Source organism: Bos grunniens, chromosome 12, assembly GCF_055505025.1.
Source record: "Bos grunniens cultivar Pamir isolate PY7600 chromosome 12, Bosgru_T2T1.0, whole genome shotgun sequence".
Taxonomy (NCBI): Eukaryota; Metazoa; Chordata; class Mammalia; order Artiodactyla; family Bovidae; genus Bos; species Bos grunniens.
In genome coordinates this window covers 13,434,070-14,587,502 of record NC_141176.1, presented here as the reverse complement: position 1 = coordinate 14,587,502, position 1,153,433 = coordinate 13,434,070, and the positions used below count along the sequence as shown (strand labels likewise).

General features: G+C 42.7%; 5 protein-coding genes and 7 long non-coding RNA genes across 39 annotated transcripts; 4 read left to right on the top strand and 8 right to left on the bottom strand.

The window, feature by feature from the left end:
* Positions 1-159,769: 159,769 nt before the first annotated feature.
* On the bottom strand, positions 159,770-160,757 carry LOC147361395 (uncharacterized). Its single transcript, XR_015137834.1, has 2 exons — positions 160,686-160,757; positions 159,770-160,320 (listed from the first exon to the last, which is right to left on the bottom strand). It is a non-coding gene; the product is annotated as an uncharacterized LOC147361395 (long non-coding RNA).
* Positions 160,758-183,085: 22,328 nt separating this feature from the next.
* On the bottom strand, positions 183,086-197,500 carry LACC1 (laccase domain multifunctional purine nucleosidase 1). Of its 5 annotated transcripts, none has more exons than XM_086328874.1 (7): positions 196,914-197,500; positions 194,630-195,234; positions 193,801-193,979; positions 190,430-190,595; positions 187,908-188,133; positions 187,320-187,480; positions 183,086-186,408 (listed from the first exon to the last, which is right to left on the bottom strand). In XM_086328874.1, exons 2-6 carry the CDS (start codon positions 195,177-195,179, stop codon positions 187,321-187,323), a joined length of 1,281 nt encoding a protein of 426 aa, XP_086185000.1. In that variant the 5' UTR covers positions 195,180-195,234; positions 196,914-197,500; the 3' UTR covers positions 183,086-186,408; position 187,320. The 5 variants fall into 5 exon arrangements, 4 of the variants coding, with proteins under 4 accessions (XP_086185000.1, XP_086184999.1, XP_086184996.1 ...); XM_086328873.1 differs by having other exon boundaries at positions 196,924-197,500; XM_086328870.1 differs by having other exon boundaries at positions 197,017-197,500.
* A 15,326-nt stretch (positions 197,501-212,826) lies between these two features.
* On the top strand, positions 212,827-231,620 carry CCDC122 (coiled-coil domain containing 122). The gene is made up of 3 exons (XM_086328875.1): positions 212,827-213,225; positions 213,966-214,082; positions 230,648-231,620. Exons 1-3 carry the CDS (start codon positions 213,034-213,036, stop codon positions 230,795-230,797), a joined length of 459 nt encoding a protein of 152 aa, XP_086185001.1. The 5' UTR covers positions 212,827-213,033; the 3' UTR covers positions 230,798-231,620.
* Positions 231,621-257,544: 25,924 nt separating this feature from the next.
* On the top strand, positions 257,545-492,707 carry LOC147361390 (uncharacterized). Of its 8 annotated transcripts, XR_015137825.1 has the most exons (5): positions 257,545-269,737; positions 294,507-295,940; positions 296,337-298,244; positions 405,650-405,715; positions 492,479-492,707. XR_015137825.1 is itself a non-coding variant. In XM_086328869.1 (4 exons), exons 1-3 carry the CDS (start codon positions 268,744-268,746, stop codon positions 405,681-405,683), a joined length of 1,104 nt encoding a protein of 367 aa, XP_086184995.1. In that variant the 5' UTR covers positions 257,545-268,743; the 3' UTR covers positions 405,684-405,715; positions 492,479-492,707. The 8 variants fall into 8 exon arrangements, 4 of the variants coding, with proteins under 4 accessions (XP_086184995.1, XP_086184992.1, XP_086184994.1 ...); XR_015137823.1 differs by lacking the exons at positions 294,507-295,940; positions 296,337-298,244 and adding an exon at positions 287,376-287,500 and having other exon boundaries at positions 405,650-405,726; positions 492,479-492,496; XR_015137824.1 differs by lacking the exons at positions 294,507-295,940; positions 296,337-298,244 and adding an exon at positions 278,465-278,651 and having other exon boundaries at positions 405,650-405,726; positions 492,479-492,496.
* On the top strand, positions 283,019-284,965 carry LOC147361392 (uncharacterized). The gene is made up of 2 exons (XR_015137832.1): positions 283,019-283,741; positions 283,868-284,965. It is a non-coding gene; the product is annotated as an uncharacterized LOC147361392 (long non-coding RNA).
* On the bottom strand, positions 422,597-431,902 carry LOC147361391 (uncharacterized). Of its 3 annotated transcripts, XR_015137828.1 has the most exons (4): positions 431,765-431,902; positions 429,810-429,939; positions 424,916-425,116; positions 423,158-423,480 (listed from the first exon to the last, which is right to left on the bottom strand). It is a non-coding gene; the product is annotated as an uncharacterized LOC147361391 (long non-coding RNA). The 3 variants fall into 3 exon arrangements; XR_015137829.1 differs by lacking the exons at positions 423,158-423,480; positions 424,916-425,116 and adding an exon at positions 422,597-422,838; XR_015137827.1 differs by lacking the exon at positions 424,916-425,116.
* ENOX1 (ecto-NOX disulfide-thiol exchanger 1) lies at positions 434,877-948,534 on the top strand. 10 transcript variants are annotated; one of them, XM_086328858.1, is made up of 18 exons: positions 434,935-435,007; positions 585,853-586,021; positions 605,093-605,236; positions 642,006-642,152; positions 695,061-695,204; positions 696,210-696,347; positions 761,178-761,351; positions 762,581-762,787; positions 766,923-767,156; positions 780,125-780,337; positions 804,261-804,367; positions 808,293-808,410; positions 836,080-836,264; positions 875,125-875,232; positions 879,076-879,132; positions 911,207-911,309; positions 926,993-927,078; positions 947,583-948,534. In XM_086328858.1, the coding sequence occupies exons 4-18, from the start codon at positions 642,065-642,067 to the stop codon at positions 947,712-947,714; spliced, it is 2,094 nt and encodes a 697-aa protein (XP_086184984.1). In that variant the 5' UTR covers positions 434,935-435,007; positions 585,853-586,021; positions 605,093-605,236; positions 642,006-642,064; the 3' UTR covers positions 947,715-948,534. The 10 variants fall into 10 exon arrangements, with proteins under 10 accessions (XP_086184985.1, XP_086184984.1, XP_086184987.1 ...); XM_086328857.1 differs by lacking the exons at positions 434,935-435,007; positions 585,853-586,021 and adding exons at positions 435,140-435,910; positions 436,123-436,248; XM_086328856.1 differs by lacking the exon at positions 434,935-435,007 and adding an exon at positions 435,140-436,248.
* LOC147361389 (uncharacterized) lies at positions 633,899-647,171 on the bottom strand. 2 transcript variants are annotated; one of them, XR_015137830.1, is made up of 5 exons: positions 642,797-642,882; positions 640,550-640,619; positions 637,184-637,450; positions 636,974-637,089; positions 633,899-635,429 (listed from the first exon to the last, which is right to left on the bottom strand). It is a non-coding gene; the product is annotated as an uncharacterized LOC147361389 (long non-coding RNA). The 2 variants fall into 2 exon arrangements; XR_015137831.1 differs by lacking the exons at positions 640,550-640,619; positions 642,797-642,882 and adding an exon at positions 646,784-647,171.
* LOC147361387 (uncharacterized) lies at positions 934,913-993,485 on the bottom strand. Its single transcript, XR_015137826.1, has 3 exons — positions 992,545-993,485; positions 947,029-947,116; positions 934,913-935,568 (listed from the first exon to the last, which is right to left on the bottom strand). It is a non-coding gene; the product is annotated as an uncharacterized LOC147361387 (long non-coding RNA).
* Positions 993,486-1,019,185: 25,700 nt separating this feature from the next.
* On the bottom strand, positions 1,019,186-1,022,897 carry LOC147361386 (uncharacterized). Its single transcript, XR_015137821.1, has 3 exons — positions 1,022,315-1,022,897; positions 1,020,565-1,020,723; positions 1,019,186-1,020,060 (listed from the first exon to the last, which is right to left on the bottom strand). It is a non-coding gene; the product is annotated as an uncharacterized LOC147361386 (long non-coding RNA).
* A 33,358-nt stretch (positions 1,022,898-1,056,255) lies between these two features.
* On the bottom strand, positions 1,056,256-1,060,937 carry LOC147361385 (uncharacterized). Its single transcript, XR_015137820.1, has 4 exons — positions 1,059,608-1,060,937; positions 1,058,805-1,059,035; positions 1,057,646-1,057,763; positions 1,056,256-1,056,743 (listed from the first exon to the last, which is right to left on the bottom strand). It is a non-coding gene; the product is annotated as an uncharacterized LOC147361385 (long non-coding RNA).
* Positions 1,060,938-1,061,485: 548 nt separating this feature from the next.
* On the bottom strand, positions 1,061,486-1,145,499 carry DNAJC15 (DnaJ heat shock protein family (Hsp40) member C15). Of its 5 annotated transcripts, XM_086328849.1 has the most exons (6): positions 1,145,363-1,145,499; positions 1,112,421-1,112,472; positions 1,109,196-1,109,269; positions 1,100,493-1,100,569; positions 1,088,444-1,088,514; positions 1,061,486-1,063,424 (listed from the first exon to the last, which is right to left on the bottom strand). In XM_086328849.1, exons 1-6 carry the CDS (start codon positions 1,145,465-1,145,467, stop codon positions 1,063,354-1,063,356), a joined length of 450 nt encoding a protein of 149 aa, XP_086184975.1. In that variant the 5' UTR covers positions 1,145,468-1,145,499; the 3' UTR covers positions 1,061,486-1,063,353. The 5 variants fall into 5 exon arrangements, with proteins under 5 accessions (XP_086184975.1, XP_086184976.1, XP_086184978.1 ...); XM_086328850.1 differs by lacking the exon at positions 1,088,444-1,088,514; XM_086328852.1 differs by lacking the exon at positions 1,100,493-1,100,569.
* Positions 1,145,500-1,153,433: the final 7,934 nt, after the last annotated feature.

Genomic DNA, 1,153,433 nt, shown 5'->3' with positions numbered 1-1,153,433 from the left:
GCACAATAAAGGACAGAAATGGTATGGACCTAACAGAAGCATAAGATATTAAGAAGAGGTGGCAAGAATACACAGAAGATCTATACAAAAAAGATCTTCACGACCCAGATAATCATGATGGTGTGATCACTAACCTAGAGCCAGACATCCTGGAATGTGAAGTCAAGTGGGACTTAGGAGGCATCACTATGAACAAAGCTAGTGGAGGTGAAGGAATTCCAGTTGAGCTATTTCAAATCCTAAAAGATGATGCTGTAAAAGTGCTGCACTCAATATACCAGCAAATTTGGAAAACTCAGCAGTGGCCACAGGACTGGAAAAGGGCAGTTTTCATTCCAATCCCAAAGAAGGCAATGCCAAAGAATGCTCAAACTACCGCACAATTGCACTCATCTCACAAGCTAATAAAGTAATGCTCAAAATTCTCCAAGCCAGGCTTCAACAGTACGTGAACTGTTAAGTTCCAGATGTTCAAGCCGGATTTAGAAAAGGCACATGAACCAGAGATCAAATTGCCAAAATCTGTTGGATCATCAAAAAAGCAAGAGAGTTTCAGAAAAACATCTATTTCTGTTTTATTGACTATGCCAAAGCCTTTGACTGTGTCAGTTCAGTTTAGTTCAGTAGCTCAGTTGTGTCCAACTCTTTGCGGCCCCATGGACTGCAGCACACCAAGCTTCCCTGTGCATCACCAACTCCCAGAGCTTGCTCAAACTCATGTTTACTGTTTGGCTCACAACAAACTATAGAAAATTCTTCAAGAGATGGGAATACCATAACACCTTACCTGCCTCCTAAGAAATCTGTATGCAGGTCAAGAAGCAACAGTTAGAACCAGATATGGAACAACAAACTGGGTCCAAATTGGGAAAGGAGTTCATCAAGGCTGTTTATTGTCACCCTGCTTATTTAACTTCTATGCAGAGTACATCACGTGAAATCCTGGGCTGGATGAAGCACAAGCTGGAATCAAGATTGCCAAGAGAACAGATATGCAGATGACATCACGTTTATGGCAGAAAGTGAAGAGGAACTGAACAGCCTCTTGATGAAGGGGAAAGAAGAGAGTGAAAAAGCTGGTTAAAACTCAACATTCAAAAAACCAAGATCATCACATCCTGTCCCATAATTTCATGTCTAATAGATAGTGAAACAATGGAAACAGTGACAGACTTTATTCTGGGGGGCTCCAAAATCACTGCAGATGGTGACTGCAGCCATGAAATTAAAAGACATTTGCTCCTTGGATGAAAAGCTTTGACAAATCTAGACAGCTTATTAAAAAGCAGAGACATTACTTTGCCAACAAAGGTCTGTCTAGTCAAAGCTATGGTTTTTCCAGTAGTCATGTATGGGTGTGAGTGTTGGACTATAAAGAAAGCTGAATGCCAAAGAATTGATGTTTTTGAACTGTGGTGTTGGAGAAGACTCTGGGGAATCCCTTGGACTGCAAGAAGATAAAATGAGTCAATCGTAAAGGAAATCAGTCCTGAATATTCATTGGAAGCACTGATGATGAAGCTGAAGCTTCAATACTTTGGCCACCTGATGTGAAGAACTGACTCATTGGAAAAGACCCTGATGCTGGGAAAGATTGAAAGCAGGAGAAGAAGGGGATGACAGAGGATGAGATGGGTGTCTGGTATCACCCACTCAGTGGCCATGAGTTTGAGGAAGCTCTGGCAGTTGGTGATGGACAGGGAAGCCTGGCGTGCTGCAGTCCATGGGGTCGCAAAGAGTAGGACATGACTGAGTGACTGAACTGAACTGAGGTGGAGGAAATCAATAAAGGCTTTCCTGAGAAAGTGAAATTTGACCTCCGACCTGAAAGATCTCAGATCTTTCAGATCTGGAAGACAGTAGGGTTAATTAAAAGTTGAAAGTGGACACATAAAGCGAAGAGCATTAGATATTGGGCTTCATGACATCTGCAAAGATCCTGTGGTAGGAAGAAACATATGAGTTTAAGGAACTGGAAGGTCAGAGTAACCAAAGAACAGTGTATGAAGGAAAACTGCTCAGATCAAGCTGGAGAGAAGGGTAAAGCCAGAACATTGAGAATTTTGTGGGTTGTGTTAAGGATCTTGGGGTTTATCCAGAGTGTAATGAATGGGAAGGCAATTGGAGCATTGAAGCAGCATGGGGAGAAAAGGGAACTCTCCTTCACAGTTGATGGGAATGGAAACTGGTGAAGCCCCTATCCAAAACAGTATCCTGGTTCCTTAAAAAACTAAAAATCAAGTTGCCATACAATCCAGCAGTCCCACTCCTGGGCATACTTCTGGAAAAGATGAAAACTAACTCATAGAGACACAAGCACCCCATTGTTCAAAGCAGCACTATTGACAGTAGCCAAGAATGGATGCCGTCTTCAGTGTCCAACAGCAGATGAATAGAAAAAGAAGATGTGGTACGTATAAACAGTGGAATACTACTCAGCCATAAAAAAGAGTGAAATAATGTCATTTGCAGGAACATGGGTGGACCTAGAGAGTATTATACTAAGTGAAAAAAGTCAGACAAAAAAGATAAATATCATGATACTGCTTATATGTGGAATATAAAAGACCATACAAATGAACTTATTTATAAAACAGAAATAGACTCACAAACATAGAAAACAAATTTGTGGTTACAAAAAGGGAATGGTAGGAGGGGATAAATCAGTAATTTGAGATCAACAGATGCACACTATTATATATAAAATAAACAACAAGGACCTACTGAATAGCACAGGAAACTATATTCAATATCTTGTAATAACCTATAATGGAAAAGAATCTGAAAAGGAATATATACATTTGTGTATATATATTATATATATGTATATACATGTAAATATATATATATATATGTATATATGAATGCATGCTCAGTCACATCCAGCTCTTTGCAACCCTATGGACTGTAGCCCCCCAGGCACCTCAGTCCATAGAATACTGGAGTGGGTTGCCATTTTCCTCTCCAGGGGATCTTCCTGACCCAGGGTTTGAACCCACACCTCCTGTGTCTCCTGCATTGCAGGCAGATTCTTTACTACTTGAGCCATTGAAGAAAGATTTCCCAGAGAAGGATGGCGACCTATTCCAGAATCATATTTTCCAAACGGGTATACAACAAAGTGATTCAGTTTGTATAAGTTTTTTATATGTATACAAGCTGAATCACTTTGTTGTATATTTGAAACATTGTAAATCAACTGCACTTCAATAAAAAAAATGTTAAAATAGGTTTATATTGTTATTGGATTTATGTTTGGAAAAGATTATTCTAGCTGTGGCATGAGAATCAGTTGTAGAAGGTGAAGTGAGAGGAGGCTAAACCACCCAGCAGTTTTTACCAGGGGAGATGATGGTGGTGGAGACAGTGGAGATGGAGAGGTGTCAGATTCAAGAGACATGTTAAAATCAGCAGGTCTTGGAGAAGGATTTTACATGGTGACTGAAGACAAGGGAGACATCAGGGTGTCTTCTCAGGTTCTTGCTTGTGCAAATGGGTCTGACTGACAGTGATGCCATCCTCGGAGACAAGAAACACGGAAGAAGGCCAGGTTTTGGAAGGAAGATAATAAATTCAGTTTTGGACACATTCAGATTGAGGATTTTTTTTTTTCTGTAAAAGCTTGTTCTATAGAATGTCTTTTCAAGATTCTTAATTGATTATTCTCTGTGGTGTTTGTTTTACTTATTTTTCTTACCTCCTCCAGTCTAACACTTGAAGAAATGCAATCACAAGTTCAGACTGTGGCTGTTTATCATGTCTCTGCATCCAAATATTGATGCTTGCCTAATTTGAACCTTCCTGGGGAGTAATGAAAACAAGAGAGAAGATGGAAAATTTGTGGAGATTCCCCAGGAGTGCTTGCAGGATGTCAGACACTGACCCCAGTTAGACTCCAAATGTGTCAGGGAACTTTCCTGGCTCTGGCTATCAAAGGCCACCTATTGAGGCAAGATTGCTTTTCTTGAAGATGCTGCACAAGGATGAACAAGCCGAGTTTAGCAGAATTGGCTCTCAATACACAGGGCCGTTTCAGAGAAACACTAATGATCTTTTCCTTCATTGAAAATTAGATCTGTCAAGGATATGAATCAGGTGTCATGTGAAAGAGAAGCCAATCAGCTCTTTTAAAGCAATTTCCTGTTAGAGCTTCTGGATGAGAGATGCCATTTCCCTTGTTCCAGGCTGGTTGAGATCTGGTTGGCAAGTTGTCTTGAAATCCTTCCCATGACAAAGCACACAGTGCAGATGACAGGCTGTGCAAGTCAATTACCATCCAGTGAAAGGGACTATGTAGTCATGATCTACACACACTCTCTCTCTGGCACTGACTGATACCTTATGAGGATATATTGGATCTTTTTTCAACACATTTTTATTTTCTTCTGCCTGTATATATCCTTTAGTTGTGTTTGAGGCTTAAAAGATGAGATTGGATTTCTGTCTTTAGACATCTGATTTTGAAAAATTTGATTATGGTACATGATTAGAATGAGCTTTGTAGATTTTATGAGGATTAAATTATGTGTTATTCTTTAAGGCAGCTTAAATTTTAAGATTTTGCCCCAAATCATTATTATTAAGTTTGCCTAAAGTTTCAACCTGGGCTTCCCTGGTGGCTCAGTTGGTAAAGAATCTTCCTGCAATGCAGGAGACCCATGTTCAATCCCTAGGTCAGGAAGATCCCCTGGAGAAGGAAATGGCAACCCACTCCAGTATTCTTTCCTGAAAACTCCCATGGATTGAGGAGCCTGGCAGGCTATAGACCATGGGGTTGCATGAATCAGACATGACTTAGCGACTAAACCACAACCACCACAATTTCAGTAGTTGGCAATTCTTTACTTGGAATAGAATTTTGAGTTTTGTAACTGTATGAAGAAGGAGGAGACAGATGATTTATACCTGTTTCACAAGCTATGAACATAATTCAATTGTCAAAGAAAGAAATGTGGTAGATGTTCAGGAACTTGTTCTTCTATGTGATTTCTGTATTTCTGATTTGTTTGATTATCATCTTAGAAATTTATAAATGCTATATATAGGTAGCCTGGGTCAAAGAGCCAGTTCTAACTTAGAACTTAATACCAGCCTTAACTGGCTTTAAGCATAACTTTGCTTAATACCAGTGCAAAAGTCCACATACTCAAAGCTATGGTTTTTCTAGTAATCATGTATATGAGAGTTGGACCATAAAGAAGTCTGAGAGCTGAAGAATTGATGCTTTTGAGTTGTGGTGCTAGAGAAGACTCTTAAGAGTCCCTTGGACTGCAAGGAGATCAAACCAGTCAATCCTAAAGGAAATCAACCATGAATATTCATTGGAAAAACTGATGCTGAAGTTGAAGCTCCAATACTTTGGCCACCTGATGCAAAGAGCTGACTCAATGGAAAAGAGCCTGATGCTGGGAAAGATTGAGGATAGGAGAAGGGGGTGACAGAGAATGAGATGGTTAGATAGCATTACTGACTCAATGTGCATGAGTTTGAGCAAACCCCTGGAGATAGTGAAGGACAGGGAGCCTGGGGTCCCATGCTACAGTCCATGGGGTCTCAGTCAGACATGACTTAAGGACTAAACAACAACAACAACTAATGAAAAACACCACAAAATATTTTTTTAATTAATTAATTTTTTATTGAAGGATAATTACAGAATTTTGTTGTTTTCTGTCAAACCTCAACATGAATCAGCCATGCTATGCCATGCTAAGTCACTTCAGTCGTGTCCGTCTCTGTGCGACCCCATAGACGGCAGCCCACCAGGCTCCCCCGTCCCTGGGATTCTCCAGGCAAGAACACTGGAGTGGGTTGCCATTTCCTTCTCCAATGCTTGAAAGTGAAAAGTGAAAGTGAACTCGCTCAGTCGTGTCTGACCGTCCAAGACCCCATGGACTGCAGCCTACCAGGCTCCTCCGCCCATGGGATTCTCCAGGCAAGAGTACTGGAGTGGGGTGCCGTAGGTATACATATATCCCCTCCCATTTGAACCTCCCTCCCATCTCCTTCCCCATTCCACCCCTCTAGATTGATACAGAACCCCTGTTAGAGTTTCCTGAGCCATATAGAAAATTCCCATTGGCTATCTATTTTACATATGGTCATTAAGTTTCCATGTTACTCTTTCCATACATCTCACCCTCTCCTCCCCTCTCCCCATGGCCATATGTCTGTTCTCAATGTCTGTTTCTCCATTGCTGCCCTGTAAATAAATTCTTCAGTACCATTTTTCTAGATTCCATATATGTGCCTTAGAATACAATATTTATCTTTATCTTTCTGATTTACCACTTTGTATAATAGGTTCTAGGTATATCCACCTCATTAGAACTGACTCAAATGTGTTCATTTTTATAGCTGAGTAATATTCCATTGTGTATATGTACCACAACTTCTTTATCCATCCATCTGTTGATGGACATCTAGGTTGCTTCCATGTTCTAGCTGTTGTAAATAGTGCTGCAATGAACGATGGGATACCTGTGTCTTTTTCAATTTTGGTTTCCTCGGTGTATATGCCTAAGAGTGGGATTGTTGGTGATTTTATTCCTAGTTTTTTAAGGAATTTCCATACCATCTTCCATAGTGGCTGTATCAGTTTACATTCCCACCAACAGTGTAAGAGCATCCCCTTTTCTCTACACTGTCTCCAGCATTTATTATTTGTAGACGTTTTGATGATGACCATTCTGACCAGTATGAGGTGATATCTCATTTGTGGTTTTGATTTGTATTTCTCTAATCAGTGATGTTAGAGAAATAACAAGTCGAATCAAGGCTATGGTTTTTCCTGTGGTCATGTATGGATGGGAGAGTTGGACTGTGAAGAAGGCTGAGTGCCGAAGAATTGATGTTTTTGAATTGTGGTGTTGGAGAAGACTCTTGAGAGTCCCTTGGACTACAAGGAGATCCAACCAGTCCATTCTGAAGATCAGCCCTGGGATTTCTTTGGAAGGAATGATGCTAAAACTGAAACTCCAGTACTTTGGCCACCTCATGCGAAGAGTTGACTCATTGGAAAAGACTCTGATGCTGGGAGGGATTGAGGGCAGGAGGAGAAGGGGATGACAGAGGATGCTTGATGGCATCACTGACTTGATGGACGTGAGTCTGAGTGAACTCCGGGAGTTGGTGATGGACAGGGAGGCCTGGCATGCTGCGATTCATGGGGTTGCAAACAGTCGGACATGACTGAGCGACTGAACTGAACTGAACTGAATAAGTGATGTTGAGCATCTTTTCATCTGTTTGTTAGCCATCTGTATGTCTTCTTTGGAGAAATGTTTGTTTTAGGTCTTTTTCCCACTTTTTGATTGGGTTGTTTGTTTTCCTGGTATTGAGTTGTATGAGCTGCTTGTATATTTTGGAAATTAAACCTTTGTTGGTTATTTCATTTGCTATTATTTTCTCCCATGCTGAGGGTTGTTTTTTCACCTTTGCTTATAGTTTCCTTTGCTGTGCAAAAGCTTTTAAGTTTAATCAGGTCCTGCTTGTTTACTTTTGTTTTTATTTCCGTTACGGTTGCACAGAGTCGGACATGACTGAAGCAACTTAGCAGCAGCAGCAGCAGCAGCAGGAGGTGTAACCGCAGATATGCAGATGATACCACCCTTATGGCAGAAAGTGAAGAGGAACTAAAAAGCCTCTTGATGAAAGTGAAAGAGGAGAGTGAAAAAGTTGGCTTAAAGCTCAACATTCAGAAAACTAAGATCATGGCATCTGATCCCATCACTTCATGGGAAATAGATGGGGAAACAGTGGAAACAGTGTCAGACTTTATTTTTGGGGGCTCCAAAAATCACTGCAGATGGTGATTGTTGCTATGAAATTAAAAGACGCTTACTCCTTGGAAGGAAAGTTATGACTAACCTAGATAGCATATTCAAAAGCAGAGACATTACTTTGCCAACAAAGGTCCATCTAGTCAAGGCTATGGTTTTTCCAGTGGTCATGTATGGATGTGAGAGTTGGACTGTGAAGAAAGCTGAATGCCAAAGAATTGATGCTTTTGAACTGTGGTGTTGGAGAAGACTCTTGAGAGTCCCTTGGACTACAAGGACATCCAACCAGTCCATTCTAAAGGAGATCAGTCCTGGTGTTCTTTGGAAGGAATGATGGTAAAGCTGAAACTCCAGTACTTTGGCCACCTGATGCTAAGAGTTGACTAATTGGAAAAGACTCTGATGCTGGGAGGGATTGGGGCAGGAGGAGAAGGGGACAACAGAGGATGAGATGGCTGGATGGCATCACCGACTCGATGGACATGAGTTTGGGTATACTTCGGGAGTTGGTGATGGATAGGGAGGCGTTGCATGCTGAAATTCATGGAGTCACAAAGGGTTGGACACAACTGAGTGACTGAACTCCTCAGTGACCTACCTGAGGAGGTAGGTCATAGAGGATCTTGCTTTGATTTATGTCATTGAGTGTTCTACCTGTGTTTTCCTCTAAGAGTTTTATAGTTTCTGGTCTTACACTTAGGTCTTTAATCCATTTTGAATTTATCTTTGTGCATGGTGTTAGGAAGTGTTCTAATTTCATTCTTTTACATGTAGCTGTCCAGTTTTCCCAGCACCATTTATTGAAGAGGCTCTCTTTGCCCCATGTGTATTCTTGCCTCCTTTGTCAAAAAACAAGGTACCCATAGGTGCATGGGCTTATTTCTGGGCTTTCTATCTTGTTTGATTGGTCTATGTTTCTGTTTTTGCACCAGTACCATACTGTCTTGAGGACTGTCACTTTATAGTATAATCTGAAGTCAGGAAGGTTGATTCCTCCAGCTCCATTCTTCTTCCTCAAGACTGCTTTGGCTATTTGGAGTCTTTTCTGTTTCCATATGAATTGTAAAATTTTTTGTTCTAGTTCTGTGAAAAAAAAATGTTATTGGTAATTTGATAGGGATCACAGTGAATCTGTAGATTGCATTTGGTAGTATAGTCATTTTCACAATATTGATTCTTCCTGCCCAGGAACATGGAATATCTCTCCATCTGTTTATGTCATCTTTGATTTCTTTCATCAGGGTCTTACAATTTTCTGTGTACAGTTCTTTTGTCTCCTTAGGTAAGTTTATTCCTAGATATTTATTTCTTTTTGTTGCAATGGTGAATGGGATTGAGTCCTTAATTTCTCTTTGTGATTCTTCATTGTTAGTATATAGAAATGCAAGTGGTTTCTCTGTATTGATTTTGTATCCTGCAACTTTGCTAAATTCACTGATTAGCTCTAGTAATTTTCTGATATTATCTTTAGGGTTTTCTATGTACACTATCTGGAGATGGAAATGGCAACCCACTCCAGTATTCTTGCCTGGAAAACCCCATGGTTTTTCTATGTACACTATCATGTCATCTGCAAACAGTGAGAGCTTAACTTCTTCTTTTCTGATCTGGATTCCTTTTATTTCTTTTTCTTCTCTGATTGCTGTAGGTAGAACTTCCAGAACTATGTTGAATAATAGTGGTGAAAGTGGACACCCTTGTCTTGTTCCTGATCTTAGTGGGAACGTTTTCAGTTTTTCACCATTGAGAATAATGTTTGCTGTAGATTTATCATATATGGCCTTCACTATGTTGAGGTAGGTTCCTTCTATGCCCATTTTTTGAAGAGTTTTAATCATACATGAGTGCTGAATTTTGTCAAAGGCTTTTTCTGCATCTATTGAGATGATCATATGGTTTTTATCTTTCAATTTGTTAATATGGTGTATCACATTGATTGATTTGCATGTAGTGAAGAATACTTGCATCCCTGGAATAAACCCAACTTGATCATGGTGTATGAACTTTTTGATAAAAATGCTACAAAATTTTGAAGTGGGGAAGATATTAAGCCATCAGGTAATCCAGGGCTCACTGGAGGGCTGCGCTTCAGGATCCTTGTTTTAATCCTCCTACCTCTCAGTACCTACAGAGAAACAAAGTCTAAGGGGAAGTGACAAAGTCTAAGAGGGGAAGTGACAATAAAAATCATGTGATTTGTATCTCAGCATTCACCTTCTTATGAATTTTATTCAAAGAAAAGAACCAAGAACTTGAGCTAGTCTTTACTCTAACTGGGTGATGTGAAATATTACAAAGAAAAAATCTCAGATGATAGCACTAGAAGAACTATTTGACATGAAGTCCCTTTCCATGGGTTCTGCACTTTGAAGTGCTTAGGCCATTTTATTTCCATTTTGGATTCCTGCAAACCCTGCAATTAGGAGGAAGCCACTAGCTTCTTGAAGCTGAGTGGAATTGAGGGGAATGAGAAGAGGGACGCATCTCAGCGCATGTCTAAACTTACCCCTTACTTTGGATCCCTTCTGCACACAGAGTATGCCGCTCTTGAGCTGATAAACAAGGACCTTGAACAAGAGTGTTTTGCTTTCACATTCTCAAGCTTTCTGTTTGTTTCCTTTCCTCTAAGAGAACACTGGCTTACTCCCCATGTGGCCCCCAGTCACATATTGAGATATATAGGCCAAGTCTACCTTTTAATAATTTATCATGTTGTTTGTACTTAAACTTGATGGATAAAACAGATGACCCAGAGTTTGTGATTAATGGAACCCCATCTCCACTCCATCCCCTACTCATTAACCAAAGAATTCTCCTTATGCCTCCCATATTAACAAATATGCCAGAGGTCTTAATTAAATCTGGAGCTAACCTGGTGACCTTAGATGTAATACTCTGATTCATTCTGAACAACCATTTGGTAGAATAACCTTGATTTTCCTATCTGTAAAATGAATTTTATGTTGGCAATGCTGGTGTTAACATAAAATAACTTTAGGAAAACTGCTGAAGGCTGTGACATATTGACCTGGTATATTATCATTTATAAATGGAGAGTTCTAGCTACTAAAGAGAAGAGCTATCAGTTGCTCATGGCATTGCTGAAAATTTATTATTAATGATTTCTAAAAATTCCAGCACTGCAGGAAGCTTCAAGAATCATTACTGCATCACATTTTGCTTTCATGTTAATGGACAGCTATTTTTCATTGTCACTTTCATGAACAGCAAGAGAACACAGATTAACAATTTTAACAAATGTGGACAGTTGAGAACGTATTCCAGGCTTTGTCACTTATTAATAATTGAATGATCAATTTCAGCTTTACCAGAACTAAGAATTTCCTGGGCACAAACAGCAACCCATATACCCTTACCAGTACCCTTGTTATATCACACCCACTCAGAAGCAATGGTCAGGAAACACTGAATTCTGTTAGCACTTTTATACTTAAAGAGTTGAGAAATCCACATCATCGATTTTTTGCTTTTTCATAACTGAGAAGAAAAAAGTCATGGTATAATTTCAGGCAGTGGAAAAGCTTCTATTCAATTCAGCTTTATTGTAGATTAGAGGAAGGAAGCATTTTTGATGTCACCAAAGAGATCTTCTCCTTCCAGGAGGCTTTTAAAAATATGTCTCCCAGAGGGTTCTCTGGTTTGCAGTCATCTTATAGAGGTAAAGACTCTCTGCTTGCCCACAATCTGGAATAATCTAAGTCAAGCCCAGTTAGCATACTGTAGGAGCAAAACCATGCTAAACCCTGTCTAAATCACTATATATATACATGACTCCACATTTCCAGCTTGTAATCTTCACAATGTTTGTGTCCTTGGGATGGCTGTATCTGAAAGTGCTAACAGTCAGCAGGGACAAAGACATCAGGGCTCTTGTTCTGTCTCCTCCCTTCCATCCTGTCCTTTGATTAGTTGGTGCTGTGAAAACAAATTTACATGCTGAAGGGCACATTTTCAAAGGAATGAAGAATGCCAAGACAATAGCTATCTGCAAATGTGGTGCAACTGGCAGATGTGAAAGGTGGAGAAAGGAGATATTTAGCATGTTTACATTTATTAATAGCTTAGAGCTAAGCAATTACATATTTTGTTTTGATATCTTCTGACCTCATTCAGTTTTCCTTTATTCAGTCCAAGCATGTGCAATAAATACCTTCTCAGCCAGTTGCAGATACCAGTGTATTTTTTTTTCCCAATCAGGGTCCTTGGTTCTCTAGTAGCAGTCAGGAGAAACAAGGACATCAGGTGTCTTGTTCTTCTCTCCTTTTATTTTCCATGCCTGCTCTTTGTTGTTTGGCTTTAAGTAATTTGATGCCGAGTAACAGCTCTAGATGCATTATATTTTCCATCCATTAACCAATGCTAATCCAAAGTAGAATGGGGCATAGACAAGGCAGGTCTCTTTCCGTCCCTTAAAAAACAAGTCACTGTTTATTCTTGGAGTCTGTTCTAGACAAATTAAAGGACAAAGAGGCTGCACTATCCATTAAACATCATGACAAACTGGCTGTAAAACCCTATAATTTGTTCAGGGTCAGTAAATGGATATTGTGATATCTCTTATCTGAATAATGGGTTAGTAAAGTATTTCCTAAAGGGCATTTCACAGAAGAGAAGCACTTGGAGGTGCTTCAGAGAAGGGATTCTGGAGTTCATTAAGATTTGGAAGCGTTTCTTACAGGAATGCCCTCTTTGAAATTCACAATGCATAATAGGATTTTACAGCTCTGACAACTCATTCTGTTAAAAGACAAAACAAACAAAACTATTATACTTGGTATAACCCAGAACTTTTAAAATTCATTTGATCACAGAGCACATTTTAAAGCTTATTTTTTTGGAGCGGGGTGGGGAATATATGAAAGCCATTAAGTGAAGCAAGTGATCTGTAAATTATAGTTTGAAAGCAGATCAGTACTTTTATTTAAAAGATAAAATTTCTAACTCAAGGTCTACAACTGATTTGTAATAAATCACAAATCACCATCATATCCTGCTATACCCCATCAATAACTTACTTTTAAGAGAGAATTTGTTAAGTTCTTATGATATGTCAGACACTATACTTAATGTGAAAGTGAAAGTCTCTCAGTCGTGTCTGACTCTTCGTGACCCCATGGACTATGGGACTTTGCGACTCCAATGCAATAAGATATGTATAAAGTATTAAAGTATTTGGGCTTCCCTAGTAGCTCAGCTGGTAAAGAATCCACTTGTAATGCTTTATATATCATATTTAATCTTTAAATCCGCCTGCAATGCAGGAGGCCCCAGTTCAATTCCTGGATCTGGAAGATCTGCTGGAGAAAGGATAGGCTACCCATTCCAGTATTCTTGGGCTTCCCTTGTGGCTTAGCTGGTAAAGAAACCACCTGCAATGTGAGAGACCTGGGTTTGATTCCTGGATTGGGATGATCCCAAGGAGAAGGGAATACTCCAGTATTCTGGCCTGGAGAATTCTGTGGACTGTATAGTCCTTGGGGTCACAAAGAGTTGGACACAACTGAGTGACTTTCACTTTCACTTTCAATCTTTAAACTTGTGTTATTTTCAAATAAACCTATATAGTGTAAGAATACATTCTCTTACAAAAAAACAGAAATGTAAAGAAAATTCCTTAATTTTAGCATGTAAATATACAAATATTTTTCTGTGCATTTATATTACTGGTGAATCTTTGCAAAGTATGTACATGTTTTATTATTTAGATAAAACCAATTATATTATGCATACTTGGAGAAGGAAATGGCAACCCACTCCAGTATTCTTGCCTGGAGAATCCCAGGGACAAAGGAGCCTGGTGGGCTGAGGTCTATGGGGTTGCACAGAGTCGGACACAACTAAAGGGACTTAGCAGCAGCAGCAGGAGGAGCATTATGCATACTGATGAGTGACTAGCTTTTTCATTTAAAAGTATATGTTAGAGATATTTCTGCGTTAGGATATGTGCATCTACCACATTACTTTTAATGGCTTCATGACATTTATAGTGTATGAGAAGTGAAAGTGTTAGTTGCTCGGTTGTGCCCGACTCTTTGTGACCACATGAACTGTAGTCTGCCAGGCCCCTCTGTCCATTCAATTCTCCAGGCAAGAATACTATATACTATATATACTTTATATACTCTTTATACTATATAAATAGGTGGGGAAACAGTGGAAACAGTGTCAGACTTTATTTTTGGGGGCTCCAAAATCACTGCAGATGGTGACTGCAGCCATGAAATTAAAAGATGCTTACTCCTTGGAAGGAAAGTTATGACCAATCTAGATAGCATATTGAAAAGCAGAGACATTACTTTGCCAACAAAGGTCCATCTAGTCAAGGCTATGGTTTTTCCAGTGGTCATGTATGGATGTGAGAGTTGGACTGTGAATAAAGCTGAGTGCTGAAGAATTGATGCTTTTGTTTTTATTTATTTATTTATTTTTTTAGGGTTAATTGTTATTTTATTTTATTTTTTGAACTATGGTGTTGGAGAAGACTCTTGAGAGTCCATGAACTGCAAGGAGATCCAACCAGTCCATTCTAAAGGAGATCAGTCCTGGGTGTTCCTTGGAAGGACTGATGCTAAGGCTGAAACTCTGGTACTTTGGCCTCCTCATGCGAAGAGTTGACTCATTGGAAAAGACTCTGATGCTGGGAAGGATTGGGTGCAGGAGGAGAAGGGGATGACAGAGGATGAGATGGCTGGATGGCATCACCGACTCGATGGACGTGGGTTTGGGTGAACTCCAGGAGTTGGTGATGGACAGGGAGGCCTGGCGTGCTGCTATTCATGGGGTTGCAAAGAGTTGGACACGACTGAGTGACTGAACTGAACTGAACCCTGAGGAGAGGGGAGTAGAAGGATGCTCAGATTAAGAAGGAATTTTGATTTCACAAAAAAAGCACATCTCTTTGAAAAATAAATATGAAATACAGAAATCTTTGTAGCTAGTTTTGGACAGGGCTTCCCTGACAGCTCAGTTGGTAAAGAATCCGCCTGCAATGCAGGATGCCCGGGTTTGGTCCCTGGGTTGGAAAGATCCCCTGGAGAAGGGAAAGGCTACCTACTCCAGTATTCTGGGCTAGAGAATTCCATGGACTGTGTAGTCCATGGGGTCGCAAAGAGTAGGACACGACTGAATGACTTTCCCTTCACTTTCCTTTCACTTTTGGATTGGATTGAGTCTGTTTCTGATTTCCTGAATATCATTTAGATGAACCTTCTTCATCATATAAAACTGATACTCCCCATCAGATAAAACTGATTGGCCCCTTCAAGTCTCCAGTGCATTCTGTGTAATACCGAGTACACTTGGAGATATTGTGTTGAACAGTTATTGATGGAGCAGTTACTGATGGAAATAGAGAGCTGTAGTAGAGCTCAGTGTGCCTTAAAGTGCTTTCAGGAAGTCAAGATTTTCATCTTAATACAAATGTGATCTTTTGATTCTTTTGAGACTGTTTAAGAGTGTTGGCTCGAAGATACAGAAATCATTTAATGTAGAAGATTATATTGTCTGAAGATGTGTTGATATAAATATATCTGCTATAATTATGTCTTTCAAATAATTATTATATTCTTGGGCCTTTCTAATTTGAAATTTCTGTCTGGTTACATGTTTCATTACTCAATTTAATTAAATCAAGTACATGCAGGAAATATTTGAGGAGCAGCAAATATAGGCCTTTCATGTTCAAAACTAGAGAATAGAAAACTCCAGTGTGCTTTAAAATAGAAACTCTTTCGATTAAACCCACTCCCTCCTACTCAAGAAAATCCATCTAAATCAAATTTGATGACAGTACTTCCAACCTGTAATAAATGACTGTAAATAAGCAATCTAATTTTCAGTGCTTGCAACATGAAATGTAATTAACCTAGCATAAGTTTCATTATAATATCTGTCACATATTGAATCAAGGTTATCAAAATGGCCATTATTTATAGTGACAGAAGCCATTCATTTCTGACTTTTGTTACTCCTGCATTTTAAACCAATGGTCCATTGTCTACAGAGAAATTATATTTTAAAAGCAATAAAATAATGCAATATAATACTAGTTGCTGAAATACAGGATATGAAATGTATTATACATGAGAGAAGCTTAAATAACATAGCAACTGGATTCCATTTGAGAAATCTGTTATTCATTCATTGTGAGGCTTGGACACATACTTTACTACAAGAGTGCTTCTGTTCTTCTGTCTATAAAATAAACAGAGGAGAAATAGATGTTCACCCATCCAAATGAAGCATATTGGAATTAAATAAATAATATTTCAGTAGTCCTTGCTTAATTGCACACTAAAATATTACAGCAAAATGAACATTTTTGCCTGAAAAGTTTGGACCAATTTGCAACTAGTGTTAGAAGATGATGCTCAGAGCTTCACACAAAGATAATACTAACTTTGTTTATACAGAGGTTTGTTTTTTTTTTTTTCTTATTCAGTGTATTTCTGGAAAAGGGGAGACAGCCAAGTAAATAGAAGTTCTTTGGAAGAATGCTGACGTTAATCGGATATGAGAAAATTGCTATCACTGAATCTGAGCACTCTTGCGTTCTGGGGACTGAATTGAAAGAATTGTTCATACTAAGAACCATACTAATTCTCACATCAGGTTAGAATCAATAACAGATTTACAAATAGAAAAATAATGAAAGCTATAGTTTTTTAATGCAAATATAAGGAGACATTTACAGATTTGATTTTTATTAATTGAAGTTCTGATTGGCATAAAATAATTGTAAGCCTCACTGCATTATACACACATTTTTTATTATATCATATTTAAGAAATGATCTGGACAATCTGGATGATCAGTAGGGAGGAGAGACAGTCTTAGGACCCAAAGAACAGAAATAATCCCCTGTGTCTCCAGAGTCTCTTAGCAGTAGAGGGTGTTCCTCCAAATGTCTCCACTGCCCTTCCCTGATATCAATCCATTTTTCCCCAAAATGTAAAGTGCAGCACTTCTTTTTTTTAATGTCTTAACAAATTCACCAACAGTCTTGATCTGAAAGGTTTTTAACATAATTTGAAAATTATCTCCAATTTTTATAATGGTACAGATAATTTTTATTTATTTATGCTCTTCAGTTCACAAAATTCCACCTCAATCACTACCTATGAATCATATTTCACACCCACAGCTTACCCAACCTGATAATTTCAGCAACTTTTACTGTAGAATATAGTTCCCATTCCACTCGTATAAATATAAGTGCATGTAAGACAAGTTTCCTAAAATGCTGCTAGTATTATCCACTTAAGTAAGGAAATGTGAATAAGTAATTGACAAGTTGAATTTATATTAAGCAGTTTTTCCCTTATTGATTAAATAGGAAGAGTAGGCTTTCTGTGGCAAAAAAATCACAATTTTTTGAGAGATTAAATCAGTTGCTCCAGGGAAGGAGAACTGCATTAACACCGAGTTTCTATCCATGGTTCAGTTCAGTTCAGTCGCTCAGTCGTGTCCGACTCTGCGATCCCATGAATCGCAGCACGCCAGGCCTCCCTATCCATCACAGGTTCACTCAGACCATCAAGTCAGTGATGCCATCCAGCCATCTCATCCTCTGGCGTCCCCTTCTCCTCCTGCCCCCAATCCCTCCCAGCATCAGAGTCTTGTCCAATGAGTCAGCTGTTTGCATGAGGTGGCCAAAGTACTGGAGTTTCAGCTTCAGCATCATTCCTTCCAAAGAAATACCAGGGCTGATCTCCTTCAGAATGGACTGGTTGGATCTCCTTGCAGTCCAAGGGACTCTCAAGAGTCTTCTCCAACACCACAGTTCAAAAGCATCAATTCTTCGGCACTCAGCCTTCTTCACAGTCCAACTCTCATATCCATACATGACCACAGAAAAAATCATAGCCTTGACTAGCCGGACCTTTGTTGGCAAAGTAATGTCTCTGCTTTTGAATATGCTATCTAGGTTGGTCATAACTTTCCTTCCAAGGAGTAAGCGTCTTTTAATTTCATGGCTGCAATCACTATCTGCAGTGATTTTGGAGCCCAGAAAAATAAAGTTTGACACTGTTTCCACTGTTTCCCCATCTATTTCCCATGAAGTGATGGGACCGGATGCCATGATCTTCGTTTTCTGAATGTTGAGTTTTAAGCCAACTTTTTCACTCTCCACTTTCACTTTCAAGAGGCTTTTTAGTTCCTCTTCACTTTCTGCCATAAGGGTGGTGTCATCTGCATATCTTAGGTTGTTGATATTTCTCCTGGCGTAGATAATTAATATTTGTTATCTCATTTAAATCTGGAAGTGTTAGTAAATACCTGACCCAAGGAAAACAAAGATTGCCAAATAGTAGTCTGAAACAAAGCCAAATCTCTGCTTAGTTTCAGTTCAGTCGGACTCCTTGGGTAGAAAAGAAAAAGGCTAGATTGTGTTGTCTAATAGAAAAACAATCCAAGCCATATAGATAATTATTTCTAGTACCTACATTAAAAGAGTAAAAATGAAGGGAGTAAAATTAATGTTAGAAATATATTTTATTTAACTCAATATATTGAAACATCTCGATTTCAACATGTAAGCAATATAAAAATTATTAATGAAATATTTTGCCCCTTTTTTGGTACAAAGTCTTCAAATTCCATTGTGTGTATTATATACTGTGAACTGTCTCAGTCTGAACTAGCCCATTTCAAGTGCTCAAGAGTCATACATGGCCATTGGCCATCGTGTCAGACAGCATGGAGCTCTAGAACAAGCCAAATAACAGAAGGACAAAGTTCAGTTTTCTGAACGGCTCATGAGATAAATTGTAAATGCTTCTCTGGAATTAGTTGTCTTCAGTGTTTGAGACACCAAAGCTGGGAAGCCTGGCTTCAAAGAGTCTGTACTAAGATTCCAGCCAGCCAAAGTCAATCCGTGGATGCACTTGGTTAAACACTGTTGAAACTTGGCAGCGATTTCTTTTTGACATCCAAACGAGTTTGCAATCTGCCACAGATGTGAACTGGACTTTTTTTATTGCTTCATCAACCACACTGATCTTCAGTTAGGATGACTGTAGATATTATCAATCATTAGATCGGGGATACTTTTTTTAAAAAGTTTATTGAAATATAGTTTATTTTTTTAAATAAGAGCTTGATTTATTATTATTATTTTCTTTTTTTTTTACTTTACAATATTGTATTGAAATATAGTTGATTTACAATCTTGTGTTAATTTCTGCTGTACAGCAAAGTGATTCAGTTATGCATATATGTATTCTTTTCTTATTCTTTTCCATTATGGTTTATTATAAGATATTAAATGTGCTATATAGGAGTTGATAGACAGGGAAGTCTGGCATGCTGCAGTATGGGGTCGCAAAGAGTCGGACACAACTGAGCAACTGAACTGAACTGTGCTGCTATACAATAGAACCTGGTTGTTTATCATCCTATATGCAATAGTTTGCATCTGCTAATTCCAAACTCTCAGTCCTTCCCTTCCCACCCTCCCTTCCTCTTGGCAAGCACAAGCCTATTCTCTGTGTCTGTGAGACTGTTTCTGACAAACAGGAATAGTTTTGAGAGAGAAAAGAGGTATTCTTAAAAATTGCCCTGGGACAATAGGCGTAATGCAAAGACTATCCCTCCTGGCAAATCAGGACACATGATTACTCTACCTTTTGTGAACATACCCCAAAGAAGTTGGGTTACTGCCTGTAGGTATGTGCATTCAGGATATATTCAACTCAATAAAGAGAAACTAGTGCCCACAAGAGCCCTGTACACAAAGCCCTAAACTCCTCCTATAGAGTTTAGTTCTTGTCCCAAGAGCCAGCATCATAAAGGGTCTTTTACTCCAATGTATAATAACATTATTTTGATGTAATTTGCAAGCTTCCTGGTTTGCAATTTTCCACTCTTGGTCATGCTTAAATTGGGGGTTTAATGAGAAATGGCTGTTGTCAGCTAGATGGAGCTTCTTGTTGGCAAGGTCTCCCAAGAAAGCTAGAGGACCAGTAAGCAAAGCTGTGTGTATGGGTGGCCAGGAGATGTCTTTTTTTGGGAGGGCAGGGTAGGTCCTTCTCTTTTAAAATTTCTTTTTCTCCTATGTAAAAAAAAAAAAAGAAGTAGAACAATCGGCAGTGACAGCCGAGGGAAATGTTTCACAGGAAGTAACAGATGGCTCAAAGCCACCTTCATTTCTGAGTGAGAGAGAGTGCCTGTAGGCCTGGAAAATTGAAGGTTTGGAAACTAATTTTGTTTGACTCTTTAATCCATTTCAAACATAGGCTCCAAAATGGAAGATTAAAGGATTTCACTTTTGCTGCTGAGGACGTTCAGTTTAGAAGGGTGAAAAATACAAAAGTGGAGTGACTTCAGATGAAACAAGAGGAGACTGAACAGAAAGAGCTTATCTTCATTAGTCCCAGGGTAGTTGAGCAAAATCCTCAAATTAGGATTTTGCTGTTATTGTTTTAGTTGTTTATGTTAAGACCGCAGTGTTTTATGAAACTAGAAAACACTGGGTCACCATGCAAGTTTATATTTTATGTATGAATCACAGGTCAGATTATTTAGAGCAAAAAGTCATAAGGTTAAGATTTGAAGGTTGGTTAATATGAGCATTCCAGCAAGGGTAATGAAAAGCACAAAGGACTCAAGCCCATTCATTCCTTTGTCTAGTATTTACTGAGCAGGCAGTGTTCTGTTTCAGGCTCTAGGATTACTCATGTATGAACCAGGTGTACAGTGTAACGTACATTACAACAGCAAGACACTGACAACAAAGAAATAGATAGTAGTGTAATTTCAGAGGAATATGAGCACATGAAGAAATCTTAAAAGGGAGAAAGAACAGAATGGAACTGGAGTACTTTAATTAATGTGGTCAGGAAAGACTTCTCTGAGGACGTGTTATTTAACCTAAACATTGAATGGTAAGAAGGAGGCTTGGAGGTGGCAGAAATGAAGTGATAGTCACTCAGTTGTGTCCGAATCTTTGCGAGCCCATAGACTTTCCCAGGCAAGAATACTGGAGTGGATTGCCGGGTTCAATCCCTGGGTAGGGAAGATCCCCTGGAGAAGGAAACGGCAAACCACCCCAGTATTCTTGCTGGAGAATTCCATGGACAGAGGAGCCTGGAGGGCTGCAGTCCATGGGTTGCTATAGTCAGACACGACTTAGCGACTAAACCACCACAGAGCTTATATTTTAGTGGGGTTGGAAAATAAATATGAGCTAAACAGAAAAACTTGGCTAGGAAGTACTCGTTAATGTTAGTCAGGAAAGGTGATCATGGCTTAGGGAAGGTTTCACTTGCTACCATTTCAGGCCTTGACTTTGAACAAGGACCTGTAGGAGACGGCTTCCCAAGGGGCTCAGTGGGTAACGAATCTGCCTGCAATGCCGGAGACACAGATTCCATCCCCGGGTGGGGAAGATCCCCTGGATGAGGGCATGGCAACTCTGAAGCAACTGAAGTGACTGAGAACACGCACACTGTAGGAATGAGCTATGCAAATTTATGTGAGAATGACAAGCTTTCTAGACAGAGGGAACAGTCAGTGCCAAGGTCTCAAAAAAAAAAAAAAAAAAAAAAAGGATAGCTTATTTGAGTAACAGCAAAGAGGCCAATGTAGATACAGTTAATCCAGGAAAAGGACAAGAATAACTTATACTTACCACTAGAATATGGGGGTTGCTTGGTCAATATTATAAGACTTCATGATTATCAATTATTAGCATGTTATTTAATCTTCAGGTCTTTAGGGGACTTCCAAATATCTTCCTGTTATTGATTTCTACTTTAATTCGTTGTGGGTAGAGAACAAACTTTGTATGACTTAAATTATTTTATAAATAATGAGATTTGGTTTATGGCACTCAATGTGGTCTTAGTGATTGTCCTGTGAAAAGAACACATGTTCTGTTATTGGGTGGAAGTTCTACTACCAATGTCAGTTATATCACGTGGATGATAGTGTTGTTCAATCTTGTATGCGTTTGAAGATTTTTCTATCTAGTTGTTTTCTACAAATTAGGGAGAGAAATGAGTCAGAATCTCCAGCTCATGTAACTGTGGATATGTTTATTTCTCTTTTGACTTCTATCAGCTATTTCCACTTCCTGAAAAATTATTTTAAATATTTATTATTGTGTAGTTTTGCTGGTACTTAATACTTCCAGATGTTCAAGCTGGTTTTAGGAAAGGCAGAGGAACCAGAGATCAAATTGCCAACATCTGCTGGATCATTGAAAAAGCAAGAGGGTTCCAGAAAAACATCTATTTCTGCTTTATTGACTATGCCAAAGCCTTTGACTGTGTGGATCACAATAAACTGTGGAAAATTCTGAAAGAGATGGGAATACCAGACCACCTGACTTGCCTCTTGAGAAACCTGTATGCAGGTCAGAAAGCAACAGTTAGAACTGAACATGGAACAACAGACTGGTTCCAAATAGGAAAAGGAGTACGTAAAGGCTGTATATTGTCACCCTGCTTATTTAACTTATATGCAGAGTACATCATGAGAAACGCTGAGCTGGAAGAAGCACAAGCTGGAATCAAGATTGCTGGGAGAATGATCAATAACCTCAGGTACGCAGATGACACCACCCTTATGGCAGAAAGTGAAGAGGAACTGAAGAGCCTCTTGATGAAAGTGAAAGGGGAGAGTGAAAAAGTTGGCTTAAAGCTCAACATTCAGAAAACTAAGATCATGGCATAACAGTGGAAACAGTGTCAGACTTTATTTTTCTGGGCTCCAAAATCACTGCAGATGGTGATTGCAGCCATGAAGTTAAAAGACGCTTACTCCTTGGAAGGAAAGTTATGACCAACTTAGATAGCATATTAAGAAGCAGAGACATTACTTTGCCAACAAAGGTCCGTCTAGTCAAGGCTATGGTTTTTCCTGTGGTCATGTATGGATGTGAGAGTTGGACTGTGAAGAAAGCTGAGCACCGAAGAATTGATGCTTTTGAACTGTGGTGTTGGAGAAGACTCTTGAGAGTCCCTTGGACTGCAAGGAGATCCAGCCAGTCCATTCTAAAGGAGATCAGTCCTGGGTGTTCTTTGGAAGGACTGATGCTACAGCTGAAACTCCAATACTTTGACCACCTGATGCTAAGAGTTGACTCATTGGAAAAGACCCTGATGCTGGGAGGGATTAGGGGCAGGAGGAGAAGGGGACAACAGAGGATGAGATAGCTGGATGGCATCACTGACTTGATGGACATGAGTTTGGGTGAACTCCGGGAGTTGGTGATGGACAGGGAGGCCTGGCGTGCTGCAATTCATGGGGTTGCAAAGAGTCGGACACGACTGAATGACTGAACTGAACTCAACTGAATGCTCTTAAGATTTTGTATGAAAATACACAGGGGGAAATTAAGATTTCCCCTTCCTTTTTTAAGAATACTTCATTCAATATAGAATTTTAGGTTGAGTGTTATTTTGTTTCAGATTATATATAGATGTGACCCCACTGTCTTTTGACTTCCATTATTTCTATTGAGAAACCATCAATTTATAATTGTTACTTTGAAGGTATGAGTCTTTTTCTTTCAGCTGCTTTTAAATTGCTTTTGTTTTTAGTTTACAGCAGTTTGACTACATTGTGTCTGGGATTGGGTTTTTTTTTTTTTTTTTTTTTTGTATTTAATCTTTTTGGGTTCTTAGAGCTTCCTGAATGTGGATTGATATGTTTCTTCATGTTTTGGAAATTATCTCTTCAAATATTATTTCTTTCACAGTTTTCTCTTCTCTAGGTCTGTAAATTCAATCTCAAATGTTTAGTCTTTTTTTTTTTCTTTTTGTATTTCACATACTCTACTGTCTTTCTGTGTTTTTCATCCTCTTTTCTCTCTATGGTTCAATCTGAATTTTTATTCACTTACCAATCTTCTAGTTTACTATTTCTCTCTTCTGCTCTAATTTTGTGTTAAACTCATTTATTGAGTTGTTAATCTAAAATACTGTAGTTTTCAATTCTAAAATTCCTATGTATTCTTTATTTAAAAGATACCAGTTTCCTATTCTCCAGCTTGTCATCAGTTTTCTCAGAAATATGGAGTGCAATTAATTTTAAGTTTTTTCCTGATAATTCCAATAACTGAGTCTCTTGTGGATCCATTTCTATTGTTTTCTTTCTATTTCTTGGTTTTCAATCATTTAGTCCTGTCTCCAGGAATACCTAATTTTCAATCAAAAAATGAGTACTACCTATGAAAAATTGTAGACTTTTGTGATATTATCTACTTCCATAAAGGGCTTATTTTCCTTCTAGTAGGCAGTTAGGGGATTCCCCGATGGCTCAGTGATAAAGAATCTGCCCGCAATGCAGGAGACAGGAGATGCAGGTTGGATCCCTGGGTCAGAAAGATGCCCTAGAGAAGGAAATGGCAACCCACTCCAGTATTCTTGCCTGGAAAATCCCAGGGACAGAGGTGCCTGGCAGGCTACAGTCCATGGGGTCACAAAGAGTTAGATGCGACTGAGCACGCACACATACAGGCAGTTCGAGTAGGACCATGTAATCTTGATTCAATGAGGGACTAGGAGAAATCGACTTGAATTTCCATTCTTGTAAGGGCTTGTCTGTTTCCAGTTTGCCTTTACTGTCAGAATATAGTCAATTATTCATGGATCTCAACTAAGAGAATAGAATGTTGACCACTGCTCCTCCTCCTTGGTTGGAATTTAAACTCCAAGTTGTGTCTTCCCAGTATCATGATATCAACAGAAGTTTGCTAGGCTTTTTAACTTCTTTTGTGTGCAATGACACTGGACTGTCATTGCAAAAATGCTTGTCTGCTACTCCAGTAGTCTCCAGCTTTTTTGGCACCAGGGACTTGTTTCATGGAAGACAGTTTTTCCACAGATCAGGATGTGGGGGATGGTTTCGGGATCTTTCAAGCAGATTGCATTTATTGTGCACTTTATTTCTATTATTATTATATTCTGATATATAATGAAATAATTATACAGCTCACCATAATGCACAATGAGGGGGCAACCCTGAACTTGTTTTCCTGAGCTCAGGCAGTAATGTAAGCAATGGAGAGCAGCTGTAAATACAGGTGAAGCTTCACTCCCTAGCCTGTGCTCACCTCCTGCTGTGCACCCCGATTCTGCAGGTCAGGGAGTGGTAGAAATCTGTGGTCCAGGGGTTGTGCTAATCTTTTCACCCTACACAGTTTATCATTGGTAAAATGTCTCAAAGGGAAAAGCAACAGAGTGTCAGCTTGTCTCATGGTATTTTCTTTCTTTCCAGGTTATTTGTCCCCTCCCTCCTTACCCCCTTGATTATTCTCTAATGCCTTCGAATTGCTACATTTTAGTATTTGCCCAGCTTTCATTGATGTTATCAGAGAGGCAGCTGATTTGATATTATAAGTACTCTAGGATTCTTTAAAATGTAAATGAATTCAACTTTTACTTTTTTTTCTTTTACTTCTAAATATCATTTTGATGAAAAACATTTAAATATCAAAGAAGCGTTGCATTTCTTCTGTCATGTAAAATAACAACCTGAAGTTAAGACACTGATTACTTGACAACCACATTTTTAATAGATGACTACACTGTAGTCACGCTGGAAACCAAGTGATAGGAGGAACAAAATAAACCATGAGATAATATTACCAGCAAGATATTAGTTGAAACCAAAGGGAATGGTACTGGAAAACAAGTTCTGCAATGTCAGTGTGGGTGTGTATAAGAGGAAGAGAACCATTAATAGCTCATTCATTTTTAGAAAGTAAGTGGGCTGTTATTTCATTCTAAAAATATGATCATTTATCTAGTAGCACCACCCTTATGGCAGAAAGTGAAGAAGAACTAAAGAGCCTCTTGATGAAAGTGAAAGAGGAGAGTAAAAAAGTTGGCTTAAAGCTCAACATTCAGAAAACTAAGATCATGACATCTGGTCCCATCACTTTATGGTAAATATATGGGGAAACAGTGGAAACAGTGGCTGACTTTATTTTTCTGGGCTTCAAAATCACTGCAGATGGTGATTGCAGCTATGAAATTAAAAGACGCTTACTCCTTGGAAGGAAAGTTACGACCAACCTAGACAGCATATTGAAAAGCAGAGACATTACTTTGCCAACAAAGGTCCATCTAGTCAAGGCTATGGTTTTTCCAGTAGTCGTGTATGGATGCGAGAGTTGGACATAAAGAAAGCTGAGTGCTGAAGAATTGAAGCTTTTGAACTGTGGTGTTGGAGAAGACTCTTGAGAGTCCCTTGGACTGCAAGGAGATCCAACCAGTCCATCCTAAAGGAGATCAGTCCTGGGTGTTCATTGGAAGGACTAATGCTGAAGCTGAAACTCCAATACTTTGGCCACCTGATGCTAAGAGCTGACTCATTGGAAAAGACCCTGATGCTGGGAAAGACTGAAGGCAGGAGGAGAAGGGGACGACAGAGGATGTGATGGTTGGATGGCATCACTGACTCGATGGACATGGGTTTGGGTGGACTCCGGGAGTTGGTGATGGACAGGGAGGCCTGGTGTGCTGCGGTTCATGGGGTCGCAAAGAGTCAGTCACGACTGAGCGTCTGAACTGAACTGAACCATGATCTTTTAATGTAACATGATAAAAGAAGGTATGATTGAGAGGCAGGTACAATTAATCATTTTATACTGAAAATTTGAAAATAAGGTGGCAGAACTGAGTAGCCCCTTTTCCTCAGCTACTGAAAAGTCGCAGGTGCATCAGTTATATGAGAGCACAACGTGGTAGCCTCGGGGGGAAAGCACCGTTCTGTGTGCAGTCTATAATAAGTGGTCATGTCAAATGAGTGAATAAGGGAGGAAATGAACAAACACAACCACCTGACTGTTTACTTGGGTTATTGGCCTAAAGCAAACCACCAACCTGCCCTTCCACAGTAAAGATACCAACCCAGTAGACAGTGATGCTGTAATTCACCAAGCAGGTGGTACCAGAGAGTATATGGAAAAATCAAAGGAAGAGTGCAGGGGTGAGAAGGTGTCTTGAAGTCATGGCAGCTAGGGTTCAAATTCCCAGGTTCTGTCACTTCTCAGCCATGTGGTCTTAGCTATGTGGTTTGAGTCTCTGCTTCTTCATTTGTAAAATGAGGATTATAATGCCTAACTTGCAATGTTGTTGCACAGGTTAGAAATTTCCTGGCAAAATGATTGACATAAATAGGGTCTCAATAATTGGTATTCTTGTTATCTCTTTCTCAAAATCTCCAGGATAATCATGTGTATCTTGTTACATATTGTCATGTAATCATTTACATGGAAGACAATTTGCCTTAGAAATTCTCTCAAAACAAACGTTCAATGTCTGTATTAGAAGAGTTGTATGAAATTAGCAAAAGGGGGAGAAAATGCTTTCAATAAAAGAATTCATAATAATTGTCCCAGGAGCTATTAGTAGTTTCTCATGGGTAAATGAAACAATTAAACATTATAAGGTTGAGAAAAAAAGAAATCAAAATCAAATGGAGTGTGGTTTTTGTAATTATGACTTGTATTCCATTTATCATTTGAATGCAGTAAGACTTCAATGTAGCTTTAGTTCCTTGTCGTTGTGATTAGAAATGCAGAATTAATTTGCGGCATAATGACCTGGACACAGATCAACAGGCTCTTTCTATCACAACTTTAAAGATTATTCACAAACGAGAATCTCTATTGTATAGACCTTACCTCCAATGTCACTGCCTCCATATCCTCAAGTTATCTCACTGGATTTAGAATCCATGGCCCATCATTAGAATTGCCTGTCCCTTCCCTTCCCATCCTGAAGGCCTGGCAAAACACCAACCTTCTCACCCTCACCCCATTTCTCTTTATAGAAAACCTTGAGTTTTCTATGTAGTTCTTCCCACTCCCTCTCCACTCATTTTCACTTAAACTCATCCAGTTTGGCTCTTGTACACACCACTCCTCTTAAATTGTTTTTATCAAAGGCACCAACTGTCATCTTACTCAGCAAGTGATAATTTCCTATTTTTGAGAAAACCTTCTTTAATTGGCTACAAAGACACATAATGTCCTGTCTGTTTCAGACTTTAGAGGCTACTACTCCTCAGTCCTCTCTGATGGATCCTTTCCTTTTCCTGATTTCAGAATGGTGGAGTGCACAAGGGCAAGTCATCAGACTCCTCTTTATCTATATTCACTCCCTTTTGATCTCATGCAGGCTATGGCTTTGAGTGACATCCACATATTTCATCAAGCCTAAGATTCTGAGCACAAGCTGGAATCAAGATTGCTGGGGAAAATTTCAATAACCTCAGATATGCAAAAGACACCATGCTTATGGCAGAAAGTGAAGAGGAACTAGAGCCTTTTGATGAAAGTGAAAGAGGAGAGTGAAAAGCTGGTTTAAAATTCAACATGCAAAAAACTAAGATCAGGACATCTGGTCCTATCACTTCATGGCAAATTGATGGGCAGACAATGGAAACAATGTCAGACTTTATTTTGGGGGGCTCCAAAATCTCTGCAGATGGTGACTGTAACCATGAAATTAAAAGACACTTGCTCCTTGGAAGAAAAGCTATGACCAACCTAGCATATTAAAAAGCAGAGACATTACTTTGTCAACAAAGGTCCATCTGGTCAAAGCTATGGTTTTTCCAGTAGTCATGTATGGATATGAGAGTTGGACCATAAAGACAGCTGAGCGCCAAAGAACTGATGCTTTTGAACTGTTGTGTTGGAGAAGATTCTTGAGAGACCCTTGGACATCAAGGAGATCCAACCAGTCCATCCTAAAGGAGATCAGTCCTGAATATTCATTGGAAGAACTGATGCTGAAGCTGAAGCCCCAATACTTTGGCCACCTGATGCAAAGAGCTGACTCACTGGAGAAAACCCTGATGCTGAGAAAGATTGAGGGCAGGAGGAGAAGGGAACAACAGAGGATGAGATGGTTGGATGGCATCACTGACCCAATGGGCGTGAATTAGAGCAAGCTCCGGGAGTTGGTGATGAACAGGGAAGCCTGGTATGCTGCAGTCTATGGGGTCACAAACTGAACTGAACTGGACTGAAGATTCTGAGATGGGCTGAATATTGGCCCCCCAAAATATCCAGGGTCTAATCCTAGGAATTTGTAAATGTTCCCATATAAGCCAAAAAAGACTTTGCAAATGTGATTTAGAATCTTCAAGTGAGAAGATTGCCCAGGATATTCAGGTGGGCCCTAAATAAAACCACAAATATCCCTGTAAGATGGAGGCAAGTACAGCAGAAACCAGCACAACATTAGCTTTCCTCCAATTAAAAAATAAATGTAAAAAAGGAAAAGGAAAAAAATTGGAGGCTAGGGAGATTTGACTGTAGACACAGACAGTAATGTGATAATTGAAAGAAGACACTGCAGCTAAAGAAGGAGGAAGGGGCGACAAGCCAAGGAACATAAGGATTGCAGTTCTAAGAACTGAAAAAGGCAAGGAAATGAGTTCTCCCCTAGTGCCTCTGAAGGAATATGGTTTTGGTTTCAACCTCATAATACAACTTGGACCTAAATTTCTGATGTTTTAAGCCACCAAGTTTGTGGCAATTTATTACAATAATCATTGGAAATGGACATAAGGAAAGGAAAGTGAAGTTGCTCGGTCATGTCTGACTCTTTGCAACCCCGTGGACTATAGCCTACCAGGCTCCTCTGACCATGGGATTTTCCAGGCAAGAGTACTAGCTGCTAAGTCACATCAGTTGTATCCGACTCTGTGCGACCCCATAGACGGCAGCCCATCAGGCTCCCCTGTCCCTGGGATTCTCCAGGCAAGAACACTGGAGTGGGTTGCCATTTCCTTCTCCAATGCATGAAAGTGAAAAGTGAAAGTGAAGTCACTCAGTCGTGTCCGACCCTCAGCAACCCCATGGACTGCAGCCTTCCAAGCTCCTCCGTCCATGGGATTTTCCAGGCAAGAGTACTGGAGTGGGTTGCAATTTCCTTCTCCAGGGGATCTTCATAACCCAGGGATCAAGCTGGGTCTCTGGCATTGCAGGTAGACGCTTTACCTTCTAAAGCACCAGGAAAACCTGGAAATGGAAATAGATAAATTTTTTCTTTACATTTTAACATCTTTGAGATTGGGATACATCTAACAATCATGTCATCTGAGAACTGTGACCTAGTTGGCATAGCTCAGTAGTGTAAGTACATTCACACTGTTGTGCAACTCATCTCTAGCACCCTTTTTAACCTGCAGAACTAAAACTGTCTGTCTATTAAACAACCATTCCTCATTGCCTCCCTCCCAGCCTTGGGCTACTACCCTTCTACTTTCTGTCTATGAATTGGACCACTCTGGGTACCTCATGTTAGTGGAATCACAGTGTTTATCTTTTTGTGATTGACTTATTTCCCTGCTGGCTCAAACGGTAAAGAATCTGCCTGCAATGAAGGAGACCCAGGTTCAATCCCTGGGTCAGGGAGATCCCCTGGAGAAGGAAATGGCTACCCACTCCAGTATTCTTACCTGCAGAATTCCATGGACAGAGGAGCCTGGCAGGCTGCAGTCCATAGGATCACAGAGTCGGACACAACTGAGTGACTAACCTTCACTTTTATTTCGCTTAGCCAATAATGGTGATGATATCATCAAAGTTTATCCATGTCGTAGCATGTGCAAAAATTTCCTTCCTTTTAAAACCTGAATAATGTTGCGTTGTATAATACCACACTTTGTATGTAATGTATATACCACATTTTGTTCATCCATTCATCTGTCTGTGGACACTTGGGTTGCTTCTCCCTTGACATTTTGTCATGCTTGGAATAAATCTGGAGTTCCTACACAGCTCGCATGGCCTTATATGATCTGATCTCTAGCCATCACTTTGGCTTCTTTGCATAATAAGCTCCTCTTCACTGCTCCGAAGCCACACAGTCCCGCATCATAAGGGGGCTTTCTTCTCTCTCTGCAGGACTCCAGGACTTCTCTCTGAGTGGTCTTCTTGGCTTCTCTCTCACTTCCTCACTCAGGGCCACCCTCACACATCCCTGCTGGGAGCACTTCCCTGACCACCAAGTCTAACACACACGGCTTCTACCTCCCCTGCCTGTGCACTGTGCTGATCTATGTCCCTCCATAACATTTACTGCCTGACATTATTTGAGTTTTTACGAATTGATTATCTGTTTCCCAACCAGAAAAAAAACTCCAAGAAGGCAGGGATTTTGTCTCTAACCATTGAGTCCTGAGTGTCTGAAATAGGAAATAGCATGCAGTGGAAATTCAATAAATGTCCTGGAATATTGAATAAAGTACAAGCGATCAAATTCAGCAATTAACCTTTGGAATATCTTAATTTTTTTTAACTAACAGACTTTAGTTCTTAGAGCATTTTTAGGTTTACAGAAAAATTGCATAGAAAGTACAAAGCCCCCAATTATTCCCTTTCTTCCCTCCAGTTTCCCCTATTATTAACCCTTTTCATTGATTTGGTATATTTGTTACAATTGACGGACCAATATTAACACATTATTATTAACTAAAGTCTGTACCTTGGGTTCAATTTTTGTGTTGTACATTTCTGTGATTTTACAAATATGTAATGCCATGTATCCACATGAAATTATCATACATAATAGTTTCACTGCCTAAAAATTCCCTAAACTCCACTTGTTCATCCCTCTCTCCTTCCCAGCCCCTGGCAGCTACTGGAGTATTTTAATTTAATGTGACTACATGACTAGACTCTAGGACCGACAGAAGAAAACCCATGCTTGAGTTTTCCGTTGCTCCTGACATCCTGCCTTCATGTTTAATGTTCTAGCTTTTCAAAGCTATTAAGGAACCTGAGTACACTTCTGGGTTAAAAAAAGAAAAGAAAAAAAGTCGCCTAATAATGTTCCATCTTGTACTCCTTTCCGAATGATTGCTCGGTTCCTAATTATCACCCAGCTGTGGCCTCTGAGGCTGCCGCCTGAAAGCTGTGATTAATATGGGGGCTCACTGGGAAAGAGTTTCTCACATGGACTCATTTCCTCTTTCTAGGATTCTCCCCACACCCACTTTTCCCCCTTCTTGTCTTCATTTTCTAACAGCTCTGAGTTACTGCAATTTCTAAATTTGTTTTTGTGTAATGCCACTTTAATTAAGAAATGGCCACAAGCAAATTGATTTTTCCCATCAGTCACAGGGGAAAAGCTGTGCCTAAAAGCTTCCGAACAGCAGAGGCTCCGACACTGGGGGTCGGGTGGGGAATATGGAGCGCTACCAGGGGGCTGGGGGCCTTCCTGTGGGGATGGCAGGCGACTTCTTTCCTGGTAAGAAGAGGATCTATATCGTATATAATCCCTGATTATCTGTGAAGGCGGCTGAAAAGTGATAAGGGGAAGTGAAGCTTTGTGGCCTCAGTTTGGCTCCTGGGGGATTCCTCTTTCTTTTACTCATATGACCACTGGCATTGGATCACTTATTCCCTTAGCCTTTAATTCTGCCTCCTTGGAGAATCTCATCAGTTACAAAATCACAGCTATTGCTAAATGCAGAGAAGTCAGCTCTAGGGAGGAAAATGTATTCGAGGTGTATACAATGTATGCAATATGTTCATTGTAGAGTTCATCAGTTCAGTTCAGTTCAGTCGCTCAGTCGTGTCCGACTCTTTGCGACCCCATGAATGGCAGCACGCCAGGCCTCCCTGTCCATCACCAACTCCCGGAGTTTATTCAAACTCATGTCCATCGAGTTAATAAGAATGGTCTATTTCACCAACATCTTGTTATTTCCCAGGCACACAGTTCTTTCTCTCACATGTTTTCCATGTGTTCATCCCCACATCAGTGTTACCTTTTCTTTCTCTCTCCCTCCTTACCCTCTGAGATGACCTCTCTGTGGCCCCCGGGGTGAGTCAATCACTCCTTGCTCGATCTTCCCATAGTTCTTTATACATAATTTTAATATAACACTCTTTACTCCTCTACTAAGTGACCAGTTGTTTCTTGAAGGCAAGAAGTTCATCTAGAGAACCGTAATTTATGGCTAGGTGCTCAAGAAACTGTGGACTGAAAGCCTGAACTCAGGTCTTTTCACCGTGGTGTGGCAGGAATCCTGGCTGAAGTGTGAGCTGTGGACCCAGTGGCCAGCATGCCTGGAGGGCTGATGGAATGAGCCCATGACAAGCTGTTTCTGTGAAAACTGAGACTCTCTGGAGAAAGAATTAGTACTATAAGACTGGTTCTTGGAAAGACTAATCTCTCCTGCCTCCGGGCCTCTACACATGCTTTGCACATGTTTTGCCTGAAACTCTCTATCCATGTATTTACTGAACTAACTTCACTTATATTTCAGAGCTGAGTTTAAATATCACTTCACCAGGAAGCCTTCACTGGAGCCCCTCAGATTGCCGGCTCCTTCTGTTCCTCCCTCCCTAAACCCTCTGATTTTCTACATCAATACCTACGTCATGTTAGTTAGTTGTTCAGTATCTGTTCTACTTGCTTGTAAATTTCATAAGGCCAAGACCACCTCTGTTTTGTTTATGGCTCTACTCCCAGAATCCAGCCCAGTTCCAAAGCACAACAGAGATTCCAAAATATTGTTAAATAAACAGATGTGTGTGTCTGTGTGTGTGTGTGTGTGTGTGTGTGTAATCCTTAAAGGGTTGTTTTTTTCTCTCCCTTTGGTTCTCAATGTAAATGTCATTTCCTGAATGAGGCCGCATCCTGGCAGTCCCATCAACTCTTATTCCTCATCACAGCACCGTGACTATTTCCTTCTCAGCACTTCACGCTGGTAATTGTCCATCTATTAGCTTGTTTGCTTGTTGGCTGTCAGTCTACACACAGGATGTAAACTCCATGATGCTTACTTGGCCGTAACTATACACCACGAGCCTACTTTGGGGCTCAGTAAATAATAGGTTTTCAATGAACACTGTGGACTGAAAGAATGGACAGTGGTTGAAGAAAGCTCATGTTCACTTCACGCCACTTCATGGCAAACAGATGGGCAAACAGTGGAAACCGCGACAGACCTTATTTTCTTGGGCTCCAAAATCACTGCAGATGGTGACTGTAACCATGAAACTAAAAGACTTGCTCCTTGGAAGAAAAACTATGACCAACCTAGACAGCATACTAAAAAGCACAGACATTACTTTGCTGACATAGGTCCATCTGGTCAAAGCTATGGTTTTTCCAGTAGTCATGTACGGATGTGAGAGTTGGACTATAAAGAAAGCTGAGAGCCTAAGAAATGATGTGTTTTAACTATGGTGTTGGATAAGACTCTTGAGAGTCCCTTGGACTGCAAGGAGATCCAGCCAGTCCATCCTAAAGGAGATCAGTCCTGGGTGTTCATTGGAAGGACTGATGTTGAAGCTCCAATACTTTGGTCACCTGATGCAGAGAGCTGACGCATTGGAAAAGACCCTGATGCTAGGGAAGATTGAGGACAGGAGGAGAAGGGGAGGACAGAGAATGATATGGTTGGATGGCATCACCAACTCGATGGACATGAGTTTGGGCAAGCTCAAACAGGAGTTGGTGAAGGACAGGGAAGCCTGGTATGCTGCAGTCCATGGGGTTGCAAAGAGTCAGACACGACTGAGCAACTGAACTGAACTGAACAAAGCTCAAGGGCAATGAGGTGGAGACAGAGCTGCTTTGAGGACAGTACAGGGTCTGTCATGACTGACAGCTGTGACCCAGATATTCATTCCTTTTACCTTGGTCACCGTCAGCCTCACTTTGGACATCTGGAACAGTCAGCCTCTCTGGTGGGCATTGAAGGCCAACCTCTTCCCTCAGGCAAAGAAGATACAGCACATGGAAGTCTGGGCACACTGGGGTCTCATAAGGGCCAAGAAGGTTAGTTGTTTGAACCCTTGGGATGCACCAAATGGGAAGAATTTGAGCCTTCTCTAAGACCCTCACTGGACGAATTTGAGGGGGTTGAAGACTCTACCGAGAGTGTATGAGGGTAGAGCTAGAAAAATGCCATTTTGTGAGGGTTGTGGCTAAGGACATGCAGATTTGAATTGCCTAAGTCTTTTAAGCCTTGTCTCTCAATTGGTAACTTATGTGGGTTTTGATTTTTATCTTTAAGACATTTAGAGTAGGCTGTATTAATAACCACTTAACATCAATAGTGATGGAAGATGGACTCAGGGAGTTAAACAAAGCCACAGTCCCACTGGTGGTAGTGGTTACAATTTTATGAAGTCACATTGGAAGTACATTAAAAAGCAGACACAAAAGATCTGTGAGCCATGTTCCAGCTGTTGTAGAAAACCCTTCAGGTATTTATGTCAATGAGTACATTAACAGTCTTAATAAGTCACAGGTGGCTGCCTTTTATTTTTTTTTTAAAGCCTTCTTACAAGGCAATCCAGTTTAAGTATACATTTGGGCCAAATTCTCATCCTTTATGGCTCTATGGGGACATGAATTCATTAGTGAAAAGGCATAGAGTTCTTTAAAAGGAACAATTGTCTACCAGTTAGTGAGTTGGCCTAAAATCTTAGAAGCTCCATATCCTCTTTCTACTCTGTTCATTCTCAAATTATTTCCTTCAGTGGGGACTCTGGTTTTTCTCAGGGCTGATGTTTCTTCTTGTCATCCCCAAAGTGAGTTCTGGGTAAGGAAAATGAGATCACAGGAAAGCAACATGAATTAGTCTTGCCCAACATCCAGCCTCTCCAGGCTTCTCCCTCCATAGCTGAGGTTACTTATGTCCAGTTTCAGGCTCAACCTTCTGAGGTTTAAACAGCAACAAGAAGTTCCAGAACACACCCTGAGCCTCTGCACAAAGTTACGTGTTTCCCAGTCCAGCTCTGCCCTTGTACATAGGTCCTTCTATCTTACCCTAAGAGCTAGTCTCTACCTCAGGTGCCAGTTCTGAGAATTTGGTTTCTCCCTTGTCCCTAGTGTCTGAGTTCCTGCATTGGAAATCTTATGCTTTCTATATTAAAATGTTTTTTTCTTCTTTTAAAATGTTTTTGTTGCAGTAGACATGACATATAATCTATCATTTTAATCATTTTAAATGCACAGTATCTTCATATTGTGCATTCATTCACATTGTCAAGCAACCATCACCACATCTACCTTCAGAACTTTTTAATCATTCCAAACTGAATTTCTATACCCATGAAACACCAGCTCCCCATTTCCCCTTCTCCACCACCCCAGGCAGCCTGTGTTCTACTTGCTGGCCATTGTCTCTTGCACCATGCCCTGCCTTACTCTTGCCTGCCCACCTCTTTGTTCCCAAGCCACAAGGGTGAGTCAGAGACTAGAGTCTTGCTTTTGAACTTTGACATAGAAGGTGAAGCCCTGCTACTTGCTAAGAGATTCTTTATATTTTCTGCCTGCCTGGACTTCTCAGTATCCATCCCTTCATACTGCAATCTTCACAGAGTTCCTCTGCCTGTCTCTCATAACGCCCCTGCTCTTCTGCTTTGAGCTCCTCCTCTACAAGACAATCTTCCTACTTCAAATGCCCTTGCCCGTACCTATGGCTTATTTCCATATGCTCTGAGACAGCATTCCCTCTGTTAGGTTAACTTCTCAGCACTTGTAGGTGGACCCTTCTCCCTGCCTTCTCATTCTAAGTTTTTAGCCCTCTAAGGTTGTTCTTCCCCAGCTTACCTGGCAGCCTCTGAAGGCAAGAGAACATTGCCATTCAGTGCCTGGTCACATGGAGGCAAAAACCAGTGGCTCTACAGCCTTTAGAAGTATAAGACTCTCTCAGTCTTCCTAGGAGCATGTAGGCTCGAATTCAGAAGTAGAAGCCAGAAGTGATGAGAACTGCCAAAGCATCTGGCAACACAGATGAGTTTTAATGGACTGGGGTGAACCAATACAAAATTTCATTTGATACATAGATTTAAAAGACTGACTTCAAAAGTCATCAGTTCCGTTTCCCAAGGCCCTCCACACTGTCATGTGATATGTGAATCTCTTCCACAATAACCCCAACAAAGATAGGAACTATTAATAAACACATCTCATAATGCCTTGTACCTTAATAGGTTAGATTGTTAAAACCCAAGATCCCTTCCTAAAGAAAAGCTTGTTTTTCTAATGTACAGTATTATTTTTCTCCCCTGTTAAAGTCTGATTTGAAGAATTCATTTCTATGCCATTTTAATAGTATTTTTAAGGGTCAGTGAAATATTACTGTGAAACTGAAGATAATGACCCAATTCCTCATCTCCTTCAATAGAAGTGGCACATATTAAGACTTATCTCCCCGAAAAGAGAGATGAAGTAGAATTACATGTTCATAATAACTGTGAATTCTCAAGTACTTCATTTTTCAGTGAACTTTTAAAAATAGTACAGAGAGCCTATTTGAAATGGCCTTTGGGTCATCTCTAACAGTCTAATGCTCTTTGTCATGTATCACTCTTGGTCAGGACCAAGGCAAAACAGGGACAGAGACCAGTGTCTCAGTATCAGGCAAGTGAGTGAGAAATTCAAAGCCGAATTTTCTGCTGTAAGATAAATAAGATCTGAGGATCTAATGTAAAAGACGTGACTATAGTTGATAACACTACACTGCATAATTGACATTTGCTAAAAGAGTAGAACTTAAATGTTATCACCAAAAAAAAAATAGGAACAAAATTTTAAAAAGAAAGCTAAATTATGGTATGAAGCGAGATCAAGTAAGGTATAGAGGGACTGCTTACCAGCTGAGCAGGAATAATGAGACCCAAAGATCAGATCAGACTCGTACAAGAAGCAGAGACAATGAGAGCCTTTGGGGAACAGGTTGAAAGAAGAAACTAAATGACTGAATTGAGACCGTGATAGGCAGAAAAAAATTTGAGGTTTGTACCCATGCCCACTTAGAAGGCCAAAGACCACCTGTGGTGTTCTCACTCAACAGATGACACTTTGTTCTAAATGCCTGGTATTTTCTAACATGTGCCAAAGGACAGAACAAAGGCTTTTCTCAAAACACATTTTAGTTGTAGAAAGGGTATTAGGTGTTAATTCCAATTCCACTACCATTTAGATGTATGGTGGTTTTGTCGCTAAGTGTCTCTGACTCTTGCAACTCCATGGATTGTAGCCACCAGGCTCATCTGTTTGTGGGAGTTCCCAGGCAAGAATACTGGAGTGGGTTGTCATTTCCTTCTCCAGGGGATCTTCCCGACCCAGGGACTGAACCCTCATCTGCATTGCAGAAGGATTCTTTACCAACTGAGCCACCAGGGAAGCCCACGTTTAGATGTATAGTCTGTGCAAATTACTTACTGTCCCTGAATGTGTTTCTTCCTCTAAGTAATAACAAAACCCACTTCACAAAGTCCTTTTAGGCATCAAATGAATTAAGGAGCCTTTGAACATTGGACCGCATTCTACAGTTATTAAAGCTAGTTTCCTGAAAGAAACATCTTGCAGGCTCTACAAAGAAAAATCCAGCCATTTGTTCCTAGGAGATGTCAGCTGCATACAGAAAACAAAGTCGAGAGACTGTATTTTCCTGTTTCAGTTCTGTTCAAGGGTTCCATGTCATGTTTTCTCAGCTGTTAACAGTGGAAATTTCTGCCCAATAAGTAATAGTGATCATTCTAACTCAGCCTTTTCTGGCTGCCACTTTAGCACTGAAGCAGTACAGAGCCACAGGGAACACATTTTTTCTGGAATTTATCTGTATGCTATCAGTTCAGTTTATCCCAGACTCTTCTATATATTCTCCCTTGATCAGTCTTATAATATCACAGAAAAAAGAGTAAATTTTTTGTAACTAATCTTTATTTTTAGAACAATTTTAGGTTTACCAAACACTTGTGAAGGTGGTTCAGAGAGTTCTCATATACCCACACTCACTTTCCTCTGTTAACGTCTTATATTAGAGTGGTGTATTTGCTGCAATTGATAAGCCAGTGTTGAAACATTATTATGAACTAGAGGCCATCATTTAGTTTTCTTAGTTTTTACCTAATTTCCTTTTTTCTGTTATAGAATCTCATCTGGGACACAACATTACATTTAGTCATCATGGCTCCTGAAGTTTCTTCTTAGCTATGGCAGTTTTTTAGACTTTCCTTGTTATAGATGACTTGACAGTTTTGAGGAGACTTTGTCTGGTATTTCATAGAATGACTCTTAGTTGGAATTGGTCTGATTTTTTAAAATTTGTTTTTAATTGAAGGGTAATTGCTTTACAGTATCGTGTTGGTTTCTACCAAACATCAAGATGAATCAGCCATGGGTTTACCCATGTCCCCTCCCTGAACATCCCTCCACCACTCTCCCCATCCTACCCCTCTAGGTTGTTACCAAGCAGGAATTGATCTGATTTTTCTCTCATGGTTAGATTGGGATTATGGTTTGAGAGAGGAAGACCAAAGAGATTAAGTACCATTTTTCATTACATTGTATTAAGAATCGTATCAACATAACATCACTGTTGTCATTAACCTTGGTCACCTGGCTGAGGTCATGTCTATCAGGCTTCTGCACTGCAAAGTCATTTTTTAATTCCCTGTTTCATATTGTACTCCTCTGAAAAAAGGCACCATGTGTAGGCTATACAGCCACACTAAAAGTGTGGGAGAGATATGCCCCAATTCTTGAGGACAGAGTATCTACATAAATTATTTGGAATTCTTCTGCATAGGAGACACTTACCTTATACCCAGTAATTTATCCATTCAGTTCTTTATATCAATATGTGCTCACAGACATTTATTTTGCACTTTGAATTATAAGGCAATACTTCTTATCTGATTTTTCCCCCAAATGGTTTCAGCACTGGACATTGGGAGCTCTTTTAGTTGACTCCTACTTCCCTTATTGTGGGGTTTTGTTTGTTTTGCTCTCATTTTCATTTTTAGGACACTTCCTTACCTTCCGGACTATAAGATGCTCCAGGATCATCTTGTTGACCTAGCCTTAGAATTAGCCATTTCTCCAAGGAGTTCTAGTTCCTTTTATTGGGAATGGTATTAGAAATCAAGATTTGCATACAAGGTGTGCTTATTGCTACCGGGGTGTTGGTGCTTCTGCAGCCTTTCAGCAGACAGAGCAAAGGAATCTATGTAAGTGTACTCATCTATGTATTTATACATATTTAAAATATTTTGTTATATAACTAACTGTATCTTTATTAAGCTAAACACGAGTTCATACTGATGTCACCAAACCTGATCCATTCATGGTTCATTGTGGCCTTCTCCCCTTGCTTGTCTGTTAACATCCGCTGTAATAGTGAGAAATCGCGCTCTCATTATCCATCATCCATTTACTTGGTTGGTCAACTCCAATATACATGTAGTAGTTTCCGAATCGTTAGTCCACATCCCTATTAGAAACAACTTTACTAGTCAAGAGTACAGTGCTTATGTGCAAATTCTTTCTCCTTTAAGTCTTACAGACTCCACTCATTCCCTAAATTACTAAGGTCAGCACCTCTCCTTTGCTCTTAGTGAGGTTGTTTGATACACTGTGACATAGTTAGAGTCTCTTGTCATAGTTTGCATTACTCCCTGTATCCCCTGACATCTTAAATGATTTCTTAAAAAGTTTACATAAACCGAGTTTCATTCTTCATGGTTTAAAGTTCACTGGGTTTGGACAAAATGCACAGTGGTGTGTGCCCACACTTTCAGTAACATACAGAATAGTTTTGCCACTTTAAAACATCCTCTGTGCTTCACTTATTCAATACTCCCCCACCACGACCTTGAACTCTTGGCAACCAGTGATTCTTTTCTGTTCAGTCGCTCAGTCACGTTCAACTCTTTGCGACCCCATGGACTGCAGCGTGCTTCCCTGTCCATCTTCCCTGTCCAGTGATTCTTTTACTATCTCTGTAACACTGACTCTTCACATGGTACATAGCTCTTTCAGCTTGGCTCCTTTTACATAGCTGTATGCAGTTAAGATGCATCCATGTCTTTTTGTGTCTTGACAACACGTTTCTATTATGACTGAATAGTATTTTATCATATGGCTATACTGTAGTTTGTTTAGACATTTGCCTCTTAAAGAATATCTTGGTTGCTTCTAGTTTTGATTTTTTTAAAAAAATGTTATGAACATTCAGAAGCATTCATTTTTAGCACATTTTCATCAATGAAAAAATTCCCTTGAACTGTTTTCAGATAATCCCTGATTTCTCCCTAGCCCCAAGCTTTTTTGTCTTTTTTAGAAATTATTTAAAATGTAATCATTATAGCTTAATGCATTTGGCTTCTTTTGCTTACCATTACGTTTATGAGGGCTTCCTTGGCGGCTCAGTGGTAATGAGTCTGCCTGCCAATGTGGGAGACACGGGTTCGCTCCCCGGGTCAGGAAGATCCCCTGGAGAAGGAACTGGCAACCTACTCCAGTATTCTTGCCTGGGAAATCCCATGGATGGAGCAGCCTGGCGGGCTACAGTCAATTGTGTCGCAAAAAGTCGGACACAACTGAAGCGACTTAGCATATACGTGTGCATGCAGTAAGTGTGTAGTTGTATCTTGAAGTTTTAATTTGCGTTCATTAATGACTGGTAGCATGGAACATATGTGTTTATTAATCATTTGTATGTCTTCTTTAGAGAAATGTCTATTCAAATCATTTCTCATTTTTAATGGTTGTTTGTCTTATTGAATTGTAAAAGTTACTTGTTTATATGAAAGTCCTTTATCAGATGTTTTGAAACTATTTCCCTCTGTCTTGTCTTTTCATTTTCTTAGTAGTATCTTGTGAAGATGTGCTTGTGATGTCACATCTAAGAAATATTTACTAATCTAAAATCACAAAGATTTTTCTCCTGTGTTCTCTTTGAATTTCAACTCTTCAATTTCTGAGATCAATTTAAAGTTATTATTATTATTTTTGCCAATAGATATCCAATTATTTCAGGTCCATTTGTTGAAAAGACTATTTTTCTCCCTTTGAATTACCCTGGCACATTTGTTGAAAATAAATTGAACATATGTGTGTGGTCTTATTTCTGGACTATTCTGAACCATTGATTTTTATGTTTGCCATTACCGACATCACACTGTCCCGCCTGCTATTGCTTTATGGAGAGCTTTGAAATCAGGTAGTGTTCTTTCAACTTTGTTCCTCTTTCTCAAAATTGTTCTGACTGTTCTATGTCCTTTGCTCTTACATATGGTTCCTAGGATCAACTAATTGAATATAATAAAAGACCCAGCCAGAATCTGGTAGAGATCATTTTTAATCTCTGGATCAATTTGTGGAAAGTTGACATCTTAATATCAAGTTACACAACCCATGAACATGACATATTTCTCATTCATTTAGGTCTTCTTTAATTTCTTTCAGCAATGTATTATAATTTTCAATGTAGAGGTCTTATCTTTTTAAAGAAATAGAAATTATTCCTAAGTATTATGTTCTCTTTTATATTGTGGTGAGTGGAATTCTTTTATTAATTGTATTTTTAGGTTGTTGCTAGTATATAAGAATACGTTGCTGTCTGTGTGTTCATCTTCATGTTACCTTGGTAAACACTCACCATTAGTTCTAACAGCTTTTTCTTAGATTCCTTAGGATTTTTTTTTTTATACAAGATCATTTCATCTGTGAACAAAACATTTTACATCTCCCTTTCTAAACTGTATAACTTTAGGTTTTTCCTTGCTTTACTTCACTGAATAGAGCGCCCAATATACAATTAATGTGCCAGTCTAAGGGAGAGAAAATTTAGTCTTTCACTAAGTATGATATCAACTGTAGGGTTGTTGTGTTTTCTCATAGATGCTCTTTATTAAATTAAGGAAGTTCTCTTTTCCTCCTTGTTTGTTGGGAATTTTAAACACTAATGGGTATTGTGCTTTTTCTAGTTCTTTTTCCTATATTTATTGAGATGTTTATATGGTTTTTGCCCTTTTTCCTAATATTGTGTATTACACAATACATTGATTTTTTTAACTTAAAACTACTCTCGCAAATCCTGCTTTACATCATTTATAGTTCTTTTTTCTTACATCTGTGAATTTTATCTGCTAATGTTTTATAAATAAACTTTGTTATTATTCCATAGTTAAAACTAGTAAGTGACTGTTATTATTCCATAGTTTTATTTATTCACTTTTTTAATGATAACTGTCTTGCTTTGCCATCAAAGGAATGCTGGCCTCATTAAATAAGTGGATAAGTATTCCTTCCTTTATTTTCTGAGTGTGTGTAGAATTGGTGTTATTTCTTCCTTAGAAGAAATGACTTGATAGATTTTACCAGTAAAGTCATTTGGTCTCAGATTTTCTATATGGAAAGAGTTTTAATTGCTAATTCAATTTAATTACTTGATGTAGATCCATTCAGATTTATTATTTCTTTTAAAGTCAGTTTTAGTAATTTGTGTCTTTCTTGGAATTTGTCCATTTCATTTAAATTGTCTAGTTTGTTAAATAAAGCTATTCATAATATTCCCTTATAACTATTTTAATTTCTTCACAGTTTGTGTTAATGTATCTCTTTTGTTCCTATTTTGGCAATTTATGTCTACTTCCATCTTTCCTTGGTCAGGCTAAGTAAAGGTTTATCAATTTTGTTAATGTTTTCACAGAACCAAAATTTAGTGTAATTGAAATTGTTTTTCTGTTTTCTAATTTACTAATTTCCAACAACAGACTGGTTCCAAATAGGAAAAGGAGTATGTCAAGGCTGTATATTGTCACCCTGTTTATTTAACTTCTATACAGAGTACATTATGAGAAATGCTGGACTGGAAGAAACAAAAGTTGGAATCAAGATTGCCGGGAGAAATATCAATAACCTCAGATATGCAGATGACACCACCCTTATGGCAGAAAGTGAAGAGGAAGTAAAAAGCCTCTTGATGAAGGTGAAAGAGGAGAGTGAAAAAGTTGGCTTAAAGCTCAACATTCAGAAAATGAAGATCATGGCTTCTGGTCCCATCACTTCATGGGAAATAGATGGGGAAACAGTGGAAACAGTGTCAGACTTTATTTCTGGGGGCTCCAAAATCACTACAGATGGTGACTGCTGCCATGAAATTAAAAGACGCTTTACCCCTTGAAAGGAAAGTTATGACCAAACTAGATAGCATATTGAAAAGCAGAGACATTACTTTGCCAACAAAGGTTCGTCTAGTCAAGGCTATGGTTTTTCCTGTGGTCATGTATGGATGTGAGAGTTGGACTGTGAAGAAGGCTGAGTGCCGAAGAATTGATGCTTTTGAACTGTGGTGTTGGAGAAGACTCTTGAGAGTCCCTTGGACTGCAAGGAGATCCAACCAGTCCATTCTGAAGGAGATCAGCCCTGGGATTTCTTTGGAAGGAATGATGCTAAAGCTCAAACTCCAGTACTTTGGCCACCTCATGTGAAGAGTTGACTCATTGGAAAAGACTCTGATGCTGGGAGGGATTGAGGGCAGGAGGAGAAGGGGACGACAGAGGATGAGATGGCTAGATGGCATCGCTGACTTGATGGACGTGAGTCTGGGTGAACTCTGGGAGTTGGTGATGGACAGGGAGGCCTGGCGTGCTGCGATTCATGGGGTCGCAAAGAGTTGGACATGACTGAGCGACTGATTCAGCTTTTTATTATTTTCTCCTGCTCCCTTTGGGTTTGATTTACTTTTCTTTTCCAGCTTCTTATGATGGAAACTTAGATTAATGATTTTAGATCTTTCTTTTTAATTCTGTGTAAGTATTTATCACTAATTTTCCTCTAAGCACTATTTTAGCCATAGTGTACAGATTTTGATATGATTTGTTGTCATTTTTAATTAGCTCACAATATTTTCTAACTTGTTTTGTGACTTATTTTTATAATTAAATTTATTTATTTTTAATTGAAGGATAATTGCTCTATAATATTGCATTGGTTTCTGTCAAACACCAACATAAATCAGCCATATATACCTATGTCCCCTCTCTCTTGAACTTCCCACCCACCTGCCTCCCCATCCCACCCCTCTTGGTTGTTACAGAGCCCGGGGTTGACGAGGTTTGAGTCCCTGAGTCACACAGCAAACTCACATTGGCTTTCTGTTTTACTTATGGTAATAATGTTTCCATGTTCTTTTCTCCATACATTCCCACTCTCTCCTTCCTCCCTGGCCCCATGTTCATAAGTATGACTTCTTTTTTGAGACATGAGCTCTTTAGAATTGTGCTGATTAATTTCCAAATTTTGAGTTCCCAGATTTTGTTTTGTGATTTAGTTTTTAATTTAGCTTCATTGTAGTCATAGAATTACTTAGTATAATTTTAATCCTATTAAATTTATTACTATTTGCTTTATGGAATTGTCATAATATCTATAATGGAAACTTCTCCACATCCACTTGAAAAGAATGTGCATTCTGCTGTCGGTGATGGAGTGCATTATATATGTCAACTAGGTCAATTTGGTTCACATTGTTCAAATCTTTCTTACTGATCTTTCTAATTCTGTCAGTTACTGAGAGAGGAGTATTTAAATCACCAACTGAAGTTGTTGACTTGTGTATTGCTATGATCATTTTGTCAGTTTTTGTTCCATGCATTTTGGAGCAATCTGTTGTAAGGAGCATAATATACACTTAATGATTATTATATCTTCCTGTTATATGTTCTTGTTTCCTTTTATCATTACTAAATCCCCCCTTTTTTCTCTAAGAATATCCTTTGTCTTAAAGTCTATTTTGTCTGATGTTAGTGTAGCCACTCCAGCTTTCTTCTGGTTACTCTTTGCATAGTGTATCTCTCTAAAATGTGTCCCTTGTAGCATAAACCTGCTCTAATTCACTTTTCATTTTCTCCATTGTTAGGTATCAGTGTTAAGCTCTGTTTTATAGATAGTTTCCTTCCAAACATTTAACTACTCCCTTAGAATAAGAAATTCACTTAGTTACCATTCTTCAAAAAAGAAATGTTTCAAGTTTTTTTTCATAGTCATATAGAGATTATTTTTATGCTTGGGAAATTACAAATTGATGAAAGTAAAAATTATTTTTAATGGAATTGCACTATATGCTTTAAACTTATAATTTAACATAATTCTCAAATCAATCCAGTGATGTAGGTATTTTTATTCTTTTTACACCTGAATAACCTAAGGATCATAGAGAGCAAATAACTAGTTCAAGCATACAAAACAAGTGTTGAATGAAGGACCCAGAATTTGGATCCAGTCCTGTTAGACTCAATATGGTACTGTAGAGTTTTTTCCAACCCCTTCTCTCTCTTTTTTTCCCACCATGCTCTCCTCACTCACATAATTTTTCCTTCTAACATTCCCCATGCAGTTCATAGCAAAATCTATCTCTTCTGTCAAAACTCAGAGACTATGATAAACTCATTCACAGTTGTCAGTAGTTAATTGTGAGCTGCTTTATATAAAGATATGGCCAAGTGTGAGAATTTTATCCTTTAAGAACATTATCTCTAATTTTATTGGTGGATGATCCATAAGAGAAACACAGATGAGGAATAAGGAGAGGGGAGTCATTTTCATTGTTGCTATTAATTGTGTGTGTGTGTGTATGTGTGTGTGGTATCCTATGTATTCTCAACTAGGTCTTCTGAAACTATCAAATCCTGTGTATCTAGGCTGAGGAACAACATCTCTTTGGGATATAAATTAACATTTATCACATATCACTTCACAAGAGTTTCTAGGAGGATAATCAAAACCGATGTTGAAATTACAGAAAGAATTGGCAAATAGATTGATGGCTGTAAAATCCTTATGTGAGTAACTGTAGAACAATATGGGGAAAGCAAAGAGAAATATAGTCCAAATGAGAATCACTGAAGAGATATAGATATAACCTCTCTATTCCATGCCAAAATAGCAATGACCTCTTCAGCATAAAATGTATCACTCAGCATTGATCCACATCAATAAATCCAAATCTTATGGTATCACCAAAAAATGTTCAAAAGTTATTTACCCTTTTGTATTCTGTGCCAAAAAAAAAAAAAAAACACGGAAAAGGCTGAACTTTAAATTTTCGCAGATTAGAAGTGCTTGAGGAATTTTATAAATGTTATAAGTAATTTTAGATCCATACAGTGTTATTCCATCTTAATACTTTCCCAGAGCCTCCATCTTTTTTTTTTTTTAATCTTTCAAAGTGATATAATGATGATCTTTTAGAAATGTTTCTTTCTCCTAGAAAGAAGGCAGTCTGTCATGGAAACAGTAGCAAATATAAGATGTGTAGGCAATTACAATTTCCCACAGTAGTTAGAATTCTCAAGTTCTGTACTTATACTTTGTAATGGTGGGAGAACCTGGCAGAAGGCAGGATGAAGGGAGTGTTCACACAAAGAAGAATATCTAGAAAAGACTTCAGCACATTTCAAATCTCTGTACCTCATTGGGCTTATGCCTTATTGCTAAAGACAAAGAGTAAGATGTAGAATCAAAGAGGAGACTGCTAGTGGAAAGGTTAGCACTTCCCTGGGATTCTTATGTAAGGGATAATGTGGATGTGATAAGTTGCTCAGTGGTGTCCGACTCTTTTCGACCCTATGGACTGTAGACCATCAGGCTGCTCTCTGTTCATGGGATTCTCTAGGCGAGACTACTGGAGTGGGTTGCCATGGGATCCCTGGGATCCTATATCCAATCCAGGGATCAAACCTGCAGCTCCTGCAACTCTTGCATTGCAGGTGGATTCTTTACTGCTGAGCCACCAGGGAAGTCCAGGATATAATATATACATGTACATATAGTGCATACGTACGTGCACACACCACATTGTTTTTTAACTGGAAAAGTCTAAGAGTGTTCAAAGTCCTAAAAGTTGGTCTTAGGTAACCGATAACAATGCCTATTCTTCTCCACTGGATACTAAAAAAATTTTATTTACTTAGGGACCGGGAAAGTCTTTTATCTCTTTCTCCCACCTGCCTTCATACCCACACCCTTTATGCACATGGCTCTTTGGTTGCTGGCTTTTCCGAGTGATTGACCTGGACGGGGGTGGCCAGGCAGGTCAGGAGCAGAGACAGGGCTGGTGTTAACTGTATAGCAGTTGGCTTCTCTCTTTCCCACTCTAGGGCCATGTTTTCTGGAATGTAAGATGTGTTGGCTTTTAATTCTGATTTCCCAAACCCAACTGGAAAATTTGAATGTAAATGTATCTCCCCTTTTTCTGGGTGTCTAGAGGGTTATCTGAGGGAGTCAGAAGTAGAATTGACTTACCAGAGACACTACACTCTCAATTCTTTACTTAATTCTCACGAGAATAATCAAATATTCAATATAAGGTGTTCTAGACCAGCATTTTACTTTTGCCGATGAGAAAACTGGTTGAGAGGTTGAGAGGTTTTTTCAGGTCTCACGGCAAATCTCCAACCATCTGGGACTTAAATTTGCTTCTCCGGCCTCTCAGGCCAACATTCTCCCTACTCTGCTATGCCACCTCCTTGATGGATGCTAGCAGAAGAACATTCTGATGAAAAGGACCTTAAATTTTTACAACAGCTGCTTAAATTTTTTTCTTTACCACCATGCAGTATTATGAGTTAGATTTTGTACTTAAATGTTACTTATATAAGTTATTTAGTATTAGTTACTTATTACTAATAATAAGTAACTAACTACTTATAGTTAGTTACTTATTACTGGTGGACTTGTATCTCGTTTTAGACATAAGAAAACTGAAGAGCTAGGTTGTAGCAACTCCCAAGGAGTCTGAAAAACACACCTGAGACAGCTTTTCACAGGGCAGGTGCTCAACACAGGCTTCCAAAACCAGAGGAGTGTGGCTCAATCAAGAGGCATGGCTGCCCATTCACGATGAGCCTAAGGGCACAGCATTCCTTCAACAGTCCAACCCCCCAAATAAATCAGGATCTAGCTTGCCAAAGGCATCCACAGGCGATGATGCTGAGACTGCCTGACACGAACACCACACTTTGATCACTCAATCGTATCCAAAAGCGTTTATTCAGCATCTGTGCGAGGCGCCCTGCTGGCCTTCACTTTGTGTCTGTGACGTTCACACTTCCCTGCTTCTCTCCCGTGGCTCTTCACCCTTGCCCAAAAACTCCCCAGTGCTCACTTGTCTCACTGCTGGTGTTACCCTTGTCACAGCAAGAGCAGGACCCCTTTTTGATTCCTTTCAAGATGCTACTCAAAGTTCAGGGCAGAACTGTGAGCATGGGTCCAGCCTTTATTCCACTGTAGAATCTATGCATCCCCCTGCTTTCACGGATTCTGTGTGAGAAGCACCCTAGACAGTAGTCAGAGCTTATCAGGGTGAATTTTCAGCATCTGTTTTCTTCTTTCAGAATGCAGAGTGAACACTTAGAAGGGTTTTTAGGAAAGCAATTTACAGCCAGGAATTGGAAGTGCTGAAGTGTTTTCGCAAGACCCGTGTCTCAGATTACAGGTTTATGATTTGTCTAAGAATAAATCATTTGTTTCAGAAAATAGACTTAGACTTTAGAAGGAAGAAAAATAAAGCCTTAGAATGATTTTCTTCAAGTTTCCCCGTGACGTTCTTTACATCAGGAAGAGAGAAGGGAATCTAGAGAAAAGGGGAATCCAACACTATTTTTCTTCAGATCATTTATGAGATTACATTTTCCTACCATATACACTATTTCCATTTTATGACTCATTCAGACAATTTACTATGTTTAAGATTACATTAATCTCTTTTTGTAATGCTTAGGTCAAATATACATTCCGTGTGTATCACTGGAAATTCTACCTCATATATTCAGCTCTTAGTGTGGATGTTGTTTTTGTGTCTTTGTTGCTATGGTGACTAGAAAAGGTTAAAGCCAAAGTCTCAGAAAACAGAGCGGATGTGCAAAAAAAAAAAAGTATCATAAATATGTGTGTGCTTCTTAAAATATTCTTTGCAGATATGGATAAAAAAGAAAATCTCTGATCCACTGTCTTAAAATTAATTTTCCACTTCTAGCATGCAGCTTATTACCTGAAAAGAATATTCTCAAAACAATTTTTTTTACAACTCACCCCCTTTCTTTCTCAACTGTAACCTAATGGATGTTTATCTCAAAAGACAGATGGTGTAAATCATGAGAAATGCTGTCGGTGTTTGATATGGAGGAGAGTGAAGGGGAATGGCATTGTTTTCCGACTGAAGCACGCTGTCTTTTACAAATTCCCCCTTTTAAATCCATTTATACAGGAATAATAAAATATTTTCCCCAGTCTGTTTGAGAACTTGGTAAATAAACTTGGGCAACCCTTGACAGTGCCAAGATGTTAAACATTTACCGGCTGTAAGAATGCAGGCTCTTCTTTTTATTGGCTGATGGCCCTCGGGTCCCCAGCTAACCCCTTTTATTTCCTCATACATTTTAACTATCCAGTGAGATGGATTTTAAGGGTTTAGCTTCAAAAGTAACAGTAAATAGGAGTAGAAAATGTAATTCCTGTAAGACCTGGAGCCATTACAGTACTGGATAAGTGAGCATTTCTCATATCCACTTGTCTTTCTTATTATATTTCCAAATACAAAGGGAGAGTGGATGAACCCATTGACTCATTCTCCTGTCCCCAGTAGCCATTTCATCAGGATACCACAAAGAGGATTAATATATCCTTTGGTCTGTCATCCCTGGCTTAATTTGTCATCTCCAACCTAAATTCTAAGATTCACCTAAGTTCTCTACAGCCTTTTCTTCATTTCCAGATATTTCCATCTGCTGTTGCTGCTGCTAAGTCGCTTCAGTCGTGTCCGACTCTGTGCGACCCCATAGATGGCAGCCCACCAGGCTCCCCCATCCCTGGGATTCTCCAGGCAAGACTAGGACATATAATAAAAATAAAATCGTAGCAATACATATCACAGTTTATTTCCTGCCTTTGGTACATCTCGTATTTAATAGCTAAGAATCAAAATTATCTCACGCTCAGTTTCCTGGCCCTTCTTCTGCCATCTGGTGGAGAAATAGGGAAGCAGTGAAATTAAGGTGTCTTCACTGAATCTGTAAATGCATGTCAGCAAATGTTTATCGGGCTATTACTACTATGCATTCTTTTTATTCAAATAGTACTCTTCGAGGGAGGTACTTGATATCAGTAAGCTCAGTGCACTTCAAATAAGCCAGACTCTGTCCTTGGCCCCGGTGTGTGCTCAGTTGGTTCATCTGTGTCTGACTCTTTGTGACCCTATGGACTGTAATCTGCCAGACTGCTATGTCCATGGGATTTTCCTGGCAAGAATATTGGAGTGGGTTGCCATGGCCTCCTCCAGGGGATTGTCCTGACCCAGGAATCAAATCCCCATCTCCTGCATTGCAGGCAGATTTTTTTTTTTTTTTTTTTTGCTGAGCCACCAGGGAAGCCCTCCTTGGCCTCAGAAGGGCTATGAATTAAAATCTTCCCCACAGTTTAGTATTTTCCAGCAATCAGTTCAACACATATGACAAGGCAGAGACTCTTTAAGACACTGAGGTACCATTTAGCTCATTATAGTGGTAGTGTACTTTGTAATGATACTCTGACCCTGTGATACTCATGCTTTTCTGAACATTTTCTAAAGAGAGAGAGAGAAAGAAAAAAAGAGGGTGAGAAACAGGGGACAGGGGTAGGTGGGGTGGAGAAACTCTCTTATGCCTTATGAAGCAAAAAATTAAGTTTGGCAACATTTTTCAGTAATCCATTTAAAAGTGCCTAAAAGAGAAAGAAAAATGAGAAAAAATAACATCTCTGTGAACTGTCTGCATTCTTACCCATTCCTAATTTACAGACTATGGAGAATAGAGATGTGATAGTAATCATACTGACACAGTCTCGAGGGAAGTGACAGCCTCCTCAAATTAGCATGACCAAAATGATGCCACAAGCCTGTTGAATTGGCCCATATATAGCCAAATATGAATTCCCTTCTTCCTGCCAAAACCCACAGAGAAGAGGTAGCCATAAATCATGCAGGAGATGCCATGGTTGTTACTAAATGTCCTGTGGATTTCAAGGAAATGTGGCTCTTTATGCTATGGGTTCTGGGGGAAGCCACTCAAGTCAGAAGGATCATTCCACTTTATGTTGAAAGAGGCTAAGGGCTTGGTCTGTTCCATATGCTCTTTGGTTTTGAAGGACATTGAAATCTAAGAAAGGTCCTTCATAGTATTCCAGAGTCATTACTATAGCATAGAGGAAAAAATAATGCTGATGTAACCAACATACTCAACTCAGATGGCCCTAGCAGGGGATGTGGGTGGAGCATAGTAATCTCCAACTCCTCTTTCCTACCTCCTCCATTCAGCATACTCTTGGACCAAACCTAGGATGAGCAGTCTGCCAGAAATTATCCTCCTGCTTAAACAGGGGATACAGGCATCCCTAGAGGTATACCTAGGACATGCCTACTTATAACTGTCAGTGGCTATAGTTTGAATATATATGGATATGGGATGGCTTTTCTAAACAAAATGAGAATTTATCTCATCCAAAAATATAAATATAAATACTTTAAAAATATACCATCTGGAGTTTTAGTAGCTGCTTCTCTCCCATAACTCCCATCCTGCAATGCATCCTGATCTGCTGCAGCAACCTGAAAAGTCAATGTAGATTCATGATTGCCTCCCAGAAATTCTGCTCCCACTGGAGTGTCTACAAGAGGGCTAATCAGACATGTTGCTCAGAAAGGGAGACTCTGGAACCTGTGGAAGAGGAGCTGACAGTTACTGAGAGCCAGTGCAGTTCCTTAACATCAAGTTATATCAGTCTAAACTCATCTTTCATTGAAATAGTTTCTATAGTGTAAGTGCAGTGTACCTTGTTGACAGCAAAATATCCCCGAAACCTTCCTTATGACAAAGATGAAGGAGAAAAATTAGCTGAATCTAAATACATTTGGATTAATACATATCGAGAGATAGATACCAAAAAAGGATGTTTCTGGAAGAAAGCTAAAATATTCTGTCCTTTTTTAACATTTTAATCAAAACTTGAAAACTATGAGGTATGTCTTTCAAGTTTGTCCAATAAACATTTACCTGAGTATGCTCTAAACATTCAACTGAGTATGCTCTAAACACCAGGCCTTATGCTAGGATTTGGGGAGATTGGACATGAGTGATGCAGAAAGCCTTACTTCTGGAAGGCTAAAGTCAGATTCATTGATTATGCTGTTAGTAGAAAGCTGGGGGAACTAAAAATTTAATGACATTGTCACAAGCAAAAAATCATGCTGACCTTCAATGGGCTTAATTTAGTATGGATATATGTGAAATTCTGAAGAATCAAAAAATATAATAACCTAGCAATGCCATTACAGAATGGGAAGACAGGGCTTAGCAGCTGCTTCATGAAAAAGACTTAATGGTTTGAGATGACTGACATAGGGTGACAATGTAGTGCAGCTCCCCCAGAGCCAGTACAATGTTGGGGCACATCATATAGATATAAAGATCCAGAAAAAGTTGGCAACTACCCACTTGCATTCTGTGATGGCTCTACAGATACCAGAGCATCCTGCACTGGCTACTGAATGTTAGTTGAGCCGTAGGCAAACAAGAGATCCATTGAGATGGTGATGAGCTAGAAACTAGAAACTATTCCCCAGCAAATGTTTACTGAGTGCCTACTTTGTTTTTGTCACTGATTTTGGTGCTGGGAATAAATGGTGGGCAAAACACACAAGGTACCTGTTCACACAGAGGTGACTATTTAATGAAAACGGAAGATAAACAACCATATGATTATCTCAATAGATGCAGAGAAAGCCTTTGACAAAATTCAACATCCATTTATGATAAAAACTCTCCAGAAAGCAGGAATAGAAGGAACATACCTCAACATAATTAAAGCTATATATGACAAACCCACAGCAAACATTATCCTCAATGGTGAAAAATTAAAAGCATTTCCCCTAAAGTCAGGAATAAGACAAGGGTGCCCACTCTCACCACTACTATTCAACATAGTTTTGGAAGTTTTGGCCACAGCAGTCAGAGCAGAAAAAGAAATAAAAGGAATCCAGATTGGAAAAGAGGAAGTAAAACTCTCACTGTTTGCAGATGACATGATCCTCTACATAGAAAACCCTAAAGACTCCACCAGAAAATTACTAGAGCTAATCAATGAATATAGTAAAGTGGCAGGATATAAAATCAACACACAGAAATCCCTTGCATTCCTATACACTAAAGATGAGAAAACAGAAAGAGAAATTAAGGGAACAATTCCATTCACTATTGCAATGAAAAGAATAAATGCTTAGGAATATATCTACCTAAAGAAACAAAAGACCTATATATAGAAAACTATAAAACACTGATGAAAGAAATCAAAGAGGACACAAATAGATGGAGAAATATACCATGTTCATGGATCGGAAGAATCAATATAGTGAAAATGAGTATACTACCCAAAGCAATCTATAGATTCAATGCAATCTCTATCAAGCTACCAATGGTATTTTTAACAGAACTAGAACAAATAATTTCACAATTTGTATGGAAATACAAAAATCCTCGACTAGCCAAAGCAATCTTGAGAAAGAAGAATGGAACTGGAGGAATCAACCTGCTGGACTTCAGGCTCTACTACAAAGCCACAGTCATCAGGACAGTATGGTACTGGCACAAAGACAGAAATATAGATCAATGAAACAAAACATAAAGCCCAGAGATAAATCTACACACCTATGGTCACCTTATCTTCGACAAAGGAGGCAAGAATACACAATGGAGAAAAGACAATCTCTTTAACAAGTGGTGCTGGGAAAACTGGTCAACCACTTGTAAAAGAATGAAAATAGAACACTTTCTAATACCATACACAAAATAAACTCAAAATGGATTAAAGATCTAAACATAAGACCAGAAACTATAAAACTCCTAGAGGAGAACATAGGCAAAACACTCTCCAACATAAATCACAGCAAAATCCTCTATGACCTACCTCTCAGAGAAACAGAAATAAAAGAAAAAATAAACAAATGGGACCTAATTAAAATTAAAAGCTTTTGCACAACAAAGGAAACTATAAGCAAGGTGAAAAGACAGCCTTCAGAATGGGAGAAAATAATAGCAAATTAAGCAACTGACAAAGAAATAATCTCAAAAATATACAAGCAACTTCTGCAGCTCAATTCCAGAAAAATACATGAACCAATCAAAAAATGGGCTAAAGAACTAAACAGACATTTCTCCAAAGAAGACATACATATGGCTAACAAACACATGAAAAGATGCTCAACATCACTCATTATTAGAGAAATGCAAATCAAAACCACAATGAGGTACCATTTCATGCCAGTCAGAATGGCTGCTATCCAAAAGTCTACAAGCAATAAATGCTGGAGAGGGTGTGGAGAAAAGGGAACCCTCTTACACTGTTGGTGGGAATGCAAACTAGTACAGTCACTAGGGAGAACAGTGTGGAGGTTCCTTAAAAAACTGGAAATAGAACTGCCATACAACCCAGCAATCCCACTGCTGGGCATACACACCGAGGAAACTAGAATTGAAAGAGACACGTGTACCCCAATGTTCATCGCAGCACTGTTTATAATAGCCAGGACATGGAAGCAACCTAGATGTCCATCAGCAGACGAATGGATAAGAAAGCTGTGGTACATATACACAATGGAATATTACTCAGCCATTGAAAAGAATACATTTGAATCAGTTCTAATGAGGTGGATGAAACTGGAGCCTATTATACAGAGTGAAGTAAGCCAGAAAGAAAAACACCAATACAGTATACTAATGCATATATATGGAATTTAGAAAGATGGTAACGATAACCCTATATGTGAGACAACAAAAGAGACACAGATGTATAGAACAGTCTTTTGGACTCCGTGGGAGAAGGCAAGGGTGGGATGGTTTGGGGGAATGGCATTGAAACATGTATATTATCATATTTGAAATGAATTGCCAGTCCAGGTTCGATGCATGATACAGGGTGCTCGGGGCTCATGCACTGGGATGACCCAGAGGGATGGGATGGGGAGGGAGGTGGGAGGGATGTTCAGGATGGGGAACACATGTACACTCATGGTGGATTCAAGTCAATGTATGGCAAAACCACACTACAATATTGTAAAGTAATTAGCCTCCAATTAAAATAAATATATATTGAAAACAAAGAAGATAAACAAATAGTTGATAACATTACATACTGATAAGTGTTTTTTGTTTAGTTGCTAAGTTGAATCTGACTCTTTGCAAGCCCATAGATAGACTGAAGCCTTCCAGGCTCCTCTGTCCATGGAATTCTCCAGGCAAGAATACTGGAGTGGGTTGCCATTTCCTTCTCTGGGGGATATTCCGGCACAGGGATTGAACCTGCATCTCCTACATAGGCAGGTGGATTCTTTCCCACTGCGACACCTGGGAAGCCCATACCAATAAGTACCATTTTAAAAACCACCCAAACCAAGTCCCATCAAATACATTGGAAGGGAACTAGAGACATGATGTTTACATTGGAAAGGGGGAGATAAAAGAAATATGCAGCTGCCTTGAAGTGAAAGTGAAAGTCGCTCAGTCATGTCCAACTCTTTGCAACCCCATGAACTATACCATGGAATTCTCCAGGCTAGAATATTGGAGTAGCCTTTCCCTTCTCCAGGGGATCTTCCCAACCCAGGGATCGAACCCAGGTCTCCCACATTGCAGGTAGATTCTTTACCAGCTGAGCCACAAGGGAAGCCTTATTACAATGTAAAGAGGATTTTCTGTAAAAGAGAGACTAAATATATTCTATCAAGTTTGAACTGAACAAAGAACCAGGGCCAGTGAGCATGAAGACAAAATCAGCTCAACATAAAGTTAAACTCCTATAAATCTGGTCACTCCAAAGGAGATAGCGCCTCTTGAAAGAAGAAATGCTCTTCATCAATGTACTCACCAAAGCAGAAACTTCACAACCCCTAGTTGTGCCGGAGTTGGAGGCTCATGGCTGGTGTGTCCAACATATGTGATCCTCCAGCACTTTGTAGGTGCCTCTGTTAGTACTTTTCACACACTTTACTTCTCTATTACCTGAAGTTTCATTAACATCACTGAAACCATTCTCTCTAGCCTCAACTCAGGGTCTCGCCGTTTTTACCAGATTATCTTATTCAGGAAAAGCTAACCCCAGTTTGCTCAAGCAAAAAGTAACTTTTTGATGCATGTTGTTTCAACACAGCTGAATCTAGGTCCTAGATCCTAGGGGGCTCAAAGAATGTCAATAAACCTCTGTTTTCCCACCTTTTAATGTATTTTCATCTAACTGGCTTGATGATCAAAGGGACCTCTGTATGTAGCAGGAGAGGGGGCTTCTAGATATCAAAGCCTGCATCCTTTCATCAGGAAGGAAGGGAAAACAAAATAAAGAAAAAGAATTCTACATCCAGAAGTCCGTGTGTGAAATTTCATGAGAGAAGCCTTCTGCTCTGTGCTGCTCAGATTAGGTGCCCATCCCCAAACCAATCATAATGAACCAGGACTAGGGTACCATAATGGGCTGGGTTTGGGTCCTATGTCCACTCCTATGAAGATGGGCCAAGGGTTGATAACCAGGCAGTTCTCTTCCAAAAAGCAGATGCTAGACAGAAAACAAATAAATGAAAAAAAACATGTTAAATGTCTTCTGCTGCTGCTAAGTCGCTTCAGTCGTGTCCGACTCTGTGCGACCCCATAGACGGCAGCCCACCAGGATCCCCTGTTCCTGGGATTCTCCAGGCAAGAACACTGGAGTGGGTTGCCATTTCCTTCTCCAATGCATGGAAGTGAAAAGTGAAAGTGAAGTCGCTCAGTCGTGTCTGACTCTTAGCGACCCATGGACTGCAGTCTACCAGGCTCCTCCGTCCATGGGATTTTCCAGGCAAGAGTACTGGAGTGGGGTGCCATTGCCTTCTCCAAATGTCTTCTGTAGTCATATTATTTCAATAGCTTCCTAATTGCCCCATGTCCATGCTTTCCTTTGCTAGAAGAATAATCTTCCTAGATAGCAATTATAATTCTCTGCCTTCTTTCCTAGAAACCCTAAGTAGCTCCTATTTACCTGAAAAATAAAGCCCAAACTCATTAGAATCTGGACCCTGCCTACCTACCTGTCTTATTTCTCCCCTGGACTGCTCTCAAGTCCATAGCTCCAGCCATTCTGAATTACTTGCAGTTCTCCAAACATTCAAGATCATTCTATGCCTTGAGTCTTTACTCACATTGTCCCCTCTACCACCCTCTCCCAATCCCACTAATTTCCTTTCAAAAAGTCTCCCAAGCATCACTTTCTCTCCAAGCCAGTCCTGCTCTCCCTCAGGTAGCATTTATTTGCGTGGGCCTTGTGCATGCCTCTGTCTCTTTGCATGTGTGTGTGTTAGTTGCTCAGTCATGTCCAGCTCTTTGCAACCCCATGGACTGTAGCCTGCCAGGCTTCTCTGTCCATGGATTTCTCCAGGCAAGAATACTGGAGTAGGTAGCCATTCCCTTCTCCAGTGGATCTTACCAACCCAGGGATCGAACCTGGGTTTCCTGAATTGTAGGCAAATTCTTTACCATCTGAGCCACCAGGGAAGCCTGTATGTCTCTATCTTCCCTGTTTGCTTACATGCCATATCCCACTTGATAACCTGTAGGCTCCTTAGAGAAAATGTACTGAGCCTTTGACTCAAAAGCTAGAGCCTTTGAATGTGTGGATCAGAACAAACTATGGAAAATTCTTAAAGAGATGGGAATACCAGACCACCTTACCTGCCTCCTGAGAAATGTGTACGCAAGTCAAGAAGCAACAGTTAGAACCAGACATGGAACAACAGACTGGTCCCAAATTGGGAAAGGAGTATGCCAAGGCTATATATTGTCCCCTTGCTTATTTAACTTATATGCAGAGTACATCATGAAAAATTCCAGGCTAGATGAAACACAAGCTGGAACCAAGATTGCTGGGAGAAATATCAATAATCTCAGATATGGCAGAAAGCAAAGAACTAAAGAGCCTCTTGATGAAACTGAAAGAGAGAGTGATAAAGCTGGCTTAAAACTCAACATTCAAAAAACGAAGATCATCACTTCATGGCAAATAGATGGGGAAACAATAGAAACCATGACAAACTTTATTTTCTTGGGCTCCAAAGTCACTGCAGATGGTGACTGTAACCATGAAATTAAAAGACGCTTACTCCTTGAAAGAAAAGTTATGACCAACCTATACAGCATATTACAAAGCAGAGACATTACTTTACTGACAAAGGTCTATACAATCAAAGTAATGGCTTTTCCAGTAGTCATGTATGGATGTGAGAGTTGGACCATAAAGAAAGTTGAGTGTCAAGGAATTGATGCTTTTGAACCATGGTATTGGAGAAGATTCTTGAGAGTCTCTTGGACTGCAAGGAGATCAAACAAGTCAATCCTAAAAGAGATCAGTTGTGAATATTCATTGGAAGGACTGATGCTGAAGCTGAAACTCCAATACTTTGGTCACCTGATGCGAAGAACTGACTCACTGGAAAAGACCCTGATGCTGGGAAAGACTGAGGGCAGGAGGAGAAGGGGACGACGGAGGATGAGATGGTTGGATGGCATCACCAACTCATTGGAGATGGACATGAGGTTGAGTAAGCTTCAGGAGTTGATGATGGACAGGGAAGCCTGGCATGCTGCAGTCCATGGGGTCACAAAGAGTGAGACACGATTGAGTGACTGAACTAAACTGAACTGAACTGACTGAGCCTTATTCATCCTCATCTTCCTGGTAATTGCCTGGCAGATAATGGCACTAATAATACACTTTTAAGACAAAAAAAATGGGGGAAGGAAAAGAGGAATAAAAAAAAGGAGAAGGAAAAGGACAGTCTTCAAGGACTTGTTTTTTCCTCCCAAATGACAAATTTTGAAAATTATACTCAAAACATCCTGACTTTTTTTTTTTTGTCTAAATTGAGTAAAGAATCATAGTGAGAATTTCAGGCTCAGCCACGGCAGAAGGTTGATGCAGGGAACATGGGAAGAAGGGATGAAAGGTCTTCATCATGTCCTTCCTGGATGCGGACCAGAATGGACCAGCCAATGATCCCACCCATGCCACCCACCCAGCACAGGTGTGGAGGCGTCATCCTCCGCGATGTGCCCTGCCTGCCCCATTTCTGGCTCACTTCTGACTGGCCACTCATGTGGAGAAATGAGAGTGAACAGAAAATTAAAAAGATGACCTGATTCTCTGCCGAAAGCATTTCCAATCATAAGTCTGAGTGTATTTTAATTATACCTGGACACAGGAGCCCTCATCCAGACATAACTGAAGTCCCAAGTGGACTGTCACTGTGGCTGTAAAGATTTGTCTAATCTCGTGGTTATCTCAAGGGCCTGACATCACACTGATCATTAAGCAACAGTGTGGAGGCGCAGCTGCACGTTACCATGGTAACCTCACTAGGCTCGCCTGCAGAGCTTGGTAACAAGAACATTTTATTATGGGTCATTAAGGGCAAAAGGCTTCATCTACATTATTTCCTGTAAAATCCTATTATTTCAGGTGTTGTACTCCATCTTCATCTATGCCGCTCTTGTGGTAGAAATTGTAAATGTGGGTTACTAGGTAGCGAAACAATTGCAAGCTTCTAGTAAACTGTAAACCAGTGTTTTGTAGATGAGAAAAGCATTTTGCCATAGGGATGTGGGGTAAAGAGGCATCCAGTGTTTCTGAAAGCAGAGAATTCTTCCTCTGAAAAGAGAAAGGTTTTTCTTTTCATTGTTGGTTCCCTCTGGCCTGAGTCATGCTTTAGACTGTCACTGATACCAATTCTTGGGTCCTGTAATCTGCTAAACTTGCAAGCTCAGTCACTCAGTCAGGTTTGACTTTTTGCAACCTTATGGACTGTAGCCCACCAGGCTTCTTCTGTCCATGGGATTTTTCAGGGAAGAATACTGGAGTAGGTTGCCATTCTCCTTCTCCAGGGGATCTTCCCAACCCAGGGAGCAAACCTGTGTCTCCTGCATTGCGGGCAGATTCTTTACCACTAAGTCATGAGGAAAATGAGTCTGATTCTGCTGTTTGTTTTTTTTTTTTCTTTAAATTTTATTGTATTGTGGTAAAAACACATAATGTGAGATCCACCCTTTAACAGATGTTTAAGTGTACAATATAGCATGATGACTACAGGTAGAATGTTGGACAGATATCTAGAACTTACTCCTCTTATTTAACTGAAACTTTAAGCCCCTTGATGAACAACTCCTCATCTCCTTCTCTCCCTGACCCTAGTAGCCACCATTCATTCCTTTCTTTGATTCCATGAATTTGACCTAGCCAATCTCTTTCTCATAGCCCAGGCCCCTAGCCCCATCACAGGCTGACCTGGAGCCGATGGACAGTGATTGCCTCTGAGCTGTGATGGCATTAAGTCTACTTGGGGGAGGGAGCTTACAAGGTCATTCATTCACTCACTGTCCCATCTGCTGCCTATAATTAAGGATATCAATTCTACAAGGCAGAACCACAAATACCACAGCATATATTCTTCCTTCCAAATCCCTGTGACCCAGTGAGAGTACATTTAGGCTTTTCTGAATGTTCACTAGTCCTCTCATGAGCAAGACGACTCTGGGGTCTTGTATCCCATATGACGGCTGAGAACTAGAGATAAACAGCAAAGGATCTAATCATTACATTTATTTTCTGAATTAATTTAGAACAGCCAGGGGTATATAGAATGCTTCCCTGTTCTGAAAACTGCTTGCCTAAATGAGTGGAACAATGAGCATGTCATTGAATTAGTGCCTGATTTCACTGGCTTTTTCTACCATCCTCCAAGGATGGCAGTAATTGACTTCAGATGACCCAAGGCAGAGCAGGAGCCAGCAAATGGGTGATTGTTGATGCTTTGCTTTATAAGGAAGATGCTACAGATTTGCTGGATCATATTAAAAATAAAAAATTTAAAACCTGTTCCTTAATATTCACCAGAACTCTTAGAGCTAAAATAAGTTCTATTTCATGTGTGTGTCTCAAATTCCAATCTTTGAATTCTAGAATCAGAGTATCTCTGTTATGAACAGAGCAATTTCTTCTATTAGAATTGAGTGACACAAGGAAGAAGGCGGGTGAAGTAAGACAATATGATGGCTGTTCCAAGGTGTATATCCTGGTGTGATGAAGGAGACAGAGAGAGGAGTTTGGTGCAGACCTCATGTTGAGTTGTAAGCTAACACACAATCTTCAGCACACTTTCAAGCCCAGAAGATACTACTTGAGGGTTATGACAAAGAGATTATATTGCAAGTCGCTTTTCTTACCCCAGAAAAGGGGATTCATCTAGATTGCATTTGGAAAATTATGCTGTACTACACATATTTGTACAATATCAGGTATGTAAACACATCTTATATATAGAACAGAGGTGAGTATATGTCTTAACTGGTGTTTTTAATACCAGCAGTTATTACTTACTTCTAAAAGAGTCACAGCTATTTGACACATCAAAGTCCCTCTAAAAAGATTTCAATTCAGAAAATGCCCTATTTGAGGAGGTGAATTTTCCTGTTCCCTAAATCAGTAAACATATAACTAGTTGGAGTTAAAAGGGGCAAAGCGCTGAGGACAAGGTTTCACAGAGAACTCCCAAAAACTGGATTAAGAGATTGGATTTAATCACAAATTATTGTCCCTTCTTCAGCTCTGATATATTTACATAAAATATATGTTTAAATATTATAAACAGAACTTATACAGATCAGTTTGAGGAGTGCACATATATTAGACAAGTAATGATAAAGACAAAAAGAGAGGAAAAAATTAAATGAAATTCAATTTTACAAAATGGAAAGGTTTTTCAAACTTAGTGGTGATCAGTTCAGTTCAGTCACTCAGTCGTGTCCAACTCTTTGCAACCCTGTGGACTGCAGCACACTGGGTTTCCCTGTCCATCACCAACTCCTGGAGCTTACTCAAATTCATGTCCATTGAGTCAGTGATGCCATCGAATCATCTCATCCTCTGTCATCGCTTTCTCCTCCCAACTTCAATCTTTCCCAGCATCAAGGTCTTTTCAAATGAGTCAGTTCTTCGCATCAAGTAGCCAAAGTATTGGAGTTTCAGCTTCAGCATCAGTCCTTCCAATGAACATTCAGGAGTGATTTTCTCTAGGATGGACTAGTTGAATCTCCTTGCAGTCTAAAGGACTCTCAAGAGTCTTCTCCAACACCACAGTTCAAAAGCATCAATTCTTCTGCACTCAGCTTTCTTTATAGTCCAACTCTCACATCTATACAGGACTACTGGAAAAACCATGGCTTTGACTAGATGGACCTTTGTTGGAAAAGTAATGTTTCTGCTTTTTAATATGCTGTCTAGGTTGGTCATAACTTTTCTTCCAAGGAGCAAGCATCTTTTAATTTCATGGCTGCAGTTACCATCTGCAGCGATTTTGGAACCCCCCAAAAAATAAAGTCTGTCACTGTTTCCACTGTTTCCCCATCTATTTGCCATGAAGTGATGGGACCACATGCCATGACCTTAGTTTTCTGAATGTTGAGATTTAAGCCAACTTTTTCACTGTCCTCTTTCAACTTTCATCAAGAGGCTCTTTAGTTCTTCTTCACTTTCTGTCATTAGGGTGGTGTCATCTGCATATCTGAGGTTATTGATATTTCTCCCAGCAATCTTGATCCAGCTTGTGCTTCATCCAGCCCAGTGTTTCTCATGATGTACTCTGCATATAAGTTAAATAAGCAAGGTGACAATATAGAGCCTTGGTGTACTCCTTTCCCTATTTGGGACTAGTCTGTTTTTCCAGGTCTAGTTCTTATGCTTTAGTTCTCTTATTATTTCTGAAGAAAATCATTATGACCCCCTTTTCAGGTTTGTGCTGTGCTGTGCTCAGTCGTGTCTGACTCTTTGCGACCCCATGGACTGCAGCCTTGCAGGCTCCTCTGTCTATGGAATTTACCAGGCAAGAATACTGGAGTGGGTTGCCATTTCCTGCTCCAGGATCTACTCCAACCCAGGGATCAAACCCGTGTCTCTTGTGTCCTTGTATTGGCAGAGAGATTCTTTACCACTGAGCCACGTGGGGAGCCCCTTTTCAGGTCTGTCTGTAATTCCTAAAGAAATAATCACTTTATCCAGGTTTGAAAAGCTGTCATACTTGTTGTTTGACTCTGGATCTACCAAAAAAAAAAGCAAAAAGTGCTATTGAAAATGTAAGATATTGTTATTTTAATCTTTTGGCGTAGACAAAATAGCTTGAGTGATTTTCTATGTTTGGTTTTTTTAAAGGCATATCCATTTATGAGTGTAAATTTAAACTAACACCTGAACCTTGTTTGATGTTCCTTTTTGCACTTACTGCTACTTCAAAACTGATTCTATACCTCTTGCTAATATATTTGTCTAAATTATATGTGACTTCAATGTGAGACCTTCCATTCATTCTTTGATTGGATGAAATAGGCACAAGTGTCCACTTTTAAGACATTTTTTTAGGCTAGTTGAGAATCAGCCACAGTCAGGCTCAAACAGACTATTTAAGTCATTGCTGTCTCCAGTGCTGGTTAACAAAGAGATCAATCATCAAAATTTTAAGATCTGTTTTTTCAGAGTAATATTTGCATTGTTCATATAGAATCTGTCTCAAGAGTTTCAAGGACTTCACAGACAGCATCTCATTGCAGCATCTTGATAGGATAATGGGAGGCTGACATCCTGGCTCTGGAGCACAGGGGGTGATGCTGAGCCATTGTAGTAAGCATTGTGTTTATATTGTTAGTGCATTAAGTCATATTCTTTTTTCTTTGGTTTTTTTCTTCTTTCTTTTCTTCGCGTGGTCTCTGGTTCGGTGTGTGGGCTCTCTCTAGTTTTGGGGAGCGAGGGCTATACTCTCCGTTGCAGTGCGCGGGCTTCTCATTTGCAGCGGCTTCTCTTGCTGCGAAGCACGGGCTCTAGGGCACACAGGCTTCAGTGGTTGTGGCTCGCAGGCTTAGTTGCTCTAGCTGCTCCAGTGCATGTGGGATATTCCGGGACCAGGTATCAAACCCATGTCCTCTACATTGGCAGGCAGATTTTTAACCACGGGACCACCAGGGAAGTCCCAAGTCATATTTCAGTTTTAAGGACCTCAGGTGCACAGGACTGAGATGATCGTACTCACATTATTAGTAGCCATCTGAGAGGTCTTTGTTTCATTACTTTCATTTTCCATCTCCAATCCCATTCCCCTTCTTGCTCTACTGGAAAAGTATGTAAAAGTGTAAGCTGTCCTTTCAGGTCCATTATATGGAAACACATGAATTTATGACTCAGCAATTTCACACCAAAAATATACCTGAGAGAAAAGCTTGTACCTTCCCAAGGAACAATGCACTTGTCTGCTGATCACAGAGTTATTTGGGAGAAGCAAAGAGATGCAAGCCACTATGTTTATCACTAAGTGAGCACATAAATAAAGTAAGTCTTATACGCATATCAAGACATCATGTAACTAACAGTCAAAACTAATGAAGCAGATTCTCATTTAGTAACATGAAAGATGAATGAAACAGAATGAGGTTAGAGTACAATGTCATTTATGTAAACTTTTAACATTTTAAACATTTATGTTTATTTTAAACATAAAATAATACTAAGTATTTCTCAGATACAGATTTATCTCAATTTTAAGGGAAAAATTATGTAGTTGTTTAAGAATGAGAGGAAGAAGGAAAAGGAAAAAAATACAAGGGTAAGAGGAAAAATGAAATTCAACAAAGGGTCTATGGATCTAATTTATTAGACTTCCCTGGTGGCTCAGACGGTAAAGTGTCTGTCTATAATGCAGGAGACCTGGTTTCGATCCCTGGGTCGGGAAGATTCCCTGGAGAAGGAAATGGCAACCCACTCCAGTACTCTTGCCTGGGGAATCCCATGGATGGAGGAGCTTCGTGCCGGCTACTGTCCATGGGGTTGTAAAGAGTTGGTTGGGCATGACTGAGCGACTTCACTTTCACTTTCGTGAGATTGTTAAGCTCTTTAAACTAATTATCTTAGTCAAACACAATGCTAAACTCTTTACACTAGTTATCTTAGTCAAAGTTATAACAACCTTAGGAGGTAGGCACTGTTATTTTTGTGAGGCTTAGAAAGTCAATTGTCTCAACCAATGGTTCACATCAAGAAAGTGGCAGATTCCATTTACAAATGAAGGACGTCCAGCCCAAGAGTCATCAGGCAGTTATAAAATCACTCGTATCTGAGAGCGGTGCTTTTGGTTAAGTCAAGCTCGTTCGTTAGGAATCTTCCCGTAGTCAGTTTTCTCTGTTACAATTCTACTCTCAGTTTTCAACTGTTGGTTGTTTTTGTTTTCCCAGATTCCAAGAAGTGGATATGAAAGTAAAAGAAACAGTTACAACAGACTCTGATAGATATATTCTGCTTTGCACAGATAAATACACTTACATCTGATTTATACTTTAGTGTCTCACTGATTTGGTTAGCATGACTTGGTATGGGGGCTCAGCTTGGTGCTCTGTGATGACCTAGATGAGTGGGATGGAAGAAGGGGAAGGAGGGCCATGAAGGAGGAAATCTACGTATCTGATTCACTTTGTTGTACAGCAGAAACTAACACGACATTGTGAAGAAGTTACACTCAAATTTAAAAAATTTATAGATGCATTTTTAGAATTTATTTTCTTGATGTGAAAAGGAAAGGAAGTGATTCCACATCGTGGTGGCCCCTCTGCTATCATCACTTTACCTGAAGACCTGACTTGACCTACAGATTATTTCTCTTTCCACTCCAAAGGCTGTTCTCAGTCAGTTATTAAGTTTTTGAGAGTATGTGTTCTGTTTATTCATAATCCAAACTATTCTATAGTCGGTCTTTAAAATATTACAGAAACATGTTCCTTCATGAGAATGATCAGTTGAATGTCCTTTCTGGAAATTTTATGTGCTGCTTCCAGTTTGCTAGAGGTTAAATTTACCAATGATGAAATGTCTTTAAAAATTTCCGAAATCCAGACCACACACCCATGACTGAGTTGACCCTTTACTTTCTCTGTAATTGCTTACTGGAAAATGTCTCTTGAGAGCTCTAGCAGAGATGACACAAAAGCTACATCTGATCAATGAAAGAAAAAGGGGAAGATGAGCCGGGTTCCACCATTGGCATCACTGAATAATGTCATGCTTTAGATTTTCACTTTTGTGTTAAGTATGCAAAAGCAGAGACATTACTTTGCCAACAAAGGTTCATCTAGTCAAGGCTATGGTTTTTCCTGTGGTCATGTATGGATGTGAGAGTTGGACTGTGAAGAAAGCTGAGCACCGAAGAATTGATGCTTTTGAACTGTGGTGTTGAAGAAGACTCTTGAGGGTCCCTTGGACTGCAAGGAGATCCAACCAGTCCATTCTGAAGGAGATCAGACCTGGGATTTCTTTGGAAGGAATGATGCTAAAGCTGAAACTCCAGTACTTTGGCCACCTCATGTGAAGAGTTGACTCATTGGAAAAGACTCTGATACTGGGAGGGATTGGGGGCAGAAGGAGAAGGGGATGCCAGAGGATGAGATGGCTGGATGGCATCACTGACTCGATGGAGTCTGAGTGAACTCTGGGAGTTGGTGATGGACAGGGAGGCCTGGCGTGCTGCGATTCATGGGATCGCAAAGAGTTGGACATGACTGAGCGGCTGATCTGATCTGATCTGATCTGATGCTCACTATGGACTTTCCCAGTGGCTCAGCGGTAAAGAATCTGCTGAAACACAGAAGACACAGGTTTGATCCCTGGGTCTGGAAGATCCCCTGGAGGAGGGCATGGCAATCCACCCCCATATTCTTGCCTGGAGAATCCCTTGGACAGAGGAGCCTGGTGGGCTACAGTCCATAGGGTCGGAAAGAGTCAGACATGACTGATGCCACTTAGCTTGCACACACAGACATGCTCACTACACAATGCAGAGAAAGAAGTAGAAAATTCAACTTGGAAGTTGCAATAAAAAGTATTGATAATCTCATATGAATCCTCAAAAGCTAGAAAAAAAAGAAATTTAGGGGATGGCATGGGAGGGGAAATATTTGTCTTAGATGAACTTTGAGATTTATAGTTCCAGAAATAGAAAAATAATTGAATAGTCATGAAGAAGGACATATTTAATACTTTCTATTTCTTGGAAATTACGAATACCCATTGTAACAATCCTTATATTTTCACCAAGGAGACTATAATTAAAGAATTTCACATGAACTTCATTTTTTTATGCCTTGAACCTCTTTTTTTCATCTAGATATGATGAAAGTTATGGACCGTCTTCTTTTGAAATGCACATACATGCATCATTTTGAATAAAATTCCAAGAATTTGTAAATTAAAAACCCCAGAACTTATATTAGAGAGGTCAAATTGATAGGATATGTAGCAACTCAATCTAAATTTTTCCTGTAGTATTTTCATAAAGTTTGCCAAGAAACATCTTGACATTTGCCATTTTTGCAGGTGTTCACATATATAGAATGAAAACCAATCATCCTACATCAGGCCAAGTCCAATCTTAACATAATTAGATTTTGTTTATTTTACTGGAGCTGCCCTTGAATTCTTCAAATTGTAGACATCATAATTGCGGATCCAGGAGCTAGTGTCAAAGGAGGTAAAAAATATCTAGTTACCAAGGAGAAGGCTGGTGATGCCCTGTGCTTGGGGAAGGGAAGTGATATTAACCGGGGCCTACCTCAAACTAATAGATGAGAACTGAGAACTTATCAAAGCTTATAGCTTTTTGAAAATAAATCTAGAAGAGTGCACTAGTGTATAGTTGACACTCAATTAAAATATTCTTGTCTAGCCCCCATGTTAGGTACATCATTAAGGTTTAATGCAGTCATGAGAGCAAATAGAAATGTTATTTCCCAGAAGCACTTATTCAAATCCAGAAGTGATATCAGTTTATGGTGTCTTGGGATGTTCTACAGAGAAGCATCTACCCACTAGAGAAAGCTTTAGACCCTAAAGCTGTACCTACTATTCACCTGAATGCTCATCTCTGTTCCAAACCGAGGATGCAATGGTGACATTAGATTCCGTTCATTTAGCTAAGACATGACTAATGAAGGCTGTCATTTTGTATATTCAGATTTTTTTAGTTGCTACCATGTGCATGCATGCATGCTAAGTCACTTAAGTCATGTTCAGCTCTGTGACCCTATGGACTGTAGCCCTCCAGGCTCCTCTGTCACGGGACTCTCCAGGCAAGAATACTGGAGTGGGTGTCATGCCCTCCTCCAAGGGGTCTTCCTGACCCAAGGATTGAATCCATGTCTCTTACCTCTCCTGCATTGGCAGGTGGGTTCTTTTTACCACTAGCACCACCTGAGAAACCCTGTGTAGGTGTATTATTTATAGCAACATGACAATTTTAAAGTAAAAGATAATGGGAGACAGGACTATTGTGAGGAAGCCTGGAATACAAAATCAGAAAGACTGGGTTTGAGCTCAGGGTCTACCACTTAGTAACTATATGTGTGTACAAGCTCTCTGGGCTTCAATTTTTTCCCATGTAAAATGAATATATAATATTTATCTGTTAAGGATTTTCTGGGTTTTCACTTCATTCATCATATTGAGGTATTTTTTTTCCTACATTCCAAATACACTTTAATTATAACTTTTATAATTATTAAATTATAATTATAAATTAATTGATATATATATAATTTAAAAACTCAATATTGCTGCAAGTCTCAAAGCAACAATAATGAAAAAAGCAGCATTTTCTTTCCAAACTCCTGCTTCCCAGGGCCAACTACTATTAACTCTTTTTAAATTATTTATGTCCATTTTTATAACATGCTTTTATAATTTCTGAATGTTTTCTCACACTTAGATGGTGTGGGGTGGAATGTGCATGCTTAGCAATGTCCAATTCTTTGTGACCCCCATGGACTGAAGCCCACCAGGCTCCTCTGTTCATGGAATTTTCCAGGCAAGAAATACTGGAATGGGTTGCCATTTCCTTCTCACACTTAGATAGTATATATTAAATTATTAAATTGAAAGATTAGAATTTACTTCTCCTGTTTCACCCTCCAGACTTTCCCCTCAGTCATCCTTCCATTGTAGCTTATTATGATTTGTGATTACATAAGGATTCAGTATTTATACTATTATGGCAGTAAACATCATCAGAGCTGAGCTATGTAATTTACTATGATTACATTCCTTTCTTAGTTAACTCCCTCCCCCCACCAATAAATAGAATTTATTCTATTTTCTATTTGGTTTTCATTCAAGTCTCCACCTGAACTCCCGAGTCTCTCAACATGATCGAATGCATCTGGTGACATCAGTTTCAATTTCTTTTTCCTACAACCTTCTCACAGCTCCTTGCCTTTCTGTTCCAGTCTTCACTGTTTCTAGGACTCTTAAGGTTTTACCCTTAGCAGAAGACTGGGAATTCCCTTTGCTTCTCTCCTGTAATAAAGCCTGTGTTTCCTGAATCCCTCTTCCTCGCCTCTTTCTCTCTTTTCTTTCTTTCTTTTTCTTAATTTATATAGAACACATTTTGTTGCTCCCTAAGAAACTGTGTGGCAAATCAACTCTTGACTACATCTGAAAATACTTAATTGGGTTGGGTATAGAAATCGAGGTTAGAAAATAGTTTCTTGACGAACGGAAGACTTTGTTCTATTGTATTTTAGCTTCTAGTGTTGTCCTTGAGGAGACGGATGCCCCTCTAATTCCTAATCTATGCTGTGTGACCTATTTTTTCCTCTTGGATGCTTATGTTTTACTGTTCCTGAACGTCATAAAATTTCAGGACTATCATGAACCTTGTTGTGTCTTTCATTTTATTATGCTGCTGTGTATTTGAAGGGCCCTTTTCTCCAAATTCTTATGTTCTCCAGGGAAATTTTCTTGCATTATTTATGTAATAACTTCCTCCCTCTCTCCTTTCTGTTTCCTTTTCTAAGAACATTTCAAACAATCCTGTTTTTGGTCTGATACTGCACTTACCCCTTGGAGAAAGTTGTTGTCTCCAAATCCCAATTCCTGGAAAGGAAAGGTACAGCAATGCTGACTTCACAAAATGTCCTCATTCAGGGCAGTCAGCACTGTCAGCCACAGCCCTGAGCTCTCAGTCCGGTTGCAGGGATCAGGCCACTGCTCCTCACTTACACAATCAAGCAGAATAGGGATTCCCAGTCAACCCTCTCCTCTTTTTTCCTACTCTCCTTCCTCTTTCTCCCTCTCTTTTCTTCGTTTGTCTCCCTCATCCCTTTCCTCTACAACCATTTGATTCTCCTCTTCTTTCATCATCTTCCTTTTCCCCTAAACTTCACCATCTATCTGTATTCTAACCCTACCAACCATGACCCCCATTCAAGTCCATGTCCTCTCACCAGTTCTCTCTGTAGGCTTACTTGTCGTATCAGCTATGGATACAAACCCAGTGTTCTGGAACAGGACGGGTTCCATCCGCAGGTAGAAATCAGGCCTAGAGAGGCTGGGCTGACTCGTGAGTGGCAGCACCGGCACTCCAGTGCAAATCTGTTAACTCTGAATGCATCCCCCCTCCCACTGCACAGCTGTTAAGGGGACCTCAAGCCCAAGAACACAGACCCCTGGGCCTCATGCCTACAAAGTTTGCAGTGGAAATTCCCCTGAAAAGGCAGTTAAGCCTTGTGTTTAACTATTAGAAAGTTGTCTCTGAACATTCCAAAGACAAAACAAAACAAAACAAATGAGAAAAGGGTTTCTAGTAATTGCCAACATAAACTGAACACTTACATGCCATTCATTTTGCATGTGTTACCTTATTTAAGGCATGTTGTAACTTTATGTAATAGACACTTTCACAAGCTTTGATTTCAGTATGATGAAATGTATGGAAATTAATTTTGTTACTCATAGAGACATTAGAGGGACTCCTTTACAAGTCTGACTGGTTTTCAAGTCCATGCTGTAAGCTAATTGCCTGTGTTGTTTCCTGACAAACATTAAGGCATTAACATAGCCTGCTAGACAAGCTCTGTAGTCCAGAGGCTTGCACACTTTTAAAACAGTCTTCGAGATGTACACACTCTCTGCCTGTTTAGCAATGCTTGTTTATTCCACCTCTTTGCAAATCTCAAGGTTTAGAGAAGGATGGTGTCTCTCTAGTCCCCTGTACATTGTTCCCCTGAGCCCTCCCACCTTCACAGAAAAATAGTAAATATAGCAAGAATAGAGTTTTCCAGATTGTCTCCAGTCTGGCTAACTTCTTTTCAAATAAGTCCACTTGGGAAAGTGATCTTTGAAAGGCTGCCATAACAGTTATATTCAGCAAGCTTCTTAAAGTTTATTTAAATTGAGATTATTTCCATCAGCGCAAGTTCCTGGTCTGTTCTGCAGTTTCTTGTGACTGTTCTTTGTGAGCTGTAAATCCAGTTTGGCTAATGGAGGATAATAAGCAAAATATCCTTGCTTTCTCTCCAGTGTAATTCACTTGGAGACCATAGTACAAAATCGTGATTCTGCCTGTAAACATGTGTGACCAGTTTGTCGGAATTTCAGTTGACATTGTATATGAGGGTGGGTAGAACTTTAGATCTAACTGAATTTTTAAAAAAAATCTTTCTTTCATTGTCCAAAATATTTGTTCAGGTTTACAGACACATCCCACAGAAAAACCTGAACAAATTTTTGGCCATCCCAATACTTCAAGCCCTTGAAAAAGTTACCAAATACATGTCTGTCTATGAGAGCTATGTTTTGGCAAGCACAACTTAAAATTTGTTAGCTTTTTTTCATTAAAGAGTTTTTTGTGTTTTTTTTTAAAGCTATTTCTATCATCTGTTAAACTGATATGCTTTTTCTCTGATGGTGATATAAACCTTTTGCCTTATTTTCAGGGCATTTTGCTATATCTTCAGGGCATTTTTTCTGTTAAAATATTGTTAATTGCTCAGTCATATCCAACTCTTTGTGACCCCATGGACGGTAGCCCACCAGGTTCCTTTGTCCACGGAACTGTCCAGGCAAGAATACTGGTGTTGGTTGCCATTTCTTCCTCCAGAGGATCTTCCTGACCAAGGGAGGGAGCCCAGGTCTCTTGCATTGCAGGCAAATTCATTACCATCTGAGCCATCAAGGAAGCCCACTTTAAAGTATAATTAACCATATGTCAAATGGTAAAATATGTGTTCACAGCTAGTTAAATCTATTACCTGTTTCATAACAAGCAGGGAGGAGAAGGCAATTGGAGAAGGAAATGGCAACCCACTCCAATATTCTTGCCTGGAGAATCCCAGGGACAGGGGAGCCTGGGGGGTTGCCGTCTATGGGGTCGCACAGAGTCGAACACGACTGAAGGGACTTAGCAGCAGAAGCAGCAGCAGCAAGCAGGAGAATGAATAGTCTGTTGCAGTCTCCTCAGTAAGGAATAGAACTTCATATTCAAATGGCTTCCAAGGTCTTTCTGAGCCCATTTGTTGCTCTAGGCACTCTCACCACCAGGAGACCCCATATGGTGAGTTTCAGCAGAGAATGAGGGCCAGTAAGTCCCTAAGTACACTATATTGAATATTGTGCCCCCCTCCACCCCCAAAAAAATTTATGTCTTCCTGGAACCTCAGAATGTGACCTTACTTAGAAATAGGGTCTTTGCAGATATAACTCGTTAAGATTGGGGGCTTCCCTGGTGGCTCAGAGGTTGAAGCGTCTGCCTCCAATGCGGAAGACCTGTGTTTGATCCCTGGGTTGGGAAGATCCCCTGGAGAAGGAAATGGCAATCCACTCCAGTACTCTTGCCTGGAGAATCCCATGGACAGAGGAGCCTGGTAGGCTACAGTCCACAGGGTCGAAAAGAGTCGGACATGACTGAGTGACTTCACTTCCCCTGGAGAAGGAAATGGCAAACCACTCCAGTACTCTTGCCTGGAGTACTGGATCCATAGTGGATAAGAGTGGGGGTTAAATCCAATGACTTTTGTCCTTATAAGAAGAAAGATAGAGATAGAGGGTAGATACAAGGCCTGGAGTGATGTACCTACAAGCTAAGGATTAATAGAAACCAAGAAGAGACATGGAAAGCTCTTGTCTAGCACTTTCAGAGGAAGCATGGCCCTGCCAATATCTTAATTTTGAACTTCTGGCCTGCAGTACTTTGGGAGAATATAGTTCTGTTATTTAAACCACCCAGGTTGGGAGTCATTTGTTGCAGTAGCCCAAGGAATGAATACACTGAGAAACTGGTGAATGACCTTACGAAGAGGAGTGATCACAGTTAACATTGTTCGATCGCTCATGTGTAGGACTTTAAACAGCTATACTGTGGGCAGTGGGTAAGAGGAATGACTGGGGAACTGGTGGCACAGTGATCAGAGATGGAATCAGCTCATTGCAAGTAAGAAAGTAACTGCTAAAGTAATGAGGAAAATCCAAGCTCAATGTGAGCCTTGGAATGCAGGGTTACAGCCGCAAATTAAGATTAGATTTTAGGAGAAAACTGGGAGGGAAGAAACTCAATAACCTGCCCAGCTTCACAGCTCTACCAGTGTTCATTGCTTTGGGAAATCCAGGCCCAGGACTAGCCCCAAACCAGGACCACTCTGGGGAGCATCATTTCACATTGGGAAGCACATGGGCTTGGGCGTCAGTGAGACATGTGTTCACATCTTGGCCCCATGAGCTTCTGGATGCTTAGCTGTTGTATTTTAACAAAAGGCAGTGAGCCATGGTGTCCTCATTTAAAATGGGAAGAAAAAATACTTACTTTATAAAGTGGTTGTGAAAGTTAACTGAGATCCCTTCATCTCAGTTCATATGCACAGCAGCCGGCATACAGAAGGTGCTCATCAAAAGTTAGTTTAGTCCTTTTCACTCCTGGCATCCAGGGAACTAAACAGTAATTATTCTTTTTCCCTCTTTCACACTTGTATCCCTAAGAAACTAGACGGGGTATGATTTCCAAAGAAATGAGGAGACTATGTTTGGTCATTTATGCTTATATGATAGTGAAATTAATACACTACTTCTCTACTTGATAGTCAAGCATAATTTTTTTAAACCCACCATCTGTTTAATTAACACATCCGTCACATCACATATATATCTTTCTTTTTTGTTTTTTGATGAGAACAAAGTTTTACTCTCTTAACAAATTTCGATGATAATACAGTGTTATCAACTATAGTCACCAAGTTTTACATTATGTAAGTTATTAAAGTATAAATAATTTTTCATTTTGCCACTAATTTATAAGAGGCCTCCAGAAGGCATGGATTTAACTCAGAAGCAGACTTCAAATCCTGCTATGGTGAGAGACTATGAGCTGCTTTGAGCTCCTTTTCTAGAATTTAAGTGCTGGCTTGTGAGGCCAGAAATTATAAATGACTGCTCTTACACACAGCTTGGGTTGGGCCAAGACAGAGATGTTCTACAGTAGGACAGAAAAGGTTAATAGTTAAAACTTTTTTCTAGTTCTGCAAAATCATAAATTCTTTCAAAGCTAATATCTATTGACATAGACTTTTCTGGGCCCAAATTCTCAAGACCTTTAGCAAGTAACGATTTTCTAGTCTGGATTCAAATCCAGACTTAACGCCTTGAGTGTCTGCCAGGCCCGACCCACACAGTACCTCCCAGCATCTCCCCTGCACAAATCTCCTCCATTTCATCTCTCAAAAATCAGGGAAACTAGCCTGAAACCTTGTTTCTGAATTTTTGTCTGTTTAGTGTTTTGTTTTTTCCCAGAGAAAGTTACATTCATATCCTGCAGTAACTAAATCATGAAGGAACAATGAAGAACATTTGCTTTGCTGGATGGGATAAAATGACAATATTCAATATCTTATAATAGCCTATACTGGAAAAGAATATAAAAAAGAATATATATCTGTCTTTCAGACAGAAGGGGCTATGCTAAGCATAATAGAAAAGTTACATATTTTAAACTGAGACAGAAGTTAGTACCCTCTAGCAACAACTTTGGCCTTTGTGATTCTTAGGTTTAGCAAGAAAAGGACTTGACCTTTAGGACTTCACAGTGGGATGAAGGGGAAAAGTATGCCAATTGAAGAAGCCTCGGCTGATTCTATCCCTGGTCAAACAGAAATCATCCTTCTTGGGAAAGAAGAGTGTGATTAGGCCTATTATTGGAGGGAAAATTAGGGTCTGTGGCAAATCTGGAATGATATATGCTTATGTTATATTTGTATGCAAAAATCAAGGCAATCAGTGAAAAATGATCAAGTCATAGCTCCTTGGTCGTTTGCCGACATCCCACAATTCCCACTGGAAAAGTGGCGACAATGAGAGTTTAATGACCTTCCTTTCATTCCACTCCTCACTTGCACTCCTCATTGTTATCTGGCTGTTCTTTCATCCCTCTTCACTCAGTACCAAAAGCAGTCACCCTTCACTGAGAAAACTCTGTTAGCTGCTGAGGGGCCTGTTGTGAAGATTTCAATATTGGATAAAATGGATTGTTGCCCAGTCCTGTGTCCTAGACGTTCAAATATATGAAGTCATATATAATGACCAAGTATTTTGAAAATTCCCCTGGTTTGCTTTGCAAAAGTAACCAGAGCCTTCTGAGGAATTGACTGGTGTGGTTGTTGCAGGAACTAAAATGACATTAATTTGGGAGTCTCCTGGGTGATTCCCTCCAGAGATATTCTCTGGCCATACCTACACACTTACTGCCCTAGACCCAGCCCTGGAAACTCACTGTGTAATGTTTTGCAAACGTAGAGAAACCATTAGACTAGAACCTGGGTTTTAGTTTGCATAACTACACTCCTACCAACCTTCCCTCAAAGCTGTAACTGGCTGAAGCTTACTTTCTGAGCTGAATTACAGTATCTTGTTTACAGTATCTTGGTCTTCTTTCTCATTCCTTACTGATCATAGCTCAGTGATGAAATGACAGAGAACTTGGGAAACATTAATAATGGAAAATATCAGTTGTGAAAATATTGACTTAAGTATCTTGAAATAGGGTTAATACATTGTTTCTTTCTATTCACATTTCCTCTGTGAAATGTCTTGCTGCTGCTTCTGCTGCTATGTCGCTTCAGTCGTGTCCGACTCTGTGCAACCCCATAGATGGCAGCCCACCAGGCTCCCCTGTCCCCGGGATTCTCCAGGCAAGATCACTGGAGTGGGTTGCCATTTCCTTCTCCAATGCATGAAAGTGAAAAGTGAAAGTGAAGTCGCTCAGTCATGTCCGTCATGACCCTCAGCGACCCCATGGACTGCAGCCTACCAGGCTCCTCTGTCCATGGGATTTTCCAGGCAAGAGTACTGGAGTGGGCTGCCATTGCCTTCTCTGGTGAAATGTCTTAGTCTGACATAAATCACATATTATAAACAAACATTTCTCAAACATTAGCGTGCTGCACGTCTCAAAATCACCTGGAGAACTCATTTAAATGCAATCGCTAGACCTCAATCTAGAGTTTCTGACCCAATAGGTCTGGGTTGTGACTCAAGGATTTGATTCCTACAGGTTTCCAGGTAAGGATCCCAGGTGGTGTTAAAAGGTCAGGTACTTTTGAGGTGAGGCTAGAATGACTGACCCATCTTGGTTTGCCTGGGAATTTCCCAGTTTCTATACTAAAAGTCCCACATCCCAGGGACTCCTTCAGTTCAGATCAAAGCAGGCAAGTTGGTCACCCTAAGTGAGGCCAAAAATATTTCTAGTTTGAATTAAAATGTTGTACTTCTTAACATTTCCCAGAACCATATTCCTGAATGCTGAATTAGAGCTTTATATTTAGGAGATCAAAAGGATTTTAAAATCACAAGATTTAAGATACTCCATCTATAAGGTATCCATATTTATAAAAATATGGATGCCCTCACAGTCTCCTGTATTAACAGTAATGAGCTCTTCTTGAGGCCCTAAAGTTCTGGAGGTGCTGTGTTTGCACTTGGTATGTATTATATATAATTCCTACAACTGTACACCTTGTTATAAATCATATATATTATAAATATATAAATCACCTGATGCAGTGTGAAACAAAAATCTCAGAGGTTATAGGTGACATGGCTATTCACTTTGCAGCTGGAGTTTGAACCTGTGTCTCTCTGGCTCCATGGCTTGTATGCTTATATATATTTTTTCCCCACATGATGAACTGAGTGAGCATTTGTTTGTTCCTAGAGTTTAACATTTGCCATCAGTTAAAAAGTATAAATGCTTAAGGCCAGCCTTCCAGGGCCTGATTATTTGTGCATTAAATCTGAAATGATTATGCACCACATAAGCACCAGTATCTCCTGAAGGGCTGGAGGGTCTGCAGACAGCTTTCTTTACTTAGGAAAAACTGCAGAAACAGGAAAATGCCTAGCTAGGATTTTTTTATTAAAAAATGTTTTCTAAAACAATTTCATTTTCAGAGTTAGCTATTTTACATATATAAGATATAATAAATTACAGAATAAAATTTGAAGGCATACCCTTAAGTATGTGATCTCCTTATCAGTCTCTTTGTCACACTCCAATATTGTCAGCCACTGCAAAAAAGACCAAGTCTTTCTTTTCCCTTCCTGGGGCACTTTTGATTCATCACAGGTGATCACTTATCACACTCAGGTCCCAGATCTTTATTGCATCTGTGGGACCTCCGGTAGCTAGGGATGAAATTCCCTCCACTGTTTCTTTTCCTGCCCTTCCTCCTAGAAAGCTACTGAGATTTCATTTTTTTCGCCTGTTGAGGATCAGGAAGAGCATCTTCTTTATGGAAGAAGAGCTAGTTACCCACCCGTTTTTTGTTCACTTGCTCAGTTGTGTCCAACTGTTTGCGACCCCATGGACTGCAGCACACCAGGCTTCCCTGTCCTCCTTCACTGTCTCCTGGAACTCATCTCTTGTGAAGCTTCAGACTTTTTTTTTTTTTCCTGTTCTGTGATCTCTCTTTTCGAGGCCAGACCATGGGAACAGAAAAAAAAAAAAAACTTGGTCAAAATATGTCTCTTTTCCTAGGCTTCTTACCTTTGATAGTTTCCTCCCCAACAGGAAAAAGTCCTCATTGACTCACTAGACTCATATGATGAACTCTTTCCCTGCTCCTCCTTTAATGTCATACAGTAAGTGTAGAAACAGTTCTTTACTAAACCTGTCAAATTTGTAATGGATAAAGGGCACTCTTTATTTTTTCACTACTGTAAATATATTTGGGTTCATCAGAACGTTTTGTAGGACTTGCTTCTATTATTCCTTTATACAGAATATTCTCAATTCTGAGCATCCTCTCCAGTTTATATGAATATTATGGTCTGTGCATGGTATGGAACAGACTTCTTAGTGACCTTTCTTTTTCCTTCCCTGATTTACATTAAACAGAATTACTTAAATTGTATAGTTTTGTCCCTACCTTGAGAAAATAAAAATTCAGTTCAGTTCAGTTCAGTCGTTCAGTCACGTCCGACTCTTTGCAACCCCATGAATCGCAGCACGCCAGGCCTCCCTGTCCATCACCATCTCCCGGAGTTCACCCAAACCCATGTCCATCGAGTCGGTGATGCCATCCAGCCATCTCATCCTCTGTCGTCCCCTTCTCCTCCTGCCCCCAATCCCTCCCAGCATCAGAGTCTTTTCCAATGAGTCAACTCTTCGCACGAGGTGGCCAAAGTACTGGAGTTTCAGCTTCAGCATCATTCCCTCCGAAGAACACCCAGGGCTGATCTCCTTTAGAATGGACTAGTTGGATCTCCTTGCAGTCCAAGGGACTCTCAAGAGTCTTCTCCAACACCACAGTTCAAAAGCATCAATTCTTCGGTGCTCAGCTTTCTTCACAGTCCAACTCTCACATCCATACATGACCACTGGAAATGTAAAATCTCACCAAGATTCCTAGAACTTGAATCTAGTACGTCCAGTCAGAGGCAGAGAACACCTCTGGTCTCCCACTCCCAGGATGTTTGCCTACCTAAGGTGGGCCCAGAGACACCTGCTCATAGAAAACCGAGAAGAGGCTGAAGGGCCAGCCCTGAGCAGAGTCTCGTGGGCGCTGGTGATCATTCATCATCACCTCAAACCTGTGGCCTCCCTGACCCTGGACCTTCTTCACCTACCTTGCTTCTGAATCTTGATCTTAAATATAATCTGTGTCTCTGGGCTTGGCCTGGTCAGTCTTTGCCAATAGTTTAAGATGTGAATCGGTTACTCTCTAACTTTTATTTTACTCCAAATGTTAGATAAAAGAAGAAGATGAAATGGTGCATGTAGTTATGCCCAAACATGAGGTACATGTTGGTGAAACATTTAAGGAGAAAGTGGCTGGGGAGGAGAATGGGTAGCAGGTAAGCAGGAGTACCAATGAGTTCAACTAACACTCATAGGGAATTTCTTCCTCCAAGCTCAACAAACAGCAACCACATTCTCCTTCCTTTGGCCAACATTTAAAAGTCAAATATCTTGAACCAGACACAAAACAAAGAGACAACATTTGTTTCATTTTTTCATAATCAAACGAGGATTATTAACAGAAAACATATTAAGCATAAAAGCCCAACATCATAAGAGATTTTCACTTAACACATGTCAGCAACAAAACAAAATGTTCTACAAACATCTAGCATTTCATAAGATAATTGTAGAAACTGTAAGAAACCAACAGCTAACAGATTTTTTACAGTATTTTTCTTTCTTTCTTTTTTTTCAAGGCAAAATGCCTTTTGCTATTTGCTCATAAAATCAAATTATCCCTCTGGGGCAGTGACAGGGGGTTTTAATTTCTGAACTGAACCAGATCAAAGTTGTTGGTGGTTTCTTCCTCTTAAGGGTGTAGACTAGCAGAGCCCCTGCCAGGCCTTGGGTTTCCCTAGGTCCTGACCACATTTCCTGACCACAGAGCAAGCCTCACGAAGGGAGAGACCCAAGGCTACTTTGACATCTTTGATTCAGAGCATCCAGGGTACAGTCTTCCATTTGAGTTTCTAGTTGGCAGGTTCGAAGGAATGTGATCTTTTAGCCAATAATCCATTTTGATATTGTCTTAGGGTTGTAATAAGAGACACAAGTCAGTCAGTTAGGTTTGCACCAAGTACAAGTTCTCCCCCAACTCTCCTTTCTGAACCAGAGCTCTTTCCAGGAAGCAAGCAACTGCTACTGAGAAATTGTTCATTCCTAACCTGTGAGCAGCACGCAGAAACAGGATTTCAATTAAGATGCCAGTCTGGAGGTTTGTTCAGTCATTAACATGTTACATTTTCTGGATTGAATAGCTGAAGTTTACCCAGAAAGACAGGAAAGGAGCATTTGAACCTGAAACACAGGTTAGAGAATTAGATTAATTGATTATTTCATTTTCTAAACTATATTCAAAAGGTTTAGGATTATTTAATCTGATCTATGTTAAAGCTTGTATTTTACTGTCTGGGAAGAAGTGTCTGGCTAACAGTGTAATAAAATTATCTAGTGCATTTTAACCAATCAAAAAGAATAGGGTATAATTATTTTCTTTTTGTGTGTGTGTGTTTTATTTCTATAAAATTTGAGTGAGTGAAGGAAAATATATTTTGTTTAATAGAAGCTTTTATCTATTTCCTTATTTTTTGAATAGTGATTCATTCATGTAATTTTCTTATGTGACAATAAGAGGGTGAAGCAGTGTTTAGAAAAACAAACAGTACATTTCAGAAGACTCAAAAGTCTACCAGAAGCTTTTGTTTCGACATTTCACTTCTCAGTCTAGCTTTTTTATTTCTACATTTGAAAATATATTTTTGTTACATTCAATCAGTGTGGATAGAATTATACCGTGAATGCAGGCAATTTGTTTAAAAAGGCATCACCTAGTACAACCAGGAATGACCTCACTGAGGCACCCCCTGTCCTTTAATCAGCAGTGCTATATCAAGTTACTTCTCTGTATCGAAGACTGTCCTCTTTTTACAGTCCAATGGATATAATTTTCTTTTGGGGGAATCAAAAGCCAAATCAGAATTTTTCCCCAGGTTAAGCAGCAAGTTCCTTGGTATAGAGACCCAAGGTGTGAGGCAAGTGCCAGGTTGGAGAGACCAGGAACCTGGCAGCAGGTGGCAGCCAAGCAGCTCAGTGACCTGACACCAGGAACCCAGTGTATCTGGAAGGAGAAACCCAGATGGTCTTCATTCCTACGGGCTTCCTTGTATCTGATCTAACCAAGAAAACACACAGAACAAGTATGGGTTGACCACAGGACAATTGTGTAATTTATTGTCCAGATTGTCACACTTGTGAGAGTGAAAGATGCTGTTAATAATTATGCCAAGACAAAAGGTGTAAACTGGGTCTATCCCAGGCAGAATAGAACTGACGTCACTCAGTTAGAAGCTATACAGTTTTCAGAGCCTAAAATCAGAGCAGAGGGAATCACCCACCAGTACGTTCATGTTTCAGGTGGAGCAGCAAACGTGCAGAGCTGTGAAGAGGACTTTCTCAAAGCTCGCCAGCAGTTACTGGCAGAATTAGGTTTAGAATAGGACTTCCTGCTCCCAGCTCAGTGTTTTCCTTTTGAATCACGTATTTTACAGTGTTTTGTTCTCTTCAAAGCATGATCACAACCTCATGTAGACCCAGGTCTCCCCAGGCCATCCCATTTCGGAATATAAACTAAAGTCATAGCAAAAACAACAAACTAGTTTCCTGGTTCTTTCTCTACTTGTGATTTTAGAAATTCTGGTTCTACTTAAAATTCCCATTAAGCAATTTCTAGGAACTTCCTCAGACCAACTTAAGTTTTGTTCACGAATAAAATCCTCCGTACATTGTGGGGAATCCACCATTTCCCAGCATCCACTTTCATGCCAAAGTAATATCAGCATCATGAGCTGGAGATTCAGAGTCAGAACTAGGTTCTACTTCCTTGCCAGTATTAAAGCTTTGAACACAATATTTAACCTCTCTAGGCCTTTTTGTAAAATGTGACCTTTGTAGAATTGGTAGTTCAGTAGCTAAGTCAAGTCAGCATCTTTGCAACCCTATGGACTGTAGCCCGCCGGGCTCCCCTGTCCATGGGATTTCCCATGCAAGAATACTGGAGTGGGTTGCCATTTCCTTCTGGAAATGGGTAGGGGATCTTCCCTACCCAGAGATCAAACCCACGTCTCTTGAATTGCAGGTGAATTTTTTATTGCTGAGCCACCAGGGAATCCCCTTGTAGAATTAATTTCTGGAACCATGATTATTTAGTGAAATAATGTATAGTCAGTTCTCATTATTCATGGCAGTTATGGTCTATAGAGTCACCATGAACTAAATTAGAAAATACTGAACTATCACTGGGAGAGGAAATACAGATTTAGATTCCTGAGAGCCTCTGGTCACATTTTTCTCAACTAATCAAAACATAATCTTGTCTTGTGTGTGTTTCTGTTTAAAAACAACTTATTTAATATAGTGTTGGGACTTCCCTGGTGGTCCAGGGGTTAAGGGACAGCTTTGCAATGCAGGGGACACAAGTTTGATCCCTGGTCAGGGAACTAAGATCCCATATGCTGTGGAGCAGCTCAGAGAGCTCGGTGCTGCAATTATTGAGCCCAGGACACAACTAGAGAGTCCATGTGCTGCAACAAAAGACCCCTCATGGCACAACTAAGACCCGAAACAGTCAAATAAATAAATATACAAACCTGTGCTCTAGAGTCCCTGAGCCACAAGAGAAGCCACCTCAATGAGAAGCCCAACATCACAACGGGAGAGTAGCTCCCAGTCACCAAAACTAGAAAAACCCCAAGAGCAGCAATGATGGCCCAGCGCAGCCAACATTTTTAAAATAAATAAATAATTTTTAAAAAAGAAAGAATAAAAAATAATAATACATAGTGCTGATTCGTTAAGGTTAAACTCATGGCCAATAGCATCAGAACTCATGCTGAAACAAAGTTTATCTAATGTATACCTTTTTGTCTAAAAATATCACAGCCTTCTTGTGCTTAGCAATAATACTATAAGGCACTTCAGCATTATTACACTTGGGGCCCATATCAAACTGTGAAATCACCAACAAAAAGCACAAAGACTCCAAAAAGTTGGCTTGTTTACAGTATGAAAGTTGAAACAAGCAGAGCCACCCTGTGTGACCTCAGCTAGGAACACACATGCATGTCAGGGGACTCAGATTTTTCTGTGTGCCCTTGTCCCCAAATGACCACAACAGCTCTGTGAGTATTGATTTTGGAGTCACAAACACATTCTAGCAAATAAGCAAAAGTAGAATTCACAGATAATCAGGATGGACTGTCTATAAAGAGCTCAGCACAGCACATGACATGGACCTCCCCCACCCCCCACCGGTTAATGTTAACCATTGTTGTTCCTGTGTGAACGTAGTTAAAACAAGCCCCTGCCAAGGCCTAAGACGCAAGGAGGCCACCCCGCAGCAGTTGCTGGAGATCCCAGTGCTACCTGCTGCTGATGGCAACGAAAGGAAATATTTTCTGGCTCATTGATCAAGCCTTCTATACCAGATAGAGAGTGTTGTGAGTTTTTCCCCAGTGGCTCCAGTGTCCACCAGGGAGTGGACTCCTAGTGAGCCCACCTTCCATGTTCTCTAGGGTCAAACGCTACTGACTCCTTGGGTGAGCATCATTTCCCCCATCTCCGGGGGGCCCCAGTTCTCTGCGTTGCATTTGCCTCTCACAAGGTGTTGATGTGTTACTTATGCAAATACATGGCACAGTGGCATGAATTAATGACCCAACATCAAATTCCACACACCCTTGAACATTTCCCAGGCTCTGGTACGAAAGGTACCCTCAGAGTTTCTGTTCGTCTCCTCCATTTATTTATTTTTTGCTTTGTTCCTCAAGTTCCTCCTTGAGCTCTCTGTGCGGCCTCGCCTATTCTCCTATTCTTGGAACCTGTTCTTGAAATGCATTTAACTCTGCTTTGACTGCCCTCAGGGTTTTCTCTTCCCCTCTCCTCTTTGACTCCTCAGTTTCTGGCTTATTCACTGTCTCAGATTCCAAAACTCCCTCCTGCAGCAGATCCTCTTCCTGCGGATCTTTCTATAATTGAGCTTGTTGTTCTCCTCTGGCCGTCTTCACTTCCGAGAACGGCCTCCTCCCTGCGCCCTTTCGTCCCCCGCGGCCCTTGGACAGGGTTGTTTTTCTCTGGGGCAGGCCCAGACTGTCGCCTTATCTCAGCAGGGGATGGCTTCTTCCCCTTTCTTACTGTGCTCTTTGTGGAGCCCTAGCTGCATTCTGAGTTGGTTTCCCACTTCCCTTTTCTCTCTTATCTCTGAAATCCATCACTCTGGACTCATGAGATTTGTAGCTTTGGGTTTTGCAGAAAGCTGGATTGTCTTAAAATAGGTGGTACTGGAACAGGCTGTGTGTGCCGTCCTTCATAGCACAGCTCAATCTCACATGGATTTGCAGACAGTGCAGGTCACAGCCCGCCCTCTAGACTGCAGCTCCACACAGACCAGCCCATTGTGAATGCCAACCCAGTGCGTGCCTTTGATTTGTCTTCCAAAACCGGCAGCATGAAGAGCAGATCCAGTTACTTGCAGATCTGGAGTTTTAAATATGCCCAAATGTAACTGAATTAGCTCTCTGACCTTGCTGCCTCCACTTCCTCTACCCTGCCCAGCCCCCAGTTACCATCCCCAAACTTCCCTCACTAGATCTGCCAAGAATTTCCCAAACATCAGTCTGAGGCAGGAGGCAGAATGGGCCCCCACCAGGATAAAGCCATTGGAGATTCATTCCCTATGGACCAAAACTCCAAGACCAGAACAGTACGACAATTAAGGGAGAAGGCTGGGCCCCGTGAAAGTAATTCAAACTACCACAAGGGCAAAACTCAGTGACTCTCTCAGTCTGCCTGTGCGCCTACCCGCACGTTCTGTATATACTCTTTTTCCTCTTAATAAACACTTTACTTCACTACTTTCTTTGTGGAAATTTTTTTCTGCAAAGCTGAAGGCCAGGACCCTTCTCACTGACCACTGGTCTAGTAGCTAGAATCTGTTCCTCCGCTGCGACCCTGTCTCAATCTCTTGCTGGGAACCCTGGCCCTGCTCCAAGCTGATGCAGGCTGAGATCACCCAAGATCAAGTCCAGTGACCTTGCCCACTCCCCTGCGCTAGCCACCTTGTCCTCTCAGCTCTGTCCAATATGGTTCATTCTTTCCTTCAACAAATAGTCATTTGATATTTCTGTATACTTAAGGACTGTTGTAGGCACTCAGGAAAGGTGCCTTCATGATGTTTATATTTGATTAGACTGATATCAAACAGCATAAGCAATTATTATTTTGTAGACAAATGAGTAAGTAAATTATCCAGCATCAATATATTAAATGGCTTCCCTCATAGCTCAGTTGGTAAAGAATCCGCCTATAATGCAGGAGACCCTGGTTCGATTCCTGGGTGGGGAAGATCCACTGGAGGAGGGATAGGCTACCCACTCCAGTATTCTTGGGCTTCCCTTGTGGCTCAGATGGTAAAGAATCTACCTGCAATGCAGGAGACCTGGGTTCAATCCCTGGGTTGGGAAGATCCCCTGGAGAAGGGAAAGGCTACCCACTCCAGTAATATTTGCTTCCCTGGTGGCTCAGAAGGTAAAGTGTCTGCCTGCAATGTGGGAGACCTGGGTTCAATCCCTGGATCGGGAAGATCTTCTGGAAAAGGAAATGGAAACCCACTCCAGTACCCTTGCCTGGAAAATCCCATGGATGGAGGAGCCTGGTATGCCATAGTCGATGAGGTTACCAAGAGTCAGACACGACTGGGCACCTTCACTTTACTTTTCCTAATATATTAAGCGGTCCTAGGGAAAACAGGAAAGAGAGCAGGCAGACCACACTGAGAATGTGACAATCGAGCAGAGACCTGAAGGAAGTGACTGCCAATTGTGTGGACCTCCGGGGTGGGGGTGCTCCAGGCAGAGAGGCTGAGCAGGGCTAAGACCCCATGGTGGGGCCTACCTGCCTGCTCCAGGAATGGCAAGGGAGCCAGTCACAGGAGAGGGGAGCGTTGAGGGGAGAGTCACAGAAGACAAGCCCCAGAGCTGTTAGAGCGCAGGCCATCTTGGCTGCTCACATTCCCCCCTGGCCTCCACAGCACCAAGCTCTGCACTGGTTCTGTCTTTAGTTTCTTCCTTTGCTTCCTCCACCGGAAGCTTATCCTCAGCTGATCTCCTCGGAGCTGGATTCTCCACATGCTATTTGATCTTCCTCTTCTTCTCCCTCACTTTCTCTCCCATTTCAATCATATCTGCTTCCTTGGCTTTTGCAATATGCTAATTACCAAAATTTCCTCCAGGTTTATACTTGCTTCCCACCTGCTGTTTCTAACTTGGTGTTTTACCCACATCTCACACTTCATGTGTAATACATCAGCTTTCTCTCAAGCTAGTCATTTCTGGGGGCTTTCCCATTTCCATTAATGAAAATTCTATTTCCTTGGCCATTTGTATTTCAAAATTTCTTAATTACCATCCTCTTCCTCATCAAATCAGTGTTAACATGCTGTTAAATCAGTCTCCAAAAGAGAAAACTTCACACGAAGGTCTAAGAGAAACGTAGTTTTAAACTAGGGTTTACCAAGTCACTTTTAGACCTTTATATTAATAATACTGTCAAACGTGCCTTCAGTTCAGTTCAGTCACTCAGTTGTGTCCAACTCTTTGCGACCCCATGAACCGCAGCATGCCAGGCCTCCCTGTCCATCACCAACTCCCGGAGTTCACCCAAACCCATGTCCATCGAGTCGGTGATGCCATCCAACCATCTCATCCTCTGTCATCCCCTTCTCCTCCTGCCCCCAATCTTTCCCAGGAACAGGGTCTTTTCAAGTGTGCCTACTACAACTCAATACCATCACTATTTTTGTAGAGTCTAATGAATCAGGAATTGATTTTGTTTTATACTGGAATCATTCAAAAGTTAATAATAAAGGGCGATTCCAAGGTGTCAGCTGACAAAGTAGCCATGGTTTTGTGAAAAACTGGCAGAATTGTAGGATCTAGGTTGCAAGCTCTGCTTCTGGTGCCAGAACACTCAGACCCTGCCCTCTCCTGGGCCTTCCCTCACATTTCTTTATCATTTTTGGCTGCTTTGCAGTTCCTGCTTGGCACTACCATTCAGTTGTTTAACACAGATCCACTCAGAAAAGAATTTAAGGAATGAGTAAAATTCCTGGAAGTAACCTGTCTATCCTCCAACCTGTTGAAAGATTGCACAACTTACAAGCCTGCCTAACTCATTACTAGTTTCCACTGACACCATTCAGATTTTATGAGAACCCCATTGTTCACCCCAAGCCTGCCTTGAGTTTATAGGGTACAAGCTGCCTTATTTACTTTTCTCAAGGCATTGCTATTTTCTGTGGCACTTTTTTTGCAATAAGAAGATGAAGGGTTACCCTCTGCCCTGCCTGTCTCTCCCTCCCTCTCCTTCCTTCCTTCCCTCCCTTCCGTCTCTCCCTCCTGAGAAGCCACTACCCAGCCTGCCTTCGGATAGTTGGAGAGAGAGCCAGTAGAAGCATGGCTGCTCTCTCTTGACCAGTGAGTGTCATTTCTCGCTCTTAGGGGTACAGAACTTCTTGGAGCACAAAATGTGTTCTCCATTCCTGTTTGCACAACCTCCCACTCTTCTTCTTTTAAGGAGGAAGGGACTTCTCCAGGAAGGGGCTATGCTTCTTGCATGGGGTACAAACTCTGACTCTGTTGACAAAGATCCAAAACCACCATTAGAACAAGGTGGTGTTAGTGGTAGGGTCTTCACGTGGGTGCTGGTGAGGAAGCACAGGGGAGAGTGGTCCCGGCCCCACTGGACCAGCCGAAGGGCCCCATTGCAGAGACTGGCCACTCAGCAGACGAACCTGAGGGGTTTCTACAGGTCTTAACATCAGGATTTAGGAGTCTGATGACAGTTCTGAGACCCAGTGGAGAAAGGAAGGGGGTGAGGAAGAGAAGAGAAAGGCTTTGGGAAGAAATAGGCTGGGGGGTTAGCTCTCCTTGGGGCTGCAGCCGCCACACACAGACTTTCACAGCTCACATGCCAGTTGATCCTCAGTCTAACAGTGAGACCAGGAACTGATGGCATCACTGAAGTTTCTAGCACATTCATGAAACACTTAGGCCCACAGTACTCTTTGCATGTCTGTGTGAAGAGTCCAGTGTGTTTGGACTGGGGTCTATAGATTAGGAACTCCTAATGAGGTTTTGTTAGGGCCTCTGATCCTGAAGTCTGGTGCCACCACTGGCTGCATCTGCTGTGTGTGTGTGCTAAGTTGCTTCAGTCGTGTCTGACTCTTTGCGACCCAGTGGGTTCCTCTGTCCTTGGGATTCTCCGGGCAAGAATACTGGAGTGGGTTGCCATTGTAGTCACTCTCTAATTGCTCCTCCCACACCCATGTCTGAGGACTAAGAAGCTGCTGTAGAGCTTCTGTGAATTCCTGGCTCGAGGAATTCTCTTGAAGCCTCATGGTCTAAACTCTGACTCCATCTCTCCCGGGTTCCACTCAGCTTCTACTCCAGCAGGTGTCACAGTGTGACAGCCCCTTCCTGTGCTGTCCCTTTTGGAAATAATAATTGGGTTCTGAACATGTACTGCTGGTCTGCAATCCCTATAGAAAACTGACTTGCACACTTTTCTTTGGACTCCATTCTCTGTTCTCATGACACCAAGGACCATTGCCCAAGACACAAATGACCAGGCAAGGAAAGTAGACACATTGTATGTTCCCTAAACACAATGGAATCTGCTAATTGGCTGAGTGGCAGGAAAATGTCCAAGGGGGAGAGAAGCTTATACAAAATAGAAATTCATCTACATTCAAGGGGTATGCATTTCATAGTGGACAAAACCTTGAGAACGTACAGCTTAGACATCCTTCATGGGCCTAACATGTAGTGATACTGATTGAAATTCAGAAAGTTCTGAGGGAGAGGGATAGGGTGGGATGATTTGGGAGAATGGCATTGAAACATGTATAATATCATATATGAAACGAGTCGCCAGTCCAGGTTCAATGCACGGTACTGGATGCTTGAGGCTGGTGCACTGGGAAAAGCCAGAGGGATGGTACAGGGAGGGAGTAGGGAGGAGGGTTCAGGATGGGGAACACATGTATACCTGTGGCAGATTCATGTTGATATATGGCAAAACCAATACAATATTGTAAAGTTAAAAAATAAAATAAAATTTTAAAAAATTAAAAAAAAAAAGAAATTCAGAAAGGCACATTGATCAATCTGATTAGCCAGTACCAACAAATTTGATGCAAAAGACTACTAATATCCAGTCAGAAACAAATGTATGCTTTATTGTAGATTTTATTAAATTATCTGGTCAGTTTGGTCAACACATTTAAACTGACTAAGTATATGGGCGTATTCTGGAAAGATCAATTTGGTTCTTCAGTTATCATCTCAGCCAAAGAGTATCCTAAGTTGTTTAGCTTGTGTCTTTCATCACTGACCAGTTAGCCGTTTAATTGCTCTTGTCTTATGAAGAAGGAGAATGATGGGAAGAGTACAAAGGGAGAAGTTTCTGGAAATGGTGTAAAACTTTGACGTAACTTCCCAAACCATCTCTTGTTCTCAGTGACCTGGTCTACAGAGTCAAGTGCATGCATATGTTTAGGAGGCCAGCAGTGCCAAATCCCCTCAGCCTTGGAGATGGACATGTGGGTGATCCAATTCCTGCCGAGCTGAATCTGAGCTCACTGGCCAGCTGGTTGCAATAAAACCTTCCTTTCACATAAAAGAGAAACATTTCAAAACAGCCGTCCTCTGTATAATACTATTCCAGGCAAAGGTAAGAAAACAAATCTGAATCACTCATTTGAATCCAAAGTACTATTTTTAGTTGACTGTGTCAGCTGTTATTTGACACTGTGTCCTGAAGTCTGGGTCTCTTGGCTAGAGTTCGCATCATTTGCTGATCATTAATGGAGTGGGTGAGACATGACTTATTAATGAGTTTTGGTCTGAGGTTGTGAATTGGAGGCATCATGGTCTTGCCCCTTCTCTGCTGAATGATCAAAGTTCAGCTTCTTAGACTGTGACCAAGCCCAACAGCTCCCACCCACATCTTTCTCATCTCCACCCTTCCCCAAATAGGGTGTTATCAAAGAGCTTTCTTGTTTGATGCTTCTATGTGATTGTAACTTGGAAAAGGGAGCATTTTGAAATCCAAAAGGGAACATTTTAAAAAGAGCTTTGGTTAAAAAATATAAAGCTGGATTTCCCCTAGTGATGTATCACCCAGGTTTTCACAGCCTAAGCTTCTTATATATTCCCAGAAATTTGGCAAAATCTCCCGAGAGAGAGCCTCTGGAAAGCTCTCCTCCTTTGTTTAACCTCTCATTTATCCTCAGGCTATTCTGCAAGATCCTAGAACCTGGGGACCAGGGGAGGACCAGAAAGGTGGCAAGCATCCTGAGTTCTCCCAGAGGGGGCCAGGATTTAGGGCCCCCTGGGGTGCAAGGCAGGAGGAGGTGGGTCTTTCAGCCTCTCTCCCTGAGGGTATTTTACTGTCCTGAGCTGACTGCCCCTTATGTGTCCACCATGCCTGTTTGTTTATTTGGCGGATTAGCTTTCCTCTTGTTGGCTCTCATGTTTCTAGATCCCAGAATAATGAGCCTGCTAACTGCCAGGAAGTGTTTTTCACCCCAGGCTGACCAGTTAGGGCAGTAACCACAATCTAAGAACCAGAAAGTTCCAACTGTATGTCTGAAGCAATTTATCTTAATAAATTTTCACAAAATGTAGTTAGGAAATGTGGAGGCCAGTTCTCCATTCCTTAGTCAATTCAAAATATGGACAAAAACAATCAAATCCAGCTTTTACCCAAATGTATCAGGATGATTACTTAAGACTTTCCATTTTATCATGTTATTCAGATGTGTTTCATCAAATGCAAATGCTTTTGATCTCTCAGTACCTCATTATCATCAAACATTTGAGAGATCAAGAAAGCGATTTGGCAATATATGTCAAAAGCCATATAAACATGCATATCTTTGTGTAAGTGATTCCATTTCTTGAAAATTTTTTAAAATTGGTCCTCAGGGAATAAGCAACTACTGTGCATAAAAATTTAGACAACTGAAAATTCATCTCGAAACAGACAAAAAGTCCAACAAAGATTTAGAATAAGTAATGACCAATCTGGGCTTCCCTGATAGCTTAGCTGGTAAAGAATACACCTGTAATGTGGGAGACCTGGGTTCGACCCTGGGTTGGGAAGATCCCCTGGAGGAGGGCATGGCAACCCACTCCAGGATTCTTGCCTGGAGAATCCCCATGGACAGAGAAGCCTGGTGGGCTACAGTCCATGGGGTTGCAAAGAGTCAGACACGACTGAGTGACTAAGCACAGCACAACACAGCACATGGATAATCCATGTTATAGAATATTATGCAGTCACTTAAAAGTTATATCTTTGAAGAATATAATGGCATGGGAAATATGTCGTATTAGAAAAGAAAGAGTATAGAGAGAGATACACAAAAGCAGAAGATTGGGACAAGAGGTGAAATGAGATTGAGAAACTGAGGGAAAACTGAATGTGAACTCAATACTTTCTTTGTGTGGGACGAGAGGGCAGGGCTGAGCTGAGGGCCACCACGTGGGATGTTGGGATGAGCAGGTACAGACTCTTCTGAGGACCTGTATGCAAGCTTAGCTGATTGGGGTTGGAAGTCATCCTAGAGAATTTCCAAGGCATTAGAAGCAGGTTTGCAACATTACGAGCAAATGGAACCCACACACCCTCTGCTCAGACCAGGAAAACATCTCTCTTTACCAGCTTCATTCCAGGACATTCTTAACATCCTAGGGCACCCTCCTCTTTAATCAAAAAACAGTGCTAAGAGTCCCTAGTCAGTCCTAATGCTTTCTTACACCTACAGCACTCTGCCTCTTCTTCCCTGCCCAGGCACACTTCTTAACTGAAGAGAATCAACATGTCAGCTTCCTTGTGGTCCATTCCCCCCTCAGCCCATAGAACATCACTGCCACCCACTGCACCACTGCCACACACTGCACCACTGCCATCCCACCACTGCCATGCACTGCACCACTGCCACCACTGCATCACTGACATCCCACCACTGCCACCCACTGTACCACTGCCACCCACTGCATCACTGACATCCCACCACTGCTACCCACTGCACCACTGCCACCCACTGCATCACTGACATCCCACCACTGCTACCCACTGCACCACTGCCACCCACTGCATCACTGACATCCCACCACTGCCATCCACTGCACCACTGACACCCACTGCACCACTGACACCCCACCACTGACACCCACTGCACCACATAGGGCTTCCCTTGTGGTTCAGCTGGTAAAGAATCCACCTTCAATATGGGAGACCTGGGTTCGATCCCTGGGTTGGGAAGAACCGCTGGAGAAGGGAAAGGCTACCCACTCCAGTATTCTGGCCTGGAGAATTCCATGGGCTGTATAGACCATGGGGTCACAAACAGTCGACACTACTGAGTGACTTTCACTTGTAAAACACTGAGACCACAGTGGCAGAGGTCACCACGTGACTTCCTTATTGCTGAATCCAATAGACCCCTTTATGTTCTCATCTACTTGGACTTGTCACAGCACTTAACCATCCCTTGTTGAAATTTGCTCTAAACTCCCCAAAGCCACCATACTCATCTGATTCTCCTCCCACTCTTACCATTCTATCTTTGACTCTTTCACTGGCACCTCCCATGAGCCCTGGCCATTCCCACTGACCTGCTAAAAAAATCTCCCCTTATCTTTCAAGACTTGGCTCCAAGTTCCATATCGCTGTGATGTCTTTATTCACTCAGTCATGTTATCTACCTTCCTCCCCACAGGTGGATTCCCCTGGTGGCTCAGACGGTAAAGCATCTGCCTGCAATGCAGGAGACCTGGGTTCGATTCCTGGGTCAGGAAGATCCCCTGGAGAAGGAAATGACAATCCACTCCAGCACTCTTGCCTGGAAAATCCCATGGACAGAGGAGCCTGATAGGCTACAGTCCACGGGGTCGCAAAGAATCGGACATGACTGAGCTACTAGCTAATAAAACTCAAGTGTCAGGACACTTCATTCGCAAAGGTCCTGGGGCCTTGTGCATTCATGAGGTCATAGATCTTTACAAGGTTTGCATATATGATCTATTTTAACTGCAGTGACTTAAGACCACTGTTTTCTGTCCCACTCTGACCGACCCCATCCCACTTTACATATGTTTCCTCATGTTAGGTAGTTTGGAAAGGCTGGGGGTATTTGAGGGATCCAGCTTAGAGAGAGTTGATATAGAGAGACATTTATTTGGATTTAATCAGGTGTATTTATGTGATTCATAAACACTTCCATGTATAGTTAAGTGACACTGGCTGTCCCAGTGTAGGAATGGCTTCCAGGAGCACGCCTCCTACCCACGGGGCTGACTCCCCCTGTACCGTGACACGAGAAGCGTGGAGACGGGCGCTGCGCCTTAACAGGAACAGCTTGCCGGGCGAGGCACGAACCGTGAGGGCAGTGAGGTGAAGCAAGGCTTGCAATGTGCAAGGTGTCTTTCAATACATAAAATTGTTAAGTAAGTGATTCAGCCTTTAATCATATCTAGTCAAAATGATCAATAATAAAAAAAAAATTCACTTGGAACTATGTGACCAGAAAGACTGAATTACATTTCTGTCTTTCTATGAAAAATAATCGTAAAAAATCATATGTGTGCTTGTGGCTGATTGGTGTTGTTGTATGGCAGAAGACAACACAGTATTGAAGAGCAATTATCCTCCAATTAAAAATAAATTTTTAAAAATCATTGTCATATGAAGAGGTGATCAAAGAATTTATAGTCAAAAAATACAGGGAAAAAAGTAATAGAAGTTTGTTATGCAGTTAGTTAATAAAAATACTATATATTTTTTCCTACCTAGATTTTATATTTGTGTTATTTGTCTGACTTTTATTTTGTTGGAATTTTTTTCTCACCCTAAACAAGTAACACTTCCCTTTTATACTTAAATTTATATTTGTAAGTTGTTTTTTTTTTTTTTTTTCTTCTTAGAGAGAACCCTGCAAATCACAGAAACTTCAGGCTTTATAAGCCTGGCTGCCCCCTGGCCTCCCCTGCAGACCTATGTCACAGCCCTAGGTCTTCCTCTGGTATCTCCATTGTTTACACCAGATACAGATACTTACTACAGGCTTAATCAATGTTTGTTGAAAAACATCCAACAGTTTCAGGATGCTACACTCAGAGTTTACTGTATCTTGATACAATCAGAGGGTGAGAAATAGGGTGTCAGAGCATCATAGAAAACCAACCCCGATTTAGATGGGCCACTTTCAACTCTTATGCTTCTCTGCTCACAGTGCTTCTAAATGCTACATCTCATTTCATCTTTACAATGTCCCCACTCCTGACAAATGGGGGACAGAGTAAAAGGAGAAGGTGCAGGAAGTCCTGTAATTAACTCCAGGTGACTCAGAGCATACATGCAGCAAAAGAAGAAATTAAAGAAGAATAATGAAAAGTATCTGCCTAGGACACCTTGAAACACTGAGTCCCCCAAATTCCCCACAGAGACTAGCCAATACATATTGTCAGGGCTCAAAACTCCTCTTCAGACATCAATCCTTGTACTTTGTTACTCACCCTGGAGGAGGGCACGGCAATCCACTCCAGTACTTTTGCCTGGAGAACCCCATGAACAGAGGAGCCTGGTGGGCTACAGTCCATGGGATCCCAGAGAGTCAGACACAACTGAAGCGGCTTAAAATACACACAGACTTTGTTACTCTGCTCTGTCTGGGAGGCCTTGCTGTCTCAGGCAATGAATTCTACCCAAGGCCTAAATTGTAGGTATTCAGCCAGTGGCTAAGTCTGCAGGTCACACACCCAAGTCTGGCTTTTTCCATTTTCAAAATGCTTCTTGCCCCTGTTCTGGAGATAATTCTCTTTTTCTGTGGGACATCAGATACACTCTCCTTAGTTTGAATCTAATGTTAATCTCTTTCTGTATCATTGGTACCAATTTCCTCCATCTACTAGGTTTTATGTTTGAAACTCTATGACCTAACTTCCCCCTTGCCCTCCACCTCAGTTCAAATTCTTTCTTTCTTTGACGACTAGTCTTATCCCTTCTAGATTTTCATAACCATAGAGATACAGTTCTTTTCTGTTATCCTTTGTAGGTGTTCATCTGGCATCTTCATCACTGAGCCCTTAACCTCAGCATCCCCTTTCTCTACGGACACTGAAATAAAATTTCCTGGAAATAATTCACATTTGTGTGATGAATAGCTCCTGTGGTTTAATCCAGTTTATCCCCCCCCCCCCCCGCCACCCGCATCCTGTAATCCTATCAATCAATTTTTTAATAGATATAGAACTGCATTCCTAACCCCATATCTACAGGTCACCCATCCACTCTATAGCTCCTGGCTGAAAGGAAGAGACAGAGAGAGAGCGAGAGGACACTAACCCAGGATTCATAAATAAAAGGGATGATCTGGATAATCCACTTTAGGAAGTGAATAAAAGTAAACACAAGACAGTCAGGAAAAACCAAAGAAAGAGAAGGACATGGAGAGGCTAGCCATGAAGAAGCTAGAACTCTCAATCCACATTCTAGATAAAATATAAAAGAAGATTTGGAAAACAAAGCTAACACTGTCTTCTAGAGAAAACTGAAAAATAACTCTAAAGCCTTGAAGCATAGGACAGATATTTGAAATAAGAAACAAAATTTTAAAAATGTAGAGTTTTATGTCCCAGTGGCAGAGAAACAGCCTTCTCTGCTCAAGAAGAATGACCAGCTAAACTGAAGATGCAATTTCTGGGCCTTATGGGACAACAATGAACCCAGAGGAAAAGAAAACATAACCACCAAGACAGCAGGTGTTGTGGGCAGATTATATTCTTAACTTGAGGAAGAAAGTATAATGAACTGCATAGTTCATCTTTATGTGCTGCATTTTGAAATCTGATATTTAAAAGAGTAACAGCAGATTAAAATGGAAGTATATTAGCACAAGAAATGTATAAGGTTAAAAAGGGACACAATAGATTCCTTTATATGAGAATTCTTTGGAAGTAAATTCAAAGCATTTTCAAGTTTGAAGATAGAGGGACAATATATTTCAAAGGTAGTACGAATATTTGCTTCCTGTTTTTGAACAAATTTGGTATGACTCCAAGAACCAGTTGCTCATAATTATAGGTTTTTCAGAAGTATTAATTAAAAGCCAATTAACAATCATCTCAACCTAGATTTATTTCCAGTTTTGTTGACAAATTGACCGTGGGTGTTCCTTGAAAGGGAAATATAACAAAATTGTGTTCTGCCTGACATTCTTCCACCATCACACAAGGAAGTTTGTGATTTAGAAAAAAACATTTTTTTCTAATAATGTTGGCATAAATTTGTGCTCGAAGAATAGAAGCTCCCAGGGGAGAGTCAAACATAAGAAAAGGGTAGGTAGGAAATAAAAATCTGCATTACCTGATCTTGGCCAAATCTAGGGGAATGGCGTTTTGCAAATACTGAGAGTGCTTCCCTGCACTTACACATTAGAGAAATTTTCCTGCTCAACATCCAGAAAACATGTACATTTTTGACAAATGAAAAGTTCCTTTTAGTAAAAGGAGAGTCTCTAGGATTTTACCCCTCTCAAGTCATGTAAATCTTGGAGTAGACAAAGGCCGGTGACAATATCCACATTGTTCTCTGTTCTCCTTTCTGCCTCCCACTAGGACCATGGTACTTCCAGGGACCAGGTGCCATGTACCAACCAAACACAGTGACTAGCACTGCTTCGTGTCATGAGGAAACCCTCCGCAGTCATCTCAGCAACAGAGAAACAGCAAGCAGAGTGAAATTAAAAGGTACTTTTATTTCTGTTATATCCTAGATCATGCTGGGTCGCCAAAGAGGATTTCCCACATCCATTGTACAGCTTTGCGTGGCAGATGAATATGCACATACCAGAGAGTCACATTAAACTTTTCTGATTATTACAAAGAAATGCACCCTTTTCTTTCCTACTCCCATGTCCACCCCACCATGTACTCCCCACTTGGCATCATTCTCTGGCAGAGGAACATAGATTGTGTGATCTATGAAGTCTTTTCTCACGAGGAGATTCAACATTTCCAAAAGAGTTGTGTTTCCTGGGGATGCACTGAATGGCATCACTGTTTTCTCAGGAAGCTGTTTACATGTTCGCTTTGTATTTAACCAGTCACGCCCCCAAATAATTCAAGCAAAGAGGTACTGTAAAGCATTCACATCTGAATTGTCTTGGACAATTTTCTGGCAAGAATTGAAGTGTTCCAAGTTAGGGTCTATTTTTCACAGAAGAAGAGTAGGCATCCTTTGGCTGACAAGTCTTTCAGCAAGCTCACCTCCCACTTCTCTAGCTGCAGGATAAGGGTACTATGGCCCAGAGAAAAATTCCAACTGAGTACAGTGACCAGGGCCACCTTGACATATGAGGGTTAGTTAGCACAGATGCCTGGGGGAATTTGTGCATGTTAGGATTGTTTCGGGGTTTCCCCAGTTGCTCAGTGGTAAAGAATCAGCCTGCAATGCAGGAGTCAAAGGAGACACAGGTTCAATCCCTGGGTCAGGAAGATCCCCTGGAGGAGGGCATGGCAACCCACTCTAGTATTCTTGCCTGGAGAATCCCACAGACAGAGGAGCCTGGCAGGCTGTAGTCCACAGGGTTGCAAAGAGTCATACACGACTGAAGTGACTTAACACACACCCAGGCACATACAGGATCGTTTCATTGAAGAAATAGAGTCAGATTTCTTGAATCAAAGGGAGATGTCTAATATTCTAAGGAGCTGAATTACTTCTGAGAGTCTTAGAAAATCGATATGATAACAATTCAGTGTTTCAGTAAAACTTCATTTATATGGGCAAGAGCCAAGACTGAGATCGCTGTGGCATTTACAAACATTGCCATAAGTATTTCCTCTCTGTAAATGTGGGCTTTATGACTGCTTGACTAATAGAATTCAGAAGTAAAGGCACTATGCTGGTTTCCATACACTGGCCTTAAAGACACTGGTTTTCACTTTCTCTCTCTCAGGATGCTTATATTTGAGAACCACCTACCATGCTCTCAGGAAGCCCAAGCAACACATGAATCCTGTCAAGCTCACCCCAGCTGACCTCTAATTGAGCAAATGAGTTATCCCTGCTGAGCCCTGACAAATTTAAGATTCATGATCAAAATAAATTATTGTTGTTTTAAGTGAGTGAATTTTAGAGTGGATTATTAAGCAGCAGTGTATAACTAATACCATCAACTTGCCACAGGCGTAAAACAAATTTCTCCCTAATTAAATGTCAATTTTGAAATCTAAGAAAGCAGATTTGAGATGTGGTATTTTGCAGCAGACATGAATTTGATATCAGTGTTTTGTAGCAAGCTGTGTTAAATCAATATTCTGCATATTTAAGATTGAAAGCAGTAACATTGATAACAAAAATAGAGCACTGTTGGCCATTCAATTGATAATGCTATTCCTAACAGAGGAGTCTTATTGTTGTTACCTTTGACATTTTTGCCGTCAGCTTTGTGTCACTCTGTGATGAACAATTTTGGTGTTTTGATATCCCTAGAACATTAGATTACATGGAGAGGATTATGATTATGTAAACATAAAGATGTTCAGCCTGAAACAGAAATACACCAACACAAAACCTTATGGAATTTAAAGTAGATGAAACTCTAGAGGACCAAATGAATTTACTAAAACACATCTCAATTACTTACAGTAAAGATACATTCACTTATTTATCATTCACTTGACAAAAACATAATGAGCCTTAACCATGCATTACACCAGGCATCTGCTAGTGGCTATACATAAAGATGAATAAGAAGGCATAGTGAAGAACAACCAACACCCATGGTTCTCTTCTGAAAACCTTGTTCCTTTTTCAACTCATTTGGGTTCAGTCACTTCCCATTCTTGTCTATAAAGCATTTTTACCTGCACACCTGGGGAAACCGGCACTTATGGATCACAAAACCAAACTAAATTCTGTCAATGTGATTAAAGATGTTAAGCTCTTGGCTTTGAGTCATCCAAATGAATCAACAGCATGGGTAGTTATGGGTGGTCACTCTGACCACCGGATTGATTTGGGGTGAGCAGCGCCCCAATCAGAGCAAGGCTAATGAGGTGGGTTCTCTGGTGAAGGAAAGGAGGCCCTTTCTTGATCCCAGACATGAATGGGAGAACATATATTACAGTTTGTTGGGGTATTAATCACAATGTTGGGGGAACGAGCCACAGAAATCTGCATTTTTGGCTAGCTTACCCAGAAAGTTTACAAATCACAATACCAGACAGAGAGCAAGAACCTATACTCACATCAGGCACAGTCCAGATTCTGGAGAAGATATAGGTGTTTTAGCCAGGAATCAGGATAATTTTCAGTAAAGAAAGAAGATGGCCACAGAAAGTGCATGGTTTTAAGCCAGTGAACCCAAGTGGGACCACAGAGGAAAACTACTTCTCTCTTGCAGGCACTGACTCGGGGGAGCGGGGAGGGGCTGCAGAGTCAAATGGAGACCACCCTGGGCACAGCAGGACCTACCTGGTGTGAACTTGTTAAACAGTAACTGGAAAAGGAGGAACGAAGGGTGGGTGAGACATGGTCCCCATCCTCCGCAGTCAAACGACTTCCAGTCTTGGGAGAGAAGCAGCCAGTGTCTGACCAGTCCTGCGGGGGTACCAGGAAGACACTGCCTGCCCTGCTGTGGGGCTCACGAATGGCTCTGGGAACCTGAGTCTGGAGAACCAGGGGACTCTTCTTCCTGGGTTGTTTGTGCTGTTTGTTTTATTTTGCTTTCATACTTTACCACATCCCCGAAAGGAATTAAAGCAATTTTCAATTGGGATGTTCTCAGCTGAGAAGTGCTTTGAGGGCAGGAAAAAAAGCAGGAAGTTAAGGAACAAAACAATGATAAATGAACACAAGCAGAGCACAGAGGGGAAAGGAGTGGAGTACAGTGACTAGACCGACTGGTTACAGTGGAGCCAATAGAAGATGACTCCACCAGGTGAACCGTGGTGACCTGGGCCAAGTCAGGCTCAGCGGACTTGGAAAAGTGCACTTGGAAAACGGGGGAACTATGTTGCAAAATCTGCAACCACTGAACACAAATGGAATATGGTGGGTTAAAGAAAAAAAGAACAGTGGAGTTTCTAGTTTGGCTCAGGTCAAATGGAAACATTATTAGCCAGGCTGAGACATACGGGATGAGTGAAGCAGAGAGACATCTGTGCAGCGATGAAGAGGTCAGTTCAGACCCAGCTGTTTGGAATTTTTTAAATATAGATTATGAACAAAATAGGTGAAAGGGATCAAATGTACAACACTTCCAGTTACAAAGTAAGTAAGTCATGGGAATGTAATCTACAGCATGGTGACTAAGTTAATCGTACTGACTAAGTTAATCGTTCTGCTTTGTGTATTTGAAGGTCACTGAGTGTCTTAAAAGTTCCCATCAAAGGCAAAAAATGTGTAAATATGTCTGGTGATAGATATTAACTAGACTTATTGTGACGACCATTTTACTATGTATACAAATATTGAATCATTATGTTGTACATTTAAAACTAATATAAAGTTACATGTTAATTCTATTTGGTAAAATTTTTAATTCAGGGGAAAAAATTCCATATAAAAGTGTTTTGAATATGTTCAGTTCAGTTTAGTCGCTCAATTGTGTCCGACTCTTTGCGACCCCATGAATCACAGCACGCCAGGCCTCCCTGTCCATCACTATCTCCCAGAGTTCACTCAAACTCATGTCCATTGAGTCGGTGATGCCATCCAACCATCTCATCCTCTGTCGTCCCCATCTCCTTCTGCCCTCAATCTTTCCCAGCATCAGGGTCTTTTCCAATGAGTCAACTCTTTGCATGAGGTGGTCAAAGTATTGGAGTTTTAGCTTCAACATCAGTCCTTCCAATGAACACCCAGGACTGATCTTCAGAATGGACTGGTTGGATCTCCTTGCAGTCCAAGGGACTCTCAAGAGTCTTCTCCAACACCACAGTCCAAAAGCATCAATTCTTCAGTGCTCAGCTTTGAATATATTAGGGTAGGTCAAATTATTAAATAAAGAGTTTTTATATCAAAAATTCAGGAAAAAAGTTGCTTCTAAAGAAATAACAACAACAAATAGGTGATCTACAAAAATCTACCACAATTACCTCACTCAAGGAGAATAATTTTGATAAAATCATATTAGAAATATTTGATATAGTGGGTGCTACTTTAGTTCCAAGTACAAATGAAAGGGAAGAAATGATCCTACTATCATAAACAGTGTTAGTGATTTATTTGTAATAAATACTACATATGTGTAAATCGAGTAAAGCATAGTGCTGAATAAGAGAATTATGAGATAATTCTGAAGATAAACAAGTGATAAAAATAGAGAAGATCAATGACAGATAGATAGACAGACAGACAGATAATGTAGACAAAATAGTTGTCTACTATTTTGAAGAGCTACTAATCAGAGCTGGGAGCTTAAGCTCTAACCTCAAGGAAGGAACAGAACAAAATGAACAGAGATTGAAGTACAAGAGTTTCAAAAATAAGATGAAATCAGGATAGGGTCTCAATTTGCAACACCCTTAAGAGCTAAGGACTGATTACACAGATCCATCCACTTGATGTTTCAAGTTTTGTTGTGTTTTTGACTTTTTTTGTTGTGTTTGCTTTTGCCTAACAGAAAATACTCTGGAAAAGGATAGGGTACGAATAGGCTACAGGTCAGCAGTAGCAGCAGTGCATTCTCCTTTCAAAATTAGGAGTGGAGGGGGACAAGCAGATGGGAAATAATGACCATCACAGCTGCTTGCTGGAGCCCACAAGTCAGCCGAGGGGCCAAGAACTGACTCAACCTGTGAGACACCAGGTGAAAGGACTGTTAATCCAGACCTCTGCAGATCACACAGGCTAAGCTCCCAAAAGGTATGAAAACAAACGGTGAGCCTGCCTTGGCTCTACTACTGAGCACATAAACTGCTCTAGAGAAAAACAGCACCGTTTTGTACAAGAAACTTGGCAAACCCAGAGCGTCGACAATGTGCTGAGAGTCAGTTGATGTTTGACCTCCGCAAGACTCAGCCCCTGAGTTTCCAGCCCCTCTTGACCTAGCTAAAACTTGACCATGAGCACATCTCACTAAGGCCTCTGATAATGAAAACCTTTTCTTTGCTATGTCCCCCAGCTGTCACTTGAACTTACTGGTAAAATTTCAGTGGACAATAGTGAGACTGTCAAATCAAACAGTAACTCTTTCAGTGATTCCAGCGAGGTCTCTGAATTTACTTGGATGTCAGGAGTCCAGTGTTGGCGGACAGGACACAGAGGAGGGACAGCAATGACTGGGGCAAGACGTGTCATCAGAAGGAGGCTCTCCTTTCTAGGGAGAAAGGGACACCTATGGGCGAGTGCCTCCCTGCTAAAGACATAAAGTCACGGTTTATATCTGTAAGATTCAATTACTTCACTAGCTTTATTGATCATACATCCAAGAGTTTGAAGCCTAGAGCAGGGTCCTAAAGCCATAAGAAAAGAGAAATCCATAAATGTTGAAAATAGCAGAATAATGGGAAATTATGAGGATGAGAAACATTCTAAGGGAAGAGGACACAACCCGGATTTTGGTGATCACAGAGCACTGACTTCAGATAACAGCATTAACCCTGGGAGAGCAGCCAAGTTGGCGAGAGCTGGGCCACGCCCTGGTCAAGTGGGCTAGATTATTTCTCTCACCATCTCTGTCAATCCCAAACTTTTAGTGAGACAGGCAGCAGAGATACTGAAAATACCTATTGGATGTCAAGGTCTGAGCAACAAGAACAGATGTGGGCTGGAGTGCTGGCAGAGGTACTGGAGACCTTCTGCCCAGCTGAATCCCGGGGAGATCACAGAATTGGGCCCAGGCATCCAGGGTATCAGAGCAGCTTCTTAACAACCAAGACAGAACTCCTTCAACAGACTTCAAATTTGTGTGCACTCACAGCATGGACCTGCAATAACTGCCCTTTCTGGAACCCTGATCTTGTTCTCCTCCAAATAAAGACCGGGTATCCTTACACAGTACCCTATTTATCTAGTTTTATATCACCCCAGGTTTGGTTATCTGTTTACTTATCTATCTCCGCACTATTGTAAAATGCTGAAAAAGCAGTCCCGTTTTTCTCTGTGTTTTTGGTACCTAGTATAATAGTTAATGGACTTCCTTGGTGGCTCAGTGGTAAAGAATCCACCTGCAATGTAGGAGATGTGGGTTTGATCCCTGGATCAGGAAGATCCCCTGGAGGAGGGCATGGCAACCTACTCCAGTATTCTTGCCTGGAGAATCCCATGGACAGAGGAGACTGGCAGGCTATGGTTCATGCATCAAAGAGAGTTAGACATGACTCAAACGACTTGGCATTCTGCATCCTCATAATACTTTGCCTCTATTTCAGATGGGAGTGTTGGAATCCTGGAAGAAGTAGAATCTGAGAGGAATTTGTGTGGGCTAAAATTCAGGCTTGCAGAGTGGGGAGAACTGGATTTGCAAGCTGAGGAAATGCAATAATAGAAGGCAGGAAGTGAGAAGGAAATGCTATTTCAGAAAGAGGAAGTACTGAAGCCTGGCTGCATGAACGAAGGCAGGAGTAGGGAGCAAGTCTGAAATCGTATTCTGAGACCAGACTGTCAGGTGACATCAATGATCAGCTCAAGGAAGTTGAAATGTATCTTGTAGACTGGAGAGAGAAGTGGAAAATTGTAGAGCACAGGCAAATCTTGACTGCAAGTATGTGACGTATTACATGGGAAAAAGTCCTGTTATAGGGTGGTTCAATAGTCAAGGCAGGAGGCAGGGTCAGAACTTGACCTTGGCAGTGAAGAACAGTGGGAATGGAGAGGACAACTTATATAGGGGAGGCATTATGGAGTATGATTACCAGCCCTTGATAAATGATCAAAAGTCCAAATAATGGGGGGCCACGATCAAAGATGATGGCAAAGTTGTGAGCCTTGATTCCAGAGAGAACGGTGCTGAGCTCAACACCATGAGTAACTGAGAGAAGTCCCAGGTTGAGATTGAACTGACAGGGGAAAAGAAGGGCTACAGTAAGGACATTTGAATCTGATGGACTAGATGGAAAACCAAGGGGAGGGTTGTGAAAACTAAGGGGAGGGTTGCAAAAACCATCTCAAATGTTGAGTCAGAGTTAGGCGAGACCTCAGAGATGAAGTTAGGGCATTGGCTCAAGCAGACTCAAATTTTACTGAGCATGAAAAGACAAAGCTTAGTAGCTGGTAGACTGGGATCCTCATTGTGGTGCTCACTTCCTCTTTCCCTGAAACTCACTGCTCCTCTGTGTCTCTCAGAGGAAGGTGAAGGAGCGATTCCTGAGCTATCCAGCTGAATTGCTATCATGCATAGCTGATGTCCCAGAGGCAAGGAAGAGAGGAAGCAGCCTCAACCCAAAGTTTTATTCAACCTCGAAAGAATTATATTTATAAAAGCTTTCTAATGGTGTATTATAAATCATTGGAAATGGAGAGAATTTTCTGGAACAAAAATTTATTCATGAGTAAAATGTATTAACCATGTTAAGAAACCCTAGATTGTTCAGAGGAGTTTTAATCTGGCCCAAGAGACCCAATATCTCTAAGGAATTGTTTTGCTTTTTCTCTAAGTACACAAGACAAGATGTATTGATCCCAAGCTGACATTGTCATTGTTACTGATAATAATAGCACAGATCTTAGCTCGTCAAATAAAATGTTCTTGTGTTCTGCTCTTACTGGGTTTCTTGTTGTTTTTCTTTAGTCGTTCAGTCGTGTTTGACTCTTATGATGCCATGGACTGTAGCTCACCAGGCTCCTCTGCCCATGGGATTATCCAGGCAAGAATACTGGAGTGGGTTGCCATTTCCTTCTCCAGAGGATCTTCACAACCCAGAGATCAAACCCACGTCTCCTGCATTGCCTGGTGGATTCTTTACCACTGAGCCACTGAGCCTTATAGGGTTTACATGTTAGTAAGTTTGCTTATCTATGCTGAGGGTTAATGTACTATTTTCTCTTTCTGTAAAGGATTTTTAATTTTTTAAAAAACTAAATTATTGTAGGTTACTTCTCCAAAGAATAGCAAGGAGAGATAAGAAAGCCTTCCTCAGCGATCAATGCAAAAAAACAGAGGAAAACAATAGAATGGGAAAGACTAGAGATCTCTTCATGAAAATTAGAGATACCAAGGGAACATTTCATGAAAAGATGGGTTCAATAAAGGACAGAAATGGTATGGACCTAACAGAAGCAGAAGATATTAAGAAGAGGTGGCAGGAATACACAGAAGAACTGTACAAAAAAGATCTTCACAACCCAGATAATCACGATGGTATGATCACTCACCTAGAGCCAGACATCCTGGATTGTGAAGTCAAGTGGGCCTTAGGAAGCATCACTACGAGCAAAGCTAGTGGAGGTGATGAAATTCCAGTTGAGCTATTTCAAATCCTAAAAGATGATGCTGTGAAAGTGCTGCACTCAAAATGCCAGCAAATTTGGAAAACTCAGCAGTGGCCACAGGTCAGTTTTCTTTCCAATCCCAAAGAAAGGCAATGCCAAAGAATGCTCAAACTACCACACAATTGCACTCATCTCACATACCAGGAAAGTAATGCTAAAAATCTCCAAGCCAGGCTTCAACAGTAGGTGAACCATGAACTTCCAGATGTTTAAGCTGGTTTTAGAAAAGGCAGAGGAACCAGAAATCAAATTGCCAACATCTGCTGGATCATGGAAAAAGCAAGAGAGTTCCAGAAAAACATCTATTTCTGCTTTATTGACTATGCCAAAGCCTTTGACTGTGTGGATCACAAGAAACTGTGGGAAATTCTGAAAGAGATGGGAATACCAGACCACCTGACCTGCCTCTTGAGAAACCTATATGCAGGTCAGGAGCAACAGTTAGAACTGGACATGGAACAACAGACTGGTTCCAAATAGGAAAAGGAGTCCGTCAAGGCTATATATTGTCACCCTGCTTATTTAACTTCTATGCAGAGTACATCATGAGAAACACTGGGCTGGAAGAAGCACAAGCTGGAATCAAGATTGCCGGGAGAAATATCAATAACCTCAGATATGCAGATGACACCATCCTTATGGCAGAAAGTGAAGAACTAAGGAGCCTCTTGATGAAAGTGAAAGAGGAGAGTGAAAAAGTTGGCTTAAAGCTCAAGATTCAGAAAACTAAGATCATGGCATCTGGTCCCATCACTTCATGGCAAATAGATGGGGAAACAGTGGAATACTTAGTGGAAACAGTGGCAGACTTAATTTTCTTGGGCTCCAAAATCACTGCAAATGGTGACTGCAGCCATGAAATAAAAAGACGCTTACTCCTTGGAAGAGAAGTTATGACCAACCTAGACAGCATGTTAAAAAGCAGAGACATTACTTTGCCAACAAAGGTCTGTCTAGTCAAGGCTATGGTTTTTCCAGTAGTCATGTATGGATGTAAGAGTTGGACTATAAAGAAAGCTGAGCACAAAAGAATTGATGCTTTTGAACTGTGGTGTTGGAGAAGACTCTTGGGAGTCCCTTGGACAATGAGATCCAACCAGTCCATCTTAAAGGAAATCAGTCCTGACTATTCTTTGGAAGGACTGATGTTGAAGCTGAAACTCCGATACTTTGCCATCTGATGTGAAGAACTGACTCACTGGAAAAGACTCTGATGCTGGGAAAGATTGCAGGCAGGAGGAGAAGGGGATGACAGAGGATGAGATGGTTGGATGGCATCATTGACTTGATGGACATGAGCTTGAGCAAGCTCCAGGAGATAATGAAGGACAGGGAGGCCTGGCGTGCTGCAGTCCATGGGGTCTCAAAGAGTCAGACACAACTGAGCGATTGAACTGAACTGAACTTCTGGACCAAATATTTTGAAAGCTTAGCGTTCAACAACCCCGTCCTCACATAAAAATGATTTTGATGTTTTAGTTTGTGTAACAGCACAGGCCCACAATTTATTAACCCTTTCATTTCACGGAAACAATCATACCACACTGAGTTGGAAATTTTGCTTTTCTCCCAAGTTTACTTGTATTTCAAATAAAAAGGAAATTAAGAGAAAATGACCAAGTGTTTCCACTCTGGTGTCGTGCTTGCTCTGTTTGAATCCTGGGGTGGGCCCTGTGGTGGTTTCCTACAGCTGTTGTCACTTATCACCACAAACTGGATGGTCTAAGACAACAGAAAGGCACTTTCCCACCATTCTAGTCACTTCAAGTTCCTAAATCAAGCGGTCCGTGGGGCCTCGCTTCCTCTGAAGGCTTTAGGGACGACTCTTTCCTTGTCTCTTGCTCATTTCTGGTGGCCCCAGACATGTCCAGGCTTATGGCAGCATTTCTCCAGTCCCTGCTTCTATCTTCACATGGCCATTTCCCCTCTGTGTCTGTGTGTCCATCTGCCTTTTGTATAAGCATGCTCACATTACATGTAGGGCCCACCATAATCCAGGATAACCTTATCTCAAGATCTTCCGTTTAATTATATCTATGAAGACGCTTTTTCAAATAGTCACTTGCCCAAGTACAGAGGGTAGGACTGGGATATATTTCTTTTGCAGGGGCAAAATTCAACCCACTACATTACCAGCTGTGTGACTTTGGGCAACTTATTATACCTCTCTGTGCCTTTGTTTCCTCATCTGGAAAAAAGAGATGGTAATAGTAACCAGTAATTATATAAATAAATAGTATATACAAACCACTTAGCACAGTGCTTGAAACATAAATAGTGGCTGTTATTATTTGCTTGGCATAATGCAAAAAGCAAACAAGGAACAAAAGACAAGATCAAGTTATGACTCTGCTCTTTACCATGCACTACACTTCATGTTTCTGTAGTATGTATTTTCCATTTTAAGTTTTATTCAGTATTTATCTCACTCCAGCCTCACCCAGGCTCTGTGAAATGAAGGTATTAAATATCATATCATACCTATTTTACAACTTCCCTGGTGGCTCAGATGGTGAAGAATCTGCATGCAATACAGGGGACCCAGATTTGATCCCTAGATTGGGAAGATCCCCTGGAGAAGGAAATGGCAACCCAAACTCCAGTATTCTTGCCTGGAAAATTCCATGAACAGATTAGCCTGGCAGGCTATAGTCCATGGGGTCACAAAGAGTCGGACACGACTGATCAACTAACACACACAACTATTTTACAACGAAATAAGCAGAGGTACTGTGTGGTTATGTGCAGTAGTTAATATCATCACTGGATCTGGAACTCATGAAGACAGAATCCAACACTCTGTCTCTCTTAACAATGGAGACAGGCAAGTTATTTCATATTTTCATGAAAAATCATCCTTCCATGTCAAACACTTTATCTAGAAATAAAAGAGGGGTTGTGATAGAGATCTTGATTTGAAATATATCTATGATAATTAATATGGAAGAAAGGCAAAAAAAAAAAAGAGGAATTAGAAAAGGTGAAGAAAATATATTTACAAAGTGATGAAAAGGTCTTTATTTAGAATATCCTTTTCTTTTGGGTTTCATATTTAATATGTTGGTATGTTTGGTCTGGAACAGGTTAGCGATAGGCAACCTCTTCAGGCAAATTTCATCCAGTCTGTTCCTGTGGCCCCTGGGGTCACAGGGGGTTGGATCCGCCAGCAGATGTCCCGGGAGAAGCTGTTCTTTGCTCCATCCTTGTTCTAATCATTCTCAGTGGCTCCAGCCCAGTCGTTAACACTTCAGGGAACACAGGGGCAGAAACAAGTAAGAAACAGGCAATTAAAGAGCAGTAAGAAGAAACCGTGATTTAATTCTTTGCCAACCATGGTGAGAACAAACCCGCTCTGTTTTTTTCTTCAAAAGGTATTCCTTGATGGGGAAAAAATTAGATGTATAGAAAGGAAAGTACATGAAGGAGGGATTCTGATGTTTTCATCTAGATCACTCAGCCTCTTGTTATTAAATTCCCCTGTGAGCTCTCGCTAGAAGCCAGAAAGTTACTTCTTAGAATAAAAAGAACAGAAATAAAAGAAGAAAGAGGGGATGAGATAATTAAGTGGGGACTCATTCTTACAAATTTTATTCTTGAAATATGGGGTGTGAATAATTACTTACGAAGATGAAATATGAGTAAATATGGGTATTATAACCTCCTTTGGAAATTGGACTCACGCTGTTTAAAGTCATTTTAATAATCTTGTGGTTTATTCTGTAATGTATTTTCCAAATTGCTCTAGAAAGCCTCAAGGCACGCGTACAATGAGATCATTCAGCAAAGCTCTTTAAACAATTGATAATAGTAATAAAATGAAGCAGCCTGCATCTAATCCTAACCCACATTAAGACAATTTTTTGTCCTTTTATGGCATCTGCCTTGAAGTGACTGACCTGTGGGTAAAAATTAATTAAATCCCACAACTGCAATGAGGGGGAAAATTCCAGACAAGAACAATTAAATCCTGTTATAAAGAAACTTTTTGATTCACAGGTTGGGTTACAACTGGGTCAGATTATGCCCTTGGTGTACAAGAGAATGTAAAAAGCATCTTTCATTCTATAACCTGAAGACTTATAACACAAGGTTATCTTTTGTCTAGGAGGATGATTAAATGACTGACTCAAGAACATCTTGCTTTTGTTTTCTTCCTTTATCCTATGCTGCCTCTCAACAATTAGTCCCCAGATGAACTCCATCTAATCCTACGTTTAAAGCATTACAGCATTTGACACAATGATACAGTAATTAATTTCCCCAACTCAACTGCTTCTCATTTTTCCAATCTGTCTTCAATGAAGGAACTGAACAATATGTGTCCCACGTAGTGGAGGAAAAGCTATTTCAGCTAAACATTAGGAGACGGCTGTTTCTTCCTGCCTTCAGTACTGGATTTTATTTATTTATGTTGTATTTCTGAAAACTGTATTTTTTAAAAAGATGTAATTCCCCTCTAACTGGAACTTGCAGTCTGCAGGGCATATGTCTTCCAGGAACTGGACTGAGAACCCCAAGCAGGAAACAACCAAATATCCATCAGATGGTAAATGCATCTAGTCCCTGACTGATGCATCGAGTCCCTGCTGTTCTCTGTTATATTTGAACAGGAGCCCGTCAGTGGAGCGCAGTCCACTGGGATGGGATAACTCTGCCTTTTCTTCAGCCACCCTCAGGCCTTCATGTTTCATTTCCTCTCTGCCAAGTTCAGTCTGTCCACCCTTTTAGCTGATCAGTGAGACCCCATTAACATCATCTGTCACATGCATGACGTGCCTCTCCAGATTATGACGAAGTCAAAGACCTTCCTTGCCCACCTGGGACAGATACCAAGTCTAACTTAAATGCAAACACAGGACCGCATGCAAATGATAAACAGAAATCACAGATATGGCTTCTTATGACTTCAAACCAGCTCTAGCTGAGCCAACCAAAGTGAAGAATTTAGAGAGTTTTCTGAAAAGTCTTCTAGGAGGCCAAAGGCTTGAGGACGTGTTTTAAATGTTAACATTTAAAGGCATGAAAAGATTGGCTCACAGAGAACAGAGTAAGCTAAGAGCAAGGAACAATTTTCAGAAACACATGAGCCTGAGGAGGGGAGCTGTCGTGGGCATGCAAAACTTTGTTAGGCCAGAAAAGAGAAAAATCCAAAACAGGCTTTCCCACGGCCTCTCCAGAGAGCTGATACGCGGATATCTCCTTGAAAGACTAGCTGCTTTTGTGTTGTGTTACATTTAGTGTAGCGGGTTATAGATTCTCAGACGCTTCTTCAGACTCAAATGATGAAAACAATAGATATTATTTCCACATTGCTAATCTCTAAAGAATGATGAGTTGCTAAGTGTTATGGTTTATCTGGTTTTTTACAGGGACCACAGAAGCAACTGGGTGTCCATGGAAGTTTGTAAGCAAGCAAGGAGCTATTGAGGAGACAGTTCCTGAAGGCCGGTACCTCCAGTGACATAGCTGGTCAGGAAGGAGCCACCTGATAGTCTCTGAAGGTTAGCTATTGGAAGAATCCTGTGTGTTATTACCAAACTTGAATTCATGTTTCTGGGCATGACTGTTGGCCCTACAGCCAGAGCAGAGATCCACTTCTCAGACTGAGCCCACAGAATTCTCCACTCGATGTACAGTGTACGGTTTTTATCATTTGCTCTTTCAAGATGTCTCTTAAACAACATGGCCAAATCCTGAGTGGAACTGAGAACTTTTTATCCTTTGACTGCTGCCTTCTTCCCCGCCAGTGCTCTTGTTAAGGACGTCCAGGCTAGCAGAGCAGAGAGCCCAGGGTCCCAAGGAGCCTCCTTTCTGAGAGTTCTGATCCACTGCCCACACTTCAAAACCACGTCGTTATCAGTGGCCCTAGGAGCTCAGGGCTCTGCGGGAAGGCTTTGCTTCAGATCTCCTTGTTTGTTCTCCAGGACATAAAACAAATGCCTCGAGGCTTTCATCTCTGTCAGAGAATGTTCTCTTGGATTATCTTCACTCAGACTAAAAACGGGAGAGCGGAGGTGCCACAGAAAAGTGAACGTGTTTTTTTATCCACTTTCTCACTGACTCAACAAACAGTTCAGTCCTTCCTCTGCACAGGTCAGGATGCTAGATTTTCCTGGGAGTGGGGAGTGCGGGCGTGGGTCTCTGGGAGGGCTGGGAGGCTGGCCATATGTGTGGAGACCATGCAGCTCCTCTGCTGACTGCTCTGGTCTGAGAGTTCTTTGGGTTAAGTTTGTGTAGAAAACAGGAGAACTTAGCATCCTCAGGGTCCAAGACCAAGGAATGAAGGGACTGCGTGGAAGGGGAGATTGAAGAAGCTACTTATAAGTCATTTATTATATCATGTTCCAAACAGGTGCTTTCCCCTCCTGATTTCAGACACAACTTACTCCAGATGACAGTGCCTGAGCAGACCACCACCTCGCCCAGTCCACTGTCCCTAGCTACACCTGAGCAGGTATAATTCCTACCCAGATACTAGCAGAAGTTGTTGAATCAATAGATGAGTGTTAAATAAATAAACAGTAAATTTGTTGCTAAGTTGTTTCAGTCGTGTCCGACTCTGTGCAGTCCCATAGACGGCAGCCCACCAGGCTCCCCCGTCCCTGGGATTCTTCAGGCAAGAACACTGGAGTGAGTTGCCATTTCCTCCTCCAATGCATGAAAGTGAAAAGTGAAAGGGAAGTCCCTCGGTCGTGTCCGACTCTTAGCGACCCCATGGACTGCAGCCCACCAGGCTCCTCCGTCCATGGGATTTTCCAGGCAAGAGTACTGGAGTGGGGTGCCATTGCCTTCTCCGAAACAGTAAATAAGTGTTAAATAAATAGATAAAATGTTCCCACTGGCCCTTTATTAGACAGTATGTAATAAGCAAAAAGGAGAAATCAGAAGGTAGAAAAGCAGATGATCGTGTTCATTTGTTCTTGCTTTCCAAAAAGACGTGAGATGCACTGCTGTCTCTATTTCCTTAGAAAAGAAGTCAAAACTGAGTAGATAAGTGATATCACTTCTAAGAATGGTGCCAAGCCAGGTGAGAACCCACATCCCCTCTGAAGTATTGGCTTGTGTGAATTCCTCATCCTTACCTTGAGGAAGGTTCTCTTTCCTTCTAAGCCCCCGGAGTAAGATAAGTTTGATCCCTGGCTTCTGCAAAGCATGTAGTCCTACAAACAACTGGTCATTAGAGTTTGGAGACCAGAAAGCAAGAGAAATTTTAAGTGAAAGTGTTAGTCCCTCAGTCGTGTCCGACTCTTTGTGACTCCATGGACTGTAGCCTTCCAGGCTCCTCTTTCCATGGAATTCTCCAAGCAAGAATACTGGAGTGGGTTGCCATTCCCTTCTCGAGGGGGTCTTCCCAACCCTGGGATTGAATCCAGGTCTCCCACGTTGGGGGCGGATTCTTACCATCTGAGGAACCAGGGAAGCCATGAGTTCCCTTAGAGGACGCAAAACTTAGCTGTGTGCAAAAGAAAAACCACCAAATACCCCCCCAACCCCCACCCCAACACACACACACACATGCTCAGTATTGATGTTAGTACCTTTTCTGAGGAGACAGAAATGACTGAATCTATCTTTAGATTAGGTTAGAATTTATCTTTAGAGAAAAACAGATGGTTATATAATATGCTTTGTGAGTCAGAAGAATTCCTAGAAAGAAAAATAATAATTAATTTACAGTACAAATTAATTGTTGCCACTTACCGCCTTTTTTTTTTTTTTTTGAGGATAGAAGATAATTAAGATGACACCAGGATGAACTGCCTTGATTGTTGACAGAAGTCAGACCTAACAAATCATCAGTTTCTTCCCATGTAGACCTGTGCTCTCTCACCTCTCTTCCTCCATTTCCTCCAGCAGACTTTCCCAGACTGATGCTGAGTTATTTGTTGAGTCAGCCTGGCGTGCCTTCCATTTGAAAGTGAGTTGGCAGAGTTGATGGACTTTCAAGATTCACTCCTATCTGTCAGCCTAAGAGGCTTCACCGGGCTAGACTTCAGTATCTGTAGCAGTACTTCCCCCAGGACCTCGGCACACCAGCCAGGCTACTATCAGAGAAAAGAAAAGACATCTATCTGCCAAACATTGCCCTATGTCCTTACACACTCACATGCCTGAGTCCATAGGGAATGCTCCAGGCCTCCCATTGTAACCTGAAGGGTGCTAACTTCAGCTTGGTTCACATCTGTGAGTATACACGTATACACATAAAGGCACACACGTGTACACATAAAGGCACACACTTGCACATGTGTGCTCACAAGGTAGGCTTAGGGGGAAAAATCCATTTTACCTATCTCTCTTGTGGTGAGGTAAAGAATCCACCTGCCAAGGAAAGAGATGTAGGAGATATGGGTTTGATCCCTGGGTCGGGAAGATCCCCTGAAGAAGGAAATGGCAACCCACTCCAGTAATCTTGCCTGGAAAATCCCATGGACAGAGGAGCCTGGCGGGCTACAGTCCATGGGGTCCCTAAGAGTTGGACATTACTGAGCACCCACCCACTTGCCTTTTTATTTCTTCAGCAGAAATAAAAGATGATTAGTCTCTTTAGATGGAAGTTCCTATAGTACTCTCAGCACACCTTTTCTCTTTCAATCAATAGCACAGAAATGAAGTCTGCTTTTTGGGCTCAGACTTTCTGCACAAGATGAAAAGATGGCAATCACATGAAAGTGATCAGGAGAAATGTTTGGAGAAAAAATACTTTCTTCTAGTTTCAACTCACTGAATAGGCAGAAACACTGCAAATGTGGATTGGCATGACAGCTCATTGACTAGACCCTGTGAAATTGCCTCCCCACCCCACCTCCTACCCCTGGGTTTCAGATCTGCATTCCCACAAAATTCCTCCAGCCCAGCTGTTTGGAAGATGGAAGAATATTATTAAGACACAATTTAAAACTCAATCATTTGCTGAAAGGATTGATATTTGCTAAACTTGTTTTTGTGGAGAAGGACGTCAAACTTATTTTAACCCTGGATGGAAGCTGGAAAGCAGATTACTCCCCAGTGTTGATTGCCAGGAAAGAAATATTTGACATTTATTAAGGAGAGCGCTGTGAAGAAAATGCCACTTGCATGACCCAGATGTTAACCAATGGTAGCAAAGTTCACCACTTGACCCCTTGGCGCCTGGTTATTTTAAGTGCAAAGACTCCTGGTGCTTTTCTTGAGAAAGGCAAACACATCCACTGCAGAGTGTAGTCACTGAATTCAGCGGCCCCTCGATGGGGTCAATCAACAGGTGCTCGGTCTACATGCAGTGTTCCTCAATGCCATTCCTGATTCTAAAAGTGTGTGCCTGGAGTCCCAGGCACTTATATTTTTAACAAGCTTATATTTTTAGGAGTGTTTTCAGCTACTATGAATAAAGCTGCTGTAAAGAACATTACTTTACAGTCTTTTGATGGATAAACTTTTTATACTGCTTAGGTATATGCATAGGAATAGAATTGCTTTGCCATGAATAGGCGTACATAACACTATAGGAAACTGCCAATGAGTGCTCCAAAGTGATTATAGTCCCACCAGCTGGGTAGAAATGTTCCAGTGGTTTCTCCTTCTTGCCAACATTTGATGTCATACTTTTAGTCAGTCTAAGTAGCTCTAAAATTGCATCTCATTGTGGTTTCAATTTGCATTTCTCAGATAAAAATTGATGTTGAGCACAACGCCATCTTCCTTGTCACTACCTTTTTGATTTTCAGTATTTGAGCTACAAGAAAGTTTGTACGTATTTTTGGTTCATCTTTAGAGTCAGCTCAATCAGGGTCCTGGAATTCAGTTACCATGGGAACATAGGTTTTCTGTTATTTCCTCTCTACTTACCATCCTCCTCCTTTACTGTTGATTTCTTGGTAAAATTTGGTTTGGAAGGAGAATTATTGAGCCAGTTCTGTTCATCAAGGCTTCCGTGTAACCACTGCTCTTTGCTTGCCCCATGGAAAATTATGATTTAAATTTTTTATGGATCTTTCTTTTTGTTACCTATGGAAGCAAAAGGCTTTCACATGTCTCTAGATCCTAACTGGAAGCAAAGTTATTTTCCTTTTACCTTTTTCTAGTTCCTAATTAGTTGACCATAATTAAAAATTAGGGAAACCCAAAGACATATGCAGATTTCCAGCTTCTATTGAAGGTAGGCTCTCTTGAACCCTCTAGGCCTGTAGCCCTTACTTGCAGTGATTAGTGAGCCAAGCTATGGCTTCTCCTTTACTCAAGGTGGAAACCCCCAACTTCCACCCAGTTCTTCCTACTCCTGTCATCCAGCCCAAGTCACATGACCTGTAATTCCTGATCTTTTGAATATTCATCACCAGATCTTTCCATCAAGACTGAAGGAGAGTCCTTCAGCAGAGTTTTTAACCAAATTCTGATTTGTTTGAACCCAAGGGCAATAAATATTAAGTTAAAAAAACCTCTTGCATGACTGAGAATCTTTTCTGGTTCAAGTCTCTGATCAAATTTGGCAGCTAATTTATTTTCCAGACAAAAATTTCAGGAATAATTCCTGAGTTAGGATAGAATGTTCTGCTCTGAAAAGACAGAGAAACTTGGAGACTACAGAAACTATGTTAAATTTCCATGCTCTCAGCTGTATCACTCAGAGAAGGCGATGGCACCCACTCCAGTCCTCTTGCCTGGAGAATCCCATGGGTGGAGGAGCCTCGTGGGCTGCAGTCCATGGGGTCAGGAAGAGTTGGACATGCCTGAGGGACTTCACTTTCACTTTCATGCATTGGAGAAGGAAATGGCAACCCACTCCAGTGTTCTTGCCTGGAGAATCCCAGGGACAGGGGAGACTGGTGGGCTGCCGTCTATGGGGTCGCACAGAGTCAGACACGACTGAAGTGACTTAGCAGCAGCAGCAGCAGCAGCTGTATCACTGAAGTGTCATCTGTTGATAGGTGACAGTTAAACATACTAGGCACTATCTTTGACCTTTCTTTCAACACAACATCAATATATCTCTCAGAACCTTCTCAAACTTAGTTTACAAGTCACCATTATAGGAGCTTCTTGCCATAAAATTCCCTACTCCTAGGACTTTCAATTAGTATCAATTTCAAGCAAGAAGTCCCAGCCCAATTCTTATATGTATATTCTTTTCATCTTCTGAACTTGGGATACTCCTAAACTATGCCTAGGCTTAGTACTTTTAAATGAAGTCAAGCAGGATGAATTCTCTGAAAAAAATTCTTTAATCAAAATAGTGCATGCATACTAAGTCTCTTCAGTCATGTCCATATCTTTGCAAACCTAGGGACTGTAGCCCACCAGGCTCTTCTGTCCATGGGATTCTCCAGGCAAAAATACTGGAGTGGGTTGCCATTCCTTTCTCCAGAGGATCTTTCTGATCCAGGGATCGAACCCACGTCTCCTGAGGCTCCTGCATGACAGGAAGATTCTTTACTGCTGAGCCTCTAGGGAAGCCCCTAATCAAAATAGAAGTTAGCCTTACACTGGAAGATCACCAGCAAAGAAGTATCAGGAAAACAAAATTTAAAAGTCATAGTTAGGATGTAAATTTTGGTGCTTTAACTAGCACCAAAATTCATTCCTGTGACTAGACTATCAATTTGCATGACTGTTCTGCAACCAATCAAGAGCTTCCTAGAGACAGAGACTCTATCTTACTCATTATATGACTTCAGCACCAAGCTCACTGCCAGGCATATAGTGGATGTTGAATAAATAGATGATAAGAAGTAGTCTTTTCTGGATTATGCTGGATGCAAGTTCAGAAAAAGTCAAGGAGCTCAAAAATTCACACTATTGCTGATTTCTGAAAGTCATGGATTAAAAGATTCAAAACCATATGTGTGTTGTAATGAACCTAGAATGTCCTGGAATATGTTAAGATTTTGATCCTAGCAAAAGTTGTGTGGGGCAAGGGAGAACTCTGCCAAAAGAACCTTCTTATCCTTTGTTAACTATGAATCCAGAGCTCTCCAGGAACTGCTGCTGGTGCTGCTGCTGAGTCCCTTTAGTCGTGTCTGACTCTGTGCAACCCCATAGGCGGCAGCCCACCAGGCTCCACCGTCCTTGGGATTCTCCAGGCAAGAACACTTGGTGCCATTTCCTTCTCCAAGGCATGAAAGTGAAAAGTGAAAGGGAAGTCGCTCAGTCGTGTCTGACCCTTAGCGACGCCATGGACTGCAGCCTACAAGGCTCCTCCACCCATGGGATTTTCCAGGCAAGAGTACTGGAGTGGGTTGCCATTGCCTTCTCTGTCTCCAGAAACTAGAGGCCCCTTAATAAAACTCAAGGTTCTAACTCAGAGGGCATTCACGGTCAGCCCATACTCTCTGGACAAGAACAGCAGGAAAGGGAATGCTGAGCTGATGTGTCCAGTATGCCTTAGGAATCCCAAGCCCTGAGAGATGACTATCTAGGCAGCTCAGTGGTAGCAGAAGCTGTGGGAAATGAACAAGTGGGCAAAATTAGCGTGGGTTTTCAAGCAGTATTCAATTAATTTTTCATGGTGATGTTTTACAGCATGTGTTTTTTGCCTGAGTTGGAGCCACATTCAATTCACAGTAGCCCATTGTTGAAGCAGCATCTCTGCTTCCTATTCCTAAATTTTAAATACCTTGGTAAGGTCTGCACATTCTCTGCCCATGTTACACATAGATCTTTTTACTGGAGAGCCTGACATTTCTTAACTAATGCCTGAGATGACAAATTAGCTCTAATTGATTCCACTTACCTGTTTTTATGTAATGTTGATTTCAATTTAACCATAAACTTTTTTAATTGGGAAAAAGATAACTAGAGAAGTCTGATTGAGAATTTTAACAATTAAATCAGATTATAAGTGGGTAGAAGATTGAGCTTGAAGGCAAATTTTGGCTGAGTAAGTTGGGTCACTTGCTGCCTTCAAGCTCAGTCTTCTATCCAATTATAATCTGATTTAATTGTTAAAATTCTCAATCAGGCTTCTCTAGTTATCTTTTTCTTTAGCAACTGTCAAAGAGTAAGATTGAACTTAAATAAAACACTGTTATTTTAGGCTTCAAACTAAAAAATGAGATTTTCTACCGGCCTTACATTTTTTAAATACATATTAAAGTTGAACATCTGTAAAGAAAATTATAAATTATAGTTCTTTTGCTTAAAGAATTATTACAAAAAGAATTCATCCATCTAAGAACCAACTTGATGAAGAAATCAAACATTCAGTTCAGTTCAGTCGCTCAGTCGTGTCCTACTCTTTGTGACCCCATGAATTGCAGCACGCCGGGCCTCCCTGTCCATCACCAACTCCCGGAGTTCACTCAGACTCATGTCCATCGAGTCAGTGATGCCATCCAGCCATCTCATCCTCCGTCGTCCCCTTCTCCTCCTGACCCCAATCCCTCCCAGCATCAGAGTCTTTTCCAATGAGTCAACTCTTTGCATGAGGTGGCCAAAGTACTGGAGTTTCAGCTTTAGCATCATTCCTTCCAAAGAAATCCCAGGGCTGATCTCCTTCAGAATGGACTGGTTGGATCTCCTTGCAGTCCCAAGGACTCTCAAGAGTCTTCCCCAACACCACAGTTCAAAAGCATCAATTCTTCAGTGCTCAGTTTTCTTCACAGTCCAACTCTCACATCCATACATGACCACAGGAAAAACCATAGCCTTGACTAGATGGACCTTTGTTGGCAAAGTAATGTCTCTGCTTTTCAATATGCTATCTAGACTGGTCATAACTTTCCTTCCAAGGAGTAAGCGTCTTTTAATTTCATGGCTGCAGTCACCATCTGCAGTGATTTTGGAGCCCAAAAAATAAAGTCTGACACTGTTTCCACTGTTTCCCCATCTATTTCCCATGAAGTGATGGGACCAGATGCCATGATCTTCGTTTTCTGAGTGTTGAGCTTTAAGCCAACTTTTTCACTCTCCACTTTCACTTTCATCAAGAGGCTTTTTAGTTCCTCTTCATTTTCTGCCATAAGGGTGGTGTCATCTGCATATCTGAGGTTATTGATATTTCTCCCGGCAATCTTGATTCCAGCTTGTGCTTCTTCCAGTCCAGCGTTTCTCATGATGTACTCTGCATAGAAGTTAAATAAGCAGGGTGACAATATACAGCCTTGACGGACTCATTTTCCTATTTGGAACCAGTCTGTTGTTCCATGTCCAGTCCTAACTGTTGCTTCCTGACCTGCATATAGGTTTCTCAAGAGGCAGGTCAGGTGGTCTGGTATTCCCATCTCTTTCAGAATTTTCCAGTTTATCGTGATCCACACAGTCAAAGGCTTTGGCATAGTCAATAAAGCAGAAATAGATGTTTTTCTGGAACTCTCTTGCTTTTTCCATGATCCAGCAGATGTTGACAATTTGATCTCTGGTTCCTCTGCCTTTTCTAAAACCAGCTTGAACATCTGGAAGTTCACAGTTCACATATTGCTGAAGCCTCGCTTGGAGAATTTTGAGCATTACTTTACTAGCATGTGAGATGAGTACAATTGTGCAGTAGTTTGAGCATTCTTTGGCATTGCTTTTCTTTGGGATTGGAATGAAAACTGCCCTTTTCCAGTCCTGTGGCCACTTCTGAGTTTTCCAAATTTGCTGGCATATTGAGTGCAGCACTTTCACAGCATCATCTTTCAGGATTTGAAATAGCTCAACTGGAATTCCATCACCTCCACTAGCTTTGTTCGTAGTGATGCTTACCAGCATTCAAAACCCTCCAAATGGTTCACCAAATCATGACCCTCTTGACACTCTTTAAACATAACCTCTGTCCTTATTTCCAACACCACAAATTACTTTGCTTTTGAACATTATAGATGTGAAATTATACCGTATATATTTTTATGTCTGTAAGCCATATACTGGTCTATAATTTGGTGATAATCAAAATTCAGGTTTATTAACTCTGGTAACCAGAGTATTGAGCCTTTGTTTCTGTACTTTTGTGTCATTCAGGATTATTCAGGAAGGCTAAAAAAATGACTATGCATTTTGAGTCGGGAGTTACTTAATATAGAAAACTAGAAAGATTTGGAAGAGTTGAGGGGGCAAAGGTCAAGAGTGCAGGCTAGGAGACCTGGAGATGCAGTGATGGCGGGAAACCGACGTCAGTGGCCTCACTGCTTATCTGACGGGCTGCCCCTCTGCCCAAACTCTGTATCCTAGGGAAGCTGTCAGCAGTGATCTTAGCTCCCTCCACGGGGCTATCACAGGAGAAAACACATTCTCCTCTTCTCCTTCCTAATCTCACCTGAGTTCTTATCATTGGCAGACTTAACCCAGAATTCTCCTGGAAAGGAATTCAGGAGAGTGACATTTTAGATTTCCCTCCTGTGATGCAGGAGAGAACATAGAAAGGGGCAATGACGATGCTGAGCTAAAAGCATCATTTGGCAGAAGTTTCATTCTAAATTAGCTAGCTGAAGGAGGAGGATAAGCCTCACCGGCTTGGCTCTCTGTCTTCAGGTCCATTTCTAACAAAAATCCTATAGCGCCCTCCTTAGGGATACTTGAAAGCCTGTATTTTACTTTTTTCAAGACCAATGAATTAGAAGGCCCTCTTCTCTTTCAGATTGCAGGGGCAGCTTTTGAAGATAAGCAGGCGAGTGGATACTTATCATAGGAGCCCCAGAATTAAAGCAGGATGCAGTCCATCATATTGAATGAGAACACTTCTCATTGACCATGTTTCTGGGATGGCAAGATCATCTCTTAGGGGCAGATATAGTTGAAAATAATTATTATTTATTATGATTTTCTCCCTTCACCTAAGTTTCCAACCATAGAGGTTGTCCTGTCCTCACAGAGGAATTACCAGCGAGGTAAGAGTTTTGTTTGCTGTTCTGTGCATTTAAGCATCCTGAAAATCTAATCTCCAGAAGGTCCCAGTAACTAGGCAACACAAGACACGCTCCAATTACAAAGTCCTCTATCCATTTTTTTTTTCTGTGCTATTCTTGTTCGAAATAAAATACCAAAGGCAGAACAGCAGAAATTAGATTTGAAGCTTTATTACTACAAGCAGATAACTGAACTGCAACCCATCCCATTCTTACAGAAGAGAAATTCTAAGATACGTGCTTTTTAAAAGATTTGAACAACAAATCTCACCTAAGAATAAGATCAGATCTAGTTCCCTGTTTTTCTTACAGAAAAAAAGAACATGGAAAGAGATAGCTTTGGTCTGGTGACAGTTTATTTTAACCCAGACACTTTCTCCATTTGTAATTTAGTCTCACTTGTGTTTTCATAAGTATTGCCAATTCGCATGAGTTTCTTGGGCAGGGACTAACAGACAAGGTTAAACACAGCTGCTCGGGTGACCGAAATCCCTAAGAATCAGGCAAGACCTGAGCTGGTAAAATAAACTCAGAGAGGACCATCTGGAACCACTTTTCTAGAGACAAAATGAACATAAATAAGCATAAAATCAACAAGCCCCCTAGGCCGAGGTCAGAGGCAACCTGGGGATGTGAATTGATAGATGCAAATACTGTCTGTTAGTACATTTGCTACAGGACAGCACAGAATCAGATGTTCTGGCTTTGAATCATCAGGATATCACAAGGAAACATGGTCCAGATTGGCAATGACCCTGTCAGCACTTTTTGGTAATAAATACTTCATTTACTGGGAACTCGGCTATCAGGTTGCAAAAGATAAAAATGACACTGAGATGCAAGGTCAAAGCAGAGTGTTTATAGAGCTTCAGTTAGCTAAGCAGAGCTCTGTGCCGAGGAAGGGGACAGTTGCTTTCACAAGTGATGCTTCAGTCTCTAACAATGTACAAAGTACTTGTTTAAAAACGTGCATTTATTTATTTTTGGCCGTGCCGGGTCTTCGTTGCTGCGTGTGGGCCTTCTCTAGTTGCAGAGTGGGGCTATTCTGCAGTTGTGGCGCGTGGGCCTCTCACTGCGGCGGCTTCTCTTGTCGCGGAGCGTAAGCTGTGCGCACCAGGGCTTCCGTAGTCGTGGCGCACGGGCTTAGTTGCCCCGTGACATGTGGGATCTTCCCGGATCAGGGATTAAGCCAGTGTTCCCTGCATTGCGAGGCCGATTCCTAACCACTGGACCACCAGGGAAGGCCCACGAAGTACTTTTATACACATCGTCTTATCACCATGGTGTGTACCCCGGTTACAGATGAGTTGAACTGAAAATAGTTTCATTCACCACTTTTCAGTATCTACCTTTCCCTTCTGGGCAGCGTTAGTGCCCCTTGAGGCCTAACAGATGTCACTGTCATTTGGCTTTTCCAGGCACAAGACACCTCTAGAGAGATCACCAGACTAGAGCGATTCAGTTCTAACATCTTAGATGAGAGTCCCTCAGTGTTCCTGGGTTTCAGCTTCTTCAGATGTATACTCTAGATATGTTGTCCAAATCGTGGCAGTTCTCACCTGCAAAGTATTAATAGATGATAAGAATGAGTTTGGGTGGCTATGGGACTTTTATACTCCATGGAGGTACAACTTAGTGTGACTTGTTGTTGGCATTATGTAATAAAATTTTAAATGTAAAATATCATACCTAATAAACAGCCTATTTATTAGGTATAAATAGTCTATCCCAGTGAGATAGTCACATAAATATGCCCAGATATATAAAGACTTTCATCATCATTAGAAACCTAAACATCCACCAACATGGGCTCAGTTTAGAAAGATGTGATATATTCCCCTCCAGAGACTCTGTGCCTCCACTTAAGAGAATCACAGAGATTCACGTTTGTTGACTTGAGAAGAAGCACCATGACATTTTTGAGAGAAAAGGAATTACAAAGCAGCATAGTTGATATAATCCCATTTGTGTATAAATCAAATGAATCCCAGATCCCACTGTGATCCACTCACAGCTCCACAACCTTCACAGAAATGGCCCAGCTACCAAAAGACTTAACCAAGCCAGCAATTTCAGTCTTTGCTCTCACCTTCCAGAAAAAAGTAAAGAACATACAGCTCCTAACTCACAGCATCATATCTTAAAATATCTTCTGCACCCCACCTTTCTCATCCTGTTCTCTCACACTGTAATAGCTCCTTCCTGAATCCTCTCTCTCCCCAGCAGCTTTTGCAGTCTCAGCCACCAGCTTTGCTCCCAAATTGATCAACCCGTCTCTTCTTGCTTCTCTTCCCTCTTTCTTTCATAGTAATTACTGTAATCTGAATAACAAGGTAGAAGAAAATGATAAGTGAACAAAATCTCTTTCCTACAGAATAGGAAAAAAAGATATTTATTGACTGTGTATATACTGCAATGTCTCAACCTGGTAGCAAATACAAAATTATTATACCAGTATCTAATATATATATATGCTGTGCTGTGCTTAGTCGCTCATCATGTCTGACTCTTTGCAATCCCATGGACTGTATCCCACCAGGCTCCTCTGTCCATGGGGATTCTCCAGATAAGAATACTGGAATGGGTTGCCATGCCCTCCTGCAGAGGATCTTCCAAACCCAGGAATTGAACCGGGGTCTCCTGCATTGCAAGCAGATTCTTTTACCAGCTGAGCTACCAAGGAAGCCTAGGTACACACACACACACACACACACACACACACAGAGGCTGAAGTGTCTGTAAGGATGTTGACAAAATTCTTAACAGTAGTGATCTCAGTTGGGATTTCCCTGTGAATTTTGTTTTTAACTTAATATCTCTCCATCTCTTTAACTTATTCATGATAAAAGTGTTTTGTTTATAATGAGAAATAAACTCATATCAACATGTAAAAATGGATTGTCATGATGCTCACAGGATGTGAAATGCTAAATATACTAAGTACAAAATAAATGTACTTTAAGTGAACTGTCTCCCTGTTTTCAATATTAAGGAGCTTTATTAGTTTGGAATTATTTTAATTACTCCTACATGTTAGCAACGATAAGTTTCGTAACAGCTGAACATTTCCATTACTGGCTAATTTGTTCTTTTACCACCAATCTCTCTTGCTTAATTTGTGCATCCACTGCCTTGTGGCTTGTAGGGCATCTAATGATTTAAACACCTCAAACTAACTGTGACCATTTTCCTCCATTTGCCCTGGAAGCCATTGTCTTCTCGGGGTCTTGTCAGTAAAGAGGAAGTTAGTATATATATATATATATATATGTTTGCATCCATTTCAATCTCCCCACACTTAGACAGCCCTGTTTCTCTTTCAAAATACATCAGTCAGTTCAGTTCAGTTCAGTCGCTCAGTCGTGTCCGACTCTTTGCGACCCCATGAATCGCAGCATGCCAGGCCTCCCTGTCCATCACCAACTCCCGGAGTTCACTCAGACTCATGTCCGTCGAGTCAGTGATGCCATCCAGCCATCTCATCCTCCGTCGTCCCCTCTTCCTCCTGCCCCCAATCCCTCCCAGCATCAGAGTCTTTTCCAATGAGTCAACTCTTCGCATGAGGTGACCAAAGTACTGGAGTTTCAGCTTTAGCATCATTCCTTCCAAAGAAATCCCAGGGCTGATCTCCTTCAGAATGGACTGGTTGGATCTCCTTGCAGTCCAAGGGACTCTCAAGAGTCTTCTCCAACATAGCATTTATTTATTTTCATGATTTGTAAGCCAGACAAGTTTCTCTGAAATTTCAAGATGGCTTCCCATGCAGTTCCTAAAATCCTGCCTCATGAGTCTCTTCTTGGCTGGGGGAATTCTGAAGAGAGCTCTGTAACACATCACCAGGGTGGTCCAGTTCCACAGCTGCTAATAACTAGTGCCAGGCAACTGTCATTCCTGGTTCCTGAGAAAGGAGCTTGTTAGTCAGACTCTCCATCCAGAAATGCTAACTGGCACCTTTGCTTATGGCTGGAAATTCCATCCTGGGATTCCAGAAAGCAGAGGGCGTTGCTTGACACCTGCATTTACCTCCCAAAGTTCCTTCAGCTTGAAAGTCAAATAACTCAATCCATTCTCGTCAGAGACAGCTTAATGCAGGTCTCTTTGTGAGGAGAGAAATAGCTGCTGGTCAAAATCCCAAAGGACCTTGAAAAACTGGAAAAAAAAAAAATGTTGGAAATGGGTTTTAATAGGCTGGTGACAGAACAAAACATTCAGAAGGAAAAAGTGCCCAAAGTAAGTGGAAAATGGCTGTCTTTTTAACTTCATAGATTCAGGTGTTAGGAAGGGACTGTACCCTTTAATAAGCAGAGCAGGGTATTTCTGCTTGCTGTCTTTAGTTGCTTATTTATTTCTGTCCTTCAGAGTTACTTGAGTGGCCCTCTGTTGTGACTACAGCTGCCTAAGTACCGTTGACCTAGAACTATGGTGTAACAGGACTCCTTTATTTCGCATTCTTTTAAAGTGACTTGGGAAATGTTGTTTCACTTTCTGGTAGGAAGTTCATCAACTTTGGCCAAAAGCCAGGCTGTTCTGAAAAAAGAACTCAGCAGAGTCATCTCCCCAGCAAAGCCCTCTCCGACTTTCCCTGCCAGAGGATTCTCCTTTTATGTGACCTCTCCTAGCAGTCCATCATTGCCTTCTCACAGTGTGGCTTTGCGTTTTCCTGTTATTCCTTGTTTCATGCTTTAATCCTGCTCCCAGCTTCAAGTAACACGAGGGCAAGGCCATGACTCTCTTTGTTCAGCATTATGTTCCTAGTGCCTCACATGGGACCTGATCCACACAAGCACTCAACACACACAGTACTTGTTGAAACAGTAAATGATATGAATGAACGAATAAGTTGGAATGATCTATCTAGGGTGTTACCAAGCAAGGTAGGGCTTCCTACGTGGTGATAGTGGTAAAGAACTTGCCTGCCAATGCAGGAGACAGAAGAGATGAAGGTTCAATCCGTGTGTTGGGACGATTCCCTGGAGAAACCCACTTCCATGTTATTGTCTGGAGAATTCCCACGAGCAGAGGAGCCTGGTGGGCTGCAGGGCATGGGGTCGCAAAGAGCTGGACACCACTGAAGTGACTTAGCATGTACGCACAATCAAGGTAAGTGACAGAGAGGATTAAAAAAAAGTCCAACATAAAGTTACCACAAAGGTAGAAAGAAATGGAGCCAGTGGAGTGGATTTGAGTTAGAAACAGAAAGGGAGATAATTGTTTAATTTCTATGATGTGACCAACACTAGAAATGGTCTTGATCCACCCTTCCTGGGAAGGCCTGTCTTAGGAACTGGCTAGGTATATAATGAAAGAACCAGTCTCTATGAATGGTATCAACATGGGCCTCAGACTTATTGTAGATTAAAGCTATCTCATCTGAGCAAGCGATAGGTAGTGACCTTCCCCCCAAAGCTTTTTGGGGTTGTTAGAATAGGTCTCTTTCAAAGCAGAGGACTTCACCCAGCCCCACTGCCACGTTCCTGGACAGCATACAGTATTTGCCAACAAGAGCAGATAATATTCTGGACCAAAGCAGCACATAAATGATGCATGACCTCCCTTCCTGCCTCTTCTGCTGGAGAGTTTCTGGGCCACCTCCCCTAACATGAAGTATTGCAAGTCCAGTGATTGGTCCTCCACTGGACTCTCATCCCCCCTACATTGACATGGTGGTTTTCATTCAAGCCTGTCCTGGAGGAGACTGGCACGCTGTGACCCTTACCAGCTGAAGGAATCAAAATCACTCTGAGTCAAAGAGCCCAGTCCATCTGCCAGGAGTCAATGCCACTGAGCACGACGCAGGCCACCCTCACGTGACAACTGCCAAACTCCCTGACACCCTTGATACCCTCAGGATGGGGATTGTCCAGCTCTGTATTCCAGAAAGGCCAACCCCTGCTGGGAGGTTTTCTTTCCTGCAACACTATCTGTCCACCTGCACGACTCAGGAAGAGCCTGAATTTCCCTTTTGCTAAGACACCCATAGACTCTTAATGGAGCTGGGACATGAAATGAGGGCGACTGCAGAGAGGAAAGAAGGGGCCGGAGTGTGTGGCCCTTCGTCTACTCTTAAAAGCCACATCGGGACTTATTCACTATACCCTAGGAACCTCCAGTGCAAAGTATTTCCATCCAAAATTAGATAAGGAGTATTTTCATACCATAAATAAAAACCAAAAGATAACTAGTTCGTAAACTCAGTCTGCCTCTCACCAGTGCCTATAATTTTCAATCCTGTCTCCCAAAAATACCAGTTGACTCTCACCACCCTTAGAGGTTAAAAATCTCCATGTGCTTCTCATTATCGACAGAATCAAATCCAGTCTCTCAACACACCTTTGTCTCATACCCCTCCACACTTCCTTATGTTTGTGTTAGCCATATCAGTTTTTTAATTTTCTTTTTAACATAAAATACTAAGTGTAAAATAATATATACTTTACCAAGTATAACATAATATGCACTCAAACAGTATAAAAGGCACAAAGAAAAAGTATTTTGTCTTTTTCTATCTCCACCCCTTTCTCAGAAGTAAGCTGTTTGCTTTGGCACATAGCCCTTTGGATCTTTTTCTCCAAATAAATCTTTACCTGTTGTAATTGTATTACAACCTACCAAACCGATGAATGCACGTGTTATAAAAATATGTAGAAATGGAGAAAATTACAAAGAGAAAGCAAGACAAGTAGAGAAATTCAGACTACATATTCTACTCCATGGAGCACAGAGCCTTAACAGAGCCTGTGGAATACAAGCCAGGACTCCACTCACCCTCCGGAGAGCTGCTTCCAGGCCTGTGGAGGGTGAACCTGAGCTGGGTGTGTTCCTAGCCCTCATAGATCCAGTTCTGACTGGAGTTGATTCTCAGCTGATGAATTCGCTCCAAGACTGAATCCCCTCATTGGATATGACTCTATTGTCTATATGAATATATATTTTCATTATTATGAGGGCGGGCTTCCCTGGTGGCTCAGTTGGTAAAGAATCTACATGCAATGCAGGAGACCCAGGTTCGATCCCTGAGTTGGGAACATCCCTTGGAGAAGGAAATTGCAACCCACTCCAGTATCCTTGCCTGGAGAATCCCATGGACAGAGGAGCCTGGTGGGCTACAGTCCATAGCGTCGCAAGAGTCAGACATGACTGAGTGACTAAGCCACACCACCAGTGAAGGTGTAATACACTGCTTTGTAACCAGGGGCATTTTTTTTCAAGACCTTATCTGTTTGTACCACTGCCTGATATGCCATTGCTTCGATGTACTGTAGCAGTTCATTCAACCTGCCCCCTGTTTATGGGTGTTTCACTCCTGATTTTCATCAGTTTAGGTGATGGGCCAAACATTCTCGCACACCAGCCTTTGTGCTCTTGTTTGGTAGGATATGTACCTGGTACTAAAAATATTGGAATGAAAGGTAGGCACTTACACATTTTTGATAAATATTACCAAATGGTTATTGGAGAAGGAAATGGCAACCCACTCCAGTACTTTTGCCTGGGAAATCCTGTGGACAGAGGAGACGTGTGGGCTACAGTCCATGGTGTCACGAGAGTCAGACATAATTTAGCAATTAAATCACCACCACCACCAAATGGTTATATAAAATTTACAATTACTGATAATAGAGAATTGAAATATATAAATATCAAAACTAAAATGTGAAAAAAATCTACCTCTCCACAATCTCTTTTAAAGATAACAACCTTATGTTTCCCTTAAAATTTTTTGTATGCATGTAATAGCATTCTTACATGCAAATATATTATATAGATACTGTTTTAATAAAAAAGAATTATTATATACATGCAACTTTTCATTGTACTATTCTTTCCTTTGAAAAACTACATCTTTGAGATTCTTTCCATATCAGCATCCATAACCCTACCTGATTCTAGTGGCTTCATAGCATTCCATTTTATTGGTAATTATTTTATTTTATTGGTGATTATTTAATTAATCAGTGCCTTACTGATTGATACCTACAGTATTTCAAGTTTCATATTATTACAGATGATTCTTAACACATTCCTTATAAAAACACACCCATACTCTAACACATTCATTCTTAAAATTGAACATGACTCTTTATTCATATTTTATTATTAATACATACATGTAAGTGTAGTGTGATTATTTATACATGTCTTCCTCAAAAAAGCTGTGAGCTTGAAGAAAAGAAACATGCTTTACTCTGTAGTAAATCCCCAGACCGAGTACATTGTTATCTGATAGGAGCTCATTAAATGTTCCATATATGAATAAAGGAATGAAAAAACAATGCTGCTAGTGAAGATCTATCTTTCCCTAGTTTTAATGTGAATTGAAAATATGTATTTTATGGGTCCATTGATACAAGGGACATTTGTGAAGCATCTATTATGTGCTAAGCCATTATGGCCCACATGACTGGGAATTAAGGCAGGTCTATAAATAATGGTGATAAATGGAGACAAGGGCCTCAGAGCATCACCAGGGAAGAGCCATAGAACTCCCTCCAATAAGAGGGAGCCAGATAATATTTCTAGAAAGTAGTAAAATCAGAAACCATAGCCCTGGTAAATCAAATCCTGGGCTACTGGGTGGGTGAATGGGGGCGTTGATCTGTTCAGTTCAGTTCAGTTCAGTCACTCAGTCATGTCCGACTCTTTGCGACCCCATGAATCGAAGCACGCCAGGCCTCCCTGTCCATCACCAACTCCCAGAGTCTACTCAAACTCATGTCCATCGAGTCAGTGATGCTATCCAGCCATCTCATCCTCTGTCGTCCCCTTCTCCTCCTGACCCCAATCCCTCCCAGCATCAGGGTCTTTTCCAATGAGTCAACTCTTGGCATGAGGTGACCAAAGTATTGGAGCTTCAGCTTTAGCATCATTCCTTCCAAAGACCACCCAGGACTGATCTCCTTTAGAATGCACTGGTTGGATCTCCTTGCAGTCCAAGGACTCTCAAGAGTCTTCTCCAACACCACAGTTCAAAAGCATCAATTCTTCAGCACTCAGCTTTCTTCACAGTCCAACTCTCACATCCATACATGACCACAGGAGAAACCATAGCCTTGACTAGATGGACCTTTGTTGGCAAAGTAATGTCTCTGCTTTTTAACATGCTATCTAGGTTGGTCATAACTTTCCTTCCAAGGAGTAAATGACTTTTAATTTCATGGCTGCAGTCACCATCTGCAGTGATTTTGGAGCCCCCAAAAATAAAGTCTGACACTGTTTCCCCATCTATTTCCCATGAAGTGATAGGACCAGATGCCATGATCTTAGTTTTCTGAATGTTGAGCTTTAAGCCAACTTTTTCACTCTCCTCTTTCACTTTCATCAACAGGCTTTTTGGTTCCTCTTCACTTTCTGCCATAAGGGTGGTGTTATCTGCATATCTGAGGTTATTAATATTCTCCTGGCAGTCTTGATTCCAGCTTGTGCTTCCTCCAGCCCAGTATTTCTCATGATGCACTCTGCATAGAAGTTAAATAAGCAGGATGACAATATACAGCCTTGACGGACTCCTTTTCCTATTAGGAACCAGTCTGTTGTTCCATGTCCGGTTCTAACTGTTGCTTCCTGACCTGCACATAGGTTTCTCAAGAGGCAGGTCAAGTGGTCTGGTATGCCCATCTCTTTCAGAATTTTCCACAGTTGATTGTGATTCACATAGTCAAAGGCTTTGACATAGTCAATAAAGCAGAAATAGATGTTTTTCTGGAACCCTCTTGCTTTTTCCATGATCCAGTGGATGTTGGCAATTTGATCTCTGGTTCCTCTGCCTTTTCTAAAACCAGCTGGAACATCAGGAAGTTCATGGTTCACATATTGCTGAAGCCTCGCTTGGAGAATTTTGAGCATTACTTTACTAGCATGTGAGATGAGTACAATTGTGCGGTAGTTTGAGCATTCTTTGGATTGCCTTTCTTTGGGATTGGAATGAAAACTGACTTTTCCAGTCCTGTGGCCACTGCTGAGTTTTCCAAATTTGCTGGCATATTGAGTGCAGCACTTTCACAGCATCACCTTTCAGGATTTGAAATAGCTCAACTGGAATTCCATCACCTCCACTAGCTTTGTTCGTAGTGATGTTTTCTAAGGCCCACTTGACTTCACATTCCAGGATGTCTGGGCCATTTCAAGTAACAGTCGATTCTCTTAAGTCAATACGACCTTCTCCAGCATAGCACTGAGTCGGGGCATACCAGCCAAGCTTCTGGGAACTCCCTTTCTCCTCCTGTCACCACGGCCTCCCAATACCGCATCATCGGAGTTATCGCCACCCCTCCCACGTACTCGACAGGTAAAACAAGGTATGCTTTGGAGATCTTAGCAAGAGAAGTGGAGGGTAGCGGGGTGGGAAATAGAGAACGACTTCTAACTGCCCTGTCTAGGTGTCTACGCTGATTACCAAGTCTTGCTGGCCCTTTGAGCAGGGCGGGCACCCAGTCGTTATTGCGAGACCCTGAGCCGGGAGGTTAAAGGTCCAGCTCAGCCAATAGTCAGCTCCCAGTGGTCCTTGCCCCAGAGCATGTGGTAAGAGGTGGATTGAGACCTTCGCTCTGGGCCAGGCAGGCCTCTGGCCTAGGCTGGTGGGTGAGCTGAGGGCCCCAGAAGAGACTGAGGGCTGTGTCTCTAGAGCTCCAGGGCCCTCTCCACGGCCACCCCTGGCCGGGCCCATGCCTTGAAGCAGCAGCAAACCTCTCCCCAGGCCCTCACTATGTGACCCATGGAGCGCCCAGCAACTGGAGTATGTACAGACATGGCTATTAAGATAAGAGCTTCAACCAACCGCAGTCTCTCCATTCAAGTTTCAAAAACTGGTACAGCTTAGATCAGTTGTTGACGCCTAAGAGATAGCCGGAGGTCAGGGTTAAGTTGCAAGGGCATTGCACAGCATTACTTCAGGGCATTGCACAGCATTACTTCAGGGCATTGCACAGCATTACTTCAGGCCCACCTCTGTGGCTGGGGCTGTTTTCTAAGAAAGGCAATTGTGAGCTGGGAATTGACCTGACTGTATTCCTAGTGATCCCATACAACTGATTCTCTGCGGTGTAAATGAAAAGCCTGAAGACGGACTATGTCTTGGGCTTCTGCCTGCCTCGGTGATGAGGCTGGGTAGGGTCTGGAGACCTGGCCCCGCCAGCTGAGATCTGCCTCCTCAGCCAGGCCCAGTGCTGGCGGGTGAACCCAGTCCCGGTGCTGGACGAATGCTCTCCAGGCAGGGTGACTGGCCTGCATAGAGACCCCTCCTCCACTTAGCCAAGGCCTGGACCTCGAAGGGTGAAAGTTGAGCTTTGGGACCTTGCCCAATCTTGTCATAACAGAGAAAAGCATTTGTTTTGGTGGTGATTTGAAGGAGTATCATGACCTGACCATGACCTAACCTCAAGAATACAGGATCTGATACCAAGAAGTTTGCAACAACTAGTCACACCTCACGCCCCCCGCCCCCCTTACCCGCCCCCCCGCAACACACACCCTCACACACCTTTCCTAGAAAAGGGCTTGCCTGGAAAACATTTTGAGGAGTTCAGAGTTTTTAAGGCATAAGGCACCCAGCTCCTTGCGAGGCCCTGCAATAAACCCTTCTGTGCTCCAAACTCCAATGTTTTGGTATCGTTTGACCTCATTGTCGTGGGGCTCGATAACCTCCCCTCCTTTAAGGCCTCTTTCCCTCATTATACTGTCTAAACTGCTGAGTTCTTTGCTAAAGCTTCCAACTCCACCTTGTTAACTGAGCCAGAAGTCTCAGAAAGATAAGAAAAACAAATGGAGCTTGCAGATTATAAATAGGGCTCCCTGCTAACCAAGCTCACGTCCCCTGGGGCTTCAACATGTACTTAAATATCGAATTTATAGCAGGAATATAGGGCCTGGAGTTTGAGAGATGAGTCAGAATATATTTTAAGAGGTACTGGATACATGTTAAGATTATACTTTTCTTTGGAGCCAGGAAACAAAGTGTGTTAGCTGTGCCATGAGAAGTTATAATTTCACAATCCTGGCTTGGTTGTCTGAATTAGAATCTTACACAAGTTTCTAAAAGAGGGCCTTTACAGACATTAGTCAATCTTAGCCTGAAGTGTTTTCAGTATGATTATTTGGCTTTGGGCTTCACTCTTTATCAGAAATCTTGAAAACCAAAGTGAAAACAACCAACAGAAAAGTCACATCTACCTCTTTGGGAGTTTGAAATGTATTTTTCTGAATAGAACTTCAGTTTTTAATATTTTCATTCATCAGATCTAGGTAATGCAAATCAGTGTGATATTCTAATTTTCCACTTAAAACCAGGAAAACTAATATGTCAGAAGAGGTCCCTTGGAGAACTAAATAGTATCTTTGATGATCAAAATAAAATAGCATGGGGAATCATAGAGACAAAATTTAACCCAACCCAGTTAAAACCAATGAAGATGTATATATATATTTTTTTATTTATTTAAGAATATTCACATGCTATCCCTGAAAATTAGCCATACCTTCATTCCACATTTTCTATGGAAGAGTTCAGACATGAGAATTGTTAAAGCTAATTACTAACAAGAAAAAGAATGTGGTTTTAAATGAAGCACAAAACATCAAAAAACAGAGGCTGAAGCAAGAAATAACTTGGCACTGGAGGAAGACCCACCAGCAGATGATGGCCAGGCTGCACAACCTTGAACACAGCATTTCTAACCAAGGCCAGGTTCACGGGGATGCTACTGGTGCAGTCACAGTGTCGCATGCCCACAAGGGCCTTACGCTTGTGGTTAATGCCATTGTCTTAAAACTCTTCATTTCATCTCTGACTTAGTTTTAAAATGAAGTCTAGGAGTCTCTTGAGCATGTGCTGATGGCTCGGAGGCTTGGCCCACAGGAGGGCCCATCTCAGCTCCCCTCTCTCAGACAGGCTCTCAGCACCCACTCTCCCACTCCCTGGCACCTCAGGACATGCTCAGCCTCCTCTTCCTGCCCTCTCCCACCCAAAGGGTGGGATGTGCTCCACGCCACCTTCAGACAGGACATGCACTCCAGGGTGGCATCCGGGCTGGCAGTACCAAGTGCAGTAGGCAGGTGACACTGTGGGGAGTGAACCTCCCACCCACCCCTGACCCGGGTACTGAGTTTATCAGGGTGCAGAGGTCATAGCCCCTTGAGGGTACTTGTGGGAAGGGAGTTATCCTCCCTAATTGGGTATGATTAGTAACTTTTATATGCCTGTTTTACTTTTTCTTCACTTAATTTTCTCTTTACAGAAGTTAATGTTTTTAGTTGTTAAATCATCTGCCTTTTAGCAGTTCTCTGCCCAAAATCTCATCTCTCACTCTAGACCGAGGCTCAGAAAACGCCCCAGGAGAAAAACTGACACTGAAGTTGGTTCACTTCTCTGCCATTCCCTTTCCTTGGATCTTTATGTCTTGATTGCGTTGGCAAGGCTGCAGCAAGTCTTCTTCTTCTATTTTTTTTTTTTAATGGTTCTTTGTTTTCCAGCAGAAACACAGGTATTTCATCATAGCTGGAAATTGATGACATAGTTTGATGTCATAAGCTAGACAGCCATTCCTATAAACAGAAAGAACAAATGAACATCAGCCATTACAGAATCCTGTCATTTTGAGCTCAGAGATTCTGAATTTTAACTAGTTTGTATTAAATAGTATTTTACATTAGTTCTTTAAATTAGACTATATCTTTGATTTTTTTTTTTTTTAATAGCCATTTCAGGTGATGTTCATCACTTAATGGAACCATTTTCCAGTGAAAATTTTGTGGACATGTATTAACCCATAGTGCTTCTGGCATGAATTGCCTGTGTGTTCAGGTTAAATAAGTAATTAGTTTCTGGGGAAGATCTTGGCCCTGCCTAAGGGTAACCCTGAGTGAAGTTGGGACTGCCACCGGGGCAGTCACATGTCCTGGTTAGACCCTTTATTATTCATAAAATGTCTAAAGAGATGTCAAACCTGCCCTTCTCTGTTTATTCTTAAAATGTATGTAGGAAACCGCTTTCTCAGTAACCTGAAAATTACGTTATAAACAGACTATGTACTCTTCTTTGTGGAACTTTCTCAAATAAAACACTTAGTTGTAAAAAATGTCACTCAAAGAAGATTACATTAAGACTACAGGAGTCCACTCCTCCCCCTTGAATCTTAAAGAGCTAAGGGGAAAAAACATTGCTTTCGACTTTACTGCTTTGGCCCTTTGCTTACTATTAATAGCTATGCTTTGGCATTGTGCCTCTTTGACTTGCATACAGGAAGGTAAGAGGAGGAAGTCACTCTACGCTTGTCATTTTATTTATGGCAGAAACTATTGTTGAGGATGTTGATCTCCATGGGAAATCACAGGAGAGGTTTCTCTCAATTCTCAATATCAAGAGCTGTGCGTCTCTGAAAAAAAGGGATTTGTTTTCATTTTTAGACAGTCTACACGTTGTAATGAATTACATTTCATTTTACTTGGCAGCTAGGAAGTTCAGAGCCAAATCTGGATCCTCTTCAGGGAATATATTTCAAGGATTTTGTGTGTTAATCTTGTCTCTGATTTTGTTGTCTTTCGATTATATGGCACATGTGTACAGCAGCACTGTACATATGTTTTCACATAGAGTTTTAAATAATTTTTAGAATGAAACAAAGGATTGAAAACATAAATAAATGATCTTGAGAATGGAGATAGACTGTCCTTGTGTCTCCAGTGTTTTTATCTTTTGAATCTCCCCTCCGGGAGTGGGCAAAGCAAGTAGCTGCATCTCTCTGCCCTCCTATCCCTGTCCCTAAAGCAGCGATTCGCTGGGAACTTTCCACTGGCAATGTCAGGGTAAGAGACGAGAGGAATGCTGAAGAGGGCCACCTACCAAGTTCATCAGTAATCCGTAACAATTGATGGGTTAGAAATTGGTTTAAAATGTTTGTGACAATCCCTTCCAGCTCTAAACTTTTATTTGTTTCCTATAATTATATGAGCAGTCATGAAACTTAAAGGTTAATTCTAGTTTTGTAAGTTTTGACATTCTTGTTACTACCTTCCAGGTTTATTGACGCCCTTATCTTAAGAGTTCCTGGTGCTCAGACTCTTCCAGAAGGTTCTGTCCCACATTAAAATCTAAGTGAAGATCCCCTGTTCCTGCTCCCACCTTTCCACAATAAAAACGAGGTTAGCAGCACACTTGTGTCACACTTGTACGTTCCCGGCCCCCTAGAAGTGATTCTTGAAGTGGGTAGGAGCTGGACATTAAATGTATCTGCCCCTTTGAGAATCCTAAAGAATTAGGATTATATCAAAAAGATGTAATCAACTTTAGAATCCTTTGCTTCCTCTAAAAGTTTTCTGTGAATCTTTACTTGAGGCAAGGTAGGAATGAGTGAAAATACTGTCCTCTTTCACCAAACACATCTCACACTTCATATGATAAACCGTATGTGGAGGTTGGTATGAGAACATACTGGCTGTACCACAGACCAGTCACAGTGCTAAACTCCTGATGATAACTCCTGAAAGGAGCTGAGGGTCTGGGAGAAGGAGAAAGAGAGAAAACTAATGTCACTAATGATGCTGTAGTTAAAGGTCAGAGAAGACACAGTAATGCCTCAGAGGATGAACTTGGAGAGCATTATGCTAAGTGAATAAGTCAGACAGAGAAAGCTAAATACTGTATTACATCATTTATATGTGGAATATAAAAAAACAACAAACTGGTGAATATAATGAAAAAAGCAGCAGACTCACAGATAAAGAGATCAAACTAGGGATAATGGTGAAGAGAGGGAAAAGGAGAGGGGCAATACAGGGGTAGGGGACTAAGGCACAATTGTGCATAAAATAAGGTAGAAGGTTAAATTGGACAACACAAGGGAACATAGCCAATATTTTATAATAACTATAAATGGAGTATAACCTTTAAAAATTGTGAAACACTATATTAGTACACTTGTAACTTACATAATATTATACATCAACTATACCTCAATTAAAAAAACCACCAGTGGGGAAAAAAAAGAAGATAATGATTCCTGGTGAAGGATAAGTGGTAGTTTGCCCATAGAGAGGGCGAGGGGGCAACTCAGGCAGAGAAGACTGTAAGTGCAAAGATATAGCAGAAAAACAGGCTGGAGAACTTCCCAGGAATGTGCTTTCTTTTTTTCCATAAAGACTGAGAAGAGACAAAGGAAAAAAATGGAGGAAAAAGGGAGGGAGGGAAGAAAGAAAGGAGGGAAAGGGAAGGAAGGAGCAAAGACTTAAAAAGCATCAAGATTGCTACCGATCTTGAGTTTCATATGGACTTGAACTCCAAGAGAAAACCAGAAGCTACATCTAAAAGAGGGGAAACTAATGTACAGATTTAGGGAGAAGCTGAATGGAAAACCTCATCTTTATAAAGTTACAAAATGCTTAAGGCTCTCTCTGTCTGAGCTGATAAGATCTAAACTCCTTTGGCGAAATGCATAGCTATTCATTCCCCATTGTGCGTAGTCTTGGTGGAGTAACACATCAGAATGGAATTATTACCATAGCTTCTGAATCCCATCTCTTGGTATTTCAGCGCTACCTTGATTTCTGACCGTGGCCAAGCCTTTGTTCCCAAGCCTCTGATCCGATCTGTGAGAACCACAATGCTCTTTTAATATCCTGTTATGTTCAGATAAGCCCAAGCAATAGATTTCAACCAAACATATCATGTTGACCAAGTATATCTATTTACAATTGCTGCTGCAGTGAATTATCAAAAACTTGGGGGCTTAAAGAATACTCAGTTATTGATATTATCTTTACAGTTCTGCAGGTGAGAAGTCTGATAGGATTCTCACTGTGCTAAAGTTGGACTCTGCTGCTTTCTGGGGACTTCCTGGGAGATGCCATTTCTTCGCCTTTTCCGTCATCGTGAGGCTGTCTGCATTCCTCGGTTCCTGGCCTGTATTTCCAAAGCCAGCCATGGTGGATTGCCATCTCACACCATCATCTCTCTGGTTCTCTATTGACTTAATAAAGTCTCTTCTCCCTGGTGGCTCAGACGGTAAAGAATCCACCTGCAATTTGGGAGACCTGGGTTCAGTCCCTGGGTTGGGAAGATCTCCTGGAGAAGGGAACTGCTACCCACTCCAGTATTCTTGCCTGGAGCCTAGCAGAATACAGTCCATGGGGTCACAAAGAGTCGGACACAACTGAGCGACTTTCACATTTTTCTTTATAAAGGACTCATGTGATTAGATTGGACCCATTTGGAAAATCCAAGATAACCTTAGCAACTCAAAGTCTTTAACATTAAATACATCTGTCAAGTCTTTTCTGCCACCTAAGGTGAGATAATGCAGGTTCCTGGGGTTAGAGCTAGGACATCTTTGAAGGCCTCCCACAGAAGGTGATCAGTGTTTACATCACCGTGGTGGAATGGGTCAGCATTATATTGTCTCCTGTGTGGTGCCCTGAGAAGAGCAGGGGTAGCATCGTTTCTGGGGGGTATTGCTTTCAAGAATGCATGGGCATTATTGTTTGAGCATGAGGAATCATTGCACAGACTCAAGTTGAAGGACATTATATAGAATGAAGATGGAACTAAATACAGATACAGAATTTAAAACATCAAGGCCATGGTAGACAGGGGAAGAATGAGAACTGCTCTAGAAAAAAGAGAACTAAATGTAACACATGATTCTGGATTGGATCTTGAATGAGATAGAGGAATAGACATTTCGGAGACAGTTGAAGGAATGTGAATGGCATCTGTGGATTGTGGATCAGAGAGTAGTGTTATCAGTAGTATGAGTGCCAGCTTCCTGATTGGCAAATGTGTATGGTAGAATGTAGAAAAGTGTCCTTGTTTGCGGAAAGGATGTGCAAAAATATACACCGAAGGATCCAGATATGATAGAGCATCATATTTGCAACTTCCCCTCATATGATTCAGAAAAAACTTAACACTGATGGGTATATCTGTATCCATATCCTTATCTATAAAGACAGAAAATGAAGGAGCAAATGTGGTAAAATGCTAGTAAGGGAGAATCTGGATGGGGGGATATGGTGTTCTTTAAGTTTGAAATTATATCTAGATAAAGTATTTTAAAAACCCATAGGATTTATGCATATTGAAATGCAAAATATGTCTATGATTTATTTGTGTAGATTATCCATATTTTTATATGTTAACAGGAGTAAATGTCTTCATCCAGCAGATTGGGAAGATAGGGGAGAGGCTAAGAGGGACTTTGTTCTCTCATAAACTTTATAAATAAGCATTTTCCCTCATTATAGGAAAATCCAGCTCATGGAAATTAACATACCATTTACATATAGAAGGCAAAGAAGTCAATCCTTCTCTGAAATGGCTTATGCAAATAACAGTTAACTGAAAAATACAGAGTCCACCTCTGTTACTAATTCTGTTTTCTCAATGCTTAGATATCTCTGGATTGAGTGTTCTCCTGCTTTTTTGATGCTTTAGGTTGGTCATTAATTTAAGAGAACTAGTTCCACCAACATTCACATACACAAACTCTCTTGTGCAGTGGATATCTGTAGGGCTTTTTATCTAGTACCTTTCTATCATTGGAAACTTCTGAAGAAACCTGTGTTTTTTCAACTCTCCTCAAAGATTTGCCCCCTCCTATCCACCTCCATGGATGCTGTAGAGTCCACTCTGTTAGCCCAGTGCTACCCTCCTCTGACGTAGTTATTCACAGGATAAGACCTAACCCAAGCAGAGCCAACAAGCTTTTTCTTCCGGAGTTTTACACTTGGGTTGAGAGCATCACATTCTCTATCTCTGTATAAGTGATTAAAGTTCTGAGGGCTTTCAGCAGCTGTCTTCTCTGTCAGGTAGATGGAACTGTTTTTTAAAAAAATAGTCTGGGGAGTCCGGGTTTTCAAAAACCTCACCCAGTTGTTCCAGAAGCCAAGCCGTCTTTCTGATCTTGATTTCCAGGAGACATCTATGCTTACAGTAAACACCCTTCTCCATTGCAGTGATTCAAGTTGGGTTTCTGTCGCTTGCCATCAAGGGAGTTTTATGTGGAAAAAGCACAGCATCTATGGAACCTGCTCTCCATTTAGGTCTCATGGCAGTTTGAGTGGCTTTTCTCAGACAAGGAGACGCTCACCTTATGACACCAGGTTGCTGCTTTCAAGCCACTCCAGGAGTACACTGTATGATGGAGAAAAACTCCAGATCTAGGTTCTTATCCACCATCAAGAAACATATTTTTCTTCAACTCTCCAAGGAAAGATATTTACATACATAATTTCCTAGAGAGATTACCATTGTCTTAGACACCTGCCTGGTAGGTAGGCTTTCAGAGTCAACACTGCTAAAGTTTAGAAAAATATTGGTGGGGGGTGGGGGAGTACCTGGGTTTTAGGAGGCTAACAAGGAGCAAAAAAAAAAAAAGAAATCTGAAATGCTCAAGTTCTGATTTTCTCTCCTTCTTCTTCTCTCCAAAGTTACTTTGAGGAAGAAGTGTGGAAGCCTCTAAAAAAAGTTTGTTTTTTTTTCTGTGTTCCACTCTGCTTCTGCTCCATCAAGGCTAAAACTATCAGTTTTCTTCCTCTGTTGGCTTTTCCTTTATGAGGAACTTTTTCACATTTAAAATAGAGTAAAATAACCTCCTTATCCATATTCCCATTCAACTCTTGTTTCCTCTCATCCATTCTTCACATAGCAACCAAAAGGCTATTTTAAGACAAAATCAGAGCACCAAATCTCCTATCTGAAACACTCCATTTGTTCCTCGCCATACTTAGACCAAAAGCCAAATTTCTGACGTGACATCCAAACCCTGTCTGATCTGTGCCCTGCATACTTCCTAGCCCCGAAGTCTCATCACCCTTCCCCTCACTGGCTCATGGCCACCCTAGTTCCTCTCAGCCTTGTAAAAGTGACTGGCCCAAAAAGTGCTATTCTAAACTAGACAAACTGTGCTTACGGGGAAGCAACCTACAAAATCCAAGTCTTCCAGAAGCTCTCAGAAGGGCTGATGTGCCAGCCAATAAGGCAAATACTACCCTGGAAAACAGAGATACATATGGTATCAAACCAACATTCATTATTCTACAGTCAATATATGAGAAAACTAAACAGGCAACTGCCTAATTTTCCCCTTGCTCTGAGTGCCGTGGGACCCCTGTCACCACTCAAGTGAGACTGCAAAGCTAGAACCGGACTCCTGACAGTAGAGTGTCGTGGTTAATAACATAAGTTTGATTTAGACAACATTAAATTTGAATCTGCATTTAACCACTTAGTGCTTGTGTGACTTAGGCAAGTCACTTAATCTTACTGAACCTCAATTTTTATACATTATAATGTGATAATTATTTGACTTTGTGAAAATCAAAAAAGAAAAAGTACATACAGCCCTTTCTCATAGTAAGTGCTCAAGCACTGCCAACTCCTGAACAGTAACTAAACAGAATCATAGTCCTGGCTTTTAAGTTTGCTTTTACAAACTTCACAGGTGCAGAAGTTAGAGGTTGGTTAAACAGAGAAAGAACCAGTAAAGCAGTCAACTTATTGTTCATTCAGTTCAGTTCAGTCACTCAGTCGTGTCTGACTCTTTGCGACCCCATGGACTGCAGCATGCAAGGCCTCCCTGTCCATCACCAACTCCCAGAGTTTACCCAAACTCATGTCCATCGAGTCAGTGATGCCATCCAACCATCTCATCCTCTGTCATCCCCTTCTCCTCCCGCCTTCAATCTTTCCCAGCATCAGGGTCTTTACAAATTAGTCAGTTCTTCACATCAGGTGGCCAAAGTATTGGAGTTTCACCTTCAACATCAGTCCCTCCAATGAATATTCAGGACTGATTTCCTTTGGGATGGACTGGTTGGATCTCCTTGCCATCCAAGGGACTCTCAAGAGTCTTCTCCAACACCACAGTTCAAAAGCATCAATGCTTCAGCACTCAGCTTTCTTTATAGTCCAGCTCTCACATCCATACATGTCTTGTTCATTATGATCGTGTTAAACTTTACATGAAGCTTTGCAACACCTACTGCAGTCCTAGGTACACCGTGGGGTGATGCTTCTCAAGTGAGGCCTGTAGAGCCCTGTATCAGGAACACTTGTCATACGGTACATTCCTCAAACCCACACAAAACCTCTCACTCAGAATCCCAGGGGTTGAGGGCTGAAATGGACATTGTAAACAAGCTTTCTAGATAATTATTACTGTACACATAGGTTGGCAGCATGGAACTGGTCCTCAAACCAAAACTAACTGATTTATTGAAGGATAGAATCTACAACTGTGACCCCAGATGCAAACAAATTCCATTTAGCTTTGAGTTTTTCAAAAAATCTTTTTCCAAACATAAGCAATATATTAGATTTTGTTTTAAAAGAAATGCAGTGAACAAAAGGTCAAGAGTTCCTGGGATATTTATTTCAGAGCCCTGGAGACTTCCTCTTTGACATTCCAAAGGCCCTCGATAGGCCTGTAAATTGAATGTTATATAACTGCACGCTTATGAAAATCCATTCTTCCAGATACCTGCCTCCTACAATGCAGGTTCTATCAGGTGGAGGGTTATAGCTCGTGTATAAAATATTGACAGCATTCATTTGGCACTTCCTACCTTATGTGTGCATTACAGTGAATCAGACTCCACTTTTGATGTCTGCTGACAACTTTCCAGCCACATTACTATTCCCCTTCTCCTTCTGCCCCACATCTGAACCAGCTAAAAAATAGCCTGGGTGCTCCCTCCTTTGGTACAGCAGGAAATTCAGATCACACAAGCCTCAGCACATGTGAGAGGACGCTCACTCCATCCCTATGCTCTCACCATCCTAAAAAGTCATGCCAGTCAGACCTGCCTGCTCTCTCAAACCTTTAGACCTGCTTGGGAATTTGTCCTGTACTCCCTTAAAATCTCCATTGTGTGAGTAATAAAGCTTCTTGGACTCTATTTGTGTGTGGTGTCATCATTCTGGACCCCTGAATTGAATTTGGGATGGTGGCAAGCCCATCCCATTTCCCTGGAGGGACCTAAACAACCTGGGAAATGGCCATACCTTCTAAGCCATCTCAGTGTCTGAAGTTTTCTTTGTGCAGTCTGCACACAGCTGAAAGGGTCACCTTTCCAACATGCTGCTCTGATTTTTCACTTCTCCACTGAAGGTTAGAATTTAAATCTTTCAGTGGTTTCCCTGTAAAATCAAGTTCTAAAACCTTAGCCTGGCATCTAAGGCCCATAATTTTACCACAGTTTTTCTTTCTTAGGCCTATCTCCTCTACCCAGAAAGTGCGTTAGTTGCTCAGTTGTGTCCAACTCTTGGCAACCCCATGGACTGTAGCCTGCCAGGCTCTTCTGTCCATGGAATTCTCCAGGCAAGAATACTGGAGTGGGTTGCCATTCCCTTTTTCAAGGGATCTTTCTGACCCAGGGTTGGAACTTGGGTCTCCTGCATTGCAGGCAGATTCTTTACCATCTGAGCCACTAGGGAAGTATACCATCTTCAGAAACTCTGTTCTTTAGCCAAATAGCTGAACTGCTGCTGCTGTTGCTGCTAAGTCGCTTCAGTCGTGTTCGACCCTGTGTGACCCCATAGACGGCAGCCCACCAGGCTCCCTCGTCCCTGGGATTCTCCAGGCAAGAGCACTGGAGTGGGTGATAGCTGAACTACTGATTTCCAAAGGAATTTTAATGTCTGACATATACTCAGAGTTGGTCTTGTATGTGTTTTTCCATTGTTTTCTTTATTACTTATATCTTATGATACTATTTAAACTTTCAGTTCTTAACTATGTTCTTCTACTAGATTTTAAGACAGGAATTTTTTTTCCTCCCATAAGACTTAAGGCAAGGCCTGACCCATCATATGTGTTTACTGAATATTTATTCTTCTGATTTTATAGAGTTACAAATCTACTCTAGGATTTCTCTAGGATGAAAAACTAAAGAATAATTTTTTATGTAGAATTTTGAACCATATTTTATGTTTTAATTAAGCATGACTTAATGGATTGGGTTTGGGAAAGTATTCCTTAATATAAAAATGAAAAGGATCTGTCCATTAGTCTGCTGTGATAAACAAATCCAGACTTTTCTCTCAATTATAAGTTATCAAGGATAAAATTTCCTTAGGCTGAGTTAATAAATCAATTGGTTTGTTTCAGATTTACTGATTTTTACAGGAATTTTTCTAATTATAGGTTTTAGTACATATTTTAGCCATTTAATTAGCACTAGGAGAAGGCGAGGAGAAGGCAATGGCACCCCACTCCAGTACTCTTGCCTGGAAAATCCCATGGACGGAGGAGCCTGGTAGGCTGCAGACCATGGGGTCGAGAAGAGTCGGACACGATTGAGCGACTTCACTTTCACTTTTCCCTTTCATGCATTGGAGGAAGAAATGCCAACCCACTCCAGTGTTCTTGCCTGGAGAATCCCAGGGATGGGGGAGCCTGGTGGGCTGCCATCTGTGGGGTCGCACAGAGTCGGACACGACTGACGTGACTTAGCAGCAGCAGCAGCAGTAGGCACTTTGTTGCTAAGACAGGCAACATGGTAATTTTTTTTCCATTGGATTGGTGTTCACATGGGCAAACACAACAGAGATTTGGGGCTCCTTCAAAAAAAATATTTTTCTTCTTTAAACCAGCGTCTTTCCTGGATGGACAATAACTCAAGGAGAAAAACTTGGGGCATCACAGTTTTCTCAGTACAAGTCATCAATCCAGTAAAGCTTCTATCACAAAAACAGGCTATGCCATGGCAACCAATGGAATTCTGACTATTTGTGGGAGGGCCAAGAAACACAGGTGGATCATTTTTCCCTTAAACTTCATTAGATACAAAGAAAAGGATAGTCAACAGAAAACCTGTAATCCAGAATCTACTTAACAATGTTTATACCAATACCTTTCATGAAAACCTGCTGATAATATTGGAAACTCTATTCTCATTTATTAGGCAATTTGCTAAATAATGACAGGAGAGTCAACATCCCTGTGCACGTAGCATGCTGGGAACTGTGGGCTGCAGGTTAAAAAAGACTGTAGTTAAATATGCTTTGAGTCACATACCTGGGCTTCCTTGAATATTTTTGAGAAGCATATTAAAGCTTGGATTGCCTATTCTACTTTTATAAAGTGCTTTTGTAAAGTGACACAACTTAGGCGTTGGATCACATGCGTCACAGTTTCTAAGTAATACGTCAGCTCCAGACTCTCAATTCTACAGCACTTTCTCAGTTTTTCTGCTACATCAGCTGCCATTCACTAAGAGCTCACAGTTCATACACAACACACAAGATGCTGTCAGTGTCTAGGCTTATCCCACCCAACTCAGTGCACTTCTCGGGTCTCCTTCCTCTACTTAATCCTAATTCCCTTCATTCCATTTTCTCACCCCCAACTCCTGCCTATAGCCACACATGTCTGAAATAATTCCCATTCAGCTAGCTCCACATTCCTCTCCTTTAAATGCTCCATGTATTTAGAAGGTCTGAAAAATCTCAAAACTTCTGAAGTCTTTTAAAAGGAGTTTTATATCTACCCTATTACTTTGCTAGACTCAAACATGCTTTCCATGTTTTCCTCCCATCGTCTACTTTTTCTGGCCATATAATATTATAGCAGCAGCTAAGTCTGGCAGACTATCAACTTTTGATGCTAAATAAATCTTCATAATGATGGAGGCTAATAAAGCAATTATCTAAGATCAGACTCCGGCAGTCACTAATGATGGCATGTGAGGAGAATGTCACTAAACTCCCTCAATTACAAGGATTTATTTCATTCTTTAAAAAAAATGTAGCCTGACTTTCCAGCTACACAAAACAGAATGGAAAAAAGAAACCACTATCACAAATTGGTGTCAGGCTTCTTAACAAATGTGTGCTTGTTTTGTGATAGTGTGTTTTGTTTTTTTTAATATCCAGAATCACCACTGGTGACTAGTAACAGGAGGGATGTTTATCTGTAAAAACAGAAGTAATTCCATGAAGACCAAAAAGCATAAGTAGAATATATTTAGAATATGCTCATGTACTTGGAGGATTTCTGGTAAATAAAATTTGAATATTCCATTGAAATCTCACATTAGGTTTCTAGTCTTTGCATCAAATGAGTAAAATAATCATTCCTAATGATTGATAATTATTTTGATGATCAATGTTTGATAATTATTACATGTTTGATAATTGTTGCATTCTGTTGGGTTTTTTTGTTCTTTTCTTGTAATAATAAGCCAACAAAATCCAGAACAACAGTTTTATATCATAATGTTGCCACCTTTCTGTGGGGATTTGATCCTAAATATGACCAGAAAAGTTAGTCCCAAAATGTCCCCTTGGCAATGATCTATTTCTTGATTCTCATTTCATTATAAAACATTCCCCAAGGGGCATACCGAGTGTGGGTGCTTTTATTTGTCAATCTGCTCTTAGAACAACAGTGAAAAAGTAGCAATTCTTATTTATGTTTCAGAGACATCCAGAGATGATTTTAAATTCTTGCATATTGACTAACTGGCTTTCAGTTAAAATGTGGATTGAGCATGAACATGTACCATTTTTCCTCTAGGAACTTCAGTAGGGAGGCAGTAAAGGCAATAAAACATTTAAATCCACAAGTACACAGAGAATGCCATTGTAGTGATATTACTCCTCGACAGAAAAGAAAAATTGTTTGGGGGAGATCCTCCCCCATCCTCCAAGCTCCTTCACCTCCTCACGCTTAAGTCTCCATTTCACAGCTGCGGATGATTTCCAGCACTCACCCACCCACGGCCCGTGTGTCCTGTTTACACTTGACATCCAGACGGAAAGCTGGCTCGCCGTCGTTCAGCCCCTTGATTCTTCCAGTGGCAGCACCTTGTACATTCTCTTCCCGCAACCACCCAGAAATTAGAGTTTAACCATCTCAGCCTTAACCATCTCATAAGTATATACTGCTCCAGACATCCTGGGCTTCAGTCAGTCCTAAGTAGGATGTCCGCCTTGGGGAAAGTGCATAGACTGTTTTTACGATTCCATGCTGTCATCTTACTCCACATTCTAGGCTTGCTGAAGTCCTCCTTCCTACCTCATGGCCCAGAAAAGAACAAAGGAAGAAAAGAAGGAAAAAGATTAGAAGACGTGGCTCTGTGAATTTCTAATCTCCTTTCTTTCCCCTGCTAGCACAAATTTTATTTTAGTTTATTATAATCCTCATATTTTTTCTGCCTCTTCCTTTCCTTTACACTATTCTTATTACTTCTTTTTTCTCTACCTGTACCTGCTATAGTTTAACAAGATGTTAGAAAAATGGAATCGTTTTGGAATGATTGACATTTTAAATTTTTTATTTTTTTAAATTTGTTGAACACTAGCATTTACTGAGTACTGGAAACCAGTTTTAGCAGAGATCCAAAGTGGTGGCCCATAGACTGTATCCACCTGAAGTTTTGTCTTCAAGTATTTGAATTTTTTTGTTTGTTTAAGTTTTTGACCATGCCACATAGCATGTGGGATCTTAGTTCCCTGACCAGGGGTGAAACCCATGTTCCCTGCAGTAGAAACATGGAGTCTTAAGCACTGGACCGCCAGGGAATGCTGAATTTTTTATTTAATATATTTGGTATGTAACATCGAAGCTGGAGCTTCAATTCTTTGGCCACCTGATGCAAAGAGCTGACTCATCGGAAAAGACCCAACTCATTGGAAAAGACCCTGATGCTGGGAAAGACTGAAGGCAAAAGGAGAAGGGGGCAGCAGAGGATGAGATTGTAAGATAGCAACTTACTCAATGGACATGAAAATGAGTGAAGTCGGGAAAAAAGTAGAGGACAGAGGAGCCTGGCAGGCTGCAATCCATGGAGTCCTGGATTTGGACCCGACATAGTGACTGAATGACAACATTGTGTAAACTTAAGATGTACAAGATGTTCTTTGATACACTTCTGTATTGTAATATGATTACCATTGTAGTGATATTTATCACATTACATAATTATAGGACAATATTATTGTCTAGATTTAGAATGATTTTTTAAATTAATGTACTTCTTAGAGGAGTTTTAAGTTTATAGAAAAATTGAACAGAAAGTACGGAGTTCCCACATAGTCTCTTTCTAAGACATCCCACCTTTTGCCCACAGTATTCCTATTATTAACACTTTGCATTGGTGTGGTACAATCAGTGGACCAATACTGACACATTATTATTAACTAAAGTTCACAGTTTTACACCAGGGTTCATTGTGTTGTACGGTTCTGTGGTTTTGATAAACGCATGGTCATATAGCCACTGTTATGGTATTATGCAGAATAGTTTTCTTCCCTAAAAATGCTCTGTGTGCCAGCTATTCATCTCCTTCCCCTACCCCACCAACCCCACTAACCCCCTGGCAACCTCTGATATTTCTACTCTGTCTGTAGATCTGTTTTCCAGAATGTCATAGAATCATACAGTATGGAGCCTTTCAGCCTGGCTTCTTTCATTTGCAATATGCACTGTTTCCTCCATGACTTTTTCACTAGCTCACTTCTTCCCATCACTAAGTAATTTTCCATTGTCTGAATGTACCACAATTTGCCTATCCATTCATCTATTGAATTACATCTTGGTTGCATACAATTTGGACAGGTTGAAGTAAAGTGGCTATAAAAATGTGTGTGCAATGTTTTATGTGGACCTGAGTTTTGGCTCATTTGGGAGCATGATCGCTGGATCATATGGCAAGATTATGTTTAGCTTTGACACAGACTCACTTTTTTTAATATTTTAAAAATAAAGAAATGAGGCACTTCTAAATAGGACACGGGAAATAGCCTTCCTTCCATTGCTGCTCCAAACCTGCTCGATAGTAGGTCTCGTAATACTTAACATGTTAACCTTTTATCCTGTACGTGTCTTCTCTTGAAGATCCTCTGTACCAATCAGAATCTTATAGACCTGGATGCTGATGGCGAGAACCAAAATGCCCTGGACAAGATTTCCTGCATAAGATCTTTTTCTGGGGTTAGTGAGATTTGAAAGGAGAAAGGTCAACTTTGACTCCAAGATCTGCTATTTATCAGCTCCTAATGGCAGCTACTTAGCCTCTCATAGCCTCAGCTTCCCGTCCATAAAACAGTGATAGAAGTAAGAGCATAATGGCATTGGAAGGGATTTGATGAGACACCATGTGCAAAGCTCAAAGGACAGAGTCAGGGACTTGGGACACTCAACAAAAGTTTATTTCCCCGCTTTGATTAAGACCACTTGAATGCTGTGCTACATTTTTTTCTCTGCATTTCATTTCATTGGTGATGCCAGTGGTTAGCCTATCTCCACTTAGGAGACTAGGAAATCACTGATAAGACTTTTAAGTGAATTCTTGAAAAAGTCTTGAAAAGCCTTCTAAGAATGAGTGACATTTTGAGGAATTCAGATAGAAATTGACCTTGGCCTCGGCTCTCTTGATAGCGTTTCTCTTAAGGATCTTTAATGCATTACCCTCCCTAGAGTATCTGCATTTTAAGCGAGGGTTCCAAAAGATAATGCAGAGGAATTAGTGTCCAATTGAATTTTAATTGATCTTGTAGTTTACTCTCTTTAACCTGCCCTAGGAAATACCAGTCTTTCTGCAACATAGCCTAACATGTCTACAGAATTCAACTCAGACTCTTCAAACAACCATGGCAAGTCCCACAAGGATTGCAAGGCTCAAATGAAAGGAACACCACAGTGTTGAGACTGATCAGGGCCTTGTGAAAAGAAAATGTGACTGCTGTCTTGTTTTGTTTGTGGATGTAAATATATAAATTATTTTTTGTGGAAATAGATTTATCTTTAAGCATGTTTTAGCCCTAGCTAGCACAGGAAGGATCCAAAGTTAAGTAACTTTACAGAGATAGAAAGTGCTGAGATCTGCTGATCACTTTTAGGATGTGTCTTATCTCTGAGAGTTAGCTCAGTGCTTTGAAAGTGAAAGTGGAAGTTGCTCAGTCGTGTCTGACTCTTTGAGACCCCATGGACTGTATAGTCCCTGGAATTCTCCAGGCCAGAATACTGGAGTGGATAGCCTCTCCCTTCTCCAGGGGATCTTCCCAATCCAGGGATTGAACCCAGGTCTCCCACATTGTAGGCGGATTCTTTACCAGCTGAGCCACAAGTGCTTTAGCATCATAAGAAATTATATCTCCCCTTTGTCTCTCTGAATGGCTACTGAGGGATTAGCCATTGTTTAAATGCACCTATATTATGAGCATCTGCCAGTTACAGACCCCAATATTATTTCCCGAGGACAATTTACCCTCCCGATTTTCAGGGTTATGTTATATTTGTATCATGGAGCCAGTGTTTTCCCTTCCTCAAAAGAGGGCATGTCTTATTTATCCCTGTATTTTGTGTATATGATGCTGAATATCTATTGACAATCACCATGATCTTAGTGTAAATCAGAAAATGAAAGATGCCAATTCTCTCTTTACAGTGTAACCCAATGGTTAACAATTTCCACTTCACAATTTACAAATTCCCCAGATCACAGATACCATTATAGCACAGAATTTTTTCCATAAGGTTCAGTCAGATATCATTAAAAACTCTTAATTGACCCCCTAAGACCTTTATAATTCTATAAATAGAGGAGTAGACTCATTTATAAAGCAACTAATATGAATGCTGTCTGGAAAATTTATTGAAATCGTTTTTGAATTGCCTTTCCTTATTTCCTTACGGGACAAATAGTAAAAGCATTCATATCATGGCTCCAAGCCACCGCCAATGTGGCATTCCCACGCCACAAATTAGTCTAAACTCCTATTTTGCTGCTTAATCATCATTATTTCCTAAATTTCTTATTTTTGCTTCACTTTCATGCCAACACTCTGCATTGGTTGGTTTGAGTTATTTGTTGTTTTTCTGTCTGTGCCTTTGTTTAGCAGGAACATTTTCCATAAAATACAGAGGTTCTCTTGCTTCACAAAAGCTGCATGGATTAGGCCCTATGAACCAAGGACCCTGAAGTTAGGCTGAGATGAGGGCCTTGCACAGGTCTCACCCCGGGAACAGGACTCACCTGCCAGTGACCCTCCCCTCAGTGTGCAGAACTCAAAAGCGTAGCTCAGGCAAGTTCAAATGACTATGTTCTGTGGACCACTGGAATTACTTAGCTGTAGTGGAAACTGCACAATTCTCTAAACGCCAGTGGTCTTATAATGATGTTTTAAATTTTAGTATAATTTGTGAATATACAGCTTGTTTGAGTCCAAACGAGAGGGAGACTAAATTAGTGCGCCCCAGTGTGAGTCAGGAGTTGGGCAGCTTGCTTTATGCTTGAGAGACATGACATCGTTTAATTCTCTCAGTAACTTTATAAAGTAATTGTATTGTTCCCGTTTTAAAAGAAACGAAAGCTCTGAGATTTAAATTTTACCAGCTTTATACAGTTAATAATTGGCCAGGAAATAATTCAAAATGGGGTCTGTCTGACTGAAACCTTGATGCTCTGACCACAGCATCAGTGTTACCTGGGAGGTGGCTGAAAATGCAAAATCTCTGAGAAACTGCTACCAGTTTATAGGCAATTATAGATGGAGGGCTGACAAATGTCAAAATGCCTAGGAAAGAATGGAAAACTGGAAACTGAGGCAGAGAAGGATGGCAAAGATCAGCAAGGTTGAATTCACTACTTAATTAGGTAATTAAACTTTGAATCTATTCTTTTCTCTAGAATCTTATACCCTACCCTCAGATTGCTTTAGATTTCCTCTCAAACATTCTCCTCTGTTGTATTGCTAGTCTTTCAGATCCCAGTTAGTGAAGTGGCCCTATATGCTCATGGCCTATCCTAGGGGTCATTTTTAATTACTCTTTTTTCACTCTCCTACACCTAACCCATCACAACTTCTTTCAGATTCACCTCTGAAATAAATAGCAAAATCAGTCACACACCACCATCACCACGCTTGCCCCAAACACTGCATTTCTTTCCTGGGTGGTCTTATATCTCACCATCCTTCCCGATTCTCTTTTGAACATCAGCAAATCATTCACTACGCTTGCAAAGTAGAAGTCAAAGTAATACTTTAAATTATCACTAATAATACTTTACCATATTTAGAATAAAGTTCAGACTCCATATGTGGCAGCTTTTTCTACCAGCCCATTTTTTGTTTATCACACTTGTGTTAACACTGGCCTTTTTGGGGAACATATCCAATTCATTCTTCCCTTAGGGTCTTCATACATCTGTCTGTCTGGAAGGCTGTCCCCCAGATCTTTCCATGCCCTTTTTCATCATTCACATATTAGCTCAAATATCAGCTCCTTGGAGGAGTCCTACCTGCCTGTCTTGAATAGAGCATCCCCTCCTGATCTGTGCTCATCTGTGTCCAATTCTTTTGCAACCCCATGAACTTTAGCCCATCAGGTTCCTCTGTCCATAGGTTTTTCTTTGACAAGAATACTGGAGCAGGTTGCCATTTCCTCCTCCAGGGCATTTTCCCAACCCAAGGATCGAACCTATATGCCCTGAATCTCCTGCATTGGCTTCTTCACCACTGAGCTACCTGGGAAGCCCAGCCCCTCCTGATATTTATTCCATTACCCTGTTTCAAGTCTTTGTGACTCCATGGACCGTAGCATGCCAAGCTTCTCTGTCCTTCACTATCTCCAGGGGTTTGTGCAAATTCATAATCCATTGAGTCAGTGATGCCATCCAACCATCTCATCCTCTGAGTCAGAAACAACCTAGTTACTGAACAACAACAACCCTGTTTGGTTTTTTTCATAGCGCTGCTGCAAGTTAGGTTTCTCTGGAACCAGAAACTGAGGAGTAGTTTCCATGGAGGAAGTTCATTATTGGTTGTCTTGATCAACACCTGAGGAAGGGAAGGAAGACAAAAAGGGAGATATTAGGATACAAATGGCACCCCACTCCAGTACTCTTGCCTGGAAAATCCCATGGAAGGAGGAGCCTGGTAGGCTGCAGTCCATGGGGTTGTGAAGAGTCAGACACAACTGAGTGAGTTCACTTTCAGTTTTCACTTTCATGCATTGGAGAAGTAAATAGCAACCCACTCCAGTGTTCTTGCCTGGAGAATCCCAGGGATGGGGGAGCCTGGTGGGCTGCCGTCTATGGGGTCGCACAGAGTCGGACACGACTGAAGTGACTTAGCAGCAGCAGCACAGTCTTAACAAAAACCTCAGCAAACCCCACAGTTGAGTTCTGAAGCTGCAAAGTACAGAGATAACTGTTTCAGCAAGAGGCAACAAGTCTGACATCCTCAGGTCAACCTGCTCCTGGATGCCAGTGGCTGTCTTCAGTTCAGACTATTCCAAACAAAGTTGACAGCCAAAGCTATCCATTTGCAGCACTCTCAGCAGCTTGGGGAATAAGCTTTTTGGTACTGAATGAGGATCTAGGCTGCACTTGACAGAGTTCACAAGTCCACCCTTTGAATATACTTTGTAGACATTCTGGAAGCAGTTTTGTTAAGATTAAGATGCTGGTGTATCCTTTCTCAAGTAAAACTTACTGAGGTTTCGCGACATTAGGTACAGCCCCAGCTTAGCAGCCAGTCTTGGAGTCCCAAGGGAAACTCACTGTCTGCTCCTCCACCACCCATTCTATATTCTCCTCAATCTCATCTGGTACCTCCGCAGGGCTGGGTGTCTCACCTGCTGGCAAAAACCCACCCACCAGCAGAGTCCGAGCTCCCAGTCACCATGTTCTTCTCTGACGAGGGTTTCTGAACTTGTCTATTACGGTTAAAAATGGGCAAAGCAGCACCAAGAGGCACCTAAAAAATATGGGTGTCAAATAGATTCTTCCCTGCCTGCACTGTATGACAGGCTCCCAGTCTCCTGATGCCAGGAGACATCCCCTTCCGGCCTGTCGGTCCCCTGGCACAAGGAACCCAGAGGGCCCAGCTGTCAACTACGGTTACAGGACTCAGCCGTGTCCTCTGGTGGAAGGACCAGAGGGAATCAGGGCCATTAAACCCACAGAACCTAGACATTGAAGGAGAGGAAGAGAAATTCTCCAAGAAGGTAACCGGGGTGATGGTAAGCAGGGCCAGTCCTGCCTCTACTAATTCTCGGAACTCTATTCTGCCCACTGAGGATGCCACACCATATAACAGCCATTAATACAAAGTAGACACTGCACCCCGGATAAGGACCCGCACCTCTTATGAGGTATGGTCTCAAAACTGATGCCTCAGCTGTGTCGTGAGTGTGGCGTTGTGTTGTGTGCCGAGTCAGGCTCTGCTGTGTTGTGAGTGTGGCGCTGCAGCGTGTGCCGAGCCGGGCTCTGCTGTTGTGAGTATGGCGCTGCGGCGTGTGCGGAGCTGGTCTCTGCTGTGTTGTGAGTGTGGCGCTGCGGCGTGTGCCGAGCTGGGCTCCGCTGTGTCGTGAGTGTAGCGTTGTGTTGTGTGCTGAGTCAGGCTCTGCTGTGTTGTGAGTGTGGCATTGTGCTGTGCGCCGAGCCGGACTCTGCTGGCGCAGTACATGGTAAGACCAGAGCATGTCACAGTCTTGGGCCCACTCCTGCGTTTTGGTGCGTCCATGTGGCACTCACCTGAGGGAGCAAGTTGCTCCCAGCATCCCTGCAGTGAAGCCTATGAGCACATCCCCTGTATCTGGAGCCATGATAGTTTTAACACCTAGAAGACTCACCTTTGTGAGGCGAGAGCTGGGACTAAGTCGCTTTCAGAACACATTTCGAAGTCAGTTCTTTCTTCAGCCTGGGGCAGAGTTGTAAGAGTGAAGGGGCAACCCTTTTAGGACTACCACAAGCTTCAGAATATTATAGAGAACCCCCACCCACCCACCCCCCCCACTCCCGCAAAAAAACAGTCGGATTTTGATGACTGGAATTTCTGGATCAGTGTAGACCTCCAGGGCTAGGGTTCCAGCTACCGCAGGCTTATCCCATTAAAGTTTATGGAAGGTTTTGGGCCTCCGCTGATATTCATTCTGTTTTATTCCAATCTCAAATTGCATGTTAAAGAAAACGAAAGGAGAAATCATATCCTTTAAATTCATTTATTAATTATGTGCGTTTGCCAATTGGATGAAAAACAAGATGCCAACCTCTTGCCAAAAGCCAAGTGGAACCAAGGTTAAGTTATATTTACTTACCTAAAGAAAACTTCATATAAATACAGTTAATATTTTACACCTAGAACTATCTATCTATATGTGTGCTCAGTTGCTCAGTCATGTCTCACTCTTTGCTGCCATATGGACTGTAGCCCACCAGGCTCCTCTGTCCATGGAATTTTCCAGATAAGAATACTAGACTGGGTTGCCATTTCCTACTCCAGAGGATCTGCCTGACTCAGGGATCAAACCCATGTCTCTTGCTTCTCTTGCGTTGGCAGGTAGATTCTTTACCACTGAACCATCAGGGAAGCCCATCTATCTGTATATCTGTGTACATTTTTATGTCCTGATATATATATATATATATATATATATATAAGGACATAGCAGATGTCACCTGATTTCCAGATAGTGAACCTTGCAATATTTCATTACAAATACACTCTTCAAAAGCATAATTTTTCACTTAATGACTAGGACCAGTCTATCCAAAATACACTCTTTGTAATAATATGAGATATGTGGGAAAGACAAGGAAGAAAAATCTGGGAAAACCACTAATGCTGAAATCGAACTGAAAATGCAAGACCTGCCAAGGTCATGCAAAGGGCGTGGTATGTGTCCATGGCCGCTGATGCGGTCAGCCAGGCTCCACGAAGCGGCTCTCAGCTCAACTGCAAAGACTAGTATAGGATTTTCTCACCCACCCTTCTTTCTACTTTGGTTTCTGCGTGAACCTAAATAAATACATTCTTCATCTGGAGGGGTCTGGTTATTGGCTTCAGAGAGAAACCAGAGTATTGAACTTGGCCATGGAAACCGTGGTTTACGATGCCTGTGAGCCACGGTCCTGTTTACACAGGGAGAGGAGCTGGCTGCAGGGATCAGGTAGCTTCTTTTGTTGCTGAATTTCAATGAGCAGAATCGATCAACAGAATCGGGACATGGAAAGCCCTGGCAGGCTCCAGCCTCCTCTGGGATGAGGCCAGTGTGGGGACTTGAGCCTGACACAGAACTTTTACATTTAATATTAAAGACACCTGAGCAACAGCACATTCCCAGGAGGCTCTTTCTCTGAAGAGTCAGTGTCAAGGCTGTGTGGCCTTCTCCTTCCTGACCTATTGTCTGAGACCACACAGATATAAAAGGCATCTTCTTTTGAAGACAGTTAAGGAAACAATGCATAATAGTCGTTACCTAACTCTGGGAGTTGGTGATGGACAGGGAGGCCTCACGTGCTGTGGTTCATGGGGTCGCAAAGAGTCAGACATGACTGAGCGACTGAACTGAATTGAACTGAAACATCTTACTGACATAATTAGCAGACAAATGCAAGCAAAAGGTTGTAAATTGAGTGAGTGAATTTAGAATTTCATTTTGTCCTTAGATTTCCCTTTCTCAAACCTGAGAGCCACAATAAATCAACTCCACACTCTGGAGGTGGGACAGGGAAGTCTTGAGTACAGTCACCAGGCAAGCAAGATTCAAGGATACTGGTGAGACCCCAGTGTGTTTCTGGTTTTATCTGGTTGTGCTTTGGTAGGAAAACATTTCACAGCAGCAACTCCTTCAATATTACTCCTTGTAGGGTGTCTCTGATTCCTCTTGACTTATTTCACTGACAAAAAGCATGTTTTTAATCTGCTTTGCATCACTGAGCCAACTGAGAAAATGGGTCCTGTTCCTCATGAATTATTGAAGCTCGTTGTCAGCAACTATAAACCCCAGAGGCAGATGACAGCCCCAGAAGCTGAGAAAAGACAGCCCAATCTGTGGAGCCCAGTGGGGGGAAAAAGGGAGAAAGAAAATCACTCTTGAATGGAAAATTGAAGAAACTCCTGTTTCGGTTTAGAATATGGATGTGAGGGAGCTCTTCACAACCAACCCAAATCAAAACTGATGTATAAGTCTTCTTGGATAAAGTTTTACGCTATTTCTCTTGTACTTGTGCTTTCCTTAACATATTACTTGGTTGGGATCAGAATCAATTAAAGTGATTAAAATGATAAGTTTCAGAGGTAAAGCTTGTGGGCACTTAACATACATATTGATTCAAAAAAGTTAGTATATAAAATAAAACAAGTCTGTTTCTCACCAGGTGGAACTAAAATGAAGAGCACTGAGTATTTTCATGGGGTTCGTGTGAGTCCGGTTCTCCCTGTTGTCAGTTTTAATTCGTTATCTATTCATTCAGTATTTGCTGAAGTCTCTCAGTAACTTTCTCTCTGTTCTTTTTTTTAGCATTTACTTGGCCGCGTTGGGTCGGGTTGCGCGCACAGGGTCCTCGTTGCGGTGTGTGGGCTTCTCTCTAGTTGTGGTCTTTGGGCTCAGTAGTTGCGGTGCTGGTGGGCTCAGTTGTCCCAAGCCATGTGGGATCTTAGTTCCCAGACCAGGGGTCGAACCCATGTCCCCTGCCTTGGAAGGCAGATTCTTAACCACTGGACCACCAGGGAAGTTCCTCTCTGTTCTTCTCGAAGAAAATACTCTTAAGAGAGAACAGAGGCCATCGGGTATCAGGGCCATGTGCTCAGCCTTGTGTAGGGAGGCGCCTTCCCCTTTCTGAGTCCCAGTGGCCTGCATCTGTATGGCCCAAAGAGTGAATGCCCCCTTAATTCTGACACCCTTGGTACCTCACTCGCCCACCCTAGTCTAAGCCCTGCCTCCATAAAGGTCACTTTGGTGAATTTTATGACTCCAGAGACATCTTAGGTATAAAGATCTTGTCTCTACTCTGTCTCCTCATAGTGGAAAGCTAGTAAAAGTGTAAACAGCTCACCCTGACTCCAAGGTTAATTGCACCCCCAAGCCCAGCTGTAGTGGCTGCTTTCCAAAGGAGCTGCCCACATCGGGGGCAAGGAAGAGCCCTTGCACTGAGGGAGGTCACGAGGGCACTTGCTGAATGCTGACACTGGACATTCTTGCTCAGTGCTGATTGCTTCTTTGGTTCCTGTCTTGTGCTTTGGCTCTGAGCTTTGCTAACTGTGACTTTTGGCTCTGGTTCCTTTTGGGCTTCTGCCCGCTGGCCTCCATGTTTTCTCAGTAGCTGACCTTGCAGCTCTGACCATCAGCTGTGTCCTTGCTCTGGCTTGTTGCATTCATTCCCTTTAGGCCTCCTGCTCTCTTTTCTCCACAGTCCTGGGCTGAGGTCCTAAGGCCATGCCACAATCCAAGGTTTGGTCACTGACAGTGTGTCCTGGGAAGGAGAAGGGAGGCCAGAAACATTCGTTTTCTATTATTCTTCATGAAAAACAGACTAAAAAGAGTCTGCCCTTCTGGACTACATAGGTATGTTATAAAGATTAACATCCGTGAAGCCTGTGTGGATTAATGTAAAAAGCAGCCATGTAGAAGATTGCCAAGCTATTGCCTTGGCAACATCCCCACATTAGGAAGAGACCTAAAACACAAGCTGTCATTATAAAGTAAGGAGGCTTGTTTTTTCCCCTACCAAACGCATCAAACTGTATACTTGTAGATAACTCTTGTCCCTTTCAAATTAATCATTGTGGGGAAATGGTCACTTATTACAGCAACTAATGCCCACTCAAAAAATTTTTTTGACTCAACTTTTGGTGTTTCCTTTAAGGACAGAGGCTTTTTATCTTTCCCTCAAATCTCCTTAGTGGTACAGTGTCTTTATTTTATCAAGGTTGTCCTGAATTTAAAACAACCAAATCTGGAAGGAAAGTCAGCCATGAATCAGGGAAGCATTGGAGAGAGAGAGATACACAGAGCGAAATTGACTGATTCCACCTGAAACTAAGAAGAAAAAAAGACTTGACTCTGTAGTAGTAAGGTGGATGTGCATGTCTGCAGGCATGCATGTGGATGGTGGAATGATTGTGTATAGGAAAGTCAGAGAGAAGAGCCTTGGTATTTCAATTTGTTGGTAGTGACTTTGCATCCCACTGAACAAAGAATGCAAATCGAACAGGCCATGCATGCTACAGCTTCCATCCCTGTCAGGACAATTTCTCAGCTTCAGTCTTGATTAGAAGCATAATTTTTTTTTTTTTTTTTTTAAACAGACGATGCTGTCAGCTGGAAGGAAAAAGTCCCACAGGGCACATCACGGGAATGTCTCTCCACCCAGGGTTCACATAGCTTTGTCATCATATCTGATCTCTGCTGCCGCAGATAACAGGCCAACAGAACTGGACGTGCAGACTTGGGAAGGCTTTCAGTTGAATTTTTGAGTAAAAGGTTACTATACAGACTGGTCAGCTCCTTTTGTACCACTGCCGCTATTCTTTAGGTCCAGCATTTCTTCCCTCAGGCCTCTCTGTGCCTTTATAAAGATCAGCAATTATTTTCAGCTCCAAGCAGGATGCTGCCATGCAGGGGCTCCCCAGAGGCAATAAGTCTGGGAGAGAAGGTGGATGATTTACAGATCAACAGCTACCTGGTAGATACTGTGGGATACCTTGCTGTCAACACCAAAGGATTCATGAGCATAGCTTTGTGAGCCATAAAAAAAATCTGTAAGAAAAAAAAAAAAAGGAATCAAAATCCTTTCTCCTCCTCTTGAAAAATCTGGTGGTTTCTTTCTTTGTCTTTGGAGGCTAATGCCATTTTTAGTTTCCTATGAAAAAGACAGAAACATTCTTGCTTTGTGAATTCTGGTATTTAAACTCATACTGTGTGTAATCTAGCCAACATTAACAGTGGAATGAATTCCCTGTGTTTGCAATATTTCCTGGATCCCCAGGGGGGTCTGCCTGTCGGATGCTACTGAGGACCACTTAAGGCTAAGTCAGGACGGAGGTGCTCAGCCCCCCATGCCTGCTATGACTCTCAGCTGTACCGTTCACCTCCCCACCCTGTAATGGGCATTTCTCCCTCACCAACCGGCCTGTACTATCCACTTGCCACATTTCAGGAGCTGAAATGCCAGAGTATCGTGAGGTCCCAGGTTCAGGTTTTTCTTTTTTTTCCTAGTTTTATCCCTCTGGTAGATACCACATTATTTTAGAATGGATTAGCTGAATCTGTTTTGCCCTGTCACCTGAATTCAATTAAGCTTAACAATTACTTATGGAATCCTTGCTAAGGACAGATACTAAAGCTACAGAGGGTAAATGAAAATTGAAGACATCATTCAGTATCTAATTGGGTGGATATTCAAGCACAAAAAAAGCAATGTGTTAATAACACAAGGTAGAATGAGATAGGTGTCTTAGGATACATGAAACATCGTTCCTTGACCACTGTACTGCGAAATACTGGCCATCAGGAATGGGATACTATTGATGAGGAAAAGAGTGAAACACAGAAATCAGGAAGCCGCTCCATCAAACACTTGTGCAGTAAATCCTTTGCCTATGCTGGTAGTTTCTGAATGCTACTAGGTAGGTCAGTCTGTTTTCAGGGTATAAGTGCGAAGAGGCTGTTATTTACTTTTTTAAATACATTACCTTTTAGAGCAGCTTTAGGTTTACAGCAAACTTGAAAGGAAGGTACAGACATTTCCCCTATGTTCCTACCTCAACAAAGGGCCCTCACACCACAATGGAAATCTCCTACGTTCTACAGCTAAGACCCCATGCAACCAAAAATAAATGAATAAATAAATACTTTTTTAAACATTAGGAAGAAACCTCATAGGCCATCTGACCTAGCCCTCCAGAAAAGGCTGAATTCCTTCCTTCAACAGAAAACTTAATCAAAAGACACAGTCCAACATTTCTCTAAACAGACCCATAAGTGATTTATTCACTTCCTCATGACCCAGTAGTCTATTCTTTATTCAAACAACACTGCTCATTTTTCCCATATCAAGAGAAAGTCTGCTCTGCTGCAGTATCCCCCAGATGGCTTTATAAATCCTCCATTAGGAAAGCTCTCAGGTGTGGAAACAGGTATCATGACCCATTACCTCTCTATTGCCCACCTCACCCCTCCACACCATTCTCTTCTGCAGCCCAACACTATCAAGTCCCTCAATAGGTATTCCCTCAATTATTTATTTTGTTAGAATGTAAAAATAATCAGTGACTATAGTAGAAAATGGGTTTCCCTGGTGGCTCAGATGGTAAAGAGTCTGCCTGCAATGAGGGAGACCTGGGTTTGATCCCTGGGTCAGGAAGATCCCTGGAGAAGGGAATGGCTACCCACTCCAGTATTCTTTCCTGGAGAATCCCATGGACAGAGAAGCCTCATGGGCTACAGTCCACGGGGTCACAAAGAGTCAGACATGACTGAGTAACTAACACTTGCACTTAATTCACTTTTCATAGTAAAAATACACTAAAAAAGCATAGAGTAACAACTCCAGATGCATGTGGTCTACTTAAAAAGATATGTGATATGGACACTATAAGAACACAAAAGAGGGACATCTGAATGAAATTGGGTGACAATGACACTGAGCTGACTGATGATGAATGAGTCGAAGGATAAGAAGATCATCTGAAAAAAATCTTATAATGTTCAAAGCTTGCACCACAGACCAGGGGTAGGAAAGTACACAATATTTAGATGGTGATAGGAGTTCTACTTGGTAAATGCTTTGTATGAAGGGCTGGTAAAAGACAAAAACTAAAGAGATGTCTGAAAATCAGATCATGCAGGGCCCTACATGCTAAGCAAAAAAAGAAAATGTTATTTTTGTCCTAAAAGTTAAAGGACTACATAACATGTGTTTAAGAAAGGGAGCATTTTTATTACTGAAATGTCACTCCACAGAGAGGTGTAAAAATCAAAAGGAGCAACGTAGGATCAGGATGAAATCAGTTAGGCTGTTGCAGAGAGAAGTGATGAAAACCAAAGTGGCAGCAGTGTTGGAAAGAAAGAGAAAAAAAAATATATATATATAAGAGATTAAATCACTATTACTGGCGTTTGATTGAAATATAGTGGTGAAACTTCTGTTCAACATAGTATGGAAAGTCTTAAAGCAATTAGGCAAGGAAAAACGAAAGGCATCCAAATCAGAAAGGAAAAAGTAAAAGCATCTCTGTTTACAGATAATTTGCTCCTGCTGCTGCTGCTGCTAAGTCGCCTCAGTCGTGTCCGACTCTGTGTGACCCCATAGACGGCAGCCCACCAGGCTCCCCTGTCCCTGGGATTCTCCAGGCAAGAACACTGGAGTGGGTTGCCATTTGCTTCTCCAATGCATGAAAGTGAAAAGTGAAAGTGAAGTCGCTTAGTTGTGCCAGACTCTTAGCGACCCCATGGACTGGAGCCTACCAGGCTCCTCCACCCATGGGATTTTCCAGGCAAGAGTACTGGAGTGGGGTGCCATTGCCTTCTCTGAATTTGCTCCTATACACAGCAAATTCTAAAGATTTCACACACATACAAAAATCTTAGAACTAATTATGAATTCAGGAAACTTCAGGATAGAAAATCAACAGACAAAAACAAATTCCATATGGCCAAAATCACTACAATATTGTAAAGTAATTAGCCTCCAATTAAAATTAATTAATTAATTTAAAAAACAAGGTCCATTTCTATATATTAACTATGAAATATCCAAAAAGAAAATCAAGAAAACAGTCCCGTTTTCAGTAACATCAAAAGCATAAAATACTTAGGAATAAACTTAACCAAATAGTTGGAAAAACTTGTACACTGAAAACTGAACTACATTGAAGAAAGAAGAAAATAAAAATACAAATAAATGGAAAACACCCCATGTTTAGACTCAATATTGTTAAGATATCCATATTATCCAAAGCAATCTACAGGTTCAATACTATTTCCATCAAAATCCCAATGGTATCTTATTATAGAAAAAAAAATCCTAAAATTCATATGAAATCACAAAAGATCTTGAATAACCAAAGCTATTTTGATCCTGAGATCTTGAGAAAGAAGAATAAAGTGGAGGTATCCAAATTTCAAAATATATTACAAAGCTACAGTGATTAAAATAGTATGATACTAGAAGAGCAAAACTATCTGAATAATGAGTAGGAAAAAAGTACAGAAAGGGAAAAGTCACAGAATAGATGCTGGTCCAAAGGAAAGAAAAGTCTAACCATCATAAAATAATCAAATTATTGGGTTTGCCAAAAAGCTCATCAGGTTTTTCCATAAGTTTATGGAAAACTAGCCTTTTGGCCAACCCAATATATCTAAAGATGTCCAAGTAAATTAGGAACACTCACCATAAGAAGAAGTTTCCTTCATAGGAAATTAATTTTAATTGGACAATTGGCTAAGCAGTTTGGTTATACCAAAAGAAAGAAAAAAAATAGAAATGATCTTGGAAACTTTGGCCATTTCAACATTTTTTATAATGAGCCAAACAAATTACCTTCTAGCTAGAAGCAAATATATGAAATTCAGATGGAGAAAAGTCAAGTTGGTGTCATGGAAATGCTTAAATTGATCAATTCCAGCCCTTAAAAACAGGCTGAGGAAAATTTCAAACATAGTCATGAGGTAATATCCATTATTGGCAAAGAAACAGGCTGAGTGTTCCCATCTCAAATTGTTCTAACTTTTTAATTTACTCTTTCCCAAATAATTTGCTCCATGATAAGAGAATGTTTACCTTCTGATCCAAAGGAAGAGGGCCATATGTTTTTCCATCTACTTCTCTTTTAAAAAATAAGACAAAAGAAAAAATAAAACCAATAAAAAGAAAATAGACCCTAGTTGCTAGATAGTAATAATAAATAGATCCTAATAGATCTAGTTCCTTATACCAGGGGCTTGCTCACACAGGTTCATAGACAAACCATTCTAACCTTGCCTTTCTTTTATGTAAATAAATATCCTCTCCAGAGAGAGAAACATCTGAGATTCTGTTTCTATATCAAACACACACGTGGGAAGGGCTCCTAAAACTGTAAGGATATTTGCCCACTGTAAATAAAATATTCTGAACATCTAGACCTGCATTGGGTGATTTTTTTTTTCCTTGTCATTATTTTCTAGATTCCACCAGAGGTCTATTGAAACTGTGTTCCAGCAGATTCAAGAGTGAAGGCTACCTGAACAACAGGCTCAACTTGGTTCCAATGCTCCGTCATCAAGGTGGGGAAGGCACACCTGCAGATTTGCCAGGGCCTTTGTTAACGAAGGGACTTCCAAGGTGGTTCTAGTGGTAAACAACCTGACTGCTGTTGCAGGAGATACAAGAGACGTGGGTTCGATCCCTGGGTGGGGAAAATCCCCTGGAGGAGGGCATGGCAACCCACTCCTGAGACAGACTTTTAATACTGAGTTTCCATGGAAGGGCTTGGGAATTCGGAAAGGAGGGGAGAATTGAAGTAACAGAATACTGGCATTCAGCATTATGCTAACTAGAACTGAAGTAAAACAAAATCCAGACCTCAAAGAGACAATACAAAACTCACTATAAGAAATGAACAAAATGCAAACATCTCCAGTGTAAAACAATGGCACAGAAACGTTGTCCTGATTGGTCAAGCTTTCCCGTCCTTCTTAGTTTTCATAATTATCCCAGTTCTTGCCGGAGCATTAAATGTGCTCATTAACTTTCTCTCCGATAGGCCACACAAAATTAAGTCTTAGTGGTCAGGTTTGTTTTTGTGCCCTTCATATTCCCCAAAAGTTTGTTTTAAAAACTAAAGTTCTATTAATCCAGGCTAGTAGTCACTAGAATTTTGTCCTACTTTGGACTTTTCCAATGATTTATTACTGTACCCAAGTGAAGTGCATATTTTGTTTTAAATTTACTATATATTTATTTTAAATAAACACTGATAATTGGTCTGTGCTTTTCATTCAGTTTATTTTTTTTTGGATTTTTATTATTTTTATTTTTTATTTTTTAACTTTACAATATTGTATTGGTTTTGCCATATATCAACATGAATCTGCCACAGGTATACACGTGTTCCCCATCCTGAACCCTCCTCCCTCCTCCCTCCCCGTACCATCCCTCTTGGTCGTCCCAGTGCACCAGCCCCAAGCATCCAGTATCGTGCATCGAACCTGGACCGGCGACTCGTTTCATACATGATATTATACATGTTTCAATGCCATTCTCCCAAATCATCCCACCCTCTCCCTCTCCCTCTCCCACAGAGTCCAAAAGACTGTTCTATACACGAAGTGCATATTTTTATTTCCTCCTTTAGTTGGATTTCTCTTTCTTAACACAGGAACAATAGTATGGTACCTATAATTTACCTTAACAGAGTTATGGTAAATGTTCTGCAAACATTTAGCTCATGGACATTTTTCTGAATGAATATGAAGAGCCATTTCATATTAAACTGTTATGGCACACTTAATAAATACTGATATAGGACATTATAGTAATAGCTCCATAGTGGCTAACAGAGCTGAAAGTTGTAATTGTACATACACTCTAACTCTCAGGATACCATATGACTGCCCACAATACTTCTTACTTCTCAGGAATGGAAGACCTAATGATCCATTCAGTTTTCCCTTTATCATCAAAATACTATCATCATTATATTAACAAAAATCCAACTCACTAAAAGGCTATGACCTATGACTCAGATATTTTGAAAACTGACCAACGTACCCTCCAGGGGACACCTCATATTTCTACTAGCCCAGGATAGGTATGCAAATCTAGCTCTCTACTTAATATTACAAATGCTAGTTTGATGGACAACCTGTCAATGGGTAAAAAGAATAGACTTATAAACCAAGACAAAGCATATGTAATCCTCCGTTTTACTTTCATCATCTATGACCAAATTCACCAAGACGTTGACTTTGTGCTGAAGGATGCAAGGATTCCAGCATCCAGAGAGGCACTGGGCTGGATCCCCTCTGCTCTCGCTTTCTGAGAAAGGTTGTATGGAACGACAGGTAGGGTTTAGGTGTTAACTCCCTATCTCCATGCTGGATTTCAGTTTTGTCTGTTGTACAACACTGAACAAATCATTTAATCCTGAGTCTTGGTGTCTCATGTATAAAGTGGGAACGAGCAGCAAGCTTGGAGAGCTGTAAATGCTTTTGTGGCATTCATTCCCTGACATTTTGATTTGTTCACAGTTCTGTCCTGGGGCTTCATGAAGTCAAGGCCCGTGTTTTATCCATCTCTAAATTTTGAATGCCCAACAAATACCCAACAAATGGAAGACACTCAATAAATGACCTGTGATCTCTCAGTAACATTTGTCACAATAATAATAGTGACTTCCTGTTCAGGGGCAATACCTCTCTCTTTTTTTCATTTTTAACTTTTTGAGAAACCTCCACACTGTTTTACAAAGTGCCTGCACCAATTTACAGTTTCATCTGCAGTACACAAGAGTTCCCTTTTCCCACACTGTCGCCGATACCTGTTGTATCTCGTCTTTTTGATAATAGCCCTTCTGACAGTGTGGGTGATACCTCACTGAGGTTTTGATTTGTGTTTCTCTGATGATTAGAGATGTTGATTAGTGACGTCATTTTCCATTCCCTTCTCCTGCTTCTTGTTTTTTCACAGCACTTAACTCTTAAGCAGTTACTTTATATTATATATCTGTTAATTTATTTGTTTATTGTGCCCTTCCTGCTAGAATGTAAACTCCAGGAGGGCAGAAACTTGATCTTGTTTTTGGTTGTGTCTCCAGCACCTGGAAAAGGATCTGGTATCGTATGTATCAGGCTGTTGTTGTTGTTGTTGCTAATTTCAGTGAAAGTCACTCAGTTGTGTCCGACTCTTTGTGAGCCCATGGACTATACAGTCCATGGAATTTTCCAGGCCAGAATACTGGAGTGGGTAGCCTTTCCCTTCTCCAGGGGTTCTTCCTAACCCAGGGATCGAACCCAGGTCTCCTGCACTGCAGGCAGATTCTTTACCATCTGAGCCACTGTTGTTGCTAAATTGTGTCCAGCTCTTTGTGACCTCATGGACTGTCGCATGCCAGGCTCCTCTGTCCTCCACTATCTCCCAGAGTTTGCTCAAATTCATGTCCACTGAGTTGGTGATGCTATCTAACCACCTCATCCTCTGCTGCCCTCTTGTCCTTTAGCCTTCAATCTTTCCCTGCATCAGGGTCTTTTCCAGTAAGTCAGCTCTGCGCCTCAGGTAGCCAGAGTATTAGAGCTTTAGCAACAGTCCTTCCAATGAATATTTAGGGTTGATTTCCTTTAGGATTGACTGGTTTGATCTACTTGCAGTCCAAGGGACTCTCAAGAAGATCACCACAATTTGAAAACATCAATTCTTCAGTGCTCAGCCTTCTTTATGGTCCTCCACTCACATCTGTACATGACTACTGGAAAAACCATAGTTTTGACTGTATGGACCTTTGTCAGCAAAATGATGTCTCTGCTATTTACTACACTGTATAATATATTAGGTATTCAGTAAATACTAGTTGAGTGAATAATATCCACATTCACTCTTTCAAATTATTCAACACCCATTTATTTTATGTAACAGTGCCAGGCAAGCAATAGCTTTAGATCTCAGGGTGGGATTGCACGGGCTGCTGTGTTATTTACTACTCAGGTTGCCTGAATGGAGGAGATTGAGCTGAGGGGCACCATTAAAAGAGGGCTGGTGAGTGGCAACAATTCTAAATTGTATCCAAACCAGAGAAAGGCAAACCCAGTGCAGTGCCCTGCAATTGTTGGTGTTAGGGTGGGGAAACAATGGGATGGGATAGCCCTATCATAAGGGCAGAGCTTCCCACTATCAGGAGAAGAGTAAAGACCACAGCACTCCAAACAGCACACAAGGTTAACTGGGGAAGCTGTCAGGTGTACTGGAGCAGAAGATTTGCAAAGCTCCCAAGAAATCTATCAGCTGATTGTGTGTTTCCTTAATTTCAGTGCAGGATCATGGCTGCCTGTTGGCTTGACTGATGCTCGGTCCAGTACCAGACATGGGGAGGGACTGGGCAAAGATAAATGAAGATTGTAAAAAGATAAAATCTATCTTCAAAGTGGTTGGAGACTTACAGGAAGAGAAGACACAGCTAATAGGACTAAGAGCATTACATAACATGTATGTGCTCAGTGGAGCCATGGAATCATAGCAAATTACATCTGTAAAGGAGGCTATTTCTGGACTGTGTTTAAATAAAGAGCTAGTCTCTTGGGTACAAGAAGTACAATTTACCAGGCACAGATCTCTTCATCTGCTAAATTGTAAGCTTTAAATAGAATTCATTTTTCTGTGTCCCTTCAGTTCTAAATTGCTATCCTTATTGATTTACATACATGTAACCCTATATACATACACATGCATATGTGGATAATAAAACCTCATTAATTGGACTTTGCCAATTTTGGGTTTATGATCAACCATCAGAGTACGGCTAGCTGAATTTTAATTTTGGTCTATCAGATATATTAGTAGCTTGTCCAACACAAAGTGTCAGCAAATTATAAAAGGAATGTTCATCAACCTTAAAGAATGGACTGTTTTCAGAGTGTTCAGAACTCCCATTAGAGCACCGTAGCTGAAGTGGAGCCAGCCGCTTGGACTAATGTTTTGATATACTTCTAACAGACCCCTGAGCTAGGGACCCTGGAAAGAAGGGGGTTGACACACAAGGCCTCTGACCCACACCTGCTCTCACAGCCTCGGGAGTCAGAGCTTGACTTAAGGAGAAGCCAGAGGAATCGTCTCAGAAGAAGTATGACCTCACCATGTATCTCTGGAGCCTCTACTGTATTTGTTGTTGTTCTGATGGTAAAAAGTGATTTTGAAAAGTATATAACATGGGACTTCCCTGGTTCTCCAGTGGTTAAGAATCCACCTTCCAATGCAGAGGATGTGGGTTTGATCCCTGGTCAGGAAACTAAGATCCCACATGCCATGGGGCAACTATGCTGTATGTGGCAACTACTGAGACCCTGCACGCTGCAGTGAAATAGGTAAATTTTTTTTAAGGTGTAGAACAGAAAAGACGTATTCTTTTTTAAATAGGTTATTACATAAGATTAATTCATTTACAAAAAATTATCAGATGCCTCTGTGCAGGAGTCACTATTACGTGTCTTCCTTACATTATGGATTTTTCAGTACCACACATTTATTTATCCATTATGCTAGAAGAATACCTCATTGTTATACAGTTAACTCTAATGGGAATTCCAGTAACACTGCCTCAAAAGACTGTGTGTATACCTCACAGGAAAACAGGAATCTTACCCAAAATAGAGACTAAGGTGACTAGGGAATCCTACAATCTAGCAAAAGCTTTTAGGACTCAGGTCAGAAAAGCTAAAATGCAGAATGAGATGCAAATGGGAAAAAGCCAGAAAGGGGATGACAAAAAGAAATCCTGGAATCCACACAACTAGAAATTTTCATTCTATCATAGAAAAATGATCACATATGAATCCTGCTGAGGAGATGGATATAGGAAGGCAGAAATAGGCGTCACAGCACCCAGCAGCCTCTCCTTGTGGCTGAGCCAAAAGACAAATCAAGAAAGGTCATGGTCCTCCATCTCCCTCGGACACGGTGAGGTCATTTCCAGTTTGGCTCCTTTCCTAAGGCGACTCTCCTCACTCAGGGTCAGACTTTCAGATACTGCTCAGCCTTCAGAGTTTTGCTGCAGTTCCAGCTTCTCCTCGGTGCAGCCCTCTCTGCCCCAAAAAACAGATGCTTTCTGTACACTACAGTTGATCACTAAATGGTTTCCCACTGGGTGTCGAATTCTTCCTCTGGACTAGGCTACAGATTCCTAACTAACAGGACTCAGATCTTAAACCTTTTAATTATTTATGGACTTACTTATGAGAACAGTCTTTACAAGAGATAAAAAGTTAAATCATATTAATTATACATTTAATGACTTGTGTTTATTAAAAAGAATAAAACTGTAGGAAGTAAAACTGTCTTGGAAAGTTTGGGATGTATGGTCCACAATACCCATTCCACTTAACCCCTAAAATACTTTTGACAGCATATTGATTGATTGATGAATGGCAGCAGGCGATTTTTCTCTATGGAATCTTTCATTCTAACCTGTGTATTAATAATGTATGAAGCTGATTAGTGCAAATAATTGGATAATATGTCCTCAAGTAGACTCAAGACGTTCATCATCACTACCTCCTAAAAATTGCTCAGCCTCCTGTATCCTCTACCCTGATTAATAACATCATCACTCACCCAGTGACCTAAATCAGGAAACTGTGGTCACAAAACACTCTCTTTACTCTCAAGTCTGATTCCTCATCAAATTCTGTTGAATCTCTCAGATTCATCCCTGATCTCCTTCAGACAGCTTCTGGCTTCTACCCTGGCTCAGGCCTTCACTTCTCCACCCAGGCTCTATGCCCTTTTCCTAGCTGGTTGCCTCGTATCTGATCTCACCTCTCTCTAATATACGCCACACACAGTTGCAGATGACATTTCTAAAGTGAAAGTCTGTGTCATCCCCCCTTCTAAATATTTCAGTGACTCCAAGTGTCTAAACCATAACATTCTCCCAACATAGGAGTGCCCAGTATGTAAGTCGTAACACTTCTTTGCGTGTAATTCAAAGGCCCTCAAAATCTCGTCCCTGTCTTTCTTCTTCACACCGCATTGGCCATTTGCCTATATACCTCCTACCTTCTATCCATTGTCAGACTTTGAAATACCATGCCTTTTCATCTCACTGTGTAAAACTATATTTAACTCTGTATCCAGTCCTAACCCAAGGACCATGTTCTTTCTTGACCATCTCTACAAGGCCAGTAATTTGGCCACCATAGTTTCTGGCAAATGCTTTCAATCTATTTGTTTATAAAACCATTTTATCAACAAGATATTCTCTACCCTCAGAAGGGTAGGGAGGGACATAACAGTGTGAGGACAGAGTATGTAGTTTAGGACTTTTTTATATTAGCATCACCTTAATGCCTACTTAAATGTTTGTTCAACATTGGTGAGTCAGTAATGAAAGAGTTTAGAGGGGGAATTTCAGGGAAAGAGAAAAGCAGAAGCAAGGTCCAGAAATGGCAGTGAACTGGCAGTAGGCTGAGACCAGCCCAGGTGTTTTTTCCCTGACACGGCCAAATTGGAGGCTTTTATGAACTACCTTGCCTGGAAAATCCCATGGACAGAGGAGCCTGGTAGGCTGCAATCCATGGGGTCGCTGAGGGTCGGACACGACTGAGCGACTTCACTTTCACTTTTCACCTTCATTCATTGGAGAAGGAAATGGCAACCCATTCTAGTGTTCTTGCCTGGAGACTCCCAGGGATGGGGGAGCCTGGTGGGCTGCCGTCTATGGGGTCGCACAGAGTCGGACACAACTGAAGTGACTTAGCAGCAGCAGCAGCAGCGTGAACTATCTACAGGTGAGGGAAGGAGCCAATTTGAACAAGCAGTGACTCCATAAGTAAAATGTGAAGTGAAACAGAAAAGTAACTCAAAGATTTTGCTGGAAGGCTGGAAGATGCGTAGCACCTTCACAGAAAATGATGAACCTGGATAACACATTCAGACCAATTCTCACTGTCTGAATTTGAAAAAAAAAAAAAAAAAGTCTGAAAGAAAAAGCTGAACTGGTTACCTATAAAATACTTCCAAATGTTCTTGCCAGTCTGAGGGTTTGTGCCACCTGGTGGAAGTTTATCTACTTTTAGATTCAATTCTTTTAAAGCGGTATAAACTCTCCAAAAATTTAAATACCTGCAAATCCTAGCAGAGTGACAAGTAAGGAGCAGTTACGCAGGTTATTTTTTGTTGTCGTTGTAGAACAAATGAATGAGTTGAATGCATAAGTCAGTTATTAAATGAGGCAAAGCTCTGTGGTGAAAAGAGCTCTGATTCGAAGGTCAAGAGAGTAGGCATCCAGTTCCATTCTGCTAACTAGGGGGTGACCTAAGGAAGTCGCCGGATCTCTGGGCCTCAGTGTTGGCGTGTGTAGAATCGCTAATAGGGCCAGAAGAGAAGCTACATATCAGTCCTGAAAATACAAAAAGATTCATTGGGATGACTGAATTTTCTTTTTAATCAAAGTATAATTGATTTATAATATGATATTTGTTTCAAGTGCACAACACAGTAATTCAAAATTTTTATAGTTTTTACTCCCATTTAAAGTTATTATAAAAGATTGGCTATATTCCCTGTGTTGTATGATATATCCTGTAGCCTATTTACTTTACACATAGTGGTTTATTTCTTAGTCCCCTACGTACATCTTGCCCCTCCTCCCTGCCCCTTCCCCACTGGTAACACTAGTTTGTTCTGTTTATCTGTGAGTCTGTTTCTGTTTTGTTATATTCATTCATACATTTTATTTTTTTAGTTTCACATGTGAGTAATATCATATATTTGTCTTTCTCTGCTTGACTTACTTCACTTAGTATGATAATCTCTGAGTCCATTCATGTTGCTGCAAATGGCAATTATTTCATTCTTGTTAATGGCTGAGTAGTATTCCATTGTATATATGTGCCACACCTTCTTTATCCATTCATCTGTCAATGGACATTTAGGTTGCTTCCATATTTCGGCCTTGTAACTAGTGCTATGTGAACATTGGGCTGCATGTTTCTTTTCAAATTAGTGTTTCTCTTTTCTTTTAATATAAATAATTGAATAGATAATAAAAGGAGAAGAGTAGACAAATCTCCTCTGCATAAATCTTCAAATAATTTATGTAGATTCTCTGCCTTCACAGAGGTGGAACATAACTCCCTACTCAGTAAGCATCAGTTCAGTTGAGTTCAGTTGCTCAGTCGTGTCTGACTCTTTGCGACCCCATGAACCGCAGCACGCCAGGCCTCCCTATCCATCACCAATTCCCGGAGTTTACTCAAACTCATGTCCATCGAGTCAGTGATGCCATCCAGCCATCTCATCCTCTGTTGTCCCCTTCTTCTCCTGCCCCCAATCCCTCCCAGGATCAGGGTCTTTTCCAATGAGTCAACTCTTTGCATGAGGTGGCCAAAGTACTGGAGTTTCAGCTTCAACATGAGTCCTTCCAATGAACACCCAGGACTAATCTCCTTTAGGATGGACTGGTTGGATCTCCTTGCAGTCCAAGGGACTCTCAAGAGTCTTCTCCAACACCACATTTCAAAAGCATCAACTCTTCAGCGCTCAGTTTTCTTCACAGTCCAACTTTCACATCCATACAAGACCACTGGAAAAACCATAGCTTTGACTAGATGGATCTTTGTTGGCAAAGTAATGTCTCTGCTTTTCAATATGCTATCTAGGTTGGTCATAACTTTTCTTCCAAGGAGTAAGCGTCTTTTAATTTCATGGCTGCAATCACCATCTGCAGTGATTTTGGAGCCCCCCAAAATAAAGCCTGACACTGTTTCCACTGTTTCCCCATCTATTTCCTATGAAGTGATAGGACCAGATGCCATGATCTTCATTTTCTGAATGTTGAGCTTTAAGCCAACTTTTTCACTCTCCTCTTTCACTTTGATCAAGAGGCTTTTTAGTTCCTCTTTACTTTCTGCCATCAAGGTGTTGTCATCTGCATATCTGAGGTTATTGATATTTCTCCCGGCAATCTTGATTCCAGCTTGTGCTTCTTCCAGCCCAGCGTTTCTCATGATGTACTCTGCATAGAAGTTAAATAAGCAGGGTGACAATATACAGCCTTGACGTACTCCTTTTCCTGTTTGGAACCAGCATAACTGTGCTCAGACCACCAAAGAGTAAAGCATGAACTGCAAAGAGTGACTTTACAATGGAGAAATCTAACAAACACTACCTCAGCCAGGTGACCAATGGTGCTAAGTCATGGGGATAGCACTTACCCATGAAATGACTTCACCTCTGTGGTCTTCTTCCCCCAAATCCATAATCTAAGTTTAATTAATAGAAAAACATCAGAGAAATACCAGTTGAGGGGCATTCTACAAAATACCTGACCAGTATTCCTCAAAGCTGCCAAAGTCATGAAAAATAAGGAAAGCCTAAGAAATTTTTGTAGCCAAGAAGAGCCTAAGGAGATATGACAACTAAATGCAATGGAGTGTCGTAGATGGGATCCTGGAACAGAAAAAGGACATGAAAACAAAGGACATCTGAATAAGGTTTGAACTTTAGTTAAAAATACTGTATCAGTATTGGTTCAGTAATTGCAATAAGTGTACCAAACTAATGTAAGATGTTAGTAATAGGGAAAAGTGGTTATCTTTTGGTTTGTCTTGTTTTTTACAATTCTCTGTAAGTCTAAAAGCTATTCTAAAATAAATCTTTAACAGGAAAAAAAAAAAAGCCTGAGCCAACCCTCCCAAAACACTCAGCACCTTGTGGTTGTGCAAGGAAATTTCAAAATATTATTAAGTACCTTTTGGAAAATTAGATGGCAGAAGGATATACGAAAGAAAAAGGTTTTCAATCCAGGGCAGAGAAATAAATATGTTTTAGACACAGTTACATATAATTTTTTCTTTTGAAAAAAGTATGTGCTTAGTTGCTCAGTAGTGTCTGACTGTTTGCGAGCCCATGGACTGTAGCCCGCCAGGCTCCTCTTTGCATGGGGGTTCTCCAGGCAAGAACACTGGAGTGGGTTGCCACTTCCTCCTCCAGGAAAAAAGTATAGTTCGTTAAAATAAATAGAAAATATTAAAAAGATACAGAAAAAAGGAAAGGAGAACTGAGTTTCCATAATTTCACCATCTAATGCAGCTACTATTACTATGATTTTATTTTCAATCATATATATACATATATATAAATTTTTGTGAGTTTTCTCATATTGCAATCAGACTTGACAAAAAATTTAATTTCTTGGAAGTTTTTCCCTTTCTTTTTTTTTTTTTTTTGAAAGTTTTAGAAACAGTAGAGACAAGGATGGCTTTATTTCAAAAATAAAACACTTTATAACAAAGTTGTCCCTTGCGTATTAGGATGGTAGTAGTGGTTGCTAATACGTTCTTGAATTGTTTTCTATGGTGAAGGCTCATATCTCGTCTCTTTCTCTCTTGAGAGAAGACATCACTGAGAGTGTTTTCCACTATGAATGTCAGAGTCTCATATTTTGCAGAAGAGTTTCTCTCATTGTAAAACTGGCCCATATGAATCCATAAGCTATAAACCTGACCTTAGTTAGGCCTCATTTGTGGAACTAAATTACAGTAGTATATAAAAATTACATTCTAAATCATATTGAGAAAGCTGCTTATGAGGTTTCCCTTTCTTATATTGAAAATAAATCTTACACGTTGTTGTTTAGTCACTAAGTCATGTCTGACTCTCTTGCAGCCCCATGAACTATATAGCCCACCAGGTTCCTCTGTCCATGGGATTCTCCAGGCAAGAATACTGGAGAGGGTTGCCTTTTCCTTCTCCAGGGGATCTTTCTGACCCAGGGATCAAACTCAGGTCTCCTCCTTTGCAGGCGGATTCTTTTACGTCTGAGCACCAATATCTAAATCCATGAGGCAAATATTAACAGACATAAAGGGTGAAATTGACAGTAACTTACAGAAATTGACTTTAACAGCCCACTTACTTCAGTGGACAGGTCATCCAGACAGAAAGCCAATAAAGAAACACAGGCCTTAAATGACACATTAAACAAAATGGCTTAATATTAATAGAACACTCTATACAAAAGCAGCAGAATATACAATCTTTTCAAATATACATGGCACATTCTCCAGGATAGATCACATACTAGGCCAAGTGCTCGTCAATAGATGAATGGATAAGGAAGATGATATGTACATGTATAATGGAATATTGTTGTTTAGTCACTGATTTGTGTCCTACTCTTTTTGTGACCCCATGGGCTGTAGCCCGCCAGGCTCCTCTTTCCATGAGATTTCCCAGGCAAGAATACTGGACTTGGTTGCCATTTCCTTCTCCAGGGGATTTTCCTGACTCAGGAACTGAACCTGCATCTCCTACCTTGGCAGGCAAATTTTTTACTGCTGAGTCACCAGGGATGCCCGAAATCTTACATACAGCTAGTTAATTAGTCTCATTCTACATTTTGTACAGTTAAGTCAAGTGCAACTACATAACTTTCCAAGGCTGAATATCCTGAATCTGCTCTCCTTATCTAGGATGTAGTAAAGAACCAGAGTGGATATCTGTCAAGTTATATAGGAGCTTAATGATGTGTCTCTTGATTTCACTATGAAGGAGATGTGATATTTAAGAAACAAATTGGAAAAGAGGAAAATCCATTGTCAGGCACAAGCCACAGAAATGAGAGGTAGGGAACTAAGAGTGTTGGGGTTGGAAAACAGTTTAGGGGAACACAGAAAGGGCATATGTGTGTTTAAGGAGTGAGGTATGAATAATTATAGAATGGCATGGACTGAGAAGAGCATGAGGGATCATCTGTTTTGCAAATGTGTGGTCTGTGAATATATTGGGAGGAGCATGTGGTTGAGAACAAATGGTCAGGTCAGTTCAGTCGCTGAGAGGAAGTATTAAAATTATTAAAGTCTCTGTAGGTAGAAGCTTGAATTCAGGTAATATTGTTTCATAAGGTTTGATACAAGGCCAGTTTTCCAAATAAAAACATCTGATGTCAAATTCAGTTAGACTGAGGGAACGAGAAACAGTAAATATCCCTGAGTACACATCGCCACCCAGCGGATGAATGTGTGTGATGCACAAATCATATGCAAAGAAGAAGACAAAGAATGTGAGCTTACCACAGGAAGCTTGTGTTAAAACTTTGTGTTCAGGGATATCATATGTGATGCAAACCTGAATCACACCACTCATGCAAAAGCCAGACTAGATTTTAATACATATTTTTCAAAGTATTCTGATAAATGAGAGGCTTTTAGCAGTGAAAGAAAAATATTATGAGTGTGCTTACCACATTACATACTAGAGTTTCACTAAGGCTAATAAAACTGAAGTTCATGAATTTCCAATAAGACAAATAAGAGACATTTAGCTTCTTATATGGCAGAAAGAGGGCTGCCAAGGCAGAGATTCGAGATTCAAGTCTTGACTCCTCAGGGTGCCAAAAGCTTTGATGAAAAGTCAGGGATGAATTAAATTTTGGCTCAATACTTTTTGAGTTTTCCTTCATCTGCTAGCAAATAAAGATTTATGAGATTAGGGATATGTAGGGACAGTGGGTGGAAGTTGGGTATTTAAAGATGCATTGAATCATGTTTATACAGGGATTTCCTAATGGTTCATCTTGGAGGGATACAGCAATATTCTCTTGGGATAACTCAATAAAAGTCTTCTGGTATTCTACAGAGAAGTCTAAACCTATATACTGTGTCCCCTAAAAAGAAAATTTACTCAAATGGAATGACATTAAAAGTCTAAGGAAAATTAGTGTGGGGCTTTAGTTTTTGCTATGTCTATGCAGTATTCTAACATAAAGGTTTGTGCATCCACTTTTGAACACCTTTCAACAGGGAACCCACTAACTAATGTGTTTTTCCTTTGTTGGGTCTGGTATTTATTTATCTAATCCTACTTATGAACTAATAAATTAGTCTATTACTGTTTCACCAGTGTTGGCAGAAGATGTGAGATGTCTGAGTCAGAGACAAAATTTTCCATTTTTCATAGTTAACAAGTAGGATAAACATCACATTTGAGTTAGTTTCCCTTATGGTCCAAGGTCAATGAGGGCACCAAAGAGGGGCCCAGGTATATTATATGCACACAGTAGGGTTTTGTCCTAGGTTAAGAACACTGAGCTTGGGGAATTCACCGCTTTTATAATAAGTAGTGAACAAGTCTGTCTCTTCTCCAAAGTGGGATCTCTAACTTATCCCTCAAAGGCTGCTTGCTTCAAACTATCCTGATAAATGGTCTGGCGGGGGGAGGGTGGCAGGGAGGAAACAGCAGATGGGGCCTTGCTGGGGTACTTAAGGATTATGGCAGGTTGCCTTTCTATAATTTCCACTAATTTGTTCTTTTTTCTTTCTATCCCTTCAGCATTTTGTACATCAGATACCTGTAGTGTGTTTGAATTCCATTTAGACTTCTTTTCTCCAAACTAATCATTTCTAGCCCTTTGACCATGCCTCCCATAATCTGGCTTTGAGTCCCCTCACCAGTCAGTTCACTTGCTCAGTTGTGTTCAACTCTTTGTGACCCCATGGACTGCAGCACACCAGCCTTCCCTGTCTGTCTCCAACTCCTGGAGCTTGCTCAAACTCATGTCCATTGAGTTGGTGATGCCATCCAACCATCTCATCCTCTGCTGTCCTCTTCTCTTGCCTTCAATCTTTTCCAACATCAGGGTCTTTTCTAATGAGTCAGTTCTTCACATCAGGTGGCCAAAGTATTGGAGCTTCAGCTTCAACATCAGTCCTTCCAATGAACATTCAGGACTGATTTCTTTTAGGATTGACTGGTTTGATCTCCTTGCAGTCCAAGAGACTCTCAAGAGTCTTCTCCAACACCACAGTTCAAAAGCATCAATTCTTTGGCACTCAGCTTTCTCTATGGTCCAACTCTCACATCCATACATGACTATTGGAAAAACCATAGCTTTGACTAGATGGACCTTTGTCAGCAAAGTAATGTCTCTGCTTTTTAATATGCTGGCTAGGTTGGTCATAGCTTTTCTTCCAAGGAGCAAGTGTCTTTTAATTTCATGGCCGAAGTCACCACCTGCAGTGATTTTGGAGTCAAGAAAACAGTCTCACTGTTTCCATTGTTTCCCCATCTATTTGTTATGAAGTGATGGAACAGGATGCCATGATCTTCATTTTTTGAATGTTGAGTTTTAAGACAGCGTTTTCACTCTCATCAAGAGGCTCTCTGGTTCCTCTTTGCTCTTTGCCATAAGGGTGGTGTCATCTGTATTATCTTGAGGTTATTGATATTTCTCCTGGCAATCATGGTTCCAGCTTGTGCTTCATCCAGCCCGGCATTTCTCATGATGTACTCTGCATATAAGTTAAATAAGCAGGATGACAATATACAGCCTTGACATACTCCTTTCCCAATTTGGAACCAGTCCATTGTTCCATGTCTGGTTCTAACTGTTGCTTCTTGACCTGCATACAGATTCTCAGAAGGAAGGTAAGGTGTTATGGTATTCCCATCTCTTGAAGAATTTTCCACAGTTTGTTGTGATCCACACAAAGGCTTTGGCATAGTCAATAAAGCAGAAGCAGATGTTTCTCTGAACTTTCTTTCTTTTTACCCTCACCATTAGTATTGCTTTTCTTTGACCTTATACAAGGATTATTTCCCAAAATATAATGTTCCAAATATTGTCTAATCAATTTATTAGAAGAAAAAGACATTACTTTGCATATTCTAGAAGTATACTTCTATATGGCAACCTGGGATCCCATGAGCTTTTTTGGCAGTCCCATTAATTCTCATTGGAAAACACTGACTTTTATCATAAACTCCTATTAAGCCATACATTTTTATTCTGTCCTAGTCTATTTTTATGCTAGAGGATAGACTCTTCATGTAGTTTTTCATTAAAGTAATCATTGTATCAACCAGATTCCATTTCATATAATAGAAAAGATGAAAGTAAGCTTATTATTTTAAGATAGCTGTTATTTAGCAGAAAAGGCAGTTCCTTGTTGTCTGATATTTTGTGAATTATTCCTCCTCTATATAAGAGAACAGTCATTTAATATAAATGACATACAACCCTCAAACTCTTCTTTTAAACAAGAGTTCAACCGATTTTTGCTATCTTCTTTCCACTCTCCACACCATGTATGTACAAGAATGAGTTGACATTGTTCATCTTCTGCTTTAAAAAAAAGAAAACTGAAACACGTACATATTTTTTGAAACAGAAATGTTACTTTAAATATTACTAGCAGGGCAAGAAATTATGGCTCAATTGAAAACATTCAGGAAAGCAGAGTAAATAGTACAATGCACCCCCAGATAACCATCATTCAGGTTCAACAATTATCAAGATACTGCCACACTTGCATCATATCCGTTTTATTATTAAAATATTTCATAGTAACTGGCATGTAACATATCAGTTTACTCCTACATAGTTCAATAAGGATTAACAGACATTTTTAACAAGACTGCAATATCATTAACCCCTAGAAAAATTAAATGGCACCCCACTCCAGTACTCTTGCCTGGAAAATCCCATGGGCAGAGGAGCCTGGTGGGCTGCAGTCCATGGGGTCGCTAAAAGTCGGACATGACTGAGCGACTTCACTTTCACTTTTCACTTTCATGCATTGGAGAAGGAAATGGCAACCCACTCCAGTGTTCTTGCCTGGAGAGTCCCAGGGACGGGGAACCTGGTGGGCTGCCGTCTCTGGGGTTGCACAGAGTCGGACACGACTGAAGCGACTTAGCAGCAGCAGCAAATTAATAATTCCTGTCATTTAATACCTCAACCATATTTAAATTTTTCCCAATTGCCTCAAAAATGTAGGAACCGCTCATTACATGGGATTGTTAGGTCTAATAAACATACTTTTATCTAGAACAGTCTGCCTCCTTTTTTTGGTAAAATGGTATAGCCAATTTAGTTTTTAAAAAGTTTTACTGAAGTGTAGTTGACATCTTGGTTTTGGCTGTATCTCCTATCCTTTTTACAGTTCTTGACCAGTTGGAAACTGTGGATCACTTTTTTACTTCCTCGAATTTGTGGTATCAACTTAATCCTCTCTTCCACATATTTCTTATACACCGATAATTTAGCTTGAGAGCACTAACAGACTAAAACACATGCTTAAGGAAAGTGAAGGAATAGGGAAGCACTGGTAAGATGTAAATGTAGTAATGAGTGATGCAGAAATAAGAAAATAAAGGATGAAAATGCAAAACTCAATTGTCACATAAATCCATCTAATTTACACTCAAATGTTTCTCATGAAATGAGTACCCTTTTTTATTGTTAGAAAGGACTGTAGTAGTTCGAGCTATTGAATCGGCTAGAAATTTTAATTGCTTAAGAAGATAGAGTAACTGGACACCCCAGCCTTCTGAGAATTAAAAAGCTTGCTCCAGATACAAAAAGTACATAGTTCACCTCAGGCCCCTGACACAAACACAGGGGGGATGTGACATAACATATCTTTTTCTACACAGAAAATGCATCTGTGGGGAGAGTATGAGAAGTTTGTCTCCACATAACTGACATGTGATCATTGAGTCCAAACTAAATTAAATCCAGAAAAAACAGTACTGGCAGATTTCCTCTTCCTTAGTTACAGGATGACCTAGCATGGAACAGTGCATTACTTACAGGAGCTGCCTCATCTTTGCCATCACAAGTAAAGTTTAAAACATTGCCTACAATGGAAACGGGCATGCTCTAGGCCAGAGTTCCCATAAACACTACAGTGAGCACAGGGACCACGCTTCCATCCTTTACTGCACGATTCACAAAATTTTTATACAGAGAAACCTGATCCACTGCATCCAGTGTATTTTGTGTGAATTTACACTAGCTAGGGCGAACAGGCTATGTATCTTACATGGCACATAGATATTTCTCATTTACTATTTAGCACACACACAGATCCACGTCTACACACACAAATACACAGATAACTGAGTGGACTTCTACAGATTGAAGGCATTCTCTAAAAGTTCACATAAAGAAGTAGGATGGATACATTGGAAGGATAACTTCAGGAAAACCAGGGGAAAAAAATGTAAAATCCCACTTTGAGATATAAAATGATGTAATTCATATGTCATTGTCCTCTTAGTTCCAGCTTATGAATCCATGGGTATTATCTGTTTACCACGTGACACAGAGTAAGCTTCTCTGAATTTCCTCCCTCAAAATCTACTTACAGAGAAGCAGTTACTAGAGATTCTGTAGAAGTGAGACCCAGGGAGGTGAGGATTCCTAAATGTTTTTATCTACTTGAAAGTGTAAAGAAGTTGTATCTAAAATGAGAGCTTTACAAGTATTTTGTACAAACACATAGGTTAAGATTGGTTCAACTTTATACCAAGCAACAGAACAGAGCTACTTGTAGAAAGTAGCAGAGCTACTACCTCGTCATGGAAAGACCATTTTTTTGCATTGCTTTGTAAAGCAATGGAGTATAGCATAATTAGTCACTATGCTACCCCTTGGGATTTCAAATTACAATTAGATAAATTTTAGTTTGATAATTAGTACCTCTAAAAAATGATCTCCTGAACTCTGATTTAAAAAATTAATTTATCGTCTCACTAAAATGATAACTTGTATTTCCTATGTGCAGTTAGAAGCAGTACCGAGATTGAAAACAGAACAAAACTTACTAAAAGTCATCATTGTAGTTACACCCTGAAAGTCCCAGAAACCTACATACAAATGCTTAAACGTGAGAGAGACTCTTGTAGAGGCAATAAGATATGACTATTTAACAGTAACAGTCTGTTTCTGAGTTATTGAATCAATACTTCTCACTCAGTAAAATTGCAAGGAGACAACTTCTCTTTATATGCTTTGACACAGATAATCCAGTCATAAATAATCAAATGTAATTTTTTTCAAAAATAATTTTTTATTTGGCTTTGGAATATTTTGGTACATAAAGTAAAACATGGCTACCTAATACTCTGCATTCAACAGATTAATATAGAGCGACAAATTGGAAAATTACCCATTTTTCTCAGTGGAATTATTCTTTAATCTTATTATCGTGAAACAAAAGAGTATTTTGCATGAGTTTGAAATTGCTCTTATAATTTGTATTTAATGCCTTCCCTGAATTGGAAGACATGAGGTATTTTTAAAAATGTATTTATTTTTTAACTGAAGTATAATTGTTTTACAAAATGTTTTCTGCCAAATATCAACATGAATTAACCAGAGGTATACATATGTTCCCTCCGTCTTGAACCTTCTTCCCATCTCCCTCCCCAGCCCACCCCTCTAGGTTGTTACAGAGCCCCTGTTTGAGTTTCCTGAGACATACAGAAAATCCCCATTGGCTATCCATTTTACATATGGTAATGTAAGTTTCCATGTTACTCTCTCCATACATCTCACCCTCTCCTTCCTCCCCCAATCTGTCCATAAGTCTGTTCTTTATGTCTGTTTCTCCACTGCTGCCCTGCAAATAATTTCATCAGTACCATCTCTCTAGATTCCATATATATGCGTTGAAAGTCAAAGTGAAGTCGTTCAGTCGTGTCCAACTCTTTGCGATCCCATGGACTGTAGCCTACCAAGCTCCTCTGTCCATGGGTTTTTCCAGGCAATAGCACTGGAGTGGACTGCCATTTCCTTCTCCAGATATATGTGTTAGTACCCGACATTTATCTTGTCTTTCTTACTTTGAAATGAGATATTTTCTATAAATTTCTCATGAGTTTCATAAAAGAATTAAACAAACAAGGTATCAGGTTGTCACAACCATACAACACATATCACAGTATTGAAATTGTTGTATTGACTGTCACCTTTCACTGGATATTAAAAAAATATGGGCTACAACTGTATTTTTTAATCTACCCTAGCACCTCAACAAAATTTTGACTGAGTATAAGAATACTGACATTAACAAAAAGTCGTAAAATTTTAATTTAGATAGCTTTGATTAACTGTAAAATCTGAAATGAGATATGGGGTCACAAGACATATAGGTTCAAATCTTTCTTTATCACAATTTATGTGATTTCAGTCTCTAACTCATCGAGGGTCATCTGAACAAAAGGAACAGCACCTGACTTATGTACTTTAGAGTACCTGTAGGGTAAAATGAGGTAATGGATGAGAAGTACCAAACAAACGTAATTTTCTGCATATTCAGGTAAGAAATACATGTACGAAATAAGAAATCCTTTTAAGGTTCACTGTGACAAAATTCATGGTAAAAATAGGTACCATACCATTTCCCCAAGTGAAAACACCTTAACTTTTCTCTTCAGCCTACACATACGCTTAAAACTACTCACCCCCGCCCCTACACACACACAGTATACATATACACCCCTTGTGTCAAAATACAGCCCCCAGTGTTTTATGTCCTCTGGACTTCCCTGGTAGCTCAGATGGTAAAGCATCTGCCTACAGTGCGGGAGACTCGGGTTCAATCCCTGGGTCGGGAAGATCTCCTGGAGAAGGAAATGGCAACTCACTCCAGTATTCTTGCCTGGAAAATCTCATGGGCAGAGGAGCCTGCTGGGCTACAGTCCATAGGGTCGAAAAGTCAGACACACCTGAGCAACTTCACTTACTTCAATAAATACTAGCAAAGTAGTGTTGACACTGGTGCATCCTCTTCCTCAAAGCACTGAAATCCATCACCACAATGACCCATAGAACAGCCTCAACACAGTAATCTACTAGCTTCTTATTTATTTTTGTGTTTTGGCTGCAACCAGTGGCATGCAGGATGATCCCTCCCACCCCTGGCCAGGGATCAAATTCAGGCCTCCGCGGTGGAAACACCAAATCCTAACCACTATGCCACCAGGAACTCCCTGAAGATTTCTTTTTGAGTACTTCTCATATTTATGCTGGCTTCTCTCCCCAAAATGACTGTATATATTTTTTTTTTCTAGATTAATCTTTTTTACTGGTTCAGTTTCTGGCTCTTCAAATGCAGGTGTGTAAGGTTTCATCCTTGGACCTCCTTTTTTCTCACTCTGTGTTTCTGTGAAGATGACTCAGCCTATTCTAGTAGACCCAGGCACTATCTCTGCACAGCCAACTCCCAAATCTCTCTTTATTCATGGCTCCTTCCCAGGTTCCAGGTCTCTATATCTAATTGTTGATCACATATTTCCATCTGGAAGCCCTTCAGTCTATGTGTCAAATTCATTATTCCTCCCGTGTCCCAAACCTCTTCCCCATCTTGGCTGCCCCTCCAGATAGTCATCAAGCAGAGACTGGGGAGTTATCAGGGATTTCCCCACTGGTCCTCACCTCTCACCTCCATGCTCTAGGAATAGGATCTGCAGATTCCGTCTCTGAAATGTCATACTATTTCATTTACTCTCAATTTTAATTTCCACTGCATTCGGGCTTCATTATTTCTTTTTTAAAGTATTCTGATTGTCTCTTAACTAATCTCTCTGCTTTAGTCTCTCACAAATCCATCATGTTAATATAATGCCAAGGACATAAAAACACTCTCCTACTTTCTATACCTACTCTTTGCCTGGAAAATAAACTCCAAAATTCTTTGACATAGCAGTCAAGACCCTAATTTGTTTCTAACCTGTTTTTCCAGTAACTCCTACCCACACCCTCCTCTTTCTAGAACACTTTCAGTTTCATGCCCTAGTTTATGGTATTCCCTTAACCTGTTATGGTTGTTCTTTTTTTGTCAAAAGTCTGTATGTCTTTCAGATCCATGTGACAAGTCATTTTCTCTGCAATACCTTCTCCAGTCTGCGTTTCAGATAGAATTAATCCTCCTTCTCCTGTACTCTTCTGCTGTTAAAATTAAACTTAAGTGTTAGAAGTGTTTATCTCTTTCACTACATTAGACTCAAAGGGAAAAAGTATTACTCATCTTGATTTCATCTATGATTCACGGAATGCTTGACAAATAGAGGCTACCCAATAAATACTAAACTGAATAGACTTATTCCTGATGTATGTAACAAATACAGAGGACAAACTTTAAGAATAATTCTTATCTGTATAACATACAAACTATATCATATTGATTTTGTGTCAGTTATTGTTAAAATCAATAAATCATTTGGCTTTGGATAATAATGAAAGTATATATGAAAGTTGAATTATTCATTGTAATCCTTTTGGTTTTAAGTATATCAAACAGCTACATTTCTTTCTTACAGTTGGTTTGGAAGGAAGCAGGAAATAGTTATGCAAAAATCCAGTCAAGTATCTGTAAAAATACATAGAAATCAAATATGAGACCGTTAGTAGTGCTATTAAAGGAATCACTAAATTTTTTAAAGTCTTTTGTATATTAAAGAGTTAAAGACATTGTAAAGACTAAAAACAATATTCAGTTAAAATAACCTTAAGGAAAATCAGATATATGCTAAAGAGTTAGTGCCATATCACTGTCACAAAATTTTGTATAACCAAAAAAATCCATCTCTAAGAAATACTAATTTAATGAAATTACACTCAATCCTGCTCTATGATTGTAGCTCAAGTGTCAGCAAACTATACCCTGTGGACCAAACCTGGCCCCTCACCTGTTTTTTTGTCAACAGAATTTTACTGAAGTACAGACATATTCATTCATTTCTGCTTCTGTCTGCTTTTGCTCTACAAAAGCAGACTTGTATAGCTGAACAGAGACGATGTGTCCCACAACACCTAAAATGTGTACTATCTAGATCTTTAAAAAAATTGATCAACTCCTGCTACAGATAACCAGTTGGAAGTTTGGTTGTAAAACTAGGCTGGTCTGTGTATGTATTATTACTCTAGAATTTAGGTTTTTTAGCAAGGATTTCTTCTTAAAACTCAAAAGAATTTAAAAAATTATAAAGATGTTATGATAAAAATAGAAGATGTTGAGCATATAGGAGAGTTAAATGGCATACAAAAAGGATTTAATGAAAAATTGTTTTACTTTTATACTCTCATATATACTTATACTTTCCTTTTATATTAGAGTACATCACTGAAAATGAACTGTTCTACCATTATTGTTTCACTAAAAAGTAGAAAATTAATTCTTCCTACAGGAATAAAGGAGTGAAGTTAAGTACAATTATTTTTCAAAATGAGGGGAGGGAAAGGTGGAAGCAGGGAGGAGAAGGGAGAGAGAAGCTACTGTACCTCATTCTCTAACTGAGATGAAGCCAATCTGTGTACCAAAGTTAGGGCCATCGCGGACATGGGAAAAATACTTGTCAGGATGACAAGATGTACAGAGGTTGAGATCCTGGTTCTGGTCCTGAATATTCTGTGGTAGAATTCCTCCCCGTTCTAGAAGAATCCTTAGGATAAACATTTTTCGAAAAACAGAAACTTTACTTTACCAACAGACAAAGCAGCATGGAAAAAGCATTGATATTAGTGTAAAAGAACTCTGGAAAAGATCTGCTTGGAACAATGCAAGTTGTCATTCAGTTACAGAACAGGGACACAACAGGAAATGGTAGATTTCACCATTACAATTCTGGACTGAAATCAGTCGTTATTGTTGTTTAATCGCTAAGTCCTGTCTGACTCTTTTGTGATCCCATGGACTACAGCCTGCCAGGTTCCTCTGTCCATGATGTTTCCCAGGCAAAAAAACTGGAGTGGGTTACCATTTCCTTCTCCAGGGAATCTTCCCAACCCAGCGATCAAACCCACATCTCCTGCATTGGTAGGCGAGTTCTTTACCACTAAACCAACAGGGTAGCCTGAAATCAAACATACCTAGTGGCTTTACGGATGTCAACATAGGGATTTGGTGAGTCCAACAGCCGTACACATCCAGGATCAAGATTATGAAATGCCTTTGCTGATTCCCTTGGAAGAGTAAAACAGCACGGTCCGACTGAAGGCCCCAATACAACAATAATGTCTTCCAAACTGCAGCCATATTCTGCTCTCATAGCGTTCACTGTAGCCATAGCAACACCTAACATGGTACCTCTCCAACCTAGTAAATAGGAAGAAAGAGAGCTAAGCAAAGTCCTAACATAACAAAATGTCATCTTAATTTATATCTAAGTTAAAAATGAGCAGGGTCAGTTTATGTATTTTTCCTAAGGGTCCTTTCACTTCTTAGTTATTGTGAATAATTTATGTTTTGAGCATAGGTGTGTAAATATCCTATTGACATCCTGCTTTAAATTCTTTGGATATATGTTCAGAAGTGGAACTGTTGGATAATATGAATTCTATTTAAAACTTTTTGAGGAATCATCACAGTTTTTCATGGCAGCTGCATCATTTTATACTCCCACCAACAGTGCATCATGGTTTCCATTTCTCTTCAACAAAACTTATTTTCATTTTTAAAAAAATATCAGCCATTCTAATGGATGTGAGGTGATATCCTGTGGTTTTTATTTGCTTTTTCCAAATTAGTGATGTTGGGCATCTTTTCACATTTTTACTGACCATTTGTATATCATCTTTGGAGAAAGATCTACTAAAGTCCTTTACCCATTTTTCAATCAAATCTTTTAGTTTTTGTTGTTGTTGAACTGTAGGTATTCTTTTTGTATTTTGAATATTAACTCCTTATTAGATGTATGAACTGCAAATATTTACTCTCAATCTGTTGGGCTGACTTTTTACTTTGTTGATTGTGTTCTTTGATGCACAGAAATTTGTTTTTGATAAAATCCAACTTATCTATTTTTACTTCTGTTGCTTGTGCTTTTGGTATCATATCTAAGAAACCATTGCTTAATCCAAGATCACAAGGATTTACATTTAATCTTTCATTTTTAGAGTTTTAGCTCTTACATTTAGATCTTTGATCCACTTTGAGTTAGTTTTTATATATGACGTAAGGGTCCAACGTTGTTCTTTTGCATATGCCTATCCAGTTTCCCCAGTACCATCTGTTAAAGAAATTGTCCTTTCCCCATTGTATAGTCTAGGTACCTTGTCAAAAATCATCTGACCCTATTGCAAGGGTTTGTTTCTGGAATGTCTATTCCATTCCATTGCTCTATTGTCTTTATGCCAGTACTATACATACTGTTTTGATTACTGTAGCTTTATAATAAGTTTTGAAATTAAGAAGTATGAGACATCTAACTTTGTTCCTTTTCAAGACTGTTTCATTTATCTTTCATAATTTTAAATTTAATGTTTCAAAACCCAGGAAGTAACAAATAATATTCACGTTTTATATCCAGGAACTAAGACTCATATTTTAAATAACTTTTGACAATGTTAAATAGTAAACCTGACTTCTAGTCATTCAATTCCATTACTTTAGTTAGATCAAAACAAACAAAAAACCACTTTATTTGTCTATAGTCTAAAATGCAAACAAAGTAGCCATAGATTTACAAGCACTCCTCATTTTACATAGACTCATTACCACTGGATAATCTAAATAGTATTTTTAAAAAACTTCCAACAAACAAAATTCCAAAACCTTAACAAACATAGCACCTAAAAATTCTTTGTTCTTATTTTCAGAGAATAGTTAAAGCTAATCAACTATAACATATTAAACTACATGCAATTTTCCAAACATATCTTGTTTTTTATCTTTACACTTGCTGCTGCATTTCAAAAACACCTTCTATGACATGTCTAACCTTCCTATTCCCTATTACCTAGACTTCAAGGGTAGACTTCTCAAACCAGAGACAATACAACTCAGTACAACTCCCTGGGAATGTTTTGAAAAGCATAAGGGCTTTTCTTTTTGGTTATTACAACAAGTACAACTGGCATTAAGAATTCTGAAAGCCAAGCAAACTTAAGTCTGCAATGTAAGACTATCTTGCCCCAAATGTTAATAACACTCCTGCTGAGAAACATTGGTACCTAGCCAAATCCTACAAATCTCCCAGGAATCAGCCTAGGTAACTGCTTTCTTTAGGGATTATACTCTGAGTCACATAATTTGACGTAAGTACTCCTTGTATTTGCTCCTGACCTAAGAGTCTACTAGCCCTCTTCTATCTTTACTTATCACCATGGGTAGTAATTAACTATTTAAATGCTGGGAAAGACTGAGGGCAGGAAGAGAAGGGGATGACAGAGGATGAGATGGTTGAATGGCATTGTCGATTTAATGGCCATGAGTTTGAGCAAGCTCTGGGAGATGGTGAAGGACAGGGAAGCCTGGAGTGCTGCAGCCCATGAGGTCAGAGAGAGTCAGACCATTACTTACAGAATGAACAAAAACAATGTCCATCAGAGAAAAATTATAACTTTCCCCCCAAATTGGTAAAAATCCTAGGTGCTTAACTAAGTACACTTACCAGAGTGAGCAACCCCACATGCTTTTTTGACAGGATCTGCAAAAACTATCGGAATACAGTCAGCACCAAGAGCTGCTATTGTGACTCCTCTTTGATTTGTGGTGATTCCATCATAAGATTCAGGCTCCTTCCTTCCCATAATCCAGACATCATTGGCATGATCAGTCTAATACCAAAGATGTGAAATAAAAATGTTTTTAAAATAGAATTTCTCATACCATAAGCTTTTCTGAAAGTATGTATTTTGTACAAAATTATATAACCAGTTTAAGGTTACTAGCATTCCTTAAATACATCAGGTCCATATATATATAATAACAAATTTATTTAACTCTATGATATGATAATCTCTATGTATTTTCCTCAAAGGAAAACAGACTTCAACATTTAAAAAAAAATCAAAATAGTACTGATGAACCTATTTGTAGTGCAGGAATAGACACGCATACAAGTGTAGTATTCACAAGTGTTCACAAGTGTAGTGAACAGACTTGTGGTCACAGCAGGAGGGCAGGGAAGAGAGGGTGGGATCAGTTGAGAGTAGTATTGACATATATACACTTCCATATGTAAAACAGATAGCCAATGGGAGGTTCAAAAGGGAGGAGATATATATATACTTGTGGCTGATTCACATTGTGGTACGGCAGAAACTAACACAACATTGTAAAGCAATTCAGTTCAGTTCAGTTCAGTTCAGTCGCTCAGTCGTGTCCGACTCTTTGCGACTCCATGAATCACAGCACGCCAGGCCTCCCTGTTCATCACCAACACCCGGAATTCACCCAAACTCATGTGCATCGAGTTGGTGATGCCATCCAGCCATCTCATCCTCTGTCATCCCCTTCTCCTCCTGCCCTCAGTCCCTCCCAGCATCAGCTGACTTTTCCAATGAATCAACTCTTCACATGAAGTGGCCAAAGTATTGGAGTTTAAGCCTCAGCATGAGTCCTTCCAATGAACACCCAGGACTGGTCTCCTTTAGGATGGACTGGCTGGATCTCCTTGCAGTCCAAGGGACTCTCAAGAGTCTTCTCCAACACCACAGTTCAAAAGCATCAATTCTTCGGCACTCAGCCTTCTTCACAGTCCAACTCTCACATCCATACATGACCACTGGAAAAACCATAGTCTTGACTAGACGGACCTTTGTTGGCAAAGTAATGTCTCTGCTTCTTAATACGCTATCTAGGCTGGTCATAACTTTCCTCCCAAGGAGTAAGCGTCTTTTAATTTCATGGCTGCAATCACCATCTGCAGTGATTTTGCAACCCCCCAAAATAAAGTCTGACACTGTTTCCACCATTTCTCCATCTATTTCCCATGAAGTGATGGGACCAGATGCCATGATCCTAGTTTTCTGAATCTTGAGCTTTAAGCCAACTTTTTCACTCTCCTCTTTCATTTTCATCAAGAGGCCCTTCAGTTCCTCTTCACTTTCTGCCTTAAGGATGTTGTCATCTGCATATCTGAGGTTATTGATATTTCTCCCAGCAATCTTGATTCCAGCTTGTACTTCTTCCAGCCCAGCATTTCTCATGATGTACTCTGCATAGAAGTTAAATAAGGAGGGTGACAATATACAGCCTTGACGTACTCCTTTTCCTATTTGGAACCAGTCTGTTGTTCCATGTCCAGTTCTAACTGTTGCTTCCTGATCTGCATATAGGTTTCTCAAGAGGCAGGTCAGGTGGTCTGGTATGCCCATCTCTTTCAGAATTTTCCACAGTTTCTTGTGATCCACACAGTCAAAGGGTTTGGCATAGTCAATAAAGCAGAAATAGATGTTTTCTGGAACTCTCTTGCTTTTTTGATGATCCAGCAGATGTTGACAATTTGATCTCTGGTTCCTCTGCCTTTTCTAAAATCAGCTTGAACATCTGGAAGTTCACAGTTCACGTATTGCTGAAGCCTGGCTTGGAGAATTTTGAGCATTACTTTACTAGCGTGTGAGATGAGTGCAATTGTGCAGTTGTTTGAGCATTCTTTGGCACTGCCTTTCTTTGGGACTGGAATGAAAACTGATGTTTTCCAGTCCTGTGGCCATTGCTGAGTTTTCCAAATTTGCTGGCATATTGAGTGCAGCACTTTCACAGCATCATCTTTCAGGATTTTAAATAGCTCAACTGGAATTCCACCACCTCCACTAGCTTTGTTCGTAGTGATGCTTTCTAAGGTCCACTTGACTTCACAGTCCAGGATGTCTGGCTCTAGGTAAGTGATCACACCATCACGATTATCTGGGTCTTGAAGATCTTTTTTGTACAGTTCTTCTGTGTATTCTTGCCATCTCTTAATATCTTCTGCTTCTGTTAGGTCCATACCATTTCTGTCATTTATTGAACCCATCTTTGCATGAAATTTTCCCTTGGTATCTCTAATTTTCCTGAAGAGATCTCCCCCAATTAAAAATAAATTTAAAAAAATTCGAAATAGTCCATCCATCACGAACAGCCCTCACTAGAGATCGGTAAATCTCTAACTGCAGTAGTTGTTTAGTCACTCAGTTGTGTCCGACTCTCTTTGATTTAATTAACGGCAGCACACCAGTCTTCTCTGTCCTTCATTATCTTGTGGAATTTGCCCAAACTCATGTCCATTGAGTTGATGATGTCATCCAACCATCTCATCCTCTGTCACCCTCTTCTCCTCCTGCCCTCAATCTTTGCCAGCATTAGGGTCTAAACCTAATAGCAGTACCTTCCACGAAGTACTAATTGACTGAAAGAAATTAAATTTCCAAGTCAATATTTTTACTTTTCCTGGAGTCAGAGAAATCTAGAATCCTGTAAGAAACAATTATCAGTTTTACCCTAGTTCCTCCTAGTGTTGATATAGAAAACAATGGCTTTTCTCTCCCACCATTCAGGAAACTTACCTCTAAATCAAAAAGGCAGTGGTACTATACTCTGGGGCTTTCCTCATGGTTCAGTGGTTAAAAAACAAACAAAAAAAACTCACCTACCAATGTAGGAGACTCAGGCTTGATCCCTGGGTCGGGAAGATACCCTAGAGAAGGAAATGGCAACCCACTCCAGTATTCTTGCCTGGGAAATCCCATAGACAGAGGAGCCAGTGGGCTACAGTCCATGGGGTCACAAGAATCGGACACAACTTAGTGAGTAAAAAACAACTATACTTTTAGATGTAAGGAGTTCCAGATGTGTGTGTGTATGTGTGTGTGTATTATATCACAGAATTGATCTTTAGAATATGATATGTATCTCTAAGAAAAATAATCACAAACATTATCCTAAGTTTTAGATAAAACATTAGATGTAAACATTAAATAGCTTATTTAAAGTCCATATAGTCATTGTCAGAGTCAAGAATATACTTTAAATCTTCCAAAATATGAAACAAAATTGTACCTTTATTTGGTAAAATTTATTCACATTAAATCCTGCAGCCTTCCCCAACCTACGCAGATTTTCTTGAACAACAGCCTTGGGATCTCTCCGTTTGGAACTACTGAAGAGATTGAATGAGCTAAGAGTTGGTATGTAAGATATCCCACCTGTTCTTGTAGTAAATCCATGTATGAAAGTATCTGTTGAGGATAAACAATGAAGATTAAAACCAGGCTGTACAAAAGACTATAAAGCCTTACAAAAACCCAGTCTCTCATTAAGACTTTCCCTAATAACCTCACCCTGCATTAGTTTATCCAGTTTCTAATTTCTACAGCTCTTTATAGCTTCATCTGTTCTTATGACACAATGTTTTGAGTTTGTTTTACCTTCTCCATGGGATTACTGCTCTTCAAAGGGTATCTTTTCCCCATTAGTTTTTGTTATCCCAATAGCATATAGCTCACAGTAAATATCCTTTTACTAATAAGTGAGATTGACTGTTTTAAATTTCACTCTTCTGTGAAGGCACTACGGAGTTAAGGCTTCAGAATTTCTAAGTAGGAAATGCTTAGGGTCATAAATCTCACCTAAAACCAAGGCTGGGGGACTTGTCTTAAAGCTGAATTTGCATAAAGCAAATTTATTTAGAGTGGCTTTGAAGGGACTATCCCTTCACACTCGTGACTCTATAAGGCTGTCCATGACACTCCCATGTTGTAACTGATGCTAAGGAACACATAATCTCACACCAGTCTACAAAAGAAGCAAGGTTAAAAGCGATGAACAACCTGTAAAGAAAGACTCGCTTTTCATATTCAAGTAAAACAACTGATAGTGTTTAACATACCTGGGATCAAAGGAGATGTGATAATGGTTAATTCTCCCTTCAGTGCCGGCAAACTTCTCAAATATGTTTCTATTTCATTCTGGATTGCTTCTAGTTCTTGAGATGTGATTATGTTTACTTCAGTAGACTGTTTCAAAAGACCTCCCTTCAAAGTCATCTGTAGATCTTCAAACTCAAAATTGTAAACATCAGTAAAGAGTTGATCAATGAAAGCCTTCATTAATGTCTTCCGGTGCACAGGCACAATTACCTTAATGCAACTCAAATTCCTTTCATCAACTTTTTGTTTAATTGTATACAAAGAGGCAGCCATGCTGGGATTGCTAACAATCTCAAATTCTCTCAAGAGAGCTGATAATCCATTGCCTGTTTCTAATTCACAGTTATCATGGTCACAGCTGATGTTACTACAACACATTATGCAAAAGAACTTGGCCTTGGCACCATGGTGATATCGGACTGCATTCAATATCTTTAATAATGTCTGATGACAGTTTTTCTGAGAGTTCAGTTTCAAACCAAAGAGATCAATCAACACTGCTTCTGCCATCCTTCAATTCTGTACAAAGTTCTTGAATGAAGTTTGTGTGTCCCCCAAAATTCACCTGTAAAGAAAAATTAGCATAAGTAAGAATGCAAAATTATATCAATATAGTTATAGTTACAACGGAAACTTGTGGATGGGTAAAAAGAAGAATTGCATTGATTTAAAAATGTAACCAGAATAGCGAGCCTGTACTCCTCCCAGAAAAGCTAATCCACTGTTTATCAGAAGAAAACCATGACAATGAAAGCAAAACCAGCTCTTAATTCATTTTGTGAGTGTACTTTATCTCTTTCCAGTAGAACAACAGGTTTGGTTTTGTTTTCAGATAATAAATTTTAAGCGAGGAATTACTTATTGACTTGGAGGAAGTCCTGTTTTTTAATTACAGGGTGTCAACGTATCATTGATATATCATTAATCCTGACATGATAGGCTTGTTAGGTCACATCCCTTCCTAAGAGATACCTGGGCCTTCAGTTCAGTTACTCAGTCATGTCCGACTCTTTGCAACCCCATGAATTGCAGCATGCCAGCCCTCCCTTTCCATCACCAAATCCCGGAGTTCACCCAAACTCATGTGCATTGAGTTGGTGATGCTATCCAGCCATTTCATCCTCCGTCATCCCCTTCTCCTCCTGCCCCCAATCCCTCCCAGCATCAGGGTCTTTTCCAATGAGTCAAGTCTTTGCATGAGGTGGCCAAAGTACTGGAGTTTCAGCTTTAGCATCAGTCCTTCCAATGAACACCCAGGACTGATCTCCTTTAGGAAGGACTGGTTTGGTTGGACCTCCTTGCAGTCCAAGGGACTCTCAAGAGTCTTCTCCAACACCACAGTTCAAAAGCATCAAGTCTTCGGCGCTCAGATTTCTTCACACTCCAGCTTTCACATCCATACATGACCACTGGAAAAACCATAGCCTTGACTAGATGGACCTTTGTTGGCAAAGATATGTCTCTGCTTCTTAACATGCTATCTAGGTTGGTCATAATTTTCCTTCCAAGGAGTAAGCGTCTTTTAATTTCATGGCTGCAATCACCATCTGCAGTGATTTTGGAGCCCCCCAAAATAAAGTCTGACACTGTTTCCACTGTTTCCCCATCTATTTCCCATTAAGTGATAGGGCCAGATGCCATGTCTTAATACCTTGGCCTTAAGTTCAATAAAATTAAATGGAGTTGCATTTAAAATTAAAAAAAAATTTTTTTTTTTCCAGAAAAATTGTATTTCTGCCCACCCCCCGCCCCCCGCAAACAGACTCACAGGTATGAGCGGTTACCAGCAGGTTGAGGGAAGGCGGAGAGGGGCAAGATAGGGGTAAGGGGATTAAGATACAAACTACTATTTATAAAATAAATAAGCTACACGGGTATATTGTACCCCACAAAGAATACAGCCAGTATTTGCGAATAACCTTAAATGGCGTATAATTTATAAAAACGTTGACTCACCATGTTGAACCCAAAATTAATATTGTAAATTAACTGTACTTCAATTAAAAAAAAAAAAATCTGTTTTGAAGGTTAAGAGCAGAGATGACCAAGAGGTTTGCCTCCAGCATTCACGGGTATGGCAGCACCTCGTTACATTAGCACTTGGCACTCGGTCCCTTCCTAAGTCCAACGGTCACGCAAGCAACTGCCATTTGGATCACGTGCGCACCCCCCACCCCGCCCGGCTCTCCTCACCCCTGCCCCCGCCCCAGCCCGGCTCTCCTCACTCCCCGACTACACGCACACGGTTTCTCACCCCAGCCCCTGCCGGCCCCTCCGGGCTGCCGCTTTGTCTCTGGTGACCCCTCCGGTGTCAGCCTCTGCCCCTCCTAACCCCCGCCCTCCGCACCGAGTAAAGCCGCACGACAGACGCCTCGGCCACCGCCCGGTAGACGCTCGGCCCCGTGGGTCGGCCGCTGCCCACATGCCGGGCCCTCGCCCCGACTCCTGCAGCCCCTGCGGGCCTTTCTGACGGTCGGGCGCACACTCGAGGCCGTCCTCCGTCACTTTCGGTTGCACGCTCGGCGGCGAGCTCGAGCTCTGAGGCGTCTGCCGGCCCCGGTCCTGAGCCTGAACGAGACCCAGAGGCCGCGAGCGTGCGCCCCCGCAGTCTTCAGCCGGGTGCCCGCCGCTGTGAGGGCGGCGCCCGTTCCGCCTCAGCCGCTGCACCAGTTCGACTGCGGACGGCGCACCCGCCCCGCTTCCACCCGACGGCTGCGGAGGCCGGGCCGGGGGGCCGGGGGACGGGGAGCGGGAGCGATCCGGGGGGCGGACGCGCTGGAGCGCCGGGAACCGTCAGCAGTTCCGGGTTCGGCGGCCGCCAGCCCGCACCCGCCGCGCGGCTCCTGGAGGAGGAACGGGAACCGAGCAGTGGCCGGGCCGAGGGGAGCTATAGGCAGGTCCCCGGGCGGGAGGCGGGGCGGGTGAGGGGCGGGCGGGCCGTGAGGCAGCGGGCCGGCCTCCTGACGGGGCGCGCGGCGGAGGGGGCGCGGCCGCCTCCCTCCCCGGGCGACGACGCCCTCTCCTGAGGCCGCGCTCTGCGCGCTCGGGACCCCCAGTTTCATCCTCAGAGCCCTGGCCCAAGAACCTCCTTACGTTAGCACTTGGCACTGTGTCTCGTCCAAGTTCACTTACTGCGCCTCCTGAGGCAGATTTTTTTTCTTTCATCTTTACTGTTTGGCTTTGTTTCCAGAAACAAGTTGGCGGAACCCTCCTTTGCCTTTTTTGCTGATCCCGGCTAACTTTCTGACTAGACTTCATAGCTCCTTCACGTGTGTGGATAAACCGATGTCCTTATAAAAATATGGGCCAAGCATAGAAAATTAGAAGGCACTGACCTTAAGAGTTGTGATAAAAATGTAAATTAGCACCCCTTTCTCCCCTCAAAGAGCGTAACATTTGTTTATTTTAAAATACTGAACAGCTCCTACCTATGTAGATGGCAGATGCTATGGCCAAAGGGAAACTATCTCCAACTGTCAAAGCGCAGGAGACAAGGTGCTTCCTGTGGCACTGGTTATGATGGAAGGAGGGGTCCCTTTTTTCTGACAGTTGCTCACATGAGAAGTTCTGAAGAATGTTTCCCTGAAAGAATCTCAGCAATCTGGGAGTTTAGAAGAGCACTGGGAACTGAGACTGCTGCTATTCTGTTTGAGTAGAGAATATGGTCCCCAATCCACCCACCAGTTAACCCACTCTTCAGTATCTGGCAGATTTTTTTTTCCCGAAAACTGTATTTTCATTATTTTTCTGGACATTAAGAGCACTGAGTGGTAGGTGTAGCAGCAGATCCCCTCTGCCCCAAGCTTGTTTTATGTTGAATATCACTGTAAACAAAATGGAGGTCTTTAGTTACAAAGCTGGGTTAAAACATTTATGTCTGGTTTTATAGACGATGGTGGGCATTTATGTCCTGTCATGCAACAGTAAACAAGTTAAAAAGAAATATTTCAAAATAGAGAAGCCGTCAGGGAAGAGAAAGTTTGTCATTATACTGTATTTACAAACCATTTCCTTTCACCATCCGGTCCAGGACTATGGCCTGATCTGACACTCATCTCATCCCCATTCCTCCACTCCAGTGGTTCTCAATCCTGGTGGCCCATCAGAACTACAAGTAGAACTTTAAAAAGCAGAAATGCAGGGACCACCCCCCTCTACCACCTCCAGATACACATTTGAATCTGAAACTCAAGGAGTCAAGTCTCAGCCTGTTTTGCTCTGCTTTTTGTTTTGTTTTAATCTCTACAGATGATTCAGATGCATAATTAGATTTGAAAAAATGACTTCCCTATTACCAAACCACTCAAACTAAAGGTTGTTTCTTGGAACACCATATGATTTCATCCTTTATTTATTTATTTTTTTGATTTCATCCTTTACATAAACTATTTCTTCTACTTAGAACACTGTTCTCTATATATACTTTTTTTAAAAACAGCTACTTGTTCAAGACCCTCCAAGCTCAAATATAACCTTCCTTGAAGCCCCATCCCCTCACCAAGCACAATCAACTACTTCTTTGAGCATTTTGTTTGTACAGGAGAAGCTCATTCATAGATGCAGTCTGGATCCATAACCAAGCAATACATTGAAAAAGTCAATTAAAGATTAAATTGTATACTTCATAAATATGAACACGGTAGTATATAAATTATATCTAAATAAAACTGTTTCAAAGGAAAGTTAAACCAGTCATGAAAAAGTATAAAAAATATACCATAATACCTTAAAGTTTCTTTTTTTAACCTGAAACAGCTACATGCTTGTTTGCCAGTCTGTTGAGGGCACAGCCTTTTGCCACAGCCTGTACATGGCCTCCAGATTAGAGTTCTGCATCATATTGCTACCGTAAAGTACACTTCCCAACCATCAGCTAAGCTTTCTCAAAATTTCATTCTTTTAAGAGGAAAATGAGGCTTCCTGAGTGGCGCTAGCGGTAGAGAACCTACCTGCCAATGCAGGAGAGACATAGGTTCTATGAATCCTTGGGCCAGGAAGATGCCCTGGAGAAAGGAATGGCAACCCACTCCAGTATTCTTGCCTGGAGAATCCCATGGACAGAGGAGTCTGGCGGGCTACAGTCCATGGGATCGCAAGGAGTTGGACACAACTGAAGCGACTTATCATGCACGCAAGAGACACTTGTGAAGCTATCGGAGTGCAAGTTGCTTCTTTATAATCTTTTTATAGTTATCTCACTCATTCAAGCAACTCACCTTAATTGGGTCTTGAAAAATGTAAATGTAGCTTTTAAAGAACAAACTTTTTTTCCCACACTATCACATTGGTTTACTTAAGACTTAATTAAATTGTGAAAGCACAGTGACAGGTTCAACTGGCATAAACAGGTTTGAGAACAAACAAGTGACATTGTCAGATGTACAGTTTTCACTGGTAGCAGCAGGAGTGGGCAGACTCATTGGAGAATGGCTTTCTAACCCTTCAGCATTCAGCATGCACATTGAGCATGATGTGGAGATTTGCAGCTTATGATTTAAAAGGAAATAGAATGAGTTAATTGGTGAGAGGTTAAGTGTGGGTAGACTTAGAAAACACACACTGTACCTCTACATTTTCATTATTTGACTTTGCATCTACTTCACCCATAGAGACTTAAAAAGTCTTTGGGGGACAGAGATAGTGCCTGGCTGTTAAGGGGAACCATTGGGAAAATCACCAGGAGTTGTTACATCACCATGTAAATCCTTATCTTGATAATTTTAAAACTGGTAACAGTTGTCTTTAAACCATTTACATTAGAGTTTATGAGTCCTTCCAGAAATGGACATAAAACATGCAAACTTCCTTGTGAAAAACTTATTAGTTTCCATAACAAATGACCAAACTGGATGGCTTAAAACAACAAAATGTGTTCTCTTGTAATTATGGAGGCAGAAATCTTTTTAAAAAATATTTATTTATGTATTTTAATTGGAGGATAATTGCTTTACAGTATTTTGATGGTTTTTGCCATACATCAGTATGAATCCATCATAGGACCTCTCCATGCTGAAGCCCCCTCCCACCTCCCTCTCCACCCTGTTCCTTCCTCCAGGTTATCACAGAGCATGGCTTTCTGTGCCCTGCTTCCTACACCAAACTCGCTCAGAGAAATCCCACCTTCGACTGAAAGCTATAAACAATGAATAATATATAAATATTCTCTACATTCTCTCTGAAAGGAACTTAAGGAACAGTACCAATCCTCTGGTTACTTTCTGTTTTCAGCAACCTGAAACTTTAATCTCATCGCCTAGCCACAGAAGAGAATAATCCCTAGTTTCAGTAGATTCTAAGACTCTGCCATATAATAAGTATGATATTATAATAATTTTTTTAATTTTAATGATTCAATTAATTTATTCTTTTGGGATGACTCTGATGTTCTGGCTTCTCTTGAAAACCTGTGGTAGAAATAGTCTTTTTTACCTGAATTGTGTATTATTGATACTTACTAATATGTGCAGTATGTTATATTTTTTCCATGATGCCTCTTTAGTTTTTTGTTGGAACTGAGCCATCCAGAACTGATTCCATTTTTTTTTTTTTAGGTCTCAGTTTCCTGGAAAACTTTTATCTTTCCCCAGGTTAGTTTTCTAGCTTTCCCAGTTGAAATCAACTTGAAGTATTAAACTTCCTCTCCCACTTGGAAAACAAAACCAAAGGCAATTTCATAGCCATTTGAAAATTATCTACACAATTTTTCTCTCCTTGTTTTCTCATAAAATATTTGCTCTAAAAGAGGTGGGAGGAAATTATAAACTTAACTAAAACTACCTGGCAAGTCCACATAGCAGTATTTTCCATTCTGGATGAAAAATGATGTTTATGTGACATGGATGCACATGGATGGCTGCCTCTTAATTCTTTTAAGCCGGAAGCTCTCAAAACTCTGGGGTTGGGAGGGTGGGGGGAAGGATTTGACAGCCTTGCTTTATTTTGTTCATTAACTTAGAGGGAGGTACTAGATGATGAATTTCCAAAAGCTGGAAACATGGCCTTTTAAAAATCTCCTCCCAAGGGCCAATTATAGGCACTTGCCTCTTGAATTCAAATGAGATGGTGCACAAATGTTGTTTATTACAATGCCTAAGTACATATTGAATACCTAATGTTAATTTGGATCCTAATTCAAATTTCATGCTTCCTACTTGGATGTATGACCTTTGGCAAATTTCTTAATTTCTCCAAACTTTAGTTTCCTTATTTTCAAAATATAGGTAAAAATAATGTCTAGACTGTAGGACTGCTCTGAAGGATAAAATAGATAATCTATGTGAAAGTTGTTGCTTAGTCACTAAGTCATGTCTGGCTCTTTGCAACCCCATGGACTGTAGCCTGCCAGGCTCCTCTATCCATGGAATTTCCCAGGCAAGAAGACTGGAGCAGGTTGCTGTTTCCTCCTCCAGAGGATCTTCCCAACCCAGGAATCAAACCCATGTCTCCTGCATTGGCCAGTGGATTCTTTACCACTGAGCCACCAGGAATGACCCCACTATGTGGAAATACTTACAGGTAATTAATAAATATTGGCTATAGTTAATATTTGAAGGCAAAAGGAGAAGAGGGCAGAAGAGGATGAGATGGTAAGATGGCATCATCAACTCAATGGATGTGAATTTGAGCAAACTCTGGGAGATAGAGAAGGACAGGGAAGCCTGGTGTGCTGTAGTCCATGGGGTTTTAAAGAGTCAGACATGACTTAACGACTAAACAACAGTAGTTAATATAGAACATGGTGGTTTATTATAGTATTTCCATTGCATTGTTTTCTGTAAAGCTAGTTATTTAGTTGAAAGTGTTTTTCCTAAATGATTTTTTACATGTAATACTTGTCTATTATCAAATACTGTAGATATTATAAGGTTTTTATTTTTAAAATCAGAGTCACTTAATTCATATTTATATTTCCCACAATGTTTTGTATATATATATATATATATGTACCCCATATGTGGCTTGAATGAAAGAATAACTGATATTGTCTAATCTCTAAACTCTTGTTTTCATTGATTTATGCAATTTTAAGGAATTATCAGTAGATGGCAGTAGTTTATTTTCATTTTTATTTTTTGTCCATTTTAGGGAGATCTGGAAAAAAAACAATTACTTTCTCAATTTTAAACTAGATATTCTTTCATGAATAGCTTGTTTAAAGAAACATCACCCAATAGTTCTTCAGTGTATGCTGCTTCAGGAGTAGAGATCCAAAAGTACCGATTACTTTATTTTTACTGTAAAAATCTAATTTTCTATTTTTTTTTTTTTTTGGTTTCTTCATCAAATACTTTGTAGAGAATATGAAAATGAATAAGACACTGTATTTACTTTCCTGGAGCTTATAGTATAATAAGGAAATACAGTATAAAATACTGTAAATTCAGTAATAGGAATAGAAATAGTTGAGTGGCAGAAATTTGCTAAATACATTCATTATTTCACTTCATCCTCACAGTAATCTAATGAGGCTGCTACTATTATCGATAAGGAACCTGAGTCTCAGGTTGGAAAGAATTTACCTAGTAAACTAGCAGTTGCTCAACTTTGGTTCAAGATTAGCCCTTACTCCAAGACCTAGTAGTATCTACCTCATAGGGCTAAATAAGTTAATATTTATAAATCGAATATTTATAGAGTTCCCACACATAGCACAGAATCAGCACTATATAATGTTCATTTTTAAAAAATCTAAAACATTTAGAACAGTGGGGCAAAAAACTAAAGCACTATTTAGTTGTTTATCTTTATAATCAATTGAGAGAACTCACTGAAAGTGTAAATGTAGATGGTATGCATTTTCAACATAGGTAACACTAAGAATAACATCTGTAACCATGAAACCCATACAAAAAAGCTAAAGAGCTTGGATTCATTGGCACTGATCTGGGGGCAGAAAAGACAGAGTAATGGCATGAGTGAATGGACTCAGTATCAGGGAAGACTTCGTGGAGGAGGCAGATCAGAAGTGAGGTTTGAAGAAAGGAAGTAATGTGAATAAACAGGAAAGAATCATATATTCTCAGAGGTGATTATGACACTGTTGAGTATTTCTCTCAGGACTTCTTTAGCTTGATAAGATATTTCTGGATAGATTTGAGTTTCCTGACTTAGGAAGTGATTTAACTTTGTTGTTTTTATCAGATTGCAATCTTTTAAAATTTTGTTTTTTAAAAACACTTATAACTAGTATACAAGTACTCTGTATCAATATTTAACCAATCTTTAGAAAGATATTTAGTGATTTTGCACACTTCCTTGTGGAAGCTTCCTTATATACATGCCTTACTGTTATGATAATATTTTACTTCTTTTGGCTGGCAAAGTCTATCATGACTTTAGTATGATTTGGAAAGTTTCACAAGTTCTATAAAAAATCAACTAAGATTTTTTTTAAAAGATGTCACCTAAAAAGAAAAATCCATATGTTCAAATGTTAAGCAGAAACATTACATTCCTTTTATTAATCATGCATAATTGTGTGATTTCTTCTGTACAGGAATGGACAGGCAAAATCAGATATGCTTTTTCCAAAAACTGGTAATGTCTTTAATTCTGCCAACTCAGCATTCATTCATTGCATTCATTCCCTGGTAGAGGAAAGAACTCTTTCTTTTCACCTTTCAAGATAGAAAAATATCTCCCCCTTCATCTCATCAGTTTCTCCCAAGTATAGCGGAGGTTGGTGATTTTAAACCTGTGTGAGGCTTACCCTGGCTGGCACTGGACAGGAATGCCATTGCTAATCCATCTTGTTACTGTTTTTCACATATTCTGGTTGTAGTTTTAGAATACACTTCACAATAGTACTGGAGATAATTATTTACTTAAGATATATGTCGGATACTGTGCTGAGTGTGTTACATACATTCATTATAGTGGGGTGCCATTGCCTTCTCCGATTGTGTGATCAGTCATGTCCAATTTATTGTGGCCCCATGGACAGTAGTCCACCAGGCTCCTCTGACCAGGAAATTTTCCAAACAAGAATACTAGAGTAGGTTGCCAGTTACTACTCCAAGGGATCTTCCCGACCCACTTCTGGGAACCCACATTCCCAGGTCTCTGGGAACCTCCGTCTCTTGTGGTTCCTGCATTGGCAGGTGAATTCTTTAGCACTAGCGCCACCTGGGGAAGCCCACATTCATTGTTACACTAGCCCTGCGAAGTTTTACAGACGAGGATATTGATGATCAAATAAATTAAGAAACTTCTCAGGGTCATAACAGCTAAAAAACAGGACAAGCAAGTTCCATAGAAAGTTCTACTTTCTTCCCCCATCTCTCACTCAATCATTGTATTTTAATTCTTGGAACTGATGATGAATGTCATTGCCATCCCTGTGACACATTTGACAGTTAATTTACTTTCAGGATCACTAATACATAACAACAACAAAAAATAAAAGTGAAAGATTATCAGCACTGATTATTTTGTATGAGAAAAGGTGAACTGAAAAGGTGGAAAGAGACACAAGAATGTCAGAAAACGAAAGGAAGAGTCAAGGAGTTCCCAAAGAAGGTAATGAAGCACTTTGCATAAATATAGAGCTGAAAGATGAGCAGTAACAGAAAAAGTAGTGTGATAGGAAAATTGGGTTAAAATTACTAGCAAATTAGAGGAAAGCTGCCAGGAGGAAGCTTCTAGAGTGTTTAGAAAAGACATAACAACCTGAAAATGCAGGCCTATAATGAAAATTCATCAACTGTAATTGAGAAATAGTTGTTATGGTAGCACTATAATTATAGTATATGTGCAGACGGTCTGGATAGAAAATTTTAGGACAATCAAAATATTTATAATGTTCCATAAAGGAACAGGTGTAGTATTGCAGTAGGTGACTTTGAATTGTCTATTATCATGGCCTTTGATTTTAGTTTTGTATATAGTCAGAAAGGGAAGAATATCAACCCTAAATTTAGTTTATTAATGAGAAAACATCACAATTTTCATGATTTGGGGTGATGAAACATAAGTTTCTTACAATGTTTGTGTTTAGATTTTTATTATGTACTTTATTCTTTTTGTCTAGCTCTGGCTAAACAAGACACATCGTCATTAACCGATGCTGTAGAACAAGTTGCAAAGCAACAACAATCACAAACATCAGAAATAGAAAGAAACAGAAAAGTTCTGTTCCATTTGCAGGTAACCTGTTTCACAAAGTCTTGTAAATGAGTTTTTATGTTCTTCAAAACTATATTAAATTAGTAAGAGGGAAGTTATTAAGCAAACTTAATAACTTCTGAGGAAGCAATATAACATTTCTAATGTTCATATTTATACCTTCTAAATTATTCTTGTGTCCTTAAGTAAGGGCTTCACTGGTGTCTTAGATGGTAAATAATCCACCTGCAATGCAGGAGACCTGGGTTCGATCCCTGGGTTGGGAAGATCCCCTGGAGGAGGGCATAGCAATCCACTCCAGTATTCTTCACTGGAGAATTCCCATGGACAGAGGAGCCTGGTGGGCCATATCCATGGGGTCACAAAGAGTTGGACATGACTGAGTGACTAAGCACACATAACATCCTTAAGTAAAATCTACATGAATATTCCAGTTTTGAGGAACATTTTACCTATTCATTGTGCAGAGATTCAACAGTGTCATCATACTATAGATAAGCATATAGAACACAGTGGTCACATAGAATTATTTTAACTTTATTTGATAGTTTTTCCTAAAATGCTGAATTGAAGGAAGGTTAAGTTTTTAAGCCAGTATTTTTAAAGATGTGGCTTAGAAATTACTAGTTGCCAATGAAAATTTCAGATAGATAAGGAACATTTCTGTGTTCCTTAAATTTTTCCTGGAGAAGGAAATGGCAGCCCACTTCCGTATTCTTGCCTGGAGAATCCCATGGACAGAGGAGCCTGGCAGGCTATAGTCAATGGGGTAACAAAGAGTCGGACACGACTGAGCAACTAACACCTAAATTTCAAAATATGTTCATAATTCCATCGCAGGAATCTGAAAGCCATACATGTTTTTGTATTCAGCATAGACATAATTATTCTGTTAATAAAGCGGAAGAAGGAAAAATGAAAACAGTGTTTTTACTTTTTAAAGATTTTTTAAATTAAATGTATCATTGATATGAAAAGAATATACTCTAGATCTGAATTGCCAGGAGATGATTTGCTACTTCTAGCTCCTTGATTTAATCTTTCCATGCTTCTGTTTTCTCATTTGTAAAATGGAGATAATAATAGGACCTATCTGTAAGGTTTTCATGATAATTAAATGAGAGAATACTTGTAAACATTACTTAAGGTATCCTTGCTGGGACCCTGGTGGGCAGTGTAGGACCAGATTTTGAATATGGTTTTAGGCATTAATGCATCAACAGATATGATAATAATTACACTATGTGGTAGTATAGATTTCTTGTAAATATTTGCATTGCATGAAATTAAAAAACACTTGCTCCTTGGAAGAAAAGTGATGACCAATCTCAACAGCATATTAAAAAGCAGAGACATTGCTTTGCTGACAAAGGTCTGTCTAGTGAAAACTATGGTTTTTCCAGTAGTCATGTATGGATGTGAGAGTTGGACTATAAAGAAAGCTGAGGGTGGAAGAATTGATGCTTTTGAACTGTGGTGTTGGAGGAGACTGTTAAGAGTCCCTTGGACTGCAAGGAAATCCAACCAGTCCATCCTAAAGGAGATCAGTCCTAAAGGAGATCAGTCCTAAAGGTGTTCATTGGAAGGACTGATGTTGAAGCTGAAACTCCAATTTGGCCACCTGATGTGAGGAACTGATGCACTGGAAAGGACCCTGATACTGTGAAAGATTGAAGGCAGGAGGAGAAGGGGATGACAGAGGATGAGATGGTTGGATGGCATCACTGACTCAATGGACATGAGTTTGAGCAAGCTCCAGGAGTTGGAGATGGACAGGGAGGCCTGGTGTGCTGCAGTCCATGGGGTGGCACAGAGTCAGACACGACTGAGCCACTGAACTGAACTAAGTCACTTTAGGAAAGAACACAAGTTGACAGTAGGATATAATATAAAAATAATAATGTCTTAGATTTCTATAAAGAATCATTCCATAAAACTTGTCAATCTTCAAGGAGTTTTAGAGATGTTATTTCATTTATATTGAGAACCTAATTTCTGTTAAACATTTTGCTGAACATTGTCCTCACTCTTAAGCTACTCACCATCTGTTGAAAATGAAAGTGAAAGTGTTAGTCAGTCATATCAGACTCTTTGTGACCCCATGAACTTTAGCCCACCAGGCTCCCCTGTCCATGGAATTCTCCAGGCAAGAATACTGGAGTCGGTTGCCATTCCCTTCTCCAGGGGATCTTCCTGACCCAGAGATGGAACCTGGGTCTCCTGCATTGCAAGTGTTTTCTTTTGCCATCTGAGCCACCAGAGAAGTCCTCACCATCTGTTGAAGAGGGAGACAAATAACTAAACAAATAATTACATGCAGGGAAGTATGTCAACAATAGAGACATAAACACAGATTTAACATTGAAAAAGGAATGATCAGTTGAGTTTTAAAGAATAGCTGGAGTTCACTAGAATGATTGGGTGTATGGGATTGGTTTGAGGATTAAAGGGAAATGAGGATGTGATATTCTAGGCAAAAAAAAAAAAAAACAAAACCAGAAAATTCAGAGGCCTGAAATAGCATTGGTACATTCATAGAGCTATAAGTAGTTTGGTAGTGGAATAACATAGAGTGTATTTTGAGAAGCAATAAGAGATGTATAGCATGAAAAGAAGCTTAAATTTTATTTTAGAGTTGATGAGAGGGTTTTGATAGACTTCAAAAGAGTAAATGATTAAACTTATGTTTTAGAAAGAGAATTCTAGATGCATGAAAGATACTTGTTATAATCCAACATCAATTTAAGATAAAAACTACCAGCAAATTAGGAATAGAAGAAAGTTCTAGCCAACTAAAAGGGGCATCTACATAAATCCTACAGGCAACATACGTAATGGTGGAAGACTGAATATTTTTCTCCTAAGATCAGAGATAAGGCAAGCATATGTCTTCTTATCACATCTGCTCATTCTGTGGTACCGATAATTCAAGCCACACCTTCACAGAAAAAGAAATAAAAGGTATCCCGATTGGAAAGGAGGGAGTAAAACTGTTTTTATTCACATACAGCATGATTTTTTTGAGTAAATCCTAAGGAATCTATTATTTTAAAATCTATTAGGACTAATAAGAATCCACCTGCAATGTGGGAGACCTGGGTTCAATCCCTGGGTTGGGAAGATCCCCTGGAGAAGGGAAAGGCTACCCACTCCAGTATTCTGGCCTGGAGAATTCCATGGATTTTATAGTCCATGGGGTCTCAAAGAGTCGGACATGACTGAGTGACTTTCACTTTCACTTTTTCAGGACTAATAAGGGAGTTTAGAAAGGTTGCAAGATAAGATTAATTATAAAAACCAGTTGTATTTCTACATTTTAAAAGAAACAATCAGAAATTGAAATTTAAAATGCATTGTTATTTACAGTGGCATCAAAATTATGAAATAGGGGTAAATTTAACAAAAGTATTGTATTATAGACTGAATGTTTGTATCACCCCCAAAATGCATATGCTGAAGCCATAAAAACCCATGTGATTGTGGTTGGAGATGAGGTTTTTGTCAGGTAATTAGGCTTAGATGATGTCATGAGGGTGGGATCCTGGTGGTAGGGTTAGTGCCCTTAGAAGAAAAGATACCAGAGAGCTTGCTCTTTGTTATGTAACGACACAGTGAGAAGTTGGCCCTCTGCAAGCCAGGAAGAATTCTGACCAGAACCTGACTATGCTAACACTCTGACCAACCTACAGAACTGTGAGAGATAAATTTGTGTTGTTTTAGCCACTAAGTCTATGATATTTTGTTATGGCTGTGCTATAGCAAACTAAGACAAGATGTAAGACCTGTGTACTAAAAACTGCAACACACTGTTGAGAGAAATTAAAGACCAAAATAGAGAGATATACCATTTTCAAGAATCATAAGATTCAGTATTGTTAACACATCAGGTCTTTCTCTTCTATCTATTGTTTAAAAGCAGTTCTACCCAAAATTCCATCAGGCTTTTTTAGAGAACTTGACAGACTGATTCTAAAAGACCTATGGAAATGCAAAGACCCTATATAACCGGAACAACTTTGAAGAACAGTGTTGGAAGTTCTAGTTGAGGGAGAGGAAGAAGCATGGAAACAGGGAGATCGGTTAAGAGCTGGGCCATGCTACAAAGACTGGTCAGAAGTGAGTTGGGATTTTATTTTAGAGGCCCAGGCATCAAGGTTTGCTGTTAAATAGGTTGTGATGATAAGATAAAGGGAAGAATCAAGAATGGCTTCTAGGTCTTTTAGTATCCAAGGTGGAAAGTTTATTGAAATCAGAAAGTCTGAAAGAGGAACATATTGGGCTTGCAAATTAAAAGCTCTTTTAGGAGCACCGAAGTTTGATGCTTTTGAACTGTGGTGTTGGAGAAGACTCTTGAGAGTCCCTTGGACTGCAAGGAGATCCAACCAGTCCATTCTAAAGGAGATTAGTCCAGGGTGTTCCTTGGAAGGAATGATGCTAAAGCTGAAACTCCAGTACTTTGGCCACCTCATGCGAAGAGTTGGCTCATTGGAATCCAAGACTCTGATGCTGGGAGGGGTTGGGGGCAGGAGGAGAAGGGGACTACAGAGGATGAGATGGCTGGATGACATCACGGACTCGATGGACGTGAGTCTGAGTGAACTCCGGGAGTTGGTGATGGACAGGGACGCCTGGCGTGCTGCGATTCATGGGGTCGCAAAGAGTCGGACACGACTGAGCAACTGAAATGAACTGAACTGAACTGAACTTCTGAACATGTATATTGAGATGTCTGTTAGATATCCAAATAGAATGTCAGATGGGCATTTTAAAAATCAAAACTGGAGATAAAGATTGAAGTTCATCAGCATGTTGTATCTTTCAGTGTACTTCCCTCTCCTGTCTCTGTTAAGAAAATGATAGGCTGGGTCTGCCTTCTTAGTGAAGTGCTTCCCTCCCGTAGTTATACATTTATTTAAAGAGGATGACCATACTGGATAGAAGAAAAAGAATAAAGGCCTATAGTTATACTGGTGGGAAAATCTACAGAATTTGATGAATAGTTAAATATAAAGAGGGCTTCCATGATCGCTCAGACAGTGAAGAATGTGCCTGCAATGCGGGAGACTCAGGTTTGATCCCTGGGTCAGGAAGATCCCCTGGAGAAGGGAACAGCTACCCACTCCAGTATTCTGGCCTGGAGAATTCCATGGACAGAGGAGCTTAGCGGGCTATGGGGTTGCAAAGAGTCGAACACGACTGAGCAACTAATGCTAAATATAAACAGAAGTGAGAAATTAAATATGGCTCCCAAAAGAATACCATTAACTAAGTTTGGGAATATAGAGGTGTGGTAATTTGCATTTTTGGTCCCAAATATTCATCCTTGTGTATATCCACACCCTTTACTATTTATCATTATAATGACCTCCCATAGTGGGTGGACACACTTTCTACCCCTCCACTGAGAAGTTTGATCATGTGACCAGATGAATGTTAGTAGATGTTATTCTAACAGAAGTTTGAAAAATTTTTTACATAATTGGGCTTCCATTATTTACATCTACTATAATCATGAGAAGGACATACCTGATCTGGCCCACTGGAGGAAAAGATATACGTGAAGCAAAGCCAAGACACCCAGGTCAGCCCAGTTGAAGCCAACCTAAACCATTTTATAGACTGCCGATCTCCAGACATTTGAACAAAACCACCTGAAGTTAACAGAACAAACTAGTTGGTAGCAATAAACACTAGTGTGTTACAGAGTTTTTGTGGTTCTGACAATTGGCAACTGATACAAGGGAGAACAGGATGGGCCACGGGAGGGGAGGTGTCGTCTGATTTTTGGACAGTGAATTTGAGATGCCCAGTGGTAGCTGGGCCTAGGACTTAATAGCCACTTACATTCTGTGAATCATCAGTATACATGTATCTCAAGATCTAAGTATGTGTAAGATTATCCAAGGAGTATAGATAGAATGAGAGAAGAAAATTATGATGACTGCACCCTGAGGAAAATCTATATTTTAAGGAACCAATGAGACAGAGAAGGAATGCTCAGAGGTATCTGAGAAACAGAGATGTGTGTTGGGTAGGTTCTAAAAAGCAGGTGCTGGTTAGAAATGTCAAATGCCCCAGAGAGGTAAGAGTTATGTGTGCTCTGTCATTTCCGACTCTTTGCAACCCTGTGGACTGTAGCCCACCAGGCTCCTCTATCCATGGGATTGTCCAGACAAGATCGTGGAAGTGGGTTGCCATTTCCCTCTCCAGGAGATCTCCTGACCCAGGAATCGAACCCACGTTTCCTGAACCTCCTACGTTGGCAGGCAGATTCTTTACCACTGTACCACATGGGAGGCAAAGATAAATATACCTTCATACTTATCTTACAAGTGAAGCAAGTGAGGCTTGAATAGGATAATTAAGTTTGCTAGTTGATCATGGGCTTCCCTGGTGGCTCAGATGGTTAAGAACCTGCCTGCAGTGCAGGAGACCTGGGTTTGATCCCTAGGTTGGGAAGATCCCTGGGAGGAGGGCATGGCAACACACTCCAGTACTCTTGCCTGGAGAATCTCCATGGACAGAGAGAGGAGCCTGGTGGGCTACAATCCATGGGGTCACAAAGAATCTGACATGACTGAGCAACTGAGCACAGCAAGTATAATCACCCCAACTAGTAAACAGCAGTAAGGGCACTAGAACTTAGATCTTTTGTTCTTTTAACTCAGAGTTTTATCATTTTTATCATAAATTTTTCTTTAGTTTGTACTTCTGATGCCCATAAATATATTGTTAAAATTATTGTAAAGTATTTTTTATATATAAAATGTCAAGACAAATGATAAAATTTTAATACTGAGAATTAGATGAACATTAAAAAATAAGAAATATGTAACCCTGGGCTCTCTCTGATTATATGATAATTTCATTACTTTATTACATGTCTCCTACTATGCATCAATTTTTCTATATTTGATAAAAAATATTTTTTATGTTAAGTGATTTTTCTACACACACTGTGGGTCAAAACAATGGCTTTTCTTTCATGTTGAATATCATGAATTAATAACAATAATGTTGAAATATCTTACAGAATGAACTTCATGAGCTTGAAATACAAATAGCATCTGTCTCTGCAGAAACTAAAGAAACAGAAAGGCAAATTTATCAGCAAGATGCTGCCATACAGAATACCAGACTTCAGTGTGGAGACCTGGAAAATCAAATCAAATCCTTACACGTGGAAAATGTGAAGCTTAAATCTGACATAGAAACAGCCCAAGAAAATTTTGAGGAACAAATGATAAAATATAATGAATACTATGCCAAGATAAAAGCACATAAAGATAGTTTGAGAGAGGTAGAGAACAAATGGTCATTCATGACTGAACTCAATGAGAAACGAGACCTTGTTAAAAAACTAAAGACAATGAAAGAGGAACTTAAGCTGGATCTCCAAAATCCAGAGGGAAACCTGATGAGACAAGCACAGGTTTGAAATGTCACTTATTAAAACATTTCCTAGTATTCCTTTTTTTGTGAGTACACTTACTCAGTGATAAATTATCATTAACTTGGTAAAATACCCATGAGTGCTCTAACTGGATTCACAGCTTTTAAAACCTTGTTTAGTGCATGAGTTATGTAACAACTATGTCAAAAGTACAAATGCATAAAGGAAACATCCCCAAATCCCTTGTGGACTAATAAAAATATGTGGTCCAACAAAATCAGATGAACAATTAATCCATTTGTTACAGAAAGTGTGACTCACAAAAATGTTAACTAGCTTCTAGTCTAATGGATCCAGACCAATTAAAATCTATTTAGTGTGCTTAATGCTGTTACACAAACAATGTGAATTAATAATTGCACCCTAAGCATCTTAATATTCTTTGAAGACTTTGGGAGATAAAAACTTAAAATATCTATTATTTCTTCCTAAGAATTAAAAAAATATCCATACAGCATTGCCAAACAGTTGCCGCTATGACTTCCGCTTTCCTTTGTGTCTTATTTTCATTTGGTTTTTACTTTTGTATCTTCAAATCTAAGGTTTGCTTGTTTGAATAATGCTTTCTCGTTCCTTATACCTATAGAAGTAACATTCTAATCGTATTAATCAAAATTAAATGTCATGGTTAATCTTAAATTATAGAAACACTGAAATCTTGGATTTATATTGGCGATTCATTGTTTGACATGTATATTTTAAATTTTATAAACATACAGGAAGATATTACAAAACTGAAGGATGAAATTACAAGTGTAGAAGAATCCATCAGTGAACAAACTTGTTTTCTTGAGGAAGAAATAAAGACACATGAAAAGTTAAGAAAAGAAATAGAGGTAAGTCTTAAATATCTGGATTTCAATGTTTTATGGGATCATTTTTAAACTTTTATTAATACTGTAGTCATAATTTGTGTAGTTTACTGTCAGTTCCCAAAACAGAGAACCAAAAAGAACTACGAAAAACAGTTGATACATCCAAACTATTAATAGATAAGTATAGATAACTCCCAAATATTCAGATATTTGAATGTATTCAAGAAAATTAAGTACTTGGTCTTACTTCAGTCTGGCCTAGAGTTCTTCCAGGTCTCATTCCATCAGGTGGTGGTGGTGGTTTAGTCACTAAGTCATGTTCAACTCTTGCAACCCCAAGGACTGTAGCTCACCAGGCTCCTCTGGCCTTTGGATTACCCAGGCAAGAATACTGGAGTGGGTTGCCATTTCCTTCTCCACATTCCATCAGCTTTGTAACCAATTAATATGGATAGACAGCAGAGGCTATCCAGTCAAAAAGGACCATTCATAGACAGAAATTAAAGACTCTTCAAAGTAAAGACAATGGAAGTGTTGATATTCTAAACCTCTGACTTCCTATCTGTAATTTTCAATAATCCAATTAGAAAGCAAACTGAATGATAAACTAAAAGTGAGACTGAATTTGAGATGCCACGGTAGGCCTTACAGTCATTGTTTAGATGAGTGGGGAACAAAAAGGGAAAAGTGTATGTTGTTAAGGCAAACAATTTTCACCCTTTAAAATTACTTTGGAAAATAAAAAGATGCATATTTTCAACTTGCTTGTGACTAATTTGACACAATGAAAAAGCAACAGGAATTTGAAGACAAAAGCCCTCACCTTTACAAAACATTCTCTTTAAGAAACACCATGATTTTATCTTCTATTTTACTAGCAATGTAAATAAATGGATATTTTTACCCTTCTAAATATCAAGATTTATTATAAATCTATATATGTGGCATAGAAATAGAAAAAATGGTTAATGAAGCAGAAAAAAGGAATCTAGAAATAATCCATCATAAATGGAACAAACAAAATGTTAGTCACGTGAAAAAATTACAACAGTTTTGCAGTAAAATTAGATTCCTACCTCTGAACATGTACATACATAGACTTCCACAAGGATTAAAGATAATATGAGACAAAATTACTTTGCATTTGCATTACAGAAGTATTTATTTTAAAAGACACAGACATATATCCAAACTGCATGATTAAATACTACTTTTGGCTATATCATAAATTTCTAGATTATTGAGATGCAGCATAACAATAAAGAAGACTAGACTCGTTTTGAGAGGGTGTATTTGTAACATACATAAGTGACTAAGCGATAAGAAAATTTTGAACAAGCCATAGAACCTTGGGAATATGGTTTGAAAAGTCTTACTTTTTAAAACATAAATATATATATAAAAAAAGATAAAACCCAATGGAAATTATGACCAACCTCATTAACAGTAGATCAGATCAGATCAGATCAGATCAGTCTCTCAGTCCTGTCCGACTCTTTGAGACCCCATGAATCGCAGCACGCCAGGCCTCCCTGTCTGTCACCAACTCCCGGAGTTCACTCAGACTCACATCCATCGAGTCAGTGATGCCATCCAGCCATCTCATCCTCTGTCGTCCCCTTCTCCTCTTGCCCCCAATCCCTCCCAGCATCAGAGTCTTTTCCAATGAGTCAACTCTTCGCATGAGGTGGCCAAAGTACTGGAGTTTCAGCTTTAGCATCATTCCTTCCAAAGAAATCCCAGGACTGATCTCCTTCAGAATGGACTGGTTGGATAGCCTTGCAGTCCAAGGGACTCTCAAGAGTCTTCTCCAACACCACAGTTCAAAAGCATCAATTCTTCAGCACTCAGCCTTCTTCACAGTCCAACTCTCACATCCATACACGACCACAGGAAAAACCATAGCCTTGACTAAACGAACCTTTGTTGGCAAAGTAATGTCTCTGCTTTTGAATATGCTATCTAGGTTGGTCATAACTTTCCTTCCAAGGAGTAAGCGTCTTTTAATTTCATGGCTGCAGCCACCATCTTCAGTGATTTTGGAGCCCCCCAAAATAAAGTCTGACACTGTTTCCACTGTTTCCCCATCTATTTCCCATGAAGTGATGGGACCGGATGCCATGATCTTCGTTTTCTGAATGTTGAGCTTTAAGCCAACTTCTTCACTCTCCACTTTCACTTTCATCAAGAGGCTTTTGAGTTCCTCTTCACTTTCTGCCATAAGGGTGGTATCATCTGCGTATGTGAGGTTATTGATATTTCTCCCAGCAATCTTGATTCCAGCTTGTGTTTCTTCCAGTCCAGCGTTTCTCATGATGTACTCTGCATGTAAGTTAAATAAGGGATTGATAAATCAAGCCCCAAAATAAGGCCCCAAATTTGGCCTGTCAATTATCAATATTAACAGTTTGTAAGATGTGGACCACCTGAATTCTAAAATACTATTGGTATGAGTATAAACTGGTAAAAGCATTTTGGAAAGAAATTTGAGATTCTTAATAATTTTTATTAAAGTATAGCTGTCATAAGAGTAGGTACATTATTTGTAAGGCTTTAGCTTGTTTCGGAGAAGGCACTGGTGACCCACTCTAGTACTCTTGCCTGGAAACTCCCATGGATGGAGGAGCCTGGTGGGCTGCAGTCCATGGGATTCTAAGAGTCGGACATGCCTGAGTGACTTCACTTTCACTTTCGTGCATTGGAGAAGGAAATGGCAACCCACTCCAGTGTTCTTGCCTGGAGAATCTCAGGGGCGGAGGAGCCTGGTGGGCTGCTGTCTATGGGGTCGCACGGAGTCGGACAGGACTGATGTGACTTAGCAGCAGCAGCAGCTTGTTTAATTTTGACAATTTATACCTGTGTTACAATGACTGAACAAGATATAAAACTTCTGCATCATGCCTAGAAAGGTCTCTTGTCCCTTTTTCTCAGGCTACCATGATTCTGATTTTTAAAACAGCTTTACTGAGATATAAATCACATAACATATAATTCACTCATTTAAAATGCATAATTAAATAGTTTTTTAATATGAATACAGGTATTGGACCCACATCTCATGTATCTCCTGCACTGCAGGCAGACTCTTTACCACCGATCCACCAAGGAAGCCCTTGTAACCATTACCATAGTCAATTTTTAAAATTTTCATCACTTCAAAAGAAACCTGATACCCTTTAGCTATGCCCTTTCCATCTGTCTATTGTATTTATCTGTATTTTTGCTCCACCATATTCTTTCTTCCTCCCTGATGTTCTAAGATTTCCTCCTTTATTGTTTTATTTCTCTTTCAAGCTTCTAAATTCATTCTTTTAGGAGAGGTCAGCTGGTGCCAGTCTTGGGATTTTTTTTCTTTTTTTTCATCTGAAAATGTCTTCGTTCCCCTTTCATCTTTGAAAGATGTTTTTGCTGGATATATATTTCTGGGTTAACTGTTCTTTTTAGTTGAAAAATGCTGTCCCACTTCTTTCTGGTCTCCGTAATTTCTAATGGGAAATTCACTGTCATTTGAATTGAATTGTTTTCCTCTCAGACATTTGTTTCTCGATGCTTTCAAGCTTTGCTGTCTTTGAGTGAAGTCGCTCAGTCGTGTCTGACTCTCAGTGACCCCATGGACTGTAGCCTACCAGGCTTCTCCATCCATGGGATTTTCCAGGCAAAAGTACTGGAGTGGGTTTTTTTCTGGAATTAATTTCTTTGGATTTATCTGATTTTGAAAATTCTTAACTTCTCAGTTCTGTAGGCTTATGTCTTTTGCTAAATTTTGGAAATTTTCAGTTCGAGTTTATTTGAAAGTTTTGCAGGTCTGCCCTCTTTCTCCTATTCTTCCAGAACTCTCATGGCAGAAATTATACGTCTTTTTTTGATGGAGTCCCACGGGTCCCTGAGGCTCTCTTCATTTCTTTTTTTTAAGTCCTTTGTCTCTCTGTTTGGTCATATTGCATACACCTTAGTGTTCTATCTTACATTCACTGATTCTGTCCTTTATCCCCTCCATTCTGCTATTCAACCATCCCACTAAGTTTTTTATTTCAGTTATTGTGTCGTTTCCATTTGGTTTTTTGAATATTTTATTCCTTTTCTGAGACTTTTAATATTTTTATTTGTTTCAGGCACATTCCTTAATTACTCATTGAAACATTTTTATGATGATGGCTTTAAAATGCCCGCCAGATAATTCTAACCTCTGCATTTTCTCGGTGTTGGCACATGTTGATTGTTATTTCTTATTTAGTTTGAGAGTTTCCTGGTTCTTGCTTTGATGAGTGATTTTCTGTTGAACTCTGGACATGTTGGGTATTATGTTGTAAGAGTCTGTTTCATTGTTACTTCCACATAGTAGTGGAAGTTCAGAGACTCCGTGAACACTGGTGGAGGGAATAAGGACTTCCTGTTACTGCTGGTCAGAAATGGGAGTCCTGGCTGCCTGCTAGGCTTCTGCTGATAAGCCCCTGGCTGGGCGGGGCAGGAGCACCTCATTACTGCTCCCACAAAGATGCGGCCTTGCTACTGCTGAATGATGGTAAAAAACCTCGACTCTCCACTAGGCTTCCTCTGACACTCTCCCAGTGGGAAGGGGGAGAGTGCCTTGTTAGCCACTAGATGGAGCAGAAGTCTAGCCTCCCCAAAGGGGCTCCCCTCACACCAGAGGATGTGGTTGTTACTTTCCAGAGGGAGTGAAGAGTCCTGTCTCCCTACTCAGCCTTCTCTGACACCAGCCCAGCAAGAGGACTGGGGCCCTGTTATAGCCCAGCAATGGTGAAAGTTTAGGCTTTCACTCAGTGTTTGCTGGTGTGGGTGGTGGCGGAGCCATTGATGTTTTTTCCGTGGTGTTTGTCTTCAGTAGAGTAGCTGCTACCTCAAAATTTTCAGTCTTAGGCTGCCCTTTTCCTGGTCCTTTGATTAGAGAGCAGGCTTTTCCTGGATTTGTTTTGTTTTGTTGCTGTCTGCGTCTGTTGGCATTTTGAGCTTTCTTTCTTCCTTCCTCTTATCTGTGATATATGAGGCCAAATGAAAACCCAGGGAGCTATTACCAAGTCGTTCCTTGAATCCTAAGGCCTCCAGTCAGTTTGCCTTCTTCTCTCCACCTTTCAGAACTTCTTATGTTAATATTATATCCAATGTCCAGGGTTTTTAGTTGTACTTGGCATGAGGAGTAGTTATATGAAATACTTATACTTTATTTTGACAGAAGCAGAAGTGTACATGGGTATATTTAGTGGTAAAGGGTGATGTAAGTGACTACTAATGTTAGATTTAGATGGAATGTCACTGAGCTTGATATTCAGTTTTTAATGTTTTCATCATTATACTTATTATGCTGAAATTTAATAAACTCTTTTTAAGCTTTCATAATAGGGTTACTAATTTTAAGCTTTCATAATAGGGTTACTAAAGACTCTTTTAGACTTTTTAATCTTAGTTTTATTAACTCTAATGTATTAAAAATAGTCCTCAATTCTATTACTATATTATGGTTGAAAAATGAAATGAAAAAATGAAAATCTAAGAAATCAGAGATTATCTATAATAAACTATCACATTGAAGGACAAATGCCACAGCATTGCCTTGAAACACTGCATGTTTTTTTTTTCCCCCAACAATTTCTCTTATTGCTTGATGAGAATTTATCGTTGATCCAAGTAACCTCTTTCTCAAAACAAGCAGTTTTTTGAAAGGATAAATTTAAACAGATTTTTATTACTTTTTTCTTTTTCGATTCTTTTTTTTTTTTTCTTCCCCTTCTGGATGTATTTGGCTGTGGCCTTGGTGCAGTTCTTGGTCATCTTTTACCTAGGTCATAGCATTCTTTTGTTCTAATGTTTAACTCTTTCAAACATTTTGTGCTTTGCATGTTTAATCTTCATATTAATGCTACTGTTCACATTTTTGATTAAGAAAAAATGAAAATGGTTTTTGGATTTTATATTTTTTTAAATAAAGTAAATGTGTTTGGTTGTTTTAGGCCATGTCTGAGTGAAGGAAGTATTTCAAATACTTACCCCCAAATGCCTTTTTTCCCCTGTCTACTGTCTGTCTTTAAATACATTGTAGAAGAAAGGAACTAGAGATAAGAGAGAGAAAACAAAGATAAGTTATGAGTCACTGACGAAAAAATTAGGAAGCAAAATTCAAAGCATACAAACACAAAGCTTCTAATACAAAGCATTAGGCAACGATCAGTAATTTTTAGTTCAAGGTTTAAGAACATGTTATTTGCCAAATCTAAGCATTTTCAGGAAGGAGAAACTAGAGCATTTAAGACGTTCTTAGCAAATGATGAGTGCTGCAAGTAACATTTTGTGATAATAGGTATTATGCAAAGCACCTTAAGATTCATTGCTGGTTACTCTTGCCTAAATTTTGTTCAATTTGAGCTCCAAATTTAAAGTACAGGAAAAATTTAAGAGTGCTTTCGGAGCTACTAGGGAGCAGGAACAAAACACGTTTAACTTGTTACAGTACAGCATACAACTTACACAATTAACTAATCCATTCACTTACTGAGGTCAGCCACAGAAATGACTGCACTACTAGAAAGCCTGTCCTAGGTGAAAACCCCAAAGAAACAAAGGTAGAAAGGTAAACTAAAGGCAAGGTAAGAATGATTCGGATAGCTAGATGACATAGTAACAAAAATACGGGGAGAAATGTTCAGTATTATTAAATCAGTTGTTGTTTATTGATTGCCTGGTATTTTTCAAGTACTTTTTGTTTATTTATTTATTTTTTTAACTTTACAATATTGTATTGGTTTTGCCATACATCAGCATGCATCCGCCACAGGTGTACACGTGTTTCCCATCCTGAACCCCTCTCCCACCTCCCTCCCCATACCATCACTCTGGGTCATCCCAGTGCACCAGCCCCAAGCTTCCTGTATCCTGCATTGAACCTGGACTGGTGATTCGTTTCTTACATGATATTATACATGTTTCAATGCCATTCTCCCAAATCATCCCTCCCCTCCCTCTCCCACAGAGTCCAAAAGACTGTTCTATACATCTGTGTCTCTTTTGCTGTCTCGCATACAGGGTTATTGTTATCATCTTTCTAAATTCCATATATATGCATTAGTACACTGTATTGGTGTTTTTCTTTCTGGCTTACTTCACTCTGTATAATAGGCTCCAGTTTCATCCACCTCATTAGAACTGATTCAAATGTATTCTTTTTAATGGCTGAGTAATACTCCATGTGTATATGTACCACTGCTTTCTTATCCATTCATCTGCTGATGGACATCTAGGTTGCTTCCATGTCCTGGCTATTATAAACAGGGCTGCAATGAACATTGGGATACACGTGTCTCTTTCACTTCTGGTTTCCTCAGTGTGTATGCCCAGCAGTGGGATTGCTGGGTCATAAGGCAGTTCTATTTCCAGTTTTTTAAGGAATCTCCACACTGTTCTCCATAGTGGCTGTACTAGTTTGCATTCCCACCAACAGTGTAAGAGGGTTCCCTTTTCTCACACCCTCTCCAGCATTTACTGCTTATAGACTTTTGGATAGCAGCCATTCTGACTGGCGTGAAATGGTACCTCATTGTGGTTTTGATTTGCATTTCTCTGATAAAGAGTGATGTTGAGCATCTTTTCATGTGTTTGTTAGCCATCTGTATGTTTTCTTTGGAAAAATGTCTATTTAGTTTTTTGGCCTATTTTTTGATTGGGTCGTTTATTTTTCTGGAATTGAGCTGCAGGAGTTGCTTGTATATTTTTGAGATTAGTTGTTTGTCAGTTGCTTCATTGGCTATTATTTTCTCCCATTCTGAAGGCTGTCTTTTCACCTTGCTTATAGTTTCTTTTGTTGTGCAGAAGCTTTTAATTTTAATTAGGTCCCATTTTTTTATTTTTGCTTTTATTTCCAATATTCTGGGAGGTGGGTCATAGGGGATCCTGCTGTGATGTATGTGGGAGAGTGTTTTGCCTATGTTTTCCTCTAAGAGTTTTATAGTTTCTGGTCTTATGTTTAGATCTTTAATCCATTTTGAGTTTATTTTTGTGTATGGTGTTAGAAAGTGTTCTAGTTTCATTCTTTTACAAGTGGTTGACCAGTTTTCCCAGCACCACTTGTTAAAGAGATTGTCTTTTCTCCACTGTATATTCTTGCCTCCTTTGTCAAAGATAAGGTGTCCGTAGGTGCGTGGGTTTATCTGTGGGCTATTTTGTTCCATTGATCTATATTTCTGTCTTTGTGCCAGTACCATACTGTCTTGATGACTGTGGCTTTGTAGTAGAGCCTGAAGTCAGGTAGGTTGATTCCTCCAGTTCCATTTTTCTTTCTCAAGATCGCTTTGGCTATTCGAGGTTTTTTGTGTTTCCATACAAATTGTGAAATTATTTGTTATAGCTCTGTGAAAAATACCGTTGGTAGCTTGATAGGGATTGCATTGAATCTACAGATTGCTTTGGGTAGTATACTCATTTTCACTATATTGATTCTTCCAATCCATGAACATGGTATATTTCTCCATCTATTAGTGTCCTCTTTGATTTCTTTCACCAGTGTTTTATAGTTTTCTATATATAGGTCTTTAGTTTCTTTAGGTAGATATATTCCTAAGTATTTTATTCTTTTCGTTGCAATGGTGAATGGAATTGTTTCCTTAATTTCTCTTTCTATTTTCTCATTATTAGTGTATAGGAATGCAAGGGATTTCTGTGTGTTGATTTTATATCCTGCCACTTTACTATATTCATTGATTAGCTCTAGTAATCTTCTGGTGGAGTCTTTAGGGTTTTCTATGTAGAGGATCATGTCATCTGCAAACAGTGAGAGTTTTACTTCTTCTTTTCCAATCTGGATTCCTTTTATTTCTTTTTCTGCTCTGATTGCTGTGGCCAAAACTTCCAAAACTATGCTGAATAGTAGTGGTGAGAGTGGGCACCCTTGTCTTATTCCTGACTTTAGGGGAAATGCTTTCAATTTTTCACCATTGAGGATAATGTTTGCTGTGGGTTTGTCATATATAGCTTTTATTATGTTGAGGTATGTTCCTTCTATTCCTGCTTTCTGGAGAGTTTTTATTATAAATGGATGTTGAATTTTATCAAAGGCTTTCTCTGCATCTATTGAGATAATCATATGGCTTTTATTTTTCAATTTGTTAATGTGGTGTATTACATTGATTGATTTGTGGATATTGAAGAATCCTTGCATCCCTGGGATAAAGCCCACTTGGTCATGGTGTATGATCTTTTTAATGTGTTGTTGGATTCTGATTTCTAGAATTTTATTAAGGATTTTTTCATCTATGTTCATCAGTGATATTGGCCTGTAGTTTTCTTTTTTTGTGGCATCTTTGTCAGGTTTTGGTATTGGGGTGATGGTGGCCTCGTAGAATAAGTTTGGATCAAGTACTTTTTAAAAGCTATCCCATTTAAATTCTCATAGTAACATATTTTACAGAATTTCAGAAAATTTAAATAACTTGTGTAATTTTATATAGCTAGTGATAAGAGACAGAATAGAATATAAGTCTACGTCTTTTGGACTCTACTCCCAATCTTTTTACCTTCTGAGCAACCAGGGAAGCCCTGAAAGTCTCTCAGTTGTGTCCAGCTCTTTGTGACCCCGTGGACTGTAGCCTGCCAGGCTTCTCTGTACATGGAATTTCCCAGGCAAGAATACTGGAGTGGGCTGCCAGTCCCTTCTCCAGGGAATCTTCCCAACCCAGGGATTGAACCCAGGTCTCCTGCATTGCAGGCTGATTCTTTACATCTGAGCCACCAGGAAAGCCCAATCTTTTCTAAAAATGGTTCTACTGTCTCCATGGTTTTACCTTTTCCAGACTGTCATATAGTTAGAATCATATACTTTGTGGCCTTTTCAGATTGGCTTCTTTCACTTAGTAATTGCATTTAAAGTTCCTTGTGTCATTTCATGGCTTGATAGCTCATTTTTTCTTTTATTTATTTATCTTTTTATTGCTAAATAATATTCCATTGTCTGGATATCAATTCAGTTCAGTTCAGTGGCTCAGTCGTGTCTGACTCTGCAACCCCATGGACTGTAGCACGCTTCCCTGACCATCACCAACTCCCGGAGTTTGCTCAAACTCATGTCCATTGAGTTGGTGATGCCATCCAACCATCTCATCCTCTGTCATCCCCTTCTCCTCCTGCCTTCAATCTTCCCAAGCATCAGGGTCTTTTCCAATGAATTCGTTCTTCGCATCAGGTGGCCAAAGTATTGGAGTTTCAGCTTCAGCATCAGTCCTTCCAATGAATAGTCAGTACTGATTTCCTTTAGGATTGACTGGTTTGATCTCCTTGCAGTCCAAGGGACTCTCAAGAGTCTTATCCAGCACCACAGTTTAAAAGCATCAATTCTTCAGCAGTCAGCTTTCTTTAGGGTCCAAATCTCACATCCATACATGACTACTGGAAAAACCATAGTTTTGACTAGATGGACATTTGTCAGCAAAGTAATGTCTCTGCTTTATAATATGCTGTCGAGATTGGTCATTGCTTTTCTTCCAAGGAGCAAGCATCTTTTGATTTCATGGCTGCAGTCACCATCTGCAGTGATTTTGGAGCCTCCCAAAATAAAGTCTGTTACTGTTTCTATTGTTTCCCTGTCTATTTGCCATGAAGTGATGGGACCGAATGCCAAGATCTTAGTTTTCTGAATGTTGAATTTTTAGCCAACTTTTTCACTCCTCTTTCACTTTCATCAAGAGGCTCTTTAGTTACTCTTTACTTTCACCAGTGTGGTGTCATCTGTGTATCTGAGGTTATTGATATTTCTCCTGGCAATCTTGATTCCAGCTTGTGCTTCATCCAGCCTGGCATTTCTCATGATGTATTCTGCATATAAGTTAAATAAGCAGGGTGACAATATACAGCCTTGACATACTCCTTTCCCAATTTGGAACCAGCCTGTCTGGATATACAACAGTTTATTTTTCACCTACTGAAGGGCATCTTGGTTGCTTCCAAGTTTGAGAAATTATGAATAAAGGTGCTATAAACATCTGTTTTTGTGTAAACATCAGTTTTCAACTCGCTTGAATTGAATTGGTTTAGTCGATCAGTTGTATCCAGCTCTTTGTGACCCTATGGACTGTACTGCTAGGCTCATCTGTCCATGGGATTTTCCAGGCAAGAATACTGGAGTGGGTTGCCATTTCCTTCTCCAGAGAAACTTCCTGACCCAGGGATCAAATTGGTCTCCTGTATTGCAGGCAGTCTCCTACATTGCAGGCAGATTCTTTACCACTGAGACACCAGGGAAGCACTTTGGGTAAATGCCAAAGATTATGATTGCTAGATCATGTGGTAGAATATGGTTAGTTTTGTAGGAAATTGCCAAATTGTCTCCCAAAGTGGCTGGACCATTTCTCATGCCCACTAGAAATGAAGGAGAGAGTTCCCATTGCTCACAATCCTCACTAGCATTTGATGTTGTTGGTGTTCCAGATTTTGGCCTTTCCAATAGATGTGTAGTGATATCTTGTTTTGCTTTTCATTTCCCTAATGACATTTCTTGTTGGGCATATTTTCATATACTTATTTACCATTTGTTTGTCTTCTTTGATATGGTGTTTGTTCAGGTTTCTGGCCTATTTTTTAATCTGGTTATTTTTTTTCTTATTGTTGTGTTTTAAGAATTTGTTGTGCATTTTGAATAGCAGTTATCAGATGCGTCTTTTAGAAATATTTTCTCCCAGTCTGTCTTGTTTTATTCTCTTGACAGTATCTTTTATAGAGCAGAAGGCTTAATGAGGTCCAGCTTATCAATTATTTCTTTCATGAATTATGTCTTCAGTGTTGTATGTAAAAAGACATCACCAAACCCAAGGTCATCTAGGTTTCTCCTGTGTTATCTCCTAGGAGATCTGTGGTTTTGCATTCTGTATTTAAGCCTGTGATCCACTCTGAAGAGAGAAAATAAGAAATAAAAAAGGCAAAAGAGACTAATAGAACACAGATATTGAAATGGTAGCCTTAAATCCAAGCATACCATTAGTTACATCAAATGTAAATGGACTAAAAAATCCAATTAAAAGGGGAAAATTTTCAGATTGGATTGAAAAAACAGTTTGGTAACGTAACTTTTTCATAAGAGATACATTTTGAATATAAACACATGATTTGAAAGATGGAAAAAGATAAACTATGAAGACATCAATCTTAAGAAAGCTGGGCATGACTATATTAATATCAAGTAGATTCTAAGGTATGGACTATCCCCAAAGTTGAAGACAGCCAGTCAGTTTGTCAGAAATGAATAATAATAATGAACTGAACTGAACTGAATAAATATAAATTTACCTAATCACAGTGCTTCAAAATACAGAAGTAGAAATGGACAAAATTAAAAACAAAAAGACACAAATCTACAGTCATACTAGAGAGCTTAACTTTTTTGAGTAATTGATAGACCAATATACAAAATCAATAAGCAAGCATATAGAAAATTTGAACAACTAATCTACCAACTAAACTTAATTACTACTTATAAAATACTCTACCTAGCAACTATTGATTATACTTTGTTTTCAAATGTACATGAAACTTTCACCAAGATAGACAGTATACTGGATGATAAATTTCAAAGAATTATATATTCTTTAATCACAACAGAATTCAGGTAGAAGTCAGTAACAGTTCCAAAGCTAGAAAATACGTCAACATTTTGAAATTAAGCATCACAATTATAAATAATCCTTGAGTCAAAGAAGAAATCACAAGAATTATTAGAAAATATTTTAAATTGAATGATAATGAAAACAGCATATAAATATTGTGAGGTACAATTAAAGCAGTATTTAGAGGAAAACTTACAGCTTTAAATGTGTATATTAGAAACAAAAAAGGTTTAGAAACAATTGTCTAAGCTTCTATCATAGGGGACTAGAAAAATAAGCCAATAGCAAATAGGGAGAAATGACATAATAAATAGTAGAAATGAAAGAAACAGAAAATGGAAAAACAGAAAAATTGACAAAGCCAAAAGACTGATAAAATCGATAAACCGTAACAATACTGATCAGAAAAAGGAGGATAGTGGGGCTACTGCTTTAGGTCCTATAGACTTAAAAAGGTGATAAAAGCCTCTTTTAAACAACTTCATGTCAATAAATTTGACAGCTTAGATGAGATGGGCAAATTCCTTGAAAAATACACATATCATCAACACAGGAAGAAGTTACTTTTATGTTTAGCTCTATGATCCATTTCAAATTAGGCTATATAAATGTTATGAATTAGAAATCAATGAAATTGAGCTCATAATTAAAACCCTTCCCATAAGGAAAGCTTAAGATTGACATAACCTCACTGGTAAATTCTACCACATATTTAAGGAAGAAATAATATCTAGATTATACAAAGTCTTTCAGAAAATTGAGGTGGGAACTCTTCCAAGCTTATTTTGGGAGGCCAGCCTAACCCTGACACACAAAATGAACAGGAACATTATCAGAAAAGTAATTACAGACCAGTGTTCCTCATGAACATAGATGCAAAATATTTTCAAATTTACTATAGCTGGTATATATAAAAAAGTTAATACCTCATGACCAGGCAAAGTTTATCTCAGGAATCAGAGTATGTTCAACTTTCAGAACCCAATGTAAAGAAGTGATGGAGCTAGTCATGAAAGTCTGAGGAATAGTTTTTCAGGCAAAGGAAAAAAACAGGTGCAGAGGTCTTAAGATGAGAACATACCTGGACTCAGATTCTGGAAGTGAAGTATGTCTAGAGCGAAGGGAATGAAGAGGCAGTTCTTGTTACCCCTGTGTTCTGTGGGCACCACCCCTGCTTCATTATTATTCTCATTTCTGCCGCAAGGGTAACAATAAGTAAATAAGAATAGTAATGTATCCATTTCCTAGAGGCAAAAAAAAGCTATATTTTCTACAGAACCACTACATCCTTAGGTGTATAATGGTATTCAAGTTTAAGTATTGACACTTACCAAAGTCAGAATTATACCTATAGAGGCTGAACAATTGGCCGGCCTCCAAGAAAGCTCCCAATGTGACCTTCACCTTTACGAAGTCACTTCTCGGCCAAAACTGCCTTTTAGCCTTATTAGCTTAGAAACTTGACCTTGTAAGTATCCCAGGATTGGGGAGATATAAAGAAGTGTTACTAGAGTTCACAAACAGCAACTATATAAAACTCAAATGCCAGTTTATTAATTTACAAGAATGCACAAAACTCTCAAGGAAATCAGAAAACTTGTATCGGTCATTAGTGCTTCTTCTCCTTGTAAGGAAATGACACTGGAAGCCAGATAATCATAAAGCTAGTTACTGAGCATGGGAATCAAGTCCATCACTTGAGTTTGAGTGCTCTTGACCTCTGGCTCTGGACACTCAAGGAGCCAATCTCCATAACAGTGTCATTCTTATCAGAGAGTCACTGAGTGGGAACTATCTTCACTTGCCCATTTTTATGCTGTGTTCTTCACATAATCCCTTCTGATGGATTATTCTTTCTTTAGTTTATATTATAACCCACCATGCTCCTCTGCCCATGGACTTTTCCAGGCAAGAATATTGGAGGGAGGTGTCATTTCCTACTCCAGGAGATCTTCCTAACCCAGGGATCAAACCAACATCCCTTAAGTCTCCCGCATTGGCAGGTGGATTCTTTACTGCTAGCACCACCTAGGAAGCCAACTTGATATATATCCCTTTGAATATATTTGATATATTAAAATCTTCTTTTGAATATAGTTTCATTACCTAATATGATAATGTTTCTGTTTACTAATTTATTTATAATTCTTTTAAAGTCAGTTTCTGTTTTGCCAACATATCAGGAGGCCTAGTTCACCAGTTTGAATGAACTATCTGAATTTTCAGAATTAAAAAAACTGAAAACTTCAAAAGATATATAAAGTTTTTAGTTATTTACGTGAAGACTTAGTTGATGAGTTTTTATATCAGTATTTTGGAATACCTAGAGTGTCTCTGTCCTAGTTCCCCTGATGCTCTGCAGAACTGTGTTTCCATATAATTGATTTCTTTTGTAATCCCGTGTATTATATTTTATACATTTAAAAGCATTCTAAGAAGGAGTTCGTGGTCCTTGCTATACTATCAAAATGAGCCATGGCATGATAAAGGTAAAGAAACTCTGAGCTCACTAAGGGAGGAGCTCTGAGGGGGGGGGGGCGCTCCTCTGAGGGTCCCAGGAAGAAGGGCCCCAGTAGAAAGGAAAGCTGAGTTACAGAGAGAAGGGGAGACAGCTTGGGGCAGAGTCTTAAGGCCCCAGAAACCCAGAGTCTTGTCTCTCTACAGCCATCTTAAGCTATAAGCTTTTTTGGCAAATTAGTTACTTTGATAAATGTGACCTGGTGTTCTGACAAATTGATTCTTTTTTGTATTGACCTAGAGGAGGAGCCTGGTAGGTTGCAGTCCATGGGGTCGCTAAGAGTAGGACACGACTGAGTGACTTCACTTTGACTTTTCACTTTCATGCACTGGAGAAGGAAATGGCAAGCCACTCCAGTGTTCTTGCCTGGGGAATCCCAGGGACGGGGGAGCCTGGTGGGCTGCCGTCTATGGGGTCGCACAGAGTTGGACACGACTGAAGTGACTTAGCAGCAGCAGCAGCACCTTCCTGATTGACTAGAGGTCTCTCTTAATCAGATATGAGAATGAAGGGGTAACTTCCGCAGTCCCGTTATTCTATTAATATTATTCTATCAGTTCATTTAAAAAGGACATTTTACCACAACACCACTGTTACACTCAAAGGAAATACCACATCATACCATCATAAGATGGCTCTGATTATGACCAGAAAGGCAGATAGTATAAAGTACTTTCAGTATGTGTAGAAATGGAACCCTCCTCCATGCTGGTGAGAATGTAAACTAGTACAACCAGAGTAGAAAACAGCATGGCAATTCCTCAAAATAGAATTATTAAACGATCCAACAGTTCTACTTCAGGGTATATGCCCCCCAAAATTGAAAACAGTCTCTCAAAGGAATATTCATACACCCACATTCATCGCAGCATTAGTCCCAATAGCCAGAAATAGGAACAACCCAAATGTCCTTAGATGGATGAACGGATAAACAAAATGTGGTATATGTACTGTGTCACGTATAAATACTGACCTACTGGCAGGAAAATGGCCTACATTATTTCCCAGATCTTTTAGATCAGTTGGGTCTATATTTCAGTGAACCACTTGATACAGGAAAAAAATATATATATCTCTTAACTGGAAACTACTTTGATAAGTAGAAGGCCTTCCATCACAAATGCTTGCCTTGGGTTCAAATCCCAAACACCATCATTTACCAGCTGTGAAACCTTGAGTGTGTGACTTAAACTCTTTGACCTTCAGTTTATACAAAAATAGGAATAATAATCTTTACCTCATAAGGAATTACGAGGGTTTAATCATATGTAAAAAGCTCTCATCACAGTATCTAACATGTAGTAAGCATTGAATAAATAGTTATAATTACTATTTATTTTTTATTAACATTATTATGTATTAAGTAATTTTTAATTGAGTGCTTTCCTATTTAGAGTAGTCAAAATATCCTTTATGGCTGCTTACTATTTTTCTTTCTCAAGCCCTGTTGATATGTGCTCTTCTTTTAATAGGTACGACATAAAAGATACGGTGCAATTCTTAAGCGTTTGCACTGTCAGGTAAATAAACTTCACTCAAATAGAAGACAATGGCAATGGAACATCCAACAGCTGGAAAAAACCGCTGCTGAACTGAGAAAACGTATTGGAATGAAAGACTAGCATGGCTATAGGGTGTTGTAGGGCCTGGACTATGCCACAAAAATTATGGGATAGAAAGGTGAGAATATCCTTTGGGTCTTAACAACAGCATCCACTATCAAGGGGTTGTCTTAAGGACAGATATATTTTCTCCTATTTTGAATCAGTCATCTCTTTGTTAAAGTTCCTTCCAACACTATAATTGATAGCAATAGAGAGACAGTAGGAAGGCTCACAGAATAGTGAAAGACTCTGTATGAATATTTTGAGTGTATAAGATGTCCTGAACTCATCAATGCCTATTTATAAACATGTTGCCTTCACTATTATATGAAGCAAACATTTAGAAGAAAGAAGCACTTGCATTTTCAATGATTTGAATTTTTAAGGTATTTTAAATGGTTGTCTGTTTCAGACAACCTGCTCTTTTACCTTGGCTTCAAAGAAGTCCGTAAATATTGACATTTATTATAATGTTATGTATTCAAGGCTTTCGATATTTACTTAGTTTTCTCCTTTATCCAGAAGGTAACAATCATTTTTTCTTTGCTGTTGGATAAATGTATTTTAGAGCTTTGCAATGTATACAATCTTTTGTTCACTTTTCTGTCTATACATTCTTACTATTTTATAACTAAATTCAAGTTATAGCATCATGTAAGACAAACATACTACCTCTTGAAAAATGAATGTTAGCCAATGTAGAATAGCATGTATTTTTTCTCATGTATGTCCACAGCCACAAATCAATACTTAATTTGTCACTTCTAGAGTAAAAGCATTCCTTCTTGTGGCTCCATTGAGTCAAATTTTTAGAAGCAGAAATAAATTATTAATTATTTAAGATATGATTTTAAAATGCTCTCTTTTAGGATTTAATGAGTCCAAAGCAATAACATTAAACAAGTATCTCAGGTCTATTTTGTCCTCACTTATCTACGTGCAAAGACTCAGTTAGATTATAGCTGATTTAAAACCTGATATTAATAATCTTATTATGCCTAATAATTGTAGTCCTATTAGGAATTTGCATGGCTAATCACGGCTAACACTTCAAGTGGCTTATGTTGTAACACAGTCAGCTTTGGTCCATGACTCAGAACTAGATTTTTTTTTTTTTTCTTGCTACTTTTTTAGGACTAGGGTTAAGGTTACTAGATCACAGACATAACTTCAAAATGCAAGATTATTAAACTGATAGAAGATACATAGGAGAAAACCTAGATGACCATCGACATAGGGATGTCCTTCTTAGATACAACACCAAAGGCACAACTCATGAAAGAAATAATTGAAGAGCTAGACGTCATTAAAATTAAAAATGTTTGCTCTGTAATAGACACTGTCAAGAGAGTGATAAGACGAGCCATTGACTGAAAGAAAATATTTGCAAAAGACAAACCTGGTAAAGAACCATTATTTAAAATATAAAGTAAAATTTTAAAACTCAGCAATAAGAAAACAAATAACCAGATTAAAAAATGGGCCAGAGACCTTAACAGATGCCTCACCAGAGAAGATATACAGATGGCAAATAAGCACATGAAAAGATGCTCCACATGAAATGTCATCAGGGAAATGAGAAATAAATCAATGAGGTACTGCCATATACCTATTAGAATGGCCAAAAGCTGGAACACCAGCACCGCCAAATGTTGATGAGAATGCGGAGCAACAGAGACTTCGTTTATTGCTGCTGGGAAGGCAAGTCATTTTAGAAGACTCTTTGGCAGTTTCTTACAAAACTAATCATACTCTTAAGATATGGTCCTGCAGTCACACTCTTTGGTATTTATCCAAAGGAGTATAGAAAACCAAAGTCCACACCAAATCACATGATTATGATGATTATGGCAGCTTTTTTTCATAATTGCCAAAACTTGGAAGCAGCCAAGATGACCTTCAGTAGGTGAATGAGTAAATAAGCTGTTTTACAGGCAAATAATGGAATATTATTCAGGGCTTAAGAAAGAAATATTATCAAGCAATGAAAAGATATGACAAAACTTCAGTGTATATTACTAAGTGAAAGAAGCCAATCTGAAAAGTTTACCTAAGTTCAACTATATGACATTCTGGAAAAGGCAAAACTAAGGAGACAGCAAAAAGACCAGGGGTTGCCAGAGTCACTAGGGGGTGAGGGGTTAGAGGAGAGATGATTAGGCAGAACATAAAGAATTTTTGGGGAGGCGTTGAAAATATTTTGTATGATACCATAATGATGGATATATGTCATTATACATTTGTCCAAATGCATAGAATGTACAATACCAAGGGTGAATCCTAAGGTAAACTGTGGCCTTTGGGTGATTTTGAGGTAGGTTTACCCTTGGTTTAAAAAAATGTGCCATTCTGGTGAGTAATGTTAATAAATGGGGGGCCTACACATGTGTGGGAACAGGAAGTATATGGGAAACCTCTTTCTCTCAATTTTGTTGTAAACCTACAACTGTTTTAAAATGTCTTTTTTTTAAAAGCACTTAGATCCATAGATAACAGTGCATGCAAGTTAGTATTAGTAAAGCATTTTGCAAGGGAAGTGAAATTCTACTTATAAAGGTTGTTTTGGAACCTTGTAAAGTTCACAAGAAAAGTGTTAGTTGCTCAGTCGTGTTGCCCACCAGGCTCCTCTGTCCTTGGAATTCTCCAGGCAAGAGTACTGGAGTGGGTAGCCGTTTCCTTCTGCAGGGTATCTTCCCAACCCAGGGATTGAACCCAAGTTTCCTGCATTGCAGAGAGATTGTTTACTGTGTGAGCCATATAGGGTATAGCAGTTAACATGCAAAGTTCCTATATCATTTTCATTGATTGAACTTGGAATCTTTTATTCATCCATAAAAATAATTAAGGCCTCCATCAATACTGTGGAAATTTAGGACTATTTTTTGGTAGGGAGAGTCAGTAGATTAAGAAAAACTTGTGGTTTTTCAACTAAAAACTATCTGATTTATTAGTTGCTCATGTTTTCAGTACTATAAATATTTTATTTTTCAAAAATTAAGCTAATGATTAGTAAAGCTAATGATCAGAAAAAGTTATATGCCTGTCATAAATAACTTATCCTGTATTGGTTTACTTAAATTTATAATGTATTTCTAAGGGAAGGATTTTTTCTTTTACTTTTCTGATAAATTTGGCAGGTAAGTAACGCGTCTTCTATATCACATTAGCTTACCATATAGCACTTTCTCCTGAACGTTACTGAACTATGACCGAAACAAGGAAAAATAAACTGAAATAGATACTAAAATAGCAGAATAGATTTATTCAATACATAGCTAAGAATGGGATGCTTCAAATTGCTTTTTCTCCCCTGTAATGTTCTATTTAAATGATGACTGTGAGGTCTAGATCTTGAGAAACATAAAAATAGCATATGATTTAGTAATGACAGAGTTGCTGCTGACATAACCCAGTAAAGACAGACATGAAGTAATGAAACTTCAATCTCTTAATTAATTAGATGATGTATTCCAAAAGCAAAACCAGAGTTAACGTGATAAATAGTTTTAAAAAGCTCTCTGGCATACCAACCATGTAAGAATCAGAATAAAACACTTAAATTACAGATATTTGCAGTATTGCTCAGTCACATAGCACAGGGTAATTTAGAGGCAATGATGATGCGCTGCCCATCTGAGATACATTTTCAAATTTCTCTTGTCCAAAACATTTACGTCGAGACATACCATCCCCCTCATCTACTTATTACTCTCTGTGACATTGTTTTATGTAGAATAGAAATTTGTAATGCCTGTGCTCATATCGGAGAAGCTTCCTCAAGGTGCTCTCAAGACTTTCTTTTCCTTGATTGCATAGTGCCTCATTGTGTGTGTGATGTGAGAGAAAGCCAACAATCCTGCAGAACCGAGTTGTTTTGTCTTTAGAGACTGCTGCTGCTGCTGCTGCTGCTGCTAAGTGGCTTCAGTCCTGTCTGTGCGACCCCATAGTGTTAACTAATTCACGCCCAGTGAGCCAGCCAGATGTATCCCTGGGCTGAAAACATCACATAGCTCTCTTCTCAGCCATCTTTCCACGCGGACAGTGCACAGCCATTGTCAAGTGTCTGTTGCTCCTTAGAGGGATGCTGCTTTGAGGACGCCTCCATCCATTGGATGTGATATTGACTTGGTTGGGAAGTTAGAAAATGTTGCTATTTTATCTGTGGTTCATACAAGTTTATATAAAGCACTCAATTCTCAAAAGAGTCCATTCTTTTTCTAATCTTTCACCAATTTAGATTATTCATCCTCTATGCCTTTCAATCTCAATTAATCTGTCAATGTAATTACTCATGCACAGTTTCCTAATAATTAGTCTAATTCTCCCACTTTTCTTTTTCTTTCCATCAAAAAATAGCATTTCCACCTTCAGAGCTTTCCTTTTCTCACTCCCTGAACAGCTCCAGTTGTATCATCTTTAAGCTCCAGTTCCCATTTTTGTTGTAACTCAAAGTTTAATTCACTGGCCTAAATACAGATCCTGAACACTGAAGACAATCTTTAATTTGCAACTGTCTTATGCAGGAAGCTCCATCTTTACTTCGAAATGCGTCACAAAGATAAATTTTATGCAAAACACTACACAGTCAGTGCTCTGCCCAGATCCTCTCAGATCTTTTTTTAAAATCCTGTTGAGCACCCCTCTCCCGAGTGAGCCATAATTTTACTTCTACTAGCTCTCACCTAATACTGTCTGTGGGAGGTTTGCTACCCTCAAAAGGACTTTGTCCAATACAACAGCCTCACTTGGCTTCTTCTTTCCATTCTTGCATCCCTTACTCTCCCAGAACTTCACTCTCCCAGGAGAAACTGGGATAAACTACTTTCTCAGAGTCTGCTTCTGGGGATCCCAAACTAAGTCACCTTGCAAAAATAATTACACACCAAAATCTCTATTTTCAAGAGATGAGTATTACTTTACTCCTGTTCCTCATTGCAGATCCATTCTGCTTCCAGCTGCAGCAGCAACAGAAAATAAAAATAATTTTTTAAAAAGCAAGAAACTTAGCACCTTTGAAATCCAATCACTATTCCATTTCAGTTCAGTTCAGTTCAGTCGCTTAGTCGCGTCCGACTCTTTGCGACCCCATGAATCGCAGCACACCAGGCCTCCCTGTCTGTCACCAACTCCCGGAGTTCACTCAGACTCACGTCCATCGAGGCGGTGATGCCATCCAGCCATCTCATCCTCTGTCGTCCCCTTCTCCTCCTGTCCCCAATCCCTCCCAGCATCAGACTCTTTTCCAATGAGTCAACTCTTCGCATGAGATGGCCAAAGTACTGGAGTTTCAGCTTCAGCATCATTCCCTCCAAAGAAATCCCAGGGCTGATTTCTTTCAGAATGGACTGGTTGGATATCCTTGCAGTGCAAGGGACTCTCAAGAGTCTTCTCCAACACCACAGTTCAAAAGCATCAATTCTTCGGTGTTCAGCCTTCTTCACAGTCCAACTCTCACATCCATACATGACCACTGGAAAAACCATAGCCTTGACTAGACGGACCTTTGTTGGTAAAGTAATGTCTCTGCTTCTTAATATGCTATCTAGGTTGGTCATAACTTTCCTTCCAAGGAGTAAGTGTCTTTTAATTTCATGGCTGCAGTCACCATCTGCAGTGATTTTGGAGCCCAAAAAAATACAGTCTGACACTGTTTCCACTGTTTCTCCATCTATTTCCCATGAAGTGATGGGACCAGATGCCATGATCTTCGTTTTCTAAATGTTGAGCTTTAAGCCAACTTTTTCACTCTCCACTTTCACTTTCATCAAGAGGCTTTTGAGTTCCTCTTCACTTTCTGCCATAAGGGTGGTGTCATCTGCATATCTGAGGTTATTGATATTTCTCCCGGCAATCTTGATTCCAGCTTGTGTTTCTTCCAGTCCAGTGTTTCTCATGATGTACTCTGCATATAAGTTAAATAAGCAGGGTGATAATATACAGCCTTGACGTACTCCTTTTCCTATTTGGAACCAGTCTGCTGTTCCATGTCCAGTTCTAACTGTTGCTTCCTGACCTGCATACAGATTTCTCAAGAGGCAGGTCAGGTGGTCTGGTATTCCCATCGCTTTCAAAATTTTCCACAGTTTATTGTGATCCACACAGTCAAAGGCTTTGGCATAGTCAATAAAGCAGAAATAGATGTTTTTCTGGAACTCCCTTGCTTTTTCATTTAGTATAATTTTAATATTTGTGTTTAAGTTAAAAAGGCAAGCCAAAAGGCACAAACTTTACTCCCGATATTTAGTACAACAGTAAAAATACTATGAGCCTTCAAGTATACTCAATCAGTTACTGTTTTGTACAGTCATCCTGTTTCTTTTTTCTTTCAACGATCCTTCCTAATCTTATCCATTTCTTAAAATTAGCTGTTCTCCCTTTTAATCATTCATTATTTCACTACAGCTCAAAATACTACAGTAACAGCCTGCTGCAGATCAAGAGTAATTAGCTCAGAATATTACAAAGAAATGTGGGTCTAGAAGACAGAACATTGTAAAGAGTCAGAGTCATAGCACCTGTCATCATGGCTTCAGAAAATTTACAGTCATTGTAAAAGTATTTATTGCTAAGGGTATTTTATAATATCTTTATGATTTTTTTTTACTTTAGAAACACTGAAAAATGTAAAATTAGTAACAGTTACGAAAAACCATTATTACTGTTGTGAAAATGGTTTTAACCTAGGCTAAAGTAAATTTTAGACTTTTTGCTCTAGGCCTTCAAACACTTAAAAACATTAATATTGCTAGTCCTCAAAACTTTAAGCTGATGTAAATAATTTAAAACTCTGAAAAATGTCAGATATTTATGGAAGTAGGGCCCAGTGGTATGAACAAAATTTGAACAATGGCTTTCATTTTGTAACATAATATTTAAAAAAAAGCTGACTGGTATGAGTTAGAACCAGCTGATGATGACAAAGAAAAAATTTTATGTTCTACCTTCTCTGTTCAGTGAATATGACATGGTTCTTTCTATCTAGATCAATTTAGTTGGCAAGATATATATATATATATATATATATGTATGTATGTATGTATGTGTGTGTGTGTGTAAGGGTCAAATACAACATAAAACATCTGTAATAGAAACATAAACCAAGCCCTGTGGAAACACAAAATAAGGTGCAATTATTTCCAGACGAGGGTGGGAGAGTTTAAAAGAAGAGGTGACGTTTGAGATGGACTACAAAGCAGTTATTAAGTTCTCATGATTGTTTTCACTCATCACACTCTGAAAGTTTCTATTTTATTCTGTTTTTTCATTTCCATTAGCAAGCAAATATCTGGCCTGCATAATAGATGCTCAGCTTTACATTGAATGAATTAGTGAATAAAATGATCGACCATTACTCTTGTGATCAATATCTCCCAATACCCCTATTTTCAGTCGCTCCCACCTCTAATCTTATTGTTAATGTTAGTGCTTGAGTTATCGTCTTTGAGTAAAAACTGAGCATGAAACACTTTTTCTGAAAAAAAGAAAACCTTTCCAAAACACAAAATCCACTTTAGGACTAAACAGTAAACACTTAAAAATCTGTCCCAACCTGCCTATTAATCCACTTTTCAATTTTTGTTTTCTGCTCTGCTTAACAATGAACCCTGTATTCCAGCGAAAGCAAAATTCTAATTCTTCTGTAGGCACATATTTTCACATATTCCCTTTGCCTCAAGTTCTGTCACCTACGAGTCAATACTAATACAGCATCAGAACCAAGTTCAGCTACTATAAAGCTTGAACTACATTTAAACACATGTTCACTCATGGCTGATTCATGTGAATGTATGGCAAAAACCTACCAAAATATTGTGAAGTAATTAGCCTCCAACTAAAATAAATTAAAAAAGGAAAATAAAATCAAATGCCTTAGTTTCTCTGTAATGAACTTAGAAGTATTTCTCTATAATAGCTTAGAAGTACTAAGAAATCTACATCATGAATTTTGACTCAAAATAGATATTGGTTTACAATTTAGAGAACTTATGTAGAGTTCCTTGTTTAAAATAGGTTAAAATAACTTTAAGCTTTTAAATGTTTGGCTTAATTATGGAGAGTCCAGCATGGAATCATTTGACTGACATTGAATGATTCCAAATAACAGATAATTCATTTATAATTTATAAAAGAACATGAAGATTACTTCCAAAATTTACTTTTATGGTTTTAAGCCAAAATATGTGAATATTTATTAAGACCAAAACTTTTCTTTAAACAGTTTTCTAGAAAATGAAATGAAACTTTTAGGTAACCCTAATAAAATAAACATGTCTAACAAGCCACAAGAAATATGCTTTTGTGTTCTTCAATTATAAACAGTTTGCACCATGCTTTTTAAAAGAGTTTTATGTATTGAAAAACTGTATAAAATACTCTATATTTTAAAGAGGAAATCTGTAAAAGTTTCATGAAAATATAAACAAGGGGCCTGTATGGAAATAGAAAGAAAATCTTTCTTAAAAATGGAAACCATAACATTTCTCTGAATGGCATATCATATATTACTCATAAATATAATGCCTATTCAGGATGATTTGGGGCAATTTCACTTTGTTTTATTGTTTCTATATGGGTTATGCATAATTATGGAGTTTAACCATATTTCTAATATATTTTTTCAATGACACACTTTATAGCTTTCCTAATTACATCTGTAGCACAATCATTTTCAAAAAACCAGCTTTCCATGTCTATTATATTATTCTTTATATCAAAATAGCCTCTCTTTTAATCATTTTCAAATAGTCTTTGCTTTTTCCCCCTTGAATGGCGATCTTCCACAAGCTGATGGCATGGGAGTTTTGAGTGCTTTTCAGTTTTGGCATCAGAAGTATCCTTAACCATGCTTATTAGGCCTTTAAGAGTGCTAATTTTCTTGTAGAAAGGGGGTTTTGAGCCTTCATTAGGATGCTTCCCAGATACTTTCATTTCAGCTATAGCTTAGTATAATTATGGCTGCTTTAACCAGGGCTGTTTGAGAATAGCACTGAGTAGCTGATAAATAAATGACAATGGTAACATAGTTTAACATCCCATATACAAAAGGACAATGTGTATTCTGTGATATTAACTATTGTAATTGCTAATACATCACAATTTAGGTGAATAAATTCAAAGAAAACCAAAGTCCTTGAAATTGTAAGCATTCTTTGAATCTGAATAAAAATTGCAGCACTATTTAATATGATGGACCCTGGAATGGAGTGAATAAAAAAAATGAAAAGCCAAATATACCTTATTAAAAACAATGATAAAAATACCTTATTAATATGAATATTACTGAGTATAAATTTGCTGAATGAATTAAGAGGAAAAGTAGATTGTAAAAATTAGGAGATATATATTTTAATTACGTAGTTTTTAAAGTGGCTATGAACTTGGTTTCAAAGAGCTGGGAATATGTAGCTCATGTCTAGCCCAAGAATTGTTTTCTCTGAGCTAAATATTCCCAGTTCTTTTGTAGCAACTCATGTGACTTTAGTTTGTGCTCCTCCACCATCGTAGTCACATCCCTCTGGATGTCCTCTGCCCTGACATTGTCCTCTGAAAGATGCAAAGCAGAAAATGACACTTAAGGTGTAGTCTGACCAGTCCTTGTAGAAGAGACCTATTTCATCCCATTCTTGGGGCTCAGTTTTCTGTTAATGCAACTTAAGTGTACAGAGGCTTTTATGGTAGCCATATATTATATCGATCACTTACGCTGAACTCATTCCCAAACCTGAGAGACAGCAATGCACACTCATTCCAATTTCTCAACATCGTACCAACTCATATTTTGTTTTTATAATTAGATGTAAAGTGATGGATATAAAATGATAGATACAAATTGATATCTCACTTTGGTTTTGAGATGTGCTTCCCTAATGATGAGTGGTGTAGAGCATCATTTCATTTGGTTATTGGCCATTTGTATATCTTCTTTGGAGAAATGTGTACTCAAAACCTTTCTCCATTTTTAAGTGGGCTTTTATTTTTGTCATTTATATATTCTAGATAGTAATTGTTTATCATATATGTATTTACAAATATTTTCCCACTCCATGAATTTCCTTTCTGCTCTGTTGAGTACATCCTTTGATATGCAGAAAATTTTGATGAAAGCCTTTTATTTAGTTTTTCTTTTTGATTGTGCTTTTGTATCATACCCCTAAAATTCTTGCCAAATCCAGTGTCATGAAGCTTTTCCTTTTTGCTTTTTTCTAAGAGTTTTATTGTTTGGATTCTTACATTTAGGTCTTTCATCTGTTTTGAGTTAATTTTGTGCATAATAGAAGGTACGGGTCCAACATCATTCTTTTGTGTGTGGATATCTGGAGTTCTAGCTCTATGTGCTGAATAGACTGTCCTCTCCCCATTGGATGGTCTTGGCACTCTTGTCAAGAATTGTTTGACCACACATGGGAGGGTTTATTTCTGGGCTCTGTATTTTATTTCATTGCTCAACACATCTATCTCGATGACAGAAGAATCTTTTATTTGTGATACAATTAGCAAATATTTATTCCAGTTTGTTGCTTGTCCTTTTTAAAAAATTAATTAATTTATTTTAATTGGAGGCTAATTACAATATCGTAGTGGTTTTTGCCAAACATTGACATGAATCAGCTGCGGGTGCACATGTGTTCCCCACCCGGAACCCCCATCCCTCCCCATCCCATTCCTCAGGGTCATCCCAGTGCACCAGCCCTGAGCTTGTCTTTTTACTTTGCTTATAGTACATTTTTCCATGCAAACATCATTTCATTTTTATATAGTTAAATTTATCAATTTTTTTATTACTTCTATATTTGGTGTCACAGGACAGTTTTCACTGTACCTAACTTATAAAGGAACATACCTATGTTTTCTTCTAGTACATGAATAACACTATAACATTTTCAGAGAAAAAGACTGACTCCTTTCCTCAAATGATATAAAAACAAGTTGAGAAAAGACTACACAAAGACTGTTGTCCAAGTTAGAATGTAATCCTTTGTTCAATAATAACGATGACAACACCATCATGATGATGCCAGCTGACTATCTAATGGCTTCATATTCTGTACGAGGCCCTGTAGAAGATCTTTACATATAGTTAAGTATAGGGAAAGTAGAAAAATACAGTGGTTAAGAGCTTTAACTTTACAGTTATATAAACTTGAGTTCTGATACCTGTTTTACTAGATTTTACTAGTCCAAGCTATTATCCATTTGTGGTGTGATTAGGGGCAAGTTTCTATATTTATTAAGTCTCAGTTTTAAAATCTGTAGAATGGGAATAATAATACTATTTGCTTCAGGAAGTTGTTGTAGATCACATAAGATAATGCATATAAAGTCCTTAGTGATTAGAATGAAATATTCAGTACATACTAACTACTGTTAATATAATTAGTATTACTATTACTTAATAAAATTCTCAATTTATGAATGAAATTACTGAAGCAGTGGAAAGTTAGATGAAGTCATTTAACTAGTATGTGTCAGATTTTGGACTCAAATGTAACCTGTGATCTGACTTTACTCCAGAGCTCCCATTCCTCACTACATCAGTAGGAATGTTAATTTTAGAGGACCTTAGTTATGAAGAGAGATCCCTTCTGATTGGAAACATTGGTGATCATATAAGAAGCAGTATACAAAACCGTATTGCATGACCCCATGACCTTTGTCTGTTTTTCCACAGTCAGATGGGAAGTGATCAGAATTTTAGAGCTGAGAATTTGAGACTGGGAAGGTGTCACTGGATTGAGTAGTTACAGTCTTACAGTTGATCTTCGAGCCAGAAAATGGCATATAGGGTTAAGGAGTGAGTGTATTCCAGCAGCCACAGGGCTCCCATGATGGCTAAGATTAGAGGCTTTCTGGCACAGAGGAGCAGTTAGGAGAAGCCTTAGCAAGGAGGCAGAGGATGGATAGTGTAGAACATTTATTCCCCATGACTCATATTTCCATAAAGGGAAGAGAATGTCCAATCTACTCTCCAGGAATGGAAAATTATGGTAGGAATGTTTTCAGCTAATCTCTGATCTTCCACTTGTCCCAGTAGATGAGTGACTTACCTTTTGTTGATTTGGAATCATGCTTATTCTCTGATCCTTTTTCTTGTAAGCCAGACTGCAAAGCAAGTGCAGAAAGGGTGCATTCTAGTCTGCTCTTACAGGAGAAAATCCAATTTAATAAAATTATTAGCCTAAATATCTAAGATACATTTACCAATTAGCTTTATCAATAGTAAAGTCAACGTTCTGAGGTCTGTCCAAATGTGAAGCGGGAAGAAAAGAATGCATTGGGAGTTAGTAGTAGGCAGAAATTGAAGCCAGTAGGTGGCTAGCTTCAGTAAGTTCTAGTAGCAGTGACAACAGGCAGCATCTTGGCTTCCCAGGAGGCTTGGTGGTAAAGAATCCGCCTGCAAAGTAGGAACCACAGGAGATGTGGATTCGATTCCTGGATTGATCAGGACTATCCTCTGGAGGAGGGCGTGGCAGCCCACTCCAGTATTCTTGCCTGGAGCATCCTTTGCGCAGAGGAGCCTGGCAGGCTACAGTCCATAGGGCTGCAAAGAGTCAGACGTTACTGAGTGAGGTGACTGAGTGTGCACACACGCAGGCAGCATCTAGTTCTGGTAGGAGCACCTGACCTAGAGATTCAAAACTAAATCTAAGGGGTGACAGTTGCTCCCTTGTCACTAGTTTTGTCATAGAATCTAAGCACAAGCTTACTACCCCTTAGGACTGGGATTTGTGGCCCTAGGTATGAGGACCAGAGGGACGCCATACATCCAACTCAAGAAGTGGGTAAATTGAGATAGCATATATTGACCGTTCTATAGAAATGCAAGATGACTTACAGGGTAAATAAAAGGGTGACCAGGCTTGCAGGGCTCTTGAAAAGGGCAGCATTGAAGATATAAGAGAGTGAAAGCTGATTCATGGATGCTGCTCCTGGAAGCCAGGAGGGGACAGGTTCCAGGGCAGAAAGGAAGGGAGTAGCCTTGAGAAGAAAGAGCACTCCTGAATCAGGATGGAAAACAAAATGAATAAAGGAATAGGACAACTGAAATAAAATGGGAAATCAAAGGAGTTCTTGATTATTAGAGGGTAAGGAAACAGCTGAGGGTGAGAGTGTAGTGTTAGCGCATTAGAGGAAAAGGGGAATTATGTGAGCTGCCACAAAGCTAGAAAAGAAAGGGATGGGACCATTAAAATGATCTAAATGGTGCTGATTAGAGTAAATCCATGGTTGGTGTAAATCCGTGGTGAACCTACTAATTTCAACTTTGCAGTGTTTATTCAGTGAAGTTCTCTTGTCCAGGGTCAGCAAGCATAGCAAAAGATGGGATGGAAATTGGATTAAATAACTTCAGTGTGTCAAACACTTTTTAATTTTCTTAAAAAATTATGGACTTTTACCAGAGGGAAGTCATTTTAAATGTCTGTTCTCTCCATTTGCTAGTATGGCGGTAAATATAAAAGTTGTAAAAAAGAAGGTTGAACTCATACCTGGAAGTAGTTTGCGTGACTTGTTGGTTTATTTTAAAATTAAATTTGACATCTCAGATTACAAGTGGAGTGCTAATATGTATGAGATACCTAAGAAATGCTCAATATTTGCTAGGGCACCACACAAATATGTAACTTGATTTAATTAAGCATTCCAAGGTTCTGGATCATTTATTCAAGAATTGTACATCTACTAACTGCATCTCTCTGCAATGTAATATAAAGTACAATGCATAATCCTTTTTCTCCTTTATCTTATACCCAAGTGTGCCTTCCAATAAGATATGAAACAGATGAATCAGTTCAGCAACACTGGAAGAGTAATTGTAATGAACTACCAACATATTTTACAAATTTTCAGAGGAATGAACAATATGAACTATCTTTGTGATGATGGATAGGATTTGGATGAAAAGGAAAGGGAAAAAAATTGGATATTTCAAACTACAGCCATTGTGTGCTGGGATACCCATAGCACACAGGTCTAGTTACTATGCGGGAGAGAGTGAAAGAACATATTTGAATCAGATATACTGACTTTGAGGCCGGGTAGGGTTGGGAGGGCTGCTTCATGGAGGGAGAGAAGAGAACCACATCTCTGAGCATGTATCTACATCACTGGCTTCTCTGCTGGATCTAAGTCTCTAGGTTGTTTTGGCTGTGGAGTCATTACTATGGTATGTTATCCACATAGTGTTCTGTGAATATTATAACTTACCATAAATCCAGCATAATGATTTTCAAAACATGAAGTTTATATATGTCAGTGTTCTCTGTCATCATTAAGTAAGTCCCTCTCCTGCAAGCAGTCCTCAGCTAACCAACTCAGTAGTCTAAGTTAAATTGGAAACTAACAATTTTGGAGCAAGCCACAAGGCCTTTAAGCAACCTACACTTTTTTCTTTTTGAAGTCTCAAAATATACCAAATAAATACGAAGAGGTAGCAGTTTAAATTTTCTGATTTCTCCTTTAAAGTAAAAAACTAAGCCCAGATGTTTTTCTTCGTTATAGCTCTAAAACCAGCTAGTAGGTTGATGCCATTTTATCCTATCTCTGCAAAGTAAATTGTTTATATGATATCACTTATATGTGGAATCTAAAAATAATACAAGTAAACTTATTTACAAAACAGAAACAGACTCACAGATGTTAGAAAACAAACTTACAGTTACCAAAGGGGTAAAAGACAGGGGAGGGATGAACTTGAAGAGTAGGATTAACAGATAAACAACACTATATATAACCGAGATAAACAAAAAGGATTTATTGTATAGCACAGGGAACTACATTCAATATATTGTAAAAGTCTATAATGGAAAGAATCAGAAAAAAATATGTGTAACTGAATTACTTTGCTATACACCTGAAACTAACACAATATTATAAATCGACTATACTTCCATTTTTAAAAGAAAATAAATTTTTATTTTAACAAATGCTTGAACAAAACTTGCTGGAATATATCCTATAACTCCCAAACCTATAGCAGATCATATATAACACCAGGTTGACTCTGAATCAGAAAGCCCAGACAGTTGTGTGAATTCTAAGGTATCTCAGGAGTCAGTTTAGTTACAGAACTCATAACTGAGCAGGGCAGTTCAGTCCAGTCACTCAGTTGTGTCCAACTCTTTGCAACCCTATGGACTACAGCACAGCAGACCTTTCTGTCCATTACCAATTCCCAGAGTTTACTCAAACTCATGTCCATTGAGTTGATGATGCCATCCAACCATCTCTTCCTCTGTTGTCCCCTTCTGCTCCCACCTTCAATCTTTCCCAGCATCAGGGTCTTTTCCAATGAGTCAGTTCTTCGCATCAGGTGGCCAAAGTATTGGAGTTTCAGCTTCAACATCAGTCCTTGCAATGAATATTCAGGACTGATCTCCTTTAGGATGGACTGGTTGGATCTCCTTGCAGTCCAAGGGACTCTCAAGAGTCTTCTCCAACACCACAGTCAAAAGCATCAATTCTTTGGTGCTCAGCTTTCTTTATAGTCCAACTCTCACATCCATACATGACTACTGGAAAAACCATAGCCTTGACTAGACAGACCTTTGTTGGCAAAGTAATGTCTCTGCTTTTTAATATGCCATCTAGGTTGGTCATAACTTTCCTTCCAAGGAGACAAGACTGTCTTTTCAAATCAAAATTAAAAGACAGTCCTGTCTTCAGGCAGGCATAAATGTAACTCTAATTCCCTGCTTACAATAAGACTTCTCTTCTCTCAGCTGAGGTCTGACTCCTGCTTTTGTTTGGGTGCCAGGATTAAGAAGTGCAGGCTGCTTCTACTGCCGTCTTCTTCCAATCTCCAACTCGCAACACCACGACCTCCTTTCCACACCCCAAGGTCAAGGAGGAGGGCTGAGAGGGAAGAGCAAAAGCCTATGTACTTAGCTTTGCTGTTTGTCTTCTGTCAGATGTAGACTCTCTGTCTAGGTGTTTGTGCTTGTGATTTAAATCCCTCCCAGTCAGGGAACTCTAGTCTGCACCGTTCTCTCATAGAATACCTTCCATATGGCCTCCTACCATCCCCTGCAGCTCCCAGCCTCTGTCGTGCACCCACAGTCTCCTTATGCTGGGATCCTTCCACTTCAATGGGCAGCCTCAGGAGCTGGCTCAAACCTGGCACCTCTCTGGTGTCCACTGGTTGGGATGTGCAAAGTCCAGGAATGATGAGACGTTTGGGGGGCCAAGGAGGCTTCCAAGAGAAGCAGGAAATTAAGATTTCCTGGCAGGAGTGATAGGAAGTCTGGAGTCAGAAATTAAGGTGCATTTTAGAAAGTAAACAGATATTTTTCGCACAGTTGTGTTTGTGATTTGAAAGTCATACCTGCTAAATCAGTAAGTATCCTCTAGAATATTGTTCCTGGATTTATGTGTCACATGGCCCTGTGCTGGGCTTAGTTGCTCAGCTGTGTCTGACTCTGAGACTCTATGGACTGTAGCCCACCAGGCTCCTCTGTCCATAGGGATTCTCCAGGCAAGAATACTAGAGTGGGTTGCCATGCCCTCCTCCATGGGATTTTCCAAACCCAGGGATTGAATCCAGATCTCCTGCATTGCAGGCGGATTCTTTACCATCTGAGCCATGAGGGAAGCCCAAGAACACTGGAGTGGGTAGCCTATCCCTTCTCCAGGGGATCTTCCTGACTCAGGAATCAAACCGGGGTCTCCTGCACTGCAGGCAGATTCTTTACCAGCTGAGCTACCAGGGAAGCAATGATCTACTAATGTAGGCCAGGTTTTTGCTCATTGAAACAAATTTTCTTGGAATGGTTGAAGAGGAGGTGAAGTCAACTGCCATTATCATATAGGAGGCTGAAGGAATGATTTGCTCTGTAATCAATGTGTAACCATGTAAATCATGGTATCCAATGAGGAGTGCCTTCTGGTTTCTAATTCAAAATTTTACAAACATTGATAGTTTTCTTTAGTAGAACAATGTGAAGAAGACATTCCTTTCTCTCCTCTCTTCCCCTTCACCCTCCCTCTTTCTTCTTTTGTCAGTTGATCAATAGTAGCCAAAAGCCACAAGTCACTGCTAATTGCTAATTGTCACAAAGTTGGCTTCTTTTCACTCTCTCCTTTCTAGATTTTAGCTTGTCCTTGTTGTGGCAGCAGGGGACCATCATGTTCTGACAATTTGCTATTCTATTGATCTTCTCTGTTAATGTCTAAGATAGCAAAAATATTCATTACCTGGGCATTTATCCAATGTTAATAATCATTCTAAAAGGACATATTTCATACTTAAAAATATGTGATGCTACTGTGTCACTAGATTCCACTTTACTTCTACAAAGCTTTTAGATGCTGCTGGGTCAACTTTGACATGCTTAGTTAACGAGTAAAACAGAACAAAGAAAATAAACCTACATAATGGGTCTGCAGTTAAAAAAAGGAGGCAGCATGGTTGGGGGGCTGTCAAGTATTGCACACCTGTGTGTTCTGCTTCTTCTCAGTCTGGCTTTCTGACTTGTCAAGTCTTTTGATTTTTCAATTACGCATCTCTGAACCCAAACGTAGAAAAATCTGTTAAAGTTCTTTAAAAAGAAACAGAAACGGCTGTTTTCAGCTCACAGAACAGAATATGTTTTTGGAAGGATGGCATGGTTTCATAACAATCTCAGTACCCTTCTAAGGCTCATCCCACAATTGGTTGTGAATTCTTTCATAATTTTCCTTGGAGTTCCCATATACCCATAAATACCTATTCAGCAAAATTGGCAGATTAAAAATACTCTCATTCTTCAAATGTGTTCAAAAACACACTTTATAAATGAATTATGTATTTCAGATCAGCTAATATTTGCTGATAAAATAGATGGTTAGACATGCAGACTTTACACCATTGTCATCTCCACTGGTTACTGACAGAAAGAGTAGGGATCTAATAATGTGGCTGCTGCTGCTGCTGCTGCTAAGTCGCTTCAGTCGTGTCCGACTCTGTGCGACCCCATAGATGGCAGCCCAAAATAATGTGGAATGCAGTTAAATAAAACAATTTCAAATGGATGGAGGAGGGCATTTTGTCCTAATGTGAATCATTCTATTTTAGTGAAACCTGTTACACACATATATTTATTAGCCATTCACATATCCCCTGGATACTGATGTGCCATGCAAAACATAGAGATGGGTTGAGAAGTATCCTGTGCTATTGTCTTCAAAGGTAATTAACAAATAAATCCTGGAAACAGTGCACTGAGTGGGCAGTAAACCGGGTTAGATACGATGGCTGGCAACATCATCTACTGGGCAGCACATTTGAGTGGGAGTCGTGTTTCTAAATTCCATTCAAGGCAGTCCTTAAAGCAAACATACCTCTCAACCCTTTAATTTCTCCAGCACTAAAGAGAAATGCTTGGGAAGAGAGAACACTGGTGAAGATTTCCAAGGTCTTATTTTACCAGAGCTTTCCATTTCATACCCATTTATAATTAATATATTAAACACATTTGGGAGAATCCCTAGCCTTAAAACCTTTAAAATATCTGAGGATTTTAGTTAGCTACATAAGCTGATGGAAATAAGGTAGAGTACAACACTTCAAATACATTGTATTTATACAATTATATTCAGATTTATACAGTGTATACCACTGTCTGCCTACTTTCTGTAAATGTCAATATTTTCATATATTAATTTTAATAGTTACATCTTAAGTCAGGAATTTTGACTTAAATTTGATGAGAAAGACAGAATAGGAGCTTCCTAGCTGAGCATAAGAAAAGTAGTGTTCTCAATTCTCATACTAAAATCACCTGAAAGTGAAAATGTTAGTCGCTCAGTAGTGTCTGACTCTGCAACCCATGGACTGTAGCCCTCCAGGCTCCTCTGTCCGTGGAATTCTCCAGGCAAGAATACTGGAATGGGTTGCCATTCCCTTCTCCAGGGGATCTTCCCGACCCAGGGATCAAACCCAGGTCTCCTGCATTCCAGGCAGATTCTTTACCATCAGAGCAACCAGGAAAGCTCCGTAAAAATCACCTCAGAGATTTTTTAAAATACTGACCCCTTGAGTCCACTCCAAACCAATGAAATCAGACTTGCTTAAGAGACCTGGGCATCAGCATTTGACAGAGTTATTCCAATGTTTCTGATTTGTTGCCAAAGTTAAGATCCTCTGGAAAAGGATAACCAACAACCAGTAAGAAGAGGAAGTGTTTTATGGCTATGGAAGTGTCTGGGGAAACAGGGCAAAAGTTGTGCTTAGAGCATAATGGAATTGCACTGGGAGGAGTTCTGCATGAAGAGACAAGCTGGAGAGCCCATTAGAGCTGGATGAAATGAAATAAGTAGACTTCTAAGGTCACCACGTGAAGAAGGAATTGGTATGGAAGAGACTGAATCAAAATTTCATGACAGTGATTTTCAGAGGGTCTCAACCTCAGACATAATTCTACTCTGTTGACTGTAACCTCCAATCTGCTGAATACTCAGCAAGTCCTGCATTAAAGGAGCTTTTGAACACTTCAAAAATTGCTATTTGCATCTTAGCCCCTAGGACAGGTAGGAAAGAAAAAGTTACATTAAATGAGCCACTATTTAATGAGATAGGAGATACTATGAGCGTGATATCAAAGATAATAAATACATGGTCCCTGCCTCTTATGAGAATATTTTCAAGAATTGTAACACCAATACCCATGCTCCACATTATTGCAAATGTTCACTTTCAAATCATCTTTCTTCAAGGCCTTCTTCAACACAACTGAAGTATTTTAAACCAGTGACTAGTTGTCACGGAGAGTGTCGAGCTGTAAGTGCTGTGGCTTTAAACAAGAAGAGATCACTGCAGACAGAGCTGACCTAGGAGAAGACTTCACAGGGGGGCTCGAACCCGAGCTGGGTTTGATGGCTGAACTGGCTGTAGTTAACTGACACGAGGGTGTTGTCAGTCCTGGGGTTGCATTTCCCTGGTGTCACTGTTGTCCTCAGGGAGAGTGAGAGAAGGTCTGATTTACTGACAGTCAGGTGGCCTTACTGCACCAGCATGTTCAGGAGAGGTGACACCACACATGAGCCGACTTCCACAAAAGGCCAGGTGAGTGAACCCCTGTCTACACTGCCACACACTTCACACACTCTGTGGACCACACACATGTGTCACCATCACATCAGAGAGCCTTTACCAGGCCAAAGTGTTTGACACCTGATCTGAAGAAGGAGCACCAATCTGAGGACATAGTTGGGAAAAGAATAAATAATCTATTGATATCCTGTTACAGTGTATGACAAAGTAATATTTTATGTTTATAGGCCACCTGCTGAGCACTGAAGTTCATTAGAAGTTAATGTTCTGGGAGAGGTAAATTGCCATTAATGAGACTGATAAAGAATGGGATAAATGAAAGGAATCTGAGTGTTGGGAGTAAGAGGGGAGCAGCCCACATGGAGAGACAGGTGCCAAGACGAAGGAGGGGACATTCACAAAGCAGCAGGAGATGGCCAGCAGATGCTTCCCGTCTGCTCCATAGTTTTCCTGAAGACTGCCTTTGTTGGGGTAGGCCTGGAGTCTCCCCAGAGCTGCACCTTACCAAGACTGGCTGTACATTGGTGTGACCTAGGGAGACACCCAGTTAATCGAGATCACTGAGCTAGGACCCAAGAATGGATAATTTCTTAAAATGTATTTCAAGTAAATCTATGTTGTGAAAGACTTTTTTTGTATGCCTTCAGCAACTTTTTTATTGAAATATACTTGATTTACAAGATTTCAGGTGTACAGCAAAGTGTTTCAGTTATATATATCTTTTTCATTGTAAGTTATTACAAGATAGTGAATATAGTTCCCTGTGCTATACAGTAGGTCTTTATCCATTATTTTTAAGGAGAGCGCATCTGTTAATCCCAAATTCCCAATTCATCCTCTCCCCTGCTTTCTTTGATAACTGTAAGATTGTTTTTTATGTCTGTGAGTCTTTCTGTTTTGTAGATAAGTTCATTTAAAAGTTTTTGAATTCCACACATAAGTGATACATGGTATCTGTCTTTCTCCTGCTTACTTCACTTAGTCTCATAAACCCTAGGTCCATCCATGTTGCTGCAGATGGCATAATTTCATTCTTTTTTATGGGTGAATGACGCACAGCTTTTTAAATGCCACAGATGGTGCTAATGTGCAGACACACAGTGTTCCAGAACAGCCCAATCGGGGAAGGCCTAGATGGATGCTTGGAGGCCTACCCGCCTGCAGTGTGGTCTTAGGTACCACAGAGGCTACAGAGTCAAGAATCCCAAGGTGCTGGACTGTGGTCATCAAACCTCAACATGCATAAGCACATCTTGTTAAATGAAAATGTCTGGGTGCCGGAACCAGGGGTTTATGATTAAGCACATCTTAGGTTCAGACTGGGAACCTCAGTCTTTTGCAAGCTCCCCAGGTAATTCCTATGTGGGTGGTTCGAGGACCTCAGTTTGTGAAACACTGTGCAGGATGTTGCCAGGCGGTAGATCACGAACCACCTTGCACACTGACTGGTATGGAAGCCAGGTGACGCAGTGCCCTGAGTCCTCCTGGGAAGAGATAGGACAACACTTCCAGCCATCTTTTCCCACCATATGGGAAGCATAGAACCAGCATCGTGCACACCACATAGGCCCTGGTCTCCTTCCCAGGATAAGTTATTTTATTCCTCCTCTTCTCTGTAGAGAAGGTAATATGTTAGCCTCTGAGGTAGATCAGACTGAGGTTGGAGAGTTGTCAGCTGACCAGAGGAGATGGGTTATCTCATAACCTGTGGAGGTTTCACTCAAATTTTACCTGATGCTTCCATGTAGGGTAATTTAAGTTTCTTTCTAGAAAGATCTTTTTAAACATCACAGTGCCTTGTGTGCCCAGCCACTCAGTCATGTCTGACTCTTCATGACCCCATGGACTGTAGCCCACCAGGCTCCCCTGTCCATGGGATTTCCCAGGCAAGAATACTGGAGTAGGTTGCCATTTCCTCCTCCAGGGGATCTTCCCAACCCAGGGATCAAACCCACATCTCTTGCATTTCCCACATTGGCAGATGGATTCTTCACTACTGTACCACCTGGGAATCCCTATTATCAAAATAGATTTCTGTTTTTATTGAATATTTCTGTTAATACCATTAGTAAAGTAACCTAGAATGTATTCATAAACAAACAAACAGCCACTTTAAAATATCTTCATGACAGGTAACACATTTTTTCTTATTTTATTGTTTTATTTATCTTGTGTATGTATATTGAATATACATGTCCTAGAGTGGGATGCCATTGCCTTCTCTGATACATGTACACAGCTGTTAGAAAAACTTCTCACAAACAGAAAATTAAAGCCCAGTAGATGGCACTGTCTGCTACTTTTTACAAATTAATTCAGCAAGGAAACATTCCCCTTGCCCCCAAATCTATTTGTTTTTACAATAATATAAATCCAAGCTCTGTTTTAAAAAAAGCGTTCCTTACAAGAAGCCCAATCATTATGTCCTCTTCTGGACCTACACTGAGTAACTCTGTCACAATTTATTAAATAGAAAAGTACTTAAGGATTATTAATCTTGTCTGAGCGTAGAATGCATTTTTAGCTTGTCCCTTTTCCTTCAGTGCTGCTGAGACAGATGTATTTCTCCTCTGCCACCCACCCCCATCCACTCTACAGATGCTCCCTCTTCAAAAAAGATGTAGGCTCAAAATCAATTTTAGGCCAGAACTGCACTTGTGCTAAAATGAAATTGTTTGTATTGGGATTATACTTTGCTGTTCTCGAACATCATTTTTTAAAAAATGCTATAATACATTTATGAACAAACCTCTCGTTGTGTCTCTTGATGAGACAAACAAGGTGTAATCCTTGTGGGTAGGTCACTGAGACCAGATGGAGCACTGGTGTGAGCTCTGGGGGTTCCAGCCCCAGCTCTAATCATAGGACCCTGGGTCCAGTATTTAACTTGTCTGAGCATCATTTTTACCGTGTGTATAATTGTGATAGCAATGCCTATTCCATAAGGATACTATGAAAATGAAACCAGATAGTATAAGCATCCATACAGTGCAGCATCCACAGCAGATAATCAAATAGTGCTATCTGTTGTTTATGCTGTTGTATCAAACTTAATCTCCCAGAATCAGTCAAGCTTGATACAAAACTTTCTAAAAACTTCAGAAAAATAAATTCCATAATTTCTATCAGCAGTATATTTAGTTGTAACCCTCCTCCAGCCTGCTGCTGCTGCTGCTGCTAAGTCGCGTCAGTCGTGTCCGACTCTGTGCGACCCCATAGACGGCAGCCCACCAGGCTCCCCCATCCCTGGGATTCTCCAGGCAAGAACACTGGAGTGGGTTGCCATTTCCTTCTCCAATGCATGAAAGTGAAAAGTGAAAATGAAGTCACTCAGTCGTGTCCGACTCTTTGCGACCCCATGGACTGCAGCCCACCAGGCTCCTCCTTCCATGGGATTTTCCAGGCAAGAGTACTGGACTGGGGTGCCATTGCCTTCTCCCCTCCCCCAACCTACAGGATACTAATTTACTGTGTTTTCTCATCATTAGCATCAAGCCTATATTTTTAAGCTTCTTGGGCTTTAGAGGCAGGCACACAGAGGCAATTCAGCAAGCATCATTTACTGTTGAAGGTTAAAGCAGCTGTACCCTGTAATCTCCTACTCAGCTGCCAATACTAATTTAATGCAGAGAGGTGAACACATGGCTGAAACGTTTAGTATAGTATCTATTTTTCCCCATCCTGGTTTAAGATTATGAAAATTATATATTGTCTACAAAAGCTAGTATTTCTAGTTAGTGATAGTTTCCCAACATCAGAGCACTAAATACATCAAAGTGCCAAGGTATTCTCCTGCGAATTAAAATTTGATGTCTGTCTGTATTCAATTTGATTAAAATTCAGAAGCCAAGCAGAAAAATATTAACAAATTGAAACTGGAATGTTCAGAGGGAAGAAAAATACCAACTAGTAAAGAGGTAAGAGGGGGATCACCTTAGAAACATTTTGAATTTTATTTATCCATGTGTATTTGCTCTACTTGGTTGTCAATTTTAATTGGTTGGCAACATGGTGGGGGTTCTAATGTATTCAGAATTTCAGTTGTTATTTCGGCCACCTATTATAGTATCCCAAAATGCAGTCTATTCTTGGTGAATAATAAGAGTCTCTCTCTTTATAGAAATAAATAGCTGATTAAATCTGCTGTTAGTCTTTATACCTGGTGACACAACTGTTTAGAAGTGCAGAAAATGGCAAAGTATCTCCCTCACAAACCATATTTACTAAAAGCAAGGTTGATTCCTCAAGGTTGGTCCAGTGTTAATTAAGACTTTGGACATGGGGATGGGGAGGAGAGGTGAGATGTATGGAGAGAGTAACATGGAAACTTACATCACCATATTTAAAATGGATAGCCAATGGGAATTTGCTGTATGGCTCAGGGAACTCAAACAGGGGCTCTGTATGCACTTAGAGGGGTGGGATGGGGAGGGAGATGGGAGGGAAGTTCAAAAGGGAGGAGATATATGTACACCTATGGCTGATTCATGTTGCAGTTTGACAGAAAACAAAAAGATTCTGTAAAGCAATTATCCTTCAATTAAAAAAAAAAAAAAAAAGATTTTATCCAGGTTAAAGCCAAGGCAGGTATATACCAAGATGTCAGAAGTTCACTACTGATACTCATGTCTTTTCAGTGCAGTTGTTTTTTGGATGTCAAGATTATTTTTAAAAAAGAGAGAATCCTGCTCTTCTTGTGTGTATTTTTGTGTTGTTGTATCTATATAAACCTTGGTGGTTCTGAGATTTGAGAAACCATATGATATACTGAAAAGAACACAGGCCTTGCAGAAAGACAGATCTGGATTCATAGATAGATGCTGCTGCTACTGCTAAGTCGCTTCAGTCGTGTCAGACTCTGTGCGACCCCATAGACGGCAGCCCACCAGGCTGCCCCGTCCCTGGGATTCTCCAGGCAAGAACACTGGAGTGGGTTGCCATTTCCTTCTCCAGTGCATGAAAGTGAAAAGTGAAAGTGAAGTCTCTCAGTCATGTCCGACTCTATTTATTTGTTTTCTTACCTTGAGAACTTATTTAACCTTTCTGAAGCAGAACTTGTCATCTATAAAAAATGAGGATAATAATACATGCCCCATAGGAAGTGATTGCAGTATTTTGTCACAGTGCCTGAAATATAGGAGTAGCTCAATATTTGCTTAAAAATTAACTCAGAGCATAGGTGGACCCTTAAATAATTGGATATATGAAAACCTGGATTTGCAACTACAAAAAATTAGTTTGTTGATAATTATTTTTAAACAATTTTAAAAGTAAATAATAATAGAATTACCATAAAAAGCATCTATTAGTTCATTTAAAATTTAACAAAAATGACACTGTAAAAATGTTATTAAGTACAGTGAAATTGTGGAATAACAGGACACCAAAAGGAAGACACTGTTGTTTCTAAGTCATTCATTTGTTGACTCCTATTAATGGAAATTAGCTTCCCTACTTGAAGAGTAGGGAAACACCCGACAAGTATTTGTCTATAGTTTAATTTAAATAGGAGGACTGGTTGATATTTAGATGTTTAGGTTTGTTAACTTAGATATTTTCTGTGTGTGTGTGTGTGTATTATTTTGTGATATTCAGAGATATTCGTTAATATGTGCCTAGTCAGGATGTGAAAAGGTTAAGCAAAATGAACATAAAGAAGACATAAGGATCAAGAAATAGGGAGTTTGGACCCACTCTCTTCTGTCCTTTTCTCTGTGTGTCTCTCAGATCTCTCATTTGATATAAAAAGTTGAAAAAGTACTTAAAATCTCAGATGGTTTTATGGAAGGGATATTAAAATTGAACTACCACATGATATTGGCGCTCAAGAATCCAGGGTTATATATTCTACAATTTCTCAAAATGTTATTAGAACATTTTATCATAAGGTCTTCATTTTAAATAAGATTTTCTTCCAAGAGAAATAGTTTGATGGATGTTTTGTCAGTTTACTAGAAATTGAAAAACTGGACTGAGGATGCAGACTTAGCTGAATTCACCAATATGTCTGTCTAACAAAGGCTGTGTGGGTGAGAAAGTGTTGGCAGTCTCTTGGATTGTAATCAGAATTGATTATGATTAAAAGAAAATAAGTTCAACCACTGACTTCCTTGAACCATTTTGAAAAGATAATTAGGCCAAATGCTACTAACACACTAAAATGCTTCTGCAAAACGAAAGCATACATAGAAAGGCGGTGGAGGATGTCGACTTTGTCCCTACACTAGTGCACATTCAAACACTTGCCTTGTCTTTGATTCTGGTACCACCAAGGGTTGATGATCACGCTAGCAACTAACGCGTGAGCAACCAGCCCCTTCAGCTCAGTCTCATCTAGGTGAGAAGATCCCTCACTGTTTCTGGCACATCTAAGAAAAGCATTGCTGGGAAATGGAAAGCCATTCTCATAGCCTTCCCTTCCTTACTCTCTACAGTCCCCAGCTCCCTTATTGCACAACCCAGCTTGCATGCCCAGCACTTTCCAGCGCTCAGTCTAAGCACCAATGTCTCAGAACTCTTGTATGCCACTAGCACAAACAGAGGACCTTCATAGCAGATACTCGGTCACATGTGTCCTGGTATCAGTGTCTGAATTCTGGACAACACAGAAGATTCTGGCAGTAACAAGTCACACATTTTCTTAATGAGATGAGAAGTGAAACTTTTAAGGGCTCTTCTAATGTGTTTTATAGGTTATAGTTGAGTCTATCAGAGTGATGGCTGTATGACTGGGCTACTGAACAGGGGTATCAACTTGTTGAGAGAACGATATGACTGGAAAGTGGGATTGACAACTGGCCTCACAAGTTGCCCTAAATGAAACAGAAAATTAGAAATATATCATGATTTTCTGTGGGCTGAGCAACAGCCTTGATGGCAGAGATACAGGCCTCACTATGGATTCAATAATTATTTCTTGAATCTTGCCGACAGGACATCCATAGTATTAATTAATTAATCAAACAACTGTTTATTGAGCACTTGCTGTGGGCCCCAGTCAGAGTTCAGTGCTGAGTTTCAAAGGAAAGAGGATAGATATGCTTCCTGATGTGTTCACAGACAGCCCCAGTGACAGCTGTGAAGTTCCTGGGGTATCAGTTAAGAGGAGCATGGGCAGAGGTTCTGCTCTGGCTGTGCTGCTGACTTGCCAAGGAACCTGAGAGCGGGCACTTAACCTTTTAGTCTCACTCTCTGCTTTCACACATGGAGGCCAACAGTCAACGTGCCCCATCCAGCTTCTTCACAGTGTCGGTATGATGGACAAACCAGGCAATCGATAGGAGAATGCTTTGAAAATTGTAAAGTGCCCATTTTCACCGTGCAATAGACAGAAATAATAATTTCCACCTATTCACCTCACATGCATGCTGTTGCTTTGTGGCATTTATCAAACAACAATGCTCGCTCCCTGGTTTACAGACAGAATTAGAGTTCCTGCCCTGTGATTTTAAACTAGGCAGACATGCGTGACAGAACGATGAGAAAACATTCAAGGTAGACAGTATTGTGTGATGATCATTAACATGTTTATAAAAGGCCTGTGAATTTCTTAGATGGCAAGGGTTAACGGCATTTTTGCATAGCCCTTAGGATATTTGTTTCTTGTGAAAAAATAATCCACATAATGCAAAATAAAAAGAAAGCTATAGGAGGACTGAAAAGAAATTGAGTAAAAAGTAGGGAATAAGTCAGACAAAGACAAACATCATATGATACCACATATATGTGGAGTCTAAAACTATGAAACAAATGAGCTTATTTACAGAACAAAAATAGACTCATAGAGATTAAAAAAAAAAAACAAAAACAACTTAGTTACCAAAGTGGAAAGAGTTAAGTAGGAGGAGGGATAAATGAGGAACTTGGGATTAACAGATACACACTACTATATATAAAATAGATAAACAATGAGGACCTACTGTACAGCACAAGGAACTATTTTCAGTATCTTGTAATGACTTAAAATGGAAAAGAATGTGAAAAAGATACACATATTCATATACAACTGCATCACCTTGCTGTACACTTGAAATTTTGTAAATCAACTATATGTCAATTTAAAAAAAGATTATATGTCGATTAAAAAAAAAGAAAGGAATAAATAGCATGGGGCAGTTGAATCCAACAAGATGCTCTATGCTTTATACTACTTTGAGCCCTCAATGGGGGAAACATCGATGTTGGTATGCAATGTACATCAAGGAGATTCTTTATTTTGCTCTAGAAACTATACTAAGTAGTTAAACTCAGTTGACTGTGATCCTACAGTTAGCTTTGAAAATATTAGTATTTTTAAGTAGTAACAATTGTAATACTACTCCCCCAGGTATTTTAGTATCTATATGATGCCTTAGGTTTTACAAATATTTTACATGAACAATTAAATTTAATCTTCATAATAACTTCATGAGATGGGCATCACCATTATCTCTAATTTACAGATGAAAAAGCTGGGCAGGAGTTGTTAAAATAATTTACTGGAAGTAAGACAGTAAGAGAGAGACTCGTGGCTTGAACCCAGATTTTCTGACTCTTAGATGTGTTTTCCATCTTCATGTCACATAAAAATAAGTCAACATTCTAAAATAAGTTGCTGTTAAAATGTGCTGGAAAAAGAAAAACCTGGTAAATAAATTTAAAAGGAAACTTAAAGCATGGCTTGAACTTGGAAGCCTTGTACCTTTTACACTCATCTTATTCCATCTGTAGGATTTACAAGTCCATTCCATTGGTTTCTAGAGTAATGCAGTTATTAGTAGAATTTCATGAAATGGTTGTTTGGGGCAAACTCTGCCTTAAGGAATGCCACTGTGAAGATTTAATTGTGGATTGTGGTTCTGCATAGTTTTATGACATTTTCCTTTATAACATGGTTAGAATTCTCCAAAAAAAGCAAAAGAGCCCTGATGTGAGATTCACCAAAAAAGTTTAAAGCATAAAGCATTTAGTTTATTTTCATTAGTTACAGGTAGTCTATGTAACATGAAATCTAAAAAGAGAGTGAAAATAGCTTTAGAGAAACATAACCCAAATATAAAGTCATAATTGACATCTCTTTTCTAAAGAATGAAATAAGATTCTAGTTAAATGTCTAATTAATGAGAAGACTGTATAAGTAAAACACATACACAATCACATAATTATGCATGGTTGTAGCAAAACTTTAATGATTTCCTGGAAATCCTAATAGTCTTCTAGTACAAGAACAGATTACAGCATGGCCCCTTTGCCAAAGTTGGGGTAAAAGACAACCACCACTACAGTAACTCCTGAGGTAGTGCTATAGTTAAGGCTCATATAACAGAATACCATAGACTTGGTGACTTAAACAAAAACATTTATTTGCACAGTTATGAAGGCTGGGAGGTCCACGATCAAGGTGTTGGTAGATCCAGGGTCTTGTGAAGACTCCCTTCATGGCTTGCAGATGGCTATCTTCTTGTCTTAGTCTCACATGGCAAAGAACAAGTTCTCTTGTCTCTTCTTGTAAGGGCACTAATCCCATTCATGAGGGCTCCATCCTCATGACCTAATTACCTCCCAAAGGCCCCATCTCCTAATACCAATACTATCACTTTGGGGATTAGTCTTCCACATATGAATTTTTGGGGGGACGCAAACATTCAGTCCATAGCAGGTAGCTTAGGTCTCTCTCTCTCTCCCACAAACACACATACAATAAAAACAAAATCTTTAACCAAAGATCTTTTATCACAATAAAAAAATCTTGTTTCTTCTCTCCCAGACTGTTGTCTCCATTTCAGAAATCTGAAATAAAAACTGTCTTACTAAAACACATGCTGAAGGCCAATTTCCCTTTCTTTTAATTTTTCCTTCTATAATTGTCATGTAATAAAACTATCGAAACATATCATCCTACTCTGAATTTTCTGTTCTATAGTATCAGAGAATCATATGACTAGAAGAGTACTTGGTTGATTATCAGTGTCTGCCTTTAGGAAGTACTGTGTATAAATACTTTCATTTAGACCTATTTAGATGGTAAAGCATCTGTCTACAATGCAGGAGACCCGGGTTCGATCCCTGGGTCGGGAAGATCCCCTGGAGAAGGAAATGGCAAAACTCCAGTACTATTGCCTGGAAAATCCCATGGACAAAGGAGCCTGGTAGGCAAACAGTCCATGGGGTCGCAAAGAGTCGGACACGACTGAGCAACTTCACTTTCACTTTAAGAGTTTCAGAGAGGACAATCCCATCATCTTTCTTAACTGAATTACAATGCAATCACTTTCTTTGTCTCAAAACTCTTCTTTATACTGATTTAATCCCTTACCACAGATTAAGAAATATAGAGACTGAATATTTGCATTTGAAAATTTGACTCTTGGACTATCTTAAATATAGAAAAGAACTTAAGTTAATTTACTTCCAAAAACTTGTGATTTTTATGATATGAAAATCACTGAATGTTTCAGGCTGGATCACACATGTTGTGACTCTTAATGAAATTTTCACGGTCTGGGCCTCGGTCCACAGTTTTACAGTTTCAATAAATTGAGGAGTGGTCTGGCCCCGAGCAAATGATTCATGCTAGCTGATCAGATCAGATCAGATCAGATCAGTTGCTCAGTCGTGTCCCACTCTTTTCGACTCCATGGACTGTAGCCCGCCAGGTTCCTCTGTCCATGTGGATCTCCAGGCAAAATGCTGGAGTGGGTTGCCATCCTCCTCCAGGAGATCTTCGTGACCCCAGGACTGAATATATATATATATATACACACACACACACACACACACATATACATATATACACACACATATGCATATGTAGGTATATATGTGTGTGTGTATATATATCTGAATCACTTTGCTGTACACTTGAAACTCATACATTTTAAATCAGTTGATTATATTCCAATTTTTTAAAAAGTTCATTTTACTGATCTTGAAAAAAAAAAAAAACCTGAAAAACTCACCCATATTCACTCAGAGAGTGACAGAAGTATGATTTAAATTTAGCTCAATCTGATCTTAAATCCTATAATATTTTTACTGTTCTATGCTCTTTATCTTACTATTAAATATTATATTTATACCACTGATTTTAATTTGTGAAGATTAAAGGATATACAATATAGTATATTTTAGCATAATTCTATAAAGTATTTACTAATTAAATTAAAAAATATTTTGGTACTTAACTTTTCTTAATTATTCTGGTCAAATATGGCCTTGTTATATTAGTTGAAATAAAGGCTGACTTCTGAGAATTGGGGTCAAAAGAAATCAAAGTGGAGCACATTGACCCCTTCGCGCTTTAACCAAGCCAAGTCCCACACACGAGACGCATCCCATGGCTACCCAGTTCTCATGGACTTGGTTCCAGAGCAGCGGCCGCGTCCTGTCTCCAGGTTTCGGACTTGCTGTTTCTTCTCTCACCTCACCTTTCAGAGTCAGTGCTGTACACATGGTACCTTTTCCTGCCTAAGACAACTTCTCAGTCCAAGGTGGATCTATAGACATAAACTTGCAGCATCTAGGACAGGAAAGAACCAGGATAAATGATCCTGCACAACTCAAGTATACCTTTCCAGTTGCTGAAATTCTCTGATTTTCCAAACATGGTGGCTCTGATGAATGCCAGAGACATGTTATCAATTCTCTAAAACTTTTTAATGCATACTGCTATGCCATGTATGCAATTTCTAAGATTTTAGCTTATCTCATATGTTGCATTTTATTATCTCATTATTTTCTTATATGAGTTGCACATAGAGCGTGGTAACTTACTTAAAACTTTCATAATTCACAGTATAGAGTGTATATTCCTTAGAAAGCTCCTATAGATAATTAATCTCACCTTGTTTTCTTTCCTTCCTTCTTCTTGTCAGTTCTTTAGATTTCAAGAGTGATGCCAGATGTCCTGGTCTCTTGGATTGGCAGAGTGGGATAGGCTGAGTTGGAGTTGTTTTACTTTGGGAACTTGTGCTCTGTACAATTAACAAATCAGCAAAATTATAAGCATTGTTACATGTTTCATTAACAATGATAGCTTCCTAGGTAAAATAATGAGTATGCTCAGTTGCAAAAGCAGGAGATTCTTTTGGAATTACAGTCAGCATTTGTGTCTTGAAGGACTGTTTATGGACCCTGAAAACAAAATAAAACATACTTCCCAAATTTTGCCTGCAGCAGTTGACGCAAAACATGAACTCAAATAATTTACCTCCTGGCCAACCTTCTGTATAACCAGTAGATGGTCACTCCAGTGAACATTCTGGTTACTTATTGAAATCAAGAATCTTTCCTGTTCCATCAGGGAATTCAGTACCAGATCCAAGGTCAGTGCTGGACCACATCTTGGGGGTGGGGGTTAAGTAATGCAAAGCATCCACAGAATGGCTAGAGGCCAAGGAGCAGGGCTTGTGACTCCAGAATACGTCAGCTCAAGGTGAGATGAAGTTTTTAAAGGGTCACTAAAAAGTGCTCATTGTTAGATGTGTTCAAAGTGGGGAAGTACAAAGGAAAGGTTTCAAGGATGACTTGGTAAAATCCCATTTAAAGGACTTGCTGAGCAAAGAAACCATCCTGATAAGAAAGGGTATGAAAGGAAGAAAAAAATATGAAAACACTTGAACCTTTTTGTGAAAGAGTCTAATTATTTTTGCTAAAATGCTGGTGGCATATATTTAAGTGGCTGATATGTTGACTTGAATGACATTTTAAAAGAATAAAATGATGCAAAGAAAATGTCTGGAAGGATCCACACCAAAGTAGGAATGTTGGTTGTTCCCTGAGAAGGCATGTTAAACAACAATTGTTTTCTTCTTTATACTTTTCTGTATTGCCCTTTTTCCCCCAGTGAGCACACACACTGCTTTCACAATTAAGGAGGGATAAACAGTGAATTATTTTTGTTTAAAAACAAAAGAAATTTTATGGTTGGCCTTAATCTGTAAAATAAACGTTCCTATAGCTAAGTTAGCAACTCAGAGCACCACTGGAGAAGCAGGATCTGTGTGGCAGGAAAAACAGAGACTAATTAAAAACAAATGAACACAAAAGCTTGGGTTTTGCAACAGCAGCAGAATTTACAGAATTACAGCACCTCTAGAATTATGGAGCCCACAATTTCCTGCAATGTGTCTGTTTCTGCCAACTTCTGGTTGTCTGTGGTTTTCTTAAAATATCCTTGGAAGAGGCTCCAAGAAATCATCAAATCAGTTCAATGTTCTCTAAGTTATAGTCTTACAAAGGCTCCAGCATTTCTATGGGAGCTGCCCATTCATGTACATGTTCCAATTTTCTGCCACACACTTGATTTAGATCCAAGACTGTGCAAGAGTTACTAAGCTCCTACATGAGAAACCCTTTCTCACGTTGTAATGTTCTTAACCAATGAGGTAGTTATTATTGTCCGGATTACACAGCAAGGTCAACTGAAGCTTAGAAAGTGAGTTGCCAAGGTCTCCCGGCACCTTTAAAAAGGTTAAAACCAGGCTGGGATTGACCTTGGATCATACACTTGGTGCTCAGTGCCATTTTTATATGACATCAAGACTACCGCTGGAAAAGTAAAAAGATGTGACTGGTAGTCCTGGTACTTGGTGAGGCAGGTTATCTAAATGGTCAACACATGGATGGGTGAGCTTTCCACAGCTCTAATCACATTTTGAACTCTGGTGTTGGAGAAGACTCTTGAGAGTTCCTTGGACTTCAAGGAGATCTAACCAGTCCATCCGAAAGGAAATCAGTCCTGAATAGTCATTGGAAGGACTGATGCTGAAGCTGTCCAATACTTTGGCCACCTGATGCAAAGAACTGACTCCTTGGAAAAGACCCTGATGCTGGGAAAGATTGAAGGCAGGAAGAGAAGGGGACGACAGAGGATGAGATGGTTGGATGGCATCACCGACTCAATGGACATGAGTTTGAGGAAGCTCCGGGAGTTGGTGATGGACAGGGAAGCCTGGCGTGCTGCAGTCCATGGGGTTGCAAAGAGGTGGACATGACTGAGCGAGTGAACTGAACTGAATCACATGTCTGATTTTATGTTTGTGCCACCCTGTAAGTGGCAGGGGACTTCCCCTTAACACTGCCTTCACCTGAAAGCTTCTTGTTTCCTTGGATTATTGCTTTTCCTATTTATAAGTTTTTCATGAATTGAGTGAAGAGTTGTAGTTTCAAAAGCTCTATTAGCCAAAACTAAGTCGTGTTGGAGGGGACCTAGGTATACTTATGACTGATTCATGTTGATGTGTGGCAGAAACCAACACAATATTGTAAAGCAGTTATCCTCCAATTAAAATTAAATAAATTTTTAAAAATCATGTTAATAAGTGAAAAGAACATAGGGCAAAACTAAGAAATTTTAAGGAGAGTGATAATAAAGTATTATAATAACATTATCCAAGAATAGACTAAAGGGTCTTTGTAGATATGGAAACTTCAAAATACATGGGTAGCCCTACTAACTTATGAATCAGTTGAAATATAAAGTCTATAAAATTGATTAGCATATTCTAATCAATTCCATTCTGCCCAAGGATCCCCAATGATAGGCAATTCACAGCTGCCGTTGCCAATATGGTTGATTTTTTCTTGTCCATAATTTTCTTCTTGTCCCCAATTTAAAATTCAGAATTCAGCATCAGATGAGCTTTTCACCTTATACATCATGTGATAATCTAAGTGATCACTACTAGGAAATATGAATATGAAATATGTATATATACCTTGGCCACTAATCAGTTTTCAGTTGGTTTATTTACTTAACCAGTGGCTCACTAAGTCACATTGGTAATTCAAGTTTAAGTTTGTTGTCAAGTGATAAAGTATGCTTATGTTTACTTTTTTGTTTCCAAGAATAATGATAGCTGGATTGTAGGCTCCTTAGAGGCAGTGATAGATTGCATTTTATACTTTATTGGTAACAATCATGGCGTGAGGAGTAGTACTGATTATGAAGTAGGTTAAGACCCTGATGCTGGGAAAGACTGAAGACAAGGAGGAGAAGAGGACAACAGAGGATGAGATGGTTGGATGGCATCACTGACTTGATAGGCCTGAGTTTGGGCAAGTTCCGGGAGTTGGTGATGGACAGGGAAGCCTGGCGTGCTGCCATCCATGGGGTCGCAAAGAGTCGGACACGGCTGAGCGACAGAACTGAACTGAACTGATGAAGTAGGTACTCAATAGTGACTTGTGGGGTTTACTGATTTTCTTCTGCACCTTCTTGGCTTTGGCAGTTAAATAACTTATTAGATTAAAAACAGATGTAAGGATAGTAGTGTATCTACCAATTCAGTTCCCTTTAGCCATAAATATCAATGTGTAAAGGATCTATGTTATATGGGGGTTCTTACCCTGAGCTTCAGAGGGTGTTCCCTTAACTCTCTGAAATTTTATTCAGTTTTTTTTTTTGTGTTCATATGTTCACTTAGCTGGGGAGAGGATCTAGAATGTTCTTCACTCCCAGGAAATCCATCATTCCATAAACTATTAAGAACAAGTGGTATTTAATATTTTCTCCTGCATCTCGAATATCAGCACTGATAACTCTGGAGGCCCATCTACACTTGCTTGGAATACACTATAACCTTTTTTTCTGATCTTTTACTTTCCTAAACATGCCTGATCTCCAGTTAGAATTAAATTGCCCTAAGCATTTAATAATATCTGGAATAAACCAGTGTATAAAGCATGAAGACAGGGTAATTGAAACTTCTTCTTATTCCCAGGCTGCACTCTTTACTGAGCTGGCATTTGGGTCCATGTGCAGGTCAAGGTATTTTTTATTATTTAAAACTCTAATGCACGAAGTGATCTGCGACCTAATTATGGGGGAAATTACCTGTATCCTTATGCACGCTCACACCACTAAACTCAACAGCGGCATTTCAGCTAACGGTCCCTGTCTTCTCACTTGAAAGAATTTGGGGCAATCGGCTCCCAGCATGAGGAGTTGATTTTTGAATTCATGGTACATCTCACAGCCTAAATTTACCAGTCTTCAGAATTAGAAAGCTTTTGTTGTTTCTGTAGATGGACAGAATAGGTTAGTTAGTTGTGGTCAAATCAGTTTAAAGTGTTTCTCTACACACTCTACCCTTTTCCAGTCCTGTATTTCTAAGTTAACGTTTAACTGGGTTTATTGCACTGCTGCGAATTTTTTAAAAAGGCAGTTATGTTAAGGAGCATTCCCTTTTAAGGAAGAAAAATCAAACCTTTATAATTATGCTATTAATTCTCAGTTTAACTGATAATAACATATGAAAATGGATCTTTCAGTAGAACATTTTATTATTATTTAGTGTTTAGCTAGCATGAAGAGCCATGGTTTATAGCATTTTAATCCTAGCTCCTCCTCCAAACGTTAAGTGGGTCAGAAGCACTTTTAACTCTTATGTTGTGATTTTTTTCTATTGTTTATCTTTTAAATTAACATTTATTAGGACTGCTGCAAGCCTACATTCTTGTTTTTAAATTTTGGCTTCTTGTAAATGTTTTTGTTTTTACAAGGCCAAGTCTGTTCCCTTTGGTGCTCATCAGAGAAGTTATGGCTTTGTTCCATTCTTCCATCCTACCAAATGAGCAAGCTCTTGGGAAGCTGTTGAATGAAACCCTTAAGGCATCTTTCTAAGCAAAATAAAGCTTTACAATTACACTGGAAGACTTTGACTCATACCCATTTTAAAGGTTGGCTGTCAAGAGTCCATTTGGAGTGTCAGAGATTTTCTGCTCCTTCAAGTTCTAGAGCTTCCTTTCAAGTAAAAAATTTAAATATCCACGCTTTTAACTTAACAAAAAAGCACATGAATTCCATAGCACAACAAATGGCTTCCAAAATGATTGTAAATTGAGTGACAGAAGACAAGTCATTTAAAGGGACTCCCACTAGAGAACACAAGGCAGCACCCAAATAAATCCATTTTAATTTTCACTTTATTTCCGTTCTGCTTCAAAGCTGTGATATCATGAGTGGAGAGAGAAGCAGCTCATAGAGCAGCCCGAGTTCAAACGCACTGAAATTTAGTATGCAATGTAAAATCGAGGACTTCTGCTTCTCAGAGGATAATTGTGGAAATACCAGCGTGGAACTGTGTGGGCTCGGTGCTACAGCAGAATTAGAAATCTGAGATGACCCTGCATAGATTGGCAAGTAGCCATGAAGTAATGCTTTTTACAAGAAAAAGCTTGTACCTGACAAGCTATTAGAAGCGTGCATTTCTCTTAAAATTCTCTTCCTGTCCTGCACGAAAAAAAAGACATTATAAACTGCTAATGAAATGTGACTTTCCGATTGAGAGACCGGATTCCCCCAGGACTGAAATGAAGCACTCTTTAGCCTTCTCACCCGGGGTGTCCTCTGGGGTTCCCTGCAGAGTGCACTCTACCTGCACCTTGGCGAGACAGCACTAAGGGTCAGTATTCTCTGCTATCTTTCTTTGCATTGGGGCTCAGGCCGCCAGAGGGGAAATAGTCACACACACACAGGGTAATGGCCTAAGTGAAAATCAAGCAAGCCTGGTGGGGTGGTAATGACTTTCCCAGCATCCAAGCCTTTGCCTTCAGGACATGTGAAGCTAGAAAACAATGTCATTCATTTAATGTTTATAGAGAACACACAGAGTGCTCGGTGCTGGGCTCAGTACTGGAGGACATGCAAAAGTACGCGGAACACAACCCCTGCCGGCGGACTCAGACGGGTTATTTCAAGTATCAAACAGACCTTATGACCTTTTAAGAAATTCTTGAGTGAATAACAGTGCACTCCGAATTTAAAATAAGCAGGGAAAAGAATACCGCTAGGACGACAAATCTTTTAGGAGAAAAGGCATGTAAATGTACTGGGACATTTTATTTCTGTGATATAAAGTGTAGCCTGGATGAGTGAGAGAGTAGCGGTTTAAAAGGTTTAAGAGGCGCCAGGCTGGCTGGTTCTTGGAGAAGCCGGACTTCAAAGCAGCACAGTGTTCAGATGCCTTACACAGTAAGCTGGCTCCAAACAAAGAGGAACCCAGCACTTTTACCTGGGCAGTGGATAACTTTGAGGAAAAGTGCCCCCCGAAGGGGAAAACAGGCAACGTTCCGCCCGGAGCGGAAGCCCCCCACAACCCTCGACTCTGCCTGCCGACCGCACCCTGGACCGACCTCACCCCCGCTCCCCCGCCCGGCTTCCTCCACCCAGCGGAGGCGGCGGGCCGCGCCGCCCGGGGTCCACCGCCCACCGCACGCCTGGAGCCCTTGCGCACGCCGGCTGCAGCCGGTAATCGGCCACGTGCGCCCGGGTTCCCCGGCTCGGCCCGGGGCGCTTCCACGGTCGAGGTGGCAGCGGTGGGGGTCTCGATCCCTGGCCTCCGCGCCCAGCCAAGAAGTGCGGACGGCGGCGGCGGGAGCGAGCGGCCCGGCCCCTCCCCAGAGCGGGCAGCGCGACTGTGGGCTGCGGGCGCCGCCTCCGCTGCGTCCGTGGCTGCGCGTCCCGCTCGGTTCAGCCCCGCTCGGATCCGGAACCTGCGCGTCCGGCGCGGCCGCCCCCTCCTCCTCGGCGTCGCCCGGCGGGCAGCTCCTCCCCGCGGCGAGACGCGCGTTCGAGCCTCCTTCCCCGGTTTACGGATTCCCGAGGCAGGAGAATTTTGCCTCGGTCCCTACGAGCATCTCTCGGCCTCTTCCCCCCTCCCCGTGGGCGCGCGCGCGCACACTCACACACACTCACACTCGCCGGCGCGCGTGCGCACGGCCGCGCGCCCGGAGCCGCGGAATCTCCGGCGCCGCTACTCACACGGGCTTCCAGCCGCCACTGGGCGTCCTCTGTCTGCGGCAGCGGCGGCCGAGGCGACGGCGGGGAAGGCGGCTGCAGCCCGGCCCGGTCTCAGAGCTCGGCGCCCAGGACAGAGTCCGGGGAGAAGCGGAGAAGGAGGGCGCGGAGGCGAGGAGGAGCCGCGCCGCGCCCGCTCCTGGTGCCGCGGCCCCAGGTAAGCAGCTCCGGGGGGCCCGCAGCATCCCTGGGGCGTCCGGGCTTAGAGCGGGGGTTTCGCGGTCCCGCCCCCGCCGCGGTACGGGGATCGAGGCACGGAGAGGAGTGGGCTCGGGGCGGGGGAAGGGGAGAAAGGAAAGGAGCTCGAGGTGCGGCCGGGAGGGAGGGGTGCAGGGGAGCGTGAGGGGCTTCGGCGCAGCCGCCCGCGCCCTTCCCTTTCCTGTCTCAGCTCCACTAGGCTCACTTTTACAAGCCTGGGTGGCGGGGTGGGGGGGGGGTGGTGCCTGGCGCCCCCGGACAGCCGTTCCGAGCTCTCTCCCCCGCCGCCGCCAGCCAGTGTTGGCTCCGGGATCCGCGCCCGCCGCGCGCCCACCACCTCCCGTACACCTTGGACAGCGCACCCCGCCGCTAGCGTCCCCCAAGCACCGCGCCCCGGTCCGCGCCCGGCTCGCGCAGCCCTCCCGCTGCCCTCTGCTTTCCAGGTCGTCACCCTCCCGCCCAGCCTCCGTCCTCCTCCCAGCCCTGGAGGACTTCGTCGGGTGCGGGCCTGAAACTTTCCTCCCGGTCTTGTCTGAGCCGGGTACTACTGTTATCTGTGACTGTCCCCTTACTCGGAGGCGGGGTGGGGGGAAGTCCGACGTTGTGGACTGGTCTTTTTTTTTTTTTCGGCGGGAGCATGTCCCGCCCGAACGGGCCAAGGCAAAAGAGGAACTGGGCAGCGGGACTCGGGGGATGCCAGGGTGCAGAGCCCACGCCTCGGGACCCGGACGCCCGCCGCCTCGCATCCTCCCCGCCTCCCCGGACCCGACACGTGCGCGCCTCCCACGGACGCGGCCCCTCCCCGACCACCCTGCGTCCTACCCCGGCATGGCCAGGGCCACCCCATAGGTTGGACACCCGGGGCTTGCGGGTTCTGATTGGCCGAAGGCATAACCCCGCCCCCTTTCCGGAGGGGGTGGTCCGGGAGTGTTGTGGTTGTCAGCGGCGGTGCGCACATGGGGGAAGTGGGGTCGACAGGTAGGGGAAGCGAGGCCCCTTGAGTCCCCGCGACCCACTGTGCAGAGCTACACTCCCACCCGCTTTCCTCCAAGTACACGCCTGCATGTCTCCTTTCTGTCTTTTTCCCCCCCAACATTTTGCTGCTATGACATTAAAAAATCAACTGGCTTGTAGCCTTTCTTTTATTAATATTGTATTTGTTCGGTGGCGGAGATTTTTAAAGCAGATCTAGAAGAATCGGGAAGACAAGTGTTTATGGGGAGGTTCGTGGCAAACTGCAGGTTTGAGTCCGGTGGTTTGCAGAAAGTAATGAGTGTCTAAGGAATACGGAAAAGGTGGAGAAAGTGGGGAGAGCATATTTCTTAGTGAGGTCGGGATACAGGTGAACAAGCTTGAGAAGCTGCGGGAGAAGGAAGTGGGTCATGTGTGGGGTGAGACCTGAAGGAGAAACCTGGATTGGGCGCTCACTCCCAGGAGCGGTCTGCTGAGGATGGTTCTGTCCGGAAAAGTGATCATTTGACTAGTATTCAGTTAATTATTTAACACACTCTGTTTCTGTTTTGCTAAAGTTGCCCTTTTGATAGCAGATTTTACAGTAATAACGTCAACCGACGTAATGAGTTTTGCTTATTACCAGTTTCTTACAACGTGTAGATTTACAAGTTGTGGTGAATTTCAAAAGGTGAATTTCAAAGGCTTGTTTAGAGAATTGAACTACATAGTTAAAGTGGTTTGGAAATATTGTGAAGGAAGATGGATGAGCGTTGCATAAAATGCAAAGACTGTTCTGGCATTATTTAGGGTCTTTGCAGAAATATATGCGTGTGCATAAGTGATACTGATTTCTCTTCATTTCAAAGCATGATTGCCTCTAGCAGTTTCGAGCTTTAATTCCTTCAGGCTGTTTTGATGTTGTGTCTGTACATCTAAGAATATTGTAATTCTTATCTTTAGAAGCCTTGTCAATGGAAAACAAACAGCAACTGATGCAAGCGAATGTTGACAGCTTTATATTGAGTACGCTGCGTTATTTTATTTGTAAGCTAGTGAAATATGCAAGAGTAACATAGCATGACTGCTATTCCTGAGGGACCAATATCAGAACAAAGTGGGGAATCACATGAGGCTATTCCAGAGAGAACAATTCAATTATTTTAAAAGTGAATATATGTTAATATTCTTGGGTGTAAAGAAAAACAGAATTTTCCCATTTGAATTATTATCTTTGTACACAGGGGTAGCAGATGATGACATGAAGTAAAACAACAAATGATCAGTGATTCCAAAGTAGATAGTAAAGGCATTCCATTTATTATTTTTATATCAGTAGAATTGCTTTCATGACTGGAGAACTTTGTATTCAAGAGACAGAATTTGATACATCTGGCAAGTTGGAAGTTATTGCTGTTGTTGAGAAAATAATTCTGACTGTTTTCGTCTCTCCAGGTCATGCTTTAATTTGCCCTCTGGGATTTAGATCTAGTTTTTGGCCTATTCAATTTAGATGAGTTTGGAGGTAGGTAGGAGGAGAATGTATAATAAATAGTCACACACACACATACATACACATGCAAAACGTATGTATGCATATCCACACACAGCTGTATGTTTATAAACATAATTTAGGGATACCTTCATTGTGTTTGCTTATATATATGTTTATTGTTCTTAGAATTTTTTCGCCTTTCTTCTTGTCTAAAAGGTGGCCCTATTTTAAACTGTGGAAAGCATTATCACCGGTAGAATTGGCCAATAGATCATGGAAACAGACAATAGTATTTTGTTGCTTGGCAACCACCTACTGTGAATGAAAAACAAAGCGGTGACAGCTGCTTCCACATCCTGACACTCACACTGTAGCTCGGGCATTGCAGCCCTCCGGAGGAGACAGCTCTACCAAGTTGCATTTGAGGAAGGTGAAGCTGTTTCCTTTGGAGGGGGATGTTTTTAAAAAGAACATTTCAACATTTTGTTACAATCAGAATTACATTGTTATTGTGGGATGAAATGAAGCATCTAATTTCAATTGCCCTCTTAAGCCCTGTAGAAACTGAAAAATGCAAGGCTGGGAGGATTGTTTAGACCCTCCTCATTCTCCCCTTTGTAAACACCATGAGCACATTTTCTGCCGCTCTCAGATGCTCTTAGGATTTTACAAACACTTGAGTTCTCTCTGATATCTAAATAGGTGACTGGGTTTTACTGCCAGGAGGGAGTTAGAGATGGATGCTGTGGCCTAAGCCTTTAGTTTTAAGGGACACTGAGGCCCAGGGAAATGTTGTGACTCAGACCTGGTGACCGAGCCCTCTCCAGGAGGTCTTGCCTTGGGTCACACTTGAAAATCCGCCCCCCAACCCCGTTTCCTCCCCCAAATCATTCTTTCTTTGTTCTTTATTTACACATAATTTATAATCAGGATTTTTACCCTGATAAAGATCATTAGAAGAACACAGTAGTATTTGGGAGTCAAAATTCAGTGTTGACACCAGTCTCTGTTTGGTTTTAGATACCTTGTGTACAGCCTTCAGTCTCAGAAAGTCCTGGGACTCCCACCTCTTTCCTCAAACTGGGGATGCCCTTTCGCTTGCTTTGTTAATTGTTTACATCTTTGGAGAGTTTTTAATGTTCTCCTTTTCTCTATATGAATTTAAAATGGGGATCAGATTGAGGATTGTGTTGGTCAGCGGGTATACCTGTAAGAGTTTAACCATTACAGCTAATTAATCACTCGTGGTCTTCTGTCTGCAAGGGATAGACATATTGTTGGTCTAATGATCAGGGCTTCAAAAAAAAAAAACTTATTTAGAAAACAGACACAGACTCACAGACTTAGAGAACTGAATTTATGGTTCCCCGGGGGATGAGTTGGTGAGAGGCAAGATTGGGGATTGGGATTGACATGTACACATGCTATATTTAAAACAGTTAGCCAACAAGGACCTACTGTGTAGCACAGGGAATGCTGCTCGATATTCTGTAATAAGCTAAATGGGAAAATGATTTGAAAAAGAATAGATGCACGTGTATGTATAACTGAGTCACTTTGCTGTACACCTGACTCTAATACAACATTGTTAATCAGCTGTGCTCCAGTATAGAATAAAAAAAATTTTTTTAAAATAAAGTACCCAGGACAGACTATGTTGCTGCATAACTCTACTTTTGGTCCTTTTCAAAACTGTTTTGCCAAAGGTGTCACCTGAAGCCTGCTTGTGGAGGATAGTCATCTATCTGTGAGAGATGACAATGGCATAGATTGTTTCTGAACCCTGAGATGCTAATGAATGGAGTATTGGATGGGAACGTGAATCACATGTGCTTTATTAAGCCTTCTTTTTAAGCTTAGAAATGTATTGCATGGGCGATACATTTTGAGTTTCCTTCTGCCATAAATACTTTGAAGATCTGTGTTCTGTCGTTTCTTATTTATGACAAAGGTAGGCATTTAACTTTAATACACCTTAACTGGAAGAAGAACTTGGATCGGACTGGTTGGAGAAACAACATAGTGACAGTATTAAGTATCATTGAAGAATCATTTTCACCAGAAAAGCATGCACTTTAGCAGATTGGTCGGGGGGAATAAATTGATTTACAGCGAGTTTCACCTAGTGTTAGAAGCCTGGTGTTAACTTGTTCTAGCTAGAAGGATTTCCAAGCAGAATAATTTGGCAGATTTCAAGTGAACTTGGCTGATTTTTAGAGTTATTTTTCATAGTCTGTAGTTCAGGACAAGCACTTGCTCCGGGTCTTCTAGGAGTAATCTAAAATTTAAAGTTATTATTATTTAAAAAAATCAGAACTGTCTTTTTGTGGCATGGTGTTAAATATTCTGTAGTTCATACATTTAATTTAGTCCACTGGAATCTTGAAATTTAATTAACCTCCTTCTTCTATCTTCATGTTCAAGATAATGTGTGTGTATGCATACATATGTGTTGGCATTTTTTTTTCCTTTTTGTTGTTTTTGTCCTAACAATAGAATGCCAAAGGGCCTGATTTGTATTTTTTTTTCATACAGTAAAGAGAATCTTTAAGCAAGAGATATTTATGTTTTCTACTTCCTTATGTCAGCTTCTGCTATTATAAGCTGTAAACTCTCACCCACACAAATAGGATGATTGCTAAAAACAAGCAAACAAATAAATATTTATCTAAACAGCATCCCATTTGCTGCCCTACAGGCTGGCCAAGAAAGCATATTTTCTCATTCTTTGACACATATACACTTCCACACCCACCCACATACTGAGTTTAAGGTCTTACGTATTCTTCTTTAGGTGGTTCTAATTTTAAGGGTGGACAGAAATAGTATTGAATGGGGCTACCTGTGTTTGATAGATTTTAAGCGAAGTCGATGGATTCAGATTTTCAGAAATGCAGCAGAAGAGGAAGAATTAAATTGAATTATTCCCCTTGGAAAAATGTCACGTTTGTGCTGACCGCATAACCTGTGGCCTCTCCGTCAGCACCCGGTACCTGCAGCAGCGCTTGGCTTGCAGCAGACTGTGTTTTGTGAAGTATGCACCTGCCACCTCCTTTTTGTGATGTTGTACATATTTTGGTCTGTATCTTCATGAACAGCAAAAGCCTGGCAAATGGAGAAGAAATACTTTTCGAATTGTTTCCAGCCCTGTATAAAAGCATATCAAAAGCACTAATGTAGCCAGTGATGTTTTGGAACGTACTTCTTGTCGGTGTAGAAAGTTATACCAGGGGTGTTGATTTTTCACACACACAGCCATCCTAAGTACAGAAGAACTCTTTAATAGCCCACAGCAGCTTAACAAAGGTTAGGGCAGCTGGTCTGAAGGAATACTTTATTTAGCTGCAGCGGGAGGGGGAAGTCTGCTAGCCCCAGCCTGCTTATCCAGACTGGAGCGTGGCCACCGCGCTGTGGTTTAACATCCCAGACCGGGGAGAAAAGCCACCGATGAGGTCTGTAGTGACTCCGAGTGCCCAGGCCTCTGCTTTGGTCTCGTTTGCGAGAGAGGTCCTTGAAAATCGCAGAAACTGTTGTGCCTCTGAGGGTGGAGCCCAGAGTTCCTATCGAGGCCCCAGGTACCAAATTTCTGGTCTTCGGAAGAAGCCTTCATCCTGAGACATCAGCGCCTGCTGCTGAAATACGACTTTCCTCTTCATCCCGCTCCATCTCTGTGAAGTAGGAGGAGGGCGACCGTGTTTATGGGGACAACCCCCGCAGAATGACCAGGTAGGGTCAAGCCCAAAGGCTTCCAGTTCCTTGGAAAGCATCCTTCACCTTCCTACCATGACCTCAGTCTTTTGTCTGCCTTGTAGGGATTAATTCACCGTTTTGTGTTATAGCAGCAGGTCTCTGTTAACATGCACACGGATCAGCAGTTATGGAGCATCTCAGGAGGAACTCCTGAGTGTCTTGCATAGATTAGGTGCTCGATAGTATTTTTTTCATTTTACTACTATTTTGAGAGATTTGGAAGATAGTTTTGTCCAGGGAGCCGAGGTACCTAGTACCATACTGTTTCTTTTCAGGGTGGTTTCATCAATACACATTTATTGAGCATTTACTGTATGACTGGTATTTGGCTCTGGGGATCACAGACATTCTTACAGCACATTTCCTGCTTGTAGAAGAGTATGCTGCCTAAAGGAAGACTGTGGAAAGGGCACAAGTTCCGTGTGGTTTACAGGTGACTGCTGGGAGCTGCTACTGAAGGTTTTGCACTTCATGATATGGGTCAGTGTTTCACAATCTGCCTGTGCAAAAGAGTCCCACTCAGTGCCATGGGGTCACTAAGAGTCGGACACAACTGAGCGACTTCCCTTTCACTTTTCACTTTCATGCATTGGAGAAGGAAATGGCAACCCACTCCAGTATTCTTGCCTGGAGAATCCCAGGGATGGCGGAGCCTGGTGGGCTGCCATCATGGGGTTGCACAGAGTCGGACACGACTGAAGCGACTTAGCAGCAGCAGCAGCAGCAGTGCTTGCCACAGCGCTGATTCCTGGGTCCCACCCCGCAGCCTCCCGAATCAGAATCTTCAGGGACATGGCCAGGTCAGGTAGACGCATTCATACACCCAGACACTCACGCTCTTGTACACTTCTGCAGAATTCTTCTGCAAGCATCTACTGTTCTCCACCTGAGGGCTTTCTCTCTGACTTGTGGGGCAGCCGTGGGACAGCGAAGCTAAGTGACCCCAGAAGTGGACCTCAGCTGATGACCAAAGAGAGCAGGGAGGCAGTGCCCTGGCCTCCTGACCCAGCCCATGCAGAGACTGACCCGTGTCCTGCACAATGTCCTAGGATCCCCTAGTGAGACTGACGGTGCTGCCCGTGGTGGCCGTCTCCTGCAGCATATGGGCTTACTTGGCTTCCTTCCTCCCCAGGAACTAGTCCTGCCCAGGATCCTCTCTCAGTTGAATAACTTGCATTTAAGAGACCTCGGTCTCAAGGTCTGTTTCAAGAGAAACCCAACATAAGACACTGAAGAATCTGCTTGATTTATTTATTTTAAAAGTAATGCCCCCCACTGGCTCAGCAGTAAAGAATCTGCCTGCAGTGCAGGAGACTTGAGTGTGATTCCTGATCTGGGAGGGAAGATCCCCTGAAGAAGGAAATGGCAACCCACTCTAGTATTCTTGCCTGGGAAATCCCATGGACAGAGGAGCCTGGCAGGCTACAGTCCATGGGGTTGCAAGAGTCGGACATGATTTAGTGACTGAATCACTACCACACAGGTTTCACTAATGAGGGAGATTTGGGAGCTCTGGCTTCAGGTGATAGAGAGCTGCTAAAGAATTGTGATGATGGCATTGTTACTCTTGATAACAGGTGTTGGGGGGGAGGGATTGATAGAATTGGGGGCATGGAGACCAGCTCCGAGGTGGTGCTGCCCAGACAAATAGTGAAGATAGTAGCTGGGGGGCTGGAGATGGGGACGGGATACAAGATGGATTTGGATGGAAAGCTGGCTGGAAAAGTCAGCGTGATGCAAAGGCCTGAGACGTGGGCTCACTTAGCACGTCCCTAGACCGAGACCTTGGTCCCCTCCCCACAGCTCCGCCTGCTCTGTCCCTCCGGCTCAGTAACCCCCTAAAGGGCTGGGTTGCCTCTGCCTTGCTTGCAGTCCTGGTCAGGCTGTCTTGGAGTTAAGTAGTACAATTCTGGGCATAAATAAAAGAAGACAGAAAGATAAATTGAAGCATATAAATAATTCACCACCAGATCATTAAAGGAAGAAAGTTATATTTCACAGGCAGGATTTGTGGAGTGGTAGAGAAGGAGAGTTGGGGAGATGTCCGTGGTGTGTGTCCATTTTGTGATGAATAGTGATTTTTTCCCCCCACCCTCATACTCTTGGCTAAGAAGGGATTTTCATCCAGCATCAGTTTCCGGAAGACCTAGCATGCACTTCTGTCTATTGTTTTCCCTGCTTCTCCCGGAGCCTGTATTTTAGCTAAGTGGATGAGTGGTGGCTGGGGTGGGCTGGCTCTTGCCTCTTGATCTGTCAAAGTGCCAGGCTCTCCCAACGCAGCTTCTCCCACTGGTTCTTAGGCCGCCAGCTCTCACAGGAGACCAGAGGGTGCGGGAAGGAAAGCATGCATTCCAGAAAGAGAGCAGTTTTGAAATGAATACTTCATTGTGAAATGAGCAGGTTAAGGCTTGTTAGCTAATCTGTACTAAGATCAGGCAGCCTCCTAATTGTCCTGTGCGTGAATACTAATGTCCTGGCTTCCGTCTGCAGTCAGAAAGGCCAAGGCTGAAGAATCAAACACGAGTAAGCGACACCATCATATTTCTGCAAAAGTAGCCCTGAGCCAATAACACAGAATAGACAGAATTTGGAGGAGCTGCAGATGGGGCCAGCTCAGACCTTCCTGAGCCTCGCTGCACAGGCAGATCAGAGTCCTGAGAGCAGAGATGCTGTGCTTGTGAGTATACAAACTGGAGACACTTACGGGGGAAACACAGTGGAAAGGAAGAAGGCTTAATAATTGAGAAGAGCTGCAGGTATGTCTGAGCTTCCCAGGTGGCGCTAGTGGTAAAGTACCTGCCTGCCAATGCAGGAGACAGATGAGGTTCAATCCCTGGGTTGGGGAAGATCCCCTGGAGAAAGGAATGCACCCACTCCAGTATTGTTGCCTGGAACACTCCATGGACAGAGGAGCCTGGCTGGCTACAGTCCATGGGATCTCAAAAGTCGGACACGACTGAAATGAATTAGCATGCATGCACATACTTATGATATTTTTTAATTAAAATTTTAATTTGGAGATGGTTATAGATTCTTGTGCAGTTGTAAGAAGTAACACAGAACCTCTGTACTTTTTTTTTTTTTTTAATGTGTAAATCAGTTTGAAACTTTTCAAGTTGTACACTTAATTTTTTTGGCTGGGTGGCATGCCAGGATCTTAGTTCCCGACCAGAGATCGAACCCAAGATCGAATCTCTCTATTGGACGTGTGGCCTTCCAATAGACTTCCAAAGACTGCCAGGAAGCCGTGAGCCTGTGTCTGGTAACATTTCCCACCCCACCCCCACCCCCTGCCCCTGGTAACATCTTTCAGACCTGTAGGACGGCATCATGACCAACCTGGATGGCTGCAGGCCAGTCTTCCTCAGATTTCCCGTTTCACTTGGACTTACTTGGAGGTGTGCGCTCAGCCTTGCTCATGTATATTTTCTCCTATTCGATACCTATATTTTTTCAAAGAGCCTTTTTTTCCCCTAGGATTTTGGGGGGAAAATGCTCTTGTTAAGACTAGTCCCGGAGTAATTGTAACTGAAGAAAGGGTATTATATAAATTATAGAATAAACTATAAAGGATAGAATAAATTCCCCAACCTTTGTTACTCAGTTTGGCTCGCGCTCGGTCATTGTCGCTGCGCCGGCCTTTCTCTAGTCGCGGCGAGTGGGGCCTGCTCTCGTTTCGGTGCTTGGGCTTCTCCTTGCAGGGGCTCCTTTGGCTGCGGACCACGGGCTCTAGGGCACGGGCTTCAGTGGTTGCAGAGTTCGAACCCCTGTCTCCAGTGGTTGCAGAGTCCGAACCTGTGTCTCCTGCGCTGGCAGACGGATTCTCTACGCCGCGCCACCAGGGAGGCCCCGGTAAGGGACTCTTTTAAAAGTGCGCCTGTTGGAAGGGAAGCTTGTCTGCTACAGCGCGCAGCCCTTCCAGCATCCCAGCGCTCCTGGTCTCCACCTCCCCTCTGGGTCCTGGGGGCTCACCCTTGCAGGCTGCTCTCTGAGGTTTCTGGGTCTTCTGGCTTTTGCTGTCCTCAGCCCTCTGGAGGCACGTAGGAGGCAGCAGGGAGAAGGGCCCAGCCAGGGAGGGTATATTTTTTCTTTCCTCCAGCTTCCTGGGGCAGCCCTGGCAGTGGGAGTCCCTCCCCGTAGCACCACTCATGCCTGACGGGACTTCTGTGGTTCCAGCTGCTCACAAGTGACCTTGGACGCCTGCAGCCCTACCTCCTCTTCTTGTCTGTTGTCCCCTGTCAGCCCAGGGGAGGCGGCAGCTTCCTGCTTTCAGCTAGTCTCTGGATTATCTAACTAGACCGGTGTAGGCACTCTGCTCCTCCCATCACCCGAGTCACCGATTCTCGCCTATACATTTCCTCTGTGAAATATACTTGTAGAGATTCCTGTTTCCTTAGTTAGATAGTCCCCAGGTCCTCAAAGCGTGGGAATGATAAACATCTGATGAGATTTTCCTCTTTGTGACATGCTGGCTTCTTCCACCGCAAGAATCTGGCCAGCTCCAGTCCTGGCAGAAAGTACCTGCATTTTTAATGTCACCGCCTCCCACTAGGAGTCTCCTTCCTTTTAGTGACTATTCATCTTCTCCTAGGCTCTGGTTTCCGAAGCGCTAATTTCTCTTTGTCAAATATATTCTGCATTTTGGCAACCTCCCCTGATGTCCTTGTAATCTGTCCTTGAGCTTCTCTTTGTCTAACCATCCCTGAATTATTTTCTGCAAGTGGTTTTTCTGGCTGGCTCCATCTCCTGTGTGTAATGTCCTTATAGCCTATATTCGTGTGTTGGTCTCACGACTCACTCCTGATTGTGCTTTGGTTTACAGTTGTATCTATGCTGGACTTCCCTGGTGGCTCAGTGGTAAAGAATCCGCCTGCAATGCAGCAGACTCAGGTTCTATCCCTGGGTCAGGAAGATCCCCTGGAGAAGGGAATGGCAACCCACTCCAGTATTCTTGCCTGGTGAATCCCATGGACAGAGGAGCCTGACAGGCTACAGTCCATGGGGTCACAAAAGAGTTGGACATGACTTAGCGACTAAACAACAACCCTGGGTTTGCAGGCACTTCACTTTCCCATACTGAGATGCTTTCAAAATGTGTTACCAGGCTGCTCACCCCCTCATCTCCTGTAGAAGTGTATGTGGTTTTGTAGTAAACCATTGGTAAGAACGTTAATAAGGATGCTTTGGGAAGAAGGAGGTAGGACTCAAGTGGCATCTTCCAGTATAAAGCTAACTTAGAAGCTGCATCAGAGGAAGCCATGCTGGTGGCCAGCTGGCATGGTCGTCTTGTGCTTCTGCCATAAGGACTGTGCCCAGGCTCCTCTCCTGCTGGAGGGCAAGTCTTGTTGGTTGCTTCCATAAAGGGCCCATAGTTGGCCACAGGGGCAGCTCTGTCCCTTCTCCAGGGGGTCTCCAGTTGAGCACAGAGAGCTGGGAATTGGAGCGAGGAGAAAACCTTCAAGTTGTCTTCGACCAAGAGGTCCAAGAGCTTGCACACACAGCCCAGTTGTAGGTGCCCCATCCTCAGGTGCCCGGAGCAGAACCTTTTGGTGTTGCAGCACACAAGTGTTCAGCTGTCTGACTCTTGGCAACCCCATGGACTATAGCCCTCAGGCTCCTCTGTCCATGGGATTCTCCAGGCAAGACCTGACTGGAGTGAGTTGCCATTCCCTTCTCCAAGGGATCTTCCTGACCCAAGGATCGGACTGCGTCTCTTGTGTCTCTTGTATTAGCAGGTGGATTCTTTACTACTGAGCAACATGGGGAGCCCTCAGTATACAGGGAGATACCCTAAATTCCCAGTCATGCAAATCACCACCAGGTCTAAGGACTGGGGCTTAGGGAAGTCAAGAGCTTTGGCTAAAGGACAATTTAAGTATTGAGAAATAACTGATGACATGGGTAGTAAATGTCTGATGTTCTCCTGCCGTTGTGGGGGGAACAGAGCTCATGCAGAGTTTTGCACAGATGGGTCTACTTGGAGCTGGGTCACTTGCTAGTCTCTGCTCTCCACGGTGAGCTCAAGTGGTGAGAGCTGGGCCCAAGGACTGTGGATTAGAGGCTCTGAGTGAGCCAACAATGGAAAAGAAATAAGCTTGTTTTCAATGGGCAGAAGCTTTGAAGGAAGTTAATTAAGACACACTTACAAATTAGGGTTCTAGTTAATACAAATGCAAGATTGAAAAGAATAAGTCAGTTGCACACCTATAATCACCAAAGAACAGTTTGTTTAGTAACAAAACACCAATTATGTCTGCTCTTATGTGAGTTTCTCCTCTATTTCTCTTGCAAAGAAATATCCCTCAGAACAGACTGAGTTCAGCATCCTCTCTTCCCAGGTCAGGCTCTCCGCAGTTTCCTTTGAGGAATTGGTACCCACGAGAGAGCCAGCCCACGGGTTCCCCTGACATCCTTCCGAAGGTTGGTCTTGCACCTGGCTCAGGTGTATCTCTCTGCAGAGATACAGTCTCTGTTTCTTCCCGTATTCCTCAGCGATGGGCAGTGGCACGAGGAGACAGTCTGGATCTGGAGTTTTCTTGGGCATCAGGGACTTGACACTGCCCAGAAACAAAGCAGGTGCTGCAGAAGGCAGAGAGCTTGCTTTCTGCGCCAGGTGGGTGTCTCTGTACTGTGCTGAGTCGGCCCTCAGTGGTCTGTGACGTTTCTCATCTAGTTATTTATAATGTTGACATGTATATTTTAAATCTCCCGTCATATTGTGACCCAGCTCTCTACTCTGTTTGTAGCAAAGGGTTAATGGTTTTGGAGGAAGGCACACTACACAAACGTTTGTGCCAAATGATTTTATGGTTGCCAGGTTCCCACTGGGTGCTGGGAACACAGGAGCGGACAGAAAGTCCCGGTCCTGTCCTCCGGGGAGTCCATAGTTTACTGGAAAGAATATCAAGTAAAACAAAAAGCATGATGTAACTGAAGCTTATGAGAAGTTCTTGGAAAAGACCAGGTTTCTCTGAAAAGATACCGTGAGGGTGGTTAGGGAAGGCCTGTGTGGGAGAGTCATTCAAGACCTGGAGATTGGTTGGGGTTGTTGCAGGGCGCGGTGGTGGGGAGGGTCTGTGTGTGAGCGGGAGTCCCTGGAAGAGGCGGTGTGGCTTCAGGGCAGAATGAGGGTGACCGTGGCTGGCATGAGGCTGCTGAGGGTAGGCTGGGGTCTGGTGGTGCAGGACCTGCCAGGCCAAGCTGAGAACTTTGGATTTTAGCCCAAACACCCTGGGGCATCACTGAAAAGGTTTTTGTTTTGTTTTTCTTTCTTTCTTTTTAATCGGGGTGAAATTTATACAACACAAGCCGAAGCATTTTAAAGTGAACAAATCGGCGTTTTGTGTGTTCACAGCGTTGTGCAGTTGCCACCCATGTCCATCCTAAAACATTTTCACCACCCGGAATGGAAACCCCCGACCCACGCAGCAGTCGTGGGTTTTAGGGAGTCACGTGGTGCGATTTTATTGCGTAACATCTTTCTGGCAAGCTTTTGGAGACGGAATTAGAGAGGGCAAGAGTGGAAGCAAGACAAGCAACTGGGAAATTAGAGTCGACTGCAGGAAGAGGTGGTGGCGTGGCTTCCTGGACCAGGGGGGCCAGAGGAGTCACCCGAGATGTGGAGAAGGGTGCGGTGAGCCGCGTGAGCGTCGGACCGTCACGTGCGATCATCTGCAAGTGGCTTGGTCACCTTGTAATAGCCTACGTCAGTGTTTCCCAAAGGGTGATCCACACCCCATTGAGACGTGTGGAGGATGCTTGTTGGAGGTACAGCTTCTTAAGCCCACCCCCAGATACCGAAGCAGAAGGAATGAGGCGGGTTCCCTAAGGGATTCTTACGGGAACTGCGGTTTGAGAACCACTTACTGTCTTCTCATTCCGATGCCCTTTCAGGTTGAAGGTCGCCAGCAGTCCATCCAAGAGGGATGAATCAGAACGAGACACAGGATAGACAAACGGATTGCCTAGCGCGTGCTTGTGACTGAGTGGGAGAGATGCTTTTCCGAGATGTATCTTTGACTTAATCCTGAAGGCGGACTGGGATGTGTAATGTAGATAATTCTATGGGTGGTGTTTGTTTTTGATTCTTTTCCCTTGGGGAGTATCCTGCCTCTCCCCGAGTGACTTGTGAGCAATGGCATTATCATGAAATACAGTGTAGGTACTGTGTAGTAATTTATCGTGTTGATGTTTAGTCGCTAAATCACGTCTGACTCTTGTGACCACATGGGCTGTAGCCCGCCGGGCTCCTGTGTCTATGGGATTCTCCTGGCAAGAACCATGGAGTGAGTTGCCATTTCCTTCTGCAGAGATCTGCCCAACCTGGGGATCGAACCAGCATCTCCTGCTTGGCAGGCAGATTCTTTACCACTGAGCCACCTGGGAAGCCTAATTTATTGTTTAAAAAAAAAAAAAAAAAAAAGCCAACTGCAGGAAATTAACTTGTAAAGAAAACCATCTTGGTATTTTTGGAGTTACCTTCTAGTTACAAGATTCTTACAACTTTAAAGAGATATGTCCTCAAAATAACTGACTTTAGAGCCAAAGTTTTTGAGACTTCATAGTCAGAAAATCCTACAAGCTGTAGTAAAAATCACCAACAAAGAGATGGAGATTTTTGTCTTTGACTTCTCTTTTCCACTTGCCTTTGGTATGTTTTTCTAACCCAGTGCTACCTCTTACAGACAGAATTTCCCGCCACGTCTAAGCCACTCAGATGATTCTGTCCTAATGGTGTTTGGATCTTTCAAATAATCCTCTTCCTCCCAACAGTTTAGATAATACGTTTGGTTGAATTATACCTTTAGAACTGAGATAGCTCATGGAGAGCATCTAGCTTTCTAGTCTGCTTGAAGCGATCACCTTTGGAGAGCTTGAAGGGACTGTCACAGTCCTCGCTGCTGGGGAGTGGGGTTAGGTTTGCTGGGGGAACTGTCCCCATAAGAAAAGGGTGCGGCTGTCCGCCAGCAGCCAAGGGGTTAAGCTGTCTGCACCCCAGCATGGCAGCATCCCACAGCAGCCCGCCCTGTGCCCTTTTCCTGCCCACTGGCACTGCTCTTTCTGGAAGCAGCTGTGGGTTGCCCTCTCTCTGCCCCTCCTGCCCTCCCCCTACTCCCGCTTTCCCTTTTGGGAAAATGAGGTGCTCAGCTTCTTTAAGAAGATGTTTCATTTTGATTAATATTATTTCCACTCTCCTAGAAAGACGCTTAGGCACCTCGGGCTGTGTTTCTTTTTCAGCAGTGTACAAACTCAGATCTTAAAGTGGTTTCACTGCTTCATCATGGAATTTTATAAAGAAATAATATTTTGAGTGTCTGGCTAGCATCTTCATTTTTTTTAATCTTGAAATACTTAGGATTTGTGAGGGATAGGAGGTAAAACTGTCCACTTATTTTACGCTCAAGATACACAGAATCAGTAAATAACTTTCCTTAAAGCTTGATTTTTCTGTGCCCTGCCCAAATTCATGTTGTTATATGAGAGCAAACACTTTAGAAGAATACAAAGAGGAAGGTTAAAGTCTTCAGAAATATTGGAGCTAACCTTTGCTGACATTTTAGTAAAGTTCTTCCAGGCATATCTCTCTGTCTCTGTCTCTCTCTCTCTCTATATATATATATGTATGTATCTGCACATGTACATGTATACATGATATACAGATGAAATTCTAAATAAAAGGGATTTTGCTGTGCATGCTATTCTGTAATCTACTCTGTTGTTCTACTGACGTGTGCTGGGCATCCTTCCATGTCAACAAATATATCTTATCTTTTTAATGACTGAATAGTTGTACTGGATGCTTTTCATTGTGAGTAATGCAAATCCCAGGGCAAACTAGCTTAAATAATAGAACATACTGAAAAATCCTGTGGGCTGGGGCTGCAGGCATGATTTAATCAGGATTCAGGATTTCTTTCTTTAGAACTTGCTTTTTTCCTTGCTCCTCATGATGGCAAAACAGCTGAAGTTCTAGGGATCCATTCACTGTCCAGTGAAAGATAGCTGCTCTTAATCATCAAATAAACAAATCATCATCGTCATCAAAAAAAAAAAAAAAAAAAACGGAAATCCTGGCTTCCTTCTGCTTGAACCATCATAGGTAAAGCTACCAGGGAAGTGGCATGCACTGATTGCTTCAGATTTGGGTAGAAGTTTGTGCTAATCTGACCCAATCTCAGTGCATACACACATCCAGAGTTCTGCTAGAAAATACCGGAAACAGCTTGCTGAGGAGGCAGCTTGCTGAGGAGGCAGCTAATGCCGTCTCTTAGGCTTGACTCCAGACTTTGTTGTTGTTTAGTCACTCAGCCGTGTCTGACTCTTTTGTGACCCTTTTGTAGCCCTCCAGGCTCCTCTATCCATGGGATTCTCTAGGCAAGAATACTGGAGTGGGTTGCCATTTCCTTCTCCAAGGGATCTTCCTGACCCAGGGACTGAACCCACATTACCTGCTTGGCAGGCGGATTTTTACCGCTGAGCCGCCTGGGAAGCCCCTACTCCAGGCTTTACTGATGGACGTTTAAGTTGTTTCTGATTTTTCTATTGAAAAATCATTGCCACTCTAAGTATGCTTGTATGTACACCATTTTACACCTGCACAGTGACCTCACTGGGGTAAATTCTTATTAGAAGAGTTGCTGGATCAAAAAGTATGTCCACTTTCCATCTAATAGCCGTAAGCCACCCACCATCCAAGCTCTAAAACCACCCTTTTGCCAGTTACATGTTGAAATCCCTCAACTGCCTGTTGGGAGCCTTTTTTTTTTTTAAGTTTTTGAATCATTAAGCAGAGACTTCAGATTTACAGCAGAATTTCAGATGTCACAATTTTTCTGAGCAAGACAAATTTGATGTGACAGAATTTAAGATTAATCAAAGCTTCTGTGGTATAAAAATGTTTCACCAGGCAGGCAAAAAGGACAGATTCTGCCAGCTGCAAGTCTCGTGCTTGGTGGGCGGCGGCTCAGGGATGGCTCTTTGGGTGCCCTGAGTGGCCACCTGCAAATTGCCATCAGCACGTGCTCTGCATCCACTTTGTTGCTGTCGACTCCCGTCTCAGGGTGATAGGAAGACAGGCCAGATGGGATTGGAAACGCCAGGAGAGGATGGCCATTCATGCATGTACCCTGCAGTTTCAACTGTAGTACGTTGGAACGTCTTGCAGTTGAATTTTGTAGAAAAAAAAGCTTGGAAACCAGTGATCTTTGGGACGATAGGATCTCGTGTGCCGTGGTCATCCTTTGGAGGAAGTGAGTGGCGAGGCTCCTGCGAAGACACGCTTTGAGGGACCCAAGGGTGCAGAGGTGCTGTTTGTGGGATCACCTTTGCTGGTGTGAATGACAGTTGCGTGAGTGGGGACCCAGCAGGAGGATTGCAGTTGGCGTCTCTTGTGTATTTGCAGGCACAGTTGACATGCCGTCCAGTTTAATCCTCATGGCAACCTTTTCTTATGTCAGTGGCCAGAGGAAAGCAAAGCTCCAGAAGATTGAGCACCTGGTCCACTGTCACAGCCGGTAGGAGGAAGAGGTAGGAAGTTTGAACCCTGTCTTCCACCACACTGTGTTTTGAGGCTCCTTTTCTGCCCAGTGGAAATGATTAATGGCATTGTGCTTTGTTTTCTCTGATGATGCCAAGGAATGAATGTAATGTCTAGTATTAAAATTAAGATATGGCAGTGAGGAGAGTCACTGGAGAATTGTAAATGATAAAAGGGACTGAAAGTGCTAATGGCACAAATGAGGTGTGTGACCCAGAAAGCTGCAGTGACATCCACTGTTGTTGCGTCGGCAGTGACAAAGAGGACAGAGTTCCCTGTGGGACATGACTACATGGTGGCAGTTTCATGAGCAGGAGCCTGGTGGAAAGGGGCCCGGTGGGGAAAAGTAGCTAAGATGAAGCATAGGCTTCCCTGGTGGCTCAGATGGTAAAGAATCTGCCTGCAGTGCAGGAGCTCTGGGTTCGATCCCTGGGTCAGGAGGGAAGGCGATGGCACCCTACTCCAGTATTCTTGCCTGGAGAATCCCATGGACAGAGAAGCCTGGTGGGCTACACTCTGTTGGGTTACTAAGAGTCAGGACACAATTGAGTGACTAACACTTTCACACTTTCTCTTTCATAATATATGTGAGCATGTTTCAAAGCTATGCATGTGCTACAGAAATATAAATTATTATTGCTAAATTAGAAATGTTTATCGTGGAAGCATATTTCCATGAGAGCTATTTTATCACCAATAGAGAAGTTGCAGAGTTCTGGAGACGTGTGAACCTCGCTGCTCCGTTGTTGATATGGGTTCAGCACGCTCGAAGGCTACAGCTCGGTGAAGTCAAACAATATCCTCATCAAGAGAAAGAAGCAAAAGGGCAACTTCCAAATAAAGCACAGCTGTGTCGGAGTGAAAAATACCTTTATAGGGGAAAAGAGAATGTCAGGGTGTAGCGTGCCTCCTGGAGAAAAAGAAGGGCTTGAAGTCTCAGGAATGGGATTACGTAACACACGGTCAGTTCTTCTGACATTGAGAGTAAGGGAGAGTCCTTTCGATTGTGGGTCAGAAAGATCGTGGGTCTCAGGGTCTCTGCCCACTGCACCCCTCTCCCAAGCCCCCCAACTGCTGAAGGCCACGTGGAGCAGGAGGATGGGGGAAGCACCAGCAGGTTGAGTGATCCCAGCAAGTCCCCTCCTGCATCCGGGAACCTGTGCATTGCTGTCTGCTGCCGGGCGCAGCCCTTGTCCGCGGCGTCTGCCGGCGGGCAGGCGATTTGGGCCCCGGGGGTGCGTTGCAGGACTTCAGTCAGTGCCCAGCTGCACACAGCAGCCCCCGGGCATCGTGAGTGCTTTACTGGGAGCTGAGCGCCTCCTGACCCACGGATGCTCGCATGCAGCCATCGTGGACTGTCTGCTAGGCTGGCTCCTCTGTCTCCTTTCTTGGGAATCACTGCATCGCCCAGCTGCACCGATCATTAACAACTTCTTGAAGCGTGCAGCCCCAGCTCACTTCCCCTAGGCTCCAGGCAGTCGCGGCTTGCCCTATTTGGCAGTCGCCTGAGTAGCTGTGAGCACTAGTGATGTTATTGGCCGAGGAGTTGAACAGAAGCTGAATAAAGTTTGGCTCTGTGCATCCTTCAGGGCACAGCTCCTGGTCCCGGGGTGGAAAAACAACAGAAACGGGCCCCTGAACGTGTTCTCGAGCGGCACACACTGTGACTGGGCTTCGACCATCCGCGCCTCCGCCCGACCCGGAGCTGGAGACTTGTGCTCCCGTCTCTTTGGTCTCCAAATCTTAGCGTGAAATATTGAGTACCCTAGGAAAGCTAAATTAATGGTGAGTCAAAGTAATTAAGGCAAAGTAAATAATCTCCGAGGTTCTCATTCCCCGTGAAACTAATTTCATATCTTATCCTTCATGTGTTAAAAATAGTTCTCTGCTAATTCAAGATGCCCGTCCTCTGTGTTGGTGAAGTGCACTTCAGTTCTATTGAAAGGATGCAGATTAGAGAGTTATTTTCAAATGGGCGATTTTTTTTTTTTTTTTGACGAGAGACATTTATTTTGGCACCACGAGAGCGTGAATCTCTTTGGGTGAGCTGAGCGGTGCATACAGCTGTAGCGGGCAGCTGATGATCAAGTCACTTATGATCACTTGCAGCTGGGACAGGCTTTTCATCCATCCCTTTAGTGAGGACTCTAATGTTCCCAGCCTCCCAGCCAATGATGAGATTTGTTTAGCTGTTTTGCAGGATTTTGACTAGCCGTAGCTTGACCTTGAATATATCTGCATGTTTAGAAACTATGTCTGTTTCATTCTTCTTCTTTTGATGTGGGCTATTTTTTTTAAATTGTGTATTTATTTTTTATTGATTTATTTTTGGCCACACTGGGCGCTCTTTGCTACACAAGGACTTTCTCTAGTTGTGGCGTGTGGGCTTCTCATCGCAGCGGCTTCCCTTGCTGCCGAGGGCAGGCTTGTGTTCGGACTTCAGCAGTTGTGACACAGGGGCTTAGTTGCCCCGGTCATGAGGGAGCTTCCCAGACCAGGGATCGAGCTGGGGTTCCCTGCATTGCAAGGCGGATTCTTAACCACTGGACCACCAGGGATGCCCTGATGTGGACCATTTTTAAAGTCTTGACTGAATTTGTTGCAGTATTGCCCCTGTTGTTTCTTTTCTGGCTTTTTGGCCAGGAGGCATGCAGGACCCCAGTTCCCCTGGACCAGGGATCAGCCCCTCAGCCGCTGCGTTGGAAGGTGACGTCTCAACCTCTGGGCCCCCAGGGAAGTCCCCATTCAGTTCTTCTGTAGGAAGGGAGCAGTGGACTGTAAACGTCATTTTAGAGTTTTTTTTTGTCACCTTAAAACGATGACAAATCCATAATGGGACAGTTGGGAGCGTACGGGCTTTGAGGCGTCATTGTATCAAGCCCATCCTTCTGCCACTGAAACGTTGCGAAGACAATGCCCTGTTGTCCTGGGGCCTCAGAGGGCGTGGTTGTGGCTTGGATGAGGCTAGGATGCTGTGCTTCCTCAAGCTCAGAGAACTGCTTTAGGATTTCCTACTGTGCAGCGGTGGTCTTGATCAACTGAGAGAATTCTTTCTGTTTCTGTGACAAGGGAGCATTTTGGTTAGGAAGAGCAGAGGTATTTGAAGAGAAACCTTGAGCACACAGTCCTCAGTTCCCACCAGCTGAAGAGTGACATCATCTCTCGGTTTGCTTTGCCTCTTCAGAGAGCTGCCCCAGTCCTCCAGGATGTTGTGGAGCTGTGCTTCTAGAGAGGTGCCGTTTTGCTTTTGAGGTGACAGCCTGATGGCGGAATCTGCAGGATTTGGTGGCATCTGTAGTCACACACCTGCACAGAAAATTGTGGCTAATTAAAGGGAAGAGTTGTTGCTCTTCAGCCACAGTCGTGTCCAACTCTTTGCAACGCTATGGACTGCAGCCCCCCAGGCTCCTCTGTCCATGGGGATTTTCCAGGATGCCATGCCCTCCTCCAGGGGATCTTCATGACTCAGGGATCAAACCTGGGTCTCCTGCATTGGCAAGTGGATTCTTTACCATCTGAGCCACCAGGGAAGCCCTTGAATGGGAGGAGAAGTGCATGTAAAGTGACTTTAATGATTCTCTGACTTTTAAATATTTAGTTTCAGTGTCAGAAGAACATTTTTTTAAAGACAGTGAAGTGTGCTCTTCTGCTAAATTTTTAATTTCTCTTTCTGATTAGGCTTCCCTGATGGCTCAGTTGGTAAAGAATCCGCCAGCAATTCAGGAGACCCCAGTTTGGTTCCTGGGTTCAGCAGATCCATTGGAGAAGGGATAGGCTACCCACTCCAGGATTCTCGGGCTTCCCTGGTGGCTCAGCTGGTAAAGAATCCGCCTGCAATGCAGGAGACCTGGGTTCGATCCCTGGGTTGGGAAGATCTCCTGGAGAAGAGAAAGGCTACCCACTCTAGTGTTCTGGCCTGGAGAATTCCATGGGCTGTATATATATAAGTCCATGGGGTTGCAAAGAGTTGGATATGACTGAGCGATTTTCACTTTTGGGAAAAGAATATGGAAATCGAGCATAGGCATGTGGTGCACATGGGGAATAATAACATTTTTGCTGCATGTGGAGATATTATATTTGTACACTGAGATATTAATCATTACTTGCATTTATACAGCATCTAATAGTGTGCAAAGTACCATCTTATCTTTTGATCATTGTGACTTCTGAATGAACTGGGTAATTATTATTGTCCCAGTTTTAAAGGTGAGGAAACAAATTCAGTGAGAGTGTCAGTCACTCAGTCATGTCCGACTCTTTGCAACCCCATGGACTGTAGCCACCAGGCTCCTCTGTCCACAGGATTCTCCAGGCAAGAATACTGGAGTGAGTTGCCATTTCCTTCTCCAGGGGATCTTCCCAACCCAGGATTTGAACCCGCCAGGCAGGCTCTCTACCACTGAGCCACGAGGGAAGCTCTTAGGCTAGATTCTTTGTAGCATTAGCACCCCCTACACAAGCCACGTTAAAGCAAATGACAAATGGGGATTTCACTTGACAAGGTTATCTCATGTAGCTAGCAATGTAGCTTGCATTTTGGGCAACGTATGAATCTGCGTGCATTCCTGTATATGAGCTGGGGTGACTGGGGGCCAAGGCCCAGACGTTCTGGGTTAAGTGTTCCGACAGGTGAAGCAATTGCCACTCCATCAACGATCAGACACCCTTTCTTTACCTGCCTGACCTCGGCCCTAGTTTAGAGGTCTCCCAGGCTATGTATATTTGGCACTTGGAAATCTAAAAGCTTTTAGTAATTATTCTGAAGGGGATCTTTCTTTTAAAGCTGTTTCTCCTGCTGAAATGACTTTTTGGTCACAGAGCTGAGTGAGTGCTAGCAATAATTGAAAATGACTTGAAGAAGGGGAGGGTAAAGTGGAAGCAAGGCGTATTAGCTGCTGGCTGATATTATTGCCTGAAAGCAGGTGGTTTTGTTAGACTCAGTACACTGTATGTGGTGTAAAGAACAAACCTTTCCATTTTTTTTTTCCTGAGAACCATGATGCTATCTCAGTAATTGAAAATAATCTTCTAAAGTTGCTCCTTAACTAGATTTACACAATCCCCTTTCAAATCAGCTGTTATCTGCCCTTACATTTCACAGTTAATGTTGCTGTCTGCACAGCCCCTGCTAACAAGAAGATCAAGTGTAACTCTTTTCATGATTTGAAATAAAGTGTTTCTATTGTAATTATCCCGGCGCCCGGTTGTGTGGTTACAAGTGGGCTCATTTCTCAGCTGGGTTTATGAGGATGTTTCCTTGTGGAATATAAGACCTTCTGTTCCAGCAGTGTTCTCGTTCACAGACCTCTCAAGGATTTCTCGAACTCTCTCGTGTTCACTTTTTTTGTACGTTTAGAAATGTTTGCATAGATGTTTTGGGGTGTGGGCTGGGACTGGGAGAGGTAGGTTGAGGCACCTTTTCCTCTGTAGCACCGACACGTGAGCGGCACCGTATCCCCTTGTTTATGTTGTCAGCGACCTCATTTTGGCAAATTTAGAAAAAAGCACCACACCTATTCAATGACAGTTGTTTAGTCACTAAGTCCTGTCCAACTCTTGTGACCCCATGGACTGTAGCCCACCAGGCTCCTCTGTTCATGGAATTTCCCAGTTAAGAAGACTAGAGTGGGTTGCCGTTTCCTCCTCCAGGGGATCTTCCCACCCCAGGGATCAAACCTGGGTCTCCTGCTCCTGAGTCTCTTGCGTTGCAGGCGGATTCTCTACCATCTGAGCCACCAGGGAAGCCCCATTAAATTGCAGTAGGCAGGTTTTAGGGACTTCTCAGGTGGCACTAGTGGTAAAGAACCTGCCTGCCAGCGCAGCAAACATGAGACCTGGGTTTGGTCCCTGGGTCAGAAAGATCCTCTGGAGGAATGTTTGGTGGCCCACTCCAGTATTCTTTCCTGGAGAATTCCAGGGACAGAGGAGCCTGGTGGGCTACAGCCTATGGAGTCACAGAGAGTCGGACATGGCTAACGCGACTCAGCCACTCATGGACGCAGGCAGCTTTGAAATTGGTGTCTCATTCCTGATGGTGCTGAGAGAGGCAGACGGGAGCATGTGCTGCCAGGGAAGGTTGTGGGAAGTCTGGAGTCGCCTTCAGAATTCTTCTGGAACAGGCTACATCCTCACGTGTTGAGGATCCAGATGCTCTGTGAGTCTTCCGTCTCCATGCGGATGCATGTAACTCTATTTCCAGCCTGCGCTCACATTTTATTTTTAAGTAAGTTGCTATGTTACCCCTCTTGCATAATTGATCTACAGAAGCCTTTTGCTGCTTCCAGGCTAGCAAAAATTTCAATGATCCATTTTTAAAATCAAAATTGCTAATTGCTTATTTCCTCGAGGAAGATGTCAATCCATAGCCATGGCATGATGGAAGGACATTAAGTCCTATGTATGCTGGAGTATTAAATCCATCTGAAACTTGTACTGAGGAGGTTCTCAGTAGGTGGTATTTGTTACTAGTGTTTTGGGAAGTCTACTAAGGATGGGGCTGGAGGTGAAAGACACTAACTGAAGCAACTAGTTGTTTTTAAGACTTCTTTTAAAATATAGGCCAAGGGCTCTACGGCACAGTGTCAGTTGCCACGGTTACACTGAGCCCCGCCCCACCTTCCGTTTACAGTGGTGGTGCCTTCAGCATTTTAAGCCAGGTTTCCCTTGTGTGCAAAAGAAGGTTGAACAGAACGACCCTCTAAGAGTCCCAAGCACTGTGAATTGATGAATTCTATTAAACCTGAAGAATATTCAACGCACCCATCTACCAATAATAAAGAGACGGGATTTATGAGCCATCATTAAACTTCGTGGGCTGCCATTTCAGGCTCTCCAACTGTATTGATCCACTCCATTAGTAGGAATAATTGAGAATTGATTGAATCATTTAGACATCCTCTTAATTACATTAACAGAAAATGTAAATAGTCCATAAATATGGGCTTCATATAGTGTGACCCCCTTTTTTTTCCTTAAAATGCTTTCTGATTTCAGGTAGAATAAATATCGTTTTGCATGATGAAAAGTAAGAGAAGATATCCTGCCTAACTTTCACAGTTGGCTATCCCAAGTGCCTTTCCTTGGGACTGTAGGATCCAAGTGAATGAGTGTCCCAGATTCTTGACGTCTTCCTGGTGAACATGGGTACCACTGGCTGACTCTTCTTGGAGGCAAGAGATCCAGCTTCTTCTTTTCTTTCTATATTTTGTTTTGTCTAGTTCAGTACTTAACTGGTAGCAGTACCGCTTAGAGCAGCAGTCCCCAGCCTTTTCGGTACCATGGGACGGGTTTTGTGGAAGACAGTTTTTCCACAGACTAGGGATTAGGGGATGGTTTTGTGATGATTCAAATGCATTACATTTAGTGTGCACTTTATTTCTATTATTATTACATTAGCTCCACCTCAGGTCATCAGGCACTAGATCCTGAGGCTGGGGACCTGACTTAAAAGACATACAGCAGCAGTTGTAGGGAGTTAAATGCAAATTTTATCCCCTGGTTGAGTAAACAGCAGAGGAAGTTGATAAGGAAGAAACTCCAATTGGAGCATTAAAAGGGAGGTAACTTCCCAATTATCGCAGAGAACGGAGGCCTGGCTTTCCCCATAGAGTAAATGACGACGCCCTACCTGCACAGCTTTGCTTCTCTCTTCTCAACGTCAGGCTGGGGAGGAAGGGGAAGGTTGGAAGGAGGTCTGCACAGAAGGACTGGCAGTGGCCACACCCTGAGCTCACCCTTATCTGGGAGCTGCAAACAGAAGGGGCAGTGTGGAAGGAGACCAGGCTGGTAACAGAGTTTAAACTGCCCCCGGGCGGCTTTAATTTATGAGCCTCTCGCCTGATGGAGATGTTGTCAGAGGAATTCTCTGGACTCCTGCCAGCGCTGAGCTGTCCCTCAAGACGCATCTCGGCAGTCCTGGCCGCCTCACGCTCACCTGGGCTCTTTAAACGTGATTCCTCTATGCCCACTAGTTGTTGTTTAATCGAGAAGTCGTGCCCGACTCTTAGTGTAGTGTGCCAGGCTCCTCTGCCCACGGGATTTCCCAGGCAAGGGTACTGGAGTGGGAGGTCCAGCTTTATTTGACATCTGGTGCAGAAAAAGTGGAGGAGGAGGATGTGCAGTGATTAGATTTACAGGAGGAGGCAGCAGTGACCTCAAGAAGGACACAGACTCACGCTTTTATTTTACCATTTTTGTTTCTCTTCCTGATGTGCTGCTGACTGCCCGGAATGCTATTTCCAACTCCTCTGCTGTAGAAGTTGGTAGTATTTTACTCATTGAGGCTGGGAAGTGACACAAATTTGGCTTAAAGCAACGAGACCATTGTGAACACTTATATCATATAACAAGCATCCTGGGAGATTCCGCAGACACTAATGAGGAGAAAGAAGAGGCGCCGGAGTCCCTCTAGTTGAATAGCCAGTAGAGGTGGGTCCCCATAGTGAAATTCATCTGAAAACAATCCGGTCTAGTGCCTGAGAGGACAGCCAAAGAGAGTGGGTGGGTGGTTAATATTTGTAACTTTCTAATGCAGAGTCTTGTGAAAGTGTGTAGTTTTACATGCTGTCATAGCATGCTGCTGCCTTTTTTTTTTTTTCACTGTATGACAAGTACTCTGAGAGTTTTTGCATTTATCTCAGCAGTTTCAAAGTGACAAGTCCATCTGATGGTGTAGAAAAATGAGTATTTTCCTATAAGTTTTAGGTACTATCCATAAATCTTTGTGTGAAATAATGGTGGTTTTCATGATTGAAAACATCTATTAGAAAAATTTACTGATCTTAGTTTTGAGGAACTTCCTTTTTTTTTTTTTTTTAATTCCAGTGTCTCTATATCTGAGCAGAAAATCAGGTATCTTGTGGGCAGCTCGTCTCTGGAAGCCTTGGGAAACATTGTTTTTTGGGATGAAAATGAAGACCACGAGGCAGGAAGACCCTCAGGTCTCTTCCTGTGACTTTGGACAACTCACAGTCTTGATCACCACAACCTCCCTCTCAAAGTATTAATAGCTGTACTTGGTTTTTTTCTGTATCTCATGCATTTGGGGAAAATAAGCAAGATAATAGTACAAATCTCCTCTGAGGGAAAAATGCTGTAGTAACATGAATTGACATAGTTCTCACTGCCAGGCAGGTGGTGTTTCTTTCTTTGTTCTCTTCCGCTTTTCTGCTCTGGGATAGCTGTGATTCTGAAGCGAAGGCAGGAAAGCACAGTACCCCTCAGCACCCTCCCCCGACACACCCCCCCCCAAAAGACTTTTCACAAATCCAATGCATTTGAATTCTGTTGTAGGCAAAGGGTCTTTTTACTTTAAATTTGAACACTGTGCCTGCTGTTTGGGTTCCCTTGGAAATTTTCATTTTTGATCTAGCTTAGAAAATACAAGGAGAGTAAAAGCTGAAGAAAGCAGGTGAGAAGTGAGGAGTGGTGGTGGAGGCAGGTGGCAGGGACTCATGCCCCTGGAATGAGTGGGCTGTACGGGAGACAGACCACGGTGCTGCCCTGGGCTGTGTGATGCGGCCCAATGCTGATGTCCTCCTGGAGAGGCGGTAGGCAGGTCTGGGCAGACAGCAGGCCAGAGGTCCAGTCCTCTTGGGCAGAATTCTCAGTGTCACCATTGAAAGGAGAGTAAATTCCAGTCGCCTGTGCAGTGTACTGATACAGAAGTGTGAATAACTTGTTGCATTGTAGAAGGATTGTAGTTTTTTAGGCTTTGCTGGTGGCTCAGACGGTAAAGGGTCCGCCTGCAGTGTAGGAGACCTGGGTTCGATCCCTGGGTCGGGAAGATCCCCTGGAGAAGGGAATGGCAGCCCACTCCAATACTCTTGCCTGGAAAATCCCATGGATGGAGGAGCCCTGTAGGCTACAGTCCATGGGATCGCAAAAGAGTCGGACACGAGTGAGCAACTTCACTGGGTCACTGGTAGTTTTTTGAAATTTTAAGTAAAATGTTTACAGCTTTCTAGAAAATTCACTCAGCCAGACCAGAATACTCTTTGATAATGGCAGGCAAAATGAAGTATTTGTTTTCATTACTTAAATGGCAAAAAAAAAAAAAAAAAAAAATTGAGCTATTTTTACATTGTGTGGAAGAGATCAACTTACTGTTGATGATAACTTTTCAGATGAGTAGATTCTTCTGCATCTGGTGATGTCTTAAGCCCCTCTATAATCCCCATTATTGTACATTTTGTTATCAACAAGTAATTAAGCTCCTCTCCTACTTACAGACTTAGAGAACAAACTTATGGTTGCCCCCCGGGAAGGGATAGTTAGGGAGTTTGGGACGGGCATGTACACACTGCTGTATTCAAAATGGATAACAACAAGGACCTACTGGATAGCACATGGAACTCTGTATTACGTGGCAGCCTGGGTGGGAGGGGGTGTTGGGGAAGAGTGGATACCTGTGGATGTATGGCTGAGTCCTTTTGCTGTTCACCTGAAACGATCACAGCATTGTCAATTGGCTATACTCCAACACAAAATAAAATGTTTGAAAAGAAAGAAAAAAAAATTAAGTTCCTCGCCTCGTGGAATAGAAGTCTCATGAAGGCAGAGATCATGTCACCCTTGCTCACAGTTGTAGCTGCAGCATCTGATGTGGTACCTAACACAAAGGAGATGCCCGGTGATTACCTGTTGAATGAATGGATGGATGAATGGATGCCCTTAAACGCAGTGCAGCTTGATGAACCTGAACCTCGGCTGGATTCAGATGCCATCAAAGAAGTAAGTGTCTTAAACTGTTGCCTTTATCTACACCCAGAAGTGACATCACTCTCTATCATTCCAAGGTGATAGAAGATGGAGGCCATTAATTCTCATTTTCAAAATGCTTATCCCGATGACTCTGATGTGCAGCTTGGGATGCCTACGCCAAGCTCTGATTTAGAGTGTTACAGTTAACGTTCAACTCTGAAAGATACTGGCTGGTCAGCATCTCCTTTACTTTTTTTTTAAAGGGAGATACTTTCTCATTAGGCATTGTGGAGCATAGCTTGAGGGGTTGAAAGTTTAAAAGGAAATAAGTTTGACTGCAAGATCTTGTGACTCTCGGGATATGTGTTTAATTACATCTCTTTAGGTGTATTATAGCGACTTATCCATTTCCAGCCTAGGTTTTCATTTACCCAGCTGTTTGACACACATTTTCTTTGTTCCATTCTACAGCTTTTTCTAAATGGAGTTAGCTAAGTTTCCCGGTCCTTGAGCAGATAAGGTCTCCTTTCCCTTGCTGTAGGCTCTGTTCACTAGTGAGCGCCTTGACCACATGAATTGATGTGTGCCAAGAGTTTGTTACGTCTTATAGTTGGAGCAGGAAATGGCAACCCACTCCAATATTCTTGCCTGGGAAAATCCCATGGACGGAGGAGCCTGGCAGGCTACAGCTACAGTCCATGGGGTCGCACAAAGTTGGACACAACTGAAGCGACTTAGCACACTCGTTGTTGAGGAGCAGTCCAGTTTTTTAAGCATGTTAAAAAACTGGACTGCTTTTAAGCATGTTAAAAAACGGTTGTTTCAGGTTTTCAGCTGCTAAGAATAAAATTGCTGTGGACGTGTGTGTAGGTTTTTTGTTTTGAACATATTACTTCTCTAGGATGAATGCCCAAGAGTATGAGTGGTGGGTAGTTTCATTTTTTTTTTAAAGGATTTTTTTCAAGTTTTATTTATTTTAATTTTTGGCCATACCCTGCAGCATGTGGGATCTTAATTTCCTGATCAGGGATTGAACCTTCACCCCCTTCAATAGTAGGCAGCCTCCCAAACACCAGACCACTAGGGAATTCCCTCGTGTTTTTTTTTATAGCGGAAAATGAAAGTATTAGTCACTCAGACATGTCTGACTCTTTGTGACCCTAGGGACTGTAGCCCACCAGGCTGCCCTGTCCATGGGATTCTCTAGGCCAGAATACTGGAGTGGGTTGCCATTTCCTTCTTCAGGGAATCTTCCTGACCCAAGAATCGAACCTGGATCTCCCACATTGCAAGCAGATTCTTTACCATCTGAGCCTTCATTTTATAAGAAACTGCCAAACTATTTTCCACAATGGCTATCCCATTTCACACCCTCACCAGCGACAATTGTGTGATCCAGTTTCGCTGCCTCCTTACCAACACGTGGTGTGATCCTTATTTTTTATTTAGCCACCTTGGTGGGTTTTTAGTGTTATCTCAGGGTGGGTTTCATCTGCCTCTGTCTGCACATTGCCACATGGCTCAGGCCTGGGCAGCCCCAAGTCTGGTGGTCGGCTGTCTGTCGGCAGGAGTGATGGGGCCACATCCCTCTTGTCTGCCTTCATCCAACAGGCCAGTCTGGTGACCGGGCAGGGTTCTGAGAGAGTGGAGGTCCTCCAGGTCTTTTGAGTCATAAGTCTAAGCTCCAATACTTTACCACCTGATGCGAACAGCCGACTCTTTGGGAAAGGCCCTGATGCTGGGAAAGATTGAAGGCAGAAGGAGAAGAGGGCGCCAGAGGATGAGATGGTTGGATGGCATCATCAACTCAATGGACATGAGTTTGAGCAAGCTCTGGGAGATGGTGAAGGACAGGGAGGCCTGACATGCTGCAGTCCATGAGGTCACAAAGAGTCAGACGTGACTTAGCTACTGAACAACAAGACAACAACTTGGACCTGGCACACCTTCACTTCCCTTGTATTATATTAATCACAGCAAGTCACAAGGCCAGCCATGACTCGAGAAGCAAGAAAATAGACCATCTACCTCTTGAAGGGAGAAATTGCAAAATCAAATATCCAAGAGTATGGATACAGAGAGTAACAGAGAATTGAGGGCCATTTTGCAATTAACATACCACATCAGGTATCTTGTATAATTATCTTCCACCCATTTTTATTTTCGGTTCAGTTCAGTTGCTCATTCATGTCTGAATCTTTGCGACCCCATGGACTGTAGCATGCCAGGCTTCCCTGTCCATCAACAACTCCTCAGAGCTTGCTCAAACTCATATCCATTGAGTTGGTGATGCCATCCAACCACCTCATCCTCTGTCATCCCCTTCACCTGGTGCCTTTAGTCTTTCACAGCATCAGGGTCTTTTCCAAGATTCAGTTCTTCGCATCAGGTGGCCAAAGCATTGGAGCTTCAACTTCAGAATCAGTCCTTCCAATGACTAATCAGGACTGATTTCCTTTAGGATGGACTGGTTTGATCTCCTTGCAGTCCAAGGGACTCTCAAGAGTCTTCTCCAGCACCACAGTTTGAAAGCATCAGTTCTTCAGTTCTCAGCCTTCTTTATGGTCCAACTCTCATTTTTATTTTATAATACACAAGTAGTGTACTTGTGAAAGTATATTTGACTAGTCATCATGCTAAGTCGCTCAGTTGTGTCTGACTCTTTGTGACCCCATGGACTGTTGCCTGCCAGGCTCTTCTGTCCATGGGATTTTCCAGGCAAGAATACTGGAGTGGGTTGCCATTTCCTTCCCCAGGGGATCTTCCCAACACCGGAATCAAATTCGAGTCTCCTGCATTCGCAGGTGGATTCTTTACCACCGAGCCACTTGGGAAGCCCTGTATATTTGCCTAGGAGTTGGAAAACCTGTGTGTGTGTGTGTATGTGTGTGTTAAGAAATTGGATTAAAGATGCCTAGGGCCTTAATTTTATCCAGCTTATTTATAAGCATTTACCTTTAACACATGCAGGGTTGACTTCTGCCAAAATCAGAATGGGACAGTTATAATTAAAGAAGATTATATCTTCATCTTTTTTTGTAGTATGTTTTGTAGGCTAATTTCTTCCCTTCCAGTTTTAACTCATCTGCTTCTAGGGCAGTCCTAAATTCATCTAGCAAATCTTAACTAAGGGCCACGCATGGGGGATACAAAAAAGACGATTAATATACCTGCTAAGGGGACTTCCCCAGCATTCCAGTGGTTAAGACTCGGTGCTTGCACTACCAGGGACTTGGATCCCCTCCTTGGTTAGGGAACTAAGCTCCTGCATGCTAAGGGGTATAGCCAAATATATGTATACACTTCATATATAAAAAGTGTATATATATACACACACCTGCTGAGGACTTCCAGCCCAGTGAGAGAAATGGGTGTACAGAACAGTGCCAAGTAGCAGCTTGTATCTCCCACTTCATATACACTTTTTTTTTTTTTGGGTCTCTTGCATTTATTAAATTTCTTTCCTTCTCAGCAGCAGCGACATGGCCCTCATCTTTTCCCCATTTCCCGCCCCCCAGTGTGCGGTCCTGTGCACCCGGGCTGTCCAGAGCTCTGTCTGTGCTACCTGGCTGAGTGAGTGTTCCGAGTACGGTGTTCTAATTAGTGAGGGATTTCTCCATTTGTTAGTTAATTCTGCTCATTTTAGTAATGAACCACAGGCGGCCGGAGGGAGTACAGGCGTCACACCATAATTATTTTACGGCTTTTGTTGGAGGTTTTAACACTCTCTGTGACGTTTACTTCTCTCGGTAAAATCGCAGCAAAAAATAATCAACATGTGTTCCTGCCATGCTTACCTCCTCGACAACTTAGAAGATCACTGTGGATAGCTTTCTGATTTCATTTGTTTTGAAAATGTTGTAACAAGGAAGAAAAGTCTGAGAGAATATATACCAGATGTTAGGAGTGGTGATTTCTTGCTGGCTAGTTTAATGATGATTTGTTTTCTTATTTTGGCTTCATTGTGTTTTGTAATTTATACTGTAAAGTGTATGATGGTTGTACAAAGTTTTTTTTTTTTTTTTTTAATATGAGAGAAATTCATGGCCCACAGGTAATGCTTTATAACCAGAAAAAGAGAATGGGAGGGACAGGCATTAGAGCTTCCCAGGTATGCGAGACCCTGATTAAGACAGCAGCAGAGGCCTCCTGAATAACTGTTACATTAACGCAGAAAGATAGGAAGCAGGTTGAGGGAGTTTTGACCAGATTTCGTTCTTTGATGTTAATTCTGTATGTTTCTCCCCGGGCGTCTCCATTGAGCTCTGGTGTTCATAGCTTGTGCCATTCATACTCAAGGGTGCTGCTTCTGACAGTGATAGCCATCTGGAGACGTGAATATAGCTGGAGATGCTCGCATTCTAGCCCTGATCCTTTCAGTTCAGGAGCATGCTTTGACGTTCCCTGTGCAGTGTAGGATGGAGAAGTGGTTTTGTGTTCTGGGGTTTGTAACAATGGTGTCCTTTCTTTTATGCCCCAAGCAGATAGAATTCTGGGGATGTGAAGGATGGTGGAACACGTGACCTCAGAATTTTCTCTTGTGGAGAATCAATGCAGCAAACAGGATATGTTGCACTGGGAAGCAGGCATCCTATTTATGGATGCGGGGTCAATAAGCACGTAAGTGGATTCAGTTACACAGGCTGTAGACGTGTATTCATACGTAGAATTCAGAATCAGGAACTCAAGACTAATCATTCATCATGCAAGTAGATTCATAGAGGAAAACCTCCAATTTATGGCCCAGTTCTGAAATGGAAGGGCTAGATTCCCACTGAGAAAACCTGGTCATAAAAGGGTGAGGAAAAGAGCAGAAACCACTCTGAAGGAATCAGGGCCAATAGGTTGGTGAAGCTCTACTATTACGGGCTCCCTGGAGTTCCTTTTCTGTGCTGAGGGATTATACTGTTGCTCATTTCAGAAACAGTTTAGGAAGGACCATGTGCATTTAATCTTAGAACTTTTTCCGAAGCACTTGGCTCATGATCTCAAGGACTCATTCGAACCATCTAGGTCAGAAATATAGAAACAGGAATGTTGAGATATTTGACTTCCTTTATTTTCCCCTAGGAAATATATCTCCACAGCATACAGTTTCCTGAATGTGGTTGTGATCAACTTTCTTTCTCCCCTGAGGCATTGAGATGGCAACTTAATTCCAGTGATCAAGATTCTAGGATACAATATCAATACATAAAAATAGTTGTTTTATACTAACACTGAGCAATCAGAAATTGAAATAAATGCCATTTACAATAGCATCGAAGACAGAAATACTTATGAATAAACCTGATGAAAGATGTGCAAAACCTAGACGCTAAAAATGCACACGTTGTTACTGAGAAAAACTAAAGAAGACCTAAATAAATGGAGAGGTGTGTTTTTGTACATGGTCAGAAGTCTCAATATTGTTACGATGTCCGTTTTCCCCAAACTGATCTGTAGATTCACCCACAATCAAAATGCTGGTAGTTTTTGAAATTGCAAAGATGAACTTAAAAAGTCACAGAGAAATACAGAGATACTAGACTAGCTAGCCAAAACAACTCTGGAAGAGATGAGCAAAACTGAAAGACAAAAACTAGGTGATTTAATGACTTATAAAGCTTAGTAACCGAGAGTGTGGTGCTGTTAATTTAGTAAACGTATAGAGTGCTAGAACAGCAGAAAGAGACAGAAAGAGTTACACGTGCATGTGTGTTATAGACAAAGGAATCCTAGATTCATTCACTGACTCTAGGATTGTTTCTTCAACAAATGACTCTGAAACCATTCAGCATCCAAAAGCGAAAAAATGATCGCTGAAGCATGCCTTGTAGTATGTATTAAAGTGAACACAGAATAGATTATAGACATATGAGGAGAACATAAAACTATAAATCTTATAGAAGAAAGCATAGGGAAAAGTCTTTGTGACATTGGGTTCGACAAAGATTTCTTAGATTTTATGGATGTTAGTTAAACCTATTGTCATCATTTCATAATACAGGTAAATCAAACCATTGTGCTATACACATTAAACTTAATACAGTCATGAAAAAAACAAAAAGATTTCTTAGCTCTTAGATCAGAAACTACAATCCATAAAAGAACAAATTGATAAATTAGACTTCATCTAAAATTAAAAATTCTGCTCTTCAAAAGATACTGTTAAGAAAATGCAACAGATTGGGAGAAAATATTTCCAAATACATATGATAATGGACTTGTATCCAGAATATATGAATTATTCTCAAAACTTAATAATAAGAAAATAAGCAACCAACTAAAATAATGGACATGTGACACGAACAGATATTTCACCAAGGAAGAAATAGAAATAAATACATGGAAAGATGCTGAACATCATGAATCACGAGGAAAGTGCAAATTAAAACTCCAATGAAATAACACAAAGACATATTAGAATGGCTATAATTAAAACAGCTAACCATATCAAATGTCCATGAGGCTTTGGAGGAAATGAACTTTCATACTTTGTTCCTGGGAATATAAAATGGAATAGCCACTAGGGAAAATAGTTTGGCGGTTCCTTAAAATAGTTCCTTAAGAAAATTAAACATCTTGCGTATGATTCATCCATTCCCACTTCTAAATGTTTACTCAAGAGAAAAAAATAACAACATGTGTCTGCTCAGAGACTTACGGATGAATGGTTCATAGCAGTGGAGTTTGCAATAGCCAAAATGTTGAAACAACTCAAATGGTCATCAGTAGGTGAGAGAGCAGACTTACTGTAGCACAGCCCTTTGTTCCTGCTGCTGTTCAGTAGCCAAGTTGTGTCTGACTCTTTTGTGACCCCAGGGAGTCTAGCCCTCCAGGCTCCTCTGTCATGGGATTTCCCAGGCAAGAATACTGGAGTAGTGGGTTGCCATTTCCTTCTCCAGGGAATCTTCCCGTCCCAGGGATCGAATCTGGGTCTCCCTATCTGTGCTGAAATGACGCAGGAATAAAAGGTCATGAACTATTGATTCGTGCAAGAGCATGGATGAATCTCAGTGTAATTATGCTGAATGAAAGGAACAAGTCCTCTGTCCTCAACTGAAAGAATACATACCTATAGTTCCGTATATTTAAAACTGTTAAAAATGAGAGTGAATTTATAGTGTCTGAAAGCAAATCAGTTTTTCCTGAGGATGAGAAAAGGCCAGGAGCGGGTGACAGGGAGAGATGGCAGCAGGGCGTGAAAAGCTTTTGAAGCTAGTGTGGGCTATGTTCATGATCTTGATTGCGGTCATATTTTCACAGGTACAGCCTATGCTAAACCTTACGAAACTGTACACTTAAAATGTGCAGTGAATTTGAGTTACTCCTCCATAAAACTAGGAAGAACCAGTGTAGTGCAGGGCTGTGGCAGGCAGGAGGTTACAGGGCACGGCGTGGGTGCGAAGAAAGGGGTGGTCAGTCTTTCCCGGGAAGGTGATCTTCGCCGAGCTGGGAAAGGTGGATACGCATTTGTCAGAAATGCTGCAAAGACAGAACAGAGTACAGAGGCTCAGTGAGGGCTGGGAGGTGTGAAGGAGCGCGGCAGAAGTTTTGAGGACTCACAGGGAGGTTTAGCATCCTGGCAGCCTGGAGGTAAAGGCGGTGCAGAGAAGTAGATAGGGACCAGACCGTAGAGGTCTTGCTCATCATTCTGCAGTGTTAGGATTTTTAGCTCCTAGGTACAGGAAAGCCACCAAAGCTGTTTAATCTGGGCAGTAATAGGCCATGTATTTTTTTAAATGAATTTTATTGGAGTGTAGTTGCTTTACAATGTTATGTTAGTCTTCTTGCTGTATGGATACATATATCCCCTCTTTTTTAGATTTCCTTCCCATTTAGGACAGGAGGGAGGAGGAGGCTGTGTTTAAGGAAGATTATTTTTACCCTAGAATGAATGCTTAACTCTGATAATTAAGGATATGCAGGATTTTAGCTAAATAAGAAAAATTTCCGTTGATGAAGGTCCCATATGATCACTTCCTGGGATAGGTATTGTGTTTTGAATGGCCCCCCCCCCCCAAAACGGGGTCCTGTGGAAAATTTGGCACTTAATGCCAACTCTGCAGACACATTGCCGTGGACATCCATTCCTGGATTTCTCTCCTGTCTTCCCCTCACCCCATCTGTTGACAGTGCACATGTACCAGTCTTGGTCCAAGGCTGCTTTGTCAGAAGATCCCAGATCCGAGATGTTGCCTTAATCCTCATTGTGAACCTGCTCTGCCACAGAATCGCATCAGCCCGGAGCTGAGAACCAAACTCAGCAGCCTGGAGATTTGGAAAGCATCTCGGTGTGGTTGAGCTCCAGTGGTCCAGGCTCTGAAGCCCAGACTTGCGTCTCCCTGGGTGCTTGGCAGCGCCCCTGCAGTGCTGAAAGCCAGCATGGAAAGGGCACTGTTAATCCCTCAGTTGGAATGTTTTACTGTGGCTCCTGTTAAGGGATGCTGGAAATAATAATACTGGCACGACTTGAGCCCGAAGAGGAGAGCCCTCTAATTACCAACTAACCCCGATTCCATTGTAAATATTTTTACTCCCCGATAACCTTTGGCCACTGAGCCCAGAGTATGCCAAATTTTGCTTTCCTGGTATGAAAAGCTTCTTGTTTTCCTTCCTTCTTGGTGTGGACCTTTAGCTATATGTGTTGGAAAACTCAATCTCCAGGGAATACCGCTGCATGCAGCTGGGGAAAACCTAAAGATTTCCTGCTTCTGACTTTCAAACTGGTAACTTAGGAATCTTTTAATTGTTATTTTGTAATAAAAAGCAGATCCAACCCTTGCATTTTTGTGGCATACTGGGGAGAGCGATGAGCATTCATTTTATCATCTATCAGAATTATGGTACTTACGTATCATCATTTGATTTTAATATTTACTCCCTATATGCCGAGAGTGTTAATATTACAGACAGCAGAGAACCCTGAATTCCTAAAGCTTATGAGTAAAAGTTTCTGATTTTTATGAGTAAAAAGCAAGGAAATACAGTGATGGTGAGGATAGTTTTGTTTCCTGATTTTGCCGTGATGGTGAATTGCTGGGTTACTGATTACTCAGCTCCCTTAAAAGATGAGGAGAAGTGAATGTGTTTATTATCATCATGATTATTGTTTTTACTGTGACCCTAAGTTCAGAAAACAGCCTCAGTCCCATTCTGAGAGATGAGTGGTAGGTGCAGGTTTTAAATTAAGCCAAACCCTACTAATTGCGGGGTGAGGAGTAGGGCCGGCCCCCTGCTGAGCACAGGTGCACCTCTGTCCCGTGATGCTGACGTGGCCCTCGCTGTCACCGAGCCCCGCGTCTCCATGGCTCCTTTCTCCAAGGTGAGCTCCAGCCCGGGCCACAGAGGCCCCCTCGGTGCCTATTTAAAGGAACAGAAGCAGAGTTATGCTTGTCCCTCTTCGACACAGATCTGTGGTCATGAGGGAAGCATTTCTTTTTTAAGTATCTTTCTATGTGAGCTTGGCCTTGGTTACAAAGCCCTGAGAAGTGGGGCCTTTCTAATCCCTCCTAGGAAATAACTGCAGCTGAATTTCCTCCCTGCCTTGTTCTTATTAGCATCCAAATATATTCATGTAAATATGTTAGTCTCAGTCGCATCCGACTCTTTGTGACCCTGCAGACTGCAGCCCTCCAGGTTTACAGCTGAATTCCTCTGTCCATGCAATTCTTCAGGCAAGAATACTGGACTGGCTTGCTATTCCCTTCTCCAGGAAATAGTTTTGTTGAAATGGGACTTCTCCACTTCATTTATGGTCATTCATCACTGAAATGAAGATGAGAGGAAGAAGAAAGAGTTCTGTGTCGCCTGTTGTGAAACCATTATATAATGACTATTGATGATGTAGCAATAGCTGATGATCACCAAGTATTTACCGTTTGCCAGGTGCTTTGTCGGAGAAGGCAATGGCACCCCACTCCAGTACTCTTGCCTGGAAAATCCCACAGACGGAGGAGCCTGGTAGGCTGCAGTCCATGGGGTCGCTCAGAGTCGGGCACGACTGAGCGACTTCACTTTCACTTTTCACTTTCATGCATTGGAGAAGGAAATGGCAACCCACTCCAGTGTTCTTGCCTGGAGAATCCCAGGGACGGCGGAGCCTGGTGGGCTGCCGTCTATGGGGTCGCACAGAGTCGGACACGACTGAAGCGACTTAGCAGCAGCAGCAGGCGCTTTGTAGTGGGCTTCGCATATGGCTGTAACTTGGCCTTTGTAACAATCCTATGAAGCGGATATGACCGTTTTCCCTATTTTACAGATCTAGAAACTCAATCTCAAAAAAACTGAGGTGCTTACTCAGTTACACAGCTTGTAAGTGGTGGAGGAGCATTCAAACGCGAGCAGTCTATCTTTAGAGTCTGTGTTCTGAGGCAGTGTATTATATTGCCTCTTGATTGTATAATCTTTTAAAGAAATCATCTTAAGTCTCAATATAAGTTATGATTCAAATGCCATTAATGACAAAGCAGTGATATTGCTCTGATTTATTGAGTACTTACTATGTGAGGTACTGTGCTAAGTACTTTGCATGTATTATTTAGTGTTTTGCATGTATTATTTAATCCTCTTAATAATGCTTTGAGACAGGTATTATCATTCACATTTTATAGATGAGAAAAAATGAGGCTTAGAGAGGTTTACTGGCTTGCCCAAGGCCAGACAGTAAATTTGAGATAGAATTCAAAGCCAAGCGCTTGACTCAGATGCTTGTTTTTTTTTTTTTTTTTAACCCAAAGGGAAAAAGGTTATAAAAAGAACTCAGATTGGACTGTCTCATGCATGGGCTGCTCTATTATGTAAGTCTTGTCATCAATTTCGAACTTTCTCGTCAACATAAGCAACTCACGCATCTCAGAATAATTACAGGTCTCAGACGTTTCCACCTTTGCATTTGCATCGTTTCAAGCCTGCATGGTGTTTGCAGTTGTTGGGCGGTGCAGTCCAGGGCTCCTTATACTTTTTCAGTGTCATGGACATCTTTGGTAGTACGGCAGAATTTATTTTTGCTTCTCAGAGCAAAGTATGTAAAGATGTAAGAGGAAATACATAGAATAATAAGGAACCAATTATGTTAATTATAGTTATCAAGTATTAAGTCAAATCTGTTTTGTAGTAATATCACATGTGCTCTTTGCTTATATTAGATCTGGCAGAGGGAATAGTAACTGCTGTAATTTCAAGCTGATTGTAAATGTACATGATGTTTTCAGGTATCAGTGTCAGTTACAATGAGATCTGAAAACATTGATGGCTTCCGTTGGTGACAAATGTACAAGTCCCATTAATGCTACTGTGATTTGTTGCCTAGATCCATAATTGAAGCAAATGCTAAATTTCAATTGGATATTGGTAAGAAAAAATAAAAAATGCTTCCCAGGTGGCTCAGTGGTAAAGAATCCGCCTGCCAATGCAGGAGACATGGATTCAGTTCCTGGGTCAGAAAGATCCCCTGGAGAAGGAAATGGTAACCCACTCCAGTATTCTTGCCTGGAAATCCCGTGGATGGAGGAACCTGGCAGACTGTATAGTCCATGGGGTCGCTAAAGAGTCAGCCGAAGCTTAGCGGCTAATCAATTGTTTGTTGTTTATTTTGGCAAAAATAAAGATCTGACTTTTTTCCCCAGTTGAGTATCAGCACCTCTGTGAATTCCATCTGTGAGTCCCTTCGGAATCCAAGGACCTAGAGTTAACAACCCCTAACCTAGAGAGTATTGCTTAATCCTAATGCCCTTCAAGTGAAAGGTACCCCGTTTGATGTGCTCTGAAGACTGCCTCACCTCAGCGTTGCCAAAGGATCTGGGGTCCCCTTCACTGCCACCACATAAACCTTTGCACCGTAGGGTCCGCCCTGGGCCTGAGGAAGGCTTGGACATGCATACTTCTCTGCGTGGCTTTATAATGTTTGTTGGTAATTTGCCTGCTCATGAATCCTGAAGTCACATCCCTCGCCATCTGAGATCTTACGGTTCTAAAGAGGAAAGCCAAAAAGCACAGAAATAATCCTTTGCAATGTTGAGGATGTGTTATAAATGCCCAGGAAGGGCAGTAACAGTAGTAGAAGCAGTAGATGGAAGACTTGGATGTTAAAAGGAAGTGACTTGTCCTTACTTCAGTAAGAGAGAATTCACTAGAATGTTACCCTTTCCCATACCTTTGTTTTACGCAAGATAATAGTACCTGTAGCACCAAGCTACCTCGGTTCATGTGTTCATTCAGTAACATTTGAGTGTTGTGCTATGTCCAGGACGCTGAGTTATCATTTTTCTATCATTTGAATCTCACAATTCTGTGTACCCATTTTTCAGACTGGGAGCCTGAGGCACCTGGTGGTTTAGATGTGCCTGTGAGAGGTAGAGCCGAGCCTATCATTTTACTGTTTATACTGAGGGATGCTGCTTCCTCTTGTCAGCTCTCCTCACCTACTGGATGGGAGGGCTTGGTAACTGAACAAATTAGCTGTTCCGATTCCTAGGAACATCTGGGACATGGTGACACGGACTAACAGGATCTGTAAGGAACAGTGATTTTCAGCTGAAATTTGCTGAACTTGTTAAGGGCAGACAAACTGCATTTTGAAGTTCTGATTGCTTTTTGAAAGCAAGAAAGAAGATTTCAGGTTCATGGGTTTGCAGCCAGCTTACTGGGTGCCTGACCAGCTTTTGGTAAATCAGCCATATGTTATGAGTCCCCGCATAAATTCTGTTTCCTCGCCTCTTGATATTCTTTTGAGCTGTTTTACTCACTGTTACCCAGTCATTCTCAGCCTTGCTTTTTCCATGTTTTTGCCACCTCCTTCTGCGTTTCAGAAATTCCCTGTCATTTTTTTCCCCTTGGGACTCTGTGAATGGTCAGTGGATCTTCGTACCCTGTGAAGTACCTTCTCCTTTGGTTCAGGGGGTTTTCTCGTTCCTCCTACCCTTCAACTCAGGGCAACTGGTTAGCTCCCTGCCCAGGTCAGAGCTCAGTGTGACCACCGCTTTTCATTCCCTTAGTTACACTGCCTCTCTGTACCCTGCGCCACCGCAGCCCTACCCACCCTCTGCTCTTCAAAGCTGTGCTTAGATTTTACCACTTATTACCCTGGGATAGACTTCTTTTTTTTCTTTTTTTAAGAAATTTATATCTTTGTTATTTATTTATTTATTTGGCTGCATCGGGGCTTAGTTGCAGCACGTGGGATCTTTGCTGCATGATGTGAGATCTTAGCACATGGACTCTCAAGTTGTAGTGAAAAGTGTTAGTTGCTCAGTCATGTCCTACTCCTCGTGACCCCATGGACTGTAGCCCGCCAGCTCCTCTGTCCATGGGGATTCTCCAGGCAAGAATACTGGGGTGGGTTGCCATTTCCTTCTCCAAGGGATCTTCCTGACCCAGGGATCGAACCTGCATCTCCTGTGTCTCCTGAATTGCAGGCGGATTCTCTAACACTGAACCACAAGGGAAGCCCACAGATGCTAGTCGATGTCAAAAATTTTGGTTCAGTTTTCACTCTTTAAAACTGTGACCCATATAAGTTTATATTGTACAAAATTCAAGCATCAGCTGCTGTTGCTGCTGCTAAGTCACCTCAGTTGTGTCCGACTCTGTGCGACCCCATAAACGGCAGCCCACCAGGCTCCCCCATCTCTGGGATTCTCCAGGCAAGAACACTGGAGTGGGTTGCCATTTCCTTCTCCAATGCATGAAAGTGAAAAGTGAAAGCATCAGAGACATACATTAATGTAGGAAATGAAAACATGCAGTCCCATAATTTTCCCTGCATTTATGTCTGTTACTCCAAACCCTTTCTTTCCTGTATATATACCAGCATATACTAATGCAGTTATTTATTTTAATAAAAATATTATTATATCATGCATCTTTTTCTGCATCTTGCCTTTTAAAAATTTTACTTGGCTGTGTCTCACAGACTTAGCTGCATGTCAGTACAGACAGATATACCTCTGTGTTTAAAGTGGCATAGGAAGTCATTTTCTGTATATGCCAGAATTTATTTGATCTGTCCCTGATAAACGGATGTTTGAATCGCTTCCCATTTTTTAAACCATTACAGGCCTGCAGTGAATATTTACGTACACTCTAATTGCCTATAAAAATATGGTGAGTGTATACACATGTGTCTTTACCATAAGATTAGAAGTCATTTTAAAAGAAAACTGATTTGTCCATAATTCTACCACTGTCGTTTGGTCGTTTTGAATTTTCTATTGATAGATTCCCGTCCACCTTTCAACCTTTTGTATACGTGATTGCAACCATAGTGCATTCACTGTTTTATATCTTGCTTTTCTCATTTAACGTTATTTTAGAAGCACTTTTCCGTGTGGATGCATTTTCTTGGTGGTTCTAATGGAAATGCCATTTTCCATGAGATTGACATTCTGGTTGATGTTTTTTGTCTTCTTTCACTCTTGCTTCCTGTTACCCGTCTCACGATGCTTTGCCAGTTTGAGCTTTTCCTTGCAATTACCTCTGCTCTTGCAACTTCTTCTTCCTCCACCGTTGTGAAGCTTTCTGACCAGAGGCTGCTGCAGTCTTGCCACCTCCTTGGTGGGGCTCCAACCCCAGCACACTCTTGTGTGTGTTTGGGCTTCCTGGTGGCTCAGACGGTAAAGAATCTGCCTGCAATGCAGGAGACCCAGGTTTGATCCCTGGGTTGGGAAGATCCCCTGGAGACAGGAACAGCTACCCTCTCCAGTATTCTTGCCTGGAGAATTCCATGGACAGAGGAGCCTGGCGGGCTACAGTCCCTGGGGTCGCAAAGAGTTGGACATGACTGAGCACTCCTCAGTTCAGTTCAGTTCCGTTGCTCAGTTGTGTCCGACTCTTTGCAACCCCATGGACTGCAGCACTCCAGGCCTCCCTGTCTGTCACCAACTCCTCAAGTCGGTGATGCCATCCAACCATCTGCTGTCCCCTTCTCCTCCCACCTTCAATCTTTTCCAGCATCAGGGTCTTTTCTGATGAGTCAGTTCTTTGCATCAGGTGGCCAAAGTATTGGAGCTTCAGCTTCAGCATCAGGCCTTCCAATGTGTATTCAGGACTGATCTCCTTTAGGACGGACTGGTTTGATGTCCTTGCAGTCCAAGGGACTCTCAAGAGTCTTAGTGTTCAGTACATACATGATCATCTTCTGCCAGGAAACGTCTTCCCAGTTATCTCCCCAAGGATTTTGTCTACATCCAAGTGCCTCTACAAACACTGGATTCTGGAAAACCCTGTTGGTAAGATGACTTGTAGTTGTAATTTATATTCATAGGCATGTATGCAGTGCATTATTTAGGCAGTTCAGCACCAAGGAGAGTGACTGTTTGTTGTAGCTTGGGTTCAAGGTCAGTGGGGGATTTACTGTGCTCAGGCCCCTGTAGTGCTGTGGGCAAGATGTAATTTTTCCATAATAGATGAAAAGCCAAACCCTGTGTAAACACACTTTAATAATGGTGAAGGCACTGGCAGAGTGGTGCACGGAGGCAATAGGAAAGTTCACACTCCTGTAGCTTAGACTTAATTGAAGCAAACAGTCTTCATATTTACATTTGGGTTGTTTGTTTTAACGTCCGTCTTGGAGGGGTCCATCGAAAGCCTCCCGTGCATCTGTAACGAACTGCTTAACAACCTCCTCTCCGATTCCATTTGGTCTTTGTCTTGTCTCCAGGCCCGGGGACAGATTTACATTTTCCTTTGTGTGCCTTGGAAATCCTTGACGTGCTAGCCTGGCCTCCTTCCCTCTGAGTGTGTCTAGTGCTGAGAGGCACTGCTTGCTCATTAGCTGTTGCTTCACTGACAAGGAATGACTTGAGGGACTTATTAGGGTCCTGAACAGAGGCTCTTTGTCTGTCTGTAGAGCAGGTTCTCAGATCTAGTTCAAGGTTGTCCAGAGCCGGTTTTCAGAGATGCCTCCCAGCCTTCCCTTGAAAGGAGCACTAGCTCTTCCCCGTGCCCTCCGGACTCCATAGAGTTTCACTGAAATGGAAACCTTGGCTAGGCTAGAGGGGAGAGGAGGGATGCTAAATCCAGAAGAAAATCACCTTTTTTTTTTTTTTTAATAAGAACGTGCATGCGTGCTAAGTCACTTTAGTCGTGTCTGACTCTGTGACCCCATGGACTGTAGCCCGACAGGCTCCTCTGTCCATGGAATTGTCCAGGAAAGAATGCTGGCGTGGGTTCCCATTCCCTTCTTCAGTGATCTTCCCGACCAGGGCTCGAACCCAGGTCTCCTGTGTCTTCTGCATGGCAGGTGGATTCTTTACTGCTGAGCCCCCAGAGAATCCCCTTTATGAGGAAGGAGGTGATTTAAATGCCCCTGCTCCCTCCCTGCGTGTCACATCCTTGTCCTGCTTGACCTGCTGCTCCAGAGGCCAGGGGAGGGAGATCAAGTCCCTTTAAGGAACGCTAGAGATGTGCTGCTTATTTTCACCAGTGTGGAGACGTGAGCTGTGTGAGTTGTGCCTTGACCATCTTCTCAAGGGGCTTTCATAGAACTTGAAGATTAATGCCTGAGAACCCGCAGGGCTGGGCCTATTAGCAGGTCTGCTACAAGAGCTGCTTGAGTTAATAGGAAATGAAACTCTCCTGTCTTCCAGTGGATACCTTCTGCAGGAGTGTGACTTGAAGGATGCCTAAAAATCCCTTCTAGCCTGTACCGTCTTCTGCATTGCCCCATGGTGAGAGTTGTAGTTCTCACAACTAATTATTTGTCAGAGGTCAGTCACTGTGTCTCTAGAAAGGACTAGGGACAATTCAGATAAATCCTTAAAGAGGGATTATCACGGTAGCCTTCTGAATGGTCCATCTGCTCTCATCCGGAACAGGGGCATTTAAGCCACCTCTTCTCTCATAAAGGGGCTTCCCCGGGGGCTCAGCAGTAAAGAATCCACCTGTGATGCAGAAGATGCAGGACACCCGGGTTCTGTCCTTAGTGTGGAAGATCCCCTGGAGAAGGGAATGGCAGCCCTCTCCAGCATTCTTGCCCAGAGAATTCCATGGCCAGAGGAGCCTGGATGATCATGTGACTCTTTTCCAAACCAGAATTACAGTCTGTGTGACATCAAGGCAAACGTATTGGAGCTGACTTTAAGTCCTCTTTTCCTTTTGCACCCACATCCAATCTCTAAGCAAGTCTCATCAGCTCAATTTTCAAACCGTATCCAGAATTTGACCACTTCTCAGCATTGCCATGTCACCCTCCTTGTTGAGCCACCATCATCTCTTACCTGGCCAATTTAAGGGCAACAGACAAATCCTGTTAAAGTATAGTTTAGTTTGACATGGGAGCCAGTAATTAAGTGGAGAACCAACAGTCTTTTCAAAAGATGCTGAAACAAACGTGGTTTCTACATACAAAAGAATAAAGTTAGACACCCTTCTCTCACACGGTATACAAAAATTAATTAAAGATGTAAAAATAAGAGCTAAAATGATAAATCTCTGAGAAAGAGACAAAAGTATAAAAATTCACAATCTTGGATTAAGCAATGGGGTCATCTGAGATATGACCCCCCAAAGCACAAGAAAATAAAAGAAAAAATAGATAATTTGAATTTCATCAAAATTAAAAACTCTAATGTTTTATGGCAAATCATAAAAAATGAAATGACAGCTTACAAAAATGATAGGAAATATTTGCAAACCATATATTTGATGAGGGACCTTTATCTAGAATATGTAGTGAACTCTCACAACTCAGTAATAAAAAGACTTTCCCTATTAAAAAAAAAAAAACAATGGGGGATCTGAATATGCATTTTCCAAAGAGGATGTACAAATGACCTGTAAGAAGAAAAAGATGCTCAATATTATTGGCCATCTGTGAAATGCAAATCAAAACCACAATGAGATGCTACTTTATACCAGCTTAGGTGGCTGTGATCAAAAAGACAGGTACAATTACAAGTGTTGAGAATATGGAGAAGTTGGAACTCTCACACACTACTGGTAGAAAGTAAAAATATTTCAACCACTTTGGAAAACAGCTTTGCAGTTCCTCAAAAGGTTAAGCATATGACCCAGCAAGTGTACTTTTAGGCATTATATTTACCCAAGATAGCTGACAATGCATGTCTGTATAAAACTGGCAGAGGGCATGGCAACCCACTCCAGTATTCTTGCCTGGAGATACCATGGACAGAGGAGCCTGGCGGGCTCACGCCATAGCTTTTTGAAGAGTCAAACACAACTGAAGTGACTTAGCACACACGCACATCTGTATAAAAACTACAATACAAATGTTCTTAAAAGCATTATTTGTGACAGTTACCCAATGGAAGCAACCCAAATGTCCGTCAACTGATGACTGGATAAACCATGTGTGGTATATCCATTTAATGGAATGCTATTTCGCAGTGAAAAGAAATGAAGTACTGGTATATGCTACAACCAGAGCGACCCTTAAAAACATTATGCTAAGTGAAAGAAGCCAGTGACAAAAGAGCACGTGTTGCATGATGCCATTTATATGATGTGTCTGGAATAGGCAAGTCTACGGAGGAGTTGCCTAGGCTAGGAGCTTGAGGCTTGGGGAGTGCTGCTGCGGGGCATGGCGTTTCTTTTTGGAGTGATGCAGATGTTCTAGGGTTGATTGTGGTGATGGTTTCATAATTCCATGAATACACTAAAGACCAGTGAATTGTACACTTTACAAACGGAAGAACATATGGTTTGTCAGCTGTATCTCAATACAGTAAGTTCCCCGCATACAAGCGAGTTCCATTCCGAGAGCACATTTGTTAAATCCAGTTTGTTTGTAAGTCCAGCAGTGTTAGCCTAGGTACCCAACTAATGCACTCAACGTATCATTCTGTTCTATAATAGGTTTATAATACTTCCCATACAAATAATACATAAAAACAAACATAGAAATAAAGAAAATGTGTTTAATCTGACAGTGCGGTGCCTTGAAAAGTACAGTTGTGCAGGACAGCAGCCGGCATCCAGGTGCTGGCCCCGAGGGAACAGGCAAGAGCTTCTGGGTGGAGGCGAGAGAGGCAGCGGGAGATGATACAGCTGAGAGTCGTCAGTGATAGACCCGGAGGGCGAGCGGCAGTCTCATCCCGCCGGACGTCGACGGAACACAGGTCTGCATCCTTGAAAGCTCGTGACTTGAAGGTTCGTATGTCGGGGACTTCCTGTATAGATGTTTTGAAAATAGTAAGTGATGGTATTCCTTTGCTGAGAACCCTCCAGTAGCTTCCCTCCCCGTTCAGAGTAAAAGCAGAGTCTTTACAGCGGTCCTTGGTGCCTGCCCTGACTACACTTCGCCTCATGTACCCCAGTTGAGACGCATTGGCCTCCTTTCTGTTGCTCAGAAATATTAGACTTGATACTTAGGAATCTGCTGTCCTCTGCCTGGAACGCTTTCCCCATGTCCCTCCACGGGACTTTCTCCCCTCTTCAGGCCTTTATGCAGCTAATCGCCTGTGTAACCATCTTATTTAAAATGCAGTCCCACAACCACAGCTCTTCTTTTATGTTCTTTTCCTTTATTTCTCTGAGAAACATCTAACGGAATATATATATACATACCTACATCTATCTTTATTATCAGTTAGTTCGCATATGTATTGTGTTAGCCTCTCATGAAGGTGAACGTCCTGATCTGATCCCACCCATCGATATACCCCTAGCACCTAGAAGAATGCTGACACATAGTTGGTGCTCAGTGGACACTTGTTGAATGAATGGATCAGTACAAGATTCTTAGTGAAAAATTGCCATCAATCTGATTAGATGGTTGGAACCTAGGAAACGGTAGCGGACAGAAGAAAGGAGAGAAAGGATAGGTTTTTAGGAACTGTGCCTTTGCAGATTGGCCAGATTTGGGAATACTGTCCATAAAGAGGCTACCCTGTGAAGTCATGAATAGTTGAGGGTGAGGGTCTCGGCTGCTAGTTGAGAAGATTCAGCAAGGACATGGTATGGGATGACCTCCAGAGCACAAAAGGACTGGGTTAAAGAAAGTGCCTCTTCTGCAGCTTTAGTTAGGGTGGTGTTGGGCCTTCGTAAGAATGAGTTGCTGATTAGCAAAGGCTTCCCCAGTAGCTCAGCGGTGAAGAATCCACCTGCGATGTAGGAGACACAGGTGATGTGGGTTTGATTCCTGGGTCAGGAAGATCCCTTGGAGAAGGAAATGGCAACCCACTCCTCTATTCTTGCCTGAAAAATCCCCATAGACAGAGGAGCTTGGCGGGCTGCGGTCTGTGGGGTTGCAAAGAGTGAGACACGACTGAGCAACTGAACAACAAAAAGCTAGTATGAGTAAATGAGATGGTTTCAGAGTTTTTTAGGCAAAAATTGTTAATCTATGCTTAGGATGCTTGTTATGGTCAGGTAACAGGAAAAGGGACTGAGCAAATATAACCCAAGAGGAATCAGTTGCCATCTTGGTATGCCTATTAGACATTAACTGTCTTTATTATTTTTTTGAAACATCTCTAATGATATGCCATTAAAGGATTATTATTTGGAAGGCACTTCTTTTTGAAAAGCAGCAAATGAAAGCACTGTTTCTATTTAAATGTGGATGAGAGATGGACCATTTAAATAGAATGGGTTAATATTATCTTTACCAATTAACCTTTTTAATTGATAACTTAAGAACTAATTCCATTGTAATTCTATACATTGCACTAGAGAAAGGCAGTTAACCATAGAATGAATGTTTTTGGTGTAAGATCTTTTTGTTTTTTTCACTTAATGTCACAGAGCTTTTCCTTAAATTACTAGATCGTTTGACTGTAAAAACTACATTTTGTTATGTTGAAAAACTGATTAGAGATTCTTATATTTAAAAAACTATGATTAGTTTATAAAATTCTTTTCCTCTAGGTTTTATCATATACTGTGTGCTCTTTGAGCCTGGATAAAAAGGGCTTTTGAAAGTTTTCATATTACAAAATAAAAAATATGGCATTTCCAATGCTTTATAATATTTGGACAATACCATCTTATGAATAATAATATTTTCCTACACATTTTAATTCAAAAATCCTGAAGATTTTCAAGGGAACAAATTACAGTTATGGATGTAGGTTTAATTTAAAGTAAGAATTCTGCAGAAAATAAAAGAGGAAAATGGCCTAAAATCACAGCCCCTGTTCTCCTGTCAGAATTGGTTCAAGTGAGGTTGATCCCCTGTGTGGGATGTGGGGCTGCATAAGAATTAGATCCCATATTATTAGTTCTGTTTGCCATGTGAGGGCCCGTTGTGTGTTCAGTGAGATTGGCAAATTAGCTATACATGAATTTTAAATAATAAACGTCAAGGTATAGTCGCGATGTTCACAAATTACGCCTTGCTCAATAGCACTGGTATTTGTGAATACCAGGCCTTAAATCAGGTGGGCCTCTCTGGAAGGTCAGGCCTCGTCTCCTTCCTTGTTTGACTATGTTATTCTGCTGTGCACTGTTGATATATAAGTGCATTAACTAGGCGTTCTGGGCAATGTGTATAACTTGCACAGGTTTGGGTGGTGTCCTTGGTCAGTGAGATCAGTGCTGGGGAAGAGCTCCCATCTATCCAGAAGAACTCAGTGAAGATCTGAACCACACGGAAGAAGCATGTCATGCTCGGAAACGGGGAGCGTGGGAGACAGTGGAGCCTGTCAGCCTGTTCACGTGTTCAGTTCACTGCCACTGCTGAGACAGGCAGAGATTTCCCAGAGATCGTTTGCTGGAGGAAATCTGCATCAGGCACCAGACGCATGCCCAGGCTGGTAGTTCCCAGAAGAACTTCAGGATATGTGTCGCAGTTGTTCAGTAGTTCTGTCGGACTCTTTTGCAACTCCATGAACTGTAGCCCTCCAGGCTCCTCTCTCTATGGAACTTCGCAGGCAAGAATACTGAAATGGGTTGCCATTTCCTCCTCCAGAGGATCTTCTCAAGCCAGGGAGCGAACCTGCATCTCCTGCATTAGCAGGTGGATTCTTTACCACTGAGCCAGCCCAGAAACCTCAAGATATGTAGACCCTCTGTTAATATTAATGACCAGTCAGGCCAGAATGGAGAAGGCAATGGCACCCTACTCCAGTACTCTTGCCTGGAAAATCCCATGGACGGAGGAGCCTGGTGGGCTGCAGTCCATGGGGTCGCTAAGAGTCGGACACGACTGAGTGAGTTCACTTTCACTTTTCACTTTCATGCATTGGAGAAGGAAATGGCAACCCACTCCAGTGTTCTTGCCTGGAGAATCCCGGGGACGGGGAAGCCTGGTGGGCTGCCGTCTATGGGGTCATACAGAGTCGGACACGACTGAAGCGACTTAGCAGCAGCAGTAGCAGGAATATTTCTAGAAATTGAAAAAAAAAAAAAAAAGACATTTCCATCCAAATGAGTTGTTCAGTCTTACGTAATTTTGACTTTAGAAAAAAAAAATTCTTAGTGACAGCATCTCTAAGACATAACCCAAGGTAAGCAAAGCACAGTGCTTCATTTGTTGAATATTTTTGATGATTTTCTTGCCCTCACTTGAGAAAATAAAAAATATTTGCAGTAAGGCTCTTGTCAGGTTGTTTGGCCTCCATTACCAATTAAAAGATCAATAAAGGCACTGTAGCAGAAGTTTCTACACACGTATAAATGTGTACGATCGAATCAATAGGTGCATTAAATGGTGTTCCCTGCAACCAAGCTGCCTGGGAGAGTGCAAAGTAGGCTTAAAAAAAAATCAATAAAAGGAGGAAAACGGAAGGAGTTAGTCCTGAAGATGGGTTTTGGTCGTCATTGTGTTTTGCTCACTTTTCCTTCTGCTGCTGCCCTTTTATGGGAAATCTGAGGAAGCGTGGCATCTTCCCATCATTGTGCTGTGGTCAGTGCTGAATGGGAGGCCCGGGTTGTTTTAAGCCTTCACCTTGACCAGCCTTCTGGTCTGATGCGATCTGTGTGTGTTAACCATCCTTAGCTTTTGACTTAGTTTTCTCCGTGGCCTTTCGTCTTTCACATTTGATTTTTTTTGCTCCACATTTGCCTTTTTCATTCGCCTTCCTAATTCTCCGAGTACTTTGTGTGGTTGAAGAAGAGTGGTAATAAATATCACCTGTTTCAATTTGGTAAATACTGTAATGTGGTTTATTGATTACATTATTATTATTATTTTTTAACATGTAGCAGAAAGGACTTTTTTTTTTAATGTCTGTTCAGAAAAGCCAAGTTGTAATTGTGATCTTTAAAGCCCCAACTACTAGATTATTACCTTAAATGTCATGCTTTCTGATATGTTTAAACACTGAGAATTTTGATTAACACTTACTGTATAGGAATATCTTTTCCATTTTCCCAAATCCACTTTCCACTTAAAAATATTGAGAGTTTTTGCCTTTTTTTTTGTGGGCACAGAATTGGCTTTAACTGGGGCATCTAAAATGGTACTGATGAACCTATTTGCAGGCAGGAGTAGAGACGCAGACGTCGAGGACTGACTTGTGGACCCAGCCGGGGAAGGAGAGGGTGGGGCAGACTGAGAGAGCAGTGCTGACATATGTAGGCTACCATGTAGAGGACAGACAGCAGGTGGGAGGTTGCTATATAACAGGTACGCCAGCCTGGTGCTCTGTATTGACCTGGTGGGAGGGGACTCGAGAGAGGGGACACACACACACACACACACACACACACACGTGTATATGTAAACACACACACGTGTATATGTAAACACACACGTGTATATGTAAATATATACACATGTATATGTAAATATATACACACGTGTATATGTAAAAACACACGCACCCATGTATATGTAAACACACGCGTATATGTAAACACACGCGCATATGTAAATATATATACACACATGTATATATAAATATACACACAAACACATATATGTAAATACACACACGTGTATATGTAAATATGTATACACACGTGTATATGTAAATACACACACACACACTTATGGCTGATTTGCATTGTTGTCTAGCAGAAACGGCACATCACTGTAAAGCAATTATCTTCCAACTTAAAAGAAACCAAAGCATATGTTTGAGGCTTTAAAAAACTCAAAAGGAGGGGGAAAAAAAGGCACATTATGGAGACATCATCACCCCCCTGCAAAAAAAAAGACATCATCGCCCCACTCTTTGGAGATTGAGAAGCAGACAGACAGTAGTCTGGCACAAGGCCTGCCTAAGTCAGGGTTGGCAGTGGAGTCCTCAAGATGTGTCTTGAGCGTGGTTTTTCTCGTCTGTAAAATTACAGGATGCGACCTCTAAAAGCATAACTGGCTCTTGTAGTGAGTTCTCTGCTTCTGTGTCTCTGGAGCTGTCCTCTGTCCTAATGAATACATCCCACATGCCTTTGTTCCACACAGAGCAAACTGGCATCCCCTTCATATCACACAGTATTACCGTCTCTTCAACACGAGTGCTCAGTCTTCCCGTTTGCTAGTGTTACACGCTGTGATCTCATTAAATAATCCAGGGCTGTCATCCTCTATGCGCTCATACCTGTGGCTGTTAAAACATCAGGTTGCTAGGGGCTCTTTAGAGCTGGGTGTTCTGAAGAAGCAAATGACAGGTGAGAAGTTGATTGCCGGATCTGCTTCATCGCCTGGTCCAGGATGAGTCCCCTGGGGATAGGAAGGCAGGGTGACCTCAGCAGTTTCCAAAGATTCTTTCAGGCTTGAAGGTGGCAGCTTGCAGCAAGTTTCTCTCTTAGTTACAGACACGAATTTCTAGTGTCAGGGGGTTTTATCCACTGGTATAGGTTATGGAGCTCCCCTGGTGGCCCAGGTGGTAAAGAATCTGCCGGCAATCTGGGAGACCTGGGTTCGATCCCTGAGTTGGGAAGATCTCCTGGAGAAGGGATCAGCTGCCCACTCCAGGATCCTTGTCTGGAGAATTCCATGGACAGTGGAGCCTGGTGAGTCGCAAACAGTTGGTCGGACACGACTGAGCGACTAACACTTGCGTAGGTTATGGAGGGAGCTTCTATGGGCTCGACTTAGACCCCTATCAGGATTAATTTTCATGAAGTCCTGCTTGGGAGGTAAAAGAAAGATGTGCCTTGTGTTAGCTTCCGAGGGTTGCCATAAGAAAGTGCCACAAACAGTATCACTTAAATCAACACAAATTTGCTGGCTCCTAGTTCTGAAGTCCGGAAGTCTGAAATTAAAGTTTTGGCAGGGCCATGCTCCCCCGACATCTCAGGTGCCAGGGCTGGGGGGTTGCTGTCCTTCCTTGTCCCTTCTTGGTTTCCGGCGGCTTGCTGGCAACAGCGGAAGGCAGACCTTGGCGCCCCTTAGCCTGGGTTGCGGCACTTCAGTCTCTGCCTTGGTCCTCAGGGGACACTTGTGTGTCAATATCTGTTCCCTTCTTCCTATAAAGGTATCTATCAGTCAGATCGGATTAGGACTCACCGTAATGGTCTCATCTTCACTTGATTACATCTATTTCCAAATAAGTTTGGATCCACAAATACTGGATTTGAGGCTTCAGTGTCCCATTTTGGGGGACACAGTTCACCCCAACATAACCCTAAAGCTCTTTTTTTCCTTCCATGTCTAAGATGCAGGGAGCCTCTTGAGGGGTTGAACCTGCAGGTCAGCAATCTGAACGATGTGTTTAGAAAACAAGTCTCTGGTACAAAGAGAGATGAAAAAGCTTTTTAAAGGACAGTGCTTTTGGTATATTGAGAAACTGGGTCTTGGTTTTACTTGGGAGCATTGAGACAAAGTCTAAGGATAAATTGCCACGTTGGATGTGGCTTACGTTAATGCCTTTTGATGCTTCTGACATGTTTGTAAAGCCCCGGATTCGTTTGTGCATAGAGGTTATTATCTTCCAGTTCTTTGTGTGGGAAATAACTGAGCCGATGCTGTTCTTCACATGGTTATGGGGCCTTTCACATAGCAATTACCACTTTGTCTTTTCTCTTGCTGTAGAAGGTATTTTATGTACCATTTATATAAAATACAGTGTTGTAATACACACACACGTGTGTGTGTGTCTGTTTGTTACTGTTCCCCAATAAGAATCATATAAGATTATTTGTTGCTTAATTGCTAAGTCGTGTCTGACTCTTCGCAACCCCAGGGACTGCCCCACACTGGTTTCCCTGTCCTTCACTATCTCCCTGAGTTTGCTCAAACTCACGTCCATTTAATCAATAATGCTATTCAACCATCTCATCCTCTGTTGCCCGCTTCTCTTTGCTCTCACTGTTTCCCAGCATCAGGGTCTTTTCCAGTGAATCGGCTTTTCACATCAGGTGGTCAAAGTATTGGAGCTTCAGCTTTGCCAGCAGTCCTCCCAGTGAATATTCAGGGTTGATTTCCTTTAGGATTGACTTTGGATACGTAAAATCCTTATATTTTTATTCCCCATCGCCCATGATACATACACTTTTTGTGAGAAATGGGGCCTGAACATCCAGGTGGGAAGGCATGTCCTGGATAGAGTTTTACCCTCCACACCAGGGATGGAGGGAAGGTTCCAGGAAAGGGACTGATAACACTGAGCTGCCTCTTAGGACGGGCCTGGTCTCTCAGACACGGGCTGTCTTTTACTTTGTGCGTGTGCCCCTGAGCGATTAGTTGTAATTTGTGTCTGTGGTGTGAGCCGTCACCGTGTACGGCCTGGCCTCTGTCGCACCCGGAGCAGTCTGATGGGCAGGTGGAGAGCTTGCTTTGTCTTGCTTCCCTGGGGGGGACCGAAAGGCCAGAGAGAATGTGGTGAGTGAGCCCAAAGCGTTCATAGGTAGTGATGCCCAAATCGTGCTCCACTGTCTGAGCTTTTAGAATCTGCCAACTTAATGCTTGTGGGGATTCTCATTTAGGAAAATCTTGGAGCAAGGTTTAAGAGACATGTATCTTATTACTCTTTCACTTACTAGCACTTTGTCTTTTTTCACTTTTTTTTTTAGCTCCATTCATTAGTTCTTCAGTATGGAGCAGATAGTTCACTTAAAAGCATGTTTTTAAATAGTAGGAGGCTGACAGGGCCTGATTCTTGATTTGGCATGTGTATTTCAGTGACTTGGTAGAAGATATAGCTAATTTTTATGAGGACAAAAGTGTATTCTAGAAGCCTAAGTTGTTTATGTGTGCTTGCTAAGTCGCTTCAGTCGTGTCTGGCTCTCTGCGACCCCTACGGCCCGCCAGGCTCCTCTGTCCATGGGATTCTCCAGGCAAGAATACTGGAGTGGGTCACCATGTCCACCTCCAGGGGATCTTCCTGACCCCGGGGTTCGAACCCAAGTGTCTTATGTCTCCTGCAGGTGGGTTCTTTACCACTAGCACCACTTGGGAAGCCCTGGATTGTTTATACATCAATTTCAAATGGTCTTTGGTTGAAAGGAATTGAGGGTGCATACATAAAAATAACTATGGTGTATCTCTTCATCCCATATTCCTGTCTTGCCCCTCTCTGCTTCTCTCTACCTGTTAGTAACCACTAGTTTGTTTTATAACCACTAGTTTGGTTTTTTGTTTGAGAAGGAAATGGCAACCCACTCCAGTGTTCTTGCCTGGAGAATCCCAGGGACGGGGGAGCCTCGTGGGCTGCCATCTATGGGGTCGCACAGACACGACTGAAGCGACTTAGCAGCAGCAGCAGCAGCAGTTTGTTTTCTCTGTCTGTGAGTCTGTCTGTTCTATTCCGTTACATACATTCGTTTTACTTTTTAGATTCCATATGTAAGTGATAATATGGAGTATTTGTTTTTCTCTGACTTACTTCCCTGGGTGTAATATCCTCTAGGTCCATCCATATTGTTGCAAATGACAAAATTTGATTTTTTATGTTAAGTAATATCCCATGTGCGTATATCCCACATCTTCTTTATCCATTCATCTGTCGGTAGACTCTCAGGTTACATCCATCTCTTGTCTGTTGTAAGCAGTGCAACTGTGAACATTGAGGTACATGTGTGGAATAGATAAGCAACAAGGATCCTTGCATAGAAGGATCCTTGCATAGAACAAGGAAATATAGACTTTACTTTTAATAACTTTAAATGGAGTATAATTAATCTATAAAAATATTGAATCATATGTCATATACCTATAGCTAATATACTATAAATCAACTATACTTCAATTTAAAAAAAAGAGGATAAATGCGGTGTGTGATAAATCTAGGTTCAGTGTATTTTCTGTCATCAGATACTTTTAAGGAGTACATGTGTACTTAGTCATTCAGTTGTGTCTGACTCTCTGTGATTCTATGGACTGTAGCCTGCCAGGTTCCTCTATCCATGGAATTTTCCAGGTAAAAATACTGGAGTGGGTTTCCATTTCCTCCTCCAGGAGATCTTCCAGATTCAGGGATCAAACCTTTGATTTCCTGAATTGGCAGGTGGATTCTTTACCACTGCCCGACCTGGGATGCCTAGTCATAAAGGGAAGACAAAAGAGAGAAGAGTCAGTCATAAAACAGGAATGAGTCCCTGGAATTAATCTGATCCATCTGGTGTCTCTTGGCAGGTCTGCCATTGGCTTCGTGAGGCTGAATCAACCACACGTATGCTGTTTTTAAGGGTTGGCTGAGTAGGGGCAGGAGGAGGGGGTATCAGATAGGGCTTGGTGATGTCTTTTCAGTTATACTCACATTACAGATGCCTCCTATAAGGTTGGAAGTGATTTTTGATTCTCTTAATATTGATTTTATTTTTCTTTCCCTTTTCCTCCTTTGCTTGGGATAAAATGTTAATTAACTTTAACCTGTGAAACTTGTGTGGCTCATATTATGTTTTTAATTTACATTTCAAGCCCATGGGTCAAGCTCTGTTCTTTCCTCTGCAGAGCCAAGGACCCCAATGGCAGAAGTGTTTATTTTTATTATGTATTATAATAATCATGATGTTCTGCTAAAATACTATGCTGATTGCCTTCACTCAGAAGTGATAGCTTTAGTCCTTTTTTAACTGAAAAGTACTTTATTTTGCTTTAAGCTGGTTAGACGGTGATTTCATCAGGAAGAGTAAGCTAGATACTAAATTGAAAGGTAGTTGGAATGCATTTTTGAATTATGTTGGTTATTCTGAGCCAAAAGCAGTTACACCTTCAATGTAAAGTATGTTTTAATCATTTTAAATCTCCTCTCACTCCAGAATGGCTAAATGGGTTTTTTTTTCCCCCTCAAATTATTCCCAAAGAAAGAAAAAAAAAATAGGACTGGGACCAAGCTTAAATAAGTTTGGCTGAGGAAGGGAGTTATGATTGAGTGAAAACAGGTGGCTCTAATATTCTGCCTAGAAATATCCTCAACACAAACTTTGAAAAAATTGTAAACTCTGTCATTTCTTATGGAAGTCTCCATCCATGAAAAGTGACAGAGAACTGGGGCACACGTCAGAATAATTCAGTCCAAAAAGCTCTTTATGAAGCATCTCAACAGATAAAACCTCATTAGTTAAGACTAGCTTGGAAAGGCCAGCCAGATTAGTGACGTTTATATTGGAGTACTCTCTTGTGTATGGCAAATTGATATGACTTACCATGGCTCTTACCTAGAGCTTGGCCATGGTTCTTAGAGGTGGGCGGGAACTCAGGGACAAGGTAGGGTGAGTGGGTCTGTGCTTGTCATAGCTGCTTATGGTGTGGGCATGTCCTTGGTCGCCTCTTACGTAATCGGCACGGTGCTCGGAACTTGGTTGTTGCTGTTGTTCATTTGCTAAGTCATGTCCAATTCTCCGTGACGTCACGGACTGCAGCACACCAGGCTCCCCTTCCTTCGCTGTCTCCTGGAGTTTGCTCAGATTCATATCCATTGAGTCAGTGGTGCTATCTAACCATCTCATCTTCAGCTGCCCGCTTCTGCTTTCGCCTTCAATCTTTCCCAGCATCAGGGTTTTTTCCAGTGAGTCGGCTCTTCGTATCAAGTGGCCAAAGTATGGGAGCTTCAGCTTCATGATCAGTCCTCACACTGAGTATTAGGGTTTTTTTCCTTTAGGATTGACTGGTTTGATCTCCTCACTGTCCAAGGGACTCTCAAGAGTCTTCTCTAACACCACAGTTCAAAAGCATCAATTCTTTGACACTCAGCCTTCTTTATGGTCCAATTCTCACATCTGTACATGACTATTGGAAAAACTATAGCTTTAACTATACAGACCTTTATCACAAAGTAATGTCTCTGCTTTTTAATATGCTGTCTAGGTTGGTCATAGTTTTCCTTTCAAGAAGCAAGTGCCTTTTAATTTCATGGCTGCAGTCATCATTCCCAGTGATGTTGGAGCCCAGGAAAATAAAATCTGTCATTGTGTCCACTTTTTCCCCATCTATTTGCCATAAAGTGATGGGACCCGATGCCATGATCTTAGTTTTTTGAATGTTGAGTTTTAAGCCAGCTTTTTCACTCTCTTCTTTCACCCTCATTAAGAGGCTCTTTACTTCCTCTTCACTTTCTGCCATTAAAGTGGCATCATCCACATATCTGAGGTTGTTGATATTTCTCCCTGAAATCTTGATTCCAGCTTGTGATTTATCCAGCTCAGCTTTTTGCATGATGTACTCTGCATAAGTTAAATAAGCAGGGTGACAGTATACAGAGGTAATACATTGCTTCTGCCCTCAAGGACGAGACACACCCTCAAGGAAGAGTAAGGGGACTTCCGTGGTGGTCCTGTGGTTAAGACTTCGCCTTCCAGTGCTTGGGGTGCAGGTTTGATTCCTGGTCAGTGAGCTAAGGTCCTATATAACTCTTAGCCGGCAAACCAAAACACAAAACAGGAGCAATATAGTAACTAGGGCTTCCCTGGTGGCTCAGTGGTAAAGAATCCATCTGCCAGTGCAGGAGACCCAGGTTTGATCTCTGGGTCAGGAAGATCCCCTGGAGGAGGAAATGGCAACCCACTATAGTATTCTTTTTTTTGTTGTTCCTATTTCACATATGGCAGTATACATGTTTCAGTGCTATTCTCTCAAATCATCCCACCCTTGCCTTTTCCCACAGAGTCCAAAAGTCTGTTCTTTACATCTGTGTCTCTTTTGCTGTCTTGCATATAGGGTCATCATCACCATCTTTCTAAATTCCATATATATGTGTTAATATACTGTAATATATATACTGTTAATATACTGGCGTTTCTCTTTCTGACTTACTTCACTCTGTATAATAGGCTCCAGTTTCATTCAACTCATTAAAACTGATTCAAATGTATTCTTTTTAATAGTTGAGTAATACTCCATTGTGTATATGTACCACAGCTTTCTTGTCCATTTGTCTGCTGATGGACATCTAGGTTGCTTCCATGTCCTGGCTATTATAAACAGTGCTGCAGTGAACATTGGGGTACATGTGTCTCTTTCAGTTCTGGTTTCCTCGATGTGTATGCCCAGCAGTGGGATTGCTGGGTCATATGGCAGTTCTATTTCCAGTTTTTTAAGGAATCTCCACACTGTTCTCCACAGTGGCTGTACTAGTTTGCATTCCCACCAACAGTGTAAGAGGGTTCCCTTTGCTCCATACCCTCTCCAGCATGTATTGTTTGTAGACTTTTGGATCGAAGCCATTCTGACCAGCGTGAGATGGTACCTCAGTGTGGTTTTGATTTGTATTTCTCTGATAATGAGTGATGTTGAGTGATTTTCATGTGTTTGTTAGCCATCTGTATGTCTTTTTTGGAGAAATGTCTGTTTACTTCTTTGGCCCATTTTTTGATTGGGTTGTTTATTTTTTTGGTATTGAGCTGCATGATCTGCTAGTGTATTTTTGAGATTAATTCTTTGTCAGTTGCTTTGTTTGCTATTATTTTCTCCCATTCTGAAGGCTGTCTTTTCACCTTGCTTAAAGTTTGCTTCATTGAGCAAAAGCTTTTAAGTTTAATTAGATCCCATTTGTTTATTTTTGCTTTTATTTCCATTACTCTGGGAGGTGGGTCATAGAGGATCCTGCTGTGATTTATGTCAGAGGGTGTTCTGCCTATGTTTTCCTCTAGGAGTTTTATAGTTTCTGGTCTTACATTTAGATCTTTAATCCATTTTGAGTTTATTTTTGTGTATGGTGTTAGAAAGTGTTCTAGTTTCATTCTTTTACAGGCGTTTGACCAGTTTTCCCAGCACCATTTGTTAAAGAGATTGTCTTTTCTCCATTGTATATTTTTGCCTTCTTTATCAAAGATAAGGTGTCCGTAGGTGTGTGGATTTATCTCTGGGCTTTCTGTTTTGTTCCATTCATCTATATTTCTGCCTCTGTGCCAGTACCATACTGTCTTGATGACTGTAGCTTTGTAGTGTAGTCTGAAGTCAGGCACATTGATTCCTCTGGTTCCATTCTTCTTTCTCAAGATTGCTTTGGCTATTCGAGGATTTTTTGTATTTCCATACAAATTGCAAAATTGTTTGTTCTAGTTCTGTGAAAAATACCGTTGGTAGCTTGATAGGGATTGCATTGAATCTATAGATTGCTTTGGGTATATACTAATTTTCCCACTCTAGTATTCTTGCCTGGCAAATCCCATGGACAGAGGAGCCTGGCAGGCTGCAGTCCATGGGGTCACAAAGAATCAGTCAGACATGACTGAGCAACTAACATTTTTACTTTCACGTCTAAAAAAGTTATTTATTTTAATTATAAGATAATTACTTTTTCCCACAGTAACCAATTCAGTGAAGACTTTAGAAATGGTCCAGATTTAAAAACACTTAAAAATAAATATATCAGCTATACTTCAGTTTAAAATAAATATATAAGTAAGAGTGAGGCAGCCTATGAAGGTAGCAGGTTACAGAGTATCACAGAAGTACTGGGAATGGATCGCCAGACTCGCTGGGGCCAGGGAAGGCTTCCTGGAGGAGAGGGTGCCTGAGCTGAATGCTTCAGGGTGAAGCTGAGGATGAGGGAACAGCATAGACAGAAGTACCAAGGTCAGAAATAACTCAGGCACAGCAGGAAGTCAGGAGCAGTTTCCAGACCACGTGAAGTACGGGCCCCTGATGGTGAGGCTGGGCGTTGGGCAGAGGCTACATGGGAGCCTGAGTTAGGGAGTTGGGGCTTTGGCCTCTAGATGATACGGTGCTGATGAAGGGTTTTGATTACAGATGTGATGGAGACAGGGCTTCCCAGGGGGCGCTAGTGGTGAAGAACCTGCCTGCCAATGCAGGAGGCGTAAGAGACTCAGGTTCAGTCCCTGGGTCAGGAGGATCCCCTGGAGAGTGAGCTGGCAACCCACTCCAGAAGTCTCGCCTGGAGAATCCCATGGACAGAGGAGCCTGGCGGGCTACAGTCCATGGGGTTGCGAAGAGTCAGACACGACTGAAGTGACTGAGCACACACACTTGATGGAGTTGGTTTTGTGTTTCACCAGGTTCTCTGGGGATGGGTTTGAGGGTGGAACATGGCCAGAGGCATGCACACTATTTAAAGGGAGATTTTTGGGGGTTATCCAGGCTAAAAGGGAGAATTGGAATCTTGTTGGTAAAAGCAGCCCAGCTTGGAGTTTAACTGGATGGAAGGTTCTGAGGGCAACGGTGGAAAATAGAATGAGTCTGAGATTTCTTCTTTGGGCAGCTAGAGGAGTGCTGGCATCTACAGAGGAAACTGGGAGCAGAAGTGGAGGATCAGGTTTATGGAGTAGGAAGAGGCAAGGCCCGATTTGATGTTCCATGGGACAGGAACAGTTTCTCTGCTGCACGGCCAGCCGTGGAGAGTCCACTCTTCTCTCCTGTTGTCTCCTTGTTTTTTTTTTTTTTTCCTTTCTTTTCTTCTCTTTGCTTCAGAAGTGTTTAAGGTGGCTAACTCTAGTTATCAATTTTGGATCCATTAGCATACAGCTCTTCCCTGATGGATCAGCAGGTAAAGAATCCGCCTGCAATGCAGGAGACACAAGAGACACGGGTTCAATCCCTGGGTCAGGAAGATCCCCTGAAAAAGGAAAATGGCAACCCACACCAGTATTCTTGCTTGGAAAATCCTATGGACAGAGGAAATTGGTGGGCTACAGTCCAAAGGGTTGCAAAGAATTGGGCATGACTGAGTGAGTAAACACATGGCATATGGATGGCAGGTAAAATTGTGAGAGTGGAAAAGATTCCCTACTCCCGTGGATAGAGGGGACCGCAAATTCAGGGAAGGGGAGGGACTTCCCTGGTGGTCTAGTGGCTAAGACCCTGTACTCCCAGTGCAGGAGGCCCAGGTTCAGTCCCTTTTGGGGGAACTGGACCCCACATCCTACTACTAAAGAGAGAAATAAAAAAGGATCCCCCATGCCACAACTAAGAATGAATAAAGCTGAGAGAGGGACTCAGGTTTGCGTTGGAAGGTAACTGGGTGCCCAGCTTACCTGACCAAAGAAAGGGCAGAAACTTGCTCTCCACCCTCCTCTCCCAGGCACTCAGGTTCTTGGTATCCACACACCTCCAGCTGCTGTTTACGAACTTAGGCAAACCATTTTGTAAATATGTATGATTGGGTTGCAAATATGTAGTCCATTTTCTACCTTCTACTTATGTTTTATAGAACATTGATTAGTGACATGTAACCCCAAGAAGAGGCTTCCCAGGTGGCACTAGTCATAAAGAACCCACTTGCCAATGCAGGTGTTGTAAAAGATGCAGGTTCGATCCCTGGGTTGGGAAGATCCCCTGGAGGAGAGCGTGGAAACCCACCCCAGTATTCTTGCCTAGAGAATCCCATGGACAGAGGAGCCTGGCGGGCTACAGTTCATAAGGTTACAAAGAGTCAGACACGACTAGGCAACTTAGCACACATGCAGCCCCGAGGAGTTTTAGTGGCCAGGTAAGTCTTGGGAAATATGGCTCACTGTATCTCTCGCTTAGCAATTCCCACTGCGTCTCACATTCTGCAGCAAGTTCTGCTGTGAGCAAATGTGTTGAAGTTTTTCTTTTTTTCCCCCTTAACCCAGTACTCATGTTCTCAAACGAATGTATTAAATTCTTATTTTACTCAGCCTCTGTTACCATCCCAGAGAGCCCTTGATCTCAGTGCACTTTATGGGAAAAAATGATGCATTTGCCCAAGCTCTCCAGATGTCCACTGAAGGGACAGAGTGTTAAATGCTGGAGAGATGAGCCACTACACTAGACCCAGATGGATGTCGCCACCTCATGAAGTCTTGCGATCTAAGATGGCCTGGCAAATAGCTACAGGAAGAAATAAGCAAAATGCTTTTGACCCCCTCAAAGTCTTTAACTTGACAAATGATACTATTTTGTTCAGACTGTATTTTGTCATTGTTGTTCAGTTGCTGAGTCGTGTCCGACTCTTTGCAACCCCATGAACTGCAGCACGCCAGGTCTCCCTGTCCTTTGCTATCTCCTGGAGTTTGCCCAAGTTCATATCCATTGAGTCGGTGATGCCATCCAACCATCTCATCCTCTGTCGCCCCCTTCTCCTCTTGCCCTCAGTCTTTCCCAGCATCAGGGTCTTTCCCAGTGAGTCAGCCATTCGCATCAGGTGGCCAAAATATTGGAGCTTCCAGCTTTAGTGTTAGTCCTTCCAATGAGTATTCAGGGTTAATTTCCCTTAGGATTGTATTTAATTCCACATTAAGCAATAGCATTGAACTGAAACTTACGAATTTGAGGTTTTCCCTTTTTTCTTTTATTCTGAGGACTACCCGAGGAAAAGAATGTGCTCTTGACTCGTGAAATCCAGTCTGGTTTGATTCATAGGTCTCTTGCCCCATCCCCACCTCATTTTTGTCTCTTCATACCTCTTCAAGGAAGAAGAAAAAAAAGATCAAAAGAAAAAAGTAAAGGGAAATAAAAGGAGGGGAAATTGGTTTTATGAAAGCCCAAGGGGTACTAAATTCGCACAGCTGGTTGCAGGGCCTTGACTATTTTAGACTATTGTACATTTCCTGTGATAGAAAGGAGGCTAAGCGGGGGCTTTTGTTTTAAATCTAGAATGATTTCTTGCTGTGGATTGGTGATACTAGTGTCTATACCAGATGTGCAAAAATGCCTATTTTGTACCTACAGCTTACCTGAAAATTTGTTTTTCTTTAAAATGAAAGAATTTCTTTAAAATGAAAGAATCAGTAATCAAATACCTAATAGTAAGGGTAATGATTTTAGCATTAAACAAACCTTCAAAGTTGATACTGTTTTTCAGATGGCTCCGTACATTTGATTAAAGGGTGGGGTGGGGAGGTGGGGGAGGGAGGCTGTTGAATCCTGCCTTTCCCTGGGCTGTGCCGTACAGCGTTTAATTCAGATCAGTGCTTCTGCACACTTCTGCCTGGTCTCTTCTCCCTCCCCTCTTCCTCTGCAGCAGCCACATGTGGACTCCACCACCATCTTTCACCATCCCTGTGGTGAGCCCCCTGACTTCAGGGAACCCCATGCCTAACACAAACTTTCTAGAACCACTGTTTAATGACAGTCTACTTAGGTTGCCTGCCAGCCAAGGATAGAAAAGGATGTAGATTGAAGTAATTTTAATCTACGTCTACATTGTCTACCAAGAGTGAGGGAAGCAAAATTCTGGGGCTTCCGTGGTGGCTCAGATGGTATAGAATCCACCTGCAATGCTCGAGACCTGGGTTCGATCCCTGGGTAAGGAAGATCCCCTCGAGAAGGAAATAGCAGCCCACTCCAGTGTTCTTGCCTGGAGATTTCCATGGACAGGGGAGACTGGTGGGCCACAGTCCATGGGGTCGCAAAGCTAGCCATGAACACACTTGCAAAGCAGGACCTGTACTGGTTGTGTGTGTGCAGGGGGATGATTGCTGGATCTGAAGGTGGGTGTTACTCCTTTACTTCCATACAGTTGAACATGTGTAGTGAGAAATTAGCCACAGAATGATCATAAAAAGCCATGTAACTTGAGTTTGTTAAAGTAGCTGGTGAGAACATACTGTGGAGCACAGGGAGCCCAGTGTGATGCTCTGTGATGACCTGGAGGGAGGGGATATATGTGTCATTATGGCTGATTCGCTTTGTTGTATGGCAGAAACCAGCACAACATTGTCAAGATTAACGACAGCAACAACAGAAAGTGCTCTGGGGGACTTCAGCCTGTACTCTGGAGTCTGAGATGGCAAGAAGGACCCCAGGAAAGAGATGGGGTGTCAGTATCAGTAGTCGTGTATGGCTGTAGGAATTGGACCATAAAGAAGGCTGAGAGCCAAAGAGTAGATGCTTTAGAACTGTGGTGCTGGAGAAGACTCTGGAGGGTCCCTTGGACAGCGAGGAGGTCAAACTGGTCAATGCTAAAGGAAGTCAAGCATGAGTATTCATTGGAAGGACTGATGCTGAAGCTGAAGCACCAATCCTTTGGCCACCTGATGTGAAGAGCCAGCTCACTAGAAGAGACTCTGATGCTGGGAAAGATTGAGGGCAGTAGGAGAAAGGGGCGACAGAGGATGAGATGGTTGGATGGCATTGCCAACTCAATGGACGCTGCTGCTGCTAAGTCGCTTCAGTCGTGTCTGACTCTTCGTGACCCCATGGATGGCAGCCTACCAGGCTCCTCCGTCTGTGGGATTTTCCAGGCAAGAGTACTGGAGGGGGTTGCCATTGCCTTCTCTGCAGTGCACATGAGTTTGAGCAAACTCCGGGAGATAGTGAAGGACAGGGAATCCTGGTGTGCTGCAGTTCCTGGGGTTGCAAAGAGTCAGATACGACTTAGTGACTCAACAGCAACAACAACCAACATTTGCACAGAGGAAAGAAAGGACTGAGACAATATTCAGGATGTTCTTGGTGTAAGACTTTGCCCTTGAGGCCAAAGTTCCAATGCTTTTGCCTAAAAGAAGCAATATGTTTTCTTTAGTCTCTTTGGAGCTGAATTCTGACCAGAGGAGAATTTCTACTTCCTCCATTAAGGCTGGTCTTCGCCTTGTCCTTGATTGTTTAAAGCATAAGAATATTTTTTGGGGGCGGATTCTAGTGTTCCCTAGTAGTTCACTTTTTAATCTCATGCGGATGATGGGATGGTCACTGGATGAGTAAAGTTGGAACCGTGAGTTGCATAACGAAAGGTAGAGTTAAAAGCTTGAGATCTTCTCTGTCCTTCCGTGTGTGCCTTTCTGTGGTTTTACATTTTTTTTTCAGTTGCATGACCATTTTTTTTCCGTTCCCTTGTTGTGTAAATACGTGGCTTGCTTTGAAAACTAATATGTCATCATGCCCTCTTTGGATCATGTCTGATTACCAAAAAAGTTAGGAGCATCAAAACTATCTTTAAGTGGCTCATAGGTGGCCTGGAGCAGAAGGTGGCTGTAAAAATATGCAGCAACAGTGACCAGCAGTTACTGCTCCTGCAGACATTTCTTACTGGTGGAAAGTAAACCTGACCTTGGAGACAAAGAGTCTGGCCTGGTCTCAGGGAGAGAAGCGTGACTTTGACTGCCGATGTGTTAGCTCTTCTGATTGGGACACGTCAGAGCAAGAGAAGAGCATCTCTAGTTGGTGAGCCTCCATATACTTCACTTATTATTACTATTATCATTTATATGTTTTATTTATTTATTTATTTTTTAATTTTATTTTTAAACTTTACATAATTGTATTAGTTTTGCCAAATATCAAAATGAATCCGCCACAGGTATACATGTGTTCCCCATCCTGAACCCTCCTCCCTCCTCCCTCCCCATACCATCCCTCTGGGTCGTCCCAGTGCACTAGCCCCAAGCATCCAGTATCGTGCATCGAACCTGGACTGGCAACTCGTTTCTTACATGATATTTTACATGTTCATCACGGGGCTTTCCTGATGGCTCAGTGGCAAAGGATCCACCTGCAGTGCAGGAGACGAGAGAGACCCAGATTTGAGCCCTGGGTCAGGAAGATCCCCTGAAGGAGGAAATGGCAACCCTCTCCAGTATTCTTGCCTAGAAACCCCCATGGACAGAGGAGCCTGGTGGGCTACAGTCCAAAGGGTTCCAAAGAGTTGGACAGGACTTAGGGACTGAGCACAGCACTGCATACACAGTGTTTTAGTTTGATGCCTGTATGTAGTGCCAGGCGGTCACCGTCATCAGTCTAGTTGCCGTTCATCACAACACAGCTTTCCTCCTATCCCAGTTTTTACCCACAGCCAGCCCCTTCCCCTCTGGTAACCAGTAACCTGATCTCTGTACCTGTACATGATCTCTGTACCTGATCTCTTCTTTTCTTTTGTTTGTTAATGTGTTTTTTTTTGTTGTTGTTGTTAGATTTCACATATGAATGAAATCACATGGTATTTGTCTTTCTCTGTGTGACTTATTTCATATAGCATACCTTTGTCCAGGTTATCGCAAATGGCAGGGTTTCATTCTTTTTACGGCTAAGTAATATTCCATTGTGTCCATGTCTGTCTCACATTTTCTTTATCCATTTGTCTGTTGATGGGCACTCAGGTTATTTCCATATATTGGTTACTGTAAATAATGCTGCAGTGAGCATAGGGATGCAGATATCTTTTTGAGCTAACGTTTACATATTCTTTGGGTAGATACATTGGCCATGTGGTAGTTCTAGTCTTAATGTTTTTGATGATCCTCCATACTGTTTTCCAGTGGGTGTATCAATATACAGTCACACCACTGGTGTATGATGGGTCCTTTTTCTCCACATTATTTTGTTATTGTCTTCTTGATAATAACCATTTTAGCAGGTGTGATCTCCTTGTAGTTTTGATTTGCATTTTCCTTATAATTAGTGATGTGGAATACCTTTTCCTCTGCCTGTTGTTCATCCATAGGTCTTCTTTGGAAATATGTGTATTCAAATCCCCTGCCTGTTTTTAATGCGGTTTTAATTTTTTTACTGTTGAGTTATATGAGTTCTTCACATATGTTGGATATTAACCCCATACTGGATATATAGTTTGAGAATTTCTTCTCACATTCCATAGTTTCCTTTTCATTTTGATATCTTCCTTCACTGTGCAGAAGCTTTTTAGTTTGATATAGTACTATTTGTTTTTGTTTCCCTGGTCCTCAGAGTTAGATCCACAAAAGCATCACTAAGGTTGATGACAGTGAGGTTACTACCTATGTTTTCTTCTGACACCTGTGGTTTCAGGTCTTACATTGAAGTGTTCCATTTTGAGTTAATTTTTGTGCATGGTATATGATAGTGGTCTAGATTCATTTTTTGCATGTGGCTGTCCACTTTTCCCAGAACTATATTTTGAAGAAACTATCCATTCTTCATTATATGTTCTTTGCTCTTTTATCATAAATCCTTTGTCCATATATGTGTGAATTTATTTCTGGGCTCTAAATTCTGTTCCACTGATCTGTATGTCCGCTTTTATGCTAGTACTATACTATTTTCATTATCATAGTTTTGTGCTCTGGTTTGAAATCAGGAAATGTGACTTCAGATTTGTTCTTTCTTAAATAGTTTTGACTATTTGGGGTCATTGGCATTTCCATACAAATTTTAGAATTATATGTTTTAGTTTTGTGGAATATGCCATTAGATTTTTGATATGGATTGTATTGGATTGCTTTGTTTTGGGTACTAGGGACATTTTAACAATATTCTTTCAGTCCATGAACATAGAACATCTTTCCATTTATTTGTATCTTCTTCAGTTTCTATCATCAGTGTCTTACAGTTTTCAAAGTATATGTCCTTCACCTCCTTGGTTAAATTTATTCCCAGATATTTTATTCTTTTCAATGTAATTGAAAATGAGATTGTTTTCTTAATTTCTCTTTCTGCTAGTTTGTTATTGGTGTGTAGTAACATCATAGGTTACTTTGTATTAATTTTGTATCCTGGACTTCCCTGGTAGCTCAGATGGTAAAAGTGTCTGCCTACAATACAGAAGACCCGGGTTCAATCCCTGGGTCAGGAAGATCCTCTGGAGAAGGCAATGGCAACCCACTCCAGTACTCTTGCCTGGAAAATCCCATGGACGGAGAAGCCTAGTAGTCTACAGTCCACGGGGTCCCAAAGAGTCGGACACGACTGAGAGACATCACTCACTCGTCACTCACTCAGAAACATCACAGTTTACTCCATATTAATTTTTTATCCTGTTACTTTACTGAATTCATTTATTATTTCTAACAGTTTTTGATGAAATCTTTGGGGTTTTATATATACAGTATCAGGTCATCTGCAATTAGTGACAGTTTTATTTCTTCCTTTCCAATTTGAATGCCTACTATTTTTTTCTTGTCTAATTGTTGTGGTTAGGAACTCCAATACAATACTCAATAAAACTGAATGGGCATCCCTGTATTCTTCCTGATCTTAGAGGAAAAGCTTTAAGCTTTTCACTGTTGAGTATGATGTTAACTATGGGCTTATCACATATGGCCTTTATTATATTGAGGTACATTCTGCTCTATACCTGCACTGTTGGGAATTTTTATCATAAATGGATGTTGAATTTTCTTTAAAGCTTCTTATGCACCTCTTGAGATAATCTTATGATTTTTATCTTTTTGTTAATGTGATATCATATTGATTGATTTGTGTATATTGAACCATCTTCACATCCCTCTAATAAATACTACATGATCATGATATATGATCCTTTTAAAATATTGTTATATCCAGTTTACTAATATTTTGTTGAAAATTTTTGTGTCTTATTTTCATTAGGAATATTGCCTATAATTCTCTGTTCTTACATTGTCCTTGTCTGATTTGGTATCAGGAAAATTCTGGTTCATGAAATGTTTGGAAGGCTTCATTCCTCTTCAATTTTTTGAAGAGTTTGAAAATGATCTGTAGAGTGATCCATAGATGATCTTTGAGTGATCTGTAGAATTCAAAAGTGAATCCATCTAGTCCTGGCATTTGTTTGTTGGGAGATTTTGGGGTCTTAAGCTCCTTGCTAGTATTCAGTCTATTCAGATTTTTTATTTCTTCCTGATTCATTCTTGGAAGATTGTACATTTGTAGAACTTTAACCATTTTTATCGGTTGTCTATTTTGTTTGTGTGTAATTATTTGTTGTAGTCTCTTATCCTTTGTATTTTTGTGTTATCTGTTATACATTTTTTCTTTGATTTCTGATTTTTGAGTCCTCTTTGATTCTTTTTCTTGGTTAGTCTAGCCAAAGTTTTGTTGATTTAATTTCTTTTCAAAGAAGCAGCTCTAGTTTCATCAGTCTTTTCTGTTGCCTCTATTTATTTCCTCTCTAATGTTTATTATCTACTTTCTCTTGATTAGTTTTACACTGCATTTGTTCTTCTGTTTCTTGGTGTTTTAAGTATGAAGTTAGATTGTTTATTTGGGATTTTTTGTTTATTTTTTTTTGAGGTAGGCCTGTGTCTCTGTGAATATCTATCTTAGAAAAGACTTCACTACATCCTATAATTTTTTGTATGTTGTACTTCATTTCTGTTTTCATTTCTCATTAGGTATTTTAAAAGTTTCTCTTTCTTATATGGCTCACTGGTTGTTCAGTAGAATGTTGTTTAATCTCCATACTTTTGTGCTTTTTCCTGTTTTTTCCTCGTGGATGATTTTTAGTTTTCGTACCTTTGTAGTTGGAGAGGATGGCATTGTTTCAGTTTTCCTGAATTGACTGAGACTTGTTTTGTGTCCCAGCATGCAGCCTATCTAGGAGACTATTTCCTGTGCACTTGAGAAGAATGTCTTTTCTATCGATTTTGCATGGAATGTTCTGCATATATCTATTAAATCTATCCAACCTAATGTGTCATTTAAGGCCAGTGTTTCCTTATTGATTTTATGTCTGGATGATCTATCCATTTATGTAAGTGGGATGTTGAAATCCCTTACCATTAAGGTATTGCTTTCAACTTCTCCCTTTCAGTTCACTAACAATTACTTTATATGTCTTGGCACTCCTGTGCTGGGTGCATGTACATTTATAAGCATTCTATCTTCTTGCTGGATTCCTCTTATTATCATTTATGTAATGCCCTTCTTTGTCTTCTGTACAGTCCTTGCTTTAAAGTCTTTTTTCTCTGATATGAATATAGATACTCCAGCCTTCTTTTCATTTCCATTTGAATGGCGTGTCTTTTTTAACCCCTTCACTTTCAGTCTGTGTTTTTTTTTCTCCTGAAATAAGCTTCTTGTAGGCAGATATATATGGATCTTGTTTTTGTATCCATTGAGCCACTCTGTGTCTTGTGATTGGTGAATATGGTCCATTTACTTTGATTATTGATAGGTATATGCTTGTTGCTAGTATGTTAATTGTTTTCTAGGCATTTTTGTAATTCCTGTTTTTCTTTTCTTTCTCTCCTCCCTTGTTTTCTAATGATTTTATTTAGTGTCATCTTTAGATTCCTTTCTCATTGTCTTTTGTGATTTACTATAAGTTTTTCTCTTGTGGTTAGTGTGAGGTTCAAATATAGCATCCTATGTAAATAGCAGGGTGTTTTAAGTTGGTAGCAAATTAAATTTGAACACATTCCAAAACTTGATCTTACTACCTTTTGCCATCGCTCTCAGCAAAACTTTGTGGGCCAGAAGGCACTGGCATTAAATATTCAAAGTGCTAAAAGAAGAAAAAAAAAGTCTTCCAACTAAGAATTCTCTACCCAGCAAAGATAACCACTCAAAATGCAGGAGAGATCAAGATTTGCTCAAATAAGCAAAAGATAGAGAGGTTCATCATCACTAAACCATCACTACAAGAAATGTTCATTGGACTTACCTAAATTGTCACCCTGCTTTTTAACTTATTTGTGGAGCACATCATGTGAAATGCCGGACTGGATGAAGCATAAGCTGGAATCAAGATTGCTGGGAAAAATATCAATAACCTCAGATATGCAAAAGACACCACCTTATGGCAAAAAGAGAAGAAGAACTAAAAAGGCTCTTGATGAAAGTGAAAGAGGAGAGTGAAAAAGTTGGCTTAAAACTCAGTATTCAGAAAACTAAGATCATGGCATTCGGTTCCATCACTTCCTGGTAAATAGATGGAAAAACAATGGAAACAGTGAGAGATTATTTGTTGGGCTCCAAAATCACTGCAGATGGTGGCTGCAGCCATGAAATTAAAAGATACTTGCTCCTTGGAAGAAAATCTATGACCAAGCTAGACAGGATGCTAAAAGCCAAAGACATTACTTTGCCAGCAAAGGTCCGTCTAGTCAGAGCTGTGGTTTTTGCAGTGGTCGTGTATGGATGTGAGAGTTGGACTGTGAAGAAAGCTGAGCGCTGAAGAATTGATGCTTTTGAACTGTGGTGTTGGAGAAGACTCTTGAGAGTCCCTTGGACTGCAAGGAGATCCAACCAGTCCATTCTGAAGGAGATCAGCCCTGGGATTCCTTTGGAAGGAATGATGCTAAAGCTGAAACTCCAGTACTTTGGCCACCTCATGCGAAGAGTTGACTCATTGGAAAAGACTCTGATGCTGGGAGGGATTGGGGGCAGGAGGAGAAGGGGACGACAGAGGAGGAGATGTCTGGATGGCATCACTGACTCGATGGACATGAGTCTGAGTGAACTCCGGGAGTTGGTGATGGACAGGGAGGCCTGGAGTGCTGCAATTCATGGGGTCGCAAAGAGTCGGACACGACTGAGCGACTGAACTGAACTGACTGATGCTAAGAACTGACTCATTGGAAAAGATCCTGATGCTGAAAAAGATTGAAGGCGAGAAGAGGAGGGGGCGACAATGACAGAGGATGAGATGGTTGGATGGCATCACTGACTCGATGGACATGAGTTTGAATAAGCTCCGGGAGTTGGTGATGGACAGGAAAGCCTGGCGTGCTGCAGTCCATGAGGTCGCAAAGAGCTGAACATGAGTGAGCGACTGAACTGAAACTGAAAAATTGCCACTATTTAATAATAATAAAACATACAAAATTAAAAATTTATCTGGAAAAGGAAATATGTAATAAATATAGTGGATCAGTCACTTACAAAGCAAGTATGAAGTTTAAAAGATAAAGGTACCATAATTAATTAACTAAAATAACAATGATTTGTTAAGGTATGTATAAAACTTAAAAATGTAAAACGTCATCAAAAGTATAAAACCTAGGGGAAAGGAGTAAAAAAGTACCTTTGTGATCCCTCCCAATTGTGAATCACCATGGCTGGTGTGTGTTTCCCTTTGATAAGACTCTCTCTCTTCCTCTGCTCCCCATCTCAATGTCCTTCTACTCTTCATTTGGAGGTTGTTTTTATTGGAAGTAAATGCTATGGCTCAGGTGGTAGAGAATCTGCCTGTAAAGCAGAGGACCTGGGTTCGATCCCTGCGGTTGGGGGAAGATCCCCTGGAGTAGGAAACGGCAACCCAGTCCAGTATTCTTGCTTGGAGAATTCCATGGACAGAGGAGCCTGGTGAGCTACAGTCCATGTATTGTCAAACAGTTGGACAAAACTGAGTGACTGACACTTTTACCTTCTTTTCATCCAGTCTTCAGGTCCATTTCCATAGGGTTTATTCTATATATAGTTGTAGATTTATTGTGTCCATTGGAGGAGGTAAGCTCAGGATCTTCTGACATCACCATTTTCTCCTTACTCTTTAGATTTCTGGTAATTATAAAGGCCCAATTAATCATACCCTCACCTCTTAACATTCAAGCATTTTAGGGAAGTAACGGCGTTTACAGTCAACTTTTCAGGCTCAGAGTGATTGGCTGATGATTGCTTAATCAGTGGGAAAGGAGCTCCTGTTTGGTTTCCTCATAAAAACAAAATTGAAAATGCACTCATCACTCCTTCTTAATGGCAGTCAAGAAAATCTTCGCTTATCCTCTCCTGCCAAGGTCAGATGCTTTAGAATTACAACCTAATAATCAAGGAAGTTGGAACATACATTCCATGTAATAATGCTTGAATTCCTGACATGCAAGAAATGTTACCTTCACTTTGTCCTGCTAAATAGCAGAGCATTCAATGCTGCCAGCCATGCTCTGGCCTTCCCTTTCTCTCAATGGCCCTGTGCTCTCATGATGAGAATAATAGAGTCAGATAATTTTTATTTTGTCATTATCTCATATATGCTGCTTTCACAGCAAGAGGAAGCAGGGTAACTGAATAATATAAAAGTATATTTCTTGATAGGTTTAAATAGAAGCTGGGTGTGTGAAACAGAGAGATGGGGAAGGGGAAGGACAGAAAAGGAGGGGATGGAGAGAAAGAGAAAATGTGTTCTTTTGAGGAAGGGTGAATTAGTCAAATACGGATTGGAAGCCATCCAGAATCTTGAAGTTCATTTTACTCTTTAGTTGAATTTCCTCCAAAACCTGTTACCAGGGTTATAATTCAAAGGGAGACTTGACTGGTCTTTGTTTAATCTTTACATATGCATTTGGTGTTGACTGAGTTTCCACTATTGTGCTAGTCAAGGAAAGTACGCAAGTGAATAAAATTGTCCTTGCGCCCAGGTTCAGACAGTAGATTATTTCCTCCATGTGGTACATTCGTGCTGCCAAGGAGAGAGGGAGGCGTGGATGCTGTGGGAATTCCCTCTCCTGCCCTTTCCTTCCATGAGTTGGATGTCTGGGTAAATCAGGTGTCAAAAGGAGCACGGAAGGAGAAGCAGGAATCAGACTCATCAGGAGGGGTAGAGCGAAGATAGACTCGGTGTTTATGAACTCAGCGTTCTGGGTCTTGCGGAGGATGGATGTGGCGTTCCTATTTGTATGGCAGCATTTGGTACCTTTCACACATGGAAAGTTCTTTGTACACATTTGATTTCTTGAATTGAAAGGAACTGGTAGAGAGGCAAAGTAAGCACCTCCATTTGGGCAGTAGCAAAAAGAACATGAAAAATGGACCCCTAGAATCTTTTCCTGGTGTTCACAGCATTATTTAAAAGTCCTAATGTGATGTCATGTGTGATTTATGCTGTGTAGGTACTTTTCTATTGTGGTTTGAAGCAGATAGGTATTACAGTGTAATATATTGCGTAGTTTCAGATATAAAAACAGCCTAGTGATGTGAAGAGATAAGGTGTTGTACTGCTGATTAGATAGCACAGACTAACTTTTCAGTGGCAGAGCGGGTTTGTGGACATTTTTATCCTAATGAAACATTCAGGTGTCTAGTTTCCCCTTTTCCTACTTGTAGCTTGAGGATATGGTCCAAGACTTCTTTCTTTCATATACATTTTTCTTTCTTTTTTTGTCTTTTTTCTTTCAGGCATTTGTATAGGTTTTTAAAATGCTACCACCGATTTGATGGAGAGCAACACCTGGATAGAAAGAATCTTGGATCCCATTTCAGCTATGTTGTCAACTCACTTCTAAATCTGAGTGTTTTCAGTGACTCTCGTTGTGGGCTTTCCCTTTTTGCAGAAGTACACCAGAAATGCACTTGTACTCATAGTGAAGTGAAGTGAAAGTCGCTCAGTCATGTCAGATTCTTTGTGATCCCATGGAGTATACAGTCCATGCAGTCCTCCAGGCCAGAATACTGGAGTGGGTAGCCTTTCCCTTCTCCAGGGGATCTTCCCAACCCAGGGATTGAACCCAGGTCTCCCACATGGCAGGCAGAGTCTTTACCAGCTGAGCCACCAGGGAAGCCCATAGAGTGCTTTGTTAACTACCAAAAATGAATATAAGAAGATTAGGAGTTCAAAGTCCTTTTAAGAATAGCAGATAGAGTAGGCTGTTTTCCACTTCTGAATTTTCAGTTGAAATCTGGGGTGATGTCATTTCAAAACAATCCTAACAGGTAGAATCCAGAACACTTTCATGGCTCCTGAGTCACGTTTTGGAAAGGGAAGCATTTAAATGAGCATCCCTGCTTTGCTTTCGACAGATGTTGGTTTCAACCACGTTCTGGGCTTTCGTGGTAGGAAACAAGGCGGATAAAGTGAATTATGTCCCACAAAGTGGTAATTTCACACCTGCTAGACTACCATGTACCCAAACACCCAAATATGGCTTTCCGAGGGTGATTTTCAAGATGTGTGAGTATAAAAAGCTGCAGCACATATCTTAAAATGGGACAAAGCTGCTTTCTGGCAGACCTGCGCTCTCACTTGCTCTGCAGATGGAGGCTGAGGACAACGTTGGGAATCATATGTGTAGTGATAGAGCTCCAGAAACTCAGCTGTTTTGGTAGATGGAGCAACAGTTTGGGGCAGGCTGGAAACTCAGTAACTCTGTGGATGTTCAGGGAAGAAAACGCCTTCTGGCTCCTTGATGTTTTGAAGCTCTGCTTGAGAATGATGTAATTCTCCTTGACGGTTTCTTGCATCTTGTAGGTTCCCTCATAATGATTCAGATGGGTGCTGTCATATTGGTGTGACATTGAGGGTACCATCTGGGGAGTCTTTCACATTCAGACACAGGATTTGTAATCATTCTTATTTCATTTAGCATGTGGGTGAATGTTGTCCAGTGTTTTGGAGTCTCAGAATTAGAATTCGGTGGTAAGTGGCTGTCTTCATAATATACTAGCTTGGTGAACTTGAATAAATTAATTAAATTTTCTTATTTATCCTCTAAGAATAACAGTAATAAGAGGAATATTGCCTACCTCGTGGATTGCTTGTTATGATTCACTAAGGTAATATGTGTAAAGCACCTCTTGTAGCGTCTGGCACTTAGAATCTGCCGGGAAACCACGTCTACTGTAATCATTGTTACTATTTTCTGTCCTATGCTATGCTATGCTAAGTCACTTCAGTCATGTCCGACTCTGTGCGACCCCATAGACGGCAGCCCACCAGGCTCCCCCGTCCCTGGGATTCTCCAGGCAAGAACACTGGAGTGGGCTGCCATTTCCTTCTCCAGTGCATAAAAGTGAAAAGTGAAAGTGAAGTCGCTCAGTCATGTCTGACTCTTAGTGACCCCATGGATTGCAGCCTACCAGGCTCCTCCGTCCATGGGATTTTCCAAGCAAGAGGTACTGGAGTGGGGTGCCATTGCCTTCTCTGATTTTCTGTCCTAGTCTTTATCTGATATTGCACGCTTCTTAAAACTTTGTCAAGTACTCCTCCCCTCTCTCAAAGGACAAGGAAGTTACTGTATCCCCAGGCAGGCTCATGTTTGCCTTCGTAAATTCTTCATATTGGTTTTATGCCTTCTTAGAAGCTTCTTTCCGTTGGCTTCTACTGGGCTCTTACACGTCACTCTTAAACCTTCTCTTTTCTCAGTAGCAGATGTTCAGTGGTTAGGAGTCAGCGGTTGTGTTCCCCTCTTATCTTTTTAAAAACACCTTATTATCCTTATTTTGCAAAAGAGAAAACTGATGCTGCCAACGGTTAATTAATTTTCCTTTGGTTCATGCAGGTAATATGTTACCAAAGTTAATTGCTCAGTGGTGTCTGACTCTTAGCGACCCTGTGTACCTTAGTACCTACGTACCTTAGTAGCCCGCCAGGCTCCTCTGTCCGTGGAATTCTCCAGGCCAGAATACTGGAGTGGGTTGCAGTTTCCTTCTCCAGGGGATCTTCCCAACCCAGGGATTGAACCCTGGTCTCTAGCATCACAGGCAGATCCCTTCACATGTGACCCCTGGAACTGGGCTTAACATCCCAGGTGTGTTCTGTCCTGCTCAGAGCAGAGAGCCAGATTATTGTTATCCTAGTTTGGGACCCTGTGGTCTTTTTTCTTTATTATACCCACCATATTCCAGATCCAACAGATACTTACTGAACTCAAAAGTAGGGGCCGAGGTACTGCAGTCATACAGCCATGGATAAAGAGAAGTCATTGCCCTCTGGGAACGTAAGTTTTAGAGGCAGGGCTGGCTGCGGGGTCCAGAGCAACTGAAAACGAGGGGCCGCTTGTTCAAAAACAGGGGAAAAAGAAGCCATTAAAGGTATGAAATATAATTTTTTTGTTCTCTTTTGTGGTTTCTTTCTTTCTTTTTTACTTGCTATTTAATGTCATTCTACGTAAGGAACAATTGAAAATGTAAATTATTCGGTTCAGTTCAGTTGCTCAGTCATGTCCGACTCTTTGCAACCCCATGAACCGCAGCATGCCAGGCCTCCCTGTCCATCACCAACTCCCAGAGTCCACCCAAACCCATGTCCATCGAGTCAGTGATGCCATCCAACCATCTCATCCTCTGTCGTCCCCTTCTCCTCCTGCCCTCAATCTTTCCCAGTATCAGGGTCTTTTCAGATGAATCAGCTCTTCGCATCAGGTGGCCAAAGTATTGGAGTTTCAGCTTCAACATCAGCCCTTCCAATGAACACCCAGGACTGATCTCCTTTAGGATGGACTGGTTGGATCTCTTTGCAGTCCAAGGGACTCTCAAGAGTCTTCTCCAACACCACAGTTCAAAAGCATCAGTTCTTTGACACTCAGCATGAACTTTACCATTCATTTTTTGGTGATGCAATGCAGGTTGTAAATATAAATGTAAGGGCACTAAACTTGTATGTGGAATCACTGAAAGTACAGAAGTCCTGTGTGTCTCATTCTTACCGGAACAGTGGAAACGCTGCACAAAACGACCTCAGTTGCTTATTTTGCTTCTCATGTGCATATTCTACCTAACACTCTTTCTACCTTTTCTTACTGATAAATAAGGAAGTCCTGAGAGGAAACCAGACTATGGATTACCCTCTCGTTCTTTTTCTCTCTGTGGCATTATTTTCAGCATAAATGGTTGACTAATGTTTAGACCTGTTGCCTTCTTTCTGCAGTCAGATCAGGTTCTGGTTCCAATGAAAAGCATGGCCTTTGGGGACGTTCAGTGCCTCTACCTACTCGCTACTCAGTGATAAATGTACTTATCTTGGGCTTTGAGCCTTGTCAAACTCCCACACTTCATGGGTTCCCTAGGGACCCCATGAGGCCAGCCCTGCCCAGCGAAGAAACAGGTCAGTTGAATGCAAGGCTGAATGGTAATTAGGACAGCCCTATGGGCTTGGACGCCTGGCAGGAAAGTTTCAAGGGGAAGATAAAATCGAGTAGCTGTTGGAGGAAGCTGTTGATAAAGATAAGCAGTGACTGTAGTTTATGATGCTGTATTGCATCTTTGAAAGCTGCTAAGACAGTGAAAGTGTTGGTCACTCAGTCATGTCCTACTCTTTAAGGCCCCATGGATTGTAGCCCACCGGGCTCCTCTGTCCATGGAATTCTCCTGGCAAGAACACTGGAGTGGGTTGCCAGTTCCTTCTCCAGGGGATCTTCCTAATCTAGGGGTTGAACCCCAGTCTCCTGCATTGGCAGGCGAGTCTGTTACCATCTGACCCACCAGGGGAGTAGACAGTAGTAGATCTTAAAAGTTCTCATCGCAAGAAAAAAGCTGTATTACTGAACCATTATGTTGTATCCCTGAATATAATACAATGTTACATGTCAGTTATATCTCAATTTAAAAAAAGAGAGTCATTGAAAGGATTTCTACATGAGGGAAAACCTGTGCCACGGCATGGAAGATGGGGTAAGGGACCCATTAGGTGTAGGAACAGCTAAGGTCCAGGTGGTCTGGGCAAGGACATCATGGTAGGCTTACAGAACGTTTACTCTGTGTGGCATGAGAAAAAGTGAATAAGATCCTGGCTTCCTTATTCTCATTTATATTGCATAGGATCTATAAATCTGCAAATATCATCCTGAGAGAAACATCAGTTTTATATATGTGATTTTTCAATAATAATGTAAGTAATTTATATTAGCTTTAGACAATTTCCCCTCAAAATGAAACACTATTAATTCTCTGTCTTGCTTTTAAAATGACTACAGTTAGAGATATAAATCTTGAACTTTTTTTCCAAGTATATGTACTTGAAGAAAGGATTAGGTAAACAGGCTGTAAGTTCTTTTCCTTATATGTGAAAATCCCAGTGAATTTAAAGACATTGCCCTAATCATGTCTCAGAGATAGCCTGTGGGTTCTGATACCTTCTGCGGTAACCTGAGACAGGAGGCCAGAATTGGGCAAGATACCCATTCATCTGGACAGGCTAGGGGTTAGGAGGTGATGTGGTCCATTTGGTCCATGGTCAAAGGGTTTGCTGATGCTGCTAAGTCACTTCAGTCATGTCTGACTCTTTGTGACCCCTTGGACTGTAGCCCACCAGGCTCCTCTGTCCATGGGATTCTTCAGGCAAGAATACTGGAGTGGGTTGCCATGCCCTCCTCCAGAGGATCTTCCCGATCCAGGAATCAAACCCACGATCTCTTATATCTCCTGCATCAGCAGGCAGATTCTTTACTCCTAGTGCCACCTGGGAAGCCTGGCCATAGTGTAGTAAACCCTTTGAGTTTTCTGGCTGGTCTCTCAGAGTTCTGGCTGCTCCACTGTGTGTTCCAAGGCTGGCCATACTTGGTGAGCGGCATTTGGGTTCTCTGGTGGGTGCTGCTTTTGATTCCTTATGTTGAGATGAAGTTTTGAATCATGTGTCTTGCCTATGAATGCCTTAGGACTTGGAGCATTTCTAGTTCCCATTCCTTTCACCTGTAATCTCCTTATCTCACAGTTTCCCAGCCACTGGTTGTTTCCATTGGTTTGGGGAGGATTCAGGGGGAGGCGGAATGCTCAGTCACTGCATGAACAATTCAGCTTCCAGACAGAGAGGCAGCCTAGAGCAGACAAAGCCATGGAAACCAGTGCTCACACCTAACTCTGAGCATGTGAACATGGATGCATGTGTGTGCGTGTGTACGTGAATGAGTGTGTGCACCTGTGTGCACCAGTGTTCAGTTCAGTTGCTCAGTCGTGTGTGACTCTTTGCAACCCCATGGACTGCAGCATACCAGGCTTCCCTGTCCTTCACTAACTCCTGGAGCTTGCTCAAACTCATGTCCATCAAGTCGGTGATGCCATCCAACCATCCCATCCTCTGTCATCCCCTTCTCCTCCCACCTTCAATCATTCCCAGCATCAGGGTCTTTTCAAATGAGTCAGTTCTTCGCATCAGGTGGCCGAAGTATTGGAGTTTCAGCTAATGTTTACTTTAGGGTATTTGCATCTATGTTAATTAATAAGATTTTCTTGCATTGTCCTTATCAAGATTTATGATTAAGATACCACTGTTCTCATCCAGTATATTAGACAGCTGTTCTTCTTTTCCTGTATACTAGTCAGAGTATGAGATCAGTTCAGTTCAGTTGCTCAGTCATGTTTGACTCTTTGCGACCCCATGAATTGCAGCATGCCAGGCCTCCCTGTCCATCACCAACTCCCGGAGTTCACCCAGACTCACGTCCATCGAGTCAGAGATGCCATCCAGCCATCTCATCCTCTGTCGTCCCCTTCTCCTCCTGCCCCCAATCCCTCCCAGGATCAGAGGCTTTTCCAATGAGTCAACTCTTCGCATGAGGTGGCCAAAGTACTGGAGTTTCAGCTTTAGCATCATTCCTTGCAAAGAAATCCCAGGGCTGATCTTCTTCAGAATGGACTGGTTGGATCTCCTTGCAGTCCAAGGGACTCTCAAGAGTCTTCTCCAACACCACAGTTCAAAAGCATCAACTCTTTGGCACTCAGCTTTCTTCCCAGTTCAACTCTTAGATCCATACATGACTACTGGAAAAACCATAGCCTTGACTAGATGGACCTTTGTTGGCAAAGACTATGAAATAGGGATTTTCTATTCCTTAAAAGTACAGCTTGATGGTAACATGATCTGAGACTGATCTTTTTTGTTGTGGAAGAGATTTTGTAAATTACTGTGGGACTTCCTTGGCCCTCCAGTGGTTAAGACTCTAAGCTTCCAGGGCAAGGGGTGTGGGTTCAGTGCCTGGTCAGGGAACAAAGATCCCACATGTTGTGCACCCAAAATAAAACAATCATTATTATAGTTTCTATTTTTTATACATTATACAATTTCTAATTTTTTGTGTTTAATGAAGGTTCGTACTTCATCTTAATTCTGATATTTAATGTTTTTTGGAATGTTTAATGGTTATTCTTTTCTCATTTAAAATTTTCTGTTTGTAATTGTATCTGGTTTTATTTTTTAACTAATATTTATTTATTGAAGTGTAACTGACATATAACATTATGTTAGTTTCCGATGTACAATGTAATGACTTGATATTTCTATATATTATGAAATGATCACCCAATTAGTTTGGTTAACACTTGCCACCACACATAATTACAAAATATTTTTCTTGTAATGAGAACTTTTAAGTTTTAGTCTCATAGCAAATTTCAACATAATAAATACTATATGATATTGCTATAGATAATAGTATTATTTATGGTAAACATGTTATACATTACATCCCCATGAGTTATTTATTTCATAACTTTTCAGTTATAAATTTGTAATTTTCATTCCCTTTACACACTTGGCCCACATCCCCCCACCCCCGGTCTTTGTTCTTGTGGTATGGTATGATGCTTTCCAACTGTGGTGCTGGATAAGACTCTAGACTAGAGTCCCTTGGACTGCAAGGAGATCCAGTCGGTCCATCCTAAGGGAAGTCAGTCCTGGGTGTTCATTGGAGGGACTGCTGAAGCTGAAGCTCCAATACTTTGGCCACCTGATTTGAAGAGTCGACTCATTGGAAAAGATCCTGATGATGGGAAAGATGGAAGGCAGGAGGAGAAGCGGGCAACAGAGAACGAGATGGTTGGATGGCATCACCGACTCAATGGACCTGAGGTTGAGCAAGCTCCGGGAGTTGGTGAAGGACAGGGAAGCCTGGTGTGCTGCAGTCCGTGGGGTTGCAAAGAGTTGAACACGACTGAGCGACTGAACAACATGTATTTTCCAGACACAGGTCCTTTTTGTTGTTGATTAGCTTCCCTGTTGTGATCGGTTTCTGAGTTTATTATGTATTATAATCGTAGGACATTTTTTTCAATGGACATTTTCTATATCACTTTTTTTTGGCCCCGTTGCAGAGCGTGGGATCTTAGTTCTCTGACCATAGTGATCCCATGCCCCCAGGAGTGGAAGTGCGGAGTCCTAACCACTGGACCACCAAGAAGTCCCTCTATATGATGTCGATTCTTTGGAATTTATTGTTTCTTATGGCCTGTTACATCATCATTTTTCAGGAGTGTTCTAAGCACATTTCTCTCCTTAATGCAAAGTCTTATCTAAAGCTACTAGTTTCAGTTTATTCGCTGTGTTATTATATTCTATTGTTTTGGTACTTTATTGTCTTTGTGATCCATCAGTTTCCAAGAGTGTAAGTTAACATCATAATTACAATTTTAGATATATCCACTTGTCTCCTTATTCTGAGACAAGATTGTTAGGTGCATTTATGTACATGATAGATTTATATTCTCAAATTCCTCTTCTATTTGTTAACATGTGATTTCTTTGTCCCTTATGATTTTTCCTTGAATTCTATTTTTTGTCACTTATTAAGAATGCTATGCTAGGTCTCTGCTGGTTCATTCATATCTGATATATAAATATTCTTATCCTTTTGTTTCTGTACTTATATATCCCTTTTAAAATGTTATTTTTGTTAACAAGATATTGCTTGCATTTTAGAATCATTTAGGAAATATGTATCTTTTGGGCGGGGACAGTATAACTGACATGTATAAATTGCACTGATTTTAACTGTATGGTTTGATGAAGTCAAATGTATATACCTATGTAACTACCACTCCAAGCAAAGGATGGAAATTTTGATCTCCCAGATTAAGCCCTCTTACCTTTTTCTAGTCACTTTCCTTATCCTTCTCTGAAGCACAAATACAATTGCTTTTCTGATGTTTGTCAATGCATCTTGGTTTGACCTGTTGTAGGAATTTATAGAAATTAAATTATCCATTATATCGGGAAAGGAGTATGTCAAGGCTGAATATTGTCACTCTGCTTATTCAACTTATATGCAAAGTACATCATGAGAAATGCTCAGCTGGATGAAGCACAAGCTGTAATCAACATTGCTGGGGGAAATATCAATAATCTCAGATATGCAGATGACACCACCCTTATGGCAGAAAGCAAAGAAGAACTCAAGAGCCTCTTAATGAAAGTGAAAGAGGAGAATGAAAAAGTTGGCTTAAAACTCAGATTCAGAGAACTGAGGCATCCGGTCCCATCACTTCATGGGAAATAGATGGGGAAACAGTGGAAACAATGACAGACTATTTTCGGGGGCTCCAAAATCACTGCAGATGGTGGCCGCTGCCATGAAATTAAAAGACGCTTGCTCCTTGGAAGAAAAGTTGTGACCAACCTAGACAGCATATTAAAAAGCAGAGACATTACCTTGCCAACAATGGTCCCTCTCGTCAAGGCTATGGTTTTAATCATGTGTGGATATGAGAGTTGGACTATAAAGAAAGCTGAGCACCAAAGAATTGATGCTTTTGAACTGTGGTGTTGGAGAAGACTCTTGAGAGTCCCTTGGACTGCAAGGAGATCCAACCAGTCCATCCTAAAGGAAATCAGTCCTGAATATTCATTGGAAGGACTGATGTTGAACCTGAACCTCCAGTTCTTTGGCCACCTGATGTGAAGAACTGACTCACTGGAAAAGACTCTGATGCTGGGAAAGATTGAAGGCAGGAGGAGAAAGGGATGACAGAGGATGAGATGGTTGGATGGCATCACTGACTCAATGGACATCAGTTTGGGTAAACTCTGGGAGATGGTGATGGACAGGGAAGCCTGGTGTGCTGCGGTCCATGGGGTCGCAAAGAGTCAGACGTGACTGTGACTGGACTGAACTGATACATTATATACTCATGTCTGGTGTCTTCAGCATAGCATGATATTAAAAATTTCCTTCAGATTGTTGTCAATATCAGCAGCTTATTTCTTTTATTGCCGTCCCTAATTTTGTTGTATGGATACCCCGCACTTTGTTTATCCATCAAGCAGCTGATGGGATTTTTAGTTGTTTTGATTAACTAGTATATATACAGCTGCTATAAACATTTGTGTCCAATACCTTTCTTGGTGGATGAGGGGACAGAAAGTGTAAATACCTGGGAATGGAATTATTACATCACTGGATAGATACACGAAAATCTGCCAGTGCTTCTCTAAAGCAGTCTTATCATTTTATGTTCCCGTTAGTGATGTCTGAGAGCTCTCGATGCTCCACATTCTCATCTTTTTGGTCACCATTCCAATAGGTAGGTCTCATTCTGGTTTTAATTTTCTGTTTCCTAGATAACTAGTGATGTCTAATTGAACATCCTTACATGTGCTAATTGACCATTTGTATCTTCTTGTGTGAAGGTCCTATTTAACGCTTGTTTATTTTTTATTTTATTTTCTATTTCTTTATTATTAGATTATAGAATAAAAGTATTGTGAATACAAGTCCTTTGTCAGGTATGTATCTTTCAAATATTTTCTTCCTATTTATGTCTTTTCTTTTCATTTTCTAAACAATGTCTTTGAAGAGCAGAAGTTTTAATTTTGGCAAATGGTATCAGGGTTTTTTTTTTGGCCTAGCCCTTAGTGGGTTTGTGTGCAGAAAGATCTTTGCCATCTTTAGGACAGAAAGGCATTTTCCTATGTTTTCATCTAGCTGCTTGACAGTTTCAGTTTTTATGTTCAGGCCTGTGAACCATCTTGGGTTACTTTTTCTGTCTGCTTTGAGGCACACATTTTATCATTAAAGATTTGCAGTTGTTTCAGCATCATTTGTTTAAAAGATTATACTTTCTCTAGTGGATTATTTTTGTGCCTTTTTTGAAAATTAGTTGGTCATATATGTCCATACATATTTCCCATTTCTTTTTTCTAGTCCCTTGACTTATTCATCTGTTATATCAGTATTTATTTTCTTGATTACTGTATTTTTGTAAAATTTAAAACCAGCTTTTGTCTTTCCATTTTGTTCTTCTTTTTAAAGATTATTTGGTGATACTACAGTGTGGTTTTGATTTACATTTCCCTGAGGATTCATTATGCTGAAAACCTTTTAATGTACCATATAAACTTTGACTCTTAAAAAATTCCGTGAAAAATGCCATTGGAATTTTGATAGGGGTTGCCCTGAATCTATAGAATGCTTTGGGTATATGGATATTTTAACAATATTATTTCTTCCATTCCATGAGCTTGGAATATCTTACCATGTATTTGTATCTTCTTCAGTTTCTTTAATGAATATCTTGTGCTTTTCAGTGTAGGTATCTTTCATCTCCTTGGTAAAGTTTATTTCTAAGTATTTTATTTGTTCTATAAATGACGTTGTTTTCTTAATTTATCTTTCTGGTATTTTGTTGTTACTGTATAGAAAGGCCACTGATTTTATGTATTGATTTTGTATCCTGGAAATTTGCTGAATTTGCTTTTTTAGTTCTAACAGTTTTGTGGTAGAATCCTTAGTTTTTTAATATATAATATTACATCACCTGCAGATGGAGGCATTTTTACTTCTTCCTTTCCAATTTGAATGCCTTTTATTTTTCTTCTTCCTTAATTGTTCTCTCTAGGACTTCCAGTAAAATTTTGAATAGAAATGGTAAGAGTGAGCATCCTTGTCTTGTACATAATCTTATAGGAAAAGCTTGAAGCTCTTCACTGTTGACTATAATGTTAGCTTTAGGCTCATTGTATATAGCCTTTATTATACTGTGATATGAGATGCAGGTTTGACCCCTGGGTGAGGAATGTCTCCTATTCTTGCCCAGAGAATCCCATAGACAGAGGAGCCTGGCGGGCTACAGTCCATGGGGTCACAAAGAGTCAGACATGACTGAAGCTATTTAGCACACATAACACATACTGAGATACACTCAGTTTGTTTAAAGTTTTTGTTTTTTTAATCATGAAAGGATATTAAATTTTGTCAACAGGTTTTTCTGCACCTACTGAGATGATCATATGATTTTTATCCTTCATTTTGTCAGTGTGATGTATGGCATTGTTTTGCAGATATTGAACCACCATTTTAACCTGGAATGAATCCCTCTTGATCATTTTGTATAGAATCTTTCTAATACAGTGTTGAATTTAGTTTGCTAACATATCACTGAAGATCTTTGCATCTGTGTGCATCAGGGTTAATAGTATTAGTTGCTCAGTTATGCCTCACTCTTTGTGACCCCATGGACTGTAGCCCTCCAGGCCCATCTGTCCATGGAATTCTCCAGGCAAGAATACTGGAGTGGGTTGCCATGTCCTTCTCCAGGAGATCTTCTTGACCCAGAGATTAAACCAGGATTTGCAGGCAGATTCTTCGCCATCTGAGCCTCAGGGAAGTCCGTGCATCAGGCACACTGGCTTTTAATTTTTTTCCGGTAGTGTCCTTGTCTGGTTTGGTGTCAGGGTAATGCTTGCCTTGTGAAGTCAGTTTGGCAGTGTTTCTTCCTCTTCTATTTTTTGGAAAGGTTTGGAAAATTGATATTAATTTTTCTTTGTATATTTGGTAGAATTCACAGTGAAATTGGTCTTGAACTTTAGTTTTGGGGGAAGCTTTGTTTACTGATTGAATCTTCTTCCTAGTAATTGGTCTATTTAGATTTTCTGTATCTTCTTTATTCAGTCTTGGTAGGTTGTCTTTCTAGGAATTTATCCATTTCTTCTAGGTTTTTCAATTTATTCACATATAATTTTACATAGTAGTCTCTTACAACACTTTTATTTGTGTGGTATTGGTTATAATATCTCCTCTATCATGTATTTGAGTCCTTTTTCTTTTTGATGAGTCTAGCTAAAGTGTTGTCTATTTTGCTTAATTTTTTTCAAAAAACCAGCTTTTAGTTTCATTGATCTTTTCTATTGATTTTTTAGTCTCTATTTCATTTATTTCCTCTCTGATCTTTGTTATGTCCTTTCTTTTATTAACTTTGGGCTTCATTTGTTCTTTTTTTCTAGTTCCTTGAGGTGTAAAATTATGTTGTTTATTTGAGGTTTTTATGAACTTCCTGCATAAACCTAGTTCTGTTATGTTCCATAAATTTTGGTCTATTGTTTCTATTTTTGTTTGAAGATTTTTTTGATTTCCCTTTTGATTTTTTCTTTAACTCTTTGATTGTTCAGTAGCATTTTGTCTAATTACAGATTTATGAATGTTCCATTCTTATAACTGATTTCTAGTTTTATACTATAGTGCTTGGAAAAGGTGTTTGATATATATCAGCCTTCTTAAACTTATTAGAACTTTCTTTTTAATGTTTAATGACATTTTAGAAATTGAAGTGTAGTTGATTTACAGTGTTAATTTCAGGTATATGGTGATTCAGTTAAACATATGTAACCATATATGTATATGTGTGCATATGTATGGGTGTGTTTTCTTTTTTGCTCCTCTGAGGTATCCAATTATAAGTATGTTAGACTACCTTGTAACATCCTTCAGTTTATTGAGACTCTATAATGATAGTAAATTTGACTATTTCTCTGATTTTTATGCTTTAGTTTGGATGCTTTCTGTTGACCTCACTTCAAGTTTACTGATTCTTTTTTGTAGCCAATATGCTGATTGTTTCAGTCATTAAAATTTCCAATTTCAAATAATGTATTTTTCTGTTTAGGATTTACACGTGTCCAATTTTACAGTTTCTATACCTTTCCTAAAATCCCCTAGCTAATCATTCTTTAGACCAAATTTCTCATATAGATTTTATAACATCTTTACCATAATTTTGTTTGCTAATGCCAACATCAGAGTTGTTTCTATTGCCTGAATTTTCTCTTGTTTATGTGTCCCATTTTCCTATTTTTATATCTAGTGAACTTCTATTGCATGCTGATATTGTGGATAATATGTTGTAGATGCTTAGGTTATCTTTGCTCTGAATATATTTGTGTTGTGTTGTAGCAGCTAGTTGTGCTATGTCGTGATCACATTAAACTTGTGGAGGCTTGGCGTAAGGCTTCATTAATGTAGGCCTGTTTTGATTTTGATTTTAGTCCTAGCATGAATAGTCTTTTAACACAGTCTTTTCACTATTAAGAAAAGTACAAGAGTACATCTCTCTTTGGTGTCATTCCTTATCTGTGACGTTTGGGTGTGTTAGAATTTTAGTTCTTTTTTATTAAGGATATTTTCTTCAAATTATATATATATATATTATATATATATGTATATATGTATATATATAAAACTGAATCATTTTGCTGTACCCCAGAAACTAACACAATATTGTAAATCAACTATACTTGATTTTTTAAAAAGGGATATTTCTCCAGATTTTTGCCCGAGTAAGAGATACAACAACCTGTTCTAGTTTACCATTTTGCCATCCATCACATGTAATTTTAAAAAATAAAATATATTCCATTAGATACAAGGTTGTTTCTTTAAAATGTTAAACTTGAGACACTAATTTGGAAATAGCTTCTTAAGGAAGACTGCTACAGAATTGGTAAATATAGCATATTTTTTTATAGTTAGCCATTTCTTGTGAAAAAACAAGGGGAAAACAAAACAGACACAGTTTTCATTCAGAATTTATGCTAAGTTCTCTGAACTCCTACTGTATTGCCTTTTGGTTATCCATTTCGCCTTGACTGTTTCAGCTCCTGAGTGAAAATCCACTGTTGAGAAATAGTGTTGAGATAGTCTGTAGTGCCATAGTCCCCAGCCTTTTTGGCACCAGTAACTGATTTCATGGAAGACAGTTTTTCCACAGACCAGGGATTAGGGGATGGTTTTGTGATGATTCAAATGCATTACATTTAGTGTGCACTTTGTTTCTATTATTATTATATCAGCTCCACCTCAGATTATCAGGCATTAGATCTCAGAGGCTGGGGACCCCGGTATAGAACTAATTTAGGAATAGGCTCATCCCTGGGCCTTTCGATCATAGGAGGAGGATAGATGTGTGACATTCCCAGAGGTCCTAAAAGAGGTAGCTGAAAATGCTGCCTGAAGCTTCCTAGACTTATAGTCTTGAAAACTAGTCCCTGCTTAGGGAGATGGTCACATTTCTGGTTACCCATAAATGAAGGGGATAAGCAAAAAGATTGTGAATGGGACAAGAGAAGAAAGCTAAATTGTTGGGTGGAATAATTATTCCATAATCTTTGTGTTTCTGTGGGGGAGAGAAAATGTGAATGCTACACCCGAGGAAAGAAGCATATGGAAGGAACACTTCCTATTTCACTGTGTCTCCTCAGCCTCTGGAGTGTCTGAACTTCCTTGAGAGAGGAGTTGGGGAATAGGAAGTGAGCTTGCCCCCAACTTTCTGATCCGTCTACCAGTGGTTTTCCAGCTTATGCCAGTGAAGAAGTTTAATCCTGCAGTAGAATGTTAGCCAGTGCTTTTGGCTGCAGATAAAAAGCCACATTCTCCAATCAGATTGAACAGTAATACACTGATATCTCTGGCCCTGAATGACTGCTTCATTTGCTTTCTTATTTTGTTTGGAACATGAGAGGAGTATTATTTATTGATCCAGTAAAATCCACCATTATATTTTTGAGCCCAGTCAATTTGTACGATGATGAAAATGCTAGCAATATTTCAGAGCACCAAAAGGGTGCAAGCAAGCTATTAACACATGCAACATCTTGGATAGATCTAAAGAGCATTATGCTGAGTAGGAAAAAAGGCAATCTCAAGAGATTTCATAATATGTGATTCCATAATGTATAACATTCTTGAAATGACAGAGTTCTAGAGATGAAGTACACATTAGTGGTAACCAAGGACAGGGATGGGATGCAGGGAGTAGCATGAAAGAATTCCTGGTAAGAGAGGTTCTCGTTTGAAATGGTTGTTACCTGAATCTGTATAGGGGATACAGTTACATAGAAGTGCATACATGTGTGTGGACACACAGACACAGACGTGAATGCATGTAAAAGTGGTAAAATCTGAATAAAGCCTGTAGTTTTTATAAGAGTATTGAACCAATATCGTTTCCTGGATTAATGTATATTTTTAAAAATTTTATTGGTGTATTGTTTCTTTTTGTCTGTGCTGGATCTTAGTTGCTGAAAGCGGGCTTTCTCTAGATGCAACAAATGGGGGCTACTTTCTATTTGCAGTACGTGGGCTTCTCATTGCGGTGGCTCTTCGTATTGCAGAGTGTGGGCTCTAGGGCATTTGGGCTTCAGTAGTTACGGCACATGGGCTCAGTAGTTATGGTCCATGGGCTTATTAGTTGCCCCTGGGCATGTGGAATCTTCCTGAACCAGGAATTGAACCCTGGTCCTGCATTGGCAAGTGGATTCTAAACCACTGGATCACCAGGAAATCTGATTTGATGTTGTATTATAATGTAACATGTTACCATTTGGGGGAACCTGGGCTAAAAGTACACAGAACTCTGTAATATTTTTTTTTAATTTTCTGTGAGTCCATAACTATTTCAAAGTAAACAGTTAAAAAAAAAAAAGTTATGTAAACATTTTCATTTAATCTTAGCAACTTCTCCCCTGAAAGATAACAAGTAGCTGCATAGAGCTTATAAAGCTGGGAACGCTATGAGAACTTTTGCAGTAATACATTTTATGCCAGCTAAAGTCATGGTACCAATAATCTTGAAAATCCCCTCCAAATATCCTAGTAAATAATGAAATTTTAAAGGCCATTTATCTCTTCCTGAAAATTGTTTTTTTTTTTTAAGTCAAAAGCAGATTTTTTTCTGCCCTTACTGAATGAGAGTGTTGACTGCCTTGCTGCCTGATTTAAAATCCAAGACTTGTGAAGCTCAAACTCATTTGTTGGATGTGCAAATACATTTCATTTACTAATGTACTGTTGGCTCTAATAAAAATCAAGATGCTTTTAAAAAACAAATTGTTATTTGGGGGGAAAGAAACTTGGGAGCAATGAATGCTTTGGGTAATTATTATTCACTGCACAGGTATTAACCAGTGTTCACTCTTTAGCAGTAATATATATTTCAAGCCCCTAAATATTCAAAACATGCACTAATTTTTCTTCATTATTGAAATCTCTCTATGCAAACCTGGTAGTATTTGAAAGCTAATCTCCCTATGTGCTGGAGTAATTACAGCAAAGTAAATAATCTCCAGTGTTCATATTCCCTATAGAAATGGTTTAATATCTTATCTTCTTAAACTGGTTTTTCAGCTCACTCAAAAAGCATGGGAAAAGTTATTTAGTATTCAGAAAAGGAGTCACTTTAAGAAAGCTCTGGAAACTGTCATCCCTCAAGCAGTTGCTATTGGACCAGAGCAGTTGCTCCATCCGAGAATGAGAACGAATCTCTTTATTGCTTTTCCCTAACAGGGGAGTGGATATGTTCCTCTGTAGAGCCCCGGATCAGAACCCTGAATGGGAAGCCATAGCATGTAAATAAGAAGTGGTCTGTATGGCTTGTTGATCATTCCATAGGTGGCATGCCTCCATCAAGTCATTCTACACTGCAGGCACAGCGTGGTATTAGGGGTCCCCAAGCTTTTCCCTCATAGCTCAGTTGGTAAAGAGTCTGCCAGCAATGCAGGAGAACCTGGTTTGATTCCTGGGTCGGGCAGATCCACTGGAGAAGGGATAGGCTACCCACTCCAGTATTCTTGGGCTTCCCTTGTGGCTCAGCTGGTAAAGAATCTGCCTGTAATGCGGGAGACCTGGGTTCAATCCCTGGGTTGGGAAGATACCCTGGAGAAGGGAAAGGCTACCCAATCCAGTATTCTGGCCTGGAGAATTCCATGGACTATATAGTCCCTGGTGTTGCAAAGAGTTGGGCATGACTGAGCGACTTTCATTTCACAAGCTTTTCCTTGAGCTGCTTCATGGAGGGCCTAAGTCGCCATGCTGGTTTATTATCCACTGAGCTTTTTTTGTGTTGTTTTTTAATCCTTCAAGCTTTGCTGTGTTGGTCCCAGCGTCCATACAGGTTTCAGAATGAGTCGTTGTACAATTGTTTCTCAAATTGTAAGGCAGTCATGAACTGGAATGAGTTCTTCACTTCTATATCTGCAGTGTTGGGTATCAGGCCTCAAACTGCCAAAGCAATTCTTGCTTTTTAAAACTGTGAAATTGTTCTTCACAGGCTTCTTCAGTTTCCAGTGGATGGGCTGGAAGCTCTGCATTTTTTTTTTTTTCTCCCCCAAAAGGTTAAAACTGCGACGAGAGTTTCTCAGCATATATGACTCATGTTTCTTCTACAGCGGATCACTGGGAGACATTTTGTTTTGAATAAATACATCTTTAGTGAAGTGTACAAAAGATCTGACATGTGCTGCTGGCAGTTTTCAGCCTGTTGTAATTTTGTGAAAAGTGCAGCAGTGTTGATTGAAATTCTCTATTTTTTGATCTTGGTGTTAAGATGATTTTTGTTTTACTTTTTGCCTCCATAAAAGAGGAGGGGAAAAAAACAACTCTTCAATTTTTGTGAGTTTTTGTTTGTATTAAAACTACCATCTTTTAAATTTCCAAAAGATCCTTTTTAGAATATAATTTAATTGTTTACATTTTAGTTCACCATCTATCTATTCTATCACCATCTATCACCACTGAATTTTACATTTTGTCATTTCTGCCATGACTTGGCATTCTGCAGCATTTCTTACATTTTTCTGGTACTCTAGGGATGAGAGCTTGTGGAGGCCCATAGTTCCAATTTATATTCTTGATTTTTCCTTCTGCTTTTGGGAGAGTTTCTAGATCAAGATTGGATATGTTCACTAAAAGGTGTGTATATAGGAGTTGCTACTCTTACATATCAGTTGCCAAAAACCAAAAAGAGAGCTTTAATAAATGGCCCGGCACAGCATTATTTGTGGTAGCACATCACTAATGGATACAGTGCAGTGAACATTTTTGTGAAAACCAGGGGATCCAGAGGGTTCCCTGGTGAGCCACTCATTTCTGCTGAGTCTTCTCCTCTGCCTCTGACTTTCCTGACTTCTCTCCTGCGTCAGTCTCAGTCTCACTAAGGTGCAGAGTGTCCTTTGAATGTCTTCTCTGCCTCATCATTTTTCTCCCTCTTCCTTCTTTGCCCCAACAAATACAGATGTTCTGTATAGCCCTGTCCCTTTCTTCCTCAGCCCTGGTTCCGGAGTAGCTGAAGGTCTGGCTTCACTGGGTTGCTGGACATTTCCTGAGAAGGTCAGAAAGCCCCATGGAAGTCATTGACAATAGCATGTTGGGTTCCCGTCTGAGTGAGGAGGCAGGCTGAGGCTTGGCACCCCACTCCACGGCATCTGTCCATCCTGTGTGAAGCAGAGCCGTTGTGCAGCCCATCCTTTCAGATGGAACCTGGACATTCTGCTCAGCTCTTGCTTGTCCTGGGAGGCTGGACACTGCCCTTCACCTCTTCAGTCAGTGCAGGAGGTAGCTCAGAAATCTCTTACTTCTCTGATGGGGAATTCCTACTGCTAGGCCTGACTTAGCGGATTAAATCCCCCAGATGTCAGCCCTGGTCTGGTTAAGCCTGAGTCTGCCGTGGCCTTTAGACCCTCGTGCTTGAAATGCTGACTGCCTGCCTTGAGGCTTAGTCCTAAAGTTGGGTCAGTTTCCCAAATCCTGACCCAGCATAGTCCTGATTTCCTTGGCTTTCCCAGAGGACTGATTTCCTGTTTGGGTAGAAGCTGAGACAGGCCGTTTTTTCTTCTCTTATTACGTCCTCTGAGAGCTTCAGCAATGACTTCAATGAGGAAATATTTCCTAATCCCCATTTCTATGTTTTCCTTTGACCGGTAGACCCCACCTACATGTGTTCTCCTGGACTTTTTTTTTTTCTTTCCCAAGATTTTTTTTTTTTAATGTGAACCATTTTTTAAAGTCTTTATTGAATTTGTTAAAGTTTTGTTTCTGTTTTATATTTTGGTTTTTTGGTCTAGAGGCCTGTGGGATCTCAGCTCCCTAACCAGAGATCAAACCCGCGGCCCCTGCATTGGAAGGCTAAATCGTAACCACTGGACCACCAGGGAAGGTCCCTCCTCTGGACTTTAAACTCTGTAGGTTTCTGGAAAGGAACTGACTCATTGCTTCCCTCTTATGCAAGGTCTTCTAGCCTTTGCCATTATTTATGTTACTGGCATCTGGAATACCAGACCACCTGATCTGCCCCTTGAGAAATCTGTATTCAGGTCAGGAAGCAACAGTCAGAACTGGACATGGAACAACAGACTGGTTCCAAATAGGAAAAGGAGTCCGTCAAGGCTGTATATTGTCACCCTGTTTATTTAACTTATATGCAGAGTACATCATGAGAAACGATGGACTGGAAGAAACACAAGCTGGAACCAAGATTGCCAGGAGAAATATCAATAATCTCAGATATGTAGATGACACCACCCTTATGGCAGAAAGTGAAGAGGAACTCAAAAGCCTCTTGATGAAAGTGAAGGTGGAGAGTGAAAAAGTTGGCTTAAAGCTCAACATTCAGAAAACGAAGATCATGGCATCCATCTATTTCCCATCACTTCATGGGAAATAGATGGGGAAACAGTGGAAACAGTGTCAGGCTTTATTTTTTGGGGCTCCAAAATCACTGCAGATGGTGACTGCAGCCATGAAATTAAAAGACGCTTACTCCCTGGAAGGAAAGTTATGACCAACCTAGATAGCATATTCAAAAGCAGAGACATTACTTTGCCAACAAAGGTCCAGCTAGTCAAGGCTATGGTTTTTCCTGTGGTCATGTATGGATGTGAGAGTTGGACTGTGAAGAAAGCTGAATGCAGAAGAATTGATGCTTTTGAACTGTGGTGTTGGAGAAGACTCTTGAGAGTCCCTTGGACTGCAAGGAGATCCAACTAGTCCATTCTGAAGGAGATCAGCCCTGGGATTTCTTTGGAAGGACTGATGCTAAAGCTGAAACTCCAGTACTTTGGCCACCTCATGCGAAGAGTTGACTCATTGGAAAAGACTCTGATGCTGGGGGGGGTGTGGATTGGGGTCAGGAGGAGAAGGGGACGACAGAGGATGAGATGGCTGGATGGCATCACTGACTCGATGGACGTGAGTCTGAGTGAACTCCAGGAGTAGGTGATGGACAGGGAGGCCTGGAGTGCTGCGATTCATGAGGTCGCAAAGAGTCGGACATGACTGAGCGACTGATCTGATCTGATCTGACTGTCTCAGCCCCAAATCTGGGAGGCATCTTTATTCTACTTTGGGCCTCACTTGGCACATTCGGTCAGTTGCCAGAATGTCAATTCTTCCTTGTTTCTCCTCTGTTTTCCTAATCCCCCCTCTCATTCATACCTTCACTAGGTACGTTTACTTACATAATTCCTTCTGAGATTTGTTCCTCTTCATAAAATTTAAGCCTTTAAGAGCCAGGAAAGATGGTCTCTGCTCCAAAGTAATCTTCCCTAATGTGCACAGCAGGAATTGTTCTCTCACATGTTAGGTTTCTTTAAAACCGTATTTTGTCATTATATACATTCCTGTTGTATTGTTGCAGTTATACTGTAAGTCCTTGAAATAAAGATGCAGGTATACTTACATTTGTGTGGTGTATTGTTATAAATCTAGGGCCTAGAAATTTAAGCCATCCTGAACCCCCCTCAGAACTTCCTGAATTGGCCCCTGAACTCCAAGCGCCACTGCTGTCCTACGTGGATGACCTGTCTGTGTGCGCCACTTTGTGCGTCTTGTGCGTCTATATGCGTTTTGTGCGTCTGTGTGCATCTATGTGCGTCTTGTGCGTCCATGTCAGCCACCTTGTGTGTTTTCTCCACATAGGCGTTCTTGCACAGTGGCTCAGTCGTGTTTGACTCTTTGCAACCCTATGGACTGTAACCCACTAGGCTCCTTTGTCCATGGAGTTTTCCAGTCAAGGATGCTGGAGTGAGTTTCCATTTCCTCCTCCAGGGGATCTTCCTGACCCAGTGATCCAACCTGCATCTCTGGCGTCTCCTGCATTGGCAGGTGTATTCTTTACCACTGAGCCACCTGGGGAGCCCTTTCTCTACCTATAGTGGCTAAAAATTACTCTTTCTGTAGGAAACACCTTTACAAAAACCCTAGTTACTTCCCAGATGAGACTGAACAACCGGAAAGCAGACACAGAAGGAACCCAAAGGACAAAAGCAAAGAGGATGGTATGACCACTGTGGAAAACAGTTTGGCATTTCCTCCAAAGGTTAGACATAGAGTGACCTTATGACCCTGGAATTCTCTTGGATGTATACCCTGGAGAACTGACAGTATGTTACATCCATAGTGTTCAGATCAGATTCAGATCAGTCGCTCGGTCGTGTCCGTATGCAAATGTTCATGACAGCATTATTCATGTTAGCTAAACATGTCCATCAACTGATGAATGGATAAGGGAAATATCTTATATCCCAACAATGAAATGTGCTTCAGCTATAAAAAGGAATGAAGTGCTGATGCATGCTGCAATATGGATGAGCCTAGAAGGCATCTAGGCAAATCCATAAAAACAGAAAGTAGATTAGTGGTTGTGATGGAGAGATGGGGAGTGACTGCTAATGGATATGGGCTTTCCTTTCTGGGATAACGAGCATGTTATGAGATTACATGGTGGTAGTAGTTGCACAACTCTGAATACACTAAAAACCACTGAATTATCCACTTTAAAGGGCTTCTCTGGTGACTCAGGTGGTAAAGAATCCACCTGCAATGCGGGACACCTGGGTTGGGAAGATCCTCTGGAAAAGGGCATGACAACCCACTCCAGTATTCTTGCCTGGAGAATCCCCATCGACAGAGGAGCCTGGTGGGCTGCAGACCATGGGGTTGCGAAGAGCTGGACACAACTGAGCAGCTAAGCACACCACAGCACATCAGCTTGAAAAGGGTGAATTTTTATAGTATGTGAATGGCATCTCCACAGAGTTGTTAATTTTAAAAAAGCCAAGAAATGATTAGAGAATTTAAAGGTAAACAGGGAAGGAATTTGAATGTTTCATTGAACCAGGGTGGGCCCTCTGACTCTGGGAGGCTGGTGAAAGCACTTTTACAGAGGAGAAATTTAAGGCTCAGACAAGTTAAGTAACCCTCGTAGGACCCTGCAGTGAGTAGTCAGGGTGGAGCAAGGCACCGTTCTTCGAAACACGTACTTACTCCACTAATTATGTTTCCTTCTCAGAGGGCCTTAGTGCGCATATCGGGTGTGTCTTGTGAACATGTGGCTCTGTGATGCCTGTCAGCTGAGCCAGCTGAGTGAGTTTGAGGTCAGGACCCCCCAGGATAAAGACCCACCCTGCCACATGTGCCTTCCCGCGCCTGGACTAAGGGGGGCTGTGGACTGTGTTCTGAGTGCCCTGCCTCCTGTTCCTCTGTTCCTCGGGTTTTCCAGCCTCCCAAGAAATAGAGCGCTTGTCCATCCTCCTGCGAAGAGAGTGGCTGGGGCTTACACTGAATGGTGGCTCTTCATTTCTTACATGCACCGTATGGGAGACCAAATGCACCGAACAATTAAGGAGGGGGTTTTACTCCCGTGGTTAAAAGGGAGAGAATGTTCATGAATGAGGACTGTCTCAAAGAGGGAGAGAAATTGGGCTTCTTATACAAGGAAGGCACTGACTAAGGTGGAAGTGGGTCCTATCTCGGAATCAGAGAAGCGAGGTGGTCCTTGCAGGTGGCTGCGTCACTTGTTCCAGAACCCCAACAATAACTGAAATAATGGACACTTCCACTAGGATTATAAAGATGGAAATAACCTTGAAGTGTCTGTCCAGAGAATGTATTGGCCCATTTTTACCCAATTGAGATGAGACCCACTTACCTACTGGGGATCAGTTTTAAAGAAAATTAAAGAGGCTTAAGGAGAGTCAAAGAAAGGGAAGGACTGACTTGTGTGAACCAAGTTCAGTAGATAAATAAGTGTCCTGGCAAAGTGACCTCCAAGCCACAGCCACTGCTGGCTGGGGAAAAGCGTACACTCAGCAGGAGAGGAACTCAGCGTAGTAAAGTGATGGAATGCTTTTCCATAAAGGCTGATGGAGTTATTTTTGAACATAAGTGTTTAAAAAAAAAAATTCCAGGTTTGAGTTTTTTTAAATTGGAATATAATTGCTTTACAATGTTGTGTTAGTTTCTGCTGTTCCATGAACAGAATCAGCCGTATGCTTACATGTATCCCCTCCCTCTTGGGTCTCCCTCCCACCCCTCTAGGTCATTGCAGAGCACGGAGCGGAGCTTCCTGTGCTTTATAGCGTCTTCTTCCCACTAGCTGTTTTCACCCATGGTAGTGTATAGATGTCAGTCCGCATCTCCCAATTCATCCCACCCTCCACTTCCCCGCCCGTCCCACCCCCCCATGTCCACATGCCTGCTCTTTACATCTGCCTGCCTTGGGAATAGGTTCATCTGTACCATTTCTCTAGATTGCACACGTATGTGTTAAACTACCATGAGGTATCACCTCACCCAGGTCAGAATGGCCATCATCAAAATTACCTACAAATAATAAATGCTGTAGAGCGTATGGAGAAAAGGGAACCCTCTTGCACTGTTGGTGGGAATGTAAATTGATACGGCCACCATGGATAACAGTATGGAGGCTCCTGAAAAAGCGAAACATAGAATTACCCTAGACCCAGCAACCCCACTACTGGGCATATGCCCTGCTGCTGCTGCTGCTGCGTCGCTTCAGTCGTGTCCGACTCTGTGCGATCCAATGGACAGCAGCCCACCAGGCTCTGCCGTCCTTGGGATTCTCCAGGCAAGAACACTGGAGTGGGTTGCCATTTCCTTCTCCAGTGCATTAAAGTGAAAAGGGAAGTCGCTCAGTCGTGTCCGACTCTTAGCGAACGCATGGACTGCAGCCTACCAGGCTCCTCCGTCCATGGGATTTTCCAGGCAAGAGTACTGGAGTGGGGTGCCATTGCCTTCTCCAGGCATATGCCCTGAGAATATCATAATTCCAAAGGACACATGTACCCGTGTTCACTGCAGCACTATTTACAATAGCCAGGACATAGAAGCAACTGAAATGTCCAACAACACATCAGTGAATAAAGATTTGAAATTGTTAAGACTGATTTTGTTCCAACCCAGACTAGCAGCTCAATAACAAATTAGCCTTTCTTAGTGTTTTTTTTTTTTTTTTCCCCCCTGTAAGTCTAATTTCCATGATTTTACCATATGGAAACTATGACTTTTTAAAAGACCTTGCTCCACTAAGCAAGCTTGGTGTATTTTTCAAATGTTTCCTGACCTGAACAGCTCTATTTCTCAATTAGCAAAGGGAATAAAGTTGATTATGCATATCCATGGAGTGACAATTTACATCTGATTAGCCAGCTCAAAGGTAAACATTCAAAGGTCACTATAAATAGCTTTTACTTCTTTTGTCTTCAGAAAGACCAATCACTGAGTCTTGGCTTTCCCCTACTCCCCATGGTTGAAACGCCCTATTTTTAAACAATGGACTTAAAATTATATTGGTTAATAAAATGCGCAGAATTTAAAGTTTAGTTAGTTGACATCTGGTTTGTTGTTCTTCTAACCATATTCTGATACCCATCTGTTTTTGTGATAAGTATTAGCTAATCATAGGAATTAAAAAAAAAAAATTGTGTGTAGACTTACATGTCCTGCTAACCTATTCACAGATTTATCCTTAGAATTGAAGTCTTCCAACTTTTTTTTTTCCTGTCTAAAACTAGCCAAAGTGTCATAATGAGGGAAGGAGGATATTAGCTTTATTTACTCTGTTATGAAAAAGAACAGTTAATCATTGTTTTATGCTTAGTGAGATCAGAGTATCTGTTGATCATCTCATATAGGAGAGAGATTCTGAAAAGTAAATTCATGGTGTAAATTGTTCAGGTATTAGTTCAGGTGGCCCTGTTGCAAGAAGGGGGCCCCCTTCCAGGGCCCAAAACTGGGCTCTTGTCAAACACTCGGAAATGAATTGTCCGAGGAGACACACATGCTGACGAAGCAGGAGGTTTAATTGGGAAGGGGCTCCCGGGCAGAGAGCAGTAGGGGTAAGGGAACCCAGGAGGACTGCTCTGCCATGTGGCTCGCAGTCTCGGGTTTTATGGTAATGGGATTAGTTTCCGGGTTGGCTTTAGCCAGTCATTCTGACTCAGAGTCTTTCCTGGTGGTGCATGCCTTGTTCAGCCAAGATGGATGCCAGCAAGAAGGATTCTGGGAGCTGGTTGGACACATGGTGTCTCCTTTTGACCTTTCCTGAGCTCTCCCTGTTGGTGGTGGCCTATTAGTTCCGTGTTCCTTACCAGGACCTCCTGTCAAAGCAGTTTATGCGAATGGTTGCTATGGTGCCTGGCCAGGGCGGGTGGCTTCCGTCAGTGTGCGTCCCCTGACACTCCTGTTGTGTTGTGCCAGTGGGGTTTGGCACCCCTGTAGAAGATGAACTTCATCACTATCCCCTGTTCCTGGTTGGCATAATTCAGTTAAAACGACAGCTCTTTTAGTCTCTTTCAGAGACTCTGGGCTCTCTCAATCTATTGGTATGAAGACTGATTTTGTCTTCTTTCTCCATTTTATTCATCCTTTTTAAATAGTGGTAATAGTTTTATTGTTGGTAATTATTTGAATGATAAAAGTATACATACACTTGGTCAAAAAAATCAGATAATATGAAAAGGTATGAAGAAGAAGGAAAGAAGATATAAAGAAGGAATTCATATTCTCATCTTTCTGAGATCATGATGGTTTACGTTTTGGTAAATGTCCTTCCAAATTCTTTTTTTTCCTGTGCAAATAAACAGACATATCTTAAAATAGGATGTTTTTGGTTGTTTTTAAATCAATTTAAAAAATTGACATATCAAGCATAGCTTTTTGTGTATGTATCTTTGTGTGTGTGTGCATATATCTTTTTGTGTATATATTTTTTTGTGTGTGCATGTATCTTGAATTTTGATGGGTATATGATAATAGTGCCATGCTGCTGCTGCTGCTAAGTCGCTTCAGTCGTGTCCGACTCTGTGCAACCCCAGACGGCAGCCCACCAGGCTCCCCCGTCCCTGGGATTCTCCAGGCAAGAACACTGGAGTGAAGGAGATATAGTATTTTATTAAGAACCCTCCCCCCTCCCCTGCGGTGCTGGATGTTTAGATTGTTCTGCAGGATAAATTCTGGGAAAAATTCAGGGTCAGAGTTTTTGAGACTCATTATCAAACTGCTTCCTAGACCTTTCTTCTCAGCAGTATTTAACAGTGCCCCTGTCTCATACTTTCAATAATCCAGAGTATTTTTTTTAATCTTTGCTGTTCTTACATGCAAAATATCACTGAAAAATTGAATTTCTCTGACTTAAGAGTTTGAAAACTTTACATGGATTGAGAAGCAATTTGTGTGTCTGTTTATATCATTTGTTTTGCTTTTTCTAATAGAAGGTTTATCTTTTTGTATTGGTTCTCAAGAATTCTTTACATACTATGGAGATTAACTTTCTTCCATTTGAATCAGTTTATTCAAACTAGGTAATATACCCACTAGGCATTTTTCTGAATTTGTTGATTGTCTTTTCCCTTGGACTACAGTACTTTTCTCCAATTAAAAAGCTACTTATTTATGTATTTAGTTACATATATCAATCTTTATAGTTTCTGGTTTTTAACATCATGCTTGGAAAAGTCTTTCCTTTATGTTACAGATCTTGTCTCATGAATTGTCTTTTAATTCTTCTGTGATTTTTTTTTTTTTTGGACATTTGAATACTTAATCTAACTGGAATTAATTTGGGGGTAAGATAACTGGCTGAGTATCCAAAATGGTCATTTCTACATTTTTAACCCATTATCTGGGCACCATTATTTGAGAGTCCATAGCTTTTCCACTTTCATCATACACAAAATTCTCATGGGTTTGGATATAATTCTGTTATTGTACTCTGTAGATAACTGTGCTGTTAACTCAGAGATACAAAAATGTGTTGTTGAATGGCAGTTTTAGCTTCCACTCGAAGAGTTGGATAGAGAGTACGTGGAGAGCGCTGAGAAGGCGTCCTGAGTTGGCCAAGAGCAGAGGTGGTCCCTGCTGCAAACGTGCACTGGGAGGAGCCACATGAGGGTCAGGAACAAGGAATGCATTCTGGGCAGCAACTTTAGTGTGAGTGGTTCATGAGGTGGGGACTAGAAGGGCAGGTGTGTGTGTGTGTATGTATCACTAGAAGGGCAGGTGTGTGTGTGGTGTGTGTGTGTGTATCACTAGAAGGGCAGGTGTGTGTGTGTGTGTGTGTATGTGTATCAGAGAGAGAAATAGGCAGACAACATGAGAAATGAGGTTGTAGCTGTGGTCTGGTACCTGATGTTTGGGGCTCCTACTGCCTTTTAAAAAGTTTAGATTTATTTTCAGAGGGTGTTTTTCATGAAAGTGTTTTAAGCAGAGACTGTTTACTTTTTGAATTCTGTTTTAGGTAGGTTTTGTTTGCTTTCCATGAGCTGAATCCATTGTACAGAAATTGAGCCTGGCAAGGAGATCACGAGTCATTTCTGCGCTGGTCCAAGTAAAGGGTGACAGGACCTAAACCAAGGTGGTGGAGGGAGAGACGGGGGTGATGGGCAGCCCTCTGGTGACGGCTCACGCAGGATGATTGATGAGCTGGTGGGAGAACACGGCGGGGGGCCCAGGGTTCCCAGCGCAGCTGAATGGCCTTCACTTTCTAGACTGGGAGGAAACGAGACCATCTAGTGAAGAGGAAGAGGCAGCTGAGTTGGCTTGGTGATTTTAGAATGACAGAGATAGGAGGAGAATCTGACCAAGGAAAATCAATGGGCTTTCCAGCCCAGCGGCCGTTTGAAGCATCAGATAATAGAGGTTCAAATTGTGAATTTCACATTTGCATAATCTTTTTGAACAACTGCCTGTGACATTTGTATACCTTGTGTTGGTGAACTCCTGCCCGTCTCCTACAACTCCCCCCAAAACAGCTGAAAGAGTCTAGAATCTTTTTTTAAAACTTACATATTTGATCTGGCCGGTGGGAAACAAGTTGCAGTCTCTCAGTTTCATACATTATCTGCATCAGCAGCCAAATTTCTCCATGTGTGCTCTGCAGATGATATTTGAAGCGAGCTGACTTTGAATAATGATGCCCCTATAAAAGTAGCAATAAGAAAGCCTTGTTGGAGCTGACAGAACATCTCATCACAGAAGTCAGGGCAGAAATGCTGCTTGCAAAGTTTTTCCTTGCTTGTAAACACGGGCTGGTCTCTCTCAAATCAAAGGAAGAATTAATTTTGCTAATTGGGAGGCTTTTTCCAGTAGTTAGACCTGATGTGAGTTACAAGATGAGGAGCAGTGAAGGGAAAATAAAATGCATATGATTTGTGCCACTGAGCTGCCACCTGCGTGTCATTAAGGAAATATTGGGAACATTGTCACCATCTGCAAGTCATATTTATTGAACCCCACCGTGTTCGAGGTCAGGCTTATAAATAGTCACTTGGTCGGATTGAGTACATAATAATTTATGCTGGGCAAGTAGAAGAGGTTACTAATTTTACTTTCTTTACCATCTGTGTACTTCCTGGGCAGATCATTTTTTAAAAAGCTACTTGTCTTTTTTAAACGTATTTATAAGCAAGGCTGGCTGATTTTCTGCTGAAGAGTGTTCCAGATTCAAAACCCTTGGAAGCCCCTTCTGTACCCTAAAGATTTCACATTCTAAAAGTGGGAAGGTTGGTAGACACAACTCTGCTCGATCTCAGATTTTTTTCTCTTTTCTCAGCTGAGGTCTCCTGGGCTCAGAATAGCTGAAGACAGGAGCTTAGGTGTTCTGGCCTTGATTTTCTTGTTTCAGCAACAGGCTCTGTTGTATTTTGTAATAATGAAGCAGTGCTTCAAGTGTTATCAGGGTGGAATACAGCTTTTTTTTCTTGGTCTTCTCATTGGGAGCAAGGACTAAATGTGGGTTGGATGGGAGGTGGAAGGGCCTTGAACAAAGCACAGAGTATGGAAAATTGCCAAAAACTAGAAGTGAAAAAGAAATGTAGGAATGTAGTGAAAATGCATTGTAGGAATGAATTGCCAAAAACTAGAAGTGAAAAAGAAATGTAGGAATGTAGTGAAAATGCATTGTAGGAATGAACTCGGGGAGTGCTGAGTCAGTGTGTGTATACAGACAGGCATATATTTATATTAGTATGTTCACAATGTGTATAAGACCAAATAACATTTTTGATACAGAAAACACATTTTATCTATATACATTGACTTATGGACACAAAAGTGAATGGAAACAAAATGATTGCCCTACATAGCCCTATAGCAGTCCATCTAAATGGTAAGGGAAACCTAGAATTTTTGGAGGAGCTGATTTGCCTTTTTTTCTTAAAGGCAGTTTGGCTCCTTTCTCATCTAAATAGAGGCTTCCCAGGTGGTGCTAGTGGTAAAGAACCCGCCTGTCACTGCAGGAGACACAAGAGATGCGGGTTGATCTCTGGGTCGGGAAGATCCCTTGGAGAAGGGAATGGTAACCCATTCCAGTATTCTTTCCTGGAAAATCCCATGGGCAGAGGAGCCTGGCGGGCTACAGTCCAAGGGACTGCAAAGAGTTGGACACGACTGAGCGTCTGAGCACACACTCATCTAAATACCAGAGATACCAAATATGTGTCAGCTTGTCAAAGATGTGCTTGATGCTTAACGACTAAATTTGTGCTCATGTCTGCATGTGTTCATTAAATCTCTCACACACTCTCCCAGCTTTCTTTTCCCCCTGTCGTTCCTCTCCTTGGCTGGATTGTTCGGGGATGAATCTTCTCCGTTCATCTCGTATCAGTGTCCTTCTGGGCCATGGACTTGGTCTCACTCGTCACGTTATCTGAATCTCTCTTATTCACCCTCAAGCCTTCTAGCCTGTAGGTAGTTTTGACTCTGGTGGTCCATCCTGGTGACCTCCCCCCCACATCCACTCTACCCTTGATCCTAGACATTCTGGGACTCAACTCCACCGCGTCCCCAGCCTTTCTTGCAGTTCCATGGCCGTGTGGGTGACGTCTCTCCAGTGGGTGGTGGGCAGACATGATGCCGTCTTCCGACCTGACCCCCAGAGGGCTCCTGCCAGTGCTCCTCCCTGAACTGTCATCCTTGTGGGTGGTAACGAGGTGCTGCTACCCGACAGGATCCTGGAATGATTGTCCCCGCTTCCCCCTCGGAGTGTCTGGCATCACCATCTGAGAACCTTATTATTACTGAAGCTGCAGACTTGTGGTTATCTGCTTGTAACATTGAGTCTGCTCCCCCAAGACAACTCCCAGATCCCCATGTGTCCTGTATCTAGGATCTGAGCGGTGTCTCTCAGGTCTCTTGAACTCAGCTTGTCTAAAAACTGGCCACACCTCCCTCTCTCTGATGCCGCTCTGTCTCCAGCATCCCTTTGTCTGTGAACAGCAAGCCGGGTTGGTGGCGGTGGGGAGGGTGCTTTCCTGGTGGCCCAGTGGTTAAGAATCCATGTGCCAGTGCAGAGGACACAGGTTCCAGGGAGATTCCACATGGCACGAGGTGACTAAGCCAGTGCGCTCAACTACCGAAGCCCGAGCGCCTGGAGTCCTCGAGCCGCAGCCCGGGAAGCCGCTGCAGTGAGCCGTCTGTGTACCCCAACAAGGAGGAAGCCCTGCTCACGCAGCTAGAGAAAGCCCATGTGCAACAGTGAAGATCCAGCATGGCCAGTAAATCAATATTTTTGAAAATAGTAAGCTAGCCATCCAGGGGCTCATGCCCCATGCTTGGGACCGTTTTTTCATACTCTTCCTGCTTCATCCCTCACTTAGTCCAGGGGTCTGCATGCATCAGCCCTGGGCTAAATTTGGCCTGTTGACATGTTTTTTTTGGTAAGGGAAATTTTACTGGAACACAGGTACAGTGTGGATGTTGGATATTGTCTATGTCTGCTCTCTCAACCAAAACAGCAGAGTTGAGTCATTATGACCGAAATTTTATGGTTGGCAAAGCCTAATTTCTTCCTCTCTGGCCCTTTAAGGAAACCTTTGCCCTCCCCTGACCTAAGATTGTCACAGTCTGTTAATTCTGTCTTCTTAATCTTCTCTTGCACCCATCCACTTCTCTCCATCTCCATCATGGCCATTAGCACCCTCATCTGGACGACTGCAACAGCATCCTAAGTGGCTTCTGTGTATCTAGTCTTGCAGTTTTATAATCCATTCTCCATATGGCAGCCAAGTAATCGTGCTAAAAGGAAAATGTTGAAGATCTATTTATTGCTGCACTTAGCCTACTCTAATGGTACAACTGCAAATCTAGACGTCTTTCTCTACAACCCCAGTCTCTCTGCTGAAACTCACATCCAAATGTCACCATCTTGGTTAAAATCCTTCAGTGTTCTTGATTGCCCTGAGAATAGAGTAGCTGGGGCTCGAGCCGTTTCCTGACTTAAATCCCAGCCATTCTTTAAGTGGGCTTCCCTGGTGGCTCAGTGGTAAGAATCCAGCTGCCAGTGCAGGAGATGCAGGTCTCATCCCTGGCTCCGGAAGATCCCCTGGAGAAAGAAATGGGAACCCACTCCAGTATTCTTGCCTGGGACAGAGGAGCCTGGCAAGCTATAGTCCATGGGGTCACAAAGAGTCTGGCATGACTGAGCGAATAAATGGAACGACAACATTCTGTAAGTTCTTTCACATGCTGTGCTCTCCCCTGTCTCTGGGTCTTCCCCTCCTCTTTCCCACAGTCCTGTTGCACTTGGATAAGTCTTGGTTATTTCTCAGGTCAAAACTTGAAAGGACTTTGTCTAGGGGGCCCTTCCGGATTTCCAGATTAGCTTTGATCTCTTTCCTCTGCGCTCTTGTAACACCCTATGTTTCCATTGTCATTGTTAGTATGCTTTACTCACCTTATTATCTCTTTCGACCACTGACTGTAAATTCTGCAAGAGGAGTGGCCACGTCTGTATTGAGTCTTGCTGAAACTCTAGCATCCATCATACTTGGAGCTCAGCTGGCGTGTTGCGGGCAGCTCTGTGAGGTGGTTCCAGGTCACATTTTCTACCCTTTCCTCTCTCTGGAGTCTTATAGTAAGAAGGAGAATACCATTTTAGATTAAGGATTTTACTTGAATTAAGTCCAAAGAAATACGTGATTAAGGGAGAAAATTATGAGATAGGCAGGCTTGGTGGATACAAAGTGGAAGTGATGAATTCTGCAGAGGAAAATGCAAAATATTTGGTTGGCCAAAAAAAGTCTATTCTAGTTTTTCTGTAGCATCTTTCAAAAAACCCAAATGAACTTTTTGGCCAGCCAAAAAGCTGCATGGTTATACATGCACATATAACCACACATGAAACTCATTCATTAAGTGCCCAAACATCCTGGACGTCTAACACTACAAATGCGCATGATCTACCCCTCGCCAAGTGTGACAGCGTCAGCCATCTTCAGTCATAAGCAATAGAGCACATTTCTTGTTGCCCCAGTTAGCCTGAGCCTGGGAGCAAGTTGCAAACAAACCTTGTGCGCACCAGGACCCAGGGACTCCACAGAGACGGAGACAGAACTGTGAGCGTCTCCTGTGGAGCTATGGGTCAGCAGTGGTCTGCCACAGGGACAGGGGCTCTGGGTACGGGTATGGCATACGTCCTCTTGGAGGAAGTCACCATTAACCCCACTATAGAGCTGCCAGAACTTACACGGGACTGGGAAATAGACTCTTGCAGGGCACCGATCATGGCATCTGGTCCCATCACTTCATGGCAAATAGATGGGGAAACAGTGGAAACAGTGACAGATTTTATTTTGGGGGGCTCCAAAGTCAAGTCACTGCAGCTGGTAACTGCAGCCATGAAATAAAAAGACACTTACTCCTTGGAAGAAAAGTTATGACCAATCTAGACAGCATATTAAAAAGCCAAGACATTACTTTGCCAACAAAGGTCCATCTAGTCAAGACTATGGTTTTTCCAGTGGTCATGTATGGATGGGAGAGTTGGATTATAAAGAAAGCTGAGCACCGAAGAATTGATGATTTTGAACTATGGTGTTGGAGAAGACTCTTGAGAGTCCCTTGGACTGCAAGGAGACCCAACCAGTCCATCCTAAATGAGATCAGTCCTGAATGTTCATTGGAAGGAGTGATGTTGAAGCTTAAACTCCAATACTTTGACCACCTGATGCAAAGAGCTGACTCATTTGAAAAGACCCTGATGCTGGGAATGATTGAGGGCAGGAGGAGAAGGGGATGACAGAGGATGAGATGGTTGGCTGGCATCACCGACTCAATGGACATGAGTTTGAGTAAGCTCCAGGAGTTGGTGATGGACAGGGAGGCCTGGTGTGCTGTAGTCCATGGGGTTGCAAAGAGTCGGACACGACTGAGTGGCTAAGCTGAGCTGAACTGGGAGCAAGTTGTCCTTCACTCATCATTACATTCAATCTTACATTGGTTTGTTAACAGTGTTTGTTACACATGATATCAGATGAATGGGACTCAGATATTCAGGGGATAAGAGGAGCTGTTACCTAGGTGGAAAGTTGTTGCTTAGTCGATGAGCCATGTCCAACTTTTTGCGACCCGTGGACTGTAGCCCAGCAGGCTCCTCTGGCCATGGGATTTCCCAGGCAAGAATACTGGAGTGGTTTGCCGTTTCCTTCTCCAGGGGATCTTCCCAACTCAGGGATCAAACCCGCATCTCCAGCGTTGGCGGGTGGATTCTTTCCCACTGAGCCACCTGGGAAGCCACACAGGTGGAGTAGACGGCAGGACAGTCTGGTAAGGTCCGTAACTTAGCAGTTGGTCTAACGTAGAATGAGAGCACAGAGCAGGAAGGAAGCCGATTGTCTTGTCCCGTTTTCGGCAAGAGGAACATGCAGATGTGTGTACACGTTTTTATGGGGGGAGTGAAGGAGGCGGGTCAAGGTCGCCTCTCTCTGGTGGTTCGGGTTTGCCTGAGTAACTTCTCATGGCTGCCTTGCCCACTTTTTCGTGGAACTGGGATAGAGGTAGCCTGCTGTTTTCCATGGACTTTGCTGGGCAAATCGAATCATTCATGCATTGCTCTGGGGCCAGCAAGAGTAGCGTTTCTTTGACATATTCAGTTGAGTCATAGCGGAGAAGACAGACACTGTTCCCATGATGTCACCAGCCCTCCCCTGCCTCTCCAAGGAGGAGACTCAGTTGGAAAACTCAGCTCCTGGGCGTTGACCTCTTGAAATAGCCACAGATGACTGGTGGGGACAGATCGCTGGTGAATAAGAGCAACCCCATGTGAGTGAGGTCTGAGTCTACACTGGAAACTGTGTTTAACAGACAATTTGCTTGGCTATGAACAAGCCCCAGTCTTTGTGGGCAAATGTTCACATCGTCCGACTTTAGAACTTCCTCCTGCCTCATTAAGCCAGATAACAGAAATGAACTGACAATATGGCAGAGAAATTCTGTTTTCTTCGAGTTGTTTCTTTTTATTCTTCTCAGCTTTTTTTTTTCCCCAAGAATTCTTATTTTTCTTGCTTACCCCTTTCCTTCATCCTACAAAATTTCTTGGAAACAGGCTAATTCTTATTTAAAAAATCTCCTTGGCCACTGACACTGTAAGTAATTGATAGCATGTGGGAGCTTCCCTGGTGGTTCACATGGTAAAGAAACTGCCTGCAATTCAGGAAACCCAGGCTTGATCCCTGGGTCGGAAAGATCCCCTGGAGGAGGGCATGGCAACCAGTATTCTTGCCTAGAGAATCCCATGGACAGAGGAGCCTGGTGGGAGACAGTTCATGGGGTCACAAAGAGTCGGACCTGAGGAGTGACTAACACTTTCATTTAAATCCCATCAGATTGGGGAAATATGGATGATTTACTTAAGCTCATAAGCTTCAGTTTCTTCATCTTAAAAATGGGAATTCAATACTATAAATAATATTGTTGGATTGGCCAAAAGGTTTATTTGGGTTTTCCCATGAGAGATTAAAATCCAGATGAACTTTTTGGCCAGCTCAGTATACCACCATCTGCCTCAAAGATTGTTATGAGGATTCAGTGAGGTAATACAAATAAGATCCTGGCATATCCTAAGAGCTCATTAAGGTTATCTTTTGTTGAGTCCCAAACTCTACTGCTGCTAAGTCACTTCAGTCGTGTCCGACTCTGTGTGACCCCATAGACGGCAGCCCACCAGGCTCCCCCGTCCCTGGGATTCTCTAGGCAAGAACACTGGAGTGGGTTGCCATTGCCTTCTCCAGTGCATGAAAGTGAAAAGTGAAAGGGAAGTCGCTCTAAGCCTTGCCTATTGCCTCTTCTCTGTTTAGAAGGTCAAGAGACTTTCATTTGCCATTTTAGCCATGACCATGGCAAGAGCTTGCCGAAAGGTTATCTCTCCTAAGGTCTCACCTGTGACTTTTGACTCCTTGATTGGTTTATGTTAGCCAAGACTTTATATTATGAGACATCTCATTGTTTTAAACTGTGTAGTTGTTTATCCATTCCATGCATTACCAGTTTGCACCCAGGATCCAGAACTCCCAATTCAACCCTCTCCCTTCTCCTCTACCCTTGACAACTGCCAGTCTGTTCTCTAAGTCCCTGGTTCTATTTCTGTTTCCTGGGTAGGTTCATTTCTGTCATATTTTCATTCCACATACAAGTGATGGCATATGGTATTTGTCTTTCGTACTTCACTTAGTGTGATCATCTCGAGTTGTATCCGTGTTGCTGCAAGTGGCATTATTTCATTCATGGTCCTACTGTATCTCACAGGGAACTGAATTCAATAACCTGTATAAATCATAATGGAAAAGACTAGAAAAAGAATATACACACACACACACACATACATATATAACTGAGTCACTTTGCTATACAGCAGTAATTAACACAACATTGCAATTCGACTAGACTTCAATTTAAAAAAAAAATCCCCGTGGTGAGTTTTGCCCTGGGTCTTCTAAAAGGCCGGGAGGCATCTTCAGTTCCCAAGGAGGTTGAATCTGCTCCATAATGGGTCTGGGCTCAGCAGGTCAAGGTGCTCTCATTCCCCAGGATGCCCAGGGCTGACCCAAGCTGGGCTCAACCTGGAGCCAGCAGTCATCTAAAAGCCCAGAAAGCTGAAAACAGCAGAAGAATACAAATGTCTATCACTTAATAGCCTTTCTTCCCCACTAACAGCACCTTAAAGAAAAAAAAAAAATGTCACCATGTCACCATTTGATACTTGTCTTTCAGAATTCCCTTTTGAATTGAGGCCTCCCATAGCTCAGGTCTGAATTGCCAAGTACACTGACTCATTTCTTCATTATGTAAGCCATTAACAGGTTACCGCTCCGAAGTGGGAGTCTATGCTCTAGGCTACAAGCGAGGCACCGTGATGACTCTCAGCTGAGCCTTTACACTTGCGCTCACCTGCGCTCCCCAGAGAACTACCAGCCCAGCTCCTAGCCATTAGCTGTGAGTCCTGCAGAGTAGCTTCATTAGATCAAAAAGCTCCTCCTCCCTGCTGCCTTCTGGGCAGCTGCCTACCCAGGGAAATAGGTGGAAAATGTGCAAGAGGTAGGTTGCAGCTCCTGGGAAGTGAAACTTTTATGCAGAAAATGACTAGATTTGGATGGAGGTAAATAGGAAGAGACCCAGTGTGTGAAAGTGTCATCCAAGTGAACTTCAGAGCTGGGGTGGGATCTTTGGCACCAAGTTGTCTTTAAAGCAGACAGCCTTAGAGAATGACCCTGAGGATCTTGGAAAAGTGAGGAAAAACAGAATGATTTGTACATTGGGGCCAGAAAGAAAGCAAATGCTGAAGGAACACTTATTTCTAAAAGGTATTAGCTCTAAAAAGAGATTCTAAATTTCTTTGAAAGTAATTGCAAGGCTGAAATATTTATATTGATGCTGTTTAGTTACTCATTTGAAAAGACCCTGATGCTGGGAAAGATTGAAGGCAGGAGAAGAAAGGGACGACAGAGGATGAGCTGGTTGGATGGCATCACCGACTCAATGGATGTGAGTTTATGTAAACTCCGGGAGTTGGTGATGGACAGGGAGGCCTGGTGTGCTACAGTCCATGGGGTTGCAAAGAGTCAGACATAACTGAGCAACTGAACTGAATTGAACTGAGACAATGTATGTAGTCCCATGTTGTAATTATCCAAGAAAATATTGGTTCAAAAAGTATATGAAGAGACATAACTTGTCACTGATCGTGATTGGCAGGCATGCTGGGCACGAGGGAGCATTGGCTTAATTAAGCTCTTAATCCTTTCTTGTTACCATAGAGGTCATATTTTTCAACATGGTTAATGCAGCCTGGGAATTCAATTGTTTCTGAAAATGCTCTGCAGGCGGATGGTCCTCAGAGGCATTCCAGGGCCTCAAAAACAAAGATGTTATTATCCTCTAGTGATTCCTGTCATTGGTATGGATTAGGAGCACCATCATGCAAATGATGTTCCCATCTTAAAAGGACCTTTCGGTGTCTTTCTTGGCCTTCTCCAGGGGAATCTTCCCCACTCAAGGATCGAACCCACATCTCTTGCATTGCCCGTGGTCTCCTGCATTGCAGGCAGATTCTTTACCAACCAACCCACATGGAAAGCCTTTTGACATACTATTAGAAGTTACAAGACTTTAAATGGTCTTCCCTGATGGCTTATGTGGTGAAGAATCCACTGCAATTCGGGAGACATGGGTTTAATCCCTGGGTCAGGAAGATCCCCTGGAGGAGGGCATGGCAACCCAGTCCAGTATTCGTGCCTGGAGAATCCCATGGACAGAGGAGCCTGGCGGGCTATAGTCCATGGGGTCGGAAAGTGTCAGACATGACTGAGAGACTAAGCAGAGCAGAGCATACAGACTTTAAATGAATATGTTAGGTGACATCCCAGGACCTCAGGCTTATCTTCTTCCTTAATTTTGGATCTGCTCCTTTCTTCCTTTGACAGTTTAACTCTGGTGTCCTATTAAGTGTAACTCGGTAAAGTCCTCCCTGACCACTTGGATCCCTCAATAGCTGTCTGTACCACATAGTCAAGAATCTTATGTTCATTATATTTCATTCTTTCCACTCAGTAAAATATCCTTGTTCAAAGAACTTAAGGGGCAATAAGACAATTACATACATAGCTAAACTCAAGTGAAGAAGATGTTATTTCCGGTTAGGGCATTAGAACAACCTCACGGAATAGGTTATATTTAAGGTAGAACTTGAGAAAGATGAAGTGCTGACTCGTGAGTTGCTTCTTGCATAGATACTGGCATCTTCATCTTTGGATAAAGTTCACGTTTAGTCACGTGGGCTTCTCTGGTGACTCAGTGGTAAAGAATCTTTCTGCCAATGCAGGAGACACAGGGGATGCGAGTTCTGTCCCTGAGTTGGGACGATCCCTTGGAGGAGGAAATGGCAACCAGCTCCAGTGTTCTTGCCTGGAAAATTCCATGGACAGAGGGCCCTGGTGGGCTACATTCCATGTGGTTGCACAGAGGTGGACATGACCCAGCACACACACACACACACACACACACGTCTTCAAACACATGATGGGACAAAAGCATGTCCTTGCCCAGGAGCCCTGCAATATTTTCTTGAGGGCATGTTTCCTTTTTACCTCTTTGTTCACGTCTTGGACCCAGTTCCTTTGATGGCATACTAAAGACAGGGTGAAGGAGTGAGTGAGGGTCTGATGGAGTCTGGTTGCTTTGAGGGTCTGATGGAGTCTGGTTGCTTTTTTACAAAACCATCTTTGGAGATGGATCTGGGGCCATTTCATCCTGGAGTGAAGATAAACCATCTCAGAAACCCAACTGAAGTTGATTATGTATAAGTCTTACTGGCTTTTTGCCTGATTCTGTTGTCTTTGACACATCTGCTGTACATCTAATGAGGAAATACAGCTAGCCATGGAATTAGTATGGTGAGCTCTGCAGAGATGCAGGAGGCACGGGACACCAGGTCCCTGGGTCCCACCAGAAGCTGAAACCCAGACCTGCTTCTGCACCTGGCGACACCCTCACTGGCCTTTATGAAGTTGCTTCTCTTCCCTGTCTCACCTTCTGCCATCATCATTTGTCAAAGGATAGCTGAGGAACTTGTATTGGGGGTGTGAAATCTAGAAGTCCTCTTGCCTGATAGCACTGTCCCATCGTGCCTTTGCGGGACGGTTGTAGGAAGCTCAGAGCATCACCCAGCCAGCTCTTGGAGGAGAACTTTTCTGCGATTACCTGCCACCGACCTTGGCCTAATTGGTCATGTTTTAGCTGATATTCCAAAGACAAAGGATGAGGTACCTATCAGATTTGTTGGGCCACCTTCTTCTTGCTCTGAAGCAGTTTGTTTTCCTCGCCAGTGATTCTATTCTGTTACATGAAAAACTCGAGGTTTATTTTATAAACATGACAACTAGTCATTATCTGAGTATTATTCCACAGGCCCTAAGCAGAATATGTAAAATGTCATTTCAAGTGCCAGGTTGGGATTTTTTGTGTGTTTTTATTTTTCTGATTTTTTTTCCTTTTTTTTTTTTAACAGAATTTAGAAAACGGCTTAAATCTAATTGGCTCCCTAAGGATCTCAGTTCCTGTTACTTGTGACGTGTTTTTTTTCTGAGAGGCATCTGGAGAGAGTGAACTGCCTCTGCTAGTTGGCAGGCAGGGTAGGAAGATGCGGCAGCTTTTTTTTTTTTTTCCATAGAAACTTTCAGATTTTGGCTCAGGTCTTCCTGAGTCTCAGTGTTTGATTTTTGCAGTTGTTTTGGCAATGCCACATTCTTCTGCTTCTCCTGTAATTGAATTTCATATGAATGAGAACAGCAGCCACAGCTACCACCAGCCTATCTCGACTGTGCAAGAAAAAGAAAGAGAATAAGAAAAACAAAATAAATCGTTGTCATAGAGTGTAATCCATGTAAACACCACTTCACCGAGCGCAGTTCTAATAAATAGGCTCTATGTGGCTGTAGTCTACTAAAAGTAAACACCTATTTAGGCAACAGAACTGAGTTATTTTTAGTGGCCCAGATTCACATGTTCCTCTAGTCTAAGCAATGTGAGAAGAGAGCCCAAATTTTAATCACAGGGAGGGCGCATCCACATGGCTTCCTAGGTGGCTCAGTGGTAAAGAATTTGCCTGCCAATGCAGGAGACACAGGAGACTGGGGTTCAGCCTCAGGGTGGGGAAGATCCCCTGGAGGAGGAAATGGCAGCGCACTCCAGTATCCTTGCCTGGGAAATCCCGTGGACAGAGGAGCCTGGTGGGCTACAGTCCATGGGGTCGCAAAGCATCGGGCAGGACTGAGGAACAGAGCACACACCCAACTACCCTGAGAGCAGGGAAGGGAAGGGGGCGGGCATCAGCAAACAAGTGGCTTCTTCTCACGTTAAAATGTTTGTTTTAACCAGATGCTTACCCATAAGGATCTGAGCTAAAACCACAGTGCAAAAACATACTTACTGTGTTTATTTTTATAGGATTTTTTTAAAACAAGTCTTTGTTGAATTTGTTACCATATTATTTCTGTTTAATTTGGGGTTATTTGGCCATGAGACTTGTGGGATCTGATCTTCCCAAACAGGGATCAAACCCATACCCTTTGCTTTGGAAGGGGCAGTCTTAACCACTGGACCACCACAGAATTCTCTGTTTCTAAATATATTGTTAAAACGCATCAAAAGCTCTGTTTTCAGAGCCTCCCTCTTCCATTGCAGAATTGAAAACTAGGAAGAAGGAAAGTTAAAAGTCTTCAGGAGACTACTGATCTGGTTTTGCCCAAACAGACCAAGGACTCACAGAGAAGACAGAGTCAAAAGCTTGTGGAGGAGTCCTTTGGGGAGGCTGCCTTTTGTTGTTGGGTTAGAAATAGGAAGCAGTAGCAAGAAACATTCCTACTTTGGAGAATGAGTAACTTGGAGAGAGCCTTATTCAGAGAGCCTTATCTTATATTTGATACCTGCTTCTTAAATACAGGCCAGAAGAATGACAGCAAGAATGGGCTTAAATTGTGTTTTGATTAAGTGCCTCTTTGAGGGTGTGTGTGTGTGTGTGGTTGTGTGTGTGTAGCCCAAGAGTGAGTATCTGTTTAATTGAAATCTGATTGTTGTGTTATTGGTTAGGCAGGACCTACCCAAGCATAGGAAAACCTAATTTCAGGCTTAGCAGGCAATGAAGTTAATAATAAAACATGTTTATTGAATTAAAAACAGTAAGCTTCTTGTTAATTCATTTAAAAATATTTCTCAAGATTTTCTTCCCAAGATAAAAACTTACATACCTGACTGTATAAGGGCCAGTCAGACTCCACTTGGGTAAATGGCTTCCCTCATAGCTCAGTTGGTAAAGAATCAGCCTGCAATACAGGAGACCCCAGTTCAATTCCTGGGTCAGGACGGTCCACTGGAGAAGGGATAGGCTACCCACTCCAGTATTCTTGGGCTTCCCTTGTGGCTTAGCTGGTGAAGCATCCACCTGCCATGCAGGAGATCTGGGTTTGATCCCTGGGTTGGGAGGATCCCACGGAGACAGGAAAGGGTACCCACGCCAGTATTCTGTCCTGAAGAATTTCATGGACTGTGTAGTCCATGGGGTCACAAAGAGGCACTGAGTGACTCATTTTCACCCAATTTATTGTCCTAAAGGAGACAGCACAGATCTGGGGCACTGGGAGTCCAGCGTGCATGTTGTCTCTGCCACTGTGGAGCTATCTAGCCCCAGGTAAATGATTTGGTCTCTTTGGCCCTCAGTGTTTAGTCTCGTTGCCCTCAGTGTTTAGTCTGTTGCCCTCAGTGTTTAGTCTGTTGCCCTCAGTGTTTAGTCTCTTGCCCTCAGTGTTTGGTCTCGTTGCCCTCAGTGTTTAGTCTCTTGCCCTTGGTGTTTGGTCTCGTTGCCCTCAGTGGTTAGTCTCGTTGCCCTCAGTGGTTAGTCTCGTTGCCGTCAGTGTTTAGTCTCGTTGGCCCTCAGTGTTTAGTCTCGTTGCCCTCAGTGTTTGGTCTTGTTGGCCCTCAGTGTTTGGTCTCATTGGCCCTCAGTTTTTGGTCTCGTCAGCCCTCAGTTTTTGGTCTTGTTGCCCTTCAAATTTTTCCCATGTGTGAAATAGGGAGCTGCATTGGGTGACCTCTGAGAGTCTTTATGGGTTTCCCTGGTGGCTCAGTGGTAAAGAATCCACCTGCCAATGCAGGAGACCTGGGTTTGATCCTTGGGTTGGAAAGATCCCCTGGAGAAGGGAATGGCTACCCACTCCAGTATTCTTGCCTGGAGAGTCCCATGGACAGAGGAGCCTGGCCATCTGCAGGCCATGGGGCCACAAAGAGTGAGACAGGGCTGAATGACTAAGCAGCAACAATGAGGTCCTTTCTGTATCTCATATTCTGTAAAACAGAGGTGTGAACAGTGGAAAGAAAAACACAGAGTTTTAAGGAAAAGTGTGGTAGCTTAGTGCTTGAGGAAGGATTTTCTGGGCAGAGGAGCAAACAAATCAGGGCAAGGCTGCCACAAGGGTTATCTCCAGCTTAGTTCACCTCCTGTCTACCTGATGGTTCAGCTAGCTCAGAAATGTGCCTCCTGCCTGCTCTCCCTCCTTTTCCTCTCCTTTTCTTTTTGTCCCATAATTGTTTACATTTTTCTCTACATTCCTACCGACCACCATCTTTACATCACTCTGAGGATAGATGTTGTTAAGATTCATTAGGAAGACAGAAGAATAATGAAATTTGTTGGAAAGTATTAGGTTGACCAAAAAGTTTGTTCCAGTTATTCCTATCTTATGGAAAAATCCAAACAATTTTTTGGCCAACCCAATAGTTTTCCAATCAGTCCATCCTAAAGGAAATCAGTCCTGAATATTAACTGAAAGGACTGATGTTGAAGCTGAAGCTCCCAATACTTTGGCCACCTTATGTGAAGAGCTCACTCTTTTGAAAAGACCCCAATGCTGGAAAAGATTGAAGGCAGAAACCAGAATTGAAAGAGACACATGTATCCCAATGTTCATCACAGCACTGTTTATAATAGCCAGGACATGGAAGCAACCTAGATGTCCATCAGCAGATGAATAGATAAGAAAGCTGTGGTACATACACACAATGGAGTATTACTCAGCCATTAAAAAGAATACATTTGAATCAGTTCTAATGAGGTGGATGAAACTGGAGCCTATTATACAGAGTGAAGTAAGCCAGAAAGGAAAACACCAATACAGTATACTAACTCATATATATGGAATTTAGAAAGATGGTAACAATAACCCTGTATACAAGACAGCAAAAGAGACACTGATGTATAGAACAGTCTTTTGGACTCTGTGGGAGAGGGAGAGGGTGGGATGATTTGGGAGAATGGCATTGAAATATGTATAATATCATATATGAAACGAGTCGCCAGTCCAGGTTCGATGCACGATACTGGATGCTTGGGGTTGGTGCACTGGGATGACCCAGAGGGATGGTATGAGGAGGGAGGAGAGAGGAGGGTTCAGGATGGGGAACACATGTATACCTGTGGCGGATTCATTTTGCTATATGGCAAAACCAATACAATATTGTAAAGATTGAAGGCAGGAGGAGAAGGGGATGACAGAGGATGAGATAATTGGATGGCATCACCGACTCGATGGACATGAGCTTGGTAAACTCCGGGAGTTGGTGATGGACAGGGAGGCCTGGCGTCCATGGGGTTGCAAAGAGTCGGACATGACTGAGCAACTGAACTGAATGGAATAGTTTTCCAGGTTGTCTGTTTTTTTTTTTTTTTAATTCCTTTTATTTCCTAGAATCTGTTATAATTTTACTCAATAGGACAATGAAAAATTTAAAATCATGGGTTGTGTGTTCATATAGATGATGATCATGATGCAGGAACCAGCTCTTAATGCCATCAGGGAAGTTACTCAGCTGTCCCTATAGCAGCACTAACTAGGTCCTGTCATTAGCACCACTGTGCTGATGAAGATGCTGGATCAGAAAGGTTAAGTAACTTGTCCAAGGTCTCTGGCTGATTACGGTTAAGCCAGCTTGCGTCCTCAGGCAGTTGTTTTCCAGTGTCGCTGCTTTTATCCTCTTGGCCTTGCTGCGTCTCCTCTGAGGCAGAGATGATGTTTTATTCATTTTCTGCATCCCCTTGAGAGTTTGATACAGTGCTTGAGGAAGGTATACATCGAATTTGTGCAGGATGGAATTAAAGGGGCCCAATCCTACCTAGAGAAAGCTATGAGAGGGATCCACTGTCTCCAGGGGAGAAACTGTGCCCATAAGTGGCCTCCCAGCTGTGCAGAGAATTGGGTTGACAGACCTTTAACCTGGTGTTTGAAAGTGTCTACTTCCTGTCTGTATAAACGCTTTTAATTTAGAAGTTTCCACTTTAAGAAAGACTGGTTTCAAGGAGTTGAATTATACTTCTGTACAAACAGTGTAACTACAGTTATCATTTAAACAAATGTAGCTGAGAAGTTAATATATGAACCGAGAAATAGCTGGGCACATAGGGTCAGTGAAAGCGCTAGATTTAGTTGTTAGGAAAAAAATTTTTTTCCTTTAAAGTTTTATTGGCCTGAATGCAATTGACTCCTTTGGAGACAGACTAGTTTTTCACTTATGAACACTTGGCACGGGGAAAAAAATGGATCGATATGTTTATATCCCAAGGTCAGTCTTTCTCCTGTTATGTATGATGTTAGGGATGAGAGAAAGAAATAAGAGAGCTCATTTTTTCTGTATTTGTTGCCGTGGTACAAGGATAATATCTCCTTGTGAGGACGTCTGGATTAGAGGGTGAAGGATGCATTGTTTATTCATTATGTCTCTAAGATCTAAGTTACGTAGTGATCGGATTTCCAACAACTCTATAATCTGGAACATGCACAGGTAGACAGGAGTATAGGATCATGGAAGATGAATGTTGAACGTGATCTTAGAGATCCCTTACCCAACTGTTTGATTTTGCAGATGAGATATTACAGCCTCAAACAAGTAAGGGGCCTAGTCGTGGATTAGAATAAAGTCTTCAGATAGAAAATGGTGAGGACAAAGGTTGCGTACTATTTACTCTGTTCATTCACTTTATAGGTATTTGTTGAGTGCCTTCTATGTGGAAGGCATTAGGGATAGAGCAGTACTCCTTGGTCTAGGAAAGCTGTGGGCCCTCCTTCAAGCTCTTAGCAAACATACGTGTCATGAAGCAGAAACAGATGAGAAATCTCTTGAGAATGAGGTCTGGTAAACTCTTTGAAGATGACGAGGACTTTCTCTTAATTCCCCAATGTCTCATGCCTTCCAGGGGATGAAGCCCCTGACCACAGGAAGAAATGAAAACCATGGTCAAAATGTCAAAATCTGGGAAAATTTAGTGTGAGCAAGCTTCCCAGGTGGCTCAGATGGTAAAGAATCTGCCTGCAATGTGGGAGACCCATGTTTGATCCTTGGGTTGGGAAGATCCCCTGGAGAAGCAAACGGCTGCCCACGCCAATATTCTTGCCTGGAGAATTGCTTGGACAGTGTAGTCCGTGGGGTCACAAAGAGTTGGACACAGCTAAGCAACTAACCGGAGAAGGCAGTGGCACCCCACTCCAGTACTTTTGCCTGGAAAATCCCACGGACAGGGGAGCCTGGTAGGCTGCAGTCCGTGGGGTCGCTAGAGTCGGACACGACTGAGCGACTTCACTTTCACTTTTTACTTTCATGCACTGGAGAAGGAAATGGCAACTCACTCCAGTGTTCTTGCCTGGAGAATCCCAGGGACGGGGAAGCCTGGTGGGCTGCCGTCTATGGGATCGCACAGAGTCAGACATGACTGAAGCGACTTAGCAGCAGCAGCAGCAGAGCAACTAACACTTTCAGTTTCAATGTGAGCAAATCAACCAATGTAAAAAGACTACAAGGAATTAAAATTTCCCATTCCAGTGCTAAAACTTACATTTATGTTGACAACCCCAAGTCAAGAAAAAATTAAAGTTCCTTTAACCTGTTCTTTTAGCCAAGTGGTTAAGTGTACATTACATTTTAGAAAGTTTTCAAATATAAAAAGTATTGATGACCTTCACTTCTCTGAGACATTTACTCATTTAGTCTGCAAAATATTTAGTCAAAGAAATCTGTTGAACACCTGTTATGTACAACAACTTGTCTCTAGACCATGAATAGATGAGTCTGATGTTAGTGGAGGGGAGATGGACCATCACTGTAAATAAATTTGATATTTACCACAGGGTTTTTTGTACTGAAGCACCATAATAAAGGTTGGTATGAAAGGGGATTGGGCTTCCCAGATGGTGCTAGTGGTCAAGAATCTGCCTGCCAATGCTGGAGATAGGAGAGACGTTGGTTCGATCTCTGGGTCAGGACAATGAAAGAGGGACACACTAAATGTGGGAGACAGAAGGGGAGATAAATAAGCTACCGCAACTTCTGCAACCCAGGCAGTGTGTCAAGTCTATGACGTCATTTGATCCTCAGCCAGTTCTGTGTGGTACTCAGTGGTGTCCGTTTAGCTGATGAGGAAACTCAGACTCAAGGAGTGAATTAATTTGCCCACAATGACACAGCTGGCAAACAGAATTCCAATCTGTATCCATGTGACTCGGCCCTTTGTCCTTGAAGCAAGTAGCATTTCCCTCTTCGGTTAGCATGGAGAGTCGCCTGATGGACACATGTATTCATTTGCTTATGTATCTATCCATCCATTCAACAGATATTTGGAGATCAGCTTTAAAATGCCAAACTCTTTAAGGAGATGCAGATATGAATTGATAGAAATCTGAACTACAGGGTAATGTAATAAATAGTAAAATTACTCGACAAAACCGTATGACTGGGATGGTTTTGATTTTAGCCTCTAGACTCAGTGGGGGCTTCCCAGGTAGGTCAGTGATAAAGAATCTGTCTGCTAATGCAGGAGACCAGGGTTTGATCCCTGATTTGGGAAGATACCCTGGGGGTGGAAATGGCAACCCACTCCAGTATTCTTGTCTGGGAAATATCATGGACAGAGGAGCCTGGTGGGCTATACAATCCATGGGGTTTTGAAGCATCGAACACAATTGAGCAACTGAGCATGCGTCCACCATCGTAGACCCAGTATTATTACTTTCAGATCATATTTGTCATATTTGGGGGGATATTTTTTTAATTAAAAATATTGCTTAGCCACAAAACAAATCACTTGTAGTTAGCAAATTAATTTTTTAATTGCATAGTGGTATGAAACTGGTGCCTAAGGCCTCATGACTAAGCAAAAGCAAGCTTTGTTTTTCTCCTCCTTTAGACTGGTAGCTTCCCCCTTTGGCACCCTGTATGAAATTGGGTGCATATTTGTCATAGCATCTCCTGGATTCCAAGTAAGTGGGGTGTCACTTGATGATGGTTATTGCCTCAGAAATTCTGAAGTAGTGAAGCCTGTGTTTAGTCAGTCATATCTGACTCTTTGCGACCCCATGGACTGTAGCCTGCCAGGCCCCTCTGTCCATGGAATTCTCCAGGCAAGAATACTGGAGTGGGTTGCCATTCCCTTCTCCAGAGATCTTCCTGACCCTGGGCTCGAACCTACATCTCCCGTGTGTGCTGTATTGCAGGCACCTTCTTTACCCATGAGCTATCGGGAAAGCCCAGCCAAACCTAGATGAGTAAAATTTACAGCACATAGAGGTAAAGAACAAGAAATATAGTAACAGCATCTTCTAGAAAGCATAGGATCTCAAGTCACAAGACCTGGGTTTGAGAGAAGGCTCTTTCCCTTGGGGTGGAAATGGGCACAATTTTAAATCTCTTTGAACCTGGATTCATTGATTTAATAGTGCTTATGTCACGTGGTGCTTCTCAGGTGGCTCAGTGGTAAAGAATCCCCCTGCCAATGCAATGGACACAGGAGACATGGGTTTGATCCTTGGGTGGGGACGATCCCCTGGGTTAGTGCATGGCAACCTACTTCAGTATTCTTGCCTGGAAAATCCCGTGGACAGAGGAGCCTGGCTGGCCACAGTCCATGGGGTCGCAGAGTTGGACATGACTGAGCATGCAAACATGCATGTCACCTAGTGCGGTGAGAATTAAATGACATAATAGATGTGAGAAGTGATTGGCAGAAAAGCTGTAGCGTCTAATTGTGTAGAGATAGGATCATCACTCTGATAATTGGCAGGCCGGGTCTCAGGTGTCTTATGAGGATAAAAGAGCATTTGGCATCAGGCTCAAGCTGTGATAGAAGACAAGAAATAGAGCTGCTGAGGGAGGTTGCTTTGACTCTTAGGAAGATGAGCGTGAGCATTTGCCTTATTACGTACTGTGTTCCTCGCCGTCTCCTGTGTCAGGGACCCCTGGCCTCCTGTAGCCTTCTGCTTCTAGCCTCCAAAGTTGCCTCTAAGGTGTCCCACAGGGGTGTCGAAAGCCCGCTGTCTTGAATGCCACCCCTGGTATCTCACCCACTTGTTTTCAGTCATTCCTACTTGTGTCCCCGTCTGCTCCCCAGGCTTCCCCCCATCAGCCCATCTTGACCACCAGCTTGGGCTTTTCCTAGGCTCAGACCGTCTGAATTGAGTCCACTCTGAATTATCCCCAGTTTGCCTTCACTCTCGCCATCTGTCTTTTCTGAACTCTCTTTGCAAATCTCAATCACCACAGCATCAAAAAAAAAAAAAAAGGCAAGAAAACTTCACTGATATGAGAAAATGGAGTTAAGAAAATGACGTGTCCAGGCATTCCCTGGATGGTGAAGAATCCGTCCTAGGATCTGTCCCCTCAGATGGTAAAGAATCTGCCTGCAGTGTTGGAGACTCGGGTTCAATCCCTGGGTCGGGACAGTCCTGTGGAGACGGGAATGGCTACCCACTCCAGTCTCCTTGCCTGGAGAATCCCATGGACAAAGGAGCCTGGCGGGCTGCAGTCCATCGGGTTGCAAAGAGTTGGACACGACTGAGCGACTAACACTTTCACTTTCAGGCAGGACAAAGGGTTCTGCAGGGCAGAGAGGGGTTCACAGCGTGATGGGGCCCGGTGGAGGAACTTGATGGGAATGGAGCCGTGGTGGGAACCAGCGGGGAGTTTCAGACAGGGAGCCGCCTGAGCATCTGTCTAACAATAGAGCGAGTGTCCACCCTCCTTTGGTGTGTGCGGAGAGCCTGTCGGTACTACGTGCCTTCGTGAAAGCTTTGGAAAGAAAGCCGGTATTGAAGGGGGAGGGAGTCCCATTGTGCCATGTGGTTTTAACCCTGACAGATGAATTTCTAAATCTCCAGCTTGGAGGACAGGACGTTGCTGACCAAGCATCTCAAACTGCTTTCCCCCAAATCTCCTTCTCTGCGTGTTCTCAGTCTGGCTAGGGTGCGCCCATTCACAGTGGCCCTGTTGTCTGTTAGCAGGGCTCTGCCTACCATGCAGGGGTCCTTCGGAAACACATTAGTAGACAGAAGCCGTGGAGAGGAAGCCTGCAAATCAACAAGACACAAACGAGCCACATTCAGTAAGAGCAGGGAGTGTGCGACTCACAGCAAGAAACACAGAAGCAGACGCCCCTCACTGTTTCCCTTTCGGACTTCAGAACGGCGAGGTGGGAGACCTCACAGCTTCAAGGGAGCCTGGTGGATGATGGACAGCCCAGTAGATGGAAAAAGGAGAGACATTTTTATTTTGGCTGCACCCCACGTGGCATCTTAGTTCTCCAGCCAAAGATTGGACCTGTGCCCCCTGCAGTGGAAGCACAGTCTTTTGTTGTTGTTGTTGTTAATGTGAACCAATTTTAATGTTTGGGCTTTCCTGGTGGCTCAGCGGTAAGGAATCTGCCTGCAATGCAGGAGACAAAGGAGACGCGGGTTCAATCCCTGGGTCAGGATGATCCCCTGGAGGAGGGCATGGCAACCCACTCCAGTATTCTTGCCTGGGAAATCTCATGGACAGAGGAGCCTGGAAGGCTATGGTCCATGGGGTCGCAAAGAGTCAGATAGGACCGAAGTGACTGAGCAAACATTGAATTTGCTACAATATTGCTTCTGTCTTATGTTTTAGTTTTCTGGCACCAGGCATGTGGGATCTCAGCTCCCCAGCCAGGGATTGAACTTTGACACACTACATTGGAAGGCGAAGTCTTGTCCACTGGACCAACAGGAAAGAGGCCAAGCAGAGACTGTTTTGAACTCCTGTGAGGTGGTATGCAGATGAGAGAGCGTGCCCAGCCCTCCCAGGCCTGCCCCCCATCTTCTTCAGATATGATCAGAATGATTTTAGGGTGATTCCATCTAGTTGAATTTTCCTCCTTTAAATGATACTGCAAAAACCCCCAACCTGCCAATGCTTCACTTTTTCCTCTTTCTCAAATGTGTTCAGTGCTTCTGGTGTTCTTGGGGAAACCTAAGACACAGGGGAGGAAGTCCTGGAGAGGTGGTATCAGGCCAGCTTCTTTAGTTTCTGAGGACGCTCCGTGTGTGGCACCCCAAGGAGGTTTCTGCAGGGCGTGTTCATAATTAAAACCTCTGTTGAAAAATCGGCGTCACGTTGCACTTGAATATTTAATTTGCTCTCTGAGAGGTCGGCTTGCATGGTATTGATTTTCTGTAGTTTGTCAGCCTTGCCGTAGCGATGGTTTCAATAGCGTCCAGACAGGATGAGCTAAAGGAAAGGACCACGACACCCCCACCCTTCCTTCACCCCGGGAGTGTGTTCCCACATGGAGAGCGGGGCTCGTGGGCGCCCTGCATATTCCGGATGATCTACAGAGAGTGTGACAGGTGGTGTGAATTCCTTCAAGGAGACCTGGTTCCTAGTGTGAGCTCTGCTGATCCCTGGCTGTGTGACTGCCACCAAGACGCTTCACCTCAATTGTCCTCAGCTGCCTTGCACGCTAATGGAAAAAACGACAACAGTAACACAACTCCTACGCTTTATCTCAATTGTTGAAACGATTTCAGATTTGCTTTGAATTGCAAAGCCCGTCTCTTAAGCACGATGCATGTTTGCATATATCCAAATCTGTGAGTGCGGTATCACACGCACACACACATCTGCCCTTCACATTACGGCAGAGGTCAAGCAAGTTGACCTGGAGTTCCCTCGGTGAGCCTGAAGCCCCAGTTCTTCATCTGGGCTTCACATGCTCCTTGTGTGGTCTTCATAGGTAGTTTCCCAAGGGTCTTCCCCATCTCTGTGAATGGGCGCTCCTCCCATTCAGAAATCATCTCTGGTTTCTCTTTCTCCCTCACCTCCCGTTTCCAGTATATCCGTCACCGATTCTGCCAGTTCTTCTTTCACAGCATATTTCCGATCCACCCCCTGCTACCGCTGCCGCCCTTGACCACTCTCATCAGCCTCTGTTGATTCCTCGCTGTCACCCATCCATCTTCCACATGGGAGCCCGAGTGATTTTTCAGAAACAGAAAGCACCTGATGACAGGGCCGGCTTCAGACTAGCCAGTGGCTCCTGATGCTTCTAGAATGAAATCCACACTTCTAACCATGACCTCCTTGGCTTCCTTGGTGGCCTCCTTCTTCCTGCCTGGTTTACTGTGCTCTAGCGAAGCTTTACCCCTTTTCATTCTTCAACACCCCATGCTTGCTTATTGTAACGATTTTGAAATTTATATTTATTTTAATATTTTTAAATTTTTATTTACTTATTTTTCTACTCCTGGTCTTAGTTGTGGCACCCGGTATTAGTTCCCTGACTAGGAATCAAACCTGGGCCCCCAGCATTGGGAGCACAGAGTCTTAGCCACTGGACCACCAGGAAGATCCCAAAGGATTTTTTAAACCATAGGTTTTATCTTTTTAGAGCAATCTTAGGTTTACAGCAAAATTGAGGAGAAAGTACAGAGCATTCTCATGTATCTCCCGCCCACATTATACGGTCTTTCCCACTATGGACACCCCCTACCAGAGCGATACATTTATTACAACTGATGAGCCTCCACTGACATGTGACCATCACCCAAGGTCTGTAGTTAACCTTCAGGTTCACTCTTGGTGTCGCACATTCATTCTATGGATTTTGAAAAATGGATGATGACGCGTGTCTACCATTATATACTTGGTTGGCCAAAAACTTCATTAGGCTTTTTCCATTACATCTTATGGAAAAAACCCAAATGAACCTATTGGCCAACGCAATAGTATCATACAGAAGTTTCACTGCCCTAATAATCCTCTGAGTGCCTCCTGTTTATCTCACCCTCTTCGCATCCCCAGCAACCACTGATCTTTTTATTGTCTCCATTCTAATTTTGCCTTTTCTAGAATGTCATATAGTTGGAATCATACAGTGGGTAGCCTTTTCAGATTAGCTTCTTTCACTTAGTGCTATGCCTTTAAGATTCCCTCGCGTCTTTTGCTATAGCTTTTCACTCTGCTTGCCTTTTCCTGTCCACCCTACTTAACTAGCCTCTCCTGTCACATCACCCTCTGTATGTTCTTCCTAGCACTTGTTACCTTCTGACATTTTCTTTTATTGTTTACTGCCTGTCTCTCCCACAGGATCTCAAGTTTTGTGGGAGTGGAGGTCTTGTCTGCCTTACTTCTGGCTGCAGCTGAGTATCTAGAACAGGCCAGTGCATAGAAGATGCTCAGTAAATGTTGGAAGGATTGAAGGCATCAGCGACCCGCATACATGAGCCCCCGTTAGCTTCACTCCTCCCCCGTAGTTGGTCTTTGAGGTGACACACTCTTTCATTCGCACGGCTCCAGGTTTTTTTTGGAGGAAGAGGCAGACATTCGTGTTAAGTCCCTGAGTCTGAGAGTTATTTCTCGTTCACCTTTTGCACCTGAAGCTCCCTCGGATGTCTGCCGAATTTAATGGGCCTCCAGGCAAGCGGCAGTTGGGAGCCTTAGTGGGAATCAGTCACATCGCAAAGGAGCACAGAGGCGGTAGAAAAATGATTAAGGGAGAATAGCAGAAAAGTATGATTGAACATTTATTGAGTCGCACATTGTACTCCAAGCTGTGTATAACATAAAAAGCGAATTAGGGGACAAGTCAGATATAAAATGAGTGAGCACACACAAGCGCACGGATGCTGCAGAGGAGAAGGTATTTCTCCAGATGCCTTCTCTCATTCGCCAAACTGTAGCCTTATCAGAATATGTGGGCTCTTTCAGGAGAGTCACTGTGCAGCCAGTGTTCGTAGCCCAGGCTTCCCTCGGGGCTGGGGGTGGTGGAACAGAGAACCTGCAATTTCATTACCGCTTCCTAAAGAAACTTTCTCCAAGGCTAACAGACTTTCTAGGGAGGCCAAACCAAGTGCAGCTGAGTTTAATGTTCTCATTAAAATGTTAAAGAGGCTTTATTCATGAATGACTGAAGCTGTAATTGCTTTATCCTCGTAAACTATGGAAATATGTGGTCATCTCTTACAGTGGTGTTCAGCCAACCCTCCCTCAGGAAGATCTGTTTAATGGAGGGCTTGGCAGGATCTAGAGACTCAGTTTAGTTCAGTTCAGTCACTCAGTCGTGTCTGACTCTTTGCAACCCCATGGACTGCAGCAAGCCAGGCTTCCCTGTCCATCACCAACTCCCGGAGCTTGCTCAAAGTCATGTCCATTGAGTCAGTGATGCCATCCAGCCATCTCATCTTCTGTCGTCCTGTTCTCTTCCCTCTTCAATCTTTCCCAGCATCAGGGTTTTTTCTAGTGAGTCAGTTCTTCTCATCAGGTGGCCAAAGTATTGGAGTTTCAGCTTCAGTCCTTCCAATGAATATTCAGGACTAATTTCCTTTAGGATAAACTGGTTGGATCTCCTTGCTGTTCAAGGGATCTTGGGACTGGGAGGGGGTTAGCTGAATTATATCTTTCAAAGATGTAGTAGAAGTGATGGGCAGGGTTCCCCCTTCCTTGATCTGTCTTCATGCTGTAGTTCTTTTTGCATATGCATTATTTTGTCTACTTGATCTAGAGTTCTAACTTGGAAATCGTATGAGAGATGAACACTCAAATACACACAGGCCCACAAATGTGGAAGGAAGTGGGTTTTTATCCTCCCACAAGCAGTAGCTTATTGAGGTGAGATTAGAAGAAATGCACACATGTTGAGATGCTGGTCAACTGAACAGGGAGTTGATCTGGAAAAGAAATGCTGTTAATCAGAAGGGGACACTGCACTGAGAACTGGCTGTGGGCGATCATAGATTCATGCCCCCTCCCTTTGCCATCCTTAAGGGTCCAGCGCAAAACATTGCAGTAAACCTTTAGGGGGAAGGCTTCCCAGCTGGCAGTAGTTGTAAAGAACCCATCTGCCAGTGCAGAAGACATGAAAGACTGGGTTTGATCCCTGGGTCGGGAAGATCCACTGGAGGAGGGCATGGCAACTCACTCCAGTCTTCTTGCCTGGAGAATCCCCATGGACAGAGGAACCTGGAGAGCTACAGTCCATGAGGTCGCAAAGACCTGGACACGACTGAAGCGACTTAGGATACACGCACTCGCACACCTTTAGGGAGTGGACGAAGATGGCAAATACAACTATTATTTTTTCCTCAAAATATTTACAGTGATGTATAGTTGATACTGAAATTGTAGAGCTATGGGCTTTATATAGGTAGGAAACTATATTGCTTGAAACCTCAAAATTACATTTAGGAGGAGAAAGCGTTAAATCATGGTGTCTTTTTCTCAGTTCCTTACTATTAGAAAGCACTCTTTGTTGAATGGTAACAAATCTAGGTCTCATGATATGCAGATGTAGTGATATATATCATATCTAGGGATTATTTTGGAGAAGGCAATGGCGCCCCACTCCAGTACTCTTGTCTGGAAAATCCCATAGACGGAGGAGCTTGGTAGGCTGAAGTCCATGGGGTCGCTAAGAGTCAGACACGACTGAGCGACTTCACTTTTCACTTTTCACTTTCATGCATTGGAGAAGGAAATGGCAACCCACTCCAGTGTTCTTGCCTGGAGAATCCCAGGGACGGGGGAGCCTGGTGGGCTGCCGTCTATGGGGTCGCACGGAGTCGGACACAACTGAAGCGACTTAGCAGCAGCAGGGATTATTTTAAGATATTTTCTTCTTTTTTCTATTGATGGGTCATTGAGGTACTTTACTCTGGGTCAGATGTAAATGAAAATACATTCATTCTAGCTAGAGTTGTCAAAGTTTCTTCCTTACGAGGTCACATCCTTCTTTTCAGACTGCAGGGCATTTGTTAAAACTGTTTCAGGTCGGAGGGGCAGTGGAGTTGAAAGTTAACATAGGAGGCTCTTTCTACGGGATAATTGGATGGGTTTCTGGAGAGGTGACCATCTCAGCTCAATCACTTTAATGGTGTTAATGCTGCTAATGGTATGACCAACCTAGACAGAATATTAAAAAGCAGAGACATTACTTTGCCAACAAAGGTCTGTCTAGTCAAACCTTTGGTTTTTCCAGTAGTCATGTATGGATGTGAGAGTTGGACTATAAAGAAAGCTGAGCGCTGAAGAATTGATGCTTTTGAACTGTGATGCTGGAGAGGACTCTTGAGAGGCCCTTGGACAGCAAGGAGATCAAACTAGTCAATCCTAAAAGAAATTAGTCCTGAATATTCATTGGAAGAACTGATGCTGAAGCTGAAATTCCAATACTTTGGCCACCTGATGTGAAGAATTGACTCCTTGGAAAAGACCCTGAGGCTGGGAAAGATTGAAGGCAGGAAGAGAAGGGGATGACAGAGGATGAGATAGTTGGATGGCATCACCAACTCGATGGACATAAGTTTGAGCAAGCTCTGGGAGTTGGTGATGGACAGGGAAGCCTGGTGTGCTGCAGTCCATGCGGTCGCAGAGAGTCAGACATGACTGAGCAACTGAACTGAACTGAATGCTGCTAGTGTTCAAAAGAACCACTTGTGATTTTTGAACATGAAGAAAGTGCATGCTGACTTTGGGAAGAGTGTTGATTATTTGTAATGAAATACACTGAGAGAGTCAGAGCCAGATATAAGAAAAACACTGCCGATAGGCTGGCTCTTCTGTAACTCTTGTTGGTTGATATGCAGTGACTTCCTATTTTGGGGGCCAGCTGACCTGGCCCCTGAATTCTCACGTGAATCCAGAGAGGTGGGACGTTTTGGACTAGTTTAGACCTAGTTCAATCTGTCATGTCTCTCTTCGCCTTCTCTAAGATAGGATTGCAATGCCTTTCCTGGTCTGCAGAGTGAATCCATTCTGGAGCCTTCTTGACTCGCCTAGGAAATCTTGGTGACCAATGGCCAGGTCCTCACTGCTAGCCTGACTCAGACACTGTTGAAGGTGTGAGAAAGTGTGATGAGAGCATCACTGATTATAGAGCAGGGGCACAGCATCATGCAGGGATACATGGAGGGCTTGACTCATTTATCCTGGGCTACGTTATTATTATTTTTTTTTTCTTTTGAGAACTTTTGTCAGTTCTATAGAGTTTTTCTATCTGCCCATTTGCTGTTAGAATGGCAGTTGTCACATCTGACCATTCTATCCCTCCGCAGTCAGTCCCTCTGCCCCTTTGACTTCTTGGAGGTGAGTTACACCCACTGCGCTAGGCTGACTTTATGATTAGGGCCAATGGAAAAAGCCCGGGGTAGATTTTCAAAGTACACCCGTGTGCCATAGTGTTTCCCTCCGGCTGCTTAATTGTGTCGTGTCTTGGGCTGATATTGATTGATCAGTTGATTCTTCGGTTAATTAACTCATTCCTCAGATATTTGGGCAGCATATACTCTATGCCAGGGGCACATACTACGTCTGCTCTCTGAAACAAAAGGGTGAACTGAGCAGAGTTGTCTGGAGCTTTGCTGAGGGTTCACAGGGGTGAAAATAAGAGTGAAATATATAAAGGAAACCAAATGGCTTTTCTGCAATTCAGAGAGTACGTGTGAGATTACCGTATCACAGCCTACTCTGCGGAGTACTCCCTGAGTGCATTTCATGCAGGAAGTGGTGCTACCAGACAATTTCTGTATTATAATAATCTTCATATATTTTTTAAGCTGTAACTGGTAAGGCTTCCTGACGGGGTGTTCACGGAGCCTTTTTGTCTGCTGCGCTGTGTCTTTGTCGGAAAGCACTCTGGGAACTCCAGCCTGTGACAAGGCAGGTTTCAGTCATTCCTGGAAGGTTTGGGGGATCGGCACAGAGAGGGGTCAGGCGACACTAGGGAAAGGGTTGGAGTCATGGCAGGTTGAAGGGAGTGTCCTTAGGAAAAACCAGTGGTAGAATGAAACCCTTTTACTGGGTATATTTTACGTCTGTGTACCCTTTGAGCACAGCAGCTGAATAGTTCAGCATTGTTCGACATTTTAAAGACTGCTAAGAAAATGCTAGCTTACTGCATTTTTAAAGTGTGGGTTTTTTTTTTCCTTTCTCAACTATTGATCTGGCAGCTGGTTGGGAGAACGTGCGGACTTCAAGTGTGATGACACGACAGCAGAGGAGTCCAGCCATCGTGCTGTTACTTCCAAGCTCTATGCCTGGGATGCCTGGGCGCACACTCATGACAGGTTCAACGCTAGGAAAAGAGATAACACGGCAGAGGGGAAAGACAAAAAAATCTGCAGAGATGTGGATGAACCTAGCGCCTGTCATACCGAGTGAAACTAGTCAGAAAGAGAAAGGCAGATATCGTATAGGAATGCATATATGTGGAGTCCAGAAAGACGGTACTGATGAGCCTGTTTGCAGGGCAGCATTGGAGATGCAGACGCGGCGAATGGACGTGTGGACACAGGTTGGGGGGAGGGTGGGACAAACTGGGAGAGGCCCTTGGACATGTTTACACTACCATGTGTGCAGTAGCCTATAAGAGAGAGCCAGCTGTAGCTGCTCTGCAGCACAGGGAGCTCAGCCTGAAGCTCTGTGATGACCGAGATGGGGAGGATGGGGGGAGTGGGGAGTGAGGTCCCAGAGCGGGGAGACACGTGCATGCATATAGCAGATTCATGTTGTTGTACAACAGAGACTAATGTGATATTGTAAAGCAATTAGACTCCAATTAAAACAAACGAAGAAAGAAGAGGGAAAAGAAGTGTGGGAATGTTAGCAGAGAAAAGGGAAGCAAGGTCAAGGTGGGCAAGGGATAAAGATGCTCCGTCATCCTCGCTTCTCTTCCTCCTCTCCTTCATCTCTTAGCAGGAGGGGGTGAGAAAGCAGGCAGATTGAAAAGGGGGAAAAGAGAGTGAGATGAGGGGTGGGAGGGCACTTGGAGGTGGTAAGAGAGAAGGAGAATGAGTCAGAGGAAGCGGAAGCCAGGGGGAAGGAGACAGGATGAGAACGATTTAAATGCGGAGAGAGGAGCCAGACACAGAGAAAGGTGTGTACATGGTGGTCTCCCTAAGAGCCTTCAGTTGCTCCCAGCAGTGCACCCGGCAAACAGCTAGGGTCCCTCCCGGCAGACAGTTCCCTGACTTTTGTGTTAACTTCAGTGCCATTCTGTTTATGGCCCCCCGTGTTGCCGGTTGCGATTGCATTGACACTGTGTGATCAGAGAGTCGACATGGAGACCCGGCTCTGTTTTCCCTGCCGCCTCGCAGTGTTGGGCAGACTTCTGAGTCAGGGCTGCTTGCATTTGATGTCTGCCATCCTTCCTTGTGTACAGGTAGGAGAGTTGAAAGGGAAAAACTCTTCCTGAGGGTTGCTGCATTTAGAGCTCATGCATACAAATATTCAAAGCGGTTGGGAAAAACAATCTATACAGTCCCAAACCAATATTTTTCTCTAAGTAAGGTAGTTGACTTGTTCGTTGCTGGGCTGGGGACTTGCCCTAATCCAGCGCCACACTCACTGTGCCTGAAGGTGGGCAGGAAGCCTTCACGATGTTCAAGGTCTGGGCAGGTGCTCTCTAAAGTGAGCACCCCTGTCTTCCTCTACACCCTGGCTTCTGGTCCTGACCCTTCCTGATTAGAGCTCCCATTCCTATTGTAATTCCTATCCTTCTGCACATTCTGGACTCTTTGCCCATGCTGGTTATTATTGTTGTTGTTTAGTCACGAAGTCACGTTCGATTCTTTGGAACCCCATGGCCTGTAGCCCGCCAGGCTCCTCTGTCCATGGGATTCTCCAGACAAGAATACTGGAGTGGGTTGCCACTTCCTTCTCCAAGGGATCTTCCCAACCCAGGGATGGAACCCGCATCTCCTGCATTGGCAGGGAGAGTCTTTACTGCTGAGCCACCAGGGAAGCCTGTGTTAGTTATTATGGAGCATCTGAATAGATGTTCACTAACTGCTTATGGAATAAATGAATGGCTATGGTGGTTGTCTTATGAGTATAAAAGCAAATTCTTCTAGAATGAGCTATGCTTTTACGTATGTGTACCATTAGCCTATCTGTTCTGAAAAGGAAAAGTTGATTTAGCCAGCAGTAAGGAGCTTCTGGGGAGTTTATTCAACTATAATTAATGAATTATGAGTCCATTCACTCCTGGACACCAGAGGATGGTCTTGAAGTTTCTGGCAGCCTGTTTCTTGTGAGTCTCGTAATTGCAGGCCATATGCATGAGGCACTTCAGAGCCATGCTTCTCAGACATGAGTATGCATAGGACTTAACGTGAGGATCTTGTGAAAATGCTGATTCTGTTTCAGGAGTTTTGAGCATTTCACATTCCCTGGGGATGCTGAGGTTGCTGGTCGGTAGACCCGACTTGAGTAACAGGATTTTAAAAATGGTTCTAGTAAATAAAGTTGGGATTTATTCTATGCAAATACCTAGATGCATTTTTATAGTCTGCAGAACAGCAGACTTCCTAGGGGGAAACTTATAAGTATCTAACTCTTATTTCAGCTTGCAAATTTGTGAGAAATCTTTCCCACACTTAAACAGAGAAACCCTAGACTGATCAGCCCCCAAAACTGCTTTCAAATGATCCTCTAGGTTGTACTCCTTTTAATATACAGCTTTATTTATTTAGGCTTTTCCAGATTTGGGAGGCCCTGGCCCTGGTGTAGCTACTTTAGCAATAGGGATGACTTTAAAGCAGAAATATTCTTTGGAAGATCAGCAGTTCAAGGGCTGTGTTTATGAGACCTTCACATTTATTGATTGTGACCAAGCAGAGAAGTTCTCCAAGGATAGTCAGTTAGAATGGCAGCAAGTAGGAAGAGGCAATGTTCAGCTTGAATTTTGCAAGAGAAACCTCGCCTCTGCTTACATGTGTTCTAACAGATCTCTGAGTTCGAAGTTGGAAGTCTTCTCTAACAAGGTGGCCTTTATTTTCCAGGTCATCCGCAGCCAGTATGATGCCATCTTTATAATCCCTGGAGGAGAACGTGCTCATCATGAGCAGGTGAAGGAGTGGTGAGTCCCACAGGCCACGGGCATGACCAGCGGCAGGTTGCCTGTCACTGTTTGAGACAACATTCAGTTTACATCATTCTCTTGTGTGTGTTCTACTCACTGATAACCAGCGTGCAGAGGGCCAGTCATGGGTGGTCTCACTGAATTAATGCACATTTTGGAAGCATCTCAGACTCCCTACAACCAGGGACAAAACAGGACTGGTCACCAGAAATCTCTCTCCATCTTCTACAGAGTTAACATAGACTTCTTATGATTGTTCATCTTTATTACCTTATCAGAAGGCTTTTATCTTTTCAATATTGATGTAAATGGGTGAACACCAAAGACTCTTCTAATTAAAGTCTTATCTCTGTCCCCTTATCTGAAGTTGCCCTTCTATAGAGTGTCTTTGCATTTTCCTTTTAAATACATGTATGTCCCACAACTTTGATTTGCCCAAATAGGTCACCAGGATTAATTTTCCATTAACCTTTATTGCTTCTTTCTTTCTGATCATCTTTTTAGAGGATTAAACAGTTCCCATTGGGTCAATCTCTGTGTAGGATATAAACCATCTTTATTCTTTGGTGGCCTTTGTGGAACTGATGTCGATGGTGGTAACCTCTGGTGCAGTACGGAACGCGGCCCCATTAACTATCTGTGGATAGACCCCACAGGAGTTCTGTTGACCATGGCAATTTTGTCACTGGTATCACTCTTTCGTAACTCAGTCTGTATTCATTTTCTCTGGCAGCTGTAACGAACTAACAAGGGCTGGATGGCTCAAACAACAGACACTTGTCATCTGGAAGCCAGAAATCTGAAATCAAAGTGTCAGCAGGCTTCAATCCTTCTGGAAGTTGTAAGGGAGAATGTGGTCCTTGCCTGTCCCAGCTTCTGGTATCTCAGGTGTTCCCTGGCCTATGAATGGCCATCTTCTTGCTGTGTCTTTGAATTGTCTATCTCCATGTTCAAATTTCCCCCCTTCTAAAGACACCTATCATATTGAATTAGAGACGCCTTTAATGACTTCTCTCGTAATTTAACCATCTGCATAGATTCTATGTCTAAATGAGGCCACATTTAATTAAGACTTTCATATCTTTTGGGGATACATAAATTCAACCCATAACATTGTCTAAGGAAAGGCAAATTCATTCATTTTGGTTTGCCCTGAAGAAACTAGAACCAAGCTTGTTGCTTAATATTGGTTGAATGAGCGAATGGCAGAGACCGTAATGACCATCGTCAAATTCAGTTGGCAAAAGTAAAGCTCAGTGACTAGGAGTGGACAGGACTTCTACTCTGTTGTCCTCAGCAAGCTCTAACTTTTGGGAGAGTCCAAGTTCAACAACATCCTAAATGGGATAAGAGTTGTCCCTTTAAAAGTAAGAGCAGGTAGACAATTTCTAAAAGGTAGCACTCTGCATGAGCCCGGCCCGCTTTCTCTGTCGCATCTCAGGCTGAGCTGCCAGTTGACACACTACCTCTATCAGAACATCAATGTATCTTTCCAGCTAATTCAATACCATTTAAATCATACTTAGCTGGGCTGTTCTTTCTTTCCAGCTGTATCACTTTGCACTTATTAAATTTAACATTCTGTTCCAGAGCTCTCATCTCTAAACGCGCTCCTGAAACAGACCTGCCCCTGTTGTGTCTTCTCTCTTCTCTGTGCTTCCTCAGCTCAGACTATTAGCTGCAGCCTTTTGTGTGTTTAGATTTGATAACATTATGAGGATGCTGGTCTCCAGATAGCAGTTAAAGGATACATTTCTCAGAGATGTTTATTTAGAGAACCCTTATTTCCTGCAAGGGTGGAGCTTTCTGGATGTGTCTACTGTGACTTCCAGGAAAGAAAGTCTTACAGAACGGCTTACCTTTCTGTCCCCAAAGGAAGCCTCCTGCTGAGTGAAGTCCAAGGGCATGGGAACCTGGTCCGAGGAGTGAAGCAGACATCTTTAGGGATCCTGTGAATTGATGTCAGCCCCTGGGCTAGTCCTGTGGACCACGGGGTTCCAGCTTGACTTCCCCAAGGCTGCACAGCAGGCAGGCTGGGGTAATTGACTTCCAGGCTTCTCAACCCCACGGAGGCTGTCCTATGGCCAAATAATAGCGTTGGTCCAGATAGCACTGGATTTATAAGATGATGACAGGCAGGAGAAAGTGAAAATGAAAATAAGTCATTTTCGCATTTTTATGTTGACACTAGTCCTAAGGAAATTGGTAAATTACATAACATATTTACAGGGTATGAGATGCTTGCAGGCAGAGTTCCAGCAAATGCCACCATATATGGTTGTATAACTTCATCTTCATGCCTCCAGTGTTTACTTTCTTTTCCATTTTATCAAAGTGCATAGTACTCTCTATTACAAGCCTTCTGTAACTTACTATGTAAATCTCCTCATTTGGTATGTGAGAATGTCAACAGGCATAAATTAAAACAATTGATTTTGGTCACACAATGATCATATCAGAATAATTGTGGAAGAACTCTTTGATAGTGATGTGTCAGGTTCAATGAGCAATTGCATCTTGATCATTAAACTGTTTGTTGTTAGTCGCTAAGTCGTGTCCAACTCTTTTGTGACCCCATAGACTGTAGCCCACCGTGCTCCTCTGTCCATGGGATTTCCCAAGCAAGAGTACTAGAGTGAATTGCCATTTCCTTCTCCAGGGGATGTTCTAGACCCAAGGATCAATCCCGTGTCTCCTGCATTGAAGGCAGATTCTTTACCACTAAGCAAACAGCTTGCTTAGTGGCATCTGGTCCCATCACTTCATGGGAAATAGATGGGGAAACAGTGGAAACAGTGTCAGACTTTATTTTGGGGGGTTCCCAAATTACTTCAGATGGTGACTGCAGCCATGAAATTAAAAGACGCTTACTCCTTGGAAGGAAAGTTACGACCAACCTAGATAGCATATTGAAAAGCAGAGACAGTACTTTGTCAACAAAGGTCCGTCTAGTTAATGCTATGGTTTTCCTGTGGTCATGTATGGATGTGAGAGTTGGACTGTGAAGAAAGCTGAATGCAGAAGAATTGATGCTTTTGAACTGTGGTGTTGGAGAATACTCTTGAGAGTCCCTTGGACTGCAAGGAGATCCAACCAGTCCATCCTAAAGGAGATCAGTCCTGGGTGTTCATTGGAAGGACTGATGCTGAAGCTGAAACTCCAGTACTTTGGCCACCTCATGGGAAGAGTTGACTCATTGGAAAAGACCCTGATACTGGGAGGGATTGGGGGCAGGAGGAGAAGGGGACGACAGAGGATGAGATGTCTGGATGGCATCACCAACTTGATGGACATGAGTTTGAGTGAACTCTGGGAGTTGGTGATGGACAGGGAGGCCTGGTGTGCTGCGATTCATGGGGTCGCAAAGAGTCGGACATGACTGAGCAACTGAACTGAACTGAGTGCCTAAATTATGCGTTGGTATAATTTTTGTTATAATAAATCTTATTTTAATAACTAGGTTATTTTGTGTGTACCTAACACTTCTCTACCATTAAAGAGAAATACACCAGAAATAAAACCTTAAGTGCCTTGAAAACTAGAAACTAATTTACTATTGCTAAGTATTTTCCTCTATTTGCATTTTACACTCTAATTTCAGTAATCTGAGATTTCTGAAAATTCAGATATATGCGTTTCGTGGAACTGATAATACACATAGTCATTATGAAACTCGGATCTTTAAACAAAGGGGAAATTATTATTTTTTTGTTGTTGTTAGTAATTAACAGTTTTTTTAAAGACCTCTGAAATTTTAGAGTGTATTTATGATACATGCGAAGTATTTTAATTAAAGAACTTGTGCTTTGAATCAAGATTCTATCAGACTTTCTCCGAAGATGTTTGCACATGGGTAAGTTAAGATACAAATCTTAGTGTTTGTTCTCCTTGGGTTCTTTTTCTGCCTCTGTCTCCTGACAGTTCCTTTTTTGTTTCTTTTAAATCCGTGCGTTAATACTCAGTGCTTTTAAGCTGATAATAAAAAAGTCATGGAGAGGAGTGGAGGGCTTCTGGCGCAGAGCTCAGAAGCTTGGCATGCCCCTCCATCACTTGCTCCCCCGACATTTAGCTCTCAGGAAGCTTTGTCAAATTTTCTATAATTCTTTCATATTTTTGCTTTCCTTTCCCCTTTGCGTCCATGACCACCTTTTCCTAAGTTTTTCGTTCCCTCTTCTATTGTGTGTTCATAGGACCCTTCCGTTTCTTCATTTGTTCATTCAGGCAAATATTGTCCTTCTCACGCGTGCCAAAAGTGTCCCTGGGGGGGGTCACAGGAAGAGGGTTACAATCTAGGTGGGAGACGATCATGCAGAGATGGCTGCTCTGCTGGCGCTCTGGGCTGTGGGCTCCTCACACACAGGAAAAAGAGCAGTGGAGCTGGCTCGGGGGGCCTCAGGAAATGCTTTACGGAGAAGGTCTGAATCTGAGTGGAGGTTGGAAGAAAGAGAACCGTGCCAGAGGGACCAGTGTGGTGGAGAGAAAGTCCGAAAGGAGGCAGGGGTGGGGGGAGGGGATGGAGATGGGAGGCGGCTCCGCAGGGCCGCGTGCGGGGCAGGGGTGCAGCGTGGGGGGGAGGGGTGCGGTGTCGGGGGGAGGGGTGCGGTGTGGGGGGGAGGGGTGCGGTGTGGGGGGGAGGGGTGCGGTGTGGGGGGGAGGGGTGTGGTCTGGGGGGGAGGGGTGCGGTCTGGGGAGGGGAGGGGTGTGGCGTGAGGCGGGGCAGGGTGAGGCGTGGGGGAGCTGGGGTGCGGCGAGGGGGAGGGCAGGGAGGGGCGTGGTGGGGGAGGGCAGGGAGGGGCGTGGTGGGGGAGGGCAGGGAGGGGCGTGGTGGGGGCGGGCAGGGTGCGGCGCGTGGTCCTCGCTGCGTGGCTAATGCTGCTGGAGCGCGAGCTGGCTGAGGCTCCGCGGGAGGGTGGGAGCAGCCCCGTCTCCCCAGGCCACTGTGAGTGGGAAATGAGATGATGGTTTCAAGATGACGAGCACGGGTCGCACAGAGTCGGACACGACTAAAGCGACTTAGCAGCAGCAGTAGCAGCAGCACAGGGCCTGGCATATTATTAAATATGCATGACATCGTCATTGCTCTCAGTGTTTAATAAACAGAGCAGAGAGGACCATGGCCCCCAGGAGCTGTGTTGCACACTGTGAGCCCTCCTCTCATCTCAGGTCTGCAGCCTGTACTTGCCTCCATTCTGCCCACAGCAGCGAGGCTGCCCGTGCCAGCAGGCTCACCCCCTGCCACACTTCCCCGCCTCGCTGCTGCTAAGAGGAAGTCAGGCCTTCCTAAGCCGGTGCTTGATGACCTCAGTGCCCTGACTAGGTTGGCCAAAACGTTCGTTTGGGTTTTTTGTACCGTCTCACGAAATACCCAGACGAACCTTTTGGCCACCCCAGTATTCACTCTGTCAGTCAGTCCTGGCTACATTCGCCTACTTTGGATTCTCACCCACAGTTTATTCTTTTCCCATTCAAGCTCCATCTTCAGAACGTCCCCCGCCACCATCCTTCAGGACCTCACTTAAATTCATCTCCTCTATGAAAACTTTTCTCCATTCATAATTTACCTTTTCTTCATTCCAGGGGAACTTTCAACAAGCTCTTCACATCACGGGTTGACACCTGCTTCTGTGATGTCACGACTCAGTTCATTAACACCCTGGGAAGGGCTGGCAGGTGCTTAGGGAAAGGGCCATGTACTTATTACATGTCCTGTTTGTGCTCAAAGCACAGCTTCTTGCAAACAGTGAACGCTGCATTGATGTGTGTGAAGAGTGGAGGGAAGACAGAGTTCCCGTAATTTGTAAGGCCGCTACAGAGGTGGAACCGAGGGATTGATTACTTGCCATCTGGGAGAAGCAGTGGTTAAAGAAGGATCCAGATGACCTGTCTCAGGGCAGAATGATTGTCAGCAAAGGGAGGAGGGTTACATTAGACAAAAAGCTGGAACGTCCACTCTGAAAGCTAGTTTATCCACCCTAAGGCTGGGACGCGCGAAGAAGAGACTTAGAAAGCCATGAAGCCGTATAGGTCCCATCTTGACAGTGAATGACAAATGACATAACAGGTAAGAGCACCTCTATTGCATTAAGAAGAAGCTCTGCATCTCTCCAGGAGATGGCCCTGGAAGACTTGATTCAATTTAAGACTTCGCCGCCGCAGATCTGGAGATAATCACAAATGCAGAAATATATTTATGAAAGTCTGTTGCCACTGAGCTCAAAAGACCATAATCCTATTACTTGTGAGTTTGAAAAGGGTAAACATGAATAACCGAAAGGGAATATCGATTACAGGAGTAATATGAACAGGAATAATGGAATTAAAGTAATTGAGGCAATATTGGATCTAATGGACCTTGTTTCTCTTAATGCCTCTCTTCTGCTCTTCACATTGACTTGGCCCTAAAGTCGATTGGACTCTGTGCACCGAGAGAGAAGAACATAATGGAAGAATTAGTATTGCTGTCTATAAAAAAAAATCAATCTGTTGTTCTTACAGAAGAACATCAATCAGTCTGTGAAATCAATTAGCTGGAATTTTTTACATTCAGCTCATAAGGTTACGGGACAAAGTGATGAGCAAAGCTGGTCTGCCTCGCACATAGTAGATACTCAGGAAAGGTTTCTTGAGTTAAAAGCCAGAGGAGACCACGGATTTTTCTTGAAATGCAACTTCAGCGTAAGTCCTTCCGTGGGTACTGATTCAGTCCCGCCCCTTCTCCTTGCTGGACTGCGTCCGTCATGCTGTAAGTGGAGTCAGCTCCATCGCACTGACCTCTGCAGTGGGTTCTCTCTCACGTTGCTGCCTGGCCTTCCAGGCCAGTCTTGGTGACCTCGGGTCTCTGTGTTATTTAAGGTCTGACCTGTTTCCTGTGACTAAGTTTTCTGCCCTGTAGAGCACTAGCAAATTACATTTCGCGGGAAATATCCCTTTGATGACATTACTGCCTCTCCAGAAAGCTTGCGTCTCCCTTTTGTCTCCCAAGTTACAGGCTCTTTGTACTTTACACCCTTCCGCAGCCCGTGGCTCTGAAGAGCTTCTGCGTTTAGACTTCTCCCACTGTCTGTCCACACTCAACTCCCACTGGCCCTACCTGGGCCCGATGGAAGGCACATGGATCTCTGCAGGGCATCATCCCGTTTTCAAACAGGCAGGATGCTCTCCTTGGAAGTCTTCTTCTCATATCTATATCCCTCCAATTAGAGTCCATCTGGCCAAGGCAAACGTGATCTTCCTTAAAACTGTGTGTTATCAAGAACTGTGTCGTGAAGACGTTTATTTCAGTGAGATAAATGGTATGAGGAACTAAAGCATTGCAGGCACACAGTAACAGAATTGTTTTACCAGAAGTTGGGCTTTCCAGGTGGCTCAGTGGTAAAGAATCCGCCTGCCAAGGCAGGAGACACAGAAGATGTGGTTTCAGTCCTTGGGTGGGGAAGATCCCTTGGAGGAGGAAATGGCAACCCACGCCAGTATTCTTGCCTGGGAAATCACATGAACAGAGGAACCTGGTGGGCTACAGTCCATGGGATTGCAAAGAGTCAGGCAGGACTTAGTGACTGAGCATATTTCAGTGATAATGGGGTTTTCAATGTCTATAGGAGTGTGACTTTAAATCTGAAGATCCCTGAAAAGTATAACATGGCACTGTATCTCTTTTCACAGGTTTGTTGTGAACTAAACTGGAATTTTAAAAAACAATTTCAACATTTTAAGGACCCACAATGGTGAAAAGCTAAGAGTAAAGACTTAAAGCAGCTGTATTTTAAGTAGAAGAGCTTTTTCTCCATTCTCCCAGCAGTCTTGGTCTGCATTAAATAAATCTTATTTCTCAATCAATTGATCGCTTTGTATCTAATACACAGTTTGCAGACTCTACAGTAGAAATGTTTCTGATGTTTGTTCTTCAAAACTGAGTTTAAGTCCTTTTTCCTCCATTGGCTTTGCTTCTTATCATTCAGCTCTTCTGTGTGGTGGTTTTTCCCCCTCCAGATACCTTTTTTAAGGCTCGTGATCCATTTAAGGACATTTTAAAATATTTAACCTTTTTGAGAATTTTTAGATGCTATTCTGAAATAGGGATATATTTTAATTTCCCACAATGCCCAATACATTGTTAGAGCAGCATGACATATTGATTTATAAAAATATACAATTATTAGGTTCAGTTTCACCTAAATTCCCAAGCTGCTCTTTTTCCTGCTTTCTATTTCATCTAAGGGCTTTGCTGGTAGCTTAGTGGTAAAGAATCCACCTGCCAAAGCAGGAGACTTGGATTCTATCCTTAGGTTGGGAAGATCCCTTGGAGGAGGAAATGGCAAGTATTTCCTCTCCAGTATTCTTGCCTGGAGAATCCCATGGACAGAGGAACCTGGCGGGCTATAGTCTAAGGGGTCACAAAGAGTTGGACACCACTTAGTGACTGAACAACAATAAATTCCATGTGAACACTGGAGTTGGTCTGAACGGTTTAAAATTTTTTTTAAAAAGCTGAATAATCCCCATTTCAATGTCAATGTGGAAAGATGAAGAGTGAGATAGGTTTCCAATTATAGATGATACATGTTTTAGTTTCTGGTACTTTTCAAGACACCATTAAAATGACATTTAAGTGATCTATCTGAAAAAACAATCACTCACCTAAAAGAACAAAGAAATGGGGCAATTACCATAGCATTTTGGAATCTGTGAATGATTGGTAGCTTATTGAGCAGAGGAGAAATGAAGAAGTAGCCTTCTTCGTTGTGTAAAGAAGTGTAAAGAAGAATTTACAGTGTAAAGAAGAATTTACACTGATGGATTCTACAGAAGCTCAGGAATTTTCAGCAACAAGAACCCCTTGTAAATGAGCCTGAAGATAGGACTAAAATCAGGATTATTGATGAACGTTTAGATCTGCTCCCCAACTTCACACAAGCAGGTAGCTGCCCCCCTTCCATTCTAACATAGGAATGGAGTTTTTCGTTTATTTGTTTTTTCTGTAGAGATGATAAAATAGAGGCTTCTGCATCGGAATGCTAAGTCACGTCAGTCGTGTCCGACTCTGTGCGACCCCATAGACGGCAGCCCGCCAGGCTCCTCCATCCCTGGGATTCTCCAGGCAAGAACACTGGAACACTGGAGTGGGTTGCCATTTCCTTCTCCAATGCATGAAAGTGGAAAGTGAAAGGGAAGTCGCTCAGTCGTGTCCAACTCCTAGCGACCCCATGGACTGCAGCCTACCAGGCTCCTCCGTCCATGCGATTCGGAAGGTGTCAGGAAAAGTAAAAAGGGGTATTATCCATACATAGTGTTGAAATCAGGGTGATTGCATTGATTTACCAATTACAGTTACCGTCTTCTCCCTGCCCTCTAGCCTGAGGACACAGGGTGATAACCTGCCTACATGAGACCCCAGGAGACTTCCCTGGGATTCTGACCTAAAAATATAACACAAGGGTGCTGAATCAGGGGTTCCCCAAAGAACAGGCCTAACTAGAACAATCCTAAAGTGAATCCCAAGTCAACTCTCCTTCCACCCCACCCCTCTCCCCACCATACAACCCTTTCTATTGGCTTTCTTTAATTATCAGCAGACAGCCAAGGAACATGAGATATTTAAGAAAAGTTTCTCTTATGAGAGACAGACACTAAAACGTGCAAACAGGAAAAATAAAGCAACTTAGAGGAAACAGAACCTTTGCAAGAAGGAAGAAATCTTAAAAAAAGAAATCACTTGTATCTTCAGAGACATAAGGTGTGATATTGCAGCTGGGACACAGAAAAGAATTTGTAAGACTTGGGAGATTAAAGTTAAGGAAATTTCTCAGAATGTGAAGTAAAAAGGAAAAATACGAAGTAATATAGAAAAAAAAAAAGACAAGAAATTTATAGGATTGGCCCATGAGGTCCAATGTCCAAAAATAGTACCATCCAGCTTGAGAGAATATAGAAAGCAGAGGACAGAAAACCATCAAAGGACTAATTCAACAGAATTCCCCAACCAAAGACAGGAGTTTCCCAATTAAAAGATAGTACCAGTGCTCATCATGAAATGTGACAGCATGCTAGCAAATGACAGGGCCAGTCAGCCAGTTCAGTCCCTCAGTCGTGTCTGACGCTCTGTGATTCCATGGATTGCAGCACACCAGGCTTGCCTTGTCCAGCATCACCTCCCACAGCTTGCTCAAACTCATTGTCCATTGAGTCAGTAATGTCATCCAACCATCTCATCCTCTGTCATCGCCTTCTCCTCCTGCCTTCAATCTTTCCCAGCACCAGGGTCTTTTCCAGTGAGTTAGTTCCTCGCATCAGATGTCCAAAGTTTTGGAGCTTCAGCTTCAGCATCAGTCCTTCCAATGAATATTCGGGACTGATTTCCTTTAGGATTGACTGGTATGATCTCCTTGCAGTCCAAGGGACTCCAAAGAGTCTTCTCCAAACACAACAGTTCAAAAGCATCAATTCTTCAGCACTCAGCTTTCTTTATAGTCCAACTCTTATATCTGTACATGACTTCTGGAAAAACCATAGCTTTGACTAGACAGACCTTTGTCAGCAAAGTAATGTCTCTGCTTTTTAATACTCTGTCTAGGTTGATCATAGCTTTTCTTCCAAGGAGCAAGCATCTTTTAATTTAATGGCTGCAATCACCACCTGCAGTGATTTTGGAGCCCAAGAAAATAAATAAAATCTGCCACTGTCTCCACTTTTTTCACCATATATTTGCCATGAAGTGACGGGACCAGACGCTATGAACTTTGTTTTTTGAGTGTTGAGTTTTAAGCCAGCTTTTTCACTCTTCTTCTCTTCACTTTCATCAAGAGGCTCTTTAGTTCATCTTCCCTCTCTGCCATAAGGGTAGTGCCATCTGCCTATCTGAGGTTATTGATATTTCTCTCAGCACTCTTGATTCTATCTTGTGCTTCATCCAGCCTGGCATTTTGCATGATGTACTCTGCAAATGAGTTAAATAAGCAGGGTGATAATATACAGCCTTGACGTACTCCTTTCCCAGTTTGGAACCAGTCCATTGTTCCATGTCCAGTTCTAACTGTTGCTTCTTGACCTACATACAGATTTATCAGGAGGCATGTAAGGTGGTCTGGTATTATTCCCATCTCTTGAAGAATTTTCCAGAGTTTGTTGTGATCCACACAGTTGAGGTTTGGCATAGTCAATAAAGCAGAAGTAGATGTTTTTCTGGAATTCTCTTGCTGCTTCTATGATCCAGTTGACATTGTTAATTTGATCTTTGGTTCCTCTGCCTTTTCTAAAACCAGCTTGAACATCTGGAAGTTCTCGGTTCCCATACTGTTGAAGCCTGGCTTGGAGAATTGTGAGCATTATTTTGCTAGCGTGTGAGATAAGTGAAATTGTACGGTAGTTTGAACATTCTTTGGCATTGCCTTTCTTTGGGATTAAATGAAAACTGACCTTTTCCAGTCCTGTGGCCACTGCTGAGTTTTCCAAATTTGCTAGCATATTGTGTGTAGCACTTTCACAGCATCATTTTTTTAGGATTCGAAATAGCTCAGCTGGAATTTCATCACCTCCACTAGCTTTGTCTGTAGTGATGGTTCCTAAGGCCTACTTGACTTCGCATTCCAGGATGTCTGGCTCTAGGTGAGTGATCATACTATTGTGGTTATCTGGGTCATAAAGATCTTTCTTGATAGTCCTTCTGTGTATTCTTGCCACCTCTTCCTAATATCTTCTGCTTCTGTTAGGTCCATATCGTTTCTATCCTTTATTGTGCCCATCTTTGCATGAAATGTTTCCTTGCTATCTCTAATTTTCTTGAAGAGATCTCTAGTCTTCCCTATTCTATTGTTCTCCTCTGTTTCTTTGCATTGATCACTGAGGAAGGCTTTCTTATCTCTCCTTGCTATTCTTTGGAACTCTGCATTCAAATGGGTATATCTTTCCTTTTCTCCTTTGCCTTTCAGTTCTCTTCTTTTCACAGCTATTTGTAACGCCTCCTCAGACAGCCATTTTGCCTTTTTACATTTTTTTTTCCTTAGGGATGGTTTTGATCACCACCTCCTGTACAATGTCATGAACCTCCGTCCATAGTTCTTCAGGCAATCTGTATATCAGATTGAATCCCTTGAATCTATTTCTCACTTCCACGGTATAATCATAAGGGATTTGATTTAGGTCATATCTGAATGGTCTAGTAGTTTTCCCTACTTTCTTCAATTTAAGTCTGAATTTGGCAATAGGGAGTTCATGATCTGAGCTACAGTCAGCTCCCAGTCTTGTTTTTGCTGACTGTATAGAGCTTCTCCATCTTCAATTGCAAAGAATACAATCAGTCTGATTTCTGTATTGATTCTCTGGTAATGTCCACGTGTAGAGTCTTCTCTTGTGTTGTTGGAAGAGGGTGTTTGCTATGACCAGTGTGTTCTCTTGGCAAAACTCTGTTAGCCTTTGTCCTGCTTCATTTTGTACTCCAAGGCAACATTGGAGTACAAACAGGCAACATTGTCTGTTACTCCAGGTATCTCTTGACTTCCTACTTTTTCATTCCACTCCCCATCAAGAGAAAATTGGATTAAAGATTTACTGGGCATGGCCCCGCCCATCAGAACAAGACCCAGATTCCCCCACAGCCAGTCCCTACCATCAGGAAGCTTCTACAAGCCTCTTATCCTTCTCCATCAGAGGGCATACAGGATGAAAGCCACAATCACAGAAAGCTAACCAAACTGATCACACGGACCACAGCCTTGTCTAACTCAGTGAAACTATGAGCCATGCCATGTAGGGTCATGGTGGAGAGTTCTGACAAAACATGTTCCACTGGAGAAGGGAATGGCAAACCACTTCAGTATTCTTGCCTTGAGAACCCCATGAACAGTATGAAAAGGCAAATGGATATGACACTGGAAGATGAACTCCCAAGGTTGGTAGGTGCCCAATATGCTACCAGAGGTAAGTGAAGCAATAGCTCCAGAAAGAATGAAGAGGCTGAGACAAAGTGGAAACCACGCCCAGCTGTGGATGTGACTGGTGGTGAAAGTAAAGTCCAATGCTGTAAAGAACAATATTGCATAGGAACCTGCAATTTTAGGTCCATGAATCAAGGTAAATTGGAAGTGGTCAAATAGGGGATGGCAAGAGTGAACATCGACATTTTAGAAATCAGTGAACTAAAATAGCCTGGAATGGGCGAACTTAATTCAGATGATCATTATATCTACTACTGTGGGCAAGCATCCCTTGGAAGAAATGGAGTAGCCCTCATAGCCAACAAGAGTCTGAAATGCAGTACTTGGATGCACTCTCAAAAATGACAGAATGACCTCTGTTCCTTTCCTGGGCAGACCATTCAATAACACAGTAATCCAAGTCTATGCCCCAACTAGTAATGCCGAAGAAGCTGAAGCTGAACGGCTCTATGAAGACTTACAAGATCTTCTAGAATTAACACCCAAAAAAGATGTCCTTTTCGTGATAGGGGACTGGAATGCAAAATGATAGCATAAACCAGTTGGGGGTGGGGGAGAAAGAAGGCCCCAGATCCCAGAGACAGGACAACAGAAGAGCCAGGCATGGAGAGGGACAAGTGTCACGCTGATCTCAACAGGAGTAAGCTGGGGGCTACAGGAAAGACCTCTTGAAGATAACATTGATAAAATGTAAAGAAGTTTACAGAACTTGGGGAGGCTTTGGGGATAACCTCATGGTAGATATATAAGGAAAGTAACCTGAATGCAACAGAGATTAACTCCAGGAAGAAGAAATAATGTTGAAAAGGAAATATAATCATTGAGTAGCATTAATAATACATGTGTGCTTGGTGCGCTCAGCCGTGTCTGACTCTTTGCGAGCCCATGGACTGTAGCCCGCCAGGCTCATCTGTCCATGGGGTTTCCCAGCAAGAATACTGGAGTGGGCTGCCATTTGCTTCTCCAGGAGATCTTCCTGACCCAGGGAATGAACCCGCATCTCCTTTGGCTCCTGCATTTGCAGGTGGATTCTTTCCCACTGAGCCACCTGGGAAGCCCATGAAAAATACCTGACTCAGACATTAAGAGTGTCTGTAGTTACAATGATATAAAAATTGGTATTTAACATAACCACACTTGTGCTAGAAATCTGACAGGACAGAAATATGGGACAAGTATATGTGGAGGAAACAAAGGAACCCTCATCTTCCTCTTTGAGAGGTCAGTAGCTGCTGCTGAGTCACTTCAGTCATGTCCGACTCTGTGCAACCCCATAGACGGCAGCCCACCAGGCTCCCCCATCCCTGGGATTCTCCAGGCAAGAGCACTGGAGTGGGTTGCCATTTCCTTCTCCAATGCATGAAAGTGAAAAGTGAAAGTGAAGTCATTCAGTCGTGCCCAACTCTTAGCGACCCCATGGACTGCAGCCTACCAGGCTCCTCCGTCCATGGGATTTTCCAGACAAGAGTACTGGAGTGGGTTGCCATTGCCTTCTCTGTGAGAGGTCAGTAGATAATACCTAAAATTGAAAATCCCAGAGGTGCTAACATAAGCACATTATTTAAATCAGCCCTCAATTTCACCTCATGGTGGTGCATATAGTTGAGAACATCCATTTGGGATTACTGCATAGATAAGAAACTTCCAAATAAAATGTTCTCAAATTTCTAATAAGAAACTTGAATTTGTTTTCATGAATGTAACTTTGTTTCATATTGCTTATTTGCCTGAAATAGTCTCATAGAAATCTTGATCAAGATGTCAGTGATTCTTCTCCTGGCATTCGTGTTCGTCACTGTCAGATACTATACAGGCAGCAATTAAGAAATATTCGAGCTGTTTCCACATTATTCCAAATTTTACAACAATATTTTTGAAAGTTTGTATTTAAAAAATTCAATTGCTTTAATACTTCTCTTTGCTCTGTACATGCGATACTCTGATACTGCCCATTGTATTTTTTTTTTTTTTGTCTATGAAGTAATTAAAAATAATGGCAGGGCCCTAATTTGTAAAATGCATGTTCATTGTCAGAGCAGTTACCCCATAGGTTGCTTGGATGCCAAGGAAAGGGTGCATTAGCCCCCAGCAGAAAGAAGTTTCTGAAATCCATAAAGAGAATTTGGGGAGCTGATACCTGTAGCTTTGCCCAGCAATTCTCTCTCCCCAACTTCCTAGAGCCACACCTATGTCCAGATGTTCCTTGCACATCTGAAATGCAAACACCTCCCTCCAGCTGCATCGGCCACTTCTCCAGAAGGGCAGTGGTGCCTTGTACAGCAGCATGTCGATGTGGGTATCATGGCCCAGTGGTGTCAGGACCTCACAGCAGATCTGGAGCCAGTTCACAGCACAGCAGTGTGCTGAGACCTACCACTTGGGATGCACTGACTTCTGGATGTGGAAGCAGAGGCCCGCGAAAGGACTGCAAGAGTTGCAAGCAGTTAACCCATGGGCCTATCCCTACTTAACTGGTGAGACTGCATCATGAACATTTTTTAGTATAAATACAAGCTGATTCTTTAGGAATATCTCTCATGTGTTCACATTAGATCTTCCAGACCTTTTACCTCATCCAGAGATTGGAAGGAGCTGCTTTGACTCCATTTCCATGAGATGAGGCAAGCAAATGTAGATAATTGTGGAATACGGCTCACTTCTTAAATTCAGAGTTTCTTTAGTTTCTACATTATCCACATGCTGTATTTTCCATTTTGTCTCAAGTATTGGGCTTCCCTGATGGCTCAGATGGTAAAGAATCTGCCAGCAGTGTGGGAGACCTCGGTTCCATCCTTGCATCGGGAAGTTGCCCTGGAGGAGGGCACAGCAACCCACTCCAGTATTCTTGCCTGGAGAATCCCCAGGGACAGAGGAGCCTGGCGGGCTACAGTCCATGGGGTCACAACAAGTTGGACTCTTCAGTTTGTGGATTATCCACATGCTGTATTTTCCACTCTGTTTCAAGTATTACAATAAAGAACAGAACATCTGAAGATAATAAACAGTACCTTTGACTAAAAGGAAGAAAAGTTGAAATGAATGGGGAAGAGCTTGTGTTGTTTTGAATCTCCAATTGTTAATTTTCTCACTATCCCTTTAATGTGGTCCTAGGGAAGTTAGTAATAATGTTTCAAAAGAGGTAGGAAATGGATAGCACTCTTTCACTAAATTAGCTGGAAAAGAAGAAAGGTACTTCAGTATACAGAGTAGTGACTGCTCACTGTCCTTCTACATTAGGGAAGGAGAATGTGGTCCATTTGGCGCCCTCCATATTCAAGGCTGAAATTGGAAACAATGACGCTTTAATTCACTGCTGAGTTAATGGGCCTGCTGATTTGTCTTCATTTTTCAGGACTCTAAAATGTCCTTAAAACCCTCTCAAGGGTTTTATACTTTTAACCCAAGGTCTCTGTGCTTCATTTTTCCTTTTGTTCTTCAAACACTCTCGTTGCCTCTCTCTGTTTCATCTTCTGAGAGGTTTGGAATAATGCATGATATGTATTGAATGATTTGGATGGAGTTTGTGACATGTCTTGCTGATGTTAAGCCATTCAAAATCCTAGGGAATAGTCCCAGCTTGCATTAGCAGTAGATTAATGCAGGTGAACTTCAGAGTCTTAATTTTAAAGAATTTACATTTTTACCAGTGATGATTGAAAACCACTGGCATTCTTTCTGCCCAAATTACTGATTACAATTGCAAATTCTTGCAAAAAGTGCTAGAATGACTTATCACTGTTACATAAGGCGCGGAGTATTATTTTACCCGTTTAATGGCTATTAAATATTTAAAAAACAATTTTCCAAAAATACATCCATAACTGTAGGTAATGTGCATAAATCACAATGGGAAATGCATTCTGGTATGCATGCCTAATAATACTTGTGTAGACCAGTTTCCTGTCTAAGAGAATTTGCAGAGAGGAAAGGTTAAATTTGGGGGAGGTTTTTCATTTGTGATTTTATTAGGAGATTGAAACAAGTAGGCGTGCTTTCAGATGAGATCAAGAGCGTTATTACTCAGGTGGTTACTGACTTTTTGCTCCAGGATTTCCTGGATGTGCGCTGTGAGTCCCAACTTCAGGATCTGAATCAGGAATGGTGGATAACCATGTTGACTTAATTATTTGGGATATGGGATCCAGGAAGCCCATCAGCTCTTGAATGTTCCCTGTGAAAACTGAGCAGGAATTAGTTTTATAAAGTTAAGGGACTTCTGTTCCAAGCAAAGATTCAAAAGAAGATTCTAGAAAGAGGGCAAGTAAAGAACCTGCCTGCCAGTGCAAGACTCATGAAAGATGTGGGTTCGATCCCTGGTCGGGAAGATCCCCTGGAGAAGAGAATGGCTTCCCACTCCAGTATTCTTCCCTGGAGAATTCCATGGACAGTCTATCGGGTCACAAAAGGTTGGACATGGCTAAAGGGACTGAGCACGCACGCACGCACGCACGCACGCAGGGGAGAGAAGGGTTAGCATCACCATCTGGAGAGCAGAGAAGGGACTGGGCAGGGCTGGGACCAGGGAGTGGGGGCGGGGTCAGAGTTCGGGGGCGGGGCTAGAAAAGAGGAGTAGGAGGAAAGCAGGGAGTCATCTGGTGGGTTTGAGATCTGGGATGGAAATTTAATTTTCTTGAAGAAACATTTGGAACTCTTGGCAACAAGTGACATGATCAAAATGACATTTAGGGGAGGTGATGCTTGTGGGCTATACAGAAACTCAAAAGAAGAGGAAAGAGGCAGGCATTTGGTGAGAAGGGCTGCAGTGAAGAAGGGAGAAAGAGAAGAGATTTTCCTCGGCTGCCTTGGAGAACTCCTCCCATCCCTACAGGTCCAAAAAAAAAAAAAAAAAAGGTGTCGGGGTTATCCAAAAGATTATGCATCAAATGTCCAGATGCCTTCCAGAATAGGTCAGTTCTCTTCCCAGCTTACAAGTCATGGAACCGTGGCAAAGGATCAGTTTGCAAAAGATAGAAATTTGTTAAATTGATTGATTATCCTTTGGACATGGTAGGACCCTTCCCCTCATTCTTCCTGCCCCCAGGAGATCCTGCAGTTGGCAATAAATAAAAGGATGTGAGAAGAGTTATCGGTCCAGGAAAGGAAACACAAGCCTGGGTTGGGCTGTGTACACACAGTAATTGGATCCGGGTGTGGGGATAAGCATTCCATGTTGCAAAGAGGAGACAGTAAGAGCCGAGGCGGGAGTGCACACACAGTAAGCTGCTTTGGTGAGGCCAAGGGAGAAAGGAGACAGAGAAGGAGCGATCAGAGTGGCATTAAACCCGTGAAATTGTTTGATCTGAACTTGACACGGATATTTGCTTTATTAGAGCTGATGGCATGATCTTTGCTTTTAGGTCATAAATGTTGTGGGGGGGGGGGTGGTGGGCAATCTTATTCCCCAAGACTTAGCATCTACAAAGAATTCACAATATAAATACAAACAAGGTGAGCTCCAGACCGGTATTGCTAACTGGATGTTCAGCCACCCAAGAGATTTTCACGAGCTCCCTTTACAAATACAGTTCCCCATTATTCTTCCTAGAGTCAGCCTATTGGAGTGAAAAGTCTTTAAATGAGTATCAGGAAGGCAATTTTCAAGATAGGTTTGCATTCTGAAGTGGTGGAGCTTTTTGAAAAAGGAGCAAAAGTGTCAAAAGGTACAGACTAATAGTTACAAAATCAGTAAGTCATTGCCATGTACTGTAGAGCGTGGTGACTGTAATACTGTATTATACATTCAGACCTTGCTGAGAGACTAGATACTAAAACTTCTCATCCCAAGAAAAAAGTTTGTAGTTATGGGTGGTGACTGACAATAACCTGACTTCTTATGGTAATTGTTTTGCAATATATACATATATTGAATCATTATGTTGTACATGTGAAATTGATGTAGTGTTACATGTCTCAAAATAAATTAAAAAAAGAATACATTAATTTTTACATTGTAATCAAAATCAAGCAACATTCACCCAGCCTCCAGGATGGATTATAATACTGGACACTTTGTTCTAAATGGGAAATCCTTTTGAATCCTGTATCACTCAGGGTTTTCCAGACAAATAGAATCAATAGATATCGTGCATATATATATGTGTGTGTGTATATGTATGTGTGTGTATATACATGTGTATGTGTGTGTATATGTGTTACATGTGTATGTGTGTATGTGTGTGTATGTGTGTGTGTATAGTTTGTTTATTTTAAGTAATTGTTTCACACAGTTGCGTGAAGCAGGCAAGTCTGACACTCACTTGGCTGGCCAGCAGACAGGAGTTGATGTTGTAGCCTTGAATCTGGAATCTTTAGGGCAAGTCAACAGGTTAAAAACATAGGCCAGATTTCTGTAGTTTTTAGGCAGAATTCCCTTTTCGCCTGGAAACTCAGTTTCTGCTCTTAAGACCTCCAGCTTATCGTATGAGGCCCACTCAGACTGTCCAGGGTGGCCTCTTTCACTGAAAGGTAACAGATGGATAATGCCAGTCACACCTACAGAAGTACCTTTACAGCCACAGCTAGACTATTGCTGGATCAAATTACTGGGCACCACAGCTGACCAAGCTGACATGTAAAATTTTACCATCGCAAATCTCTGACTTCTCCTTTAGTGGAAGAGCAGAGTCAGCTGTTTTCTGCCCCATTTCCTCAGTGTTTAAATCTTTACAAGGCAGAAAGGTTCTCTTAGTGATTCAAAGGTGGCAGTTTTAGTGGAACCTTTTTTTCCTGTCAAATTATTAAAAAAAACAAACTTTGAAAAGCTGAGCAGTATCAATACCCGACCACTGCCTCACACGATGCCAAATGGTCTTGTGAGCTCTACCTGGTTGGTGGGATGGGCATAACTGATAAAAGTTATATTCTTCCTGAACTCTACACTGAGGCTGCTCCACGGACTGCAGTAATCACATGGGATGAGGCGAGTTAATTTTTTTTCTGGGAAGAATTTCAGTGTTAGAATTTACTGTCTTTTGCACATATAAATTTGAAGCGTTAATGTTACACTCTTCTGGTTATTTGCATTTAATATGCATGCAAATTCACAATGTATACTATGTACCAAGCACGTAATTTATAAGTCGGTACTTTCCCTGGTTGTTAGCAATTTTGGCCGCTTTAAAAATTAATACTTTGAAGAAATATATGATTTTAAATTTATATGTAGTATCTTTAGTTTCCAGAGGAAAATATGAAGTACATTCTCTGCTGGGAAAAGTAGATCTCTGCTGTAACATTCTCTGTGTTTAAAGAAGTTATGGGTAATGCTAAAGGTTAGAATGCTGTTCTTTTTCTTTCCTGTGATTGGCTTCAGCTTCGTTGTTGCAGACATTTGTTTCCACTAACGACGCTGAGAAATATGTGTTTCTGAATCGTGATTGATTGTAACCTGCGAGTTGTTTCAGGTGATAAACATACCTCATGCAACAAGAGTAGCACATTGTACGTGTAAGTGGGAGAAGATCAGGTCTGCAAGGCATAACCCAGATGCAGATGGACCCCAGAGAGGGAGTCTGGGGCCTCTCAGGCTGTTACTTAGGCTCGTTGTCTTGGCAACCAAAACACAGCCGTCAGTCTGCCTGGGCCAGGCACTTCCGCCAGCCCTGACTGCCCGACCTTTCCTCCTTCCCTTCCGACCTGTCACTGGTGCTCTCCCTGGCCTCTTACAGGCAGTTTCAGGTTTTCCATTTTCCTCCTGGTGCAGCTCCAGGCACCACCTGTGTCTCTTCCTTCTCCTCTGAGCGGCTGAAACCACATCACTGACCCCCAGCTTCTCTGCTGTGTTCCTCTTCTGTCAGCCCAGACAAGGCCTCCCAAACCTTCCCGCTACTGAGGAAAGTGCTCTTTCAGTGTAGACCTCCCGGCATTCGGCATCTTCCGTGGGGACAGGCCTCCATCCTCAGCTCCAGCAGTCAGCTCTGGTGTCTTAGTTGGGCTAATTTTTTTTTTTTTACCCTTCTTCTTTCTGATCATCTTCATGGCTGTTAGTCACCCTCCTCCTACAACTTACCAGTTCTCGGGATGGCTTCACCCTCTCCATCTCTACGTTGTCTCCAGCCCTCTCAAAGTCAGCCCTCCTTAAGTGACAATGAGCAAAGGCTTTCTGGCTGACCAGTTGGTAACGGCACCACCATCACCATCATCAACGCCATGAATATTATCACCGGCTTCCATGTCAGCTTAGTGCCAGTTGCTTAGAAGATGGACTGAATTCATCGCGTCTGTGGACATGGACTCGCAGCCCGTGTCATGACCTCTGCGTGGTGTTGTGCAGCTTGTCAAAGACAAGAATCAGGATGAGAACCCGCCCTCATGGGTGTCCTTGGGCACAGCTGGATCTTCCAGGGTCAGAGGGGACTTCCATCCCCCATTCGTGCCCCGAGAGAGGCACCTTCAGGTGACCGATCTATGCTGAGACACAGAGATGAAGGGGCCCTGTTTTCTGGCTCCTTTGTGGGTTGAGGGGACTCACTCACTGATTTGTAGCTGAGCACACATGGGAACGGAGAAGGCAATGGCAAGCCACTCCAGTACTCTTGCCTAGAAAATCCCATGGATGGAGGAGCCTGGTAGGCTGCAAGTCCACGGGGTCGTTACAAGTCGGACGAGACTGAGCGACTTCACTTTCACTTTTCACTTTCACACAATGGAGAAGGCAATGGCAGCCCACTCCAGTGTTCTTGCCTGGAGAATCCCAGGGACGGCAGAGCCTGGTGGGCTGCCATCTATGGGGTCACAGAGTTGGACATGACTGAAGCGACTTAGCAGCAGCAGCAGTAGCAGCACACGTGGGAAGGCCTTGACTTATGGCATGTGTGTGAAAATCAAGAAGAATCAAAGTGAAGTTATCTATTAAGAAGGGGAGATGTTCATTGAGGACCAAATCTACTCTCTCCTTTCAGTCAGTTCAGTTCAGTCGCTCAGTCGTGTCCGACTCTTTGCGACCCCACACGTCAGGCCTCCCTGCCATCACCAACTCCCAGAGCTTACTCAAACTCATATCCATTGAGTCGGTGATGCCATCCAACCATCACATCCTCTGTCGTCTCCTTCTGCTCCTGCCTTCAATCTTTCCCAGCATCAGGGTCTTTTCAAGTGAGTCAGCTCTTCACATCAGGTGGCCAAAATATTGGAGTTTCAGCTTCAGCATCAATCCTTCCAATGAGTATTCAGGACTGATTTCCCTTAGGATGAACTGGTTGGATCTCCTTGCAGTCCAAGGGACTCTCAAGAGTCTTCTCCAACACTACAGTTCAAAAACATCAATTCTTTTGTGCTTAGCTTTCTTTATAGTCCAACTCTCACATCCATACATGCCCACTGGAAAAACCATAGCTTTGACTAGACGGACCTTTGTTGGCAAAGTAATGTCTCTGCTTTTTAATATGCTGTCTGGGTTGGTCATAGCTTTTCTTCCAAGGAGTAAGCATCTTTTAATTTCAGGGCTGCAGTCACCATCTGCAGTGATTTTGGAGCCCCCAAAAGTAGTCTGTCACTGTTTCCACTGTTTCCCCATCTATTTGCCAGAAAGTGCTGGGACCAGATGCCATGATCTTAGTTTTCTGAATGTTGAGCTTTAAGCCAACTTTTTCACTCTCCTCTTTCACTTTCATCAAGAGGCTCTTTAGTTCTTCTTCACTTTCTGCCATAAGGGTGGTGTCACCTGCATGTCTGAGATTATTGATATTTCTCCCAGCAATCTTGATTCCAGCTTGCCCGGCATTTTGTATGATGCATATAAGTTAAATAAACAGGGTGACAATATACAGCCTTGGCGTACTCCTTTCCCAATTTGGAACCAGTCTGTTGTTCCATGTCCAGTTCTAACTGTTGCTTCTTGACCTGCATACAGATTTCTCAGGAGGCATTTAAGGTGGTCTGGTATTCCCATCTCTTTAAGAATCTTCCATAGTTTGTTGTGATCCACACAGTCAAAGGCTTTGGCATAGTCAGTAAAGCAGAACTAGATGTTTTTCTGGAACTCTTGTGCTTTATCGATGATCCAGTGGGTGTTGGCAATTTGATCTCTGGTTTCTCTGCCTTTTCTAAATGCAGCTTGAATATCTGGAAGTTCACGGTTCACATACTGTTGAAGCCTGGCTTGAAGAATTTGAGCATTACTTGGCTAGCGTGTGAGATGAGTGCAATTGTGTGATGGTTTGAACATTCTTTGGCCTTGCCATCGATGATGAGGAGTCTCACTTTTGCTTTTGGATAATGTGACAGTGTTTGATAAATTTGCTCTAAGTATCAGGTAAAAATGGCTCTGTGGTTATAATGACATCCAAATGAAATATTCTGCAGTGGTTTCTCTTCCTTTCCTTTCCCTCATCTCCCTTTTTCCTTCTCCTCTCCTCCCCCCGCTTCCTTTATGATAATAAGCATAGCATCTTATGGAGAAGTAAATGGCAACCCACTCCATTATTCTCGCCTGGAAAATATCATGGACAGAGGAGCCTGTAAAGCTATAGTCCGTGGGGTCGCAAATAACTTAGTGACTCCTGTCCTGTCCATAGCAGCTTATAAATGTCTAAGATACTCTAGGTGGCCCAGTGATGCCTTTTTGCCGAGCTGGATGGTATCATAGGTAACTGCAGCCCGCAGCTTCCATCCGTGTGCTGCGGCCAGAGTGGCCTTCTAACTGCCATAGAATGTCCAGGAGGCATGGAAGCCACATGCTTGCTTTACAGGAGCACTGAGTGTGAGAAATTGAGCCTAACTCACTTCTGGAGCTCAGACACGGACTGCTTTCTCCCATGGCTCAGGATTCCTCAAAAGAGGCCAGATTGAGAGAGGGAAGAAGTCTGCGAGTGGAACTAGGCTGAGCAACAGCCTGGGTAGCCAAGATAACAGAGACTCAAGGTACCTCTCCTGACTTAACTAGCGTCCCCTCAACTCCCCTTCGGAGAAGGCGACGGCACCCCACTCCAGCACTCTTGGAAAATCCCATGGACGGAGGAGCCTGGTAGGCTGCAGTCCATGGGGTCGCAAAGAGTCGGACACGACTGAGCGACTTCACTTTCACTTTCATGCATTGGAGAAGGAAATGGCAACCCACTCCAGTGTTCTTGCCTGGAGAATCCCAGGGACAGGGGAGCCTGGTGGGCTGCCGGCTATGGGGTCGCAGAGTCGGACACGACTGAAGTGACTTACCAGCGGCAGCAACTCCCGTTACTACAGCAGACACCTCCTCACACACAGAGAAACAGGCGTGCTCCTGGAGGAAGGAGGCTGTGGCATAAGGCATGGGTGGGCAGACTCTGGCCCTGGGACATATCCAGACCTGTTTTTGTAAGGACAAAGGCTCAGGATTGTTTTTAACACGTTGAAAAAACAAAGCAAAAAAGAATGTGTTAGATACATTACTAAAGCCTTTGAAGTTTACAATATTATCTGGCCCTTAATATATAACGTTTGTCAGTCCCTGTAAAGAACTGGTCATAATGCCTAATGACTCCTTCCTGGTGGTCAGTTTTGAAAGAGCAAGGCCCAAGAGTGGAAGTGGTTTCCCTGATGGCCGGGCCTGGAGTTGGTGTTCTACAGGAAGTTGTGTGTCCAGACAGGGTCGTTAGTGGTGTCCTTTGTAACCTGTGGAGTGGTGGAGCAACGAAGGCCAGAGCAACGGGGAAAAGCACAGGCGAAGAGGAGAGGAAGGCTCTCAGATTAGGAATGGCCTTGCCCACCGCCACCTGGGCACTGCAGAGAGAATGACTGAGAAGAGGACTCCCCGGCAGAGTGTGGAGACGTGGGACCCAGGCTTTTGCCTTAAACCCAGCATATTTGTAGCACCACGAACGAGAAGGCCAGGGGACTTGGGTTTACACTTGTGTTTAGTTCACAGAGTACATCTCTGTCTTGCGTGTCTCATTGTGCGCACTGTCTACTGAACCCACTTTAGGCACGGCGCGAGCTAAGAGGCTGGAAGAAAATGCGAGAAGCTGTAGGAACTGCAGACACATTTATTCTTTTCTGGCTGGTGCAGCAGCCGTGTGTGTGTGTGTGTGTGTGTGTTAGTCGCTCAGTCGTGTCCGACTCTTTGTGACCCCATGGACTGTAGCCTGCCAGGCTCCTTTGTCCATGGGATTCTCCAGGCAAGAATACTGGAGTGGGTAGCCATTTCCTTCACCGACTATACTTCACAATATGTAACAACTACTTTTGTTAATAAGTCAAACTTTTGTATACACATGCGTTGTTTTCAGGAAAAGGCAATGGCACCCCACTCCAGTACTCTTGCCTGGAAAATCCCATGGATGGAGGAGCCTGGTAGGCTGCAGTCCATGGGGTCGCTAGGAGTCAGACACGACTAAGCGACTTCACTTTATTTTTTCACTTTCATGCATTGGAGAAGGAAATGGCAACCCAGTCCAGTGTTCTTGCCTGGAGAATCCCAGGGATGGGGGAGCCTGGTGGGCTGCCGTCTATGGGGTCGCACAGAGTCGGACGTGACTGAAGCGACTTAGCAGCAGCAGCAGTGTTGTCTTCATATATGTTCCAGGTTGGAAGCCTTTACATGTACAGATAAAGATCAAGAAACTAAACTCATTCAGAGGTATAAACTGACTACATTTACAGCTGAAGAAAGAGAGATCTATTGTGCATTTAACATGACCACAGTTTTCTCACTAAATCTTCACAACTCTAAAAGATATCTGCTTTAATTTCTAAGATTTAAATTATTTAAAAATATGTACTTATTATCTGTGGTTTAGAAGCTAAGTTGTGTCCAACTCCTGCAACCCTATGGACTGTAGCCCACCAGGCTCCTCTTTCTATGGGATTCTCCAGGCAAGAATACTAGGGTGGGTTGCCATTTCCTTCTCCAGGGGATCTTCCCAACCCAGGAATCAAAGCTGGGTCTCCTGCATTGCAGGCAGATTCATTACTGAGTAAGCTACTTATTATCTGAAGTACTGTTCATAAGTAAATCAATGATTCGTTATGTTAAAAATTTTAGTTCTATGATCCTAAATATCCCTGGTGATGAGAGCTCCCATCTAAAAGAAAACAATATTGAGAACTTCTAAAGCGCATAATGTTAATTTCTATTAAGGTCAAAAGGGAATCCAGAGATTCAAGAGAAAAATTTAAAGATTTTAGAAACTCACCTTTTAAATTATCAAAGTGCACCCAAGAAGCAGACTCTACCTTTTTTGGTTCCCACATGGTGGCAGCAGCAGACATAACACGACACAACACAGCCCAACACGCCCTCAAGGGCTTTCCAGGTGGAGCTTATGTATGCTCACAGAACAGAAGTAGCCCATGGCCAAGCACGTAGCTTGTGAGGTGTATGTGCGGTGCTATAAGTGAGCTCAGCTGCTACAAAATCATTACTTACAAGACGTGGGGGGAGAGCGAGAGGGCATGGGGCGAGAGAGCCTGACCACTGCCGCTTTAGCTAATTTGCTCCTTCCCAACAACCTCATTTTTAGGTTGTGAGAACCCTCTGAACAGGTGAAAGGGCATTTCTTTCAACCTCAATCAATAGAGAAGAAAGAATTGATGCTTGATCAGAGGTGTGTCCTGTTTAAGGTCATATAGTTGTTATTTTGTGGAGTTGGAAATCAGACTCAGATATTCTGGCTCTAAAATCTGATCACCATCCTCAGGGTCAGTGATCCACAGTGTTAACCTTGCACCCCAACTCCCCAACACAGAAGCCTTCCCACTCAATAGTAAGTCTATATGTTGTTATTGTTCAGTCATTAAGTTGCATCCGACTCTTTGTGACCCCATAAACTGCAGCACACCAGGCTTCCCCATCCTGCACTATCTCCTGGAATCAGTGATGCCATCCAGTCATGGCATCCTCTGTCGTCACCTTCTCCTGCCTTCAGTCTTTCCCAGAATCAGGGTCTTTCCCAGTCAGTCAGTTCTTTGCATCAAATGGTCAAATTATTGGAGCTTTATCTTTAGCATCACTCTTTCCAATGAATATTAAGGGTTGATTTCCTTTAGGATTGACTGGTTTGATCCCCTTGCAGTCCAAGGGACTCTAAAGAATCTTCTCCAGCATCACAGTTCGAAAGCATAAATTCTTCAGTTATCAGCCTTGTTTATGGTCTAACTATCGCATGCATCCATGACCACTGGAAAAACCATAATGCTGACTATATGGACCTTTGTTAGCAAAGTGATGTCTCTGTTTTTTAATATGCTGGCTAGCTTTGTCATAGCTTTTCTTCCAAGATGCAAGCATCTTTTAATTTCATGGCTGAAATGAAATTTTAATTTCTATATGTATGTTTATTATATTAACATATAAGGAATGGGTAGCATATCTCTAGAAACTGACTCATTTGTGTATCTCAGCTTTGTCCCCTTCTCACATGGGAAGGTGTATGTGGAAGAAACCCTTAGCAAGTGTGCAAGGCGGTGTGCACTGCTCTGAATTGTGTATGTCTGGAAGTGCTGACTCGTGGCAGATACCTTGGGTATTCTAGTTTGACCTTCATAAAGGACCTAAGAGAGAAGCAGTTGTGAAAGGTATTAATGACACTGTAGCAGTCTTACTAAAAATTGGAGTTGTTTTCACCAGCTTACCATAGTTGTCAGAGCAAGTTGCCCTTTAATAGATAAATCAAGTGGTTTATCCTGTGTATGTATGTTTTGATTGACAGCAGCCATCATTCCTCCCTGACAGGACAGGAGAGAGAATCTTACACGTTTCCTCACCATCTACAGACTTTGATATTTTTTCCTCCTAATTAAGCGTACAGGATGAGCCAGCGGGGTCTGCATCAGCTCTGGTTCTCCATCTGAGTCTGAACCCTGAGCAAGGAATTTGGTCCTGGAGCCAGTGTCACTGAGAGAGGCATCAGCCACCGGGGAATCCGTCACAAGTAAGAGCAATCTAGCTGTCCCAGGAACCTAACCACGTCCATATTCAGATAAGGAGAGCACCAAGTGGTTATCAGGGGCTTGGCGGGTAGTGGTGCCTTTACCCTGCTTCTTGCTGCTGCTGCTAAGTCGCTTCAGTCGTGTCTGACTCTGTGCAACCCCATAGACGGCAGCCCACCAGTCTTCCCCGTCCCTGGGATTCTCCAGGCAAGAACACTGGAGTGGGTTGCCGTTTCCTTCTCCAATGCATGAAAGTGAAAAGTGAAAGTGAAGTCGCTCAGTCGTGTCCGACTGTTATCGACCCCATGGACTGCAGCCTACCAGGCTCCTCCGTCCATGGGATTTTCCAGGCAAGGGTACTGGAGTGGGGTGCCATTGCCTTCTCCAACCCTGCTCCTTAAGTATGTTAAAAAATAGAGCCTTGGAAGTCATGGTTGTGAAGAGGGAGGACAGGAAAATGAGTGAAACAGCTCACACGGTGCACTTGTCTTTGGAGCAGCGATTCACACAGTGCATTTTTCTTCGGAGCAAGAAGTCTTGTCAGTTTCTCAGAGTGGCTATTTCATCTCTTACAGTCTCAGTAAGAATGTCTTGGTCAGCTGCGGGTTAGCAGCTCGGGAGCTGACTTAGATCTCTGCCTTGCTGACTCCTTGTACCTTTTTGATTTCAGCTCAAATGTCATTTCTTAGAGAGCCTTCCTCCCTCCCAGTCTGGGATTTCCTTCCCCCCAGCTCTGCTCCCTGTGTTCTCTGTCTCATCATTCTGTTTCATTTTCTTCACAGCACCTACCACGGTTTGAAATGGTTTTATTTCTTTATTGGCCTGTTTAGTGTCTCTCTCTCTCTGTTACCTCTGGGACATACGCTCCATGCAGCAGAAGCCAACCGTGCCTCCCTGGTCTACTGTTGTTTTTCCTAACACATAGAATGGTGCCTGGCTTATGGCAAGTGCTTCATAATTCAAATTCATCGAGTGACTCAGTGAAAGAATGAATTAGTGAGGAAGTATGTGCTTTTCTGTTGCTCAATCCCACAGTAATATAGTACCCATATACTGGCTTGTGGTCTTTCCCTATGAGGGGAATCCAGAGGGACTCCATTAGCTTTCTTTTGTTGCAGCAACAAGTTACCACAAACTTAGCAACTTGATAGGGATTTGTTATCTTAAAGTTCTAGAGATCAGAAGCCCACACAGGTCTCACTGGGTTAACGCCAAGGTGTTAGCCGGTCTGTGTTCCTTTCTGGAGGCTCCGGGGGAATCCATTTTCTTGCCTGTTTCAGCTTCTTGAAGCCACACACATTCCTTGATTTGCACCCCTTTCAAAGTTTTTAAAGCCAGCCGTGGTGAGTTGAATCTTTCTTGGGTTGCCATCTCTCTAATTCACTGCAGCTGGGGTGCTTTCTCTGCTTTAAGGATTCATGTGATTAGATTGGGTTCACTTAGATAAACTAGGAAATCCTGCCGTCTCAATATCCTTGTTACTCAAGTCTGCAAAGTCCTTTGGTCAGGTAAGATAACATACTCATAGGCTCCAGGAGAAGTTCATGGATGTCTTGTGAGGAGCGTGGAGGGGGATTATTTTTCTGCCTATTATGTGAATTTACTCAAAGAGCAGGCAGAGGATGATCTAGCCCAGAGTTTCATTTCTCTTTCAGAATATATATCGTAGAGGACAGCGTTGCTCAGTGCATTTATTCATTCAATGATAAAGATTTCTGGAGCTTGTCATGTTGTCTTTGACAATTACGTTTCTGATGGCAGAGTGGGCTAGGCTAGCTGTGGATGTGACGACCCTGGAAAAGTTCACCTGCAGGTCCAGGCCTGACGATGAGAAATTGAGGTGCTAACCGAAAATGGGATCCGTGTGTCCAGTGGGGACTCAGAGTGGTTGTACTAGTAGTGGTGACAGATACGTTTGCTGAGTACAGGCCTGCTTGGAGTAATTAATTCATGCCATACTGTAACAGAGGTAGTTATTATCGCCATTATATGGATGATGAAACTAAGGCACAGAGAAGTTAAATAAGTCACCTGAGATCATACAACTAATATGTAATTGAGCTGGAGTTCTAAACCCCATGTCTTCTGGCTCTAGGTCCTGCTCTGTAATGGCTCTCCTGCCTTGCCGCTCGTGGGGCCATTTTGAGAGTAGCTGAAAAGAGCTAAAGGGACTTCCCAGGTGGCGCTTTTGGTAAAGAACCCTCCTGCCAACGCGGGAGACAGGGGTTCAATTCCTGGGCGGGGAAGATTCCCTGGCGAAGGAATTGGCAACCCACTCCAGTGTTCTTGCCTGGGAGAATCCTTTGGACAGAGGAGCCTGGCGGGCTGCGGTCCATAGGGCCGCAAAGAAGTCAGGTTGACTGCGGCGATTTAGCACGAAGGAGCTTTGAGAGAGCCTCGGTGTCTTGCAGGTGTGTGTGGGAACGGGTGGGTGATGGGACCTGGGGTCTCCAGGAAGCGGAGGCACGAGGTGCTGTGCGCAGGCGCAGCCCCGCGGTTGGGCGGGCGCGGGAGATGCTGCTAGGAGGCTGGACCATGCGACCCGTGGGCGCATCGCGTCCGGGGCCGGCGGAGCGGGCGCGGGCTGAGCCCTTCACTGAACCGGAGACTGAAACCATTACAGGGGAAAGGCTCGGAAGCCCCGAGCTGACACGTCTGCTGCATCAGTTACCAGACCTGGGTTCGGGGGCAGCACTTGGATTTGCTGAGCCTCCTGTGAAGAGAGCCTACAAATCGTCGGCATCTCCAGGTGGGACAAGGATCAAATGGTTGTTGAGAAGGGCCCTGTAAATCTTCGTTATTACTGTCCACATGCCAGACTGGCAAGGTGGGGGAACGGAACCAAGTAGGGGCACCTCCGCGCCTCAAAAACCTGAGCAAAAAACGGGAGCAAGACAGGAGCTTTTCTTCCCATGAAACTGATTGATGGCGGGGATTTACAGGTCAGCCTGGGGAAGCATGTAATCCATCAGGGCATTAGAAGGATGTCTTGTTTTGGGCGTGCAGATCCATGGTCACTAAGGTACTAATAAGCGGACAGTGGACAAGCCGCCTCCGCTTGTTCTGCAACCTCCTCATTTTACTAGCTGACAGGTGGCCAGGTCTTGTAGGAAGGTGGTTTTCTTCAGTGGGTTTGCCGTAATTGTGTGAACGCACGTGGTGGCTGTGAGTTTCAGGCTTCAGAAGGGAGGTGCAGAAACTTACCTTGGAGTTAAGAGCCTCTGCAAATACTTAATCAATCATACATAACTGTCAAGAGCAGTAAAGGCTCTGAGATTTTACCTTGCCTGTGAACTCTGCCCCTGACCCAGTTCTATACCGGTTGGAAATAGACAGGAAAATCCTGGGTCAGACACAAAGGATTTTATTTCCTCATGGCCCAGCGGGCAGTGGGAGCTTCCAGTTTGCCTTAGTTTCTCTTGGCCTTCAACTCCCAGAGGGGCAGGGCCTAGCGACCCCAGTGGGTGCTTCACCCAGGAGGGTCTGTGTCACAGCTGAGGCGGGCAGAGCTTAAGAAGCCATCATTCTTATAAAGCAGGGGTCGCCAGACTCCAGGCTTCGGCCCAATACCTCCTTGTGAGATCAGCAGTGGCATCAGATTAGAAATAAAGTACACAATAAATGTAATGCACTTGAATTATCCTGAAACCATCCCCTCATCCCCACTGGCCCTCTGGTGCATGGAAAAATTGTCTTCCACGGAAACTGGTTCCTGGTGCCGAAACAGTTGGGGACCACTGTTATAAAGGGCTGCTGGCAAACATATCCAGCCTTTAATATCCTGGTCAGGTAACCAGTCTGTTATTTGTCCTGGAGGGAGACACTGTCTTCATCCTTCTAGGCTGTTCACTTTACAGACATCCTTGTAAAGATAGTCTGGGACAAATGCTGTCACAAGACGTGTAATGAAGTTTCCCAGTAGAACCTAATGCATAATTAGCAGAAATTCCTAATAATGACCTATCAGAGGTGTTTGTGTTTAAGTAGCCGGAATTGTACCAGTGAGTTGGTATAATCTGAATTCACTTTGGGGGAAAAAAAATCCATTTCTAATTCTGTTCACTTAGTGAGTTCTCAATACTTCTGGATGGTGATTCTGCCAAACTTGTTGCTTAAATATTTAATTACTATGGAGTTTCAAACTTCTAATGAATTGGTAATTGAAGGATATATAGATTAAAAGTGGTTTACCTGGAGCATGCAGGGGGTGTGTGGTTGACACACAGCTTTGTTACAGGTGTGACAAAGTTTAAGACTTTAATACTTTGTCAGTGGATGATACTGATGGAAACTTAAAGATTTTTGCTTAGAACAATACACACTTTGATTTCCATGATAAACTTACTAGGCAAATTCTATTAAGAAAATTATTATTTGAGGTATAAGTTTCTTTATATTTGATTTTTCAAATTCCACAGATATGTTAAATCTTTACGTAAGATCATGGTTGGAAATTGTAGCCCTACCATTTCCTGCTCAGTATGTAATCAGTGATAAATTGAAGCCAAAAGTCTTGGATAATCTATGAAATAAATGAACTTTGAATATTTTTTAGGTTTAAACTTGATACACAAGTCCATATGCTATGTGCTAAGCCGCTTCATTCACGTCCGACTCTTTGTGACCCTATGGACTATAGCCTGCTAACCTCCTCTGTCCATGGGATTCTTCAGGCAAGAATACTGGAGTGGGTTGTTATGCCCTCCTTCAGGGGATCTTCCTTGACCCAGGGATCCAACATGTGTCTCTTAGGTCTCCTGCATTAGCAGGCGGGTTCTTTATCACTGGTGCCACCTGGGAAGCCCCGAAAGGATCCACATGGTGCCTGTGGTAATGTCAGGAAGTTCAAGAACTCACTTTATGCCTTATGCCTGGGGGTTGGTGAGCGCTGTGAAGGTGGCTGATCTAAATTGAATGCAACTGGATCTGGACTGAATTTAAGATCTGCTAATTCCTAAGTCTATAACTTGCCTAAAATATCTGAGCCTTAATCTCCTCATACAACTGTTGTAGATAATGACTACTGCGTCATAGAATAGTTGTGCAGCCTAAATGGAGTAAGTTATTCAAAGCTGGTACATTCCTTTTATAATGTCAAGGGAATACTGAAGTCAGATCAGGACCATTATAAAGTTTCTTTGATTACTTTCAGCTTGGGTGAAGCTTTAAATTCTTAGTTAAATTCCTTCTCTAAAGCACTCATTTATTGTCTATTATTTTCCTAGTTATCTGGGTACACTGGGGAATTAAAATCATCCTCTAAAAATCATCCCATGGATATCAAAAGCTCATAAATTGTGAAATGCTAATAGGAAAGTCAAGATCTGCTCCAGCTTATTATTACTGGAGTGCACAGAGCTATCTTGGGAAAAGCAAGAGTTGGCTTGATTTCCCAGCATTAGATGCTTTGCAAATTTCAAAATATGTCACTCACTGTAAAAACCAATTCAGTTATTTACCAGCCACACACATGCTAATCAGAGTTGAAAACATAAAGACCAGGGGGAAGAAATGGACTGTTACATTTCTGTTACCAGCACTGGTGTTAAGAAATAACCAGAGCTCGCATGAGCCTATGCCCTCAGTTTTATCGGGAATCAGGAACTGAATATTTAGAAACTAATTACAGTTCATTAAGATGACTAAAAGAGCTATGGCAGTTTGGGGTTCTATTTTTATCAGTTTAATCGATCTCTCCAATGAAAAGTAGGAAACAGGTTTTCAGTTTTGACAAATAAGGTGAAAGCTCTGCAGTGGGAACAGAATGAGACCTGTTGGGAGCAGCTGTGAGGTTCTAGACTTTTTTAAAATAAGCAGCTACTGTGTTCTGAATTTAGGGCTTCCCAGGTGGTACTTGCCTGGAGAATCCCAGGGACGGCAGGGCCTTGTGGGCTGCCGTCTATGGGGTCGCACAGAGTCGGACACGACTGAAGTGACTTAGCAGCAGCAGCAGCAGGTGGTACTAGGGGTAAAGAACCCACCTGCCAGTGCTGGAGACGCAAGAAATGCAGGCTCAATCCCTGGGTCAGGAAGATCCCCTGGAGGAGGGCATGGCAACCCACTCCAGTATTCTGGCTTGGAGAATCCCATGGACGGAGGAGCCTGGTGGGCTACAGTCCAAGGGGTCTCAGAGTCGAATACGGCTGAAGTGACTTAGCATGTGCGCATCCTGAATATGAGGGCATTCATGACTGAGGAGGTGGAGGTGGAGAGGAAAGTTGATGTATTTTGGCAGATGGGCTGACGAAAGATAAATGGTAAGGTGTCTGCCTCCTGATGTGTAAATCTCTATTCACTGTTACCAAATAGAAAACAGCACTCTTATGATGAGAACAGCTTTTATTCCAAATGTGTGTTTGTGTATATATGTATTTTTGTATATGTCTTCAGATTGTATGCAAAATGTTAATGGCTTTACTTAGTAGAGATTGGGTTAAATATTTACTTCCAGCTAAGTATAACCATATGCCTACACTTTAAAAATAGTAACAATTCTAAAGAGAGTAAAGCAAATGAACAATTTAGAAAATACCAAAGCTCGCCTAGATTGGTTGCTAGTGGAGGTAACTGGATAACACTGACATTATTTCCATTTAGTCCAACTCATGTTAAATAAGCCCCTCCCCTGGGCAGGGTTCTGTCTGGGTGTGTAGTGACAAACCTGGCCACGTCATCAGCAAATCAGCTCAGCTCCCTTACAACCAGAGAGTACCCAGTGGGAGCACAGCCACCATGGCCCCGGCCTCAGCATCGTCCCATGTGAGAAGGGAGGTTTCTTGAATTTACCCATGCCCTTTAGAGCCTTATAATACAGAAGAGGAGCTTGCATATTGGTGAGACAGGACACACATACACATAGAGATCAGTTTGCTTACATCAACAATTTTCCTTTGTAAGTAAAAAACGATGGGAGTTAATTTTTTACAGGAATTTTTTTCCTACCTAACTGTAGTTGTTTTATTTTGCAAGACAGTGAAAGAAATGTCTCTTCCTTTTCATTTTCTACTTGTATTTTTCTTTGCCTTGGACTGTACGTGGTCACAGAGACAAATATTGCACACCTAGCACAAATGCAGCCATAGCAGAGATAAAGCAGTAGAAAGTCAGCTCAAGTGAAGGAGCTTCAAACTCTGGGCTCTATTAGACAGGAAAATGGATATTTCAATAAAGAGAGTTGTTGAGGCCACAGCAGGCATCTGCCCAAAGTTGCAGGGTCAGCATTTTTTTCAGATAGTATCATGGATGAGTAGTTAAGTAAGTAAAGATATTCAGTCCCAGCAGGATCTTGGGGAAATGAGGTCTGTGTTTTCTACTCCTTGGACAGGGGGCAAATCAGTCTGGATTCTGCTGTGGCCTTCTCTTGAGTGCCGCCTCCCTAGGTTCTGCTTCTGTTACTTTGAAAATCATTTTGTTGAAATGACCTTTGTATGAGCAATACCCTTAGGATAAATTTAAATGCTTTTCTTTAAAAAAAAAATTTTTTTTTAATGTGGACCATTTTTAAAGTCTTTATTGAACTTGTTACAAGATTGCTTCTATTTTAAGTTTTGGTTTTTTGGCCATGAGGCATGTGAGATCTTAGCTCCCCAGCCAGGGATCGAACCCATACCACTTGTGTTGCAGGGGATGTCTTTAACTACTGGACCACCAGGGGAGTCCCTAAATGCTTTTCTAAAAATATAATTTTCTCCAATAATTCCTTCAGTTCAGAAAGTATGAGGTGTTGGAAACTTTCTTGGTAAACACTTCCTATTCTTTACCTTATTGATGTATTTTTTTCACCACAAAGGGCCCTTTCCAAATGGGTAATATTTCTCTCAGCTTTGAGCTCCTAGCTTGCTTTCCTGATACTGATTTAATTTGGGGACAGTCAAAGCAAACAGACCCACCAGTTCAGTTCAGTCGCTCAGTCGTGTCCGACTCTTTGCGACCCCATGAACTGCAGCACCCCAGGCCTCCCTGTCCATCACCAACTCCCGGAGTCCACCCAAACCCATGTCCATTGTGTTGGTGATGCCATCCAACCATCTCATCCCCTGTCGTCCCTTTCTCCTCCTGCCCTCAATCTTTCCCAGCATTAGAGTCTTTTCAAATGAGTCAGCTCTCCACATCAGGTGGCCAAAGTATTGGAGTTTCAGCTTCAACATTAGTCCTTCCAATGAACACCAAGGACTGATCTCCTTTAGGATGGATTGGTTGGATCTCCTTGCAGTCCAAGGGACTCTCAAGGTCTTCTCCAACACCACAATTCAAAAGCATCAATTCTTCTGCGCTCAGCTTTCTTTATAGTCCAGCTCTCACATCCATACATGACCACTGGAAAAACCATAGCCTTGACTAGATGAACCTTTGTTGGCAAAGTAATGTCTCTGCTTTTGAATATGCTATCTAGGTTGCTCATAACTTTCCTTCCAAGGAGAAAGTCTCTTTTAATTTCCTGGTTGCAATCACCATCCGCAGCCACTGTTTCCCCATCTATTTCCCATGAAATGATGGGACTGGATGACATGATCTTAGTTTTCTGAATGTTGAGCTTTAAGCCAACTTTTTCACTCTCTTCTTTCCCTTTCATCAAGAGGCTCTTTAGTTGTTCATTTTCTGCCATAAGGGTGGTGTCATCTGCATATCTGAGGTTATTGATATTTCTCCCAGCAATCTTGATTCCAGCTTGTGCTTCCTCCAGCCCAGCATTTCTCATGATGTATTCTGCGTAGAAGTTAAAAAAGCAGGGTGATAATGTACAGCCTTGATGTGCTCCTTTCCCAATTTGGAACCAGTCTGTTTTTCCATGTCCAGTTCTAACTGTTGCTTCCTGGCCTGCATACGGATTTCTCAAGAGGCAGGTCAGGTGGTCTGGTATTCCATCTCTTTCAGAATTTTCCAGTTTATTGTGATCCACACAGTCAAAGGCTTTGGCATAGTCAGTAAAGCAGACATAGATGTTTTTCTGGAAAAACAGACCCATAGAGACAGATAAAACTCTGTACATGTGAGTACTGGAACTGTTATCCTTTTTTAAAGAACTTACAGAATGAGGGCAGGATCTTTTGAAATTGGAGGCTGCATTGTGTAGTGGTTATTAGCATACATAAATTTGGACAGGTTATTAAGTCTGTAAGCTTTTTTAATTCATTTTTTAAAATTATAATAATAGTATCTAATGTGTATTAGAAATTGGAAAGCATTTAAAATAACGCCTATTACATTGTGCTCAGTAATAAATGGTTATCGTTGTGGCCATGATCAGTCTGGATATTTTGATTTTGATTAGTGTATATTTTAGGGTTTTGTAGGATGGAAAGCTTCAAAAATCGAATTTGAGATATCTTAAGAGGCAAATGAGACTATAAAATTTTTCTATGATAATGTCTCTGATTTCCATTGAGTTGATATAAATCACACAAAAGTCACAGGGACTCAAGGGCCTTGAGAGCAGGGGCATGTTAGAGCTTTAGTCAGAGTAGGTGCTCGGCAAATTTGGACAGAGTTCTGGGTTCTGGGTTTCTTTCTTTTTAAAAAAAAAAAAATAATTTTGGGCTGTGCTGGATCCTCATCACTGCATGCGGTCTTTCCCTTTTGCAGCGAGTAGGGACGACTCCTCACTGTGGTGCCTGGGCTTCTCATCTCTGTGGGTTCTCTTGTTGTGACGCATGGGTTTAGTTGCTCTGCAACAAGTGGCATATTCTCAGACCAGGGATCTAACCTGTGTCTCCTGCATTGGCAGGTGGATTCTTTACCGCTGATCCACCAGGGAAGCCTTGTTTGCAGAATTTTAGCAGGCAGTGACTGCTGGTTACAAGATAGATGAGTGGTTCTAGGCAGGCTTTCTTTGGGTGGGTGAGTGAGTGGGTAGGCAGTGGGACAGGCTTCTTCCTACCTCAGAGTGCTGTTTTTATATTGCGCTTGTTATATGAAGGATTGCATGATGAAATTTGATTTGACTGGCGCATATTACCCCGGTAACATTTTAGCTTTCTAAAGAAATTGGCTTCTAAGGAATTGGCCGATTGCCCTGAGGCATTCGCCTCTGGCTTAGCCAGTTAGGAAAGGCATGGTTTGGGTTGAGTTATTTTAACCTCTCTGAGCCTTGGTACCATTATCCTTAAAGCGTAAGGCGGGATGGACAGGAAGAGCAGGGGTCACACCAGCAATGTCTCTCTTCCTAAGACAGCTGCTTCTCTGCTTTCTTCCCATTGGCCAGAAGTGAATCACGTGACCCCCGCTTGCGGCACCGGGAACCGGAGAAGTACCCGGTTCACTTTTCTATTATTTCTGGTGGCTGTCGGTGCCACCCTTTTCCTTTCTTTCAAGCAGAACAGCGATGATTGTGGGCATTAGGCTGCCTCTAGGGACTGTGTGTGAGAAGTACTGTTTTATTAAGCATATAGCAGAACCTACATGCCTAGTCAGTAGTAGGCATGTGAAAAATCATGTGTTTTCTCATGTCTCTTTCACTGTGGATTGCTGGATGCATTAAAAGTGTTTTAGGAGATAAAGAATAAACCCATATTTAATATAGATTTTATCTTAGGATGTATCTCATTTTCAAAAATGTTAAAATGTAGAAAAAAAATTGGATATTGTGGAATTAAGGAGCTATGAAAGTAGATAGGATGAGCCTGAAATTTTAATTATTTTTTTTTCTTTTAAAGCAGGGCATAAACATTGCTTGGCTTCAATTACTCAGATAAAAGAGATGTTTATTTTGAGGGATATGTATACTCTGCTTTCAATGCAATAATTTGGGGGAATTATTTTAAAATTAATTTTGTAAGGCTGCCAAAATACATATTTTTATATAATGATAGCAAGAATAACAATAAAAGCTTTATTTAATAAAAAGAGTATTGAAAATTTTCTAAATAAATCACTCATAGATGCAAAGGGCATTTTTCAAGACCTTTAAAAAAAAAAATCATGCTGAGTCAGACTGCTGATCTATCATAGGATGTATTATGGGAGGGTACTGTTGTCAGCTCCGAGTGTCCTGATCGATGCTGTTATTTTTATTTCAATTCAGTTAATGAGTCAAATAGGGTATTGGTGATCTAAGACTAAGGTCAAGGTATTGTCAGTATAAATCTCCTTAAGAAAATATTAGGTTCTTACTTTTATGCAATAGCCAGTTTTTTCCTTGTTAACTAATTTTACTTAATTTCTCAGATTTTTTTTCTCTTAATGTAGTAGTTTGTATGCATCACATTTCTTGTAGTGTTTGTGTTAATGTCATGCCAGCCGGATGTTGTTTATAGTTCCTAAAGAGGTGTTAATACTTCTAAAACAACAGAAAACTAAAACTGAAAAATCCAGATTTGTGGAGAGTTATATTCTGAGCTGGAAGCCTCAGTGAATTAATTGCATAATTTTAATAAAATAGTGCTATCAGCAGTGGTTTTAAAATCCAGTATTCAGATATATGTGCAATATGCAGCATCCTTTATCAGTGATTTTCTCAGTCTAAATTTGTGCCAATTTGTTCATATTCACACCCACACATACACACACATGCATATACACACATAAACACATGTACAGACATGTAAACATATAAACATACTTTTCAAATATATAAATTATATATTTTATATAAAAGTATATTTTAGCAGATTATGAAATGGCCTTAGAGAAGCAAATATGTATCCATAAAAAAAGGCATGGTTAAGCAATCCTGCTGGGAAATGTACGATTCCAGAAAAATAGACATTTGGTTCTATTATTGCTGTGTGTTTCACAGATAGAAACTCTTTGGTTTAGTTGGCAAAGAAGTTTACTAGGTTAGAAATCAGTTCCTTAAATTACAGTCTTTGCTAAAGTGCAGTGCATTTAAAGAAACTTTCTCAGAATTAGAGGGTCAAATATTACAGTTTTCTGAAAAAGACCCTGGACAGTTATGATGGTAGGGTGAGTTAATTGTTTCCCTGGGTGAAGTCTCACTGTGAGGACACAACACACCACTTTGGCTGAGATGCAATTTCCAATAAATTATGAAAATTACTGCTTCCAGTGCTGGGCTCTGTAAATCTCATGGGAGATAACTTGAAACTATGTGATAGATTTGAAATTAATTCCTATCACCCTCCCTCGCCCCCGCCACCACTTCCCTGAAGTAACCAGTCTCTGTTTACAAGATGTACCATTATTTCTTGGCCATCAAGAAAGGCAAGCCAATGTAGTCCTATTTTGCAGAATGAGACTGTTGTGATAAAAATCTCGTCCATACATGGTTGTTAGGGTTGAACTTGCCTGGAGAATCCCAGGGACGGGGGAGCCTGGTGGGCTGCCATCTATGGGGTTGCACAGAGTCGGACACGACTGAAGCGACTTAGCAGCAGGGCTGAACTGAATACAGCAAGCTCTGATTTTGGGAGTTGGACAGAGTGGCCTGTGCTTCTTTCAGAAGCTAAAGAGTTGCTCTTTGACCCTTTCTCCTGGTCCTTGTCTTTTTCTGGCTTCCTCTAGTGATGTTCAGCAAAGAATGTGATGATTGGGATTTTCCCCTTTGCCAGATGAGGTGAGTTTTGTAATGAAGAGTTTCAAATTAAACCCCTGTTCTCAACCTTGCGAAATCCTGGTAGGACAAAGGTGAAACATGCCTGCCATTTGCAGGCTTAACTGGTTGAGGAAATGGTGAGTAACTCATTATGCTTCTAAACCAGACTTGGGGTCCACTCGCCTATCTGCTGCCTCTGGCTTGAGGTGAAGGAAAGTGCAGTGTTTATTGTGAGGCAGCAGACAAGGAGCCCAGGAAGCTAATGCTCAAAATACCCCTGAACTCCCTGGATGGGTTTCAGCAAAGACTTTTTAAAGACAAGGGTGAGGAAACAGAGTCACATGGCAGGGTTATGAGATCAGCTTGAGCACAGTTCTCTGATTGGTCGACAGTGGGATAACAGAGGAGTATCAGGCCATCTGGGGGCTGTGTGCTCACAACCATCACATTAGTCTCTCTGATGGAGATTTTAGCATCTATAAAACAACTCAGGAAAGGCGAATCAGATAAGGTTGTCTGGGAACTTCAGAGATGGGGGAGGATTTGTCCCCGAAGGCCCCACAGTGTCCCGCCCCTTTGCAGTTCTATTGCACATGTTGGGAAAGACTGTTCTTAAAAGTGGGGCAAGACAGGAGGTGCGTGTTTTGGAAATCTCTGTGGATAAAGCAGAGATGCTCAGCGTTTATGAATGCCATGCTTTTTGTTCGTTTCTTGAATCATTTTTATTTTATCATTTGTGTGTTTCTGGCCGCACTGGGTTTTTGGTGCTGCTCGTTGGGCCTCCTCTACTTTGGCTACTAGCAGGGGCTACTCTCTAGTTGCAGAGCACGGGCTCCTCATCGCGGTCAAGAGTATAGGCTCTAGGGTGCTTGGGCTTTAGTAGTGATCTGCTGGCTCAGCTGCTCTGAGGCATATGGGATCCTCCCGGACTAGGAATCAAACAGATGTCCCCGGCACTGGCAGGTGGACCCTCGACCACTGGACCACTGGGTAAGTCCCTATGAGGGCCATTCTTAAAGGATTTGAATTCGAATGTGGCAGCTACCCTCTGAGATCAGAAACACCTAACCTGTGCATGCTCTGAATTTACCTCCTGCTTTGTGAGTATCTGTCTGCGACTAGGGAGGGGTATGGGTAGGCCTGGCCTCTGCTGGCTCTCCGTAGGCTGCGAGGCTTCACTGGGGTAAGGGCTGTCTTGTTCAGTCCCTAAGTCATGTCTGACTCTCTGACCTCGTGGACTGCAGCGTGCCGGGCTCCTCTGTCCTCCAGTGTTTCCCGGAGTTTGCTCAAATTCATGTTCATTGAGTCAGTGATGCTGTCTAACAGTCTCATCCTCTGCCACCCCCTTCTCCTTTTGCCCTCAATCTTTCCCAGCATCACAGTCTTTTCCTGTGAGTCATCTCTTTGCATCAGGCGGCCAAAGGGTTGGCGCTTCAGCATCAGTCCTTCCAATGAATATTCTGGGTTGATTTCATTTAGGATTGACTGGTTTGATCTCCTTGCTGTCTAAGGGACTCTTCAAGAGTCTTCTCCAGCACCAGTTTGAAAGCATCAATTCTTTGGTGCTCAGCCTTCTTTATGGTCCAACTCTCACATCTGTACATGACTACTGGAAAAACCGTAGCTTTGCCTGTATAGACTTGTGCTAGTGATCTTCTTTTTCTCCTTTTGGGACCGATTTTTCCAAGCATCCTCCTTAACTTTTTGTATTACCTGTGGTAGATTGTTCTCTTTCAGTTGTGCTTCAGTGGTTGAAAAAGACGTAAGCGTTTAACCCTGCTTTGTTCATTTCTAACCAAATAACAGGGAATTTTGTAAAGATGTAGCAGGTTAATAAAAACAAATGCGTGTGTGCAATACTTGGAGCTCTTGGAAAGTTGGTTCTGAATACTTTTAATCCTAACATGGGGATGGTGCCCAGACTGGAATTCTATGAAAGGGGAGACACTGTGAGCTGAGTCCCCTGGGATTTCCATGCAGCCCCCATAGAAAGCTTATGCTATTCTCCATAAAGTTAGAGTCATAGAAAAGTGTTTTTTTTTTTTTTTTTTCTCTCTCCTCCAGCCCTTTCTTTTCTTTCTAGTCTTCCTCCTCTGGTGCCAAGATGAGTCAGACCTGGGAGGTCTCCGTGTCCTAATAGCTGTCCAGGCCACTATGGGCCTAGGAGGAGCTCTGGATGTCAGCTCCTCACTTATGCTTGGAGTAAGGCTCATCTGAAGGCGGCCCTCCATGGAGAACTGGGGGTGTTACTGAACTCAGTTGCTCACCACTCAGGAATCAGTACTCGAGAGAGGGGGCAGATGCTGGCAGAAAGGAAATTTGCCTTTAATCAGAATGCCGGCAGTCTGGGCAGATGGTGGCCTCATTGTCCTGCAAAAACTGGTTCCAAAGATTCTGCTCAGCTATGAAAGTTTTTGAAGGGGAAAGGGAAGTCATCTCATCTAATCATTGAGATGGGGGGTCAGTGTCATTTCCACCACTTAGCGTGTGCAGGCTTGCTGACTTCTTGTGATCCTTCCCAAGATGCTCACCTTGTTCATAGTTTGTTCATGAGATTACTGAAGGGGAAGCCAGGGAAGAGAGCAGGTCATCTGCTGATTACTTAGTCTCCAGTTATACTTGTACAGAAAGAACCAACGGGTTAGGCAGAGCATTGTGTGATCAGCAGTTTGAAAGGTGTGCTTGAGCTCGAGATGAGTAGAGCAAGGGTGCGTGCCAAGACACGGGGTGCCTCCTGCCACAAGCTGCTTCTGAGGGCACCTTTTACTAGGAGCCCGGGGTCTTGCTGGGGCTTCTTCCTGATTGGATTGGGCTGGGGACACCTGTGGCCCTTATACCCAGCCCCCACCCCGCTTCCTATGTGTGGCCGTGACCAGCCCTTCTCCTTCCTGCCTCCTAATGAAACCTGATGTCACTCAGCTCCCCAGTCCACAGAGGGCAGCCAGGACCCGCAGACCCCCAGCTTCTGAAGGACAAAGACAGTCCCAACACACCAGCCCCTGTCCCTGGAAAGACAGAGCTGGGCACACACGGGTGAGGGAGACTGTGCTCACCCGCAATGAACGTGATTTACTTCATTGTCAGTCCTACACGGTGTTGGTGGGCTTGTTAGCATGTCCGCTTTTCCAAGGATTTGAGTGAAGGAACCTAGACTGCTCTGACCCATTTTGAAGTGTTATTATTCCCTTTATTTTTTTTATAATGGATTTAAAAGAATATTTATTTGACTGTCTGGTCTTAGTTGCAGCACACAGGCTCTTCCTCGCGTCACATGGGGCCTTTCGTTCTGGTGCATGATCTCTGGTTGTGACACGGGCTCTCTAGTTGTGGTGCGTGGGCTTAGTTGCCCCCCTGGCATGTGGGATCCTAGTTCCCCGATCAGGGATCAAGCCCACCTCCTCACCATTGCAAGGCAGATTCTTCACCACTGCACCATCAGGAAAGTCCCTGGTTATCCTCTTTAGATGTGTCGAATTAGTAGGAAAAGGCCACACTATAGGACCCTTTTTGCTAAGATTCTACTTGTTAATAAGAGCCTCATCACAAAAGTTCATGAGCTTTCAAGAGTCTCCAGAGGTGTTCATAGAGACTGCTGGGATGAGAAAACCAAAGCCAAGCAGCAAGTTACCCTGGAGCTTGGGCAGCCTGAGCCAATGGTCCACCTGCTCTTCCAGAGTCAGCATCCTATGATTCCAGGAAGGCTGTTAACTGCAGACTTCAAGGGAAGATTCCGTCATTTGAAATGGGATGTTTTGTGATGCTACTCTCACTATAAATAGGAGATCCTTTTGTAGTCTTTGCAGTGTCATGAGCACTTGTGTGGCCCTGGGTGTGGTTCCGAGTCCCCCTGACACATCGGCAGTCCATTCGATGTTAACCCTTGGTGATGCCTGGTGTGCTGCATCCATAGGGTCGCAAAGGGTCGGACAAGACTGAGCAGCTGAACAAGAGCAGCCTCTTGATGCCTCTTCAGTTCAGTTCAGTCATGTCCAACTCTTTGCAACCCCATGAACTGCAGCACACCAGGCCTCCCTGTCCATCATCAACTCCAAGAGTCTGTCCAAACCCATGTCCATTGAGTCGGTGATGCCATCCAGCCATCTCATCCTCTGTCGTCCCCTTCTTCTCTTGCCCTCAATCTTTTCAGCATCAGGGTCTTTTCAAATGAGTCAGTTCTTCGCATCAGGTGGCCAAAGTATTGGAGTTTCAGCTTCAACATCAGTCCTTCCAATGAACACCCAGGACTGAGCTCCTTTAGGATGGACTGGTTGGATCTCCTTGCAGTCCAAGGGACTCTCAGGAGTCTTCTCCAACACCACAGTTCAAAAGCATCAATTCTTCAGTGCTCAGCTTTCTTCACAGTCCAACTCTCACATCCATACATGACCACTGGAAAAACCATAGCCTTGACTAGACAGATGTTTGTTGGCAAAGTAATTAATGTCTCTGTTTTTCAATATGCTGTCTAGGTTGGCTTCTTATTAAACAGCAAACCTTCTGTGCCCCGATTTCCTGAACTCAGTTGACTTGAATGTGGTCCAGGTCAGAACTCTCTTCTTATCCTGTCATTTGTAGGATTGAGGCCCAACTCACTCCACTGTCTGCATCAGTGGCTGTGCTGGGAAGTCCAGCCCAGGGACACAGGGTCTTGCTGCTTCCCTGTTGACAGCCTGCTGACCATGCAGGACGGCCTCCAAGGACTGCATATGGCCCTGGATCCTGGGACTCCCTAGTTTTCTTTTGCCCTGAATGGAGGTCACAGCATTATGCTTTGTCCACCCTGAGCACGCACAGCTAGCTCCAACAGCAAGTCTAGCGCAAGTCCTGGCCCCTCCTTTGCCGTCTGATTGCCCTAGAGTAGCTGACGAGGTCCAACAGAATACTGATGTACATCATATTTTACTGATGCTGGATAACTTTAAGTGTGTTATCCCCTCTCTCATGTGGAAATTGCAGGAGGTATATAGATTGAACATACATTTCCACATTTAAGCTAAAGAGTGGCAGACATCCTTCTTAGCATATCCTTCTTAGTTTATCTTTGTCGAAAGACCAACAATTATCGAATGGTCAGTATTTTTTATATTTTTGGAAGGTTTTTTTAAATTATTATTACAGGGAACATCACTGGAAGCCAAGTTGTTAATTTGATGGCGACTTGGTTTTTAAGAGTGGGCATTTGTTCAAACAAAGAAATGCTTATCAGTGGATACGATCACTGTGATAAATTGCCTTTGCTTTCCTGCTTACCCGCTGTTTCCTGGTGGCACAAAATCCCAGTTTTAAGTCTGAAAAAAATTAGACTGAAGATCTTTTCCAGCAGAGCTTCCATTTCCCACTGACAGTATACAGGGTTTTTCTCTGGGACCCGGTCTAGGACTCTGTCCTCTCTCATCACTTCACAGGTATTAATCCCCCTTTTATCCTCCACTGTCTGTCTGTATTTCCACTCAGATTTCAGGCTCCCTGTATTGTTATGCTGCTTTTCATTCCTTTCTGTCCCTTTGGTCCTGATCTTTCAGAGCAGCTGTCATAGAAACGTTTTCTCTCCTCTGCACACATACACCATAAATGGGAATTTGGTCCTCGGGAGAATTAGCGCCCTGGGGAGCCGCCATGATTGATTAGTAAGTAGTGGGTACACCACCGCGATACAGAAAAGGTCTTAACGGTTGTGTTTGTCCACGTACACCTTTTGTGTCTATGGCCCCTTTTGTCCATTGATGATGTGTTGTATTTGGGGCTTGACTTTTATTTGCAGAAGACCACGTTTCCAGTGTCATCTGGCTGATGAGCCCTGATGCAGCCTCTCCCAGCTTTCCGCTTAAGTACCCCTGGTGACACAGCAAAGGATAAAGACATGTAGTGTACCCGTGGAAAATAGGACCGACAGCCTCTTGCAGGATTCCTGGAGGAATTTCTACTGATGGTTAGGCTGATAGAGCTGAATTGAGACTGAAAGTTGTTGGCCACTGCTGGATTTCTGTACCAAAAGAAAGTCCGAGCAGTGTTCTCCCGTGGGCCATGTGCTTTTTTTGACGTGTTCAAAATACTGTAGCAGATGGATGTTCCCTGGTGGTCCAGTGGTTTGAGCTCAATGCCTTTACTGCTGGGGCCCGAGTTCAACCCCTGACTGGGGAAATGAGATCCTGCAAGCTGTGCGGCACAGCCAAAAAAAAAAAAAATTATTGTAACAGAGTTTCTCCTCTGCACCAAGGTTTTTTATGTCCCTGTAGACTACAGTTCCTAGAAGTTTACTCTCCTTGTCTAGTGGGTGGTGCAGGAGGTGGGGAATAAAATCCATGCAGTGGTAAGGTCCCCTCCCCCACATAACACACTCAGACTGCTTTATGTGGAGACAGACGAAGCTCACTGATCCTGTGGATTGTAGCTTTTCTCTTTGTTTGCTGGGACTTGGGGTGGCGGGGTGGGGAGGGTAGAAAAATTTGCAGTGAGAAAAAAGAAATCTCACCCCAGTCATTTAGGGTAGTCCAAAATGAATGCTGGCTAAACCCTAGAAGTTTCCAGGCTAACTTGGACCGTAGGATAGAAACCAGAGGGGGTTCAGAAACTAGTACCCAAGCAGCACAGCCAGCCGGGATTCACACTTTATTTATTTGTTGGCCAACTCCAAGTATGAATAACTTTCTTCCAGTTAGAGAGGAAATAAACATGTAGAAACCCAAAATGGTGGTCCAGGAAAAGATAAGTAGTGACTAGGTATTGCTTTTAAATTTTTAAATTTAAAACATGGAGGTTGTATATGAACACAACATTATAGCAGAAAAGTAATGTACAAAATACTTAGATTAACTGTTAGTCTTCCTTTCTACTCTCTTAATTTCACTTACTCCCCAGAAGTAAATAAAATTACCCTTTTAGTGTCTGCCCTTTGCAATATTTTTACACCTGCTACCCCTCAGGGGCTTCCTAGGTGGCCCTGGTGGTCAAGAACTCACCCACCAATGCGGAAGACATGAGACTTGGGTTTAGTCCCTGGGTAGGGAAGATTCCCCTGGAGGAGGGTATGACAACCCACTCCAGTATGCTTGCCTGGAGAATCCCACGGACAGAGGAGTGTCCATAGTGTCACAAAGGGTCAGACACGACTGAAGTGGCTTAGCACAGCACAACTACCTCTCAACACATGAAGACAGACGTTTTAAGTATAAATAGCGTTGTGTTGGTCATATTGTTTGGAAACTAATTTTTTATTTAATAGTATGTGGTAGTTCCCCTAATCTATAGGGGAGATGTCCCAAGGCCCCCACTGGATGCCTGAAACCTTGCATAGTGCTGAACTCTGTATATATACTGTTTTTTTCCTATGCATACATATCTGTGATAAAGTTTACTTAATGGATTAGGCCCAGTAAGAGACTAAATATAATAATAACAAAATAGAACAATTATGACAATACGCTGTAATAAAAGTTGTATGAATATGTGTCTGTCTCTCAAACCATCTTTTCTTAAATATTCTTCTCCAGTATGGTTTATCATAGGATGTTAACTGTCGTTCTCTGTGCTCTATAGTAGGACCTTGTGCTCTATAGTAGGACTTCCAGTCTGTTTCACAGGTAGGTTCATAGAATCATAGGTTTAGATGCCACATAAGTGACATCATGTGTTGTTTGCTTTTCTCTTCCTGATGTACTTCATGAGATAATCTCTAGTTGCGTGCATGTCACTGCAGATGACGTTATTTTTATGGCTGAGGAGTGTTCCGTAGTATATATGTACCACATGTTCTTTATCCATTCATCCGCCAATGGACATGTCTTGGCTCTTGTGAACAGGGCTGCACTGAATGCTGGGGGCATATATCCTTTTGAATGATAGTTTTGTCTACATAAATGCACAGGCGTGGAATTACTGGATCATGTGGTCATTCTGGTTTTTTTTGTTTCCTTTTCTGAGGAATCTCCATCCTGTTTTCCACCATGGCTGCACCCCCTTGCATTCCCACCAACAATGCAGGAGGGTTCCCTTCTATCCACGCCCTCTCCAGCATTTGTTATTTGCAGACTTTCTAACCATGGCCATTCTGTCCAGTGTGAGGTGGTGAATCATTGTAGTTTTGATTTCTCAAAATATCTTATTGTACATGTTTCATCCCTTTTCCATCTTAAGTAAATGCTTGATCATGCCTTAGGGCTGTAACTTTTACTGCTGAGATGCAGCAGCAAAGTTAGCACGGATTTCTTCTTCCTTCTTCACAGTTTCGCTACAGAAGATTTGTTCTTAATGTGGATCTTAGCAACGTCAGTGTATGACTCCCCCCCCCCCCTTATTAAGAACTTTCACCTTTTCAGTTAAATGAAGCATTTTCCTTCTTGGCTTTGACACATCCAAAATTGCCTGAATCACTACTCTTGTACTTTAGGGCCATTATTAAGTTAAAAAAAAGGGGGTGACTTGGATACAAGCACTGAGATATCTAGACAGTTGATCTGATAACTGAGACAGCCGCTGAGTGACTGGCAGGTGGGATACGCTGGTCAAAAGGATGGTTCTCATCCCACGTGGGACAGGTGAGGACAGCATGAGATTTCATCTCACTACTTAGAATGACGTGCAGCTTAAATCTCAGGACTCGTTTATTACTGAAATTTTCCATTTAGTATTTTCAGACTGTATCGACCACAGGTAACTGAAATCTCAGAAAGCAAAGCAGCAATTAAGGGGGGACTACTGTATGTTAGAGGTTTTTGTTCCGCATAGATCATTACAAATAGATCTGCTTCGTTCTGTTTAAGAGCTGAACAATATTCTACTGTATGGACACTCTATATTTTATCATTCCCCTAAAGTGGTTTTTTAATCTGGATTCCGTTACAGGCTAATTGCAAACGATGGTGCAGGGAGTGAGTGACCTGCCTTGTATCCTTATGTACATGTGTAAAAATATTTGTGAGACAGAGTCCTAGAAGGGGGATTGTTGGATAAAATGGTACATGCATTTTATATTTTCTTGGATATGAAAAACTTCCTCTAAAATAACTACCAATTTCCTTTGTCATCAGTGGTCTTTGAAAGTGCTAATTTCCCCAATATTTATACCACCCCAAACATTATCAAGCTTTAAAATTTCTACCTACTTTTAGATGGCAAATAACTTGTGCTATGATTAGTAGTGAAATTAAATGCCTTTTTGCATGCTTACTGGTGTAAGCGTCTTTAATAATCAAAATTTAAATCTTATGTTTAAAATCTAAGAGAATTTTTATATTGAAACTATTGACTATGAAATTCATTTGGATTAATGAATGGATGAGCTAGTTAAATTTTTGAGGAAAAGGTAAATAAATGGTAGTGGAGGAAAGAATATTTGCCTTCCAAAATATTCAATATACCCCCCAGTAAACAGTATGAGAATCATCAGATAACACAGTAGTACAAATGCAAGGGCTTTAAAAGATCCAGTAGGTGAAATAATTTATTATATGATAAAAATGATATCAAAATCATAATAAAACGAGAAGAAAACATAGCTTAGTGTGTATGTGATTTGGGACTTGGGAAAGTGTCCTAACTGTGCAAAAGAAAAAATGCTGAAGTAAAAGACATATTTTAATGTCCTAAAGTTAAACATTTCTGAAATCATATTCAGAATCAAATGCCTCTGAAAACTGGGGGAAAATTTTGCAACTAATATGACAGACTTAGAGTTAATATCATCAATACTTAAAGGAATTTCCTAAATTCATAAGAAAAAGAAACCTTAACACCTCAATAGAAAAATGAGCAAAGAACATGAATAAATAAAATGTAAATTATCCCCTGCTAAGGCTGCTCCTAGGGAGAGCAAACAGCTGATGGAAATTGGGTGTTTTAAAGTAAGTTGACAGATGAGTTCTTTTGTGTAAAGATACTCCTGTTTGTCTTGACAGCAATGGAAAATATTCTTGTTTTAAAGGGTATAAGGAGGTAGTGTACAGTTTTACAATTAAATAACATATTCTATTAAGAAAAGAAAATAGCTTGAAAGTGCTTTATTAAGAGCATTGTGTAATTGGAGATTGGAGAAGGAAATGGCAACCCACTCCAGTGTTCTTGCCTGGAGAATCCCGGGGATGGGGGAGCCTGGTGGGCTGCCATCTATGGGGTCGCACAGAGTCGGACACGACTGAAGCGACTTAGCAGCAGTAATGCAGTCACACAGCGTAATGAAACTAGTGTCCTAAATTTTGGCAATAGATAAATAGAAATATATTTACATATAGGTATTGTGTTCCTAGTTTTCTTTTTCTATTTTGTTTTGTTTTATAATTGTATTTGTTTACTTTTGACTGCACTGGATTTGCTGCTGTGCATGAACTTTCTCTCGTTGTGACAGGGGCTACTCTGTAGTTGGCCTGGCTTCTCTTGTTGCAGAACACAGGCTCTAAAGTAGACCTAGTCAGTTGCAGCACACGGGGTCAGTGGCTTTCCCATGTGGGCTCAGTTGCCCTCTCCCCCCTGCCAGCATGTGGCATCTTCCTGGGTTGGGGATTAAACGTGCGTTCCCTGCATTGGCAGGCAGATTCTTAACCACTGGACCACCAGGGAAGTCACCGATTTTGTTTTAAATGGACTGATACTGTAACCCTTTTATTTGTCCTGAAATAAATTAACAAGTAAGGCTTCTGCAAAAAGCACCGTTCTGCTGACTCATACCCTGCCCTTGGCCCTCACAGTTGCAGAGGTGAAAAGAGGTGGGATGCAAACTAGAGGAAGCACGCATGACTCAGTTTCCCTGGTTCCCAGCAGCTTCTTTAAGGAGCACAGGAAGCCAGTAGATCTTGGCGCAAGCAGGAGGAGCGTCAGGCTTGCCTGGCCACATGGTGTGACCTAAACAAGTACTCTGAAGACAACCCCGGCCTTGTGTTGCTGGAAGGATGCAGAATCTGCAAACTCCTTTCAGGCCCATGGGCAAGAGGGAACCAAGTCCTGACCCGCAGCAGTACTTCCTGCTCTAGAACGGAGCCTGGCGTTACTGGTAACTGCAATCCGGTAATCCAAATTCTAGCAATCTGCCCTAAGAAAAAAATAGATCAAAGATTTATGGTAAAGGGTATGCATTGCAATATCATTAAAAACAGCAAAAGTGTGGAAACATAGCCTCAAATAGAAGAACATTTAAATAAATTATGGCACCTTCATAAGGTAGAATATTACTATAGCCATTAAAGACTCATGTTTTTAAAGACCATTTAACCAAATGGGAAAACACATTATTTAATGTTAAGTGAATAAAGCAGGGTTCCAAATGATGTTTATAGTGTCAGCCCATTTTATAAAAAGAAAAAAAAAATGCATGGAAGAAACTAGAGTGGACCATTCCAAAGAAAATGTATGAAGAGTTTATAGCTAGATGGTATTATGTTGAGTTATATTTGTATGCATTTCTTTTCCCCCAAAGTATTCCAGTGAGCAAATATTATCAGAAGTGTGTACACACACACACACACCCTTTTATGTAATACACTGAGGTCCCCAAGGAGTTAATCCTTTTCTGTTAACGTGTTTCTTTGCAGAGAAAAGCAGGAAGTTCAGCTTTTGAATTAAAATAAGCAAAGCCTGTTTTGGGGAGCATGTAATAATGGCAGTAAGGTTTAACTGAGGGAGGTGTTTTAATTGTATTCCTTTTTAAAGGATATTTTATTGCTGCTTGGAATATTCTGTTTCCACTACTGTTGAAGTAGCACTTAAGGACTATGAGGCCAAAATGTCTGGAAAATAAAGGTGTGAGATAATAAAGTACAAGGGCTCCACATGTGAAAATGGATACTCAGGTAACAAAATTCTGCACTTCTGTGTCAGTGGAGGCCCATTAGGGAACCTGGACTTCTACTTTCACTTAGCAATAATGAGGTAGTGTCATCCCTGTCAGGGAAAGCCTTGTTAAGGTGAGTTTAAATAAGATCAGTGTCTCGGCGCATAATACAAAAATGTTCAGAGTTTAATTGAAAATCACACTTCATACCAAGAACTGGGAATATCTCAGGATACCTTTTTTAACAAACAGTGCTGGAGCAATGTGACATTAATAGGTGAAAAATGAACCTTATTTTAACAAAAAATAACTCACAATAGATCATGGACTTAAGTACAAAACTGTTAGGAGAAAATAGGATGAAATCTTCGGTGTGTAGGCACAAAGAGTTTTTAACTTGATGCCAAAAGCATGATCCACAAAAGAAAACATTTTCAGAACTTGTTCATATGAAGTTGTGTTGCTCTGCCAAAGACTGTTGGGAGGATAAAAATGTACGCTACAGACTGGGAGAAAATATTTGCAAACCATTAATCTGTGAAAGAGCTAGTGCCCTAGAATGCATAAAGAACTCTCAAAAGTGCACGCTGAAAAGCAGTCTAGTTAGAGAATGGGGAAAAGAGAGGAAGAATTTCATCGAAGGTTATATATAGTGGCCAATAAGCATGTGAAAACATGTTGGTGTCCTTAGCCATCATGGAAATGCATATTAAAATCACAGTGCGAAATCACTGTACATCTATCACAATAGCTGAATTAAAACTGGTAACAAGAGCAAACGCTGGCAGGGAAGCAGAGAGACTAGATCACTGATCGATTGTTGATAGGAATGTGTAATTATACAGCCAACTTGGAAAATGGTTTGGCAGTTTCTTAAAAAACTAAGGAGGCAACTAGGGAAACTTTTATTATCACTCAGAAATGTTCCTTAAGTGCAATTTTAATCACCCAAAAATATTCATTGTGAAGTGTAAGGCTTAATATTTCTTTGCAAAGAGAATGATCGATGATGAGAAATGCAATTTATTGTATTGGGTTTATGGAACAAAGTCCTGGGCTGTAGTGGAAGGCACAGGTCATAATGCTACTGATTTATTTTGAGAGTCATAAAAGTCTTGGTGGGAAAAATACTGAGGATAATTTATGATAATTAACTGGTTATTAGATTAATTTTTAATACAAGTTCCCTTAGGGAAAAAAAAAAAACATTAATTTTCAAGTCACCTTATAGGAATTCTTGGGTCAAAGCTTTCCAAAAGTCATAAAGTCTGCTCTCTTTTTACTCTTTGGGAAAGAACCTATAATTCTATTCCTTTGTCTTTAGCAAAAAAAAAAAAACCTGCCCTTTGTAATTGATGACAGCTGGGATGGCAGCAAAGCTGTTGCTTCTATCCATTTAGAACTATTTGTTGGTGATAATCCAGTTCCCTTCCAGATCTTTCTCAACCTTCAGATATGCTGCTCTTGACTAGTGACTCACAAGGCGATGAATGTCATCCATACGGGGTATGGCTGTGTTTTCTCATTTCCAACATGTTCTGCTACCATCGAATGGGCTGGTCACTGGGAAATACACTCTGTCTGCTCTTCCTTGATGTAATACCCACTGTCTTATTAGAAATGATCCTGCCTTGGGCATTAATCTCTTCTCTCAGACTGCTTCTCAGAGGTCAGCTTTTCGTAGTGGAAATGATTTTCCTTTGGCTTGCTTGCTTATGATCGTGTGTGTGTGTTCAGTTGCTCAGTCGTGTCCAACTCTCTGCAGTCTCATGGACCGTAGCTGGCCAGGCTCCTCTGTCTGTGGGATTTCCCAGGCAGGCATATGGAGTGGGTTGCCATTTCCTTCTCCAGGGGATCTTCCCGACCCAGGGATTAAACCTGGATCTCCTGCTTTGACAGGCGGATTCTTTACCACTGAGCCACCAGGGTGAACCACCCCCCCACCTTTCAATTATTCCCACCAAACAAGTTACCAAGAATTATTTAATATACAGTATTAATATTCATATATGAAGATGACTGTTGATAGTGATTGACTGGAAAAGCATGTAGAATTTGCCAAAAGGGAAAGAAAGTGTCTACGCTGAAGGTAGTATCAGTGTCTTGGAGAGTGCTTAGGGGGTCTGTGTTTGAGGCCTGTGCCTTCGTAGGCTGGGAAGCAGTGTGGCATTGCTGAAACTGATGAAGAAGAGTACCATCCCAGCGGCAAGCCCAGGCTCCGGGGCAAAGCTCCCAACTGCCGGGAGGTTGACATGTTTTGCAGACCCTACATGTAATTTGTTGTTACATCACATTTGATGATTGCTGTAACTACTGTGCAGAGTGGCTTTACAAAAGAAGCATTGCTAGAATGCGTTAGAAACGGTGATTTAAGATTAAACTGGCTCTGTTGAAATAACCTAAATTACATGCTGCAACACTGTTTTTCCCAAGTGGCTCAAATCCCTGACTTAAGATATTTAAAATGTCAGAAACGTATATTCTTAACGAGACTGGAGAGTCAGCCATACTTCAGGGGGCATCATAGGTCTTTGTCGTCACCTAAGTAGACCTCTGAGACTGCGTGGGTTGTGCCTTGAGTTCTCTCATTATAAGTTAATCCGAAATGACTGATGCATTCCGACATCTGGACAGGGCCGCACCGGATGTGTGACTGAGTCAGGTTTGCAAGTTGCTTGCTTCAGATCCTGCGACGTAATTTAGCATATAACATTTAAATGTTTAGACTGAGAATTAGTCTTCCAAGTGTCAGTGTCATTCTTGACGTCTGATAGATGGATCCAGGGATACAAGTATGTGCCTTGGTAAACAGATCTGAATTAAGGAAAGGCAGAGTCTTCAGGCACCAGTACTGATAGAGGATCATTAGTTAATAGGAAATGTGTTATGTATTAACCCAGATTTCCACATGTAACTCTTCGGCAACTGACAAGACAAAATTTATTCCAACCTCCTCACAGGGGTGTGGGGGCAAGATAACCATAAGAATCGTTGGCTGACAGTTGCTGAACTGCCTCTATTGAATATTTTCATAACTATAATAATCGTTGGCATTGCTGAACTGTATTGGATATTTTGTGCTATGTTACAGCCAGACTCACCACTATTGTGATCACTGGAATTGGGAAATGCAGTCGCTTGAAATTCTTATACCGAGTAGTATTATATATAGGCCTGTTTATTGGAAATAAGTGATTTGTTTATTTTCTAAATTTATGTTCTTTTATTGACATAAAATTGACATTTAACATTATATCAGTTTTTGGTGTGCAACATAATGATTTGAAATATGTATATATTGTAAAATGATCAACCACAGTGAGTCTAGTTAACATCCATCACCACACACAGTTAGTTTTTCTTTCTTGTGATGAAAACTTTTCAGATTTATGTTCTTAGCTTTCAAATATATATTACAGTATTAACTATTGTCACCATGCTGTACATTTATTTTGTTGTCTGTGTGCTTTCCAAGAGTTTGCTTGGTTTTGACATATCGTAAAGGAAGATTGAGCTGGGAAAAAGGACCAGGGAAAAGTGGAAAATGTTTTTGACAACACGAACAGAAACCAAAGAACTTTGCAATCCGTGTTGTAGCTCAATATATGTAGGTTACTGCTGCCCTCATGAGTGTGAATAACTAATTTTAGCCAGTAATGAGCCCAAAAAATGTGAAAAAGATTGACACAAGAGAAAGTGATACATTCATTCAGCGCATCAGCTAGGCCTGCTAACTAACCATGAAGAGATACATACTTTTCTTAATAAAAGAAGTTTCCCCCAATTCCAGCTAATAAAGGTTGAGTAAATACTTTAGAAATATCAGTTTGAATGGATACCAAGCTAGAATTCATTTACCACCTGAAAATACCACGAAAACATTGCATAAGTCCCAAGAGCACTTTGGTGTTTGGACACTGTCTTGAGGACCAGGGCAGATGGTTGTTGCGTGGGAGGGATGAGCACTTTGTAAGTCCCAGCTTGGAACCCTGCCATGTAAATTTCAAATAGGTTGATGTGAAACATTCAGAATTTTCATATACTCATGAGAGGTTCGGTTCAGTTCAATTCAGTTGCTCAGTCGTGTCCGACTCTTTGCGACCCCATGAATCGCAGCACGCCAGGCCTCCCTGTCCATCACCATCTCCTGGAGTTCAAACTCACATCCATCGAGTCGGTGATGCCATCCAGCCATCTCATCCTCTGTCGTCCCCTTCTCCTCCTGCCCCCAATCCCTCCCAGCATCAGAGTTTTTTCCAATGAGTCAGCTCTTCGCATGAGGTGGCCAAAGTACTGGAATTTCAGCTTTAGCATCAGTCCTTCCAAACAACACCCAGGGCTGAGAGGTGCAAATTTTCAAAACTGGGGCAATCATAAGGAAGTTATTCTCTGAGAAAACAACCCTATTAGTAAAAATAAGTTTAGATCCTCGACTGTCATTTATCTGGCTCTCGTCTGGATGAATAAGAAGGAGATAGGAATAATTCTTACCTAAATGAAACCCCTAAGAGTATAGTGGAGTCATGTTCTTCGTACATTCATAGTAGTTATTTTAATATTTGCCCTGATGCACCTTACATTAATTCTTATGCCATAATAATGTAATGGTTATCACTTTTCAATTCAATTATAATATGTGCTAGCTTTAATGAGAGCCTGCAAGGAGATTAAAATAAAATTAGGATTCCATGACATTGTTTTTATGTTACAAAAGAAGACAAGACCATTTTTTTTTTTTTTGAATTGCAAGTGTGAGGTTACCTGGAGAGAAATAATCAGATGCTGCGTGTGCCATACTTTATAGTTGCTTTGTCTTTTAGCTGCAAGCCTTAGACTTCCATCTCATCTATAGGTTTGCCATCATTAGATGAGAGGGAGCAGCCTCGGAATGATGGTGATGCTTCTAGAAAACTTGAGTTGTGCGTCCATGATAACATGACTCAGACCCAGAATTATGTTATAACTGAAATACAAACTGTTTGTAAAAATATAAATAAAGCCAAAGTGACTATTTTATTAAAAAGAACCACCAAGTGGAGAAAATTTATGAAAATACTAAGGAGCTTTTAAGCTATCAGACTGTACCATTAAGATTGAGTTGTGGCAAGCATGATGAATGTCTTGTGCAGAGGTGAAGGAGAAAAGAAAACTTTGTTCACGTGTGTGCTAAGTCACTTCAGGAGTGTCTGACTCTGTGCGACCCTGTGGGCTGTGGCCCACTAGGCTCCTCTGTTCATGAGATTCTCCAGGCAAGCATACTGGGGTGGGCTGCCATGCCCTCCTCCAGGGGACCTTCCCCACCCGGGGAGTGAACCCGAGTCTCTTCTGTCTCCTGCATCGGCAGGCGGGTTCTTCACCACGAGGGCCGCCGGGGAAGCCCGAACTTTGTTCCCAGATGCACACAAATAAAAAGTGACGTGTTGTGATGTCTGGGTTTGCTGACCACAGAGCAGTATCTGTATGAGTCCACCCGATGGTGTGAAAGATGCCGAGACCAGGGCGAGGGTCACATCAAAGACTGGCCTTTCTCCAGCGCCTGCTCTCCGATTACTCTCTGCTAGGCATGTCGGGCACAGTGTCATTGGAGGACAACAGAGTGAAGCGTTGCAGGGTACTTGGCAGAGATTTGAAGGGGCGGTGCCAACATTGTGGACATTCAAGTGACTGCAGGGAGACGGGTGGCTGACACTGACATCAGAGAAGGTCTCAGCGATAAGAAGTGACCTTCAGGGAAACTCTGGGGACTCAACAGGGTGCTCAGCAGAAGAGTTTAGCCCTGGAGAGCCTCAGTGAAGACTTAAGACAGTTGTGTGCATGTTCAAAGCACATTTGTCATGCAGCATGTCTTTGGCTCATGTACAGCATGAGAAGAATGGGAAAAGACCAGGGAGCAGAAGGATACGTGTATCTGTCTTGCCAGCCAGCCAGCCAGTTCCAGAAGGCAGACGACAAGCTTTTGGTTAACCCCCGTGATCGGTAGCCCTTAGTGCCAGAGTATGCTCATTTCTAACTACAGCTGTGCCCACTCTTGTTGCCAGGACAACAGCGGATATTTATAACGATGCCCTAAGCCACCAAGGAAAAGTTGTACAATATTATTCTTAAGAAGGTAGGCACATGTAAATTCTATTCTAGAAAGATTCCCATCTTTCATTAGATCAATGATTCCTCGAGGGAAGAAATCATCTCTTATTCATCTCTGTATCTTTTGACACCCAGCACAATGTTCTTTGCATAGGAGATAAAAATATTTGTGACACTGAACAGAATAGACATAATTTAAGTTTTTTGGGGAAAAAAATATGTTGTTTAAAAGTCAGTCCTTTTATTATCGAGAGTTTCAACCCGAAATAATACATCGCTCTTCCCACACTCCTACTCGTTCTTAGCCCTCAGTAAGAGGATGTTTTCATGTATTAAAGATGCAGTTACTGAAATGTCTTTAGTGATGCAGAGGATGTGTTTCTGAAACTTTCTTCCCGGGAACATTTAACAGAGGAAGATACTGTACAGTTGGTGTCACATGAAGGAGTCATTCCCTGCCATTCTGCATCCTAGACACCAGGAAGCGATCCCCGGCAGCTCAGTGACTTGGGTGTCACTAGCTGTAAGCCTTTGGCTTCCCTGGTGGCTCAGTGGTAAAGGACCTGCCTGCCAATGCAGGAGACGTGGGTTTGATCCCTGGGTCGAGAAGATGCCCTGGAGGAGGAAATGGCAACCCACTCCAGTATTCTTGCCTGGGAAATGTCATGGACTGTGGATCCTTGGCGGGCTGCAGTCTGTAGGGGTCACAAAAGTGTCAGACCCAACTTGGTGAATAAGCAACAACAGCCATAAGCTTGGTGCAGTACCCTTAACTGCACAAGATGGGATTTAGGCAGATAAGAACCAGGGATCTGGGACTTCCAGTGGCTAAGAATCAGGGGAAATCCCACATGCCATGGGGCTACTAAGCCCGTACACTCTAGAGCCCATGCTCTGCAAAAAGGCACCACAATGAGAAACCCACAAATGCTGCAACTGGAAAATAGCCCCCACTCACTGCAAGTGGAGAAAGCCCACATACAGCGGCAAAGACCCAGTACAGTCAAAAATTAAAAAAAAAGAAAAAGCAAAACTCTGGAATCAGGACTATAGAGTGTCCATAAGATGTCTACCTGAGGCTTTGCTCAGGTGTCCTCACAGATACCCAGGCCCAGCACATCTCCGAAGAGACTAAATTTTCTTCCAGTAGAATCTTCATCATGCGGTAGAAAGAGCAGTAGGTTCTTGGGTCTGTGGTCTGGGATTTGAGTGTCCGTATTTGCCCTAACTGGTAAGCTGTAACCTCCTTGGGCGTAGGTTTTCACAATTATAGCATGAGGATTGTCACATCCACCCTACAGAATTATTGGTAAGTCATGTGAAATAGGGCTTCTCAGGTGGCGCTAGTGGTAAAGAACCTGCCTGCCAGTGCAGCGGATGTGAGAGATGCGGGTTTGATCCCTGGGTTGGGAAGATCCCCTGGAGAAGATCACGGCAACCCACTCCAGTATTCTTGCCTGGAGAATCCCATGGGCACAGCCTGGTGGGCTACAGTCCATAGGTTGCAAAGAGTCGAAACTGACTGAAGCGACTTGGCACTCATGTGCATATAAGAGTCTGTAAGATTATAGCTGATATAAAACCTGGGATTCAGAATTTTGTTATGCCTATCAGCAGTAGTTCTATTAGGAGTCTTTATAGCTTATCACAGCTAACACTTGCAGTGGTTTATGCTGTAACGTAGTCAGCTTTGGTCCATGACTCAGAACTAGGTTTTTTTTTCATGCTGATTTTTTTTTTTTTAGGATTGTGCTCAGTCACTTCAGTGTCCAACTAAAGCAACCTAGCAAGCACATGTGTGAAATGACGTGTCATTGCTTTGGGGGAATTGAGAGCTCTAGAGACATACCAGCCCAGGGTTCCTCTGTGGCCAGACCAGCCTTTAGGTAACATTGCTGCCAAGGAATTAACTTACTGCCCACTGATAATGGTTGAAAATAAGGAAAATCAGAAGGAACTTTTTACTAATAAGTTACGCAGTTATAAATGAGTTATTTGGGGTATATTGGCAACGCCTACATAAGGAAAACTAGAAAGTGTGGTTTATGAAAAATGAGCCTCTCTGCACACTAAGCTACAGGCTACGTACTCATGGCCCAGTTCCCCCGGGCTGTGAGTCTATTGGCTCTGTCAGAGCCTCTTCCAGCTTCCCCACAGCATTCTGACCGCCTCCACGCACTTCAGCAGGCGCACTAACACTCAACTGTTTTCACTTAAATCTAGTTAGGATGCCATTAACACTTTTCAGGGGGTCATCAGTGTTCTTTCTCTGGAACCACGCCACTTACCACAGGACTCTCCTTAGAGTAAGTGGAGGAATACTAACTCTCCAGGTCCTTGTCAGCTTGGTGCTGCCTTCAGAGCTTCTGTTAAACTACTTCTTGAATTTTTAGGGGGAAAAAAAAAAAAGGTTTCACATTCTGGGACTTTCTGGTGGGCCAGTGGTTAAGAATCTGCCTTGCCGTGCAGGGGACACAGGTTCGGGTCCTGGTCAGAGAACTAAGGTCCCATGTGCGGCGGAGCAACTGACTCACTTTAACCACAACTAGACCTGCAGGTGACCAAACACATGAGAAGATGCTGAACGTCAACGAACATCAGGGGATGCAAATCAAAACCACAACGAGGTATCACCTTGCTGCTGCTGCTGCTAAGTTGCTTCAGTCGTGTCCGACTCTGTGCGACCCCATAGACGGCAGCCCACCAGGCTCCTCCATCCCTGGGATTCTCCAGGCAAGAACACTGGAGTGGGTTGCCATTTCCTTCTCCAATGCATGAAAGGGAAAAGGGAAAGTGACACGAGTCTTAGCGACCCCATGGACTGCAGCCTACTAGACTCCTCCATCCATGGGATTTTCCAGGCAAGAGTACTGGAGTGGGGTGCCAGTGCCTTCTCCAGGTATCACCTCACACCTGTCAAAATCCCGCAGAGCACAGCTGAGACCCAACACAGCCAAATAATAAATAAATATTTATAATAATAAATATAATACAAATTTAATACATAAATAAAATAATACATATTTTAAAGAGAAGCAGGAATAAAGCTTTCAGAAGAAAGTGGTTTCACATTCTAAATAATGCATTTTAAAGGAGCCCAGACCCTGTCCTCCGGTTTTATACATAGCACTCCATATTGCCTATAGTTTAACTTTTTGTTTTTAACAAGTTACAGTAAAAGTGAAAAACGGCCATGTCATGCTTTTTTTTTTTTTTTTTTTTTTTGCAGATTTACTGTTTGCCCTTCTTCGGTTGGAGATATTTCCAGAGACTGAGTTTCATGGCAGGCCTTGCACCTGCTGGGCACAAAGCATGCCGGCACCCCTTTGTGGGCAGATGAAGTAGGCCAGGGAAAGGGCCAGGCTGTCTGAACCATAGGGTGTGCTTACACTAGTTTGCAATGGAGGATTGGAGTTTTGGCTCTTTCAATGTGCTTGAGTATAGGAGACACAGCAGAATATGAATTCATTCAACAAATATTTGCCAAGCCTTATAGGCCCCAGGTGGCGCTGGTGATAAAGAACCTGCCTGCCGATGCAGGAGATGTGAGAGACTCAGGGTTTGACCCCTGGGTCAGGAAGATCCCCTGGAGAAGGAAATGGCAACCCACTCCAGTATTCTTGCCTGGGAAATCCCATAGACAGAGGAGCCTGGCGGGCTACAGTCCCTGGGGTCCCAAAGAGTCGGACACGAGCGAAGCAGACTTAGCACGCGGCGCCCACGTAGGCAGTATAGGTCTTGTGGAAAACATTGTTTAAAATAGACAAAAACGACTTGTTTTTGTCTAAATATGCTTTCACGAAGCCTATTTTCTTGTGGGGAGGGTGATACATATTTTTAGGAGGAAAGTGCTATGCCGGTTACTTGACTCTCAGGGAGTAAAGAGGCCTAATTTTTAGCATTTTCCAAGCCTGGCTGATTTTAGGACACCAGAGTGATTGGGAGCTGTGTATAACCAGCAGTCTGGTGTGTTGAAGGGTCCGCTTTTCTCCACGTCTTCTCCGAAAGTCTTGTTGACTGTTGTTTCATGATACCCATTTTGACAGGTGTGAGGTGATACCTCATTGTGGTTTTGATTTGCGTCTTCTGATGTCTGTTGATGTTCATTTTTCCGAGCGTTTGGTCATCTGTAGCTCTTTGGAAAGCATGTCTCCCCACGTGCTCTGTGTATTTTGTTCATTTATTACTTATTTGACTGCACAGGGCCTTAGTTGCAGCACGTAGCGTCTTTGTTGCGTCTCACAGACTCTCCAGCTGCAGCACATGGACTCAGTCGCTCCGCTGCATGTGGGATCTTAGTTCCCTGGTCAGGGATCAAACCCACATGCCTTGCGTGGCAAGATGGATTCTTAACCACTAAACCACCAGCACGTGTGTGTGCTAAGTCGCTTCAGTCCTGTCCACCTCTTTTTGACCCTATGGACTGTAGCCTGCCAGGTTCCTCTGTCCATGGGATTATCCAGGCGAGAATACTAGAGTGATTTGCCATGCTCCTCTCCAGGGGATCTTCCCGATCCATAGATCGAGCCCATGTCTCTTATGTCTTCTGCATCAGCAGACAGGTACTTTACCACTAACTCCACCCGGAAAGCCTATCTAAACCACCAGGGAAGCCCCCAGACTACTTTCTCTGCGTGACTGCGACTAGAAAGAATTTGTCCGTAGTAATAAACAACAGGAATAAGAGATATGCTCTAGGAACTGACTTCTTACATGTAAGTATTAGTTACCATGATGATCGCTGTTTTAAAATGGTGCCTACTGTGGGCTTTTTGAATAAAAACGAAAGGCCTGCAGTGGTGTTAGAAGTAGATAAGCAGAGACTACACTCAGTTGTCATGGTAGCCAAAAGCTCCCAAACAGATCCTCTCCCCTGCCCAGATGTTTAATGTCTATAATCGCCTAGATGGTGACACAGCCAGATGTGAATGTATACTACCATTTTTTTTTTTTTATCCTTGACAGTTTAGAAAATCTTTTTAAACCTCAGTGATGAATTTAGCTGGAAGTAAGCAAGTGAGAATTTGGTAGAACATCTGTGTTTCTGAAGTTTGTAGCTTTTAAGCTGTGTATGAATTCTTAGCTGCCTTTTTAGATGAATGCATTAATTCCACACATTTTGAAGAGAAATTCATAAAACCAACTAATAAGAGCATATCTGGGAATTGAGGCTATGGAATTTAAAGCTGTTGATATGAATCTTTTATTTTCTCATGTTATGGTTTAGGTACCAATTCAGGCTAATAACTAGTAAATAACAGAACAGATATTAGTTTGCAGGTAGCTCCTAAGGTAGACTGTTTTAAAAGAAGACCTTTGTGTTGACTACAGCTTTACAGTAAGTGAGATTGTATATACATATTTTATAAGTGTATTTGATTTTGCAAGAGATTTTTTTTTTAATTTTATACAAGAAAGCTAATGTTGGCCAACATTTCCCTGCAAAAATACCCCTGATAAAGGTAAAAAGGGTAACCTCGTCTCGTCACTGACTCTGTGACCCAATGAAAGACGGTTAATGGAGGGTCACAATACATATTTAAAGGACAGTTAGCTCTTCTTTTTTGTGTATTGGAGTGTAATCACTTTACAATGGTGTGTTGGTTTCTGCTGTACAACACAGAGAACCAGCTGTATGTACACATCTGTGCCTCCCTCTTGGGTCTCCTGCCCTGGCACCCCACCCCTCTAGGTTGTCACGGAGCACTGAGCTGAGCTCCCTCTGCTGAATAGCAGCTTCCCACCAGCTGTTTTACACATGGTGGTGTGTATATATGCCAATTTCAATCTCTCGATTAACTCTCTTTGAGAAAAAAAAAATTTAATGTTAAACTGCATGAAGACTAGTGAGTGTAAAAGTCTAATACATAAAAGAAACAAAATATTGTTTCTCCCTGGTGACTGGAGGGTGGAGGCAAACGAGGGCCAATTAAGATTTTTCGTGAGGAGTTTAGAGTCAGGCGATCAAAGAGAAAGAAGAGCGTAGGAGAAACTGGTGAAGAAACACACGTCACCAGCGCCTACCTGGTCTTACCCACAGACCCTCGCCGCCTCTGGGCCCTAGTTTCCCGTCTCTCTCAGGAGCCACATAAAACCCTGCCCGCTGCACCCCATTCTGACCTCGGTTTGCCACTCTTCCCTCCCTGAGACGCCCTTTCTTCTCCGCAGCCCTGCTGCCAGCCCCAAAGAGGCAGCGTGGCTCTGAGTCACGTGCGCTCCGTGCCTGCCCCCTTCCTGCGGGCCACCCACCTTGCTTCACCTCCCACAGCCTTCCCTGCGTCTGCAGGGTCTCCTGAGATGACTGTCTGAAGGGCAGGCGCCTCTCAGGTCAGGCTTTCTCACTGCTGCTTCTTGATATGTGCACATTGCAGTCTGATGGTCTCTTCAGGCAGAAGTTGTCTTTCCCGTTGCTGTTGTTCAGTCGCTAAGTTATGTCTGATTCTCTTCTCTGCAACCCCATGGACTGTAGCTTGCCAGCCTCGTCTCTTTCTAAGGGATTTCCCAGACAAGAGTACTGGAGTGGGCTGCCATTTGCTTCTCCAGGGGATCTTCCCGACCGGCATCTCCTACATTGGGAGCTGGATTCTTTACCACTGTCACCTGAGAAGGCTTGTCTTTTAAGGGCAATGCAGTTTAGTACAACTTTCTGCAGTAGCAGAAATGTCCTGTATCTGTACCATCCAGTCTGGTAGCCAGTAGCCTCTTGGAGCTACTTAGATTTAAATCAATTAAAAGGAAGTTAAGTGTTTATCTCCTTAGTCACACTGCCCACATTTGAGGTGCTCAGTTATCACGTGCTGCTAGTGCCTACCAAACTGGGTGGCACAGCTTTAGAGGAGCCCCAGGTCTGGCCTGAATGGGCCAGTTATTCTACCTCACTGTGCTCAGACACGGGCAGAGAAAAGTCTTCTGGAATTGTGGTCTCGCAGGAAAGCCACCATGGATGGAAAGGTCCAGCACCTATCTGTTGGCCAGGCTCCCTGCAGCAGGCTCGTGTTCTCTTTGTAAAATGTTTGTTTGTTTATTTGGCTGTTCTGGGTCCTATTGTGGCATGCAGGATCCTCAGTCTTAGTTGCGGCATGTGGGATCTAGTTCCCTGACTAGGCCCTTGGGCCGCCTGCATTGGGAGTGCGGAGTCTTAGCCCCCAGATCACCGGGAGAGTCCCTTCCGTGGGCTCTCTTGAAGGGACACTGGAGCAGGTCACCTCCACGGCCTCCACAAGCCCCAGCTCCCAGGAAACAGTGGTGTAGCCTCAAGGGCGGAATTTGGAGTCAGGCCTGGGTCTGTTGGAATGTTGGCTCCACCAACAATTAGCTTTGGGGGCTGCAAAAAGTTATGCACATTCACTCAAGCTCTGTTTCTTCACTTTTGTAAGATCAGGGTAATAACTCCTGCTTGCCTGCCAGGGTTGCAGGGAGAGTTCAGTGAGATGATGCATGAAAGGCCCCGCAATGCCTGGCATGTCCTCACTGCCTAGTCTGTCCACCAGCAGTTAGATCTGCAGGTCCCCTGTCAGCCTGAGCCCCCTCTCCCTCCAGCTGAAACAAAATACTAATTAGCCTTTTGAACTGAAGTCCTAAACAAGAGAATAACGCGGGAATTGTTGTTACATTGTCCGTAATCTTCAAACATATTGTTTTGTACAAATATAGCTCTCCTCATATGAAGATGCTGTTTTGAGGAATTGTGTGTGTGTGTGTGTGTGTGTACAGACTAATGTTTATTCCACCGTTACACCAGACAGGCGCTAGTGACAGTGCCCATGGAAAGATGTCCTTGACCTCTGTTTGTAGACCCAAGTCAGTTGCTATTTTCATCCCAGCCATTCATACTTGCTCACGATCAAAATCATCTCTTCCAGGGATTGTACTCACCCCCAGGGACCACTTCCCAGGTTGCCAAGGGAGGAGAAACATTTTAAGGGGCAGATTATCTGCACATCTTGGGAATCCCTTCTGCCTTCTTTCCTTGCAATTCTGCACACTTTCACCCACCCAAGAGCAAATGGGATTGTGTTGATGGGGCTCTGTAAGAGAAAACCTTGCAGAGAGCACGCTAGAACTTGGTGGTAAGAGGATGGGACCCTAGTCCAAAAACTCGGATGGATGCAATTGCCTGAACGTGTAGTTTTGGTGTGCCTCCAGACTCCATCGCTCAGCTTCTGTGCAAAACCAACCATATGTTTTGACACTCGGAGAAGAGACGTAGTTCAAATAACTCATGTTTACTGAGCATCCTCACTGTGAACTGAGTTTTAAATAGTCCAGATCTTCCCCTGGAGAAAGGCTGATGAATTGTTTGGAAAGAGGTGCTAGTGTGTTCTGGGCTAGGGGTAGGGGGACAGCAGTAGAATTATTCATACAAATCCAAATGGATCCTCAAGGATGAGGCTTCCCCCCCTCAAACACCCCCCTACCCTGCCAGACTCCTGCTAAGCAGGAAACTCTCTCTGTAGCTCCGCTCAGTTGACTTCACCTTCCAGATAAGCTTTAAAGGTTTTGAAGGGCTGCCTTTTTAATTTTAGGGACTCTAACCCCTCTCCTGAAATCTGGCTGGCTTGTGATTGCCTCAACTAAAAGAGTACATCTGCTGAGAGGAAAGAGACGTTTCTGGTGTATTTATTTATCTTCAAGGTTTCATTACAGGCAGGGTAACTAACGGAAGGCAGTTGGGGAAGTTGCAGCCCTGGAAGGGCTGTCCTGTAAGGGTCTCCCAGACTCCCTCCGCTCACCCCATCCCCAGACAGTTATATTTCTTATCCATCGATTGGTAAGGCTGTGGGCTTGTTTCTTTATTTTGGTTGTTTTCCCTGGAACTATGTGGACCTGAAGATGCATTCTGGGCAAAACAGTGGAATCCCTTGGTTGTCTGCCAAACAGTCGATCCACCCAACCCTGCAGGAAGTTAAGTAGATGGGAAAGTCACTCCAGGCAGCAATCTGGACCAGACCCTAGACCGCAGCTCTCCTCTAAAACCATTGTTAGCAAAAATTTTAAACAGAGTGTACTAGCAGTGATGGGAATTCATTGGCATTTATTCTGTTAATATTGGAAACACTAACCAAATATTGTTACTGAATAATTATTATGAGAGGTACTAATATTTTTGAGAACATCAATGATGCTGGAATATCAAGTGGAATTTTAAGAATTTCTGAAATTGTATAGTTTTGCAGCCAAGGAATACTTACTAGCGACGTGCTGCTGCTGCTAAGTCACTTCACTCGAGTCCGACTCTATGCGACCCCATAGACAGCAGCCCACTGGGCTTCTCTGTCCCTGGGGTTCTCCAGGCAAGAACACTGGAGGGGGTTGCCAGTTCCTTCTCCGGTGCATGCAAGTGAAAAGTGAAAGTGAAGTCGCTTAGTCGTGTCCGACTCTTAGCGACGCCATGGACTATAGGCTACCAGGCTCCTCCATCCATGGGGTTTTCCAGGCAAGAGTACTGGAGTGGGGTGCCATTGCCTTCAGCAACGTGCTAGAGGTTGATTTTTCAGAGTGCTCGAGTATTTAGCACCGACTGTATCAGATCCAAATTTGACTTTAGGAGAGTGTATGATGGCTTAGTGTTAAAGAATCTGCCTGCCTGTAGTACAGGAGACCCGGGTTTGTTCCCTGGGTTGGGAAGATCCCTAGAGAAGGGAATGGTTACCCACTCTGTATTCTTGCCTGGAGAATTCCATGGACAGAGGAGTCTGGCAAGTATAGTCCTTGGGGTTGCAGAGTGGGACATGACTAACACTTTGACTTTACATGATAAACATTAGCTGTTTGGGGACCTTTTATCTGCAGAGAAGGATATTAATCGGGCAAACATCAGCATACCTTAAAGTGGGTTAGTTGAATCATGTAGGCTCTCTTTAGCAAAAGTTTGATTCCTTTCTTCTTTCCTTCTTTTCTCCCTCCCTTTTTTTCTTTCTTCTATAATATATTTCATTAAGATTGTGTTTTCAGCATAAAAGAATATATACCAATAGCATTGCATACTGTTGAAAAAATTTTAAAATCCAACCAAACTAATTTTGAGGAATTAACTTAAATCACATACTAGTAGATATATTAATGTTCTATCACTTACAAGAGTAGATCAGAGTAAGTCAAATCGCCTTGCACTTACTGTTTCTTTCTAGGATTTTGTTTTTCATTTTGTGTGTGTTTTTATTAAAACAGCGATAGTATTTTTAATCACCTGTGAATGAAACCACATGAATGTTCCCACAAGTTATTTAGTCACCCATCTTTCCCTGTCTCAGACCCTCAAGATTTTAAATCACGACAATTGTACTAAGTTATCTTTATAAGGACTGAATGTTTTAGGAAACACCGGGGAGCAGACACACAGCCACAAAAGTCTGAAATCTGAAAGTCACTTGCGTTTAAATAGATATCTAATTACAAGATGTTGTCCTGGTACATTTTCTTGGATTCCTTTCACCTTCATCTCTAGTCCAAAAGGTGTTCAAATGATTTTTTCCCCCTGTAAGATGAATGATTAAAAACTTGCCAGCCATATACTGTGAAAATACATACAGAGCATGGTGATAATTAGGAGTAATTAGTCTAGAAGAGACTCCAGGAAGCTTTTTGAAGTGGCCTACAGGTGGCCCTGGTCACCTCCGTTGACGAGCTACTGGGCAGTGGTGGGGGGGTTTTCTACCAGGAGAAGGTGACGCCTGCAGACGTGGGGGTTACCAGGAGGACTTCAAAGCCAAAGCTGGTCTTTTGACTTGAAAGGTTCCTTGGAAAGTATTAGCTCAAACTTTTATTAGCCCAAACCTTGATTATCCTTCGGCCGGATTTGTGGGTGGAACCTGCAAGGTGTACCTTTAAGTCTGAGAAACGACACAGGTGGGAGAGAATCAAAGACGTACCTGGCCGAGCCCTCAGTCCTACTCAGGTTCATTGTTTCCTTTCCTCGGTGCTCTTTTTAGAATTGTATTGGAATATTTTATACATACAGTGAAAAATACTTAACATGTTAATATATTGTAAGGACTAGTAAAACAGCAGCTGTGTGTGTCACACAGCTTAAGAAATAGACCTTAGGAATAAAGCAGATGGCTCCTGTCTCCTCTCTGATTTTATCCTCTCTCCTCTGTCTCCCAGCAAACCACTTTGCTTCAGTGATCATGCTCTGTCTTAGGGTTTTACTACACATGTATATATCTGTAGGGGCTTCCCTGGTGGCTCAGTGGCAAAGAATCCGCCTGCCAATGCAGGAGACACGGGTTTGATCCTTGATCCTGGAAGATTCCGTGAAGAAGGAAATGGCAACCCACTCCAGTAATCTTGCCTGGGAAATCCCATAAACAGAGAAATCTGGCGGGCCACAGTCCATGGGGTCGTGAAGAGTTGGAAATGACCTAGCAACTGAACAGCGGCAGCAGTGTATTTGTAGACAATGTATTCTTTTATATGCTTTTGAAGTTTATGTAGAGTGAGACTGTTTTGCCTTTTTTATTTTTAAAACTCAGCATGGTTTTCTGAGATTTATTGTGTTGATCAGTGTAGCTATACTTCATTAATTTTCACTGCTCCGAAATATTCTATGACTCTTCCAGAAGTTTTTAATGATCTGTTGATGGGCATGATTCGAGTTGCTTATAGTTAGATTTTTTCCCACTATTACAAACCATGCTGTCAAGACCTTTGAGCTTTCTCGGGTCCCTGTTTCATGGGTGCGTGTGTTTCTTTGGGGAATATATTTAATCATTGAAGTGATTAGTCAAGGGGTGTGCATCTCCAGATAAGATGCTAAATTACTTTCTGAAGTGGTTGGGCAGATTTAATATTCTACCGGTTCTCAGTGTTCTGAGTTCTTGTTAACATTTGGAACTACAAGTTTTTTTTTTTTAATTTTTCCAAATCTTGGGTGTTAAATGGTAAATTTCTCTGGATATTTGAGTTTCCATTCATAACTGTATTGAGCATTCATGCTTTCGTCTTCTCCTATATTCTGTATAACATCCTTTGTTGGTATCACTTTCACCACGTTTGTGGATTAGCTCTTCACTTTCTTTACAGTGTCTTTTGATAAAGACAACTTCAATTATAATACATTTCTTGTCATTTCTATTGTCTTTGTCTCATAGCCACTTTCCCACATTTTCCATTTTCTTTGTCACTTTATGTGATAATCTGGTTTATATGTCTTGGTCTGTCTTCTGGTTCACTGAGGTTTTTTTTTCTTAATTATTTATTAACTTTTGGCCGTGCTGGGTCTTCGTTGCTACGTGGGCTTTTTCTCTAGTTGCCCTGAGCCGGGGCTACTCTCCAGTTGCAGTGGGCGGGCTTCTCACTGCGGTGGCTTCTCTTGCTGTGGGCACACAGGCTTCGGTAGTTTTAGCTTCCAGGCTCTTGAGCCCCGGCTCCATAGTTATGACGCTTGGGCTTAGTTGCTCCAAGGCGTGTGGGATGGTCCCGGCCCAGGGACTGAACCCCTGTCTCCGCCACTGGCAGGCGGCTTCTTTACCACTGAGCCACCTGGCAAGACCCTCAGGTGTGTTCTAATATGTGTAACGTTCAATTTCAGTTTCAAAAAATTTCTTTTTATTTTCCAAACATCTGTTTTATCATCTAAGTCTGTTTTTTGATAGTCTTATATTTTTGTGTATTAAAATTGTTCTCTTTTTTATTTCTTTAGCTATTTGGAACGTGACTGTTTTATATTCTGCTTTGTGTAATGCTAATATTTGAGGGCATTGAGGCTTTGAATCTGACTTTTTCCAGTCCTATGGCCTTAAGACAAGGAATAAGTGTTAGTTTGATTACTGATTATTTTTACTTAAAAAAAGAAATAGAGATCTAGAGGCAAAATGTGACTTTTTTGGTTTGATGGTGCATGAATGAGCTAAGTCCGTGATCCATACCTTTCCTCTCCAAATTCACTCACTTATACATCTTGTTTCAATGATATAATATTAAATCTATGTTTATTGTATGTCAAAACATTTCTTTCTAATATTCATGCTTCAATTTTTTCAGGTCAGTGTGAGAAAGTATAATGAACTTAAATTAACAGAAATTTACTTAATCTAGATTGAGATTTTTTCCCCAGAATTGAATTAGAAATAACATTTTTTGTTTATTTTCTTTCATTTCAGTTCAGAAACATAATGTGGGTCTTTGTTTCCATTGCTTTATCAGAAAAAAAAATTTTTTTTTAGAGTTTTCTGCTCTCAACACTGTCTTTCTCATTGTAGATTTAAACAAACAAACAAAAATACACAGAGATGAATGAAATCAGAGGATAACTCCTAGGACTGTCTTCACATGGTCTGTCTAAATCATCATTCTGGTGTTTTAGGGCTTCTGAAATGAACTTACTTAAATTAACAGCAATTTACTTAATCTAGATTGAAGTTTGTATCAACTGGTAGTTAAAAAATAAGTGCATTTATTTTTTACTTGGAGTTGAATTGTTACCCACACAAATATGTAACATATATTTAAAAGTGAAGAGGACTGCTAGAGAACTTTGTGAGGCTCCGATTTGAACCTGATGGTTGCAATCATCGAGAGGAACATCAAATCAAGGTGAACTATACTGTCAGCGCATCAGACAGTTCTTAGCTAATGTGTGAGTTTTTCTTTTTTCTTATTCTAGAAAAGGAAAATACTGGTAAATTATCCTAGCCATCATATAGAGTGGGATTGGCACATACGTATTCTGCATATAAAAAGTCATTCTCACCCTGTCACTCAGGGATATGAGTCCGCAATATAGGACTGTTAGCAAAAAGGCAGACATACACGATATGGGTTGAGTTAACCAGAACATAATCCACCAGAATCATGAAATACTTCACTCACTGTGTTAAACATTGATAAAGCCCATATTAGAGTTTCATTTTCATTTCTGTATTTTGCACACAATATTCAGAAATTGGATATGGGCCAGAGAAAAGGAATGGAGATTATTTGAAAGTACAAAAAAAATTTATCCACGCTGCAAATGGGAAGAAAGTGGAATTCTTTATGACCAAGGAGGGAAAGAGAGTAGGTGGTGCAAGAAGAGCTCTGAATGAGTCTCGTCTGCAGCAGAACTCAGACTGACAGGGGTCTCTTGTCCTAAATCTGTCTTTTAAGGTGGAGTTCTTCACCCTAGAAGAAGTGGCCCTGATCCCAGGGTGGGTTGTTGTTGGATCACTTCTCAAATCTAGCACCTGCTGTTTGAGAATACAGGGGTATGAGGGCATGGTGTCTTACAGAGTTAATTCTCAAGGTAATTCCGAAGCCAAATATGAGCCAGATTGCCCTAAGGTAGGGCAGGCATAGGCCAGAGGTCACGAGAAGGAAAGGCTTGTCCCGTCTCCTTGTTCAGCACGAGGGCTGGGCTAGCACTGAGAAGGAGATGGACCGAGGTTCCAGCCTTCAAGGAGGTCACAGTCAAGAGCTTGCCAACACACAGGCAGTTTGGAATTGAACTCTATGTAGAAACTGGCCACAGACAAGTAGTGAAGAGACAGAATAGAGCGGAAGTACCAAATACGATGGGAATGCAGTGTGGAGCACCGAGTTTATAGACAGAGGACAGAGATTAAAATTGGGTGGGTGTCAATCTATGAAAATGCTATTTCAGGTAAAAGAAACATATTATCAGTCTGTTGTCAGTAGTGAGGCATTTGGTTTGCACCTTGATCAGATTTGTGCCTTGTGGAGATCCCCTGGGGAAAGTTTGAAGACTGACCTTGCCCAGATTGGGGTTGGGGGAGGGAGTGTTCTAAGCAGGTTCAGGGAGACCAGTAAGCATTCTGGGATGTAGATCTGTCTCTGAGAGTAGCCGTGGACATATGAACAGATGTTGGAAGGGAACATGACGAATTGATGAGGCAGAGTCAGTAGTTCCTGGCAAGGCATATGGGAGAGTGATAATCTAGAGCGATTAATGAATCTGAGGATGCTTCAGGATGGTGCCATGGACTCTGAATTTCAATGGCTGCTGTAGTAAATTACCACAAAATTAATGGTTTGCAGCAGGGTAAAATTGTTATAATTCTGGAGATCAGAAGTCTGAATGGGTTTCACTGGGCTAACATCAAGATGTCAGCATGGCTGTACTCTCTTCAGACACTCTAAGGAAGGACCCTTCCGTGCTTCTTCCAACTTCTAGAAGCTGTTTCCATTCTTTGTTTCACGGCTGCCATTTTACTTTTTTGGCTTTTGTCATGCCATGTGTCACGTGGGGTCTTAGTTCCCTGACCAGGGATTGAACCCACGGCCCTTGCGTTGGAAGCGCAGACTCTTAACCACCGGGACCACCTGGGCAGTCAGGTCATTCCCACATTCAATTACTGTAACGCTGATTCTCCTGCCTCATTCTCCTTGGCACTTTTGTGACTATATTGAGCCCAGCCAGATAACCACAGTGTGTGTAACCAAATCACCTCTATGAAATTCCTTTTGCCATGTGAAGTACCATATTCAGAGATTCTGGGGATAAGGACATGGACATCTTTGGGGGGCCATCATTTAGACTCTCTTGGTTGGGTTGGACAAGGTGAGTTCAGTTTATGCACGTGCAGCTGGCAACATATTGGGGACCATTGGGTACAAGATTCTTATCTGAGAAAGACATGTAAAAATTTTTTTTTATTGGAGGATATGAAGTAAGCCAGAAAAAGAAAGCCAAATACTGTATATTAACGCACACATATGGAATCTAGAAATACGGTACTGATGAACCTGTTTACAGGGGAGCAGTGGAGTCGCAGACAGAACAGGCTTGTGAACACGGCGGGGGGAAGGAGAAGGTGGGAATGGAGAGGCTGGCATAGAGATATATACATTGCCATATGTAAGGTAGATAGCTATTGGGAATTTGCTGTGTGAGATAGAGATGTTGTTCATGACTATTGCTGCTGCTGCTAAGGCGCTTCAGTCGTGTTCGACTCTGTGCGACCCCATAGACGGCAGCCCACCAGGCTCCTCCGTCCCTGGGATTATCCAGGCAAGAATACTGGAGTGGGTTGCCATTTCCTTCTCCGATTTAATCACTAAGTCATGTCTAACTCTTTGCGACCCCATGGACCACAGCCCACCAGGCGCCTCTGTGAATGGGATTTCCCAGACAAGAATACCGGAATGGGTTGCCATTTCCTTCTCCTTGTTCATGACATAAGACTTCAATTTTAGTTTGGGGTTGAGACAGTGAACAGTAGTGAGCTCGGAAATGGCAGAATGTGCGGTGTGACATGAGATGAGGACTGAATACAGAGGCTGGGGACCCCTGAAATATAAGGGAAGGTGGGAAAAGATGAGGGAGCCTGAGAGAAGTAGGAGGAATACCAAGAGAGGGCATCTCGAATATCTCAGAAGGGCACATTCTGTGGAAGGGATGGATCAACAGGAGGGGCAGGCCAAAAAAGAGAAGTCATCACTCCACTTCCCTACTAGGAAAGTGCTAGGTATGTCAACTTCTGCATTTGATATGGTCTTAAACTGTAACTCCTATATCCAGAACGAGCCAGAACGTTTTCATTGCTTTTGAAATAGCACCTGGAAACAACATAATAGGTTTAGGTTGAAAGTCCAGTTCTCAGAAAGTGTATCAGCAGTTGTTGGAACGTAGCCTTTTGGTCCTTCCTGACCCAGTGTCGATGTCTCATATTATACCACGTCATCTCCACTCTGTTTAATATTCTGCTCTCGGCAGAGCTCCCAGTGTCATTCTGGTAGGACTGCTGACCCCACCATGCATAACAAATTGCGCACACATTTTGAAACTCGACATTATGACTGTCTCACAAGCTTACACATTTCCAGTGAAATTTGAGAGCACAGGTTAATATCTGGAGCTGCGTGAAAATGTGAAGAGGATGACTGTGCCTAACAGGTGTGCTAAGGTGGGCGTGAGAAGTACCTGCTTCCATATCGACACTCTAATGAAACCAACTGTTCCATCCTGACTTCTTCACTCATTCCCCCACTCCCCTCCCGTGCCTTGAGTCAATGCTTCTAGCCATTTTTGGGCTTCTGCAGTTAGTCGTTGCTGTCAGCTTACTGGCTGGTGGAAGGTATTGTGATTAGGGTTTCCTGGTCAGGAGCTTGAGCCTGTGTCATGCTGCCCTGATTGCGGGTGTGGGGTGAGAGTGGGGCTTGCATGGCTACTGCAAGATGCTAACTTTTCCTTCTGTGCATATGCAGTAACATTTTAAGGACAGCATTGCTCACAAGTCTGCAGCTCGCTTTTTGCCTTTAAGGTCTTGATTTCTGTGTGTCTGTGCTCCAAAACACGCAAGTATGGAAGGATTGGTACTTGGGAAGATTGGCAGACAGCAGCATCTAAGACATGGTATATCCTGTAGACATGGCGTGGAGTGTCTGTTTCTGTCGCTCAGTCGTGTCTGACTCTTTGCGACCCCATGGACTGTAGCCCACCAGGCTCCTCCGTCCATGGAATTTTCCAGGTAACAATACTGGAACCTGTTGCTATTTCCTCTTTCAGGAGATTTTCCCCATACAGGGATTGAATCTGCGTCTCTTGTGTCTCCTGCATTGGTAGGTGGATTCTTTACCACTGCGCCACCTGGAAAGCTCAAGACAGGGCCCTTACCCTCAAAAAGTTTCCAGTCTGATAGGAGAAGTCATGTCTTACAGGTACTGATACCTACTCTACAGGGTTAAATACATGTGCCGTGAGAGAAGGACGGAAGAAGGAAGGGACAGAGAGAGAAATGGAGCTCTTCAGTGGTCAGCATAAGAAGAGAGGTTTCTGATTGTGGGAGAATCAAGGAAGCTTTTCTTATAGGTTAACATTTAGATGCAAGTTTTTTGAAATTTATTTTGTTTATTTGGCTGCACCAGCCCCCTGCATTGGGAGTGCAGAGTCTTAGCCACTGGACCACCAGGGAAGTCCCTTAAATTGCGGTTTTGATGAGTGAATAGAATATTGAGAAACGGGAAGAAGTTGGAACTCATGACATTTCAAACAGAGATACAAAATTAGGAGAGGTCAAGAGATAGGAAATAACATTAAGTACATGGAAGGCTGAATGACATAGGATGACTGTCGCTGGAGTGATGGGATTAACATGGAGAGGGAAATCATTCATGAACTGAGTGCCCTCAGTTGAGTTGCTCAGTCATACCCGACTCTTTGCGACCCCACTGCGTCCCCACTGCAGGACGGGAAGCCAGGCTTGCCTGTCCATCACTGGCTCCCAGAGCTTGCTCAAACTCACGTCCATCAAGTCGGTGATGCCATCCAGCCATCTCATCCTCTGTCGTCCCCTTTTCCTCCTGCCCTCAGTCTTTCCCAGCATCAGGGTCTTTCCCAAGGAGTCAGGTCTTCACACCATGTGGCCAGTGTGTTGGAGTTTCAGCTTCAGCGTTAATCCTTCCAATGAATATTCAGGACTAATTTCCTTTAGGATTGAGTAGTTGGATCTCCTTGCAGTCCAAGGGACTCCGAAGAGTCTTCTCCAACACCACAGTTTCAAAGCATCAGTTCTTTGGCACTCAGTTTCTTTATAGTCCAACTCTGGAATCCATACATGACCACTGGAAAAACCATAGCTTTGACTAGATGGACCTTTGTCAGCAAAGCAATGTCTCTGCTTTTTAATATGCTGTCTAGGTTGGTCATAGCTTTTCTTCCAAGGAGCAAGCATCTTTTAATGTCATGACTGCAGTCACCATCTGCAGTGATTTTGGAGCCCAAGAAAATAAAGTCAGTCACTGTTTCCATTGTTTCTCCATCTATTTGCCATGAAATGATGGGACTGGATGCCATGATCTTAGTTTTTTAGATGTTGAGTTTTAAGCCAACTTTTTCACTTTCCTTTCACTTTGATCAAGAAGCTCTTAGGTTTTCTTTGCTTTCTGCCATAAGGGTGGTGTCATCTACGTATCTGAGGTTTTTGATATTTCTCCTGGAAATCTTGATTCCAGTTTGTGCTTCATCCAGCCTGGCATTTTGCCTGATGTACTCTGCATATAAGTTAAATAAGTAGAGTGACAGTATACAGCCTTGACGTACTCCTTTCCCAATTTCGAACCAGTCTGTTGTTCCATGTCTGGTTCTAATTGTTGCTTCTTGAGCTGTATACACATTTCTCAGGAGTCAGGTCAGGTGGTCTGGTATTCCCATCTCTTGAAGAATTTTCCACAGTTTGTTGTTATCCACACAGTCAAAGGCTTTGAGGAATTTGATGTTGACAGATGTATTCCTAAGTTTTTTTAATTCTTTACATTCCTGAAATGAATTCCATCTGGCTATGCATATTGTTTTATTCTCTACTGGGTTCTGTTTGTCACTGTTTGGTTTCAAATTTCCACACAGCTATCCCTAAGTGAGTTTGCACTATAATTTTCTCTTTGGTGTAGGCTGCCAGATTTTGGTATCAACGTTACTATTGCTTTGTACAAAGAACTTGGAAATCACCTTTGTCTTTTTCCCCTTGTGCTCTAGAAGAGTCTAAATGATATTCGAATTATGTATTATTTTAAAGTTCTGGCAAATTATACTGTGAAATTGTCTAGGCCTTGTGTGTGTGTGTGTGTCCAGTTTTGGGAATAACCATTTATTTCCTTTATTTGCATGATAATTGGTCTAAATCTTTTTTTCCTGGAGCCAGTTTGGCATACCATATGTTCTATAAAATTACGTCTTTCATCCAAGTTTTGAAATTTATTTGTATAGAGTTCAGCAAGAAATCTGTTTGTTTCTTTTTAATCTTCTATATCAGTGTAGTATACCTCTTACTGTTTCTTATTTTGATTGTGTCAGCCTCCTTATTCCCCTTGACTTGGTCATCCCCCTTGACTTGGTTAGCTAACAGTTTAAGCCTTTAGATTTATTTATCAATCCTCTACTCTTTTTTCTTTTCTTCTAATTAACTTACACTTATCTACATTCCCTTTTCTGTCTCCTATAGTTTTTATTTCCTTTAACACCCTATCTTGAGTGCTTATTTTATTTTTTATTCCTTTCTGTTTATTAAATAAGCTGTTAAGAATTTTTCTTTGGGCACTGCTTTAACTATGCCATGGAGTTTTTTTCCATATAGTTGTTTTCTAGATATTACTTTTTTGGACCCCCAAATTATGAGAGGTTTAAAATTTTCAGATGATACAGTTTACCTTTTTCTAATTTTGTTAGTAATTGACAGATTTATTACATCATGAGAAAAGAATATTTTCTATACTATTCTATTTAGTGAAATTTATTGATGTTTTATTTTTGGTGTAATACATTGTCAAATTTTGTGCCCATTTGACGGATGCTGGGAAAGATTATTTTCTCTGTTTTCAGAATGTGGATATGATCTGTACTAATTAGATCTGCTATTTAAATTATGGCTTTCAGATATTATAAATCATTACCATTTTTTGTATACTTGTTTTATCATGAATGGAAAGAGAAAAGTAGTTTTCTGCTCCTCACTTGTTTCTGTGCTTCTTACCTTGTTGACATGTTAGGTGGAGACAGTTCTTGTTTGTGACTGTCTCTCCTGTGTGTTGCAGGATTTTACCTTCCCTGGCTTCCATGCAGTTTAGGCCAGTAAGCTTCACTGGTTTATTTGACAATGAAAAATACCCTCTAGATGGTTACCGTTTGTAACTTTGAATCACTTGTGGTTGGAAACTGTTTTTAAACTTTTTTTCCCCTGCTCATTTATATGATAGTTTTATGTCTTATGAGAAAATTCAAGATTTTTAAAGAAATTATTTAAAATTATATATGAAGACATTTTTTTCTTTCCCTCTCTTGAGGATCTGATGAAATCAATTAAATAGTGATGGCAGAAGGAGCCAGTTGCAATCGGAGATAACTAAAATTGCTTGAGTCAGACCCTTCCCCTTCCAATATTTTGCTCTTGTTAGGGTGCAAGAGACTACCAGAAAGGTCTCCCAAATAATCTAACTCTTCCAATAGCCTTAAAATAAGTCAATGTATCATATTTCAACAGAGTCCTAACTTTTATTACCATCTGCTGCAATTTAATCTCCCCAAGGGCAAGCTGTATAAAATTGATGAGTTCTTGAATGTAAATATGGCATACTACACAATATTCATACGTGAAATTTGAAAACTTTTTTAGTTCTAAAATAAATTTCTAAAGACTCAAGCCAATTTATGTACATATAGCACAGAAAAAAATCAGATTTCCATTGAAAAAAGGTGGGACCTTATCTATAAAAATAAATCCTGAAGTTCTTAGAACGTAAGATGAGCTTACTAAAAATCACAAGCATGGAAATTGAAACTGTAATCAGAAATCTTCCAGCAAACAAAAGCCCAGGTCCAGACAGCTTCACAGCTGAATTCTACCAAAAATTTACAGAAGAGCTAACACCTATCCTACTCAAACTCTTCCAGAAAATTACAGAGGAAGGTAAACTTCCAAACTCATTCTGTGAGGCTACCATCACTCTAAAACCAAAACCTGACAAAGATGCCACAAAAAAAGAAACATTCAGAAAATGAAGATCATGGCATCCGGTCCCATCACTTCATGGGAAATACATGGAGAAACAGTGGAAACAGTGTCAGACTTTATTTTTGGGGGCTCCAAACTCAGTGCAGATGGTGACTGCAGCCATGAAATTAAAAGAAGCTTACTCCTTGGAAGGAAAGTTATGACCAACCTAGATAGCATATTCAAAAGCAAAGACATTACTTTGCCAACAAAAGTTCGTCTAGTCAAGGCTATGGTTTTTCCTGTGGTCATGTATGGATGTGAGAGTTGAACTTTGAAGAAGGCTGAGCACCGAAGAATTGATGCTTTTAAACTGTGGTGTTGGAGAAGACTCTTGAGAGTCCCTTGGACTGCAAGGAGATCCAACCAGTCCATTCTGAAGGAGATCAGCCCTGAGATTTCTTTGGAAGGAATGATGCTAAAACTGAAAGTCCAGTACTTTGGCCACCTCATGCGAAGAGTTGACTCATTGGAAAAGACTCTGATGCTGGGACGGATTGGGGGCAGGAGAAGAAGGGGACGACAGAGGATGAGATGGCTGGATGGCATCACTGACTCGATGGACATGAGTCTGGGTGAACTCCGGGAGTTGGTGATGGACAGGGAGGCCTGGGGAGCTGCGATTCATGGGGTCACAAAGAGTTGGACATGACTGAGCGACTGATCTGATCTGATCTGATCACTGATGAACACAGATGCAAAAATCCTTAACAAAATTCTAGCAATCAGGATCCAACAACACATTAAAAAGATCATACACCATGACCAAGTGGGCTTTATCCCAGGGATGCAAGGAGTCTTCAATATCCACAAATCAATCAATGTAATATACCACATTAACAAATTGAAAAATAAAAACTGTATGATTATCTCAATAGATGCATAGAAAGCCTTTGACAAAATTCAACATCCATTTATGATAAAAACTCTCCAGAAAGCAGAAATAGAAGGAATATACCTCAACATAATAAAAGCTATATATGACAAACCCACAGCAAACATTATCCTCAATGGTGAAAAATTGAAAGCATTTCCCCTAAAGTCAGGAACAAGACAAGGGTGCCCACTCTCACCACTACTATTCAGCATAGTTTTGGAAGTTTTGGCCACAGCAATCAGAGCAGAAAAAGAAATAAATGGAATCCAAATTGGAAAAGAAGAAATAAAACTCTCACAGTTTGCAGATGACATGATCCTCTACATAGAAAACCCTAAAGAGTCCACCAGAAAATTACTAGAGCTAATCAGTGAATATAGTAAAGTTGCAGGATATAAAACCAACACACAAAAATCCCTTGCATTCCTATACACTAATAATGAGAAAATAGAGAAATTAAGGAAACAATTCGATTCACCATTGCAACGAAAAGAATAAAATACTTAGGAATATATCTACCTAAAGAAACTAAAGACCTATATATAGAAAACTATAAAACACTGGTGAAAGAAATCAAAGAGGACACAAATAGATGGAGAAACATACTGTGTTCATGGATTGGAAGAATCAATATAGTGAAAATGAGTATACTACCCAAAGCAATCTATAGATTCAATGCAATCCCTATCAAGCTACCAATGGTATTTTTCACAGAGCTAGAACAAATAATTTCACAATTTGTATGGAAATACCAAAATCCTCGAATAGCCAAAGCAATCTTGAGAAAGAAGAATGGAACTGGAGGAATCAACCTGCCTGACTTCAGGCTGTACTACAAAGCCACAGTCATCAAGACAGTATGGTACTGGCACAAAGACAGAAATATAGATCAATGGAACAAAATAGAAAGCCCAAAGATAAATCCACGCACCTACGGACACCTTATCTTTGACAAAGGAGGCAAAAATATACAATGGAGAAAAGATCATCTCTTTAACAAGTGGTGCTGGTCAACCACTTGTAAAAGAATGAAACTAGAACACTTTCTAACACCATACACAAAAATAAACTCAAAATGGATTAAAGATCTAAACGTAAGACCAGAAACTATAAAACTCTTAGAGGAGAACATAGGCAAAACACTCCCTGATATAAGTCACAGCAGGATCCTCTATGATCCACCTCCTAGAATATTGGAAATAAAAGCAAAAGTAAACAAATGGGACCTAATTAAAATCAAAAGCTTCTGCACAACAAAGGAAACTATAAGCAAGGTGAAAAGACAGCCTTCAGAACAGGAGAAAATAATAGCAAATGAAGCAACTGACAAACAACTAATCTCAAAAATATACGAGCAACTCCTACAGCTCAATTCCAGAAAAATAAACGACCCAGTCAAAAAATGGGCCAAAGAACTAAATAGACATTTCTCTAAAGAGGACATACAGATGGCTAACGAACACATGAAAAGATGCTCAACATCACTCATTATCAGAGAAATGCAAATCAAAACCACAATGAGGTACCATTTCACGCCAGTCAGAATGGCTGCGATCCAAAAGTCTACAAGCAATAAATGCTGGAGAGGGTGTGGAGAAAAGGGAACCCTCTTACACTGTTGGTGGGAATGCAAACTAGTACAGCCACTATGGAGAACAGTGTGGAGATTCCTTAAAAACCTGGAAATAGAACTGCCTTATGACCCAGCAATCCCACTGCTGGGCATACACACCGAGGAAACCAGAACTGAAAGAGACACGTGTACCCCAATGTTCATCACAGCACTGTTTATAATAGCCAGGACATGGAAGTAACCTAGATGTCCATCAGCAGATGAATGGATAAGAAAGCTGTGGTACATATACACAATGGAGTATCACTTAGCCATTAAAAAGAATACATTTGAATGGATTTTAATGAGGTGGATGAAACTGGAGCCTATTATACAGGTGAAGTAAGCCAGAAAGAAAAACACCAATACAGTATACTAACGCATATATATGGAATTTAGAAAGATGGTAATGATAACCCTGTATGCGAGACAGCAAAAGAGACACAGATGTATAGAACAGTCTTTTGGACTCTGTGGGAGAGGGACAGGGTGGGATGATTTGGGACAATGGCATTGAAACATGTATAATATCATATAAGAAACAAATCGCCAGTCCAGGCTTGATGCAGGATACAGGATGCTTGGGGCTGGTGCACTTGGATGTCCCAGAGGGATGGTACGGGGAGGGAGGTGGGAGGGGGGTTCAGTATGGGGAACACGTGTACACCCGTAGCGGATTCATGTTGATGCATGGCAAAACCAATTCAATATTGTAAAGTAATTAGCCTCTAATTAAAATAAATTTAAATATTTGTATGCAAACAGTGTGGACAGGGTATAGCAATTTCAAAGTAACTTTTGGTTAACTCACCAATTTGAAAGAATCTTCCCAAATGTGTGGATAGGATTTGAAACAGCTTAGCTGAAGCTAACACACACTGACATCAAAGTCTTTTGTAGGGTGGTTGAAAATGACTTTGACTGCTTTAGAAAGGAGAATAAGTGGGTATTTTTAGGTATTCACCTGAGCATACAGACTGTTCTTAGTGCAGAGCTATTCTGGTCAGCCCTTGAAAATACCTCACAGGGAAGCTGCTCCAAATCGGCCACTGGTTAGAATTAAGGTATGATATGTCTGCGAATGCTCATACCATTACTTATTGGTACTAAAAGGTCCATTATTGTTTACAGAAACAAAAGACTGAAGGTCGGCTGACTCAGCATGCTCAGGTCGTTAATTTGCAGTGTATGTAGTATCATAAAACTTGACCTAATACAGGGGGAGAGGAGGGAGGGGGTGAGGTGAGTGGGGAGAGCAGCATGGACACACAGACACTAACATACGGAAACAGACAGCCAGTGGGGATCTGCTGTATGACTCGGAACTCACGTGAGACTCTAATAACCTAGAGGGGTGGGAAAGGCCGGGAGATCAGAAGGAGGTTCAAGATGGGGGGACATGTGTACACCTATCGTTAATTCATGTTGATGTATGACAGAAATCAAACCAATATTGTAAACTCAATTTAAAAAAATCCTTCTCTTAGTTAAAAAATAAAAAGATATGTCAGATCAGTGCAGTTAAACTGGACCATTCAATAAATGGTGCTTCAGTGACAATAAGCAAAAAATAAATAAAGTAAAATGAGACCACATGTGTAAGATGGGAAAAAAAAAAAAAAAAAAACTCACCTAATGTGAAAACGAACTCAGAATGCCATTTAATGGTCTTTCCTGGTGTTGCAGGTGACGTCGGATTTTGTGTTTCTCACAGACTCGAGTGTCCCAGGTTATGTCTCTCCTTATCACCAGTTAGAACCCACTGATAACGTTCGTTCATGCTGAACCTAGATTTCAGGTCTCACCCTCTTTTAAAAAGACTTGCTATGAGCTGTTGCGTCTTGATGAACTCCCCATGCACATCGCCCTTCCTGCCCAGCCTGTCCCTCCGATGGTTGTCTTTTTGGCCCCAGAACTCCCCGAGCCTGCTCTTTGCTACCTCGGGCCTCTTGGGGAGAGGCTGGCTTGTTCCCAGTTTCCTATCCCTCTCTCTGTAGTAAGATATGGATTTCTTTAAATGTGAATATATTTAAATTCTTCCTTTCCCATTAAGAACTATGTGTTTTTGTCTGGGTTTTTTTTTTTTTTTTTGGCTCATTTGCAGATCTCAGCATCTTTATAATTTCTTCCCTCCACATTCCTTTTAGTTTTCTTTATTGTAAGCCTTCTAAGTAAGTCTAACTTTTAGTATCTCCAAGAACACATGTACCCCAGTCCCTATGTTCATCTACCCCTCACTCCTTGTGAGGAGGTCAGGAAAGACCGACACTGGTGGTCAGACGTCAGCAGGAAGTTCCTCACATACGAAAAGACATCAACTCTGTTATGAAAATCTGGAGCCTAAAATGCTCTTTGCTTTTGCACTTGGGAGCTGTGCTGTCTCCTTCTTAGCTTCAGTTCACTGTGTTAGTCATTACCATAAGAGCTAAAGGTTTCAGGAACAGGAAGGGGGATGTTAAGAGTTACCTTTGTCAATGGCTTTCTGCTGCATGAATCTTTCTCCCAGTATGTCCAATGAGTGGGCATTAAGTCTCTGTTTGAATACCTCTGGGTATAGAAAACTCATTCCTGAAACCATCTAAGGACAGAAAATTCCACATTTTGTTAAGCCACCACTCTTTCTTCTGTGACTTCCACCCATTATGGAAAGTGAAAGAAAGTGAAGTCGCTCATCATGTCCGACTCTTTGCAACCCCATGGACTGTAACGTACCAGGTTCCTCCATCCATAGGATTCTTAGGTAAGAACTAGAGTGGGTTGCCATTTCCTTTTCCAGGGTGTTTTCCCCACGCAGATAATGATCCCAAGTCTCCCGCACTGCAGGCAGACTCTTTACCATCTGAGCCACCAGGGAAGTCTCCATCCATTATGGAGTTTCTATTAGTGCTTAGTAGGTTCCAGACACTATTTTAGACGCTTAGTCTTCAACCATGTGATATAACTTGATTTTTACTGATGAGGAAACCCAAGTCAGAGAAAGGTTAAGTAGCTTACCCAAGGTCATATCCTAGAAGAAAAAAAATAAGGAATGAGAATTCCTATCTAGGCAGTAGGGTTTCTGGTGTTATGCTCTTAAATGATCCTATATTTTTGTTGTTCAGTCGCTCAGTTGTGTCCAACTCTTTGAGACCCCATGTCCTGCAGCACTCCAGGCTTCCCTGGCCTTCACCATCTCCTGGAGCTTGCTTAAACTCATGTCCATCGAGTCGGTGATGCCATCCAACCATCTCATCCTCTGTCATTCCCTTCTCCTCCTGGCTTCAGTCTTTCCCAGCATCAGGGTCTTTTCCAGTGAGTCAGTTGTTCACATCAAGTGGCCAAAGTATTGGAGCTTCAGCCTCAGCATCAGTCCTTCCAATGAATACTCAGGACTGATTTACTTTAGGGTTGACTGGTTGGATCTCCTTGCTGTCCAAGGGACTCTCAAGAGTCTTCTCCAGCACCGCAGTTTGAAAGCATCAATTCTTTGTCCCTCAGGTTTCCTTATGGTCAAACTCTCACATCCCTACTTATACTCAATTAGTCGAGTATGACCTCTAGACTAGATACAAAATTAATGTCTTTCAGTTATAAAGTTTTATAAACCATTGGGAGGAGATGGGATGTGGAATTAAGTCAGGTAATAATAAATTTGAATTTGTTTATTCGTTCAGCAAAGTTACCTTCAAAGACTTGGCACTCTCAAATGCTGTGGATGAAACAGTGGACAAGAAATACCATTTGTGCTCAAATCAAGCTGACCTTCTAGAAAGAGGAAAGCAGGAGCAAACAGATAGTGAACACGAAAGTATCAGATAGTGATCTAATAAAAATAAAGCAAGAGGTGACTTTTTATAATTATTGAGTGATTCTCCTTTTGATAGGAAGTCCTTTCAGAAGAAGTAGCATTTGGATTGAGAATTAATATTTGTGTTTTCATTCATCATTATTAAGAATTAGAAATGAAAGTTTTCATACGTGTCAAAACTTTTGGAAACACTATAGAATCCTGTTCAATCAAAATATATTTTCTCAAACTTACCGTTTCCCCTTTGTTTACACTAAAGTTGAGCTTGAGTCAGCTCTTAGTTGAGATCGTTTTTATTAATATTTCCAGGTGGTGTTTAAGTCTTTCCCGACTGGAAGAGCAGCCAAATGTTCTTAGCTGCCTTGCTGTCTGTCCTGTGACTCTGATGACCTCCTGGTGTTCCTCCCAAGTTGTGTTTAGGTCTCTCCATCTTGGTTGTATCAGCAGCCAGATGGCTTCAAATGACTGTCCTGCATAGTCAAAAAAATTCAGAGCAAAACTGGTTTTATTTTATTTTATTTTTCCCTTCTTTCTCTCTGATTATACATTGCATGCCCATTTTATTGCATCGCCCATAGAATCGATCAAGTCTGTGGTTCCCATTTCCCTTTCTCTAGTTTCCCATTTTAAACAACTCTTACCCCAAAGGTTCTGTGTTTGTGAGTAATTATCATAGCTGTGACTTTAAGGACTCTGGCTTTCCCGTATAAGGACTGAATCCGACTAGAGACGTACAAGCAGACAGAGACTGATAGAGAAAGCCAAGAGTTTGAGAAGTCACTTAGGGTTGCTATGAATGTTTGAGCTTTCTCTGTGGAATTAGTCGTCCTTCTACTTTCGCAAGGTTTAAAAAGAAAAAAATCATATTTAGGAAAATTTAGGAAGATTTAGGAAAAACAGCTGCCATTCCCTTTTCAGGCTTTTCCTGACACCTGTTTTTTTTACCCAGGCACATTCTCTCCACCCGGCCATGGATCCCCTGTAAGCAGCTGTGACCTGGATACGGCTCTGGCATAGGTCTCTAGTGCGTTATGGCACACACATGTTCATGTACATACCACTCTGAGCTACACTGAGATCCCTGAAGTCAGGGACCAGGGACAGTGCCATCTTCCTGTTTTATTAGTTTTTATTGACATGAAATTCACATAATAAAAAATTAACCATTTTAAAGTGAACAGTTCAGTGACATTTAGTACCTTCACAGAGTTATGCAGTCGCCGCTGCCATCAAGCTCCAAAGCAGTTTCATCCTCCTCAGAGGAAACCCTATACCCATCATGCAGTTACTCCCATCTCTCTTCCCCTCTGAGCCCCTGGCAACCACTTCTTGTTTATTTCTGTGTCCTCGGGGCCTTTCACAGTACCTGGCTTAGAGTAATGAGTGGATTGCAAATTTTAGAATAGAATAGAATGTTTATCAGAGTAATGAGTGGATTACAGATTTCTGAAAGGAGAGGAACTCTATTTAAATTGCTCCCTTCATTCCTGCTCTTTTGAACTAGCTAGCTTGAGCCAGAGTGTGTGATGGGGCAAGGCAGGGAGCCGTGACCTCTTGGAGCTTATAACTGACCCCAGTTCCATCTGGTGGCTCAGACGGTAAAGAGTCTCCCTGCAGTGCAGGAGACCCAGGTTCAATCCCTGGGTCGGGAAGATCCCCTGGAGAAGGAAATGGCAACCCACTCTAGTACTCTTGCCTGGAAAATCCCAAGGACAGAGGAACCTGGTAGGCTACAATTCATGGGGTCACAAAGAGTCAGACACGACTGAGTGACTTGACTTTTGCTTTCCATCCAGCAGAAATACTATGTAATCCATATAGGTCCACCTTCTAGCAGCCACAGTGGGTTTAAAACAACCCACATGTCTTCTCTAATAGAACCAAAGGTCAGAGGATTTAATGGAGTGCACTCAAATCGAGGTGTCAGCCAGGCTGCATCCTTCTAGCAGAATTCACATAATGCCTTCCAAATCCAATCAACGTGTATCTTACATGAAAGCGCATCTCCATTTGAACTCACTGCATTTCAAGTCTCAGTAGCCACGCGTGAACTAGGGCCTACGATACTGGACAGCTCAGATCCAGGGGGGTCAAGAGATGTGGAAAAATAAGTGCAGGTGTGATTTATATCAAGAAAAAGCACAGAGGCCTGTGAGATCACCCTGCATGGAACCTAAGCCCATTTGGTGTGGGAAGATTCCCTGAAGAAAGGAGAGACGTGAATGATGGATGGGTCAGGTCTTAAAAGCAGGAGAGATGAGCTACTCCACTTCACTCCGTTTAACCATCCAGATAGCTTCTGGTGTCTTATGGCAAGAGTTCCTGTTAAGGATTTGGGGCCAGTCTAAGTGGGAAAGTGGTGGGACTGGCTATGCCTTTGTTAGGCAGCGGTGTGCTGTGCTAAGTCACTTCAGTCACGTCTGACTCATTTGCGACCCCGTGGACTGTAGCCCCCCAGGCTCCTCTCTCCATGGGAATCTCCAGGCAAAACTACTGAGTGGGTTACCATTTCCTCCTCCAGGGGATCTTCCTGACCCAGGGATTGAACCTGCATCTCCTACATCGGTGGGGTGGGGGTGGGGGGGTTCTTTTACCATTAGTGTCACCTGGGAAGCAGATTTAGGCAGCTATTCTGCCTGCTTTTTAAGATCTCATTTTCTTCATTCTCAACAATTCTCCCTGAGTTGTCTTTTTAATTGAAGAAAATATTTTTATTTTCATTTTCTCCTCTCACAAGTTTCTTATTAGACTACGAAGTTGATACTTCACAACAGAATGTAAATTATTTCATGTTTTTTTTTCTTTTCAGTCTTTAGGAACTTACATATTGCAATGTAGTTCTAGAATGTCCTTCCCAGGGATTTAGCCCTATAGATAAACTCATGGTGCACATGTTCATCCCTTGTAACTAGGAGAAGGTCATGGCACATTGATTTTACAAAGGAGAACCTGGTATAAAATCCTGAAATCCCAGGCAGACGTTTTATTGGGTAAAGAGGACTTCAGCCAGCACTTTGCTGAATGACTGAGGAATCTGTGTCTTACTCTTCTGATGACAGTCCTGGTCCCGCTGTTCTGAGGCACCAGGATAAACAGTCATTGGGTGATAACTGCAGTGTAAAAGCATTGTGTAACACAAGACTCTTGAGAAAAGCCCAAGGTTTGCTGGGTCAGCATGAAGGCTGGGCACTTCTTCAGTTCACTTCAGTCACTCAGTCGTGTCTGACTCTCTGTGACCCCATGGACTGCAGCACACCAGGCCTCCCTGTCCATCACCAACTCCCGGAGTTCACCCAAACTCATGTCCATCAAGTCGGGGATGCCATCCAGCCATCTCATCCTCTGTCGTCCCCTTCTCTTTGCATCTTCACTCTTTCCCAGCATCAGGGTCTTTTCAAATGAGTCAGTTCTTTGCACCAAGTGGCCAAAGTATTGGAGTTTCAGCTTCAGCAGCAGTCCTTCCAATGAACACTCAGGACTGATCTCCTTTAGGATGGACTGGTTGGATCTCCTTGCAGTCCAAGGGACTCTCAAGAGCCTTCTCCAACACCACAGTTCAAAAGCATCAGCTCTTCGGTGCTCTGCTTTCTTCACAGTCCAGCTCCCACCTCCACTTCTTAGGAATACTGTACCAACACTGCTTTTAGGTGCTTGGAAGATACAGCCTGAAGGCCGACTCCTGAAGTCTCCTGTGTCACTTACCTCTGTCCAGAGAGGAGCTGACGTGTTTTCCGCTCGTCAGAGGCAGGTGTGGATGGCTGCGAGAGCATGGTGTCAGGGCCTCCTGAGACGGGCCTGGCTGGTCGCGGGAAACCCCTCACTTTGGCAGGCTTTCCTCGCAGCTCTCACCCATCAGCAGGCAGCGCTTGCTTCCAAGGGGGCCTCGGAGATGGAAAGTGTCAGGTGGGAGTCAAGCTCCCTCGTAGTTCTCATTATAAGCCGAAATGAGAGGTCCATACGCTGGCCTGTCTCCTTTCAGGAGGTCTTTTATACTGATGTGTATTCTCAGTAAAGTGATATATCAGAGGACCAGGTGATTCACTCCATACCTGACACCTGCACTTTTTCTTTCAAAGTCAAAACTATTCTTTAGTTATAGGTACTTAAATTTAAAATTCAGTTTGGGCACTCTCAGTCGTGTCTGACTCTTTGTGAGCCCATGGACTGTAGCCCACCAGGCCCCTCTGTCCATGGGATTCTCCAGGCAAGAATACTGGAGTGGGTGACCATTTTCTTCTCCAGGGGATCTTCCCGACCCAGGGGTCGAACCTGAGTTGGTTTAGATGAACTTTATTCACTTTTATTTTCGGCTGCACTGGGTCTTTGTCGCTGCCCATGGGCTTTCTCTAGTTACGGCCAGCGGGGACTCTTACTGTCTAGTTGTGATGCATGGGCTCCTTATTGCAGAGGCTTTTCTTGTTGTGGAGCATAAGCTGCAGGCACGCAGGCTTCAGTAGTCATGGCGCATGGGCTTAGTTGCTCCCTGTCACCTGAAATCTTCCCCGACCAGGGATTGAGCCCCTGTTCCCTGCACTGACTGATGGACTCTGAACCCCTGGTCAAGTCCTAGGTGAACTTGAGCCCAAACCTTGTAAAGCAGTGAGCTGCCTCTTCCCTGTGCCCTCCTCCAGGAATCCTGTTCTCCCTGTTGTTACTGCCCCTGCACCCGCTTTGCCTGCCTCTCAACCGGCCAAAAAGAGCTCCTCTTGAGTCTTCCTGGTCCTGTTTGTCTTCTGTATTCCACAGCCTTGTATATCGTCTTAGTCTCGTCTGTGTTTTCAGACCTTACTTTGCAGAAACTTCCACGAGGGAAGGCGTGAGAACATCCGGCTTTCGTTAGTCCGTTTCCCTCTCCATCCCATTTCAGTCTGATGCTTAGTTCCTAGAGCATCCGGCAGGTCCAGGCATGGTGCCATTGACAGTACCCGGTCCTGATGTCAGTCACTGTGGCAGCATCCTGAGTGTCCTGGATCTTCCGTGCCTCGTGTCTCAGCAGCAAATTGGCGTAAATATCTGTGTCATGGTTCTCAAGCAAGGAATCCCCTATGATGATAAAGTGTGTTTTTTGGAAACCTGTGGTTCCTCTTGATGGATAATTCAAGCATGACAGGTGTTGAGACGGTACAGATGCTCTGGCTGGGATTAAAGTGGAAAACGAAGCGTCTATTTTGATCAGCAGTGGAAGCGCTAGCATTCTATGTGTCCGCCCATGTCTCACAGTGAATTACCACGATGGGAAACTTAGGAAGTGGTATGCGTGGCTCACTCATCAAACCATTTCCATCAGTGTCTTCCAAGCTCTGATTTCAACCCACATCATTAATTTTAGTAGAAATTGATGGATTGTGCCACGGAGGTCAAGGTACCCGAGTGGTACATGCCGCAAGGGCTCAGGCTGAAAGAACTCTTTGCTTTGCAAAATCAGCTCACCGCACCACACTTTGACTAAGCGGCTGGGAGTAGCCTTTCTGTGGTTCACTTTCCTGATTGGCATCTTTATACCTTTCTAAGACCCCACGCAGGGGATTCCCTGGTGGCTCCAAAGGAAAAAACTCTGCTTGTAATGCAGGGACCTGGGTTTGGAAGATCCCCTGGAGAAGGGAATGGCAACCCACTGCAGTATTCTTGCCTGGAGAATTCCATGGACAGAGGAGCCTGGCGGGCTACAGACTAACACACACACACAACCCTGTCCCTATCTGAAAAACCTCTCCCGTGGGCCCTTGTTCTCTCCTATCAGATGGACACATGTATTACATTTTAAATAGAACTCGCTCTGCCATACGAAGTACTAGCCTTGAAGATCTGCAGTCCATGTTGTAATTTTGAAGAAGGAAATTGGTGAAATGACAGGAGAAATATGGCAATTCACACACAAAATTCTTTCTCAGTTTCGTTCTCTCTTCTCCTTATTTGTATCCCTGGCAGTAACCTCATTAGGTCAATGAAATGCTTCAGGCATTTCATACAGAATTGGTGGATGTTTTCGGCGACAGTGGTACATGTTTTAGCATCTGGACAGTGATTTTCCCTCCTGTTTGTGGTGAGGGGAGCAGTAGTTTCCATATGTCTGTAATTTTTAAATTGAAAAGTTAACATTACACGGTGCATTTTCCCCAAGGGAAGCCTTTCAAGCAGGAGACTGAAGTTTGTTTCATTTTTCCCATCAGTCAGGAAACTCCTCCAACAGTCACCAGCAGCTCTTAGAGACCACGCAATGGAGTTAACCTCAGTGGTGAGACTGATCTGGGAGGATGCTGTTCTTTCATTTGCCTTCAGGTTATCTCAGGCGGGCTTCCTAGGTGGTGCAGTGGTAAAGAGTCTGCCTACCTATGCAGGAGACATGAGTTCCATCCCTGGGTTGGGACGATCTGCTGGAGGAGGAAGTGGCAACTCAGCTCTGGTTTTCTTGCCTGGGAAATCCCATGGACAGCAGAGCCTGGCGGGTCACAGTCTATGAGGTCACAAAGAGTTGGACACAACTGAGCAAGCATGCACGCAGATTATTTGAGGCCTCTGAGGTAAACGAGAATCAGACCCTTGATTCTCTCAGGAAGGTTCTTTTATTAGAATAACAATGGGAAAAAATGAGTCAGGTCCGTGTTGAATGTGGACTGTGGCATGGAACATCTGTAGCGCTCCGTGGGCGTCTGGGTAACGCACTTGCTGGGCCGTGCTGCCCCCCCCGCCCCACACACACACGTCTGGAAGAGCTCATCAACACCGGCCAGATGCTGGTGTGAAACAGGTCATTGTCGCAGGCGAGCACCACAACACACAGATCCCTTTTTTCTCCCGGTGACAGCCGTTGCATTTTCCTCATGCTAATTAAGAACATGGCACACCCTCTCTGAAATAGGAACAGCCACGTGTTCGCGGGCCTGGGTGGCACCAAGGGGTAAAAATCAAACTAGCTCCGGAGGATCCCTACCCATCTCCAGGGTACAGACGGAGGACTCTCGGTATCAAGGAGTGGCGTTGGGGGAAGGGCTGGCAAAGGCACGCAGAGGGTTTGAATGCAGGCCCTGCTGAGTGCCCTCGTGGTCACCGATGCCCAGAAGAATGCTCACTCCTGGGGCTGCATCAGTTGTGGAGATGTCGCTGAGATAAGGACAACAAGCAGCGTGAGGACAGGAAGCAGTGACATTCAACAAGTCCTTGTCACCAGCCGTCATTAGCATGCAAGCCTGCTGTTAGTTTCTCACGCTTTATGCAATTTTCTTGACCATGCAGGGAGCCTCTGGAGCAGTTAATATCATACAAGTTATTGTTTCTTTCTGAAACGCCATATATATTATATATATATGTATATGTATATATATGCCAATGAGATCCTTCTCTGTCCCCCTGTGCCTCTCAAATTTTGAGACTCAAAGAATGCATAATTTATATCTGTCCCAGAGGTAACAGAGTGACTCAGTGATAGCTACGAAGGGATGATTTTAAATTTCATGTCTTATGCAAGAGGTGATTTTTATGTGAAAGCTGTAAGAACTGGCCTCGGGGATAACCAGACAATTATCCCTGGAACAGCAGGGAGAGATTCCGGGGGGGATTATAGCTGAAAGCCCGGGTGGATCGGCTTTGCCCTCGTGGATCGAGGTTGCCACAATGAAACACATAGCAACCAATTTCTCTGCATGGACCGCATCTCACCTGGGCCTCTGGAGGGTGCCTGCCAGAGACCTGCGTCTCAGAAGGCAGGTGAGCAGAGATTTCCTGTGCAAGAATTCAGGACAGAGCTCACTGAGATTTCTGTTTACAGCAGCTGGAAAAAAAAAAAGCTTTCTTCCCCTCTGTTCCCAGAGGTGCTCACTGATGAATCGGATGAAATGCATTGGTCCTCAGGCCATGAGTGCCTTGACCTGACCCAGATCATCACGGTCCCCATGGCGCTCACAGCCTGGAACCCCTCCTCACCTACGCCCCTGGCATATGGAATCTTGGAACTGAAAAGGTCTCAGAGCTTCCAAGGGACAAGAGAGCAAAATAACATTCTACCGTCCTCAGCTCAGTTAAAAGTCTCTGTTTTGGTCTTTGAGCCAAACAGTCCTTAGCATTTTCCTTTAAGCATTTTGTGGCTGTTTCGTTCCCCGCCGCCCTGGGAAAATTTAGATGCAGAGGCACCAAGTTTTGTAATCTAGTGAGGGAACAGGCTTATATAAGCATAGATTTCTCATCAGTGGAATGGGGAGGAATTTTTTTTCCAGGTGGATGCTTTGTTTCTTTGGTTTGCCTGTGTCATTTCCTCTATGTCTGTAGGCGTGTATATACGTTCTTGTTTATGTACAGTGGTCTTCATTCTTTTGATCCGTTTTTCTCTTGGAGATTGCTCTTGATAAGGTACCCACCCTCTGATCTCTCAATCTGCCTTCATCCCAGGAGGCTTTTCTGCTGAACTATGTGGTTACCTGCCTGCTTCTACTTGAAATCTTTACTTCCTTTTGCTCCTCGGATGTCTCTGACTCCTGATTCCCCCTGCTTATATCTTATGCGCTTGTATACAAGAACACACGAATGTTTAGAGATGGATGAAAGGAATTTGAGGGCTTCCCATGTGGCACAGTGGTAAAGAATCTGCCTGCCAATGCAGGAGGCACAAAAGACGTGGGTTTGATCCCTGAGTCAGGAAGATCCCCTAGAGGAGGAAATGGCAACCCACTCCAGTGTTCTTGCCTTTAAAGTCCCGTGGAGAGAGGAGCCTGGCGGGTTACAGTCCAGAGGGGTGCAAAGAGTCAGACACGACTGAGCGCGTGTGCACACACAAAGGATTTTAGGTATTAGTCACTCTCACCCCTTTAACTGGCAGATGAGAACTGGAGACCTTATATTTCTGTGTCTCTAACAGTCTCCTTGGAGAAGGCAATGGCAACCCACTCCAGTACTCTTGCCTGGAAAATCACATGGGTGGAGGAGCCTGGTAGGCTGCAGTCCATGGGGTCGTGAAGAGTCGGACACGACTGAGCGATTTCACTTTTGCTTTTCACATTACTTTGCCAACAAAGGTTCGTCTAGTCAAGGCTATGGTGTTTCCTGTGGTCATGTATGGATGTGAGAGTTGGACTGTGAAGAAGGCTAAGTGCCGAAGAATTGATGCTTTTGAACTGTGGGTGTTGGAGAAGGCTCTTGAGAGTCCCTTGAACTGTAAGGAGATCCAACCAGTCCATTCTAAAGGAGATCAGCCCTGGGTGTTCTTTGGAAGGAATGATGCTAAAGCTGAAACTCCAGTACTTTGGCCACCTCATGCGAAGAGTTGACTCATTGGAAAAGATGCTGATGCTGGGAGGGATTGGGGGCAAGAGGAGAAGGGGACAACAGAGGATGAGATGGCTGGATGGCATCACTGACTCGATAGACGTGAGTCTGAGTGAACTCCGGGAGTTGGTGATGGACAGGGAGGCCTGGCGTGCTGTGATTCATGGGGTCGCAAAGAGTCGGACACGACTGAGCGACTTATCTGATCTGATCCATGCACTGGAGAAGGAAATGGCAACCCACTCCAGTGTTCTTGTCTGGAGAATCCCAGGGACAGGGGAGCCTGGTGGGCTGCCGTCTGTGGGGTCGCACAGAGTCGGACACGACTGAAGCAACTTGGCAGTAGCAGCAACAGTCTCCTTGAAAGTTAGCTTTAAGGTGGTTGTAATTAAATACACATTCTCCCCTTGAATTCCAGTCTAGTTGAAAGGCAAACAGAGGAGTCAGACACGTGATGCACATACCGTATGCCTTACTATCAGTAGGACTGAACCGGAGAACACGAGCTGGTTGGTTCTCATTTGAGTTTGTCAACCAAATTGGTTTACATCTGTGACCACGTGGGTTTCCTAATACAGCCCCTTGGATATAATCTGGCCCTTCAGCTACAGGCAGAGCTCGACAGCCCAGTCTTCCCCAGCTGTGGCGGGCTATTGAAAATGAAAAGGAGGTTCTGTGCCGCCTCTGATTCTACGGGAGGAAGGTGATGAGGTCGACATGCTCATTAACTTTCCCCAAACATAAAAATCAGATAAATTGCTTCTTCTCAAGGAGAAGTAACGGGGAATGCAGCGACTTGCCCCTTCTTGGGAAGCTGATGTTCTCTTACCTCTACAGAAACATGAGGAAGGGAGGGGCGGGGTAAGAATTTATCCCCAATAGGAATCATGGAAGCACTTTCCCAGGGACATCTTGCCCCAAATGTAAAGTAAAAGGTTGCAGTGGGCAGAGGAGCATCCTTCCTGCTTTGCTCATTTGCTGATGCCTTCTCATCATACCTCCCCATCACGCCTTCCTTCACTCCCCACTTAGGCAGCCACTGAAGGCTTCCTGCTGAAGCCATCTTCCATCCACGCACACCATCTCAGTGATGAGTCAGGATGAAAGATACTCGTTCACTCTCAGCAGCCACAGTCTGTGTTGTCCTGGTCCTTTCCCTCCACTGAATTTGCTCTCAGTGGCGTCTTACTTTTCTCTGCACTTCATTTCCCCAACGTGTAAAATCCATCATCTCCATTTAACGTCCATCCCACATGAGCATTGTGGGACACTCACATGGCTGATGCACCTTCTAATGTTAACTTTTTAACACCTTTGGCCTCTTAAGTTCTCTAGGTTCTTTCCCATGTTATTTCCCAGAGCTTTTCTGTAAGGTTCTTCTCTTGTCTTTTATCAGATCCTCTTTATCCACCCATACCTTCCACTGCCGCCTATGTAAAAACTCCCAAATGACTGTCTTTAACCCTAACCCCTTTCCCCAGCTGTACACCCAGCTTTCCCAACTTTCTGGTTCCCTTTGGGGCACATCTTACTGGAAGTTTGAAATTTGAGCATCTCTAAATGAAACAACCCTTATGGCAGAAAGTGAAGAGGAACTAAAAAGCCTCTTGATGAAAGTGAAAGTGGAGAGTGAAAAAGTTGGCTTAAAGCTCAACATTCAGAAAACGAAGATCATGGCATCCAGTCCCATCACTTCATGGGAAATAGATGGGGAAACAGTGGAAACAGTGTCATACTTTATTTTTTGGGTTCCAAAATCACTGCAGATGGTGACTGCAGCCATGAAATTAAAAGACGCTTACTCCTTGGAAGGAAAGTTATGACCAACCTAGATAGCATATTGGAAAGCAGAGACATTACTTTGCCAACAAAGGTCCATCTAGTCAAGGCTATGGTTTTTCAAGTGGTCATGTATGGATGTGAGAGTTGGACTGTGAAGAAGGCTGAGCACCGAAGAATTGATGCTTTTGAACTGTGGTGTTGGAGAAGGCTCTTGAGAGTCCCTTGGACTGCAAGGAGATCCAACCAGTCCATTCTGGAGATCAGCCCTGGGATTTCTTTGGAAGGAATGATGCTAAAGCTGAAACTCCAGTACTTTGGCCACCTCATGTGAAGAGTTGACTCATTGGAAAAGACTCTGATGCTGGGACGGATTGGGGGCAGGAGGAGAAGGGGACGACAGAGGATGAGATGGCTGGATGGCATCACTGACTCGATGGACGTGAGTCTGGGTGAACTCCAGGAGTTGGTGATGGACAGGGAGGCCTGGCGTGCTGCTATTCATGGGGTTGCAAAGAGTCAGACACAACTGAGTGACTGAACTGAACTGAAATGAAACAAATTCCGTCACACAAAACAGTCAGTTTTTATTTCTTATCTCGTCTCTTGGTTAATAGTCACTATTCCCTTTGCCTTGTAACTTGACAACATCTGAAGCTACCCCAGTGTGTCCAAACTGTGCTGGGTGCTAAGAGAACAGAAACAAATTAAGACAAAGTTCCTGCTCTCAGATATTAATTTAAACTCATAGACAGGACATGTGATTGGTGCAGTTATATTTATGGGAGAGTTAACAGAGCTAATCTAGAGAAGGGAATAACCAACTTTTCCCAGGGTGTGACATGGGATAATTTATAAACTGGATGTTCAGAACCACGTTGGAATTTATCAAGCAGGCAGAAAAGCAAAACCATCATTTGAAAAGACATGGAAGTAGACGTATCATGATATGGTTGGGGAGCTACCAGGGGCTCATCCTTGGGGAATGAGAATTAGTGATAGATGAAGCTGACTGAGAACAGCAGAGGCCAGATGGAGAAAGGCAAGGTTTGCAAGCTAAGGAGCTTGGCCTGAGTAAAGAGGCGTTGTCTCAATCTCCCTCTCCACGCAGGAATCCTAGGGGACTCTCTTGAGAGTCTCTCTGGGGGAGTGTCGGAGTGTCTTTCACCCAAGCCTAGGGGTTAAAATGAAATCAAAGCTCTCATGAAGGCCTGTGAGCCAAAGCAAAGGGCTCAGAGAACAGAAAAAGTATTCTCCAGATAACTGATAAATTGGTTAATGAAGATATCCTGGGTGAATATCTGGGGTCTATCTTAAGATCTTTCTCTGTTTCCCTCTTTATGTCTGTTCATTGATTCAACAAACCAGCCAGCATCCCAGCTTGCCTCCCGCCCTCCCATCCATCCATCCTTCCAATCTGTTTATCTGCCTGCCACGGTCGGTTTTTATAATCTGTGTGCCATGTTTCTTCAGTTCAGTTCAGTTCAGTCGCTCAGTCGTGTCCGACTCTTTGCAACCCCATGAATCGCAGCACGCCAGGCCTCCCTGTCCATCACCAACTCCTGGAGTTCACCCAGACTCACGTCCATTGAGTCAGTGATGCCATCCAGCCATCTCATCCTCTGTCGTCCCCTTCTCCTCCTGCCCCCAATCCCTCCCAGCATCAGAGTCTTTTCCAATGAGTCAACTCTTCGCATGAGGTGGCCAAAGTACTGGAGTTTCAGCTTTAGCATCATTCCTTCCAAAGAAATCCCAGGGCTGATCTCCTTCAGAATGGACTGGTTAGATCTCCTTGCAGTCCAAGGGACTCTCAAGAGTCTTCTCCAACACCACAGTTCAAAAGCATCAATTCTTCGGTGCTCAGCCTTCTTCACAGTCCAACTCTCACATCCATACATGACCACAGGAAAAACCATAGCCTTGACTAGATGAACCTTTGTTGGCAAAGTAATGTCTCTGCTTTTGAATATGCTATCTAGGTTGGTCATAACTTTCCTTCCGAGGAGTAACTGTCTTTTAATTTCATGGCTGCAGTCACCATCTGCAGTGATTTTGGAGCCCACAAAAATAAAGTCTGACACTGTTTCCACTGTTTCCCCATCTATTTCCCATGAAGTGATAAACGAGCCCAATAAGAATGCAGAACCTGGGGTGAGAAGGGCAGATGTAATCCAACATAGTTATAGAGAAGGTCATTTTAATAGCAATGTGCTTCGGAAAAGGCTGAGAGGATGGAGGCAGGAAGACCCTTTTAAGAACTCTGGAAGTATGCCAGATGAAGCTTGAGTGTGTGGAAGTGCATGGATTCATAAATCAAGGCATATCTAAGGGAATACAACTATTTACTGTTTGTTACCTATTTCTTTTTTAAAGGCCCTCTTGCAAAGAGACCTCAGCCATATTGCATGAACTGATTATTTTAATGTTTATTGATTACCTTACCTGTGTTGTAAGCCCTGGAGATTCAACAGGTCAGCACCCTTAATGTACAGCATGAAATCAGTCAGTCACACTTTTCTGTTGTCCTCGGCCTCCATGTGCTTCTCACTCCTGACCCCTGGGCAGCCAACTATGAATAGATTAAAATTCGTTTTGGAAATGAAGTCAGTTTGCTTTCCTCTGTCTAATTTCATTAATAAAATGAGTTTTGTAAGTTTAATGATTGTGATGAAAAAATAATAATTATTCTAATAATGGGCCTAAGTCAACAAATTCATGTAGCAGCTTAAATTTTGGCAGACCCAGGAAAATGCAGTTCTGTAGTTTTGGGGTCTGTTCCGGGTGACGACGTGGACGAAGCTGAAACTGATGACCGTGTGTGGATGTGCCGTTTCCGTCGCTTGGTTCTTTCTCATTTGTGCTGCCCTCTCCTCTCAACCTGTGATCCAGCTTGACCCTCAGAACTTCAGGAGGAGCAGGCTAATTTGACAACACGTGCTGGGTTGATGGGGAAAGTGTGATTTGTCTCTTTCTTAGGGACGGAAATGGCCGGAGGGATGTCTGACTTCCTTCCAAAGGTACCCTGATGTGTTTGTTGAGGACAGCTCTTCCTTGTCAAAAGCTGACGTGTTAACTCAGATTTTGGGTATTCTTAAGGTGTTAGTGTGTCACACGGACAGTGCACTGCCTGCCGGCTGTTCTGGAAGGTTCCATGTGCATCAGGGAAGGCGGAACATGGTTTCTGGGTTATCCTTTTGAGGCAAAGCATTTATCTCACACCTTTGAGCTAAGTATTGAAGGCGATGGCACCCCACTCCAGTACTCCTGCCTGCAAAATCCCGTGGATGGAGGAGCCTGGTAGGCTGCAGTCCATGTGGTCGCTAAGAGTCGGACACGACTGAGCGACTTCACTTTCACTTTTCACTTTCATGCATCGGAGGAGGAAATGGCAACCCACTCCAGTGTTCTTGCCTGGAGAATCCCAGGGACGGCGGGGTCTGGTGGGCTTCCGTCTATGGGGTCGCACAGAGTCAGACACGACTGAAGCGACTTAGCAGCAGCAGCAGCAGCATGGTGGCTATGGCTATCTACTATTTGATTTAACTCATTTATAAATAATAGTGCTGTTGGTCAAAGAATCGGGGGTCGGGGAGACTGTTAGTCTATCACAAAGAAAAACCCAGCACCTAGGAATTTTTCATATTTTGTTTTGTGAGAGTACAACCGATAAACATTTTTACAGCGAAGGAGCATTTTCTGTGATTTTGAGAGACCCAAAGCAAACTTTTTTTTTTTTTTTTTAATGACTAAATTCTTTGAAACCTACAATACATTTGGATTACATCTGCTAATCATTCTACTCTGTTGCACAGTACAGACTTTGGAGTTATACGAAGAGCAAAAATTTTGCTTGTGCTTTTAAACTCTTCTAAGTATAAGAAACTACATCCTCATTGATACAAAGAGGGATGACACAGAAAGTCCTCGTGATCCAATATTACTGCTAACTCTGAGGCTTTTTCTCCTTTTTTTTTTTTTTATTTAAAATCATATAAAATTTAGCTTACAAAAAGGATCCCATATGTTGTTGTGGAACTCAAAGTAAACATTTTTAAGTGTCAGAAAGCTTTAAAACCCAAACAAGCTGTAGTCTCATTAGAGAGCACACTGGCTAGAATTCACCAATCAAAATATCCTATAAATATTTATTGTAAACTTGTAAACAAGAGAGCAAGGAAAGGCATGTGTGTAATTCAATAAATATCAAGCTCTGGATTTCTAGCTTGTTAAATTCCAAGATGTTTGAAGTTACATAAGCATACCCTGACTTGTGTTATCAGGATTTATGAAATCTCCCTTGTAAATTCGGTTTCTCTTCCTTGCAGCTTTGATTATGGGAAAGGAGCACAGTGGAGTTGTGGGTTAAGCACCGATCCCTTCTCGACAAGGTGCTTATTTCTCTGAACCTCAGTTTTTCTTCTCTAAATTAGGGATATCTTGATTCTCATTTTACTTCTTATAAATCCATGAAGATTAATCATTTACTGTGTGAAATTAACTTTGGGAGTTATATTTGTCATTTCAAGCAATTTTAATTTTTTTTTAAAGGAAACAAAGTAACTCTTGGCAAGTCATTTATTTACTGGATATAATTTTATCCATTTTAAACCATCTTAGACAATTAAAACTATTATAGAAAGGTTATATGAAAATGATAGAACTCATTGGACTGAAGAGTAAATACTTTTTAAAATAGTAATGGAGGTTAAAGTATTAAAAATTAATGCTCACAGGAAGAAAAATCCCCTGATGCTGATTTTATATTAAAATGTGTTATATTTGGCAAAACTAATACAATTATGTAAAATTTAAAAATAAAATTAAAAAAAATAAAAATAAATAAATATTAAATATGTTACTTTGCTGACTTTTCAGAGTTAAGTGTAAGGGATACACCCTGATACTGACCTTCCTATCGAGGACCTGGTTATGACATGGTTTTCATTCTAGGCTTCCAGGCCGCTAATTACACGATCGGGTTTTCGTTGTATCTTTTTTTGCTTCATCCGTTCTGGTGAATTTAAAAAAGAGCTTGGAAAAACCAATCAGAATTGACTCAGAGGAAGGTACTTCATTCAGATTATGAATCAACACATTCATTTCGTGGATGGAATAAATTTTTCTTTAAAAAAAATTATTTTGGCTGCACTGGGCGTGTGTTGCAGCATGCAGGCTTTTTGTTCTGTGGCGCGTGGACTTTGTCTTGTGGCCACGGGCTCTGGAGCGCACAGGTTCAGTTGCTGCAGCACACGTGCTCTCTAGTTACTGCGCGGGCTTAGTTGCATGCGGAATCTTAGTTCCCCGACCAGGGATCAAACCCACATCCCCTGTGCTGGAAGGTGGATTCTTAACCACTGGACCACCAGGGAAGTCCCCGGAATACATGTTTCCATTAGCTGTTTCTCCTTCTAGGGGATCAGATGCTTCCGCTCATTTTTATTTTAAATGACCTGTGCCTGGTCAGTGAAAAAAATAATTATGGACAGGGCTTCAGTGATAATAAATGGCAGAATAAATCGACTCCAGTAATAATGACATGCACTTACAGTTTGCAGTATTTTATAATTTGCAAAACAGTTTCACCCACTTTTACCACATTTTATGCAGAATATGTGTATAGATTAGTACATTATTAAATTTTCAAAGATCTATACCTTTTCTTCCAAGAGTGGAAGCAATGTCTTTTAATTATTCTTCTATCAAATGATAACAGTCCAAATAACACTAAGTTCTTAGCTTCTAGTTTTAGCTCTTTGTCTTTCAGAAATAATGCTTTATTCTTTTTATTCATGTAACCAAAATTCCTTCTCTATTGCTGCACATAGAACTTGAACAAAAAGTCACGTTCTAACGGAATATAGAGATGCTGTTGCCATTGAGGATAACAATGTGTGTGTCCCATATCCAGAAATCAAGTACATTTATTCAATTTAGGTGTTCATCTTCTTTAGAATTATTGAAGTGAAGTGATAAATCACTCAGTTGTGTATGGCTCTTTGCGACCCCATAGACTTTCCCAGGCAAGAATACTGGAGTGGGTTGCCATTTCCTACTCCAGGGGAATTTTCCCTACCCAGGGATCGAACCCAGGTCTTCTGCTTTGCAGGCAGATTCTTTACCATCTGAGCCACCAGGGAAGCCCTTTAGAACTATTAGTAGAGTAGAATTCATGTGATATAATAAGCATAAAATTCTTCCACCCATGCATTGATGGTTTGCCCAAAAATGACTATACCTGAAATGTTCAAAATGCCTAACCTTTGGTGACAAGTTCATTGAGTTTTATTCTTTGTGACTGTGGAACAAACATTCTTTTTAAGAAAGCAGTCAAATTCGGTCTTACTATTTTAAGAGTAAAGAAGTGTGGTGTCAGATATAAACTAGCCTATTAATCCTTGCTGATAAATGGCAAGTGGGGAAAAAGTGTTAACTGTAGCTCTTCAGAGCAACTTACTTATATTCAACATTTCTGTAGGAAAGCATGATTTTAGTAGAAATCATTTACTTGAAACAGAGCTTAGAAAAACAGGCACTTCTTAAATTTTCTGTTCTTAATTATCAGTCACAAGTTATTTTGATACTGTAATATTCACGGTGATTATAAAGAGTAGGCATTTTGAAAAGATGCCAGCAGGTAGAAAAACTGCTTTAAAAATCATTCTACTACGTGAGATTCACTTCCACCATCAGTGGTTTGGTTTTGCTTCTCAGGGTCATCCTTAGGGACATTTACTAGGACAGCATTTTGTTTTGTTTTAGTACTTACGTGAATCCCAAAAGGTTAGTGGTACGTCAGCAGTTGTCTCCTTCCCCTGGTCTTGGTTTGCACATAGGACTCCCTTGGAATTCTGCTCTTCCCAGTTGATTTTTGTCCAAAGTGCTAATTTGGAAGCTCACAGGCAAACTAAGGGGTGGAGGGGGAGGCATGTATCTTTCCTTTAAGTCAGACGAAAATTCTCTGAAGGTGGGTTGAAATCCACCCTCCCCCCTTATATATAATATCCAGGGTGACTTTTCTGGGTACTGGAGCCATGAGTACCTCGTTACCCTTCACTCACTCAAGCATTTCACTTTCCTTCCATCCTTGGAATCCCAAGGCCCCGTGCTGGATCCCTGCGTGAGACCTGCTGGCCTTGGGCCCTTCTGAAGACCTGGCCTCACGCATTCTGTGTCAGCAGCTAAGGAGCTGCTAAACCCCTGGTGCGTGCCAAGTTGCTTTGTCTTTGCAACCCTATGGACTGTAGCCCACCAGGCTCCTCTGTCCATGGGATTCTCCAGGCAAGAATACTGGAGTGGGTTGCCATGCCCTCCTCCAGGGGATCTTCCCGACCCAGGGATCAAACCCGCATCTCTTAGGTCTCTCGCATTGACAGGCAGGTTCTTTACCACTAGCACCAAATCTCTGGCAGGCACTGCCAATGAAGACCTTGGCAGAGGGAGGGGGACATGTGGGCATGATATATGAAGGTGGAACATGGAGTCACGTTCTGTTTAGGAAGCATGGCCCCTGGCACTTTCCCCTTCGCTGGGCTCCAGCCTCGCTGGCTTTTTTTTGTGCCGGAAACACACTGGGCGTTTCCCAGTCTCCACTGCTTTGCTCTGATTTTTGCTTTTTTCTGCCCAGAACTTCTTGCTGCTGATCTGTCTCTTCATTCAGGTGTCATCTGGTGCTGCTTCCTCAAAGTGACCTTCCACCCCAGGATGGGGCTTGCCTTTACCTTCCCCACGGCACTTTTCCTGTCTGATGGCACCTCCTTCATCCATTCGTTTACTCTTCTGCTCTGCGGCCCTCACTCTTCCCACTCCTCACCTCCCTCCCCCGCCCCCCACACGCACTGAACGAACCCCAGAATGTGGACACCTTGTGTGTCTGCCCACGACTGCCACTCCTCTCTTAGGAGAGCCGTGCCCAGGTGGTAGGCAGACATCAAATATCAAATGAATGACTGAGCCAGGTGGGCTTCCAGCCCTGCCTTAGCAGCGTTTATCAGCCGGGGCTGCAGGGGCCAACCTAGAAATTCTCCTTCCCATAAGCCTGGAATCTGTCCGCCAGCGCAGGAGGTGCAAGAGATGCGGGTTCGACGCCTGGGTCAGGAAGACCCCCTGGAGGAGGAAATGGCAACCCTTCCAGTATCCTTCTCTGGGAAACCCCGTGGACAGAGGAGCCTGGGGGGTTACAGCCCAGGGGTCGCACAGAGTTGAACACAGCCAAGCACACAGCACACACAGAAGCCTTACGGTGTAAGGCAGGGCTTCTGTGGGAAAGGTGCTTCTCTTTGCAAACATTTGCCAGAGAGAGAAACTTTGGGAAGGCAGCTTTCCTCTCTTCTGTTCCGGGTTAGCTCTCTTTCTGAGATAACAGCTGATCCAGTTTATTCCTTGAGAGCAAAGAGTAAGTAAACATTTTCGTCTCCAAACAAACAGAGTGCAGCTGCCTGAGAGGTTAACTCCTGGGCAGTCTCCATTTCCTCCTCCTGTCTCAATGCTGCTTTGGTTGTGCCCACCCTGCTTTACTCAGGGTCTGGGGGAAGTGGTGTCTTTAAGGCTCCTCCCAGCCTCGCCTTCGGAATGCACACAGCACTGGTCTTTGCTTATCTTAGTCCTCCTTCTCACGTCCTGCCTTTTCCTTGTTGCATTTCTTCACAGACCCCGCAGGGCTCCCTTTTCTGCGGTCACCTAGTGCTGGAGTAAGGCTGGTTGGATTTTATCACACTCTTAATTTACATTGCTCTCTGGTCTCATTATCATTAACGAACCATGTTTATTTAGGGCTTCCCTCATGGCTCAGTAGGTAAAGAATCCACCTGCAATGCAGGAGACCCAGGTTCAATTCCTGGGTTGGGAAGATTCCCCCTGGAGAAGGGAATGGCAGCCCACTCCAGTATTCTTGCCTGGAGAATCCCATGGACAGAGGAGTTTGGCAGGCTCCAGTCCCTGGGATCGCAAGAGTTGGACATGATTTAGCGACTAAATCACACCACATGTTTATTTAAAACCTTGCCATGTGCCAGGCGCTGCTCTATGTAAAAATTCCTTTTACCATATAGGAATCCTATGATATGAAGTGTGTTAGTTGCTCAGTCGTGTCCAACTCTTTGCCACTCCATGGACTGTAGCCCACCAGTCACACCTGTCCATGGAATTTTCCAGGCAAGAATACTGGAGTGGGTTGCCATGCCCTTCTCCAGGGCATCTTCCTGACCCAGGTATCAAACCCGGGTCTCCTGTATTGCAAGCAGATATAGGAGTCCTCTTATGTAGCTGCTTTTATTATTCGGACACCCTGTATTTATCTGTATCTCATAGTTAAGGATTCTGAGCCTTGGAGCTCTGGGCAATACCGTGAACAAGTTGGGGGTGAGGATTTGGCCTTTGTCACCGTCTCCCACCTGCAGAAGTACAGGCGAGCTCTCTGTTGGCTGGACTCCTGCCCTGTCATTCTGTGCGTGCCGGTGGCAAGTCCGGCCAGTGCCCTACAGGGGGCACAGCCTGATGACCCATGTCACCGGTGACGACGAGGGACAGGGTGCAGAACCCTGGAGTATAAGATTCGGGCTAATCACTGGGAGGATGGAAACGGAATCCTAGGAAGTGGCCGAATTTATTTTATCAAATGAGTTCTTTTCTTCCTGACTCTCCCCAAAATTTTGGGCAAGGAACGAGGGGGAACAAATAAAACAAGTATTTACTGGCTTTTGAGCAACCTCTAGATAAAAGGAACAGGCACTTTTGAGTCAGGATCCTGTCTGAGGATAAGGCAAGAAAAGCTGGGTGAGAGTGACCCCACGGTCAGAGCCTACTAGAAGGGCTTTCCGTCAATGAGTTCTGGTGACCTTGCATTCAATACAGCTGCTGACATATTGTTTAATAATACCTAACTTTCTAGAAGACTGCCTCCCACTCTGAAACAAAACTTTAGTCAACAGACAAATGAAAATCAGGAAAAGGATTTGTAATACGTATGACAGTCGATGGGCTAATTTCCTTGCTAGGCGAGGGGCTCCTATGTTTGCGTCATTAAACAATAACAACCCGGTAGAAGAAAATAAGTAAAGAATATGAATGGTTAATTCTGAGAAAAATACAGTAGCCAAGAAACATGACCTCATTAGTGATGAAAGAAAAAAAATAGTTAAAATGAGGTGGCATTTTTCACTTGTCAATTAAAAACAATTTAAGCTCTGATGTTATCTAGTGATGGTGAAAACTTTTCACACTGTTGGAAGGAGTGTAGATGGGCAAGGTGGTTTTCTGGAGGAATTTTAGGTCTATTTGTACAAGATAGGCAGCTCTCACTGCAGGAAAGCATATTGCATCTTCTTTTATAACAGTTAAAACTTGGAAGTAACCTCAAAGTATGTGCATAGTGAAACCATTTACCTTAGATTAGGACTCTAACCCACACGTCTGGGACTCGAACCCGGCCAAAGCCCTGCCTGAGACTCAAACCCACGGTCTTTTAATTAAAATCACTCACCTGGTGTTTGGACTTACTGAGGATCAGGTTCTTTGTGTCTCATGGCAGAAGGAATTCAGTGGGAGACAAAGTGATAGGTAAGAAGTGGATTTTATTCAGAAGGAAACACACTCCACAGAGTGTGGGCCATCGCAGAGGGCAAGTGGAAGCCGCGAAATGTGCTGTGATTAGCTTCTATGGGCCGGGTAATTTCATAAGCTAACGAGTGGGAGGATTATTCCAAATGTTTTGGGGAAGCGGCTGAGATTTCCAGGGAACGGGCCACCGCCCACTTTCTGGTCTCTGATGGTCGACCTTGGAGCTGTCATGGCACCTCTGGGTGCGTCATTTAGCTTGCTGACATGTTTGCAGGGAGCTTATTCTGAGCATTAAGGCCTAGTCGAGTTGACGTGTCTGCCATCTTGGACCCATTTGGTTCCCATCGGTTGATACTGTGCCCTAGGCCCATGTCATTCTTCAAAGGTCGTGCCCTGCCCCCTTCCCTCCTGTTTCAGTAGGAATATCAGTGTTTATGATAACCTGTTCAGTAAGATACAAAGTAGCTGTCAAAAAAGGGTAAGTCAATCCATGGCAATGATGCAAACCAGTGCTGTAGGAATTTTATATATAGTTGAGCACATCTGAAGAAAATAGCCAGTTTCCATATAGATTAAGCATGTACCAGAAAATATGCACATATGTAAATAAATGGATATATATGCTTTTATATGCATGAACTGTACTTGAAACTGTAGGGTTATTATCTAGAAAGTGAGACTCCGTTTGTAGGGAAGCCTTTATTTCTTGGTTAGTCTTTTGAACCAGCTGAAACTTTGACTTTAATCATATATTCGTTTTGAAGAAAACCCCCAGTTAGAGTGTATTGAAAGCCCTTTATTAAAGAAGAATATATTTATGCATTTTTTATGTTACCCCAAAGAACTAGGTATTTTTCCTTGTGGTCCATGCTCCTGTTAAAAGTTAAGGTTTTCTTTGTTATACATTATATACATTTTGCTGATCTTTGTGGCTGTCATTCCCACCACTGTTCTGGACGATTCCTTTCCTACTGTATTACCTTTGGCTACTGACTTGCAGGAGGAAATTCCACGTATTCTCTGCAGTTAGGATTCTTATTCTCCTGTTCACTTTTTTTTTCTTTTTTTTAATATACTTATGATTTGTGATAACTTAGTTAAACCTCAGGAACCATAGAGGAAGCCTATTTAAATAGGCATTTCTTTTCAGAAGCGGTTTGAACTGCCTAAGAGACAGTGAGATCTAAATCTTACAGAATCCACAGTGGGTTTCGGGTCCACAGATTTGAAATCTCCCTGAGTCTGTACTTTCTCCCATGTCATGAGGAAAGTAAGGTTGTGCTCAGGATTCTGGATTCCAGTGAGGTTTATAAGCAGCCAGAGGACAAAAATGGTTTTTGTTAAAGGAGAGAATCAAGCACTGAAAAATGAGAGAGAGAAAAAAAAAAACAAAACAAAAAAACTATGAAAACACCAAGTAAGGTTGCATGTGTTGGAGGAGGCGTTTTTGTGGCCTGTGACCTTTGCACATTTGAGGGATCAGCAGGCCAGAGGGATGGTCTCAGTCTCAGCACTGCTTCTCTGGACTGCTGTTGCTAAGTTGCTTCAGTTGTGTCCGACTCTGTGCAACCCCATAGACGGCAGCCCACCAGACTCCTCTGTCCACAGGATTCTCCAGGCAAGAGTACTGGAGTGGGTTGCCAGCTCCTTCTGTGGACTGGCACGGCTGAATCCCACCAAGACTTGCCAGGGGGCCAGATGTGGCTGAGTTTGCCAGGTTAGCTGAGCGAGTAGTGCAGTGAACTGAGGACGCGTCCCTGGTAACACATTTCTGTTCCGTTTGTGGCACCTTTTTTTGTAATGTCCACGTGGTTCAGAGAAGAGGGGCAAGGGCTAGGGAGGCTGAAAACAAGTTTCCTCGTGTTGCTTTCATCCTCTTTAGAAAGGGACAAAGTGTGGTTAGTGGAGAGAAGTAGATCATGTCGCAGAAAAGAAATACTCTTTCATAAGAAAGATAGCTCAGTCCCCAAGACCGGCTGGTAAAAGGAAGTTCTGCTACATGAAAACATTTTTTTTTTAATTCAATATTTTTTTTTACACAAATCTACTTCTCTTTAATCTTTTTGTTTTTTATTCATTAGTATCTATAATTTGCCATAACGATCCATTTTCCCTTTTACCTGAAAGAGTGGGAAAAACAAAGAATGAAAAAATAATTAATTGCCCAATCTATTTAATATTGAAAGGTGGGAGTGTCTCCTTGTCACAGAGGCAAAAATAAATAAAGCTTGTCAGAGCAACGAAGGCAAATCAGTGACTAATTCACTGTGATCCACAATAGAAACGCTGGACTTGCCCTGTCGCCCATACAAACAAACCCTGGGAGCGGCATCCTGACTCCTTGAGTGCGATGCCAGAGCCTAAGTCCGGCTGGATCGCCTGTCCTGCCTCGCTCAGCCTCACGCAGATGAACAAACAGCTAATTGTTCTCGGATCCACTGCTGCTTGATCAAGGACACCAGATGAACAAGTCACACTGGTGACCTCAGGGCAGAATTCTCCCAACCAGTCAAGTCCCGACACTGACCCAACAGCTGAGGGCCTTTCTTCTGTAACACTGAAAGCCATCAGAAAGTTGCTTGTGGAGCCGCAAGGGCAGCTTCCAGCTCAGAGTCTGGCAGAAGCATTCCCCCGGAGGCACCCGAAGTAGCAGACGCTGCCTTGTTGACAGCCCACCACCACGTTGGTTTCCAGCCCTCAGCCTGCACCACAGACCCAGTCTTCCAAGCAGCACTGGCCCAAGGGGCACGGCTCTCACAGCCAGGACCCCTCCACCTCTTCTCTTTGATGCAATTTCCCTCAGTGGGTCACTGTGCCTGGACTTTCTGGAACTTCATAAGGCAAGGGATTTGGGTGGAAGATTGACCGTTCTAGTGAACCCTCTAGGCCCCGTCCTAACCAACATGTTTCTCCCCATTCCTGTTTTTTCTACTTCATCCACAAAGTGAATCTTCTGCTTTCAACCCAGCTCTTTCAGCTGTTGGAACGGGGCTGGTTGAGATGTAAAGATCATCTCTTAGGAGATGATTCTTGCCAGTGACAGGCGAGGCTGAAGGAAGGTGCTATTTCTAGCATGGAGCAGAGCCCTAGAACCTGTGACACCAGATTGCATTCAAAGTCCCTGTGCTTCTCATGTCTGCCACCTTTGTCCCTCCTGTCTCAGAAACCATCCAGGCAGGGGTTCCTCTCACATACCCTCACTTGTATTCCCATCAAGGAGTTCCTTCTGCAAGAACCATGCCCCCAGCACCCCTTCTCTGAACTTGTGGCTTGCCCCTGCGTCTCCTGAAAGCTCTGACTTCCTTCTGCAACTCTGGCCATACGTGAAACGTGCCTATTATGTAGAGAGGGTATCTTCTTCCTTTGCGGTTTCTACACCCCAGACGCTCCTGGACTTGGAGATTGTCAGAGCATCTCGCGACTCTCCGTCTCTTCTCCCATCATAAACTTTCCTCACCTGGAGTTTCAGGCGGTCCTGCCCCTTCCCTTCCTGGTCGTTCGGGTGGACTTTTCTGCCCTTGCTTGCTCTGATCTGCCGCGTGAACCTTCAGCCTCGCAGTGGACTCTGTGCTTTCACTGGTTTGTCTTGCTTTTCCTTCAGGAGTATTTTAGTGTTCTTTTTCACCCACTCAAATCCTGTCTCACTCGGCTGTGTTACCTTTTCCCCTAGTCCTTTCCCTGAAGGCTCCTGCCAGTAGAGATTTCTATTTAAGTTTTGCTGTAGCCCCTCCTTGGCTCATGATTACATGCAGTGCTTGTGACAGTTGAGCATTACTTTGTGTTATAACTTAAATCCGGTAATGTTGTGTAACTTTCTGATGTGTGCCTGCCATGTGCCCGTTTAGATGGTCGCTCTCTTTGAGGATGGAACCTTCTGGGAACTTTGCTTTGATATAATTCTTATCAAACTTATATTTAAACATCTGATAAATGTTTGTGAAATGAATTCATCAATCATGAAGAATATCTTAAGCTGTTAGGGAGCCTGGCTTTCTTTTATTGCTGGTTTGACAGCTATAGCCTTTTCTAAACAAATTTCCTGCTGTGACCTCTTAGTTCTCAGCTTTCATTTGCTGCATGATTTGAGAGACCTACAGTAAAGTCATTTGTGATTATAAGAAAAAAAAATGTTTTTAATTAAGCATTGTAGCACAAAGAAAAAGTCGTAGTGGAATCAAAGTAGTGTCTATATTCACTATCTGTATTAAAAAAAAAAGGAGATACAGTGTCCTTAACAGAAAGCCTAATGTTCCCTGTGTTGATCACTGCAAAATGTTTCTTTTGTCTTTGGGTACTTATTAGAAAAGAAAAACAATTAGTTCTATGGTTAAAATAATTGGACAGCTAGGCCTAGTAACTATTTTTAATTGCTTGTTTTCTTGTAAACATCAAAGAGAACAGGGGAGGTTAGGAGTTTATAAAACAGATGCAATTATTTTTGTTGTTGTTCAGTCACTCAGTCATGTCTGACTCTTTGTGACTGTTTGGACTGCAGCACGCCAGGCTTCCCTGTCCTTCACTGTCTCCCGGAGTTTGCTCAAACTCATGTCCATTGAGTTGATGAAGCCATCCAGCCATCTCATTCTCTGTCCCTCCCTTCTCCCCCTGCCCTCAATCTTTGCCAGCATCAGGGTTTTGCCAGTGAGTCAGTTCTTCGCACTCCGGTACTCTTGCCTGGAAAATCCCATGGATGGAGGAGCCTGGTGGGCTGCAGTCCATGCTAAGGGTCGGACACGACTGAGCGACTTCACTTTGACTTTTCACTTTCCTGCATTGGAGAAGGAAATGGCAACCCACTCCAGTGTTCTTGCCTGGAGAATCCCAGGGACAGGGGAGCCTGGTGGGCTGCCATCTATGGGGTCGCACAGAGTTGGACACGACTGAAGTGACTTAGCAGCAGCAGCAGCAGTTCTTCACATCTGGTGGCCAACTCACTGGAGCTTCAGCATCAGTCCTTCCAAAGAATATATAGGTTAATTTCCTTTAGGATTGACTGTTATTTACACCTTGTGATATAGTTAGAGCTGAGCGTGGGACACTTGGCTATGCTTTGAATGTCCGTTGGCATCAAAATACTTTTCATGTTAAGAAACCATTCTCAAAGGAGAGTATTTAAGTAAGAGGAGATTCAGGAAGTTTGAGGACTGTTAAGTGTGGGGAAGGTGGGTTATAGCCACTGAGCTTCCCACCAGGCTTCCTCTGCTCTGTGCTGTCTCTTTGGAGCTGTCTGTCATGCCGAACTAGTGGAGCAGATTCATACATATTTACCAGTTGCAAATTGTAAATGTGCAGCCTGGAGAGTAGCAGCGTTCTTTGTCTTTCTGCCTTTCTTCCCCCACTAATAATTTAAAAACTCCAAACACACTCAGAACCCGGAGGCCGTCACCTGTCATTTCCTTTGTGTGCCAGTTAAGTCTTTGTAGTTTAAATGGAATTTTATTTTCCAGTTTAGAAGCCTCCACATAGGTAGACTGAGGTCTCCATCCTCTGTCGGGGCTCTGATGCAATGATTTATTAAGGTGCTAGGAGAAATATTGATCCTGCTAATAGCTTCTGTCTCGCCACATAATGTTGTCCATTGTCCTCAGCTGAAAGACCATACTCCCTCTCTCATCATCTGATTGACCATAAAGGCTTTGGCCTTTCCCCCGGAATTATCTCGCTTACCAAAGCGGTGGGTAAAGGTCCAATATTTATAGACTAATTAGTGGAGTCAACGGGCCTAAATAGAGTACTTTAAATAACACAAAGAAGTATTGTCCGGTACTGTGAAATTAGCAAAGTTGGGTCCAAGGCAGAGAAACAAGGGCTGAGAGCATGGACGGTGGAGGACGCACGGAACGCCGGTGGCAGCTGCCCTTCCTGCGGTGAGTAGGGCGCGGCCAAGGTGATGCCATCATAGCTCTCTTCTCCATAGCTTCTCTCCTTGATCCTAACTTCTTTTTACTTTTGAAAGATTTGGGATGTTCTGAGTTTGGTGTTGATTTATATTTTAGAGTTTAGTATCCAAGGATACCTATGGACAGGAATGTATCATTCAACACTCGAACTCTTGGGTATAAAGACATGTTAAAAATGCAAGTATCACTTTGTTATAGATAAAGCTTCTTTGTACTTTCAAAATGTCTTGGAAGTCTTAATTATTTCCAAGGTATAATTAGCCCAATTTGGAAAGTTTTTAAAGGTGCTGGAAAATAAACAAATGGGACTGTGTCAAATTAAAAGCTTCTCCCTGGTGAAGGAAACCATCAATGAAACGGTAGCCTACTGAATGGGAGAAGATATTCACAAATCATATGTCCAATAACAGGTTTATATCCCAGATCAATAATAACAGCAAAATAATAACCTGATTTAAAAAAATATATATATATATAGAGGACCTGAATAGACATTGTTCCAAAGAAGGCATTCAGATGGCCAACAGGTGTATGAAAAGATGTTCAACATTACTAAATATTAAGGAAATGCAAATCACAACCACCATGAGATGTCATTTCACACCTGTTAGAATGGCTATTATTAAAAAAAGACAAAAAATGGCAGATGTTGGAGAAGATGGAGAGAACACACAAACACACAGAAGTCGCTCAGTCGTGTCCGACTCTTTGCGACCCCATGGATTGTAGCCCACCAGGCTCCTCGGTCCATGGGATTTTCCAGGCATGAATACTGGAGTGGGTTGCCGTTTCCTTCTCCAATGGAGAGAACAGGGAACCGTTATACACTGTTGGTGAGACTGGAAATTGGCACAGCCGTTATGGAAGACTATATGGAGAGTCCTCCAAAAATTAAGTTATGGGTCCTCCATATGGTCCAGTTACTCTAATTCTCTGTATTGATATGAAGAATACGAAAACACTAATTGAAAATCATGTATGCACCTCTGTGTTCATTGCAACAGTTATTTACAATTGCCGAGATAGGAAAACAAAATAAAGTTTACATTGATGGATGAATGGATAAAGGTGATGCAGTACAAATACAGTGAACTACTACTCGGCCATGAAAAGAATGAAATCCTGCCATCTGAGACAACATGGATGGACTTTGAAGGTGTTATGCTGAGTGGGATAAATCAGGTGGCAAAAAACAGATACCACATGTCCTGAAATGAAAGTAAAGTCGCTCAGTCGTGTCCGACTCTTTGCAACCCCATGGACCGTAGCCTACCACGCTCCTCCATCCATGGCATTCTCCAGGCAAGAGTACTGGAGTGGGGGGCCATTTCCTTCTCCAGAGGATCTTCCCCTCCCAGGGATCAAACCCAAGTCTCCTGCATTGTAGGTCTGAGCCACCAGGGAAGCCCGTATGTTCTAACTCATATGTATAATTTTAAAAACCAAAGCAAATTAACAAAAAAGATAAAAGCAAACTCATAGACACAGAGAGTAGATGAGTGGTTACCAGAGGGGAAGGCAGTTGGGCAGTGAGAGAAATGGGTAAGGTGGGTGGTGTCAACCGTATGCTGACGGACGGGAACTCGCAGTAGCTACAGCAGCTTGCAGTAGCGATCACTTTGTAGTGTGTACAGATGTTGGGTTTATAGTGCTGTACTCTGGAAATTGATGCAAGTAAAGAAAAGAAAAATTTTGGTAATGCAACAGGAAGTATATTGGGCTGGAAGACCAGCTTTGGTTCTCGGTTTTATGACCAGTAGCTGTGTATCCTTATAGTGGTCACACTAGTCCTTTGGGGACCAATTTCATCATTTTAGAATGAGAGCTTCAAAAAAAACTATAAACATGACAGGAGATTATGAATGTAAAGTGCTGTAAATTATGCAGCACTTACACATATGTAACTCCCTCCCTTCCCCCCAACTTTATTGCAATGTTATTGACATATATGTAAGTTCAGGGTATACAGTGTGGTGATTTGATGCACGTACATATTGTGAAATGGTTGCCATAATATGATTAGTTAACATCTCTGTCCCCTCACATAATTACCATTTTTGATGGTGATAATATTTAAGATCGACTGTCTTAACAACATTCATATATGTATATGTGTGTGTGTATAATTCAGTGCTGTTAACTATAGTTGCCATGCTGTGCATTGACTCCCCCAGAATTTGTCTTACAGTTGGAAGTTTGTGCCCTTTGACCTGGCATCTCTCCGTTTTCCCCACCCCTCAGTCCCTGATGACCACCATTCTACTTTCTGTTTCTGTGATGTCAGCTTTTTCAGATTCCACATGTAAGTGAGAACACACAGTGCTTATCTTTTCCTGTCCGATTTATTTCACTTAGCGTGCGACCCTTAGGTCCTTCTATGTTATCACGAAAGTCAGGATTTCTACCTTTCTTGTGGCTAAATTAATATTCCACACTATATGTACGCATTACTTTGTTTATTCCCTCAGTGATGGGCATCAGGTCGTTCCCGCCTCTTGCCTGTTGTGAATAATGCTGCAGTGAGCATGGAGGTGCAGATCTCTCTTTGAGACAGAGATTTAACTTGGCTGTACACCCAGAAATGGGATAGATGGGTCATACTATATATAGTTCTAGTTTTAATGTTCTGAGGAAGCTCCATTCTGTTTTCTGTAGTGGCTGCACCACTTTACATTCCCATAAACATCTATTTCTGCTTTATTGACCATGCCAAAGCCTTTGACTGTGTGGATCACAATAAACTGTGGAAAATTCTGAAAGAGATGGGAATACCAGACCACCTGACCTGCCTCTTGAGAAATCTGTATGCAGATCAGGAAGCAACAGTTAGAACTGGACATGGAACAACAGACAAAAAGCAAGAGAGTTCCAAAAAAACATCTATTTCTGCTTTATTGACTATGCCAAAGCCTTTGACTGTGTGGATCACAACAAACTGTGGAAAATTCTGAAAGAGATGGGAATACCAGAACACCTGATCTGCCTCTTGAGAAATTTGTATGCAGGTCAGGAAGCAACAGTTAGAACTGGACATGGAACAACAGACTGGTTCCAAATAGGAAAAGGAGTACGTCAAGGCTGTATATTGTCACCCTGCTTATTTAACTTATATGCAGAGTACATCATGAGAAACACTGGACTGGAAGAAACACAAGCTGGAATCAAGATTGCCAGGAGAAATATCAATAATCTCAGATATGCAGATGACACCACCCTTATGGCAGAAAGTGAAGAGGAACTAAAAAGCCTCTTGATGAAAGTGAAAGCGGAGAGTGAAAAAGTTGGCTTAAAGCTCAACATTCAGAAAATGAAGATCATGGCATCTGGTCCCATCACTTCATGGGAAATAGATGGGGAAACAGTGGAAACAGTGTCAGACTTCATTTTTCTGGGCTCCAAAATCACTGCAGATGGTGACTGCAGCCATGAAATTAAAAGACACTTACTCCTTGGAAGGAAGGTTATGACCAACCTAGATAGCATATTCAAAAGCAGAGACATCACTTTGCCAACAAAGGTTCGTCTAGTCAAGGCTATGGTTTTTCCTGTGGTCATGTATGGATGTGAGATTTGGACTGTGAAGAAGGCTGAGTGCCGAAGAATTGATGCTTTTGAACTGTGGTGTTGGAGAAGACTCTTGCAAGTCCCTTGGATTGCAAGGAGATCCAACCAGACCATCCTAAAGGAGATCAGCCCTGGGATTTCTTTGGAAGGACTGATGCTAAAGCTGAAACTCCAGTACTTTGGCCACCTCATGCAAAGAGTTGACTCATTGGAAAAGACTCTGATGCTGGGAGGGATTGGGGGCAGGAGGAGAAGGGGACGACAGAGGATGAGATGGCTGGATGGCATCACTGACTTGATGGATGTGAGTCTGAGTGAACTCCGGGAGTTGGTGATGGACAGGGAGGCCTGGTGTGCTGCGATTCATGGGGTTGCAGAGAGTCGGACACGACTGATCGACTGAACTGAACTGAAAGAGTTCCGCAGGGGAGGAGTGGGACGGGGTGGGAGGTATGAGGGAGATTCAAGAGTTCAGTTCAGTCACTCAGTCATGTTCGACTCTCTGTGACCCCACGGACTGCAGCACGCCAGACTTTCCTGTCCATCACCAACTCCCGGAGCTTACTCAAACTCATGTCCATTGAGTCGGTGATGCCATCCAGCCATCTCATCCTCTGTTGTCCCCTTCTCCTGCCCCCAATCCCTCCCAGCATCAGGGTCTTTTCCAAAGAGTCAGTTCTTGTCATCAGGTGGCCAAAGTATTGGAGTTTCAGCTTCAGCGTCAGTCCTTCTAATGAATATTTGGGACTTATTTCCTTTAGGATGGACTGGTTGGATCTCCTTGCAGTCCACAGGACTCTCAAGAGTCTTCTCCAACTCCACAAAAGCATCAGTTCTTCGGTGCTCAGCTTTCTTTATAGTCCAACTCTCACATCCATACACGACTACTGGAAAAACCATAGCTTTGACAAGACAGACCTTTGTTGGCAAAGTAATGTCTCTGTTTTTTAATATGCTGTCTAGGTTGGTCATAGCCTTTCTTGTTAGGATCAAGCGTCTGTTAATTTCATGGCTGCAGTCACCATCTGCAGTGATTTTGGAGCCCAAGAAAATAAGTCTGTCACTGTTTCCATTGTTTCCCCACATATTTGCCATGAAGTGATGGGACTGGATGCCATGGCCTTAGTTTTTTGAATGTTGAGTTTTAAGCCAGCTTTTTCACTCTCCTCTTTCACTTTCATCAAGAGGCTCTTTAGGTTTAAGAGGGAGGGAACATATATATATACCTGTGACTGACTCATGTTGATGTATGGCAGTAACCACCACAAAGTTGTAAAATAATTATTCTCCTACGTAAGTAAGTTTAAAAAAAAGAAGTGCAGTGGGATTTCTTTTTCTCTGTATCATTGTTAACGTGTTATTTCTTGGCTTTTCTGCTAACTGCAGTTTTAAGAAGTGTGAGGTGATAGCTCGTTGTGGTTTTGGTTTGCATTTCCCTAATGCTTAGTGATGTTTGAGCATCTTTTCCCGTCCTGTTGGCCATGTTTTGAATTCAGGAAGTGTGAGACTTCTTACTTTGTGCTTTGTTGAGATTGCTTTGACTGTTTAGAGTCCCCTGTGAATCTTAGGGTGGATTTTTAATTTTTTTTTTTTTGGTAGGGATTGCATTAAATCCATAGTTCACTTTTTGGTAGTATTGACTATAATATTAAGTCTTCCAATGCATGAACTTGGAATTTCTTTCCATTTATTTTTATCTGCTTCAGTTTCTTTCATCAGTGTCATAATTTTCAACATATAGATCTTTAACCCCCTTGGTTAAATTTATTCCTAAATATTTTGTTATTTTTGATCCTATTGTAATGTCTATGGGATTCTTTATTTCTTCTTAAGATAGAACATTTTTAAGATATTTCTTTTTTTAGTGTATCAAAACACAACTTATTTTTATATGTTGACTTTGTACCCTTTATGAATTAGTTTATTAATTCTAACAATCTTCTGATATGTCATATGGGCCACTGAGGGATTTCTTTTGAAATAAATGTAGGCAGAAATGGGATTTCAATTAGGACTACTGCTAAGTCAGTAATATTGCACCCTGTTTTGTCCATGTGGTTTCTACTGATGTATAGATGCATCTTTATGTCCACCTACTTTTTTGTATCTTGTATACATCTTGGAAGGGATGGGAAAATCTCTTTGGACATAATGAGGAATGCCTTGTATACTTATTATATTATTGCAGGGACCTACCTGTCATTATTTATATTTTTCCCAGTAGCATTAGTATTCTTGAAAAGATAACTTTGTGCTTTCTCACAGCATTCTGGGCTTAGAAGGGAAACAGTAACAAAAACAAGTCAATACTTTAGCGTGTCTACCTTAGGTAAACATCGCCATGTGCCTGATTTATGCTGGGCTTTCTGCTTCATCATTCTGCATTTCCTTTAATCCCTCCACTTGTCATTATCTACTTGGGAACTAACAATTTGTAAAACCAGAAACCAAAGCAAAATCAAATCATACAAATGAAATAAAAAAGGAAGTAGGCAGATATGTTTTAGTGAGGCAGTTCTGAGGAACTGTGAGTATTTGACCCCAGTAAAGTATGAGTTTTCTTTTCAGACTTAGTCATCACGGCAGCCAAAGGTCAAGCCCAGTCTGTCTTCAGTTCAGTTCAGTTGAGTCGCTCAGTCATGTCCGACTCTTGCGACCCATGAATCATAGCACGTCAGGCCTCCCTGTCCATCACCAACTCCCGGAGTTCACTCAGACTCACGTCCATCGAGTCAGTGATGCCATCCAGCCATCTCATCCTCTGTCGTTCCCTTCTCCTCCTGCCCCCAATCCCTCCCAGCATCAGAGTCTTTTCCAGTGAGTCAACTCTTCACATGAGGTGGCCAAAGTACTGGAGTTTCAGCTTTAGCATCATTCCTTCTGAAGAAATCCCAGGGCTGATCTCCTTCAGAATGGACTGGTTGGATCTCCTTGCAGTCCAAGGGACTCTCAAGAGTCTTCTCCAACACCACAGTTCAAAAGCATCAATTCTTCGGCGCTCAGCCTTCTTCACAGTCCAACTCTCACATCCATACATGACCACGGGAAAAACCATAGCCTTGACTAGATGGACCTTTGTTGGCAAAGTAATGTCTTTGCTTTGGAATATGCTATCTAGGTTGGTCATAACTTTCCTTCCAAGGAGTAAGCGTCTGTCTTATGGAGCAGTTTTTGTTTGTTTGTTTGTTTTGGAAAATTAAAATACTTGTCGAATGGTGGTAGTCCTGCGTTCACCATTGACTTGTCATGGACCACTCAGTGCAGGCTCTGCGAGGCTCAGCAGCAGCATAATGCTAATCCAATGGTAATAGTGATGCTCATGTTCTGTGCTGTTGCCGTCTCTCCTTTCTCTTACCTTTCCCATCTCCTGGTGTCCTCTCTTACCTTCAGGTGCCCATTGTGTCTGTAGCTTGCCCCTGCCCAAAGTGCCCGTTTTGTTCCAAGACCTCTCAACCTTCCACCTGCCCACGTACAGAATAGCCCGGCCTCCAAAATTATTGCACCTTTGCCCTCTCAGTGTCATTACAAAATCTCATTTTTCTCCTCCAATTCTGGCTGACTGAATTAGGGAAAAGTACTTTGATGAAACAGTTCATAATAAGGTCTTTGTGACCAAAGAAAGTTCCTTCCTTAATTCTCCTATGGGTGTGTTTCCATTTTAAAAGAAAATGATGGCCTTCAAGTATGTTATTTATCAGATAAACAATTTATCCATTTATTCAATAGAAACTGAGCACCTAGTTTCATTGTCATGTGCTAAGACAGACAAAGGACTATGCAGTCAGGTAGGTCCTTTCGGGTGGCTTGGTCCTGAACCTCAAATTATGACATGGCCTAAACCCTTATGCTGGGCTTCTCAGGTCGCTCTGTGGTAAATCATCCACCTGCTAATGCAGGAGATGTGAGTTCTATCCCTGGGCTGGAAAGATCCCTTGGAGGAGGAAATGGCAGCCCACTCTAGCATGGACACTCCACTTGCATAGACACAGAAGCCTGGCGGGCTGCAGTCCTTGGGGTCGCAGAGAGTCAGGCACAACTGAGCACACATCACGCACAAACCCTTATGGGACCTCTGGGCTGTCTGAGTCCTGCTGTTCATCCCAGGAAGGCAGCATCCTGCCTCTGCCTACCCTGTAGGCCGCAGGGATCTCAGAGCAAGCGGGAGCAGGGAGGAAGGGTGCAGGAAGCATGCAGGGGCAGGGAGACAAAGTGGAAACAAAGGGAGGAGAAAGTATACAGCCACGGGAGCTGAATGATTTAACCATCAGTCTCTCCTGACCCTAAAATTCTGTGTTTATGAGAAAGAAAAAAGGGAGGAAAGAAGAATGAAAAGGGAAGGAGGAAGGTTCTTGGAATACAGTCAAAGCTGCATTTCTTTAACTAAGAGCCTCAGGTTAATAGATATATTACGATGCTCTGTTTGCCTCCCAGAGCAGAGGTGGGCCCTCTTTTGTAGCTTCTAGGAATTTCAAAGCTAGGTTGGCACATGGCACGCTTCTGTGACATCAGAAAATGTCTCCCACCGAGAGGTGGGGGCTGTCAGTAAATACTTAAGCATTTTCTTTCCTAAATCAGAACCCTCAAAGAGGCCTGGTTAGACATGAGAAATCTCTCAGAGGATCGTGGCTACAGGTCGCTTGCTCCTTCCTGGCAGAGGCTGGGGAGAGGACGTGGGCACGGAGCATCAGGCAGCGATCAGGCCGGCTAAGAACCAAGTCCAGCTTCCTTATAGAGTGGCTGCTACTCAGCTGAAAAAGTGCGGTGGAGGGTTTTTTGAAGAAAATTTAAAAAGACACTAAGTGGAAGTCGCTCAAGTCGTGTCCGACTCTGTGGCCCCATGGACTATACGGTCCATGGAATTCTCCGGGCCAGAATACTGGAGTGGGTAGCCTTTCCCTTCTCCAGGTGATCTTCCCAACCCAGGGATCAAACCCAGGTCTCCCACATTGTAGGCGGATTCTCCATTAGCTGAGACACCGGGACTCTAAGCTCACTGCTACACGTGTTAAGTCCGGTCTCAATGCGGCTGGGCTGTTGCACATGCGCAGTTGCACTGGGCCGTCTTCCCGTTGCCGTGGGCAGGTGTGGCCCTGGAAGGAAGCCTGCAGGAGCTGGGAGGCTAGTAACAGCCTAGTGGGAGATTGGGTCATCATGATGTAATGTGTGATTTATGTGGTGTTAAGATAGCAAATGTTCTTTTGCTTTGCCGTCCAACAGAATCAGTGATGGTTGCAATTTATTAAACCTACAACTATTAAATTTGACCAAATTATAATGTACCTTTTAAGATTTAAAAAAAAAATGTTTCGGGTATATAAAAATGCTTTGTTTGCTTTAAAAGGTCAGCAGTTTCTTGGAGCAGAAATACACCATGTGATTCTTTTTAGACCATAAGCAGTCCCCCAGACTTGATTTAATCACCCCATTCTGAGCCCTCACGTCAAATGTCAGCTCCTTCTGTGTTCCGCGGGTGTGTGGTGCTTGGAGGAGGATCTGAGAAAGCATGTCTTGAGGGGATGGCATCTGTGATTTTGATTTTATTTTACAAAGCCAAGCGAAATTAAATTTAGGATTGTGTGTGTTTCTGAGAGTTCTCTAAAGTTACTTAAAAAAAAAGTCTCGGGTTATTAGAGTACTTGAAGGATGTTGCTGGGATAAGACACAAATACATTAGGGATGTACTCTCTAAATATGGGTTGTTTGTAGTCTAAACTTTTCAACAGTTGAGGCATATTTTGTCATATGAAACCCTTGCTTTAATAGCATAAAATGGTGATTTAGGTTTCTTTTGTAATATCTGAAAAGGTTCATCCAAGATTAACTCTCTTACTAACATTAAGTGCAGCTCCTTTGCCAAGAATAAGTATCCTGAAGATAACCCTTAGAATCTTTGGAAGGAGAAGGAGAATTGGGGTCTTGGAGCACATTATTGTGGGAAAGTTACTTCACTTCTCTTAGGTTTCATTTTCTCATGTAGCAACCAGGCCAGTGATAGTTCTCTCTTAGTGTCTCCGTGGTAGTTGATTCTCTGAAGAGTGGAATTTCATCTTATTTCAAGAAGGGAGAGATGCACCTTGTCTGCAATCAGGTAGAAGAAGAGAAAGATGTGTGGGCAAAACAATTTGAAATGGCCCTAAGTTGCCCATAAGGAATGGCAAATGTGGTTCTCTGCTCGCCTGCACCATCTCTTGAGAAGTCCTGCTCAGGCCATTTTTCCCTCCAGAAACTAGGTGATGATGAGCTCTGAAGGAAGATCCCATGTTGCATGAAAACTTGCGGATGGTGGGACACCCACCATGTGTGCGTAAGATACCCAACCCCAGATCTTCCCTAGCTAGTATTGGTTTCTCTTCCCCTTGCTCCTAGGACCTCAGCATCAGTCTTTCCTGAACCGACAGGACCTTGATGTGGGGTTCAGTACAGCTTTTAGGGCTTGATCATGGACTTCCACTTGAAGTGGACGGTTCTAAACTGAGAACCGGGTTCTTGTGAGATAATCCTCATTTTATTCTGACGCTGAGGAGGAGACAGATGTGAGTGAGGCTCAGAGCTTGTGTATGTTTGCAGGATGCCCGAGCAGCATCCTCTAGATTCCACTTATACTGTTCATATTTTAAGTGGTAGTCAATTTAAGCAGTGTTTAAAATGCCATCATCTGAAAAAGCATGTATTATTGATCTATAGCTATTTTGACATGAAATGTCTTTGGTCATTGTGAACCACAGAACTTCTATTTTTGTAAAGTCAACACTGTAAGCTGAAAACATAAAATGGAATTAAAGTTGCATTAAAGTTATTTTGCTAGGTTGAACAGAAGGGCGAGCACTTCCTAATGAATTATTTTAAAATATTTTAAAATAGCAGTTAATGTTTTGCTATGCTTGTCTGAGTTGGGCTTTCGAGACTAGGTAACAACTCATTTCTCAGAGACTGAATTTTCAAATTTCCATTTACAAGATAGAGGCATTAAGATGCAAGGTCTTCTGGAGACTGTTTCATTGCTCTCCCTTAGTAAATTCAGTATGACCGATCTTACAACAGACTCACTGATACATTATGAGACAGAACTGTCTCTCTCAACCACAAATATTTGCTGTTTTTATGCCAAGGATGGTCCTAGGTGGCAAGGATGAAAAGCCTTGGGGAATTTGTTATATTTAATATGAATACATAAGCAGAGAGTTTCAAAAAGTGTATGGACTTCGGCTGCACAGGGAAGCACAAGAGTCAGTGGGAGAACCAGGAAGGGGTCTGAAACCAATGGGTGAGAGTCTGAAAAAAGATTTTCTTTTTAATTAACCACTTTGAGTGAGCAATCCAGTGGACTTTGGTGGGGGGAGGGTTGCTAGAGGGTGTAGCTGAAATTAATTTGGATAGGATTTTGATGAAAAAAGGAGGAAACAGGTGAATGGAGGGAACAGTAGATATCATACAGTAAATGTCTCTTGGTCTTATGTGATGGCGTGTATTCCTTTCCTTGTAACAAGATCCCAAGTTTTCCTTAGGAGCCTTAGGTCTAAGGTTGCCTTAGGTCTCTTGATAACTTGAGGAATTCAAATGGTGCGGACACCATCCTACTCAGAGTATTATTCCCTCACCCTGCTTGCAGCCCACAGAGCTAGCATGTGAAGCAAGCCAGGTTCATGAGACCAATCTTAAAATATTTCTTGAACTCATGGAAGAATTTTGCTTTATTTTTGTTTTAAGCTTGAGGTGGTTATATGATACAGCAGAAATCTAGACTTCTGGTAATTATTTTGGTTCTATTAACGATAACCTGCTTAAAAACAAAACCATAGCTAAGGCTTTAACTGAATGAAGGAGAAAGTTTCTGATAATATAATTTAAGCGCCTAGATCTAGCCATACCTGAATATGTTATCCTTTGGACTTTTCTGTTAAGCGTGCCAATAAATTTTCCTTTTTTCTTTAGTTACTTTGGATTGGGTTTCTGTCATTTGAAACTGGGATAGTTCTAAATAAATTGTTTTGGGTTTTTTTGTGTTTTCTTTTTAAAGCAGAATTTTGTTACTTTTGATTTAAAAAGAATCCGTGGCAGTTCCCCAATATTTCCTCTGAAAGGGAAGCTTATATCCTGTTTTCACATGTATTTATCAGAAATTTAAGCTTAGTTTCTTAAAGCCTTATTTCAGAACAGCACTTTATATCAATTACACACAAAAGGAAAGAAGCCTTTCACCAAATTTTAGACATAGAAAATCATTAATTTTTTATAAAACTTTATTTTGTTTTTATAGTAATATATTCTCCAACTACCCTCTCGGTGGAGAGGACTTAGGTTTCTGGACATCAATGCCCTTGGCATTTGGGGAAGTTAAACCCGCACACCATTTTTGTATCTGCACCTGCCTTACCTGACCGCACTTGGGATCTCAGACCCCTCTCTCTTCTAGGGTTTGCAGTGGTATCTCAGCACTAGAGAGTCCCACTTTCCAGAAGAGCTTCTGAAGAGCTGTCCCTGGTTTAGTCTCCCTTGCAGATTTTTGGAGCTGTCTGAACATTTGCAGATGTATTGGGGCAGAACTTTTTTTTTTTTTTTTTGTAGTGGCGCTAGTGATAAAGAATCTATCTGCCAATCCAGGAGACTTAAGAGATGCAGGTTCAATCCCTGGGTGGGGAAGATCCCCTGGAGGAGTGCATAGCAACCCACTCCAGTATTCTTGCCTGGAGAGTCCCTTGGACAGAGGAGCCTGGTGGGCTATGGCCCATGGGGTCGCACAGAGTCAGACATGACTGAAGCAGCTTAGCACGCATGACCATCCATTGTTAACTCAAACTAGTCATTCCAAATTGTAAAACTTCCTGCGTGGTTTGCTCACCAGTATTTCAAAATGAAAGCATCCTCTTGGGATCTACAAGACGAAAGCAAAGCCAGATTGCACCTCTGTCTGTCTTGTCTGGTGATTATTTAGCAAGTGCACTTCCAGAGCATTCTCCTTGATGTCTTTTATCAGTTACCTTTTCAGCCAGAGATAACTTTCATCTTCACACACCATTAATGAATTTTTTAAAACGTTTGCTCCCCTTACGCACATATCTTGTCATTTATCTAGGGGTACAAATTAAGTTAATGTGTTCTTCTATGGATTCTCTGCCTCTTTGAAGCCATTTCACTTCTGTACTTTTGTCTCTGGTTTGTTTTCATTTAAGGAAACTAAAGCAGGTGTAGACTAAGGAACGTTAACTTGACAAAAGTAGTTGATCGTATTACAGGACTCTTCCCTCAGGAAAATGCAATTCAGACTTTGCTAAAGAGCCTGTTCTCCAGTTGGTCTTTGGACCGAGGGCCGGGTTCTTGGAGAAGTGATCCAGTTCGGAGGCAAGAGGATGGGCCAGGTCCATCTCTCCTATGATTTAATGGTCGGCTGAGCCAGCTTAGCAAACAGTGAGCTTGCATGCCTTGTTGAAACAATAATCCTCAATTGGTCCGAAGGGAGATGCTGACAACACATGTGGGAAGAGAGCTATTTAGTCCAGCCCGCATTGTTTGTATCTCAGATACTGCGCAGAAGACACTCGCTTCCAGGGAATTCAGTCTGACATCAAGGCCGGGCAAATCAAGCTGAGGGATTTGTGAGAAGGATGATTTGGAGTAATTTGTACTTTTCTGACTGTTTTCTGGGGCTTCCCTGGAGGCTCAGTGGTAAAAGAATGCTTCTGCTAATGCAGGAAATATGGGTCTGATCCCCTGGAGAAGGAAATGGCAACCCATACCAGTATTCTTGGCTGTAGGACCCCATGGACAGAGGAGCCTGGTGGGCTAGAGTCCATGGGGTCACGAAAAAGTCAGACACGACTGAGCATGCACGCATACACAAATGTTTTCTAGTTCCTGTGTCTTGCTGTTGAAGCTGTTCTGAAACACCCAAGAATGGTGAGACTGGTGGTAGGTAAAAGATCTCTCTCTCCTTTTTTTTTTTTTTTTTTTAACCTTTTGACCACACCCCTCAGCATGTGGATCTTAGTGCCCTGACCAGGGAACAGACCCGTACCCTCTGCATGGGAAGTGCAGAGTCTTAACCACTAGACCACCAGGGAAGTCCCATAAAAGGCTCTTTGAATGATAGATTTGCTAAGTCGCTTCAGTCGTGTCCGACTTTGTGCGACCCCATAGACGCATGCCCACCAGGCTTCCCCATCCCTGGGATTCTCCAGGCAAGGACACTGGAGTGGGTTGCCATTTCCTTCTCCAAGGCATGAAAGTGAAAAGTGAAAGTGAAGTCGCTCAGTCGTGCCCTACTCTTAGCACCCCATGGACTGCAGCCTACCAGGCTCCTCCACCCATGGGATATTCCAGGCAAGAGTACTGGAGAGGGGTGCCATTGCCTTCTCCAGAATGATAGGTTTATTTAGATGTAAACAGTTTATCATCATAGTTCAGTATTTTTATTTATTTTAAAACTGTATTTGGCTGCCCCTGATCTTAGTCGTGGCCCACAGGATCTTCCGTCTTCCCTACAGCATGTGAGATCCTTAGTTGCGTCCTGTGGGATCTTGTTCCCTGACCCAGAATCAAAACCGGGCCCCCTGTGTTGGGATCTCAGAGTCTTAGCCACTGGACCTCTAGGGAAGTCCTCAAAAGTTCAGTCTTCATTAAGTATTTTTCACAAATAATAATAAAAAAAGCAGAAATTGGGGGTGCAGGGCCCACATCTCTGTGCCCTGGAAATCTGCAGTCTTGGGAGGCATGGATCCATAGAAGGCGCTGAGCTGGAGACACGCAGTGAGAAGGTAAAGGGACTTTATTTCTTTTGATTTACGTCCCTTGCAGTGGCTCCCCTTTGCTGTGAAAGTGACATGGGAACTCCTCACTGTCCACAGGCCCCCATGGGATCTGGCCCTCCTGCCCCGTGACCTTTCCTTGTGCCACTTGCTCAGTGTTTAGCAGACCCCAGGTGTCCAGGTCAGACTTCCCCTCCACGTGGCCACAGGGCATTTGCATCTGCTGCCTGTGCTGCTCTTGACCAGAACCAGAGCTTGGTGACTTTTTCTGATCCTTAAGCTTTCAGCTTGAATACCAGCTCTTCCTAGAAAGTGAAAGTGTGGTCGCTTAGTTATGTCCGATTCTCTGCGATCCCATGGACTGTAGACCACCAGACTCTTCTATCCATGGGATTCTCCAGGCAAGAATACTGGAGTGGGTAGCCATTCCCTTCTTCTCCAGGGGATCTTCCTGACCCAGGGATCGAACCCAGGTCTCCTGCATTGCAGGCAGATTCTTTACCATCTGAACCCCAGGAAAAGGCACTCCTCCTAGACGCCTTCTTTAAACCTTCCTAACACCACTCCATATCCAGTCACTCCATCCACTGACCGCATTTTACCTCCTTGACAGCACAACACTTTGAAATTGCTTTTAGCTTGTCTCTTTCCTGTTACCACTAGAATTCATGGACTAGCATAATTACATATGCTTTGTTTCCTTTTGTGTGCCATAACTTCCACGCACTTTGTCTTTGTGTTTCCTTTTTAACAGTTTAGCCAAGTAGTGCACTGTGATCACTGGAGAAGGCGATGGCACCCACTCCAGTACTCTTGCCTGGAAAATCCCATGGACAGAGGAGCCTGGTGGGCTGCAGTCCATGGGGTCGCTAAGAGTCGGACAGGACTGAGCGACTTCACTTTCACTCTTCCCTTTCATGCCTTGGAGAAGGAAATGGCAACCCACTCCAGTGTTCTTGCCTGGAGAATCCCAGGGGCGGGGGAGCCTGGTGGGCTGCCGTCTATAGGGTCACACAGAGTCGGACACGACTGAAGCGACTTAGCAGCAGCAGCACTGGGAACACATTTTCTTCCTTGAGGTTCTGATTGTTTGTTTGTTGTGCCTGGAGCACATTTTTTTGGGGGGCCACATTTTTCATTTACTTTATTTTTCTTGGCTTTCAGGCAAACTTTCAAGGCCTAAGTAAAATGCCGCTTAATAAAATTGTTCTTGCAATTTTAAAAAATACACTTTCCATGAGGACGGGGACCTTATTCACCACTGTCTTCTCAGCATTTAATTATCATCGGGCACTATATAGGGCCTCAGTTAATAATGAACATCTAAATTTTCTAGACCTGTTCAAATGCTGATCCACTGTTATAAATGGATCAGACAGAAGGCAGTAGTTCAGTTGCCCCTTGCCATTACCAGGAAAACTTCAGCCAGTGGACACAGCACCCCACCACATCCCTCCCTGTACCTATCAGAGGTCCATGTGGCTCAGACCAGGTTGTTATTGTTCAGTCGCTAAGTCGTGTCCAACTGTCTGTGACCCCATGGACTGCAGCACACCAGGCTTCCCTGTCTTTCACTGTCTCCCTGAGTTTCCTCAAACTCATGTCCATTAAGCTGGTAATGCCATCCAGCCATCTCTCCTCTCTCACTCCCTTCTTCTGCCTTCAATCTTTCCCAGCGTCAGGGTCTTTTCCAGTAAGTTGGCTGTTTGCATCAAGTGGCCAAAGTATTGGAGCTTCAGCATCAGTCTGTCCAACAAATAATCAGGGTTGATTTCCTCCAGGATTGACTGGTTTGATCTCCTTGCAGTCCAGGGGACTGTCAAGAGTCTTCTCCAGCACCACAGTTCAAAGGCATCAGTTCTTCAGCTCTCAGCGTTCTTTGTAGTTCAACTCTCATATCCGTACATGACTACCTTGGCTGAAAGAGAAGAGAGAACAGGGGATGTCAGACTTTCTATGGTTTGTTCTGGAGGAGACATCTTCCTCTGAAACATCCTTCTGACACAGACGCCCCCAGGGAACACGCACACTGCCACACAGCGTGGATGTCAACTTTCGAAAATCCACAAGTCCCTGAAAGTTCCTTGTCATTTTTCCACATGTGACCTTTGGCTTTGCTTTATGGAATGTGTAACCCTGGCGCCCGGCAGAAAAACAGAGGGAGAAGCAGGAAGGCCCAGCATTCTCAGCCGACCTTTCATAGAGACCAGGGGGCCGCAGACCAGGCCTCTGACTGACGCCATCCGTGGGATTCTGTTCCGTCCTCCCCACCCTCCCATCTCCTCCTCCTCTGGGCCTCTTATTTGTGTGTGTAAGAGAGGACACAGAAAGAAATCTGATACAAAGATCGTTTCTGTGAAGCAGTTTAAAGGCAGAAGAGAAAGCAGATGCTACCCTTGGGTCAGCCGGAAAGGCTAGATGACCAAGAACTGTATTTTCATTGTTGCTTTGAAGATGGAAGGATGAGAACACTTCGCACCTTCATACACCCCGGGGTCCTTTAGAGATGACCGATTGTTTACGGAGACACACGTGGCCTGTTTTATTTGGTGCCACAGACATTTTGCGTTAACAATATCTGGACTTCCTCTGAGACAGCAGAGAGACCTCAGACCCAGGCTCCCCTCCAGCCTCAGATGAAGCTCTGTGGTCACAAGAGAGCGGGGCTCGGGTGAGGTTGGTTTGGACAAGTGCTCAGAGAGGCCTTGCCACCTGAGGGACTGGGGTTGGGAAGACAGCTCAGTGCATGCAGATTTAGGGGTGTGAGGTGTGTGTTTAGAGATGGGAGCAGAAGAAAGGTTGGAAGAGAAAATAAGGATTAGTTTCTATTCAGTACAGGCTTCCCTGGTGGCTCAGATGGTAAAGAATCTGCTTGTAATGCAGGAGACCTGGGTTGGATCCATGGGTCAGGAAGATTGCTTGTAGAAGAGAATGGCAACCCACTCCAGTATTTCTTGCCTGGAAAATTCCATGGACAGAGGAGCCTGGTGGGCTACAGTCCACGGGGTCACAAAGCGTCGGACCCGATTGAACTAGTAACACTTTCACACTTTCCTATTCAATATAGTCTGTCACGGGCTTGTTTCTGAGCAAAACAACTGTTCTCTCTTATCAACCCAGTCTCTGCTTTTGAAGATAAGCAAAAATACCACTTTCTCCTCAGTCCAAGTGCGAGGCTCATCTTGACCCCTGGGTGCTTTCAATTACTGTTTTTTTTGGGGGGAGCAGAGAGAAGCACTAACTTCCTGTCAGGGCAGATGTGGCTCACCTGATGGAGCTTGACTTCGTTTGTTGTCAGACCATTTGGGCAGTCGGTGTTTCCCATTGGGATTACACTCCTAGTCCACAGAAAGCCCAGTAAGCTGATACGGGCATAAAGACTGGCCCTCATAATTGCTTTGGCAGTAGGGATACTCTGTTATCAAGAAAACACAACACCACCATTTTTTTTTTTTTTAATTCAATTCTGTCAACTTTTATCAAGCATCTACTGGATGTCAGGCCCTGCGTTGCACTCGGGATGAAAAGAGATGAAAAGTGAGGGTAGGAAGCAAGATGCCTGCTCATACAGAAGAGGGATAAGAAGCAGTTGTGTGCTTGGGTTCTCGGGTTATTATAGTTCAAAATAGTCATTTCTCAAATGCCTAACTTTTGTTGGGCACTTTGTAGGAATCATCTCCACTCCTTGCAACAATCTGGCTTCAGAGGTAGTATTAACTTTAATTTATAGCCAAAGAAACTAAGGCTCAGAGAGGATGAATAATTTCCCAAGTTTATACAGCATGGAAGTGATTTTGATTCATTGCATCCTTTTTTTTTTTCCCTCCTTTTCAGTTGGACAATAGTTTAGATAGGAATGTACTTTCAAATAAAGCCAGCTCATATGCCAGTTTTTAAGACCCTCTAACAAACAGATACCCAACGGAGAAAGGATCTTCCTAATCTTTGAAAGCCCAGTGATCTAGTGTGGCTAAAGGGTTTGAGGACAACTTAAGGAGAATCACCATGTGACACAGAGTGAGACAAGGCAGGGATAACTTCTGAAACTTCGGAAGCAAGATTTTCTTCTCTGTTCTGTGACCAGGAACAGGGCTAAAGCGAAACCTCAGTGTCTTATTTTGAAGTTATGAAGTCCAAGTAAAAAATGAGCAAAAGATATTTAACAGACAGTCCTTTCCTGGTAGAAGAAGGGGAAAGGGAACCTTAACTGCTGTAGCTCAGACTCACTTTTTGTGGCAGACCACAGAGTTCAAAGGGCTTCCCGGGTCGCTCAGTGGTAAAGAATCTGCTGCCAATGCAGGAGACACAGGAGACACTGGTTTGATTCCAGGGTCAGGAAGATTCCCTGGAGTAGTAAGTGGCAACCCACTCCAGAGTTCTTGCCTGGAAAATTCCATAAACAGAGGAGCCTGGCAGGCGACAGTCAGTCCGTGGGGTCACAAAGAGTCAGACATAGCTGAGTGGCTGAGCACACACGCATAGAGTTAAAAGCATTTTATGTGACAAATCAATAATACACATTTACACATTCTCACAAAGTATATTCATACATATATGAAACCTTTCATAAAATATTACCTCTATTCATATGATGTACTCTGATACCTTCTATTCTAGCTCATAAATTCTGGTCACAAACCATTCATTAATGGCTCAGTACATAGTGTTTGAAAAACAAGGTTCTGTCTAATCCATCAACTGTGTTTTCTCTCCTCTCTTTATTCCTTAACCCCAGGAGAAGCATCTCTATTGAAAGCAAGAGAAACCCCAACACCCCTCCTCCTCTTTCACCCCCTTCCTTGTTCCACATTCCCATGTATTGTGTTGGCCAAAATGTTCATTTCCATAGGATGTTATGGAAAAACTTAAAGAACTTTTTCAGCGAATCTAACACACATGCCTGTGCTTTATTATTTTTTAATACTTTTTAATTTTATTTATGTATTTTATTTTGGCTATGCTGAAGCTTCATTGCTGTGCAGGTTTTTCTCTCGCTGTGGCAAGTGGGGGCTACCCTCTAGATGCGGTGAACGGGCTTCTCGTTGCGGTGGCCTCTCTCATTGCAGAGCAGGGGTTCTGGGTCCCTTGGGCATCAGCAGTTGTGGCATGGGCTCTAGAGCACAGGCTCAGTCATTTGGGGTGCACGGGCTTAGTTGCTCCATGGTGTGTGGGATCTTCCTGGACCAGGGATCAAACCCACATCTTCTGTATCGGCAGGCAGATTTTCTTTATTAGCCACCAGGGAAGCCCACATGCCTGTTCTTTACATTCCAGGGACCTCTGGTGTCTGTATCACTTGGTTTTTGCAGCTGAGGGATGTGTATTATTTTTTACTGGTGCTTTGCAGTTTATGATTGTTGAGGGTGGTTCCCCCCCCCCCACCTCCTATAAATGAAGCTTCTCTAATGTTCAGAAAATATTCTTTCTTTTGGATGTTTTTTGGCATCATTTTATAACTGGGAGAAAGAAAAGAAGAACTTTGTTATTCACCAGTCTTAGAATTCCATTAGGGACTTTATCATTTTCTTTTCAAGACAGAGGTCAAAACTTGAAAACCTCAATGAAAGGCAGGCTCAGTAAATGTTTTGAGGGTGATCACTTCAGCAAGAAACATGATGGTTTCTACAATAGAAATGCTTCTTTTGGAAGCAGTGGTGCTGAGGCTTTGTGTTAGGGGGAAGCAAATTGTCGTTCAGCAGAATCGTCTACTTCAATTTTGCTTTCTTGTGAGAAGTGCAAGAGAACAAAAGTTTTGCATTTTAATTTTTTTAGAGTCAGTGTTAACCTGATATGAACCACTGAGAAGGTTTCCGACCAAACCTTATAATGTCTTTTGTGAGAAGAATAATATTGGGTAGTATGTAGGGTACCATTCACTTTTCTTTGAAATCATTTTTAACACAAACACCACAAAGGAAAAACATTAGAGATTGGCGTTTGTCAAACCGTGAGAGGTCTTCATAAGCTTGCAATTTGGAAAGTTTATTAAGTAATGAAAATAAGATAATGATAAGCTAATCGGTAAGTTTGATAAATGGCCTATAATTATTAGACTTCATTGTAGATAAAAATTCCTTACTAACACTTCACATCCGTGTTGTGTGGCTGGAATGACGATGCCATCATTAACAGCACCCTGTCCCTTGCTTCCCATGTGAGTCATTGTTAATTATCTCCTAATGATTCCAGCCTGAGAGATACTTTGAATTCCACCTGCTTCTGTCAAGTAGGAGACATGGCTTTGGCAGGGAGATGTCTCTTGGAGTCTGAAATGGCTAACCTTACCGTCCACCCACTTCTATTCTTGCCTTTTCTCATCAGCTTTTACTAGAGCTGCCCGGGTAAACTATTAAAAACATAAATCATACCATGGCATTGCCCTCTATACTGGGAAGTGGGTTTCTAACACAGTCAACAACCCCACAAAGCTCTGAGGGTCTAGCATGTGCCCGTCTCACTAATCTTACCACTTCTTGCCACACATCCCGTCTCCTCCTCAAATGCACCAAGGCTCTCTCCTTCCCAGAGCCATCCTGTGTACCTTCTGACCCCAAGCATCATGAGCTGTTTCTCCCACAGGGGTCCTCTCAGGAGATTGTGCATATGTCCTTATGATGCTGTCATCACTTGCTCTATTTTTTAAAATTTTTTACTGAAATATTGTTGATTTACAATGTCATGTTAGTTTCAAGAGTATAGCAAAGTGATTCAGTTACAGATAGGTAGGTAAATGGAGATACAGGTCGAACGTTCTCTTCCTTTGCAGGTTATTACAAAATATTGAGTATTTTTCTTGGTGCTACATACTTGATATATTTTTTAATACGTCTCTGTAACTGCATTCACAGGCCTGCATTGCAGAGGTTTTCCTCGTTTGTTTTTAAATCTTGAAGAATACTTACCGATGCAAAGTTTGATTTAGGATATTTTAATTTTCCTAAAACCCACAATTGAAGTTGATACTGATCCTCAGAAAGCTAAGTATATGATAATATAGTAGACTTCAGTCTAAATATATTAGCAATTGTATTAACTGTAAATAGAACATATTAATTGTAAATAGTCATGATGTTCTAATTAAAGGGCAGAAGTTAAATTGGATAAGATCCAACTTAATGCTATGCACACATGTGCGTGCACACATATAATATAAGGCTATAAAGATGTTAGAAGTTAAAAAATTGGGAAAAAACCATAAAATGCAGATGCCAATGTTGTCCCTCCATCCAAGCAAAAATATTACAGGATATAAAGACGATATTTTACAGTGGTTAAAGCTTTAATTCATTTGAAAGTTATAATAATTGTTAAGTTTTAGCCACTTAATAATAAGAGCTAAATAAAGCAAAAAGCGGTGAAACTAAGAGAAAAAAAAAATTTTTTTAATAACGGATAGTAAGAGATTTTGATTATCTTCTTCAGTAATAGAACAGACAAAAAGTTAGTGTTTAGAAGGTTTGAACACTATAACGAACTTTAGACATGGACACATAAAGAGAATTGAACACACAGCAAATCCAGAAAATCATCTTTTTCTAATATACATGGGATATACCAAACTTGACCAGATCAGAAGTCAAGTCTCAAAATATTTGAAAGGATTAAAATCTTACAAATGATTAAAAGCTGATCACTACTCATTTAAGCTATATCAGTGATAAGACAGTGATCTAAACAACACTAAAATCTTGAGTATTTTTATACTAAAAAGTTAACAATTCTTCTACATAATGAAATATGTCAAAGAAGAAATAACAATGGTATTTAGAAAGTATTTTTACCTGAATGATAATGAAATTTTGACATCTCAAAATTTCATGTATAAAATGCAACTAAATCCGTCTTTATGGAAATTTTTAGCCTTAAGTGCGTATGTTAGAATAAAGTCTGAAAATTGATTAACTGAATATCCATCTCAAAAAGATAAAACTGAAAGAAATTAGTGGGAAGGAAGAAAATAAAGAGAAGAGCAGAAAATAGTGAATATTTCTAAACAAATATATAGCAGACACCATCATCCAAGCCACTTTGTTCTTTGAAAAGTCTGTTAGAAATGACAAGGTCAAACAAGGAAAAGAGAATACAGTAGTCAGAGATGAAAAAAGGTATCATTATAGTTCCTTACAGATACTGAAAAATACTATCAACAAATTTAATAGGTATAAAATTTCTGAAGAAAGTATTAGCAAGTTAATTAATATATAAAAATGTTACCACATGAACAATTGAGTTTAAGGTATAGCACAATATTGATTTAATATAATTTTCTGTTCTATTTTTTTAATAAAAGAGGAACATTGTGTGATTATTTTGTTATAAGTCAAGAAAGTATTGATTGAAATTAAAAATTAGCCCATGATAGTAACAGCACCCCACTCCAGTACTCTTGCCTGGAAAATCCCACGGACAGAGGAGCCTGGTGGGCTGCAGTCCATGGGGTCGCTGAGAGTTGAACACGACTGAGCGACTTCACTTTCACTTTTCCCTTTCATGCATCGAAGGAAATGGCAACCCACTCCAGTGTTCTTGCCTGGAGAATCCCAGGGATGGCGGTGCCTGGTGGGCTGCCGTCTATGGGGTCGCACAGAGTCAGACACGACTGAAGTGACTTAGCAGCAGCAGCATAATAGTAACTCTTAGGATGCCAGGAAGAAAAGGAAATTGTCTTAATTTGAAAAGAGTATGCACTCCAGTGTCAACGTTATATGTTACATCCGTGCCCCCTAGATCTATAATTAAAGCCTGTGTCCTGTCGGAGGTCATTCTGGCCTCTTCCAGGCCTGTGCTGTGCCATTGGACATTTAATCGCTCATCTTCTCTATGATTTCATTTCATCAGAATTGATGAAATAAAAGAAAAATGAAGGGGATACTCTTTATGTTTGATGCCATGTAGAATGCCTAGAAAGATGTTAAGAGGAGGTTAAAGTGAGTGACAGTCACTCAGTCAATGTCTGACTCTTTGTGACCCCATGAAATAGTCCATGGAATTCTCCAGGCCATAATGCTGGAGTGGGTAGCCGTTCCCATCTCCGGGGGATCTTCCCAACCCAGGGATCAAACCCAGGTCTTCCACATTGCAGGCAGATGCTTTACCAGCTGAGCCCCCAGAGGAGCCCAAGAATACTGGAGTGGGTAGCCTATCCCTTCTCCAGTGGATCTTCCTGACCCAGGAATCAAACCGGGGTCTTCTGCATTTCAGGTGGATTCTTTACCAGCTACCGGGGAAGCCCACGAAGAGTTTAAGTATTATGATTTTAAGTTAGACATTGCCTGGAAGAATACCCATATTGAGAGGCATGCAGAAGTGGAAGGCATGGCCAGATCCAGAAGACAGGTCAGGGGCAAGATCTGGGACGAGCTGTCATAGGCCCAAGGAGGCTCTGTCCAAGGGCCCCGGAAATGCAAGTTCACTGAGAGGTAGGGCTGTTACTTGCTTGGAGGACAGAGGCTGAGTACCAGCCTCGAGAATGCCTTCTGTTGCCTCGTATCTTTGAGAACTCTCCCTGATGGGTGCCGACTGTGGTGCCAGGGGTACCCCAAGTCATCCTCCGATTTCTCGGTTTCTGTCAGTAATATGGCAAGAAAGTTTTCATGTTTGTGCTTCGTCATCATGAGAGGGTAGAAGAAACACTGATTTTCAGCAGTTCCCTCCCTCCCCACCTGGCCCCAGCTCAACGCTTCTGGATATTGTGTCTCATACCACAGGATCTTTTATAATTTAACTTGACATCTTATTAATTTCCAGTGAAATAGTTCAATGCAGTTGTCCTGATTCACAGAAATGATGCCGAGAACTACGCAGAAAAATAAAGTAGCTATTATCGCAGTCACCATGATTACTTCCACATGGTTCCTGTATATCCTGAGCCGCTTCATCCTGGGAATAAAAACAAATCACAGGAACAGTTACAAAACAGTGTTTCTTTGGCTCTCGATAATAGCGCTGTCAGATTCCTCCCTAGTACTTCAGAATCTCCAGTGAATGTCTCACTTATATTCTGCAAGCGAGTCCTTTTGATCACTGCTGATCACCAGCAAGTTCATTCTGCTCCCACCCCAGGGAGGGCTTCCAGTGGCTGTGCCTCCACATGCGGTCCCTATGGGCTGCTTAGAGTTGTGATTTCTACCCATGCCCATTCGAGGGTGACAGAGCCTCACATCTCGGGCGCTTAGCTGCAGCTCAGGAGTGAGAGCTATCTTCTGTACACTGATACATGCTGCTGGGTAAACGCTACTCACATCTTGCATTTCTAGTGCCCCACTGAGGTTTCAGATCAACTGTCTTCTTTGTTGGCACTGCATTCATTGTCATTTCTCTACTGAGGACTCTTGCTCACCTGCTCCAACAGTCCCTCTGTATTCAGAGAGGATACTTTGTTATTCTCAGCATCAGTTCTTTCTACGAGTAGCATTGTCCCTTGTCTTAGAAGATCCTTCTTGATCCTTTTCCTTCCATTCTTAGCTTAGGAGGCTCCTTGGTTCCTCTTGTCTACGTGGACAAGTCCACGGATGATCCTCCACATGCCAGGGGACACCTGACTTCAGGGACACATGGGGCTTCAGTTTGGGACATAAATAAGTACATGCCTGGGACCGCCCCAGCAAAAGGGGGGACACGTTAGTGCTTATCACAATTAGATCTTAAAAATATTACTTCCCAAACATGTAAGATTATGAGTGACCAGAATAATAGACAAGTGTTACGGGAGGTGTTATGGTACCACTGACTCAATGGACATGAATTTGAGCAAACTCTGTGGGTTAGTGAAGGACAGGGAAGCTTGGCATGCTGCTGCCCGTGGGGTTGCAAAGAGTCAAACATGACTTAGTGACTCAACAAAGCAGTGTTATGGGAAGTGATGACGTACTTTGAAGGAGAAAGCTTGTCATGAAGGCACTTCTCTGCCCTCTCTATCATTCTGGTCTGGGATGTGTATTTTTCTTGAAGAAAGGTTTATAGAGTTGAGAACCTATGAAGTTCTTTTTTTTTAAGTGAAACTTTTTTTAATGAAAAAAGTGAAAGTGCTGGTCGATCAGTCGTGTCCGACTCTTCACGACCCCATAGACTGTAGCCCACCAGACTCTGTCCATGGGATTCTCCAGGCAAGAATACTGGAGTAGGTAGCCATTCCCTTCTCCAGGAGATCTTCCCAACCCAGGGATCGAACCTGAGTCTCCTGCATTGCAGGTAGATGCTTTACAGTCTAGGCCACAAGAGAAGCCTAGCCCCAAAACTAATTATCTTATATCCTCTTATGGTTTGAAGCCTTTGAGAAAATTAGAGGATTTCTGTATTACATGCAAGTAAATCAGCAATACATTTCTTCAAGGCAAAGCCTGTCAATTTTCCTATGTGAGAGGACCAGGTTTCTGAAATGCAAGGCGAGTTACCTGCCTCATTAAGAAACATGAGTGCAAACTAATTTTATGAAAAAATTATGGAATGCAATTGGCTGGAGAGTGATTATAGAGGTTAATCTGTGTACTAATTGGCTTGTTTAGGACTTACCACCAAACCAGATTCACCAATCATTTCTAGTGTAAATAAATGATACAGCATTATGGCAATTAAAACATGATTCATTTTTCCAGTGTTTCCACATTAACCGAAAAATAATCATTTGGGTTTAATCCAAATCCACAAAAAATATGCACCATCTAAATGGAGCTTTTACCTTTCAAGTAATTTTTTGGGCTGCTGAATGTGTACAATGATGCAAGACAGAACTTCTTTTCTGAGCTGGAGGGCTTAAAGGATACTGTCGTAAGACATATGCTTTCCTTCCATACCCTATTTATTTATGCTCCAGGTCGTTATTTCTAGTGAATGTGACACCGCAGTCGTTCATACAGTTACAGATTCTAATGTACATGTGCAGATTATAACTTTCTTGCACAGAGCAAGGAATTAAGGTGCACCTGATGGTGTAAGAGGGATAAGTAAAAGTCACTTGATACAATAAAATTCTGAAGAGGTTTTTTAACTGGGGGAATTTTTTTTTTTCCTTGAAAGATGCTTTTTTCTGCTAAATTAAGAGTTTCTAGCTCATGCCACGCCAAAAATGCCACGAGGAGCAGTAGATTGATGGTACATGCTGACCACAAGCTCCTCCTGGGCTGAACCTTTGACCCCTGGATTTTCAGCATGGTGATAGGGTCAGCCCTCCTCCTTTCTGCGATCCACGGGAAGTCATGCCACTTACACACTGTTTTCTCTTTGCTGTGAGAGTAACTCTTCACTACAAAAGGCCTGAGGTCCAGAACCAAAGAACCCGATGTTATAATGGGAGAAAGAGGTCACAGGGAAGCAGAGCGTGAGAAGACCCGGTTAGGACAAGCATAGGACCCTGTGATGCCGGAGGAGATGCATCTCGTTGAAGACGCAGAGGGCTCATAAGTGTGTCTCTCGCTTTGGGAAAATCCTCTACAATTTCAGAACTGCAGGCTGTGGCTCCTAATTACATTTTGGCTTAGCTGTGTGTTTCCGTGAGCTCCTTGAGCGTACATTCCAAGTGTTTTTTTTTTTTTTTTCTATTAGTGTATTTTCATGTCCAAACACAGCACCAGGCTCCTGTTAGTCATTAAGTATTTGGCGGTGATCATAATGGTGGTGACGGGATGGTGTTGGCAGTAGGTGCTAACATTTACTCACTGAGCATGTATTTTATATGTGTTTCTAATGTAACACTATGACAGTTGTCTTGAAGGTGTTATTGTTGTGTGTGTGTGTGTGTTTTTCCATTCGTTGATGAGGCATAAGGTTTCAGTGCCTTGCCCAAGACTCCGCAACTAGTAGGTAGGTGTTAGAGCTGGAGACCAGATCACGCTGACAATGCACACAGTGCAAAAATGCAAAGAGTTGAATGAACTATTGAGAACTGCAAGCCGTGTTTCCATTTATATCCATGAATCCAGAATCTGCACGTCTTGCATTAGATGGGGGCAGAGTTTCTCAACCTTTTGATGTTTTGTGCCAGGTAATGCCTTGCTGTGAGGGCCCTCCCGTGTGTGTAGGATGGTTAACAGCATTCCCACCTTCTACCTGGTGGTTCAGCTGGTAAGGAATCCACCTGCAATGCAGGAGACCCCAGTTCTATTCCTGGGCCAGGAAGTTCCCCTGGTGAAGGGATAGGCCACCCACTCTAGTATTCTTGGGCTTCTCTGGTGGCTCATATGGTAAAGAATCCACCTGCAATGCAGGAGACATGGGTTCAGTCCCTGGGTTGGGAAGATCCCCTGGAGAAGGGCATGGCAGCCCACTCCAGTATTCTTGCTGGAGAATCCCATGGATGGAGGAGCCTGGCGGGCTGCAGTCCACAGGGTCAAAGAAAGTCAGACACGACTGAAGCAACTAAGCACTGCCTTCTACCCACTGGATGCCAGGGGCACACAGTCCCCCACTCCCGCTCTCCCAGTTCTGACAACCACAGGCATCTCTGGAGGGCATAATCGTTGCTGGTGGAAAAGTACCTGAGTGAGAAGGCCACTTGAGACATCTGCCTCCAAAAGCACGGATTCCTGCTGTGCTCACCTGGGAATGACTGTACCTTCCAGAGACCAACCACATCACTGTCTACAACCCTGGAAAAGCGAGTTGAGGTGCATTTTCCTTCCTTGGTCATGCGTTACTGTCTTTACCCCTCTAGGACTTAGGGGATGAGGGATGGAGCAGTATTTAGTTTTTATAATTTTTGTATGTTTTCTCTTCCTGTTATAGGAGGGAAAGAAGGCAACATCATTATCCCTGGAAAATGACAAGACTCTATCCAAAATAATAATAATAATAATAATAAATCACTTTCTTACCCTGGGAGAAGAAAAAGGTAGACCTATGGGAGCAGGGCCATGGGCGAATTGTAGAGGTAAGGAAGAGCTTCGTTCAGTGGTTGCAGCGATGGTGGGCCTCACCTTGAGAACATAAGACCAGAGCGAATGCCGGTAACCCAGGCCCGGACGACGCTGGGAGGAGGCTCCCAGTGGGCTGTTTCGTAACCTTCCTTAGATTCCTTGAGGATCTCCTTTTATTGAGGACCCGCAGTCTGTCTGTGACTGACTGGTAAAATGGAAGGGATCAGTTGCACGGAAGGGAGTGGATTGGTATAAAATAGAAAGGGTCAGGATACGATTGCAGAGGCAAAACTCAACATTCACATTTGAAAATCCCTGGTAAAAATTTCTCGCACTCCATCTGAACTACAGAAAGGATCTGCTGCTCCTGTGTTCACAGTTTGAGAACCTCACATGACTGTACTGTCCTTTAGTTCTAGGCTCTTTAACCTTCCTGCATGGATACCAGACTAAATGGGTACGCAAGTGCCTCTATAACAGTGAAAATGCCCAGGTACTGCAGAATACATTTTAGGGAGTATAGTCATGTTTAAGGTGACTTAGGCAAGCCCCCTGGAGACCATTTGAGATTAATGAGGTTAACTGTGTATATATTTAATTCATTAAAAGTAGTAATAATGCATGAGAGAATGGCATTTTACGGAATGTTTATGCTTTAGGACTCTGAACAGACTCTTTTTTTCATTCTACTAGATTAATTAAAAAAAAATAAAAAATCATCCTGATTTAAGAATATCCGAATTTGCAAAATAAGTAATCCGGGCCATGAGTTCTTAGTACTCCTTTGTATATTCTTAACATTTTTTAAAAAAAAGGCTGATTTAAATAATTCTAATTCATTAAGGGCCATTCACATCTCTGGTATTTGACTGAGAGGCGATGAAGATGGGAAGGGAGTGAGAAAACTAAGGTGCTCAGGACACAACCGGACTGAGGTTGAAATTAAAAAAAAAAAAATGAAGATATCAGAAGTATAAGGTGAGCTCAAGGAAAGCATCATGTGGCTTACTGAAATAAATTTGTGTTTCACCTTCTTTGAACATTGTTTCTGTGGAAATCCTAGAAAAATTAGACAAAATATAGAGAAGAGAGAAAAAGCTAAGCAGAAGAGTGAGCATGGCTGTGCCCAAACAGTCAAGGGGAGTCTGGCCTTTGCTCCTGGTCTTGCATCCGCCCCACCTCTGGGGGAAGGACCTGGAATGCCAGGAGCTATAGCTCACTCTCCAGGCCCTTTAGGTAGTTTTTGCTTTCAAGAACTGTATATTCTAGTGTTAAATACATTAAGGCATGCCCATTAAAAAGACTTTGGGCTTCCCAGGTAGCACTAGTGGTAAAGAACCCACTTTCCAAGTCAGGAGATGCAAGAGATGCAGGTTCAATCACTGGGTTGGGAAGATTCCTGGAGTGGGCAGTGGCAATCCACTCCAGTATCCTTGCCTGGAAAATCCCGTGGACAGAGGAGCCTGGTGGGCTACAGTCCATGGGGCCGCAAAGAGTTGGACATGACTGAGTGAGTGAGCATACACACACATTAAAAAGACCACTATTTTTTTGATAAAAGTCCTTTCTTGGGACTTTCCTGGCAGGCCAGTGGCTAAGACCTAACACTCCCACTGCAGGAGGCCACAGGTTCCATCCCTGATCAGGAACTAAAATCCCATATGCCATGTGGTCTGCCCAAAACATAGAAAATCCCTTCCCAAACTTTGTGGTCTCCGGGCTTGTTTACACCCTTAAAAATGACTGAAGATGCCAAAGAACCTTAATTCATGTGATTTATATCTATCAATATTTACTGTATTAGAAATTAAATAGAAAAATATTAATATATCTCTATTTATATATTTAAAAACAACATTAAACATATTACCTTTACCTGTTAACATAAATCACATACTTTTTGGAATACAAGTTTTCAAGAACAAAAATTTTAGTGAAAACAGTAAGTGGTCTTTTCAGTTTTCACAAATCTCTTTAATGTCTTCAGTCAGTTTAGTTCAGTTCAGTCACTCAGTCGTGTCCGACTCTGCGACCCCATGAATCGCAGCATGCCAGCCCTACCTGTCCATACCAACTCCCAGAGTTCACTCAGACTCACGCCCATCGAGTAGGTGATGCCATCCAGCCATCTCATCCTCTGTTGTTCCCTTCTGCTCCTGCCCCCAATCCCTCCCAGTGTCAGAGTCTTTTCCAATGAGTCAACTCTTCGCATGAGGCTGTCAAAGTACTGGAGTTTCGGCTTCAGCATCATTCCTTCCAAAGAAATCCCAGGGCTGATCTCCTTCAGAATGGACTGGTTGGATCTCCTTGCAGTCCAAGGGACTCTCAAGTCTTCTCCAACACCACAGTTCAAAAGCATCAATTCTTCAGCACTCAGCCTTCTTCACAGTTCAACTCTCACATCCATACATGACCACAGGAAAAACCATAGCCTTGACTAGACGGACCTTTGTTGGCAAAGTAATATCTCTGCTTTTGAATATGCTCTCTAGGTTGGTCATAACTTTCCTTCCAAGGAGTAAGCGTCTTTTAATTTCATGGCTGCAGTCACCATCTGCAGTGACTTTGGAGCCCAAAAGAATAAAGTCTGACACTGTTTCCACTGTTTCCCCATCTGTCTCCCATGAAGTAATGGGACCAGAGGCCATGATCTTCGTTTTCTGAATGTTGAGCTTTAAGCCAACTTTTTCAGTCTCCACTTTCACTTTCATCAAGAGGGTTTTGAGTTCCTCTTCACTTTCTGCCATAAGGGTGGTGTCATCTGCATATCTGAGGTTATTGATATTTCTTCTGGCAATCTTGATTCCAGCTTGTGTTTCTTCCAGTCCAGCGTTTCTCATGATGTACTCTGCATATAAGTTAAATAAGCAGGGTGACAATATACAGCCTTGACGGACTCCTTTTCCTATTTGGAAATTCTATTTCCTGTTTTAATTTAATATTTAATTTCCTATTTTAATGTCTTACTGACTGGCAAATATCTGGATTCTCATACCTACTTCACTGTTCAATCTGTGAATGATATGTTTCAGTGGAAGAATATAAAGAAAATTCCATCTTACAGATAAATGGGAGGAGTATTTCAGTAGCCCTTTCAAATAATTCTGAATGTTGTCTTTTGATACCGTTCCATACTCAGAAACTACCTTGAAGACTATAGCGGTTTTACCCATGCTGGCCTTTACCCCATCAGCGCAAAGATCAACTTGGTGAAAAAGGCAAACCACATTTTAGTGTTGTCATGAAAACATAATAGGTTTGACTTCGCAGATCCAAAGAAAGACGGTCAGGGAACACTTAGGAGTCTGCAGACCATCCTTTGAGAACTACTGTTAGGGAAAAACATTTTAAAATGTGGGGGAAAAGTCCATAGCATGTCAATAATAAAGGGGCAGAAAAATTGCCCAACATTTGAAAATATTTCTTCTAGTAAAGAGAAAAACTGAAAAGTATATAGCAAACTGGTGTGTGTGTGTGTGTGTGTGTGGTCTATTTGTTGTGCTTGGTCGTGTCCTGCTCTTTGCGACCCCATGGATCAGAGCCCTCCAGGCTCTTCTGTCCATGGAATTTTCCAGTAAGAGTACTGGAGTGGCTGGCCATTTCCTCCTCCAGGGGATCTTCTGGACAAAGGGATGGATCCCACACCTCTTGTGCATCTCCTGCATTGTCAGGTGGATTCTTTACCGCTGTGGCACCTGGGAAGCCCCATATCCAACTGTTAAACAATGGTAATATCGCAGGATAAAAGAATTAGTGGTCCTTTTATTTTCTTCATTTTGTTTATTTTACAGAGTTTCCCACTGATAATATTTGGTACCAGTATAGTTATTGTTTCCATCTTTAACATGTTAGAAATTAAATATTTTGACATTTTTAGCAAAATAAGAAACCTCTTATACTCCCATAACCCTAAGGGGATTATTTTTATTCCTGTAAAAATTTTTTATTGTTGTGTGTGAACTCATAAGATCTACGCTCTTAAATTTTTTATTTTATTTTTGTAAGTTTTGTATTGAATTATTTATTTATGTTTTGCAGACTAATTACTTTACAATATTGTATTGGTTTTGCCATACATTGACATGAATCTGCCACGGGTGTACATGTGTTCCCCATCCTGGACCTCCCTCCCCATCCCATCCCTCTGGGTCATCCCAGTACACCAGCCCCGAGCACCCTGTCTCATGCATTGAACCTGGACTGGCGATCTGTTTCACATTTGATAATATACATGTTTCAATGCCATTCTCCCAAACCATCCCACCCTCTCCCTCTCCCACATAGTCCAAGAGACTGTTCTATACATCTGTGTCTCTTTTAATGTCTCACGTAGAGGGTTATCGTTGCCATCTTTCTAAATTCCATATATATGCGTTAGTATAATGTATTGGTGTTTTTCTTTCTGGCTTACTTCACTCTGTATAATAGGCTCCAGTTTTATCCACCTCATTAAAACTGATTCAAATATATTCTTTTTAATGGCTGAGTGGTATTCCATTGTGTATATGTACCACAGCTTTCTTATCCATTCGTCTGCTGATGGACATCTAGGTTGCTTCTGGGTCCTGGCTATTATAAACAGTGCTGCGATGAACATTGGGATACATGTGTCTCTTTCAATTCTGGTTTCCTTGGTCTGTATGCCCAGCAGTGGGATTGCTGGGTCATATGACAGTTCTATCTCCAGTTTTTTAAGGAATCTCCACACTGTTCTCCATAGTGGCTGTACTAGTTTGCATCCCCACCAACAGTGTAAGAGGGTTCCCTTTGCTCCACACCCTCTCCAGCATTTGTTGCTTATAGACTTTTGGACTGCAGCCATTCTGACTGGCGTGAAATGGTACCTCATTGTGGTTTTGGTTTGCATTTCTCTGATAATGAGTGATGTTGAACATCTTTTCATGTGTATGTTAGCCATATGTATGTCTTCTTTGGAGAAATGTCTGTTTAGTTTTTGGCCCATTTTTTGATTGGGTCGTTTATTTTTCTGGAATTGAGCTGCAGGAGTTGCTTGTATATTTTTGAGATTAATTCTTTGTCAGTTGCTTCGTTTGCTATTATTTTCTCCCATTCTGAAGCTGTCTTTTCACCTTGCTTACAGTTTCCTTTGTTGTGCAAAAGCTTTTAATTTTAATTAGGTGCCATTTGTTTAGTTTTGCTTTTATTTCCAATATTCTGGGAGGTGGGTCATAGAGGATCCTGCTGTGATGTATGTCGGAGAGTGTTTTGCCTATGTTCTCCTCTAGGAGTTTTATAGTTTCTGGTCTTATGTTTAGATCTTTAATCCATTTTGAGTTTATTTTTGTGTATGGTGTTAGAAAGTGTTCTGGTTTCATTTTTTTTTTTTTTTACAAGTCATTGACCAGTTTTCCCAGCACCACTTGTTAAAGAGATTGTCTTTTCTCCATTTATATGTTCTTGCCTCCTTTGTCGAAGCTAAGGGGTCCATAAGTGCGTGGATTTATCTCTGGGCTTTCTATTTTGTTCCATTGATCTATATTTCTGTCTTTGTGCCAGTACCATACTGTCTTGATGACTGTGGCTTTGTAGTAGAGCCTGAAATCAAGTAGGTTGATTCCTCCAGTTCCATTCTTCTTTTTCAAGATTACTTTGGCTATTCGAGGTTTTTTGTATTTCCATACAAATTGTGAAATTATTTGTTCTAGCTCTGTGAAAAATACCGTTGGTAGCTTGATAGGGATTGCATTGAATCTATAGATTACTTTGTGTAGTATACTCATTTTCACTATATTGATTCTTCCGATCCATGAACAGGGTATATTTCTCCATCTGTTTTGTGTCCTCTGATAAAATCAACACACATAAATCCCTTGCATTCCTATACACTAACAATGAGAAAATTGTTTCCTTAATCTCTCTTCCTGTTTTCTCATTGTTAGTGTATAGAATGCAAGAGATTTCTGTGTGTTGGTTTTATATCCTGCAACTGTACTATATTCATTGATTAGCTCTAGTAATTTTCTGGTGGAGTCTTTAGGGTTTTCTATGCAGAGGATCATGTCATCTGCAAACAGTGAGAGTTTTACTTCTTTTCCAATCTGGATTCCTTTTATTTCTTTTTCTGCTTTGATTGCTGTCGCCAAAACTTCCAAAACTATGTTGAATAGTAGTGGTGAGAGTGGGCACTCTTGTCTTGTTCCTGACTTTAGGGGAAATGCTTTCAATTTTTCACCATTGAGGATAATGTTTGCTGTGGGTTTGTCATATATAGCTTTTATTATGTTGAGGTATGTTCTTTCTATTCCTGCTTTCTGGAGGGTTTTTATCATAAATGGATGTTGAATTTTGTCAAAGGCTTTCTCTGCATCTATTGAGATAATCATATGGCTTTTATTTTTCAATTTGTTAATGTGGTGTATTACATTGATTGATTTGCAGATATTGAAGAATCCTTGCATCCCTGGGAGAAAGCCCACTTGGTCATGATGTATGATCTTTTTAATATGTTGTTGGATTCTGTTTGCTAGAATTTTGTTAAGGATTTTTGCATCTGTGTTCATCAGTGATATTAGCCTGTAGTTTTCTTTAATTGTGGCATCTTTGTCAGGTTTTGGTATTAGGGTGATGGTGGTCTCATAGAATGAGTTTGGAAATTTACCTTCCTCTGCAATTTTCTGGAAGAGTTTGAGTAGGATAGGTGTTAGCTCTTCTCTAAACTTTTGGTAGAATTCAGCTGTGAAGCCATCTGGTCCTGGGCTTTTGTTTGCTGGAAGATTTCTGATTACAGTTTCAATTTCTGTGCTTGTGATAGGTCTGTTAAGATTTTCCATTTCTTCCTGGTTCAGTTTTGGAAAGTTATACTTTTCTAAGAACTTGTCTATTTCTTCCAAGTTGTCCATTTTATTGGCATATAGTTGCTGATCAGATCAGATCAGTCACTCAGTTGTGTCCGACTCTGTGTGACCCCATGAATCGCAGCACACCAGGCCTCCCTGTCCATCACCAACTCACGGAGTTCACTCAGACTCACGTCCATTGAGTCAGTGATGCCATCCAGCCATCTCATCCTCTGTCGTCCCCTTCTCCTCCTGCCCCCAATCCCTCCCAGCATCAGAGTCTTTTCCAATGAGTCAACTCTTTGCATGAGGTGGCCAAAGTACTGGAGTTTCAGCTGTAGCATCATTCCTTCCAAAGAAATCTCAGGGCTGATCTCCTTCAGAATGGACTGGTTGGATCTCCTTGCAGTCCAAGGGACTCTCAAGAGTCTTCTCCAACACTATAGTTCAAAAGCATCAATTCTTCGGTGCTCAGCCTTCTTCACAGTCCAACTCTTACATCCATATATGACCCCAGGAAAAACTATAGCCTTGACTAGACAAACCTTTGTTGGCAAAGTAATGTCTCTGCTTTTCAATATGCTATCTAGGTTGGTCATAACTTTCCTTCCAAGGAGTAAGCGTCTTTTAATTTCATGGCTGCAGTCACCATTTGTAGTGATTTTGGAGCCCAATAAAATAAAGTCTGACACTGTTTCCACTGTTTGCCCATCTATTTCCCATGAAGTGATGCGACCAATGCCATGATCTTCATTTTCTGAATGTTGAGCTTTAAGCCAACTTTTTCACTCTCCACTTTCACTTTCATCAAGAGGCTTTTGAGTTCCTCTTCACTTTGTGCCATAAGGGTGGTGTCATCTGCATATCTGAGGTTATTGATATTTCTCCTGGCAGTCTTGATTGCAGCTTGTGTTTCTTCCAGTCCAGCGTTTCTCATGATGTACTCTGCATATAAGTTAAATAAACGGGGTGACAATATATAGCCTTGACGAAGTCCTTTTCCTATTTGGAACCAGTCTGTTGTTCCATGTCCAGTTCTAACTGTTACTTCCTGACCTGCATACAAATTTCTCAAGAGGCAGATCAGGTGTTCTGTTATTCCCATCTCTTTCAGAATTTTCCACAGTTTCTTGTGATCCACACAGTCAAAGGCTTTGGCATAGTCAATAAAGCAGAAATAGATGTTTTTCTGGAACTCTCTTGCTTTTTCCATGATCCAGCAGATGTTGGCAATTTGATCTCTGGTTCCTCTGCCTTTTCTAAAACCAGCTTGAACATCAGGAAGTTCACAGTTCACGTATTGCTGAAGCCTGGCTTGGAGAATTTTCAGCATTACTTTACTAGTGTGTGAGATGAGTGCAGTTGTGCAGTAGTTTGAGCATTCTTTGGCATTGCCTTTCTTTGGGATTGGAATGAAAACTGACCTTTTCCAGTCCTGTGGCCACTGCTGAGTTTTCCAAATTTGCTGGCCTATTGAATGCAGCACTTTCACAGCATCATCTATCAGGATTTGGAATAGCTCAATTGGAATTCCATCACCTCCACTAGCTTTGTTCGTAGTGATGCTTTCTAAGGCCCACTTGACTTCACATTCCAGGATGTCTGGCTCTAGGTGAGTGATCACACCATAGTGATTATCTGGGTCATGAAGATCTTTTTTGTACAGTTCTTCTGTGTATTCTTGCCACCTCTTCTTAATATCTTCTGCTTCTGTTAGGTCCATACCATTTCTGTCCTTTATTGAGCTCATCTTTGCATGAAATATTCCTTTGGTATCTCTGATTTTCTTGAAGAGATCACTAGTTTTTCGCATTCTGTTGTTTTCCTCTATTTCTTTGCATTGATCGCTGAAGAAGGCTTTCTTATCTCTTCTTGCTATTCTCTGGAACTCTGCATTCAGATGTTTATATCTTTCCTTTTCTCCTTTGCTTTTCACTTCTCTTCTTTTCATAGCTATTTGTAGGGCCTCCCCAACAGCCATTTTGTTTTTTTGCATTTCTTTTCTATGGGAATGGTCTTGATCCCTGTCTCCTGTACAATGTCACGAACCTCATTCCATAGTTCATCAGGCACTCTATCTATCAGATCTAGGCCCTTAAATCTATTTCTCACTTCCACTGTATAATCATAAGGGATTTGATTTAGGTCATACCTGAATGGTCTAGTGGTTTTCCCTACTTTCTTCAATTTAAGTCTGAATTTGGCAATAAGGAGTTCATGGTCTGAGCCACACTCAGCTCCTAGTCTTGTTTTTGCTGACTGTATAGAGCTTGTCCATCTTTGGCTGCAAAGAATATAATCAATCTGATTTCGGTGTTGACCATCTGGTGATGTCCATGTATAGAGTCTTCTCTTGTGTTGTTGGAAGAGGGTGTTTGTTATGAGTAGTGCATTTTCTTGGCAAAACTCTATTAGTCTTTGCCCTGCTTCATTCCGTATTCCAAGGCCAAATTTGCCTGTTACTCCAGGTGTTTCTTGACTTCCTACTTTTGCATTCCAGTCCCCTATAATCAAAAGGACATCCTTTTTGGGTGTTAGTTCTAAAAGGTCTTGTAGGTCTTAATAGAACCATTCAACTTCAGCTTCTTCAGCGTTACTGGTTGGGGCATAGACTTGGATTACTGTGATATTGAATGGTTTGCCTTGGAAACGAACAGAGATCATTCTGTCGTTTTTGAGATTGCATCCAAGTACTGCATTTCAGACTCTTTTGTTGACCATGATGGCCACTCCATTTCTTCTGAGGGATTCCTGTCCGCAGTAGTAAATATAATGGTCATCTGAGTTAAATTCACCCATTCCAGTCCATTTCAGTTCGCTGATTTCTAGAATGTCGAGATCCACCCTTGCCATCTCTTGTTTGACCACTTCCGATTTGCCTTGATTCATGGACCTGACATTCCAGGTTCCTATGCAATATTGCTCTTTATAGCATCGGACCTTGCTTCTATCACCAGTCACATCCACAGCTGGGTATTGTTTTTGCTTTAGCTCCATCCCTTCATTCTTTCTGGAGTTATTTCTCCACTGATCTCCAGTAGCATATTGGGCACCTACTGACCTTGGGAGTTCCTCTTTCAGTATCCTATCATTTTGCCTTTTCATACTGTTCATGGGGTTCTCAAGGCAAGAATACTGAAGTGGTTTGCTATTCCCTTCTCTAGTGGACCACATTCTGTCAAATCTGTCCACCATGACCTACCCGTCTTGGGTTGCCCCATGGGCATGGCTTAGTTTCATTGAGTTAGACAAGGCTGTGGTCCTAGTGCGATTAGACTGACTAGTTTTCTGTGAGTATGGTTTCAGTGTGTTTGCCTTCTGATGCCCTCTTGTAACACCTACCGTCTTACTTGGGTTTCTCTTACCTTGGGCGTGGGGTATCTCTTCACGGCTGTTCTAGCAAAGCGCAGCTGCTGCTCCTTACCTTGGATGAGGGGTATCTCCTCACCGCCACCCTTCCTGACCTTCAACGTGGGGTAGCTCCTCTAGGCCCTCCTGTGCCCGTGCAGCCTTGGCTCCTTAGACGTGGGGTTGGTCCTCCTGGCCACCACCCCTGGCCTCAGGCATGGGATTGCTCCTTCCGCCTGCCGCCCCTGGCCTCAGGCGTGGGGCGTGGGGTATCTCCTCCCAGCCGCCGCCCCTGACCTCTAACGTGGGGTAACTCCTCTCGTCGCCACCCCTGACCTCGGACTCTCGGTATTTCCTCTCAGCCGCCCCCCGATCTCGGACGCGGGGTAGCTCCTCTCAGCCGTTCCTGCGCCGTGGCAGTCTGGTACTCTCGGCCGCTGCCCCTGATCTTGGACGTGGGGTAACTCCTCTTGGCCACCGCCCTTCAGGCATAGGGTCCTCCCGGCTTCTGCCCCTGACCTCGGACGTGGGGTGGCTCCTCTACGCCGCGCTTTGGCGCGCCTGTCGCAGCCGCCTTGCTGATAGTAGTCTCTTATGATCCTTTGTATTTCCGTGTTGTCTGTAGCGATCTCTCCATTTTCATTTCTAATTTTGTTGATGTGATTTTTCTCCCTTTGTTTCTTGATAAGTCTGGCTAATGGTTTGTCAATTTTATTTATCTTCTCAAAGAACTAGCTTTTAGCTTTGTTGATTTTTGCTATGGTCTCTTTTGTTTCTTTTGCATTTATTTCTGCCCTAATTTTTAAGATTTCTTTCCTTCTCCTAACCCTGAGGTTCTTCATTTCTTCCTTTTATAGTTGCTTTAGGTTTAGAGTTAAGTTATTTATTTGACTTTTTTCTTGTTTCTTGATGTATGCCTGTATTTCTATGAACCTTCCCCTTAGCACTGCTTTTACAGTTTCCCATAGGTTTTGGGTTGTTGTGTTTTCATTTTCATTTGTTTCTATGCATATTTTGATTTCTTTTTTGATTTCTTCTGTGGTTTGTTGGTTATTCAGCAGCGTGTTGTTCAGCCTCCATATGTTGGAATTTTTAATAGTTTTTCTCCTGTAATTGACATCTAATCTTCGTTGTGGTCAGAAAAGATGCTTGGAATGATTTCATTTTTTTTGAATTTACCAAGACTAGATTTATGGCCCAGAATGTGATCTATCCTGGAGAAGGTTCCATGTGCACTTGAGAAAAAGGTGAACTTCATTGTTTTGGGGTGAAATGTCCTGTAGATATCAATTAGGTGTAACTGGTCTGTTGTATCATTTAAAGTTTGTGTCTCCTTGTTAATTTTCCGTTTAGTTGATCTATCCATAGGTGTGAGTGGGGTATTGAAGTCTCCCGCTATAATTGTGTTATTATTAATTTCCCCTTTTTTACTTGTTAGCATTTGTCTTACATATTGTGGTGCTCCTATGTTGGGTGCATAATTTTTTTTTAAAATTTATTTGTTTTTGGCTGTGCTGGATCTTCATTGCTGTGTGTAGGTTTTGTTTGGTTTTGGCGAGCAGGGTGCCTTCTTAACTTTCCAAGTGTACAGTACAGAATTGTTAACTACAGGTGCAGTGTGGTGCAAACGATCACTAGAATTTGTTTTTACAACTGTTTATTTTAGTTTTTATTCATTTGTATGCATATTTTGAATAGAGAAGTAGAAAATTCCTTTTTCTATGTACTATTATATATCACCATGAGTTTTCATCCTAATTTAATTTTAATATTTAATTTCATATAAAATATTAGCATTCATATTACTCATAGAAATTTTGGCTCATACTAAGATGAAGTGTCTAAAGGGTACCCAATGATCTTAGTTAATGCAATTGCTTCCTCCCAAGAAGTAACAGTGATTTTTCATTAACTGAGTTTACAGAAATGTCATCATTGCATTAACACTCTAATAATTTTAGATCCTAAATTATGCTAATTTGATTTTAATGATTTAGCGATTTCCTGTTTGTTCTTAAAGATTTAAAAATAGCCAGCAGTACTTTAGTTGAGGCAGTTTTGTTTAATGTTATTGTCACGGAAACTACACCCTCTTAACTTTTAATCATTCTCAACCTGGTTGATTCCACACACCACTTAGGGCTAATGTGGAAAGATAACTGTATTCAGATTCTGATGATGCCTTATCTGCACAGAAGAGATTTCTGCTGGTTGGCACTCAGCTGCAGCCATTTTCCAAGTCCTGTCATTTTCATTTCTCAGCATCACTTGTATGATGCTCCCTAGCTGAGGGCATTTGGACACAGGTAGGCTCTGCAGGGTCACTCCCAGGGGACTTTCTATCAGAAATGATAAGGAAGAAATAATTGAATGGCAGCACCTCTCCTTTGCGCCACTTTGGTTCTTTTGGAGAAATTGTACTCTTTCCGTCTATCAAAGTAAACCCCCCAAACAACTTGTCTCCTCTGATTATATACTTCAGGTCTTAAAAATATCAGCGTCAAGCTTGTTACCTCCACTGCAGCAGATGATTTATGAGAGCTGATAGGTATTGTTTGAAATACTGTGAACAGAGGATGCTTTGTTAGTTACTTCCTGTCTGCTCTAAGATTGCCTTTGCTCACAGGTCTCCTGGAACATGAGATGGATATTAAAATGTCATAGATGCCCAGGAGAGTGTTCCTAGCTTCAGTGGTTGATTCAGAGGGATCCTGACTCAGAAGCATTTTGGCATCTAAACTCTAGACTATCCAGGTTGCACTGCTTAGCACGACAGCTGCATTAATTGTCTGTTTGTTGTTTTAATAGTTGTGCAAACAACTGTTAGACTATTGACTTTTTTAATTGAGTGGATGCTAGAGATACTCTGCCTGGGATCAAACCTGACTCCTCTACTTCTCTGGTAGTATTTGGTATCACTAGAAATGATACAACAATACTACTAGTAGTATTGCTAGTAATTACTAGCAATAATAATTACTAGTAGCAATTATGGAGAAGGCAATAGCACCCCACTCCAGTACTCTTGCCTGGAAAATCCCATGGACGGAGGAGCCTGGCAGGCTGCAGTCCATGGGGTAGCAAAGAGTCGGACGCGACTGCGCGACTTCACTTTCACTTTTCACTTTCATGCATTGGAGGAGGAAATGGCAACCTACTCCAGTATTCTTCCCTGGAGAATCCCAGGGATGGGGGAGCCTGGTGGGCTGCCGTCTATGGGGTCACACAGAGTTGGACATGACTGAAGCGACTTAGCAGCAGCAGCAATTAGCCACTTTCTATCAATGTTTTTTTTTTTTTTTTCTGTAAAATAGTAACAGAGTTTCTCTAATGATTAAATGAGCTTGTCAGATACTTTAAAAAGCAGGAAATTTGCAACATATATTAACTACCGTTATTGTTAGTAGCATATAATTCACTGTTTAGTTATGCACACAATAGTGTTATGGGATTCTCCCCCAATTTCTGCATTAAGCAACCTAACTGAAATGTTGTATTGGGGCACATGCAGTTTGGGAGTCAAATTTTGTACATGCTAACCTCATGAAAGTGTGTTTCAAGTGTAGAGGAACATGATACTGCTTCAGTTTAAAAATTAAAAAATGCAAATCATAGAATCAGAACCAGAAAGAGATCCCAGTCTTCAAATGAAAAAAATCAATGGAATGGCTGAATAATGGAATGAAAATGCTGAATGCCAGAATAGTGATTTGGAATCTGAAAGCCTCCTCCCCAAACGCAAAGCCAATGAGTCACAAAATGAAAGCACAAGAGAGATTCGGGGGCATGAAAAATCAATCCACGAGGTCAAGCGTCTGCTGACTACGAATTCTAGAAGCGAGCGGAGAAATAGATAAGAAAATAATCAAAGAAATTATCAGAGAAATAGCCAGAAGATAATTCCTCTAAGTTGGAGATAGACTTGTGCCTTGAGATTTAAATGATTTGACCAATTTCCAGCAAAATGAAAGAAAAACAGCCTATACCTATGTGCCCCGTGATGAAATTTCAGAACTCTTAGAATAGGATAATGAAAAAAATTCTGTTCCCAAGGATGAAAAAGAAAGTTACCTAAGAAGAAAGGAAGCATTATGTTAGCAGACTTCTTTTGGCTATCCTAAATTTTGTAATACAGTGAAGTATAAAACCTTTAATTTTCATGGAAGATTATTTTGAGCCCAGAAAGTCTCAAACATGAAGGTACAATAAAGATATCTTTAGAGGTGCAGAACCTTCTAAAACTAACGTCTAGATCTTCCACAACGAAATGAAAAGCAAATGAGTGATAGCATTACAAAAAGTGAGCAATAAAATATCCAAACTCATAACACTGATGAAAGTTTATGTTAAAATAACAGAGAAGGAATTTTTATCCAGCAAATTGATAATATTTAGTGTTGATGAATATAGAGAATAGATACACTCTTGTGTATAGGTGGAATGATAGTAATTTTTGCAGTCATTTTATAAGTTAGTGTGTCAATATATATCTATGACTATTTAAAATCTGCATCCCGTTTGATCCAACAATTCTAGGTGTCCGTAGTAAGACAATAGTCCTGGGTACCAAGAGAGCATATACCAGAGGGTACAGTATGCAAGGGGTAGAACTGGCAGGGGAATGGATCAAAGAAGATCAACTCATTAGTCTTTTGTGCCATTTACAGGATGGAATTAATTAAGTGCTCAAGGATTCAGGAGAAAGGGGATCTGGCAGAAGCTATGTCAACAAAATGAGGTGAAACCCGGGTCTACTTTTATGGAAAACAAACTCATGATCAGCAGAGAAAAGGTGGAGTTAAATCTTTTTCAAATTCTCATGAATTAAAACATTCAGGTTTGAGCCAAAACCGAGCTTAGAAAGTTTCGACCCCAGAGGAAACCCTTTGGGAAAATTATGATGGAGTGAAAATTGGATTATAATGGAAGCCTATCTACTCTATAATTTTATGGTTTTCCAAACAGTATATCATCTCAGTTTACATTGTGTTTACTTAATTAGATGTTTGAAATATGGAAAATAATATTTAGAAGAAAGCAGAAACATGGACTTAATGAGACTCAAACAGCATAAACAGAAAAGAGAAATTCAGGTGTCCTTATATTTTAATCATAACCAGTAATAATTCTAGTTGTTGAAACTTTGCCGCCTCACTCAGATTTTTTATTGCATATGTCATATGCATTGTTTTTCCTTCCTGCAAGATGTGCTCAGGCATATCTGATTCTTTGGGACACCATGGACTGCAGCCCGCCAGGCTCCACTGTCCATGGAATTTTCCCGGCAAGAATACTGGGGTGGGTTGCCATTCCCTACTCCAGAGGATCTTCCAGACCCAGGCATCGAACCTGCGTCTCTTACATCTCCTACATTGGCAGGTGGATTCTTTACCACTAGTGCCACCTTGGAAGCCTGCTTGCAAGATGCATGCAACTGAATTGAGTGGGAGAGGATGAAACTCAAAAATATATTGCTTCTAGACTTCTTCCCAGCTGAGCTGAAACAAGTTTAATAAACTCTACTTATACAAAAAGATTGAGAAATGGGAGTCCCCAAAAATCAAGATAAAAATACCAAGTCCCTTCTCTTTTTCCTTCAGTAGCATGCAGTAGAATTTTTAGAGGAGAGAAAGGATATATATATATATATATATATATATATATATATATCAACTGGGGTTGATGGGAAGAAATACACAATTGAGTGTAGTATAGTGTGGCTGTTAGAAAGTGACGACAGCAGCCCCTGGAGTTGTGACATCACAGCTTGGAGCACACAGCACAGGGCCTGGCACATAATACACCACAAACCCTAGCTAATATATTTAAATTGTTGGTTTACTTAACAGACTTGTATTGAGTGTGTGCTGTATGTCAGGTACTGTGCAAGGCACTCAGGCATGGGTCTTTGGGAGGGGAAGAGACCCACATTGAGGGAGGCTGTGGCTTGCCCTGCTGTTTAACTTCAGAGCAGATTCCAAGTTAGAAAGTAGAGTAAGCTGTGTTTAACTGGGTGATCTTCTGCTTCAGGACTTGGAACTGGTATCCCTGACCTGTAATATGGGGTTGACCAAAAAGTTCATTCGGGTTTTTTCGTTACATCTTTACTTTTTGGCCAACCCAGTATGGTTAGTGTGAGTATGGAGTTTGGGAGAAATTGTTTATGAACGTAAAGTTATTTTAGACTACAAAAAATTTAAATCCAAACTGTTCTGCTAACTGCTGCTTTTCTTTTTGTCTCTTTGGCCTTCTAGTTCGAAGAACGTGAAAATCTTACTTTTTAACTGATATTTTAGAAAACTATGCCTTTCTATTATTACAGAGCATGAAGAAGTCGTTTAGAAATGTCTGTGATTTTTTAACATTTTCATCTTGTTTTTACAAGGCCAGAATAAAGGATGAAAATAATGGATAAGAAACAAAGACTTTTAAGTGCAAGATGTAAAGGATGATGAAAAAGTGACTAGTCCTCCAAATCTTTAATAAAGCTAGTTAATTCTCCACAAATGCTGTAGGAATTATGCTCTAGTGAGCTGGGACATTTTATTCATAATCAGGCCACATTATGTGCTTTTAATTAAGTTATACTCTTATTTGCCAACCAAATAGAAAAAAAAGTGATTGAAAGAAAAGTGATACCAAATAATATCCTACATTGTTTCAAAGTCATCATCAAAAACATCAGGCATTGAACCTGTGTAGAGCATTGCTTGCTAAGAATTTCACAGATCAGACTAACAGGCTCATCTCTCTTCTGTAGGAGTACACCATCCAAAATAAATTATGGAAAGGTTAAGACATCAGCCAAAAATATATTAAAATCCAAGTAATTAAAAAATATACCACTTAGTAACCCACTGAACGACAGAAAATATTTGCATATATCTGATAAGGGATTAATATCCAGAATTTATAGAGAACCCCTACAAAGATAACAGCAACAGCAACAAAACTCAATTTAAAAATGGGCAAAGCCCTTGAACAGAGTTTTCTTCAAAAAAGACATACCAATGGCCAGCAGGTGTATGAAAAGATGCTCCCACAATCGTTAGGGAAATGCAGATCAAAACCACAGTGGGCTATCTCCTCACACCCTTTAGAATGACTACTATAAAAATTAAAAAAAAAAAGCAAAACAGAAAATAGCAAGCATTGATGAGGATGTGGAGAAATGGAAGACGCTGTGAGTAATGGATTTGAAAAGTTCAGGGTTAGGGTCTTCTCCTTGGTGGTGTTTGTGTTGGGCTGTGCCCGCCATTCTTCTGCACATGAATCCCTGGTCAAGAAGAAGAATCAGGTGGTGGGCTGTATTTTCTGTGCTAACTATAGTTGAGCCAACGGCACCGGTTGATGTTTGATGCTTGATGGTTAGATTTACCTTCTCCGGAGCCAGACTGACACCTCAGAGCTGGGGTAGTTCTGCTCTCTTCCGGGTTAGGGGGCTTCAGAGGCCACCTGGAGGGTGGAAGGTGTCCGAGAGAGTGGGCTCAAGGGACAGGTCCCTGGTCACTTCTGCCAGAGCAACTCAGCATCTGTCAAAAGATTTTTTTTTTTTTTTAATCCTTGAAAGATTCTGCTTAAAAATAGCTTACCTGTGAAGAGTTGAGCAGGGTGGGTTAAAAAGTCAGTGATACCGGTCACAGTCTTTGTCAAAGGAGAAAACAGCAGCTGTGAGAATAAGTGATGTTCTCGTTATTCTGGCCCTCCCTGGTCCTGCCCTCCTTTTCATGGTCTCCTTTTTAGTTATCTCCTAGTTAGTGCAGAGCCGCAAAGGAATTCCATCCTTGAAATCCACACTGGTCTCCACCAGGATGAACAGATAAGACACAGCGCCACTGGCAAAAGAAGAGCCCAGGTTTACTGCCTCCTGACCCGCGTCTCTGAGAGCTGGATCTCATTTTCTGAGAGCCTCATCTAGGGCAGGGCCAAGGAACAGGGGTTTTTAATCTGCACCTCAGATGTTGCTTTTGTAGGTGGTCCCGAGGCCACATTTTGAGAATAAGCAGACTCAATTTTTTGTGAAGGAAGAACCCCTGAAGTATGTGGGTCGGGAATTATTACTGAATTTTAACAGACAGAAACGCGGAGGACGAAACAGCTCAGTCAGGGGTACTCTGCTACTGGGATGTGGTTGAGACACCTAGATACTGTGTTTTCCCCACAAAATCATCACTTATCAAATGCAGGTCTACAGAACATTCCTTTCCATGTTTTTTCCCCTCTGTGATCCGTAGTGAAATGAGAAAAATGTAGGACAATATTGTGTTTTATCAAGAATCTCAATTTATTCTGAGATTGTTTAATACCAAATGTTTTTAGTAACAAAATAGACTTTTTTTATGGCATGATGATAATTTTTTTTTAGTATTTTTTTCAACAGCATGAAATCCGTAAACCTGGTACTAAACCACTGAAAACCCAGGGAGTCTACTTGCCAAGAAGGCACGAGGAGGCAAGCTGTGGGACTCTGTCCTCCAGGTCTCCAGTGCCCCATTCCTGGGTGCCTGGAGGGCTCCACGGAGCACTGTTAGGGAACCACTTAGGTGGCGGAAAGTGTACCAGACAAGGAGTTGGGAGACCACAATTCCGATCTTGTCTCCATCATTAATTAGGTATGTGACTCCAGCAAATCACTTAATTTCTCTGAGCCTGTATCATCATCCAGGATTCTGTGTGCTTAGGGATAAATTTCTGTATTTTGAAATAAGGGAATTATTAAAATGGATTAGGAGTTATTTTCCTTCATTATGAGTAATTCATCAACTCTACCATATTTGTATGAAACAACTAATATAATTTTTTATTAAGCCCAGTACACAGAAAGCTCATTAAGCTAACACTGGCTTACCCAGAGTGGTATTTAATTCAAAGCAATTGCTATTCCCTAGTAATCTAGATCTCTGTGGTTTAGTAGTAAAATATTGAATTATCTGAATCTCGTTAATTTTTTTTTCAATTTCCCTATTTTTAAATAGGATTTTTTCCTCCTAATTCAAGAATGTTGATATATATGCCATTGAACATCAGCCTCTGATTTGTCAGAAGGTGACCCCACCTTGATAACCACATTCTCTCTCAAATGCTCTCACCCACAAATAAATCATCAGATACTTAAGGTTTGATTCTATTCCTGACTCTACTAATCATTCTCCATGGTGTCTTATAAATACTTAAATGCCACATCAGCTTTGAAATCCGTATTTCATTTGGGGCAACTCTGTTGCCTTGTAGCACTAATTTTTTCGTGTATTTGACAAGCATGTAACGAGCTCACTCTATCTGCCAGACTGAGCTAGGCCTTGAGGATATAGTCCCAGACCTCAGGGAGCTCTGAGTCCAGTAGAGGAGTTAGTCTTACAAATAAATGATTAAAATATGGTAGAAATACAGTATTGAACAATTTATACTTTCAGTCTTTTTGTTCAAACTTCAATTCATGATTGTCCCAACCAGTGTCCCTTTAGGGCAGAGTATCTTTGGGTGTAAAGCTGGGTGTTGAGAACACTGTGGTACTGACCCCTCCTCCCCAGCTTGATCAAGTACAGAGGCTGTTCAGGGCTTACGTCCTCTGCTCTCCTTCCTTTTAAGGAGGAGGGATGCGAGAGTGGCCTTGTAAGGCTCAGGGGCAAAGAACTACTTGGATGCCAAAGGACTGGACTTGTATGCAAGATGTAGAAGGTACAGGGAGATTGTAGCCTTCCTCGTGGGTAAGTGTAGTCACTGGTCTCACAGGAAAGAGAACTCGGCCACAGCCCTTCCTCCTGTGGGAGCCAGGTACCAGAGCAGGATCTGTTGTTCCACAAACTGGGCTCAGCCTCCGGCTCAGTCTTTGGATGATCCTGCTTTCTCTCTCTACAGGGTCTTAGAGTATCCTGCATGGCATGCATCATCACCCTGCATGTGTGCATGTGTGCTTAGTTGTGTCCAGCTCTTTGCAGCCTCACGGCCTGTGGCCCACCAGGCTCCTCTGTCCAAGTAATTTTCCAGGCAAGAATACTGGAGTGGGTTGCCGTTTCCTACTCCAGTCATCACTTTGAGTTGTATCCAGACATGTCTAATGAGAGTGGATATCTCCTTGGTCTAAAATTAATGCTAAGTCTATTATTATTCAACTGGTCATGTCAGTAAAACATTAGAGTTTATCAATTTGTGTCTTTCATCATATACCTATAAAACTTAATTGTTTTCTTATAGAAAAAAAACGAATTTCTAGACACAAGAGGTCAGTGTACCTCATGCAAAGGGTCTGGACACAAGTCAAATTCTATTGACTTTTTCACAAGCTCCAAATGAGAGCTAATGGTCTAAAGCACGCTTTTCTGTTGTTTGGAAAATAGTGCTGTGTCCTCAGGCATGCCACGTTAGGGAAAACCGTTTCCAGTAAAGCGTACACACAGCGTTTATACCACGTGAATTTCTGACAAATTCCTTAAAGTTAGTGCGTAAGAGTTTTCCTCCTGTCTTTGGTTCGTTCTTCTCCCCTCCCTCCTTCCCTTTAGCTGAGCTGGAAGGAATCATATTGTTTATTTACATGTGGGTTAAAACATGGACCTCCTAGTTCGTCCCTTTCTGTTTTTGCCTGGGCTGGGAGTATTAGGGGTGGTGGCTGGAAGGGACCTTGGAGTGCTCGGAAACCATGTTCCTGTCTTCTCTGGACTTGCAGGGTGATGAGTACAGATCACATTCTGCGTTTGACTCTGTGTTGGAATGTTTGTTGTTTATCAGTCTTCCTCTGCAATATTATAGTCCCTTAATCGCATGTATCTTCCACCCTGACCAGTGAACTATTGTTCATGTAACTGGGGATCAGTCACTGGCGTGAGAATGAACAAATGGGGTCTTCTGATGGAAACCCACCTTCTGTTCTCATCTGCTAGCCCAGGGTGGTCTTCAAATAGCCAGATCATCTACATAATTGTGTTTCTTTACAGTGAGATACTTGACATGAAATTCTATTTTTAAAAACCTAGAATTTGATAGGCATAATTATAGCCTATGGCTAGTCACTGTCTTTTGATTCACTGAACTCCACGTATCTGTGCAAGCATCTCTTTCTCCCCAACCCATTCATTCGAGCCCCATTTGACCTCTCTTGTCCCTGCCCAGTCGTCATGAGTGTTGGCATCACAGTTCACTCTGCTCAGCGGTTGGGCCAGAGGGTAAAGCAGTGTCTTAGCACACCGTATCCCCCCTTGCCTACCCTCCTGCATCATTCACTGAACATAGAGTGTGTACTTGTGCACAAAGACTCAAGAGCTTTTGGACTCAGGTTTTGAGTCCCAGCTCTACCCCTTATTAGCTTCATGGCCTTGGACAAATTGCTCTTCTAAACTCACTTCCATCATCAGTGAAAATGAAGGTAATTAAACCTGCTTCACAGGGTTGTGGAAGTTGAATAAGGTAACCAGTTAAGGGTTGGTTTTTCCCGTCTTTACTCTCAGCCGATTTGATTATATGTGAAAGAGAATGACTCCATTTTTCTATAGTGTATTAGATTGGGCAAAAAGTTCATTTAGGTTTTTCCAGAAGATCTTACAGAAAAACCCGAATGAAATTTTTGACCAACCCAATAATTAGCAATAGTTGGCACAGGTTTTATGTCTCACCTCTCTGAGTAATGTCATATTTTTTGGCAAGTACAGGCAATTTCCTGTTGAACTTACAGAGTTGATGCTAAGTCCTCTGCAGATAATGAAGAGAAGGGTAGTTTTCTACATTGGAGAAAGTCACTGTAGCCTCATTTTGATTCATTTATGGCATTCTGCTAGTATTTTATAATGTGCCTGTGAAAAGAAGTACAGTAGTCTCGAATTCCTTTGCTAGACCTTTGAAATTAAACTTGTAAAGGATGGGGCTCCTCCTGGGTTTATGAAGTTAAGTGCAGTTAGAGGTGAACTTCGCAGATGCAAGAAGCTCTGCCATGTTGTCGTGCCCTCCAGCTCCTCGTGTGGCCGTTTTAATTGCCCGTCTCCTGAGGTGTTTGCTAAAACCATTGGTCATTTGGTGCGCCTCTGGTGATCGTAGCAACCCTGCTTTTCTCTGTCAGGTCACTTTTTCTCTTTTCATCCCGTACAAATAAGCCACACTGAAAAGTTTTCAGCAGCCTCAATTATTTGCTAGCTGCTTAGTTTAGCAAATTGTGTTCTCTTTCAGTCCTGACATCTCACAGGGATGAGAGAGTTCAGGAGAGGATGGCTCTTAAAGAGCGACGGTCACCGCGGGTGGTGGTCGGGGCCCAGGGTGAGCCTGCTGCCGTGATCACGAGGGTCCTGACGCAGAGCCTGCCGTGCTCCTGATGTGCTGTCGAGGCCTCTTCCTGCCAGGGTTCTTGCAAAGCGTCCTGAGACCTGAATCTGCTTGCTGTTATTTCCCTGACCCTTACGTGCTCACATTGCGCTTCCGTCACGGTGCCACCTTCTCTCCAAACGCGCATCTGACTGATGGCTGCCGCAGTCAAGTCCCCCAGTGCTGTGTCTGCGGAGCTCATTTGGCGGTGATTTCCCTGACAACTTAGTGCTACAGAATCTGCCTACAATGCAGGAGACTTGGGTTTGATCTCTGGGTCGGGAAGATCCCCTGGAGGAGGAAATGGCAACCCACTCCAGGATTCTTGCCTGGGAAATCCCTTGGAGAGAGGAGCCTGGTAGGCTACAGTCCATGGGGTTGCAAAGAATCAGACAAAACTGAGTGACTATTCACTTTCACTTTCTTTCACTTTTCTTTGTGGGGACAAACCATGTCTCCCCATGTTAGATAAAAAGCCTCGTGAGTAAAAAAGATTGTGTTTTATTTTCTGGACCTAACCCAACCAGCCTAGTTTCTTCCATGTAGTAGGAGATAAGTCAGTATTTATTAGCAGTTATCTTAGTCCAGTCAAGGGACTCGACTGGTGGCTCATATGTGAAAGAATCTGCCTACAGTGCAGGAGACCCAGTTCAATCCCTGGGTTGGGAAGGTCCCCTGGAGAAAGGAATGACTGCCTAGTCCAATATTCTTGCCTGGAGAATCCCATGGACAGAGAAGCCTGGCAGGCCACAGTCCACGGGTTTGCAAAGAACTGGACACAACTGAGCAACTAACACTTTCACGTTTTTACATCTTAGTCTATCAGACTAATAAATGCCATAAATTGAGTGGCTTATAAACAACAGCAGTGTATTTCTTAAGGTTCTAGAGGCTACAAAGGTCAGCATCAAGGTGTGAGCAAATTCTGTGTCCCATGAAGGCCCATTTCCTGGTGTCTTTTCTCTGTAACCTTACAGGACGGGCGAGGTATTGGATCTTTCTCAAGCCTCTTTTATGAAGACACTCATCCTACCTATGAGGGCTTTACCTTCATGAGCTAAACACTCCCCAAAGGCCCCCATCTTCTAGTACCGTCACACTGGGTTTTAATGTATGAATTTGCGGGGGACGGGGGCACAAACATTCAGACCCATAGCAGTGATATTAGACAGTTTTTAAGAATTTAAATAAAACATAGTTCTGAAATTAAAAAAAAAAAAAACTTGCCATTTACTTTAGAGAACTTATTAGTAAAATAATGAGAACATCAAGATACCTATGTGTGTAGGGTTATTTTTATCCTTCAGGGAATATAAGGAAGGACCAGGGGCAGTACCCGTAGAGTCCATGCCAACAGGGGTTGCTGGGGAAGGCACTTTAGGACTGGCTTCTGACCTGCTGTGGGAGAGTGAGCAAAAGAATGGGCACTGCCAGGGTCATTGTGATGAAACCTGCTCACCGAGCCAGTAGAGCAGCCTGTCAGCAGGCCCTGCCACATTTCTGGAGTTCATGTGTTTATTCAATTATTTGATGAACATTTTGCAGAGCGTTTTCTACTGGCCAATTGCTCTGCTGGGTTCTGGGCACACTTAAGATGAATGAGGCCCAGGCTCGTTCACGAAGCTCAGGGCCCAGACACATCCGTGGACTCTTAGAAAGTGGTGTAAATGTTCAGGGATGGGGAAGTCATATGTAACAGTGGGGGTCTATTAGTAGCAGGGACTCTGAGCCCGTTGGAAGTCTGGATCCATTTCCTTAGTCTAAGACAGGGCAGCAGAGACAAGGGCTTTGAGTGTGAGCCTGGGACTGCCGAGAGGGGGATTGTGAGAGAAGATCACGTGGGATAAAGAGTTCTGAGCACTTGCTGTGTTTGGTTCTGCCTCCTCTTGCTGACCAACTCCCTGCTCCCCCCACGGCCGGCTCCTGGGCTCCGTGATATGGGATGTCCTGGTCCTCACTCTCCTGGGCCCACTTTGGCTGTTGACCACATACTCAGTATAGACTTTCTCCCGGGTGCTCTAGGCAAACTGAGGTGAACTCATCACAGTCTCAGAACTGGTTAGAGGGAGATCCTACCCTAGGGGGGTGTGTGGAAAGGCATATCAGATGCTGGGAACAGTTTGAGCTGAAACCCAGAGGCAGGAAATGGGAAGAAATGGTCCAGGTGGTGGCCAGGTAGGCTGTAGACATAGGTTGAAGTTTTGTTCTTTGAATAGAGAATCTGTTCTTTATTTGTTCCTTATTAGTAGGCAGAGAAGTTCTTTTGTTGTTGGTTTTTTTGTTTGTTTTTGTTTTCTTTTTCCCAGACCAGCGTGTGATTAATGCAGTGCTACAGGCTGTGGGCCAAAGGTGGTATATACCGTGGATGGTGAATTTGTTGCAATTTGATGTGAATTAATATGCGTTTCAGTTGCCCTGACAGTAACTCTGGAGGAAACTGTTGCACAGAGATTCCTAACCAGAAGGTACCACATGGTAATTTGCATTGGAACCAGCACCCAGGCTGTTCATGTCCTCCATCCATGCTCTCTTTGGCTACCAGGTCTTTCATACACTGTGGAAAGGAAGTAAGGTTTGGCAGGAATTTCTGACGTGAGTAGGAGAGAGAGAGTTTTATCATGTATTGCCTAGAATTATTCATTTCAATCTTAAATTTAATGAAAGAGTGTTAAAATGAATGGATAACCTGCTTGGTTATGTTTTCTATAATTTACTTTTAAATTCTTCATTGTAGACATAGTGGGGTGTAGTGTGTGTGTGTGTGCTGTATGTGAGTTAATCTGCATCTCAGTGATGGATATATATAATTCCTAACAGACTATTGAGTTCAGGTTTTTTGCTAGTATTTGGAAGATTCACGAGATGATTACAATAAATGTTTCAGTGATCTTTGGATCTGATCAATGAGGAGGATTTGGATGTGAGAGTTGGACCATAAAGAAAGCTGAGCGCCGAAGAATTGATGCTTTTGAACTGTGGTGTTGGAGAAGACTCTTGAGAGTCCCTTGGACTGCAAGGAGATCCACCCAGTCCATCCTAAAAGAGATCAGTCCTGGGTGTTCATTGGAAGGACTGATGTTGAAGCTGAAACTCCAATACTTTGGCCACCTGATGTGAAGAGCTGACTCGTTGGAAAAGACCCTGATGCTGGGAAAGATTGAGGGCAGGAGGAGAAGGGGATGACAGAGGATGAGTTGATTGGATGGCATCACCGACTCAATGGACATGGGTTTGGGTGGACTCTGGGAGTTGGTGATGGACAGAGAGGCCTGGCGTGCTGCAGTTCATGGGGTCGCAAAGAGTCGGACACAACTAGCAACTGAACTGAGCTGAAGTGAAGAATTTACTCCCAAACAGTGAAACAGTACATGCCTGTTGTTGTGCCCGCTTGCCAATAGATGGTTGCATACGTGGCAGCATTTGGTGCCAGGTTGTGGGAGAGAAAACATAGTCTCACCTATCAGAGGAAATCTAGTATCAGTGAATGATTAAACACTTGGATGAGTTCTCACAGTGCATCTCTCCTGAGGATGAACTGAAAGGAGGAGGTGGGGTATCTAAAGGAGAGACGCTGATGCTGGGAGAGATTGAGGACAGAAGAAGAAGGGGGCGACAGAGGAGGAGCTGGTTGGGTGGCATCACCGAATCCCTGAACCTGAGTCTGAGCGAACTCCAGGAGGATGGGGAAGCCTGGCGTGCTGCAGTTCATGGGGTCTCTTAGCAACCGAACAACAACAAGCCTTATTGATATGGTTAATGAGTTCTTCCTGGTGAGGAATGCATTCTTTAGATTGGTTTTGTTTCTTTGATCAGCCATCAGGGCTCCCTGACTTGTCTCCTAGGCTCTGTTAGGAAGGAAAATAATAGTGCATTCCTTGACTTCAGGGCAGAGCCAAGATAATTAGCCCACACCAGAGTCCATCCGTCCTACAACCAAGGCAGAGGGCACTGACTCCTGGACTTTTGTTCAAAGACATTGGGCTTTATTTCCATAAGTAATGGAAGTCACAGAACTGTAATGTTTCACATGGAACTTAGAGAAACTTGAAGACTTGAGGGCATTTCTCTTAAATCACCAGGCCAAAAGCTTCATAAATATATATTCCACCATAAAATATAATTGTGAGGTACAGTGTATAGTCTGTTTTATCTGAAACACATTGTTTATTTGTGTCACAATCTGAGCTCTCCATCACTGAATTAGCATAATAGCTTTAGCCTGTTTTCGTCTTAGGGTATTGTTTAGAAGGAAAAATTAATACGGTCTGTTTCTACTAATCACAAATTCCATTTTGTGTTTCTTTGATATTCTTTCTTTGATGTGAGGGAAAAGACTAAATCTCTTTTAAAGGAAGGAAAAAAAAAGTGTGAGTGAGTATGTTCAGCATGTATGCAATCTCAAGAATTTAGTAAGCCACGTAAGATGGGGAGGCTAATGTTCTGTATTTGGGGCCGCTTTGCTTGTTTGAGGAATTTGATTACAATTCGGGTGGCTTTCTAGGCATGTAAACTATTCTTACCCTATGACTATAGAATGTTTTGCAACTCTTCTGTTTGATGTACTAGGCCGCTGAGAGACAAGTTAGATAAACACCAAGCAGACTTTTCTAGAAGCAGGAGCCAAGGGAACTAAGCCGTCCCCATTGTCCTCTGTGTTCTTCTTCTGTAGAACAATGTTGTTTTCCCTAGATGGCTTCAGCGGTCATTGCCGGGCGGGGAAACTTGATCCTGCAGTAGTAGCCAGGAGAGCGGGAGCTCTCAAAATTTCTGGCTCCTGCCAGCTGGAGAGGGAAGGACCGCGTTCACAAGCCAAGCTTCACTACCCCCATTTGCTTGCACATTTTCAGCACCCAAACCAGCATGCACTAATGGGTATAGGCGCTTCCCTGAAAACCAGTGGTTCATTTCGCCATTTTCACAGGTCCACAGAAGATTTCCCACTGACTTAAATCATAGTTTCAGAGACATTTTATCGGAAATTTGGATTGATCTCCAGTTGGCACTGGCTTTCGCTTACTATTATTCAGGCTTGCTGTCCAGAAATTAATGATATGTAAATGAGCACAGGGGTTTAGAAACCTTGGGTAAATTTTATTACTGAAAATAAAACGAATGACCGTTCCTTACTTTGCAAACAACCAGTCGTCTATGCCCTGAATATCTCTGGCGCTCTGGCTCACCTCCAGACAGCTGGGCAGATAATAATCAAGGCTCGATGTCCACCCTGAGGGGTTTAGAGTCTCCTGGTGGAGGACGGGAGTAGGTCTGCAGGTGTGCTCAGTGTGACTGGTGTCAGGAGGCCAGTGTGCTCCGGGGCCTAGAGGCGAAGCAGAGGGGACCATCACGTGTCCTGGACATCTGGGTGTTGTGTCCAGGTTTTGCCGGATGAGAAGGCATTAGCTGTGTGAAGAGAGGGGTGGGGCGTACAGGGCATGCTGGCAAAGAGAACCAAATACAGGGAGGCAACGCACGTGGAGCAGGGGCGCTTTGGATGACCCTAAGCTGATTCAGTAGGCTCAGGCCGAAGGTGGCTGTGAGCAGAGCTCCCCCAGCACTGCTCAGGGCAGTTACAAATCTTGGTTTGAAGCTGCGGGTCTAGCCTAGTGCAATAGCTAAACATGAACTTGAGCCAGAGAGTCCGAGCTCCTGTCTTGAGTGCGATTTGAGGCAAGTCCCTTTAACCTCTCTGTGTATGCGTTTCCTCCTCTGTAACATGAGTATAATGGCAATGTCAGCTACTGTGAGGTTGTGGTGAGAAGTTAATCAAGTAACAGGGCCTAGCAAGTAGTAAATACTCTATGAGCATTTGTTAACACATTATCGACTGGGGGATTTTTGCAGATGCTAACGCCTGGAGTTGTAATATGTCTCTGGTCAATAATGTGTTAATATATGTGACCGGGAAGGTCAGGGTGTGGTGGCTTATTCATAAAAGACACTCCATTGATGGATAAAAAAAATCCCAGAAATGTTCCTAATGACAAGCTCCTCCAAAGTTTAGAGATGGAAGAAAAGATGTAGTGCGGCAGTCCTCCAAGGCCACTGTGAGCAAGGATTACCCAGACAGATTGTTAAAATGCACTCTTGGCCCCACCCTCCAGAGAATCTAATTACTCACTCTTGACTGAGATCCAGAAATGAACATTTAAAAAACCACCCCAGTGATCAGTGATTTTCACACACATAGTCCCAGACTCTTGAGACATTGCCTGAGCGTTTGCCCTTTAGAAGCAGGTGACCTCTAGGGACTCAGAAGGACTGTATTCTGGTCCCAGCTCTGCCACATCCTAGTCGTGTAACCCTGGGCATGTCGCTTAATATTGTGAAGAGTTAGCTGCTCGTTCGTATCCGACTCTTTGCTGCCCCATGGACTATGGCCGGTCAGTCTCCTCTGTCCATGGGATTTCTCAGGCAAGAATACTGGAGTTGGTAGCTATTCCCTTCTCCTGGAGATCTTCCGGACCCAGGGATCAAACCGGGGTCTCCTGCAGTGCAGGCAAGATTCTTTGCTGTTTGAACCACCAAGGAAGCAACTTCACTGTGAGCATCTCCTGTATTCGTCCGGGAATACTGTCCTGGCTCTGCTGTGAAGATGAAAGGAGACTAGCTTCTGAAAGGCACTAATGAATTGACCGTTGTAAAGTGGTCTCGTGACTGGAAGGGAGGGAGCCTCAACCCACATTTGGGCCAGCAGAAAGCCTCACCCCTGAGGACACGGCTGTTTCAGGATTGGGAAGGGTGAGGGTGTGGAAACTGGACCTGTGCCCACGTTTTTCCATGGAATCCACCTGTCTCTTCTCTAGTATCTCATTTGATTATCCAGCTAATATTCCAGTGCTCAGCAGATAAAGATAAAGGAAGTTCCTGTTAACACAAGTTCACGTGCTCCATGCACAGTGAGGCCGAGCACTGAAATGTTGGAGTCTGGAGCAAAGAAAGGCTTATTGCAGGGCTCTGCAGAGAGACAAGGTGGTTCATACCCTAAAAAGCCCTGAGCTCCCCAAGGGTTTTGGCAAAGCATTTTTACAGGTCAGGTGAAGGAGCTGGGAGTCACAGATTGTGCACAGTCCTTCGCCCGTGGTGGGGTGGCAGGGTACTGTCACAGGTGTTCACATCATCAGTCCTTAGGCTCCAGGAGGCCTGAGGCTGTGTGCTCATGGGCCTTAAGTAGTCACCATCTTCCTTTTGTTGGACAGGGGGAGGTTTTTAACACCTGCAAAACAACTCAGGAAATGTGCATCAAAAACCGCTTAAAAAAAAACAAAAAACAAAACGCTTATTGTTGTTGTATACGTCAGTCAGTCGTGTCCCACTCTTTGTGACTCTGTGGACTGCAGCCTGCCAGGCTCTTCTAGTCATAGGATTCTCCAGGCAAGAATCCTGCAGTGGGTTGCCATTTCCTGCTCCAGGGGACCTTCCCAACCCAAGGATCGAACCTGCGTTGGCAAGCAGTCAAATACTGTTATCTAAGCACTTCAGAGAGGAGCTAAAGCAGAGGATGTGGAGCAGGTCTGTCCCAGGAAGGCCCCGTAGAGTCCTGTTCAGTTACGTTACTACTTTATAGGACAAATGGTCCCATTGTTAGACAGCTCTGGTTACAAGAAAGTGCCACAGATTAAGCCCAAGTAGGCCTGCTGTTTGCTGGGCTAGATTTCAGTGTATCGTGTGGGACAGCTGAACAACTGAATGTGGAAGGGTTAATCAGAATAGGCTGACCGAACAGCATGGGGCCAGAACCCAGCACTTGGGTGGGGAGCACACAGAGGATTGTTGGCCGGCAGATTCTGCTCATTTTTCCCTTCCAGCTGTTGAAGTGAACACTCTCTCTTGACCAATGTGTTTGGCTACAGCCGCAAGTTCCCATGCCAACGTGAAGAGAGAATTTAGAAAAAAACAGAAGGCTAGAAGAGATCTTTTTTTTTTAATTTATAAAGATAAAAACATATTAGGTATTAAGATATAAACCCTCTTCCTGAAATATAGTTGCTTCTGGTTTAGGAATTTAGCAGCTACCCATAGGGACTTACTGTGATGCAAATAACTAGTTAGAATTAAAAACAAAAAAACTCTCGGAAATTTAGGACATATAAAACTAATTTGAGTTTTTTTTTAATTCCACTTTAATTGTAATAGAATCCAACAAAAAAGGTGAAATCCAAAATTACCTCTTTTGTCTCTAGAGGTGACTATGAAATAGATACCACAAGAATAAAAGCTAATTATTACTGCTCCTCTCCCTGCCAGCTAAGACAGAAATAGATCCACAGACAAATGTGTCTCTAAGTGTGTCAGTATGTAAATAAGCATTGCTTTAATATATGCATTTCATGGTTAAAGATTTTGATGTATTCTAGGAAAACAATTGTGCTCATATAATAATGCAAAATTGTAGTGTTGAGATTCTTATTTTTCCTTGAAAACTTGTTTTGCAAATTATGTGATCAACAGCTAAGGGAGAATCGTTACTTAAAGTTGAACTTTAGCTCAAAGTTTACTTGAAGGAGCACTTGTGATTTTTATCAGTTTTAAATGTAGTTGTTCCTTTTGTGTTTTTTCCCTCATTATAGTAAGTCTCATAAAAGAAATGTAAATCACAGTTGAAGATGTGATCATGATACTTGCTATTTAAGAGCTCCCGCAGGTTTTCTAGGGGAGTAGATGGATAGTGCTTGTATTTCGACAATTCACTGGATTGCAAGATGAGGTTTGTGCTAAGAATAATGGAATAATACTTAAATTCTTTATTATTACTTCAGGTTGTATCTTCAGCATTTACCCTGTCTAGTGTTGATTAAAACAGTAAATAATAAGAGAAAGGAAAAAAACGAATCATAGAAGAATAGGAAGGGTCCCAACCTGTGCCCATATTTCCAGTCTCATTACTTGCCACTAAAGAGTTCTTTACACACCAGCCCCTCCTTCTTTGAGGTTTCTTTGTTTTTAATGTTCCACTCCCTCCATGGTGCTGTTCCCTCTGGCCCCCACAAGTCCCTTCATTTTTTTCTGACCTAGTACTACTTATTCTTAAGGCCTCAGGATAAATGCCATTTCTTTAGGACTCCTTTATGACCTTCCTGTTTCCCATCTAGCATTCTGTTCTGCCTCCATCCCAGGACCTTTATTCTTTCTTTAATTTCTTTATCCCAAATTAAAATTATTATTCCTTTCACTAAGAGTCTTCCCAGCTATCCTGTAAATCCATGGTGGCAGGAACTCTGTCTTGTTCATCATTAAGTCTCTGGCAACCGCACAATGCTTGCTGCAGCTTAGATACTTGGCGAGTATTTGTTAGAAAAATGGATAGATAGATGATGGATGACTAGATGGATGCATGGTTGGGCGGGTGGATGAATGGGAGAATATAACACTCACAAGAAAGGGTAGATTCTGACCTCATGAGTCAGGATCTTAACTGATAGCATTTTGAGCCAAGAAATTTGTACTTCTTACATTCTTAGGGTGATTGACTTGCTGCTGCTGCTAAGTCACTTCAGTCATGTCCAACTCTGTGCGACCCCATGGACTGCAGCCTAGAGGCTTCTCCATCCTTGGGATTCTCCAGGCAAGAACACTGGAGTGGGTTGCCATTTCCTTCTCCAATGCATGAAAGTGGAAAGTGAAAGTGAAGTCGCTCAGTTGTGTCTGACTTGACTGCCATGCAAAAATGTAAATGATAGGCAGTGAGTAAAGTATGAACATGAAAATATTAAGCTAGATAATATCGTAGTTATTTCCTTGGCCATAAATGGGAGGGGAAACACTGGTTTTGAAAGCTCTCTAAAAATGCATTTTTAACACTTAGCTTTCTTTGTAAATGATTTTCTTTATTATGTAGTATGTTAGACATCTCTAAAACAGTGCTGGCAAGGCTTTCAGTCAATTATATGCTCACTGGCAAAGGCTTTCAAAATGTTATGGTAAACTTTGGAGCAGTGTGCCATTCAGCAACTCGCATGACATTTCCGTGTCAGGATGTTGCTTTTCTGTTGCATTTTGTTCGCTTATCACTTGAAGTGCTTCTTGCCAGCTTTTGTTCTCAGGATGGATTAGGTTTGAATTTGGGGATGAAAATGTGCAAAATGGTAAAAGTGCCTCAAACAGTGTGTATTATCGCAAGTGTACAGCACAGTCAGAAGGAACGTAAGTTAGAATTAATTTTCTGAGCTCTTTCCTTCTGGAAAGATTTTTGTATAACTGCTTGTAGTGGTTTAAATCCAAATAGCCATCTTTGGACTTCCTAGTAATAGAAAAGCTCAAACTGATCTTGTTGTTTAGTTGCTAAGTCGTATATGACTCTTTTGTGAGCCCATGACTGTAGCTCGCCAGGCTCCCCTGTCCCTGGGATTTCCCAGGCAAAAATACTGGAATGGGTTGCCATTGCCTACTCCAGGGGATCTTCCCAACCCAAGGATCCAACCCGGGTCTCCCGAATTAGCAGGCGATTCTTTACTACTGAACCACCAGGGAAACCTGATCTTATAAAATGTAAATCAGTCAGTCAGTCACACACGCTTCTAGGCTTTACACGAAGGTATTGCCATGGTCACCCCAGGGAAGGACATTTCTGGGGATTTCTTAGTTCTCTTAGAATGAACCTGCAAAATTATCAAAGTTTGAAGCAGGAGCTGGCTGGTGACAGTTTTTTCTTCTACAAGGAGATGAAATGAGGCAGACCACCACTGGTCTGACATTTCTCAAACCACTATACAAGAATAACTCAGAATCAGTGAAATGGCATATTGCATTATGCTTTATTTTGGAAATTTTAGAATTTCTTTGGCAAACTACTGCTCCCTGCCCTCCTCCAAGAGAATCCCTTGACCTAGATTTAGTTAAGTTCTAACTGAAAGGTCTCGCCCACCGCACAGAGTGTGGCTCACAAATGGTGTGTGGTTTCACTTGGGATTTTTCCTTTTAAGTCTCTGAAAGAATTCGGGTCAGTCTGATATGTGTGCGATGAAGTAAACTGGCATCTGGATTTCAATACTAGTGGAGCGCAGCGTCAATATAAACAGCAGCACCGCCTCCACCGTGTGCACACTAATCATAAACTAAGCTCTTCTGAATGAAACCGCTGTCAGAAAACGTGTCAGCTTACCAACTCCAAGGACATCGCGAAAGCAGATCTCAGTAAAAATTAAAATAGTTGTATGTTTTAAACGATTGCAGTGTCCATGTCACTTTAACCAATACAATATTGTAAAGTTAAAAAATAAAATAAAACAAAATAAATAAAATAGAAAAAAAATAAAAGGCCTTCACGAAAAAGAAATCACAGCAACATGCTTTGAAAAACATGCACAGCTGCATGAAGTTCCCTCCGTGATTTCATGCCTCAGCTGATATCCTAGTTTTATCTGAAACCTGTAACTTGCCAAACTGTAGTTCCACTGGGTTCTTGAAGGAGCTAAATATATAGAAAAATAGGGCATTAAGTTGAATATTCAGAGGAATTCAGGAATATAAACTCTATGCTTAAATTTGTATGGCACTGGTAAAAAAAAAAATTAAAAACAAGCAGTATGGAGATGACTGAATTTCTTTGTTTTTTCCTGCTTCCCTGTAGTAATAGGAGTAGCAGCATCAGCACTCAGAAGCTTTTTCAATGAGTTACTTATCAGTTCAGTTCAGTCGCTCAGTTGTGTCCAACTCTTTGTGACCCCATGGACTGCAGCACACCAGGCTTCCCTGTCCAAACCAACTCCCGGAGTTTACTCAAACTCATGTCCATCAAGTATGTGACACCATCCAGCCATCTCATCCTTTATCGTCCCCTTTTCCTCCTGCCTTCAATCTTTCCCAGCATCAGGGTCCTTTCCAATGAGTCCGTTCTTCGCATCTGGTGGCCAAAGTATTGGAGTTTCAGCTTCAGCATCAGTCCTTCCAATGAATATTCAGGACTGATTTCCTTTACGATGGACTGGTTGGATCTCCTTGCAGTCATTTTCAACAATTGCCATGTAAGTTAGGCACCATTATCTCCCAGTTAACAGATAAGCCAGTGAAGCATAGAAAAAGTGTAATTGTTTGTTGCTAAGCCCTGTCTGACTCTTTGTGACCCTATGGACTGTAGCCCACCAGGCTCCTCTGTCCATGGGATTTCCCAGACAAGAAATCTGGAGTGGGTTGCCAACAGAGGTGAAAAAACTCACCACAGTTTGGCCGGCTGATGCAAAGAGTAGACTCATTGGAAAAGACCCTGATACTGGGAAAAAATTAAGGGCAAGAGGAGAAGGGGACAACAGAGGATGAGGTGTTTGGATGGCATCACCGTCTCAATGGACATGAGTTTGAGCAAGCTCTGGGAGATAGCGAAGGACAGGGAAGCCTGATGTGCTGTAGTCCATGGGGTACCAGAGTCGGACACGACTTAGTGGCTGAACAACAAGGTCATATAGCCAGAAAGTGTGCCATTGAGTGGAATTTGATCGCAGGCAGCCTGACTCCAGGGTTTATGCTCAGCAGCTGTGCGGGTCTGCCTCTCGCCTCTGTGCCTGCCTGTGCGCTTACTTGTGTCTGACTCTTTTCGACCCCATGGACTATAAGCCACCAGATGCCTCTGTCTACGGGATTCCCCAGGCAAGAATACTGGAGTGGGCTGCCATTTCCTTCTCCAGGGGAGGATCGAACCCATGTCTCCTGCGTTGGCAGGCAGATTCTTTACCACTGAGCCACCAGGGAAGCCCTCTTACCTCTGTAGGTGCTTTTAATTATATACCCTGGTATTAGACTTAAAAATGCAGGCAACAGCTTTGTCAGAGCCCTTAGGAACTGTTCCCAGCAGGGAACTGGATTATGCAGAATAGCAACAGCCATCACTAAAATCTTAGAGTGAGAATTCGCAAAGCATTTTCGTCTCTCCTTGCTCCTTTGTTCTGTACAATGAAATAAGGTTGCTATTCAGGTTCAAAATTGACGAAGTCCCTATTATATGTCAGGCTCTGTTCCAGACAGTGGGATACAGTAGTAAGTGAGACATGGAACTCGCTGTCATGAATCTTACCTACTTAAAAGGATTGCATAGTAACTATAACGTTAGTGGCAACAATTGCCACATGTGAATGCCTCAGAAATGGCAGTGCAGGCAGGCAGGGGAGCAACTTCTTGTTCTTTCCAGATTCTAGAAGGCTTATGAAATTTACATGCTGTTATCTTAAGGCTCTTTAAGCTCTGATTTCATTCATAAGGAAGAGAATCCTATAACATTTATGAATTACTTACTTTTTTTGGTGGTTATTTATTTCATTGCAGAAACAGTTTGGTGACTTCTCTCTTCTAGTTTTATATGTATATAGACACAGACATATAGATACATACACAAATACCCAGGCTTTTCCCGTAAACACTTCCAACAGAGATCTGAAGTCCATTACCGCTTGCCAGTCTTTCTGAGCCCTAATTTTTGCTGCAAAGGAATATTTACTAGTAGGACTATCCAACCCTGAGAACATAAAGTCTGGAAACTCAGCAACAGCTGGAAAATTCTCATTCAAGAAGGGGTGGGGGGCTAGAAGCCTGCATTTTTTTTTTTTTTTCTTTAGGAAAAGCAAGCCAGCATTCATTTTTAAAGCATCCTACAAGATGAAACTATTTAAAGTCTGCTGCTGAGTTTCAGATGTTTGCCTCTATCAAATGACACTGGAAAAACTCTTCATTTGAAATATTTAAACACAGAGCAAAAGAAATTTGAAGATGAATGAGAATACCATCCACAGACTCTACCGTCTTTCTTATTCTGACATTTGTCTCCTCTGAAGATTTTCCACTTCATTTTCACTTTTTCCAAATCCATATCACAGAGCAGTTTATTATAACCAGAAAATTCAAATTCATGCCACATCAGGTACATCCCAAATTTCAAGTGACATAAATTCTGTGGTGTCCTGCTCTGCCTGTCGTTCGAGCTTCATCGTGTTTGATAGAGGGGGTATTGTCACCTAGACATGAAGGCCGGGGATGTGCTCCACAGACCCAATTCTGATGGGCAGTTTGTGGTCTAGCTTTTTGGGAACCACACAGGGCATAAATGACGGACTCGGGGGATTTAAGGACGCTCCAGCCAAGGAGTCGTTTGTTGTTGTATTGGTCAGCTAGAGGTCAGCGTGCCTCCTTTTCTCTGACACCTGTCAGATGCCATCACGGAGAGTCATGAAGGACAGGCATTTGCTTACCTCCTGTATTTTTCATAAATACTGTAATCACATCAGTTTTAAATTTCATCAGCACTTTTTGGGCCATTAGAATTTGTAGAAGACCCAGTCTCTATTTGAGACTTTAAAATGTACTGTTTTAATTTATGAAATACCAAGACCTTATTTAAATCTTGAGGGCTACACTATGAAGCATATTCTAGTGGGATGATTTCCAGATAGATTTTTAAAGTGTTAATAAATATTTCACATTCAAAATGTTAAATATTTCAAAAATACTTATTTTTATTGATAAAATGCATATATATAGACACATACATATATACATGCATTTTATTGATAATATATATAAGTATGTATAAAAGTGTACATATTTGTACACTTTTTGGAAAAAAAAAAGCCATGGGCTTATAATGCAAAGCTATTGTCCTAGACCTCACCCCCAGCACAGAGAAAAACTTACAATTCTTTTATATGTTCCTATGTTTACAATTTTTGCGTTTATAGCTCTAAATATATTTGTAATATTGGCTGTCTTGAGTGTCTGTATGTGCAGTATATTAACCATTATTGATTTGTTAAATTTAGATATTGTTAATTAACTTAATATTATGATAAAGATCTAGCTTATTTGTAATACAGCCGTCCCACTTTCAATATACTACCATTTTTAGTTCTTTTGTTGCCTACATACCTTTAAATAATATGCTTATTTCTATCTTATTAACTGTGCTTATTTCTATTTTATTAACCATGTGTGTGTGCTAAGTCACTTCGGTCATGTTCAACTCTGTACGACCCCATGGACTGTAGCCTGCCAGGCTCCTCTGTCCATGGGATTCTCCAGACAAGAGTACTGGAGTGGGTTGCCATGACCTTCTCCAGGAGATCTTCCCAAACCAGGGATTGAACCCGTGTCTCTTACATCTCCTGCATTGGCAGGAAGCTTCTTTACCACTAGTGCCACCTGGGAAGCCCCTTATTAACTGCAGAAAGAAAGAAGAAAGCGAAGTCACTCATTCATGTCCGACTCTTTGTGACCCCATGGACTGTAGCCTACCAAGCTCTTCCATCCGGGGATTTTCCAGGCAAGAGAACTGGAGTGGATTGCCATTTCCTCCTCCAGGGGATCTTCCTAACCCAGGGACTGAACCCAGGTCTCCCACATTGTAGGCAGACACTTTACCATCTGAGCCACCAGGAAAGTCATAGTCAATAGTTAATATAGTTATTAACTATAGGCAGTATCTAGTGATTCCTTAGTTTATAAGATGAGATTATTACTCTTTCCGTAACTTCTGGCTTTAATATTTTCTAGTTTCTCTCACTTGGACTTTGAATTTTACACTATTAAAGCTAATTTCATTTATACCTAGTTTTAGTCATCTGAAGGTCTTAATGTTATGTTAGTAGGTTGACTCTGAAGGTTAAAAAATTTAACAAAAACTATTATGAGTATCTAAGCATTGTTACCAGAGAAGGCAATGGCACCCCACTCCAGTGTTCTTGCCTGGAAAATCCCATGGACAGAGGAGCTTGGTAAGCTGCAGTCCATGGGGTCGCTAAGAGTCGGACACGACTGAGCGACTTCACTTTCACTTTTCCCTTTCATGCATTGGAGAAGGAAATGGCAACCCACTCCAGTGTTCTTGCCTGGAGAATCCCAGGGACAGGGGAGCCTGGTGGGCTTCCGTCTATGGGGTCGCACAGAGTTGAACATGACTGAAGCGACTTAGCAGCAGCAAGCATTGTTACTGCCGATTGAAGTAGTATATTGTGATTACTTTGCCTTTTGTAATTTTTTGTTTTCCCTTGAGTTTCTGATAGTTTTTATTTTCCCCCATAATCTGTCTTTATGGAATCCTTAAATCCTTTCAGCTTCTTTGCAATACCCCCTTTTCTTATATACTTTATACTGTCCGCAGCCTGGAGCATCTGTAGTCTAGGCATCTCGTCTTCCACTAAGCTTCCTTGGATCTGTCTTTCTCACTTTAATTCCATGTACTGCTGAAGCATACTTCAGGGATCCTCCTACAGAGGGTATGTGTTGTTGTTGCTGTTTGGTCACTAAGCTGTGTCCCACTCTTTGTTACTCTTAGGTCTGTAGCCCACCAGGCTCCTCTGTCCATGGGATTTCCCAGCAAGAATCCTGGAGTGGGTTGCCATTTCTTTCTTCAGGGGATCTTCCTGACCCAGGGACTGAACCCAGATCTCCTGTTTTGCAGGCAGATTCTTTACTGTTGAACCACCAGAAAGGGTATATAAGAGGTAAATATTCTCAGTTTCTGTGTATCTGTAAATAATTAGTGTTTTGGCTAGATCAAGAATTATAGGTTAGTAAGTTTTTCTTGGGAACTTGGAAGACATTGCCCTATTTTTTAGCATTTAGTAATGCTGGTAAGAAATATGATTCTTGCCTCTTTGAAAGTTACTTTTTTCCTCCCTTCAATTTTTAGAAACTGACTTTTATGATCTCTTACCAAAACTTATCTGATTGTGGTTCTTTTCTTCATGTGCTTTTTTGATGGCCTTCTTGATGGGCCCTTTCATTTTGAAGAGTTGTGACCTATAGGTGTGGGAATTCTTTTAAATTATTTCTTTGATCATTCCCTTTCCTCTGTTTTCCTGCTTTAGAATTCTTTAAAAAATCTGTATTAGTGGGAACTTCTGGTTGGCTTCTGTACATTTTTTTTTTTTCCTCTTGGACTTTTTCTGTCTTAGTTTTTTTGCCTAACTTTCAGGGGGACTTATTCAAAATTGTTTCCTTACCTTATATTGTTGTGTTTTTTTTTTTAATTTTTGACTGTTATACTTTAAATTTTCTAATAACCTTTCTTATTCTGAGTGTTCCTTTTTAAAACAGAATTGTGTTCTTATTTCTCAATGTTTTCAAGTACTGTTCCTCAAATTATTCAGGTTTTCTCAAAGATCATTTTTGTTTGGTTGGATTTTGCTTATTGAAGATCTTTTCCTTTATCTTTCAATACAAATGTCTGTCAACAGTTGTTGTCCAAATATACTTAAGAATATGTCCAAATAATTTATGTCCAAATGTATTTAAGAATGAAAATTTGATTGGGGACTGAATCATCAGAGATTGTATGTCCTGTCGTCCTGCTTTTTCTAGGGTGCTTATGGGAAACCTGGCTGTTTCCTTGCAGGATCCTCCCAAGTTTCTGTATTGTCATGGTCATCCTTCCTTCTTAAGTGTTTTCAGGTTATAACTTTGTCTGCTTTCTGATCAACTCCATCGTCTAGAATTTTGCTGGACTGTTTCATCCATTCCTCTTTTCTTTGGTTTTGTAGATTTGTGCCTACTTGGTTTCTTGACCTGAATATTAATGAGAACCTGGGAAGGCGTGGGATAAACTGACATGATCAGTTTGCCATTTGAGCTGGAAGCAAGTACAACCAGTATAAATCTTGTCTCTTTTTACAGTTGTTTGAGAAGCTAAAATGTGAAATAATTTGGCACTGCCTCATCAAAGGATACCTGTTAGGTTCTTTTGTTCCCTAAGAAGATCAGTATTATCTCAGTGATTTTTGAAGTGAGAGTAGTTATGGAATTGGCCTTTATTATTTCCTTCTCTTAATGGTACCCTGTGTCGTCTTAGGAATAGTTGTAGCTATTCCTAATAGTCATAATGTTAGTAATAAGCTAAAATGTTTCTAATAAACTGCTCTTGTTTATCCTGTTTCATAAACTTAGTGTAATTATAAATCCAAACTACCCTATGTTTCAGAAAAAGGAGTATAAGTCCAGTTATTAATATAAACACAAAGAGCACAAAATTCCAGTGTTCCCAAACATCAGTGTGTGGAGTGATGTAATAGATTTTTTAAATTAAAAAGCCTTGGCCTTCCCTAGTAGTCCAGTGGTTGAGACCATGCTTCCGCTGCAGGCGGAGGGGTTGGGGGCGGGGGTTGGCGCAAGTTTGATCCCTGCCCAGGAAGCTAAGATGCAGGCAGCCAAACAAATGAGAAAGGCTTTCCTTACTGGCCTACTCATTTTCGTTGTCATGTTGGCAGCTTTTGATTTTATTGTGATCTTTTAAAGGTTAATTCTCAGTATAAGTGAAGGCTGGAGGAAACCTGGATTCACATTCTTTATGGGACTGGTTTTTTTTTTTTTCCTTCTCTGTTTATAAGCCACCCAGTCTGTGGTATTCTGTTGGTGGTGGTGGTTTAGTCACTGAGTCCTTTCTGACTCTCTGTGACCCCACGCACTGTAGCCCACCAGGCTCCTCTGTCCATGGGATTTCCCAGGCAAGAATAGTGGAGTGGGTTGCCCTTTCCTTCTCCAGGGGACCTCCCAGCCCAGGGATGGAACCTGGATCCCCTGCACTGCGAGTGGATTCTTTGCTGGCTCAGCCACCAGGGAAGCCTCTGCATATCGACAGTATCTCAGTGCCTTGTCAAAGCTCAGGAATGGGCACGTGACACAACCTGATCTAGAGGAAAGCTTGGGGCTTTTGTTTGAGGGTTGGGGAAGATGTGCTCTTCCTCTGAGCATGAAAGAGAGAAAATGTATCCCCAGGAATTGTTGGCAGCCATTTGGTATCTGTGAGAAAAGGAGGCTCTTAACCAAACTAGGCAGAGCAGAGGACAGAAAGAAGCAGGAGATAACACTGTCGAGCTACTGGAGGGAAGCAAGCTTTGTGACCTGAGTTATCTGTGGACTGTATGAGAGCCATTAAAAAACCTTTATTATATTTTAAGATATTTAAATGTTGATTGGGTTTTTAAATTTCCTTTAATAGCAATTGAAGCCACTATAATTGATACATATCAAAAGCCTTAACATTTTGAATTTGATGAAGCAATTCCAATACAAGGTTTTGTTTTGTTTGGTTTTTAATAATGATATAATTAGAGAATGTAGCACTTTGTTTTAAAAAGTAAAACAGTGTTTAAAAAACTTGAAACTAATGCAACATTGTAAATTAACTATATTCCCAATATTTTTTTTTAAACAGCAGAAAAAAAAAAAAAAAACCTTTTCCTTTCGAAATAATTTTAAGTTTACCAAAGAGTTGGAAAAACAATTCAGAGAGTTCTTCTGTACTCTTCACCCAGCTTCCCATAAAGAATACCAAACTATGGTATACCCATCGAAACTAATAAATTAGCATTGATGAAATGTAGTTATCTACACTTCATATTGCAGCCAGACTCTACCAGACCTTCAGATCTGTCCTTTCTTCTGTCCCAGGGTCCAGTCTAGGATGCCAGGGGACCCTGTCCCGCTTAGTGCCCTCCAGGCTCTAACAGTTTCAGTTTTATTTTTTATCTTTCACGACTCTGACAGCTTTGAATTGTACTGGTCAGACATTTTGTAGAATATTCTTCAGTTTTTTTTTTTTTCATGATGTTTTGTGTTGACTAGATGAGAGTTTGGGATTATAGGGAAGAATACCACAGTGGTGAAGCGCACTTCTCACCATATAAAAGGTATATGATATCAACATGTCTTACCCTGGTAGTATGAACCTTGGTCAGTTGATTAAGGTAGTATCTACCAGGTTTCTTCACAGTTGGCCATTTTATTTTTCCATGTTATATCCATTTCAAGCAAGTCACTGAGTCTGGCACACAGTCAAAGGGAGAGAAGTTGTTGCATATCCCAGATAGGAGACTATCAAAGAATTGGGGGCATGCGTTAAATCGACTGCAGTAATTAATAAATATTTTAGGGTGGGCTACTTTAAGGTTATTTAACTGTTCCTCCTTAAAACGTTCCCAACTAATTTCAATATTCATCGTTAGATCATATCCGTAGCATTTCCTGCTGGGTTTCTAATTGTTTTCTCTCTCCCTCCTTCCCTCTGCATTTTCTACCTAAAATTCTGTAAGGAAGAAGAGCCTTTTTTCTCCCATTTATTTGTTTGTTCATTAATTTATTTACAGGACTATGAACTCATGCTGTTTATTTTATTCTTTGGATTATATGGTCGGGTACTGTAATTATTTGCTTTGTTTCTCAAATTGTTCCAGTTTTGGCCATTGGGAGCTCTTTCAGGTTGGCTCCTATGCCTTTTAGTGTGCCTGATACTAGTTTCTTATTACTATCATTAATTTTAACTCTCCATGCTTCCTGGCACTATGTAAGGTGCTGCAAACTCATCCACAGTAGATGTTTAAACTAACCCACAGTGGACAAATCAATAATCTCATAAATATTTATTTAATGTTAAATGACTATGCTAGTTGCTATGGGGAACAATGAAGTTTAAGGTATAATTTCTGCCTTCAAGAATTCTATAATCTATTTTCAGAGATAAAATAAACTAATAAAAGAAAATGGAAAATATAAGACAGTACGCGATTGAATTAGTAAGGACTGGAGAAGCTCACAGAAGAGAGAAACAGTAACATCAATCTGAATATGTCAAGAAAGGAAGCCTGGAGAGATAGATCTAGCTCAGCAAGTGAAGTGGCAAGGGAAAAAATAAGTGCAGGAATTGTTATTGGAGGCTGTGAGAAGTAGTGAGGAACAAAGTCATCGTAGAGGAAATTGGCAAAATTTCTTGTTTTATAAGATACAAATCCAGCTAAAACTGATACAAGAAAAAATGGAAGGTAGAACTAGCTCTGGATTTGTTTAATTAAATTTAACATTCCCATAACAACAACCAAAATCCCCCCAGATCCAGATGGTATTATTAGTGAATTTCTTCAAATATTTGAGGAAGGAATGACACTAATCTTAAGTAAATAACAGAAAATAGAGTGGAACACTTCCTAAGTCATTTTCTGCAATATATACTACTTTATTACCAAGTCCTGACACAGTTTAAAAAAATACACATTAATATCTATCATGACCATAGATGCAAAAATATCTAATTCACAATTAGGAATAGAATGCAGTGATATAGAAAAAGGATTATAGTTGCAGGATACAAAATTAGTAGTACAGAAATCTGATGCTTTTCTGTACATCAGTAATGAACTATCAGAAATAGAAAGTAAAAAAGCAGTCCTGTTTAAATTTGCATCAGAAAGAAAAATAAGCTTAACCAAGGAGGTAAAAGTCCTATGCTCTATAAACTATAACAATATTGATTAAAGGAATTGAAGATGATACAAAGAAATGGACAAGATATTCCATGCTCTTGGACTGGGAGAGTTCATATTGTTAAAATGGCCATACCACCCAGAGCAGTCTATAGATTTAATGTAGTCCCTGTCAGATTACCCATGACCTATTTTTACAGAACTGGAACAAATAATTCTAGAATTTGTTGGAATTACTGGTAAAAAGGATTCTGAATTTCCAAAGCAATATTGAGCAAAAAGAACAGAGCTGAACGAAGGTATCACCTTCCCAGACTTCAGACTATGACAAAGGTACAGCAATCAAGAAAGCATGACATTGGCACGAAAACAGACATAAGGTCAATGCAACAGAACAGAGAGCCCAGAAACAAACCCATACGTCTGTGGTCAATTAGCCTGCAGTGAAAGAGGCAAAGATATACAGTGACGGAAAGACCATCCGTCTCTTCAGTAAGTGATGCTGAGAAAACTGGACAGCTGCCTGTAAAGAGTGAGATTAGAACATTTCCTCAGCCAGAGACAAAAATTAAACTCGATTAAAGGTAAAATGTATCAATGACCTAAGTAGGACCTGAAACCATACATCTAGAAGAGAACATAGACAGAACACTCTGACATAAATTGTAGCAGTACATTTCTGAATCTAAGGCAAAAGAAATAAAAGCAAAAATTTAAAAAAAAGTCACCTACTTAAACTTAAAACGTTTTCTCAGCAAAGGAAATCATCAACAAAACAAAAGGCAACCTGTGGAATGGGAGAAAATATTTGCAAATGATGTAACAGGTGGCTAATAGCCAAAATATATAAATAGCACACGTAACTCAATATCTAAAAAAAAAACCAACCTGATTAAAAATTGGACGGAAGACCCGACAAAAGACTTCTCTTTTTTCCAGAGAAGACATACATATGGCTAATAGGCACATGAAAAGATGCTCAGCATCACTGATTATTAGAGAAATGCAAATCAAAAGAAAAAGATATTACCTCATGCCTGTCAGACTAGCTATTATCAAAAAGCCTGCAAATAACAAACGTTGCTGAAGATCTGGAGAAAAGAGAATCTTCATACACTGTTGGTGGGGATGTAAATTGGTGCAGCCACTATGAAAACCAGTGTGGAGCGTCTTTCAAAAACCTGAAAATAAAACTACCCTATTGATCCAACAGTTCCTCTCCTGGGTATATATCTGGAAAACATGAAAACTATATTTGATAAGATTCATGCACCACAGTGTTCATAGCACTAGCTACAATACCCAAGACGTGGAAGCAACCCACGTACACATCAGTACCATCAATAGACAACTGGATTAAGGGGGGTGTGTGTGTGTGTGTGTGTGTGTAGTGGAATATTACTTATCCATAAGAAAAGAATGAAATTTTGCCATTTGTAACAATGTGCATGGCCCTAGATAATATTATGCTTAGTGAAATAAGTCAAAGACACATACACAAAGATATCACACATATCACTCCCTGTGTGATATCACTTAGAAGTGGAATTTAAAAGTTAAACTGACAGATGTATATAGCAAAACAAACAGATTCACAAATTCAGAAAACAGACTAGTGATTACCAGTGAGGAGAGGGAATGAGGTAAGGACAGATTGAGGTTAAGAGACACAAGCCACTAGGTATACAGTAGATGAGCAGCACAGATACAGCGCACAGCACAGGCAGTCTAGCTGTCATAATGACATTTAATGTAGCATACTCTGTAAAGGTTCTGAGTCACGATACTGTACACCTGACACCAATATAATATTGTAAACCAACTATGCCTCCAAAAATAAAAAGCTGAAGCAATGAATTCTTTCCTCCTAAATCAAGAAGGCGGCATGCATGTCCACTCTCACTGGTTCTGTTTAACGTTGAACTCGAGGTTCTAGCCAATGAAATAGGATTAGCTACTAAAAGAAATTTTAGAAGTTAACAGATTGGAAAGGAAGACGTGATTGAACTGTCTCTGTTTGCAAATGGTATGACTGCATATCTGGAAAATTCTAAGAAATCTAAAAAGATCTATTTGAACTTGGCAGAAATCTATTCAATTTATCAAGGCCTCAGGATACAAGGTCATTGTAAAATATCAATTGTATTTCTATACATGAAAATATAATTAGAAAATGAAATTAAAAAACACCACCACTTACAATAATATCAATACCATAAAATAGTGATATATTTAAATGAAAAACATAATACCTAAATACTGAAAATTAGAAAATATTTCTGATAAAGATGACCTAGGTGGAAAATATATATATATATTATATATGTAATGGAAGAATCAGTATTTTTAAGATGTTGGTTTTCCCCAAATAGTATATAGAAATTGACAGTTTCTAAAATCTATATGAAAATACAGGGGCTTACAAAAATCAAAACATTTTCTTCCTCTTTTTTAAAAAACTGAGTCAAACTTTTTTTTCTCTCTCTCTCTTTTTTTTTTTTTTTTAAACTTTTTTGGCTGTGCCATGCAGCATACGGGATCTTCCCTAACCAGGAATCAAACCCATGCCCGCTGTGTTGGGAGCATGGAGTCTCACCACTGGACTGCCAGGGAAGTCCAAGTCAAACATTTTTTTAAAAATGAATGACAGTGTGGGGGAACCCTCACTTCCTGATTTTAAGACTTACTCTAAAAGCATCAATAATTAAGAAAATCTAATATTAGACAAAAGGTAGAGAAACAGATCAGTGAAACAGAATCGGAAATAAACAACTATATAGTTAATTGATTTTCAACAAAGATATCAAAGCAGTTTAGTGGAATAAAGGAACAGTCCATCAACAGATGGTGCTGGAACCATTCAAACTGTGTTGAAACACAGTGAAACTTAATGCCCACCTCACTCCAGTATTCCTGGGCTTCTCTTGTGGCTCAGCTGGTAAAGAATCTGCCTGCAATGCGAGAGGCCTGGGTTCAATCCCTGGGTTGCGAAGATACCCTGGAGAATGAAGCAGCTACCCACTCCAGTATTCTGGCCTGGAAAATTGCATGGAGTGTATAGTCCATGGGATCACAAAGAGTTGGACAAGACTGAATGACTTTCACTTTCACACAGGAAGTAATTCAGGATGTATCATAGATCTCCATGTGAAAGCAAAAGCAGTAAAGCTTCTAGAAAAAAATGTAAGCCAGTGTCTTAGAAAGATGGCAACTATTTTTTCGAATACCGAAAGCGCTAACACTACAGGGGAAACAAATTAATTGGACTTGGCCAAAATGAAGAACTTCCATTCGTAAACAGGCGAACATTAATAACAGGTTATTAATAGAGATACCACAGACAGGGAAAATACTGTGTAATACATACTTCTGACCGAGAAATTGCATCCAGAATCTCTACAGAACCTTTACAACTCACTTTAAGAAGACAGAAAACACCCTTTCCCCAAAGGGGCAAAGTTTCTTGAACAGAACCTTCACAAAAGAAGGTATCAGTGCGCCCAGTAAATATTTGAGGATCAATAATGACATCGGTAGTCTTGAGGGAAATGCAAAGTTAAATACCACTTCACAGCTACTAGACTTGGCTACAAATAAAAGCAGCGATGATGCGGAATGTTGGTCAGGACTTCGGGAGCTCGCAGTCAGTCAGTACTGGTGGCGATGCAAAATATTACAGCCGTTTTTGGAAAACTAGTGGCTCCTTAGAGTGAACCTGCCCTGGGCCCCATCAGCCTCGATCTACTTGTTTACTTAAGAGAAATGAGAGCTTGTATTTAGAAAAAGCCTGTATCAGAGTGTTTGTAATAACTTTATAGTGGCTGAAAACTGGATCAACCTCAATGTCTATCAACCGGAGAGTGGGTAAGAAGCTATGGTGTTTTCCTACCATGGAATGATACTCATTTAAACAATATTTTTTATACACTAATGCTCATGAATTAACTGAATAGACTTAACAACAAGAATAAAGTATAGTCACTGTGGTGCAAAGGAAGCCAGACGAAAAATAACATATAATCTATGATTCTGTATATATGAAGTTCAAGTACAGACCAAGCCGTTGACAGAGATGGAAACCAGAGCTCCCCTTTTGGAAGGGCTTGACGGAAAGGCACTTTCTGGAGTGATGAAAAGGCTGTTTATCTTAACTAGTGTTTGGTTACATTTGCGGATGCTCCGCACTGAAGTACATGCCTAAAATCTGTGCATTTTACTGTATGTAAATTATATGCCACTTGAAAGAAACTGTAGACATACTCTGTATTCTGCACTGATCTTTGGGGGAAGATTTATTATATCAGTAGTCATGAACATGGAAAGGAATGTGACTTCTAAAGCTTAGAGCAGCGTGGATTGTCCCATTCCACTCTCCTGGGCCTGTGCTCACACACCAGGTCCCCCTCTTGAATTCCCACATTCGGTCAGTGTTCTTAAAATTTTCCTCAAACCCAGGCTTAAAATATTCTTGCAGCTTTGATTATTTCTTCTATTTTATCATGACTTCCATCTAATTTGTGGAATTTCCTCTATTCTCTGCTTTTTTTTCCTTCCATCTAGGCCTTCCTTTATACTTTCACAACTATATTTCTATTTCACTCTCTTAGCAATAGTCCTCTCCTTTATTCTTTTTTTAATTATTCAGAACACTGATGCCACATTTATCCTCAAAAAAACACTCCTGGTCAAAATCCATCTGAAACAAGAACACTTCAGTAGCTCTAAGCCGGTTGACAAAATTTCAAATTTGTTATTCTGGAATTCACACCCTAGTCTTATTCTCCAGCTCCATAAATTCTCTACAGTCTCCAAATATGTCACAGCCTCTCTCATCTCTACAGTAAAGCAATATATGTGTCATTTAAAATTTTTCACATTGATTAGTACCCCTTTTGAAGGAACCTGTACTTATAAACAGTAACAATTTTAGTTCCAGAATTGTCTCATTGTTTTTTGTTTTGTTTTGCATCTTTTTTTTATTTTTTGTAATATGAAGACGCTGCTGTGAAAGCTTTATCACTTACTTGTTTATTTAACAAATATGTATTGGGCCCCAGCCATATACCAGACACAATACTGAGAGCTGTAGATGTGGTTGCAAGCATGGTGAACATGATGCCTGCCTTAACAGAACTTGAAGCCCTAATTAGAGAGGAATTTAAAAAGCAATTATAATTCAGTGTGGTTAGTGCTATGGAGGGGGAGGAGTCTCATATTAGTCATGTATTGCTGCTTAACAAATTACCCTGAAACTTAAGTATTTCCCCAGAGAAATACCACCAACAGGGTGCATGTGTGTAGAGTATGAATACACACACACGCGTGCACGTGCATGCATATTGTTGTTCAGTTAAGTCGTGTCTGACTCTCTGTGACCCCTTGGACGATAGCCCGCCAGGCTCCTCTGTCCCTTACTGTCTCCTGGAGTTTGCTGAAATTCGTGTCAGTTGAGTCGATGATGTTATCTAACCATCTTATTATCTGCTGCCCCCTTCTCCTTTTGCCTTCTATCTTTCCTAGCATCAGGGTCTTTTCCAGTGAGCTGGCTTTTCGCATCAGGTGGCCAAAGTATTGGAATTTCAGCATCAGATCAGTCATTCTGTAGAATATACAGGGTTGGTTTCCTTTAGGATGGACTGGTTGGATCTCCTTGCAGTGCAAGGGGCTCTCAAGAGTCTCGTCCAGCACCACAGTTCAAAAGCATCAATTCTTGGACGCTCAACCTTTTTCCTCTATACACACACATACACAAATATATAGAGATACACGCATATATATATATCAGTATCTTTACCTATTTGTAGAGAACTTTATTTCAGAGAATTACCTCATGTGATTATGGGGGCTGGCAAGTCCAAAATCTGCAGGGCAGACTGGAGATCTGAGGAAGTGTTGTTTCAGCTCAAGTCCAGAGGCAGTCTGTAAGCATTATACCTCTTTCTCAGGAGACCTCAGATGGTTCTCTTTTAAGGCCTTCATCTGATTGGATGAGACCCACCAGCACTGCATAGGTTAGTCTGCTTTACTCAGCATCTACTGATTTAAATGTTAATTTCATATAAAAAAAATCCTTTCACAGCATCATTCACACTGGTGTTGAACTAAATATCTGAGTACTGTGGCCTCGCCAAACGACACGTAACACTAACTATCAGTCAGGGATCTGCATGGCCCAGGGCAGTCCTCCGGCTCATGGTCCCTCACCTGGCTTCAGTCAGGGTGGCGGTCAGACGCACAGTTATCCCAGTTGGGGCTGATCTGCAGTTCCCCTGGCTCAACCGCACCAGGATCCATTTCCAAGCTCACCCAGTGATCATTGGCAGGGCTCAGTTCCCTGACAGCTGGATGGACTGAGGGCCTCAGACCTTTGCCAGTGGGCCTCTCCAGAGAGCACTGCCAGCATGGCAGCTGGCATCATTAGGGTCAGAGGGCAAGAGAGAGGTCACTTCCCATCACTTTTGCCATACTTTGTTCGTCAGAAGACTAGGTCTCACCCACACTCAAGGTGGGGAAGGAGAGGGGATTACCTAAGTGTGTGAATACTGGAATAGAGTCAGTCAAGAGAATCAGCGGAAGATCCTTTCTAATTTGAAATGTTTTAACTCTATGATAAGGAACTAGAGAAAGGATGGAATACTGCTGTGGCTTGGGAAGTCTCACTTAAAAGGGGAGGCTTCCCTGAGCTGTGCTAGGTGGGTTCATACACCAAGAGGAAGAGAAGCAGCAGCAGTGGTTCCTCACAAGCCGTGTACATCTGAGCATCTGTGGAGCATTTGGAAAATGCATGTAGTGACAGCTTTCCTCTGGTGATTGCAGTTTAGTTGACATGGGTAACTTTGACGCATCCCTAGTTAAGATTCACTGTAATATAATGAGCAGACAGTTTTTAGTTGACCCAAGGATTTGGATCAGAAATAGTATGTTTTAAGGTTAGAGAGAATGGTGGAAACAGGTATTCATAATGAGGACGTAGATCCGATCCTTAAGAAAATAGGGAGACATTGTAAGTGACTCAGTTGGTTGTTGTTGAGTTGCTCAGTCATGTCCGACTTTTTGTAACCCCATGGACTGCAGCATGCCAGGCTTCCCTGTCCTCTGTTTCCCAGAGTTTGCTCAGACTCATGTCCCTTGAGTCAGTGATATCATCCAACCATCTCATCCTCTGTCGTCCCCTTCTCCTCCTACCTTCAGTCTTTCCCAGCATCAGGGTCTTTTCCAGTGAGTCAGTTCTTTGCATCAGGTAGCCAAAGTACTGGAGCTTCAGCATCAGTCCTTCCAGTGAATATTCAGGGTTGATTTCCTTTAGGATTGACTGGTTTGATCTCCTTGATGTCCAAAGGACTCTCAAGAATCTTCTCCAACACCACAGTTCAAAGGCATCAATTTTTCAGTGCTCAGCCTTCTTTATGGTTTAACTCTCACATCTGTACCTGACCACTGGAAAAAGCATATTTTTGACTAGTCGGACCTTCATCGGCAAAAATGATGTCTCTGCTTTTTAACAGGCTGTCTAGGATTGTCAGAGCTTTTCTTGCAAGGAGCAAGCATCTTTTAATTTCATAGAAAGTTACTGAGTAGTGCATGAATATATAGTTACGTTAAAATTTTTTCATTTATATATTCATGCCTTCATTTTTTTTCAAATACTTCCTTATCGCCACTGTAGACTGAGATACAAGATATTTTTGACTGTAGGATGAACTACAAGAAGGAACACCAGCAAAAAGCTTATTGTGGTATATGAGGTGTGATGTCATGAGTTGGGTGAATGGGAAGAGGAGTTGACAGGATTCTATAAGTCAGTAGAAGAAATAAAGAAGGGTGAGGAGGGAATGATGACACCACGTCTTTTAAAGTCCACCCTCCTTCAGCAGACCTCCCAGGGCTGGGAAGCAGAGAAGGTGTTGGGGAATTTGAGTTACCGTATGCTTCAGCTCTTCTGTTCAGTAAAATATTCTATGGGTCTGACAAGGACAGAGTAGCGTGGCTCAGTAAGCCCTTGAAAGGGGGATTTATTCAGAGGCACTGTATTTTAAATCCACAAATGATGAGATTCCTGCCAAGCTTCTTTTGAATTAAATAAAGTCCAGAATATAGGGGAAATAGGAATGTTCATTAATGCGATAAGACAGCATTTCTACATGAAGGATACAAAATCAAATAGAGTCTTTGTTTTCGTTGCTTCTAGAGAGTCAAAGTCGGAGTCCTTTTGCGGCTCTGTGCCTGTAACAATGTGGGGCATCTTTTCATCATACTTGCGGGCATGAAAGGGCATATAGTTTCTCTGCACGATGACAGGCATGTTTCCTTGAACAATGCCCTGTAAAAGGTCACGTTGGAGATTTGAGTCACAAGCCTTGTGACTTCAATTTGAGGCTAAGTTTAGAAATGGTGTGTCCAGAGCGTGCCAAGTTCCATTAAAAGCCCTGGTGTCGTGTTGGATTACAGTTGAATAGAATGGGACCCAGTGGGTCATTGTATCTTTCTTCGTAGCAATACATAGATTCTCCTTTGTATTATTCCCTGGTCGGGTGGTTATGATAGATGCCTACTTCCACACCAGATCCTGGAAAATAATGTCTAATTTCATGGACCTTTTTTTTTTTTTTTTTCTCAAGTAGCATATTTTCTAACTTTTCAATTATCATTAGAGGATTTCTGTAAAAGCCGAATTATTTGTGTGTGTTAAGTTATGGTTGATCTTAAATGCTACCTTCCTCACTGACACTTTCACTATCCCCCTCATCCCCAAGAAAGAGGATCTCCAGTCCTTTCCAAGCTTCAGAGCACTTCTTCCCTCACTGACGTCATTGTGGTCTGTTATATAACAGCACTTCTCCTCACTACCAACTGATGCGTTCTTACCGTGCTCCTCTTATTGTGCCAAGCACTTTATATCATTTGCTGTTTGCTTGTTTAGTCGCTAAGTCATGTCCGACTCTTATATAACTCTTTACATAGGTTATCTTACTTAATGCTCACAGCAACTTATATGGGAAGTATATCATTTCTGCATTTTGCTGAGGAGGAAGCCAGGGTTAAAGAGTCTTAGGTGCCTTTGCCTAAGATCACACAGCTAGTAACTGATGAAACAAGAACACCCCCAGGCAGTCTGGTCCAGACCCGATTCTTTCAGCCACGTACTAGCACCTCCTTCTTAAATTTTGGACATCCAAGTAGCATCCCATTCCAAACCAGTAAGATGCTTGAGGGAAAAACTATGTTGCCTTTTTTTTCAGTATTCTTGGAATTCTCCGACATGTTGATGACTCAGAATTATGCACTGTGATATTTGTCTTTCTCTGTCTGGCTTGGAGAAAGACAGATATCATATGATAACACGTATATGAGAGATCTAAAAAATGATACAAATAAGCTTAATTACAAAACAGAAATAGATTCATAGATACAGAAAACAAACTTATAGTTACCATAGAGGAAAGCAGGCAAGGGATAAATTAGGAGTTTGGGATTAAAATATACATACTACTGTATACAAAATGGGACTTCCCGGTGGTAAAGAATCTACCTACCAGTGCAGGAAACCCCAGTTTGATCCCTGAGTCAGGAAGATCCCCTGAAGAAGGAAATGCCGACCCACTCCAGCATTCTTGCCTGGGAAATCCCATGGACAGAGGAGCCTAGTGGGCTGTAGTCCATGGGGTCGCAAAAGAGTCGGGCATGACTCAAAAACAGCAGCACATAAAAAATATTAACCAACAAAGTCTTACTGTGTAGCACAGGGAGCTTTGCTCAGTATCTTGTAATAACCTTTAATGGAAGAGAATGTAAAAAGGAATCTATGTTTATGTACATATATATTTGTATACATATATAATTAAATCATGCTGCTGTATATCTGAAACTAACATAACATTTGAAAATCAATTATGTTTCAATAAAATTTAAAAATGAAGTCTGCAGTGAATTGTGGCTGAGTGACTGCTTGGAAGGCACCATCAATATTTTATGGAAAACACAATCTATAAGTTGAGGCATTCCACCTGAAACTTTGTTTTTAAGCAGTGTGAAGAAATGAGAATGCTAGTCTGTGAAGTTTTAAGAACAGTTGCTGTTTATTTTGTATTCTTGTCATTTAGCTTAGATTCTGTGGTCCAGATACTTCCATTCCCTGTTCCTTGTCAAGCTCTTCTTCCTTCTTTTATGCAAAGATAAACTGGCTGTGTTTGGCTCGGTTGTTTTTTCTTTTGGCCCCATGTAGTAATCCTAGGCTCCACGTCTGCAGAGCTCTGAAAATGCTGTCAATCATTCTTCCTTATTTCTTTATTCATGCCTTAAGCTTTTGTTGCCTAAAATAAAATGAAAAGTTTTTAAAGTTTCACGTGACCTTCCTCATCCTTCCCTAGCCTTTCTGTAAAGCTTCCCAGCCTCAGTGTGGATATGAGCTAAAAGTTCCAAGGCTTGTACAGAAGACAATGCCATTAAAAGTTGGCACTTTGAGGGGAATTTTGAAGTGATTGACTACAAGGTAATAAATACAAAACACGCCACAAACATAGATGCTAGGAAAACTGATGGAAGGTCAGCTCTTGGCACCGGAACAACCCAAAACATGTAGGTACTTGACTGAAAATAAGAGAATAAATCTATCAATAGATGGAGCTCTGCCGAGACCTGTCGGTTGGCCCTCATAGATGGACACAGCTACAAGGAGATACAGTCCTGTCACTCAGAGATAGCCACAGGGATGCAGGCTCCATCCCTGCGTCAGGGACACGGTTCTCCTTAGGCAAAGGTGATGTCCTCTTTCCCCTGGCCAACGAAGGAACTGTGGGCCATATGGAGGTGCCAGAGGAAGATGCGGCCTTCGCCTTGGTATCGCTGATGTCCCAGGGCATGCACAAACCTCCCCACCACACCAGGAGACCCCTGGGGCTCCAGAGGGCTCTCTCTGCATCAGGAAGAAGGTGGGAGAGAAAGTGCACCGTGTAGAGCTGGGTGTCTGCATTTCCATGACTCCTGACTCAGTGAGACAATGTCTGATATAAAACTAAAGCAAATTAGAAGAGGAATTTTCTTGATCAATTTAGTAATATGTGAGTTCATTTGGTATATTGCAGTGTAACCTGTTCCCCTGTCAAAATTCTGTTTATTAAATATTTTTCTTTTTTTTTAAAGTGTCAGATCAGATCAGTCGCTCAGTCGTGTCCGACTCTTTGTGACCCCATGAATCGCAGCATGCCAGGCCTCCCTGTCCATCACCAACTCCCGGAGTTCACTCAGACTCACGTCCATCGAGTCAGTGATGCCATCCAGCCATCTCATCCTCCGTCGTCCCCTTCTCCTCCTGCCCCCAATCCCTCCCAGCATCAGAGTCTTTTCCAATGAGTCAACTCTTCGCATGAGGTGGCCAAAGTACTGGAGTTTCAGCTTTAGCATCATTCCTTCCAAAGAAATCCCAAGGTTGATCTCCAGAATGGACTGGTTGGATCTCCTTGCAGTCCAAGGGACTCTCAAGAGTCTTCTCCAACACCACAGTTCAAAAGCATCAATTCTTCAGTGCTCAGCCTTCTTCACAGTCCAACTCTCACGTCCATACATGACCACAGGAAAAACCATAGCCTTGACTAGACAAACCTTTGTTGGCAAAGTAATGTGTCTGCTTTTCAATATGCTATCTAGGTTGGTCATAACTTTCCTTCCAAGGAGTAAGCGTCTTTTAATTTCATGGCTGCAGTCACCATCTGTAGTGATTTTGGAGCCCAGAAAAATAAAGTCTGACACTGTTTCCACTGTTTCCCCATCTATTTCCCATGAAGTGATGGGACTGGATGCCATGATCTTCGTTTTCTGAATGTTGAGCTTTAAGCCAACTTTTTCACTTTCCACTTTCACTTTCATCAAGAGGCTTTTGAGTTCCTCTTCACTTTCTGCCATAAGGGTGGTGGCATCTGCATATCTGAGGTTATTGATATTTCTCCCAGCAATCTTGATTCCAGCTTGTGTTTCTTCCAGTCCAGTGTTTCTCATGATGTACTCTGCATAGAAGTTACATAAACAGGGCGACAATATACAGCCTTGACGAACTCCTTTTCCTATTTGGAACCAGTCTGTTGTTGCATGTCCAGTTCTAACTGTTGCTTCCTGACCTGCATACAAATTTCTCAAGAGGCAGATCAGGTGGTCCGGTATTCCCATCTCTTTCAGAATTTTCCACAGTTTCTTGTGATCCACACAGTCAAAGGCCTTGGCATAGTCAATAAAGCAGAAATAGATGTTTTTCTGGAGCTCTCTTGCTTTTTCCATGATCCAGCGGATGTTGGCAATTTGATCTCTGGTTCCTCTGCCTTTTCTAAAACCAGCTTGAACATCAGGAAGTTCACAGTTCTTGCTGAAGCCTGGCTTGGAGAATTTTGAACATTACTTTACTAGTGTGTGAGATGAGTGCAATTGTGCAGTAGTTTGAGCATTCTTTGGCATTGCCTTTCTTTGGGATTGGAATGAAAACTGACCTTTTCCAGTCCTGTGGCCACTGCTGAGTTTTCCAAATTTGCTGGCATATTGAGTGCAGCACTTTCACAGCATCATCTTTCAGGATTTGAAATAGCTCAACTGGAATTCTATCACCTCCACTAGCTTTGTTCGTAGTGATGCTTTCTAAGGCCACTTGACTTCACATTCCAGGATGTCTGGCTCTAGGTGAGTGATCATACCATAGTGATTATCTGGGTCATGAAGATCTTTTTTGTACAGTTCTTCTGTGTATTCTTGCCACCTCTTCTTAATATCTTCTGCTTCTGTTAGGTCCATACCATTTCTGTCCTTTATCGAGCTCATCTTTGCATGAAATGTTCCTTTGGTATCTCTGATTTTCTTGAAGAGATCCCTAGTCTTTCCCATTCTGTTGTTTTCCTCTATTTCTTTGCATTGATCGCTGAAGAAGGCTTTCTTATCTCTTCTTCCTATTCTTTGGAACTCTGCATTCAGATGTTTATATCTTTCCTTTTCTCCTTTGCTTTTCGCTTCTCTTCTTTTCACAGCTATTTGTAAGGCCTCCCCAGACAGCCATTTTGCTTTTTTGCGTTTCTTTTCTATGGGAATGGTCTTGATCCCTGTCTCCTGTACAATGTCACGAACCTCATTCCATAGTTCATCAGGCACTCTATCTATCAGATCTAGGCCCTTAAATATGTAGTTGATTTACAATAATGTGTTAGTTTCTGGTATATAGTAGAGTGGTCCCGTTTTATATATATATTTCAGATCTTTTCCGTTGTAGGTTATTCCAGGATATTGAATATAGTTCCCTGTGCTGTACAGCAGATCCTTGTTGTTTATATAATTTTGCATATAGTAGTTTGTATCTGTTAATCCCATTCACCTAATTTGTCCCCCTCCTCCACGCTTCCCCGCTTGGTAACCACGTTTGTTCTCTATGTCTGTAAGTCTTTTTCTGTTTTGTAAGTATCGCTCTTTTGTATCATTTTTTTTATTCCACATCTAAATGATATCATACGGTATTTGTCTTTCTCTGTCTGACTTACTTCACTTAGTACGATACTCTCTAGGTACACCCATGTTGCTGCAAATGGCATTATTTCATTCTTTTTTATGTCTGAGTAATACCCCACATCTTCTCATCCATTCATCTGTTGATGGACACTTAGGTTGCTTCCGTATCTTGACTCTTGTAAATAGTGCTGCTGTGGCCATTGGGCTGCAGAGTTGCCTTATTTTCTGGATATATGCCCAGGGGTGGGATTGTGGGATCATATGGTAACTCTCTGTAGTTTTTTTTTTTTTAAGGACGCTCCATACTGTTCTCCATAGCAACTGTGCCTGGTGAACTAGTTTTCTAAAGCACACAGACCACAGAGTGAAGTGAGGGAAGAGGCCTTTGGGCTTTGATGCCCTGGTTTTCAGCCTGATCAGGAACCTGTGCCTTCGTTTTCTTATCTGGGAAATGGCGCCAGTGCCTTCCAGTGGCAGGGCCATTCCTCAAATCAGAGAGCCTGTGCCCGGGGTCTCACAGCTGGTGGGCTCTCGGTGAACATCAGTGTTGCTACCTTCATGTTGAGAACTGTCCTTCAACCCTCATCTGGTGAAAGAAGGAGAAAAGCAGATTCACTTAAGTATAAAGTGCTGCTGGCCCTTGGTCATTTCTAGAGACAGTGCTGAAAAGGTTCCCATCCCACCCTGCCATTTATGAATATGACGATCTGGGAGTGCAAAATTAATAGCAATTAATACTTTTAACAGTAGTGGTAGATGCTATTCCAGCATGTTCTGACTACAGTGGCCGGTTCTGACAGTCACAATACTTTGGACGTGTCCTAATGGAGTGCTTTTTTCTCCTTACAGGAGCATCTAGCATGTCGAAGCTCCACTGTCTTCCATGGGACTGCCTTTGTGAACAGCTTCCATTTAAAAGAGTTTTGTAAATAAGTGGTTTCAGTCAAGTCCCCAGTGAACACGTTTGTCTTCTCGTCTCCTGGAGCTCTTAAGGTTTGTGTTAAGTTTTCCATTTGTCTCATGAAGTTATTCTTAATTTTCAACGTTATTTTTTAAATGGGTAATAGTCTTACTCTATTGCAATAAGAACTCTGGAAGTAGATTATGTAACAGATTGTAATCCTTTGATTTCACTGGGAGACAGATAGAAATGAGAAGAAATTTGATATGCTGTTTCTCATGTTTATTATTATATACTCTGTGGGATGTTACAAGGATATTAGAAATAACATATCCCCCACGTTGGCTTAAACAAGTTTTATTTCTGTGTTCATAAATTCTAACTGAATAGATTCAATGAATTTATGTTGAGTGTCTACATATATCAGATTTTGTTAAGTACTTTCAATTAGCTAAGACTTTGCAGATAAATTATGCTTTGAAACATTGAAAATCAAAACTGCATTTGTCAATATCAACTAGTGTTATCATTTTGACATTTTTCAACTTATACAGTCTCAGTAGTCAGAATGTTTTCATTTAGCCGTAACAAGGGGTACTCACTGTATGATTTGCTGTGGTAGAACAGGGTCGTTGTTTAATGCGTGTGTGTTAACAGCTTAAAAGATTACTAACTATATTGTTGGTTACTTAAGGACAAAGCTTGCTAGCACAACAGGTATTTTATTTCAGAAATGCGTGTTCTGCTGTTGAGATGGTACCAAGTAAATCACTTTTATTTTGAAAGTACTTTCTGATAAAAGACCTACCTAAAGGCTGAAGTTAATCCCCGCCTCTTTCATAGATGAAAAAATGATCAAGCTCACAAATAAAGCTTTGTACACTGAGTGCACAGAAGCTAAACAGAGCATGGAAGAAGGAACGTAGTTCTTCCGGAATGGCATGTCTTTTTCCACAGGCGTTTATTTCATTTGGTTGGACTTTCATTCTGTCCACGGTGACAAATGTTTTCTCCCCTAAATAGTTCTCTACTCTGGTTTTTTTTTTTTTTTAATTTCTTTTATTGCTACTGAGAAATCAAAGTGGATTTCACTGCCCTGCCGGGCTAGACTCCAGTTTTCCCACTGTAGCCTTCATTGCTGGGCCCCATGATTGACTTTCTTTGAAGGATGAGGCGTGTGTGTGTGTAGGGGGGTGGGGAGATGGGAAGTTGTATTTCCACCTTAACTCTCCAGTCTGGTAGGACACTGTGGTGTGCAGAGACATAACAAAGAGTATCTGTATTAAATAGAGGCACTGGGAAGAACTTGACAAGTGACCCAAATGTTCTTCCCTACTCGGCAAGCAGGACCCCACTTGAACCATCTGAAACCAACAAGAATCTGTCTTCAGACCTTCATTCTACGTATCGACTTTCCTTTTGAATCCTAATACAGATTCTCCTTTCTTAGAGCCTCCTTGTCTAAAAGCCTCAGGGATTCTTGACCTCCTCACGCAGCAGTTTACTTCTGCTGCCACGGAGACAGGGAATGTGTTGGTCAGAGTCCCCCTGCATCATTACAGACTCAAGTCTCAAGTCATCCTTTTGCTCTTCAGGAGAGAGAAACACATTTTTCTGAACCTTTCCTATGAGATCATACAACCCACAAATTTCTTTACCCTCACAGTTTTGTTCTCAGTCTCTTAAATTCTCTACATTCTGCTTAAGTTTAACAATACAGACATGTTACTGGAGCATTAAAAATCATCTATTGGTGTTCCTCTGTGGGGCTACTATTGACATTTTGAAGGGAGTGCTTCTTTTTTTTTTTTAATTTTTTTTTCTTGACATGGCACGTGGGATCTTAATTCCTTGACCAGGGATCGAACCTGCCCTGCTTGCATTGGAAGTGCAGAATCTTAACCACTGGCCCACCGGGGAAGTCCCAGGGGATTTTTTTCTTTATGCTGTAAGATCGGCCCATGGAGTTTAGAAAGGTTAGTAGCCCTGCCTTCCAGGAACTGCAGACCAGCAGCACCCCTGCCCCCAGCCCCTGGTTGGTGTAATATAACCAGATTCAAACCTCCTCACATCCCTATTAAGGAGGACCGGGACTGCCCAGACCACAGAGTCTTCAGCAAGAACTGAACAGGCTGAAACAGGCAGAGCTGAGCAAATGGTGAGGTTGGCCCGGACCCCATTTTAACTCTGGGTGCCATCCTCTTCCCATCCTATCATTCTGAAAACTCTGGGCTTGCATTGATTTTTCAGCTGTCTAGAAACGCACCAATATGTGTATATGGATGCTTTTTTGAGAACCAGACTTTCTGATTTGGTGTCTAGAGGAGGTCACTGTTGTTTGCTACAGGAACATGGATCTGGGGATGATAATCTCAGAACTCAGTGCAGGAAAATAGGAGAGAGTGGAGAGCTCTGGGGACGTACAGAAAGGAGAGGGCCCAGACCACAGCGGAAGTGGTGGCGCGGGTGTGTCACTGTTGTGACACCCACTCAGTCACGGAGAGAGGGAAGGGGCAGAGCAGCTGAAATCCGAGGGGAGACTGGAAAAGGTAAGGAGCAAAGGAGTAGTTTTTCACTTGCGTCTGTGGCACGCATCACAGTTTCAGCTCTCTGCCCCGTGTCATAGGCTGACTTCAGGGATCAGGGTATAAGGACTTCACCCAGTCCTTTACTGCAGCCCAAACTCTCTCTCCCATCAGACCCGATACTCCTTCCTCACCCACCTTCCATCCACATTTCTGTCTTGTTCCTCACTTACCTTCTGGCATCCCCTCCACCCCCTTTCATTCTTCATGCATGCAGAGAATGGGGTCATGACTTAATGCCTTTTATTTCTCTGGATTCTTCCAAAACCTCAAGTGAGGCTCTCCATGAAAAGGAAAGGGCATAGAAACAATGGGTTTCGGGAAATGTTTCCCATAAAAGCTTTGTTAAGGCTCTGATCTTTTGAGACATTTACCATTAATACAGGCACAACCTTTCCATAGGAAAACAAATTCTCATTTGCTACTATTTGCTTTAACACAAGGAATCACTGAATTCCCTAGTACAGAGTTTTGTTGTTGCTGAGTCACTGCATTGTGTCTCTATCTTGTGACCCCATGGATTGTCACCCGCCGGGCTCCTCTGTCCATGGGATCTCCCAGGCAAGAGTACAGGAATGGATTGCCTTTCCTTCTCCGGGGGATCTTCCCGACACAGGGATTGGACCTGTGTCCCCTACATTGGCAGGTGGATTCTTTACCACTGAGTCACCAGGGGAGCTTGTTGTATAGTTTACTTAATAAGAAGATGAGGGTAATTCGTGACTTAAAAATACAGTTAGGGGTATCTTGGTTGTTATGTGGGTTACACGTACCGTCTGCCTTGGCTTGCACAAAATACACACAGCAAGTGCAGAGTTGCGCATGGGAACTAGACTAAAGGACTCTTTTTCTTTGCTTTCTACTAAAATGAAGACTCCTGCATAAGATTTATCATCTATAAAAAAAGACTACTATTATAGAGACAGAAATAACACCAAAGGCTTCCCTTAGCTTGTGTTGTTGAATTATTTAAAGCTTTATAGCTGAGTTTCTGGTCCTGATTTTTTTAAACATGGCGGTTTTCCTGTCCTCCCTTCTTGGGTGTTCAGGACACCGAGTTCTATTTGGCTTCTTGGAGTTTCTCATTTCCTGAAGTGTACCACTAGCTCTATAAACATGGAAGAATAAATATTAGCTTTATGAGACCATGTTCCTCTACTAGTTGAAAAATAGCATATAATAAAAAATACAAGGATGTAATATTGAAAATTATAGGTCAATATGCTCTCTTACGGTGGGTATATATCTGATGCTCATGCATGGAGACTGTGTTTTCAGAAAAATGGTGTGCTGTGTAATACCACTTGTGTCTGTGATATATTTTCACCCCTCATGTTTAACAATATATCTCAAGTGAGTCTCGCCTCACTAGTGAAATGTTTCTAACTTATTTACCACTATGATTTAAAAACCAAGGAAACGCTCTGACTCTTGCTGTTAATTCTAAAAATTACATATGATCCAAAGTTAAAATGTTTGTGGCTTCCTTTCTTGCTGGAGACCCCCAGCACGCAACCAGCTCCTTGGAATTACATTAGAAAATGTCTAATGGCAATTTTCAATCTAAAAGAAGTTTTGTGAGGGATTTAAAATAAAAAGTCAGTTGTGGTCTTGCAAGGCTAGTCCATACTTTATGCATGCTGTCGCTCAGTCGTGTCTGACTCTTTGAGACCCCATGAACTGTAACTCATCAGGTTCCTCTGTCCATGGAATTTTCTAGGCAAGAATACTGGAGCGGGTTGCCATTTCTTCCTCCAGGGGAATCTTCCCAACCCAGGATTCGAACCCACATCTTTTGTGTCCCCTGCATTGACAGGCAGATTCTTTACCACTGACAATTGTTACTGTGAAATCCAGACTCTAATTATGCATGTTTAACAGCAATGAAAATGTACAGTCCATTGATCATGCCCCTAAAGCTTCATATTCATACCCAGTAAGGAAGAAAAAGAGTAACCTTCATGGATAATGTGTGAGTTGAAACACTCTTGAAGCTACAGGATTCAATGTAATTACTAATATGTTCAGATAATTCACCTCCTTCTGGAAATGACTATCCATTTGCCAAAAGTGGCAGTGATTTATATCAAGGCCAGTTTCTTCTCTTATATTAATATTCCATTGTTCCTCTTGATAAAGATGGAAAATAATCAGCCTTGTATAGTCCAGGCTCAACAATAAGAAAATTGAACCTATTGGAATAGTTCCTTCTAATTGCCTGAATTTCTACAGGATGCTTCTTTTAAACCACAAAATTTAAAAATGATTTTAAAATTTTAAATTTTAAAAATGATTAAATTTTATTATGAAGTAATTTAAGCCTACGGAAAATAATAAAGTCTATTTACTGCCATGTTTTATTTTATTATTTTTAGTGAATTTGTTTTTGTTTTCTTTCCAATTTTATACACAATACATGTTGATGACATAAAACTAGCAATACATAAAACATAAGGTAAAAATTAAAAACTGCCAAAGATACCTACCCCCAGAGATACCCATCATTATTAGCATTTTTATGTGTTTCTTCCAAGTGTTCAGAGTTTTTTAACATTGAGGTATAACTGGCCTATATCATTATGCAAATTCCAGGTGGACAAGATAGTGATTCCGTATTTCTGTACATTACAATATTATCACCATGATACGTCTAATTACCATCTGTCAACAGACAAAGATATTAGAATATAACTAATTATATTTCCCACGCTGGACATTTCCTCCCCGAGGCTCACTTTTTCTTTTCTTTTTTGTAATTGGAAGGTTGTACCTCTTAATCTTCCTCAACTATTTCACTCTTTCCTCAACCCCTTCCCCTCTGGTAACTACCTGTTTTGTTCTCTATATCTGTTGAGTCTGCTCTTTTATATCTGTTCATTTGTTTTGGTTTTTAGATTCCATATATGAATGAAATCATACAGCATTTGTCTCTCTTTGTCTGACCGAATTCACTGCCGATAATACCCCCCAATCCACCCATGTTGTCATCAATGGCAAGATTTCATTCTCTTTTATGACTTATATTCCAATTGAATATATGCACCACTTCCTTAATCCATTTATCTATTGATAGACATTTAACTTGTTTCCATATCTTTCCTATTGTAAATAGCACTGCATTGAATATAGGGGTACATATATCTTTGCAAATCACTGTTTTTGTCAGAGCAACACCCAGAGGTGGAAGTGCTGGATCATATGGTAGTTCTGTTTTATGAGAAACCTCCATATTACTTTCCAGAGAGACTGTACCAATTTGCATTCTCACCAACAGTTTTCTAGGGCTGCTTTTTCTCCACATCCTCACCAGCACTTGTCTTTTTGGTAATAACCATTCTAACAGGTATGAGGTGATAGCTCATTGTGATTTTACTTTGCATTTCCCTGATGACTGGTAATGTCGAGCATTTTTCATGTGTCTTCTTTAAAAAAAAAAATGTTCCGGTTCTCTGCCCAGTTTTTGGTCAGTAGTTCATTTTTTGATGTTGAGTTATATGAGTTTTATATATTTGGGATATTAACCCCATATCAGAGATTCATTTGCAAATATCTTCTCCCATTCACTAGGCAGCCTCTTCATCTTGTTAACAGTTTCCTTCATCGTGCAAAAGTCTTTTAGCTTGATGCAGTCCCAGTTTTAAAATTTTACTCTTGTCTCCCTTTCCTAAGGAGACATAGCCAGAAAGTTATTGCCAAGGCCAATGTCAAAGAGAATACGGCCTATGTTTTCTCCGAGGAGTTCTGTGGTGTCAGGTTATTTAAGTTTCAGTCCTTTTTAAGTTTGTTTTTTATGTGGTGTGAAAGGTATCCAGTTTGGTTCTTTGCATGCCGCCTAGTTTTCCCAACACCGTTTATTGAAGATGCTGTCTTATCCCTGTTTGTATTGTTGCCCCGTTTGTCATCGACTGATTGCCCACATAGGCATAGGTTTACTCCTGGGCTCCGTATTCTGTTCCTTTTATCTAGGTTTTTGCTTTTGTGCCAGCACCATACTGTTTTGATGACTGTAGCTTTGTATAATCGCTTGAAACCAGGAAGCCTGATACTGCCAGCTTTATTGTATGTTTGCTTTTACCAATGAGATTTTTCCTTTTATAGTTTTCGTATTTCTAGGTGTGCCATTTTGCTTAAAGAAGTTCTTTCAACATTTTTTAGAAAGCCTGTTTCTGGGGCTCTCCAGGTGGCACAGTCGTAAAAAATCCTCCTGCCAGTGCAGGAGATGCTAGAGACACTGGTTCTATCTCTGGGTTGGAGAGATCCCCTGGAATAGGAAATGGCAACTCACTCCAGCATTCTTGCCTGGAAAATTCCACAGGCGGTGGAGCCTAGTCCGTGGGGTCACAAAGAGTCGGACACAACTCAGCACACACATGCACATAAAGCCGGGTTAGTGGTCCTGGACTCCTTTAGCTTTGGCTTGTCTCTGAAACTCTTCGTCCCTCCTCCAAACCTGAATTATGGCCTTGCTGAGTACAGTATTTTTAATTGTGTATGTTTTTCCTTTCATCCCTCTGAAAATATAGTGTCATTCTTCTGACCTGCAGAATTTCTGCTGAAATGTCAGCTGATAGCCTTTTGTGAGTTCCCTTGTATGTAAATAATTGCTTTTCTCTTGTTGCTGTTAATATTTTCTCTTTATTTGTTGCCATTTTAATTTTAATATATCTTGGTGTCAGCCTCTTTGAGTTCACCTTGTTTGATATTCTCTGAGCTTCCCAGATTTGGATGTCCATTGCCTTTCTCAGGGAAATTTTTAGATGTTATGTCTTCAAATCGGTTCTCTACCCCTTTCTTTCTTTTTTGGGGGGGACCCTTAGAATATTAGTACACCTGACATTGTCCCATAGATGTCTTGATGTAGCCTCAGTTTTGAAATCTTTTTTTTCTTTTTTTGTTCAACTTGAGTGATTGCCAGTACTCTGTCGTCCAGCTTGCCGATCCTTTCCTCTGTATCACGAAATCTACTGTACTTTCCTTCTTTTTTATTTCAGTCATTGTATTCTTCATCTCTGCTTATTTCTTCTTTTTATTTTGTAAGTCTCTCTTAAACATTTTACCGTGTTCACCCATTCTTCACCCAAGTTCATCAAGCATCTTTATGATCATTGCCTTGAACTCTTTACTGGGTAGACTACTTGTCTCTACTTTGCTTAGCCTTTCTAAGATTTTACCTTGTTCCTTCATTTTGAACCTGTTCCCCTCTTGCCTTATTTTGCCTGTTCTCTGTTTTTGTTTATGGAAGTTAGGTAGGTCAGTTGCATGTCCTGATCTTGGAAATTCGACCTTTTTATGTAGGAGACATCTATGGGGCCCAGATGCACACTCCCTTCTGTTCACCTGAGCCAAATGATCTAGGAGTTCCTCCCCATTGTGGGCTGCTTGGGCCCTTCTGTGGGGGCGGGGGGCTGATTACGGTGGGTATACTGATGTGACAGGTCCCCAGCCTGTTGGGTTTAAGACTCTGCCTAGTGCAGAGGCTGCTGGCCACTGGTGGGTGGAGCTGTGTCCTGGCATAGCTGCCTGCGTAACCCAGGAAGTCCAGGGCCTGGTGCTAGCCTGATGGTGGGTGAGGCTATGTCCCTGCAAGGCTGGCTGCTTAGTGTAGGGCATCCCGGGACTGATGCTGCAAAGTTGACTAGTGAGGCCAGGTCCGGGCACCAGTAAACTAGAGGAGGGCTCCAGCGTGGTGTCTGTCAGCACTGGTCTTCTCATGGTAGAATAAGCTCCTAAGAATGGCCGCCTCCAGTGTCTCTGTCAGCAGGGGAAGTGCCAGTAGCCTCTTGCCTCTCTGGAAGGCTCTCCAAGACCAGCAGATGTGTCTGAATCAGGCTCCTTTCCAGTTGCTTTTGATTTGGAACGTGCCCTTTAAGAGAAGAGTCTCTGTTTCCTGTAGCCTCTGGTTCTCCTGAATGCAAGCTCTGCTGTCCTTCAAAGCCAGAAACTCTGGCTCATGTTCCTGATGCAGGACCCCCCAGGCTTTTGAGCCCAAGGTTAGGCTCAGACTCCTTGCTCCTTGAGGGAAGTCTCTGCAGCTGTGATTATTCTCCTATATGTGGGCTACCTACCTTTGGATGCGGGTCTTGACTATATGGCATCTCTGCCTCTCCTACTGATCTTATTGTGGGTTCCTTATTTATATCTAATGTTGGAGAAGATCTTTTTAAAAAAATTGGAGTATAGTTACTTTACAGTGTTTCTGTTGTATGATGAAGTGAATCAGCTGTACGTATACATGTATCTTCTCCCTCTTGGACCCCCCCCCCACCCACCCCACCCAGTCCCACCCGTCTAGGTCATCGCAGATTCCCACTCACCATCTGTTTTACACACAGTGCTGTATATATGTGACTCCTAATCGTACCGTGCATCCCCCCCTCCCCCCACCCCCATGTCCACACGTCCATTCCCTACATCCGCATCTCTCCTCCTGCCCTGCAAATAGGTTCACCTGTTCCATTTTTCCACTTTCCATATGTTTTTCTATTGTATATTAATACAGCATTTGTTTTTCTCTTTGACTTTGTATGACAGACTCTAGGTCCATCCACATCACTACAAATGACCCAATTGGGTTCCTTTTCATGGCTGAGTATTGTCCAATGCAGATATGTACCACATCCTCTTTATCCATTCCTCTGCTGGTGGACATCTAGGTTGCTTCCATGTACTGGGTTTTGTAAATAGTGCTGCAGTGAACATTGGTGTGCATGTGTCTTTTCAAAGTATGATTTTTTTCAGGGTACATGCCCTGTAGTAGAATTGCTGGGTCATATGGTAGTTCTGTTTTTAGTTTTTTAAGGAACCTTTATAATGTTTGCCATAGTGCCTGCATCAATCTAGGTAGGCATCATGGTCGACAAAAGAGTCCGAAATGCAGTACTTGGATACAATCTCAAAAATGACAGAATGATCTCTGTTCGTTTCTAAGGCAAACCATTCAATATCACAGTAATCCAAGTCTATGCCCCAACCAGTAACACTGAAGAAGCTAAAGCTGAACAGTTCTATGAAGACCTACAAGACCTTTTAGAACGAACACCCAAAAAAGATGTCCTTTTTATTATAGGGGACTGGAATGCAAAAGTAGGAAGTTAAGAAACACCTGGAGTAACAGACAAATTTGGCCTTGGTATACGGAATGAAGCAGGGCAAAGACTAATACAGTTTTGCCAAGAAAATGCACTGGTCATAACAAACACCCTCTTCCAACAACACAAGGGAAGACTCTATACATGGACATCACCAGATGGTCAACACCGAAATCAGACTGATTATATTCTTTGCAGCCAAAGATGGAGAAGCTCTATACAGTCAACAAAAACAGGACCAGGAGCTGACTGTGGCTCAGATCATGAACTCCTTATTACCAAATTCAGACTTAAATTGAAGAAAGTAGGGAAAACCACTAGACCATTCAGGTATGACCTAAATCAAATCCCTTATGATTATACAATGGAAGTGAGAAATAGACTTAAGGGCCTAGATCTGATAGATAGAGTGCCTGATGAACTATGGAATGAGGTTCATGACATTGTACAGGAGACAGGGATCAAGACCATCCCCATGGAAAAGAAATGCAAAAAAGCAAAATGGCTCTCTCGGGAGGCCTTACAAATAGCTGTGAAAAGAAGAGAAGCAAAAAGCAAAGGAGAAAGGAAAGATATAAGCATCTGAATGCAGAGTTCCAAAGAATAGCAAGAAGAGATAAGAAAGCCTTCCTCAGCGACCAATGCAAAGAAATAGAGGAAAACAACACAATGGGAAAGACTAGGGATCTCTTCAAGAAAATTTGAGATACCAAGGGAACATTTCATGCAAAGATGAGCTCGATAAAGGACAGAAATGGTATGGACCTAACAGCAGCAGAAGATATTAAGAAGAGATGGAAAGAATACACAGAAGAACTGTACAAAAAAGTTCTTCACGACCCAGATAATCACAATGGTGTGATCACTCACCTAGAGCCAGACATCTTGGAATGTGAAGTCAAGTGGGCCTTAGAAAGCATCACTACGAACAAAGCTAGTGGAGGTGATGGAATTCCAGTTGAGCTATTTCAAATCCTGAAAGATGATGCTGTGAAAGTGCTGCACTCAATATGTCAGAAAATTTGGAAAACTCAGCAGTGGCCACAGGACTGGAAAAGGTCAGTTTTCATTCCAATCCCAAAGAAAGGCAGTGCCAAAGAATGCTCAAACTACCGCACAATTGCACTCATCTCACACACTAGTAAAATAATGCTCAAAATTCTCCAAGCCAGGCTTTAGCAATACGTGAACTGTGAACTTCCTGATGTTCAAATTGGTTTTAGAAAAGGCAGAGGAACCAGAGATCAAATTGCCAACATCCGTTCGATCATGTTTTGAAAAAGTAAAAGAGTTCCAGAAAAACATCTATTTCTGCTTTATTGACTATGCCAAAGCCTTTGACTGCATGGATCACAATACACTGTGGAAAATTCTGAAAGAGATGGGAATACCAGACCACCCAACCTGCCTCTTAAGAAATCTGTATGCAGGTCAGGAAGCAACAGTTAGACCTGGACATGGAACAACAGACTGGTTCCAAATAGGAAAAGGAGTCCGTCAAGGCTGTATATTGTCACCCTGCTTATTTAACTTCTATGCAGAGTACATCAGGAGAAACACTGGACTGGAAGAAACACAAGCTGGAATCAAGATTGCCGGGAGAAATATCAATAACCTCAGATATGCAGATGACACCACCCTTATGGCAGAAAGTGAAGAGGAACTAAAAAGCCTCTTGATGAAAGTGAAAGTGGAGAGTGAAAAAGTTGGCTTAAAGCTCAACATTCAGAAAACAAAGATTATGGCATCCGGTCCCATCACTTCATGGGAAATAGATGGGGAAACAGTGGAAACAGTGTCAGACTTTATTTTGGGGGGCTCCAAAATCACTGCAGATGGTGACTGCAGCCATGAAATTAAAAGACGCTTACTCCTTGGAAGGAAAGTTATGACCAACCCAGATAGCATATTCATAAGCAGAGACATTACTTTGCCAACAAATGTTCGTCTAGTCAAGGCTATGGTTTTTCCCATGGTCATGTATGGATGTGAGAGTTGGACTGTGAAGAAGGCTGAGTGCCGAAGAATTGATGCTTTTGAACTGTGGTGTTGGAGAAGACTTGAGAGTCCCTTGGACTGCAGGGAGATCCAACCAGTCCATTCTAAAGGATATCAGCCCCAGGATTTCTTTGGAGGGAATGATGCTAAAGCTGAAACTCCAGTACTTTGGCCATCTCATGCGAAGAGTTGACTCATTGGAAAAGACTCTGATGCTGGGAGGGATTGGGGGCAGGAGGAGAAGGGGACGACAGAGGATGAGATGGCTGGATGGCATCACTGACTCGATGGACGTGAGTCTGAGTGAACTCCGGGAGTTGGTGATGGACAGGGAGGCCTGGTGTGCTGCGATTCATGGGGTCACAAAGAGTCAGACACGACTGAGCGACTGAACTGACTGACTAATAGTACAAGAGGGTTTCCTTTTCTCCACTTCTTCTCCAGCATTTATTGTTTGTTGATTGTTTGATGATGGCCATTCTGACCTATGTGATGTAATAACTCTTTGTAGAGCAAGTCTTTTGATCTACATTTCTCTAGTAATTAGCAGTGGCACCCCACTCCGGTACTCTTGCCTGGAAAACCCCATGGACGGAGGAGCCTGGTAGGCTGCAGTCCATGGGGTCGCTAAGAGTCGGACACGACTGTTCGACTTCACTTTCACTTTTCACTTTCATGCATTGGAGAAGGAAATGGCAACCCACTCCAGTGTTCTTGCCTGGAGAATCCAAGGGATGGGGAGCCTGGTGGGCTGCCATCCTTGGGGTTGCACAGGGTCAAACACGACTGAAGTGACTTAGCTGCAGTAGCAGCAGCAGCATATTTTCATGTGCCTGTGCCTCTTGGCCATTTCTGTGTCTGCTGTGGAGAAGTGTCCATTTAGGTCTTCCATGCTTTTATTTTTTTTATTTTTTTATATTGAGCAGCAAGAACTGTTCGTATTTTTTGGCGGTTAATCCCTTATCAGTGCCTCTTTTGAAAAATAAACTCAAAATGGATTAAAGAAGTAAATGTAAGACCGGACACTCTAAAACTCTTAGAGGAAAACATAGGAAGAGCGCTGTGATGTAAATCACAACTACATCTTCTTTGACCCACCTGCTGCTGTAGTGAAAATAAAAACAAACAAAGGGGCCTTTTAAACTAAAAGGCCGAATTAAAGCGAAAAGCTTTTGCATAGCAAAGGAAACTATAAACAAGATGAAAATATAACCCTCCAAACGGGAGGAAATGTTTGCAACTGAAAAAAATCTTTTCAGCTAGTCTTCAGATCATTCTCATCGAGAGTTGCTCTGTGTTCTAATTTTAGTTCTCTGTGGGAGGATGTGAGCCCAGGTCCACCTACTCACCGTTTTGGCCTCCATCTCCACCGCCATAGCTTAAAATGTTAATTCTGCCAAAGTTCTGGATATCTGTTTTTAAAGTGAAAAAAAAGTACCATTCTTTCTAATATTTAAACATCCCATAGATAATGTCACTTATAAGATTTTGTATTTTATTCCGTTTGTGTTATATGTTCCATTTCCTTACTAGTTATGTGTGTGTCAATGGATGTGGAATATTTCTTTCAAGTTTTCATAGATGAGATCATACTGAATTTATACCTTCCAATTTGTTTTTCCTTAACAGTTTTTTTGGGGGAAGTGGAGGGCAGGCCGTGTGGCTTGTGGAATCCTGGTTCCCTGATCAAGGGTTGACCCCAGACCCTTGGCTGTGAGAGCGTGGAGTCCTAATCACAGGACTGCCAGGGAATTCCAGCCGTTGGTTTCGTTCTGGATCTGGTAATACATGGACATTTGACTCGTTCATCGTAATTGATCGTTGTATGTACTTCCCTTCTCATAATGGAACATTTACAGGTCGTCTTTTTTTTCTGGACAGCCGCCTTCCTGCACCCCTCATTCATCCATCATTCACTAGACGGGGAGACATGTAGCTGTGGGTTCAGTGTTTGGTAATGCAGGCCCCTCTTTGCCATTGAATAGGCACTTGAGAGCTAGTTATTCTTTATACTAGAAAACCTTTTTATTTCCTTTCTGTCAACAAAGTTTTCTGTTTTGTCTTGTTGCTGTTTGCTGTGCCTCTGCCCTTTTCTACTGATTTTTTTCTGGGAGCAGTTTCTAATGTGGCTTTATTATTCCATAGAAATCAAGTATAATTATGTCTGAACCACAAGAAAAGACAAAAGAAATAAAGCAAAGACTTAACAAGAGAGAATTTTAAAAAAAGAAAGAAGGGATTATGTCTAATTTTTAGCCTCTGAGATTCAATTGGTGTTTCTCAGAGATACATTTTAAAGGGCATTTGCACAGTTTCTTATTTTCCATCTCAGAGATTAGCTAGTTTGGGAGGCCTTTCTCTCCCATTAAACTAATCAAATACTTCCTTAGTTTCATAATCACATTAGGAAAATATGAATTATTTCTTTCAAAGTTAGATATAATGTTTCAAGATCTATCTCAAATTAAGTGTCTTTTAATTTCTGGTACCTCAAAAAATGGGAGCTATCAAAAATCTTCAAATGAATCTATATTTGTACTTTTTAATAGATTTTAGAGTTGTTTTGTATTTTGCCTAGTATGTTCTGAATAAATATTTGGTGAATGGTTGAATAAATGAACAAAGTAATAAATATTTATAAAGGTAACAGTAATAAATATTTGTAGAAGTTATATGGTCATTTGACTTGGAGACATTTTAATGTTCCTGGTAATAGTCTTCCATCTACTAAAACACTGAACTTCAGCATTTATATCTCCTGTGACTGGAAACTGAGATCTAAAAACAAGGACCAGAGTTACCTGAGAATACAAAATGTTATTATTCCCAAAATTATTAAAATCAAAGTCTCTATTTAGGGTTACCAGATTATTTAGGGCTCTAAAACAAATGTCTACTCTCTCAAAATTTTGAGAGCTGTGTATCTCAGTGTTTAGATGGGCCTGAAACTCTGTTATTCTAAAAATTTAAGGTTGTTTTAGTCCATTATATTTTTATATATGACTGTGGGATGAGCCAGTTGACATCACTAAAAAAATGAAACTTTGAAAAATTGAAGAGTAAACCAATTATTTTTAGAACTGACAGAGCCTTTCTGAGGCTCAATTCTTGTTCTTTTTACTTATTCTTTTCAAGGTACTGGAAATTATTGGACTGTAAGTGATCTTAGCACTTGCCAAAGTAATTTTCTATATAAAAAGATCAGTAAGTATTGAGAATTTCCTTTGGTTTCCCTTGCACACAATGCTCTAGTCTCTTCTGAAAGTCAAGTTTATAGGGTTTTCCCCTACGCTTAATCCTTATTTTTGCTGCATTTGATGGAGTTCTACTAACCTAAGATCTGTGCCAAGTTTAGTCTCCAGCAGACATTTGTCACTGAGTATAAGTCTTCAGAAAATAGGATTTCAGCCAGAAATTCTTGCCCACATTACCTAGAGCTGCTCTGCTGGCCATACTATTTAGGTCTTCCTGTATATCTGAAATCTGCAAGGAAATGCCTTTAAATCTTAACTCACATATGGTTTTATGTAGAATTTGTTCTGGTAGAACCAATGTCCCCATTATGAGATTATTAGTGCTATTTTATAACAGTAAATGTATGATTTTTTAATCAGTATCCATCATAATGACAGATCTGCAGATGACTTTGGGTTCTCATTTGGCATACTTGTTAATAAGTGTGCTGGAATCCCCACAAATTGCACACTGTTAATTTCTGGTGGATTTCACTTTAGGAAATGAAGTTGCTGCTCTGGCCATCTGTCTGCCTCCAAGTTGGGGCCTGGGGACTCAGCTCAAGTTACCACCAGGTCTGCAGCCTTCCCTGCCTTCCTCCCCTTTTCTCTGCAGGTCCATCCTCTCAGGAGTTGGGGTGGAGCCTCTGGGTTCTGACACTGTCCAAGGAGATGAAGCTGCAGAGGGAAATGAGGAAATGTGTCCAGTAACAGGCCTACCATCGTCCTTCTGCATTTCCTTTTCTTTTTCTTTATATCACAGTCCACAGAACTTTAGAAAAATAAAAAGAATTAGGCCACCAATGCTTGGTGGAAAGATTGGTCATGACGCTGGATTATAAAATTTTCAAGAAGTATCTGTTCAAGTTTGAAACGTAAAGGAGAAGAATGAAAAAATTAGTAAGCGTGGTTTTAACTCACGACTGAGCGACTTCACTTTCACTTTCCACTTTCATGCGTTGGAGAAGGAAATGGCAACCCACTCCAGTGTTCTTGCCTGGAGAATCTCAGGGACGGGGGAGCCTGGCGGGCTGCCGTCTATGGGGTCGCACAGAGTCGGACACGACTGAAGCGACTAAGCAGCAGCAGAGGATCATCAAATTCATACTGAGCAAACTAAAACGTGAATTGGGGGTCCTGAATGTAGAAAGAGCTATGCAGAATTTAAAAACAAGCAGTGTGTTATCCCCCGAAGTGTTGAAGACAAAATTAGGTTAACAGGTCTAGGCAGAAAACAAAGCTAATAAGTGTTAGGAATTTAGAAAAATTGTAAATTTCAAGTGTGCTCTTAATACCTGAAACACAGTCATAAGTAATTCAGAATAAAGAACCTCAAGGATGCTTGTGAAAGAGACAAAATGAATACAGGGAAGCCTTCCTAATTTGGGTGAGCTAGACAGAGCACACTTGTTAGAATCATGTGATGTTTCATTTCAAGGCAGTTAGGCACTCTCAATAAATGCAGTCGTATGAGCTTGTGGTTAATAAAAATCCCAATAACAAGAACAATAGCAAAAAAACCCTCTCTGTCTTGCCTTATGAATCCCTAATTTCTCCATAATAATTTTACTCTGAGATGATCTGCATGGGGAGGAACTAACAAAAGTTTGCCTTTGATCATTCTAAGAAACAGGTATTGATTTAGAAAACAGTGGATTCACCTGAAGTCAGTGGAGAGATTTATTTGAATGTTGTTGCTGTTGTTCCTTAGTTACTAAGTCATGTCCGGCTTCTTTAGCAACCCCATGGACTGCAGCCCACCAGCCTCCTCTGTCCATGGGATTCTCCAGGCAAGAATCCTGGATTAGGTTGCCATATCCTTTTCAAGGGGATCTTCCTGACCCAGGGATCAAACCCGCATCTCCTGCAATGCCCAGCAGATTCTTTACCACTGGGCCCCCAGGGAAGCCCCTTATTTGCATATAGGGCTCTTAATGTACTTCTGTGACAAATTCATTATTATTTAAATTGAAAGAATGTTTTTTAACATCATAGATGTATCGGTGCTGAAACCCAGAAAGATGATTTCCAAGTGACTGAGTAGTTTCATTGGCACAGAACATTTCATTTCCTCTTAACAGTTAAGGTTTCACTCAAGAGGAAGAAGAATAAGACTTTAAAGTGCGGGGCACCCGACTCACAGCTTGTGTCTCCCCTCAGAAAAAAGGTCACAGACATCCCCAGCCTGGGAGAGATAAGTGGGAGGAAAAGATCAGGGCTAGGAGAGGTGATTGCTGACCGGCTTTCTGTTCTCTCTTATCCCAGAATTTGGCATGCAGTCAGTGTTTCTTTAATTTTATCTTTTGCTTCTATTGATAGCACAGGGCCTGTATGTTGTGTCGTGTAGGGAGGAGAGAGAGAGAGTTCCTTTATAAATAGACACAAGGGAATGACTTCTTTTCATGAGAAAGACATTTTTCTGAATCCTTCCCTGAAAATATGGACAGTATTTGAATAAATACTATAGGCGAAAGTTTTCCAGATAAAATGTCTAAGACCATTTCCATTCATTTGAAAATGTTCACACACACAAAGGTCTGGTATTTGCTGAACAATGCCATCCCTGTTAGAACTTCCATCCTAAATTTTAGCACAGAACGTATAATCCCAAAATAAAGATGAGTCAGGGGAACAGGATGTACTTTTCTTTTCATTTAAAATAATTTTTTGTTGTTGTTTTTTAAAATTCTGGGTAAAAATTCATCAATATCAGCTTCTTAGAATTATCACAAGTGTATATATTTGAAAACTGAAAGGACAGTGTTCATCATAGACTGAGTCAATTTTCAACATTCTAGAGCCCAGTTTTCTTCTCAGAAGCATTTACTAAATTAAAAGTCAAAGATATCACATTAAGAAATCCTACTTGTGTTTACAATATCTATTTATAAAAACGATAATACAAGCACTGAAGGAAATACAATTTACAAAAACGTATTTCTACTTACGCATTTCTCAGCAAAGTAAGACATAACTCACATAACACATCCTCCTGTCTCTTTTCCTGAGCATCCCTGTCATTTATGAAAATATGTGGCTGCTTAATCTATTGATTGAAAATGTTAAAAAGTGCATTTTTAGAATAAATATTGAAAAAGGATGTGGCAGGTGCAAATAGGACTAACCTCTCATTATACTGCACTTAGAACTTTTTTTCTTCCTAAAATTACCTCACTCAGCTTCATTTTGCTTATGTCCTGGGGGGCATGCATAGAATGCTGCTCATGGTAGGCTGTGATTAAAATGTTTGCTAAACAAATAAATAAAATTAATTAAAGGTGACCTACAAAAGTGAATTTCCAAAAGCCCCCATCCTTTCAGTGGGCTAAATATCAGATGGTGAGGGCGTTGGAACCATAGTGTTACATGCTCTCATTTCCATTTCTTCTCTGAAGCCCCACTCTGTTTATTGCTGTGGCATCTGGCAGGCTTTCTTTTCTGGGCCCAGCAGGCTCCACGCAGTGTGTTCTTATTTTCCTGGAACGAAAAGTCAAGGAAATACCATTTCTAAAAATATGCTTTATGAGTTTTTTTAAAATAATATTTCCATTCTCCTGGCTCATTCACTTAGGGGTCTTGATCAATGACACAGTGCCCAGAAAAAAAGAAATCACAGCGAGTCTAATGTCACCTGTGCAGCAAACGTGACAGCTCCCTCCAGTGTGCACACAGTGTCCCCTCTTCTGTTTCTGAGACATCTTATTTTTATGGGTTTATGGCCACGGGCACCCCATGCTCACCAGAAATAGTGGCTGAGACATTTACTCCGTGCTTATTTATATCAAGAATCTTCTTTACATATATTAGCAAGTGTAGCCCTTTAAGGATCCTGTGCAGATGGTGCTGGGCTTCCCTGATGGCTCAGGTGGTAAAGAATCTGCCTGCCAGGCAGGAGACCTGGGTTCGATCCCTGGGTCAGGAAGATCCCCTGGAGAAGAGAATGGCTATCCAGTCCAGTATTCTCACGGTATTCTTGCCTGGAAAATTCCATGGACAGAGGAACCTGGCAGGCTGCAGTCCATGGGGTCTCAAGGAGCCAGAGACTAAGTGACTAGTATATACACATAGAAGATATTATTTATCATTTTAACTTTACAGATAAGGAAATTTAGACATAGACTGTTTATTTAAAAGCTTTGTCAAGTTCATATGGCTAATAACTTAAGAAGTTGGGATTGCTTTCTTTTTTTTTTCCTTTGAACTTTTTCCTTTTATTTATTGGACTTTCCCTGGTGGCTCAGATGGTAAAGCATCTGCCTAAAGTGCAGGAAACATGGGTTTGATCCCTGAGTCAGGAAGACTGCCTGGAGAAGGGAATGACTACCCACTCCAGTATTCTTGTCTGGAGAATCCCATGGACAGAGAGCCTGGCAGGCTGCAGTCCATGGAGTCAAAAAGAGTTGGACATGACTGAACGACTATTGCTTTCTTTTTTTTTCTTTGAACTTTCTCTTTTCTTTTTTATTATTTACTGTGAAAGACTCAGTTTTTTTTTTTATTTTATTTTTAAACTTTACACAATTGTATTAGTTTTGCCAAATATCAAAATGAATCCACCACAGGTATACATGTGTTCCCCATCCTGAACCCTCCTCCCTCCTCCCTCCCCATACCATCCCTCTGGGTCGTCCCAGTGCACTAGCCCCAAGCATCCAGTATCGTGCATTGAACCTGGACTGGCATCTCGTTTCATACATGATATTTTATATGTTTCAGTGCCATTCTCCCAAATCTTCCCACCCTCTCCCTCTCCCATGGAGTCCATAAGACTGTTCTATACATCAGTGTCTCTTTTGCTGTCTCGTACACAGGGTTATTGTTACCATCTTTCTAAATTCCATATATATGTGTTATCTGCTGGGCATACACACTGAGGAAACCAGAAGGGAAAGAGACACGTGTACCCCAGTGTTCATCGCAGCACTGTTTATAATAGCCAGGACATGGAAGCAACCTAGATGTCCATCAGCAGATGAATGGATAAGAAAGCTATGGTACATATACACAATGGAGTATTACTCAGCCATTAAAAAGAAAACATTTGAATCAGTTCTAATGAGGTGGATGAAACTGGAGCCTATTATACAGAGTGAAGTAAGCCAGAAGGAAAGACTCAGGTTTTAAGGATTTTTTTCCTTTGGCAACATTTTATTAGAGAAATATTTAACCGTACAGAAAAGTCGAAAGAAATTTACAGTGGTCACTCAGATGCTTACCTCTACACGTCTCTCTCTTTATCCATGAATCCACCATATTCTTGGAAACATTTCTCAGTAAGTGGTAGACATCTCTACAGTTCAGTTCAGTTCAGTTCAGTCGCTCAGTCGTGTCTGACTCTTTGCAAACCTATGAATTGCAGCACGCCAGGCCTCCCTGTCCATCACCACCTCCTGGAGTTCACTCAGACCCACGTCCATCGAGTCAGTGATACCATCCAGGCATCTCATCCTCTGTCATCCCCTTCTCCTCCTGCCCCCAATCCCTCTCAGCATCAGAGTCTTTTCCAGTGAGTCAGCTCTTCGCATGAGGTGGCCAAAGTACTGGAGTTGCAGCTTCAGCATCATTCCCTCCAAAGAAATCCCAGGGCTGATCTCCAGACATCTCTACAGTTATCCCAAATACTTGGGCATATGTACCATTAGTAGAATTCAAAGTTTATAATTTTTTTACATGATTCTTATTTTTTAAGTAAAATTGTTAGGTTAAAATTTGCCTATTTACGTAAAATGCATAGATCTAGTGTCTATTTCCATGACTTCTAACAAATACATAGACCTGTGCTATCCAGGTATGTATCACCCCCAGAGAGTTCCCTCATACTCCTTCCCAGCACATCTCGCCCTCCACCCACTTCCCAGAGTAAATCAATTCTAATTCCGTGCGTGCTCTGTCACTTTAGTCATGACCCACTCTTTAAGACACAATTCCATGAACAGAGGAGCTTGGCATGCTATATAGTCCACGGGGTCTCAAAGAGTAAGAAATGACTGAGCTGCTAACACTTTCACTAGTTCCAGAACTCCGCATAAATCGATCCATATACTGATGCTCTTCTGTGTCAGCCTTCTTTTCCATAGTATGCTTTTGAGATTGTTCTTGGGTCTATCAGCGGTTCACTTCTGTCTCCTGCTTAGTGACGTCTGGTTGTGTGACTGTTTCACAGTTTGTTTATCCGTTGTTCTATGGATGGACACCTGTGCTCTTCTCAGGCTCCGACTGCTATGAATGAAGTTGCCATGCACATTCTCAACCAAGTCTTTTGTGACCCTAGGGATTCATTTCTATTAGGTCCGTATCTGAAAGTGGAATTTTAGTCATAGTAGGTATAGTTTTAGAAGAAGTCTTTGTCCAAAGTTAGCTGCACCCTTTTGTATCCACACCACCACTAGATGATGGCTTTAGTTGTTACATACCCTTAGCCATCTGGTCTTGTCAGTCTCTTTAATTTTAGCCATTCTGGTAAGCTAGAATTGGGTTTGTAGTGATATTTCATTGTGATGTAATATGCAATTTTGATAACTAATATGTTGACGTCTTCATGTGCTTACGAGCTATTCATATATCTTTAAAGTTTTTTTTTTTTACATTATTACATTATTTGCACATCGTTCTGTGTTGGGTTGTTTGTATGTATTTTTATTTTTGAGGTATAAGATATATGTCTCTAGTATTTTATTAATGTATACATTGCAACTATTTCCTTCCAATTCTAATCTATGGATTGCCTACTAATTCTCTTAATGATGTTTTTTTGTTGATCAGAGGTTTTAACTTAGAGGGTATAATTTATTAGAATCTTTTCATAAATTCTGAAATTTTTTTCATACATTTCAAAATCTAGTCATAAGTACTGTTATCTGTATCCTAAAACAGCTTTACGCTCAAGTCAAAAAAAATTCTGTGGTTTCTTTGAGAAATTTTATAGTTTAAGCTTTTATGCTTAGATTTATGATCCTTATTGAAGTTTTGTATGTTATAAGAGGTCAGGGTAGGGCTTATTATTTTCTTTATAGGATATTTAATTTTTCTAACAGTATTTTTGAAAAGCCTTTGCTTTCCTTGTTGGAATGCCTAAGTGATATTTGCAAAAATCAAGTGACCAGATAAATGTGCACCTACTTCTAGCTCTCTATGCTGTTCCACTGATTTTATTGCTTCTTATGCTTGGGCCGTACTGTATTGATTACTGTAGCTTTACAGTAAGACGTCAAGCCAGATATGTAAGCCCTCCATCTTTGTTGTTCTTTTGTAATATTGGCTTAGATATTTATTCTGAGAATTTATATAAATTTTAGAATTAGCTAGTCAGTTTCTAAAAGTAATCAGTTTAGTCAGATTGCAGTTGAGAATATGTTAAATTTAAGTCTCAGTTTGGAAAGAATTGACATCAGTATTGAGCCTTTCAATCCATAAATATATGTTGTCTCTTCATTAATATTTCTCAGCAGTGTTTTATAGTTTTTAGTGTGTAATTTGTGCATACCTCTTGGTTCATTTATCACTAAGAATTTAATGTAGTTTTAATAATTTCAGTTCATTTCAGTCGCTCAGTCGTGTCTGACTCTTTGCGACCCCATGAATCGCAGCACTCCAGGCCTCCCTGTCCATCACCAACTCCTGGAGTTCACTCAGACTCACGTCCATCGAGTCAGTGATGCCATCCAGCCATCTCATCCTCTGTCGTCCCCTTCTCCTCCTGCCCCCAATCCCTCCCAGCATCAGAGTCTTTTGCAATGAGTCAACTCTTCGCATGAGGTGGCCAAAGTACTGGAGTTTCAGCTTTACATCATTCCTTCCAAAGAAATCCCAGGGCTGATCTTAATAATTTAGGTGTAATTTAAATTTTTTATCTTCCAATTCTTTCCTGCTAATATGTAAAACTGCAGTTGTGCTATTTTCCTGATACCAAAATCAAACAAATGTACAGACCAATATTATAAATGTAGACTCAAAAATATTCAATAAAATTCTAGCAAATCAAATGCAACATGTAGAGAGGATTCTACACCATGACTAAGTGGGATTTGTCTCAGGAATGCAAGGTTAGTTCAACATTCAAAAATTTATCAATGTAAGACTCCATATTAATAGAAGAAAAGACAAAAGCCTTATGACTATCTCAACCAATGCAAGAAGAGCATTTGTCAAAATACCTTTCATTAAAAAACACTTGGGCATCCCTGGTGGCTCAGTGATAAAGAGTCCATTTGCCAATTCAGGAGACATGGGTTTGATCCCTGACCCAGGAAGATCCCCCATGCCACAGAGCAGCTGCGGCTGTGCGTCACAACTATTGAACCTGTGTTCCAGAGCCCTGGGGCTGCAGCCGCTAAAGCCTGTGCACCTTAGAGCCCGTGCTGCACGACGAAAGAAGCCGCCTCAAAGAGGACTAGAGCTTCCCCCACTTGCTGCAGCCAGAGAAAAGCCCACACAGCAAGGAAGACCCAGCACAGCCAGAAATAAATAAGTCATTAAAAAAAAAAGCCTCAGCAAACTAAGAATCTAGAGAAACTTTCTCAACCTGATAATGAACTCTCTGTGAGCATCCATGGTGAAAGACCGAAAGTTTCCTACTTGAGATTAAAAAAAAACAACAAAAAAAGTTGTCTGCTCTTGCCACTTTTATTTGTTATATTTTGGAGATTCTAACAAAAGCAGGCAAGTAAAATAAAAGGCATCTGGATTGAAAAGGGACAAACAAAACAGGGCTTTCCTGATAGCTCAGTTGGTAAAGAATCTGCCTGCAACGTGGGAGACCTGGGTTCGATCCCTGGGTTGGGAAGATCCCCTGGAGAAGGGAACAGCTACCCACTCCAGGATTCTGGCCTGGAGAATTCCATAGACTCTATAGTTCATGGGCTCGCAAAGAGTCGGACATGACTTTTACTTTCACTTTCAAACAAAACAAACTCTGTGTGTAGATGACACAGTCTTATATATATGAAATCCTAAGGAATTCACCCCAAAACTGTAGATCTAGGAAATGAGTTCAGCAGACTTGCAGGATAGAAGATGAGTATATTAAAAACTACTTACATTTCTTTACAGCAGCAATGAATGATCTAGAAAGCATTTCAATTTAAAATGGTATCAAAAAAAAAACTTAGGACAAGATTTAATAATGGAAGTACAAGACATATACAATGAAAACTACAAAGCATGTTTAAAGAAATTAAAGATGATCTAAATCAATGGAGAGATACTACATGTTCCTGTATTCAACATGTATTTTTCAGTATTATTGTTGTGTAGGCTGTCGTCCCTTACCTTCTATTTCTATTCATTTTATTTTCCTGGCCTTTTTATTTGGCCCCAAGATTTTCTATCTTCCTTTTTAGGTTTAAGATCCTGAAATTTACTTTTACAGCTTAGAACTCTCTTAAAATCCTGACCCTCATTTCAGGAGGTCTTTGATGCATGTCCACATGGATATTCCATTTTAAATTCCCCAGACTCAATTATTTTCTTCCCAAATCCTTTCCCCCCGTGTATTTTTTTAAAACTGAGATAAAAAGACACTGTTCACCCCATTACTTAATCCACATTTATTTCTAGCTTCTCTCACTTTCCACATCCAATCACTTAAGTTCTGTGAATTAATCTTGTAAAATACCTCTCAAACTGATTTGTGTTTGTTTTCAAGTTTTTTTTTTTCTATTATTTTAAAGTAATAGAATTTCATTTTCAAAAGAAGGTTCGAATACTGGAGTCAAATACATAAGTAAATGGATGGATGGTGAGAGCCAGGTTCTCTCTGTCAGGGCTTTTGCAGATAAGCAGGGAGGGAAAACCAAAATGAACCATTTAGTACTGGGGTATAGTTGGACATATTAGTATGAATTCATGTTTAGTGTAATATATACACTGATTAATGATTATAGAAGCAATTTATATACATATATATATATATATAGCTGCTGCTGCTGCTAAGTCACTTCAGTCGTGTCCGACTCTGTGTGACCCCATAGACGGCAGCCCACCAGGCTCCCCCGCCCCTGGGATTCTCCAGGCAAGAACACTGGAATGGGTTGCCATCTCCTTCTCCAACGCATGAAAGTGAAGTCGCTGAGTCGTGTCCGACTCTTAGGGACCCCATGGACTGCAAGCCTACCAGGCTGCTCCATCCATGGGAGTCTCCAGGCGAGAGTACTGGAGTGAGGTGCCATTGCCTTCTCCGATATATATATAGCTATAATTGTTATATTACACTATATATATATTTATATGTATATACACACACACAGATACACATACATTTCCTCACTTTCTGCTGAGAGGGCCTGGGAGCAGTGATACCCCAGAAGCATCTAGCACACCCATACCCAGATACTAGTTTCTAAATATCATCTTCCATAAAAAAAAAAAAAAAAAAAAAGACAAGGGATCTTTGGAAAAATGGCTGGTTCTGGAGCTATGGTAGTGAAAGTACAATGTAAGACTGGATTATCTGGATTCCCTAAAACAGTAAAAGTGCTCAGAAAACAACAGGATGGGGGCCCGTCAGAAGAATGTGAGAGACAACCTAAAAACAGTCACCAGCAGCCAAAGCTGGAATAGTTTGTGCAATGGAATAGGTAATGTGGTGTTTATTGGATTATAATCTAAAATATAAATATGCATGAGTTCACTGTAATATAAAGGGTTGAACCAGTGAGTAATGGCAGTAGGAGGAACAAATCTGCCTTGTAGAAGAATTCCAAATAATGTGGGTAGATACAGCCCCCTCCAGAAAGTGAAGCTTACCCTCGTCCGTCAGTGTGGCCCGGGGAGACCGGCTTCCAAATAAGAGTGTATGTGAAGAGGGAAAGTGGTGAGTTCACAGCAGAGAAACCCAACAAACACCACCTAGCCAAGTGTTCAAGGTTAGCGTGGCAATTGCCAAGACTTGTTGATGATATATGCCCCCTGATATGACAAAATGAAAAATGTACCTCGCCTCTGTGGTATTCTTCCCCAAACCCATAACCCTGGTCTAGTCATGAGGAAAACATCTGACAAACACAGAGTGAGAACAAAAATACCTGGCTCCTATTTCTTCAGACTGTCAAGGTCATGAGTTAACAAGGAAAAAAACCCGAAAAACTGTCACACATGAAAAGAGACGAAAGAGACACGGTGACTCAATGCAGTGTGATGTCTTGGCATGGACTATGGAACAGAGAAGGTACGCGTGTGGAAATACTGGTGAAATGTGATTGGAGCCCGGAGTTAACAGCGCTGTGCAAGGGCTGGCTTCTCGGCTGTGACAACTGGGCTGTGGTAACATGAAGAGGTTAATGTCAAGGGAAACTGGGTGAGGTGTTTAAGGGGAACTCTTTGTATTAGCTTTGCAACTGTTGTAAATCTCAAACTTTTCCAAACTCAAAACACGTATTTTAAAAATTTAGAAGGCCCGATAGGAGATAGACATTGGCCAAGCTACTGGAATTGAAGCAGAGTTTGAGGGCCTGGCGTCCTGACTGGCCGGCCGCTTCCTTACTCTTGACTCCTCCCCAGTCTGCCTCCCTCCCTTCCTGTGACCCGAGGGTCCCCCCGTCCTGTGTGTTGCAAACAACTGCCCCACAGAATGAAATGCCACATCCTGGACCTGTCTTCTGGGGCCCTGCACAGCCTCACCCTTGCCTGGCCTTCACCATCATCTGTTGACCTTCTGGTGGTGGTGGTTTAGTTGCTAAGTCCGTGTCCAACTCTTGCGACCCTATAGACTGTAGCCCACCAGGCTCCTGTGTCTATAGGATTTTTCCAGGCAATAATACTGGAGTGGGTTGCCATTTCTTTCTCTGGTTGACTTTCTGGCCTCTTGTATTTATTTCCTTCATATACTCTGAAGGCGATTTCTTTTTCTCATTCAGACCACAGCCTTCTTATTGATTTTGCATATGCTTGCCTCTCATTTTCCAAGGCTTTTTTTCTCAAGCCTCTTCAGCCACAAAAACTCTTCATTTTGTACCCTTTTGACCTGGTCCTAAAATGCAGCTCCAGACTCACCTCCTCTCTGAAGTCTCCAAGGAAAGGGAAGGTACTCTGAAATGATTCCTACAAGAACATGTAGAAATTGGCTGTGTGCGTGCAGCTTTCCTCCAAGAGTTGACAGACTCCTTAAGGAACTGTCATTCATCCCTCTCTGTCTCTCTCTCTGCCAAATATCAAGCAGTACCTAGCACATAGTAGGTATTCAGTAAATATAGAATGGATGTATGAATGCAGAATGGATGGATGGATGAATAACAGCAAGTTTATTTAAAATAAAGGTATTTTTTGAAGTTTTATTTATTTGAATCTAGTTGTTATAAAGCTGCAATTCGACATTTTAGTCAGCAAGTTGATCCCAGTTTGCCAACTTAAAAAGAGAAGTGTTGGGTTTTCAAGAGTAAATAACAATGTGAATTCAACCAGTGCTTTGTGTTCATGCTAAGTCACTTTAGTCGTGTCTGACTCTTTGCAAACCTGTGGACTGTAGCCCGCCAGGCTCTTCTATCTATGGGATTCTCCCAGCAAGAATACTGCAGTGGGTTGCCTTGCCCTCCCCCAGGGGATCTTCCTGACCCACGGCTCAAACCCACATCTCTTGTGTCTCCTGCATTGGCAGGAGGATTCTCTACCACTAGCACCGCCTGGGAAGTCCAATTCAATCAGTATGTATGTACATACATACAAAATGTTGCAGGTGGTTAGGTTTTATTCCTTTAAATCAGCAGTCCCTAACCTTTTTGGCACCAGAGACAGGTTTCGTGGAACACAATCTTTCCACAGACGGGAGGGAGGTGGGGGATAGTTTGGGGATGATTCAAGCACATTATGTTTATCGAGTACTTTATTTCCTGCCTCAGATTCTCAGGCATCGGATCCCGGAGTTGGGGACCCCTGCTTTGAAATGAAAAATCTGCAGTGTGCTTACCTTTACTGTAAATGAAGTAGGTAGTGTAGTGTGCCTTTTCAGGCTGCTGGAGTTGTCAGTAAAGCATACATTTGTCTTCATTAGTCATTCCAAGGAGATGCTTTCTGATGCAGGTGGCCCAGCTATTCTCAGGCAGTTTAATTTCCCAATTACTATACCCATGGCTAAGAACAGATAGTGATTAGTTTCACATTTTGCTCACTGGGCAGCTTAATGTTCTTGTCACCTTACATTGAGTTTTAAATGTGCAAAGCGCAAGGAGTGTCAAACATTTTTCTCAGACTTGGTGGGTTGGCAGGGGGAGGGGGGCTCATTCCTAGCAACTTGAATTGCTTCTGGATACAGAAATTGAAGGGCCTGGTTGATTAATGAAAGAACAAGGTAATATGGCAGAAGTACATCCAGGAAGGTAATGTGTGTATATATGTGTGTGTACATTACCTTCCTTGATGTATCTTTTCATCCTTTAGATGTCTCTTTTTCTTTTCTTTCACAGAGCCACCACTTCCTGGTCTGTGCAATCAGAGTGCTAGTTTGATGGCTTAGATTACTACCATTCAAGGAAACACAGGATGGGAGGATGTTATTTACAAAAGATCATTCAACTTTAGTAATTTCCTTCTTTGAATATTCTCAGGCATAACAGGCTCCCCAAAACACAGAATGAGATACATCATTTTTAACCTAATGGATATTCACCACCTTATATTTTGGACAGTTTTGCTCCAGCTTGACTTACTAATGCCTTCTTTCTAAAATTTGGGGCAGAAAGGTAGAAAAGTTTCCTTTGGAGAAAACCAAAACCACACTGGCAGTTTCCCCTGCTGTTCTTTTGCTTAATAGCCTGGGAGGGAAGTTGACTCATTTGTGGAGACTTAACCCAGTGCCATTATTAGCAGAAAAGATTATTTAACGTTATAAGGAGGCATGGGGAAATGTCAGGCACACAGCATCCCAAACATAAACTTTATTTGCTGTCCTCTGGAAGAATTTGTTTGCGTATAATGTTGTTCACACCACTGATAACAGAAAATGTATTTAATAACTACTCAGAATTAATATGCTATAGTATGCATGGCTGCCTAATTTAATTTATCTCTGATTAAGCCTATTATGTTTGAGATCACTTTACAGAAGAGATTTTTTTTTTTTTTTGCCAGCTGTAAGCTTATTTGAATTGTAATATAAGTTAATAATGTGTGAAATAACCAGTGGTGCCTACTTCTAAATGTTCTTCTTGCCAGCTGACTTCCTGGGATGATGCAGACCCAGATCGTTTATTGGCATTTAGTTACTGTCTTGCCCGAAGACCAGATATTGGAATATCTGGTTTTCTAGGTTGAAAACATCTTAGTTTTCTAAGATGAAAACTAACTATTTTAGGGGGCAGGGACAAATTCAAGTGGTACTTGAATTCTGAAATCCAGAGAGAAAGCCATTGCATTAGAAAAGTGGTTGAAAATCAGTGATTGACCATCACATGATGTAAAAGTCAACACATAACTTTTGGACGATTTTTGTCCTGAATATATTCCTTCAACATTAGATAGTCATGCGATCGTGTAGAGTGGGAACCTCAAGGCTTTGGCGATGCTCTGGGCAGCTTTTGCCTTGATGCCTGGGTAATTAGGTCTCTTCTGTGGGCCCAGCGTGAGACAGGGAAGGACCCTGTACCGTGTGAGGCTGCTGTTCTGTGGCTTGTTCTCTGAGTTATATGCCAAGCTTGTCTTTTTGCTTCAGCTGAACCAGTTGTTTCATCTGCCAGTTTAATTCTTCTTTTCGATGTCAAGAGTGGTTATCTCCAAAAAAAAAAAAAAAAAAAGTGACTGAGCTCATTATGTCTCTTTGCTCAGCAGTTGGCTTCATATAGTTCACATTTCTCAGAATATGAACTTTATTATTTGTGTATATATTTAAATTTGGTAGTCTGATTGCATCGTACCCACTTCCTCCTTGGAAGGTCTTTGCTTCTTTTTAAAATTAATTAATTTGGCCGCGTCGGGACTCAGTTGTGGCACGTGGGATCCTCATTGCAGGATGCGGGACCCTTCACCGTGGTGCACAGACTCTGGTTGCAGCACTGGGTCTCTGGAGCGCAGGGGGCAGAGCATATGGGCTCAGTAGTTGTGGTTCCCAGGAAGGCTTAGTTGCTCCGCAGCTCATGGGATCTTAGTTACTGGACCAGGGATCAAACCCATGTTCCCTGCATTGCAAGACAGATTCCTAATCGCTGGACCACCAGGGAAGTCCCAGGCCTTTTCTGATTAGAATGCTAGCCAGTCCTCCAAGGCCTTCTTCAAGTCCTACCTCCTCTGTGCAGAATTCCTGACCATCTCAGGCTACAGCCATTTCCTTCTTTGAGTCTCCTCTGTGAGGTCATTTGCTTTATCATCTAGTCACCTTTTCCTGTGTGAGCTCCCCGAAGGCAGAAACCTTGGGTTTGAAATCACTGTAGCCCCACAGTACCTACCTAAAACATTTTCCTGTGCAAAAAAAAAAAAAAAAAAGCAAAAAACGAAACTCAGTGGATGGTGGTGATTGATAATCAGAATGAAAACACAAGGGAGAAACATATCATGAACCCTAATAGTGTTAGTCGCTCAGTCGTGTCCGACTCTTTGCCACCCCACGGACTGTAGCCCTCCAGGTTCCTCTGTCCGTGGGATTCTCCAGGCAGGAATACTGGAGTGGGTTGCCATTCCCTTCTCCAGAGGATCTTCCCGACCCAGGGATTGAATCCGGGTCTCCTGCATTGCAGGCAGATTCTTTACTGTTTGAGCTACATTTAAAGTCGGTTTGTGGTTCTCATTTGTTTTAAATGTGAAGTGGAAACGTGCATGCAATCTTTTAAAAGTCAGAGATAATAAAGTAGTTTTCTCCTTGCTTTTGAATGACTCTTGCTAGACCTGTAGTTTGAATCCCAGAATGGATGCCAAGCAGTGTTTCTTCGCCCTGGATAACGTTAGAATAAGCTCTGAAATTTTAGACATCTATGCTGATGACCAGGGCTAAACTTCAGTTCAGGTAAGTCAGGGAATGGTATCATTAAAAAAAAAAAAAAAAAAAAGCTTACCAGATGATTTTGGTGAGAAGCCAAGACTGAGAACCACTGGTGTAAGGGAAAGGTAAAGGTCATTAAATGTGCTCCTCTATCTGCTGTTAGATGGCGTTCTACAGCTGGTTAGTGATGAAAGAGGGGTGCTTCTAATGAGAGGATTAACGTGGCAACTTTCTGATGCAGGCAGCCTTTGCCACTTCCAATCCTCCTCTCAAGCTACCAACAAAGGTGGCCCACAGTCTTCATTTGTCAGGGGCTTGTGCTGGTTTGGGGCTCCCCTGGTGGCTCTGGAGGTAAAGAGTCTGCAACACAGCAGACCTGGGTTTGGTCCCTAGGTTGGGAAGATCCCCTGGAGATGGGAATGACAGCCCACTCCAGTATTCTTGCCTAGAGAAATCTATGGACAGAGGAATACAGAAAGCCCTACACAAAAACCTCTCAGGTGGTCACTCTACTACTAAAGCTCAGCATTTGGATCCTACAGAACTGATGAACTTTATTTTGACAGAATTGATTAACTTCCTCTTGAGAAGAAGGAAATGTATTTTGGGGGTGGGAATAGAGTATTCAATGAAAACATAGACATAATTAGAACCTTAGCAGTCTTGAGGGGTGGGAGACATATCAAGAGAGAATGAAAAAGAACATTGCAACAGGTTTTGATAGAATTCTTGCAATTAAGGTGAAACTGGGAGAGGGGAGCTTCATTGTATTGGGGATTGGCCCAAAAGTTTGTTTGAGGTTTTCTTTTCATCTTACAGAAAAACCCAAATGAATTTTTGTCCAGCTCAATGGCTAACTAAAGAACATTGAAATATTTGTTCACTTTTATCTCCACTACGTAGCAGAATTAAAAATGATTTTGTAACGTAAGAAGGCATGAAATGGAAACCCCAAATGTGTAAATATAATCAGCTAAATTATAAGCTACTTGAGGTTAGTTATTTTTAAAAGAAAACAAAGACTTACTGAAGGCTCCATGGAAAGTTACAGAGCATCTGGCTCCTGGCTCTTTTCTCTGGTAAGGTTCTTGGGCCTCCTTCCTACTAAATGCTTCCATTCCCAGCAAACAGCACTGTCTTTTCCTTTTAGATAAAAATGAATGTTGGTAGATTGATAGAAAAAGTGAACATATTTTTCTACTAGAAATACCTTAATTGTTTGAATTGGTAATTGTACCTGAAAGTATATTCATCTTGAATACCGATTTGAGGTGTATTCTGGAATAATGGTACAGTCCTGCCGTGTAAGGATTAATTTATCCCACAGTTATTTTCCATTCCGGTCATGTTGATCACTGAGCAGCCAGTCCAATTACTCCACGGTTGATTCATTTCATTCACCGTCTGCCAAAATCGCCAGATGTGTCCCAGTAATATGTCTATCTTCATAACCAAATTAAATCCACTGACTTGGCAGCAGTTCAACCAATGCTTTGGTGATCACCTGCCCAAGACATGGATGGTGCCATAGCTAAAATGTTAAACTAAGAAATAGCTGGTTTCACTGAAATTATGAAAGATATTTTTTTCTCCCACTCTAAAAGTTATATGCTGCTATAGGAGAAAGCACCAATAAATAAAGCTCCCGACACATCACATTTATCCTTTTTTTCCTTAACCAAACATTTGGGTGAAGTAGTAAAACTCAGAGAAACATATTTTAGGATGAGAAACTGCAGATCAGCTCATCCATCCTTTCTAGAGTATGCTAATACGTAGTACCTGGGTGGGGAGGGGAAATGTGGAAAGGATTTGTAGGCTGTCCCTGGTGGCTCAGATGGTAAAGCATCTGCCTGCAATGCAGGAGACCCCGGTTCAGTCCCTGGGTCAGGAAGATTCCCTGAAGAAGGAAATGCAACCTACTCTAGCATCCTTGCCTAGGAAATCGATGGACAGAGGAGCCTAGCAGGCTACACCCACGGAGTCACAAAGAGTCAGACACATGGGGTGACTAACACTTTCAGATTTGTAATATTCCAGGTAAAAGAAAATCAAGCTGCTGCCGTAAATGGGGGAGGGGACAGGCATGACATGAAGACTCATATTCCAAAATTATCCAACCACAGAACTCTTCATTGTGAGTATCTGGAGGGACTTCATCCAACTTCCTAATTTTGTAGACAGATAAACTACAGGTTAAGGAACTGACCCAAAATAAAGTAATTTTCTTCCAGGCCTTCTCCCCACCCCCACTTTCACACAGCCTTCCCTCGTTGCCTGTAAGTACTCCCCTCTTGCTCTTCCGTGACTGACAAGCTGCTTCCCGTTGACCAGCCTGCCAGTGATCTGGGGCTTCCCTGGTGGTGCTCGTGGTAAAGAACCTGAATTTTTCAAGAGTCAAGGTTTCAATATCTTCTCATGTTCTGATTTTAATAGATTTAATTTATTGAACACCTATAATATGTCAAGTTCTTTATATGCATTTTATGATTTCATCCATGTAACAGCCTGCAAAATGGATAATAGTATGTCCATTTTCCTCTTGGAGAGATTATTTAGCTCCCTAAAGGTCCAGGAGTTGGTGATGGACAGGGAGGCCTGGCGTGCTGCGATTCATGGGGTCGCAAAGAGTCGGACACGACTGAGCGACTGAACTGAACTGAACTGAAAGGTCAGACATTCAGTAAGTAGAAGTGAAATTGAAAACAAGGTCAATCTGACTACAGAGTTTTTCATCTTATCAAACTCAGAGATGGAGATGTGGTTTCAGCTACATTAGGATCATTCTTGTTGACAACGTGAATACCTCTTTAAAAACTAATTGGCCCATAGTTGAGTATAGCAGAGAGTAGAAAGAATTGCATATTACTTTGCCAACAAAGGTCCGTCTAGTCAAGGCTATGGTTTTTCCAGTGGTCATGTATGGATGTGAGAGTTGGACTATAAATAAAACTGAGCACCGAAGAATTGATGCTTTTGAACTGTGGTGTTGGAGAAGACTCTTGAGAGTCCCTTGGACTGCAAGGAGATCCAACCAGTCCATCCTAGAGGAGATCAGTCCTGGGTGTTCATTGGAAGGACTGATGTTGAAGCTGAAACTCCAGTACTTTGGCTACCTGATGCGAAGAGCTAACTCATTTGAGAAGACTCTGATGCTGGGAGGGATTGGGGGCAGGAGGAGAAGGGGACGACAGAGGATGAGATGGCTGGATGGCATCACCAACTCAATGGACATGGGTTTGGGTAGACTCCAGGAGTTGGTGATGGACAGGGAGGCCTGGCGTACTGTGATTCATGGGGTCACAAAGAATCAGATACGACTGAGCGACTGAAATGAACTGAAGTAGAGAAATTTGTAGGAAATGTACTTAGGAAAATAAAAATACATTGAAGTAATATATTAAAAGAACAACCAGCAAGCTGTCTTAAGGGGGATGAGGTGAGGAATACCTACATATATACATTAATATACATATGTATGTGTATGTACATATACATTTAGGCAATAAAAGGGTGAGTACATAATTGGAAGGTGATCTCGCAACTATTTGCAAGAATCTCATATGTATATAATTTCTAGCTGGATAATGGTGATTTTTTTATATGAATTCTGAAGGCAAGTTGTTGAATGAGTAACCGGAGTTTCACAGCTAACATTGGGTGGTAGGAGTTAAGCAACTGCCTTCCAAGTGAGTGCTCATTTAGTTATCTTAAAGTCAGGTTGTTTTCTGCTGTCTCCCTTCTTATTTAATAAACTTACATAGCTTTTCTTAAAATAGTATTTGTTGGACCAGCCCCCTTACTGTTCTGTTTTTAAATCATTTTCTTGATGTCTGTTTCTTTTTTTCCTCCCTGCTTCCCTCCATCTCTCCCTTCATCTCTCCCTCCTCCCTTTCCACCTCCCACCTCTCCTTCCTTCCTTCTTATTTGAAAATGGATGTGGCATCTACTTCAAATTGACCTTTGGTCCAAACTTCTAGAACCAGGATAATAATGAGATGCTGTAAAGATAAATTTGTAAGAGTCCAGCTCACTTTGAACTTGTACTCTGTAGAAAATCACTGAGAATTAAAATGATTTTGACAATACCCCACCTGAAAGTAGTTGTTAGGTAGTTAGCAATTGGTTTAGGGTAACACCTAAGGTTCTCTGGATAAACTGTCTAGACTAGGGTGACGTACATAGTAAGTACATAGATGACAAAGTAAAATTCATAAGACTGGGAGCTTGTGGTTCTGTCAGATTGAACACATGCATTTAAATCTTCTTATTCCAAAAATCTCCCTAAAATTTTGGCAAAGAATAAGAAAAAAAATACTATACAGAGATAGAGACTGAGAGAGAGCAGAGAAGCAGGTGGTACTAAACAGGAGATATGAGCAAACTTTGGGAAGCTGGCCCTGTGATGGGGGCACTGGTGAGGGGTCCCGAGAGAAGCCTGCAAATCTATTCTGCAGGATCCTGGGGAGGCTTAGAATGGGCATGCGGGTGAGCCTGGAGGAGGCTGACAGCGGTTGCAGAGTGATCAATAATACTTGGTGAAAGAGTACACGCACGAACTTGGCCCTGTTCCTCTCCCACCCTCACACAGCCGCTCCCAAACCTGTGTCCCTGATGGAGGCTTGGGGCGTGGTCTTGGGCTCCGAGATGCTCCACACTCAGGAAACTGAAGCCTAGGATAGAGGGGTGAAACCAGGGGAATTCAATGCAACCCCGTAGAGTGAACAGGTAGGTGAGACCCGCCCGGACTGTCCTACAGCTGAGCCCTGAGAGCATTTGTAGCCACGACAGGCTCCATAGACAGAAGATTAAAGGATTCTTATCTAGAGAAACTAAATGACCGGACTGGCATTTGGAGTCCCACCCAGTTACCTCGGGGGACGCCTGCCGGATAAGTGTACCGGCCCCCAGTCAGTGTTTCCAATTCATTGTGTGAGGACTCAGCGTCCCTAAATATAAATAAATTATTTGTATTACTTATGTATAATACATATGATGACTATCACATATAGATGTGAGTATGGCTCCCAATAGAAAATACAGAATAAAATATTGAGATCAAAATAGAAATGGGTTAGAGGGTTTGGGGAAAATATTGACAATTCAAGAAGCAAAAGAAGAGCTTTTAAAAACCTGTAGTATCTTCAGAAAGATGGGAGACAATATGACATCCATGAAATAAAAGGTAAATTCTATGAAAAAAAGAAACAATCAGAAAATGAGAAAAAGATCTTGGAAATTAAACTCATAGTTAAAAACAAAATTATTCAGAGATGTAAAAGGTCATGTCATGCAAAGTTTCTAGAAAGTAGATTAACAGGCAGCAGTTATAGCAGGGTAGGGGAAAGAAGGTAAAAAATGGATTGGATCAGCCCACCAGCTTCAGCATTTTACCTTAGCTATTCCCCAAAGGAAAGATAGAAAAAAAAATGATGTATTATATCAAAGAATAATACAGGAAAAATTTCAAACCAGAATAGGAATTTCCAGTTTTAAAGGGGAGAAAGTACCCAGAACAATGGATAAGTAAAGAAGTTTCATTAAGGTTCTTTACTCTGAGGTTTCAGCATCCCAGGGACTTAAAAGATTCCTAAACCTTCCAGTGAAACAAACCAGGTCACAGATGAAAGGTCAAGAGAACAAGTGGCCTTCAGACTTCTCAACCGCAGCCCTGGACGCTAGAAGACAGTGAAACTCAGCCTTCAGAGTTCTAAAGGGAAATGAATTTTACTTAGAATTAAACCTCATTGGAAAAGACTTTGATGGTGGGAGGGATTGGGGGCAGGAGGAGAAGGGGACGACAGAGGATGAGATGGCTGGATGGCATCACTGACTTGATGGACGTGAGTCTGAGTGAACTCCGGGAGTTGGTGATGGACAGGGAGGCCTGGCGTGCTGCGATTCATGGGGTCGCAAAGAGTCGGACACGACTGAGCGACTGAACTGAACTGAACTGAGAAAACTTAATAAGCAGGCAAGCGTGAGAGTAGAAGTTAAGACGTTTTTCAGACACACAAGAAAGGTCTCAACAAATTTACCTCCCGTGTACCTTTTCTCAGGAAGCTACTAGAGAATGAGCTCCACAAAAATGAGGCTGTAAACCAAGAAAGAGGCAACCATGGGATCCAGGAGGCGGGGGACCCAGCACAGGCGAGAGGCACAGGGATTTCGCCAGATGGTGTTAAAAAGAAGCCCCAGGACAACAGGTGGGCAGCTGGCCTGGGGAACCACTAGCCTGGACGGACTGAATGGGAGGCCTGTGGAGGGACAAACAGGTCTGAGAGGGTCACTGATGGAGTTGCTCACGTCAGAAAGGGTGGTAGTAGGGCTTTTATAGTTCCTCTGCAAAGTTGAGGGCCGTTAGTAATAAATACACACGAAAAGGAAGAAAAAAGACAGCACAAATGAAAAAGATGGAATAAGCTAGGAAGTGTGTTCTTGTAGGGCGTGACTTAAAAGTGAACGATATTGCATGGCATAACAATGCAAACAAAGAATATTGATTTAACCCCAGATTCCAGTTTAGCCAACTGGAAAGATGAGAGAAGAATGCTCTTTGGAAGGTGGTGATGGTATAAGAGTGTCGAGTGTTCCTCATTTTACAGAGTAGTAAGACATTAGGTAAGCTCTACAAATGATCATTTAAGAAATATCAGTGTACATGTATCACTTAAATATATGGAATCAGATATCAGAATTGAAAGTTAAAAGTGGTGTCCTTTTCCACGACAGGATTCAACCTCCTTGAGGTGGGGAGGGCTGGGTTAGATTTACTGGTTAGGCTTCCTGCCCTGGGCCAGCCCATAGGTATAACCATACTGAAAGGAACCAGTTGAGGCAAAAGTCTTACCTGTATCAGAGGCTGCTTGCTTAGGCAAAGCATCATCTTTCATAATAAAAGCAAACCAGGCTCTGTGGGAGAAGTTGAGGGTGGGATGATTTGAGAGAATAGCATTGAAACGTGTATAATATCATATGTGAAACAGATCGCCAGTCCAGGTTTAATGCATGAGACAGGGTGCTCAGGGCTGGTGCACTGGGATGACCCAGAGGGATGGGATGGGGAGGGAGGTGGGAGGGGAGTTCAGGACGGGGACACATGTATACCCATGGCTGATTCATGTCAATGTATGGCAAAAACCACTACAATATTGTAAAATAATTAGCCTCCAATTAAAATAAATAAATAAAAAAAAAAAGTAAACCACACACACACACACACGTGCTTTCGGAGGAGAAGGAGGGGTGGCAGGGACAAGTGGTGTCGGGGAGCTCTTATACCCTGCTTGCCTTTTTAAGCTCTAGGCATATGTGACTTTGAAAGGTTTTAAGTTGGTTTTTAAATCTACTGGAATCAGAAACAGAGGCTATAAAAGCAAAGCACACAGTACCCCTCTCCCAGAAAAAGCAAACACAGTGCAGGAAGAGGTCGGTGGTGCTTTTCTCGATCTCTTTCAGGACTCGTTTATCTATCTCATGTCTAACAACAAAATAGGGGCCTGAGAACTGTCTACCAGTCTCACTCCAGCTGACATCTCCTGTCATCTGCAACCACCCCCATATTCTGTGTTTAAACTCTACTGGGCCACTTCCTGTTCCCTTTATAATGCCTGTATTTTCCCTCACCTCAGCCTTTGCTTATATAATTGGTGCAGTGGTAAATAATTCACCTGCCAATGCAGGAGACAGTGGGTTCAATCCCTGGGTCAGGAAGATCCTTGGAGGAGGAAATGAAAACTCACTCCAGTATTCTTGCCTAAAAAATTCCATGGACAAAGGATCCTAGCGGGCTGCAGTCCATGGGGTCACAAAAATATAAAACATAGTTATATTCACCTTCCTTTCATATCTATCCCCCCAAGACACATACACATCCCTTCCCCAAATCCCCTGGTTCCACCTGCATCTCTTCCTGTTTGTATCTCAGCCAGGACTCCCTCTCTGGATCACAGCATCCTCCTCTTTTCTTTAATTCCTCTTGCTTTATCCTTGGCACCACTGACCACACATGGCTTTCAGTCAGTCCTTTTTTTTTTTTTTTTTCCCTTGTCGAGTCTATTCAGAGTTAGCAGGTAGCAAGGGTAGGAACCATATTGCACAGATATTTATTCCTCTTCCAGAGGCTGGCAGAGTGCGGACATAATACAGGTACTGCCTCAGATAATAATTAAATGAATAAATGAATCTTCCATTACGTTTGAAATCTGTTCAGTCATATGGCCCGATGCTAAACATCTGTATCTGTATAAAGAAATATTACTGGAAGGAAAGGAATTTATGTGCCTTTTTGTTTTAAGGAAGCTGATGTGTTTTCTCCTAAAAGAGGAAGATCGTACTCAGAGCCCAGAGGGTTAGCTGCTCCCTAAAACTTTTGCTTGTGTTTCCTTTGTGGAGAACGTGGAAAAGTGTCGCCCAGGGAGTTTATATTTGACTCTCCAGGGATTATAGGGTAGCTTGGAATTGAGCAAAACATCAGTAGAATGTTGCCTTGGTCTCAGGGTAGAGAAGCTTTTAGATATCTCCCTGTACGTGGTGGATATAGCCCTGTCTAAGATGTAGCATAAAAGGATAAAGCGCTAATATAAAGCAGTGCGTGGGTGCTCAATCCATTTAGTTGTGTCCGACTCTGTGCGACCGTATAGACTGTAGCCTGCCAGGCTTCTCTGCCCGTAGCATTCCTCAGGCAAGGCAAGAATACCAGAGTGGGTTGCCAGGCCCTCCTCCAGGAGATTTTCTCAACCCAGGGATCAAACCTATGTCTTTTATGTCTCCTGCATTGGCAGGCAGGTTCTTTACCATTAGGGCTACCTGGGAAACCAATATGAAGCAGATTTTCAGGAAATAGTCAGTAATAACACAGTCATCTGGTTGACCAGGCACTAGGATTTCCAACCCCAGCTTTGCACCTAATTGCTCTTTCTACTCCATCAGGCTTTACACCACACTGCTCACATCTCCTTATAACCACTCAGATGATCCCCTAACAAATTAAATCACAAGATGAATGTAAAATGTTTCCTTTGTGAAGATAACAGAATATGCCCATCTGTGTTATGGTGTATGTGAACAGCGGAGTAACTATGAAGCCATTAGCAAGAATGAGGTAGATCTCTACGTTCTGATACAGCAAGGGCTTTAATATATATTGCTAAAGGGGAAAAGTAAATGTGGAATAAGTGGGCCTTCTTCATGTCTACTCAGATACCATCTTTTCCATGAAGCCCTCCTTAACCACTCCATTTATAGTTGCAAACACGTGCCCTCCACTGCTGGCTTTTTCTTCATTACCAGTTATTCCCATTTGACATAATGTGTATTTGTTTGTGATGTAGCTCACCCACTCGAATGTCAGGTGATGAGGGATGTTGCATGTTTTATTTACTGCTTCTCCCCCTGGAAAAATAAATGACTGGAATGAATGAATTTGTGTGGGAAAGCTGATTATTTGCATAGGAGGTTACTATTTGCATAGAATTTCTAGAAACGGACAGAGAGGTAACAGTAGTTCTCTCTATACAACATAGGGCACGTGGGAGGAAGGCAGACTCTTACTGTTTCTATCTTCACCGTGGACGTGCATCACTTTCTAAAATAAAGACACAAGTGTAATAGAGAATCCATCTAAAATGTTTCTCCACTGGCTATAGTAAAATATAAGTTATTTAGTCAGCACTGTTTATTTCTGGTCCTGAGATAATGGACACCAGTCAGAATTTCTCTTCTTTCCAGAAGTCAAGTTGTGTATGGACCACCATTCAAGTCCACAGTCTATATTTTATGAAGCCTTTACCAACAGAGACTTTTTATTTTCCATCACAGAAACCATCTGTACTTAGGTTGTGGTGAGGAAAAATTGGGTTTCTAGGTCAGATGTATTTATATCTTCTGAGTCTCAGCTAACTGACCTGTGGCAGGTTACTTAACCATCCTGAGTCTTAGTTCCCTTCCCTATAATATTGGGATAATTCTTCTTAAAAGCAAAGGATATTGTCCAAGCAAAACAAGGTGAAATGTGTGTATTCAGGGCCTCGTGGTATCTAGTGCAAAGCAGGGCTCAGTAAATGTTAAGTTCTTCTGTTTTCCCTGCAGAAGCTGACCCAGGAATATTCTTATCCCTAATGACTCAAAGCATCATCAAGGTCCCAGCATCACTGAGGACTTTATTAGAAATGCAAAGTTTCAAATCCCAGTTGATCCAATGAATCAGAATTAGATGTTGCCATTTAACAAAATACCCAAGTGATTCCTAGGCACAATAAAGTTTGAGAAGCTCTGTTTTTATGTTTCTTATAGCAGTGTTCCAGACAGGCTCGTATTAGTCTTGTTTTTTATGTTCGGTATTTTGTGAGATGTATTTTGAGGTCTCAGAGTCTTCCAGATGCCGGGGAGGCACTGCTCTTACCCAGAGTTAGCTAATTCCTAGGGCTTCCCTTGTGGCTCAGCTGGTAAAGAATCCACCTCCAATCTGGGAGACCTGGGTTTGATCCCTGGGTTGGGAAGATCCCCTGGAGAAGGGAAAGGCTACCCACTCCAGTATTCTGGCCTGGAGAATCCCATGGACTGTATAGTCCATGGGGTCACAAAGAGTTGCACACAACTGAGCGACTTCCACACACTCACACAGAGATAGCAAACAGCTTGCCTGGGATCACACCATTGGTTTGCAGGTGAACCAGTCCTGAGGCTGTGTCACACCTGCCCCTTTTTATCAGGCTCTTGTTATCCAGAGCACTATCCCCCTGCCCCAGATTATACCAGGGCCAGCTGCTGGACAGTCGTCCCAGTGCCTTAGAACACGCTGAAAATATTTAAGCTGCCGAATTCAGAACCTTCTTACCTTGCAGAAACCACAGGAGAGACTTTTGTCCACACTTTCCCCTTATTTCCTCTGCTCGTGGGCAATCCTGGTGCCTCTCCACGTGGCCTTGCCCGTGCGTGGCCCGTTGTGGCACTGCACACCCCTCCTCTTGGGAACTATAGGCAACAAACTGTCTTTTCAGTGACACGTGTCTCCCAATCTGCTAGCCGTGTCATTGTTCAGTCACCAAGTCATGTCCGACTCTTTGCAACCCCATGGAACTGTAGCCTGCCTGGCTCCTCTGTCCATGGGATTTCCCAGGCAAGAATCCTGGAGTGAGTTGCCTTTTCCTTTTCCAGGGGATCTTCCCGACCCAGGGATCTAACCCACATCTCCTGCATTGGTGGGCGGGCTCTTTACCACCGAGCCGCCTGGGCAACCGCAGCCCTGGATACGTTTGAAAACAAGCTGCCCCCGTGAAGCTTTCTTTCCTAGTGAAGTGCCACCTGCCAGTCCTGCCCATTCACCTTGGCACCTGGAGTTTCATTTAGAGAAGTGGTGAAGGGTACACAGCAGAGCCAGGCATTCTGGTGGGCATGGCTAACAGGCTGAAACACAGGCAGACTCTTAAGCCACCTCGTCAGGCTGAACTTACTTTTAAATAAAGACGATCAAGGAGAGCCGTGAACAGGGTTGTAAATCTGCTTAACGCAGTCTGACTGCATTGAATGCCAGTAATGCTCCTTAAGCATAAGCTTTGCATACTCCAGAAACTGCTATTACAAATGCTTAGGCCCTCCAAGATAATGGAACCATTTGAATCGAAACACACTTATTTACAGTAGTCTGAGACATCCAGGAAACAAGTGAAAACCGGCCACCCACATCCATTCATTTCTTCGCTGTGGTTTCTTAATACCGTGTGTATGTTTTAGGTAGAGATCACTCCTACCAGGGAGTGGCTTTCAGGTCACCCAGCAGCTTCCCTCGCCACGTTTGCATTTACCTCTTGGGCTTCCCTCGTGTCTCAATGGTAAAGAATTCGCCTGCCAATGCAGGCGTCACAGGAGACACAGGTTCAATTCCCGGGTTGGGAAGATTCCCTAGAGAAGGAAATGGCAACCCACCCCAGTATTCTTGCCTGGGAAATCCTATGGACAGAGGAGCTTGGCGGGCTACAGTCCATGGGGTCGCAAAGAGTTGGACATAACTGAAACGACTTGAGTTTTTCTTATTCCTTTTTCTTCTCTTCTGCTTTGAAAAGAATCTTGATGTATGGAAGTGAGCTAACTGAAGCTGAAGTTCATAGAAGCAAATATTAAAAGAGTATAAAAGGGATTTTTCTCCCTAAGACTCAAAGAAAAAAATACAGTAAGGAATATCTATTTCAGAAATATTCCACATGTGTTAGGTAAGATGATGAGAATGGAAGATAATAATTTCATGGTAGCTTTTCCCTTATAAAAATTTTTGCTACAGTTTTATTAAGGAAATAGGATTTGGTTAGCAGCTTTTAATTAGAAATATTAGATAAGGAAAATTTTCATTATTTTATGACTATCAGTTGTGCTTCCATAAAAAAATAAACCTTTGTCACTGACCACTCCCACACACACACAAGGTGTTGGGTATGTTAACTGCTTTATTGTGGTCATTTCACAATATAATGTGTGTTGATAAAAAAAAATTAATCAATAATAAATCTAAGAAAGAAGTGTAAATTTTATTCAAGCCAACCTGGGGATTATAACCTGAAAGACAGTTGAGAACTTTGAGAGCTGTTCCAAAGAGGTAAAGTGGGGAGGTTGATGTATGTGTGACTTTTGGAGAAGGGGGTGCATGCAATTAAGCAAGCATTTTCGTAGAAGGTTACTGCTGGTTGCAAGGAAGAGAAGTGTTTCATGGTTTTAGGGCTTTTCTACATTCAGAGGATACAAGGATCTGAGAGCTGATAAAATTTTCTCCTAAAATGTCTAGTGATCTTAGGGTCAATTTTGCCAGTTTTCCTAGAGCACGAAGTAACTGCATCCTAATCTTTGCCCCGAATTCCTTTGAGGGTGTGTTGTAGGTCAGCAATTGCAGTGGTTAATGACTTGAGTCTTGTAGAACTGGATGGTGAACAACCTTCTTTATTTTACAGTCCCTCCTTTTCAGTCTTAATTTCACCCTCGGTTTTGGAGGCATACCAGGACCAATTTGTCCCACTGTGCTAGGAATGTTCATTTCCAGGTCAGGCAAGGATTTCGTTGATAGGCTTCTCAATGTGCTGTTAACTCACTAGGTCTCATTAACAGTAGCCAAAAGCCCAGTTTTATAGGTAAGGGAACCAAGACTCTGTTATGGTTCAGGAGATGGTTTTCTCTAATCCACATCTAGAGTTTTCTCTTCTCACATCTAGAGTTATACTTGCTATCATGGATGTTAATAGAACTCTGTGTTTGGTATATTGTTTCAAGTCACCTGGTCATTTTTTTTTTTTATCACTTTACCATTTATCATCGTATTTCATAGTACGAGAAACAATAATCTTGTAAAATAGAATACAAGTAGTATAATGCAAGAATGCAAGTAATAACAGCTAGTAAGATGAGCAAGGTCGTAAATATTTAAGCTAAGAACCTCCACTAGTGCCGCCCAGGATCTCCTCGATCTTTTGATCAGTCTCTTCTGCACCAGTCACTATCTGTAAGGGGAATAATATATTGGCTCTGTATGTGCAGAGATGTGTACACATACAAGGCAAGTGTGGGTCATCGTGACCCCTTACAGGACTGAGAAAGGAATGCTTCTCTTCCAAGGAGTTACATGGCTGGTGCCAGAAGAGAAATCGATCTTTATGGTTGAACTGGCCTTTTTGCCGTTTGGGAGGTCTGGTTAACATATGAACCAGCTTCACAGTGCACACTCGAGGGGAGGGAGGAGGCCCAAACAGGCAGAGGGAAACAAAAAATCTGTGTTTAAGTTTTTTTTCGTTTTGCCTTCAATTATGAATTGTTATTTGATCATGTGTATCGGGTTGACCAAAAAGTTCCTTCGAGTTTTCCCATAAGATGTTATGAAAAAGCCCAAACGAACATTGTGTTTGGTCAGCCCAGTATATCAAATCATCATGTTTATACAAATGTCATACAAATTTATTTGTCAGTTATACTTTGATCAGCCTGGGGGTAGGGGGACTTATTTGTCATGACTGCAAAAGGAAAGTTGGGCTGCGGATAGCAGGATTTTGCTTAACATTCGTGGCCCAATCAGATTCAACATTACTGCCCGAAGAGTCTCTAAAATTTGACTTGTAGTCAAATTTTTTTGGCCTACCAAAAAAAAAAAAAAAAATGACAGCATCCCCTGAAGCCACAGGCTTGTTGGTAGTAGGTATTTTGTTTCATTGCTCCCTGACCCTATTCTAAGAAACCTAATTCGCCCAAGGGAGTCTCACACAGGAAAGGAGTGTTTGCATCTGTTTAGGGAAATGTACCCAAAATGACTTAAAATAATGACTTACTTAGAACGCGGAATCCAATGGAATGGAATGGATTGATAAGCCAGTTTGAGCAAGCTGAGAGCCACCCAGGCCTCGCTGTTATAAAAGGAGCCCTGCAGCAATGCATTTTGCCCAGACCATCTGCCAAGCCCCATCCCCATTCAAGGAATGTTCTCTCTCTCAGCTGTGTTCAAAACTCCGACTCTTCCAAACGCCTCAAGGCACGAGATCTCCTCTTAAGTTGCTCTTAGACTTCTAAGATGGTGCGGATTTCTCGGTTCAGCCCTGCAGACCCCAGGGTAAAAATTGCTCTCCGAGGTATGTTACCCATTTTAAACTTCCTCGAGCCCTTCTGGTGACCGCAGCAAGCTGGGTGGTGGGGGTAGTGCTCTGCCCAGAAGGTAAAGCCTGCTCTAGGTGGCCAGGAGAGGTGGTGGGTGTGAACAAAGCCTGTCTTCCCTCCAGGGAGAGCCGGGCTCAGCTTCTTTCTCACTTATTGAACTTAAAATGAACCGGGCAGGCAGAAGTAAGGGGCTGACATCTCATCTAGCAGAATGAAGGATGAATTGAGGCAAAGAAAAAAGAAGGAAAGAAAACACTGCCCTGCCAGGCTCTTTTGTGCTGCTTCATTTCCCGTTTCTGTGGCTTTGTCTTTTTCTCTCTTCACTTGTCTGCCAAGGAAATATAGTTGATTTGTTTATATAACCCTAGCCTCAAGGTTGGCAGCAGCTCTGAAGGGTTAGCTGCTGCTGCTGCTGCTAAGTCGCTTCAGTCGTGTCCGACTCTGTGCGACCCCTGAGACGGCAGCCTACCAGGCTCCCCCGTCCCTGGGAGTCTCCAGGCAAGAACACTGGAGTACCGGGTTGCCATTTCCTTCTCCAATGCATGAAAGTGAAGGGTCAGAGGTGACAACAAAAGCTTCCTAAAATATATTTTGAAAATCTGCAGCTAGATTAATTTCTTTCCTTCTTAATCTTTCTCCGTATTTAATATAAAAAAAAAAAAAAGCTCAACCTTTGACCATGATTTAGTTAGCAAGTTTGAACTGAAACTTCTGTTCTTGCAGGGTGGTAATGCGAGTTTCCGTTTTTTAAAAAATTTAGATCCGTCTTTGCACAATTAGCAAATTATTATATGACCTTTCCTTCAGAGTCTGCAAGCACTTGCTTGTTTCCACTAATAAGAGAACATGTTTTACAAGGTTCACGTTGATTAATTGACAAATGCTGATAAAATCAAAGCAGGGCTAAAATGCAGCACACCAGCTGCAGTGTAATTTACTTTTGGTCAATAATGTTTCAAGTGCCTATACATTTATGGTTTCACCTTTCAATAAATATTACTGTCATAAGTAATTGAAACATCCATTGTGGAAATGTATCTCTGAGGAGGACTGTCAGGAACCCTAGCTAGGATGAAACATTTATATGTCTGTATATGTTTTTTCTGCTCAATTAAAAGCACCAGTTGCTGTGAGCATTTTAAAGATGGATCCTTTCTATTTTATGTGAAATGAACACTAACCTCTTTTAATATATTTTGAAAATCATGTTCCCTTGATTAACCTAAGTATAGAGTCCCAAACATTCATGGAGTTCTTAAGCCATAAAAATAAGTACCTAAATGCTCTAAGCTACTAGGCTTACTTACACCATTCACTAGAAGCCTGATCGTCTTAGCTCCTTGCCATCTAACTGTTTGGGCAACTCTGCTGTGCTCCATTAGAGGCCTATAGCTGACTGCTTACTCTCGATGTGTTTCAGGCATCAGAGATGCTGGGCCAAACCCACATTCCTGCTTTTGCTTATGAGTAAGTAGCTGTCCATCTCCTGCATCCCAGGTCAGACCTGAAGGTGCCAAGGATCCCAGAAGAAGGGAAATGCACGCAGGGTCACAGACTGTCCTGCGGAGTCCCCACTCCTGTCGTGTGGTGGTCCACGCTCACCGGACAGACTCACAGGCTCTCATGCTCAGGAACACCCTAGCGTGTATTGATAGATTCAGGACTCCCACCCATCTGATAGTTGTGTTTTGTATATCTTCAGAAGTCCGGCCTCATCCACATTCCTGGGACATTAGATATCCTTCAAAGGTAGCTTGACATGCTCTTATCAACAAAGTCATTCTAACTCAGCAAATATTTGCCAGTTCTACTAAATGCCAGGTCCTGCCCTGGTCCTGAGGATGGATATAAACCCAGACTCTCTACCCTGAGGGAACTTAGAGTATCTGATCATAACTCTCAATATTTGCGGTTTGTTATCTGAAAGATGTCTTTACGTAGTTTGCCAAATTTTGAAGGATCCCCATAGTGTGCCTGCCACTGTTCTAGGTGTTCAGGAAATACTCCAGATGTTTTCTTTCTCGAGTAATTTGCAGAGACCCCTATGTCCTGGTGGCTCCCTAAGGCAAATCTCATTTGTGAGTGTTCTGTGGGGGCTGCCTCAGTTGTTGGTTGGGTAACAGCTGTTCCCAAGGGTACCACAGCTGCCGGTTCTGAATGGATGTCAGTGGAACTGAGCTGAGACCATCGCTCCTTGTCATTGTTCAGTCTCTAAGTCGTGTCCAACTCTGCGACCCCGTGGACTGCAGCACGCCAGGCTTCACTGGCCTTCACTGTCTCCCAGAGCTTGCTCAAACTCATATCCGTCGAGTCAGTGATGCCATCCAACCATCTCATTCTCTGTTGTCTCCTTCTCTTCCTGCCTTCAGTCTTTCTCAGCATCGGGGTCTTTTCCAATGAGTCGGCTCTTCGCATAAAGTGGCCAAAGTATTGGAGCTTCAACTTCAGCATCAGTCCTTCCAATGAATATTCAGGGTTGATTTCCTTTAGGATGGACTGGTTGGATCTCCTTGCTGTCCAAGGGACTCTCAAGAGTCTTCTCCAGCACCACAGTTCAAAAGCATCGGTCTAAATTCAGGCAGAGGACGCATTGCCTTCAGGATGGGCTTGAAGATCCTGGGGAATGAGGGAGTTGAGGACAATATGGGCCACTTAGAATCAAGCTGATTTTGGAATGTCGAGGCACGTTAACCTGACAAGCCAGGGCTGAGGGCTGGGCAGAAGTCACAATTCAGTGACTGATCAGAAGGTAAGACTAGAAGGCAGAGTAGTGGAGGCCACCAGTTGGAAGAGATCAGAGCAGGTGAGTCTTTGGAAGCGTCAGCCCAGCCAGCTTGTGTGCATTCCGGAAGCTCAGCCCCTGCTGGTGGGGTGGATCCAGCCATCATGGGAATGAGGCTTGAGGATGGTAACCCTCTGGCACTGAACTTGGTCACAGAAAGTAAAATGTGCCTCTAGTCACCTAGGTCACAGGCTGAGAGCACACTGGGAAGGAAGCATGACAGAGAATTTCTGAGCGTGGGCTCAACATGTTCTCTCAGCCCAGACGTCATTAAAACGGTGTCTGGCCCGAGGTAGACACTGTTCCGCCGAACTGACCTGCATCCGAAGAGGGAGGCAGGTTCCAAAATGAAGCAGTTTGTACGCAGCAATATAAAAATTAAATTGCCCTGGCACTTAATGGAGACACACACACAGAAAAATCCAGAGGAGTGTCAAACACATAAGGGGGAGGACCACGTCTCAATGACACATGTGTTGCCCCCGTGCGGGTATCGTCCCCTCCCTTGGCTTCTTTCCTGTGGGGCCCACCTAGCGAGGGGAGGGCAGAGCTGCACAGAACCTGGGAAGTTGGAAATGTGTGTGGTTAGCTGTCAGCTGGCTGGAGCGGTTTTTGTTGCTGGAGCATTTGGAAAGAAAGAAGGGAGGAAGGGAGGGTAGAGGATCAAAGCCCTGCAGAAGTCCCCTGTATAAGTCCAGGAGGCCAGAACTGGGAGGCTTGCTGGCAGCTCTCCCAGCGTCTTTCGGGCTCTTGGGAAGGTGCTGCCTGCCTGTCTCCATCCCCCGGGGGCTCTCTCAGGTTGATGGTGATGGCTGCCAGTGAGGAGAGTGGGAAAGGTGATTCCAGGAGACCTTTTTTAAAAAATGTCCCACATCACCAAGTTGGGCATGGGGGACAAGAGAAAGACCACCCCCTCCCCCTAAGCAGGCATCTGTCATGCCCCCTGCCATTCTGAGCCCTGAAGCCATGAAGGGCCTGCTCACACTCCTGAGTCAGTATTCCCTGTTCTGACACTAGGTGGGGCATTGTTATTATTACAGGGGCTCTAACACGTGCAAATATGAAACCCAGAAGGATGATAACATTTCTTTAGAACATCACGTTGTGCTGTTAAATCAGAGGACACTGGGGGAGGAAGGCCAGTGCCAAGTGTATAATCCACGCCCGGGCCTTTCCTCTCCGCCCGGGAGAGCCACGACCAGCCCAAGCTCAGGCAGTGAGTCAGCAGCAGACCCGGAGCTGCAGGCAGCCCACACACCCGCCTGGGGAGGAGGGGGACCCATGGATTCCAGGGAGACACGCTCAGCTCTCTGAAGCCGCCTTCTTTTACAAGGGGAATAATAAGAGGGTTAATCCCCAAGGCTCATCTTCCTAAATCCATTCTCCCTACAGCTTGGCTCTGCTTGTCCGTGGCTCAAAGTAAACACTGCACACAGTCCGGATACTTGGTTTATCTTTTTAACCTCTCTTGGGCACACACACACACACACACTTACACATATGCGTACACCTCTTTGAAAAAAATACCAATATGAATGAATTAACTTCATTTTGTAAAATGTGAAGAAGCAAATGTATAACCCTATTATAATTAGGTTCTAGGTGCCTTCAGTTCAGTTCAGTTTGTGTCCGACTCTTTGCGACCCCATGAATCGCAGCACGCCAGGCCTCCCTGTCTATCACCAACTCCTGGAGTTCACTCAAACTCATGTCCATCGAGTCAGTGATGCCATCCAGCCATCTCATCCTCTGTCGTCCACTTCTCCTCCTGCCCCCAATCCCTCCCAACATCAGGGTCTTTTTCAAAGAGTCAACTCTTCACATGAGGTGGCCAAAGTATTGGAGTTTCAGCTTTAGCATCAGTCCTTCCAATGAACAAACAGGACTAATCTCCTTTAGAATGGACTGGTTGGATCTCCTTGCAGTCCAAGGGACTCTTAGAGTCTTCTCCAGCACCACAGTTCAAAAGCATCAGTTCTTCATGGCTCAGCTTTCCTTACAGTCCAACTCTCACATGACCACTGAAAAAACCATAGCCTTGACTAGACGGACCTTTCTTGGCAAAGTGATGTCTCTGCTTTTGAATATGCTATCTAGGTTGGTCATAACTTTCCTTCCAAGGAGTAAGCGTCTTTTAATTTCATGGCTGCAGTCACCATCTGCAGTGATTTTGGAGCCCAAAAAAATAAAGTGTGACACTGTTTCCACTGTTTCCCCAGCTATTTCTCATGAAGTGATGGGACCAGATGCCACGATCTTAGTTTTCTGAATGTTGAGCTTTAAGCCAACTTTTTCACTCTCCTCTTTCACTTTCATCAAGAGGCTTTTTAGTTCCTCTTCACTTTCTGCCATATGGGTGGTGTCATCTGCATATCTGAGGTTATTGATATTTCTCCTGGAAATCTTGATTCCAGCTTGTGCTTCTTCCAGTCCAGTGTTTCTCATGATGTACTCTGCATATAAGTTAAATGAGCAGGGTGACAATATACAGCCTTGATGTACTCCTTTTCCTATTTGGAACCAGTCTGTTGTTCCATGTCCAGTTTTAACTGTTGCTTCCTGACCTGCATATAGGTTTCTCAAGAGGCAGGTCAGGTGGTCTGGGATTCCCATCTCTTTCAGAATTTTCCACAGTTTATTGTGATCCACACAGACAAAGGCTTTGGCATAGTCAATAAAGCAGAAATAGATGTTTTTCTGGAACTCTTCTTTTTTGATTATCCAGCAGATGTTGGCAATTTGATCTCTGGTTCCTCTGCCTTTTCTAAAACCAGCTTGAACATCTGGAAGTTCATGGTTCACGTATTGCTGAAGCCTGGCTTGGAGAATTTTGAGCATTACTTTACTAGCATGTGAGATGACAGCAATTGTGCGGTAGTTTGAGCATTCTTTGGCATTGCCTTTCTTTGGGATTGGAATGAAAATTGACCTTTTCCAGTCCTTAAATTTCCTTCAGGCTTTTAACTCCACTATCGTTAGCATATAGCAACTGTGAAAACCCAGTAAACTCCTGTCCTTCTGTTGGTCTCAGCCTCTCAGCACCATCTTCACTTGGGCATTAGAACCTAATGCTTCCTCCATCCAGGTCTTCCCAGGGGACCTTGCTTCCCTCTTCCTTATCCCTCTGAGGCAGGAGAGGGACGCAATACGAAACATGAAGGCTGCAGTCCAGCCCTCATCTCCATTCGGGAGACTGATGGGATTAAATGGGAGCAATTGATCAGTTTCTCCTTGCTGTCTTCCCTTCCAAAGCAAAATTCTTACACACTCGAGTTAATAGCTCTTGGCAGACTTTTTTCTTAGCAGACCCTCTTTCTTTCAATTTAACTTATATTTGAAACAGACCAAAAAGCTGTGATGATTGCAGTATGCTTTTCCGAATGGCGGTGGTAGCACTTCTCAGTTGCAAACATCTGCAGTGCTAATTCCATCTATTGTTTCAGTTATGGACACATTCTCACTTTCTCTGTTCCTTGTGGGGTACCGTATTTAACATATATAGATGCATTTCCTCAGTTGGCGGTGCCAGGTCTTAGCAGCAGCATGCGGGCTCATTTTTGGTTGTGACATGCTGGATCTTTTTATTTGTGGCATGAGAACTCTTAGTTGGGATCCAGTCCCCTGACCAGGGATTGATCCCAGGCTCCTACATTGGGAGTGCAGGGCCATTGAACCAGCAGGGAAGTAAGTCCCTCCACCAAGATAACTTTAAATCCTCTCTTTCTTGTGACGTATACTTCCGAAATGTCTAGGCTGCTTGTGAGAAGGCCAGGCCAGTGAGAAAGAAACCATATCGTTCGTGATTTTTATTTCACGTTAAGACTTCACAAAACTGAGTCTTTTGAAGGAAATTTTAAACATCCAGTAATAAGCACTTGGGGTAGATGGGCTGGTGTGATTTTTCCCCTGGCTTGGAATGCTCTCGCCTGCCTTCCCTAATCTTCATCCTTTAAGACCCAGCTCCAATGTCATCTCCTCCGCTGAGCATCAGCCCTTCCTGCTCTCATGTCCTGTTCCAGAATCCTTGGTCTTCTGCTTCATCAGAGCGTTTGACTCATTCCATGAGAATATAGTTCCAGCACATTCGAACCAGTTACATGTTACCTGTGCTGCCAACCCAGTCGTGGGCTCCCCGAAGGCAGGACCAGCAGACGGTGCCTGACGTCTCCCATCACCTGCCTCCCTGCTCAGAGCACAGAAGATGAGGTGCCCTGGGAGCTCTGTACATATTTATGTGGTCGACTCATTGTATCAGCACCAGCTCTTTTTAATATAAAGGTTCTGAGTTTGGGAAAAGTATATCAAGTAAAGGTATAATTTTAAAACCATGGTCTTCTGGAATTTTCTGAAGAAACTGTTTTATATTCTTATCTTGAAAGGGAAAGTTGTACATAGGACTTTGCATATATTATTGCCATGCATCTGGGGATACTGGTCATGTGTTTGCTGCCCACATCTTAACAGGAAAGAAGTTTTGGTCACCAGTTCACTTTGCCTTATGCCAAAGATACATGCTAGAAAAGTTGTGTGTAAATCTGATGTCTATAAATCAAATTATGTATTAAAATGCACCAAGGCAGCAGTTTAAAAAATACTTTTCCAAGTGAAAGGGTATCATTTTCTAAATGAAAATGGATCATTTTTGAACTTATCAAGAGAATTTGCCTGTTGTAGAACTGTATTTTTCCTAGAATGATACAGGCTCTCCTGCATTCCAAATTCGCTTGGCATAAGCTTCATGCTTTTCCATAGTCTATTTAAAACATCGGACTTATTCCTAAGATTTTTAATTTGTACAACAGATATTCTTGGCTTACTAAAAGTGAATAACTCTTCTGTGTCGTAAAATTGGTATGCATTATGTATTATTTCTGGTTCAGTTAATAAAAAAAATTGCTCGTGTGGGCATTTAATGATTTTAACACAAATCTTACTGGAAACAGCCAGTATGTTATACTCATGGTTTGCAAGTAGAACTGGCTGACGAGGGCTGATGTGAAAGCCTTATTCACCAAAGAACCAAAGAGACTGTGCTTGGAACTGAAGTTTTATATAAGTTCTATTTAAATGTTTCCATTTGCCTTTTTTTTTTCTTTTTTTTTTTTTAGATTGGCCAAAAGAGAATTGACGAGGGGGCGGTGGAGTGTGAGTTGGGGTTGTTGCCGTTAGAGTTTATAGCGCATGACTTCGTCATTGTCCCCTTGCATCCAGAATGTGAGGCTTCTGCCCCCTCTTCTCCCCACCCCGTGTTGGGCACAGCAAAAGTCCTTTAATAATGCATTCACTGAGTCCAAGAGACAATGTTCTTGACTCTGGAACTATGCGTTTAAAACACCCTCAGCAAATGCCACGAGGCTGACCTGGTGCTTTTAGACTGAGGTTCTGCCGTGCATCAATAAAACACACGGGTGTTGGCCTTTTCCAGTAAGCACTACGAGAAATGTTGAGTACCCTCGAAATTAAACTGCAGCTTTTAAAACCTGCTCTCATTTTTCATGGACAGCTGAGGCCTGCCTATGCCAATACCCAGCTGATCTTAGGTCTGCAGAAAGCTTGGGAGTCAGTCACCCTCCGTTCATCTTGGTTTGTTTTAGCCCCACATGTGGACGCCTTCTCTGTTCAATTCTCCCTACACTTAGGCGTTCTGATTTCCTGGGAGATCTTTCTCGTGTCTGTGCGTTTGTCTCGTCAGCATCACATTTGGACCAGCATTTGTGCCGCCACCCAATTTTAATTAAGTAGTAAAGCTGATCTTTATTTATGAGAATTTCATTTCAAACATGGATATTCTCCCCCCTCCCACCTCCATTAAAAAAAAAAATGTTTATTGGCTGTGTCTCTTCTCACTCCTAAAAAACATCTAAGAAGAAGCCCCCTACCTCACTGCGCGATCCCTTCCCTTTTATTGCGGGTCTTTGGGATGAGAACACGCAGTCACGTGGTGGCCTGGAGGTAGCAGTTACCCAGTGAGAACATTACTAGCAGACCTGCAGTACTGCCTTGGGGCAGGTTGGTCCAGGGACGGGCCTCCAGGTGGGAGAGCAGCACCTGACCTATTCAGCTGGATTAAAAATTAAAATCTGTTTAGGAGTGAGTGCTCACTTCTAGCCTGGAGCTTCTAGCAGTACTCCCAGGTTAACGAGTGTGTTTCAAGGGAAAAATGTTTCCTTCCTCCTTGCTTCAGTGTCCCCCACCCTCTTTTGGTTTGACTTCTCCTGTCTGCCTGCTCTCCTGTTTGGACGGTGGCAACACCCGTCATAACTCTAATCATCTCGGCTGAGATACTGATTGAGAAAGATACACAGCCTTTGTAAGAAATGACATGTAGATTGAGCTTAGCATAATGTAATTCTCAATCAGTTAACTGAAATCTCTAGTTGTTGTTTTTTTTTTTTTTAAATAGCTGTTTGGGGAAAATTGCAAATGATATGAAAATAAGCTTGCATCACAGAATTTAGCTAATACCCTGGGTGTGATATGGAATTAATCCAGTTTTTTAAACCTACATTTATACAGCCAATACTATGCACTGACTACTGAGCTTCAGAAAGATGATCTGAATACATCAGAGATATAAAATGAATAGGACATCTCTACATTCTTTCTCTTTTTTTGGTATTCTTTCTTTGTCTTTCCTGTTTATGATGTTTTTGAAGAGTACTGGTTAGATGTCTTTGATCTGAGTTCATCTCAGGTTCTCTCATGATTTAATTGAGGTTATGCAATTTTGGCAAGGATATCTCAGAAGTGCTATTACCCTTCTTGGTGTGTTATGGGCACATGATGTCCATATATCATATCACTAATCTTAAGATCTTTTTGATAACATCAACTGAAACAGTATTATTTTCTGTTTATTAAGCCAAATTATATCATTAATTAGAGCATAGTATTCTTCTAGCATTCTGATAAAATCTACATTTACCATTTTAATATTAATAAAATATGCTTTTATAAGTATACTCTATATTTTTCATTTGGATTAGCATGATACTTAAGTGATTTTTAAATTTTAATTGACACTTTTTTTTCCAACAGTATTTCAGTTTTCGGCATACATCTGAGACTACTCTGATTTTTTTGTTTCCTGGTCTATAAAGTTGTTGTGAGAAATCAGATGAGATCATAAATGTGAAAAGTGGTTGCATATAATAGGTGCCTGGCAAATTTTAGGAAAAGTAGAATGCTGGTAATTTTTGTGTTAAAAAAAATAAACACCTCAAATTAGCTCTCGGGATAGTAAAATGTTTTGAAATGTCTTGAGTTAATTAAATATCATAGCAACTACTGTTGGTCATTGTTTTTTGCTTTTGTTTTTTTCTATTTTTTGGTTATGCCCTGTGGTGTGTAGGACCTCCGTTCACCAACCAGAGATCAAACCCTTGTCCCCTGCAGTGGAAGCATGGCGTCTTAACAGATGGACTGCCAGGGAAGTCCTGGCAAATGTTTGATCAAACATATAGAAGCACACTGATCACAATATAAAAATGTTTAATGTTTTTGGCTCTTGAAGTTAGCCCTTTTTCTGTTTCTTTAATTATTCTGCTAGTATTAACTTTGAGTTTTTTCCCCATTAGCTCACCCTTCGTTTGTTTTGTACCTAATCATTAGACTGATCGTTAACACAGATGATATGAAAGCCCCAAGTTCATCAGACTTTTGAGGGTACGACTTCCTAGGTCTCGATGAGGAACAATACCAGAGCTTAAACTGTATTTTTTAGGCAAAACATCTGTCCCTATTTCACCCTTTTATTTATTCCCCATTTTAAAATTTGACTTATTTTATCTACGGAGCTATCGTATAGAACATCAGAGTTCTTGGAACCAAAATGTTTTCTCGAGGAAGAAGGTCTAAAAATATCTCGTCTGCAGCTGTATGTAATTTCAACACTTCTGAAACTGTTTCCTGGGTCTGTAAGACCCTCCTGGATGAATCTGTAGGCATACTGAAAGTGACTCAGAGTGGCCGAAACATTTTCATGAGAAAAATCTGACTCATTGCTCATTTATTCACTGAGCACCTGTGTTTTCCTCGGTAGGTGCTAGATACACAGTCATGAGCAAAAGAAACAGAAGGCCTGCCTGTATGAAACTTCAGTCTAGTAGAAGAGACAGGCATAGGAAGAAAAGCAAATGGATAAAAATATGTATTTACAAATATACAAAATGTTATCAAGTTAAAGGACAGCTTGCCGTAAGAGGTCATTAATAATGTCAGAGATATAAGAGTCTTCAGGTCGAGCCAGTAATCACTCAGCTGGCGCACTGTCTGGAAGGGTAGAATCCGGGGTTTCTGTAACAGCATGATCTTGAACCCTTGAGATTGAAAGATCTGAAAGGGCACTGTGCAGACTTGACAGCCAACACCATGCTGTTGAGTATAGAAGGTCAACCAGCTGCTGATTCAAAAACTGCAGGAAGCCTTCTCCTTCTCCCTCTCTTCTTTTGAAATTAATCTGTTGTTTATCAGCTCTATGTTCCAGTGGCTGTCAAATTTTGACACACATAAGAATCTTCTATTGGAGCTTTTTTTTTTTTTTTAAATGCCTGGCCCTCACATTGAACCCACCAAAGGCTTAAAAATCTGAGGGTGGAAACCAGCATGCATGCACATGTGCTAAGTCGCTTCAGCTGTATCCAACTCTTTGCGGCCCCATGGACTGTAAACCTGCCAGGCTCCTCCGTCATGGGATTTTCCAGGCAAGAATACTGGAGTGGTTTGCCACGCCCTCTTCCAGGAGATCTTCCCAACTCAGGGATTGAACCCGCATCTCCTGTGGCTCCTACGTTGCAGGCAGATTCTTTATCAGTGAGCCACTGAGGAAGCCTGGAAACCAGCATGTGCACTTGTAAAAACCTTCTTAAGTGACTCCGGTGTCCATCAAAGGCTGAGAACCTCTGTGCTAGACGCAGAGGCTAGTTTCGTGGCTACTCAGAGAAGCCTAGGAACAAGCATGTCTCTCTATATTATTATTAGTTCAGGAATGGAAGCATTTAATTGCTCTATGGAAAACTCACGTTTTCCTCCTTTTGAACTGAACTTAATACTTTACCTGTTCCTGGTGCCCTGGAAATCTCCTGCTTTTATTCACCAATCCCCGGAGCCAGAAACCTGGGAATAGTTTTTGAACATGACCTTCTTGCACCATCACATATGTATTCCAACTGCCCTTCCAGTCCTAGCTCTCTGTCTCCAGGAAAGAAAGAAAGAAAGTGAAGTCACTCAGTCGTGTCCGACTCTTTGTGACCCCATGGACTGTAGCCTACCTGGTTCCTCCATCCATGGGATTTTCCAGGCAAGAATACTGAAGTGGGTTGCCGTTTCCTTCTCCAGGGATTGAACCCCGGTCTCCCGCTACAATGCGGCAGATGCTTTGCCATTTGAGCCATCAGGAAAATCCAGGTGGACTCCTGTCTCCAGGATTCTCTCTCGAATCTGGTCCCCTCTCCATCTCTGCTGCCACAATCTCATCTTGCCTGGTCTGTAGGAACTGTTTTGAAATTAGCCTCCCCAAGTTTCCCTCCCTGTGAGGAGACCCTTACTTTACTCTGGGAAGGTTTCTAAGCTACGAATGTAATCCTGTCACTCCCGGTGTAGAACACTCTGCTTGGCCCTCATTTCCAGTGGAGATCAGACCCTCCAGCTTGGCCCCCCACCTGTATTTTCAGCACCATTCCGCGCCATTTCACCGTTTGCCCTACAGTTCCAGGCAGACAGAAACACTCATTTCTATACCATACCATGCACATTTCCATTCATGGTCTGTGCTCATAGTGTGACCAATGCCTGAAACACTCTTTATTCCAGTTTTCACCTTCATTCATCCTTCAAGAAAATCTAAAATTGCTTCCAAAGGTAGTTTGACTGGTTCGTTCTTTCTCTCTGTTCTTTATATTAACCTATGTTTTAATTGATGCACCCATTTATCTATGTGCTTACTTATATCCTGGGCTTCCCAGGTAGCGCTAGTGGTAAAGAACCTACCTCCCAATTCAGGAGGCACAAGAGACTCAGGTTCTATCCCTGTGTCGGGAAGATCCACTAGAGGAGGAAACGGCAACCCACTCCAATATTCTTGCCTGGGAAATCCCATGGAGAGAGAAGCCTGGTGGGCTACAGTCCATGAGGTTGCAGAGTCAGACACGACAGAAGTGACTAATTACATATATCCATATACTGACGTATCTATCTGGGGCAGCCTTCTTTGGAATGAGGTTTTTTGGTTTTTTATTTGCCTCAAACTTGTGCTACACACAATAGGAGTTAAGTGAATACTCACTGACTGAGGGAAAAAGAATAAATGAGGGAAAAAGAATAAATGAACCTGAAGCTGGTTTCCTGTATCCTCTCCTACAGGTCTGAATTCCATTTTTCTGGTGTATTGCTTAGCTAATCCAGTCCATTTTATATGTCTGCTTTCCTTCTAATATATGAAGATTACTCTCATCCTTTGTCCTTTTCCCATAGACACAGAGCTAATAAGTTTTCATTTTAAAACTGATGCTAACTCCTTAGAATTCTAGTAGTCACTACGGGCAGTTTCAAAGTTGCACTAAGCTCTCAAAGTCAAATGACCTAATCCTGATAGACTTGCTGCAAGCTCAGGTTTTTTGTGAGAGAGTAAAGTGAGTAGCATTTAACCTGTATTATACCGCGTTCGCTTCAAGATTGCTGCTGATCTCTTAAGTTCAAATGCATTTTAACCATCCTGCATTTTTACTCCCCTCCATTATAGGCCATTACAATATACTGTTATTTGTAAAACTTTTGATCTCCATAAAATCTGAAGGAGAGCCTTGCTAGGTAGAGGATTTTTGGTTGTAGGTTTTCCCTTGGTCTGCAGAATTTCTTAGCTGATAGCCTTATGGGTGCTCCCTTGTATATAACTTGTTGCTTTCCTTTTGATGCTTTTATCTCTTTAATTTTTGCCATTTGAATTACAACATGTCTTGGTGTGGACCTATTTGGGTTTATCCTGTTTGGGACTCTGTGATTCCTGGACCTGGATATCTGTTTTATTTCCTAGGTTAGGAAAGGTTTTCAGATACTATGTCCCCAGGTATATTCTCAGCCCCTTTCTCTCTGTCTTCTCCTTCTGGGACCCTATGGTATGAATGTTGGTACACATAAAGTTGGCCCAAAAGCCTCTCATACTGTGCTCATTTTTCTGTTCACAGTCCACTACTGTGATTTCCAGCTTGATGATCCGTTCCTCTGTATCTTCTCACTTTCTGTTGGTTCCTTCTTATGTATTTTTTATTAAAATTACTGGATTCTTCATCTCAGTTTAGTTCTTCATATTTTTTGCCTCTTGGTTGAAGACTTCTGGCTTCTCACTCTGTCCATCCAGTCTTCTCCTGAGTTCCTTGAACGTCCTTATGATCATTACCTCGAGCTCTTTATTGGGTCGATTGCTTAGCTCCATTCCCCTTAGTTCTACGGTTTTCTCTTGTTCCAAAATGAAGAACATATTCCTCTGTCACTTCATTTTGCCTGATTTCCTGGTTTTATTTCTTTGTGTTTGGTGGTGGTGGTGGTTTAGTTGCCGAGTCATGTCTGACTCTCTGTGACCTAGCCTTCCAGGCTCCTCTGTCCATTTGATTCTCCAGGTAAGAATACTAGAGTGGGTTACCATTTCCTTCTCCAGGGGATCTTCCCGACCCAGGATTCAAAGCCAGGTCGCCTGAATTACAGGCAGAATCTTTACTGACTGAGCTATGAGGGAAGCCTCTCATAGGTTTGGTGGGTTGGTTATATTTCCCAACGTTGGGGAAGTGGCCTTTTGTAGGCGAGGTCCTGTGTGTCCTGGCAGTGCCATCCCCGCTGGTCACCAGAGTGATCCGTGTACTCTAGGAGTTCCCCTTTTATCAGCTGCAGCTCACTTCACTAGTGATGCGCTGACTCCCGTTGGCAGTCTGCCAGGCTGGCTCCCAGTCCTGATGGTTGCCACGCCCTGCCTGGTGTGGAGGCTGCTAGCCTACTGTGCAGAGGTTGGCAGAGCCAGGTTCTGGAGTGGGTCGTTGTGGGACCAGGGATCCCAGATCTGCTCTCAGCCTGCTGGAGGGTCGAATCGGTTTCTGACACAGCTGGAGTCTGAGATGTCCCAACGTTGGTGTTGACTTGCAGGGGAGTACGACTGGACCAGGGTGGCTGAATGAGGGGTCCCCCAAGCTGTCTCAGAACTGGTGCTGGCCTGCTAGTGGGCAGAGCTTGGCCCAGGGGGTCCTGGGGCTGATCCCTGGGCTGTTGCTGGCCCACTGGTGGGTGGAGCTGGATCTCAGGGTCTTTGGCTCCTAGGCCCTGGTGTTCCTGGTGGGTAGGTCCAGACCCTGAGCGTTCTGGCTGTTGAGGCCAAGTTCTGGGAAGGCGTGGGCTCGGGTCTTTAGGCAGCCTGTCTGCTGGGGGGTGGAGCCGTGTCCCTTCCCAGCTGCTGCTTGGCCTGAAGCATCCTAGTGCTGGTGCCTGCAGACTGCTGGATGGGGCCAGGGTTGGATGCTGAGGCTAGTAAGCTGGAGGGAGAATGCCAAAATGCTGCTTGCTGGCATCAGTGTCCTTGTGGGAATGAGCTTTCAAAAATCCCTGCTGCCAGCATCTGTATCCCCAGGTCGAGTTCCAGTTGCCTTCTGCCTCTTGGGAGGCTCTCCAGGATCAGCAGGGGGGCCTGACCTAGGCTCCTGTCGAATGGCCACTTCTGCCCTGATCCTGGAGCTCGAGAGACTTCATGCGCGCTTCTTTTAGAGTGGCGTCTCGGTTTCCCACAGCCCTCCAGCTCTCCCAAATGTAAGCCCCACTAGCCTCCAAAGCCAAGCGTTCTGGGGGCTTATCTTTCCAGCACAGGAACCCTGGGCTAGGGAGCCCAGTGTGGGGCTCAGACCCCTCGCTCCTTGGGGAGAACCTCTGCAGTTGTAATTACCTTCAAGTTTGTGGGTCACCCACTGGGGAACGTGGGTCTTGCCTGTGCTGGGTCTCTGCTCTCCCTGCTTCTTGTCTTGTTGTGGTTCCTTCCTCATGTCTTTAGTTGTAGAAGATCTCTTGTGCTGGTCTTCTGGGCTTTCTCTTCAGTAGTTTCTCTGTAAATAGTCATGATTCTGATGTGTCCGTGAGAAGAGGTGAGGTCAGGAGCTTCCTAATCTACCATCTGCAATCCAGTCTACCATCTGCAATCCAGTCTACCATCTTGGCCACTCTCCTCCCGGGATGGAGTTTTACTCTTGCTTCTTATTTTGAGAACATCCTTTGCTCACCTAATGCTTTCCCTCTCCTCACTCCCACCACCTCCTCAGGCAGACGTCCCATGCTTGTGTTGTTTATTACACCTTCCCAATTTACGGACTATTTTGTTTGCATGCGTGGATTATTTTGCTTGCAGAGGGAAATGTACAAAAGGGGAATTGTGACAGTCCTGTGAACGTTGCTGTTTATTGTTAATGACCTTCCTCCAAAAGATTTTAATTTTTCCTTGTTCCTTCTCTTCAGATATTTTAAAATATACTCTGAGTACCGCCTCTGGTAGTTTTTCAAAATGTTCAATCCCAGTCCTTCTGGATTTAGGCCTCTGCAATGTTCTCCTAAGGGTTCTTCCAACCCCTTTATGATGATCTCTGTGTGTCACTGCTTCCATTTATTTCATCCTGGTAGAATCAGAATTCATCAGAGTTCTTGTAAAGACACGGTCAGTTCCATAGCAGCATCCCCTTTTCTTTTACTAGGATTATGACTGTGTAGGTATATGATCAAAATCTTCTTTTTCAGAGTCTCTTTTAAATTATAACTAGTATCTCTGTGTTCCTTTTATACGTATCTTTTTGCTGATGTTTTAAAATGTTTTTCCTAAGTCAGTGCTGTGGATCTGATTAGAATTAACGTTCTCTCTCCTCACTATTACAGAATCCAGACTGGTACAGTAACTTCCATCTAAGAGTCCAATCACCTTCATGTTGTTATTGACTTTTTTTTTTTTTTTTTTTTTTGCAGCTAGTCAATATAATAACTAGGCTGTTATTTAGTTCTTCCGTGTCCTCAAAGCTTGGGAAGAGACTCCTGCCATTCCTAACCTAGTTTAGTCAAACCATTGTAAATCTGCCCTCTGTGACTTTATTTAAAACTCTCTTAAAATATGTAATATTTAGTGTATTTTTTCACTCTTTTGGTTAAATGAATTCTGAGATTACTTTCTATGCTGTTAAAATATGGACACTATTTTCTCTCTACTAAAAGGATCTCTCATGCTTTTGAGCAGTAAAACCCTAGTTTTCATATTGCATGGGTTGGTGACTAAATGCTTGTTTACATTATCGAGACTTTCCTAATCTCTTCAGTCTATTTTTTATGGAAAAAAAAAGAAGGTGAGTTTCATTTTCTGTTTGATTAACTGGCATCTTTATGTAGGAAAGTGTTTTACTTAGGAAGCATACCTTTATATCCCTTGACATTTTCCTCAGAGCAACACTTTAGAGAATAAAAGCCATCCCTGTCTTTATATGGATATGGAGACCCCTGTAATCTGAGTGACTTCACTTCGGGGTACAGTGGGGGAGAGAGAGCTATGTCCTTTCAGGGGCCCCTCCCACTCTGGATTTCAAGCATCAGGGCTTACCATTCCCTTCCTGAGCCATAGGTTCGCTTTCCCTCTCTTTTCCTACTGAGGTATTTTTTATCCTTCAAGACTCAGCCCATATTTTTCTTCTCTGTGGTGCTTCCCTGACACCCCAGAAGAAAATAGCATCTTTTCTGTCTCCTCACCACCCATTTCTACAATAAAAAAGTTTTTTCCTCTAATATTATCACTTGCAGCATCTAGTGACCGACTTCCTAGGTGCTATGGAGACATGTCGTTCTCTGCATTGCTGTGAAGACTGGTTAGGATTTTTTTTTTTTTAACACTGGATTTAATATAAAAGCTGAGTTATAAGAGCTTTCAGAATATCAACTGTGCAAAATATTTTATATGTTTAAAAAAGAAATGACATATAGAAGCTATCCAAGTGACATGAATGATTTAAAGCATGGGAGTCATAATTAGCCCCACACATTTTGAAAGAGTCAGGCATCATTTTTTTTTTTTAACGTATTGAGGATAATTGATTTATAATGTTGTGTTAGTTTCCAGTGTACAGCAAAGTGAATCAGTTATACATGTAAACACTCTTTTTTTAAAATTCTTTGCCCATATAGGCCATTACAGAGTACTGAGTAGAGTTCCTTGTGCTGCACAGCAGGTCCTTACTAGTTACCTATTTTATGTATAGCAGTGTGTACCTATCCGGAGAAGGTGATGGCACCCCACTCCAGTACTCTTGCCTGGAAAATCCCATGGATGGAGGAGCCTGGTGGGCTGCAGTCCATGGGGTCGCGAAGAGTCCGGCACGACTGAGCAACTTCCCTTTCACTTTTCACTTTCCTGCATTGGAGAAGGAAATGGCAACCCACTCCAGTGTTCTTGCCTGGAGAATCCCAGGGATGGGGGAGCCTGGTGGGCTGCCGTCTATGGGGTCTCACAAAGTCGGACACGACTGAAGTGACTTAGCAGCAGCAGCAGCAGCAGCAGCGTACCTATCAGTCCCAGTCTTCCAATTTATTCCTTTGCCCCCTTTCCTGCCTAGTAACCGTAAGTTTGTTTTCTACATCTGTGACTCTCTGTTTTATTTATAAGGTAATTTGTACCATTTTTTTATATTCCTCATATAAAAGATATCATATGATGTTTGTCTTTCTCTGTCTGACTTCACTCACTGTGACAATCTCTGGGCCCTTCCATGTTGCTGCAATTACAGGCATCATTTTATGCGAGACAGCAGGAGAGACATACATGTATAGAATAGTCTTTTGGACTCTGTGGGAGAGGGCGAGGGTGGGATGATCTGAGAGAATAGCATTGAAATATGTGTATTACCATATGTGAAACAGATTGCCAGTCCAGGTTCAATGCATGAGACAGGGTGCTCAGGGCTGGTGCACTGGGATGACCCAGAGGAACGGGATGGGGAGGGAGGTGGGAAGGGGGTTCAGGACGGGGGACACATGTACATCTGTGGCGGATTCATGTCAATGTATGGCAAAAACCACCACATATTGTAAAGTAATTAGCCTCCAATTAAAATAAATAAATTAAAAAAAATAAAAGAATAAAACTCTTCAGAGAATTTTGAAACTGCAAAAAAATAAATAAATAGATAAAGGACAGTGTTTAATCGAGCCCGGGCTTCCCTGGTGGCTCAGATGGTTAAAAAAAAAAAAAAAACCACCTGCAATGCAGGAGGGTTGGGAAGATCCCCTTGCAGGGGGGCATGGCAACCCACTCCAGTATTCTTGCCTGGAGAATTCCATGGACAGAGGAGCCTGGTGGGCTACAGTCCATGGGGTCGCAAAGAGTCGGACAAGGCTGAGGAACTTTGACTTTCTTTTACACTTTGATGCTGGTTGCAGTGCTCAGTAGCTGGATGGGGGCCGGGGGTCAGGTGCCAGGAGGCTGTCCCAGGAGGAGCTAGCTTCTCGAAGTCTCTCTTCTCCCACCTGCTCGCGGCCCTGCCCACTGGGACTGAGGAGCAGAGGGAACTGTGCGTACTGTTCCGCTGAATAGAGTGAGTCCAGGTGGTCAACCCATGTTCTGTCCAGCAGACCACAGTGCCTCCTAACACTTCTTGGCAGTTTCTAACAAGCAGTGCTACTAAGAGTCCTGAGTGGTAAATTGCTCCAGGTCTCAGCCCTCCTGACCAGAACAGCGTGGCCCATCAGTTTCTGGCTTTGGAATAATAAGAAGGAAAACAAACAATGCTTCCTGGTGAGAGAGCATCATCGTAGCGACCAGGTCCCCCTCCTGGGTTTGTCTGCTGTGCACAAGGTCCTGCACTAAGAGGTTCACCATTCACCTTGCTCGCTGCCTTTGCCTGCCTGGGGAACTGCTGCTGCTGCTGCTAAGTCACTTCAGTCGTGTCCGACTCTGTGCGACCCCATGGACTGCAGCCTACCAGGCTTCTCTGTCCATGGGATTCTCCAGGCAAGAACACTGGAGTGGGTTGCCATTTCCTTCTCCAAACTAGTTGGAGAGAAAACCTAAGCACAGATAAGCAAAGAAAATAGCCACACACGCAAAACCCCCAGGCAGGTTAAATGGCCAGAGGGGCATATGGAACACTGGTTGTCAAAATGCATTTGTTCTGCTGTCCTGCCGTTTGATGGTGGATACCAGCTTAACAACTTTTGTTGTTTCTGTGTCATCAGAAGCATTTATTTACTTCTTTATACGTGACTCAAAAAAGTACCTAGTTGGACTATAAAGAAAGCTGAGCACCGAAGAATTGATGCTTTTGAACTGTGGTGTTGGTGAAGACTCTTGAGAGCCCCTTGGACTGCAAGGAGATCCAACTAGTCCATCCTAAAGGAGATCAGTCCTGGGTATTCATTGGAAGGACTGATGCTGAAGCTGAAACTCCAATACTTTGGCCACCTCATGCAAAGAGCTGACTCATTGGAAAAGACCCTGATGCTAGGAAAGATTGAGGGCAGGAGGAGAAGGGGATGACAGAGGATTAGATGGTTGGATGGCATCACTAACTCGATAGACATGGGTTTGGGTGGACTCCGGGTGTTGGTGATGGACAGGGAGGCCTGGCATGCTGCGATTCATGGGGTCGCAAAGAGTCGGACATGACTGAGCAACTGAACTGAACTGAAACCTCTTCCTAAGAAATAATACCTAAAAAAAATAAAAAAGAAAAAAAAAGAAATAATACCTGCAAAATTGTATGGTTTTCTTTTAATACATTTTTTTTATTCCTGACACATATTAGGTTGAACTGTATGAAACTGCCAATATTTGACCTTTTAAAAAAAAAATCCTCAAAGATATCCGTTTAATGTGGCTTAAAGTAAACATAACTATTAAAAATCAGAATGAGGGTTTCGTGGCTCACATTGAATCCCTGGATATAATAACAGAGGAACATGTCACCCCGGAGGAGGTCTGGAGTTGGAGGGATCAAGCCATAAACAGTGGGTCTTGCGAGATTCCTCAGAGGAGGGGGGCCAGGCTGCAAGCCTGGAAGGAAGGAGGCACAGAGACGAGAGGGAGGAGCCTCTGTGAGGATGGCTCTCCGGGGAGCAGCTATCTGTGAGGATGGCTAGGGGGCCAAGCGGAAAAGGAGAGCCAGTGGACTGGAGGGAGCGCTCTGGACTCCTCTGCTGTAAATTATTAATCCCTGCATTTGTTTGTTTGTTTCTGATGCAGTTGTGTGCATTTTTTAATGGGAGGCTACTTGCTTTGCAATGTTGTGTTAGTTTCTGCAGTACCGCAACATGAATCAGCTACATGTATACATACATCCCCTCCCTGTTGAGCCCTCCCACCCACCCCTCCCGGTCATCACAGAGCACTGAGCTGAGCTCCTTGTGCTATAGGGAAGCTCCCCGCTAGCTTGCCATTTTGCCCATGGCAGTATATGTATATGTCAATCCTACTTTCCCGCTTTCCCAATCCATCTCACCCTCCCCTTCCCCTCCTGGTGCACATGTCCGCTCTCTGCCTCTGTTCTCTGTTCCTGCCCCACAAACAGGCTCATCTGCACCATCTTTCTAGATTCCAAACATCTGTGTTAATACACGATCCCTAAGCCATAAAAAGGAGTAAAATTGGGTCATTGGTCACGATGTGGTTGGACCTAGAGTCTGTCTTGCAGGGTAAAGTAACTCGCATGTATTTGGAAAGCACGTTTTCAAAGCACACGAGCACAGTTTTCTGACCTTTCTGGAGTTTTGTGAAGGTTCCTCTGTTTCGATGACCAACACCTCACGCAGGTCAAGTAGCATTTCTGATAGGAAGTGTGCGGTTGTCTGCAGGGTGACCACGATTAGGAATGGCTGTGTGGTGCGAATACAGGAGGCATAAACTTGCAAGCAGACAGCTTCAGAGAGTGGGAGGCTCCGTTGGCTACTCCCCCTGAGAGAGTCAGGCTTCCCAGGCTCTCAAACCCCAGCGAGGTCTCTCCTGCCAAAGACAGCAACTGGCAGGGTTAAAGCTCCCTCCAGTTCATTCCAGAAACTCCCCCGGCCATTCCTGTGGATGTCTCTCTCTCTTTCTGGCCCATCCCTACTGTGCTGAAGATGCCAGCCCCCGGCTCTCGTCCTCACCAGGTGCATGTAACGGGTAACACCCCCGACATTCCCCGGCACTTACTGTGAGGGTGACTCCAAGGTCAGCTTCCCAGGATCCTTTTCCACAGCTGCCATGCCTGCAGGCCCAGTCTGGCCCTGCCCGAGGTATATGTTCCAGCAGAGAACATCCAGGCTTCTGAGCAGTGGGCCCTGGAACAGCATGAACTGCATTTTCTTGGAATAAAAAGAGAACACCTGTGTTCTCATGTGCTAGGAAAGCTAACCAAGGGCTTTTGTTGAAGAAATGTGTCCCCACTGGTTTGAGAGCTCGCTGTATTTAGAAAAGTTTGAGTAGGACTTCTTATTTTATTGCATGTATAGAGAATAAACTTGTATGTGTTTTACTGACAATTAACTGGTGTTTGATGTCCAGGGTTTATTATTTGTGTCCATGGCAGAAAGAACAAGGAAAGCTGCTCCTATTCACTGATGGGCTCTAGACTACCTCCTACCCCAAAAAAGCTGGAAGGTCAAATAGAAAACCAGCAATAATAACCTTAGAAAACAATCCATTTATAAATTATTCTCAGAACCAAGATGAAGGCCAGATTACCTATACATCTTTAAAATAGCTTCCTTGGTGGCTCAGACAGTAAAGAACCTGCCTGTAATACAAGAGACCTTGGTTTGATCCCTGGGTCAGGAAGATCCCCTGGAGGAGGAAATGGCAACCCACTCCAGTATTCTTGCCTGGAGAAGCCCATGGACAGAAGAGCCTGGAGGGCTCCAGTCCAAAGGGTTGAGTTGCAAGGAGTCAGACATGACTGAGCGACCTTCTCTTTGCTTTACTTTAAAATGGTACAGTTATTTTATTTATTGTGAGTCCAAAGATACCATAACTCCTGGTGATGATTATCTATCATATTCCTTGGATATACAGAGGACTCAGTGGCATTCCTTGAGTCATTCAGCAGATTTGTATGATGAATTATAAAACGTAGATTTTAGTATTACCCAGCTATGGTGAAGCCAAAGGTCAGAAGCAGACTGCCATCGATGAGGTCGTGTGTCACTCACAGATCCTAAGAAGATAAAGCATGCCACCCTGGGTCAGGGTCAGGGTCAGGATGCAGACTGAACAAGGGGAGAGAGTGAGCAATAGGTCCTGGTAGTTTCTGAAAGAAAGAACAGGTAAAGCAGGGCAGATCGGTTTAGAATTGGCTAGTTTGAATCACTTCAGCAGGTTATGAGGTACAGGGCTGTTTCTAGTTGTCGGGTGCCTAGTCCTGGGGTGGTTAGGGCAGGGGCTTAATGGAGTGGATTGAAGATACGAGCTCTCAATTGATTGGCTTGCATTTGAAGAATATGCTCCTATGGTTGACTGTCTTTAGCCAACAATCCTTGGCAATCCCTCCAGGGTCCGGAAGGGCCCAGATGTTAAAGCATCAGAAAAATAGAAAAAAAAAGGAAAAAAACACAATGCAGTATGTATGTATATGAATGTACATGTACACACACACGCGCGCATACACAGACCTACTCGTTCTGTGTGTTCGGTGCTTTTGTGTGGGGGGAGGGGAGCGTGCATGTTCTGCTGCGTTCCAGACGCTGTTTTGGTTGATGATGGGTTAGCAGGAACCATGTGAACAGTTTTTGAAAGGCAGCCTGCCCTTAGGCAAAGACCCAACTTATCAAAGAAATAGTTATATAATATAACCTCAAATACTGAGAAATCCTCTGGGGAAAAATCCAGCTGGTGGAAGGACGGAAGGGAGCTGAAGTTGCTCTTTTTGGCAGGTCAGGGATGGCCTGTCTGCAGAGGGTGATGGTTCAGCAGAGGCGAGGCTGAGGGAGAGGACAGGGCCAGTGTCCAGGTGTCTGGAGGAACCACAGGTGCCGAGTCACGGATAGGATTCTGCTTGGCAGGCTCAGGGAACAGTAGCAAAGCTTGTGGGCTGGAAGCCCTGGGGAAAAAGGGGGCTATAGGAAATGAGACAGCAGGGGTGATGAGAAGGCAGAATCTCAGACCTCAGCGGGCAATAAGAAGCTCTGTATGTTTCTGTGAAGCTAGAAACCCAAGCCATATGAAGATGAGAGGTAAGCTTTAGCCTCAAAATGCAAATTAAGTAGCTACAGCTTCATGCTCTTTTCTTATCTTCTGTCCATGAAATTCTCTAGGCAAGAATATTGGAGTAGGTTGGCATGCCCTTCTCCAGGGGATCTTCCCAACCCAGGGATCGAACCTGGGTCTCCTGCACTGTGGGCAGATTCTTTACTATCTCAGCCACCAGGGAATCCAGGTTGAAAGTTTCTGGTAAATCACTCTTATCGTCTACACTATTAAATTTTTTCAGTATTTATTTGAGACGGCTTTTTTTTTAATGTCTTTCTCCCCCAAAGTTCTACATTTGGATTTTTTTTTTTTTTTTTAACAGTTGAAAACAAACAACTTCTCTATAAAATGCAAAAGCATAGCTTTGGGTTAGGAATGTTGGAAAACGACTTTCTGTACCATTGAGTTCCTTGGCATATATGTGGCATTTAAATAAAATGAAATACAATTGGAAAACTGCCACACTTCTGAAAATCTACAAGAAAAAAGATTTGAGAACAATCAACAATTTGCTTTTATTTTCTGTTGCATTGTGGTTTTTTTTTTTGCACTTGGTGTCGTTTACTGAATATAAAGTAAAATCCACTCACACTCCACTTACCATAAGCGCGCCCACAAAGAAAACCTCATTTCAAATATAATTGTGAATATTGTTCCTTTGTTAAAAATTCATGGGGTTTATAAACGTCTCACATAAGTACTGGAGTCTCCGTTATTTCCCCAGCTCTTTTCCTACTGCCAATTCTGATCAGAATTTTAAAACGCCCCATGTCTATGAAGGTGTTCTCTGGAGCACAGAAAGGAGGGGAGGAAATTATGAATATAACTAGGAAGACCTTCTGACCACATAGGCTGCAGTTTCCTGATTTAGTTTCAATAGAAGGTAGATGAATGGACAGGGGGCACACTGGCTTCTATCAACCTCAACATCTTGTTACTGCTATTTTTTAGATAACTTTAATTATTCATTTAGAGTGTGCTGGGGCTTCACTGCTGTGCCAGCTTGTCTCCAGTTGTGACGAGTAGGGGCTGCTGTTGAGTTGCGATTCACCGGCTTCCCACTGCCCTGGCTCCTCCTGTTGCAGAGTACGAGCTCTGGTGTGCACAGGCTTCAGGAGTTGTGGCACGAGGACTCAGTAGTTGGGGCGCATGGGCTCAGTTGCTCCGTGGCATGTGGGATCTTCCTGGACCAGGGATCGAACCTTGTCTCCCGCATTGGCAGGCAGATGCCCTTGTTACTGCTATTAAGTTTTTCTCTTGGGAAACTTCAAATGTGGTGCGAACTAAAAGCTGGTTGGGGTTTTGGCGGTTTTATTTTTGGTAAATGGAGGAAGCTAAAGAGTAGGCTGTTGGCCTAGCTTCTCCTCTGTTCTGGTTCTAACACCCTCCACCACCCCCACTTAGTGAGAGTGAAGTCATGTTCCACTTCTTAATACCAGGCATGGTGTTTGCTGCAGTGGGCAAGACAAGCAGTGCCATGCAGTTCAGTGTCTTGGTCCATCTCCATATGGAGACCCCGTTGCTTATATTTCATACGCTTTCATTGATTTGGGTCAAGAATATTCACGTACGAGAAAACTAGTGGCTGGGAATTCCCTGGGGGTCCCGTGGTTAGGACTTGGTGTGTTCACTGTCATGGGCCTAGGTTCAGTCCCCGATTGGGGAACTGAGATCCCCCAAAACTGCGAGGCATTGCCAAAGAAAGAAAAAAGAAATCTAGTAGAGTATAAAATAAGACTGCGATCATGTGGCGTGAAGAAAGAAAAACACTTTTCTGGATTTCATGTATAAATTTACAGCCATTATATATTATACTTAATATATTTCAGAAATCACCTTTTCTCCTCATATAAACTTATTTTTGCAGTTTAACTCAGCAAGGAGATTGCAAATTCAGAAACAATTTGAGCTCAGTAAACTCTCAGAAAGGATCCAATTATAACCTCTCTTTTCTTCTGCATCGCATTTCAGGATTAGCTCACATTTCCTTTTTAATTGGCTGCTCTGCCTAAAATGGCCTGTTCATCTCTTTGGTTCCTGAGTGTGTGAGCCAGTGGCAAGTAATGTAGTCAAATGATCCATGCTGCTGTTGGCTGCTGTTCTGAACTTGGTTTAATGGATTAAGTCATCAAGGTGGGCACTCCAAGCCTTCCCCATGTTTGATCTCCTGGACCACAGGAGTTCACAGATCAAGACTGTGATGCTGCTGCCAAGCCCTGCCACTCACAGCCTCAAGCCACCTAGCTTATTATTCTGGTGTCGTGTGAACCAACAATGAATCAAGCCAAAATACTGATAGAAAAAAACAAAAAACAAAAAAACCCAGAGAGTCCAGAATATGTACTTTTCAGAGGGGAAAGTTGGTGTAAATATGCACTCATGAAATTGTCCTTTGTGGAAGTTTTGCTGCTGTTTTATAATCAAAAGTATTCCTCCGTGAGAACCTCTGTAAAGGGATCTAGATTTTAACCATCAAAATGTCTCACAGCATTGACAGCAATGCTTCCTTTCTTTTAGTTCCTCCAAAAGGCATTAGGCATGAGCCCCTCAAATAACTCGTGAGATGAGATCTGAAGGTACATCAAGTGGAGAAGCTCAGGGAACTGGCCCAGAGGGGACTTGTGATGGGAGCTCTCCTGTGATGTATAAATTGTGCTGCTAAACTGCTGTGCTTGGTTTTATAGGAGAAGCAGAAAGGGGGTCCCCAGATCAGCTCTCAGTGTGTAAGGTCATCTTCACTGTAAGGGGAGACGAAGTTGGCACAGGGTAGCCATCCTGATAAGCAGGCAGTGGGACTTGGATTCACGTGTGGGTCACACACTAACAGATCCTGTGCTGGCAGCACCGCCAGGATGTCAGCAGCCCCGGAGGACAGAAGGTGGTGTTTCTGGTTCACTCAGCTCCCAGCTTTCCCCTGCCCTGATACCTCCACTTCCTGTAGCTCTTGTTCATGGTGGAAGGCAGAAAGGAGACTTGAACTCCAGGTCAGCCTTGTAGCCAGCTACCAGCGGAATGAGATAGCTTGTGAAGGAAGAGAAGTAGGCAGGAAGGAGCGCTAGTACAGAAGGGGTGAGGGGAACAGTAACCCAACTTTACCTCCCAGCCCTCCCACTCAGGTGGCCCCGACCAGCCTGTGTATCTTGGCAGCCTTCTCTCTCACTGTCCTCTTTGTGTTGGTGATGGTGATACGGTGAGTTGGAGATGACAGTAGAAGCTTTCTACACAGGGATAACAGTTCTTGGCGATCCCTGATGGTAATGATACTTGCAACAAGCTCTCAGCTCAAATCACAGATTTACTCTCATTTTTCCTGTGGTCATGTATGGATGTGAGAGTTGGACTGTGAAGAAGGCTGAGCGCCGAAGAATTGATGCTTTTGAACTGTGGTGTTGGAGAAGACTCTTGAGAGTCCCTTGGACTGCAAGGAGATCCAACCAGTCTATTCTGAAGGAGATCAGCCCTGGGATTTCTTTGGAAGGAATGATACTAAAGCTGAAACTCCAATACTTTGGCCACCTCATTCGAAGAGTTGACTCCTTGGAAAAGACTCTGATGCTGGGAGGGATTGGGGGCCGGAGGAGAAGGGGACGACAGAGGATGAGATGGCTGGATGGCATCACTGACTCACTGGACGTGAGTCTGAGTGAACTCCGGGAGTTGGTGATGGACAGGGAGGCCTGGCATGCTGTGATTCATGGGGTCGCAAAGAGTCGGACACGACTGAGTGACTGATCTGATCTGATCTGATCTGAAGCCCTACATACAACCTTCAAGTTGCAAAATATTCAAAGATGTGAATGTGCCCCTGTATGCCAGCTGGCGTACTACATTATTTTACTTTTCAAGGTACTGTACTGTCGGATTTTAAATGTTTGTGTGTGTCCCTGTGTGTTTGTTTTTTATATATGTATTATTTATGTGAGAAGTGTTATAGACCTAATACAGTGCAGCACTATATAGCCCAATCCCAAAGAAAGGCAATGCCTAAGAATGTTCAAACTACCGCACAATTGCACTCATCTCACACGCTAGCAAAGGAATGCTCAAAATTCTCCAAGCCAGGCTTCAACAACATATGAATTGGGAACTTCCAGATGTCCAAGCTGGATTTAGAAAAGTCAGAGGAACCAGAGATCAAATTGCCAACATCCATCGGATCATTGAAAAAACAAGAGAGTTCCCAAAAAAACATTTACTTCTGATTTATTGACTACGCCAAAGTCTTTGACTTTATAGATCACAACAAACTGTGGAAAATTCTTCAAGAGATGGGAATACCAGACCACCTTACCTGCATGCTGAGAAACCTGTATGCAGGTCGAGAAGCAACAGATAGAACTGGACATGGAACAACGGACAGGTTCCAAATTGGGAAAGGAGTACATCAAGGCTATATATTGTCACCCTGCTTATTTAACTTATATGCAGAGTACATCATGAGAAATGCAGGGCTGCATGAAGTACAGGGTGGAATCAAGATTGCTGGGAGAAATATCGATAACCTCAGATATGCAGAAGACACCACCCTTATGGCAGAAAGCAAAGAAGAACTAAAGAGTATCTTGATGAAAGTGAAAGAGGAGAGTGAAAATGCTGGCTTAAAACTCAACATTCAAAAAACGAATATCATTGCATCCGGTCCCATCACTTCATGGCAAATAGATGGGGAAAAAATTGCCAACAGTGACAGACTTTATTTTCTTGGGCTCCCAAATCGCTATACATGGTGTCTGCAGCCATGAAATTAAAAGATGCTTGTTCCTTGGAAGAAAAGCTATGACAAACCTAGTTCAGTTCAATTCAGTTGCTCACTTGTGTCTAACTCTTTGTGACCCCCTGAACCACAGCAGGCCAGGCCTCCCTGTCCATCACCAACTCCCGGAGTTTACCCAAACTCATGTCTATTGAGTTGGTGATGTCATCCAATCATCTCATCCTGTGTCGCCCCCTTCTCCTGCCATCAGTCTTTCCCAGCATCAGGGTCTTTTCCAATGAGTCATTTCTTCACATCAGGTGGCCAAAGTATTGGAGTTTCAGCTTCAACATCAGCTCTTCCAGTGAACACCCAGGACTGATCTCCTTTAGGATGGACTGGTTGGATCTCCTTGCAGTCTAAGGGACTCTCAAGAGTCTTCTCCAATACCACAGTTCAAAAGCATCAATTCTTTGGCGCTCAGCTTTCCTTATAGTCCAACTCTCACATCCATACATGACCACTGGAAAAACCATAGCCTTGACTAGATGGACCTTTGTTGGCAAAGTAATGTCTCTGCTTTTGAATATGCTATCTAGGTTGGTCATAACTTTCCTTCCAAGGAGTAAGCGTCTTTTAGTTTCTTGTGGCTGCAATCATCATCTGCAGGTATTTTGGAGCCCAAAAAAATAAAGTCAGCCACTGTTTCCCCATCTATTTGCCATAAAGTGATAGGACCAGATGCCATGATCTTAGTTTTCTGAACATTGAGCTTTAAGCCAACTTTTTCACTCTCCTCTTTCACTTTCATCAAGAGGCTCATTAGGTCTTCTTCACTTTCTGCCATAAAGGTGGTGTCATCTGCATATCTGAGGTTATTGATATTTCTCCTGGGATTCTTGATTCCAGCTTGTGCTTCTTCAAGCCCAGTGTTTCTCATGATGTGCTCTGCATATAAGTTAAATAAGCAGGGTGACAGTATACAGCCTTGACGTACTCCTTTTCCTATGACAAACCTAGACAGCATATTAAAAAGCAGAGACATTACTTTGCCAACAAAGGTCTGTCTAGTCAAAGCTATTTTCCAGTAGTCATGTATGGATGGGAGAGTTGGACCATAAAGAAAGCTGAGCACTGAAGAATTGATGCTTTTGAACTGTGGTGTTAGAGAAGACTCTTGAGAGTCCCTTGGACTACAAGGAAATCAAGCCAGTCAACCCTAAGGGAAATCAGTCCTGAATATTCATTAGAAGGAATGAAACTGAAGCTCCAGTACTTTGGCCACCTGATGTGTGAAGAACTGACTCACATATAAAGACCCTGATGCTGGGAAAGATTGAAGGCAGAAGAAGGGGACGACAGAGGATGAGATGGTTGGACGGCATCAGCGACTTGATGGACATGAGTTTGAGCAAGCTCTGGGAGCAGTTGCTGGACAGGGAAGCCTGGCATGCTGCAGTCCATGGGGTCTTAAAGAGTCGAACATGACTGAGTGACTGAACTGAACTGACTATATAGCCAGTGGTATCAGTTGGGTACCTAGGCTAACTTTGTTGGACTTCATGAACAAGTTGGACTTAAGAACACACTGTTGGTATGGAACTTGTTCATATGTCGGGGGCTTACTGCATTTGAACAGAGTTAAGCCCAGTGTGGGCAAAGGCATCTGTGAGGCTTTCTGATAAGACCCAGCCCATTAAAACCCTCAGCCTGCAGATCAACCCTAGATAGATGTCTTACACATTTCCTCTCCACCTCTTTTTCTCTAGATGCACAATCAATATTCTAAGAAAAAATGTACTTCTCCCTAAAGCATGGGTCTTGAAATGTTCTCCAGCAGTGATTTCTGCTGATTTGCTCATGTTTTATCCCCCTGTCTATTTTATACCTGAAGTAGGAGGGTCAAGGTGGATGACTGGGACTGGAGGGAGGACCATGCAAAGATGCAAAAGGTTTCCAAGTCAACAAGGGATGCTGGCTCCGCCTCACCAGGACAGGCTGTCATCTGACACAAAGCCAGTGCTGGCATTTCCCTCCGAAAAATCTAGCTTCATGTTTATTTACTGCTCCAGCAGCTTCTGGTTTCAGCCCACTTGTCTTTCTCATTTTGCGGGGAGAGGGTAGGAGGGAGGTGGGTGGGGAGGGAAGAATCTTAGTGACTTCCCTTCCTTTCTTCAAGATTAACAATATGTTAAAACGTGGTTACATCCAGAATCTAGCTGTGTTGCTGTTTTGTTATAATCAGTTCAGATCAGTTGCTCAGTCGTGTCCGACACTGTGACCCCATGGACTGCAGCATGCCAGGCCTCCCTGTCCATCACCAACTCCCGGAGCTTGCTCAAACTCATGTCCATCGGGTCAGTGATGCCATGCAACCATCTCATCTTCTGTCTTCCCCTTCTCCTCCTGCCCACAGTCTTTCCCAGCATCAGGGTCTTTTCCAATGAGTCGGCTCTTCGCATCAGGTGGCCAAAGAACTAGAGCTTCAGCATCAGTACTTCCAATGACTATTCAGGGTTGATTTCCTTTAGGATTGACTTGTTTGATCTCCTTGCTTTTCATGGGACTCTCATGAATCTTCTGCAACACCACAGTTCAAAAGCATCAGTTCTTCAGCGCTCAGCCTTCTTTATGGTCCAACTCTCACATCCATTCATAACTCCTGGAGAAACCATTGCTTTGACTAGACAGACCTTTGTTGGCAAAGTAATGTCTCTGCTTTTTAATATGCTGTCTAGGTTTGTCATCTGCTTTTCTTCCAAGGAGTAAGCGTCTTTTTATTTCATGGCTGCAGTCACAGTCCACAGTGATTTGGAAGCCCCAAAAAAATAAAGTCTGTCACTGTTAGCATTTTTTCCCCCATCTATTTGCCATGAAGTGATGGGACCAGATTATAATTTCAGGTATATAACATATATATACCTGAATTGATTCAATATTTTTGTACATTATACTCCATATAGTTATTATAAACTGTTGGCTCTATTTTCTGTGCTATACATCATATCCTGGTATATTATTTATTTTATATTTAGTGGTTTGTACCTCTTGGGCTTCCCTGGTCCCTCAGACAGTAAAGAATCTGCCTGCAATGCGGGAGACCTGGGTTCGATCCCTGGGTTGGGAAGATTCCCCTGGGGAAGGGAATGGCTACCCACTCACATATTGTTGCCTGGAGAATTCCATGGAAAGAGTAGCCTGACGGGCTTCAGTCCATGGGGTTGCAAAGAGTCAGACACGACTGAGAGACTAACACTTGTACCTCTTAGTCCCCTTTGCTCTTCCCGTTGGTAACCACTAGTGTATTCTCTGCATCTGTGAGTCTCTATTTTGTTGTATTCATTCATCTACTGGTGCCTCTTAGTTTGCAGACTCCTTGAAGATGGGGTCTGTCTTGTTCACCGTATTCCTGCTTTCAAGCATGGGGACCTGCATATAGGAAGCTTTTAATAAAGATCTATTGAGTGACTGCATCCCTAGGTGATGTAACTAACCCTTTTCCCCCAGATTCCTCTGTCTTCAGAATCAGTCAAAACCGAAAGGGACCTCCTACTCTGGCTCTTTCTTAGAGAAAAGTTCCTCAAGTCTGTAACAACAGAGGTCCAGGCTAAGACAGATTGAACCCTGGGCTTTGCCAGTCATTAGCCTTGTGACCCAAGGTACATGAGTCAGTCTTTAATTTTCTGAAACTTAAGTTTTCTTCTATTGCAAAAACATAAGTGCTAATAACAACTGTCTCACGGGTTGTTGGGAGTTTTCATGAAATGAAGGATATAGACGTTACATAGTAAGCTAATTTCCTGCTGTGTACCTCATGGAGAGCGCTTAGGAAATGACATTTTCCTTTCACTTTATGGACTTAAGCTTTAAAAAAAAAAAAAATTCAGGCCAAGTTAGTGTTAGTAAAAATGCCTTTAAAATAAAAGTGTCCGCATAAGAACATTAGTTTCCATCTACCTGACATACAGTGATGTTATGGGGAGAGATTATGTCACTGCTTTTTCATGCAAATTTCACTGCTCAAAGAAAGGGTGGTTGAATTAGCTGATGAATAGGAATGGTAGCAAGAGTTTGGGAAGCCTGTTTGCATGAAGATGGTGTCCTCTATTAAAGAAAGAGACTAATGTTAAGAGATTTTCCTGTGGGCAGTCTGGAAATAATGCTACCTTTAGTTTTCATGTTGATTGTGTGTCTCACAGTTATATCCACCTTACTTTTAGCTAATTAATTATGAAAAAAAGCTCTTTGTATTGTAGAGATTGTGTCAGGTTGATATGCTGGATAAGTGCATGAACACATGTCTGCTTCATCGTGCGAGTAATGAAATCATTATCCTGATTGCATTAATGGGCCTAGGCCTGGATTATGTTTGGAGTTGAGAGCTACGAGGTTCTTAAGTGCCGTCAACTCATTCCCTGCATGGCTCAACCACTGCTCATTGCTTCTTATTTTCTTAGTCATCATTTTACAGTAAGCGTTATCTCATATAATAAATCATAAAATTTAGAAATGCACAAGAGTAAGAACATCAGAGTCCTTGAAGAACAGACAGTTTTTTGCAGTAAGACTAAAAAGGGGGAAGTGACATTGCTAGTGGGAATTCTTTTAAAATATTTGTTTAGGTTGGGCTTAAGCCATCTAGCTGTGAAAATAATAAACCGTGGCAGCAATAGCAATACACTGTAATTCACGCTAAGCACATTCGGCATAATTTCTTTTTTTATAAATAATAAAACCATAAATAAATATGATTACTCTCAGCTAACATGAAATTACATTCAGCACGTGGAGCCAGATGTTTTCCTCTCAGATCTGTGTTCTTTCGGGTCAGTTTTCGCTTACTCCCCTGCTGGTAATTTGTAAGTAATCTGTGAATAAATAACTGGGGATGGCATTTGATCTTAACCCGAGTTTGGTGAATTTGAGGGGAGACGGAGCTTTGTTTATCTCATGTGCCGGAGGAAAGAAGGGGCCGGGTGGTGCCTCAAAACAGCCACTTAAAACTTCACAGGCTCCAGGCACCCACAGCCTTCTTCTGGAGGCCTCATCCCACATTGTATCAAACATATGAAATGCACTCACGCATGACATTCAGTATGACCTTGTCTACATGACTTTTGAGCAGGACTTTTTTCTTTTCCCCCTTGGCCACACTGTACATCATGTGGGACCTTTTTTTTTTTAAAAAAAAATATAAATTATTTTTTAATTGCTTTACAGAATTGTGTTGGTTTCTGCCAAACATCAACAGCATGTGGGATCTTAGTTCCCTGGTCAGGGATCTGACCTGTACCCCCTGCAGTTGAACCATGGAGTCCTAACCACTGGATCACCAGGGAAGTACCAGGCAGGGTCTTTGTAATTCTGCTTTTGAAATTACTTGCCTTCACGTTACTCATTTCATCTACAACCAACTCTGATTTTTCTATAACTGTGCAAGCTCAGGGTGTTTTTTTTTTTTTTTTTTTGCAATGTGAGTAAGCCCTGCTTACAGATGACTTTTAACTCTAATGAGATCTAAATTTGCTAATTAGAGACGTTGTCATAATACAGAATGCACCGGTATTTCATTAAACAACTATTTGCTTTTGGTCGTGCATGTTTCATTACAGGTTAACACAAGCCATTTTCAGCTCTCCCACATTATCCTAGACATTGGTGCCTTTAGTGCCTCATTGTTAACAGAGTCATACTTAAAGAAATAGGCTACTTTGCCCGGGCCGATGGGTTCTTAATCTGGAAGATAGGAGTAGAGAAAGAGATTCCATTTGAGGAGCTTAGTCCTCCAAATGCCATCCCCTTGTACGGAAGGAAGATTTTCTTTAAGACATGCTGAAGAGGCGAATTGCATCTCCTGCTGGCACTGACAGGGAGAATGAGCGTTCACGGGAGAAGGTGGGGTAGGGGGCAGCATATTTAAACCTTTGGATTGGATTCTGTTACTGAGAGGGGGATAGGGGAGAGGTGGGGAGAGAAAGGGGAAGGGAGGCAAAGGATGGAATTATGCTCAAATAGCAGCAGCATTTTACACTGACCTTCAACATTGTCTTCAATGCTGGAACCTTATCATCATTTATCCCACCCCCTGTTTTTGAGAGTCTTCCCAAGTGGCTCAGTGGTAAAGAATCCACCTGCCCATTCAAGAGATGTGGGTTCGATCCCTGGGTTGGGAAGAACCCCTGGAGAAGGAAATGGCAACCCACTGCAGTATTCTTGCCTGGAAAATCCCATGGACAGAGGAGCCTGTCGGGCTACAGTCCAAGGGGTCACAAAAGAGTCAGACACAACTTAGCTACTGAATAACAGCAACAGCTCTTTTTGAATGTTGCCAAGCACGGCCAGTAGCAACCAAGGTTTGACCCATTTCCTCAGGATGCTCCCTGCCAGCCTTGAACTTTCCAGTTGGAAATCTCACTGCACAGGCGTTTGCACTGTGCCTTGGGGGCCCCTCCCAACCAGCGCAGCCCCTTGTCTCCACCTGTGACTCCCCGAAGAGTAAAAAGGATCATCCCCGGGAGCCCAGGGCCTCCAGACTCCTGCCTACCGGTTACAGAGAATCAGCAAGGGCTGTGGGTGCTCATTTAGGGAAGAGAAAACAAGGTCTCCAGCCCCAGTAACACGCTGGAGGTGAGGTGTCCTGCTCCTTGGGCAATCATGGCTGTGGGGCTAATGCTTTATTCATCATGTTGCAATGGCATCATTAAGAGCACATTAGTTTAAAGAGTAACTAACATGTTCTTGTTGACCCTCCAAGGAGAGAGATTAAACAGGATGAGCAGCCAGCTCACGCCAGTCACAGCCCCATCCAGGTTTTATTGCAGGTGGATTTCCATAGATTAAAGAGCTCTGCTCAAGGCTTTTTGGAGAACAGGTAACTCATTTACCAGAGTTTGCAGCCGTTTAAGGGTCACTTTTTTCACCCTCTACCATTAAAGTGTTCCACTCTGTAGCTTAATATATTTTCCATGGTTGGGTCAAGGTGTGATATGAGAGTGTAATGAAAAAAAAAAAAAAAAAAACCAGCTGAGTACCAGACAGCACAAATTGTAGAGTTAAATGTCCTCTGCTTTCCCTTACATAAGAAGATGCTTCCAGAAATCACTTTCAGTGCATAAGTATGGTTCAAAATGATCAGTTTATGACCAATACGCCTTTCTACAACTGTGCATTCCATTAAAAAAAAAAAGTTCTTTGATCTGTGGGACTGCCTATGGTTTATAGAGATAAAAAAAAAAAAAAAAGGCAAAACAAGTTTTTGTTTTATATTGGGGTGTAGCCAATTAACCAACAGTGTGTGACAGTTTCAGGTGAGCAGCGAGGGGACTCAGGCGTTCATGTACATGCATTCTCGCTCAACCTAGATGGTGGCTGGGTCTTTGAAGCCAGAAGTCGACCTGAAGCCTCTTCGGGAGGTGTTACCATCTTTCTCCAAAGGACTCTTGTTCTCTCTGCTTTCTCCATCGGCCTCCCATAGTTTTCAAGAGAAGTTTTTAGGTAGCTCCAGCCTTCCGCTTACATTGTCTGTTCTGTAGAACTTTTTCAATGGGAAAGAAAGCGAACAGAGAGGTGCCTGCAGAAAAAGCTAGTCTGTTGAGGGGAAGCAAGAATTCCCTGATATGGCCTTGTTTACTTTTTCTCTTTTCCTTATTTGTGGCCGCACTGGGTCTTCGTTGCCGTGTCCTCCAGTTGCGCAGAGGGCGGGGTGCTCTCTAGTTGTGCTGCGGTGGCTCCCCTTTTTGTGGAGTACAGGCTCTAAGGTGCGTGTGCTCAGTACTTGCGGCTCAGGGGCTCAGTCATCCCACAGCATGTGGGATCTCCGCGGGCCACGGATCAAACCAGCGTCCCCTGCACTGCAAGGCGGATTCTCACCCACTGGACCACCAGGGGATGCCTGTCCTTAATTTCCTTTTATAAACTTGTCCGTGACTGACTAATTTGGCAGATATTAAGTTATGCCTCCATATCCCTAGGGAGGGGCTGGAAGAGTCACTTGCCCAAGGCCGCACGTCACTGTAGAGGCAGGACTGAAAGAGCTCAGATATCTTGTTTTCCAGATAAGACCTCTGCTGAAGGGAGATTCTAAGGCTGTCCTGAGATTGTTGCCTGTCAGCAACATTTTGGGGACTTTTGTATCTGGGTGAAGTTACACGTGATGAACTCTCAGGTTAGAATATTGATATTCTATGAACTTGGGTGAGTTTGTCTCCACTGGTAGGTAGCCATTAGTGAGGGGACTTAACTGACCTATTACATGATTCATAAACAGTTTTCAAGTATAATATTGCCCTTTTCAGAAAATCTGAACTATCCTAAGTATGGAAGGTGTCTCTGCAAAGACTTTGAAATATATATTATCATAGTAGCATCCAGTTCTATTTTCTTTTCATTTCTGTTTTTAATGGAAAGAGAAGTACTTTATTCCTGTGGTCTCGAGCTTTCTCATTTATTACTTTGTTCAGTTTAGAAATATAAAGTGTAATTTTTTTAAAAGCAAAGAGCTCCTGAAAACAAAATAATTTTACCTCTGTCATTTCTCTACACTTAGGTAAGTAATGCCAAATAGTATTTTTCTTTGTGTCAAAAGATAATTGGCTTTATCTGCTGTCCTGCCATGCTGGTTAGGTTATCTCTTTGGCAAAGTTGGTTCTTTTGTTTGATCACATCATTTCAGAGGGAGACCTTCTGTCTCTCTCATATTCAGTCCCCACTCCCCTCTCTCAGCATCCAGTTCTTCAGAAATAGATATGTCGTGGGCAAAACTTCATCCTCCCTTCAGTAACCATTTCCTCCCCTCAGCTGGAAGGATGATGATTTGTAGTTTAAAATTGGCTACTCGACAAAGTAGAAAGATGGAGGATACAATCACAGACCCTTAATGGCATTCTGTGTTTGAGAAATGGCCAGACCTGCTTTTTATCCTCTGCGGTGCCTGCCAAATGGAAACTTTCCCTTTCTTACCCTGATTTCACGTCTTTACCACTATACCTATATGCCTTTGTTACACTAATGTACTGCTGAATGGACCTGGAGATGCCATTATTTATGGATTTCGGCTCCTCCAGAATAGCTGGGAAGAAGTCTCACAAAAGGAGGACATGACAGTCACGTGCTTATGACCCTGTGTTGGTTACCAGGGAGGTGTGGGGTCTTAGCTCTTGGAGAGTGACTTGTTAATTGCACCAAGACATCTGGAAAAATCTAACATTTTAAAAAATTGTCTTTGATATTTTAAATTTCATCTTGTGTTCTAGTTTTCAATTGCAGTTTTCCCTTTTTTCTTTAGCTTTCAAACCTCCAGCCTTTGAGATTGGACCCTGGAACTGAATTCTGTCTTTTTGTTCTCTTATTACTTCCTTGTCTCCCTCTGTTATTTTCCTTTTTACTTTCTTTCCTTCCTTTTATGCCTGAATTTTCTTGAAAAACATATATATAATGTGTAATTTATACATAAGGATTTAAATGTATAGACTTATAAACAATTTTATATGTATACTGAGCATCTGTCATAATTCTAGGTACTGTACTTGCTTGCTGCAGAGTATGCAAAAATGGTCAGTTTCCATGTTCATTCTAAGTATGCTGTTTATCAGGGATGTAGACATAAACAGCTAATTAGAGTATGAAGTTCCGAGTGCTGGTGTGTAGAACACAGCGCTGTGGGAACACAGAGGAGGGAATACACATCTCCTTTGTCTTCTTGCCTTAAAAGAAAGTGAAAGCCACTCAGTCGTGTCTGACTCTTTGTGACCCCATGGACTATACAGTCCGTGGAATTCTCCAGGCCAGAATAGAGTGGGTAGCCTTTCCCCTCTCCAGGGGATCTTCCCAACCCAGGGATTGAACCCAGGTCTTCCGCATTGCAGGTGGATTCTTTACCAGCTGAGCCACAAAGGACAAGCTAAAAATTACTCAGCACAGAAGTGGCATTTTTCTCCTCGGGTGCACCGGGCTGTGAGACATGTCACATCATGGCCCCTTTGGAAAGAGTCTAGTGACTTCATGAACATACCAATACAAAACTAAAGGTTATAGGTCAGGTTTTATTTAAAAAGCCCTGTCGATTTCACGGATTTGATAGAAAGTACTACAGGGTTCAACCCTGCCTGAGTCGACCCCAGCCCAGTTCGTCCTCTGCCAAGAGGTGGCTTTTTCTCTTCCATTACCAAGTAGGACCTTTCTAGCTTTAGTTGATGTAGTATTCCTACCCTGCAATTCTCTCATCAGAAATTCCCCCCACAAAATCTCATGCCTCATAAACTTTAATATAATCGAAATCTCTTCTCCAAACGTTAATCCTTTTATTCCACACTAATCAGGAGACATTGATCATTAATATCCAACATCCTCTATGTTTAACAGATATGAAAACTTCATCGTGTGTTATCACGTAGTACCCTGAGTTGTCTCTGTCATCAACTGCCTCCTTATTATCCTCTTCAGGCTCTTGCCTCTAAAGGGTATCCACCATCCAAGAATTACTCCCGCATAAAAACTATTAGTAAGATGTAATGTAGTCTTTACTGACATTTCCTTAGAGGGCACAGGGGCAAGATCTACGCTGTATATTTCCCAGTAGTCTGGATTTGGTCATTTCTCTTCTCTGAAGTCCCCTTTTCTCATGAGTGACCCCCAAAGATCCCTTCTTTTCTTCCCCTCCTCAAAGTATTTAGCCTTGGTGTTCTTTTTCTTTTTAACCACATTTTGCAGAGCAACTCCACTCTGCCTTGAAACTTAACAGATTCCACCCAGATCCTAGATCAGTTAAGAGGACCTGTTCTCCTTAGAAGCCTGTTTAGTAATCCTCTTCAATAATTTAAACATGTCTTTGTGATCCTTTTGTGTTTGAAGAGATAACAGTGAGAATTTTATAAAACTGATGAAAGATACTAGGCTCTTCTGGTTGTTCCTCAGTGGGAAAATTACTGAGTTACTGTTTATCATTATAGGAAGCAGAAATGTCTCCTTTATTCCTAAATAGTTGCTTAAAAATCATGGAGTTAAAACATAAGTAATGTCAATTTAACAATATTCTGTGTTGTTTTAAACTATGAGCATTTCCATAACCTCCAGAGAGCATCCTACTGACTACATGGAGATCAAAGTGAGAATATTTTCTTAGTAATAGAAGTAGAAAGTAGAGCTTTGGGAATGCATTTTTCTTTTTTCTATAAAAGGAACCCATGATAATGCTACGACTATTTCCTGTAAATTAAAAAAATTTCAGATGTCCTATGAGATAGGTTTCCTTTGGAATCAACTCTCAACAAGAAACTAATAAAACTGACTTCCTCAGTATAATTATTCTTCTATTAAAGTAGGCATGAAACTAAGGACTTAGGTCATTCTTTTAAAAGAGAAAAAAATTTAGTGCTCAGAATTTTTTAATAGGAATCTGTTTTGTGGACAGTTATAGATGGATTTTTATTACTCACAGTGTGTGGGATTTTTATTACTCACAGAGTGTGCATGTGTGTATGCTTGGGACCTGTAAGAGTTGGACAGGTGCAAAGAGTTGTGTTAGAGCAGGAGAAGCCTGTGTCTTTCTTTTAGGCCAAGCAATATTTTCTTAGGCTTCAGTTCAGTTCAGTTGCTCAGTCGTGTCCGGCTCTTTGCGACCCCATGAACCGCAACACGCCAGGCCTCCTTGTCCATCGCCAACTCCCAGAGTCCACCCAAACCCATGACCATCAAGTTGGTGATGCCATCCAACCATCTCATCCTCTGTCATCCCCTTCTCCTCCTGCCTTCAATCTTTTCCAGCATCAGGGTCTTTTCCAATGAGTCAGCTCTCCACATCAGGTGGCCAAAGTATTGGAGTTTCAGCTTCAACATCAGTCCTTACAATGAATACCCAGGACTGATCTCCTTTAGGAGGGACTGGTTGGATCTCCTTGCAGTCCAAGGGACTCTCAAGAGTCTTCTCCAACACCACAGTTCAAAAGCATCAATTCTTCTGCACTCAGCTTTCTTTATAGTCCAACTCTCACATCCATACATGACCACTAGAAAAACCATAGCCTTGACTAGACGGACCTTTGTTGGCAAAATAATGTCTCTGCTTTTGAATATGCTGTCTAGGTTGGTCATAACTTTCCTTCCAGGGAGTAAGTGTCTTTTAATTTCATGGCTGCAGTCACCATCTGCCGTGATTTTGGAGCCCAAAAAAATAAAGTCAGCTACTGTTTCCACTGTTTCCCCATCTATTTCCCATGAAGTGATGGGACCAGATGCCATGATCTTAGTTTTCTGAATGTTGAGCTTTAAGCCAACTTTTTCACTCTCCTCTTTCACTTTCATCAAGAGGCTGTTTAGTTCTTCTTCACTTTCTACCATAAGGGTGGTATCCTCTGCATATCTGAGGTTATTGGTATTTCTCCCAGCAATCTTGATTCCAGCTTGTACTTCCTCCAGCGTGTCTCATGATGTACTCTGCATATAAGTTAAATAAGCAGGGTGACAATATACAGCCTGATGTACTCCTTTTCCTATTTGGAACCAGTCTGTTGTTCCATGTCCAGTTCTAACTTGCTTCCTGACCTGCATACAGGTTTGTCTAGAGGCAGGTCAGGTGGTCTGGTATTCCCATCTCTTTCAGAATTTTCCACAGTTTACTGTGATCCACACAGTCAAAGCGTTGGTGAGTTTCAAAGCTATTTGCTCCATTGATACAGCCCAGTAAAATCCTGAGTATAAATATATTGTATTGAACAATTATGAAATTGGGTGTGAGATTTTGTACTTGAATGAAACTTAACAAAGAACAGGTTAGATTTCCATTGAACCTTGGACAAAACTGTATTGTTATCCTAGGCATTTTATACATTGGGAATTTGGGAATTCCCAATTCCTGATTGGGAATAATCTTACCTCACTAATAGCTGTAAATAGAAACTGCCAGTTTCACAATTGATCATGAATCTCTTGAAGGCTTTTGTAGTTTCATAGCTTGGAAAAAAAAAAAAAAACCTAGAGAGAAACATTTGTACATTTTTTAAATTACATTATTTTACAAAAGAACAGTGGAAAAGGAAGAAATATTCTGGTACAATTTAGATGTGACACAGAAAACTAGGGCAGCCCTTACTTTTAGAAATATTGAGTGTTACTAACTGTTTTAAAATTAATTACATAATTATCCAGTGGAACACCAAGATCCCAGGGTACCTTAATGTCAAGCTACACTTCCAAATAAAATAATAATAATTAATACCTGCTTTATTCCAAGTGCTTTATTAGCTGTAATTTTTAACTCCCCACATGTCTGTGTGTAAATAAACATCATTAAGAATATCAGTCTTTTGTATCGTTTAGAAATAAGAAAACTAAGGCAGAGAAATTGATTAGAATGATAAATTAGGTATTATGGCCTTGAATCATTTAGAGAGGCAGGTACTCGATAGGAACAATAGAAGTTAGTAGAGTATAAAAATCACTGTTGGAACTATTCATAAATTCCAGAATAATAATTAAGTCTCATTAGGAGCAACTTTAGGTTTACAAAGCACAACTTGCCAAGGAAACAATAGTTTTTTTGGTGAAACAGTAGCAGTTTGTTAGTGTTTTTTCTCCATGAAACAGTAGTTTATTAAGATGGTGATGCAAAGTGTAGGTAGAAGCTATGGGCCACCAGGACACTTGATGCCCCTTTGTAAGACCGCAGTCATTAAAGTGAAAATGAACACTGGAACAGACAGTTAAAAAGCCAAGAAGACTAACACCACCCCTAAAACACTACAGTGAAAAAGGCAAAGTGAAACATGGCCGGTCAGGTGCAAGTCATAAAGCCTACACAACAGAGGGATGTTCTCTGATACAGTGTTCCAGAACTGCAGACTCATTGGACAGGAAAAAGTTGTGATTAATGCCCATTTGGGGAGAACTTGAGCTAGAAAAGAAAAAAGCAAGCCAACTAAACTTCAGTGGGCGATAAGTAAGACAAACAGTGGCCTTGCAGTGATCCGATCTGCCTCTACTTCTGGGCCATTTGAGCAAAAGAATGAACACATTCTAGCCTGTCTCTGCTTTGGTGTTCTGAAATAGGTGGATGTGGAGAGAAGAAAATTGCTTTAAGGTTCCACCATAGAAATGTCGCTAGTGAGTGTACAGCGAGAGGGCAGGCATTTGGTTACTTATGCCTTGATGTTACTGGCTTTATTTTACATGGTGAGAATCTCTTTGATGGCATTCATTGCCTAAGATAATGGAGGCATGTAAGACATAAACACATTCTGAATTCATTTAGGTAGAAGAGTCTAATTGCGCGGTATAAAACATTTGTCCTGAGTACAGTTTGCTCCCAAAATTGGAATCATTTCACTGCTTCTTTTTTTTTAATTTTATTTTATTTTTAAACTTTACAATATTGTATTAGTTTTGCAAATATCGAAATGAATCCGCCACAGGTATACCTGTGTTCCCCATCCTGAACCCTCCTCCCTCCTCCCTCCCCATACCCTCCCTCTGGGTCGTCCCAGTGCACCAGCCCCAAGCATCCAGTATCGTGCATCAAACCTGGACTGCTTCTTGATGAAAAGGTTTCATCTTCCTGATAGACTATGGAAAACAATTCCCTACCATTTCTCATGTCCCTGTGCTGAGGGCTACGGATTCATGGAGACCAAAGAAACAATTTGCTCAATACCTACCTATCCTTGAGATATTGAAACCTGAGCTTCCATTTGAATGAAACTTACACTCACCTGGAAAATTTATTTATTTATTGAGAGTAGTGTTCAAAGGGATCACTGATTCTCCCACCTAAGAATCAAAGAAATCAAAGGGCCAATCTTCATACTAGATATACTAACACACAGACTGTAACACTAATTCTAAAATACCTATTAAAAGAAGCACATGTAATAAAAATTTCTAAATGGATACCTAAATAAAAATAAATACTTTGCATTCAGTTGTTTTACCCGTCTATGTAAAATTCAAGTGATATATTTTATCTTCTAGTCTCAAGCTGGTGAAAGTGCACTTAACATGTATATAGGAAGGGTATGTTTTTGCATTTTTAAGGATGGAGAGAAAGCATAGCATTGTAAAAATAGTGAAGTCTGGAGGGGCCCTTTGCAACTTTTTGTAATGTTTTATTGTGGGTTTTTTTGGTTAGAAAAGTGCTTTGAAAAGGCTTATAAAAATACGTTTATATATAAGCTGTTCAATTCTCAGGAAAACTCAGACCAAGCAAGGTACAGCCAGTTAATCATATCTTGTCATAGAAATAAAAAAAAGCAAGTGCTTTTCCTCGGTGGCCCCATCACGCTCTGCACTTCTTCGATGGGCAGGTGGCATGCCATTCTTCCCTTTCACCTTTTCGCACGATTGTATTTTGGGCACGTCCTTTACCAATCTCACCGTGAATAGCTTATTGCTTTTTCCCTCCTTTTCCCCACTTTTTCTCCCTGTCTGAATACGTTTCACAGATGACTGTCTTCGAAAATAACATCAATTAATTTTTGAACTTAAAAAAATCACATGTGCCGCGAGTCTGCCCTCTCCATTGATGTGCCGTGTGTGGAGGAGGCTGTGTGGGGCCTGATAAGCTCCGTTTGTGAAGTCTGTTCAGCTGGAGGCCAGGTACTAGCCGCTCCACAGAGGGGCTGTTTATTCAGCCAGCCCTGCTCCAGGTGGTCGCCGGTTGACCCTCATGTCTCCCGGCCGCTGAAACTGAGACTCTACAAGGAGGCGACTTCGCTTCTGTGCGTGCCACTGCAAATTGCCATTGTTTGTTTGCTGTTGTTGTTTGGAGTAGACGACAGATTTGCCCCAGAAGTCTTTCTCACCCCACTGCTCTCCCCCTTTTGCAGAATCCGATGATGTCCGCGGGGACCCTGCACTCAGCCATCAAAGCGCTCCTGCCGCTCAGGATGCTCGTAATTCAGTCGTAGATGCAGGTGGCGTTGAGAGCATCACCCAGTGTTCCCAGCAGCTTCCTCAGATGATGGCTGCAGGTAAATGTCGGTGGCCAGCACAGGACACAAGGCGGGCATTTTGCATCATAGTGGAAAGGCTCCCCAGCCATGGAAACATGTGTCGAAGCAGGAGCCTGGGCTCCTCAAACAAGCCAGGCCGTGGAACTAGTGAACGTCACAGTTAACTCAGACTGCGCTGGTGGGCTGGTGGTTAAGACTTTGCCTTCCAGTGTAGAGAGTGTGGTTTAGATCCCTCCATCAGGGAGCTTAGATCCCACATGCCTCCAGGCCAAAAAACCAAAGCATAAGACGGAAGCAAAAATTGTAACAAACTCAATAAAGACTTTAACCAAAGATAATTGAGAAAATAAATTTCTTTAAAACAAAAAAGAGCATCAAGTCCAGTTTGATATATTTTGCTGTCTTCTTTTTTAGCTCTGTGCTATTTGTTTTCAATATTATTTATTTTGTCTTAATAAAAGTCTGTGCTTGTAAGAAATATTTTGGGAGTCACTTCAGACAGGCACCTGCATTTCATGTACGAATGTTCATTATTTGTTAAGGATGGAATGTGTTATAAGGTAAGTCTTAATAAATTCAATCAGGACTGCTTTCAGTGCTCGACAACTGAATTTGGAGATTTGTATTAGATAGTTAGAGGGTGTTCCTGCTTCAGAATTACACTCACAAACAGACAAATTTATTCTTACCCAATTGACTTGTTTTACCCAAAGAGTCCTCTTCACTGGGGAACTTAACTAATGTTTCCCTGGGAAAAGGAAGTGATTCTTCATTTTTTTCCCCCCTAGAGGTGCGTCCTTAATGGCACGCTGAGTATGATATAAACTGCATGTCATTAAGTTTCCTCCCAGAATGTGTTCCGTCATGTTGACGTCTGGAGAAAGTGTTGGTGTCAATTACAGTGCCGTATTTTTTTGTGATTTGGGAATGTGCTTAAAGGAAGCCTCACGTCTCCAGAAACGCAATTTGTTTTCAGACACCCTCGCCGGTGGAATCTAAGTCGGTTTGCTTTCCCACCCGCAGCGGCCGATGGTTTGGGGAGCATCGCAATAGACGCGACCCAGCTAAACATGTCGGTGACAGACCCCACCGCCTGGGCCACCGCCATGAATAACTTGGGCATGGTTCCCGTGGGGTTGCCTGGACAGCAGCTCGTGTCAGGTAAGCCCTCTCTGGGGTTGGAAGATGTCTGCAGCCGCGCCGGCAGGCTTGGGTGCTTGGCACCTCGTAATCTTTCCACACACAAATGTTGAGCCTGGCCTGGGATTTATGCCCAGGGCGTGTTTGGCAGGCCATGTGCCTGAGTGTCTTGTCCTCGTCACTTCGCTCTTCTGCCGAACAGCCGTTCCCAGAAAAAAACTCACATGCAGTATCTCTCACTGATGGCATTGCAACATGAATTTTGTATTTTAAAAAGGTAAATAGTAGAGCTAATATTTGCTTTCCAATTTGCAAAGCTCTTCCACGGATGTTACAGCATTTGATTCCAGTCTTCTCTTTGAGACAGGTAGGTCCTAATGGTGGTTGCGGCTAAGGTTCGTGTTCCCATGTTAAAAATAGGGGAAGAGGGGCCCGGAGTTTGGGTGGGTGGCTTTTCCAGCACTGAAATGGCAAGGCTTAGAAGCCCGAGTCAACTGACATTGTGTTCCATGGTTTCTTTCCATCATATTTTGGAATTGTCATAATAGTAATGCATTTGAGAGAGAAAATGTTTGGAGACGTCACAAAGTAGGAAGTCTTTGGAAAGAGTTCATCATTGAATTTAACAAGTTTGTTGCTGATTTTCCGTGTGCTCTGTAACAAATGCTTTGGGAAATAGAATAAATATATACCTATATAAGTGTCCTTGAGGATTCAGGGAGCATGTCTCCCCGAATTAAAAAACATAGTGATTAAAAACCAGCAAAAAAAAAAAAAATAATGGGTAGAATCATGGGCTAAGAGGTGGTTCAGACTAGTACTATAGTAATTTCCAGAAGGATCAATGCCTGGGGTCTGAGGAAAGATGTCATCAATGAGATGGGATTTGTGCTGCCTGGAAAGATGCTCAGGTCTCCTGTATCCACTTTACTCAACTTATTCACTCACTTAACACACGTTTTTTGAGGCACTGTCCTGGTGCAGAGGTGGTCCCTGCCTCTCTGCCTTTCCAGAATTTTCAATGGAAAACTGACAGTTATTATGCCATGTCGCTAATGTGGTTTAGTCCTGAAGTTGTGTTCAACTCTTGCAACCACACGGACTGTAGCCCACCAGGCTCCTCTGTCCATGAGATTCTCCAGGCAAGAATACTGGAGTGGGTTGCCATTCCATTCTCCAGGGGATGTTCCTGACCCAGGGATCAAACCCAGGTCTCAGTCACTAAGTCGTGTCCACCTCTTTGCAACCCCGTAGACTGCAGCACACCAGGCTTCCTTGTCCTTCACTATCTCCCGGAGTTTATTCAAACTCATGTCCATCGAGTTGGTGATGCCATCCAACCATCTCATCCTCTGTCATCCCCTTCTCCTCCTGCCTTCAATGTTTCCCAGCATCAGGGTCTTTTCCAATGAGTCAGTTCTTCACATCAGGTGATCAAAATATTGGAACTTCAGCTTCAGTTATCAGTCCTTCCAATGAATATTCAGGACTGATTTCCTTTAGAATTGACTAATTTGAGCTCCGTACTCTCCTGGGGACTCTCGACTATTTTCTAGCACCACAGTTCAAAAGCATCAATTCTTTAACACTCAACCTTCTTTATGGTTCAACTCACATCCATGCATGACTACTGGAAAAACCATAGCTTTGACTAGATGGACTTTTGTCAGCAAAGTAATGTCTCTGCTTTTTAATATGCCATCAAGGTTTCTTGTAGCTTTTCTTCCAAGGAGCAAGCATCTTTTAATTTTATGCCTGCAGTCATCATCTGCAGTGATTTTGGAGCCCAAGAAAATAAATTCTGTCACTGTTTCCATTTTTTCCCCATCTATTTGCCATGAAGTTATGGGACCAGATGGTGTGATCTTAGTTTTTTGAATGTTGTTTTAAGCCATGTTTTTCCCTCTCCTCTTTCACCCTCATCAAGAGGCTCTTTAGTTCCTCTTCACTTTCTGCCAGTAGAGTGATATCATCTGCATATCTGAGGTATTAATATTTCTCCCTGAAATCTTGACTCCAGCTTGTGATTCCTCCAGCCCAGCATTTCACATGATATACTCTGCATAGAAGTTAAATAAGCAGGGTGACAATACACAGCCTTGATGTACTCCTTTCCCAATTTTGAGCCAGTCTGTTGTTCCATGTCCGGTTCTAACTGTTGCTCGTTGCCCTGCATGCAAGTTTCTCAGGGAGACAGATAAAGTGGTCTGGTATTCCCATCTCTTGAAGAATTTTCCACAGTTTGTTATGATCCACACAGTCAAAGGCTTTAACATTGTCAATGAAGTAGAAGTAGATGTTTTTCTGGAATCTCTTGCTTTTTCTGTGATCCAGCAGATGTTGCCAGTTTGATCTCTGGTTCCTCTGCCTTTTCGAAATCCAGTTTGTGTATCTTGGTTCATGTACTGCTGAAGCCTAGCTTGAAGGATGTTGAGCATTACCTTGCCAGCATGTGAAATGAGTATAGTTGTGCAGTAGATTCGGCATTCTTTGGCATTGCCCTTCTTTGGGATTGGAATTACACTATGGTCATTCTTATATGTCAGAAGAACAACTCACTTTTGCACATCAAGTTGTATTAGAGTAGACAGGATACATTAAGTATAAACCTATTGCCTTTGGAGAGTTACTAAGTTGCACACCCATATATGTGTGGACTTTGAGCTGAGTTGAGCAAGCATTTGATTTTTTGTTGTTTTTGTTTTGTCAATAGGGCAGTACATGTAAGCGTCTAAACTAGCTGTAGTGAGTTATACGTACTGCGTGTGGCAGTGTGTACACGAATACAAGCGTGTATGTAATGCCCTTTCTTCTATAACACAACAAAGGAGAAGAGAGGACAGGAAGCAAAGGAAGGTGGGAGACACGAAAAGGAAAGTCAGATATTAATATTACAAAACATTATGCTTAGGCTATTTATAAAATTCCCCAAAATGTTGTAAAATAAATGCAGTAGAGGCTTAGTCTGCTATGGGATGTGTGTGTATGCACATAAATGACATTTTCTATCATTTGAACATGTGTTTATCCAGACCCCTTTTCCCTAAAGCTAATCTAGACAAATACTTCCTCCTAATAACTTGAGAGTACAGATTTATATGTTTCTGTCCCAAATTTTCCCAGCTGTCTAATTGAAATATTCATACAGCAGAAATCACTTTACTCTTGTCTCCACCTCCACTCCTCTCAGAAAGTGTTGTATGACTTCCAGGGTAAGCCACAACCTCAATAATTCATTATTTTTTTCTTATGATTTTGAGTCTTCTGACATTTTAACCATGACCGATTTATGATTTTCCCAGCAACTTACCATGAAAAGAATTACAGCCCTACTCGTTGTAGAAGATTTACCGTATCTGCCCTGAATTACATTCTCCATCTCCTATATTAGCCAAAGTGCTTAAGCTGCGTCTGAGCCTTTTGGGGTCTTATGGAGCATCCTGCGCCATCCCTCCCCACCCATCAGGGGAACTGCACTTGGCTTTGTTCTCGTGGCGGCCTGCAGACTTCCTTTGTCGAGACTCTCTCAGGGTAAAGTTCTGTTGTGCTTGGTTACTGTGTATATATTGTCTTCCAGTCTTTTCTCTATGAAGTATGTGAGTACTATTAAATATAGAAATCTCTATTATGTATTTTTATTAACACCTTATCCTAAATTATTTTTTTTCCATTTTATAGTTTTATATTAAAATTTTAGAATAGTCCTTTGAATAAATCTTCACCAGTTTTTCTGTATTTGCACTTAAGCTGTTTCCTTTTTTTTTTTTTTTTTTTTAATTTTATTTTACTCTTCCTAGCCAAGTTTCTGGAGAACTTAATCTCTTTGAGTTTAAGTATTTTACCTTTTCTTTAAAATGATAATTGTATCTATTTCATGAGACAGTTGTAAGATTGAAATATGATAACTTATGACATACACTAACTGCATAGTACCTACACATAGTAAGCATGCATTAAACATTAACTCTTACTCCTCCCTTTCTTCCTTGTGATGTTTTTTAACGATATTATGGTGAACCTTTTTTATGCATAGAAGTTTTTGGCAATTAGAATTATTTCCCTTGGATTGACTCCTACATGTAGAATTAGTCGGTCAAAAGAAATGAACATTTTAAAGTTTCTTGTTAAATACTGGACAATTAATTTCCAAAATATAAATGCATATTTAATATTTACTGACTTGATATGCAAAGGTGGCATCCTGTTCTTTTGCCTTAAATTATTTTATAGCTACACTTTTTAAATTGTGGCATTTTCCTTCATTTATTTTTTCACTCATATTTCCTCTTTTGTAAATAGATTACTTTCATGCTATATCCACTTATCACATAGGATTCGGGCTGACTTTTTTATTGGCTTGTATTTGGTCATTGCTTTTAAGCATTTTAAGGGGCTTCCCAGGTGGCGCAGTTGGTCACGAATCTGCCTGCCAGTGCAGGAGACATAAGAGGTGTGGGTTAGATCCCTGGGTTGGGAAGATCCCCCGGAGGAGGAAATGGCAACCCACCCCAGCATTCTTACCTGGAAAATTATTTTAATCTTGCAGTTCATATTCTCTAAAAATATTTATCTAGTCTGTTTTTCACCTCTTTAATATTATTTCTTTTTTAAAAAAAGAAAGTTTACCATTTCCTTTATGAGTCCTTTTTGAGTATTCCATTTCTAAATGCAGAAAGGTTTTGCCCACTCTCTACAGTTGATACATAGTCCTCATTGTCCATGCCTCCATGGATATACTTTCTTCTTTTATCGGAAGTTCACTTGTGCACGTTTAATCTATTTCTAAAGTATCTGTTCTGTACTACCAACCTCTCTTTTTTCCCGCCTCCACATCATTTCAGTTCTTACAGCTCTGTTGTATATTTACATGAAGTACCTAATGGGTGGTGCTGTTTCTTCCCCCCATAATCATAGAGCCGAAGAATGTTGCCCCTCGCCCAGTTTTCATGCTAGCACCTGTCTGAGGCAACTTTTAACTGTACCCTTCCTTCCAAGAAATCTCCTCTAAATTGTCTCTGACAGGATGACAGAGAGGTTAGATTTTATGAGCACTTGGCCTTCTCCCAAAGTTTCTGGTATTTCTAAATGACCAACTACTCTTTCCTTGCTTATTCAAATCAAATTGACACTGAATCCCATTCCTTACTACTTTTTCCCTGTTTATTGGGAAATATGAATTATCAACAAAGCAGGACACACATTTTTCATATCCTCTGATTTTATCAAAAGGATTTCCCAGGAAATCAAATGCATTTATGGTTGCTGTATCATGCCATTCTGATGGGTCATTGTGAGCTCCCACGATTACACCTCTTTAATGTTCCTCCCCTTTCATCATCACCACAGTCCCCTTCCCACTTTCATGAACTTCCTCATCTACCTTCTTTATATGTAGTGCTACTCAAGATCATTTCATCGAATTTGCTTATTTTATCCCAAATGAACCATTCTACTGGTAAGTGCTTGCATGCTCAGTCACTTCAGTCATGTCCAGCTCTGTGCGACCCCATGGACTATAGGCCACCCAGCTCCTCTGTCCATGGAATTCTCCAGGCAAGAAGACTGGAGTGTGTTGCCATCCCCTCCTCCAGGGGATCTTCCTGACCCAGGGATCAAACCTGCGTCTCGTATGTCTCCTGCATTGGCTGGCGGGTTCTTTACCACTAGCACCACCTGTACTCCGGTCGTAAATCCCACACTGAAAGTCTTGGTTTATCATGAGATAATATTTGCCTCCTTATAGTATTGGACACTTATTTTATTCCACATATTTTTAGTTTTGAGGAATTTTCAAATTTTTGTTATTGTTGATTTGTTTCTATTATCCATACCTTGTGCCTTAGTATAGATCCAGATTTTCTAAACTGGCCTGATGGAACATCAGTGTCTTACAGTTGTTAGGTGGGGTGGATGTCGTGTAAGTATTTATGTGGCCTAATGACCATGGTAGATTCTGGGTTTAACATAGTTCAGTTCAGTTGCTCAGTCGTGTCCGACTGTTTGTGACCCCACGAATTATGGTCTGCCAGGTCTCCTGTCCTCCACCATCTCCCAGAGCTTGCTCAAACTCATGTGCATTGAGTCGGTGATGCCATCCAGCCGTCTCACCCTTCTCCACTGATCTCGAGATAGGGCACCTACCGACCTGGGGAGTTCATCTTTCAGTGTCCTATCTTTTTGCCTTTCCATACTGTTCATGGGGTTCTCAAGGCAAGAATACTGAACTGGTTTGCCATTCCCTTCTCCAGTGGATGTTTTGTCAGAACTCTCCACCATGACCCATCCATCCTGGGTGGCCCCACATGGCATGGCTCATAGTTTCATTGAGTTAGACGAGGCTGTGATGATTGCTTTCTCTGTGGGTTTCCTCAGAGCCTTGACTCTGCTAATGTGCAGTTTGAAAGAGTAGTGGCGTGTATCTTGGATTCCCCAAACATAACTTAGCCTTTAACAAATATCTGTTAACATCTCACGAGACATTAGAATACTGCCATCAAACCAGATTTTCCCTTCGGCTATGGAGATCCCAGGCCACGGCCATCCATCCATCTTTTGTTGCCCTCTCTGGTATGCTCCCTGTGATCTGGTTTACAGTTGTGTGTGTGTGTGTGTGTGTGTTTTTACTGAGCAGTGTCACTTCCTAATCTCAGGTTTCAAAATAATCCTCATGTGGTCTGGTGTTGCCTGTGATACACAGTGTCACTTCCCAGGAGCGCCCCCATCTCTGGTGTCATTGATTGAAACTGAGAATATCAAATCCCAAGCTTCACACCATCTGTGCAACCAGCTGTCCCCTTCTCTGTATATCCTGGCTTCTCCTCCAGAGTCATAGCCATCAACTGAAAGGGTTGGAAAGCAGCAGCTGAGTTGACCAGGTGTTAAGTTGCCTGCCCAGGCCCGCCTGGGAGCTGGTAATATTTCCTGGATGTTCTCTGGACATGAGTTTATACCTTGCTTTGCTCTAAACTTTTTGAAGTTTTCTTGCCTAACATCAGCAATCTCTCCTTAGCTGTTATTGACTTGTTGTGTGTTAGTCGCACAGTCGTGTCTGACTCTTTGCAACCCCATGGACTGTAGCCCTCCAGGCTCCTCTGTCCATGGAATTCTCCAGGCAAGAACACGGGAGTGGGTAGCCATTCCCTTCTCCAGGGGATCTTCCCAACGCAGGGATCGAACCCAGGTCTCCCGCATTGGCAGGTGGTTTCTTCATCATCCGAGCCTCCAGGGAAGCCCTGTTATTGACTTAAAGTGGACATATATCTCTTACCTCAGGTTTCTTAGTGTGACATTTGTTGTGTTTCAAATACGTGTTCAGAAAAGGCATCACAACTCCCCATTAGCTGTGGAAGTGCCACCTGCCTTATCGTGGCTTAAATCTCACAGGTATCGGAGTTCGTCCTCGGTTCCTACCTTGCAGTTCCTTCTGAAGCTCTGAGTTCACTCTCCGCATCCCTGTTCCCTGCCACTCTGAGAAGAGCTTAGCTTCACAGCTCATGGGGACATGAGCTGTCCTCTTCCTCTCTCACTCATGGATGCCTGCACTCATTTTAATTCCACTCTGCTTCCTCTGAATATTTTTTGTCTAGCTTCCTTGTTGGGTTGTTTAATCCTCCCAGGAACACCTTTATCCTCTTCAATATGCCCAGATATGAAGAGGCATTTGTTAAATCCTTTCATCTCCTGAAGCATCTCTCTTTTAACTTGGATTTATCAAGCCAGATGTGGTGATGAATACTGGGATTACAATACATAGACCTCACTCGCCTATATGAGAGCCTAGTGGGAGAAATAGAGAGGCGGGGATAAACAAATACAAATCAGCATGATGAGTAGCAATGACACTAACAAATAAAGGACGCTATAGGATATGGCTGAAGAGTGGTAAGCTGGGGAGTCCTATGATTAGAGCTCTAGTTTTTTACTTGTTTTTGTGTGTGTGTGTTTGTGGGGTTATTTTGTCATTTTTATTGGTGTGTGCTGGATTTACAATACTGTACGCTTTTCAGGTGTATAGGAAAGTGAATCAGTCTTACAACCACATACATCCACTCTTTTTTAGGTTCTTTTCCCATGTAGACCACTACAGAGTATTAAGTAGAGCTCCCTGTACTACACTGCTGCTGCTGCTGCTGAGTCGCTTCAGTCGTGTCCAACTCTGTGCGACCCCATAGACGGCAGCCCACCAGGCTCCCGTCCCTGGGATTCTCCAGGCAAGAACACTGGAGTGGGTTGCCATTTCCTTCTCCAATGCATGAGAGTGAAAAGTGAAAGTGAAGTCGCTCAGTCGTGTCTGACTCCTAGCAACCCCATGGACTGCAGCCTACCAGGCTCCTCCATCCATGGGATTTTCCAGGCAAGAGTACTGGAGTGGGGTGCCATTGCCTTCTCCGCTGTGCTATGCAGTAGGTCCTTATTAGTTATCTGTTTTATAAATGGTAGTGTGTATATGTCAATGCCAATCTCTCAATTTATCCCTCCCCTAGAGATTGTCATACTAAGTGAAGTAAGTCAGACAGACAAAGATAAGTTTCATGTGATATCACTTACATGTGGAATGTAGATCTGTAGTTCCACAGAGCACTTGTGTTAAGTCCTGCAGAGAACTGATGGGAGTGGGGAAAGGCTGGTGGCAAAGAAATCTGGTGAGAGGGTGTAGTGGTTACCCAGCCATGAGATAATAATGGCAATTATTGTCACAGTGGGGAGAGAAGTGAAGGGAACATTTAATTAAAGAAAAAAAAAAAGAAGGAATTGATAACTGAGTCCATGTGAAATGCACGGAAAGTGAATAATCAACAGTAAACCCATTAATCCTGGGCTTCTGGCTTTGGAAATTGTGTAAGTGGTGCGGTCATTGACTGAGAACAGGGAAGGGAGAAGGGGGCTGGGGAGAAGAGGGTGTGTTCCTTTTTGGATGTGTGGAATACGAAGAGGCTGTTGAAGGAAGCACGTGGTGATCAGTCACGTGTAAGGGTCTCGCGCTCATGAGAGAAGCAGGGGTGGAGACGTTGCTTTGGTGCGCGTGGACGGCTGCTGACTCCTGTCTCTGCTAGTCACGCTTTTGCTCTGAAATTAACATAGGCCCTCAGCTACTCATGCAGGGATCAGCCTAGGCTCCAACTGCATCTCCAGATAACTCCTTCATCTTCTCCTTTCTTTGACCCGCTCGATTTCTATTGTTGCTGGATTCCAAGGTCTGAAATAAGAGAAGTTGTCAGAGACTTTAAAAATGTAACCTGGAGATCTATAACCAAAGCTTTCTCACCAGCTCACAGAGATACTCAGACTCTCTGATGGTAAACTATTCCACACACTTGTTTTTAAATGAAAGTTATACTCCAACCAGCAAACGTCCTTTTTCTTAGTCCCTCTTGATACTAATGATGGCACCGGCATGATTAAGGGATGCGGATAGCCTGGGGGCTTAGTGGTTGGACTCTTCTAGAAGATGATGTTCAGTCCTCTTTTGTTTTCATTTCCCATCGTGTTGGAAGACTTCTCATTATCAAGTGCCAGAAAATAAGTAGGCCCTCGAATTAACGTTTCACAATTTATATACCTGATTTCATGTCTCCCTGACAGTTCTGTTATACTTTCCACGGTTATTTACCCTTTTTTTCTCAGGACAGCAGGGCGGTACATTGGTGTATTCATTCATTCACCGCACCATCACTGAAGGTTCATAATGCACTGCGTATTTTACAAGACACTAGAGAAACAGCAGTTTACACGACAGACAGGTGATGCTCCTATGGAGAGACACATTTCTAAAGAAGCAGATGTTTTCCAAATAGCTGTGCAGGTGATCATATAATTACAATCGTGGGCTGTTACCAAAGAGAGCTGGAAGCCTGACTCACCTCGGAGCAATTGGAGGGTGTTCAGATAAGGTCCCCTTGAAGAAGTTATATTCATGCCAAGACCCCAAGGATAGATTAAAATTATTCCAGTAGTAGGAGGGAAGAACAGGAAGAAAAGGCGAGTTTGGGAAGATGAGAAAATTCTAAAAACAGAAAAAGCCCCGTGGAAAGGCCTGAGGTGGTAAGAACCTGGCTCTTGAAAGGAAATGAAAGGTGTGTATGGTTGGGCAGGAGAAGGAAATTGGCATGGGGTGGGTTGTCAGGCTGGTCCTTAACGTGTGTCTGGAGAGGTTGGCTGGGCCAGATCATGCCTGCCAAAGTGAGGAGTACAGATGTTATTTGAAGTGCAAGCTATTGAAGGATTTCAAGCAGGGAAGCAACCTCTGACTCATGTTTAAAAGAGGAGGGGGAGGAAATCACCCAAGTTGTTTTGTAGGGACTGCACTGAAGGGTGGTAGAAGGCATCTGGCCCCACATCCGGAGGCTTTTGGGAATCCCTAAAGAGATGAATGGTAGACTGGAGCACTGTGCACCCGCTGTGTGTCAGGCATTGCCACAGGCGCTGCAAATTCACACGCACTGCTGGAGCTGGTGTTCTAGTGCTTTGTTAGCGATGTGTGTGAGTCTACAGTATTTCTAGAGGGAAGAGAACCTGCGGAAAGTTTTTTCAGAAGCTGTTTGCTCCTTCCTGTACGAGGTACCGTGTACAGTAATTGATGTCACTCCAGACAAATCAAGGCTTGTCCTCCAATAACTCCCCACCAGTGACAATGGCCCATGTCCTCGTTGGCTAGAGATGCTGTAAAATGGAAGCCCTTTCCAAGTGCTTGTGTAACACGATAGTTATTTGAAATACTGTCATTTTTTTTCCTCTTTCATGGAATGAAGAACATAATTATTACTTGCTGTGTAAAATTACTTCTTTGTAGACTGACTTCTTTTTTTTTTTTTTTTTTTTCAGTGTTACAGCTCCATTTTATTTATAAGATAGCAATAGAATCCAAGACTCAAAGAGAAGAGAGTGGAGGAGTGCATGGGGAGGGAGAAAGAGAGAGAGAGAGACCGCACGCATGCACGCGGGAGAGAGAGTCCGAGAGCGAGAGGGCAAGAGCAAGAGCCAGAGCGAGAGAAAGAGAGAGAGCGAGAGAGAGAGCGAGAGCGCGTGCCCGCACGCACGTGGGAGAGAGAGTTTGTGAGAAAGCGCTTTGGCTCCTCCTTTTATATGTTTTTTCCTTCACCTGGGCCTGCCCTATGCAAATTGGGCTTAGCCAGGAGTGCTGTTTGTTCTGTTTGTTCTGCCTGAAGTCTTCACTCTGGTCCTCGGACCTTCCTTGTCTTTTAGCCACTGCCATTTTGGACTCCTTTTCCCTATTCTACCTACCTAACATTCCCCCCTCAAGAGATGGGAGGCCCAATTCTTTGGGAATCGGGGCATCGAGGTCTTTCTGGCTACTTCCTGCTGAACTAGGACGGCGAGGGGTATTGGGCCTCCCCCTCTTGCTAGTCTCAATCCTCAGAGTCATTATAGCCGTGTCCAAGGGTGTGTGATATTTTCCGTGGTCAGCTGTAGTTTTATATCTTTGTTGAACTGGCATTGCATGTTGTAGCTGGTTGACCTCCTTTCGAAGAGTTGGGTTGCTTTTCTGGGTGCCTGATATCCTCTGCCGGCATTCAGAAGTTGTTTTGTAGAATTTACTTGACGTTTAAATGCTCTTTTGATGAATTTGTGGGGGAGAAAGTGTTCTCCCCGTCCTACTCCTCCTCCATCTTGGCTCCTCCCCCTAGACTGACTTCTTTTGAATTCAGTTCAGATCAGTCACTTAGTCGTGTCCAACTCTTTGCGACCCCATGAATCACAGCACGCTGGGCCTCCCTGTTCATCACCAACTCCCAGAGTTCACCCAAACTCATGTCCATCGAGTGGGTGATGCTATCCAGCCATCTCATCCTCTGTCGTTCCCTTCTCCTCCTGTCCCCAACCCCCCCCCCCAGCATCAGGGTCTTTTCCAATGAGTCAACTCTTCACATGAGATGGCCAAAGTGCTGGAGTTTCAGCTTTAGCATCATTCCTTCCAAAGAAATCCCAGGGCTGATCTCCTTTAGAATGGACTGGTTGGATCTCCTTGCAATCCAAGGGACTCTCAAGAGTCTTCTCCAACACCACAGTTCAAAAGCATCAATTTTTCGTCACTCAGCTTTCTTCACAGTCCAACTCTCACATCCATACACGACCACTGGAAAAACCATAACCTTGACTAGATGGACCTTTGTTGGCAAAGTAATGTCTCTGCTTTTGAATATGCTATCTAGGTTGGTCATAACTTTCCTTCCAAGGAGTAAGCGTCTTTTAATTTCATGGCTGCTATCACCATCTGCAGTGATTTTGGAGCCCCCAAAAATAAAGTCTGACACTGTTTCCACTGTTTCCCCATCTATTTCCCATGAAATGATGGGACCAGATGCCATGATCTTCGTTTTCTGAATGTTGAGCTTTAAGCCAACTTTTTCACTCTCCTCTTTCACTTTCATCAAGAGGCTTTTTAGTTCCTCTTCACTTTTTTTTGAATTATCAATGTGTAATTTTTTTCTTCTTGTGTATGCCCTAACAATTAAAAAAAAATTTTTTTAAGCTGGTGTCCATCTCTTGATTAGCTTAGTCTTTGATCTGTCATACCCGGGTATATGCACTATTCAACTAGCCTTTTGAATTAGGCAAGTCACTTTCTTACTCACTAGGCTAAAACTAGAGAAAATACAGTCATAGAATTGTATGTATATTTCTGTATGGATGGATATTTTTAAGTATACACATGTTGCATAGAAATATATCATGCATGTACACATGCGTACAGGCTTCCCAAGTGACTCAGTGGTAGAGAATCCACCTGTCATGAAGGAGACGTGGGTTCCATCCCTCGGTTGGAAAGATCCCCTGGAGAAGGAAATGGCAACCCACTCCAGCATTCTTGCGTTGAGAATCCCATGGACAGAGGAGCCTGGTGGGCTACAGACCGTGGGGTTATAAAGAGTGGACACAACTTAAAACTAAACAGCAACGGCACATGCATATGCATCACAGACACACACATCCCCTAGTTTTCTTGGTTTCCTTTTCTTCCCCTGGGATGGAGAAGCTTTGATATTTTTGACAGCAACATGAACTGAAGGGAAATATATGCATTTCATAATGGAAAATTGTATCCTGGCCTCATAGTAGACATTAATGCATCTGGGAACAGAAAGAAAAAAACCAAACAGTTAAATTCCTGTATTAAAATCAGCTTGTGCATTTCTATCCCATATGTGCACACGCACAGATGCACGTTACTGTATATTAGGTTTTTGTTTTGAATTAATTTCAGAGCTTTTTACTTGTAAAAATGGAATAATTGTATGTATTTTTCTGTATCTCATTTCTTTTTATTTTCTCTTATTTCATAGCCTGATCATTTTCTGTGTTAGATGTTGTGTTTTTGAGTTGTAGTTGAGTTATGCCTTTTATAATTAGACTATCATTTATTGAACAGATTGCTGGACTGTACACTTACACAAGCAAGAACCGTGTCTAATTCAGCTTTCTATTTCTTCATCATCAAACACAGAGCTGAGTGCTCAATAACTACATAGATGAAAGAATGTATGATTTGACTTTTTATATAATTAGTTATATAAAATGTATTAATTTTGGAAAAGTCACTTTTGTACCTGATACTCGGAATAGTATAGCTTTTATGTCGTTAATCGAGGTTAGCAATAGCCGTCATCCTCCTTATTTGATGTCTGTGAGATTATTTCCTTTTTCTTTTTATCCTTTTTTTTTCTTTTTCCTTTTTCTTTTGTATCTTTCCCATCTCTTTTTCTTATGCTTAGGCTTTCATTTACCTTCTAGAACATACGGAGTCTATTTACAATAGCTGTTTTTGTGTGGTGCTCAGATGCTCAGTCATGTCTGACTTTCTGCAATTCCATGAACTGTAGCCCTCCAGGCTCCTCTGTCCATGGGATTTCCCAGGCAGGAATTCTGGTGTGAGTTGCCATTTCCTTCTCTAGGGGATCTTCCCAAACCAGAGATTGAACCGTGTCTCATGTCTCCTGCATTGGCAGGCAGATTCTTTACCACTGAGCCACCCAGGAAGCCTTCATCGACCAATTCTGTTATATGTGATGTCTCGAAGTGTCCTTCTTTAGGTTAGTTTTTCTCCCCTTGTTGGGCTATATTTTTCTACTGCTTTGTGTGCCTAGTAATTCTTTGATGGATGCCAGACATTGTGAATTTTACATTATTAGGTGGTAGAATTTTTTTTGTTTTCCTTTCAATATTTTAAAAACAGTTTACTTCATTCTAAGACTTTGTTTGAATCTTGGGTAATTGGGTCTCGAGCAGCCTTTGGCCTGGAGATAATTTTATCCTCCTTCTGAATCAATACCCTGCTGGACCTTTACTCAAGTACATTGCAGGGTTTCCCCTGTCTGGCTACTGGAAATCTGATCTGTTCCCAGAGCTTTGTGAGCTTCAGAAATGGTTCCACCTACTTCTCCTCTCCCATGGTTTTTGCCTCAGCCTTAGTACTTTCCTCACATGCCTGATCAAAACTCATCCAGAGTCTTGAGGGGAGTCATCCAAAGGTCTCCAGAGCGCCCTCTCTCTGATTAGCTCCTTCCTCCCCAGTGCTCAGCCCTGTAATTTCCAGCTATCGACTTCACTTTCATTTTCACTTTCATGCATTGGAGAAGGAAATGGCAACCCACTCCAGTGTTCTTGCCTGGAGAATCCCAGGGACGGGGGAGCCTGGTGGGCTGCCATCTATGGGGTTGCACAGAGTCGGACACGACTGAAGTGACTTAGCAGCGGCATCGGCAGCCTCCTCAGACACTGAACTCAGGTACCCCCTTAGGCTCTGTGTTTCTCTTCCCTGAGGTAAATCCCTGAAACCTCCTAGACAGCAGACTGGGGCGATCGATGTTTTTCACTTCATCTGTCTCCGTTCTCTCAGTAATCACTGTCTTCTACTTCCCATTGTCCAGTGCCTGAAAACTGTCATTCATGTGTTTTGTCTTTTTTGAACACTTATTTTTGTTTATTTATTTACTTGTCTCTGCTGGATCTTAGCTGCAGCATGTGGGATCTCATCGCCCCACCACGGATCGAACCTGGGCCCCCTGCTTTGGGAGCGAGGAGTCTTAGCCACTGGACTGCCAGGAAAGTCTCTCACCTTTCAGTTGCTTGAGGCAGAAGGTTTGATTCTGTCCCTGTTGCTTCCTCATGACTAGAAACAGAAGTTTTCAAGTCTTTTTAAAAAAGTGTGCCTGCGTGCTTTCTCTAAAGACATACTCAGTATAAATCTGAGGCTATGGTATGAATGACTTTACTAGGAACATTGAAAAGAATAGTAACATGCCCACCAATTATTGAGCACCTGCTGCTGCTAAGTCGCTTCAGTCATGTCCGACTCTGTGCGACCCCATAGACGGCAGCCCACCAGGCTCCCCCGTCCCTGGGATTCTCCAGGCAAGAACACTGGAGTGGGTTGCCATTTCCTTCTCCAATGCATGAAAGTGAAAAGTGAAAGTGAAGTCGCTCAGTCGTGTCCGACCCTCAGCGACCCCATGGACTGCAGCCTACCAGGCTCCTCCATCCATGGGATTTTCCAGGCAAGAGTACTGGAGTAGGGTGCCATTGCCTTCTCCAATTGAACACCTAATGCGTACCAAATACTCTAAATACTTTCAATTACTTTTCTGCTAGCTAAATATTATTTACTTGGTATTAGAGACAAGGGAACTGAGCCTGGGTGATGTTTGTTAACTTACTCAGAAGGAGGCAGTGCTGGAATTGAAATCCAGTTCTGGCTGCCTAAACTATTTCTATTCTATTGGGAACTGGGAAGGAATGATTCAAGCAAAATCTTCTACATTTTTACCTCAAGCTAGCCCTATCTTTACACTTTTATTTTTTAAGATAAATACCTTAGGTGGAAATATATCTTGGAGATTGGGGAGAAGTAATGATTGTAGAGATTTATTTTTGTATTGCATTGAAGTTTAAAAGATTTCAGTTATTTAATTTTTATGCATATCATTGTGCTTGAAACCTGGAGATTTCTATTAAACCTTACAATTTTAGGACTTGAGGTCCAGTGATCTAAGATCTGTACTACAGTTTAACCAGGAATAGTTTAGTAATATAAAGTTGACTGCTATGAATAAAATCATGGTGGTCATGCTGTCTGGTTAATATCCTAACCAGAAACGATGATGAAATAAGGTGAATATGTACATTTCAGTCTGAAAATAAGAAAGTGCTCCCAAAGGATAAAAGAAACTGAATTTTTCAGTGATTAATGCTCATGAGATGAACTTTGTTGTTCAGTTGCTAAATAGTGTCCAACTCTTTGTGTCCCCCATGGACTGCAGCATGTCAGGCTTCCCTGTCCTTCATTGTCTCCCAGAGTTTGCTCAAACTCGTGGCTGTTGTGTCAGTGACGCTATCTAAACATCTCATCCTCTTGCCCTCAGTCTTTCCCAGCATCAGGGTCTTTTCTATTGAGTTGGCTCTTCGCATCAGGTGGCCAAAGGATTGGACCTTCAGTGAGTATTCAGGGTTGATTTCCTTTAGGATAGACTGGTTTGATCTCCTTGCCGTCCAAGGGACTCGCAAGATGTACTTGGATCAGCTTAAATATTCACTCTTCAGATGGTCCTGAATCCAGAGCAAGTGTGCAACTTGTGGATTTGGTGAACACAGGTGGAAGGAGTTCTTGGCTGAAGGATTCTCCATTCTCAGAAAAGTAGGAGGCAAAGCTATCTGGTGAAGTTAGGTGGGCTGATGAGGAATGAAAGGTCTGAGAAGGGAGATCCCTTGAAGGTAATCACTGGAGAAGCAGGAAGAAACTGAATGTGGAAGTTTAGGGAGATTGAAGAAAACTCACTGGGAGCTCACATGGTTTCCCTGAGCAATGGGGCATGTTCCCAGTGGGCAGGCACAGAGAAGGAGGGTGGCCTTTGTCCTGGTTGGGTTTTAGAAGGAGGCTGGAAGAAAAGGACAGGGGTCCAAAGAGGATAGGATAAGCATCACAGGAGAGTCGTCATGGAGCCTGACCATGCAGTCCTACAGCAGACTGGAGACAGAGCAGCAAAACGGGGAGGACCCGTGTCAGAGAATATGGAGGGGTCGCTGGATGGAGGAAGCCCATGAGGGCAAGCAGGGGGTCAGCAGGGTCGGGAGGCGTGAGGAAGCAAGGGGGAGTTAGCCAGTAGCAGCAGTAAAGGAGGACCCTTCCTGTGGTCTTTGCAGAAAAAGAATCCTTTTCCTTACAAATTGACGAGCTCTCTATGAGAAGCAGATGGTGGCCTGAGGTCTTGGGTTTGAATCCAGGCTCTTTCCCTTAACTGTATATCCTGGGGCAGTGGATTTCATTTCCCTGAGTCCGTCTGCCTGTAAAAGGGCCATAATAATACCAGCATTATTACCAGAGGACTGTTGCAGTTCCTGCAAGGGGTGACGTGAAGTGTGGGAAACAGTGCGGAGATCCAAAACGTGCCCTTCCTGTACGCTCATTGGAGGGCAGTGTGGGGGGACGTAGGAAGTGGGGAAGAGCCTTCTTGGGTGACTCTCTGTGTGAAGGGAATGAGAAGAGAAGACTTGGCCCCTCTGAATGAGGACTCTTGTTCTGAATGTTCTCCTCTTCTAGGAGCAGTGACGGCCCTTCTCCTGTGCACTAGCTCTTGTTGTTCGGTCGCTGTGTTGTGTCTGACTCTCTGCGACCCCATGGACAGCAGCACGCCAGCGCACACCCATAAATGGTACCTCTGTGACAGTATTACCCAAAGTAATTTCCAGAAGTCACTTGTGCCAGCATTCCCTGGAATGTAGATTCCCAGTCCTATTTCAGACCTCCTAAGACCCAGAAATGACAACGGAAGACTTGAGAACACAACTCCTTGAGGTACTTCAGAGCCTGAGCTGTTGGGAAGCAAACAAAATTACCCGACTGGGTCTGCGAATAGGTAGAGAAACTTGTCTGATACTACATTTCTTAACTATACCATAATTTTACTAGTGGTGTGTGTGTGAGTGTGTGAAAGTGCCTGAGCCAAAAAGTAGCTAACAAGGGACTGCTGATGTAAGGCTAAAAATCCGATGAAAGTGCAAGTGTGGCTCGCTCAGACATGTCCGACTTACTGCAACCCCATGGACTGTAGCCAGCCAGATTCCTCTGTCCATGGGGTTCTCCAGACAAGAATCCTAGAGTGGGTAGCCATGGCCTCCTCCATGGAATCTTCCTGACCCAGGGATTGAACCTGAGTCTCCTGCATTGCAGGCAGTTTCTTTACTGTCTGAGCCACCAGGGAATTTACTATGTTTAAGCACTGTGTATAATCTCATCTAAAAACAGATTTTATCTTAAAAAAATCTCAAGCATCAAGACACACATCCCCAGACTATAATAAACTATATTTTCTTCCTCATCAAGGACAGTTACTTGCTCTCATAGAAAGCACAGCTTTGACCTTGAAGCTTGACTCCTGAAAGTTTATGCCTGTAGGCGAAGAGACACTTAATCCTTAAGCTGAAGGAGAAATACTGTAGTCTTCAAGTTCACTAAGGCTTTACGACCACGAGGGCATCTTTAAAGAAATATTCCTCAGTTCACTGGCTGGAACTCTGGTGACCTCCATCAGTTAATGCTTCCTAGATATTTATTCCATCTCAGCAGGAAAAATCTGCCTCACCACCCTTATGCGAGGCAGCTCAAGTCTCTGCAGGGGACCCTCGCTCAGAGTGAATCACTGCAGAAGAGCTTCTAACCAGAGACATTTTCATGAGCCAGGCAATCACTCAAAAATGTTCATTGGCTGTTTCCAAAACTCTGTGGCCTCTCTCTCTCGGAAACCATGCATTTGAGAACATCTCTTTGAATTTGCTCATCCCCAGCTGTGAGAAAATACTGCCTCGTCATGGGTAGGGAAAAAAGCAATTTAGGGAAATAATAGAGGAAGACGGTGATGTCATCCATGTCTGGTTTTCTGTGTCATCCTCTCTGGGGCTGGGCCAGGTGAAGGGCAGGCGAGAGGCTCCACAGGGGCCAGAGAGGGTCCTAACTGACCCGAGAAGACTGGGGGCACACACAGGTGCCAGAAACGCCAGGCAGCCTCAGGTAGGGAAGTGGAGCGCCGGGAGGCCGGGGTGTGAGCCCCCTCTGCAGTCCCATGAGGGCTAAGCGACCGCCAGCCAAGTTGCACAGATTCTGAGGGCCCTCTTCTGCCCACCTGTCTAAGGAGGGTGTCCAGATTCCACTAAGGCTCTGAAATTTCGAGATTTAGGAAAATCCTCATGTCTAGAATATAAGTCCCTTACTTACTACGCACAGTGACAGGCATCCAGGTAACATCTTGAGGAAGTAAAGCAGGATGGTAACTTTTAACGAGAACCACAGGATGATTAGCTCTGTAATTAAGGTAATCTTTCTGGTGGTGGTGATGGTGGTTTTTGTTCATTTTTGTTTATTTATTTGTTCTTCAGTGGACTGAGAGAGCCCCTGCAAAGTTAATCGCAGACATGGCCTTGGGAATGCTGTGGGAGAATCACTGTAAGGAACTCCATAATCTTTCTAGGCTTTGAAGAAGCAACTTCAGGAGAGGGAAGGACTTGACTCCCACCAGTTTCAAGCCGTTTGCCTTATTGGCATCTGCTGAATATCCAATAACCAATGGCAAATGTGGAGGTGAAGGTCGCATAGATTCTAGAAACTGGAGACTGTCAGTTCAAGTCATTTTGGCAAGAGTGTGAGCAGGGCCTTCTGTATCTATCTCAGCCTTTCTTGTCAGCTAAAGCTAATAGGGTACAGACCATTTTGTTTAGTCTCTCAGGCGTGTCCAACTATCTGTGACCCCATGCTGTAGCCCGCCAGGCTCCTCTGCCCATGAGATTCTCCAGGCAAGAATACTGGAGTTGGTTACCATTTCCTCCTCCAGGGGATCTTCCCTACCCAGGGATTGAATTCACCACATCTTCTGCATTGGCTGGCTGATTCTTTACCACAGAGCCAGCAGGGAAGTCCATAGACCAGAGAAAATCCTAACCAAGCAGCCTGGCTTGCTCTTATTATGTAATTGCTTTTCATCATGGCTAGATCTGACTTATGAATTGACAGTTCCTTAAAGAAAATTAGGAACTTAGTGAAAACCTGAGCAGGAAGGAAGCAGAAGTGTATGTTTTTGTTTTCTCTCTGACCTCGCTTCACAAAGCTCCGGCCGCGCCTGAACCCGGGCTCAAACCAAGGCAGGGAGCCAGCGCAGCATCTGTGCGGCCCATCGCGTGTCCATGTGGGACAGGCTCCTTCTCTGAGTCATTCAACCCTGTGTTCTGTGTCCAGTGGCTTCTCCCTGGGTCCTGGGCTTAGGAAGGAAAAGGAAATGAGGCCAGACCTGCTCTAATCATGTTCATGAGAACCAGAAAGCAAGACTTGGGGCAAAAATACAAATGAAGTCTAAATCATTATTATGAATTATTAAGAATCACTAATAATAAAAAAAAAAGAATCACTAATAAGAATCATTAAGAATTTATTGTAATATAGTACCCCTTGTATGGAAAGCTAAGAGCACCAATTTAGGTAAAATAGTAAGATTTGGAAGTTAGAAGGGACTTTAGATAGTCATTTCTTATATTGGTATTTAGGGTTTAATTTTTCAGAGAGGTTTCGGGTACCCTATTTCATTTACACCTTAGTGATCCACTCCACAGTGACACATGTTTCTTATACTATCCCCATGCTTATAGCAGATGCTTATAACCTATCAGGACCCTCTTTCCTACTAAAGTTGTTGTTATTGTTTAGCTGCTCAGTCATGTCCGATTCCTTGCAGCCCCATAAACTGTAGCATAACAGGCTTCCTTGTCCTTCATTATCTCTGGAAGTTTGTTCAAACTCATGTCCATTGAATCAGTGATGCCATCCAACCATCTCATCCTCTGTCGTCCCCTTCTCCTCCTGCCTTCAATCTGTCCCAGCATGAGGATCTTTTCCAATGAGTCAGTTCTTCGCATCAAGTGGGCCAAAGTATTGGAGTTTCAGCTTCAGCATGTGTCCTTCCAATGAATATTCAGGGGTGATTTCCTTTAGAATTGATGGGCTTGATCTCCTTGCTGTCCAGGGGACTCTCAATAGTCTTCTCCAGCACCACAGTTGAAAAGCATCAATTCTCCTAAAGTAGGATGTGTTTTATATCTTGACATGGTGCTCCAGGCAGCCAACACCAGAATAGATGTGAAGAAAACCTCCGGCTGACCCAGACCCGGCATTTCATGGATGAGGAGCTAGAGATCAGGATAGGGTCTAGTTCAGTTCTGTCGAATACTGTATCTTGACTGTTTCCTCCATCTTTGGTAGGTGGAGAGGATCACCCAGGCGCTCTTGCCTGTTCCCTTCCACGCCTGCTAAAGAGCGTGCCAGGTCTGAGAGTGCCACTGTCACTGAAGGAAACTGTAAAGCAACAACTAATCTCTAACCTTGATTGCCTGAGCACAAGAGTTAATCAACAGGAGACCACATTTTTCATTCATTCACTATGAGAGTCTTGTGTACAGTAAAATAAAGGGAAGGTCTGTTGATATTTCCCAAGGCAACGGAGATACAGATAAAATTAATGAAGCGTGTTCATTTCTCCACATTTATAATCGGAGTCTCTTTAACTCTTCCTCATTAAATTTTGCATCCTGGTTACTTTCTTTTCCCCAGGAGACCAGGCTTGGCCATTCATCTTTTTTTCATGCTGCACCTGTGAATGTATCCATCTGCCCATCTATCCGTCCACCCCTCCTTCCATCCAGTCTGTATCTTCTGCTTAATGCTAAGCCTTTTAAGGGACACTGCATTTTATTCATCTTTGTGCCCCCACACCTCCCAGCACAGGGCATGCTCAGTGAATGATTATAAACAGAACCTTTTGTCTGTTTCTTCTTGCCCGTTTACCCACTCTCTCTTTGTATTGTTGTTGGTCGGTTGCCCGTTCGTGTCTGACTCTTCAGTCCCATGAACTGCAGCACGCCAGGCTTCCCTGTCCTTCACCATCTCCCGGAGTTTGCTCAAACTCATGTCTGTTGAGTTTGGTGCCATCCAACCATCTCATCCTCTGTCATCCCCTTCTCCTTCTGCCTTCAATCTCTCCCAACATGAGGGTCTTTTCCAGAGAGTCAACTCTTCACATCAGGTGGCCAAAGTATTGGAGTTTCAGCTTCAGCACCAGTCCTTCCAATGAATATTCAGGGTTGATTTCCTTTAGGATGGGCTGGTTGGATCTCCTTGCAGTCCAAGAGACTCTCAAGAGTCTTCAACACCACAGTTTGAAAGCATCCCCCCCTACTGGCCCATGCTTTTTCTCCTATTTGAAAAAATAAATTAAACAGTACCTTCCTTAAGGGCTTCTGGTTACCCTTCATCAGGTTGTGGGCCTGAGTACTCAGAGCGGGCAGCCACACGACTGTGTAGGATTCTTGTTGCGCCTCACTTCTACTTCCAGCAGCTCCACAGCCAAAGGGCGAAGCCCTATTGTGTTCTGGCTGACAATGAATTTCCTCCCAGCAGCAATTCAAAAGCATACAGTGCTTCATACGCTTTCCTCATATTATTTGTGGTTCACCTCTTTTATATGAATTATTTATAACTAATGCTAAGTGGCTTAAAAAAAGTTGGCTTAAAGCTCAACATTCAGAAAACGAAGATCATGGCATCTGGTCCCATCATTTCATGGGAAATAGATGGGGAAACAGTGGAAACACTGTCAGACTTTATTTTTGGGGGCTCCAAAATCACTGCAGATGGTGATTGCAGCCATGAAATTAAAAGACGCTTACTCCTTGGAAGGAAAGTTATGACCAACCTAGATAGCATTTTCAAAAGCAAAGACATTACTTTGCCAATAAAGGTCCGTCTAGTCAAGGCTATGGTTTTTCCAGTGGTCATGTATGGATGTGAGAGTTGGACCGTGAAGAAGGCTGAGCGCCGAAAAATTGATGCTTTTGAACTGTGGTGTTGGAGAAGACTCTTGAGAATCCCTTGGACTGCAAGGAGATCCAACCAGTCCATTCTGAAGGAGATCAGCCCTGGGATTTCTTTGGAAGGAATGATGCTAAAGCTGAAACTCCAGTACTTTGGCCACCTCATGGAAAGAGTTGACTCATTGGAAAAGACTCTGATGCTGGGAGGGATTGGGGGCAGGAGGAGAAGGGGATGACAGAGGATGAGATGACTGGATGGCATCCCTGACTCGATGGACGTGAGTCTGAGTGAACTCCAGGAGTTGGTGATGGACAGGGAGGCTTGGCATGCTGCGATTCATTGGGTCGCAAAGAGTCGGACACGACTAAACGACTGAACTGAACTGAACTGAATGCAATATCAGAAATATCTACAGAACAGTACCTGGCTTTGCCTCAGACTCCTTGGTACTAACTTAGAATGATCAAGACAAGGGATCTGCCCCACTCCAGCAGCAGCCTTGCCCCTCACACCTTCTGTTTTTGTTTGTTTGGGCTAAGGACAGAGAAAAGAAAGCAGAGAAGGGATTCCTTTTAAAGACCTGTCAGAAGAGTCATGCTTTTCATGCTTTGGCTAAAAAAAAAAAAACAAACAAATTTGTACAGAAACTGGTAGCTTTTAAGGAAAAAAAATTTTTTTAATGTGTATGTAAAAATAAAGTCAAAATATGCAGAAAGTGTTGAAACTAAAATTTTATTCTCACGAATATGAATTTTTGGATTAATATGGCCACCTCCCAGTTTTAAGGATTCTATACTCCCTCTGATTTTATATAACTTGACGATATCTATCCGTTTTCCCTTCCTCTGCCCGTGCTTCCCTCCCTCCATCCCCTTTTCATCCCTCCCTTCCTTCCATCCCTCTGTCCCTCATTGCCTTCTTTACTTGTCCACTTTTCAGAACTAAAGTTATTTCTGCCCTCATGGAGCTATTGTCTGATGCTGGAAACAGATAGTAAGCAGGCAAACAAATTCACAAGCGCATCATTACAAGTCATAACGATTGCTAGGAAGGAGAGAACAGGGTGCTGCAATGGTAGTGCCCGAAGGAGGGACTCGACCGTAGATCTTTATGGAATCAGCTCAGCATTTAGCCCGAGATCCTGAAGGATAGGGAGGAGTCTACTGTGGAAAGTGTGGAAGGAAGCGGGTATGAGGGACCCTCAAGGCAGAAGGAGCTTGACTTGCTTGAAGAACTACCAGAGGGCCAGTTTAGGGGATGGAGTGGAGGCTGTTATGGGAAGAGTTATAGAGGTGGTTCGAGGCTCCCTGCGTCCTGAGAAAGGGTCTGGACTTAATTCTGAGACTACGTGCGTGCTAAGTTGCTTCAGCCGTGTGCGACTCTTTGTGACCCCATGTACTGTAGCTCGGTAGGTTCCTCTGTCCATGGGATTCTCTAGGCAAGAATACTTGGAGTGGTTACCATGCCCTCCTCAAGTCTGAGATTAACTGACGGTTATTCTATTCATTCATTCATTCATTCATTCTATCATTCATTCATTCACTCAACGAAGAGACTCCATAATTAAATTTGAATGGTAAAGGAGAATGGGTTTCAGTGCTGGGGTGGGGCTGGACATGCGGGAATTAGCCAAGAAACTTTGTGAGTCCCAGTCAGAGGATTAGAGTGAGTGTGGCTTCCCCTGGGGGTGGGAGGGTGGGAGTGAAGTCGGAGAGATGAGGATGGGCCTGTGATTGATTTTTGAGGGTGAGAGCTCAGGACTTTGTGATTAGATGAGAGGAGAATGGGAGAAAAAGTGGGATCAAGATGGACCCCTCGTTTCTAGCTCAAGAAACAGAGTAAATGGTGGAGACATTTCATAAAACGAGTAAAGGAGGAACAAATAGGGGAAGAACTGTGTATTCATATCTGTGCACCCTCAGTGTGAGCTCTTGTGAGAAAATCTAAGTGGCATGAAGTAGGCAGAGGGAAACGAGAGTGCGGAGTGGGAGACACGGGGGCAGACGTGTCCACACATAGAAAGACCTGTATCCATCGCAAAGGGAGACAGGCTGGAGCGGACAGAGGGAGGGGAGGAGAGCAGGCCTTGAAAATCCACAGCATTTAATGTTCAGGAGGAAGAGGTGAGTCAGTTAAGGAGATCGAGAAGGAGCGCCCAGAAGATGAGGAGGAGACAGACGCATGACCTTCTGGGGGCCAAGTCACGTTTCTCAGCCGTGGAGCAGCCACAGGACTGATACTGTCTGAGAGGTGAAGTGGAAAGGCCATAGTGGGGAGGTCACTGGGGACCTGAACCAGAGTCACTGCTGCTGGTGCAAATAGAAACCAGGTTGGTGGCTTAAAGATGGAACAGAGGGCCTTCCCTGGAGGTTCCGTCCAGGACTGCACGCTTCCACTGCAGGGGGCGGGGAGGAGGTTTCAATCCCTGGTCAGGAACTAAGATCCCACATGCCATGCAGTGCAGCCTAAAAAATATGTATTTTTTTAATTAAAAAAAAAATGGGTATAGGTATATATATAACTGGTTCACTTTGCTGTGCAACAGAAACTAAGACAACATTGTAAATCGACTATCTGCCAATAAAATTAATTTTTTAAAAAGATATAAACAAACAAACGAAGGACGCTTTGAAGGTTTTTGTCTGCAAAGAGGGCAGGTAAATTTAAAGGTAACTTGAGGGAGATACAAGATCAAGAGAAAATTAAAATGAACTCAGACGTAACAGTTCACTTTTGGAAATGACCCCTTAGGTAGGAAGAAGTGTGAGATTCAGGACAGAGGGGCTCGTGCAAAAAGCAGAGTCCTTGGGAAGAAAGAGCCCCAAAGCCCTTGGTCTGAGCTAAGCATTTCAGTCCATAGTGTAGATGGTAAAACTGAGGCATAGAGAAATAGTGAATCCTTGGTCTAGAATCCGGCTGTTGAGTGGGAGGATTTTAAAACTCAAAATGAAACACATTCTCAACTGATGCGGTCCTGTCACTGGCAAACCCTGTGTATACTGACTGAATTTTTGCAGACGTTTTCCTTGATAAGTAACAGAACAATAATGCCATGTGTCCACTGAAGTTATTACCGGCCATCTGGTGCAACACCACGGCCCCTTTTTGTGTAATCTCTCCTTCTAGAGAGCGCGTTTACATGTCTGAAGCTCATTTGCATGCCTTGATATCATCGTTTTGTGCTGTAACTCCTTCTAAATATTTACTTTGGTTAATTAATTGATTATTGTGAAATCCATTGTGGTCCACACGGCTTTTAGAAGCAATAAGGATTATTACTTCTCCTGCTGTGAAATAATAAGACCTCACCTCCCTGTTGGAATCTGCTCTCCAAGTATATGCAGCAATTGTGAATAATAGATTTCATAATCCTCACCTCCACTTAAGCATTCACACAGCATCTTATATTTGCATATAAGTTATTTCTGTGTGTTCTTTCTCATGGGCTAGGTTAGAGGACCAACAGCCTCACGCTTCTTCCTACCTAAGGGGCCATTTCTCTTTCCCTCCCTGCCAGTGTCTCTCTCCTCCCCCCAACAACACTGCCCCCCTGCAGAATATAGTGGGAGCAGTGTTACCCATTATTCCACAGAAAGTACAGAATTAGCCCCCAGATCCTTGGGGTTTGCCTCCGTGAAATGGAGTTCTGTGGCTAAACAAAGAGATGTTTGACATAAACAAGATGACTGTATTTTTAGCCTTATAAAATTCCCACCATTTGCATCATGGGACACTAGAAACACGAGTAAAGGATTTGACTTGTACTTGCTAGGCATATGAATTTAGGGCTAGTAAGGATAAGGATGAGTTACAAGCTGGAATCAAGATTGCTGGGAGAAATATCAACAACCTCAGATATGCAGATGATACCCCTCTCATGGCAGAAAACAAAGAGGAACTAAGGAGCCTCTTGATGAGGATTAAAGAGGAGAGTGAAAAAGCTGGTTTAAAACTCAACATTCAGAAAATGAAGATTTTGGCATTTGGTCCCATCACTTCATGGCAAATAGAAGGGGAAAAAGTGGAAGTGGTGACAGATTCTCACTGCTTGGGCTCCAAAATCACTGCAGATGGTGACTGCAATCATGAATTAGAAGACGCTTGCTCCTTCGAAGGAAGGCTATGACAAACCTAGACAGCATATTAAAAAGCAAAGACATCACTTTGCCAATAGAGGTCCGTCTAGTCAAAGCTGTGGTTTTCCAGTAGTCATGTATGGATGTGAGAATTGAACTATAAAGAAGGCTAAGTCTTGAAGAATTGATGGTTTTGAACTGTGGTGCTGGAGAAGAATTTTGAGAGTCCCTTGGACCGAAAGGAGATCAAACCACTCAATCCTAAGGGTAATCAGTCCTGAATATTCATTGGAATGACTCATGCTGAAGCTCCTACTTTGCCACCTGGTGTGAAAAGATGACTCATTGGAAAAGACCCTGGTACTGGGGAAGATGGAAGGCAAAAGGAAAAGAGGGTGGCAGAGGATGAGATGGCTGGATGGCATCACTGATTCAATGGACATGAATTTGGGCAAACTGGGAGATGGTGAGGGACAGGGAGGCCTGGAGTGCTGCGGTCCATGGGGTCTCGAAGATTCGGATGCAACTTAGCAACTGAACAACAACAAGGATGAATCCCTTAATCTCTGTGACCTTCATGTTCCTCATTAGAAAATGGGCCTATCAACAGTATCTATCATGGACTTCCATGGAGGCCCAGGGGTTAAGACTTGATCTTCCAGTGCGGGGGGCACAGGTTCCATCCCTGGTTGGAAGAAAAGATCCCCATGCCACATGGCATGGCCAAAAGATAATAGTAATAATAACAGTATCTATCATGACATCCTTTTTTTAGGGATTAAAGGTATTGTGTATTACATAATTTTGAAAGGAAATTAGCAGATGCCTTGGAATTTAGTGAAGTCCTGTACACACCTTAAGTACTGGATAGTTGGTAGTCAAAAGACTAAATTTCTAGAATTGACTTAGAGGAGTGAATATTTTAAGTTTAGATGTTGCCAAATTGTCATTTCCAAAAATTTCACCCATTTTACCCTCACACCTGTTTTTCTTGTTGCTAAGTTGTGTCCGACTCTTTGAGATCCCATGGACTACATCACACCAGGCTTCCCTGTCCTTCACTATCTTCCTACTCGTGTTTTCACTAAGTTCTTAATTTTCTTTAAGGAACTGTCAATTCATAAATCAGATCTAGCCATGAGGAAAAGCAATCACAGTAAGAACCAACAAGGCTGCTTGGTTAGGATTTTCTCTAGTCTGTGAGCTTCCCTGGTGGCTCAGTGGTAAAAGAATCGGCCTGCCAATGCAGGAGACATGGTGAGGTCCATCCCAGCACCTGATGCAAAGAGCTGACATACTGGAAAAGACACTGATGCTGGGAAAGACACTGATGCTGGGAAAGACAGAGGGCTGGAGGAGGAGAAGGTGACAGAGGGTGAGATAGATGGTTGGATGGCACCACTGACTCAATGGACACGACTTTGAGCAAGCTTCCTGAGATAATGAAGGACAAGGAAGCCTGGCGTGCTGCAGTCCATGGGGTCACAAGAGAGTCAGACACGACTGACCGACTGAACAACAACAACTTTAGCAGGAAAGAGGGTCCTGACAGGTTATAAACATCTGCTAGAAGCATGGGGATAGTATAAGAAACACATGGCACCGTGGAGTGGATCACTAAGGTGTAAATGAAATACGGTACCCAAAACCTCTCTGAAAAATTAAACCCTAAATACCAATATGAGAAATGACTATCTAAAGTCCCTTCTAACTTCCAAATCTTACTATTTCGCCTAAATTGGTGCTCTTAGCTTTCCATACAAGGGGTACTATATTACAATAAATTCTTAACGATCCTTATTAGTGACTCTTAATTCATAATAGGAGATCAGTCCTGGGTGTTCATTGGAAGAACTGATGTTGAAGCTGAAACTCTAATACTTTGGCCACCTGATGCGAAGAGCTGACTCATTGGAAAAGACCCTGATGCTGGGAAAGATTGAGGGCAGGAAGAGAAGGGGATAACAGAGGATGAGATGGTTGGATGGCATCACCAACTCAATGGACATGGGTTTGGGTGGACTCTGGGAGTTGGTGATGGACAGGGAGGCCTGGTGTGCTGCGGTTCATGGGGTCACAAGGAGTCAGACATGACTTCGTGACTGAACTGAACTGAATAATTCATAATAATGATGTAGACTTCATTTACATATTTGCCCCAAGTCTTGCTTTCTGGTTCTCATGAACATGATTAGAGCAGGTCTGGCCTCATTTCCTTTTCCTTCCTAAGCCCAGGACCCAGGGAGAAGCCACTGGACACAGAACACAGGGTTGATTGACTCAGAGAAGGAGCCTGTCCCACATGGACACGCAATGGGCTGCACAGATGCTACACTGGCTCCCTTCCTTGGTTGAGCCCGGGCTTAGGCACAGCCAGAGCTTTGTGAAGCGAGGTTGACGGGAAAACGAAAATGTACCCTTCTGCTTCCTTCACTGTCTCCTGGAGTTTGCTCCGATTCATGTTTATTGAGTTGGTGATGCTGTCTAACCGTCTCATCTGCCGCCCTCTCCTCCTCCTGCCTTCGGTCTTTCTCATCAGCAGAGTCGGTACCAGTGAGTCAGCTCTTTGCATCAGGTGGCCAAAGTATTGGAGTTTCAGCTTCAGCATCCGTCCTTTCAGTGAACATTCAGGGTTTATTTCCTTAGGATGGACTGGTTGGATCTCCTTGCGTCCAAGGGACTCTTCAAGAGTCTTCTCCAGCACCGCATTTCAAAAGCATCAATTCTTTGGCACTCAGCCTTCCTTATGGTCCAACTCTCACAGTGATAGTGGATATTTAAAAACATTTTAAACTTTCTCCTTGGGTGAAAAAGATCTCACACATTGATTGATTTGCATTGCTTTGACTCCTCTGTTGGTGGTCTTTGAGATGTTTCCAGTTTTCAGATAGTATAAGTAACTCTGCAGTTGGTATCTTGGACTTTTTATTTCCCATTTGGAATATTTCTTTAAGGTCAGTTTCCAGGTCAGAAAATAATGATCATTGCAGTTACTCTGGAGACATCACAAAATTACTTTTGAAAGGGCTTTACAATTTATACCTTCATCAGAAATGCCTGAATGTTTTCTTTTTTAGCATCCTTGCTCACCCAGGGTGTTACTGAAATTATTTTTGCTAATTTAGTGAGCACAAGTTCTGCTTTCTTTGTCTTGCCCAAGAGTCATAATTTAAAGGGCCTCCTAATGGTCCTGCAGCCAGATGGAAGCCCGCAGTAACACCAGGGGTTTGTTTTCTGTGCTTTCACCTGCTAGTTAATAATCCGACAATATTTCTAGGCTCACAGTTGGATCAGATTGAACCACTCTTGCTGAGCTGTTAATGATTCAGGAACACCTTCCCCTAGTTTCTCACCCACCTAAAGTCTGCCAGCTCCTCCGCGGGTACCTCCAGCTCCACTCCGTTCAGGTAGCCTCCCCTGGTAGCTTGGGGCAAGCCCAGTGATGCCCTTCCCTGTCCACACCAAGGCAGTGATGGCTTTGATGATGCGGTGTGACCCTGGGCTAGAGTCCGTCTGTTTCCATTATTTACTCTGCTGGTCGGGTTTTGTACAATGGAGACACTCCACGTGCCAGGGGATGTTCACAGCAGGCCTCTTTTCTTTAGTGTGCTTTCCTCTCTGTGAGCAGAGACAGTGCCAGGCACGCATGGGTGCATAACTGATGTGGGTCAGGGGTGTTGAACTGAAGCCCTGTCAGACAGTTTACTCCAGAGAGTGATGGAGTATAAGAAACACTGTCCTCTCCCCTGTCAACTCATTTCCAGAACTCTGGACAAGCAAAGAAAATTTACTGTTATACTTCATTCGCCAACATTATTGTTTTTGTGTCATTCTAATTTGCTTTAAAAAAAAAAAATGTTTTGGCCGTGCCATGCAGCATGCAGAACCCTAGCTCCCTGATCAGGGATCGAACCCATTCGACCTACACTGGAAGCATGGGGTCCTAACCACTGGACCACCAGGGGATTCCCCCTGAATTGCCTTTTAGGTACCGTCCTTCATGGCCTTTTCTTGCTTAGACTTCTGATTGTTTCCAGTGAGCAAGATTAGTTTCTCCTCAAACAAAACAGCTGAAGCATTCTCACACATGGGTTGAATTTCTTCTCTATTTAGATCAAATTTCTTAAATGACACCCATCTGCTTAATTCTGGCAGCCTTCATTGTTATTATTGACTCCATCTCTAATGTTAGTGTTTTCCCACTCTGTTTTCAGAATATACCTGTCCGTGTCATTCATGTGTCTTATTAGTCATCTCTGGTTTCACTGGCATCCTGAGCTGCTCTCTCTGGTGGGGGAAAGCGGCCACCCACCTGTGGCTGACTCTGCTTCAGGCTCTTCCAAATCATGCTCATTCAAGTTTGCCTCTTCTGCCAAGATTTTTAAGCCACTGTTTCTCTAGAGCGGGGGTCCCCATCCTCTGGATTCTAACGCCTGATGATCTGAGATGGTGCTGATGTGATAATAATAGAAATAAAGTGCACAATAGCTGTAATGTGCTTTGATCATCCCGAAACCATTGCCCCCTGCCCCACCCTGCAGTCTGTGGACAAATTGTCTTCCACCAAACAGGCCCTTGGTGCTGAAAAGGTTGGGGACCGCTGCCTAGGCTGAATGTCTGGCAAATACCAGCATATGAGTGTGTGTGTGTGTATACATGTTAATACATATGTATATATGTTTATAAACGTACATATGTTTATATAATCACATACACATTATATATACATATATGCGTGTGTATCTCTATGTGTGCATGCTCTATCATGCCTGACTCTTTACAATCCTGTGAATTGTATGTAGCCCACTAGCTCCTCTGTCCATAACCTCTAGCAATTAGAATAGAATTAAAACAACCAAAGTTTTCACATCTTCCTTTTTAAAGTGAAAATACTAATGAATGATCACTGAAGCAGAAAGTCATAAAACGTAGTGATTATCCAGTTGAAGAGTAGGGACAGGGAGGTTCTTGGGAGCAGTTTGCAAAATGCATAATCTGTCCTCACTGTACCCATTGCCCACCAGGCTGCATCCACTCTGGCCTCCTTGTATGCCTGGTTCTGCTATGCGCTAAGCTTATTCTTGCCTTCAGGCCTTTGCCCCTTCCATTCCCTCTGCCTAGCATCTCCTCACCTAGAGCTTCCCACCTCTCACAGCCAGACTCCTTGTTGTTCTGAGCTCAAATCAAAAGTGACGTGACCAGCAAGCGCCTCCTTCACCAGCCACGGGGCTTCCTGCCTCCTCTTTACCTCCAGGTAACATCCCTCGCTGGGCACTGACCACTGCCTGAAGGTAGCTTCTTGCTCTATGGTTTATGTTCCATCAATTCCCCACCAGGAGGTAAGATTCAGGAGAGGGTGGGCAGGTCTGTCTTAAAAGGCACTTACTAGTATTTGCTGGGGGAAGAGTCTATTGATGAAGCAGAGGACTTCATCTTACAGAGCACTCAACATCTTTCAGAAAGTTTTCTTCTCTCATTTCTAAATCCAGTAGGGTTTATTTTTTAACCTTCCAATTTTAAAAACTGTGTTTCACAAGCTTTTTCTGTAGTTAATGTTATCAGGTCAAGTTTTGATATTTGAAGTCTGATTGCTGGTAGGAATTTGAAAGCCTGTGGTCAAAGGCTACTAGGAAGAATAAACTAAAATGTGTTAAAAACCAGTTGTAACCATTTTAAAAGAGCACCTGAAGAGAATTTTTACTTACTAAAGTATTAAGTAGAATTTCAAAGTTCATTTCCCAAAAGGAACCATCCTGTTCATGTAACGCTTAAATTATAGTGCCCCAAAGTAATTTTATTTCTAGTTTTTTGTTTGTAAATTAAGTAAAAAGTTTAAATTTTTATACCTAAGTAAACAATGAGGGAGTAAACAATGGTTTATTAATATACTATTTGGTAAGCAGTAGTTTTTATCAACTTTTCTCCCAGTTGTAGATTTGCTGAGTGCAAAGCAGCTACTAAGCATATCATTTACTTGGAACAAAATAATAATGTGTTAATACTGTACCGTCATTTGTGTTCTCTTCATCCCTGCTGAACTGGACTTCCAGTTCTAAAACATGATTTTACGTAAAGTTACATTTTCCAACAGACCTACGCATCCAATCTTAAATAATCCTTTTGGGAAAACAACACCAGTACTATTACAAAGAAACTGTATACATTATCAGCGTGTCTCAGTGACAATAGGAGGGATGTGTAACATGAATCTTGTCTCATCCAGTTTCTATCAAAGATAGAGATTTTCTTTTTTTAGAGGAACTTGGAATATGCAGAGAAAAATTTTATAGCATAATTTTACTGTAAAAATTCTGTTGTCTTTAGAAGAAAAATATTGTAATCTAAAGGCTCAGAGTTCCCACAACTTACATTGATGTATTTCCTTCCAGTCACTTTTTCTACAAAAGTATAAACAAATGTATTTGGTACTAAAAATATGGTATCCTTTCAAATACATAATTGCTTATCACTTTTTCATACCAGGGAGGAAGAAGACAGTTTTCTCATGTCAGTAAAAAGTCTTTGGATTCATAATAATTGACTTAGCCACTTGTAATGCTGGCCCATCTCTCAAATCCTTGCTAAAACTGCTATGATTGTAATTTAAATCTTTGCTGATGAGTGAAAAGAATCTTGCTTTTATTTGAACCTTTTCAAATCTTTTTAATTTCCAGTTTAAGACACAGCTGACATTCAGCATTATGTAAGTTTAAGGTGTACAACACGATGATTTAACTTCTGTATCATGAAATGATGGCCACAGTAACTATAGTTAATATCCACCATCTCATTAAGATAGAAATTTTTTTTTTCCTATCTTAAGAACTCTTGGGGTTTAGTCTCTTAACAGCTTTACTGTATAACACTCAGTAGTGTTCAGTGCAGCCAGTATGTAGTTCATGACTTACTCATCTAGTAATTGGAAGTTCATACCTTTGACCACCTTCATCTGACTCCTTTCCCCACCTCTCACCTCTGGCAACCACAAATCCTGTCTCTATTTCTGTTAAGTCCGAACCTTTTCAAATCTTGACAGACTGTATGTATCTATGTCTTCTCTCGTAAATTACCTGTTTGTTTCCTACTGAAACATTTTCCTTTTTAAAAAAATTATTAGTGTTCTTTATATGCTAGAGGTTTTGCCTTTTATCTGTCATACATATTGCAAGTATTTTTAGTAGTTGCAATTTGAATTTAATGTAAGCGACTGTTTTCATAGAATTGTCACTTTATATACAAGTTAATCATTATATGGTTTCTTGAGAATCTTGAGAATATTTTCATAGCTATGAGCTTACTGATAGTATAAGATAAAATTTTCTTCTGCTTATAATTACTTTGTAATTTTTATTCATGAAATCCTCCAAATATACATTAAAACGCATCAGTCAGAGACTATTTCCCTCGCCCTGGGAAACAGGAAGCTCTGCTCTGGATCTTGATGCCCCAGGTCCTTCCAACTCTCACAAGACCGTATGCCACCATGCCACACATTTCTTTGCTCTGTGCTATCTGCATAATATCCTTCCCTGAGGAAGAAAACTGAACAGCCTGATTTGAATTGCGGTACCAGGTAGGGACAAAGGAAAAAGCAGGGGGAAAAAAAAGTCATTATCATTTCAAGTATATTCTCTTGAAACACAGAAATGGCTCAGCAACGATGATGTTACCTCCTCATTCAGATGTGATGAGGAAGGTATGGTTCACCCAGCACTATGTGAGACCATCCTTCTTTTAATAATTTCAAAAGACTATGACCTCTTGGAAACTCTGCCTGTTGAAAGATTTGTTTTCCTTCTGAACAGCTTTGCTCAAAGCACAGCACCACTTGGTCTGTTGAAAAATCACATGGCATCGTGGCAAAATCATGTTCTAAAGAGCAGGCCCTGTCAGGCTCTGTGCAGAAATGCTCCTATCAGCCATGTGAGCTGAGGCAAAGCATTCAACTTCTTCAGGCCTGAGTTTCCCTGTCTGGAAAATGGGAGTGCTGTTGTCTGCTTCTTGGGATTGTGGTGGGAATTAATAATATAGTGTATGTGATGCCTTTGCATTATATTCAAAGATACTCAACAACTGATGGTATTCAGTTTAGTCGATCAGTCGTGTCCGACTCTTTGTGACCCCATGAATCGCAGCACGCCAGGCCTCCCTGTCCATCACCAACTCCCAGAGTTCACTCAGACTCATGTCCATCGAGTCAGTGATGCCACCCAGCCATGTCATCCTCTGTAATCCCCTTCTCCTCCTGTCCCCAAGCCCTCCCAGCATCAGAGTCTTTTCCAGTGAGTCAACTCTTCGCATGAGGTGGCCAAAGTACTAGAGTTTCAGATTTAGCATCAGTCCTTCCAGAGAAATCCCAGGGCTGATCTCCTTCAGAATGGACTGGTTGGATCTCCTTGCAGTCCAAGGGACTCTCAAAAGTCTTCTCCAACACCACAGTTCAAAAGCATCAATTCTTCGGTGCTCAGCCTTCTTCACAGTCCAACTCTCACATCCATACATGACCACAGGAAAAACCATAGCCTTGACTAGATGGACCTGTGTTGGCAAAGTAATGTCTCTGCTTTTGAATATGCTGTCTAGGTTGGTCATAACTTTCCTTCCAAAGAGTAAGCGTCTTTTAATTTCATGGCTGCAGTCACCATCTGCAGTGATCTTGGAGCCCAGAAAAATGGTCTGACACTGTTTCCACTGGTTCCCCATCTATTTCCCATGAAGTGAAGGTATTAGTATCGTTATTATTTGATAGAGTGGTTTTGTACAGCACTTTTTCATGGAAGATTTTACTGCATCATTAGGAGGAAGTACTTCTCTGTCTTATTCCTCCTGTGCTTGTCAGGAGGAGGCAGTTTAGAGATGCTTCAGTCATCCATTCTCCACAACTATTGTTGTGTCTGCGAAGCTGTGTTAATAGTAATAATTGCTTACATTCATTGTGTATGTGCCAGGCATTTTGTCAAGCATCTTACAGTTATTATCTAATCCTTATGTAATGAAAGAGGTGCTGATCGTAGCTCATTTTTACAAGTAAGTGCCCCCAAGGCTCAGAGGGGCTGAGGGATCTGTCCTGAGTCATGCTTCCAGGGAATGGCACAACCAGAAAATGCGCACAAGTCACCTGCTCCCCTGCCTATCAGCCTCCTGCATTTTCCTAGGAGTGGCAGCCTTCCCTTTCTGAGACTTTTACCCAGAAAGATGCTGAAGGAGAAGGGGGATGCTCAGAGTTGAGCATCATCAACCTGAAGGGTGGGCTTCTCTGGTGGCTCAGACAGTAAAGAATCTGCCTACAATGCAGGAGACCAAGGTTCCATCCCTGTGTCGGGAAGATCCCCTGGAGGAGGAAATGGCAACCCACTCCAGTATTCTTGCCTGGAGAATCCCATGGGCAGAGCTACAGTTCATGGGGTTGCAAAGAGTCGGACATGACTGAGCGGCTAACACACACACACACACACACACACACACACACAACACAACCTGCAGGGTGGTGTCCAGAACACACACACACACACACACCCCCCACACACACACACAAAACACAACCTGCAGGGTGGTGTCCAGAACACACACACACACACATACAACCTGCAGGGTGGTGTCTAGAACACACACACACACACACACCACACACACACAACACAACCTGCACGGTGGTGTCCAGAACACACACACACACACACACACACACACACACACACACACACACAAAACACAACCTGCAGGGTGGTGTCCAGAACACACACACACACACATACAACCTGCAGGGTGGTGTCTAGAACACACACACACACACACCACACACACACAACACAACCTGCACGGTGGTGTCCAGAACACACACACACACACACACACACACACACAAAACACAACCTGCAGGGTGGTGTCCAGAACACACACACACACACACACATACAACCTGCAGGGTGGTGTCTAGAACACACACATACACACACACACACCACACACACACAACACAACCTGCACGGTGGTGTCCAGAACACACACACACACACACACACACACAAAACACAACCTGCAGGGTGGTGTCCAGAACACACACACACACACACACATACAACCTGCAGGGTGGTGTCTAGAAACAGCAAAGCCGTGCCAAGCGAACTCTATGCATTCTGCCAACAACAGACTGTCTTTGTCTTGCTTTCAATAGAGAGTCTCCACAGTGCTGGGGGAATTCCTGTTGATGGTAATGGTGTCATTTCTTCTTTCCCAAGAACCCTTTTCTGTAATTGCAGCCCCATCAACAGCAGCAGCAGGAGACCACAAGGGAAGCCTGTGTTGATAGTACCGTAGGGTCTGTTGCCTTTGAATAAATAAGTAGACTTTATTTATTAAGCATGCAGAATTTGTTTAAAATACTAATGCTGAGGGAAGCTGTGGAAGGGTGTATGGATTTCGCATGGATTGCAAACTGAAAGGAATCATGTTGCAATATTAGCAAGATCTAAACTTGCTTTGCCTCAATACTCACTCTAGCATCCGGGATAGTGATGTTGCTTTCCTCAATTCTATTTTAAAATCTGAAATACAAACAGCTTAAGCTGTGCTTGCCTTGAATCATTATTACAGTGAGGTTGAACCATCTGTGTTTTTCTTATTCGGCTCATGGCTCCAAGGAGAAGTCTTGAAATTTAACAAGTCGGGAGAGGAATTTGAGCTAATACAGTTGGGTGGAAATTCAGATACACTGCTGCTAAGTCGCTTCAGTCGTGTCCGACTCTGTGTGACCCCATAGATGGCAGCCCACCAGGCTCCCTCGTCCCTGGGATTCTCCAGGCAAGAACACTGGAGTGGGTTGCTCTTTCCTTCTCCAATGCATGACAGTGAAAAGTGAAAGTGAAGTCGCTCGGTCGTGTCCGACTGGCAGCGACCCCATGGACTGCAGCCCACCAGGCTCCTCCGTCTGTGGGATTTTCCAGGCAAGAGTACTGGAGTGGGGTGCCATTGCCTTCTCCCAGCCTCTACAGTTGGGTGGAAATTCAGATACACAGTGACATCTAAAACCCTGCAAGTTGTTAATGTTACTTGGGAGACTTTGTCACTCTTGGATTGAGTTCAGAATGAGAATTAATCTCACCCTGTGCTGTGCTTAGTCGGTCAGTGGTGTCCAACTCTTTTGCGACCCCATGGACTGTAGCCCACCAGATTGTTCTTCCATGGGGATTTTCCAGGAAAAAATACTTGAGTGGGTTACCATTTCCTTCTCCAAGGAATCTTCCCAACCCAGGAAATGAACCCAGGTCTCCCACATTGCAGGTGGATTCTTTACGTCTCACCAGGGAAGCCCAAGAATACCGGAGTGGGTAGCCTATCCTTTCTCCAGGGGAACTTCCTGACTCAGGAATCCAACCAGGGTCTCCCGTATTGCAGGTGGATTCTTCACCAGCTGAGCTACCTGGGAAGCCCTACCAAGTCATCTATAATTTTCAAAACTGCCTGAGATCAGGAACCATGCCAAATTTTGCTGAGTTCATCTATAATTTCCTGCATATTTCTTGTTGACTTCTGAAATGATAGAATTAGCATAATAGTGGGCTGTTTGTTTTTAAATTTTACTTCATATACGTATGAAGTATAATTGATGCACAATAAGCTATATGTATTTAAATTGTATAACCTGATAAGCTTTGGCATGTGAATATACTTGTGAAATCACCATTACAATCAAAATAATGAACATATTTGTCACAGCTCAAAGCTTCCTTGTTCTTTTTGTAAATACTCTCCCTCCCTATTCAAACCCACTGCCCCCCACACCTCAATACCCAGGCAATCATGAATCTTCTGTTTGTCTCTATAAATTATTTTGCATTTTCCATAATTTTATATACATGTATCATGCAGAATGTACTCAAATTCTGGCTTCTTTCACTAGGTATAATCCTCCTGAAAATCTTCTCTGTTGTCATATATATTGAAGGATGACTATAAATGCTAAGAGTGGATATCCTTGCCTTGTTCCTGATGTTATAAAGAAAAGACAGTTAAGTATGAGGATGTCTGTAGATTTTAAGTTTGTCATCTTTACTAAGTTGAGAGAGTCGGATGTTGGGTTTTTTCAGATGCTTTTTCTGCTTCTGTGGAGATAATTGTGAGTTTGGTTTTTTTTTTTCTTTTTCCGCCTGCTACTTTGGTAAATTACATTGATTTTTTTTTGTTTGTTTTTTTAGTGTAAGTCACCTTTGCATTCCTGGAATAAACCCTACTTTGTTGTAATGTGTTATCCTTTATACAGGTCACTAGATTTAATTTCCTAAAATTTTTCATCAAAGATCACGACTGATATTACCTATGTTTTTCTTTTCTTCTATTATTTCTTTTCTTCTTTGCCTGGTTTTGGTATTAGTGTAATGTTGGCATCATAAAATAAATTGAAAAGTATTGCCTTCTCTTCAGTTTTCTGAGTTTATAGAGAAATTAATATCATGTTTTATTTAGTATTTAATTTATGCTAGGGTACGATTCTCTAGTGAAGTCATCTTGGACCGGAGTTTCCTTGTAAGAATGATTTAATTATGAATTCAGTTCCTGTAATAGATATTGAACTATATAGATTATTTACATTTACTTTAGTGAGTTTCACTAATATGTGTCTTTCAAGAAATCTGTTCCATCCAAGTGGTACAATTTATTGACATAAATTTGTTCACAGTATCAAGTTATACTTACTAGGAACTGTAATTATGTAGCTCTCTCATGCCTAATATCTGTATGTTGTATCTTCTGTCTTTTTTGCTTCCTAATCCCGGCTAAAGGTTTATCAATTTCACTGATTTTCACAAAGAATTAGCATTTGGTTTCATTGATTTTTCTCTTTAATTTTAATGTTTTATATTTGATTCCTGTTTTTATCTGTTTTTGCTGTTTATGTTATGCTTAATTTACTCATCATTTTTTCCAGACTTTTCAGATGGAGGTCAGTTTCACTGATTTGAGACTCTTTTCTAATTGGGCAGTATTGTGCCGTAAATATCCCTCTTAAGTATTGCTGTAGCCACATCTCATGAAGTTTGGTTTGTTGTATATATTTTCATTTAATTTAAAATATTTTAAAATTTCTCTTTTGATTTCTTTTCTGACCCTACAAGTTATTCAGAAATACATTATTTTCCAAATATTTGATTGTCCAAGTGCTTTTCTGTCATTACTTTCTGATTTTATTTTATTGTGGTTGGAGAATATGCTTTTTATGACTTGTATCTTTGTAATTTTATTGAGATTTGCTTTACGCTCAGAATATGGTCTATTTGGTAAATGCATTGTGTACAATTGAAAAGAATGTTTTCTCGTATTGTTAAGAGAAGTGTTCTACAGATGTGAGTAGGTCACATTGATTGATAGTGTTTGAGCTTTCTGTGTTCTTACTGGTTTGCTGCCTACTTGCTCTGGCAAGTTGTTACTGCTGCTGCTGCTGCTGCTGCTAAGTCGCTTCAGTCGTGTCCGACTCTGTGTGACCCCATAGACGGCAGCCCACCAGGCTCCCCCGTCCCTGGGATTCTCCAGGCAAGAACACTGGAGTGGGTTGCCATTTCCTTCTCCAATGCATGAAAGTGAAAAGTCAAAGTGAAGTCGCTCAGTCGTGTTCGACTCTTAGCGACCCCATGGACTGTAGCCCACCAGGCTCCTCTGTCCATGGGATTTTCCAGGCAAGAGTACTGGAGTGGGTTGCCATTGCCTTCTCTGAAGTTGTTACTAGGGAGTTATTGAAATCTCTGTTATAGATTTTTCTACATCATCTTTCCATTCTGTCAATGTTTATGTCAGGTATTTTAAAGTCCTCTTATTCAGTGCAGAAATGTTTTGGGATCATTATGTTCTCTTAATTATTTGACTCCTTTATTATGTTGAAGTGATCCCTGTATACCTGATAATTTTTTGTTCTAATATCCATTTTGTCTGGTACTAATAATAGCTTTCTTCCCCAGTTTCCTTTTGACTAGTATTAGCATGGTATAGAATTTAAATACTTTTAACCTATTTATGGTTTCAAATTTAACATGAGTTACTTGTAGGCAGCATATAGTTGAGCCTTGCCTTTTTAATCCAATCTAACAATCTCTGCCTTTTAATTAGGGTATTTGGACTGCTTACCTTTAATATGATTATCAGTTGGGTTAAAATCAATCTGACTGATGGGTTTTATTTATCTGTTCTGATCTTTATGCCAGCCTTTCTGTTTTTCTCTGTTCTTTTCAATTGAGTATCTTTTACAATTCCAATTTTCTCTCTTGTTGACTTATCACTTCATGTATAGTACAAGAACCATAAACAATATAATTTTATTTCCCTCTCTTGTTTTATGTGCTATTTGCTTTTATACATTTTACTTCTACATTTGCTATGAACCCAAAATACATTGCTAGTATTTTTGCTTTTTCAATTATCTTTTAAAGAAACATAAAAATCTGTTTTACACGGAATTACGTACTTACCATTTCCCTTTTTCATCTTCCCTTTGTGGAGAATAAGGCTAAAATTTACATTTCCTTTCACTTTTTTACTGTCTTTTTGTAGTTCAGTGGCTCATGCATGTCCAACTCTTTGCAACCCCGTGGACTACAGCACGCCAGGCTTCCCTGTCCTTCACCATCTCCCAGAGCTTGCTCAAGTTCATGTCCATTGAGTCAGTGATGGCATCCAACTATCCCATCCTCTGTTGCCTACTTCTCCTGCCCTCCATCTTTCCAAGCATCGGGGGCTTTTCCAATGAGCTGGCTCTTTGCTCGCATCAGGTGGCCAAGGCACTGGAGCTTCAGCATCAGAATCAGTCCTTCCAGTGAATATTCAGGGTTGATTTCCTTTAGTACTGACTAATTTGATCTCTTTGCTGTCCAGAGGACTCTCAAGAGTCTTCTCCAGCACCACATTCGAAAGCATCAGTTCTTCAGTGCTCAGTCTTGTTTCTGGTCCAGCTCTCACATCTGTACATGACCACTGGAAAAACCATAACTTTGACTGTATGAACCTTTGCTGACAAAGTGATAGCTCTGCTTTTTAATACTCTGTCTAGGTTTGTCATAGCTTTTCTTCCAAGGAAAATAAAGTCTATCACTCTGTCCATTGTTTCCCCATGTATTTGCCATGAAGTGATGGGACCAGATGCCATGATCTTAGTTTTTTTTAATCTTGAATTTTAAGCCAGCTTTTTTACTCTCCTCTTTCACCTTCATCAAGAAGTCCTTTAGTTCCTCTTCGCTTTCTTCCATTAGGTTGGTGTCATCTGCATGTCTGAGGTTATTGATATTTCTCCTGGCCGTCTTGATTCCAGGTTGTGATTCCTCCAGTGTGGCATGTCACATGATGTACTCTGCATAGCAGTTAAATAAGCAGGGAGACAATATACAGTCTTGATGTACTCCTTTCCCAATTTGAAACCAGTCCGTTGTTCCATGTCCTGTTCTGTTGCTTCTTGACCTGCATACAGGTTTCTTGAGAGACAGGTAAGGTGATCCAGTATTCCCATCTCTTTAAGAGTTTTCCACATTTTTTTGTGATCCACACAGTCAAAGATTTTAGCATAGTCAATGAAGCACAAGTACATGTTTTTCTGGAATTCCTTTGCTTTTTCTATATTCCAAATGATGCTGGCAATTTGATTCCAGTTCCTTTGTCTTTTCTAAATTCAGCTTTTACATCTGGAAGTTCTCAGTCCATGTACTGCTAAAGTCTAGCTTGAAGGATTTTGAGCATTACCTTGCCAGCATGTGAAATGAGTACAGTTTTGCAGTAGTTCTTGGCATTGCCCTTCTTTGGGATTGGAATGAAAACTGACCTTTTCCAGTCCTGTGGCCACTGCTGAGTTTTCCAAATTTGCTGGCATATTGAGTGCAACACTTCCACAGCATCGTCTTTTAGGATATGAAATAGCTCAGCTGGAATTCCATCACCTCCACTAGCTTGATTCGTAGTAATGTTTCCTAAGACCTACTTAACCTCACACTCCAGGATGTCTGGTTCTAGGTGAGTGACCACACCATCGTGGTTATTTGGGTCATTAAGAACTTTTTGTACAGTTCTTCTTGCCACTTCTTCTTTATCTCTTCTGCTTCTGTTAGGTCCATACAGTTTCTGTCCTTTATTGAGCCCATCTTTGCATGAAATGTTCCCTTGGGATCTCTAATTTTCTTGAAGAGATCTCTAGTCTTTGCCATTCTATTGTTTTCCTTTATTTCTTTGCATTGTTCATTTAAGAAGACTTTCTTATCTCTCCTTGCTGTTCTTTGGAACTCTGCATTCAGTTGGGTATATCTTTCCCTTTCTCCTTTACCTTTCACTTCTCTTCTTTCCTCAGCTGTTTATAAAGCTTCTTCAGACAACCATGTCTTTTTCTTTGGGATGGTTTTGGTCACTGCCTCCTGTACAGTGTTTCAAACCTTCATCTGTAGTTATTCAGGCACTCTATCAGGTCTAATCCCTTGAATCTATTTGTCACTTCTACTGTATAATCATAGGGGATTTGACTTAGATCATACCTGAATGACCTAGTGGTTTTTCCTACTTCAGTGTAAGTCTGAATTTTGCAGTTTTCAGACTTAATTTTGCAATTTTACTGCCTAAAGGACTTTATTTAATATTACCATAGTGTAGATCGACTGTGTGGATTCTTTGCTTTTATGTCCCGAAATGTCAATATGTTGCTTTCATTTTTGAAAGATTTTTTTTGTTACAGAATTTTATGTTGACAATTTTTTTTGTACAATTCTTTAAAGGTATCATTTCAATCATTTCGCTTGAATTTTTTTCAATAAGAAATCTGTTCTCATTGTTATCTTTATTCCTCTGTATATAACATATCTGTTTTTCTCTGGATGCCTTTAATAATTTTTCTTTATCCCTGGTTTTAAACAACTTGATTATGATGTATCTTGATATACTTTTCTTCATTTTTTTTTACCATGTATTCCTTAGCTTCTTGGATTTCTGAGTTTATGGTTTTTATCAAATTTAGAGAATCTTCAGCCATCAGATATTGTTCTGGCTCAATTACCTTCTTTCAGAGATAGTAATTACAAGTATATTAGGCCATTTGTCATTGTACCACAGCTCTTTTTATGTTCTGTTTATATTTTTCTTATTTTTACCCCTGTGTTTCATTTTTAGGTGGTTCCTATTACTATTGTCTGCGAATTCACTATCTGTAATTTAATTTTTTATCTGCTGTTAATTTTATGCATTGTATTTTCATGCCATGCATTATGGTTGTCACCTCTAGAAGTTCAATTGGATTTACTTTTAAATAAGTTCAACTTGTGTTTTTTAAATCTTCCAAGTCTATATAATGTGTTCAGTCTTCTGTATTCTATCTCCTTGAACACATGGAGCACAGTTGTAACCATTTTAATTTTCTCATCTACTAATGGTGTCTCATAAATAATTAATGTTATTTATGTTATTGTTTCTACTGATGTGTGTTTCTCTTTATTGTAGGTCACATTTTCTTCTTTATGTGCTTGGTGTATTTCTTTCTTTTGCTGTAACTAGTTACCACAAACTTAGAGGCTTAAAACAACACAATTTATCAGTGTACACTTCGGTAGGTTAGAAGGCCTTGTTAGGCTCAAATCAACGTGTCATCAACTCTGCATTCCTTTCTGGAGGCTCCAGAGGAAAATCTGCTTCCTTGCCTTTTCCAGCTTCTCAGTGTTGCCTGCATTCCTTGGCTTATGGCCCCCGTCCGTCTTCAAAGCCTTGTAATGTGGGTTGAATCCTTCTCACATCAAATCATTTTAACTTTTTCTTCTGCCCCCCTCTTCCCCATTTAAGGACGCTTATGATTATATTGGGCCCCCTAAATCATCCAGGGTCATCTCTCTTAAGGTCAGCTGTTTTGCAACCTTCATGCCATCTGCAGCCTTAATATCCCTTAACCATGTAAAATAACATATTCACAGATTTGTGTTAGCCTATCACATGTGGAAGTAATTTTTCATTGGTTGCCAAACATGAATTTCACCTTATTAGGTGTTGGATATGTTTTTATTCCTCTAAATATCCTTGAGGTTTATTCCAGGAGACATTTAAGTTAATTGGAAATAGTCTCAACCTTTTAAGTCTTGCTTTGAAGCTGGCTCGGCTGGCTCGGCTGGTAAAGAATCCACCTGCAGTGTGGGAGACCTGGGTTCAATCCTTGGGCTGGGACAATCCCCTGGAGAAAGGAAAGGCTACCCACTCCAGTATTCTGGTCTAGAGAATGCCATGGACTGTATAGTCCATGGGGCCGCAGAGTTGGACATGACTGAGCGACTTGCACTTGAAGCTTTATTAATCTAGGGTTAATTTTGCCCTACCAATGAGGCCATACTATTCAGGGTATTCTACCCAATACCTTGAGAATTGTGAGACTTTTCTGCTGTGGCTGATGAGGGCACGAACTCTCCCCAGCTTTGTGATCACTAGGGATTAATTCTTCCAGTCCTTTTCAGTGGTTCTTCTCTCAGCCTTGAATAGTGTCCTCATATGCATTTATCACCAGTCCTCAGCGGAAGTCTTGAAGTAGGTCCTCTTAAGTCTGGGAGCTGTGTGTTTATGGGCATGTGTGTACATACACATGTGTCTGTAGTTCTTTTCTCCAGCACCCTGCCCTGCAAGCTCTGATGGACTTGACCTCCCCAGACTGCCTATTATGTCTTCACTCGAGGAAGCTGCAGGGCTCCTCCTGCCTGTGCTGCGTCCTGAAAACCCTCTCTTGGAAGTACCCCGGGAGTCACGTGGCTCGCCTTGTTTGTTTCCCTGTCTCTTAGGAATGATTGTCTTATACTGCCTGATGTCCATTATCTGAAAACCACATTTCATCTATTTTATCTGGCTTTTTCATTGTTTCAGGTGGGAGAGCATTTTCAGTCTCTGTTACTCTCATCTCACCAGAAGCAGAAGTTTAAACATTTGCCACATATTTTGTTTGAGTAAGGGCAACAATGATATCCAAATATTTAACAACTGTTAGGTCTTGGGCACTGACCAAACAACAGATGCTGGCCTGAAATGGTGATATGGCCATCCTGGTGTTTACCAGCTAAAGGTCAGTCCTGTGTAGTGATGAAACCCCATAATCCATCCAGTTCACTGGCTTGTCATTGACAGTCCTGAAGTCACAAAAGGAGTTTTGCAGTAAGATTGACCTAGCTTTGCCTTCTGACTCAGCCATTGCTAAGTGACCACCTGACTTAAATTTCTTCCCTTCCTTAATTTCTCATGTACTGCTGTAGAAAAGGTTAATTTCTACAACTTGGATCAAGGTTGCTAAGGTCGCTAGCATCTTGCCATGCCCCTGGGATACTCAGTAAAAGTGAGTACCCTTCCAGACCCTAACCAAACCTTCCTCCATGGTCCACATGTGTTCTTCAAGGCCAGCCACAACTCAGAGGGCGATTCATCCAAAGAGAAAGCGGGGATTATACCCAGGAGCTCTTAGTAGGAGGGAAGAGGCATGAAAGAGATGGTAAAGAAGCAGAAAATTGGGTAGTGATCACCATAACTCAGGAAACCTCCCAGTCATGCTGGTATAAAGTCAGTCCATGGGGGAGCTGGTGTCCATGGCCACCGGAGAGGTCAGTGGTAGCAGGGCCAGGTGTGGAAGTGTAACGCAAGGGGAGAGGTACCTGAACTCAGTTCTGAAAGCTTGGCAGGAGTCTGACCTGCATCCTCCCAGTGCATCCTTCTCTGCTTCTTAAGGTGATAGCATTTCAGAGCCATCCTAGCAGAGCCCCTTGACAGATGGGGGCCAAGAAGAACAGTGTGAGGGACACCTTGTGGGACTGGGTTTCTCTGACATCATTCTCAGGGTTTGGGATTTCCCGCTCACATGCGTGGCTCTCTTTTTCACTCTCCACTGTCAATGAATCAGGTAACGTCACCTGTACCATCAGCCCTTTCATTTCCTTTTGAGATGCCTTTCAACACATGAAGGCCCTTTGTATCTGTCACTTTTATTCTCCCTGGAAGTTTCTGTCCCGTTGGAGCCATGAAGCCCAAACCCTTGTTTTCAACCTTTTTGTGTCCCCAGCACCCAACTCAAGCTTTGTGGACAAGTGCTTGGTGATGACGGTGTTTGATAAGTGTGTCACAGAGTTCTCTGTTCAAGCCATCGAGTAAGGGTCGTTGCTGTTGTTAGTCGCTAAGTCCTGTCCAACTCCTGCGAACCCATGGATTGTAGCCTGCCAGGCTCCTCTGTCCATGGGATTTCCCAGGCAAGACTACTGGAGTGGGTTGCCATTTCTTTCCCAGGAAGTCTTCTCAACCTCGAGACCAAACAAACCCACATCTGCATGGGCAGGTGGATTCTTTCCCACTGAGCCACCTGGGAAGCCCCAAGTAAGGTCCCAGAATCAAACTGCATGATTCACACTTGATACATCCTCCTAGTTCACTCTGTGATTTTAGCTCAACTTAGCTCTGTTTGTGCAATAGACACTTTATGCAGAAATTATTCCTTTCCCTCACACCTCTGTCCCATCACTGCATGATGGAAGAAAGAAAAATACCTGTGATCAAGGTTTCAGATCCTTTTGACTGAAATACCACGTGTTTAAAAAAACAAAAAAAGTGTTACGATCTGTTTTTGTTACAGTCAAAAGAAAAAAACCATAATTGAATAAGGGTCTGAATGCCCGAGCTAGCATTTCTACTCTGGCATTTCTGACAGATGGAGATTCCCCGTCCGGTTTCAACCAGCAGCTGTAGGTTAGCAGAGCCTCAGACTCTGTCCCTGACAGATCTGTACCTCCATCCTCCACTCCAGGGATGCTTCTGATATAAACTCAGCCTGATGGAGGCCTGTTGATCCAGAATGTCCCCAGAACTAAGACGAAGAGAAAGATATATAGTAACACAGATAAAGAAACAAAACACCAGACAGTCCTCTGCCCTCAAAGAGTCATTTGATAAATGTGGCAAAAATGACCGCGGTCGTAAGTGCAGCTCCAGCCCCGGGGGGCAGCCGCTGTCTGACTTGGGAATGTATTTACAGAAGTCGGTGCTCAGGCTCAGGGACCCAGTGGCTCAGCTGGGCAGATACTTGCAGTGAGAAGGCTCCTTGTCCTTCAGAGTGTGGACCGGCTCTTTTCAAGGGGATGGCGCGGATGCTGTGTAGGCCAGAATCCTCCCGAATTTTGCTGCCTCTTTCTTATGTGGCTATGTGCCCACGCATCTGTGTCACAGTGTACTGAGCGCCACAGAGCCTGGGCTCCTGGCTTATCTCTGCTCCCCCAGCCATTAGCACATGACTTAACATCCTTGTAGATAAGGAATGAGCAGAGATCTCAGAGGGACCCAGGACAGTAGATTTCTCAGCTCCTCAGTGTTCCAGCTGTAAAACTGAGTGATGGCCCTAACGTGGAGAGTGGCATGGTTGTGTTGGCACCATGGGTTATAGTGAGAAGAAAGAGGATATACGACACACACACAAACACACACACACACATATATCATGCCCCTCTCCCCTCCCTCTCCTCCTTCCTGCCGTGCTCCTGTCTGCTCTTTAAAGCACAGTAATATACAAAATAATATATTGGATTCTCTTTCTGCACAGGAGAAGCACTTAGCACCATTGTGGAGCCCTAGAGGTCTCTGAAGTGGAAAAATCCTAACTATAATTTACATTTGGATGTTGCTTTCGGGTTTGTAAATGGCCGGCATATAAATGTCCATCATGACATCTGGCATCCGCAGTGACAGTGGGAACTAGGCAGGGCAGGCGGGCGCCTCAGGTCTGCAGTGAGGAGCCTGAGGGGGACGTGGGGCTGAGCCCTGCATGTCGAGCATCCTGGCTCTCCCCCTGTGCCCTGGGTTTCCTGGAAGACTGTAGGCGAACAGACCCTCACCACAGCCAGGAAGGGATGGCCCACCATCTGCCTGTCCTCCGAGTCCAGTGATGCTGTGGGCAAATGTCTTTAGTCTCCCAAAGCCCAGCCTCCTCACTCATGTTTAAAGGGGGAATGATCTCGGAGAGATGTAATGAGGACTAGCTCATTAAATGATGGAGAAAGGATGTGGGAAAGATAGTGTTGTATAAAGACTTAGTGACAGTTCAAAGCCAGAGGCCTCTGGGAATGAGCGAGAAGCAGGAGATGTGGACCCCCAAATGAAGAACAAAAACATTCTGTGGATTTACCACTGGACAGAAAGTAATTTCAAATGAAGATCTGTGGACTAATCTCTGCTCCTCACCCTGAACTCTCCAGGAAAAAAAAAAAAAAATTACAATCTATTTTTCATGCCAGGCATGAATTCTCTGAGTTTTTCATGTTGAGGGATTGACACCCTGGAGGAGGACTTGACCAAAACATGTTGTTTGGAAATGTTCCTCAAAGTCTAATACCACATTCGGCCCAAAAGGCTGAATTCATTTTAAATGGCAATTTCTTAGCAAAATTATTCCACCTTAGTTTCCTTCTCTGAAAAAAAATCAGCCACTGAGATTTCTCAAAGTATAGCTAGAAATGACAGGCTATCAGAGAGTATGGTTTGGCATTTTCTAAATTAAAATTCATATTAACATGTAAATAATTAAATCTGGCCAGAGCATCAGATGTAACAAAGTATTTTTAAAGTCTGGCACTGCTCAGTTTTAATTTATTTAAAGACTGTGTGTGTATGTATAAAGAAGCTTAATAACATAGACATGTTCATTTAAGTTAATAAAACAGGATTACAAAGGGAAAAACTAAATTTAAGGAGAAAGCAGACATGCCAGATATGTGAATAGCATGGTGTGTTTGGGTATAGCACCTAATATTCCTGCAGAAAAAGCTGAGTGTAAACAGCTCTGAATTCTCTAATTCTCATTTCCAGGCACAGAAAAATATCCTGGACCCTCGGGGGCAGAGAGGAGTTTTTCTCTGGTGCTAAACTTACAGAGAAGTGTTGCCTGTGGGAACCTGTACAGCTCTACCCCCTCTGTTTACCTAGAAAAGACCCTCTGATTTCCACCTAAAGAATTACTTCTTGGAATTTAGATAGATAACAGAACATTAACTTAGAAACAGACTGCAGGAGGCCTTTTTTTTTTTTTTTAAGGAAGGACACCAGGGCGATATTGTACCATGTACAAGTGTGGCACACACACGTGTGCTCCACACCTGCGGTTCTCACCCATCTCAGCACCAGGGACCGGTTTCGTGGAAGACAATTTTTCCAGGGATCAGGGAGAGGGGGGCGGTTTAGGATGATTCAAGCCGTTACATTTATTGTGTTCTTTATTTCTCTGATTATTACATTGTGATATATAATGAAATAACTGTACAGCTCACCACAATGCTGAATCGGATCATCAGGCAATAGATTTTCGTAAAGAGAGCGCAACCTGGATCCGTGGCATGCGCAGTTCACAGGAGGGTTCGCGCTCCTATGAGAATCTAAGCCACCGCTGATCTAATGGGAGCCAGAGCTCAGGACGCGATGTGAGCAATGGGGAGTGGCTGTAAATACAGATGAAGCTTGGCTCGCCCGCTCACCACTCAGCCTCCTGCTGCGCAAGCCAGTTCCTAACAGGCGTGGACTGGCATCAGTCCGTGGCCCAGGGATTGGCCCTGCTCTGCACACTCAAATATACATAATACTCATCATCGAAGTGATTAGCTAATATGTATCAAGCATTTCTTATATTCCAGGCACTCTTCCAAGCCCTTTATGTGTTTTATGGTCATTATCATGACCACCCTATCAAGTGGTCATTTTTATTCCTCTTTCTACAGATGAAGTATGGAGATAGGCTAGTTTGCTGGACAGGAGGGCAGGCCCGCCCTTGAATTCAGGACTCAGACCATTCCTTAATCCATTGGCAGCCTTTCTGTTTGATTTCTCTTTCCTTTCCATCTTCAGCTCTTATTTTCCCCCTTATTTCCTGATTCCTACCCAGAGTCTACATTTCCTTTCATTCCCCCTCCATCCTTATTTTCCCCCATCTTTATTTTTCCCTTAATTGAACATAATATAAAATCAGAGACAGTGTGTATTAAATATGGCTTGTGCTCCCTATGTAAAATGTTAGCAGTAGTCGAATCTGGATTTTATTTCTACCTCTTTTGTAAGCCTGCTTTCATAAAGTGACTCTGACTTATGCCATTAGATTCTAGCATTCATACTCTGGCATGAAAGTAAGTTGTAGTTAAAAAAAAAAATGGTACCCATTCCTGTCCTGAATTTTTGAAGTGCACCCAAGCAAAATTGTCTTTGTACGAATTTAGATACCGTACCACCCTCCTGCCTCTCCGTCCCATGGCTGTAGGATCAGGTCTGTGTTTTGCAGCCATGAGCTGGCAGGAAGGTGTTAAATGCAACACGGACGAGCGCTGAGACCTGTCCTGTAGTGTCCTCTGTGGTCTTGAGCACCCCCTCGCTCCTCTGCCTCTCAGACTCATTATCGGTAACATGTGAGTAACAATCACAATCACATCATTTTCCAATGATATGAAGAGGAATGACTGGCAGAAACCCTCATCGCTCTCACTGTTCAGTTAATAAGCTAAATATCAGTATAAAGAACACCAGATATCATTTGCTCTAGAATCTTCCATGAATCTGTGCAGTGACCCTACAGTTCTAACCGCTGTGCATTGCCTTGTCTTGTCCCCTTAGTAGGAACTCTTGTCAATTCTGTGAATTTTGCGGTTTCTTTTATTCACTTCACAAATATTTCTTGAGGGTGACACCAGGTGCCAGGGGCTGTATTAGACCCGAGAGTTAAGGTGATATTTCCACAGTGGAAAAATTAAATTAATATTAGATTAGTCTGTAATTTAAATACAATACACGATTTGAAGTTTCCTTTAGAAGTGTGAAGTGTTTACTTTAAAATAGGCTCTATTTTCTCTCCAAGTCCACAGCCCTGTGCTGATCTTATTGAAAGAGACCAACTATGTGTTCCTTGAGCCCCATCAAACAGTAAGTTTAAATCGAAACCTACATAAATTGTTTAAGATAATATGCTGTGAATGTTTTCTGTGATGCTACACATTGAATATGCTTTCCTTTGTTCCTGTTTAAATTTATGAGATGTTACCTATCTCCCAGATGCCTTTGCAACTGAAACTAAGGTTGATAAATAAAATGAAAAGGTTAGGTCCTGTATATTACCTTGGAAAGATGTAGGTTTCACAGGTAAGATCTCTATAAAGACGTTTCGAGGCTGTGAAATACCACCTCTGCATCTGATGCAAAGAGGCAACCCATTGAAAAAGACCCTGATGCTGGGTAAGATTGAAGGTGGGGGAGAAGGGGACGACACAGGATGAGATGGTTGGATGGCATCTCTGACTCAATGGATATGAGTTTGAGTAAACTTCAGGAGTTGGTGATGGACAGGGAAGCCTGGTGTACTGCAGTCTATGGGGTCACAGAGAGTCGGACACTACTGAGCGACTGAACTGAACAGCGGGCTTTATATCAATATCACGCCTGGCAATTACCCTGACTTTGAAGAAGAGGAAACGTCTCTGCAGAATGAAGAGGCATTGAATGCCAGAAACAAATATGTGGACATAAACTCTCTAGCCCTCCCACGTACACGTGGAGTGTGCCTACTTCTTGGAAAGTTGGGCAGATAAACAGATAAAGGTGTCGCTGGTGGCTCAGAGGTTAAAGTGCTTAGAATGTGGGATACCCGGGTTCGATCCCTGGGTCGGGAAGATCCCCTGGAGAAGGAAATGGCAACCCACTCCAGTACTCTTGCCTGGAGAATCCCATGGAGGGAAGAGCCTGGTAGGCCACAGTCCATGGGGTCGAAAAGAGTCGGATACGACTCAGCGACTTCACTTTCACTTCACTAATCAGATAAATAAATGGGTAAAAATTAAAAACCGCTTCTTACGTGTTTGACTGAAGAGTCAAAAATATTTCTCAGCGTTCAACAGCGTTTCACCTCTACTTTCTGCTCCCTCGCCATAAGCGTGTCAGTGAGGACAAAGCCTAGAACACGACGAGCCTATTCAGTCCTTTCCCCCCTATCATTATGTAACAGTCCTGGTGTACAAAGTCACTTAACATCGTACAGAGAGAAAATTAATCATCGGCTAATGAGATAGGGATGTGAAAAGTTTGAAAGAAGCAATTTAGAGGCCCCAATTAGGGTCTATTCTTGAGGGCCTCCTGTGAGCATCACTGGCTGATCCCAGGTCCAGGAGGGTGAGAAGGGGATGAAGGGGGAGAGAGCAGGGGTCGGGGAGGGCAGGAGAAGAGGGAGGAAGGGAAAAGAAGCTTCTGGGCAGACAAAGAGGCTTTCACAGCGCTCCGGATGAGAGCTACTGCTGCTGCTGCTGCTAAGTCGCTTCAGTTGTGTCCGACTCTGTTCGACCCCAGAGATGGCAGCCCACCAGGCTCCACCGTCCCTGGGATTCTCCAGGCAAGAACACTGGAGTGGGTTGCTATTTCCTTCTCCAATGCATGAAAGTGAAAGGGAAGTCACTCAGTTGTGTCCGACTCTTAGCGACCCCATGGACTGGAGCCCACCAGACTTCTCCATCCATGGGAGTTTCCAGGCAAGAGTACTGGAATGGGGTGCCATTGCCTTCTCCGGGACGAGAGCTAATTCGAGCCTAAAAAGCCATAGGGAGGGAAAAAGATGGCGTAGAAAACCCTTCAAGGGTAGGTCTGTCTAAAAGGCCTACCCTGGATATTTGCCCACAAGAGGTTACAAACTGGAAACTGAGAGGAAGGGCAGGTACCTGTGAAATAAATAGGAAAGGGGTTTCCCTGGGGGTCCAGTGGTGAAGACTCCACACTTCAAATGCAGGGGACATGGGTTTGATCTCTGGTCAAGAAACTAGGAGATCCCACATGCCACGTGATGTGGCCCCCCAAAAATGGAAAACCCTGAAGTTACTTCATCTGCTGAAGAACATCTCGGCGGACTGGAGTAGGGTGGATGTCCTATACACTGTAAATAGTTTGCCATGGAGAACATTCAGCCAAGACACAGAAACAAGCGGGAGAGGGCCAGGAGGCTGCAGAGCAGGGGAAAGAACTCAGTGCGGTCCCATTGCCTCCTGGCAAATAGACGGGGAAACAGTGGAGACAGTGGCTGACTTTACTTTCTTGGGCTCCAAAATCACTGCAGATGGTGACTGCAGCCATGAAATTAAAACACTTGCTCCTTGGAAGAAAAGCTATGACAAACCTAGACAGCATATTAAAAAGCAGAGACATTACTTTGCCAACAAAGGTCTGTCTAGTCAAAGCTATGGTTTTTCCAGTAGTCATGTATGGATGTGAGAGTTGGACCATAAAGAGGACTGAGCACCGAAGAATTGATGCTTTTGAACTGTGGTGTTGGAGAAGACTCTTGAGAGTCCCTTGGACTTCAGGGAGATCCAAATAGTCAATCCTAAAGGAAATCAGTCCTGAATATTCATTGGAAGGATTGATGCTGAAGCTGAAGCTCCAATACTTTGGCCACCTGATGCAAAGAGCCGACTCATTGAAAAAGACCCTGATGCTGGGTAAGATTGAAGTTGGGGGAGAAGAGCACGACAGAGGATGAGATGGTTAGATGGCATCATCAACTTGATGGACATGAATTTGAGTAAAGTCCAGGAGTTGGTGAAGGACAGGGAAGCCTGGCTTGCTGCAGTCCAGGGGTCACAAAGAGTCAGACATGACTGAGTGACTGAACTGAACTGATAAGTTCCCAACACAAGGAAATAGGGGTCACCCTGTATGCCAGGAGACTTGGCAATGGCCCTCAAAACTGGACCCAATGAACAACAAAGCTTTCAGAAGAAATAAACATTAAGGGGAAGGCAACTAAATGGGATATGTCTAAGGGCATCTTGTCTCCTGTGGCCAAGCATGACCTGCAAAGAGAAATTTGCTGGGGAATTGGATGGGGCAGGAACTTACTGAAAGACTTGTCCTGCTTTCGTATAAGACGCTGAAGGTCCAGGAGGGAACATTCAAGACAGGAGAAGAACCTAAAAAACACAGATCAGGGCAATTCAGTGCAGAATGCAGAATTGTCTGTTTTGTTTCACAGTACCAACTGCGTGCTGCACGACAGCACCCTGAGGAGACCAGACGCGTGTTCCAGTTGATTGGGGTCCTTCGATGGATGTCACCTTTGTGATGGAACTGCCAGAAAGACCCAAATCACGAACGGACATGAAGCTGTGGGCACCGCCTGGCACAGAGCGGGCACTCCAACGTGACCACTGTCTTTCAGTCACGATGCACCCAGTCAGCAAAACCACAGAGTTTAGAATTCAGAAAGGGAGCGAGCACTCCTGATCAGAGGGGCCAGCGTCTGCATGGCTTGTTTCTAGAGAAAACCCCTAGACCTCAGGAAAGCGGGTCTTCGAGGACAATCACACATAGAAGGACTATGGGAGCAGGATGCCCAGGGCGGCTGAGAGGAAACTCAGGTGTTCCTGTGACCATTCTCCATGGGTTTGAGCAGTAAAGGTGGGAGAGAACTCGACCTGGGAATAGCCCAGGAGTCCAGGCCAAAGACAGCAGATAGACTGTTGTTGTTCAGTCGTGTCCAACCCTTTGCAACCCCATGGACTGCAGCACGCCAGACTCCTCTATCCTGTCCTTCACCATCTCCCAGAGTTTGCTCAAACTCTGTCCATTGAGTCGGTGACACCATCCAACCATCTCATCTTCTGCAGCCACCTTCTCCTCCTGCCCTCGATCTTTCCCAACATCAGGGTCTTTTCCAGTGAGTCAGTTCTGTGCATCAGGTGACCAAAGTATTAGAGCTTCTGCATCAGTCCTTCCAGTGAATGTTCAGGGTTAATTTCCTCTAGGATTCACTGGTTTTATCTCCTTGCTGTCTAAGGGACTCTCGAGAGTCTTCTCCAGCCCCACAGTTCGAAAGCATCAGTTCTTCTCCGCGTATCAGTCAGTATCTCATAGTGAAAACCATTAGAGGGACTTTCTTAGTGGTCCGGGGGTTAAGACTCAGCTTCCGGTGCTCAGGGGGTATGGGTTCAATCTCTGATGGAAGAGCTAAGATCCCACATGCCTCCAGGCCAAAAAACTGAACACAAAACAGAAGCAATATTGTAACAAATTCAATAAAGACTTTAGAAAATGATCTACATCAAAAAATTTAAAAAGTTGGACAACAGAATGGGTTATCCTGGGAGGCAGCAAATACAGAGGTGGTTGTCATTAGGTGTATCCCAATAAAGGCAGGATGCAGAGGCGTTGGAGACTGCAAACGCACAATGAGCAAGCCCAGGACTTTCGATTCCAGTTCCAACTGTATGCCTCTTCAGCTCTGTTGCTTTGGGCAAGTCACTTCACCTCTCTGGGTTTTCTCATCTCCAAATTGAGATGGTAGGACTAGGAAATGCCCGAGTCCCCTGCAGCTCTGAGATGTGATGGTCCGTGATAATGCCCAGTCGCCTTTGCTTCCTTCTCTGATCGAGCCCATCCTGCCTGGCAGGCACCGTCCACCATCTTTATGCCTCACTGGTGAGGCCATTGTGTCTGAGGAGTGTGTTCCGCAAGCCCAGGGGACACAGAGCGGCTCCCTTGGAGTGTGACAGCTCGGGCCTCTGTACCCAAACTGCCCTGGCAGAAAATTCAAATCCCCCGGCCCTCAGGGTGAATGAATTTCCCAGAACCTTTGATGGGCGTTTACCTCCCACTCCATCAGAACGTGTCTGGTTCCCACATGCACGTTAGTAGAAAAATCTGACAGAGCCCTTTCCAGCCGTCAGTTCTTCCCTGCACCAGTTTGGGTCAGAAGTTCTGAAAAAATCCCGTTCACTTGGCGTCATGTCATATTTACAGACACGGGCACAGATCTTCTGTCTCAAGTTAGCTGTTGACAGCTGCATTTCCTCTAACTGCCAGCATTGCATCTGCCATAGGAGACAGGGGGCTTTACTGATGGGATGAGGTCTTTGTAAGGCGTGCACAGCTGGGCGGGGCTCCAGGAGCTTACTTGGGATATGCACCTTGGGATTAAATGGCACACACCTCTCCGCCTCCCAGTCTCTTCAGGAAGATCACAGCAGCATTTTCAATTTTGCTTTCCTCAAGATTCTGCTAGTTCGTGTGCATGCATGCTAAGTCACTTCAATTGTGTCCGACTCTTTGTGACCCCATGGACTGTAGCCCGCCAGGCTCCTGTGTCTGTGGGATTCTCCAGGCAAGAATACTGGAGGGGTTTACTGTACCTTCCTCCAAGGGATCTTCCCAACCCAGGGATCAAACCTGTGTTTCTTACATCTACCTGCATAGCCAGGCAGGTTCTTTACCACTAGCGTCATCTGGGAAGCCTCACGTAGCTGTTTAAAAGTACACAATTACATTAACGTACAATCTTTGTGATCAGATTGTTCTCAACAAATATATGGCAGTCTTCTAGGATTATATTTCCACAGAGGAAAAACCGAAGGGCTGTTCTGCCCACAGGGGGCTGGCTTTGAACCCTTCTTCTAAGAGAATATTTAGAACTATCTTTATGTTTCTGATCCTGATAAGGATGTTGTGGAAATACCTTTTTTATATGCCCGGTGCGTATGTAGAAGCCATCCTTTTTAAGACTCAGGTCAGCTGTCACCCCCGCCCCCCTTCTTGGGTTCCTTCAATGATGCTATCCCTCTGGATCAGTCTCCTAGGGCTGTCGTAACAGAGAACAGAGTGGGAGGGCTTAAAGCAGAAATGTCTTCTCTCATGGTTTTGGAGGCGAGAAGTCTGGAATCAAGGTATTGCCTGGGCTGTCTTATGTCCGAAGGATCTAGAGGAGAACCTGTTTCGCACCTTTCTCCTAGCTGCTGGTTTTCGTCAGTGCTCCGCTGGACTCCTTGGCTTGCAGCCTCCTCCTCTCAGTCACTGCTTCCATCTTCTCTGTGTGTCTGTCTGTGTCTTTCCTCTTCTTATAAGGACCCCAGTCCTGTTAGATAGGGCCCACCCTAAGCAGAGTATGACCTCACCTTAACTTGATCACATCCGCAAAGACCCATTTCTAAATAAAGTCACATTCTCAGCTTCCTAGGGGAATTAGGAATTCAACACACCTGTTTGGGGGACACAGTTTAAGCCATGACAACCCCTGCCCCAAACGGGTTCCGATGCCCCCTTCTCTGTATTTCCATAGCACCTTTTGGTTAAATGTTCTGCAACAGTTCTCCCACGGTATTGTCATTTTCTGTGTAGTTGTTTCTGCCACTAGACTATTGATTTCACTAAGAAAGGACTCCCATCTTTGTCTTTGCAGGCCAAGTACCTAGCCAAAGTCCAGCATTCAAATGTTAGTCAAATGAAATTTACCATCATCATGATTTTTTAAAGATAATTTTATGTATTTATTTATTTTTGGCTGTGCCTGGGTCATGGAGAAGGAAATGGCATCCCACTCCAGTGTTCTTGCCTGGAGAATCCTGTGGATCGAGGAACCTGGCAGGCTATATAGTCCATGGGGTCGCAGAGAGTCGGACGCGACTCAGCTAACACTACAGCGCTGCTGTGCGGGCTTGTCTCTAGTTCTGGCGAGCAGTGGCTGATCTCCGTTGCAGTGCACAAGCTTCCCATTGCAGCGGCTTCTCTTGTTGAGAGCATAGGCTCTAGAATGCATGGGCTTCAGTTTTTGTGGCACATGGGCTCCGTCATGTGGTTTCCAGGCTCCAGAGCACAGGCTCAGTAGTTGTGACGCATGGGCTTAGATGTTGTTCAGTCACTAAGTCATGTCCGACTCTTTGCAATCTCCACTATCTCCTCCACTGTCTCCCAGAGTTTGCTCAAATTCATGTCCATTGAGTCAGTGATACCATCCAACCATCTCATCCTCGGTCACCCCCTTCTTCTCCTTCCTTCAGTCTTTCCCAACATCAGGGTTTTTTCTAATGAGTTTGCTCTTTGCATCAGGTGGCTGAAATATTGGAGCTTCAGCATCAGTCCTTCCAATGAATATTCAGGGTCAATTTCCTTCAGTTCCTCTGAGGCATGTGGAATTTTCCCACATGAGGGATGGAATCCATGTCTCCTGCTTTGGCAGGTGGATTGTTTACCACTGAAACACCAGGGGAGCCCCATGGTGATGTTTTATGTGTCTGCAGTGTTGATAACATACTTATTTAAGGTTACATTAAGTAGATGTGAAAATCCATACTAATGTCGTAGGCAACCGTTACCGTTTGTCGACCATATGTTAGATGTTATGTTAAACACTTTGGGTTTTTATTTAATCCTGTTTAATCCACCCAAGAATATTAAGGTTGAAATATGATTATCCCCATTTTATGGCTATTATAAGTGAGATTTAACACGGTTAGTTCAGTTTCCTGAGGTCACACAGCCAGTACGTGGGAGACCCAGGGGCCTGCCCATAGGCCGTCTAACTGCAGACGCGGGCACTTACAGGTCCGTACCCGACTGTCCTGAAGACTGTCCTCTCTGATGCTCCCGTTTTGTGGATGTAGAGTGTTCAGTGTTCATGTTCGCCTTTACCTAATGAAGATGCTGAAGCTGAGAGGAGTTGAGGAACTTAACTTCTGTTCACCTGGCTGTGCCCACATCTGTCTACTTCAAGGTCACCCTTTTTAGCATCTGCTTTTCCCTGTTGATCATAAAATGATTTTTAAGGCTATTAAAGGAAAGGCGGACCTGGATTGGAAAAAAGCATTGCCTTAATAATCCATAAGCTTAACTGATCTTACGGAAGCAAGACTTGTCAATTGCAGTGAGAAGCCCTTGCGAAAAACAGCATCACCATCCTCAACTCCAAGAAAAAGAATGTCCCCATATATCCCATTGTTTTGAGTCAGCACTTCTTGAGAAAGGAGGGGAGTTACTGCACATCTCATGGGACCCCTCCTGCCTGTCTCTGCCTGTACATGCCCTGGGCCCTGAACCCCATGCCTGGCAGCTCCCTGGGCTTCCTCTGGTAGGAGGAAGGGGACCCCAGCACCCTGCTTCTGGGACTCAGCATCCCGCTGGGTTGACCTGGCAGTGCCCTGCCCTGTACTCCGGGACCTATAACCAGAGTGTTTGCTTCCTCCTGCAAGCCCCAGGCGTCACTCCTGGCATCTCGGAGTGTCTTACTTCTCCAGCCTGAGTCTCCACTCAGGTAACCTGCCCGATTGCCTAGTTTTTCTTGACCTGTGACCCCATAGTGTTGTTGCCAAACTCCAGTTTCCCCTGGAATAAGTCAGAGCCGTGGACCAGGGTGGCTCAGGCTTTGTGACCTGCGGACAGTGTCTCCTGGCAAAGTCAGCCAGCCTGGCTTCGTGTTTTGTCTGCTGCTCACGATCTCTCGCCATCACCAGACCTCAAGTGCTACCAGTTGGCCTGATTCCCACCTTTTTTTCTCTTTTCTTCTCTTGGGGCGCTGTGTCCTGCCTCCTGTGCTGCCCTTGTTCTTGGCACTGACAGCATATGTCCGTCCACTCGGCCACAGTCCAGCCCACACCTAACTCAGTTCTGTCCAGCCTTGACCATACTATGCATTGCCTTTCTTTCAAATGGGATCTAGTGCTCACCTTAAATATGAGATTGTTTACTGAGGCAATGCCTAGAAGGACAGAAAAGGGGAAAGCCACTGCTCGGGGCAGCAGTTGAAGAGAGCAGGAGGGATGGAGGGCAGCACAGAACCCAGCTCAGGGCCTCTGGCCTGGCAGAGGGCACACCTGGCCTTCAGTGGCCACCATCCGGTGGTGCCACACTGGCTCGAACGGCAAGATCCCCTCATCACATCACGGCCACACCGTCACGTGCTCCCTGTACTGTGGCCTCAGGATTATTCGGACTTCTCCTATCAGGCTCCCCCTGGCTGGCCCCTTCCTGGACGACTCTTAGCCCTTTGCACCTCCGTTCACATGTCTCAGCTCTTCTGCTGAGGGTGGTCCTCATCCTTCCTGCTCTCTTCAAACTCTGTGATTTCTCCCAAGTGGGGAATGTGTTGCTGTTACCTGTGTAACTCCAGATCCTGGCAATTGTATGTGCTCAGCATGTGTCAAATGAATGGATGGATGGATGGATTCGACTGCCATACCTCAAAAGCTTGCAACACAAACCGCAAGTCGCCCTCTGAAAAATGGTCATCTGGTTGATAAAACACTAAACCGATTCAACAGGATTTTTGTTTCTGTTTTTGTCTTGTCCAATTGGGGAAAGACAATTAAAGTATTTTCTGAGCTACAGCCTTGCTGTCTCTGTGATCGCAGCTAGCCATACAGAGAGCAGCTGGACCTGGCTGCAAACTTGGCAATAAATGATGCTTCCTCTTGCTTAAGTATAGTTTCTAAAGAAAAAAACTGTAGAAGAAAGTTCTATTATATACTTGTCATGTTCATTCACTCAGTCGTGTCTGACTCTTGGCAACCCAGTGGACGGTAGCGTGCCAGGCTCCTCTGTCCTTCACTGTCTCCCAGAGTTTGCTCAAACTCATGTACACTGAGTTGATGATGCCATCCAACCATCTCATCCTCTGCTACCCCCTTCTTCTACCCTCAACCTTTGCCAGCATCAGGGTCTTTTCCTGTGAGTTGGCTCTTCATATCACGTGGCCAAAGTATTGGAGTTTCAGCTTCAGCATCAAGCCTTTCCGTTGAATATTCAGGATTGATTTTCTTTAGAATAGATTGGTTTAATTTCTTTGCCATCCAAGGGACTCTGAAGAGTCTTCTCCAGCACCACAATTCAAAAGCATCAGTTCTTCGGCACTCAGCCTTCTTTATGGTCCAACTCTCACATCTGTACATGACTACTGGAAAAACCATAGCGTGGACTATGTGGACCTTTGTCGGCAAAGTGATGTCTCTGCTTTTTAATACGATCTCCAGGTTTGCCATAGCTTAATCGAATTATTTCTTGCTGCAGTTTCCCACCTCCTCCCTCTTTTCCCTGAGTGGAATTAGAGCTCACCATCTTTCAAGTTCAAAGCAAGACGAGGAACTGACTCTAAGAGCATCCATTGTCTCCTCACCTTTGTCTTGTTATGCGCGTGTCTCTCACACCTTCAAAACTTGTGCATTTTCTTTAATGCATCCGTCCAAAATACACTCCTGTGCTGTTTGAGAAAACAGTTTTCATGTGTTCATATATTGTTAAAAAGTAATGGGTTCATAATTTTTTAAGTCTAATCTTTCTTACCTTTTTCCCTCAAATACAGAATCTCAGATTCTTTGAGGTCCAACATAATTTAAGCACTAATTCCTTGCGAAGTGCTTTGCAGACTACTGCACTCACCATGCGGATTTCATTAAGCCCTCCCCAATCTCTTTGTATTCACATCTCAGAAAAAGCAAAGTAACTCTTGCTGTGTATTCAGATTTTTACTCAAGAGTTGTTAATCTTTTGTTTCTATTTCTGAAGATGTCTTTATTTATTTGGCCTTCAAAAAGAAAACAGAAGTCTGCCACAACTAAAAGAGAAGTCAAGGGCTGGACCCCTCGTCTCATTTGGGGAAACATCTGGTTATTGCCATTCACGGAGCCCTCATTTCAGGGTTTGCAGTCCTGAGTGGTTTCAGCCTTAAATCACCCTGTGTTGGCAAACAATAGTAAGAGCCAGGCCAGGAAAGAAACAGACAAATCTCATGTATGGAACGAGATTAAATAAAGGCATCACCGTGCCAATATTCCCCTTGGCAATATGTCTATTTCTAATATGTTCTCCTTAGCAGCCAATAAGTTATGTCAGTGATGATGACATTGGAAGCCGTTCTATTCTGGACCTTCTCCTTTAGAATTGGCATCTGGATCAGAAGGCTGTATCTTGATTTTTTTTTTTAAGAGTAGAGTACATTTGTAGTAGTGGCACGCATTATGTGAATGATAGTGTTGGGTCATTCTCAGTGGAAACTTTCAAGTGGTTATAAAAAGAGATATATTTAAAACCAGGGCCAGAGACCTGGGCCCTAGTTCTGACTCTGCCATTCATTTGCTCTATGATGTTGGAAATCTGACTTTCCGGCTTTAAGCCTTGATTAGTTTGTCTGTGAAATGGGAATAAGACTGAAACTTCATGAAAATTTCAAGTGAATAAGCAGAGTGTTAGACCTGTCTCTGTCACTTCCAAATTTTGATATTTGTACCTCACTTTGTTTTGAGCAGTTATCAGTGCAGAATCCTGGAGTCCTCAGAGGTTCGTGCTCGCAGAGACTGTCCACTCAAAGCCCCATGTGAGAGACAAAGATACTGAGGGCCATGATTATATAGAAGAAGGGCCTAGGATGTCAGGGCCACTGCTTTGAAAGACAATGCTTCTTTGGCATTTACATGGAGGGTTTCTTTAAAAAAAAAAAAAAAAAAGGCAAAAACCAAACCCAAAACCCCACCTCCTTTTACTGAAGTGAGGCTGGTATGCAGTCAGATTAAATGAATCTCCTCATAAATGGGCCAGTGGTCCTCTTGGGGTCATAAAGCAGGATCACCCTGCTGCTTCCGTTCAGCCCAGAAGAGAAGCGGAAACACCCGAAGTAGCTAGAAGAAAGCTCTAACAGGCTTCTTCCGGGAAAGGAAAAGTTGGTGCTGGGCCTCTGTCCTGGCCTGTCTTAGCAAACAGAGCCTGGAGTTGTCCCTTCCTCACCTGCCTCTGGGCATAGCTGACCTGTCAGCTCAGCCAAGCAAAGAGTGAGGCCTCCCAAGGGCCTGAGGCACCAGCTGGACATGAGCACCCCAAAGGAGAGGGGGCAGGAGGGAAGGAGGGGAATGCGCTAGAATAATGGCGGAAAAAAGAGAAATTAGAGAAGAAAACTTCATTCTGGTTGTGGAGGGTCGCCAGCGGCGTCTGAGCTGCTGGTCTGTCTGCCTGGGAGCAGTACCACGCCGCCAGGGAAAGTATTTGTTAAATACTGAAAACGGAAGAATCCTCAGGAGAGAAATCTCCTTGCAGCTACTCACAGACACAGTGCACTGTAACAATCCCCACCCTTAGAAAGGCCTTACTAATTAAAAAAAAAAAAAAAAAAAAAAACTTTTATATCCCTTTGAAATGACTTCTCTTATTATCACACTAAAAAAAAAAAAAATTCAGTGTTTATATTGGAAAACCCATCGTTTTTGTGCCCTTCCATTTTTATTGCAGTGCATAAAGCTGTATTTTTTATATTCCACAAATAAAGATTTCAGAAGGGCAGTCAATTATTTGCTGATTGAATTAGAGGAAGAATGTGTGATTATCCCACAGATCTCAGAAATGTATATAGCTAATTTTATGCCCACATGTATCTAACCCATGGGCTTCCCAGGTGTCTTGGTGTTAAAGAATCCACCCACTAGTGCAGGAGCCGCAGGAGGTGTGGGTTTTATCCCTGGGTCAGGAAGATTCCCTGGGGAAGGAAATGACTACCCATTCCAGTATTCTTGCCTGGAGAATCCCACAGACAGAGGAGCCTTGCGTGCTATAGTCCATGGGATTGCAAAGAATCAGATTCGACTGAGTATGCAGATAATGTATCTAACCCAGCCTTCGTAATTATAATCACTCTTTGTTTTTCATTTCCCGGTGGAAATAGGAGAGGTTGGACCTGAATGCATCATTATAAAGTATGCACATCTAAATTGAACTTTTCTTAAATCTAGGTCATTTGGATAAGAAGCCTCTTTTGATAAAACCAGGTTGACAATTGGATTCACTGGGCACTTCAGTGTTAAATACATTCTTCCCACCTCCTTGGTCATAAGCCAGTGACATCTGCATTGGAAGTTAAGAAACAGAAAATAGAGTTGACAATAATAGCAGAGCTTCCTGGTTCATGGTTTTGCACTCTAATATGCTATCTTCTGTCCTGCTGTGTTAACATTTTAAATAACATATCTTCTTTTCCATGAAGCATTAAGTTCATCTTTACTCGTTACCTTTCTGTATTGCTATATTTATGCCAATGAGAAATTCCTAAAAAATAGAAAGCCGAAAGTCAAATCACCTTTGCGGGAAAACAGCAAAGTAACCACAGAAACTGATCTAAGATCCACCAGCCAAAATGATATTTTATGTACTTTACAGACTCGATCTGTGTACCAGGCTTTGATCCGGGCCTCAACATGATGACTGGGATCACCCCTATTAATCCGATGATACCAGGCCTGGGGCTGGTACCACCCCCACCGCCAACAGAAGTGGCTGTCGTCAAAGAAATAATCCACTGCAAAAGTTGTACTCTTTTCCCTCAAAATCCAAGTAAGTGGCAACTGTAAGCAGTATTTGATCATCAAGTTTTAATTTCTTTGTCTTTTTTAAATATAGTATTCATTTTCCGAATATGACTCAAAGTTTTCCACTTTGGTACGCAGAGTGGGGATCATGCTACAGAAGTCCTTTGTCTCTAGAACAGAAAAAATCTGTGGGTCCCTGTGTCTTTCCAGGAGCTGAATCGACACCATGAAGGGCACACGTGTGATTGGGGATGTATAAACAGCATTAAGAATCTTTTTTTTGTGTGTGCACAATGAAGTCTAGCATTTGCTGCGGATCAGAGTGTGAAATATGTGCACACTTCCATCCATCTTCACAGATGCAGGAGAGAAACCCTGAAATGTGTTTTGCTAGATGGAAAACAGAATTAATTTGGCAGTTAGCAATTTTGGTGGGGGGAGCCCACATCTGCGAGCTCCTGGGCCAGATTGCCTTCACTTGAAGGAAACATAGATTTGATGAAATGAATAGGCCAGTTTTTTTTTTTTTTTAATTTAACTTCTGATGCTAAGTTTATGGGCTTAAATAGCTGAATTTTTTTTTATTCGTATTAATCAGTGTTGCCTTTTTAAAGTGGACCTTCTAGAAGATTGCTTTAGTAATCTACATATAAACTAGGTAAAATGTTGTGACAGTGTACATATTATCTTTTTATACAGCCTCCCTCAAATTTGGGAGTTTGCTCATTTAAATGTGAATAATTTTTTTTGAAAGCGTATTTTTTTCAGGCCCGCTGTTTCCCAGCCAAGTAAGTACCGTGCCCGCTTTCCGGCTGTTTCCCGTTCTGCCTCGTCGCTCCATTATACCCGAGAAAGACAAAGCAGATAACCAGCCTCAGGTTTCCAGCATGTTGTCATTTCATCATGCTTTGTAGTTTCTGAAGGCTTCCCCCCCAGCCCCCGCCGGTTCTCAGGGCCTCTGTATTATGAAGGAGAAATGAAATTATGCTCACATTTGCTTTATCTCTGTTCGTGGACGGGCATAGCCACTCTGTAGAAAGGAGCAGAGAGGAACAGAGAGGTGGGAAGGAGGCAGGCACTGGAAACCTGACACCCCCATCCATATCCGTCGCTGTAGACATTCATCATTGCTCAAAATAGAGAAAGTCTGCGAGTGTGACTTTTGCCAGGTGAACCAGAGAAAAGAAAAATAAAATAAAATAGAGCAAAAATAAGTAAAAGGCAAAACACCCTGTGTTTGGTTGTGATTCTCAGATCTCCCACCCCCCTCCACAAGAGAACGACCTCCCGGGTGTAAGACTGTCTTTGTCGGAGGCTTACCGGAAAACGCCACCGAGGAGATCATCCAGGAAGTCTTTGAGCAGTGCGGTGACATCACAGCGATTCGGAAAAGCAAGAAGAATTTCTGTCACATCCGCTTCGCCGAGGAGTTCATGGTTGATAAAGCCATTTACCTTTCTGGTACTTTGCATTACATAAGGGGTTTCTTTCCCCCCGGCGCTTTGGTGATGTTTTGTGATATTAATATGAGTGTATTCCCTTTGGCCTTAATGTGCAATAAAAGCGCTCACAATTTGGGGCTGGAGAGGAGGAATTCTGCCTTTTCCCCCAAGTGCCAGAACCTCGAAGTCTGTGAGCGCACCTCTAGGCTGCAGGCGTGGGTTTCCTATCATCCAGGCTTTAGGGATTCCATTGGCTTTCTAATCAGTGTCCTCAAATGCTTATTAGCTGTGAAGCAATATTATGACTACCAAGGACCGCTGTTATTATCAGATGTAATTCTCGGGGGGAATACAGCCCTCTCTCAGCGTAATTTCAGTTTTTCAGAAGTGGTTCACTTTCTAGACAACAGGGCACCGGTTTAAGATCAGTGCCTTACAGGAGGTGGTCGTGGCCGAGGGCAGGCCGAGTCTCCCTCCGTTGGCTCGCGCACTTAGCCTCTAAGCCCACCCACCAGCCCTGCTTCTCTGGTGCCATTTACAGGCGGTTTTTACAGATGTGGAAACTAGGAATGTAAGGCTGCCTTCCATCAGGTGGGTGTTGGAGCAAGTGTTCCCAGTGAATTTAAGGTTCTTCCTCCATCGTGAAAGAATTTGGAGACAAAGTGATAGGTACGAAGTAGATTTATTTAGAGAGAAACACACTCTGCAGACAGAATGAGGCCATCTCAGAAGGTGAAAGAGAGCCCTGAAATATGGCATGGTTCATTTTTAGGAGCTGTTATTTTATAGGCTAATGAGTGGGAGGAGGATTCGAACGATTTTAGGGAAGGCGTGGAGATTTCCAGGTATTGGGCCACTGCCCACTTTTTGACCTTTTATGGTTGCCTCAGAATTGCCCCAGTGCTGGTGGGGTGTCATTTAGCATACACTAGTATATTACACTGAGCATATGATAAGGCTCGAGGTCATGTCATTCTTTAAGGGTTGTGCCCTACTGTCTTCCCGTCCTGTTTCATACGGAGCCTGTCAGTAAGGTCTTTGCCAAGTCTAAGAATCGCAGAGCATTGAAGGACATCTTTTTGGATTTAATTCACTGCTCTTCCTTCCCTCTCTTTCTTCATCTGCACCTTTCAGTCTGTCACTCTGCATGCCACCTCCCTCTTCCTGAAGCAAAGCCAGTGAGGAAAGGTGAGAAAATAATAGGAAAAAAAATCTGAACATTACTACCAGGTTTTCTTAACTTCTGCAGTAAGCCCCTGCTGCTGCTGCTGCTGCTAAGTCGCTTCAGTCATGTCCAACTCTTTGACCCCGTAGATGGCAGCCCACCAGGCTTCCTCGTCCCTGGGATTCTCCAGGCAAGAACACTGGAGTGGGTTGCCATTTCCTTCTCCAATGCATGAAGAAAGTGAAAGTGAAGTCGCTCAGTTGGGTCAGACTCTTAGCGACCTCATGGACCGCAGCCTACCAGGCTCCTCCGTCCATGGGATTTTCCAGGCAAGAGTACTGGAGTGGGGTGCCATTGCCTTCTCTGCCGTCAGCCCCTATGGCCATCAAATTCTTTTGCAAACCCCAGAAGCCTTGGGGTTATTCCAACACTGCAGAGATATCCCTGTGCTAAATAGTGACCTGGGGAATTTTAAAACCTTTATTCCAAAAAAACCTGACAAACTGGGGCAAAAACCTAATAGTATTCCAAAATGGAGATGGAAGACAAAACATAGAAATATTGTACAGCACACATGTTTCTTGCAACTCTTGAGCTACAGCATCAGAGTAATCTATTAGACAACCAGGAGTTCTGTTGAGTGCTTGGCACTGGGTTTCACATGCCTCGGGCAAGATAACCTCTCTCGGAGCCTCTGTTTTCTCATCTGCAAAATTGAGACAGTAACAGTGCTACCTCATCAGATGATTACAAGGAATAAATCCAAATAATGGGAATAATGGATATTAAGCACCTAGCAGGACATATGCAGCATGGGTACCATTCAGTAAGTGGTTGTTTTTAACACAAATATCCTGATGATGATAAAGTAGGACTGGTTTCTCAGGAGCCTTGCCCTGGGAATTCAGATTCTAATCACAGCTCTACCAATATAACTGTGACTTTATCCCACCTTATTAAATGAAGGAGTTAGAATAAATCAGAGGTGCTTTTCAACACCAACATAGCACAATGTTTAGACCCAATCAGAAACCTCATAGTACACTGCCAGAGATGAATAGTCCCGAATTTAGGCACTTGAAAGTCCCAAATTTATGCCTTGATGCTACATTTTTTTTTTTTTCAAGCTCTGATCTGGGCCCCCTCCTGACTGCCCCTTGGCAGCAGAAGGAGCCCACAGCAAAGGCCTCACCTCCAGCGTCCCCTGCCCGGGTGCAGCATCGTCCCGGGAAGATCTGAAGGGCTGATTGGGAGGGGCAGGAAGGCAGACAGGCTGCCCCTCCCGTGTGCAAGCTTTACTGCAAGCCGGAGCCCAGCTGGATGGCCTGTCTAATTTTAGGACCGTGATCACATCTGAAGGCCAAGTTAAATTTAGACTCGGCCTCATCATAGGCTCTTTTAAGAGCCTTAATGATGGTGTTTGGGTGAAAGAGACGGTGCTTTCTGGAACCATAAACATCTGAAAAGTGATGTTCTGGACCCGAGCAGGGGAAAGTTTCTTGGCCATTTGGGACAGCTGACCAGTCTTAGGCCATTCTGCCTGCTCAGCTGTTAGGTATATATTACCACAGCCTGCTGGTTTGTTAAGTTCTCCACGGCCCACAGCCAAGATACACTCTGCTTTAGCATTAATACTGCTCCTCTGTGATCAGTATTGATAGGTATTGTTATGTCTTCCCATTTTGGGAGAATATCCTTTAAACTTGGAAGGGAAATGGTCATAACAGGAATCAGATGTGAGATCAATTTCACGTTTGTAACTTTTCAAAGATGTGAAGTGCCCTCCTGGGGAGGCGCCAGGCCGTCCTGGGATTTTGGGCTCAGTTTCAACCCCAGGTACTAAGACAATCCTCTGAAATTCACCGTGAGAGCGCACGCATCAGCGCTGTGCTGTCCGGCATCTCGCAGTGGTGGCTCATGTGCGCAGTCCCCACACGGCAAAAGCGCTCCTTCTGCTCTCTCTTCTGGTGGCCCCCAACAGCCAGGATCCTGCTGGGACCTGAATTTATGTTTCTAAAATCCGAGCACCCCAAACTAAAGAGCAACCTCAAAGCCAGGCCTCCTCCATTTGAAGTTAGGCTGGCGGTCCGGTTGCAGTTACGTGTGTGTTGATGTCTCAGCTCCAGTTGCGGCTCATAATCTCTGTAAGTTGTGTAGCTCACAGCAAATCCCCCAGAGACCTCCGGCTCCTTTTTTCTTTTTTGGTCTAGCTTTGGGTTCTCACACGGGTTCCTGTGGCCTTCAGAGATTGCACACAAACAATTTGTGCAGTGCTGTGTGCCAGATGAGGTGCTGGAGGGCTGTAAGGAAGGCCTCTTGATTGAAGGTAAAATATTCTCCTGCGTGCCCCAGAGGATAAGTGGAAATAAAACAGCATTGCCAAATTGCCGTGGTAGTTGTGGCTTTTGCAGCTGCCAAGACAGAGAACGGAGTGGCAGAATGAAGCAACAGGAGAATGAAGCAATAGCCTGTGAGTGAGGTGTGGTAGAATTTACTACTTAGACCTTTTTAAATATCATAGATATTCTTTCTTTACTCACACTCCACCGCTTTCGGAAAAGAATGTAAGTGAGCTTATGAGGTAGAGTTATAGTATGTTGAAAATAGAAAATTGAGGCCATAAAAAGCAGAGGGGTGTAGAAAAAAAGCTCCCTGCTCCGTTTGTTTGTGAGCTTCCTGGAAGCCAGAGGGAAGAAGGAGTTAGGATAGGTGTCCTGGTTCTTGAGATCATCTTGGTAACACTGGTTTGGAGATCACTTCCCAGCGAAGAGTTTAGCTGCCCATCTGTAACAGATACATCTTGGCCCCATTCCAAATCGCAGAGGACAGCAGCTTCCCACCTCCCCTGGGAAGGATGTCCTTCTTAAGGGAAAAAGAGGTCAGCGAGAGCTCCCAGGCTCACCTTGAATGGCCTGGACCCGACTGTCGACAGTGGCACGGGACCATGTCGTGACCCTGTCATGTGACCGGACTCCCCCATTGGTTTCAGGTTACCGGATGCGCTTAGGGTCCAGCACGGACAAAAAGGATTCGGGCCGCCTGCACGTGGACTTCGCCCAGGCGCGCGACGACTTCTACGAGTGGGAGTGCAAGCAGCGGATGCGCGCCCGCGAGGAGCGGCACCGGCGCAAGCTGGAGGAGGACCGCCTGCGGCCGCCCTCGCCACCGCCCATCATGCACTACTCGGAGCACGAGGCCGCCCTGCTGGCCGAGAAGCTCAAAGGTAGGAGCCTGGCACCGGCTTCCTCTGCGTCCGCGCATGCCAGCGCCCTCCCCAGGCGCCGAGGCCCCAGGCATCTTTCCTGGCCCTTTGCATCCTGATCTCATAGAGCTGGCGTTACCCACCTGGGCTTCCTCATGCTCCCTGGACAGAGCCCGGCCCTCGTCCCTGAGTTCTCCCTTATTGGGTGCCTTCATCACTCAACAAAAGTCGTGCAAAGACAGGCAGGAGAGCTCCTGTACAACTGCAAAGCAGGCTACCAGGTTCCCACCGTGTTGAATGAGCCCGTGTCTCCTCCTGTGGGGCTGGGCGGTCCCAGGGCTCCTGCTGATCTGTATGGTCTGCACCTCCACTGGGCTCTTAACCAAGCTTCCCCAGAGGCTCATCAGAAACCAAGCTGGGACCCATGCAGGACAGAAGAGAAATGTAGAAGAGGGCCCCTCTGTCTTCAGAGCCGGAGTGGAAGGGACCCTGCTAACACCTGCAGAAGAATGAGGTTTAGAAGTGAGAGCGTTTCATTTCTTTGAATGTTTGCTGCGCTCCTCTCCCGGTTTGAGACCCTGGGAGAGACAGACAGACAGAGGCTTTAGTACCTGCCGCAGTGAACCACAGATGGTTGGGAAGGGTCCAGATTTTGAAGGTAGGAGGACATGTGTGTGAGTTCTGTTTCCTTCTTGGTCAGAGTTGTTGACCCCAGCAACATGGGTGCCCTGCACAGGCAAGTGGCGGTCAGTCCTTCCTCAGTTACCCAGCATGTCAGGTTTTAAAGAGAGAACACAGGTCATGGTCACTGGCCACACACAAGTGTCTACAAGGAAATGACACACTGTGACAAAGCCAGTGACACAGTGGTCCATCAGGATGTGAGCAGCACACTTGGGAACTCAGGGACACGTGTGCGTGATTTGAGGAAGGTGTCAAGAAAGCTTTCACAGAGGAGGCAGAGCTTGAACATTGCAAGAGAAACAAGAATTCCCCCCCACCAGGGGAAGAAAGGGTCCAAAGACATTCTTGTCAGAGGCGGGAGCCCTAGGAAAAAAGACGCAGGGAAGCAGATGGGGAATTGGGCACAGAAAGAGGGAGGCATGTTGCCTCCTCTGGGGAACGTGAGAGCCGCTTGGAAGCTCACGGGAGTGAAGGTGATGCTGGGAACCCAGTGTGGAGCCAGACGGGGGAGCCCCGAGGGCTGCCGCTGGATCTGGGTTTTGCTCCATAAACAGTGCAGAAGTCATGAAGGACTCTTAGGAGAGGAGAGATGTGATTTATCCTTGGGAGTGTTTTAGAGCCTAGCTGGCAGTGTTCAAAGTGGATTGTGTGTTTTCACTAAAGGAAACTTTAGTTTCCTAGACCTATTTAGTGCCCCAGACCTATTTTCGGAAGATAAAACGTTGACATTCTATTTTTTTTTTAAGAATTTTTTAAAATAATTTATTTATTCATTTATCTTTGGCTTCCCTGAGTCTTTGTCGCCGCACGTGGGTATTCTCTAGTTGCGGTGAGTGGTCGCTACTCTGCACTTGCTGTGCGCAGGCTTCTCGTTGCTGTGGTTTCTCTTGTTGCAGAGCTCAGGCTCTAGGGTGGGCTTAGTTGCTCCACAACCTGTAGAATCTTCCCAGATCAGAGATTGAACCTGCGTCCCTTGCACTGACAGGTAGATTCTTAACCACTGGGCCACCAAGGAAGTCCTAAAAAAGAATTAAAAAAAAACCAAAAAGACTTCTGCTTCTAGTCTTCATCCTCTCCTCTGGCCTTGGGGACCCTTAATCAGATGTAATTGCCACTGAAATGCCCCTCTGAAACTGTGGACCTGGAAAATTTTTTGAAAAACGCACCTTGTGAGAGTTGAGTTTATTTGGTGTGTTACTGAGGACTGCAGCTCAGAAGACAGCCTCTCAAGATGGCTCTGAGGAGCTTTTCCAGAGATACAGGTTAAGGAGGAAGTGTATGCGTGATTTTGGTGAAGGGGCTACCTGCCACCAAGCAGGCATCTCAGCACAAGGTTGCTGCTAGTCACGAGGAACAGACATCTTGGTAAACGGTTTTAGTACTTTTCTCCGTCAGGGACAAGGCAAGAACCTGGACTCATGAAACTTCCTCCCAAAAATATCTGCCTATCTGGAGGTCCGTTCTGCCGGTGTTCCCAGAGCACAGAGTGCCGCATGCCAGTCCCTGCTCTGAATTCCTTTCAGGCTGTGTTGAAAGTCAGCAGCTGTGGTGCCCAATGACTTAGTCCTTGTGGAACCTTCTTTAGTTGACATAACCATGGAGTCCTTCTTACCAATGCCCCTTGGCATGTGCTCTGGCTCTCCACAAAGGCAAGCCCTGCCATCATGAATACATAGGCTGTGGCTGTCCCTTTAATAAAAAGCATATAAAATGCAAAAAAAGCATATAAAATGCAAATGTAGACACCCTCTCACTTTTCTGTTCAGACCAGAATCCATAAGGAGTGGGCAGAGTGAGAAAAAACACCCTTCTCAAGCAGGAATGTTGATCTCGGAACAAATAATTTTTCCTTTACTATCCAGCACATTGTCTTCCTGTAGCTCAGACAAGTGAAGAATCTGCCTGCAACACAGGAGATCTGGGTTTGATCCCTGGATCAGAAAGATCCCCTGGAGAAGGGAATGGCAACCCACTCCAGTATTCTTGCCTGGAAAATCCCATGGACAGAAGAGCCTGGCAGGCTACAGTCATGGAGTCTCAAAGAGATGGACACGACTGAGTGACTAACACTACTGTCTCGAGCACTTTGTGTATATCAGCTAAACGTACTACATCAGCTATCCTGCATTCGATCGTGTCCACACCAAGAAGTGACAGAAACGTGCACCCTGGCACGGTGACCCCGTGGAGGAATTTCAGGAAAGCTTGGCATCTGCATTAATGTTCTTTTTAAGAAGCTAGCGCCAGAGTGTCTGCACGTAGAAGCCACACGGCGTGGCCCTTCCTGTAAGAGGATAGCAGACTGGGGTATCCGTTTGGTAAAGTCATTTACAAACCCTGCCATTTCAGAAATATATATTTATATAGAAGAGCATAATATGCAGAATTTAGAAGCGGCACCTTTGCCAAGTACTGTGTGATCCCTTGAGGAGAGAACAGATTGGAAATTTTAATAGATGGCAGTTACAATAGAATGAACTAGCCTGGGTTCTTAGGCAACAGTCAGGTAGTATCAAGCTTGACAGTTTCAACCAGAGCACAGAGTTTGGAACATAAACAGCATTTAATTGCTTAGGAAATTGGCTGCCTCAGAGAGGAAATCCACTCCATGCTTCTTGTAACACTGAAAAGCCAGACAGGAGGAGCCAAGGAAACTGTTTCCCTGAAGATGATTTTCCTTGATATGGGGATATAAATGCCATCAAGACCTCGGGTAAAATAAGCCTGGGTCAGAAAGGAAATGGAAATGCAATCTGAAAATACCTAATTGGATTTGATTTTTTTTTTCTTCCCATGAGAAATCTTGCTATCTCAGGTTTATTACAAGCATTTTTTCCCCTCTTTTATATCATACTTGTTTATCCTTACAATTTTCTTGTGGAAAATCAGCTTTATCCAGCAAAATCTGTCCTACCTGAATCTTTTTTAAAAAGCTTTTATTTTGTATTGAGGTATAGCCGATCAACAGTGTTGCGGTCATTTCAGGTGAATAGCAAAGGGACTCAGCCATACCTATACATGTATCCATTCCCCCCAGACTTCCCTCCCATCCAGGCTGCCCGTAACAGTAGAGTTCCCAGTACTATACACCAGGTCCTTGCTGGTTTTCCATTTTAAATATAGCAGTATGTACACGTCCATCCCAAACTCCCTAACTATCCCTTCCCCTCAACCTTCCCCTCTGGCCAAGTCTTGACCACACAAGTTATGACCCACAAGGCCCTCCATGTCCTGCCCAGTGTTAAAACTATGCTTAATAGTAGATGCTCAGTAGGTTATTCCATTTCTCTCTTCCTTCGCTGCTGGGAGCGTGTGAGTGTGTTGAATTTCCGGCCGCAACGCCAGGAATGAAAGCGTGGGGAGGGCATGGGGACATGCCCTCAGCCATCATTCATTCACTCCACATGCATCCCTGAGCGCTCTGCTGGACCCTGACACTGTGAGGCCAGGGGAACACAAAGCCCCTGCCTTACCAAGTTTGCGTTTAGTTTTGGATTACTTGAGTGATCCAGACAGTTACAAAGCACTGTTCTGGGATGAGAGATGGACAACCTCCTGGGACCAGGTAGCCCCGATCCAGTGACCCCCCAGGCCTTCTGAAGTCAGATGAGACACTGAGTTGCAATTGTGTACTGTCTAAGACACCAAATGCCCAACGTCTGTTAAGGTTAATGCAGATTCTAAAAAAGAAAATTAGTGGGCACCCCACGGATTAAATAGACATTGTTCTGAGACAATTCCACTTAATGAAGACTGACTGGAAAGTAACTTCTCACAGATGCAGAGTTTATAGCATGGCTTTGAGAAAGTGAGAAGGGGCTCAATACCAGCATAATTGCACTTTATTGGAGACGGTAGCACCCGGCAGATGAGATAATGAATTTCTGCCTTTCTAAGACAGACCATCCACCCCGGGAGGAGCCTCGTGTTTGGACTGTGGAAGGAAGAGATTGATTAGACAGTGAGGAGAGATGATTTCCTGATTCATGGGGGGATTTCTCCTGGCAAGAGCATTTCAAAGTTTTTGTGTCCTTTTCCCCCTTTTAGAAAACTTGGCATAATCTTTCACCATGTGATGAAAGAATGGTTTCTCTCGGCCTCAGGTGAAGTTTTACAAGCTTTACAAGCAGTGTCCTTGGGACTCCCTGTTTCCTATGTGTTATCCAGGATACAGTCTTCCTGGGATCAGCATTCCTAATTTCCAAGGACTTGTCTCTGATTTGCATACGGAATGGCTCCGAAACAGCCGAGCAGAGGAAGAAAGGGTGGAAGAGGTTGCCAGCATCTTACTGAGATGGTTGTCAACATTATGGTTCTAAGAAAGAAAGAATCAATAATGCTATGAGCCAAGTGGAAATTCCATTAGCTGAAAGCCAGACTTCTTTCTCAGGACACAGGAGATGTGAAGCATGGGAGCCTGTTTGAGAATCACTTCTTTGGCATTACTGACCTTCACAGAGGCGAGATGGGCCATTTTATCTATTCACATTTTGCCTGATCCAAAAGCAGGAATAATCAGTGCACGTTCGTGTGCTAAATCTGAGAGTTTGTGTGTGTGAGAGAGAGAGAGTGAGCTTATAGGGTAAGGTTGTTGTTATTTAGTCACTAAATTGTGTCTGACTCTCTGACTCTTTGTGACCCCATGAACTATGGCCTGCCAGGCTCCTCTGTCCATGGAATTCTCCAGGCAAGAATACTGGAGTGGGTTGCCATTTCCCTCCTCCAAGGGATCTTCTGAACCCAGGGATCGAACCTGCGTCTCCTGCATTGCAGACAGATTCTTTAGTGCTGAACCACCGGGTAGGGGGGAAAGTATTAATCATTTCTGTAGCTTTTCATGCTATCCGTGATCTGCAGGGTAGGTGAGGTACCACCCCTTCTGATGGTTAATTGAGCAGCCAGAGATGGAGCTTTGTTTTGGGATGTCCATGTTTTAGGAACACATAGTAAAATTTGGGGGATGTTGTAGTGCCATCCTGAAATAGCCATTCCGCCTGGATCAATATGTACACCGTAAGTTATCTCTACCTATCAAGCCAGAAACCAGGGACAATTTTATAGACACATCATTCAGTATGTTTGTGTGTGTGTCCACCCCCATTTCTTTGAAAAGCATTGTAGAATGTCTTAACTTTTTTCCTCTCATTCTTGAGACATTTTGTTCAAATGCGAACTCTCCCTTCCTATCATTCCTTTCTGGACCCGCCAGAAATCAGGTTCCACTAACGCATTTCAGTTTTCATATTCAGGGTTCATTGTCTTGGCTCTTGTCCTGCCTGTGTATATAATTAATTTATTTATTTTAATTAAAGGATGATTACTTTACAGTATTGTGATGGCTTTTTGCCATACATCAGTGTGAATCGGCCAGAGCTATACATGTGCCCACCCCCCCAATCCTGAACCCACCCTCCCTCCCCACCCCATCCCTCTGGGTGGTCCCAGAGCCCCAGCTTTGGATGCCCTGCTTCATGCATCAAACTTGCACTGGTCATCTGTTTTACATATGGTAATGTACATATTTCAGGGCTCTTCTCTCAAGTCATCCCGCCCTTGCCTTCTGAAGTTCAGGGCCAGATCTCCTCTGCCCACAAAGAGGGAGAAGAAACTCCTTACCGGTTTGATTCCTTTTCCCCTTCATTGTCTGCACATCCATTTCATTAAAGGTCACCGAGTGCCCACCTGTTGGGCCCTGGGCTCTGTGCCCTGCCTGGGGTTTCAGATACGACCATGGCATGGGCCCTGCCTCCGAGGAGCTTACAATCAGTGGTTGCTCGAGGATGCTGTGACAATGGAATCATGACTGTCTTACAAATATGAAATGAACATGTGTCAGTGATTTTATTTAAGGCATTAATTAATGAGAGAACAAGATGTTAAAACTGGTTCAAAAGAGAGTTTGCTTTGTGAAGACTTATATTTTCTTTTGGACAAAAATTCATTTATATTATTACAGAGAAGAATTATTTACATTATTAGTTTTCACAATTTACGTTCTGTCCCTAAAGCATGGTAAAATAGCCTAGTCAATGACAGTTGGAGATTCACACCCTGGTAAAATCAGAAAATCCCAGAGCGTCCTCCAGTCCGGCATTCCATCGAAAAAATCTGCTGCCCTCTCAGTGCCCATTTCCAAGACTTTGACTTATTTTTCACATTCTTTTTCTGGCATAAAGATGACTGATGTTTAAGCCGCTATTCTTTAAGTGGGAGTGGAGGGTTTGCGGACAGAGATTCATAAATCTCACGGGAGTCACGTGAAGGTCTTTCAGTATTCTCCACTCTCTCAGATGCCCCTTTCCATTTCCGGTTTTCATGATCTTTTTAAGTTAGGTAAGCTCCTAACCAGTTTCCCTGGTTTTTATTGAGTGATGTCTTCCAGGTCTTCTCCAGTTTCAATGTGCATAGGAAACACTTGGATGAGGATGCAGATTCTGAGTCAGGAGGCCTGAGTAAGGGTGAGACTGTACTTTCAGCACGCCCCAGAATGAGACTCATGCTTATGGTCTTGGAATAGGAGAGATGTATCCCATATGTGAGCTTCCCAGGTGGCGCTAGTGGTAAGGAACCCACCTACCAGTGTAGAAAACAGCTGATCCCTGGCTCTGAAAGATCCCCCTTGAGAAGGACATGGCAACCCACCCAGTATTCTTGTCTGGAGAATCCCATGGACAGAGGAGCCTGGTGGGCTACAGTCCATAGGGTCACAAAGAGTCAGACACAACTGAAGCAACTTAGAATGCATGCATGTATCCCAAATGCAATTTTTAAAATGCCTACTGCGTGCCTCATGCTGAATAAACATGAGAAAGGGGGATAGGGAGAGAGGTTGACAAATTCTGAAGTAACTAGAAATAAAATGAACTGGGTATGGATTCAGGTAGCGATATTGAAGTGCGACCATCATTATAATATTCTTTAGTCCTCACAAAGCTAAATCATTCCCTTCCCAGAATTAAAAAGCTAAATACAAGGTTAAATGTAAAGGTTATTACTTTTCCAGAATTAAAAAAAAAAAAAAGTTCAAAAGATTTTTAAGTCATTGGATAAGCTGGTTAGCTTACTGTGGAAGACTTCTGTGTAATTTTCTGAGATCACTCTTAACTTTCATTGCTAATGGAAATAACCTCAGAGGCCTGAAGGATAAAAGGACCAGCCAGCCTAAGTGCCATGAGAACATTTATCTCTGGTGGACAACGTGAAAATACTCTTCAACATGAAATTAAAATGTTTATTATCAACTCTTGACCATTGGACTTGCTGTAACTTTCCAGTACTAATGCACTGCAAATCTATTAGACACAGAGTGTAATGAAATAAAGTACAAAGGGAAAAACTCAGAGTGAACAGAAGGTTGAAATATGTCTTGGAAATTTTCTTCTCATCCTAACCCCTCAGAGCTTTAGAAGGCCAGTTGGTACATGAACCAACAATTATTGTACAGAATGACTAATATTTTAATAAAAGGATATGTAAGGAATTATAGGAACATTAGCAAAGGGATCCTTGATTCATGTTAAGGTTAGAGGAAAGCTTCCTTTATGAAAGGCACTTAGGCTGACTCTTGAGGGAAGCAGACCAGTTAGCTGGGTCGACCAGGATCTCCAGGGACCCTAGGATGAGTACATAGCACATGCAGAATTAGGGAGGCAAGGGCGGGGTGCTTAACTCATTATTAACTGGGTTTTTTTTTTTTTTTTTTTTTGCAGAAACTAATATCTGAGGCTGGCTATTTTTATTTTGACCGGCCAAAAAAATAATTCTGTTATTTTATTAACACTTGGCGGGTTATTATATGCAATAGTTACACCTGGCACACCCGTGTAAAGTCTTCTAATTTTCATGAAATGTTGTCTTCAATCCACTCTTCTGTAGAAGCAAAGGAAGTTCAGCACCGTGACTTTCATTTTCACTTTTTGTGTCAGAATCAATCACTAAGGTTTTTTGTCTTTTTGTTGTTCTAATGTTCACATTGTCTGAATCAGAACCGTATTCTGAAGAACTGGCATCTTCTGAAACACTAGTACATATGTCATGTGGACAATCAAGGTATCTGCATAAGATTCACTGAAAAATTCTTTTTTTTTCATTCAAAGTTTCGCAATGCGTCATTTTTGAAAATTTTGCATTTATAATATACACAAGGCTGAAACAGAAACCTAGTGGAGCAAAATGTGAAAGATAATGACAATCATAATTTGTACAGTGAACCCTTGATCAGTTTTAAGCTCTCACAACTTCACCCGGTGATGTTCACGGGATCACTCTCTGAAAACGTATTGAAAAGTCTCCAGTCCATACTGTTCAGGTAACAAAAGAGATATTAATATATCTCTGGTCAAAACTGTGTTAACAAAGAGGAGCATGACAAAGGAACAGCGAATGGATTGAAAGGGGAAATGCCAATCAAGGGAGGCCATGGAACAAATGATTGCAGTAATCCAGGTGTGACATTGCAAAGTCCCTGATTAGTCAACATTGGAGAATTTTTAGTGAGCAAATAAATGGCCCATGTGAAAGTGAAAGTCGCTCAGTTGTGTCCGACTCTTTGCAACCCCATGGGCAGTAAGTAGCCCGTCAGGCTCCTCTGTCATGGAATTCTCCAGGCAAGAACACTTGGAGTGGGTTGCCATTCCCTTATCCAGGGGATCTTCCTGACCCAAGGATTGAACCCAGGTCTTGTGCATTGCAGGCAGATTCTTTACGGTCTTATCCACTAGGGAAGACCAGATGGTCCATAGTCGCTCCATAATATGCAAACTTTCCCGGTTCTTAGTATGAAGAAGATGTGTTTGCCCATTCTGTTTTCTAAAGGGCACTAATGTTCAGAGTTGAGTCCAAGCATGTTCACAAAAAGTGTTTGGAATTTTTCTAATTGCATCTTGGATGTGATTTTTATGAGCTGTATTAATTTCTTTCCACATAAATAGCTGTAATAGTGCTGCAATCTATGGCCTGTTTAAATTAGTTTATATTGTTTCCTGTTTTCTTAGTGATCTTTCCCCTGAAGACAGAATTGAATTTTCATTCAGATATTGAAAATGACCACTCCCAACACACTCATGTAGCCATTCAGAAGGAGCTGCCGGCTTAGCCTTAATTAATATAAATTCACTTCTTGCATGGCAACAAATATTGACTAGACTTAACCAATCACATGTTAACTAATGTTTTCATGGTTAATTTAAATGTAGTGCATCAGTCATCCATGAGCCTGCTACAGAAAGTTCAGAAATGATGAAACTGGAAGTTTTCAAAACTATATACTAAGCCATATGTACATATGTATATGATATATCTAATATATAATATGTATTTTATTTTATTCACATATATTGAGAATGGAATCTGCCTACTATTGCTTGTTATGATAGTAGCAAGTCTCTTGCCTACTTACTTTTTCATTGCTTTTTCGTTGTGTATTTTTAATTGCTTAATCCTAAAATTGCTCTCTCTCTGAAAACTATGTATTAACTATAATCTACTGGCGAACTTACACTTTAGGTCTAAGAGTGAAGAGCAATAAAAATTGGCTTTTAGATCATTTAAGCAAACATCTGTTTTTAAAATTTAAGTGTGTTCTTCCTGACACTAAGGGTATTTATGATCTGTGTAACCACAAGCAAGAGAAGAAAAACCGTGCCCATTCATGGGTGAAAGGAAGATGGGGCCCCATTGTTTGTGCGTGCTCGCTCGCTCTCTCTCTTGTTCTCTCTCTCTCTTGCTCTCTCTCTGTCTCTCTCTCGTTTAGGATTTTTCTTTGTGTTACACAGAGATGAAAAAGTCACAGCAAAGGGGGAGAATGGTCCATGAAGTCAATAGTTCCCTTTTCTGTTGTTATCGTTTAAGAAGCCGGGGGGCAGGTAGAAAAGATTTCTTAAAGGCATCAGGTAGATTTCTGCTGTCTTTTCAGAGGCCCATTCTCTTAACATACATAGGCAGGGAGAGAGGCAGAGAGTGGAAGGGAGGCAGAGTTTATTCTGACTGTAAGTGTTGCAGTGGGGCTCCCACAAGCATCATGCTAAATTATGGGCCTCTCCTCGGGCTGAACACGGTGTTAAGTTGTATGATGGACTCTGTACTAGCCCGCTCCGATCCATGAAATGAGATAAGAAACTCGTGCAGCTGGAGTTCACTGAGGGTTGAACTCAGACTGAAATCCCAGAGTTAACAGAACTGCATGGGCCAGCCATGACGCTGAACACGTGCACACACTCGCTCAGCGGCAGGTTGAAATTGGCAAGGAAACTTGAGTCCTTCCTGTGCAGGCTGCCCCGTGGGCCTTCCTCAGGCCAGTTATCTCCTCAGATCAAAGCGTGAGGGCCCCGGGGGCAGGTTTGCTCAGGAATAAAGCTTTGATCCCCAAGCCCAGACAGGCACCACCTGGACGGGAGAGGACTAGAGATGGTGGCCCATCAGCAGCGCGATTTCCAGCCTGGAGAGGGCAGAACCCGCTCCACGGGCACGGGGCAGGCTAGCCTGCCTGCGTACAGTGCACGTACTTCTGGGGCAGGCAGCAGCCGCAGCCGTGAAGTCGTGCCCCGGTCTGGGAGGGGATGCCTGGGAGAAAAGGGATGAAGGGTTTTTCTGTAGCGCTCTGCAAAACTCAGAAAGCACTCTGCAAATGCACGCTTCGTATGGGGTGTAAAATACTAACAGTGCCTGATTAGAAAATATCTGGGTAGTAAAATAAAATAAGATCCCTTTACTAAATATGAATCACCCTCTATCTGTTCATCTGGAGTGTGTGTGCGTATATGTATGTATGTGTGTGTGTGAATATGGATTTGTGTGTATGTATATATGACCAATATATAATATATAAACAATAACGCACACACATACACAGCGTACAAGGATGTCTCTGGTGTTCCTCTAATGGAAGGAACATAGTAGCCGCTCGGTATTTGTCAAATAAATGAGTAAGTATCTGAATCTTTTAGTCTTAATTTTCCTCCTGATATTTAGGACCCTGACTCCGTTTCCTTGGAAAATGCAGGATATTTTTGTTTTCTTTATTTTTACAATAATTCTTATTGGAGTGTAATTAATTTATAATGTGTTCGCTTCTAGGATATTTTTCATAGATTATGTTTTTAGAGGCTAGAAAAATACAAAAACGAAAGACTTCTCAAGTTTAGAAAACAAGCCCAGCGCTTGCAGCGGCAGGATTGATTTGTGTTGTAGTAACTGACATACAACTTCCGGTTCCAATTAATCACCTCCAGACTTGCTTTTTTCCCATGTCCAAGCCGTACAACAGAGATCTGCTCCAGTAACTGTTTGCAAACAGGCAAGTCTATTTGCTTTCTTTTGAAATGAACTTTATCACTTACTTGCAGGTGGAACCTCCTGGCCCCTACCCCAAGCCCCATACTCCTAAATCAAACACAGATGGATTTCTAGCAGCCTCCCCCAACACACACACTGACCCCCACGCCCCCCAGGAAGAGGTCCTCTTTTGTTGAAAGCATGGAAATGGTCTAGTTTTCACCATAATCAAATATGTTATAGTAAACCTAAAGTCAACCTAAAGTGAAATTGGTTTTGAACTGCAGCAGAACAAGAATTGACCTATTGCTACTACCAGCTTGGGAACAATATCTTACATCATGACTACTTTTAAAAGTAATTTCACCCGTCATCCACATCCTGCCCATAACTCAGTAGATTCTAAGTCAGAAAACTGATATTGCTGTATGCTGTTACCAATAAAAGAATAAGGAAATGAACTGGAGGCCAAACAGGTAACAGTTTTTTGAGCCAGTCTTGAGAAAGAGAAATCTGGGTTTGGTGGAGAATGCAGTTGTGTCATATTTCAAAGGATCCCCAGAACAGATCTTCTGAAACTGGGCTCACCAAGTTGGTAATCTGAGGGTAAGCCACTCTTTGTTTCTTGGGTGGCTTTGTAGTGCCGTGCAGTCAGATGAGGAAAGAGAAGCTAAGTGATGATGGAACCATTAGGTGCAGGAAAGCTCACAAGGTCAAGTTGTGGCCATTAGTGGCTCAGAGGGTGAAGAATCTGCCTGCAATGCGGGAGACCTGGCTTAGATCCCTGGGTTGGGAAGATCTCCTGGAGAAGGGAATGGCTACCCACTCCGGTATTCTGGCCTGGAGAATTCCATGGACAGAGGAGCCTGGCGGGCTACAGTCCATGGGGTCTCAAAGAGTCGGACACGATTCACCAACTAACACACACTCACATATACACAGGATGGACTGTGCTATGCCTTTGGAGAGGACCTGAAGTGAAAACCAAGACCTTGCCTTGGCATGATTTGAACTTGGTGGTCTTCCATTTGCAGACGACAGCAAGTTTTCAGAGGCCATCACGGTGCTGCTGTCCTGGATCGAGCGAGGGGAGGTGAACCGGCGGTCCGCAAACCACTTCTACTCCATGGTGCAGTCAGCCAACAGCCACGTGCGCCGGCTGATGAACGAGAAGGCCACCCACGAGCAGGAGATGGAGGAGGCCAAGGAGAACTTCAAAAACGCCTTAACCGGCATCCTCACTCAATGTAAGTAAGATTTCTGGGGGCCATCTCTTTTTGTCGTGATGTTGCCTTTTCTTGTGTACTCATTTTTTTTTTTTCCCATTTGGGGGTAAGTAGTCCCATAGTTTCCCATCTTACTTCATACCGAATGGCCAAACCTCATAACCAGTTTCATGTTCTGTGGCATCTTGGAGGAACACGGACCCCGCCCTGAGAGCTTACTTCTCAAGGTGAGCAACGTTTCTGTAGCTTTTCCGCAGAACACCCCGTCCGGGCCTCAGGGCGGGGTGGACAGATGCTCCCATGCCTGCTGGACCCTCCGCAGTCCACACCACCCCTCAGGGCAGCCACCGTCCCCCATAGGCTGGGTACACAGAGCCCACGTCCTCCCTGCACTGAGAGTAGAAGCAGCCCCAGAACACACTGTCCTCGTTATCCTTGGGCTCTGTTTAGGAGGAAGGTTAGACAGACTCCTCCTCAGGATCCTTTTCATGTGGGGTGAGCCTTGGCTGTGAACACGGGCAACTCAGGAGCAGAGATCTTTCAGTGCTATTATTTTTTTTTTTTTTTTGGTCCTTTCTTCATTGAAAAAGCAAATTGCCTTCACCACTTAATGCCGGTGATCATTCCCATCTAGATCCTAAACTGATGAAATGGTGTAAACAGGGCTTTCTCATAGAACAATGGTTAGGGTAATTACCCAGGGCTCTATTCAAAAAAAGGACGGATTTTTTTTTTATTTTTATGGGCGTGCTCTCTGTGTCTGTGGCCGCATGCATCACAGCTGCTGATGTGCCCTCGCCTGGTAAAAGCCACTGAATGGCACTGTGACAGTGCCACGCTCCATTCCACACCAGGTGCAAGGTCCCACACAGGACGGTGACACATGCAATTTACATACTCAGTCTGAGGATAAGTATTATTTTCAATGATACACTATGCCAAAATACCCATCACCTCTTTCATCAGTATAAACTCCAGCAATAATGTGCCTGATAGGATGGAAAGAGAAAAGGGAAGGAAAAACCAGAAGCCTCGCTGTAAATGTGTTTTATTTGACTTTGTTGTCAAAAGACCATTTTTGCTACAGTGTCAAATAACTCCCAAACATAAACTCTGATAAGTGACCAGATATCCAGCATGACACCAACCTAGGACACCTGTCTTTACAGGAACAATAGAACTGGTATATCTCATAGACGTCACCGTCAGACTGCCTTCCCTAGATTCCCTAGTGGTGAGCAATGACCTTTTACCCGGCTGTGTATGCCCGGCAGTTCTGAAGTTTGGGTTACTAGAGCTAGGATAAATACACTAACACCCAGACCACCTGTAAAGGAGAGAAATAGAGAATGGATTTAGTAGGTGGAGGAGGGGTAGGGTGGGTTGGTAGCAGAGACCAGGAAAGGCCACACCAATTCTAATAATACAACCTCTGCAAAGTTGAGGCAAGAAGCCAGCTGTCTGAACAATAGAATGATCACCGATTACCCTTTGCATACTAGCATCAGTTTTAAATAAATCCTCATTCCTATGCAGTTTATCGTCCCACTGGGCAGGGAAGATTCGATCCTTAACTCTCACAAGGAATATAGGAAGGCGTTAGAATAGGGGAGGGCTTTCGTTTTTTCTGGCAGTATCTTTTCCAAGAAGCCCCTGTTAAAAACAAGCACGCAATCATGTGGCTGAGTGAACAGGACATGTCCAACCTTACACAGGTAGAAGTGGGCCAAGGTGTGAAACCACTGAGAGACAGACAGACAGGTGTAGCACGTGGGGATACCAACACCAGCTTGTTACTCCTGATCAAGGCTGAACCGGATCACGGGACTGAGATCTGCAGCCATGGTGGGCTCCCCAGTGCTGACCTGGGGGTTGAGCTTCCAGCCACAGGCAGTGCTGAGGACCACAGGCTTCTTCCTGCGGAGCCTGTATCTGTATGCGCCACATCACATGTGGAGAAGCTGATGGGAATGAGTACAGGTGACCCTCGAGTGATGTACATGTGATGAAAAATCCGAGTGTAGCTTTGCAGCCGGCCCTCCCTGTCTGGGGTTCCATATCTAAGCATGGATGATGCCATATTGTAGTACAGTATATGTGAGTGGACCCACACAGCTCAAACCCGTGTTAGTCAAGGGTTCACTGTATTCTGTCCAGGCAAGCGGATTTACTTTCTCCCTCCGTGCAAAGGAGAGAATGAAGGGCCAGAGCAAGGCCAGAGATTTTGGAGGAAGATCCCGTCTCATGGAAATCATAGAAATGGAGATTACTCTCATAGACACCGCTTAGGCACCTCACCTGTACAATATCAAAAGTTCAGTTCTTGCTTTTAATCTTCAAACCTGCCCCTCTTTGGGTTTTTCCTTCCCATTTTACTAATTCTCCGACTCAGATCCTGTTGAGTACTTTTCACACCCACCATCTCCCACCACCAAAATCCATCTAGGCTATCAGGAAATCCCATTGTTTCAGCATTCAAATTGGCCCACTTTTCTTCATTTTCACTATAGCCTTTCAAGTGCAGGCTGCCTGAACGATGATGGTGTCTGGGAGTAATAGAAACCCCCCACCAAACTTGATCTTAACAAATGGAGAGTTTTCGTTCTCCATACGGTGAAACCCAGAGTGTTGGCACTGGTTTGGTAGTTGAAAAGCGCCAGGCCTGAGGTTTCTGTGATGTTATTAGCTTTCTTAGATAGTTGTCTAAGAGGTCTGCTGTTTCTCCTGCCATCACTTCTTTTTTTACTAGCTGGAATCACAGAAGAAAAAGGAGAGGAGGAAAGAAAGAGGAAAGGGCTGTACCTTTAAAACAGAAAAGCAAAACTTGCCAAAAAGTCCCCAACAGGCTTCTATTTATGTCTTGTGCAGAAGTATTACATGCGGCCATGCCAAGCTATTTATACAAGGAAAATGGGAAACAGACTCTTTTGACTGGACCCATTTCCCTCCAGAATAAATCTGGAGTTCAGGTAAGGAAGGAGGGGAGAATGGCTGCAGGCAGACATTTTGCAGTTTCTGCCATGTGTGATTCTTCCCTTTCCACCTTACTCCAGCTCAATCTATTTTTCACACATCATCTGACATAATTCAGAGCACATCTTCTCCACTGAAATCCCTTGAGTAGATTCCCATTGCACTTAAAATAACATTCATCTTCCCAAGCTCACTGTGCTTGCCTCTTCTGCTTCAGCTTTCGCTCGACTCACAAGGCGTCATCTCCATTGGCCTTTTTCCTGCTGAGCCCATCAAAGCTCCCTCCCATCTCTGAGCCATTCCATTCCCTCTGTCTGATGTTCTCGTCCTTGCAGTCTGCAATCTAGAATCCTTCTCATCCTTTCAGTCCTGGCTGTAAGACCATCCTATCAGAGAGGCCTTCCTGATCTCCCCTCTCCTAGCAGGCTCACCATTCATATTTCATCAGTCCCTCAGAGCACTTATCCAAATGGGTGCATGCTAAGTCACTTCAGTCGTGTCTGACTCTTTGTGACCCTGTGGACTGTAGCCTACCGGGCTCCTCTGTCCATGGGATTCACCAGGCAAGAATACTGGAGTGGGTTGCCATGCTGTCCTCCAGGGGGATATTCCCGACCCAGAGATGAAACCTGCATCTCATGTCTCCTGTGTTGGCGGTTGGGTTCTTTACCCCTAGCACCACCTGGGAAGCCCATCTAAATGGATATAATTTGATAAATTGTCTGGTTATGATTATTATAAGTGTCACAAAGGAAAATGTATGTGTCTCTTAGTCACCGATGTGTATCAGGTGCCTGGGATGTGGAAATATGCAAGAAATAAATATTCCATGGGTGAGGGAGTGAGTGAATGAATGAGTGCATTGCAAAGAAGACAGGAAGTAAGCCTGAAACAGTGAGCTAAGACGTTTCTAGGAACCTCCCAGAAGAGTTTTTCACCAGTGTTAGTCCTGTCTGTGGAGTTTTCACCTTGCATGTATAATCAAACAGACTGAATAGAGAGCTCACCAGCTATGCTTTTGTTGGAGATCGTTATATTTTACCAGACTTGGTTGCAGGCCAGAGGATATAAGGAGAGTTGAGGTAGCAAAATAAACACCAAAGTTCACATTGACATCTCCCACTTGTCACCGTCTAACAGCCTGTGCATTCCCCATCTCCCTGTTAGTATTTAAGAGATTCCTCCATAACCCTGTATTTTGATCCTGGAAGTATTTCGGCAGCCAACAGAAACGGTGAAAAGCCCAGGTGAACTTGATGGCCCCCAGGGCTGTCCAAGGGCTACACGCCTCAGCCGGAAGCTCTGAGAGGCCTTCGAGTGAATCATCAATAGCCGGGACCCTTGAGGGTGACTTGAAAATATGCAGATCCTTTCAATGTGAGCCTCAGCTGGAGTTAGACCTCTGAGATAGAACAGGCATTGCACAGCTCACTGAACAACCAGAATTTTCCGTTCATTTCTGTGTGCTGTTACAAAGATGACAATTCCCCAGATGCAAAAGGGATCCAGATTCTAACATGAAATTCGTCATGAAAGTGTTAGTGGTAACCTGGCTAACGTGGTAGGTATGTGTACATTTCATCCGCCTTTGAATTTTGAAACAGATCTTGTTTCAGGTCTGGTGGAGTTAATGTTTCTCGGTCTCCACCACATTCTCTGCTTCCCCAGCTGGCTTCAGGCTGAGTTTGGTATCCATAGAGCTGCCTCTAAAGTAATAGCTGCTGAAGTCCACAGCAGTCTTCATACTTGTCAAATTTTCCAAAAGCAGAACCAGTCAAACCCCCCATTTGTCGGCTTTAATATTCCTGGCAGACACTGCGAGAGTCACATTTGGCTTTCTCCTTTAGAATTAGATTAAGATTGTAAAGCACTAAGATTCAGGAATGACATCTCAGCTTTGACTCTGCAAAGTGGCTGGAAATCTGCTGGTTACTTGGCAGTGTCTTCCTCCCACTTAAAAGATCCCCACAATTGTTCTAGCGTCCCATGGGAGCCTTTCTATTAGAAAGCCAAGTCTCAGGGAGTTGTTCATAGGTAGTTTGGGAGCAGGTCTATTGTTGAACTAACTTGTTACAGTAAGTGGGGTTGGCCTGGCATTGAAGGCGGTGTCCATCTAACAACTTCCAGGAAAATTCAGGTATATTCCAAAGGTCCAAGTGCAGTTAAAGTGTGAATGCCTATATAGATTTTGTTGAACGGGGAAAGGGAAATTGCATGAAATGTTAGTCCATTAAGCTGGGTTGAATGCATGTATCTCCTTGCTTTGCGGATCACATTTGTCCTTGTTTTCATATTTGAACAAATAGCATTTGCTCAAAGGGGAAACAAAATCAAGAGCCATGAATAATAATATAAAGTTGTGATTTATTTCAAGGTCTGCATCAGAGGCCAGCAGTTACCTTCTAGCTTTGTTGGTATTCAGTTCCGCCAACATTTATTTAAGTTCTGACTTTCTTCCTGTCTCCAGCCTTCACCCCAGGGTGGGCTATGTAATTATAATCCAATGGGCATTGTTTCCATGTGGACCCTGGTGTAGCGTGTCAAAGGGCAGCAGCTAAACCCAACCAAGAGTTTGGGGAGTACAGCATCCACTCGTATTTTGGATCATTTTCCACCTCTGACTATGAATGTGCAGTTTTCCAAGATGTTTAGGTGAGAGCCTCCTTTATCCTGCTGGGGCCCCTGGGTCTTTCCCTTTCTTTCAAGGCCAGCTGGATAGATTCTCATTTACTAGATATGAAGAAAGGGAAAAAGACAATTCAGTGCAGGTGAATCATCTCATCCTTATGCCATTTTATTCTCACATCATCCTTTTTTCATCTTTATGTCATCTCTTAACCTGCCCATTGAGCAGAAACTCCTCCTGGTTTCCCAAGTGAGAGACTTTCAGGTTTTGATCTTCTTCGCTTTTTAAACATTAATACCTCCAAGGAAACTCCCCATAGGCCTGCCTGAGTTCAGTTTTTCAGTTATGAGCAAAGCTTGTCATTTCAAAGCTCAGAGAGAAACTGTTTATAAAGTTGAGGAAGCATGTTCTACGGCTCTCAATTATTAATATGCATGCCAAGATGATCAATTGGGCATGCCTTGTTACAACACGCACACACGTCTGATGAAAATTTAAACACTCCGTGATCATGCCACTCTGGGACTTTCCCAGCACACTCCTCGGTGAGAGAGGAGACGGGGAAGGGAGGAAGGTGTGGAAAAGGCAAACAGGAAGCAGATGGTGATGGAGAAGGGCCTAGTGATGCTAAGAATATGTGCCATCACGGAGGGCTTCCCTGGTGACTCAGTGGTAAAAAAGCTGCCCGTCATGCAGGAGAACTCTGCTCCATGTTATGTGGCAGCCTGAGTGGGAGAGGAGTTTGGGGGAGAATGGATACATGTGTATATGTGGCTGAGTCCCCTCACCTTTCAGCTGAAACTGGCACAGCATTGCTAATTGGCTCTGTGCACGTGCTCAGTTGTGTCTGACTCTTGGCGACCCCTTGGACCGTAGCCCCCCAGGCTCCTCTGTCCGTGGGGTTTTCTAGGCAAGAATACTGGAGTGGGCTGCCATGCCCTCCTCCAGGGGATCTTCCCAACCCAGAAGTCGAACCCAGGTTTCCCACATGGCAGGTGGAATCTTTACCATATGAGCCACCAGGGAAGCCCAAGAATACTGGAATAGGTAGCCTATCCCTTCTCTAGGGGATCTTTCCGACTCAGTAATCAAACCGGGGTCTCCTGCATTGCAGGTGGATTCTTTACTAACTGAGCTATCTGGGAAGCCCCTAACTGGCTCTACCCTAATACAAAGTAAAGTTTTTTAAAAAAAGAGTACATGCCATAAATATTAACGAGCAGAACAGAAAAGTAGAAATTGTTGAGTGTCAGACCTGGAGGGGGGACTTCAGACACTTGTGGGCCCAAACCTTCTCATTTTAGAGAAGAGAAAACTGAGGTTCTGAGACCAGACCTCTTGGGCCCCCACCATTTAGCAGTCTGTGGGTAGCTTAGAAACCAAGACTCAGCTTCTCAGACAGTTCACTTTCTTTGTGTGATGTGTGTTCGTGAAAGCTGAAAATGATGAGAGGAGGATGTTATAAATATGAATTTATAGTTTGCAGGTGGGGGTAAAGAAGTGTGCTGGCATCACACCGAATAGAAATGCTACAACATGGTTAGAAAAGGAAGTCTTTGCCTCTAGCACAACCCTCTCTCTCACCTCCACGCTTGGACCTCCCCCCTGTCTCTTGTCCGATAAGAACCAAAGCTCCTATCGCACCTCCTCGGGGAACTTTTCCTGTCTTTTCTACACATAACCACCACCCTCTCTCCTCCCTTCTGTGGCGCTTGTTAATACTGTCCGCTTGAGCATTTGATGATTTTCTAAGCATCAGGTTTTGGGGGTTTGGCTTGTTCCTCTAGCACGATTTTAGGCTAACCAAAGACAGAGTCCATCTGCTATTCTCTCTTCTTACCTCGCTGTACCACTTTCAGACGTGATACTTGTAAGCACCTCAGTACAAGTGTTGGTTGTTGATCAGATATGGTAGACGAAACTGAAGATTGGAAATTGCAATGGAACCTGTTAACCTAAAACTCATTCTCAGTGTTGGATTTTGAGGTAAGCCATAATCTCATCTGACTTTGCTCTAATATACCCTTCCCCTTAAAAGTGAAATACACAGAGTGTACCGTAGTTGAGAATTTTGTAGAAGTAGTATTGTAGCACTGTTATTAATATTGTTTTAACCTGCCGATTGGAAAGGTTAGAACCATCATGCAAATTTGCTTTGTACCTTTATGATAGGGAATGGCATCAACCTCGTCTTAGATCTCAAAAACAGTGGAAAGACTTTCAACCAGGCACCAGGAGATCCTGATTTTAGTCCCAGCTTGATCATAAGTTAGGCAGGTCACTTTAGGAAAGATCCTGAAGCTCCTTGAGTCTTGTTTCATCATCTCTATGGGGAAAGTGTTCGACCAGACGATCCCGTAGGATTGTATCTTCCCACTCTGGAAGTACCCCCTGTCCTTATCCTATCAGCCGGCTTCCCAGGTGACTCAGTGCTAAAGAATCCTCCTGCCAGTGCAGTGGACGGGGGAGGAGGGGTTCGATCCCTGGGCCAGGAAGATTGCCTGGAGTAGGAAATGGCAACCCACTCCAGTATTCCTGCCTGGGAATCCCTGTGGACAGCGGGGGCTGGCGGTCTACAGTCCACGGCGTCACAAAGTCGGGCACAACTGACCACACACGCGTATTGTATTGTATCAACAGCTTCAGCCCCTGAACATCCCTGAATGTCTGCACACGGCCAGCACCTGCCAGGACCCAGCCAGGATGTCAGTGGCTCCTGAGCTGATCACAGAACAGAGGATCGGCGGGTGCCCCCCACCCATGCCTGTCCCCACTCTGCCCCACTGCGGGTTACAGCTCCAGGTGGCACTGTGAGCTTTAAGCCACGTTTGCCCCCTGAGATCATGTGTGACTACTGATCGGCCAAAATTCATATCAGAGAGGCTGCACCTTGCATCTCCTCTGGCACGTCCTCATCTGTTTTCTTGACTGAAATCGTAAAAGCCTCTGGTGTCTGAATGAATGATGACACCCATCCACGATATTTACAGGGTCCCTATTAAGTGCCAGGTAGCGCGCAGAGGGCTGGAGTGAAATGTGAGGGGTGTCTGATCTCCCTCTAAACCCCAACCCCCCCCCTTTCAGGCAGATTGGCATCCTTGTTCACATTTCTCCCGCCTAAAAGGCTTTCTCTGAAATCATTTCCTCCTTAGGAACTTCTGAGCCAAACTTTTCAGTTTATTATTAGTATTTTTTTAAATTTCCACCAAGGGAAATTTGGCTCCCATGTCCCTGCTGTCGGGAAAAAAAGAGTTTTATGAAGTGTTAAAATGTTTTCCCATGTCTGTGGTCGTCATCGCTGTTGTACATCCTTGGGAAGGAAGTTCCCCATGACTGCCTTAGCCACTCGCCAGGTTTTCTGCTTTTCCTCTAAATTACACAGATGGCTATATTTTCTAGTGTTGTCAGTGCTGCAAATGAAAGTTTCATTAAAAAAAAAAAACCTCTTGGCTCTAGGGGAAAAAATATCCAGAGACAATATCTTTTGTAATAACTTCCCAGTCAATGATAAGCACAGTTTTCTGTTCCATAGGACAGCAAAGCAGATAGCAGAAGTTTCTAGAAATTTGGCAGAACTGAGTTGAGCCTTTTTGGTATCGCCTCCGTCTGTCTGTCTGTCCTTCTATGCGTGCTCGGTCATGTCCAACTTTGTGACCCCCATGTAGCCCGCCAGGCTCCTCTGTCCACAGGATTCTCCAGGCAGGAATAGCAGAGTGGGTTGCCATTTTCCTTCTCCAGGGGTTCTTCCTTGACCCAGGGATAGAACCCAGGTCTCCTGTGTCTCCTGCATTGGCAGGCGGATTCTTCACTGCACCACCCGAGGAGGCATACCTGTACCTATATATATGGTTGGTTAAGTAATACACTATGATATTGGCCTTTCTTTTAAAATGTAAGGATAGCAAAAGATGAGAGAGAAGTTACGTGTCACACTCTGGAACAATGAAGAATTTTAGAGGGCTATATTTTAAGAATTAACATACAAATGTTGCGTGAAACACAGAACTTCAGGAAATATTAGATCTAACTCTCGGGCGCTAAGGATGAAAGCCTTTCCCCTGTTGATCCGAGCCCAGTTTCAGGGTCTGGGAAAGAAACCACTTCCCAGGGCAAGGGGGAGGGGAAGAGGAGGAGAAACGGGGGCAGGGGGCTCCTGTGAGGAAACAGCCTCTGAGCTACTTTGGAAAGAATCACACGTTTAAAAGAAATATCTTTTACCAAAGACCCTTTAAAGCCACAGGTCCTTCACATTAGATCTGAGGGAAAGTGAGGGGCCAGGAAAGTTCCTTGAAGGCCGACGCGTCCGTAACTCTCTGTGCAACTGAGAAGGGAGTACAAGTTAGTATGTGTGCTCAAAGAAAGGACACCGTCCCGTGCAGCTGGTGAGAGCGCAGCCACAGACGGCGGGAGAGCTCTGTTGGAGGAGCCAGGAGGCTCAGGTGGGCCTGCCCCGCTCAAGCAGGTCGGCATGTGAGCTGAGAAGCCATTTGTCCCTTCACAAGAAGTTTGTGGGTGTCTATGTGGTGGGACGACAGGGATAGGAAGGATGCACGGGGCTGACTGGTCCACCTCTCTTGACCAAGGGATTCAAACTGAGGTAGGTTTCTGCAGGCTGCGTGGCTGCTGAGAGGTGGAGCCGCAGCCTCAGCCACGCAGCCTCGCTGCCCCTCCCCGCCCTCCCAGGGTACCCCGAAGCCCTCCGCCACTCCTAGACCCCTAAAAGCTCTCACCCAGCCCTGCCTTGAGCTTTCCCGGCCGAGGCATTTGTTCAACAACAGTGACAAACAGAAGCAGGACAGATTTTCTTAACAGATGAAAGCACGTGCTGAGGATGCACCGCAAGAGGGATCAGTTGCAGTCTGGCAGACAGGCGAGCAGGGGCCCACTTTCCAGACTCTCAGACTTCCTTGGTGTCTTTCAGATTGGAGAGGGCTCAATGCAGTTTCTTGTCCCATCATCGTTGTTCGGTCGCTCAGTCATGTCCGACTCTTTGCCACCCCATGGACCACAGCACACCAGGCCTCCCTGTCTGTCACCAACTTCTGGAGTTTGCTCAAACTCACGTCCATTGAGTCGGTGGTGCCATCCAGCCATGTCATCCTCTGTCGTCCCCTTCTCCTCCTGCCTTCAATCTTTCCCAGCATCAGAGGCTTTTCTGATGACTTAGAAAGAACTAATGACTTAGTTCTTCACAACAGGTCGCTGAAGTATTGGAGCTTCCGCTTCAGCATCAGTCCTTCACACATCCATACATGACTACTGGAAAAACCATAGCTTGGACTGGATAGATCTTTGTGGGCAAAGTAATGTCTCTGCTTTTTAATATGCTGTCTAGGTTTGTCAGAGCTTTTCTTCCAAGGAGCAGGCATCTTTTAATTTCATGGCTGAAGTCACCGTCCACAGTGATTTTGGAGCCCAAGAAAATAAAGTCTGTCACTATTTCCATTGTTTCTCCATCTATTTGCCATGAAATGATGGGACCTAATGCCATGATCTTTGTTGTTTGAATGTTGATTTTCAAGCCAGCTTTGTCACTCTCCTTCACTTTCATCAGGAGGCTCTTTAGTTCTTCACTTTCTGCCACAAGGGTGGTGTCATCTGCATATCTGAGGTTATTGATGTTTCTGCCAGAAATCTTGATTCCAAACTTGTGCTTCATCCAGCCCAGCGTTTCTCATGATGTACTTGCATAGAAGTTAAATAAGCAGGGTGACAGTATACAGCCTTGACGTACTCCTTTCCCAATTTGGAACCAGTCTATCGTTCCATGTCCGCTTCTAACTGTTGTTTCTTGACCTGAGTACAGGTTTCCTATCAGGCAGGTCAGGTGGTCTGATATTCCCATCCCTTTAAGAATCTTCCGTATTATGTTGTGATCCACACGGTTAAAGGCTTTAGCATAGTAAATGAAGCAGAAGTAGATGTTTTCCTGGGATTCTCTTGCTTTTTCTGTGATCCAGTGGATGTTGGCAATTTGATCTCTGGTTCCTCTGCCTTTTCTAAATCCAGCTTGAACATCTGGATGTTTTCGGTTCACATACTATTGAAGCCTGGCTTGGAGAATTTTGAGCATTACTTTGCTAGCGTGTGAGATGAGTGCAGTTGTGCGGTAGTTTGAGCATTCTTTGGCATTGACTTTCTTTGAGATTGGAATGAAAACTGACCTTTTCCCATCCTGTGGCCACTGCTGAGTTTTCAAAATTTGCTGGCACATTGAGTGCACCACTTTCACAGCATCATCTTTTAGGATTGGAAATAGCTGGAATCCAGATCAGCTGAAATTCCATGACCTCCAGTAGCTTTGTTCTCGTAGTGATGCTTCCTAAAGGCCTGTTTGACGTTGGACTCCAGGATGTCTGGCTCTGCTGCTGCTGCTGCTAAGTCGCTTCAGTCGTGTCCGACTCTGTGCGACCCCATAGACAGCAGCCCACCAGGCTCCCCCATCCCTGGGATTCTCCAGGCAAGAACACTGGAGTGGGTTGCCATTTCCTTCTCCAATGCATGAAAGTGAAAAGTGAAAGTGAAGTCGCTCAGTCGTGTCCAACTCTTAGCGGCCCCATGGACTGCAGCCCACCAGGCTCCTCTGTCCATGGGATTTTCCAGGCAAGAGTACTGGAGTGGGGTGCCATTGCCTTCTCCGATGTCTGGCTCTAGGTGAGTGATCACACTATCGTGGTTATCTGGGTCATGAAGCTCTTTTTTGTACAGTTCTTCTGTGTATTCTTGCCGCCTCTTCTTAATATCTTCTGTTTCTATTAGGTTCATATGTTTCTGTCCTTTATTGTGCATAAACACAAATATTTGGCTTCTTTGTGTTAGAAAATTCTACTTACTTACAGCTTTTCTCCAGCTGTTGTTAAAGTCGTTCCCGCCTCCTTTGACGTCTTCTGCCACCTCCGTTCCAGCAGTTTTCATACTGGGGTTCCTTGGGGCTGTAGCAGTATCTTTGGCGTTTTTTTTCTTCAGTGCCTTGTAAAAGGTCTGGCACTCCCCAGTGTTCATAAGACTTGGGCTTATAGTAGAGATCCACATACAAATGGTTATAAATGCATGATGTGAAGTTGCCCAGATGCTGTTTCCATTTCCAACTTTACCACTTGTCAAGTATGTGACTGGTAACAACACCTCTCTGTGAATCTCAGTTTCTTTGTCAGTGAAACAGGCATAACGATAACTCTTGCCTCAGAGAGTTATGGTTGTTCATCGCTCAGTCATATCCAACTCTTTGCAACCCAATGGACTGCAGCACACCAGGCTTTTCTGTACTTCACTGTCTCCCAGAGTCTGCTCAGACTCAGGTCCATTGAGTCAATGATGCCATCCAACCACCTCATCCTCTGTTGCCCCCTTCTCTTCCTGCCCTCAGTCTTTACCAGCATCAGAGTCTTTGCCAGTGAGTCGGCTCCTCACATCAGGTGGCCAAAGTTTTGGAGCTTCAGCTTCAGCATCAGTACTTCCAGTGGATATTCAGGCTTGATTTCCTTTAGGATTGACTGGTTTGGTCTCCTTGCTGTCCAAGGGACTCTCAAGAGTCTTCTCCAACACCACAGTTTGAAAGCATCAATTCTTTTGTGCTCAGCCTTCTCTATGGTCCAACTCTCATATCCATACATGACTACTAGAAAAACCATAGTGTTCAATATATGGAGAGTTGTTGGGAAATTTAAATGAGATAATATTTTTAAATCAGAGATTCTCAAACTTTTATTATGTGTGAGTATGATCTGGAGACCTTAGAAAAGAGCGTTTGCTAGACTGGTGGTTGCCAGAGACAGAAGGTGGAGGTGCAGGAAAGTGATGAAGGCAGTCAAAAGGCACAAACTTCTAGTTATAAATAATTCCTAGGGATGGAATGTACAGCATGGCAACAATAGTTAACAATACTGTATTGCATACTTTAAAGTTTCTAAGACAGTAAATCTTAAATATTTTTCATCACAAGAAAAAAATATGATACCCAGGTGAGATGATGGATGTTAAGTAACCTTGGGGTAATCATTTCACAATATCTACCTATAGGAAATCATTATGTTGTACACCTTAAATTTACATAATGTCAATTACATCTCAATGAAACTGGGAAAGTGTTTTCAGAAGAATAAGTTGCTGGACCCCACCCCTAGAGTTTCTAATCAGTAAGTGTAGGGGCTCCTTGCATTTTAATAAGTTTTCAAGTGATGCTTATGGTACTGGTCCAGGATCCACATTTTGAAAACCACTGTTTAAAATCGAGTGTAGTGTCTGCCCAGTTAAGTCTAAGTAAGTAGAAATAGCCAACAACTGTTGTCTGATTTTCCTAGCACCACTCATGGAGTTGATGATGACCCAGAGGAAGGCAGGGTCACCATTTTGAAGGTCACAAAGAAGAAGGGACACCCGGAAACTGTATCTCTCCCCTTCCTGATGAATGATAGACAAGCTGACCACTGACAAAGGGGCCGTTTTGACAAATCTGTAGGCATCTTTCTATGATTCATAATGGAAACTGCAAACGTAGATAGCTCAGATTCAGAGCATTGGTCATCATGTCCTTCAAGCCTTTTCTCATTGATCAGGAATGGCAGAATTTAAACACTTGATTACCAGCTGTTGACATGGGATAGGAAAAGAATCTGAAAAACACTTAGTGGGCAGAAAATTGTAATGAAACTTGGTGATAGCACTTAAAAATTCAGATGTTCTTTATCTTTTTCCCACTGCTAAGAATCTCTTATAAGTATACCTGTGGCGGATTCATTTTGATATTTGGCAAAACTAATACAATTTGTAAAGTTTAAAAATAAAATTAAAAAAAGATATTTACGTAAGAATGTGCCAGAAGTTAGGTCTGAGGGTGTCCACTGTGGCCTTGTTAATTATGCACATAAGGCTAGATTTCCAAATACGACCCTGTGGAATTCTCCAGGCAAAAATACTGCGGTGGATTGCCATTCCCTTCTCCAGGGGATCTTCCCAATCCAGGGATCGAATGCAGGTCTCCTGCATTGCAGGCAGATTCTTTACCATCTGAGCCACCAGGAAAGCTCAGATATAGCACAGTGTATATAATAGCACTTCTATGTAAGTTTAAAAAGGTTGCGCATAGAAAAATACAAGTGTGTACTCTGTGTATAACATTTTCTCTGGAGGGATAGGCTCTTAACAGTAGTTTAAAGAGAGACACAGAACGTACTGAACAACACAGAGCTCAGCCACATGTTCTGTGATGACCTAGAGGAGAGGGATGGAGGGAGGTTCCATGCATATACAAGCAGGAAGCTGTATATGTATACATATAATTGATTCAGACGGAGGGAGGTTCAAGCAGGAGGCTGTATATGTATACACATAATTGATTCAGATGGAGGGAGGTTCAAGCAGGAGGCTGTATATGTATACACATAATTGATTCAGATGGAGGGAGGTTCAAGCAGGAGGCTGTATATGTATACACATAATTGATTCAGATGGAGGGAGGTTCAAGCAGGAGGCTGTATATGTATACACATAACTGATTCACTTTGTCATACAGCAGAAACTAACACAACGTTGTACAGCAATTATCCTCCAGTTAAAAAATATAAGTAAAGAAATAAAAAGAGACACTGAGTGGGAAGTAGTCAGGATGGGGAGATAGACTTTGACTTTTCAATTTATTCCTTTTTTTGTATATACATATATTACTTTCATTTAGTCCAAAGGGATAATCTAGACAGGGTGATTTATTGGATCTTAAAAAGCCTAATGAGTTCTATATATTGTAAGGAACCATTAAAATTATAATAGTCTCATGGATTTTTGTTATGTTACTTCCCTGAATCTTTGAATAGATACATTAAATAAAGGCATCTACAGTTCTCTGAAATGTAGTGGGATTTATTCACAGCTTAAAAAGTCACTGTCCAATATCCTAGCATTTATTTGAACAGTGTCACCATTTCTTGCTTGCTTAAAATTTGCTAAAAGGATCCTTTTCTTTTTCCTTTTTTTTTTTTTTTTTACAATTTGATCAGTATGTGTTTCTTCCTAGCCCCATCCCATTCCCCCCCAAAATCGGATTTTTTACCTCATCCAGACAGGAAGTTCAGAACCGTGGCACCTGCTGGTGATGTTTGGGCTGCAGGTGGCTCAGATGGTAAAGAATCTGCCTATAGAGCAGGAGACGTAAGAGACGTGAGTTTGATCCCTAGGTCGGGCAGATCCCCTGGAGAAGGAAATGGCTACCCACTCCAGTGTTCTTGCCTGGCAAATCCCATGGACAGAGGAGCCTGGCAGGCTATGGTCCAGAGGGTCGAAGAGAGTCAGACATGACTGAAGTGGCCTAGCACGTACCCACACTGCAGAAGACCCGAGTTTGATTCCCGGGTCGGGAAGATCCCCTGGAAAAGGGAATGGCAACCCACTCCAGTGTTCTTGCCTGGAGAATTCCATGGCCAGAAGAGCCTGGTGGACTACAGTCCATGGGGTCACGAAGTGTGGGACACAACTGAGCGACCATCACTTTTACTTTTTAACAAGGCTGTCATGGATCTCACAGGGTTACACAGCGTGATTCGTTTGACTCGTCTCAAGACAGAACCCAGAAGGCCGTTTTTCCTCCTCGACTTGAAATTCCAGCCCATGCCTCCTTAATGTATGGGTTTGGCCGAGTTAATTCCGTTTCCTGGGCTTCCCGCCAGACTGGCTCCTGAGCTGAGGACCCAGAACCAGAGTAAGGGCACAGGAATCTCTGGGAGCCACTCTAGCAGCCGCCCATGCTGTGTTCGACACTAACTGCTCCTCCCTCTGGCTTTGTCTCGCTCCTCTGGGCATCCCAGAAGCCCTGGATCACTTACTCCTTTCTCTGTTCTAATTCTTCAATCCAAGGCCAAGGCTCATCCATCCCACCCCGGCTTTTAGTATTTAATAACAGCACTGATGAGCCAGGGTGGGGAAACTCCCCTCTTTCACTTGTTATATGCCTTTGAAAATCTCTCAAAGCCATTCGCAGAGAATTTGGGAAAATGTTAGCCCTTAAAGGGAAATTAAATTTCCTCTGAAACCCACAGAGTTTAAGGTTCTATCAGGAACCTAGGTAAGTTTTAAGAACAAACATTCTGCCTGGAAGATTTGTTTGAGGTGCTCTATGTAAGCAGGCCTACTGCCTATGAGGACTTCATCAATTTCTCCAGGTATCAGCCTTTCCTAGTGGCTCAGTCAAAATCTGCTTGCAGTGCAGGAGAGCTGGGTTTGATCCCTGGGTTGGGAACATCCCCTGGAGAAGGGAATGGCAGTTCGCTCCAGTATTCTTGCCTGCAGAATTCCATGGACAGAGGAGCCTGGCAAGCTACAGTCCATGGGGCCCCAAGAGTCAGACACAGACAGCGATTAAACCACCACCGCCAAATGGATGGGAGGTTCTGTCACAGCTGTTTGGTGGGAACAGAAGATGCAGGAGGTTCAGAGACTCAGACATAAGCTCAGGAGGATATGGAGGAGGAGGTCTGTGTTTGTTCTCTGGAGGAGCCTAACTTTCTCTTTGACTGTTTCCAATGCTTTTCTGTCCAGAGCTCAAAAACCAGGAGCCTGGGGCAGCCCAGAAGTCTGGTGCCTGGCTCCTTCCCCAGAAATGTATTGGAGTGGGATCTGTCCTGGGTGTTTACCCCGAACGCCCTGTTCTGAGCTTGTCTTTTCTGAGAAGACTGAAGTCAAGTGCTTCTCAAGAGGATTTGTAAAGTGCTCTCTCATGTAAGAAGTCTGTTCTGAAGTCAACAGAGGTCCAGTTTGAAGTGGGGGTGAAATACTGGGAAAATGTATTAAATTACTTAGTCTTAGGATTTTTTTGAAGTTCTGAGGAATTTATACACATACATGTGCATGTTATGTGTATAAGAGAATGGATAGTCACTCACTAATAGACTGTTCAGTTCTCTTATACACTCGACATACACGCCTATGTGTATAAATTCTTCAGAATTAAAAAAAAATCCTAACAAGTATGTGTGCCTGTTACGTGTATAAGAGAACAAATAATCACTGGTAAGGTGTTCAGTTGGGCTTCCCAGCAGCACAGCAGCAAAGACTTCACTTGCCAATGCAGGACTTGCAAGATACGTGGGTTCGATCACTGAGTCAGGAGGATCCCTGGAGTAGGAAATGGCAACCCACTCCAATGTTCTTGCCCGGAAAAGTCCATGGACAGAGGAGCCTGGCGGGGCTAGAGTCCAGGGGATTACAAAAAGCCGGACACACACACACACACTCACACACTCACACGCACTCACACTCACTCTTAAACGTAGAGGCCATTAGGCTGAAGAAGCTCTCAGGCCATGGTGGGGCTGGAAACCAAACCCTCTGCCTGCACATGCCTCAAGGTTAAGACAGAAACCTAAGGGCAGCCGCTCGCAAATAAGCAGCCGGAGTCTGAGCGCCAGCGAGTCAGCAGTACCCTTGCTCAGCCTCTGCCTGCTCCCGGGGAGTCTCCCCGGCTCCCGTCAGCGGAGCACTCCTGGCCACTTCCGGTTCCCTCCTGCTCGGTTGGAATCCACTTTTGCTGAAATAAACTTCACAAAGTTTAGTATACTTCAGTTTATCCTTTCACAGGAGTTTCTTCAAAGGGTGATGAGCCATTTCCTCTCTTCGTCCTTCCCTTATGTTCCTTCACACCTGCCAGATGTGTCCTCGGGGACTCGACTGTCACCCCGAAGACGGACATTCAAGCATCCTTTTGAAAAAAATCAGTCTCTCTCATTCTTTTATTGAGGATAATTGTTTTGGGGTTCAATCCCTGGGTCAGGAGGATTCTTTGGAGCAGGAAACGGCACCCAACTCCAGTATTTTTGCCTGGAGGATTCCATGGGCAGAGGAGCCCGATGGGCTGCAGAGAGCCTGACACCACTGAGCGCGCACACACGTAATTGCCTCACAGGGTTGTGTTAGTTTCTGCTGTACAAGGAAGTGAATCAGTTCTATGTACCCAGATACGCGCTCCCTCTTGGACTTCCTTCCCACCCCCATCCCACGCTCCAGGTCAGCGCAGAGCCCCGCGCTGAGCTCCCGGTGGTCTACGGCAGCTTCCCACTAGCTAGCTTCTTCGCGCGTGGCGGTGTTTATACGTCAGTCCTCCTGCCCCAGTTCGTCTCACCCTCCCCTTGCCCCTCTGTGTCCCCATCGTCTGTTCTCTGCGTCTGTATCTCTATTCCTGCCCTGCAGACAGGCTCCTCTGTACCATTTTTCTAGATTTCACATGTATGCATTGTAATTATAGCTGCTAAGTCACTTCAGTCGTGTCCGACTCTGTGTGACCCCATAGACGGCAGCCCACCAGGCTCCCTCGTCCCTGGGATTCTCCAGGCAAAAACACTGGAGTGGGTTGCCATTTCCTTCTCCAGTGCATGAAAGTGAAAAGTGAAAGTGAAGTCGCTCAGTCATGCCCAACCTTCAGCAACCACATGGACTGCAGCTCACCAGGCTCCTCCGTCCATGGGATTTTCCAGGCAAGAGTACTGGAGTGGGGTGCCATTACCCTCTCCGATATATAATAATATATAATATAGTAATATTATATATTATTATAATAATATAAAATATCACATATATGTTTTTCCCTTTCTGACCTACTTCACTCTGTATGACAGACTCTGGTCCATCCACATCCACCACAAATGACCCAACTTCATTTCCTCTTATGGCCATCACTTTTAATTTTTTTCATTTTTCTCAAATAACCTAAATTTAGGCAAACCTAATATGTAGAAACACATGGCATCACCGACTCAATGGATGTGAGCTTGAACAAGCTCCGGGAGTTGGTGATGGACAGGGAGGTGTGACATGCTGTCATCCATGGGGTTGCAAAGAGCTGGACACGACAGAGTGGCTGAACTGGACTAAATACATAGAGTGGGAGGGGAGATTTGCAAAGTATGAAGAGTACATATTAATTCTCTTACTGAGAGCTCTTTCTATTGATAATGCTTCCAAAATGCTGAAGTATTCTAACCGCTGTAAGCTGGTGTGGGGCCTCCAGCCACCACTCTGCAGATCCCTGGGTTGTGAAGGCCCCGTGGGGGTTGACGTGAGTTTATTCTGCTCACAGCTCAACTTCTGCACGCTGTCTTTGTCAACTCAGGCCAGCACCGTCTTGTGTACTATTTCTCTGTCTCAGCATTGAAGTAGAGTGTTGAAGATCCCACGTTAGCAACTACTTGTAGTTTTGCCTTATAGAATATGTTGTATAAATCATACTGGGGAAGTGGTGAGTGGTAGTCAAATTCACCAACTTGCTCTTTGGTGTGTCCTGCTGGAGACAATGAAGACTGAATGGTCTTTCCCTGGGACATCAATCCTAGCAGTCATCCTGATTTATGATTTAAAAAAATACACTGTCTTGGAATCCCATCCATGAGGGCATACTCTTTGAGATAGTGTTTCCCTAATGAGGATGAATCCATGCCGAGCCGAGCATTCTTCTGAGTCCTTTCGTGCACTTTTCATTTGAAAGACACAGCTGGTTCACAGTTAGTCTGCACCAAAATGAGAGGAGTCAGCTGGACCTCAGAAATACTGTGCAAGTTATTTTTTAAACCTAAGCCAAGTTACCCAGTTTGGGGGTTTTAGTTTTGAGGTTTTTTTAACTTGTTAATATGTGGGGCGGGGTAGGGAGTATAAAACTTAACAAGAAATAAAGATAATCATTTTAGTTAATGTGCAATTGAACAGAATACAATTAATTACATGAAGTTGAAAATGGCCCAGAAAATTCAAGATAAATCTCTGAATTCTTACTTTTTTCCCCAAACTTCCAATGTGTGTTAATGTTTTGGCTCCATCTGGATGACCTTCAGGTATCTCAGATTCAGCCTGTCCAGAAGTCAGCTCCTGATCTCCTCTCGCAGACCTCCACTGTGCTCATCCTCTTGGTCTCTGGTGTACTCCCCAAGCTTGAGCCATTCTGTTCTCCCTTCTGTCCAACCTTACAGCAAGTCAGCCACTGTGTCCTATTGACTCCTTGCTCCTCTCTCCACCCAGCACCCTGTATTAGTCCCAAGCCTTCATCATCTCTCCCCAACAAATCCTGCTTGCTGGTGCCTCCTCTGGTCTACAGTATACAGTCACACTCTGGCTTGTAACATATACAGTCCCTCCTGAGTCATCCTCACCCAGATTCAGCCCCATCCCCACCAGCTACTTTCACACAAAGTCCTTTCACAGCTCCATGCCCACCTTTGAACCAGTCGCCCCTGCCTTCTCTACTGGGCAAGCCACTGATTCATCATTTAAGACTTAGCAAATGTGGCCTTCTTTAGGGATGTTCCATCTGATTTCTGCCTAACTGAGTTAGTTACTGTGTCCCCATCAGTTCAGTTCAGTTCAGTCACTCAGTCATGTCCAACTCTTTGCGACCCCATGAATCACAGCACACCAGGCCTCCCTGTCCCTCACCAACTCCCGGAGTTCACTCAGACTCACGTCCATCCAGTTGGTGATGCCATCCAGCCATCTCATCCTCTGTTGTCCCCTTCTCCTCCTGCCCCCAATCCCTCCCAGCATCAGAGTCTTTTCCAGTGAGTCAACTCTTTGCATGAAGTGGCCAAAGTACTGGAGTTTCAGCTTTAGCATCATTCCTTCCAAAGAACACCCAGGGCTGATCTTCTTTAGAATGGACTGGTAGCTGTCATCAATACCTCTCTTGTGTAGGGTAATTACCTGCTTGTCTTTATTTCTCCCTAGAGACAGTGATCTCATCAAGGGCATGAGCTCTGTCTTAATTGTGTGTTTCTAGCAATCAGTCAAATGCTTGTTCATTTGGAGGATCTTCTATGTTTGCTGAATGAATGAATGAATTGAACTTATGCCCTGAGATGTGGTAATAACATGTACTAAATAATTGAGGCATTTAACCTCATTCAAGAGTACTGGGCTTCAGTAGATACCCAGGAGTCTGTTTTAACCCTTGAACCTGCGCAGTCTTTTCTCTACGTGCCTTGCCTTCTGTACGCCTCCACATGCATTAATGATCCCTCTTACTTTCCTGCCACTCCACACACACACATGTGACTTCACCATTTTCACTGTTGTATATCCCCTCTATTAACAGCCTTCCCTCACTGCTAGCAGAATGTTGACTTGCACCCCCCAGATACTCCGTCTCAACCTGTCCTGTGCTTTGTCCTCAGGCCTGGTGTCAGGACGCCCACCATTCAGGACACCGTCATCTAACCATGATGCTGGTTAGAGTTCTACTATTAAAAGCAATGGAGCCCTTTACTCTCTAACAATCCCACGATCACCACCCCGGACAGATAATCTTATTAGACGGTGGATCCCACCGTGGCCTTTTGGGCCGGCTGCTCTGTGTTGCCCGTGCAGCAGGCAGCTTGAAGCCCCAGATTCTCGCAGCCTCCCCGCAGACAAAGCAACAGGAAACCCAGGCGGCGGAAGCCGAACCAGTTCTCCACCAGCCGCGCAGCTGAGCGGAGCCCTGGGGGTGGGTGATCAGGGGAAAGTCAGCACTGGGGGTGGCTTGGCGGGACTGGCCTGGAAGTGTTCCTTCCTCTAGGTGAGGTGGGAGAGGGGAACCGAGTATACTCAAGGTGGGGGAGAGCTTAGCTGCCCACCGATCCTCCTGTTCCAAGTAAGCGCAACAAATTCATCAGGTGACCGGAGGATGAAGTTTGATGAGATTTGGAGTTGGGATTCCCTTGAGGCAGAAAACAGTCCACGGGAGAGCCCCTTTGAAAATCACCCACAGAGTGAGAAGTAGTTGCTTGTTAATATTAGAAGATATTTACCAGGTAGTAGGGCTTCCCGGGTGGCTCAGTTGTGAAGAACCCACCTGCCAATACAGGAGACATGAGAGACGCAGGTTCGATCCCTGGGTCGGGAAGATCCCCTGGAGGAAGGCATGGCAACCCACTCCAGTAATCTTGGCTTAGAAAATCCCCATGGATAGAGGAGCCTGGTGGGCTACAGTCCATAGGGTCGTGAAGAGTCAGACACGACTGCAGCAACTTAGCCAGCACCGTGTAGTCAGTGAAGGAAATCCGCTTTCTTCCTCTCCTCCATCACACACTTGTTTGTTTTGTGGGCTCACTTTTGAAATCAGGGCACCAGGTGCTGCTCTTCTGTGGGCATTATTCTATTTCTCTTTGACATTCTTTGGACACCTGGAAGATTGGGAAGAGCTTTGATGTCCTTTTTTATAATAGAGCCCTGGGAAATCACTTAAGAAAGATTTATGTTAAGCAGAGCGTTAGCATCCATAAGAAGCTCATTTTACCTGTGCTTTCCTAACATTTCCTAAATGTTTAGAAGTTCGGGTTTAATCATATGGTTCATTCAGTGCCACGATTTCCTTAATCCCGTGCTTAGTAGATTGATAACCGCTTGAGCAAAATTAAATCTGCAGTCGGTTGGCCCCGCCTCTGAGCTCCACTGCTAAGAGTCCTTTCCTTTCCCTGGAGAGCTTTGTTCACCACCCCTCAGCACTGACCATGGACACAGCACCTTGCCTGGAAGCCACAGAAGTGCTGTGTTAAGTCAAAGTGATAGAAGTAGAACTTCAAGGGTGTTGGGAGCCTGAGGGGGGAGGGGAGCTTTATGAAAGTGAAAACGGAGTCACCGAGAATGGTCGTGGCCGTGCTGAAAGCGTGGAGGGCGCCATATGGTGTTGCATTAAGATCTGCATGCAGTGTGCTGCTGGTTGGGTGAGAGCCTTGGTCTGTCTTGAAGTGGAGGCAGTGGCTCCTGTTTACTGCCAGAGGGCTGGAGAGCTGGCTGCAGTGGGTGCCACAGGGGAGAAAGGGGGACCAACGAGTAAAAATGGCCTTGAGATCGAGGGGAAATGTGACACCACTACTCACTGCCCCACCTTGGAACTTGGACACGGTAATGTCTTCAGAGGGCGGCAACAGGGCCCTTGAGATGGAGGCCAGCAGAGGGAAAGATGGATGTTTGCCACTTCCTCGTTCAGCCGCTCCACCCCGGCTTCACTTCTCAGGCCCCAACCCCAGGCATTCCTGGATTTGTAGATCGGTATCTGTATGCCACCACCAGTGCCTGGATATCTATAGATCTACATTGACAGATCCACCAAGTCATGTTTTTAGACACGAGCTAAAGAAGGCTGGGGTGCCAATGTCCATGCCCTTTTCCCAGCCGTATTTAGAATTTGTGTTAACCTAAAGTTGTGGAGACAGACTTGAAGGGAGACCTCCCCAACCTTGCTAACATGTAAGTACGAAAAGGCACGAATTGGATGGATATGGATGATGTCATTTCTACTGTGACATCATCTATAGACTCTTAGTGCCTTTGCTTTGCTTCCCTGGAGTGATCACAACATAAATTACTTGTCTTGTTTGACTTCCTTGTTCACCAAAGTTGAGCAGATTGTGGCCGTTTTCAACGCTTCTACCAGACAAAAAGCTTGGGACCATTTCTCGAAAGCTCAGCGCAAGAACATAGACATTTGGCGAAAGCACTCTGAGGTTGGTGATTTTATTATTACTTTCTAACCACCGTCACACAGCTGGATTGGCAGGGAAGAGTGTGGCTACAGCCATGATGGTTTCTGTTACAGCGGGCAGTCCACCGGCCCGTGTCCTGTCTCACTGTCAGCCCCACATCCAGCTCAGATTGGTCCCCTGGTCCATAAAAGCAGCTGACCTGATGCTTGGAGGACGGAGAGCTTTTCTTTCCTGCAGAGAAAAGCATCTCTCCCATTCATAGGAAAGAGCTCGGAAATAAGCCCTTGGCGTAATCGTTGTGCCGAAAAAGTGTAACGTAAAATAGAAAACTGGTCTTGACTGAGTTGTTTTTTTCCAGTGTTCTGCGGCACCATGGTTCCATTTGCCCCTTGGCTAGAAAGGGCAAGTGTGCCTTTCAGCCACGTCTTCTCATCTTAAGCAGTGCTGTAGTCTCCTGTGCCAGCCGAGGGGCCCCGTCAGATCCCTCCCCAGAGCAGATGTCCCCAGGTAGTGAATGTCCTGGCTAGCACTGCCCACCTTTCTGCATCAGTGCATGTGTGAAGTGTGAGTATCTACCCCGAGGCAAGGGCTCAGACCTCGACCTTCCCTGCCACCTACAAGAACCAGAATGTGTCATGAGTCATTACCTGTCCAGCTGTTATTTTTAACCCTGCAGTGTAGTGTTCGCTTTGAACCTGTAATTTGAAAGTAAGTATACTGTCTTTGTTTGCTTCTTCCTTTTTTTTTATTTAACGAGAGAATGTCTTTCATTTGGATGCTTCTCCATCTCTAGCATGTTAATATTAAAGCTCTCTAAATGATAACCCCCTCCTTCCAAATCCCAAACTTATAGAAGGTAAGGTTTATTTATTTAATGATTTTGGCTACACTTGGAAAATAAGTGTTTTATGTAGAGTTTGAGGAACCACAAAGTGCCGGGGAATCAGTCATCTGGGTAGCATTTTAAGTGCCCATTAACTAATGCTAAATTACAGTTGAATACCAGTGGCGCTGGATGTAGCATCCACATGCATACCAAATGAATCCTTTATTATCACTGTTATTATGGTGAATACTGAATGACTTCACAATAATGGGACACTTAAAACGCTAGTGCAATTTATTATGAAGAAGGACATTTTTTATTTTGTTCACAAATTCGGAGAATGTGGCTGGTGACTGATACAATTCTGTTCCTCTGCCCAGGATGATGGATAAGGAGGAGGTGGGGTTTCTCTTTAATGTTGGGGAAAAGGGGGACAGAAAACCAACAGGAGCTCATCTCAGGCCCTCGCAGACACTGACTGACTCAGGATCCATGTCAGTGTTGATTTTCAGGAGGAAAGAGTCCCGGAAATCAGTGATGAAATATCCAAGATGAGTGTTCTGAGACACTCATTGGAATCCACAAAGCACGATTCAGGTGTGGGAATGATCTGCCTATGAATTGTTTGCTTTTTTGGCTTCACACAAAACCAGACATACTAGGAGAAATGTTAAGAGAAGGGCAGGTGGCTTAACTCTGGATAAATCCAGACCTACCAAATCTGGCATTAATACGTGAGTGTCAGCAACTCATTGATCCATCAGGCTTCCTGCCATGTCTGATCCTGCTCCCCTAGCCCCGCCGCCGCCTCCTGTGCAGGGCCATCCTCTCCTTTGCTGAACGGGACACACAAAGGGTTCTGGCTTTGTCCCAAGGAACCCTGCTTGCTTCACTCCCTCCCGGGAGGCAGAAACGGAAGCAGTCCAGAGAGATGCTCCTGGAAAGGGTCTTTGCATCTCCTTGCCGCTCCCACCGCCTCTTTTGATACACCAGGAGATAGAATTCTAAATTACCTTTGATTTTCTCTCCTCCGTGTCGCCTAACTGATTAAATACCAGTTGGCAGTTTAACATTGTGGATGATTTCTCAGTTGCATATAAGCTTGATAATTGGCTTGATTTTTTCCACGTTCCCGTGAACAGCATCTGTTAATTATCGGCAACACCTTTACAGATTTATTAGAGTGTACTAGTGATTTACTGCTGAACCAGAGGCACCCTGTGGAAACACCCACCGCTTTTTGTTCCCCCTTCAATTTTTTTTTCCTTTCCATCACCCTTCCGAGAACAGCTACTGTATGACAGTTTGTCATTAATTGTAAAGACTAAACAACAGACCCTTTCAGCCTCCTTTATTCTTTCCACCTGAAGTTTCTTTGTTTCGAGTATTTTCAGGCCACCTCCTGGGGAAGTGGGCTCCTTGTCAGTGGAAAGATTAGCTGTCCACAATCTAAAAACCTCCCCACTAATCACATGTGACAACCACCTCTGAGCTCCGATGGTGTTATTAAGGCGGAATTGGAACCTCTCTCTGCTGGGTGGCACGGTCAAATAAGGGAACACTGCCTTCATCCTGTGCCGCTCAGGACTGCCCGGTGACGGGTGGTCCTGTCCCAGGGACGTCCCTTCTACCTCTCCTTCTCCCTGTCTTGTGACTTCCCTGTTTCTGCAGTAGTGGTTCCTGGGGTTCAGAGCTGACCGTGCGAGTGTGATTGGCAAAACATAATTCCCCATCCATCGTGCTTCAGTTAAAATGTGTGCATTATGGAGAGAGGAGAATTGAGAGGACCTATAACAGAATAATACAGACACATCCATCCATTGAAAGGGCACTTTGCGTTTAAAGTCATGCCACTGACACGTTAGTGCTGTGATTTAGTTTTATTGTGAGTCATAGAGTCATTTATTATAAAGTGAAATTATTTTAACTGTTTGACTTTTATTTAGAGACCTTGGTTTAAATGGGGAGAAAAATAATAATGCAACCCTGCTCTTATTTTTTTTTCCCTCTTTAAGACCAGAACATATAAGACAACAGAATAGATAAGAATTTACAAATATATAATATCCAGCTTGATGCAAAATAGTAATATAGTAATTTAATGTAAACCATTACAGTGTCCTGATTTTTAGGCACAGTAGTAAACAATTTATTATCTAAGTCTTTATTTTCGAAAATGAATTTTAACATAACACTTTTCCATTCAAACAGCCTTGTATTACTACTATCTCGTTTATGTGTGAGTAGACTGAGACTCAAAGAAATTAAATGCCTTGATTACAGTCACTTCTCTAGGAAACAGAGAAAGATACAATCCTTAGATCTTAAAGGGATGCTAAAACAACCATTACATCACAAACAATAAACCCCTGTGATAATGTGAAATGCCAGAAAAGAAGGCATCTGCTTTTATTTTGTCCTGGAACACCTTTGGATATCTGAAGTAAGTGTGTGTGTGTGTGTGTGTGTGTGTGTGTGTGTGAGAGAGAGAGAGAGAGATCACATGTGAGCACATACATACATGTGCAGGGACACTATTACGCATGAACTTAATTTTCAACTTAATGAACCAAATCTCACATGATGCTAAGAATGTCACATGCATTAACTTGTTTATCCTCAAAACTCTTATTGTTACACTATCTCAGTGAATGAATTGACCCTAAGAAAGATGAAGTATCCCCAAAGTGACCCCAGTGGTTCAGGGGTAGATGAGGCCTTTTTAAAAATCCTCCTGTGTGTATTTCTAATCACTAGCTGAGCCCCTCCTGCGTGCCATTCCTGGTAATAGACATTTCTGTGGGAGCCTCAAAACAGCCCTGCCTGGGTGGATGTTATTGCCCCCATTTTTACCAAAGAGGAAATTAAGACTCAAGAGATTGAATATCTTGCTTACAAGCCCTTGACTCACCTTTGGTGAGCAGGGGTTTCTCGCGAATCGGATGCCGAATCCCTCGGTCTGTCCGCACCACAGACCCCGCAGAACTCCCCTCTGGGTTAGGTGGGGCAGTGTTTGGGAGGTGAAGACATGTCTGTATCAGTCTTAATACCCCGAGAGACCGCTGAGAAAGCAGTGTCATGTGTCTGCAACTCTGACGCCCGTGGGTCCTCTGCTTCCAGGAACTTCGGAATGCTCAGAGTGAGCAGCTTATGGGCATCCGTCGCGAAGAAGAGATGGAAATGTCGGACGATGAGAACTGTGACAGCCCCACTAAAAAAATGAGAGTCGATGAATCAGGTAACGCTGATCACCACCGCACCCCTGTGAGCTGCCGTAATGATCTTCCTAATCTTAGCTGGGGCGTACATATCGGCAGGTGGTCACATCACTCACTTTTATTTGAGTTACGCTAAACTTTTCATCTTTGAGTGACTCTGCCTTTTATTAATAGAACTTGAAATTCCTTTTTGGAAACATAATGATTTAAATTGTCCCATTTGTTTCTTATGTGCCTGAGTCTGGGGCTGTTAAGACATTTTTTTTTCGGGGACATTTGCCTGTTCCCATAAAAATCCTCTTCCAGAGTGTGGCAGCCACTGCTGATGCTGAAATACAGATAAAATTTGGTTTCAGTCAGTGTACTTCTTTCATGGGAAATGTTTAATCCCTAAAGAAGGTTTCTAGCCTCCAAAGCAACATGCTTGGAGAATTAGATTTTTTTCCAATAAATTTTAGTTCCTAACCTATGATCAAAGGGATGGCCCTATTCAGTACCAAGAAAGGGGCATCAATCCTTGAGTTATAAAAAGGAGAGAGGCTTAGAGAAAACCTTGCTTTATATGCTCTGACTAATCTGAGAGGCCGACTTAAAACTCTTTTTCTCAAATTGTGTGTAATTCCCTCGGTGTTGTATCAATAAAAGCATGCAGGGGAAATGCTCACTCAGAGGTAGGAGACACCCAGGGAGACTGCTTGTCTGAGGGGAGGAGTGTTGCCTAAAGGGCCTGGGACAACCACCCTTGCCACCATTGCCAAAAAGGGGATAAAACAGTCCCCTCTCCCAGGCCTTTTAACAGGAAGACTCAGGTGACCAGGAACAATGGATTTTTATGAATTTGTTAGTAGAGGCCAAAATGAGGATTACAAAATGATCAGGTCATCAGGATTTCAAAGTTGTCAGTTAGGCTGCTTCTGTGCCTTGGCTGTTGTCAGGAGTGCTGCTATGAACGTAGGTTATGTGTATCTTTCTGAATTAGAGTTTTGTCCAGGTATATGCCTAGCAGTGGGATTGCTGGGTCATACAGTAGTTCTATTTTTAGTTTCCTGAGGGACTTCCAGGCTGTTCTCTACAGCGGTTGTTCCAGCTTATATTCCCACCAACAGTGTCGGGGGGTTCCCTTTTCCCCATATCCTCTCCAGTGTGTATTGTTCGTAAACTTTTTTAATGATGGCTGTTCTGATCGGTGTTTTGATTTGCATTTCTCTAACAGTGATACTGAGCATCTTCTCATGTGCCTACTTGCCATGTGTACGTCGTCTTTGGAAAAATGTCTATTAAGGTCTTCTGTCCATTTTTAAATAGGGTTGGTTGTTTTCTGTTGTTGTTTATTTGTATGAGCTATTTGTATATTTTGGAGATTAAGCCTTTGCCAGTCACATCTTATTTTCTTCCAGTCCGTAGATTGTCTCTTTGTCTTTTTTTTTTTTTTATGGTTTCCTTTACTGTGCAAAACCTTGTAAGTTTGATTAGGTCCCATGTATTAATTTTTTTTAATTTCTATTGCCTTGGGAGACTGACCTAAGAAAATATTGGTATGATTTAGGTCAGAGAATGATTTTCCTGTTTTCTCTTCTAGAAGTTCTGTGTTGTCATGTCTTGTGTTTAAGTCTTTAAACCATTTTGAGTTTACTTTTGTGCATGACATGAGCGTGTGTTCTAATGTCGTCGATCTACATGCAGTTGTACAGCTTTCTCAGCACCATTTGATGAAGTTACTGTCTTTTCCCCATTGTATATTCTTAGTTCCTTTGACAGAGAGTAATTGACCGTAGGTGTGTGGATTTACTTCTGGACTCTGTTCTATTCCATTGGTCAGTATGTCTGTTGTTGTTCAGATAACCACACTGTTTTGATTACTGCAGCTTTGTAGTATTTTCTGAAGTCTGGGAGAGTTATGCCTCCTGGAGACAACCTAAGTGTCCATCGACACACGAATGGATAAAGAGGATGTGGTGCATATACACAATGGAATACTACTCAGCCATAGAAAAGAGTGAAATAATGCCATTTGCAGCAACATGGATGCAGCTAGAGATTATCATACTAAGTGAAGTGAGTCAGAGAAAGCACGGTATCATTTATATGTGGAGTCTAAAATATGGCAAAATGAACCTGTCCACAAAACAGAGATAGGCTCACAGACACGGAGAATAGACTTGTTGTTGCCAAAGGGCAGCGGGGGAAGGAGAGGGATGGACTAGGAATTCGGGATTGGCAAATGTAAGCTATTACATTTAGACCAGATAAACAGCAAGGTCCTACTGCACAGCACAGGCAACTATAATAAGTCCAGTCTCCTGGGATACATAGTGGAAAAGAATGTGTGTGTATAACTGAATCACAGCAGAGAGTGGCACGGCAATGTAAATCAACTATACTTCTATTTTTTAAACTAATTAATTAAAAAAAAATTTTAAGCTGTCAGAACACTCTGTTTCTGCAGTGCTTTAGGAGAGAATACCTGAAGCATATGATGATCACAAGAAAAAGCTCCTGCACAGAAGTATACAGAGGGGAGTTTCGTTTCCTTAGAGCAGTGGTTCTTGAAAACATTGTTCCCCAGTCCAGCAATATTAGCATCACCTAGGACCTTATTCAAAATGTTAACTTCTTGGGTCTTACTCAGGACTTACTGAGTCAGAAACTCCAGGGGATGGAAGAGGAGGGTTGTGAGATCCAAAAATCTGTGATTTAAAAAAGCCTGTGGGGAATCCCAATGCAGGCTCAAGTTTGAGAGCCAGGCCTTAGAAAATTTCCCTTTCATCCTCAAATTCCATTCATTTAAATCTTTTAAAGCCTAGCGTAAAAGCAGGCACCACAGCGCTGTGTTTTGAAGCCATATATCTTTTGTCTGGAAAATGAACCAAACACTTATGTGACACATGTAATGTCTCTTATTAAACTGATGTCACGTTTCTCAGGACTGCTCGATTATTGGGTTTGGATTTGCTTATGTGAGGAAAGCACCTTCTGCACAGCATTTCTATTCTGCACACTTTCATATATCAGAAGAAGAGAGTGAGTTTGGGTGTGATTTTTCTTAAATTCAACAAGCTCTTCCAATAAATTAGTAATTTTTTTTCTCAAAAAAGGCTTTCATCATTTTTGAAGTTTCTAGATGTGGGGCAAGTTTGCACAAAACTCGGATCCTTAACAACCTTATAAGGTAGGTAGAGAAGAAAAGACTAGGCTCAATCAGGAATTCTGATTGAAACTGTAAGTTTTTTTTCCTATTTGAGGGGTGGTGACATTTCTTTTTAAACAACCTACCAATTTCTCAAGTAAGAAATATGTATAATTTCATAGCCTACTCGGGAGCAGACAAGAATAATAATAAGCCACAGAGAAAAATCTTACAGACTGTGGTAGTAAGCATGTTCCTATAGAATGACCTGCAATCTCTGCTCGAGAAGAATCCGCGAGATACCAAGGACCTCTCTTCTCAGTCAGGACCACAAAGATGCTCCCAGGAGGTTTGACCGAAGACCCCTTCCCAGACTGCTATGACTTTTTTCCCCCAGGCACCTCATAAGAGCCTGAAATAGGACCTGAACTTGCAGAATGTTCTCTAGGCTTGTTCCTTTGGTCAGCAGAATTAATGAACTCAACCAGTACATGATCCACACCAGGTGCCAAGAGCAGAGATGAAAGAACCAGAGAGCAAATGCCAGGCCCTGAGGAGTTCAGAGTCTTTCTTGTGCTTTTCCAAACGAGATGGACCAGAGAACGTGGCCTGTGGTTTATGGGGAAAGTGCAAGACTGATGAGATGGAAGGAAAAGCCATCCTTGTTCCACCGGGCCCTCAAGACCCTGCCAAAAGGCAGGTGGTGGTTCTCTCAGCCCTGCCTATTCCGGGGGCACAGCCTGAGAGCAGGAATCCCCTTGATCTTTGGCCAAGCCTCAGACAAAAGATCCCTGTGAACTACTGAAAGTGGGTCAGGTCCAGCTGCCTGAGCCGCAGCCTGAGGGAAACAGGTCTTTCAGAGGCATCTCTTTAGGTAACAGGCCACTCATTTTTTTTTTTTTTAGGTACAAATTTGCATGTCTAGTCACCTCTTAGCAGGTGTCTTCAGAGGCTGAAGGGAAATTGCCAGACTCATGATAGAAGTAAGCTTCTGCATCTTTTGCAGTGATTCCCGACCTTTTTGACACCAGAGGCTGGATTCATGGAAGAGAATTTTTCCATGGACTGAGGGGTGGGCGTACCGTTTCAGGATGATTCAAGCACATTGCATGTATTGTGCACTTTATTTCTATTATTATTACATCAGCTCCACCTCAGGTCATCAGGCATCAGATCCCAGAGGTTGGGGTTCCCTGCTCCAAGGAATCCTCTGGCCCTTCCTCTTCTCTGAAATCTTGAGATTTTGCCTCAGACCTTTCTGGCAGCAGCTGACCCAGAAATTCTTAGAAATGCCAGGGAGGAATCCCCTCCTGGGAGCCTCCTACCAGCCCTGCTGTCCCAGAACAAAAACCCAACCTCCACAGGTTTTATTTCTGATGGGGAGAGAATGGACTTTGGTTTTCAGAAAAGGAAGGATTTCTATGATACCTTGAGTTTAATCTTTTCCTTTAATCACAGTTTTTCAGGCCATCTCTGCTCTTCTGATCAAGAAGAGTGCTTCCTTGTACTTTGGCTGTTGACCGCTCCTGGTAATCTACAGAGTGTCTTTGGCCAGAGTTTGCCCAGACCAGCTGTCCCTTCCAGATCACTCTGGGCAGGCTGGTCACTGAAGCTCAGCAGGTGACTCTTAAAGAGGGGAAAGGGGGTTGCCGGAGCCAAACTGAAATGCTAATGAAAATGAAAATGAGTTTTGTTAATACATTTGAAAATCAAGACAGACGAATCAAAAGCGTTCGTTCAGGAAGACTGGCATCCTGCTCCAAAACCCCTGAAGATAATTTCTGATAAAAATTCAAATGTATTGTTGCACAGTCTGTCTCCTGCTGCAATCAAGCCAAACTTTTGAAGCCAAGTCTATTCCTACTTCTCTCCCTCTCTCCCGCCCACTCCCTCTCCCTCCCTCTCCCCGGTTTGCTTCTCCCTCCCCCTTTCTCCTTCCTCCCTCCAGATCACCAGTGGAGGGGGCGCAGGAGTGCACTGGAAGGAAGGGAAGGAGTGAGGAAGTCTGTCCTAAAGCGTAAGGCCTCCTTTGGCAGAACCTGATCAGCATCAGTGTTGAGAGAGTTCAGTGAGTCAGTGCGCCTTGGGAAGCCCATCCAGCTAGCACATGACAAGTAACTCAGTGGCTGTTAACTTTGCCTCTTATCTTAATCCTCCTCCAACACCTGGTACTGGGCCTTTCACCAAGTAAGTGCTCAATAAACGTTGGTTGACTTCAGTCTTCTTCCTGTCTGTTTTGGATGGTGCCGTCCCGTAAGTCAACCAGAGGATGGTAGCCCTAAGAACACTTGCTCCGGTTAAACTGCAACGTCAGGCATTAAGTGGCGTGTTCAAACAGGGATGGTTGATTTCTCCGCAACGTTCAGAACTTTTGCATACCCGGAATTCCCATGCCACATGCTGAAGAGGCCATGAACCAGAGTTGAAACTCAGTGTTAACCTAGTGATCAGCAAGCATCTGTCAGTCACCTTCTTGTGTTCAAGGCACTATGGACCCAGGAGTACGGGGAGAGTTCAGACACAGTCTACCTTGCCCTCCAGGCTATAAGATACTTTTTGAAGAGAAATATGAACATTTTTTTTAAGTTAATAGAAACGCAGTGCCTGAAGCCAAATATGTTTTAGGCCATTAATTTAAATTCCATATAAAACAAAATGAGCATCGCTTCCAGTGTGTGTACCTCACGCAGTATTTGGTGAGTATACATTATATGTTGAACACAGATTTGAGAAAAGTAAAACTAAAACAGCCCTTGCTTAATACACAACCCTTAAACCATTTCATTATGTACAGACACTCTTGGATTTTAACTACACCTCATTTAAACTCGGAGTTCTTTGTAGGGACCAATACTCTTAATTATGAAGAGTGTTGTCCAGGTTGTCGATTTTCCATGGAGACTCAACCACAGCATAGATACAGACTTCTTTTTAATTCCAATAAGAAGTTAAACAAGGATTTTTGACAACTGAGTCACGTTAGGGACTCATAATTGGGTCATCAGTATTCAGTATGTCTAAAGTTTCATATACAGCCGGAAGTCAGGTTAAAAGATTAATAATCATAAAGCTCTCTGGCTATCCCTGATCTCTTTGAACACCAGGACTGCCTTCATTTTTCTGATTCAGTTTATTTCCTGGAAGGAAGTGCTTTTGAGAGCCATAAAGGAGACCCAACAGAGGCATTCCAATTAGACACCAGCCCCAGAGGCTCACCTAAGGTGTTTGTAGACTTCCTGTCTTCACATGCGATGGTATCCCAAAAGAGAGATAAGAATGGTGATGTGTGTCCATCAGTCGCCACCGAGTTAAACATGAGCATTTTATTACCACAACTGAATGTCTTCTGGGACCTCCAGGGCCAGACAAGGAGATGTGATCAGCTACAATTACATGTCTTCAAGATGAGGAAATCAGTCTTCAGAAGTGTGCTGAGCAGCCAGCTTCGCTCCTAATCTCTTGACATGGAGCTTCATTTGCAAGCAGTCCAGGTTTTTCCTCTGTTTCTTCCTTTGTATTTTAATCTTGCTAATCTTGCCAAAGGAAATCAAATCAATGTTTATTTGGGGCAGATTTTTCAGTTCCCTGGTGATTTCACATGCAGCTGCAGTTCTCATCTCATGATGGATGTATTTCTGAAAAGTGTATAAATCATTCTTTACCTTTTATATGTAAGAGGTGTGCGTCGTGCGTGCTAAGTCGCTTCTGTCGTGTCCAACTCTGTGCGACCCTGTGGACTGTAGCCCTCCAGGCTCCTCTGTCCATGGGATTCTCCAGGCAAGAATACTGGAGTGGGTTGCCATGCCCTCCTCCAGAGGATCTTCCTCACCCAGGGGTCAAACCCACATCTCTTGTATCCCCTGCATTGGCAGGTGGGTTCTTTACCACTGCTGCCACCCGGAAAGTCCCAGCCCTGTGGTGGAGGGTTGCTTGTCACAGCAACACACCTGTCCCACCAGACCGTGCTTATCTGTTGTGTAAATTCACATTTGGAGCTTCAACTCTCTTTAAGCCAAATCCCTTTATAATCTTGTTTTTCTGTAGCACACAACAATGCCGTATTCCCAATATTGCTCTCATATATGCACAAATTTTCCATAATCGTGTGTTTCGTGTCGAATCAGTTCATGTTGCTGAAATTGTGCTGTGTCTCAGAGACCATGGATTTTTCCCTAATGCTTCAGCCACTTAGCTGTGTGGCCCCTCCAGAGAACCTAGGCGAGCCCTGGCGGAGAGTCTCTGGCCATCCCCGCCTGGTCCATCCTAGCTTGGAGCCCAGCGGGTTCTCTGCTTGGTTTCCTGGGTGACAGCCCAGCACGTGCTTCTAGCCCCGCTGCATTTGCTCTCTGAAACCCTGGCTTCCTGCCTGGTGACTGGAGCCCCCAGAGTGTGGTGAAGAGCACCTGGGCGGATGGACAGATGGCAGGCAGTGGAGAAAAATGGGGAACTTACCAAGCAATGTTTAGGAAGGAAGAGGTGCAGAGACCTTGACCCAGAGGGAGTGTAGACAAGTGACCGGTGGGCAGCTTGAGGTCACAGCACAGCTGCCCCTGACCCGCCTGTGGTACTCAGATGCCTTTGAGCTGCCAGGAGCACTGCGATCTACATTACAGTTTATTGTGTTTTCTGGGCATTTCATTCTGATAAGGTTTGATTGCGGGATCATTACGTTGGGGAGTAGATTTAATCCTGTTTTCTTAGCAGGCTCTAAGGACACTGAGGGAATATTTATGTAATAAGATGCAAAGTTGCTATGGAAAGTACTATAGCAACCTAGCATCTTCCCAGAGCCAGGCAGCCACTTGTAACAGCAATCTAAATTTACATTTATTTTAGTGTCATTTTATCGACACTCTTAGTATCTCATTCTGACAGGATGTTAAAATATGTTTTCAGCTTGCATTTGAGCAAAATTAACACAGTGTTGTTGGAATTTAACTGGGGTTTGCACAACTTCTGGAAAAAAACAGCAGAGTATTTTCATGCGAGTTTAGATGACAGAATCTGGGTAAGTTTGTGACTCTTTCCTTTTTCTCTTCTAAATGTAAAAAAGAATTCTTTAGCAGCATTTATTCCTAATTTTTCCTCTTAGTTTGTAACTAAAAGTCGAAATTTCTGATTACAAAATGAGAATTATTCTTTTCAAACTTGAGGTAATGTTTCAAGTGCCCACCTATGTTTCTAGTTGGTGCTTATAGAAAATGCTTTTAGTAGATCAATCCATTGCCCTCCAGCAGGCTGTAGCACTTCAAAAATGAAATTACTTTTTATATAAATAATACTTGTTAATTTTTGAGAATCTAATTATTGCCAATAGTAAAAGATAAAACTGTGTTAATTATAACGCAACAAAAGACTTTAGTTTTTAATTCTGTTTCTTCTGCACAGCCTAACTATATAAGCATCTTTATATATATTTTTAAAGCTCAGAAACAATTCTCTATGATTTTGTTTTCAGTCAGATCAGTTTGTATGGCAAGTGAAGTTTTTTAAAGCTTTTTTTATATGTTAATTAAACAGAAAATATAGAGCAAATGCATGTGTATCCTTTCTGGGTCATAGACTCCTTCCTGTGAACCTTTTATGATTTAAAGCTGTAGTCTTTGAGGTGGTCAGAGTAGATACCTAAGGTTATTAAAGCTTGAAAATTGGGCCAGCCTTCCCCATAGCGTCTTTCAGGTCCCTTAAATGTGAGCATGGCGGAAAACCATACAGATATGTAGCTGGTTGGTCGTGGAAAGATAGCATCTATTGATTTTCTTCTCTACCTTTCCATCTGAAATCTTCAAGTGTGACTATACCACTGTTAAAGCAGGACATTGGCCAAAAGAATCGATACCAGACCATATTAAAACATATGCTACTACCAGCTTCTTAGCCCTAATGTACTGTTCGTGAACAGTATATTGGAATCCTCCTAATTCTTCCTAATTCTGTGCTTTTATACTGCATTGTTCAAGACAGCGATATGTAGTGAGTGTACCTTGACTTTTAACAGTGTTGCCCATAGGCTGCTTTCATTGCTGGTTTTGCTGGTTTTGCTGGTTTAATAAGAGAACAACAAAAAAAGTTTACATAAAGAGTTGCTTACATAGTTGTTTTATTGCGAGAAGGCCAAACACAAAGCAAAATTAGACTTCATCATATGATCAGAGTTAAGATTAATCTATCTCTATTCACTGAGTTTTATTTAAAAAACATCAAAAGAGGATTTAGTCAGTTACGTCAATAGGCTATGAGCATTAAGAAGGATATCCGGTGCTCTTATGCAGTACTTTGGTGTTTTTTCATTGATCTTGATATATTGTTACAAGAGAAGAAAGGAATGCATTTTATATGTAGACTAGTTATTCAAAAGAAGACCAAAGAGGGGCCAGGGAGGAACATGTGTCTGGAACCAGATCTAATGTGTACTCCGGATATATCCAAATATTGTCAAAATAAAGGAGGAGAACTCTGGGTTCCTCCCCACTTTGGCTAAGTACACATACAAAATTTACATGGAGAAATTCTTTAGACAAATTTGTAAATAATGTATTTCATGCCTAGTTATATACAGAAATCAATAAATGAATCACTAGACATTATAACTCAGAAAAAATCATGTGAACTGGTGAGAATATGCCGTAAAATAAAGATCTACATTTATCCAATGCTGCACAAGTGAGGTCCATTATAAGCAATCACCAAGTTGTTAGATTTATGGATAGGGAGTATGTAGACACGTATTCGGAGAAGGCAATGGCATCCCACTCCAGTACTTTTGCCTAGAGAATCCCATGGATGGAGGAGCCTGGTAGGCTGCAGTCCATGGGGTTGCGAAGAGTCGGACACGACTGAGCAACTTCACTTTCACTTTTCACTTTCATGCATTGGAGAAGGAAATGGCAACCCACTCCAGTGTTCTTGCCTGGAGAATCCCAGGGACGGGGGAGCCTGGTGGGCTGCCGTCTATGGGGTCGCACAGAGTCGGACACAACTGAAACGACTTAGCAGCAGCAGCAGCATACACCTTTAAGTGCCATAGAACTAATGGAAAAGTAATTTAAAGGAGTAGCAGTAATTATCTCTTCCCTTTCTTAGAAAGTCCACTTGCTATTTATGATACTTGGGCACCCTGGACAGGGAAAGTAAAAGTGAAAGTCACTCAGTCCTACTCTTTGCGACTCCATGGACTATACAGTCCATGGCATTCTCCAGGCCAGAATACTGGAGTGGGTAGCCTTTCTCTTCTCCAGGGGATCTTCCCAACCCAGGGATCAAACCCAGGTCTTCCGCACTGCATGTTAGATACTTTATCAGCTGAGTCACAAGGAAAGCCCAAGAATACTGGAGTGGGTAACCTATCCCCTCTCCAGTGGCTCTTCCTGACCCAGGAATCGAACCGGGGTCTCCTGCATTGCAGGCAGATTCTTTACCAACTGAACTATCAGGAAAACCCAAACGGAATTATCACATTTAATTTTCTGTATTTTACAGCTTCCTAGACCATATTGTCTTGCAGTTTCCTATTCTGAGTATGATCATATTTGCATAGCTACTAAACTAAAGATCTAAGAAATCATTCAAGTTCAAATCTAGGCAGACATGTGAAGTTCTTTTTTTTTTTTTTTTAATATTTATTTGGCTGAGCTGGTCTTCGTTACTGCGCACGGGCTTTCTCTCGCTGCGGTGTGCGATCTTCTCTTGTGGAGCACGGGCTCTAGGCACACGGGCATCAGTAGCTGAAGCCCAGGCTCTGTAGTTGTGGTGCACTGGCTTAGTTGCTTGGGTCTGGGGTCTTCCCAGGCCAAGGATCGAATCAGGGTCCCCTTTGCACTGCAAGGTGGTTTCTTACTGCTGGACCACCAGCGAAGCTCCTCATCACAAGGAGATTGGCAATGACGAGTCTCTTCATCAGATGTGGAAGAAACGCTGAGAAATCATTTTGTATACCCGCCTCTGCACAGATAGGAGTGTGCAGCTCTACGTTGAGAAGTTATGTTATTTGCCCAAGATAGTAAGTAGAAGGTCCTGAACTCAGTACTAGTTCCCTTCTTTCCAGGTTGATGATCTTGCTGTGGCACCGCTCCGTGCGTGTTAGAGGGGGAAAGGCTCCAGAATATCCCTCAGACACCTTGAGTGGCATCAACAGAGTCAGTGAAATCCGCCAAGGACATTGAGTGCCTGCCTCATGCATGGCGCCATGAGGGCATTGGGAGGCAGAGGTAGACGGGGTATGTTCGTTACCTGAAAGTGCTCATCCTGACCAAGCTCATTGCGGCTTTCTCTTGGTCTTCCCATTACTCTCGGGATTTTCTGCTGACTAGAAAGAAGTTAGCTTCAGCACACACAGTGCATGCAGCAAACTGTTCTCTAGCTCATGCCAGCAGAAATGCCAGCTTCTAAAAATATTCAGCAAACTGGCACAATCCCTTTTCAAGTCGAGTGATATTTATTTCCTCAAAAACAGCCTGTTCTGTGGCTTTGAGCAAGAAGAAGACATGCTGTGAAGAACTGAAGTATGTACATGGGGGAGGAATCATGCCATGTCATGTATGCCTTTGATAAACCAGATAGATACACTGTCTTCCAATGGAAGCCCAAGTGTTCCATTCCCTGACTCTCCAAAAAGCCAAAGAGGAAAATAGAACTACCCTAGATGCAAGCGCAGATGTGATGATTGATCAAGAGTGATCCGAGCTACAGTATTAGTTCTTTGATTTCCCATCTCATGTTTTCTCTGCATGCCCAGGGACTGGGAGAGGCTACCTGAAACTCATTGACTTCCCATCTAATTTCAAGACCTGTTGAAGCATTCCCCCTCCTTCCTTGCTCCTGAGGCTTCTTCTTTATGAGATGTACCCCTCAATCAATCTGGAAAATATATGTCTGAAGGAGAGCATCTACAGTAGTAATCTTATTGAGATACACAGACTCGGGCATGTTTTGATTGTAAAGAGATCTTAGAAGTATTAGGTCCTTTCCTTTCTTACCCTATATCCAAAATTATAATGACAAAAATGTAGTTTTTACCCCCAACAATAAGTAGCTGGAATGCTGAATAAATTCTGCAAGTTTGTATTAGTGATTTTTTGTAATTACAAGTTTTTAGGCAAAACTTAAGTGGTAATACGAGTTTAGCAAATCTCTTGGAAGCAGGATAAGAGATTTAATTCTTTTTTTTTAATTGAAGGATAATTGCTTCACAGAATTTTGTTATTCTTTTCTTTAGTGATTTACCAGCCAGTTGTTTAAGAAATGTCTCCACTTGCCATTCTAGACTTTTCTTCTAGTTATATAATCTGAAAGTTGTAAAGCTAGCCATTTCTCTATCCTCAGCCCTTTGTTTCTATGAAATTGTCTTAAGCAATGCCATAATACAAAGCAATGATAAAACAAATATTTAGTGAACTCTTACTTGCAACGCATATGGGACCATGATATCATGTCTTGCGGTGCCGTATTAAGGAGGAAAAGTAGCAAAGTCTTGTAAGACTGTTTGAGACAGTCTTTGAACTGAGCATGTTGTTTTCCTACTCTGAAAAATCCCAGTAGCTACCAGAGATCTCCTTTCCTTGGAATAACACTGGATCATAGGTCCATCCTGCACCTGCTCTCCACACCCTCAGAAGTCAAAGCCAAGACTAACAGATAAACTCTCACAGGCAGAGCCGTGAATGCTTCGAGGATCTGAAAAGAAGGGTAAATCTATTCAGCTGAATTCTGTCATCCTGGAGAAAGTTTGCCTGGTTTTTGTTTGTTTTTTTGTTTGTTTAAGTAAATAATGGTGAGATGGAAGACTTTCCACCCATCTACTCCTTCAGGACTAGGTCAGGATCTTTTAACCTCCCGGAATGGCCAGCACCTTGCAGGGTACATAGTCAATGGACAAGAATTTGTTAACCAAATGGATTGGAAATAAAAACTAGGAAGAACCAATTCAACTAATTTTTTAATCTGTTGAAGGATATTTTTTCAGCTTAGACCAAAAAAAAAAATCTGTTATCTGTTTGATCCTCACAGTACTGACCATGTTTTTCAGATGAGAACCCTGAGGTCTAATGGAGGTTGACTAATTGCCCCCAAGTCTCATAACGCATATAGCTGTAAAGCCCCTTCTCTCTTCCTAACACTGCTCTGCCTCACTCTTGCATATTGTATAATCTGTGTCTGCACGACTTTTTGAGGTTGACAAGGGCAGACGCTGGGATGCAGAACAGCCCACCCAGCGTCCTCTTAGAACCGCTGCCACTCAGATGCACGCGGTGGTCCCTGAATCACCACCTGTGTCCTGTCCCTCCTCACTTCTCTGTGGGAGCCTCTTCCAGAATTATGCAGAGACATCTGCATGTTACTGTTTAGAGCAGGAAGACGGGTGTGTTCTTTCAGGTCATTAAAAGATGGGAGACTTGGCAAGGTGACGGATGGAGCTAAAAGGGAAAACAACAAAGAAATATGTCAGGTAATGTTTGAAACCATTTTTCTCCTGGAACTAGGTTGAGATGATTGCAGATGGAAAAATAGAGCTTTTTTTTTTTCCTTTGGTAGTAACAGAAAGTTGTTAGGTCCTTGAGCTTTTGAAATAGAAATCAAAACTTAGATTGGACATTTTGCCCATTCTATATAACATTTAGGCTCCAAAGGAATAGTGTAATTGATGCCAGGCCATCAACACCATGTTAACAAAGCACTTGATATAAAACCACCTTCTCTCCCGAGTTCAATAAAAAGCTAGTAAGCAGAGAACTGCTTTCTCGGGGGAATTCTTTTCACCTTTCAGAAACAAAATATTTCATGCTAATTCCTGCTTAATTGGAGGGAAGTCATTTCTTTAAAATCATTGAATATGAGCTTGAAGTCTGTTCTGTCCCTGACCTTTCTAATTCAATCAAGGTCACCTTCTCAACTTGCCCAAACAGCACTACTTCTCAATTAGAAAAAGGGGCAGTGCTGTTTTAAAGCATTTAGCGTCCGATTAATTGTGCTGAACTGGGGCTTCAGCACTTGCAGAGGGATCCTAAGGCGTCACCAGTAAGAATAAAACATTGCTACCTGAAAAATTATCCCCATCAGAAACATCATTTTAATAAGCAAAGCAAGAACTGCTATTTGTGGGGATGTGAGAAGCATGATCATACTCGATATATAGTGGGTTTTAATATCCGAACAACTCTCTCTCAGGGAAAAATATGCTATAATTTAGCCATCCAGTCAGTTTATGAAACACACGCACTTTTCCCTGCCCAAGGACTCCAAGAAGATGAATGCCGAGGTTGTTAAAGCAGAATTTGGTCACACTCAAGCTCTAGGGATGAAAAGAAGTAATGGAAAGAGGTGTCCAGCTGAAGCCGTCTGGCTGGAGGAGAGAACTTTGAGTTTTGGAAATAAGTTTTTTGTTTGTTTGGCCACACCTCGTGGAATGTGGGATCTTCGTTCCCCGATGAGGGATCGAGCCTGCTGCAGTGGAGGCACAGAGTCCTAACCACTGGCCCACCAGGGAAGTCCCTGAAGATAAGTGTTTTAAAGGCTGCTTCTCATATTTCCTTCCCATTTTCTGGGCCTGATTGAGGGATGCCAACCTCACACTGATGCTCTTTTGAAGACCACCTCACCTGGGTGGTCAAACCATTAGAAAAGCTCTGAGAAAGTGGCCCACATGAGTGAGAATTGGTGTTGCTGGAAGAGAGATGTTAGATTCACCACAGAGTTCAGAAATAACTTTGAACCAGACAAGGTAAGAGGCTCCCAGAGGAAGTTTTGAGTTGTTTCCAGTGTGGCTCAGCCAGTGATGTCCCTTCTCCAAGCCTCAGCATTCTCAGCAGTAATATAAGGTTCATCCTAAGAGGGTTTCCTCAACTTTGTAAGAAATAACCAACTAAGGGTTTCCAAGGCATTTTGCAAGTGGTACCGTGACAAGGTGGAGAACAGATACCGCTGAACAATCACAGAAAGTGAAATGAGCGGTTCCCAGCCCTGGCTGTGAGTGGGAAGACCTGGGAAGCTTTGCACGACACCAGTGCCCAGAGGTTAATGCCCAGGTACATCTGTTATTACAGTACTCCTCAGGCAGGTCTGACGTACAAAGGATTGGAAACCACTGGCCCGTGACAGGAGAATTGGTGGCTGTCAATTATAGGTGGAAAAGAAGGTAAAAAAAGAGAGAGATTGTAAGGTAACAAACAGGGAGCTATACTCAGGGCTCTGTGGGGACATAGAGGGGTAGCATGAAGAGTAGGAGGTAGGGAGGTCCAAGAGGGAGGGGGATATATGTAAATGTATAACTGAGTCACTTGGTTGTACAGCAGAAACTAGCACAACTTTGTAAAGCAACTATACCCCAACTAAAAAGAGAGAAGAAGAGAATGAAAATGAAGTAGAAGATAAAAATGTTTAGTCGAGAGGAAGCAACTGAGATAGGCAACAATAAAGGACCAAAGAGAGAAGAAAGGGAGGTAGTTTATTTAAGTATGGCATGCATGATCCAGGTGGAGAATTCCCCCCATATCTGTGTGCGATGCACCCTAATAGCCCTCGGTTAATTGGGAAAAAAGACTAGCTGGGAGGAAAAAGAAAGTAGCCTGATGCAGAAAGATGGGATGAGGGCCAAGGACAGAGTTCTTGCTCTTCTCTGATGCTGGGAGAATGGCCAGCGACTGTTCTCTCATCCATCAGCGGTGAGAGAAGAAAGCAGGGCTGTCTGGGCCTTGGCCAAAGAGAAGGGCCTCGCAGGACCTACCGACCGGTCTGCGGAGAGCTCGCACGCAGGAAGGGTCTCCACTCCTCCCGTGAGACGCTGGTCCAAGGGCCCTCGGTCAAGGGCGATTAGTGCCGCCCCTGCCCCACCGGTGAGCACGAGGGTGCAGCCCAGCCTATCCTGGGTGCAGGCTGCAAACCCACTGCAGCCGCGATCTCTCCAGAAATATGCCCGCGAGAAAAAGTAATACACAACCACATCTAGTAGATCAGAGAAATGTGTTTTGGAGACACTGCCTGGAGGATTTATGAAAGCATTCAGTCACAATATCATCACGGGAAGGGCAGTAAGCAGCGTTCAGAGGAGCAGGGAGATAGATGAGCGAAGTGTGAGAAGGCAGAACAGAAGGCAGAAAATCCTGGAAAGCCATGCTGGACGGTACAAGCTTGAGAGGGGAAAAGTCTTTTCAGTAACAGAAGCCGTTAGGAAAAGGCTGAGAGAAAGCAGGTGTCAAAAAATAATGAAAGAAGCAGAAGCCTGAAAGCACGTTATGGAGAAACCAGGGATCTGGTCCCTAAAGGCTAGTGAAGTGGTCCTAAAACTTTGGCGTTAGAGTCACCCTCGAAGCTTGCTGAAATGCACAACCTCAGACCCCGTGTCAGAAGCTCAGATTCCGGGGGGGCTGGGGTGGGTCCAGGAACTCCCTTTCACGAGACACCGAGGTAGGACAGGCGGCGGCTGTGTGTGGAGCAAACTTGGACTGCTGGCTGGGCGACAGGTCATTCTGTGCTCCCCTGGTGGCTCAGCGGTAGAGAATCTGCCTGCAGCACGGAAGACACAGGTTCAATCCCTGGGTCGGGAAGATCCCCTGGAGAAGAAAACTGCAACCCTCTCCAGTATTCTTGCCTGGAGAATCCGTGGGTGGAGGAGGCTGGCGGGCTACAGTCCATGGGATCGCACAGAGTCAGACACGACTTAGTGGCACAGGGGTGCCAGTGTCATTCCACCTTGGTTATGTGTCTAGAGAAGGCGGTAGTCTCTTGCCCCGGTGCCAGACACAACATGTGAGCTTCAGCCGGTCTCAACATTGGTGACGAGGCTCGTGTGGAGGGGATTCGCTGCCCACCGCTTCCCAGCAGCCTCAGTTCCTGTTCCTCAGACTGGGTTTATGCTCCGCACAAAACCCGAGGGGAGCCAGAGGCTTTCTTTTTAGCTCGTCTGTGTTACCCCAGGTATTTGGTGTTTTAATAACCTTTTTGTGGAAAAGGCCACTCTTCCTTGTGAAGGATGGTGTCTAGGACTGAGCACACGCTTCACGTGGGCTGACCTCCACATTTCAGAGTGGGGTGTGTCTTGTGTGGTAGAAACCATCCATATAGAAAGAGTGTGTGTATGTGTGTGCGCGCGTGTGTATGTGCAGGGGGTTAGAACAAGTAGAAAAACATCACTCCTTGAGGGAAAGGTTTCTTGAAGAAAATTGGAAGTGACTGTTGGTTAAAAGGGAAAGAAATCTGCGGGTCGGGAGGAGAGCGAGGCGAGGAAGGGAGAGCAGTGAATGCCTTCAGGGAAAGGCTTGCTGTTTGAAGCTGTTCTCTCTGGAGAGACCAGCTGCGAGCGAGGGCGGAGCACCGTCCCCGGAGAGGGTGCCTAGGAGGCGAGGGCATGGCCAGGGTGGGGCCCTTGTTCCCGAAAACCTGCGTCCTTCTGGGACGGATATCGGTCTTAAGTCTGACGGCCTTAAAAAAGAAACCTTAAAGCTTTCAGAGATGGGGGGTGGTAAAAAGGTAGCTGTGTGTCTTGGAAATCGAAATAGAGACCGAAGGTGGAAAAGCAAACTGAAGTCCGATTTTAAAAGGGAGAGTTGGTGGAAATGCCGCTCTTGACGCGTCCGCTGTGGTGACTGCAGACGGGGCCCTCGGCAGCCTAGCCTCCTCCCCTCCCCGCGTCCATCTCGCCTTGTCGCTGGCACCGGCTCCTTGGGTCCACGGTGAACGTGATCCTCACGGCGGCGGCCCGCTCCCGAGTCCTGCAGCCTTTCGCAGCGTGAGCCTGCCTTCAAGGTCCAACCCGCCCCCCAGCAGCCCTCCTTTCCCAGCCTCTCCCTCTGTCCGACCACCACAGCATGGGGAGGGGAGAGCAGGTGCGGGACCCCCAGGCCCATCCATGCCTGTCTCATGTCCCCATCGCTGGGCACCGAGCCCCCGAGGTCAGGCAGGTGTGCTCGCCTAGCGCAGGTGAGGAGCTGAGCTTTGCTGGACTCTATGCCTCCCCGAGGACCCTTTTAAATGGCAGACTCACCCTGCTCCCTGCTCGTAGAAGAAACAGGCGTGCCTCTTTCTTTCACTTACTTCCCTCCAGGACAGTGAATGGGAGAGTTGGGGGTGGGGGGGTATCAGATATAGTAACGTTGATGGAAAAGCAGTGAGGTGTGAGGTCAGTTCTCAGCAGTGTCAGTGGCCCAGGGGCACAGCGTAGTCACGGCCACCAGCAGATCATGTCCTTAGTAGGAGGTCCGTGAACAGGGTCTTGGAAGATTGTTTTTTTTCTTTTCCCGAGTCACCTGCTGCCAGGTGTGCCTGCAGACTCGCACAAGCCATTATAATAACAGGATCCAGCTTACCTGCACTCTTCAAATTACCCTTATTCCACTGACCTCACACAAAGATGGAAATAGACACTGCATTGTGCTTCTGGTGAGCTCTCCCTAATCACCGCTAATGCACAGACGCTGCAAACAGAAAATGTTATGTCAGTGCTAAGTTGTAATGATAATAATCCTGAAAACTGTAACAGAAGGAATTTCCGCCGGCAGTTGGAATAAGATTGCTGCTTCGGTGGCGATACAGGTGTTGCTGGAAAACAGATCGATTTTAGTTTGTTGGGAGCAGGAGAGGCTGTCTAGCAGGAGACTAGCTGCGAGGCAGGCGTCTGATGCTCCCCAGCCCTGTGCCAGGATGCTAGGAGGCATGCCGTGACACCAGCCCGAGGAGCCAGGGCTTTGTCCTGTCATCTGAGGGCCATCTGGTCCTTGTCCTGGACCTTTCTGAGCCCATTCAGACCAGGGGAATCTGTGGGAAGAGGGGTTTCTACCACCTTTCCTTCAGCTGAAGACACTTAGAAAGGCACAGCATAGGGGCGTTCAGATGGGTACGGTGTGCACTGGAACATCCTTCAGGACCGCAAGAGCAGCCTGAGCCCTTGGACCTGGCTGTCTTCATAGAGCCTTTTATTTAAAAAAAAAATTGTATTGAAATACAGTTGGTTTACCATGTTGTGCTAGTTTCAGGTGTGCAAAAAGTGATTCAGTTATATATACATACATATATATATATTGGAGAAGGGCATGGCAACCCATTCCAGTATTCTTGCCTGGAGAATCCCATGGACAGAGGAGCCTGGCAGGCTGTGGTCCATAGGGTAGCAAAAAGTCAGACACAACTGAAGCGACTTAGCACACACACAAGTGTGTGTGTGTGTTCTTTTTTAGATTCTTTTCCATTATAGGTTATTACAAGATAGTGAATATTGTTCTTTGAGCTATACAGTAGGTCCTTGTTAGTTATCTATTTTCTGTATATTGGTGTACATGTTTTAATCCTAAACTCGTAATTTATCTCTCACCATCTCCCCTTTGGTAACCATAGCTTTTCTATGTCTGTGAGTCTATTTTGTAAATAAGCTTACTTTTTTTAAGATTCCGTATATAAGTGATACCTTATGATGTTGTCTCTGGCTTACTTAATTTACTGTGATAACTCTAGGTCCATGCATGTTGTTGCAAATGGCCATATTTCCTTCTTTTTTATGGTGGAGTAGTATTGCATTGTGTGTATATACCACATCTTCCTTATCCATTCATTTGTGATGGATGCTTAAGTTGCTTCCATGTCTTAGCTGTTGTAAGTAGTGCTGCTATGAACATTGGGTGCGTGTATCTTTTCAAATTAGAGTTTTCTGTGAGAGAAGAGTGGAGCTTAAGGAATCAGACCTCATCACTTAAGGCTATACTACAAAGCTACAATCATCCAAATAGTATGGCCTGGCACAAAAATAGACATATAGCACAATGGAACACCCCAGAGGCTCAGAAATAAAGCCATACACTTGTGGTCAAGTCAGGGAGCCTCATTAACTGGCCAAAACCCAGATGCTCAGTGGTTGGCAGCCTCAGTGCTGCTGTTTCATAGAAGAGGGACACAGCACAGAAGACAGGATCCCTGCCGAGTGGATCAAATCAAGCCTCAAGACTCTAGAATCCTTAGTTTAACTTCCACATGGCTTATTCCCAAACAACTCCTGCAGAAGATCCGTGGGTGTTTGTTTTAAAACAGTCTCATCCCCTCTGCCTCCATAACAGAGCCCCATTCCTGCGGAACAGTCACCAAGTGGAGCCAGCAAAGCAGTGTTCGCCTCTGTTAGGAACAGAGCAGGCCCTGCAGCAGGGCCCCTGGTTTCCTTTTGCTCTCAAGCTGCAGCACTCGCTGTGCGAGGCCACCCCAGTGGCGTTACTTTGGGAGGTGCAGATGCTGGAGTTCCCCCTGCCGAGGATAAACCCTGCACCTCCAGCCAGCTGTGTAACCTCCACGTCTCTCAAATTTAGTCCTATCTCCTGCAAAAAAGAAATAATAGTCATATTTACTATGTCATGTTTCCACGAGGGCAGAAGGAGATTGTGTAAATCATCAGCTTAGGCATGTAACATCCTTAGCTATTACTACTGCTATTACTGTTTTCATTACTATTGCTATGCCTGCTGGTACTGTTGGTGAAAAAACCAGGGACAGGAAAGTGGTGGTGACTGTATCTTCTGCTCAGATCTCCCCGTTTTTATAAGGAGGTAGCTGGGGCATGGGGACAGGGCTGGGACAGGACTGCCTACCCTGGTGCAGAGCATGGGGCTGGGGCTCATTCAGAAGGTCAAGGAATGAAACCAGAAGGCCAGGCTGAGCCTGTGGTGCCCTCAGAAGTATTTGTCCAAACAAGCTAACTGTAGCCGCAGTTCAGAAGCCAAGGAGTAGATGGAGCCGTGGTCTGAGCTGCTGCTCTCCAATGTGGTCTCAGCCCCAGCAACATCAGCATCACGGGGAACTTGGAGGAATGCAGATTCTCAAGCCACATCCTTGACATAATCCCATTGGAAACTCTGGGGGAGGACCAAGAAATAACGTGTTAAACACACCTACTGGGAGTTTCTGATCCAAGCCAGTGTTTGGGAAACTGGGGTAGAATAGTGTCAGCTGCTCTACAGTTAAGTCCCAAAACTTCAAAGAAAAAAAAAGCTTGTTTATTGGGCACAGTTCAGTTCAGTCTCTCAGTTATGTCTGACTCTTTGCCACCCCATGAATCACAGCACACCAGGCCTCCCTGTCCATCACCAACTCCCGGAGTTCACTCAAACTCATGTCCATCGAGTCGGTGATGCCATCCAGCCATCTCATCCTCTGTCGTCCCCTTCTGCCCCCAGTCATTCCCAGTATTAGGGTCTTCTCCAATGAGTCAACTCTTCACATGAGGTGGCCAAAGTATTGGAGTTTCAGCTTCAGCATCAGTCCTTCCAATGAACACCCAGGACTGATCTTCTTTAGGATGGACTGGTTGGATCTCCTTGCAGTCTAAGGGACTCTCAAGAGTGTTCTCCAACATCACAGTTCAAAAGCATCAATTCTTCGGTGCTCAGCTTTCTTCACCGTCCAACTCTCAACATCCATACACGACCACTGGAAAAACCATAGCCTTGACTAGACAGACCTTTGTTGACAAAGTAATGTCTCTGCTTTTGAATATGCTATCTAGGTTGGTCATAACTTTTCTTCCAAGGAGTAAGCGTCTTTTAATTTCATGGATGCAATCACCATCCACAGTGATTTTGGAGCCTAGTAGAATCCAAAGCAGGTATTCTTGGTCCCTGGGCACCTTTCCTCCATGCAGTGATTCAGAGACCCAGGCCTGTTTCAGCAGCAAGAAGAGAATGAGGGATTGAGCAGAAGGCACATCTCACACCCCTCACGCTGCATCCGTGAAAACCAGTCAGATGGCAGTGCCTGGCCCGGTCACCCCTCAAGAATGAGCTTCACCAAGCAGAGAAAAGCATGACATAGCGTGGTATCTGTGCCACAGCAGAGCAACTGGACACCCCAGGCGCCCTTCAAGAAGAAGAGCAGACGCAGAGAGGCAGATGGAGCCTGGTCCCTAGGTGCCCAGGTCTGTGGGAGCTGGAAGGCAAACAAATACGGCAGCCATGTCTTCCAGGTCTCAGACCCATCCCGTCATCCTGGGCTCTGGACTTGTTAGCACAAGTGCTTGTATCGGTCGCAGCTGATGAAATCCTTAGAAGCGATGCTCTTTGCACACGAGGAGGCGATGCACAGCTCAGCAGCGTCCTCCTGCCATTCCAGGAGGACAGCTGGCAGAGGGGAGGGAGGGACATTAAACACAGAGTCCCCCAGTGACACCAAGTTCTCAAGAAATCCAGATATTGTTAGAAACAATATGTTATAGTGTTTGATTATTTAGTTACATCTTGCCTGAGCAGGAAAAAGATATTAACATACTGTCAGCTTACTGGGACATAACCCAAAATAACTTACATATTTCCATAGAGTGCTAATTATTTTTCTGAGGCTGGCTCAGGCTGCTAAGAGAGAGATTTCAAGGCTTTCACCAGATTATTTACTTAAAGAAGTTAAGCATGCCATTATCTGTTCCCATGGAAACACAGTAAGTAATAGAGGAGTCGGAAGAGGAGGTCACTCTGACCATAATTAATATGAAGAATACTGGTTTGTATAGGATCTAGTCAAGGGTGCAGGGAGGTGCTGTAATGCCTTTAAGCCTCGTTTACAGTGATGCAATTCAATCTTTGGATCAACTTTGATACGCTTTGGTTAATTTTAGTAGTCTAGTGCTAATTTTTGAAATGGAATTTAATCTTGTTTAACAGGGTTTTTCCAGTGTCTTTATTTCTGTTTTGATCCAACCAGAAAATCCCTGTAACAGAATTTTCCTAAGGTCCTGAGCAAGGATAAGCTGATGCCTGCATTGGCTTTATCCTCGTGGAGGTCACAGCTCCCTGCATGTGGCTTCACACAGCTGATTGGTGAATGAATGAATGATGATCTGAGACACCCTTGGATACAGCAGTGCTTTTCCCTGGTGTCTCAGCTGGTAAAAAATTCACCTGTAACGCAAGAGACCTGGGTTCAATTTCTGGATCAGGAAGATCCGCTAGAGAAGGGATAGGATACCCACTCCAATGTTCTTGGGCTTCCCTTGTGGCTCAGATGGTAAATAATCTGCCTGCAACACAGGAGACCTGGGTTCGATCCCTGGGTTGGGAAGATACCCTTGACAAGAGAACGGCTACCCACTCCAGTATTCTGGTCTGGAGAATTCCATGGACTGTGTAGTCCATGGGGTCACAAAGAATTGGACACGACTGAGCAACTTTCACTTAAACTCACCAAAGCAAAATTCAGTTATGTTCAGAATAGTTTACATTTAAAGTGTCTCACTGTATTCTTTTTCTTTAAATTTTATTGAAAGTCAGTAATCCACATGTTCAATATTCTATTTGTTGCAACACAGTGCATACGCCACAGGAATTCCTACAAAAAGATGCCTAGTGTCATTTTATTTTTAATCCTGCTTATTTGAATGGTAGGTTTGTTGCCATTTGTATTGTAATCGAATGTAATTCAAGGGTAAATTTTACCCTGGAAGCTTCATTATACATTTTCAAAACTGTTTAATGCAGTATCCTAGAAAAAAAAAGAGAGGAAAAGGTAGACCTTTCAAGTTTCTGCATTTTGAATATACCGAGAAATGATATTAACTTAGAAATGATTAGGATTTTTTGTTTCCTTTGGAGCCCTGGTCCAAGAAACATAATCTAACTTCTTCCAGGAAGCCTCATCTGAGGGGCGGATCCATGCAGCATAATGCTGAAATATGTTTACAAACAGGTGGCCAGAAGTTAAGTGGAGTCAATAGACAATTTCTCACCCTTTATAAAATAACCACTTTGCAGCCACATGAGAAACCAAGATTTTTTTTGCAGATATCAGGCTTGAAATCACTTAATAAGGAATGTAAATCAGTTATATGCCCCAATTATATAAATGTTGATGGGGTTGGCTATGGTATTGATTTGGGGGGAGGGGAGCGGGGGATGAGAGTGGATAGTTACACCTGCTGGATTTTTTTTTTCATCTTTTTTAATATGATGATATCACATGCCTATTCCAGAAATGCTAACGACGTTGTATCCTACTTGGCAGGAGCAGTGGTCACTCAGCTCAAGCCAAGAGTAAGAGCTGTCAGCTGTGCCATTCTAAGAGAAGTCCTAAAATAATGGATGGTGCACTTCCCTCTATGTATTTATGTTCAGACAATTTATTTAAATAACGTTGCTGGCACATGCTTTATAGCTGCTTGCATTTTGCTACCCAGATTTCAGCATATCTTGCAGACTCGGCAATTCATTTGGAAAATGTAATTTCCATCTCTGCATACTAATCGATTTCTTCACGAACACCTGCTATCAGTTATGATAATAAAAATGCCACTCTGAACTGAGAAGGGGCCAAATGGAGCTTCCTAAGGAAATGACTTAAGTGTCTTTGAATGCTACTAAATGTAGTAACGTGCTTCTGTAGCACCAACACTTTTTCTGTCATTTGCGTTTTCTCTAATTTTGCCCTATTACAACATCCCTCTCTTAAATGATGCCTGGTAACCATTTCCCTAGGGTTGGTAAACTGAGTTGTCAGGGTGTGTGTCAGGGTGTGGACAGGACCTGAGGCGGTATAGTGTTGGGCCGCACCATGTTTAAAAAACCACCAGCTCGTACTCTGGGCTCCCCTGGTGGCTCAGCAGTAAAGAATCTGCCTGCAATGCAGGAGTCACAGGTTCCATCCCTGGATCGGGAAGATCCCCTGGAGGAGGGCATGGCAACCCGCTCCAGTATTCTTGCCTGGAGAGTCCCATGGACAGAGGAGCCTGGGGGGCCACGGTCCAGAGAGTTGCAGAGTCAGACACGGCTGAAGCGACTTAGCACACATGCACACACTCAGCCCATACTCCAAGGTGGACCCTGGGTCGTTTCTGATTTATGAGTCAGTCCCTGAAAACTGTAAAACTGGCAGTTTCTGGGGTTTGCACATACATATACAGCAAATAAAATTTCCTTTACTCATCCTCTTCAGCCTCCAGTTCATTCCATGCACCATTGCCAAACCCATCTTCCTAAATCACCAATTTCGTCACATCTTCCACTGCCAGGCACCTTCAGCAGTGCTCAGCTGGCCGCCCCGTTGGCCCAGCGGTCCAGCTGGCCTCCGTCCCCTCTCATCATGCAGCACGGCTCACCTTTCTCTCACTGCTTCCAGACGGACTCTTGCACTTTTGGTCAAGCTTCTCTGCTTCCTGCCCGGAGTAGTCTGCCTTCCCATCTCTGGGTTTTGCTTCAGCTCTTGTTCCTGACTGAGACGCCCTTCACCAGTTCATGGGCTTTCAGCCTTCAAAGCCCTCCTTTATTATTCCCATCTGCTTTTTCCTTTCTCTCCTCTGAATTCCTGTAGAATGGATTCCCCTGTCATACACCCTGACACTAAGTTGGTCGCTCATGTATTTATCCAACCAGTATTTTTTGAGTGCCTACAGTGGGCTTCCCAGGTGGCACTGGTGGTATAGAACCCACCTGCCAATACAGGAGATGTAAGAGACGTGGGTTCAGTCCCTAGGTGGGGAAGATCCCCTGGAGGAGGGCATGGCAACCCACTCCAGTATTCTTGCCTAGAGAATCCCATGGACAGAGGGGCCTGGTGGGCTACAGTCCGTGGGTTTGCAAAGAGTCAGACACAACTGAGCAACTTAGCACATAGCATACATGTCAGGCATTAGCCTCTTCTCTCTTCCTTTGAGTACATTCCTTTCACACTTGTAGGTATCTGTTGTATGCCAAGCTCTTTGAGAGGAGAGACATACTCTGTCTCCTTATTTTGTGATCCAAGAGGCCCAGACAGGCTCCGGCACAGAGTGCATATGCAGTGAATGCTCGTTGACTAGTTGATCCCTGATGGTTTGAGGTAGGGAATTTTCTGGTTAATTGCATGTTCTATTTGATTAGTCTTTCAGTGTGTACTATATACATCATCAATTTTGCAAAGTAGAATGCCATAAAACACTCAACTATTAAACCACTATTGATGTGATTTGATGGTGGTTATTTGAGGAGAGAGCTCAGTGGGTTTTCAGAACAACTCTGTTCACATCTGTCACCTCTTCATGGTGGAACTGTGACCTGAGAGGCTGACCTTGATCTGGCTTTGGAACTGGGGGATTGTTGGGGAGGGGGTGGAAATGATCCTCGACCAAGAACCTGCTGGAGCGAGGTTCCACACCATGTCCTTACAAACCAGAAGTCACGTCTTTAAAGAAGCTTCTGATAAAAGACTTTTGAAATATCTCCCCTTTTATCTTGCTTACAAAAGTAGTGAATGGATTTTCTGAAGGAGGCAGAGAAAGTATGGGAGACTGGTAAAAAAAAAAGAGAGAGAATTGGGGGCTCTTTTAAAATAATCTGTTCAGAACTAAACCCATTGGGCTGGCAGAATAGCCCAGTGACTGGGAGCAGAGACTCTGGAGCCTGACCTGGGATTTTTTTTTTTTTTTTCCTGACCTGGGTTTGAAGGCTGTTGATGGTACTTTCTCTGTGAAATCAGACAAGTTCTGTAACATCCATGTACCTCATTTTTTCTCATCTGTAAAGCGGAGTAATAAGAACAGCACCCACATCAGAAGCTGATGGGGGAGATGGAGTGAGTAAGTGTGGGGTCCAGCGTCTGTTACATTGTGAGAGCTCAGAAAGCTATTGTGATTGCTGCGGAGACCACCAAGTAGTCAGCTAGAGACGAAGGAAGGGAGTCCCCATCCTCAGTTTTCCTTGGTCCCATTCACTCTTCTGTATTCCACTTCAGTTACTTTTGGAGTCGTGAGATGTGTAAGGCCCTGAATTACCCGTCCCGGTTTCTCCATCGGGTGGGGAGGTGAGTGAGCTCTGAGCCCCCCACTTCGGGTTTCAGGAAGGAGTAGGGTAGGAGACTGTTGGTGAAACAGATGAAACCAGGTCTCCGTCCTGAGAGGAGTTAGAAGGAGCTAACAGGCTTGTGCAGTCTGTCCTGGCAGTTCAGCGGGAAGGAACGGTGTGTGGATCCGTCCCCGCCACCTTCCCCTGGGTGGCTGTGGCTGCATGCCTCCACCTGGGGACCACGAATGACGTGAACATGGCCCTCCAGGGAGCTGAGCCATCCTGCCAAAAGGGAGAGGGCAGTCACAAGGCAGACAGAGTGTCTGCCTGGAATTCTGAGCGCTTTCATCACCACCAACCCAGATCAGTTTTTAAGAGGGAGCCTAGGGTCGGGGCAGGGGTCAGGAGACAAGAATTCAGAAGGAATTCATCCTGTACCCACAGGCACCCATAAGATGGGACAGACAGAATAGCTAACACATTCCCAAAGAAGTGAGCTGCAAAATAAGGCAGCACCAGCCATAAAATGAAGCAGCGCCCCACGGTAGGGCATTTAAGTTTGGCACAAAGGTGACGAATCAGAGTGAGGGGGGACTCCCCTGGCCATCCAGTGCCGGAGGTGTGAGTTCGATCCCTGGTGGGGGAGCTTAGATCCCACATGCCTTGCACCAAAAAACCAAAACATAAGACAGAAGCAATACTGTAACCAATTCCATAAAGACTTTTAAAATGGTCCACATCAACAACAACAACAAAAATTAGAAAATAAAAAATTGGGGTGCAAGGCTCCCTTTAGCACTGAAGGCCCTCCATCTCAGCGAGACGGTTACTCACTTGAACTCGTTCTGTCTGCCCCGCAGCCCTGGCCGCCCAGGCCTACGCACTTAAAGAGGAGAATGACAGCCTCCGATGGCAGCTGGACGCCTACAGGAACGAGGTAGAGCTGCTGAAGCAGGAGAAGGAGCAGCTGTTTCGGACGGAGGAAAACCTGACCAAGGACCAGCAGGTGCAGTTCCTGCAGCAGACGATGCAAGGCATGCAGCAGGTACCTGCGCCTCTGCTCGGAGAACAAGGGGCACGTGTGCTCAGGGGACGGGGGTGGCGGGAAGCTGGAGGAGAAAAAAGGACAGCAGAAAAGCTGAGTGGTGGGATCAGGAAAGTCCCGATGATGTTTTGTGGGAGGAGAGGGTCTGGGGAGAAGCCACACAAAGAAATAGGTTGCAATATCAATAACTACACCCTCCAGGTGGGAAACAAAGAGAATCTAAGGCATTGAAAGCTCCACACGGGAAATGTAGCCCCCTGGCAAATGGTTAGAAAATCCGTGCCCATCACAACACCAGCGTTGTGTAATCTTAGAACGTCTCCACTTACAAGCAAGCAGACTGATTTTTATAAAAGCGTGGCGAGTTTGTTTTCGAGATCGATGAACGTGTAAACTGTTTTTATTTCCTCTTCTCCCGGGTGATACTTAAGATGTAGACTGGTTTTTTGGAAACACTCTGTATTTCAGAAATGTTTGCTGTCAGGTTGGATGAAAGACTGGAATTCAGGGCGATGGGCAGCTTCAGAAAGAGGCCAACGTCTCTGCTTTTTGTTAAAGAGCCACAGGCTTCAGTTTGGCACATTCAGATTAAATCTGGATCTTTCCAGCTAGTGTAAGAAAGAAACAGAAGTGATGGGCTCTGTAGGAAGGAGAAGGAACATGAACTATGGGGAACGAGGGCTCAAGGGCTGGGATAACCTGGGCACTGGCTGCAGAGGGTCAAAGAGTCATACCTAGATTTATATCTGGAAACATCGATTGATGTGTGACGCACTTAAGGGCTTTGGGCCTTTGAGTTATCTTAGAATAAATATAGCTGAAATTATCATCATACAAGTGTACTTGTGTTACTCCTGAATATATCAATTTAACCTCTCCTTTCTAGGGGGGAGGAATAAAGATTGTTTTTCGTTAAATGGGGGAAATACAAGCAGGCTGATAGAAAATGATGGAGTGAGTAGGATATTTTTTCAAATTCCCCCATCTGTATTGACTGCTGTCTAAGAGCAGGAGCCTGAATTGCCTACAGAAGTGTCTTAAAGATGAGAGGTAACTGCTGCTGAAACCTTCGCCAAAAACAGGTTGCAGTATCAAGGGAGGGAAAAAATAATTGAGAGGAAGGGACGTGAGAGAGAAGCGCAGATCAGGATGTAAACAAGTTAATGACCAAGTCACAGAAATCCTGTCTTAAGCATCTCCTGCCATTTAAAAGCAGTTCTGCCGTCTTGGCTTTGAGTCCTGACTCACTGATGTTCACAGTGTGTGTTAGACAAATCAGCGAGATTCAGAGGTCAGAGCCAGCCAGGAAAATGTTATTACAGGTGGGGCTCGGGCCCCCGCACTTGAAAATTGGTGTAACAGCTGCCATGCGGGGCTCCTGGGGTTGTCCATCTGTCCCCATCGGGGGGTGTGCGGTGCCTTTGCCAAGAGGAGCGTCTGGCCATTTCTCCGAGGACCATGACGCCAGATCTAGCCGGCAAGCTACTATCTCCTATCTCCTGCAACGGGGCCCTCTTTTCCTCTAAAGAAAGGTGACCCTGGTTGCTTGAAAAGTGGATCAAAACCTTGAAGGCGGCTGAAGTTTCAAACGTGAGAGAAGTCAGGAGGCAGGGTGGGCTGGCCCATCAGGAAGAAGCATGCTCTGGTCCACACTGGTCCACTGTGCTGGGCATCCTCACTGAGCTCCAGCCCCTTAAAGGGACAGTTCTCCTCTTGCAGCCTCTTACACGTTTGCAGAATCTCCTTGTCCGTAGAAAGCGTCCTTTCCTATGTTTGTGTCATTTGGGGGGCAGGGGAGTTTTGTTTGGAGGTCTGTCTTGGTTTCTTCTGGTTTGGTCTAAATCACAGAAAGTTATGGTCACAGTTGTAGGCCTAGAAGTGCACGACCAGGTTGCTGGCAAAGTTGGTTGGTTCCCTGTGGGACCCAAGGGAGTGTCTGCTCTCTTCTCTCCCCTGGCTTCTGTGGGTTTGCTGGCAAGCTTTGTGCTTCCTCGGCTTGTAGACGCATCACCCCGCTCCCTGCCTTCATCTTCACATGACCTTCTCCTTGCGTGTGTGCCGGGGTCACAATCTGTACAGGGTTAAGGGGCCCACACTATTAAAATATGACTTCATCTTAACTCATAGCACCTGCACGGATTCTGTTTCCATAAGTTTGCATTCTGAAGTACAGATGCTTGGGACATCACCATATAGATTTGGAGGTGGTGGTTGTTCAGTCACTAAGTCACATCCGACTCTTTGCAGCCTCCTGGACTGCAGCACACCAGGCTTCCCTGTCCCTCACCGTCTCCCAGAGTTTACTCAAGTTCATGTCCATTAAATTGGTGATGCCATCCAACCACCTCATCCTCTGCCACCCACTTCTTCTTCTGCCTTCAATCTTTGCCAGCGTCAGGGTCTTTTCCAATGAGTCAGGTCTTCACATCAGGTGGCCAAAGTATTGGAGCTTCAGCTTTGGCATCAGTCCTTCCAAAGAGTATTCAGGGTTGATTTCCTTTAAGGTTGACTGATTTGATCTCCTTGCTTTCCGAGGGATTCTCAAGACTCTTCTTTAGCACTGCACGTTGAAACCATCAGTTTTCAGCACTTTTTCTTCTTTATTGTCCAGCTCTCACATCTGTACGTGACTCTAAATTTGGAGGGGGGCACAATTCCATCAGCAGCACACATAGAGGAGATGTCAAAATTTGTTGAATGGAAGAAAGAAGGGACAGAGCTACAGGGGCAAGAACTAGCCCAGTGCCTCTGGGGGACTCTGGGATCTTGGAAAGAGCAGGGCAGGGTGTGGGGAGAACTGATGCCCCAGGGGTCCATGTAGCACCTCCTTAGCACGTGAGACGCACTAGGTCAGTGGCAGCAGGTACAGTTTTCATTCTCACTGGCCCTTAGGTGGACCCATGGTGATTATTGTGGAACACATCTTTAATAGAGTTTTTAAATGTGTGTGCTTCTTAAGAGTCATCTTCCTACCTTACTCACTTTGAATGAATTCCCACAACCTGTCGATTTGAGCCCCACTGTGAAGAATTCTCCTAACTTTAAAACCCACCCTCAGTCTGCCTGCTGTCCACTTTATAAATCAGAAAATAATCACCTCCCAGGAAAGTCAGCAGATAGAGGAGGGCGTTGGTCTCTCACGTGTCACTGTCTTAGCAATCCATCTAGGGAAAATTATTCTGCAATAAACAAAACAATATAAACAGCCTTACTAGCCTTAGGACTAGCATACAGTTTTTTAGAACTGCCTTCAAGTTTAGCTGGAAAGTTGCTTACCTTTCTTCTTTCCATCCCTGAAGGATGTGTTCACTGACTTCACATAGTTTCTCATGAGTTCATGCAGGAAATACGGGCAGGGTTTGGAAAAGTGAAAAAAAGCCTCAGGTGAATTTGGGTGTTTCTCAGTCTTCCTCCTGCCCTGCATGTGAGTCACAGTTTCGTATTAGAGGTTTCACACAAAATGAAGTAATAGTTGGTATCCATGGCAACACGATAGCCTTTACCTGATCTGAAGCTGGTGACAAAGTTAACCAGTCTCTGCCATGGGGAGAGTGAGGTTGTGGGCTTTTGTTTGTATCTTTAGGTATCCAAGGAAAGCATATCCATACTTGAAATTCTTACTTATCTTCAGGTTACCACACTGAAGTGTTTTCTTGGGTTTATCGAAGTAAAATTTACGCACAGTGAAAAAGACTATTTTCAGGGTTCTGTGAGTCACTGCCACAATCAGTATATGAAACAATTCTATCACCACCAGCACCCCCAAATTCTCTCATGCCCCTTTTTAGTCCACCCCACTCCTCGGAACCACTGACTTGTTTTCTGCCTTGTTGGTTCTGTCCTTTCAAGGAAGTCATATAAGTGGAGTCATGGTGTATATACTTCCCAGGGGCACTAGTGGTAAGGAGCTCACCTGCCAATACAGGCTGACGTAAGAGACGCTCGATCCCTGCGTCGATCCCCAGGTTCGATCCCTGGCTCGGGAAGATCCCCTGGAGAAGGAAATGGAAACCCACTCCAGTATGCTTGCCCCAGAAATCCCATGGACAGAGGAGCCCAGCAGGCTACAGTCCAGAGGGCCGCACAGAGCTGGACACAACCGAAGTAGCTGAGCACTTGGACAGGATGTACAGCCTCTTGAGTCTGGCTCCTGTTCCTCAGCATGATGGATTTATGAGGCATCCATATTGCTGGGTGTGTCTGCTGTTCATTCTCTCTATGCTGAATGGTATTCCATTGTGAGGAAGGGCCATACTTGGTTTGTCTAGTCACCAGTTAATGGACATTCGGACGGTGTCCTGTTTGAAGCCAATGTGAATAAATCTGTTACAAACATTCCGTTTACAGGCTTTTTGTTTGGACATAATTTTTTCATCTCACTTGGGTAAATATAGAATTGCTGGGTCATATGGTGTGTTTGACTTTTTAAGAAACTGCTAAACTGTTTTCCAGAATGTCTTTCCTGATGTGCATTCCCGAAAGATTACATGAGAATTCCAGCATCCTTGTCAGCCAGCACTTGGAGTGGCCAGTTAGTTTTGTTTTATTCTTTTTTTAGTCACTATAAGCAGTGTATAGCTCTATACAGTCAACAAAAACAAGACCGGGAGCTGACTGTGGCTCAGATCATGAACTCCTTATTACCAAATTCAGACTTAAATTGAAGAAAGTAGGGAAAACCACTCGACCATTCAGGTATGACCTAAATCAAATCCCTTATGATTATACAGTGGAAGTGAGAAATAGATTTAAGGGCCTAGATCTGATAGATAGAGTGCCTGATGAACTATGGACTGAGGTTCGTGACATTGTACAGGAGACAGGGATCAAGACCATCCCCATGGAAAAGAAATGCAAACAAGCAAAATGGCTGTCTGGGGAGGCCTTACAAATAGCTGTGAAAAGAAGAGAAGCAAAAAGCAAAGGAGAAAAGGAAAGATATAAGCATCTGAATGCAGAGTTCCAAAGAATAGCAAGGAGAGATAAGAAAGCCTTCCTCAGTGATCAATGCAAAGAAATAGAGGAAAACAACAGAATGGGAAAGACTAGAAATCTCTTCAAGAAAATTAGAGATACCAAGGGAACCTTTCATGCAAAGGTGGGCACAATAAAGGACAGAAGTGGTATGGACCTAACAGAAGCAGAAGATATTAAGAAGAGATGGCAAGAATACACAGAAGAACTGTACAAAAAAGATCTTCATGACCCAGATGATGACGATGATGTGATCACTGACCTAGAGCCAGACATCCTGAAATGTGAAGTCAAGTGGGCCTTAGAAAGCATCACTATGAACAACGCTAGTGGAGGTGATGGAATTCCAGTTGAGCTATTTCAAATCCTGAAAGATGATGCTGTGAAAGTGCTGCACTCAATATGCCAGCAAATTTGGAAAACTCAGCAGTGGCCACAGGACTGGAAAAGGTCAGTTTTCATTCCAATCCAAAGAAAGGCAATGCCAAAGAATGCTCAAACTACCACACAATTGCACTCATCTCACATGCTAGTAAAGTAATGCTCAAAATTCTCCAAGCCAGGCTTCAGCAATATGTGAACCGTGAACTTCCTGATGTTCAAGCTGGTTTTAGAAGAGGCAGAGGAACCAGAGATCAAATTGCCAACATCCGCTGGATCATAGAAAAAGCAAGAGAGTTCCAGAAAAACATCTATTTCTGCTTTATTGACTATGCCAAAGCCTTTGACTGTGTAGATCACAAGAAACTGTGGAAAATTCTGAAAGAGATGAGAATACCAGACCACCTGACCTGCCTCTTGAGAACTCTGTATGCAGGTCAGGAAGCAACAATTTAGAACTGGACATGGAACAACAGACTGGTTTCAAATAGGAAAAGGAGTTCGTCAAGGCTGTATATTGTCACCCTGCTTATTTAACTTATATGCAGAGTACATCATGAGAAATGCTGGATTGGAAGAAGCACAAGCTGGAATCAAGATTGCCGGGAGAAATATCAATAACCTCACATATGTAGATGACACCACCCTTATGGCAGAAAGTGAAGAGGAACTAAAAAGCCTCCTGATGAAAGTGAAAGTGGAGAGTGAAAAAGTTGGCTTAAAGCTCAACATTCAGAAAACTAAGATCATGGCATCTGGTCCGATCACTTCATGGGAAATAGAGGGGGAAACGGTGGAAACAGTGTCAGACTTTATTTTTGGGGGCTCCAAAATCACTGCAGATGGTGACTGCAGCCATGAAATTAAAAGACGCTTACTCCTTGGAAGGAAAGTTATGACCAACCTAGATAGCATATTCAAAAGCAGAGACATTACTTTGCCAACAAAGGTTCGTCTAGTCAAGGCTATGTTTTTTCCAGTGGTCATGTATGGATGTGAGAGTTGGACTGTGAAGAAGGCTGAGTGCCAAAGAATTGATGCTTTTGAACTGTGGTGTTGGAGAAGACTCTTGAGAGACCCTTGGACTGCAAGGAGATCAAACCAGTCCATTCTCAAGGAGATCAGCCCTGGGATTTCGTTGGAAGGAATGATGTTGAAGCTGAAACTCCAGTACTTTGGCCAGCCCATGGGAAGAGTTGACTCATTGGAAAAGACTCTGATGCTGGGAGGGATTGGGGACAGGAGGAGAAGGGGACAACAGAGGATGAGATGGCTGGATGGCATCACTGACTCGATGGACATGAGTCTGAGTGAACTCTGGGAGTTGGTGATGGACAGGGAGGCCTGGCGTGCTGGGATTCATGGGGTCGCAAAGAGTCGGACACGACTGAGCGACTGAACTGACTGACTGACTGAAGCAGTGTATATTAGTATCTTTTTATGGTTTTAACCACAGCTTCATTAAGTAGGATTTGTGTTCTACTTCATGAGAATAAGTCAGTTTGTCATATTTCTAAATAAGCAACTTAATCAGAATTCTTTTTGAAGCCATGTGTAAGTCCTATAGGATGGTAAATATTTAGATAACAACAGGATACCATTATAAGCTGCCGGTCCTAAAACTGTGAGTGACTGCTGCTGCTGCTGCTGCTAAGTCGCTTCAGTCGTGTCCAACTCTGTGTGACCCCAAAGATGGCAGCCCACCAGGCTCCCCCTTCCCTGGGATTCTCCAGGCAAGAACACTGGAGTGGGTTGCCATTTCCTTCTCCAATGCATGAAAGTGAAAAGTGAAAGTGAAGTCTCTCAGTTGTGTCAGACTCCTAGCGACCCCATGGACTACAGCCTACCAGGCTCCTCCATCCATGGGATTTGCCAGGCAAGAGTACTGGAGTGGGGTGCCATTGCCTTCTCCATGTGAGTGACCAATGACGGTTATATCAGAAGGCTCCCTCATACACACTGAATTTCAGCCAATGCTATTTAATACTGTTAACAAATGTCATTGAAGACCAACTGTCTTGAGACCAGCTGTCTTAAGGCCAATGGTTTATTGGCCCACATAGAACTCTGTTACGCTTTTGGCTTGACATTGGTAAAGACCAGGGCTAGTCAGCTGTCTTGACAGCTTTCAGCAAAAGAGACCGGGGGGCAGGGGGAATTGGGAAAAGAGTCCTATTACGATCAACACTATTTCAGAAATTAAATAACAATTTTTCCCCCACTTTATGCTTAAAGAGGAGCATGTGTGGAATTCTCTGTATATGTATTACAACTCCTAATCTAGACTAATCGTGCAGAAGAGGGCAAAGAAATACAATAACGTCACTCTCCTAAAATACAACGTAACCCCAGCGAGTTTTGCCAAATCATCAAGGATTGGTTTGTGGGATATGTATTATAAATTAAATGAAAAATGTGTTGAAATGAGAACACCAGTGAGTGCATCTGACCACTATAAGGAAAGTTAGGCATCTCTTCTGAAATCTTCTTTAAACTATTCAGTTGTCTAAGTAAGTACTTTTTTTTTTAAGAGATAGTGAAAAGTTTGTGTTTGCTTTGCCTTCCCAGACTCACGTGTCAGGAGGTCTGGCGTGCACAGGTCACAGGTAGGGTCGTTGTTATGGCAGCAGGAGTCATGTCCAGGGCTGCTGTGATGATGAGTGTGTGAGGATGCTGGTTGTGCTGGGCTGGGGGTGTTTTTGATCATTAGAAGATTTTAGAGGAAGACAAGTAAAATGAACTTACCCAAGACAACTTCAGATAACTTCTTTTTAAATTTGGGGGGAAAAAAAGAGCATCTCCCTTAAACATTGTGAAAATCCTATGAAGGCCAGCAGCCCCATTGCTCCCAGTGGCCTTCAAAGACGGCGCTACAAGGAACATGGGTGAGATTCTGCAGGCAGAGAACACGGACAGATGCAACAGGCATCTCTGTTCTCTCACAACTGTTCACTTCTGATTTGCATTTGTATTTGCTTTCTGAAAATGCCCAGCAGTCAGATAATGGACCTACGAAGCCAGTGCTCTCTGTCCATTATCCTTTTTCTCATATGATCTGTTTAAACTTTATCTTTTATCCTTTCCGCTGAAGTTTCTATTTGATCGTCACATTACTTTATTTGCACATGTTATTTCTGCTCTTTGTTTATTATCTTTTCATGCAGTGCTATTTTTCGGTTACCGTCTCTTCTCAATCTTTTTGAGAATACCAATTAGAATTCTTTTTTTAAGTTCTTTTTGGTCCTGAACCATTTCTGTTTATTCCAGGACTGCTTGCTTCATTTCTGTGTCTCCATCTGTCTCCTTCGTGCTCCGGGTTTCTTCTCCTGGGAGGTCATGCTTAGTAGCCTGTTTGTATCTGGGATGAAGGGCTGGAGGCCGCCGTTCCAGGATGCTGTGTGGTTTGCCGATGGCTGAGTCCAGGTCTCCCCATAGCGGAGTCTCCCTTTCAGCAGCTCACTGACTGGCAGGCTTCATTTTGAGGAGAGTTGGGGATTCCGCAAATGCCAGAGTCTGTCCTACATGAAGAACTCCCTGGCGTTTCCCTTGTATTCGCATTGCTCTTAAGTTTATTCACTGACATACATTTCAGTTGTCTGTGGAGGAGAGAAAAAGCAAAACCAAACACCCATGGACTGGGTCTGACATTTTGAACAAGAACCTGTTTCAGGAGCTCTTGGTTTTAATCCAGTCCTTGAACGAATCCTGGGTTAGTATGGTGCCTGGAGAGTGGAAGGGGAACGGAGCTTGGGGGGAACATTCCACGTTATTCTGGCTTTGCAGAAACAAGAGAAGAAGAGAGAGCACGTTTTCTAAACATCTAGGAGGTAGGAACATAGGAACTTAAGGCAGCATATTTTAGAATAAAGATGGATGCTTCAGGATGAGGAAGGCAGATACACAAATTAGGGGCATTTAGGGGAGGAGAAAAGGGAGATGAATAGTCTGAACAAGGTGACGGGAAGTTGGATTTTTAAGTTGATTCTTTTTATTATTAATTAATTATGACTGTATAATTAATTTATATAATTATAATTGATTAATTAATTATAACTCATAATTTGTTACCGCACAGGCTTTTCTGTCGTTGCATCAAGCAGGGGCTCTTCTCTGTTTGCAGCGCACGGACTCTTCGCTGCAGTTGCTTCTCTTGCTGTGGAGCACCCAGGCACTCGGGCTTCGGTAGCTGCAGCATTCTGGCTCAGTAGCTGCAGCTCTCAGGCTCTGTAGCTGCAGCTCTCGGGCTCGGTAGCTGCAGCTCTCAGGCCCTAGAGCATGCAGCTTGGAGTGGTTGTGGTGCACGGGCTTAGTCGCTCCGTGGCACGTGGAATCTTCCCAGACGAGGGATGGAACCCACGTCCCCTGCATTGGCAGGTGGATTCCTACCCACTGTGCCGCTACGGAAGCCCTTCAGGTGGCTCTTTAAAAATGTGACTCATGGACTTATCCTCATGAATGAAAATAGAAATACTGCTTAACGGGGTGACTTTTCTCCAGTCTATGTTGGCTGGCTGCCCTCGAAGAGAGAAAGAGGCACAGAACTGAAAAAAACGAATGATATGGAGGAAGGCAAGCCTCAGCCTCAGTGGGCCTGTGAAGAGTAGGTTAGAAGATGCTGGAGGTAGAGAAAGGAGAAGGATGCGTGGAGACACTGGAGAGGCAGCAGAAGGACACATCTTCCTCCAGGAGAAGGATGCGTGGAGACACTGGAGAGGCAGCAGAAGGACACATCTTCCTCCGGAGTTAAAAACACAGTGATGCGGACATTAACACAGAAGAAAGAGAAGAGGAGAAAGTTCTCTAAAAGAAGGGATTCACCACTTTTATAATGGCAGGTTAACTTTTAAGAGCTTTTGTCAAATATATAGATCAGTGAACTCGGTGCAGGCTGGGCAAAACTAAAGACTGATTCGTTGGGAATTTAAGTTGCAGTTTATTATGAGGATTTTCTTCCTAGGGAGGACTCATGAACCTCAAAATTGCTCAGTTGAAGAAGTATCCTGGGAATTTTGGTTGTTTACTCATCCATATCTTTACTGTATGAAAATATTTTACATCAGTGCAGAAAATACTTTGGTATCACTGGTCAAGGCAAGAAAATTGCATTATTACAGTGTAGAGAAAGGGTCTGGGCAATCTTTATGGGCAAGTAGTAAAACATTCTGTAGTCTTAAAAAGTTCAAAAAAATATTTCTGTGCATAAAGACATACACACACACATCTGGAATTTTTACAAGCTGTGGCTGCGGAGACATAGGCATGTTTATTCTATTTAAGCTACCCAGATGCAGTCTCTTTCTTTCTGAATCAAAAAACAACTCATAAGACGTTTCCCACATTCATATCAAAGATTTTTGACATTTTGCTAAAATCAGAACAATCATAAAAACATGTACATCTCTCAAAGTGTGGCTTGACGTAAGTTCCAAGGCAAGACATCAGGTTTCACAACAGCTGCTGAGTCCGGGGTCCACCGTGGTCATCGTTCCTTTTCACGTAACTACCCCAGAGTTTGTCGTTTCATTTTCTGCCTATTCTTCAACCATTACCTTGGGATTTGCTGTTGCTCAGTCGCTAAGTCGTGTCTGACTCTGTGACCCATGTACTATAGCCCACCAGGCTCCTCTCTCCATGAGATTTCCTGGGCCAGAATAGTGGAACACGTGGCCATTTCCTCCTCCGGGGGATCTTCCCACCCAGGGATCGAACCTACATCTCCTGCTTGGCAGGTGGATTCTCTACCACTGAGCCACCCGGGAAGCCAAAGGAGTCGGACTGTGGGATGGTGCATTGTAATAGCAGCCCGCGTGATGGTGATGATACCCTCATTTATAATTCAGCACCTCTTACCTTCAGCTAAATATCAGTTGTCCTGCTGGCAGCATGTCCGTTTTCTAGCACTTGCAGATCACACTCCCTGGCACTTCTAAAGGACGTCTGGTACCCACTGCTGAGTGAGAGTCTTGAAGGGATGGTTGGGGACATTTGGAACCAGAAGTGGAAACCAGTGCACAGGTCCTTGGCTCATTCCCATCGCATTTGAAATGATCCCACCTGACATCTGCTGAGGGGGTTGGGAGTGGTGAAGGCACTTGCCCTTTTAAATCTGGACAAGATACAAAGGACCAAAAGTGATGTGCGTGGAGAGGAAACTGCTGTTTGTAGTAGTTTCAGACAGGGGCAGGCCACGGGGCATCGTACCGTTTTCACCGGACACAGAGACCTTCTGATGAGAAAGGAGATAGGCCGCCTTCGTGGACGTGAGGGACACTGAGCCTTTCACAAGAAGAGGAAGACACCGAACCGGTGGGACGGAGAGGGTGTCCAGCCTGGCCGTCTCCTGCACAACACTGCATAAGTCAGCCTGTCTGAACCTCAGGTTCTTAACCTGGAAAACGGACCCTGCTCACCTCCATCAGGGTTTGCGACCATGAAATGAGGCCATGTACGTGAACGCGTTTGGAAAAGCCGTTCCACAGATGCCAGCTGCGATCGCTGCATTCTCGGGGCCAGCATGAAGAAGTGCGGAGGTTTAAGAGAAGACTCGGGGCTTCCCTGGTGGCACTCGTGGTAAAGAACCTGCCTGCCAATGCAGGAGACACAAGAGACACAGGTTTGAGCCCTGGGTCAGGAAGATGCCCTGGAGAGTCAGACATGACTGAAGTGACTTGGCACAAGCATGCAGGAGAAGACCCAGGACTCACAGAGTAAGTCTGGAGACATGCGGTTCCCGACCCTTCGGTGGCTTGTTCTGTTGTTCTTACACCCCTTTATGGCTGGGGGACCCGCTCCCCTCAGTTATGCCCCAGAAACCCCTTCATTCCTCTTCTCGGCGCTCATACCTCGGGAGCATGTGCTCACTGTGGTTTCTCGGGGGAAAACCTGAGACCTGGAGATGGCCAGTGACTTGCCCAGGGTCCTGACGCAGCAGAGTCAGAATTCCAGGCCAGTCCTGCCAGACCACGGTCTCTGCATTCTCTGTCTCCCTGTAACTCCCCACAGTGGACCCTGCAGAGAAGTGGGGCTTCAGAGCTGCGGTAACCAGGGGCCCAGGACACCTTCCAGAGCTCCTCACTCATTAGAAATACTTTTGGCCAAAATCCACTGACTGTTTGCCGACTCTGTGTCCCAGCCCTTGATTTTTACCTGGGCAGAGTAAGAACCAGCAAGAAGAAAATAACACACATGCGGCTTTTATTTATTAGATTTGAACTGTGAAAATAATTCTCTTCATTTCTGGGACAAGAAAGAGAAGCCCTAATAAAGTTTAACTCTGGGAGGTTTCAGTTGACCCTGAGTGCTCCTGCTCTGCCAGTAATTAATTTGATCATCAAATGCATCCTCATTAGTAATCATCTCTTCTAAAAATTAATGAGACTAGCGGACAGATCAGTGCAGGAGCCAGGGGTAGACATAATGGCATCGCCCTGCAGACCATTAAAATCTCTCAGCTTCTACCTTTTGCCACTTTCCCCGACGTCTGCCCTGGGAAATATGGACTGTTGGTAGATTCGCAGCCATTCCCAGGATAAAAGAATTTGGCTTTTCCCCCGACACTGTCAGCCATAGTTGGTGGATGACCTTTAAATGACCTTCCCCTCCGCCACCTCTTTTAGAAATTGCCTCCTGACGTATGGGCCATATACCAGGCCAGGAGTCCCAGATTTACAGCGCCATGGATCTTTTCTTAAATGCAGTAAATCAAAATGGACTCTGGCTGCAGACACGTACTGCTTGACCACTGTCGGGTCTCCCCTGCAGCCGTGAACACTGAAATGAATCCCTGTGTCCTGGCCTTGACTCTCTTTCTTCAGCATCTGCCAATGCAAAGAGACAGGCTCATCCACACCAAAGCCCTGGGCCCGGACGCACACATGGCCGCCTGCGTACAGCAGGTGTCACGCTCGCAGCCAGACCGATGTAATTAATCCATCTCTCCAATTGGGCTGCCGTTGGGAGGGAATTGTGCTCTGGGGCTTTCTCCATGCAGCTGGTTAGGAGAGGAAACATGAGGATTAGCAAGGGCAGCCAATTTCCTCCTCATCAGAAATGAGGGCTGTGAAGAGAAAGCAGGGAGAAGTGTGGCGGGGGTGAAAGAAGACCGCCTGGAAACAAAGGAGAAAGAATGACTCAGAGGGGGAAGGAATCTTCAGCTGAGTAAGAGAATAAACACAGGGGAGGAGAAGTGTGGGTGGGAGCTGCAGTTTTTCTGGGTATAGGTTTGTCTTGTTAATTTTTGTTTTATTTTCCATCTTACAAAACAGTGTGTGCTCAGTGCGGAAAACTGGGAAACCTAAAAGAAGCATATAAAAGGAAACACATCATTCAGGGTGTCGCTTCCCAGATATCACTGTGGGTAACATTTACATATATTGTTTCAGTCTCTTTCTCTCTGTGCGCATAAACATGCAGCGTTATCATTTTTAAATATCGACCAGTGGACTAGCCGAACGCAGTCAGTTCACGTTTCTGGAATTGTAGCCAAAGAGTGGAGCTGGGAATTCAGTACCAAGATGTTGGAATGGTTAGTTAAAGACTACGTTTTCTCCTCTGTTTAACAAAGCACCCAGAATAGTCACCAAGGGAAGCTTAAACAAAGTTAGTGCCCAATCTGGCCCTCCCTTTATAAACCACCCACTTCACTCAGTTGATCGCTGAAAAGACCCTGCCTCATGAAGTTCTTAACTCGATGCAGCTTCTTCAGTCTGGTGATCGCCTCTCCGGTTTCTGTTGCCTCTCTGTGTGTCGCTGGGTCAGTCTGTCTGTCTCACCCACTCTGTGTCTCACATACACACACAGACACAGACACACGTGTGCACACACACTTAGTAAATGGCCAGAGCAGCTTTATTTTCTGGAAGATATAAAAGGAGAAAGTATATTAGCACTCTGGTTATAGGTTTCCAAGGAATGGGCATTACAAACGGTACTTATAAATGAGAGATGAGCAGAATGCACTTCATGCCTTTATTTTCACTTTTTCCCTTCTTTCGTTTGTTCTGTAATTTATTGTGATTACACGTGTAGTTCATTCTGCTGTCCCCTCCACGCACACACAGTTCATGTTTCTATGTCCTCCTCCACCACCACTTTATTTTAAGCTGGTATCACTCATGTATTCCAGTCACAAGACTTTCATTGGCAAGCCCCGGGGCTCTCGTTCCCGGTGTTAGAGATATATGTTTTCACCCGTGATTTACATTTTTCCCAAAGTCATTTCCTGAACCAGTGCATTATACATTTTTCAATAATTTAAACACAGACTGGTGCCCTGCAATTTTGTCCTTCGCTAATTCTCTGTGTATCTTGTCTTTTTTTCTCCTGGGTTTATATTTCTTCCCTGCTGCTGCTAAGTCACTTCAGTCATGTCCGACTCTGTGCAACCCCATAGACGGCAGCCCACCAGGCTCCCCCGTCCCTGGGATTCTCCACGCAAGAACACTGGAGTGGGTTGCCATGTCCTTCTCCAATATTTCTTCCCTTGTGGCATGTATTTCTCATCTCCAGTGCTACTCACAGTTTATTTCAGGAAAATCTTGGTAATGATGTAACTGTAAAGTCCATAAAAAGGGTCTTGTGCCAAGTTTCTCTTTACAAAATGATTTTCCCCAGGTGGTCCTCTTAGTTATCATTTAGGGAGAAGGAGAAAAGGAGTGTTCTGGATGAAGTTTTACCCCTCTACACAGGATATCATGAGCTCAGATTTCCGAGAATCACCGGATCACTTAAGGAGCACTCTCAAGTCTGATCTTTCCCTCCTGAACCCTTGGATCTTAACTGATTAGGCTGGCCTTTTTAGTCTGCTTTTTCTGCCCAGCTCATGATAGATATGCTTGATTTTAGGTTCACAGTTTTCTTGTCATTTCTCATGGCCCACCCACAGTATAAAAAACAAGCTAGCATATGATGATAATGGGAATTCTGCTTTCGATATAAATTTTGGACTGGGCATGGGCTCAATTGCAGCACAGCAAGAGATTGTTACCACCACGGTTACCCCAAGAGAACTACGAAACACAGACTGTGAAAGCTAAGAGGGGCATTGCTGAGCCCCTAATCCGGCCCACTTATTTCCTAATTTTAATCAAATAGAGTTGAAGTCACTGAGCTAAGCCCTACCCCCAAACCCCAAGCTCACCTCCTGCTCCTCACGGCTCCTGGTTCTCGGTCCTTGGCTCCTTGCTCCGCCTGCTCATGCTTGCATTCTGAGAATCTTTTCCTTTTACGCTCATTCATATTGGTCTCCTACCCCCTGGAAAATGAATTGAGACACAGGGGGCTATGACCCTTCCCCCAACGTGTCAAATAACTGTCAGTCTCTTTTTTCTTCTGATAATGGATAGAGATTAATCCTGGCACCTAAGGTCCATCTTTAAAGGCTAATTTTTATTTTTTGTATATCCAGCAACTCTCTGAGTAAAGAATGGATGAAGTAAAGAACAAATTGTTGAGTCACCACACATGTTTTAGTCTCGGCTACTAAAACCTGTGAACCAGCTTCCCTGATTCTTAATATCCGCTGCTTCTCCTAGTCATGCCCAAATACATAACAACCTCATCTCACTGATTGAATAGAACCCACTTTCTGACAAGTCTTTGTTGAAGTGTAAGGGTTTTTTGAGCACTTCTGTCTTTAGAAGTCATGGATGCTCTCTGCTGCTATTAGATGCTAAGGAACTTATTAGTCGCTGACCTCATTAGGTACTACAGGCATGGCCCCAGGGCTCTGAAAGAATGACTGCAGCCTCGGGAAACAGCCATTCTGTCTTCACTCGCACTGAGTGCGTGTACATACAGTCATATACATTTCTGTTCAGACTGTCTTCTACCATCCAGATGTTTTGAGAACCTTGCATCCTGAGAGCTGACATGTACATCATGCGTATCAAGGAACCAAGGCTTAGAAAGAGTAGTAAGAAAGCTCCGATCCAGGTAGCATGGTGCTTAAAATTTCTTCCTAATTATTTTTCCTAATCTTTTGAAAGTGAGGTTATGTCACACATTGAGACTTTAAAGGACAATGGCGACATGCCAAGCCCACTCTTAGTGAAAGACCTTAAAAGACGACAGGGAATAAGGACACTTTTTAAAGCAGCTCTGCTCTTCCCTTCCTCTTGCTCTTCCTGCTGATGTTTGCAGTTGATGAAACATTTCCATAGCATTCAGCTTCTACACTCTTTTAAAAATGTATTTATTTTTAATTGGAGGATAATTGCTTTACAATATTATGTTGATTCCTACACTGTTGATTAGCAGGACCTGTTCAGAAAACTGTACTTTTCAAATATTTCTGGAATATTTACAAAAATTAATTCCATAGTAGACCTTAAGGCAAATCTCAATAAATTTCAAAGTGGTGCTATTGTATTTTCTGACCACATTAAAATTATTAAGAATCAATGTCACAGAGGATGACTAAAATAAATTCTATATACTTAGAAAATTTAAAACACACATATAAATCCACATAAAAAGAAATCAGGATTGTAATTTTAAAATACTTGATAATTGATAATTAAAATACAGCATATCAAAACTTGTGGGATGGAGCTAAAACAGAACCTAGAGGAAAAATTTTAGACTTTTAAATGTCTGTTTTTGGAAAAAAGAAAATTGGAAACAGAAGTAAGCATTGAATTCTTATTTTAAAAGAATAAACACAAAGAAGGAAACATAAGTAAAGATAAGCATTGCTGCTGCTGCTGCTGCTGCTGCTAAGTCGCTTCAGTCATGTCCAACTCTGTGCGACCCCATGGACTGCAGCCTACCAGTCTCCTCCGTCCATGGTATTTTCCAGGCCAGAGTGCTGGAGTGGGGTGCCATTGCCTTCTCCAAAAATAAGCACAGAACTTACTAAAGTAGCAGAGTCATACTCTGCAGAAGATCAGCAAAGGCAGTTGTTGCCTATTTGAAAAGACTGGTTAATAGAAATATTTGGCAACAGTGATCAGAAAGAGAATAAACTAATAAATAACATTTTTTAAATGAGTTACAACTTTAGATATGACAGAGATTACAGAGCTATGAAAAAAATCAGGACTAGCTTTACGACAAGTTTTTAAACTCAGGTGATATGTAAAGATCGCTAAAGGAAAAAAATGTGTTAAAATTAAATCAGGGAAAAATCAAAAGCCTGGATGATCTCATTGTAAAAACTGGAGGTAGTAACTGAAAAACCTCACATCAAAGCAATGGATCCAAAATGGATTTACAGAAAAGTTCTACCAAATATTCAATGAAAATTATGACAATCTTTTACAGAATTGTTCAGATAATAGGAGGAAAAGCTTTCCAACTAACTCATAAGGCTGGCATAAATAGTACACTTGATACCAAAACAGGACAAAGGCAGTAAAAAAGAGGGGTGGAGGAATTACAGGTCTGTCTCACTTATGAACTTAGATTTAAAATTCCTTTTGGAAACTTAATCTAATCTAGTATTTTATAAACCACCCTATTGGATTTATTCCAGGAATTCAAGGTTGGTTCAATATTATAAAAGTCTATTAATATAATGTAACCCCATTAACAGGTTAAGTCAGAATAATATAATCTTTTTAACAGCTACTGAATATCCATTCATAATATTAATATAAAACTAAGTAAAAAAATGAAGATTGTAACAACTTGGAATAAAATAAAACCTTCATTTCTTGTTAAAACATTATCCACAGTGAACTCAGTGGCAAAACAAGTGATTTTTTTTTTAACCTTCCCAATGTAATCCTTACATAATCCTTCTTAATCCTGATATAATCACTTGGACTAGAATGTAACTGCTTTATGTCACTTGCCTGTATCATGATTTACATTTTCAAATTGTCCTTTGGAAGCAAAAATCATTGCCACGCAAAGTCTATTGGCAGACCCTAAAAATGTGGTTTCTTTTTTGTTTCTTTTAGAAAAAAAGTCATCTTGGTGTTGATTTTCCTATTTCTAGAATGCTTGTTAACTGGCTGTATATCACAGATGCTGATCATTCTTGCTAGATGGTGGTCTTTCTGCTGACTTCGGCAAAGCCTGTGGCTGAAATTTTCAGTCAAAGGACATAGGTAGAATTCCCACCCGCAGGGTTCCATTGCATGCAGTCTCTGATCTCTAGTTGAGGGATTGCTGAGGCTGGAGGAAGACATCATCACAGGGTAGATTGATATTGATACTAAGTGTGGAACTACAACTTTAATTTCTCTTAATTTTTATACCTTGGGAGCCTTTTTTGCTGTTATCATTCACGGCCATGCTGACACCGTTTATTGTAAAGGGTCTGAGAGATTCAGCTCACTTCTTTAATGCTTCCTATGTTTAATGTTTCAGAAGCAGAGAAAATTGGTTTAAAATGGTAATTTTCTGTCTGCGTCCTTGAGATCTATGCAAAATGGGTGGTACCGTATTTCATTTTACCTGATAGATCTCAGCCCCAGATATTAAGAACATGTGGCACATTTCACAGTGGCAGTCTCTGTTGAGCTTTTCTGTTGCAGCTGCTGCTACTCTTGCTGGGGTTTTGTCTGTTTTTTTTTTTTTTTTTTTCTTTTTTTCCTGTATGACAGTCTACAGTTCAGAGACTAGCAAGCCTCAGGTAGTCCAAAGGCTAAGTAGCTGCCTCCGAGGATGCCTGCAGGTGGTTAAAGCGCCTCAGGGAAACTGCTCCTTTTGAAATATATATATATGTATATAAATATATATATATTTTCTAATTTATTCACTTTTAATCGAAGGATAATTGTTTTACAACATTGCATTGGTTTCTGCCATACATCACCATGAATCAATCATAGTTGTACGTATGTCCCCACCCGCCCACCTCCTTGCCCATCCCACTCCTCTAGGTTATTACCGAGCCCCAGTTTAAGTTCCCTGAGTCATACAGCAAGTTCCCATTGACCGCTTTATGCATGGCAGTGTCTATGCATCCATGCTCCTCTCTCCATCCGCCCCCCTTCCTCCCCGCCCCACCACGTTCACGAGTCTGTTGTCTATGACTGCATCTTCACTGCTGCTCTACAAATAGGTTCATCAGCACCACCTTTCTAGACTCCATATATATGCATTAATATATGATATTTGTTTTTCTCTTTCTGACTTACTTCACTCTGTATAATAGACTCTAGATTCATCCACCTCATTAGAACTGACTCAAATGTGTTCCTTTTTATGTCTGAGTAATATCCCATTACTAAGGAGAAAATGGAAAATGGAATATTACTAAGTAATACTCCATTCCAAAGGAGAAAAGGAAAGATATACCCATCTGAATGCAGAGTTCCAAAGAATAGCAAGGAGAGATAGGAAAGCCTTCCACAGTGATCAATGCAAAGAAATAGAGGAAAACAACAGAATGGGAAAGACTAGAGATCTCTTCAAGAAAATTAGAGATACCAAGGGAACATGTCATGCAAAGATGGGCTCGATAAAGGACAGAAATGGTATGGACCTCACAGAAGCAGAAGATATTCACAAGAGGTGGCAAGAATACACAGAAGATCCATACAAAAAAGATCTTCATGACCCAGATAACCACAATGGTGTGATCACCCACCTAGAGCCAGATATCCTGGAATGTGAAGTTAAGTGGGCCTTGGGAAGCATCACTACGAACAAAGCTAGTGGAGGTGATGGAATTCCAGTTGAGCTATTTCAAATCCTGAAAGATGATGCTGTGAAAGTGCTGCACTCATTATGCCAGCAAATTTGGAAAACTCCACTCACAGGACTAGAAAACGTCAGTTTTCATCCCAGTCCCAAAGAAAGGCAATGCCAAAGAATGTTCAAACTACTGAACAATTGCACTCATCTCCCATGCTAGCAAAGGAATGCTCAAAATTCTCCAAGCCAGGCTTTATCAGTACGTGAACCATGAACTTCCAGATGTTCAAGCTGGATTTAGAGAAGGCAGAGGAACCAGATATCAAATTGCCAACATCAATTGGATCATTGAGAAAATAAGAGAGTTCCAGAAAAACATCTACTTTTGCTTTATTGACTACACCAAAGCCTTTGACTGTATGGATCACAACAAACTGTGGAAAATTCTTCAAGACATGGGAGTACCAGACTACTTTACCTGCTTCCTGAGAAATCTGTATGTAGGTCAAGAAGCAACAGTTAGAACTGGACATGGAACAACAGACTGGTTCCAAATAAGGGAAGGAGTATGTCAAAGCTGTATATTGTCACCCTGCTTATTTAACTTATATGCAGAGTACATCATGTGAAATGCCAGGCTGCAAGAAGCACAAGCTGGAATCAAGATTGCCAGAAGAAATATCAATAACCTCAGATATGCAGATGACACCACCCTTATGGCAGAAAGTGAAGAAGAACTAAAGAGCCTCTTGATGAAAGTGAAAGAGGAGAGTGAAAAGTTGGCTTAAAACTCAACATTGAGAAAACTAAGATTATGGCATCCAGTCCCATCACTTCATGGGAAGTAGATGGGGAAACAATGGAAAGAGTGACAGACTTTATTTTGGGGGCTCCAAAATCACGCAGATGGTGACTGCAGCCATGAAATTAGGATACTTGCTTCTTGGAAGGAAAGTTATGACCAACCTAGACAGCATATTGGAAAGCAGAGACATTACTTTGCCAACAAAAGTCCGTCTAGTCAAGGCTATGGTTTTTCCAGTGGTCACGTATGGATGTGAGAGTTGGACTGTGAAGAGGGCTGAGCGCTGAAGAAGTGATGCTTTTGAACTGTGGTGCTGGAGAAGACTCTTGAGAGTCCCTTGGACTGCAAGGAGATCCAACCAGTCCATCCTAAAGGAAATCAGTCCTGGGTGTTCATTGGAAGGACTGATGCTGAAGCTGAAACTCCAATACTTTGGCCACTTGATGCGAAGAACTAACTCCTTGGAAAAAACCCTGATGCTGGGAAAGATTGAAGGCGGGAGGAGAAGGGGACGACAGAGGATGAGATGGTTGGATGGCATCACTGACTTAGTGGACATGAGTTTGAGCAAGCTCCGGGAGATGGTGAAGGACAGGGAACCCTGGTGTGCTATGAACCATGGGTTCACAAAGAGTCAGACACTACTGAACAACTGAACTGAACTGAATATTCCATTGTATATATGTACCACGGCTTCTTTATCCATTCATCTATCGATGAACAGCTAGGTTGCTTCCCTGTGCTGGCTACTGTAAATGGTGCTGCAGTGAACATTGGGGTACATGTGTCTTTCAGTTTTGGTTTCCTCAGGGTGTATGCCTAGTAGTGGGATTGCTGGTTCGTGTAGTAGTTTTATTCCTAGTTTTTTAAGGAATCTCCATTCTGTCTTCCATAGTGGCTGTATCAATTTACATTCCTTCCAACAGTGCAAGGGGGTTCCCTTTTCTTCACACCCTCAAGCACTTGTTTGTGGGTTTTTTGATGATGTGCATTCTGACCAACATGAGGTGATAACTCATTGTAGTTTGGGGTTGCCTTTTTCTAATAATGAGCAATGTTGAGCATCTTGTCATGTGTTTATTAGCAAGCTGTTTGTCTGCTTGGAGAAATGGCTGTTTCGGTCTTTTGCCCACTTTTTGGTTGGGTTGTTTGTTTTTCTGGTATATGAGCTGCTTGTGGCTGTGCTGGGTCTTTATTGCTATGTGTGGGCTTTCTTTTTTAATTCAAATGTATTTATTTGTAACTGGAGAATAATTGCTTTACAGTATTGTGTTGGCTCTGTTGATCTGATTCATGGTCAGCATGAATCAGCTGTAGGTATACATGTGCCCCCTCCCTCTCGAACCTCCCTTTCACCATCCACCCCATCCCACCCCTCTAGATTGTCGCAGAGCACCAGCTTTGAGCTCCCTACATCAAACAGCAAATCCCCATTGGCTATCTAATTTTACATAGAGTAATATATACATCATGAGAAACGCTGGGCTGGAAGAAGCACAAGCTGGAATCAAGATTGCCAGAAGAAATATCAATAACCTCAGATATGCAGATGACACTACCCTTATGGCAGAAAGTGAAGAGGAGCTAAAAAGCCTCTTGATGGAAGTGAAAGAGGAGAGTGAAAAAGTTGGCTTAAAGCTCAACATTCAGAAAACTAAGATCATGGCATTGGATCCCATCACTTCATGGGAAATTGCCGGGGACCAGCCCCGGCTGATCCAGGGTATTCGAAGGAGAGACGGCGTAGGCGAAGATCAGGAAACAATTGCTTAATTAAACGTTAATTAAGGATATAAAGAGTAATAGAATGAGGATAGCTCAGTGAGGAAATTAGTGGAGAAAAGCGGCTGAAATAAGGATAGCTCAGTAGGAAAATTCAGTGAAGAAAAGAGGCTGAATAAAATTCCAAAGCAGGGAATTAACATCACCTACGAAGGCCGCAGGCGTCCTCCCATTCTCCCGAAGGAGAGGAGACACTAAAGCCTCCCCGGTCGGATCTTAGAAGCCCAGGCAAAATTAGTAGGCTTGACGAGCTTCCCCGCCTCAAAGGAAAAATTCAGCCAGAAGGTGAAAGAAAGAACGACACGGGGAGACCAAATTTCGATGAACAAAAAGGAGTGTACTTTATTTTTCAAAGTAGTTTATACCTTAAGTTGTGCATAAGAGGATAAGGGGGAAGGGGTGGAGTCATGCAAGGACAGCAGTTCCTGGTTCTAATCGAAGCCAGGCTTTCAAACTTATCATATGCAAAAGTTCAGGTGATTTACATCATCTTCTGGCCAGGAGGCCTGTTAACATTTTAAGAAACTTATTTTTCTCTAAAGGTGATTATTCCAAAGTCAGGTGATTATTCTAAAGTCAGGCGCCAGCCTCCAAAAAGCATTGGATAGAGTTGCATTCCTGTAGGGCAAAGGTGAGGTGGGCTCAATCAAGAAAAGAATTAACTCAAGCGTCCAAGGTTACAAACATTGAGGCTACTACTTACATTTCTATACACCCGTTATATCAATCAGTACACTGCCAAGGACACAGTAGGTAAGGGGTATGGAGACTTAGCAGCAAACATTGGCCCAATAAGTGAAAAACCCTTCACCAATACAATTTCTAATCAATCTTTTAACTACTCAAAAGAATCTGTGTTTAGACAATTTAGAACATCTCCTGCCTCTCACAGTTGGGAGGCTCTGAACAATCACATGTGGCCGGAAAAAACCTATTCAGGCAGGCTAGAGGACTTCCAAAGGAGTTTGTAGGTTGAAACACTGTCACACCCAGGAATTATTAACTGGAGCTGTAAGCTAACTCTTTTTTCAGAGAGAGGTAGTGGGGGACAGCCCCCCGTAAAGTCAGAGGTGTAGGTGAAAGCACAAAGCAGAAAGTAGGCAGACTCTGGTTTTGGGGGTAGATTGCTCGAGAATTTCCAGGGAGACTCCTGAGGCTTGATCCCGCCTTTGCGTATGCCAAGCCTCCTTCCTCATGACCTTTGCCAGGGACGGAGCTCGCTCCCCGCAGGAAATGGATGGGAAAACAGTGGAAACAGTGTCGGACTTTATTTTTTGAGGCTCCAAAATCACTGCAGATGGTGATTGCAGCCATGAAATTAAAGGACGCTTGCTCCTTGGAAGGAAAGTTATGACCAACCTAGATAGCATATTCAAAAGCAGAGACATTACTTTGCCAACAAAAGTCCGTCTAGTCAAGGCTATGGTTTTTCCGGTAGTCATGTATGAATGAATGTGAGAGTTGGACTGTGAAGAAAGCTGAGCGCCAAAGAATTGATGCTTTTGAACTGTGATGTTGGAGAAGACTCTTGAGAGTCCCTTGGACTGCAAAAGATGCAACCAGTCCATTCTAAGGGAGCTCAGTCCTGGGTGTTCTTTGGGAGGATTGATGCTGAAGCTAAAACTCCAGTACTTTGGCCACCTCATGTGAAGGGTTGACTCATTGGGAAAAGACCCTGATCCTGGGAGGGATTGGGGGCAGAAGGAGAAGGGGACGACAGAGGATGAGATGGCTGGATGGCATCACCAACTCAATGGACATGAGTTTGAGTAAGCTCCGGGAGTTGGTGATGGACAGGAAAGCCTGGCGTGCTGCGATTCATGGGGTCGCAAAGAGTCAGACACGACTGAGCGACTGAACTGAACTGAATATATATGTTCCAGTGCTGCTCTCTGTTTGTCCCGCCCCTCTCCCCACCGTGTCTGCAAGTCTGTTCTCTGTGTCTGCATCTCCGTTGCTGCCCCTTAGCTGTGGCAGGCGGGAGCTACTCTCTGTGGTGCCGGCTTCTCACTGCAGTGGCTTCCCTTGTTGCACAGCACGGGCTTAGTTGCCTCACGGCATGTGGAATCGTCCCAGACCAGGAATCAAACCATGTCCCCTGCGCTGACAGGTGGATCCTTAACCACTGGACCAGGACCACCAGGGAAGTCCAGGGAAACTGTCCTTATCTGGTGAGGCCCTCACCTGTCTCCCCAGGACATGGCCCTGGAGCCAGAAACCAGTGAAGCTTGGAGACCTCCAGAAGGTTCCAGTTACTCTGAGACTGCTCATGTGGGGTTCCAGACCAGCCCCAGTGTATTAAAGTAACGTGGAAACCTCGGGGGATGAGCAGACGTCCTCTGCCTCCCACGTCTTCTGTGACAGGTGAATGTGCCCAGTATTTACAAACCTTGTTGCAGGGTTGAAGTCCTCAGTTCAGGGGCACTTCTCACCGTCCTCTCACCCTGCCCCTGGATGTGTGAGTCTCGTAGCCGTAAAAACATTAACTTGTGTTAACAAAGGAAAATTGAGAATATTGTTGTCATTGAATTGGCTTCCCTGAAGTTCTTTCATTAATTGGGAGTTAAGTGACGTAGGTGATGACCCATGTCCATCCTTTGTCAGATATCTGTGGCTGATGTAGAGAGAAAACTGTCAGCTGTTTTTTTCTCTCATTTATATGCAGCACATGTTAGATCATGACAGCTTTCTCACCAATTGGGACTCAACTAAAACCTCTCAAAACCACAACTTGCATTCTTAGTGTTAACCATTAATTCAAAATGGGCATTCCTTGGAGAGCGTAGCATGGAAACATATACACTAGCTTATGTAAAATAGGTAGCCAGTGGGAATTTGCTGTATAACTCAGGGAACTCAAATCAGGGCTCTGTGACAACCTAGAGTGGGAGGTGGGAGGGAAGCTCAAGAGAGAGGGGACGTATGTATTCCTGTGGCTGATCCATGTGGATGTATGGCAGAAAGCAACATAGTACTGTGATTATCCTTCAATTAATAACAAATTTAAAAATAACTTTTTTAAATGTTCATTTCTAAAACTGCAGCCCAGGTGGCCAGTGATGATGGTAGTATCTTGTTGATACTACAGCGAGCACGCTTTGCTCTCCGTGGGCTGTTCTGAATGAGGCCCAGATCACTTTGCATCAGTCACCTTCAGAGATGGCCACAGAATTTTGGTCACAGGTCATCCATAAAAGGATTTTCTAGCTACAAGCTTGCTCATGACTGGGTTATAAACTCTGCAGACAAAGAACAAATCTCTGTTGGCCCTTGGGGCGCGATTCGAGACCCAGCTGTGCAATTCTGTGCTTGTTTGAAGTAAATGGGCCAACCTGGCTGGAAAGCATGTTAATATTTTAAATTTCTACATTAACAGCTGTACATGTGCCCAGAGGCTGGGGTGATGACCACCTTATATAATTACCCCCCCAAAAAAAGTGATAAGAATAAATAAATCCCAGCAAATTGGATTATCATTTGCAGCAGAATTGCCAGCAGAGGCAACAGAGAGAGCATCACCGATCTGTATTCCTACTCTGGCAAAGCAGTTGACACCTTCTCTTGGGAATTGCATGAATGGTGTTAATTCATGTTGGCTGGCCCTGTGTTTTGAAAATTGGCTGAAGGAGGACAACTGGCCTGACTAGCACAGGCCTGAACAGCAGACCTTGCCTCTGAATATTAATCCCCAAGAGTGCCCACTCGTGGAAGTTAAAAGTCACTTGACCTTAGTCTCTCCATTTTTGCAGAGAGGATTGTGACAGCGCTTTCATTTAACTTGGTACCCTTTGCCATTCAAGGAGCCTTCTGTACTTAATGGGTATTCTTTAGTCTCATAATATCCCTCTCGTAAGTACTGTCATCTTTGTGTAACATGTGAGGAAAGTGGAAGACAGGAGGTTAAAACGACCCTGCAAATTACACTATTGAAAAATCATCTGAAGAAGAGAAAGCAGATTTTAGAGTCTTCCAAACCCTTTTTGTTATCTTCATGAGTCCGGTAAGCAGGACATTAATTGATGTGTTGCTTTGCACATGATACATCATTCCTCATGAGACAGTTGCGAGGGAGAGAGGAGACCAGAGCAGTAACGTGGCTTGCTCAAGGCCACACAGCACATCAGCCTCAGAGCTGACCATATTAACCTTGGAATGATGATCTGGGGCTTCTTTTTTTTTTTTTGGCCTTTTCGCCAAACCTTGGCTGGACTTCTTTTCATAATGTTGCCTGATCGGGGTATCATGTATCATGGTAAGTAACTACTGGATTGTACAAATGCCAGAAAGTATCTTGTCTTTCACACAAGGCCCTCCCAAGAGGATATCCAAGTAGCGGAAATGGTCTCTAAAACTCTGTCTGATGACACAGTCCTCCACCCCAAGGTCATGATCTCCTCTCCTGCCCAGACAGTGGGCTGCCTGCCAGCAGTGTGCCTGGTGTAACTTGACACTCAGGGAGGATCTGATTTTAAACATCCTCCTCCTCTATGTGACAGGCTTATTTTCAGTAATAATCAGCTTATTTTCAGTAATAATCATGAAATGAAACAAGTAATAATAATGGCCAAGAAAGAAATACAATGAAATTTTTCTGATATTGAATTTCACATATATGATGCCTACAAAATTTTAATAAAATAGTAAAATGAAAAGGGAGAAAAATCACATCTATTAAATCTTTTTTTTAGCTCACTTAGCAGTTTGAACTTTGATATTTTGATTATAGTTAATATATTACAGTATGTCTCTATAAAGAAAACTGAGCACCAAAGAATTGATGCTTTTGAACTGTGGTGTTGGAGAGGACTCTTGAGAGTCCCTTGGACTGCAAAGAGATCCAACCAGTCCATTCTCAAGGAGATCAGCCCTGGGATTTCTTTGCAAGGAATGATGCTAAAGCTGAAACCCCAGTACTTTGGCCACCTCATGCGAAGAGTTGACTCATTGCAAAAGACTCTGATGCTGGGAGGGATTGGGGGCAGGAGGAGAAGGGGACGACAGAGGATGAGATGGCTGGATGGCATCACTGACTCGATGGACGTGAGTCTGGGTGAACTCCAGGAGTTGATGATGGACTGGGAGGCCTGGCATGCTGCGATTCATGGGGTCGCAAAAAGTCGGACACAACTGATCGACTGAACTAAACTGAACTGAATATATTACAGTACGTAAATGGCCAGTAAATATGTGGATCTTTGAATGTTTGTTGTTGTTCAGTTGCCCAGTCATGACTCTTTGCTGTAGACTCGTGGACTGTAGCAAACCAGGCTTCCCTATGCTTCAGTATATCCCAGAGTTCACTCAAACTCATATCCATCAAGTCAATGATGCCATCCAACCATCTCATCCTCTGTCACCCACTTCTCCTCCTGCCTGTGAATCTTAACAAAACTAAATGCAAAGGGTACAGTTTAGACAACTGCTGTTAGTGTCACTGACGTAACGTTTTCTTGATTTGTCCTTTAGTTTTAAGGCAAACATTTAACAATTTTGAAAGAATTTATTTCGGCTTGTAAAATATGAAAATTCAGTAAAAATATTTCACATAAGAAATCAATTCTGCACTCAACAATAAATGGTTCGTAGTTCTCACCACATTTCACTGTTTCCAATTTTTGACATAAAATTTCTTTAAGGGGTCTTGTGAGATGAAATAGAGTAACTCAGTTCTAGTTCTTAGTCTTGGCAACAACTGTGTTCTCATTGTTTATTTTGAATCTGCTGTAGAAATCTAGGAATTTGTGTAGTGCTGCAGGGGTTGGGGACACTGTGTGTCTTAGATGAGCTCTGCTGCTGCTACTAAGTCACTTCAGTCGTGTCCGACTCTATGCGACCCCATAGACGGCAGCCCACCAGGCTCCCCCGTCCCTGGGATTCTCCAGGCAAGAACACTGGAGTGGGTTGCCATTTCCTTCTCCAGTGCATGAAAGTGAAAAGTGAAAGTGAAGTCGCTCAGTTGTGTCCGACTCTTCGTGACCCCATGGACTGCAGCCTACCAGGCTCCTCCGTCCATGGGATTTAGATGAGCTCAAGTGCTTTTAAGCCCCAAAACTGGGCTTAGCTGAGTCCTGTGTGAGTCTGTGGGGGTGGGGGAGGGTTGGCGGGGAGCAGACTGTGACACCAACATTTTCCAAATTAGTTTCTACATAAAGTATGTTTATTAGAGGGTAAGAGATGGAACAGTACTCATTTGAAGCTTACATATACGTTGAATCTTAACAGCAAAGGCAGCAACTGTTTAGGTTTTAGGTCAACAAAGGATTTTTATCAGGATGGAGTGTTTTGTCCGATTTTGTTCGAATTGCTGGTGCACTGATAGTCAATAGATGGACCTTTGGCTAGTTTAATTTTTGTTCAGTTCTGTGCAGTTGCACTTGCTTATTACCTGTACCAAGTCCGACAGCGCCTAGAGCCCCACTGTGGGAACCCTACCGCTGCATACTTAGGCCCCCAAATCCTCATCTCAGTAGTTCCCCGTGTTTCCCACACTCTTGAAGTCTTAACATTCATCGTTCCTGCTCCCCTCTGGAAATTCTGCACAGCTCACAGAATTCGTGAATTTTTTTTCCCTTTCCTTGCAACCAGGGAGATCCCAGTGTTAGGGACCAGCCCCGGGGAACCTGGAAACATTCCCGCTCCAAACCCTTGCCCTCTGGATTTCACGCTTCCCCTCCAAAGAATCCACAAGCCTCTCCTTCCCTTCACCCACTTCCTGAGATCTTACTCTGATGTATGCATGCTGTGTGTATCTTGGGTCAGACACATACATTCAGAGAAGCAGACCCCCATCAGCACACTGCCCTGGGTGGGTGGCAGGGTGCCCATGTTTCACAGGACCCCCCACCAAGGATCCACACCCCTGAAAACACTTTCTGCCTTCTCCCCAGTCTCCCAGAGCTGTCCCAGAGCACCCACAGACATGACCCCAGGGTTCCTGGTCTCGACCTCTCAGAGGACCAGCCTGGTCAGACCTGCCCTTCAGCTGTTTGGTTCCGGCCGACATCAGGATTTGTGACAGCGGGGTCAGGAAACAGCACCAGACTCCAAGCATCTCTCAGTTGTAAATGAAACCTGATCCCATCATGAGCAAGAGATTGCCTGTCTGCCTAGCAATGAGATTGGCATTTAAAATTCAATATCAGAAAAGATATTGACGAGATTAAGGGCCTGAAGGAATTGATTTATGAGGAAAGACCCAAGGAATTAAATATGTATAGCCTGCTGTAATAGGATATTAGGCTCGGAGCACAATTTCATTTCTGTGATCCAGTAGTCCTGTTATCAGTCATCTGAATGGTGGGGCTCTCTCCGAGAGATGTTTCTCCCCTAGGGGTCACCAAGCCAGAGGTGGAGAGGGAGGTGCCTGGGTGGGTATACCCGGCCACAGTCTTCATCACCCTTGGGTCTTAAGGTAAATTGAAGTGCACTTTCATCCGCAGGGAAAAGCAGATGACATTTTTTAAATTTATTTATTTTTTATTTTTGACTGTTCTGGGTCTCTGAGGCTGCCCAGGCTTTCTCTAGCTGCGGCTAGCAGGGACTGCTCTTTTTCGTGGTGTGCAGGCTTCTCATTGCAGAGGCTTCTCTTGTGGAGCCCAGGCTCTCGGGTGCGTGGGTCACTAGATGTGGCGCCTGGGCTTTGCTGCTGCATGGCAAGTGTGATCTTCCCAGACCAGGGACTGAACCCATGTCCCCCACCTTGGCAGGCGGATTCTCACCCACTGTACCACCAGGGAAGTCCAAAGCCAGTGACATTTTAAACTAGAATAAATTTTGAGTAGTCTTATGTCAGAGAAGGCAATGGCACCCCACTCCAGTACGTTTGCCTGGAAAATCCCATCGAAGGAGGAGCGTGGTGGGCTGCAGTCCATGGGGTCACTAAGAGTCGGACACGACTGAGCGACTTCACTTTGACTTTTCACTTTCATGCATTGGAGAAGGAAATGGCAACCCACTCCAGTGTTCTTGCCTGGAGAATCCCAGGGACGGGGGAGCCTGGTGGGCTGCCGTCTATGGGGTCACACAGAGTCAGACACGACTGAAGTGACTTAGCAGCAGCATCTCATGTGACCCCAAAAATTCAAGCTAGTTCAATTCCATCCTTTTTTTTTCTTCTCCCAAGGAGAAAAGTGAACGTTATAGGTGCCAGGTGGTAAATGACTGTCCTTCCCCTGAGCGGGGTTTCTCTCTTTTGTCAGGAATGCTGTTAGTTGTGTCTACCTTCAGGCAGAGCCTTGTGTGTGATTGGCGGTCACTGTCAGTGTGTATCTACCTCGTGGCATAAGTTCATGTGACTTTGCCACCACTGTAAATTTAGAAAGTGCTCCACCACCACCATGAAAGACACAAAATCAGTGTTCTATTTAGGGATCCTCTCGGTTTTACACCAAGCACCACCTCCATGCCCCAGCAGCTCACCAGTCCTGCCAAAGATTCCTGAGGTATCACAGTTCTGTGAGCGTCACCTTATCATTCGACTCATTGGAAAAGACCCCGATGCTGGGAAATATTGAGGGCGGGAGGAGAAGGGGGCGACAGAGGATGAGATGGTTGGATGGCATCATCGACCCAATGGATGTGAGTTTGAGCAAACTCCAGAACATAGAGGACAGGGGAGCCTGGCGTGCTGCAGACCATGGGGTCGCAAAGTGTCAGACACGACTGAGTGAGTCAACAAACAACAGCTCATCATCAGACGTTGCTGGTGTACTTCCTACCGTGAATTTGCACCATAGTCCATGATTTTCATGGGATCTAACTTTATACTATCTTTTAGTTATATAGACTTCACTTTAGTGACGAAAGTATAAAACGTAAGCAAGAAAGACAAGGAGAGAGTTACAGTTTTTAAAGGAAAGTGAAATTTACCATACTGCTCACAAAGGGTGCATGAAAAGCATGTCCCACAAGGTACAAAAACGGCCTCACTCGTAAGTGGAAAATGGTGAAAGCCTAGGTGGAAGGCCTTGCTGCTGCTGCTGCTAAGTCGCTTCAGTCGTGTCCAACTATGCGACCTCATAGATGGAAGCCCACCAGGCTCCCCCGTCCCTGGGATTCTCCAGGCAAGAACACTGGAATGGGGTGCCATTGCCTTCTCCGGGAAGTCCTTGCTAGGAGGGTTTTAAACCTCGCATGTCCTCATTTCCCTCTCATATTAAGGGTTTGATGTGGTTGCCAGGGTAAAAAGTGCAGTTTGAAGCAGGGAAATTGAGTTGGGCAAGCGGTAGGTCTTTGCAAGACACCATGGCTTCAGGTCCATGACTTAACCTTTGGGCGCCCATGATTCGCCCATCTATAAAAATGGAAATGTGACCTCACTTATTCTGGGGCTCCAAATAACATTTGTAATGCACTTTGAATTTGTCAGAGAGAAAGACCCATTACACACCGAAGTCTACATCCCCAAAGAGCATTACAAATGATCCTATTAAATCAGTGGCCTGGAAACATCAAGATGTGTCAGGTACTGCATTTATTTACCTGTTATTGTCCGCCCGAGTGTTTGCACTTGATTGGCATATGGATAATTGTCTAATTGGAACAGAGTCAGTTGTAACCACCAAAAGATGTAATAGTGCATCTGTTTAATGCCACACTCTCCGCTGTTAAATTAAAATTATGCTGCAGTCAGCCAGTCCAACCGAAAGGCTCTTCTGATTAAGTTCTTGCTACCTGTGAACTTCTGTAATTGAGGCACTTTGGTACTTAAAAATTCAAACCGGAAAGAACATTATACAGTTTCATAAATTTGAAGAGAAAAAAGACCCAGAAAGCCTGACTTAAATTATCTAGTTGCAGGCTATCTCATTGTTTTTATAGGGCATCTAGTCAAATATGGAATAGCAGTTCTGAATTACCACTGTTTTGAATACATAAATATTAGGTTCATGAGTTGATGTTTGATAAACAAAAGAAACGGTTTGAAAGAATGCAAACAGTACTCTAGGGCTGTGTTGATTTTGTTTTTCCTAGTGGCGGTTTTGGTTTATTTGTTTGCTTTCCGGTGGGACATGGGGAAGAAATTACATAATTATAAATTCACTGATTAGGCTTCCTTAGACTTTGAAGAAATATTCCCCTATAGCTTCAGGACAGCATCTATTACTTCCAGAGTAATGAATCAGAATGCCTTTCGTGGAACTGCTGTTTCCCTCTGAAGCTTTCATATATCCATATGTCTGGAACAATAAGTTACCCAGTGATAGATCAAGTAGTTACTGAGCTTGTTTTAGTTTGGTGTGTGTGTGTGTGGTTTTTTCCTTTGTTTTGTTTTTTGCTAGATTATGGCTTAATCTCATAGAATTGGGTGAACCAGAGCAAATATTCATTTACCTCTTTACTCATTCATTCATTCAGCACCTACTGTATGTTAGAGGTAACCCAGTTATGGCTTCTGCCCTTGGTGGATGTAGTCTAGCTGGGGAGATTCCTATGAACTGTAATAAGTCATATAAAAGTGCTTTGGGAAGATGAAAGAAAACTAGCTTTGCTTGGATGAATGGAGGGGGTCTTTATTGAGGAGGAACCCCAAAACTGCTGCAAATAGTTGTGCAAGCTTTGCCCCGAGCAGGACAACAGGCCAGATGGGTGAATGGGGATGAGAATAAGGCCCTGCTCCACTGCCCAACCCTGTGCCTTAGTGAGGGGCGTTGTCTGGCTAGAGGGTGCAGCTCTTTTCTACATTATAAGTCATCAAATGATTTGATTTTAGCCTGAAAGCATGCTTTAAGTTGACTTAAATGTTCATTGCAACACTGTTTACAATAGGCAGGACATGGAAGCAACCTTAATGTTCATCAACAGATGAATGGATCAAGAAGTTGTGGTACATATACACAATGGAATACTACTCAGTCATGAAAAGGAACAAAATTGGGTTGTTTGTAGTGATGTGGATGAACCTAGAGTCTGTAATTCAGAGTGAAGTAAGTCAGAAGAAAGAAAATATCATATATTACTGCACATATATGGAATCCGCAAAAACGGGTCAGTTCAGTCCAGTCCAATGTGTCTGACTCTATGCTACCCCATTGCCTGCAGCACTCCAGGCTTCCAGTCCATCACCAACTCCCAGAGCCTACACGAACTCATGTCCATCGAATCAGTGATGCCATCCAACCATCTCATCCTCTGTCGTCCCCTTCTCCTCCCACCTTCAAACTTTCCCAGCTTCAGGGTCTTTTCCAATGAGTCAGTTCTTCCCATCAGGTAGCCAAAGTATTGGAGTTTCAGCTTCAGCATCAGTCCTTCCAATGAATATTCATGACTGATTTCCTTTAGGATGGACCGGTTGGATCTCCTTGCAGTCCAAGGGACTCTCAAGAGTCTTCTCCAACACCACAGTTCAAAAGCATCAATTCTTTGGCGCTCAGCTTTCTTTATGGTCCAACTCTCACATCCATACATGACTACTGGAAAAACCATATCTTTGACTAGATGGACCTTTGTCGGCAAAGTAATGTCTCTGATTTTTATGAAGAATGGCACAGATGAGCCTTTTTGTGTGGCAGGAATAGAGACACAGCCGTAGAGAACAGACATGTGGTCCCAGGCGGGGGAGGGGAGGCTGGGGCAAACTTAGAGACTAGCATTGACGTATGCACACTGTGTGTGTGTGTGTGTTCAATCAGTAAGTCGTGTCCAACTCTTTGAGACCTCATGGGCTGCAGCATACCAGGCTTCCCTGCCCTTCACCATCTCCTGGAGTTTGCTTAAATTTATGTCCATTGAATCAGTGATGCTATCTAACCATCACATCCTCTACTGCCCTCTTCTCCTTTTGCCTTCAATCTTCCCCAGCATCAGGGTCTTTTCCAGTGAGTCGGCTCTTCGGATCAGGTGGCCAAAGTATTAGAACTTCAGGATCAGTTCTTCCAGTGAATACTTAGGGTTGATTTCCTTTGGAATTGACTGGTTAGATCTCCTTGCAGTCCAAGGGACCTTCAAGAGTCTTCTCCAGCACCAAAAGCATCAGTTCTTCAGAGCTTTATATCTGTCAACTTGTCATATCCATCTTTATGGCTCATCAATTCTTCAGCCTTCTTTATGGTCCAACTGTCGTATCCATACATGTCCACTGGAAAAACCATAGCTTTGGCTATATGGATCTTTGTCAGCAAAGCGATGTCTCTGCTTTTTAATATGCTGTCTAGGTTTGCTATAGCTTTCCTTCCAAGGAGCAAGCATTTTTTAATTTCATGGCTGCAGTCACCATCTGCAGTGATTTTGGAGCCCAAGAAAATAAAATCTGTCACTGTTTCTACTTTTTCCCCTTCTGTTTGCCATGTACTGATGGGACCAGATGTCATGATCTTAGTTTTTTGAACGTTGAGTTTTAAGCCAGCTTTTTCACTCTCCTCTTTCACCTTCATCAAGAGGCTCTTTAGTTTGTATTCACTTTCTGCCATTAGAATAGTATCATCTGCATATCTGAGGTTGTTGATATTTCTCCCAGCAGTCCTGATTCCAGCTTGAGATTCATCCAGTGCAGCATTTTGCATCATGTACTCTGCATGTAAGTTAAATAAACAGGGTGACAATATACAGCCTTGTCATACTCCTTTCCCAGTTTTGAAGCAGTCCATTGTTCCATGTCTGGTTCTAACTCTTGCTTCTCGACCCTCACACAGGTTTCTGAGGAGACAGGTAAGGTGGTCTGATACTTCCATCTATTTAAAAATTTTCCACAGTTGTGATCCATGCAAAGACTTTTGCATAGTCAATGAAGCAAAAGTAGATGTTTTTCTGGAATTCTCTGGCTTTTTCTATGATCCAACAGATGTTGGCAATTTGATCTCTGGTTTTTCTGCCTTTTCTAAACCCAAGTTATACATGTGGAAGTAAAGCCTAAAATCACAGGGGATCAGAGAAAGTATGAGATGATTTTAAAAGATGAAGAATCTTGATATTATTAGACTGACAGATATTAGAAAGCTAGGTAATGTGAAGTGTGGACACAGTAACTCATCCAGCACTGGTGAGTGGGCAGACTGTATAGCCATTCTGTAAAGCCGCTTTGGCAGTGAAATCCTCAAGCGTGTCCTGTGAACCAGCAGATCCACTGCTGGATACACACCAGGGAAAGTATCCCACAGGTCCGGAGGGACAAGCACCAGAGTCTCCCACTGTAGCCCTGACAGGGGGCAAGAAATGGGGGTAATCTGAGTGGGCTTCACTGGGAGAGCGAAATAGGTATAACTGGGTGGACATGCCCCATAGACTATTACGCAGCCACCAGAGGCAGTAGTTAGAGATATATGCATATCAACATGGTTATCTTAAAAGAATAGCGCTTTGTAAAAAACATAGTAAACATGAAATATGGCACAGCCACTTACATGCAATTGCATACTCACACGACAACAGTATATATTTTGGAAAAACACATTCAAATAAAAGAGAAACCATTGAAAATGGTTGCCTGCATATGAGAAGAGAAGGAAATGCAGATGATTCCTTGGAATCACACTTTTTGATTTAAAGAATTAAATTGGAATTACAATTTAAATTAAAAAGCGTGATTCCACGTAAGAGTGAGAAAAGATAGATGCTAACCTGGGGAAGTGAGGTCCAAGGAAGGGAGTGTGTGTATGTGCACGCGTGCACGTGTGCACACACAGTCATGTTTTGAATGAAGCAGTGTTGTAACGTGTGGCTGAAATGGCAGACTCCAGTAGGGTTCTCGCTTGCCCTCTGATTTATTCACAGTGTTGGTAATGATAACTGAGAGTTGTGTCTGGGTAGTTTTCCTCTTTGTTGTTTCCTCAATGTTATTTAAGTTCATTTGCTTTTTTTTTTTCTTATTATTACTACAGCAGTGTCTGCTCCTTACAGACTTCCCAGAAAATTATAAGCCAGACTAACAGAAGGATCCACAAACCTACTCACCCGCAGACTCTATCCAGATCCTTTTCTGTTTTGCAAAATTCAGTGAACCCCTCATGCAGGGAACAGTATGTTGAGTTTCTCCTGTGTCCAGAGACATTTGTGTAACTTCATTTTTAATGGCTGCCTGGTTTTCCATTGTCCAGGGGCGCCATCCTTAGCGTGGCCAGCCCCCTTCAGCCAGACATCAGTTGTTTCTCTAAGTTTTGCTACTTCGCTTACAGCAGTGAGTGAACAGGAGCTGTTGAAGATAATTCCCTGTCCTCTATTCGGCTCATTTTGAAAGGAGGTTTCAGGATTGGATTCGAAATTGTCTAATGACACAAAAAATCCACTCAGCATCATGGAAGTCAGAGCACCAGATCCCTTCAGAACCATTCTGGGGCTGGTCGTGAATGAGAATAAGGAAACAGGATCATTCCCCACCGTTTGGAAAGGGCCATTTTCGTTACCTGTCATGGTGCCAAAGTACAATACGGCCCTCTGGTTTCTGCGCTGTAATCAATTGGTACCCATTAAACCACATCACGTCTAAAGGGAGCCCGCGTGGGCTGTGTGTATTGCCTCATATGGGCAGTGTATGATCGGGGCAGGTGGTGAAATAAGAGGCACTGAGTGTTTTCAAAACTGCAGGGAAATCACTGTTTATGTTTAAATCTATATCCCGCACCAGGTGAGGGGCCAGGACAAGCAAGCCCGGGGGTTAAGACACAGTGTGTTTTTCTGAGCACTTCCTGTCTTCAACATACCCCCTAAACTAGCGGATTTGAAGATCTGATTTAATCCTTCCAGTTGGTAGGTTTAAGCACCGGGAATCCAGTGCCATTGTTTATTCCAGCCTTGGTAGTTCAGAACCAGCCAGGCAGCTCTGCAGCCAGCTTGTCAAGCCCCAGAAGCAGCAGCCTTGGCGTGGAGATGGCTACGCACTGACATTTCCATGTCATTAGGGCACCACTTGTTTTGTGCGGGAGCAGAAGAAACACACATTTGTCTTTGCAAACTAGCCCTCTGTTGTCAAGAAGCTCTGAATAGACACACTGTTTCCAGGGCCTGTTTGGAAGCTCTTGAATGTGTTCTCCAGCCTGTGTCTATATTAACAGAGAACCGCGTTACAGAGAATTAGTGCTGGGTAGCCGCATCCTCCTGGCAGGCCAGGTGAGCCTCTGCGTGAGTTACAGTTGATGGGGGCAAGGACCGCTCAAGCTTCCAGCAATACCATCAGTGCCTTGCTTCCAAATAGCAGTGCAGGCCATAGCTGAGTGTTTTGACAGCTTATATCAGCAGTTTTCTCTGCTGATATATTGATTGCTGTTTGGACCTGAGTCCTGCTGATCTAATAAAACATCACCGTCATAACAGAGAAAGTAAAAGTCTCGTTTGTGGTCCCAACCACCTGGCGAAACGGCTTTACAGAGCTACTCTAAAGCTAGCTGTAGGGTCCAGTGTAAACTGATGTAACCTTGGACATGGACTAATTATTTTAAGTGTTGTGTTTTTTTTTTAATCTCTTCAGCTATCAATATTTTTGTTTCTTACCATGATTCTGCATTTCGTTTCCTCGCTTCTTGTTGCAACAAACGTTTGGAACAATTGACTAAAGGGTTTAAAACAACAGACAAGTTACAGCCCAAGGAAACAGAAGTTTTATTAGACAGATAGTCCCCAAGACACAGGCAGGAGTCATAGTCCTCTCACAATACCTCCTGTCTTCCCCCTTTTTATACTTCCTGTCTCCTCCTTTGCTTGTGCCCTGTGCAAAATAGGGCTTGTACCCACCACCAGTCAATGAAAGGGAATGCAAATAGGCATAGGCTCAAGGCTGATGGACACTCTCAAGTTATATAACAGCAGGTCCTGTTGTGTATGTCTTCTCATAATTGAGTCTGTTACAATCAGATGCATATATGTGTAGAATATTCATGAGCCTTTAATGGACTCCTAGCTGCCTAAGGTTACTAGAGGAGGCCCCTGTGGTTAGTTTGTATCCCCTGTGTGCTAGGGCACATGTTCAGGAGGTGGAAAAGTCTCTGTGGTAATTTTGTAGCACGTCTGTGAGCTCTCCTGGTTGCCTCTGGGATGGGGTTTAGAGATCAGCTTTCATCCTTTCCTGCTAGGGCACCCCTGGTTGCTCATGCCTAACTTCCTACCTAACATGCATTATTTTTATAAATGTGCATCTGTTCAAAGGCAAACAAAGGTGCCTTCACAGACACTGACACAAGCATTGTGCATCAGTGTCACCAACAGCCTGAGACTGTGGCATTAACTGCATGCTCGTTACCCTATGTAGGGGGTGAAATGCGCATTTTAAAAAGTCAACTGAAGTCCAGATTACACTTTAAGGCGTGTACAAAATTTTTTTCTTGTGTTTTGGAATGGATGTTCTGATTATCTTAAAATATTCCAGTTGGCCTTCTATCTTATTGTAAACATCCTTTAATTTCACAGCAATTGCTGACCATCCAGGAGGAGTTGAACAACAAAAAGTCAGAACTGGAGCAAGCAAAGGAAGAGCAGTCACACACACAAGCATTACTCAAAGTTCTCCAGGAACAAGTAAGTGAAAGCCACAGCTCCGACCCGCGAATCAGTTCAAACACAGACACACGCTTCCCCGTGTTTGACGCATATGCAAGCATTGGATGAAGTTAATCTGCAGTAGGATTATCCTGGACCATCCCAACCTCCCAGCTTTGCTGCGTGGGATTATTAATCTTATCTCCAGCATCTCTGTTCTCACTTTGGTACCTCTTAGGCCATCCAAGCCTCCCAGCGATCTGTGAAACTTTCTTCCAGAAGACAAATGAATTTTGATTAAATTTTAAAACATTGGAGATGCAGATAAATTTCAGAGCAAGCAGCTAGTTTCATCTTAAGTCTAATCGTGAGGAAAATGAGTTTAGCATAGCCCATGGTCCTCCTGCAGACATCTGAATAAAAAGGACTGATTCATAGCAACATTAAAAAAAAAAAAAAAAAACCCACAAAACTCTCCCCTGTACATCAGGACACTTATCTAGCCAGGGTGAGCAACAGACCTTTTATCCGAAGTTTGTAAATCTGATCATTTCATCCTGGCTTTCTCTGATACTAAAGTGTGGCCTGACATTGATAAGTGGATTTGAAAGTATTGTCTTACAGCAGGGTAAGATGGATTGCTTGGCAGCTGAGTGAAATCTAAGCCCCGTTATCTACACAGGAGAAGCCAGGCAAGTTCCTGAAATACTTTCCTATTTCTGGCCTTCACAGGCTGCCCATGAAGTAATGAATGGCAAATGGAAGGGGAAAAAAAATCACATGTAGTAGCCCCAACCCTTTGGGGGTAGTCAAATTTAGATTGCTTTAAAATTTTCACTTACCATGATATATGAGGAGGTCCTTTGTACAACATAAATCACTTCAAAAGTGATTTAAAAAAAAAAAACCTATGAAGTTGGGGAAGTATGACCTAGCCCACTGTGACTCAGTCACTGTACAAATGATTTTTTAATGGTTTGAAACCAAGAAAATACATTTTCAGTCACTTTCCTCTACAAGTATCAGTGAATTGTGAGAGAACCTTGAAGGTGTTGGATAGTTTATAAGCTTTTTTAGCTTTGGAGGAAAATCCTTTCTTAAACTAATCATTATCTTTATATGATTAAGACAATAACAGACTGAGTCTGACTGTGTATGATTTTGGAGAAGTTAGATTGAACTGGGAAATATTGATGACTAAATTCACAGTGACCTGCTGTCTAAGAGACCTGCAGTCTTTCTTCTGTCCTGTTCTTTCTTCCTTTGCATTATGAAAAAGCTTCCAAAAAATTGGAGCACATTTGGTCCAGATTTGCACCTGATCAAACATGCACGTCCCTGAGCTTTGTTGTTTTGTGTTTTCTCTCTCTGTCTCTTTGATTTACTGGGATGAGGGGGGTGAATTCCTCTTCCTCTAAAGGACTCCAGTCCTTTATGTTGATGTGAAGTCCAAACCCGAGTCATAAAAATAGACGCTAAGTTTTGCAGATCACATTGCTATATCCTTGTCATGACACGCGTTTTTAAAGAGCAGTGAGCACACAGAAGCTGTGGTGAAGCATCACACTTCATTCTCCATTCCTTAAAAAAAAAGGATAAATGGGTAACATGAAAGAGATTCAGAACAACTGAAATCATTGAAGACCTAGGAAGTATGACTGGAGAGGAAGCATTTTAAAATCTGCTGTGCTAATGGGATGGCTCTTTTTCAAGCAAAGACCCCAAGAATACATAAGTCTAAGAGGGCCCATCGGCTGCTGTTTTCTCAAGAGCCCCTCAGCTGGTGCCCCCATCTGTCATCTTAGAGACGAGAGCAGGCAGTGGACATATTCCTTCTGCCATACTCCGTATCGCCACCACCACACACCCACACACGCACGTACAATTAGAAGCACACCTACCTCTGCATGGGCTTCCCTGGTGGCTCAGATGGTAAAGAATCTGCCTGCGATGCAGGAGACCCGGGTTCAGTCCCTGGGTTGGGAAGATCCTCTGGAGAAGGTCATGGCAACCCACTCCAGTATTCTTGCCTGGAGAATTCCATGGACAGCGGAGCCTGGAAGGCTACAGTCCATGAGGTCACAAAGAGCTGGACACGATTGAGCAACTAACACTCACTTTTCGACACCCTGTACTTAAGCCCAGGTGTCCTCGGACACGATGCCAACCTCTCCATCTCGAGGGGAGCAGCAGCTCCAGAGGGGACAGAGGGTAGGCTGGTGAGGACGGAGAGGCCAGCCCACCGCCCCAGGCAAGGAGGACACATGTGGATCCCACAGCAGAGAGCAGGCAAATGGGGAGTGAGATCTCACACACACACGGCAGAGTGAGGGTAACACAAAGCAGGACAATGGAATTTATTTAAACAGAAGAAGGAGAGCAATGGGTATGTTTGTGCTGGGAAACATGTGAAGGTGGGACAGGGCTTTAAATAGAGTCCATTCCTTCCACTGAAAAACAGCAAAACCTTCTTCTGAGCCAGCCCCACTCTTAACTCCTGGAAGCGTGAGTTGCAAGGCGGGAGAAGCCGTGAGGGAGATGGTGAGGGTCGCCCATGGAAAGAAAACTCTCAGATCGGAAAGCAGGGGTTTTGAAGTCCCTTCGTGCCCTGACCAGCTGGGCTTCCTGTTGCCGAGGTACACTTGGCTTCTCACGTTTGACACACGTTGCCCGCGCTCCCTCATCCTGGTGTGCAGAAACATCCGTGGTGCCACCCTGAGGACCCCTGGACAGAATGTCTCTTTCTCAAGTGCGATGATGTGGAAATGAGCCTTCTTCGGCTCCACGGTTCCGCAGTCTGCTGCCCCGTCCTCAGCCCCTTCATGTCGCCACGGCTTTGGCAGAGCCCTGCTCTTGGCTTGGAGAGTGGGTGCCTTTCTTGCTGAGAGTTTGAGATCGCCTTGCAAAAACCAAAAAAGCTTTCCTTCTGACATGTACATAGAACCCAAAAGAACCAACATCTGAGTCACACATGTTGGTGGTGCATTTATTTTCTTTCAAACTTTAAGCATTTATATCGCACTGTGAGTGCTTTATTTTAGGCATTAAAAAAAGAGAGTGCTGAAGATGCTGCTTCCTAAGCGCAATAAGCCAGGAAGAAATGCCAGCAGACAGCTGCAAGGCTGCTCACCTCTGCCCTTGTTCTTTGTCTCCACGTGTTTGCTTCAAGTCAGGCTGGAATAAAAACGCCAATTAAAGGTTTCCGGGAAATCTCCCGGTAACTGATTACTCCTAAGCCTTCTGAGAGAGAACAGAGAGAAGGGCATTTTCAGATGTGCACTGTTAAAAGTCTCAGCTTTGCTTCTAATGCCTCGGTGACCAAGGAGCCGAGGTCCCATTTCTTCCTTTCCAAAAAGCAGCAGAGCATCTTCCTCTAGGCCTCCAGAAATCACGTCAGTCATTCGAATAGGTTCTCTAGGAGGACGAGTACAGTAGCGCTGCAGCGCATTAAAGCGACTGAAAATACATCACTCTCGAATAATCATTAGTATAACATCATTTAGCTGGCGGCAACTTGCAAACACTGCAGGGTTTAAATTAATAGCAATACAACGAGGAAATGAAATCATTTATTATTCTTAAGAACCAATTTTATACATTTTATGCCTATGAAACTGCTTTCTAATCTTATTATTTAAAAAGAATGGCCAAGGCCCATTTATTTTTTTGCCAGCCATCAAGTTTCATAAAATATTGGCCTCAAACTGGTTTCAGTAAGACTCGTTAGAATTATGTGCTCCTTCTGTTTTTTTTCTTGTTGGAAGTTTTCTGAAGTGTAGCTTCAGATAAATCAGGGTCAACAGGATGTTATGCACTTAATAGATATGCTTGCTTATTCATTTGGGTTTTTGTTCTGTTTTTGTTTTCTCTTTAAACCTGCAGTTGAAGGGTACCAAGGAGTTGGTCGAGACCAATGGCCACAGCCACGAGGACACAAATGTAGGTACCCCGAATCTGACGTTTGCTTTTTTTGCTTGGTGTTGATTAAATGCTCATGAGAAGGTGGCACTTTTTAACACAAAGGAAGTCAGAAACCCTGCCTCTCAGTAGCTTATGAAGATGACCCGTGTGTGGTTTGGCAATAAAATAGGGTAAGTCCTATTAGCTTAGGTTACCAAATGTCAGCGTAGAAGTACTTGAGCTGATCTGTGTCATAAAAGTTCCAATCTCAATGAATTCATTCGAGCCCTTTATGTTTTGAAAGCTGTAAACTAATGTGGTGTTGGGATGGCAAATGGAATGAGACCCAGCAGGATAATAAGTTGTATATTGCATGTGTATTTGTTAGGTTTGCCTGGCTGTGAAGATGGTAGTGAAATGATTGTGATAGCCATCACAGTGAAATGCTTGCTGTGCTGAAGAGGGTTCAAAGCAAACTCCTTCTCCCAGAAAAACCCCTGAATGTGTACCTCCCTCTGTCTCTGACCCAGATCAGTAGCGTGGTGCCGTCCTTCCTCTTGAGAGAGGCTAATGGTACCCGATCCCACTTGGCACCCAGCTTCTTTCTCCTTAGTAGTCAAATACCCTCTTTACCTTGTAAGTTCTTTAGTCTCAGATGAAGCAGTACGCCATGGAGATCATTGTCTCTCCACATGTTTGATGATTTTGTTTGTGCCTTTTCTGAAATCTCTTTGATGTCTGTCTGTATCTGACTGGCCTCATCACAGAACATGCTTACTGAGCAGTTCTCTTCACGTAACAGAGAGTCAGACATGGTAATGAATGCCTGATTAAGCTGGAGCTGGGAGAAATTACACATCTCGTGTTCACTCTTGTTTTAATTATATACAGCAGAGAGCCTGACATTCAGAGTACCAAAGAGTCCCTCTTGATAACTTCTGTTACTCCCAAACAGATATTTGACATATGATGCTTTTTGAGAACCTACTGTGTGCGTGGGGCTCTGCTCAGTCCCGGAGGGGTGGTTACAAAGAAATATAAGGCTTGCCGTCTGCCCTCAAAAACCTACAACAAAAGACTGATGAGCTAAGGAACACGCGGGCAGGCAACACACAAGATGAGACACGTGTGCAGGAAGGTGAGGTGGACGTGATGTGATGTGGTTTGAAATCCCGACTTTGCTGCTTACTCGCTATGTCAGCTTAACCTGTTCCTAAACCCCTCTGAGCTTCATTTGCAAAATTATCTACAAAGCCTACCTCAAAAAACTCACAATGATACAATAAGCTAAGGCACATGGGAACCTTAAGATGTGGTTGTTATGGCTTCTCCGTAATGGATAATCAAGCATGACCTCCTGGAAAGTTAGGGAAGGAAGCCGTTCACCCAGAGCTCTCCACAGGCAACAGTGAGGCCTAAGCAGCGTTTGTCTTCACCCTCCAGTGTCTGATTACTCCATCCCTACCTGAAAACGCTTTTTCAGGATCCTGTCTTCCAGGGACACATTGCTGCTATGTTTCAGAATTTTTGCGTGCACCACTCCCTGCCTCCCCAGAGTCAGCCCCTCCGTGCCTTTCGAGGAAGCTGCTGTCTAATCCAATAAGCCAGGCAAAGTGGCAGTGTGCCTCACCCTCCTGATCTGTAAAATGGGGTGATAGCACCTCCCTCTCCTTCCTTAAGGTTTACTGTGGGAAGCAAATGCGATACTTGATACGGAATCACTAAGTGACTGTGAGGTTCTAACCTCACACTAGGACGTTGTTAAGATTCTGAACTCATCTGCTGATGGCATTAAACAGGATGATGCATGGGAAGACAGGCCTGACACAATGTCTAGTCTGTAAGCTCTTTCTTATGATATGTCTAAAGACGTTTATTATTGAATGGAAAGAGTGAAAAGAGATCATCTTTAAGGTCTGATGTCCTCTCTAAAGGAAAGTTTTAATGTTTAAAAGTACCTCTAGGTACTTCCCTGGCAGTCCAGTCGTTAAGACTGCGCTTCCAATACAGGGAGTGCATGTTTGATCCCTGGTCAGGGAATTAAGATCCCACATGCCATGAGGCATGGCCAAAAAATTAAAAAAATTATGAAAAAAAAAATTTTTAAACCTCTCTAGAATCCATGACATGTGCTTTGTAATCAACCACCAAAAACCACCATTGAGAGATGTTATTCGTGCACGCCGAGTAGGAGGGAGGAGCAAGACCTTGCTGGGGGGAGACAGGGGGGAGAGATTCGCAGACTGATGGAGCTGGTAGCAATGGCTTGCCTTCTCTGTCACTGGGCAGAGGGCTAGGCTGGTTTCTGCAGCCCTAAGAATTGCCTGTTTACTCAGGTGTCTCCCTGTAGGTGGATTGTTCCCTTGCCTTTCTCTTTTCCGTCATGCTGTCTCCTTTAGGCAGCTTCTCCAGCACCTCTTCCAGGCTGTGGTGCAAGATGAGAAACAAAACGTAGTTATTTGGGCCACACATTCAGAGCACTAGCAAAATAGTTTAAGTTGTTTTTTTTTTAATATCTGTGTGTCATCTGAAGTTTTCACTCTGTGGTCAGACTGAGAAGGTTTGCATCCACTTTGATCACTGACTAGCCATGTGACCAGAACCAGTAATTAGACCTCTTAGAACTTCACCTTCCTCGTCTAGAAGTGACCTATGCAAAACGCTATATATAAACACCCGGCCCAGCGTACCTTCTCAACAGGTATCAATTCCCGTTTCATGCATCAGTATCAGCAGTATTTAATACAGTAGGCAGTGCTTTGACATGCTGAATTTTAATGTGGATCATGAGGTTTAAAGCTTCTGGCCCAGAGGTTATTGACTAAGGCATATAGATTTTTTTTTTCAACCATCATTATTCACATGCAAGGACAAGAACTTTGTACATTTATCATTTATTAATAATATATAGTAGACTGGCACTGGCTTTGCTGGATATTCTTGTGAGATTAACAGTTGCTTCCTTAAAACAATATATTTTATTAGAAAAGGAGCTTTGTATGAAACTGGAAAATCACAGAAAAGAATACAAAGGTAGGTAGTAAGGCTTCCCTGGTGGCTCAGTGGTAAAGAATCCACCTGCCAAGCAGGAAACGGGTTCAGTCTCTGGGTTGGGAAGATCCCCTGGAGAAGGAAATGGCAACCCACTTCTGTATTCTTGTCTGGGAAATCCCATGGACAGAGGAGCCCGGTGGACTGCAGTCCATGGAGTCGAAAAAGAGTTGGACACGAGAGAGTGACTAGACAACACACAGAGGTTAGAGAAAAAGATCTCATTACTCAGAAATAGTCACTATCAGTATTTTATTTTAGTTCTTCTCAATCACATGCATGTATATGATCAGAGGGGAAAAACCATTAAAAAAAGGAATAAGAAATAAATATGATTTCATAGTGTCTTGTGTTTTATACCTTTCTGATTTCTCATTATATCATGAATATTTTTCATGTCAACAAATGTTCCTCAAAAGCATGGTTCTTAATGGCTGTAGAATGGAGACATGAACTAATTGAACTGCATGCCTAATGTGTTAGGCTTTTAACTTCTTATTTTTTTAACATTATTTTTTTAACATTATAAAAAATGCCATGATTTACACGTCCATAAATCTTGGTCTGCATTGCTCCTGTTTGTTTCTGGAGGATTCTGTACATTAGAAGTCTGGCAGGGAGATTCAGACCTCATAGAACTGCTGGGCATTCAGAATGTTAGGGTGGGAGCTTCCCTCGTGGCTCAGTGGTAAAGAATCTGCCTGCCAGTGTGAGAGACATGGGTTCAGTCCCTGGTCTGGGAAGATCCCATATACTGCAGGGCAACTAAGCACCACAACTATTGAGCCTGTGCTCTAGGGTCCAGGAGCTGCAACTGCTGAGGCCCTGGCAGCCTGGAGCCCATGCTCCCCAACAAGAGAAGCCCGCACGCCGCAACTGGGTGAAAGCTGAGCAGCAATGAAGACCCAGCACAGCCAAAACTAAATAAATAAGTAACATTATTTTTTTTTAATCGAAAGAATATTAGCTTGGCAGGTGCACATGGATCATATCCATCAGTCATCCTAAAGGGATCCACTCAAAGATACGTGGAATCTTAACGATTTAATAACTCATTGGCCAGTTTAACCTCAAGAGCCAAGCTTATGGGACACTGGCTGCATGTCGAGTCAGGCAGTCACTTATACTTTTCTGTCGTTTTCGCGTCTTCTGGAGCAACGACAGTATCTGCCTGACACCTCATTCAGTATTCTTGAAGTCCCCAAGCAGAGGTACCCTTGCAAAGCCGACCCTTGTCCCACACACAAGACCTTCTGTAGGCTTGCGCCCACAAGAAAAAAGATTCTGACAACTAATCCACAAGCATTAGCGCCAGAAACAGATCGATTGCCAAGGCTTTTTCTCTAAGAGGACTGCATTTGGGATTTGAAATAGGTTTTTCCCTATATTTGAAACTGGATTTGTATAAGTACACCGAAGTTTAAAACTAGCCTTTAGCACAGATCCTTTAGAGATTTCAGTTATTCCAGAACCAATTTTCTTTCCTAAAAGCCCAAGCTATGATTTTTTTTTTTTCCTCTCAGCTCTCTCTTAATTTCTAGGATTGCTGAATAACTAACCTGGTCCCAGCTCACTATATGTAACAGATATTAAAATATCACTTTAAAAATAGAATCTCAAAGTATTACTGTTAATTTATTGAATTAAAAGAATTTAATATCTGTCCTCATCTTGCATCTTTTTTAACAACCTTCCTCCCAAATGCCTCCCAGAGGTATCCCATCGCCAGCTATGACCCTTACGTACATACGTTTGGTAGAAGGGAAGAGAGAGAGAAAGGCTGTGAGAGTAAGAGGGATTGAATAAAGTGGCTACTTAAGCCAGCAATGTATACAGAACAATTTATTCTCAAGGTGTTCCATGAACTTTGTTTTTGTTTGGCCACACCACATAGCTTGTGGGATCTTGGTTCCCTGACCAGGGATCGAACCTGCGCCTCCTACTTTGGACACACAGGGTCTTAACCACTGGACAGCCAGGAGAGTCCCTTCCCATGGATTTTTTTTCTCCTCCCTCTTTGCGTCTACTCCAGGCAAGCTGCTGCTCCCAACCTCTGTTTGCCTACTTCAGGCTCACACACTGGAGATAGAGAAACCATTGGCAATCTGCAAAGAGTTTGAATTTGTGGTGTTGAAGGTTACCCCCATCCCGTGGAATACCTTTCCCATCCCCAAAAATAAAAAACACAAAAGAGAAAATATTTTTCAGCTTTTCACGTTGTGTCTACAAGAAAGTGAATCCTCAGTGTGTCCATAGGCATCTATGGATGAGGCATCTATGAAAGAGCTGCAGTGTGAAGGCCTTCTTCAGGTTTAGCATGTCGCAGCAGACAGCCACCGTTCACCAGGTATCCTAACGGTGTGTACTGCATGCGGGGAGCTTTGCTGGTGCCGAATTCTGGGCCCGGTTTTAGGGTGTGCTCTCGTCTTTCAGGTGCATAAGCACGAGACAGAAGCATACATATTCATGTATTTAACAAGGCAAAAGAGAAAAAACCCACAGGAAACTGGGACCCTAGTCTCAAAGGGCGGAGACAACCCAGGCTCTGCCCTTTCCTCCCGTAACAACTTCCTGCCCGCTCGTGGGGGGGGGGGGGGCCGGGGGCGCCTGCTCTTGAACCGAAAGAGGAATAGACAAGACAGGAAGGAGCCCCTCAGCCCCCTTCCACCCCGTTGCACAGGCTCCGCAGGCGGGAGCTGGGGCACCAGCCCAGGGAGCATGTGCCTGCCAGACCCCAGCGGTGAGACTGCAGACAGACATCACGGTCCTTCCAGCCCCTGCATGTCCTTCTTCTCACCCTGAGCTGTACAGAGTCCCTCAGTTTGTGTTCCAACACAGGCTTCCATTCCTTAAAAAAAAAATTATTGTAGTGTAGTTGGTTTACTTGGAGAAGGAAATGGCGACCCACTCCAGTATTCTTGCCTGGAGAATCCCAGGGACAGAGGAGCCTGGTGGGGTGCCGTCTGTGGGGTCGCACAGAGTCGGACACGACTGAAGCGAATAGCAGTTGGTTGACTAACATTGTGTTAGTTTCAGGAGTGCAACAAACTGATTCAGTTTTCCATATACACGTCTTCATTCTCTTTTAGATTCTTTTCACATATAGGTCATCAGAAAACATTGAGTAGAGTTCCCTGTATTATATAGATCCTTGTTGGTTATCCATCTTACATATGGTGGTATGTACATTCAGGGCTCCCCAGCGGGGTCAGTGGTAAAAGAATCTGCCTGCCAGTGCAGGAGATGCCGGAGACATGGGTTTGATCCCTGGATTGGGAAGATCCCCTGGAGGAGGAAATGGCAACCCACTCCAGGATTCTTGCCTGGAGAATCCATGGACAGAGGAGCCTGGAAGGCTCCACTCCATGGGGTTGCAAAGAGTCGAACTCAACTGAGTGCAGGCACGATGTATGTTCAGCCCAAGCTCCTGATTTATACCCACCATGTTTTCCCTTTGATAACCCATAAGTTTGCTTTCAATATCTGTAAGTCTATTTCTGTTTTGTAAATAAGTTCATTTGTATCATATTTTAAAGAAAAAATTAGATTCCCCATATGAGTGATCATATTATGTTTGTCTGACTTCACCTTCCACCCCTTTTTGACTCAGTAAACCCAAGTATTCATTGAAGGAGGCAGGAGAGTGTGGAGGTTAGGAGCAGAGCTGGGTGCCAAGCAGCCTGGCTTTAGTCCTGGTTCTGTCATTTACTGTCTGGTAGACCCTGAGCCATGCATGGCGCCCTGCACCACCATTTAATTCACATGGAAGATGAAGGTACTGATCGCAGCTACCTCGCAGGGTTCCCGTGAGCATTGCTTAGCAGTGCTGATGTGGCCAGGAAGTACTGGCTATTATTACTGCCCCATCCTTCCGCGTGCCGGGTGTGATGCTGGGTTTTGGAGATCCATAGGTAACTGCTATGGACCTTGTCTCTGCCCTACTTGGAGCTGATGCTGTCATCATGTCCTGCTCTTACCAAAACTCACTTTCTGTCTGTCTCATTCCATCGAGACTTACTCTCCACCTTCAGGTCGATTGTTGTCGTTCAGTCGCTCAGTCATGTCCGATTCTTTGTGACCCCATGGACTGCAGCACACCAGGCTTCCCTGTCCTTCGCCTTCTCCTGGAACTTGCTTAAACTCATGTCCATTGAGTCAGTGATGCCATCCAGCCATCTCGTCATCTGTCGTCCCCTTCTCCTCCTGCCTTCAGGTTGATACCACAGTGCAAATAATGAACGGGCTTGAGGTAGCTAGTTGGCATGTTTTCATAAACTCTCTGGAGATAAGACCTTTCTTGGAAGGATTGGGTCCACAGGGAGGAGACGCTGGTGGGCATAGGGCACCATGCGTGAGTTTATAGGGGCTTTGAAACCCCTAAAAAGCTCAACTGGAAAATCAGTAGCTACTTTGTCTTCCTTCAGGGAGAGATGGGCCCACAGCTGTAGCTGCCTGAGGTCACCCTTGCTCTGGACGTGCGTGCATGCTAAGTTGCTTCATTTATGTCTGACTTTGCAGCTTTATGAACCGCAGCCCACCAGGCCCCTCTCTCCATGGGATTCTCCAGGCAAGAATACTGGAGTGGGTTGCCAGGCCCCTCCTCCAGGGGTTCTTCCCAACCCAGGGATCAAACCCACATCTCTCATGTCTCCTGCATTGGCAGGCGGGTTTTTTACCACTGGTGCCACTGGGAAGCCTAATATTTCCTTTATCCTACAAGATATGTTCCTGTTCACATATTAAATGTTCACACCCAAAGTCCAGCCTCTTCCTCCAGTCACAGCCTCTGAAATGTAGCTTTTTTCCTGCTGCTGCTAACTTTCCCACCGCAACCCCCCTCTACTCTCCTGCCCGCATGCAGCTAGTTAACGATGTTTTGTTTTGGTGAATTAGCTTTCTGCCATGCCATTTGCTGTGAAATCCAAAATTCCTTCTGAAAAAACCTACACCCATCCCGACCCAGCCCTCTTGGAAAGAATTGATGGTGGGAGGAGACTCTATTTGTACACCCACTCCCCAACACCTGCAGAGCTCCAGGGAAGGATGAGAAAGGGAGCTGCTGTCAGGATAGACCAAAGCTGACTTCAGGGTTCGTGCTTTTGTTTCTGGCAAACACTCGAGAGGTTCCTTACCAGGAGCCTTCCTGCCAAGTACACCCTGTTTTTCTGCAGCTGGAGCCGGTGCTGCAGTTGGTCCTTTTTGTCAGGGACAGGAGCTCTGAGGACCTGCCTGGCCATTAGAGGATTTGGAGCATGTAATAGGATTGGCGGTGGTGGTGTTCAGTCGTTAGGTCGTGTCCGACTCTGCGACCCCCTGAATTGCAGCACACGCCAGGCCTCCCTGTCACTCACTATCTCCCGGAGTTTGCCCAAGTTCATCTCCATTGAATCGGTGATGCCATCCAACCATCTCATCCTCTACCGCTGCCTTCTCCTTTTGCCTTCAATCTTTCCCAGCATCAGAGTCTCTTCCAGTGAGTCAACTCTAATAGGATTGGCACATGTTTAATAAAGCTGACAGGTTGGATTTGGAGAAGTGAAAACACTTTCTCCCCCAGGTCAAGTTAGAAACAGCCAAAGGAGACATAAATTTCAGTACTGAGTGAAATGGTCTGACACAGACATGATAGTTTTATACCTGATGCCAAGATCTGAAACCAAAGTTTTCCATTTTGGAAACCAATACTCTTCCCCCCAAAGGTTAATGATAATCCTATGTGATGTAGAAGCAAAAGCAATTGTTTACAATGAAAGGTTAGTAACTTTTATAGATCCAATACACACACACACACGTTGTTAACTTAAAAGAGCATTTCTTTTTGTAGAAAATGTGGACAGTGCAAGAAAATACAGAGAATACAACCACCTGCAATCTTACGACTCAGAAATGAGTGTTCACACTTCTTTGTGTTTCCTTCAGCTTTGTCTGTGTACACACATACACACTTTTACCAGATTTACAGTTTACCATATGGGCAGTTTTACAGCCTACATTTATTTTTCATGGTGAATCATGAGCATTCTCCCATGTTATCAAAGAGATTTTCTTAATGTGACATTTCTATGTTTTTAATTTATTATACTTTTAATTGGAGGATAATTGCTTTGCAACGCTGTGTTGGTTTTGCTATTCATCAACATGAGTCAGCCATGGTGTACATAGGCCCCTCCTTCTGAGCCTCCCTCCCACCTCCCTCCCCTCTAGGTTGGCACAGAGTGCTAGTTGGGTTCCCTGAGTCACACGGCAAATTCCCGCTGGCTGTGTATTTTGCACGTGGTGATGCACACCTTCCAGCGCTGCTCTCTCAGCTCGTCCCCCCTCTCCTTCCCCCACTGTGTGCACAAGTCTGTTCCCTGTGTCTGCGTCTCCACTGCTGCTCTGCAAATAGGTTCATCAGGAGCATCTTTCTCAGTTCAGTTCAGTCACTCAGTCGTGTCCGACACTTTGCAGCCTCATGGACTGCAGGCCTCCCTGTCCATCATGAACTCCCAGAGCTTGCTTAAACCCATGTACATTGAGTCAGTGATGCCATCCAACCATCTCATCCTCTGTCATCCCCTTCTCCTACCTTCAATCTTTCCCAGCATGAGGGTCTTTTCCAATGAGTCAGCTCTTTGCATCAGGTGGCCAAACTCAGCTTCAGCATCAGTCCTTCCAATGAGTATTCAGGACTGACCTCCTTTAGAATGGACTGGTTGGATCTCCTTGCAGTCCAAGGGACTCTCAAGAGTCTTTTCCAACACCACAGTTCAAAAGCATCAATTCTTTGGTGCTCATCTTTCTTTATAGTCCAACTCTCACGCTATACAGGACTACTGGAAAAACCATAGGTTTGACTAGATGTACCTTTGTTGGCAAAGTAATGTCTCTGCTTTCTAGAGACATCTAGATTCCATATATATGTGTTAATACATGACACTTGATTTTCTCTTTCTTTTAATGACTGCTTACATACTTCATGCCGTAGGTGTCCTGTAGGTTACTTAATGTGCCTCCTGTGGGACTTTAAAATGTTGTCTTTGCTGTCATAGATAGTGTGCAGTGACTAGTCTTTAACAATGCATTAGTTAATTCGTCCACCATTTAAGCACTTTTGAAATGGGCAAGCTTTTCCACTTAATTGGGATTTAGTGATAGATCCCTTATGATTATACAGTAGAAGTGACAAATAGATTCAAGGGATTAGATCTGATAGACACAGTGCCTAAAGAACTATGGACAGAGGTTCCTGACATTGTACAGGAGGCAGTGATCAAGACCATCCTCAAGAAAAAGAAATGTAAAAATGCAAAATGGTTGTCTGAGGAGGCCTTAAAAATAGCTATGGAAAGAAGAGAAGCGAAAGGCAAAGGAGAAAAGGGAAGATATATCCATTTGTATGGAGAGTTCGAAACAATAGAAAGGAGAGATAAGAAAGCCTTCCTCAGTGATCAGTGCAAAGAAACAGAGGAAAACAATAGAATGGGAAAGACTGGAGATCTCTTCAAGAAAATTAGAATTACCAAGGGAACATTACATGCCAAGATGGGAACAATAAAGGACAGAAATCGTATGGACCTAACAGAAGCAGAAGATATTAAGAAGAGTTGGCAAGAATACACAGAAAAACTATACAAAAAAGATCTTCACGACCCAATCACAATGGTGTGATCACTCACCTAGAGCCAGACATCCTGGAATGTGAAGTCAAGTGGGCCTTAGGAAGCATCACTACAAACAAAGCTAGTGGAGATGATGGAATTCCAGTTGAGCTATTTCAAATCCTAAAACATGATTCTGTGAAAGCGCAGCACTCAATATGCCAGCAAATTTGGAAAACTCAGCAGTGGCCACAGGACTGGAAAAGGTCAATTTTCATTCCAATCCCAAAGAAGGGCAATGCCAAAGAATGTTCAAACTACCGCACAATTGCACCCATCTCACACGCTAGCAAAGGAATGCTCAAAATTCTCCAAGCCAGGCTTCAGCAATACATGAACCGTGAACTTCCAGATGTTCAAGCTGGTTTCAGAAAAGGCAGAGGAACCAGAGATCAAATTGCCAACATCCGCTGGATCATGGAAAAAGGAAGAGAGTTCCAGAAAAACATCTATTTCTGCTTTATTGACTATGCCAAAGCCTTTGACTGTGTGGACCACAACAAACTGTGGAAAATTCTGAAAGAGATGGGAGTACCAGACCGCCTGACCTGTCTCCTGAGAAATCTATATGCAGGTCAGGAAGCAACAGTTAGAACTGGACATGGAACAACAGACTGGTTCCAAATAGGAAAAGGAGTACGTCAAGGCTGTATATTGTCACCCTGCTTATTTAACTTATATGCAGAGTACATCATGAGAAATGCTGGACTGGATGAAGTACAAACTGGAATCAAGATTGCCAGAAGAAATATCAATAACCTCAGATATGCAGATGATACTGTCCTTATGGCAGAAAGTGAAGAAGAACTAAAGAGCCTCTTGATGAAAGTGAAAGACGAGAGTGAAAAAGTTGGCTTAAAATTCAACATTCAGAAAACTGAGATCATGGTATCTGGTCCCATCGCTTCATGGCAAATAGATGAGAAAACAGTGGCTGACTTTATTTTGGGGGGCTCCAAAATCACTGCAGATGGTGACTGCAGCCATGAAATTAAAAGATGCTTACTCCTTGGAAGGGAAGTTATGACCAACCTAGACAGCATATTAAAAAGCAGAGACATTACTTTGTCAACAAAGGTCCATCTAGTCAAGGCTATGGTTTTTCCAGTAGTCATGTATGGATGTGAGAGTTGGACTACAAAGAAAGCTGAGCACCAAAGAATTGATGCTTTTGAACTGTGGTGTTAGGGAAGACTCTTGAGAGTCCTTTGGACTGAAATGAGATCCATCCTAAAGGAAATCATTGGAATATTCATTGGAAGGACTGATGTTGAAGCTGAAACACCAGTACTTTGGCCACCTGATGGAAAGAGCTGACTCATTGGAAAAGACCCTGATGCTAGGGAAGATTGAAGGCAGGAGGAGAAGGGAACGACAGAGGCTGAGATGGTTGGATGGCATCACCGACTCAATGGACATGAGTTTGAGCAAACTCCAGGAACTGGCAATGGACAGGGACTGTGTGCTGCAGTCCATGGGGTCGCAAAGAGTCGGACACGACTGAACTAAACTGAACTGTTAGAGGAAGATCCACTGATTCTTTGTTTTTGTTTTTTTTTACTTTTTATTTTGTATTGAAGTATAGCTGATTAACAATGTTGGAATAGTTTCAAGTGGACAGCAAAGGGACTCAGCCATATATATACATGTATCCTATCTCCCCAAACTCCTCTCTGATTCTTTAGAAAGATTAAACCTCATCGCCTACATGGTAAGTGATGAAGTAAACAACACATAATAATGTCTGGTTGTTACCACATCGAGGGAATTCCACAGTGGCTCAACAGTAAAGAATCTGCCTGCAACAGGACATGCAGGAGATATGAGTTAGATCCCTGTATTGGGAAGAACCTCTGGAGGAGGGCATGGCAACCCACTCACTATTCTTGCCTGGAGAATCTCATGAACAGAGGAGCCTGGTGGGCTACAATGCATGGGGTCGCACAGAAGTGGGACTTGACTGATGCAGCTGGAAAGATACAGAGTTACCACAGAGAGTGGGTACTGAGTTCTCAATTGGAAAGGGAAACAGCTCCCAAGAATGCCTACATTCTGGGACTTCCCTGGTGATCCAGTGGTTAAGACTCTGCACTTCCAATGCCGGGGGCGTGCGTTTGATCCCTGGTCAGTCAGGGAACTAAGATCCCACATACTGTGCAGTGTGTCCCCCATAAAAGGCATGAAAAAAGTCTGCATTCTGAAGATACAGGCAAACTGTATAGCCTTCATAAATGATTTAGAAGAACAAGGCAGAGACATGTTATTGGAGGAATTTGTGCTGTGAACTAGAGGGCTATCTTCCTGGTGGCCTGGGGGAGGGCAGAGTCTGTTCTCTGTGTGGACCTCAGACCCAGACCACCCCTGTACAAACGAGGCTAGTCCACTGTCTCAGGAGGATACATGCAGTTGAGAAGAAGGTTTCAAGTAAAAAGATGGAAAGAGTTCCAAGTCCAAATAGAAAATTCACTTTTCTTTTCTAAGATGGCCCAGCAGATACATGGAAACTCCAAACCATCAGCAAGAGACGCAGACAGAAACACACAGACCTGAGTTGAGTGCAGGCAGTATCACTCTGAAGTGTAATAAACCCAGAGAGCGCAATCCCTTTCTCCCAGGAGATCCTGCTTATCCCTGCAAGGTGTGCTGCTCAGAACAGAACAGGAAGAAGGCTGAGGAGCGTTTATGAAAAAAGCCAGGGGCCCAGAAGGTGGACGGAAGCGGTTATGGGGCCTCCGGAAGATGGTAGGGGAACGCGGGGCACCTTCTTCTCTGAGGCTGCTTCCGTTCTTCCGCCGGGGAACAGGGGTTCACCAGGGGGTGGGCATCCTCTCTTGTTAGTCCTTGTGTTTCTTAGGAGCCGTAGGGCTTCCTAGACATTTGTTTTTTCTTTTTTAATCTTTGGCCGTACTGGGTCTTCATTGCCATGTGCAGACTTTCTCTAGTTGCGGCGAGCAGGGGCTCCTCTCTGGTTGCGGTACGGTGGCTTCTCTTTCTGCAGGACTCTCGGCCTGCGGGCTTCGGTATTTGCGGCCCGTGGGCTCGGTAGTTGCAGCCCCCGGACTCTAGAGCACAAGCTCAGTAGTCGTGGCCCACGGGCCTAGTCACCCCACCACAGGCAGGATCCTCCCAGACCAGGGATCGAACACGGGTCCTTGCCTGCATGGCAAGGCGGATCCTTAAGCCCTGGACCACTGGGAAGCCCCGTTGTTGTTTTTAGAATATTAAACGTCGTGCAGTGATTTCCACAGTCCTTGTTTCTTCGCACCACGGGGCCCAAGAGAAAGGGAAGTAAGAGATGCTTCTTCCCAGGCTGGGGCCAGCGTCGCCCGGCTTACCACCCGTGACACTGGTCTCGCTCAGGGATTTCCTGCTCGGCGCTTCCTGGGGTCTGAAGAGGTTTCTAGAACTCTGTGCAGGGCGGTCAGCCTCTCTCTCTCCACACACACTGCTCATCTCCAGACCTCGTCCATCACAGTGGCACATAACTCACTAGACTGTGGCGTTTCTTCGAGGAAATGTGTAGGAAAGTGACAAAGAAGAAAAGTAGGTGGAAAGAAGAAAAAAAGGGGAGGTGGGGCAGAACAGATCACCACAGGAAGAGTTTTGCCAAGTTTCCATCACTTTCTGCAGCCGCCAGCACTTGTAAAGCCACAGGCAGAAGAGCAAGGGCTGCCAACCACCACACCTGTCCCTGCCAGCTCAAGTTGGCCAAACTGCCTTCACCAAAGGTGTACGTTGTCATACAAATATGCCCATGTCATGGAAACTTTACCCCAAAATAAGTTTACCCTGGAATTCCAGGCCAAAAAAAAAAAAGAACAACAACAACAAACCCAGATGCTAATCTGCAGCTGCAATCCTGGCGGACTTCCTGGAGGGGGTTGTAAAGGTCAGACTTGGAAATTTCAGACGACCTGCCAGCACCTGAAGTGCATTCCAGTCCTTCAGCCTCACAAGCCCTTCTTGCTCTGATAGAGGCTCCTCTTTCCCCCCGCCCCTGCACCCCACCCTGTTAAGGGCCTGACAGGTGAGAATCGTGCCCCCAGCCATGAGTTCATGGCCAAATGAGCACCCCCTCCCTCCTTCCCAGCCTGCCCACCCTGCCCAGAGGGCCACCCGCCCACCCTGCACTCCCAGGCACCAGACATCCTGTCTGTAGCTATCTGGAACAGGGCAGCGTAACCACACCTTCAGGAAGGCCGCGCAGCTCCTGCTTGTGGCTTTAAACCTGACTTGCTGCTGCTGCTGCTGCTAAGTCGCTTCAGTCGTGTCCGACTCTGTGCAACCCCGTAGACGGCAGCCCAACAGACTCCACCGTTCCTGGGATTCTCCAGGCAAGAATACTGGAGTGGCTTGCCATTTCCTTCTCCAGTGCATGAAAGTGGAAAGTGAAAAGTGAAAGTGAAGTCGCTCAGTCCTGTCCAACTCTTAGCGACCCCACGGACTGCAGCCTACTAGGCTCCTCCATCCATGGGATTCTCCAGGCAAGAGTCCTGGAGTGGGGTGCCATTGCCTTCTCCGAAACCTGACTTACGGCCTCACAAAATTTCAGAACTTCTGCCCGCCAACCTCTGCGTCGCCCTCCTCCATGTTTTCCCGATCCAGGCAGAGCAGACTGTTGAGCTGGGAAGGAAAGCTTCCAGCCACTCCTGCTGATGGGAGAGGCCTTCACATTTTATGTTCTCTCTAGAGAGACTCACAGCCTCAGAACACTTAATAGGTTTTGTTTGTCATTGTTGTTTTAAGATTTCTGTTCCTTTTCTTCCCCCCAAGAAAATCCTCTACGCCTCAGCCTTTCCAGCCCTGAAACTGCCCTTGTAGGAGAGATTTGTGGCCATGATGCTCAGCATCGCCGTCATTTTTATTGTTAGGTCAGCTTCCCTGTGAGATCTCAGAGTGCCTTTCTTTGTCTGGACAGTTTCCAAACTGTTCAGCATATGCTCATAAGCTGCTTATGTTCATGAGACTTTCAGAATCTGCACAATTTCTTTCCATGCCAGCTTTGAGAAGGAGGACTTGAAGCTAGGGCAGAAGTCTTCAGGCATGACCTGTGTAAAGCTCCCACACCTGTGCGGGTGTAATTCCCTGCTCCTGTCACCACGTGTATACACACACAGACACACGTGTGCAGAAGGATGGCGTGTCGCACCGCTGTAAGCTTGGGTGTGGTTCCTGGACATTTTACATTTTACAAGGGGACCAATTCTCAGGTTGGTCCCCTTGGTCAGAACAGAAATGACTATTGGCCTGCTACTGGGAGTAACTGTTGACCCGGTCTCCTAAATAAATGACTTTAGTCAACAGGTCAAAGTTCAGTTTGGTTCAGTCACTCAGTCTTGTCCAACTCTTTGCGAACCCATGAACCGCAGCATGCCAGGCCTCCTTGTCCGTCACCAGCTGCCGGAGTTCACCCAAACCCATGTCCATTGAGTCGGTGATGCCATCCAGTCATCTCATCCTCTGTCGTCCCCTTCTCCTCCTGCCCTCAATCTTTCCCAGCACCATTCACTAAAAACTCTAAATAGTTTGACTTTTTAAATTGGTAACTCAGTTTTCCTCCATCTTTTGTGTCATGCTTTGGGTCCGCAATGCAAATTCTGCTGTGTTTAAGCCCAGCTGAGTTCCCACTTCTTGGGATCAGCCCAAGTTAATGACCATCTTCTTCTTATTCCCACACAATTTATCATTGTCTCAAACATTCTGAACCACCCAGATATGATAGGCTCCTCAACTCAGGTTTAAGTGCCTTAAGGGCCCATAATATGTAGGTACGCGTTCCAGAACCTAACATAGTGATGAGCCTATGTACGTAGGCACATCTGTAATATAATACATTTCTAATACTTACTGATTGATGGACATAATTCAGACAGCTCTGTGAATCTCTTTGGCCTGATTAGGTGATTCCTTCTATATATTATCTGCAGCTGATCTCAGAGATTAAGCTCATTTTGTTGCAGTTCAGTGTAAGATGTGTACAAAAGTCTTGCCAGCTGTGAAAGTTAGAATTTAAGTAGCAGGGATTGCTCATCCAGCTTTCTTATTTTACAGATTTGATTTGGTGTAAGTTTTCTTGCCTGATGGTTAGCGCCTCTGTGAATTTTATACTCTCTACGGTGGTGCTACTCAAACTTTAGTAAGCAACAGAATCAAAAGGAGAGCAGAATTTTTAAGCACAGGTTGTTGGGCCCTGCTTAGAGATTGGGAAGGTTTGGACTGAGGTCTGAGAACTTGCACTTGATGAAGCTCCCAGTGCCATCACTCAGCAGGCCACACTTTGAGTAGCTGCTGCCTACTGTCCAGTCCAGATTAAGCCGCTGCGGGCTTCCACAGCCCCTAAAGCTAGCGCTTGTCAGAGTTACATCACACTGTGTTTTAATATAGTTTATGTGTCTGTCCATCCTCTAGACTCTTAAGTTCTTTCAGAGTAGGAAGCACTATTAGCCATCTTTGAATCTTATCTAGCATGAAACCAACCATATAGTACATACTCAATACATATTTGATGGATAAGAGAGTGGTGGAGGTTCAGTGGGTTGGATTATACTGAACTGATGTGTCCAGAGACTTAAGTCTAAAGGTTGAACTTTGCTGTGATTCAATGCCAAAAGGAGAATATACAGCTAGGAATCACCAGATTCTGGTTTATAAGAAATCACAGTCATTTGGGGACTACTCACAACCAGATGCTCCTGTGTCCACCCAAGTCCACGTGATGGGCAGGGTAGTGTCCTAGACACAGTGCTGTGTATTGGGAGCATGTGTGACTACAGCTCAGTCCCCATTCTCAGAGAGCCCATGGCCTATTGTGGAGACAGCAGATGCTGAAAAGGGAAATCCCCAAACACGTGCTTCAGTCCTCTCAGCAAGGAAGGGACTTGGGCTGGGATTATAGACTTGAGCAAAGTCCAGAAGCTGTGATTCCCTGAGAAGTACCTTGCACAAGGGCGGTATAGACTCTTGTCTATACCTGTCAGACTCTGTCAGCTCGACGGGCTGACTCCCTGGAGCCGGGTCTTAGAGCCACCACTTTATGGGTATGTGAGCTTAGGAAACTAACTTATTTATGCCTCGATTTTATCATCTATAAAGTGGGGAGGCTAGCAGGGCTGGATCCTGGCAGCTACCAAGCACTCAGCAAGGGCTGACTATCAGTGCCATTATTTTTTTAGTTCAGAGGACTCCAAATTCTACATCCATCATGCACCATACATCAGCAATCCAGACCACTTCATTCTTGGAGTATTTCTCAGAGCTGGCATATGCCGGAAGGCCGTGAGGAGAGAGAATTGGATTTTGGTGCATGGGGGAGGAGAGACGCTTTAATGTTTACTGAGATCTCAGTATGGCGGGCAAGCCCTGTGGAATTTGATCTTACCTTAATCATAATTAAATGTCTCTCTTTCCCATTTATCAGATTGCATCCCATCTATTCTCATGACCTAATTTACCTCTATAAAGGTCAAAAAAAAACTCTGAATTTTAATATTATCATTAGTAATGTAAACTCAGCAGGTGAAAATTATAATAGTGGGTGCTTTGTAGCAGAGAAAAATAAGAAATGTCATACTGAGAAATGGACTGGGAAAATAACATGCCAAGAGCGCCATAATACAATTAATCTTTACCGGCAATAGAGTCAGTATCATACAAGATGAATCAAACTGACTAATTCTGGATGCACGTACATACATTTAGAAGTATTTCGCTTTAGTTTCTTCTATTTGCTGCTCCATTTTTATTGGTTAAGGAGATTTTTCATGTCAGTACTTTTTCAGCCTATGAAGGGTATGGACTTGGGTAGATACAGTAGTAGGGGTCACATTTTTATGTACTGAGGAGAAATACACAACTGTTTCTGAGATCAAGGGTATTTTTTTTTTCATTTGGCAACATCTGTAGTGGCATACAGTAAAACAAAATACTGCAACCCGCGCTTCACTGAATGGAGCTAAAGGAAGACAAAAGAGTGATTTTTCTTACATTTACTTCAGTTTTATTTAATGTGGCTGCCACAAAACTATGCCAGAAAAGAAAGTCATCTAATCACCAGCTTGAGACCACAGTTTAAGCTTGGTGTGAACTGTGATAGCCATAATTAAGCTGTGATCCAGGCAGCAGTATGCTCTTAGTATTTAATGGAAAACATCACAAAGTTGAAATTGCTCTTCCCTATCAGAGTTTTCTTATTAAAAGTATTTGTGGGATAATCCCATACCTATGGCCAATTCATGTTGATGTTTGACAGAAAACAGTGAAATTCTGTAAAGCAATTATCCTTCAATTAAAAAATAGATTAAAAAAAAATTGAACTATATATACACACATACAACTGTATATATGCATTCATGTGTGTATGTATATTATATAATATAAATATATGTGTGCATGTATGTGGGAGGAGAGTTATATGTAAAATATGAAAGGTAAGATAACTGAATGTTAATAGTGCTTATAACTGGGTAGTAGAATTCCAGTTATTTTTTAAAATCTATATTCTGTCAATGTTCTATATTAAAAATATATGTTTATTTATAAATACATATTTATTTGTAATGAGAAAGCCAAGAAATGTTTTAAAAATTAAAGTGAACTCGAGAATTGTCTTCAGTTTTAAAAAGAAAGAAAAGAGTTATAAGCTTATAATGTGACGTCCCCAAAAATGTTAATACTTTAAAACATATTGAAAGCAATAACGACAGATACAAACTCAAAATTAACTTTGTACCAACTGAATCTAAACTAGTAAAGAAATTATTTTACTTTAAAATGATGCCACAACAAATACATTTAGGGACCAAAGGATGTAAAATACCCAGAGCAACTGCATTGTTTATTTTCTCTTTTCATTACACGTCGTCCTCCTAGACTTCCAGTCTAGGACAGGAGTTTGAGCAAACTCTGGGAGATAGTGAAGGACAGAGAAGCCTGGCGAGCTGCAGTTCATGGGGTCACAAAGAGTCAGCCACAACTTAGCAACTGAACAACAGACTCCTGGTAAATCACTCCTGGCCGGGGCTACTGACCTGATCCTATGACTGCCAGTCAGTTTTGTCTACAAAATTTATGCCTCTCCATGTAATAACAGACGTGCTTGATTTAATTCAACAAAGATTACCGAGTCTACTTACTATTTATTCTTTTAAAAAAATATATTGGTTGCAGATTTAGCTGTGTGCAGAGGACTGTGTAGCCCCTGAGGACACTGTGTCCGTGTAGAGAAATGCCTGCAGGTGGAACGGTCCCGCGAGTCCTGGTAGAGACACCAGAGGATGGCGGGGGTACAGCAGGTAGCAGCTGTCACCTGCGGGAGGCGGAGACAGAGGGTGGCTGGAGAGCCGCTCCCAGCCCAGATGCTGTCCTGAGGTCAGGACCCATACTTTCAGCTACCTGCCCAAGATTCGGACAGAGTTAAACAACAGTACAGAGTTAATTTCGAGTATTTATTATGAGTGCTTTCGTTATATGTTTAAGTGTTAACTTTCCAGCTACCTCCAATATTTCTCAACTGCTGGGGCCAGTCCTTCTCGTTCTTTGTGACCCCTGATTCTGGAGTCATTATTCTGCTAGTTGTCCAGACTTTCTGCTTCACACACACACAATCTGTTCATTCTTTATTTTTTCTTTTTTTTTTTTTTGTATTTTCTTGGCCGCAAGGCATGGCATGTGGGATGTTAGTTCCCTGACCAAGGATCGAACCCATATCCCTTACATTGGAAGCACAAAGTCTTAACCGCTGGACCACCAGGGAAGTCCCCGTTCTTCCTCTAGAATGGCTCTGAATCCCCTGATTTTCTGTCTTCTCCCATCACCTCAACTTACCTGGAGTGTGGCTGGGGCTCCCCCGTGTTCCCCCTGCCCGAGCCTCTTCCCTCTCTCAGCCAGACCCACCCACGGCCCTCCCTTGGTCTTTGGAGCATGCCCTGACCCCAGCTTTCCCCCACACACATCTTCAAAACCAGGAGGGCATGCATGCAGCATCTTCTTCCTCCTCACTGGCCCCAGCATCCTGCCTTTGAAACCCTTCCCTGTTGCATGGACCATGGTTACAACAAGTCACACTTGTCCAAAGGACAGGGAGTCACCACGTAATAGCAGCAGAGAGCCAGGCCCGTCCCTGCTAACCCTGCTCCCGAGCCAGGCCCCTGCTGGCTCAGGCAGGGCGAACCCTGGACCACGACTCTCCTCCCTGCTCCCCTCTGCGTTTGCAGCTGCCCCCGAGCCACCACTCATCAGTCAGCCTGGAGCCCCTGCTGACTCCCCGGTGGGCCAGGACTGATGACAGAGGGGGCCCAGGACTCAACAGGCATTCTGCAATTTACAAGGGCCAGAGAGGGAGCCCAGCACAGTGGTTAAGACTCTAGAGGGAGACAGCACAGGTTCACGTCCACAGTCTGCTCCTTACTGGTTCTGTAATCTCATGCAAGTGCTCAGCCGCTCCAGTCCTCGCTTGCCTCGTCTGTAAAATGGCAGTGCAGCAGTGCTGACCGCCTAGGGCTCAGTCTTCCTGAGGAGGATTGCATGAGTTCGTGTGTGATTGCATGAGTTCGTACGTGTAAAGTTCTTTGTTCAGTTACTTATTTCTGTATTTGGCTGTGCTGGGTCTTAGTCATGGCACACGGGATCTTCTGTCTTCACTGTGGATTGTGGGATCATTTTAGTTATAGCATGTGGGATCTAGTTCCCCGACCAGGGACTGAGCCTGGGAGCGCAGAGTCTTAGCCACTGGGCCACCAGGGAAGTCCCCATAAGGTTCTTATAATACTGCCTACACAGAGTAAGCACTGTCTGTGTTTATTAAATAAATATCACCAAGGATGATCTAGAAAGAAAGCCACCGGGAGAAGTGCTTTATCTCAGGTAACTAAACTACCCTGAGTTTTCTCTTTCTTAATCAGTCAGTTCAGTTCAGTCACAGTCATGTCTGACTCTTTGCAACCCCATGGACTGCAGCACGCCAGGTCTCCCTGTCCATCACCAACTCCCAGAGTCTACCCAAACTCATTGAGTCAGTGATCCCATCCAACCATCTCATCCTCTGTCATCCCCTTCTCCTCCCTCCTTCAATCTTTCCCAGCCTCAGGGTCTTTTCAGAATGAGTCAGTTCTTCACATCCGGTGGCCAAAGTAGTGGAGTTGCAGCTGATTTCTTAATCGGTTCTCACCTGTTTTAATCTTTGTGATTGGAAATCTTAGAAAATCTTTTAGGTGTCTTAGGACATGATGCATGCCCTCTGGGTCTAAGTCCAGGCATTGAAACTCAATGAGGTGGAACATCCCAGCACAGAAAATGAGCTAGTGCTGTGATGAATCCCTGCCTCTTGGCTGAGGGCAGGAGCCACACGTCTGCTCTCAGACGGTCTCTCTGAGGCTCCCCTCTGCAGACCCTGGACATCAAAGGCTGCTGAGCAAAGGTGGGTGGAGTGCCCTGACCCTCAGGACTGGTGGTACCGAGCTTCAGCAACTGGTAAGATTAGTGGGTCCTTGGAACTTCTAAGCCACAGAAAATCCCTGCCATCATGTTCACTCTTGGGGATTGATCCATTCTTACATTCCCTTAAACCTTAAGGAATCTTGAAGCTTACTCAGCTACTCATTCTCGACAATCCTTTTCCCATCCATTTGCTTTTTAAATGTTTTTTTTTTTCTTCCCTCTTCCTTTTCTTTTCTCTCTAATTTTTATTGGCACTGAAATGCAGGGTAAGTATATATCGTCAGTGCCAAGCTGGCTGTCTTACTTGGATGGAAGCACCAAGTCAGGGAAAACAGCACATAGCAGAGATGAAATCCGGGGGCAAGAAGAGACTATAGGACTCATCCACTACCAAGCCCACTTTCAACAAAGAGGGATAATGAAATGAGGGCCCACAGCAAGTAAGTGGCGCTTAGGACCAGTCTTCTGTGTCTAAATCCACCGTTTTTCCACCGTTCTGTGTGTGTGCTCAGTCACGGCCAACTCTTTGCAACCCCGTGGATGTAGCCCACTAGGCTCCTCTGCCCGTGGGATTTTCCAGGCAAGAACACTGGAGTGGGTTGCCATTTCAGCCTCCAGGGAATCTTCCCGACCCAGGGATGGAACCTCTGTCTCTATGTGCCCGGCATTGGTGGGTGGATTCTTTTACCACTGTGCCACCTGGGAATATCCTTTCACTATTCCAGGCCGTTGTTTATGGGTCATCCTTCATTTATCAGCCTTCATTTATTGTCCTTCATTTATCAGGGGTACCTGCCGTGTAACCAACTTAGTCACTGGCTCATAAAGAAAAGCAGGAGAAGAATCCATTCTTCCTCCCCGACTGTGGTTCTAATCTTGTGCAAACTAGCTGAAGGCTACTAGAGACTGCCATGGCGCTTGATGGATTGCTTTGGTATCTTGAAAAAGTGTTAAGTAAAGTCTGCTGAAGTAGCTGATGGGCATCTTGACGGTTGTCTGCAGGGCCCCTGGCTTCATGGAGTGTGATGTCTAGGATTAAGGCCTGGGCACAAACAAAGGAGGCAGAGAAGGAACCAGGGTCTCACGGCGTGGTGTTGGCAGTGGGTAGGCGACACGGTGAATCTTGACCAAGCGAATCTTGACGACTCTCTCACTCACCTTGTACTAGTAGCCCTTGGAGGGCCACAGGATGGAGGTCTCCTTATCTCAGATGTGTGTGGCGGGGGCGTGGGGATGTCGTTTGGTGTGTTATTCAGTAATCAGCTACCGAGTGTGCTTACGTACAGCTCTTCAGAACGGCGTCTTTTTATTTCTTTCTAAATCAGAGGATAGCAGGATAGTAAGAGTGCCACGGAGCATTAAGAAAACAGACTATGCACAGTTCGAACCCTGCTGCAGTTTGTCCCTTTTGCACACGTGCTTTTGTGTAACCGTAGCCAGGGTCTTACACAAAACTCTCCCGTAGGTGGAGTACCCCCCCCAAGTATGTATATGCACCTGTTCTGTACCCGGTCGGTCTTGAGAATAATAAAAGGAAATAATGATCTTAATAACGGTGATGGCACAGTATTCCTAGAAGTTATAGTCTTCAAAAGCACCATTTCACGGATGACGTTTGGTCTTCACAGCACCCCAGAGGGATAGGCATACGTTGTTCTCCGTGGTTTATGTAAGACAGTTCAGAGACTCCCTGCCTGAAGTTATCCAGTACGTAAATAATGGGGACAGAATCGGAACACAGGTCCCACCTGGCCAGGCTGCCTCACTTGCTGGGATATGTGAGTGCCCTGCAGGAGCTGGCAGTTTTGCAGAAGCAAGCACAGGTGATCCTCGGTTTATGCCAGATGTACAAGTGGGCAACTGCCACACTAAGTGACATAGGAAATGTGTTGAGATAAGGGAGGCTTACAGATAGGCTGGAATCAGTGCTGCTAAGAGATACGGGATTTGTACTGTGTGTGAAAATACATGTAGGAGGTGGTGAAGAAAAGAGGAGAGGGTTTTCTAAGAATGTATCTGGACCTACCATCTAAAGAAGAGAGGCTGTAAGGGGAGGACTGAATCCGAAATGCCAGGCTCAATCTGGCGTTTTTCCACGGGTTATCAGAAAGCATCCAAAGTGTTGTGTTTTTTTTTAATTTTTGTTTTTATGTGGCTGCACTGGGTCTCAGTTCCAGCATGTGGGATCTAGTTCCCCGACCAGGGATAGAACCCAGCATTTGGAGCACAGAATCTTAGCCACTGAGCCACCAGGGAAGTCCCCAAGCATCTGAGTTTTAAAGTGGAGACTGACAAGATGAAAGTGGCGTTTTAGAAAACCGATCTGGTAATACCATATAAGGTCGATTTGAAGAGGGAGAAGCCAGATGCAGAGACAAAGCAGGAGGTCCCTGCTGTGGTCCAAGGAAGAAATGAAGCGGACTGAGAGTGGAGCACTGGGAGTGGCGATGGGAGAGAAGCAGGAGAGAGATTTCACAGATCCTCGATGGGATCCTGATCTAGAAAAGTCTTTGGGGGCAGGAGAGGATGAACCAAAGTCCTGCAAGTGAAAGGATGATGGTGCTACTAGTGAAAGAGAAAAGTTAGAAGAAAATGCAGCCCTGACAGGTGAGGTGAACTGGACATTTTAGAATGTAGGCATTATAGAATTTTAGAAGAAGCACCACATCAGGAGGGACCTGGATGCACACATTTTTTAAATAAGGACATTCCACTCATTCCAAAGGATGCAGTCTTTTATTTTTAATTAATTTTTTAATTAGAGGATAATTGCTCTACATTGCTGTATTGGTTTTTGCTATACAGAAAGGAGAATTAACTATCCGTATACAACTAGACTGGATACATATATCACCCCCCTCGGGAGCCTCCCTCCCTGCTTCCATCCCATCCCTCGAGGTCGTCACAGAGTGCCGGGCTGGGCTCCCTGTGTTACGGAGCAACTTCCCACTAGTTAGCTGCTCGACACGTGGTTGTGTATATTATACGCCAGTGCCTCTTTCTCAGTTAATCCTGCCCTCTTCCTCTGCTGTGTCCGCAAGTCCTCCTCTGGGTCTGCAACTCCATTTCTTTTCTGTAAATAGGTTCGTCAGTCCTGTTTTTCAGATTCCATATACATGTGTTACTGTACGGTATTTGTTCTTCTCTTTCTGATTGACTTCACTCTGTAACAGGTTCTAGGTTCACCCACCTCACTACAGCTGACTCACATTCTTTGCTCTTTATGTCTGAGTGATAGTCCATTGGGTATATGTACCACTACTTCCTTATCCATTCACCTGTCAGTGGGCACCTCGGGTGCTTCCATGTCCTGGCTATTGTAAATAGTACAGCAATGAACATCGGGGTACATGTATCTTTTAGAATTGTGATTTTGTCAGGGTGTATGCCCAGTGGTGGGATTGTGGGTCATAGAGTAGTTTTACTCCTAGTTTGTTAAGGAATCTCCATACTGCTCTTCAGAGTGGCTGTGCCAGTTTACACTCCCAGCAACACTGCAGTAGGGTTCCCTTTTCTCCACATCCTCTCTTGCATTTACTGTTTATAGTTGTTTTTTTTTTTGATGCTGGCCATTCTGACTGGTGTGAGGTGAGAACACTGACTTGTATTCCAGACTAAATAATTAGAGAGGAACATCATAATGTAACTGAAGCATACCTTGCTCTAATACACTGAATAATTTTATATTTTGTAGTTACTATTATCTGTTGAATTTAATTTGCTTACACTTATTTAAAGAAATATTATGTCTTATAAATTTTGAACTTTGTTTTCCTCCTAATGAATGTATTTTGTCATATACTGTTACTTTCTTACCCTCTAAAGTCACAGTCTGCACATATTTTAAACTTTTTTGAACCCTTTTTGTACTGTTTTTTTTTTATTATTTGTTTTATTTGTTTTTATTTTTTAACTTTACAGTATTGTATTGGTTTTGCCATATATCAACATGAATCAGCCACAGGTATACACGTGTTCCCCATCCTGAACCCTCCTCCCTCCTCCCTCGGCAAATACTTATTAAGGTATTACTTTAAATAATAAGTAAATAAGTATTTAACTCCTATCCTGACCCCCACCCCTGACACACGCTCCTCCGCAGAGTTTTAACAGATGGTTAAGTACAGACAGTATACTGGGGGTAAGAATTGCACCTTAAAGAAAGCCTCTTTTTTTCTATTCTGAAATCATGTTGTTTTGCAGAGAATATGCATTTACATTAATTTTTAAGACAGTAATGGACTTTATAAAGAATAATCACATGTACACCCGTGGCGGATTCATGTTGATGTATGGCAAAACCAATACAATATTGTGAAGTAACTAGCCTCTAATTAAAATAAATAAATTTACATTAAAAAAAGAATAATCAAAAATGTTTTAATAAAAATGAGGACATCCCTTTAAATGAAGCTTTAAATAGAAGTCCTATATTATAAAACAGAAGAAAGAAGTAATAGACTGGGAATTCTAGAGATCTGCTCCTAGTTAATTTTAGAGATGGGGTTCCATGACGCATACATTCAAAGATGATGAACCCTCTCCAGCACCCTCATTTTTAGACTATTGATCCGAGGCTTGAAGATGTTGCTTTCCTTACCCAAGGTCAACTCATTGTTCGTAGAGGAGCCAAGGCAAAACTTAAGCATGTAGGGTGCCTTCTGCCACCTCACGACCAGCTCTCATTTTTGTGAATTTATTTATTTTTCTTTATTTATTTGGTTGCACTGGGTCTTTGTTGCTGCACTCAGGCTTTCTCTAGTTGTGGCAAGTAGGGGCTACTCCTCCTTGCAGGGCAGCGGCTTCTCACTGCCCTGGCTTCTCTTGTTGTGGAGCACGGCCTCTAGGTGCACGGGCCTTATTAGTTGCTACACGTGGGCTCAGCAGTCGCAGCGTGCGGCTCTCAGGGCATGCAGGGTCAGCAGTTGCAGCGTGCGGCTCTCAGGGCATGAAGGGTCAGCAGTTGCAGCGTGCGGCTCTCAGGGCACCCAGGGTCAGCAGTCGCAGCGTGTGGCTCTCAGGGCACGCGGGGTCAGCAGTTGTGGCAACAGGCTAGTTGCTCCATGGCATGTGAAATGTTCCTGGACCCAGGATTGAATCCATGTCCCTGGCATTGGCGGGTGGATTCCTATCCACTGTGTCACTGGGGGAGCCCCCCCACCTTTCATTTTGAATTTGAAATGGGAAGTGATAAAGCAAGCAAGCCCAGGGGTCCATTGATGATAAGGAACAGAAGTTAAAGCGTGAACTGTGATGATAGATGAACCCAGAAGAATGAAAGAACTCTTATCAAAGGAAATAGAGGAGAAAAAGTGGTGACTGAGCTTTGGCAAAAGTACCCCAGTTAAGAGTATAAGAAAGTTACCATTTTATCCATGTGTACTGGGCCAGCAGTGTGTTAGTTGCTCAGTCGTGTCTGACTCTTTGTGACCCCATGGACTGTAGCCCACCAGGCTTCTCTGTGCATGGAATTCTCCAGGAAAGAATACTGGACTGAGTTGCCATTCCCTTCTCCAGGGGATGTTCCCGACCCAGGGATTGAACCCAGGTCTCCTGCATTGCAGACAGATTTTTTACCATCTGAGCCACCATGGAAGACCCTGGGCCAACAGAGGGAATAAAAAAGCCAATGAAGATGAAATTAAAAATTAGGAGGAAAAAGACCAGGACTTCTTATGTAACAGAAGCAAGTGAGGCAGAGGGTTTAAGAAGGGATGAGTGAGTGATGTCAAATATCACATGGTACAAAGACTGAGAAAAATATAAGCAGTTCAAAGGATAGTATCAGGGGGTGAATAATGAGGAAGCTGAGATTCCAGGTGGTGAGGCAGTAGCCACAGTGGGTATACACCATGTATTCGAGAAACTTTGTGGTGGAAAGAAATTAGCATGAAAGTTAAGGAGGTCACAGGAATAATGAAAGGAGTAAACGAGGATTTTATAAGGCTGGAGAAGTCGTGTACTTGGTTCTTAGGGGCTTGGTAGGTGGAGGAGAACAAAAACAAAACAACAAAGCACGAACCTAGCACAGTAAATTATTGAAAAACAGCTTCTCTAAATGGATAAATTACTTTGGCCATCTCTTAAAGTAATTGACAAGGACTCTTAAAGGAGAAATGTCTGCCTTTGAGTAGCTAACCTTTCAGAAGTCTGAAAAAACCCTCCATGGCATCTGTGGTTTCCAGTTATTGAAAACCTCTTCTTCCAGGCCTTTCATGATTCCCTGTAAGTGTCACAGAAATTAGAGTTAAAAGGTAGACGGCGAAAAGATTTATTAGATAATCTTGCTCATTCTCCTGCCAAGTGCAGGATTGTTACTTATTGTGCATTTTCTAGTCTGGAGTGCTTTTCAACCATGTCAAGTGAATGGTGTTCTTGCCACTGCCCTTGGAATACTATTTCATAATCCTATTGATCTCACGGTGAAGAAACCCTTGATCCCCATCCTAATGTTTCCTTCCTAGTGTGTACTTTGTACACTATTAGCAATTTGTCCTTGATAACCTCTCTTCCTAACCCAACCTGCACTTACTGTATCCAGTTTTCAGTCTCTTAAGCACCTGGACACCTTCACTAGTAGACATGTAATTCTTAAGGGCATGTTACATCTATCAGGGCAAAGAATTTGTATGGGATAAAAGATACAAATTCTATTTTCCACTTCATGGCAAATAAGGAAACAATGGAAACGGTGAGAGACTATTTTCTTGGGCTCCAAAATCACTGTAGACAATGACTACAGCCATGAAATTGAAAGATGCCTGCTCCTTGGAAGAAAAGCTATGACAAACCTAGACAGCATATTAAAAAGCAGAGATGTTACTTTGCCTACAAAGGTCCATATAGTCAAAGCTATGGTTTTTCCAGTAGTTATGTATGAATGTGAGAGTTGGACCATAAAGAAGGCTGAATGCTGAAGAATTTATGTTTTTGAACTGTGGTGCTGGAGAAGACCCTTGAGAGTCCCTTGGACTGCAAGAAGATCCAACCAGTCCGTCCTAAAGGAAATCAATCCTGAATATGCATTGGAGGGGCTGATGCTGAGGCTGAAGCTCCAATACTTTGGCCACCTGGTACAAAGAGCTGACTCATTGGAAAAGACCCTGATGCTGGAGAAGATTGAAGGCGGGAGGAGAAGGGGACAACAGAGGCTGAGATGGTTGGATGGCATCACCGACTCAATGGGCATGAGTTTGAGCAAGCTCCAGGAGATGGTGAAGGACAGGGAAGCCTCGTGTGCTGCAGTCCACGCGGTCGCAAAGAGTCAGACAGGACTGAACGACTCAACAACAATTTTATGCTTCTGATGGTGAAAGTTCCTTCTATATTCCATAGATTTGGTGGGGGGGGGGATGAACAGTTAATTTTTTTTAAGAAATGGGCCTAAGTCTTTCTAACCTGTGATCCAGTGTCGTAGTAAAAGATGTTCCCCAATTACTAAATAGATAAGTTGTAACATCCTAAGTAGAGAATATGAAACCCTTAAGGTCAGACTAGGATTTAGACTTAAACCGTGGATTTTATACTAAGAGCAGAGCATAGGCTGTCATTTTCAGTCTGAAAAAAATACTTCCACAGAAAGTTGCTCCCAGGACTTTCAATTTTCCAATCATCAAAGCAACAGTCACTGGTGAGGCACATCTGAGTCCTTGTTGACTGAGCCACATTTATTGGAGGCTGCTCAAAGTCCCTTTCTTTTATGACTTCAGCTTTGGACATGAGGACGGGTGCCTTACAGCACTCTTGACTGGCCTTGGTCTGGCCTGCCCTTCCTCTTCTTGCTGGTTTCTGACCTGCTGCCTGCCCTCTGTGATCCATATTCCCCAAACAACCCGGATCCTCAGCTGTGCAATGCCCCAGGACACCACTCAGTTTTGGCAGCTAATGTGGGTCTGTTATCTGCTAAACTCTGCTCGTGATCTCATTTGGCCCCCGTCATCATCCTGGCTGTTAACAGAGCACCCCTTCTCAGAGATACTGTTTCTACTCAGCCCTGAAGTTCATTATTTATATTTCTCTTAAATAACAGTGTCATCATCCTGGTTAATGTTGATCCGTCCTCTTTCTTGATACATCTCTGCTGCTGCTGCTGCTGCTGCTGTTAAGTCGCTTCAGTCGTGTCCGACTCTGTGCGACCCCATAGACGGCAGCCCACCAGGCTCCTCTGTCCCTGGGATTCTCCAGGCAAGAACACTGGAGTGGGTTGCCATTTCCTTCTCCAATGCATGAAAGTGAAAAGTAAAAGTGAAGTCGCTCAGTCATGCCCGACTCTGTGCAACCCCACGGGCTGCAGCCTACCAGGCTCCTTCGTCCTTGGGATTTCCCAGGCAAGAGTACTGGAGTGGGGTGCCATTGCCTTCTCTACTAGCCCTTAAAACACTTCATCACAGAAGGAATTGCCTGTGACTCTTCTTTATCAGGTGTTCTCATCTCATCTACATAAACCTTTGGGTTTATTGTTTTCAAGTTCTGAATTGTGTTTCTGCTGGGACTGGTTTCCAAGATCCCTTCTGTGCAAGTATAAGAGCATCTTTCATTCTCATGACCTTTTGTGTCTAACAGGCTCCAGACTTGCCCCGATCATTCTTAATTTGAATGCTTTCAGGTTGGGGTGTGCTCTTTACAGACTCAACACGCTTCTAACAATTTCCTATATTCTTTTATCTGGCCAGCTTTGTTAATGTGTAAAGGTTAGCTAAATATCTGTGCTGTAACCAGCTCCAATCCTGGGATCACTGGCCAAACCATCTAAGTTGTCCTCTGTCCCTGCCTCCCTACCCTCTGTCCTTCTGACAGAATCCATCCGCTAATGGAAACAGTGTCCTTAATTCTTTTTTTTTTAAGATGACAGTTTTGTTTTTTTGTTTTGTTTTTTGTCGTGCTGTGTCTTCATTGCTGAATGGGCTTCCCTCCAGTTGTGCAGAGTGAGGACTACTTTCTAGTCGCCGTGAGCGGGCTTCTCATTACAGTGACTTCTCTTGCTGTGGGGTGCAGGCTCAGCATTCGCAGCTCCAGGGTTCTAGATCACAGGCTCAATAGTTGTGGCACACAAGCTTAAGTGCTCCACAGCATGTGGATCCTCCCTGACCAGGGCTCGAACCCATGTCTCCTGCATTAGCAGGTGGAATTTTTTTTTTTTTTTTTTTACCACTGAGCCACCAGGGAAGCCCCTATCCTTAATTCTTTATCAGTGGGCTAGTCCTTCTTTGAGACGTATCTTTCAGTGAGAAATTGCCCTCCAACAAGAATCAACTACACTAATGATTCTGCCATCCCATATATACAGGTCTCCGATCATTAAACTTGATTTTCTATTAAATTATTCCCATTATGAGTCCTAATATCAAGTCTGGGACAATATGAGTTAAATCTTTTTCTCTTTTTCAATTAAAAAGACCATATAAAAAACTAAAAATAGTCCAGCCTCCCATACCAACTTGTTGTACAATTCTTCATTTTTAGTTTTCAAAGAAAAGAATTTCCCAACCTTTGCTTTATCTTCCTTTTGCAGTTGTGTATAAGGATATACTTACTCCACTTAAACACTCCTACCAGTTCTATCTGACCTTCCCACAGGCCTGTGTCCTCATACACTGACACAGATTACTCACATAATATTGTAAATCAGTCTGCATATGCTTTTCAGAAAAATTTTTCATACTTCAAAACTTCTTAAAGTTAGCTATGGTCATTTTTTTTTTTTTTTTTTTGCTAACAGAGTTTTATCAAAACGTGGACAAAAGTAACACAGTTTGCACAAAATGTGCCACTTTTTCAGTTATTTAGTACTTAGTTCACTAGAGGCAGTAGCTGGGAACCTAAGTTTTAGAATTACTTTTCTACTCTTGGGTAAGTAGGCCAGCCAGTTATAAAAGTTGATCTTCGACTATAAATAGAAGCAGTGACCTCTCTTACAGACTTTAAAAGACCTCGTTGCTTTTGTCGGAATGCACAAAAAACCTACATGTTTTTGTTTTTTGACTTCATAGGAAATCAATGTATTGACAGTCGCATTGGTCAACCAAGACCGAGAGAACAACACTGAGAAAAGAAGCCAAGGCTTAAAATCAGAGAAAGAAGCTCTGCTGATTGGTAAGGAAATTCTGTTTTCCTCATCTGTTCTCTCGTTAGTAATAATTCACTTAAGCAGTATTTTTAAGTTATTCACCTCTAACGTGTTGATGATTTAAAAGCTTTGTCTTCTGGTCAAAGATAGGATTAACTTCATCAAGATTATATTACACACATTACAAATCAGGGGCAGACCAGCCCCTGAGTTGCTCTTGGGCTTCCCTTGTGGCTCAGCTGGTAAAGAATCTGTTTGCAGTGCGGGAGACCTGGGTTCGATCCCTGAGTTCCATCCCTGGTTTGGGAAGATCCCCTGGAGAAAGGAAAGGCTACCCACTCCAGTGTTCTGGCCTGGAGAATTCCATGGAATATATAGTCCATGAGGTCACAAAGAGTCGGAAACGACTGAGCAACTTTCACTTTCACTTTCCAACCATGTATAGTTGGTTATCCAACATAAAACTGAATACAAGAAAAACAGATTAACTTGCAAGTCACATGTTACAAATCTCGATTTCAAGATGTGGCCACAACTGGAGGCCGGGTTGGATTCAGTCCAAAGGGGATCTTCTACCCGAAACCAGATCTCCAGACTCAGGAGCAGCCATGCCCTGAGGTCAGCTCCAAGGCCAGACCTGCAGCACTAATGATACAGGGCCATCTAGACCACAGAGCTGGCTAGGCTAGGACAGCTGACCAGGATTCCCTGCCCGAGTTTGGATTCATTTCTCCAAGGTAAATGAAACGAGATGCTCATGAAAGAAAAGAAGGAAGAAAGTTGGTGTTTGCCTAAAACATATTCAAGTTGCCCCAAAAAATATATCAAGCTTGGCTTTTTCTTTGCCAGGCCCAGAGAAAGCTCTAAATGTTCTTTTTAAAATTATTTTTATTGAAATACAGCTGAATTACAATGTTGTGTTAATTACCGGTCTACAGCTAAGTGGCCCAGTTATACAGACACACACACACACACACACTCTTTTTTGTTTGTTTAATCTTTAAAATTATTTAAGTATGATAACACATTTGCAGGAGACTTGGAAAATACAGAACAAAGTTACATATAGTTCCATAATATATTAGTTATTTTTTAAGTAGATAAATGAAGATTTTTAGTTGGAGTTTCAATATCAAACTCTCAAAAATTAATAGAGCGGATAGACAGAGAAGTAGAAGGATATATGTGTATCCATTCTTTTTCATACTCTTCCTCTGTGGTTTAGTACAGGACACAGTATAGCTCCCTGTCCTCGACAGTAGGACCTTGTTGCCTGTCCATTCTGTATCTACCAGGTTGCATCTGCTAAACCCAAACCCCCAATCCATCAGCATATACAAAGGTATCACTCAGTCTCATAAGGAAGTGTTCCTGATGGTGATGTGTTGGTAGCACGCCGGGGACCCCACCTTGGTAGCCCGTATATTTCAGGCTGTTCCCAAAGTCGTCAAATCCAGAGGAGGCGAAGCCAGCAGCCTCACTCCCTGATGCACAGCGCCGACCTAGCCACACCTCGGCACTGAGCCCGATGTCAGGTCCCAAGGTTAGCCGGGCTCCCCCTCGGCGTGGTTAGGAGTGAGGAACGAGGCTGCGGTCCACGTGAGACAAACTGTTCTTCCGTAGTTCGTTATCTGGCAGGAGTAGCACGTGGCTGCATTTTCTAAATACTGCAGGCACTCACCTCAGAACTACAGGTACCTCAGGTCCTGGAGAATCTGGCACGGGAGGAATTAAACTCAAAAGACAGTCCAGACTTCATCCATCACATATAGATTTTTCAACTACAGGGTTATTGAATATGACATCAACTTAGAGATACTCTAAGGAAAACCAATTATTTTTTTTTCTGTGATGATATACAGCCGTGCATGAGTTTCATAAGACATGCTGATGTGTTGTTGGTTCCAGGAGCCCAAAATGAACCCACATGTAGTTGGCAACTGGATTTTTCTTTTACTGGAAAATATGTCAGACTCTTGACAACAGTTTCTCTTTTGCTCAGTGTGGCAAAGTTGTGGTTTCTCCCACAGTGCTTTTAGGGTATGACTGGAGTACATATTTAATGATCAACAGTAAACGCTCCCTCTTTACGTCTGAGTAATATAAACCACTTGGCAGTTTTTAAAAAATGGGAACAGTGTCCATTTTCTTTACTTCTTTCCTGTCAGTATAGATTGCTGCTGCTTTTATGTTCTACTTGGAGAACACAGTTCATTTACAATATCAGCTACATAATTACTATATAGCAGCTGCTGCTGCTTCTGCTAAGTCGCTTCAGTCGTGTCCGACTCTGTGCGACCCCATGGACTGCAGCCCACCAGGCTCCTCCGTCCATGGGATTTTCCAGGCAAGAATATTGGAGTGGGGTGCCATTGCCTTCTCCAACTATATAGCTAGCTAGCTAGATTTTATATATATATAATATAAAATCTAGCTAGCTAGCTATATACACACACACATACATACATACATACATATATATGCATATTTATATATACACATACACTGAAGTCGCTCAGTTATGTCCAACTCTTTGGGATCCCATGGACTGTAGCCTGCTAGGCTCCTCTATCCATGGAATTCTCCAGGCCAGAATACTGGAGTGGGTTGCCATTTCCTCCTCCAGAGGATCTTTCTGACCCAGGGATTGAACCCAGGTCTCCTGCATTGCAGGCAGATTCTTTAACATGTGAGCCACCAGGGAAGCCCCTATATTTACACACACAGTTTTTATTTTACATATATAAATTTATTTTGCAGCATTTATATTACACATACACACACACAGATCTTCCTCAGTTTATGATGGGGTTACATGCCAATAAACTCATCTTAAGTTGAAAATACCTAAGTCAAAAATGGATCTAATACACCTAACTTCCCTAGTGGCTCAAACACTAAAGAATCTGCCTGCAATGCAGGAGACCCAGGTTCCATCCCTGGGTCTGGAAGAATCCCCTGGAGAAGGGAATGGCCACCATTGCAGTATTCTTGCCCGGAGAATTCCATGGACAGAGGAGCCGGGCAGTCAATGGAGTCTCAAAGAGTCAGATACAAACTGAGTGACTAATACTTTCACTTTTCTTTCACTCACCAAACATCATAGCTTAGCCCAGCCTACCTCAGAACGCTTACATGAGCTAACAGGCGACCATCTAACACAAAGTCTACTTATAATAAAGTGCTGAATATCTCATGTAGCTTATTGACTACAGTACTGAAACTTTAAGACAGAGCTGGCTGTAGGGTGCAGAGTAGTTCTCAGCGTGTTGGCTGTTCCCCTCACGGTCGCGTGGCTGACAGGGAGCCGTGGCTCGATACGGCTGTCCAGTGTCACGGGGGGTGTTGTGGCACTAGCCCAGGAAAAGCCAAAATTCAAACTACGGTTCTTACTAAATGCACACTGCTCTCACACTATCATAAAGTCGAGAAGTCATTAAGTGGAACCACTGTAAGTCAGGGACTGTCCATATAGACACACACACCACACACCATTTTTTTCAGTCAGCCACCTCTGAAGTTTAGAAATGCTTTACACAATGTAGATGAATGGGAGGAAACGGGAGGGTTACATTTAAAACATGTCAACTCGACTGAGGTCTCTAATCTTAGGGGAAAAAAACTTAAAAATGGGTAAATTCATGTCTGTTTAGAAGAATAAATTTTGTAAATCAGGATCTTCAATAAAAATTAGGTACAACCAACTCCAAATTTTCCAGAACTTTTCCTTCACTTTTGAGCTTTCAAAGTGGTCTCTTATATTAGCATTTGCAGTTCAGGGCTGGGCAAAAAAAAAAAAAGGATGTGAAACTCATTTTGAATCAATATATGAGGCTGTTTAACGAGAAGTAAGATTCGAGATTTAGAGTTTGATTAAATTTGGGAGTTTAATTTTCCCTTCATTTCTCCACTACCTCTCCACCTCAGTATTTTATTTAACTTTATTTAATGGAAGTTTGATTACAGATGTGACTTCCTGCCCAAACCCTACCCAAAATACTTAGGTACTTACACCATTTTGTACTCAGAGAGAGAGTAATCATCCAAAAGAATGGCCAAAAGTAGAGAGAAGTTCCTTTTTTCTTTTTTTGGTTTCTTTTTTTTTATTATTTTATTTTTGACCACGCCACGTGGCATGTGGAATCTCAGTTCCCCAACCAGGGATTGAATTTCCACTCCCGTGCTAGAAGCGCAGAATCGTAACCACTGGACCACCAGGCACGTTCCAGAGAAAGAGTTTCTAAGATTGGTGACATGGATCTTGCAGTTGCCCCCTGAATTAAATGTGCCGCTCTACTAGTTGAGTTTGGCCATTCATATTTTGTGGACACCCAAATGTTGGGGCCATAGAGAGCTCTCCTGCAGCTTCTGGAATCTGGATAAGGACTGTGATAGAGACAGAATGACAGACTGCGGGTTCAGAACTGCTTTGGAGCAAGCTAGAGAGAGTGGGGAGATTCTAGTTCTTTTCTGAAGAACACTTGTAGGCAGAATGATTTTGGGAGTCCCCTGGACTTGTGATACATCTGGAGGGGTCAGCAGTACTCTGGAATTTCCCTGGAATCTGCCCTTGGAAAAACTAAACCCATATCAAGGATACAGTAGGCCTGCCCTAAGTCACTCTAAAAGGCTAGGAGCACAGCAGAAAATCTCCCTTGTATTAGAAATGCTTATTAACAAAACCTTCATCATATCTAGGCGCCTATAGTATATGCTGCATGCAAATATATTCAGTTAAAACCCTCTTGGGACACACAAATTTTATATAAAAATGCAAAGTGGAACAAGCCTTGATTGCCTGGAAGAGAGGAGTGAGAGATAAGCTACTCAAATGAATTTTATCTACAGAAAACTTAAAACTGAGGCTGGCACTTCCTAAACAATGCGCAGTCCTTGTGTGTGACTTTAATTTGTGACATGAATTTATCTGGGCCAAAGTGTGTATTCTTTCTAGGCATTCTCATGACCATTTTATAAAAGTGGTGTCTTTAAGGCATATAGATTATGTGTACATTAAAGAAGATCAGTGGGATTTCATCTGTAACACTACTTGGATCTTTGTAGATTTCCATCCTGAGTCTCTTGGGAGTTCCACCGTTCTGCCAAACTTTCCGCTTCACAATTAATGGGCATTGAGTGCTATGTTCCAACTCAACCAAAGAAGCTAGGCCCTTGGAAAGCACGTTAGTATTTTGATTGCTGGAATCAATCGATTCTTGTGAAGACAGGTTGGCATATAATTGAACCTAACAGAATTACATTTTTATGGAAGTTTGGGAGGGTAGCATTTTATATCTCAAAACTATATAGTAACCACACATTAGGTCAGCTTGACATTGCCCAGTGTCTGTGCCAGAACTCCTGGTTCATTTCACATGTGCCCTACATGTTAGATTTGGCATGCGTTGAATTCATGTGGGAGAGCATGAGTCAATACTTTTGGTTTAGAACCAAAGCTTTGGAGCTAGGTTTAGTTGGAAACCCCTGGCTATTGTTAGGAAGGAGAATGGATCAACATTTTTTATTGATAAGCAGACAGCTCTGAGGAGATGCTGACAGTCTAACTCTGCATCACTCCATCTTATCCTGCTTAATTAATTCTAACACAATAGATTTCCATTCCCAGCAGCCTTGATCAGCACCCCAGCAGTGCTAGTCATCATTGTAAATCCCATCCAAATACAGCCCAAACCTTCTCAACAACTCTGTTTATGAAGTTGTTATTCAAAACTTAGCCGTATCCCTGAGAACCATCCTCACATTCTTAATGATCAGGCAGGCTTCTTTACATATCACTGTGGCCTGGCCTGTGGCCCCTCTTTGGGTCACGACACACATTTTATGTGTAACCAAGATGACTGTTCACATCAAGCCCCACCCCTCCTACTGTGACCACCGTATCCATCGCTCTCACTATGTAACCCACCTGCTCACAGCCAGTCTGCATCTGAATTGGAATGTTCCCCCTAACGCATGGGTATTAGAAAGCAGATGAAGGAACTGTAGATAAAAACACTTATAGAAGGTTGAGTGGCAACTTTTTGGTGTTTTCAGTGAAAAGAGTTAAGGCTTTATTTAGGCTTCACCTGAGAAAAGTAATCTAGGGAGTGTGTTCTTGTCTGAAGGCTACTGACCATAAAGAATGAGTCATCGACCTAAATCTTGTTTCCATAACACAAATGTCCATATCAATAAACCAACAAACTTTTGTCAAAAGCCTGCATAAAAATTACCAGGCTTCATTGTGGAAAAGGGCTTCCCTGGTGGCTCAGACGGTAAAGAATCTGCCTGCAATGCAGGAGACCTGGGTTCGATCCCTGGGTTGGGAAGATCCCCTGGAAAAGGGAATGGCAACTCACCCCAGGATTCTTGCCTGAAAAATTCCATGGACAGGGGAGCCTAGTGGGCTACAGTCCATGGGATCACGAAGAGTCACACACAACTGAGCAACTAACCTTTTGTACTGTGGAAAAGAATCATCTGAGCAGCCTGTTTAATTGGCAGAGTCTTTGTCCTCAGGCACAGAGGTTCGGTTTATTGAGAGACTAACATCTGAGGTGATACTGAAGAGGGCACCTCTGGGTCTGTTTCAGGAACTAGCGGCCTACCATGTGCCAAGACGTGTGTTAGCTGATGGTGCTGATGAGACGAGCTCTCCCCTTGAGAACTTTATAGACTAACGAGAAAGAAAGTAGTCAGTGACGATGAAAGTCAAATCAGAAACACAGCGAAGGAGCTGCTTCTGCTGCAGATGCCTTTTGGGATGAAAGGACAGTTGAGGGCGTCCTACAGGATGGATAGAGTTCCTCTGGATAGATGGGGAGTTTCCAAGGCCATTTCAGATACAAGGAGCAACTTACTGAAAGAGCCAAGTGCGGTCTCAGCAGTTTAGTTAAAAATAAGACAGACATATATACTATTGATGCTATATATAAAACAGATAACTAATGAGAATATATTGTACAGTGTGAAAAGTGTTAGTCACTCAGTCGTGTCCAACTCTTTGTGACCCTGTGGACTATAGCCCACTAGGCTCTTCTGTCCGTGGAATTCTTCAGGCAAGAATACTAGAGTGGGTTGCCATTCCCTTCTCCAGGGGATCTTCACAACCCCAGGGATCAAACCCGGGTCTCCTGCATTGCAGGCAGATTCTTGACTGTCGGAGCCACACCGCAATAATATTGTACAGCACAAGAAAGTCTGCTTAATGCACTTCGGTGACCTGAATGGAAAGGAAGTCCAAAAAGGAGGGAATGTATGTATACATGGGGCTGATTCATTTTGCTGTACAGCAGAAACACAACATTGTAAAGCGACTATACTCCAATAAAAATTAATTTTAAAATTAAGAGAAAAAGACACAGTTTTACAAAGCTGTGCGAGATCCAGTATTTACAATCAACAAATAAGTGGGAAAACCTACTTTTTGGACAATTAAAGGTTTTTAAAATCCCAGGGCACTGAGAAACATTAGACCAAAGCACAGAAGTGTTTGATCAGCCTTCTGCCACCCACTCCCAGTCTTGCCTGTCTCCACTTCTCATAAATGCTCTGTCCTCTGCAGCCGCCCACAGGCAGCTGTCCCCAGCGGCTTAGGGGGAGACCCAGATTTCACATAACCTCTCCCTGCTGACTCTCCAGACTCCTGGTTAGGCCTCTACTGATTTCCAGCAAGATATGACTGCATCTAAGGACAGCTATTCTTCTGCAGAGCTAAGCCTTCTAGAGACAGATATAAAAGAATATTGCAGCAATTTACATCAAAGAGCGTCCTGCCTATGTTTTCCTCTAGTTTTATCGTACCCAGTCTTAAATTTAGTCTTTAATCCATCTTGAGTTTATTTTTGTGTATGATGTTGGAGAACGTTCTAATTTCACCCTTTTACATGTAGGTGTTCCAGTTTTCCCAGCATCACTTGTTAAAGAGACTATCTTTATTCCATTGTATACTCGTGTCTCGCTTGTTGCAGATTAATTGGCTATGAGTGTGTAGGTTTCTTTCTGGGCTTTCTATTCTGTCCCATTGATCTATATGTTTGTTTTGGTACCAGTATCAGTACAATTTTGAAAAATAGGAGTCCATAAGAGAAAAGCTTCCCTAGTGGCTCAGACGGTAAAGCATTTGCCTGCAGTGCAAGAGACCCAGGTTCAATCCCTGGGTCAGGAAGATCCCCTGGAGAAGGGAATGGCAACCCACTCCAGTATTCTTGCCTGGAAAATTCCATGGACAGAGGAGCCTGATAGGCTACAGTCCTTGGGGTCACAAAGAGTCGGACACGACTGAGCAACTTCACTTTCTTTCACTTTCCAAGAGAAAAAAAAAATCCATGTACTACATTGAGGTATGTTCCCTCTGTACCCACTTTCTAGAGTTTTTATCATGAATGGATGTTGAATTTTATCAAAAGCTTTTTCCTGCATCTATTGTAGTCTTTGTTAATGTGGTATATCACGCTGATTGATTTTCAGATACTGAAATCTTGCATCCCTGGGATTAATCCCACTTGATCATGGTGTATGATATTTTTAATATATTGTTAGAGTTGGTTTGCTAGTATTTTGTTGAGAATTTTTGTATCTATGCTCATGAGTGATATTGGCCTGTAGTTTTCTTATCTTGTAGTATCTTTGTCTGGTTTTGGTATCAGAGTGATTCTGACTTCATAGAATGAGTTTGGAAGTGTTAGGTCCTCTGCAGTTTCTTTTTAATAGTTTCAGAAGGCTAACTGTTAACTCTTCCCTAAATGGTACAACTTACCTGTGAAGCCATCTGGCCTGGACTTTTGTTTGCTAGGAGTTTAATTCTAACTCAGTTACAGTACTGGTAATTGATCTGTTAACATTTTCTGTTTCTCCCTGGTTTGGTCTTGGGAGATTGTACTTTTAGTTCTAAGAATTTGTCCATTTCTTCTAGGTTTTCCATTTTATTGGTATATATAGCTGCTCATAGTAGTCTCTTACAATCCTTGGTATTTATGTGGTGAAGGCTGTAACTTTTCCTCTCTCATATCTTATTTTATTGACTTGTACCCTCTTTTTTTCTTGCTGAGTCTGGCTCATGGTTTATCAGTTTTGTTTATCTTTTCGAAGAGCCAGCTTTTTGTTGTTGTTAAGTCTCTATTTCATTTATTTCTGCTCTGATCTTTATGATTTTTCTCCTTCTACTAACCCTGGGTTTTGTTTATTATTCTTGCTCTAGTTGCTTTAGGTGTAAGTTTAGGTTATTTGAGAGTTCTTTGTTTTCTGAAGTAAACCTGCATCACTATAAAATTCCCTCTTAGAACTGTCTGTGCTGCATCCCATAGGTTTCGGAGCATCGTGTTTTCGTTTTCATTTGTCTCCAGGTATCTTTTTAAATTCATTCTGTGATTTCTTCAGTGATCCAGTGGTTGTTGCAAACGCTTCTAATTTGCCTGCCAGTTTCCTTTTGTCTGTTTGCTGTGCAGCCACTCGAATGAAATTTTTAAAACGTGATTCAGTTCACATCATGTCCCTGCTTAGAACCTTCCACTAGTTTCCTGCCGTATTTAGAGCTCAATCCAGCCTCCTGAAGCGGGGGCCCTGTGTGGTCTGGCCCCCCACCTACCTCTGAGTGCACGCTGTCGCTCCCCAGCCGCACGTGTTCCTGCCACCCTGTTCCTACCTCAGGCCCTTTGCACGTGCTGTGGCCGCTCCCTGAGCCATCGCCCCTGGCTCACTGTGGCTGACTCCTCAGCTGCCCTCAGGCAGCTTGCCTCCACTGGCCTCCTGCAAAGCAGCCTCCTCCGCGATTGGGGCCGCTCGCAGTGCTGTCCTGTCACCTGCTTTCTTTTCCGCACTGTGTTCACCATCTGAAAGCATCTCCTTTTGTTTTATAATTTTATTTTTGGCTGTGCTGGGTCTTTGTTGCTGTACGTGGACCAGCTGCAGCAAGCGGAGCTGCTCTCCAGCTGTGGAGCGCAGGCTCCTCTCTGCGCTGGTGTCTCTTGGTTTCGGAGCAGGCTCTAGGGTGCAGGGGCCTCAGCAGTTGCAGCATGAGGGTTCAGCAGTCGTGGCTCACGGGCTTAGCTGCTCCGAGGCATGCGGAATCTTTCCGGGCCAGGGATTGAACTCATGTCCCCTGCACTGGCAGGCAGATTCCCAAGCACTGGACCACAAGGGAAGTCCTCGTTTTATTTTTAATCTTTGTGTTTATCGTCTGTGTTGCTTACCTAGAAAATTAGTTCTTCAAGAGCATTGTCTTCTTCAAGAACCTTGTCTGTGTGTGCAATGCAATACTCCCTAGGACTTAGTACCCAAATGCTGCTAAGGAGATGAATCCGTACAAATCTAATTGAAATGCTGCTCCCTTGGTCTTAGTGAGGTCTGAAATCAAGAATGGGCTAGATGACTTTGATGGGAAAAGCTAAAAATGTCTTAATGTGCCTGTTTAAATGGGTCTTCCTAGTGAGGGATTTACCACAAGGTGTATAGAGCTGGCTTGTGTTTCTTTATAAACTAGGCCCTGAGCTGTGTTGCAAATCCAAGAGTACTGACAGCCTCCTCTGTTTCTTCTTTATTTTCTTAATTTACCTAATTTAGAGTTGTATTTTCCACTGTTGGGAAATCCAGTCTTAAACATGGAGACCTTGCTTCTCCATGGATCGAACCAAGACCAGCTGTTGAATCCATCCCTTTGGAGATCCATCAGTTCAGTAATGGCTGAGTTCTCCACCCTCAGTTCCTTGTGTTTCTTTTATCAAGCCTTTATGGTCTTTATGGTCTTCCAGAGAACCATAAATAGTTTCCATTTCTGGGTTTATAGATTAGATTTTGAGTTATACCTATCATTTTTTTTTTCCAGCCTCAGGAAATCTCCCAGTTCCTTTAAAGGAGGGCTTCCCAGGTGATGGTAGTGGTAAAGAACCCACCTGCCAATGCAGAAGACCTAAGAGACATGAGTTCTATCCCTGGGTGGGGAAGATCCCCATGGCAACTCACTCCAGTATTCTTGCCTGGAGAATCCCCATGGACAGAGGAGCGTGGTGGGCTACAGTCCATAGGGTCACAAATAGTCGGACACAACTAAAGCAATGTAGCAAGAAGCTTTAGTTGATTATTTAGAAAGCTTCCCTAAAATGAACTGGTCCAGAACCAAGGCCTGGACACTACATGTTCTCAGATGGCATGACTGATGCTTCTGGCGATGCTGCTGGGATGGGCAAGAGAGGAGGGAGGAGGGGGTGCAGGACTTGCCAGAGATGATGACTCGCGTTTCCCATTTCTACTGTGTCTCTAGCAATACTGAATAACTTGGTTCCCATCCAGAGGTAAAGCTTGGAGAACCTTTATTTAACTTCCTGCTTTGGCCCCACAGGTATCTAGTGACAACTCCTTAAACTTTTATAAAGAAAAGCTAATGGCTTGTTAATATCGGCTACCACTAAGATGGTTCTAAATACTGTCCTAGGGAAAAAGACTCATGTCTGGATTAGGGTTTCTAATCTGACCTTAGAGACATATCTAGAAATCACATGAGCATTTTCCCCTTAGCTTTATGAGCAAAATAGTTTCAGTAAGAAGTTTCTGCACCCAAAATATCCAGGTTACTCTCTTGAATCCGTAGAGCATGAGCAAAGGTCAGGAATCACTGATGAATAGTACTTCAAAGTTAACCTGCTTTGAGGAAGTATGATATCATTAGTGAGTACTGGTTCCAGTTTTTAAGGTTCTTATTTCTCCTCATTTATCAATAACAGAACAGTAGAAATGTCAAAGAAGTATACTAGCTATTCTCAGTTCTAGAGGATAAATTCATTCAAGGTACATTTGATGCTGGGACAGATAGAGGGCAAGAGGAGAAGGGGACAACAGAGGATGAGATGGATGGATGACATCATCAACTCAATGGACGTGAGTCTGAGCAAACTCCAGGAGACAGTGAAGGACAGGGAAGCCTGGTGTGTTGCAGTTCACAGGGTCACAAAGAGCCAGATGACTTAGCCACTGAACAACGTTTTTTTTTTTTTAACTTGTTTCTTTGGCTGCCCCGGGTCTTTTAGTTCTAGCATGTGAGATCTTCGATCTTTGAGGCAGCACACTGGATCTAGTTCCCTGAGCAGGGATGGAACCCGGGTCCCCTGCATTGGGAGTTCGCAGTCTTAGCCACTGTACCACCAGGAAGGCCCCTCAACATACATTTACTGTAAATGTATACTATACTCCTGCTGCTGAACCTGAACACACAAATATTGTCTAAGGGAAGAGTTCCTTGGGGGTAGAGACCCAAGATTGGGGCTGAGGGACTGTAAGGAGGAGGGATGCCAGCATCACAGAGGCAAGAAAAGCAGCCACTCCAGGTCCTCCTGTCTCCGGTATCCCTAAATTTCCTCCTTCATATCTTCCTCTCTTTAGGCCCAGAGTTGTCAGTCACTCCCCCTCGGCCCCACCCCACTCTCTTCTAGACCACACTGTCCATCCTGTTGGGCGCATTTAACTTCATGGCACACCCCCAAGGGTATTCAGAGGAGAAGCTGGGTTACCCAGGAGATGCTGATGATTCTTTGTCCCATAGGGATATTAATGTGAAAAATGTTGTTTTCTCTATTTGCTGGAGCCCCTGTGACACCTGTAAGACTGCTCAAGCCCGTCCACCTTCTGAGATGCCCCCATGTCCCATGGGACGCTTACAGTCCTGTCACCCACAGGCTGCCGCGCCACACCGCTCCCCGTCTCAGCCCCACCGTCTCCCCTGTGCTCGGCTCACAGCAAAGCCAGATCAGTCAGTCTGCTGCCTAAGTGGATGTCCCACCAGGGAAAGGAATGCCCATCCCCCTCTTGCAGGACCCCTCCAGTCTCTCCAGGCTGCTCTCTTGAGGTGCCTCCTCCCTCCCTGGAAGCATCCCACTTGAGAGGAAAAGCAGAGAGCTTCTCACTGGGAACACCCTCGCCTTCCCACAAAGCCAGCACTGGCTGCCCCTCCCTTCCCTGTCCACCGCCTTTCCCCCTTACAGGGGCTGGGGGTCTGCCCACCATTTGTCGGAAGCTCTTCTCTGGAAAGCAGTGGACACTGAACCACTCGTCCTCAGCCTGGGACAGCAGAGAAGCACCACTCACCATCCTGAAATAGAAGCAATTCCCCATGAGAATTCTGCCCCCTCTCTCCCACCTAAGGAATGCAAATCAAAGTATTATTTTTTTTAAAGACTTCTAATTTACTTTCTAAGTAAATCATTCACAAGCTTCTATACTGGTGACAGAATTACAGTGCCACCTCACCAAATTTGAGAATTTCAGGCACAGGGAAATAGTTCAAACACAAAGTAGCAAATGAAGCAGTAGGAGAGGGACAAAACAATTCCACTTAAGTATATTAAAAATGGCTGTTTGCCATTAAAAAAAAGAATGAGAGAGTGCCATCTGCAGCAACATGGGTGGATCTAGAGCTTGTCACACTAAGGGAGTGTGAAGGAGAAATATCGTATGACATCCCTTATATGTGGCATCTAAAAAGAAATTATACACATGAACTTGCAACACAGAAAGAGACTCACATACTTAGAGAATGAACTTATGGTTGCCTGTACACACTGCTCTATGTAAAATGGATAATCAGCAAGGACCGCTGTAGAGCACATGGAACTCTGCTCAGTATTATGTGACAGCCTGGATGGGACGGAAGTTAGGGGGAGGATGGGTACAGATATATATAAATGTCTGAATCCCTTTGCTGTTCACCTGAAACTATCACAACATGTTTAATCACCTGAACCCCAATACAAAATAAAAAGTTTTTTAAAATGGCTGTTTGCCACTTAGATTAAAACTACCATTGCTACCTGCTATCTGAAACTGCTCGGTGGCGTTCAGAGGGCTCTGGAGCTCTAGTCCTTTATGTCTCAACACAGAAAGAATCAGCAAGAGGCAAAGTGATGGGTAAGAAGTGATTCACTAGAATACTTCCCATGGGAGGCTTACAAGCAGGTGGGCAAGAGGTTTCGAGCCCCAAGAACTTAGAGAGCTACAGTTTTAAAGGAAAAGTAGGGAGCGGGAAAGGACTACCTTCTTCCTCATTCTTGAGTAGACATTACGCTTCCATCATCAGTTCCTCCTCTATGTTGGTGGAGAGGGGGGACATCTCCTTGTACCTCATGATCCAAGGAGGTTACTGTCACGGCAGTATGGAAAAAATTATTTCAGGTCTCACAATGAGGATCTTTCACTTTGAAATGACGCCTTTCCATAAATTATTTTTTAGGTGTGCAGAGAGCATAGATGTCCTAGAGGTCATTAATTTATAGCGGTCTCCCATACTTTTTCCTTTATCTACAGTCCCCTAGTGGGATTAACTATTTAATCAACTGTTCTGTCCCTTTACTCCATCCCTAACTTATCATCACCATTATTTCAGAGAAGGACATTTTAAGAAAAGAAGAAGAAGAAGAACATAATATCAGAATAAAACAGTAGCTCTTTTTATTTCAGGGAAAAGTTCAATCTCTGAAAACTGAGATTTTAGCTTTATGGAAAAGTGTTTCTATGTTCCCCATTTCACTGTCCAAGAAAGCACCCACTAAAGTGCTCTGAGGACCAGTCTTAAGAGTATTTGTGTAGACCTCTTGGTTCTCTGTTCTCAGCCTAAGGATAAACTGGGAAATTTTTCTTTAAAAACTGACACTCATCCGGAGCATTCCAAGCATCTCACGGGAGCCCAGGGGGCCATGAGATCCTATCCCAGGGCAGTCCCAGGACACCCTGCAGTCGATAAGATGACCATGACCAGTTGCATACCAGTGTGGGTCTTTCCTTTGACCTTTGGCTCTCAAGCACCAAAGCGTCACAATAAACAGAACATCAGGGGCCTCATCCACAAACGTGATTCATCTCAAAGCCTGTTCCAAAGAGAAGCCAAAAACGTCAGTCTGAACATGGTTTCTTAAAAACAGGAGTATACAGCCCGTGGGGTCAACATTCTCATTTTCCCTGTTTTAATTTTGGATGTAGGAGCAGGGAGGTAGGAGGGTGATGCTTTTCCTTCAGCCCTAACACCGACATTCAGCTTTTCATTTGTCAGTGCAATGTTGACAGTTGAATTTCACGATGGAAAAAGCCCTCTGATTTATAATCAGACTCCAGCCAAACCATCCATTCCCAGGCCTTTTAAAATGATCTTGTAAATTACAGCAGAGAGGGGAGAGCGGGCTGGCTCCCTTGAAACAACAGCAACAGCCAGGGGGAAATAGCAGAGGATTTGTGCTTCCTTCAGTGGCAGTGAGGGAAAAGAGGGACTAAATATTTCCTGTAACTAGCATTGGTAATTACCAGGGGAATTGGAGGCAGCGTGCTCTCTGGCACAGCCGCAGGAGCCATTTTCATATTGCGAAGTCCATCGAGGGGGAGGAAGGGGATCACTTGATCCTTCCAATAACTACAATTTTATATTGGTAAATCAAGCATAAAATTGGTAGTTGAAATGCTGCCAGAAGCCTCTGTTTGGAAATACCTTTATTCATCTGTGTATTTTCTCAGTCTTGCTTTTCTAACTACGGTCTTTCCAGGAGACAATGTTCTGTTGGCCACGCTACTATTACTGTCTTCAAAACAGGCTATTACTGAATGCTTGCCGAGCACGGATACAAGGGGCAAGACCACGACTCGGCCCTGACAAAGCTGTCACTGGGGTCAGATGACAATATTCGCCTGAGATTTTTACTTGCCTCTCAATAACATCCATTTGCCCTCTTCATTTCAGGCATCATATCCACATTTCTTCACGTCCATCCTTTCGGAGCCAATATAGAATATCTCTGGTCGTACATGCAGCAGCTGGACTCCAAGGTAAGTCCTTTTTCTCAACTGGCATTGCGAAAACTTAGGACGTTGGTTGCTGGCTGCAGGTTGAACCCGTGTGATCTGTGTTAGGGATATAACAGCGGATGGAGGTCTGTCTGTATTTCTTCACAAGAACTCAGTTTCTGGCAGAGAATGTCTTCTTTTCCTTGCTTTTGTCCCTTTGGAAAGAAAAGCCGTTATCGAAAATGACGCTGACTTTAAGCAGACATCAAATGACTTTGAGCAGCATATGAGGGATTTGAAAGTGCAGTTTGGTTTGAAAGTCCGCACAAGGGAGATACAAGGTCAGGGCAGCTAATGGGGCATTACCCTTCGGCCGCGTCCTCCCAGAACTCTATGCTAAAGGCTCAACACAATAGAGGAAAATCACCTCAAATTACATAAAGATCTGATACAACTCTCAAAAAAACTGTGTTAGCAGTGGTATTTAGCATCATTCCCCAAATGGAAAAAAAATGACTACAAAAGTTCTCAGCTATGCACCTCGAGAGGCACACCCAGGTCAGGACATTACTCCTCTCTTCTCAGAGGCTAGTTTTCCTCCTCTGCAGACAGCTGCGCTCCTAGCCCATAGAGGCATTTGTGCGCCAAAAAAGAAGAGACAAAAAGCTCAGTATAAGTATCAGATCCTGGTGAAGGGTGAGAGGGGCCTCTGTTGAAATAAGTTCAGTTCAGTCGCTCAGTCATGTCTGACTCTTTGCGACCCCATGGACTGCAGCACGCCAGGCCTCCCTATCCATCACCAACTCCCGGAGTTCACTCAAACTCATATGCATTGAGTTAGTGATGCCATCCAACCATCTCATCCTCTGTCATCCCCTTCTCCTCCTGCCTTCAGTCTTTCCCAGCATAAGGGTCTTTTCAAATGAGTCAGCTCTTTGCATCAGGTGGCCAAAGTATTGGAGCTTCAGCTTCAACATCAGTCCTTCCAATGAACACCCAGGACTAATCTCCTTTAGGATGGACTGGTTGGATTTCCTTGCTGTCCAAGGAACTCTCAAGAGTCTTCTCCAACACCACAGTTCAAAAGCATCAATTCTTCTGCACTCAGCTTTCTTTATAGTCCAACTTTCACATCCATGCACGACTACTGAAAAAGCCATAGCTTTAACTAGACAGACCTTTGTCGGCAAAGTAATGTTTCTGCTTTTGAATATGCTGTCTAGGTTGGTCGTAACTTTTCTTCCAAGGAGCAAGCGTCTTTTAATTTCATGGCTGCAGTCACCATCTGCAGTGATTTTGGAGTGATTTTGAAGTGATTTATTCACTGTCGAAATAAAGTAGTAGCATTAACCAGGACTGCCTCAGGCAGCCCTGGAAGGGACAGAGATGCTGGGCCTGTCACTGGGCAGCCTGCTAAGTGTCCTTCTGGGAAGGCCAATGGAAATAAGCAGGTCTTACATTGAGGGCAGTAAGGTTCATGGGGTGTACAGGACTGGGTCCATGGCCTGCAGCTCTCTGACCTCAGTACACGTCAGTCATCCTGACTCTTCAGTTTCAGTGGTCAGGATCGACTGTAGGGTTGCATTGTCATCTTCTCTTGATGCAGATGATCAAACCAGTGCACGATCCCACAAACGATTGACCTTTCTCACGGGGCCTTACACTTCACCTTCAAGAGAAATAAGCTGGAACAAAAGGTGGTTTGCAGTCATAGAGATCCATGCCCTCTTGAGTCTCCTGCAGCTGAGGACAGGGTGGACCGGCCCTGTGGAAGGAGGGGATTGTAAGGGTCTTTCTGTAACTTTTTAAAAAAAATGATTTCGTTTTGGCGGTACTGGGTCTTCGCTGCTGCATGGGCTTTGTCTAGCTGGCGGCAAGTGGGGGCCACCCTTTGCTGCCGTGTTGAGTCCTCTCACTGTTGAAGCTTCTCTTACTACAGAGCGTGGGCTCTCAGGTGCATGGGCTTCAGTAGCTGCGGTTCCCGGACCCTAGAGCACAGGCTCAGTAGTTACAGCACACGGGCTTAGTCGCTCTGCAGCATTTGGGATCTCCCGGGTCCAGAGATCAAACTCACATCTCCTGCGCTCGCAGGTGGATTCTTTACCACCGAGCCACCAGGGAAGCCTGATGATTGGAAGAGTCTCGATATTCAGAATCATGGCACTGCCCTCCCTGTGGTCTCCCCTCACTTGGAAGGGGTTGGGCTCGAGGTACAGAAAACACTCTTGTGAATTCAGAAGAGAGGAGGAGGAGCAATACAACGTGCCTTTGTTGAAAGCAGCCTTTGAAGGGCTTCTTGGCTGTGTTTTCCTTCTCCAGTGTCATCCTTCCTGATATCACCACTACCTTTGTCTGGAGGAGTAAATGAAACACCGCCCGCACCAGTGTTCTTGGCATAGAATGAGCCCTCAAGAAATGATTCCTGTTGTTGCTATCATCCTTCCCTCGGACTGTTGACATTTCTCTCCTTCCCTTTCTAGAAACCCCAAGCGGGAAGCCTTTTGAGAAAGCAGTGGTCGCTTCACTAGGAACCCATTTGTTAGCTGTGTAATCACGGCAGGGCGCTAGTCCGACGTGCGCGCCCGTGAGGCGTGCGTGAGCCCGTGCGCGGACATCCGGGTATGGTCACTTACATGATGGTGAGCAGCTCAGGAGTTCTTGTTCCACTCTCACCCTCAAGGCAGGGTCCATCACCCCCTTGCTCAGCTGAGATCTGTGTGGTCTCCCTCACTGAGGAGAGAAGTCATACACCTGGTCTCCGGCCCTTGGATGGCGGACTTTTCCAGAAGGGGAATTCCATTTCCTCTCAGACTCGTAGTTTCATTTTAGAAGACAGCGTTACCCTCACAGAGAAAACACATGGCATCTCCTCCAGACAGCCCTCCATCTCCTGGCTCAAATGCTTAGTGGGACTGTCAAATTCTTTACTCATGTCTAAGGTAAAAAGTATCTATCTATCTATCTATCTATCTATATAAACATTCAGTTCAGTTCAGTCCAGTCGCTCAGTCGTGTCCGACTCTTTGCAACCCCCTGGACTGCAGCACGCCAGGCCTCCCTGTCCATCACCAACTCCCAAAGTTCACTCAAACTCATGTGCATCGAGTCAGTGATGCCATTCAGCCATCTCATCCTCTGTCATCCCCTTCTCCTCCTGCCCCCAAGCCCTCCCAGCATCAGGGTCTTTTCCAGTGAGTCAACTCTTCGCATGAGGTGGCCAAAGTATTGGAGTTTCAGCTTCGACATCAGTCCTTCCAATGAATACCCAGGACTGATCTCCTTCAGAATGGACTGGTTGGATCTCCTTGCAGTCCAAGGGACTCTCAAGAGTCTTATCCAACACCACAGTTCAAAAGCATCAATTCTTCGGAGCTCACCTTTCTTCACAGTCCAACTCTCACATCTATATATGACCACTGGAAAAACCATAGCCTTGACTAGACGAACCTTTGTTGGTAAAGTAATGTCTCTGCTTTTGAATATGCTATCTAGGTTGGTCATAACTTTCCTTCCAAGGAGTAAGCGTCTTTTAATTTCATGGCTACAGTCACCATCTGCAGTGATTTTGGAGCCCCAAAAAATAGTCTGACACTGTTTCCACTGTTTCCCCATCTATTTCCCATGAAGTGATGGGACCGGATGCCATGATCTTAGTTTTCTGAATGTTGAGCTTTAAGCAAACTTTTTCACTCTCCTATATATAAACATGTATTTATATAAATATAATATACATATTATATAAATATTTATACATATATTAATGTACATAAATATTAAAATAAATCCATACATAGATATTATAATATATAAATATTTATACATAAATATTAAAAACAAAATATTTATACATAAATACAAAACAAAATATTTATACATAAATATAAAACATAAAATATACATAAGTATAAACAAATATTTGTACATAAATATAAAACATTTTAATATTTATATATAAAATTTAAATATGGCACCCCACTCCAGTATTCTTGCCTGGAAAATCCCATGGACAGAGGAGCCTGGTAGGCTACAGTCCATGGAGTCAAAAGAGTCAAACACGACTGAGTGACTTCACTTTCACTTTATATTAAAAAAAGTGTTCTGACTAAAACTCCTGGGTGCCAAGGACTGGACCAAATATTCTTTCTAACCCAGTGAGGCTGAGAGGATATTTAAGACTTTTAATCCAGAGAGCAGATTACGGCTTTAGACTGGAATCCCACAGCCCCAGAATCTTAGCAGATAGTAAATCGAGGAGTGGTTTGTCCTCTAGGTGTCCTCCAGGGCCCTGTCGTCGCATCTGCTACCAGGAGGCTCAGGACCCTGCAGGGCCGCGGCCCTGCCGCTGACATTCTCCTGCACAGTGGCCTGGTTAATCCTGCTAGTTAATCCTGGTTAGCTCCCGGCACCCACTCTGGTTAATCAGGACAAGCTGAGTGTCACAGTTCCCCCCACCCACTCCAGAGTTTTGGTGAATGTTGCATGAAGATGGGGAATTCAGCCTGGCTTCCACAGCTCGGGACGTTTGCTGACTCTGCTGAGAGGGCGCCTGCTTTTTACTATTTGTTCGTTTGGTTGTTCACCTGGCTGCGTTGAGTCTCAGCTGCAGCACACAGGATCTTCGCTGCATCGTGCAGAATCTCTTGCTGGCGGCACATGAACTCTCTAGTCGTGGCATTTGGGCTCGGAAGTTGCAGCACTTGGGTTTAGTTGCTCTGTGGCATGTGGGATCTTAATTCCCTGACCAGGGATTGAACCCAAGTCCCCTGCATGACAAGGTGGATTTTTTAACCACTAGACCACCAAGGGAAGTCCTGAGAGGGCTTTGTAGAAATTCTACTTAGCACAGTATTGTTTCCTTGAGATCAGACAGAGTCACCATCACCACTGCTGTTAAGATAACATTTCGATTCTGCCTTGCCCTGTTTTGATGGGCTTTCCTGGTGGCTCAGATGGTAAAGAAGGCATTTGCAATAATGCAAGATATCTGGGTTAGATCCCTAGGTCAGGAAGATCCCTGGAGAAGGAAATGGCAACTCGCTCCCATATTCTTGCCTGGAGAATCCCATGGATGGAGGAGCCTGGCGGGCTACAATCCATGGGGTCACAAAGAGTCAGACACGACTGAGTGACTCAGCACACACATGCAGACAGGAACAAGGAAAGCAGCTTCCGTCCAGTCTGTAGCAGAGCTGTTTTTCTTAGGAGTTCCCTGAAGGCCACAGATGAGGATATGGATGGTCAGAAATGGAAGGAGAGACAGGAATTAATTTAAGTTAGGATGGGCATGTACATTGCACAGGGGTCCCTAAAACTGTGTATCCCCAAATAGTCCATTTTCCGGTTAAATACTTTTTCTGCCCTTTTTTTTTTTTTTTTTTTTCTTTCCTGCCTCTTCTAAACCACTCACTCTCATTTGCTCAGCTCTCTTATGTCACAAACATATGACCAAGTCAGAAAGATGCATTCAGAGGAAGACAGTGCCAGAGTGGTTGGGGGGAGATGGCTTCCTGAAGCTTTACTGAGTCAAAACTCATGCCCCGGGCACAGGCAGGTAATCTTTTCCAAACGGGCAACACTATCTTGAAAATGCTTTATGATCAATACCTAGAATATCTCATATCAGCCCAGAGCCTTTTGAGCTCACTGGCTTATCCTAAGCCTTGCAGATGTCACATCTGAGCATCAGCAGATGAATATTTTCTGTCTAACAGTGAAGAGGGGGGAAACCTCTGATCTTCCCCCAGTACTGTCTAAGAGATTCAGACCCAGTTCTCCAAGTGTCTCTGGCTCCCCACCTACATGCCAGCAGCCTCTTCCTAAAACTCATAAAGTGAACAATTTGATTCTGAGACCAGACTCGATATAATGGGGCCACAGAGGCTAATTTTTTTTAGAAAGAGCTGCCATTTGGGACATGACACCATGTTTGGTAACAGACTTGGGTGCTCATGACATGTTCCTTTCCCACCAGAGGGGAAAACCATTTGCATCTGTATACTGGAAGCATTCCTGTGAAATAGATAAAATATCTTGTCAGTTCCAAGGAGGTGCAAAATAGACCTTAATTGGAGAGCATTCTTCCCTATATGATAGCTGGACGGTAAGGTTGGAGAAAATGTTCCAAATAGTGTTTGTGAGATTGCCTACCTGAATAATCTTTTTTTTTTTTTTTGTAGATTTTTTTCACTGTGGACCATTTTTAAAGTCTTTATTGAAAATTGTTGCAATATTGCTTCTGTTTTATGTTTTGGGTTTTTTTCAGCCGCAAAGCATGTGGAATCTCAGGTGGTTCAGATGTAAAGAATCTGCCTGCAGTGCGGGAGACCTGGGTTCAATCCCTGGGTCGGGAAGAGCCCCTGGAGGAGGGCATGGCAGCCCACTCCAGTATTCTTGCCTGGGGAATCCCATGGACAGAGGAGCCTTGCGGGCTACAGTCCATGGGGTTGCAAAGAGTCGGACACGACTCAGCAACTGACCCTTTCACATGGGATCTTAATTCCCCAACCGGGGCTCGAACCCAGTACCCCCTGCACTGGAAGGTGAAGTCTTCACCACTGGGCCACCGGAGAAGTCCCCCTACCTGAATAATCTTTAATATTACGTATATTCTGGTGTTCTCCTGAGTAGCCACCTGAGTGAGTGAGTGTTCTGTTGCTTAGACAGGCTATCATGAATGTGTTTTCCAGACGTCACAGCGCCTCTAGAAAAGCATGTGGCATAGGAAGGTTTGGAGGTAAGGAGACTTCCATCTGGCCGCATGAAAAGCAGAAAGGGAGTTATAACTGAAGCGGGTACCAGGGACCCAGTGACTACTTGGTTAAGTCACTGCTTTTTTTTTTTTACAAACTCCGTGTTTCCTATGGACAAGGCAGAATGGGGAGTGGCCAGGGTACAAAAGAAATCTAAGGAAGGACGCTGCTCTCAAAAAGCTCGTAGTCTCAATGAGCAAATGGTGTATTTATGAAGGAACTTGAGAGTCAGAGGTGAACTAATGAGATGTTCCCTCGGTAGGGTGGGCAGACAAGGAGCGCAACAGGGGTTGGAGAAGGGCAAGGTGCGTGCGGATCATGACCAGCAGGGGCGCCCGCGAGTCCGTGCTGGTTCTCATGGCTCCTCTGGGGCGCCTGAGCGGTCCTCACCACCTCTCTCCCCTTTCTCCCCTCCTTCCTCTCTCCCCTTTCTCCCCTCCTTCCTCTCTCCATTTCCCTCCAGATCTTTCCTCTTCTCCTTCTGGTTCTTTCCTTCTGTTCTCTTCTTCCTGCTTTCCTGTGCTTTACCTCACACCTCCTCGCCTTCCTCCCTGATCCTCTGCCTCCCAGCCCTTTCCTTCTCTTTCCCCCAGGTCCTCACTTCCGTTTATCGTCTTTCCCTTTTCCCCTCTCCCGTTTCTTGCTGTGTCCTGCCTCCCTCCCCACCCACACTCTGCATGTCTCTCTGCGGATATTCGATATTCGCTGCAAGGCATCTGTGTGGCGTGTAGCGACACCGTGCCCTGCCCAGGGATGTGAAGGATGAGTAAGATCTCAACGTGCAGGAAAGGCTAACAGTCAGTTCATTCCACAAAAAGAAAAAAGATTTTTGCAGTTGGCTTCTCTTGACTCTCCAGCCTTGACAAAGCCTATGTGGGTGTCTCTTCAGTCCCCCAAAATGAAAACCCCTTCTCCACTGGCCTCCCTTGGCTGACTGATATGGGACACAGAGCCAACCATCCCCGATGATAAAATTTATTTATGCCTTCCTGTGTCCGTGTATACATGTGCTTAGTGGCCTGGCAAGGAGGCAGTGGGCTTGAACCAGAGTCAGCAAACCAGAAAATAAAGCAAGTACATCTTACAGATGACCTCTGCCTCTCACAAACCACCATCACACAAGCCCCTTGGTTAGAGCCTTTATTCCTTCTCATCCTTTCTTTTCCTTCTAATTAGAGCAAATCAATCCTTTCTCAAAGAATAAACGTTAGAAAATTTTAAACAGAAGTGAGGGGGAGCCACTGACAACATCGAAGAATAAAAAGACACACAGACCCCAGTTTCCCGGAATAAAAACCAGCTGGGTAAGAGGAAATAAAAGCATCATGTTTATGACAACCCTCCCCAGTTGCCAGAGCACCAACATGTGGTGTATGGGAAAATGAGATTTCACAGTCACAGCACGTTTCTGACCTATATCATAACGCCACACGGGATTCTCTTAGCTTCGTGTATCTGATTCGTCTCATAGTATCCTTGTGAGAAAGCGAATGCGGTGCTGGAAAGCCGGGCTGGATGCAGCATCAGGAGCCCAGCGCGGAGCTCCAGCCTCTCCACGTACCAGCTGGGCCGGCAGCAGCCCTGCCCTGGACCCCAGGGTTCCATCCGTGACCCACAGGTGCTCAGGGAGAATCCCCGGCCTCAGAAGGGGTCTGGGGAAGGGAATCCTGCACACCTGGCCGGGAGATGGGTCCCTCTGGCTCTGATCGCAGCCAGTGAGCGCTGAGTGCTGTGTCTTTGTGATGATTCCATGACGCTTCCAGTTCTGAAGACCACGAAATGACTGAGAGGAAGAGAAAGGATACCGTGAAGGCAGGATCATAACGGCTGGCATGTTTTAATAAGGAAGAGAAGAAAAAAAGAATTAAAGTGAAGAAATTTGTAGGTTAACATTCTTCTTCAGCCATACACTAAAACAGAAGGACAAATTTTCTCTTGAATTTGTCTTGAAAATCCCCAAATGTCACATGTCATATAGGTTGTTTTATCAGGAAGGGAAAAGGTTTAAAAACCATCAAAATAATAACATGAAGCAGTTTCTCCTTGCTGTTTCTTCTCACATGAGATATAAACATCTTTAAGGGAATGGCTCTAGAATCTAGCTGAGCACCTTATTAGTAAATGAATTTTTTTTTCCTGGCATCAGGCTCCTTTTAATTGCTTCCCCAATACTGTTGTCCTTTGGTATCTGCAGGTGACTGGCTCAAAGAAACCCTGTGGTTACCAAAATCCACAGATGCTCAAATCCTTTATATTCACATAAAATGACTTGGTCTTTGCAAGTAACATACACAGCAACGTCCTTGCCCTATTTATTTTGTTGTGCCCAGTCTTAGCTGAGGCATGTGGGATCTTCAATCTTCGCTGCAGCACACAGGATCTTTAGTTGTGATATGTGGGATCTGGTTCCCTGACCAAGGCTCGAACCCAGGCTCCCTGCATCAGGAGCTCAGAGTCTAGCCGCTGGACCACCAGGGAAGCCCTGATCCTCTCTATACTTTTAACTATCTCTAGATTATTCACAATAATATCTCACTGTGTGTTTTTTTTTTTCTCTTGATTAGTGATGTTAAACACCTTTTCATGTATCTGTTGGCCATCTGTATGTCATCTTTGGAAAACGTTCAGATCCTCACTCATTTTTTCGATTGGATTCCTAGGTTTTTTGCTACTGATTTTGTGAGTTCTTTGTACATTGTGAATATTAACCCTTTATCAGACATATGACTTGCAGTATTTTTCCTATTCGGTAGATTGCCTTTTCATTTTGCAGAGCTTTTTATTTATTTTTTAATGGGTATTTTAGATAAGATTTCATTTGAGGTGCCTGTGCTATAATTGTATCCCTGTCCATATTATAATATTTACACCATCCTGGCTGAATCAGGCCGTTACCTTGCAGTATCAACAGCAACTGGCAGTTAACTACTTCTTTTTTTTTTTTCTCACCACCCTAGACTCTTTACCTACTTTTTTTTTTTTTAATAGCATTTACTGCTCAGATATATTTTATTTTATTTTGTTTTTTAAATTTTATTTTTAAAATTTACAATATTGGATTAGTTTTGCCAAATATTGAAATGAATCCGCCACAGGTATACCTGTGTTCCCCATCCTGAACCCTCCTCCCTTCTCCCTCCCCATACCCTCCGTCTGGGTCGTTCCAGTGCACCAGCCCCAAGCATCCAGTATCGTGCATAGTTAACTACTTCTGAAGACACCAATGGTTGTTATAATCATTTCTGGCTAACTGGTTATTCCAGCTAAGTAATCATGAGAATTTCAAATGCCAGTTTCACTACTATTTAGATGTGTGACTTCAGACAACTCACTTAACATCTCTGTACCTTAGCTTCACTGCCTACAGAATGGGTTTTTTATGTGTATTAAATGGCTTAATAGATGAAAAGCATTTACAGCAGTATCTGGCACATAGTAAGTGCTGCCTAGTGTTGGCTGCCATTTGTTTTGAGCTTAAAAGTGCGCAAAAGACCTATCACATTCTCTCAGTTTGAGATCTCCGCCACAACCTCGTGGACAGGTGAATTTTAAAGGCCTGCCCAAAACCCAGTGTTAGCGTGTGCTGGGGCAACACTGCAGCAGAAGTCCTTAGAGCATCCGATGAGTTTCCTTCCAATTCCTTTCCTGCGAGTGAGAAAATGCCCAAAGACACTTGGTGACTTAGGCAAGATGGTGGCGGTGGTTGTTCAGTCGCTCGGTCACGTCTGACTCTTTTGCAACCCCATGGACTGTAGCCCACCAGGCTCCTCTGTCCATGGGATTCTCCAGGCAAGAATCCTGAAGTCAAGTGACAGTTCCTTCTCCAGGGGATCTCCTTGATCCCACGATCGAACTGACATCTCCTGCTTGGCAGGGAGAATCTTTACCGTTGAGCCAGCCTGGAAGCCAGGCAAGATGGTAAAGCAGGTTAATGGTCATTCGTGACTGGAAAGTGAACTTCTGCGTCTGCATTTCTTCCTTCTAGCAAGTGAACGGCTGATTTGCCTGTTTAGATAACTTTTTGATGAGACAGTGCACTTGAAGCACGGACCCAGTCTCAGGACGTGGTGCCGCCTCTCCACTGCCTCTTGCCGACCTCTGCTTCCTTTGTGGTTGAAGTCTAGGCTCAGGTCAGAAGCTACCATAGGAGACAACGTGTTGCTGCTTTTCAGCACAGAGTTTGACCCACCAGTCACCGAAGACCTGATGTGAGCATGCAGGATTCGATCAGCATTGCTGAAATTCGGATAGAGAGAGAAATTGAACCTGTGCCAGGCCCTGTGTTACATTTTACACACAATCCTAATAATAACACTACTCTCCACAGTGGCTGTACCAACTTACATTCCCATCAGCAGTGTGGGAGGGCTCCCTTCTGTCCGCACCTTCTCCAACATTTGTTATTTGTAGTTTTTTGAATCATGGCCATTCTGACCAGTGTGAGGTGATACTTCATTGTAACTTTGATTTGCATTTCTCTAATTAGTGATGTTGAGCGTCTTTCCATATACCAATTGTCCATCTGTACTTCTTCTTTGGAGAAATATCTGTTTAGACCTTCTGCCCATGTTCCGATTGGGTTGTTGTTTACTACTATTAGATGAGCTGTTTGTGTCTTTTCTGAATTAAGCCCTTGTCGGTCACATTGTTTGCAAATATTTTCCCCCATTCTGTATGTAGTCTTTTCATTTTGTTTATAGTTTCCTTTGCTGTACAAAAGCTTTTAAGTTTAATTAGGTCCCACTTGCTTTTATTTCTATTGTATTGAGAGATTAAGCTAAGAAAACATCGGTATAATTTATGTCAGAAAATGTTTTGCCTGTATTCTTCCTAGGATTTTTATGGTGTCATTTTGAGTTTATTTTTGCATACGGTGTGAGAGAGGTGTGAGGGAGTGATCTGACTTCATGGATTTATATGCAGCTGTCCAGCTTTCCCAACACCACTTGCTGAAGAAACTGTCTTTCCTCCCTTACAGTCTTGCCTCCTTTGTCGAAAATTGACCACAGGTGTGTGGGTTTATTTCTGGGCTGTTATCCATGTCTGTTTTTGTTTATCCATGTCTATTTCTGTTATCCATGTCTACCATACCATTTTGATTATTGAAGCTTTCTATTGTCTTGGGCAAACTGCAGGAGATGGTGAGGAACAGGGAGGCCTGGCATGCTGCAGTCTATGGGGCTGCAAAGAGCAGGACACCACCTGGCGATGAACAGCTACTGCTGCCTGAAATCTAGGAGGGTTAATCTTCCTGCTTTGTTCTTTTCCCCAGGGTTGCTTTGGCAATTCCGAGTCTTTCATGGTTCCATATAGACTTTAGGATTCTTTGTTCTGTGGGTAATTTGACAGGAATCATATTAAATCTGCAGATTGTCTTGGACAGTATGCCTTTTTAATCATCCTGATTATTAATAAAACCCTAGAGCATGTGGTATCTTTCTGTTTCTTTGAATCATCTTCAATTGTCTCATTATTCTCAGCATGTAAATCTTTCACCTCCTAAGTCAGGTTTATTCGTAAGTATTTTTTATATGATTTTTTCAAAGGGATTTTTGTTCTTTTACTTTCCCTTTCTGATATTTCATTGTTAGTGCAAAGTAAAAAAATGCAACAGATTTCTGTACATCAATTTGTATTCTGCTGCTGCTAAGTCACTTCAGTTGTGTCCGACTCTGTGTGACCCCATAGACGGCAGCCCACCAGGCTCCTCCGTCCCTGGGATTCTCCACACAAGAACGATGGAGTGGGTTGCCATTTCCTTCTCCAGTGTGTGAAAGTGAAAAGTGAAGTCACTCGGTCGTGTCCAACTCTTAGTGACCCCATGGACTGGCAGCCCACCAGGCTCCTCCATCCATGGGATTTTCCAGGCAAGAGTACTGGAGTGGGGTGCCATTGCCTTCTCCTGTATTCTGCTACTTTATTGTATTATTTTATTAATTTTAGTCATTTTTGTGTGGTCTTTTTAGGGTTTTCTATATATAGCATCATGTCATATGCATATAGTGACAGTTTGACATCTTTTCTCCCAATTTGGATACATTTTATTTCTTTTGTCTGTTGTGGCCTTGGAAGGAAAGTTATGACCAACCTAGACAGCATATTAAAAACCAGAGATATTTCTTTGTCAACAAAGGTCCATCTAGTCAAGGCTATGTTTTTTCCAGTAGTCATGTATGGATGTGAGAGTTGGACTATAAAGAAAGCTGAGTGCAGAAGAATTGATGCTTTTGAACTGTGGTGTTGGAGAAGACTCTTGAGAGTCCCTTGGACTGCAAGGAGATCCAACCAGTCCATTCTGAAGGAGATCAGTCCTGGGTGTTCATTGGAAAGACTGATGTTGAAGTTGAAACTCCAATATTTTGGCCACCTGATGCGAAGAGCTGACTCATTTGAAAAGACCCTGATGTTGGGAAAGATTGAGGGCAGGAGGAGAAGGGGACGACAGAGGATGAGATGGTTCGATGGCATCACCAACTCAATGGACATAGGTTTGGGTGAACTCTGGGAATTGATGATGGACAGGGAGGCCTGGCATGCTGTAGTTCATGGGGTTGCAAAGAGTTGGACACGACTGAGCGGCTGAACTGAACTGAACTGTGGCTAGAACTTACAAAACTATGTTGAATAGAAGTGGTGAGACTGTATATATCCTCCTTGTCTTGTTCCTGATCTGAGAGGAAATGCTTTCAAGAGTTTCACCACTGAGTATGATGTTAGCCGTGGGTTTGTCATAAATGGCCTTTATTATGTTGAAGCATGTTCCGTCTGTGCCCACTTTCTGGAGAGTTTTTATCATAAAAGAAGGCTGAATTTTTTCAAAATGTTTTTCTGCACTTATTGATATCATGTGGTTTGTATTCTTCAATTTGTTAATAAGTTATTGACCACAGACATATTATTACACAACGTTATTGAGATATTTTAATGTTCATTTGCTTAACAATCACCAGCAACAGGTGTTAGTCCCTGCAAAAATCCCCCAGGCAATAATGTATTAATATGGTATATCATACTCATCCACACTGTGGATATTGAAAAACCCTCGCATCCCTGGGATAAATCCCATTTGATCATAGTGTATGATCCTTTTAATGTACTGTTGGAGTTGGTTTGCTAGTATTTTCTTGAGGATGTTTCCATCTCTGTTCATCGGTGATACTGGCCGATAATCTTCTCTTCTGTGGTATCTTTGTCTAACTCTGGTATCAGGTTGATAGTGGCCTTGTAGAATGAGTTCAAGAGTGTTCCCTTCTTGAAATTCTTTGGACAAGTTTCAGAAGAACAGGTATTAACTCTTCCAAAGTGTCTGAAAGTAGTCTGTGAAGCCACCTGCTGCTGGACTTTTGTTGTTGAGAATTTTTAAATTACTGATTCAATTTCAGTAGTGGTAATTGGTCCATTATTTTCTATTTCATCCTGGTTCAGTCTTCGGAGATTTTCTTTTGACTTTCTATGAATTTGTCCATTTCTTCTAGTCTGTACATTTTACAGGTGTAGGGCTTCGAAGGTGGCTCAGCTGGTCAAGAACCCACCTGCCAATACAGGAGACGTAAGATACAAAGGTTCGGTCCCTGGGTTGAGAAGATCCCCTGGAGAAGGGCACGGCAACCCACTCCACTATTCTTGCTTGGAGAATCCCATGGACAGAGGAGCCTGGGTGGGCTACAGCCCTTAGGGTCACACAGAGTCAGACATGACCAAGGTGACTTCGCACACAGTAACTTGTAACAGTCCTTTATGACCGTCTGTATTTCTGTGCTGACAGTCTGACTTCTCCTTTTTCATCTCTGATGTTATTGACCTGCGTGCCCTCTCTTTTTTTCTTGATGAATCTGCCAAAAGGTTTATCAATTTTGTTTATTCAAAGAACCAGCTTTTAGTTTGATCTTTTCTGTTGTGTTTGTAATCTCTATTTCATTTATTTCTGATCTTATTTCTTTCCTCCTACTAGCTTTAGGTATTGTTTGTTCTTCTTGCTTCCTGATGTAAGACTGTATTGCTATAAACGTCCCTCTTAGAACGGCTTTTGCTGTGTCCCATAGGTTTTGAATCATCGTGCTTTTGTTTTCATTTGTATCTAGGTATTTTTTTATTTCTTTTTTTATTTCTTCAGTGATCCATTGGTTGTTTAGAAGCATCTTGTTTAGCCTCCACATGACTGTGTTTCCAGCTTCTTTTTTTTGGTAATTGATTCTAATCTCATAGTGCTGTGCTCAGAAAAGATGCTTGATATGATTGCAATTTTCTTAAATTTACTGAGGTTTACTTTGTGCCAAGCCTGTGATCAGTCCTAGAGAATGTTCCATGTGCACTTGAGAAGAATGTGTATTCTATTGCTTTTGAATGAAATGCTCTTTAAATATCAACTAAGTCCAATTGGTATAAATGTGTCCTTTAAGGCCTGTACTTCCTTATTGGTTTTCTATCTGGATGATCTGTCCAGTGATGAAACTGGAGTGTTAAAAGCCCCCAGCCATTATTATGTTGCTATCAGTTTCTCCTTTTATGTCTGTGAACATTTGCTTTATATATCGAGGTACTCCTATGTTGGGTGCGTATATATATAGTTACAACTGTTGTATCTTCTCTTGGATTGATCCCTTGATTGTTATGTAGTGTCCTTCTTTGTCTCTTGTAACATGCCTTTTATTTTAAAGTCTATTTTGTGCAATACGAGTATTCCTACTCTAGCTTTCTTTTGATTTCCATTTGCATGGAATATCTTTTTCCATCCCCTGACAGTCTGCATGTGTCTCTAGGTCTGAAGTGGGTCTCTTATAGACAGCATATATATGGGTCTTGTTGTATTTAGCCAGTCTGTATCTTTTGGTTGGATCCTTTTATCTATTTACATTTAAGGTAGTTATTGATATGTATGTTCTTACTGCCATTTTGTTAATTGTTTTGGATTTGTTTTTGTAGGTCTTTTTCCTTCTTTTATTCTCTTATCCTATGATTTGATGGATATCTTTGCTGTTGTGTTGGGATTCATTTTTCTTTTTTGCCTAAAAATATATATTATAGTTTTTTACTGGCAGTTACCATGAGGTTTTGATATATAGCATTCTGTGTACACACACACACATGTATATATACATACACATGATTATTTTAAATTGCTGATCTCTTAATTTCAAATGCATTTCAAATATCCTGCATTTGTACTCTCCTCTCCTGTTACTAGTTTAGATATAGTTGTGTGTGGATGATTTCCTACCTTTACCGTTGTCTGCCTTTACTGGTGAGCTTTCCCATTTCATAATTTTCTTGTTTCTAGTTGTGGCCTTTTCCTTTCCACCTACTGGAGTTCTTCTGGCATTTCGTGTAGAGCTGGTTTGGTGGTGCTGAGTTCTCTTGGCATCTGCCTGTCTGTACAGCTTTGGATTCCTCTGTCAAATCTGAATGAGTGCCTTGCTGGGTAGAATTTTCTCAGTTGTAGCTTTTTCCATTCATCACTTTAATTATATCATGCCACTCCCTTCTGACCTGGAGTTTCTGCTGAAAAAAATTAGCTGATAACCTTATGGGGATTCCTGTGTATGTTATTTGTTGCTTTTCTCTTGTTGACTTAATATTTTTGTCAGTTTGATTAGTATACATCTTGGTATGTTGTTCGTCCTCGGGTTTATCCTGCCTGGGACTTTCTTACTGGATTTGGGTGACTGTTTCCTTCCCCATGTTAAGGAAGTTTTCAACTATTCTCTTTTTGAATATCTTCTCAGGCCCTAAGCCTTCTGGAACCCCGATCATGCAAACATTAGTACATCTGATGTTGTCCCAGAGATCTCTTAAACTGTCCTCTTTTCATTATCTTTTTTTTTTTCTTTATTCTATTCTGTGGCAGTGATTTCCATGACTTTCTTCCAGCTCACTTATCCGTTCTTTTGCCTCGTTTTTTTCTGCTATTGATTCTACTTTTTTCATCTCAGTTACTGTATTCATCGACTCTTGTTCTTTATATTTTCTAGCTCTTTATTAAAAATTTGTAACTTCTCACTCTGCATTCATTCTTTCCCTGAGTTCTTGGGTCATCCCTACCGTCATTACTCTGAACTCTTTCTTGCGTGGATTGCCTATCTCCAGGTCACTTAGTTGTCCTTCTATGGTTTTATCTTGTTTCTTCATCTGAAACATATTCCTCTACCATCTCACGTCTCAATTTCTAACTGTATGCTGTAACAACAACTCAGTCACTCAGTCATGTCTGACTCTCTGTGACCCCATAGACTGCAGCACACCAGGCTTCCCTGTTCATCATCTCCCTGAGTTTACTGAAACTCATGTCCATCGAGTCAGTCATGCCATCCAACCATCTCATCCTCTGTCACCCCTTCTGTCCTCAGTCTTGCCCAGCATCAAGGTCTTTTTCCAGTGAGTTGGCTTTTCACATCAGGTGGCCAAATATTGGAGCTCCAGTTTAGCAGCACATTTTTATGTAAGTGGAAAGTTATGTTTCTCGACTTTGGAGAAGTGGCATTGTATAGGGGCTGTCCTTCATGTCCTAGCAGTACACACCCCCTCTTGTCCAAGGGCCAGGGACCAGCTGGTCCCAGGGTAGGCTCTGGTCTGCATTTGCTGACTGAGTTTCACGTGTTTCTTGCTTCGGGGTGTCTTGCCCCGAAGGTGAGGCTGGTCTAGAGGTTTATCCAGGCTTCCTGATGGGAAGGGCTGGTACATGCCCACTGGTGGGTGGGGCTGTGGCAAGGGGCGAGTCTAAAGGTGGCTGGGGGCTCAGGAAGTCTTTAGGCAGCCAGTCTGCTGATGGGAGGGGCTGTGTTCCCACCTTGGTGGTGGTTTGGCCTGAGGTGTCCCAGCACCAGAGCCTACAGGCTTTTGGGTGGGGCCAGGTCTTGGTTCCAAAATGGCAGCCTCCAGGAGAGCTCGCACAGATGAACTGTCCCCAGCACTTCTGCCACCAGTGTCTGTGTCCCCACAGTGAGCCCCACCACCCCCTGCCTCCCCCAGGAGACCCTCCAAGACCAGCAGGTAGGTCTGGCCCAGGCTCTTACAAAGTCACTGCTTTGGCCCTGGCTCTTGGCGTACACGAGACATCGTGTAGCCCCCCAAGAGCGGACTTGCTGTTTAGCCCAGTCCTGCGGAACTTCTGTGCTCAAGCACTAGTGGCTTTCATAACCAAATGCTCTGGGCATGCCGCCTCCTAAGGCCAGAACCCAAGGCTAAGGAGTCCGACTCAGAATTCTCACTCTTGTGGGAGACCTTCTGCTGTGTATTTCTTCTCCAGTTTGTGGGTCACCCACCCAGGGGGCATTGGGATTCGACTATATCACACGTGCACCCCTCTTACCTTTTTGTTGAGTTTCTTCTTTACATCTTTGGATTAGAATATCTTTTTTGGTAGGTTCAAGTCTTTTTTATCAGTGGTGGTTCAGCAATGGGTTGGGATTTTGGTGTGCTTATGTGAGGAAGTGAGCTCAAGTGCCTTCTATTCTGCCATCAGCATGATGAATAAACTCTTAATTAAACCAGTGCCATATCAGTAGGTACAACAGCACCCCTTCACAGTGATGATAATGAAGTCTAATTGTACATCCATTACAGAACTGTCTTCAGCACTAACAGGGCAACTTCTGGGGCTCTGAGTGATGCAGGATGCCCCAGCAACACTGGCAGGGGTCCTTGTCCAGGTTCTAGAAGCTGTCTGTGTTCCCTGAATTATGGCTCTCTACCTCTCTCGACTTCCCTGGTGACTCAGACGGTAAAGTATCTGTCTACAATGAGGGAGACCCGGGTTCAATCCCTGGGTCGGGAAGATCCCCTGGAGAAGGAAATGGCACCCCACTCCAGTATTCTTGCCTGGAAAATCCCATGGACAGAGGAGCCTGGTAGGCTACAGTCCATGGGGTCACAAAGAGTCAGACACGACTGAGCGACTTCACGTTCACTTTTACCTCTCTCTTCAAAGTCAGCCATGGCAAGATGGACTTCCTACTAACCATGCATCCATCTAGTTTGATCCAATATTTTGTGTTAAATTTTGTATCTGTTATTCATCAAAGATATGTGCTCAGACGCTAAGTTGTGTCTGACTCTTTGCAACCCCATGGCCTGCAGCCCACCAGGCTCCTCTGTCCATGAGATTCTCAGCAAGAATATAGAGTGGGGTGCCCTTTCATTCTCCAGGGAGTCTTCCCAACCCAGGGACTGAACCTGCATCTCTTACGTCTCCTACACTGGCAGGGAGATTTACCACTGGCACCACATAGGAAGCCCCACATAGTGGCCTATCATTTTTTTGACATTGGTATCAGGTGATGGTGGCTTCCTATAACAACTTTGGGAATATTCCTTCTTCCGTCTGTTGGAAGAGTTTGAGAAGAATCCGTGTAGTTCCTTTGTGTGTTTGGTAGAATTCCCCAGTGAAGCCATCTGGTCCTGGACTTTCGTTTGCAGGGAGTTTTTTGTGTTTTTTGTTTTTTTAATTACAGATTCTATTTCACTTCTAGTGATCTATCTGTTCAAAATATCTATTTCTTCTTGATTCAGTTTTGGTGGGTTGTATAGTTTCTAGAAACGTATCCATTTCTTATAGGTTGTCCAACTTGTTGGCATATGATTATTCCTAGTATCCTCTTACACTTTTGTATTCTGTGGTATCAGTTGTTTGGTCTCTCTTAATTGTTAACTGGGAAGTATCCAAGGTGGCACTACTGGTAAAGAACCCACCTACCAATGCAGGAGACATGAGGAGGCGGGTTCAATCCCTGGGCCAGCAAGATCCCCTGGAGAGTCCCCATGGGCAGAGGAAGCTGGCAGACTACAGTCCACCGGGTCACAAAGAAGCTGGGCACAACTGAAGCAACTTAGGACACACAGAGTATCTGTACAGTGATTGCACCATGAAAAAAGAATGTCTTATTTGCCGAGCATTTCTGAATGTCCAAAGCTGTGCTAAGCCTGTAGTCTGCACACATCTTTACTGAATGTTGTTATTCCCCCTTTCTGTGACTTACGGAGACTATCTTGGTAGGGCCATTTTTAGCTCATAACAATAGAATGATACAAAATTTAAACAAATTCAGGATCCCAGTCAACTTTCTATCTGAGATCCCTATATATATATATGGCATGGATTAGGATGCAAACAGGAAAATAAGAGCAATGGCTGTGTTAGAGTAGAAAGATTGTGGTTGTTCCAATCTTTAAGAAAAAATGAATTATTGATATAAAAATATATGTAATAAAAACTGGGAGAAGAAAAAAAAATTGCATTTAAAAAACTTACCTGGGTTTTATGACTAGACATTGAGACTTTTATTGCTGTGGGTGCTGAGTTTCATTTTTATTCCTAAAGCTATGTGGTCTTCTGGCCCCTGTGAAAGTTAAGAGAAGGAAGTTAGGGTGACGGGACATCTACCCACCGGTCCTCTGGTCCTCACTGAGCCAGACAGCAGAGCTGCCCTTTGGATCAGAGGACTGTGGTTCTCCAGAAGTGGTGATCAGTTTGCGCTGAGCTATCTTAAATCTCCCCCCATCTCCTTTTTAGATCAAGGCAGGGCTGCTCAGACATCACGCTGCCAGTAAGGCAGTCATCCATATGAAGAGTGAACCTGGAACTTTCCACCTGCTTATCCCATGCCCCTCTCCTAACAGCTGCCCAGGAAACGATGCAGCGAATCACTCTCAGCCCTTTATCTCGCGCTCCTTCTGTAAAGACCTTACTTGCCAAGCGGAAAACCGCACGCTTGTCTCATTTGGGAAAGCGCGTCCTTACTCAGCCCCCTGCCTCCTGTAAGATGAGTTCCCCTCCCAAAAGTGACTTTTCTTCCTTTCTAACAGATATCTGCAAACGAAATCGAAATGCTTTTGATGAGGTTGCCACGCATGTTTAAGCAGGAATTCACAGGCGTGGGAGCAACGCTGGAAAAAAGGTGGAAGTTGTGTGCCTTCGAAGGAATTAAAACTACCTAACTGTGAAGAGCGATGAAATCTCTGGATGAAACCGCCTGAACCCGGCCAGGGCTGTGCCGCTTGAGCCCAGGAGGTTTGGGGCAGGTCCAACAAGGGACCTTTATGGAGCCGGCAGAGCCTGACTGTAGTTACATCTGTGGCGTTCTCTTGTGAGTGGAAATGTAATTGTGTACCAGTTCCCTAAAACAAAGCTTCATACTGTGACAGATCTGTTTGCTATGAAAACCAATGATTCCACAGTCATAGTGATGGCAGAACCCTAAAATATGCTACATTTGAGACTAGCTCACCAAGGAGACTATTTAAATAATGGTGTAGCAATGGTCGTTGCTAGGCTACAAAGCTGTATATGTAATGTATAGCTGAAATCATTCAATGACATTTTCCTGAAAGTCTTTCTGTTTTAGTAAAAAAAGAAGAAAGAAAAAAAGTAATTTTACAGTAAGGAAAAAAAATCATACCAAAAGAAAACTTGAATATGTGTCTGAACAGTTACTGCATTTTGTAAATTAAGTTATATGCTGTTCTAGGGACTTTTTTGCCTTATTGAAGAGGCAGAAAATGTGATGGGACTCCTTGAGAATGCTTTACCAAGAATATTATTTTTCTAATGTAACAATCCTCCATCATACATTCTTTTAACATGGACTGCATAACGATTTTCATAAAATGTAAATAAAAGATGAACTAGTGCTCCTGTGTTGTACTTGGTATGTAACATTCAGGTTTATGCATCAAAATAAACATTCAGTAAATATTGCTGTTACAAATTTTATAGCAAAGATATTAATTTTTTTCAATAAATATGACTTCTACCATATTGGTTTTGCAAATTATTCTTTGATATATTTTAAGAAATATTGGTCACATTATTCAATCCCATCTCATAGCCCATTATTTTTATTTTTTTTTTTTATTATCAAAAGAAATGTTTATTTCCCCCCATCTTTAGAGCTATTTTACTACTAATCCTACAAAATGTTTGATTTTACCAGCATTGTATTGCTTTCACTGAGAGATTAACTACAACACTCTGTAAAGGACTCAGTCACACCTTATCAGCCCATTATTTTTAAATGACTAAATAAATGCGTAAGTGACATGAAGAGACAAAACATTTCAGACAGCAATATATAAAAATCATAAAGTAGAAAGTACTCAGAAAAGATTATATAGCGTTAAAATGGGTATTATTTGAAAATACCAAGATATGACAGCCAAATATAATCAACATAAATTTTATGTTTGTTTTGTGTCCTCATGCATAGAAACAAAGTAGCCAGTTACTTACTATTATTAATTCCTGGGTTTATTTGTATGTTTTCCAGAAAACATACAAGTTAGAAAAAGAATTAAAAAATTCACACGTCAACAATTTAGGTTTCCCTTCTTTAAATGTAAGTAGAATAGAGCTTTCAATTGTGTTTCCCTCCTGTTTCCTTACATGAGAATCACAAAAAAACAAGTATTCAAGATACTGATTGATTTTAAATGAAACATTTTTTAGGAAGACAGCTGAACAGTGAATGTTATTTAAAATTCCAAAAAGACATTCATAATTTCCTACTGGACATTATTGTCCTCCGGCTCTTTTTATTGAGTCCTGATAAATGAAGATTCTTATTCATGCCTCGCATAAATATCTACACATATGTTATATTCAGGCTTAGTGCTAACACCATGAATATGCAGCTGAATAAGAAAGGAACCCCTCACCACCCCAACCAATGAACTCAGAATTCAATGGGGAAAATAAATTTTCCCAAAAGTGTCTATATGATGCGAACCATGTGACAGGAAAGATTTGATAATGGAGCCATGATCCAACCTAAATATCAATGTCATATCAATGCCGAAACACTTGAGGTCTCTTCACTGCCATCTGTGAATGCCCACCACCACCGTCATCCTGACATGTTTAGGTCAGGAGGCAAATAAGGATACAGCAATCCGAAAGGGGACCTCCTTATTTACAGATAAGGTTACCATAAAATAGAGGACCTAAGAGGCTCACCTGAAAAAGAATTAGAAGAGACGAATTCAGTCAAGTGGCAGTTAAAGACAACTTCTAGCAGGGGCCCAAAGGAAAGTACCATAACCTAGACCATCTGCAAGCTGAAACCTGGTCAACGTTTCCAAGTGTGCATTCATACTTTCAAGTGTTGCCCACAGTCACTTTAGCCTGAGGATACACTGCACAGGGCAGACCCCAACTTAGGGCTTCTGCTCAGGAGAAGGAGCTGGCATGACCTTATATTAGATCTGAGATAAGACACTGCTTTCTAACTTCAATTATGTGAATAACTTATTTTTGCCAGGAAAAAAAAACAAACTTCTGAATTATTTCACATGCATGCTGGTTTCAGACAGGACTTTAGAGGTCACCTGGGGAAGGAAATGGCGTTGGTACTTCTGAGGGGCGTCTTCCTGTCATCCCATCCTCCCTAATCCTCGGGATAATCCTATTAAAAAGGACAGTGTTATTGTCCTCATTTGTCACACAAGGAGAAGGAGGCTCACACGTGCTAACAATCTGGCCAAATTTGCATGGTTAGACAATTCTGAATACAGGGTTTGAAACCAGGACCCAGTGACTCCAAAACACATTGTTCTTTTTACCATGCCACGCTTCTCAATCTGTCCCCACTCCTCCTATGAGCTCAGTGCTCACCCAGGGCCTTCAGACCTCCGCTTTTGCTCTCCTTTATTCTCCATCCCCTGTACATGCATACAGGTGGGAAGACCTTTATCTCCTAAACCCACCCAGTAACAAATCATCATTCTTGGATTCTGAGAAGCAGCAAAATGTTGAAAGTTTGGAAATCCTGTTACCTGGGCCCGATGGGTCTTTCTGGATTGCTTTCTCACTGCTCCCCTAAATAAGACTAATAAGTTTTTGTCTATTGGCTTTTGTTCATATCTATCTATCCAAAGAGAAATACTTTACCTGAACCTGCCTTCCAATACAGGAGACGTAAGAGACTCAGGTTTGATCCCTTGGTCAGGAAGATCCCCTGGAGAATGAAATGGCAACCCACTCCAGTATTCTTGCCTGGAGAATCCCGTGGACAGAGGAGCCTGGCGGGCTACCGTCCAGGGGGTCGCAAAGAGATGGATACAACTGAAGTGGCTGAGTCTGTATGCATGCACTACTCGTCACAATTCTACACAGCTTTAAGAGGAAACACAAAGCCTCTCTCCTCAGCCGTGAAACTTTTCTCCATCCCCCAGAAGTCTGCCTCTGCATGACCATTATCCATGTGGACGATTTCTTCAGGCACTGACTCCCCAGCAGTCTTTGCCTCATCTCCCCATTAGATCACAGGCTCTTTGAGGGATCCAAGCCTGTCTCATTTACTTTGAATATTTCTCAGAGTGATGTTACTTATAAATATTTAGAACGCAAGACAGAGAAAGAACCAAGATGTTTTTCTGCCTCCAGAGATCAGTTTGCTTAGACACAAAAGAAAAAGATTACAAAATATTTTAAAAGGCTGCAAATATTTTAGATCCTAGATTCCAAGACAGAAAATGTGAGCAATAATATACTGTATGCTATGGAAATACAAGAAGCAACCCAATTCCTTCTTAAGGTTGAAACCCAGATCGATTAGCAACTCTTCGATGAAGCCCTGGTCTCCAGGATCCTCTTCCGGTTCCCACCACTACTGCAGTAAGTTCCCACTGCGGCCTGAGTTCTGTATTGTAACCCTTCATGGACGGAGCTGTCTCTCCCACGTCCTGCAGGCTGGAGACCTCCCTTACTCAACCCTCTATGAGTAAGGGTTGACACAGACCGCAGACTGACATGACACACCATGAGTTTTAGGCATTTATTGACTGAACGGACCCAACGAATGAAAGAAAAGCCCACACAGGAATTTTCTGAATTTGTTGAATCAAATCATATTGAGGTATTAGGCCCAATAAAGAATAAAGGCCAGAACTTTCTTCTTCTCAGCTGTAAGATCCTGGTAGAAGTCTTCTTTTTTAACACATTATTGACCAGAGACATTTTAATACATCTTTTGGTACACCTGAATGTTACTGACTGTACACATTTAAATATTCACTTACATAACAAATTACCACAGGCATTAGTTTCTGCAAAAATCCCCTGTACCTGCATACATGTAATATGGCAGGAATATGTTAAAATTTTTTATTGTGGGAAAATACACATAACGTTTATACTTTTAACCATTCATAATTGTATAAATCAGTGGCATTAAACACATTCACAGTGGTGACACAGCTAGTCACCACTGTATAACTTTTTCATCATCCTCAACAAAAACTGTAATACACCCATTAAACAATAACTCCCTATCCCCCTCCTTCCAGCCCCTGGTAGCCTCTATCCTACGTTATGTCTCTTTGAATGTACAGTCTCACGTATTTCACCTAGCTGAATGTCTTCCAGATTCATCCATAGCATGTGTCAGAATTTCATTCCTTTCTGAAGCTGAATAATACTTTGTTGTATGAGAACTCTTCTTGCTGGCTTAAGTACCTGTTATCTACTGCAGCAAGGAAAAGTCCCTTGTCTACGTTTGAAAGTACTTAAGTACTTTTAGTAAATACCACATCAAAAACAACATTTGCAAGTGTAGAGAAGTTTGCTTCCATCTAGATAAACCTCATTTTCATTGAGGGTAATAAAAATGAAATGACAAAAGTAGAAAATGTTGGCAGTAATTGTGTAGAAAAAGACTGTTTCAACAAATATCCATGCAACAAATATGATATGTGACGAGTTATTTTCTCTTGGTAAGGGTTGGAGATGTTTCACTTTGAGGGTTTTTTTTTTTTAATCCATTTTCTAAAAATGGATGCTGTGTTTCACTCAATAAAAGACATTTTATCCCAAAACCGTAAGAACTATTTTACCATCATACTCATAGTTTCTCCTCATAAACTGAGAAAATAGAGAGATGTTCGAGTCCTAAAATCTCCTAGCTTGGCTCACTTTACACCAACGTGGTAAAAGGCTCACATGTATATTCAGTCAGTCTGTCTGTCATTAGTATCTGAATAAACTACAGCTTTCACAAGCAGCATACCAAACAAACATTTCAGAGCTAAACAACTTACTATTAATGTGTTTCTATATTAGATCACTAAAAAGTTTGTGTTTCTTGTTCCACCAACTCCGGTTCCCCTCTTCTGCTCTCAGAAAGTGGATCTTCTTTGAAAAATGTCTGGGCTTCAAACACCTGACCGTTTCTCATACTAGGAGAGTGTTGAGTCGGTGTGGAGTCGAGTCCAGCCCCAGCTACGTTACTTAACCCCAGGGAGGTGCTAGCCCACATTCGTGATACAGTAATGTTAACACCTATGTCAGAGGATCACGGTGATTGATTCAGTAAGACAGCATGCATAAAGCACCCAGATCGGAGCCAGGGAGACTGAAGTCACTGGTTTCTTCAAAAACTGAACTTCAGGGTGACCCTGTGGCTCAGTGGTAAAGAATCCGCCTGCCAATGCAGGAGCCACGGGTTCGATCTCTGATCAGGCAAGATTCCACACACCATGGAGCAACTAAGCCCGTGGGCCACAACTACTGAGTCTGTTCTCCAGAGGCCAGGAGCCACAACTACTAAGCCTGTGTGCTGCTGCTACTGCAGCCTGCACGCCCTGGAGCCCGTCCTCGCAACAAAAGAAGCCACTGCAACGTGAAGCCTGCACACCGCAGCTAGAGAGTAGCCCCCAGTTGCTGCAAGTAGAGAGAAGCCCACACAGCAGCGAAGACCCAGATCAGATCAGATCAGTTCAGTCACTCAGTCGTGTCCGACTCTGCGACCCCATGAATCGCAGCACGCCAGGCCTCTCTGTCCATCACCAACTCCCGGAGTTCACTGAGATTCACGTCCATTGAGTCAGTGATGCCATCCAGCCATCTCATCCTCTGTCGTACCCAGCACAGCCTAAATACATTTTAAAATTTTTTTAAAAACTTACCCCAGTTTAAAACACAGAAACTTTACATACATCATCCCAAGCAAAGTAGGCAAGCCCCTTTCCCTGCTATTTGTCTATTCCTGCCCTTAGGGATAACCAGCCAATAATATATTTCTAAATATAAGAATAAAATAAGACAAATAATAGTATAAAACAGATATAGTCATCATCCCCACAAATAGTCTATTAAATATGTACAAATGTAAAATCAACATAAGGAAAATAATTGGAACTCTGGGATTCTCCAGTACTCTTGCCTGGAAAATCCCATGGACAGAGGAGCCTCGTAGGCTGTAGTCCACGGGGTCGCAAAGAGTCAGACACGACTAAGTGACTTCACTTTCACTTTTCACTTTCATGCATTAGAGAAGGAAATGGCAACCCACTCCAGTGTTCTTGCCTGGAGAATCCCAGGTACAGAGGAGCCTGGTGGGCTGCTGTCTGTGGGGTCGCAGAGTCAGACACGACTGAAGTGACTTGGCAGCAGCAGCCTACAAAGAAAGGAGGTCAGTCACATTCAACTCTTTGTGACCCCATGGACTGTATCCCATATCAGCTTCCTCAGTCCATGGAAGTCTCTGGGCAAGAATACTGGAGTGTGTAGCCACTCCCTTCTCCAGGGGATCTTACTGACCCCAGGATCAAACCTAAGTCTCCTGCATTGCAGGCAGATTTTATACCATCTGAACAACCAGGGAAGCCCCCTAACCTGCCAAGACTTTGCAATGCTTATATGCAAATAGGCAGTCATCATCACAGTGACCCTCAGCCAGGAGAACATCTAGAACCAGAATTCTTTGTAGCAACTCCCTTTTTACTTATTTGGTTTATTTCCAACAAACAGTAATCAGGGTCATATACATTCAACTGTGAAGACATTGTATGGCTCTGGACAACTGCCATTTTGAACGATGATCAACTAGGTATACAGTATGCAAGGATTAAATAAAGTATTAATTATGTTCTCTTTAACCCAGCAGAAACATGGTCAAGAAAAATTATAGCTGTAGCTGGAACATGCCATAGTATTATTTTAAGAGAACATACACATCTATTATAGTTGCTGAGAGAGTCAAAGTAAAGGACTCCAGTAAATCTAGTAATTACAGACGAGTTGTGTTAATAAAATTAGCTGTTCGGGTCCAGAATTTTAACTCTCTTTGCCTGCTCTCAGAACCATGGAGATACACAAACAATAAAGCTCAGACGTTTCAACTGCCCATTTCACCTCTTACATAATGTACATTTATCGTACAGAGCTATGTAATGGAACGTTCTTACTTCGTGGGAAAAACAGACTCATAAAAAGAAATTGCAAACATTTTACAGTAGAAAATGGTACTTTTCTAGACAAAGCAAGAAAGTGGTTAATGTACAACAGAAAGTGCATTGCAGGGAATGAAATGCATTTTTTTGTCTAGCAAATGTATTTATTGTGTGTTGAAAATTGTAATATCTTCCCCTGCACGAAGAAATTCCTATATAAAGCTCATTTGTTGTTGTAGGGAGTAAAAACTCTTTTTCTTGTTTACTAAAGCAGTCTATCTTAATATCAAACCCCAGACTGTCAAGTTCACTTAAGAAGAGGTACGTGTAGATAAGAATAGGACTGAAGCAGAAACCAGAATATTCCATTTCATCTGCTTTTCATATCTGAGTGAGTGCTATGCAACCCACAACATCTGGTAGCAATCTCTTTTCAGAAAGCATTCTTCTCTTCAAAAGAAAAAGCTAAAAATTGGTCAATTTGAGGCTCTCATCAATAAATAAGTCTTTTGCCTTTGAATATGCTTATGCATAAGTGAGGGTTTGTCTCGTATTTTTTTGAGATAGAATGTGAAATATGGGCTGGCAAGTCAAACACTGTCTTCAGATGGTGATAATATATGAACGCCATTGTGGGTCGTTTATTAAACAGACATTGATTGTTACGTCAAATCAACATATCATGTATCATTTTTATGACTTACAATCACAGTAAATCAAGTTTCAAATAGGAAGTGCTATGAATTCTTAGGATAATTGTCACTTCCTAAGACTGGGCAAGTAGCTGGGAAGGACTTTGCACCTCAGTATCTGTTCCTTGGGGGCTCCCCCAAAGGCTCAGTGGTAAAAGAATCCGCTTGCAATGCAGGAGACGTGGGTTCCATCCCTGGGTCGGGAAGATCCACTGGAGAAAGGAAATGAGAACCCAATTCCAGTATTCTTGCCTGGAAAATTCCAATCCATGGGGTTTGCAGAAGAGTCAGACACAGATGGGTGACTGAACACCACCAACAGCTGTTCCTTGAGCAGATAAAGGGAACTTCGGTTCAACATCTGCCAAGAAAAGGCTGTGTGGTGCTATATGCAAGCAAACTGGGTGGCAGAGAACAGACAGCGAGATCTAGACGATGCCAACCTAGAGTCAAGTATTTTATACCGCTTACTTCTACGGGCTGATAAAGGAGGAGCCTCCAGTTTTTTGCTCATGGAAGGGGTGGCTCACCTGGTCAGAAGCAGTACAGTGAGATTCCATTTTTCTGGAATCATTTCAAGTGAGTGATCACAGGAGCGTGACTTGATCTCTGAAATGGGGATGATAGGAACAACCTGTCTCATAGTCTTCCTGTAATTCTTCCCATTACCCGGGACTTCCTAGTCATCTAAGCTCACAGAACTTAGCAGCCGTTTTCCATCTCAGGGCCTCCACAGTCCACTGCCAGTTGGAAAGAATCTCCCCCCAGAGGTCACCACTAACACATCAAGTGGCTTCAGCTTCCTGATTCCTCCCTGGAATAACAAATGCCTTCACACAGCATAACAGGAAATCTCCTGCGGTCCCAAGAGCCTGGTGGACTGCGAGGAGCTACATCTCGGCCTTCTGAAGGACTCCGCATTCCCGTGGTCTCACTGGGAGGTTTTAGGGACTCTAGAAATCAACGAAGAACCGGTAAAGTTCCTAACTCAAACCAGACCTCTTGGAAGGCAGTCTTGGCGAAGACAAACCTGCTGTGTTTTTTCAAATATAAAATATTCCAAAGGAAACAGGACAACATCCCGATCTTGGGGCTGAGAAAGGACTGGATGTCTTATCCCTAGTGCTTGACCTCCAATAAGAAGGGGACATTTTGGTGGGAGAATCAGAGGAATAAAATCTCTCTTGTGCTTCTCTGCTTCATATCACTTTATATAATGGCAAAAGGGATGTTTTAGCTCCTATTTCTCCAGCATCCAGGTTTAAGGGACAACGTGGAGGAGGTGGGGAGAATGGGTAAGGAAACGTTCATTACTGCCGGAAGATTCTCAAACTTGGAGGCACTCAACTCCCGCTTTGTTCTCATTAACCCTTTGGACTCCTGTTTCCTTTTTTCCCATAAGACTTTGTCCTGTCACTGTCTCATGATTTATCAGATCAAATACAGTGGTATTTTTTTTTAATAAGCTGGGAAGGAGCACCCACCACTGTGCATATATACAGGCACAAATGCACATGTGCACAGATGTATATTAGTCGCATACTAATAAAACTTCACACAGATATGCACACATCATACAAATGCATCTTTATGTAGCCACATTTACACGCATACACTGACACTCAAACATCTCTGCTACTGGTCATCATTTTTGCCCCCTCAAGTGCTTCCCTCTTCTATCAGCTATTCACTCTTCCCAGGAGGATGATTCACTTAGAGGACAAATAAGAGAAGGTGCCACTAACCCCTCTGCTGCTGCCAAGTCATTTCAGTCGTGTCCGACTCTGTGCGACCCCATAGACGGCAGTCCACCAGGCTCCCCCATCCCTGGGATTCTCCAGGCAAGAACACTGGAGTGGGTTGCCATTTCCTTCTCCAATGCGTGAAAGTGAAGTCGCTCAGTCGTGTCCGACTCTTAGCGACCCCATGGACTGCAGCCCACCAGGCTCCTCCGTCCATGGGATTCTCCAGGCAAGAGTACTACAGTGGGCCGCCACTGCCTTGTTCAACTAACCCCTCTAGATAATATTAGTAAGTATATGAAACATGCCTTTAAAAGATGATACTGGCCAAAATAATAATAATAATAATAATGTAGGTGGGTTTACAAAAAAAATTTACAAAAGAGTCAGAGAAGGCAAGAAAACTGAGCTAGCTAACCCATGAGGACATCAATGAGCTCTGCTCCAGAGAGGCAATGGAACAAGGTTCTTATATATACTGCAACAATTCCTATAGCAAATGAAGACTATCAACAGCCCTATTCAATGGCTCTCCTGTATCTACCCCTCCTTCCTTGTAATTTTGTAATCTCCTCCCACTTCAACTCTGGACTTGGTCATTTTGCCCTGCTTTTTGGCCGCAGAAATATTAGCAGAAGCTTGACCAGCACCTGCACATCTCTGCCTGCTCTCTTGCCACGGCTATGAGAACACAGGGGGCTAGCTAGAACACAGGATGAATAGTCTAAGTAATCAAGAGAACGTATCAGAGACAAGTACACTTCAGCCTTAATGTGAATCAGCAGATTTGCGAGCTAATTAAATGGCTGTTTTAAGCCACTGAATTTTGGGGTGACTTGTTATGCAGCATTATTTGTGGCAACAGATAACTGACAGAGAAACTGTGATTTAGAATTAGGGTGATGTTATAACAAAAGAGTAAAAAAATGAGACAGTGTCTTTGAGACCAAGAAATGGGCAGAAGTGGGAAAAGTAATAAGAAAACTGCTATAGAAGGATGGAAAAAATAGCAACATTGGTTATGCAGTAGCCAAAAAAACTGGTAATACCGCCATTTGTTAATTCAGAAGAGAAGAAATGTACCTACTGAACTTGGAGATTTGAGTAATAACATATCTAGGCAGAACCCTGAAAGTACCAGTGGCTCTCGCTACCCACGTATCAATGAGGTTCCTACGAGAAATCAGAAGGGTTTGAGAAATAATCGAGGGACTTCCCTGGTGGTGCAGTGGTTAAGAATCCAGCTGCCAATGCAGGGAACACAGGTTCAACCCCTGGTCCAAGAAGATCCCACATGCCACAGAGCAACTAAGCCCGTGCACCACAACCAGAGCCTGCGTCCTGCACCGAAGCCCGTGTGCGCGTGCCTAGCCTGGGCTTCGCTGTAAGAGAAGCCACCTCAGTGAGGAGCCTGCCCACCACAGAGGAGAGTATATCCCACTCACCACAGCTAGAGAAAGCCCGTGCCCAGCAACAAAGACCCAGCATGGCCAGAAAAATAAACAAGTTTAAAGGGGCTACAGAAGAAAGGTAACTTCTTGGTTGGAAAACAATCTCTTGTCTCTTCAGTCAGCAAAAGATTCTCAAAGTAAAATAACACCTGGGGCAAGGAGCCAAACAAACATTTAAGACCTTTTATTATGACATCTGAAAGAAACAAAGAAGAACCTAGAAGAACTTCTAAACTAGACAAAAGGACTGGTAGGAGCCTTCAAAGCACTGCCCCCACAGAAACCTCACTTGCCCAAACAGTAATTATGTCTAGACAGAGCTCTAGCTCTAAAAGAATTGTAGGTATTGCTTTTGGCTCATCAGATTTGTAAGAAACCCACAAAAATATTGAGGGCACTATATTGGCAAGAGTTCTACCAATTTATCCTAAAAAAACCGGACTGTTGAAAAAGTAACAAAATCCCTAGGTTCCTCATTTTCACAAGGAAAAAGCAGGGCGAGAAAACTGTTCAAAGCACCAAGAGGTAACCAAGGAGAGAGGGCCAGCAAGCCATCCCAGACAGTAGCGCAGAGAGCCACAGAAGACGACAGACCGCAGAGGCGCTCTCGGAGCAGCGCTGAGGCCCAGTCAAGGAACGTTCGCCTCCTCTGGGACAGGCGCTCCTGGCAGCATTCACAGGACTGGATTTCAGAACTGGTGTGAACTGCTGCCTCATGTAATTTCCATTCATCTTGTGAATGGGATTGTCTGCTATAACTACCCTGTCCTTCCTTACCCTAGTGTATAAGATTTGGGATAAAATAGCTTACCCTTTTCATTCATAGGCCTTTTTGTCACAAAGAATTTATATCCAGGAGCCACATTTGAACATGTTATTCATTTTGAGACCCTGGAACTTGAGCCTGATGCTGTGATTAAATGACATCATCAGGGCTCTTGGGAGGAAGGAGTAAGTGTATTGTGCACGTATGAATAAAGTGAGCAGTTGAGATCAGTGTAGACATTTCACTTCTGTACCAGTTTCCATTCCAATTTCCATGTCAGTTTTCTCCTGTCACACATTAATGGTGATCACAGGTCTGCAGGTGTGTGATTTAAGTTGAGAATTTCTCCTGATCTTGACTGGGCTCACTTGCTTTTTTGGGGGGGCGGTTGGGGGCGGGAAGCTGTGCCACACACACCGTTTGTGGGATCTTAGTTCCCCAACCACTGATTGATTCCCCAGGTTTCTAGTAGTGGAGGCATGGCATCCCAACCACCGGACGACCAGGGGATTCCCTGACTTGCATGTTTTTTTAAGTCAACTAGCTAATGGCTGGGATCATGTTTCTGGTGGTAATTGGCTTGAAGCAAACATGTCTCAAAGACCTCAGCTGTGACAAATCCACTGTCCATAAGTCTCATCCTTCCATCAGAGCAGCCCTAGCATACACTCACGATGTCAAAGAAGCACGAGAAGGGTGTGACCAATGTCTTCATTATAAAGAGCAGCAAGACAGAAAGCCTGAATGCACAAGGCCTTTCCAGGTCTCTTATTTTCATCACACTTCAGTTCAGTGGCTCAGTCATGTCCGAATCTTTGCAACCCCATGGACTTCAGCATGCCAGGCTTCCCTGTCCACCACCAACTCCCAGAGTTTGCTCAAACTCATGTCCATTGAGTTGGTGGTGCCATCCAACCATCTCATCCTCTGTCGTCCCCTTCTCCTCCTGCCTTCAATCTTTCCCAGCATCAGGGTCTTTTCCAATGAGTCAGTTCTTCACATCAGGTGGCAAAGTATTGGAGTTTCAGATTCAGCGTCAGTCCTTCCGATGAATATTCAGGACTAATTTCCTTTACTAAACACCAGTTGGCCAAAATAAGTCATATGACTGAGCCCAGAAACCGGGGTGGGGGAGCAATGCAATCAACCTACCATAATTCCAAAACTATCTTCCATAAAAACTAGTGTTCCAGAAGATGTTATGAGATATTCCACTAAAAAGAAAGACTTCTTTGTTCGCAAATTTGTGAAATGCTATTTATTATATCGTTTTGGTGAGTCACTGTACTTACTAACCTATAAAAGGCTCTGAGAATTCCTGTGTCTGTTTACCTTGGTTTAACTGGTATCTCACACATACATTTAGCCAGGAAACACATTAATGAGAGAAAAATTGCTGAAGATACCTTGCAGACCAAGTGTTTCTCAAATCACATTCTGAGAAGCACTGGTCTAAGTTATGAAAATCTGTAATGACGAAAATCTATAATGACTGCATTACAAGAGCGAGCTTTAGGAGACCTAGAAGCAGCTTTCATGGGACAGATTAATGAACTGCTTGTGGTAATTATTTTCTTTACTCCCACATGAGAACTCAAGAGTCAGGAAAGCTAACCAAGCCTCACAGAATGGGAGCGTAAAGCTGGAACGCATGTCCACATTGGCCTGACCAAACACCTACCATCTTTTCATTTCCTCACCTGTCAGTGGTAGAACATCAGGCATCACGATGGAGGGCAGGTGAAACAGCACAGGATGTCAGTCTTGTGGTCAAGAAACTGTTTTAGTCCTGGCTTTGCCATGGAGCTGTCTTAAAGCCGTCACACCCTCCTAAGCACAATAGGTTGGAAACACTGTTCTTTCTGTTCCCTTGAAACTTGAAGACTGTAAAAACATTTTGATGAATGCCTCTTTGAGACATAAGAATCCTCTTGTGCTTCCTATCTGCCACCATAAAAATGGCCTAAAACTAACTGCCCTGTTATTAATCTGGTCCTGAATATAACAAGTTCATTTTTTAATTTGCTTATTTCAATCACTTAAGATATTCAAACTATCCTTCCAGCCTGAAACTCTTCCCGTGTGCTTGCTAATTTCCCAGAGAAATCTCCATGATATACTCCAGGGAGGGCATATTAATATTCTAAGGAAATACACTACCTGTACTGCAGACTCTAATTTTAGAACATTCATCACTGAGGGTGGTTTTCTTCTTCCTGTCCTAATTTTTTTTCTCAGGTTGTCAGCCTGTTGGACTACATTAAGCTGAATGGTGACTTTCCTTTATTAAACATTTCCTTCCTGAGGGCCTGCCCTTTGTGAGGAATGGCAGAAGGCCCGGGAAAGGGGAGAGAATCCATAGCCCTTGGCAACTCAGAGTTTGCCCTCTAACTGGGGAGATAAAGCCTGGAGCAGGAGGAGATGGCACAGGAAGTATCGAAAAGGGCGGAAACAAAGTCCCTTTGTCAGGGAAGCTATTGTTCCATCATGAAATCCATCCTGGCTTTACCTCACTGTCGCAATGAGGCAGTGAGGTGAACTGGTCTCATATCATTTTCGTCCAATATCTGGTTGTGCTGTGGTAGCGTCCATAGCACAGAACTCGGCATTAAATAAACTCCTTTGTCTTGGAGGAAACATCCAAAATACGTTTCAGTCTCCTGTTCTCCTGCAGGGCTTCCCTGGTGGCTCAGATGGTAAAGAATCTGCCTGCAGCGCAGGAGACCTGAGTTCGATCCCTGGCCCTGAGAGGGGCATGGCAACCCACTCCAGTGTTCCTTCCTGCAGAATCCATGGACAGAGGAGCTATGACTCTAGGCCTCTCCAGCCAGCAGTCTGACAGCACAGACCTGGGCGGCCTCCCCTTCCCAGAGGCCTCTAGAGCAGGGCGTCTCCACCTCGTTGCTATTCATGTTTTGAGTCGCATACTTTGTTCTGAGGCTGCCTTTTGCTCTGGGGGATGCTGGAGACACCCCTGCTCAATCACTCAGCCGTGTCCAACTCTGTGTGACCCCATGGACTGTAGCCTGCCAGGCTCCTCTGTCCATGGGGATTCTCCAGGCAAGAATGCTGCAGTGGGTTGCCATTTCCTCCTCCAGGAGATCCTCCTGACCCAGGATCGAACCCACATCTCCTGCACGTCCTGCACAGGCAGGTGCCTTCTTTACCACTAGTGCCACCCGGGAAGCCCTAGATGCCCCTGGATGACAACAGCACCCCTCACCCCCTACTCCGGAAATGGCAATCAGAACAGACTCCGCTGCTGCTGCTGCTGCTAAGTCGCTTCAGTCGTGCCCGACTCTGTGCGACCCCATAGACGGCAGCCCACCAGGCTTCCCTGTCCCTGGGATTCTCCAGGCAAGAACACTGACTCTAGATATTGTCAAAGGGCCCCTGAAGGGCAACATCTCTATTGGCTAAGAACCACTGTTCTAGACTATGAGAAAAACGAAATCGCAATTTTATTTTTTCATTTTGTTTTTGGCCGCACCATGCAGCCTGGATGTGGGATCTTAGTTCCATGACCAGAGAGTGAACCTGTGCCCCCTGCGATGGAAGTTTGGAGTCCCAACCTCTGGACAGCCAGGGAATTCCCTGTTGTTGTTACTGAAATGGAGACCACCCCACTATCACCAGGTAACGTCCCTGGGAGCCAAGCTTCCTTCCAAGCCCGCAGCCTTGCGGGTAGCTGAGACTTCTCACGGCTGTTCACCTGAAACACCCTCATTTGGTAGCTGGTCTGATCTCGTCCCCATTTATCCTCTAATAACTTCTGCTGCGCCACTCACCAGGTTTTAAAGCTCTTTATCAGGCTTCCAATATGTCTACAACCATCATTCTTGAGCAAACTGGGACAAACTTAGGGGCTAAACTATTGAAGATTCCAGTAGCATGACAGGGTATCACGTTCAGAAAGCCTGCTTCTCAATGGTGGTCAGCTTCGGTGATTCACCAAAGCGTGCATCGTCTCACAGTGAATTCTCTGTGGATTCCTAAGTAAATCTCCCAAGACCTCCACCCCATCAAGCTGAGGTCCAGTTAAGAGTCTTAAAAAGCCTAGGGTCCAGTCTCTTCAGCAAGTGATGTTGGGGAAATTGGACGCCCACATGTAAAGAGATGAAGTTAGAAACCCCCCTTCTCACCATACACAAAAATAAACTCAAAATGGATAAAGACTTATGCAAAAGACATGAAATCATAAAACTCCTAGAAGAGACCACAGGGAAAACACTCTCTGACATACATCGCACCAGTGTTTTCTTAGGTCAGTCTCCCGAGGCAAGAGAACTAAAAACAAAAATAAACGTGGGGCCTAATCAAACTCACAAGCTATTGCACAAGAAAAGAAACCATTTTTACAAGACGAAAGGACAACCTAAAATGGGAGAAAGTATCTGCAAACAGTGCAACCAACAAGGGCTTGATTTCCAAAACATACAAACAGCTCACACAGCTCACCACCACCAACAAAAAACAACCCAATTTAAAAATAAAAGCCCTAACCATACAGATCTCAGACGAAGAAATACAGTGGCCAACAGGCACATGAAAACATGCTCAACATCGCTAATTATTAGAAAAATGCAAATGGAAACTACCATGAGATACCACCTCACATTGATCAGAATGGTCATCATTTAAAACTCCGCAAATTACAAATGCTGGCAAGGATATAAAGAAAAGAGAACCTTCCTATACTGTTGCTGGGAATGTAAGTTGTTACAGCCACTATGGAAAACAGTATGGAGGTTCCTCAGAAAACTAAAAATCGAGCTACCATATGATCCAGAAATCCCATTCCTGGGCACACGCACGTGTGCTAAATCATTGCGGTCATGTCCAACTCTCTGTGACCCTGTGGATGGTAGCCCATTAGGTCCTCTGTCCACGGGATTCTCCAGGCAAGAATACAGGAATGGGTTGCCACGCCCTCCTCCAGGGGGATCCTTCTCGACCCAGGGATTGAACTTGAGTCTCTTACGTCTCCTGTGTTGACAGGCAGGTTCTTTACTACTAGTGCCACCCAGGAAGCACCATTTCCTGGGCATATATCCAGACAAAACTCTAATCCAAAAGGATACGTGCACACCAGTGTTAACAGCAGCACCACTCCCAACAGCCAGGACACGGAAGCCTCAACGTCCACTGATACACATGAATGGATAAAGAAGATGTGGCACATATACATGACGGAATGTTACTCAGCCATAAACAGGAACACACTGGGGCCAATTCTAATGAGGTGGATGAACCTAGAGCCTATTATACAGAGTGAAGTAACTTGGCAAGAGAAAGATAAATATATACTAATGCATATGTATGGAATCTAGAAAGATGGTACCAATGAATTTATTTGCAAGGCAGCAATGGAGAAACATAGAGAACAGACTTATGGACATGGGGAGAGGAGAGGGTGAGATGTGTGGAGAGATTAACATGGACACTTACATTACCATATGTAAAATAGATAGCCAAAGGGAATTTGCTGTATGGCTCAGGAAACTCAAACAGGGGCTCTGTATCCACCTAGAGCGGTGGGATGGGGAGGGAGGTGGGAAGGAGGTTCAAAAGGGAGGGGATATATGTACACCTATGGCCGATCCATGTTGATGTTTGACAGGAAACAACAGAATTCTGTAAAGCAATTATCCTTCAATTAAAAAAATATTAAAAAAAAAGAAGTGGTATATATATACAATGGAATATTACTCAGCCATTAAAAATAATAATAATAATAATACCATCTGCAGCAACATGGACGGACCTCGAGATTATCATCCAGATTGAAGTAAGTCAGAAAGAGAAAGACAAATACCATATGACATCATTTACATGTGAAAGCTAAAACATGGCACAAACGAATATGTCTATAAAACAGAAATAGACTCAAAGACAGAGAATAACGCTGTGGCTGCCAGGGCCAGGTGGGGGAGGGGTGGGCTGGGAGTTTGGAAATAGCAGATGCAAACAATTAGTATATAGAAGGGATAAACGACACACTCCTGCTGCTGTGTATACAGCACAGGGAGCTATATTCAGTCCATAATGGAAAAGAATATTTTAAAAGAAGGTGTGTGTGTATATATATATGTATAACTGAATCACTCTGCTGTACAGCAGAAATTAACATTGTAAATTAACTATACTTCAATGTTTTAAAAAAAAGTCTGAAATCTCAAAAAGGTAGTATCACTTGCTGTAAATCATACCACGTGCAGATGGGAGAGAGAGGTTTGAAGGTGGCTGGATCTACCTCCAAATGTTCCTGCTCTTTCCTTTACTACCACACCAACCACGTGCCTCCAGAAAAACTAGAAACAGAGATTTGGGAACACCATGAAGAGCACTGCGTGGTTTTCTCCACCTCTCCTCACATGAGCGTACATACATGGACATCTTCTTATGCGTACAGCATCAGAGCAATAGACGGATACTAGGTTAATTTAATAAACACACAGCATTCACTGTGTGGCAAGTCCACCCTCATTTAATCCTCGTAATACTCCACAGCGAATACTACCAATTCACTTTTTTGGTCACGCTTACTTCCGTCTCTGTTGAAGAGTCAGCGGAAGAACACTTTAGACCACTCAGCGGTGGTCCTGACCGTCCAGTGGCCTGAGCACGGGCGCACAGCCAGCCCAGTTGTGGGGAGCACCCAGGCCCACAGACCAGCCTGTGACCTCAGACTGACCAGCAATAAACTCGGGACCTGGAGCAGCCCGCCCGCTCTGACACTCCTCCTCGGGCACAGCCTCTCCAGCAGTGGCCCGTCTTCCTCTTCAACAGACCGGATGAGGCCCACCTACCTTATGAGGGTAATCTGCTTTACTCAAAGTCAACCAATTTAAATGTCACCCACATCTAAAAAGTACCTTCACAGCAGTATCTCAGCTACCAAACAGCTGGGTGCCATACCTATCCCAGTTGACTCTTAAAGTCAACCATCGCCCCAGGGAACAAGAGTAAGGCAGAAGTCGGCACCTCCCTGGTGGTCTGGTGGTTAAGAATCAGCCTTCTAATACCGGGGCTGTGGGTTTGATCCCTGGTGGGGTAACTAAGATCCCACGAGTCATGGGAGCAACTAAGTCCACATGCCACAATTACTGAAGCCTGAGTCCACGTGCTGCAAAGAAAGCTCCCTCATGACACAAAGAAGACCCTGCGTGCCACAACTGAGGCCCGACACAGCCAAATAAGTAAAAAAAAAAAATTTAAATAAGACAGAAGGGTTTACCTTGACACCCACTGACTATTCAAAGACAAGCTGGCCTTTTCAATTCTGGCTGGAAGGAGGTGGTGTGCCCAATGTATTGGAAAAAAAAAAATGAAGCAGTGGGAAGGCCACAAAGAGGACTGACAAGGAGACTGGAGGGAATGTGTCGATGCCAAGCACTTCCCTCAGAGAAAGGTGGACGGAAGTGAAGCTGGTGACAGCCCTGGATGCTGCAAGGATGAGCACAAGAGCCACCTGCCTTCCCTGAAGTCCACGCCTGCAGGTCAGATCAGGCTTGTCTCAGGTTAAGTCTCCATGTTAACAGATAAGGCATGCCAGGGCCATGGAAATAATGAAACTTCCAAGAGCTCTGAAAACCTGTTTGCACCTCGAAGTGTTAGGCGCTCAGTCATGTCCAACTCATCATGACCCCATGGAGCCCACCAGGCTCCTTTGTCCATGGAATTCTCTAGGTGAGAGTACTGGCTGCTGCAGCTGCTAAGTCACTTCAGTTATGTCCAACTCTGTGCCACCCCATAGACAGCAGCCCACCAGGCTCCCCCATCCCTGGGGTTCTCCAGGCAAGAACACTGGAATGGGTTGCCATTTCCTTCTCCAATGCATGAAAGTGAAAAGTGAAAGAGAAGACGCTCAGTCGTATCCAACTCTTAGTGACCCCATGGACTGCAGCCTACCAGGCTCCTCCGAGAGTACCTGAGTGGATAGCAATTCCCTTCTCCAGGGGATCTTCCCTCCCCAGGGATCGAACCCCGGTCTTCTGCATTGCAGACAGATTCTTTACCATCTAAGCTACCAGGTTCGCCACTTAAAACTCTTCTTCTCTCACCCAGAATGGCTTTTAAGGGTGCTCACTGATGGGAAGCATAGGAAAATACACTCTGAGCTCTTGCAAACGATTCCATCCAGAGACAAGCACATGGAAACAGAGCCTAAGTTACCAAGCTTCCTTTGCAAGAGGAGTTCCCACTGCCTACAATCCCATCTGCATCCTTGGCTTGGTTTCAGAGGTTTTTATGTTGTTGTGGTTTTTTGGGTTTTGTTTAATATGTTCCTCAACTCTAATAAAAAATGATTAGTGCAGAGAGGTCTCCAGTGCTGCAAGGAGAAACACCGTAGGATGTTATGTATTAAAAACTGGCTTAGGATCCAGGTGTCAGCTTCTTACAACTCAGCCCAGAGCTGCCAGTTCTCTCTGCTATTTTCAGACCAGTCTCTGGAGAAGGAAAAAAAAGTCCATGTGTAGCAGTTTTGTGAAATGTTTAAATAGTACCAAAAAAAAAATTTAAAAAACATGGTTAAAGGGAGACAGCTCCATTGTTTAAGAGGGAGATAATTCCAAGACACATTCCAATTTTTCCTCCTTTGCTATCTGACCTTGGAAAGGTAACCACTCTATGCCTCAGTTTATCCACCAGCATCTCTGAAGTGGTAACAACATTTGTCTGCCTTCTTCGTACCTAATAAGTTATAAATCAGGACCTTGGAACACTCTGTAATCTTAAAGTATATAAATCAAGCAGAGCAAAACATAGAAACCATCAATACCACCACCTTGGGTCAAAAACAAGATTTAAATTCCAGGCTCCAGCGATGAAAGGCTAGTGGGTGGAAATGCTGTCAGCCCGGCCCATCGCTCTTGTCTCCACATTGAGCACGGTCGCCTTCGGATCAAGGAGTTGTCCGTGAAAGGCGGCCTCATGGCACAGTAGCACTGTTATAATAGCAGATTGACAAAAATGGAGACAGATGGCTGCTCAGCGGCAGGGTTTTCAAATGAATTTACTGTTCATGAAATGTGCAGGATGGATGGTGCCAGGGACTGAGTCTGCCGCATACAGGGGGAGATCAATCGAGGGGCACCAGGACGATGGCGTGGGCTGCCTCTCCCCAGTTCCCCCCAGCGCAAAGCCAGGCAGGAGGCTTGGACCAGCTGCCAAGCCCCCGAAAGGAAAGCTGCATCTGGACTCACGGCAACACTCACTGTGGAACAAGAGGGCAGATTCAGCACCGTTAATGCCTCACGTTGGCAGAGAAAATCCCAATGAGTGCCAGTGCGAGGCTGGGGGCGAGAGGGGGGCTCTATTCCTCAGCCAATAAAAAGAATGAGATAATGCCATTTGCAGCAACATGGAAGGGCCTAGAGAGGGTCACATGGAGTGAAGACAGACAGAGAAGCAGAAATAGTGTATGACATCCCTTATACGTGGAATCTAAAAAGAAAGGCTACAAATGAACTTACAAGACAGAAAGAGACTTTCAGACTTGGAGAATGGACTTATGGTTGCCTGTACACACTGCTATATTAAAGAGAGAAAGGACCTACTGTGAGGCACAGGGAACTCTGCTCCATGATATGTGGCAGCCTCTATGGGGGGCGGGGGGGAGGGAGAATGGATACATGTGTATATATGGCTGAGTCCCTTCGCTGGTCACCTGAAACTCACAATACCATTCACCAGCTATATTCCAATATAAAACAAAAAGTTTACAAAAAGAAAAGAGTGGGACTCTTCCTGGTGATTGTCTTGAGTGCGTTTCTTGGGAAACAGCATGAGGCAGGGGCGGGATGAAGATAACACAGTCACCCCCTGAATCACGGTCAATCAGCCCTTGATAAGGCAGTGCCTGTTCGCCTCAAATCCCCTGGAGCCTGACATGCTCCAGCCCTGACTTCTCCCAATTCCAGAGAATCTTCAGTCAGTGCTCCCAGGCTGCAGGGAGTTTTACGATGTCATTCTTTCATAACATCAAAAGATTTCTGCCAATCCCTGATGGCCTAATGCCATTTTCTGAACCATTTTCTTGAAGGAAACTCAAAGGTTGGGAAGACACTGCCAGTGTGATACTGTCCCTTGGCACTTCTGAGACACCCCCAGCACCTTTTCTCAGTCATTCGAGTCAATGACATAGAAAGGAATCACAGCCGAGCAGAAGTGACTGTGAACCAGGCCATGTCTCTATGACTTGCAAGCACCCAGCGGGGCCTAGAGCTTCGAGGGTGCTCCCTCTACCGGCTGACTTGCTCCACTGTCCTCTCCCTGACTGTTTCAGTGCCAGCCTGGGTTTATTTAAACCATAACAGTATTGCTGGCACAGCGGCACTGAATGGGGTCAGTGCTGAACGGGACAGACTATAACCTTAGGAACACTGAGGTCTGATGCTCAAGGGACAGCAGCAGCCCTCACAAGCAAAGGCCAGGCTCTGGGAGGACTCCGGGGGAGCCTTGAACACCTGCCCCCGCCTGGCACCCGTCTAAGGGCCTCCCCGTAGACAAGGCTCTGTCGGGCGCAAGGGCTCTGCAGCATGCAGCAGCCCACTAGGTCCCCCTAGAAAAGCCGGAGAGCAGGGCCCATGGAGAGAGGCCGTCGGGAGGGAGGGACCCTGGAAGCTGAGGGCCACTCTAACACCAAGCAGGAGCCAGGGGCTGGGGGTCAGCAGGAAGTCAGCTGGAGCCAAAAAAAAGGCAAAGCAAAGCTGCCGGCACCACCACGCTGGAACAGGGGACCAAGGAACAATCTCTCCGAAGCTGAGGGTCCTGACATGCGGCCGTGCTCTGCGGAAGCTGGCTTTCCCCAAGTAATTGATGTGTTTTAGCTGGCTGGGTCTAATCTGCTCACGTTTCCTGCATCTCACACAGAGCCTAACAGAGGTGGTATCTCACTCTACCATGGTCAGCTGAGTGTGAGGGCCAGGGCACCCACCTCAGGGTAGATCTATAATGGCTCCTTTTAGCACCAGGATGAGTCTCTAAGTCAGCCTGCAGTGAAAGGAGGCTTTATTTATGCCCTTCTTTGGGGCACGCGGGCTTCCCTAGTGGCTCAAACAGTAAAGAATCTGCCTGCAATGCAGGAGACGCTAGTTTAATTCCTGGGTCGGGAAGATCTGCTGGAGAAGCGATAGGCTAACCACTCCAGTATTCTTGGGCTTTCCTTGTGGTTCAGCTGGTAAAGAATCCACCTGTAATGAGGGTAGACCTGGGTTCAATCCCTGGGTTGGGAAGATCCTCTAGAGAAGGGAATGGCCACCCACTCCAGTATTCTTGCCTGGAGAATCCCATGGACAGAGGAGCTGGCAGGCTACAGTCCATGGGGTCGCAAAGAGTCAGACACGACTGAGCAACTAACACTTTTGGGGCATGCGGCAGTCTTGATGAATACCTATCCTGTGCCAGCCAAACAACTTGCCGGGCACTATGGACACAAAGCAAAGTTAGAAATGACCGTAACTTCAAGAGAATTCCAAGAACTTGAAATTCCAAGTCCGCAGCTGTCTGACTTCTAACATCTTACAAAGACAGCCCCCATCCTCAATATGTCCCGTGAGAGGCTACGGAACTAACACCGCTGTTAAATAAACACCACCGCTGCCCATGGATCAACAAGAGCTTAAGAGGGTTTAAACAGACAACTGAGAAGAGAAATTCAGAGTTAAACATCTAAGGCACGCGACTGAAACGTTAGCTCTTCCACGCAAAAGAGCTCCAACAAAATTAAAGGATCAGCAGAAAAAAGATGAAAGCACAAGAATACTGCAGAAAGACATGTTTAATGGTATGTTGCTGATGCAAAGACAATTCTAACCCACTCAGATTTGGTCAGCAGGTGAGAGAAGGAGGGGAAAGGAGGTTCCTCTTGAGAGTTTGAGGAAGCCTGGGTCAAGCAGAAAAACAGACCATGACTGTCTCCCCTGGGAGTATTCTCAGGAAGGAAACAGTGGCTGTTAGCCCCCCAAAATCCTTTTTTGTAAAGTAGAAAAAGATGCTTCCTCTGGGTAGGCAAAACCCCATGCCCGTGCTTATGCCTTAGCGAGCAGAGTGGAGGCTGGGTTTCAGCCCTCATTTCTCATCTTGGCAAGGCATCCTTGTGCAGTTAAACACCTACACACCCTTCCGTGGCACAGAGAAGGGGGAGAGGAGAGAGAAGCAGACAAAGAAGAATAAGAAAAACCACACACAGAGGCAGAAACGGAGAAAGAGAATGAGACCGAGAGGGAAGGTGGAAGAAAGAATGCGAGAGAGGGAAAGATGGAAGCGAAACTCACACAACAAAAGGGAAAAAATGGAAATGGGCCAGATGCTTTGGACTGGTTTCTCCACAGCCAGTCCCTGGCTGGTGGTGATGGGGAGGCCGGGTCACTGCTCTAACACGTTCAGTTCGGAGACCAACACACCCTGTCCTGAGGACAAGCATGTGATGATGCCCCGTGGCTGAGGCTCTGGACACAGACCTGAGCAACAGGCTTCCTATGCTACGTGGCCTGCTGCCTGCTGGGGGGTGCGCAGAATGAAATGAAATGTCTACCAACCGCTCTGGGAGCACCAAGGCCCTGGGGGGTTGATTCTGACCAGAAAGACCCACTTCTGACGAGGTAAGGGAGTCTCGTGACTTTGTTAGTCAATTAGAAAGTCAAGCCCTGGAACTTCCCTGGTGGCCCAGTGGTCAAGAATCCACCTTCTCATGCAGGAGACCCTGGTTCAATTCCTGGGTCGGGAAGATCCACTGGAGAAGGGATAGGCTACCCACTCAAGTGTTCTTGGGCTTCCCTTGTGGCTCAGCTGGTAAAGAATCCGCCTGCAAGGCAGGAGACCTGGGTTGGATCCCTGGGTTGGGAAGATCCCCTGGAGAAGGGAAAGGCTACCCACTCCAGTATTCTGGCCTGGAGAATTCCATGGACTACAGTCCATGGGATCATAAAGAGTCAGACACGACTGAGAGACTTTCACTTTCTTTCTTTCTAATGCAAGGGACGCTGGTTTGATCCCTGGTCAGGGAACTATGATCCCACATGCCTCAGAGCAACTAAGCCTGTGCTCTGCAGCTCCTGAGTCTGCACGCCCTGGAGCCCTCATGCTGCAACTGGACAGCCCATGTGCCGCAACAAGATACCACCTGCCGCAATGAAGACCTGACCACAGCCAGATAAATAAAAACGATCGAATGCAAGAAAGGCAAGCCTTGACCAGAAGAAAACAAATAACTAACCACCCACCAAACCTCCCACAATTAACCAACGAGCAGAGCCCTTGCCTGTAAGGCCCATATTTTTGAGGTGCATAGCTTTTCTAGAGGCTTAATAAAAATGCCAGATCTCTTGCGGACATTTTTGACTAACACAGCTTCTGTTAAAAACAAAAACAGTTGCTTGATCCATCTTCCTACACATCGCCACCACAAAAAAATTTCCCTCCCACCTCTCCCATCTGCCATGTGGCCTAATTTCAGAGTCTCAAGAGAAGCTCCTCATGGAACATGACATTTCCTAGATCAGCACCTTGGTTACCAATTTAGAATCCTCCCAGCACCTGGGACCTAGAAACACACTGTGAAGATTCTCCAACAACAGCTTAAAATAGCCCTGGTCATTGTCAGCTCAGTTTCTTAACTGGGGAAATACCCAACAGCCAGCTGAGAGTTAAGTCAGGCCTATACGCATGAACTCAGAATTGGTGGAAGTCTACAGGATAAGAGATGCTACCAGAGGGAGAAGGCATACTGAGAACCAGGCCCATCTGCAGCACGCTTCCATCACAGCCATGCTCCAAAGGCCACGCTCTGGTGTTTTGATTCTTTCTCTCATTGCACACATGGTCTCTGGGCCCCTGCCTGAGAGTTAAACACTGAGTCAGGCTTTGCAGATACAGACATGAAGAAGAAAGGAAATGGCTACCCACTCCACTTGAGGGCAGCTAAGCCCTGCCCTCAAGGAACTTAAAACCTTATTAAGCAACGAGCTCCACAATTACTCACTTAGTAAAGCATCACTAAAAAAGCAACTACAAGGGTAACTGAGACCAAGTCCAGGGCTCCAGGCAGGCGTGTAACTGGGGCATCTGATCAGGCCTGCAGGGCGTGACACTCACACTGAGATCTGACGACTGAACTGCAGGTAGCCAGACAAAGAGGAAAGAAAGGGCAGACCAGAAGAGAGAAGAACCATACAGAAAGCTTTGAGATCAGGTGGCTCCCACCTGGTCAGGAGCAGTTGGGGGGAACAAGTCAGAGCTGTATCACCGGGCTCTGGAAGGTAACCTCATAAAGTGTTACTGTCACATAACCTGTTACTGGTTTTTAGACTGAGTCATGGTTTTCCTCTTCGACTCAACTGTCTAATCTAGAAATACCTGATTTCTTGTGTGTGAGCTGGCTGTGCAGTATAGATCCATCCTTAAGAAGTCTATATAAAGAAGTTAAAGACACAGACTCAAAGAGAACAGATTTGTGGTTGCCAGAGGCAGTGGTGGGACAGGGACGGACCGAGAGTTTGGCATTGCTGGTGGTTTAGGCGCGTCCAACTCTGCAACCCTATGGACTGGAGCCCACCAGGCTCCTCTGTCCATGGGATTTCCCAGGCAAGGATACTGCAGTGGGTAGCCATTTCCTTCTCCAGGGGATCTTCCCCTCCCAGGGATTGAATCTGGGTCTCCTGCATTACAGGTGGATTCTCTACTGATGGAGCCACCAGGCAAGTTTGGGACTAGCAGATACAAACAATTATGTGTGTGTGTGTGTACATGCAAATAGGGATAATGGATAAACAACAAAGTCTTGCTGTATAGCACAGGAAATCATATTCAATATAATAGACCACAGTGGAAAGGAATATAAAAAAACACATTTATACACACATATAACTGAATCACTTTTTTTTTTCGTACACCAGAAATTAACACAACGTGGTAAATCAACTACACTTCAATAAAAATGTTTTAACAAGTTAACCTTCCAGGTTCTAACCTCAAGGCCACAAAAGGCTCCGGTAGCCCCCATATATTCCTACTTCTGAAGAGAGCTTCTGCGCCACCCAAGAGACCCCTGTGCCTCTCATGGCGACAGCTCGCACGGCCTTCAGTAACTTCCACTAGCACGGGCATCCCAACAGCTCTCTAAGCCTGCTCTGCTTGTCCGTGCGAACAGGGCACTGCCTCTTAATGTGACCATCGCGAGCTCTAAGAAGGTTAAATAGCACAAATGGCTCTGCTACATCCTCTATGGGTCTATATCCCTGCCATCTAATCATTTTAATTCCTTTTCCATTCATTAGAAAAGGGGAACGCTCACAGAAGAGGATCCCTGAATTCATATAAGTCTGAGTAATAGCCCTTAAAAAATGTATAAAAGATTTCAATTCTCCTCACTTTCTCTTCTCAGTCAGATTCAACTAATGGTACATAACAGAGGGAGTCAACGTCTTCCTTTAACACTTACAATATGCAATTTTGCAGCTAGAGTAAGAAAGAAGTAGAAATTTTCTGTCTCTGGCATGGCTGGGATTTGTGGTATAATGTAGCTGAGGGATAGGAGGTGAGTTCTGTCCTGGATTTCCACTGTTTTATCGGCAGTGGCGGTCAGTCTGGATGAGTCCAAGGCTCACCAGGAGGTCTATGTGGTCAGTCAGTGCTGGGGCATGCGCGGGTGTGCCCAGCACAGCAAGTCTGCCACTTGCTTCCCACCCCTGGCACAGTGCTTAAGAGAATTCAGGGGCTTTAAAAAATGTTTTAGGCTTATTTTTGGCCATGCTGGGTCTTTTTTGCTACACATGGACTTTCTCTGGTTGTGGCGAGCAGGGGCTACTACTCTTCATTGTGGTGCTTGGGCTTCTCACTGCGGTGGCCACTCTTGCTGGAGAGCTCCGGCTCTGGGGTGCAAGTTTCAGTTACGCCAGCACACAGGTTTAGTTGCCCCCTAGCATGTGGAATCTTCCCGGGCCAGGAATCGAACCCACGTCCCTTGCACTGGCAGGCAGATTCTTAACCACTGGACCACCAGGGAAGTTCAGAGAACTCAACGGGCTTTAGAGCTTGACCTGGCTTAGCTGCTTACCAGGTTGTTGTTTAGTCGCTAAGTCGTGTCCGATTCTTGCAACCCTGTGGACTGTAGCCCGCCAGGCTCCTCCGTCCATGGAATTGCCCAGGCAAGAATACTGGAGTGGGTTGCCATTTCCTCCTCCAGAGGATCTTCTTGACTCAGGGATTGAACTCACGTCTCCTACACCGGCAGGCAGATTCTTTACCAACTGAGCCAGCAGGGAAGCCCCACTTATCAGGTTAAGATCTTGAGCTGAAAGACCACAGATCTTCAAGACCTCAGACTAAGTTGCTAACATCCGCTCTCACAGGGGCAAATTTCCTCAGTCCTCACTTTCTTATACACAAACATCTCACCTGAACAGTAATGACTCACATTTGATTCGTCGGTGGCCCCCATCTGCTGCTATAGGATCACCGACCCTTTGAAAAGTCTTTGTTTCTCAAGGCTTTCTGCAGTTCTCTACCAGGCATCTCTCACGGGTCCATAAACAGTCTATTCCTGCCAGTGCCACTGGTCTGCCAAGCCACAAGGGCAGCGCCTCTCCCAGAAGCATCCCATTTCCCTCCAGAATTCCCCAGGGCTGAACAGGAGTCCCACTATTTGTCTCACAAATACAGTGGGTTCCACTGCCTCTCGTCAGGTATCATTTCTGATGCCCGGGACCCTCTCAGAACCCAACTGTGCTGTGATGTGCAGTGAGCTGAGTTAGGTAGAATTCTAAGAACCATCCGCTGTGACCCTTGCTTCGTGCCCCTTCCCTTGGGAGTATGGGTCGAATCCACAAACATCATGGGATGTCACTCCTATGGTTATGTTACTTTTTAGGGCAAAGGAAAGAGGATCCAGCTGGGCCTCACTCAAACTGAATGAGCCCTTTAGAAGCAGAGCTCTCCGCAGCCCACGGAAGAGAGGGAAGTCAGAGAAATATGCAGCAGAAGGATCTGATGTATCACTGCTGCCTTGAAGACCGAGGGCCAATGCAGAAAGAAATGCAGATGCCCTCTGGCAGCTGATACCGGCCCCTGACTGACAGTCAGAAAGGAGACAAGGACCTCAGTCCTTTGGCCACAGGAGGTGAACCCTGTCAACAATCTCAATGACTTTGGAAGCAGGATCCTCCCCAGAGACTCCAGGGAAGAGCCTGCCTGACCGACACCACGACTTTGGCCTGCGAGACACTAGGCAGAGAGCCCAGCCAGGACTTCTGACTCACAGATCTATGCGAGAACGAGTGGGTCCTGTTTCAACCTGCCAAGTGTCGGCTGTGCGTGTCACAGACACAGGAAACCAACGCCAGGAGAAAAGAGAAGAACATTCCCTCCCACACCAGCGCTGGTTTGGGCGCCCAGGTTTTCCAGTCCGGCGAAATGGAATGGATCTTTCTGATGTTATGTAAAGTCCTCCTGTCTTTCAAAGACCCCAAAATGTGTCCAATGGGTACTGGACCTGACAGTCATGACTCAGTCTTTAGAACAACCCTCCTTGGCACTGGGTTAACTCTCTCACATGCCTCGTTTCACGATGACAAGCTCTTGCAGGAGGCGTCCCAGTCCCACCTTGAAGAGATGTAGGCTATCATCTACATCCATTCTCTCCTTCATCAGCGAACACCAATCACATGTCAAGCTCTGTCCCAGGTTCTGGTGATACGGAAGGAACACATCAGAGTCCTCTCTCCCTCTCTTACATGTTCCTTAGACAAATACATATCTATGTCAAGAGATGCCAGGTGCAGTGAAGAGAAACAGAGCAGAGTAAGGGGATTGAGAGTGACCCAGGAGTGAAGAGTATTTATATACCACGCTTGTTAGTGTCCATAGCTCAGTCGTGTCTGACTCTCTGCAACCTGATGGACTGTAGCCTGCCAGGCTCCTCGGTGCATGGGTTTCTCTAGGCTAGAATACTGAAATGCATAGCCATTCCTTTCTCCGGGGATCTTCCCAACCCAGGGATCGAACCCAGGTCTTCCGCATTGCAGGTGGATTCTTTACCGTCTAGCCAGCCGGCCCAGATACCAGGGTTATCAAGGACCTGTTGACAAGGGGGCTTATTTGAGAGGTTAAAGTCAGTCATGTGAATGTACAGGGAAGATCACCGAAGGCAGAGGGTTGTGTGTGGGGGGTGCTGAGGTGGGAGGGTGTCTGGCAGGTTTGAGAGCTGCCACGATTACTGCAGAAGAATGAACAAGGAGGAGAGATGGAGGAAATGAGGTCATGAAGTATTCTGTGGGCGCCCCAGGGCCACCAAAGAACTTTGAATCTTACCCTGAGCGAGCTGGAAATACCGGAGGGATTTAAACAGGGCAGTTTCATCACCTGACTTGCAGTTCAGTGGTGAAGGAGCTAGAAGGAAGGGGATATCAGCTGGCCAGCCAGCGCACTGGTATTGTGTGGGGACGTAGCCATTGAGACCTCCCTGGCTGGCTTCTCATTAGGGCTTCCCTGGTAGCTCAGCGGTAAAGAACCCGCCTGCCAATGCAGGAGAGGTGGGCCTGATCCCTGGTCTGGGAAGATCCCCTGGAGAAGGAAACGGCAACCCACTCCAGTATTCTTGCCTGGGAAATCCCACGGATAGAGGAGCCTGGCGGGCTACAGTCCATGGGGTCACAGAGAGTCAGACACGACTGAGCGACTGAATAACAGCAGCCATGGAGACAATGAGAAGATGCTGGATTCTGGATATATAGAAGGTGGTGTTGACAAGAGGTTAGATACAGAATGTGAAGAGAGGCTGGATACAGAATGTGAAGCAAAGAGAACAGTCAAAAAAAGAAAAAATGCACGCCCACGTCTGAGGTCCAGCAGTGGACGGGGTTACGCTCTTTCCCAGGAGATGCTGTCAGCTCTGTCTGTAAGTTCTCCACGTCGCCCCCAGACATTCCTGAAGCCCAGTGGTTGTGAGGCCCAGGCTTCAGCTGGGCACTTTGCTTTGGTAAATAAAATTCGAGACATGGCCAAGTTTCTGTTGGGTGGCAAGAAAAGCCAGGTGGGGCCAAATCTTCCAAGCAATAAAGATCTCTGATTCAGCAAGCAGCCAGTGTCCTTGTTACCATGAAAGGGCAGGGGGTGCGTGGCACTGGTTCCCCAGCCCCTAATTCCAACAGACTTACACATTTTTGCCCATCTCCTGAGTATGATGGCAAAACGTGAACATGAGCGTGAGGTCTGGAAGGCAACTCAAGACATCCTGAGGCCCCGCTGGAGAATTGGTCCAAGCTGTATTTCATGGGTTCTACAGCATTTCAGTCTAATCACTGCTCCTGTCTATGAGCAGAGAATAAATCCTGGAGTTCTTCTGGCATGAAAAACCACATATGGTCCCTGAATGTAGGGCATTATTTTATAAATAAGTGAAGAAGTATGAATAAAATAAAACCTTTTATACAGCTAAGAAAGCCGGTTCAGACAAGAGGGGTGGGGGCCCATCCTCCTGACTCATCTGCACTAAACACAAGAATAAAAACTGGGAACAGCACAGCAGGCACCAAAGGAGAGCAAGATGTGATAAGAAGAAAGCCGGCTGCTTTGGGACCGGAGGAGCAACACAGTGGGAGGGCATCTTGCACCCCCCGACACCCAAAAAGGAAGGCCACCCAGACATGGAACCCCCAACCTCCAACTAAGCAACAGCAGGCATCCAGGTTGTTCCTCCCTGGATAAGACAGGAGACCCTCTTACATCAAAGAGGGCCTGGACTCCCCTGGTGGTCCAGTGGCTCAGAATGCGCTTGCCAATGCAGGGGACTTGGGTTGGACCCCTGGGCCGAGAAGATTCCACGTGCAACTCCGCCTGGGAGTCACAGCGCTGAGTGCACATCCTGCAATACTGAAGCCCTCGTGCCCAGAGCCCGTGCTCCTGCATAAGAAGCTAAACATATAAAATGCTAAACAATAAAATTCTGTAAAGCAATTATCATTCAATTAAAAAAAAATCAGAGAAGCTGCTGTAACGAGAAGCCTGTGCGCTGCAATGAAGAGCAGCCCCTGCTCGTCACAACTAGAGAAAAGCTGGATGAAGACCCAGTGGGGCCAAAAATAAAGTAAGTAAACAAACATTAATTAAAAAAAAAGATTCATCAGAGCCCGGCCGTAGAAGTCCAGGAGAGGCATTCTCCTTCTCTACCACCTTCATGCCCTTTTTCCACAAGGAGGTACAAAGTCCTAGGGCCAAGGGACCAGCAGCAGAGGCCAGCTACAGTGGGTGGCCAGTCCCAAAGCCTCTCTGTCCCCAAGTCCGAGACTCTCCTCCCCCAGGCTAATGGAAATAACGTGGAAAAGGTCCAGAAAACTAAAAGGCTAAAACAAACTTTAGCTCGTAAATGATTCTGATATTTTTGTAGCCAAGGATTAATAAGATAAACTGGCATATTTAGTAGGGTTGAGCTGTGGGGCTAATAAAACGGTCTCTGTGAGATTGTATCTCGAAACTGAGATGTCCAGGTGGGGTTGTTAGCAGTAAAATTCTTAACCTTAGCTTTATATTTTAAACACGGGCAGATTGCGGTTAAAATGAAATACACAATTTTACTGGTATACAGAAAGCAAGAAAGAGACATTGGTCTGTATAAAGCTCCAGACATATTAGATTTTCAACTAAGGTGCTTTGGGGGATACACATAAAAAAGCTTTCAAATAAAACTGAAATATGTTTTGAGCAATAGTCCAGGGTGGCAGAACTCTTAGTTGTATCAAGATGGCCTTACTCTTGCAGACCAGTTTAAATATTAAAACAGGCCATTTCATTGAATTAGGGAAGAATTCAGGGTCCTGGGACTATCAGCAAAATGTTTAGCCAAAAAGACCAATAAAAACCTTTAGAAAGTTCCCAGAGTATCCATATGTGAATCAATATATAAAATAAGTTTGCTAGGTTTCTGAAACTCAAGGAAGAAAGAGGGGGAAGGGGATGGAGGGGGGAAAAAAAATCAGTTAATCAACATTTGAAAGAAAACAAAAGTCAGATGTTATAGAATGAATGTCTGTGTTCCCCCAAAATTCATAAGTTAACATCCTTAGCCCCCAGCGTGATATATCAGGAGGTGGGGCCTTTGGGAGTGATTAGGTCATGAGGGTGGAACCCACACGAATCAGTGCCCCCGTAAAAGAGACCCTAGAGGGTCCCCTTGCCTTCTTCCACCATGCTGGGTTATAACGAGAAGGCAGCAGGCTATGAACGAGGAAGTGAGTTCTCACCAAACACCAAATCTGCCAGCATCTTGATCTCAGAGCTGCTAGCCTCCAGAATAGTAAGAAATAAGTATTTGTCTTTTAAACACCCAGTCTAGGGATTTCCCTGGTGATCCAGTGGTTAAGAACCTGCCTGCCAATGCAGGGGACACGCTTTTGGTCCCTGGTCCAGGAAGACTGCATATGCTGCAGGGCAGCTGACGCTGTGCTCCGCAGCAGCCGAAGCCTGAGCCTAGAGCCCGCGCTCCACAGTCAGAGAAGCCACCACAGGGGAAAGGAGCCCGCGCTCACCACAACCCGTGGTGAGAAAGCCCGTGCACGGCAACGAAGACACGGCACAGCCAAAAATTCATTTGTGAAAAGCACCCAGTCTGTATTTTTGTTAGAGCAGCCCAAATGGAACAGGACTGCTATTCCAAATGGAATCAGATATGGGAAATCAGCTAACGATTAATTCAAGAATGTAAAATAAAACATCCCATACGGAAAAGCTGTGTAATCAGTCAAGAAACCAAACTGCCCCTCTTCAGCCTTCCTTTGAAGATAAGATCCATCTACAAATGACCTGCTCTATAAAAAAAAAGGGAGTGGAGGGGTGGAAATTGGCTCTTATGAAAGCGAATTAGAAAGTTCAAGAAGAGAATTCCCTTAATACTACTTAGATGCTTTTAAACCAAAATTTTTAGTTAATAGAATCCAATTGGATAGATTCTTGTCATAATGAAAAAGACTTTTTAAAAAATCCATTCTACTTTTTGTAGATAAAGAAGTATTAATTCAATCAATAAAACTGAAGACGACCAAGGCCGCAAGGGCTAAAACCGCTGTCAACTACAGACAAGACAACTACAGCCACGGAGCAGACTGCTCCCTGGAGCAGCGCAAAGACGCTCGGTCTCACCGTGCCAGGAGCCTCCCATGTGGCTTCCCCCAAGCTCTTGTCTTCTTAGTGTGAAATATAGGAACTAAATTGTTTAAAAATACAAAGAATCTCTAGCTCGCTAAAGACTTTGTGTTATCAGCCACAAGAAAGAACAAAATTTTGCCATTTGTAACAACACAGATGGACCTGGAGGTATTTATGCTCAATGAAATAAGTCAAAGAGAGAAAGACAAATACTGCACGTTATCACTTATACGTGTAATCTGAAAAACAAAGTAAATGAATATAACAAAACAGAAACAGACTCATCGATTCAGAGAACAAATTAGTGGTCACCAGTGGGGAGAGGAAGGAGGGAGGAGCAATACGAGGAGGAGATTAAGAGGTGCAAACTATTATGATACAAGGATCTATCACACACTGCAGGAAACACAGTCAATACTTATAATAACTTTAGAATATAATCTATAAAAATACTCGATCCCTATGGTGTACACCTCAAACTAATATAGTATCACAAATCAACTGTACTTTAATTGAAAAAAAGATGGTATTTTAATCCTTCAGAACTGGATTCACACAATCCATTGGATTAAGGTGAGCCATGGGTTTATTTTATGACTGTTTCTAGATTATAAAATAGTACATATTCAATATAAAAAGGTTTTGAAAACACAAAAGCTACAAAGAAGAAAGTAAAATAAAAAACAACCCTTGGGATGTAATGTACAACCCGAAAACTACTGTTAACACTGCTTTATAGTATATTTGAAAGTTGTTCAAGTAGATCCTTTTTCTGTAAAGGGCCGGGTGTATTATTATTATTTTAGTCTTGGCAGGCCTGTGGTCTCTGTGCAGCTCTATCTGGCATTGTAGAGTGAAAGCGGCCATAGACAATAAATGACTAGGTGTGGCTGTGTGTCAATAAAACTTTATTGACAAAAACAGACTCAAGGTTAGATGTGGCCCAAGTCTGTAACTGACCAGCCTGAACAAGATGAGCCCAGAGAAGCTATGTGTATGAAAAAGAGAAGGAGGGACACAGAGACAGAGGGAACACAAACAACCAAAATTAAGAATGAAAAAAGTAACACCTTACAGATCCTATATTGGAAAAATCATAAGAGCTTACTATGAACAATTTTGAGCCAATTAATTTAAATTTTTAGATGGAATCTACCCTAGGGAAAGCTCAACTTACCCAAACCAAATAGTTCTACATCTGAATAGTTCTACATCTATTAAAGGACCAAACCCATAATCTAAAGCCTTGGCCTCAATGAAAATCTGAAATCCAGAGGAATTCAACACTTTCATCAAATATTTGACAACTAAAAACTGTTGCTTGCCATCTGCCTCTATAAGGATGAAGTTATTGGCCAATGACCTTCAACACACTCTGAAAAGAGTCTAGGGTAGAGATCAGGAATGAGGCACTCTGTGCTTAGGAAAAACTGGCAGAACAGGCCTTCAGATAAAATCTTTTCCTGAAAAGATATCTATGAACCGGAAGTGAGTTCTCACCAGACACCAAATCTGCTGGCATTTTGATCTTGGACTTTCCAGCCTCCAGAACAGTGAGGCACAAATATTTGTTTAAAATACCCAGTCTACAGTTTTGTTTGTTATAGCAGCCCAAATGGAATAAGCAATGACCTCATAAGAACCTGGGTCAGACCCACCTGTTGGTACTGAGCATCTACTATGGAGGCGGGGTTAGCTGTGGCTCATTGCTGGGACAGACACTGAAGTAGCAGTTTTGGGGAGAAGTCACTGGTATGAGCCCTCCTGGGGTCCACCATTCTCTCACCAAGACGGGGCCTCCTCCAACAGCCTGTAGGCGCCAATGCTGGGATGCCTCAGGCCAGCCAACCAACAGGACAGGAATATAGCTGCACCTATCAACATACAGGTGGCGTGAAGTCTTCCTGAGTACACAGTCGCCCACTCAACACACCCCCTGAAATGGCCTTGCCCACCAGAGACACAAGACCCCGCTCTACCACCAGTGGGCAAGGACTAGTCCCTCCCCCAAGAAAGCCTGCCCAAGCCTCTTAGCCTCATCCACCAGGGGGGCAGACAACAGAAGCAAGAAGAACTACAACCCTGCCACCTGCAGAATGGAAATAACAATTACAGAAAGTTAGACAGAATGAGATGGTAGAGGAATATGTCCCAGATGAAGGAGATAGAACCCCAGGAGAAGAACGAAGTGAAGTGGAGACTGGTGGTCTACCTGAAAAAAATTCAAAATAATGACTGTCAAGATGATCCATGATCTCAGAAAAAGAATGGAGGCACAGATTGAGAAGATACAATAAATGTCTAACACAGACCTAGAAGAACTAAAGAACAAAAGCTGGACAGTACAGTAACTGCAATATGAAAAATACACTAGAAGGAATCAACTGAAAAAGTGAGGCAGACGAACAAATAAGTGAGCTGAAAGACAGAATGGTGGAAATCAGTCACAGAACAAAAGAAAGAAAAGAGAGTGAAAGAAATGCCGCCGCTGCTGCTAAGTCGCTTCAGTCGTGTCCAACTCTGTGCGACCCCACAGACGGCAGCCCACCAGGCTCCACCGTCCCTGGGAATCTCCAGGCAAGAACACTGGAGTGGGTTGCCGTTTCCATGAAAGAAATGAAGACGGTCTAAAAGATGTCTGGGACAACATTAAACACACCAACATTCACATTATAGGGGTCCCAGAAGCAGAAGTGAGGGAGAAAGGACCCAAGAAGATATTTGAAAAAGATAATAGCTGTAAACTTCCTTAACATGTGAAAGGAAACAGTCACTCAAGTCCAGGAAGCACAGAGAGTCCCAGGCAGGACGAGCCCAAGGAGGAACAGCCCAAGACACATGGTAACCATACTGACAAAAATTAAAGACACAGAAGAAGCATTAAGAGCATAAGAGAAAAGCAACAAATAATATATAAGCAAAGTCCCACTAAAGATAGGTTATGAGCTGATTTCTTAGCAGAAACTCACGCAGGCCAGACAGAGGTGACATGATATATTTAAAGTTATGAAAGGGAAGAAGCTACAACCAAGAATACTCTACCCAACAAGGCTGTCATTCAGATTTGATGGAGAAATTAAAAGCTTTCAGTTCAGTTCAGTCACTCAGTTGTGTCCGACTCTTTGCGACCCCATGAATTGCAGCATGCCAGGCCTCCCTGTCCGAGTTTACCCAAACTCATGTCCATCAAGTCGGTGATGCCATCCAGCCATCTCATCCTCTGTCGTCCCCTTCTCCTCCTGCGCCCAATCCCTCCCAGCATCAGGGTCTTTTCCAATGAGTCAGCTCTTCACATCAGGTGGCCAAAGTACTGGAGTTTCAGCTTCAGCATCAGTCCTTCCAATGAACACCCAGGACTGATCTCTGTTAGAATGGACTGGTTGGATTTCCTTCAGTCCAAGGGACTCTCAAGAGTCTTCTCCAACACCACAGTTCAAAAGCATCAATTCTTTGGTGCTCAGCTTTCTTCACAGTCCAACTCTCACATCCATACATGACCACTGGAAAAACCATAGACAGACAAGCAAAAGCTAAGAGAATTCAGCACTACCAGACAAGCTTTGCAACAAATGCTAAAGAAACTTTTCTAGGTGCAAAAGAAAAGGCCAGGACTAGAAACAAGGAAATTACAAATGGAAAAGCTCACTGGTAAAAGCAAACAGTTAAATTAAAAGACACTTATTCCTTGGAAGAAAAGTTATGACCAACCTAGATAGCATATTCAAAAGCAAAGACATTACTTTGACAACAAAGGTCCGTCTAGTCAAGGCTATGGTTTTTCCAGTGGTCATGTATGGATGTGAGAGTTGGACTGTGAAGAAAGCTGAGTGCCGAAGAATTGATGCTTTTGAACTGTGGTGTTGGAGAAGACTCTTGAGAGTCCCTTGGACTGCAAGGAGATCCAGCCAGTCCATTCTGAAGGAGATCAGCCCTGGGATTTCTTTGGAAGGAATGATGCTGAAGCTGAAACTCCAGTACTTTGGCCACCTCATGCGAAGAGTTGACTCATTGGAAAAAGACTCTGATGCTGGGAGGGATTGCGAGTAGGAGAAGAAGGGGATGACAGAGGATGAGGTGGCTGGATGGTTTCATCGACTCAATGGACGTGAGTTTGAGTGAACTCCGGGAGTTGGTGATGGACAGGGAGGCCTGGCGTGCTGTAATTCATGTGGTTGTCAAAGAGTCGGACACGACTGAGCAACTGAACTGAACTGAAAGGTAGGAAATCATACAAATAGAACTAAGATATCTAAACTAGGAATCATGAGAAAATACTATAAATGCAAAACATTGTAAATGCCTTTGAAGTTAAAAGACCAGAAACTTACAACAATTCTGCTTACATATAGACTGCTATACCAAAACACATGGTCACCACAAACAACAAAAAAATCTATAATCTATGTACAGACAAAAAAGAAAAAGGAATCCAAACACAACACTAAAGACAGTCATCAAATCACAAGAGAACAAGAGAGTAAGGGAAGAAAAGAAGACCTACAAAAATAAATGCAAAACAATTAACAAAATGGCAGTTAAGAATATACATATTGTTAATTACCTTAAATGTAAGCAGATTAAATGCCCCAACCAAGAGAAGCAGACTGGGTGAAAGGATACAAAATCAAGACCTGTGGAGACTTCCCTGGTGGTCCAGTGGCTAAGAGTCCATGCTCCCAATGCAAGGGGGCTGGGTTTAATCCCTGGTCAAGGACCTAGAGTTTGTATGCTACAACTAAAAATCCCACATATTTCAACTAAAGATCCTGCATGCTGCAACTAAGACCTGACACAGCCAAATAAAATTTAAAATACATATTTTTAAAAAGACCCTTATATATGCTGTCTATAAGAGACCCACTTCAGATATAGCAACACATACAGACGGAAAGTGGGGGGGACATAAAAAGGTATTCCATGCAAGTGGAAATCAAAGGAAAGCCAGTGTATCAATACTCATGGAAGACAAAATAAAATTTAAAGCAAAAGACTGTTAAGAGACAGGGGATACTACATAATGATCAATGGATCAAGCGAAGAAGAAGAAGACTACACATTCTTCTCAAGTGCACAAGAAACGTTCTCTAGGATGGATCACACACTGGGCCACAAAGTGAGCCTCAGTAAATTTAAGAAAATTAAAATATCAAGCATCTTTTCCAACTACAATGCTATGACATTTGAAATCCACTATTAGATCTGCAGAAAACACAAACACATGGATGCTGAACAACAGGCTACTGAACAACCAATGAATCGCTGAAGAAATCAAAGAGAAAATCAAACAGCATCTAGAGACAAAAAAAAAAGGCATGAGGACCTCAACCCTACAGGACACAGCAAAAGCAGTTCTAAGAGGGAAGTTTATTGTACTATGATAGCGAAAGTGTTGCTCACTCAGTCATGTCTGACTCTTTGCAACTCATGGACTGGGGCCCACCAGACTCCTCTCTGTCCAAAGAATTCTCCAGGCAAGAATACTGGAGTGGGTTGCCATGCCCTCCTCCAGGAGATCCTCCTGACCCAAGGATTGAACCCAGGTCTCCTGCATTGCAGGTAGATTCATTACCATCTGAGCCACCAGAGAAGCCCCATACAATACTACCTCAGGAAACAGAAATCTCAAATAAAAAGCCTAACCTTGTACCTAAAGCAACTAGAGAAGGAGGAAAAACCAAAACCCAAAGTTAGCAAAAGGAAAGAAATCGTAAGGATCAGTACAGAATAAATAAACTAGATACTACAAAAGCAATAGAAAAGGTCAATTAAACTAAAAGCTATTTCTCTGAGAAGATAAACATAATTAATAAAACTTTAGCCAGACTCATCAAGAAAGAGAGAGAGAGGGTGAGGGTCAATAAAATCAAATAAAAAAGAAGTTACAACCTTCACCAAAGAAATAAAAAGGATAAGAGACTACTATGAGTAACTAAATACCGATAAAATACACAAGCTAGAAGAAATGAATAAATTCTTAGAAATGTACAATCACCCAAGGCTGAACCAGGAAGAAACTGAAAATATGAACCGACCAATTACTATTACTGAAATTGAATCAGTAACTTAAAAACTCTCAACAAACAAAAGTCCAAAAGCAGACGGCTTCACAGAGAAATTACACCAAACATTTAGAGAAGGAACATTTAGTATCCTTCTGAAACTATTCCAAAGAATTGCAGAAGAAACACTCCTGAACTCATTCTATGAGGCCACCACTACCTTGATACCAAAATCAGGCCAGGATCACTAAGAAACATATACACAAAAATCCTCAACACAATACTAGCAAACAGAATCCAACAATACATTAAAAGGACTATATACGATGATAAAATGGAATTTATCCCAGGGATGGAAAGATTATTCAATATCCATAAACCAGTAAGTGTTGGATACACCACATAAACAAATTGAAGAATAAAAATCATGTGATCATCTCAAGAAATGCAGAAAAAGCTTTTGAAAAAATTCAACACTCACTTATAATAAAAACTCTCCAGAAAGAGGGCTTAGAGAGAACATTCCTCCACATAATATTGCCCATATATGACAATCCTACAGCTAACATCATACTCAATAGTGAAAAGCTGAATGCATTTCCTCTAAGTTCAGGAGCAAGACAAGGATGTCCACTCTCACCACTTCTATTCAAAATAGTTCTGAAAGTCCCAGTCATGGCAATCAGAGAAGAAAAAGATATAAAAGGAATCCAAATTGGAAAATAAGAAGTGAAACTGTCAATATCTTCAGATAATGTAATACTAATACATAATACATAGAAAATCCTAAAGATGCTACTAGAAAACTACTAGATATCATCCATAAATTGGTAAAGTCAGAATACAAAATTAATGCACAGGAATCTGTTGCATTTCTATATACAAACAATAAAAGATCAGAAAGAGAAATTAGGGAAACAATCCCACTTACCATCACATTAAAAAGAATGAAATACCTTGGAATGAACCTACCTACAGAAGCAAAAGACGTGTACTCTGAAAACTATAAGACACTGATGAAAGAAATTGAAGACATGCAAACAGATGGAAAGATTTACTGTGTTCTTGGATCAGAAGAATCAATATTGTCAAAATGACTACACTCCCCAAGGCAATCTATAGATTCAATGCAATCCCTACCAAATTACCAATGGCATTTTTCACAGAACTAGAACAAAACGATTTAAATATGTATGGAGACACAAAAGACCCCAAACAGCCAATACAACCTTGAGAAAGAAAAAAATGGAGCTGGAAGCATTAGGCTCCCTGACTTCAAACTGTCCTACAATCCTATAGTCATCAAAACAGCATGATAGTAACACAAAAACAGAAATATAAATCAGCGGAGCATGATAGAAGCCCAGAAGAAACCCATACGTCTATGGTCAATTAGGGGAAGCAAGATTATACAATGAAGAAAAGTCAGTCTCTTCGATAAGTGGTGCTGGAAAAACTAGACAGCTACAAGTAAAAGAAAGAAATTAGAGCATTCTTTAACACCACACACAAAAATAAACTCAAAATGAATTAAAGAGCTGAATGTAAGACCTGATACTAAAAAATTCTTAAAAGAAAACACAGGCAGAACATTCCTGGACGTAAGCTGCAGCCATATCCTTTTCAATACATCTCTTAGACTAATGAAAAAACAAAAGCAAACAAATGGGACCTAACTGAACCCAAAAGTTTTTGCACTGCAAAGGAAACCATAAACAAAACAAAAAAAAAACAACCCACAGAATGGGCAAAAATATCTGCAAACGATGGGACTCATAGGGATTAATCTCCAAAATCTAGTAACAGCTCATGCAGCTCAATACAAAAAAAAAATTTAAAAATGGGCAGAGGACAGAAAGCTTAAACAGACATTTCTCCAAAGAAGACATACAGATGGCCAAGCAGCACATGAAAAGATGCTCTACACCATCAATTATTAGAAAAATGCAACTCAAAACTATCATGAGGTTATCACCTCACACTGGTCAGAATGGCCACCATCGAAAAATCTACAGACAATAAATGTTGGAGAGGGTGCAGAGAGAGGGAACCCTCCTACACTATTGGTGGGAATGTAAACTGGTACAGCCACTGTGGAGAACAGTATGAAGGTTCCTTAAAAAACTAAAAATAGAGCTACCATATGGCCTTGCAATCCCACTCCTGGGCATATATCCAGAGAAAAACATGGTCCGAAAGTACAAATGCACCCTAGTGTTCATTGAAGTGCAGTTTACAATAGCCAAGACATTGAAGCAACCTAAATGGCCATCAACAGAGGAATGCATTAAGAAGATCTGGCACACATATACAATAAAATATTAACTAGCCATTAAAAAGAATGAAATAATGCTGTTTGCAGCAACATGGACGGACCTAGAGATTGTCATCCTTAGCGAGACATAAAGAAAGACAAATATTCATATGCTACCATTTATATGCATATCTAAAAACACTGATATAAATCAACTTATTTATAAAACAAAAAAAGACTCGCAGACTCAAGAGAATGAACTCATGGTTCTAAGGGAGGAGGGAGAAGGGAGGGATAGTTAGGGAGTCTGGATGTGACGTGTACACACTGCTATATTTTAAATGGGTAATGAACTAGGACCTACTGTACAGCACAGGGAACTCCGCTCAGTATTGCATAACAACCTAAATGGGGAAAGAATTAGAACAAGAATAGATACATGTATGCATGAGTGCTAAGTCACTTCAGTCGTATCTGCCTCTGTGATCCCATGGACCCCAGAATCCTGTCCATGGGATTCTTCAGGCAAGAACACTGGAGTGGACTGCCATGCCCTCCTCCACGGGCTCTTCCCAGCCCAGAGACTGAACCCGGGTCTCCACCTGCATTGTCAGGCAGGTTCTTTCCCACTAGTGCCATCTGGGAAGCCCTAGATACATGTATAGTGTGTTAGTCGCTCAGTCCTGTCTGACTCTGCAGCCCCATGGACTACAGCCCGCCAGGCTCCTCTGTCCATGGAATTCTCCAGGCAAGAATACTAGAGTGGGTAGTCCTTCCCTTCTCCAGAGGATCTTCCCAACCCATGAATCAAACACAGGTCTCCTGCATTGCAGGTGAATCCTTTACTGCCTGAGCCACCTGGGAAGCCCCCAGATAAAGGAATATGTATAACTAAATCACTTTGCTGTATACCTGAGACTAATTAATCACCTGAAACTAATTAAACAATCAACATTGCTAATCACCTATATACCCCAATATAAAATAAAAAGCTGAAAAAACAAAACTATCATGAGATATCGCCTTACACTAGTTAGAAGGACCATCATCAAAAAAATCTACAAACAATAAATGCTGGAGAGGGAATGGAGAAAAGGGAAGAACCCTCCCACTTTGTTGGTGGGAATGTAAATTGGCACATGGAAAACAGTATGGAGGGTCCTTGGAAAACTAAAAGTAGAGCTGGAGAAGGAAACAGCAACCCACTCCAGTATCATTGCCTGGTAAATCTCATGGACAGGGGAACCTGGTGAGCTGCAGTCCATGGGGTCGCAAAGAGTCGGGCACGACTGAGCGACTAACACTTACTTACCATATGACACAGCAATCCCACTCCTGGGCATGTATCCAGAGAAAGCCATGGTTTGAAAGAATATGTGCATGCCAATGTTCACTGTAGCACTGTTTACAGAAGCCAAGACATGGAAGCAACATAAATATCCATCCACAGAGAAACGGATGAAGAAGACGTGGTACATATGGAATGAGTACTATGGCATGGGATGTTATTATGGAATACTACTCAAACATTAAAAAAAATGAAATAATATCTGTGCAGCAACATGGATGACCTGGAGATTACCATAGTAAGTGAAATAAGTCAGATAGAGAAAGACAAATATCATATGATATCACTTAAATGAGAAATCTTAAAAGAAAAATTATACAAAAGCTAAAGAACTAAGACCCACTTAACTGATTTTTCCTGTCATCTAACAGAAGCCCCGTCTTGTTTGTGGCAGCAGTGGGTCAGGTGAAAATGATCAACGCTCCAAATACTGTTTCTGAGTCACAGTTCTGACAAATGAGATGTAAGAAGTCTACCGAATACGACTTCTGAGAAGTATTTTGTGTAAGTTTGTGATAAAAAAGATTAAAAACTTGAAAAAATATCCCATATGGAAAAGTTGCATTTGTATGGTGAACTTATTTTGAGTCCAGTTTCTCGCATCTTCTCATACCTAGAAAAGCACTAAAATCATTAGGGGAGACATCTTACTTCTGGTGACCAGCAGCAACCTTCTGCCAAAATGTATTCTTGTTTGCACTTATCCCTTAAAACCTCATACATACTGACCCTCCCCTTAGCTCTTCTGCGCAGGTTCTCAGAACTATCTTGAGAGGCTGTCTCCCAGGCTGCAATCCTCATTTTCCCAAATAAAACTTAACTCACAACTCTCACAGTGTGCGCTTTTTCTCGGTCGACATATTTTAAGGAATAAATTACATCCTGCCTGATAAACTTTGCAGACTGTTAAAAGAGGGACTACTTCCCAGCTCATTCAATGAGGAAGGCATAACACTGAAACTAAAGTTCGCCAAGGACATACCAACAAAAGAAAATTAGAGGTCCGTCTCTCACATTACATGCAAAAACCTGATGCAAAATTTTAGCAAACCAAAGTCAACAATATACAGAAAAGAAAACACACCATGGCCGAATTGTGTCTAAGAAAGAAAAAAACACACACACACACACACAAGTGTGTTTAAACATTCAAAAAGCAATGTATTGACAACTTCCAGAACAAGCTGCCATGGCTGTTGGGGGTAGGTACTCACCTTGCAGACTTAAGTACCACGACGGGCTGAATTTCGTAAAGCAGAAGCTCGTGGAGGCTCTCCGGGCTAAGCAGGAGCTGTAGCTCCAGCCCCCAGGGCCAGGCGGAGCAGGAGCTGGAGTCACAGCAAGACTAAGAAAACCTGCCTGCTGCCTTTCGAGTGACCCAAAGTCTCCAAATTGAGATTCTGCAGGAGGCCAGCTGCTAGTGCGCCTGCGCTGAATGTATGCGGCCAGCTGGGTCTGGGACCGCCCCTGCGTCCTGAGCTGCGATGGACGCAGCTGCCCACAGTAGCCTCAAGACAACTTCTGGCCTGGACCACCCTGGTTAAAGGGACTGCCGCTTCTTTGGACACAAGCAACCTGGCTGACAAGGGTGGCACTGCGAGGCCAGGCTTCATCTGTGGTCGCCTCGCCTCTGCCTGGAGTGCGTGCCCTAAGCCCAGGCCCTTCAGCCAAGGGCTCAGATAAAGCGTTCACCCGCTACCTGGTTAATGACGCATCCTGTTTGCCCCCTGCCCTTTTGTGCTGGCCAGTGCCTTTGCTTCCAGGCCCGTATCCCAGCCTTCCACGAGAACGGCGGGTCTCCCCATCCATGCGTCTTCCCCCAACCGCTTCCAAGGGAGACAGTGACCACCTGTGTGGATGGTGGGACACTCAGTGTCTGGGGTTGTCACCACGACCCGGGTGCTGGGCTGCCTGCAGACGCTAACGTGCTGAGAATCACTGCTGTCTGGGCCTCTCACAGTGGCAGCCTGCTGCTCTGGGACGCCTTCGCAGGCATTTGGGTAGAACTCAGCAGTGGAGCAGCAGGGTCAGTTGTGATTAATCTGCAGAATTACCAAACAAGCTTTCTGTGGCTTGGAAAGGACTGGAAGGTACCGCGCCCCGCAGTTGCTGAGCTCAGAGGGGCAGCGCACCTGCGTGTGAACTTCACATCTCAAACTATCTTTTTTTGCCTCTTGCTCTGCACGTCCCTTTAAAGCATTTGGAATCAAGTGGTGCATGCGTGTTGTTTCAGTCGTCTCTGACTCTCTGTGACCCCATGGATGATAACCCACCAGGCTCCTCTGTCCACAGGATTATCCTGGCAAAAATACTGAAGTGGGTTGCCATTTCCTTCCTCCAGTGGGATCTTCCCAACCCAGGGATCAAACCCATGTCTCCGGTGTCTCCTGCTTTGGCAGGCAGGTTCTTTACCACTAGGCACCACCTGGAAAGCCCTTGGATTCAAGAGATGCAGAAAAGCTGGAAACTGCTAGAATGAATCCAGGAAGGGATTTCACATGAAATTTCCCAGCACGCATGGGAAATGGCCCCTCTCTCTCCATTTATGTGATATGAAAACTGGAAAGTGACTCCCAGAAATCCATGAAATATCCAAAATTGTTAAGAACAACCCAAGAGTTAGGTTCTTTGACAGTTCAGGATGTTTTGAGTGGCCTCATGGAATGGGCAGACAAGCTAGATTAACATCCTGCCGTCTGAGGGGCCTGGTATGGTCTATCCCGAGAAAGATGTGGATTGTCATATTGCCTCAAATATAAATTTATTTGCATTTTTTCCTGTAATGTAAGGAAGAGCTTGGGATTCTGAAATATCTACAAAAGAACTTTTTTTTTTAATGTATTTGGATTGCAATTTTTTGGATTACTGTTACTTACCAAACAGTTATCATACTGCTTCTGAGTCTCTGCTGGAGAGTATCTTCAGCTTGTGATTTGTAACGTAAATGAAAAGTTGTTTTGTTTTTAAACACTCACCCTGCTTTTTCTCCCACCTACTCCAATTAAAATAAAAAACTAAACTATTTTGTGCCTGGAATTGAAGTGTAGTAAAATTAGTCATACCAAATAAATCATAGGTCATATACTGGGGTGGCCAAAAAGTTCTTTTGGGTTTTTCTGTAACATCTTATTGAAAAATCCAAATGAGCTTTTTGCCCAACCCAATACTTAAGGACAGTTTATTGTTTATAATACACTCTTGGGTCTGATTTCAAATTATAGAATATGTTCTATAGAATATATTCTGTAATATGTAAATTGCTTCAATTATCTAGGAAGTGGTCATTCCACAAAATAGTTTAAATTTATGTCAGTGAAATCTTTACAGTTTAACGAGATAAATAAAACATCTTTGTAGTCTGAAAAATTGCTGACAAATGGCTTTACAAATTTTCTTAACTTTAGGGTCTGTCGTGGTCTGTGCATGGATTGGAAAACAATTTCCAGATATTTTAGGCAGAATGAGAGGAGAATAGTTCATTAGAGTGGGAGACACTGTTAGAACAGCAGGCTGGCTCAAGGCACAGCTGACCCCTTTCGGAGGCTAGTGGCCAATTTTTATAGCCTCAAGACAGAGAAAATTCCAGCTGGAAGAGGGGCATTAGGTGATTGTTTAGGATGCTCTGGCTGGCTAATAGGGTCAGTATTATGGGGTCAGGAACTGGCCAGTTACGATCAGGAGGTTCATGGCAGCAGTTGCTATGGAGCTTGCTTAATTCCAGAAATTTTCGTCCTGTGACCTTGGTATAGGGCTCCATGGGGTTTACCTTATGTTTTACCATACAATATTTTCTAAGCTGTATATATGGTTTGGCTTGCCTTGAAATCTTAAAATCCAAGTTCTAAACTTCCACTTACCAAAAACTCAGCCTCTCTGTATGTCGTTGTAAAATCACATCCCGGAGACAGCGTTGTAAGTGACATAGAAAAGGACAGACTTATTGCTTTGACAGGCGAAGGGAGAAGACCTGGCTTTGCCCTTGGACAAGTGTCTCAACTCCAGAGGACTTGATGAGATGTGTAACAGCTGTTCAAAAGTGGGATCTCTGAGTAGCATGGAAACTCACATTACCATATGTAAACTAGATAGCCAATGGGAATTTGCTGTGTGGCTCAGGGAACTCAAACGGGCTCTGTATCAACCTAGAGGGGTAGGATGGGGCGGGAGATGGGAGGGAGGTTCAGGAGGGAGGGGACACATGTACCCCTGTGGCTGATTCACACTGATGTTGGGCAGAAACCAACAAAATTCTGTAAAGCAATTATCCTTCAATTAAAAAATAAATAACATTTTTTAAAGTGGGTCTCTGACAAGATTCGGGTGTGAGCAGGGCTTGCACTCCCTTAATCTCCTCTCAGGTGGTGTGTGCATGCTAAGTCACTTCAGTCGTGTCTGGCTCTGTGAGACCCTGTGGACTGTAGCCCGCCAGGCTCCTCTGTCCATGGGATCTCCAGGCTAGAATACTGGAGTGGGTTGCCATTTCCTTCTCCAGGGGATCGTCCCCACCCAGGGATCGAACTTTCATCCTATATCTCTCCTGCACTGGCAGGCAGGTTCTTTACCACTAGGGCTACCTGGGGAGCCCTCTCAGGTGGTGGGTCTCCCAATCTTGATGAGCTTCTCTGGTCCCTTTAATCTTGCCTCAGGTGGTCTCTTGGCTGCTCCTCCAAGGAACTGAGGACCAGTTCCTCCCTTGAACCCGCCCTTTGGAACTCAGGGAAGGCCATGGAGGCTGGAGTCTTGCCCACAAGAAATGAAGACAGAAAAGCCCCGGCACCAGGGAGCCCCACAGGGCCCTGCTCGGTTTCACTACTTGCCCCTTAATTTGCTGCTTGATTCCAGCATTTTACAGCAGTGTAAATTGTAATGTTTTTATATTTTGTTTACTTGCTAAACAACATTTTTGTGAAAGGGCAGGTAGTCTGCCAAGATAACAAAATGTGCAATAAAATTAGAAGTAGAAATGTGGTATGAACGGATGTACCGGAGGCAAATTACAGACGGATGCTTTGCCTTTTCAAAGGGGGCCTGTTCTCTTCAGCTGATTGCTGCACGGGTTCATTAGCGTCAGCTTTTTTGCTGGTTTTTAAAGAGAAAGCTGAGGACTTAACTTCCCTGATGGCACAATGGTTAACAATCCGCCTGCCAATGCAGAAGGCACAGGTTGGATCCCTGGTCCAAGAAAATTCCACATGCCATGGGGCAACTAAGCCCATGCACGCACCACAGCTCCTAAAGCCTGCGCACCTAGAGCCCGCACTCTGCAACAAGAGGAGCCGCTGCAATGAGAAGCCATGCACCGCACCCAGAGAGCAGCCCCCGCTCGCCACAACTCGAGAAAGCCCAAGAATAGTAATGAAGACCCAACGCAGCCATAAATAAATTTTTTTTTAAAGAGAGAAAGCTGAAATCAAAGATGTAAAATCTTTGTGTCTCCAGCAACAAATTGGGGGTATCCAGTTCAGTTCAGTCGCTCAGTCATGTCCGACTCTTCGCAACCCCATGAATTACAGCACGCCAGGCCTCCCTGTCCATCACCAACTCCTGGAGTTTACTCAGACTCACGTCCATCGAGTCAGTGATGCCATCCAGCCATCTCATCCTCTGTCATCCCCTTCTCCTCCTGCCCCCAATCCCTCCCAGCATCAGAGTCTTTTCCAATGAGTCAACTCTTCGCATGAGGTGGCCAAAGTACTGGAGTTTCAGCTTTAGCATCATTCCCTCCAAAGAAATCCCAGGGCTGATCTCCTTCAGAATTGGGGTGAGGGAGAGTTTAAAACCACTGTGGGCTAGACAAAACCCACTTGCAGGCCACGTTTACCCACACTGGTCACCAGTTTGCAATCTCTAGCATGGACTGTAATTATAAAAGGCTGACGGGTTTAGCGATCAGCTTCAAAATTAGGATGGCATCATTTCTTCCATGTGGCATATATTGTAACTCTTTGAACAAGCAGACATAAAGTACAGTATGCCCTTCTCTGTTTTGAAGATGTAACAGACCTCTCTTTACTGCTTCTCCCAAGGAGTTATGCAAATAAATGACAGAGCTGGAGGGGAGAAAAAAACAACAACAAAAATCAATGTATTTTATCACATTAACAGAATAAAAGACAAAATAGGATCATCTCAACAGATGCAGAAATTCAACATCCTTTCATAAAAAATAAACCTCTTTGTTAACAAAGAAGAGAAGGGAATATTTTTTATCTATTAAAGACTATCTATCCAAACCCGCAGCAGTCATCACAGTTAATGGTAAATTGTTGAAAGATTTTGCTCTGAGATTTGAAGTGATTCAGATATGCGGGCTATTACCACTTATATTCATATATTTTAATAAAAGTTCTAGGCAGCACAATGAAGCCAGAAAAATAAATATATATAAGAGCTGGAGAGGAAGGGATAAAACAATCTTTTCCTCTTTTTTTTTTTATTTTGCAGAAAACAAGTGTATATGTAGAAAGTTCGAAGTACGATTTGTTGTTTGTTGTTGTTCAATTGCTAAGTTGTGTCTGACTCTTTGCCACCCTATGGACTGTAGCCCATCAGGCTCCTCTGTCCGTGGGATTTCCCAGGCAAGAATACTAGAGTCAGTTCCCATTTTCTTCTCCAGGGGATCTTCCCAACCTGGGGATAAAACCTGTGTCTCCTGCATTAGCAGGCAGATTCTTAACTGCTTAGCCGTCAGGGGAAGCCCTCAAAGTACAATTACAAGCTACTAAAATTTAAAATAATATTTATAAGGTTACAAGTTTTATTAGTGAAAGTTTGTGTGCCCCACACACAGTGAGGCCAAATAAACTGTACTGTTAGAGTTTGGAGCAGAGAAAGGTTTATTTCAAAGCCATGCAAGGAGACGGTGGCGCATGCCCTAAAAACTCTAAGCTCCCCTAAGGGTTTTTTTTTCTTTTTTTTAATTTTAATTGGAGGCTAATTACTTTACAATATGGTAGTGCTTTTGCCATACATTGACATGAATCAGCCACGGGTGTACATGTGTTCCCCATCGTGAACCCCCCGCCCACCTCCCTCCCCATTCCATCCCTCAGGGTGCCCTAATGGTTTTAAAAGTACTTTCAAAAGCCAGCTTGGGACCAAGGGGGTGGTGGGGGAGGGGTGTTGGGGGAGTGTCACAGAGTATGTGATTAACTTGTGCATCTCTGGCTGATGGTAAGGTAAGGTAAGGGCTTAAGGTAAGGGCTGTGTCACAGGGGTTAACATTATCAGTCCTTAGGCTCCAGGAGGCCTGGGGCTGTGGCTTATGGTCATCAAAGAGTTAGTATCTTCTTTCTGGTAAGGGGTTTTCACATCTACAAAGCAACTCAGGAAATATGCACGAAATACTATTATCTAGGTACTTAGGGAGGAACTGGGGGAAGGCCTGCTCCAACAAGAAGGCGCCACGGGGTCCTGCTTGGTTAGTTTCATGGTGTGAATGCATATGAAACTGGGCAGAAGGCTGCAGGGCTCCAGGTACAAATTCTATATGTCCCCTGTTTCTTGTTTGTGGCAAAAAGGCTTCATTCCACCTCCTTTACCTTCCTTGAGTTCCAAAGGGCAGATTCGAATAATTGTTGTCTGTTTCAACTGCTCACAGAGCTTATCTCCAACAGGCTCCTACAGTTTCAGGCTAAATTGTCATTACTACAAGGCTGGAAGCCAGTTTCAGACATGAAGTACCCTACTTAGATCAGGTAGAGACTTCTACTCTACTGAGCAAGATGATGCCCACTCCTAGCAAGAAGTAGTTACAGAAGAGACCTCCACCCAACTCTGCAGAAGTATCTTGAGTATGAAGTCTCTCAGAGGGCAGTTGTTAGGGAACCATTGACCAAAACCACCTGCCCTTGCCAAGCACGATAATTACCCACTTGCATGAGTTATCTCACAAAAGGAGGTCCCGATAAGGAACACAGAACTGACCAGCGGCCGCCAACTGGAAGAATTCAGCAGGGAACAAAAGGAGGGAGGAGACACCAGCCATGGTATCTGCCAACACATCCTGCCAACCTCCCAGAAACTCTCAAGCTGAAATCCATCTCGACTGAGAGATGATGTGCCACCAGGAAAGGCCTTGACTCAGACCAAAAAGGGCAACAAGCAAGATGATTGGCCAGAGACAACCCAGAAGGCCAACCCCACCACCTAAACCCTGAGACTGCAAGGCTAGGCAGAGCAGTTCTCCTGGGTTCTATCACCTCGCTGAGCTCCTTACCCCTTTCTCAGGTAATCAGCAACAGTTCATTGATTGCTGCTCTTTCAACGTTTTTGTACAAAAACTAGGCTATGATGCTGTAGCAAATTAACCTCAAATCTCAGCGGCTTGATACAACATAAATTTAATTACTATTCACGTCTCAGTCCAGAGTAGGGTGACTCTCCTGGGCGGATGCCTCTGTGCAATACCCCAGAACTGGACTGCTCCCATGGATTGCCTCCACAGTGTCCTTGGACAGGGAACAGACAGAATAAGCTAAGCACCTCAGAGGAGATTCTAGGAGCCAGGTCGAGCAGTGGCATGGGTCACTTCCACCCACATTCCGTGGGTCACCTCAGCCTCACACGAACTCCTGGGAAGTGTCGTCTTCTAAAGTGCCCAGGGAGGACAAATGAGCATCTACCCATAACTCCCTCAACAAAATAAAACCGCAATCTTCCGAAGTTGGTAACAGCAGGAGACTCCCCAAGGGCGAAGGGGTGAGTGGACCATGCAGTCTTATTCTTTTCCCCTTTGGCATTTCCTTGAGTGCTCTTTCATTTGCATCATTACCATCACCACCAAGACATCAGAGGCTGCTGCAGCCATTTAAATGCACCCTCCCAAGGACTCGCACTTTCCACCAACCTAACAACGTGGAAAAGATGCTGCTCAGCAGTGGGGCTAGATGAAACAGGCCAGCTTGCTCCTTCCACAGCCCAAAGAAGCCTGGTGATAACTGCACCAACTCACCCGTTCTCTCTGCTGAGAGCCGACGCCACCTCTAAGCCACACATCTAATGTGATCCATGATAACTCTCTTTTGCAGGTGGTCCTACTTCTGCTCCAAGCAGAAGCACTCTTAGATGTCTTGCCCCAAAGAACTATGAGAATTTTTCCTGATAAATCACCTCCTTTACAAAAAGCTCATATCTGGAAGCCTTTTCCAGGGAAGACCTGGGAAAAAAAAAAGCCTTTTCCTCTTTTCCAGGGAAGACCCTAGTCCCAGCCCCAGCAACAGTATAGTCTCAACTCTCAGCTCTACAGTTTAAATGGGACAGGCACAACAGAGCACCTCACAGTGTTACACCTCGGGGTGGATGCAATAATTCTAGTATAATTCTTTGTTTTGTGGAGCTGGCCTTGCTACCGTGACATATACCAAACAACCCCATTTTGTGTCTAACAAAACGACCCACAACTTTCCAATTGTCCACTAGAATCCACAATTGAGAATCACTGGGATTTATTTGAAAACTCATCCAAACCCAATCCTTCAAGGATGTTGATAATATAGCATTCAATGCCACACACTTAAAAGAGAGAGAGAGAAAGAGAGGCTATTTTTTTGGGTTTCATGTGCAAAGAAGGAAATCGCACCACCAAATGCTTTTTATCCTATTCCTCCTTCTCTGCTTTCAAGGCAAGATAGATGTGCCTGGCAATGGATGTGGTCCATGGTCCATGATAAACCATGACTTATGGCTTCTAAACTCTTATTTCCAGTTACTTGTTCTATACAAGAAATAATAGGAGTCAAGTCATAGTATTATCTGAACAAAGAGTCCCCACCCCAAATGAGTCTTCTGGGCAAGCATCCCCTAAACTGAGCTTTCATACAAAACCCCCATTCCTGCCCATCCTTTCCAGACCAGCACCCCACTGGCCTATACCCACCAAGACCCTTACTTCAGATTCAGACCCTCCCTCAAAAGCTTTTTCAGAGGACCTCCCTGGTGGTCCAGCGGTTAAGATTCCATCTGCAATGCAGGGGACACAGATTCGATCCTGGTCCAGGAAGATACCACGTGCCTCGGGGCAGCTAAGCCATGGACCACAACCACTGAGCCAGCACTCTACAGACCTTGCTCTGCAACAAGAGAAGGCCTCACAGTGAGAAGTCGTGCACCGCAACTAGGAAAGTTACCGCAGCAACGAAGACCCAGTGCAGCCAAAAATAAATCAGTAAACTTATTTTTTAAAAAAAGCTTTTTCAGAGAACAGGTATTTATTATTGTTGAATTAATTGATCTAGTGAGTACGAACATTTAGTATTTAGTTCAGTAACACTGAAGAATTAAACTATTCTTGTAAAGGGTGTGGTAACCTGTACAAGTGTATCTCTGATTCACATGTTTATCAGAATGTTTCTAAACCCAAAGCATTTTCAATATCTTTACTTTTCATTTTCTCCCAAGGTGAGACAATCATGACAATCATGGCAATACTCTGAGATAGTATGGCATAAGGGGCTTCCCCAGGGGTTTAGGAGCTGTGGGAGATGTGAGTTCAATCCTGGGGTCAGGAAGACCCCCTGAAAGAGGGCACGGCAACCCACTCCAGTATTCTTGCCTGGGAAATCCCATGGACGGAGGATCCTGGCAGGCTACAGTCCGTGGGCTCTTAAAAGACTCGGACACAACTTAGCAATTAAACAACAACAAAATTATGGCATAAAATACTGTGAGGACTTTATCTTGCACCAGTCACTTGCTAATCCATGTGACTATACCAACATGCATTACTCTGTGAGGCTATATTGAGCAACAGAGCGAAATGTCAGACTGATACCCATAAGCACTTGTGAGGCATTCTCCCAATCTAGCTAATACTTTAACTTTTTCCAAGAACAAATCAAAACAAAAGCCACATCACAAAACCTTAAAAGAGGAAGAAAAAAAAAACCGATATGTCTTTCATACGATCTTGGAAAAATCTTTTCCATCGATATTAGCTCAGTGGGAAGCAGCAGGAAGCAGTGGATAAAGGCCTGTATTTGGAGTCAGGAGACAGACCTGGGCTCTTCCTCATATGCCTGGTTGACCTTGGGAAAGTCCTTTAATTCTTCTCTCTTCTTATCTCTAAATGCTAAGAATAATGCTTTCCTTCTAATTAGGATCTAATTAGGAAAACATAATCCCCTTCATATATTTACAACCAAGGGAATTGAATGCAAGGCGTTGCTTAGTCAGGTGATGGAGGCTCTGAGACCCAGGAAAAGATGGTTAAGGTAACCAGAGATTTGCAACAAGGAAGCAGAAAGCAGGAGGAGGCAGGACTCGAGTCCAGGCACCGAGGCCTGTCTGGTGGGAAGTGGGGCCCAGAAAAGACACAGACCCTCACAGCTTAACAGAGCAGCTCACACTCCCACCAGTGCTCCCATTAACTGAACCCTGTGAGAAACCAGCTGATAAGAAATGGGGGCATGGCCTGCAGGAGGGGCTTCCCAGGTGGCACCAGCAGTAAAGAACCCACCTGATGATGCAGGAGACCTAAGAGATGCTGGTTCTATCCCTGGGTGGGGAAGATCCCCTGGAGGAGGGCAGCACAAGCCAATCCAGTAATCTTGCCTGGAGAACCCCATGGACAGAGGAGCCCACGGGATATACTCTATAGGTTCGCAAAGAGTCGGACATGAATGAGTGACTGAGCACTCACCTGGACTGCAGGGTCAGGGCCCTGGGGATACAGAGCAGAGCAGAGAACCAGTGAGGAATAAATCTGAGGACAAGCAAGCACCTTTATAGGTTATTGTAAGAATGAACACAGACCAGAAATTTCATAGGAGAGACCTTTGTAAACTGTTAAGCTCTGTAAACACGATCAGGTATTGATTCGTAAGATGCATTTCACTGAAAACACCAAACACATCTCTCGGCCTGATCTCCTCTAACACGACTTTTACTCGCCTTCCGCTTATTATTTTCTGCCCAGTCCTCTTGTTTCTAAGCACGTCGTCTCTCTTCTTGCATGACTCTGCTCCCTGAGGCCAAGTTCCTGGCTGATTCATCTTCATAGCCTTCCATATAGATTTCTTGTAGTAGATGCTTAAGTTTTGGAAGAAGGAAGGGGAGGTGGGAAGAAAGAAAAGAAATTTCAAAAAAAAAGGAGGAGGGACTTCTTTGGTGGTCCAGGGGGCTACATCTCCGCTCTTGCAATGCAGGGAGCCCAGGTTCAATCCCTGGTCAGAGAACTAGGTCCCTGCATGTTATAGCTAAGACCTGGCACAGTCAAATAAAAATACATATTTTTTTAAAAAGAAGAAAAAGGAAGAAAAGTGTGGAGGAAGCAAAGAAACATCATATCCTGAAATTAAACTTACAATATAAAAGATGACTCCCGTATGAATGGCACTGGGACAAAGATTCTTCATTACAGGGACCAACCCAAATGTTAGAGGCTGTTTAGCATCCTTGAGCCCCACCCATTAAGGGCTGCTCGTTTTCTCTCCTCCTGACAAACACATTTCAAACTGCCCCTGGGAGCTGGCTGTGCATACACTCCATCAGGCCTGGCCTCAGGATGGGCTTAGGCATCTCTTCTCCCAAGGTCCCAATCCCTCATGCCTCCCTTTGACTTTGTTTTTTAAACTTCTTATATTATATTGGAGTATAGTTGATTAGCTATTAATCGATGGTTATTAGTTGATAACATCACCGACTCAATAAACATGAGTTTGAGCAAACTTTGGGAGACAGTGCAGAACAGAGAAGCCTGGCATGCCAGCAGTCCCTGGGGTCGGACACAGCTTAGCGACGGAACACACACAACGACGTCATTGATTAACAATGCTGTGTTAGTTTCAAGTGTACAACAAGTGATTCAGTTATACACATCTATGCAGAGAATCTGTTCATTTTCAATTTCTTTTCCCAATTGTTACAGAATATTAACAGAGTTTCCTGTGCTATACAGCAAGTAGGTCCTTGTTGGTTATTAATTTTAAATAGAGCAGTGTGTACATGTCCACCCCAAACTCCCTCTCTCTTCCCTCCCCCTCCCCCCTGCACCCTCAACCCTAAGTTCATTTCTCCAAGTCTGAGTCTGTTTCTGTTTGATAAATAAGTTCGTTTGTATCCTTTTTTTAAAGATTCTGCATATAAGCACTATCGCATGATATTTCTCTTTTTCTGTCTGACTTACTTCACTCAGTATGTCACCCTAAGTTTGATCTTGCATTTGATTTTATGACAGAATTATTCATTATCATGTCAGTTGAGGGACAAAGTGAATAAGTAAAGTGTAAGTGTTCTCAATCAATATTCATTACCTATATGCAGCCGTCAACTGAAAAAAAAAATGCACAACGTGAGGGTTGTGAGCCAAATTTTATCTGGGGCCTAATGAGGACTGTAGCCCGGGAGACAGCCTCTCAGAGAGCTCTGGGGCACTGCTCTGAAGAGGCGGCGGGGAGGCCAGCATATACATATATATATGTAAATTTAATGAAGGGGGGATACATACAGTCAAGCACACACTTTAGCAGAAAATTGCTGCTAGTCACAAGGAGGTTGCTATTAATCACATGGAGCAGATGTCTCCAGTAATGCCTGTAGTGCTTTTCTAGATAGAAGATGCAAGAAATTGGGTTCATAAAACTTTCTCCTGGAAATATCGAACTACCTGAAGTCCTGTCCTGCAAGTTTTTCCAGAGCACAGAGGGCCTCCTTTCTGACTTCTGCCCTGAACTCTTTTCAGAGTGTGCTCATGGTCACTGGCTGCGGTGACTAGAGAAAGAAACTTAATCCTTGTAGAACCAGATGGCGACTCACAACTTCTAGTCGGCACAAGAGACATAAAGTGAGCCAAAGAAAACTAGGAAAGTGAGTGCTGTCATAGCAGAATCATTCAATTCAGACAAAACTAATTTCACTCTCCCCTTGGCACAGGGCCATTCATTTATTCAATCAACAAACCTGTTAATCCATTACTGTAATAGGGTAATTATGTTCGATGCTGGATTGTTATTGTTGTTGTTCAGTCACTCAGTCATGTCCAACTCTCTGCAACCCCAAGGACTGCAGTACACCAGGCTCTCCTGTCCTTCACTACCTTCTGGAGCTTGCTCAAACTCATGTCCATCGAGTCAATGATGCCATCCAACCATCTCATCCTCTGTCATCCCCTTCTCCTCCTGCCCTCAATCTTTCCCAGCATCAGGGTCTTTTCCAATGAGTCAGCTCTTTGCGTCACGTGGCCAAAGTATTGGAGCTTCAGTATCAGTTCTTCCAATGAACATTCAGAGTTGATTTCCTTTAGGATTGAAACTGGTTTGATGTCTTTGCAATCCAAGGGACTCTCAAGAGTCTTATCCAGCTTCACAATTTGAAAGCATCAATTCTTTGGTGCTCAGCATTCTTTATTGTCCAACTCTCACATGCGCATATGATTACTGGAAAAAAACCAAAGCTTTGACTATATGGACCTTTGTCAGCAAAGTGATGTCTGCTTTTTAGATGCTCGATATATGGAGATAAATAGGATACAGTCTCTGCCTGGAGTTTCTGATCCAGCGATGGAGACATTAAATCTATGTTAAAAGCTCTGATGGTGGCAAAGAGCCTTAAGGACATTCCAGACAAGTCACTGGGCTCCATTTCTTTAACTATTCAGGGACGCTCTGAAAAGGCCTGGGCAATGACTGATCCAAGCTGTAGGCTTCTAGCAGCTTTCCATCCCATCCACGCAGTGACTCTGGGGTAGGGACAGAGAGAAGCTTGTAAGTTTCCTGAGGTCATGAGATACCTTAAGTCACAGGTTAAATTCAAGTCCTGGAACTGCAAAACCCAGAAATAAGCAGGCAGCTCGTACCAGAGCACAATCCATTTCATGACTTGACAAGATGATCTCTGTTTGTCTTCTCCACGCGGCCAGCTGAAACATTAGCCTCTCTGTGGCTTAATCATGCAGTTGTTATTGTTGCTTTCCAAAATGAGGCATCACACGGATACACAAACACGTGTGCGGAAAGTATTTATGGCCTCTACCAATGAAATACATGTCAAAGCAAGCTCTCCCACTGAATGAATATACTTACAAGTGTCCCTCCACCCACCAATTGTTAAGAAATAAGGGTCCAGGAACGGCAACCTGACCCTACAGAGATGTATAAAATAAACAAAGTGAATTAGTCCTTGAAGATGAAAGGGTGTGTGCTCGGAAGTACTTAAATTTCCGCTCAAATTTCAGATTTCTCCTGCTTGAACTGTGGATGTTGAGTGTGATTCATCAGGGCCTCGCTCTTGTTTCAGGCTGCAGACATGCTGAGAAATGACCCAATAATCCCAGAGGAAGATGAGCCCATCCGTTCTCTGAATTCTCAGAAACTCAATACGTGTATCCACTAGGAGAAAAAGGTTGTAATAGCTCCTCACGGGGGCCCGTGGTGTCAGGAGTTTCCAGCCCAGGACTTGGGATCAACAGACACTGCGTCAATGACTTTGCCTATTAATTGATCTGGGGCCTTGCCCCTTACGGAGCTTTATGTGAACATCCCAGAGTCCACATAAAACAGGGAGCTGTGCACACGTGTGCATGTGTCTTCACGGGAAATTCTGTGATTCCCTCCTCTGCTACGAAGCCTGTATTTATAAACCCTTCAGGCATAAACAGAAAAGAAACTTCAAGTGAGACAATAAGAAATTTGAACTTATTCTGTATACTGTAAAATGCATGCTAATGATGGTTGTTAGTTACCATTTTCTTATTAGTGCCTGTTAAAAAATTCTCTGCTTGTCACTATCAGTTATCATGATCAACATATAAACAGCAGAATATTTTTTTAGTTAAGAAGCTGCAACTTGAGTTCCTCTAAGGGCAAAAGAGCTATCTTTGTTCAAGGAAAAAAAAAAAAAAAAACTTGGAATATTCAGGGCAGAGGTAAAGCCTCAAGGATTTTGTCATAAGCAGACAGAGGGATAAAGGTAAGGGAAAAGGCAATCAGAAAAGAGAGACGAGGAGAGGGCTGGAGGCTAGGGACTGTGGAGTTCAAAGAACTTTTAAGAACTGGATGTATTATATTTTGATCTAAGTTGTGCAGCACTGTATTACAAATCCCTCTCCTTGCCCTACAACTTCAGAAAGCTGTCTGCCTACCCAACCTTAGAGATTAGAGGTATTTGGGAGAGCAAACACAGCAGGGCTGAGAACTTCCATGGTGGTCTAGTGGTTAAGACTCTGCATTTCCAATGCAGATGGCACGAGGTCAATCGTTGGTCGCGGACCCTGCATGCCAGATGGAGCAGCCAAAAAAAACAGGAAAGCAAGATAGGAAAGTGGGTGGCACCCAGAATGGGGTGGCTGTGTAGAAAACCACCAGGGAGCACGGGGCAGTGAGACAGCCCCTGGAACGGCCCCTGAGCCACAGCAGAGCTGCAGGGCCAGGGCTGCCAGGGGAAAGGGGCGGAGCTAATGGCGACACCGCAGGTCTGGCCCTGTTCTGCATGCTTTGCTTGCAACAGCTCGTGAATCGTCACCCCAACTGTAAAAAAGAGCATGATTATGCCTAGTCTACAGATGAAGGAACAGAGGGGTTCAGTCACCTGCCCAGGATCACACAGGGAGTCACAGAGTACCCAGATGCAGGATCCGGGCACATGGACTCCTGGGTCCCTGCCTTTGCTCACTGTGCCCTGAAGCCAATGTCAATCACGACTCAAAAGTCAATAGGATTCCAGCTGACATCTGGGCTGCAAATTCCTTGTGACTGTTTTCAAACTGATTCAATCAAAGGTCGGGCCATGCTTAGATGGTGTCCTGAGTCTGCTGGCACTTCTGGAAACCAGATGTCAAGTCAGGCCTCCCCAACAAGCCCCAGGAGCCTGTGGGGGTGACAGTCCATTGGGATGACCTTTACATGAAGACCACGCAGCACTACCATTTCTGGGAGCCAGAGCAGAGTATGAGGGGGAACAGAGGAACAGATAGTGGCACAGGAAAAAGGCAGACCAGACACAGAAAACTCTCGAGGAAGCCTGTTCACGTCTAACCTCCAAGGTGCAGGCCGTGTTCATAGTCAGCATGTCTTTTCTTGGCTGAGTAGGCTAGCCTGAGCAGGGTGGGTCCCCAGGGGCTTGGAGTGGTCAGTGGGGGCCTCTGCCTGTGCCCCGCAAACACCAGGGAGCAGGAAACAGATAGTGTCAGAGAGAGAAAGCGGAGTCAGGTCCGCAAAACAGTGAGGCTCTGAGGAGGGAAAATAAAGACAGAAGTGTGCGTGAACCTCGGGAGAGAGACCTGCAGAGAGCAAGGGCTGTCTGTGTTTGTGGCTCGAGCCCTGTGGCATAGGAAGCCTGGGCCAACTTAAGAGGCTCAGGCCCACAGTGACAGTGGCGATTCCATGGCTATAGTTGATTCTTTGGGAAGCTTGCCTTGCTCAGCCTCTAGGACGCTCAAGCTCTCCAGTGGAGACCCGTGGGTCTACACTGCTGCTTCCAGAGCAAATGTCCTCTGGAAATGAAACTTTCTTAAAGCCCCTTTAAGAATCCTGAGATGAAGAGAATTGGGAAGATGGAATCAGACTGCGTGGGAGGCAGGGAGGTGGCTTGACAAAGAAGTTATTTCAGGGCTGTGTGAAGGCCTAGGGTTCCCCAACACTTCCAACTTCCTCACTGGCACCTGAAGCTGCTCTCTCAGCGACGTCTCCTCTTCCCAGTGGCCTTCTCCATGGTCTCGAACGTATCAACCCCCCTGCTATGAACCTGTAGCCATAGCTTCCTGGTTACCCAGACATGGCTGGAATACGTCTTTATGTGTATTCAGTGCTGGGGAGAGGGGCTGGAACACTGGATGTGAGGGACTGTTCTCCTCTTCTCCTTCACTGCCAATCCTTCCCATCCTAGGGAGCAATCAGAGGCCATCAAATAAGCAATACAAACTAATATGGGTTTAATGAAATGAGGGCCTTGGATTGACAGTATTTTGCCTTAAGGACTCTCTGGGCTCTGGCAGCATAATTTATTCATAACTTGCTACTCCCCAGGAAGGGAAAACAGATGGTTTATCTGTTTCCAAGTCGGAGGTTGAAGGACTAAGATCAATAAGCATGATCCCATGGCAAACACTGCCGTATGGTTCCACTCCAAATCCCACTTCCCTTTTGCCCGCCTCCCACTGTGAAGAGTGAAAATGCTAGAGACTCATGTCCCAAGCCTCCTTTGCAATGGAAGGTGCTGCTAAACGGAACTATGCTTGGAGGTATCTGGGAAGTATTTTCCCTTCCTGATCAAAGGAGGGAGGCCCACAGGGAGAACACTCTTATGTGACCCTACTTTCTGCCTTTTGTCCAGGATCAGGTGAGCAGGTGGTGCTTAGAGCTGTGGCAGCCACGTTGTGGCCATGAGAAGGCCAGAGAAACATATGAGATGACAATCTGGTGTCTTTATGTCACAGAAATTCTAAACTTAGCCAGAAATCACCTACCTCCAGACTTCTTGGTGAGTAAATTAAAAACATACTTATTGCTTAAGCCCCTGCTATGTAGGTTTACTTTTACTTGTAACAAAACACATCCTTTTTAAATTTAGTGGCAGTATATACAGCAGCACAAGTAATATATTCAGTTCAGTTCAGTTCAGTCACTCAGTCGTGTCCGACTCCCTGTGACCTCATGAATTGCAGCATGCCAGGCCTCCCTGTTCATCACCAACTCCTGGAGTTCACTCAAACTCATGTCCATTAAGTCAGTGATGCCATCCAGCCATCTCATCCTCTGTCGTCCCCTTCTCCTCCTGCCCCCAATTCCTCCCAGCATCAGAGTCTTTTCCAATGAGTCAACTCTTCACATGAGGTGGCCAAAGTACTGGAGTTTCAGCTGTAGCATCATTCCTTCCAATGAACACCCAGGACTGATCTTCTTTAGGATGGACTGGTTGGATTTCCTTGCAATCCAAGGGACTCTCAAGAGTCTTCTCCAACACCATAGTTCAAAAACATCAATTCTTCGGTGCTCAGCTTTCTTCACAGTCCAACTTTCACATCCATACATGACCACTTGAAAAACCATAGCCTTGACTAGACAGACCTTTGTTAGGAAAGTAATGTCTCTGATTTTGAATATGCTATCTAGGTTGGTCATAAATTTCCTTCCAAGGAGTAAGCGTCTTTTAATTTCATGGCTGCAGTCACCATCTGCAGTGATTTTGGAGCCCCCAAAAATAAAGTCTGACACTGCTTCCACTGTTTCCCCATCTATTTCCCATGAAGTGATGAGACCAGATGCCATGATCTTAGTTTTCTGAATGTTGAGCTTTAAGCCAACTTTTTCACTCTCTGCTTTCACTTTCATCAAGAGGCTCTTTAGTTCCTCTTCACTTTCTGCCATAAGGGTGGTGTCATCTGCATGTCTGAGGTTATTGATATTTCTCCCGGCAATCTTGATTCCAGCTTGTGCTTCTTCCAGCCCAGCGTTTCTCATGATATACTCTGCGTATAAGTTAAATAAGCAGGGCAACAATATACGGCCTTGACGTACTCCTTTTCCTATTTGGAACCAGTCTGCTGTTCCATGTCCAGTTCTAACTGATGCTTCCTGACCTGCATATAGGTTTCTCAAGAGGCAGGTCAGGTGGTCTGGTATCCCCATCTCTTTCAGAATTTTCCGCAGTTTATTGTGATCCACACAAAGGCTTTGGCATAGTCAATAATGCAGAAATAGATATTTTTCTGAAACTCTCTAGCTTTTTCAATGATCCAGCAGGAAGAAAATAAAAATAAGACTGTGAGCTTTAGTTCCACAAAGTTTCATAACTACTAGTTAAGAAATATATCATCTATTCACTCTCAAGTCAAACCCCAAATCACTGGTGTACCTGAAAATGCTAATTAAATGTCCAGTCCTATGCATTAGATCCAAAAGAGTGTGCTAGGCTTTGAGATGTTTTTCCAGCCTTAAAGGTGCTGAAGGCAAACATGGATGGATCTAGAGATTGTCATGTCGAGTGAGTTAAGTCAGACAGAGAAGGAGAAATATCATATGACTTCCCTTATATGTGGAATCAAAAAAGAAATGATACAAATGAATTTACTTATGAAACAGAAATTGACTCACAGACTGAGAGAATGAACTTAGAGTTGTGGAGGTGGGGGTCAGGGCTAGTTAGGGAGTTCGGGACAGTCATGCATACACTGCTATATTTAAAATGGACAGCCAACAGGGAGCTACTGCAGAGCACAGGGAACTCTGCTCCATGTTATCTGGCAGCCTGGATGGGAGGGGAATTTAGGTGAGAATGGATACATGTATATGTATGGCTGAGTCCCTTCGATGTTAATTGGCTACACTCCAATATAAAAGAGAAAACTGTAGAGAAAAAAAAAAAGAGGTGGAAAGCCATTTAAGAATTTAAATTAAATGGTGCTTTAACATGGGGTGTTTTTGTTCTGGCCTCGCCACACTTGCGGGTTCTCAGTTCTCTGACCAGGGATTGAACCCACGCCCTCTGCAGTGAAAGCTCAAAGTCCTAACCACTGACCTGCCAGGGAACTCCTTTTTCTGTGTATCTTAAAATGCTTATTATTGACTTAAGGCCGAGATTATTTAACTACCTTGGCAAGCTAGCAGTAGAATTGGGAGACTGGTGACAGGCTCTGAGATCTGTTCTAGAAAAGGATTCCTTCCCCAGATCTGACGGTTGTGAAAAATTCCCCAGGCCCCTGTGCTGTTTATCATCAGCAAACACTTGAGGATCCCTGACAGTGATCTGGATGTGGATCTGGGCTGGAAAGCAGTCTAGTGCTGTGCTTGTATCATAACAGATGTAATATATGCTGACTCACAGCATCAGCGCTTTATCAGGAATAAATGGAGAGTGATTCTGGGCTGAGAGGGTAAAGGGATCAGTTAATGGAAAAGAGAGCCTGCTTAGGCACATATTCTGAAAACTACAGACCAAGAGCCAGAAGAGGAGTACCAACCATGAATAATGAAATCACACATCCAGATGTCCGGACGAAATCAGACATTCTGATGATTTCTTTTTAAGGAAAATCAAGGTTTCCGCCTGGTGCTGAAAACTTTGAAGATAAGTGCTCTGAAGGCAGAGCGAGGTCGCGATCCCATTCAGTGGAGTAAGGTGAACTTTCAAAACTGGGTTCATTTAAAAAGCATGCCCCAGAGTTTCCCACCAGCCAAGGAGGGTCGGAGTGGCTTTCCCTGCCTTTGAGGAACATTTTGATCTCCCATATTTGGTTGTTCCATGATGTCAGGGGGTTATAGAGACTGAGCTGGCCTTACCTGAAGACTTCATTGGGGACTTAAACATCCCAGTCCACATTCTAACCAAGAAAATTCCCACTGTGGCGAATATTCTCAGAAAAACACAACTAGTCCACCATCAGAGCCACAACCACGCCCTAGGAAGTACGTATCTGAGTTCCCACTCACTCCCCAATTCATTAGGCTGCACCCCACCTTCTATCCACCCTCAGCTCTAAATAATGACAGGTGGTGAGTGGGTGGGGAAGCGGGGAGACTCCCTGTCCAGGTGGGCCTGGTTCCATCCACGTTTAGCATGGGAAGTCCTACATCCAAGGCAGCTCCACCAGTCAGGGGTAAACTGGGATGACTGGTCCCGCACTGAGGTTCCCAGTACCCTCTGAGGGATGCTTGCTCTCTCAGCAGCTCTGGATGTGGGTTAGCCCCTGCTCTTCGAGAAGACTCTCTGCCCCCTTGGCTTCCATTTATTGTATTTAATTTGGGGCTGTGCTGGGTCTTCACTGCTGCATGCAGGCTTTCTCGAGTTGCACCAAGCAGGGGCTACTCACTAGCTGCAGTGCATGGGCTTCTCACTGTGCTGGCTCCTCTGGTTTGGAGCACAGGCTCTACAGCGCATGGGCTTAGCTGCCCAAGGCATGTGGGATCTTCCAAGGCCAGGGATTGAGCCAGCATCCCTGCGTTGCCAGGTGGGATTCCCAACCACTGGACCACAGAGAACCCCACCTTGGCTTTCTTTCCCCTTCCCTCTCTCCTATCTCCTTTCTTCACCTCTCATTTCTCTGCTGACACCTTCCTTCCAGCCTCTACAGTGTCAGTGCTTCTCACAGTTCTGTCCTTAGCTTGCCTTTTCTCTTCCCAACATGCTGGGTTGAATAGTGTCCCCCTAAATTTATATCCTCCCAGAACCTCAGAACATGACCTTGTTTGGAACTAGAGTTTTGGCAGATATAACTGGTTAAGTTAAAATTCTAGTTGCTCAGTCATATCCGACTCTCTGTGACCCCATGGACTGCAGCCTGCCAGGCTCCTCTGTCCATGGAATTCACCAGGCAAGTGAGTTGCAACTGGCTTCTGCAACGGAAGTTAAGATAAGGTTGTGGGCAAAGAATGTTGCCTGCCATCAAGCCATCAGCCACTGCTGATGGCCAGATGGTGCACCCTGAGGGGAATTCAGGATGGAGAAAAACAGGATACTGGCCCTAGAAAGTTAAGACGCATATCAAAGGAATAATTTCAGTGAACACAGACTCTTGCATCTTCCCACACACAGAAAAGCACTCAAACCATTAACTTGAGATGTCTGTTTTTTTGCAACTAGCATTAATCTTTTAATGTCCAACTACATGTTTTTTTCCGGCAAATATTCCTATATATCCTGGCTCCTTCCTTACCTCTGGGGAGCAGTTCCTTACAGCTGTCTGAGAGGCTGTCTCCCAAGCTATAGTCCTCAGTATGGTCCCCAAATAACATATAATTTGCAGCTTTTAGGTTGTACATTTTTTTTCAGTTGACTAGGAAGGATCTTAAATTCAGTATGATTAATGTCCTTATAAACAAGGAGACAACCCACAAAGACACAAAAGGAAGAAGGCCACATGACAAATAGAGGCAGAGATTGCAACAATGCCATTGCAAGCCAAGGAACACCAACATCGCCAGTGTTAAAACAACAGGCCCAAAATGGAGTCACTTATGCTCAGCTCCATGTCACTAAACTGAGATCTAATACTTATCGTTTCAGCCTCTTCCAGAGATGGAATTTTAAGCCAATCAGGAATCAGCTGTTCACTCCAGTGAGGTCTTCTGCTACATAGACACGTGCCTTCCCCTAAAGGACAGTAACCTTGCAACAACCTGCGGCTTCTTTGTCTAGTATAACCTCCTTGTTCCCACATCCTTCTGCCTATGAGTCTGCTATTTTGTACAGCTCCTCAGAGCTCCTTTCTGGGGTGCTGGTCAACTCATAAATCATTGACTACAGTCAATAAAGGTCTTAAAAGTTTAGTTTGTTGAGTTTTTTTGTTTTTTGGGTTTTTTAGTACAGCAGCTATCAGAAGGTAGGAAGCAGCATGGAAGAATTCAGGAGTTCTCAGAGGGAACAAGGCCCTGGTAACAGCTTGATTGCAGACTTCTAGCCTCCTGAACTGTGTCGGGGCGGGGAGTTTCCACCTCTTGATGCCACTGAGTTTGATAATTTGTCACAGTAAACCTAGGAAACTTCACAGCCATCGTCTTAAGTAATATAATTTAGTCACTAAGGTTTCAAGCCCATCTATATGTCTGTGACCTCTAGCTCTTAAGTGCCAGCTGGGAGCTCTCTGTTCCTGAGTTCTAGATCTGCTTTCCAAGCACCCACTTCAACAGCAGACACCCTGGATCTCTGTGTCCTGCATGCTCTGCCCTTGTAATGTGTCCAGCTTTGAATTGATCTCTGCCATGTGCCTGGTCTCCCTCGACACTTTCTTTTAACATTGGCCGTGCTGGGTCTTAGTTGTAGCATGCAGGGTCTTAGTTGCGGCAGGCAAACTCTTAGTTGCCACATGTGGGATCTAGTCCCCTGACCAGGCATCTAACCCAGGACCCCTGCAATGGCAGTCAGAAGTCTTAGCCACTGGATCACCAGGGAAGTCCCCAGTCCTCAATAACTTTTTTAATCTAGGTTAGTGGCATCACCAAAACCTGCCTCCCCAACCTTAAACCTTGATGTTACCCTTGATTATTCCTCCTCCCCCTCTCTCTACTGGAGGAGGAATGGCAGCCCACTCCAGTATTCTTGCCTGGAAAATCCCATGACAGAGGAGTCTGGAGGGCTGAAGTCCATGGGGTCTCCAGAGTCGGACACGACTGAGTGACTAAATCACTGCCACCTCCTCTCTCTACATTGCTGTTGTTTAGTCGCTCGGTTGTATCTGACTCTTTGTGACTCTGAAGCCCACCAGGCTCCCCTGTCCATGGTGTTTCCCAGACAAAAATTCTAGAGGGGATTGCCATGCCCTTCTCCAGGGGATCTTCTCAACTTAGGGATCGAAACCATGTCTCCTGCATTTGCAGGCAAATTCTTTACCACTGAGCCACCTGGGAAGCACCTCTTTACACCGATCTTACCATTAAAACCTCACAATCCTACCTTGAAAGTCCCTCTCTGTAGACTGTTGAGTGAAGCAGAGGGTGTCCAGTCAGAACCCAAGTGACTACCACAGCTACATTTCAGATTTGTGTCTGATCTTGTCTGAGATCCTATAGCGCCAGGCAGGTGGCCAAGATCCAGCAGGCACCAGTTGGCTAAGAGATTTGCATGACTTGAGGCACAGTGGTAAAGAATCTGCCTCCCAACACAAGAGACACGGGTTTGATCCCTGGGTCAGGCAGATCCCCTGGAGAAGGGCATGGCAGCCCAATCCAGTATTGTTGCCTGGAAAATTCCATGGACAGAGGAGCCAGGCAGGCCACAGTCCATGGAATCACAAAGAGTCAGACATGACTGAGCACGCACGCACGCACAATAGCCTGTGATTACAAAGCAAGGTCATATTTCCCTTTCAGAATCCAAATTCTTATTGCAGGAGACCTCATTCTGCTTGCCTGCAGGAAATGGTTCTTTCTCAAAGTGTCCTCCTGCCATTTCCAGAAGTCCCTAGAGGGTGTCTCATCTGTATTCACAAATCAAACTGGCATCTGCTGGCACCAGAATGTGCATTAGCCAGGGCCAGCTTGGCCATGTGTCAGAGACCATCAAAAACTAGCCTATACAAGAGAATAATTGACTCCCATTATTAAGAAGGAGGCAGAGGCTCTAAGCCTTAGCACCATCTTCTGAGAAACCTCCACGTCATGAGAGCGAAGCAGAGGAAGAAGCAAACGCACAAGCTGAAGTGCCAAAGAAGAAAGATGAGGCAGAGGGCCAAGGAGACTTTATACCCACAGAAGCCACATGAGCAGAAACAAGGGAAGCCAGAGGCCAGGGATGCTGGTACGAACTGTTGGATTATGGGGCTCCCCTGATGTCTCAGACAGTGAAGAATCTGCCTGCAATGCAGGAGACCCGGGTTCAATCCCTGGGTCAGGAAGATCTCCTGGAGAAGGAAATGGCTACCCACTCCAGTATTCTTGCCTGGAGAATCCTGTGGACAGAGGAGTGTGACGGGCTACAGTGCATGAGGTCCCAAAGAGCCGGAAAAGACTGAAGCGACTTGGCATGCACACATGCATGCCTACAGTCTAGAACCTGTCTCAATGGGTTTGGAACATCTGGAGCTATTTTGATGGCCTCAACTGCCTTTGAGAGACCCACCTTGCTCATATCAAAGCAGTCCCTTTTGGTCCTTCACCCTGGCACTATGACATTCTGGACTGTTCTCAGCTGTGGCTGCATGGAACACACGTACAATGAACCATCTTTCTTGTAAGTCAGGAAGAAATGAGGAGGATGCTGAGGATTTTCATGTAACTGAAGTAGTAGTGGAGGCGGCCGGACCTCAAGGACCAAATCAACGCTCAGCGCCTCCACGACACTTCTTCTCTTCGCTGCTCTCATTCTCTCATTTCTGCTGTCTTTGCCCTCTTTTATGTACAGCCTCATTTTTCCTCTTCGTCTGCATGGCCCAGAACAGAGCTATGTGAGTCAACCCCACGGATTTATGTCTGTGTGCTTAGCTGCTCAGTCATGTCCAACTCTGTGGCCCTGCGGACTACAGCCCATCAGGCGCCTCTGTCCATGGGATTCTCCAGGCAAGAAGACTGGAGTGGGTTGCCATGCCCTCCTCCAGGGGATCTTCCCCACCCAGAGACAGAACCCAGGTCTCCCAACCCCAGGGACAGCCTCTGATTAACTCTGTATGGGTCTCAGATCCAAGCCTAGGCTGAGTGCTGTGTCCAGGGAGGGGGTGGGGGGCACATGGCCATTTCTGCAGCTTGGAGGCAAAGCCGGTACTGGGAGAAAGCGGGTGACAGCCGACTCCAGCAGCTACCATGAGGCACCACACGTGTCTGCCTTTGGCGTCCTCTCTTGGGTGTTTTTCTCCACCGCCTCTAAAGCCACAGGGAGGTAAAGCCGCATCACTGCCAATACCACTGGAGAACCAGGGCATACGCAGCACTGCTTAAGGTCCAGAGGACTGAGCGCAATGCCGAGAAGAGGGCATTCTTTTATGTGACAACTCAGTCTGCCCTCCAAGGACACCACAGTGAAGACGGCAGTTACATACAGCGCAGGACGTGGGAGGAAGTAAGAGCTTGCCAGTGTCCAGGGTGTGGATCTACGGCCGGAGGAGGTGGAAGTCATTAGAACAAGGTCAAGGACCACGGACCAAGGCTGTCCTCAAAAACAGCTGTTCAGGCAGCACCGTATGAGACAGAGAACTGGAAACTCAGAAGTCAAACCAGCAGGTTGAATCCTATTGGCCCACGAGTTCTTCTATGAAGTTGGACTGTGTGTGTGTGTGTGTGTGTGTGTGTGTGTGTGTGTGTGTCTACTTACAGGAGTGGATAATCCAAGTAAGTAAGCCCATCAGCTCCAGGTGGATTCAAGATTCTGTAACGTTAGAATCTCTGGCTCTGGCTCTCCTTCTCACAGCACCACTGTGATGACTCCCCAGAAACACACTGTAATTGTATCACACCATCCAGATACGCTGGGACGAGCATTTATGTGTCTGGACAGAAGTCAAGGGAGATTAAGAAGGGCTTATGCCAGAGGCAGCTTCCCTGACCAGCATAAGGAGGCAAGACGTGAGAGGAACTAGAAGGGGCTGGTCAAGTAAATAAATCCACAGCCAGACAACAGAACACAACACATAATTAGGAGTTAGGCTGCAGGGGAACATATAATGATACGGGACATGTCAACAACACAATATGAAAAGAGCAGGATATGAAAACTGAAGCAGCAGCATAATCCCAGGACTCTCAAATGTTTATTACGTTTTTGCATGCTTTTTTGTATCTATAGAATTTTTCTTTGGGGATTTCCCTGGCTGTCCAGTGGTTAGGGGGGCTTTCCAGGTGGCACAGTGGTAAAGAACCTGCCTGCTAATGCAGGAGACGCAGGAGATGTGGGTTCGATCCCTGACTCAGGAAGATCCCCTGGAGGAGGAAATGGCAACCCATTCCAGTATTCTTGCCTGGAAAACTTCATGGACAGAGAGCCTGGCGGGCTACAGTCCATGGGTTGTAAAGTCAGACACGACTGAGTGACTGCACACACACACACACACACACACATGGTTAGGACTCCATGTGCCTAGGGATCAGGTTCAATCCCTGGTCCGGGAACTAAGATCCTGTAACCTGGATGGCACAGCCGAAAAATGAAACAAAAAAATAAATAAAAATTTTCTTTGGACCTGGTTACTTGAAGAAGGATGAAATCTTGATTGGCACTATTTGGGAAAAAAATAACACTAAAGGTCAGAAAGATGTTTCTCAAGCTAGGAGATATTTTTAAAAATTATTCCTGCCCTTCCCATCCCCTGGCACTAAATTCAGTCCAAGAGTTATGCCTGAAAAGTCAAGTCTTTTTTCCCTTTCCTGTCCCTACTAATAGTTAGGGCCACCAGGGTCAGAAAGTCCCAGGGTGGAATGGGATATGGGACGGACACACACACACACACACACACACACACACACACACACACACATTGTAAAGAGAGAGGCATTTCTTGGGGACTTGAGAAACAAACTCCTTAGCTTAATGGTGTTCTATAAAAACTGATTACTGAAGAAAATAAATCATAATGAAAGCAACATGACAAAGGATGGCCATCTGTTGTGAACATCATAAAGGAGATTTCTGCTTGGGGAAGGAGGTCGAGCCTAATTATCTCTAAAGACTCTTCTGAAACTCAAATTCTCTGAAATAGTGAGCCCATAAAAAAAGGAAGTACAGAGGGGAAAGGAAGAAAAACACTCCACTCTGCTTTGACATATATTCTGTGACTTCTGACACCCCTGTCTCTCAGGTTGGTAAACTGGCCCCCCTTTTTTTTAAGTTCCAAAAAATATATGTGGTTATGTAGTCTGTTTCTCCTTGAAGAAAACCTGGCCATCACCCTGCTTCAGTCCCCTTCTCTCTCTCTCAGTCCCTTGGACGGTTCTGATGGCAAATTCCACGCCCCCCCCCTTCCCTCTGCCAGCCAACCCAGCCTGATTTGCTGGTTGTTGTTCAGTCACTAAGTCATGTCTGACTCTGTGACCCCATGAACTGCAGCACACCAGGCTTCCCTGTCCTTCACCATCCCCCAGAGTTTGCTCAAACTCATGTCCACTAAGTCGATGATGTCATCCAACCATCTCATCCTCCGTCTCCTCCTTCTCCTCTTGCCCTCAATCTTTCCCAGCATCAGGGTCTTTCCCAGTGAGCTGGCTCTTCACATCAGGTGGCCCAAACATCAGTCCTTCCATTCACCATGACCAAGTTGTGGTCCATGGAGGGGGTTTGTAGTATGGCGCTCCTATTAACCACCAGATGCCTAAAGGAGCACGTTCTCTGAGCCTTTGAAAAGGGCTCAGCTTCACTTCTTCTCACTCCTGGACCCTGGTCCCCTGGAAAGTGAAAGTAGTGAAAGTCGCTCACCCGTGTCTGACTCTGTGACCCCATGGTATACAGTCAATGGAATTCTCCAGGCCATAACACTGGAGTAGGTAGCCGTTCCCTTCTCCAGAGGATCTTTCCAACCCAGGGATCGAACCCAGGTCTCCCTCATTGCAGGCGGATTCTTTGCCAGCTGAACTACAAGGGAAGCCCAAACCAGTCAGGAGCTCTGGTCCCCCGGGGGAGGAGTCAAGTTTCACGGAGCAGCTAGGCGCAGTGCCCAACACAACAGGAAAGTCATAGAGCACAGCTCACGCTGGGGTGGTCGGGACTTCATGCAGTGTGCGCCACCTATATATTTTAAGCCAATATGTTTACGTACAGTGGCGTGGGTTTGAAGAGTTATTTATTAGATCTAAGTTATTTTTTTCTGGCTTGTTTGAGCGAAAGGATGGAGGAAGAGGGAGCTGGTACCGGCTGACAGTGAACAGGCATATTTGAGGTGCTTATCTTACCTCATCTCAGGCTGCTCAAGAGCTGTATTTCATAGAGTGGGGTCTGAGTATCTTAGCTGCTTGAATATCTTGCCCAGGGTTATGTAGCCTATAAGTGGCAAAGCCAGGGTGAGAACCAGAGTTGTCCATTCCTTGCGGTTTCTTTAAGCAACTGAAAAACTAAGATTTTGTTAACCGTTTCTCAGTGTCACATAATTTGGGAAAAAAACAGGAATGAGTGGAAGTGAAGGTCAGGCTTATGCCTCAACAATGTTTCAGTTTAAATTTCAAGTTACATGTAATTAAATTGTATAATTCAGAATATAATGATGCCACTGTATTAGCAAGATAGACACACTTAGTGATGCTTACTACTGAACACAAAAGAGCCATTTAATTTAAACAAGATAATTCAAACGTTTGCTTGCCTAAAGCTCATAAAATGCCATTTCATTAAATCATGTTTTCATTTATGTGACTGTTATATCAAAGCTATTTTATTGTTATAAAAGTTGGAATCGTATGGTGGGTTATTTTTAAATGATGAACATATAATGAAAAATACTTTTAAGAATAAAATACACTTGGCTATATTAATTTATTGATTGATTTAATAAATGATGATTGAGCACCTGCTATGTTCTAGGTATGTAGGATATAGTAGATTTCTTCCACTGAGCAAGTGGAGGGAAACAGAAATTGCAGGAGGTTGAATAATGGCCTCCCAAAGATATCAGTTCCTAATCCCTAGACCAAAATATATGGCAAAGCAGTGGAGTGTCTTTCCTCATTTCCCTCTCTGTATGTTCCTTTTTAAATGGGCTCATTCTTTCATAGAATTTTCCGAGGAATCCTTAGAGATAATTAGGCTCAACTTCCTTCCACATGCAGAATTCTCCATGTAAATGTCACCTAACGTGGAAAGAATATCTTTGTGGATGTGATTAAGTTAATGGTGTTGACATGGGGAGATTATGTTGGATTATTAGAGTGGATCCCAAGTGCATTCATATGTTTTCTTCTAAGACAGAAGGAGAGGGAGATTCTGACGCTGTCACACAAAAGAGGAAGTAATACGATGGCACAGAGAGACGCTGGCCTTGAAGACTGGAGTGATATGGCCACGAGCCAAGGAATGCCAGCGGCCATCAGGAAGTGCAAGAGGCAAGAAGAGAGTCTCCCAGAATGAAACACTGGCATTTGCAGCAACATGAGTGGATCTAGAGATTATCCTACCAAGTGAAGACGGACGGGTCACGGTGGAGAGTTCTGACAAAACGTGGTCCACTGGAGAAGGCAATGGCAAACCACTTCAGGATTCTTGCCTTGAGAACGCCACAAACAGTATGAAGTAAGTGGGAAAGAGAAAGACGAATACCATGTGATATCACTTATACATAGAATCTTATCAATGAAACAGAAACACATTCATAGACACAGAGAACAGACTTGTGGCTGTCAAGGGGAGAGGCGGGGTGGAGGAGGGATGGGCTAGAGTTTGGGATCAGCAGATGCAGGTATCAGCAGATAAACAACAGGGTCCTACTGTACAGCACAGGGAACTACATTCAATACCCTGTAATAAAGCTAGTGGAAAAGAAGATGGAAAAGAATCATATATAACTGAATCCCTTTGCTGAAAGCAGAAATTAACATGTAAATCAACTATACTTCCCTTGCCTTTGGGCTTCATTGGTGGCTCATCAAATATATTTAAAAAAATAAATTTTAAACAATAAGAAAAGAACATAAATGGAAAAGTGATAAATACCTGCTTTAAAAAATTTTTCCAGGGACTTTCCATTGGACTTCCCTCCAATGGCTGAGACTCTGCTCCCAGTGCAGGGGGCCTGGGTTCAATCCCTGGTCAGGGAACTAGATCCCACAGGCTGTGACTAAAGGAGCCGGCATGCTGCAACCAAGACCTGGGGCAGCAAAAAAAAAAAGAGTAGGGGGGCAGCAAAAAGAAAAAAAAGAGTGAGTGAGAAAGTTTTCCAAATAAACAAAAACAATGCATTTGTTAAAAAAAAAAAAAAAAGAACACGATTCTCCTATAGAACCTGCAGGGAATGTGGCCCTGCCGGCTGACACCTTGACTGTGGCCCCAGGACGCTTTTCTTGGCTCTCTGCTCTGCATAACCATAAGAGAACACATTTCTGTGTCACCAGGAGTGGTCACTTGTTTCCATAGCGTTGGGAAGCAATACATACACAGGCACGTGAACGTGATGACATTCGTGGCGATCGATGAGACTGAGAAATGTGATAAACGGAGGAATCCCTTCAGAGGACACAGCCCAGGCAGGCGGCTCCGCGGTGAGCACTGCAGCAGGGGCCTGCGAGCCTGGAGCAAGGCGGAGAGAGGCCGGCGGCCACGTGGAGGCTCACAGATGGGCGGGGCTCCGGCGGCGTAGGGGGCACGTGGCTGGTCATGGGGAGCACGTGCGGAGCCAGGGAGAGGGAAGCCAGGCGGCCAGGGCACAGGGCTGTGAGACGCTGTCCGAGAGACTGTGGCCACTTCATGTAGGGTCTGCTGGACAGGGTAAGGAACCTGGGGTTTAGACTGATGAGCTGTGAAGACTGGAAGATTTCAGAAGAGTGCTGCGATCTGCTTTCCATAGTGTAGACATCACCATGTAGAGTGGATGGTGAGAGCAAGCAGAAAGGAGAGACGGCAGTGGGGTGACTATTGCAGGATTTCCGGGGCTGGGGGCAGAAATGCTAGTGGTGACCTTGGTGCCCCATCTAGCTCTGGAAGCCAGCTCCACCCCTGGGTGCCCCTATCTCAGTGCCGTTAGCACCGCTTCCAGAGACCCAGCCTCCTGCTATCATTACCATCTGGTGGCCTCTGATTCTGTGACAGCCCAACCATCTCTGCCTTTCTGGCGACCCCACTTTTGCTCTGGCTCTCCTTGTGGTTTGTCTAAATGAATAGATGACAGCCCCTGGCTGTATCTAGGTCTCCCTTTTGTTGTTGTTGTTCCATATTTCTGTAATTTTGTAGTTTCATGAATCCATATTTTTAAAATTGCCTTTTATTGGAGTATAGTTGCCTTAAAATGCTGTGTTAGTTTCTGCTGTGCAGCAAAGTGACTCAGCTATGTATACACATATATCCCCTCTTTTGTGGATTTCCTCCCCATTTAGGTCATAGCAGAGCACTGAGTAGAGTTCCCTGTGCTGTACAGTCAGTCCTCATTAGCAGGTCTCTCCCTTATTAGCTGGGTGACCTGGTAAATTACCAAATTTATCTGTTCCTCACTTTCACTATCTGTAAAATAGAGAAAACAGTCATCTCTTTTCACAGGAGTGTTGAGGGGATTACAGAAGGTAATGGACACAAAGTGCTGAAAACCATGACTGTCTTCATAATTTTACTATTATGTCTTCTTCGTTACCACCATCAGCATCCTAATCTGCCCTCCAGGCCCACCTCCACACCGCTGCGGGATTAATCTCTAAAGGTCTGCTTGATCAGTGTGCTCTCTTCAGTAATCTTCCATCGCCGTGGGATGCCTTCCACATGAAGCTGGAGCTGCACAGCCTGCCTTTCAGCCCTGGTTCTCTGTCAGTCTTCCCACCTCCCCACTTACTCCCTACACCCAGCCAAACGGTAAACCTCACGTTCCCCCTCACTTTCATTTAACCACACAGGCTAGATTTGCTTTTTCACTTCCGAGCCTCTGCTCCTGGGGTTTCTTCCGTCCCTCCTTCCCTCCCCAGGGCGCGTCCTCTGGTGCCTGCCTACATTCCATCAAAACTCAGTAACTTCTGTGCGCTTCTCAACCTTCTCTCCCTGAGTAAGCTCACTGATTTACATCTCTGTTGTTGCTCAATCACGTCTGACTCTTTGGGACCCCACGGGCCGCAGCACGCCAGGCTTCCTTGTCTGTAGGTTGAGGGTGCACCTGGAGAGCCTCCTTCCGACGAGCTCTCATTAGGAGAAAACCTGGATCAGAACACTTTAACCTGAGGCAGTGCACCGGGCCCGCTGCCACATCTTACGCCACGACAGTGAGCATCTCCCCGTGGCCTCTTGAAGGTCTCAGGGTCTTGGAGGGACAGGACAGTGAGTGTCCACTCTTCCTAAGAGTCAAGACCCAAAGCCAGCGATGGCAAACACACCCCTCTCCCCATGCAGGGTTCTAGAATGAGGTCATGTGCTCTCTGCGGAAAATCCAGACTTGTCTCACCAAGCAAACTTCATGTATGGCCTGCTGAGGTAGTCAGCCCACCCGCAGCTCCCCTGGGGCCACAGGGTGGAGTCCGTGGCCCACCCCACGCAGCAGCTGTGATGAAGAAGAAGCAAACATCGCCGCACACCTAGGCTAAGATGTGCATTACCAGATTCTCAAAGTAACCCTCAGAAAGGCACAGTGCGGGCGTGGGGTCCCGGTGCTGAGACCTGGGAGGGTCACTGTAGGGACAGTTGGTGGGGGGGCAGGATTCAGGGCCAGAGCTAGGTGAGCGGGGGTGGGGAGGTGTGGCGGGACAATTCCCTCATGCAGGTCTGAAAGCTGTAGGAGAAAGAAATGTCTACCTGGAGTTTCAGCTCTAATCTTCTTTCTGTTGTTTTTCGGTCACTAAGTCATGTCTGACTCTTTGCAACCCCATGGACTGCAGCACACCAGGCTTCTCTGGCCTTCACTATCTCCCGGAGTTTGCTCAGACTCACGTCCATTGAGTCGGTGATGCCATCCAATTCAGAATATTCTGGAGGGTCTGTCTGGTCGTTGTTTGTCCTGCCTCTCTTCCAGGGCATTCTTAGCTGCACTGTCTATGGGGCTGCACAGAGTTGGACACGACTGAAGCGACTTCACAGCAGCAGCAGCACCCAAAGCTCATTTTCATGGAGGGAAGGAAATTTCCACCCCAAGATCAGAAGGAAGGATTGGAATGCAGAGTTTAGTTCCCTTTCTCATCATCTGGGCCCTTTGACCAAAGGAGGGGGCACTGACCTGATGGATGAGCAGAGAGAGAAATTCCTGGGCACACATCCCACATGCCCATGGGTGGGGGTGCTTCCCTTAAAAGTAGGGGACAGGTTCAGTCCCCCTCCTTCTCTCAGGCCAATGGTCCATCGTGTTCCCAGGGGGTGCAGATGGGGGTCATAGACAAGCTTGCCTTTGGGGAGGGCCAGCCAGATATCTGCCCTCTGAGTCCGTTCTCCTCCTCCTGTGAGTCACTAGGGAGGCTGGGCTGGCCCTAGTTCCAGGGGAGGGCGCAAAAGGGCACATGTTGGTCCTGGACACTCACACTGCTGCTGTCCAGAGTGACCCAGGAGCCCTGGATTTGTCACTGAGCCCTTGCTGGGCCCACAGTCAAGTAGATCTCACCTTCTGTATCCCTGGGTAGCAACCTATACCATCTCTGGAAAGGTTAGAACCCAAACGAGACCTCCACACTGTTAACCATTCAGGACAGAACTCCACATATCTACATTGTCACCTGAGTTACTGGACTTCATGGGGGCTGAAGCATCGAGGGGTCCAGGGAGAGGTGGATCTCGTCCAGCCCTTTGAGTAGGTGACTTCTGAGATTACCTGTTGACACAGATGCAGAGAAGAGACTCACGAATAGGAGATGGCAGGGAAAACTCCAGATCTGGGTGACAATGTGACTCAACTTCCTGATTGTCCTCCAAGGGTTGGCCAAGATGACCCTTAAGAACAAAAAACAAAGGGACGCTTTCATACCTACACAATGCATCTAATCCCTTCTCTAGATCATAAACTCTTCATAATCTGGAGCTCTGTTTGACTTATCTTTGCATTCAACTGTGAAGCATTGAACCTGGCATAAGGTAAAAGTTAATACCTGGATTGAGTAAGATGTGTCTGTGGATGATAAACTTAAGGATGAGGCTGATGGTGTGCGCTCTCTCAGGGTCTAAAAAAAAGGAAACCTCCCAAAATGTCACTGCTGATCTCCTTTGAGTAAGAAGTAAATGACAGCACCCAATGGAACCAGAATCTTTAAGTACAAATAAGAGGTAAACTGTGAAAAGAAGGACAAAGTCATTAAAGGACTCGGGACCCTTTCTAACTCATTTGTTTTTCTTTCTCTTATCTCCCATATATTTTCTTATACATCTTCAATAAGTGTTTGCAATATGGATCCTTATTAACCCTTTACTCTGCTGGTTTTGGTTCATTTAGGGACACACATGCAAACATATATATGCGATGGTCCCTCTCAACCGAGTATTGGAGAAGGCAATGGCAGCCCACTCCAGTACTCTTGCCTGGAAAATCCCATGGACGGAAGAGCCTGGTAGCTGCAGTCCATGGGGTCGCGAAGAGTCGGACATGACTGAAGCGACTTAGCGGCGGCAGTAGCAGCAACCGAGTATCTGCTAAATTGCTACTCAGAAACAAAGATCCAATGAGATTAATATCATACATCTCTTCCAAGGCACGGGGTCCCTCCTGTTGTGGCCTCCTAGGTACCCAGGGGTTACCCAGATGCCAGCTGTTTCCCAGCCATTAAGAACCAGGTAAGTTAAATTGATGATCTGAGGTTCTGCCTCGGGGCATTAACCTCAGTCAATTATTGAAGTTACTGCTAGTTTTGAAGTAGTGTTTGCTTTAAATCTCCACTAATGTAAATCTCACAGGCAGGGAGGGTCCCTCAGCAGCCATTCTAGCTCCAGTGAGAAACCAGAAAAGATGCTAAGAAGTTAAAGAGGTGGTAAAGACCAAGGTCTCTTGTTTGACCAACACAGCAGTCATCTTCAACCTCAGGGACAAGACACAGACTTCTGTTTCACTCGTTTCGTGGAGGAGCCACTACTTAGGGTTTCAAAGTATGGCATAATATTCATTTCTGCAAATTGTAAATGAGATTATATAGTGTTATAAATAAAATACATACATCAATCTAGGCAGTCATTTCTCCCTTGTTAATTCTAACATTTTATTTGTATTTAATATACCACTGAGATCTAAACTCCTAAAATGTATTCATTCAACCCATATTTACTAGCGTGCTCTGTGATCTGTGTTAGGCAGTGGGCTCTAGGGATGCTTATGAGCTCCTAGACTCTTGAATGAGATCAACTTTGCTCACAAGTAAATGCAGTTGTGATTCTGCTGTACGGGCCATAAGGTCAAACCATTAGTTTGCCAGGGCTGCTGTAACAAGTACCACAAACTGGGAGGCTTAAAACAACAGAGGTTTGTTCTCTTAGAATTCTGCAGGCAGGAAGTCTAAACCCGAGGTTCCAGCAGGGCCGTGCTCTCTCTGAAGCCCCTTGGGGAGGGTCCATTTCTTTTTCTCCCTAATTTCTGTTTGCTGTCAGCCGTCCTCAGCACTCCTTAGCGTGGAGGTGTGTCGCTCCAGGCTCTGCCTTTATCATTGCGTGGGGTTCTTCCTGCGTGTTTCTCTCCATACTTGGCTTTTTTGGAAGAACACCAGTCACAATAGGTTAGGGGCCCACCCTACTCCAGTATGACTCCATCTTAACTGATTTCATCTGCAATGACTCTTGTTTCCAAACAAGGTCACATCTGCGCCGGGGGGGTGGGACTTCAACACCCCTTTAGTGGGGGACACAGTTCAACCTGTAGCACAGGGATCTTTAAAGCTTGATGCACTCTTGTGAATGAGGGAAAAGCATTAAAACCTTCTGTGTGTGTGTGAATCAGGGCATGAAGGCAATCTGGCCCGTCTTGCCAACAGGTCGGGATTACCCACTGATTCTGGTGAGACCTCTGTCCTCTGAGCAGCAGGGAAGCCCTTCCAGAAAGCACTGGGGTCCACCCACTGGGACCATGGGCCCCTCTCCTCTCTCTCTCCTTTCTTTCTACATCTTATTTCAAACCCTCGAATGTACTCTTTCAACACTAACCCATTCTTTCCCAGGGGCCTTGAAACGTTCCAATTCCAGTAACTACTAATTTGAACAAAACTGTGTGAGGAAGCCTGTCGTGGGCAGGCTCCTCGGACAGGTGACTGCAGACAAGGAGGTTTCCTGTATGAACTAAAAGCTCACCCCCGCTCATGAGCACACCAAATCACAAATACCCGCCAAACAACCACTGGCACAAAAGATCAGAAGCCGCCCCCCAGAAGATATTCTATACCCAAAGACAACGCAGACATCCAACAAGCTGGTGGGAGAGGCGCATGTGCCACCTCATCAGATTCTATGCCCCCCGGGTGGGTGGCCCACAGACTAGAAAACAATAATATCACAGAAGTTCTTCCACACAAGTGGGAACGCCGAGCCCCTCAAAAGGCTCCCCAGCTGAGGGCTCTGGCGTTGGGAGGACCTTCTAGGGGAGGGCCACCTTCAGGCTCAGAACTAGAGTTCTCCTTGAGGGAGAAGAGTTCATGAGATGAGAATGAGAGAAGCCCTTTGTAAACTCTGATAACTAACAATGGGTTATTCTGATGATCTTCATGTCCTGTAGCACCTAGAACAGTGTGGTCATTACCAGCTAAAAGCTCCTGTTGAAATTCCCCACGAGGAACCAGTGGACAGTGAAGTTAGGACTCTGGCCACAGAGAGGGCCCTAACAGCAGAGACCAAGAGCTCTGGTGGAAAAGCTCTCTAGCCTGCTCTCTGCTCCTGTCCCCACTCTCAGTTCAGCCTAATTCATCACGTGTTTATGAATCTAACACATTAGTGTTTGAGAAGCAAAAACCAGAAAAGTGTTGACATCAGGATGATGATGTCCACGACTCCAAAGAGGAACATCAGGGCAGACACCACTTCCTACAGCCCTTATGCTGAGTGTGAGACCGCATCTTCAAGATAACCTCATAGTCACTCTCCGAATAGCACCTTCTCAAAATCTATGTGATAAGATACATGTATAAATACACACAGATAATATATAGATATAAATATAATGTATTTATAATATATATAGATAATATATAGCTATAGATAGAATTATAGAATATAGTTATATATTCAGTAACAATTATATGCAATTGTTATAATATGTATTATAAATATATTTAATATAATTTAATCTAATTTTATTATGCTATAATACACAATTTAATAGAAATGTTAGTATGATATGATATATATAAGTAACATATATTTATAAATTTATTATATATTATACTTTAAGTTCAGTTCAGTCACTCAGTCATGTCTGACTCTTTGCGACCCCATGAATCACAGCACGCCAGGCCTCCCTGTCCATTACCAACTCCCAGAGTTCACTCAAACTCATGTCCATCAAGTCAGTGATGCCATCCAGCCATCTCATCCTCTGTTGTCCCCTTCTCCTCCTGCTCCCAATCCCTCCCAGCATCAGGGTCTTTTCCAATGAGTCAGCTCTTCGCATCAGGTAGCCAAAATATTGGAGTTTCAGCTTCAGCATCAGTCCCTTCAATGAACACCCAGGACTGATCTCTTTTAGGATGGACTGGTTGGATCTCCTTGCAGTCCAAGGGACTCTCAAGAGTCTTCTCCAGCACCACAGTTCAAAAGCATCAATTCTTCAGTGCTCAGCTTTCTTCACAGTCCAACTCTCACATCCATACATGACCACTGGAAAAACCATAGCCTTGACTAGACGGACCTTTGTTGGCAAAGTAATATCTCTGCTTTTGAATATGCTATCTAGGTTGGTCATAACTTTCCTTCCAAGGAGTAAGCGTCTTTTAATTTCATGGCTGCAATCACCATCTGCAGTGATTTTGGAGCTCAAAAAAATAAAGTCTGACACTTCTGCCATGAAGCGATGGGACCAGATGCCATGATCTTCATTTTCTGAATATTGAGCTTTAAGCCAACTTTTTCACTCTCCATTTTCACTTTCATCAAGAGGCTTTCATCAAGAGGCTTTTGAGTTCCTCTTCACTTTCTGCCATAAGGGTGGTGTCATCTGCATATCTGAGGTTATTGATATTTTTCCCGGCAATCTTGATTCCAGCTTGTGCTTCTTCCAGCCCAGCGTTTCTCATGATGTACTCTGCATAGAAGTTAAATAAGCAGGATGACAATATACAGCCTTGACGTACTCCTTTTCCTATTTGGAACCAGTCTGTTGTTCCATGTCCAGTTCTAACTGTTGCTTCCTGACCTGCATATAGGTTTCTCAAGAGGCAGGTCAGACTATAATATAAAAGTTAATACAATTTTATGATATGAACTTTTAATTTAATACTACTATTTTCTGGAGAATGGGTACACACTCCAGTGTTCTGGCCTGGAGAATTCCATGGACTGTATAGTCCATGGGGTCACAAACAGTCGGACATGACCGAGCAATTTTCACTCACTATAATTATATATATATATATATATATATATATATATATATATTTCCAATTACTTTTTTTTCCTTTGGCCATGTTGAGTGGCTTGCAGGATCCTAGTTTCCTGACCGGGGATCAAACCTGGGCCCCAGTACTGGAAGTATGGAGTCCTAACCACTGGACCACCAGAGAATTCCCTCTTTTTCAATTTATAAAGTTTTGCAGTGTGCATGGCCAAGCACATGGCAGTAACAGACTCATAACCAAGTTCTGCCCAGGGCCTGAAGCCCCCACGACCTCACAGCAAGGCTGTCCCAAAGCTTTCTCTAGTAAGGTGCTCAAACCACACTCAGCTGCCTGCCAAGCTCAGGCTTTCAGAAATGGCAAGTTGTGAAAAAGAAAGTCTGGGGCAGGATTAGTGTCCCTGGTCTTGACTGGAAGTTTCTTCAACATTACTTAGAAACTTCTTGAAGTTTCTCCAATATTCCTTAGCCATATTTCACAGGCTAGCTTAAAAAATAAAGTCAAACCTCTCAAGGAAAACATAACATTCTCCCAAATACAAAACGTGTACAAAATATTAATCTCTGACTTTAATTGTTGGAAGTTCTTTCCCCCCCAGTAACTATCCATAAAGCCCTCAAGATGGGAATTAATAACCAATATCCATTTCTTCCCAGCAGATTCCAGCACTTTATTTTAAAATTCTGAACCTTGCAGGGCCTCCACCCTAGCAACATACAGCATTAAACCAGCAGCAGCAGCGGTTCAAGCTTCAAACCCCTCACGCAGGATGTGGAGACAAATACATCTAAAACCTGCTCCGTGACGGATCCTACACAAGACCCCCGGAATAATCCATGCTGTCATTCTCAAGGTGGCCTCTAACAAAATTTATGTCCAGGCATAACAAGCTCATATTTTCTAATCCAAATTGCAGTGCAAGTCCAAAGAATGTATTCATTTGCATGAAATATTCTTTCCAAGAAGTTCCTCCCAGGTGTGGAATTTTAAATGTGCTTCTCTCAACAGGCAAGGCAGACAAATGGCTTTGGCTGGTCAAGGGTTGTATTTCACACAACCAGGATATTTCAACGGTTTCTTATTTCATGGGATCAATAAACAGCCCGGCTCATATGCATAAACCTGTCTGAGCCTCACCAATGCTAACACAGGCCATTTCTTGAGCTTCTCCCAAGGTGGAGCCTTAAAAAATCCTGACACCACTGAAATATATACTGTAACGAAAACAATAAAAGGATGAAGATGAGAGAGACAAACTCAGCACTGGACGTGCCCTCAAGACAGTTGTTCAGTGCAGTTCAGGCTCCGCTTCTTGTGCAGAAGAAACACAGACCAAATTTAACTCTGTCAGCAAGAACAAGCCCCAACTTTTAACACAGTCATCTTTGCCCCAGATAGGACCTGAAAGAAAAACAGCCTGTGGGAGATGAATTAATGTGACAGGGCAATCACTGTTAGTCATAAAACCCCTTGAAGGACCTTGGATCTGCAGAAGAACACAAACGCCAGGAGCGTTTAAAGGCTGGATCTCCATATACACACTTCCTTCGTGTTTGAGCTCCCGGTGGCTAGGCTGGGAACGCATTCAACCTCTTAGCCAATACCTGTCCATGAACACCAGTTACCGGCTTCGTGGCCTGTTCATCCCCGAAGGGCCAGAGAACACGGGCACTCCCACATTTCCCTTGATAACCACATTTCCTTCTGGAAGCAGAATCAAGGGACGATGTACCGTCTACTTCCTGAAAGAGGTTTTCTGGGAACATGTACTCTTTTCAAAAACAGGGTGACTTTCTAAGAAGTTCTTGTGAGAAGACAGGATCAGAGCCAATCTGCCATCCTCTTTCACTGGCATATTTTTCATTCTTCTCTGGACACTCCATCCCTGTATTGCTGTGACTGAAAACATTGGGTTGGCCAATAAGATGTTGTGGAAAAACCCCAACTTTTGGCCAACCCAATACATCAGCCTTAAGACCCTAAATCTGGGACGTGAGGCCTTCCATTGGGCTCACTCTGCCACTACCTTTCCATCAGATCACAAGGAAGGGCAGTTGAGAAGACCATCTTGGACTTCTGCAAATATATGCATCCTGGCATCCCTGTTGCTCCAACCTTTTGACCCCAGAAGATTCCTTTATCAGTACTGTGCTGTGCTTAGTTACTCAGTCGTGTCCGAGTCTTTGCGACCCCATGGACTGTAGCCCGCCAGGCTCCTCTGTCCATGGAATTCTCCAGGCAAAAACACTGGAGTGGGTTGCCATGCCCTCTTCCAAATCTTCCCAACCCAGGGATTGAACCCAGGTCTCCTGCATTACAGGCAGATTCTTTACCGTTTGAGCCACCAGGGAAGCCCTTATCAGTGCTGGTGTTGGCCAGTTAGCTGAGTGACCATCGAAGACAGGAAAATAGAAAACTCAGGGTAAGAAAATAGATAGAGGAGTGCATAAGGCCAGCAGTGACAAATGCCACACACCAACACAACAGCATTCTTGGACTCCCTAAACAAATGGGAAAAGGGAATTGGAAATAATAGTATCCAGCAGCAGATATTTACTGAGAGTCTACTGTGTGCCAAACAGTACTCTGGTCCCTCAATGTAGAGAGACACACACTTGATAGAAAGAAGGCTTTGACCTTGAGGACTTTGAGAATAAGTAGAAAGGTGGGTATTTTTACAGCACAATGGCAGAGGCTCTGCAACACAGGCGGAACGGAAATCCTGTGAGAGCAGAGAGAAGTAGCTGAGGTTTTCCAAGCAACCAGAGACAGGTTCTCCGAGGATGTTGATCAGTTACAATTTTTCTTTTTGGCCACACCCAGCAGCTTGCAGGATCCTTATTCCCTGACCAGGGATTAAACCCAGGCCCACCACAGGGAGAGCACCAAGTCCTAACCACTGGACCACCAGGTAATTCAGAATTTTCAAGGACAAGCTGGCCTGACAAACCAGCTGTGTGTGTATGCAGCTTAACCAGGTCCTTAAGCCAGCAGGAGTGTTACAAGTCAAACTGATCCGGGTTTAAACCAAGACTCTGACCCACTGGCAGGCTTCCCTGGTGGCTCAGATGGTAAAATATCTGCCTGCAATGCAGGAGACATGGGTTCGATCCCTTGGTTGGGAAGATTCCTCTAGAGAAAGGAATGACTCCCCACTCCAGTATTCTTATCTGGAGAATTCTATGGACAGAGGAGCCTGGTGGGCCACAGTCCATCAGGTCACAGAGAGTCAGGACACGACTGAGTAACACTGACACACTGGCAGGCTGTGTGGTCCTGAGCAAATCACTGAGCCTCAGTGAGTCCCTAGTTCTAAATCTGCACAATGAGGAGAATACTACCTCTCTCATAGAATTCTTCTAAGGATATGACCTCACAAAACGTACAAAATGCTCACTACAGAGTCCAACACATCTGAGCCTTTCAATGCAAATTCTATTGTTTTTTACTGTCTTTGTGTTTTGGTTCTTGAACTGAACGGATCACATTTAAAAGAGAGAGTCCCAAAGGAGAGAAGACCGCTAGAGATTTTTTTCCCCTCTCATTTTTGCATTAAAAAAAAAGAAAAGAAAACAAAAACAAAGAACATGATGCAGCTCCCCAAGGCACTGCATTAGTAAAAGCAAAGAACTCGAACTCACTGCTCTTTCCTCTGAGCCTGTTAAGAGTCTAAGGGGTGTTTGAAGAGTTCTCCATGAAGAGGCAGCCTGCCACCAACATCTCATTTCACTATGCCTGATTGGGTGATGACAGCCCGCTTGTACAATCAATACTGATTTAGGATAGTAGACTGTGTATTCCCCACTCTGCACATCAGGACCCATATTGATCCTCAGGGCTGCCACTGTTTTGCTGGCAAAATCACGATTCCTATTCTATGCCTAGTGAGGCAGGTTTGGGGAGGCAGACGGGGGCCTGCTGGTAGTTCTCTGGGGCAACTCAGAGGCTGGAGCTATTAGTTGAGCCGGCACCGGGGGAGGCCAAGGAATCAGCTCCCCAGGGGCAGAGCTGCCCAGGCCAATTAGTGTAACAGGAGGGCACTCTGGCCTGGTGTCCATAGCATCGCAGAGCAGCATTGATTCAGCTTCACATCCTAGGCTTGACAGACTTAAATAAAAAGATACCGGATGTCAAGTTAAAATTTAATTTCATATAAAAAATGAATTTTCTAAAGTGTAAGTATATCCCCAATATTGCATGAGACATAACACTGCACTATCCTAAAAACTGTCCATCGTCTATCTGAAATTTAAATGCACCTGTATTTAAGCCTCAAATATTTCGTGGGGCATATTTGTATTGAAAATTATTCACTGTTTATCTGAAATCCAAATTTAAGTGGGTCTCCTGTTATGTTACATCTGGCAGGGCTACCGCCTGCACATACTCAGGCATGAAGGAAACTGACAGGGCTCTGTCTGAAGCACCCTGCCATCTAAAGCAGTGAAGCACCCTCAGGAAAAAGTCCACACTTCTCCAGCTGGCACGCCAGGGGTTCCACGGTCTGGCTCACTCTTTGCCACCCTTTCCTCACTCTTTCCCAACAAGGCCCCTCCATTCCAGCTGAGATCGTCCTATTTCTGACCTCCGAAAGGGTCCAAAATGTCTTACCATCCCTCACTCAGGGACGAAGATTTGCAACGCCCTCCCAGCTCCTGTTCACAAACCCACATGGCCCCCCACGTCTCAGGACCCGCTCCGATTTCCCTTCTCTAAGGATTCTAACCACACACATCCCGCCCCCCATAACCCCAAGGCAACGACTTCCTTCTTGACACTTGGTGCTTTCTCCTTCACTCATGTGGCCTTGGGTCACGTGGTGAGTAAGTTTCCCGTTTCCTGGCAAATGTGAAAGGATGGCTGTAATCTACAAGGTAAGACATTACTCAAGCCTTTCTTCTTCCGCGTCTGTTCTGCGCTCCCACGCGCCTGGCTGGTGGATCAAGTAATCCCAGGTTCCGTGGGGGCTCCCAAGATGCCACCACACGTGACTCCCAGGGTTGCAGCACGTGGGGGTCAGGGTGGGGCAGGGAGCCACGCTCAGCCCTCAAGTCTGAAAACGCCCGCCATCACCTAGTCCCGCCGTAGGAATGCGGATGAACACATTCATGTCGAGCTTTTACCGCCCTGCTCCAAAGGACCACCTTGGAGGAGCCTCCATCTTCAGAAGGAAACAAGAGCCCTTCCCAGTGCCCGTGGACCCTCCCTGGTCCCCCTCCTTCCCCTCTTTCTTGGGGCGTCTCCATTGCCAACCTTCACTCACGGCGGTGCCCCAGTGCATGCTTCCAACAACACAGCATGCACGCGCCCTCGCCATGGTCTCCACCTTCGCTCTCCTTCTGCCTGAGCCATTCTCCGGTCTGGTACCCACACAGCTCAGTCTCCCCACTTTCAGGTCCTCACATAGTGTCACTTCAGCGAGGTGTGCGCTGACCGCCTTGTTTATAACCGCAGGATACTCCCCAGAAACCTCCATCTCGGCTTTTTTCTCCTTGGCACTTATCAGGGAAAGTAAAGTCGCTTGGTCGTGTCCGACTCTGCGATCCCATGGACTGTAGTCTACCAGGCTTCTCTGTCCATGGGATTTTCCAGGCAAGAGTACTGGAGTGGGTTGCCATTTCCTTCTCCAGGGGATCTTCCTGACCCAGGGATCGAACCCAGGTCTCCTGCATTGCAGGCAGACGCTTTACCCTCTGAGCCACCAGGGAAGCCCTATCATCAGGGAACATACATACATATATATATATATATATATATATTTTTTTTTTTTTTTTTTTACCAGCTTTTCTTTACTATCACTCTCCACACTGGAACATAAACTCCATGAGAACAGAGATGTTGTAATTTGTTTGTTTCACTGTTGTATTCCTAGTGTCCAAGAGATAATAGTCAATAAATATTTGAGTAAGTCTATTCCTGTGTATTATATTATACAAAAACTTATAAAAAAAACCTATAACCCCACCTAGTTTATTTCGTGACATCCACAGAATGCCCCTCCCTCTAGGGGACTGTATTCTAGTGAATGAAGAATGGATGATCAAACAGACAAAGGGAGTGCCTCACTGTCCTAAATACATAACAGGTGCTTGGTGAGTACTTGCTGATGGCATGAAAAAGGCAAATTCTAAAAACACATACCTCCTTAGAGAGAAGAGAATCCTGGAGAAAACCGTGCTGACCTCTGCAGCGGAGAAGACACCATGAGGAGTAACTTCCTCCCGGAGAGGTCGCCCGCCCCCTTTGCCACGTGCCCTTGACCAGAAGTGAACACAGAGCTTCAGCCTCTGGCCGCGGAGCAGAGTGAACAGGCCCCTATGGGGCCTGAACCCAGACGGTGGCCTTATTAGCACCAGCTGCAAGCAACCAGCCCCACAGCGACTCTGCAACACAGGAAATCCTAGGATGCAGGGCCAGGAGCGTGAAGCAACCAGCACACCTGTAAACACTGAAATATTCACAGGAGACGAAGGTTGTAGCGAGACTGCAAGAGGAGGGCGCGGAGTGCGGGCGGGGCTCCGGCCTGCCTTCCTTGGCGCCTGGGGGGCCCCGCCTCTGCGCGTGTTCAAGGCGGGCCTGAGGGCTCCCCGGTTGAGGACCAAGCAATCTGTGCAGTTTCGCTGCAGTTGCTGTTGTTCTGTTGACTATTAAAAGAAAGTTCTGTTTTAGGAGAAACACCCTGCAAACACCTTGGACGCTAGGAGACTTAATTTTCTCCCTGTTTGACCCTTAGCAGATGTATCAAAGGCTCTTTATTTCTTTTTGGTCTTTTCGGCCAAGCCTCACAGCATTTATGATTATAAGTGAGAAATATATTTAAGGGCCTAGATCTGATAGATAGAGTGCTGATGAACTATGGAATGAGGTTCGTGACATTGTACAGGAGACAGGGATCAAGACCATCCCCATGGAAAAGAAATGCAAAAAGGCAAAATGGTTGTCTGAGGATGCCTTACAAATAGCTGTGAAAAGAAGAGAAGTGAAAAGCAAAGGAGAAAAGGAAAGATATAAACATCTGAATGCAAAGTTCCAAAGAATAGCAAGAGATAAGAAAGCCTTCTTCAGTGATCAATGCAAAGAAATAGAGGAAAACAACAGAATGGGAAAGACTAGAGATCTCTTCAAGAAAATCAGAGATACCAAGGGAACATTTCATGCAAAGATGGGCTCAATAAAGGACAGAAATGGTATGGACCTAACAGAAGCAGAAGATATTAAGAAGAGATGGCAAAAATACACAGAAGAACTGTACAAAAAAGATCTTCACAACCCAGATCATCACGATGGTGTGATCACTCACCTAGAGCCAGACATCCTGGAATGTTAAGTCAAGTGGGCCTTAGAAAGCATCACTACGAACAAAGCTAGTGGAGGTGATAGAATTCCAGTTGAGCTATTCCAAATCCTGAAAGATGATGCTGTGAAAGTGCTGCACTCAATATGCCAGCAAATTTGGAAAGCTCAGCAGTGGCCACAGGACTGGAAAAGGTCAGTTTTCATTCCAATCCCAAAGAAAGGCAATGCCAAAGAATGCTCAAACTACTGCACAATTGCACTCATCTCCCACGCTAGCAGTGTAATGCTCAAAATTCTCCAAGCCAGGCTTCAGCAATATGTGAACCGTGAACTTCCTGATGTTCAAGCTGGTTTTAGAAAAGGCAGAGGAACCAGAGATCAAATTGCCAACATCCGCTGGATCATGGAGAAAGCAAGAGAGTTCCAGAAAAACATCTATTTCTGCTTTATTGACTATGCCAAAGCCTTTGACTGTGTGGATCACAAGAAACTGTGGAAAATTCTGAAAGAGATGGGAATACCGGACCACCTGATCTGCCTCTTGAGAAATTTGTATGTGGGTCAGGTCAGGAAGCAGCAGTTAGAACTGGACATGGGACAACAGACTGGTTCCAAATAGGAAAAGCAGTACGTCAAGGCTGTATATAGATAGTCACCCTGTTTATTTAACTTCTATGCAGAGTACATCATGAGAAACGCTGGACTGGAAGAAACACAAACTGGAATCAAGATTGCCGGGAGAAATATCAATAACTTCAGATATGCAGATGACACCACCCTTATGGCAGAAAGTGAAGAGGAACTAAAAAGCCTCTTGATGAAAGTGAAAATGGAGAGTGAAAAAGTTGGCTTAAAGCTCAACATTCAGAAAATGAAGATCATGGCATCCGGTCCCACCACTTCATGGGAAATAGATGGGGAAACAGTGGAAACAGTGTCAGACTTTATTTTTCTGGGCTCCAAAATCACTGCAGATGGTGACTGCAGCCATGAAAGTAAAAGATGCTTACTCCTTGGAAGGAAAGTTATGACCAACCTAGATAGCATATTCAAAAGCAGAGATATTACTTTGCCAACAAAGGTCCGTCTAGTCAAGGCTATGGTTTTTCCAGTGGTCATGTATGGATGTGAGAGTTGGACTATGAAGAAGGCTGAGTGCCAAAGAATTGATGCTTTTGAACTGTGGTGTTGGAGAAGACTCTTGAGAGTCCCTTGGACTGCTAGGAGATCCAACCAGTCCATTCTGAAGGAGATCAGCCCTGGGATTTCTTTGGAAGGAATGATGCTAAAGCTGAAAGTCCAGTACTTTGGCCACCTCATGCGAAGAGTTGACTCATTGGAAAAGACTCTGATGCTGGGAGGAATTGGGGGCAGGAGGAGAAGGGGACGACAGAGGATGAGATGGCTGGATGGCATCACTGACTTGATGGACGTGAGTCTGAGTGAACTCCAGGAGTTGGTGATGGACAGGGAGGCCTGGCGTGCTGCAATTCATGGGGTCACAAAGAGTCGGACACGACTGAGCGACTGATCTGGTCTGATCTGATCACAGCATTTAGGATCTTTGTTCCCAGACCAGGGATGGAAGCTGTGCCCTCTGCAGTGGAAGTGGGCATCTTAACCACTGGACCACCAGGGAAGCCTCCCCATTACCCTATTTCTAAAAAGTGGTTAAGGCAACCTTCTTCAAACCTCAGCCTTGGCAGCCTCCCCAGGTGGCTCTGTAAAGTCAGGGATCATTTAGCAAGTGAAGGGGAGTCTTCAGATTTCCTCAGAGAGAAGGGCCATGCCCTTCACCACCCACTCCTTTGCCTATAAAGTGTTCAGAGAACCTTGTCCGACCCTGAATCTGATTCATCCAGGTAGTTTTCTTGGTACCCCCCCCATACATATCCAGAGGCAAGGATGACATTGCAGCTACTTTGTTTGGAAAGTGAAATCCTGGGGAGGTGGGAGTGAGAGGGCTAAAGGAGGACCAGGCAGGGAGGACAAGAAGCAGCGTGACACCAGGGTGCTGCCCTGCACGCCGTTTCTCAGTGAGGGGCCGACTCTGGCTGCATCTTTGGAAACAAGGTGGTCACCAAGAGGGTCTTAGGAGGCCTGCAGGGTTTGTGTCCAGTACAGTGGGGATCTCAGAGTTCTTCCTACTTCCAAACTTAGGATAAAACTGCTATACAGAATACTTGTTGGGATCCGTTTGTCATGCCTTCTGGCTATGAGTTTCTTCATTTAACTGCAAATCAGGTCTGAGGTTCACCTGGAGTGATTCTGCCAGATGGCCACCCTTGCCCCCTTATGCCGCACATGATTTAGCTCTTTTAAGAAACCATTTTCCAGATCCCTCTTCCTTTGATCCAAGCAGAACCTTTTTTCCTTCCCTCCTACTTGCTCCTCAGCAGAGGACCAAAGGTCTCCAAGGTTCCAGTGAGGTCCTGGCTTCAACACTGTGGCTCTGAGTGATACACAAGCGTGGAGAAAGACCACTCAGCCTCTCAAGGGAGGAATTGCAATCGAGGTGGCTCCAGTGGGAAATGGATCCCAGCCGAGACAAGAGATGGGGAGAATTTGGCAGTGGCCCATCTAGGGCTGTGGTCTCTCCTCATCATAGCCTCCATGTTCCCCAAGGCTTGAGTGCCATGATGTTCACCAAAGTCTCTGACTAGAAGCCCAGTCCAGGGATTTCCCTGCTGATCCAGTGGCTAAGACTGTGCTCCCAGTGCAGGGACACAGGTTCAGGCCAGTAGAGGAACTAGATCCCACATGCTGCAACCAAAGAGCCCACAGTCCACAGCTACGACCTGGAGCAGCCAAATAAATAAATATTAAAGAAAAAAAAGTCCAATCCAGAACTTTATCACAGCATCCCTGTGAGGGGCTGGTGAGATACTTCAGTGACATGGCAAGTCACTGATGTCCATGGTTCTCCAGAACATTAGATACAAGACAGAGGAGGTGGTTCCAGATCTATTTAGCAATTCCTTTCAAAAAGATGATGGAATATGCATGTTTTTCTGGAGAGCATATATATTTTCCTACCATTTTCTACAGACCATTTATTGCTTTGCACTGGATCACACCTAAGTAGGGGTGTGTCTGTATGGTGTGTGTGTGTGTTATTAGGGATTATGAGCTCAAATAATGAAGTGTTAAAGTGAAAGTGTTGTGTTTGACTCTTTGAGACTCCATGGATTGTAGCCTTCCAGGCTCCTCTGTCCATGGAATTCTCCAGGCAAGAATACTGGAGTGGGTTGACATTCCCTTCTCCAGGGGATCTTCCCAACCCAGGGACTAAACCTGGGTCTCCCACATTGCAGGTAGAGTCTCTACCAGCTGAGCCACCAGGGAAGCCCCTCAAATAATGAAGCAGGAATAAAATCTGAAAAAAAATTCTTTACCCTGGTCCCATGACAGCACAAAGCAAATCAATGCTGTAGGGTTATTTCAGAGGCAGCAGATGAACAGAAATCTCTCTGCCATCACCCTGTGCTCAGAAGACACGGGGACCCTTCCTGCCCTTTAACTCTTCTGCCTACAAGACCCATTATGATGCTTTTTTCAGGAGGAATGAGAAATTAATTTGGTTTCCCTGCATCTTGTTCTATTTTTATCTAAGTTTGAACTGTTCATTCAAAAATAGAAACAAAGGATCACACAAGATGCATGCAACTAGCTCTTAAACTTACCAGTGAAAAACTGGTTATGAAAGAGGTTAATGTTGTTATTCCAGAGAGAGAACCCTGGTTGCTATGGCGAGGAATCTTCTGTCAATCACCCGGATGAAGTTGGCTCCTCTCACAAGAAAAGCCTGTATTAGAGCTGCGGTTTGAATATATTTGCCACTGAGCTTTGACTCAAATGTTTAACTTAGTGGACAGGTCTGTGTTTTATCAATTGGAATATTGTAGACTTTAAGTGTAGGGCTTGTAGAATGCAGCTAAGTGAAACTGCAAGCTCTCAGAATGGGCAAGGTTAACTACCAGGCTAGGTATCATTTTCGGGGAGGGGAACAGGTTCGATCACTAGTCAGGGAACTAAGATCCCACAAGGCACCAACATGACCAAAAAAAAAAAAGCATTCTTTAATTCTGAAAATATATGGAAGGATTTGGACAAGTATCAAGCTAACCATGACCAGCAAAGGAGAAGCTCCAAAGAGAACACTAGAATGTGTGGTGTGATTTGGTTTGTAAAATGGGAGTTCTTGATGGATTCCTTGATTGACTGATTTTTTGAAAAACTTTCAATGATTTTGATCTGTGGTGTTTACAGCTTAATGATCTGCCATTCTTGTTGAAATTTATTCAGGCAATAATCCACAAGAAATTGGTTGTTTTCAACCGTTTATGACTTGTTATTTAACATTTAACAGAATGGCTATTTATTTTGGAAACAACCAATTGTGAGAGGTTTATTGCTATTGTAAACCATAATCAACTGCTTGTATCATTACTAGTTTCGCAAGAGATAAAATGGGCAGCTGCAAGGGGAAAATTGTCAAGTAGCTTTAAACATTTGCATTTGTGATTGTACACGGGAGCTCCTTCACCTTGAAGTTCGCCTGCGTTTACAGCAACACGGCAGTTGCCTTCAGTAGGAAATGTTCGGCGTTCTGCTTAAAATCGGATCCAAATAAGATAACGCTCCTGAAGCTCTCTGCAATTTTTTTTCAATTACTTTCATGAAAAAGGAAGACACGATTTGGATGAGCTAGGACAATGCTGTAGATTACATTTTGTTTATCCCAGTATCGCAGGAGGAATTGCGTTTCACTGCTTTTAGAGAAATCCAGCCAGTGGAGTCATTTATTCCACCGAAACCTCAGAGAGCTCCTTCTGTCACCAGGGTTTACTGTTTCTGCACTTGATGCTCTGCTCTAAGACTCACCGGCGGTGGACTAAGACCCAGAATGTGATTAGAGCTCTGAATGGCCCTTCAGCCCAGAGTCCCCAGGAGCATCTCATGGTGACCGTGATTTATAGAGGACACCAAGGTCATCAAAGCCATACAGATTCTCTTGGGCAAGCTTGGTCTGCGTGGTCTGGAATTTCTGGTGGTAACTATAGAGTCCTAGCGTTGACAGGGGTGTGGAGGGAATGACAGGGGCTGAAAACCCATCCCTAGTAAATGAGTATCTGGGCCCTGGTGCAGTAAAACCAAGTCTGTGACAGTGTGCCAATCACGATGGCTCTCTGAGCCCCAGTTCCCACCTTTAAAGATGGAGATAATAGGGCTGCCCTGGTAGCTCAGTGGCAAATAATCCACCTGCCAATGCAGGAGACACAGGTTCGATACCTGATCCAGGAAAATCCCACATACCTTGGAGCAACTAAGCCCGTGAGCCACAACTACTGAGCCTGTGCTCTAGACCCCAGGAGCAGCAACCACTGAAGCCCTCGTGCTGCAGAGGCCATGCTCTGGAACAAGAGAAGCCACTGCCATCAGAAGCCCGTGCGCCACAATTAGAGAGTAGCCTCTGCTTGCTGCAACTAGAGAAAAGCCATGAAGACCCAGCATAGCCAAAATAAATACATTAAAAAAATGGAGATAATAGTACAACCTCCCCTACTATAAAAAGGTTATCCCGAGAAACAAAGAGGGGAAGAATATATACCAAAAAACAGATAATGAGTGGGTTCAGATAAAGTGCAGCGCTTTCATTATAATCATTTTATTCTTAGTTATTTTGCATGCTTAAAAGCAGACTGCATCTGTAAGACAGCTGCTGAGATTTTATTTCATTACCCTGGTTGTTCCAAAATTTGTCTTGCAAGACTTGCCAGGTGACTTTCTCACCACCAGTTTTTCCAGGCAGGACCCCGTATACTGTAATTGCTTTGTAGGGAAAAGGGCTGATAGAAGGAAGATGCAGTTTTATCTTGGGCCCAGGAACAAAGAATCCATTTACTGATGGGTGGCCCTGCCCTACATCACCAACCAGTGTCTGGTGATGCTGTGGTGGAGGCCTGGGGGGCATGGTCCTTAGTAGCGGCTGCACTCCAGACCACAGCCCCTGGAGGGGTGGAGAGGATTCTAGGGACACAGAGAGCCCAAGACGAGGGAGAAGGGAGGGGCAGAAACACACGCACAGAAAGACAGAAACCTACAGAGAGAGCAGGGGGTGGAGAAAAAGCAGCTCTTCGGGTTTTCCCAGGAGACTGAGAGAGGCCCTGGTTCTTAGCTGCAGGACTCACCAGAAGGAAGGAGGGGGAGCCACAGAAAGACAGCTGGAGGGTGTCTTTGTTTTGGATAAAATTGCTGCAAAGGGCAAAGATGAAAAGCCTGGAATTCTTTTTTTTTTTTTTTTAATCTCTCCAAATCCCTATGGCTTAAAGCCAAGAGGCCTAAAAGAGCCTGAGAAGGTTGGCAGCATCCTCAGGCAGGGAGTGTGCAGTGGAGGCTTAGCACAGCTCCCTGTGGGTAGAGGGCTGAGGGCTCTCAGGTGCCAGACGGGTCCCCAGGTCCAGAGCCTTCCCTTCCCTGCCCTACAGGAAGGGAGACCGAAGCCACAACATGAAGGGATGCCCAGGGTCCCCGATCTTTTATTATCCTGCAGATTTCCAAGGCAAAAAATAACAGTAATCGCCACCTCATACTTAGTATTTAGGTGCCAAAGTGAAATGAAAGTCACTCAGTCGTGTCCAACTCTTTGCAACCCCATGGACTATATACATTCCATGGAATTCTCCAGGCCAGCATACTGGAATGGGTAGCCTATCCCTTCTCCAGAGGATCTTCCCAACCCAGGGATCAAACCCAGGTCTCCTGCATTGCAGGAGGATTTTTTTTACCAGCTGAGCTACTGGGGAAGCCCATATTTAGGTGCCAAAGACCATCCTAAATGTTTTCCTTGCATTATCTCACTTAGTCCTTATACAGTCCGTGAAAAGTCAAAGTGTTAGTTGCTCAGTCAGGTCTGACTCTTTGCAACCCTATGGACCATAGCTGGCCAGGCTCCTCGGTCCATGGCATCTTCCAGGCAAGAATATAGGAGTGGATTGCCATTGCCTCCTCCAGGGGATCTTCCCTACCCAGGGATTATACCTGGGTCTCCCACATTGCAGGCAGATTCTTTACCATCTGAGCCACCAGGGTGAATAGTGGATGTCACTATTTCACAGGGTGAAAGTCACTCAGTCGTGTCCACCTCTTTGCGACCCCGTGGCCTATACAGTCCATGGAATTCTCCAGGCTGGAATACTGAATTCTCCGGCTGTTGTGTTCTCCAGGGGGATCTTCCCAACTCAGGGATCGAACCCAGGTCTCCTGCATTGCAGGTGGATTCTTTACCAGGTGAGCCATCAGGGAAACCCCTACTGTATCCATGAATAGGTACTGGTATTGCCGTTTCACAGAAGGAATCACCTCTATCTGAACATTCTTAACCCCTCTGATATCTATAACAATATTTAAGGAATTTTAAAAGAAAAACATTCCCATAGCACCAAACATATGTCCCCTATTTTGCTTAATTCGTTATAAGGAGCTCATATACTTTAGTCCCATCTTTTACACACCTGCACCATCACATCATCATCATCAGTGTCTCCCTCACCCCTTGGGTGAACGATGTCTGGGATGAAAATAATCTGACTGTCCTACATCAGGTCCCTTGGAGTTTGCATTAGATCCATGTCAACCCAGTGAATTTCGCTGGGTGCTTCCAGTATGCCGAGCACTATGCTAGGTCCTGGGTGAGCACATAGCCCCTGCCGCTAACACACGCTCTGCATCCCTTAGGCAGACTCTGTCCTGGCCTGGGCTGCAGAGCATGGTCCAGGTCCCGGAAAGACAAGGATGACGGTGAGGACTAGATGCAAACACTAGACACAAAAGCCTTTACTTTTGTTTCCCCTGAGTCAACCTAAAAAAGCAGTGTAAAGGGACACAAAATGAAGACACAGGAGAGTAAAGGGGGCTCCCCGTGTCGCCGAGGCTTCTCTCAGGGCACACCCAGGGCTTCCTGGTCCTGCCAGCTGGTGTGGATTTGAGGTCCATCAGGATGGAGAAGCATATGGCTGCTGCTCCACTGCCTTTGTACTCTGACCATCAGCCACCAGAAAGGATAGGTGTGACCAAAGAAGGCAGTAGTCCTGCCACTGAGCCTGGAATTTCAAGGTTTTCAGCCAGTGTGGCTCAATGGAACTTTCTCTAATGTTGAAAATGTTCTCTCTCTTTGCTGTACAAAATGGTAGCCACGAGGTGAATGTGGCTACTGAATATTTGATATGTGGGTAGTGCACCTGTGTGGATCACAGCAAACTGTGGAAAGTTCTTAAAGAGATGGGAATACCAGATCACCTTACCTGTCTTCTGAGAAACCTGTATGTGAAGCAGCAGTTGGAACCGGACACGGAACAACAGACTGGTTCAAAATTGGGAAAGGAGTACATCGAGGCTGTATATTGTCACCCTGCTTATTTAACATATGCAGAGTATATCACGTGAAATGCTGGGATGGATGAAGCACAAGCTGGACCCAAGATTGCCAGGAGAAATATCAACAACCTCAGATATGCAGATGACACCACCCGAAAGTGAAGAGGAACTAAAGAGCCTCTTGATGAGGGTAAAGAGGAGAATGAAAAAGCTAGCTTGAAAATTAACATTGAAAAAATAAGACCATGGCATCTGGTCCCATCACTTCATGGCAACTAGATGGGGAAAAATTGAAAACACTGACAGATTTTATTTTCTCGGGCTCCAAAATCACTGCAGATGGTGACTGCCGCCATGAAATTAAAAGATGCTTGCTCCTTGGGAAGAAATGCTATGACAAACCTACACAGTGTATTAAAAAGCAGAGACATTACTTTGCTGACAATGTGAGAGTTGGACCATAAAGAAAGCTGAGCACCAAAGAATTGATGATTTCGACTAGTGGTGTTGGAGAAGACTCTTGAGAGTCCCTTGGACTGTAAGGAGATCCAACCAGTCCATCCTAAAGGAGATCAGCCCTGAGTATTCATTGGAAGCACTGTTGCTGAAGCTGAAGCTCTAATACTTTGGCCACCTGATGTGAGTGACTCATTAGAGAAGACCCTGATGCTGGGAAAGATTGAAGGCAGGAAGAGAAGGCAGCGACAGAACATGACATGGTTAGAGAACATCACTGACTCAGTGGACATGAGTTTCAGCAAACTCCGGGAGACAGAGTAGGACAAGGAAGCCTGGTGTGCTGCAGTCCAGCGGGGTCTCAAAGAGTCTGACACTACTTAGCGACTGAACAACAATAACAGATTTTAATTTAATTGCATATGACTTAAGTTTCTATTTAAACGGCCACATGTAGCCGCTGCCTACCGTATTGGACAGCACAATTCCAGGCTTTGAGATTCCTGGAGGCCAGCACTCCCTCTGTCCCATTTGCCTGGCTGTGCCTCTCGGTCACTCTCTGTGGACAGACCTGGAATGTGTCCTTACGTGCTCGTGCAGCCCTGATTTTCGCAGCAGTTTGACTTCCCTTCCCTCTGTGCGTAGGTGGCGGGAGGCAGAGTAGAAGAGCTCTGTGTGTCAGGCAGGTTCTTTCTTTAACAACTGGAACCAACTCAGGCTGATCTAAGCAGAAAAGGAACTCATTACAGGGATATTGATGAGCGCACAGAATCATAGAGAAGGCAGAAGAGCCAGGTTTGGCATCCTGCAGCAAGCACCGTGGCTTGGATGGACTTGGAGGGGTGGCCGGTAGGGTGGGGGGGTGGGGGGGGGTAGTCACAGCCTCCATTACTGATGCTTCTGACATCAACCACCAGCTAGCACAGGCCAGGGTGCCAGTGCTGCCCTCAGAAAGTTAGCCACTGCCAGTGCCCTCATTTGGGGGCAGGCTGGTGGAGGCTGGGCCATTTGCCCATCTGCTGGCTACAGGGGAGTCTGGCCAAGCAAGGGGTTGCCATTTGCAGTTTCTACAAAGGGAGGCAGGGTCCACCTCAGCTCAGGGAAATCCACAAAGCTAAGAAGAGACTGAGATGCTTGGCGATGAAAAGAAATGAATATTCCTTCACGAACACCATGTGCCACTACAACACGTAACCAGATCTCCACTGAAGTCATCGAGATCTGCAACGACCCTGATTCAATGAATGAAGCCCATCTGTGAATCTAACCAAGCCAACACTGTACTGGCCGCCCGGCAGAACTACTTTCTCCAAAGGGCACTCAAGTGTGACGCCATGACTGAACAGGAAAGGATGCTGTACGACACAGCCCCGTGCAGTGTATGATGTCTTTTCTAAAGATGTTGTGGAGGACATTGTTCGCAACCCCTCAACAGAGCTGAGCTGGCTTCCAGAAAGCTTAGGGTAGACGCAATGGCCCACCTGAACCTGAGTAGAAGAACACACAGCATGGAATTTATGCACAAACTTCATTCTTTGTTTTTTCTTACCTGTCTAATCCCTATTTTCCTTTGATTTTGTCACCTAAAGTGAATGGTTTATTTTACATTTTAATTACACATTTGTAATCGACAGTATCTCCTTTTTGGAACATGTCAAAATACAAATACATATAATAATATGCACCCACACGGCTGCGCCAAGAGGTCATCTCACTGTGCTAAGGATGCACGAAGAAGGGCCAGTGGGCTCTCCTGCAAAGCCAGAGGGGAGGCAGAGCTGGGAAAGCCCCCAAAAGGGGGCACCCTTTGAAGGATGGAGAGGTACATCTATTGCTATTTAGTCGCTCAGTTGTGTCCAGCTCTTCTTCAGGCTCCTCTGTCCATGGGATTTCTCAGGCAAGAATACTGGAGTGGATTGCTATTTCCGTCTCCAGGGAATCTTCCTGAGCCAGGGATGGAATTCACGTCCCTTACGTCTCGTGCATCGCCTGCATTGGCAGGTGGATTCTTTACTGCTGAGCCACTGGAAAAGCCCCAGAGAGGTAGACATTTACTCACAAAAAGGACAAGGCAAGGGAGAGCCTTTCAGGCTGCGTGAGCAAAACCAGAATTGAATTCTGGTTTTCAGCTCTTCTCAGCAATAGCTGGTGCAATCTGGAGGTGAGCTTTTCACACACAGGCTCCTGGATGGTTTCTCTGACTCACGTTCTTATCTTCCACAGCTTTCCTATTTCCCAGAGCGGGCTGGGAAAGGACTCCGAGGCTAAATGAAGAGGCTCTCCACTGGCCCTGCGTGGATCCCATCTGCCCATTTGGCCGCCATCCTCTTGACAAAGGTCTGGCACAGCAGCTCATGCCTTTCCACCAACTGCGGGTGGCTTTTTTCTTTTTTTCCCACTAACTCCCAAAGGCAACACCCAAATAAATCCGCCCTCTTTGGTTGATTGAGCAGCCAAAGGAGCTTTCTGGAGAACCAGTGGTGCCAGAAACCAATTTAATATCCTTGTTTGATAGGATGAAAGGGCACACAGATAAGGAAATAACAGATGCGGCCTTCAGGGGGCTTCAGGAGAGCTTTTGACTCTGCCCACGTGATGTTCCCGCAGCAGAGCAAAGTGGCAGGGTCGGGGTGGAGTGAAATACGGAGGGAAGTCCGACTTCTTAGAATCTTGCTGTTTCCCACAGAGGTGCCATCAAACGGTAGCAATCTCTCTTGCCCCCAGACCTGATGCTGTCTCCTTTTAACACACAGTGTTTATCCTCTTTGCTGTGATACGTGCTTAAAAAATACTGTGGATCTGGAAATCCATCAAAGACGTCTAAAGAACGCCTGAAGATCTATAAGGCCTTTTCCAGTCCCAGCGCCAGCTTTTGAAGTCAATTTGTCACCACGCCTCCTGTTCGTTGCAATGGATGCGTCCTCTGGCGTCCTAAACGCAACATGACAAGTGACTAATGTCCTGAGAGGTGAGGCAGGTCCTTGGACTGTGATCAGGTTGGAATGAATGACCACCCTGAGGAGACGTAATAAAATTTCCAGCATCCAAGTTCTGGCCAGGACCTAAGGTTTTGAGAACTCAGGCTAAGAATTTTAAGGGCAAGTTTTGGGCTCAGCTGGGAATGTGCCCTGGGAGGCAGCAGGCTAAGGGGAAAGAGATCCAATTTCAAGGTTAAAACGCTGAGAAAAGTGCTTCAGCTCTTGAGTGCCCTCTTCCTGGATGAAATGGGGATACAAATACCTAGCTCCCTGGTTTCTGTAAGGACTGAAGAGCTAATGAATATAGGAAATGTTTGGCACGACTCTCAGGCCAGTAACTGACAGCTTTAGTATTGTTGCCAAAATCTTGGCTCCCTGTCCACAAGTGCCAAACGGAAATAGGGAGACAGGATTTGGAGGAGATAGAAAGACTGGCTTTATTATTTTTGCCAGGCCAAAGGGAAACACGGCAGGCCAGTGCCTCAAGGACTGTGCAGCGCCCCCACCCCACTTTCTTGGGAACAGGGAGAGGTTTTATACCCTATTGAAGGCCTAGCTCTTGTTTTCTCTTGCAGAGTTTCAAAACGGTCACAGCTGGCATCAGATGAATCAGCAACTGCATCTTGTGTCCCTGAAGTTAGGAGCCCATGACCTTCTTTTAGAAATGCAGAATGCCACAAGAGAGTGCAGGGGGAAAAGAGTGCCTGGTGCCGAGTGTCATCTATATGGGTCAGAGAGTACTTAGCTTTGTGAAGGACAAGTCCAGCTGCAAGTGTTTGTTAGTAACAGCTAAAGAATAACCAAGATTGCGTAACTCTTGTAGGCCTTTTTGGCTGTTACATGCCAAAGGCTGTTCACTCATTCGTGTTTTTGCTACAACAAATTCCTCCATGTTAGTGACTCCCTCCATACAATGGAGGGAAGGAAACAGGCATTGTTCTTGTCTGGCTGAAAACCAAATTTTCAGTTTTGCTCCTCTTGAGAAACATCAGCTGCGTGCTCCAGGTGCCCATCTGTCTCCCATATCAGCATTGTACTTTGCTTTGCCATAAACCTGGTCACCGGACTGTTTTTTTCCTTCTCTAAATTCTCTTGAATTTTCAGCTATTTCTCAGTATTGATAATCAGTTATTTTAGTAAAGCAATTCTAATTTTCATTATAATCTCATTATAAAATAGTATAATTTTTCTGATTTCCAATTGAGAGATCTATATACTTCTCCACAGGCATCTCCTGCACTATTTCTGCATATTTCTCCTTAGGCAAATTCCTAAGGCTCTATGTTAAGATGTACTGGAAGGAGCCTCAGAAAAAAATGAAAACAGTTGATATCAGGATGTTGGAATTACAGCTGACCTTTGAACAACATGGGTTTGAACTGCATGGATTGACTGTACATGGAATTTTTTCAATAGTAAGTACAGTGCTATGTCATCTGCAGTTGATTGAATTCAGAAATGCAGAACCGCTGACAGAGTGCTGACTATAAAGTTGTACAAGGATTTTCCACTGGAGGTGTGGTGGTGGATGGGGATTGGTGCCCAAGGCCCTCATTTTTTCAGTGGCCAACTGCATTGGTAATTTGTTAATCATTCTTTAAAAAAAAAAATCCATTTAGGGACTTTCTTGGTGGTCCAGCGGTTACAAATCTGCCTTGCAATGTAGGGGACACAGGCTGAATCCCTAGTCTGGAAACTAAGATCCCACACGTAGCAGAGGAACTGAGCCCACACGACTGCCACACTGCTGAGCCCCACTCTGGAGCCCGTGTGCCTCAACTCGAGAGCTCTCCTACTTCAACTACTGCAGCCCACATGACGCCAGCTAGAGTCTCTGTGACGCAACAAAAGCTCCCACATGATGCAACAAGGATCCTGAGTGCCATAACTAAGATCTGACGCAGCCAAATTAAAAAAAAAAAAAAATCCATTTATTTTTGTTGTAATGTCTTGAAAGAAAAAAACAGCAAAGCCAAAGAGAAAGGACAAAGAAAAATGGACATTTTTGGGAAAAGCTACCATGTAGACACTAGGCTGGTATATCACTATCTACAAAATCGTTAAACTCCCCAAATAACTCTTAGAAGTACATATTATACCCATTTTATAGGTCAGAAAACCAAAAGAGAGGCGACAAAACTTCCACCAGGTCACTCTGCTAACAGAATGTGGATCAGGGATTTACACGTAGGTCTCTGTGCTGCCGGAGAAGGCAATGGCACCCCACTCCAGTACTCTTGCCTGGAAAATCCCATGGATGGAGGAGCCTGGTAGGCTCCAGTCCATGGGGTCGCTAAGAGTCAGGCACGACTGAGCGACTTCACTTTCACTTTTCACTTCCATGCATTGGAGAAGGAAATGGCAACCCACTCCAGTGTTCTTGCCTGGAGAATCCCAGGGACTGGGGAGCCTGGTGGGCTGCCGTCTATGGGATCACTCAGAGTCAGACATGACTGAAGCGACTTAGCAGCAGCAGCAGCAGCTCTGTGCTGCTTCTACATATTCCATGCTCCTCAGAGAACAGCAAATCCAAAGGGCCTCAGAAAAGGCTGTGTCTTGCCCAGGCACACAGCTCATTAGCTGCAGAGCTACAGGACCAGAACCCATGTCTCCAGCCCCCAGATAACAGGAACTCAGGTGTGTTCTTTGAGGAAAAATTGCCACCTTTAAATATATTTTTAAAGAAGAGAACACAAAATTCTCAAATAAATCTTGATGGGATAATGTAGGTTAGGCATGCAGTATTATCAGAAAATGCCCTGATAATAACAGATTTGTTGTCCTTGCCCCTCTGAAAGCACTTTGGATGGGTGAATGCAGGTTCCCAGGAGGCAGCACCATAAATATCAGCAGCAGGAAGAGCAACACCAGGTACGGTCATCCTCTGAACTCAGATCGAATTGGTAACACGTGTGGGTGTGTCTGCCTAACGGAGTGGGTGGAGGACCAGACCACTGATAACTCCCCGTCAAGTGAAAACAAGACATCTTCACACAGAGCCCAACGTGTTGCAGATCCCATTAGAGCAGTGCAGCTGGCTTGCAGCTGTTACCTGGCAGCTCCACACCTGGCTCTGTGAAACACACTAATTGGCATCAAGGTTTAGCCGGACACCTGATTGGCTGGGCTGCAAAGGAAAATTTTAAGCTCATCAGCGTGGTAGATTTGCAGCCTGGAACACATGCAGAGCATTCTATGCACAAGAGAGTCTGAGCTTAACATCAGCGAACTCATCCACTGAGCCCCAGAGAGAAAACTTAAAAATAATGCGGTATTACCCAAGACAGATTTCGGTGAATAGAAGAGCTCCCAGACCACCTGCAAAATGGAGCAAAGATTCATGCCTGGAGCTGGAAATAAAAAAATACCAGCCTCAAAGTCCATGCTATTAGGCCATGGGTGAGGCACCTTGCCCATTTACAAACGAGAAAGGTTCAATGCTCTGGTGACTCTGTGCAAAGGCAGAATGGTTCTTGGGTGAAAAATCAATGTTGCTGTTCCCTGCAAAAATATTACTAATGCCTTGAACAAACACGTCTCTCCAAAGAGTCCTGAACAGTCACTGCATTTCTCCTACTCGGTTCTCATCCCTTTTTCATTAGTCTTACCATCTCCCTCCATGGGCAGGCGAGCTAGAGGTCTTCCACGAGAAAGCAAGCGAGGCAGGCTGGGCCGCCAGGCTGGGCTCATGAACGGACCAGGAGGAATGTCACCCGGCTGCCCCAAGGCCACGAGGGTCCTGAGGTGTAACTGGTGCGAGAGTGAAAAAGAAAAAAGGCCAAGACCAGGAGAGGACAAAACCGATGGGCTCATTAGGAGAGAGAGGGACGCTCGCTGCCACTGTGGATGTGTAACTCCCAGACAGCAAAGACCACAAGCTGTCTTGGGCTGAGGCAGCCTTGGGAACGAGAAACAGTGTTGCTGGGGGACAGATGGGGGACACACAGCCTAAAATTAAGCGGAGTCAACTGCCACACATCCCTTCACTGAATCCAGAAAGTCGAACCCTTATTGTAACTGAACACTAAAAATCGTTAAACCTCTTTCGGTTGATCGATTTGTCCCCTGAAGCCAATTTATACTATGGTAATTCCATCGCCGGCCCTGAATGGGGCTCTGAGCAATTACCACCTGACCTGCTGATCTCCGCTAACAAGGTATTCACGGCTCCAGATATTTCCAGCCAGTTTAGCCCAACTGTTCTTCTTTCCCCAGGCGTAACTGTCAGCCAGGCTATGGGAGGAAAACACCCTACTCCCTTGATATTAAGAAATACAAAAGGGAGGACTTCCCTGCTGGTCCAGTGGTTAAGACTTTGCCTTCCAATGCACTGGGTGCAGGTTCGATCCCTGGTTGGGAAGCTCAGATCCCACATGCCTCACGGCCAAAAAAGCAAAACACAAGCAATATTGTAAAAATTTAATAAAGACTAAATTTCAAAAAAAAAAAAAAGAAACACAAGAGGCCATCAGACCTCTTGACACTGGACACCACTCAGAGCCCTAAGAGAAGAAGCTGTAACCGACAGCACATTATCCAGCCACAGACCAGACCCTGGGAACCCATCCTTTAGGCATTATTGCTCTGTTTAAACGGAGAAAGTGCAGGCAACCCACTCCAGTACTCTTGCCTGGAAAATCCCAGCGACGGAGGAGCCTGGTGGGCTGCCGCCTATGGGGTTGCACAGAGTCGGACATGACTGATACGACTTAGCAGCAGCAGCAGCAGCAGCAGCAGCAGCAGCAGCAGCAGCAGCAGCAGCTCTGTTTAAAGAAATCAATCCAAAAAGGAAGATGGTGACACATTAAGATCTAATTTGTTTCGTATTTCCACAGAGTATATGGAGGACGTGGCTGCTTCACATACATCTTGAACAAAAATTCAAATTAATAATTTCATTATTTGCATATTTTCAGGTTTTCTCTGATTTTCCTCATCATTAAATTTCTTAACGTCGAATATCCCACACACCATCAGTATGCTTACAGTTCTCATATCATGGTACTATGTACTCCATTATGTCTGTACGGGAAACTGATGTTCCATACATAAATCCCATCAGCACAGTCAAATATAACATGCTCACCGATTCCGCATATTGTGCTTAAATCACAGACTGCTGTGAAAACATATTCCTCCCTGACAAGACAGGATCCAAGGTTGCATTTGGCGGCAGGCACTCTCTTCGTGTTATGTTGGCCCAGCGCAGTCCGTCCTCTTTCCTCCACTGGCCCAGCGCGGTCCGTCCTCTTTCCTCCACTGGCCCAGCGAGGTCCGTCCTCTTTCCTCCACTGGTTTGAAAACATGTCACAGGACCGTGTCTCACGACAATGTAAGACTCTCCCGGGGGTGTGTGTTAAGTGATGGCAACACACTCCAAAGGTCTAACTGGCCTTGGAAGAGAAGATAATTAAGCTGTGGCCATCCCCTGGGGGGTGTGTGTGTGTGTGCGCGCCATCCCCTGGGTGTGTGTGTGTGTGTGCGTGTGCGTGTGTGTGTGTGTGTCGGGAGAGGAGAAATAGGGAGCACACCTGTCTGGACTCTCCCCGTCAGACGCTGGAAACGGCCTCATCCTCCATTCACATCAAGTATGGGATCCCAGCGTGGGTGCAGACATATTCAGTAACACATGCCAGGGGTGACAGTTGGGCCGTGTCAGCATTTCTATTACCAATGCCTGTGTTTAGAGCTCTTTATGCAGTCCAGAGTGCTGCAGGCCAAAGACTGACGTGAAGACGTGCCATGTCTGCCGTGCGCTCAGTCGCGTCCGACTCTCTGTGACCCCGTGGACAGCAGCCCACCAGGCTCCTCTGTCCATGGGATTCTCCAGGCCAGAATACTACAGTGGGTTGCCATGCCCTCCTCCAGAGGATCTTCCTGACCCAGGGACAGAACCTGCGTCTCGTGTCTCCTGCATTGGCAGGTGGGTTCTTTACCACTGCACCACCTGGGAAGCCTCAGACCAAAAAAAAAAAAACAAGGAAGCAGAAACTGCGAGGGAAGCCCATCTGCCTTATGAGGTGAGAGGTAAATACTAAAATTAGTTTTAAAGTAATGTGGGGCTGATTTCTGTGTTTTCCCTTGCCTGTTTTGGTATGAGAGGTGAAAACCGAAGTTTCACTCATGGCTTCTGAGAGAGTCCACAGGTCTATGACTTTGGTTTCCGATAGCTGCCTTTAGAAGTGAACCCATCAATACTGTGTTCTGAGAGATGATGGGCCCAGCATCTCCTGCAGCGGGGAGGGCTGGAAAGAAACTAGAGTAGGGTCTGTATGAGGGTTCATAGGGCAGATGAAGCTACATAACACATAGGTTAGTGTCTTTTCTTCAAGAGTTGTACAACAGAAAAGTTGAGTATAAATTCAATTTTAGCAAGTCAGATTTAATTTTGATTGTATTCAGAAAACAAAATAGATGAAACTATCTTACAGTTTATTCTTTATAATTTTAGAGCAAAACAAACATGGTAGTATTTATTATTAATTTACTTTCATATATCAGATTAAAAAAATCTGCTTACAAAGAGGAAAACAAGCCAACAAAAATGCAGTGAGTACAAAATGCAGTGAAATGGAATGCAAACTGAATAGCTAAGTACCAAGAAGCTGAGGGACAAAGCATAAATCAGATCCGAGGGGGTCAATGAGAGAAGGTTGCATTTCTGTGTACACACTGCTCTTTCTGAACACTGCCATCCAACATTCCAGGCCAGATGGGAGAGGCAGACTGTGCAAATAGAGTCCGACAGCTCACCGCAGGAAAAAAAATATTAGATATTTTCATCCTACTCCAGAGGCATGGAAGCCAAAATGTAAACAGTTTTAAAGTCAACTGTTGGTTATCCACATTCTAGAAGGAAAGAAGAAAGGCACTGATAATCTAAGAGTAGATAAATAGAAAGGAAAATGAGTTGGCTTTGGAATGCTCTTATTTTTTGAATGTAGGAATACCCATGTTCGTGGAACTCACAAAGCTGCCATGAGTATTATAGTAATGAGGTGGTAGAAATCTCCTCTAGAAATTAAACTTTACCATTTGATTAGAGCAGGTGAAAGGACAGAAAGTTAAGTGACAACCTTAAAGACCCAGTCAGATTGACGACTCAGGTTCTATGGGTCAACTCAACTCTTTGTGTAAGTGTAATTTTGGAATTTGGCATAAAAGCATGGCATGAACCAATAACCCAGTCCACACTTGGGAATACAGGAAAGTAATTTTGAAAAGTTCTACTGAGCACTCAATTCCCTTTCAAGGTGTAAGTTATCTTTTTTTAGTTCAGTTGCCTCTCTAACCTTTTTTCATTGCCTTGCTACGTCTTTCAATAAATGCAGGCTTCTTATTCTCACCTGTATTATACTGAGCAATTTCTCCATTTCTCTTCTCTCCCCAAGGTCTGCTGCCTCACTTACGTAAGCTGTTTTCTGAACCTTGCTCTAGACATTCTCCTTGAAAGCTTTTGCCCATGAATGTTTCAAATAAAATATCAACAAAGATTCCTCCAGCCCCACTTTAAGTTAGAGAAGTACACACTGCTAAACTCTACAACTGAACTTTTCCTGTGAGTGGTTGGATGGACACCACAAGCTTCCAAGCCAAAATGAAGGACATTAACTACTCCCTGCTCATGCCAAGTGACGCTAGATCCATCCATAAGCCTGCTTCCCAAACTATAGCCCAAGGTCACAACCATCAAAAAATGAGCCAAGAGCTTCTCCAGGCCCTTCCTTCTACCATGATTCCCATATACCTACAATTAGTGCAATGAACCCTTGGACAGCAAGGTCAATCCAGTCCATCCTAAAGGAAATCAACTCTGAATATTCACTGGAAGGACTGATGCTGAAGCTGAAGCTCCAATACTTTGGCCACCTGATGCAAAGAAAAAAGAAAAGACCCTGATGTTGGGAAAGACTGAGGGCAGGAGGAGAAGGGGGCGACAGAGGATGAGATGGTTGGATGGCATCGCTGCTCAATGGACATGAGTTTGAACAAACTCAGGGAGATAGTCAAGGACAGGGAAGCCTGGTGTGCTGCAGTTCATGAGGTTGCAGAGTAGGACATGACTGAGCGACTGAACAACACACGTGCTTCAGAGTCAAGCCAAAGCAGATTTGGATCCCAGTCTTACCATTTACTAGCTATGGATTCTTGGCAAAGCTCTTAAACGCCTCTGAGCCTTTGTTTCTTCATCTCTAAAATGGGGATAATAAAAGTACCTATCTCTTAACAGGTGCTGTGAAAACAGAGAGACAGTGTGGGCAGGCTGCTTGGCACAACAGTTTCCGACTGTTGATTTAATTTTCCACGGGCATTCCCCACGCTCTAAATTGAGGTGAAGATTTGAAATTTATGGTCAACATCTAGCCTGAGTGATCCTATTCTGCCCATGTGAAATTAAACTTCCTCTTGATGTTGGATATTGCATATCTATATCTATATAATAGTCTGTTCAGACTTAAAATGTTGACCAGTGCTGCCAGGCACTGCTGAATAGAGCAGAGCAGGGCAGGGCTATTATGACAGGAAGAGAAATGAACAGTACTTAATGAACTTCCATTTCAATTGAGCAGGGTTTTTAATAAAAAAAATTAAAAAAAAAGGGAAAGGTTTTTATAAATTCTTTGCTCAGCAACAATAAAAAAAAGGAAAAGAGCACTCAGCTGGGAACAATAGCTACTCAGCTCATAAAAATCATTAGAAGGAACATTTTCTTTGTCTACCAAGTCCAGCAATTTCACTGGTGGGCAGTGATCCAGATCACTAAGATTCCACCTAAAAAATGAGCCCAGAGAATCTTCTCAAGTTTTCCAGCTAGTATATTAACTAATCTCCTAATGTGTCTAACTCCACTGTAAGTATAATTCTGTCTCATACTTCATGGTCTATTTTTGACAAGCAGATGATACTGACCTGGTGCTAACAGGACATGCCCTTTGGGCTGCCTTTCCATCAAGAGGGAGGCTTGGTGCTGGCACGTCTCCTGTACTCTGCTGCTAGCAAACCCTCCTGGCAGCCAGAGGCCTTTGTTCAGGAGGTGCTGGGCGAGGTGCAGAAGGCTTGTGGATGGCGTGGTTCCCACTGTGTGAAATGAGCTGGCCTCCTTGGGTACTTCACTTCTCACTGCAGCCTCTGGAGTTCATCCTAAGGGGGTGGAGTCATAGAAACTGTATTTTTGACATTAACAGCCTGGTTGATTCATCTTCCCCCACAATGTCATGAAGCTACCTTAAGCTAATCGCCAACTAATCGCCAAATGTGTTGCAGATTCAAGGTCCCCCATGACAACCAGAGGATTTCTATACTTGGGATAAAGTATGTTATTTCTTATGACCCTGCTGGGTAATCACAAACATACCCAATCATACAAGTCTTAGAATTTCTTAATTCAAAAGCATCGGGGGGTGGGGGGTGGGGCGGATTTCTCTAAGAACCTGTTCTTCCTTCTGTTTGAGAATCCAACACATTTTAAAAATGAGCCAATTTTGTATTTTCATTGCCTGATAAAGTAAATATTCTATTTGCTGAATAACCAAAATGCACTTCAAACCAAAACAAAATGATTGGAAAATTAAATAAAACAATGTCTCCCACAATGAACACACTTTTGTCTTTATTAAACTTCTACTTTTGACTTCAAGCTAGAGACTGGCACCATCAACCATACTATACATGGCATTCTGTGCCCCCTTTAGATAACTGTCCACTTGACTTACACTTTCTCTGGAATATGGGAAGTAACTGCTTTGTTTTCAAAAGGTCTTTCCTGCTCCCTCAGACTGCTTCTAAGATGTAAGAATAAACAAAAACTGCATCAACAAAGAACTTAATTAAGAAGAATCTGCAATAATAGCAAATATATAAAGGCAATACTTACTGAAGATTGGTAACCATTCAAGTAAGCTTTCTACAGATAATAAGGAGTTGACGATGGGTAGCCGCTTAGCCAATTTCATAAGTATTCTGGCATTTATAAGTATTCTGAGACTGACTACTGAATTAATATCTACCTAAAATAATAGTTGTATCACCTGAAACTACACCAGTTGGTTGAACTTAAATTCGATATTCCTGGAGAATTTTTTAAAGGCAAAGCCTTAGCTGATTTGATTGGGGCGGGGGGTGGGGGGGCGGTGAAAATCCAGACCTACTACATATTAAAAGTGATAACCGCTTGATGGTCACTAATTTTTTCACCATTCTCTGTATGTCTTCTCCTTTTGAATCTTGGGGGGCTCCATGAGTTTTCCATCAAAACTGCCAGTTTTCAGACTCAGGCTGAGTTTGAAGCTTCCTCTTCCTGTCTCTTAGACCCCAGCTGCTGTGATGCGATTAACACCTCTGTAGTGTGGAGGCTCCAGGCCGACACCCCCAGTTAACCTCCAAGCCAAAAGTTCCAGTTGATGCTTCATGAGCGGAGATGAACTGTCTCCACCATGCACTACTTAGATGGAAAATTCAAGAGTACAATCAGTGATTACTGGAACATATACCAAACCTTATTTCAAGGTATTCTCACAGAGGGGATACTGAAAGAAGCAATAATTGCATTTTTTGAGCATTTGCTATATGACTAAATGCTTTATTTATACAACCTTATTCCATATAACAACCTTTTTCAGTTCAGTTCAGTCGCTCAGTCGTGTCCGACTCTTTGCAACCCCATGAATCGCAGCATGCCAGGCCTCCCTGTCCAGCACCAACTCCCGGAGCTTACCCAAACTCACATCCATCGAGTTGGTGATGCCATCCAGCCATCTCATCCTCTGTCGTCCCCTTCTCCTCCTGCCCCCAACCCCTCCCAGCATCAGGGTCTTTTCCAATGAGTCAGCTCTTCGCATGAGGTGGCCAAAGTACTGGAGTTTCAGCTTCAGCATCAGTCCCTCCAATGAACACCCAGGACTGATCTCCTTTAGGATGGACTGGTTGGATCTCCTTGCAGTCCAAGGGACTCTCAAGAGTCTTCTCCAACACCACAGTTCAAAAGCATCAATTCTTCGGCGCTCAGCCTTCTTCACAGTCCAACTCTCACATCCATACATGACCACTGGAAAAACCATAGCCTTGACTAGATGGACCTTTTTAGATAGGGTTATTATTTTCTCTATTTTATAGATGAGGCAATTAAAGCCTTGCAGATTAATTGCCCCAGATTATGTGATAGGAGGATAGTACTTAAAACCAGGTGTCTGATTTTTGGGCACACACTCAACAGATAAATGAGAATAGAATGAAGGAAATTTCAAGCTAGTGCTGGGGACTTAAATTTTCATGAACACAGTGTGGACTAGAAAATGATGTCAACTAACAGGTATGTTCTGAGGGTACCCCAATATTGCATAACATAACTTTCAAAACTAGTGGTTACATTTTTTGAAGCATAGTATTCAAAAAACATTTTTTTTAGTACTTACAACTTTATGATGTCTACAAAGTCCCAAGTGCTCCACTCTTAAGGAGGTTACAAAGACAAATGACAAGATTCTTGCTCTAAAGGTTCTTGTACTTTTGTAGAAGAAATAAGTCATGTCACACAAAGAGTTGTTTCACAAGTTACCAAATGTGAAGAATAAAGTGCTACGGGAATGTATTCGTTCATTTAACAAATATTTATTGAGTGTCAATGTAGCAGTGACCAAGACAGATACAATCCTTGTTCACTGAGAGCTGACAATTCATGGGATTACTTTTGCTGGAAGCACCAGAAAAGGAGAGACAGACTTTTCAGCTTGGCCTTCAACTATCCCCAGGCTTAGAACACGTGGAGATCTGGGTATCAGGAGGGCACTCAAGGTACCGGGGCAGCAGTGGGCCAGAAAACATACTAAAGCACAAAAAACTGTGACACACAGGGGATTTTAAAGCGAGAGCCGTATTTCAGTGACCCTAAGAATCAATTTCAAGTCAGGCCATCCATTATTTCATGTACCAAAGGAAAACACGGTTAACATTTAGAGCAGTGGCTCTCTACCTGGGGCAATTTTGCCCTCCAAGGAACGTTTGGCAACATCTAGATACATTTTCGGTTGTCACAACAGAGGGGGCGCTCCTGGCCTTTCGTAGGTGCAGGCAGGGATGTTGCTAATCATCCTACCATACACAGGAGAGCCCCCCACAAGCAGGAATCAGCAGCTCAATGAGTCAGTATCACCAATGCTGAGAACTCCCAACTACAGGATGTCGTAAAATCAAAGATGCCTCTAGACTATTACAAGAGTGTTTAAGACAGATGAAACGTGGTAGTTCTGTTTACCTGGGATGAGCCCAGCGTCGTAAAGCAGTACAAGAAATATGCTGGTATTCTGACTCTCTCTTTTCTCCCTTTTAGAAAAGTGATGATAACCAGGGGCTGTGTTGAGGGGGAAAAAAAAAATAATTGAATGCACTGCACATTACAGGGCCAGCCCTTCCAGACTGTGTGTTCATCCGTTACTTTGGAGAAACCCTGCACTCCAATGAACTAATATACCCTATTTCTGCTAATTCTGACTCACCCATCATATGGTATATCTCATTGTTTTTAAAGCCCAGCTCTACGCTACTGATTCTATGACACGCCCCCCTGACACCCAGTGTAAAATAGTCTTTTATTTTGAACTTCTTTGCCTATCATCTGTGCCTCTCTAATAGTACTCCTGTGGTTTATCTTTCCTCTAAATTCAAGTTCCTTTGGGTCACGATCCGTGCCTGGTTCACACCTGGAACTCCTGAGGACCCCTACAGTGCCTCACCCGCTACAGGTGGTACAAATATTTGTAGAATGCATAATTGAATAAGTACACAGCACCAGAAGACTATATAATTAAGTACGAATCCCTCAGACTTCTCCCAGCAATTTCCAGGCTTTCCTCACAGGGCTCATTCTGTAAACCTTTAATCATTTTAGCAGCTCTCCAAGTTCTCATGCTACAGCCTTGGGATCTCTGGGAGAGCAGTGTTCTTTCCTAACCACTGCTTTACAAAACACCCTTTAGTAAATTCCATCAAGCTTCAGTTCACTTTCCTGGGGTGGCAGTCAGGGTTTCGTCTCATAACATTTAAAGCACTTCACATAGGCAGAGTGCTAAATTCCTTTGAAGAAACAAGGGACAATGCGAGCATAAATATAAGCAGCAAAAAATTCTACACTCTTGCTCCCAAATTCCAATTATATTACTGATAATGATACTGCTGCAGGGGCTGGGGTCGGGGGAACTTAGTAGTAGAAGTCTTCAAATGTATGACTATCAGAGAGAGGAAGAAAATGAGGGGGAAAGATCAGTGCTAGAGTTTCCATGTGCTCCTTTGAAAGCTAATACAAAGCTAGACTGTTCATCTTTTATTATCACATAGCTCAGACACGGAAGAAATGGCTGTGGTCGGTGCACATATGAAATTGTGAATGCCACGGTTTAGACTAATGTGCAGGACAGCTTTTATAAGGCCCCCCTTCTTCTCCCTCAGAGTGGTCCTTGAGCGTCCATCAGTGTTTGGTGGTTGCTTCTAGCAGGTCTTTCGCTTCATTAATTTTGGTTGCTAAGTAAGGAGACCCACCTGAGAGGACAAAGAAAAGAAAATGGATTAAAGGACACTTCACTACTGACATTTTTTAAAGTCTCAAATAAAGAAAAACACTCAGTTAGATGTCTCTGATATTTTCCCACACATTCATGCCCTGACAAATTATTTTATAAGCTCTCTAGAAATCACAACAGTATAACTTAAACTCGTTCAATGAAGCACTACAGATACCTAACAGTCAAGGATAATCTCTGAGAAAAATAAACTTATGATCAGGAGTAATTTAAAACACACTCAAACATTTCACTGGTCAGACATTACCTTTCAAATGCCAAATATCTGATCAGAGAATTTTCTGAAGTGGATGGTTAGGTAAATAAAATAACAGTCCTTCTCCAAGATGTAATTTTTTCTGTTTGTTTTTAAGGAAAGAACATTCTTCTATGAAGGAAGTTATCTTTCTGAAGGAGGTGAAGCAATCCAAGGGTGCCTTCAAAGTTTTATCAAACCATACATTTTCATAAAAATAAGTTAAAAAGGCAACTATATACTACCCAGCTCTAAAAGTATTTCACTAATATTGGTCAATATTAGTAAATAATATTATAACAAATCAGTGATAATAAAAATAACGTTAAAGGGTATGCCCCCTGCTCTCTGACACAGTGCCATCAGAATACTTATGGAGCACAGACAGCGTCACTGCGCCTTAAATAAAATGAAGTCAGTTTTCATAATTCTTCACAATGAATTATTTCTAACGTAAAGAGCAAGAGGAAAACTGAGGTGAATTTCAAATTCAGAATCATTATAAATGACAAACAGGAGCTCCCTTACATATAAAAATACTGGCCCCAAACTGTCACACTAAAAATATTTAAGCATCATACACCTTCTAACTTCTAGTCCTGAACACTTTCATGCTTAACACTCAAGCTAACAGTCCAGCTCACCAGTCTCTGTGTTTGTTTTTTATTTTTTATTCTCCCCCTTGAGTACAAATGATCCACAGCTGTTGAAAACATCTTAAGACCTGAGTGGCTCACAACAAACCACACACACACAAAACATCTAGACAGCAGTGGCGTATGCACTGTCCTGACTTTATCTGGGCTTTTTACTGATATCACACCACCCATTTGAGAAGGAAAAAGGAAGCAGGAAATGAATCAGCAATGGAAGGGTGGCGCTCAAGGAGCTATAGTTAGCTTTCCACCCTTGAGGAGATCACTGACATTTTCACATCAAGATCTGAATTGCTATAAGCACTTACGGAATGAATATATCAGAGTGTCCTTGAATACACAGTAAGAATCAGAAATGAAACCAATGCAAGTTTCCATATGCGCTTGGTTATGAAATAAACTGATATCAGGATTATCTTTGAAAATGATCTCAGAATTAGGTAATGTCACTCTTGGTGGTAAGCTGTTTCCATTTTTAGAGTTACCAAGGTAATGCCAGGCATCTTGTATACCCTCCACAAATATTAAAATATTAATTGAACTCAAACATAACCTTTAATTGATTGAAATGCATTCTGGATATTTCAATCATTGGCCATAATATGCTCAGTTAGCAGAAAGAAAAAAAAGAAAAGCACAGAAGATCAAAAGTCTCATTAAACATTATATTTATTGATGGCAATGCTAGAGGAAATGACTGACAGTTTACTCAGAACAACACTGAATTCCCCTCACCCTCTTAGTGAGAGGGACACTGGACTTTTCACTTACGTGCATGGCTGAAACTCTGGGTTCAGTTCTCATTCTACCCTTATTCTATCTTCCTAAAACTGGGCAAAGTTCCTAAGCCAAAAATTACAATTGCTATACGCCCTTTGGGGGCTTCCCTGGTGGCTCAGTAGAGTCCACCTGCAATGCAGGAGACCTGGGTTCGATCCCTGGGTCGGGAAGATCCCCTGGAGAGGGGAATGACAACCCACTCCAGTATTCTTGCCTGGAGAACTCCATGGACAGAGGAGCCACAGTCCACGGGGTCGCAAAGAGTCGGACATGACTAAGCAACCAACACAGGCGCACGCACACACACGTACATATTCCCACTGAACAGTGCTTGGTTCAAATCAGCATCTGTCAGTGGGAGGCACTCCTGTGAAATCTGGAAAGCGGAAAAGAGAAAGGCTTTCTTGCTGGGCCTCTTTTTACTGCCGCTAGCAAGCGGGATCGTGGTGCTGTGAGGGCAGCAACTACGCTTTTTGTACAGCCCTAGCGGTGGTCCCTGGGGTAGTCAGTGAGGAGCTCCTCTGACAGAGCAGCTCTGTAATTACCAGCGGAGCCACTTTTGCAAGCCAAGCCTAAAATTTACTCCTTTAGACCTCGCAACAATTTATAACCATTCATTTCCTGCACTAAATGCTCTTCTGCTTAAAACACCTTGTTTCTGGCACTAAATCTCAACTGACAGAAAATATATAGGATACATATCCTTTATTTAATGGAAAAATACACTTTTGAATCTTTCAGTCCTGTTCAGATTTCTTGGATTCCATTTAATCAGAAAACTCACCCCCAAACTCGATCTCGGAACCTTTGTACCTTCACTGTATGACTACTGGAGCTCTTCAGCTTTGGGCTTTCGTGGACTATTAGGTTTTAGACCACCCCTCCCACTGATACCAACTAGAACACTTCAATACAATTCAAACACAGCAGTATGAAGGCACTGGAGGTCTACCAAGTCAGCCAGGACTTGAGTGTCAAGATCCTGGAGATAAGGAAATGTGCTGTGATCAGTCCAACATTCTGCGCTGCTTCTTGTCTTCAAAGAAATCAGACACAAAATAGTACATACGATACAATTCCACTTGCATGAAACACATCTACAGTGGGAGAACGTAGAATGGTGACTGCTCAAGATGGAGCAGAGACTAGCAATGAGAAAGAACACCAAGGAACCTTTTCAGCTTTGAAATGTTCTACGTCTTCATTATGCTAGTGTTACATGGGGGTATGTATTTCTCAAATCTCATCAAACCATGCATTTAAATATACATTTTATTGTATGCAAATTATATATCAATATGGTTGATGAATAAACTAACCAGCAAACTATATGTTGGTTACAAGATACCATCTTTTTTTTTTTTTGAGACAATCTTTCTAAAGCAATATAAAAAGGCATACACCAATGAAAGTAAAGTTGGCACTGGTATGCTAATTATCAGATGAAGTACACTTTAAGGCAAAATCCAACACTAGCAATAAAAGGGAGAAATTTCGAAGTGTTAAAAGGGCCAATCTTAAATTTGAATATATCTGATAACATATGATATGCAGATGATACCATCCTTATGGCAGAAAGTGAAGAACTAAAGAGCCTCTTGATGAAAGTGAAAGAGGAGAGTGAAAAAGTTGGCTTAAAGCTCAACATTCAGAAAACTAAGATCATGGTATCTGGTCCCATCACTTCGTGGCAAATAGATGGGGAAACAGTGGAAATAGCAGCTGACTTTATTTTCGGGGGCTCCAAAATCACTGCAGATGGTGACTGCAGCCATGAAATTAAAAGACGCTTACTCCTTGGAAGGAAAGTTATGACCAACCTAGACAGCGTATTAAAAAGCAGAGATATTACTTTGTCAACAAAGGTCCATCTAGTCAAGGCTATGGTTTATCCAGTAGTCATGTATGCATGTGAGAGTTGGACTATAAAGAAAGCTGAGCGCCGAAGAACTGATGATTTTGAACTGTGGTGTTGGAGAAGACTCTTGAGAGTCCCTTGGACTGCAAGGACATCCAACCAGTCCATCCTAAAGGAAATCAGTCCTGGGTGTTCACTGATGTTGAAGCTGAAACCCTAATATTTTGGCCACCTGATACGAAGAGCTGACTCATTTGAAAAGACCCTCTTTCTAGGAGGGATTGGGGGCAGGAGGAGAAGGGGACGACAGAGGATGAGATGGTTGGATGGCATCACCGACTCAATGGACGTGAGTTTGAGTGAACTCCGGGAGCTGGTGATGGACAGGGAGGCCTGGCGTGCTGCGGTTCATGGGGTCGCAAAGAGTCGGACATGACTGAGTGACCGAACTGAACTGATAACATAGGTTTAAGATATATAAGAAAAACAAGGACAGAACTAAAGGGGGAAACACATGAATCCATAATCAATGAGAGATTTAATATACCTCTCTCAGTAATCCATGGAAGGGTTAGATAAAACGAAATACTGAACACACTTGATCTAAATGACATACAGAAAGCACTCCACCCTACAACTGCAGAGTGACCTCCATTTAAACAGCACACAGAACATTTACTGAAGTCAACATGTGCTGAGCTCTAAAGCAAGTTTCAACAAACTTCAAAGACTCAAATCACAATAAGCAGTGCTACCTGAATTCAGTTCCATGGATCAGTGCTGGGGTACAGGTGTTACTGAACCACAGTGAGAGTTACTGAACTAAACTAGGTTTAGAAACTGAGAGCAAGTGTTCAGCAAATACTACAGCCAAACATAATACCGTGCATCTGCAGAATCTAATGATGAAAAATTAGGGCTTAGATCTTGTATGTCTTTTTATTTCAATTTTCTAATAAAATCATTTTTGTTATATTTTACAAAAGTTACCAGCCCAACAGAGATTGGGAAAACAAAAAACAAGTCCTCTATCAAGACAGTTTGAGAAGTACTGATACATGAATTAACAATGGTAGAATTAAGCTGAAAATCAGTAATACAGATAGGGAATTACAATGTTTGGAAATTAATCAATATACTTGTAAATTACCTAAGCATCAAGGAAAATATCACAACAGAAATTAGCATTCAAGATAATTAACCAAGCCAAAGGTTAGATTTCTGAGAAAAACTAATTAAGTTCCTAGCAATGCATTTAAAATTTAAATGAAATAAATTCTAAGAAAAATAATGTATCAAGATAAAATGATACAAGAAGAAATGGAAAAATCAAGAGAATTGTAACTGTTTAAGAAACTGAATCTGTAACTAAAAACCTTCCCACAGATAAGAATTCTGGCCAGGATAGGTGTATCAGTAAATTTTTCTGAAAAAAATAGGAGAAAAAGAAAACATTTTAATTCTTTTTATGAGTAGCATTCTTTGAGACAAACTCTGATAAAAAATATATCACAAGATAAACACAGATGCAAAAGCAAATATCAGCTTATCAAATCAGACTAAATTCATAACCAAGTTAGGTTTATATGAGAAATCCAAGACTGGCTTTAACATTAGAAAATTAATCAATTTAATTCATTACATCAACATAAGGAAGAATACATGTATAATCACTTAAACAAATGCAGAAAATGTACACTCACGATAAAAACTTTAAGTAAGCTAAGAATAGAGGGAAACTTCTTTTATGTGAGAGGAAGTTATCAAAAAAAATATAGCAAATATCATACTTAGTAGTAAAATGCAGAAACCTTTGGCTCTGAGATAAGCAACAAGGAAAAGATATCTACTATCATTTCTATTTAACACTTTATTGGAGTTTCTGGCCGTATATTATAATCAATGTCCCCCTCCACTCCCTCCCCCAAAGGACTAAAAAGAAAGAAACTGTCATTCGTCATAAACTGAATGACTGAGTAAGCAAAAAAATCAAAAGGCTCTAACGACAAAATCACAGAATTAATAACTAAATCTAACAAAATGGTGGATATGACAGCAATTTAAACAAAAATTAAATTTTTATGCCCTAGAAATAAGTATATAGTGTACACTTTTAAAACAACACAATATATAATAGCATTTGAATAATCAACACCTAGGAACAAATCTAACAAATGATGCATAACTACAAACTGAAAAATCTCATTGAAATAAAGTAACCTAAATAACACCCAACAAAGATGTCCTTTTCATTATAGGGGACTGGAAGGCAAAAGTAGGAAGTCAAGAAACACCTGGAGTAACAGGCAAATTTGGCCTTGGAGTACAGAATGAAGTAGGGCAAAGGCTAAAAGAGTTTTGCCAAGAGAACGAACGCACTGTTCAGGTATGACCTAAATCAAATCCCTTACGATTATACAGTGGAAGTGAGAAATAGACTCAAGGGATTAGATCTGATAGACAGAGTGCCTGAAGAACTATGGACGGAGGTTCGTGACATTGTACAGGAGACAGGGAGCAAGACTATCCCCATGGAAAAGAAATGCAAAAAGGCAAAATGGTTGTCCGAGGACGCCTTACAAATAGCTGTGAAATGAAGAGAAGTGAAAGGCAAAGGAGAAAAGGAAAGTTATAACCTCTAAATGCAGAGTTCCAAAGAATAGCAAGGAGAGATAAGAAAGCCTTCCTCAGCAATCAGTGCAAAGAAATAGAGGAAAACAACAGAATGGGAAAGACTAGAGATCTCTTCAAGAAAATTAGACATACCAAGGGAACAATTCATGCAAAGATGAGCACAATAAAGGACAGAAATGGTATGGACCTAACAGAAGCAGAAGATATTAAGAAGAAGTGGCAAGAATACACAGAAGAACTATACAAAAAAGATCTTCATGACCCAAATAATCATGATGGTATGATGACTCTCCTAGAGCCAGACATCCTGGAATGTGAAATCAAGTGGGCTTTAGGAAGCATCACTACAAACAAAGATAGTGGAGGTGATGGAATTATAGTTGAGCTATTTCCAATACTAAAAAATGATGCTGTGAATGTGCTGCACTCAATATGTCAGCACATTTGGAAAACTCAGCAGTGGCCACAGGACTGGAAAAGGTCACTTTTCATTCCAATCCCAAAGAAAGGCAATGCCAAAGAATGTTCAAACTATCGCACAATTGCACTCATCTCCCACGCTAGCAGTGTAATGCTCAAAATTCTCTAAGTGAGGCTTCAACAGTACGTGAACCGAGAACTTCTAGATGTTAAAGCTGTATTTAGCAAAGGCAGAGGAACCAGAGATCAAACTGCCAACATCCACTGAATCATCGAAAAAGCAACAGAGTTCCAGAAAAACATCTACTTCTGCTTTATTGACTATGCCAAAGCCTCTGACTGTGTGGACCATAACAAACTGTGGAAAATTCTTAGAGAGATGGGAATATCAGACCACCAGACCTGCCTCTTGAGAAATCTGTATGCAGGTCAGGAAACAACAGTTAGAACTGGACATGAAACAACAGAATGGTTCCAAATCAGGAAAGGAGTTCATCAAGGCTGTATATTGTCACCCTGCTTATTTAACTTATATGAAGAGTACATCATGAGAAATGCTGGCCTAGATGAAGCACAAACTGGAATCAAGATTGCTGGGAAAAATATCAATAACCACACATATGCAGATGACACCACCCTTCTGGCAGAAAGTGAAGAAGAACTAAAGAGCCTCTTGATGAAAGTGAAAGAGGAGAGTGAAAAAGTTGGCTTAAAGCTCAACATTCAGAAAACTAAGATCATGGCATCTGGTCCCATCACTTCAAGGCAAATAGATGGGGAAACAGTAGAAACAGTGAGAGATTTTATTTTCTCGGGCTCCAAAATCACTGCAGATGGTGATTGCAGCCATGAAATTAAAAGACGCTTGCTCCTTGGAAGGAAAGTTATGACTAGCCTAGGCAGCATATTAAAAAGCAGAGACATTACTTTGCTAACAAAGGTCTGTCTAGTCAAAGCTATGGTTTTTCTAGTAGTTATGTATGGATGTGGTAATTGCACTATAAAGAAAGCTGAAGCTGAAGAACTGATGCTTTTGAACTGTGGTGCTGGAGAAGACTCTGGAGAGTCCCTTGGACTGCAAGGACATCCAACCAGTCCATCCTAAAGGAAATCAGCCCTGAATATTCATTGGAAGGACTGATACTGAAGCTGAGAGTCCAATACTTTGGCCACCTGATGTGAAGAGCTGACTCATTTGAAAAGGCCCTGATGCTGGGAAAGACTGAAGGCAGGAGGAAAAGGGGACAACAGAGGATGAGATGGTCAGATGGCATCACTGATTCGATGGACATGAGGTTCAGTAAGCTCTGGGAGTTGATGATGGACAGGGAGGCCTGGTGTGCTGCAGTCAATGGGGTCACAAAGAGTCGGACACGACTGAGTGACTGAACTGAACTGAAATAAATGAAAGGATGTCTTGTACATGGATTTGAAAAATCACTATTGTAAAGATGTCAATTTGCTCCATACTGACTGACAGATTTATAGTGATCCCAATCATATATTATCACCCTGCTTATTTAACTTATATGCAGAGTACATCATGAGAAACACTGGGCTGGAAGAAGCATAAGCTGGAATCAAGATTGCCGGGAGAAATATCAATAACCTCAGATATGAGATGACACCACCCTTATGGCAGAAAGTGAAGAGGAACTCAAAAGCCTCTTGTTGAAAGTGAAAGAGGAGAGTGAAAAAGTTGGCTTAAAGCTCAACATTCAAGCTTTAAAACTAAGATCTCAAAACTAAGATCATGGCATCTGGTCCCATCACTTCATGGGAAATAGATGGGGAAATAGTGGAAACAGTGTCAGACTTCATTTTGGGGGGCTCCAAAATCACTGCAGATGGTGACTGCAGCCGTGAAATTAAAAGACGCTTACTCCTTGGAAGGAAAGTTATGACCAACCTAGATGGCATATTCAAAAGCAGAGACATTACTTTGCCAACAAAGGTTCATCTAGTCAAGGCTATGGTTTTCCTGTGGTCATGTATGGATGTGAGAGTTGGACTGTGAAGAAAGCTGAGCGCCGAAGAATTGATGCTTTTGAACTGTGGTGTTGGAGAAGACTCTTGAGAGTCCCTTGGACTGCAAGGAGATTCAACCAGTCCATTCTGAAGGAGATCAGTCCTGGGTGTTCTTTGGAAGGACTGATGCTAAAGGTGAAACTCTAATATTTTGGCCACCTCATGCAAAGAGTTGACTCATTGGAAAAGACTCTGATGCTGGGAGGGATTGGGGGCAGGAGGAGAAGGGGATGACAGAGGATGAGATGGCTGGATGGCATCACTGACTCAATGGACATGAGTCTGAGTGAACTCCGGGAGTTGGTGATGGACAGGGAAGCCTGGAGTGCTGAGCGACTGAACTGAACTGAACTGAACTGAATCATATCCTAGGAGGTTTGTGTGTGAATTGTGAATGTGCATATGCAAACTGATGAGGCAGTTCCTAACTTACATTAAAATGTAAAGGGCCAAACATAGCTCACCCCTCACAAATCTTAATAACAAAATATATAAAGAGTTCATATACCAGAAATGAGGATTTGTTATAAAGCTAGATAATTAAAACATCATGGAGATTGGCACAAGAAATTAATCAAGGGAAGATGAAAGGAAATAGAGAAATAATTCCAACAAATAGTGCCAGACCACTTGGTTATCCAAATAAAAATAAGTGAAACTTTACCCTCGTCTCACACCATATACAAAATCCCATTCTAAGACGTAACTAGGTAAGATAATAACGTCTGCAGAAATTGACTTCATGACTTTGAGACAAGCAAAAATTTCCTAAACAATAAAAGCAATAATTATAAAGGTAAAGTTTCAACTATAACTGATCTGTAACAGTATTAAAAATTTCTATTAATGTATGAACGTCAATAAAGGTGGGCAAAAATAAGCCAAAGAGAAAAGATATATGTAATACAGTGGACTCATATCTAGAACAAAAGAGTATAGGATGTTCCCAAAAGTCAGGTAACAAAAGAGAGAAAAGAAACTGCAAAGAAAAAACGGATAAACGGCAGGATATTCATCATGTAATGATGGAGAAGGCACTGGCACCCCATTCCAGTACTCTTGCCTGGAAAATCCCATAGACAGAAGAGCCTAGTAAGCTGGGGTCGCGAAGAGTCGGACATGACTAAGCGACTTCACTTTCACTCTTCACTTTCATGCATTGGAGAATGAAATGGCAACCCACTCCAGTGTTCTTGCCTGGAGACTCCCAGGGACAGCGGAGCCTGGTGGGCTGCCTTCTATGGGGTCACACAGAGTCAGACACGACTGAAGTGACTTAGCAGTAGCAGCACTCATGCAATGAAATACTATGCAACAAAAAGAATCAATGAATTACTACAGGATTCACTGCTGCATGAATGAATTTCACAAAGATAATAAAATGAGGAAAGGCAAAGCATAGAAGACTACACACTTAGATGATATATATATATATAAAGTTCAAGAACAGGCAAAGCTTATCTATGGCAATAAAAACTAAAACAGTGGTCATTGGTGAGTGGGGAATGACTAGAAATGTACATGAGGAGAAAGCTTTGTGCAATTTTTTTTTTCATTAATATATTTTTTAATTGAAGGATAACTGCTTTACAGAATTTTGTTGTTTTCTGTCATAATCTGGGTACTGGCTACGTAAATGGATTCACTTCACGATAATGCATCGAGCTGTATATTTAATGAGCTGTGTACTTTTATGAAGGTATATTTAAGTTTTTAAAACTTTATTAAACACTAGAGATATGTTGACCTCCGTGAAGTCTGATGATACTACCAATTAATACTATCCAGAAATCACTGGGGCTCAGAAAACCTGTGATGAAGACCATAGTGATGAGGATAGTAATTAGGCATTATTCAAATGTATTATTTCCTTTCGTTCATCCAACTATCCTTTGTAGTTGCTCAGTTCTTATTTTCCTTACCTAAAGAGACTGAATCACAAAGAAGTTTAGTTACTTGCCCAACCCTAGCCACAGAGTTAAAATGAGGTAGGGTCAGGACTCCCAGGAAGGTTACCATACCATGCTGTCTCTCAGTTTGGTTACATAATTATTTGTTTATTAAATTTCTACCATGTTAAACATTTGGTTGTTGTAAACCCTTTCTACTTTCTTCAAGCCTGTAACTCCATCCTGGGTCCTCTTCCTTCCTGAGTGTGCTAAGTCACTTGGAGACTGACCCTATGGACAATAGCCCACCATTCTCCTCAGTCCATGGGATTCCCCAGGCAAGAATACTGGAGTGGGTTGCCATGCCTTCCTCTAGGGGTCCTCCCAACCCAGGGATCGAACTCGCATCTCTCATCTCCTGCATCAGCAGATGGGTTCTTTACCACTGTGCCACCTGAGAAGCCCTTTCCTTCTTGGGAAGATTGTAAAATCACACCTTGTGGTTTACTTTTAAAATATTAATATATGCTTATCTACTCATTAGATAGTACATATCTTGAAGAGAAATCATGCCTTAGATCTCGCTGAGTACACAGCAGGGACTTGAGACGTGTGTCCCTGATGGGGAGAAGGAAGTGGTGAATCACCATTCCCTTATCTTCTTGCATCAAGGACCAGTTTCACTAAAGTAAAATCACTCCAGAGAGACAGAAAATAGAACAAACAAATGTGTTAGGAGTGGATAAACATCTCTAGAAAGAAACATCTGAAAAACATCTGGGTAAAAAAAAAATCCTAACCAGCACAAGAGAAAATAAGCAAATAGTCTACAACTAGCAACTGCTGCCAGGTTAGGTACAGGCAGGCCTTATCTGATCAGACTTTGATTTATTGCACTTTGCAGATACTGAGTTTTTACAAATTGAAGGTCTGTGGCAACCCTGTGTCAAGTAAGTCTATTGGTGCCATTTTTATAGCAGGTTTATTTTTTAATTACAGTATGTATATACAGTTTTTTACAATTTACTTATTTTAATTGGAGGCTAATTACTTTATTGTGGTGGTCTTTGCCATATATTCACTCAGCCACAGGTGTACACGCGTTTCCCCGTCCCGAACCCCCCTCCCAGCTCCCTCCCCGTCCCATCCCCCTGGGTTGTCGAGCGCCCTGTTTCATGCATCGACCTTGGACTGGTCATCTGTTTCACATATGGTAATATACATGTTTCAAAGCTATTCTCTCAAATCATCCCACCCTCACCTTCTCCCACAGAGTCCAAAAGTCTGTTCTTTATGTCTGTGTCTCTTTTGCTGTCTTGCATATAGGGTTGTCATTATCATCTTTCTAAATATGATATATATGCATTAATGTACTGTATTGGTATTTTTCTTTCTGACTTACTTCACTCAGTATAATAGGCTCCAGTTTCATCCACCTCATTAGAGCTGACTCAAATGTGTTCTTTTTTATAACTGAGTAAATTATTTCATTGTACACACTGTTTTTTAAGCATAATGCTATTTCACACTTAACAGACAACAGTATAGTAAAAACATAATTTTTCTATGTGTTGGGAAACCAAAATGTCTGTGTGACTTGCTTTATTGCAGTATTTGTTTTATTGGGGTGGTTTGGAACTGAATCCAGTATCTTTGAGGTATGGCTGTATAAGTTATTACTAATGTGAGTTTCATAGAAAATACACCAACTTGAAGATTAAGTTCTCTTTTATCCTTGGGTCTTCTTTATACAGATTTACATATTTCTTAGGCTTCCTCTGTAGCTCAGTTGGTAAAGAATCTGCCTGCAGTGCAGGAAACCCAGGTTCAATCCCTGGGTTGGGAAGATACCCTGGAGAAGGAAATGGCAACCCCCTCCAGTATCCTTGCCTGGAAAATCTCATGGACAGAGGAGCCTGGTGGGCTGCAGTCCATGAGTCGCAATGAGTCAGGCATGACTGAGCAACTAACACTTATTTACTTACACTTAACTCTGATTAAAACATGAATTTCTACATCCCAAGTCTGTAAGACTGAAGTAAAAAGCATTGCCATCTGCTGATTTGAAGGGTTCTTAAAGTTCACCCACCCTTCTTAAAAGAAAGATGTTAAAATCATGAAGCAGCATATAGGAGACTGACTTCCAGAATGAGGAGTTCCACTGACCCACTTCCCAATGCAACTGGTCAATACTATATAATAAACTCCCAACCACTGGAAGCCTCTAGAAACGGTCTTCAAAACAAAAATAAAAAAGAATTGAAGTATGAAAATTCAGTAAGAGAGGCAGGAGTCTGTGGGAAATAACTCGTTCCTTTCCCCCTCTCCACTCAGCAAGGCAGAGACTCCACACTGGACTGCTGCAGTCAGAACACAGGGCTCCCTCCCTCCCCAGCTCCGGCACAGAGGACTCGTTCTGGGAAGGGCTGGGTGGACCTGTATATTTCACTTCCGGCCCCCAGATCCCCAGTGCTGAGGCTCAGGCACAGGAAAGTGGATCAGAAGCTCTACCCTGGGCCTGGCTCCCTTAGAATAAATACTGGGACCTTGAAAACTCTTTTCCTAGTCCTCAAGGCATGGTGGTTCCAAACAGGAAAGGCATTCTGAGAAGGCCTTAGGCTACTTCACTAAAAGAATCCAGCCAGTTACTAAACAAATAAACAAACAACAATAACAAGCTTTCATCATCAGTGAAAGGGTGGCGGACCAGAGCTGGTATAATATATAATCTAATATATTCAGCTTCTAACAAAGTATTTCAAGGCATGTGAAGGAGCAGGCAAGTACGGCAGTACGACCCATGTATACATCATGAAAAAAGCCATGAAACTACCTGTGAGAGTGACCAAACGTTGGATTTATGGGAAACGATTCCAAAATAGCCATTATACATTCACAGAACTAAAATTTTACGTTATACATTCACAGAACCATACATTCACAGAACTAAAAGTTTTTAAAAACTTACTAGAAGGGCTCAAGAGAAGATCTGAACTGGCATAAGACAGAACTAGTGAACTTGAAGATACAGTGATTGATAGTATGTAAGCTGACATCAGAGAGAAAAGGGAATGAAGGGGAAAAAACCGTAACCTCAGAGAAATGTAGGACATCGTGAAATCCATAAATCATATGAAATGGGAGTACCAGGAGAGGAAAGGAGGGGGAAAAGTCTTTAAAGAAATAGTAGCTAAAAACGTTCCAAGGTTATTGAAAAACAATAACCTACATACCCAAGAATCTCAAACTCTAAGTAGGATTAATCTAATAAGACCTAAAACACACACCATAAAAAAATGCTAAAAGTCGAAGACAAGGAGAAAATATGGAAGGTATCATTAAATTAAATAAACAGAAATGCCATTAGATTGAGGTGGCTTTAGTGCCTTAGGAGACTATATAATCAAACTAAACCCTAAGCCAATAAGTCTCTCAACATTAAGAGATTAAAACCCAAGCACAACTAATCACACAGAGCCAACTAGGACTTTCCAAGTAAAGCAAATTCTTATGCTATAGCCAATCAAGTAACTCCTTGTTTGCTCTGCCTCTTCCATGGAAGTCTTTCCTCTAGAGGGCTCCTCACCACTTCCAGTTTGGTGCTGCCAAATTCAAGTCAATTTTTGCTCAAATAGACTCTTAAAATTTTTAATATGCCTCAGTTTACCTTTTAATAGTAGTAAAAGAAAGACAATGTGTCACTTATAATGGAAGCCCAATACGATAAAAGGCTAATTTAGCAGAAACCATGGAGAACAGGAAGGCCATGGAATAACATAATCACAGTCCTTAAAGAAAAAGCTGTGGACCAAGACCCGTTATTCAATAAAGCTGTTATTCAGAGACAAAGGTGAAACAGCATCCTAGATAAGCAAAAACTGAAAGAATTTACTGTTAACAGATCCACTTTAGAATAAATAAAGGAAATTCTTTAGGTTAAAAGAAAGTGACCTCAGATGGTAATTTAAATTGATATCTACAAAGAGTACTAGTAATATAGCTGTGTAATTATAAAAGACAATATAAATGCCTAATTTTGTTTTTTCTCTTAGCTGATGGAAAAAGTAATGGTATAAAATAATATGCATAAAACATATTATTGGGCCTATAACATATAGAAATGTAATACATGCATATTATATGTGCTATTAATAGCACAAAGGAGATCTGTAAGAGCAAAGGTGTTACAGATTGAGAAAATGACAGGAGACAGTAATGCTTCTAACAATGTACTGTTAGGCTTGTGACATTAGCAGATGTTATATGTATAACAATAATACCATAAAAGGGGGAAGTATTGAAGTATTATTTCTATATATAGTACAAGAATTAAGCTTGTCTAAATCTGAAGCTAATTCTGAAAACTTAAGATGTATATGGTTAGATCCTAGAGCAATCACTTTAAAAAAACCCTCAAAAATAATGAAGTAATAAAATCAAAATACTACATTAGAAAATATTCACTCAGTACAAAAGAAAACAGAAAGGAAGAAAAACAGAGGGGCAAAAAAGACACGAGACAGAAAACAAAAAGCAAATGCAGACATAAATCAAACTATATCAATAACATATGTGAATGGATTAACAATCCAATTAGTCATTACACTGTCAGGTTGGATTAAAACAACATGATCCAACAATAGTCCTTTTACAGGAGACAGATTTCAAATAAAATAATAAAAATAATTTTATTATTTTGGCTGTGCTGTACAGCATGCAGTATCTTAGCTCCCTGAACAGGGATCAGATTTGTGCCCCTTGCAGTGGAAAGACTAAGTCTTAACCACTGGACCACCAGGCAAGTCTTGAGACAGACCTTAGATTCAAAATCACAAATAAAAGAATTGGGAAAAAATGTATCATGAAACACCAACTATGGAAAAGCTAGAATGGCTATACTCATATGAGATTTTATAACAAAAAAAGTTACTAGAGATATAACATGGACTTCATGCTGCAGTCCATGGGTTGCAGAGAGTTGGACATGACCGAGTGACTGACATGACTGAGTGACTGAACAACAAAGAGATAAAACAATTATACTCAGGTGGTGCAGTGGTAAAGCATCCTCCTGCCAGTGTAGGAGACTCAAGAGAACAGGGTTCAGTCTCGGGGTCAGGAAGATCCCCTGGAGAAGGAAATGGCAACCCACGCCAGTATTCTCACTTGGAAAATCTCATGGACAGAGAAGCCTGGTGCACTACAGTCCATAGGGCCACAAACAGTTGGACAAGACTGAGTGACTGAGTGCACATGCATGCCTGTGTGCACATAAACACACACACACACACACACACACACACACTCCTAACAGAGCATCAAAATACATGAAACCAAAACGAACAGAGAAACAGACAATTCAACAATAAGAATGTCCTACTTTCAGTAAAGGATAGAACTAGACAGAAGGTCAACAAGGAAGTAGAAGACTTGTACAATGCTTAAACCAACTGGACCTGACAGACATCCACAGAACACCCCACCTAACAACAGAATATCCAGGAGGAATCATATGCTAGGCCATTAAACAAAGCTCGATAAGTTAAAAGGATAGAAGCAATACATTATCTTCTCCAACTACAACGGAATGAAATTAGAAATCAACGCGTGCATGTGTGCTAAGTCACTTCAGTTGTGTCTGACTCTTTGAGATTCTATGGACTGTAGCTCACCAGGCTCTTCTGTCCATGGGATTCTCCAAGCAAGTATACTGGAGTCGGGTGCCATGCCCTCCTCCAGGGGATCTTCCCTACCTAAGGATCAAACCTACATCTCTGAGGTCTCCTGCATTGGCAGATGAGTTTTTACCACTAGCACCACCTGGAAGCCCCTAAAAATCACTAACAAGGACAAATTTGGGAAATAAATACGTATAGACTACAATTTAAGTAGTGCTAAGAAGGCAATTATAGCTGTAAATGTCTGTATTAAAAAAGAAAAAATCTCAATAACCTAAACTACAAAATTAGACAAATTCCTCAAAGGACATAAATTACTAAAACTGTCTCAAGAAGAAACAAATAATCTGATAGACCTATTACAAGTAAAGAAACTGAATCAGTAATCAAAAATGTATGCAAAGAAAACCCAGGTGCAGATGGTTTATGGAGGGGGAAGGAACAATTTTCTAACTCGTTTTATAAGACCCATACTATGTTGATACCAAGCCAAACAAAGACATCACAAGAAAACTACAGATCAGTATTTCTTATGAATGTGAATGTAGAAGATGCAACAGAATACTAGTAAACTAAATCCAACAACACGTTAAAAGTATCTGCACACCATGACTAAGTGGTATTTTTCTCAGGGATGAGAAGTTGGTTTAACAGCCAAAAACCAATTAATGTAATTCATTACATCAACAGAATAAAAAACAAAAATCTCATAATAGCCTTAATAGATGCAGAAAAAGCATTTGACAAAGTCCAACGTCATTTCATGATAAAAAGGCTCAATAACTCGAAAGGAACTTCCTAATTTGATAAAGGTTATCTATGGACAGCCCACAGTTAATAATACCACACTTCGCCTAATACCCATTATTAGGCAACTGGATGCTTTTCCATAAGATCAGAAACAAGACAAGAACGCCCCCTCTTACAACTTCTTTTCAATACTGTACTGGAAATTCAAGTCAGGGAAAAATGGGTAAGAAAAAGAAATGAATTGCATCCATATTGGTAAGGAAGAAATAAAACTATTCACAGATGACATAGTCTTATAGTTAGAAAATCCGAATGAACCTACCAAAAAAAAAAAAACCTACTGGAATAAACAAGTTCAGCAAGACTGAAGGATATAAAACAAATGAATGATATTCCTATACATTCACATTAAACAATCAAAAAATAAAGTTAAGAACATAATTTTATTCACAACAGCATCAAAAAGAATAAAACACTTTGGAACTACAAAATATTATTGAAAGGAATTAAAGGTCTAAGTAAATGAAAAATCATCCCATGTCCATGGATAAAGAGATTTAACATTAAGATCTCAGGCAATACTCCCTAAGCTGACTCACAGATTCAACAAAATCTCTATCAGAATTCCAGTCAACTTTGTCAAAACTGACAAGCTGATTCTAAAATTCACCTACACCTGCAGGGGACCCAGAATACCCAAAACAATCCTACAAAAGAAGAATAAAGTAAGAGGACTCACACTTCAGAAAATGAAAACGTATTACAACGCAAAGGTTGTCAAGACTGTGTGGGGCCGGCACAAGGCCAAACATACAGGTCGGTGGAACAGAGCTGAGGGGAGGGGACGGGGTGAGGGTGCGGCCAAAGGGTGACAGGGTTCCTTCTGAGGGGGTGAAAATGTTCTAAAACTGACTATGCTGACGGCTGCACACATCTATAAATACACTCAAGACTAGTGAAGTGTGAAGCACAAGCTGGAATCAAGATTGCCGGGAGAAATGTCAATAACCTCGGATATGCAGATGACACCACCCTTATGGCAGAAAGCGAAGAACTAAAGAGCCTCTTGATGGAAGTAAAAGACGAGAGTGAAAAAGTTGGCTTAAAGCTCAACATTCAGAAAACGAAGATCATGGCATATGGTCCCATCACTTCATGGGAAGTAGATGGGTAAACAGTGAGAGACTTTATTTTTCTGGGCTCCAAAATCACTGCAGATGTTGACTGCAGCCATGAAATTAAAAGACGCTTGCTCCTTGGAAGAAAAGCTATGACCAACCTAGACAGCATATTAAAAAGCAGAGACATTACTTTGTCAACAAAGGTCCATCTAGTCAAGGCTACGGTTTTTCCAGTAGTCATGTATGGATGTGAGAGTTGGACTATAAAGAAAGCTGAGTGCCGAAGAATTGATGCTTTTGAACTGTGGTGTTGGAGAAGACTCTGGAGAGTCCCTTGGACTGCAAGGAGATCCAACCAGTCCATCCTAAAAGAAATCAGTCCTGAATATTCATTGGAAGGGCTATTGCTGAAGCTGAAACTCCAATACTTTGGCCACCTGATGCAAAGACCTGACTCGTTTGAGAAGACCCTGATGCTGGTAAAGATTGGGGGCAGGAGGAGAAGGGGATGACAGAGGATGTGATGGCTGGATGGCATCACTGACTCAATGGACATGGGTTTGGGTGGACTCTGGGAGTTGGTGAAGGACAGGGAGGCCTGGCATGCTGCAGTCTATGGGGTGCCGCAAAAAGTCGAACACAACTGAGCAAGTGAACTGACTGAGTGAACTGTACACTTTAAGTAGATGAATCATATGGCACTTGAATTATATCTCAATATAATTTAAAAAAAAACAGAGACAGAAGGCTCTGAAGAATACTTAGAGTCTGATTCAGTTTATCAGATCATTAGAGAATCACAGAAACCTAGAGTTGGAAGTCCTAAAGGGTTCTACCTATTACACATTACAAGAATACGTCCTATTATACCTCTGAGAAGAAACTAGTCCAACAGGTTTTGATCTCATATGACCTTTTCTGCTTTGCCTGAACATCACTTTTTCCACTGCTGAGTGCCAGTGCCTAGAACACTGCCCAGCTCCCAATTTATTGTTCAGTTGCTCAGGCGTGTCCGACTCTGTACGACCCATGGACTGCAGCACACCAGGCTTCCCTGTCCATCACCATCTCCTGAAGTTTGCTCAAACTCATGTCCACTGAGTCAGTGATCTTAGAATTTTTAGGTTGACTATCAATAATACTGCAACTCTCTCCTCTCCAAATGCTCTCCTCTCTATCCATCTCCTTAAAAGCCCTTATCATGTAGCATTTTCCATACTAGCCTTTACTGCCTAATTACCCCCCAAAACTGACTGGCTAGTAATACTAGAATAAATGAGTGACAAGTACAGAAGTTTGTGGAAATATTCAGTCTTATAATACAGATACTGTATGCCCTTTAATGCAGCTTAAGAATGCACTGACTTATTTTTAGTGGCTTTTACACTGTTGAATATTATAGCCTTTGAGATAAAAAATACCCATAAGACTCTCTTTCATGTGAAACACTGCCACGTCTCTTTCCTATATTTATACAGTTGATTTTAGGGACCTAAAATAATATTATATTTATCCTTTTTGAATTTAAATTTTGTCGTTGTTCAGTCCTGTCCAACTCTTTGTGACCCCAAGGACTGCAGCACACCAGGCTTCCCTGTTCTTCACCATTTTCCAGAGCTTGCTCAAACTTGTATCCACTGAGTTGGTGATGTCATCCAACCATCTCATCCTCTGTCGTCCCCTTCTCCTCCTGCCTTCTCTCTTTTCCAGCATCAGGGTCTTTTCCAATAGCTGGCTTTTCCCATCAGGTGGCCAAAGTACTGGAGTTTCAGCTTCAGCGTCAGTCCTTCCAATGAATACTAAGAGTTGATTTCCTTTAGGAATGACTGTTTTTTTTTTTTCTCAGTGAAGTCCAAGGGACTCTCGTCGTCTCCAACACCACAGTTTGAAAGCATTAGTTCTTCAGTGCTCAGCCTTCTTTATGGTCCAACTCTCACATCCAAACATGACTATTAGAAAAACCATAGCTTTGACTATACAGACCTTTGTAGGCAAAGTAATGTCTCTGCTTTTTAATATGCTGTCTAGGTTTGTCATAGATTTTCTTCCAAGGAGCAAGCAAGCATATTTTAATTTCATGGTTGCAGTCACCATCTGCAGTGATTTTGGAGGTGAAGAAAATTAATCTCTTCTAATTCATAGATCTCTCTGCTGCTGCTGCTGCTGCTACTAGGATGCTTCAGTCATGTCCGACTCTGTGCGACCCCACAGACGGCAGCCCACCAGGCTCCCCCGTCCCTGGGATTCTCCAGGCAAGAACACTGGAGTGGGTTGCCATTTCCTTCCCCAATGCATGAAAGGGAAAGTGAAAGTGAAGTCGCTCAGTCATGTCTGACTCTTCGAGACCCCATGGACTGCAGCCTACCAGGCTCCTCCATACATGGGGTTTTCCAGGCAAGAGTACTGGAGTGGGCTGCCATTGCCTTCTCTGATAGATCTCTCTAGTTGATCATTTTTATTGATATACTTTTTGATCTGAGACCAAAGAGTTTGAAAATTGTTACTTTCCTACAAAATACATGTGTGTGTGATAGTTACTCAATCGGGTCTGACTCTGAGATGCCATGGACTGTAGCCTACCAGGATCCTCTGTCCACAGAATTCTTCAGGTAAGAATACTGGAGTCAGTTGCCATTTCCTTCTCCAGGGGATCCTGCCAACCCTGAGATCAAACCCAGGTCTCCTGCATTACAGGCAGATTCTTTACCATCTGAGCCAACACATGGATTTCAAAAAATAATTACTTTGTATACCCAAAGAAGGCCTGAAAACCAAAAGGGGAAGAGTAAATTCCTAAAAGAGTAATCCTGGGGGTCCACAGTGCACACCTTGCTGAGGCTGCTACATTAATGAGAATGAACAAACAATTGTTCCACATTACAACAGGGATGAATCCCATAGGGACAATGTTGATCGAAAGCAGCCAGATGCACATGACTAGATATTCAAGACACAAAGCTAACCCATGATATTATGCATCAAGATAGTGATTCCTTTAAGGTTGAGGTAGACTGAAAGTGATGTTGCATGGTGAAGCACTTTAAAGAATTGTCTTCTACTTTGTGGTGGACCAATATTTTACAAAACACAAAGGTATCCCATACTTGATGTCACAACAATGTCAAATGGCTATAAAGATGTCTGAAGGCTTACTATTGATTTTAGTTTTTGATTTCTTGCACACAGCTAACAAACTGGCCTGGAATGAACAGGCCAACTACACTTTGAGAAGCACGGATTAGGTAGTCTATGAGAGGTTCCATAGTTTTTCAAAGTTAACTTAGTCTGTTTTCCTTTGTACTTTTGTTAGGCATTAATGTCAAACTACTGATTTCAAGTTACCTGGGGCTTCCCTGGTAGCTCAGCTGGTAAAGAATCTGCCTGCAATGCAGGAGTCCCTGGTTCAGGAAGATCCCCTAGAGAAGGGATAGGCTACCTACTCCAGTTGTCTTGGGCTTCCCTGATGGCTCAAGACGGTAAAGAATCTGCCTGCAATGTGGAAGACCTGGGTTCAATCCCTGGTTGGGAAGATCCCCTGGAGAATGGAATGGCTACCAACTCCAGTATTCTTGCCTACAGAATTCGATGGACAGAGGAGCCTGGAAGGCTACAGTCCATGGGGTCGCAAAGAGTTGGATGTGACTTTCACTTTCACTGACTTCATATGGGCTTCCTTGGTGGCTCAAATGGTAAAGAGTCTGCCTGCAATGGAGGAGACCCGGGTTTGATCTCTGGGTCAGGAAGATCCCCTGGAGAAGGGTATGGCTACCCACTCCAGTATTCCTGCCTGGAGAATTTCACGGACAGAAGAGCCTGGTGGGCTACAGTCCACGGGGTCACAAAGAGTTGGACACAACTTAGTGACTAACACCACTCCTACTGACTTCATAACAACTAGCCTTTTTCTCCAGTAATTTTTACAACTATAATCTAATTAAAAGGTATTCTAAAGGCATCAGATCAAAGATCTGAGACATTTTTACTGCATTAACATTTTTTCACTCAAAGAAAAGGCAAAATTTACTTTTTACCAAAGTACATCTGAATGCTCACTTAAAATTGATTACAAAAAACTTACTTCCAGTCATTTCCACACCTAATTTTTCTGGTGTCACTTTCTCTGCCCAAGGTGATAATGAAATATGTAACAAATTATCGTAGATCACACATTTGAAGTTCTAGCTTTTGTTTTACCAGCTGGTGGCAAAACCAAGAGAAAAGTCATTTGGGGTAGGGTGGTAGCGGGGAGAATATTCATGAATTTCAGAAGCACTGGGTAGACAAGTCAAGTTTTTTTAACCACCTATATAACACTCAAGGGTGAGCTGGCCAAAGCAAATATGGTGAAGAATTATAAGAAGAGGAGGCAAACTGAGAGTTGCAGATTCTCAGGTGCTTAGTTGCTCAGCTGTGTCCAAATCTTTGAGACCCCATGGACTGTAGCCTACCAGGGTCCTCTGTCCATGTGATTCTCTAGGAAAGAATACTGGAGTGGGAAGCCATTCCCTCCTCCAGAGGATCTTCCAGAAACAGAGATCACACCAGGGTCTCCTGCACTGTAGGCAGATTCTTTATGGTCTGAGCCACCAGGAAAGCCTGCCCATTCTCACACTTCCCTGGTCAGAGAATTAGATCCCAAATGCCACAACTAAAATTCTGTGCAGACTAATAAATAAATAAATATTCCTTGAAAAAAAAAAAAACTATTAGAGTTAGAAATCAGAATATGTAAACCATTGTAAAAATAAACAACAACAAAATCCATTATCTTCTTCCCTTTAAAAATGAAGCAAAACAACCTTCCCTTTGAAGGGACAGTTTTCAGATTTATGATTATCTCCCAGCTCCAACATACATGAATTCTTTTCCCTCAAGTAGTTGCAATATTCCTTAAATCATCATACTTTTACTAGAGCAGGAATTCTTAACTATGAGTATATGGATGGGTTTGAAGAAGTCTAAGAACTCTCTGAAACTCCAAATGTTGTAAAATGTTGGCTGAATGAGCAGCTATATGGACAAGATGTCTCCAGTTGTCAACACATCTGTTATTGACAACTGTTGATTAAAAGCATCTTTCTTTAGTTAAAAATGTGATCCAAATAGAGAGATAGGGTTCTTCATTAATTAAACAGGTATATAAAAACATTAGGAGAAGGCAATGGCAGCCCACTCCAGTACTCTTGCCTGGAAAATCCCATGGACGGAGGAGCCTGGTAGACTGAAGTCCATAGGGTCATGAAGAGTCGGACACGACTGAACAACTTCACTTTCACTTTTCACGTTCATGCATTGGAGAAGGAAATGGCAACCTACTCCAGTGTTCTTGCCCGGAGAATCCCAGGGACGGGGGAGCCTGGTGGGCTGCCGTCTATGGGGTCGCACAGAGTCGGACACGACTGAAGCAACTTGGCAGCAACAGCATAAAAACATTACATCATATACCCAAAAAAGGCATGTGAAAAATCCATTCATTTTGTAGATGATAACACTGACATTTAGAGAGATTAAGGGATGTTCAAGCCCATGCTGCTAGCTAGAAGGCAAAAATCGGGGAATAACACTTCTGCATCCATTCCCTCCCACAATGCCACCATACTGGAGGATATTAGTAAGCACATTACGGGGAGCCAACAGCCCCACTTCTCTTAAATATACAATCTCAGAATAAATAATTCTTTAACCACTACTGGCTCATAACAAACATAAACGTTCTTTTTTTTAACTGAAAGTATCTAAAAATATATATTCTTTTAGAAACATTTTAGAGCTTAATTCTTTGCCAGTAGACACAATCAATAACTTGTCAATCATCTGAAAGACATAAGTGCTTGATCCCCCTGCAATCAATCAGAGAAGGCCACACACTTGACCTGGAAGGGATGGAAGATGTTTAGGAGACAGAAAGCTTCAAGTAGGCCCTTAAAACACATTCGTTTCTAAGTCAATGACTCTGAAAGCCCACAATGCAAAGTAAATTAGTTGAATGGATCTTTGAGTAACCGTTGAAGCTGTTTAGAAATTTTAAGCAAAACCTCTTTTCAAAGTTTAGTCTCTGGTTTATTCACATGAAAGAATAGCAAGTGCAAAAACCAAAGGAGATGATATTTAGTGAAAAGAATTTTTATAGTAAGTAATTAAGTGAGAAAGCTGAAAAAGAATGCCTTATTTTGGAGTTAGTTAGGATGGATAGGAACCCCAAATTTGCTTTTAACATTTTTCAAAATAATTCGTAAATTAAAAGTCTGTAAGGATACAAGAAACCCTGCACTCTCTGCCCCCCCAACCCGCCACCCCCCCCTTTTGACTCCTAAAATACAGTGTAACTTTCTACCATCTGTTATTGTAGAGCAGAAACAGTAATGAACATATGGGCTTTCTCTCTCAAGCAGCTGTAGTGTAGTTAAAGTTATAATAATTGTCTTTCTGTAAGATAAATTTACATTAAAAACCTGGCCAGTGAAAAACAAATGGCTCAGCCTTAGAGCCTTCCAAAATAAAATTAAGAAACTCAGCATCATGTGTGACATACATGCAGAGATTTAGAGAATAGTCTCTAAATCTTGTGCTTTTATGTGTAAGGTTAAACAAATACAATTCATTATGCCCAAATCAGTTTACACAATCAAAGAGTCCATAACTCACCTTTCTCTTTTCCATCAAAATGCTAGGAGCCTCAAACAGGGGTTAGATAAGTTACATATAGAAATCAGGAACTAAGTTCTCAAAAGTTGATAACTATAAATCTATCATTTCTGTGAGTCACTGAACTCCAATCTAAAGGCTCATTTATTTATAAGAAAAATCACAACACGTGTGACACATAAATTTCCATTTTAACTATTATCATTTATAATGAGTTTAAGTAAACAAAGAAATTCAGAGCATATTCTGATTCACGTATTATGAAAAACAGCAATTTTACCTACCTTTATCTGGGTGATTCAAAATCATGATTCTCCTGTGAGCTGCTCTAATCTTGGCCTTGCTGGCAGATGGGCTGTAAAAAGAAAGTGCTTATAACAAATAGCGTCAAATACAGATTATAAATTAACAGTTTATATGAGTTTCAAGAAATTAAAAACTAATGAGAATTTCACCATCTTGTGGATAAATATAAAATTACAGCTTGTCACTTCATTCTACCAACCATCAAAATAAATCAGATTCAATGCTGCATGTACCTTTCTTCAGTCCTTTGTCTCAATTAAAAAAACACATCCACAAGAACTAGGACAGGAGGAGCAAAGCCCAAGGCCAGGTCCTGCCCACTGGCTGCTGCACACAGTAGGGTGTCGCTCCAGGACCTTCCCCTAGACTGAGAGAAGAAATACAGCTCCACCCACCAGAACACCGACACAAGCTTCCCTAACCAGGAAACCTTGACAAGCCACCTGTACAAACCCACACACAGTGAGGAAACGCCACAATAAAGAGAACTCTACAAACTGCCAGAATACAGAAAGGACACCCCAAACTCAGCAATTTAAACAAGATGAAGAGACTGAGGAATACTCAGCAGATAAAGGAACAGGATAAATGCCCACCAAACCAAACAAAAGAGGAAGAGATAGGCAATCTACCTGATAAAGAATTCCGAATAATGATAGTGAAATTGATCCAAAATCTTGAAACTAAAATGGAATCACAGATAAATAGCCTGGAGACAAGGATTGAGAAGATGCAAGAAAGGTTTAACAAGGACCTAGAAGAAATAAAAAAGAGTCAATATATAATGAATAATGCAATAAATGAAATTAAAAACACTCTGGAGGCAACAAATAGTAGAATAACAGAGGCAGAAGATAGGATTAGTGAATTAGAAGATAGAATGGTAGAAATAAATGAATCAGAGAGGATAAAAGAAAAACGAATTAAAAGAAATGAGGACAATCTCAGAGACCTCCAGGACAATATTAAACGCTACAACATTCAAATCATAGGGGTTCCAGAAGAAGAAGACAAAAAGAAAGACCATGAGAAAATACTTGAGGAGATAATAGTGGAAAACTTCCCTAAAATGGGGAAGGAAATAATCACCCAAGTCCAAGAAACCCAGAGAGTCCCAAACAGGATAAACCCAAGGAGAAACACCCCAAGACACATATTAATCAAATTAACAAAGATCAAACACAAAGAACAAATATTAAAAGCAGCAAGGGAAAAACAACAAATAACACACAAGGGAATTCCCATAAGGATAACAGCTGATCTTTCAATAGAAACTCTTCAAGCCAAGAGGGAATGGCAAGACATACTTAAAATGATGAAAGAAAATAACCTACAGCCCAGATTATTGTACCCAGCAAGGATCTCATTCAAGTATGAAAGAGAAATCAAAAGCTTTTCAGACAAGCAAAAGCTGAGAGAATTCTGCACCACCAAACCAGCTCTCTAACAAATACTAAAGGATATTCTCTAGACAGGAAACACAAAAACAGTGTATAAACTCGAACCCAAAACAATAAAGTACATGGCAATGGGATCATACTTATCAGTAATTACCTTAAACGTAAATGGGTTGAATGCCCCAACCAAAAGACAAAGACTGGCTGAATGGATACAAAAACAAGACCCCTACATATGTTGTCTACAAGAGACCCACCTCAAAACAGGGGACACATACAGACTGAAAGTGAAGGGCTGGAAAAAGATTTTCCATGCAAATAGGGACCAAAAGAAAGCAGGAGTAGCAATATTCATATCAGATAAAATAGACTTTAAAACAAAGGCTGTGAAAAGAGACAAAGAAGGTCACTACATAATGATCAAAGGATCAATCCAAGAAGAAGATATAACAATTATAAATATATATGCACCCAACATGGGAGCACCGCAGTATGTAAGACAAATGCTAACAAGTATGAAAGGAGAAATTAACAATAACACAATAATAGTGGGAGACTTTAATACCCCACTCACACCTATGGATAGATCAACGAAACAGAAAATTAACAAGGAAACACAAACTTTAAATGATACAATAGACCAGTTAGACCTAATTGATATCTATAGGACATTTCATCCCAAAACAATGAATTTCACCTTTTTCTCAAGCGTACATGGAACCTTCTCCAGGATAGATCACATCCTGGGCCATAAAGCTAGCCTTGGTAAATTCAAAAAAATAGAAATCATTCCAAGCATTTTTTCTGACCACAATGCAGTAAGATTACAGCTCAATTACAGGAGAAAAACTATTAAAAATTCCAACATATGGAGGCTGAACAACACGCTGCTGAATAACCAACAAATCACAGAAGAAATCAAAAAAGAAATCAAAATTTGCATAGAAACGAATGAAAATGAAAACACAACAATCCAAAATCTGTGGGACACGGTAAAAGCAGTCCTAAGGGGAAAGTTCATAGCAATACAGGCACACCTCAAGAAACAAGAAAAAAGTCAAATAAATAACCTAACTCTACACCTAAAGCAACTAGAAAGGAAGAAATGAAGAACCCCAGGGTTAGTAGAAGGAAAGAAATCTTAAAAATTAGAGCAGAAATAAATGCAAAAGAAACAAAAGAGACCATAGCAAAAATCAACAAAACCAAAAGCTGGTTCTTTGAAAGGATAAATAAAATTGACAAACCATTAGCCAGACTCATCAAGAAACAAAGGGAGAATAATCAAATCAACAAAATTAGAAACGAAAATGGAGAGATCACAACAGACAACACAGAAATACAAAGGATCATAAGAGACTACTATCAACAATTATATGCCAATAAAATGGACAACGTGGAAGAAATGGACAAATTCTTAGAAAAATACAACTTTCCAAAACTGGACCAGGAAGAAATAGAAAATCTTAACAGACCCATCACAAGCACGTAAATTGAAACTGTAATCAAAAATCTTCCAGCAAACAAAAGCCCAGGTCCAGACGGCTTCACAGCCGAATTCTACCAAAAATTTAGAGAAGAGCTAACACCTATCCTGCTCAAACTCTTCCAAACAATGCAGAGGAAGGTAAACTTCCAAACTCATTCTATGAGGCCACCATCACCCTAATACCAAAACCTGACAAAGATGCCACAAAAAAAGAAAACTACAGGCCAATATCACTGATGAACATAGATGCAAAAATCCTTAACAAAATTCTAGCAATCAGAATCCAACAACACATTAAAAAGATCATACACCATGATCAAGTGGGCTTTATCCCAGGGATGCAAGGATTCTTCAATATCCGCAAATCAATCAATGTAATACACCACATTAACAAATTGAAAAATAAAAACCATATGATTATCTCAATAGATGCAGAGAAAGCCTTTGACAAAATTCAACATCCATTTATGATAAAAACTCTCCAGAAAGCAGGAATAGAAGGAACATACCTCAACATAATAAAAGCTATATATGACAAGCCCACAGCAAACATTATCTTCAATGGTGAAAAATTGAAAGCGTTTCCTCTAAAGTCAGGAACAAGACAAGGGTGCCCACTTTCACCATTACTATTCAACATAGTTTTGCAAGTTTTGGCCACAGCAATCAGAGCAGAAAAAGAAATAAAAGGAATCCAAATTGGAAAAGAAGAAGTAAAACTCTCACTATTTGCAGATGACATGATTCTCTACATAGAAAACCCTAAAGATTCCACCAGAAAATTACTGGAAATAATCAATGACTATAGCAAAGTTGCAGGATATAAAATCAACACACACAAATCCCTTGCATTCCTATACACTAATAATGAGAAAACAGAAAGAGAAATTAAGGAAACAATTCCATTCACCATTGCAACGGAAAGAATAAAATACTTAGGAATATATCTACCTAAAGAAACTAAAGACCTATATATAGAAAACTATAAAACACTGGTGAAAGAAATCAAAGAGGACACTAATAGATGGAGAAATATACCATGTTCATGGATTGGAAGAATCAATATAGTGAAAATGAGTATACTACCCAAAGCAATTTATAGATTCAACGCAATCCCTATCAAGCTACCAACAGTATTCTTCACAGAGCTAGAACAAATAATTTCACAATTTGTATGGAAATACAAAAAACCTCGAATGGCCAAAGCGATCTTGAGAAAGAAGAATGGAACTGGAGGAATCAACCTACCTGACTTCAGGCTCTACTACAAAGCCACAGTTATCAAGACAGTATGGTACTGGCACAAAGACAGAAATATAGATCAATGGAATAAAATAGAAAGCCCAGAGATAAATCCACGCACATATGGACACCTTATCTTTGACAAAGGAGGTAAGAAGATACAATCGATTAAAGACAATCTCTTTAACAAGTGGTGCTGGGAAATCTGGTCAACCACTTGTAAAAGAATGAAACTAGACCACTTTCTAACACCTTACACAAAAATAAACTCAAAATGGATTAAAGATCTAAACGTAAGACCAGAAACTATAAAACTCCCTAGAGGAGAACATAGGCAAAACACTCTCTGACATACATCACAGCAGGATCCTCTATGACCCACCTCCCAGAATATTGGAAATAAAATAAAAAATAAACAAATGGGACCTAATTAACCTTAAAAGCTTCTGCACATCAAAGGAAACTATTAGCAAGGTGAAAAGACAGCCTTCAGAATGGGAGAAAATAATAGAAAATGAAGCAACTGACAAACAACTAATCTCAAAAATATACAAGCAACTCCTACAGCTCAACTCCAAAAAAATAAACGACCCAATCAAAAAATGGGCCAAAGAACTAAATAGACATTTCTCCAAAGAAGACATACAGATGGCTAACAAACACATGAAAAGATGCTCAACATCACTCATTATCAGAGAAATGCAAATCAAAACCACTATGAGGTACCATTTCACACCAGTCAGAATGGCTGCGATCCAAAAGTCTACAAATAATAAATGCTGGAGAGGGTGTGGAGAAAAGGGAACCCTCTTACACTGTTGGTGGGAATGCAAACTAGTACAGCCACTATGGAGAACAGTGTGGAGATTCCTTAAAAAACTGGAAATAGAACTGCCTTATGATCCAGCAATCCCACTGCTGGGCATACACACTGAGGAAACCAGAAGGGAAAGAGACACGTGTACCCCAATGTTCATCGCAGCACTGTTTATAATAGCCAGGACATGGAAGCAACCTAGATGTCCATCAGCAGATGAATGGATAAGAAAGCTATGGTACATATACACAATGGAGTATTACTCAGCCATTAAAAAGAATACATCTGAATCAGTTCTAATGAGGTGGATGAAACTGGAGCCTATTATACAGAGTGAAGTAAGCCAGAAGGAAAAACATAAATACAGTATACTAACGCATATATATGTAATTTAGAAAGATGGTAACAATAACCCGGTGTACGAGACAGGAAGAGACACTGATGTATAGAACAGTCTTATGGACTCTGTGGGAGAGGGAGAGGGTGGGAAGATTTGGGAGAATGACATTGAAACATGTAAAATATCATGTAAGAAACGAGTTGCCAGTCCAGGTTCGATGCACGATACTGGATGCTTGGGGCTAGTGCACTGGGACGACCCAGAGGGATGGTATGGGGAGGGAGGTGGGAGGAGGGTTCAGGATGGGGAACACATGTATACCTGTGGCAGATTCATTTTGATATTTGGCAAAACTAATACAATTATGTAAAGTTTAAAAATAAAATAAAATTAGAAAAAAAAAAAAAGAACTAGGACAGGGAAATCATAGTCTATAGATGATTACTTTGAGTGTGAAAACTTGTGCTTCAAGCTCTTTGGGGGGAAGGCAGTACATATGATGTAACAAATAGGTATCTGAACTCTAGAGCTACCAGACAGCAGGATTTTAATCACAGCACTGCCATGAAGGATGGGGTGTGTGTGCTCACACACTCAGTCAGGCCTGACTCTTTGCGACCCCATGGACTATAGCCTGCCAGGCTCCTCTGTCCATGGGATTTTCAGGGCAAGAATACTGGAGTAGGTTGCCTTTTCCTACTCCAAGAAGGATGGGGTGCCCTTGGCCAAATTTTTTACCTTCTCTGTGCTTCAGTTTCTTCATTGTAAAACAGAGCCAGGAACAACATAGTCCTCATAAAGTAATTACAAGGGATTAAATTAGTTAATCCCAACAAAGTGCTACAACAAGGTCTGGTGTTTGTAGCAAATGTTACATAATAGTTTTTACTATTATTATCTTTCAACAGAACATCTCAAAACTCTTCATAGCTCATTAATTTATTTAGTTTTGTGAGAAATCTACGGGAAAAGCTTGGCTGTGAGAGCCTAAACTCTAAACAAAACTTGAAGGAGAAAGTTAAATAAGCCTAAAATTATCCGTGTAAAACCTAATTTATTCAAGTAGTGGAAATCCTTCTTTCTAGTACGTCTTCCAGTCAAGGAAAAAAATTTACACTAACAGTAACAAAATCCTGGTGTTTCTACTTAACATTTACACTAGCTTATTAAGATCTTTTTTTGGGCCTCCCACGGAAATAACAGTGGCTAACTCAAAGCACATGGTGGTTGCTATGAAACTCAGAACAGTCTGTATGGAGGAACCACACAACAGGGACCAGTAGCAGGTACTATTAGAGACATTCACACACTGGTTTAAATCCATTACTCACTGCCTATAAAACTGTGTCTTGCTTACTTAACTCTCTGAGTTATAATTTTCTCATAAGTAAAAATGTACATTAAAAAAGTGAAGTATAAATAATCTAATCTAGCATTTCTCGAATGACTCAAAAAACTACCATGAATATCAGTTAAGTGGAAAGAAATTCCCAAGGTCTGCGGAGGTTTGCTTGCCCTTCTACTAACTGGTCATAAAATGTTTAAATTCTGCTTTGAACACCACATTCCTTGCTATCAGTTGCCAATCCTCCACTCTGGCAGGATTCTAGTCTGAAGCTGTTACTTGCCAGTTACTTGCTGCTTCTAATCTCCTGGGGTTAAATAACAGACCATCAGACATGTTAAAAATACACTATCAATTGCTACACAAGCTTATAAAGTATTCTTCTATAAAGAAAATACGTAAGTCTTAAGTTAAAGGGGAAGCCAAAAGAAAAATAAAAATATATCTTGAGACAAAGAAACAACCTACTAAAACTTCTGGGATGCAGCCAAAGCAGTTCTAAGAGGAAAGTTTATAGTATTAAAATCCTACATTAAGGGGAAAGAAAAGAACTCAAACAACCTAACTTTACACCTTAGGGAAGTATAAGAAGAACAAACTAAGCCTAAAATTAGTAGAAGGAAAATAAAAATCACAGTGAAAATAAATGAAATAGAGACTAAAAGACCAAAAAAAAGAACAAAAAAAAAATCAATGAAACCAAGAGCTTTTTTTTTTTTGGAGAATGTAAAGAAAACAGACAAACCAGAAGCTACACTCACCAGGGAAACAGAATTCAGATAAAATCAGAAATGAAAATGGAGAGATTACAACTGATACAACAGAAATACAAAGCTAAGAGGATAAGAGGTGTACTATACAATAAGAGACTGCAAACCCTGGAAGAAACAGATGCATTCCTAGAAACAAAGCACCTACCTAAGTGAGGGAATCTCAGTTCTTAAACAAAGCATTAAAAATTAAATGTAGCTCTGATATATCTCCAGCACAGATAATTTCACTAGGAACTGAAAATGGAACTTGAAATACAATTTTGCCCAGATCAGGGATTTCAAACTGCTCCCTGGAACGTATTTGACTGAGAGTAGGGGATTAGGGTGCCTAGAACAGAGCAGTGTTCCCTGATCCTGCAGCAAGTAGAGCAGCTTTGGTTTCACCTTTTTCTACTACTAGTCTATTAAATAACATTTAAAGAGAGTTCCACAGAAGTTTTTATAAAGTCTGAATATCACAAATGTATGTGTACTTTCAGAAAATAGCAGGTATAGTTAAGTTTTCCCAAGCAACTCAGTAGAATATTTTAGGCTTTATTCAATATGGTAAGAAAACATAGAATCATCTAGTAACAAAGAGAATTTCTTTGTTTTTAAACAGGGTATTATCAGAGTCAGCTCCATTTTGTCTTTACCTACTTGTCATACAGTCTAAATCATTTGGATTCCAAGACCAAGGAAAATGGAACCACAGCAATGTATTCACATCTTAAAAGAATCTCCTCAGAACAACACTGCCTGACTGAAAGAAAGGGCTGCTGCTGCTGCTGCTTCTGCTAAGTCGCTTCAGTCATGTCCGACTCTGTGTGACCCCATAGACGGCTGCCCACTAGGCTCCTCTGTCCCTGGGATTCTCCAGGCAAGAACACTGGAGTGGGTTGCCATTTCCTTCTCCAATGCATGAACGTGAAAACTGAAAATGAAGTCGCTCAGTCGTGCCCGACTCTGTGCAACCCCACGGACTGCAGCCTACCAGGCTCCTCCATCCATGGGATTTTCCAGGCAAGAGTACTGGAGTGGGGTGCCATTGCCTTCTCTGAAAGAAAGGGCTAGAGGAAATAAATTTTACCTTTCTATTTAATGTGTTAAAGGCAAATATTTAGACTTTGCACTCAGGAGAGAGACAGGAAGAGAGGGGACCAACCTTTACTCAGCACCTGTTCTTTGGTAAGCTCTTTAAAAAAAAGGACTTCCCCGGTGGCTCAGACAGTAAGGCATCTGTCTACAATGTGGGAGACGGGGGTTCGATCCTTGGGTTGGGAAGATCCCCTGGAGAAGGAAATGGTACCCCATTCCAGTACTATTGCCTAGAAAATCCCATGGACAGAGGACCCTGGTAGGCTGCAGGCCATGGGATCGCAAAGAGTTGGACATGACTGAGCGACTCCACTTTCTTTCTTTGATAAAAAAGGTACCACTCAGGGCATTTTACATTATTCCAACAAGGCAAAGTAGTATTAACTGCAAATCAAAAATGAAGGAGAAGTGCATAAAAGCTAAAAATCAGTGCCTCCATGATAGAATCAGAATCTGTTTGCTTAGCTGGTATCTACTGAGTAGTTACTAACTGCTACGTTTATGCTAAAAAAACTTCCTCTGTGTTAGTTTTTGCAGCAGTCCTATGCAGTAGTAACTAATGAAGAGACTGAGGCTACGCAGCTAACAAGTGGTAACACTGATACTTGTGCCCAGGTTCACTGTTATCAGAGTCCGTGCTGTGAGTCACTCAATTTTCCTTGTGAAATTCTGTACACCTTCCTGCTCACTGGAATAAAACTTAATAACCATGTATTTTAAGTCAACTCCAAATTATCTACCCGAAAAACAGGAGGAGTACCTTGGATGATATTAAATGATATCCTCAAAAACTTTTGTTTGGATTAGTAATGTACTTTGTGTACACATATCCAGAATGAGATGATATGGGGACCTCAGAAAAATAACAGAGGCATTCAGAATAATATTAAACCAAAGAATAGTTAACAACATAGCTAATTTAACAGTGTGGTTCCCCTGCTTAAAATCATTCCTTGTTTTTGTATCCTTGGTAAGAAAGCTCATCTCTTCTTATATTTAAACGAAGCCCCAAGCCAAACTGACCTGTTTCTCCCCTACCCACCTTTTGTGTTGTTTGTTTGTTTGTTTTGATTAGTCATAAGAAATAACAAAATGTTTTGGCTTTAAATATCTGCTAACCTAAAGAGATTTAAAAATTCTGTCAATATAAGACTTCATGATCTATTCTGCCTAATTATGTTGACTAAGTCACCGTAAGATTTGTCATAGGTAACATACTATAACCAACCCAAATAAAATTTTGAGTGAGCTCTAGGGAACATAAACAAATATAGATACTGGTAAATCTATGCTAGGGGATGTATTCTTAACTCTCAGTGTTAAATGATATCATACAGTAATCACAAAGGATTATTAACTATCTCCTACACTGTCCAAAGTCAGACAATAAATGGCTACTAAGGTGAAATAAGTATAATAAAACATCAGTTCAGTTCAGTCGCTCAATCGTGTCCAACTCTTTGCGACCCCAGGAATCACAGCACGCCAGGCCTCCCTGTCCATCACCAACTCCCAGAGTTCACCCAAACTCATGTGCATTAAGTTGGTGATGCCATCCAGCCATCTCATCCTCTGTTGTCCCCTTCTCCTCCTGCCCCCAATCCCTCCCAGTATCAGGGTCTTTTTCCAATGAGTCAACTCTTCGCATGAGGTGGCCGAAGTATTGGAGTTTCAGCTTTAGCATCAGTCCTTCCAACAAACACCCAGGACTGATCTCCTTTAGGATGGATTGGTTGGATCTCCTTGCAGTCCAAGGGACTCTCAAAAGTCTTCTCCAACATCACAGTTCAAAAGCATCAATTCTTCGGCGCTCAGCTTTCTTCACAGTCCAACTCTGACATCCATACATGACTACTGGAAAAACCATAGCCTTGACTAGACGGACCTTTGTTTGCAAAGTAATGTCTCTGCTTTTGAATACGCTATCTAGGTTGGTCATAACTTTCCTTCCAAGGAGTAAGCGTCTTTTAATTTCATGGCTGCAATCACCATCTGCAGTGATTTTTGAGCCCCCAAAAAATAAAGTCTGACACTGTTTCCACTGTTTCCCCATCTATTTCCCATAAAGTGATGGGACCAGATGCCATGATCTTCGTTTTCTGAATGTTGAGCTTTAAGCCAACTTTTTCATTCTCCACTTTCACTTTCATCAAGAGGCTTTTTAGTTCCTCTTCACTTTCTGCCATAAGGGTGGTGTCATCTGCATATCTGAGGTTATTGATATTTCTCCCAGAAATCTTGATTCCAGCTTGTGCTTCTTCCAGCCCAGCGTTTCTCATGATGTACTCGGCATATAAGTTAAATAAGCAGGGTGACAATATACAGCCTTGACGTACTCCTTTTCCTATTTGGAACCAGTCTGTTGTTCCATGTCCAGTTCTAACTGTTGCTTCCTGACCTGCATACAGATTTCTCAAGAGGCAGGTCAAGTGGTATTCCCATCTCTTTCAGAATTTTCCACAGTTTCTTGTGATCCACACAGTCAAAGGCTTTGGCATAGTCAATAAAGCAGAAATAGATGTTTTTCTGGAACTCTCTTGCTTTTTCTATGATGCAGTGGATGTTGGCAATTTGGTCTCTGGTTCCTCTGCCTGTTCTAAAACCAGCTTGAACATCTGGAAGTTCATGGTTCATGTATTGCTGAAGCCTGGCTTGGAGAATTTTGAGCATTACTTTACTAGCATGTGAGATGAGTGCAATTGTGCGGTAGTTTGAACATTCCTTGGCATTGCCTTTCTTTGGGATTGGAATGAACACTGACCTTTTCCAGTCCTGTGGCCACTGCTGAGTTTTCCAGCAGTGGGAGCAATTTGCTGGCATATTGAGTGCAGCACTTTCACAGCATCATCTTTCAGGATTTGAAATAGCTCAACTCGAATTCCATCACCTCCACTAGCTTTGTTCGTAGTGATGCTTTCTAAGGCCCACTTGACTTCACATTCCAGAGCGTCTGCCTCTAGGTGAGTGATCACACCATTGTGATTATCTGGGTCGTGAAGATCTTTTTTGTACAGTTCTGTGTATTCTTGCCACCTCTTCTTAATATCTTCTGCCAACAGAATGGGAAAGACTAGAGATCTCTTCAAGAAAATTAGAGACACCAAAGGAACATTTCATGCAAAGATGGGCTCGATAAAGGACAGAAATAATAAAACATGCTAGGTGTCAAATTGTGGAACTACAGAAGAATTGCAAAAGAGATTCCATGTTATAATTGAAAATATGATACAAATCAAATAGAAAACTGAATTCAGAAAGAATTTAATGTCACAATAAGGGATTTTGATAATTGCTTTAAAATTTTAGTGTTCAAATACAACAGTTCCTTGTAAAGGAATAAAGGCACATCACAACTATGCCTGATTTTTTTTTTATCAGTAGTAGGATAATCTCTTAGACTCAAGGTTTGAGATGTAAAACTTTCCTATTTTCTCCTCTGCCTCCTATTCATAATTTAAAATATAAGGATAATTTTACTGTCACATTTTCTCCTTTTTCACGACAAACTCAGCCACAGAACAAAATAACACTTACGCAGGACACCTACCTTACACCCAAAATGAGACTTGCTTCTCGCCTACTCATTTTCTGTTCAAATCCTCCTTTATAGTAGGATGAAAAGCTCTGAACAGGGAACAAATAGCGAGAAATGATTAGTTCCACGTATGAAGGGGCATGACCTCGACCCCACCACACAGCTGCAGTGGGAGTGACAGATTTTCCAGAAGTCAACCTGGAATTGTGGGGGGTAGGGCAGGAGAGCACTGGACAAGGAACCTGGGCATCACTCAAAGCACGTCAGCAATGGTTTCCACTTTCCAGTATGTCAATGTTCCTACACTGAAGGAATAAAAGAGACCGGTAGAAACAAAAGGCTTCAATTTTTTCTAAGCTCTACAGGGACTTTCTCAATGGATAACCTTGACCAAGTTACTGCTGAGATGACAGACATCTTTTTAACCTACAACACTGGCTGACTGAGAAAGAGGAGGAGAAACTGACAAAATAGAGAGGACATCAGGAGAGCAGACAGGAAGGCCAAGAGGGAGCAGAAGACTCCCTCTTGGATTGTAGGGTCAGTGTGGCTGGAGAGGCCCGAGCAGGGAGGAGAGGAGTGGCAGGGGAGGGGCTGAGGCCACGGGGAGGGCCCTGGAGGTCGGGAACGACCGGGGCTTTACTCTCAGGGGCAGGATGGCCAGAGCACTGGGCACCCAGATTTGACTTGGACGACTCCAGGGCTTCCCTGGAGACTCAGTGAGTAAGAATCCGCCTGCCAATGCAGGAGACAGGGCTTTGTCTCTGATCTGGGAAGATCCCACAGGCCATGGAGCAACCAAGTCCACAGGCCACAACTACTGAGGCTGTGCTCTAGGGCCCGGGAGCCACAACTACTGAGCACATGGCCACCACTAGTGAAGCCTGTGCACACTAGAGCCCATGCTCCCCAACACGAGAAGCCCACACAGCAACCAGAGAGCAGTCCCCACGTGCTGCATCTACAGAGAAGCCCACGCAGCAAGGAAGCCCCGCACAGCCAAAAATAGATGCATACATGAGATTAATTTAAAGGATTACTCTGCTGTGCGGAGACAGGTACAGAGTAGAGGCAGGAGACCAGTAAGAGGGCACAACCATAATCTAGGCAAGAGACAGGGGTGGTTTGGAGCAAACTGGTAGAAGAGGAAGAAGTCAGAGCCGTCAGATTTGGGGTGGATATGGAGAGCAGAAATGACCTTTGCTTGGACTGAATGTGGAATATGAGAAAAAGCAGGGAGAGATGACGCGGTAAACACTGCCGTGTTCAGCACAGGGCCCCCTTCAGCAGTAAGGCACTTGCTCCTCAGATCCCAGGGCTGCTTCTGGCAGACAGCACTCTGCTGTCAAACTCCAGCAAGGGCCTCTGCTGAAGAATGCCACGCCCCCTTCCCAGGGCAGCCTCTAGCTGATGACCGGCTGACCTCATGGTACAAACACTGGAGTTCTCCAGGGCTCAGTCTGTGAGCTCCTTTTCTATATTTACTTCCCAGGTGATGTCATTTAGTTTCATGGCCCCTTGCCACAACCTGGGACAACCACGATGAGTCACCTGAGAGTCAGAGCCCCCACCCTGTGCCCCCCACCGGCTGCCTCAACCCTTGCTAAGACTGCACTGCAGCCTAAATTATCCCTCCATCCTTCTTCCCTTTCTTGCCTTCTGGAGCTGTTGATCCTCAGAGCATTCTCTAATAAACTAACAGCTTGCTAATCTGTGTCTCATTCTGCTTTCCAGAGAACTTCAACTGCAAATGACTGCAAGGTTTCTGGCCTAAACTGCCAATTATTGACTTAGAGGAGGAATGGTTATTTGTTTTTTGTGGGTAATGGATATCAGGAGATTGGTTTTGGTTATATTAAGTTTCAGATGTCTACTATGTATGTTAAGTGGAGGAAATGTCTGACCTGGGGATAACATTGGGGAATTATGAGTACACAGGCGGTATTTAAAGCCATGAGACTAAACGAGATCACCTGGAGCCGGAGTGTAGCTAAGAAGTAGGAAGACTGAGCCCCAGAGACTGCAACATTCAGCAGCAGAGAAACGGAGGGGGTCAGTAACAGACACTGGGTAGGCCCGGCAGTGCGGGGGAGGAGAAGCAGGCGCCCAAAGTGACCAAGTGGAAACAGTTTCCAGGGCTTCTGACAGGCCAAATAGGAGCAGAGCTGAGGCTAGACCTCTGGATTTAACCTTTGCTGGATGGCATCACTGACTCGATGGACGTGGGTCTGGGTGAACTCCGGGAGTTGGTGACGGACAGGGAGGCCTGGCGTGCTGCGATTCATGGGGCTGCAAAGAGTCGGACACGACTGAGCGGCTGATCTGATCTGATCTGAAACCTAAGGCTAAGTGAAGGGACTGGGCATGAAGGTTTGATTAGAGTGAGTTTAGGAGAGAACAGGAAGAAAGGAATGGGAGACAGCAGAGAGACACAACTATTTTCAGGAGCTCTCAGAGAAAACTGTATGCGTGAACTCAACTTTACCAAGGAAGAACATACATACATGACTGAATGTGCACATGTTTCTAAAATGTGAACTCTTTCCTAAGGAATGATAAATAAGTATGTGCTTGCATAAAACAAAATCTGAATACCCCCTCAGTGTTATTTTGGGGTGGTGGAATTATGAATATTATTTTCTTCATGTTCATTTATACTTTCTAAATTTTCAACAATGAACATGGTTACTTATACAATTTTCTTTTTTAAAAGGACTAAATAAAGGAAACCAAGGAAATTACTAGAGTGTAAAAAGAGTCCCAGGGAGCCAGATCTGGTCATTTATATAACTTGTTCTTTTTGACCAGCTTGTCATAAATTTCCATTGGTAATAATCCCCTGACAATCCTTCAACAAATGCTTTAGCACCTAATATGTGCCAGGAACTTTTCAAATGAGGCAAGTGAAATTCTGTCCTTCACCACACAGTTGTTCCTCTGTCTGTGTACCAGTGCTGTGAGGAATATAAGGTACCACTCCAAACTCCAAGTAATTAACAATCTAGTAAGAAAACAAAAAACAATCTCCTCCTCCAAACTGGAAGGGAATCAAATCATTTAAGTACACATATTAACATGGACAAATTATGTATATATACACAAGCACACACACACAAACACAGCAATATATAAAAGAATAAGAGCTGCATAGGGAATATACATACAGGAGCAGGGCTCTAACAGAGGAAGAACAGCTGGCTTTAAGGTTTCCCTCAAGCAGCTAAAATTTCTACTAGATGCATACCTTACTCCCTAATATTTCTATGAGTATCTACCTTTGGGAGTTCCAAATTTTGAAGTGTTCAGCATACAATAAACACAAATTGATGTTATTTCATGAACTGCCATTTCCACTATATTCACAAAGTTCACTAAAGCGGCTATTACATCCAAACAAACTTTTTACTTTGTTTTTTTCCAGGTAGAAAAGGTGACTAAGACAAGGTTAAAATCTAGCATCTGGATGAGGCTCAGACCATAAATACTGACCTGCTTTAAAGTAAGTCAATCTGTAAGCACACAATCATCACGATCCTTCTGAAGGAACTAGATCATTTTTGAGGACAGACATTTAATATTTGGGGTTATATATAGAAAAGTAGACAGAAGACAAAATCATGCCTTCTAAACTCATATGGAGTTTAGGTTTTATATTACATAATTTTCCATTGAAATTGGAAGCCCTTTGAAGCTTACAAATATAACATACCAATACTGCATTACATTATTAGCTTATATAGAAATAGGCAGTGCAGAACTGTTTTCTGACAACATTGGTGGGTCAACAAAATGGTAAGATTCACAAAAAATGTGACTACAATAAGGAACAACTATATCAAACAGATGGAGTAGACAGTTACATTTTTCTAATAGAATTTCCAAGAACAGAAAGAGTGGGATTTATTCTGTTGTCTATTTGAAAGATACTCTGATCCTTACAAATTACTATTTGTATTATTTTACTCATAAAATATATAAATATATAAACAAAAGTCAAAATAATTTTCTTACTAAAATTAACATTGAATGCTATAGTGCTGCTGCTGCTGCTGCTAAGTCACTTCAGTCGTGTCCAACTCTGTGCGACCCCATAGACGGCAGCCCACCATGCTCCCCCGTCCCTGGGATTCTCCAGGCAAGAACACTGGAGTGGGTTGTCATTTCCTTCTCCAATGCATGAAAGTGAAAAGTGAAAGTGAAGTCGCTCAGTCGTGTCCGACTCTAGTGACCCCATGGAGTGCAGCCTACCAGGCAGCCTACTAGGCTTTTCCTCCTAGAAAATCCATGGGATTTTCTAGGCAAAAGTGCTGGAGTGGGGTGCCATTGCCTTCTCCACTGTAGTGCTATATATTATAAAAAATGATGTGAAATGAACCAAGTTAAATGAAAGTCTTCATTAGCTAATTTACTCAATCACTTGAAACATAACAGTCCTCCAAACAACCAGAAAAATACATCATTCCATAGTCTTAAGAGAAGAAATACTTTTTACATTTAACATAAAGTATAAACCTTAATTATATAGAATCATCTATTTGATTTATAGATCCACAGAAGGAGAGTTTTAATTAGTGTTATTTCCATGAATTTCACCTAACCATAAAAACAATTTAAGTCCAATTTTAAAAACTTGTATTCAAGTAAAAAGGCAAATTCACAAATAGAAAAATAAAAGCCTCAAAAAAAGATGAACGACTTGGGTTTTTCTCCAGAAAAAAATTAGGGGTAATTAGACAATAGCTGAGTCAATAAACACACATAAATACTTTAAAAAATTAAGTAAAAGGCTCTGATTCAAAATAGCAGACTGAATAATTAGTCTTTTACTTTGCAAAGGCTCTTTGAAATGAGAAATGAGATATTTTAAACAAGAAAAATCTACAATAGGCCTAGAAAACAAGAAATGGAACAAGTACCAAAGCAGAAAGTTCAAAGAAATCCTGAAAGGTTGAAAACAGGTAAGACTGCACTAAATATAGAAAAATCACAGCAACCCAATCACCAGAGGAAAGAAAGAAGAAAACACTAAATCCAGGCTCAACAAACACAAAACATAACTTCAGGATAATTAACTGAACCAGGACGGCAGACAGACCATTCCTAACTCCATTAGTACAGGGCATGAGGGCTGCCACCTGCCACCTCAGCCCTCGGGCCAAAAAAGAGAACCGTATGCCTATAATGCATCTTAGTGTACAGAGCAGGTCCCAAGGGAAGCAGAGAGGCTTAGCAACAGACAACGTTTCAGAACCCAGAGGGCTGAAGAGAGGGGCATTTATACCAAGGAGTAAAATTCACACAATACTCAACCACTCCTGGGTTCTGCAGGTTCCCAGACAGCCTCTGGGCTTCTTGCTTCCAACGAGATGTGACTGTGGACATAACCCACCTCGGTGCTCATAGCACACTGCCAATCCTCTCATTCAATTAAACTGTTGAAGCCAATCTACCAAACTGCTGAAAGAGGCCACGAATATGAGTTCCAGGAGCAGAGACACATTGGAAGGAAAAAACCTAAGAGGATCTTACAGAACAAACAGCTGTATATGTAAAGAGGGAAAGAAACAAACTCTCCAAACATTCCATGTGAAAGAAACTATTCTAGGCAACATTCCAGAAAAATGGGGCCGAGGGAAGTATGAGAAAAAGAAAGATGAGATATAAGAACAAACTGATGTTAAAGAATAGAAGGAGCAAATACACTTTGAGAAAAAATGAAGAGAGAGCCCATAGGAACCTGAGTCGAACCTTCTCCTTTGAGTGACAGGAATTAGTGACAGGAATTTATTGGCGCGTGACTGCAGTCCCTATCTGTTAGTAGCTGGTTCAATAATGAACAGAGTTATAAAATCAAAACACTGGAAATGCCAAGCTTATGAACTTGGCTTTCTGAGATCAATGTCAAGGGAAAGTATGCATATTTTTCATTCTTCAATTTCCCTGGAACAATTAATGTTTAAAGAATTACTTTTAAAAACTAATATCTTCACTGAGGTTTAATTACGATGATGATAGATACTCCAAGAGGCTTCACTGCAAACTGGATGAGTAGTACTTTGTGGAAAAGAGGCCAGAAGAAAGCCACTTGTCTTAACTTGAAGCCCACAGAGGGAAGGGGAAAGGGGGGCCGGGTGTGTGTGTGCATCCCTTTCCTCTTATTAAGAAATGCTGGGGCCGCCTTTCAGGATACCCATGACGGTCTCTTAAACTAGGCCACCTTATCTGTGAGCCTCCACAGAGCAGTGAAACGTTTCTCATTTTCTTTCTCTCCCTTCCTTTACAACATTAAATAATATAATTCTACAAAACATGACTCTTTTTATAAGTCTGTCTACTGAAGATCATCAAACAGGAGAGAAATGATTTCTGAAAGTCTCCCAATTTACTATACATAAACATGTAGCCGTAAAGGATGAGATGGTTAGATAGCATCACTGACTCAATGGACATGAATGTGAGACTCTTCGGGAAATAGTGGAGGACACAGGAGCCTGGTGTGCTGCAGTCCCTGGGGTTGCAAAGAGTCGGATACCACTTAGGGACTGGACAACAACAAACGTGGAAAAACACTTAAACATTTACGTCACTATTTCCAGGCATACTGCTCTATTTCCACTGACCATCACCTAGTCCCTGGACTGTCTCAATGCCCTTTCAACACATTTCACAGCTTCTCCTCTGGCTTATTCTAGTCTGTTGCCCTCCTGCTCATAACCTTCCAAAGGCTTTCCATCAGACTTAAAATCTGCAGTCCTTGTCACAGTCGATTTGGCCCTAAGTGATGTGGGCCCAAATGACCACTATTCCTTCCACACACTCATACTGGAGTTACTCCTACTGCTAAACTCATTCCCACCTCAGGATCTCTGCAGCATTCCCACCACCTAGGAAGCTCTTCAGATGTTCACATGGTCTGTTCCCTTGTCAGAGAGACCTTCCCTAACCTATCTAACACAGACTCTTCTCTGCTGTTAAAAAATCAACCTCTTACTCTGATTTGGGTGGCCCAGTGGTAAAGATTCCACCTGCAATGCAGGAGACACAGGAGACGCAGGTTTGATTCCTGAGTCAGGAAGATCCCCTGGAGGAGGAAATGGCAACTCGCTCCAGTATTTTTGCCTGGAAAATTCCACGGACAAAAAGGAGCCTGGTGGGCTACAGTCCATGGGGTTGCAAAGAGTCGGACAATTGAAGTGACTAGGATGCATGCACCCTGATTTAGTTTTTTAAAGAAAACTAAACTTCTAACTTCAATACCTCTACATATTATATTATTATATATCTTGCTGCTGCTGCTAAGTCGCTTCAGTCGTGTCCGACTCTGTGCGACCCCACGGACTGCAGCCTACCAGGCTCCCCCGTCCCTGGGATTCTCCAGGCAAGAACACTGGAGTGGGTTGCCATTTCCTTCTTCAATGCATGAAAGTGAAAAGTGAAAGTGAAGTTGCTCAGTCGTGTCCGACTCTTAGCGACCCCATGGACTGCAGCCTACCAGGCTCCTCCGTCCATGGGATTTTCCAGGCAACAGTACTGGAGTGGGGTGCCATTGCCTTCTCCCATTATACATCTTACTTATCTGTTAATTGTCTCCACTAAAAAGTAAACTAGAGGGCAGTGTCTTTATCTGGTTCATGACCACCTCGCACTCCCCACAATTGCGTCTAGTATGGAGCAGGTGCTTCCCTGTGGCTCAGCTGGTAAAGACTCTGCCTGCAGTGCGGGAGACCTGGGTTTGATCCTGGATTGGGAAGGTTCCCTGGAGAAGGGAAAGGCTACCCACTCCAGTGTTCTGGCCTGGAGAATTCCATGGACTGTACAGTCCATGGGGTTGCAAAGAGTCGGACATGATTGAGCAACTTCCACTTTCACGCAGTAGGTGCTTAATGAACATTTGTTGAATGAATGCTATTAGTAAATACCGATTAATACTTAAGATGAAATATAAACAGGAAAGCAGAAGATAAACACATGCTCCTTCTAATCACAGACATGCATTTTCAATCGGCAAAATCACTTATAGTTCTTTCGTCCCTGAGTTTAATTATCTGTCCACTTGTCATCCTTTTAAAGTATGGTTATTGTTCATAACTAAGCCTCAGGGGCCTATAATGCCTTTGCTGAAACAAGTCACTCATTCTCAAATTGCTGTAAGCCAAGCTGATGTATCCCAGATCTTCTGTTTCCCAGAAGTCAGTGTTAATGCTGCATTGCTTCCGTGAGCTTTCTGGGCATGGTCTCCAGGCGTCACAAACCCCAGCTCACTAGGCTATATAGCTTCTTAGATACCTACTACCATTCATTCTTCACTTAGATTCCACTCAGCAGAGTAGCCGTGATGCTGGTAGATGGATGTATAAGCTCTATAGGGTTTCAAAGTTGGAATCATATAATTTCAAGTTTGAGACAGCCAGGTGTGGTGGTACAAGGAAGCTAGTTTCAAATTTCAAGATGAAATAAATTTGGGGGTATACTCCATCTGGACAGGGACCATGTCTGTTTTGTTCACCGGCTATGCCCAGGCCCTGGCACAGGACAATCACTGAATGAATAAATGAACACTAATTAAACAAGGAAAGTAAATTATCTCAGAGTTGATGTAATACTACTAAAAGGAATATAGTAATTAGCAAAGTCAGGAATAAGCATAGATATAATATGCCCAGGAAACTTCAAAGTAAGTTTAGATTTCTAACTAAACTATTTTTTTTAACTTACAGGAGTTGAAATCTTCTTCGCAGTTTCTGTGATTACTTGTCCTAGAGGTTTCCAGATCTGAAATGCGTAGCGACCTAAATATAATAGTAACAGGAATAAAGGCAAATACATTTTCTGTAATGAAAGCCAATACCCACAAGGTGCTCACCATAGCAGTTATTTATAGTCTACTTTATATATGTTAAATAACTATTTCAAAACCTACCAGAAAGACAAGTCATTTTTTCAAACTTCTAATTTGTTAAATGGAGGACAGATTTCATTTTAATTACTCCAATTAAAAAAAAACAATTCTATTGCTTCTCACAATGATAATCACTTTGAAATATATAGAAAACAAGTCATGTTTATGATCTATACAACACAGGACTGCTTTTAATGAAGTTACCGCTAAAGTAATAAAGCAATTACGTAGGAAATATTTATAAAGAATGTGTTTACTATCAATTCCTCACAGAGGATAACCAAAAGCTTCTTTTATTTTAGTGCTTTTCTTTCTTAGTCACCCTAATTTCAAAACCCCTCTGAGACTAGACAACTAAGAATCAATAGCAAAACAGGTCCTAACCAGTTTTGAGGGCACAGAACAGGAATAAAATATCATCAGGCCAATCAGACTGTGTGTCCTAACCAGACTGTGTGTCTACTAATACTAGTGTCTCTTTTCTAAAAGCTACGATCCTCTTAAGTTTCTAACCACGTTATTTGCAAATTAAGATTTCTACTGGGAAAATTCAACTACATAGATTTCTTATAACAAGTTATCTGTCTAAATATACTGTTATTCCTGTTCAGACAACATGCTATAGTGAAAAATAAAGGATGCTAGTTAGACCTAGGAAGATGTGAAGTAGTCAACCTAAGTAGGAGACAAAAAGCTCTTGAAACCAAGGAGAACGTTAAAGTAAAATTAAAAAAGCTGAAACCCTAACTCGTCTAAATCTCTTATCACATAGAGATCAACTTTCATTTGATTCTTCAATAGTATAAAATATGGCTTTTCAATTCAGTTCAGTCGCTCAATCGTGTCCAACTCTTTGCAACCCCATGGACTGCAGCACACCAGGCTTCCCTGTCCATCACCAACTCCCAGAGCTTGCTCAAACTCATGTCCATGGCTTTTAAAGTGTCTCAAAATTACTTGAAAACCACAGTCATGCAATCTTGATGTAAAAAAGCAATCAAAGGCTTCAAGAACTGACATTTGGACATTTACTTTAACCATAAAAGAGAAGACAAAGTTCTAACAGTCTAGGAATACTTTTCTTCTAAATTCTACACTTTCGTTGTAGTTGACTATGAAAAAGAAATGCCTGCTATTTAATATTCTACTTAGTAAAATGAATTTGGCAACAGTGTAATATGTATGCAGTACATATACCAATGCTTCTCATTTTAGAAAGAAGACCTTGGCAAAAGCATATCTTTCTCTAATTTCAAATAAAAATCTTACATTTGAATTTGAACTATGCCTATTCTTATTTTACATTCAAATATAAGATTTTTATTTGAAATGAGAAAGACATGCTTTCAGAAAACTAAGATCATGGCATCCAGTCCTATGACTTCATGGCAAATAGATGGGGAAATAATGGAAACAGTGAGAGGCTTTATTCTTTTGGGCTCCAAAATCACTGCAGATGGTGACTGCAGCCATGAAATTAAAAGATGCTTGCTCCTTGGAAGAAAATCTATGACCAACCTAGACATATTAAAAAGCAAAGACATTACTTTGCCAACAAAGGTCCGTCTAGTTAAAACTATGGTTTTTCTAGTAGTCATGTATAGATATGAGAATTGGACTATAAAGAAAGCTGAGTGCCAAAGAAATGATGCTTTTGAACTGTGGTGTTGGAGAAGACTCTTGAAAGTCCCTTGGACTGCAAGGAGATCCAACCAGTCCATCCTAAAGGAGATCAGTGCTGGGTGTTCATTGGAAGGACTGATGCTGAAGCTGAAACTCCAATACTTTGGCCACCTGTTGCGAAGAACTGACTCATTGGAAAAGACCCTGATGCTGAGAAAGATTGAAGGTGCAAGGAAAAGGGGATGACAGAGGATGAGATGGTTGGATGGCATCACCGACTTGATGGACATGAGTTTGAGCAAGCTCCGGGAGCTGGTGATGGACAGGGAGGGCTGGCGTGCTGCAGTCTATGGGGTCACAAAGAGTCAGACCCAACTGAGCAACTGAACTGAACTGATGCCTGTTCTGCCATAGCAATTAATACTAAAATTATTTTATGTTTATGGGCAAGTCTGTCAAAATTCCTTTTCAGACATGATACTCTTCACATGAAACCTCCATAAGTAGTTAACTATAGTTACATAACGAGACATAAGACTTTGATGGTATAAGAACCAAGAAAAACTGAACCACTGATCGTCCTGTTTTTAAAGTTCTCACTGGTAAGGTGTTTTAAATAGAGCTGTGTGCAATTAAATATTATGTAAAACAGAATAAAATCTTTTAAGTCTCTTTTCCTATTGGATGTCACTGTATATAACCACAATAGAATGTATTAATAGCTCCACCTACAAAGAAGATCCAATTAATACGATCAAACCCATGGCCCTTAGGAGACACAAAAGCTAACTGAAAAATGTAAATCTTTATCAACAAAGAAATGCTCTCAGATGAACATTTAATTAGAGAATAGCTATGTAATTTAAAATTATAAATTAATGACTGGAAGCAATAGCAATTTTACTTTAAATCTTTATAACTATTCTTTCTAAAAAGATTTTTGGCAGTTAAAGAAATCCTCCTGGGTTTCCAAAGAAATTACACCAATACATTAAGTTGAGTAATAAACACACTACCAAGGCTAACTAGCTCATCAGAAAGAACTGACAGAAAATGTATAAACTTATCTGCAAGAAAAAAATAAATATGGGCGTACAGAAGAGCCCCATATCACTTATACTGCTTCACATTAAAGTTTATTTTTTAACAGTATACTATAGCTCACACTAAAAAAATGTCAGGAAGATCAATTATTACAGGGGCTAGTTTCCCAAACTTTGGTAGCATTAATTTCCTTCACCACAAAGTTTATCTATACTGACAAATGTTCACAGACTATGAACGCTGTCAAGAACGGGAATGTATGTCTTAAAACCAAAAACCTCAGAAAACTGAGAGTCTTCTCAAAATTCACTAAAAGCTATTTGGAAATATTTCTCCTACAACATTTATTGATATGTATCCTTTATTTATCTTACCTGCAAAGCCAAGAGCTGCAATACCCAGCCCCACAGCTATCAAACTTCTTGCCTACAGAGGAAAAAAATGATTATCATTTACAGTGCTACATATGAGTTTTTAAAGTAAATCATTTAAAATAATGAGAACAATTATGTTAAATATCACATTTTCTTCAAGCTCTGCTCTGTAGAAGGTTTAAATATCTGCAGTGTCTATGAGATTCTATCTCCTACACATTATATTGGCTGATTTTCAGTGAACTAATTTTAGACTTCATTCAATTTCCATGTATTTGACTTCATTCTGACCAAGAGCTTTTATGTTACTTGTTGCTAAAATGTTTTCTATAGACTATTCTTAACAGTGGGTCTAGTGTATTTATCTTCCATAAATATAAAAGGCAAATATTTCCTCCTCCTTTACATATGTGAGGCACAAATGGACTCCGCTCTATTTAAAAATTTGATAAAATATGATATCCAAGTGTAGCCAAGAAGCCAAATTGTGGAAAATTAGTAAAAGTGATGAAAAGCTTAATAACTAGCTTATTTCTACCTTCCTAGACCAAGGTAAAACTTTTAAAATAAGAGCGAAAAATCCAGAGTCTAAAAATATGAGCTCATCCAGATAAATTCTGAATTAAGTATACACTCCATATTATTCTCTGCTTTTCTCCTTAACCACCTGGGGAAAATATTTAAGTCACAACAGAAAAAGGTTTTAGGTAGCAAAGATCAATGGATGCCCCCAAGATCCATTCTCCCTTTCTTCTACAGGATCAAAAATTCTTATTTTTAGCCAGACACATATTTCCAAGAGTCCCTTAGGCTTAGGTACAGCACTGTTTAGTAAATGTTGGCTTATAGGATATAAGCAGAGCAGTGCGTGCAGCATCTGCGAAGTCTTTCAGGGGGCGGGGGAATGTCCCTCCCCTGCTCCATTCCTCCTTCCTACTGGCTGCGATATAGACATTATACCAGAAGCCGCCGTGTCGGACAAGGAAGGAGGAAAAATGAGGTGGAAGGACACTGGTCTGGACAATCATGGAGCTGCCAGTGCCCCTGGATAGCCTCTATTTATAAGAGACAAAAATAAAATTCTGGCTTCCTAAGATACTACTCATATTTTCGGTTTTCAGGTATCTGCAGCCAAATCAAAATTTTGATGGGGTCATAATTGAAGAGAGACACTATAGAAATGATTTTGTCTGATTAGTGGTGAGAGAGGCAAATCCGTCACATCCAGCAAAGACTAAGAATAGCTACAACAATCTCACCAGTGGACAGGAATGGATTCATTTCACATCAGTGCAGAAGTCAAAAAATGGAGGTTGAGACTGGAAGGACAGTAAAACCAAAAAGCCCTACAGCTATTAGTTTTCAAGTTCTGTAAGGGAATGCAAGTCTTAGGAAATTAAACCCCTAAATATTCAACAAGAGACTCTAAAAGGATAAACATCAGGACACAAAGGCCAACCATATGAAGGTGCTCTAACTTTAACACCCAGTAGGGCTCTCTTTGGAGAAGGGCACAGCAAACCCACTCCAGTATTCTTGCCTGAAGAATCCCATGGACAGAGGGGCCTGGTGGACTACAATCCATAGGCTCGCAAAGAGTCGGACACGACCAAAGCAACTGAGCACTCATGCACGCAACGCTCTCTGAGAAATCTAGAGCTCTTTATAGACAAGATGAAGAAAGTTCATCTAGGTTTCTTCAGTTCCAGTTTTAAGATGCACCTTCTCACTGGGCAGAGCACTGGGACAATCTCAGGGAAGGAAGATTCTTTCTCTGGTAGAGGTCAAGCCTAGAGCTAGCTAGCCAGAGGGGCCAAACAGTCTTCAAGGTTCCCTTTAGGTTAAGTGAAAGTGAAAGTCGCTCAGTCGTGTCTGAGTCTTTGCGACCCCATGGACTATACAGTCCATGGAATTCTCCAGGCCAGAATACTGGAGTGGGTAGCCCTTCCCTTCTCCAGGGGATCTTCCCAACCCAGGATCGAACCCAGGTCTCCTGCATTGCAGGCAGATTCTTTACCAACTGAGCCACAAGGGAAGCCCTCCCTTCAGGCTGCCTAGACTTAATTACTCCTGAAACTGAAGGGAGATGTGTATTGGCTTAAAGAAGATGTTCTGGGTTGGCCGAATCCCTTTGCTGTTCACCTGAAACAGCACACAATGGGCCACCACACTGTTAACCAGCTGTACGCAAACACAAAAGAAACATTTAAAGAAGGAAGAAAAGGAAGTTCTGTTGAGGTGTATTTTTGCCATTTTCCAGAGCTTCCCAGGGACTACATATTTTGAGTTTCCCAGTCTTATTTTCCATTGGTTCACTTTAAAAATCCTCAGTTCAACCAAAGTACTCAACTGCTTCATGTGTGAATTTATTGTCCTTCCTTATAAACTCTACTTACTCTTTTATCTCACTAGAAATATCTATCTGTGCCTATCAAGATTTGACATATTCTCAGTATTTCAGCTTGAACCAGCCACAGAATGGGAGAACTCATTTGCAACACATAAAATAAGCACATATCCAAAAATACAGAGAGTTCTTCCCCATTAATAAGACAGACAATCCAATAGAAATGGACAAAAGAGTAGGTCGGGGACTTCATAGAAAACAAAAATCTAAACGGCTGATAAACATGAATACTAATGATAACAATCACCAAACCAAAATGGTGTAGAAATATTAATACCAGAATACAAAGATCTCTGACCTTTGTGGAATTTGTTCTGTTCACCAATGAATCAAGCACCGAGCAGCAGTATCTACACTTCTGGGGTGATTCTTCTAGGATATTCTTCTAGGATACACTTCTAGAATAATAATAATGATGTACTAAAAGGACTTAGCACAGTGGCTTGGCACATACACTTTTAAATTTGTCTGAGTAAAAGAAGACTCACAGAAGTGGTTTTTGAGGTAGGCTCTTTTTTATAGATTAATTATTATATCATTTTTACTATTCTGACTATTCAAATATATATGAGACAAAATAGTTGCCTTACTAAAGAGATTTTTATGTCAAGATATTTATATCAAAAACATTCAACCATTAGGCATTTGGTCATGTTTCACCTTAATCTAACAATATGTAAGGCTCAACTGTACTTAACAGCTAAAAATTCAATTTAATTTTCAATAAATAAGTATTGGATACGCCAATGATTACTGTCCATTTGTCCCCCCAGGTTCATTTCCCGCTCTTCCCTGACTTGCTCTATATCTCTGTCTCCATTTAGCTCAAAAGACTACATTATCCAGTCCTCATTTGCACTCCTGCTACTGGTTGGGTTTGCCAATGAGAGGAAGTTTCACAAAACACCAAGCACTAGCTACCAATCACAGAAAAGGACTCTAAACATCTCTGCCCAGTATATCTTGGTACCAAAGTTTCGAAGCCAACCACGATGCTCAAGCACTGGATAGAATAACATTTCTTACCCAGAGAAGGGGCAGAGAAAGATCAGCTCCAGCCCAGCTGTGTGCACCAGTTTCACGGGGCTGGGGGATGACGGCTGACAAGAGGAAACTGGCCCGGTGCTCCCTTCCCCTCTTTAGCCCACACCATCCCTGGAATCTGAGATACTGAAAGCTGGGGGCAAGACTGAAACAGGAAACGATCACCCCACAAAACACAGGCTGTGTGAGCTCCTCACCTTTTGCTAAAAAAGTGCTCTGAGTCCAAGACCTCTCCTCATGAGGCCGAGCAGGGCTGAAAGCCTGTGCACGTGAAACTGCTTTTCTCAAAAGGAAGAATCAGCAGAAAAGTACCAGTGGAAGGACACAGAAAAGCAGTACCATTTATTCCCTGCTGTGCCTCCTCTTCAGCCACAGCTCCTGTTCAGCGGCTCCTCCCCCACACCTGTAACTCTCACTGGGTTCTGGAGCACAGTTCCCAACCCCTTGCCTCTCTGCCTCAGTAGGTACTGTTTCCAACTGTCACTAGTCCCTGGGTCATTCATCATCCTTTCTTGTTTACCCACAACTCTGCACATAGTCCCTTCATTAAACTATGTCCCCCAAACCCACCCATTACTACTCACTGACACATGCATTAGTATACATGAGTCACTATATTATGCATAAGAGATGCAGCGTATAAGGCAAAGGCTTGTATCAAATGGGTCCTCTACAGGATGCTGAACATGGTGAGCCTCCACTGCTAATGCTAACCTCCCAAAGGTCTTTATCTTTAACCTTCAGTTCAGTTCAGTTGCTCAGTCATGTCCAACTCTTTGCAACCCAATGGTCTGCAGCACGTCAGGCTTCCCTGGCCATCACCAACTCCTGGGGTTTATTCAGACTAATGTCCATTGTGTCGGTGACGCCATCCAACCATCTCATCCTCCGTCATCTCTTTCTCCTTGCACCTTCAATCTTTCCCAACGTCAGAGTCTTTGCAAATGAGTCAGTTCTTCACATCAGGTGGCCAAAGTATTAAGAGTTTCAGTTTCAACATCAGTCCTTCCAATGAAAACTCAGGACTAATTTCCTTTAGGATAGACTGGTTAGATTTCCTTGCAGTCCAAGAGACTCTAAAGAGTCTTCTCCAACACCATAGTTCAAAAGCATCAATTCTTCGGCGTTCAGCATTCTTTACACTCCAACTCTCACATCCATACATGACTACTAGAAAAACTATACCTTTGACTAGACGGACTTTGTTGGCAAAGTAATGTCTCTGCTTTTTAATATGCTGTCTAGGTTGGTCATAACTTGTCTTCCAAGGAGTAAGCGTATTTTAATTTCATGGCTGCAGTCACCATCTGCATTGTTTTGGAGCCCCCCAAAATAAAATCTGACACTGTTTCCACTGTTTCCCCATCTATTTCCCATGAAGCGATGGGACTGGATGCCATGATCTTAGTTTTCTGAATGTTGAGCTTTAAGCCAACTTTTTCACTCTCCTCTTTCACTTTCATCAAGAGGCTCTTTAGTTCTTCTTCACTTTCTGCCATAAGGGTGGTGTCATCTGCATATCTGAGGTTATTGATATTTCTCCTGGCAATCTTGATTCCAGTTTGTGCTTCTTCAAGCCCAGTGTTTCTCAAGGTGTATTCTACATATAAGTTAAATAAGCAGGTGACAATATATAGCCTTGACAAACTCCTTTCCCTATTTGGAACTGGAGATCAGTGGAGAAATAACTCCAGAAAGAATGAAGGGATGGAGTCAAAGCAAAACAATACCCAGTTGTGGATGTGACTGCTGATAGAAGCAAGGTCTGATGCTGTGAAGAGCAATATTGCATAGGAACCTGGAATGTTAGGTCCATGAATCAAGGCAAATTGGAAGTGGTCCAACAGGAGATGGCGAGAGTGAACGTCGACATTCTAGGAATCAGCGAACTAAAATGGACTGGAATGGGTGAATTTAACTCAGATGATCATTATATCTACTACTGTGGGCAGGAATCCCTTAGAAGAAATGGAGTAGCCATCATGGTCAACTAGAGAGTCCGAAATACAATACTTGGATGCAATCTCAAAAATGACAGAATGATCTCTGTTTGTTTCCAAGGCAAACCATTCAATATCACGGTAATCCAAGCCTATGCCCCAACTGGTAACGCTAAAGATGCTAAAGTTGAACGGTTCTATGAAGACCTGCAAGACCTTTTAGAACTAACACCCAAAAAAGATATCCTTTTCATTATATGGGACCGGAATGCAAAAGTAGCAAGTCAAGGAACGCCTGGAGTAACAGGCATATTTGCCCTTGGAGTACGGAATGAAGCAGGGCAAAGGCTAAGAGTTTTGCCAAAAGAACGCACTGGTCATAGCAAACACCCTCTTCCAACGACACAAAAGAAGACTCTACACATGGACATCACCAGATGGTCAACACCAAAATCAGACTGACTATATTCTTTGTAGTCAAAGATGGAGAAGCTCTATACAGTCAGCAAAGACATGACCAAGAGCTGACTGTGGCTCAGATCATGAACTCCTTATTGCCAAATTCAGACTGAAATTGAAGAAAGTAGGGAAAACCACTAGACCATTCAGGTATGACCTAAATCAAATCCCTTACGATTATACAGTGGAAGTGAGAAATAGATTTAAGGGACTAGATCTGACAGACAGAGTGCCTGATGAACTATGGACAGAAGTTCCTGACATTGTACAGGAGACAGGAATCAAGACCATCCCCATGGAAAAGAAATGCAAAAAGGCAAAATGGCTGTCTGAGGACGCCTTACAAATAGCTGTGAAAAGAAAAGAAGTGAAAAGCAAAGGAGAAAAGGAAAGATATAATCATCTGTATGCAGAGTTCCAAAGAATAGCAAGGAGAGATAAGAAAGCCTTCCTCAGCAATCAATGCAAAGAAATAGAGGAAAACAACAGAATGGGAAAGACTAGAGATCTCTTCAAGAAAATTAGAGATACCAAGGGAACATTTCATGCAAAGATGGGCTCGATAAAGGACAGAAATGGTATGGACCTAACAGAAGCAAAAGATATTAAGAAGAGATGGCAAGAATACACAGAAGACCTGTAAAAAAAGATCTTCACAACCCAGATAATCACGATAGTGTGATCACTCACCTAGAGCCAGACATCCTAGAATGTGAAGTCAAGCTGGCCTCAGGAAGCATCACTACGAACAAAGCTAGTGGAGGTGATGGAATTCCAGGTGAGCTATTTCAAATCCTGAAAGATGATGCTGTGAAAGTGCTGCACTCAATACTCCAGCAAATTTGGAAAACTCAGGAGTGGCCACAGGACTGGAAAAGGTCAGTTTTCATTCCAATCCCAAAGAAAGGCAATGCCAAAGAATGGTCAAACTACTGCACAATTGCACTCATCTCACATGCTAGTAAAGTAATGCTCAAAATTCTCCAAGCCAGGCTTCAGCAATACGTGAACCATGAACTTCCAGATGTTTAAGCTGGATTTAGAAAAGGCAGAGGAACCAGAGATCAAATTGCCAACATCCTCTGGATCATCGAAAAAGCAAGAGAGTTCCAGAAAAAAATCTATTTCTGCTTTACTGACTATGCCAAAGCCTTTGACTGTGTGGATCACAGGAAACTGTGGAAAATTCTGAAAGAGATGAGAATACCAGAAGACCTGACCTGCCTCTTGAGAAATCTGTATGCAGGTCAGGAAGCAACAGTTAGAACTGGACATGGAACAACAGACTGGTTCCAAATAGGAAAAGGAGTACGTCAAGGCTGTATATTGTCACCCTGCTTATTTAACTTATATGCAGAGTACATCATGAGAAACGCTGAGCTGGAAGAAGCACAAGCTGGAATCAGGATTGCCGGGAGAAATATCAATAACCTCAGATATGCAGATGACACCACCCTTATGGCAGAAAGTTAAGAGGAACTAAAAAGCCTCTTGATGAAAGTGAAAGAGGAGAGTGAAAATGTTGGCTTAAAACTCAACATTCAGAAAATGAAGATCATGGCATCTGGTCCTATCACATCATAGGAAATAGATGGGAAACAGTGGAAACAGTGTCAGACTTTATTTTTGGGGGCTCCAAAATCACTGCAGATGGTGACTGCAGCCATGAAATTAAAAGACGCTTACTCCTTGGAAGGAAAGTTATGACCAACCTAGATAGCATATTCAAAAGCAGAGACATCGCTTTGTCAACAGAGGTCCGTCTAGTCAAGGCTATGGTTTTTCCAGTGGTCATGTATGGATATGAGAATTGGACTGTGAATAACGCTGAGCGCCGAAGAATTGATGCTTTTGAACCATGGTGTTGGAGAAGACTCTTGAGAGTCCCTTGGACTGCTAGGAGATCCACCCAGTCCATCCTAAAGGAAATGAGTCCTGAGTGTTCACTGGAAGGACTGATGTTGAAGCTGAAACTCCAGTAGTTTGGCCACCTGATGTGAAGAACTGACTCATTTGAAAAGTCCCTGATGGTGGGAAAGATTGAGGGCAGGAGAAGGGGACGACATAGGATGAGATGGTTGGATGGCATCACTAACTCGATGGATGTGAGTTTGAGTGAACTCTAGGAGTTGGTGATGGACAGGGAGGCCTGGTGTGCTGCAGTTCGTGGGGTCGCAAAGAGTCAGATACGGCTGAGCAACTGAACTGAACTGAACCTCAAATGGTCCAAAATAAGAATATCATTTGTTTCCTAGAAAAGAATATTTATTTACTACCTAACAGTTTTTCATTCACTAAAAAGTTAATGGAATTTTTTTTCAGACATGAATTTAGATAGCTCTTCCCAGGTGGCTCAGTAGTAAAGAATCTGCCTGCCAAGCAGGAGACAGGGGTTTGACCCCTGGGTCTGGAAAATCCTTTGGAGATGGCAAGGGCAAGCCACTCCATTATTCTTGCCTGGGAAATCCCATGGACAGAGGAGCCTGGCAGGCTACAGTCCACGGGGTCACAAAGAGTCAGACACAACTTAGCGACTAAACAACAATAACAACAAGCTCCCCCAACCCTTCATATATGTGAATGACCCAAACAGAAAAAAGTAACCATCTAACTACAAATACAGGAAGCAGGAGGCACAAGAGAGTCTATCTGACATCTAACCAAGTAGTTCAGAGAACTCTCAACCATACCTGTATCTGTCCTTAAATTTTTTAAAGTATAAAATTACATCTAAGCTAACTGAGGTTTAAAAAAGGAAATAGCCGATGGTTCATTTAGCATAATTGTGTAAATAATAGAGAATTCCATCAACATCTTCTCTACTTTACCACTGTTGAAAAAATTTCACATTTGCTTTATCACTATGCTATTTCACATTTATTTAAATGTTCGTATTGTACCGTCAGGCTAACAGGATCTATTTTATTTCTTTTATAGACACAACACCATATTTGATCTAGTGTCAAGCACAATGATGTGCTTCAATTTCTATTTTGAATGTTTTTTAAACAATGATGCTTCAAAATTAAATTGTCAGTAACAGAACAAAACGTTGAAAAGACCATTTAAAAGCAAAATGGAGAATGAGGCATGGGGTTAGTAACACTAGTACTGTAATTTTCCACCAACCAGGCAATAGCCAGGTTAAATGTCCAAAACTGCTTTCATGCAACCAGACTGACATCATGCTACGCCTGTGTTTTTATAGAAACTAGAGAAATGTTCCTATTTCTTTGACTTTGGAAAATTAGAATATGTGCTAAAAAGAAAAGAAATAAGGCAGTGTGATTTAAAAGGACAGATATGTATACACGTGTACTCTGGCCTGAGCTAAAACTGCCATAGGTATCGTACATATGTAGGAGATCAGTCAGTCAGTCAGTTCAGTTCAGTCGCTCAGTCGTGTCCGACTCTTTGCGACCCCATGAATCACACAGCACGCCAGGCCTCCCTGTCCATCACCAACTCCCGGAGTTCACTCAGACTCACATCCATCAAGTCAGTGATGCCATCCAGCCATCTCATCCTCTGTCGTCCCCTTCTCCTCCTGCCCCCAATCCCTCCCAGTATCAGAGTCTTTTCCAATGAGTCAGCTCTTCGCATGAGGTGGCCACAGTATTGGAGTTTCAACTTTAGCATCAGTCCTTCCAAAGAACACCCAGGACTGATCTCCTTTAGAATGGACTGGTTGGATCTCCTTGCAGTCCAAGGGACTCTCAAGAGTCTTCTCCAACACCACAGTTCAAAAGCATCAATTCTTCGGTACTCAGCCTTCTTCACAGTCCAACTCTCACATCCATACATGACCACAGGAAAAACCATAGCCTTGACTAGATCGACCTTTGTTGGCAAAGTAATGTCTCTCTTTTGAATATGCTATCTAGGTTGGTCATAACTTTCCTTCCAAGGAGTAAGCGTCTTTTAATTTCATGGCTGCAGTCACCATCTGCAGTGATTTTGGAGCCCCAAAAAATAAAGTCTGACACTGTTTCCCCATCTATTTCCATGAAGTGATGGACCAGATGCCATGATCTTAGTTTTCTGAATGTTGAGCTTTAAGCCAATTTTTTCACTCTCCACTTTCACTTTCATCAAGAGGCTTTTTAGTTCCTCTTCACTTTCTGCCGTAAGGGTGGTGTCATCTGCATATCTGGGGTTATTGATATTTCTCCCAGCAATCTTGACAGTAGATGGTAAATGTAGATGCCACACAAGGTGTTTTCATTGGTTTTAAATATCCACAAGACTGTCTTCAGCAAGTTTTAGTTTTGTAACATTTTCTTTGAAGATTCAGAGGGCTGGAAAAGTAGCTAACATTTTTCAAGTAAAAGATCTAAATGAATTCTTAGATCCATTTTTTTTTCCTACGTAAAATTATGCTAGCACGTATTTATAACAACTTGATCTTTTTTATAAAAAAGGTATGTATATCTAAAATTTAGATCAGTTACAGTCAGGTAAAAATTCTACCCACTAATTATTTTACAACTGGTCTAGGCCAGTGTTTTGGGAAAGTGGTCTATATAAGGAAAACAGAAAAATTCTATTCATGCCAAATTTGGAAATTTGGTTTTTAGCAATCCTATCGTGGTCACCAGGGAAAACAAAGATGATATGTATGCACATAACAAATGTATGTGTTACTGGCTAATGGTATTGAATTAAAAGTTTTAAAAATTCATGACAACTTCAGATATTTCTCAAAATGCCAAACAGCATAGTTTTCGCTGCATCCCCTATGACTACAAACAACACATGAATATTTTAGATTTTAAAATGTCCAAGCGTATGTATAACAGCACTGCATAAATTAACAAACAGTATATTCCCAGTGAAATTGCTGATTGATTTCAAAATGGTTGGAGAGTTACCATAAAGAATCCTTTGCCTAGACTGCTAAATCTGGCTGGAGAAAAGTCTTACATCTACGCTAAAGAGCACCACTATAAAACTACGGTTTCCGCTGTTGGCTGGGCTTTCGCCCTCTCCCTCACCCTTTACTCACAGCACTCCCCATCCCTCTTTGCCACTACTGTACTTTACTTTTTGCAGTCTCCATCTGTGAAGCAAGCATGAACTTCCTCAGTCTTTCATCCCTTCAGCCTTGAATGGAGACTCCACGGGCTTCAGAGTTAATCAGGTATGGGCTCTAATTTCAACTCAATCTTGACCAAATCTGGGACCCTAAGCTGATGTCTCTAGGCCCATTTCCTCATCTATAAAATGGGAATATGAAAATATACATCACAGGAAGCTCAAAATGATAATGAGAAAAGATCATGAAGAGCAGCCGATACACCGTGTACACATGGCAGATGTCTGTGAGTCCTTCCTTCACTCTCACATTTTCACTCCTAATCCTTCCTGTTCTTCTATTTTCAGTCCTCCTGGAAAATCCCTGCTTATTTTTCAACAAACAGCTTTAAGGTCACCTCATTTCATCACCCATCTCTTCACTCAAGTAAAACATTTCAGTGACCCCAAGGTACTGGGTTGGCCAAAAGGTTCGTTTGTTAGAAAAACCCAAACGAAACTTTTGGTCAACCCAATACTTAGCAGTTCTATTACAGTACATAGCACATTCTTTATTAATAATAATAGTTTGCCTATTCCTTTCTCTATTTTTAGAATTAGACATATGTTTTATTTATTTAATGGAAAAGCATTTTATTTTAAATACAGCAGTTTGTACATACCAATCCCAAACTCCCGACCTATCCCTCCCCCAACCTTTCCCCTGATTTACCTATTTTAAACCCCTTCTAAAATGTGAGCTTCTGGATGTAGGGACTGCTTATCTCTAGATTTTCAGTCTAACAAAGTAGTTAGTAATAGGAGAAGGCAATGGCACCCCACTCCAGTACTCTTGCCTGGAAAATCCCATGGACGGAGGAGCCTGGTGGGCCGAAGTCCATGGGGGCACTGCCAGTCGGACACGACTGAGCGACTTCACTTTTACTTTTCACTTTCATGCACTGGAGAAGGAAAGGGCAACCCACTCCAGTGTTCTTCCCTGGGAAATTTCACAGGCAGAGGAGCCTGGCAGGCTACAGTCCATGGGGTCACAGAGGTGGAAACAACTGAGCATACACACACACACACACACACACACACACAGTTTCTCAAAAATTAATATAAAGGGATGAAAATGATCTTAAGCAACATCCTCACTACCCAGATGCCTTTTGGAACTTGTATTATTTGTTCTGTGTATTGGTGTCTGCTAATGAATGGAATTATGATTGAAATGGGAAAATATAATGCAAAATGACAGTTAAATTTAATTAAGAAATTAACACATAATCATGTTTCAAAATATCCTGGACCAGGTAAATACATACAAAAGTCTCACAGAAGACAAAGAAGATGAAATTAAGGGTCTGTGCCAGGTAAATTTCATTACAAAAATTTAAATGAATACAATTCACATATCCACGTAGAGAAATAAGGAGGAGTAACTGAACTGCTAAACAAAGAAAAATACCAAAACTCCCAATAAAAAAAGTCAGGCATTTTTTCAGCCATTTGGAGGCTTTCTCCCATCTCTGAGTATTTCAAAGAGACGGACAACAAACAACAGAAATCAGAAAAATATACACAGAAAGTGATACATGCAATGGAGAAAATGAAGCGACCAGAGAATTCACGTGTGTTTATACAATGAAAGCAACAAATTAGTGAACAGAGGAAGCTTCACTGAAAAGGTGACTTTTGGGTGGCGAAAAATAGGAAGAAAGTGTAGTCATGTCAGTATTTAAGGAGAAACCATTGTGGGCAGAGGCAACAAATCCGAAGTCCCTAAGGCAAGCGTGTATAAACTGCTGTGCCCGCGAACACTCAGGAGGCCAGCACGCACAAAGAAAGGAGAGAAGGAGGAACAGAAAATGAGCGCAGAGAAGCAACATGGACAGCAGGTTGCGTCAGGCCTTAGCATCAGCATAAGGACTTCAGTTTTTCTGAGTGCGATAAACCATGTGTTTTAAGAGGCCTAAGACTTCATACGTACAATTCTAAAATGGTTATTAGTTGTCATGCTGAGAAAAGACATGTCAAAGACAGAGGCACTGATGAGCTAGGAGTCATTTAAAATAATCCAGGAAGGAGATTGTGATAGCTTGGACCGAAGTGATTAGCCATGAAGTTGGGGGGAAGTGGTCAGATTCTGGATATATTCTGAAGATAAAGCCAATAAGATTTGTTGAGAGAGACTGGATGTGAGGTATAAAGGAAAGAGAAGACGATGAACGAAGAAAATGTGGTATGCATGTACAATGGAATATTACTCACCCATAAAGAGAAGGAAATTCTAGCATTTGTGACAACATGGATGAACCTGGAGGATGTGTTCAACTCTTTGTGATCCCATGGACTGTAGTTCACTAGGCCTCTCTGTCCATGGAATTCTTAGGCAAGAATACTGGAGTGGGTTGTCATTCCCTTCTCCAGGGGATCTTCCTGACCCAGGGATCAAACCCAGGACTCCTGCATTGCAGGTGGATTCTTTATTGTCTGAGCCACGAGGGAAGCCATAACACAAAATGAAATAAAGTCAGACACAGAAGGACAAATTACTGATTGACCTCACATATATATGTAGAATCTAAAAAAAAGTCAAACTCATAGAAGCAGAGAGTAGAACAGTGATTAGTGGGTGAAATGGGGTAATGTGGGTCAAAATTCCTGTTAGATGAATAAGTTTTACACTTGAAATTTGCTGAAAGAGGAAACTTGAGTGTTCTCACACATATATACACACAGAAAGTAACAATGTGATGGACATGACAGATGTGTTGATTAGCCTGAATTATGGTAATCACTGCCACTCCAGTACTCTTGCCTGGAAAATCCCATGGACGGAGGAGCCTGGTAGGCTGCAGTCCATGGGGTCGCTAAGAGTCGGACACGACTGAGCGACTTCACTTTCACTTTTCACTTTCATGCATTGGAGAGGGAAATGGCAACCCACTCCAGTGTTCTTGCCTGGAGAATCCCAGGGACGGGGGAACCTATGGGCTGCCGTCTATGGGGTGGCACAGAGTCAGACACGACTGAAGCGACTTAGCAGCAGCAGCATGGTAATCATTTCACAATGTATATGTCTACGAAATCATCATGCTGTAAACCATACATACACACAGTTTTATTTGCCAATTATACTTTAATAAAGCTTGGGGAAAGACGTCAATGTTACTGCCTTAAACAACTGGAGGAATGCAGTTGCCTTTTGCTGGAAAGTCTGTAGGAGGAAGTGGGGCAGAGGGAAGGGCTGTCATAAGCTCCCTTTTGGTCTTGCTTTTCTAAAAACATGCCACCCTGAGTTTGATAAATTAAACCTGAGCAAAGCTGTACATGAATTCCTAACACCTGGGGAAGAAAGGGTCTCATCTACTAATGGAAAAGAAGAGTGAGCAGGTTGTCTCAAACTGCATTCTTCGTTATCTGGCAGTGGTTCAATTCTCAAGGGTTAATCACAAGCAAATCACTTTCTGCTGAACTCGGTGTTTTATGTGGCCTCATTACTTGGTTCAATTTCTCCAAAGAAAGCTCTTTGAATTTAAACAACAGCAAGTGGAAAGGAGAAAAAAGGGAAGAAATAAGAAAGACTGCTGGCAAATTAGCAGAATTGGAGAAAGAGGTATTGCACATGCAGATCAAAAGAAGGAGAGGATTTATATTCCAGAAAGAGGGGCAGACATGATACAAAGACATTTAGGAAGAGAATTTTTATTTTTATTTTTTTTACAATTATCCTTCCCTAAAATTTCAAGCTGACATGAATTTCACAGATTTTCGTATCTAAATTGGACCAATCCACATTAATCTACCTGGCCCTTACCATTACATTGCCCAAAACAAATACACCTGCACTTTACTCAAAACACCAATTCTGTAACTAATTGAAGTGAAAAACTTAACCTAAGTAAAAGAGAAAAAACAATGCTAGTGACATCTTACTTGCTCAATGTTAAAGTCACTTGTTTTAAACCAGAGGCAAGCATTCATTTCTACAGCATGACTAGAGAGGAAATAAAAGGGCAAAACAGAAACAAATCAAAACAACAACATCCGGAAGCAAAGACAGTCAGAAACAAAACCCTAGGCTCACGCCAAGCGAGTGCTTCTCCACTCTCTAATGTAACTGACAACAAGTTCCCCAAACTTAAATCCTTGCTGTAACTTGTGAGAAAGTGCTGCTGTGCATTCATTCAGGGACCTAATGATACGAACCTTGTCTCTAGTAACACAAGCAGGTATTCTTTGTTCACATTAAATGTGACTAGTCAGAAAGTCCTGTCTCAGTACCAGCCTAGTCCTGGTGGCCCTGCAGAGCATCAGGAGCCCCTGGGCTCATCATAGGTTTGCCAAACCAAGCTGCACATTCGGCTTCAAGTTCTCAAACCCAAGGATACTGTGATGGTTCATTTTATGTGTCAATTTTACGTGTCAGGTCAGTCCATTAAATCCCAAGCCAGGTGTTGGCATATTGGTATTTTGTACATCAGGCTGACATCTATATTCAGCTGACTTTATTAAGGAAAGGGGTTTCTTTGATCATGCAAGTGGCCTCATCCAATCAGTTGAAAGGCCTTAAGATGAAAAACTGAGATTTCCCTGGGGAAGTAGAAATTCTACTCAAGAATGAGCTGCCGTCTGAAGGTTTCCACCCTGTGGGCCTGCCCTACAGATTTTAAACTTGCCAGCTCCCACAACTAGGTAAGCTGATTCCTTTAGAAGTAATACAAACAACTTAGCTCAGTTTCTTCGGAGAACCCTGAATGATACGTATTTCTGCTGTGTTTCAGAACCAGAAAATACTGCTTTTAGGCATAACCCTTGACTCATTCAAGATAAATAAATGTTGAATTTGTGACATTTAATCTGGGTGCTGACTACAAACCAGGCACTGTACTAGGGGTAGAGATACAGATTAATAAGATCATCTCACAAAGGTTACAAACTGATTCACAATCTCAAAACAAAACATGTGAGTTCTCAAAAACTATTTATTTATTCATAAATTTATCTAATTTCTTTTAGAACTTATTAGATTTTTTTCACCACTGCTCATGTAAAGATAGCATTAGTGACCATAGCCGCTAACACATCAGGATGTCAGATAGATATATATATATACATCAGTTCAGTTCGGTCGCTCAGTCATGTCTGACTCTGAGACCCCATGAATCGCAGCACGCCAGGCCTCCCTGTCCATCACCAACTCTCGGAGTCTACCCACCCATGTCCATTGAGTCGATGATGCCATCCAACCATCTCATCCTCTGTTGTACCCTTCTCCTCCTGCCCTCAATCTTTCCCAGCATCAGGGTCTTTTCAAATGAGTTAGCTCTCCGCATTAGGTGGCCAAATTATTGGAGTTTCAACTTCAACATCAGTCCTTCCAATGAACACCCAGGACTGATCTCATTTAGGATGGACTGGTTGGATCTCCTTGCAGTCCAAGGGACCCTAAGAGTCTTCTCCAACACCACAGTTCAAAAGCATCAATTCTTTGGTGCTCAGCTTTCTTTATAGTCCAACTCTCACATCCATACATGACCACTGGAAAAACCACAGCCTTGACTAGAAGGATCTTTGTTGGCAAAGTAACATCTCTGCTTTTTAATATGCTATCTAGGTTGGTCATAATTTTCCTTCCAAGGAATAAGCATCTTTTAATTTCATGGCTGCAATCACCATCTGCAGTGATTTTGGAGCCCAAAAAAATAAAGTCAGCCACTGTGTCCACTGTTTCCCCGTCTATTTCCCATGAAGTAATAGGACCGGATGCCATGATCTTAGTTTTCTGAATGTTGAATTTTAAGCCAACTTTTTCACTCTCCTTTTTCACTTTCATCAAGAGGCTCTTTAGTTCTTCACTTTCTGCCATAAAGGTGGTGTCATCTGCGTATCTAAGGTTATTGATATTTCTCCCGGCAATCTTGATTCCAGCTTGTGTTTCTTTCAGCCCAGCATTTCTCATGATGTACTCTGCATATAAGTTAAATAAGCAGGGTGACAATATACAGCCTTGACATACTCCTTTTCCTATTTGGAACCAGTCTGTTGTTCCATGTCCAGTTCTAACTGTTGCTTCCTGACCTGCATACAAATTTCTCAAGAGGCAGATCAGGTGGTCTGGTATTCCCATCTCTTTCAGAATTTTCCACAGTTTCTTGTGATCCACACAGTCAAAGGCTTTGGCATAGTCAATAAAGCAGAAATAGATGTTTTTCTGGAACTCTCTTGCTTTTTCTATGATCCAGAGGATGTTGGCAATTTGATCTCTGGTTCCTCTGCCTTTTCTAAATCCAGCTTGCACATCTGGAAGTTCACTGTTCGCATATTGCTGAAGCCTGGCTTAGAGAATTTTAAGCATCACTTTAGCAGCATGTGAGATGAGTGCAATTGTGCGGTAGTTTGAGCATTTTTTGGCATTGCCTTTCTTTGGATTGGAATGAAAACTGACCTTTTCCAGTCCTGTGGCCACTGCCGAGTTTTCCAAATTTGCTGGCATATTGAGTGCAGCACTTTCATAGCATCACCTTTTAGGATTTGAAATAGCTCAACTGGAATTCCATCACCTCCACTAGCTTTGTTCATAGTGATGCTTCCTGAGGCCAACTTGACTTCACATTCCAGGATGTCTGGCTCTAGGTGAGTGATCACACCATCGTGATGATCTGGGTTGTGAAGATCTTTTTTGTACAGTTCTTCTGTGTATTCTTGCCACTTCTTCTTAATATCTTCTGCTTTTGTTAGGTCCATACCATTTCTGTCCTTTATTGACCCCATCTTTGCATGAAATGTTCCCTTGGTATCTCTAATTTTCTTGAAGAGATCTCTAGTCTTTCCCATTCTATTGTTTTCCTCTATTTCTTTGCATTGATTGCTGAGGAAGGCTTTCGTATCTCTCCTTGTTATTCTTTGGAACTCTGCATTCAAATGGGTATATCTTTCCTTTTTTCCTTTACTGTTTCACTTCCCTTCTTTTCACAGCTATTTGTAAGGCCTCCTCAGACAGCCATTTTGCATTTTTGCATTTCTTTTTCTTGGGGATGGTCTTGATTCCTGTCTCCTGTACAATGTCACGAACCTCCGTCGATAGTTCATCAGGCACTCTATCAGATCTAGTCCCTTAAATCTATTTTTATACATCAGTTACTAAATAGCAAAAAAAAAAAAAAAGAACTACTCTAGATAGGCAGCAGCATCAAGTAAACTTCCAAATATGAAAGAAATCAATGCCAGTGGCTGTTGAATCCCCCTCCTCTATTCAAACTCCCTTGTCTCTCTACATCCCAGTTTATTTGTCTACTGTGATCCCAGATTACAACTTCATAACTTGTCTCCTTTACTGAACTGTGAGCCTCCAGAGAGCAGGAAGCAAGCGTTATTCATTTTTGTATTCCTAGAATATATGATGGGTTAAATAAAAGTTAGTGTCAACTGACTGAATGGATCAATGTGTGGGTAGATGGCCCCTAGACAGATGGCCAGTTGCTAAGGACTCTGCTTCTGTATCATAGACGGCTTCTGAGAAGAGTCAAGATAAAACTGAGGGATAGGATACAGGTGAGGATAGGAAAAGGAAGGATACAGGCGAGAACAAAGGTTAGAAGCTGGGAAACCTCAATCTTGATTCAGATTCTGCCCTAACTCACTGTGACCTTGCTGCTGCTACAGCTGCTGTTTAGTCATTACGTCATGTGTGACTTAATGCAACTCCATGGACTGTATCAGGCTCCCCTGTCCATGGGATTTCCCAAGCAAGAATACTTGAGTGGGTTGCCATTTCCTTCTCCAGGGGAATCTTGACCCAGGCATCGAATCCACACTTCTTGCTTGGCAAGTGGATTCCTTACCACTGAGCCACTTGAGAAGCCCCACCATGACCTTAGGTCTTTGCAACTGAATATACATGTGTGTTAGAGGGCAGAGGTCATCTACAGAATATGTTAAATACAGATTATACCAGTAACCTGTGAAATATTTCAAATATCAGGACAACTTATAAAATATAAGGTCAACGTCCATCTATCTAACAATAGGAATCATCTCAAGATGATAACCCTAAGCAGACAGGCCAAAAAGGGACAAACCAAATTCTAATTAGAAAAATTAAATGAGAATGATACTGAAAGATGACTGCAGTGTTTGGAAGATATGTTAGGAAGTAAGAACTCAGGCAGGCTTTGCATCCATGCTCATTCCTCCTGACACCAGATGTGTCAAGTCTATCAGTGAGAGGAGTTCTTTGGCCTGAAGCTTCAGATATACCCACTCTCAAGAGCTTGGTCTTCTGAGCAATTCAAGGTTCATTTAGTTCTAGGGCTTCCCTGATAGCTCAGTTGGTAAGGAATCTGCCTGCAATGCAGGAGACCCCGGTTTGATTCCTGGGTTGGGAAGATCTGCTGGAGAAGGGGTAGGATACCCACTCCAGTATTCTTGGGCTTCCCTTGTGGCTCAGTGGGTAAAGACCTGGGTTCGATCACTGGGTTGGGAAGACCCCCTGGAGAAGGGAAAGGCTACTTACTCCAGTATTCTGGCCTGGAGAATTCCATGGACTATACAGTCCATGGGGTCGCACAGAGTCGAACATGACTGAGCGATTTTCATACACACATACATATACTGAAATTAGTTTAACTTGTTCATCACTGCTATTTTATTCAATGGCCCTAAATTTAACTCTTTCAGGTTTAGGGAGTTTCCCTAATTCTACTTTCTAAAATTTGGAGAAAGGGGACTTTTTTAGCCCATTGATATCCTGTATCATTTTATTATTGTACTTCCATTAGATTACTTTTGTCCAGTAACTTCCTGAATTGAGTTCTACACTATTCCTAAATGCTAAACGAAGTTCTAAACTATTTTAGCCTGCCTTCAAGTGAGCCTTCCCTGTCTCTCTTCCTCTCACACAATCACACACTTCTGCCAATTCACCTGTTTATTGTCTCTTTCTGGAAACCGTTTCTATCTGACTTTTGAAAGGTGCAAACAGAAGTACACATGATATGCTAGGAACAGAGACATTATACTTTTATACAAAAAAAGTTTCTGTTTTATTTTTAATAGTTTCCTTAAGCTGTCCAATGTTTTGTTGGCATTTCTAGAGTTCAAAGAAATAACAGAAAATATCTAGTCAAAACCCACTCTACTTCCTTCCTTTTATGCAGGTCCTAAATAGTCACATGCCATGTCTGAGATGTAGCAATGATCATCAGTGTCTGCCCTGGGGCTGGAACGCAGGTACCCTAATCCCAGACACAGCCTAGGTCTTCAAGCAACAATTAAAAACTACTTCCACACTCTTTTAATAGACTATAAAAAGCATTCAATTATGTTTACAGTGTGAGTTCATACTCAAAGAAACATCCCTATCTGACTTCAGTGCCTGTTCACAAAAGCCTTAAGAAGTCTTGCACAACCACTTACTGGGTAGTTTTATAAACTACCTAGAGAAAATAGTGTCAATTATCTAATGTCAAACTAGACCCTAGCACTGGTTCTTGATGTCCCCATTGCTTACAATTTCCCCCCCCCACCCCACAAAATGTTACCTTCCCTCATCCTCCAACAGGAAGTTGTATGTCCAAAAGTCCTACATTTAAAATAAAACCAACCAGTTTGTTAAGTATGAAAGTACAATTACCAGTACCTCCTTCAACTTCTGGGTAGGGCCATGTGGCAATCTGTCACAGTCCAGTATAAAGGCCATTAATAAAGAGAGGCATCCATTTAGCTAATAACTCAAAGCCTTACAGGTTGTCAAGGGAGTGGTTCAATGAACATTCTCAAACTGATGCTGCAAATTCAAGTTGGGACAGCCTGTTAATTTCATCCTAGGAATCAACAGCCTTAAACATATTCATGTCATTAGGCTAAGAAAACAGAGAGGTGCATAAAAACGTCTACATGAGAATATGCATCACTGCATTATTTGTAATATATAAAACTGGAAACAATTTGAATACCCAACAATAGAATAGTTAAATAAACAAAGGCATATCAAAAATGTGCACCCACAATTAAATAATATATTGAGGAATGTTTACAGACCATGGTAGAGAATAAAAGTTACAAGACAGAAGGGTCAGCATATACACCAGGAAAAAAAAAATGGAATCCTATAAACCAAAACATTTAACAGTAGTTATATATTCTTATTACCTTTTTTCACTGAAACAAAGACTTTGTATCACAGACTTTGCAATTCAGAGAAACATGGTTTGAATTGCTCTCTACATGTCTGCAATGTAACCCTGAACAAGTTACTTAACCTCTATACTAGCGTTTCATGCTCTGTGCACAATCCTCTGTCATGTCGGACTCTCTGCAACTCCATGTACTGTAGCCCACCAGGCTCCTCTGTCCATGGGATTATCCTGGTAAGAATACTGGAGTGGGTTGCTGTTTCCTTCTCCAGGGATACCAGTGTTTCTTCATCTGTAAAATGAGGTTAATAATAACCTACCTCTCGGGTTGCTCTGAGTTTTTATGAATTAGGACATATATATACATCAATTCTTCAAGAAAATCAGAGATACCAAAGGAACATTTCATGCAAAGATGGGCTCGATAAAGGACAGAAATGGTATGGACCTAACAGAAGCAGAAGATATTAAGGAGAGATGGCAAGAATACACAGAAGAACTGTACAAAAAAGAGCTTCACGACCCAGATAATCACAATGGTGTGATCACTCACCTAGAGCCAGACATCCTGGAATGTGAAGTCAAGTGGGCCTTAGAAAGCATTACTACGAACAAAGCTAGTGGAGGTGATGGAATTCCAATTGAGCTATTCCAAATCCTGAAAGATGATGCTGTCAAAGTGCTGCACTCAATATGCCAGCAAATCTGGAAAACTCAGCAGTGGCCACAGGACTGGAAAAGGTCAGTGTTCATTCCAATCCCAAAGAATGCTCAAACTACCACACAATTGCACTCATCTCACACGCTAGCAAAGTAATGCTCAAAATTCTCCAAGCCAGGCTTCAGCAATATGTGAACCGTGAACTTCCTGATGTTCAAGCTGGTTTTAGAAAAGGCAGAGGAACCAGAGATCAAATTGCCAACATCCACTGCATCATAGAAAAAGCAAGAGAGTTCCAAAAAAGCATCTATTTCTGCTTTACTGACTATGCCAAAGCCTTTGACTGTGTGGATCACAAGGAACTGTGGAAAATTCTGAAGAGATGGGAATACCAGAGCACCTGACCTGCCTCTTGAGAAATCTGTATGCAGGTCAGGAAGCAACAGTTAGAACTGGACATGGAACAACAGACTGGTTCCAAATAGGAAAAGGAGTACGTCAAGGCTGTATATAGATAGTCACCCTGTTTATTTAACTTATATGCAGAGTACATCATGAGAAACACTGGGCTGGAAGAAACACAAGCTGGAATCAAGATTGCTGGGAAAAATATCAATAACCTCAGATATGCAGATGACACCACCCTTATGGCAGAAAGTGAAGAGGAACTCAAAAGCCTCTTGATGAAAGTGAAAGAGGACAGTGAAAAAGTTGGCTTAAAGCTCAACATTCACAAAACGAAGATCATGGCATCCGGTCCCATCACTTCATGGGAAATAGATGGGGAAACAGTGGAAACAGTGTCAGACTTTATTTTTTGGGGTGCCAAAATCGCTACAGATGGTGACTGCAGCCATGAAATTAAAAGACGCTTACTCCTTGGAAGGAAAGTTATGACCAACCTAGATAGCATATTCAAAAGCAAAGACATTACTATTACTTTGCCACCAAAGGTTCGTCTAGTCAAGGCTACGGTTTTTCCTGTGGTCATGTATGGATGTGAGAGTTGGACTGTGAAGAAGGCTGAGCACTGAAGAATTGATGCTTTTGAACTGTGGTGTTGGAGAAGACTCTTGAGAGTCCCTTGGACTGCAAGGAGATCCAACCAGTCCATTCTGAAGGAGATCAGCCCTGGGATTTCTTTGGAAGGAATGATGCTAAAGCTGAAACTCCAGTACTTTGGCCACCTGATGCGAAGAGTTGACTCACTGGAAAAGACTCTGATGCTGGGAGGGATTGGGGGCAGGAGGAGAAGGGGACGACAGAGGATGAGATGGCTGGATGGCATCACTGACTCGATGGACGTGAGTCTCAGTGAACTCCGGGAGTTGGTGATGGACAGGAAGGCCTGGCGTGCTGCGATTCATGGGGTCGTAAAGAGTCGGACACGACTGAGTGACTGATCTGATCTGATACGTCACCTTGTATTTTTACATGCAGTAAACATTCAATAAATGGTAGCTATTTCGATTACTATATGATATTATACAATCGTTTCTTTTAAAATCAGGGGAAAAAATAAAGGTTATTAAAAAAGAAAAATCTTGGGATGAGCCCACCACTCAGTGGTGCGCTAAGTTGCTTCAGTCGTGTCCAACTCTTTGTGACCCCATGGACCAGAGCTCACCAGGCTCCTCCATCCATGGGATTCTCTAGGCAAGAATACTGGAGTGGTTGCCAAGGGGTTTATTAATAATAACTAACTTCTCCAGTCAGAAAACCCTCTGACCTGTCTACTTTAAAATAAACTTTAAAAACAAATTCTTCAATAAAAACAAATACACCTGATCTTTGGTATCTCCCTTTTGATCCTTGAGAAGTTAATCCCTTAATTTTATCCCTCCCCTGACTGTAAGAGTGATGGCTGTGTCTCCTGCTAGCACCACCCCCGTCATGTACTCTTAGTCTTTTATTATGCCCACTTTGAATTCCCTGGCCAGTAGTCCTTAAACTCTTTCTTTTGGTTTACCTGCAACACCTTGCAATTTGCTTATTCTTTTTTCTTGGGAAATCAACATTTTCTGAAAGCTACTTTTACTCCTTTACAATAGGGTCTTTTAGTTTAAGGCCATAATTTCTGAAAGTAGCAATGCTTTTAGCTTAAGTTTCATAATACAGTATTATTTTCTTCCTTTTTGAGTTGAGATGAAATGAAATTAATTCTGTTTTGAAATTTAAGAATTTTTAAACACATCTTGAAGCTTCTGAAGGCTCTAAAAATTACCCCCCAAACCAAGACTGTATATCATTTTTTGGAACTGAATTTCATCAATTTCTGATTTCTAAATGATGGAACAGTAAAAAATATGTACAACAGAAAGTAAAAACAGGAAAAAATATGGTAATGTAAAACAGTCAAGGACTTTTAAAGTTAAAGTTGGTTTCATATCCTAGTCTGGTCACTTGCTAGCTCTATGACCTTGAGAGAGTTAATTGACCACTTTGATCCTTAGTTTTCTTATGAGTAAAATGACAAAAAGTAGTATCTAACTTCACTGGTTATTATGAGAAGTGGAAAAATATAACAGTGTTTGATTAATAGCATTCACTAAAAAGTTAGTTCATTTCCTCCCTATTTGTTTGCATATTATGAACTCAATACATTCATAGCATTTTTATCTCAATTGTATATATTCAATGATCAAAAATAAAAAATATTATTAATATATGGGGGCAGGAGACAGGTATGAAAATTTGTACCTTATTAAAGGTTGAAAAGATTGAGAAGCATTGTTTAAGGAGAAACAAACTCAGAAAAAAGTTTATTAATGATATTAAGAAAGATTATTAATAAAGAAAAGACTTTAGAAGATCCCACATGGTCACACTTTTTGTTCTGGCCAAAAGTGATTTTATACTATAAGCACCTGAGACAAATCCTCCACAAAATCTCAGTTAAAAAAACTTTATCATATTGATAGAATATAGACAATAAGCAGTGCCAGAAATAGATACACTGACACTTAAAAATGAGAGTACAGCAGTCAACAACTCTAAGCTGTTTCTAAACAGTAGAATATCACAAGTTTTCTAAAACGGAAGGAATGAGTTATGCCAAGTGGGAATATAAATAAGGTATCAACAAATTTGGTATCAACTCCAATACCTTGGCCACCTGATGCAAAGAGCCTACTCACCGGAAAAGACCCTGACACTGGGAAAAATTGAGGGCAGGAGGAGAAGGGGGTGACAGAGGATGAGATGACTGGATGGCACCATCAACTCAGTAGACATGAGTTTGAGTAAACTCTGGGAGACAGTGAAGGACAGGGAAGCCTGGCGTGCTGCAGTCCATGGGGTTGCAAAGTCAGACACAACTTAGCGACTGAACAACGTAGTGTTAGGCACTCAGTCGTGTCCGACTCTTTGCAATTCCACGGACGGTAGCCCCCCAGGCTCCTCTGTCCGTAGGATTCTCCAGGCAAGAATACTGGAGTGGGTTGCCATTTCCTTCTCCAGGGGAATCTTCCTGACCCAGGGATCAAACTCAGGTGGCAGATTCTTTCCTGCTCGTGCCACCAGGGAAGTCCTTAACAACAACATGGCACTTACTAAAACTTCTACTTAAAATTCTCTGACAGGGGCCATAAGGTTCTCAAACCGAAACTACTACTCAGCCTTTTACAAAAGAGGTTGGCTGCCCTCCAACCTTGAGGGTGGCAGGGCTGGCTCACTCACCTCCCCGACACACCCAGCACACAGCTTCCACATACTTGGTGTTACAGAAGAACGATTAAACTGAAGCGCATCGACAGACTTTAAAAACAGAGTTGGAGACTAACTATGTTATCAGAAGCATCAATTCCCAAAAGTTGAAAAGCAACATCAGGAGAAGTCAGAGTATATGTATACTCTGACTATACTTGACATTTAATACATGGTCTCTTTACCATTAAAAAAAATAATAATCAGAGAATCTCATTTATGACAGTCTTTTTTATTCATTATGTCCTCTAATCTTCCATTTTTCTTTCATCTAGTTGTTTCATTCCTCTGTTAATCATTAGGTAGAAATGTATAGAGCATAAACCATGCCTGGTAACACGTTGAGAACTGAGAGAGTAAAGATTTTTAAAACTGTCTTTGCCTGTAAAGAATATCTAATTTTAGTTTAAAAGACACATTTCCAAGAGAAGAAGCACTATTTAAATAATGCCAGCAAGTCAACAGGTGGGACAAGTCAGGTATCTGTTATCATCAACTAGTTTCAAATATTCACCAAAACACACACACACCGAGAAAAATTACTTTAAATGTTCCGCTATCATGAATCAAAGCATTTCTGAGAACAGGGAAAACAGTGCACTCCAGCAAAGCCGCTGCTGCTGGTGGGCGAGAAGGGGATGGTGGAGCATAAAAATTGTGTACAAATTCCCTAAGGCATTTTATTCTTCCAAAACAGCATAAGCAGTAAATCACCTTCTAGATAAATACAAACTGCCTCAAAGTGTTATAAAATGCTAAAACTTCTATCCTGAGACTGCAACATTTAAGTTCAAGATAGATAATAGTTGTACCAGAGGGAAATAAAAGTAAAAAAGTATTCAGCCTCAAAAAAGTAGTTGTGATGGAGAAAGCAAAGATGGGAGACCAGTCACTCTCTGAAAGTTCACTTAGCATTTATTTATAAATACACACTTATTTAGCATCTATGCCAGGCCTTGTGCTAAATTCTGGGGAAAAGAGTAGTGAGCAAGACATATACAGACCCTTGTTCTCCCTTAGTTAACATAAAGGAGAAATCCACCAGAGAAAGAACACACTCATCAATATGTTGAACCCAAGGACTTCCTGGGTGGCCCAGAGGTTAGGAGCCCAGCTGCCAATGCAGGGGACATGACCCTGGGCCTGGTACGATCACAGGTGCCATGGGGCAACTGAGCCCATGTGCCAGAGCCCATGCTCTGCGACAACAGAAGCCACAGCAATGAGTAGCCAGCTTGCTGCAAGCAGAGAAACCTGCTCGCCACAACTAGAGAAAGCCCGCATGCAGCAACCAAGATCTAGTGCAGCCAAAAAATAAACTAAAATTTTAAAAAAGTATATGGAACTAAACATCCCTGTTTATTTATAAAGCCACTCAGTAGTAATAAAAGTTAACAGCTGTTCTTTAAATAAGCAACTAAGTGACTACCATGGTCAACTGTAATGCCAATCACAGAAGCAGGTGAGTTCTTGAGACTTCACAACGCAGGTGCTTATACATAAACAAATAATTTTGATATAAGAAATAATTTAATAAAAAACTGTATGACTTTCTAAGGAAGTACTGAGGATGAAACAACTTTATTCTACTAGGGGACTAGAGTCAGGCAAGGTGTCACATCAATAACCTGAGTCTTAAAAAATTAAAAGGAGTTTGGCAGGCAAAGAATTTCAGATGAGGAGAAAACTACAGTAGGTAAAGTCACAGCTCAGGGTACAAACAGAGAATGGAAAATGGGGCTGGGTAACTCAGTTTATTTAGGGGTCAGTTCATGAAGACTCCTGTAGATCACAATGGTATATTTATACAATTTAAACAGTTACCACGGAAGTTTGTTGTTGTTTACTCGCTACGTCATGTCCGATTCTTTGCAACCCCATGAACTGTAGCCCACCAGGCTCCTCTGTCCGTGGGATTTTCCAGGCAAGAATACTGGAGTGGGCTGTCATTTCCTTCTCCAGGGATACAACTCACGTCTCCTGCATTGGTAGGCGGGTTCCTTCTTACCACTGAGCCACCGTGGAAACCCATGGAAAGTTTGGACCTTGGTAAATTAATAAAAAGGACCTTGGTAAAATAATTTAAAAAATTTATAGTCCTATAATTAGGCCTGAAGTATAGAAAAATAACTGATAGCAGTGTGACGTTTAAAACTATAAAGGATCAGAGCAAAAAGACCTGTTTTTAAAGGCTATTACAACAGGCCAGGGTAGAGATGATAAAAACCAATAGTGAGAAGAGAGAAAAAGGAATTACAGAATAAGTATCTTTATGGACTGAAGATATCTTGATGGAGGTAAAAGAGAAAGAATGATGATGGCATTATTCAAGGTAGGTGACAGACAAGAATTGCCATGTATGGAGAGGGGATGTAATGAACTACACTTCAGATAAGCTGAATCTTGTATTTTTATTTGTAGGATAAAATAAACTCCTTCCATTCCACAATAACAATTACTCATTCAACAGTTTATTTTTGAAGTGCTTACCATGTATCAGGTACCATTACAAATGCTGGAAATACAGCAAAGTCCCTGTCCATGCAGCTTACATTTTAGCCTCCTCTTATGATACAGTGACAGGAACACTATTCTACGGTAAAAGGAACAGCAACGAAATAGGGCAAGGCTGAAAATATGGGCATATAATAGACAATCCATATGGTTTCTTCAAAGTGAAGCTTCAAGGCAAATATTTTAAATTCAAATTGCAATTGAAAAACAAAAGTGGTCTTTTTTGGGTAATGAATAAGCAGCTGATAATTTTCATGTTTGATATGTTTTGATTTTCATGTATCAGTTTTGCTTGCACAGAAACATATGTGGCTAATTTTCTTAAAAGGGTGTGTGTGTGTGTGTTCAGTCTTATCTGACTCTTTGTGACCCCATGGACTATAGCCTGCCAGGCTCCTCTGTGCATGGAATTCTCCAGGTAAGAATACTGGGGTGGGTTGGCATTTCCTTCTCCAGGGGATCTTCCTGATCCAGGGCACCAAGGGGACCAAGGGACAGAAGCCATGTCTCCTAGTGGCTCCTGCATTGGCAGGCAGATTCTTTACCGTTGAGCCACCCAGGAAGCTAGCTACACCAGCCCAACAACACTAGGAGGAATGCTCTTTGGGAAAGTACTAAAATTAAAAGGCTACCACATCATACAAACTGAGCATGGTTCAAACTGCTTCAAAGATTGTTCATATTCTTCTCTAAAATCTAAAGTTTCCTTTCTACTTGTCCATGAGAAGCAGCTTTGCTAAAACAAAGTTGACTGTGACCTCTGATTATGAAATATTTAATTGTAAGATATTTTATTCAAAGTATTACACAGGTGTTTCTGCCTATATGTTAATCTTTTTAATCTCTCAAACAGGCTAGTGAACATGAATTCTTAATCCCCAAGCTTATCTGAGACAGAACTATATATGACTACAGATACACATTTCAAAAACTTTAAAATAAGTTGCATCCTTTTAAAAAATGATATGAAAAATGTCTTCAATTCCTTGACACTTTATTTTCTACTATTTTCAATGAGATGAGTGAATGCATCCCATACCTAAGTTTTCTGTTCTTTGTTACACCACCTTTTGTCACCTTCCCATCACTCTCAGGACCTCTGAGTTCCCCCAAGGTTACTACTACCAACTTTCTTATCTTTTACCTCATCACGGGTCACTGCCTGCACCAATGATTCCCTACAAAAGCAGAAAAGACCCTCAGGGGCCTTCTGAAAATCTGTGAGGACATTTTGGTTGTCACGATAAGGGATAGGAGGGCGGGTATTTGATGGATAGCAACTCTTGATCCTAGCAGTCCTAAAATGCATGAGACATCACTGGACAACGAACTGGATCCCTTAAGGTTTCAAAAGACTCCACTGGACACTGAGTAGGTGAAAAGCCTGCGTACGACCATCTTAGTCTAGGACTTTACTACATATAACATTTGTGTTAGTGAAGACTGAATTTTCCAGAAGTGCAGCTACCATGTAGATTGAGGAAAGATTCCATGGTTTAACCAAAACTTGTTCACAACTTGGGAGAAATTAGTTTGTTGATGACAATGGCACTTACGGTATTTGAACTGCCAGTGTAGTACATCTGAAATCAGCCTGCATTTTTGCCATCACACTCACAATGATTTCTGTGGCCTGGTGCAATATGCCAGCAACTGATCAGTACTTCACTGTGTCTTCTAATGTAATCATACTTGAGCACTTACATATTTAAATAGCAGACATGTCATTTTCTAATAAAATACTTATTGCACTTTATGCTTCAACTAGAGCAGTAGACTGCTTTTTAAAAATTATGTTTATGGGTATTTTTTATTGACTATAAATCTTTAGGATATTACAGGAGACTTTCATATTCATTATAAAAAGGAGACACTGGGCTAGAAAGGTTTAGAATCACTGGCCTACACATTAGCCTCCACGTGCCTGGACTACTGAAGATGTCTCCTGACTGACAGCTTAGATTCTCTACATGCCTTTTCCGAAGTATCTACAGATGTTAAAAAAAAAAAAAAAAAAATCACCATTATTATTTCTATCTCCAAAATACCACAGGGTTCCAATTGCCTTGCAAATCAGTCCAGGACTGAGATTTTTACAATTCTCCATAAAGAGATGAGCTCTACCCAACCTAATATCTTATCTGCTTTATATCACAGATAGAACACTCCATTCTGAAAGGCTTATTTCTGGGAACTATAATCAATATTTTGTAATAACCTATAAGGGGAAAGAATCTAATATATATATATATATCTATCTCAATCACTTTGCTATGTACCTGAAATGAGCACAACACTGTAAATCAACTACAATTTTCTTTTTAAAGTTGAATAATGAAAAAAAAGAAAGAAAGAAAGCCTTATTTCTAAGGAGTCAGCAAGTCACAGTAGAAAGAGTGTTAGGGGACTTCCCTGATGGTCCAGTGGCTAAGAGTTCACGCTCCCAATGTAGGGGGCCCTGGTTCAATGCCTGGTCAGGGAACTAGATCCCTCATGCCACAACTAAGAGTTTTTCGCAACTAAAACCCAGCACAACCAAATAAATAACAGAGAGCGTTAGGATTTAGAACCTAGGTCTGCCACTTATTAGGTGAAGTACCCTGGATGAGTTACCACTTTCTGAGTCTCTGTCTCCTCATTTAAGTGACAACTGAGAAGGACCTTGCTCACAGGGTTGCGGTGTGGCATGAATCAGACACAGCAAGAACTCAAAGAGTTTGCTACTTCAAACCTTTATCTGTTTTGTTCATTTACTCATTCCAAGGATGATACCTGGTAGGTATCCAGCAGTGGTCAAGAAATGTCTGTTGAATGAAAGCATATTGTTTTCTGAAACCTTTCCAGCCCATCTGACTCTGTTCCAGAAATTTATCAGTTAATCAGGTAAGAATAAGTTGCGTGTTCTTTCGTGCATGCTAAGCTGCTTCACTCTTTGCGACCCCATGGACTGTAGCCTGCCAGGCTCCTCTGTGCATGGGATTCTCCAGGCAAGAATACTGGAGTGGGTTGCCATGCACTCCTGCAGGGCATCTTCCCAACCTAAGGATCTAACTGGTCTCTAGCGTCCCCCACATCAGCAGATGGTTTCTTTACCACTAGCGCCACCTGGGAAGCCGCACAAATTGAGTGTTTACTAGAACAAAAGGGCTTCCCTCAGTTGGTAAAGAATCCTTCAGTTAGTAAAGAATCTGCCTGCAATGCAGGAGACCAGGGTTCAATTCCTGGGTCGGGAAGATCCTCTGGAGAAGGAAATGGCAACCCACTCCAGTATTCTTGCCTGGAGAATCCCATGGACAGAGGAGCCTAGCAGGCTACAGTCCATGGGATTGTAAGAGTCGGACACAACTTATCGACTAAAGCACCACCACAGAAGAAAATACCCAGGCTCTGCTCTTAAGAAACAAAAAAACTCTGGAAAATGACAGGGCAACATAAAAGACGTCACAAGACTGTGTATGACTAATCAACCAACAGTAAGGACATTAAGTGCAGTGTATCTAAGGGCAAGACACATTACTGTGGGTGGGATCAGGATGGAATGTGATGTGAATAAGAGATAAAAGAGCCAAGTTTCCAGATTTTTCTCCAATTAATCCATTCTTCTCACACATAGCCTGAGAGAACTTTACAGTAGCCCAAACCTGTCTCTCCCCTAAAGCTCATCAAAATGGTACTAATGTTCTCAGCATTCACCTACCTGTTTATGTGTTGCTTACCAGAAGCTTCCATGTCCTGGTACCCACCATAGGAGAAGAGCACAGATTAATAAAGTAGCCACTAACTACAGGTGGCAAGTGAGTACATGAAATGTGTCTAAACTGAAAGATCCTGAAAGTGTAAGTTTCACTGGATTTCAAAGACTTAGTACCAAAAAAAAAAAGTAAAACATCTCATTAATAATGTTTATTTGATTTCAGGTCAAGACATCACTGTGGACATACAGGATTAAATAAAAACACATTATTAAAATTAAATCCACCTACTTATTTTTCACTTTTTAATATGGCTACAAAAAATCCATATATAATGGGCTTCCCTTATAGCTCAGTTGGTAAAGAATCTGCCTGCAATGCAGGAGACCACACGGTTCGATTCCTAGGTCGGGAAGATGCCCTGGAGAAGGAAATGGCAACCCACTTCAGTATTCTTGCCTGGAAAATCCCATGGACAGAGGAGCCTGCTGGGCTACAGTCCATGGGGTCCCAAGAGTCGGACAAGACTTAGCGACTTAACTACTAGGGAAAATCTGAGAACACGTATGTGGTGGACTTCCCAGGTGGTCCAGAGGCTGAGAATCTGAGGTCCCAATGCCGGGGACACAGGTTCCAATCCCTGGTCAGGGGGACTAGACCCCACATTCCACAACTAAAGAGTTCACACGCTGCAACTAAAAACCCCGCGTGCCTCAACGTGCCACAACTAAGACCCGGACCAACCGAAACAAAAAGGAACAAAAACACATGTGGCTCGCAGTATGTTGATACTGGACAGTTTCTTTTCCCAGCTCTACAATTCAGCCTGAAGAGACCCCTTGCTATGAGCCCTGTGTCCCCTGAGCTACGACTTTGTAGGTACTACTGCTGGCGTCTGAAACACTTTTCCCTCCTCACCGAGTTTGCTGCTACTCAATCTTCAGATCTTAGCTTCACACCGAAGGTTACACCGCTCTCTCCAAGAAGCCTCCCCTGGCCTCTCACCCTCGAGCCCCGACAGACTGGCCTGGGGTCTCCACCTAGGATGCGAGCATCCATCCCACAGCTCGTCACACAGCAACTGCTCGCCTGGTGCTGGTCCGTCTCCCCGAGAAGAGGGGAAGCTCCTTGAGGGACCAGAGAGTCTCCCAACACGCCGACTCGTCGACGCGGGGCACAGAGCAGCACGAACGCTGAATGAACGAGGGGTGGGTCAGAATGGATGAACAGCCGGGACGACCCCGGTTCGGGGGTAAAGGGGCGCAGAGGGGCGCGGGCAGGGCCTGCGGGGCTCCAGGGGGCGCCAGCGGGCGTGCCCGGGCAGCTCGGAGCGGCAGAACGGCGGCAGCTCCGGTTAAGACTCACCAGCCCGCGGTCGAGGTCGGCGTCCGACGGCTGGGCGGGGGGCTGCAAGGACCCGGAATAGCGCAGGCCATCGCCGGCGGGCGCGACGCCGACCCCGGCAGCCATGGCGGCGCGGCTCGGGACCCTCGGAGCGCCGCGGTGCCTACGGGGCGGCCGCAGGGACAAACTAGTGAGGCCGGGACGCGCTCGCGGGTTTCACCTACGCCACGCCCGCCTCGCTGGTGGAGGCCGCGGCCCCAGGGTATCTCGTTCGCACCCAGCTTGTGCCATCAAGTCGTTTGTTTCCCATTTGCAGACCTCCGGGGACAAAGCCCGAGGAGCTTCCTCCCCGCATCCTTACAATCTGATGTTAGATCTGGTGTTGAGCCACACGAGGAGACATCCTGAGATCTCAGTGCAGTGACTGAAGTTCCCCGAAAGTCCCTAAGACCCACCCATACCCGCTCCCCTACACACACACCTCAACTACTGATCATACTTCTGTTTAAAACCACAATTCTCCCATCCACGAGGGCAATCGAAGTGACCATCTGTTTATTCCACCCCTTCCCCCCGTAGGACTGGCTATATTTAAGGTGAAATTACAAAGAAACTTGTTTTATCTTCCACCCGACAAATGGTTTTGCGCTGACTTGGATATAGAGAGACCCACTTTGTTATTGTCCATCCTAAAGGAAATCAGTCCTGAGCGTTCATTGGAAGGACTGATGCTGAAGCTGAAACTCCAATACTTCGGCCACCTGATGCAAAGAGCTGACTCATTGGAAAAGACCCTGATGCTGGGAAAGATTGAAGGCATGAGGAAAAAGGGACGACAGAGGATGAGATGGTTGGATGGCATCATCAACTCAATGGACATGAGTTTGGGTGGACTCCAGGAGTTGGTGATGGACAGGAAGGGAGGCCTTATGTGCTGCAGTCCATGGGGTCGCAAAGAGTTGGACACGACTGAGTAACTCAACTGAACTGAGAGTGTGGGCCATAGCAGAGTGAGGGCGAGTGAGGCTGTGAAATGTGTGGTTAGTGGCTGGTTAATTTCATATATTGATGAGTGGGAGGATTATTCCAACTCTTTTTGGGAAGGGGTGGAGATTTCCAGAATTTGGGTCACTGCCCACTCCTTGGTCTTTTGACAGTGCCTTGGAACTGTCATGGCACCTCTGGGGGGTGTCATTTCACTTGCTGATGGAGGATCAAGGTCTAGTCTTGTCTGCCATTTGATTCTAATCGGTTTACGTTGCGTCCTTGGGCTAAGTCATTCTTTGAAAAGTTGTGCCCTGCCCCTTTTGCTCCTGTTACAACACTACATTCAGTAGACTTTTGTCTACTAAAAAAGATACACAGTGTGAAAGTTGCCAGTTAAGTTTCACCTGGGGCAAAATGAGAACTGCAGCCTGGGAGACATTACCTCAGATAGCTCTGAGAGACCGCTCTGAAGAGGTAGTGGGGGAAGGTCAGTATATATGATTTTGGTGAAGGGGGAGCTCAGAGCAATCAAGCACCTAACTTTCAAAAGGTTTTCTGCTAGTCAGGAGAAACCGATGTCACCATGAAAGAAGTTAGTGCTTTTCTAGATATGAAGACATGCAAGGATTGAGATCATGAAATTTAGTTCCTGGAAATATTTATCTAAAGACCTGTCCTCCAGTTCTCCTGGAGCACAAAGTGCGTCTTTCTCCACCCTTAACTCCCTTTAGGGCCTGTTGACAGTCAACAGCTGCAGCACAGGGTTCAATCTCAGAGGGTTCATTTGAGAGGCAGATGCCGAACCTCTTGGCAAGAGTGAATTTGTAGTTGACACTTTCTTAAAGAAAAGCAGATATAGGCAATTTATCTTAGATATATCTCAGTAAAAAAAGGTTTTCAACATTTTTTGTTTAAAAAGATTTTGGCAAAAAAAAATTGACCTCTGTGTGCCTCAGCTTCTCATCAGTAAGTGAAAGTAGAAGTCACTCAGTAGTGTCGGACTCCTTATGACCCCGTGGACTGTATAGTCCTGAATTCTCCAGGCCAGAATACTGGAGTGGGTAGCCTATTCCTTCTCCAGCAGATCTTCCTGACCCAGGAATTGAACCAGGTTCTCCTGCATTGCAGATAGATTCTTTACCAGCTGAACTACTAAAGTGAGGGATAATAATAGCACCTCCTGTATGAGGATTAAATGAATTGACTTTTGTAAAGCTTTTAGAACAGTGCTGGATACTGAGTTAAATTCTATAAGTATTAACTACTATTTTCCTTATATTACCTCTTTCATGGGTTTGCTTCCTTGTATATTTTCTTCTTGCTTCCCAGCCCCAACTGTTATGGGAAGGGAAGGGGGCAAAGCACAGTATTTAAAAGAATGATACAGTCTGAGAATAGGACATAAACTGATTATAACCAATAGGTCCAGGATAGCAAACCAGCTGACTTCCACTAGACCTGGAGCCTCAAGGGTTCTGAACTTGAGCTTACCAGTCAGAGGGGCTGAAGAAGGAAATGGCAACCCACTCCAATGTTCTTGCCTGGAGAATCCCATAGACAGAGGGCCCTGGAGGGCTAGAGTCCATGGGGTCACTAAGAGTCAAATAAGACTGAGCACAGCACAGCACAGGCAGAGGGGCAGGATTCCCTGAGTCAGGACATTATGAGTGATTATAATAACAAAACAGGCGAAAAAAAAAAAAAGGGTTAAAGTCAAAGAAACAGATCTAGCATGGAAGAGTCAAAATTGACTCTTCTTTGTTACAGATAGATTACCAATGTAGGAGAAAGTAAAGGCAGATTGAATCAGAGGACTCTCATTCAAATAAAAGACTTTGGCTCTAAAAAAAAAAAAAAAAAAAAGAAGAAGAAAAAAAAAAGACTCTGACCCTGCAGATAAACATAGAGTACGTGAATAGACATAGACATAGTGAATCTAGTGTATGTCTGTGGTAGTAGTAACATAATAGCCCCTCCTGTGTGAGGACTAAATAAACTGACTTTTGTAAAACTCTTAGAACAATGCCATATACCTAGTAAGTTCTAGAAGGACCCAGGCAGGAGTTGGAGAAGTTAGTGCTCAAGTTGGCCGTAGAAGGGTGACTACAAGTTTGCTGGACAGATAAAAAGGAAGCAAGCTTGGGGGTATGAGACAATGAAAGCATTGTATACGAACAGTCCTGAAAGTCATTCAGTTTCGCTAAACTTAAAGTACTTTGGCCACCTCATGCAAAGAGTTGACTCATTGGAAGACTCTGATGCTGGGAGGGATTGGGGGCAGGAGGAGAAGGGGACAACAGAGGATGAGATGGCTGGATGGTATCACTGACTCGATGGACATGAGTTTGGGTGAACTCCGGGAGTTGGTGATGGACAGGGAGGCCTTGGCAAGCTGCGATTCATGGGGTCGCAGAGTCGGACACAACTGAGTGACTGAACTGAACTGAACTGAAAAGTGTGAAAAAGACAACAAAGTTGGATAAGGGTAGACAGATAACCAGACAAAGACCAGATATGGAGCAGCTTTGTTTATTGAGCAAAGGCATTTAGATTTTATTTTACAGGTGAAGGCAAGACATCAAAAAATGTCAAATGTGGCAGTGATATGATCAGATTCTGGTAGTCATGTGGGGTCAAAAGAAGGAGATCATCAAGAGTTATTTCAGTGGCCTGAGTAAGAGTAAGAGATGTTGAGACCTAAACTAGGGTGCTGGCAGACACATGGCAAGACGTGTTGTGACATTTAGTGGTTTCCTCCCCACGTTCAATCGGTCTTGGCCCCACCAAACAAGGACCCAAGGACTGACTGTTCCCTGCTCTCAAGAGTGGACCCACCACTCTGGCCATGATGTTTGTTCATGGATGGGTACACAGCCCTTCTGGGACACAGGGATTATTGGAGAGGTTTACTGGTTGCTTCAGGGAAAGCACTTTCTTCCTATTCAGGTGAACATAAACAGAGTAGTATGCAGCCCTAATTGTGGTTGACAGTTGGCTGACAACCGTGAGCTAGGGTGACCATGTAATTTATCATCCCAAACTAGGTCACATCTGAATGAAAGACAGTGCTATAAATAGTTGTGTTAGGACAACAGATGTAACTGGGAGTGTCCTGGCCTACCAGGACATATGGTGCCCTGATCATTAGAAGGCTAGCCTGAGGATGCAGCAGACGCCATTGAAAGTTACAAGGAGGTTAAGAAGAAACCGAGTCCTTAATTAGACTTCACTTGAAGTTTATTCCATCTCTGAAGTTTATAGTTTTGAAGTGAAAGTTATCTTTATTTTACTTTCTCTTTAATTTTGTACTTTAAAATGTAAGCATTTAAAGAGTAGAAAGAACAGTATAATGAGACCTCACATCCCCTAAGTCCAGATTAAACAATTGTCAAGATTCTGCCACAATACTCTTCTCTATTTTCCTTTTTTGGATGGAGTATTTTAAAGCAAATTAAGATACCATTTCATTTCACTCTGAATATTTTAGTTTATGTTCCTGCTAAATATAGACATTTTCTAACACATCATACCATTGTGACATCCAATAAAAATTAATAACTTTTTTTGTCATCTAGTTCATATCCAAATTTCTCACAGTGTTACAAAAATTGTTTAAATAGCTGATTTATTGATGTCTGGATCCAAATAAAGCCCACACACAGCAGTTGATTTTTGTGTCATGTTAGCTTCACAGACTGTGTGGATCACAATAAACTGGAAAATTCTGAAAGAGATGGGAATACCAGACCACCTGACCTGCCTCTTGAGAAATGTGTATGCAGGTCAGGAAGCAACAGTTAGAACTGGACATGGAACAACAGACTGGTTCCAAATAGGAAAAGGAGTACCTCAAGGCTATATATTGTCACCCTGCTTATTTAACTTATATGCAGAGTACATCATGAGAAACGCTGGGCTGGAATAAGCACAAGCTGGAAATCAAGATTGCCAGGAGAAATATCAATAACCTCAGATATGCAGATGACACCACTCTTATGGCAGAAAGTGAAGAAGAACTAAAGAGCCTCTTGATGAAGGTGAAAGAGGAGAGTGAAAAAGTTGACTTAAAGCTCAGCATTCAGAAAACGAAGATCATGGCATCTGGTCCCATCACTTCATGGGAAATAGATGGGGAAACAGTGGCTGACTTTATTTTTGGGGGGCTCAAAAATCACTGCAGATGGTGACTGCAGCCATGAAATTAAAAGACGCTTACTCCTTGGAAGGAAAGTTATGACCAATCTAGACAGCATATTAAAAAGCAGAGACATTACTTTGCCAACAAAGGTCGGTCTAGTCAAGGCTATGCTTTTTCCAATAGTCATGAATGGATGTGATAATTGGACTATAAAGAAAGCTAAGCGCCAAAGAATTGATGCTTTTGAACTGTAGTGTTGGAGAAGACTCTTGAGAGTCCCTTGGACTGCAAGGAGATCCAACCAGTCCATCCTAAAGGAGATCACTCCTAGGTGTTCATTGGAGGGATTGATGTTGAATCTGAAATTCCAATACTTTGGCCACCTGATGCAAAGAGCTGACTCTTTTCAAATGAAAAGAGTCATCTGAAAAGACCCTGATGCTGGGAAAGATTGAGGGCAGGAGGAGAGGGGGATGACAGAGGATGAGATGGTTGGATGGCATCACCAACTCAATGGACATGGGTTTGGGTGGACTCCGGGAGTTGGTGATGGACAGGGAGGCCTGGCGTGCTGTGATTCATGGGGTCGCACAGAGACAGACATGATTGAGAGACCGAACTGAACTGAACTGAATCACAAACATCCCTTTCCCCGCATTTTTTCATACCACTTGCTGTCAAGTGTCAACTTTGTGTGCCTAGTGCAGTGAAGCCAAACAGACCAAAATGTCAGAGTTTGGAGCAGAGAAAGGTTTATGACAAGGGCCAAGAAAGCACTACAGATGGCTTGTACTCGAAAACTCTGAACTCCCCGATAGTCTTGGGGGAAAAGGTTTGATAGGCAACATGGGGGGTGGGCTGCAGTGTGAGACTTTCTTCTGATTGGTTGGTAGTGATGTAACAGGGTGGTGTTCTGGAAATCACTGGGTAGGGGCCTTAGTTTCTGTAGAAGAACTCAAAGATATTGTTATATGTATCCCTTGAGGAAGAACTAGGATTCCGGCTTATCACTGCTCTGTTGCTTTTCTACTTTTGCCTTGCTTCTGTGTTTGTGCTCAGCCGCTCAATAGTGTCTGACTCTTTGTGACCCCATGGACTGTAGCCCACCAGCCTCCTCCATCCGTGGGATTTTCCAGGCAAGAATACTGGAGTGGGTTTCCATTTCCTACTCAAGGGGATCTTCCTGACCCAAGGATTGAATGCAAGAATTCAATCTCTTGCATCTCCTGCATTGCCAAGCAGATCCTCCACCACTAGCACCACAAGGGAAGCCCATTTGTTTCTGTGTTCATTTGTTACCAAACCAAACTGGGGTCACCTCACCAATCTTCTGACACTGGGTTGTGGTGAGAGAAAGTGCTGGTGCTTATTGTAAGGCATCAGACAAGGAGCACGGGCAGCTAATGCTCACAAAACCTGAACTCCCCAGTGGGAGAAGAGCTGGAAGTCAGGGAGAGTGGAGTTATGAAAGCCAAGAAAATTTCAAAAGGGCTGAAATAATGAGAAATGCCACGTACCCCCAGATAATGAAAAAAATGTGCCCGTTGAATGTGGCAAGTTGAATGTGGTTGCTGGTAGAATTTCACCCATACTAAAGAGATAGTCATCACCACCCACACCACATTTTAGAATATTCTACAGAACATCCTTTTTACAAAAGGTATAAGGAGAGCAGTGTGCAATCCTATGTCTCTCTGTATTGATAACAGAGAGTTTATGTAGCAGGAAGAGAAGGCAAAACTAGCTAATTTGGATTTTATCATCAAACAGATGATTAGGTTTTTAAAATGACTATTTGTTACTCTTGTGATCACTTGCATATTTGCTAAAATGTTCACTCTTTAGAACTTCAGTAGGATGACAATGAAATGATCTGCCTTCTCCTTAATGATATTTGCTGAACTATCTGAAACATAGCTGAAGAGTGGTTTCAGGACTGTATTTCTAATCTTCCAGATTTTTGAAAACAACAACAACAAAAATGAATCTAAAGGAAATCACTAGTGATAAGTCAAACAAAAGCATGCTTTCATTTTTTAACTCCAACATGTATTTTCAAGTTGACTGCCAACAGCTGGAAAGCTGGGCTTGGCCTGTGTCAAAGGCAATAAACTAAGTGCCCTTTGTGGGGGTGTTCACTGTCTAATCATGGAAAATGGGCGTCAGCGTCGTGTGGTTTTGTCTAATGGTCCCCTCGAGCAGCATCTGCAGCTCAGGTGCCAGCTAGAGATAATCCCATGAACGAAAACCTGGCACCAACACCCATACGTTATTTTCTGGATCCAATTTACATTTTGTGCTTTTGTTTAGCTGAGCCAAAACAGCATAAACAATGCCAAACCCAGTTTTCTGATTATTTTCAGGCTGATTGAATCTGGCACATGACATGGTTTTATCTAATTAACCCACATGTGGTACAAAACAAAACAAATTTGAAATGGAAAGCTCCTTCTGCCTTTGTTGAAAGACTGAGGTGAATATATAATTATTTTTTTCCTTGTCTCTCAGCCAAATTTATAGTTGAGAGAGGCGGCCTTTTTCTACAAGACAGCAAAACAAGTTTTGTGTTATTACCTCACTATTACAATGAAAATTTAGTGTGTTCTACATTTTTCCAAATCCAGCCCTTCCCTTGTCTCTCTCTGTCCCCAAAGGAGGAGAAGTGTGTGGAAGATAGGTTCCTAATTGTGGTATGATAAGAAATGTATTTGGTCTTTGTCCATGGTCTGGGGCACAATGCTCCTAAAACACTTGGGATTTCCGCTGAGAAGCACCTTTTGTTATTCCTAGGGAGTTGCTTCTGAGCCCCTCTGAGTTTAAGCTAATAACGTGATTTAGGGTGGGGCCCCCAGTAGCCTTCCCAGGTAGCCCTAATGGTAGAGAATGCGCCTGCAATGCAGGAGACGCAAGAGAAGTGGGTTCGATCCCTGGGTCAGGAAGATCCCCTGGAGAAGGAAATGGCAACCC

Excerpts from the sequence above, each read along its gene's own strand:
- LACC1 (XM_086328874.1), bottom strand. The coding sequence starts at position 195,179 with ATGGCAGAAGCAGTGTTGATTGATCTCTTTGGTTTGAAACTGAACTCT. Across the intron at positions 190,596-193,800 it reads ATAAATTTTACCAAATAAAG|ACTGATCATGCCAATGATGT; the intron begins GTACAATTTTGT and ends CTTTGGTATTAG. Across the intron at positions 187,481-187,907 it reads GACATCCGTAAAGCCACTAG|GATTCTTCTAGAACGGGGAG; the intron begins GTATGTTTGATT and ends GTTTATCCTAAG.
- CCDC122 (XM_086328875.1), top strand. The coding sequence starts at position 213,034 with ATGATAAAATATAATGAATACTATGCCAAGATAAAAGCACATAAAGAT. Across the intron at positions 213,226-213,965 it reads ACCTGATGAGACAAGCACAG|GAAGATATTACAAAACTGAA; the intron begins GTTTGAAATGTC and ends ATAAACATACAG. Across the intron at positions 214,083-230,647 it reads AGTTAAGAAAAGAAATAGAG|GTACGACATAAAAGATACGG; the intron begins GTAAGTCTTAAA and ends TTCTTTTAATAG.
- LOC147361390 (XM_086328869.1), top strand. The coding sequence starts at position 268,744 with ATGCCTTACACAGTAAGCTGGCTCCAAACAAAGAGGAACCCAGCACTT. Across the intron at positions 269,738-387,158 it reads TCCTGGTGCCGCGGCCCCAG|GAGACAGCACAGATCTGGGG; the intron begins GTAAGCAGCTCC and ends ATTGTCCTAAAG. Across the intron at positions 387,235-405,649 it reads GTGGAGCTATCTAGCCCCAG|GTCATCCGCAGCCAGTATGA; the intron begins GTAAATGATTTG and ends TTTATTTTCCAG.
- ENOX1 (XM_086328859.1), top strand. The coding sequence starts at position 642,065 with ATGGGATCCAGGAGGCGGGGGACCCAGCACAGGCGAGAGGCACAGGGA. Across the intron at positions 762,788-766,922 it reads TAAAGCCATTTACCTTTCTG|GTTACCGGATGCGCTTAGGG; the intron begins GTACTTTGCATT and ends CATTGGTTTCAG. Across the intron at positions 780,338-804,260 it reads AACCGGCATCCTCACTCAAT|TTGAGCAGATTGTGGCCGTT; the intron begins GTAAGTAAGATT and ends TGTTCACCAAAG.
- DNAJC15 (XM_086328849.1), bottom strand. The coding sequence starts at position 1,145,467 with ATGGCTGCCGGGGTCGGCGTCGCGCCCGCCGGCGATGGCCTGCGCTAT. Across the intron at positions 1,109,270-1,112,420 it reads TGCAGCTCTTGGCTTTGCAG|GTCGCTACGCATTTCAGATC; the intron begins GTAAGATAAATA and ends TATTATATTTAG. Across the intron at positions 1,088,515-1,100,492 it reads AGTCTCATTTTGGGTGTAAG|CCCATCTGCCAGCAAGGCCA; the intron begins GTAGGTGTCCTG and ends TTCTTTTTACAG.